General features: G+C 41.2%; 2 protein-coding genes and 2 long non-coding RNA genes across 6 annotated transcripts; all 4 read left to right on the top strand.

Moving 5' to 3' along the window:
• The first annotated feature begins 82575 nt into the window (after positions 1–82575).
• Positions 82576–131754, top strand: LOC142826835 (uncharacterized). The gene is made up of 4 exons (XR_012901096.1): positions 82576–82724; positions 124215–124305; positions 128279–128333; positions 131581–131754. It is a non-coding gene; the product is annotated as an uncharacterized LOC142826835 (long non-coding RNA).
• Positions 131755–179791: 48037 nt separating this feature from the next.
• Positions 179792–668351, top strand: DGKB (diacylglycerol kinase beta). Of its 2 annotated transcripts, none has more exons than XM_075922293.1 (25): positions 179792–179967; positions 225791–226056; positions 262166–262242; positions 274643–274663; positions 284060–284213; positions 297850–297990; positions 303427–303476; positions 304171–304245; positions 311254–311373; positions 330081–330198; positions 336103–336191; positions 336273–336389; positions 350446–350544; positions 370827–370943; positions 377600–377673; positions 382259–382333; positions 391203–391288; positions 394059–394148; positions 398882–399042; positions 482747–482811; positions 563770–563860; positions 570067–570262; positions 650437–650557; positions 654364–654424; positions 665875–668351. In XM_075922293.1, exons 2-25 carry the CDS (start codon positions 225987–225989, stop codon positions 665980–665982), a joined length of 2376 nt encoding a protein of 791 aa, XP_075778408.1. In that variant the 5' UTR covers positions 179792–179967; positions 225791–225986; the 3' UTR covers positions 665983–668351. The 2 variants fall into 2 exon arrangements, with proteins under 2 accessions (XP_075778408.1, XP_075778407.1); XM_075922292.1 differs by lacking the exon at positions 179792–179967 and adding an exon at positions 179983–180412.
• Positions 668352–670728: 2377 nt separating this feature from the next.
• Positions 670729–712367, top strand: LOC102463361 (uncharacterized). The gene is made up of 3 exons (XR_012901097.1): positions 670729–671129; positions 711459–711540; positions 712112–712367. It is a non-coding gene; the product is annotated as an uncharacterized LOC102463361 (long non-coding RNA).
• A 29759-nt stretch (positions 712368–742126) lies between these two features.
• Positions 742127–824190, top strand: ETV1 (ETS variant transcription factor 1). Of its 2 annotated transcripts, XM_075922294.1 has the most exons (13): positions 742127–742284; positions 742720–742854; positions 743645–743732; positions 745495–745542; positions 755649–755702; positions 784718–784847; positions 786961–787149; positions 792410–792657; positions 809120–809186; positions 811074–811144; positions 814983–815152; positions 818169–818270; positions 821430–824190. In XM_075922294.1, exons 2-13 carry the CDS (start codon positions 742810–742812, stop codon positions 821649–821651), a joined length of 1434 nt encoding a protein of 477 aa, XP_075778409.1. In that variant the 5' UTR covers positions 742127–742284; positions 742720–742809; the 3' UTR covers positions 821652–824190. The 2 variants fall into 2 exon arrangements, with proteins under 2 accessions (XP_075778409.1, XP_075778410.1); XM_075922295.1 differs by lacking the exon at positions 755649–755702.
• Positions 824191–1150952: the final 326762 nt, after the last annotated feature.

A 1150952-nucleotide genomic window follows, 5' to 3' on the forward strand; every position in this document is an offset into this window, starting at 1 on the left:
TTAACACTAAGATAGGTGAATTTAAGTGACTAGTATCAAATGATAATACAGGCAGTCCCCGGATTACGTACAAGATAGGGACTGTAGATTTGTTCAAAAGTTGAATTTGTATGCAAGTCAGAACTGGTGCATATTGTACCTCAGGTATCCCCAATTCAGCTGCTGCTGAAACTGAACAGCGGCTGACTACAGGAAGCCCGAGGCAGAGCTGTTTTGCCCCGGGATTCCTGGAATCAGCCGCTGATCAGTTTCAGCAGCAGCTGACTTGGGGACACCTGGGGTAGAGCAGTTGGGGTGCTGCCAGATTGCTCCCTGCAGTGCCGAGGTGCAGCGCTGCGGGGACCAACCCGGCAACGCTCCAGCTTCTCTGTCCCAGACGTCCAGATTCAGCTGCTGTTGAAACTGACCAGCAGCGGCTGAATCGGACACGCCTGGGACAGAGCAGCTGGAGTGCTGCTGGGTTGGTCTGGTAGTGCCGACCCTTGGCGTGGCGGGACCAACCTGGCAGCACCCCAGCTGCTCTTGGGGACGCCTGGGGCAGAGCAGCTGGGGTGCTGCTGGGTTGCTCCGCCGCCCGCGTCCTCTGTGGCGAGAAAAGCTGCTCCGCGTCTCCCTGGTCTTTCTCGCCGTGGAGGACGCGGGCGGCGGGACCGTGGCGCATCTAGGCGGTCCCGCCACCTGCGTCCTTCGCGGTGAGAAAAGCCCCGTTCGTAAGTAGGGATCCGATGTAAGTCGGATCCACGTAACCCGGGGACTGCCTGTATTGCTGTAATAGGTTAGAACATAAGAACATAAGAATGGCCATACTGCATCAGACCAAAGGACCATCTAGCTGGTATCCTGTCTACCAACAGTGGCCAATGCCAGGTGACCCAGAGGGGGTGGACCAAAGACAATGATCAAGCTATTTGTCTCCTGCCATCCATCTCCAGCCTTTGACAAACAGAGGACAGGGGCACCATTCCTTACCCCCTGGCTCATAGCCTTTTATGGACCTACACTCCATGAATTTATCTAGCTCTTTTTTAAACTCTGTTATAGTCCTAGCCTTCACAGCTTCTTGTGGCAAGGTGTTCCACAGGTTGACTGAGCGCTTTTTAAAGAAGAACTTTCTTTTATTAGTTTTAAACCTGCTACCCATTAATTTAATTTGGTGTCCTCTAGTTCTTCTATTATGGGAACAAGTAAATAACTTTTCTTTATTCACCCTCTCCTCACCACTCATGATTTTATATACCTCCGTCATATTCCCCCTCAGTCTCCTCTTTTGTAAACTGAAAAGTCCCAGTCTCTTTAGTCTCTCCTCATATGGGTCCCATTTCAAACCCCTAATCATTTTAGTTGTCCTTTTCTGAACCTTTTCTAATGCCAAAATATCTATTTTGAAGTGAGGAGACCACATCTGTACACAGTATTCCTAATATCTGATGTGTCCATCTGTCCAGTTTGGCCAGTGCATAGAGCAGAGGGGCATTGCTGGCACATGATGGCGTATATTACAATGGTAGATGTGCAGGTGAATGAACCAGTGATGGTGTGGCTGATCTGGTTAGGTCCTGTGATGGTGTCGCTGGTGTAGATCTGAGGGCAGAGTTGGCACCGAAGTTTGTTGCAGGAATTGGTTCCTGAGTTACTGCGGTGCAGTGTATAGTTGCTGGTGAGAATATGCTTCAGGTTGGCAGGTTGTCTGTGAGCGAGGACTGTCCTGCCTCACTTTCAGAGACATTGTGATAGTATTCAAGATGTGGGCGTACCATGGATTTATACAGGAGCAGTAAGGGATTCTTTGTCTTATTTTCTATCCATTTTTTAATAATTCCTAACATCCTATTTGCTTTAAGTTTCACAGAAACTTGGTGGAATTATGGTAATTAAGACCTACCAGGGCACAAAACATATAGGAAGGACAGTAGGTTGCATTGGTGAAGAATGACACTATGTGTGTGTTGGGGTGGGGGGAAGCATAGAGTCAAATACAATAAAAATCTAAACGAATTGAACTGTGCCAATTCTATGCTTGAATAATAAAAGTTTAGAAATATACTACAAACCATGTCAGCAGAACAGTGTCAGCGAAATTATCAGGGATTTTATAAAAGGCCACAAAACCAGAAAACTTCATAACCGGAGATTTCAGCAATACGCATATTGACTGAGAACGTGTCACCTTGGGATGGGATGCAGAGGTAAAATTGCTGGACACCACTGATGGCTGCTTCCTGGAGCCTTTAGTCTGGAACTCACAAGGGGAGAGGCAATTCTTCATTTAGTCCTAAGTGGAGCACAGGAACTTTTTAAACAGGTAATGCAACGCAACTTCTCCATAATGGTGACTATTATGTTAATACATGTAATAACCGTATGGAGGGAAATACCAAAATAAACCCACCTCAGTAGCATTTGACTTCAAAAAACAGTAACTTCACCTAAAGAAGACTAGTTAAACCAAAGTTAAAAGGAACAGCCACAGTGAAATGCCTTCAAGCTGCATGGAAACTTTTAAAAAACACCATCAGAGAGGCTCAAACTACATGCGTAGCCAAAGAAAATGGAGAACAAAAAATATGCCTCCATGGCTAACCAGGTAAAAGGCAGTTAGAAGGGGGAAAAAGTCCCTTTTAAAAAAATTGCAAGTCAAATGCAGCTGAGCAAAATAGTAAGGAACATTAAACTCTGGTAAGTCATGTGTAAAAATGCAATTAGGCAAGCCAAAAAAGAATATGAAGAACGGCTAACAAGACTCACAAACTAACCAAATTTTTATAAAATAAATCAGAAGCAGGAAGCCTGCCAAACAATCAGTGGGACCACTGGATGACTGAATTGACAAAGAAGCATCCAAAGAGTACAAGGTCTTTGTGCAGAGGCTTAATGAATTCTTTTCATCGGTCTTCACTGAAGAGGATGCAAGGGAGATTCCCCACCCCCTTATTTTTAGGCTACAAATTTAAGAAACTATCTCAGAATGAGGAGACTGAGGAGTCATTAGAGCAGTTGTTCAAATACATAAATGGTCAGTATCATATATTAGTCCAAGAGTTCTGAAGGAACTCTCACATGAAATTGCAAAACTACTAACTATGGTGTGTAACCCATCATTTAAGTCAGCTTCTGTCAGATGACTAGAAAAGAACTAATGTAACACTGACAAATTCAGTACCAGGCAAATTGGTTGCAACTATAATAAAGAACATAATTATCAGACACACAAATGAACATGATTTGTTGGGAAGAGGTAACATGGCTTTAGTAAAGGGAAATCATGCCTCACAAAACTAATTCAGTTTTGAGGGTGTCAACAATCGTGTGGACAAGGATGATCCAGTGGATATAGTGTACTTGGATCTTCATACAAACTTTGAGGTCCATCACCACAGGCTCTTAAGCCAAATAAGCAGTGATAAAATCCCACTTACGGATCAGTAACTGGTTAAAAGATAAGAAACAAAGGGAAGGCGTAAATGGTCAGTTTTTGTAAGGGAGAGAAATAAATACCAAGTCTCCGAAGGATCTGTACTGGAATCAGCAGTACTCAACATTCATAAATGATCAGGGAAAAGGGGTAAATAGTAAGTTTACAACTTTTGCAGGAGATACAAAATTAGTCAGTATATTTGGGTACGTCTAGACTACATGCCTCTGTCACCGGATGCCTCCTGGGATGAGGTATACCTGGGTGGTCGACAAATACCTTTGATGTCGCCACCCGCGCATCCAGACTATCGTGCTGAGCCGACAAACAGCTGATCAGCTGTTTGTCGGCTCAGCGCGGCAGCCATGTAAATTTAAATGAAGCGGCGATTATTTAAATTGCCGCTTCATTTTCCTATGTCTGGTAGCCTAATCTACATGCCTCTGGTGACAGAGGCATGTAGTCTAGACGAACCCTTTTAGTCACAAGCTGACAATGAAAAGTTACAAAGGATTCTCACAAAACTGGGTGACTGGGCAACAAAATGGTGGATGAAATCCAACGCTGATAAATGCAAAATAATGCACATTGAGAAACATAATCTCAACTATATCTATACAACGATTGAGTCTAAATTAGCTGTTACCACTCAAAGATCTTGAAGTCATTGCAGATAGATGTCTGAAAGAATCTGCTTAATATGCAACCAAGGTAAAAAATGTTAACAATGTAAGGAGCCATTAGGAAAGGAATAGACAAGATTGAAAATATCATACTGCTTTTATGTAAATGCAGGGTATGTCCAAACCTTCAATTCTGTGTGAATTTCTGGTTGACCCATCTCAAAAAAGGATACACTAGAATTGGAAACAATGTAGAGGGCAACCAAAAATTGAGAGGTGTGGAACACCTTTTATATCAGCAGAATTTTTTTAAAAAAGTAGGACTCTTCTGCTTGGAAAAGAGACTGTGGGAGGATGGGGGGTATGATAGAGGTGTATAAAATCATGAATAATGTGGAGAAAGTGAATAAGAAAGACCCCCTTCACATAACACAAGAACCTGGGTTCACCAAATATAGCTAATATGGTGAACATACAGGCAGCAGGTTTAAAACAAATGTAAGAAGTACTTCTTTACACAGTAATTAATCAAGCCGTGGAGCTTGTTGCCAGGGTTGAAGTGAAAGCCAGAAGTATAACCAGATTAAAAAAAGAACTAGTCCAGTTTTCCATGATGGTCAGATGCAACTCCTAAATCACTGACTGCCAGAAGCTGGGACTGGAAAACATGGTAAATTCACTTGATTAAAATCAACCTGTTCTGTTCATTCCCTCTGAAGCATCTGACACCAGCCACTTTTGACTCTGTTGGAATACAGGACACTGAGCTAGATGGACTATTGTTCTTATAAACATACTTAAACACATCTCTGTATCAGAATTTTTGATTTTTAATTATTTGGACACCACCACCCATGTTCTTGAAAATAAAAATGGTTAGTGGTTCAGAACATGACTAATTTGTTTGGTTTTTTTCCTGTTGAATCACAAGAAGAAATGCGAAGTCCTTTCAAAAGGAAAGTATTATTCTCCCCCTCCGCTTCATTTTATGTTAAGAAAAAGATAATGCTGTGGAGTGGACTCAGGATTCAGAGGGAGATAATAGCTCCTGTATATAAAAGATAAAAAGTCTCACTGAAAACTAATCTCCTCCAAATACCCTTCCTTTTTTTTTTGGTAGCGGAGGTGGAGTGAGGAGGAGTTTCACTGCCTGTTCTCTCATTCCAAAACTGTTAATAGTAGCTATATTTGCTGTGATACCACCTCAGCATTCACTCTTATTTTTATTTTCTTCATTTTTGTCTTTTTTTCCCTTGTCTCCTTGCACTTCTGGGGCTGTTGCTCCCATTTTAGTCTAAAAATAGCTCTGCTGCTGCCGTTAAACGTGATGAATTCATCGCCCACGCACTCCCTGCATAGAAGCACAATCTCATCTCTCTCTGTACTTCACTAAAATTGCAGGCTGCTGTTAGAAAAAATGTACTGTTCAGAGGGAGATGATGGAGGGAGAATAAGGGGTTTATATATATATATATATATATATATATATATATATATATATATATATATATATATATATATATATATATGAAACATAATCTTGAATTCCCACTGTGGTCTCCCGAGGTACACGTGTGTGTTTGCGTGCAGCTAGTCTTAATTATTACTTCGTGGGGAAATATTATAAACCTCTAGTAATTTTCATGAAGGTCCCAGATGGAAAACTGAAAAAATTTGCTGGGGTTTCCCTCAGAAATAACGGCATAAGATGATGATATACCATTTGGATTAATGACAAAATTATAGTATAAGATATAGATTTGGGTTATGCAAAATAACAAGGGTCTAAGTAAAAAAACATCTAAAGTGTTTTTTTAGATATGAATTCCAATCCTCTTATAAGTTAGTTGTAGGAGATTCAACTAATTTAACCTCAATTTTCAGTACAGTTTTTTTGGTTGGGTATATTAATTAGGAAGATTAGATAAATAATTTTGGAAGTGGATTTGGTTTCAGATGACTGAGAAATGGCACTGTAGAACTACATTTCCTGTTGGTTTGCAGAGTTTTTAAAAAATCATGGTCAAATCACTGCAAATTCATGTCTCATTTTTTTTTCCCCTGCAAGATCTGTTCAGTCCACTAGATCTGAGTTTGGTTTTAAACTGTTTTTTCATCAGTGTAACTCCATTGGCTTCAGTTGAATTATTCCTGTTCGCACTGATGTGACATGAGAATCTGGGTTCACCAAATACAGCTAATATGCTAAATATGCCCCAATTTATTGCAAAGACAATATTTTAAAATTTTATTTTAAAAAGTTCTTGCAATAGGAATTCAAGGGAATGCTAAAACTCTCAGAGACTTAATAGATGTGGAATAATGGTCTCTGAATGTATACTTAATCAGACAAATCCTTCATGAGCGTGTAAGCTAAAACATGCAATATTGAGGATACTAAAAGACATTCAGCTGCAAGCCTCTGTTTCTTGAACTAAAGGACAATCTTGGTTGGTTATTATAGGGCTTCCTCTCTTCAGACTAGCCATTAGCATGGAAGACCTACTCTTGATGTTACAAATTGTGCTTCCCCATAAAGCAATTCTGTTAAATGTTTGAGAGATCAGGTGAATTTCAACCATTTGTTGAAAACCACAATAGAATTCATATTAATCAATCAAGTAAACAATCTCGCTCCCTACCGAATGGTCTATCGAGGTGTACCAGTGAACTCTCTTCTCTGTCACTTCTCCAAACAGGCTCTTCACTCCCCTCATATATCTGATCACAGGCCACATACAGGCAGGAAAGCTGGCAGTCTCACTGGGCCCCTGGACAATGTGCACAGGGGTTGTCCCAAAGTTCCCAGAAGTGCCATGGTCTTGGGTGGAAGGGTCGGGACTGGAGCAGCCAGTCCTTAGTGCCACTCGGACCACACCAACCCCCTAGCCCTCAGTGCCATCTGGAGTATATCATTGGGTGGTCTGGAGCATGTCACATGGGCCTCCAGCAGCAATTTAAAGGAGCTCCAGATGCCACAGTAGCAGCAGTTGGAAACAGTGCACCCTTTTGAATCACCTAACCTTTCCCCATTGATGGGCCTGCATATAGAGCATGCCTTGACATGTCCAGCCACATTCTTTCCTATTGCTGGACACATGCTAAAATGGTGATGACCTAAATATTAAAACAAGAATGGATAAGATGCCTCCTCCAGGGGTTACTTGAATGTCTAAGGCCTATATTGGGGCTCTTCAGGCCCCTAACAAAGATCCAGCTGGGTCTTTTTTCCATCAGACGATGACAGTATGGGACAACATATCTGAAAGTTTGCATGTTTTAGAATGTGAGGTTTTACAAAAAAATCAGGTGAAATAATGGCATAATGACTTCAACTCTTTCTAGGTAAAGATGTATTTGTCAAACTCAAATTCGGGAGGACTTCAAATTTTATGTGGAAGTTGCTGCTGCTTTGCAAGTATAAAAAACACACTTCTCTCCAGGGAGCTGAAAAATGATACTATGCTACTTACTATAATGAGTTGACCCGAATCACAAGTTGGAACTTTACAGTTACATTCCTGTTGTTGATTAAGGGGCAGCTTTAATTTCTAAGAAATAATATTTAGATTAATTGCCAATGACTCCTCATATGTGGTGCTAGCAGGACTTTATCTCCTCTATTGTTGCAAAACTGTGGTATCAGCTGAGGCAATGAAACTCAAGCAGCATCTTTTGTGATTGCAATAGATTGCCAGTAGCCAATTTTAAGTTCTTTTAACATAAGGAACATAAGAACGGCCATACTGGGTCAGACCAAAGGTCTATCTAGCCCAGTAGCCTACCTGCTGACAGTGACCAATGCTAGATGCCCCAGAGGGAGTGAACACAACAGGTAAACGTCATGCGACCCATCTCCAGACACCCATTTCCAGACAAACAAGAGGTTAAGGGCATCATTCTGAGCCACTGATGGATCTAACCTCCAGGAATTTATCTAGCTCTTTTTTGAACCCAGTTAAAGTCCTAGTCTTCATGACATCCTTTGGCAAGGAGTTATTTGCAAGCTAGCTAGCAGCCATCAATAAAAATCTTAGCCAATAATCTTTAGATTGGCTTGTGATCCCGTGTCTTTAGCAAACAACGCAGATAACACATGGAGTGGACTGTAAATGTGGTGGTTTGTTAGAATTGAATGTTGAAACTGAGAACAATAGCAGAACTACTTCTTTTAAACTCTGTCATGTACCACAGATTTTTAAAACAACTCATATGAATTTAAGCCAAATGTGTGAATATTTGTCTTCAATCTTTCTGTCATAGCAGGTAAGAGACCAAGTTATTGGAAAGTTTGGGTTTTAATGAAGTATTTTTAACATGGAAATAATTCCTTAAATCTACAGACAAGCTTGAGGAGAAATGTGATTGAGGAAGAAGCAGTCAAAGGAGGGGTCAGTTTGTACTGAAAACCATTTGTCAGAGCAAAGGTTGATGGTGAGGATTAGCCAAAGCTGGGGAACTCCTGCTGAGTTAAAGGAGAGGCCTTTCAGAAGACCAGAAGGAACCAGCGTGTGATTAGGAGTAGCTGAGCCCAAAACAAGAGGGTTGATGCTGGAGGATGGATCTCAGGCACACAGGGAGGACTCACAAGAAGAGAGGCCCAGGTGAGTGGAATGCTGATGGAAGCAGGTCTGAGGGGAGAGCCACAAGAACAAGCGGTTAGCCCTGGAGGGAATGTTTTCTGCACAGGGGTAGGACTCACAGGAAAGGCCTGACTGAGCGGAACATTGTGGGGAGTGGTCTTATGGGAGATCTGACTTGGGACTACTGGAGAAGACTCATGGGTGAGAAGCAGGTTTTGAAAGAAGGCCTTGAGTGGGGACCTGGAATGGGGCCAAAAGAAATGAGACAGTGTGGTTAATGATTCTTGGGTGGGGGGTTACAGTGACTTCCAAATAAAGAGCTTCAGCTTTTCACTTTGTTTTACTTTGAGCATTTGAGAACTTGTTTTTACTACAAGAGATCCATAGTGGGTGTCACTTGATATTAATAGAAGAGTTGCATTAGCCACTAAGACAATATTCCCTTGCAGAGGAGGATTCCTAGGGGATATTTAAACAAGCACATGCATAGTGACATTGCCTGTTCTTGTCTCCAGGCTGGGCTACCCAATAATACCCTCTAGGTCAAAACTCCCCATTTGGGCAATAGGGCCTTGGAGGAGGAGCATCAACCCTCCTTTTGCACAGCTGTTTTGCAAGACAAAAGAGCACCAGAACTTTAAATATCTGAACCCTTTAAATGAAGCCCTTTAGCCCACACAGTTTCCCTAAGGAGCGTCTGGATGCTTATACATTAATGACTCTTAATAAGCATGTTGTTAGTAGCACATTACAACAGAGGAGGTTCACATACGGTACTGAACCACTTGGATCATGTCAAAATGACAAAGATAAAATGCACCATCATCCAACATGCAGTGAAGTAACCATTGAATCTATATTGGAGCTGAATTCAGAAGGAAAACAGGAAAAAATGAATTTAAATCTTCCAGCACTTATAAATTAACAAACAGAAAACGACAGGTGTTATCAAAGAATTCAAGTTCAGCAATCTATATTGTAAATATTAAAGTGAATTCTAATTTCATCATTAGCAAATTGAGGATTATACAGTAGCTTTGCTTTGAGGATTTATTCCTGCCTTGTTTGCAGCAATCTGTGATCGTAGATTTATTTTAAAAAAATGTTTCCATGTGTTCAAACAGGCGATTCCTCTGCACACCCTTATTTATTCTTATTTTATAAGATCCAATTCTCCCACCCTTATTGATGATTGAAATGAAACAAGATTGATTTGATTTCAGGATTTAATCTGCAACAATTAGAGCCAATACAATTTATTTTCTTTTTAGGTTTTAGAAAATAATCTAATATAATTTACCTTGCCTTATGTAGGGCACAAATGGCTCCAAGTGTTTCATGCAATCTAATAAAAATTGAGCTATTCCAAAGAAAAGTCAATCTTATAAATGTGTCAGCCTTTTAGCCTTAAACCTCTAAATGTTTCACATTCTGAATTGGATGTTCCCGAGAATCTAAAAAGGTATAGAAGCAGAAAGATTTGTATTCCCAAGGACTAAGCCATAAAATGTAGGCTGGTTAAAAATAATCCACCATAATAGTGCTCAGTGATATAAAATAGACATTGAGGATCAGTCATGGTAGTGACTTAATTATAAAGTTTCAAATCAGTGTGATGCTACTTCTCAGGAAACCTATTCAAGGACTTCTAAATGCAGTGTGATGCAAATACTCTGGTTTGTTTTTTAAAAAAGCCGAAATGTATGATAAAGTAACTTCTAGCAAACTAATGAATGAAGAACTGCAACAGCAAAGACTACCCTAGAGAGCGCTACAAAAGAGGGTGGGGGAAACATTGAACAATGTCAACTGACTTCAGGAAAAAAAAAACTAATATAAAACTGGGCCTTGATATCCACTGACTGCCTGATAAAATAGTATTAGCAAAAGTGCAAACAGCCAGGAAGCAGCTATCCCAAGAAACATTGTGTGCCAACTACGAACTTTTCAGACACTTGGCTATCATCAAAATGAGTACATTTCACTAACACCAAAGTGATGCCTCAAATTGGAGGTTAGTGTTGCCCAACGCAATCTAATACTTTTGAGGCTGGAGATTTATTTAAGTACATTCTGCTCTAGGCTAACTGAATAAATATCACGTTTCTCTATACAATCTCAGAGCAATCATGATGAAGCAGAGCAAGAAAAGGAGACCGAAATTGTCAGGCAAGGGAATGGAGCTGGAGAAGAAACAAACACAATTAGCACTGTAGACAGTATTGTTGGAATAGCATGTCGGGGATGTGGTAGCGCTAGCTAAGAGAATGAGCCAGACATAATAGAAAATGGATAATTTAAGAAAAGGAGGTGGCTTCCATTGGTCTTCATTTCTTTACGTCTTTTTCCATTGCATCTCGCCTCCAGTTGGTGCCATCTATTCTTTTCCCCCTTCCCTCTCTTACCTAGCTTTTACCATTAACTTTACCCTGTTCACATCTCCCCCTTCTTACTCTTTCTATGTTTCTCCTCTGTTTTATTTCATTCCCTTATTCCTACCCCATGTCTTTCTCGTTAGCCTCATATCCACAGACCCCTGATTTGTCCCCTCCCATCTCTTCTGATTCTTGCCCACTGACGATTCTCTGCATTTTTGAAAAACCAAGCTAGTTATTTACATGCCTAAATTTGAATTTAGGAGTCTGACTTTTTGCACCCAGGTTTGAAAATGTTGGCTGGAATTAATGTAATTTGAAATAGATCATTTTTACATTTTGTCAGTGTGTTTAAATCCACACAAACTAATTCTAACTTTGGAAATATGGCAAACAAGAACTATGAGAAATGGAATGACTTTCTAGGTTACTGGCATAAGTGATGTACGAGAGAAATATCAATGTAACTTATTAATAAAACACAAGTGTTTCTAAAATCAACAAATTCATTTTATTGTATCTGCAGAAAAGATCATACAGTACCATGGACAGTAACCCATGAGCATCTAAATTCTAAAACATCTGAAATACTCACATACATTTTTGCTATGAATAAATGTATGAGCTTGCCCCATTTCCCATCAGGAACTTCTGATGGGAGGATCAGAAATGACTCAGCTCCTATATAGCATTTCTCATCCAGAATGGTACCTCTTCTAGAGTTTAAAATTGTCTACGAAATATTTGATTTAAACTCCAAATTTAAGGTGGGGTCTTCATAAAGCAGCAATGCTGGATTATAATTGTTTTTTCATATGCTAACTGCTGAAGGCCCCTCCCCCCAAATAAGGTTTCCAGGTGTCCAGTATTGACCCAGACAGTCTGGTATTTTCACCCCTTGTCCGGTAAAAAAAAAAAAAAAAATTCAGAAAATTCCAGACACCTAAAATGGCTGGTATTTTCTGATTTCCCCCCCCCCCCCCTCGGCCAGGAGGCAAAAATACCGGACACCTGGCAACCCTAGCACCTGGGCCCAGGCCCGGCACCCGGCCTCCCTCTCTCCCCCAGTGTACTGAGCAGTCCCCAGTCTAGCTGGAGAAGCGGGCAGCATGCCGCATGCTCCCCAGTCTCTTGGGAGCACTGGGGAGGAGGCAGTGCAGTGCACTGAGTGCTCCTTAGCTTCCCCAGAGCACCGTGGAGAGGAAGAGGGGGGAAAGGGAGCATGTACACAGTGTGGCTCCAGGAGCAGTAGGGGATGGGAGGAGGTGGTTCCAGCACCATGAGGGTGGGCACTGAGGCAGTGTCATGGGGTTGCGTGCCCCTTTGGGAGGGGAAAATATGGCCCAATGGTCTAGTCCGTGCTGCCCCCTTTCTGTGGGGTCAATATGGCCCAGCGGTCTAGTCCGTGCTGCTTCCAAATAGCACCCCTCTCTGGGGTGTCAGAGTAGAGGGGCCCGGGCCCTCCCTCTCCACTGGACCCTAGCTCAGAGCCCTGTCAGTGGCAGGTGGCTTCCACCACTGGCTTGGTGGAGAGCCATCCCCAAAGGACGCTGAGTTCACCGAGTGGTCTCCTGCCCCCTGTCCTGGGCTGCTTCCTACTCTCACCTGCTGGCTGGCCCCATTCCCACCTGGGCTGGTGAACGTGCCAGTACCGGCACTTGGCCCAGCATCGGCAGTGCCTGATGGCGTAGTGGTTATCGTCACAGCTGTGGTGGTAGCTTGTGGCAGGCATGGTGGTGGTGGTGGTGGTGGGGGGGGTGGCAGCAGCATCTGTGGCTCCAGCAGGTTCAGCATCTTCGGCTCCAGCTGGCATGGCCACTCCGTCTGATACCATGGGGAGCAAGGAGGGGGCTGCTCCTCACCTCTGGCAGGAGTTCCTTCCCCTTCAGTGGTCAGCCCTGACTGAGCTGCTCCACTGGCCTTTATACTGACCCTGCAGCTGGAGTATGCCCAGCAGGGCTGCGGGGGAGGGGCCTTCTCAGCCCGGCAAGCCTGATTAACTCCTTCACTACCAGTGCGGGGTTGGCGCACCCTATCACAGGCAGCAACACTCTGCCCCCAGAGCACCTATAGTAGGCACTCTGGGGGTGGAGTGTGGGCATGGCCAGGCTGAGGGTTTGGGAAGGCAAAGCCTTCCCTTGCCTAATCCACTGTACACCCCTGGCTACCGCTCTGAGATTTGTTAGGGTATTCAAGCATAAGTTTCCTCAGATGCTGAAGAGAATAGACAGAAAAAGGGGAAAAATAGGATACAGAAATGAGACTGTGATAACAGTGCTAATTAAATCAGAATGGATGTGGCTCATCTTCAACAGTGGTAAGAGTATCTGAATGGGAAATGACCTATTGTAATGCAAGAACCACTTAATATGTTAGTTTAGAGCAGGCATGTCCAAAGTCCGGCCCGCGGGCCAAATGCGGCCCGCGGTCGGATTTAATACGGCCCCCCACTTCTCCCGGCTCCCCGGTGCTTTTTTTAACTGGCGCGCTCAGCGCGCCGCTTCGGGCTGCCGCCGCCGCGGCGGTCCCAAACCCTGCCCCTGCACTCCGCTTTGGGGCTGAGAGTGCAGGGACAGCCCCCGCTTCCTCCCCCTCTCCTGGCTCCCCGGCGCTCCTCTGACTGGCGCCGCTTCCGGCCGCGCCGCCGCCGTCCATGGCGGCCGCTGCGGTCCTAAAGTCCTCCGTGTAGGGCACGTCCGCAGCCCCGCTCCCCCGCTTGGCTACGGGTTCGCCCTGCCCCCGGGCTGCCGTGAGGCCAGCGTGCCCTGCGCTCTCCGCCCGCCTCTGACCCTGCAAGCCCTCTACCTTGGGGCTGAGAGTGCAGGGACGGACTCCGCAGCTGCTGAGATCAGGGACTGCCTTTGAACCAGACCTAGCCTATGTACTGCAGTCCAGATCTCAGTTTCACCCTTCACATTAGTGTAGGCAAGTGTTTTTTTCAATTGAGATGAATACATTGTAAAATCTCAGTTAATGTCAGTTGGTCTAAATCAGTTATAAATATATTTGGACACAACATGTATAGTTGGTGTTATGTCGTTTGCCGTTTGCAATAAACTTTGCATAAAATAGTTAATTTGCATTTAATTTTAATGGTTCAAAGAATGTCAGGCAAAATGGTCGGCCCTCACGCATGTTCACTTCATCAAATCTGGCCCTCTTTGAAAAAAGTTTGGACACCCCTGGTTTAGAGTAAACTTTGGTTCAAGGTGACTTCCAGCATATGACTTCTAGCTCAGCAGTTTCTCTCTGCAATCAGTTTTTGTAGTCTTTCTCTGTGAGAGTGGCAACTTGAAAGTCCAAAATTGTGAGCCCAGGCAGGTTAAAGTGCTCCCCCTTTTGGTTTTTGGATGTTGCTATTCTTATGTCTGATTTGTGTCCATTTAATCTTTTGCATAGCAACAGTCCTGTTTGTCCGATGTACATGGCAGAGGGGCATTGGCACGTGATGGTCTATATAACATTAATAGATGTGCATGTGAATGAGCCTTTGATAGTAGCTGATGTGGGTGGATTTTGTGATGGTGCCACGAGGGTAGGCAATGGGTTGTTGCTGGGACAGACTCCTGGATTAGTGTTTCTGTTGTGAGGTGTGAAGTTGGTAGCATTTATCTCTAGCTGGGAGGCTAAGTGAGACTAGCCTGTCTTCCGAGGTCTGTGAGAATGAGAAACCTATCTATGATAGGTTGTACATGTTTGATGTGTAGGAGAGGTTTTAGTTGGGGGCTCTTAGTAATGGCTAGTGACTTGTTACTTTGTTGGTTCTGTCCTATAGTAGTATCTGTCTGATTTTATCAATCTTTTTCTTCACTTCTAGTAGCCTCCTCTTTGTAATCTGACCTATTCAGGATGATTATAGCATCTTCTTTGTCCATCTCTTTGATTATAATGTCAGAATTTTGTTTGATGTTGTGGATGGTGTGGTGTTCTGCATGGCTGAGGTTATGGGGCAAATGAGTGATGCTTCTGTTTAATAAACAGAAAAAATAAGGCTAGGCTTAAATTATTTGTTTTAAAGGGAAGCTAATCCATGGGGAAGGTTTCTTATTGCTATTCATTATAGATCATACAGTTGCTCTGACAGTTGTACGTGTACTTCACCAAGAGTACAGTTGCAACAATAGAGAGCACAGAAATAGCATTGCCTGTTAAGCATCACTGATGACAATATCTTTCTATGAAACTAGGTCTGTAAGAAACTCAGTAATTTCATTCAATTATTTGTTTGAGACATAAATAAAAATATAGTCACCTTGGTTCAGATACTTAAGTTTGATTTCCGTTTTGTGTTTGAATGAATCCAGGAAGTCAGCTTAAATCAATCAGATTCTGCTTGAATGCCAGTTGAAACCAAGAGAGAGTTCTGTAGTGCACAATTTCCGTCCCAAACCAATATATCATCCCAAATTTACTAAACTCCAGCCCAAGTTAGCTTCTTCATGAAAGCTGAAGCCACGTAAGTTTGGCCTGGTTTGGAGTTTCATTAAGAATGTTTTACCCAGTATTAACTACAGTTTAAATATTCCTTTCTCCTACCTCATTTTGTTATAAACACATTTAAATTGAATGATGCACATTGTAATCATAGTTTATAGTTCTGAGGAAGAAGAAAAGGAGGCAAATATTTGTTTCACATGGAATCCTGGCTCCTTGGAAATCAACAGGAGTTTTACCAATTACTTCACTGGGCTAGAATTCTATAGAAGAGAGTAAGGGACACATTTGGAGCAAAATGAGCTTTTCTGGTGCTTGAAGTGAAATCCTAGAATAACTAGAATTTGATTAAGTCCTGTGGCACCTTGTAGACTAACAAATTTATTGGAGCATAAGCTTTCGTGGGCAAAGACCCATTTCATAAGATGGACCATTAACACGGCTACCCCTCTGATACTGGAATTTGATTTAAATTTTAATTCCATATGGGTGGGTAGCTGATAGGAGGAAGTTCACGCACCCCAAATCTAAAAAGAGTTTGTATTGCTGTCATGCCCATGCGATCTTTCCAATTTATGGATTAAAATATCTGTTGCTACCCATCCAGAGCCACTCTGTAAAAGATTTTTCCTACTTAGTCCTCCTAGATTTTTTGCTTTCTTCCCCACTCCAGCCCTCAGTTAAGAACATAAGAACGGACATACTGGGTCAGACCAAAGGTCCATCTAGCCCAGTATCCTGTCTTCCTACAGTGGCCAATACCAAATGCTCCAGAGGAAGTGAACACAATGGGTAATCATCATGTAATCACTCTCCTGTCATCCATTTCCAGACAGAGGCTAGGGACACCATTCCTACTCATCCTGGCTAATAGTCATTGATGGACCTAACCTCTGTGAATTTATCTAGGTCTTTTAAAGTCCTGGTATTCACAATATCTGGTATGGAGTTCCACAGGTTGACTGTGCGCTACTTGAAGAAAAACATTGAGGGATCTTGTCAAAGGCTTTCTGGAAATCTACATATACTATATTCACTGGATTCCCCTTGTCAACATGTTTGTTGACCCACTCAAAAAAACTCTAGTAGAGTAGTAAGGCATGATTTCCCTTTACAGAAGCCATGTTGACTTCCCCCAACAAATTATATGTCTGACAATTGTATTCTTTATTACAGTTTGAACTAATTTGCCCAGTACTGACGTTGGATTTACCAGTCTGTAATTGCCAGGATCACATCTAGAGCACATTTTAAATGTTGGCCTCATGTTAGCTATTTTCCAGTCATTAGATAGAGGCTGATTTAAAGGATAGGTTGTAAACCACAGTTAATATTTCCGCAATTTTACGTCTGAGTTCTTTCAGAACTCTTGGGTGAATGCAATCTGGTCCCAGTGACTTGTTACTGTTAAGTTTACCAATTTGTTCAAAAATCACTTCTGACACCTCAATCTGGGACAATTCCTCAGATTTGTCACCTAAAAAGAATGGCTCAGGTTTGGGAATCTTCTCAATATCCTCAGCCGTGATGACTGAAGCAAAGAATTCATTGAGTTTCTCTGCGATGACTTCATTGTCTTTGAGTTCTCCTTTAGCATCTCAGTCATCCAAGGTCTCACTGGTTGTTTAGTAGGCTGCCTGCTTCTGATGTACTTAAAAACATTTTCCTATTACTTTTTGAGGTTTTTGGCTAGCTGTTCTTCAAACTCCCTTTTGGCTTTTCTTATTATAGTTTTACACTTCAATTTACAAAGATTATGTTCCCTTCTATTTTCCTCACCAGGATTTGGTTTCCAATTTTTAAAAGATGTCTTTTTCTCTCATTGCTTCTTTTACTTGGTTGTTAAGCCATGGTGGCTGTCTTGGTTCCCTTACTGCATTTTTTTAATTTGGGGTATACATTTAACTTGGGCCTTTGTTATGGTGTCTCGGAAAAGTTTCCATGCAGTTTGCAGGGATTTTACTTTTTAATGTACTTTTTAATGTTTAACTAACCTCCTCATTTTTGTGTAGTTCCACTTTCTGAAATTAAATCCCACAGTGTTGGGCTGCTGGCGGGTTTTCCCACCACAGGGATGTTAAATTTTACTACATTATGGTCACTATTTCCTAGTGGTCCAGTTATATTTACCTCTTGGATCAGATCCTATACTCCACTTAGGACTAAATCAAGAATAACCTCTCCCTTTGTGGATTCCAGAACCAGCTGCTCCAGGAAGTAGTCATTTAAGGTATCAAGAAATTTTATATCTGCAGTCTGTCCTGAGGTGACGTGTACCCAGTTAATATGCGGCTAGCTGAAATCCCTACCATTATTGAGTTTTTTATTTCGATAGCCTCTCTAATCTCCCTTAGCATTTCATAGTCACTATCACTGTCCTGATTAGGTGGTAGTTAATATATCCCTACTGCTATATTCTTATTATTAGAGCATGGAATTACTACCCATAGAGATTCTAGGGAACATTTTGGTTCATTTTAGATTATTCTACATTTTCTTTCACATATAATGCCATTCCCTCACCAGCATGACCTGTTCTGTCCTTCCGATATATTTTGTAGCCTGGTATGACTGTGTCCCATTGATTGTCCTCTTTTCACCAAGTTTCTGTGATACCTACTGTATCAATATCCTCCTTAAAAGTAGGCACTCTAGTTCACCTATCTTATTATTTAGACTTCTAGCATTTGTGTATAAGCACCTTAAAATGTATCACTATTGATCTGTCTGCCATTTCCTGATGTGTTGGACTCTTTCATTTGTGTCTCATAGGGTCTGATCCCATATTTTATCATCTTCCATCTTTTTCTCCTGACCAGAACATAGAGAATCTCTATTAATAGACCCTCCCCTAAGAGCTGTCTCTGTCTGATCCATGTGCTGCTCTGCACCCATTGGCTTCCCCCAGCCCTTACTTTAAAAACTGGTCTACAACCTTTTTAATGTTAAGTGCCAGCAGTCTGGTTCCAATTTTGTTTGTGGAGCCCATTCTTCCTGTATAGGCTCCCCCTATTCCAAAGGTTTCCCCAGTTCCTAATAAATCTAAACCCTTCCTCCCTATGCCATTGTCTCATCCATGCATTGAGACTCTGAAATTCTGCCTGCCTGCCTACCTGGCCCTGCGCGTGGAACTGGAAGCATTTCAGAGAACACTACCAGAGAGGTCCTGGATTTCAGTCTTTCCTAGCAGCCTAAATTTGGCCTCCAGAACCTCTCTCCTACCCTCTCCCATGTCATTGGTACCTACATGTACCATGACCACTAGCTCCTGCCAGCACTACACATAATTCTATCTCGACGTCTCGAGAGATCTGCAACCTTCGCACCAGGCAGGCAAGTCACCATACGGTTTTCTTGGTCCTCACAAATCCAACTATCTAGGTTTTAACGCCTGCCTTTTCCTAATGACTGGAGTTCCCTCCCCCGGAGATGTATCCTCAGTGCAAGGGGATAGCATAACATCATCTGGAAGGAGGATCTCAACTATGGGATTCTTTCCCTCTGCTCCAATTGACTGTTCTCCTTCCCTGAGCCTTTTATCCTCCTTAACAGCACAAAGGCTGTCTAACTGGAGGTGGGACAATTCTACCATGTCTAGAAAAGCCTTATCTACATACCTCTCGGCCTCCTTTTGCTCACCCAGTTCAGCTACCAGGCCTCCAAAGCCCGTACGTGGTTTCTGAGGGCCAAGAGCTCCTTGTATCTAATGCACATCCATAGGGCAGGTAATCATACATGCTACAATGGGTGCAATAAACAGGATAGCCCTCACTCTGCTGCTGGGCTTCTGCCTGCATAGTCTGACAGATAATTAGATTATTGATAGGCTTTTTATTTAAATCAAGTAGCTTTGGTTTTAGTTTAATTTAAAAGTTTTAAAGAATGTCAAGGGTACCTAGTCCCCTTCCAACTCTCCTTCTAAATTCCCTCACAAAACTCCCGGTTAGCTGCCTCTGGTCGCAAAGCTCCCTGGTCACTTACTAATGGGCTTTATAAAGCCCTGACTTTCCTAATAGCCCTACCCCCTGTCTAATGCTTGGCCAATTAACAGTTTTTCTCTTTGCTTTTTTTTTCTTTTACTGACCGGGGAGACAACCTACTCCCTTCCAGTAGTGGCTTACATAAAGCACAGGGCTTCCATCTGTTTTGCACTGTGTGAATGTCTCTTATAACTGTTAATGAAGTTCTGATTTAAATGTGAACTGTTTCAAGTACAGTAGACTTCCAATAATCCGGAATCTATGGGACCTACGTGGTGCCGGATTATCAAATATGCCGGACTATCAGGAGGTACTATAAACTGGTTATATATATACTGTATACATTATATACTGTATATAAAGTGGTGTTAACCCTTTTTATTGTACTGTATACTGTAATGTTTTAGTTTTTTTAAGTCTTTTTTACTCTTTTTGCTCAGTTCAGCTGCTGCCGCTGTTACCTTGTGACTCATTTTTTGCCGAAGCTCACTCACTAGGCTCTTGCCGTTTTGATGCCGGACTATCAGGAGTGCCAGACTATTGGATGCCGGACTATTGGAGTTTTACTGTACTGAGTTTTTCTTTATAAGGGTCTGGTTCCTTCATTCATAAGTATTGTGAAATATTTTGGTATTGGATACCTCCTTTTGATGGAAGTGTGAGTATAATTTATCATTTGATTGATTTGTATTATTTGGAGCACTTCTGACAAGTAAAGGCATGTTTCACACCTATTTCAGAGTGCAAAGAACCACTGGAGTGCACCAGTATTTTGTTTAAAAAAAATCATCTAAAGTCTATGAGCAAGAGAGAAACTAAGCAACTGGTTTTTAGCACACACAAAAAAATCTATACATTTTCTCTTGATGGGGAAAATGCAGTTCTTCTGAATAGGCATAATACAGTAATGTGCATATTAAATGATATATATTCCATCCTAAAAAATATCCACCAACAGTTTTCTCACTTGATGGAGTTAAAATATCCCGCAGTAAGTGGTAACAGACAAACAAGACAAACATTTTTTTTGCTTAATATAATCTACTTTCCCTAGGAGATATTAAATTTCATTTATACACCAAACAAACGGTGAAAGTAAGATGTACTGTTTGTTTCCCTTAATGTACCACAGACTTATTAAATTTTCAGACCCCAATAAAACAAAGATTCACAAATGTGATTAAAAATCAGTGCACATCTAATGAAGCAAATTTTTTCCTATTTATTTCAAGCAGGAATTCATTTCAGTTCCTTGCTAGAATGACATTGGCTTTAGATTTAAAAAAAAAAAAGTTGAATAGAAAATGTGTTATGAAACCGTAATGACCCAGTAATAAAAATACATGTTTTAATTATCACCGATTCTCTAGTTAGGTAACAAGGTTTCCAGGGTATCACCAAACTGAAAATACCTCATTGGCAAAGTAGGAAAACAAAGAAAAGATTTGAATGTCATCTTTGTTTCATCTTCGCACTGTGATAGGGCTTATGAAGATGGCTAGTTTTCAAACTATACATGAGTTAACAATTACAGGACAAGTAGCAATTCTTGAACAATGCTGTTTTGTTCTTTGTATTGCAAGATGACCTTAAAAAAAGGGCTAATGAAGATCTGCAAAAATCCCTTATTGTAGCATAACATTCTTAGCGGTCCCTACCATGCATGGGCAAATGGTTCTTGCTAATTACACTTTTCACTGAACTTGCACAGGTAAGAGACAGACAGGTAGATGAAAAGTCTTGTCTGCATGAGAATAATGTATTAATATAGAGCACTGTTCTTAGCATGTCAGACAATGAAGACACCGTACTTTCTAAGAGCTTATGTTCCAAAGGACTATTCGGCAAACCCTTACAACATGGGTGAATTGCTTAGGCTTAGTCTACACTAATACTACAAAGTGATGTAAGTTATGCTAATTAACTTAAGTTCTGTAACATCAACTTAAGTTCTGTAACACATCATTTTAACATAGTGCCTACATGGCACAATATTGACAGGGGGTGCTCTACCATTAACTTAGTTTCTGCCTCTTGTTGAGATGGATGGATTCAACAGGAGAGCATTCTCCCATCGATTTATTGCATCTTCATCAGACTTGCTAAATTGATGAATACGTGTGTCTTCCTTACTCAGACCCCAGCTGCCAAGGGAAAAGCATTTTTCAGCTTCTCTGGAAGAAGCATTTTATTATACCCCTTGCAGATGGTATCTGGTGTTCCACTTCTTGGGTTCATTTCTCTGGAGTCCACGGAAATTACTGATGAACCCAAGAAGCTGAATAGCAATATTGCCTCAGTTGCTCCAAACCTGCATGGGGCATAACAAATAAACTCTTCCCCCCCCCCCCCCCCGCCACACAAAAGCCTACAACCTGGGGCACAGAGGTCATGGCAGCATCAGAGGAGGCAAAGTCTCCTTTGGTCTAATATACCTGCTGCCCATGCTGCTGCATCCATCACAGTGTGCCAATTTTAGCAGGATCAAGCCTTTAATAAGTGAAGGTCTTTTAATTTTATTTTTCCTTCTCTTCTGTTCCCTCCATGCTAAAATAGACAAAAGTTCAGGAGAAAGGATTTCTTGGGCCTGATGTAATGCCCATTATACTCCATGGAAAGATTCCCATGGACATCAGTGGGACTTAGATCAGGCCCTTAAAGAGGGAGGCTGGTGCATGGCATGAATATTTTAACCACAACTAAGCTAGGGTGAAATTGACCTTTATGAACAGGTCTAACATCAGGTCTGTGCGCCACTTAAATTCCACCTAGTCAAAATAGAGCTCAAGTGATACACAAAGGTAATTGTGCTGGTTTTCCTCACTAGGGCAAATTTCACCCTTGGCTGGATCTCACATTGCCAATTTTTAGATACTGTTATAAAAGATACCCCCTAGGAATGCTCTTACAGCATCACAAGCTGTAGTTAGCTGGGAGTGAGTTCATTCCTTACATATTTCTGAGTCCATTTCCAAGACTTGAAGAAGAGCTCTGTATAGCTTGAAAGCTTGTCTTTTTCAAACAAAAGTTGGTCCAGTAAAATATATTATCTGATTTCCCCCTTGTATTGATGCACACGTTTCAAAAGTAGCTTCTAATTTTGTTTAGCTTTATATAATATCCATCCACATAGTTATGTAACTTGATGTTTAGGAGAAGTATTTTTAGCAGACTACTTCATTCATGAACATGCTTTTGAATGCTCTTCCCCCTTGGAAGAATTTAGATTCCCTGAACATGGTTTTCCTGTCCTTACAGTTCATCATCAATAACTCCAATCTCCAATTTGTACATGCTATAGAATTCAAATGGATTTTAACAAGAATTCTTCACAACAGAGACTGTTGTTCTGGGTAGCAATTTTAGATTTCTTTTCATGTAATATATTCCCAATCAAAGTGGGTTTGAGTAAAGATTGAAATTGGTATAATTATGGAATTGAGAATAGTTGAGTTTGTTAGATTCTGTGTAGCTCTGACATATGGGCAATTATTGGTATTTGGCATCTGTACACATCTGAGTAGTAAAGATCTCCATATGATTGTCTGATCTCGTTGCTATTAGCAGATTATTAATGGCAATTCTCTGGTTATATTCTTCTTATATCTTAATATATCACCTTATTTATATTAATTATGCAAGAGAAACTGTAGTGTTTCTGCCAAGTATACTTGTCATATATTTATTACTTTGTTCATAACTTTATATAATTAATTTAATCTGATTATTTATTTAGATTTTAGTTTTATGCTACCTACATGCCAAAAAGTGTTAGTGCACCCCTGAACAAACATTTAGAAGCAAAAGAATATGGGATTTGTTGGGTAACTATTGGCCAAAGCTGCTAGAATATGAGCCACAGAATGAACAGTATGATTTAAAGTTGGGTTGAGTTTCTCTTTGTACAGCATTTTAGAAGACTACCTGCCTTGTTTTTGTGCATAGCTGGTAAAACGATCTTCGTATTTTCTAGTTTCATATTGCTCTTTTTTAAAATTAACTAGCTTCACTAACTAAAAAAAGCTTCTCACCAATAATTAATTTCAAACATAAAATATTGCTGTTGATTCTACACAAAGAAGAGACTTGAGTGACTGCTAAAGGATACCAAAGGAACTACTTTGTCAGTATATTTTTCTGATAGAACAGCAATGTGAAATTGAGCCACACATTTTAGTGTGTATAAAATTGAGGATTTGTGTGCATGTGTGCGCGTGCACACATGCACAAACAATTTGGAGACTTAGTTTTAGTCAGTGATAAGTTTTGTGGGGCAAGGGAAACAATTCCATCAACCACTTGAGCTGGCAGCAAAAAAAAAAAAAAAAAAAAAAAGGAGATAAATAACTGCTGAAAGAGGCAGTCTCTTGTTCTGTGAGGAGGGGAGTGAACCTGGAAAATTGAGCTGACAAAATACTGCATTATTTAAGGATTGTTTATAGTTGACAGTAAGGAAAATAGTAACATAATTAGATGTGTTGCTAAGCCCTGTTGTCTTCGCAGATGAGGACCTAATTCACTCTGGAAATATTCAAAAATTAATTTAATTCTCTTCATTACCAGATATATTTACAACTCATGATTTCATCATTGATTTTACAGTTTTATCAGATAATGTCTGTCATTTTATATCAAGCAGACCTAATCTAAACAAATGGGTTACCCAGTACTCTGGAGCCCCATTCCTTCCTTTATCAGATTAAAGTGTGGAGATTCATAGTGTGCATTGGAGCAGGGGCACTTTTTTCCCTCCTGCTCTCCATGTATGTTGAAAGTAAATCATGAGTAATAGTCTTTGGAAACGAAATAGAATAACCCAGATTTCATATATGCTGAGAAAACCTTGCATGGTCTGTGAGCACACCACGTTCCCTGACAAGATGTACTTTCTAGAAAGACACATACAGCTATTTTTAGATGTCACTGCATTTTTTTCTTAGGTATATTATTTAAAAATGATGCATTCACTTTTCATGTTTTGAAGCTTTCACTTGGAATCAGAAAAATGCAAAATTAAGAAGGCCCTATATGTGTTTATTGTATTTGTATATTTTTTCAATTTAATATTGGTGTGACTTATATTTAATCTGTAGGACGATTTTCTGTTTATTGCTAATAACATGCTGGCTCTCAAATCCAGACCAAACAACGGCAAATTGAAAGATGTTCCCCCTCTGGATTTAACTGTTCTTCTTATAAATCTGAAAAGCAGTCTGATTTCATTAATTATGAAGGATGTACCGGTCCTGAGCAGTTCAAAAAAAATCATCCAAGGTTTGTCATTAACCACTTAAAGATGTTCAAGCCATAAACAAAGTTTATGAATAATTCATTTGAAAAACCAGTATATGAACAGATGATGAATAATCATGAACTTATCTGGAATTCATTATTAGCTTATGAATATTTATGCTCAGTCAATGCCCATGTGTTTCACGATTCTCTGAAAAAAATTACCTGTATGCAGACTTGTAAAGGAGGGGGGGCGGGGGAAAGGCCTGAGGGAACAAGAATATCAAAAGTGCATACTTGCAAAAAACAAGTGCTGAAAGAAGCTGGGTCAAAGAAGACTTTTAAATACTTCCAGAATATTATCTTAGAAGTGACAGACAAGTCAGAAAGAACAGAACACTTAATACCTTTGAAGTGCACACATCAGAAATAAAATATAAATTTACTAAATATCCCTATTAATTTTACAGGTATGTATTATTCCAGTATAATAATAATGATGCCTGGCACTTGCTCAGAGCTTTACAATATTAATTAGGTAATCTATCATCAAACTTTATTAATTTGCAGTGGGCATCTGAACATTCACATTGGTATTGGGGTACTTTACTTCATGCATACATTACACATTAGCTCTGGGACTGTTGTCAGCAGTCCCCCTAAGGATAAAAACTGAATTTCTAGTAGTCAAATTACTTTGATCAGCAATATGTTTGATGTCATTTCATTGTAAAATTCAGCCATTCACAAAGGGGGCTATTTATGCAAACTAGGCTGGCTGGCTCTGCTTCATGTTGTTTGTTCATTAATATTCCCCTCCTCCCAACAATATTAAACAGAATACGCATTTTAGTATAGAGTTTTCTTGCAAACTATATTAAATTTCATAAAGAATCTTGCTATTTTTTCTTATTTGCTATGCCTCATCCAACTACATATAAATGTGTAAATTTCTTATCAGCTTTAAAAGATTCTGAAATATGTTTAATTTGTGTATGTTTTCTAATTGTTTCTATATTAAAGTAAAATTTAAGACAAAGGATAATGGCTTGCCCAGCTGCAAGAGTGAAATGTTTCCTCTGTAAAAATCAAAACCATATCTTTATGTATTATGTTTGGTGAAATATTTACATACACATTTTAGAAAATTCAATCACACTCCACTGTGGCTGTCTTTAAGTAATTCTGCTTTCCTTTAGTTTTTATGTGAACTCAGTCTTCCTACACCTTGTCTTAAACCTGAGCCTTGTCTCAATTCTAGCTATTGGTGTCTTGCCACTGTTGGGCTGGGCTGGTGTAAACCCTATATTCTACATACTTAATATTTCTCCGCTGTATTGAATGCAAATTGCATACTTAAAATTGCAAACTTTGAAGCATTTATCATGTGTCCTGGCCCAAGCCATGGAACCATTTCCCAAGAAACCTCCAATTTATCACAGTATATTTATAAAGTCACTACTTACTAGGTTACTCCACAAACCCCTGGTCTACACTAGGGAATATTCGAATTAAGATGTGCAACTTAAGCTGTGTTGCATAGCTTAAGTTTGAAGTATCTTAACACAAATTTTGGCGCTGTCCATACTGTGGGAGGTCAAAGCACTTTCCTTTTGAATTCCCTTACTACTTGTAGAATCAGGACTATGAGCATCGACGGGAGCGCCCTCTCTGTTCGAATTAGTCTTCACTAGACCCGCTAATTTGAACCCCAGAAGGTTGACTGCAGTGCCTTTGATCTTATCTATACTGAAAGTATGGCCTTAATAAGAATCTTAGAATCTAAGAATCAGCTTTTTTTCCTGTTCTTTCTTATATATTGTGGTGAGCTAACTGTTGGTAAATTTGAACTCTTTAATGGCAACTGGATTAATTACAAAACAATTATATGTCTGATGGATCTTGTGCTTTAACTATAAAATTTTGTCCTCCAACCCAGCCAATCTACCAACAGATTTATTGGAGAGAAGAGGCCTTTAAAAATAAACACAAGCAGTGCAGGGAGATGTTATCAGAAAACAAGAAACAAAATAAATTCTTCAATTAGATACTGTACTTGAGCAACTGCACTGAATTCACCATGTCAGTGAGGAGAGAGGAGTATTTAGACCTTTTTCTTGGCATTCAGTTCTAGATAACATAAAACCACACAGAAATAAATGACTATCATTAAAACATTTACAATTAGGTGATTCATTCATTATAAACTTAGGGTTTAATTTAACTTGAGCTATCCATATTTGCTCAGTGGCAGTTCTTGCTATCCTACAGCTCAGTTAATACAGTTTTGTAAACTACCAGTTCTGACAAGCACATACTTTCTCCATATGTGTCCTTAGTTTTTAGGGAGTGGGAGGTGGTTAAAAGGGCTGTTTTTTGCTTTGTTTTTTTGGCAACAGTTTTATTACAATATATTTATTTATTTTTCTGTTGGTAGCTAGGGGCCTCAGAAAGGACTGACGCCCCACTGTACTGGGCAGTGTCCACTGCTGTAACAAAGAGGTGATCCCTACCCCTGTTTATGAAATGGCTTCAATAAACATATGGTAGGAGGTAGAGCACAAAGGTAAGGGTGAGACAAGTGCAATTTGGATAGCTAACAGCTTTTGAAGCACAGAAGCTGCCTAGCTGTTGTAGGTGTTGTATAACAGAAGTTCATGCTTGTTTGTTTGTGATGAGAAAAATAAAGCCTTGAGGAAAAAGAGAGTTACCAAAATTTAACCCAAGCCTGTAGATCTGGGCAGAGTGAAAAAGTGAACTGTGAAGTAGGTCTGAGGCATATCACAGTCCTTGATGCAGTTAAGGCTCAATCTGAAATCCAGTTTTACAATTGGCAGTTGGTTCTTGATATCTGTTATGCCCATCAGGATGCTGTTTAGAATTTTTAATGCTATTGGTTTGTATTTAAATATGTTGTCCTAGTGATTTATCAGGTTAATTTCTTGAACTGGTGACTGGTCCATTTGACAGAGAAAACCCCCAACAATCTCAACACAGGCCACCATAGGCTCTTTAATAAACAAACCAAAGTGCTTTTAGCATCCCAAGCATTTTGGATATATCCAGCCCCGAATATAACATCAAAGCATTATCTACAGCAATAAGGGTTATACATAAGGATAAAACAAATTTCCTTATGTTCTACTTACTTCCAAAGTAATGAGGTACAGTTAAGCTTTGTTATCCGGCACTCTGTTAACCAGAAAACTTTGAGAAGTCCTGTGGCACCTTATAGACTAACAGAAATATTGGAGCATAAGCTTTCGTGGGCTAACCTACTACTAAAGCAGTTTCTCAACTCTTGCTTTTCGCACCTCCACATCAGCTGCTAGAAGTGGGCCTCATTCTCCCTGACTGAATTGACCTTGTTATCTCTAATCTTACTCTTTATTGGAACTCTTTTTTTATGCCTATATATTTATACCTGTCTCTGGAATCTCCACTACATCTGATGAAGTGGGTCTTTGCCCATGAACGCTTATGCTTCAATATATCTGTTAGTCTATAAGGTGCCACAGGACTTCTCATTGTTCTTGCAGAAAACTTTAACCGGTATTGTCCCCAGACACAATACTGTCACACGTTCAGTCGCACAGGCCTGGCTTGGTTTACCACGATTGGCTTAATTTTTTTATTAAAGAAGTAATAATCATCTTTAACTCAAAATAGAAATATGAGACCAGCTGCCTCAGACTACAAAACTACCAATATTAAAAACTTGAGTTTTACTATTATTGTTTTTTTTCCCCCCTAGGTAATGGGGACCCTCAGATAACTGGAATTTTTAGATAACCGGAGTGCCCTAATCCCCGAGCATGCTGGGTAACAGGTTTTACTGTATTTTCCCATCTCAGGACTATGTTTCAGATATTGAGTTTGTTTTAACTGGTGAAGACCTTTATTTCACATTGCTTTGAAAATATTCGTTGCATCATGTCAATATTCATTGCATAAATTGCTAATAATATGGTCTGATGTGCTCGGCAGAGTAGTTATGTGCTTGGAATTGAGTTGAGAATTTCATAATAACTTGGATAAACTCCTTTAATCTCTGTTAACTTTCTAAGCATTTGATTAAATAAATGGTATTTCACTAAATCTAAAAAGATATACAGACATACTTCTGTGTTTGACCTGAAAAATGCTAGACTGCTTTGCAGTCCAAGTGCATGCAGTGATATGCATGGTTTACAGTAGGTACTCTACCATGAAAAAGACGGTACATTTGATTCTCCCACAATATTCTAATTTGCTGAAGAGAAAGCATCTTATAACAGGTTATTGTTGTAATCAGCAAATCTGTACCTATAACACACCCACTCTTTTCTCCTTCTGACTGGAGAGTAGTTAGCAGGCCACTGCACCTTGAATGATCACTTGCAATATGTGTTAACGACTTATGCTAAACAATTTGTTCCATCCTGTCTTTAGTTGTGAGATGGAGTAAATTTTCCAGACCTGAAGCAGAGCTCTGTGTAAGCTCAAAAGCTTGTGTCTCTCATCAACAGATCTTGGTTCAATAAAAGCTATTACAGTGGTTGTTGCATAACCATGAGAATAAACGGTAAAATGTATTTAACCATCTAGAAATTTGGTTTGCCCCTTGAAGACATAAAATAATACTATGTAGATGTAGATGTAGGCAGGAGATTGGGATGATAAGGAGGGGGAAGAGTGGCCAGAAGAGCTCAAAGCCCTTTGCTCGGGAAGTAATGAACTGTGAACTGTAAAGCTGAAGTGATTTTATAGCTGTGCAACAACATGGTGTATTTTCCTTTCTTACTGTTGATTTTTTTTTAATGCAGGATCAGTGTCTTTTGGCTAATTTATTGGAAGTGTCAGACTGATGGGATGAACCGCTAGAATTCTGAGCAATGTCGTTTGGATGAAAGCTGTTGTCAGGCTCAATAAAAGGGGCAGTTAAACCAGGCTACACACAGGAAGGGAAGATTGAAAGAGAAAAAATTACATTCCTACCTAGAGATTCTACTTCTTTACTGGCACATACAAACTGGCAGGTTGGAGTCAGCTGCTCTGATACTTTGGTTAGAAAAATAGCCAGCTCAGAAAGCCCAAAGAGAAAACAGAAGGTCTCCTGGGATTGAGAGGCTAGCAGTCTGGGCTAAATCACTCTGTTGCATCTTGTGAGAGAAGAAAAAAAACCCCAACATGAGGACATTCAGTTAGGGCTGTAACAGATACCATTAACCAGAAGGTGATGGGTATTGACATAGTTGCAACTTATGGTTTGGCTGGAGTGAAGAGATTTGTTCCCAACTGGCTTCTTTTCTTTTTAGACAGAAGACAAGATGTGATTATTCAATAGAGAATCGTATAGGTAGTCTATCACAAGATTCAATCTTTTCCCCTTTTCTGATTGCTGCATGTTATGACTGTTAGGAGAAGGCACGAATGAGGGTCTCCTATATAAACAACACATAACTTTTATTTCCTTTTCATTTCATCCTTCTACTGGGGCAGCGTAATACCAGAGATTGGAGCTTTTACATAAGCTAACTGGTTGTGGCTCAGTCTGGATGAAACAAAGGTAATTTTAATAGCATTGGCTGTGTTTATTTCAGAACCCTGACTGAGGGTATTGACACAGATTTACACTTCAGGAGTTCTGCTTGATCTTGGACTGCTACTAATTGCTTGGATTTGAGTCATCAGGCTGATGGTATTCACTCAGGAGTCTTGAGGTTCTCGCATGTGAAATTGCAGAACTACTAATTGTGGTATGTAATCTACCATTTAATTTAGGTTTTGTACTAGATGACTGAAGGATAGCTAATGTGATGCCAATTTTTTAAAAAAGACTCAGACAATCTCAGCAGTTACAGGTTGGTAAGCCTAACTTCAATACAGGGAAAACTGTTGAAACCGTAATAAAGACCAGAATTTTCAGACCCATAGGTGAACATGATTTGTTGGGGGAAGAGCCAACAAGGTTTTTGTCAAGGGAAATCATGTCTCCATCAGAATTTTTTGAAGAGGTCAACAAGGAGGAACCAGTGGTTATTGTGTATTTATATTTTCAGAGAGCCTTTGACAAGGGAAAGTTGAAAGAGAAAAACTTAATTACGCTCATATCTACAGTCTGCTTCTTTCAGTGGCTTATTGGTTCATACCAATTGGCAATATGGGGTAGACTCCTCTGATGCATTGGTTAGAAAAACAGTAAGCAGGTCCCTTACCAAAGGTTCAAAAGCAAAATAAGCTGTCATGGCGTAAGAGTAATGGTCCTCTCATGAGTAATTAGTTAAAATATAAGAAACAAGGGGTGGAAATAAATGGTCAGTTTTCAGAATGGAGGGAAGTAAATAGTGGGATCCCCCAAGGTCCTGTACTGGAACCTAATGGACATATTCATAAATGATCTGGAAAAAAGTGTAAACAGTAAGGTGGCAAAATATGTAGACGATACACAACTAATCTAGATAGTTAAGTCCAAAGCAGATTATGAAGCACTACAAAGGAATTTCACAAAACTGAGTGACTGAGGAACAAAATGGTTGTTGAAATTCAATGCTGGTAAATGCAAAGTAATGCATACTGGAAAACATAAGGCCAACTCTACATATAAAATGTTGTAGTCTAAATTAGCTGTTACTAGTTAAGAATGAGACCCTGGAATCACTGTGAATAGTTCTCTGAAAAAAGTGAACTGAGTATTGGGAATCATTAAGAAAGGGTTAGATAATCAGCCAGAAACTATCACATTGTACTGATATAATGTGTGTTTGTTTTAAACTTGCTACCTATTAATGTCATTTGGTAACTCCGAGTTCTTGTGTTATGAGGAGTAAATAGCACTTCCTTATCTACTTTCTCCACATCAGTCATGATTTTTATAGACCTCAATCATTTCTCCCCCGTCATCTCTTTTCTAAGATGCAAAACCCCACCCTTATTAATCTCTCCTCAGACAGAAGCTATTTCATACCCCTAAATCATTGTGTTGCCTTTTCCTGTACCTTTCCAATTCCAGTTTATCTTTTTTAGATGGAGCAATCACATATTCATTCAATATGTAGGCAAACACTGTACTGATATAAGTACAGTCAGTGCCAAACTGCATTGGAAGGACTGAGCTGGGAGAAGGGAGCAGAAATGAGACCTTATGAGTGTTTGAAATGTCATTAGTTCCTTCTTCCTTATTGTAGCAGCAACTACTTCAACAGAAGGCATTTACTGGAGGAATTTATTTTCAGCTGTTCTAAATGGCCTTCTAGCAAACAGTTCTTCCAACTTGCCATTAATCCATGCAAAAGGCCTGTGTCTTATGTTATGGCTTACAAGTATAAATCCTTCTTTTTGTGATCAATTGCCATTCTTCCTTAGTTTCGTTTTGCCTCACAACTGGCATTTCCACAGAAGCACATCTTTCTGTGAGCTTGGAGGCAGTGTCTAATTCTGAGAAATTGGCCTCTTTAGCTCATGGAATGAGTGATCATACTGTCTTCACAAGGAATCAGTGGGGTCTTATTTAATATTGACGCTGAAGCTGCTTTCTGTTAGATTCATATAATTGCAATGCAATGTATGATGGGGTGAAGGAAAAAAATGGCAGGAATAATATATTTTGCCATATTTTTAAGCAAAATTTATTTAGAGAAGAAAGATGGAAAATGGGGAAAAAATTGAGGGGAAGCCAGAAGATTGTTTTGCAAAATGAGCATTATAGACGTTTCCAGTTACTAAAATAAGATGTACTTTTTTCCTCTATATTGTTATACTGTACTAATTTTAGCCAGTGTGCAAGACTCCTAGTTTGTACCCTATCTCCTACATAACACTTCCCTGAATAGCTCACTCATAGAAAATGTCTAGGTTCAGCTTGAGTGTAGAATAGATGGGATTTAAGAGGCTCTCATAGAGGATATTTCACACTGCCAGAATGCTTGTGAGCTGTTTGAATGAGAACCACTTACACACAGTCCTGTAGGCACAGTGTTTCCAAGATGAAATAATCATTTATGTAGTAAACAAGAGAAACTCTTATCCTTGAATTTGTTGTTCTGTGCAGAATTTTGGGTAACGTAGAACTGCATAGATAGCTAGAAAGCAGTGTGATATCCAAGGGAAAAATATTAACCATCCTTTTTTTTCCAGTGTGGGATGCCAGATTTGTACATTCAGATTTACATTCAAATCTAAAACTTGCAATTTGGTTATATTATTGTAATGGGCCAAAATAAAACACTGGTATAATCCGATAAAAACTTTTCAGAAATTTGGACTAGGAGTCAAATCCAGATCTGAATTTAGTAACTCAGGCCAATTTCTTACCAACACAGTGTGGCTAATGCCACATTTTGTATAAATACATTTTACAAGTAGAATAGATATGTGTTCATGATGATGTGTGATTCCAGATCTATGTATAAGTAGACTTTCATCAGAAGCAAATATCTGAATGGGCCACTGGTTTAAAGTACACAGATAAGATGATATAGTTAGCTTACACTAGACATTCTAAAATAATAGAGTTGTACATCCCTATTATGGTTATATAAACTTGAGTATTATACCTACATCATAAAACAATAAACTTCCCATATCAGACAGAAAAACAAAAGCCAATTTTCTATCCAACAAGAACAAAGCTATTAATATATCACACCCTTTAATTAAGATATGCCCACTTGCATGCCTAATAGCACTGCAAGCTGTTTTGCTATTCCTCAGAGGAATGGAGTACTGCTACCCTGCCGCTGCTCAGACCCTGAGGTAAACATGAAGCCAGAATTCACCTAGCCTAGGAAATGGAATCCGCTTTTTGACATAAGCCAATCTGTTTCCCTTAGACTGCGTGGTGTGGAGATCATTCTTTCTTAGAGACTTCTCAGAATTCCTTCTCTAGCTTTCTAATTGCCACCTCCACAAACTCCCACTTTCCCAATCTCACCTCTTGGGTTTTACTGAAACTAATTGTGATAAAAGATGAAGTCTGGAAAGCACTGGCAGAAATTAATCCAAGGTGGGTGATGCCAAAGAAAATTCATAGTATGTGACACAGGCAATGCTGATGGCTACTGGGCTTATTTGTGTAATTGGCAGAAGTTTTTGAAACATCAGTTTTATGAACTCAGACCAGGATTATTCCTTCCATCCGAGTTTTGTTTGCCAGAAACCAAGCACTAATGTTTGGCTTTAGAGAGGTTATCCAGGATTAATTTCACTTTATACAACTGAAATTCTACCTGCGAGCAGAGCCGGCCCAAGCTACGGGCTGACCTGGTTACCTCCCAGGGTGCCCCATTGTAGGGGGCGCCATGCAGGGCTGCCAGGCCGGTCAGGGGCAGGGCTGTGCATGAGCCGGGCCAGCCCTGCCTGTGAGTATCGTTATGGCTTGATAATAAAACTTACTTGATTCATTATGTACTGTTATAAATGTCTCAGAAGGAATAATATTGTTATCTTCTAGCACCAGTAATATAAGTAAGGAGTAATCTTTTCCTGTACAAGAGGATAAGTTGAGCCTGAAGCTAAGCTGCCACTGTAAGTGATGCTTTGAGAAGATTCGACATTTATAATGTTGGAAAAGTAGGGCAACAGAACACTTTTTGACTAATTCCCAGTAACTCTCCCGAGCTAACCATTTGGAGGTTCCCTGCTAAAAAGTGTCAGGAAAAGATCTAGATTCTTTGTGCAGCTGAAAAGGATGAAGCCCACCATGTTTAGAGCAATGCTCATTAGGGTCAACGAGTGTTTGAGGGGTGGGGATTGTTTAATTTATTTCATAATCCTCTGTAAGGCTGGATGAACCCAACCTCTGGGAATTTATAAGTTTGCAGGTCTCTTAGTAGTCAGTGGCTTCTTGAAATAGAGCCTTCTGTAAAGTTTATGGAAAAGCCCAATAAAAATTCATAGAGACTGATAAACTTTCTACAGGTTGAACCTTTCTAGTCCAGCATTCTCTGGACCTGATCAGTGCTGAATCAGATTTTGCTGAGCCGTGGAAAGTCAATATTGTCTAGCAGCATTGCTAACACTTCCCCTGCTTTCCAGGCTTTTAAAGGACATTTAAGGGTAAATTAGAGCTAAATAACACAACACAACACTGAGGACCAGGACTGGTGGCTGTAAAGAAACCTTATGGAATCACAGGAGACTTGGCCAAACCTATGAGAAGTGGACATCAAGTTAACTAAAATTATGCCAGACCACATATGTTGCCAGACCAGAGTGTGCCAGGCTAGAGAGGTTCAACTTGCAGAAGATGGTTAAAGTAGCATATAGAACTCCAGAATTTCAATGGCAGGGATATAATTCTTCAGTAAATTCTATGAGTCTCTAGATTGCCATTCTCTTCTGTATTCTGTATGTTTTAAAAGTAATTTGTATAGGTTTAATATCCATTAAATTCAGTGGGGATTTTCTATAAGGGAAAAGAGGACAAAGTTACAATACAATTTTATTCTGCTGTTTAGCAGGATGCCGATCCCCACATCTATTATTTTTCTAGAACAGCCTTGAGTTACAGCCACTGATTGACAATACCCAACTTGCAAGAGATAACACTTCTAGAGAAGAGACAGTAGTTGTTGTTGAGCTGTATGATTCTATTAAGGTTATTTTGATCTCTTATTGTCTCTTGTACTTGCATTGTGTCTGAGTACTAGAGGGTTCAGGCCTAGCTTCTGGTGTCCTGAAGGATCAATATTTTAACTGGAAAAATTCTTCAGGAAAGCCCAGACTGTTACTCAGAAAACCCAGGACTGTTACTGCATGTGGCTGGAATTTCATAAGCTATGCAACAGTTAAAAAATAAAGATCCAAGAATGTCCCATTTTAATAATTTAGGGTCATCTCTCCCTCTCTTCATACTTGCTGGACCTAGGAGTGTGTGTGGAATGTTGCAGAAGCTCCATGGAGCTCCAGCTGTTGGGTATCTCTCTATGCCAGCAGCTCAGCTCCTGGCCCCACATTGCCACCACCTGTAGCCTCTACCCTTCTCTGCATTCCTTCCCCTCCTGAAGCAAGGGCCCTGCTTTCAGCAACCAGCTTGGAGAGGGGCTGTGTGTGTGGGAGGGTGCATACAGGGATAGGGGTGTAAATGAAAAGTTTGGGTACTATTTTGCAGTTTTGTTAGCTGGCTTTCAGCTGCCCTTACCTCCCCCCCTCCCCCCCCACACACACTATAAAAAGTATGCCAAGGCCAATGGGATCACAGACCAGGACCATAATTTATCACCCTTTCCTAAGCATATTGGCTGCTTTAGAAATGGGATTCAGCCTTTAGTACAGTTGTTTCTGGTAGATTGATACAATTTAGACACCCTAAGGGTGTCATTAGCTTCCTTTACGGGATTTGAGAAGAATGCAGTGTGGTCAAATGGCAAGGACACAGTACTTGGTGTTTGTTTACGCTGCAGTGTAAGTCCAGGGTTAGTAGAACTTGAGTAGCAGACCCTGGGTTTGTTAACTGAGAGCTTGAACATCTGAACTTGTTTGTAACAGTAGGTTAGGAATTTCTGTATCCTGGGGTATATCTGATGATGGTATTCACCAGGCCCTAGGGGCAGCCAGCTCTGGGCCCCTCAGAAGGGGTGGGGCTCCAGCCACTGCTGAGGTTATGGCAGCCAGCAGCCCTGAGCCCTTTTAAATCACCAGGCCCCAGAGGAGCTACCCTCTTTGCTGACCGCCCACCCCATTAGCAGCTCTGTCCTCAGGCTTCTATGCTGAAATATGTGGACTCCAGCCCAACCAGCCATATCCCAGACTTCCCAGAGACCTCCCAAAATGTGGCCACTCTAGCCCTTGGTTCATGATGCAGTGTGGGAAAACTTGACTGTCTTGAGAACAAAGAAAGTTGACTCATGAGATTCTGGGTTACTTTCAATGGGCTCTCACAGCACAAGACCAGGGGGCACGATCTCTGCATTGAAAAGCAATGAGGCTTGAATCCTGGGTTCCTGCTTGACTCAGGCTTAGATTGTCCACACACACATCCCCATGCAGGAATGACCAGTGAGGAAGGACACAGTGGGGGGACTCCAGCCATATGACCATCCCACCCCCAACATGTGTCTCGTCCTCAGGGCGCTCCTGGCCTAGGGAAGGGCTAGAAAAATACCCCTTCTGCACCAGGCCCTGCCTCTCCCTGACTCCATTCTGCCCTTGCTCCAGCCCTGCCACATCTCTTCCCCAGAGTGACATGGCCTGGGGAGGTCTGACTCCAGCAGCAGAGATCAGATCCTCCGTCCCCCCAAACACAGTCCTTGGTGGTGGTTGCGGAGGGAAGTGTAGTGATGCAGCTCCAGTTCACTCTGCTTTCCTGCCTGCTAGTTGCATTGCTCTGCTTCCTGCCAGTGAGTGTGTGGGCAGGTAGTCCTGCTCTTGTCTCAGGTGCTGTGGCCAGAGAGTGGAATCGCATTGCTCCACTTTCCCTGCTGCTGCTGGTGAGTGAGGGTGGGGAACACGATCCCTGCTGCTGGTGCCAGGAACCACCCCCCCAACTAATCCCTTCGCCTGTTGTTTCTCCTGGCCTTGGTATGAGGGGGTCAGGTGCCCCCCTCACTACTTTCCACACACATCATCCCTGCCCTCATGTGGTTAGTGCAATTTATGTGTAAATGGAAGAGGAGTTAGGCCTGAGTCTGCACGTAAACTCTGGGCTGGGGAGTTATTAGGCATGCATTCCTTTGTCATTTGTCACAGACACAGACTCTGTGACTTCAAATGAGCCACACAACATCTTCGCTGTGGTTTCCACGCTCTAAAATAGGGCAGATAATACTTCTCTGCTTTTCAAAACCATTTTGAAATGACTTTTGATGAAAAGTAATATAGAATTGTAAGTTGCTACTTATTGATCTTAGAGCCGTGTTCAAACTGTTTTGAGTCAATTGGAGTAAATTCTCATTAGAATAGCTTTCTCCACTGGGAGACTGAATGAGCTAGAAGCCCTACTTATTTATCCTCCCTGCTTGCAGAATGAACAAAGATTTGCAAAGTAACAACATTGAAAACTTTTCCTTTTAACAATGCTATACTTTCCTAGAGTGCACCTGTGGCTCCATGTATTTCTCTGTACAAAAGGCTCAGAAGGATAGCTGTGTTAGTCTCCAAGGTGCCACGGGACTACTATTTTTTTTTAAGTTAGACTAATTGTGTGTGTGTGTGTGTGTGTGTGTGTGTGTGTGTGTGTCTGTATAGTATCACAAGCATTCATGGTCAAAACCCACTTCCTCAGCTGAACTTGAGTGGAGCTGTACAAAAGGATTCCTGGATTGTTTAGGCAAAATGCTGCTGGTTTTGTAAATAAGGGTGATCTCATTATAAAAACTTATTATTGAGTAAGTGAATAAGGCATGGGACAGGATGAAGGCAGTGGATCACTTTTATGGGATCCAAAATCCTTTTATTAACCATTTTGCCCAAAGTTTGTTTCGACTGTACCCTTTGGGACTGGTACTAATTCTTCTTATATGTGCTCTTAGTGACCATAGTGGTCTTAGGCTTCACAAACTGAGCCCTGCTACATGTGAACTAATATATCATCATTTTTTTCATTTTCAGAATAGTAGTATACATATCCCTAGCAGACAGGAATAACTATGCCCTAGTCTACACTACAAATTTATGTCAATACTTTGATCAGGAGTGTGGAAAATCCCTGCCCTACTATATACCAAAATTGGTAGTCCTAGCTCTCACTGTCTAAGAGGAGTTCTTGAACAGACAGATGGACAAACAAGCAAACTCTCTCAAATTCATAGTAGATCATGCTGAGATGTGCTGGGGACTGCTTGATGGCAAACCTCATTAAGAACAGTTATAAACAGTATCCATCTATTAATAGGACTATTGGGATAAGAAAATCAGAAGCAACCTCCCCTACCTAAGGAAGAAAAATGGATCATGAACTCTCTCAAGAGATTGAATCGAGTGGGAGGAGATTGTGCTGATCTTGTAGTGGGTGTGTGTGTCTGAGAGAGAGAATGCAAACAGACAGATGCGGGGTGATATGGAGAGACAGATGAAAGGAGAAACTGAAAGCATAGTCTTTGAGCCTGGAAGAAGCCTGAGGAGAGGTTTTTGGGGTAGGAATGCAGGTTGAAAAGCATATTCTTAGTGCTGTTAGCTGCTCTTCAATCCCTTTTGCATTGAGAGATGCAGGCTTTGGTTCATTCTTCATCAATAAATCAAAAGCATATGAAAGAAATACTGGACTAAAACTAATTTCTGCTCCCAACTGGAATATTCCTAAATTTTGACTAGCCACTTGAGTGGTGAAGGGGCAACAGTATCTTTGTTAACGGCTAAATTACAGCATATAAAAATGTTGTGGATCAGACTCTACCTTTCATAGCAAATGTCCTGAGGAAATTATGGTGGATCATCATGTTAGACAACAATAACACCTCCTGATTTGTCAGAAAGAGGCATGTCCTGCCAAGTGCATAGAGCCAGTGCATCAAAGAAAATTCCCTGGATGCTGTCTTCCACTTAGATCACTCCCTCCCTTTTCCCACTATTGGCTTTTTTTTCTGTACTGCTACTGCCTAAACGACCCCCTACTGTAAGCTCCTTTCCTTTCAAAGACCAGAAGAGGTGGTGGGAATGTAGGAACATTCAGCATTCACTTGTGTGCTAATTTGTCATATAAATTAATGTAGGTTGCCATGGGGAGCATGCAGGGAGCTATTGCTCCCTGACTCCATTGGCACCCTTCTTACCTGCCCACAAATCCCTTCCTGATGAGTAACGTGTATTTGATTCCATCAAGCTTCAGAATGAAGGGGGCTATGTAATCATTTGGAAATTATTTCGCTTCTAACATTATCCCTTGTAGCATGCAGCGTGGTTGAGATAAGGCCCTGGAAGGAAAACAGTAAGTGGAATGAAAACAGTAAGAGGAATGAAAGTGTGCAGTAGGAGTGAAATCTGTTTTAGAAATGACTGCAGGCTGAGGAGTGTAACAGTTTTGTCTCCTGAAAGGAAAGAGAAATGAAAAATTGTATTTCTCACACTATCTTGTGAACAAGAGAGATCTCGCATGTGGGGGGAAAGGTGGCGGTGGTGGTTATATCTGTGCCAACAAAAATACTCAATTCTATATAATTCCATTATTCTGAGTTATCATTCTCGGCCTTTTCATTAAGAAAATATGTATAATAGGTAGAGAATGTTATTTATACACAATAAAGGAAGCAGATTTCATGACCGAGGGCCTCAACTGACAAGCTGTGCCAATTGCATAGCTCCTACTAGCTTCAGTGGAGGCTCAGCACACATAGTCGCACAATCAGGCACAGAGATAAAACGTCATTTTGTAACTGAAATGGTTTTCCAGTTCCTTTTGCTCTCCTCAAACCTCCTGAATTAACAGTAACCCCAGATTTGACACAGAAAGACTCAGTGATTTCTCCCCTGGGTGGAGTGGAAATACAAGTGAACTACAGAACCCTCCTGATACTGTTAAATGAAAGAGAATGAAGCCTTGCTTACAGTTTGCTTATTTGGAGAGTAGTGCTGAGTGCTGGTTATCTAAAAACAAAGTTGAGCTCAAGAGAGTAGGATACCATATTAAGAATGGGGTGGAAAGTTTTACATGCAGTGGCATGGAAACATTAAGTGGGGTGCTAAAATCGAGCCTCTCTACCCTTCTTCATTCCCTCGCCCACCCCACTAAGCTGAGGCTGGCAGCAGAGTCTCTAGCCATTAGGGGGCAGAAGTAGAGCTGCCAGTGTAGGGCAGCACTAGGGACCCCGGTGCTAGGCTGGGGAGCCTGCGGGTGCTGCAGCGCCCCCTCCCCTGCACCTCTAGTTCCCACAACTATGTTTACATGTGAATAGAGATACATGCAGTTAACCTATCCTTTTGAAGCTATTATAGGACCCATCGTCATAGTACTGAAGGGTTCTAAGTCATTCAGGGTATGTCTACGCTGCCACCCTAGTTCAAACTAGGGTGGCTAATGTAGGCATTCGAACTTGCAAATGAAGCCCGGGATTTAAATATCCCGGGCTTCATTAGCATGTTGCCAGGCGGGTGCCATTTTTAAATGCCTGTAGTTCGAACTACCTGCCCACGGCTACACGCAGCACAGACTAGGTAGTTCGAATTACAGCTCCTAATTCGAATTACTGTTAAACCTCCTTGCAGGAGGAATAATGGTAATTTGAATTAGGAGCTTTAATTCGAACTACCTACTCCGTTCTGCATGTAGCTGTGGGCAGGTAGTTCGAACAACGGGCATTTAAAAATGGCGCCTGCCCGGGAACATGCAAATGAAGCCTGGGATATTTAAATCCCGGGTTTCATTTGCAAGTTTGAATGCCTGCATTAGCCACCCTAGTTCGAGCTAGGGTGGCAGTGTAGACATACTCTGTCTCCTGGAAACAGGGTAATTCATTAAGATGTGAAAATACAATTGTATCAAACACAGGGGGAAGAGAAATTCGCGAAGAGGTTCAAGTCTCTGCTCCAGACTTCCTGTGTCATCTTGGGAAAGTCATTTGGACTCGTTCTGCATCTGTAAATACAGATAATACTTCTTACATATCTTACAAGACTGTGGGGAAGACAAATTCATTAACAATTCTGGGAATAAGACCCATATGATTACATACAAAAGGAAGTTATCCCTTCATCTAATTATATTAAATAAAAGCCCAGTAAAAGTAGACCAAACATTTGAACATAAACACACACACAACACCACAGATATGCTTTGCAAAACCTTTTAAAAAACTAATTGGATGGTCTCATAATGTAATGTGACAAAGAACCCAGAGCCTCTAACATCATTGTTCTATTGTGTGTCCCTTGAACAGGTGTCAATTTTGTCTAAGCCAAGATGCCTTACCATCATCCTGACAGTTGGAGTGGGGGTAAGGTCAAAAGAACTAAGACACTCCGCTCTCACTAATATTAAAAGAAACTGAAACCCAGACCCTGCCTTCGTTTTCTCATGCTTTTTACAGTATCTTTTTGGCTTCTGACCAATGCTTAGTCTATAGTATAGCTTATGTCCATCTAACTCTAAGCATTTATACTAAAACTAGGCAATTAGCCCGTCATAAGACAGGATTTTCAGGTCTCTCCTCCACATCGGTCTTCTCTCCTGAGCCTCCGGACTTTCGCTCCATCTCTCTCTCTCTCTCCTCCTCCTACTGCTTTCCCCTCTCTCAGCTCTCCTCCGCCTTCTGCCTCTCTCTCCATCTCTTTCTTTCTCTTCTCCCCCTCCTGCCTCTCACTCTCCCTTTCTCTTCTCCTCCTCCTCCTGCCTCTCACTCTCTTTCCACTCTCCTCTGTCTCTGTCGGGGATGCAAGTGCCCGGGTGAGTCCGGCTCCCCGCCGGCTGATTCCTTCTTCCCGCCCCCTGCCAGCCAGTTCCTTCTCCTGATTTCCCATGGCCAGCCTTGCTGCCCCCAACTCCACCTCTGACCAGCTTTGCTTCCCACTGGCCAGTCCCGTGGCCTCTGATCCCCACCCCCGATCAGCTTTGCTTCCCGCCTGCTGCTCCTCCCCCATTTTCCTCTGGCCAGCTATGCTGCCTTTGACCCCCCACAGCTCTGCTTTGCACCCCCACCCTCCTCCTCCCAGCCAGCCCCACTCCTCTCCTGGATGGTCCCTCCCCCCTCCAACCCCCAATCAAGTGTGTCTGGTGTATTTTTTTTAATCCTACCCTAATGAGGTACACGGCCAGGGGGCAAGGCCCCTCTTCCCCTCCCACCATGGTGCATGGTTGAGTTCTGTGCTGCTCAGCCGGGCCGCCATGAGGGAGCAAGCGGCTGTTTGGGTTCCCCTGCGGTGGCCCAGCTGAGCGGCGCAGAACTCAGCCGAGTGCCACAGCGGGAGGCGAAGGGGTGGGGGGGTGGGGCGATGACGTAAAAAACCCTGTAGTCTAGATATATCCTGAGAGACATGGTGCTTAGGTTAGGTAGTTAGGTTGATGGAGACACTGTATTACTTTGATTTTAGTGGCCTTTAAGAGGTGTTCCACATGCCCTGACCATGACCACTCTCATCATTGTTTTGAACACCACTGCCAAGCAGCCAGTCTGCAGGTACATATCCTTCCCTTTTAGAGCCCTGAGAATTTTTTTGAAGTCCCATTTCCTGTTTCTTGGCATGGAGGGCTTACCTAGTAACTAGCCAACTGGCCAAGCCAGCTCCACTCTACACATGTGCTCCTGCCTTGAGTATACCGTGGGTGGTGGATCTCCTGGGTGTGTGGATGCTATGCAGGCCAAGTTCTTATTCAGCTGTAGACACGTGGATATCTATAAGCAGATACTAGGGGCAGGCAGAAGAAGGGCTACAAAAGAGACCCATAGCAGTGCCATGGAAAAGTCAAGGAGCTACAGCAGGTGTGTCAGAAAGCAAGAGGGGCTAACCCTCTCGCCACATTTACAAAAAACTGCATGCCATCTTCTGTGGAGACCCTATGACCACCACCAGGAGCCCCATGAATTCTTCAGGGGAACTGCAGTCAAAGGCCCCTGGAGTGAACAGTAAGGAGGCGTTGGATGAGGAATAGGAGTATGGGAGACTGGCAACTGGAAGATCCAGTGGTGCAGTGAGCCAGATCCTGTTTTTGACTCTAGAGCAGTAGAGCCTACAGTCCAGTATGTGTGGGATTGATGTAGGAGAAGAAATCTCTGGTAAGTATGCAGGTTGCTTTGCAATTGCAGGAACACACCTGTTCATTTACTCTTTTTAAATCATGCCAGGGGAGGTAGTGAAATAACCAATTGAATTAGTGTCTATTTACTTCTCATTCCCCTGTACAATTAGGCAGAGGGCCCCTGTGGAACAGTTTATCTGTTCTGAGATGCCCCATGAGTGACCTGAAGAGATCTCAAGGAAACTTTGAAAAGTCGTGGAGATCGGGAGAAATCCTGGATGATTGGAAAAAGGAAAATATAGTGCCCATCTTAAAAAAAGGGAAGAAGGACGATCCAGGGAACTATAGGCAGGTCAGTCTTACCTCGGTTCCTGGAAAAATCATGGAAGGGATCCTTAACTAATCCATTTTGAGGCACTTGGAAGAGAGGAAAGTGATTAGGAATAGTCAGCATGGATTTACAAAGGGCAAGTCGTGCCTGACCAATCTGATTAGCTTCTATGATGAGGTAACTGAATCTGTGGATATGGAAAAGTCAGTGGATGTGATATACCTTGACTTTAGCAAGGCTTTTGATACAGTCTCCCACAATATTCTTGCCAGCACATTAAGGGAATGTGGATTGGATAAATGGACTGTAAGATGGCTAGAACGATGGCTAGAAGGCCGGGCCCAGCGGGTAGTGATCAACGTCTCGATGTCAGGATGGCGGTCGGTTTCTAGTGGAGAGCCCCAAGGATCGGTTCTAGGACCGGTTTTATTCAATATCTTTATTAATGACATGGATGAGGGGATGGATTGCACCCTAGGCAAGTTGGCGGATGACACTAAGCTAGGAGGAGAGGTAAATACACTCGAGGGCAGAGATAGGGTCCAGAGTGACTTAGACAAATTGGAGGATTGGGCCACAAGAAATCTGATGAGGTTCAACGCAGACAAGTGCAGAGTCCTGCACTTGGGACAGAAGAAGCCCAAGCATAGTTACAAGCTGGGGACCAACCAGCTAAGTAGTAGTTCTGCAGAAAAGGAACTGGGGGGTTCAGTGGATGAGATGCTGGATATGAGTCAGTGTGCCCTTGTAGCCAAGAAGGCTAATGGCATATTAGGTTGTATTAAGAGGAGCATTGGCAGCAGATCCAGAGATGTCATTATTCCCCTTTATTCAACTTTGGTGAGGCCACATCTGGAGTATTGTGTCCAGTTCTGGGCCCTCCATTACAAAAAGGATGTGGGCACATTGGAGAGGATCCAGCGGAGGGCAATCAAAATGATTAGGGGGCTGGAGCATATGACTTATGAGGAGAGGCTGAGGGAGTTGGGTCTGTTTAGTCTGCAGAAGCAAAGAGTGAGGGGGGATTTGATAGCAGCCTTCAACTTCCTGAAAGGAGGTTCCAAAGAGGATGGAGAGAGGCTGTTGTCGGTAGTGACAGATGGCAGAACAAGGAGCAATGGTCTCAGGTTGTGGTGGGAGAGGTCCAGGTTGGATATTAGGAAAAACTATTTCACTAGGAGGGTAGTGAAGCACTGGAATGGGTTACCTAGGGAAGTAGTGGAGTTTCCATCCCTACACGTATTGGCTTGAAAAAGCCCTGGCTTGGTTGATTTAGTTGGGATTGGTCCTGCCTAGAGCAGGGGGATGGACTTGATGACCTTCTGTGGTCTCTTCCAGCTCTATGATTCTAAAGTTTCTACTGGGGTGAAAGACAGAGGTAGAATGGCTGAATGCTGATTTCAAATAAGGATGATAAATATCAAGTAATTGACTAATCAAATAGTTGATGCATTTTGCCAACTATTTTGGTTGTCCTCTGCTGGACCCTCTCAATGCATCGACATCCTTTTTGTAGTGTGTGTGTGGGGGTAGGGAAGGGGGGACGAACTGGACACAATACTCCAGATGTGGCCTCACCAGAGCCAAATAAAGGGCAATAATCACTTCTCTGGATCTGCTGGCAATGCTCCTTCTAATGCACCCTAATATGCCATTAGCCATCTCGGCTACAAGGGCACACTATTCACAGAAGGCCCAGATATGCTGGCTCATTGTGACCCTGGACAACTGTAAACATAGATAAGAGGGTGGTCAAGCTAGTCGCTGACCAACAGGCTGCGAGAAACTGCCCTTGACTGGCACCTATGTTGATACGATCACACAACCGTCCCATGGAGGAATCTCCCACTGAGCAAAGAAAGTCCAGTACTCCCAATTTAGTTATCTCTCTGTTACAAGTGTAAATTACATTGAAACTCCCTTGTAAGAACTGGCATCACAAAGATGAACTAGCACAATTTACTACCATAGATAAGAAAGAGAATACGTGACCCCATGGGTATAAAGATGGGCCCAACAGCACACTCACTCTGAGCGTTAATCTACCATCTACCTGCTGGTCGGGTTAGGTAGTTGCCTCCCGAGGTCCACACGGGGATGCCTGGCCTCATATTCATCTTTCCAAGGAATTGAGGGACCAATCCTGGCCTGATACGCTGGAATCGAGAGACGCAGAAGGGGGTAAAAATTGTACCCGTATGTGTCCTTTTGTCTTAATGCATGCATAGAATAGAGCTCTTTAAAGATTAAGCTGTCACTTGGTACAGTTATTTTCTATCTTCCTTTTCCTTTTGTAACCATTTTAAGATTTGTTTTTGCTAGCAGTTAAGAAAGCCTCTTTAATAAACCTGTAACTGTTTAAGCTTTAACCTGACTCCTCCTGTTGCTGTAACAGAACCAGACACAATTAAAAGAACTCCAGCCTGTCATAGGCGCAGATGCAGGCAGAGCTGGGCGTTTGGGTTCTGTCGTCTCCCCGGGACAGTCCCTTGGGGCACCTGTCAGCCTTCCCTGGGCTGCCTGCTCGCTGAGAAGGGACCTCGTCCTAGCAGCTAAAGACTAGGGTGCATAACACACACAGACCACACACACTGCCCTGTCCATCGTCTGACAATCCAAAAGTTCTGCAGCCACTGCTCGTCATCTCATAAATGCATAATGAAGCCATTTCACCAGTCAGAGCTTTTCTCAGGCTCACAACTGGCACTCCGCCATCTTTAGCTGCACCCTGAATGCCAACAACTGAATTGTTTGTTTTTATGTCACAGAGAAAGTTAGCTTCCAGAGAATTGTCATGTTCCCCACAGGTCCTCTTGTGGCTCTCCAACTACTACAGGATCCAGCGAACTGTGTTTGCAACACTCATTACAATTGTGCAGAATTGTGTAGTATTCATGCTTCTCAAAGAGATGGCAGGCTTTTGAAACATGTAATATGGATAAAATTGTGATGGAGAAAACAGCATTACAGAAAGTTGAAATCCTATTCCCACAAATTTTGATGTGAAATGTTTGTCCCCATGAGGCATTGTGAACTCACTGCAAAACATCTTGTGTGAGAAGGTGGCAAGTTGCCAGGAGTGGCTCGAGGAGAGCTGCCAGCAACTGGCGCCCTAGGCAGAATGCACAATTGGCGCCCCTGCCTCCATAGCTCTCAATGGCGTGACGTCATCATTGGGCGCCGCATTAAACACGGTGCCCTAGGCAACTGCCAAGGTTGCCTACATCCACAGGCTGCCCCTGCAAGTTGCACAGTGGGAGAACTATCCATAATGAACTGCTCTTTGCAGAGATGCAAGCACTGACTGTGTGGATGTACACTACCAACACAAGGATTGTAGTGTATGGACATACAGAAGTGATTTAATTACTGCAGCAACTGTAGATGAACATCAATTAGGGAAAGTCTACATCACAAAATTAAGTTAACCCAAAAGTCATGGAAAACTGATTTCTTTAATTTTCTGTTTTAGCTGTTTCTTTCATAACCTGAAACTGATAAGGTCAATGGGCTAATAACTTTTATTAGGCTAACCTCTACTGGTGAAAAAGACAAACTTTCAAGCTACACAGCACTCTTCTCCAGTTATTTACCTTCTAATAATTGGATTAATGTGTTCAATTCCCTCAAAGGAAGGCCTGAATTAATGGTTTTATATTTTTGCAGCAAGAAATTTGGACACACTTGTTGGTCTAGTTAACACACAGATGCTGTACTTTTTTTAATGAGAAGGGAACTTACCATGCCATGAATCTAATATGACAAAACTAAAAGGGGATGCACTGACCCATACTTAAATTGCGTTCTTAAACAATTGCATTGTACTGCATTCCTAAGCTACTACACTGTTAAGCCTTCTACTACATTAAGTGACTACCTTTTTATTTTTGCCATCAATCTAATTTTCCAATACCAGAAGGGGATGCATTGGTAATAATTAACTGAATGATTAAACTTTGTACCTGAAAACACTTTCTTTCTCTGTGGAACTTTGCAATATTTTCAGCTGCCACCTGTATATTTACCAGCACTGACATTTCTATTGATTGTTGTTCCTAGATGAATGATCTCCTTCGCTCTCTATTCCTTAATTTATAAGTTTGTAGTTTCCACTGCTTTGATTTCCTAAATTATTTATGTCTGAAGTCACAGCCCAGAAATTGAAAAGCAGATTTTTAATTGCCTCTTCTCTCTATATGGTCATATTGGAAAATTGCATGACAGAAAAAGTTCAAAGGTAAAAATGGTGTAAAACATATATAAATGTACATTTTAAGAAACAATAGCTAAATGAATTCCATTTTATTTAGTAGAAGTGCACTCCTCATCTCTGAGGAAGCTCCCCAACATCACACAGCTCCTGTGTGGCACTTGACTATCGCTCCAATTTTGATCTAAGTATATGAAATAGGGATCTAGTACTTAAACATCACATGTCTACCTTTGAATTCAGTTTCTTTCCCCCTTGTAAGATCACACACGTGATATGACCTAGCCTTATGCTTCTGGTAAGAATACTCCAATTAAGTCTTTCTTAAATTGGGCCTTTGCTATAGTATCCTTCAAGCAATGGCAGGAAAGTTGCCATCTTCAGATGACTGTTTATTTGAAGTATTGGGGAAAATGGGTTAGTCCATAGAAGAACAGGTACAAATCTTCACCTATTGCCCAAGCCTAAACTTTTCTTGAGGTTTGGGAATGTTTGTTTCTTTTCTTTCTCCATCCCCATCACCCTGGCTTACATCTGCTGATCTCTGGCAGTCTTTCTGTGTGACCACACTACAACGTGTATGCACTGGGTGCAGTAATCCATGAGATGCCACCAGGGAGAAGTCTGATCAGGAGATACAAGTGGAGTAGAAGCTGGGCCTGTTATGGAGGCCGCTGGGCTTTGTTTCTAGGCTTGATGTTACCTATGCAATTAGGCAAAGAAGCACAGAACTTCTTCCCTGAAAATATGAGAAATGAAATCCTGACCCTATTCCTCAATAAATGTTTATTTACTTCAATGGGGCCAGAATTTTACCCACTGAGCCTTCCACCAAATAACTGTTGCTTGTGAAGCTGAGGGCATAATTTCTTCCTTTTTAATTAACTATCGTCTCCCTTGAAAAATGGGAGTTTTTCTTTAAAAGGAAAAACAGCCCCCCAAAACATAAGCCTGTCTGGTTCTTGTTTGCATTTATGATTTCAAAGATACTATAAATATCCATTCTGAAAATTCTTAATGTTTGATGTAATTAAAAATCTCCTCCATGACAAATGGATGTTGATTCCTGCAAAAATGCCCGTGGTAGATGGCTATGCACTAATAGGCCTACCGATTTATAATGAAGCCTTCATTATCTAATTCCTTTCCTTTTATGATCTATAAGTGACTATCAAATAGACATCATAAAAAGTGTTTACAAGCTGCTTTCACTTCTCAGCTGTAGATCTGTCTGATTATCTCAAAGAATATAGTTACAGTAGTCTAGCTCTTTTCATTCACACAGTTTGTTCACTTTGCTGCTGCTTCACAGATTTATTTTAGGCTTCATAATCCACACATACTGTTCTTCATTCCCTCTTTTATTCCAATGACATAGTAAGAGTTTGATTTTGTTAAATTTTTTTAAAAGTATGATTATACATTCTTTTGATTTTTTTTTCCTAAAGTTTCAGTGTATTTTGAATATCTGGCTGTAAATATTTACCCTAAATATATTCCAGTTACTCTGTCCACCTTAGTATCACATACTGTTCTGTGTGGCTGAATCAATCTTCTTTCTAACTTTGCTTTCTTTTATGTGCACTGTAATATGTTGGATCAAATCATTATACATGGCAGACAGTGCCATCTGTATTGTGAGATCTAGACATCTGTAACAGGTAAGTATATACTTCCTATCAAAGAACAGTTTGAACTGCTGTGTATTACTTTCATATTTTATCTTGCCAACTTACAAATATTGTCTTCGCTAGACCTATTTGAACTTACCTGCCTTTTAATTTTTTTTTAAACGTCTGGAGTGTGGTGGAGCGGGATGGGGAGACTTAGGGCACAACAGCTTTTACATATTGACACCTTCATTCAAGTCCTGGCTTATAACATATATGAAAAAATTGTTTTATATTCCTCTCCCTGTTACCATCTCTTCACATCACAAATCACCACACGCTTTTTGGCATGAGATGACTATGCAGTGATAGGAACAGAAATTGGAAAACACTATAATATCTTACAGACCTTTGAATAGCAGCCACTCTACTATTTATACCCTTTTATATTCCTAGGCCTGGATTCAGTAAAGTATGTGCTTCACATGCTTACTGAAAGAGAGAAGCAGAGCTGTCATAAGATGTAGTCTTGATGTAGAAACCTGCGCTTACCAAATTTTCTCAGTAAAAGTTGTATCTTCAGAATTCTTCACATTTAAACAGGGGCTGGGGCTGACAGAATTATGAACTTGATCCAAAGGTAACTGCAATCAATGGACAGGCTTCCATTAATTTAATTGTATTTAAGATCAAACACATGTACTAAGGTTATGTTAAATTCTCCAACACCCTGATCTTTTAGCTAATCTTTGGAAGTAATGTTTTTTGGCCCCTGGTTTGGTTCTAATGGATAACCTCTCATTCTGGAGGATGAAAAGTACTGGGAAGTATTTATTAGATTGGATATTGTAAATAGTGACCAAGGTTCGAGAATCACCTAAAAATGTTGGGAGATCTATTTGGTTAATTGTATTAGGGGTGTTACCTGTCAGACTGATAATTCTGAAGTCTGTTGTCTCTAGGTAAATATGAATGTTCTTTGGCTCAAATTTTAATGTTCTTTATTTATATAAAAGTGTGATAAATACACGCTCCAGAGCAAAATAAATCATCTTTGAGCAATATGAAACCTGAAAAAGTCTGATTCAGATACACAAAATAGCCACAACCATGTGGCAGCAGCTACTTTAAGTATGGCCTAGATCTCTCTACCCTTTTCCCCCTACTCACTAACTCCTTCCATTTTTGACACTTCTCTGAAACCAGAGAGTTTCTTTCCTGCTGTGGCACCATCCTTAAAATAGGACATTTCATGCTACAAACTCTTTAAGTATTGAAAATAAACTTCCTCAGGAGATTTTAGGGGCTAGGAATGCAAGATCAGGCCTTAATTTCCATAGCCCAGTTCCTAAGGAGATTTTTATTGGCTAAGACACTTCAGACCACTATGGTCAAAAGCAACTTTTCAAAATCTTCAGGTTTGCCATTTTCAAAGCACCATATGTTACAGAAGAACAATCTCTCATTTGACTTACAAAGGTTTCCCCATGTATAGTTTTATAAGTCCATAAGCTAGGACACATGTATTGCTTACATTTTATTTAATGTGTCTTAATGTGTATTGAATTAATTTTTATATTTGGTATTTGAAAGCAGTTTAAAATACTTACCTTCTTGATTGGCTTTGAGGGTGGGTTGGGGCCGATCATTTTTTCCCCCCTTTGTGAACAATGAAGGACAAAGAACAGACTAGGTCAAATTCAGTCTTGGTACAAGTGGGTGCATCTCCATCACAAGGCTGTCTGTGGACAAAAACTTGCTTAAACCTTGACTGAATCTGGCCCTGTGTCTCTTGTCTAAGGGGGCCTTCTCCATTGCCTGAGCATTTGATGTGTATGAATGTTGGAGACTTGCTAGTCTGTAAAATATTTCAATATACAAAAGTGTAATTCTCTGTATGGGTTTAGTAGTTGTTACAGGTCACAATTTTGGCAGCTACAAATAATAAAAGTATTGAGGGAACGTTTAACAGAACTTTTTAATTAAATGAATTAATCATTTCAGCTTATTTCTGTGTTTATCCAATGTTCAGCATCTTTGCACAACTGTAAAAGAAACTTCATTGCTGCTGTTTGTCTCCTAGCTAAATAACTGCAATTTTGTGTAGAATGTAGAAATAGTGTGAGGCCCAGATCCTCACAGTCTCTTCACTATGACCGAAGACACATAATACCATGGCTCCACTGTGACCCTATGCTGCAGCGGAGGTTGGGGAGTGATTGTGCAGGTCAAGGATCCTGTAGCTGCTAGAGGAGCACAGAAGAGTGGATTTTGGACATCTGCAGAGGTATAGCCAAGGTGTTTGAAGAGTGTAGGTCCAATCCCTACTGCTATTCTGAGTAGTTAGATTGCCACAGGTTACGGAGCCACAGATAATGCTAAAGAACTGGACAGAAGAAATATCTATAGAACAGATGAATCACTACTTTCTTAGACATACATCCTAGTCCTATGTGCAAATACCTGTTGGCTGGTTCTCTATTTGCAGAGAACAGAACTGCATAATCACTACAACTGGATTAAAAGTATGATGGGAGCTACAGTTAGATACAGTAACATGAGTTTATAGAGCGATATATGGATTCATTTTTGCAGCAGGCAAACAAAACTGATAGCATTTGTATTTTTATCTGCCATAAAGTGCATTGAAAATCTATCCTAGAGGATTAATACTGGTTATTGTTTGGATCCATGTTCTCATGTAACAAAATGTTAATAGTTAATTTATGATATGCTGGTCCAAATTCATTCCTGATGTTGTAACATTGAAGAAGTTGATTTTTTTGCAAGTTTTTGGAAATAGCTGCATTAAATCTCTCCCATTATTTTTGTTATTTCTTCCTACACATTACTGAAGCACAGAAGTAAACCAAAACTGCTGACTCCCTGAAGAATAGGAAGATGATTTAACGGGTCAAGAACTAACATATCTTTTAGTCTCTATATACAGTCTCAAGCTTGTAAATGAATCATGCTTAAAAGCCAGAAGTTCTCAGGCAGATAATATTGCTTTGTCTTCTACCTAAGCTAATGATGATGACATACCAGGGAATTCCCTGTTTCATCTTCCTTCTTATATAATTCCAAATTAATAGTCAAGAACGTCTTTTCTGTACAGTTAGATACCCCTGTACTTGGTTTAAAGTAACCATTGTGTATGGATGCATGTGGATGCTAGGTGGGATAATCGACTTACAATATTTGGTGTTGAGATATATTTAGTATCTTGTGTTAATTCCAGTTCCACTTAATAAATATATTTTTCTTTTCATCAGCAATATGACATGTTGGCTGGAATGTGACTAATTTTTGTTAAACAGCTTTCCCAATGTAATGTGTCTTGTGAAATTAAATCCCAAGAGGTCAGGGAATGTGGTTCTCACGGTAATGTTAATTTTCCCACCATGCACCTCCTGAATAAAATTCACGACTGTTACATTTCAGTTTTCCAAAAGTGTAACTCCACTGAAATCCATTATTAAATATAGTAACCATCTTGTATACCTCCAGTTCCTTTTGATTTGGTAAGACAAAGTTTATCCTCTTGATTTCATGGGAGTAATGAAATGGTAAGTTAAGTTTTATTCTTTGCAATGCTTATTCAGATTCCATCTTAAAAATGAGTTTTTGGATATATTAGGATATATATTTATAAATCTCAAGCCCAGGTATAAATTACAAAAAAGAAATGGATTGACATTGAATGCATAATTAATACTTAATTTCACAGGTTCTGCATATTCCCACCTTCTGAGTAATTAAGAAATAAATATACCAGTTCTTATTGATACTACACTTAATACTGACTGATAAGTTCAGTCAGAGAAATCCCCTTGAGACTGTCACTTGACATGCAGAAATACCACTGCGATCGCCAACCTGTCCCCGTCCTCACCTCACCATGTCCTGCTGAGCTAGACCCGCCAGTATCCTCCAGCTTGAGCACAGAGCTGTGGGTCACAGCCCACAGCAGAATAATATAGACACTGAGATCAGATCACCTCTGGGAAAGCTCAGTTAAAAGGACTTGCCACAGCACCTATGTGCACAGCTCCTGTAGGATAAGAACTACAGATAAATCTGTCTTACTCTGTGGAAAGTTTGACACAGACCAAGCTCATAAAATGTTCACTGACTTTATCAATGAAAGAATAGTAATAGAGATGCAGCCGTGTTAGTCTGGTCTAGCTGAAACAAAAGACAGAACTATGTAGCACTTTAAAGACTAACAAGACAGTTTATTAGGTGATGAGCTTTCATGGGCCAGACCCACTTCCTCAGATCAATTTGTGGAAGAAAATTGGCACAACCATATATACCAAAGTGATAAAATCAAAAAAATGAACGCATGTGAAATTGACAAATCAAATTTTAGAACAGAGTGCGGGTGAAGAGGGAAGGTTAGTGTCTGTGAGGTAATGACATTAGGGGTGATAATAGGGGAAGTTTCTGTGAGGTAATTGTCAGTCGTCAGTCAGGGCAGTGTGTGTATGTTTCCGAGAAAAGGTTTAACGTCCGTGTCTTTACTGCTAGGACCGGGGTCCCGTCACAGAGGGTGGCCAGCAGGCTAACAGACGCCCCGTTATATAGGAAGAGCTTATTACACCTTAGATTTTAGCTGCTAAACCCAGGGGTTCCTTTGCAGCGGGCAGCCTAGGAAAGGCTGAAAAGGTGCCCCAACAGATCTTGTCATCTAGGAGTGACACAGATCCAAACGCCCAAGCTCTCCCTATGTCTGTCCCTTTATGACCGGCTGAAGTTCTTTTAAATTGTGCTTGGTTCTATTACAGCAACTGAAGGAGTCAGGTTAAAACTTAAATAGTTACAGGTTTATTAAAGAAGCTTATAAATCATATGGTTACAATGGCTATTGCTCTATTTCTTAAATGCTAGCATATATATATATATATATCCTAAAAATGATTACAGGAAAAAGGTAAAGATAGAAAATAGAGATAATGGTATCAAGTGACAGCTTAATCTTTAAAGAGCTCTAACACTATGTGTATATATATACTTAAACAAAGGACCACATCCAGGTACAATTTTTACCCCTTTCTGTGCCTCTCGACTCCAGCGTGTCAGGCCAGGGCTGGTCTCTCAATTCCTAGGAAAGATGAATATGAGGTGGGCATCCCCTCTGGAACCTCGGGAGATCAAACACCAAACCCGACCAGCAGATAGATGGTAAATTGACACTCAGAGAAAATGCGCTGCTGGACCCATCTATATACCCCTGGGAGCCCGTATCCTCTTTCTTATCTAAGATGCCGAATTGTACTGGTCCGTTTTGTGGCGCCAGTTCTTACAAGCAAGTTTCAAATTAATTTACACTTGCAAGAGAGAGAACTAAATTGTGAGTACTAGACATTTTTTTACTTGGTGAGAGATTCCTCCCCCCGCGGACGGCTGTGTGTTCGTATCAATATGGGTTAAGTCAAGAACACTCCTTGGCAGCCTCTTGGTCAGCAATTGGCATATCTCTGTTTACAGCCATTCATGGTCACACAACCTGGGCCTTCTGTACTGTGTGCCCTGTATGCTCCAGGCAAGCAAAAATGGATGTTACAAGGGGGTTCCTGTCTGGCTACAGTAATGACATTAGGGGTGATAATTGGGGAACTTAATAATAATAATAAAGAAAACTTCAACTTGTCAGTAGGCAAATTCAAAATGCAGGGAGCCTTTGCATAGGATGTGTCTCCATTTTGAGTGATTCTGGGCGACAGAGGCATGTAGTCTAGATGTACCCTTAGTAGCTGCACCCATGACTGAGTAATCCTGTTTAGGATCCATTCTGCTTACCCCCCACATAGGGAGGGGGCTAGAAAAAGCACCCTAAAATAGTCTTACTCTAACCCTAACCCTAACCTGTGGCAAACCTCTAATCATTTGTTACCCTTTTCTGAACCTTTTCTATTGCCAAAATATCTATTTTGAAGTGAGGAGACCACATCTGTACGCAGTATGCAAAATTGACAAGGAATCCTGCAGCACCTGATAGACTAACAGATGTATTGGAGCATAAGCTTTTGTGGGCAAAGATCCACTTCATCAGATGCATATAGGGGAAATTTCCAGGCAGGTATAAATATGCAGGCCAGAATAAGGCTAGAGATAATGAAGTTAATTCAGTGAGGGAGGGTGAGGCCCACTTCTAGCAGCTGATCTGAAGGTATGAACACTAAGAGGAGAAACTGCTTTTGTAGTTGGCTAGCCATTCACAGTTTTTATTTAATCCTAAACTGAAGGTGTCAAATTTGCAGATGAACTGTAGCTCAGCAGTTTCTCTTTGAAGTCTGGTCTTGAAGTTTTTTTGCTGCAGAATGGCTACCTTTAAATCTGCTAGTGTGTGTCCAGGGAGATTGAAGTGTTCTGCTACAGGTTTTTTTATATTACCATTCCTGATATCTGATTTGTCTGTTTATTCTTTTGCGTAGGGACTGTCCAGTTTGGCCAATGTATATAGCAGTGGGGCAATGCTGGCACATGATGGCGTATATTACATTGGTTGACGTGCAGGTGAATGAACCAGTGATGTTGTGGTTGATCTGGTTAGGTCCTGTGATGGTGTCGCTGGTGTAGATATGTGGGCAGAGTTGGCACCGAGGTTTGTTGCATGGATTGGTTCCTGAGTTAGAGTTACTGTGGTGGTATAGTTGCTGGTGAGAATTTGCTTCAGCTTGGTGAGTTGTCTGTGGACAAGGATTGGCCTGCCTCCCAAGGCCTGTGAAAGTGAGGGATCATTGTCCAGGATGGATTGTAGATCACTGATGGTGCATTGGAGAGGTTTTAGCTGAAGACTGCAAGTGACGGCCAGTGGTGTTCTGTTGGTTTGTTTCTTGGGGTTGTCTTGGAGGAGGAGGCTTCTGGGTACATGTCTATGTTAATCTGTTTTCTCGCTTCCTTGTGTGGGTATCATAGTTTCAAGAATGCTTGGTGAAGATCTTGTAGGTGTTGGTCTTTGTCTGAGGGGTTGGAGCAAATGCAGTTGTACTTTAATGCTTGGCTGTAGACAATGGATTGTGTGGTGTGTCCAGGATGGAAGCTGGAGGCATGAAGCTTCTTATCAGTGTTGGAGATGAGCCACATTCACTCTGATTTAATTTGCACTAATGTCACACTCCCATCTCTGTATCCTTTCGCTTTTCTTTTCTCTTCAAGCATCTGAGAAAGTGAGTGTATCTCTCAAAGGCTTATGCCCTTATGCTCTAATACATTTGTTAGTGTTTAAAGTGCCACCAACTCCTATCCTTGAGGGGGGACTCTGAGCCGTCCTACTGGCTGATTCATATGATAACCAAACCCATTTACAGATCATTGTCCTTATCAATTGAGCTATCAAGTTTCTTAAATGCTCTTAATGACCCTCTCTTAGAAATATGAAGTATAATTCTGTTTTTCTAAACATCCTAACATCACATATGAGAATGATACATTCACACAAATAGAATATACACATTCAACAGCATATATTCAAATGCTACTTTATGAGAAGTAATTGAAAAATGCTTTATGCAAAAATGCATATTCATAAAACATAGGGAAGGTTGTTACAGTCCTCCAAAAATTGAGAGAAATATAGCTATTGCATGTTCGTTTTCTTTTGTGCTGTGCAATTGTACTATCTGCCTTAATCATGAAAGTAGTATCACATGATTTGGTACAGTGGAGCAATTAATTGCAAAAGAATAGCTAAAAGTTAGACTAGCAAGGATACTTCTGGTCAGGATTGGGATACTAAATTCAATTGCGGGTTGCTGCAGTCAATATGTGTTTATCCTGTGCCATCACTCCCTTGCTTTCCTAAGAAAAAAGAAACTGTATTAGTTCAGTAAGACATTACAAAAGATCAGCATGTTAATTTTAAATGGAGAATTTCTTGGATGGCTGCCTATGTTGGTAGGTTGGCACAGCTGAAATTACTACCACCAGAGAAGCTCAATATGTTTTCAAAATCTTTTGTTCAAAATTGCTGGTGGTAAAGCCTGTCACATGGTAAGTCACAGAACTAGGATCTATTCCAAGCATGATTAATGCTACAATGTGGGTGTCTGTGTACAGGACACAGGGACAAACACAGTGTTGAATTGTGATAGAACATAGGGCTCTACCAAAAATAAGTGGAAGAGTCACCAAGAATGTGGCTTCGGGTTATGCTAGTATATATTAATCCAACTACCTGATTGGAAAATAGGGTTCCTTTCCCTTCCCCCAAACTGATACACTTCAAAAGCTGTTGTTAAAGGGTCACATTCTGCTTATAGGCCTGGAAACTAAAATATCCAGGAATACCATTTTATTTGTAAACAACTTTTTTTAAATTCATTTTTATTGCTTCAGCAATACAGGAAAAAAAAATCACCTTTATTCTGGGCATCCACCTGTGGGCAACTGAAGAATAATTCTAATTGCATATTCAGCTTGGAAATAATCATGAGGACACAGTCTTTTGGATAGCCAAAACCTTTAGTTAACCACTCTTTGATTACTGTAAATGTTAGAAATAACATACTATGGATGAAATTCATTGATGCCTGCCCAAAACTAGAGTAATTAGGCCTTGTGCAGGGGACTCCATGCCGGGTAGGAGCATTATCCTGTTAATGTGTGGGCAGGATGCTAAGCTGGTCTGTAATGCAACTAACAACTGTGGGGCTTTTTTTAAGCTTGTGAACTAGAATGTCAGTTACAGCCCCTCTGTAACTGTATCTAAGCATGGATCTACAGTCCTTTATCAAGTTTATCTTTGGTGGCCTGATATATTGGCTTCTTTAGGACAAGTATCGAATTTGTTTTCATGGTTCACGAAGGGTACAATGAAGCTCCTTTGTGTGGCTGCTAAATCTACACACTCTTCACCCCAGGTTTATCTTAGGAAGTAAAAAAATAAAGAATGACAGTCTTTCTCTTGAACCAACAGAAAGATAGGGAGATATAATTAATCCTGAATCAGTGCAGAGGGGTGGACTAGATGACCTCCTGATGTCACTTCCACCCCTATGTTTCTATGATTATATTAAATAGGCACCTTTGTAAATCAGTAAAAGCTTTGCCTGGCAGCTGGATTTTCTTCTGGAAAATTATCAGCCAGAGCTAGGTGGCTATTTCATATGGCTTCATATTTTCATGAATAAATAATAGCGAGAAAGTGAAATAGCACTTTGCAAACCAAAGCCATTTATATTGTTTTAATCCACTCAGTAGAAATCCACTGTAAAGTGGCATCAGGAGGATTGAATTCTGCACCTAGGTCACTGGCTCCAGTATCAGACTATTAGCTGGTTTGGTACAGATACTCAGATATACAGCAGTTTGTTTTAAAAGCTAAAAAGATCTTCCTGGTATAGATAAGATAGTCTTGAATGAGTTGGTTTTTTATTTTATTCAAATTAAAAACTCCTTCTCCTTACATTTATTTCTTACCCTTTTCCTGTTCCTTGTACCATTCTTCTTTCTTTTGTCTTTTCAATTTTCTCTTTATTTCCTTTCAGTTTTCTTCCTTTGTCCTACCATTGTCTTTCTCCCTTTTGCTTGTCCTCCATCCCTCTTGCTTGATGCTCATTATGAGTGTTAATATATTTAATGTAAATGGGTTTAATAGTATGCTGGATCCTATATTGTATAACAATTAAATTCTGTAATGGTGCAGCATTTACTATGCAATTTGCATGCATTATATAGTGGCCTCACAGAGAAAGGTATTCATTGAAAAATAATAAGACTAAAAACTATTCTGTGAGCAACACCCATTATCACACCATTCAAAATCTAAAGCTCACACTGGGGATTTTGCAGCGATATGTTGAAACCTCTAGGTAGGATAACATCACAGGCCTGTGTAAACTGACAACAAAATAAGTAGCTTGTCACACGTCAAATGAGGTCACAGGACTATGAGAGAAAGAGAGAGAAACTCTGAAAGGAAATTTCAGCATGTGGATTAAAGTACGCATTGGAATTTATTTCTGCAAATCTCGTCCAATAGATTTTAATTTTACATTGTGCTTGCAGATTGAATATATTAATTCATGTGTTCCATTAAAAGGTATCTCCAAGAAGATTAATCAAACTAAATGTTAGCTGATTGTGAATCCGCATAAACTGTGAGATTACTCAAGGTTTTTAAAACCCAATTTCAAATTATCCTCTTTGAAAAAACATTTGCTAGGAACTGCAAATTGACCAAGCTGTGACTAATAGTGTGCTGCAGTTGTTGGAGTGCTTAGAGAATAAAGGCAAGTCTTCTGTTGATCTTTTAGTTGCCAGTAGGAGGACATATTTCTGGAACTTTTTTAAAGTACTCAGTTTGATCATGTTTAAGTGCTTTAAGATCTTTGTATAAAAGGTGTTTATTTATTAAGCAGCAAAACATAACCAAGTACATGTTTTTCTGGGCTATTACTAAGCCATGCAGAGTTGTTAGGTAGAATCCCAGTTGCTGCAAATTCCCCAGCAGAGAAGCTGTACCCCAGCCTGAAAACAAAACCACTTAAGATTTTCTGATCACTGCCTGTATTGCTGTACAGTTTTACTAACAAGAACACAAAATGATTTATTCCATTTTGCGAAGGTTTTCTTAAAATGCTGAAAATTGTGCCAAACAAAACCTAACCGAACTTCATACAATTCCTTAAATATAGACAGCTTAACTCTTAACACTGAATGTGTTTTAAATAGTTTAGTTTTCCTGGTTTTATCCACTTGTTTTGCCACATCCTCGACTCCTGCATTGTGGTTTCCTTGTTTGCAGGAGGCTTTACATTTGCTAGTGAAAAGAGTTGAATCAGAAGCTGTAAAATATTATTGCTCTAACTATGATGTATGTCAGGGAGGCTGAGGCATGCTGGACTTATCACTACTACTGAAAAGCTGATTATTGTGTGCTGAGATCTGCAATGCAAGAGTGCTTTGGGGTTTTAGGGATGGTTTGCTTTGGTGGTACAGCTCTCGCAGATATCTGGTAGCACAAGGCTGGTCACTGGGCATTAGGTAATTGTTGACCTAGTTCTCTGGGGCACTGTTTCTAGAGCAGGGGTGGACAATAATTTTTGATGGGGGGGGGGTCACTCCAAGATTTTGGAAAGTGGTCAGGGGCCACACTCCTCCATAACATTAATGGAGGAGGTGTGGGGTTTGGGATGCAGGTTGGGTGCAGAAGGGAGCTAGGGGTAAGGGGTTTTTGGTGCCCTTGGTGAACTATGACTTTAGCATTGTCCTCCCCACATTCAACCTCTTATAAGTATCAAATATTGTACTTATAAAACATTGTATCATTGCCCTGTCAGAGGTTGTTATAATTTATTTCACACTTTGAAGCACAGCTGTGTATGTAAATGCAGTTAAAGTGTGTGTCAGCATAGCTCAAAAGAGAGCTGCCTGGGTTTGCTGCCAGGGGGTGGGGTCTGGCAGTTCAGTTATTCTCAGTAGCCTAGTGTTAGCCATTCATACAGTTGAGTTGCTCACCACTTAGTGAAGGCTGGTCAGTGACCTGCAACAGCTGTTTTGCTGCGTTACAAGCCATGATTCCAAGGATGCCGTGCCCATGAAGAATTTGTATTGTGTTCGACTTGAAAAATTTGGTAAGAGGTTTGTAAAAAAATTGTAAAAGGAGAAGTACTTGTAAGATTAAGATTGAAAATCAGGACTTTACTATTACTTTAATAGTAATAGCCTACAATAAATATTCAAACACCTAACTGCTAATGGCAACAAATATTACTTAATAGATACATTCCTTTCCACCCTAATTGCAATAATGTTTGATGATAAAAGAAATTCTGAATTTCTGTTTAATTTTTTAAACAGTACAATATTTGATGCTTTCATTTATAAAAGGTAACATATTAGTATATTTGAAATAGAGGATGTGATGGATAGGAGGAGTGCTGGCCAGCACCCACAAATTGGTGGCTAGCAAGGGTGTTGGCAGAGAGTCAAAAAAACCTATGGGCATACCGTACTGGAATTTGAACTGTATAAGATAACATGCCTGCTTTCTTTGTGTGGGAGAGTTCATCTAGGAGTTGAGAGACACAGAATGATTTAAACCTATGCAGGACTACCATGCCTCCAAGGAATTCAGGACATGGAAGTGGACTGAACTAAGAAGGGATTGTGAGTAAATAAGAGGAAAATGAATCTAGTCGTGACCAGGGTATTTTTCTTTATTTTGTGATTTGGTTTGAACTGCTCTGTGTGAATCTATATCTCCCCTCCCCCATTCACCATCTAAGAACTGTTCCCAGAGATTTTCTCTGTGTTTTAATTTGGTTTCCTTAGTTCCTCTGTAACCCCTATCCATCAAGTACGCTTTTTCAAGTATATCTTTTGTTTTGTAATAAAAATCACTTTTTTAAAGTGGTGATTGGATTCTTGTATCCTGGAAGGTAACAGGTCTGTCTGTCTGTCTGTCTCTGTTTGCATGCCTCAGACTAAGAGGTTAGCTACCAGAGACTGCAGTTTCTTTTTCTCTTTGTTTTTTCAAGGTCTTGTGGTAAAAGAGCTTGGGATACCCATAGGGGAGAATTCAAGTGTTCCCCTCTGATTTTTAGGGATAAATCACTTGACGGTGGCAGTTTTTGTTTCACAGAGCCAGTGTATCTGTGATTCTGGGGAGGGATTTTTTTTTTTATAAGCAGAGCCTAGAGGCCAAGGTATTTAAGGTCTTTCCGGGCCCCCATCTTCTGCACTTGGAGTCCCAGAATGGGGATCAGCCTTGACCAAGGAAAAAATTCACTTTCATCTAATTTGGTTCCCCTTTAAAACTTTGTGCCCTAGGCAACTGCCTAGTTTGCCTGTGTGGTTGGGTTGTCTCTGTGATGTCTGTATAGGATTTCTATATGTAATCATAACTTACAAGTTTTAGTAAAGTTACAATTAAAGATCGATTAAATCTTGTTTTGGTGAGTGAATATATTATAAAGTTTATTTTTTAGTAAAATTAAAAAAGCTATGTGCCCCAGCTCTGACATGAACTCTCACCTGTTGCTTGCATTCCCACCTCCTGTTCCTAAGTGCAAGTGGCCTGATATCTCTCAGTTCTCGTGCAATGAGAATTTCTGCAGTTATATTAGATGAGAGAAAACCTTATAGAGGATATAGCCTTCCTCAGGACTGTGACCCCAACAGCCCCTTGATACTAGCTGGCAAAAGATTCACTATTCTGTAACAGCAACTCCTATCTGGCTGATGGGGGTGTGATGTCTCCCAGATCTAAATGCCTCCGGGGAGTAACACAAGGGCATAAGCCAACCACTTACTGATGGGAATTAGGAAGCAAGTTCTATTGTGGGCAGTGTTTATTGTACCTTCTCTGAATAATCTGGCAGTGGTGCTGTGAGATAACCACAGGGCTAAGCTGGTATAGCAATTCTTATGCTTTTAGGCAGAGTTAGGTGCTCTTAAGGTTTGTGGACTGTAAAGAGGATCTGTTTCCTAATTCAGCTTGTGCTCCTTGGTGTTCAGCAAAACACTATGTTTATATACTCTTGTTGTTCCCCACCTTTGCAAAGAATAGAGGAAATGAGTGTAAATGCTATGTTGAGTTTGTAACAGGTGCCGCCTCCTCCTTCTCTCCTCCCTCCCCAAGGCTTTTTTGAACCAGGAGTACTTTCAATGTGAAAAATGTGCTCTGCTACTCTAGACCAAGTTAAAAAAAGGCAAGTAATTGGCATGCGAGTGTGGTTAGACCAGCCTGAAGAACAGAGTACAAAGCAAAGCTTGATCCAAATAACCATTTACTGAGTTTACATACAAGAAGGCAGGGACTCTGTCCATTCACAACTTAACATTCAGGAGTCAAAGTGACTATCTGTTAAGAAATGGTCACACAATTTCTTTTTATAAAGAAAATAACTTTCTTGACCTGAAGCACGATAGAAGAGATGCAAACTAGGAAGCAGAAAAATAGATTGACAAATCTTTTACAGACAGTCTGGGCTCCAAACCAGCACTTTGTTAGTGGTTTAGAAATGCAGACATGGATAGTAAATTAGTATTTGGGTCACGTCTTTCAGAGAATATGGGAACTGAGATATCTAGTTAGTCAGGAAAGGAAAAGAGACTCTGAGGAAAACAATGGATAAAAAGCCATGTGGGGGAAAAAGCATGAAAAGAAACTGCATCTGAGGGGAAACGCTGAGAGAAAACATCTGTAAGCTGTAGAATAGTGATAGAAATGTAGCCGTGTTAGTCTGGTGTAGCTGAAACAAAATACAGGACTATGTAGCACTTTAAAGACTAACAAGATGGTTTATTAGATGATGGGCTTTCGTGGATCAGACCCACTTCCTCAGATCAAATAGTGGAAGAAAATAGTCACAACCATATATACCAAAGGATACAATTAAAAAAAATGAACACATATGAAAAGGACAAATCACATTATAGAACAGAAGGGGGTTGCGGGGGGGGGGGGGGGGGGGGAGGGAAAGAAGGTAAATGTCTGTGAGCTAATGGTATTATTAGCTCACAGACATTTACCTTCTTTCCCTCACCTCCCCCCCCGCATCCCCCTTCTGTTCTGAAATGTGATTTGTCCTTTTCATATGTGTTCATTTTTTTTAATTGTATCCTTTGGTATATATGGTTGTGACTATTTTCTTCCACTATTTGATCTGAGGAAGTGGGTCCGGCCCATGAAAGCCCATCATCTAATAAACCATCTTGTTAGTCTTTAAAGTGCTACATAGTCCTGTATTCTGTAAGCTGTGTTACTGATGAGGAAAGGATATTAGAACACGAGTATAACCAGTCCAGCACACTTTTAGTAACTCCTGTTTAATTACAATGAGCTATACAGATCATAAAAATTTTCAATACAAAAAGATGGATGAGAACTGGGTCTGAGAATTGTTAGGTTTCTGTGTCACATGATGAAGGTCTTGCTTTTATTTCCCATTATATATAATTAAATGAGGAAATCCTCATACATTGCTGATGTGAACTGTTATTTTTCATATTACTTGTTCCAGTATGTGACTCTGCATTTGGACTATTAAAAGAAAGCACAGCTCAGGAACAGGGACCTAAATGATAATCCATATGTGGCCTGCAAGGAAAGCCAAATCCTACTTGATGGCACAGTGAATCCGATCCCAGTCTGACTAAACAGATGCCCTTTCTCAATTGTACGAAAAAGAGATATGTTTGTTGGTGGAGGAGGAAGAGGCTTGAATGAATCCTTCAGAAATTCGTTTCAGTCTTTGCTTCCGCTGCAGTTGATGTGTCTCAAAGCTCTGGTGCCAAGTTTTATCATAGGGCTCTGTGGTGAGGGTCAATCTTCCCATCAATTTATTATTCAGCATCATTTAAAAAGAAATAACTATGCTGCTTTCACCTGGTCCTTCAAAGTCTACAACTGTTGAGTGTGGGGGATATGGCAGGATTTAAATAATTTTCTGTAGAATTAATTTTTTACTAGGAAATAGTTACCAATCCTGATAGTTGCCCCGTGTAAACAAAAGAGTAAACCAATGCAATGTCATCTTGCTGAGTGTCAAGGCAGACTCATTGCCAAACAACAGCAGAGTGAACTAGGAAATATCTAGTTGGCTTATGAAAACCATGTAGGAAGGCAGCTGTTAAAAATCATCCATTTCATACTGCAGCTACTCTAGAAAGACTTGAAGAGCAGCAGAGACCTGCATTGAAGATACTGAGAACAATGATGAAAAACAGAAAACAACTACAAAGAAAGGTATGGCAAGACCAATGGCTAGAAGCTGAAGCTTAAAAAAAATCTATCTGGAAATAGTTTGCACATTTTTAACGGGGGGAGTTATCAATTTTGAATGTGGTGGATTCTCCTTTACTTGACGTCTTTTTAAATCAAGACTGGATTTGTTGTTACAAGATATTTTCAAACTCCGGCATAATTATTGAACTGACTGCAGAAATTGCCGAATGAAATACTATGGCCATTCCTTGCAGAAAGTCAGAGTAGATGAGACATTCAAATCTGCACTTGAAAGGGAATCCTCTGAACTGGCATTCATGCTAAAATTCGACACCCTCCGCACCGGACTTAACAAAGACCCCAACTATCTTACACATTACAAAGATAGCTTCCCCAATTATCACCTCTAATACTATTAACTCACAGACATTTCCCCTTCCCTCCTCTAATATCATTAACTCACTGGCATTCACCTTCCTTCCCCCCCCCCCAATCCCCCTTCTGTTCTGTAATGTGATTTGTCCTTTTCATGTGTGTTCATTTTTTTAAATTGTATCCTTTGGTATATATGGTTGTGACTGTTTTCTTCCACTATTTGATCTGAGGAAGTGGGTCTGGCCCACGAAAGCTCATCATCGAATAAACCATCTTGTTAGTCTTTAAAGTGCTACATTGTCCTGCATTTTGCTTCATAATGGTTGCTCTTAGCCTTAAAATGCATTTTTATGGGGAGAAGACCTTAAAATGAAGGCTGAGGGAGTATAGGGAAGCTTGAATCTTGCCTACTCCCTTGCAGAAGCAGGGTCTAGGAGATAGGTAGCATACTGGATACCTTTCCTCTAAAACAGCAGCCAGGAGACTCTGGTGGGGGACTGTGAAAAGACACAGAAGTTTTTCTTTTTCCAGGAGAAGAGAGGGACTAATACTTCAGATGTGATGCCTACAAGCTATAGGCTAATATGAAAGAACTTTGGGCAGTGGCTATTCTTGGCATCCTGCTAGGAAACCCAGCAGCTGAGAATTACAGGAGGACTCAGCTTCATCTTCAGAGTAAGCCAAAGAACTAGGAAAATTTATAAAAATCTAAGTAAACATAAAGTGGAAACCAATAATTAATCCTGAATGTAATCAATATTCCATTAACATCAAAATAAATAGTAAACTACTATTATGAAAGTAATAAGGAACAAACTTTTATATCAGAAAATCTTTATACAAAGACCACAACAGTCTGTGTCACCTTCATGCTGTATTGAAGTTAGAACATCTAAGATGCTTCATATTGGATAGAATAAAGGCAGATCAATGGCAGAGGGTGGGTGGAGATCCAACTTAGAACTTCCCAGTAAATCTCTGAAGGAAAACTTACTTCAACTAGAAAATTTTTCCCTTTTCTCACAAGATAATTTATTATGACTCATCACAATATTTAGTGCAGGGATCCCTTTGAATCATAGGATTGGATCATTCTTTGTCCAGAAACAAATTTTGGGGGGCATTATTAACCTGATGCTACTTGGTACAAAGTAGCAAAATACTTTTCAGATTAGGACCCCAAATAATGTTTCTTTTTCTTGGCGTGCCTATTCCAGTCTCTTTTTATATATAGTAGCATTAATTGTACATGTAATAAACTGACAAAAGTCCTTCCCCAAGAATGACAATTTCAGATTTTTACTTTAACTAGACCTCACTTGATCTCTCTTAAGTGACCTTCCCAACCCACAACTCAAGTTTGTGTAGCTATTGCAATCTGGGGAAATTCTGTTTTGTAGCTGGATATACACATACATTAAAGCTGGGCAGGTACATTAAGACAGACACATCTAATTAAGTACAATGAGGAAGAAAGTACAATTAATGTTTTTAAAGCGACTTGATTAACGTCAGTAACCAGGTTAGTGGCTACTCTTAGAGTTGGAGATCTCTGTGTACAAAACACTGTGTACAATGTTTTATATGTAAATGCATATGTCTGGCACTTGAACCTCACTCCTCTTAGTAGTCTCATTGATCACAAATGGTCTTCAGTGAGGCAGCTTGTGTGTTTAATGAATTAAAATTTGTAGGATTGAGATCTAGTTGTCTGTGTGCTGTAGATTTCCTAGCTGGATTCCATTGTATTTTTGTGCTTCAATGTGCTTATACGAGCCCTGCACTGTAGTATCTGAGCAATGCAGAAAGTGTTATGTCTAGCATCTGCCTCATGTCTTTCCATGCTGTGTGTGTGTGTGTGTGTGTGTGTGTGTGTGTGTGTCTGTGTGTCTGAGATGATTTTCTATCCCATTGCTAACACAATTTAATACCTATTATAGGAAATAATAATATTTGCTTCAAAAACCTCAGGGTTGTTTTCTGATAGTTCAAATAATTGGACTTTTTTTGTTTTGTTTTGAAGGACATGACAAAATATCTTGGTTTGTAGCAGTAATGATCAACTTTTTCATCCCAAGGAACTAAAATATTATTACGGTAAGGTCAAGGGGTCACCATCAATACTTTGGGGTAAAGTCTCTGCTGTTCAGCTACTCAGATGGTGCAAATGGGCAGAGGCACCTAGAAGTCCCCTACTAGGCATTTCCCTAGTGTGGGGGAGTCATCAGTTGGTGCAGAACCAGTTCCTATGCCTCCATCATTTCAACTTCTGGCAAAGGTGGTGCTTAGGAGGAGGAGTATTTCTGTATCATACTATACTGCAGCTGTCCTTAGCTAGCACATGGTCCCTTAGGACCGCCAGGCTGGGGACTGAGGAAAAGGGAGTCATAATTTGCATTTTTTCTCAGTTTTTCCCTCTCATGTAATGTTATGTGTAATAGTGTAAATGATCTGCTCCATCTTTTGATAGACCCTTCCCTTGGTTCAGGCCAAAAAAGTGGAGTGCCTATTCAGATACCCCTTCCCACAGGTTCTCCAATGAAGTTGCTACAATGAAGTAGCAAGAACTGATTTTTTCCATTGGCTGCAGTGAGCATGCAATGAGTTGACAAGCTGCTGAGGGGACTAGTACAAGATGGTGCTTCTGGGGACTGGGAAAATAACACCACTCATTCCCCAAGGTTTGTGCCTGATTCAGACACTTCAGTGTAAATATTACAAGGTATGTCTCAAAAGACATTTTCAGTTCATAATCAAGGTATGATAGCAGTTGCTTTGAGGGCCATAGGCAGGATACCTCTGGTTTGCAGAAAGTCCCTAATAAAACAGAGTGCCTTTGAGTATTTGAAATAAATACAAGTTTTGGAATTATAATTTTGAGTTATTTCCTATAGTTTTTTTAATTGTGAGTATTTGACTGTAGCTCCTATATGTGGATTGCAACTCATGTGGATTTATAATAGCTTCAGGAGCAGACATACCTGCCAGGCCTGGGTCTTTGGGACAGAATACCCAGGAGTTAACTAGGAACCTGCATTCTGGTCTTTCTCATCAACTAGTTCCCCTACAGAAGGCTTTTTGGAGTAACTGGAGTTAATTATCTAATGGAGGAGATGCAGCTGGGTGAGCTAATGAGCTTATCAAACTGCTAAGAAAAGCACAGGAGTAAGAAGTGCAAGGAAAAGATGCAGATTTAGCTGAGCTTAGAGTCAGAGAACTCCAGGAAAAGGGGGGCTCTTCTCCTCCTCTGTCCTGGGAGAAGGGTAGAGGGTATAAGAAATATTGTAAATAGCATGGTTGCATGGTGCTCTAAAGATGTTGGTGAAAGGAACATATATATATATATATATATATAGCACAGTAAGGATATTCAACCAGTAGGGTTCTGTAATGCAAGAAGGTAAGAATGGCGTGCCCCTCGACACAGGCTTCTATACCACAGGGTCCAAAAGAGTGGGGAAAATCACTGGAAAACAGAGGTCCAGAAGATCCAGATTTTGCCTGGAGACAGAGCTGGACAAGTCCTTTCTGCAGGAGAGAAAAGGAGCTGGAGTAGGAGGTAGGTTTGAATTTCTGGGGAAGCTAAAATATACTTACCTATGGGATGCATCTTTAAACTGTCGTACTGGGTAGACTCTAGATTTGATGTTTGAGGGTTTGCTGGTTCCAGGTCGATAAGTACCTATGTTGTCAAAAGGCATTTATCTAGATACCAGGAATATTCCTTAAGGTAGTTATAACAATCCTGTGAAATTATGCAATAAAACAACTGACTTATCTCTGCACATCACTAAGAATATAGCTCTGTATTCCTGGAGCGGCTTCTAGTTAAAGTTTATTGTTCTATATGAAAGGATGATTAAGCACTAAGTACAGAACTCTTGCTTATTAATATTTTTCTCTCCTATCCAAGTATTCAGCAACCCAGATTTCCTCAGTCTGTGAGATCTGATAAGCTCACAGTCCCCAGGAGTATGTCCACAATGAAACATTTTGTTGATGTCCACTAAAACACAAGGGAGCAAGATGATGGGATGAGGTATCAAACTCAGGTCCTGTGTAGTGAAGCAGGGTACTACTTTTAGCTCAGCTGGCAAAATGCCATATATATATAACATTTTCAAAACATACAATGAAATATGTACAGACTGTGCCACTTCCAAGGGCACTCACTGTACATCACATGAAAGCCTCAGGAAATCATTTCATTGCTCCCATCAAAGAGAATAAGTATCCTGTAGTAGTACTGGGACAATCGCTCTCTCAAGCCACTTTCATAGGAAGAGTTTTTTTCTTAACTGTTCTATCAGTTACAGTTAGGGGTATTATTAAGGTGGTTAAAATGTGAAATTACTCATGACTGTTGCTTTTCTTTGTTACACTTGAGGGCATTCAGGAAATAGACATCAGTTCAAATCAGAGGTGCTAATATGCAATTAAAGATCACAAGTGTTAGCTGAATGAAATGAGTTGTGGCCTAGAAAAACTTTATTTTAATGGGATGTCTGCTTAATTGGAATGGATGAGCCTTCACAAAAATATCCCAATTAAATGGTGGCTTTTCAAAGGGGCCAAAGAGTTAGGCCTCATCTGAGTGAGAAAATTAAATGGGTTTAATTACTTCCATTGGGGTGTAAAATTCCATAATGCTGAGTGATCTGCTTAAGCCAAATTAAATTGCAGTGTAGACAGTGCTGAGTCAATGGGAGAATTCTTCTTTCAGCCTAGCTACCGCCACTCAGGAGGGTGGATTATGTATGCTAATGGAAGAACCCCTGGCATCAGCGTAGGTGTCAAAGCTATAATGATACCCTTGTGCCACAGTAGCATTTGAAATGTAGACAAGCCCCTATGCGCTTAAATTCTAGTCACGTTTGGTAGGATTTGGTTACTTAACTCCTGATGGTCCTTTGAAATGAAAACATGGCTAAAATTTTCAGAATAAACTCTGCTAATCGTAGGCGGGTTCTCTCAGGCCCAGTGTAAGCAGCCATATTGCTAAGTCACTTCTGTCCTCATTGCTGCTATGCTAACCCATGCATGTCCAAGTGCTTCTGTGGGAAGATTCATGGCTCTTTGAGCTGCACTATGCTGAGCTGCTGCATTCCCAGTGAAATGAGGGTACATGCCTGTCCTCCAGTGCCATCCCATAATTCCCCCTGTATTCCCAGAAAGACAAGCAGCACTCATGTGGTTTTGCCTCTGCCCTTTCTGCAAAGTGTGCCTATTATCAGCCTGAGAGAGCCTGGGCAACAGGCTCAAACCTAGGACAGGTAGCTTGGGTAGAAAGCACCACCAAGTTCAAGTAAGAGGGTTTTGGGGGCGGGGAGTGACAGAAGGAAGGTTGGAGCCTAGGTTGACACTGAAATAGAAACTTATCTTACGTGGAACCACTTCTAATCTAGAAAAAGCTTAGAATAACTAGTATCAATTCTATCATACTCTTACATGGCTACAATACCATTACTGAGCTGGTAATACTATTGGTGGTTTATGAGGTATTAAGATACATGGAGATGTAAACATGAAGCAGCATCAGTGGGGTGGGGGTGATCCATGTAAAAGGCGCTAAGCAATAATCATCTGGATTAAAACATCCAAACTCTTCAGAAACTCACTGTTGATACCTAGAAAAATTCTTCAGGGCAGAAAGATTGACAGCACTAAACTACTACTCATTATTCTCTTTCACTACAAATCAAATGTCTGCATCTGAGGGTTTTTTCTGCGCTTACGAGCCTGATCCTAAGAAGTGATGCAGGCTACTAACATCCACTGAACTCAGTGTGAATTGAGGTTATGTAATACTTCATTGGCTTGAGCTGTTAGAGCCTGCTCCACCTCCCCTTTGAAGTAAATAGCACAATGCCAGTATTTCATGGACTGGAAGCTTATTAATGTAAGTTATAAAATATAGAAGCAGAAGTGTTGCCAAGCTAGGTCAGACTAATGATCCATTCACTGCAATATTGCATCTCCAGCATTGTCCCGTAGCCGAAGTTTCAGGAGAAAGTGCTAATCTATAATGGCATGTTATCTAGTAGTTAGTGGTTGGTTTAGGATCTAAAGCAAGGGGATGTAATGTCCTTATACATTTTATCCTATCTAGTGAAAACACTGATTGATTTATTTATTTATTTATTTATTTATTTATTTTTTACTATCCATATAAATATCCAATTCTTCATTCTTGCTAAACTCTTGGCTTTAATTATGTCTCCTTGCTATGGGACGCACAGGTTTATTATTATTATTATTATTGCTTTTTCAGAAGTATCTCAATTTGTTTACAAATCCTTTTAATCAACAGTTCTGCAGTTAGAATCACCAACTACCAGGCAATGATGGTGAAATATAACCACACCAATTGCTCGAACAAATTGAACTTTAAGTATCTATCTCCGGAGCAGAGGGACCAATTCCAGGCAATCATTACAGAGAGTCAGCTCCTTGCTGGAACATTTCTGCAGGCATTTCTGCATGCTGCCTAAGATAGCTGCTAACTCTGTTTCTATGGCAGTGGTCACATGGAGGGTTTCCACTCCCTGGATTTCCAAGGAAGGTCCAGACTACAGTTGAGATCCTTTCCTTGAAAGCCTTTAAATTGTTTCTGGAGAAACAAATGAGTCTTTCCATACCTTAAAAACACTTCACATTCTAAGGGAAATTGCACATTTGCACATAAAAGGAAATTTAGTAAGTCCCTGATAGGGCAGAGATTTCATCCTGTCCCATTCTCCAGCTCTCAGAGAGCTTATGAATGGCAGTGAAAGAGACAGAGGCTCCTGAAAAACCACTTCCTAGACTGGCCTAAAACTCTTAACTTGCATCATCAAAACACCAATTTTGAAGGTGGTTAAGGTTTTGAGTTACTTTCCTCCTTTTACTTACCAGCTGCAATGAGTCACATGCCTTTCTTGCACTGGGGACTTGCCTTTTCACTTCCAACAACTTTGAGATCACATCATTATGGACAATTGGGTTTTGAAGATGATATTAGCAGGCTACTCTATCCAAAGAAGGAAGGAGACTTCCTCCTGAATTTAGGTGCTATAGAACTAGTTCCAGTAAAACATAGAGGTATCGGACCTTGTTCCAGGTACTTCCTGGTTCCAAAAAAAGGGGGACACATCTCACAGAACTTCAGTTACTGCACAGGGTGAGTAACCTCTCCTGCCTTCCACTACAAGGCAGTTACTCATCCCTTTGTAGTGACTCCTATCTGAGATCCTTCAGTGGCTAAAGTAGATTCAAACAAGAGGGGGAGGTCTCATAGCCTTAGTCAATGCAGGGTGGAAGCTGAGAAAGGATTAATGCCTGCCAAGCCAAAGAGTAAGGAAGCAGGGGGGCTGCCCTGTACTTTTAGGAGATGATGAATTGCATCCCATTTGACCATAGCTTCATGCTTAACATCTTCTAAAGTCTCTAAAGCAGTGGCAGGTAAATACTGGCCTACAGGCCAAATCTGGTTTGCCAGGGTTAACCCCTGGCAGGCTGCCACCACCATATTTACCTATGCCTCTGCAGATATGGGTGCTTATATCTCCCATTGGCCATGAATTGCTGTTCCAAACTGATGAGAGCTGTGGGAAGCAGTGTCCCAGGCTGAGCTGCTTCTGGCAATTCCCAAGAGCTGAGAACAGTGATCCACAGCCAATGGGAGCTACAATCACCTTATCATGGAGGCACCAGTAACTATAGTGGTGCCAACCTGCTAGGAGCCAAACCTGGTGAGCTGCTGAAATTTTATTGCCCACTTCTACTCTAGAGTTTTGTTGCAAGATGCAGTCTCACACATGCTCTTCCACTCCAAGAGATTGTTTGCCACTTCTTAAATATCTTGGATAGGTCAGCATTAGTCCTTAACTTGGTTCTTTTACCTGTTAGCATAATATGAGCCCAGCACCCATGGTACTTACTCTTGCACTGACCCAATGACACATGAAATCACATTTACTTGGCATACATGAATAGGATCTAGTTGATCAAAATCTCTAAGCAAAGAGGTAACTGAGTTAGAGATCAGTGCTTTTCTTTAAAGTCATGGTGTAATTTTTCACTGAGTAGTAGCAGAAATATACATGTTTTGCTCATATTTCAGACAAAATGTTTGGTAAACTGCTATGGATCCTAAAACAAATTCCGTCATGTTCAAATCACTGCTGAATCATTGGTAGAGTTCACTGTTCCAAGGATTTTTTCAAAGGCAGATCAGTGTACACATTTAAATAAAGTACATAACTGAACATGACTAATTGAAATAGCTGCTATATCTGTGAAGTATTTTTTTAGCAATCCATTAGTCTACATTTTCAAGGATACTGATAAGAGCTGTCGTCTTTATTGAGAACCCAGAAACTGTCGTATTTGTAAATATGCCACCAAGTTGTACCAATTATAATCTGATTATTTTAAAATTGATTGTTAGATATTCTATTAGTTATAACTGACAAACATTTTTCACTTAGAGGTCACCTTATACGTTTTTCAAGTCATACTCCATTGTAAAAATCTTATTACCTTTGCATTTCATTCAATTATATTATGGAAAAGACATGTTTTATTACCATTCTGTACAGCTGAAGAAGTGAACTTGTGTTTGTGTTAACAGCAAGTACATAAAATACAGTATAAATCACCTAACTCTACATATGCATCTAATGAAAACATAAAAGATTTCCATTATTTATTAATCATCATTGTAATATTGCTTTGGTCAAAAAGTCTATGGCCAATATTTAAAACTTTTTTCCAAAGGCATAAGGGGCAGTTAAGCAATCAACTCCCATCAATTTTCAATGGGAACTGAGTGACTCACTGTTTATCATTAATGGAGGTACAGTAAATGTCAGGAGGAGAAAATACAGCTCTACTGTTTATAATTATCACATCTAATTATTAATAGGCTACAAATCTTCCACTCCAATACTTGTATACTTATGACAATGCCATTCAACTCCCTATACTATTTTTTATAAGGGAAACAATTTTTAAGAGAAACATAGACTTTGTGTGAGGGAGGAGAAGAGAGAGAAATACATTCAAAAGGTGAATGCATGCAATGTGTAAGAAGAATCATGGATATATTTTTTCAACTGCTATATCACTTATTTAAATCAGGGCATGCCCATACGCCCCACATTTTGGACAATCTAGGAAGTTTTTTTTAGAGAGTTGGGGACAACTTCCTGATGCAAGTGCTAGAGGAACTATCTAGGGGCTGTGCTTCTCCTGTCCTGCTGCTCACAACCAGGAAAGAATTGGTAGGGGAAAACAAGTAGGTTGCAATATGTGCATCAGTGACCATGAGATGGTTGTGCTCAGGATCCAGAAAAAAGAAAGGAGAGCAACAGAATATCGACTGTGTACTTCAGAAAAGCAGACTTTGACTCCCCGAGGGAACAGATGGGCAGGGTCCCCTGGGAGACTACTATGAGGGAGAAAGGAGTCCAGGAAAGTTGGCTGTATTTTAAAGAAACCTTACTGAAGGCACAGGAACAAACCATCCAACTGTGAAGAAAGGCTAGCAAATATGGCAGGCAACCAGTTTGGCTTAACAGATAAATGTTTGAGCTTAAACACAAAAAGGAAGATGACAAGAAGTGGAAACTTAGATAGATGACTGGGGAGCATAAAAATATTGCTGGAGAATGCAGGCATGTAATGAGGAAGACCAAAGCACATTTGAAGTTGCAGCTAGCAAGGGATGGGATCCCCACAGGTTGACCTGCTGGCCCGCGAGGGGAATGTGGGGGGCAGCTGCCCCTTTGAAATGCTGCCTCTGTACATTTCAAAGGGGCAGACATGGAGGCTAAGGTCAGCTGGGGACTCCCAGAACCTGGAGTCAGCTGGGGAATCCAGGGTTCTAGAGAAATACTGACCCTAAAGAAATGCGTCTCGGAACCCGTGGCTAGCTGGGGAATCCCCAGCCTACCCTGGGCTCCACGGCGCTTCAGCGTTTTAAAGGGTCAGCACTGCCTTGGGGTTTCAAAGCGGCAGCACCGCACTGCTGATCCCCAGTTCAGCTGTGCAGTGCTGCCACTTTGAAGTACCCCTTTGCCTACCTTTGCTGTCTCTATTTCATAGAGGAAATGTGGGGGGGGGGGGGGAATCGACTAGTTGACTAATCAACAGACTATCCGATAAGCAAATGTTTATCGGATAGTCGACTAGTCCTTAACATCCCTACCTTCACTTTAGCAAAGCTTTTGATATGGTTTCCCACAGTATTCTTGCCAGCAAGTTAAAGTTGTGTGGTTTGGCTAAATAGACTATAAGGTAGATAGAAAGCTAGCTACATCATTGGGCTCAACGGTTAGTGATCAATGGTTCGATGTCTAGTTGGCATCTGGTATCAAGCAGAGTGCCCTAGCGGTTGATCTTGGAGCTGGTTTTCTTCAACATCTTCATTAATGATCTGGTTGATAGGATAGATTGCACCCTCAGCAAATTCAATGACACTAATGCTGGGGGAATAGACAGATATGCTTGGAGAGCAGGGATAGGGTCCAGAATGAATATGCATATGGAGCACATGCCTTTATCAGGAAAGGCTGAGGGAACTGGGCTCACTTGCTGTACAGGAAAGAAGAATAAGGGGGGATTTAATAGCCTTCAACTACTTGAAGGGAAAAATCTAAGGAGGATGAAGCTAGACAATTCTCAGTGGTGGCAGATGACAGAAAAAGAAGCAATGGCATCTTGCCTAGACCTCCGTCAGTGAAACTTGAAGTTAGGAAGTATTATTTCAGTAGGAGAGTGGTAAAAGAGTAGGGCTGTGTCTACATTGGCAAGATTTTGTGCAAAAGCAGCCACTTTTGTGCAAAATCTTGACGCCTGTCTACACTGGCCACGAGTATTTGCACAAGAACACGAATGTTGTAATGTACAAAATCAGTGCTTCTTGCGTAAATATTCTGACGCTCCCGTTCAGGGATAAGTCCTTTTGCGCAAGAGGCCCGTGTAGACTGGTAACATCAATTTCTTGCACTAGAAAGCCCGATGGCTAAAATGGCCATTGGAGCTTTCTTGCGCAAGAGAGCGTCTATACTGGCAAAGATGCTTTTGCGCAAAAGCAAATCTTTTGCGTAAAGGCACATGCCAGTATAGACACTCTCTTGAGCAAATACGTTTAACAGAAAAACTCTTCCGTTAAAAGTATTTGTGCAAAATAATGCCAGTGTAGACGCAGCCTAGAATGAGTTACCTAAGGAAGTTGTGGAATCTCCATTTCTGAGGCTTTTAAGGCCAGGTTAATAGCCTTAACTGGAATGATTCAGTTGTTCGTTCCCTGTGTCCATTTAGTTGGGGGTGGTCCCTCTTTGAGCAGGATTGGATGAGATGACCTCTTAAGGGCTCTTCCAATCCTAGTCTGATTCTATGCTGTGCACATAACAGTGAATGCCAAAGTGCTTAGCTTTCACTCCCTGGTGCGGATTCTGTGGGTGTGAACTAAAAGGTCCCCCAGTCTGCACTAATGTAGTATTTTCCAAAAAGGGAGCTGTAATAATAGGACTGGAAGTGGGGGTATTGCCACACCCCCTGCCTTAAGGTCATTTCTGCGGTATACAGATTTTACAGTTTGGTTCAATGGCTCTCAGCTCTCCAGTTGTATGTAACCTGTCTGCCAAAGTTGATAGCAACAAAGGATAGGTTTTGTAGTATTTTCAAGAATACAACACAACACTGGCTTAAGCCCTCACCCAGTGACCTGGAACATTTATACCTTTGGGCACCTCCAAGAGTCAATACATCCCTTCTCACAAAGACAGAGTCAGAGTGTAGCACAAACCTTTAACAGAAGATGGGAAGTAATTCAGCATTAGTTTGGGAAATCATCACAACTAGGGTTCATAACCACAAACCACAAGACTTACCCCAAGCATATTGGGCAGTGTCTTTTACTTCAGGTTCTTAAGTTGAGCAGCCAAAAAGTCCCTTTACTATGCCCATCCCTTCTCTGCACTCCAGTCACAGTTGCTGTCTTTGGTCAGTGCAGCCCCAGAGTTCAGAAGTTCATCTGAAGAGTTCGCCTCCCAGCCGTGTGGTTTGGGCACTCCTTAGCTGCTCTGCTGGCCACTCCTCACCACCAGCCACCTCCTCCCTGCTATCCATTCACTGAGGCTGTGTCTAAACTACATGGCTCCATCGACGGAGCCATGTAGATTAGGGCTATAGGCAAAGGGAAATGAAGCGGCGATTTAAATAATCACTGCTTCATTTAAATTTACATGGCTGCTGCGCTGAGCCGACAAACAGCTGATCAGCTGGTTTGTCCACTCAGCGCGCTAGTCTGGACGCTCCCCTGCCGACATCAAAGCCCTTTGTCGGCAGCCCCGTTATTCCTTGTGGATAGAAAATATGGCAAAAGACCAGCTTGGCTTAACAAGGAGATCTTGCACGATCTCAAAATAAAAAAGGAGTCATATAAAAAATGGAAACTAGGACAACTAACAAAGGATGAATATAGGCAAGCAACACGGGAATGCAGGGGCAAGATTAGAAAGGCAAAGGCACAAAATGAGATCAAACTAGCTACAGGCATAAAGGGAAACAAGAAGACTTTTTATAAATACATTAAAAGCAAGAGGAAGACCAAGGACAGGGTAGGCCCACTGCTTAGTGAGGAGGGAGAAGCAGTAACAGGAAACTTGGAAATGGCAGAGATGCTCAATGACTTCTTTGTTTCGGTCTTCACCGAGAAGTCTGGAGGTGTGCCTAACGTAGTGAATACAAGCAGAGAGAGGGTAGGTTTAGAAGATAGGATTCACAAAGAACAAGTTAAAAGTCACTTAGGAAAGTTAGATGTCAGCAAGTCACCAGGTCCTGATGAAATGCATCCCAGGATACTCAAGGAGCTGATAGAGGAGGTATCTGAGCCTTTAGCTATGATCTTTGAAAAATCATGGCAGACGGGGGAGATTCCAGAAGACTGGAAAAGGGCAAATATTGTGCCCATCTATAAAAAGGGGAATAAGAACAACCCAGGAAACTACAGACCGGTCAGTTTAACGTCTGTCCCAGGGAAGATAATGGAGCAGGTAATTAAGGAAATCCTATGCAAACACTTGGAAGGTAATAAAGTGATAGGGAATAGCCAGCATGGGTTTGTGAAGAACAAGTCATGCCAAACTAATCTGATAGCTTTCTTTGATAAGATAACGAGCCTTGTGGATAAGGGAGAAGCGGTGGATGTCATATACCTAGACTTTAGTAAGGCATTTGATACGGTCTCGCATGATATTCTTATTGATAAACTAGGCAAATATAACTTAGATAGGGCCACGATAAGGTGGGTGCATAATTGGCTGGATAACCGTAGTCAGAGAGTTGTTGTTAACGGTTCTAAATCCTGCTGGAAAGGGATAACAAGTGGAGTTCCTCAAGGGTCTGTTTTGGGACCCGTACTGTTCAATATCTTCATCAATGATATAGATATTGGGATAGAGAGTACGCTTATTAAGTTTGCGGATGATACCAAACTGGGTGGGGTTGCGACTTCTTTGGAGGATAGGGACATAATTCAAAATGACCTTAGCAAGTTAGAGAAATGGTCAGAGGTAAACAGGATGAGGTTTAATAAAGAGAAATGCAAAGTGCTCCACTTAGGAAGGAACAATCAGTTCCATACATACAAGATGGGAAGCGACTGTCTAGGAAGGAGCATGGCAGAAAGGGATCTAGGGGTCATAGTGGACCACAAGTTGAATATGAGTCAACAGTGTGATGCTGTTGCCAAAAAAGCAAATATGATTCTAGGTTGTATCAACAGGTGTGTTGTAAGCAAAACTCGTGAAGTCATTCTGCCGCTCTACTCTGCACTAGTTAGGCCTCAGCTGGAGTACTGTGTCCAGTTCTGGGTGCCACATTTCAAGAAAGATGTGGAGAAATTGGAAAGGGTACAGAGAAGAGCGACAAGAATGATTAAAGGTCTAGAGAACAAGACCTATGAAGCCAGGCTTCATGAACTGGGCTTGTTTAGTTTGGAAAAAAGAAGATTAAGGGGGAACATGATAGCGGTTTTCAAATATCTAAAAGGGTGTCACAAGGAGGAAGGAGAAAATTTGTTCCTCTTGGTTTCTGAGGACAGGACAAGGAGTAATGGGCTTAAAGTGCAGCAGGGGAGGTTTAGATTGGACTTTAGGAAAAAATTCCTAACTGTCAGGGTGGTCAAATATTGGAATAAATTGCCAAGGGAGGTGGTGGAATCTCCCTCTCTCGAGATATTTAAGAACAGGTTAGATAGACATCTGTCAGGGATGGTGTAGGTGGAGCTTGGTCCTGCCTTGAGGGCGGGGGGCTGGACTCGATGACCTCTTGAGGTCCCTTCCAGTCCTATTATTCTATGATTCTATGATAAGCGTCCAGACTAGCATGCTGAGCGGACAAACAGCTGATCAGCTGTTTGTCAGCTCAGTGCAGCACCCATGTAAATTTAAATGAAGCCGCGATTATTTAAATCGCCGCTTCATTTGCCTTTGCCAAAACAACAAATCTACATGGCTCTGTCGATGGAGCCATGTAATTTAGACGTACCCTGAGAGAACTTCAGGGCCCCCTCTTAACACACCTCCCAATGATTTCAGCTGTTAGTAGGGGAGCCTCGCTGCTTGCACATACTGGCAGTCTTTTTGCAACAAAGACACTGTCTCAAAGTACATCTAATACACTACATCTAGACTGGCATGATTTTGCACAAATACTTTTAACGGAAAAGTTTTTCCGTTAAAAATATTTGTACAAGAGAGCATCTATACTGGCATGTGCCTTTGCACAAAAGCATCCATGCCCAGTGTAGACGCTCTCTTGTGCAAGAAAGCTCTGATGGCCATTTTAGCCATCGGGCTTTCTTGCACAAGAAATTAACTTGTCTGTCTACACTGGCCCTCTTGTGGGCTTATCCCTGAGTGGGAACATCAGAGTATTTGTGCAAGAACCACTGATTTTGTACATTACAACATTCGTGTTCTTGCGCAAATACTCATGGCCAGTCTAGATAGGTGGAAAGATTTTGCACAAAAGTAGCTACTTTTGCGCAAAATCTTGCCAGTCTAGATGCATCCCAAGGCATCAGTGATTTCAGTTTTGCAGCATCTAACACGACCTTCAATTGAGCCTAATTTAACGTATTATAGCATGGAGAAAAGAAAGGTGAAGTGGTATCTAAGGAAAGGATGTGAAAGTTTAGTTGACTAATTGACTATCCAATAAGCGAATGCTTATCGGATAGTCGACTAGTTGCTTCCACCTAGTTGGAGTCCTGGGCTCCATGGGGTGCTGCCGCTGCCCCTATGAAATGCTGCCATGGAATTTCAAAGGGGCAGCGCCGCACAGCTGATCCCAGGCACCATGCAACACTGCCCCCTTTGAAATGCTGCCCCAGCGTTTCAAAGTGGCAGTGCCGCAGTTAACTGGGGAATCCCCAGCTGATCCTGGGCTCCCCCCAGCATTTCAAAGTGGCAGTGCCACACTGAGCCCGAACTCCATGTAGCATGCCAGCTTTGAAATGTACAAGAGTCCCCAGTGGGGGCTCTTGTGAATTTCAAAGAGAAAGCACAGAATGGATCTTGGGGCCAGTGTGGGACTTTAAGTCACCCCCCCCCACTTTACCCCAGGCTCCATGCAGGCGCTTCCGCTTTGAAATGCACCAGAGCCCCCACTGGGGACTCTTGTACATTTCAAAGGCAGAACGTGGAAGTGCCTATTGACTAGTTGAGTAGTCGATGGATATTCCATCGACTATTCAACTAGTAACTTAATTGCTAGTTAACATCCCTAGTCTAGGTCATTCTCATTCCACATCACCAGATACAAATACCTGTCCTCAACCTTCTTTTAATTCACTGGCTGTTGAAAGCTGTGTCCTCTGTCTAGCAAGAGCTGTTTAATTGAGGGTGAGTCCCTCCAATGGGATATGCCAGGTAGTTCGGCTGCCCTCAATTGGTGAGACATGGATAACAACCCTTTATTATGTCTGCTCCCAATAAAAAGGAGACTGGGCTCCAGCATCAACCAAAAATGATCATCCAAGGCAAGCAATACCATCATGCTGAGCACCTTGCCAGGGTGGGTGTGCTTATGCAAATGAGATCAGTTCCTTTTCTGCAACTCAGCACTAGATGTCAATGGAGAGCTTGTTCAAACTCTTCTTACATATACACATTGTTCCAGCACACCTGCCTTTTAAGTTTGTGTCTGCATCATCAACGTGAAGGAGTAATAGTGTAGTGCTACAGTGTGCACTGCTATTTGCACACCATGTAGTCCAACCACAAGGGAGCACAGAAGTGTCCCAGGCCTTTTCTAATTCTATAGCTACCCACTATTGCTGCTATTCTGTGGCTGAGAATTGAGTTTGCAGTATCAGTTCAGTTACTAATGGAGATGTGGCTGCATCAGAGAAAGGCAAGTCTAGTGGTTAGGGCACTGCTTTGGCACTTAAGAGACCTAGGTTAAATTCTCTGCTTTGCCATTGACTTTTTGAGTCATAGACATCTCTGTTTCACTTCCCAGTTTGTAAAATGGAGAAAAGCCTTTCCTTGTGTCACAGGGCTGCTGACAGACTAAATACATTAAATATTGCAAGCTGCTCAAACTACAATAATGGGATGGCACAGAAGTGTTTAATAGCTGGTCTATTCTAATGCTGTATGTTGGTCTAAGTTACATTCGTTCATTTATATAACTGAAGCTGACGTAACTTAGATTGAGTACAGAAGTGTATTCCTTGGTACAAAGCCTCTGCTGATTTCAATGGGATTCTATGCAAAGGTAAGGTATTGTGAGGCAGGGAGGTAGTTATGCTCCAGCTGGCTTTTGTTATACTAGTACCTAACTGTTTCAGTTTTAGATATGTTTGAAATGTAGGCACCAACTTTGGTTTTAAATATTTTTCTACATAAAACATGAGAGCTTGTTTACAACGGATAGAAATAGTGTGGTATAGTCTGAGTTAAGAAACAAGGAACAATGTATTAAAAATCTAATGAGACTTGAAAAGGAGATCAATATAAAATACACTGAGAAATCAATGCTGATGTTTTCTTTAGATAAATTGCAGCACTGATTGTCATGAAGTATATTGATGTCACTGTCACTATGACAACATTATGACAAGAACTAGTCACTCTAGGCTACCTTGTAAAAAGATCTGTCGTCTATATTTTTGTATAAAAAGTAATAGAAGTGAGAACATCTTGTTTAGTACAAGCCTTTAGTCATGGTGAGGTCAGATGATTTGATGTAGATATTGGATCAAGGTTTAGTGTGTCTCTGGCTTGAATAACTTGTCATGAAAGGTAAGAACAATTTATTATCCAAACAGTGTATTATTTTACTTTTTTAGCCAATTAGAATAAAGAGAAAGGGATTATTTTTGTATTAGTTGTATAAATTACTTAATTTTAATTTAGAAACTTCATTTCATATTTAAATTTGTTACAAATTCAGTAAGGGTGTGCATTTGAGGAATTATGTAGCATTTTTTCAGTGAAATAATTATAGTTTGTGCTTTTCTGTGTAGTTTTCACCTTTGTCATTTACAACAATCTTTCAATCTCTTCCTTTTTCTATTTCTGTAAGACTTTCAGCTTTTTTTTTCTCCCCATGTTAGTTTTAGTCACTGGGCCTTTGATGTACTGGACTTCAGTGATATTGTAAAATCCATACTCCTAGTTTTTTTTCCCTCAAATCACTTGGCTTCTACTAACTCATATTTTAAATGCTCATTTTCCCCACCCCACATCAGAAATATTACATTGCTGCTGGCAAAAGCTTCTCGAGAAGATCTTAGTCATTAGAAATATCACAAGTTAAGTAAAATCTGTCATAGTTGCATTTTTGCAGCTGTTCCAATTTTCTACAGCACAAAGCCAAAATCATGACATTAGTTGTAGGAATATATAATACAACATAGTAATAGCATGGAGATATATCCGAAGTATCACATTTTCCCTAGCATTCAGGGTTTATGTTCTGATTAAATCTGATCCAAATCCAAAACTCTTCAGGGGGATCCTTTGTATGTCGTTTGTCTTTTAAAAAACAAGCCTAATTCAATAGCATTGGCTTACTCCATCTTGATTTTACTTATTTATTACAATAAGGTAAATGGGAGAGATCACAGTGACCTTCTTTAGTTTTAATACAAAACCAGCATCGGTAGTGAAAAGATATGATACTCATTATTCAAGTATAGCTGCAGGAACAAAAGCCATTACATTTGTGATTAAGATTTAATAGGATTGCTTTTTACATTAACCCATCGTTTTTATTTTATTTTACCTTGGGGGATAGGTTATTGGAAAGGAATACAAATAAAAAAAGTTGTCATTCACCTCATATTCAGATTGAAATGAAACTTCAGAAAATTTACATGATTTAAGCAATATCTATGTAATTAGACTTTGGGGATGTGCATGAATGGTCAGTGTAAAAAAGCCTCCAAATCCACACAGATAAAGGGGAGGGGGGAGGAGATCAAAGCCTTGGCAGTAAGATTAATGTTAATGTTGCCAAAGATTATTACTTAGAGGTCTAGCAATGCATGCACACTGGCCAAACTGTTCTACAGTACATCTTAAGCAATTGAAAGAAACATCCTAATAAATTATATCTCTGGAGCAAATTGAGAGGTGAATTGCTGCACTGATCTTTTTTAAAAAGCATAAGCAAAAGAGTGGTATCTGAGGAGATTGGGGGAGCACTGATGAAAGTGCAGAATACTTGTTTCCCCAAAGAGCACTATCAAAAATGCAGAATATTTGTTTCTAAAATGAATTACTCAAGGAGCTAAGACACTCTCCATGAAACCAACCGCAGTTATGCATTCTCTATCCTTAAGTTAAAGTACCAGTGTGGTAGACTAGAACGTCAATTTTTTTTATATCACATGATTTAAGTTCCCATTAGTTCCCATTGCACACACAGTTACAGAGGAATTTATCATATGATCTAAGTAGTTTATCTAGAAACATTTGAACCATCATAACTTAACAAATAATTTTTAGGCTTCTGAATAGATGGAGCAAAGTTAAGAAGAGAGAAGAATATACTCCACATAACCTCAAAGGCAGGGAGGCAGGTCTTTGTTTGAACAGGTGGGGAAAGAAGGGAGGTTGCTTTAAGGGCCTCCTCCCCACTTTGAGTTTGGTGGGGGAGAGAAGGTAATACCTGGGTGGGTGGGATGGGATGGGATTTGGAAAAATCATTGGTCCCTGTGCTCTGGAGGAGAGCATATAAACCCTGCTCCTGCATCCTTCTCACACCTGAATTACACACACACACACACACACACACACACACACACACACACACACACACACACACACACACACACACCTGAATTACACACTCACATACACACACAGAGACACTCATCCAGGAATCCATCCTTGCAGTCAACCCTGATGCCAGGTCTGTGTCTACACTTCTATAAAGGCGATATCATCACAGGACTGAGCCATGTAAACCACCACATCAGATGCTCATACAACTGCACATCCTCTAATGTGATCTATGCCATCAAGTGCCAGCAATGCCCCTCTGTCATGTATATTGGCCAAACTGGACAGTCTCTACAAGAAAGAATTAATGGACACAAATCAGATATCCAAAAAGGCAGCACACAGAAATCTGTTGGGGAACATTTTAACTTGTCTGAGCACCCATTAATGGATCTCAGTCACCATATTATTGCAAACCAAATGTCAAAAGCCAGCAGAATAGGGAACCTACAGAACTTACTTTCATTTACAGTTTGATTCCTACAACAGAAGTCTAAACAAAGATATTGGCTGGATGGCTGGCTACATTCCACATCATAATGACATAAAAAAACCAAACAAAGGGTACTTAAAGAGGGTACTGAGTATTCTTATCAGCTTCATTTAGCATGGACACTCTAATTGACAATTTCTTTTCCCTTTTTTCTTCTTTTTCCTTCTCTTCCCTCCCTACCCCCTCTGTACTATTTATTTGAAAACTGGACCCCTTAAAGTCCATTCATCTGAAGAAGTAAGTTATGCCCACAAAAGATCATCATCTGCATGTTTTGTTAGTGTCTAAGGTGCTGCTAGACTATTCCTGAAGTTTTTCCAGTTACCAACTAACACAGCTACCGCTCTGAAACTTTTGAACACACACACACACACACACACCTCTGTGCCTCCGGATTAGTAAAGACTGAGGGGTTTTTTTGGTCCACTGTGGGTATCGTGTTAGTTGCCTTTTTTGAGACTGGGAAGGAATTTTTCCCTTTTTGCAAGAATGGCGTGTGTGTGCGTGTGACAGAGACCATCTTCCTTATATCTCAGCGGCCTGGTGGAGCTAAGTAAAGAGATATTTAAGTTGTCTCTATTTAGCAAGTGGCAGGCGTCTAATACAGGTAGCTGTGGAACCAGAACTCCTATGCCCTAATAAACCAGAATTAGAAATAAACATAGAGGAAGGAGTCACCGAAAGAAGCTGGGGGGGTCAGGTTGGAGTTCCTAATGTTGGGGTCGGCAAGGAAACAGCCCCTAGCCCCAGCAGTTTAACCATTATATGAGTGGGAGAGGTGGGACACCAGTTGTAGCTTGGGGCCAACTGAGAAGAGGGGCAGGGAGCTGATGGTAGGATCAGCTGTACTGGTGAGTTATTGCTGGATAATCCCAGAAGACTTAAATTATTAAAATTGCAGGCTAATTAAACTGTATTGTAATGTATCTTGTTTTTCTTCTCATTTGTTTAGGACAAAGGCATTATGATCTAGTGAAGTGGTTCTCAACCTTTTCCATACAGTAACCTTTCTGGACAATCCTTTATCTAGAAGGCATTAAGTGTCATTTATGCTTCAGGTTTAAACTAATCTCTAACTGTTAGGGATTAGGATGTTTACAGTTGAGTTCTTGCGCCCTACTCTGAAGCACTTAGTGTGGCTACTATCAGAAAAAGGATACTTGAGAAGATGGACGATAGATCTGATCTAATATGTTGTTTCCTAAGTTGTGATATAGAAAAGTAGGCTAGTAGTCGTCACCCCTTACTACTCCCAGGAAATCTCTAATAATTGTGACCACCTAGGCTGAAAATTGATGGGGCTAAGGAATGCATTAGTCATTCTGCAGTTTTATCCTGCCTCTGAGGCTTGTTCACTATACAGCTTTTGGTAAAACACTCTTTTCTGTATCCTAGCTGATTATTCATTTGCAAGAGGAGAGATGATTGATTGATTGATTTAATGTTTTCCCAGTGCTTTGACAGTGTTTATATATGTGATAGCCAAGCATTTTTATAATGGCTGATAGACATAAAAAGTAAATAGTGTAATCATTTGCAAATTAAAATATTGAATTGTGAAACTGAATAATGTCCTAGAGATAAAAAATGTGTTTGTTAGTGACCAGTCTTGTGTTTTCTATTATCATTGCTGTCTAATAAGTTATGTAAAGGCAAGTCAGGTGGTAACAAGAGGTGGTTTTTTTTGTTTTTGTTCGTTTGGTTTTTTTTGCTTTTGATAGTCATTTCTGACTTCTTGGAAAACTGAACAAAATATTTAATTATAAATGAAAGTGGATAAGGCAAGTGAAAAGCTTGCATGGCCAAAGACCAAGACTTAATTAAATTTGTCAGTTTAAACTACTTCAAAGAGCTTATTTAGCACAACCAGGAAAGCAAACTAGGAACATTTAAAGTAAGCTGCAAAAAAAAAAAAAAAAAACCTTACCAGTGACACATTTAATGGCTTTGAATTTTGGCTCTGCCATTTGATTTTTAAAACATTTGCCAAATAACAAAGGTTTTATGACATAATGCACTTTTATTCTCTAGCACAAGTATCCTAAGTTAAATTATTCACGTCCGCATAAAATATTCTGTACTGCTTAGTTAGGTCTGACTTGGTTTCTTTTTTTATTACATTGTGCTAAGGTGTTTCTGTATTATGCTGATTTAGCAAAATAGTGGCTAGAAATACTGGTATTCCTGTGTGTTTTATGAAATTGGCAATTGAGTCAGGTTTTTATCGCTCTAGATAGATGTGTGAGGTCTTCATAAATTTACAAGTCTTAATGAGTGTATTTTATCTTCTGATGAAAGAGGTTAACACTCGACTGCGCTCTTAGTGGTATCTGAGGTAAGCAATGTTTCATTCCTTGTTGAGATAAAATTATCTAAATCATTCACTATATTAATATATATATATTGCCCTTTGCACCAGAATACAGTTGACTTCCAAGCCTACAAGTTAGTGTGTGAACCTTGTCCTATCCAGAGGGTAGATCAGCATGTTGCTGAGGAGAGGGACCTGCATTTGCAGCAATGTGCCAGAAAACTGATTCATCTTCTACTTTAGCTTTGGTTCCCCTATTCAGGAGATTGCAATCACAGGGAAATTACTCCAGCCATACTGCTGAATAAACTATTTGAGTAATTTGCCTCTTTAAAGGGGAACCTGAGAGTAATTTGAGTAATTTGCCTCTTTAAAGGGGAACTGACCACTTTTGCTTCTACTTGCTCTAGGACTTTTTTTACACCAAGACGACAATGTGTTCTGGCAGTGTTTGTGAGAGAAATTTCTGCCTGTTCCTTAATTGTCAGTCTGCTTAGAGTCCCAGACTTGATTCTCAGTCTACTAGGCAAGTCTTTTCCCCATAATTGGCTTTGATGGTATAGGCTTCTTCCTAGTAGAGAAAATGGAGCTGTTGAAAAATCTAATGATTTTGGGATGTGGACACTTTGCCTAGGAGCCCACCTCTGTATCTCCCTGATTGAGTACCATTTGTGAGGGTATGGCTGGTTAGAGTCATAGACCCTGCTCCTGTGGGTTTGGACTCCTTTCATATTTGCCATAGAAGCCCAGAGTGTATTGCTGTCTTTGACTTGGGAGCAGTTTCCATAGCTGCATGACCTAGAACACTCTGTGAAGCCACAAGAACCACTCCCCCCCACCCCACCCTGTCATATTAGGAGTGGTGCCTATCATATTAATGTAGTGTAAAATTATTCCCTTCTTGGATGGCTTGTACACCCATGCTAACAGTGGAAAGAAGGTTGCAGGCAGAGTAGCCATGTAGGGAAAGGTGCTATCTACCCCACCCACACAAAAGTAGTAGCTTTTATGTCTATTTTGAACAGGTGGGTAGTGGACAGTGTTCTCCTGAATCAGGGGAAGTACATATTTGCATGTAGTGTCCAGAAATCAACCCACACAGTGGAAGTGGAGGAGGAAACTCTACTAGCAGCTTTGCAGGAGCTGTGCTTACAGCCCTGTTAGTTGTTAATAGGATGGGAGATGGATTCCACTTTCTACACACAGGATGAAGTCAGGCACCCAGATTTTAATACTTTGAGGTAAAACCCGAGATACTGCGAATAAACATGGACTTGACTGAAGTTATGTTGGTTTACATCAGTGATAGATCTAGCCTTGGCTGTGAGGCGCCAAAGGTTGAGGTGAGTTTTGCACTTGATGAAAATCAAAATACTCCTTAATTTGAGTCCAATTCCTGGTTTGATTTTGTGTGTGTGTGTGTGTGTGTGTGTGTGTGTGTGTGTGTGTGTGTGTGTGTGTGTGTGTGTGTGTGTGTGTGCAAAAGTAAGGCTGCCATCCACAAAGCAACCAAAAAATTCCTGCTTGAGCTCTGCAACTCTGTGGATTTCCACTTTATATTTGCAGATATGGATATCCATGGACTGTGTTTGCTGATCATAGATCAGATGCAGATTCACATTTTGTATCTATGCAGGGCTCTGGCTTCTGGAATTTTTCTCAAGAGGAAACCAATATGACAAAAGAGCTGTTGCAGGCCAGGACTGAATTTCACAGGGAGATTGTACAAGAGTACTTCTATCCTTTACATTCATGAACACTAAATTCACCAGAAAAATATATTTTTGCACTATTATTGGGGTAAAGCAGGTCTTCCATTTTCTAACACATGATGTGATATGCAAAGAGCTTTCACTTTCATTAGGCATCCCTGTGAGGAGACAATTCAAAGCTGTCAATAACTGCTCAGAGATTCAGTGTATGTAGTGGTTTATTACAGACAATGCAGGGCATACATCTATAAATAAAGAGCATAGGTCACAGTTACATAAGGAGACCATATCCTAGGAAGTAGAGACTGAAAGGGGCTCAGAGTTTGGGGTATATAACCAATTCAACATGAGCTTCCACTGTGGTGCTGTAGCTGAAGGCAATTGTGGTCCCTGGACATGCAAACACTGGAGTAGGAAGGTGTCTTTAATGATACCTTTATAGATTAAAGTGATGCCTACATTCCGAAAAGAATGTTGGAAAATCTAAAGGGTTGAGAAAAGAGTTGCAGAAATTATTTCAGGAGAGTCTGAACCTCAGTCTAGTTAGTTTATCCTCAAGGAAGATTGAGATGACTTGGTACTTTTAAACCATGAACTACATGGGCAAGAGATTTCTGATAGTTCACAGCTCATTAATCTAGCAGAAAATTACATAAATTGGAATGGTTGGAAGATGACGCCAGACAAATCTGGATTAGAAATAAGGCACAAATTGTAACAGTGAAGATAATTAACAAAGGAACTAGGCATATACTGGGTTGTTTACTACATGTAGTCTTGAAATAAAAAATTGAATATCTTTTTATGGTAAGGTTAACTCTTTCTGTAGGGTTTTGGTTAATTCTCTATCATGTGCATGCAATTTAGCTCAAGAATTGATCTTTTTAGAAAAATATAGATACTAGTTCAACTATGAATATAGATTGGACTAGAAAATTGTGGCCTGGGAATCCATAAATTCACAATAGTAAACATAACAGGGTTAACGCCAAAGAGGAGCCCTGTGGCACCTTAAAGTCTAAGCTTTCATGGATCAGACAAAATGTGTCTTTGCCCAGGAAAGCTTATGCCCAAATCAATCTGTTAATCTTGGTTAATTCACAGGGCCAGGGCCCAACAGGGTTGTAGATTTTCTTCAACACAGAGCCAATTAGGGATAATGTACATTATTAAGCTTACTACTCCACTGCTACTACAGTTCACAGGGTAGCAAGCGAAAGCACTACAGGACAATGCTTAAAGGAGTAAAAGGCTCTTTGGAATGCCTATGTCCCTTCAGGTCTGTGGGAGTCCTGTTCTGGTTACCTTGCACCCAGCCGCAGTGGACATGGCTTCAGCATGAGGAAATCCTGGTCAGCCCTCAAGGCTGGGACCCTGGTTGAGACTCAGCTAGGGATGGGACTTTCTAATTATATTGCAGTTGTTTACCAGGTGTGCACGTACCTGGCTCAATGCCATTGTCACTCTTCAGATCAAATTGTGGAAGAAAATAGGTATGATCATATATACCAAAAGGATACAATTAAAAAAGTGAACACATATTAAAAAGGACAAATCAAATGTCAGAACACAGGCGGGATGGGGGGGGGGAGGTAAATGTCTGTGAGCTAATGATATTAGAGGTGATAATTGGGGAAGCTATCTTTGTAATGGGTAAGGTAATTAGCATCTAACTCTGGATCCTATCACTGCCCTCTAGTGTATCTACCTCTCCCCCTAGCTTAGTGTCATCTGCAAACTTGCTGAGGGTGCAATCCATCCTCTCATCCAGGTCATTAATAATGATGTTGAACGAAGCCCGTCTTAGAACAGATCTTTGGGGCACTACGCTAGAAAGCGACTGCCAATCTGACATCGAGCCGTTGATCGCTACCCATTGGGACCAACAGTCTAGCAAGCTTTCTATCCATCTTACAGTCCATTTATCTAATCCATACTCCCTTAACTTGCTGACAAGAATATTGTGGGAGAACGTATGAAAAGCTTTGCCAAAATCAGGGTATATCATATCCACTTACTTGCCCATATCGACAGTCAGTTACCTCATCCTAGAAGCTCAACAGAGTGGTCAGGCACAACTTGCCCTTCCTGAATCCATGTTGACTATTCCTGATCACTTCCCCTCTTCCAAGTGCTTCAAAATGGATTCCTTGAGGATCCCCTCCATGATTTTTCCAGGGACCGAGATAAGGCTGACTGGTCTGTAGTTTCCTGGATAGTCCTCTTTCCCTTTTTTAAAGATGGGCACTATATTTGCCTTTCTCCAGTCATCTGGGATCTTTCCTGATCTCCTCGAGTTTCCAAAGATAATGGCCAAATGCTCCACAATGACATTTGCCAACTCCCTCAGTACCCTCAGATGTATTAAATCCAGACCCATGGATTTTTATATGTTTAGATTTTCTAAAAAGATTAAGATTTACTGTAGTAACTTGAATGCTGGTATTTATATAGTCTTGGATCAATCCATATAGGAGGATAACCCACAAAGATGATTGAACTGAAGATTCTCCTCCTCATTTTTTTTTTTGAGGGGGCGTGGAAAGAATGGCTTGTGTCTTGTAGAGCAAATAGGGAAGTTGTCTCCCACATGGAGCTCCCATCCAACTGCAATTGTAAAGTATTGACTGAACTAAACATTTCCAACTTAAATAAAAAATATCTTTTTTTTTTTTCTGGTTGGTTGGTGGTTGGTCGTGTGTGTGGTTTGAGAGTTTATTTCAGGAATGGGTTTGAGAAAGGACAGTGACTACTACAGGAGAGCTCAATTTGGTTTTAAGTGTTTTTTTAAGAGATTCACTGACTGAAACACCTTTTCTGTTTTTCATTCTCGGTGAGAGAAATGAAACTTGGGGTACATCTAGACTACACAATTCTTTTGAAAGAAGCTTTTTCAAAAATCTTTCCAAAAAGCTTCTTTCAAAAGAGATTGTCCAGACAGCCACATTTTTTTACTATGCTCTCTTTCAAAAAAGCCCTGTTTGCGGTCAAGAACGCCTTTTTTTGAAAGAGCTCTTTTGAAAAGAGGCATTCTTCCTTGTAAAATGAGGTTTACTGCTGTTGACAAAACTGACGCATTCTTTGATTTAATTTCGAAAGAATGCGGTGGCAGTCTAGATGCAGGTGAAGTTTTTTCGAAAAAAGGTCATTTTTTTGAAAAAACGCTGTAGTCTAGACATAGCCCTACTCTCCAATAACTTAGAGCTGGAGTGGTGGTTCTCTGCTTGAGTAGCACTACCCATTATCTGTCATTTTGGGTTAGCATGTGAAAAATATTGTAGCTGTGGTAGCATCAGGGCTGGAGGGGGAGGGGACATGGTACTGCAACCCTTACTTCTGTGCTGCTGTTAACAATTGCCATGATATAGTATTCAGCTCTTGCTTCTGCACTGCTGCTGGTGAGAGGCTGCCTTCAGATGTGAACCCCTGACCAACAGCTACTATATTACATGCTATATTATAAGACAGCAGTCTGTAATCAAGGAGAGATGAAAATAAATAATCCAAAATGGGGAAAAGAAGGAAATGCAGCTTAAGTGAATGAGGAGGAAAAGGGCCTTTCTAAAAATGTTTTGTTACTTCAGGAAAAGAAATGCAGAACTAACAGCATGCATAAATAATCTTCACTTCAAATGGAAGAGTTTAAAAGTATCTCAGACAAAATATAACCAGTCATTGAGAACTCCATGTGAGTTTCAAAGTAAGAGTCATTCTGGTTTTATGCACCAGTGAATAGCCGTTCAGACAGAAAGTGAAGGAGAGAAAAATTTGATGACCTGCACAAACAATGACATAATCAATAAATCTTCTCTAAAACCTTTACAGAAGAGTTCCGTGCTATAATGGCCAAAAAGAAGTAACAAATCAAGTTGAAACAGAGGCTCAAGCAAATCCATACAGAGGATTGTAAAAATTGCTGTTAGTTAGAAACAGGAGATCATGAATAGCTCTACAAAAGAGAGAATCCTGAAAGCAATACAATGAAAGAAAGATGATTTATCTTGAAAATCAGACTTCCCAGATAGATAGCATCCAAGAGACTGTAGGTTTGAATATGCTCATCATTGGAGGAGGTGACCAAACATGAGGTAGGTATCAGATTCAGCAAAATACAAAAGGTGACAGAGGACGGTCATTTGAAAAAGAATTGATCTATTCAAATGAAAAAATGTTTGGTTTTTTTTATTGGCAGTAGTTTGGCTGTCTCAGTGCTAAGGTTAGACCAATGCACCAGTCAAAGCTTATGATACTAAACTTCCTGTCTTCAAGGTAAACTCTTCATGCCTAACATGAAAACATCATTTAGTCTTTCCACAAAACAGAAGACTTGAGGAAAATACTATTTGAGTCCCGGATTACCCAGAGATAAAAAGTTCTGTGAGCATAGATTACGAAGAAATCACTACCATTAATGATCAGGAGCATAACAAAAGTCCATAGTTTCCTTCTGAAGATGACTTCACCGCCACAGAAGGAAAAAAGCCAATTATGAACTTGTGCTCCAAGAGAAACAAAGGAGATATGCTCACTGAGCGCCCCCCCCCAACCAAAGCTTGGAAACAGCTCTTTCGAAATGCTCAAGTGTAAAAGCAAGAGACTGAAGAAGAAATAAAAGAAAAGGACTTAGATTACTGCCAGATAAATCACTTTAAAATTTATTTTGAGGAAAGAAAAATCATAAACCGAGGAAGATAGAAGAACGAGGAATTGGAGAGCATGAAATAAACTTCACATTAATTTTAAAACATTTTTTTCACTTTGTTATTAGTATGAGAGGAAGAAAGCTTTATAAAACATTTCACATTAGAGGAAAGGAATGCCTGGGAGCAAATCTTCAGCAGATATAAATTTATACAAATTAGAGGACTGTCCCCAGCTGTATGGCAGTATGATTTACTTTTTTGCAGAAGAGGACTGATAAAGCAAATTTAGGGAATACACCTGTATCAACACATTTCTTTCCAAAGATATTGATGCAAATAATTCACACAATCAACAAGAAAGGCAAATTTTATGCACATAATCTATTCTTTCTATAAAGGTCAGCCAAATGTATAATAATTTTCTCACTGAATATTTACTGACCACAAAACTAAGCAATAGAAATTGATAGGGATCCCTCTGTATTTTAAAGTAACATTCTGTAATAAGCCAAAGGATATAAAGAGATGAAAATTAAATACCAAATGTAAAATTTACACAAAATGGAAACAATGCTTTTGTTCTTTTTAATAGATTCCAAAATGAATTGAGACCACTGATTAAAATTGCTGACTTCAACAAATGATAGGACCAGTAGAAGTCTCCAGAGTAATGGGAAAATGGCATTATAGTCAAAATACAAACAGGTGATCTAAGCAATTGCAAAAATTGGCATGAATTATATGTTGAGTGATAACTCCATAGTTTTCTTAGGTAGAACAAAATAAGTAATTGAGGTAAAGCTATTTAGTTCCAAAGATCATATATTGGCCAGATTTTCACCCTAATGCACACTTAAAATAAAAGCTTCAGGGGATAGCCAAGTTAGTCTGTACATCATCATCATCATCAACCACCATGGGCTCAGCGCCCGTTGGTGTCTGATGCCTCCCTCACTATTTCCTTCCATTTTTCCCTGTCCAGTGGCTTAATTTCTGTAGACTAGCTCTGCACCAATCTACTATATCATCTACCCATTCTCTGTGGGGTCTGCCTCTTCTATTCAGACCATCCATTATGCCAAATACCAGGGTCTTAACTTTTCGCTCATCATTCATTCTGCAGATATGCCCAAATAGCTGTAATTTTTGCTGTATAACCTTCTGCAGTAAGTTCTTTCAGCTGTATATTCCTATATAATTCCTCATTGGTAACCTTCTGCATCCATCCTATTCTCAGGATCTTTCTATAACAACTCCTCTCAAACGTCAATATCCTTTTCTTCGAATTTTTTGTTATCACCCATATCTCACATCTGTACAACATGCTGCTAAAAACACACGTTTTCAAGATGCTCAGCTTCATTCCTAAACTAATCTCTTTATTTTTCCAGATCTTATCCTTTGCCTTCAAACTTGATCTTGCTTTCGCTATTCTAGTTGCTATTTCCTTCTTACAGTCTAGTTCATACATCATATTGCTCCCCAAATATGTGAACTTCTCTATGTTCTCTAATTCAATCCCATCTACACTGATCTTCCTTCCTATTTCCTTATCACCAAAAACCATTGTCTTCATTTTATCGATATTCATAATCAGTCCATACCACTTCCCTTGCTCATTTAGCACCTACACCATTCTCGCTAACTTCTCTTCATCTTCCTCGATGATAAGTATATTATCCATGAATCTCAAGTTAATTCTCATCCTGTGCACTGATATCCCTTCTACCTCTTTCTTGATCTTGTCCATCGCTCTCTCTGTGTGTGATGAAGGTACTCGTTGATATCAGACCTCCTTGTCTCGTACCTCTACTCATTCTAAATCAACCTCCCAACTCTCCGCACGTTCCCACCACTGCCTCCACATTATTGTTGATATCCTTCAACAATTGTATCAGTCCACTATCCACTCTATACAACTCCAACACCACCCAAGTCACTTTGTGATCTATACTGTCAAATGCATTCTGAAAATTGATGATGCGATTGTAGGTATTCTTGTTCTTTTGCTGAGCTTTCTCCACTATCAATCTTAGTGCCAATATCTGCTGTATGGTACTTCTATCTTTCCTGAATCCTGCTTGCTAATCCGCTAGATGTTCTTCTATCTTCGATCTCAATCTCTCCATCAGTATCATCAGCAGCACCTTGCCTAGATGACTCGTTAAGGCAATTGTTCTGTAATTCTTGCACTCAAACACACTTCCTTTCTTGTGTATTGTCACTAGCACAGATCTTCCCTTCTTTCCATGCTATATTACACAATCAATGTGTTTCCTGAATTAGTCTGTACAGGATAAACTTAAAAAACAATAGTCTGGTAGCACTTCAAAGACTAACAAAACATGCAGATGGTATCATGAGCTGAAGAAGTGGGCTATGCCCACGAAAGCTCATGATACCATCGACATGTTTTTTAACCTTTAAAGCGCTACCAGACTTAAAATAAAGATAGACTTGAGTAAGCAGTCTAGTATAGAGGTGGTCAAACAAGCATCAGTGTTACCTTTGCTTTCTGGCATTGCCATTAACTTCATTATCAAAGAGTGTTAAATTACAATACAGCCATCAGATAGGTCAGTAGCAGAACACTAAAAGATCTAGATTTTTCTGATGAATTAGCTTTTCTAAGTGACATCTTAAGCAACATGCCAGTAAAGAAAGACATATTTTTATTTGTCTAGATTTTTTTTATTTATAACCAGTTGTGGTGGGGGAAGAAAAAGCTAATAAGTATTCCAACTTAACTATTATTTTGCAAGTAGAGAGCACTCAACTCAGGCTTTGTGAATTGCAGAGTTGTTGCTGTGACTTTCTAGGTGCCTAAAAGTTAGGTGCTGTGATGCAACGTCTAAGTCCCTTTTTGGAACCCACCCAGAGAGATTGGCTCTTGTAGGGGGCTCAAGGTCCACTTCTGATACACTTGGCTTGCCTGCCTATGTGGAGAAAATAAAATCATATGATAGGCAAGTCATGTGGCTAAAATCATGCCTTCTGGTGCAGTGAGAATTGCATGGCCTCAATGCAGAGTCCGGTGAAGAAAGATGGGAGGCTCCATAAAGCAGTGCTGGAATCCAGATACTTTTCAGCTGGGGAACTAGCTTGAACCATTTCATGTCAATGAGGGAAGGCTCTGGATTCTCTTAACTAGGGAGGAACAGTGAATAGCATCAGGAAGACAGGCTGTGGAACTCCTTACCCTGAGGGAAACACTGTACAACCCTAAAGAGCCAGGCTGTACATCCTCGAACAAGAAGAAGGTGCTTGTACCTGAGGCCAAAGGAGATAGTATCCTAATTTAAACATTTAAACAATTTGAACCCCAGAAAGGGGATGATCTGGGCTGTGAACAAGCTATCAGGGAGACACAAGTGACTGAGAGTGTCTTGCCTGTATGGCCACGCATAAGGAGTGTGCTTGGGATGGGACCCTGCCACAGTTTGCCATGACAGATTTGTAGTTGTGTAGCTAGAAAAGCACAAAAAAGGTGCTGACTGAAAGAACCCCTCCATCAAACATTCTCAAAGGGGACTTAGCCCACAGGCCATGCAAAGAGCACCCCAGAGTGCATTTGTGCATTTACGTGATGTCTAATGACATGGAAAGAATTCAGACTCCAAGAAACCAAAGCTGACTTTAAATGGTTTTACCCCATCACTGATTTACCGGTGGCATGATCTTATTATAGACAATACAATTTTATGCAATACAATTATAAGCTGACTGGCATTTTCAGAAAGGGTTTCAACCTCAGACTTTAGAAAAATTAGACAAAAAAACCCATAAACAGAGAGAGCTGCATCTTGAAGGGCATCATGAAATAGCAGCAAAAGAGCATTGCTGGTTTTGGAAAGGTGAGTTGTCTCACAGAGACCATAAAAAGGTCAGGAAGGCAACTAGGCTGCTAATGGATGTAATTGCTATTTTAGAAGATGGAGCTGGACTAATAACAGAGTTGATTAGAGTACCAAGCAATGGTTGTAATTAGAGCAGGGGAATAATTGAGAAACAAGTCATGAATATTTCTTTGTTATGGATGGCTCACAGACAGGAAAAATGGCTAAATTAGTTACAGGTTATTTATTTGTCCAGCTGTACCTCAAGAATTGTTTCATTAACCACAAAGGGCATGGAGATGCAAAGTACATTGCCACAAAGGCAATAAAATAGAAAATCTTTTTCCCTCAAAAGAAACATTAAGAAAGATGTCATTTCCTTCCCACCCCAACCTTGCCTAACTACTGGTGCGTCACCTGGTTCCTTGTATAATGCAATGTGCCAAAGAAAAACATTTATTTTAAAAGTGAAGGGACTTGAGTAGCAATGAATGAGAGCTGTAAAGGCCCAATCCTGAAGTCTTTTAGAGTGTTGGCAGAGGAAGAACTTCTAGCCTGGGCCTTACAACGATATGATTTTTTTTGAAAAAAAGAAACAAATTAAACTAGAAAGTGATCAAGAATGACGGGTGAAGGCCCATCTGGGGAAGGCAAACCCAAGCCCTACCCTTTCCGCCCAAAGCCACGCCCCTTTCTCCTCTAGACCATGCCTTTTCAACATGCCCCCAGCCATGCCCCGCCCAAACCCAGACCTCAAGCCTGATCCTTCCTGGCCATCCGGAGTGCTGGGGCTGCTGTGCTGTGGCTGGGGAGCCCAGCTGCTGCACCGCAGCCCCGGCCCTTCCCAATGGCCAGCCAGTGTAAACAGTTCTGGAAAGGCAATGCCTTCCCTTGCCTACATTACTTGCCGCCCATGTCAGTGACGATCCAGGATGCTGACACTGAAATCTGTGTGCCAGCCTTAAGAGGTGGTGGTGTTGAGTGATGGACGGGTGCATGATCGTGATATTAATAAATGACTTGGTGGCAATGATTTTTCTAACAATTTGATTAAATATACTGTGGTAAGGCCATGTGAGCTAGCAGTAAATGTCACAGACAGCAATAGGGCAAAACTTAAAGTTAACTACAGACTATTGCACCGTGCTTTCCAATCTGACTCAAATATTGAAAGAACACAAAAGACAATGCTACAGGGCACTAAATCCAAATAATGTGCACGAACCTAATTAATATATAGTCTTTTTACTTTACCTGCTGAGGGCAAAGCTAGAGTGAAGTGTTGTATACTTAACTAGAATGAGTGGTCCTCTGACACCTGACACACTAACCAAAATCTATAAAAACTTGAAAGGAAGCCTAGTTAGACTGTAACAGGAAAAATTTAAACAACAAATAGTCTAGTAGCACCTTAAAGACTAACAAAACATGTCGATGGTATCATGAGCATTCGTGGACGCAACCTACTTCTTCAGATGAGCCGGCCATCTGAAGAAGTGGCTTGTGCCCACGAAAGCTCATGATACCATCTGCATGTTTTGTTAGTCTAGTAGCACCTTAAAGACTATTTATTGTTTTTTAAGTTTTTTCAAAATATATAAAATCACGAGGTCTGATGGGCAAAACTCAGACTAACACAGCTACTCCTCTGGCATACTTAACTAGGGTTTCTGTCTTAACCCTGGTCTACACTAGGGAGTTATTTTGAAATCCTCTCCCCCATATTTCAATATAACAAGTGGAGCATCCACATTACCAAGCCTGTTGTTTCAAAATAATGGGTTGGTTATTTCAAAATCTGTACCCCTGCTTTCCTTGGGAAATAAGCTTATTTCAAAATAGTTATTTTGGGAGTTATTTTGAGTTTAGTTATTTCAAAATAATTTCCTAGTGTAGACATGCTCTCAGTTCTCAGTTTGCTTTCAAACTGCTACCTGTCCGTAGTTGATTGTTACTCTTTATGTAATACTATAAGTATGTTTAAACAGACTTCACTGGTGTACAGAGGAGCCCAGAGTTAACAGGCTTTAAAGCACATCTGATTAAATGACAATATTCACATTTCCAAATCTAATTGTGCCATGAAGTACAATAGTGATTGTTCAGGTGCTGTCTACAAGAAAGACCTTGGTACTTTAGTGGCTATGTATTAATTTGAGTATTAAAACCGTAAAATAAACATAGTAATTGTTATGCTAGCATATTAAAGACAAATACATCCAACAGTTTAATCCAACTGTATGGGAGCCTCTCTATAAAAAACAGTTAAACAGCTGATTGTGTAAGTAAATACTGTATAAAAAGAAAATTAAAAGTACTAGAAGCTGCATTGCTTGGATCCTTAACTCAAATAAGTTTTATTTGTCTTCATTTAAATAATTTTTCCGGGGTGAGTCTGGGGACAAGGCATTCAGTATGTAGGATACCCTGGGGAGAGGACAACCTCAAACTTCTGTCACTGCAGCAGCTTGGGGCCAGGTGAGAAGAAGTGGGCACAGCCAGAGGAGGGGTGCATGTCCCCCGGCTGAAGTACAGACACATAAACAGACAAACTCTCTGAATTACCGTGTTTTAGCAAATATAACCCATGGGTTATATTCGTTTTTACAAACCCGACACCCCCCTGCGGGGTATACTCGGGTGTGAGGTATACAGAATTTTTTTTACTCACCAGGTGGTGAGCTCTCCATCACCTCTTCCTCTGGCTGCACAGCTGCCAGACTCCGTGCGGGGGAGCACTCACTCCCCGGTTCCTGCGCAGCCGCAGGAAGGGGCGGGAGAGCGCTCATCCTCCTGCCCCTTCCTGTGGCTGCAGGAATCAAGCAGTGAGCGCTCCCCCTCCCAGAGGCTGGTGGGTCCTGCTCCCCGGCCCCTTCCTGTGGCTGCGGAGGAACCTGTGGGATGAGTGCTTGCCCGCCTGGAGGCTGGTGGCTGTGCTGGAACCTGGGGCGGTGAGTGGCTAACTCCCCCCCCCCCACTGTAAATATACCCCCAGCAAATATACCCCTGGCACAGAAAATTGTTGTATACCCCGCAGGTTATATTCGTGCGTGGGGTATATAAGATTTTTTTTACTCAAATAGAAAAAACCGTGGAGTATATTTGGGTGCGGGTTATATTTGCAAAATTACAGTATATAGTAGATAGGCGTCCCTTTCTCCTCTCCTGCCACCTGCAGGCCCAATGGGGTTTTAGCTATCCCCTTCCCCACCTCTGGCCCCTTGTTGCCCCCCTTGCAGTCATTCTACAGTATAACTGTCCCTCCTACCAAACCTCTCCCTTTCCATTTTATGAGAAACAATGGAATTCCAAGAACATCCCATTCTTGGCACAACCAAATTCTGTCCTTGCTCTAAGTTATGATAAAAGGAAGCTCCATACCAAATTTGGTGGTCCTTAGGAGTTCATGAACAAACAGACTTGCAGACAGATGATCAGACAGACCCACATTTGTAAATTATATTCTGGAGGTAAGATTTTCACCTTGGAGCAGGGTACCCTGGTGGCCACTCTGGGCCAAACCAGGAAAACTCTTCTGCTCCCCCTCAGCCCTGGAGCCCTTAAAAGGGTAGACTCTGGCCACAGTGCCTGTGCCAGCAGAAAACCTGCCAGCACAGAGCCAGCAGTTGCTGCACCTGGCCCAGCATGAGCCAGCAACGCACTAGCACCCAAACCTCCACCGCTCCCCAGAGACAGGCTGGAAGCTCCCAGGAGCCTGCCAACGGCCGCAAAAGATGGGTGCCTTTCTGGTCCAGTGTGGAGATCATGGATCTGATTGGAGGGAGGCTTCAAATGTCCATGATCTAGATGCAGGAACACGGCCATCTACAGATGGATGGCTGACATCCTGGCCACCAGAGGCTACATGTGCACCCAGGAGCAGGTACGCATGAAGATAAAGGAGCTGTGACAGGCCTATGCCACAGTCACAGGGGGCAGCTTCCAAATGGTCTGAACCAGATCCCTACCCCTATTATGATACCCTGGCCCACATCCTGGGGGGGCAGATGATCTGTGCCCCCCAGGTGGTCATCAACCCTGGGGCAGAGGCCCCTGACCAGGGCATGGAGGAGGAGGAGGAGGATGACAACAACAGCCAGGAGTTGCAGGAGCCTAGAGGGGGAGTGGAACTCACCCAGGACCCCTGAAGTGTTACAGCAGCCATGTCACCGGTGTCATCCAAGACTGGGAAGGTCTTGACATGTGAGTGCCATCATTGTTCCCTTATGCGGGATGGGCGGTGTGGGAAGAGGGAGACCAGGGACTGCGAATGTGGGCCTTGCTGAGCACGCAGCAACCTGTGCATGTGCCGTGCCACCGTGGGCATGTGGCCCCAGCTGGTTGCCACAGAGGGGCCCTGACCTGTTACCCACACGCGTGTATGTAGGAAGGCACATGACATGCTCCTGACCCAAGGGAGGGAGACTGCATGATGCCCTCCCTCCACAGGCCCCCTCTACACAGAGGCAGGGCACATCTCCCCCCCACCTCCCCACATTATATACAGCACAGGGGCATGGGTGCAGTCCCGGGCCAACTCTTATTCCTGGGGATAGCAGGACATGCCAAACATGGCCTGTGTGCAAGTACATCAGCTCTGACGGTGCGGAGACCTGCTGTCCTCGCCTTGCAGAGTAGGGCTGGACTTCACCCACTGTGTCGCCAGAGATAACTGACCACTTCTCTTGTTTCTCCACAGCAGCTGAGAGTGCACGGCACACCACACCGCCCAGGACATCCTCCTGCACCTGGGCCAGCAGGGTGACCCGGAACCATGAAGAGCACCAGCGGCAGCACCTGGGGATCCTGTGAAGGCAGGTCCACATCTTGGAGCACTGGGTTCATGAAGACCTTCAGCTGTGGCAGGAGAGCAGGCGGGAGCTGCTTGCCCAGGGCTGTGCCATCTGCGATCACCTGCAGACCCTGGTGCAGAGATTGGTGCCTCCTGCCACTCCAGCCCCTGCTGCCACCCCAGCTATTGCTCCTCCTCCTACTCCTGCTCCTCCTCCCATCTCTTCCTCCCCCCCACCTCCACCACCCTCCATACCCGCTCCCCCCCGGGGATGCCGAGACCCCCGCACCCGCAGTGCTGGAAGACAGGTGGACTAGCAAGACCTCCAACCCTGAGCTTCTCCTCCCTGTTCCTCCCCTTGCCACCCCCTTTTCAGCTCCCTCCTCTCAGGTTTACCCCTCCCCCTCCCATCCTCATTTCCCCCCACCCCAGTTATGTTCAATAAACAGAGTTTGTTTTTGGCAACACACGTGTTTTTATTTTACATCAGGAAGGGGGGTTAGGGATGGGAAAGTGGATGGATATTAGGATGGAATAAGGCACAAGACCCCAGTGGGGCATGCCAGGGAGACTTCACTCCTCCTTCATCTGGAAGCTCTCCTGCAGGGCCTCCCGGATACCGGTAGCCCCCCAATGGGCCTCCCGGCTGGCAGCCATGCGGGACAGCATGTACAGGTCAGCCAAGTGATCGGCCTCTGCCATCCAGCCTGGCAGGAGAGCCAACCCCCTTCCTTTCACACAAATTGTGCAGCACACAGCACGCTGCCACCACGTGTGGAATATTCCTCTTGAAGAGGTCCAGGCGGGTAAGGAGGCATCTAAATTGGGCCTTCAGCTGGCCGAAGGCACCATCCACCATGATGTGAGCCCTGCTGAGCCTGGCATTAAAGGCCTGCCAGGAGGGGTTGAGTTGTCCCGTGTAGGGCTTCACGAGCCAAGGTGGTAGGCTGCATCCCCCATCAGGCACACAGGCATGTCCATGTCCCTGATGCTGATGTGGCAGTCGGGGAAAAAAGTCCCAGCGTGCAGCCTCTGGCACATGGAGGAGTTGAGGTACACCCACGTGTTGTGTTAATATCCAGAAAGCCGCCCCGGTGGTCAGACACAGCCTGCAGGATGACCAAGAAGTATCCCTTCTGGTTTATGTACAGGGAGGCCTGGTGGTCTGGGGCATGGATGAGGATGTGTGTCCCATCAATTGACCTCCCCCCCCCGCAGTTGGGCAAGCCCAGGGCACCAAAGCCCTTGATGACTACATCCATATCAGTGAGGTGGATGACTCTGCGGAGCAGCACTCTATTGATGGCCTTGACCACCTGCGGAGGGACACACAAAACTGAGTCACTGGGATACCAGGGTGGCTGACAGTGCTCCTTCTCCACCACTGCCCTGTGCCCCCACTTCCCAGGAGCAACCCTTCCTGCAATTCTGGCCACCGCAGGCAGTCCGTACTGTGGCTGGGACAGAACAAACCCTCCTGGTGAGGGGACTTTTACCTCCTCCCCCCCTTTTTCTAGGGCAGCCCATCTCCTCCTTGCACCCCCCCCCCCCACCATCCTCTTCCTGGCACAGCAGCCAGAGATTGCCATAACTGCATGAGCATTGTTCCAACAGTGGCTTTCCCCACGCCAAACTGGTTTGCCACGAATTGGTAGCTATCTGGCATGGAGAGCTTCCAGAGGGCGATGGCCACACGCTTGTGGAGGGGAATGGTGGGCCTTATGTGCATGTCCCATCACTGCAGAGCAGGGGCGAGCCACTCAGACATCGAGGAAGGTGTCCTTCATCCTGAAAGTCTAGGTTCATTGTTGGTCTCTCCAGTGCTCCAGGATGATGAGGTTCCACCATCCAAAATGAGCACCAGAGTACTCAGGGGCAGCTCCAGCTCCATGGTGCCAAGTGCTGTGGTATCCCAAGTCAGGGCAAACAAAACAGACAGACAAAAATGCTTTGCTGTCCCTCAGCGAGGTAAGCAAGCAAGCAGGGAAAGCTGAGAACTGGCTGTCCAGGGGGATCCCTTTAAGCACAAGCCTCAGATAGCCTCAGGCAGCAGCCACACAAAGCAACTACTCACCTGATGCCCTGCTGGAACCGGTTTCAGCTGGCCTTAAATGCAATTTAGCGTCCAATCAGTGTGGATGCATTATTTTGAAATAGCAAAACGGTATTTCAAAATGCATTTTGTGTGTAGGTGCGTTATTTCAAAATATCTTAATTTGAATTAACTATTTCACAATAAGATATTTTGAAATAATGCTGTAGTGTAGACATACCCAGAGAGAACTGGGGTTGTCCTCTTTCCCAGGGCAGCCTGCATACTGAACCCCTCATCACCTGCCCCACCCCCGAGCAATGGTTTACATGAAGCATATACATTTTAATTTTATTTTCCTCAAAATATAAATTGAGTTAAGAACCTGATCAATGCTAGGTAAATCTGGTAACCTATAAAGTAAACATAGCACTGATGCTACTGTAATAGAGCCTGAATTCCCTATCTCTGTCTCTCCAGCTGGTTCTCGTGTCTGTTGGATATTCTTCAGAAAACATGGCACTCCCTTAATGCTGCATTCTGTGTAAAATGTTATACTGTTGAAGCATAGTATTTTATATCAAAGTAAACTTCAGGAAATGGCAAGCAAGAAAGAAAAAGGGAGAAATATGAGTGTTGAACCCCAGAGAACTAACGGGGAACAAAGAGTAGAGTGTGTAAAGTCCACAAACAGAATAATATATCATTCTGAATGTAGTAATTGGTTTATCTTTTTGCAGACACTTTACCTCCAGGGTGATGGTCTCCCATCAAGTAATATGTATTATTTAATGGCAGTTATGGGTGTGTATCAAGTGAAGATGAAGGAATGCCTTATTTTAAATAGAACAAGACCATACAATCTACAGGCTGATCCTCTCTAATCCAGCATTCTCTGGCTCAACATCTGTGGTCCTGCATAACTTTGGTTAGTCAGATGTCCACTTATGTGTGTGGCCAAGTTTCGTGTGGTCCCATAAAGTTTATTTACAGCCACCAGTTGGGGATCTCAGTAGTCTGTGCTGTTGTTTAGCCCTAATTTAACCCTGAATGTCTTCTAAGAGCCTAGTAAGCAGTAGAAGTGTTGGTAATGCAGTTAGACCATATTGACCTCCCATGGGTTGGCAAATTCTCTGGTGAGGCACCAGTCAGGTCCCGAGGGCACCAGACTAGAGAGGTTCAACCTGTACTAGAATTCTTTAAGCTGTCATGAGGGGGTTGAATTTGCTGTCCCACCCCGCAGTGAGGCTGACGGGCGTCTCCATCCCAGAGTCTATAACTAGGGTAAGGAAGGGACTGCCTCACCCACAAGGATGCGGTTGGGCTCCTTAAAATAAGGGCAGGTGTGGGGCTCTGCACTGGATCAGGAGCTGTCCTCCCTAGCGCTGGCATAAGACTGGTGGAGCTCTTTGACTTTCATCTGCACCTGTTCTTGAGTGTGCATGTGGCCTTTGGATGCCAGGTAATCTGCCATCAGGCCATACGTATCTGTGTTCCTGCATCTGTTGCGGAAATCCTGGAGGTTTCTCTCATCCCCTGAAACTGCAGTAAGGTCCAGGACCTCTACACCAGATCAGGAATGTGCATGTCGCTTGCAGCCCCTGGCAGGCTGAATGCTCCTGGGGAGCAGTGGAGGGATGGGTGGCACCATCAGACTGGTTCATTTTGGGCCTAAATGCAGTCGGGGCAGCTGCAGGTTGGCTCAGGACTGTCAAGCCTACTGTGAGCCACAAACCCTGTCTGCAGAGTGTGCAGCTTTTAAGGGCTCCAGGGGAAGGGTGGGGGAGAGAGTTTTCCTGTGTATGGACAGAACGGCCAGCAGGGCACCCTGGAAAGGGCTGGAGGCCCCCTATTTCAAAATAGCCCCTATTTCCTGTGTACACAGCTCCTATTTTGAAATATCTATTCCTCGTAGAATGAGGTTTATAGAACTCGAAATAGGGCGGCTGTTGTTTCACAATTATTTCAAAATAGCGGTTTTGCTGTGTAGACGCTTGCAAAGTTATTTTGGAAAAGTGGCCGCTATTCCAAAATAACTGCTGTATAGACATACCCTTGATGATTATCTGCTCAATTTATTCTCTCTGGGGCTCCTGGCATTGGCCACTGTTGAAGACAGGATACTGGGTTACATAGACCTGTGGTCTGACTCGGTATGGCCGTTCTTAATTTAATGCTTGATACATACTGTGCTGAATAATATTTCAGTCAAATTAGGAGTATAAGGCCACCACTAAAGTTTTGATTCTTTTGCAATGAGAATTGCCTTATGAAGATTGAAAGATGTAATTGACCTCTGATATTACATTGTCTGGTACTTACTGAGGCAATGCTATTTAAATATTAAATCTTTCAATGTTTTTAAGTCTTCTTGGCTAAAAAAGCTCCAATTATTTTCTTAATAATCATAAGACTTATGCTAAATGAACATTTGTACCATATTTGACACAATATCCAACTATTTTGACATTCTTGATTAAATATCTGTCCATTTCTTCTTTCATTTTAAGTTCTCATTTCCTTAAATGCCAATTAAATAATTGTTTTTCTCAAGTGTCTTTTGCATGAGTGATGTCAGCTTCATTGGCTGTATAATTGAGCACTCTCTGTGCAAGCTTCCCTATTGTGTGGCTTCCCTTGCCTGTGCGCCCCAACGTTAATTTGAAGAGGACACCTTGAAAGAAGAACGGGTAGTGCTGAAAATTCCAGTAGTCCTGATCCATCTAGATTTGTGGAACTTACTAGAATATACATTTCTTTGCTTTTGAAGAGAGAATGTATTGGGATCTGTGATAGTTGTTCACTTATTTGATTTTTCCCATAGTCATGAAATATTGAGCCTCAGGCAAACTGTTCTCTGGCAATCAGTATATTGGCAGATTTTAGTTCTGTGTGTGTGATTTTTTCACTGTGTTAGAGAAACAGAGAAGAAAATAATTTAATGCTGAAACCAGATTAGCAGTACATTGCAAGCCTCCTGTACTTTTCATGTCTTGACATAAATCTCTGGTCTAATTTATATCTGTTAACCATTGAGGGCATGTCTACACAGCAGTGTTATTTTGGAATAACTGACATTATTTTGAAATAACAAAATGCACATCTGCATAGCAAGCCATTGTTTTGAAATAATGTTGATCTGGAGAACTTCATACTGACTCCTGTAACCCTCATTTCACGAGGAGTAAGGGAAGAGTGTTCTTCCTTTGACTTCCTGCCGTGTAGACAGCTCCAAAAGGTGAATTAAGCTATTTCAACTTCAGTTACGCAGTTGACATAGCTGAAGTTGTGATGCTTAATTCGACTTTCGCCCTGCTGTGTAGACGTGCCCTGACTGTGCAGTAGATACCTCACAAGACATAGAATACTGTCCTTTCCTCCAGAGAATTTGACAGATACCCAGTATGTTAGAAGGGGCTGCTCCCAAAGTAGGAGATAGAGCTCCAGGTCCTGCAACCCCTCCTCACTTCCTCCTCTCCCCTACAGTTTGACCAAAATTTTCAAAGAAAAATCCTGGAAAGGGTTTTGGTGTGAAACCTTTTTGGCTAAGTAGGAAGAAACAGGAACCCTGCTCCATTTTCACTTGAGTGCCCATGATGAAAACTTGAAATTCTTTCATAGCTCACTAGGTGGTGTACAGTGTATAGTTAATCTGTGAAAACTGTCCTGAGAGGGCGGGCAGTGGAGACTCTGTAATTTATGGTCTGCAGTATAGAAGTATCTGAGTTAATTAATTGCCTCATCTTTATTTATTATCCAGCTTCAGCCTCTATCATAGCAGTGCTTGCAAACAACTCTTATTAGAGGTTTTATACCGATTGAAATGTATGTAAAAATGTTCCCTGCTTCAAACAGAACCACACATATAATACACCTTCAACATGTGTTAATTTTTATTAATGATGATGGATTTTTTTTCTGTTGTTATAGAAAGGCCTTTTTGTATTTCTTTCCTATAGTGACATCCCTTAGCACTATAGGAACAGACATCATCGTATCTAAAATAATTGCATAGTGTCTGAGTCCTCAAGTGAGCTCTTGTGTATACGGCTGGAGGGACATGTTCTAATTTATTCCTTGTCCTACATTCAGTACCCCAAGTTCTCTACCTGTTGTTAAGGAAAAAGAGATTACTGGGCTGTAGATGATCAGCTGGAATTGAGAAAAAGTAAATTGATATCTTTCTGACTTATGCTACTATATAAATAATTATTTAAAATTTAAAAGCACTGATGGACTTAAAGAGTTCTCAGAGATCTATGATGAACTAAAATATTTTCTGTCTCAGAGGGGTAGTAGACATGTTAGTCTCTAACTTTAAAAATGAGCGGTCCTGTGGCACCTTGGAGACTAACAAAAATATATAGTATCATGAGCTGTTGTGGGCAAAACCCACTTCCTCAGATGAGGAGTCTCATCTGAGGAAGTGGGTTTTGCCCATGAAAGCTCATGGTACTATATATTTTTTGTTAGCCTCTAAGGTACCACAGGACCGCTCATTGTTAGAATATGTCCACTCTCCAAGCCCAAATAGTTGGGTTTTTTTAAGTTCAGAGGAGCCCATTTTATTGTCCTTGATGTGTCTGTTTTCAGCATGTTGAGAGCTTAGCTGCTTTAGAACAATTTAATTTACTAGTAAGTCATTTTGCTACATATTTATAGAGATTTTTATTCACCCTAAAGTTTTTTTTAATGTGTATTAAAACAAGTAACTCGATGAAAAGTTTGAATATAAGGGAATTGAGTTTACAGTTTAATTGAATTATCCATGTGAGTAAGCCTTTGCAGGATCTGGTACTAATACAGGATGGGTCATCCTCTACCCGCCAGTGGAAAAACACCTGTGAGGCATGTCCTAGGAGAAAAGTACTATGAATATCCACTTGCAATGACACCGTGCACATTGTTCTTTTGTTTCCTTCCCTTCTCAGCACCATTAATCTGATGGCAACAAAGGAACCTAGTGCCAAACCTGGGTGATCTTCAAGATCAACCTTGATCTTCATATCTTTGAGGCAGCTGAGGCCCTATACCTCCATACCAGTTTACAACCCCAGTTAGGCCCCTAGCTCCTTGGCAGTGTGGCTCCATTGGAGCTGAGCCACTGGAGACTCACTCTGTCCACATTTGCCTGGGATCAGATGAAAAGTTGGTACCAATGCACAAGAGCAGTTGTGGTAGGGAAACAAAAGATGTGTGTATTTTTCATTGCTTCTCTATCTGTTATACATGTGTGAAATACAGGTTTCACATAAGTACCCTTCTGAATGTAAAAAAACAAAAACCCCAGGAGTGATCTTTACATTGCAATATTGCATTTTGCAATGCAGACCAATAAGGCAAAGTGTCACTATTTGCTTGCAATCTGGAGTGCCGTGCAATGCTTTGCTGCTAGGGCATGGCACAAACAGCATGCAGGTCATATCCTGAATGTCTGTGTATAGGCTGTTGGCCTGATCCAGATGCATTGACCTCAGCAGCCTGACTGCAAACACCAGCCACACTCTGGCTTCCAGCAGGCTTGCTTATTACTGGCAAGGTTACCCCAACACATTCCCAGTCCTGGATTTCCCCCAAACACATGTACTCTGCACACTCTCTCTTGGAAAATACAGACACAATAGATTCATTGCTCTTCTGAGGGGATCAAGGGAGGGCAGTTTGCACATGAAATGAAGTTATTAACATAGGTCATGTCTACATTGCAAATAAAATTGAAGAGCCACACTCAATCTTCCAGGGTTCAAATTAGCGAGTCTAGTGAAGACATGCCAATTCAAACTGAGAGGGGCAATTCTGTGGATTCCGGTAATACTGCTTCCATGAGGAGTAAGGGAAATCGAAGAAGAGAGTGTGCTCCCTTCAACTTCCCGCAGTGTGGACAGCACCAAAATTTGAGTTAAGATACTTTGACTCAAGCTACGTAATTAACATAGCTGGCGTTGCGTGTCTTAATTGGAATTTATCCCCTAATATAGACCAGAGGATAGTTCACTACACTAGATTAATTCTGACTAAAGAATAAAACAAGTTTATTCAATTACAAAGACAGAGGTTTTAAGTGAGTTCAAGTTAGAATGCGTTAGTCAGAAATGGTGACAAGAAGGAGAAAATACTGTCTAAACTTAACAAACTGAACTTGGTTTAAGTTGAAGCCCCTTACAACATGTTTTCAGTACATTGTGGACTAATCTGTCTGGTCAGAAACTGCTCCCAAAGTGCAACAGTTTGTTTCCTTAGTTGTCTTAGGTGAGAAGAGAAAGATGGCTAGTGAGAGAACTTGGGTGTTTTTGCCCCCTCACTGTTACAAGTCAGATATTCTTTTAAATGCATTTTCCTAAGAGTAACCGCGAAGTTCTTGCCAGCTAAGAACAGAGAGATAGGAAGCCTGGTAGTGAAGAGATTTCATGCTGTTATCTGCTAAAATCAGATCTATTTATTTCTGCCCCCTTTCCTTGCCAAAGAATGGCCACTGGATAGGTGATGGTCCATCAGCTTTGATACCTACTTGTCTCTTGTCTTAGAGAAACAGGTTTATTCCTTCCCAAGACTTGCCTGGTAAGTCACTATCTTAGCTTATGTCCATAAATGTTTACATATGATTTTGCTATACAACTTATTCATAAATGATCTGGCGAAAGGGGTAAACAGTAAGGTGGCAAAGTTTGCAGATGATACTAAACTGCTCAAGGTAGTTAAGACCAAAGCAAACTGTGAAGAACTTCAAAAAGATCTCACCAAACTAAGTGACTAGGCAACAAAATGGCAAATTAAATTTAATGTGGATAAATGTAAAGTAATGCACATTGGAAAAAATAATCCCAACTATACATATAATATAATGGGGGCTAATTTAGCTACAACTAATCAGGAAAGAGATCTTGGAGTCATTGTGGATAGTTCTCTGAAGACGTCCATGCAGTATGCAGTGGCAGTCAAAAAAGCAAACAGGATGTTAGGAATCATTAAAAAAGGGATGGAGAATATCTTATCGCCCTTATATAAATCCATGGTATGCCCACATCTTCAATACTGCGTACAGGTGTGGTCTCTTCATCTCAAAAAAGATATACTGGCATTAGAAAAGGTTCAGAGAAGGGCAACTAAAATGATTAGGGGTTTGGAATGGGTTCCGTATGAGGAGAGATTAAAGAGACTGGGACTTTTCAACTTGGAGAAGAGGAGACTAAGAGGAGATATGATAGAGGTATGTAAAATCATGAGTGGTATGGAGAAAGTGAATAAGGAAAAGTTATTTACTTGTTCCCATTATATAAGAACTAGGGGACACTAAATGAAACTAATGGGCAACAGGTTTAAAACAAATAAAAGAAAGTTCTTCACACAGCGCATAGTCAATCTGTGGAACTCCTTGCCTGAGGAGGCTGTGAAGGATGGGACTATAACAGGGTTTAAAAGAGAACTAGATAAATTCATGGAGGTTAAGTCCATAAATGGCTATTAGCCAATATGGGTAAGGAATGGTGTCTCTAGCCTCTGTTTGTCAGAGGGTAGAGATGGATGGCAGGAGAGAGATCATTTGATCATTACCTATTCGATTCACTCCCTCTGGGACACCTGGCATTGGCCACTGTTGGCAGACAGGGTACTGGGCTGGATGGAACTTTGGTCTGACCCAGTATGGCCAGTCTTATGTTCTTATGCTACATACATTTTATCATGATATTATTGACCAGCAATTTAGACCTCAACTCATTCCTTATAAGGCATATTTGTACAGAGATTATAACAATAGTGTATTGGGTGTGCATTCCATTGCACTGCAGCCATAGATTTTCCATGCTTTGCTTTCAGTTTAATTTTTTCAAACCTCCACAACATTCACAATTCATTTCTGAAATGGGGGGGCGGGAGAAAGCATAGCATAATTAGCTGTGCACATAGCTAGTTAAAAGTTAGTCATGAGATCACACAGATTTAGTTATAGAAGTTAATAGGATTTTTTTTCATGATTTTAACTCAGTCTAAACATGGACACGGTCTTCAAAGGACTCCAATCATCCTCCCTGTGAAACCAAATGGGATTTGTGTAGAGTACTTCAGATCAAGCATTATGTTCGTATGAATATATCCGGGACTTGTGTACAGAAAAGCCAATAAACACTCCTCACTTTGCTGAAAGTTGCAGTGAAATAAATGGACTTCAGGTCAAGCAGACAAGTGGTCAGAAAGATTCATAACAGTCAGATAGCTATAGTACATCTTCATATAAACAGGTTTGTTTAAATAGCAAGCAGCGTGCATGGAACAACCCAGTTGTTGCTAGGTTCTCAGTTGCCAAAAACAAAGCCTTTTGAGCCTGTTGTAATAACAAATTGAGAAGTTACGTAAATCTGTTGAAGTCAGTGGAACTGGTAATGTGAATAAGTGCTCACCAGCATGAATAATGGTCTGCACAATTGACCCTTAGTGTATTTGAACATTGATTAATTCATTGACATAAAACAAACCCTTCCTTGCATAATTCCTTGACACTTTCTGTATACCAATGTACAGTGATTTATTCCTCTACATGTTCAATAATTAGTTTCTTGTGCTCACCTGGCATGAGAGAATAAATGTTCTCTTTGTATTATATTATCTGTGAATCAAAATATTATCTAGTTTATCCTTACCCTGAGAGTTGGAGGCCGTAAGCTATCCAATGGTAGTGTTGCAGGTACAGCTCTTGAGCATTGCATTTAGCTTAGAGGCCATACTCCTACATGAAGTTTGGGATTATATTTCACTGTCATACATTTTTCAAAGAATATATTATGGCAGAACTACTTTTTCCCCCAACAGTCCTCTTCATTCATGTCTGCTGCTGCTTCTGTGTTATGGAGAAATATGGGTGAAAACTCCTGATATCCATTGTATTCTACTTTACTAGTCTACCAAAAATGTGTATCTGCGCACACAACTGAGGTCCACTCAGTCTATCTAAGGGGGAAATGTCTCAGGGCGGGGAGGGCCAGCACAAAGCTTTCTGCTCCACTTTGCCTCAATATAAGGGCTGTTCAGATACCAGTTTGTCAAATGGGTATTTAGGCATTCGCACATCCAGTCTGCCAAGGAACGGATTTGTGTGCTTGTTCCCTAAGTCAATGATGAAAGTTAAAATATTATTATGGCTCATAGGAGGGTCTGAATAACCATGGTTACATGGGGGAGGCCCACTTTGTGATACCAGTGTAGAGTGGATGAGGATGCTAAACTGGAATAGATGCCATGGGATGGACTGAGCAGAATTTCTGCATCCCAGTTGTAGGCTGATAAAGCAATTTTGTAAAAAAGTTGCTATCTATAAAACCATTTTTCTGCTTGGAAAGTATGAACACATTTTGTGACTTACAATCAGTATAGAGGTGATGATAATTTAAATATCTGGAATTATTCAAGTGTCCTGATTTTCAGTCAGGACTCCTACACTGTCATTTAAAATAATTGTAGGCATATATGTGTTGAATTAAGGACATGAAATAAGTAAGCTGGCATTTCAGTTGTTAAGGCTGGCTTCAGCTTTCCACTTAAAGTGGAGATTCAAGCTCTGTTTCAGACATGGAAAGCTTGACCAAAATTACAGCACATGGGTGGTGGGTAAAGCTTGAACTTTCTGGCAGAGGGAACTGAAATAAATGTTACTTTTTGGGGGTTCAGTTGTGGTTTTGCCATGAATCTGGAGCAAGGGCCAGCTCATTGTTACCCATCCATGTTGAGAGTAGGTGCACAGAAGCTGTGCAAAACTCATTCTCCTGCCATACACTACAAACTTTGGTACAGGTGGCCCTTAGGCATGATTATCATAGAATACTAGGAATCGAAGGGACCTCGAGAGGTCATCGAGTCCAGTCCCCTGCCCCCATGGCAGGACCAAATACTGTCTAGATCATCCCTGATAGACATTTATCTAACCTTCTCTTAAATATCTCCAAAGACTGAGATTCCACACCCTCCCTGGGCAATTTATTCCAGTGTTTAACTATCCTGACAGTTAAAGGGATGCTGATGCCCTTTGTAGCTAGATCACATAAGAGAAGAAATTTGTGAGAACTTTTTCACTTATAATTGACTAACTTTTATGTTTTCAATATATTACATGTTAAATAACTGTGGTTTAAACACTGTTTAGTGTTTATAGTAGTCTAGCTTGTTGTTTCAACAGTTATTGAAACAAATGATGTCCACACACTGGAGATAAAATACAACCCAAACAAACAAGCTTTTTCAAACTTTTGTTTTTACTAGTGTTCAACCATAGCATGTTAATTTAACCTGATTAAAAATGTTGTTCATATTGCTGGTGACTCAGACAGGGATTTGCTGAGTGCTGCATTTAGCAAAATACAATAACAGCACCAAATTACTGTAATTTGGCCATTTTAACAGTGACACTGCACTGCCTTTCTCTCTGCTTTTCTTTTGGGCTAAAAAGGTTAGATCTCTAAATAGGATATGATCCAATAATCTGTAGAATTGCCCATCCTTTGCTTTTTAGAGGCCTGACATTTTCTTTGGATGATACCAGGTTCTGTAGTGTTAGAGGAGTACGATTGTATTAGAAGAAAATGGATCTTAAAAAAAGATTTAAACTCCAATACCATCTGCATATGTTTTCTGCTAATATTCTTCACAACTTATCTGTAATACTATTCACCTAGAACCCATTTTAGATCGCATTTTGTTTCTTTTAAATAATTTGTTTGTATTGCATGTTTTGTCATGCATTATTACTTAGGGTAAATTTGTGGACTGACCAGAAGAAGCACCGAGGAGCAGCATATCATTGCACTGCTCCAAGAGGCGACTTGAGAACTAGATTGTAATTCAGAGTTACAATTGGCTTCCCACTCTCCCCCCTCCCCCACACTTACAGGAGAAGGAAGGTAAAATCATCTGAGACCTACAACTGATGAAGATTAGATCACTTGGTGGCTTGTGTGGCGGGATGACAAAGCTCTGTCCATTCCCTGCCCACCTGCCTGGGAAGGTGGAAGTACCACATATGTGCACTGCTATCCACCTACTATCTGGCATAGCTTAGCCCACTTGTGTAGGAACATCCGATTATGATACAACTAGTGTTAAGGAGTAATCCCATACAATGTAAATTCTAGGGGATGGGTGCTCAAGATTCAAATATTTGGGGTGGGGAATGAAGAGACAGTAGTTGGAATTTTGTGAGTGGTCAGTAACATCACTTCAGTACATACATATTGATAATACTGTATGTTTTTCAGGGTCAAATGTAGCTTTTAAGTATCTTTTCATACTTATTCAAAATAGCTAGAGATATCTGCAATATCATTAACACTAGTAAGCAAGATGAAGTACTGTGCATTTGGCAAGCCATTCTGTATCACCATACCTGAAATAGAGCTGTGTTGAAGCTCAAAAGATGGTCTGTCTCACCAGCAGAAGGTGGTTCAAAAAAAGATATTACCTCACCTAACTTGTGTTTCTAATATTGCAGGATCACTCTGCAAACATACACCAGAGAAGCCTGGCAGTCATAAGAATCCACTGTGGTAGGATTGTCAGGTTTTCGGGAATTTATAAAGTTATACATTCAGCCACAACCTCCTTACTGTGCATGCTCCAAGGTCTTGGATAAATGATTTGTAATCCTTGTTCACATGTGAAATATTTATGAAGTCAGAAAAGGGTATTCAGAAGAAAGAGACTGGACAGCCTCTTATTTACACACACAAAATCTCCATGCAGCATCACCATATAGTGGTGTTCAGTGTGTGTTTGTGTTTTGTTCAGTTGGATCTCTTGAAAGCAGGCCTTTGAAGACTGGCATATAAGATCTAGGTAAGGCAATTTGCCAGTGGTCACAAAGTCATTTTCTATAAACTTACCATGTGCCAGAGTTTGGGTAAGAGAATTGCATGGAGACTAAAAATGAGTTCTAATTATGATTCAGTCACCGGTAAATCTGGGGCTTGTTCATTGTAAGGCTCAGAGATGACAAAGTGGGATAGAGTCATACATTGGTTATGCAGGGGAGAGACGCTGTTTAATTATAACAAATTTAATTACCCGATCCTCCCAAACAAGTGGTACTTGCAGCTGTGAGGTCCATGGGACAAAAGATCAACTCTGCCAAATGTGCCCAATCCAGTGATAAAGCTTAAACCTGATAAGATGATCTGGACAGGTTTTTTTTTTTTTTTCCTGTCAGTTCTGCAATTGAAAATTATCCTTTAAACTAGTACATCTCTTTATATATGAAATGGATTTTACTGTGAGTTTCAAGAGTTAGAACAGTACTTTGTTCTAATGGTACATTTGGTTATTTTTCTTTAGTTTGATCATCTAGGAATATACTGTAGAATGTTACATGAGTACATTTCTATAGCACATGCTACTATAACAATCCCTAAAGCTATTGACACAGCAACAAAACAAAAATAAAAGATGTGCCTGCTTCAAGGACAGAGATACCATGAATCCATATCCATAGTGCTGTATGTAACAGTAAACACGCTGCCTCTCAGTGCTCTAAAATGGAATAGAAAGAAACAATGTTGGTATTGCAGCAGAAAAACAAGCTTCTGTTGAGCCAAATATGAAAATAACAACAGTAACTATTTAATTACATGTATTTATTTTGGAAGTATTTTTATTTTAGTCAATCTATAAAAGGTTCAAAAACATATTAGAATAAAATTTTGGATCATTTTATTAGACTATAAATATTGCAGACCGATGTTACAATTAAACTGTATGTAGCCACTAATTAAAATTCAGCAACAGGATTAAACACTATCTCTGATCTTTAATTATTTTATTTAGATTTTTTAATTCCCTCTGCTTTTGTTAATTAAATAGCATGCTTTTTATTTGGTGCACCTCTGTTTTCATGATTGTTTAAATAAAAAAACCCAGATTAATAAAATCACAGAATCTTAGATCATTACTATTTGATTAATTAACATTATATTTTTAAAACCTTTAATTTCTAATCTAGTTTTCTTTTTAAACAACAACCTTTTTTTCCCCTCAGTCTTTCTATATTTTCTGAATAGTGTGAGGATTGTGTGGGTCATGCAGTGTATTTAACTAGTGCTGAACACTGAAAAATCATGAGCATATTCACATTGATTTCAGATGCTGATGATCTTCCTCACATTCAGTAGTACCTTAATCCTTGATTAAACCTGTTAAAATCAGTAGGATTGTTTGAAAAGTAAATTACTATTCAATGTAAGTGTATTACAATTTATTCTTTAATCAGTTCTACTGTTTTTTTAAGTACAAATTGAGACTCATTCCAATAGTGTTCGTGGTGTAGCAGAATGCATAGGATCTAAATTTTGTCTACAGCAAACCTTCCCAGGCCAGTAAGAATTAGGAGCACTGTGGAGTGTAAGAATGTATACTCACGCACACCACAGATGTCTGTCATCTGCACACAGGGCATAGGAACTTTCTCCTCCAAAACCACTGGCACTGAATAAGAATCTTCATGAATTATCACTGATGGTATGTACCTCAACATACTGTCCTAATGGTAGTGCACATATAACAGTGTATATGCTCACTAGACAGTACATTACAAGATAAATCATTCTTAAAGAGAGTGCATCATTGTCAAGAAACCACCCCGGATGGCCTTCAGGTTAACACTAGCTGGCTAAGGCAAGGGACTGTCCATTTTTTCAGAGCCAGAGGAAGGGCATCCACAAGCGTGAACAACATAAGTTGGGATAAAATGAAAGGGAGTAATCTTCAGGCAATGATAGTCAGAATCAGATGGAGTCCCAGCTAATACACATCTAGAAAAAATTCATCAACATATATACACAATTCTAGAAGAAATATTTATAATAGGTGAGTCTTCACAAATTATATGAAATAATTTTTTTATTTTGCCTTCCCTTCAAAGGAACTGTTTTATCTTTCATAAACATAAGTCTTTACTTTGATCCTTTCTCACTATGTATACTCTCCCCTAGACTTTCTGCTCTTTTGTGCTTGATTGTCCCTTCTGTTGTGTAGCTTATGAAACCTTCACCATGTATAACCCATTGCTCTCCAGGAACTGGTCCATATGAGGTTAACTTTCTACTACTTTTCCATCAGTTAAAGGAATTATTCCCTTTTACACAAATGGTAGATGGAGGTGTTCTGATACTGAAGGTCCTTGGTTCAAATCTTGAGGGTAAACAGGTATTAAATTTCCAAGCAGTACAAAAGATATTAAATCAAAAGTGTCACTCTTCCTTCAAACACTGAAGTGGACTCTCTGATGTGCCTAAAATGCATATGGAATCCCATCTGAAACAGTCTGCTTGGAATGTGACAAATAGGCTACAAGGCTGTGCTCAGCAGTTGATGACTTGTATGTCTGAGTCATGGAAGTATCTACCCGATTCTAAGGAGTAGTTGCTGATATCAGTCCATACTTTTGCATGTTGTTCAGGCTGTGCAATAGATTTATGGATCCACCTTTGTAACAAAATCCCCAGGTCAACACAGCTACATATAGCGTAGCCTGACTGGGATAGGGTGGACAGTGTACCATATGCCAGCATGTTAGAAAGTGAACCTGTAGTGGGGTAACTAACATTCCTCTTGCTGTATGCAGGGATGCTGATTCCTAAATCAAAACTGCCTTCACACTGATGTGCTGCATTACCACACTCTTTGTGCTGCATCTGTATTGATCTCTTGTCTCATAGCTAATGGGCATGGTGTAAGCCAATAATAACAGGTATTCTAATCAGCAGAGGTTCATGGGTGTTACTTCTGAATTCAGTCTGTTGTCTCACACAGACTAAAAAGGGACAAAAAAAGCTCTTGGAGAGGGATGTGGCAGGAGCCAATCAGCAGAAAGATTAAGGCAGACAATCTGCGCCTGGGTGGGTTGTATAAAAGGGCTGCAAGTCTGAGGACATCGGTCTCTCACCTTTAATCTCATCTAACCATGAAACATTTTTATTAGACATGCCTACTACATCCTCAGAGAGGGCTGTTGAGTATTGCTTTAGGGGAATCTAAGATGTTAAGTTCATAAGTATATTTTGGGGCACAACTGTTTCCTTGTGCAACTTTATGCATGAAATAGGTGACTATCTGATTCCTATGCAGGTATGTGCGAAGAAAGCTGGGAGTGGGGTGGGGAGAGAAAGCAGTGTATTATACCAAACTCTTCAATATATTGTATCCAGACCTTTAATATACTGATAGAAATGTAGCCGTGTTAGTCTGGGGTAGTTGAAGCAAAATGCAGGACAATGTAGCACTTTAAAGACTAACAAGATGGTTTATTAGATGATGAGCTTTCGTGGGCCAGACCCACTTCCTCAGATCAAATAGTGGAAGAAAGTAGTCACAACCATATATACCAAAGGATTAATGCCCACAAAACAGATATCAGACAAGATCACAAAGAGAAAACAGTTTCTTGCCACTTTAACCAGAAAGGACACTCTCTAAATGACTTAGCCACCTGCATTCTGCTACAAAGACCTTTTACATCTGCACTTGAAAGGGAATCCTCTGAACTGTCATTCATGTTAAAATTCGACACTTACCAACAAGGACTTAACAAGTCTTTGAACTTTCTCACCCATTACCAAGACAGTTTCCCCAATTATCACCTGTAATACCATTAACTCACAAACATCCCACTCTCCCTACCTTTAATATCAGCAATTCACAGACACTTACCTTCCTTCCTCCCCCTTCCCACCCCCCCGCATCCCCCTTCTGTTCTGCAATGTGATTTGTCCTTTTCATATTTATTCATTTTTTTTAAATTGTATCCTTTGGTATATATGGTTGTGACTACTTTCTTCCACTATTTGATCTGAGGAAGTGGGTCTGGCCCACGAAAGCTCATCATCTAATAAACCATCTTGTTAGTCTTTAAAGTGCTACATTGTCCTGCATTTTGCTTTAATATACTGTTGCATGTATCTATTGTAATAGTTTCATTTATTTTCATGGAAGAGAAAGTGAAACCTTTGATTTAAAAGTGTCCAGATCTACATTCTGGCAGCATTCTCTAAAACTGCAACCCAACATTATATGTTTAAATAAATATAAACATGCTGTCTGGCATTTTCAAATGTGCTCCATGCTGGTCTCTTCGGTCACAGTGAAGTTAATGGTAAACTCCCATGGAATGAGGTATAACAGTTACTCCAAACTAAGGACTTAGTTCGGATTAACCTTAAACTGCCGCGTGTAGCCGCAGGCAGTGCGTTCGAACTAAGGGGGATTTAAAAATGGCGGCCGGACGGGAACATGCAAATAAAGCCCAGGACATTTAAATCCCAGGCTTAATTTGCAACTCCAGTTGCCTGATTTGCCTACCTAGCTTGAATTAATGAGCTAGTGCAGACATACCCTAAGATAACAAGTTTTGTAGATAAGGGGGAAGTGGTGAATGTGGTATACCTAGACATCAGTACAGCATTTGATAGTCTTGCATGACCTTCTCATCGATAAATTAGGAAAATACAACTTAGATAGGGCTACTATAAGGTGGGTGCATAACTGGCTGAATAACCATTCTCAGAGAGTAATTATTAATGGTTCACAGTTGTGCTGGAAGGGCATAACAAATGGAGTTTCGCAGGGGTCAGTTTTGGGACTGGTTCTGTTAAAAAAACTTTATCGATGATTTAGATACTGGCTTAGAGAGTACTCTTATTAAGTTTGTAGGTGATACCAAGCTGGGTGGGGTTGAAAACGCTTTTGAGGATAATGTCCTAATCCAAAATGATCTGGACAAAGTGGAGAAATGGTCTGAGGTAAATAGGATGAAGTTTAATAAGGACAAATGCAAAGTGCTCCACTTAGGAAGGAACAATCATAGCTCCACTATGCCACCACCTGGAAACACCTGAGGTAACAGTGCCCAGTTAGAGCCTAAACTCCTGTCCCAATCCTGAACACTCCCTTCTACACACCAATTTCCCCAGTCTCAGCCCTGAGCCTGCCTCCCATATTCTGAACCCCTCAGCACTATCCTTGGGCCTGCTTCCCCTCCTGAGCCCCAATCCCCTGCCCTAGCCTCGTGAAAGTGTGAGAGGATGGAATTAGCAAAGGGTGGTGTCTCAGAGAAGGGGTAGAGAAGGAGGCGGGACAAGAGTATTTGGGTTTGAGAGAGATTCTGGATTGCACTTCCATTCAAAAAGTGATTTTTTTAATGCTTAAAAAGGGTTGGAGACTATTGTTTTAGCAGATTCCACACAGCTTTCAAAATGGGAATGTTTCTCTGAATGGTTTAAGGGCCTGATCTAAAGACCACACAAGAATATGAGGTTCATTCGGTTGACTTCAACAAGCTTTGGATCATGTCCTAAAACTTCTTAAGAAAAAGAGAGACCGTGTCAGATTTGTTTAAAGTGGGAGGTTGACATTTTTTTGCATTTTTCAGCAGCTATCTGCATTTTTCAGCAGCTTTAAAAATCTGTCCCCTTAGTCCACATGCTACGTCCTCAGCTGATGTACAAGGCCTAGCTCTATTGAAATAAATGGTGCTACATTGATTTATATCAGCTGTGGATTTGACTCATTCAATGATGTACTGAGTTGCTGTGTGTTTTGGCTTTCAGGAACTTTAATACTTCACTTGAATTAGCCATCTCTGACACACACAGTCTTGGTAGTGTTTGATTTCATGTAAGTAACATCTGTGTGTGTGTGTGTGTGTGTGTGTGTGTGTGTGTGTGTGTGTGTGTGTGTGTGAAACTGAAACCATACTTCCTATTATCTTAGTTACTTAATAGTTCTGTACCAATTTTGTACACTTTCTGTTAGACTGACCATGAAAAAGTAAAGAAAATCATAAGGAGTACATTGCTAGTCTCAAATTTAGCTAGCATTCTGTCCACTTATGCAACATTTGTTTCCATGTTTTAGGCTAACATCATGCTAACAGCAATCAGAAACATCCTCAAAAACAAAACACATTTAAAAAACCAACACAGCAATTGAATCAGTACCCAATCTTGGGGTATGTGCCAAACCACTATGTCTCCCTGCTGCTCTTTGGAAAAACATAACTCAATACCATTTCCTCCCCCTTCCCAAAGTGAACACTCATGGGAATGCAGATAGAGCAACTCCAATGAGATGTAGTCAGTCACAAATGATTGACAAAATGGATAATTTAAAAGATGTAATTAACAAAAATAAGCTTTGATATTCTTGGAAAAAGTTTAGAAAACATGTTTTCTATCCAAGCTGTTTTTAGCTAAATAAGAAGTTAGCTGTGAACATACACTGCCAGCTCCTTTGGCAGATTCCCCATTTTCATATATATTGATGCCAAAAAGTATTCCACTTCTCTACACTTGAGGGTTTTGTATGTAAGTGTTGTAAAATGATAGCTTTCAAAATGTGATTGATTTTAAGTACTACAGAGAGTCTCAATGAGGTTATGCACATGAAACCTATCTAATTTTAAAGACAAACTTAAAGGTTGCATAACTAGTGTACATACAGGATTCAAGCCAATGGGAGTTCTGATATTGACTTCAGTGACATCAGGCTTTCATAATATATTGTTAACATAAGAGCAGCTGTTTTTGTATTACAGATAGGCTACGTCTAGACTGGCATGATTTTCCAGAAATGCTTTAATGGAAAAGTTTTCCGTTAAAAGCATTTTTGGAACAGAGCATCTAGATTGGCACGGACACTTTTCCGCAAAAGCACTTTTTGAGGAAAAGCGTCCGTGGCCAATCTAGACACGTTTTTTCTGCAAAAAAGCCCCGATCGCCATTTTTGCAATTGGGGATTTTTTGTGGAAAACAAATCTCAGCTGTCTACACTGGCCCTTTTGCGCAAAAGTTTTGTGCAAAAGGGACTCTTCCCCGAACGGGAGCAGCATAGTATTTCTGCAAAAAGCACTGATTTCTTACAGCAGGAAGTCAGTGATTTTGCAGAAATTCAAGCGGCCAGTGTAGACAGCTGGCAAGTTTTTCCGGAAAAGCGGCTGATTTTCCGGAAAAACTGGCCAGTCTAGACACAGCCTTAGTGTACATAGTGAATTTTGTTCTCCATGTAGACTATCAAGATAAGGTAGGTACAATTGATGGAGGCTCAAGGACCATAGGCAGAAAAATATTCAAGTTTTTCTGTCTCTAATTCAATTATCTATACAAAGTGGAACAGCTTTAGCATGAGACACTGAGAGTAAGCTTCCCCCCATTCCCCACCTGGTAGTAACGACACTGACCTGGAAAGTAGGAGAGCCAAGCTGTAGTCCCTGCACCAATTCAGGGAGAGCAGGAATTCAAAACTGGGTTTCCCACTTGCTAGATGAATGCCCTAATTACTGGACTATTAGTTGTAAGCCATGTCATGACAACATGTGTGTCAGGCATGCTCAGAGCACATTTATCAAATCAAGTAGAAGAGGAAGGGAAATGTCCAGTTAAGGAATCCGGGAGGGTATTAGGCATAAGCGAGGCACTGAGTGCCTAGGCTGTGTTATAATTTAAGTAGATATGCATGTGCCCACTGGCAAAAAATTTAAGAGATTTTCCAATGGGAAGTTAGATACTTAGGGACTTCTGGTGAAACTGAGTGGTGGTTTTGTCAATGCTGGGGAGCCCAAAGGTTGGTGTTAAGCACCAAAGTTTTCTAATTAATCTAGCCCATGGAAACTAATCTGTTCCATTATCTCTTTTACTTCCTGTTTCTGGACCTAATTGAAGAGACTATCATCTCTGGGATCACTTCTGCTGGGCCGTGATTGCTATAAGCTCAAATTTCATCAGCTGCAGGGCATATTACACATGTAACCCTGTAAGTATGCGGTCACTCCTGCTTACAATGAGAAGCTGAAACACCAGGGATTTTCTTCTGGGGTGATTTCTGAACCAGGCTTCCCACACAGCATAGCACAACCAAGTAAAATGACACCAAAAGAGATTAATCATTCTGAATCTAATACTGTAGAGTTTTGCAATATTAATATCTCTTTATCAAACACACTGAGCTACCCGATTTTAAATAACAGGTGCCAGAATCATTATGAGCCACAAAGAATGAAGTAAAACTACTGAAGCCAATATTTAAGCAAAGAGAACTCACATAAATGGATGTATTATTTCCACTGGCACTGGATTTTAAAACGTTGTATATCAAAGAATACATTTAGAGACTACATTAATCTAAACTTTAGTTTCTTGTTTTGCATTGCCTATTCTCTGTTTTCTTTTTGCTAGTCTCTAATAAGTGAGGGTTAGAAAGAAGTTTTTGTTGCTGCTATTCTGCAGATAAAGGTAAGCTCATGTTCTATCACTTTCTTTACACACACACATAGTAATTAAAATAGGTAACCATCTCTTAAAAGAAATATATGCAGTGTAGTTGAAGCCACGTCAGTCCCAAGATATTAGAGAGACAAGGTGGGCGAGAGAATAAAACATATTACCGGTACTTCACCCACCTTGTCTCTCTCAAAAGAAATGCATTAGTTTTGAAAAGTGGTTAGTCAGTTCCAATCAAAACCTTTGCACATGGCAGCAATGGAAAGACACTCTATACAATCACCCACACGGCAGAAAAAAATTAGAGAAACTACTTATAAAATCCTCCACTGAGATGAAAGCTAGAGATGACTCAGCAGTGGTCTCTAATGAGTACAGCTTTCAACCTGCAAGCTAGTCTCAAGAGATATTCAATACATTCCAGGACTAGATCTCAAATGAACTATAGCAAAGGAGAGATTTTTCTACTGTGAAAATAAAATCAAGACTGACACCGACCAAAGAACCGAGCATAACCTAAAATTCCATCTCTCTTTGAAATATCAGTATTGGAGGCTCTGAATAGATTTCAACTTCAGGATCCTGCTCGTTTGTAAGTAAGAACTGTTTATGCAGAAGAAGAGGTGTTCTTAAGACATAGCTACACAACAGCTGAGGAGATTCTTCTCAGCCTGGGCAGGCAGATGTGGTAGCTTTGTGTGAGCTAGTGGACTAAATACAGCAAACTTCCGATAATCCGGCACCTTTAGGACCCAGGGGGTGCCGGATTATCAGATATGCCGGACTAACAGAAGTGGGGGCTATGAGGGGTCTGGGGTGGGGTGGGGGGATGCTACCCCAGATCCCCTCATAGCCCTCCCTTCTGATAGTCCGGCTCTTCCCCAGGAGTCCCCAATTCAGCCACTGCTGGTCAGTTTCAGCAGCGGCTGAATCTGGGACGCCTGAAGCAGAACAGCTGGGGTGCTGCTGGGTTGGTCCGGTAGAGCTGACCCTTGGCGCCGCGAGACCAACCCGTCAGCACCCCAGCTGCTCTGCCCCAGGTGTCCCCAAGTCAGCCGCTGCTGATACTGATCAGCGGCTGACTCCAGAAAGCCAGAGGCAGAGCTGCTCTGCCCTGGGCTTTCTGGAGTCAGCCCTGGTCAGTTTCAGCAGCGGCTGAATCAGGACGCCTGGGGCGGAGCAGCTGGAAGGCTGCTGGGTTGGTCCCACAGCACCGAGGAGCGGCGCTACTGGACCAACCAGCAGCACCCCAGCTGCTCTGCCCCAGGTGTCCCCAAGTCAGCTGCTGCTGAAACTGACCAGGGCTGACTCCAGGAAGCTGGGGCAGAGCAGCTCTGTCTCAGGCTTCCTGGAGTCAGCCACTGGTCAATTTCAGCAGCGGCTGAATCCGGGACAGCTGGGGTGCTGCTGGGTTGGTCCCGCAGCCCCGAGGGGCAGCGCTACTGGACCTACCTGGCAGCACTCCAGCTGTTCTGCCCCCTGCTTCCCGGATTCAGCGCTGGTCAGTTTTAGCAGCGGCTGAATCGGGGAAGCTGGGGGCAGAGCAGCTCCAATGGTCCGGACCATCAGGAGTGCCAGACCGTCAGATGCCGGACCATCGGAGTTTTACTGTATATTAATGTGGCCACACTGGCTTGGGCTAGCCACCTGAGTACATTTCTGCCTGCCCACTGACCATGTACTTTGGCAGCTAGACTGAGCAGTCATCCTTGCCACCACAACACTAGCAATGGCCTTGGAAGCTGTGTAGATGTGAGGTTATAGTTCTTAGACTTTGGGAAAGCAGTATTTCACATAGGTGATGTTTCTGCTGCTTATAAATAAATACCTTTCTCCTCCTGAGGATTTCTGGAGATAAGACAGGTACTAATTTGGAGCCTTAAAGTGTGATTGTTTTTGTTAGCTCACATTGAACCATTATTGTCTGATACAGCCTAGCACAAGAGACATATGCTATGTCTACACTACAAGGTTAGGTTAAGCTATGTTAAGTTGATGTACATCCGCGGCAGTAATTATTGTGGTGGCTCATGGCAACACTGCCCTTCTTGTGTTTTGTGGTGGATGTGTCCTCACCAGAAGTGCTTCCACTGATGTAAGAGGGGCATGGAGGTTAGAGCCAGGGTTCTCAGCTTCACATACAGCTCCCCACTGGAAGCATGACTCCCTACAATCCAGGCTCTTGGCTCTCCATTCTCTGCTGGGAGCATGGCTGTCACCACTTCCTGCCACTTTCAGCTCTCTGCTTCCTCAGACTCTCAGCTCCCTATAGGGAGCTTGGCTTCACCCCTGGGATCTCTGCTTCCCACTCACCATAGGGAACCAAAACCTCACCTCTGTCGACTCTCCAGGGAGCCAGGTGAGCAAAGCCCGCTGGAACTGGAGCTGGAGTTCCCCACACATCCCAGGGTTACAGCCTGGCTTTCTTGTAAATTTCACAGCTTCAGCCTGGACAAAAATAACAGGCAACACCTGAAGTAAGTAACCCTCACTGTGACCATAGACAATTGCTTCACTCTAACTATACCATGTCTACTCCACCGTAAGCCCTATGCCTCTTGTAGAGCTGGAGTTATGTCAGTGTAATAGGACATGTAGCTTACATCTACACAGCAGTGTTATGTTGGAATGATTGACATTATTCTGAAATAACATAGTCTGTGTCGACACTACAAGCAGTTATTTCGACATAATGTCAAAATAATGTTGAGCTGGAACACTTCGTACTCCGACTCCTCTAACCCTCATTATATGAGGAGTAAGAGAAGTCGGAGGAGGAAGGTTCTTTCTCAGACTTCCTGCTGTGTAGACAGTACCCAAAGCTGAAATAAATTATTTTGACTGAAGCGCTACACAATTGAAGTAGCTCAAGTTGTATAGGTTATTTCAGCTTTAGCCCTTCTGTGTAGACATGCCCTCACAATGGTGGGAACATGTCTGCAGTGTGTACAGTGCCATTGATAGACATAAGCTTCCTTATGTCAACATAACTCTGTAGTGTAAACCAAGCCTCAGTGATACATTAAACTGGATTCCCAACTCACTGTTTTCTTATTAGGTGTGGATCAAATAGTATGACATTCAAAAACGGCTTAGAAAATTGAGGACAATGGAGCACAGTTATTTTGAAGTTATGACATTAGTATCACTCAAAATTAATTCTTTGAAGAGCTCTTGGGCGGTTTATATGCCAAAGGTTTTCAAAGTTCTTCTTAGTACTGTGTGTGTTATACCAGTCAGCTATATGTTGTAAGGTTCTCTATTCACTCATGGTCAAACCCTATAATCCTTACTCTGACCAAATTACAATTGAATTCTATAACAGTTCATTCTGATTGATGGATGGGGGTTGTGATCCTCAATTTTTAGCCTGTGTGTATACAGGAAGCTACTTGTCAGAGTCCATTTAGTCAGATAATATTAATGAATTGTTTCATTTCAAGTTTGGCACAGTTTAAATAAATTTATTTTTATCCATAATAATAATAGAATATCTTTTGCTATAGGCCTGTGCCACAACTGATCTGCCAAAATGTATTATGAAAAAATAACATAGCAGAGGTATGTAAGTTTTTTGCAATGGTAGTTAATATGTTCTCTTTAGCATTTGATGCACACTTAGGATGCCTCTGGAGAGTGGTGCTATTTCGGGATACTTCTGGTATCCTCAAATAGCTATTCCACATCTTTTAAATAAGCCCATTATTTCAAAATAGCTTTCAAAATAACGGGCTCACTATTCCGATGTATCTGTAAATCTTGTTCCATGAGGATTAAGACTCATTTTAGAATAGCACTCTATTTCAAAATACACTTGAAATAAGCTACGCAATTTGTGTAACTCATATTGCGTAGCGTATTTCAAGCTATGGGTGCAATGTAGATGTACCCTAAGAATTAGGAGGTTTTCTTAGCACCTGCTACTTCATTACATGAAATCTCAGTTGCATGCTAAGTTTTAAAGGGATCTTCCTAGGTCTCTGTCATTACTGTTACTCTTACAGTACAATCAATGTCTGTCCTTGGAGTCATGCAGCCATCACACTGTTAATATAGAAATATTAGCTCTTTATTGGGATTATTTGTATTACAGTATATTTTAGAGGACTCTTCCAAGACAGGGCTCCACAGTGTTAGGTTATGTTCAGACATCACCACTGGAAAAATTTTCTTGTTTCGCTTCAGGACCCTCCTTTTTTGTGATCTAAGGATTACAATTTCTCTGCTTGCTTCAAAGGTTTTAAATGAAGCTTTACAAACTTCTTTTCTACTGAAGAGCTTACTTCATGAAGCAATTTAGGATTCCCTCATTCAGTTCCCCATTGGCACTGATGCTATTGCTTAAACCAAATTCATTAGGGAGTGATATTAAATTGGAGAGGTTGAATGAGGCTGTAACAGCATAAGAGTGAAACCTTAATCGTATCACATTCTTGTCCATTCAACCAGAAAGTGACCTGAATACTCAATGAAAAGGAAAAACATAAACGCTCCATTAAAAATAATTAAAATGATTCATATCTGGAGCCCACTGACAGCCCAGTAGGCAAATGATGCTGTTTGGCCTCAAAACACATATCAGAAATGGATTTTGAATCCATGGTTACAGTATTTTAAACTTTTCATGCTGCTGCTGTGTGATTTGTTTTTATTTGTTTTCATTTTCCAGAAATATCTATGGAAACAAATAACAGTAAAATGTACTGTATCAACAGTAAAATGTACTTAATCTTTACATTCTTTCACTCCTGTCATTAACTACAGAGTGATCATTTATTCATTACTCTTGAAATAATTCATCACAGATATTCTTTGGAAGTAATAAGTATATTGTTCATGTATAGGGCGTACATTCTTAGCATAACCTCATACTTGTAAATGATCCATTTTTATTGCTATAAAAATGGCTATTCTATTAATAGGAATATCAGGCTCATGTACGTGGATTTTTGTTTCAAAAAACTCTTAAATATTTTGGCTACTAGTCTTTCCCTTTTATTTAACTTCAAGATATGTCTTTTATATACAGATCAATAGTGCTTCTGAAGGCACTCTAAATTGGAAAGCTATTGGCAGCCTCATTAGTGCAGATGAAGCAGATTGTTCACCAACGATTTATTAGCTGATGTCTTCAAAGTAATGTAAAAGCTTCAATAGTTTCAGAATCCACTCAGAGTGGACAATTGTTTCACACTCTATTATAATGACAACACAAATGGAATCATAATATCACTGTGTATTATTAAAATAAATCATAATTTTACCATTCTGTTGATATTGAGATCCTGATGCACTCTTAAAGTTCAATTCACTGGATACAGTTTGAAAAATTGAAGATGACCACTTAAAAAGGCAATCAGTAACTGTCACAAGAATAATTAGTTAATTGGTATGATAACATCATTAAAACAGATTTGTATATATAGTACATATAGCCTCATTATTGTGCTTTGCTTCTTGATTCTTGTGGTTAAACTAATATTCATTCCAAACAATGGCTGAGGAGAATTCTCTCAGGCTATGTCTAGACTGCAAGCCTCTTTCGAAAGAGCCTCTTTCGAAAGATACTTTTGAAAGAGCCTCTTTCGAAAGAGAGCGTCTAGACTGCACGTTGAACTTTCGAAAAAGCGGCTTGCTTTTCGAAAGAAAGCATCCAGTGAGTCTGGATGCTCTCTTTCGAAGAAGCCCTATTTACATTGAAGAACGCCTTCTTTCGAAAGAGGAACTTTCGAAAGAAGGCGTTCTTCCTCGTGAAATGAGGTTTACCGCCATCGAAAGAAAAGCCGCGTTCTTTCGATTTAATTTCGAAAGAACGCGGCTTGAGTCTGGACGCAGGGGAAGTTTTTTTCGGAAAAAGGCTACTTTTCCCGAAAAAACCCCTGAGTCTGGACACAGCCACAGTGAAATCATCTTCACAGAGTAAACTTTTTCATACTGAAGAGAAAAAGTGGGTATTTAATTAAAATATATTATCCAGAAATGTGGGAGTGGATGAAAGCTTTCTGAATTCATTACAAATGGTTTATCTGAGGTACAGTCTGCATGGGCAAATGTGAATCTGAGGTACAGCATTTCTTTTCAGATGCAAGACAAAGAATCATATTAATTGTGACATAAACGGAATAATAAATTACACATCTGGTGTAAATTAGCCAGAGTATGGTGGTTAAGCAGCATATGTGTCATGATTTGCAAGTTAGTGGCTGTACAAAATGAGACTCCTTTTGGTATTCTATGGAATCAAATTTAGCAAAAAGCATAGTTAGGTACAATTCTCTTTAAATCTAATAGGAGTTGTGCCTTTTTATGGCAGTGCTAAATATGACCCCAGGAATGTTGGGGATAGCATGAGCATGAGTTAAATTAGGGGAGGAGGAGGAACTCATACCTTCCGGAGAATTGGTGGTTTGGGGTTTTTTTTTTGCTGTCTCTCATCTATCTTGGGACACTCATTTTGTGTACCTACTGAGTAACAAATTGGTGTAATCTATTCTAATTTGTCATTTATGCCTGTTCTATGACCTAATTAAGATACCACTGAATTTGGTCCACGTTGCTTTGGCTAAATGCAGCCCAAACAATGCATGCTATTAATCAATGGCAGTAATTAATTAATATCTGATGAAACAATGCTCATTACAATGGGATTACACCAGAGATAAATTTAGCTATCCTTGTTTTTGTTTAAGGAAATGGTAACATTTTTAAACTTAAACAACAGTATTTGCTTTGAACTGTTTTCAAAACTATTGTATATGTAAATGCATTGCAGCTACAGACATTCTAAACTAAATTTAATCACTTGCAGATGAAATGGAGGTTAAAGTGAGTTACAGGGACAAACTGAAATCTTGCTCTGCCCAACACATATCTGACAGGTAATTCTAGCATTCCTATGGCTAAGGCTTCATGGTACAACTGGACTGTCTATAGCAGTGGTTTTCAGGCTAGGGATCACGACCCAATACTGAGTCGCAGAATGTCAGGCACAGGGTCTCACTGCTGCAGACTGATCAGTGAGGGTGCTAAAGCAAGCTTCCTGCCCAGCCTGGTACCACAGACTGTGCTGCACCCCAAAAGCAGCCAGCAGCAGGCCCAGCTCGAGGGGGTGCGGAGGAGGAACGAGCACATAGGGCTCCACACACTGCCCCTACTCTGAGTACTAGCGCTGCAGGCCCCTTGGCTAGGAACCTGCAGCTGGCTGCTTCTGGGGTGCAGCATGGTCTGCAGTGCCAAGAGAGGTAGGAAGCCTGCCTTAGCACCCCGGCAGCACCGCAGACTAGGAGCCGCTCAAGGTAAGCCCCTCCCCCCCGGGCCAACCCTGACCCCTCCAAGCTGGAGCCCCCTCTCACAGCCTAAAGCTCTCATCCTCAGTCCCACATGCTTGTCAAACTATATTGGATCACAGGCATCAACAATTTTCTTCAATTGGTTCATGAGAAAAAGAGTTTGAAAACCACTTTTCCTCTGTGTAGTTATAAAAGAATAGATGATACTCAAATATAGATCAGTGTAGTGAGCAGGGTTGGTCACTCACTGACCCCAAGGAGGAAGAACCCCTCTCTGAGACTGGATGGGCTGAGATGGAGCCTGCCCCTTTAAGTCCACAGAGGCCTATGGGAGGGGCCAGAAGTATGAAAGCTGAGCCCAGAAACTCAGTAGTAGGGCCCCAGCAGAGGCCTACCCTTAACTCTCACTCTGGGAGGACTCTGAGGATGTGGCTGAGGCTGATGACTGGCTCGGGCCACCAGGCCCAGTCATTGAGGAAGAGACCCTTTTTGTCCTAACCCCAAATGTGGACTATGCAGACCCTGTGAACCTGCCACTGGCTGGGAGCCAGGTGCAGACTGAGGGGGAGACCAGAAGTGGCCCAGGGGAAGTGGAAGATGGTCAGGTGGACCTGATAGCCCTGTGATGTGTCAGCATGTTTCAGAGCCGATTCCCTGCTAACCCCAGTGGCTGCCAAGACTGTCACTGATAGGATCCTGGGCTGGCCCACATCTCCCCATATTGGGTGGCAGTTTCCCCTTCCTTGAGAACTGTTTGCCTGCCATGCTCTGAACCAGAGCCTGAGTATAGCATTTGACTCCGAGAACTATGTGTTTGCCTACCCCGCCCTGAACCAAGGTCGGGGCTGTGTTGTCATTTAGGCTAGTATGGACATTGCACCCTCCCCCACCTTTAAGCCCCACTGTCTTAAAGGGGTTGCCGGACTAATAAATATAGGCCTAAGCACCAGTCATGGGCCCAGGACTGAGCGAGAACTCTTACAATTAGATATACACTAATCTTAAGCACTGTATGAATAATCAACCACTGGAAGGGTTTTCTCTTCCTCCTGAGTGCCATTGTTCAGATGGCCATTTTATGTGAATGCAGCTATAAAACAAATTATATATGGGTGCGGTCTCCTATATAACGTATTGAAGAAAAGGAAACTGATAAGGAAAGGAACACAATCACAATTCTATGGCAAGCAGATTAAAGCCAATAAATTAATTTTAATATATTAGGAACAGAAATAATGACAGTGATTTTGGTCCATCCCTAGACTGAAATAATAGAATTATCATTAATAATACAGAAAAGGCAGAAATGTTCAATTAAAATTTGTATTATCTATTGGAGAAAAAACAGATGGCATAGTCTTATTTTATGATGGTGATAATTCTTTTCATTCTATTAATATATTCAGAGACTGTTAAACAGCAGATATTGAAGTCAGACATTTCTAAATCAGCAGGTCCACCTAACTTTCATCCAAGAATTTTAAAAAGCTTGGTGAGGAGTTCACTGGACATTTAATTTTCATTTTCAATAAGTCATTAAAACAACTTCTGGGGAAGTTCCAGAACACCGGAAGAGAGGAAATGTTGTGCCAATATTTTAAATAGATAAATAAAATGAACTAAGTAATTATAAACCTGTCAGTCTGACATTGATCTTGGACTAGACAATGGTGCTGCTAATATAGGACTTGATTAATACAGAATTAGAGGAGGATAATGAATGCCAGTCAACATAGATTTATGGAAATAATACTTGTCAAACTCATCTCAAAACTTTTTTTTGAGATTAACTTTGGTTAATAAGTGTTAAAAATTAACAGACACTAATGGTATTAAAAACTGACTATTTGATCAGTATGAAAATGTAAATAGGGATTCATCATCTATGGGGTGTGTTTCCAGGAGGTCCTTGCTTTTTAGCCATTTTATCAATGACCTGGAAGAAAATGTAAAATAATCAGTGATAAATTCTGGGGAGTTAAGAAGACAGGTCAGTGATTGAGAGCAATCATATAAATTGGTGAGCTGGGCACAAGCAAATATGTTTATTAAGCTAAATGTATGCAACTATTAACAATGTAGGGCTTACTTATACAATGGGATATTCGATCTTCAGATGTAGGGGCTCTGAAAAAGATATGGGGTTCATGCTGAATAGCCATTTGAACATGAGCACCCATTGCTGTGGCCAAAAGAACCGATGCAATCTTTGGATGTATAAATAGGGGAATCTTGTGTAGGAGCAGGGAGGTTATTTTACCTTAGAAAGGGTACTGCTACATCTGATGCTAGAATACTGTTTCCAGCTCTGGTGTTTGCAGTTGAAGGACATTAATATAGTGGAGAGTGTTCTGAAAAGAACTATGAGAATGATTAAAATATTAGAAAATATGGTCTATGGTGACAAACTGAAAGAGCTCAATCCATTTTACTTAGCAAAGAGAAGATTTAGGGATGACCTGAGTATAGTTTATAAGTACCTATATTTATAAGTCCTGGCAAAATGGAAGGATGGATCACAAATTCTTCTGGGACCAGTCAAAGGAAAAGTCAGGGGAGTTGGATTTGTGTACCCGAAGGTGGTAGGAAACATCATTTCATAGATAATTTTATCATCTCATTTTGGAGTGCTCACGATGAGGATAGGCAAATAGACCACCATTAGAAAAATAGTAGCGTACGCACCAATGTCCACTGAGGAAGTCAAAGAAGTGGAAAAGTTCTATGAAGAACTTGATAGATTTCTTCACACTAAAAGAACATATATGATGGTGCGTAGTGACTTCAATGCCAAGGTGGATATGGGAGAAGATCGAGAAAACTACATTGGACAATATGGCTCAAGTATGAGAAATGAAAGAGGCCAAAGGCTGGTCAACTATGCAGAAGCCTCACATGTATATATCATGAACACCTTCTTCAAGAAAAGGGTTGGAAGGCTATGGACTTGGTGAGCACCAAATGACATAATAAGAAATGAAATCAATTTACATTCTGGTAGACGGGGTGACTGGTTACAGATGTAACAGTCATTTCAGAATCAGCCATCTGTATACAGTCAGATCATCAACTGGTCAGAGCAAGAGTCAAAATAAACATCAAATGGGAAGAAAGGATAAAAGTGAGAGTTAGGCACTGTGTGCTAGTACAACTGTTCTGCTAAAATTTGTTTAAGTATGCTCTCATCTCTGAGACACGGGAAACGGACAAAATCAGAGAGACTGATTCCGATTACAACAGTTTTTTTTAGCAAAGTTGGACAAATGTAAAACTGTTGCCACTGTGAAAAAGCCAAAGGAGTCCAGAAGCCATTTTACCCAGCAAACTTTTGATCTTGCCAAGCAGAAAGACATGGCAGCCAAGGATGATACCAGCCTGGAATATAAGCTCATCTGTAAAATGTTGAGGAGAAAGATGATAGACAATTATGAGCAGTATTGTCTAGCAAAAGGCAGTTGAAGAGAAAACGAGTTTGCGAAGAGCTTGGTGTGAAATCTAGCAAAGCTAAACTTTTCCAAGTGCATTTGTTGACAAAAACTGTAGAAGAATGACAAATAGCCGTGAAATGAAACACATTTGTGGGCACTTTTATAGCAAACTATTTTAATCAGCAACAGCAGTGGAGCTATTGTACCTGGGCCCCACCACCCCTGAACCTGATTTGCTCCATGAAGAAGTGGCAGCAATATTTCAGAAGATGAAATTGGGAAGAATGGCAAGTACATGTAGAAGAACTTTTTGTGGTTGCACAGATGACTAAAAGGTGTGGAGAGTGCAAGATCCTACTACGCTTGTTGTTCGTTTGGATAATGGGCTTTTCCAGAGAAAGGTATAATATGGTCCAATAGCTAGAAGTTAAAGCTAGATAAACTCAGACTGGAAATAAAGCATAGCTTTTAACAGTAAGGGTAATGAACTGTTGGAGGAATTTACCAAGGACTGTGGTGTCAGTTTTTAAATAAAAATTGGATGTTGTAATAGATGTGGTCTAGGAATTATTTTGGAAAGCACTAAACTCTGTTTGTACAGGAAGATTTATGTGCAGTCTAAGATGAATTTTTCATTTATCAATTAAGAGTAATCTGTCATTTTGAACTTCAAGGATAACTCTGAGGTAAATAAGTAATTTCAAACTCAAATTAAATTCATGTACTTATTTCAGAATTTGTTTCATTATGCCATATACTAAAAATACTATATCGACAGTTGCATGCACAATAATGTGCAAGCTGCTATGCAACAGAAACAGCAAATCTAATATTCCTTTCTTTCTACTTCTACAATCCATTATTAAATGACTATTTCCTTCTCTAATATTCATCTTCCTAGGGAAGCCATGCAATCTGTTTTAATTTACCTTTTTGTTCATTTTTAAAGTATCTGATTTAATCCCTGAATAACAATGCATCTTGAGTTTATGGAAATCCCATAGAATTTATATTACTAATCACAATCTTATCTTATTACTTTGCAAATATACATTTGGTTTCTGTGACTTGTAGAGTAATAGTATTTACAAGTATTAGTAGAATAGCTGAGTGTGAATGAAAATTATCCTGTGTGGAAAAGTTTCATGAATCACAAATGATTATTCATCCTAGAAAATCTTACCAGAAATGCATGGTACATTATTTTCCACCTCCATTATCTAATTGGAAAGCAAAATCTATGCAACTTTGGTAGCCAATCACATACCACAAATAAAAAAATATGTTTAACAGAAAAGTTCATGAATACCTCATTGTACTGACATTATTCTTAGCATAGTTATACATACTATATTCAAAGAAAATAGAGAATATTCAAAGAAATCAAAAAGGAAATTATCAAATATAATTCATAATTAACTATTCAACTAGCTTTTGCCAGACCACTCATTTTATAAAGGTTTCTACCGTAAAAGCCTCAGTGGACTTGAAGTTAGGTTTATGGGGCTAAATTCTGTTCTCATTAATTCTGACATAGATCCAGCTCACATTAGTCTGTTTATACCTGACTTAAACAGGTGTCACTACAATCAGAATTTATCCTGTCCATACACCACAATTAGATTCAAAAGCCAGTAGGACATTGTGATCATCTAGTGACTTTATTCTATTAGGCTGAGGATTTGTTTTCCATAACATTTTATTTTAAAACAGGTATCTGGTGATAGTGAGATTGAAGTAATATAGATTACCAAGTGTCTTTGGTGTATTTTGTATTAGGTGTCGGTGACAACATCTTATGATCACTGTGGGCTACAGACTCTCATGATTTGCATACTGAACATCTAGCAACTTATAGCAAATCTATACAGAAGATTTGTCAATAATTTATACACCCTTCTAAAGTAGGTATAGTTTGAAGATACATGGGAGAAATAAGGACAAAACATATGTAATTAATGCTCCCTGAGAAACCAAAGAAAGAATGAGATCTTGCCTTGGTGAGCCACTCATAGATGTTCCCCTGACTCTGAGCAAGGGTTCCCTATTGCCTTTGCATTCCATGTTGCCTTTGCATGGGGAGACTGTTTTGCAGTCCACAAGGGAAGCAGAGACTGGGATGGAAAGGAAGCACGTTATCTACTCAGCAGTTAGGTAGGAAACTCATGACAGTGTGGGTTTTCTACTTCTGCATAAGGAGGAGGCAAATGCCAGAACAGAGTGAATTATGGGAAATGTATATTATTTTGTCTTTAGTATATGTACTGAATCCTAAGTACAAAGGAAGTTGTACGAAGCTCTTAATCAATAGCCTGTTAACCATTTTGGTAATGCACAAGCGGGGGACCCCTAACTAAGATAAATGAGATTGATTGGATGGGTAAGAGGTTTTCTGATAGGTATTGGTTTGGTTAGCTTTTCTGGGATATCTAATTTGCAAGTCTTCAGTTTGTGTTTTGTGTAGTTTTAAGCAGTGGTGGCCCATCAATACAGGTGACCTAGGTGGCCGCCTAGGGCACCAAGAAAAAGGGCCATTGAGGGTTTTAGAGGTGGGGCCGCCGATTGCGCGCTGATGGCGTGTTTTGCCTAGAGCGCCAGTTGCTGGCAGCTTATCTAGGGCCAGTCCTGGTTCTAGGAGCTAGGAGTATATGACTTGATAGAAAAAGTAAGCTCTAACCCAAACTTTTGTGCAAAATTAAATATGAAATCAAACATTTGCAGAGTTTTGCAAAAGTTTAGAAAGTCTTTTCTGAGCTGTTTAGTTGGCGTGTTTCTTTACTTCCTGGTTGTATCAGTAAAATGGAAAACCAGAATAAATAGCACTAGCAAATGTATTTTATAATTCTTGAATGCATTCCCTTATCTGGCCCCCAGAAATTAGATTTCTTCAGTGCCCTTGTAAGGGTATTGAAGTACAAGAACACAAGGACATTGAAGGAAACCTATAGGCCTAATAAGTATCCTCATGAATCCATTTAAAAATGTTTTTATCCTATTACTGTACATTGTAAAATCTTTTCATTATTTACTGAAAAGGGTGGCAAAAGGTCTTCTCTGCTTCTCTTCTGTTTTTAATTTCACATTCCTAAATGCAGAAAAGAATTTCAGTTATATGGAAATCATAAAATCTCATGGAAATTTGGTCTGGGAACCTACCTGGAAGGAAAAAGTAATCACCTACCCCTACTGAGTATGTCTGCTGAGAGACTAGAGGTTGCTAATATAAGATGACTTGCACCCAGCATAGAGTTGGAGGGAAGTCAGGGAGGTCAGTCTGATTAGCTCATATGGAGACAGTGTAGCATAGTGGATAGAGGTAGGACAGGGCACTAAGGTTCTATTCTTGACTCAATACTAGCCCGCTAGATGACCATGGGAAAGTCACTTCACTTTCCTGTGCTTTGTTTTGCCTTGTCTTTTCCGAGAATAAAATTCTTACTCCCTTTGTAATGAAAATTGAGAGGTGGTTTCATTGTTATATGTCGCCTTGTAGCTTATTGCTTAAGCCTGAAGCTAAACTCCATTGATTTTTCTGGTGTGACTCCTGAGTGAACATGTGTCAATCTGGCATTCCTTAATGTTCATCGCAGAAATGGAGGTTTATATTTATTATGTATATTTCGTACCGATATTGGGACTTCATTGTACTAGATGCTGTACATATAAAAATAGTAAATGACAGTCCCTGCCCACAGAACTAAGTAGAAAAGGCACACAGGCAGGGAGAGACTTGTGAAAAGACTTGTACAGGCAGTCCCCCGGTTTATGTACAAGATAGGGACAATAGGTTTGTTCTTAAGTTGAATTTGTATGTAAGTCGGAACTGGCTCCAGATTCAGCTGCTGCCACTGAAACTGACCAGGGGCTGACTACAGGAAGCCGGAGGCAGAGTTGCTCTGCCCCCAGCTTCCTGAAATCAGCCTGATCAGTTTCAACAGCTGCTGAATCTGGAGCCTGGGACAGAACAGCTGGGGCGCTGCCCGGTAGGTTCCCACAGGACCAACCCGGCAGCACCCCAGTTGCTCTACCCGAGGTGTCCCACAACAAAAGCCTGGTCTGCTGGGGGGGGGGGGGGGTGCACTAGCTGCGCCCCCTCCTCTCCCAGCAGACCAGGGAGACCCGAGCAAAGCCGCACAGGCGGAGGGACCCTGCTGCCCGTGCGGCTTTGCTCCTGTCTCCCTGAGGTGCTGGGGGGTCCAGCAAAGCCGCTGGACCCCCCCAGCAGACCAGGGACACCCGAGCAAAGCCGCCGCCTGGTGTCTCTGGTCTGCTGGAGGGGTTCAGCGCTTTGCTGGACCCCCCAGCAGACCAGGAGGACTGGAGCAAAGCCGCCTAGGCGGTGGGGGTCCCGCTGCTTGGGCGGCTTTGCTCCCGGGCAAACGAGCAAAGCCGCCCAGGCGGTTGCTTTGCTCGGGTCTCCCTGGTCTGCTGGGGGGGTCCAGTGGCTTTGCTGGACACCCCCAGCAGACCACGGAGACCAGGAGAAGCTTTTCTCGCCCCGGAGGACACGGGTGGCGACCCGCCACCCGTGAGCTCCGGGGTGAGAAAAGCCCCATTCATAAGTGCGGATCGGACTTAAGTCAGATCCGCGTAAGTCGGGGACTGCCTGTATAGCAGTGTCAGAGTCAGAAATAGGACCCAAGTATTCTGACTCCTAGAGTAATATCCTATGAACTTCCCCTTGATGCTCTTGAAACAATAGAAGAAACACCAAGAAAATTTCTATTTGCTTTATAGCCTGGCTATTTTTAACTTTTACTGCTGCTACCTGTGTCCCTCCTGAATTGAATCTTTAGGCCATGTGGCCAATCTGGAGTGTCTGAAAACAGTTGAAATATTTCATGCAAGATGCAGTTATCTCAATTATTCAGTGTCCTGGTCTCTTTCCCAAAACACATTGTCTCAATAGGCACCTCTTAATTACTTGCTGTGCTTCTTCCTGCTGCTATTTTCATACACAAATTGATCTCTCAGCTGCTGTAAAACAGTGCTAAATCTCCACAGGGAAACTAGACCTTTAGAATTCACTATAAGTACAGGCAAATTTTCATGTGGATTCTGTCTGCTATTTCAAAAGCTATGAATTTCAGCTAAGACATTTTTCATAAGTGAATAAAACTCTCGACACTTCACTGCGAACATTAAACTTAATTTCACCTTTTCCCACCCTTCAGTGCCACGAGTTCTGTTGGCCAAGAAACTTTTTCACCTATTTGGTCTAATTATGGTAATTCTGTGTATGCTTGCTCAATGCAATCTGCTTTAGAAGAACTCTTTTAGATGTTCCTCATAATTGCTACACTCATCATATTTAATCAAAGCACAGTCCAAATGGATTGCTGAAACATGCCACTGCTTTCTTTAGGGCTGTCCTTACCATATGCAGCTGCATAGGGCACTCAAAAATTTGAGGCACCACTGAGTCTTAACGTCCACAAACCTCTGCCTCTTCCTATTCCTGTTCTGTGACTTCAGTTCCTCCTGCAAGGATCTAGTTCATTTAAAAGTGAAAAACCTGGCAGAAAATATTATTAGCAGAATGCTGAACCTGTGATGGTAATGAAGAGCTGGGGTTGGCAAATGGCAGTTTCTGAATTTGCTGTGTTAGTCTGCAGGACATAAGAACATAAGAACGGCTGTACTGGGTCAGACCAAAGGTCCATCTAGCCCAGTATCCTGTCTACTGACAGTGGCCAGCACCAGGTGCCCCAGAGAGGGTGGACCGAAGACAATGATGAAGCGATTTGTCTCCTGCCATCCCTCTCCAGCCTCTGAAACAGAGGCCAAGTACACCATTTTATCCCCTGGCTAATAGCCTTTTATGGACCCAACCTCCATGAATTTATCCAGCTTCTCTTTAAACTCTATTATAGTCCTAGCCTTCACAGCCTCCTCTGGCAAGGAGTTCCACAGGTTGACAACACGCTGTGTGAAGAAGAACTTCCTTTTATTAGTTTTAAACCTGCTACCCATTAATTTCATTTGGTGTCCTCTAATTCTTCTATTATGGGAACTAATAAATAACTTTTCTTTATCAGCCCTCTCCACACCACTCATGATTTTATAGACCTCTATCATATCTCCCCTCAGTCTCCTCTTTTCTAAACTGAAAAGTCCCAGTCTCTTTAGCCTCTCCTCATATGGGACCCGTTCCAAACCCCTAATCATTTTAGTTGCCCTTTTCTGAACCCTTTCCAAAGCCAAAATATCTTTTTTGAGGTGAGGAGACCACATCTGTACACAGTATTCAAGATGTGGGCATACCATAGTTTTATACAGGGGCAGTAAGATATTCTGGGTCTTATTTTCTATCCCTTTCCTAATAATTCCTAGCATCCTATTTGCCTTTTTGACCGCCGCTGCACTCTGTGTGGAAGTTTTCAGAGAACTGTCCACGATAACTCCAAGATCTCTTTCCTGATTTGTCGTAGCCAAATTAGCCCCCATCATACTGTACATATAGTTGGGGTTATTTTTCCCGATGTGCATTACTTTACACTTATCCACATTAAATTTCATTTGCCATTTTGTTGCCCAATCACTCAGTTTGGTGAGATCTGCTTGGAGTCCCTCACAGTCTGCTTCTGTCTTGACTATCCTAAACAATTTGGTATCATCTGCAAACTTTACTACCTCACTGCTTACCCCTTTCTCCAGATCATTTATGAATAAGTTGAAAAGGATTGGTCCCAGGACTGACCCTTGGGGTACACCACTAGTTACCCCTCTCCAATCTGAAAATTTACCATTTATTCCTACTCTTTGTTTCCTGTCTTTTAACCAGTTCTCAACCCAAGAAAGGACCTTCCCTCTTATCCCATGGCCATGTAGTTTAAAATTTGCTTTAAAAATGTGTGTTACTGAAAATTGTAAACATTGCATCATAAAAAAATCATCCCCTTCCCCCATCCTCCAGCTTCCATCTGACATAGGGACACCAGGTAATAGTACTAAATAGTACTATATGGGGCCCCATAAATCCAAAGGACAGCCCTAGTTTTCTTTAATTTTTTGATCTACTTTCTCTTTAACAGCATCAGTCAGATCCTTATTTTCATGTTATGCTTGGTGTAGTAATTAGGGGCATGATCAAATGCCCACTGAAGTCAATGAGACTTTCTACTGACTTCAGGTGGTGCTGGATTAAACTGCAGGAGTCCAATAGGAAATTAGAAAAGTAGTTACACAATTACGCATCTTAAAAACACAAGAAGAGCCTTCTTAAAGTTTCCAAAGAACTTCTCTGAGTATCAATTGACAATATACTGTGCCATTATCTTTTAATGTGGGAACATGAGCTCACCAAAACAATTTTATTGGCTAATAAGTGATCCTGTGAGCAAGAGAATGTTATATTGCTACTACTGGGAGTTGTTCAACCTCTTTATGTTTGATGTAATCTATAATCTCATGGTTTAATCAGGAAACCTTGAACATTTAGTTTCTTTTAAAATAGTGCTGACTAAATATTTCACAATTTTAGTGGATATCCTATAATACTAGAAAAGATTTTACCATACTACTGTTTCTTAGGTTCCCGAAATCCATTTTCAGGTTAAATCTTAATGCTTCAAAAAGTATCACCTTTAAACATACAATTGAATGAAAATGCCACTTGTATTTCTCAGCCTGTAACATGGTATAACTCAGTACGGTGGCACTCCTGCTGGTCATTCTGGGAATTAGCTCTGCTCAACACTGAAGCTCCCTCTTCCGGTTGTTGTCTCACCTGCCGTTACCTGTTTTCTGTTAATTGCTCCATCACCTTCTGTTAAGATCCATGTCCCTCCCAGACCACAGCACCCTTCCTTCCAGGTACTACCCCACAGAAGTATCCCCACATTCTGGGATCCTCCTCAGGGAACCCCCAAACCCACCTTGCTTTTAGTGACCCTATTGTCAGTCGTCACTTAGCCCTTTACCTCAGGGGCAAACTGCAGTCTGACATGGCCACTCATCATAGGCAAGAGGTGTGGACCTGCTGCCTTTTGCCTGCTCTAGCTGCCTCCCTGCAGCCCTAGTGCCCCTTAGGGCTCTGTTGCTGGCCCCGCTGTAGCCTGGTTCCTAATACATTTAAACTTCAGAGTCACAGGAGGGGTAGGGCCTGGGCCCCGCACGAGCAGGACTGAACCGGGATGCCTGTCCATCCAGCCCTTACTACATTTAAAATGCAAAGGCACAGCGGAGGTAGGTCCTGGACCTGGTGCGAGCCAGGACTGAGCTGGGCTGCCTGCCCACTGGTTCCCACTACATTTTAAATGCAGAGCTGCAGTGCGAGTAGATCCCCCGATGTGGCTCTGCATTTAAATGCAAGTAGTCGATATCATTAATTGGCTACTCTATTACATCCCTATTTTATACAGCCCTCCTGGGCTCTGATTGGCTGCCACAAGGCCTCTTATGATTGGCTCCCTAGCTACAGTCCTTTCCCAGGGCTCTTTTAACCATTTTTTATGCCTGGAGCTGGGTGACCACCCTGCTACATAGCCATGTAGAAAGTAGTTTTGACATGTAGTTTTCCATCATAGTATGTTAGAGGAAAAGTATTTGTACTAAGGAGAGCATAACTGAACCTCTAGACATATATCTTCAAGATATCTAATATAAAATACTGCTAGAATTATCTAAATTCCCTATAAGCAAATTTCTGTTTTGATTTATACAACTCCATTGAAGGAAAGGGCAGAATTTTGCCCCAGCATTAACAACTGACCTCATAAGGCATATTTACTGCATATATATTCCCTACACGTGCCTATGTAGAGGTCCCTGTCCTATGCTATGTATTGTACAGAACAAGCGTTTCAATACAGGTGAAAAAGTCATCTTTAGAATTTTTGCTAACAATAGTTGGATGGCAGTATTAGGTAGAAAAACACCTCTGAAGTCTGACATGACTGTGAAGGCATCTACCATTTCCTTTAGTATTTCTCCCCTATTTTGTCATTAAAAACTCTTTGAAGTCTCTCTTTTCCCTTCTTTTATGTATCTAATAGTATCTTTTTAATCACACACAATCTCATTTTCTCTTCAGCTCTTTTCTTAAAAATTAATTTTTTGTGTCTTGATATTTTCGTTAAATCTGATTTTTTCCCTCTTTATTTACCATTTTAAAATCTTTTTGTCTATAAAGACTATTGTGTATTGTTTATTACAAGTAAGTTTCTTCATCCTCCTTCCCTGGTTGCCTTTTCCCAAACTTCTCTCTGGCTTTCATCACCTTTGATTTATTTAGTATTCTATTTTCCTCATGTCTTGTTTCCCTCCTTTTCTCTTGCTTCTTCAGAACAGAAAAATGTAATTTAAGTGTGTTTCTGCTCTGAAAAGTAACTATAAAAATGGTCCCTTCGTGGCTTAAATCTGCAATCATGCTTCCTCTGTGCTCAGATTCACATCTACTGCCTTTAGTGACAGTTTTTTTAAAACTCCTATTCCTTAAAAGTGAATCAGCTTGGATTCTCCTCTTTCCTTTGTATCTTTGTTTCTCCAATTGGTTACATTTGTGTAAAGTTATTGTAGCCACTGGAGTGATGCAGGTGTTACTGAGGACATAATGAAGACAGTAGGGTCATACCTAATTTTGCTTCCAATCAATTTTTACGGAGTAAAACCACAACTCAAGAAGTAGAGTGCTTTCTTTGCGTCTCCCATTTCTCTTTCTTTCCTCTTTAAACTTTGAGAGGGAAGGAAGAAGGCTAATAAGGATACTTTCACAGCAAAGCAGAACAATAACATCTTGGGAAGTATGCTGAAGGGACTATATTGACTTAATGTCCTTATGTGGTTTGTTTGGCAAGATCAGGAGAAATACAGTGGTGAGATTAGGACCAAATTTCTATTCTTGTCTTTCTCATAGATGAGGGGCACTTCAGTACTCCAAGAGAGGTAGAGTATTGATTATACCTGTGAATGAACTTTTAAATATTGTAACTGCTAATAAAGCTCATGAACAAAAATTGCGTTCGGCTTTTTGTGAAAAGCCGGTTCATTTAAAATATTTTTCTTACTTACAGATAAAGGAGAAACACTTTTTACCAGTGACCATCAGCTGCCCTTTTGCATGCTAAAATGCTAGCTTATGACATTTAAAATGGAAAGCATTCTTTTATGGCCAAACTCTCCAATGTTGTCTAAAGCTAAATGTCACCATTTATAGCAAGGATATGTCTTTGATAACCTTGGGGATCGAAAGGTATGTGGAAGAGCCATACTCTTAATATCAGAATTTCTTATAGAGTTCCCAGACATCAAGTACTTGAATGATAATAGTGTTATCTTGCAAATTCTTCAGTCCAGATGCATCCCCCCGAGCCTCCCACACATCTCATGGCAAGCTCCAGGGAGTTGGGAAAAGCCCTTAACTCAACCTTCCTTTCAGATACATGTAGTGATGGGGCAGATGCTAATGGTGAGCAGGACTTGTACTCCCAAGCCACACTGCCTATTCCAGGTATTTTTTTTAGGTATTTTTCCCAGGTTAGGGTTTTTTGGCATGCTCTTGACACACTTGAGCACTCATTCAAGGGCAAAATTCATACTGAGCCTTAAAATTGTATTTAGGTCAGATTCATGCATTCTTGTGTATACTCTGAAAATTAGGGTTTTTCCCATATTTATTTATAAGATGTGATTGAGGCTGCATGAAACGCTTGCCCATCAACACTAGAATATTAACTGTGTTATTTCTACAGTGCTGCCAGTTTCAGGTGATGGTTTCATGGGGGAGCAGGTTCTAAAATGGGAAAATGAGCCCAATGCATTAGTTAAACTTTTCATGTTCCATCAGATATTGACAGTACTCCAGATATCTTATTTTTGTTCACATTTTGGAGACTGAGCTGTAATGACAGTTGGTAATCGGTATCATATATATAGTAGCCCAATGTCTGTGACTCTGTAACACTGTAACATTAGAATCACCTCTGGGGGGCGCTGTTGCCTTGTGCCGTGGCACTCGGCTGAGTTCTGCACCTCTCAGCTGGGCTGCCGTGGGGGAGCAAGCGGTGCAAACGGACATTTCTGCCCCATGGTCCTCATGCAGCACCCCCGCTTGCGCCACTTGCTCCCCCATGGCAGCCCGGTGGAGTGGCGCAGAACTCAGATGAGCACCATGGAGGGAGGGGAAAGGGGCGGGGCAGTGACATACATGACAAGGGGTGGGGCCCGGCCGTGTATGTCACCACCCCACCCCTCTTCGCCTCCCACCGTGGCGCTTGGCTGAGTTCTGCGCTGCTCTGCCAGGCCACCGTGGGGGAGCAAGAGGCACAAGCAGATGTTTAGGCTCCACGCTCCCCATGCTGCATGAGGATCGTGGAGCCCAAACAGCCACTTGTGCTGCTTACCCCTGCACAGGGAGCGTGGAACCCAAACAGCCGTTTGGGCTCTGCAATCCCCCGAATGAGAGGCAGAAGGAGGAGGAGGAAAAGAGAAAGGGAGAGTGAGAGGCAGGAGGGGGAGAAGAGAAAGAGAGACGGAGAGGGAGGCAGGAGGTGGAAGAGAGCTGAGAGAGAGGGGGGAGGCAGGAGGAGAAGAGAGAGAGAGACGGACATGGAGGAGAGTCTCAAAAAATCCCGTTGTATGATGGGTTATTGGCTAGTATGATATATTTTCTGTAGAGCCACAGAGAAGCAAAATCCCTATGGAGAAGTCTTAGTCTACGGATTAAATAATTGTTGGAAAGCTTCTATGTACGGGGAGGTACAAACATCTGAAAACTTATAATGGAGTATGGAAAAGAGGGAGTTTGCCTCATCTGTATTTAATTGGAAATAGGGTAAAGTTTGCATCCTTGCTATCCTGTTAATGTTTTCTTTGTTTCTTATATAATTTGTATTCCTTTGATATTTTATTTAAACAATGGTGGAAATAGATATCTTGCTTGTTTTGTTACCTAGATGGTTTATAAAGAAAGGCTACGAAAAGTAGTAAAGAGCTTAATTTAGTTCATTCTGAAAACATAACATTTTTAAAACATAGGCACAGGAGGGTTGTGATGGGACTTCTTTTTGCCAAAAAAAAATTAAATTAAAATAAAAAATCCTATAACAAAACCATTCCTGAATGTAAGTATATATTAAATAAAGAAAATATCCTATCTTGCATATTGTTACTGTTAGTTCAGAGCAAAAGGTGAAATAGATATTTTATTCACAGAACATCCCATTCAAATACTATTTTGTTTATAAGGCTACCCTTGATTTAAAAACACAATCTGCATCTCTTCAATGAAGTCCATGCATTCTCTCTTTACAATATGTACACTTCACTGTTCTACTTAAGCTATTTACAAATATTGTTCTTTTAGAACAGAGTACCATAATACTGCTCTTGAACCATACAAGCAACTTCTTCTGAAAACAACAGGTATACATGTTCACTGTGAATCAAAGGCAGCATATGTCTCTTAAATGTATTAAATTATTTTATTTCTTAGACACTGTTCTACGGTATTCCCATACATATATAATTAAAACAATCAAATTCTGCTTCCTGATTTCTCCGTATTCAGTCATCTGCCTAGTATTTAGCATTTGTATCTTTCTTCATTCCTGTTCTATTAGCTCTATAGATGATACTCATGGCACATTATGAATTTCAATCTAAATTCTATGCTTGTATTTGCATGTCCAGATTCTTTCACAGTTTATTACCATTTTGTGATACTTTTATATAAAAGAAGATAGACAAGCCAATTGTGTTCAACAGTGCTAAAGTCAAGAGGGCTACTACAGAACAATACTTGACACATTATTAAGTTTGAAATAGACGAGCACTAAAAAAATGAAATGGTAAGGAACATACAAATGCACATCTACACTTATTGCAATATCATTAGGAGAAAGAACATAGAAAGGAATACAGATAAAAGTGCATTTATAACAATGCTGTAGACAATTATAAGTATAATGTATCACACTAAATTAGATGTATATTAGTTAATCAAGAATCTGTTAAGTTTTAGTTCCTCTGATATTAAAATCAACCTTGTAATTATTGAATTTTGCATAAAATATCTGGTCATCTTTTCAAGGTAAACTGAAAGCTTTTGTAAAAAATAAATACATGGTTGCTATAGTGACTTCATATTTACTCTTTGAGAGGACAGAAACAGTTGTGATGGCATGTGGATGGCAATATGACTTTTTGGAACATAAAATATAATCGGAAAATATTTTTGAAATAATATAAATATTTCTAACTGAGTTTTTAAAAAACACAATAAGCCAGGAATTAAGCAGTTAAGAAATTTTAGTTTGAAACTTGAAAGTGCTCCAGTTTCCTTTTTTTATTATTTTTAGTTGTTATAAGTCATATATGTTTCCATGAAACTGAACAAACATTTTAAAATGAACTATTAAAATTATGTAGGGCTCCATTACGCAACCCTTATTAACACTGGTAAGCATTTACTTGCATGATTAGTCCCACTGTCTTAAATCAAATTATTCAAGCTAGAAAGTTCTTTGTCACTGTGAATAAAATTACACAGTTTATCCTATAAAATGTACAGTGAGTTCATGGACTGCATAGTAACTAACATGTGGGATTACCCACTGACATAGGATTTAAAAATTTCAGTCCGATGATATGTGTAAACTTAGGTTTTGATCTGTAATTGCCTGCAGTCAGGCACCTGAATGCAGTCTACTTCAGGTTCAAGACTTTAAAGTTTAAACATTACAGGCAAGATCCTCAGACTGGCTCTGACTTCTTTACACTGAGTAAATGGGCCAAAGTGACATAAAACCTCTATTCCAGTTGGAACAGGCACTTGGAGATCATAAAACACTTGTACAAAAATATTTATAATAAAAGTTAGATACCTGCAAGAGCTACGTAAAAGAACATTTTAGAAAAGCAGCATTAACACACGTGCACTATTCTAAATAAGGCAACAGAGGGCCAAGAAACAGCTAGCAGAGGTGTGTGAGAGAAAAACAAATGCTTATTAATATCAATAAATTGGTCTTTTGAGAGATGCAAAAATGAGGATATTACAAAAATATTGTTCCACTGATTTAAACAACCAGATAACTTATTCCTGTTTTCAGAACTTTTGAGTAATTTCACTGAATCCTTAACATTGTGTAAAGCCTTGTACTTTTAAAAAAATTATTTAGGAAAATCATGTTTTTTCAGGAAAGGAAATATTGCAAGGGGAGGTTTCACTGATATCCTCCCCATTTTTCTCTTACTAATATGGTGGGAAGGATTTTTAGTAAAAATTAGATGAATCTGGATTATTCTCCACCATACCACTAAACATTTTAACAGAGAACCCCATGAAGCTACTTCCACCTATTTGCTTTATTAAATGAGATATAGCCATTTTATTGCTTTGTATGGTAACTTACTGTAGGCATACAATTCTCTTAAATATTTGTGTCAGTGTTCCCATTTATTTTAATGAAAAATTGCCCATAACTTCACCAACAGAACTAATAACACTTGAGATTTAAATAGTATAGGTTAAGGAGCTGCATATTTGTATACTTATTGCACACTCCAAAGACTCCTTACATTCTTCCACTCCACACTCACAAGCTCCATCTAAAAAAGATGTATTGGAATTTGGTTCAGAATAGGACAACAAAAATGATTAGGAGTATGGAACAGCTTCTGTATGAGCAGAGATTAATAAGATGAGAATTTTTTGCTTGGTAAAGCAAAGGGAGGATAAGATAGAAGTCTATAAAATCTATAAAATCATGCCTAATGTGGAAAAAGTAAATACAAAAGTTGTGTTTGTTTCTTCTCAAAGCACAAGAAATTGATGTCTCCAAATGAAATTAATAGGTAATGGGTTTAAAACAAAAAAAGCGAGTATTTCTTCAGAATACACACAAAATATTTCTTCAGAATGCACACAAAACAGTCAGCTTGTGGAACTCTTTGCCAGAGGGTGTTGTGAAGGCCAGGACATGAAGAGTGTGTTTATACAGCACCCTTAGCTTGAAATAAGCTATGCAATTTGTGTAACTTATTTCAAGTATATTTCAAAATAGCTCATTTCATAATTTGGTGCTGTCTATACAGTGCCAAATTTTGAAATAAACCTCTATTCCAAAATGTCTCTTAATCCTTGTGGAACGAGGTTTATAGGGATGTCGAAATAGCGTGCCCATTATTTCAAAAGATATTTAAAAATAATCAAGACATTGAATAGCTATTTCAGGATGCTGGGAGTATCCCAAAATAGCACTACAGTGTAGACATACCCTAAAAGGGTTAAGGAAGAACTAGATAAGTTCATTGAGAATAGGTCTATCAATGACTACAATGGATAGTCTTATCTTCTGTTTGCTAGAAGCTGAAAATGGGTAACAGTGGATGAATCACTTGATAATTATCTGTTCTGTTTATTCTCTGTGGGGCATCACTGAGCTAGAGGGACCCTTGGTCTGACCCAGTATGGCTTTATGTTCTCCCTGTGCACCATCTTCTGATTTCAGGTACTCCCTTCAGTTCCCACCATCAGGTACCTCATGCCTGCAGCTCCATGTTCCTCTCTTTCCTTCCCTCCCCCATTGCAGGGGCTCTGTCTGCTCCTCATTTCTCCTATTTCTATATGGCATGGTTGCCCAAACTCCCATTGTGCAAGAAGTTCTGTTTGTCTCCCGTTTCAGTCTCCCCTCCACCCCCCAGTGCTCGAGGCTGTGTCACATTTCACAACTTCCCCAGAGCAGGGTCCCTTTCTCCTTTCCCCAGTAGGGTTTCTGTGTGCCTTAATGCCTCTCTCCCATATCAGAGTTCTCCATTTCTTCCCATATAGGGATCATATGCATGCCCTCCTTCCCAACATTATTCTTCTTTCAGTCTGGAAGGTAGCTTGTTTAGGCTGTCAGCATGTTAAATGTCATGGGGAAGATAAGCCTAGATGACACAAAAGTTGTACTATGCTGGAAGGCATTAATGGGTATCATCAACCTGCTAAACAGATGGTGCAGGCCCTGTGTGTCCTATTTCCTCCCCATTTCAATGTTCTGTTTTTTTCAAAAATAAATTGGATTATAACCATGATGGTATATTTCATATTATTTATGGAAACGTGCTTATGAATATGAATATGCATACCTGGAAAATGCTTCATAGAAAATATTCCAGTGAGTTGTCATTTCAAAAGTTTTAATCTGCACAATGTGTATATTCTATTTATATGCATGTACCATTTCTGTATCTGAAATTAGGAATATTGATTGAAGATTTATTATCAATCTGTTCATGTTGGGAAAAGCCTATTACCAGCCCATCATGAACAACAATGAAGAAATGAGACATAAAATCTAGTGGCCCATTAGCAAGAGACAACTGAATGGGGAAGAACTGTCTTCCTGCAGCCCTGCTACACTGCTACTGAGGTGCTACGCAGGCATGTGACCATGGCACCTGATGCTGGGACAAATCTTGGTCCTTGTACTTTTACACTAAAGGTAAGAAAAGTTTAAACTAAGTTTAAAGTTTAAAGGATTCCTGCTTTGGGCAAATCTATATAAAGGTGGGAAATCAAACAATAGGGGCAGCTGCTAGATGTCAAGAGCCATCGTTACTTAAGTTACCACCCAAGATGACAGCTGGAAACATCTAAGATTGATTAGGAGAAGGCCAAAGCCCAGGTGGGGAGGCTTTCTAGCCTGTGAGTAAAGTGGACTAGAGCTCTGCCTCCCCTGTTGTTGCTGTGGTCATTGGCTGCCCAGTTGCAGAGTCTGACAAGGGAAGTTTTTTCTTTATTATATCACATGCTCATTCTGGGACATCTAGGCAGTAGCAGGTGCTATTCAGCTTCTTGGGTCCATTAATAATCTCTCTGTGCTCCAGAGAGATTATTGAGGAGCCCAGGAAGCTGACTACCAGGTATTGCCTTCTCAACCACCCTGGAACCTGCATGGGGAATAATGAATGCTGCTTCTTCAGGAAGATGTGCTGCATCTTTTCCTGCATGGATTGGGGTCTGGGGAGGGGAGAGTAGGCATGCCTGTGGCTAGCAAAGGGCACCTCTAGGCAAGTGGTTATGGGGCTTTGAGATTCCTCTGGGCAGGTGGAGGGGCTCATTATTCTGGCCATGAGGGTGTGGCAGGGAGAGGGGGGAAGGAGGTTCAGGGCTCCAATGGCAGGGGGAACTTGGGCCTCTGACCTGATGGAAGGCCGTGGGCAGATGGGAGCCCATGAGTAGTGATTTAAAGAGAGATCCCTTCTCTCTGGATTATTTAGGTTCTAACAAGGTAGAATAATGAAAGGAAAAAATGGAGCTCCTCAGCATTATTCTGGCTTGCCCTGAAAGACTTTTGGAAAACTGACACTTCGTTGCATGGTTGCCTCCATTTGGAGTTACTGTATATATTTTATCTGTTTTAATCTTTTGATAACTCCATTCTTTTTTCTTAGCTAATAAACCTGTAGCTAGTTTACTAAAGAATTGGCTGCCAGAATTGCCTTTGGTATAAGATCTGGGGTATCAGTTGATTTAGGGTGAGTAACTGGATGGGAGAAACCCGGTGCCTTGTGATTTTTGGTTTATGTGACCATAATCTCTAAATCCAGTTTGTATGACTGGCAAGATACTCTCTCCAACCTAAGGGCACTGTGGCTACATCTAGACTGCAGTTTTCTTTTGAAAGAAGCTTTTCTGGAAGAAATATTCTGGAAAAACTTCTTCCGAAAGAGAGCGTCCACACAGCAAAAGTGCATTGAAAAAGCAATCTGCTTTTTCGAAAGATAACGTCCACATTGATCTCTCTCGCATACAAGGCCACCCGGAACCACTTCAGGCAGGGCATTAGGTCACCAGTTGCTTTCGAGTGCTGTTGCTTAAGCCTAGCTGAGAGGCACGCTTAAGGGACCCCCCTGAACAGCCATTTCTCTGCTTCTGCTGTGTGCTTGCTACCTCTTTGAGGGACAGCAAAGCTTTAGCACTGCCTGCTCTGGTTGCCCAGCTATTTTGGACACCACAGCATTTTTCTTTTTGCCATGGAGCTGGAGCTGCCCCTGGCCATGCTGCAGTTTCTGCAGCTGTTTGTGCAGGTTTCCTGAAAGGCCCTCCCTGAGCTCGACACCAAGCTCATCATTGAGACCCTCTCCCTGGGTGCGGGAGCAAGACCTGTGCAACTGCATCCCACAGTGTAGAGATGCTTCTGGAGGCTGGACACCAGTTCCAGCTGGTGGGACTCGCTGGCCATGGACCAATGGGATGACCATCAGTGACTCCAAAACTTCCGCATGTGGGAGACCACCTTTTTGGAGTTTTGTGCCTAGCTCGCCCCTGCCCTCTGACATGACACCCACCTACGGCCCGCCATCCCCCTGGAAAAGTGGGTCGCTATCGCTGTCTGGAAGCTCACCACCCCAGACAGCTATCAGTGGGCAGCCAATTCGGCATGGGGAAGTCAGGGCCCTCCTTGTGGAGGTAAGGCACTCTTGGGCTGCAGTCCCTGCTGGGGAGGGGGGCGAGGAGTCCTGGAAAAGTGGGACCCTATGGAAAGGGGTGCTGGGGAAGGCAGGGGGCTGTGGGTGGGGAAGAAGCACCATCCCCGGGGGGTTGTGCCATCCCACCCTCACAGCCCTGCTGCTGGGGGCAGGGGCGGCCTCATGAGGGTGGCTCCTGGGGTGCTAGGGGGGAAGCAATGAGGGGGACAGGTACCTCCCAAAGGCTCTCGTTCTCACGCTTCTTCTCGTTCTCTGTTTTGTGTGTGTGTTTGTCTCCTTCTGCAGATTGTGAGGGCCATCAACTCCATCCTGATGTGCAGGGTCATCTGCCTGGGAGACCTGGACTTGATCTTGGCCAGATTTGTCACCAGGGGTTCCCAAACTGTGGGGGAGCGATCGATGGAACCCATATTCCAATCCGCACACCACAACATCAAGCGGCCCAGTATATCAACTGCAAATGCTACTTCTCAATGGTGCTGCCGGCCCTAGTTGACCACCATGGACAATTCACTGACACTTTTGTCGGGTAGGGCGCACAACAGCCGTGTATTTGGGAACTCCAGCCTCCCCAGGAAGCTGGAGGTTGGCCCGTTTTCCCCCGCTGTGACTTTATGGTTGGGGTGCAGATGCAACTATGCATTGTGGGGGATCTGGCTTACCCTCTGATGCCGTGGCTTATGAAGCAGTACACCCATCCCCTGGATCCCAGCAGGGACCAATTTAACTCCCACCTCAGCTGGGTGAGGATGCAGGTGGAGTGCACCTTCGGCCTCCTCAAGACATGGTTCAGGTGCCTCCCCACCCTTCTAGATGTGAGGGAGCACGACATCCCTGAGGTTGTCTCAGTGTGTTGTGTCCTCCACAACATTGTGGAAAGGAAGGGGGAGTCCTTCCTACCTGGGTGGGGGCCAGATGCTAGCTGTGAATGGAGACCCTCTGAGCAGATGCATACAGCTACCATCTGCCAGGCCCATCAGTCAGGGATGCGCATCCAGGAAGCCCTGAGGGAGAGTTTCTCTCAAGGACTCCAGTAACTCTCCCCAGAGCCTCCCTCCAGGGGATTGATCCATAGAATCACAGAACCATAGAGCTGGAAGAGACCTCAGAAGGTCAAGTCCAGCCCCCTGCTCTAGGCAGGGCCAATCCCAACTAAATCCAATATCCCTTTTCCACCACAATCCCTCCCTTCCCTGAACTGTGAATAAAGAAACCTGTTCAGATTTTAACAAAATGAACTTTGTATTTATCTTTCATTTTAAAAAAGCTGGGAAGGGGGAGGGGAGTGGTGTGTGGGGCAGCTAGAAGTGCCACCTTGGGTGCAAGGACCTCAGTGAACTGGGGTTGGGTGGGTCCTGGGACCCCAGGGGGATGAGCAGGAGGGGGGTTTGGAGCAGGGTAAGGGATGGCAGGGGAAGGGGGTAGTGGGAGGAGGAATGGGCATAGCAGGGGAGCAGGAGGGTGGTAGGCAGGAGCAGCAACAGCAGCCAGGTGTGCTATCTTTTCGCGCATGATGGCACACATCTTATTACCCTGCTGCAGGAGCTGGTCCCACATGCGGATTTGCCATTCTGTGTCCTCTCAGACCTTCTGGGCCATGATCTGCTGCATGTCATGCAGGACACTTACATGCTGCCTCATCAGGTTTTCCTTTTGGGCCTCCCAAGATTAGGCAGCTGGCTCGGGTGGCATGTCTTGTCCCTCAGTTATGGCTGGTCTGGCTGTGGAGAATAAAAAGAGGGAGAGGCGGTAGGTCATCCATGCATACACTGTCCCTGAGGCTGTGCCCTCCTCTGTGAGCAGTGAGCAACAGTCCTTGGGCCAGAGGATGGGGATGTCCTGGGAGCAAGGCCATGTGTGGGCTGCACAGCAGGCCCTGCCTCTCAGAGGCCCCGAGATGCCCAGGGAACCATGTTGCCCATTCTCCTCCTCCCCCATGAACAAACAGGCAAGGGACGTGTCTGGCCACAGTGTGATCCCATGGGCGGCAGAGGAGCCTGGAGCAGCCTAGCCCTCCCCAGGGCCCCCCCACACACCTGTGCCTCACAATGCTGTCCACTGGAGTGAGTGGTGCCTCACACATGCAGACAGACCCATGTGCAGTATGCGGCACTCCTCACTGTGTATGGGGTCATACCTGTGCCCTTGTGGCTAGCCTGCTTCTAGCCATGGCAGGTGGTGGGAGGGTGTACCCCCGTCAGGGCCAGATGTTTGTGTAGCCTCCCCTGAGCCTGGGAGCAGGATCCCAGGCATGCTCAGGGGCTGCCTGCTGAGTTCGTGTGGCACACAATAATGCTGCACATGGTTCCACGTGCATGGACTGCAGCATCACGTCCAGGCCGAGCAACGATTGCGCCCCATCCCCTCTGCACCCGCCTCCTCTACCCTGTGTGTGTGGAAAACTGAGAGCACTCACCTGAAGATCCCTCCCCAGCATCAGATGATGCCTGAAACATGTCCAGGCTTACAGGGACAGCGTGACTGTGGTAGCTGTGTCATCCTCCTCCTTCTGCCCCTGCTGTCCCTCCTCCTTCTGCTCAGTGACCTCCAGCTGAACGATGACTGGTGTCTTGAGTCCAGAGTTGACGACCCCGGGTGGGGAAAGGGCTTCCCCACCCCGCAGGATTTGGTGCAGCTCATTGAAGTAGGGGAAGGAGTGGGGTCCTGCCCCAGAGCGCAAGCTGCGCTCTCTGGCCCTCGCATAGCCCTGGTGGAGCTCCTTCACCTTACTCCAGACCTGTTCTAAGGTCCAGAGTGGGTGTCCCCACTCCACCAGAGTCTTGGCCATGCGCCCATAAATATCGGCATTCCAGTGTTTGGAGCAGAGATCCTGTAGGGTTGTCTCCTTGCCCCACAGCTTGAGGAGAGAGAGGCTCTCTGCTTCAGACCAGGAGGATGCATGGAGTTTGGTGCCCTTGCATGGGTCCTGGGAGCCCTGGAGCTGCTACCTGTGAGGGCCAGGGAGGTCTCGGAGGGCTTGTTGCTTGGCCATAGCTCCAAAATGTGTTGCAGGGAGAGCTGCGCAGTCAGGGTGCTGCTCCAGGGCCAGCTTCCTGCCACAAGGCTTGTCCAGGGGGCCTGCAGCTTTAAGAGGTGCCAGGAGACAGGAACTATAAAGTTGTGATTACTTTACCAGAGCACCTGTGTTATTTCCTGGAGGCCTCTTCTTTCAAAAGAAAACCCTCTTCCCCGTCCACACACATCTTTTCCCAAAAGAGCTCTTTCAGAAAAGGCGCTCTTCCTCATAAAGAGCTTTACCACTGTCAGAAAAAAACCTCTGTTCTTTTGACTTTTTGTTGAAAGAATGCGATTGCAGTATGGACATAAGTGAAGTTTTTAGAGAAAAACTGCCATTTTTCCGAAAAACTGTGCCATATAGACATACCCTCTCTGTGACTCCATGGAAAGAATGATATAGTGATCCAGGAGTTCACATTTGTTACTGGCTTGGTAAAATCTAATTATAGAACATACTACCAGTTTTGGGGGGGGGGGGTCTACTCTGTTGTCTGGTGGTCTGAAATTGGCACTCACAGCTGAGAGTTACTACAGACAGCACGACAGGGCCTTTATCTTCTCATGGGTACTGATGATCACCAGAGTTCTGTCCTTTGTTTTCATTCTTCACTGTCTGAATTCTTCTTGAGGCAACCTTACACATTTTGCTTTTATTCGGCTCTTCTATGTGGATGATTCTGACATCTGCCTTTTGACTCCTGACTTCCTCCTTTCTCTCCAGATGTGCTCCAGGCAACAACTCTTGAATGTCATGCCACAATTCTTTTCAAATCTGTGCTGCTTATCTTTAAACACTCTTAATTTATTCTACTCTTAGTATAATAGCAATAAACAATAATATTATGATAGCACCTTGTAAAGGGCTCCACCCTTCTTGAGTGTGCCCCTTGATGGCCCAGGGGAGTCTTGTAGTCTCTCTGCTCGGCTGTCTGAAGGAGAGGAAGTGTCTGGTATGTGGCCTGGAACCAAGTTTCTTCTTATCCTCTGTTGTGGCTGCTGAGGGTTGGGGGAGGAGAGAAACAAGGCCTGCCCACTCCTCTGGGTCCTGGACCAGGGACCCTGTAAGTAGCAGTTACCTGCTGAGTCTCAAAGAGGTTGGTTGCTGTCACATTCCGTGGGAAGTTTCTTTATCCAGCCCTTTCTCTTGGGCCTTGTAGTCAAGTCCTCCCTGTCTAGGGTTCTCTTGTCCAGGGTTCTGCAAAGTGTTGCCCTTGTCTTACTGGCTAGTCTTCAGCTGCTGGACCTAGTTTTGACAAATTCTGAAATCCAGCTCCCACTTAGAGCTGTCCAGATTACTGCCATTTCCCCAATCAGCCCTTAGGTCTGCCTGGGTCGAGTTCCAGCAAGGAACTGACAAGCCCTGGCCAAGCAGTTTCTTTTATATTGGCCTGTTGCACCCTGATTGGCTGTAACACAGCTGCCACTCTATTCTGCTTGGAGGACCTCTCTTCTGCTACAGAAAGGTCTCTAGGAGGGATATCTGGGCCTAGTCCACACCATCACACACCTAAAGGCCCTGATCTTGATTGAGGCCCCATTGCTATTGATAGTTCTGCTATTCTCCCTTAGCCAGATCACTGAAGCTGACATGGCAAGGTGTTTATCTCTGCCCTCTTTTCCTACTACTTCTGTCTATCCTTTTCCTCCTCCTCAAAATATTATTTCCTGACAAGGATTGTGTAAAAGCCTAATTTAAGTAATCTGATTAGTTATTAGATTAGGGACTCCAATTTTTCTCCTCCTGTGTTTTACTTACAGAATTGCAAAGTTCTTATTCTGAACTCTGTTTATGGTCATTTTATATTTGAGGCAGAGAGAATCTTAAGGAGTGAATCACATAGGTATATGTGTAGGGGAGGGTTAATTTAATTTCATCAGCACTTCATGGCTCTTTTTCCTCCCAAACATATAATTGTTTAGGTGTTCCACCCAGGAAAATCGCAGTCTGGTCCCTTCATTTCATCTGATTATACTCAGCTCTATGCCTTCTGTCATGACAACTTCAAAGTTTGTAATGCATTCTCCTAGTCGTTTTCTTCAAAATATCTTCAAATCTCTGCTCTAATTCTTGAAATTCACAAAGTAAATCCTACTTCCTATGTTTAGCTTCTTGGTATTTATACCTTGGCATACTCGATTATCTCTGAATTGTTGTCCTGTTTTGCCTCATCTGTTAGAATATAAGCACTGAATCTTTATTCTGTGTCTTGTAAAATGTTGTGCACATACACAGCACTGTATAGTTCCTTAATAATTATCTTTTAAAAAAACTCTGCAAGTTAGTCAAATGAAAATTCATCACTGAACAAAAAATCTATACTCACAATTTTACCATGCTCCTCTCTCGTGAAGGACTCAGTAGTAGAGGGTAAAAGGCAGGCTGTTACCAGTTTTTGCTATGCATATTTGGATTTAGAGATGGGATTAGACTTTTGCTGGATAGCCCACAATCTGCTTCCAGCAGGCATACATTTCCCTTTGGCTCATTGAAATGGACTCTGGGGGATATAGCATGCAGTTATCATGGGTGTGACATCCCACACAAAATATCCCAAAATTCAAAAGAAAACTGAGTGGGTGGGAGGTGGGAGAGGAGAAAACAATCAACAAAAATTGACCTTTCAAAGATTTGTGTGTGTTCTTTTTATAATAGCACAATGAGCTCTGTACCGGACACTTTCTGGGAATTAATAGCTGATTGGGTGTTAATGAACCTTGACTATACCTCAGGCTGTCAGTTATTCTGAAGTGATCATTGGCCATCACAAAACATATTGTGCTTAAGTTGTTACTGAATACTGCAAAAATAAATTTGCTATTCAATCTTAATAAAATAGTGATTACCAAAAGCATATTTCTTAAGGTTCAACGAAGATTTATATAAATGTCATATATTTTCACATAATTGTCACACCTCAGTAAACATGCAGATGGTAATTATAGTTGAAAAAAAGTTTTTAAATTATACAATAGAACCATATGTGTGATACTTCACATAAATTTAATCCTTTTTTGGAAAATCTCTGGGCCATATGCTCCATTCATGTAGCACATACTGAAGGAAAACATAGCATGCAATAAAAATAATCTCTTGCATGTCACTGTGGGGAACAATATCCACGTTACAATGCTACACCAAGTAAAATATAGTGAATATGATTTGTACTTTTCTCTACTGCATAGCCAGAAAGGAATTCATAGAATCATAGAATAATAGGACTGGAAGGGACCTCGAGAGGTCATCGAGTCCAGGCCCCCACCCTCAAGGCAGGACCAAGCTCCGTCTACACCATCCCTGACAGATGTCTATCTAACCTGTTCTTAAATATCTCGAGAGAGGGAGATTCCACCACCTCCCTTGGCAATTTATTCCAATATTTGACCACCCTGACAGTTAGGAATTTTTTCCTAATGTCCAATCTAAACCTCCCCTGCTGCACTTTAAGCCCATTACTCCTTGTCCTGTCCTCAGAAACCAAGAGGAACAAATTTTCTCCTTCCTCCTTGTGACACCCTTTTAGATATTTGAAAACCGCTATCATGTCTCTCCTTAATCTTCTTTTTTCCAAACTAAACAAGCCCAGTTCATGAAGCCTGGCTTCATAGGTCATGTTCTCTAAACCTTTAATCATTCTTGTCACTCTTCTCTGTACCCTTTCCAATTTCTCCACATCTTTCTTGAAATGTGGCGCCCAGAACTGGACACAGTACTCCAGCTGAGGCCTAACTAGTGCAGAGTAGAGCGGCAGAATGACTTCACGAGTTTTGCTTACAACACACCTGTTGATACAACCTAGAATCATATTTGCTTTTTTTGCAACAGCATCACACTGTTGACTCATATTCAACTTGTGGTCCACTGTGACCCCAAGATCCCTTTCCGCCATGCTCCTTCCTAGACAATCGCTTCCCATCTTGTATGTATGGAACTGATTGTTCCTTCCTAAGTGGAGCACTTTGCATTTCTCTTTATTAAACTTCATCCTGTTTACCTCTGACCATTTCTCTAACTTGCTAAGGTCATTTTGAATTATGTCCCTATCCTCCAAAGAAGTTGCAACCCCACCCAGTTTGGTATCATCTGCAAACTTAATAAGCGTACTCTCTATCCCAATATCTACACCATTGATGAAGATATTAAACAGTACGGGTCCCAAAACAGACCCTTGAGGAACTCCACTTGTTATCCCTTTCCAGCAGGATTTAGCACCGTTAACAACAACTCTCTGACTACGGTTATCCAGCCAATTATGCACCCACCTTATCGTGGCCCTATCTAAGTTATATTTGCCTAGTTTATCAATAAGAATATCATGCGAGACCGTATCAAATGCCTTACTAAAGTCTAGGTATATGACATCCACCGCTTCTCCCTTATCCACAAGGCTCGTTATCTTATCAAAGAAAGCTATCAGATTAGTTTGGCATGACTTGTTCTTCACAAACCCATGCTGGCTATTCCCTATCACTTTATTACCTTCCAAGTGTTTGCATATGATTTCCTTAATTACCTGCTCCATTATCTTCCCTGGGACAGACGTTAAACTGACCGGTCTGTAGTTTCCTGGGTTGTTCTTATTCCCCTTTTTATAGATGGGCACAATATTTGCCCTTTTCCAGTCTTCTGGAATCTCCCCTGTCTGCCATGATTTTTCAAAGATCATAGCTAAAGGCTCAGATACCTCCTCTATCAGCTCCTTGAGTATCCTGGGATGCATTTCATCAGGACCTGGTGACTTGCTGACATCTAACTTTCCTAAGTGATTTTTAACTTGTTCTTTGTGTATCCTATCTTCTAAACTTACCCTCTCTCTGCTTGTATTCACTACGTTAGGCACACCTCCAGACTTCTCGGTGAAGACCGAAACAAAGAAGTCATTGAGTATCTCCGCCATTTCCAAGTTCCCTGTTACTGCTCCTCCCTCCTCACTAAGCAGTGGGCCTACCCTGTCCTTGGTCTTCCTCTTGCTTCTAATGTATTTATAAAAGGTCTTCTTGTTTCCCTTTATGCCTGTAGCTAGTTTGATCTCATTTTGTGCCTTTGCCTTTCTAATCTTGCCCCTGCATTCCCATGTTGCTTGCCTATATTCATCCTTTGTTAGTTGTCCTAGTTTCCATTTTTTATATGACTCCTTTTTTATTTTGAGATCATGCAAGATCTCCTTGTTAAGCCAAGCTGGTCTTTTGCCATATTTTCTATCTTTCCTACACAGCGGAATTGTTTGCTTTTGGGCCCTTAACAACGTCCCTTTGAAATACTTCCAACTCTCCTCAGTTGTTTTTCCCTTCAGTCTTGCTTCCCATGGGACCTTACCTACAAGTTCTCTGAGCGTATCAAAATCTGCCTTCCTGAAATCCATTACCTCAATTGTGCTGGTCTCCCTTCTACCTTTCCTTAAGATCATGAACTCTATTATTTCGTGATCACTGTCCCCTATACTGTCTTCCACTTTCAACTAGTTCCTCCCTATTTGTTAAAACCAAATCCAGAACAGCTTCTCCTCTGGTAGCTTTTTCAACCTTCTGAAACAGAAAGTTGTCTCCAATGCAGTCCAGAAACTTATTGGATAGCCTGTGCCTCGCTGTGTTAGTTTCCCAACATATGTCTGGATAGTTGAAGTCCCCCATCACCACCAAATCTTGGGCTTTGGATAGTTTTGTTAATTGTTTAAAAAAGGCCTCATCCACCTCTTCCACCTGGCTAGGTGGCCTGTAGTAGACTCCTAGCATGATATCACCCTCGTTTTTTACCCCTTTTAGCTTAACCCAGAGACTCTCTACACAGCTATCTCCTACGTTCATCTCCACTTCAGTCCAAGTGCGTACATTTTTAATATACAAGGCAACCCCTCCTCCCTTTTTTCCCTGTCTGTCTTTCCTGAGCAAGCCGTACCCTTCCATACCAACATTCCAATCATGCGTCCCATCCCACCAGGTTTCTGTAATACCAATGATATCATAGTTATATTTATTGGTTAGCAATTCCAGTTCTTCCTGCTTATTACCCATACTTCTCGCATTTGTATATAGGCATCTAAGATACTGATTTGATCTTGCCTCCCTGTTGTGCCCTGACCCTCCTTTCTCCTTTCCATTATAGGCCGTAGTCCCCCCCGTTTCCAACCCATCTCCCAGTCCCGCACATTGAGCACTTACCTGTGGGCTTTGCTCACCTGCCCCCGTCGAACCTAGTTTAAAGCCCTCCTCACAAGGTTAGCCAGTCTGTGTCCAAACAAGGTCTTCCCGCTCCTGGAAAGGTGAACTCCATCTCCGCCAAGCAGTCCTTCCTGGAAGAGCACTCCGTGATCAAGGAAGCCGAAACATACAGAGGTATTACTCTGCTATCTTTATCCCACAGCATTCACATGGGTGAGCTAATGGCCATCTGCTTCTGAAGTAAATTTAAGCCACATAGAATGTCTGGTACTTTGGCACAGAATTTAAAATGTGTACCCACTATTTGCTCACTTCTGAATTTGAGTCCACTATGGGCTCTATCGTGCTCCCATTGAAATCAACTGAAAGCATGGAGACTACGTACAATTGCCACAATAGAGACTCAGACTAAATAAAAAAAGACAGTAGGAGAACCAAAAGTATTCCAGCATAGCTAAACATCAGAGTAATGGGAGACATTAGAGCTAAAAAGTATCCTTTAAAAGTTGGAAGTCAAGTCCTAATGTGGAAAATAGGAAGGAATATCAACTGTGGGGCATAACATGTAAATGAACAATAGGGAAAGCCAAGAAAGAATTCAAGAAGCAAATAGAACTTACAAAAGATGCAAAAACTAACCAAAGACATAATACAGCAGCATCAGGAAGCCTGCCAAACAGTGGTGAGTCCACTTTATGACAAAGGTGCACTCAGGAAAAGTAAGGACATTGCAGAGAAGTTAAATGTACTATTTACATCAGTCTTCACAGCAAAGGGTATGTGGGAATACCTACATCAGAGTTATTCTTTTGGGGTGACATATCTAAAGTAGAAAAAAAACATCAACAACAAATAGTCCTGTGTTGTTTTTTAAGTTTTTTTTTCTATTATAGACTAACACGGCTACCCCTCTGAAACTCTAAAGTACTGTACCAAACTGATATGGGTATCATAGAATCATAGGGTGGAAGAGACTTCAGGAGGTCATTGAGGCCAGTCCCTTCCCAAATCAGGACCAATCCCAACTTAATAACTCCAGCCAGGACTTTGTCAAGCTGAGACTTAGAATCTCCATCTCTAAAGGTTTTTATCACCTCCCTAGATGACCCATTACGGTGCTTTACCACCTTCCTAGTGAAATTTTCCTAATATCCAACTTCGACCTCCTCCACTGCAACTTGAGACCATTGCTCCTTGTTCTGCCATCTGTCATCACTGAGAACAGCCTTTCTCCATCCTCTTTGGAACCTCCATTCAGGAAATTGAAAGCTGCTCCAGTCCCCTAATTATTTTCATTGCCCTCCACTGGAACCTCTCCAATGCATTCACATAGTTTCATGGGGGGCGAGGGAAGGGGGGGGGGGGGCAGAACTGGACACAATACTCCAGATGTGGCATCACCAGTGCTGAATAAAGGGGAAGAATAATTTCTCTAGATGTGCTAGAAATGCTCCTCCTAATGAACTCTAATATACCATTGACCTTCTTGGCTACAAAGGCACACTGTTGACTCATATCCAGCTTCTCATCCGCTGTAATCCCCAGGTCCTTTTCTGTTGAATTGCTACTTAGCCAGTCGATCCCCAGCCTGTAACAATGTTTGGGACTCTTCCGTCCCAAGTGCAGGACTCTGCACTTATCCTTGTTGAACCTCATCAGACTTCTTTTGGCCCAATCTTCCAATTTGTCTAGGTCACTCTGGACCCTATCCATACCCTCCAACATATCTACCTCTCCCCCTAGCTTAGTGTCATCTGCAAACTTTCTGAGGGTGCAACCCGTCCCCTCATCCAAGTCATTATTAAAGTTGAAAAAAAAGACCCTAGAACCGATCTTTGGGACACCCCGCTTGAAAATGACCGCCAACCAGACATTGAGCTTCATGTTGAGCCTGACAATCTAGCCAGCTTTCTATCCACCTTACAGTCCATTTCTCCAATCCATACTTCCTTAACTTGCTGGCAAGAATTGTGGGATACCGTATCCAAAGCATTGTTAGTTGAGTTGGTTTTAGCACAAACTGATAAACTAAACAGTAAGAAGTCAGTATGACCAGATGAAATTTACCCTAGACTGCTGAAGGAACTGAGATATGAAATTGAAGAACTATTAACTATTTTATATAATCTATCATTAAAATTAGCCTATAAAAGTATCCAGACGAAATCCTGGAAATTACCAGCTGAGGACCCTATCCTCAGTACTGGGCAAACTGGCAGAAATGATAGTAACCAACAGAATTATCAGGCATTTAGGAAAGCATAATTTTTTTTGCAGGGGGAAGAGCCAACAAGACTTTATAAAGGAAAATTGTGCCTCATCAATCAATTAGAATACTTTGAGGGAGTCAACAAACATGGGAATAAAGGTAATCTAGTACTTGAATGTTCAGAAAGTCTTTGACGAGATCCCTCACCAAAGGCTCTTAAGGAAACTAAATTATTATAGGATGAAGGAAAATCCTCTTATGGACTGGTAACTGGTTGAAAGATAAGCAACAAAAGATAGAAATAAAAAGTCATTTTCTACAATGGAGACAGGTGACTAGTGAAGTCCCCTAAAAATTGATAGTGAAACCTGCATTCAACATATTAATTAATTAATTATCTGGAAAAGCAGGTGAATAGTACAGTGGCCAAGTTTCCAAATGAGACAGGATAGGTTAGGCCAAAGCAAACTGCAAAGAGTTAGAGGGAACTCATAAAACTCAGTGAATAGGCAAAAAAAAAAAAAAAAGACTAATTACATTTAATATTGACAAATACATCATGGCTGTGTCTACACTGGCACCCTTTTCCGGAAAAGGGATGCTAATGGGACACTTTGGAATTGTAAATTCCGCGGGGGATTTAAATATCCCCCGCGGCATTTGCATGAACATGGCTGCCGCTTTTTTCCGGCTCGGGGTTTTGCTGGAGAAAAGCGCCAGTCTAGATGGGATCTTGCGGAAAATAAGCTTGAAAGTAGGAATAAGGGATCTTGCGGAAAAGGGCTTATTTTCCGCTAGATCCCATCTAGACTGCAGTATGGCCACTGTAGGAAGCTGCACCACCAAGAGAGTAGCCAGCTGGAGCTGGAGCTCACTATCTTGCCTACCACTAGACCAGGTAACCTCCCTGTCCCAAACCTTTTCCTCCTGGCTCTTGGCTGCAGCACCAGACGAGGGAGATGAAAAGCCCTGCTGGATGGGGAACGGCCCCTCGTGGAAGGGGTCTGGAAGGGAAGAAAAGGCCCCTGTTGGCCAGAGGAGTTGTGGGAGAAAAGGCCCCCATCAGGTGTTGGGGAGGGAAGGGAAGAGGGAAGAAGCCCTTCTGGATGGAACCTCCTGCTTTGAACCCCTTTTTATTCCCAATCCCCAGTTCCGCTCCCACCACATCCTCAGCCTCCTGCCCTGAGCCCCTCCTCAATCCCCTACCCTGACTCCTGCCATGAAGGACCCATTCAGTACCAGGCGAGTATTTAAGTTATTTCATATGAAGATAAAAATACAAAATATTAATTGGATAATTTAGACTATGATTTTCTGGGTTACAGAATGTTCTTTAGCAGGTCATTACGTCCTCAACTTCAGTCATAATTGTTTGTAACTCCCCCCTCACCTCTGCAGCTTTATCTATGAACAATTCCCTACAAAAATATTCCATGATCAGCATTCAAAATACAATTTTAACTGTGATTGCTCATAAGTCACATCCTACTGATTTTGTTCACTGATTAGTTTAACAATAAGCTGGAAGGTCAGGCATTATTTTATTTTTAATGATCCAGGCACAGCATGGTTGGTGGGTGAACCTAGGGATTGGTTGTCTGAGGCCCCACCCTAGTCACACAAGATCTCTTGGAAGCCAAGTTCCCTCCCATTTTAGGGGCAGGCCACAACATCTCAGGCTTCCCCAGAGGCATGTAGTCTAGACGTACCCTTAGATCTTACCAAACTCTTTGAATACTTAAATTATGATAAATGAATTGTCTGGGTAAGCTTTGATTTTTTTTCTCATCATAGTCACACAAAGTAATTGCTTGTTTTCTCCAGTTGCAAATAGAATAATGAGGTCTCAATTAGCTTGTTTAATTAATCAAGTACATTATTCTGGCAAGATTTTGGGGGACTTTTCTATACTCCTGCTGTGTTAAGCACTGTAGTTTATCCCATATAAATATACTAAAAGCATTGAATGTATTGGTCTACCACAGCTATTAGCATGAAATGATTGCATCTGTGTGTATCATGTTGGTTCCAAAGGAAATGGTCTGATTTTTTTTCTGGCTTATGTAATGGATCAGGCATTTTTCATGTGGTAGTGCAGGAGTGGGCTGAGGTTGGCTGCGGCAGCTGGCGCCCCCACCTGCACGGCCATCAGTGTCCGTGACGTAATCACAGGGCGCCAGGGCCAGTGGCACCCTAGGCAACTGCCTATTTTGCCTAGGCTCACGGGCCACCCGAGTGTACCTCTATAGTACAGACTCAGAAATGTAGGGCTGGGAAGGGACTTTGATCAGTCAAGTCAAGTAGACTATTCCTGACAAGTGTTTGCCCAACCTGTTCATAAAAACATCCAATGCTGGGGATTCCACACTTCTCTTGGAAGCCTATTCCAGAGATTCTCTTATCATTAGAAGGTTTTACCTATATCCAACCTAAATCTCCCTCTCTGCAGATTAAGCCCATTATTTCTTTTCCTACCTTTAGTGGATATGGAGAAAAATTGATCAGTGTCTTCTTCATAACAGCCCTTAATCTATCTGTAGACTGCTATCAGGTTCCCCATCAGTCATCTTTTCTTAAGACAAAGTATATTTAATTTTTTAACCTTTCATCATAGGTCAGCTTTTCCCCTTTATTTTTGCTGCTTTCCTCTGGACTCCATCCAAATTGTCCATGTGTTTCCTATAGTGTGATGCCCAGAATTGGATACAGTACCCCAGATTTGGCCTCATTGTGGCTCAGTAGAACAAGGCAATCACCTTCCAGAATGGGATTAACTTTTTTGTAACTGTATCACGTTATTAGTTCATGCTGAGTTTGTGATCCACTATAACTTCCAGACCCTTTTCAGCAGTACTACCAACTGAGCAGTTCTCTATTTTGTAATTGTGCATTTGATTTTTCTTTTGTAAGTGAAATAGTTTGTACTTCTCTTTATTGATTTTCATCTTGTTGATTTTAAAGTACATTTCCAGTTTGGCAAGGTCATGTTGAATTTTAATCCTGTCCTTCTAAACGTTTGCAATTCCTCTTAGTTTCATGTCATCTTCAGATTTCATAAGCTTTCCATTCCATTGTTTAAAACATTAGTGAAAATATAGAATAATACCAGACCTAGGACAGATCTCTGCAGGATCCCATTGTATACACCTTCAGAGTTTTCCAGCAAACGATTGATAACTATTCTTTGAGTATACGTTGTGCCCCCCCTTACTTTAATTGAAACCATACTTCCCTGTTTTGCTTATGAGAATGTCATGTGGAACTATATTTAAGCCTTACAAAAATCAACCTATATCATGGCTGCTGCTTTTCCCCTACTCACTAGGTCAATAACCCTGTCAATGAAGGAAATGAAGTTGATTTTGCATGATTTGTTCCTGAAAAAAATCTATGCTGGGAATTTCTTTTAATGCTATTATCCTCTACATGCTTACAAACTGATTGTTCAATAATTTGTTCCATTATCTTTCCAGGTAATAAAGTTAGGTCAACTGGTCTATAATTCCCCAGGTCTTCTTTATTCCCTAATTCAAAGATAAGTACCTCTCCAGTCCTCAGGGGTCTAATCCATCCAGGAATTCTCAGCAATAATTGCTAATTGTTCTGAGATTGCTTCAGATAGATTTTTAAGTACCCTTGGATGAATTTCATCCGGCCCTGCCAACATGAATACTTCTAATTTATCCAAATGTTCCTTAACTTGTTCTTTCACTATTCTGACTTGCTTCATCCCCACCCTTGTTGCTGACATTAATTGTGTTCAGTATGTGATTACATTAACCTTTTTAGTGAAGACTAAAGCAAAACAGGCATTGAGTACTTCTTGATGTCAATGTCATCAGTTATTTGCTTTTTTTATCCTGATAAGCAGATAACCTTTGTCTTTCTTTTCTTTCGTCTTTCTTTCGCTCTTATGAATGTAAATAAATTCTTCTCATTGCCTTTAATGTCCCTTGTTAGGTGTTACTCACCTTGTGCCTGAGCCTTTTCTGATTTCCTGCCTACGTACATGTACTGTTCTTACCTATTCCTCTTTAGTAATTTGTCATCTTTCCACATTTTGTAGGATTCTTTTGGTTTTTAGGTCATTAAATAGCTTGTGATGGAGCCATACTGTCATCTTACTATTCCTTCTATCTTTCCTTTGTTTTCACATTGTTTGCATTTGTGCGTATATTATTGTCTCCTTGAGAAACTGCCAGCTCCCCTGAATTCCTTTCTCTCTTATATTTGCCTCCCATGAGACCTTACCTACCAGTTCTTCATGTCTGTTAAAGTCTGTTTTTAAATCCATTGTTCTTATTCTGCTTCTCTCTCTCTGTTTCCTTTCCTTACTCAGTCTATACCATACACTACTTTTGGTGAGAATTTTTGAACAATTATCGTTTTGAACATATAAGCCTAACACTTTCTGCAAACTATTCTGTGATTGTGCCTCGGTTCCTTGAAAGTTTGCAGAAAAAGAATGCAAAATGTGTGCAAGAATGGCCAAAATTAAATAACTTTAAAGTGTAATCGCATACTTATGAAAGATACGAAAAGCTCTAATAAACAAACACTATGTGGTACATCAGTAGTTTGTGTTAGCTGTCATTTGTCATACCTACACTGAGTCAATGGAGATCTGATACTTTGCATCAGCCTGATCATGCTGTCATGGAAGTTGTGACAAGCAGGATTGGGCCTATTTGTCCCAAAGGTTCAAAGAGTATCCAATAATTACAGGTGAGTTATATAGTCACAACTTCTTAGTAGTAAAAAAAGGTTGGGGAAAAGTTTTAAAAAAGAGGTATATGCTTATTTAGGTATTTATATATGGATAATCTCAAAAGTATTGAGCAATATGCACCTGCCTTTAATACTGTTTACTTAGATGGGTAAAAATAGACTAGTGTAACATTAGGCATCCATGTTTGTAACTTTTGGCCATGGATTCCAGGCATGTGTTATTGTCTTTGCCAACAAAAAAGGGGGGAGGGACTATTACAGATGCAGGTTTTTGTATTTTGCCTAATTTACATACGGGTGTGTACTCCCCTCACTGGGCCTGCGAGGTATACATTAGCCTAAGAGGGCTGCAAATGAGGGATACTTAAGCTGGAGAAAGCAAACTGGATGAAGGCCCAACTGTGAGGGAAAAGGTGGGCTTCCACAAAGCCAGGAAGCCAACAACAGCATGGTAGGTAACAGGGAGGAAGGCAGTAGTCCCCTTCCATGAGGAAAGGGAGAAGAAGAATAGCAGGAAGGAGGCTAGAGGTGAGACTGGTAAGAGATGCACAGCTTAATTGTTCACTACAGGGTCCTGAGATGGGTTCCCCTTCTAACCACTGCAGAATGGTGTTGTTTGGGGGCAATGTAGAGGAAGACTTTCTGAGTCACTGTTGGAGTGATAGGGTCAGGACAGTGACCATGAGGACTGCCTGATGATATGGGGACAGAAGACAATTTAAAAGATTACCCCAGGAGGGAAACCCACTTAGTGATGTTGCTGGAAGGCTGAATTAGGAAGAAAGAGAAAAGGGCTGCAGAGAAAGAGGGGCAGAAAGAAGGTATGCAACCATGTGAAGGAGTGTCAGCCTTGTGAGCTATTCTACAGAGCGGCCAAGTCTAGGCATCATCCCAGCAGTGAACTGTCACAAGGTTGTAAACATAGGAAGTGGTTAGACTGCAGACATGCGTGTGATGTATGCAGCACACTACTTCTACAATACAGTTTTTCATTGAAAACCATAACCAATCTATATCTAGCATTACTACTCACTTACAGGACAGTACATCCATCCAGTGCACTAAAAGTCCCACTAAATAGCAACTATGCAGGTGAAACCAGACAATCATGACACTATCAAATGAACTAACATAGGAATATGATATGACAAAAACACCATATTACCTGTGGGTGAAAAAAACTTCACAAATTATTACTCTATCTGCCTTTTCAGTCTTCCTTGTCAAAGGAAACCAGCTTAGCACTTGCAAAAGATGACCCTTGAAGCTTAAATTCATAACTTTTGTTGTGACCAAGTCACCCCTTAATCTTCTCTTTGTTAAACAGATTGAGCTCCTTGACTCTATCAATATAAGGCAGGTTTTCTAATCCTTTAATCATTCTTGTGGGTCTTCTCTCAACCCTCTTCAGTTTATCAATATCATAGGGTATGTCTACACTTGCACCCTCTTTCGAGAGAGGGATGCAAATGAAGACAGGATTTACATATCCTGTGCTTCATTTGCATATTTCGAAATAGCGCTATTTTGAAATAACAAATGCAGTGTCGATGCGGCTATTTTGGGAGAACACCCTTCCCTCGAAATAACTGTTAAACCTCATTTCATGAGCAATAAGGGTTATTTCGAGGGAAAGGTCTTCTCCTGAAAGAGCCACATCTACACAGCGTTTGTTATTTCGAAATAGCGCTATTTTGAAATAGTGCCATAATATGATTATGCAAATGAAGCATGGGATATGTAAATCTCAGCTTCATTTGCAATTTCGAATATCTTCATTTGCATCCCTCTCTCAAAAGAGGGTGCAAGTCAGACATACCCTATGCTTCCTAAATTGTGGGCACCAAAACTGGAAATGGTATTCCGGCAGCACTGACACCAATGCCAAATAAAGAGGTAAAATAACCTGTCTATTCCTACTTCAGATTCACCATTGAAACACAGAGGCTGTGTCTAGACTGGCAAGTTTTTCCGCAAAATCATCTGCTTTTGCGGAAAAACTTGCCAGCTGTCTACACTGGCCGCTTGAATTTCCGCAAGAACACTGACGATCTCATGTAAGATCGTCAGTGTTCTTGCGGAAATACTGTGCTGCTCCCATTCGGGCAAAAGCCCTCTTGCGCAAATCATTTGGGCAAGAGGGCCAGTGTAGACAGCATAGGCCTGTTTTGCGCAAAAAAGCCCCGATGGCTAAAACGGCGATCGGGGCTTTTTTGTGCAAAAGCGCGTCTAGATTGGCACGGACGCTTTTCCGCAAAAAGTGCTTTTGCGGAAAAGCGTCCGTGCCAATATAGATGCTCTTTTCCAAAAATGCTTTTAACAGAAAACTTTTCCATTAAAAGCATTTCCAGAAAATCATGCCAGTGTAGATGTAGCCAGAATGATTAGATTTGCCTTTTTGGACAAAGCATCACACTGGAAGCTGATGTTCAGGTGATTACCAAAAATGGCCCTTAAATCTTTTTCAGAGTCACTGTTTTCCAGGATAGAGTTTCCCATCATATAAGTATGGCCTAAATTCTTTGTTCCTAGATGTATACATTTATATTTAATCACATTAAAAAGCATAATTTGTTTGCACACAGCTTACCAAGTGATCCAGATATTTGTGACATCTCAAACTTTATCAATGATTTTGTTTTGTTCCACATCATTAATAAAAACATTCAATAATGTAAGTCCAAGAACCAATCCATAGAATCATAGAATTATAGAACACTAGAACTGGAAGGGACCTTGAGAGGTCATTGAATCCAATCCCCTGCCCTCACAGCAGGACCCAGTACCATCTAGACCATCCCTGATAGATGTCTGTCTAACATGCTCTTAAATATCTCCAGTGGGGCTTTATTAGAAACAAACCCACTTTGACTTCCTGTTTACAATCACATTCTGAAACCCATCACTTTGCCATATTTTAAATCCATTTACTTGTATGCCATGTTAATTGTATATCCTTCTAGTTTTTTTAAATCAAAATGTCATAAGGTAATAAGTCAAATGCCTCACAGAAGTCAGTGAATTACATAAAAGACCATTACCTTTATCAACCAAACCTGTCGGTTTTGTAAACACAAACAAAATATGAAATTTGTTTGACAGGATCTATTGTTCAGAAACCAGTGCTGATTTGCCTTAATTATATTACCCTCCTTTAGTTGTCTATCAGCTGCTCCTTTATCTTGCCTGGGTTCAATAGCAGGTTGAAAAGCCTATACAGGCAGTCCCCGACTTACACGGATCCGACTTATGTCGGATCCGCAGTTACGAATGGGGCTCCCCCAGAGGACAAGGACTGCGGGACCTCACGGTCCTGCCGCCCATGTACTCCGGGGCTTTCTCCGCGTCTCCCTGGTCTGCAGACCAGGAAGACACGGAGCAAAGCTGCGGGGGGGCTCGGGCAGCGAGGCAGCCCAGGCATGCCTCGCTGCCCGAGCCCCCCTGCGGCTTTGCAAAGCCTCGGGGAAGCCGGCAGCGGAGCAGCCCAAGCGCCCCGTGGCTGTCCCGCTGCTGGCGTCCTCAGAGGCTTTGCTCCCCGTCTCCCTGGCAGACCAGGGAGACTGGGAGCAAAGCCGCGGAGGACCCAGGTGGCGGGACCGCGGTGCGTCTCGGTCCGCCGCCCGCGTCTTCCTGGTCTGCTGGGGGGGGGGGGACGCAGCTCGTACGCCCCTCCCCAGCAGACTACGCTTTTCTCCAGACGCCTGTGGCAGAGCAGCTGGGGCGCTGCCGGTTGGTCCCGCAGCGCCGCTCTGGGTGCTACTGGACCAACCCGGCAGCACCCCAGCTGCTCTGCCCCAGGCGTCCTGATTCAGCCGCTGCTGGTAAGTTTCAGCAGTGGCTGAATCAGGACGCCTGGGGCAGAGCAGCTAGGGTGCTGCTGGGTTGGTCCAGCAGCACTACTGGAGCAACCCAGCAGCACCCCAGCTGCTCTGCCCCAGGCGTCCCCAAGTCAGCTGCTGCTGAAACTGACCAGCGCTGACTACAGGAAGCCCGAGGCAGAGTTGCTCTGCCCCAGGCTTCCTGGAATCAGCTGCTGATCAGTTTCAGCAGCAGCTGACTTGGGGACGCCTGGGGTTCTTAAGTTGATTCTGTATGTAAGTCAGAACTGGCGGTCAGTTTCAGCAGCGGCTGAATCTGGACGCCAGTTCCGACTTACATACAGATTCAACCTAAGAACAAACCTACAGTCCCTATCTTGTACATAACCCGGGGACTGCCTGTAATTACTTGGGCCATCCTGTTTATCCTCTATAAAAATGACACATGATCACTTCCTACTGGACCCTCCATGGTAATCCAAGCTTTATAGAAGATCAGCATTAATGAGTGCCTCAGCCAGTTCTTTTAAAAGACTTGAATACAAGTTATCAGAACTTGGTGATTAAAAAAATATCTGACTTTAGTATCTTCTGTTTAACATCCTCCAGAAATACTAGTGGAATGAAAAGACAGTCTTATCCTATGGTGATATCAATCTCTTCTGTTTTTCTCCAAAATACAATACAGAAATATTGAACACTTCTGCCTTATTTGAATCATTATTGATATTCTACATTTTCCATCTGGTAATAAACACATACCATTACTAGGATTCTTTTTGTTCCTAATACACTTACAAGCTCGTCCTTCTTGCTAATTCTGCTGGCCATGGATTTCTCCTTATGTCCTACTTCTTTTATCAGTTTTCTATCATTCCTAGTCCCTTATTTATGTTCATTACTACCAACTTCCCCTCTGTTACATGTTATATATATTATTTTTATAGCTGCCTTTACTTTCCCTCTAAACGATGCCAATTATTTTACCAATTCAAGTCTTTTTCTTTGGTTGCAGGATTGTGAAAATGAGCATCTAATAAAGTGTTCCCAATGATCATGCAAATTTTTCTGATTAAATTCTCCCAGCCAATATAGCTCAGAATTGTTTTCAGTTTCATGAAACTTACTGTTTTAAAGCAGCATATATATTATTGGTCTGGACTTTGCACATTTATAAATGTGATCAAGTCCTGATCATTTGGTTCTAAGCTAAGATTGTTTTTAAAAATTGGATTTATTTCATCCATGCCCATACAATATGAGATTTAGCTCATGAAACTTATAAATGATACCACAGATCTGGGGTAATAAGGTGAACTAGGCCCAGAGGTCCCCTGGTAGAGACGTAAGTCCTGCTACATCCATCTCAGGAAAGGAGCAGTGGAACAAAGTCCTACAAGCAGCTTACAAAGAGTGTACAGGAAGCAGCCAATCAGGAGGAGACTGCAAGGAACTAGCCAATCAGAGGATTGCAGGCTAGTATAAAAGGAACTGCAGTGCAGACCGGAGTCAGTTGCTGCTTGAAGCCTGAGGAGTAGAACTGGTGCTCCTAGCTATCTGAAGGACTGTAGCACCACGGACAGCTCAGCGTTGGCAGGTACTGGAGTAGTGAAAGAGCGCTCCTAGATGGCTGCTGAGCCTGAATATAGAAGAACTCAAGGATGAAGCTTTAGTGAAGGCTGGGGTTACAGGTAAGGGAGCTGAAAGCAGTTTCAATAAAAGGGGCATAGTGGCATGTAGCAGCTATTCTTAGGGTCCCTGTGCTAGAACCCAGGGTTGTGGGCAGACCCAGGTCACCCCCATAGTCTACTGGAGAAGTGGCCAACAACTGCACAGTGACACAGGAAACTCTCATCATTCGCAGTGGATGCATTCCTGACACCACTATGAATGGTGACACTTGTGAATACTGGGGGTCATGGCTCTTGGCCACCATGGTTTGCACTCGACCGCTACAGAACTGGGAGGCCAGGAGCAGTGGTGCGTTCAGCAGCCATGGGGCACTAACTGTGGGTGCTGGGGTGAATTCCCTGCAGCTCCCAGACCCTGCAATGCACCCCAAGAGGGTGGGATTGGAGACACCCACAAATACACAGAATTGTGAGGGTTTTCTGTACACCCCAGAAGGGCATCTGAACTACTTAGTGGTCCATTTGGAGAGCTTGGGCCAGAAGGGTCCAGAGAAGTTGAAACCATTTCCTCCAGGGAGGATGTCCTGGGAGGATGGCCTGATACTAGGCCTGGGGCTATTTAAAGACTGCAGACACATTTGACCAGAAGGAGCACTTGTGAGAGGTAGGTGCCATGTTGTTACATCAGGACATCATTCTGCTCATGGTTCATTATGTCACTGCCCTCATTTCCCATAAACTTCTTATTTCTATGGCCTCATGTTTTCTTAAATACCTCTTTAGTCACCCATATTTCTGATTGTTAGGGAAAAGCTTGTTTTACCACAATTTTGTATAGTTGTCCCTTAAGTAGTCTAAGTATCTATCATAAATCACCTGGTGCTCAGCTGTCTTGCTTGTAGTTCTCTGGCCATTTCCTCTATTTGCTGCTAACCAGGCTACAAGGTACTAACACATAAATCTGGTTAAGATATTGGCCTCATATTGGTATTCATCTGTCTTGGTTGCATACAAAACAGTTCAGTTATTTCTTTACTCATTGTGAGGACTACATTTATTAATTCCTTGTTCCAGGCATCAATCATCTGGACCAAATTTTCCTCACCATTGGTCATCTGTGTAATACGATGTGTATTGATCAACTTAATACTGCCTTTTGTTTGAATTTGCTTATTTATCAAGCCTATCATAATTATGATTGTTGGTACCAGGAGTCCAACATTTATCTCAAACCCCTGTGACACCAAAGAGCATCCACACTTTCTTTGTTGTGAAATCATCACAGATTTGGACAAGATCCTCTGGTGCCCTATAGAATTGTAGTCAAGACATCAGAAGTCACCCAGGTACAGTACTTTGCCAAATGCTTTCTCCAAATTGAGAAAAGACCAGCTGTGCTCAATGTTTGTTTCTAGCTTCTTTTCTACCAACTATCTAGCATTGACCAGAATCTGCTACTTTTCCCCCTTTCAAAAACCAAACTGTTCCTTTCCTAAAATGGGCTCTGTTATTCATTCAGTGAATGACTAATACGCAATCACTTAATTTCCCAGTACTTTGAACAGTCATGTATATTACTATACTGATCCCCCAGTCTCAGGTTCAGAGGGAGGCCACACTGTCTTGTTCTCTGAGACAACAGTCAATTAATAGTCTATGACTCTGGCCTTCTGAGCAGGGCAAAGCAATAAGTGGTCTCTAGCCCCAAGCCTCTGGGCCAGGGTAGGTAGCAATTACAGTCTGGGCTCTGGCTCTCTGGGCAGTGCAGGACAGAGCAGGGGGATGGAGCCTAAGCCTTCTGACTAAGGCAGCTGGCAAACACAGTCAGGGGCTCCACAGTTGTTTGACTGGGGGCAAGCTAAACACACAGTAAGGGCTTTCTAGCCATGGGGAGTCACCTGCAACCTCACATGGGACTGGCAGTCCAAGCCCAGAGTTGTAACAATAGCCAATGGTTTTGCCACTGGGTCAGTGAGGATCTGACAGCACATTGAATCACTCTGGCAGCAAACTGAACTAAAGTCTGGTTTCTCTGGACTATTTCCTGCTACAGTGTAGATACAGGGTGCATAGACAAAAGGTCCTCCATCTCTTTGTTACATGGCTGAAGGCAGTCTTGGCACATAGAAGATGGACTATGTGCTTTCGAGTTGTGCAGCAGGGTAGAGACATCTGTCTCCAGCCAAACTGAGTGGCAGGGCCTGCCTTTTATACTTCCTGCCATGTGCAGGGGAGTGTAGTGATCTCACAGAGTCAGGCTTAGAGGAAGGCTAATCTGCCTCGCTACAGTTACCTTTTTGTTGGCCAGTTCATTCTCTTGTGATTTTCTTCTGTTTACCAACTGAATGCAGGACTTGCATGAACCTGTGTGTGCCACTCTGTCAAGGCTTTGATCACTTCCACCATGATTTTGACTGGACCTGCTGCCCCTGAATTTACAAGTGCCATCTTCAGCAGTTCAGCCTTGACAGTTCCCCAGTTCATCGACATCTATTAATGACCAATTTAGATCATATTAAGGCTTCTCATTAAATAGTCCCACACAGTATTTGTGCCATTCATTGCATACCATCTTCTGTCTCAAGCAGTCTGCCTCTGCATCTTTTACAAATGATGTGTTCACCGTCTTGCTTCATTTTGTTTCTTGTCTGCATGATTTCATGCATTTTCTTTTTGGGATGTTTGAGAGAAGCTGTTCAACTCATTATATAGCTTACCAAAACTAGATGTTTTGCCTTTGTTTTAGGTCAGGAACAAATTCCATATTGGGCTGAGAAAACTCCTTGAAATAGTGCATTAAAAAGGGGAATAATGGTGTTAAATCTAGAAGAGGTGATAGGGATTAGCAGTGTACTTAAGGTAAATTGTTGCATGGACAGAGGAAATGTCTGCTGTCAGTTTATATAGCTTCATTGCCCCCTCTTTATCTACATAAAAAAACCTGCTACAGTTCAAAAGTTAGTGACCTATAGAGGTGCGCCTACACTGCAGGGCTGAACTGAAAGTAAGCTTTGCAAATTGAGCTACATCAATTGTGTATCTTCTTTCAAAATAGCTAGCTTATTTTGAAATAGGGAGTGTCTACACAGCACTTATTTTGAAACAGAGCACTCTTCCTCAGACTTCCCTTATTCCTCATGAAATGTCAGAATAAGAAGTTTTCTAGTTTGACAGTATTTTGACACCCGTTTAGATTGCGAACCAAGTTATTGTGGAATGGCTCTAGTTATTTCAAAATAGTGTTGCAGTATGGATGTACCCTGAGACTCCTCTGAAAACGTGTCTCCAAATTCATGGAGATTCCCCTTCCCCACACTGTTTTGGGTGTGTGTAGTGTTAGGAGGTCTCAGATATGTTGGAAATCTTTGCTTAACAGCAGCCTGATCTTTCATGTTCTGAATAAGTTGTGGGAGTTGCTTAAAATGGGAACACAGGGTATTAGCACTGCTCAAAGGTCTCTCAACACCTTCTCAGATCAAATCCTTTAACCCAGGAGTAGCTCCCGTTGTGGAAAGACTCCTATTAACTTTAGTGTGAGTGGGATCTCACCCTTATCTATTTCCTGTTATTTCAGGCATTAGTTTCAAGGGTAGGGGGCAGTTGTGTTAATAAACAAGCCACCGAGACACTTGATATACAGCTTCTATTTCACAGAGGGGGAAACCGAGGTTGTCAGATGATGAAGTGGGTAGAAAGGAAGGACGGCTCCTGATGATGGGGAGGTCTGGCCTTGAAGATCTATCTTGTTTTCACTCTGCAAGGTGCTCCACTGTGCTTTTCAAGAATGCATGCCCATGCTTCTAAATTCTGAACCCTGCTGCTGCCCCTTAGGAGTCCATAAATACCCCCAAAAGCGTTAAGACCGATGCCTGGCCAAGGAAGTGGTGGATTAGGCGGAGTAAGGAAGCCTCGTGATGGTACCTGGATCCTACCGTGGAAGAGCGAGGGGGGCTGAGCTGTTTGGGCTGTTCCTTCTGCACTGGACCCAGGTGAAATGCTCAGGGGGGCTGCCCGCAGGTGGCCAGAGCAGCCCCCACGTGAGAGGAAGGGGGCGACACCTGGCCACACGCTGGAAGAGGCAACCAGCCGGCCCCCGCCACGCTGACCGGACACCCTGGCCAATGAGTTCGCAGGGAGAGCCCGGCGGGAGGCACTGACACACGCACCGCCGCTCGGCGGGCACCGCGAGCTCCGCCTAAGGGGCAGGGTGCGGGGAGCGGCCGGCATTGGGCTGCTTACCGCTGCTGGGAGCCAAGAGAGAGCCCGCAGCTGAACTTTAGGGAAGTGCTGCCTCTGCAGCCGCGGCGTCTCACCTGGGGGTGGGGGTGGGGACTGAGCCGCTGCCGCCTCCTCAATAGCAACAGCAGCAGCGTTGCGCCGAGTCCTTCCCGCAGCTCCTCGTGAGCAGAGCCAGCAGGGCTCGCGCACCCGGGCGCCTGCCGCAGCCACGACCCCGGGACCGAGGCGGCGCGGGAGGGGAAAAGCCGCGGGCCAACAGGTACCGCCGCTCCGCGGGTGTCTGGCGGGCGCTGAGCCTTCCCCGCGCTTCATTGGGAGCGTCTGTGTGAGACCCTCCCCCCACCCAAAGGGGGTGGGGGCTGGGCTGGTACAAAGCCCGCATACAGCACGCGGCAGCGTTTGTAAGCGCCTGGGACCAGAGCAGCGCAGGGAAGGTGCGCGTGTAACTAGAGAGCCCTGGCCGTCGTCTGTCGGGGCTGGGAGAGCAGCTGCTGTGAGCCGTTGTTCCGGAGGCCGGGGTTGTGCTGCCACGGTGGGGGGCAAGGGTAGGGGCTCTGCTGCAGCAGCAGCTTGCGACAGGGGTGGCAGAGGCTGAGCATTTGCAACGAGCCGGAGAGAGGACCAGATGCTGCCGCTACTCTCGGGTGTGCTAATCCCTGTCTCGCTCCAGAGATGCACGTTTGCTCGGTCTGCATCGCACTGCAGTAAGTTAGCAAAGCGCCGGGTGCTTCGATTGATTGATTGCAGTCTTGAAAGCTGAGGGGGAATATGTGCGTATGTACAGGGGAGGGGTTAGGGAAAAAGTTAGAGCAGCCATGAGTGCATTGGGTGGATGTTTCATGATTCATTAATCTTCAGTCAGTTCCTACTTAATGTCAGGTCCATTTGTCTCGCTGACCTATATCGTTCTGTTCATGCAACAGTAAATGCCATGTTTTCATCAATTGTTCGATTCACTATATTAGGTCTCTTAAGCATTCTGGGTGAGTGACAGTGTAGTTAGTGGAAGAAACAAAACATGCAATTGGAAACTTGAAAGGCAAGGGCCCATTTCCTGAAACTTTGTTAGGTGGCTGTCTATTTGTCTAAATGGCTTTCCAAGAACACGTTAACACATATTGCAATATTATATTTGCCTAACTTTCCAATGTCTGAGGACAACTTATTTTACAGTTCATTCACATGTTTTGCATAGTGCAGTTGTGATTTGATTCATTTTGTTATATTAAAGAAGTGTGGCGCTTTTTTTTTTAAAGTCAGCAATGTTCACATTATGTTTCTTATAAGTGTGCTGTTTTTGAAGCGGATTAGGGATTTCCTCGGAACATTATAACTTCATGAATATTCTGAATTCACATGGAGACTGTTTTATAGAGGAAAACCAATGACCTTTTTCAGTGTTGGTAGAAAGGAGTTTTAGTCATTTTCAGAAAACAATTTTAACAGGTTAGTATAGCTTGCAAAAGCCAACATTGTAAAAATGTCAGCAAAAAGAAAAGGTGTGCCAGTAGAATGAAAAGAGGTAGCACTATTTCCACAAATGAAGAGGGAGGCAGAGAAGCTAGGCTATGAGAAACCACAATTTAAATTCCCTCTTATTTATTTTTAAAAGGAATGCCTCAATCATGTGGAGGTTTCATAATCTGTTTTTGTCCTCCCTGACTTTTTTTTTTTTAATAATTGAAGGGGGTTGGTGGTTTTTTTTTTTTTTTTTTTTTTTTTTTTTTTTTTCAAATGCTGAAACCACTCAACCACTATTGTCTCTGAAAATTTTAGGAAGTGCTGTGGGTTCATGGAGTGTCTTAGACCTACATGAAATATATGCCTCAACCTTTCCCTTCCCATGCTTTGCAGATGAAATGACAATTTTGCATGTGTGTGTGAGGGAGAAATGACAATTCAGAAATACTGCATTATATGTGAAAAGCATAGGAGGTACAGAATGCCAGTAGCTTTTAAGGAATAGATTCTGCTTTTGAATGTCAACTCTCACAGGTTTGACAGGATGCCCCATGTTCATTTGTGGAGGTAGAACAACAGGGAGAAGCAAAATAACAGCTGTCTTTCAAGAAATGAAAGCCTTCAAACAACACTTTATTACAGGTTTTAGCAAAAACAGCAAGGAGTCCAGTGGGACCTTAAAAACTAACAATTTTATTATGGCATAAGCTTCTCTGAGTTGCAACTCACTTCATCATGAATTTGATGATGCGAGTTGCAACTCAGAGAAGCTTATGTCATAATAAAATTGCTAATCCTTTATTAGCGAATTAAAGTCGAGAGTGGGGCAAATGTCTTCTGCCCCTCTAAATATTTTGGGCCGGGATTTATTAACCCTTTTGAAATTAGTAATTCTGCTCACATCTAACAGGCAAACAACCATCTGTCTTCTAGGAGAAGGAAATGTGTGGAATGCTACTTGCCAAGGCTGTTTCATAAGCTCCTAGAATAAAGTGTTATTGAACTGTCTTGGTCCCAAGGTGTTAAGAGAAGTGTAATAATGTTGGGTCCGTCTTAATATCTAGATGGATAGATAAACTGTCTTTGTTCAAACTCTTAATCTGAGAGTAGCAAAGTTATTGCAGATTAAAGTGTATTGTGCTGTTTTACTATGTACAAGGATTTTTGTACCACTACTCACATGAGGGAAAATATCATCCATGTGGTGCCTTTTTTGGGATGCAGGGAGATGGTTCTTGACAATTGCTGGGGCTACTAACAGAGGAATTAATAGAATTATGAAACAGCTCTTGGATGTGGACAAAGCAGGAAGTAGATAGGCTGGCTAAGCCTATGGCATTAAGCAAACGCTGTTGAAGACTTTAAATATGATCAGTTAGCTGACCAAATTGGACTTCAGCTTTTGGTGTATATCTACTTTATAGAATCTGTAAATGTCTTTAAGTTTGCCTTTTGAAACACAGACCGGTGCAAACCTCTTATAAACATTCTTTGATTTTTAAATAACTAGAGGAAGCTTATTTGAATGTTAGCATAACATTTATTTCTCCTTTGAATTGGCATGATCTTTATAGTTCATTGGTGTGTTAAATATACATTCTCCCCACACATGATTTCAGTAGGCATTATTTCTGGCATTTTCTCTGTTTTATAATTAAATTATCACACAGAACATATAATGAAATCTATGCACGTATTCTTCCTACCCATTGTCATTCCTTGATCTGCTATATCTATTCTATGTCTACACTGGCAGCTTCTTGCACAAGAACAGCTGTTCTTGCGCAAAAACTTGCCTGCTGTATACACTGCAGGTGCATTCTTGCACAAGTAAATTTACAGTACAGTGTTGTAAAACAGGGCTTCTTCCAGAAGAGTTATTCCTCTCCCCACGAGAAATAAGGCCTCTTGCGCAAGAGCTCTTCCACAAGAGGGCAGTGTAGACAAGCAACATGAACTGCTTGCGCAAGAAGCCCCTATGGTTAAAATAGCCATCAGAGCTTTCTTGCGCAAGAAAGTGTCCACAATGCCATGGATGCTCTTGCGCAAAAGCACATGCCAGTGTAGATACGCTCTTGTGGAAGACTTTTTGCGCAAGAACTCTTCTGCAAAACAGTTATTGTGCAAGAAGCTGCCAGTGTAGACATAGCCCTATAGGGAGAGGGATGTTGTATGGGCAGGTCTTGCTCAGAGGTATGCTTTTCAGTCTCATGGGAAGGGGAGGGTTCCTGGGAAGTATGGAATTCAGACCTGTTCCCTCACTGTGAGGAGACATCCTCCTGAAGAGCAATGTGGAGGATGACAACATTTTGGGGATAGCATAGAAATATGGCTCCATGGTGCGTGAGGCAGTCCAGAGGCACAGATTTTTGGTGGCCTTTTGAGATCAGTTTGCTTTTAGAGTCAAACTCCATCTTTGTCCGACTAAAGGATGAACTCTTCTCCCATTCTCAGTGGGGATAATCACGATCTCCTCCCTTCACAAAGAAATGCAGCAGTGAAACTGATTCTCTTCAGCCTTATAGCGGGTGGGAGGCAGAGGGTCCTGTACCTGTGCAAAGTAGTCTAAAGCACTACCCTGTCAGAATTTTATATTTACTTTAGATAACAGTAAATGACTATATAAGATGAAAGGCAGAGGAGAAAAATTGTAGTCACTTAAGCAGGAAAATCGCAATCATAGGATGACTTGGCTTTTCAATTCTAAGCTCTTTATGGTTGGATACTTTCATTTATTTGTGACAATGCTCCAGAACACCTGTGGTGGTGGGCGTATACATAAATATAATAACCTGGAGTGCGGTTGTTATAACTAACTACATACAGTCAAAAAATTCTTTTGTATTGATATACACATCAGCACAGTAATTTTTCTATACAGTGGTTAGCATACGATGACAGATTTCTAGTAGGAAAACCAATTAGTAATGCTGTGAAAAAGTTTAAAAGGTGACTTTTTAAAGTTATTTTTCATGTACTCTCTCTCAAGGAGAAAAAACACTCAGAAAATTAATATAATGAGCATTGAAACTGATATTGCCAGTTTGTCTAATTTACCTATTTTTCTCATTATTGCTGATGCTTTAATTAAGCAATGATGAAAATAAATAATTTGTTGAAGATGAATACGTTAATATAATGCCACCAGATGGGTTTGCTGCTCCTTTAAAGAAATACATATAGTGTGCGTGCTTTACTGTTTTATAATATACCGATTTTTCCATCTAAACTTTTTTTTTTCTTTGAATTATTTTTTGCCTTTGCCCTTCAGATAATGGAAGCTTTGTTTGAGTAACGCTTGTAATACTGGGCCTGAGGGATAGTGTTTTCTTTACTTTGACATACATTTGAAATTTTAATAAATGCAAGCACTTTGTGGTTTTTTAATTACTGCTATGACTGACACATTTGTAGCAGTTTGGGATGAAAGCAAACGACTTGTGACACCATTGTGCTATCCTAAACTATTTTTTCTCTTTCAACTTCCGTTGAGGATTTTGGATTTTCAGTTGACAATATTATTGGGTTTTTTTTAGTACAGGCAGTCCCCGGGTTACGTACAAGATAGGGACTGTAGGTTTGTTCTTAAGTTGAATCTGTATGTAAGTCGGAACTGGCGTCCAGATTCAGCCGCTGCTGAAACTGACTGCCAGTTCTGACTTGCATACAGAATCAACTTAAGAACCCCAAGCGTCTCCAAGTCAGCTGCTGCTGAAACTGATCAGCAGCTGATTCCAGGAAGCCCGGGGCAGAGCAACTCTGCCTCGGGCTTCCTGTAGTCAGCGCTGGTCAGTTTCAGCAGCGGCTAAATCAGGACACCTGGGGCAGAGCAGTTGGGGTGCTGCTGGGTTGCTCCAGTTGCGCCGCTCCTCGGCACTACTGGACCAACCCAGCAGCACCCCATCTGCTCTGCCCCAGGCATCCTCATTCAGCCGCTGCTGAAACTGACCAGCAGCGGCTGAATCAGGACCAGAGCAGCTGGGGTGCTGCTGGGTTGGACCAGTAGTGCCCAGAGCGGCCCTGCGGGACCAACCGGCAGCACCCCAGCTGCTCTGCCACAGGCGTCTGGAGAAAAGCCTAGTCTGCTGGAGGGGGGGGCGTACTAGCTGCGCCCCCCCCCCCCCCCCACCCCAGCAGACCAGGAAGACACGGGCGGCGGACAGAGACACACCGCGGTCCCGCCGCCTGGGTCCTCCATGGCTTTGCTCCCAGTCTCCCTGGTCTGCTGGAGACCAGCAGACCAGGGAGATGGGGAGCAAAGCCTCTGAGGACGCCAGCCGCGGGGCATCTGGGCTGTCCTGCTGCCGGCTTCCCCCGCGGCTTTGCAAAGCCGTGGGGAAGCCGGCAGCAGAGCAGTCCAGGGCGCCTGGGCTGCCTCGCTGCCCGAGCCCCCCTGTGGCTTTGCAAAGCTGCGGGGAAGCCGGCAGCGGAGCAGTCCAGGGCGCCTGGGCTGCCTCGCTGCCCGAGCCCCCCTGTGGCTTTGCAAAGCTGCGGGGAAGCCGGTAGCGGAGCAGTCCAGGCGCGCCTGGGCTGCCTCGCTGCCCGAGCCCCCCTGTGGCTTTGCAAAGCTGCGGGAAAGCCGGTAGCGGAGCAGTCCAGGCGCGCCTGGGCTGCCTCGCTGCCCGAGCCCCCCCGCGCTTTGCTCTGCGTCTTCCTGGTCTGCAGACCAGGGAGACGCAGAGAAAGCCCCAAAGTACACGGGCGGCAGGACCGCGAGGTCCCGCAGTCCGTGTACTCTGGGGCAGCCCCGTTCGTAACTGCGGATCCGACATAAGTCGGGGACTGCCTGTAGTAAAATTTTTCTTTTTTTATCGAATGTTCTGTAGAGGCTGTATGAACATAGGTAAGTTGTCATGAAAATTTGTTAGGAGATTTTGGTGACCTATGTTTTATTGCACCTGACTATTTTTGGCAAAATAAGACTATAAATTAGATATGAAAGGAGAAAAAAAAACCTGATCTACTTTGGCACAAAAGAGTTTAAGCCTTCTCTTGATAGGAATTTGAGTTTCTGGAAACTCCAATCTTAATCACTTTCTCCTACTGCTGTACCAAAAAGTAATGACTTTGTATATACTCTCTAAAATAACAGGAGAACCTGTTATGAACATCCCAGAAATAGAGGCTGTTCCTAACTCTTAACAAAAGATTGATTGTTCTTTCAAAATATTGCAACTGAAAATTGACTTAATAAAGCTTTGAAACTTTACTATGCAGAAATAAAATACTGGTTTCCCTTTATTTCTTTACTAGTTTATTTTTCACAAAGCACTGTACTATATTTGCTCTTTTTTATCTATTTGTAGGGTGACCATATTTTCCCAGAGGGAAAAGAGGTCACCATATGGAGCTGGCCCTAGTCTCACTGTGGCCTTCATGGGGCTGGCCTGAATCCCCCTTTTCTTGAGCCCCACAGTTACTCACTCGCCTGACTCAAGCTCCTCTCCCTAAGCACTCCCTCCCACCCAGCGTTAGCACTGATGCTCAGCTTCTACTGCCCCTACACATTCTTCCATACCCTATTAAGGATCGCTTGCCACTCTTTTGGCAAAATGCCCAATTTGTTCCATTTGCTCTTGCCAGCTGATGATCAGTTGGCAAGAGCTACTGGGACAAATGCCTAGTTTTGGAAAACCCCGCCCTCAAAAACAACAACAAAAAAAACCAAATTCAGGGTAGCTGGGATAGGCCTTTTAAAAAAAAAAAAAAAAAAAAGAGAGAGAGAGATTGTACTGGCCAGGCAGGGACATATGGTCACCCTATCTATGTTACTGCTTGATTGTTTACTTTTGGTTCCAAATGAGGTGTTTGGTTGAGATTGATCAGTTCGTAACTCTGAAGTTCTACTGTAAGCTTGTCTTGTCGGCTATTATAGTCAGACTGAGACTGAAAGTGCTGTATATGTACTAAAACATTGGATTGCACAGTTATGCAATCTTCATGAAATAGAAAGGGAAATGTTCTTGAGATTAGTGGATTAGTTTTATGATATATGATTCATGAGTGACTGGTGGATATGAGTAGACCCACTGGCTATAATGCTGGTCTCACTGAAAACACTGATAGAAATGTAGCCGTGTTAGTCTGGGGTAGTTGAAGCAAAATGCAGGACAATGTAGCACTTTAAAGACTAACAAGATGGTTTATTAGATGATGAGCTTTCGTGGGCCAGACCCACTTCCTCAGATCAAATAGTGGAAGAAAGTAGTCACAACCATATATACCAAAGGATACAATTTAAAAAAATGAACAAATATGAAAAGGACAAATCACATTGCAGAACAGAAGGGGGATGGGGGGGGGGGGAGGGGGAGGAAGGAAGGTAAGTGTCTGTGAATTGATGATATTAAAGGTAGGGAGAGTGGGATGTTTGTGAGTTAATGGTATTACAGGTGATAATTGGGGAAACTGTTTTGGTAATGGGTGAGATGGACTTAACAAGAATTTGAACTAAGTCCATCTCACCCATTACCAAGACAGTTTCCCCAATTATCACCTGTAATACCATTAACTCACAAACATCCCACTCTCCCTACCTTTAATATCATCAATTCACAGACACTTACCTTCCTTCCTCCCCCCCCCCCCCCCCGCATCCCCCTTCTGTTCTGCAATGTGATTTGTCCTTTTCATATTCATTTTTTTTAATTGTATCCTTTGGTATATATGGTTGTGACTACTTTCTTCCACTATTTGATTTGAGGAAGTGGGTCTGGCCCACGAAAGCTCATCATCTAATAAACCATCTTGTTAGTCTTTAAAGTGCTACATTGTCCTGCATTTTGCTTGAAAACACTGAGTTTGACTACTCTCTTCAATGGGACTGCATATGTGATGAACTGTTAACGAATATGAGAAAGGAGTTTGCAGTCTATCTGTTAAAGAGGGACTAGCGCAACATAAGGAGGAAAGGGGAAAAACAGGTGCATGTGTCCACAGCAGTTTCCCCAAAGTACACATCATGCTGTCTGCATCACACGTTGTGGGCTGCCTACCATGAAAAACTGCTTCATTTCCATTATTTGTCCTATGTGAAGTTGATGGACCATTCCATTGCAATGGTCATTTATACAGAGTACTAGATGTGAAGGAAATTTAGGACTGTGCAATCCTGATCAGATCATAACCTGTAATACTTAAGTCATTTAATACCAAAAGAAATTGACTAATGCAGGTCAATTTCCCTCTACCACAGATGCATGCGCTTTTAGGTGTTCAGGAGTTGCCTTGTGAAATGGCAAGAGTCTCCACAACTTTTCTTCTTGCTCAGAACTGGCTTTGAAAAATTTCTTCTTCCCAGTTCCAGTCAAGTGGTAGTAGATTAAGGTTCTCATTGTAGATCAGAATCCTGATTGGAAGGGGTCTACGATTCAAAATAATTTATATCTTTAGATCCGTTATGAGGAGGCATCCCTGGAAAACAGAGTCAAGAGGCATAGAATGTGGGGATTCAGATTGGTTAGTGTCTACCTCTAGTTGAACACTTGCTGCTGCTGCTTGCGTTTGCATTATACCAGTGGTTTGGGGTATCACATAACTTGCAAAGGCCTCAATCCTGTGGTCATATAAGCATGTGAGTAACCACATTGAACACTAAGGGACTACTCAAATAAGTAAGGTTTTTGCATGTGCTTACCTGCTTGCTCACCTTCTTCCTCAATGTCCACACCCCCCACCTCAACCTCTGCACCCTCCACCCCATCCCCCCGGGGACGCCGAGGCCCCTTCCCTCACCGTGCTGGGAGGCGGTTGGCCCGGCGAGACCCCCACCCCTGATCCTTGAGTTTCCCCACCCCCTCCTTTCCCTTGCTTCCCCCTTTCAGCTCCCTCCTCCCAGTTTTCCCCCTCCCCTCTCCCAGCCTCTCTCTTCCCCTCTCCCACCTCCTTTTCCCAGTTTCCCCCAGTTTTGTTCAGTAAAGAGAGTTTCTATTTTTGAACACACGTGTCCTTTATTTTGTACATCAGGAAGGGGGGCTAGGGAAGGGTAAGTGAAAGGAGGTGAGGGTGGAATGGGGTACGAGCCCCCGATGGGGAGGACTGGGCTGGCTCTGCAGGCTCCTCGGGGTGGAAGCTCTCCTGCAGCCCCCCCAATTGCCCCCTCTCTCCAGATGGCAGCCTGCGGCAAGTGCAGCTGGGCTGATGTCCGAGTGCTGTGATGTGCCGAGTGTGGGCACTCCGGGCACTCCAAGCCAGGACTGCTTTGCAAGCGGGGCACCCCTGAGAACTGTCTGTCCAGGGTGGGGGTCGGGTCCCTTTAAGCACAGCCCTCGGCTAGCCTGAGACAGCATCTCCACGCTCTAAGTCCTCCTCTGATGCCCTGCCGGCACTGCTTCCGGCCATCCTTAAGCCCGGTTCAGGGTCCACTCAATGTGGACATGCTAGTTCGAATTAGCAAAATGCTAATTCGAACTAGTTTTGTAGTCTGGATCCGTTAGTTAATTTGAACTAAGCTAATTCGAACTAAGTTAGTTTGAATTAACGTTGTAGTGTAGACGTACCCTCAGTTCCTTCTCAGATGCGGTAGGCTAGAGATGGATTCCATCTCGTTAATGGACTGACATTTGCAATAAAAACTAGTAGTCCTGTGGCACCTTAGAGACTAACAATTTATATATAGTATCATGAGCTTATTTTTATTGGCCTCTTAGGTGTCACAGGACTGCTCAATGTTTTTAAAGTTACAGACTAACACGGCTGCCCTTATGAGAATTTTTGACACTTGCAATGTATTTGCAGCCTCAGGGAGAAGCACAATCCCTGTAAGAGTTTTAGCTGCTGGCACCAGTCATTCATTGCTGATAGATGTCTAGAGAAGAATTAAGCCAATAATAAGCTCATTGCTCATGGCAGACTGTGCATGAGTTGCCTCCAAGTATAGTTTGGCTGTTTATTCAGACTAAATAAAGGCAATGTAAACAAGATCCTGTTGGTGGTGCCCACTGTATTCTAGTAATCCTTGAACTGGTGAAATGACCCAATGAACATGGAGATCCTGCTTTCTCAGTCTTACCCATCCCTCTTCTGACCATCAATGCACTCCTCAGAGTTCAGCCACTAAAATGTACTTCCCAGCCTATTTGGGGAAAACGGTCCCTGCCAGAGGCATGTCTCCATATCAGGTTGCTGGAGCTCTCAGCAGGTCCAAAAGGTGTGTGCTGATTTTTCCTTTAATTGATCAAGGACAACCACACAAAGGTCATGATGGACAACATGGCATTTGTTACATATATTGGCAAGGAATCACAAGGTATCATTCCTTATGCACAGATGTTTTTTCTTGATATCCTTACAACAGATTTCAATGCGCTAACTCCCAAAATCAAGTTTAAAGTAATTTAAATGGCCATTAAACATTTTTCTGATGAGTTTAATTTTTATTGTTGATTAGAGGCTGCATATCATCAAACCATCATCATATACTGTAATTATTAACATTTATAACTTAAACTAATCTTTTTTGAAGCTGTTTTATAATTAATTACAGGGGTTAAGGAATTTGAAAAAAATGTAAAGGAAGATAAAGTAAATGTGATATAAGTTGTTTTTTTTAAGTTAACTAGTACAAAATTGCAGAGACCCATAATTGTTTTTAATATCTGATATTAGGATATTTTTAAATAGATGAATGCTGCACAAACCACCTAAAAAATCACTTTGACTGTATGTGTATCCTTCTTGTGTTCACTTTCCGCAGATATTTGATCAAATAAGAGTTACTGGCAGGATTGTTCTATAGAAACATTTTAACTGGTTAAAAGACAGGAAATAAAGGGTAGGAATAAATAGAAAGTTTTCCGAGTGGAGAGAGAGAGAACTTTTGGGGTCCCCCAAGGGTCTGTCCTGCAACCCATCTTCTTCAACTTGTTTATAAATGATCTAGATAAAGGGGTAAACAATGAGGTGGCAAAATTTGATGGTGATTCCAAACTGCTCAAGATAGTTAAGACCAAAGCAGAATGTAAATAGCTTCACAAAGATCTCGCCAAACTAAGTGACTGGGCAACAAAAATGCCAAATGAAATTTAATGTTGATAAATGGAAAGTAATGCACACTGGAAGAAATAATCCCAACTATACGTACAATATGATGGGGACTTACTTGGCTACAACTACTCGAGAGAGATCTTGAAGTCCTTGTATATAGTTCTCTGAAAACATCCACTCAGTATGCAGCAGCACTGAAAAAAGCAAATAGAACATTAAGAGTCATTAAAAAGGGGATAGAGAATAATACAGAAAATATTGTCTCTATATAAAACCATGGTATGCCCACATCTCAAAATGTGGTCACCTCATCTCAAAAAAAATAAAAATAAAAAAAAATACTGGCATTGCAAAAGGTTCAGAAAAGGGCAACAAAAATGATTAGGGGTTTGGAACGGGTCCCATAGGCAGAGAGATTAAAAAGACTTGGACTTTTCATCTTAGAAAAGAGGAGACTTGAGGGGGATATGCTAGAGATCTATAAAATGATGGTATGGAAAAAGTTATAAGTTATAAAACACTCAGGCTGTGTCTACATTGGCACCCCTTTCCGGAAAAGGGATGCTAATGTAGCACGTTGGAATAGGCAAATCCGCGGGGGATTTAAATATCCCCCGCGGCATTTGCATTAACATGGCTGCCGTTTTTTTCTGGCTTGGGGAAAGAAGATTTCAACCCCCCATGATTCAGTTAATTTCCTTCCTCGCTACCCTAATATCAAGGGAAAACAACCCATACTTTTTTGTGCCTCTTCTCAAACACCTGGCTTAGCCTTTTATACGCTATAGCCTGAGATGAATGGATCCTGCTTAGCTGTGCACTCTTATTGTGGGTATTACAAATACTTATTGTCTTATACTACAGTATTTTCAGAGCTGAGACAGGAGCTTCAGCACAGAGCATTGCAATATCCTTCAAGCAACCCTGCTGCAAGAAACAATTCCTGGTTGCTGTTGGTAGTGTCACAGCAGCTGAACAGGATGGAGTGCCATTTCTGGTTCTGGGAAACCAGCGTTGGCTGGTGGCATTGCATCATTATGCAGTTATAGGTTGTGGCAGTGGACTTTTAAATGTGGAAGGCCACTTTCCAGGAACTTAGACAGAGCTTTCCACCACTTTAGTGAAGCACAGCAACTCTAAAACTGCTCTGACAGTTTGTGAAGTGGGTGGTTATTGTGTGGAAGCTGTAACACCAGACCGCTAATGGTCAGTGCGAAATCAATTTGGAGTTGGTAAATCTACCAGGATAGGAGCTGTGATCCATCTGTAATTGGCTTCTGCTAAGAAGAGTAGTGACTTGGGGCAACGTGCAGGATGTAATGGAGAAAACACAGAATAGTGATGGATGTGCATTAGGACATTTCAGGTGTTGGTGGCACACTTTGCTTACTGCAGTGAAAGTAATCTCCCCCATTATTATCAGTGCCTGTCAAGGCTGTTGCTCCACTCTGACAACTCTGAGAGCAGAAGATGGGGTCCGAAAGAGGTTTTAAAAATACCTTGCCACTATAGGCTTCTGCTTAAAAGCTCCTCATGGTCATAGATTTCTGACTTTGGGGGAGAAGCTGCCACCATTAATTGAAAACCCCCTTCTTGAATCCAGGAAGAAAGCACTTGGAACTCTTTCCAGAGGGTTACCCCAAGCTCTTTGACTACAAGAGATCTTGGAGGGGAGGGGTAAGGAAACAAACTATAATCTGATAGCTGACCTCTCAGTCTTAGGCATGCATACACAGACTTCCTATTATCCTCCAGTACTCAAGAATCAAATCATAGCCTTAAAGGTCATTTTATTAACAAAACAAAAAGATACACTTGCTAAAGCATATTTGGTTGCTAGGTGTTTTAAAGCAACTGAGAAAAGAACAAATTAAACACAGAGAATTCCATCCCCAGAAAACAGTTTAAAGTTACAGCATGGAGGTGGGGGGGACGGGAGGTGCACATGTATTTAGTACGAGAAGTTTAACCAAACAGCAAAACAAAGAAAATAACCTGATTGTGCCTAAATAGACATTCCCTATATACTAACATATCTGTGCCTCAAGCTCCAGTCCATTTTCATGCCTAGTATTCTTTGTAGGTATGATAGTCCTACCTGAATCAATTCATCTGGTTCCTCCAGCTCCTGGCTTAAACTCACACAAAGAAACTGCAGGCAGGTACCCCTTTCAGTTCAAATTTCAATACTTTCTTCTCATTGGTTCTGTGGGCTCTCTGCCAACATTTTCTAGCTACTTGGGTTTAACCCTTTGGTTACTGAATGCTGGGATGTTCAGAAAAGGGTAGCACTCCTCCTATCCATCATACTGCCTATAGTGTGCTCCATAGTATCTGTTAAGTAAAAGAAGAGACTTTTCTGCAGGAGTAGAGCATGGAGGTGGATAGGTTGAGTGCTAGCTGAGGGTAGTAAAAACCTGTACTGTCCCCTCCTTTGAATCACTTTCCTGTATCTTCCTTTGTCCTCTCCCCATAACTCCCATGCCAAGAATAAACAGACTCTATCATTCTTGACACATTGACTGCTACTTCACAAATAAATTATTTTCCTGAGCTTTCAGTTCCTTTAATCTTGAACAGGTGGCATGATAACATCGGGAGGAGAGAAAGTCAGATTGTCTACAAAAGCACATCAGTCTTCCCCATCCAAGGTCTTCAAAAAACAGAAGGCAGTAATTTGTACCCTCCCTTGGTGTTGTGTGGAAGGGCTATTCAATCCAGCTCCTGGAATATTTGAGGGAAGGGAAATGCAGTGATGTTTCTAGGCTGCTCTTCAGAGGTCACAGAGAGTCTTGCCCCTAACAGTTTTTCATGAAATGCAACCAGACACCTCAATGTGTCTGTTCATTCATAATCTATAGCATCTTATCCTGCGTACCATGCTCATGCCCCTGGGCTGCATTCCAGTCTATTTGGATATGTCTACACAGCAGGGCTAAACTTGAAATTGCATAGTTTCTTAAGTCAAGATAGTTAATTGCATAGCTTAAGTCAGAATAGCTTATTTTGAATTTGGCACCTGGGCCTGCTACAGTCAAGAGCTGTGCCGGAGCAGCCCCCTGTCCATAGCCAGCCCCCCCTGCCTGTGGCAGGCAGGGAGCTGTTCTAGCCCCCCCCCCCCCCCCCCCAGTTATCTGGTTAAACCTTTACATCACTGATTTTTATAGTTAGTCAGGTTCACCAAAAAATGTCCCATGAATATTCATTTGTACTTTGTAAGCAAATTCACATTGTGTGTTTTTGTTCCTTTTGTGTTTGCCTTCCAGAAACATTACAGCCGACAAATTTACTTTTAGCAATATTTACAGAAACAGCACACTTTAAGTGAATTTTGGAGAATATTCATAAAAATACAAAAGTACTCTCACCCAGCCAGGCAGAAGAAACATAGTGTTTGACCTATGTATTCAATGCAGCCTATATTTTGTGTACTATCCAGTTCGTGCATAGCCAAGACTTATGCATCAGTTATTTGGCAATTGTTTCAAATAACAAGTAAATATCGGAGAGCTATAATGTTTGTGCACAACTTGAGGACAGGTGGTAATATTAATAAAATAAATAACTTGCTGTTTCTTTGCCGAGATCTCCTTTTTGCTAAACTACAAAGAATGAAAGAGAGAGCTCTATTGTGCTGTGTTTATTTTTTTATTAGAGTAGAAATCGATTCTGTATATTCCCCTATGCCATGAAAGAAACTGGAATCTTGAGTCATAACAAATCATTTTATGAAGCAGACCAAACCCCTCTTTTAATTATGATAAATGCACAGAAGAGAGTTTATTCTCCCATTGGTGGAAAAGGGGTTTACATGGCTAAATAATTTTGTAAGGGAGCTATGCATTCCAATTCTATGAACATTGATGAGCAAATAAACCACCCACATGGCTTTCCAAAAATCATTTCATTTGAAAACTTCTATAGTGTTAGAGAACTATGGATATGGTCAGGAAAAAACTACAGTAAACTTCCGATAATCCGGCACCTTTAGGACCCAGGGGGTGCCAGATTATCAGATATGCCGGACTATCAGAAGGGGGGGCTATGAGGGGTCTGGAGTGGGGTGGGAGGCGATGCCACCCCAGACCCCTCATAGCCCCCCCTTACGATAGTCCGGCTCTGCCCCAGGCGTCCCTGATTCAGCTGCTGCTGGTCACTTTCAGCAGCAGCTGAATCGGGGATGCCTGCAATAGAGCAGCTGGGGTGCTGCTGGATTGGTCCCGCAGCGCTGAGGGGTGGCGCTACGGCACCAACCCAGCAGCACTCCAGCTGCTCTTGGGGATGCCTGGGACAGAGCAGCTGGGGTACTGCCCGGTTTGTCCCATAGCGCTGCCCCTCGGCGCTGCAGGACCAACCCGGCAGGACCCCAGCTGCTCTGCCCCAGGGGTCCCCGATTCAGCCGCTGCTGAAACAGATCAGCGGCTGATTCCAGGAAGCCCGGGGCAGAGCTGCTCTGCCCCGGGCTTCCTGGAATCAGCCGCTGATCTGTTTCAGCAGCGGCTGACTTGGGGACCCCTGAGGCAGAGCAGCTGGGGTCCTGCCGGGTTGGTCCTGCAGCGCCGAGGGGTGGCGCTACGGGACCAGCCCTGCAGCACCCCAGCTGCTCTCCCCCAGGCGTCTGGATTCAGCCTGCTGGTGAAACTGACACTGCTGGTCAGTTTCAGCAGCGGCTGAATCCCAACTCTGCCCCGGGCTCTGCCCCGGGCTTCCTGGAATCAGTCGCTGATCTGTTTCAGCAGCGGCTGATTCGGGGACCCCTGGGGCAGAGCAGGTGGGGTCCTGCCGGGTTGGTCCCACAGCCCCGAGGGGCAGCGCTACGAGACCAACCCGGCAGCACCCAAGCTGCTCTGCTCCCGGCTTCCCCGATTCAGCTGCTGGTCAATTTCAGCAGCAGCTGAATGGGGGAAGCCTGTCCGACTGCCCCAGCACTTCCGGGTTCCTGATGGTGCCGGACCATCAGGAGTCCCGGAGCATTGGATGCCGGACTAATGGAGTTTTACTGTATAGAGAATAATTCTTTTATAAACCACTCATCTTCTTATATGATAAATATTAACTAGACAATGTCATTTATATTTCTCCTACAGGATTTCAATTGTATACAATATTTGTAAGGTACAATTCACTTAGTCACCTTCTTATGCCCCTCAGCCTTTAGTAATTTCTTTGAAGGGGGTGGATGGAGAAGGAAGCACAGCAATGGTAACTGTGTAACTCAGTATAGTCTGAACTACACAGAACATTTTAACAGGCAAAAAACGAAGACAAAATATTTGTAAAATGGCTAGCCTTGAAGGAACAAGATTATCATTCTTAGCTTCTCTCTTTAGATACAAAGACCAAAACAGAATGTATAAACAGCCCTATTTGTAAATAGTTAAGTATAAAATAACAAACTCCTATAGTGAAAATGAAATGTGAGGCAAAAGAAACAGTCTATGTGTCTGTGGAAAATGTTGTGAAGCACTCTTATGAGTATGAAATGATAGGATGTGCTTATGTGGAGTGGGCTCAAGTTCCAGTTCCTAAAACTAGTAATGTCGCCTTATTGTAGAATTTTAGAAGAATGCAATTATTGAACTTAATGTTCAGTAATAAGAAAGTGATGCTAGACTTTTTAAAAAACATTATTTAATACCACTTCAGAAATGATCTCCTATAATAGGACCTTTTAATTAATAAAATAACCACCTCCCTGCAAACAAAACAAGCAACCTCACCCCCAAAACCACACTTTAAAATCAAATTCTGAATTTTTAGGTTCTTTTTAGCGTGTTGTGAGTTAAAGTATGAAAACTGACACACTATTCCTGAGTCATCAGGGACTCTGAATCCGTTGTTGGTCTAGGTTCTGTTTCTCTCATGATGACTTGTGGTTGAATGTGTTGCACGAGTACAGTGGACACATGCCAGCATTTCATCTTCAAAAGCAAATGGAGGAAAATGGAGCCCAGAATGGAAGCAGAAAGATGTTTTTTGTGAAGTAGAAATGAGTTTGTGGTTGTAGTACTTAGTGCTGTTGCTATAGAAATACACCTATAAATATGTGTATGTAGTGTATACATAGTAATGGTTGAGTGTTGCTTTTATCCCTGATACTCTGAGTGGGAGTAGGGTTTAGAAGAGTGAATTTATATAATTCTTCACTTAACAATAGAAACAATGTATTAGTATGCCACTGTCAACCATTCAGTATTATTTATGCTATTGTCCAAGACGTTCAGGAATAAAGACAAGATGCAAGATAGGTGATTTAATTAGGCTTCAACTCTGTTCACTTAGCTCATCTGGGAACTACCAGTAATAACTCATAGAGTGCAGGTCCTGGTTCCTTCCTTAATAGTTTACAGCTGGCATCAGTCCCTCTCTTCTCTCCCCCCCCCCCCCCCAAAACTCCTCCACAGCTGGTCCCAGCCCTTGTATCTATTAGCAAGGTTCTTCTCTCCAAGGTCCTCATTTCTCTGCTGGGCTCCAACATGCAGCAGCATATGTGCTCATGACTAAAACATGAGGCCCTCGCACAGTCTTAATCTACATATTAGACTGTGCAGACACCAACCAATGACTTGGATTTGATACTTGAGATCATCATTAAGGGCCAGATTCTGTTGTGTTTAATCACTCACAGTAGTAACTTACTGGCAAAATTCAATGGAAATATTTGTGGAGCAAGATACAACAGAGCAGGAGTAAGGATGGCAGAATCTGGGCATAAGGAAAGACTATGTCAATTATAAACTTTAACTTTGGTATTTGAGGTACACCAAATCAGCTATCAATACTGATATTAATTCTCGTTAGAGTGGAGCATTTTCTTCTTTTCTCTCTTTGCATCTTCCTTGTCCCTAGTTCAATGAGCAGCAGCCTAGGCTAGCAAGTGGGCCATGTGAGTGGACCTCCTTCATCTCAGTGAGCCATAACATTGTTGTAACCAACAGGTCTGCTGGGATAGGGAAATTTTGCTAACAGCACTTATAAGATCATAGAGCTAGAAGAGAGCTCAGGAGGTCATCAAGTCCAACCCCATGCCCAAGGTAGGACCAATCACAACTAAATCATCCCAGCCAGGGCTTTGTCAAGCCAAGACTTAAGAACCTCTAGGGATGGAGATTCCATCACCTCCCTAGGTAACCCGTTCCAGTGCTTCACCACACTTCTAGTGAAATAGTTTTTCCTAATATCCAACGAGACCTCTCCCACTGTAACTTGAGACCATTGCTCCTTGTTCTGCCATCCGCCACTACTCTTCATCCTCTTTGGAACCTCCCTTAAGGAAGTTGAAGGCTGCTATCAAATCCCCCCTCACTCTTCTCTTCTTCAGATTAAACAAACCCAAATCCCTCATAGGTCATGTGCTCCAGCCCTCTAATTATTTTGGTCACCCTCTGCTGGACCTTCTCCAATGCGTCCACATCCTTTCTATAGTGGAGGGCCCAGAACTGGACATAATACTCCAGATGTGGCCTCACCAGAGCCGAATAAAGGGGAATAATCACTTCTTTGGATCTGCTAGCAATGTTCCTCCTAAGGCACCCTAATATGCCATGTGTCTAGGTCACTCTGGACCCTATCCCTGTCCTCCAGCGTATCTACCTCTCCCCCTAGCTTAGTGTCATCTGAAAACTTGCTGAAGGTGCAATCCATCCCCTCATCCAGGTTATTAGTTAAGATGTTGAACAAAACTGGCCTTAGAACAGATCCTTGGGGCACTCTGCTAGAAACTGACCACCATCCTGACATCGAGCCATTGATCACTACCCGTTTGGCCCAACAGTCTAGCCAATTTTCTATTCATCTTACAGTACATTTAGCCAATCCATATTACCTTAACTTGCTGGCAAGAATATTGTGGGAGACCGTATCAAAAGCTTTGCTAAAGTCAAGGTATATCACATCCCATGACCTTCCCATATCCACAGAGTCAGTTACCTCATCATAGAAGCTAATCAGATTGGTCAGGCATAACTTGCCCTTTGTGAATTCATGTTGACTATTCCTGATCACTTTCCCCTCTTCCAAGTGCTTCAAAATGGATTCCTTGAGGATCCCCTCCATGATTTTTCCAGGGCCTGAGGTAAGGCTGACTGGTCTGTAGTTCCCTGGATTGTTCTTCTTCACTTACATAGTTAGAATATGTGAGGTGTGCTGATTGAACTATAGCAGAGCTTTGTTTGAATTCAGAGGGAGTGCACAGCTCTCACAATCAATGTTCTGTGCAATCAGCATGAACCACACTTCACATGGCCTTGATTTGTGTGTGTGTGTGTGTGTGTCTAGTAATACCAGTAGGAAAAACTACATGGATGGAAACCAGATCTGGCAATCTTGTCGGTGAGCAATAGTAAAGAAAATGTCCTGCTGGCCGTATTTAGAACCCCAATGGATCACATATGGCCTCCAAGCTATAGGTTGTCCACTGTCCTAGTTTCATCCTCCTCTTGCCCTTGTTGTCTTTTCAGATTAGATTGAGATTATAAAAGTTTATATTAGAATACAGAGTAATTACTTATTGCTGCTGATAGCAATCATATTTTTAGCTATACATTATTACCACTTTGACTGTTACTATCTTCTCTCTCTGTCTACTCATTGTGTGTCACTTGACAAGTGAAGTTAATGTCACCAGAGTCTGCATTGACTTCTCTCTTGATCTTGAGCAGTTCATTAGCTAAGTCTGACCTTGCTTTCTGTCCATTTCTGGCAAGGATTTCAATTTCAAATTGAGCTTCTTTTCTGCCTCTCCAGTATGTTTTATGGGGTGATACCAGCATTGCTTGTTAGAGGGATGCACTGGAAACAAGCACTGGAAAAAATTACCTAGGGAGCTTATGAAATCTCTGTTATTGGATGTTAGACAAACATCTGTTGGAGATGGTCTTGATAATACTTACTCCCGCCTTCATTCAAGGGATCAACCAGATGGCCTGTCAAGGTCACATCCGGCCTTACATTTCTATGATGGTACATTACATCTGTCCCAAAGTCTGGTTTTGATCTCCTTGAAAGCTTTACAAAAAGTGCTGCTCGTGGTCTCTAGGTGCAATGTGCTGCACAACTACTTTGAAAGTACACATATACAATATAGCTTTTGCCTTTTTTTTATCTCACTGAGTCACAAAATTCATTTTTTAAAGAAAGTTTTATGTCTCTTGAGTGAGGGGTTTCCCAAGCAGCTGCTGCTATGATGAACTTTTTGCTAAGCACTTTACTTTTACCTGAGTTATGAAAAGATTAGAAAAAAGTATTTTCCAGATTACAAAGCACAGGCCCAAAATGTCAATTGCCTATGTTCAAGCCTGCCTAGTAAGGATATGAGTAAATACCATGTACTGTTGGCATCATTCCTCCAAGGATCCTAAAATTTTCTTCATTAAGTCATGTGTTGCAATTTTTGTCAGAAGCAAATTCTAGTGAGAACCTCTTTTTCTGTACTTCCAGTCTATGGCTGTGATCATTTCTGTACAAAGACAATGTGTGTCTGCAAATATTTTAAAATTAAGGCTCTTTTCATGCCTGTGGCAAGTGTGGAATTACAGAAGTGTTTTAAACACTGCGTCCCACTGTTAGCCTCAACTCAATTGTTGTTCCTGTCCTGGTAATGTGTGGTAGAGTCAGCCAGTTGAGAATCAGGATGAACTATCATGTGTCTTGTACCATGTAATCTCCTGCACAAATTGTCACAGTGAAACCAGAGCAATCCCAACACTTGGTTGCTCAATCTTTGTGTCACCTGGAGAGGCACACAGTTCTGGTTTGGATTCAAAGATGGATTTTGCTTTGTGTTTGAGTTTCTGAGAATGATAAACCCAAATCTTGAGAGACTTTTTATCTTCATTTCCATATTTTAATCTCAATTTGATTGAATTTGACCATTGTAAAAATATTGTGGAAGGTGATATGTGTGTGAGTGAGTGTCAATTCATGATTAGTTGACAAGACAAGAAGCCAGGAAAATGATTTAAGATGGGATAGGGATGCTCTAACTTGCACAGCATCTTAACAATTAGGATTGAATTGGTTTGGCCATTTTGGCATCAGTTATTTGTTTAATCCTTTGATTTGCAGTTATGATGATGAAAATATAATCATTTTGGACTGAACCTCTTCTGTTGTGAAATGAGGGATCCCAAGTGCATTGCATTTTGAAAGAACGTATTCTTATTAGAGCTCTCTCCACTGCTCCACAGGGGTTCTGCATAGTGGCAGAAATACTGAAGTGGTCTAGCACAATTGAAGGGTCATGAAACAGCTCGGGCATATCTAGACTACACCGAATGGTCGAAAAAGGAAAAGCAAATTCTATGGGAATTTGCATATCTTCTTCCGATCACACTTTCAGAAGTGGAGCTTTCGAAAGTGAAAGTAATTAAGACGTGGCTTTTTTGGTGAACCGCCCCCTTCATTGAAAAGCCGCTCTTCCTTAAAAAAGGAGCCTTATGTGGCTTTTCAACAAAAGGGATGGTTTGCCGAAAAAGCCATGTCTTAATTACTTTCACTTTCGAAAGCTCTATCGGAAGAAAATATGCAAATTCCACAGGAATTTGAATATCCTCTTTCGACCGTTCAGTGTAGTCTAGATACGCCCCTTGAGAGGTATATTTTATGTGCGTCTCCCTTTTTAAGGCTCAGAGGATCAGGGGCCAGACTCAGCTGGGAAAGGGACAAGTGGTCCCTCTAATGAGTTGCGAGTCCTTAGTTGCTGGGCGGTGGCAAGAGGATATGTAGAAAGAAGATGGGCTGCAGCAATAGGAGGGACTGACAGATAAAGCAGAAAAGTCTTTGGGAGATGTAGCCCAGGGCAGAGGTGAGGAACTGTTTTGCTGTTTGAACTTTGCTTTTTTTTATTCTTGGAGAACAAAACTGTACCTGACACAAGACTGAGAACATACCTGTGAGTCCTACCTGGGCTGGGCTGGGAGGGGGGGGGGGGAAGGAAAGGCCTACATGTTCAGCATAATGAGTGGGGTTCCTCAAGGATCCATTCAGGGTCTGGTTCTGTTCAATATCTTCAACAATTTAGACGGTGGCATTGAGAGTGCACCTATAAAGTTTGCAGATGACACCAAACTGAGAGGGGTTGCAAGTCCTTTGGAGGGTAGGATTATAGTTCAAAATAATCTGGACAAAATGAAGAAATGGTCTGAAGTATATAGGATGAAATTCAATGAGGAGAAATACTCCACTGAAGAAGGAACAATCAGTTGCAGATATACAAAATGGGAAATGGCTGTCTATGTAATAGTACTGAAAAAATGGATCTGGGGCTATATGGACCACAAGCTAAATAGGAGTAAACAGTGTAACACTGTTGCCCAAAAAACAAAAAAACCCAATCCACCCTCCAAAAAACCCAACCATCATTCTGGGATGTGTTAGCAGGAGTGTTATAAGCAGGACACAAGAAGTAATTCTTCCATTCTAATCTGCACTGATTACGTCTCTAGTGCAGTGTTGGGTCCAGTTCTGGGCACCACATTTCAAGAAACATGGAGGGAAATTGGAGACGGTCCAGAGAAAAGCAACAAGAATGATTAAAGGTCTAGAAAACATGACCTATGAGGGACCATGATCACAGCTTTCAAGTACCTAAACGGTGGTTACAAGAGGAGGTGGACAAATTATTCTCCTTATCTGTGATGATAGGACAAAGGGACAAGGGGCTTAAATGGCAGCAAGGAAGGTTTAGGTTGGACATCAGGAAACAGTCAGGGTGGTTAAACACTGCAATAAATTGTCTAAGAAGGCTGTGGAATCTCCATGATTGGAGATTAAGAGCAGTTCAGACAAACACCTATAAGGGATGGTCTAGATGGCGCTTAGTCCTGCCATTAATTCTATGTAGTAGAGACCTGAACAAGTGATAAGCCCCTGCACCTAAAGAGAAATTGAGGCAGCAGCTCTTGGAGAATTATGCTCTGGATGGCTTCTTATATATGCAATATTTTTACAAAGTCTGAAGCCAGACTGGATAAGGCAGCTCTGCAACATCCTTAAAATGCAGTTCCATCGTGTCTGTCTGGGAACATTAGAAATTAACAAAAGTAGAAGACAAATCTAGATAAACACGTACAACTGGAAAAACATGGCCGGGGGGAGGGGGGGGGAGAGAATTTTAAAAGCTCCTAACTAGAGAGAGGTGAACATGGATTCAAGTGCCATCAACATACAGATGAGATCCTGCTGTATGAGAGCAGCTCATAAATGAAGAATAACTGGTTAATGTTGAACCCAAGGAAGACTGAGTTATGCTGATGGGTAGGGACAGAACTTTGAAGTATAACTGTCAGTGCCATCTCCTTGTGTTGAAGATTCACACCCATAATCCAGTCCAAACTGTCACAAGATTCTCTCATAGCACCGTCCCTGGGTAACACATTCAACCATCTCTAGCTCTCAGAGGGTATGTCTACGCTACAGAGTTAATTTGAAATAACACGTTATTTTGAATTAACTGTAATATCTGTCTTCACATACAAACCGCTATTTTGAAATTAATTCGAAATAGTGGAGCCCTTATTTCGAATTAGGTAAACCTCATTCTATGAGGAATAACACCTCATTCGAAATAGCTAATTCGAAATAAGTGCTGTGTAGACACTTATTTCGAATTAGCTGGCCTCCAGCCCTTCCCAGGGAGCCCTGGTGGCCACTCTGGGCACAACCAGGAGAACTCATCTGCTCCCTCCAGCTCCGGAGCCCTTAAAGGGGCAGACTGTGGCCACAGTGCCTGTGCCTGTTGCCAGCCTGCCAGCACACAGCCAGCGGACCGTGCACCTGGCACAGGATAAGCCAGCCATTCAGCCCTCCACCACTCCCCAGGACCACCATAGTGGGAAAGATATAGTTTAAATATGCACCTCTAAATTTTAAAAATGAATTAAATGATTTTATTCCTCACACTAGCTCTGAGTTTCCTCACTGGCAAAAACGTGATATATTGGAGTGGAGGATTAGAATCACTTTGGCTAGTATTCCTCTTAACTATGGGAACTACAACAGTGCAACTTTTTCTCCCCAGTTCAAATACTTAACTTGTCATACATGTTTTCTCTCTCATGTCCTGTGTGTTACTGGTTATGTTGCAAATAAATAATTTAAAAAAGAACATTTTGAGTAATTGCCTCTCTAAGGAGTACACTGAGTGGGATTTTAAATCAAAAATTTAAATGGACATTTTTACAAGCTCAGTAACGCACTCTATGGTGTCCATTTGTCAGGCAGTATGCACATTTTTTAGTTGTATCAAAGGCATTCAGATACACAGCTGGTGTAAAATTGGCATTCCTCCACTGAAGTCAATGAAGCTTTGCTGATTTTTACCCTCTGAGAATCTGAGCCATAAAATATATCTCACTCATAACTTAGTATATTGGATATGCATTACTAAAACAAGTGAATGCTCTCTACTGTGTTTATATAAATAGCAAGAGAGAATGTAGTGGCTTCTAACAGTTGTGTGTTCAGTTAGGGGTTATGAAAAGTGTGATTACACACACAAAAAAACCCCGAAATCAGGTATCAGATGGTATGTCTACACTAGCTCGTTAGCCCACAAGGAGCAATGGTAGTTCGAATTAGGATCTCTAATTTGAAGTATCTACTCCATGCCGCATGTAGCCGCGGGCACAGAGTTTGGACTAAGGGGGATTTAAAAATGGCGGCGCCCGGGAACATGCAAATGAAGCCCGGGATATTTAAATCCTGGGCTTCATTTGAAATTCTGGTTGCCCTAATTATCCTACCTAGCTCGAACTAATGAGCTAGTGTAGACATACCCAGAAAGAGGAGTGGGTAAACAGCTTTGTGTGCATTCAAAGCACATAATGTAAACTGCAAGCTAAATGGCAAATGAATTCTAGTCAGCTTTGTAATTGCTAGAAATTGCTAAATGAATTGTAAAAAGTGTTGTTTTCATCAGTGATTTAAAATACACAAATCCAGAAGAATTTCTTAGGACTTTTCAAGGATTATTAACTTTTACATCTCCAGTATAGCTTGCATGGTCTTAACCTCAGTGCAGGGCACAGGTGATTAATAGTGAGGCATCAACTCCTCTGAGCTGGTCATTAATTCCCGGGAAATATCACCTACTGTGATCAATACTGCTTAATTAATAGAGCAGAAATGAGGTAATTGGTAACCTTGTACATTTAATATGGTACAAAGTTGGAGGTTATGGTAATTCAGGACTGAATTGCTCCTCTGTGCATTAATATATGCAATTTGTCATTGTGTGAGACAAGCCTGCTAATGTTATGACATCCCTCCCCCCCCCCCAGATCACTGCTTCCCTCCATCTCTTCTTCGCGCCCTCCTCCCCACCCAATGCTGGCCCACAGATATTCTTAAAGAAAAGGTATGGAAAACTATTTTTCGAAGAGTCTATTTAAGCACTTCAGCTCCTTTCATCCCAAATACAAGTTCTTGTAAACTGTTACATTTTTCAATACTCTTGTGTTGTCAGAGCTTTGCTCTTTAGAGGGCTGGTTAGTTCAGACAGTGTTGGCAAACCTGTAGGCAAAGGGGCTCCCAGGTCTTGGGTGCACTCCCCTACAAGAATGTTAAACCACCATTGTGATATTTGTTGCTTGTGTTCTACTGCCGTTTAACACAGAACAGTTTGCTAACCAAGTGTTCTGTTGTGAAAGTGTGAGTGACTGAGGGAATTTGTATTTCTTTCCCTTTAATACTGTCTTATTTAAGATGTATCACAAATTTGTCATTCCTCTCTCTCTCCCTCCCTCAGCTCTTTTTTGTGCAGCAAAAAACATATGACTGTTATGTCTCTTTTTCACAAACACACACACCAGTTTGGGACCATCCTCTGCAGGTCAGCCTCTATGAGAAAACATGTGAAGAATGTAGATGAAAATATTTATCACAAAATTGTGGACCATGAAATTAGGGTATAGTGGTAGTACAGAGGGCCTCAAATAGCTTTGAGTCCGCCTTGTTTAGAGAAGACCAATACTTGAAATTCATAACTGCTTTAGCCTCTATAGCAATTAAGGCATGGGACATTTTGCCAATGAATTATTTGTTCCTGTGACTGATTAGTGGCTTTCCTTGAGTAACTGTGTCTTCCATAGAAAAGAATTTATTGTCCTTCTGTAGTGTTCTCTTTCCCCTCCCTCCTTTCAAATGCATAAAGTGGCAATCAGTTTCTGAGATTGGCTAAATGAATGGGAGTCATTTTTCTAGCTTTCTGGTTGGCAGGAATGGGGAGGGATGTGTTTACAGAGAGCTTAGATTATCCCACTCCTTTCCTTTTCCTATAATTTGGAATATGCTTATTTGCAATGCAGGTTTTGCTTCTGGAACCACCAAATTCACACTCCCTTCTGGAGAGCAAGTGACTAGAAAATTAGTGAATGAACTTGTGTGACAGTTTGCACCATAGGACTGTGGAAGGACTTTCCAAATAGTGGAAAGTCATAGACATAGCAGAGAAAATGCAAGGGCCAATTTCTGGTACAGTATTACTTAGAGGCTCTTAAATTAAGGTACATTGTAGCCAGGAGATACCAGAGGAAGTTTTTGTGTTTTTATTAAATAAAATGGATGCCTTAGTAATATTCTGTCTTCAATTTGTCTTATTTGTGGGGTCTGCTTTGTCTCTAAGTTCTTAGTCAAGTAGGACTGGGAAATTACCTAAACAGAGATTTTACATGAACAAAACTATGGCAGAGATCCACATATTCTGGAATAGGTCAAACTCTTTGAGGATCAGTAGAGTTTCGTATTTGACATCCTGTATATTTTAAGAGTATACCATATTGCTTTCTTTGAAGTAATTGGCCTTTGCAAGGAGAAGTAAATGCACTGTTTATATCTGTATAATGCAGGCAATCAGTATTTTGCTTGCCAACAAGCAGGAACATGTTTGATTAATGCTTTGGTTGTTTTATTTTCCCATTTGTTGTTGTGCTGTCACTGTGATGGCTTTCTACTTCATAAACTAGGATAGATTTCTCTCATTGAATGATTTTTAGACGGTACCTAGGAGAACAACATTAAAACAAGGTGCAAAGAATGTATTTTGGTTGAAATTTCATCAACAAAGCTAACATAAATTAACATTTAATTTACATTACTAATCCCCAAGCCATTTGTATGAAGTATGTTTCTTGTAGAAAGGATATGTTTATAATATCTGATCTGACTTATACAATTGAGGATAAGTATGCATGCATGAATATTTGGCATGTTTCCACTATCTTTGCATAATCTATTGTGCACAGGATTTTTATAGCTACATCAGTAAAAAAAACTTAACAATGAAAACAGAAACAGAGCTGCAGGAATGCTTTCTTTCCTTATATAGAGCTGGACTGCCCCTTCTGCAATAAACCCATGTGAGAGGACAGAGAGGAAATCTCCATGAAGTTCCCCTTGTGGACATTCCTCTACCCTGTTTAGCTGCACAGTGTGAGAGTCTACAAGACTTGACTCTGGGGACAACCTTATAGGGGCCTTTGCCCCTTTTCATTGCCTCCTCAGCATCCCCAATGTTGTGTTGTGGGGAGTTTCACAGTATAGAAAGAAATCAGTGGAAATACAGAGAGCTTGAGTAGTTGTAGGTGTCCATTTTATTGCATAGCACAGAACTAACTAGAACAAGCCCAAACCAGCTGGGCTGACCCCAGTGACCTAACTCAGTTACTATAACAACAAGATCTATATCTACAACCCAATACACAACACCCAACACATATAAATTAAATACATTGGTCCTACCTACCCCAAAGGCCCTCTCCTTAAAACAAATCAGAGGGCTTCGAAGAAAAGATACAGCCTAGCTTATCTTTGAAAACTCTGCTTGCCCCAGGAGATGCACAGAGTGCATTTCCCCTCCAGAGCTAACATCTGATCTACCTACTGCTCCCCCTGCTTGTTCTGTACTTGCCCCTTTCTCTCTTGTTGGTCGTCAGATTAGTGAAAGAGCCTTTCAACGAGTTTTGGGCGAATGGCATGTTGCGTCAGAAATGGTAGAACTCCTTGCACATGTGAGTTGGGAGATGTATGTGAAGAGTGCCCCAGACATCGACAGTGCACACTATCATCCCCTGTTATAGAATGTTCAATTACAACGTCATTCCAGTTGTACAGAGACTGAACAATTAGTTAAGATCACTGCCTACTCACCATCTTGTCATGGGCACTAATGCTAATATCAGATTCTTCAAATTAGGTACTAGGTTACATAATTGAACTAAGCTACAACAATGCAGAGTACACTAATTTGTTGTACAACTGAAGAATTTAACAGCATTCAGAATACCAGCAGTAATGTTGTAAAAGTTTGTGATAGCAACGTAGTAAATTACACGAATCAACCATTTAAAAATAAAACTGTTTTCAGCAAAAACTGAGTAATCAGAACATTGAAAAACCATCCTGTATTTTAAAGCTAATGCTAATTACCTGATGACCTTTGTTATTTTTTTGACAAATTTAACAGTGACTGAAGTTCCTAGGTCAGAATTGTATTTACCTGATAAAAATGTCAGCTCCATCTAATGTAGTTCTTCCCCTTTTCTTTGCTGTTGAATTTGACTCATGTCTAGCAGTGTCTTTGAGATAGCTGACATAGTTGTGGATGATGGCAACTAGTGGTAATTAATTTTGCTGTACTACTGCCCTAGGGTTGCCAGGTGTCTGGTATTCTACCGGACAGTCTGGTATTCTACTGGACAGTGCTCTTTGTCCAGTAAAAAAACCAGAGAATACCGGACATGTGCAATATCCCTTATTCTCTGATTTTTTTTTCTGGCTGCGCACCGGACAGAAGCCTGGCGTGGGCAGGGGAAGCGGCTGGAAGGCAGGACCACAGTCAGAGCTAGGAGCCTCTGATTGCGCAGAAGCCTAGCGCGGGGAGTGGCTGGGACTCCCCTGCCCCACCAGGCTCTGGGTGCATCAGAAGCCTAGCACTGGGAGCCTGGGAGTCCCAGCTGAGAGACGGGGTTGCAATTGCTGCTCTGGGCCCATCAGAAGGGGTGGGGGAAGTGGCTGGGTGAGGCAGTACTTATTATTCTGTGCTCCTTTTTCTTTTTGTTTGACAAAAATACCACATGTCCGGTATTTTTGGGGGAACCATCTGGCAACCCTACTGCCCAGTAATCATTTCAGTGCCATTTCTTTTACCTCTATCCCATGTTTTATTCTAACTTGAGAATATGAATGCCACAATAATCTATTTTAATGTAAGGTCTGTATTGATTCTGTTTTTAATTGAACAGGACGAGGAAGCAGTTCAGAGATTTACATGAACTAAGATAACTATTTATATCAGATGGCCCCAACTCTTTCTAGATGCATGTTCAAATGCTCACTCACTAACTAGAGCTTAGCTTTGGTGGAGCCATGAGCAGAGGAGAGAGAAGGAAGATCTCAATCCAGATCAGCTCCATGTGCTTCCTCTGCTCACCCTTCCATCTTCTGCTTGATCTTACTGTGCATAGGGCGTGGGAGAACATTGTTTTTCTCTTCTCCCTTTCCACCTTACTCATGCTGCATGGTGTGGGACATGTGCAGGCGTGTCACATGCTACATCTGAGCCGAGACCTTGGAATCTCTCACCTACTGCTGCTACCGTGAATTGGTGGAAATGTTTGGGCTAGAGTGGCTGGAAAGAGAGTAGACTGTTGCTTAGATGAAGAGGAGTTCCTTGTTTCAGCCACACCTTTCCCACATTAATCTAGTTGCTGGATCTGATCTCTTGTGATGTTGAGAGCAAGGCTGATTGTCAGTTTTGGGATATGGAAAAGATTTTCCCATAAGGCAAAATTGCTGAACTGCTGTGGGGTTTTTCCACCTTCTATCTGGAATCCAGGAGGGTTGGGTTTTTTGAGGGGCATTCAAGCTTCAGTTCCAACTTTTAAAGGGTTTCAGTGCAGTTGTTGGATTAGAAAGGATCTAATCTGAGGTCCTGTAATCAATGGTTTGCTTGGGCAGTGGTCCCGAGAATGGCATTGCTTCTACGTCTCTTGCAGCTAGTGACTTCACTTACCACATGTCTCTTGCCTCCAGTGTGAAGGAGGGGATCTAGTCAGGATCCCTTAGTAGATTTGAGGGTGCCATGGGGATATGGTCTTTGTACGTGCCCTCACGTTGGCAGTACTACAAACATTGGTATCCACTGGGAACCAGTGTTTTCAGTAAGCTATGTGCTTGTACAGCCACTCAGGAGAGATCCAATGCTGCCCAGCTGAATGCCCACAGCTAGAATTTGTTTGTTTCTATTGCTCATGCATATTAACACATGCCTCAGTGCATATAACAAAATTTATTCCGCACATGGATGGAAAAAATTAGAGGAAACGTTGCTGAGAATCATGTTGGAACAATTGTGCCATATAGTTTCTGGTGGCTAAACCAGTTAGGTAATATAAATACAGTTTCAGCCTCCTCAGTTAACCATATTATTTCCATGTCCACATGCATAGTCTATACTTTTCAGGTTCATCGATTTATAAAGCCAAAAGGGACCACTGTGACCATAACACAGGCCATAAGGCTTTCCTAAATTAAACCCTTTTTGTCTGTTTTTCTGAGGGTTGCTCTAGTTCAATCTCAATTTTTTTAAAAAAAAATCAGGAATAGAGAATTCACCACAGTCCTTTGTAAATTGTTCCTTACTCAGCAATCCATGCCTTATTTATACCCTGAGTTTTGTATAGCTTCCACTTTTAGCAATTGGACTTTGTCTGCAAGATTGAAGAGTTTTTGTTCCTATTGTATATTTTCCATGTAAGTAGTTAGATTGATGAAGCCATCTCCTCACCTTCTCTTCGTTAGACTCCAGGAACTCAATCTATTTAGCTTTTCATGTTTTCCTGTCTTTTGAATGATTCTTGTAGCTCTTTACTGAATTTTCATTTTTTCCATATCATTCTTGAATTGTGGGCACCAGAACTGTACAATGTATTCCCATAGTGGTTGCAGCAGTGCAAAATGCAGAGATATCGTGAGAACAAATTGATGATTTTATTGTTTTTGTTTTTGTTTTTATTTTTACAATTGCAGGAAATTAAGAAGGGGCTGGAAATAGAGTTAGGGCAGTACTGAGGAGCCCAAGCCATCTGGGAATAAGCTAAGTGGGAAGCTCTGGTCCTGGTCTTGTTGATGAGGAGAGACTTCTGGGCAGGGCTGCAAAGGTGTGTTGTGAGCAAGACACGAGAAGTCACTCTTCCGCTCTACTCTGCGCTGGTTAGGCTTCAGTTGGAGTATTGTGTCCAGTTCTGGGCACCACATTTCAAGACAGATGTGGAGAATTTGGAGAGGGTCTAGAGAAGAGCAACAAGAATGATTAAAGGTCATGGGATATGTCTACACTACAACGTTAATTCGAACTAACTTAGTTCGAATTAGTTAATTCGAACTAAGCTAATTCGAACTAACAGATCCAGACTAAAAAACTAGTTCGAATTAGCGTTTTGCTAATTCGAACTAGCATGTCCACATTAAGTAGACCCTGAACCGGGTTTAAGGATGGCCGGAAGCAGTGCCGGCAGGGCATCAGAGGAGGACTTAGAGCGTGGAGATGCTGTCTCAGGCTAGCCGAGGGCTGTGCTTAAAGGGACCCGACCCCCACCCCAGACAGACAGTTCTCAGGGGTGCCCCGCTTGCAAAGCAGTCCTGGCTTGGATTGCCCGGACTATCCACACTGGGCACATCACACCACTCGGCCATCAGCCCGGCTGCACTTGCCGCAGGCTGCCATCTGGGGAGAGGGGACAATTGGGGGGCTGCAGGAGAGCTTCCACCCCCAGAAGCCCGCAGAGCCAGCCCAGTCCTCCCCATCGGGGGCTCGTGCCCCATTCCTCCCTCACCTCCTTCCGCTTACCCTTCCCTAGCACCTCTTATTTATGTACAAAATAAAGATAACGTGTCTTCCAAAATGGAATCTGTCTTTATTGAACAAAACTGGGGGAGACTGGGAAAAGGAGGTGGGAGAGGGGAAGAGAGAGGCTGGGAGAGGGGAGGGCAACTAAAATGATCAGGGGTTGGGAACAGGTCCCATATGAAGAGAGGCTAAAGAGACTGGGACTTTTCAGCTTAGAAAAGAGGAGACTGAGGGGGGGGGGGATATGATAGAGGTCTATAAAATCATGAGTGGTGTGGAGAGGGTGAATAAAGAATAGTTCTTCATTAGTTCCCATAATAGAAGGACTAGAGGACACCAAATGAAATTAATGGACAGCAGGTTTAAAACTAATAAGCAAAAGTTCTTCTTCACACAACGCATAGTCAACCTGTGGAACTCCTTGCTGCAGGAGGCTGTGAAGGCTAGAACTAGAACAGAGTTTAAAGGGAAGTGAGATCAAGTCATGGAGGTTGGGTCCATGGAGTGGTATTAGCCAGGGGGTAGGAGTGGTGTCCCTGCCCAAGGTTTGTGGAAGGCTGGAGAGGGATGGCATGAGACAAATGGCTTGGTCACTGTTTTCGGTCCATCCCCTCCAGGGTCCCTAGGGTTGGCCGCTGTCGGCAGACAGGCTACTGGGCTAGATGGACCTTTGGTCTGACCCAGGACGGCCATTGTAAGCTCAGAGCTCAGGGTCGGGGGTCTCAGCGGACCCCCTTGATTCTCTTGCACACCTGCTCCTGGGTGGCCAGGCTGGCAGCTCTCCTGCCCTAGCTGGCCACTTTCCTGTGCATAGTGTGGAGATCGTGGACGAGGTCCACGATGTCTGCACTAGCCCAGGCCTCTTGCGGTCCCAGGAAAGCTCCTGGGAGCCGCCAGCCTGGTCCCGGGAAGAGGGGGAGGGCTGGGGGGCATCGGGTGGGTGGCTCGATCCGTGCCAGGTGCAGGGTCTGCTGGCTGGGTGCTGGCAGGCTTGCACCTGGCACGGGCACCGTAGCCAGCCCGTGCCCCTTTAAGGGGTTCGGGGCCGGGAGGGGGGCAGACGAGTTTCCCTGGTGTTGGTCAGAGTGGCCACCAGGGAAACCTGGGGAGGGCTAGCCTCCCACTAGTTTGAATTAAGGGGCTACACACCCCTTAATTTGAACTAGCTAGTTCGAACTAGGCTTAATACTCGTAAAATGAGGTTTTCCTAGTTCGAACTAAGCACTCCGCTAGTTCGTTTTAAATTCGAACTAGCGGAGTGCTAGTGTAGCGCCTATTAAAGTTAATTCGAACTAACGTCCGTTAGTTCGAATTAACTTTGTAGTGTAGACATACCCTAGAGTACATGACCTATGAAGGAAGGCTGAAAGAATTGGGTTTGTTTAGTTTAGAAAAGAGAAGATTGAGGGGGGACATGATAGCAGTTTTCAGGTATCTAAAAGGGTGTCATAAGAAGGAGGGAGAAAACTTGTTCACGTTGGCCTCTGAGGATAGAACAAGAAGCAATGGGCTTAAACTGCAGCAAGAGAGGTTTAGGTTGGACATTAGGAAAAAGTTCCTAACTGTCAGGGTGGTCAAACACTGGAATAAATTGCCCAGGGAAGTTGTAGAATCTCCATCTGTGGAGATATTTAAGAGTAGGTTGATAAATGTCTATCAGGGATGGTCTAGACACTATTTGGTCCTGCCATGAGGGCAGGGGACTGGACTCGATGACCTCTCGATGTCCCTTCCAGTCCTAGTATTCTATCATTCTATGAAGAAGATGAAGGTCATCCTGCTGCTCAACAGCTCCTGCCCATGATTGTCCCACCATCCGAGTCCAGGTTGAGTGAGTGAGTGAGCAGGGCTGTGACAATGGAGCTGCAGAAGGCTCCCCACGTGACTGCAAGGCTAGTGACACCTGATCTCTGCATTCCAAGATGTGGGGAAGGCTGTGATTCTAGTCATTCAGTGCCCTGTGGCTGGGGGTTCATCCTCCCCCCCATCCTGTCCAGGAGTCATTGCTCTGCCCTGTCAGGATCACAGCCTTCCTTTTGCATCTACATGGATCCAGTGTCATTAGGGTTGCCAGATGGCTGAAACGAAAATACCGATCCTCCCCCCTCAAAAAAAAAAAAAAAAAAAACCCCACTGGGAAAAAATTTTGTTGAAGGGGGGGGAGAAAGGAGGCGGGGACCAAAGTTGTTGAGTAAAAAAAAAAAAAAAGACTCCACGAACCTGGATCGCTGCTAGGGGTTACCAGGTAGTCATTTAAAAGAAAACAAAAACCCGGATACAGGGGGGTGGGGGGGGGGGGCAGGAGGACCAGCCAGGAATGGAGCGGTGCTGGCTGGGAAGGGGGAGCCCTGGAAACAGGGCTGGCCGGGGAATATGGGGGGCAAACGGGAAGCAGGGCTGGTCGTGGGGGAGGGCGGGGAAGTCAGGCGGAATGGGGCTGGCCACGGGATATCGGGAGAGGAGGGACCAGCTGGGAGGGGGCGGGGCTGGCCGGGAGTAAGTTGGGGCAGGAAGCACAGCTGGGGAAGATCGGGGGCCGCGAGGGTGGCCGGGAGAAAGGGGGGGGGTGGGAAGCAGAGCTGGTGTGTGGGGGAGATGCAGCGGTGCTGGCCGGGGGAGATCAGGAAGGAGCTGGCGGGAAGCAGAGCTGGTGGGGTTGCAGGGGAGCTGGCCGGGGAAGATCAGGAGGAGAAGTGGTGGAGAACCAGCTGGCCGGGAAGGGTGGGGGGTGAGCAAATTGGCCGGCAGGGAGCAGGACTGACCTGGGCACTTGCTGCCTGTCCCACGCAGGCTCTTGGCGGCACATGAGCTAGGAGGAGGCTTCCCTCCTCCTCACACTCTACCAACTGAGGGCTCCCAGCGGCAATCGCAGCCTCGCCTCCCAGCTGAGACTCCCAGCTGCTCCCCCTGCTCACGCCAGGCTTCCATTTGGTGCGCAGCCGGAAAAATCAGAAAATACCAGACATTGCACATGTCTGGTATTTTCTAATTTTTTTACCGGACAGAGCGCGCAAATACCGGACTATCCGGTACAATACCGGACACCTGGCAACCCTAAGTGTCATCTGCTGTCATGGTCCTGCAAGGCTGCAGAGAGCTACTTGCTCTGCCACAAGGTTGGGGAATGCAGTCCCTGGAGAAGCCAGATGTAGGAGCAAGCTTCAGTCATACTGGCTACTACTAATGGATATTTTTGTTGTTTTCAGTGCGTTAGCTGAAATTTGACATTTACTGACAGCTGTTGACTTAAAATGTATCTGGCCAATCCTAAATTTTTTCTCTACATTCTTGGCCAAGATTGCTCTGTTTATACATCTCAGGCTCACATTATCTTTTTGCCACAATGTTGCTCATATTCAGCTATTACCTACAGTGATCCCCCATGTTTTTTTCAGTCACTACATTGCAGGATATAATCTTGATTCTGTAAGAGTGGCCTACCTTTGTTGTTCTTCTGTATAACTTTGTCTGACCATGTTGAATTTCATACTCTTTACTTGAATGAACAATCCCTTCAACTTGACTAACAAGAAGGTCTCGTTTCACTTTATTAACTGCTAATTCATTTTTTCTTGGCGTGGCTAATCTTTGTTTCCTGTAATTAGTCTTCTTTGACTGCTCAGGCTATTCTACGTATTGCACAGGATCTAGAAGGATTACATTTTCAAAAAGCGGGTGTGTCAATATAATCAATATTGCAAATACTTTGTCTGAAAATAAACTACTGTGGAACTCAGGAGTAGGATTTTCAGAATTTTGCATCGGTAGCTGCATGCTGTAGGCATATCCTACTCCAATCTGCTTCAATTCTGGATTCTGTTGGTTTTGTACTTGTCTTGATCTTCCATTGCTTAGTTATGGTTATGACCTAGGCATATTGGCGTGTAATCATTTAAATGATTAACTGGTTAATCCCAACGACTACGCGCACCCCCTCCTTTGCTACCTCTGTATCAGAGGGAGCAGAGAAGAGGGGAGGCAGGAGCCAGTTCCTGTGGAGAGCTGGCTTTTAAATGGGCTCCCTGCACATACCAGCTCCAGCAGAGCTTCCTGCTCTTTTCCCCGCCCCTCCCCCCGCGCTGCCAACCACAGAGGCAGCAGAACAGGGGTGGGAGGGGCAGGCAGTAGCCAGTGCTCAGGCTCCCATGAAGCCAGATCCCACAAAGTCATCTGCACTCCTCTCTTACCCCGCACAGCTACCTCTGTGAGGACCTGGTTCCATAGAACCAGCCTGCCCCCTGCTCTTGCTGTCTCCCTTTTTTTGATGGGCAGGGATAGTGACCAACTAGTACCTGTGCTCAGTAGTAAAGTGCCTTTCGGACGTGACTGTTTCTGCAGGGAAAACCATGTGGGTATGTCTACACTACAAAGTTAATTCGAACTAACAGCCGTTGGTTCGAATTAACTTTCATAACGTCTATACATGCAAACCGCTAGTTCGAATTTAATTTGAACTAGTGGAGCGCTTAATTCGAACTAGGTAAACCTCATTCTACGAGGACTAATGCCTAGTTCGAATTAAAACAAAAAACAGGACTGTGTAGCACTTTAAAGACTAATAAGATGGTTTAATAGGTGATGAGCTTTCGTGGGCCAGACCCACTTCCTCAGATCAAATAGTGGAAGAAAATTGTCACAACCATATATACCAAAGGATTCAATTAAAAAAAATGAACACATATGAAAAGGACAAATCAAATTTCAGAACAGAAGGGGGATGGAATGGGAGGGAGGTAAATGTCTGTGAGCTAATGATGTTAGAGGTGATAAGTAGTTTGAATTAAGGGCGGTGTAGCCACTTAATTCAAACTAGCTGGAGGCTAGCCCTTCGCAGCTTGCCCTGGTGGCCACTCTGGGCACAACATGGGAAACTCTTCTGCCCCCCTCCCGGCCCCGGAGCCCTTAAAGGGCCACGGTATGGCTACGGTGCTTGTGCCAGTTGCAAGCCTGCCAGCACCCAGCCAGCAGACCCTGCACTTGGTACGTCATGAGCCAGCCACCCGCTGCCACCCAGCCCTCCACCTCTTCCCAGGACCAGGCTGGCGGCTCACAGAAGCCTGCCCGGGGCCGAAGCCTGCCCGGGGCTGCAAGAGGTGGGCGCCCGCGTGGTCTAGTGCGGAGATCGTGGACCTCACCGAGGTTTGGGGGGAGGCCTCCAATGTCCACGACCTCCGCACTAGCCACAGGAATGCGGCCATCTACAGCTGCATGGCTGACAGCCTGGCCACCAGAGGCCACATACGGACCCGGGAGCAGGTCCACTGCAAAATTAAGGACCTGCGGCAGGCCTACTCCAGGGCATCCCAGCCAGGGGCCGACCTGGAGGCATGCCCTCACTTTGAGGCCCTGGACTGCATCCTGGGGGCTCACACCATCCATGCCCCCCCGGGTGGTGATTGACCCCAGGGCAGAGGGACCTGTCCTGGACACGGAGGAGGAGGACGCCGATAGCCAGGAGCCTGCAGGGAGCCTGCCCTGGACCCAGGACCTCCGAGGCACCCCACAGAGCACATCGGCTGTGTCGTCCAAGGCTGGAGAGGGTTCCACATGTGAGTGCCATCATGCTCCCCCTTATGTGCATGGGAGGTGTGGGGGGAGAGGGAGCCCAGAGACAGTGCGCCTGGGCCTTGCCCACCATAGAGCGGCAGCTGGGAGTCATGCAGGGGCCCTGGCCTGTTCCCCACACGCAGACCTCGCCTTGCAGAGGAGGTCTGGGTTTCACCCACCGTATCCCCAGGGATAACTGACCACAGCTCTTGTTTCACCACAGCCGCAGCACCTGGGACTGCAGGGGGCATCACCCCGCCTGCAACAGCCACCAACCCCTGGGCAAGCAGGTGCACCAGGAACCTGGAGGACTACCAGCGGCAGCACCTGCTGCTACTGGAACACCAGCTCCACATCCAGGAGCACTGGGTCCGGGAGGACCTGCGGCTGCGGCAGCAGAGCTTGGAGGTGCTGGAGGAGCAGAGCCGTGCCTTCAGAGGTCACCTCCAGACCCTGGTGGACAGGTTCCTGCCTCCTCCTGCTCCAGCCTCTGCGGCCGCCCAAATCTCGCTCCTCCTCCCACCCCTGCTCTCCATCCCGCTTCCTCCGCACCCCTGTTCCTCCTGCCCCACCCTCCACACCCACTTCCCCCGACGCCCCTGCACCTGCAGTGCTGTGACATGGGAGAGCCAGCAGGACCCCCAACCCTGAGCTTTCCCTTCCCTTCCTCCCCTTCAACCCCCTTCCAGCTCCCTCCTCCCAGGTTTCCCCCTCCTCTCTCCCACCCTCACTCCTTCTTCTCCCACCCCAATTATGTACAATAAAGAGAGATTTTTGTTGGCAAAACAGGTGTGTTTATTTTACATTAGGAAGGGTGGTTATGGAGGGGAAAGGGGAAGGTGGGGAGGGTGGAAGAAGGCCCCAGTGGGGCATGCAGGGAGAGTTCAGTCCTCCTCTTCCCCCTGAAAGCTCTCCCACAGGGCTTCCCGGATCCAGACGGCCCCCTGTTGGGCCTACTGGATGGTGGCGGTGTGGGGCTGCATGTACTGGCAAGCCATGCACTCAGCTTCAGCCATCCAGGCTGGCAGGAAAGCCTCCCCCTTCCACTCACATAAATTGTGCAGCACGCAACATGCTGCCACCACGGGAGGGATATTGTGCTCAGTGAGGTCGAGGCGTGTGAGGAAGCATCGAAATCAGGCTTTCAGGTGTCCGAAGGTCCCCTCAACCATGATGCGGCCCCTGGTGAGCCTGGTATTGAAGGCCTGTCGGGAGGGGTTGAGGTGCCCCATGTATGGATTCATCAGCCAGGGCTGTAGGGAGTAGGCCGCATCCCCCACCAGGCAGACGGGCATGTCCACGTCCCTGTCTCTGATGTGGTGGTCAGGGAAGAAGGTCCCGGCCTGCAGCCTCTGGCTCATGGAGGAGTTCCGGAACACCCTGGTGTCGTGTGCCTTGACGGACCAGCCCACATTAATGTCCAAGAACTGGCCCCAGTGGTCACACATGACCTGCAGGAGGACGGAGAAGTAACCTTTGCGGTTGATGTACTGGGAGGCCTGGTGTTCCGTGGCATGGATGGGGATGTCCGTCTCATCGATGGCCCCCCCGCAGTTGGGGAAGCCGAGGGCGTCGAACCCCCAGATGACTGCGTCCGGGTCGGTGAGGCGGACCACTCTGTGGAGCAGCACCCGGTTGATGGCCTTGACCACCTGCAGAGAGACACAGCAAACCATGAATCACTGGAGTGCCTGGGTGGCTGGGAGTGTTCATTCCCTGGCACTGCCCCGTGCTCCACTCCTGGAAGTAACCCCCGTGGGCAGCGTGTAGTATTGCTGGGACAGACGGAACCCTCCTGTGCGGGGCACTTTCGCCCCCCCTTCCATTTTCCCTGGGGCAGCCCATCCCCTCCTTGTAGCCCCCCTCTCCTCCGGCCCAGTGGCCGGTGGGTGCCGTACCTGCATGAGCACTGCTCCGATGGTGGATCTCCCCACACTGAACTGGTTCCCGATGGATCAGTAGCTGTCCGGTGTGGAGAGCTTCCACAGGGTGATGGCCACACGTTTCTGGAGGGGGGTGGCAAGCCTCATGTGAGTGTCCCGTCACTGCAGAGCAGGGGCGAGCCACTCGCAGAACTCCAGGAAGGTGTCCTTCATTCTGAAGTTCTGGGTCCACTGTTGGTCTCCCCAGTGCTCCAGGACAAGGCGGTCCCAGCAGTCGCTGCTGGTGTCCAGACGCCAGATGCGGCGGGGCACACTGGCGTCCGGGTGCTGCTGCCACACCTCCATGACCCCCGGGGAGGCCAGGGGAAGAGGTAAGGGACTGACATGCACCAGATGGTGCAAGGCAGCCTCCACCCATTGCTGGCAGGCTTGCAGCAGCAAGTCCAAAAACTGAAGCAGCATGTCCAGGGTGAGCTCTGGCTCCATGGTGCCAACTGCGGCGGCGTCCCCAATGGGAACCACTGACACAGGCAGGTGGAGAGAAAAACATTTTGCTGTCCCTTGGCAAGGAGGCAAGCAAGCAGAAAAGCTGAGAACCGGCTATCCAGGGGAGTCCCTTTAAGCACGAGCCTCAGATGGCCTCAGACAGCAGCCACACAAAACAACTACTGACCTGATGCCCTGCCAGAACTGGTTTCAGCTGCACTTAAATGCGACCCAGCGTCCAGTGAATGTGGACGCACTAGTTCGAATTAGCAAAACGCTAATTTGAATTAGTTTTTGGGTCTAGATGCGCTAATTCAAATTAACTTAGTTCGAATTAACTAATTCGAATTAAGTTAGTTCGAATTAGTGCTGTAGGGTAGACATACCCAGTGTGAGTAAGTTTTTGTTGGAGCATTAACTCCTTTGTGTGGTGAATTGGTGGGAGTGGCTAAGGAGTCAGTGGCAGCATGGCTATGAAGAGAACCATGGTGCTTTTGAAGAAAAGATCTGGAGTCAGGGAAGATTTCCCAGCTCTCTCCGGAATCGTCACAATTACAGTAAACTTCCGATAATCCGGCACCTTTAGGACCCAGCGGATGCTGGATTATCAAATACGCTGGACTATCGGAAGGGGGGGGGCTATGAGGGGTCTAGGATGGTGTGTGTGTGGGATGCCACCCCAAACCCCTCATACCCCCCCCGATAGTCCGGCTCTGCCCCAGGAGTCCCCAATTCAGCTGCTGCCGGTCAGTTTCAGCAGCAGCTGAATCGGGATGCCTGCGGCAGAGCAGCTGGGGTGCTGCTGGGTTGGTCCGGTAGTGCCACCCCTTGGCGCTGCGAGATTAACCCGGCAGCACCCCAGTTGCTCTTGGGGTCGCCTGGGGCAGAGCAGCTGGGGTGCTGCCGGGTTGGTCCCGCAGCGCCAAGGGGCGGTGCTACCGGACCAACCCGGCAGCACCCCAGCTGTTCTGCCCCCGGCTTCCCCGATTCAGCCACTGGTCAGTTTCAGCAGCGGCTGAATCGAGGAAGCTGGGGGCAGAGAAGCTCCAATGGTCCGGCTGCTCGGAGCACTTCCGGGTTCCTGATGGTGCCGGACCATCAGGAGTGCCGGACCATCAGATGCCGGACCAATGGAGCTTTACTGTACTCTCTACCTATGGCTGCTTCCTACCTTGAGAGACAAAAAAGACCAACTTGTTCAGTTTTTAGAGCAGTGGTGGGCAGCTGGTGGCCCAGTGAGGTTTTGTGTGGCCTGCGAGACACTTTGTTTACCATTGCAGGATTGCCAGATTCTGCTAGTTTCCTTCTGCATGATGCTGAAGGCTTGACTACACTACAAAGTTAAGTCAACTGCAATTATGCCAATGTTATAATTAATTTGTGTAATTGATTCATGGTTGCATGTCTGTACTGTGCACCTTGTGTTGGTGGAGCACATCCACAGTAGCAACTCTTGCATAGATGCAGGAAACAGTGCATACTGACTACAGATTGCTTTTGGAAGGGTTTGCAATGCTTCGTGGAGGGGGAAGGTTCAACGTCATCTGATGTAGGTTTCTGAATCCCATTATTCCATGACCATCCACGTGCATTTCAACTGCCTGGTTACCTGCAAGCTAACCATCTCTATCTGTGTCAGAAAGCATGGATTCTTCAATATTTTGCTGTGCATTATGAACTCAAAGACTATAAGATGAGATCAGTGAGGAGGGCTGTCTGGTCAAGGGGGCCTGGAAGAACATTTTAATAATGAGCCACAGCAATGTGTATTGCTATAGTGTACTGAGCCTGGAATTGTTTGTTTGTACCATGCTATGAACATTGTAATGATTGTGAAGTGTGCCCAACCATAACAGTACATCTGCACATATTGCTGTTGTCAGTAAATGTTAGCAGCAGCCACCATGTGATAGAGAATAATAAAGTTAAATTTAGTTTTCATAAATAGATATTTTTTTCACTTCTGCATCCATGCAAACATACCTATGTTGTTCAAAGAAAAACTTCGTATATGCAGGGGAACGTATCTTTAAAGGAGAGGGAACAGAGAAGTCATAAGCACATACATCCATGAGGCACTCACAGCTAGCAGCATGTGCAGCTGTCCATTGTGTAGTCTCCCATGGGACGGAGTGTGTTAGGTACTGCTGCAGCCTTGAAAGATACATAGAATGGGGGAAAGGAAGAGTACAGGAAGTTCCTGGATTCTGGAATGCTTTTTTATTTTCTAATTAAGCTTTGTATGATTGGAGAATATTTGTCAAAATTAAAACAAACCTCAAACACATGAATTGGTTTCAAATAGAAATTATTTACATTTTTGTCTAATGATTTGTTGTAGAGTGGTGTAACTCTCATGCAGAACAGTTCTCTCCTCTGCCTCCAAACAGTGATTTTTTTTCCCCCCTTCATATCATGACTTGTGCATCTATGCAAAGAGATAGAAAAGGGGAGTAAATCCTTTCAGGTTCTCTGCATCTACAAGCTCTAATGAATTCTGCTGTAAATACACTTCAGTATTCCCACTCCAATACAGAGTTGAGGCAATTGATTCAAAAGAGCATATCCAAGCAAAAGTAAGCACAGGTGCAGTGGAAATACAAAGGTACTGGTCTAGCTTTTTTTGACAGTGGGTTAATTTTGAGACACAACCTTTCTTCTCCTGAAAGACGTGAGAGACCACAGGGTACTATTATGCATCTGTAATCTTTGTGTTGGTAAAGACCTAAGTCGTGGTGTTCAGATAGTAAAAGTTCATTCAAATTCTGAATATGTGAATTGCAGTGGAATAACAGGCTCTATCCACATGACATTGACTCAGTTTTAATAACACTGTACAAAGCCATGTAATGCTGCAATTTATTTTAGTGTATTACTTTTACTTTACTAAACATATCTTGGAAACTTGGTTTTAACATAAAAGCCTTCTTTAGGATAAGTAAATCTTCTTCTTTAATGACAAACTTATAGGAGGTATATAGTAACTGTACCATGTACCAATTTCCCACTTTCTATCCCTGGAAAAAGTGAATGCTAGTGGTATAGGTTTTTACTCATCCCAGGGAAAGTTTTCAGTTTTAAGAATGAAAAGAAAAATTAAACACCATGACCTCTTTTCCCTACAGCCTGAGGCTCAGCACTCTGACTGCTTCTCATCTCCCACCTGTATTCCACCACCCGGACACCAGCCTCCTCCATTCCCCAAAGCTCTTGTTCCATATACCATCTCCCAACCCTGCCCCCTTCTTGTAGAAGCAGCTTATCTGCAGCTCCTCATTGGCATGACTCTTTGCCACCCTTGCTTTCTACTATGCCTGCTGTAGCTCTTTGATATTTTTTACATGGTATTGAATATAAGAATGACCATTGTAGGGTCAGACCAAAGGCAATGCGAGGTACCCCAGAGGGAATGAACAGAACAGGTGATCATCAAGTGATCCCTCCCCATCACCCATTCTCAGCTTCTGACAAACCAGGGGCTATGGGAACCATTCCTACTATGATAGAGTTAGAGCAGAAGGCTATAAAAAAGTAGTGGAGGGGAGGTATATAAGCCTCAGACTGGGGAGATCCTTGCTCCCAGAATAAAAGGGAGAGGCTGGCTTAAAACCAGCAGAGGCAATCAGGGACAGTGAAACACCTGGGGCTAATTGACTAGGCCTGCAGAGTCAGGCCAGCAGAGGCTAATTAGGGCACCTGGGGTAATTAAGAAAACCAGTTCAGACTGGCTCTAAAAGAAGCTTTGCCTGCAGTTAGAACATGCATTAGCTGAGAGGATGGAGGAAAGCACCTGTAGGAGTAGGAGCAAAAGAAACAACAACTGAACACTAGGAGGATGAACCAGAGAGAAGGAAGGTGCGGGAAAGTAGCGCAGCAGTCTTGGAGCTGTCTTATATAGCAGGTGTTGAGGATTCACACTGGCAACTACTATTACAGGGTCCTAGGCTGGAACCCAGAGTAGAGAATGGGCCCGGGTTACCCCCAACACCCACCTCCCCATTTCCATGCAGGGAAAAGGACTGTGGAGTTTATTTTCCATTTTACAGTACGCTGGCTGATGATGAAAAGAGCTCAACAAACAACAAACTAAAGCCCTAGGTGTGGTGCCTAAAATTATGGGCTGCTGTGAGCTCTGAGGCAAGCAAGTCCACCAGGAAGCACAGGACCCACTGAGTTTCTGTAGGAGCTTTGTCACACTGCCCATCCTGGGTAATAGCCATTGATGGACCTATCCTCTGTGAATTTATTTAGTTCTTTTTTGAACCCTGTTAAAGTCCTGGTCTTCACAACATCCTCTGGAAAACTGCTATTTTTCCTTATCATGGTCCCTCTGTTCCATGCCTCGAGCACATTCCTGCAGCTGGAGTGGAGCTGTGTCCACAAACTTGGGAGATCCACCCCCATCCCCCACCCCGTTTACTCTAGTCAAGAATGTGATTGTTGCATACTGCCAGATACTGCTCACCTGAGCTTGCCCTGTGAGTTCTCCACACCAAGAAAACAGGACTGAGCAATTTCAAAATTTTCCAGGAATTTAAAAGACAGGGGCACCTACCTGTATACCTGGGTGCCAGGAAATAGGTGATGAGAGCAGGCTCTATTGGCATTATGGAATATCTCCTGTAGGTCACTTAGGAAGACATAAGCAACGTAGTGTCTCTATTGACACAGTGTCACCCTAATCTCTAGCCCTCTCCTTGAGCGGATAAGCCAGTTTAGCAGGCAAGTTAAAGTGGTGGGAGGAACAGTGTAGAGTGTACGCTTTTGTAGTTAGGTCGACGTAAGCTGTTTTATATCATCTTAACTTTGCAAGATAGATAAGCAGTAAGTGTGATCAGATATTCATGTAATCCCTTTCAGTTTCCTCTTCTTCCTCTCTAGCCACTGACCTCTTCTTTTTTTCCCATGATTGAAGGGAAGGACTGGTAATTTCTTGTCTGAATTCTATGTTCAGTATTATCTTAGGGTATGTCTATACTACCCCGCTAGTTTGAACTAGCAGGGGTAATGTAGTCATCCGCAATTGCAAATGAAGCCCGGAATTTGAATTTCCCAGGCTTCATTTGCATAAAGCCGGCCGGCGCCATTTTTAAATGCCAGCTAGTTCGAACCCCGTGCCGCGCGGCTACACGCGGCACGGAGTAGCTAGTTCAGATTAGGCTTCTAATCCGAACTAGCTGTGCTCCTCGTGGAATGGGGCTTCATTTGCAATTGTGGATGACTACATTACCCCTGCTAGTTCGAACTAGCGGGGTAGTGTAGACATACCCTTAGACTGACACTCCCAAGTAGTACTACTGTTACCCAACTGGTATAAAGCGTAATACTGTAAGTTGTTCTCCTCCCCATTAGTAAGGATGTTATCCTGTCTGTGGCTAAAAATTGCATACATTTGGATTGAGTCAGGGCACTAGTTTAATCCTGTTGCCTGAATTGAACCATGGTACTATAACTGTTTATGCTAAGTATTGTTTTTAGGGGTGGCATCTAATGAAGCTCTAATTATTATAGTAATTTTTAAAATCAATTAACATCAATAAATTGCCTAAGGAGGTTGTGGAATCTTCATCTGTGGAGATATGTAAGAGTAGGTTAGATAAATGTCTATCAGGGATGGTTTAGACAGTACTGGGTCCTGCCATGAAGGCAGGGGACTGGACTTGATGACCTCTTGAGGTCTCTTCTAGTCCTAGTATTCTATGATTCTATGCTTTACATAGCAAATGAAAAATATTTGGAAATACAAATAGAACTATTAGTAATTTTAGAATATATTAATATATTTTAACTAGTAATCTCATCATTATTAGTAAAACTTGTACCTATTTTGTATGTGGTATGCACATTTTAATTATTTTCACCTCTTCTTTTAACAGTGCTGTAATTCGTCGTTGAAGCCATACATTCATAACAGTTTACACCATCAAACATTTCATGTAGACTGATTCTGTGTCTCATAAACTCTAAGCACTGTGAATTGAAACTACCAAACTACATGGAGTTTACAAGTGGCTAACGCATGGGTCAAATGGTCTATTTTCCTGATATTTAATAAGAAGCATTATCACCATTATGATGAACCGGGAGAAGTGGGTTAACCTCAGTCCTACAGAATTTTCTCAACTTCAGAAGTATGCAGAATGTAAGTACTTTTTTGTTTAAATTAGTTTATGTAGTTTCACTATGTTAATGCAACATTGTCTACTTCAAACTAAAATGTAATACCCAAGATTGTCTTGAGGTTGTATGTTGGCAGTTAAATTGGTATTCCGTGGTGATTTAATTTTATTTATTTATTTTTATTCATTGCCATGTAAGAGCCTGAATTCAACCTTTGTCATCAAAGATTGGATTTCCACATAGACTCTGGTTTTAATATGGATAGCTTAATATTATTTCAATGAACATTATGGGGTTTTAGTATGGGAAGATCTACCTATACTGATTATTCAGACAGAATATGAAACACCTCAGCCCACAATCCTTTTGGCAATCTGGCAGCCTATTTGCCTGCCAAGTCATCTTAAGCTTACTGTTTCACTTTAGCCATGTAGGGATTTGGGAGTATTGTTAAGAGAGCATGCTCAGCTATCAGAGAAACAAACACCTTGGCTTGTACCGTAAGTATGCGCCTCTGGTGGATGTGGAGAAATATTGGTTGATTTCAAGAGGAGAATATCCAGCTCTTTATCAAGAGGATGGTTTCTAGTGTTGGGATACATAAAGATACTCTAGAATTTGAAAGTGTTGAAAATAGGAATGTGCATGACACCTGTTGCTTTATTCTGTTTGCATGAATTCATAGGAGAACTGAAGTAAATTATTTTATCCAATCTGAGGATGTGGAACAAAGGATGTTATGTCTTTCAAACTACTTTGTATCAGTAATAAAAGTTCAGACGGTGAAGGTAATTTATTCAATAGAGCAGAGGTGAGAAGCCTTTTATGGATTGAGGGCCACTGACCCACAGAAAAATCAACTGGAAGCTGCACAGAAGTGAGAAGTGCCAAAAAGAAAAATCCATCTCACTGACATGTCCCCTGACTGAGAAGAAGAAAGACACTTCCCACATTCCCGTCACACAGCAGAGCCTAGCTGGGCCTGGGCTAATAAATTTTGTGGGGGGCGGGGAAGCCTCCAGGCAACACTTCACCGTGCTGGCCAAGGGGACAGGGCGTGGCAAGCACAAGCAAGCTTCCTCCTGCCACCAGGCAGAGTCCATAGATCAGAACTGGCTCTGGCTTGCCTGACTCTGGTCCCTTGAGGTTTGGGGCTCCTGTTCCCATGGTGGGTGGTCATGGGGCTGGAGCACCAGTATGGGCTCCCCAATGCTGGGGGGGGGGGAAAGCACTGAGCCTCGGGCTGAATCCCAGCAAGCTGGAGGCCGGATTCTGCCCCTGGGCTTTAGGTTTCCCACCCCTGTAATAGAGTATTGGGTCTGCCATATGCACACCTACATTTGAAACTCTAACCAGATAAAAAGTTTTTCTCACTGAATGAAAACCCTAGTAAGAACATTTTTGAAAGTGTGCTCAATTTTTTTTTAATTTAAAATACACAGCTTTATAAGAAACACTTCTTAGACATGAGAAATAATTATAGACACCTATCTCACTAAGATGTAACTTTTTCTGCAATATCTCACAATTTTGGCTGGGTTTAAGCAATTTCACTCAGAATCTAACTACTGAATAGTAAAACTGAGATTCAGGAAAGATATGGAAATATAAGTACAGGTTGAACTTCTCTAATCGAGAACTCTCTCATCGAGAAACATGTGTCATCCAGAATGATTTTAGTTAGCCGGAAGTCCACTTTTCATGGATGCAGACAAGTTTCCTGCGGTCCCATAAAGTTTGTTTACAGCCACCAGTCTTAGCTCTGAGTCCTGTGCTGTTGTTTAGCTCTAATTTACCCCTAAAGTAAATTTACCCCCCCAGAGTCCTGAGGAGTCTGGTCGAGAGAGGTTCAATCTGTATTTATGGCAGATTGAGATAGCACATTATGCTTCCAGAGGACCTTAAATCTGAGGCTAATGCCAAATACAAGCCTCAAAGTTAAAAATTATAAAAACTGAGCTTTAACCAGGTGCATGTTTGAGCTTATGGATTTAGCAGTTACTGAAGGAATAAGATAAACTTAAAAACCAACAAATGGTCTGGTAGCACTTTATAGACTAACAAAACATGTAGATGGTATCATGAGCTTTTGTAGGCACAGCCCACTTCTTCAGATGACCGGTCTAAATTTAAAAAACAACAAATGATCCAGTAGCACTTTATAGACTAACTTCGCTACCCCCTGATGCTTCCTGAAGGAATAAGAATAGGAACACACAAATATTTTGACAGTCTACATGAGCTGGCAGATGTATCATTCTTCATTATGGACACAATATTACTATATCATGTATATTAAAGGCTTTTATTTTCATGATACATAGTTAAAACTCTTCTGACTGCCACAACGAGACTCTCAGGTAATTGGTCAGCACAAGAGTCAAACTAATAGTGCCAGAGCTACATGCTTTTAGATATACAATAATATTTGTAATATGAAATGAACACCCGTACACTGTAATATCTCCATAGGAACTGAAAAAGGGCTAAGCTATGCTCCAATATATGTTTTAGTCTATAAGGTGCCACAGGACTTCTCATTCTTGTAGTAACAAGAAATGTCACTTAAAAGTGTTACCTAGAAGATAGCAATATGTGTACATCTCACAATTACTGTGAGGATTAAACAATAACGGTTTTTAAATATGATCATAGCTGTTATGTCTTTTGGAATCCAGCTGTGCATAGGACCTCCATAAGTCACAAATTGAGGCTTGCTGTTGTTGCATTTTAGTGGAAGGAATGTAGTAGCAAGTTAGAAAAATGCTTTTGTCTACTATGGAAAATTTTGTATTGGATAATGTCAATGTCCATTACAAAGGCCAAGTGATTTTTTCACAATTTTGAACTCATCCTTTCCTAACTACAAAAACAAATCGGCTAAGAGTAGCTACAGACATTCCCAATGTGGAGACAACACTTTATTTCTTGGTTCTCTCCTCCTCCACTTCCTCTTCCTGGTCTATATAGAGGTGTTTTGAAGGATTATAATTTAAAGAGGCATCCTCCATAAGGCACTAGGGATGTCAATGGTTAACCCTCACCCTCTGCCTGCTCCCATTTAAGCTGTTAACTGGCTAAACATAACATTTAACCAGTTAACTGATTAAACAGGATTTTACATCCCTATAAGGGATAGTATTGTGAACCTAGGAGTTGGGATATGTTCCCATCTTCAAGCAGGGCTGGATTTATGCTTTAGGTGTCCTGACGTTCAATACCTTTAATGCCCCCTCTGCCTACAATCGATATTCATATTTTGCTTAAAAATGTAACTTTTAACTTTTAGGTGCCCCTAGAACAGGAGTGGACAATTTATTTTTCATAAGAGGCTACTCCAAGAATCTGGAAAGTGGTCAAGAGCTGCACTTTTCCATAGTAATTGTGATGCAGGGTCTGGGATGGAGGCTGGGGGAAGAAGGGAGCTTGAGGTAAGGAATACAGGTGCAAGAGTGGATGTGGGGTCTGGGAGGGAGCTGGATCAAGGGGGGAGTTGTGACCTGGGGCAGGGGACTGGAGAGCAGGTGTGGGAGGGGGTATAGGTGCAGGAGGGGGACAGAGTTTGGGCTATGTTGGGTAGGGAGGAGTTGCGGGATGGAGGGGGTGGGGTGCCAGAGGCAGGATGTGGCTGGGAGACTTCCGTGGGTGACTCCCACCTAGCATGTTTCTCAGGCAGGCTTCCTGCCCCTGCACATCTGCAGGGGCCATGCATGTCTGTGAATAGCCTTTGGGAAGGGAGAAGGGTACTTTGCGTGGTGCCTGTTCTTCAAGCAGGCAGCTATAATTGGCTAGAAACTGGCCAATGGGATTATGCTGGGGCGGGGATAGCATGCAAAGCTTTTCTGCCCTCCTCCTGGGCTCAAAGCTGTTCAAAGACAATTAGCGCCTGGCAGCTGCAGCATGTGGGGCAGTCAGGGAGCTTGTCTGAGGCTCCTCACTGCATCCACAGGCTGGATCTGGCAACATGGTGGTCCCAGGCTGTGTTTTGCCCAGCGCTCCCCTAGAATGTTCATTGCCCAGAGGCACATGCTTACTGTGCCTAATTGGAAATCTGGCCATGCCTTCAGAGCACACCACATGGCTGTGTGCAACAGTTCACCAAAGATGCTATCCAATTTGTTTTATTAAAGTTATAGTCCTTTCTCTTTCACTGGTTTGTTATTTAATGAACCCCAAGATCATTGTATGGGGTTGGTGCTCAAGGAGAAGGAAACTTCAGTCATTTTGAAGTTAACACATGTTTGCAACTGAAAGCAGAGACAAAGAGAGGCACCAGAGAAACACCAGGCACAGAGGCTTCTGCATGTATTTGTCAAGTGCAGTAATAGCTTGATTAGCCTAAAAAGGTGGAGAAAAAACCTACAAATAAATGTGGTGCAACCTCCATCCGGTCTGCAATTATCAGGTAATACTGCAGAAAACTGGGAGAACTTTCAGACCGAGATCTGAATTGAAAAATGGCTAAGTGGACTGAGTACAAAGAATATAGCTTGACCAGATCAGAGTAGAACCACTCATTATGAAATAGGGATGTAAAATCCTGGCTAATCACTTAACCTGCTAAATGTTGGGTTGACCTAACATTTAATCAGTTAACTGACTAGAGGAGCCTGCAGGGCTCCTGCTCCCAGCCCCCATACTGAGGCTGGCTGCTGGCTCCCAGCACTCATGCTGGGGCTCACAGGCACCGGCTCTGCTGGCTCCCAGCCCCCACATTGGGACATGAGGGCTGCTCCCTAAGGAACTGGTTAACCATTATCTGGAAAGCATCACCTGGTAAGGGTGATGGTAACTGTGACGGGATGTGGTTACAGACAACCCCTCGGAGGTACCTCCTGGGGTGCTGACACAGCCACTGCCACTCACCTTCCCACTCTCTGGGGCTCCTCACCACCCAGTCCTGCTGGGCCAGCTCCCTGGTCTCCCCCAGTCAATGCCCTGAGCTGAGGTCCCTGCCCCCACCAAGAACCAGTACAGACACTGAACCACTTCAGGTCCAAGGAGAGTGCAGTTTAGGGCCCAGCCTCCTGAGGGAGCACTCCCCAGATGGGATCAAACCCCAAGGAATTAGGTAAGCCCCATTTAACAATGAAAGGGGGAATGTGCACACTGGTTCCCCCCCCCCCCCCCGCCCCCCGGGTAACAATCACTTACACTGGGTTTGATAGAAAATAAAAATGGTTTTATTAAGTTGAAGCAGTAGGATTTAAGTAGTAATAAGTGAAAACAGGCAGAGGAAAATAGGTTACAAATCAAAAGAAACAAAACCGCTTGGCTAATTCTCCACTGAAACCTCAGTGCAAACTTAAACTCACCCTAAAACCTCTTTTGGGGCTGCCACTCAAAACTGGGGCTGTCTACCCCACCTTGGGGTCTCAGGCTCCTTCCTTCAGGTGCAACCGAACCAAAAGACTCAGGCCTCTGCTTTCCTATTCCTTTTGTTAAGGATTGAGGCCACTCACTACTAACCACTGCTCAGACTGAAGGACAAAAGATTGTTTAACAGTGACTCAACTAGAAGTTGCAGGTAACACCCTCCGTGTCTCCCATTCAAAGTATTCCCCACTCCATGTATCTAATTTTAAACACACAAATGATACATATAACAGTGTAAGATAAACAGAACTAGCAGATCATGACATGAAGATCCATGGGTTACATGAAATGATTTGCTCAAACCACCTTTGAGTTAGGTGTATTCATATCCATGAGTCCATTTCATAAAGCATGGGTGGGGGTGTGGCTGAGGGGTCCATTACAGTAACCAATTAACTGGTTACCTGTTCACTTCTCTACTATGGAAACCATTGGTAGGGAGAAGACTAGGTAGAGATGGTCATGTGGAAGGTATGGATCATAGTCTGGCCCCAAATATTGTGGGGTCTTTTAGAAACATTGTAATAAATGTGAGGAAAATAATAATTTTTCAAAATATTGCAGATCCTAAATGCAGAAAAGTTAAGTGTAGTCATTTAAAGGCAATCTGATTTGAGGAGATTTTCACAAACATGCTGGGATCAAGCAAGACCGATGAGAGGGAATGCACGCTGCCTATGATAGCACATGGAATAATTATTCTGCTGAAACTGATCACAGGAGTTCAAGTTAATCTTTATTAACAGGATTATGAATGTCTGAAAATAACCCCAAAAATAGAACCAACAAAAGGTAAACGTATTTCAGTCAATTGAATGCGTGCTCAGTTATTTTGGCAGTTTAAATTTAATTACCAGGCATATTTAATATCCCATTTGGAAGATACATATTCTTACACTTACACTTCTGGTGAAGAAGGTGTGAGAAAAGATATTACAAAACTTTACACTTGCTTTATGAACATATTAAAGGTATTGACACCTCAATGGATGGCATTCTCATTTGGGGCTTACTGAAAGAAAAGCATGATTGTATACTTCAAGAAGTCCAGAATGTAACTAGAGCTGCAAACCTCAAACTAAATTTGGAGAAATGTGTTTTAAGGGTTGCAGAACTGACTTTTGTTGGGGATGCCAGGTTTTATACCTTTTAAAGAAATAATATTAGGAACATTTCAGCAATTGAAAGGATGCCATGTTCCCAGTCAAAGAAAGATGTCCAACAATTCCTGGAAATGGTTACTCATCTTAGAAAACTCGTACCTAATCTATCTACCAAAGGAGAAGCTTTGAGAATTCCTAGAGAATAAAAATGAATCACAATGCTGAACAGGAAGAAACACAGGAAGATTTAAAATGACTGATATAAGTCCAAGTTCTGTGCAACTGGAAGTCCTATTAAAATCTTAGCAGCTACTTCATAATCTGGGTTATGTGTACTGATTGCGTGAGGTTTGTTTGTAACCAGTGACATAAGCATCCAAATCACTTATTGAGGCAGAAACTAGATACCCATAGATAAATGAGCTCTTGGGAATATTGTTTGCCTGTGAGAAATTCACTCAGTATATTCATGGAGAGATGGGGGAAGTTCAAGCAAACCACAAGACCTTAATAGCTTTATTTAGCAAACTTGTAAAGGCTAAACTTACCATTCTATAAAGCTGCGAAACGTATTGTTTTATTGTGACCTTCATGCCAGCTAAATTCATATTCATGGCAGATGTACTTTCCATAGCAGTGACTCTCTCATGAAACCAAAGAGAACTTTAGAGACAGATACACAAGCCTCTATGCAGACGTGATTGTAAAATTAATTTTCTTAGCTTCCTGTAACAAATAAGAGATGAAACAGAGAAGGTTGAATAATTGGGAATCCTTAAAGAAGTGATAGTTAAAGGATGACCTGAAGAAATAACAAATAATCTGGTAGCATTTTAAAGACTAACAAAACATAGATGGTATCATGCGTTTTTGTGGGCACAGCCCACTTCTTCTTCAGATGACCAGAGTGTTGGAATAGTAATTGCTGTCCAAGGGTAAGAAATTGTTTAAACTGCAAACATGAACTAATTGTGATAGATTGGGTGATTTTTTTTCAAGGCCAGTATAGTTTAATTCCATTGAGCCTTTGAAAAAAAATGCAGGTTGAAACTTTCTTAACCAGGATTCTCTGGTCCAGCAACATCAGCGGTCTGGCAGCACCACAGATGTTCCAGGACCAAAGAGTCCCAGTGGCAATCTAAGGTAAGACACTGATACTTAAGGATTGTTTAGTAGTCCCAGGTTGTTACTCTTTGTATCCAGAAATTTGTACACTTCACAATATTAAGAAGTCTGTGATAGCCAACATGAAGGCAGTCTTCTCCAAACATGGAATTCCAGATTTTGGTGGACCAGAGGAGGTCATTTCTGGCCCTCCTACCACCAGATCTCTCCAGCTTTGCCCCCATTGCTTGCCTCCCACCCATCGCTCGTTATTTACTTCTCCACTTCATAACTCAAGAACTTAGAGACACCAAATGAAATTAATAGGCAGCTGGTTTGAAACAAACAAAAGGAAGCATTCCCCCCCGTCAGCCTGTGGAATTCTTAATCAGGAGATTTTGTGATTTGCCAAGACTATAACACGGTTCAAAAAAACTGGATAAATTCACAGACAATAGATCCACCAATGCCCATAATTCAGGATAGGCAGGAATGGCGTCCCTAACCTCTGTTTGCTAGAAGGTGGGAATGGGCGACATGGGATGGATCACTTGATCTTACATGGTCATTTCCTCTGGGGCACATGACACTGGCCACTGTTGGAAGACAGGATAGTGACTGGACGGACTTGTGATTTTGACCCAATATGTTCTTGTGTTCAAAGGGGTACCAATAGGCTGTGTCTACACTGGCACGATCTTGCACCAAAGCAGCCGCTCTTGCACAAAAACTTGCTCCCTGTCTACACTGGCTGTGTGTTCTTGCACAAGTAAACTGATGTTCTACTATGTAAAATCAGGGCTTCTCGCGCAAGAACTATGATGTTCCTGCTCAGGAATAAACCCTCTTGCGCAACTGTTCTTGCGCAAGAGGCCAGTGTAGACAGGCAACATGAATTTCTTGCGCAAGAAAGCCCTATGGTTAAAATGGCTATCAGAGCTTTCTTGCACAAGAAAGCATCTACACAGGCATGGATGCTCTTGTGCAAAAGCACATCTCTTGTGCAAAAGCACATGGCAGAGTAGACGCTCTCTTCTGGCACAAGAAGCTGCCAGTGTAGATGTAGCGCTAAACAACAGGCTGCATCTAAGGTCTTATATAGTTTTAGATGGATCAGGAAGAAATATTTCAATGCAAGCAAAGGGATTTATGAGTAATCTCAGAAAATTCCAAATCTTCGGCATTAGTCATCTGATCCTTTATTACTGAAGCAAAAAGGGGAAACTGTCAAGGAAGGAAAGAACCGCTCAGATGCTAATGAGAGGCTGATCCTGAGGGAGAGGTGTGTGAGAGCAGAAGATGCTCCTCCACTTCGTCATGCTGTCCCCGGGAACAGATGCTGCCCCAAGAGTGCAGGCATGCCTGTGTGCCGTGTGGCACTCCAAAGTAAGTGTGTGTGTGTGTGTGTGTGTGTGTGTGTGCCCAGCCTCCTTCCTTTGACTTGTGGTGGCCCCAGTGTCGGGAGTAAGGCAGGCTTCTCCAGACACCCTGTGAGCCATAGCATAAGGATCCTTTACTGCAGTCTCCGGGGGCTGTGTGCCCTGGACTGGTGCTCCACATGCTCCCACGTGCACAGGCTGTTCATGATCCCCAGGCCTAGAAGACCAAGTGAGGAGCACAGTGTTGTCCCTCGCCATCCACTGCCTCCACCTGTGTGCCTGGGGAAAGTAATGGCACTCACCTGAAAGGCCTTCCCTGGCTTCAGATGATGCCCGGAAGATGTCCTGAGAGGCAGGTACTGGTTGCAGGGTGAACATGAAGTCCTGGCTGGCAGGCATGGAGTTGGTGCTAGCTTCGTCCAGCTCCTCCTCCTCTTCCTCCTCCTCCTGCGCACTGGCTTTGTCCACCAGGAGGGCAATGACCTGCATCTCCAGCCCAGAGTGCATAACAAAGGGTGGGGAGGGACAAACTTCCTCCCAGGATGTTGTGGAGCTGGTTAAAGTAGGGGTAGGTCTGGGGTGGCAGAGCTGAGCTGCCTGGCCTTTGTGTAGGCCTGCCTGAGCTCCTTGGTCTCCAGGGGCACCTGCTCTTGGGTTTTCATGTGCTTGTGGCCCCTCTGGCCCAAGCTGTCATCCATCAGGCCATGGGCCTTGGCATTCCTATGTCTAGTTTGAAGATCTTAGAGGTTTATTTCCTCTCCCCAAATCTCAATGAGATCCAGGATCTCTACACCAGACCAAGATATTGTCCTCCTCTTTCAGCCTCATGCAAGATCCTCAGAGCAGTAGGGAAGGCTGTGCAGGGTCCTGCTGTGTAGCATGGTGTGAGCAGAGCCTCCTTATGCCACAAGCCCTTTCCTTTCTGCCTGCAGCTTTCAGGGCTGCAGGGGAAGGGGAACTATAGAGCTATGAGTGTGGACACAGCAGCCAGCAGGGCACCTGTGGGATTTCCTGCAGGCTACTTATTTCAAAATAACTCCAGCTTCCCTGTCTAAATATACCCTATTCCAAAATAGCTATTTTAGAATAGGAGTTATTCCTCATGGAATGAAGGTTACAGAATCCGGAGTAAGTCGCCCATTATTTCAATATTATTTCAAAGTAGCGGGCTTGCTGTGTAGTTGTTCATGTAGTTATTTCAGATTAATGTTCATTATTTTGGAATAATGATGCTGTGTAGACATAACCCTAGGTAGCTGACGTATTTGATTTGTGGAAAATATAATGCATGGCTTGAGAATGCAATATATGTGTTACTAATGTTAGCTGTCACTTACACTGTGCATGCACGCGCATGCGCGCGCACACACACACACACACACACACACAATTTATTTTTCCTTAACAGAAAGTAAACGACTATATTTAGAGATGCTTCCTCATAAGGATCGATATTATGAACATAGAAATTTGGAGGTGTGCAGTGAAGGCAGGTGCCGGGACTACCATATGGCTTTGTAGTAATTTATCAAACATGCTCTTCACTTTGTTTTATTAGTTTTTTATTCTTTTCCATTCAGTGGTTTGTTAATTAACTCAAGATCATTACTCTCCGTTCTTAATTAGTTTTCTGTTTTAAAAGTCTATTTGTGGTACAGTGAAAATGTTCACTTAAGAGAAGAATGGTGAATCTGAGGAAGTGAAAGTACATTTTAATTCAGATTATAGTTATTCTTTTGTCTCATAGGGTACGTCTAGACTACATGCCTTTGTCGCCAGAGGCATGTAGATTAGGCTACCCAACATACTAAAATGAAGCGGCGATTTAAATAATCGCCGCTTCATTTAAATTTACATGGCTGCCGCGCTGAGCCGACAAACAGCTGATCAGCTGTTTGTCGGCTCAGCGCGATAGTCTGGACGCGCGGGTGTCGACCTCAAAGGTATTTGTCGACCACCCAGGTAAACCTCCTCGGATGAGGTTTACCTGGGTGGTCGACAAATACCTTTGATATCGACACCCGCGCGTCCAGACTATCGCGCTGAGCCGACAAACAGCTGATCAGCTGTTTGTCGGCTCAGCGCGGCAGCCACGTAAATTTAAATGAAGCAGCAATTATTTAAATCGCCGCTTCATTTTACTATGTCGGGTAACCTAATCTACATGCCTCTGGCGACAGAGACATGTAGTCTAGACGTACCCCTACAGTCTGATCAAGTTAGAGTCTTGATAACTATTACTCTTATAAAGAAGGGGTATGGCAATTTGTGAGGCTTGCCCTTTAATGGATTTAGAACACTGAAAATACTGAAAGAAAAATAAAGACAATAAATTGCCATTTGAGCACATTATGATTATGAAAATGGAAGAGCAAAGCATAGAAAAATGGGTACAAATTTTAACTCATAACCTATTAAGACCTTCACCAGTGACTACCTCTTTGGCCCTTTCTGTTCCTGAACCTTTTACTCTTTATTTCTAAGTCCCTCTGAGTGACTGATTCAACTTCCGTTCAAATCAAAGGCAGTATTTCTATTGCCTAAAAGAGCAGTTCGGACCAGGCCTGTATTTGTGAAACTGTAAGGGGCGCATATGAAAAGCTGTTGCTGCACACAGAATACTCACTGACTTCAGCATCGAGCCCCATCTCCAAAATAAGAAATCCCACCTCCTTGAGAGTTTGAAAAGTGCCAGGTGCATGTGTAATGTTATAATTAATAACAATAGCAGTATGCATAGTTAGGGTAATGAGACATGTCAGTGAAGCTGGAGTGATGTAACTCTCTCGACTGTGATCACATGGCTATGTACAGGATTAGTTTGGGGATGGTCAATAGGACATATCTTTCACACACAAATGAGTATAATCCTCACTTTCGGGTGGGAAAACCAGGGGTCCCACTTATGTCAATGGGAGATCTTGTCATCGATGTCACCATCCCATGATATGCTTTTTAATTTCAGCAGCATGATGAGAAAACAGTGCCTTGCTCTTAGGCTGCTTGTGGTCTCCTGAATCATACAGCATGTCATGCTACTGAGGTGCCATCTCTTTGATCAAAGGGTATCGTGCCTGCTCAGGCATCCAGCTCAGAGGGAGCTTGTGAACACTCTCATGTCATCGGTGGCAGCTGAGTCATTGCCATACATTGATCTAGCAGTACTAAAAATAGCCAAGCCACCAGTCCTGAAATCAAAGCCCTGCATAGCTGAGGAGGCGGGGGGGAGGGGGGGGAGAGAGTGGGGAGAATCACAGTGACAAACTTTTACTACTAGAGCTTGGTTTTTATCAGTTTATATTTTCAAGGATACCTTTGCAAGGAACACTTTTTAGAAGCCTCTTTAAGAACAGAGAGAGAATGATGAAAGGAACATCCTTATGGATCAGTGGTTCTCTGGTTGTGGGGTTCACAGGCCTTCAATGCAGACATTGTTTCTCACTGTCTCTCAGGGACTGTTTACACTGCAACAGAACATCACAGCTGGTCTCTGTTACCTGATTTGGGTTTGTAGAGTTCAGGCTATAAAATTTGCAGTCTAGATGTTGGAGCTCAGCCTGGAGCTTATGTGCTGGGACCCTCCTTCCTTAGTACAAGCTATAAAACCAAGCCTGAATGCCTACACTGTAATTTTATATTCCCACATCCCAAACCCTGCAAGCATGAGCTAGCTGAGCCACACTAGCCACAGGTATGCATGACAGCATAGACATATCCTCAGAATCCTAAATGACAGAAAGGTATTGCTTTCCCTTGTTGCGGCTTGATTCAGTAGAGCAATGGCATTGCTCGGGAGAGAAGGTGGCAAGGGCTTGGAGGAAGGAGCGGAATGAGAGTGGAGCAGGGGTGAGGATTTGGGGGAAGAGGTGTGGTGAGGGCAGGGTCTGCGGTGGTAGGGGAGGCTTTCACAACTCACTAGAGATAGCTCTGGGGCCACAGAAACCTGAGCAAAACCTTGTATGGACCAAACAAGTTTTAGATATTGTAGTAAAATTTAAAGTCATCTCTACTGACTTATAATTTTAGTTCAGCTTGTTTTGTATGTATTTAGATAGAAACAACCTATGTACAGTATTTTCTGTTTAAAAACAAATAAATTAGTGCATAAAATGTTTGTTGGGTTTATGGAAGACGGGGGAAAAAACGTACTTAATTGACTATTAGTATACGGAAGCAGGCTGAGGACTTTATGAAATAAGTCCCATAAGTTGGACTTCCCTGTAATGAAGAAGTCACTATGCTCCTTGGAGTTTCTCCAAAGATTTTTAACAGTGAGGGAACAGAGGCCAAGGAATTGGATAGAAGTATGAGCCATGGTTCCTGAGATGAACTGAGTGATAAGAAAAAACATAAAAAGTACATATTAAATAAGAAAAAAACACTCTTCAGAAAGTAGGAAAATGTCGTCATATTGAATTTCAGAACATGCTTTTAAAAGGGTTTGCAGAACAAGGCCCATGGGTGCCTGGTAAATTTACAACTCTGATATTAAATTAATTACTGGAGAGGTCAGGAATCTGAGAGAGAGATCAGATCTCAGAATAGAATAAGTTTAGAAGAAAGTCAGAACAGTACTGGAATAGGTTTGTAGAGAAAAGAGCAGTAGAAATAATCCAGAGAGGTAACTTAGATAAAGCTCATAACACTTTAATTCAAAACTTTTTGCTTTTAATGAAAATGTGTATACAATGAATAGGAAACATTTTGTTTGAAATGGAGAGGCTGTGAGAGAAATCCAAATAACATCTGCTGAACAGAAGAAAACTGAACAGACAGGGCAATCTTTCTTTTCCACCGATGAAGAAATGGCTCTACAAGAGCTACTGCATTTTCTGCTGCAGTCCCCTGTAAAGATTCTGCAAGTGTATTAAAAAAATTTCTATATTGAAAATAGGATTACTAACTTTCTAATTGCACAAAACTGAATACCCTAGCCCCTTTCCTTCCCTAAGGCCCTGTCCCCCATTCACTACAGTTCCCCTCCCTCAATGGCTTGCTCCCTCACTTACTCCATTGCACTGGGCTGGGCAGAGTATTGGAGTGTGGAATGGGGTGAGGGCTTTATCTGGGGGAGTAGGCTATGGTGTGAGGTTGGGGATGAAGGGTTTGCAGTGCTGGAGGGTCTTCTTTCTAGGGGATGGAGACAATGGTTATGGAGTGAAGGAGCAGGCTGTGGGTTGAGATGGTGGGTTTAGGTGTCAGAGTGGGGTACAGGTTTAGAGGGGAATCAGGGCTGGAGCAGGGAATTGGCATGCACGCTTACCTTGGGCAACTACTGCTCAGCAGCACAGTGTGGGGCTAAGGCTAGCTCCATGCTGTGCCTAGAAAATGGCCAGCCAGTCCAGTTCCTAAGCACAGGGCCAGGAGGCTCTATGCCCTTCTCATGCTTGTAGACACTGCATCTGCAGCTCCCATTGACTTCAGTCCCCAGCCAATAGGAGCATGGAGCCAGTGCTCAGGTTGGGGGCAGAATCTATAGCTTCCTGCCCCACCCCACCTAGGAGTCAGACATGTTGGGCCACTTCCAGCAGCCAGCGTAGAACCAGGAGAGGTAGAGTCTAGCCTGCCTTAACCCCTCAGTACTGCAAACTGGACTTTGGATGGCCCAGTTGGCAGTGTGAACCTCTGCTGACAATGTCCCTTTTCAACAGGGCATTCTAATTAAAACAAACAAACAAAACAAAACAAAAAACGGGATGCCTGGCAATCTTAACTGAAAAGCTGTTAACTAAGTAAGGCAACTGACATTATTTTTACGAGCAATTAGTTAATAGTTGCAGTTAAAGAATGATTCGCTTCTAACTTCATGGCTTTGTCATAAATATAGAGCCATGTGTTCCTTGATCCTCTGATTTTGCATGAAGCTAGACGTTCTGAATTTTGTCATGTTGCTGCTTAAATTGAAGATTTGTACTTCATCTTCTAATCTCTGCAGAAATGGTCAAGCACATGTTCTTTCTAACACATGACCTTACCAAACAGGATTATAATCACACAGTGGTGCACTTTCCAATAATACATGCTTTAAGACAATACTGTGGTTTTGATATAGATGCTTAAAAGAATGGCATTTACAATAAATTGTCACTTCTTCTTCCTTAGTCCACTCTAATATTTTCCAACCAATTCATACAGTACCTGTTTAAACAAAACAGTTAAGCACATAGTTAAAATAAGGCACATTTTCAGTGCTTTGCTTATAGCTAAATATGCACTTACATTCTTTGCTGCAGTGATATTAAAGTTTCTATCAGACACTTAGAGTATTAGTTGATTTTTATGGTATTTCCCCAGTACCTGTATTAGGTACAATGGGTAATTTATAGGAGGGATGCTGTCTTTTTATTGTATACTTTGCAGTGATGAACATATAGCGGATACTAATCATGAAAAGGGTATAATTAATAAGCAGCTCCAGTCGCCTTTGCCACAAATAACCCAACTCAGCCTACCTTTCATCTAGTTCAGTTCTCCAGCTATCCTTCTGCTTAGGTACACAAATAGATTCTAGGCTGCTTTAATTTTCCTTCTCCTCCCTCCACATGAAATCAGTCTTATCTACCCACAAAACCTTTGATACCTACATCAACTATGTGTAACTCATGAAAAAAAACAACAAAAAACAACACTCCAACTTTCAAAAGCACTTAGCAAACACAGCCTTCTTTTTCCCCTTTTCCCTTTTACTTCAAGACACATATCTGAACTGCCTTTCAAATATTCCAGAAATGAAAGTGTAAACTGTTGCTCAGGATCTGCCTTACCATCAAAGCTACTCATAATTCTGCATAAAAAATTAGGCTTGTTCCACTAATCACATGCCTCAATTTTTCCCTGGAAACTGGTAATATGCTTTTTGTATTACAGAAAGTATTTACTTTGGGGCTGAGTCAGACCTCTTTGAATTGTACACCACCTCTGATAGATTAAAGCTGGATAAATTACTCAAAATGACTGTATTGAATTAATGAGCATAATCAATAAGGAAATTGGACATCTATGTGTTTTCAGTAGATTACATACTGTATGCATTTCAGTTTTCCAGCATGAAAGGAGAGCAACATTTTGTGCCGAAGTCTTGCTATTAACCTGAATGTACCTAACTGTTTTCTATAAAATCAGACTAGTTGTGAATTTTGCTACCTGTTGACACCTTAGATCTTCAGTTTTAATTTTATTGATATAATTTGTCATCCGAATGACAAATTTTTTTAACTGAAATTATGTGGTACCCCTTTCCTGGAAAAATAAGATCCTGATTAGATCTTATTTGCATTATCTCACTAGCTTGCCCATGGAAGCTGAAGTGAATACCTTATGTACTGGTTAATGTCCCTAGTGGCAGTTATGGCCCACACTGTACATTGGGGAGAGCAGTAATAATATGTGTTCTTAAGAGTGAGCATAATTGCCATTTGAAGGTATTAACAAAGAAACTAAAGCGGGAGGCTCTTATTTACTTTCAGCTTTCCTTTGGGTATGAATTCCAGTAAGGGGAGCCACTAGTTAAGTGAGGCATGGAGAGCACTTAGTAAAGTGGTGGTCTAGAAAAGCAAATTAATCTATTTATTTTTCCAGTAGCTTGCTGATTTCACCAGGCAGCTAAGATGAGTGTCTAATTTTCATTTTTAGCCTTTGGGTTTATGTACTAATCAATCTGTATACACTAGAGCAGGGGTCTCCAAACTTTTCAGCCCGAGGGCCGCATTAACTATCAAACAGCAGTTTGGGGGCCGACTACACACTTGAGGTCCAAATAAAAAACAATCAAAACATGGATGTTGTTTTTAATTATTTATTTAATATTATTTTATTCAGTTATTTAATAACACATTCATACACTACACATGAACACCTGTATTAGTGTGAATGGTGAAATTGTTTCCTGGATGCCAAAATAGCAGACATTTCTGGCTTTAGATTTGTTGTCCCTAACATCAACAGTGACCTGAGATTATCATCGGACAAGTTTGTTCTCAAATTGTTCTTCACGTATTTCATTCTTGAAAATGTTTGTTCACACAGGTATGTTGTTCCAAAGATTGAAAGGTACCTTGATGCAAAAGTTTTGACATTAGGAAAGTCTTCCTTGGGCAAAAACTGGTAAAAACCCACCAGTCCTATTTTGAACTTGTCCCTAAGGAGGTCATTTGCTTGCAACTCAATGACTTCCAGCTGCAGTTCATCTGGGCAACTGGCCACATCTGCTTCAAATGGGTTTTGAAACAATCTCACTTCTTCTGCCTTTGAATCCAAAAAGGTCTCCACGGGCCGGATGAGAGGGCCTCGCGGGCCGCATCCGGCCCCCGGGCCGTAGTTTGGAGACCCCTGCACTAGAGTGTGCTTCTCTCTCCCTCTTTCTCTCTGGATAGCTATTTAGACTCAAAGCAGAATGTTTTGGAAAGTGAGATAGAGTGGAGTTTAATAGGTTCTGGAGGGTTCCATGGCAAGTTGGAGATGTGCAGGTAGGAAGGATTAGGGTTGCCAGATGGTTGAAACAAAAATACCAACATCCCCCACCCCCTCAAAAAAAAAAACACACCAGGAAAAAAATCTTTTGAAGGGGGGGGGGGGGAAAGGGGTGTGTGGGGAGACCAAGGTTGTTCAGCCAAAAAAAAAAGGGGGGGGGGATTCCAAGGACTTATTAAGCAAAAAATAAATAAATAAAAAATAAAGCGGCATTAAAACAGCATGTCTCCTTTAAGAGTGAGTGCAGAGATAGGAACAGGGGAGATGTTGAGCACTAAGACCCAGGGGAAGCATTTCTTCCCCTAGGTCTTTTGGCCGGCAGCCATGAAGAATCAGGTATGCATGGGGGTTGGGGTCAGGGGGCTGGGGATTTTGGGAGCACTGAATGTTTGTAGAGTTGTCAGGTGCCTGGCATTTTTGCCTCCTGGCTGGGGAAGAATTCAGAAAATACCAGACATCTCAGATATCTGGTATTCTCTGAATTTTTTTACCGGACAGGAGGCGAAAATACCGGACTGTCTGGGTGAATACCGGACACCTGGCAACCCTAGGAAGGATAGTTTAGAAAAGTAGTGGCAGTTGGGGTGTGTAGTTGGGATTGAGCAGTTGATAAATTGCAAGAGGAAGAAGAGGTAGAGAGGGAAGGAAAAGAGGGTAATATGTCTAAGTCCTGGATTTGTGAGTGAGTTGAAAGGAGAAGGAAGAAACCCAAGGAAGAAGACAACAGATCCAGGGAGGAAGTCAGATTAATAATAGGGCAGAAAAAGACAAAAAACTTGAGAAAAGCATCTAACTGTGTTTTACCTTGCTGAGAATGTTGTCTAATGAATGCATTTGTTTGGCTGCATGCAAATTAGCCACACAATCCTCTAAAAGATTCAATTTACATTGAATTCTAAAGAGATTAGTTGTAATCCAGTTCTTAATTCTGATGAAGGATCTCTACCACACAAGACATAACTGGCAGAATCAGAATTCTTCCCTATTTTTCCAGCTTTTACATGACTAAAAAGGCATACACATGACAGCATTTGTATTGTGCCTAACCAGGTGAGTGAGTCTTATCTAAGGAAAAGGGGCCAGAAAACTACCATTAAAAGAATCATCATAGGTTATGTAGTATGTTGCAATAACAGATAAAAATTTAAAAACTTTAGTACTGCCATACAAACTTTAGTTATAGATACCTACTGAAATGCTAATGCCTGACTTAAGTGTTTCTCTTTAGGCACCCCTTCAAAAAATGACCTAATTGTAAGAAATGTGGAACACTCAGGGAGTTCTTGATGACTTAAATGGGAATGTTACACACCATATGTTAAAAATCTTAGTTGTGAGATCGATTTTGCTGGGACATAGGTGAACCCCTTCATCAGCATGCAGCCCCATTATTTCCAGTAGAATGCTGCTTGGTGTTCACATCTTATTGCAGGATCTAGGATTGATTTTTCGTTTAAAGAGATAATAGCTACACATTGTAAAATAAATTTATTTTTATATTATCTTCTATTTTGATATCTTAATGGTTTGCTTAGTATCAGATGTAACATTTAGGCAGAGATTTGAGTGCCCAAGGGAATCTGAATGAGATTTCAATAAAATTCAATAGGCAAGTTTGAATTTTTCAGCCTTTAAATCTATATTAAATCTGTATCTAAATTGGAAGTGATCTTCCTAACTATGCTATTTATGTATTTATTTTGACCTTTTAGATGATCATTTTATTTCTTTCAAAATTAGAATTATCAGAAGAAATAGGCTTGTGGGTTTTTCACCTGTTTTTCCATTTGCAAATGACCACAGACTTGAGATACTTTGACAAGGATATGGAATATTTCTTATCAGAACAGCTACCCAGGAGAGATTCAAATGTAGCTCAGCTGATTAACAGAGCACTGACACTGCCCATAGCTGGAAGCATATGTTTTTGCTTGTGGTGCACATTGACACAGACTTCAGTGCACACAAAATTATTCCACACATGGATGGGAAAAAAATGGAGGGAACACTGGTTGGTGCTGACATTACTTGCAACAGAGTGGCTCTGCATGACATACATGTGCCAAAGCCTTGACAGTATGAACATTGTGAGGAAGGAAACAATTTACTGTCAGTTCTAATGCCTATATTCCCAAATGAACCTTGTGTCTGAGTGCGATCAACATTTAGAAAAATGTACTACTAAATGTAAAAGTGAGATATAGATGTGGCAATGGGTTGTAATGATGACATAGAACATGAAGAATTGCCAGAGGCATATTAGTGACCACCATAAAGTCATATAAGGGTGTTAATTCTATCCTCCTCTATTATTCATATTCAAAAACGTTCACCTTTTTTGCCTAATATTTATCAGGTTTGGTATCTGTTCAGAAGTCAATGTATTTGAGGAAGATTTTTAAAAAATGGTTCAACTGTTTTGGTGTATAAGTTGTGTGTTGGAAAATACACTTTCCCTATTAAAAGAAATTGAGTTGAAATGTCTCTGTAGAAAGTTGAAAGCATCTTGCAGCAGTGATGAATACATTGCATGATCAAGATGATGTAGAACATCTACATTAGCTGCTAAAACCTCATCTGATAAATAGCACCTAAGGAATGCTGTTTATTTTTGGTTAAACATGTACAATATATTACCACTGGCTAAACTATTAAAATACAGATCTTCGTAAAGATATATGAGATCATTATTGAAATTGAGCGATAGCATATAATCACATAAATAAGGACTATATCATAACACATGCTACCATGGTTATAGGGCAAGTTGTGTCTGATCCCTTCTGTGATTTCTCTTGCACCCCATAGGGTTCAGGTTCCAAACAAGATGTATAGTTGATCACTCAGTTTTGTAATTCTGGTGCTTATAACTCTGATGTTATACTGTGTATCTATAGCATAAGTGCTTTCAGTCCCACTCTCAACCAGGTCAATTTTTTAATCAGCACAACTTTCTTCCTTGGTTGTGGCTTTTTGGTTATCTAGTAAGTAGTAAGGTAGTAATAAACAATTCCAAGATTTCATAATTGTTTTCAGTTTTGTGAAATTGGCTCTATTAAAGCACCTATTTTGTGTGTGTGTGTGTGTGTGTGTGTGTGTGTGTGTATATATATATTATTGGTCTGAACTTTATTCTGCTTACACAGTTCAAATGTGATCAAGATGTCAGAAGTGTAGTTTTTTCCCAAATTAATCAGTTTGTGACTAATTGGTCATGCAAGTTTTTTACCTGCAAAGCAATTCATTTGCTCATTTTCCTCCAGTGATAATTGTCTAAACTGAGTTATATATGGTAAGCAAGTGGATTTTAGCAAGTAGATAGAATTGTTTGTTTTTTCTTATTCCCTTCTTTTGCTAGATAGGTGGAAAGAAATTTCCCTGCTGTTATTCTCTGATCATAAATACTTAGTAACAGCCTGAAATGTTGGATTATAACTTTATGTGCAAATTTCACATGATTTATCAATTGCTTCTTTTCATAAGACAAGCCTTCAGCTGTTTTAAGGACAATATATAGTGTGTATATATATGTCTTAAAGGTTTTGGTGATATCATAAGGAACAAGAATGATCTGGGTGTCAGTTTAATGCTAATCCAACTGCTATATACTTCTGGAGTATTTTAGTACTATAATAATAAACACAACGGATCCATGATACTACTGCATTACTTCAATTTTACCAATTCCATTCAACTAGAAAAAGTCAGTGGTTGATCAGGCTCGGAATATACAGTTTGGTATATTTGAGAATTTCACTGCATTTGTCAAGCTAGCCTTTGTCAGAGACTCACTTTCTTTGAGTAGTGTGGTACCAGAAAAGAAGGGAACTATAACCTGTACCACATAGCCAATTCTTGTGATTTTTATCATCTTGTGATATTAAGTGTTTTAATTACTGCTTCAACTCGGGGAGGTCTGATGGGGGCTGGAAATCTGCAATAACCTACTGAGCTCCCCGTTAGACCATCTGGTGAGTTGAAGGGGAGATGTGAGTCTTGATTCTGGCATAACTTCATCAAAATAGAACCATCTCCATGAAATATTTTGATTTGGCACATAAGCATCCTCGGAAGGAACAGTTTCCAACCAGCTGCACTTTACATAACAGGAGGGGTGGCAAATGAGGGTTGGATATTTGGCCTGTAAAAACACACATCTGTAGATCCTTAGCTGATGTAAATTTTCATAGTTCTGTTGAAGCTAGTGACTTCAATGAAACGGTGACAATTTATACAGTCTGAGAATTCCCCAAGATCTTGAAATCTGGTCATATTGCCAAATGGAAAATTGTTGGAATGTAAGCCATTATGTGTTCATAGATCAATATGTAGTATGGAGGGGAACACTGTGGTCTGTAACTCACATTGGAAATGTAGATGAGGTAGAAGGGATACAGTTGGTAGAAGTATAAAGAATTATGACCCATAGGTGGAGGCATGGCAGTTATTTTTATATTTGAAACTTTAATTGTAAATATTTTAACTTTCAAATGTCTGTTGTTATAACAATTTTCTAATAGGCTTCCTTTTAAAAAATAATATTTATTGGCATCCTTAATTTAAGCTCATCAAGATTATTTTTATCTCAGGGGGTTTTGATAAGTTTTATAAACTATTAATATCTTATGGTTAAGACATATTACTATCTAATTTTGTAAAGACTTTTTATTCTTTATATTACAGAGAATTTTTGAGAGAAAAATAAGATATTTTTTACGATTCCAAAATATACTTTATTTAAAGATAAACAACCATAAATCATTAAAATCAAGATAACATGGTCAAGTAAAACATAACATTTTATGGGAGAAATGTATTTCTGGTGGTTGAATTAATAAATATAAATCTCAAAAAAGGGATAAAATGGGTCTGTTTGTGAAAACCCAGAATTGTCTTGGGGGGAAACAAATGAAGAGTTTGGAACAATTCATGTGATTTCTGATTAGCAGCTGAAAAGACTCAAAATAAGTTCTTGTATTTCCATTACAGTTATCTCAAATGAGTATTTTAATATGCAGTTTTTATTATAAACACAATTACCAGTTTTTACTGTTATAAACAAAAATAACATTTACTGATAAATACAGGGTAAAATTCTACCCCTACAGATGACAATAGCTGAATGACTGGCTTCACTGAGATTAGGATTTCATATCCACACTTTTACACACATGATTAATTTCCATAGTTATTTTGATGGAACTTAAATATGCCATGAAATGCACCCTGGTATGGTATGCCAGCACAAAGCTTGTTCTGCATACATACTTAACTGAAAGAAGAAAATGGTTTCCTAGAATCCTTCATTTTGCTCCCAAGGGTCAAGAGTCTGAATTTAAGTACTGCAGGTTTTTTACTCCTCCTCATTGTGTGTGTCTATCTGTCTTTCTAATATATTCATATATCCTTCACTAATTTTTCTCTTATTGTATGTTTTAGAAATGTGTCTGTGAGTCCATTTGTTCAAGAAATCCTTCTAAGCAGTAAGAGCTAGGATAGCCAAATTTGGTATGCAGCATCTTATTATCTTAACTTAAAGCCAGGTCAGGGTTTGATTGTACCAGGACAATGGGATGTGCTTGAAATGTGACTGTTTCTTAAAAAATGGAAGAGGAGGGGTCTGATAGGGGAGAGAGTTATATAGCAGAAAGACCACAAGGGGCAGAGAGGAATACAGAGACAGTTATAACCCCATTGCGTCATCAGGGGTTAGGGGTGGAGAAAGGCACAGCTATCTACTATATAATTCAGAGAATTTGTCTCTGTCTCCCAGCCACAGGCCATGCACCCTTCCCCTGGCTGTGCTCGCTGTAGCGGTCATGGACAGGTGCTTCTTACCTGTTCCCAAACTGCTGTGGTGAGAGGGGACTGAGCAGCCTCCCCAGGGCAGTCTGCATACTGAACCCCTCATCCCCAATTCCACCACAGAACAAGATTTAAATGAAGAAAAAGAAAACTTATTTGAGTTAAAGATTAACCAATGCTGGGTTAATCTAGTAAATCATATTTAAATATTAGACCATTTTTGGAGTTCTAAAATTAGGGGGCATAGTGGGAGATGGCACTGAAATAGAAAAAAAGTTTTGTTTGTGTCTGATTTTTTTTTTCAGAATTTTTCTTTGCTAACTCCCATATCTCAAAGAGTAATGTTTTAGATACTGCTTGTAATGATTAGAACTGGGAGCACTGGCTGTTGGGAGTCTGGAAGCAGAGGAAACAGGAAGGTGGGGGAAGGAGAGGAACTAAGGCTAAGTGAAAGCTACAGAGGGGGTAGCAGCAGCTTTGTAAAGAGGTTTCACCTTTGGTAAATAAAGGCCTGTTGAAGTTTGTTAGTACCTTGCTTGCATGATACAACACAAAGAAAATCTGAAATTAGTCACATGCTCTGCAAAAATAAAAGAAAAACAACTCTTATTTTCTGAACAAAAATAAAAAATGACAAATTTCAAGAAAATTGAGCTTTTGCCCTGGAAAAATAAGTAGGATGTGTGTAAAAGTATGTATTTGAACTTTTGTAATGGAAACTGGCTTATAGGCAGTCAATAGCTTGGCAGTCAATAGCATGATTCTGTAAAGTAACAGTGGAATGATTGTCCTATTCTGCCTTTTATAAAGCTTTACATTCCAAATACAGGTACTATGAAACATAGATACAAATGAACAGAGAATGAGAGAAGAAAGTCTTACAGAGCATGCTACAAGGTCACTGACCTTTCATAGTAAATTTTAGTTGTAGGTGCATGCACATGCATAACCCCCTCACCCCTCCAAGTAATAAATCAAGTACCTCAACTGCTGCTTTTCACATTACAATTTCTGGTTATGAATGTTTTTTGGATGATGGAGTTTGCTACTTATGGTCTCCAAGTGACCATTGCTTCTGAAAATGTGTGCTTTCTCTCACCCTAACCTACCTGGAAATTTTCTCCATGCCAGAGAATCTACAAAATCTGGGAAAGGCCACCTTAAACTGCCAAAGCAATCTTAATAGAGAATCTTAATAGAGATTGTTAGAACATATTCATATATTTTAAAACTCCCTTTTTAACATGCAAAAAGAGAGACTGACGTTTCCCAGAACTCTGGAATGCTTGTTTCTCCAAAATAATTTTGTTTACAATTTTCCTTTTTACTGTTCATCCAGTATTTAAAAAAACCTTCTAATTGTTTTGAGTGTATATATAATGAAAATATAGATTGTTCGAACTGATGTTGTAAGATTTGGCAGCCTTTTCATATACACGTTGGACCTCCCTGGTCTGGCATCATTTGGACCTCACTTGTCCTGAAGGAGGGAACTTTCTGGACACTGGGAGTTCCCCTACCCTCATCCCCCCAGACCGCCACCAGTTTTACTTCCAGCCCCTCAACCCAGTTGGCTATGCTGTTGCAAAGTTCTCAGCTGTGCCACAGGGCCTCCCAGCTGAACCACTGGACCCCACTGCCACTGGGCTTCCGGACACATCACCAGATCTCCCTGCCCCTTGGCTCTCTGTTTCAGGAACATCCATGGTTCTGCTGGACCACCGATGTTGCTGGACCAAAGAGTTCCAGTTTAGGGAGGTACAATCTGTACTTAAAATATGGTGTCTAGTACCATGTTAGGAAAACCTTTCTGAAAATTCTTTGGAGGCTTTCTCACCTCCACACATTCAGGATTTTGGAAAGTTGCTGACATTTTCCATGTCCCTGTTGGTATTAGGCTTACAGAAGGGAGGTGTAGGGGTAGAAAATGACTTTTCATTTCCTGTTTATTGTAGGTGTTAAACTCAGTTATAGTCCAATAAGCAATTTTTGATTATGAACAGTTCTCATAAATATTGAAGTACACATCTGGATTTTTATTTGACATTACTCATAGTCTAGCTGTTGTTTGGTAGCACCTATTACAGTTCAAGTTGCAAAACAATTTGTGTTATAGCCCTTTTCCACATTGCTTTCCAAACTTTTTTCTTCTAGGGCTTAAATATTTCTTGCTTGTTCTTTTTCCAAAGGATTTTATTATTATTATTTTGGGTGGTGGCAAGGAAAACTTGACCAAAATTTCCATTATTTTTGAGTTGTATGGAAATGGAAAACAATACTTTGAATCAAATTCTTTGGTACATATTTTCTCTTAGTATGAAAACTATGCTTCACTGAAGAGAGAATAAAAAACAAAACAGGAACTGTATTTTTATTGTTAGATTATAGCAAAAATTGTTTGAAGACATATATTGCATGGTCATTCCAATGAAGAGTCGCATCTTCGTTAGGTCTGAAAATGATTGATTGATTGATTGATTGATTTCAACACAGGTTCAAACACTGAAAATTGCACTGTAGCATATTCAGTATTATTTCTATTGTTTGTTTATTTATTCTCTCTCTCTCTCTCTCTCTCTCTCTCTCTCTCTCTTTTCCCCACCCCCCAGCCCTAACAGTATATCTTGTTCTTTGAACCCTTAATTTTTGTTCTAAATTAACATTTCCAACCATCAGTCTATCTATATCATCCTTTCGGGCTGTGACTAGTGATGGGAAATCCAGTTTAATTTGGTTAACTGGTTAAACATGATGTTTGACCAATTAACCAATTAAAGAGGTGGGGGTGGGCATTCTGGCCCTGCCAGGCAGGAGTGTCACCCCTCCAGCCTGCCACTGCTAGGATGGGGCAGTCCCCCAATAGCAGGCAGGGTACTCCTGCCGTGGTACTCCTGTAGGACGGAAGCAGACCCCTATCCAGGGTAGATAGGGAGCTCCTTTGCCTCCACTGGTTAACCAGAATTGGTAAGCATGACCCATTCAGACTAACTTCTCACATCTCTAGCAGTGACACTATAGTATCCTATGCAGTATTCTTCCCACATTAACCCATGGCAACTATTCCCTTTTCTTCGCCCAAAACTTGTTCCCTATGCAGTTAAGCAGCTTATACACATTGTTCAGAGGGATTTGGAAAGGCAAATGTATCTATGAAGGCCTGTTGCTGCACATACTGGGGAATCTGTTGCTCCTGGAGTGATCCAGGAGTTTGAAGGCTGAGGCTTCAGACACATGGCATGCTAGTGGGAAGTTCAGCAGGGACCGATTGCCCAAACAGCTCACTTCCCTGTCCAAAATCAAGATGTGGGGAGAGGGAACTGGCCTGTTACACTTCTTTGTCCTTCCCCTCCCCCAGTGGAGAATTTTTCAAACTGGAACATAGACACTTTTAGTTTTTTTGCAGAGTTAACCTATTTCTATGTAAATTCTGTCCCTGAAATATTTCCTTATTGAACTGTAATTCTATAACTTCTAGGTTCATAATTTTGTTCATATTGTTATCATCATTAACAAATATCTTTTGTCATAACTGAGTATCCTCGGCACTTGTTGGCTTTCCCCTGAATCCTAGATCAAATCATTCAACCTACACTATGGGATAAAGTTGAATTAAGATACGCAACTTCAGCTATGTTAATTGCATAGCTGAAGCCAAAGTACCTTAACCCAGCTTTTGGCACTGCAGGAAGATGAAGGAAGAACACTCTTCCTTCAACTTCCCTTACTCCTCGTGAAAGCAGGGTTACCGGCATCATTCGAGTGCCCCTCTCACTTCTAATTAGCTGTCTTAACTAAACTGTTAATTTGAACCCTGGAAGATTGACAGCAGCAACTCTGTAGTGTAGATGTACCCTTTTGACAGCAATATGATTTGCTTTGTTTTCATGAAGCCCACCTCTTTTGCATAGTCACCTGCCCTCAAAAAGGTTCTCCCAATGTTTAATAAATTTAAACCATGTTTTCTATGGTATCTTCTTTCACACTTTGGTCCCATAGTTTCTACTCTGTAACTGGCCCAGTGTATGGAATTAGCAGCATTTCCAGAAAAGTTACCAGGGAGGTCCTGAGAATAAGCTTCTTTTTCTTTCCTCCCCTAATAGCTTAATCTTATCTTCCAGAACCAGTTCTAATTGAGATCAAATATTCAAATATCAATATTATTAATGAGAATCCCTTGCCATCATGGCATGTTCCTCTCAAAACAGTGCCTGTATTATTGAGGAATCTCCTTTATAGATGAGGACTGATCAGTCTCCTACATTTCTGTTAGATCACTTGATTAAAAGTGACGTGTCCCCCTCATTATTTGCTATTCTCCCAAATCTTTGGGTAATCTGCAAACTTCATCAGATAAAAATATTAAAAGGCATAGGACCAAGAACAAATCCATGCAGGACCTCTCAGGTGATGGTGTCTCCCGGTTAATGGTTTTTGAGACCTATATATTAACTACTTTAAAATTGATGCATTCCATATTGATTTTTGTATCATCCTCATTTCAAGATGTCCTGTGGTACCAGGTCAAATGCCTTACCAAAATCTAAAAATATTTTTATCATCCAAATTTGTGATATCCTTCTTCCCCTACCCCCACCCCCAAGAGATAGTTAATAACGAATTAAAAGGAAGATAATACCAAAATTAGACTCTGTCAAACTGAGTCCCACATCAACTGTTCTGTTACCTTGTCCAAGATCAACATTGGATTGCTAGGCCTATAAGTATCTGGTCCAACATATTTGCTATGTTAAAATATTGATATTAATTTTCTTCTAGTCTTATGTAACTTCCCTAGTGTTGCAAGACTTACTGAATACTAGCATTAACAGCCCAGGGAGCTTCTTGAGCACCAAACATTTTTCAGTGTAAGTTACTTGGATCGCTGATTTAAAAAATCTTAGTTTTAGTAAATGATGTTTTAACATCATCCTATGTTAATGTTGGAATGTAAATTATTTCATTATCAAGTGATATGAATATATAGACTTTTCTCAAATACAGAATATAAATATTTATTGAACTCTTCTGCTGTTTCTGATTTATCTTTTGGGCTTAGGGTTGAAAAAATGTACCATTTATTATTTAGATCTTACCAATTGTTTATGTTGAGTATTCTGTAGAAACATGAATTGTCAGAAGCTAACAAACAAGGAAAATGGAGATTAGTTGGGTACCTGTCTTGTACTGTTTTGAAAATATACCCATGCTTACTCAGGAAACTTCTGAATAAATTATTAAATTGAACTGAATATCTATGCTTGCAAAAGTATCATATGGGTGACAGATACTGAATTCAGATGTGTAGGTACATCTCTAGGGTTTAACAACTTATAGATGCACTGTATCAAAGTGCACAAATAATGTAGCCATTCATGCTATATATGAAATTACAATCTATTAATTATTTGTGCTGTCCTAATGCCTGGAACCTCTCAACCTGTATCAGTGTGCTAGGCATTGCATAAACACAGAAAAAGATTGTCCACTGACCCCAAAGAACTTACATTGTAAGTATAAAGTGAGCAACAATAAATGGATAGAGATGGTTGAGAGTGCAAGGAAACAATGGCACAATTTGGTCGATATGATGTGTGTTATTGGTACACCACTATCTTGACTGTTGTCAAGCTTTTTGTTGACATCATGGGAAAGAAGGATCTAAGGGGGATAGTGAAAGTGCCCTGCAGAGGTTACTGGGAGCATATCCCAAGTATGAGGGGCAGATTGGGAGAAAGCACAAAGGTGCTTGTTTGATAATTTAATAAGTGGATGATGGAGGCAGGCATCATGGGCCAATCAGAGGTGGGAGGCCGAAATTGTTTGCAAGTAATGGATGATGTCTAGGGTGGGGATAGGCTGTGAAAAAGAAGACAATTAAATTTGTTTGATGTGATGGAGAAAGTGGTGTGAAGGTGAAAATGAGAGCTAGGAAAATTATCATTGTACAGATTGAACCTCTCTAGTCTAGGACTCTCTGGTCCAGCAACATCCATAGTGTGGCGTGGCCGGGGACTACATAGGTGTTCTGGTGTTGGAGCACACTCAGCAAAAAAATGGTGCAGTCGGGCCACAGGTGTTGCTGGACGAGTGAGCTGGGCTGGTGGCTGGGAGCAGAGCACTGGAAATGGGGGCCAATGGTTAGGGTAGGATATCAGCAGCTGGGGCTGTGGCCTGGAGTCTGGGGTTGGGAGCTGGCAGCATGGGTCAGGAGCAGAGCCCAACAGAAGAGGGTCCAGTATTGACTTCCCCTGAGGGTGCCAGACCAGAGAGGTCCAATTTATAGCAGCATCTGAATGGATCTGAGCAAGAGGGCATTTGTCAAGATGAGATAATAGTGTTGTAGTAGTTGAGATGCAATATTATGAAAGACAAAACTAGCTCCCTCACATTTAACTCAACTTTTCTAAGCTGTCCACTTCACTTACAATTCACATTGCATTCTCTTATGCTAGTTGCATAGTTGCATTAAGATATTTTTGTCATTTCCCAGCCTGCGAATTCCCTCAAATCAGAACTTATACTATCTGGGTTGCACTATTGCACAATAATCAAATTGGATGGTTCTTGTATCGCAGGTTCTGTTATGTGTTGTTGTAGCCATTTCAATTAGGGTATGTGTATGTAAAAACTGATTCATTTTGAGCAATAATGCTCATATGAGTGAATTTACCTTAGCACTCAACCTTAGCTATCGAGTACTTTTTTTCTTAAGACAGAAGTAAACTAAAATAGTAAAGGTTTTCTTACGTTTTGTTTTAAATTGACTACTTTCAATTATATTATTTGCTCCAATTTTGTCATAAACTGTTCTTTAATTGTCTTGTTATCAAGCCGAATTATAGTTGTTGTAACTTAGTTACTTCATTTGAATCAAACTTTATCTGATACCATTTATTTACATTTAAAATTATATTATGTTAAACATTTTCAGCTACTAGTTAACCTCAGGCTAAACAAATTGTTGCTGCTGTTAATGTCCTGTTAACTGAGTGAATATCATGGTGGTTAATACTCATAGATTTTTATTTTTTAATTTTTATATAGCTTAAACTATTAGTCTGCTCAATATAGTTAACCAACTTTGTTTTAATTTACTTTTTATTTTATAATTTCATGTTAAGAGGATGCTTTAAGAATTGCTACATTGTATCAGTATTTTTCTTTTTAGCTGAAGTCGCTCATTTGCATAATTTTGTATTTAATTGTTTGGTTTCTTCTATCATTTTTGATTACTTGAATATGCATTTGATTTCAATGTCATGATGATTTGTTTTGTTGCATCCCTTAACAAATAGTAAAAAAATCCTTGATAAATTTTAGCCCTGCTATATCTTTGGATGCAGTTTCAATAATAACCATAATAATTAATTTAATCTCTTGATTTGTTTTTGTGAACTAGTTGTAGGAGAAGCAATTAATTCTAATTATTTGTTTTCTCCTAATTATCACTTTTAATAATTGTTTTCTTTTTGTCACTGTACTTTTAACATTACCTGGCATCCAACCTCTTTCCACCCCACAAAAGTACAAGGCCAAATCCTGCTTGCCCTGCTGATTTGGATATTATTATTATTATTTATTGTACTATTGTCGTAGTTGGGAATTTTAGTCATAGACCAGGATCTTGTTGTATTAGGTGCTGTGCAATTCCCATATAAGTAACGCTTCTCATGTGAGTAAAATGATCAGGATTTTGCTTATAGCAAGGTGTAGTCCTTGTGTGTCTGTCAGAGAAAGGTAATGTAAAAGCTTGGATAAATTGTTTCAGTATTTTCATTATTTCTTTTTCCAAGCTGAATAAGGAAGCTTTATTTCCATAAAGATAAGAGAAAAAACTGAATATGTGGAAGCACAAGAAAGCTTAATTTTATGGATGTAGAACAGCATGCATCCAAGGTCTCAGAACACATAGGAAAATAAATAATAAAGGGCCCATGGCATACTAATGGTAAAGATAAAGACAGAAAAACAAAACTGCCCATAGTGCTTTTTAAAAAGCAACAGGCTACTTAAAAACCTATATATATTTGTTTTATTTCATTTCAACAGATAAAGTATAGTTTGCAAATGTTTGAACTCCAAAGGGGCTTCCCATCATTGTAGTAGCATGTGCTGGAATCACAAAGTAGTTTGAATGGCATTCATTTTGGATTATTATTGTTCCCCCTTCCTGCCCAATTCTGAGTAATGCTATTATAGTCTCTTTGCCTCTACACACTAGAATTTTCAGGTATGTATGTATTTAAATGTATGTATTTAAGAAAAATGGTGGTACTGTGTTTAAGATCCTGTATTAAAACTAATTAGGAGACCTACATTCTTTTTGCAACTCTGCTACAGACTGACAGTGTGGCCTTGGGCAAGCTATTTAGGCTTCATTCCCAAAGACTTATTCACGTTCTTAACATTGTATACTATGAATTGTCCCTATTCATAAAGTCACTCAGGCCCCTAGTTTGTACAGTTAAGCGTGCAGAATAAGATCCTTAATCTCACTGACTGTCAGTTCCACACCTGCAAATTAAGACTAAGGTAATTTATTTGTCTGTCTAGTTAGACTGTAAGGTCTTTGAGGTAGGGACTGTCTCTCAATAAGCAGGTGCCCAGGGAACTTAGTCCACTCTAATCAGAGCCACCCCACTGCCCATGCACAAAGCCCAGCTCAGCAGTCCAATCTCTGCCTTTTTTTTTGGCACCAGAACCAGATGGCACTGAGCCACCTTGGTGCCAGTCAGCAGGACCAGCAGAGACTGATGGCAATGAATGAGGCAAGTCTGTGGAACCCCAGCATAGTGCTGCAGCAGAATTCATTTCCGGTGTGACCAGTGAGCCTGTCCCATCCATGGTGTGGTGGTGGCAAGTCCACCCGCTCCCCTGCACCCCCTGGTTCCTGCAATGGGAACTGGGGTTAATGTCAGAGAGAGAGGGAGTCTGAGGGAAGAATGGAGAGGCACACAGGAGTAAGCCAAACTCAACTACAACCAACTGTGGAATTGCCACACCTTTCCTTGCATTCCCAGTCCCCTCCTGCCACAGATACCCACATAAACCCTTCCCTGGTCATCCTTTTCCCCTTTCCATAACTCTTAAATGAACCTGTCTGATAGCCCCCATATAACCCCCAGGACTCTGCTTAAATCGATCCCACTCCCTAATTACCTATCTCCAAAGAAACACAAATTGAAATTGTTTACGTTAGATCTCTATATAGTCCTGCTTGTGGAAACAGAGTTTCCAGGGCAACTGCTTCTTAGAATGCTTTCCTCACAAATAGGGATAATAACTATTGTTGGATGATTAATCACTTTGTTTCCTTTTTGTGTTATGCTTAATCCACATCATGCTTTGCACTTTGTTTAGTTTTCCCAGGAAGCATTTACTCAGTAGCTATTTTAGTTATCAATATAGTTGAGAAGGTATTCAATTGGATGTTCACTGGCTTATTACTTTCCAAACCAATATTTGTTGTTTTATTTGATGTGATCTTCATGTAGTAATGAGGCTTGGAAATGGCCTAGCAATTCAAGGGAAACCTGTTAAAGTGACCTGGGCTGTACGTGTTCCTAGTATTGGTTTGTCACAAACTGTGAAAGAACTTGACTTTTTTTTTTATTATTGATAGACCTAAAACCTCTAAACCTCATTTTTTTTCCAGGAGTAAGGATTCTTCCGAAAAAAGTTTTTTTTTTTCTCAAAAGAACCCCGTCTAGACTGTGGTGGTTTTTTTTAAAACTTTTTTGAAATCGTTTGGATGTGATTATGCAAATGAAGTGCAAGATTTGTAAATGGTGTGTGCTTCATTTGCATTTTTATGTCCTTCATTTGCATTCCTCTTTTGAGAGAGGAATGCAGTCTAGACATAGTCCTAGTGAATGAATAGGAAACAATGGGTAAAATGTATTTGGATTTTAAAATAAAAGCTAATATTGTCTCATGACCTTTGAAAATAAATCATACATTTGGCTTGGATATTAATACTGTCCTATGAATTGAAAACTTCTTCAAAGGTTACCTAACCAGGGAAAAGATAACTAGCCATGCCTCAGTTGTTGGGAGGTATTGTTGGAAGGTACATCATGTTGTGCCTGCGATGAATACATTGTTAGTCCAGAACTTAGACAAACATGGGAAACAGGTGGGGCAACCCAGGCAGAACTGAGACCAGGATAGTGGATCAGACATGGTTCACCAGAGTTAGCCTCTGGCAGGCCACCAGACACTTCATTTACCTGAGTGCCTGCAGGTATGGCTACTAACAGCTCCTGTTAGTTGCTGTTCCCAGCCAATGGGAGCTGCAGAAAATGGTGGCCTGGCCCACACTGCTTCCTGCAGCTCCCATGGGCCAGGAACGACAAACTGTGGCCAATGTGAATGTTGAGTGGCCATACCTGCAGATGCTCAGGTAAATAAAGACTCTGGTGGCTAACCCTGGTGAACCAAGTCCAGCATATGGGCCACTTGTTGCTAACTCTGGCTTAGACTCTCATCCCGCCTTTTCAATGATAGGTATGCAGAATATGGGACAAGTGTATTGTTAGATTACAGCATCCAGCTGGCATACATAAAGGGGGAGAACAGAGATACTTTTGCTGAAACTTTCCCCATCTTAGTTCTACTTGAGTTAAAAAAAAAAAAAAAAGTACATCACTTCTGGGAGCAGAATTAAAAAATTCCTGCAGTTGGAATTGGAGCCTAAAACCTATCCAACTTGTTTGTATTAATTACAGTTGCATGTATATAATGCTTGTTTAAAGATTAATAAAAATACAGCTGGGAGGGAGGAGGAAGGAAGAAGTGTGATCATTCCTGGTGAAGCCTTGACTGAACCTTATAGCACTTCAGAAAGGGGAAGCTTTTATTTGGGGAAAGCATCTGCTTTAGGAAAGGGAAAATAATTTTTCCCATCTAGTACACCTACTTGTCTTCCCACCAGCTTAAGCTCTGTATTCCTCAGATTTCGTTTCAGCTCTCTGACTTTTATACATTTGCTGATATTAGGTGCTTAGATTATTGGGAGATGTTGCTATCAGCATGGGAAGTGATTAGGATATAGTGGTATATTCATATGGTTGTTCAGTGGGTCAATAGAATATATCTCTGAGGGATTCAGTGTGAGAGTTCCAGTAAAAGAGAAGAAGTTGTCCATTAGTAAGCTCTGAATGCAGCCCAAATGGAAGAATCACATCCAACTGTGTGCTTTCTCCATGCAATTCCTTAGCTGGCTAAATGTTTGGAGCCTGAAATGTGCTTGTGCATGTAAGATGAATTTAGCAAAATGGGGCCCACATACTGCTTCTGGCACCACAATCATATTAATGTTTAATAATAAAAATAGGGCTAGTTTTACCCTGTATCCATGTTAATATACTGTATAATTCACACTACACAGTTCAGTTTTCCTAATTACAAAGATTTTTTTTTTTGGTCTAGAAAATGAAGTGAATTTCTTTGTACATTTCAGATTTTAGAGCATTCAATGCCACACACCATAGATCATGGAACAAGATAGCAGTTAGTCATAGCCTCTCTCATTATGATGTCTTCATCCAGTACTTCCCAATATGAAGATTGTCTGCCAAAGGGGTTCATTGGAGCGCTTTTAGGGAGATGAAGAGTCCTCTCTGATGGACTGCAAGCTTTTTGCGGTGAAGAAGCTTGCGTGGACTAAAGAGCCTAAAAACTATATTGTTTGGAGCTTTCGTATAACATACCTGTGAAAGCGTTCATTCTTACAGTGCTTGAGCTAGTTTGAAATTGTTTCCCCTCAGTCTGTAAGATATTACAACCAAGACTTTTTTTAATCATTGCATAAATTCTTCCTGGGTCTCATATTTCCCTTTTTAGACCCATTATTGATTTAAAGATGCATTTTCTTTTTTTTTAAAAGTCAGTTTGTAGATGGTAAATTTCTTTTAACTCTCAAAAGCTACCACATTGTTGTATTTTGATGATCTAACTTAAACAGAGCTAAAACTTCTCTTTTTAATTTAAAGTGCCTGAAAGCTATTTTAAGACATAACTGAGTTGCTAGTTTTTGTTAGCTGGTTGAAATTATGTGAGGTGGTCGTGTTTAAGTGAATGATGTGTTTTGAGATAATGTGAGTCCAGGGATTAGCAGAGTGGATATTATTAAAATTTTTGTATTAATAGTGAGCAATCAGAATGTCAGCTGAAAATGATTTACCACTTGAGTCAATACCAGCAGAGCATTCCTGTGCTCGGAGTGCTTAAAATCATTATATTTCAGGTTAATATTTATAATTGGAGGGGGGAATAGAAAAGTTAAACAATGACACCTCTGCTGCAGTAGTGTTGCTTTGCACCATTTTGCTGTGGTAAAGTAACCCTAACAGTCGCATAGTTGATAAGTGAAATACTGGAGTGGCATAGAATTGGTACAACGGCTTTTATGCTCTTTTCTGTTGCATAGGGGATATGGTTGCTGAGAAAGGGACTTTGCACTGGACTTATCTCCATTCTGGTGTGTCCTGACTGCTTTCATTGTGTCTATTGGGAGCTATGCCTGAAAGCATCTGTTTTACACTGGGGAGGACTAGCTTGATCCACAGTTGACACAGGGTCAGTGAAGTGCAAAAGTGACTTAAAGTCACTAATGCAAATAGCATTTTCTAAAATTTACTATTTGACCACAATAAAAAATTAGACCACAGAGTACAATTTTTTCAAATGTTTTTGTTTCTTTGTTTATTTCAATATGTTCTCTTACTGTGCTTATAAATCCCAGACTCCTAGAAGTGATATTCCATGTACTTTAAAAATTGACTATAATCTCAACAGCACAGTTGAAAAACAGTCTGAAACAAATAGTGTTTTTCCCGAGTACCGTTCATACTGTCAAAATCAATTTCCTGTATTGTTTTCTGTTTTGTTTTAGATTCCACCAAGAAAATTAAGGATGTTCTGGAAGAATTCCATGGTAATGGTGTGCTAGCAAAATACAATCCTGAAGGGGTAATTCTTTTTTTTTTAATTCGGTTATTTAAAACTGTAATTAATGTAAAAATGTTTTAAATGGCATGATAAAATATACATTTATAAATAGATATTTATATACAAATTTTCTGCTTGAAGTTGTTGCTGTATTCTTCGAAAATAAAACATACTTAAGAACTAAAAAAGGATCTATTTAATGAATCTGTTAATATTATTTGTCAGAAAGGGACTTCAAGAAATGCAAAAAGCAGAGAAAACTCTGCCATCATTCAAAAGGCAGAGAACACTCATGTTTATTCTGATGAGTAATATCTTTGTGTAAACAAATGTATAGTTGCTTTTTATTTAAAGAATAACTTACAAAAACCTTTGAGCTGAAGTTAATATGCTGCCACACAATAGTGCCTTCTCTTCTGCATATCCTTCTTGTGTGTGGAACTTTATAACACGAAATTCAAATGTTAAAAAAAAACAACAAGAAATGCATACTTAAGATCTCCTCATGTATCTGATAAACAATGTGTAGGTTAAAAGAAAACATTAAGAAAATTAGGCTTATTTGTTTGCTAATTCACATGCAACCTTAATCCTACTCCTTATTGCATCATTTTGAGTGTGTCTAGACTACAGGGTTTTGTCGACAAAAGTCCACTTTTGTCGACAAAACTATACCTGCGTCTACACTGCCGCTGAGTTCTGTCGACATAACATCGACAGAACTCAGCAGTTTTGTCAATGGCTGTAAACCTGATTCTATGAGGAATAATGCCTTTTGTCGACAGAGTTCTGTCGACAGAAGGCGTTATTGCATCTACACTGTCCTTTGCATCTACACTGTCATGTAGACAAAGCAGCTTGCTTTGTCGACAGAACTGGATGTATTCTAGACGCTCTGGGTACGTCTAAACTACATGGCTCCGTCGAAGGAGCCATGTAGATTTGTTGTTTTGGCAAAGGCAAATGAAGCCGCGATTTAAATGATCGCGGCTTCATTTAAATTTACACGGCTGCCGTGCTGAGCCGACAAACAGCTGATCAGCTGTTTGTCCGCTCAGCAAGCTAGTCTGGACGCTCCCCTGCCGACATCAAAGCCCTTTGTTGGCAGCCCCGGTAAACCTCATCCCACGAGGAATAACGGGGCTACCGACAAAGGGCTTTGATGTCGGTAGGGGAGCGTCCAGACTAGCGCGGTGAGCGGACAAACAGCTGATCAGCTGTTTGTCGGCTCAGCGAGGCATCCATGTAAATTTAAATGAAGCCGCGATCATTTAAATCGTGGCTTCATTTGCCTTTGCCTATGTGTCTAATGTACATTCCTCTGACAGAGGCATGTAGTCTAGACACAGCCTCTTTGTCGACAGTATCTGTCTACAAAACTTCTGTCGACAAAAGCCTGTAGTCTAGACGTACCCTTTGTGAATAAGGAATATTGGCCTGAATTGCAAATTCTTCGAGCGAGATGTCTGCATGGATGCTTCACTCGTGTGTTGGGGTGTTTCTGTTCCTTCATATGGAGATTTTTTTGCATCATTGTCCCTCCGAGTCGCATGTGCATGGGGACCTCAGTTCATTTAAATGAACTGAGTCTCACGACCCCTTTCATTTAAATTGCTGTGCATAGGACCTCAGTTCCCTTTCTACTGTCCCGGGCAGACACAGAGTTCAGCAGTCATGCTGTGAAAGCATTCTCCTCAGACCACCTTTAGTTAGAATAGTTTTTCATCTTTTCTCCCTCTTAGGGTATGTCTACGCAGCAAAGTTATTTTGAAATAACTTTACCAGCGTCTACACAGCCAAACCGCTATTTCAAAATTAAATCAAAATAGTGGAGGGCTTATTTTGAAATTGGTAAACCTCATTCCACGAGGAATAGCACCAATTTCGAAATTGCTATTTCGAAATAAGTGTTGTGTAGATGCTTTTTTCAAAATAGGGGGCCTCCAGCCCCTCCCAGGGTGCCTGGTGGCCACTCTAGCCACAACCAAGAAAACTCCTCTTCCTCCCCCTGTCCCCGGAGCCCTTAAAGGGGTAGACTCTGGCCACAGTGCCTGTGCCAGCCCAGAGCCAGCAGTCGCTGTGCCTGATCCAGTAGTCCCACTATGAGCCAGGGACAGCCAGCCCTCCACCGCTCCCCAGGACCAGTCTCCCAGCTCCCAGGAGCCTGCCAGGGGCTAGAAATGGCGGGCGCCTGCCTGGTCCGGTGCGGAGATCAGAGACCTAATTCAGGTTTGGGGGGATGCCTCCAACATCCATGATCTCCACACTAAACAGAGGATCACAACTGTATATAGGCGAATGGCTGCCAGCTTGGACACCTAAGGCCATATGCGAACCTAGGAGCAGGTTTGCATGAAAATAAAGGAGCTGAGGCAGGCATATGCCAGGGCCACAGGGGCAGCTCCCTACCAGGGGCAGACCCAGACCTCTGTCCCTATTTTGATGCTGTGGACCGCATCCTGGGGGGCAGGACAGTCTGTGTCCCCCACGTGGTCATCAACCCTGGGGCAGAGCTTGCTGCCTCCTGTTGCTCCAGCCCCTGCTGCCTCCCCAGCTACTGCTCCTCCTCCTACTCCTTCTCCCCCTCTTGCTTCTTCCTCCCCACACTCCCGAGACCCCGGCATCCATGCTGCTGGGAAATGCCGAGGCCCCCGCATCCATGCGGCTGGGAGACATTTGGGCCGGCGAGACCCCCTGAGCCCTGAGCTTCTCCTCCCCCTTCCTCCCCTTGCCTCCCGCTGCCAGCTCCCCCCCCTCCTACCTTCTTTCCCCAGTCTGACCTCAGTTTCATTCCCCCTGCCACCCCAGTTTTGCTCAATAAAGAAGCTTTGTTGTAAAGAACACATGTCTTTTATTGTACAGCAGGAAGCGGGGTTAGGAGGGGTAAGTGGAAGGACACGAGGGAGGAATGAGGCACAAGCCCCCAGTGGGGCACACCAGGGAGAATTACTGAATTACTGCCTGCAGAACATGCTGTCAGGCTCCCAGCAATGTGTCTAGGAAAAGTGCCAGAGTGCCCAGGGGCAGCTCCAGCTCCATGTTGCAGAGTGCTGTGGTATCCTGAGTGAGGGCAATCAGAGCATGCAGAGAAAAAAATGCTTTGCTGTCCCTCAGTGAGGTAGGCAAGCAAGCAGGGAAACCTTAGAACCGGCTGTCCGGGGTGTCCCTTTACGCACAGGTCTCAGATGCCTTGTGTGTCTGCTGCCTGAGGTTAACTCCTGACCTGATGCCCTGCTATAACGGGTTCCGGCCGGCCTTAAATGCGATTCAGCGTCCTATCAGTGTGGACGCACTATTTCGAAATAGCAAAATGCTATTTTGAAATGCATTTTGTGTCTAGATGCATTATTTCAAAATAAGTTATTTCAAAATAACTATTTCGAAATAAGATATTTTGAAATAATGCTGTAGTGTAGATATACTCTTAGTTAAGTACTAGTTTTGGAAAAAGAAAAACAAACTAATAAAAAACCTTCACTCCAGCAGACCTTTAAAAGTTCCTGGTCAGTGAGATACCCAGCTCCCCAGGCTCCAGGAGATGTGCCTCTGATGAGCACAGCCAGTGTATCTGCTGTATGTGTGAGAGGCTTGTTTCCCTCCCTTTCCACCTCCCTCCATGCCAATAGTGTATCCACTGTGCAGAACTGAAGCCCAGGGCATGAAGAGATAAGGATCTGAAGCTGAAACTCCTCCTAATGGAGAAGTCACTTTGACCAGCCTGCAACCCGGGAAAAGGGGTACACTCAGCAATGGGCTTCCCCAACAAAGCTGATCACAAGGTACCCATAGCTGTTGAAAGCAGCAAAAAAGTGGCAGACAGCTTCATTGCAGAGACCTCAAAAGAGGAAAAAAAGTGATTTTAATGAGATCTCTGCCGCCACCACAGACTGCTCCTAGATTGAGCACTGTCAGCACTCCAAGCACTGCAGACACAGCCCGTATCACTCCCACACATAGCACTGATGCCGACACTAATGCAGCCACCCTCCCTGACACTCTCTGGGCACTGGCAGCACCTCAGGCAGAATCAGCACTGTGTTGCTCCCACTACAGCAGCTCTCTGTCACTCCTTGCCAGCAAAGAACCATGCATCTGTCAGCGCAGGCAGCAGTACCACAGTTGGCTGGACCATAGGTTTATACTCACCACTGAAACTCGCGAGTCTCCCCATTACCAGTATCCTCCCTGCTTGCGGCACCCCTCTCACCTACTTCATAGGCTCCATGCCGTGGCTACTCATGGAAGTCTTCACCCTTGTCCGGTGATGAGGGGGCAGGCTTTCTCTTTACCACTCGCCTCCCTCGAGCCCAAAGACTTGAAAAACAGCCAACTTACCTATTGCAACTAACCACCACCTTGGTACAGGCACCAATAGGGGCCACCTCCCTCCCATTTTCAGTGAGTGCAGTTGTTTATAAACTTTTTAAAAAATTAATTTTTTTAAGGATATTTAGGGCATCCTTAGCTGAACAGGGAGCTGTGAAATTTATGCTGCTTTTGGTACTGTCCTCAATTTGATTCTTAATTTGCCTGTGCATATTTGTCTATTTCAGTCTTTGGAATAAAGCCAGATAATGCTCTTTAGCACCTCCATGCAGTGCTAAAGAGCATTAAATAGCTTATTATCTCAATATTTATTTGCTTTTCTGACATTTTTCTGTGACTTTATATAGCCTCCATAATATGGGAGCACTTTTGCTAAGTAAACTTTACTTTGAGAATCTATTCCCATTTATTACTTTGTATTTTATGTTAGACAAGAAATTGGCAAGTACACTAGCTAAAGCCCCTTGAACTTGGAGATTTTTTTTATGGCACTTTAAATTGTGGTGGTAAAATACAATAAGTAATTTTTTACAAACACACACACACACACACACACACACATAAATAAAAGATGCAAATACACAGATCCACAGTTAATATATATAACGAGAGAATCTTCATTACTTTTATGCATGGAGTTATTCTATGAAACTTTTTAGGCTATATTTATGGAGATAAAAGAGCCTAAATCATCTTATTCCAGATTTCTCCTTGTCCTGTGGGTTCAACCTTGTATTCACATTCGTGCTGTTGTAGCACAGTTCTCCACTGTATGCCACAATTATTAAATTGCTCCAGTACAATTATTGTCTCGTTGATATTGAAAACTAAGTTGTGAAATCCTTGTTTTTTCTTTGCTTTTAACCTTGTACAATTGCATAAACATGTGCAGAATGATCAGATTGGGAGGTTATTGCAGTAAATGGAGATGATGAACTAGGTCAATGGCCACCAGAGGATCATCCAATGTAAGGGGTGGGTCCGGTGTCATAGACCTGATTATAGCAGCTTTTATTCCACTCCTTCCTACTTTTGGTGTAGGGAATGTGATAGAAGCTTCTATAAAGACCATTAACTCTCAGATGTCATTTTAGTTTCCTATGGTAGTTGTGAGCTGACTTAGTTTGAAACAGCCTTTTAGGGAATGAACCCTAAAACTCATGCAAGGGTGTTTGGCTTTGTGCAATTAGAAAGTTGGCATCTTTAGTCCTGATCTGCATTAGGCCACATGATGGCAGTTGGGCTCTCATCTGTCTACCAAAACAGCAAAAAGAGTCTCTTGTGCTGAGTGCCCACTGGGTTTAAGAAAGAGGAAGGACTGATCCTCTGAGCTCTCCATACTGGTCATCAGGGAGAGTAAGTTAAGGAGAGTGTCTGGGGCAGGGGAAGGGACTCTGGGCCGAAGAGACTGGTGAGTGGGATCAAAGGCTCATGTACAGTGATGCTGATGGGAGGGGGCTAGAATCCAGAATGGTGAAGCTGACAATGTTAGGAATCATTAAAAAAGAATAAGACGGAGAGTATCTTATTGCCTCTCTATAAAACCCACATCTTGAATACTGCATACAGATGTGGTTGCCTCATCTCAAAAAAGATATATTGGCATTGGAAAAGTTTCAGAAAAGGGCAACAAAAATGATTAGGGGTTTGAAACAGGTCCCAGATGAAGAGAGATTAAAAAGACTGGGACTTTTCATCTTAGAAAAGAGGTGGTTCTTCGAGTGATGTTCCCGTGGGTGCTTCACCATTGGTGTCAGGCTCATCTTCCCGTCACGGATCAGGGACTTTCAAGCAGTCATCAAGCAAGCTGCGCGTGTGCAAGCGGAGAGCGGCATTCTCACCTTTGAAGTATCAAGCGCAGCTCGCTTTTCCCTCAGTTCCTTCTTCACCACCCTGGGACAGAGATCAACCCTCTCCTCCTCAGAATTGCTCTGCATATCAAAGAGAACCAATTGACAATCAATTGAGTACTTTAGATAGACTCCTCTCTTTATTCAAACAAAAACAAACAAAAAAAGCTGCTAGGAGCTCTCACTGCTGCACAAGGACAAGTGGCTGCAGCCCAATCAAACTGAAACCAAAAATACAAAACAAAACCCACCCTAACAAATAAACCAACTAATAACCCAAGCAGGCAGCTTGGGTTACACAAGTTGGGTGGCATACTCAGCCTTGGGGCGACATGCCAATCCTACCTAAGGACAAGAAATGTGGAAGAAGCCAGGAGCCTATGCCAGCCGTTGCTTCCCACAGAGAATGCATACGCTGTTTGGGGGACAGATATGTACAACAAAAATGTGTTAATTTCCACAGCCTGACAGCGAGGGGTCTCAAGGAAAGAGCTCACAGCCTGCACACTGTCTATTGACACAGCTCTTGAGCCCCATAGCTATAAAGGGGGCAATAAGAGCTAGAGTACAAAATCCCCTCAGGGCAATCTCTCCAGCCCTTTACCTCAGAGGGCAGGGTCAGAAACCAGACCCTCACCAGCCTGCTCTCCATCCCTCCTGCCCCCCCAAGCATCAGTAAAGGGGAGGATGAACTGGGCACCTCGGGCATGGGGAAATCTCATGCCTCTTCTATGACAGGCTCAAGAGCATGCTCTAAACAGGTGGTCAAACCACCTGCGTAGGCATCAAAAAGGGTACCTCCTAAGGGCCCTAATATAATAGAAGCACCAATGGCATCAAGGACACCTGGGGTACCTCGAGCACACTCAGTATCCTTGGCGCAATGTGAACCCCCTCTGCAATCTCCACCACAGGTTCTGGGAAGTGACTGGGCTAGTCCCAGCTGCCCTCCAGTACTTCACACTAATCTCACATCCCCTGGGTTCACAACTGCACCCATGCCACCACCTCATGTACCGGGAGACTCAGCAATGGCTCACAGGGCATCATCCCACAGCGGTTCCCTAATGCACAAAAGACAGGTACCAACAAGACAGGACAGGAAGGCCAGAACTGGCTCCCTCACTCAGCCTTCAACATGGAACCGCTCTTGCTCCCCATTACTGATGAGGGATTTGCCGTGTTCCCACCTTGTCTCAAATCAGTGCCTACCAAGGGAATTCAAGGAATAGGTTCTCTTCTCAATACTCCTCCCCAGAGAGAGCATATGCACCTTATGGGGCATACAGCTTACCTCATTATCAATATCCTCCCTGGCATCCAGAATGGCTTTATTATGACTGACCAATGTTCCCCGTATCGCTATGGGGCACCTCGTCATACCTCCATTGCCCTTTCTACATCTACACAGAGGTCTGTAATGTCTATGGGTATGTCTACTCTAGCCCCCTAATTCGAACTAGGGAGGCTAATGATGGCATTCGAAGCTGCAAATCAAGCCCGGGATTTAAATATCCCGTGCTTGATTTGCATCTTCCCGGCCGGTCGCCATTTTTTGAAATGTACAAGTCCGAACTAACTGCCCGCGTCTACACACGGCAGGGACATGGTATTTCGGATTAACGTCCTAAATCGAACTACCTGTTATTTTTCCTGCAAGGACAAAAGACCTAACTTTAAGGCAATCACTAAGAGGGATATACTATATCCTGGACAGCACTGCCTGGACAGCACTGCCAATGGCCCTGTATGCCGCAGATACTGCGGCTAGATCTACTGCGATGTCTATGGTCATGAGATGTGCATCTTGGCTTCAAGCAGCAGGAGTCCCTAAGGACCTCCAGGGCAAAGTAGAGGACCTGCCATTTTATAAGACCAAATTATTTGCTACAGGTACTGACGAGGCCTTGCACTCTAGCAAAAATTCGCACAATACTTTGCGTACATTGCGGATGTACACTCCACCCTACCAGAGGAAGCGCTGCACACCTTACCAGAGACACAGGGTTGCAGCCTTTATTAGACAACAGTAGTACTTGCCTTTTGAACAGAATTGCTTCTGACCTCAAAACCACTGTAGTAGAGCCCCTAATAACTGCTCTTCCATGACTTACATATGTAGGCAGCAAGTTTGAGAATTTGGTCAAGGGTCTGCCCGACCTCCCTTCCACTCAAGTATCTGGTGAGCCCAACATATTTCACCACTGCTTGTGTCCTTATCACAATTAATGGGCAGCAATCACCATATATCGGTGGGTACTAAAAATCATCAGTGGATGATTCTATCCCCTTCATAGCAATCCTCCCCAAGCTCCCAACCCTCTCCCTCCCTCTTGGCAAAGCAGTGTGTCGTACGTCTCCTTAACAGAGGAGCCATAGGACGAGTCCCAAGAAGATTAGAAGAGAGAGATTTTATTCAAAGTACTTTCTCCCTGAGAAGAGGTCAGGGGGTAGGAGGCCCATCTTGGACCTGCAGCAATTAAGAAAGGACCTCCACAAGCAGCGATTCAAAATGTTCACTCTCACCACTATAATTCCGGCACTGGACAGAGGGGACTGATTTGTAGCCCTCGACCCTCAAGATGTATATTTTCACATCACAATACCTCCCGCACACAGGTGTTTCCTATGATTTGTGGGAGCTTCACATCACTTCCAGTACTGAGTCCTTCCATTCGGACTCTCTTCTGCATCCAGGGTCTTTTCCAAGACCCTCACAGTGGCAGAAGCACATCTCAGATGCTACGGCATTACAATATTCCCCTATCTGGATGACTGTCTTATCAAGGGGCTCCTCACAACATGCCACGAGAGGACGGCTGTTCTGAAAGTGAACACACAAAAAGAGTAACGTTAGTTCGAACCAAGGGGTTTGGTTTGAACTAACACATCCCGGTGCGCACTTTCATTTTCGGAACAGCTGGCATTCAGAGTAATGTGCCGGCGAGATCATGCTAATGAAGCGTGGGATATTTAAATCCCCGCTCCATTAGCAATTTCGAATGCCTGCATTTGCATCCCTAGTTCGAACTAGGGTACAAGTGTAGACATACCCTAAGAGATTCTGGAAAGGTCTACAAAACCTTCGCCCACAGCGTACACCCATACCTCCCACATGGGACTTAGGATTGGTCCTCCACTCACTCGCAAAAGCACCTTTCGAACCAATGGCAACTTCATCACTTACCTTCCTCACCATGAAAATGCTGTTCCTCCTCTCAATCATATCCACCGGGCAGGTTAGCAAACTTGCAGGGCTCACGACTTTGCTTGCATATACAACCTTTCACGAGCACAATATTATTCTGTGGCCTCATCCGTCCTTTTTACCCAAAGTTGGGTTGAAATTCCATGTCAATGAATCAATCGTCCTTCCTACCTTCTATCCAAAGCCACACTGCTCCAAAGAGGAGGCCACTTTACACACTCTGGATGTTAGAAAGGCAATTGTGTTCTATTTTGATAGGTCTCAATCCTTTCGGTTATCCCAGAGATTGCTGGTATCCCTAGCTGAGAGGTCCAAGATACAACCTCTGTCTTCTCAGCACATTTCAAGGCTGACAACATCATGCATTGCTACCTGTTACTCACTCCAGAACAGGTCATTACTGATGACTCCAAGGGCTCATTCTACCAGGGTGATGGTGACATCAGCTGCTTCCTTAAATGGGGTCTCACTCTAGGAAATGCACAGTGCAATGATATGGTCAACAAATTACACATTCATGAAGCACTATTCTATTCTACCGTGCTCCACAACAGATACCGCAGTAGCCAATGCGGTCCTCTCCACAAATTGTAGCAATTAATCAAAGCCCACCATCCATCTCAATGGGCACTGCTACGCAGTCACCAACAGTAGAACACCCACAGGGACATCACTCGAAGAAGAAAGAGAAGTTACTCACTTACTGTAGTAGTGATTGTTCTTTGAGATGTGTGTCCATGTGGGTGCTCCACGACTCACCCTGCTCCCCACTTCTTTGGGCAATAATAGCAGCCTATGAGGGCATTAAAGAAGAAAGATGGAAAAGCGGGCTGCACATGCTAATTCAAAAGCAGGAATGCCACTCTCCGCTCACACATGTGCAACCCGCCGGATAACTGTTTGAAAGTCTCTGATCCATAGTGCCATGATAAGCCCAATAGCAACAGTGGAGCACCCATGGGGATACACATCTCGAAGAATAATCATTAACTGCACAAAGTTAGTAACTTCTCTATGCTAATGGGGAATATGATAGAGGTCTAAAATGATGACTTATGTGGAAAAAGTGAATAAGGAAAACTTATTTACTTGTTTCCATAACATAAGAACTAGGGGTCACCAAATGAAACGAGAAGGTAGCAGGTTTAAAACAAACAAAAGGAAGCTTTTCTTCACATAGTGCATGGTCGGCCTGTAGAACTCCTTGCCAGAGAATGCTGTGAAGACCAGGACTTTAATAGGGTCAATTTATGGAGGTTAGGCCCATCATCAATGCCTAGGATGGGTAGGAATATTGTCCATAATGTCAGAGGCTGGAAATAGGTGACAGGGGAGGGATCACGTGATGATTACCTGTTCTGTTCTCTCTCTCTGGGGCATCAGGCATTGGCCATTGTTGGAAGACAGGATACTGGGCTAGATGGACCTTTGGTCTGACCCAGTGTGACCATTCTTATGTTGTTAAGGTCCATATAAATGTGTTCTTACATCTCTATGGGCATGTTGGGTCATTATTCAAAAACACACACAAAACTTCTGGCCTGTAGATATTGCAGCATGCTAAGGGAATAAGACATACTATCACTGTTACAATGATGGATCTAACAACTTTGAGGCAAACTGATGTTTGTGAAGTATAATGAACAGTAGCTACCTACACCTGCCATACACTCAAACACTGAGTCTATTTCAGAGGAACACCAATTGTGGAAATATCCCTTGGTACAAACTTTTTTCCCTTATCCACAGTATTCTGTCTAACACTATCTTCAGTTAGGTGTCCTTTAACCAACAGACTATTCTACTCTTCTGCCTCACTGCTGAGAATCCTCATGGCAAGAAACCCCTTACACGCTGCTACTGACACAACCAATAGAACTCTGTGCTTCAGTAAAGCATATTGATATCTTGTGGTATAAATGCACCTCTTTATCATAAACTAAGAGGAAGAGGTACCTCAGATCTTCTCATATTGCAATCCCAGCTTTTCTGAATTTCTCTAGATCATCCTTCCGCTATTCATACAGCTACACTTAACACATTGCTGGAGTGCATGCAGATATTTTTCAGTGGAAATTACTGGCTCCATCGGGTAGAGTTAAGGTTTTATTGGCATGTATATTTTCTATATTTTCTGGTTTTCAAAGATTTGAGATTAGCTGAACTCAAAATTCTGTAAGTGCATGAGGCTCTACCTTCTTAATTCTGTTAACTAGATTTTGGGTCAGTTGATATAATTCATACCCAAGATATATCTCTTATAGATACATCTAGAGTGGCAATTTTTGCTCTGAAGTAGTTTTGAGCATTTGTGAATACATGGGGAAAAATGTATACAATCCCTTCATCCAAAACTGTTTTGATTTACTTACTGTACAAATGCTGGGAATTTAGGAATTTAATAATTTTTTAAGTGGTGCTGACTGGCTTCTATCCTTCTCCGTGCTTGCAGTTAATTTGCTAACCCCGACATTGATCTTCAGTAAAGACCCACTAAATCAAATGCTGAGGATGCCCCCGGTCAACACCAATACTCCTCCCAGTCACAAGGAGTAAGGAAAGATTACAGGAGCATATGCTCCCATTGACCTGTCACTGTGAAGACAGCACCAAGCTTTGCATAAGATATGTTGACTCAGCTACATTTTCATTTATGTAGCGGGTATTACATAACTTAAGCCAACCTTCCAGGCCTGACCTTAGAACTGTTTTTGTAACACCTGTTGCTGACGTTCATTGCTGACAACAGGTAACTTACATAGAGTACATAGAACTGATGATGAAAGTTTGAAAACGTTTTCATTGTTTTTCCTTGAATGTCATTGCATGGTTAAAAATCAAATGCTTACACTAATCAAGACTAGACTAATTTTTAACAACTATGCTAACATAAAATAAAGGAATGTTTTTTTTTCCTTTCAAACCTGTTATCTACAAAACTAAACTTCCAGCTAAAATAGTCTCCTTAGAAAAACAGAGTCTGTGTTACTATGCTGAATTAATGTGTATTCTCTTTCTCTCTTTGCATGCACTACAGAAACAAGACATTCTTAATCAAGTAAGTAATCCTTATTAGATGTTTTTGTTATTACTAATATGAACAGTGATTGTTTATTTGCAGAGTTCCACTGAAACATTCATATATTGATAAATATGTCATGTGGCCACTCTTTCTGGTAATGCATTGCAATTTGAAGCTGAGAGCAAGGTGTATTTTTGCTAAGACAACATGCTGTTTTTCATTAGGCAAATTTAACTAGTGTCATTGTAACTGTCCAAAATTTTGCTAATAGCGTAATTAGGAACAACATGGAAAATTGAGGTAGGGTAATCTGCCACGAGATAATATGTAGTGTCTAATGCACTTTTTTAAATGATTTCTGTTTGTGTGGGCTATTATTAATGATTCTCAAAAAATACGATCACGCTATCTTTTAATGATCATACTGTGTCATTTACATGTGCATTGGTGTGATACAAAGCCAGTTAGTCCCATAAATTATTCAGGTTTCAGAATCTGAGTAGGATTTAAACTTTAGTGCAATTAGCTATACAGTAACATTATCCTATTGTGCTCTGAGTCTACAATAAAATGTATTCACACTGCAGCAGATAGATAACTCGATTGATCTAGAGGTTGAAGCCTGCATGTATCTTTACTTTGGCACATCTGTGCCAGGATCAGGCACAATGTGACTCTCAGGTTTGTAATCCTGCTTAGTTTATAAATGACAATGGATTTGGTAATCTCCTATATTATCCTGTCATGATCATGAGGGTTAGCCAGCAGCCTAGGGACTAAGGGGTTAACATACCTAACCCAGGTAGAGTTGGTCAATAGGAATGTAAGTAGGAATTTCTAACTGGGACAAAGGATTGTTTTGGTTTCTCCCTCCTTTGTCCTGAGCAGTTTCTCTCCTGCTACTGAGGGAGGCAGACAGAATGTCTCCCTCCAGGAATAGACTCTTCACTCTTCTGTAAGTAGGGTAAAGTTTAGATAAACCCATTAGGTTTTATTATTTTATGGTTTTGAAAATGGGATCTGATGTCTGTGCACTTTTTAAAAATGTCTTTTTGCTCTCTTTTGTAACTAAGTTCTAGGCCCATGGTGGGGTTCTCCTACCATGGGTATTACTTTGTGACTTTTCCATCTAGCTGTGATGCTTGCAACAGGAATATTGTAGTGGTGATAAAAGTTCTTTCTCTTTTCTTTTATTAAAAATTGGTAAATTTTTGTGTCCTAGTTTTACTTTCGGGAGTGAGATTTCCCACATAATCTTTCCCTGGTTTCTTCATTACTACATAGGTGGTGGCAGCAGAGTTTTTATCCCCAAAACTAGGTGGTTAAGATTTGGGGGGAAGTTTTCACCAATGCCTGGAAAGATAAGGTTTTGGAGTGATTTTGCTGGCCCTCAATTCTGCATTTATTGTGCCAGAGTGGGGAAGGAGCCATGACATGTCCAAAGAGCATTTATTTTCCACATAACAAAACCATTACCAGTGAAGTCCAGGCCACGTCTATACTAAGTGGAGCATCAGTGCCGCAAAGGTCAATCTTCCGGCATTTGATTTAGCAGTCACAAAAAATAACAGAAGTTGATGGGAGAGTTTCTTCCATTGACCTCCTACTGTGGGGACTCCAGAGAAATTTGGCTACCTGCCCCCAGTTGGTAGCCTCTGCTCTAGAGAGGCTCAGTGCTTAGCATAGGAATGTTGATAATCAGGATTTATATTCAGAAACAAAGTTTCTGTGAAGAAGATTGAACAGTGCAGTTCAAACACTGTTCCTAACCTTTAAAATCCAGTGCAGCTTTTTCTTAGCTTTCATTTATACCAAGTTCATCCATTTCCCAGACTCCCAAAACAGTGAATGAAAGATTTGTCTGGGATATGATATCATGAGAAGAGGGGGTGAATGCTTCATGTGATTGGTTTATATAATAACAGCTCAAGCCACAATATGTATGAAGAGCCTATGCCAACAATGTCAGCAAGGGATTTCAGAAAACTATGTTGCTCAGCTTTCCAGGCGACTCCTGACTTACCACCGCCCAACATACGACCCCCGAATTTACGACCACCTTGCTTCGGCCACCGCCTTCCCCCAGCACAGCCCCTAGCCGGCTCTGGGAGCAGTGCACCTTGCTGCCTTCCCCTGCCACAGCCCCCAGGCAGCTCTGAGAGTAGCTCACACCACTCTGCCTTCCCCTGGCACAGCCCCCAGCTGGCTCTGGGAGCAGCTTGTGCCATGGACTAAAACTCCCAGGAGGCAAAGTGGGCCAGGAATGGAACCCCCATTTTTATCATTGTGCCTATGGGGGGAATAAAGGGTTTGACTTGCGACGGCTCAACTTACGACAGTTCTCCAGGAACCAATTAGGTTGTAAGTACGGGGGTCTCCTGTAGTAGAGAACAGATTAGCCAACAAATATTACATACTAATGGTTTAGTATGTGTCACATGCAGGGGTTCAATCCAGACCAATGAGTGATTGTCCCTGTCTGCCCTTCAGACTCAGGATGCCTTACAATGCTTTTCTATTTTAGCTCCCAGCCTGGACCATTCACAGCTTACCAGCATTCAGATCACGCCAAGTGTCTGTGTGTAGTTAAAACCCTGATCTGGCAGCTATGGCCCCTGGAGTCTGTTAGAACACACCAGTCACACTGGCTTCCACTAGCCTCAGTTACAAACTGACTTATGACTGACATATGACTTTCATGTGCCCACAAGATTCAGCTCTTATTTGTGTGAAGCTGAAATGACTGAAATGCTAAACCTCACCAGAAATGAGGATCATAATGGAAATAACAAATGAATAGAGCAGCAATTGTGGATAGTGATGGGAAGAAACAGGATAAACATTATTCCTTTTTATCTGACAGTATTTCAAAGTACTGGTTAGTGATTCACTTTAAATAAAATTGAGAGGAACACTTTGGAAGCAAGATTAATTCAAGATAGCTTTTTTTATATATATATGGCTGCAGATGAGGGTTTTTTTGCATAGGATTGGCTACAAGTGTTGCCTTTGGTAAGAATTCTTAGGGTGCACGTGACCAAGGGTAAGTGACTAAACTTTAGGAATGGAAGTAACCTGAATATTATTGTGATTTTTGGTGTAAGGGATCATTTATCACAAAGGCAGGGTTGCCTGGGTGGCAAAAGAGACCCCGTGTTAAGTCTTTTCTTGTGGCTGAGGAGTTCACACATGATATCTGATTGGTGAAATCTACGTATGTATACCTCAGACAGTTTGGGACTTATGCCCTGATTTGTAAGTTTGCCCTGAGCCTGACATTCAGTCATCAACCATTCCAGACAATCTGACACTCACACCTTTTTCTTTCAGTGTAGACATACTATTAAATATCCATACACCATATGCTGCAACAATCAAACCGGGGAACTCCAGGAGTTTTAACCTCCCTCTGGGGCAGTTTGGATCCATTGCAAGCCCATTTAGCCCCAATAAAATTATCTATTGTGTACAAAGGTGTAATTGACGGATATTCAGTGTTATATGCCACGATCAATATCTCTTATTTGTTATTAAAGAAAAAATTCCACAGGAGAGCTAAATTTGTCACATGGGCATATCTTTATCTGAATGTAGAAATACCATTTAAGTTAGCAGAAGTTGTGCTCTTAATATCAAGATATAGCTAAAGCTGTATGAATGAGAGAGCCTGGTAGCATCTGTTCAGTGCTGGAGTCTCTGTCAGGGTAACTCTTGTTAATGTGAGTTGGAGTCACTTGCATAAATTGTCAGTTAATGGAATGACAAATTTCTCTATACTACCTTGTGCTGTGAGCTACAGAGAGGAGCAAAAGTCAAATGGAAGAGACTAGCCACAACACAGCAGGAGAAGGGGTAGAGCCAAAGCATCATGTTTTCTCCTTCTAATGAGCCTGTAGAAGTGCCCCATATCAGTTCTGCTCAATGGGTGACAGATGCTAGGAAGGGACAAGGGCCCAGCCACTGAATGTTGTGTGCTGCACTTTTATGGTATGTCTACACAGCAGTGTTATTTCAGAATAACTGATGTTATTCTGAAATAACAGTCTGTGTCAAAACTACATGCAATTTATTTTGACATAATGTCGAACTGGAGGACTTCTTACTCCAGCTCCTGTAACCCTCATTCTATGAGGAGTAGAGGAAGTTGGAGGAAGAGTGCTCTTTCTCAGACTTCCTGCTGTATAGACCGCACAAAAAACCAAAATAAGCTATTTCAACTTAAGCTACACAATTGATGTAGCTCAAGTTGCGTAGCTTATTTCAGCTTTAGCCCTGTTGTGTAGATGTGCCCTTAAAATCCTATATATATTCAGGCAGGTATCAGTTAAGTTAATGGATGAAGAGATCTTAATTTCTTTATCTTCGCTATCCAAAAAGAGCTACTGGAGAAATGTTGGAGGAGATGCTCCATATAAATTTGTGGTTTTTAAGAAGAGTGTTTTTCTTGAACTGTAATTTTTATAATGAATAAACATACTCGTGTATACCTATGCTAACTCTCCACATGAATTTATATAACTTCTCAGGTTACTTTATAAAATAAACATAAAATGAAGCATCTCAGGGTATGTCTAGACTACAGGCTTTTGTCGACAGAGGCTTTGTCGACAGATACTGTTGACAAAGCCTCTGTCGAAAAAGAGCATCTAGACTACAGCCAGTTCTGTCAACAAAGCAAGCTGCTTTTTCGACAGAGTCTAGACGCTCTCTTTTGAAAAAGTACAGTGTGGAAGCAATAGCTCTTCTTTTCAACATAACTCTGTCGGAAAAAGGCGTTATTCCTCGTAGAATGAGCTTTACTGCCGTCAACAAAACTGCCACGTTCTGTCGACTTACTGTCGACAGAACTCGGCGGTAGCATAGATGCAGGTATAGTTTTGTCGACAAAAGTCCACTTTTGTCGACTAAATCCTATAGTCTAGACACACCCTCAGATTTAAAAAGAGGGAGGGAAAATTGTATTTTACCAATAATTTATATAGTTTTCAGTGAGAACTGGAAAATGGAATTACTTACCATGTCAGTAACTTGAGAATATAATTGAAAATGGTTTCAGATTTTTAATACCTATAAAATCTAACATCCCTCTTAATTTTACAGTTCTGTCTGATATAAAGTTGGCCTTTTCAACAAATATAGATTCAAAATGAGCAAACAACTCAAAATATTTGGTTACAGCTACCAGGGGCTTTTCCAGCTTCAAGCAATTTGGTAGCTTGTGTTCTCATCCTGTTCTCATGGGTAGTCTTTTTTGCACATATTAAGCTTTCTGTCAGGCTCCCTGTGGAGGGACTTCTGTCAGGGTTTTACCTCAGCCTTCTTACTGAACTCAGACTAACCCTTAGTTCTCTCCCAAAAATGGATCTGAGAAGTCAATGTATGAAAAATGAATTGAGTCCTTGAAATGTTCAGTGCTTTAAATCACAGGGGGAAGGAATAATGATAGAAATTAGTGGAAAGTTTTGTGGAAAATCTTCGGCCAATGTTTCACAGACTTAACAGATACAAATTTTGTCTGCAAATATTAGTTTTGCAAGCACAGCAGCTGTGTTCTGACACTTGGGTACACTGTTTTCTTTCCCTTTTGAAAATGTCCCATGCTATTTCAGTGTGGGAATATTTTTATCAGGTTTTTCTATGTGCCAGTTGGTCATTTGATGAACTAAGAAAAGAGAAATAGGAATATAATTAGAAGAAAATAATAAATTCAAAATTGTCCCCATGTATGTCCTACACTCCTGCTTTATTGATTCACTTGACTCTTGAAGTGGCATGCAGTGGAAAAGGATCCTTTATCCTGGAGTTTGGTGAGAGAAAAAAAATGCAGGTGAAACTTGTCACTAGTCATCGCATTAAAATAGTCGTAGCAAAAAATTGTATCTGATATCATGTGACAAGAGTGGGGAACCTCTGGCCTGAAGGCTGGATCCAACCCCCTGCTTAATTTGATGCAGCCCACAGCCATAGGAGTGCACAGTACATTTCATTAGGGTGTACACCCAAATAATTTTTTTAAATGTACTTTGACCCCCATTAGCCACACCCCTGACCCCGATAACCACGCCCCCCATTGGCCACACCCAGACTCCCATTGGCCACACCTCTGAAGGTAACACTCTCAGGGAAAGATGGACACATGACCAGAAGTAAAAGGATTCATGTGACAACCCCCCCCCCCCCGCTGTAAGGACTTTTCCCACCATCCTCCTACCAATAGGGATTAGTTTGGCCCCCCCAAACCCCCCTCATGCAACTATCCTGAAATTGCATTAACCCAATGTGTGACACATTACCTCAGGGGCGGAGAGGCTGGGGGAAGTGTTCCCTCTAAGAGTTTCCTCCCGTGAGCAGAATTAATTTTGTGTTTTGCATCAGTACTGAGTTCATGTGTCTTGTTTGGATGTGCCACTGTGGCACCCAAGTTATTAATAAATATCTTATAAACCTTTACCTTTTCCCTCTGCTGCCATATTTCCCCTTGCTCCATCAGCTCCCCTGGTGCCTGCTGCCCCCCAACCCTTCACCCTCCTCTGCTGTCCTGACTCTTGCCCTTCTCACTGCCCTCAGCCTTCCTGATACCTGCCCCCCTCCACTAACACTTCTTTCTCCCCCATGCCCGCTCCTCCAGTAGCCCCTCTCTGATCATGTGAGCTACCCCTCCTCAGCCCTTCTTCTAACACCTCCCTCTACACACCTGCACTGTCTCTCTCCTCTGGTGCTGGTCCCTCCCCTGCAGGTGTCTGCCCTTCTGCTTTACCCTCAGAATCCCCTGGCACCTGCACTTTCCCTTACCCCTGCACCCTCCTGGTGCCTCCCCTGCACCCTCCTGCCCCCTTTGTCCTCTTTTTCCTTGATGCCCATCCCCTCACCACCCTCTGCCCCCATTCCCCTCGTGCCTCTGTGTGCTCACACACGCCTTGCTCCATCCTTGCCTTCCTCATGCCCACCCCTTCTTTCAAGCCTTCTCCCAGCACCTCCCTCTCCCCCTCTAACTCCCAATGCCCTTACATGCTCCTCTCCCAGCATCACCCTCTCTCCCCTCCTACTGAAACCACCCCTCCTGCCCTTTTCCTCATTGTCTGCACTTGGCCCCCTGGCATTTGTCTCTCCTCTACGCTGTCCCTTGGTTCCTTCCCCTTTCTTCTCCTGACCTGCTCCCATCCCCTTAGCACAAGCCCCTTCCTCTTCCACCCCGCCCCCTATTTTTCCCCCTTCCCCTCCCTTCCATTCCCTTACCTTTGGCTAAGCTGGCTTCTGCCTTCCAGTTTGTGGGGCTGGAGTCATAGCTGACCCAAGCTACAGGCCAGCCAGGCCCTAGCCTGGGGTGCCCCACTTTACAGGCTGCCGGGCAAGGTGGGGATGAGGATGAGGCCGGGACCCCATGCACTAAAGGGGCACCATGTGGTGCTGCTGGGCCGGGCAGGGACGAGGACGAGGATGGGGCCGGGGCCCCGGGCACAGAAGGGGCACCATGTGGTGCTGCCGGGCTGGAACTGGGCGCAGAAGGGGCGCTGGGCAGTGCTGCTGGGATGGGAGGGGCCGAGGACAGGGCTGGGGCCTGGCTGCAGAAGGGGTGCCGTGCGGTGCTGCCGGGCCGTGCGAGGTCCAGGCAAAAAAAATGGCTCGGTCCGACGTCTGTGGTCAGGCCCCAGCTGCTTCCACCATACACACGCTCTCTCTGCCCCAAAGGGCCCCGTAGATGGCTGGGGGGAAAGTGAGGGGCTGCAGCTCCCTGTCTCAAATCCCCCTCCTCCTCCAGCAGCCGCTAGCTGGCCCGAGACATTAGGGTATGCTTGAGTACACCCCATGCACATGCCTATGCCCACAGCATAGAGACTTATCAAAGACAAAGTCTAGAATCAGTAGACCCCTCCTTCTTCCACCTCTGCCCCACAAGGCTGAAACTGTGTGTTCGCTCACCCCACCGTAGGCAGCAGCTAGGTTGTCTTCCTGCTGCCCTTGGCATTGGGATGTGGAAAGATAATCAGGGAGGAGAAGAGAAGCACCAATGAGTTATGCATAATCCTGCCCCTACAACTCCCATTGGCTGGGAACTTTGGCCAATGGGAGATGCTGGGACAGGGTGGTGTGAGTGAAAATCTCACAATGCCTCTGTGGCAGCTTCCAGGAATGGTGTGTGATCAAGGTCTTACCATATAGTTACACAGGAAAAAAAAGTTACCATCATGGTTTATAATGTATAAACAAAGGCAGGCAACGTAATCTATCCTTTATATTAATATAAAAAAATAATTATAAAACTGCTTTTTTACATAATCCCTGACATAACCATGTAACTCCAGTGATGAGTATACAATTATGACACTAACTGTAATATCACAAAACCTTTTGATCTGTTCAATGACATCTTTTGTCTCTGAATCACTCCATGTTACTCAGTAGGATAAAATGTAATTGTGAGCTTTTACTGTTAATTTAATAAGTGATATTATTGTATCATCAAAATGAAAGCAGCACTATAGACTTACTACTCTCTCCAATTTACTATGCTGTAGGATACAAGAACAAATTAAATGATTAAAAACTATAAGGAAACTTTTCTTTACATATAGGTGTGTAGTTAACATGTGAAATGTTTTGCTATTGGAAGTCCTCAAGACAAATGGGCTTGTTCTTATTTATGCTGAAGACCCTTAGTTTACAGCATTCTAGTGGTGTAAAGGGGCCATAGATGAGCCTTAAAAAAATAAGAATTAAGGCCAAATGCTGTAGATGAAGTTTTGAAGGCTGTGAATTTTTGAAATATTAATAAAATGTTGTAGTTTTGTGAGTTAAAATTGTGATTTTACCTTTATAAAATATGACATTAAAGCTTTTCTAATGTTTCAGCTAATAACCAAAATATTATTTAATATTAAGGATGTAAGCAACTAAACAACTAGTCAACCATCTTGTAAGCAAAAGCTTCTTGGACAGAAGTCGACTAGTTGCTTCCCCCCCTCTTACTGCCCCTTTAAGAAAGAGGCAGTGGAGGAGGAGAAGAGGAGGAGCCGGCTTATAAATTGGCTCCCCGCAACTCCAGCTCCGTGGGAGTAGGTAGGGGTGCAGCAGTGGTGTTCTAACTTTTTGAGATGTACAAGAGTTCCCACTGGGGCTCTTGTACATTTCAAAGTGGAAGCGCTGCATGGAGCCTGGGTACAGCAGGGGAATCTGAGAGTCACCCGCTGGCCCTAGGCTCCGTGCTGCGTTTTAATCTGTTGTACTTCCACCTTTGAAATGTAGCAAGAGCCCAGAGGGAACTTGCTACATTTCAAACTGAAAGCTCCCTTATCAACTAATCGAATAGTTAATGGAAATTCCATCGACTATTTGATTAGTTGATTAATCTAATTTTAACATCTCTATTTAATATGAGATTTATTGTGAAATGCCAGAACTTAAAAATTTCTTTCCTTTGTTTTAAAACTTCAGATGATTGATATAGAAGGTTTCAAGCTGTTCATGAAGACTTTTCTGGAGGCAGAGCTGCCTGATGATTTCAGTGAACATCTCTTTACATCATTCAGCAACAAAATCTCCCATTATAGCCCATTAGTAAAAAACAAACCCCAGCTCCTTCCAGGAGGTAAGTAATCAAAGCACTACTGATGCAATGAAGACTGATCTGTTTTAAGGAAAAATATCTACATGGGAAACTGAAAGTACAGCAGTAACATTTGTTTCTAAGAGCCATAGAAGTATCGAGTTCTCGGCAATGTATGGAACTTGTGCTTATATCCTTGACTCATGTTATGATCAGATTTTTTTTTCGAACTAGGAAAAATATTTCAATAAACCTCTTTTCAAGCCTGTGTTGTGCTGTGAAGGAGAGTGAAATTAAAAAGTTTATTGATCCACACTCACCATTCTCTCAAGTCACCAAGAGGATTAACTTTGTCAAATTAAAACCTATTCAATTTCTAATCTTACATGGCACTGCTGCCTATTTTCCACGTTACTTAAACACAATTTAGGAAATCATTGTTCCTGTAACAGGCTCCCACAACTATTATTTGATGCTTTGACACTTCCCTTGCCCAATTACTTCTCTCCTCCTCCCATAATTGATTGTTTGTGCTGCTGCTCCTACCTGTCCTTTGCATTGGATATTTAAGATATCTATAATTACTGTTTCTCAGGCACATTTCCTCAAGAGCCATAAGGCTCTTGTCCTCATTGAGTAATTTGAAATTTTCCTGACAATTTTCAGATTTTTGTTATATACTATAAGATTTACCTGGTGTTACTGGGATCCTTAACACAATTGATTTTTGTTTTTCTTCATTTAAATCATTGCTTTGGGGTGAAGTTGGGGATGAAGGGTTAAGTATACAGGCTGCATCAATGAGAGGGGACTACACTAGCCCTCTCTCACTGCAGCGACTTAGGCTACATCTACACTGCAGGGCTACGTCTAGACTGGCCACATAAGCCGGAATAGGCATGCAAAGCAGGCAAGTCAGAATAGGGAAATCTGTGGGGGATTTAAATATCCCCCGCGGGATTTAAATAAACATGGCCGCCGCTTTTTTCCCGGCTTGGGGAAAAGCCGGAAAAGAGCGTCTAGACTGGCACGATCCTCCGGAATAAAGCCCTTTTCCGGAGGATCTCTTGCAAGTAGGAATAAGAGATCCTCCGGAAAAGGGCTTTATTCAGGAGGATCGCGCCAGTCTAGAAGCTCTTTTCCGGCTTTTCCCCAAGCCGGAAAAAAAGCGGCGTCCATGTTTATTTAAATCCCGCGGGGGATATTTAAATCCCCCACGGATTTCCCTATTCTGACTTGCCTGCTTTGCATGCCTATTCCGTCTTATGTGGCCAGTCTAGACGTAGCCCAGAGTTTTTGCTCAAAACAGCCATTTTTGCCCAAAAATTCACAGAGCGTCCACACTACAAGCACATTTTTGCACAAGAAAATTTTCAGTACATTGTAAGAAGAGAGAGCTTTTTGTGCAAGAGTTATTCCTCTTTCTATGAGGAATAAGCCTTTTTGCACAAGAGCTCTTGTGCAAAAAGGTGTGTATGGATGGCAAACAGAGTTTTCTTGTGCAAAACCAGCCTATCGGAAAAAGCACAGTTGCTCTGGCCATTCTGTTAATGGCAATCAGAGCTTTCTTGTACAAGAGCATCTCTTGTAGATACTCTCTTGCGCAAGAACTTTTTTGCGGAAGATCTCTTCTGCAAAAAGATTTTTGTGCAAGTAGTCTGCCGTGTAGACGTAGCCTCAAGGCCAGATGAGAAAATTCTTTTTATGGCTACTGCAGCTCCAGAGGGCTCAACCCACGGACATGTGCTTGTCCCTCAGCTGGGACACATCAAAGTTCATCTGCTGTCTGTGCTCCGTAGCCAGAGTGAGGAATGCAGTGAACTACATTTTCCCCTTGCTTTCTGATGAACTGAAACAGCCAGCAATATTCCTGTATGAAATGGTGCAGGGGGGAGGGGCACGGAAGCTTCAGCCTTCCCTATCCCTCACTAATGAATGCTTGGGGTTGCAAGGCTTGGAGCTGGGGCAGTCCAGGAAAGGGGGCATGACCCCAGACAGACTCTTTCATCTGCCTGGTGATTCTGTCTTCTGCATGATTTTATGAGAAGCAATCCTATTATAGGCACATCCCATTTTCCTGGCACAACCAAACCCTTATCTTGCTCTACGTTATAAGAAGAAGCGGTACATCGAATTTGGGGTCATAGCTTTTATCGTTTAGGAGTTCTTACAGACAGATACACAAACAAACTCTCTCAAATGTGTAATAGATAGCTATCCCTTTCTCCAGCCTTGTCTCCTGCTTCCCAGTTCTCATCTCTGGCTCTTGCTGCCCACCTGTGGTCATTATACAGTATAACTGTCCCTGCTTTCTATCCTGTATCACCTGCTGCCCCCATGTGGTCATTATATTAGCAGAGAAATCCCTTTCTTTTTTGTGAGCAAACCTATTTCAGGAACTCCCATTTTCATGGCACAACAAAACCTTTACCTTGCTTTAAATTGGGATAAGAGGAAGTTGTATACCGAATTTGGTTGTCCTAGCTCTTATTGTTTACAGGGAGTTCTTGAACAGACAGACTCACAGACAAATTAACTCTCTCAAATATGGAAATGATTGAGTTCTCAGAAAAGGTAGTGCATCTCAAAAATATATTAGTGTAATAAACAAAACAAAATACCAAACATCCACTCCCTATAAAAAAAGGAATTTACTACTAAACTTTTCACGAAAAACTCGGCATAGCATAAAAAAAAAGCCTGAGATATTTCAGCACACATGGTAATTATTTTAAGAACTTATAACTGCTTGGAGAAAAGAAATAAGTGCCTTAATCCTGAAATTACTTATTCATATGTTTATGCATAGTAGTAAAATTACACACGTGTATGCATATGTGGGATTGGGGCCTGTTTAATATAATTTTAACCGTTAGCTTAATGCTATGTTAAATATCTTAGTCTCATCATTGATACTTACCAGAATGCTTGGGTAATCAGTTTTCTAGTACATAACAAGCCTTTTGCTTCTGCCTGATTTCTAACACCATAGATTCCCCAGTATGGAAGCAATTGAGATTCTTTGGCGGGAAGGACTATATGGTATTAGGGAGATGATTGGTTGAATTCTGTGTCCAGTTCTGGTGTACATATTTAAAAATGGACAGTGACAAATTGTAGCTTTTTCCTAAACCTTTTACAAAAATATGAGATCTTTACAATCTGCCTTATAATGAAAGATTAAAGAAACTCAAATTCTTTTGTTTATCCAATGGAAAGTAAAGAGGTGACCTGATCGTGGTCTATAAATATCTCTAAGGGTATGTGTACACTACCCTCCTAGTTCGAACTAGGAGGGTAATGTAGGCATACCACACTTGCAAATGAAGCCCGGGATTTGAATTTCCCAGGCTTCATTTGCATAAGCGGGGAGCCGCCATTTTTAAAACCCCGCTAGTTCGAACCACGTGCAGTGCGGCTACACGGGGCACGAACTAGGTAGTTCGGACTAGGCTTCCTAGTTCGAACTACCGTTACTCCTCATTTCAGGAGGAGTAACGGTAGTTCGAACTAGGAAGCCTAGTTCGAACTACCTAGTTCGTGCCCCGTGTAGCCGCGCTGCACGGGGTTCGAACTAGCGGGGTTTTAAAAATGGCGGCTCCCTGCTTATGCAAATGAAGCCCGTGAAATTCAAATCCCGGGCTTCATTTGCAAGTGCGGTATGCCTATATTACCCTGCTGGTTCGAACTAGCGGGGTAGTGTAGACATACCCTAAGGGAGAAGATTTTTTGATTTTGATGGAGGGCTTTGCAATCTCCCAAAGACATAATAGATCCAAAGGCTGGAAGTTGAAGCTAGATAAAATCAGAACAGAAGTAATGTGAGGGTCTATGACCATTGGAACTACTTACCTAGGGATGTGGTGGAATCTTCATCACTTGGAATCATTCATCTGAGATTGGATACCATTATCAAGGACATGCTCTAGTTCATACAGTTGTTATGAACTTCATTCATGAGCTGGTTGGTGACATGTTAGGTGGAGTGCTATGAAGGCGGTTAGATTAGATAATCATAATGGTCTCTCTTGGCATGGAAATCTATGAAATGTTGCAATTCTTAGTCCGAGTGTCAGGAAGAGCTGACAGGACAGCCGTAATGCCCCTCCTGCTCTGGAGAGTGGGTGAGAGAGAGAGATTTCCCTTTCGGGGGGAGAGGAAATAGCTGGATGAGGGAGGGGCACTGAGAAGGTATTTATACCACTGCTTTCTGGAACTCTCTCAATCACTGACCAGAATCACCCTCTCACTACCTATGGGATCCGAGGAGAACTGGATTTTATGATCTGCCCTATGCATGTATAACCACCAACAGGCAGAACCAAACCTGGAACTTCGTACATGAGCCTCAACAGCTTGAGCTATAAAGCCAGCTGCCTCTCAGTTTATGCTTTAGAGCTCCCTTGTTCTTCTCTCTCATTGTAAGTGGTCTAAGTGCAACTACATGGGATAGTAAACCACACTAGAGCTACATCTACACTGCCCTCTCTTGTGCAAGAACATATGCAAATGAGGTGAAGTGGTGATTATCGCTGCGCCTCATTTGCATACTTAATAAGCTGCCATTTTTGCGCAAAGTGTAAAGTAATGCACATTGGAAAAAATAACCCCGACTATACGTACAGTATGATGGGGGCTAATTCGGCTATGACAAATCAGGAAAGAGAACTTGGCGTTATCGTGGATAGTTTTCTGAAAACTTCCACGCAGTGTGCAGCTGCAGTCAAAAAGGCAAATAGAATGTTAGGAATTTTTAAGAAAGGGATAGAAAATAAGACACAGAATATCTTACTGCCCCTGTATAAAACAATGGTATGCCCACATCTTGAATACTGTGTACAGATGTGGTCTCCTCACCTCAAAAAAGATATTTTGGCCTTGGAAAGGGTTCAGAAAAGGACAACTAAAATGATTAGGGGTTTGGAACAGGTCCCATATGAAGAGAGGCTAAAGAGACTGGGAGGAGATATGATAGAGGTATATACAGGCAGTCCCTGGGTTACGTACAAGATAGGGACTGTAGGTTTGTTCTTAAGTTGAATTTGTATGTAAGTCGGAACTGGTACATATTGTAGGGGAAACTCTAGCCAAACATTTTTTTTAGTTTTGGATAGCATAGGGAAAGGTTAACTCCCCTCTAATGTTTGTTTTGCTGTCTGTTCCCCTGTTCAGAAGATTTCACATCTATTTCTGTCCCTGTGACAAACTGAGGACTAAAGGAGTAACTCATCAAATACCAAACAGCTCTGCACCATGCTTTGAGCTAATAGCTTTATTTCCACACACCACCCAGGGTTCTAGGAGGAGGGTCCTTTTTTTGCTAACACAATGAGGCCAGCACTTTGTTTGTTTTGGTGGAGTCTTTGTTTGCCCAGGGAGCCCAGCATGTATAGGGGGAGGAGGGGCGGAGAGGCTGCTTTTGTCTGCTGTTCGGCAGCCTGTTGCTCAGGGGAGGGGGCAGCCTGTTGCTGGCAGGGGGGGAGGGGGGAGGCGTGCAGGATGCGAGGCCACGGGGGGGGGGCAGCAGGCATGGGGAGGCACTTTTCCTCTGCCCGGCAGCTCTGCGGGATCCCTGTCCCTGTGGCCAGCTGCTGCAGGCAGAGGCCAGTTGGAGCCGGCCGAAGAAGAGGAGGAGGTGGATTCTAGGACCCAGGTGAGCGAGCCCCGGGACGCTGCTGCGCTCCAGGAGCCCGGCATGTATATAGGGGAGGAGGGGCAGAGAGGCTGCTTTTGTCTGTTCGGCAGCCTGTTGCTCAGGGGAGGGGGCAGCCTGTTGCTGGCAGGGGGGTGAGGGGGCAGCGGGCGAGGGGAGGCACTTTTCCTCTGCCCGGCAGCTCTGCGGGACCCCAGTCGGAGCCGGCCCGAGGAGGAGGAGGATCCTAGGACCCAGGTGAGCGAGCCCCGGGAATGCTGCTGCGCATGTGCGGGAGTTGCCTTACCCCGTTCGTATCTAGGGATCCGACGTAAGTCGGATCCACGTAAGTCGGGGACTGCCTGTAAAATGATGAGTGGTGTGGAGAGGGTGGATAAAGAAAAGTTATTTATTAGTGCCCATAATAGAAAAACTAGAGGACACCAAATGAAATTAATGGGTAGCAGGTTTAAAACTAATAAAAGAAAGTTTTTCTTCACACAGCGCGTAGTCAACCCGTGGAACTCCTTGCCACAGGAGGCTGTGAAGGCTAGGACTATAACAGAGTTTAAAGAGAAGCTAAATGAATTCATGGAGGTTAGGTCCATAAAAAGCTATTAGCCAGGGGATAGAAATGGTGTCCCTGGCCTCTGTTTGTCAGAGGCTGGAGATGGATGGCAGGAGACAAATTGCTTGATCATTGTCTTTGGTCCACACCCTCTGGGACACCTGGTGCTGGCCACTGTCAGCAGACAGGCTACTGGGCTAGATGGACCTTTGTTCTGATCCAGTACGGTCATTCTTATGTTCCTGTGTTCTTATGTAAAGGGCTTTTGCGCAACCCCCCACCCTTGCGCAAGAGCCATTCTGCTGCTTTTTTTCCAGGAAGAATGGCTCTAGCGCAAGGGGGGGAGGGGAGGTTGCACAAAAATGAGCTGTGTAGACAGCTCCTTTTTGCACAAAAGCCCCTTGTGCAAAAATGGCAGTTCAATACGTATGCAAATGAGCAAGGCTTGCCCAACTGCGGCGAGCCCCACTAGCCAGCCGCGCTGTCCGGCGATCTGTGCATGCACAGATCTTTCTGCTCATGTGCAGATCACCCAAACCCAGCTCTTGCTGGGTTGCAATCTACTCACCATGGGTGAGTAGATTGCATTATTTGTCGAGCCCTGGGAATGAGACATGGCGACATTCACCACGTTGCCTCATTTGCATATTTTCGTGCACAAGAGAAGGCAGTGTAGACATAGTCTAGGTGTGTGGGTTACACCACTACATGGGACAGTGAACCACACTTTTATGTGTGTGGGTTTCACTTGTGCTAGTAGCCTTTTTGAGGCTTGAGAAGGGATTTTTACCAGACCACCAGATGAATTGAGGCAGAGTGATGTGGTGTTTGTTTGTTTTTGTTGTGGTTGTTTTTTTTTGGTCTTCCCAACAAGAAATCAGTGACCTGGTGAGTTAGATAAGGTGAGGTCAAGATTTTGTGACTTTATAGGTAACAGGTGTGGTTGGTATCCAGTGCAGGTACTTATTAAAGAGGCATACAGTTTCCTGATAAACAGAGGTTTGCAGTGGTTTTTGGAGGGAGGCATCTCCTAGGAGAGCATAAAGAAGATGGAGATAATAATCTCACAGACAAGGGCAAGGTTATAGGGTACCAAACTGTCCTTGCTGGGTGCAGGTCACAAAGCAGAAGGGTCTGACAGCAATCCTCCCAAACAGATGGAAACAATTTAGGAAATTGTACAATTGTATCTGCGTTGTACAGTTTATTGGCACATGTTCCCAAATATATTAAATGAATACAGTTGTAAACTAATTATACCACATCCATTGCCCCATGTCTTTCTCCCTGCGTGGTTGGAACAATGCTAGTTTCTAGCACAAAGGAATAAATCAGACAACAAACATGCTGATTACCAAGGCAACAACCTCTTCTTACCCATTGGTACCTTGGTAAGCAGCAGCAATTATTGAGTTTTGAAAGGAATTCTAACATCTTGTCTACTGCCTATTTGGCAGTTCCTGGGTGGGTAATATATTCCTTTTCACTACTGTACGTAGGCTGAATAAAATATTTGTCACTTTTGTTTTAATCTCCAGTGATGTGTTTTGCCTGTTCTTCTGGCACTTTTACATTAAAAAGGTTGTAGTGTAGATTTTAAACTAAGGGCTGGGGAAAAGCCGAAGGGTGCGGAGGAGCACGTGGATCAGACAGAGAAAGCTGCTAGGGGAGATTCTATTAATAGAGATTCTCTGTGTTCTAGTCAGGAGGAGAGAATGGAAGATGATAAAGTATGGGTCTGATCACATGAGATGCAATCAAATGAAAAAGAGTCGAACACATCAGGAAATGGCAGACAGATAAATAGTGACAGATTTTAAAAGTGCTTATACACAAATGCTAGAAGTCTAAATAAGATGGGTGATCTAGAATGCCTCATATTAAAGGAGGATATCAATATAATAGGCCTCAGAGAAACTTGGTGAAATGAGGACAATCAGTGGGCAGTCATAGTGGGGTGCAAAAATATATTGGAACGACAGAACAAGTGGTGATAGTGGGGGATTGGCACTGCACATGAAAGAAAATGTAGAAAAAACAGTAAGATGGCAACAGGGCACTAATCTTGACTGGGATCTTTAGTTGATGCAGTCTAATAAATAAGAATAATTATTAAACAATTTTAAATTACTTTTTATAAATTTCAGATGATAGTCTATTATTTTAATACATTTATTTTGTGTTTATTTACTACGTTTTCTAGAGATTTTGAGACAATTCTTTACATGATGGTTCTCGTCTTGCACTTCTCTATGATGACTATGTGTACTATGACAGTGCTCACTGTTTTACTACTGTGCTGATCTCACTCTATAAATGATTTTCTTCTGTAGCCACTTTGGATGCCATACATGTGTGGCTGAGAGGGATTTCTTTGGCTGAAGTGTTTGTTTTCCTTGCTAATAATGTATCTAAAACGCTGTTCCAGTGCTTCTTCTATTAAGCTTATTTTTTTCATGTTTTTCACAGCAGCTAACACTGATTGCAAATATGCCTTAGTTAGTAGTCCCTAAAAAATTAACAGTCGCCAAATACAGTAAACTTCCGATAATCCGGCACCTTTAGGACCCAGGGGGTGCCGGATTATCAGATATGCCGGACTATCAGAAGGGGGGGCTATGAGGAGTCTGGAGTGGGGTGGGGGGGATGGAGCGGGACCAACCCAGCAGCACCCCAACTGCTCTGCCCCGGGCTTCCTGGAGTCAGCCGCTGGTCAGTTTCAGCAGCAGCTGACTTGGGGACGCCCGGGGCAGAGCAGCTGGGAGTGCTAGGTTGGTCCCACAGTGCCACCCCTCAGCACTCCTGGACCAACCCGGCAGCACCCAAGCTGCTCTGCCCCGGGCATCCCTAAGTCAGCTGCTGCTGAAACTGACCAGCGGCTGACTCCGGAAAGCCCGGGGGCAGAGCAGCTCCAATTGTCTGGCTGCCTGGAGCACTTCCGGGTTCCAGGTGGTGCTGGACTAGCAGGTGTGCTGGACCACTGGATGTCAGACAACTGGAGTTTTACTGTAGTTATCACAAAGAGGTGTCACAGGTGTCACATTCCTTCAGAGATGCCCTGTGCCTGCTGATGGTGGAAGGGCAGAATTAGAGCATCCAGTTTCAGCAGTGTTACTGAGCATGCCTTGTCCAACCCAACCAGCAAATCAGAGGAGGGGACACATAATCCCTAATGCTGTCCAGCTTCACATGTATCACCTCTCCTACCTTTGTCCTTTTCAGTCTCAGCATCTAGGTAGGGGTTGACTTTTTAATAGTAACATCTATGTATTCATTTGCTTGTTTTTGTTTTGGTAGGGTGGAAGCTTTAGATAGTGGTGTTCTTTCACTTTACAATAATTTATAAAAATATTTTAATAATCTTTGGTGTTGTCTATGGTTATGTAGATCTAACCGCTACAAACAGTGCTTAAAGTGGTCTGTGAAAGGTGGTGATTGTGGGTATTTATCCTAATTTAAAATTTGCAGGTTTGTTAAGACAGTGTTTAAGATGAGCCCCTCAGCAAACCAGCTATTTATGAATGTATTTCTTTTTTCTTGAGTCTCTGATCTTGTGCAACATGAACCTCTCTAGTTTAAGTACTGCATGTATGATTAAATGGAAAGTATACAGATCTTTTTAGGTCAATTTTAGATTTACTACTAAATTCTGCCCTGGAATGTGCATATGGAATTTCCTTTACTTTGCAACACAAACTCATTTTTTAAAATAATGTTACCTGATTTAAGGAGTTATGAATTTCAATATTATTTCTGACAGTGTTTTCTTAGTATTTCTTAGCTTGCTTTTATTGTGTGTGTTTGGTTTTTATTTATAACAGTACTATACAAAATGTCTTTCCCTTCACTGTACAATTCAGGTCTTTAGCACCACGAGGCCATTTTTTCTCAATAAAATTGTTATGATTCACTCATTATCAGACAATTCATTCTCTCTCTCTCTCTCTCTCTCTTTCTCTCTCTCTCTCAAATTAAGTCATTTGGATTCAATATGTTGCCAAGGGGATAGTTATAATAATGTATAAATTCACAGTGAAGTCAGTGGTGTTATGCCAAATACAAACGCTGCATTGAAAAAAAAAATTGTTAGATAATTCCATTGACCTCATATTTCATTTATGGGTAAGTTGAGACTGCAAATAGCAACAGTGCTTATAATAGATAACATGATAAGTGAAATAATTTGATAGTTGTAAATTTTAATGTAAAAAGCTGCAAAAGACACAAGTCCACAAAAAGGGTCTGAATAATTTTGTTATGCTTTCAAAACTTTTTGTAACTAGTGTAAGACAGGGATTTGCAAAAGTGAGAGAAAATATTTCAAATGTATTTGAAACTCTTCTGGAAACTGGACAAACATGTAGGAGTTAGAGGGGCGCTCATAAAAGGATAATGGACAAGTGTTGCTAGAGACAGTTGTATGATTAGCCCATTTGATGGTGGGTGGTTGCTTTGTGTCAGTGTCCCCATCACATCTGTTTATAAATTGTATTCTCCCTTTATGGCCTGAAAAGAACTGGCCCTTCTGTCAGGCAAGCTGCTGCACTAAAAATGAGCATTAGCTCTTCTGGACTTACTGGGAAATGCCTTTGCTTTCTTACACCTTTTACTTGATGATGGGCCAAATTCTATTTTGTGATACAGGTGTCATGTTTCCTCCAATTCCAGTGGGAGTCAAGGAGACATGTATATGTGTAAGATGGGACCCAGCATTTCAGTTTCTTTTATATTTCTGGACAGAATATAAGGTCATATTTTACCTTTCATTCCCATATAGCATAGGATAGTGTTAAATAGCTGTTTCCACAACATATTAAGTTTGACATGTCATTTTGGTAGTTTCTTTTAAATATAACTAAGTAATCTGTTTTGTTGATTCCCAAAAGGATGGCAGAGCACTTTCAGCCAAGAAAAAGGTGGACTTTACTTGCTGAAAAACATTTTCTTGTTCTTAGCCAGAAGATTTAACATCTTTTTTGTGACTATTTTATGGCAATTACATTTTCTAGGTGTTTATTGGCACTTAAACCTTGTGGTCTTATCATTTTACCAATCCTGAAGTTGAATCTGGGAGAAACTCTTGAATCTCTGCAGGTCTCAGACTCACTTCAGTGAGCTTTATGCATCCATAAATAAGAGTTTCAAGTACAAATCCAATTTTAGGATGAGGGCCTTAATTGCATTCTATATATTATAGTTTTCTGATCTTTGCCCTTTGGTTTCTCTCTTTTTTTCTTTTGTACTTGGCCGTCTGCTTTGTGAAATTATTTTGTTTTTCATTAAATGCCAAAATTTTCAGATGTTGGTATGAAACACAACTAGGAAGAATTTCCTTGTCTTGTAGATTTTACATTTCAGATGAAGTTTTCTTCAGGAAAACAGGTTATGTCAAGACTTTAGGGTTTTTCTGGGATACCAGAAAAATGCAACAAATGAAAATGAAAACCAGAGGTATCCCAGAAAAACTCCTCTGCGTCCAGGGAACGCATCTACTCCTCTGCTTTTTTTTGCTGAGGAGCAGACGCGCTCTTTCGGAAGCCCTGTCTTTCTCCTCCCATGACGAAGAAGGGTTCTTCCGAAAGAGGGTTTTTCCGAAATTTGGTCCAGTGTAAATGGGCCAAATTTTGGAAAAAAGTCTTTAAAAAAAAACTATCAGAAAAAGGTATAAAAATTGCGGAGTGCAATTTGCATACCTTTTCCTGATAAAGCCCCGTAGTGAAGACATAGCTAGAAATATTGGGAGACTCAGAGGAGGGACTTCCTTTAGAGTTAATTTTAAAACAATTTTTTGTAGTCTAATTATTTTCATTTGTTGCATTTGCAGACTTCTCAGAAAGAAAGACCCTTGAATTATTGGGAGGGACTAGTTTTTCCATGTAGAGTATCTTAAAGTAATTCAGAGGTGACTCCATATTTAGTGCTGAGGAGCTCCTGGCAATTATACTTGGGTACACACTGCTTTTTAAACACCCTTTTATTTATTTTAGTTTTCTTAATCTTCCTTAATATCTTCATTAAAATATGCTGAATGTAAACTGGATTTAAATTAATTGCTTCTGCATGCCCAAGTTCTATTTCCTGAAAGGCAAATCTTTCTCTGTTTACTCACTCCAATAATCCCATCGAAATAAGTATGAAATACAATTTATGAGATGAACATAGAAGAAAATGGGATTCTATTTCCATTAGATACACTAATTATTTTAGTCAAGAAAAATGTGCGTGAGAAGGAAATTACATATGCAGGTTATCAGTGAAGAACTTGTTCTGAATGAATTACACAAAGTGTTTAAGAAGTTAATCCTTTTGTTCAGATTATTTTTTAATGTTCCCAAGGTCAATGAGAAAGATAACAAACCTCTTTAATCAGTAACTTTTATGATTCCATTCTGTGTTTTCATGTCTCCCTCTTGACTGCATCTTAATTTTGGGCTTGATCCTGCAAATACTCACATACCCCTGGCCTGGTCTACACTGAAGGGGAAAGTCAACTTAAAATAAGCAACTCCAGCTATGTTAAGTACGTACCTGGAGTTGAAGTATCTTAAATTGTGTTTTTACGCTGTCCACACAGCGGGAGGTCGACGGGAGCAAACACTCCCATCAACATCCCTTACTAATCATGAGGAGCAGCACTACTGGTGTCACTGGGACCCCTCTCAGTTTGAATTAATAGGTCTTCACTAGACCCACTAATTTGAACCCCACAAGATTGACTGTGGCACCATCAATCTTCCATGTAGTGTAGACGTGTCCCCTAAGAATAGTCTGACTGTCTTTTGAATTGAAGCACGAGGATTAAAAGTCAGCACTAGTCTGATTCATAAATCTTCTTCTTCTTCTTAAATCTAGGATATTTATTTCCATAATATCTGGTAGAAGGGTATCTGATTATTTACTGCTCTGACACATCTGGCTCTGTCACTGGAAAGGGTATACATTTAGGTGCATGAAAGAACATTATATGACAATAACCATCTTTGAATAGGGAGCAGCTTGTGAAGCTGCATACTTTAGAAGGCTCCTAGGACTTCTAAAGGACTTCTGCAATGGAGGAAACATTGGGCTGAATTGTGACAGCACAATGGGGGGAAATAAACAACATATCCATTAAGTGAAAATAAAGTAGTCAATGCAAACTACTGTACAATCAAATGACAACAGATAACTCTAAATGGAAAAAATCTCAGTGAGTCCTAGAAATCCTTTTTTGCTTCCTATCGAGGGGAAGTGTTTTGCTTTGTCTATGTATTTTACTCTTGTAGTCCTCTTTTAGAGATGTGTAACACTATCTTAATTCTGGTTTTTTTTAGGGAAATGTGAAACAGAACTGTAGATGTTTCAGCTGTGAATCTAAATATTAATTAAACATCATTATGTTTTCTAGGACTATAACTATAATTATATGCAAAACTCCTGATTTTGATTCTTTATTTATGTTGTTAATAAAGATAACAAACCATACATATTATTTTCAGGTTTGAGAATTAATAAAAGTACCACCACATCACGGACTGGTGCTCCTGCCAATTTACATGTACCAGATGTAATCCAGTTGAAAGACATTGTTTGCTATTTGTCTCTGCTTGAAAGAGGAAGACCAGAAGACAAACTAGAATGTATGTATTTTTTTTTAATCTGAGGAAAAAGCTGATAAAATGGGGAATTAAAGTAACAGAAGCCCCTAATTTGCTAATACATCCATCTGTTTCTAATGTTAGTAACAGCCATTAGTTTATTTTCACATTGCATACAGCTCAGGTTTGCAATCTTGAGGAAATTCTGAAATGGAAGTTTCTGACTCTAAATTTAAGATTGAATGAGGTGTAGTTTCATCTTACAATGTGACACTCTAGAAGTGTCACAGTAGAGTTCTGCATTCTCATGTCTACAGGCCTGGCCTTTGGGCAAGGTGAGTGAGGCGGTCGTCTTGTGCCCCATGCATTCAGGGCCCCGCGCTGCCTACCTCCCAGCCGAGAGTTGCACAGCTGTGCGGCTCAGCGTTCTGCTTTGGGCCCCGCACACTTTTTGGCTTGGCCTGCATGTCTAGATGATTTCCATACCAAGTTGGCTCAGTTAATTAAAAGTTTTCCAACTTTCAGCCTCAATAATTGACCCTAGGGAGTTTCAGACAAGCTGGATTCTTTCCATCTTGCACATCTTTGCTAGTAGCATAGGCTCTGCAGTCCAAATTATCTACTCACAGACCTCTTGGAAAATCCATGTAAGGGTAATGATGCCTAGAGGAGGCTTAAGTTTGAGTGATAACACAATCTGTAGACAAAAAGGCTTGCAGATATAGTTGAGATGTTAATATCATTCATAGATCCTATGTTGCTAGCTGTTATCAGCAAGATGGAAAGATCCCAGTTGTGTGTCTAAGTGAGTCTGTAGAGCTAGCAGTTAGAAAATGTCTTTGCTTACAAATAAAGAATCCAGTTCAGAAAAGCAGTAATATATGTGTTTTAAGACATGTGCTTAAGCACATTTCCTGGGCAGAAATACTTTGCTCAATTAGGACCTGAGAAGTTTATTATGGAAATCAATGAAACACAAAGAATATTGAACCCCACATTATCGTTTCTACTGCCAGTGTTTGGATTAGACTAGCACATAGACTGTATCTGCACTTGGAGCTGGAGCTGAGATTTCCAGTTCATATGGAGATACTCACATTAGCTCTCATTGAACTAACATGCTAAAAATATTAAGGTAGATGTGATAGGCTGGGCATCATTTAACTGACCATAGTTTGAGAGCAATGAAAGTATGTCTACTCAAGCTGGGAATCACTCCCCAAGCATAGACTAATGTTCTTGTTGTCCTTACTGAGGCAAAAATCATATTGATTTTGAAGGGAGCTTTGTCTCTAAGAAAGGCAGGATCAGACCCTGATATTGTTCTAAAGGTAAATATAGACCCTGATATTGTTCTAAAGGTAAATATAAACTACCTGCTGGAAGTTTATATTCTTTGCAAGTTTTAATGACCATGTTTGTTCTGGCCTATATGTAGCTTATAACTACAGAAACAAAGGTCTTAGAGTTAGTGGGAGTTTTGCCTGTGTAATGACTGCCCAAAATTTGCCTATATCATAGCAATGGTATTGTATAAATGCTACTAAATTCCAAGATTAATGATGTATTGGATGCTCCTCTGAAATTCAAAACAAAATCTGAAGATTATATGTTGACCCCATGAATAGGAAAATCTAAGTTTCTAGGTCTTAATGCAGCAAAAATATATTGAGCTTAACTAAGTGGCAGACTGTGTAGGCCATTCCAGAATCCTAATGCTCAGATCATCACCTTCAGAGCCACATACAGAAGGGGGGAACATCCTGATCTCAGGGATCTGCATTATGGGAGAAGGTAGTGACTGGGATACCAGACAAGACCCCAGGCAAGAATGCACATTTCCTCCCTGCACCCTTCCCCCCCCACTCCCCTGCCCATGGTCTTGCAGAGGTTCTTCAGGAAAGATGTCACATCTGGGACTGTATTTATCTTTTCTATGCAGTCTCCTTCCCAGAAGTTGCATTGCCAGGCAATTCCCTGGTGGAAGAGGTCAATGGAGCCCAGCTGCCAGAGAAGTGGGGGTTTGTCAGGGTCCAGAGTAGTGGCAGAGGCACAAGACCCCTGTCCTGATGGTGCTGGCCTCTCATTAGTCCCATTATCTGCAACTTTTCAGAATGGTCCCCTTGGCCTATTTTTGAGATAAATCTCAACCTAACTGAACAATGTCAAGGACAGTTTGTGAGAGGATTTCTGTGGAAATGTCATGCCCTGGGACACACTCTACCACAGAATGTACACCAATAATTTCAATCACATGCTTCCACTATCAATTCAATTTTGAAGGGGTTTGATTGAAATAACTTAATTTTGGGTGGAGAGAAGTGTATAATCATAATGAACATCAATTGACGTGTCCTGCAAAATATAATCACGTGCTATAATGCTCTAAGAAGTGCTTTGATAAAGCATTATCTCCGAGTGCAAGAGCACAAAGAGTTTTAAAAACAGATCCATATGCATTGTATATTAAAAATTATTTGGAGTTTTATCCTCATACACATCACAGATTATATAAAACATCTAAAAAAACTATTCTAATGTTGACAACTGTTTTTGCTTCTTTGAAATGATGTTTTTTGGTTATCAATATTTTCTTTGCTATTTTATTTTACTACGAATACTAGTGCGTAAGATACCTCAGTTAAGAAATTTGTGGTAATTAATAGCATTTGGAAAGGACCGTGTACAGAATTCAATTTTTTTTTAAATGTACAAAAAACCCAAACCCTGTAAATAAGTAGTTTACATATGCTTTGCATGGCCTTTGGAAATTAAAACAAGTTGCATGAGATAAGCATATAAAGCTAACACTGAGATTATGTATTTTTGATTATCACCTTCAATGAAGGAAAAAATTGTTCAGTTACAGTATATTTCAACATGTAAGTTAATGATACTTAGTAAATGGGGCCCTGATCTTAAAAACATTTAAGTACCTGAGTAACTTTGCATGTAAATAGTCCTTGTTTGTGTTTAACAGGATTTGTAGCAAGAATAAGTGTTTGCAGAATCAGGAACCACGTGCTGTTCTTATTAAAGTGGAAAAAAACCCACCTTGATTCTCCTATCCTCTTCAGTGTCAGGAGAGTTGTATCAAAACTGCATGCTGTTGAAATCAGGCCCCAGACACACAAAGGAGGGGTATATGCAAAGCCCATTATGCTTTCAGACAAAATTTGAAATAAAATAGAGACCCACTAGGCAGAGAGATAAATGAATGATATATAGACTAATAAATATTTTACTAAATAGCAAATAATTTGTTATAAAGTCCAATATGTCAATCCAAAATTGTGTGATTGATCAGAGAGGAATATAATATTGACTGAAGAATTGAAGCTCTGCAGATTCATATAGAATATGATAGTATTAATCAGTTTAATTCTGTTCAGTGGATACTTAAATACTAATCTCAGGACCTAAGGAGGATTTAAGTTATGCAGGGCTTGATTTAAAAATTTCCGACATTGTTGGTAGTTTGCTATGTATTATAGCCATTTGTTGATGCTTGTCTATCACTAGCTATCTTTGTCTTGTACAGAAGTGCATATATTCATGACTTAGTAGTGCATTTTATTCTAGTATCATGTGTTCAGCATTGCTGTGTAAAACTCCCCTAGCTGATGGCACCGCTAAAGTTGACAGGACTTGATATGAAATTCACTTGGGGGGGGGGGGGGGGGGAGGAAGGGGGAAAGATGATGAGACAGTTTTCTTTTCTTGACCTGAGAACTTTTAAGGAGAGAGATTTTTCTTTAATTTAAACATTAGATGAGCCTCTTTCCATTTGGGATATTATTATGAAAAGTAAATCAGTTTCCTCAAAAATAGTTCAAGAGGCTGTTCAAGGGGTAACACACTAAAGACAGACACCTTTGTGCATAGGCACTGTACCTTTTAAGAGGTATATCATATGCAGTGTCTTTACACTCCTGCTAATAAATATTCCATTAGTTACAGGAAAGAATATGTGAGATGATGTCCTTATGATACTTATATTTACAATGGGCCAAACACTGTACATTGAGCACTACCTTTGGGGAAGAATGGAATTGCCCTTGAGGACCAATTCAGGATATCAATTTAGTGCATGTATAAATTAATTCTGTTTTCTGTAGTAGAACTAGCTACTTGCATGCTTAAAATTAAGCATGTTGAACAGGAATGAGCTCTTGTATTGGGCCCAGCTATGCATACAACATTTTATACAGTAAAACGGGTGGAATTCTCTAAGGCTATGTCTACAGTGCACTTTTGTTGGATACATTTTTGCTGGTTAGGAATATGAAGAAAACACCCTTGTGGCTGACAAGTTTTATAGGCAAAAAGTATTAGTGTGATCAGCACTTTGTCAGTGGGAGACACTTTCCTGCTGCCATAGCTACCACTGCTCATTAGGGATTCTTTTATTTTGTTAGCGGGAGAGCTCTTAACTGGCAACAGAGTGGCTACATTGCATACCTTACAGCAGCACTGCTGTAGTGGCACTGTGTTGCTGTAAGTTGTATAGTGTAAACATAGCCTAAGAAAGCATTGCAATTTATTTCAAAAGAAGCAGGGTTGCACACAATAGCTTTATTATATAAAGGGCCCTACAGAATTCAGGGTCCATCTTTGTAAATTTCACTGTCATAGCATTGTAAAAATCTTGAATTTCATGGTTTCAGATATTTAAATCTTAAATGTAATGGTACTTTAAGAATCATGAATATATATTTTTAAAACAGCAAAATATAAACATGTAAAGTCCTTAAAACTCAGCATTTCTCAAATTGAGTGTCCCAACCAAAAAGGGGAGCTACAAAACTATTGTGAGGTGTGAGGCTGCATTATTGCCTCCCTTACTGATTAGCTGTCTTTAGAGCTGGATGGCTGCAGAGATGCAGCGGCTGGCCAGGTACCTAGCTCTGAAGGCTGCACTCCCAATAGATGCAATAAAGAGATAAGGGAGGGATGGTATAGTGGTGGTGCTGCTGCCTTCAGAGCTGGGTGTATGGCCAGCTACCGCTACTCAGCAGACACCCGGCTCTGAAGGATAGGGTAAAGTACACAAGACCAGATTTCACATTCTGTGATACATTTTTCACATGAATTTGGTAGGGCCCAAATTATATATTAGTATTGTGAACTTAATGAAACCAGGAAAAATTTGGAAAATTTGGAAAATTTGCAGATATGGAAATGATATTTACTGTTGCATTCAACTGAGCTGAAATCTAATACATACATTTTCCACTAGTACAATTAGCTAATCAGTAAGAATTTGTAGAGCAGTTACCACTGTTGTGGATTAAAAAACACAGTGAAAATGCAAGAGCAAGCCAGTAAAATTCTCTACATAGGATCCTATTTTATATAGAATTCCAGTTTCCAGTCAGATGTTAATTGTCTGTCTTGCTCTGGAATTAAAGGAAAATGATGTACGTCTTTATATTTTCCCCCTAATTTAATTGTCCTCTTTTTTTTTTTTTTTTTTAGTTATGTTTCGTTTGTATGACACAGATGGCAATGGGTTCTTGGACAGTTCGGTAATTTTATTTATATTGACATATTGTAATAGCATGAAGTGCATCAGTGTATTTGTATGAATTCATGCGGAACACACACTTTGGATAAACAGAAGTAATAACTGTAAACAATAAAACATCCTGGATGACAAATATTTTTGAGACTATTCCTAACAATTCGTCCTTCCACTGAGCATATCCACTTCCTCCTCACTTTTAGAGATGGTCAGGCATTGAATCTCCCACTGTAAAATCATTTCTCTATTTTTTTAGTTGTAACGTTTTACTTCAGGAAGCAATTTAACTCACTCCCAAAACTCTTTTTTACTTCCCTGGGAGCTGTACATGGAAGAGTTATTTGTATGGTTGCACTGAGAAGGAAGAAAGATGCAGCTCAAGTTTCTGGGAGAAGGTAACAGTAGGAGATGAAGGGGGGAAATTCAGCATGTTCAGAGAGGTCAGGAATAAAGACTACATTGTTTAGGTAGAAGTTTAGAAGTAGCACCTGATTATACAATTAAGAGAAAATCAAAGAAAGTAATTATAGAAGGGTTCAAGAAGTATGTAGCTTGTGGGCAAAGAAGCACTAGGCATAAATAGATTAATCAATTGCTTAGAGCCTTGAGCAGCTTAAGGGACCCACAGTTTATTTTTTATTGCCCGTGTCATTTGTCATTAAAATGTTTTTGTTCTTTCTCTTTTTTTTCCTGCCTAGGAATTAGAAAATATCATCACTCAAATGATGCATGTTGCAGAATATCTTGAATGGGATGTCACTGAACTCAGTCCAGTAAGCATCTAGACAGGTCATTGATGCAATTAATTCTGGAAATCGTTGTGTAATGTCCCATGAATACCAGTGATACTAATACATGTATTGAGTAGTAAAAATAGTTCCTATTTCTTTGAGGTTGCCATTCAGTCCTTTGCTATTCAGTCCTTGTTACAGTGAGGACAGCATAGCACTAATGGTCATAAGCATGAAATATATGTCCACCACTAAAGTTTAAGGCTTTCTCCCTGTAGCATGTAATTCATTTTTTAATGGGCTTTGCATATACCTAGCCCAAATCCCATGAGAGACAGAACCTATCATCTATGTACAACATACCTAGTACTATGGGTCCCAAACTGCAGACTCTACCCAGACCAATTGATGTGCAGCTTTTTAATGCCCTTTAGACATCCCCATGACTTACTCAGTAGTCTGCTCCTTGTAGGTAAGCCCTCACATGCAAACCATTTCTGGTGTTTATTAGATAAGCATTGATTTATTTCTTTTATTGGCAAAGTCTTATTGGTGCCTATTGGTCAAAAGTTAAAGCCAGATGTCACAACAACAGAAGTTAAGTGAAGTAAGGCCTTGTGCTTCCCTTGACTCAGGATGAATTTCCCTAAATATTATTCTTCCATAGAATTCCAGGAATCTGTAATGACACAAGGATGACAATATAAAACTACGAGCAGATGTATTTAAGGTAGTGACCCTCTCGCCGTATCTGATCACCGGAGAGTGTGAGATATTAGATTAAGGTGGCGCGTTAAATGAAAACTTAAGACTTGGTTTTAAACTGAAAACCACCAGACTATATTGTTACAAAAATAAACTTAACAAAACAATACCTCAAAATAACTCAAGGGGGCTGTCCTCTCTTACACTAAATGGACCAGGAGGGGAAGTCCCTCAAGGTCCCTATACCTACTACAGAGTCTACGACGCAGGGTGATTAATGGACGCTGGCGACCTACGACCTTAGGGCTAATTGGAAGCCTTTGGGGAGGACCTGCCAGGGGTCCCTCATCAGCTGATCCAGTGCTTGCCACAGGAAAGGAACAGCCAAAGTGATCCCTCGAAGCAGGAGTTGAGATCGAAGACGGTCGATTCGCCTTCCGCAGAATTTCTGGTCCTCGACGCCTCTTCTTGTGCTTCGGTGTGACTGGATCAGGCGATGGACGACTCTGGATCCTATTTATCCTAAACCTAACCTAAAAATAAAACCTTAAACTAATCCCGATGCGCCCGACGTACAGACACGACGACGGCCGACATGCGTGGACCGATGCAGCCTGACGTACAGACTCGATGACGGGAACTAATCTAACTAAAATACTAAGCTAACTAGCCTAATTACCTAACCTAAGTGAGTAGATCTGACCTTCCGTCAGATCTAACCCTAGAAATAGCTAAATTAACATTTAAAAGAGTGAAGCATGGCCTTGCGCCAGCTTCCCTTAAAAGAATCTCTTTACAAAACCTCTCTCATTCTACCAGACCTAGGACAAGACTTGAAGGATCTCTCTCTCTCTCTCTCTCTCTCTTAACCTATCCCTAAGCTCGACGCCCAGACGCAACCAGTAACTGCTGCGTGGCAGAAGCTTTTATAGTTTTGGTTCATACATATTCATGAACCCTAAGGTTTAAAATGATTGGACACTAAAGGATGCTCTTACGGTGTGTTTTAAACTGATTGGTAGAACAGGATGCTTGTGAATATTCATAGATTATGCAAATTCCAACAGGTAGGTGAGTTGCTATTTTCAAACTCTAACAGCTACCTGTGAATGTGATAGAATGCATAACTCAAATGGATGCTACCAGAAAGAGTTCTAAATTCAAAATGGAGTTTCAGACTCCATTTTGAGACATTGCCAAACTTTGCATATTTTTAAGTTTACAAACATTTCAAGAATTGAATTGACATTGACATATGTATACAAGGATAACCTCCGTCCTTTAGCACTTATACAAAGTGGGGGCTATCCTGTTTATTGCGTCGAGTGTAACATGTATGATTACCTGCCCTGTGGGCGGGTGGCGTATGTGTGCACCCGTTGCAAGGAGCTCCTGACCCTCAGAGACCGAGTTCGGGCTTTGGAGGACAGGGTGGCTGAACTGGAGGAGCTAAGGGAGTTAGAGAGCTCTGTTGATGAGACTTTCCGGGACACTGTAGTACTGTCCCACCTCCAGTCTGAGAGCCCCAGTGTTCTTAAGGAGGATGAAAGTCTCAAGGGAACAGAGCATTTAACGGGAGCAGAGGGAAACCATCCCGTAGTTGGGACCCTCCTCCCAGAGGATGTTGTGGTATCCTCTTGCACTGAGGATACCTCTGATGGGGAGGGAATGCCAGCTAGGAAGAGGCAGGTGTTAGTAGTGGGTGATTCGATCATTAGAAACATAGATAGTTGGGTTTGTGATGACCGGGAGAACCGTATGGTCACTTGCCTGCCTGGTGCGAAGGTTGCGGATCTCTCGAGGCATCTAGATAGACATGTGTAGTGCTGGGGAGGAGCCGGTGGTCGTGGTACATGTAGGTACCAATAACGTAGGGAAGGGTAAGAGAGATGTCCTGGAGGCCAAATTTAGGCTGCTAGGAAAGACACTGAAATCCAGGACCTCTATGGTGGCATTCTCGGAAATGCTTCCAGTTCCATGTGCAGGGCCAGGTAGGCAGGCAGAGCTTCAGAGTCTCAATGCGTGGATGAGACGATGGAGTAGGGAAGAGGGGTTTCAATTTATTAGGAACTGGGGACACTTTTGGGAGAGGGGGAGCCTATACAGGAAGGATGGGCTCCACCTAAACCAGGGTGGAACCAGACTGCTGACACTAAACATTAATAAGGCCGTAGAGCAGTTTTTAAACTAAGAGATGGGGGAAAGCCGATTGGTGCGCAGATGCACGTAAATCGGAGAGAGACTTCTCTTAGAGGAGAATCCATTGATAGAGATTCTCTAAGCTGTAGTCGGAAAGAGAGGAGGGGAGAGGGCAAACCATGGGCCAGAGCTGACAAACAACCGCATACAAAGGAATCCAATGCATCAGGGAAGGGCAGACAAATAACCAGTGGCAAATTTTGAAAGTGCTTGTACACAAATGCTAGGAGTCTGACTAATAAGATGGGTGAACTAGAGTACCTCGTATTAAATGAGGAGATAGACATAATAGGCATCACTGAAACCTGGTGGAATGAGGAAAATCTGTGGGACACAATCATACCGGGATATAAAATATATAGAAAGGATAGAGCAGGCCGAGTGGGTGGCGGAGTGGCACTGTATGTGAATGATAATGTAGAATCAAATGAAATAAAAATATTAAGTGAATCAACATGTTCCATAGAATCGCTATGGATAGAAATTCCATGCTCCAATAATAAGAAATTAGCAGTAGGGATATATTACCGACCACCTGACCAGGACAGCGATACTGACATAGAAATGCTGAGGGAGATTAGAGAGGCTACCAAAATAGAGAACTCTATAATAATGGGGGATTTTAATTACCCCCATATTGACTGGATACATGTCACCTCAGGAGGAGAAGTGGAGATAAAATTTCTCAATGGCTTAAATGACTGCTTCTTGGAGCAGCTAGTGCAGGAACCCACAAGGGGAGAGGCAATTCTCGATTTAGTCCTGAGTGGAGGGCAGGATCAGGTCCAGGATATAACCGTTACAGGACCGCTTGGGAATAGTGACCATAATATAACAACATTCAACATTTCTGTGGTGGGAAGAACACCTCAGCAGTCCAGTACCCTGGCATTTAATTTCAAAAAGGGGAATTACGCAAAAATGAGGAGGTTAAACAGAAATTAAAAGGCACAGTGAGTAGAACCAAATCCCCGAAAGCTGCATGGAAACTTTTTAAAGACACCATAATAGAGGCCCAACTTAAATGTATGCCCCAAATTAAAAAACATAGCAAGAGACCTAAAAAAGAGTCACCGTGGCTTAACCACCATGTAAAAGAAGCAGTGTGGGACAAAAAGGTATCTTTTAAGAAGTGGAAGTCCAATCCTAGTGAGATAAATAGAAAGGAACATAAACACTGTCAAATCAAGTGTAAACATGTAATAAGAAAAGCAAAAAAGATTTTGAGGAACAGCTAGCCAAAAACTCAAAAAGAAATAACAAAATGTTTAAGTACATTAGAAGCAGGAAGCCTGCTAAAAAGCCTGTGGGTCCCCTAGATGATCGAGCTATAAAAGGAGCAATCAAGGATGAGAAAGCTATTGCGGAGAAACTAAATGATTTCTTTGCTTCAGTCTTCACGGCTGAGGACGTTTGGGAGATTCCTGAATCTGCACCATCCTTTGTGGGTGATGAATCTGAGGAACTGTCCCGGATTGAAGTGTCATTAGAGGAGGTTTTGGAACAAATAGAAAAACTTAATGTTAACAAATCTCTGGGACCGGATGGCATTCATCCAAGGGTTCTAAAAGAACTCAAATGGGAAATTGCTGAGCTGTTATCTGTGGTTTGTAACCTATCCTTTAAATCGGCTTCCGTACCTAATGACTGGAAGGTAGCAAACGTGACACCAATATTTAAAAAGGGCTCTAGAGGCGATCCTGGCAATTACAGACCGGTAAGTCTAACTTCAGTACCAGGCAAATTAGTCGAAACAATAATAAAGAATAAAATTGTGAAGCATATAGAAGAACATAATTTGTTGGACAAAAGTCAACATGGTTTCTGTAAAGGGAAATCCTGTCTTACTAATCTATTAGAGTTCTTTGAAGGGGTTAACAAACATGCGGACAAGGGGGATCCAGTAGATATAGTATACTTAGATTTTCAGAAAGCCTTTGACAAGGTCCCTCACCAAAGGCTCTTGTGTAAATTACATGGCCATGGGATAAGAGGGAAGGTCCTTTCTTGGATTGAGAACTGGTTAAAAGACAGGAAACAAAGGGTAGGAATAAATGGTAAATTTTCAGATTGGAGAGGGGTAACTAGTGGTGTACCCCAAGGGTCAGTCCTGGGACCAATCCTTTTCAACTTATTCATAAATGATCTGGAGAAAGGGGTAAGCAGTGAGGTAGTAGTTTGCAGATGATACCAAACTGTTTAGGATAGTCAAGACAGAAGCAGACTGTGAGGGACTCCAAGAAGATCTCACCAATCTGAGTGATTGGGCAACAAAATGGCAAATGAAATTTAATGTGGATAAGTGTAAAGTAATGCACATTGGGAAAAATAACCCCAACTATACGTACAGTATGATGGGGGCTAATTTGGCTACAACAATCAGGAAAGAGATCTTGGGGTTATCGTGGACAGTTCTCTGAAAACTTCCACACAGAGTGCAGCGGCGGTCAAAAAGGCAAATAGGATGCTAGGAATTATTAGGAAAGGGATAGAAAATAAGACCCAGAATATCTTACTGCCCCTGTATAAAACTATGGTACGCCCACATCTTGAATACTGTGTACAGATGTAGTCTCCTCACCTCGAAAAAGATATTTTGGCCTTGGAAAGGGTTCAGAAAAGGGCAACTAAAATGATTAGGGGTTTGGAACGGGTCCCATATGAGGAGAGGCTAAAGAGACTGGGACTTTTCAGTTTAGAAAAGAGGAGACTGAGGGGGGATATGATAGAGGTCTATAAAATCATGAGTGGTGTGGAGAGGGCTGATAAAGAAAAGTTATTTATTAGTTCCCATAATAGAAGAACTAGAGGACACCAAATGAAATTAATGGGTAGCAGGTTTAAAACTAATAAAAGGAAGTTCTTCTTCACACAGCGTGTTGTCAACCTGTGGAACTCCTTGCCGGAGGAGGCTGTGAAGGCTAGGACTATAATAGAGTTTAAAGAGAAGCTGGATAAATTCATGGAGGTTAGGTCCATAAAAGGCTATTAGCCAGGGGATAAAATGGTGTCCTTGGCCTCTGTTTGTCAGAGGCTGGAGAGGAATGGCAGGAGACAAATCACTTGATCATTGTCTTCGGTCCACCCTCTCTGGGGCACCTGGTGCTGGCCACTGTCGGTAGACAGGATACTGGGCTAGATGGACCTTTGGTCTGACCCAGTACGGCCGTTCTTATGTAAATGTTTACAGGGCGAATCTACATGAAGATCTTACATTTGCATTTATAATTTTACACTTCTCATTTTAAATATACATTTCTTCCTTACAGCCTACAGCCTGGGAGGCATCATGCTGGGACTTCTCTCCAAGTCCCCTGAGCCTGCCCAGCACTGCTGTCTCCAGGTGCTGCTGGTTCCCTCCCTTACTGGGACCAGCTCCTTCTCCCTTGCTGGTCAGGATGAGAGTGACCCTTCCCTCAGCTCTTCAGCCTTTTATAGGCCCCATCCTTGCCTTGATTGGCTAACTGCTCCTCACTCTGATGAAACTAGGGGGCTATGTCCCCTGCTTGCTGCACTCACCAACCCCCCTTCTCATGGGGGGGGTAGGCAACCTTAGCTTCCACCATCACCACCAGGGAGAGCTGAACTGCAGCCACGCCAGCCTGGGCCCCCCTTTTTTCTTCCCCGCTGTGCCAGCCCAGGACCCCTCTTATCCTTCCTTCCCCCTGGCCCACCCCCCACCCCAGTCTGAGCCCCCTTTCTCCCTCCTTCCCACCCTCTGCCATGCCAGCCCAGTTTCCTCTTCCTTCCCCCCCGCCGCCAGGCAGTTGGGCCAGACCAAAGCCACATGCATCCCGGACTCCAAGCATGGGGGAAGGAAAGGGGAGTAGGCCCCATGGCTTGCACAAGGGAGGGCAGAGGGTGGTGGAAGGGTCTGCAGGGTGAAGAGTGATGCATGACAGAAAAGGTTTCTTTAATATAAAATAAGGAAAATAGTTTTACCAATTCTAATAAGGGTGTAAGTATGATTTGGCGGTGTGGTGAAAGGTAAAAAGACTTCTAATATCTCTCTTCCAATGTTACCACATAGGATACATTTTACTTTGCTTTTTTCTTTTAACTGGATGGTTCAGGGTTAATGTCTATTCTTGCGGTTTTAGAATATGCTATTTATAGCGTGTTTTTTTTTTTTTTTTAAATCTACAGATCCTTCATGAAATGATGGAAGAAATTGACTATGACCATGATGGCACAGTATCTCTGGAGGAATGGATCCAGGGTGGAATGACGACAATCCCTCTCCTGGTGCTCCTTGGATTAGAGAATGTGAGCATTAACCTAGCAATGTCCAAAGGTCACTTGTGGGTCAGACGTGGCCCCAGAACTCATTTGCAACCTGCTGCCTCCTTCATCTTGGCTATGGAATTATGACATTCAGAGACTTTCCAATAAGTAGCTACTTCAGGGGGAGCAGTTGATCCAAGGATGGAGAATTATTTAATGAGATCTATTGTCTCTGAAGGCCACTGTTTCATATTAAGGACATGAACAGCTGTAATAGTATTAATTTTATATCAGTTAGATGCAGCTGTTGTTTTGTTGGCAAATTGTCAACGTCATTTGCCTTCTTGCGCTTGAGCAAACATTGGGCACCTCAGTCTTAGCGCATGTTTCAGTTGTGTGATTTTGATATAAAAATAATTGTTTTGAAAATGTTCTGTAGTATTTTACAGACACTTAAATGCAGATATTAAAGAAGTCCCTCCAACCCAAGTTAAATCTAGACTATTATAGTTTTGCAATCAGTTATATGATGATATTATGGAGGTCAGTTAAGCTGAGCACTTTCTGTTGCTACATATCATATTTATATAAGAGCTTTTATCACAAGATTTCAAAATTCTTCACAAATATTAATTGATTAAGCCTGGGAAGAAGGTATTCCATGGTAAATCTCATTTCTTCTTTTTATATATGTGGAACTATGGCACATAAAGTTACTTGTCCAATATCAGAAATGGGCTGCCCTTTCTCCTGGCTCATATTTCTAGAGTCATGGATAGATGCATAGATTTCAAATACAGAAGGCACCATTGTAACTGTCTAGTCTGGCTTGCTGTATAGCAAAAGCCGTAGGGTTCCCTGGAGCCAGCTGGCTTTATAGCTCAAGCTATATAGGCCCATGCACAAAGCTCTAGGGCTCCCAGGTTTAGTTCTGTCTGTCGGTATTACATAGGCTAGTCCAAAAGCCAAGAGCTTAACACAAATTGATGGAGGCTTCTCAGGGTATGTCTACACTACAGAGAAGATCAAAGCTACCGTTGTCAGTCTTCCAGGGTTTGAATTAGTGGGTCTAGTGAAGACATGCTAATTTGAACTGAGACAGCACTCCGGTCAATGCTAGTAGTCCTGCTTCCACGAGGAGTAAGGAAAGTTGAAGGGACAGTGTTCTCCCTTCAACTTCCTGCAGTGTGGAGAGCACCAAAAGTCAAGTTAAGGTAGCTGAAGTACCTTAAGTGCTTAGCTGAAGTTGAAGTTGTGTGTCTTAATTCGATCTTATTCCAGAGTATAGACATATACTGTATGTGTCTTTCTACTATTACTAGCTCTGGTATCCTCTGAAAGAAAATGGTGTCTTAATTCATTGATTTTAAGGCCAGAAAGTACCATTGCGAATCATAACAAAGACACAGTTTCACCTTGTAACTTTTCTACTAAGGCAATAATGTATGGTTAAACTAGTCCATGTTTTTGAGAGACATCCCGTTTTGATTTAAAGATTAAGTTGTTTGAATGGTTAACTACCTAATTACCCTCACTTTATTCTCACTATGAATGTGTGTACCTTAAACTTCCAAACATTGGCTCTTGCTATGCCTTTTCCTGGTATGTTAAAAAGTTCTCTTCTGTCAATTTATACCAAATCTACCCAGATACCTTTATCACCTTTTCATTATATCTATAATGTGTTAATTCCCTTTAAAGAAAACTAAAATGCTAACATGAAAACTAAATTGCTAATTTAAAAACAACTTAAGATATTAAATCACTAACAATTCTGTAATTAGTCTATTTTACTGACTAAATGGCTGTCCCACTTGAAGGAATAGCCATCTGAAAATAGTTTAAATGCAATAAGGAACTATGTTACATAAATTGTAAGAATTTTAAAAAAGATCTCTTCTCTTTTTTTTTCTTTCTTTGTGATTTAGCCCTTCACTTCTTTCTTAGTGCCTGATTCTGCAGCTGCATGGCAGGCAAAACCTTCACTGAAATAAAAGAGAGTTTTTTGCCTGTGGAGCAGCTGCAAAAGGAAGACCAGTAATTCTATTTGTCTGACGCCCCTTGCCATGACAATCAGCATGCTGAACAAACAATTATAACACAATGCAATTACATTTTAATTGCTAATTCATTATCTCTTGTTTTATACAATGCTTTGAAAATCTAAAGCAAGATGTGAATGTTGTGTATTACAAATATTGTTTTGTAATTTATATATTAAAAGACCAGATCTTTTAGAATATTGTGTCTGGTTAACCACCAGTTAACCCTTTAGCACTGGCTGAATGCTTTCCCCTCAAGCATCATATCTACTAAAATTATTCCTGTTAAACACCAATAATTACTACTTAATTTGCTTCCTTTGGAGATATGACTATAGAGTAGTTTTGGTTCTGACTAAATGAAAATTCAGGAGGTTTTGAATGATTAAAAAAGAGAGAGTTAAAGTGGAAACCACCATGCAGCCTTAATTGTTGATGCTACTTCCACCACTATGATAATTTGCATCTACTTTATATAGAGCTATCCATACGCAGATTTCAGAGTGCTTTAACAATATTAATATATTAAGATTCACACCAGCACCATGAGGTAGCAAAGCATGTTTATCAATCTCTTACAAATTTATCAATCTCTTACAAATAGGAATGTGAAGAACAGACAATGTAAGTGATTTATTGAAGATCACAAGGAAGTTTATTGTAGGGCTTCATCAAGAATCCACATCTTCTGGCACCTCAAATGAGTCTACACTTAAAATGCTGCAGTAGTGCAACTGTATCACTTCACTGAAGATGTTACCATTCTGATGTGAGAACTTCTCCCTTTACCATAGTTAATCCTCCTCTTCAAGGGGCAGTGACCATGTTGATGGGAGAAACCTTGCTGTTGATGTAGCAATGTCTGTGCTTGTGAGCCTGATGCAAATCACCATGGTTAGCCACTCATGCCTGAGGAGGCACAGGTATAGATAGTGGCAGCAGCCCACTAGGGGCTAACCATGGTGAATCGCCTCCATTTTATTGTCCATCCATAGTCTATGCCGTGGCTTATGTCAGGATAATGGCCTTGCTTAGGTGTGCATTTTTCATACCACTGAGTGATGTAGTTATACCAATGGATGTTTACATGGTAGACCTGTCCCTAATCTGCATTGAGTATCTAGCTGCAAAACTCTTTTTCCATTTATTTGATAGTATATGAAAAGTTTTAAGAAATCAAAGGTGCAGAATGTAGTTATTGGCCATGTGTGCTGTTCTGATCTCGGCCAGTGATTTGTAAAGTCATTTTCATCTTCCTGACTACTAAGACCAATTAGGATTTGGAGTAATCTCTGAAGTGGAGTGGTGGAAGTACTTTACACGATAGGTTTTTTAGATGTGACATTGCTAAATTCACAGGTCCAGACAGTGTAGGAGAGCAAAAATTGGATTGTGTCTCTAAAACTTTGTCCTGTCTTTGGCTAATTTGGCCATCTAGAACAAGGATGGGGGAAAATTTGGGGGGTCAGGAGCCATTGACTCACAGAAAAATCAGTTGGAGGCCACACACAAGTGAGAAACAAAAAAACCAAATGCCAACCCTCATAGCTGTTGCCCCCAACTGAGAAAGAGAAGGGCACTCCCCACATTCCCTTTTCACACCTGAGTCTGTGGGGCCCAGGCTAGTAGATTTTGTATGCTACAATCCTGTGGCAGGGTGGGAGGGAAAAGCTGGAGTGTGAGTGCAGGCTCCCCAATACTGGGGGGACAGCCCTGAGCCTCAGGGGGCGGATCTAGGCAAGCCGGGGGGCCACATCTGGGCCCTGGGCCCGAGGTTCCCCACCCCGATCTAGAAGCTCAAGCACTGGGAGACTTACTGAGTCTGTAGAGCTGTTTTCCCTTCCTCCATTTCTGTTTGACCAGCATTCTACTGTGCAATGTGTATTGATACCTGTAATCTTTCTTTGATCAGTGGGTATCATCTGAGATTCTTTGCTTAGTAATCACCACTTGCACAATGTTATTAATCATTTAATCCCAGGCCAGCTCCACACTTTTGTGTTACATTCATGCTGATCAGTTGATTCTGGTTTCTTTGTGGCTTCTTGCTTGTGACTGAGAGGAGAGCCATTGCTGTGCCCAGGGTAAGCCCTCTAACTAGGGCTTGATAATTTCTCAGTTGGGGTTAACTTTTTCATGTGAGTGCTCCAGCACCAGAGCACCCATGGAGTTGGCACCTATGCATCTGACCCATCCAAGATCCCACCAAGTTCAGATACCTCCTCATTAATCACCTTCTTTTGTTCCCGTGTGCTGTATATAAGTCCAGGAGAAGGAAGTTCAGCCACAGGGAGATTCCATGTAATTTTGAGACTATTATTCTTGCCCTTATTCAGATATCTGAGCAGAGTTGCAGTGGTTGGTGTCCAGTTAGTCCGAGGAACTCTACCTGGAGCCACAGGCATTGTCTGGGATACTCTGATCACTGTCCCACACTAACTAGTTTTCATTATATCTTTATTCATCTCCCCTTGACTGCACTTTGGATTTGTCACCCAGAGTCAGTTTTCACCTATTTGTCTTTGGCTCCACACCCTGGCAAAGCAACAGATACAAAAGCTGCAGCTACATTGATCAGCATCCCCCTCAATATGCTTTTTAAGATCCAGTGGTCCTACACATGTCTGTAACATGTGGTGTACTTCATCTAGTGCACTAAATACCACAATCACTTTATAAATGACCTATCAATCCTCATCCTCAAAAGGAACCCTGCATAACACTTTTTCTAAAGACAGGCCTGAGAACATACATTCATAGCTCTGCTCGACCCTAAAAATCATGGACTGAATAGAGACATTGTTTTATGGCGTATTACAACAATTTGCAACTTCCCTTATTCTTCCCCACACACATTCCAGATGTTTCTCCACCCAGCCATCCTTTCCTCCTATGTGATGGGGCACTTCATCTTGAGTGGTCCCTTGAAATAAGTGTTAAATACATATGCTAAACAATCTGTTCCTTTTTCTTTTTAGCAGCAGCACTCTGATTAAGTTTCCCAAACCTGAAGTGGAGTTTTGAGTAAGATCAAGAGCTTGTCTCTCTGACCAACAGAATTTTGCTCAATAAAATATTACTTCATGCATCTTCTTTAATTCCCTGGGACTGACATGTGTACATCACCATTGCATACAAAGCCAAGGCATTTTAAAGCTATTTTACATTTGCTCTCCTCTTGGTTGCCACTAGATGTCATAATTGCACTACAGCTGCTGTTTTGTTGCTTCTCAGAAAGGATCTGCTTCACTTTTTTAAAAGAGAGAAATTCAATAGGAACAAATGTCTTTTAATCTATATTTACTTGTATCACAAGTAATCTGAAAGCAAATCATATTTCTTTTTAAAATTACTCCTTTTAGTCTTACCCCATTACACCTACACGCATGAAACACAGATACTTTGCATCTATAAAATATAGAAGTGATTCCTCTGTGAGGTAAGTACTCTACAAACCAAGCATGACAAACCTACAATTGAATTATGAGGACATTTCCTTGTGAATGAGATTCACTCGTATCCCCTACCATCTAATGTATTATGCTATTACTACAGAGAATTTAAAAAATAAGTATTTTACTTTTTCTGATTAAATGTGAAATCAAGTGCTTTAGTCTGAGTTCAACATCTGTGTGTGAAATGTCTGCTCTTGTGATCTCTATTGTGTTGTTATCTATTGTTTGAGCCCTACATACATAGAACTGGATTTGGAACTTGCACAATTCATTACAATACATCTTGCAGAATTTGCTGTGAATTGTTTGGGGTCCATGATATTGAGAGAGGACCTTCTTAGACAAAATGCTTGTGGATGATATCCAACTAGATTCTGCCCTTTCCTAGAATTAAGATAAACTGTGCTTTTTATTTCAACATCGAGTGTATAATTTGTGACCTGACACAATCATAATTTACACAACTATCAACTGAGTTTCTGAAGCAGACATTGATTGTGTATCATTTCCATATACAGGGCTAAATTCATTGACTTGCACACATGCGGTGCCCATGAGTCATCTTATCAGACAGAGGGCTGGGTTCACCCTGGGAGACAATAGGTTCTATTTCTACCACTGCTATCTCTTAGATTGACCACCAGAGGGAGAAACTTCAATTCCTTCAATTCTTTCCTGGAAATTTTACCAGGGACTATAGGAAAAATATATGCACTGCTTCTTCTCGGTGCTGCCCACTTTTTCCTACATTAAACAGAGCCTTTTGTGAAAGAGTTTGCAGACACATTCTGATATTACAGCCTTGTATCTGGAAGACTTCCTCTGCCAAGGGTTATGGCAGGGGTGAGCAATAATTTTTGGTGGGGGGGCAACTCCAAAATTTTGAAAAGTGTCAAGCGCTGCACTTTTCTGTAGAGAGGGTATGGGGTCTAGGATGGAGGCTGGGTGCAGAAGGGCACATGGGGTAAGGGACTGGGGTGCAGGAGACGACGTGAGTCTGAGAGGGAGTTTGGGCAAAGGAGAGGATTCTGGCCTGGCAGAGGGTCATTGGGGTGTGTGTGCAAAGTTTGTGATGGAATTGTAACCTAGGAAAAGGGGGTGCAGACTACAGAGGGTTTGGGTCATGACCTGGGGCAGGGGAATGGGGTGCAGGGTCTGAGAGGGTTTTCAGTGAGAGAGAGCCAATAGGAGCTGAGAGATTGGCTGGGGTCAGTTCCTATTGGCCAGTTATCTTCGGCCAATAGGAACTGAGGATTGGGTTGGGGGTGGGGAGATCACACACAGCTTCCCCCTCCCTCCAGAGTGGTCTCAACCATGGGAGCTGTGTGTCTGAGGGTCCCAGAAGGGTGGTCCGTGGGTTGGATCTGGTGGTTTAACAGGCCGGATCTGGCCCCTGGGCTGTATTTTGCTTAGCCTTGAATTATGATGTTACAGATTAGCCCAGCCTTGATAAAAAGTATCTGTAGCTTACCATGCTATGCAAACATTAGAGAATCATAGAACACTAGAACTGGAAGGGACCTCAAGAAGTTTTATTGAGTCCAGTCCCCTGCCCTCATGGCAGGATCCAGTGCCATCTAGAACCATACCTGATAGATTTCTATCTAACCTGCTCTTAAATATCTCCATAGATGGAGATTCCACAACCTCCCTAGGCAACTTATTCCAGTGTTTAACCACTTTGACAGTAAGTTTTTACTAATATCCTACCTAAACCTCCCTTGCTGCAGTTTAAGCCTATTGGGCTAGCAAATATTGGGTTTTCAGCAAGCCCGTCTATTTAGATGACAACAGGGTGGGGTAGTGTTGATTTATCAATTGATAGTTGAATTTCTAAAAGAGATTCACATATTAAAGCTCAGAGAAACAAGATTCTCTTCCTCCTCTCTGGGCACCCCAGTCTATTTTATACCTGTTATGTTCCACTTGAACTCGTAGTTGCTAAAACCTGTAGTTTCCTTGCATACCTTGAAGATGGTGGATGGTCCTGGGTCCAGCCTATAAGTCTTTCTTCTTCTTTGAATAGTGTCCTTGTAGGTGATGCATTTCAGGTGCTCCTGTCTTCTATCAGAGATTTTCAACAGCAGTGCTCATTCAATCTCTTCATGCTTCCTAGCAATGCTCATGCCTCATATGACAGATGAACTGCCCTTGATTCCTTCTTGCGTGCCCTGGCTAGAGGTGGATCATTCATAGTGCTCACAGTTACCTGTTATTTTTACTCTTATAGTTTTCTTTTTTAATTGTCTTTAATATTTTATTTAGTTCTTATTTTCTTTCTTGTAGGGTTATTTTTTCATATAATTCTTCTCTACTGTTAGAAGAAGACTTTTGTTTTGGTAGCATGCTTAAATTCCCAGGCTTCAAACATTACCTCAGTTCCAGGAGTCCTTCCCAGTTAGTGACAGCCCGGCACGTGTGGTTTCCCACAGCTCCCCTTGACTGCGAGTGGTGAATCAGAGTCAATGGGAGCTGCAAGGCCATAAACAAAGTAGAGTGGCCAGTTAGCAGGTTATCGAAGTGGATCCACAGACCACTTTGAGAAACACTGCTCTAGATCCAAATATATGGATTTAGAAGAAAACCAACACTTCTCTGCCTGTGACTCCATTATACTGTTCTTCAGACTCTGATTTTTGTTCATTGGTCTTATTATCTATGTAGACCATTTTAATCTGAATATGCTCCTTCGAGGAAAACTTTAGAGCTAGGGCAATTTCAACCTGTTTTGCAGGTTGTTAAAATCAGTCCTGTAACACCGCTACCACCACCACTTTTATGGACTTCCCCAGTTGCCACATTGAAACACTTGGGCTGTTTACTGCCAACAATTCTCCCAGGTTCTCAGTGCTTTTAGAGATTGTAAGAGTCAGTGTTAGTCCTTCCATTTGCCTTCAGTAGTCCCTGCTGCAGAAGATGAGTGAGAATCAAGAATAGAGAGCTGATGAAGAAGCTATACCACAGATGAATATTTCATCATCCCCAAATGAAGCTGTTATGCCACTTCTATATGCAATAGATGATTTAAACAATTTCAGGATTTAATTGAGTGGATAGACATTCTTCAGATAAAAGTCCCGAGAGGGTTAACAGAAATTGATGGACATTTTTTACACACCATCTTCAAAGAAGCCCTTCTGTAAATGAAGTATGGCTAGAACCTGCTAAGACAATTTAGAAGATCCCTGGCACTGCCTTCCCAAAAGTTGAGAGCAAACAAAGTACCATGTTCCAGCAAAAGGGGTTCAGAGTTTTTATTTTCCCAGCCTACCTCTAATTTCTAATGAAGTATAACCAAATTAACTATTCAAAATTTTATTCCTTCACAAAAGAGCACAAGGAATAGATTTGAGGCCTTCATCACAGAAGAACAACTTTTCAAGCTTTCTCAATGCTGTCATCGAATACTAGGACTGGAAGGGACCTCAAGAGGTCGAGTCTAGTCCCCTGCCCTCATAGCAGGACCCAGTACTGTCTAAATCATGCCTGATAGACATTTATCTAACCTACTCTTAAATATCTCCAGAGATAGAGATTCCACAACCTTCCTAGGCAATTTATTCCAGTGTTTAACCATCCTGACTGTTAGGAACTTTTTCCTAATGTCCAACCTAAACCTCTCTTGCTGCAGTTTAAGCCCATTGCTTCTTGTTCTATCCTCAGAGGCCAGGAAGAACAATTTTTCTCCCTCCTCCTTGTCACACCCTTTTAGATACCTGAAGACCGCTATCTTGTCCTCTCTGTCTTCTCTTTTCCAAACTCCTTCAGTCTTTCTTCATAGGTCATGTTCTTTAGACCTTTAATCATTCTTGTTGCTCTTCTCTGGACCTTCTCCAATTTTTCCATATCTTTCTTGAAATGTGGTGCCCAGTACTGGACACAATACTCCAACTGAGGCCTAATCAGCGCAGAGTAGAGCGAAAGAATGACTTCTCATGTCTTGCTCACAACATATCTGTTAATGCATCCTAGAATGGTGTTTGGGTTTTTTGCAACAGTGTCACACTGTTGACTCATATTTGTGGTCCACTATAACCCCTAGATTCCTCCCTGTTGTACTCCTTCCTAGACAGTCACTTTCCATTCTGTATGTGTGAAACTTATTGTTCCTTCCTAAGTAGAGCACTTTGCATTTGTCTTTATTAAACTTCATCCTGTTTACGTCAGACCATTTCTCCAATTTGTCCAGATCATTTTGAATTATGACCCTATTCTTCAAAGCAGTTGCAACCCCTCCCAGCTTGGTATCCTCTGCAAACTTAAGAAGCATACTCTCTATGCTGATATCTAAATCTTGATGATGATATTGAACAGAACTCGTCCCAAAACAGACCCCTGGGGAACCCCACTTGTTATATCTTTCCAGCAGGATTGTGAACTTTTAATGACTACTCTCTGAATGGTTATCTAGTCAGTTATGCTCCCATCTTATAGTAGCCCCATCTAAGTTGTATATGCCTACTTTATTGATAAGAATATCATGCAAGACCATATCAAATGCCTTACTAAAGTCTAGGTATACCACGTCCACTGCTTCTCACTTATCCACAAGACTCATTATCCTATCAAAGAAAGCTATCAGATTGGTTTGACATGATTTGTTCTTACATTGTTTACAAATCCATGCTGGCTGTTCCCTATCACCTTATTGTATTCCAAATGTTTGCAGATGATTTCCTTAATTACTTGCTCCATTATCTTTCCTGGCACAGAAGTTAAACTGACTGGTCTGTAGTTTCCTGGGTTGTTATTTCCTTTTTTATAGATGAGCACTATATTTGCCCTTTTCCAGTCTTCTGGAATCTCTCCTGTCTTTCATGATTTTCCAAAGATGATAGCTAAAGGCTCAGATACCTCCTCTATCCGCTCCTTGAGTATTCTAGGATGCGTTTCATCAGGTCCTGCTGACTTGCAGACATCTAACTTTTCATAGTGATTTTTAACTTGTTCTTTTTGTATTTTTAACATCTAAACCTACCCCTTTCCCACTAGCATTCACTATGTTAGGCATTCCTTCATCAGACTTCTCAGTGAAGACCAAAACAAAGAAGTCATTAAGCACCTCTGCTATTTCCAAGTTTCCTGTTACTGTTTCTCCCTTCTCACTGAGCAATGGGCCTACTCTGTCCTTGGTCTTCCTCTTGTTTATAATATATTTATAGAATATCTTCTTGTTTCCCTTTATGCCTGTAGCTAGTTTGAGCTCGTTGTATGCCTTTGCCTTTCTTATCTTGCCCCTGCATCCTGCTCCATCTCTAGACTTATAGTCTTGCACTAAGCCTCATGGCTGCAGTCTTCAGGATTTCCACATAAAGGTCAGAACACTTTAAAGGGTGTCCCCCTTGATGGTCTTACATTATTCAGAAAATGCACTGATGACTCCCTACATTCTCTGAAGGACTCTAGGACAGCTCTTTGATCACTGGCCATATATACATCTACAAATAAGAGGAGATTTAATTGGTCTCAGCTCAGAGAACTCACTTAGCCCAGTTTTCCACCTACAATACAGTGCCAGAAATCCAAAATTATAAATGGAAGTTCTCCACCATGGCATCTGGATTGATGCAACAGACATCTGCAAAGAGTTAATTTTGATATCTCAGTTGATGAGCACAAACACCACTGTGATCCAGATCTGGTGCTATAACACTTTTCCCTTCTTCCTATCTTTTAGGTATTGTGTTTCCCATTTCTGCAGCTCATGGGGGCATTTGACTTCAAATATATAGTGGTGGAGGTCATATTTTGAAGATTATAACGTCTGGCTACTCCATCAATTTTTAGTCCATTATTTTTCAGGGATCATCTTAAAAGCCTCTTATGAGGCAAGAAGTTCTGTCTCTCCTCTGCTTGGAAGCCTTAGAACTACTTCCCACTTGGTGCCGGGTAAGACCATTGTACTTCAATGCTTTCTGGTTGCAAAAAAACAAGAGCCAATTCAAGGTCTTAGGTGCTGAATACCTTTATCGAGAGAAAGAAATTCATGGTGGTAATACTCACAGCTGCTAGTCCATCTCTGGATTTGGTTGCATCCCTCCTAGGATAGGAAGTTCACATACAAGATGATACTATCCAAGCCAGGTGGTCCATCCAGAAATTTGCACTACATATCGATGTTCTAGAGCTCACAACTGTGGATTGAAGTAATTTCCTTCTCATCATAGAAGGCCTAGCTATCCATGTAGTGAGGCAGCATAATGGCCCAGTATGTATTACATAAATTGAAAAGATCTTTCCCCTGTTTAGAGGCAGTCAGGTGATCGAATTAATGCAGAGACCAATGAATCCTTGTCTTGGAAGTTGGTTTGCTTGGCCTCTAAAACACTCTAACCAAAAATCCTTCACACAAGATCATGAGTGGGAACTTGATAATTCTATTTCGGGCAGATACTCCTTACCTGGGGTTTTCTGAACAGAGACCTTTTCACTGTTGCTATCAACTAGAAATGTGTGAAATTTTACCTGCATAGAGAGCTTGATCACTGTCCCGTGTGGGACACATTTCTCTTGTCAAGAAGTCTCCTATATAACTTTTCTACAATGCTTCTAATCCTCAGAGTTAAAAAAAATCAGACAGGACAAAGCCATTGTAATCTTGATCTCACAAACGTGATTGAGACAGATGTGGGTTTTCCATTTCTTTTTTCTCTTCTCCTGGCAAGCCATCTTTTCCCAGCTGTGCAAAATACAGCCCGGGGGCTGAATTCAGTCTGCCAAGTCACCGGATCTGACCAGTGGACCACCCTGTTGGAACCCTCTGGCACACTGCTGCTGCGGGTTTAAAGTTCAGTCCGTGTGTGTCTGCTCTGCAGGAAGGAGGAAGGTTTGTGCGATCTCTCCACCCCCCCAGCTCAATCCTCAGCTCCTGGTGTGAAGAAACAACTGGCCAGTAGGAACTGACCCCAGCCAATCTCTCAGCTCCTATTGGCTGGAAACAACCAACCAATAGGAGCTGAGAGATTGGCCTGGGGGATGAGGCTAGCGCAAGCCTCTTCCCTGTCCAGGAACTCAGAGCCACATGGAGGGAACAGCCTGCAGCTCTAAGTGATATGGGGCTGCAACAAGCAGAGAGCCCAGCCTGCCTTGGGGGTGGTCCAGACTTAGGTAAGTGCCTCCCAGCCAGAGCCTGCCTCTGGCACTCCAGCCCCTCCTGCACCCCAACTCTTACCCCCAGGTTACCATAAAAACCTGTGCACCCCTGTTATGCTTAAACAAAGCACACAAGATCTTTTATAGGGGAAAAGGCATTATGCCGCATTTATTGAGAACACAACAGTAGCATATGCTTTTCAGTCACTCACACACAAACACCATACACGCAGTCCTGCCAGACGATGTTATAGTTACCAGTCCAGAGTCTGGATCAATCTAGTGGCCAGCCAGATCAATCACAGAGGGGGAGCCGAGCTTTGTCAGTCGTAATCCAATGCTCTCCTGGATTTGGTGGCAAAACGAATCCATAGTTCCATGGCAAAGCACCCTGCTTTTATAATCCTTTTCTCTGTTGAAGTTTATGGATTTCACTGTGCCAGTCTGTGTCTGGTGGGTTATCTTTTTTATGTTAATCATTTTCAAAACATCTTCGAAAAGCTCCTCCTATAATCAATTGTCTTTTGGGGGTGCTTACTCCACTTTAGAGTTGTCGATCTGCCAGTCTGATCAATCCTTGATCATGGGTATGCACTGATGGTTCCTCTGACGCTGACAAATCTGTCTTCACTCATGCCTGCCACTCCTTTGTTGGCCATCTGGCTCTGAGGATAACTTTCGCACCTCTTTCTCGACACATACATAACACTTTCACACACAAACAATCTTTACAAGGTCCTTCAAAGAAAAGCATAAAGAGTATCTCATATTGGGCAAAGCAAAAGACTTTATAAATCAAACCATTAAGACTCCAGCCTTCAGCATTCCTCTAATTTCATTATCATAGACACAGTACCAAAAACCCTGTCTCTTTACTTAAACTCACTAAACTTTAAAACAAAGAAATGTATATTTAACTAAAGAGCTTAATTAATAAAATGTTAAATGTGTTACCTTACATTACTACATTATTAAACCTAAAATGTAAATATAAAAAGATATAAAACTTTACTCCAACACCCCTCCTTCCCCGGTCACAATTTCCTCCCAGACTCTGTACTTCCTCCTTCACCCCTCCCCCAGGACAGAATTCTCTCCTGCACGCAAACCCCCTCCCATACCCTGCACCCCATTCCCTTGCCCCAAGTCACCACCCAAACCCTCTGTAGTCTGCAGCCCCTTTTCCCCTTCTCCCAGGTCACAGATCCCTTCCAGACTTTGCACCCCCTTCTAGTGCCACTCTCCCAGGCCAGAATCCTCTCCTGCACCCATGCCCTCTCCCTGACCCTATGTTCCTGTCCCCTCATCCAGGTCATAAACCCCTTCTTTGCCTAAACTTCCTCTCAGATCACATATCATCTCCTGCACCCCAGTCCCTTACCCCGTGCACCCTTCTGCACCCAACCACCATCCTAGTCCCTTCACCCCCTCCACAGAAAAGTGTGGCCCTTTGACCACTTTCCAAAATCTTTGTGTGGCCCCGCACCAAAAATTATTACCCACAATGCCCTAATACCTATTTTTCCCACTAAGGATTTGGGTAATGTATGTCACCCCAGACCACTCTGATTTTACTGCTGCATAGTGATAGAGATCCTACATAAGGCCCATCTATTGGATCAAACCAGAGGTCCATCTGTCCAAGTATCCCGTCTTTCAATACGGGCCAATGCTAGGTGTTCCAGAGGGAGTGAACAAAAAAGGTAATCAATAAGTGATCCATTCCCTGTCGCCCATTCCTAGCTTTTAGCAAAAAGAGGATAAGGATGCCATTAATTAGCCTACTCTCCATGAATGTATATATTTCTTCTTTGAATCTTGGTATGGTCTTGGCCTTCCCAAGATCCTCTAGTGATGAGTTCAAAGGATTGTGTGAAGAAATAGTCCATATAGCTTTTTTTAAACCTGCTGCATGTTAATTTCATTTGGTGACTCCTAGTTCTTGTGTTATGAGAGAGAGTAAATAACACTTCCTTATTCTTTTTCTCCACATCAGGCATGATTTTATAGACCTATATCATATCACTCTTTAGTCATCTCTTTTCCAGCTGAAAAGTCCCACCCTTATTATTCTTTCCTCATATGGAAGTGGTCACATATTTCTAACCATTCGTGGTCACCTTTTCTGTACCTTTCCAATTCCAATATATCTTCTCTGAAATAGGGCAACCACATCTACATTCAAGATGTGGACATAGCATGGATTTATATAGCAGCTATGTGATATTTTCTGTCTTATTATCTATCCCTTTCCTAAAAATTCCCAACATTCTGTTATTCTCTTAACCCATGACAGCTTACTTTACTAAAGAGCCTTTGGTGAGAGACCTTGTCAAAGGCTTTCTGAAAATGTAGGTACATTATAGCCACTAGGTTCCCTTTGTCTGCATGTTTGTTGACCCCTTCAAAGAATTCTAGTAGATTGGTGAGGCATGATTTCCCTTTACAAAAATCATGTTCTCTCTTCCCCAACAAATCATATTCATCTGTGTGCCTGACAATTCTGGGGCATTTATGGGCCAGCAGACAAAAAGACAGCTCTTCCCCTAGAACATATAAATTCAGTTTATAAATGGTATCATTGTGCCTCTGGTCCTAACCAAAACCACAATTATATTTATTAATAAATATCTAAAAAACTAAAATAAGTGAGCATTAACTTTATACCAATCTGGGGAGGTAAAGTTCATGATATTGTGCAACTTTTTCGTTTTTAGGGTTGGCTGTTCCTGGGTGTTTTGCTTATTTATGGTCCAATTCTTCTGCCTTAAAATAATTGACAATGCTCCTATTAACTTCAATGAAAGTAGGATCAGGACCGCAGTCAATGATAAGACTTAGTGTGAGTGAAAAAATGTTACTGTTACCATTGTGTGCTAACGTCTGTGTATGCCATATGGAGGATTCATTTTAAGTGCAATATAATGAACTGAGGAAGAGATTTGTACTGAAGATGTCCTGGTTTGAGATCTTCTAAATGACTATTTGTTGTTAAATTCTGTTTCAGAATATGGAAGTAAGATGACTGAATGTCGCTCAATACACTATGTGTCAGTAATGTGGATTTTATTTATATATAAATTCTTATACTGAAGGGGTTTGTTTCACATTATGTGGGTGCTCCCCCCACCTCTCAGCAGTGTTTTTAAAAAGTAATGTACTTGCATAATCATCTGCAGCACTTTATTGCTGATTTTTGGCAGTGCACAAGAGCAAAAATTTAATTTGCTATTTTCTAAAAGTGCATTGTGTTTATGTAATGGATTTCTGCATCAGTTGCAGCCTGTAACACAGTTAAGTGTTTTAATTGGCAGAACACCCACATCAAGACTTGTTTGTTTTTTTAATAAGGAAAATGCCAGCTAAGTTAGTCCATATGTTCTGTTCAAATAAGAAGAGGCATATTCACATGGAATGGCGAGTCTCTTAAAATTAGAAAAAAAGTAAAATGAAACTAATGTGAAACAAAATGTGTATCCATGTGTTATCGTTCATTTTATGTTAACTTTAATACAAAATCAATTGTTTTCTTTTTGAGAAGAGGGTCAGTTTGGATTGTAGGTGCTATTTAGCTTAATCCAGCACACATTGACCACATTAGTATGTCTTGGAATGAAAGTATGTAAAGTTTGTAATTATTTATCTCTCAAACACATTTACATAATTTGTATTTTGCAGTGCCTAGTCATTCTGTTAGAAGACTTAAAATGCATTTAGTACAGTAAAATTTAACAATATTAAAAATGTGTTGATTGGGGTATTAAGATAAGGGTTAACATTTAAAAATCATGGACCTCTATCTAATAAAACAGGCTGTGTACATCTGCCATTCTTGTAGAAGCTCAACAGGAATCTGGGGCTCCACTGCTACAAAAACTATTTCTGATTCTTCAGGGAATATTGGAAAACTTCCACACTCTTTGTCAGCCTTAAAGTCCCACATTAGGCATCTCCCTTGCTCTCTTTACAGAAAGAAGGCCCCGGCAGTGACCATCTGTCAGAGATGGCATGTAAGTTCCTCTTGATAATATCAGGGGAACACCATGTGGGGGCTGATCCTGAAGTGTCCAGATAGGCAAAAATATTTCCACTGATTTCAATTTCTGATGACTTCAGTTAATGTAGGTGTTTTGTAGAAATCTTTCAAAAATGTGTTTTAAGTAGGGTTTGGTTTTGGATCAGACACAGAATTTCTCATTTCACTTTTTTACACATAGTTATCTTCATGATGTCAAATACATCCTCAGGGATTCTAATAGAGCTACATGACATTTGAGTTGTATTATGTCCATTGACTTCCTCTAACGATACTAAGACTAATGCCTCAGACAGCCCACTCAAAACCAGGGTGAATATATAGTAGTGTGAGAACCGCTCTTATGGTCTTTGGTATCATAAATGAGAAACAGCTATGTACATAGCTATTTTTTCATGTTAAAAACATTTACTTTACTTTTTAAGAACACACATATGTGTCAAAACACAACAGAGTAGAAAGTGCTTAAAAAGTATTAGCAGAGTTCAGCTCAGGTAAAGTCCAGTTGTATCCTGATACATCAGTTCAGAATTTGGTCCAGTATGTTGTGATATATTTTAGTCAGGAACATGGTATTGTTGGGTTATGCCTCCTTTGGATTAGGGTGTAAAGCCAGAATGAGAATTAGAGCAATTTATATAGATTGGGCACAAGTTTTTCTTTTTGTTGCATGCACACGTAGAATTTCTGGGTCACTTGCATATTAATTTGTTCATACCTTGCATTTTTTGCCAGAAATAATGTATTTCTTATATAATGTAATCTGAGTTAGAATGCGGGAACTGAATGTCTAATAAAGAAATGTAATATCGATGTAGTTGTGTTAGTCTGGTCTTGTTGAAACATAAGACAGGACTATGGTCTTTAAAGTGTTCCATAGTCCTGTCTTTTCTTTTAATAAAGAAATGGTCCAGGACACTCACCACAATATAGATAGAAAATAGAATATAGAATATACTCACCACAATATAGAAACACATACAACACAAAAAATCAAAGACCAAAAACTTGAAAAATTACCTCTGATCACTTTTAGTTGACAGAGATTCACTTTTTATTACCTTATCTGCTATTTTACTTATAATACAGATTGTTATCTAATGTCTCAAAAAAAACCTTAAGGTAGTTGTAATAAGGCTGTTGATATATGGTATGTGCATCTCAGTTGCTTATTAAAACAAGTTTAATAGTTACTAATTTTGCAAAAATAAAGAAGCCTGCCAAGACACCAACTACAGAACCTGGGATCTATACAAATAGTTACAAATGATAATAAATGAAAGTAGCACAAAACAAACATTTTAAAAAATCAACCACGTTGTATTTATATAAAAAAATCCTCAATGACAGCCTTTAAGAGTATTTTGTTAATAGGAACTAATACTGATTGAAATGGAGAAGAAATCTTTTCAAACATTCATGTTTTCATTCACTTTTTTTAAAAGCAAGTGCAATCTACCCTAGGAGACTATAAGGCAATATCCCTCTAGTGACTGGCCCACCCTCAAGATTCTGCTACTGCTTCCAGCTGGAGGATTTAATCCTTTGGATCAAGTACTAGGGGCTCACTTTTTAGTACTGAAGGTCTAGGATATAAATCCCACTGTCAGCCCAATTAGGATAGATAGATGTGGATTCCTAGAATGTAGGCCCAGAACGGATCATTTTTATCATTGTCTGTCATCTTGTTTAATGCAGACCATATCTGGTTTCCACGGCAAGTATGTTCTACAACCAGAAGGCCCCAAAATAAGTCTGTTGAAATTAGAGCAATTCTATATCTGTTAATTCTGCAGCAATATATACTTTAGAACTAATTCCCATCTAGTTAAATAGCTGCCCTATTACATTTATGGATAGCTATCTGTTGCAGTCTTATTAACAACAGGTATCTATCTTTCTTCATGGTTTTGGAAATGTATAGGTATCCATGAGCTTCTGAGGAATCTTATCACATCAGTGAGTAATTAGCCAGGATTATATTATGATCTGGTGTGAAGTGTAGTAAATGAAGTAAGAGCATGACTTTTATGTTCTAGAGTCCATCTCTAATTTTTATTGGCACTTATATATTTTAATGTTTATTTCATTAAATAAAATATGTTTCTTTTATGTCCTGTGCAGAATGTGAAGGATGACGGGCAGCATGTATGGAGACTGAAACACTTTAACAAGCCTGCCTACTGTAATCTTTGCTTGAACATGTTAATAGGAGTAGGCAAGCAGGGTCTCTGCTGTTCCTGTGAGTATATGTACTACAATGAGCATTCTCTAGTATGCTGCTTGCTAAGTGTTACATTCATAGTAGAGCTACTAGATCCTCTGTGTCCATGCTTCTGATGCCATATTGGTTATTTTTTTCCTGTTTTTTACACTTGAGTGTTTGATCCAGTTGTAAATTATTCAAACAGCGAGACTTTCTAAAACTCCCTTTGAGAGAGTATCCTGTATTATTGTGACCTCTATATTAGGGCATATCTTCTTATATCCTGCATATGTTTCACCTTGAGTAATTTCTTCCTGTACATCTTTGTTGTCATGTGATCTTAAATATTTCTTCTCCCTCTCTCTGGTATTTCCCTTTTAAAAATAATTGCAAATAGGTATGTTATTTATATTCTTCTTTAGTCATCAATGAGCTCAAGTACTGCATAGCCATATTTAGTTATACTAATCTTCCTCATAACTCATTCTGTCTAGCATACTGGGGCCTGATTGTCAAAGTCCCAGGATCCTAGGATTGGCAATCAATTTGCATAAATGCTATCACTTTCTGTACAATCAAAAGTAGGGCTTCCAATTTTCTAACTGCACAAAAACAGAACACCTTTGTCCCACCTCTGGCCTGCCCTCCACCGCTCGGTCCATCCCCTACTCTGTCACTTGTTCTCCCACACCCTCTCTCTCTTTCATAAGAGTGGAGTGTGGGGGGTCTGGGTGTGAGGGCTCCAGATGGGGGTTCAAGCTTTAGAGAGGGGCCAGAAGGAAGGGGTTCAGGATGTGGGAGAGGGCTCCAGGCTAGGGGCAAGGGGTTGGAACATGGGACAGGGTGAGGGCTCTGGCTATGGGTGTAGGTTCCGGGGTAGGGCCAGGGCTGAGGGTTTTGGAGTGCAGGAAGGGTTGCTGGGTGTGGACTCTAGGAGAGAGTTTGCATGTGGGAGGGGCAGGGGGTTGAGGTACAGGGTATGGGTTCTGGGAAAGGGTTAGGGTACAGGAGGGATTGCAGCCTGGTGGAGATGGTTGCAGTGTTGGAGGTGGTTTGGAGTGCAGACTTTGGCTGGATGGCATTTACCTCAGGCAGCTCCTGGTCAGTGGCTTAGTGGGGGATGCCAATCAGACTTTTGACCAGGGCCCCCAGAGTCTCTTTTCAAACAAGTATTTCAGCTGAATATTAGACCCCTAGCAACTTTAATCAAAAAGTATTTTTTGTCACTTGTCCTGATATTTACACATCTACTCTGGCTTCCTTATTTCAGATGTTATTAAATTTCACTATTTTCCCATATTGGGTCCAGTAACCTGTGTTTCTCTAAAGCACAACTTCCAAAAAGGCTCCCTGTCTTGATTCAGAGACATCAAGAGATGAAGACTCTATCACTTCCCTTGATAATTAGATCCAATGGTTAATCACTGTGTAAAACAAAACAAAATCCAGGGTCTGATTTCCTATTTGTATTTTTAGCTTCCAGGCATTGGTTTTGGTTATAACATTCTTTACTAGATTAAAGAGTCCTTCAGTAGCCAGTATTTCCTCCCAATGAAGGTACTTATATACTGTAATCAAGTCACCTCTTCATATTTTTTTGATGAACGAAACAGATTGAGTTCTTAAAGTCTGTCACTGTAAAATATTTTCTCCTTCTCTTGTGTCAAAATTAGCCCGTCAAAGATCTATATCTTTCTGAGCATATAATCCTACTGATGAACTTCAGACTACCAATTGTGAATAGAGCTGGCAGAATCAGACATTTATCTTTTTAAATAGTGGATGCTATACCATTTAGGAACTGAATCCTGCATATATTGGTTTCCACATCAGATAGACACAATGAACTGAAGTAAAATAGCCCTCTTTACTGCAAACAATTTAAATACCTGTCTAGCAATTCCTTTTGTCCAGGAGTACATTCTCTGTAGTCCCCTTTTCTGCTCTCAGCTCCTGGGCTTTATAAAGGCTCCTTCTGTTCTCATCTAATTAATCCCTGCTTCCTGACTTCTTGTCCAGCTGCAGCCTGGGCAGTTAATTGATTAATTGGTTCTATTAGCCACCTTAACCCTTCAGGCCTTGTGTGTGGTAGACAACCCATTACATGCAGAAGGAGCTTTTAGCCAATGGAGCTGCCTTTGCGGAACTGTATCATCTCCTTGGGGATGAAAGGGTATGATCCTGTCCAGGTCTGGACAGATCACAAGAATCTGGAAGTTCTACACATAACCTGAAGATTCAACCAATGTCATTGAGCTAGAATCATTGGGTTGGAAGAGACCTCAGGAGGTCATTGAGTCTAGCCCCCTACTCAAAGTAGTTCCAATCCCAACTAAATCAACCCAGCCAGGGCTTTGTCAAACCAAGACTTAAAAACAACTAGGGATGGAGATTCCACCCCTCCCTAGGTAACCCACTCCAGTACTTCACCACCCTCCTAGTGAGAGAGTTTTTCCTAATATCCAACCTAGACCTCCCCCACTGTAACTTGAAACCATTGCTCCTTGTTCTGCCATCCGTCACTACTGAGAACAGCCTCTTTCCATTCTCTTTGGAACCTCCCTTCAGGAAGTAAAGGCTGCTATCAAATCCCCCTTCACTCTTCTCTTCTGCAGACTAAATAAACCCAAATCCCTCAGTCTCTCTTTGTAGGTTATGTGCTCTAGCCCCCTAATCATTTTGTTGCCCTCCACTGGACCCTCTCTAGTGCATGCACATCCTTTCTACAGTGGGGGGCCCAGAACTGGACACACTACTCCAGATGTGGCCTCACCAGAGCCGAATAAAGGGGAATAATCATTTCTCTAGATCTGCTAGCAATGTCTCGTCCTAATGCAACTTAATGTTCTATTTGCCTTCTTGACTACAAGGGCACACTGTTGACTCATATGCAGCTTCTCATCCACTGTAACCCCCAGGTCCTTTTCTACCAAACTACTACTTAGCCATTCGGTCCCCAGCCTGTAACAATGCTTAGGATTCTTCCATCCCAAGTGCAGGACTCTACACTTGTATTTGTTGAACCTTATCAGATTTCTTTTGGACCAATCCTCTAATCTGTCTAGGACACTCTGGACCCTTTCCCTGCCCTCCAACATATCTAGCTTTTCCCCTAGATTAGTGTCATCTGCAAACTTGCTGAGAGTGCAATCCATCACCTCATCCAAGTCATTAATAAAGATGTTGAACAAAACCAGTCCTAGAACCGATCCTTGGGGCACTCTGCTAGAAACCAACCACCAACCTGACATTGAGTTGTTGATCACTACCCATTGGGCCCAACAGTCTAGCCAGTTTTCTGTCCATCTTACAGTCCATTTATCCAATCCATACTTCCTTAACTGGCTAGCAAGAATACTGTGGGAGACCGTATCAAAAGTTTTGCTAAAGTCAAGGTATATCACATCCACCAACTTTCCCATATCCACAGAGCCAGTTACCTCATCATAGTAGCTAACCAGATTGGTTAGGCATGACTTGCCCTTTGTGAATCCATGTTGACTATTCCTGATCATTTTCCCTTCTTCCAAGTGCTTCAAAATGGATTCTTTGAGGATCCCCTCCATGATTTTTCCGGGGACTGAGGTAAAGCTGATCTGGTCCTCCACCTTCAGAGAATATTCAAAGAATACTTACTTGGCTCTAAAGAGTCCCTCATAGGCATTATGCTAGCCAAAAGCAATAATGTGCCTTTAAACTTGTCATAGGGGTTAAAGGTTGGACTATTGCCCCAAACTTGAGAACAGACAACTATTTTGCCAAGCTTGACCACCAATACTTGGATCCTTTTTAAATCATCAAACAAATAAACTCAGTGCCCTTTAAGCTTAATATCCCAGGATCTGTCAAGATACATTCTCTCTTTCATGTTTCCCTACTCAAACTATTTAACAATCCCTTCTGTGACTGGGTAGATTCTTTTCACCCCAAAAAAACAGTTCAGGGGCAGAAGGAATGCAAAATCTATCAGGTCTTTGATTCCCAATAAGTCAGAAGGAAGCTCTCATAGCTGACAGACTAGAAGTGGTACCAGGCAGAGGAATGATCCTCATGGCCAAAAGAAAATGCTCACACTGTCTCTTCTGGGAATTTCACTAAAGATATTCTGAAAAGCCAGGGTCAGCGGCTGTTAAGAGGAACCATGGAGGCATGCTCTAGACACAACCTCTGGCAACACTATGATCAAGACTAGGCTCAATGAGCTATCGCTAAGTGACTGTGTACCCTGATTGGACAGAAAAGCCAGCGCATCATTTAAGCCTTCTAATAATTGTAGTACATCAGCTGCTCAATGTCTTCTACAGCTATAGCAGTATCACTTCTGTTTCCTATACTTGTCTTTGCACCAACCCATACTTGTTTGTGCCTCAACCCTATCCTCTACCTTCCTCTGATCCCTCTTGCTCTAATCATTGGCTTGTCTCCTAACCACTAGGCCTGGCTCTTGTTCTGATCTCCAGGTCACACCACCTACATCCTGGCATATGACAAGAATATTCTGTGCCTGTGTCAATAACAATAATATGAAAATAGGATGTTTCCTATCTAGAAAATATAACTTCTTTGGGAGAGAAGAGTGCTTCTATTTGTAAACTTTCTCATTTGCGTCACATTTACCATGACCTTCTCTTTGCTACAATATCCTTCTCTTTTCTTTACTTGCTATGTAGCTTGACATTCAGTTGATCAGAGTGGTGATTACTATTGAAAAATGTAGGGATCTTAAGGTGTTCCTTTCAGTTTCTCCAAGTATGCAAGTCAGAAGGAACCTGAGTTTACTCACAAACCACTCTGATGCTTCCATATCTTTCGGAAGCCCACCTCCATTCTTTCCACCTAATAAATGATTCCCCTCTCACATATTTTAAAGCATTGCTATAGATTGCAAATTTTTTTGTTTAAAATTGTGTAGGGAGGAAAAAACAACAGCTAGAGACCTGCAGGAGGCCCCACCATCCCTCTATGGCACAATCAACAATGTTACTCCCTGCAGTTTGTCTGATTAATGGCTGCACCTCCCACTGGGTCTATGTAATAGGTGCAAGCAAGGTGTTTAGAAGTGCTTTGTGTTTAATTGCTGCCAAGGCCAAAAGCATGAGACTTATCTGATGCAGGCAAACATTTATCCTTAGCTTTAAATAGTTGAATCTATTCAATGCTGTCATTATAAGCACTAGCATTATTTCCTCATCAACACACGGTAATGCACTAATGTTAACTATTCAATCATCACAGAAATATGAGAGTAGGGTTTTATAATTGAAGTCAGGGGAGCTTTGTATCATTAACTGACACTTTTATATTCTCCCATTATAGTTAGTGTGATCTTTATAGACAAGGTTTGTCAATAAAAGACAAGTATGTAAAACTGATGGTAGTGAATTTGCGTTTCTGTATAGAAGTAACATGATGGCAAGAAAGAGTTGAACTTTGGATGATTACGTGAAATGTGTGACAAGAATAGCTATCTGGAAATGAACTAATCAACCATTTAAGATTTATAAATCAATAGAGAGAATAACATAAACTCATTGGCTTTTATTTTCATGCTTACCAGCTGCTCTTATGCCTATAGTTTGTAAAATATAGATTTCTTCCTACTAGCAAATGACACCAAACCATTTGGCAGTCATCAGTTTGTCTTTAATATTATTGTCGTTCGGGAATTATTGTGAAAAATTTTAGTGAGGACTGATTTAATTAAGCATTTCCTGCTGTGCCATGATAGAGGATTCTTGGATTTTTCACTTGCATAATATTTCCTGTACTAATTGGCCTTTTGTATTGCATGGAAAAAACAGCCTACTTTGAGTCTTTTATTGACTGATTGGATTGATTAAATAGTAGTAGATATGAAACCGAGTTCTACTAATGTCATTTTTTCATAGAAATATAGTCAGAAACAGCATTAACTCAGTCTTAACATGCTTCTCTTTTCAGTTTGCAAGTACACAGTCCATGAACGCTGCGTCTCAAGAGCACCTGCTTCTTGTATCAAAACATATGTGAAGTCCAAAAAGAACACCGATGTAAGCCTGTGGTAGCATTTACTTTGACATGTAGCTATTAAAGTTGGTATTTGTACCTACACCTGCATTTTACTTTCATAGGTAATGCACCACTACTGGGTAGAAGGAAACTGTCCAACAAAATGTGACAAGTGTCACAAAAATATAAAATGTTACCAAGGCCTGACTGGACTTCATTGTGTGTGGTGTCAGATCACAGTAAGTACCTATAGTGAAAACATTAGGCTGAAAACACTGCAGCTTCCTTTTACAGTCACCTGTTGCAAAAAGTCTGTTTCAATTTTACCATCAGCTATGGTCAGCATGCACATGAGAGAGGTATTTTGAATATGCCAATGAGCATCTAGGTGGCATAGCCTAAATGCACTGAAACATATTCTTTTCTCTATGACAATATATGTCTCTGTTAAATGTAATTCATTAGAGTGCTTCTGCTGTATTTTATAGAAAGGTGAGAAATGGTTTTCATTGTGGATAAACGTAAAGGGCAAGGTTTCTGTGAAGTTAGGGCAAAATCACACCTATTGTTGAACTGATGCATAAGAAGAATAGAGTTAATGGACTGCATGTTTGTCCCTAAAAACAGAAAAGTAGAATGTTTTCATACCACATGAGACTAGTAAAAATAGAGGGCTAGGAAATCCAGGCACCAGATCCAATTTTTCTCTAGTTAATGTGTATTCACTAGCAGCTGTCTAATGGAACCAATGTGATTCAACGAACACTGACGTTGTGGGTGGGATCTTTGTGGTAGAAGATATAACATCGAGGATCCTTACTCCTCGTCATTGAGTTTCCATGATTTGAATCTAAATGTGGAAAAAGTCAATACTCCTTTGTTTTTTTTAAATTCTGAAAGATTAGACATTTGTTCAATTTTCTAAAAAATATCATGGGATAATACATTTGTGAATTTTTGGGTAATTTAGGATGTACTTAACTACAGGACAAGTAAAAACTTTGAAACATCATAAAAAGAAAATAGGTTCAGATTATTTTCAGTTACAAACAGTTAAGACTACATATCTATCAATATTTTAGAATGAAAAATTTGGCTTAGGTGTTTTACTCTCAGAACAAACTACCTAAACGTTGATGGCAATGTGGGTAAATAAGTAAAATCAGGCAATTGTAATCTGATGTTTTCAGAAATGAATAGCTAAAACTGCCAGCAAAGTGAAAATAAGCTACAAATACCATGCATCTCTGAAAATCAAGTGCATTTTAATTAAGATGTTAAATATTAAATTGTTGCCAGATTTTAAAATGTATTTAGTTACTTAAGAGGATTTTCAAACACTTAGATGCCTAGGCCCTATTGCATTTAGAAGCAGAGATGCTTTTGAATATTCCTCAGGTGCCTAGATGCATCTCAAGGTACATACATGCTTTTTTAAAATCTGAGCCTTGGGATCCTTAAATTTAGATTGCAAAATTGTAAATATTAGCCCTGGAGTTTCCACATCTGTCAACCATATTTTTTTTATATCTGCTAATATTTTAATATGTGGGTTTTTTTTCCCTGAAAATTAAGGTGCTTTGCTTTCAAACTCAGTACATTCATCTTTTCCATTTGCTTTTTGGAATTCTAGTGTAAATTAGAAATGGTCCACTAGTAAAAAGCCTACAAGCTTTTCCCACCTTCAAAATATGTGCTTCATTTTTTGTACCACTTCTCATATAATATTAATTTCCCGTGTAATTCCAGTTCAACACCCTTTTTTAACCTTTTCTCCTTCTGTCACTATCACGGCAGATACAACAGAGCTGCTTAAATGCCTTAAAACTACCAATTTAAAACCAAAGCAAAGCCCATATATTTATAGCACTGTACTGAAGTTATTAAAATGGTCATCACTCTTTGCGGTCATCATTTTCCACCTGCTTATGTACACCAGCAGTTCTCAACCATCGGTCTGAAGATCAGTGGCGGGCCATGAACCCCTGCCTGCCTGCCAGGCCGCAGTACCCTGCCGGGACATGTCCCCAGTTTCTAGTGAGTCCTTCCCACTGGGAAGCTCCGTTCCCTATAAGGTGCATACTTGCGTGTGCACTAAAAATGCTCCTCCTACAGTGAGGAACACTGTAGGCTGCCCCGTGTGCTGTGTCTGGAGCCAGATATCAAATATTCAGTTTCAATGAGTTTGGATAAGAAGACCTCCTTCCCTACCCAGTTGTGTCCTGCCTCAGAGCTGGGTTTTTTTTTTTTTAGGAATCTTCAGAGGTCTCTAGACTTTCCTGCCTCGTCCCTAAGGGAAGTCATCTTGCTTTAGTCTACTCCACAAATTCTTGGCTTTCACTATGGTCCCTCATTTCTGCATCTCTTGGGCATTTGGTTGTGAGATGTACTGTATATTGATTGAGGTTTATTCTGTCTGTCTCTTCAAGAAGTCCTTCTAAACAGTAAAAGCCAGGACCATCAAATCTGGTATACATCTTCCTCTTATTATAACTTAAAGCGAGGTAAGGGTTCAGCTGTGCCAGGAAAATTCGATGTGCCTGGAATGGGACTGCTTCTCATAAAACCATACAGAAAAGAGACATTATTACCAGACAGATGAAATGGGCTGGATGAGGGTACATTCCCCCACCCCTTCTGGAACAGTTCTAGCCCCAAGCTTCCTACCCTCTAGGCCCCCTTCAAGGAGGGGATGAGGGGGCTGAATCTCCCTGATTCATATGGGAATATTGCTGGCTGTTCTCCTTCATCAGGGAGCGAGGGAAAAGTGCACTGTTTGCTGCATTTCTCACTCTGACATGGTAGCATAGAGGGCAGATGTACCTGGACCTACCTTAGCCGGGAGACATACACCCCTCTCCAAGCTGTGGCTGCTGCAGCTTCTGCAACCATGGAGAAGTGCTTCTCACCTGGCCCCTACCTGCTATGGGGAAGGATAGTTCTCTTTCCCTGGGACAGCCTGCATACTGAACTCCTTATCCCCAGTCCTGCCCTAGAGCAATGATTTAAGTGAAGCATGTACATTTTCATTTTATTTTCCAAAAAAACAAAAATTGAGTAAAGGACCCAAGCAATGGTGGGTAAATTGTCTGGTAAGTAATAATGTAAAATTGCTGTTTTATTGTTTATGTCCCCAGAAAAATCATGGAGGGGACTATTTTATTGTTTATGAAGCATTTTCTTTCTTATGAGTTGCTTAGTATTTTGCTTTACTCTGTGACTGTTATTTTCATTAGCTATAGCATACACATCTTTGGCTATTCCTTGTGTTTTCTACACTTTACTTCATTTGTCAAAGATCAGCAGAGACTAATAAGAAGATTAAACTATTTTTTCAGAGATAAGTTTGTGTGCCATTGAGAAGTAGAGCTGGTAATTATCACTGAGTGTGTGAAGATACTTTTTATTTGATGTTACATGGTCTAGTGTGGATTAATTATGGTACAAGTAGCCTTACCACTGAGGCAGGAATTAGCATAACAAATGCTTTAGATTACAGGGCTACCAAAATATCCTCACAATAAGGTTTTAATACTCAGAGTAAATCCAAACCCGTTAACTTTTATTTTCTGTTGCTAAGTAACAGCCTGAAAAGATAACTTTGCCATATAAAGGAGTATAGACAAGACTAATACTGGGTGTCATTTGCTTCAAAATTCAGAAATAAAATGTCTACTTTTTATTGTGCTAGACAACTTTTAACAGTGTGTTACTGGAAAAGTGTATATATCATCGACTGAATTGATCATATGGTAAGTTTGATACAGATAATATCAAGATGGTAAATTATCTGAAGAGAAATGAATAACTCAATAACTGGAAAAATGTGATTTATAGGAGCTGTGGAACTACATATTTTACATAACCTGCTAAATGAAATATTACCTAATCAGCTAGATGCTGTATGTTACCTATTTAGCTATTTAATAAACACATACACACATTTTCTAGGGTTATAAATGTTTATTACACCAGCGTACCCCCTATCAATTAAAATATACATAGCTGCTAATAAAACAAATCCATTTGGAATCATGCTCTTATTATGGCATACATATGCTGTCTGACAGACTTAATCTGCAGTATATTAAATCAATGTAGAGATAATAAATGACACCAAATTCCGTGCTTTAAGTGGCATTTTTATTGTGATTGTCTGGTAATATTTTAAACCATAAAAATGAAACTTGAGTAGATTGCATCTGTCTCTATAAACAAGAGATAACATTATAGCTTTGTGTTGCTTGTTTGGGTGTATAAAATAAAAACATGCTGTTAAGGGAAAATTTAATTAAATTTTTGGACAACAAGAAGAAAACCCAGACTTGTATCTAATTCAGGGTACATCTAGACTAGGGAGCTTTTCCTGGATACCAAGGAACGCGTATGCTTTTCTCAAAAAATTTTTGGAAAAGCAGATGCGTTTTTCAGCATCCCTGTAAATTATACTGTAAACTTTTCTTTGTAGTGTAGACAGAGCTTCAGACTACTTTTCTTCAACAATTTGTATCACTAATTGTATTTCTTCATATTTTATGTTGGCTTGAACTTTTAAAATCCCTCCCTTTCTTCTTTTGAATAAAGTAGTAAATCAATGATGGTAATATTGTAGTAAAAAGATGGTGATATTGTACAGCCATGTCTCACTCCTCTCTTGATATCTACTATATTTTCATTTTTATTATCATTGCATATTAAATTGCCTTGAGTCCAACATAATTGTTTTTTATTACTTAAAGTTCATACTCACACGTCTTAGTATGCTGAACATAGTCATAGATGATAGATTCCATCAACTGCTTTTTGGAAGTCAATACAACACTAGCATACTGTTTTCCCCATTTCAGTTGATCTTTCTAATATGAGATTCAGTTCATGATAGTCTTTATCGCACCCTTTCCACATTTGAAGCAATTGTTCTCTTATCTTATTCATCTGTCCTCACATTTGGTCTTGAACAATTGCAAAAGTATTTTAGGCTATCTTGTAACTGTACACAGTCACACGTGCCTTGTTTTGCCATTCTCCACCCCCATTATTCAGTCTGAAGCCCAGAAAGAGAACATTCAGCATGAAAGCTAGCAAGCATGGTGAGGTGATATGTATATACCTCTGCTATGACCTGGCCCCATGTGGCTTTTGCTATGCAGTATGGACGGGGTTGGGGGGGCAGGAAAGGTGTACTAGGTCCTGAGATTCAGTAGTCCTCCAGGGCCACTACCACAGTGCACTGATGCCTTTGCTGTATGATTCTTATCCAAAGGTACTAAGAGCCTCATCCTTTGAGTGATCTACACTGAACATTTCAGATCAGTTCTCTCTTGAACTCTGTTGATTGCCACAGCTGATTACAACTCATGTTCCAAAAGCTGCCACCTGGTCTCTTAAGCACATCTGGGTGCTGATCAATGTGTGGTCAAAGTACACCTTCCTCCACAACTTTGTGCTTTCATCAGATTCCATCCCAGTGACAGGAGCATTTGTAGCACCTGAGGCTCCTATACCAGAGGGTGAAGGAATCCAACAATCTGGGAAAGGACCTACTACATGTCCATGCTATGATTAGCTGGATTGGTGCTTTCCAGGGCTCTGGTGCCTGAATTGACTCATGATCCCTTTCTCAACCCAGCTGGCCTCATTGTACAACAGGATGCCAATGAGGGGCAGGTTGAGGAGGCAGCAAGGACCTCAGAGGAATTCCAAGAGGAAATCCTGGCAGACCCCGAGGAAGTGGATCTTGTGATTTCTGCACTTCTACCCAATAGACCCATCTGAATCTCTACTCAGGAGGATTTTAGCCACTAAAAGAACCAGAAGAACCTGGGGCTGGTAAGTTATAGTACATTTGCACATGCCTCCCAAATATCCCCATTTGCTTGGGCAATACATACTTGAAGGTACCAGATCCTTGGTCCACTCCAACGTGATCCCCAACCAAGATTTGGCTATAAGTCAATGGTTTTATTGAAATTCCACGATCCACTGTATCAGAAGCAGCAAGGGGGAAAGCTTAAAAGCCGGTTCCCCCCAGCACCGTCTCCATGGTGCAGGGGGAGGACAGAGGAGGCAGAGCTGCAGTGGTTCCAAAACCGGTACAAGTAGGGACTGCTCAGTACTGGCTCATGCTGCCCCAGTAGCTAACTCTGCTGTGGCTCTGTGTTTTAAATGAAATTCCATGATCCACTGGGATCCCTCTGGGCTCTTGCTGCATTTTAAATGTAGTAAGTCACAGAGCCAGCATGAGCCATGACTGCTCAGTCCTGGCTCGTGCCATCCCCTGGGAGTTAACGCTGCTATGGCTAAGCAGTTTAAATGTATTAGGAGCCAGGCTGCGCACCCAGCTCCTACTACATTTAAACTTCAGAGCCGCAGCAGGGGTAGCAAGCACTCCCCCTTATCGACTAATCAAGTAGTCGATGGAAATTCCATCAACTACTCGATTAGCTAATTAACTGGTACTTAACATCCCTACTGTTAAGCAGTTAGCAGAAGTTATAACAGTGGTGCGCAAACTTTTCTAGTTGCACTTCCTTATCATTATTGGAATCTATCTCTGTTCCCCTCTACCCCACTCCATTACTTCATGTTCACACATTATTAAGCAGTGGAGCTTGGGCTAAAGATGGAGCTGAAGCTAGAGGTGGAGCCAGTCTGAGGGTAGAGAGAGAATGAGAGCAGGGTGGGGCTAAGGGTGGAGCATGGGATAGAGTGGAGCTGGGTTTGGGGGCTGATCAAGACTTGGATCTGAATAGGGTGTGGGGAGGAGAATAACTTTGGTCAGATCTGGTCTGGGGGCAGAAAGAGACTGGAAGTTTGGCTATCCTTCTGCCCCCTGTGGGGACTGGGCCCTGCCACATTCCACCCTCTCCAAATGGTCTTCCATGTCTCCCAAGGTTGCATGCCCAACAATTTGGGGACTACTGCTATAACAGATGACTAATGAGCAGTTATTGTGCCTCAGTATCTGTGTGTTTCTCAGCCAGCACTCTTGTTGCCATAGTCCCTAGGAGAGAACTTGGGGGAGGAGGAAGAGGAGAGTCAGTGGGTTCTGAAAGGTCTTGGTGGGGAAAGAACAATTTTGTGACAGTGATGGTTGCGCAAAGGCCCACCACCACCCCTTCTCCCACATACACTTCTTTATTCTTCCCCGTATCAGTGGGATCTAGGCAAAAGGAGTTGAGTGTGCTTGGTTACTTGTGTGCAGACTGGCCTAGAGCTAGGAAAGGAAAAGGAACTGTTGGTTGTCCGAGGAATGTTATAGTGGTCCATTCTCCCTGTAACCATTTCAAATCATTGTTACTATGCCTAGTGTTTATTCTCTCCCCTCACTGAGCCACTTGGCAGAAGCTGAGAGAAGCAGGACTTGGTAAAGCATCCACTCCAGCACATGCACAAAAATAATGCCATGTCCCTTAGCAGTGGAGAGACGACTGGCTTGTCATAATAATTCAAAAGTTCAGGGGAGAAAATATGCTTATAACATGACTCTTTGTTTACCTGCCCCTTTCTGTGCTGCTCGCTGCATGCAAGAGCCACATTTCTGGTGAGGAGAGGGTAGGGAGGGGCCTGTCAAGTGAGTAAACATTTTCTGTGGTTCTCTGTTCCTTGTCTATGGGAACTCCATCTGCTAGCTTTGAGTACAGCCAGTTTCCTCTCAAATTGTCTCCCCATCTTGTAAGCATATTTCAGCAAATGTTTGGTGTAGTAGAGATTCAAACTGATTCTTCAGGCTTACCAGCAGAGAACATGTGCTTGGTACAGCTTCATAGCTCATAAAAGTAATATGTAGAAACATCTCTCTGATAAAGGTAGCTGGGTTCTTCCACAGGACTGGAAAACCATTTCTGCTTTCCATGTTGGCACCTTGAACACTGCTACGTTCTCTGAATGATAGCCAGCCTCTAAAGAATTAACAATCCCTGTAGAGAGCCAAACCAATACTCTTCTTTGTCCAGCTGCCACTCAGGTTGCTGTTGAGGCAGTGAATCCCATACTCCTCCTTGCCAAGGAGGAGCATGCTAGCACCTGAATCCTCCCAAACCCCCTGCAAGTGACATCCCTGTTTCATCTTTGCACAATATTCCACAGCTGTTCCCACCCTTGTCAAGGTAGAGGGAGGAGAAAAGCTAGGGAATATGTCTACAGACAGTAATGTTTGTCCACTTCTCAGGGATTTTAACTTTGTGTTTTGTTTATATATTCCCGTTACAAAGCATGTTAGTTCTATGTTCAATGTATGTAAATAAATGATGTTCACTTCACTGGTATGATGAACATGATATTTACCATGTATTTGAAATGGTTCAGTGGGATTCATAGCACATAACTGATTTCTGTAGATTCATGGTGCCAAAGACCCCCACACATCCTCTCCTCCCCAACCATGATTTTTTTTAAAGGCGGGTGCTCATGACAATGAACGAAGCCAGTGGTTCTTTTAAAAAAAAATAAAATAAAATAAAAAAAAAATTGTGGACCATTTGAAAATTTGAGGGTCTCAGTGGACAATTTAATGATCTTTCCAAATGTTTGTACCATTAGCTAACTATTGTATGGCACTTGGAACCATGAAATCATCCTGATTTAGATGTAATCTTAAAGATCGGTGATACTAGAATGATTGTTCTGTTGCCTTTACAATCCCTAATCTTTTTTAGATTTGGATACACAATGGGTGTGTCTAGACTACAGGGTTTTTTCGAAAAAAGTGGCCTTTTTTAAAAAAAACTTCCCCTGCGTCTAGACTGCTGCCGCATTTTTTCAAAAGTGAATTGAAAAAACATGGCACTTATTTTGACCGCAGAAAACTTTGTTTTATGAGGAATAATGCCTTTTTTTAAAGTGCTCTTTTGAAAAAAGATGCTATATAATGCAAACTGTGCTTTTTCAAAAGAGAGCATCCAGACTTCCTGGGTGCTCTCTTTCGAAAAAGCAAGGTACTGGTTGTAGTCTAGATGCTCTTTTCGAAAGAGGGTTTTCCTAAAATATCTTTCAAAAAAGCCCCTTTCGAAAGAGCTTGCAGTCTAGACATAGCCAAGGAGGTTGTAAAGTTTTCTGACAGTTCTTCTGTCTCAGACTATTCTTTGTTACCTTGGACAGTATTTTGAAGCCTTCATTCCCCTTGCTTTGTACAAATTCAGTCAGTATTCAGTCACAAGTTGCTGCTGTGGTTTCTTCATTCATTATTGGTGGTCCTACTTGAGTAATCTCTAGCTGAGGTTTTTCAGACTTTTTATCGTGTAGGTCCTTGATATATTCTCTCAATTTCTTGTTTTCAATCTTTAGAGTGTGTCAAACATTTATTGTCTATTTTTGCCTGAACCTTCATATCGGCCACATTTTGTAATTTAAGCCAAGAAGGAGTTTGAAGAATAGATAGCCAAAGACTCAAAAAGTAATAGCAAAATGGTTTTAAGTACATCGGAAGCAGGAAGTCTGCTAAACAACTAGTGGGGGCACTGTACGATTGAGATGCTAAAAGAGCACTCAAAGATGATAAGGTCGTTGTAGAGAAACTAAATTAATTTTTTGCTTCAGTCTTCAGGGCTGAGGATGTTAGGGAGAGTCCCAAACCTAAGCCATTCCTTTCAGGTGGCAAATCTGAAGAACTGTCCTAGAGGTAATCCTGGCAATTATAGACCAGCAAGTCTAATGTCAGTACCAGGAAAATTAGCTGAAACTATGGGGGAAAGTCAACATGGTTTCTGTAAAGGGAAATCATGCCTTACTAATCTTCTAGAGTTCTTCGAGGGGTCAACAAACATGTGGACAAGGTAGAGCCAGTGGATATAGTATACTTAGATTTCCAGAAAGCCTTTGACAAGGTCCCTCACCAAAGGCTCTTAAGTAAAGTAAGTTGCCATGGGACAAGAGGGAAGGTCCTTTCATGGATTGATAACAGGTTAAAAGACAGAAAACAAAGTAAAGGAATAAATGGTAAGTTTTCAGAATGGAGAGAAGTATCTAGTGGTGTCCCCCAAGGGTCTGTTCTGGACCCAATCCTATTTAACCTATTTATAAATAATCTGGAGAAAGGGTAAACAGTGAGGTTGCAGAATTTTCATATAATAGTAAACTGGTCAAGATAGTTAAGAACAAAGTAGACAGTAGAGAGCTTCAAAAGGATCTCACAAAACTAGGTGATTGGGCAACAAAATGGGAAATAAATTGTAATGTTGATAAATGCAAAGTAATACACGTGGAAAAAATAATCCCAACTACACATTCAAAATAATGTAGATATAACCACTCAAGAAAAAGATCTTGGAGTCAATGTGGGTAGTTCTCTGAAAACATGCATTCAATATGGATTTTTTTTGTCAGTAGTCAAAAAAAGCAAACCAAATGTTATGAATCATTAAAAAAGGGATAGATAATTAGACAGGAAATATCATATTGCCTCTCTATAAATCCATGGTATGCTCACGTCTTGAATACTGCGTACAGATGTGGTCTCAAAGATATATTGGCATTGGAAAAGGCTCAGAGAAGGGCAACAAAAATGATTAGAGGTTTGGAATGGGTAACATATGAAGATAGATTAAAAAGACTGGGACTTTTCAATTTAGAAAAGAGGAGACTACGGAGGAATATGATTGAGGTCTATAAAATCATGACAGGTATGGAGAAAGTGAATAAGGAAAAGTTATTTACTTGTTCTCATAACATAAGAACTAGAGGTCGCCAAATGAGATTAACAGATAGCAATCTTAAAACAAACAAAAGGAAGTTTTTCTTTGCAGCTGCCTTGTGGGTTGAGTCTTTTGGCTAAAAACTACAATTCCAAGCCTCCCAAAACTGATTGCACTTAATTGTTGGGGCACTTGTGCAATATTAGCCCATGTTATATCAGGACAACATGACTTACTATTCTTCAACTGTCATGCAAACTGGTTTGCTCTTAGTGTTGAACCAGTGCCCTGCCTGGCCAGATGTTTGAAATTAGCAACTGTTGGGCTTGCTGCATGGATTGTAAGGGAACTGAATCAACCCAGGAACCTAGTCAATATATGCAAATAAATGTTACAATAATGGGAAAACATGAAGCATTCTAAAGAGGTCTAGATTTTGTTGCAAGTCTTCAGTGGAGCAAAGAATTCAGACTTATCAGTGAAGGAGGATGCCAACGTAATTAGTCACAATTATAATAGCTAGGATTGTAACTGGGTAAATTAAGTGAGAATATTATCTGGATGTGCAATGGTAATACCGATTTAAAAAAAAGTCCAAAAATATGATTACTCAAGTATATGCCTCTACGACTGCATGTTTTGAGGAGGATGTTGAAACATTCTGTGTAAACATTGAGGTAATAGACATCTGTGGTGGAAAAAAATAGACTAATTCTTATCTGAGACTGGCATGTAAAATTAGGAGGGGAAAGACTATTTATCACAGTTGGTTTATTTGTCCTTCATGAAAGAAACAACGGAGAAGAAAGAGTTGTAAACTCTTGGGAGAAACGTGATCTCATTATCTGAAATACTTATTTTGAATTAAAAGAAAGTGCAAGGCACATTTGGGAATCACCAGGAGGGATGTATAAAAAACAAACTTATTTTATCACAATCAACTATAGGTATAGAAATAGTGTTAGAAAAGTTAAGATCACGCCTAGTATAGATTGTAGATCAGTTCATAGATTGGTAGTGCTGAGACAGTGTATGTGAACATCAAACTGAGACAGCTGCAGAAAGCCAAATGCTATGTATCATGGAACCTTCAAGCTCTGAGCTAAAAATCTACTACCAATATGAAGCATTGGTTTAAAAAAAAAAGCTGAGTGATTTGGGAATGTCTGAAAGAAGTTACCAAAGAATCTCCAGATAAACGTCTAGGGAAAATGTTAAAAACTATGAAAAACCCATGGATGACTGACAGAAAAATCATTGCTTTGATGGATGACAAAACAAAGGAAAAAGCACAAAGATCCAGAACTGGAACAGAAACACTGAAGACACAATAAAATGATAAAGCATAAATGCAGATTAATAAAGCCCAAATGGCTGAATGAGAAATGCCAAGAAATTAAATAATTGGATAAAGAGAACAAAGTGAGATATAAATGGCTTTATAGGTTGAAGAATAGTCCCCTTCCCAATAACACTTTTAACCTCTCTAAACATTTGAAAAATTGTTTCTTCTTCGAGTAGTGTACCTTTGAGTGCTCCACTGTAGTTTGTGTGTCCCTGTGCCTCTAATAGAAGATTTTTAGTAGTAGTGCCCGTTGAGCCCATGCATGTGCTCTCCCTCCCAGTGATGTACGTTGAGGCTATCTAGCACTGGGTGGGCAAAAGCCTCTCACTTGCTTCTCAACCACCTTTAGCCTCACACGGAGAGAACAAAAAAAGCAACCATGTAGCACTTTAAAGACTAACAAGATGGTTTATTACAGGGTTTCCCAACCTATGGGTCGTGACCCAAATATGGGTCGCCATTAAATTTCAAAAGGGTCTCCAAATATCTCCCCAGATGGCTCTGCCCCCCCTCATTCCCCTGTTTTTGAATTGCCTTGGGTCACCACGTCTTCCTGAATTGTCAAAATGGATCCCCATCTGGAAAAGTTTGGGAACAGCTGGTTTATTAGGAGATGAGCTTTAGTGGGGCAGACCCACTTCTTCAGGTCTGCCCCATGAAAGCTCATCACCTAATAAACCATCTTGTTAGTCTTTAAAGTGCTACATGACTGCTTTTTTTTGTTTTACCAAGTTCAGACTAACTGGGCTACCTCTCTGTTATGGAGAGAACAGTTGTCCCTTCCTTATATATCATTAGCATAATTAGTAGCTTTGGGGTTTTTTGTTCTTCCTAATTGTGTTCCTTTTTTTAAACCTCTTGGGATTAAATGCCATTGAACCAGCCCTGCTGCAAGTCAGGAGCAAGAGGGTTTACTCATATTTTTTCCTGATCCTCAAAATGAAGGGAGGTTTAATTCCCCTTCTAGATCTAAGGGTATTAAGCAAATATGGAAAGTTGCAGATGGTCACACTAGCAGCCAAAGATTTCCAACACTACCTTTGGGCAGGACCATTATCCGTAAAGATTGTTCCATCAAGGTTATTCACCACAGTTCTCCTGACTGAACTAGAGCACTAACCCCAGTATTGCAACTGAAGTTCTCAGCTCCACCCTCGATGCAGTACACAGACTTACCATCTTGGGACAGATGCCTTCCTAGGAGGCTGGGGAATTCACCTACACAACCACCATGTCGAGGAGAAATAGCCTTCTGCAGAAATGATCCTACATGTCACTCTTTTGGAACTAAGTGTTGGCAGGAATGCTTGTATGCACTTTTTGCCTTTTATCAAGAATGCCCATGTGAAGTTCATGATGACTCAAAATGACCTCTATCTTTTACATAAATCACCAAGAGGGTCCAGATCACCCTTGCTCTTCAAGGAAGCACTCAGAGTGTGGAAATGGTGCATCCCTCACAACATATTTATCCCATCTATCTATCTATCTACCAGAGATACAGGGCATGACAACTCAAGTCTGTCAGAATTTGTCATGACCCCAAATGGGAACTGAACACAGAGATGCTTTGACATCTATTTGCCCTCTGAGTAACCTTATCTACAGATTGCTTCTCTACTTAATGGAACAAGTAATGTCCTCGTTACTTCCCCAGGCCTGGCCTAGGGAAACATTCATGAGGAGTTGCCCTCGTACTCCCATGGACAATGACCTCTTGTCTGCCTTTTCCCAGTTTCCTCTTTTATCGAAGGCCTAGCTGGAAATTCAACAAAATAAAGTGAGTTATTCTGATGTCCCCTTTTCACCAAGACAGATGGCTATAGTCCATCTGTTCCTCGATGGCTGGTTCCACACTCAGTATACTTACCCACACAATGGAAACAATTCAAAGTTGTTATTAATCTAAACACAGACCCAATCTCATCTTCCTTCCCTCTGATTCCACACTACACTTTAGAACTCAACAGGTCAAAACTTTCACTTAGTTCCATTTAAGGTACAGTGTTTTCACTGTTGTATGTGCTTAAAAAAAAAGAGGGCAGTTCATTTGTTCAGGACTGATTGATCTGCAGTGAGTATTAACTATTGCTTTTTTCTAGTTTTCAGAATTCTAATTAAACTGAAGCAAAATGAGTTCCTAGAATTCTGTAGATGAGTGGAATACTTCTGCCACTTGACAACAATTCTTAAATATTTTCATGTATTAATTATTGGACTGATCTAGTGTATTCATATCTCCACTATTTTAGATAGGGCAGAGGTTCTTTACAGAGGTACTGTGGTGATTATTATTAATTTTCTTTCTCTTCCCTGCAGCTCCATAATAAATGTGCTTCACATCTAAAGCCTGAATGTGACTGTGGCCCTTTAAAGGACCATATTTTACCACCCACAGCAATCTGCCCAATAGTATTGGTGAGTTCTTCATATGTTCTATTTTCATATAGCGTTGTGTCATAGAAGCTAGAACAACATGAATGAATGCTTGACTTTGACAACTTTTGCTTTTTGTTAATGTGAGAGCACAATATAAACCCAAAATAGAACAGATAATTTTAGTTCATCACAAAAATGTTTTTCCCCCAATATATTGCATTTTCTTTCATATGACAATGAACTTTTTGTAGGATATGCTATAACTGAAGCTGATTCAGGTTTTATCACTGAGTCATTCTGTACTTACCAGAAATTGTATAGACAGAACACTCCTACATTTTACATCTTTTATAGATCCAACTTCCCAGAATAATGAAGTTATTCTTCTAGGCAGTTTTTGCTTGGAATGCATATTGTATATTTACAGTGCTGAGGTCTCTCATCTCAGCCGGAGGTTACCTAGAATGATGACATTGGCCTTGCAGCAAGCTATGCGTCAACATTATGGTGTATTTTATTCTGCAGAAGTGGACGGTAAATTTCATTGTCCACAAAACAGTTACTCAATTCAATGAAAATAGAAATAAAAATGCATACTGTACATAGGTGCCACTGGAAAAAAAAGCTGAGCAGTTTCTCATGAGAAAGAGATCTTCAAAGTTAACCGCTATATTAATACATTAAACTGAGTTTTTATGCTTATGAAACTCACAGCATCATTGTGTTAATGGTAATGACAGATATTCTATACACAGACACATGGACTTTTAATTTTAAATATACTTCATAAGAAAAATTGTTTAATTTGAGAAAATATACAGCAGTCAGAAAAATTATGAATGGTATATTATCTGTAACGATGTGTTGATTTCTATTATTATTGTGTTTCACTAATTGCAGATCATGCAAGAGATTTTGATTTTTGTTTGTTAAATACCACTATTGCAAACTCTGCCTAAGAGCTGAAAACTAACTTGGATTTCTGATATTATTATGAATTATTATTATTTATTAGTAATACTTATGCATCGTCACCGATAATAAAGCTTTTGTATGTGAAACTTTGTCCTTGGTTACATTTGTGCAACTCCATTTTTTCCATGGTGTTTTCCAAGTGCAAAGGAGGTAGTTGGAATTTAGTTTATATTTCATCAGCAGAACTGTTAATCTGGTTCATCCTTGCATAGAGATGTATGTTTGATTTAAAATAAACAGATCTGACTCAAACTATATACAGGTAAATTAATTTGGACTGTGCATTTCTGTACTGTACATGTACATTGTCAAGGGATGGAGATGGTTGCCTTTGGTGCTTTGTATTTCATTGGAAATTTTACTGTTTAATAATACAGTATGACTGGTTATCTAGTTGATCCTTCCAAAAATGTGTAATAATACAGCACTATATACACTCACATTACTGATTGCACGTCGCTGTCCTGGATTACAGGAATTCTTCCTGAATATGATTGATTACAATGCATATGTTATTTGTCTTCACAATTTTTAAAATTGGTTTCTCCCACTTCCTTTTTGTTGTGAAGATTGTACTTGATGAATGTAATATTTCAGTGAACAAGAGACCAGCTCTATCAATAACTGCAGCAAAGCAATGAATACCCACCTGGAGGAAGAATCATAGGGATGTAATCATTTAAGTGTGCAATAGTAAAGCATTCATTTGTTCATCAGTAGAAGATTTGCATTTCAGAGACAGTGCATTATGTACTAGGAAAAGGGAACATCTCTTATCCTATACACTACTTTGGTATCATTGATCACAAGAGAAACTCATGTGGGGCTTTTGGTATTATTGCTTGTGAGTAGAAATTTGGTGAGCCATAAAACAGAATAAAAAGAACCCCATCACAGCAGGTGTTGTGTATGGAGATCATCCAATATCATACTTCACTTGGAGAGTTCATTAATCTAGGCCTTCATCTAGTGAACCCAGATTCTCTCCAGAGGTCTAGTGGCAAAGGTAAACAGCAAAGTGAAAACTCTTGCATCATGTTCATATGCAAAAATTAGCCTCTCCTCCTGGGTATTGGTATCTGGCAAAGTTCAAAGCAAATAAACAAAGTTTCTTTATCTCCTGGAAAGACTGCAAGCAGGCCAGACTCCTCCACAGTCTGTCCTGTTTTGAGAGAATGAAGCAGTTTATATTTGGTCCCCTTTCCCACCATGTCTGCCCAGAAAGGCCTACAGCTTCCAGAAGTCCTAGTGGCCAGAGGTCCCTACTGGCAGACAAAGAAAGAAGCTTTGCATTACCCACATTTGAAAGTAGTAGTGATCTGGTCTTTAGACAAAGTTAGAAGCCTGGCTTCTCAAACTGCCATCCCTGAAATTCTACTTCTCTCTTAGAGGTCATTCCCTTCACCTTCCCCTACCCTCTCCCCGCCCCCGATTTGTCGTTATGTGTATCAAAACAAAGAAACACAGTAAAAAACAAACAAATCCTGAAATTGTAACATGGCAGTGGAGATGCCTCCTGCTCATTGTGAAGACTAAAATATACTGATAAAGGAAGGCTTGAGATCAAATGTTATGTGCTTCATGGAGCTCACAGAAGTCAGTAAAGATGTGTTAACATTTCATTACATGGGCTCATCTGTCTCTGACCTCAGCTCTATACACTTTCATTCCCATCACCCGAATTGTATAAGATCATGTGCTTTTTTAGCAATCTTACAGTTTTGTTGTGCCATTGACACTGTCCCATGTGACATTCTCATAAGCAAACTGGGGAAATATAATCTTGATAAAATTACTATGTGGTAGGTGCACACCTGGTTGCAAGGTCCTATTCAAAGGGTACTTATCAGTGGTTTGCTATCAGACTGGGAGACTGCATCTAGAGGGTTTCCACAAAAGGTCAGTCCTGGGTATATAGTACTATTCAACATTTTCATTAATGAATTGGATAATGGAATGGAGAGTCTATAAAATTGATAGATGATAGCATCTAGGAGGGGGATGAAATCACTTCGGAGAACAAGATTAGAAGTAAAAAAGTCCTTGGCAAATTGAAGAATTGGTCTGAAATCAACAAGATGAAATTCCGTAAAGGTAAGTGCAAAGTACTTCACTTAGGAAATAAAAATCAAATGAACTACTATAAAATGGAGTATAATTGGGTAGGTAGTAGAACTGCTGGAAAGAATCAAAAGGTTATAGTGGATTATACAAATTGAATACAAATCACAATGTGATTCAGCTGTGAAAAAGATTAATACTCTGGGTTGCATTGATAGGAGTGTTGTATGTAAGACACAAGAAGTAATTGTCGCATTCTAATTATCAGCTTGTGAGGCCTCAGCTGGAGTACTAAGTCCAATTCTAGGCTGTACACTTTAGGAAACATGGGGACAAATGAGAGAGAGAGTCCAGAGGACAGCCATAAAAATGAAAAAAAAAAGTTTAGAGAACTTGAACTATGAAGAAGAGTTAAATAAAGAGGCACATTTACTGTTGAGAAAAGAAGACCGAGAAGAGACTGGACAACAATCTTCAAATATATTAAGGGCTGTTCTGAAGAGGACTGTGATCTGTTCTCCGTGTCCATGGAACGTAGAACAAAAGATAATAGCCTTAATCTGCAGCAAGGGAGATTTAAGTTAAATATTAGGAAAAAAATTCTAATTATAAAGATAGTTCCTCAGTATTTGCTCATATCCATTCCACATTAGATGTGTGTGCTCACCACAAGAACCTGTGCCAGATTTTCCTTCTGCAGTATCCAACGGTGACCATTGGAATGGTGCCCTTATGGTACAGTATAAGAGGTGCTGTGTACTCCACTCACCCTCAGTTTCTTCTTGCCACCAATGTCAGTGCATAGAATGTTCGCTGCTCTCCCGTTATGTAGGCTTCATTCAGAGAAACTTTGTAAAATTGCCATAGTTTTAGTATTAGTTACCTTAGCAGTAGTTTGTGTGTTAGTCCCACCTGCAACATAGTTGGGGGATGGGGGGGTATACCTTTAAACTCTGTGATCACTGTAAATATCCTATGTCCAGTGACTCACATGGTAGCTGTTTTAGGTTCTTGGGTGAAGGACATATAAGTGACAAATGTCACATTTGTAAATAGTTTATATCGAGGACTAAGAACTAGTGAGAAATTAGACTGAGTGCACTCCTGGTGGAGTTGGTGCTCACTCTGGCACTGGAGCAGCACCATGACATTGGTGTGCAATGCTCTGCCAGTTCTGTCAATGAGCCCATCCTGTTCCTTGCCTGGAAGCCTGGACACAGAGGAGAGCTTTCATCAGCTTCGGGTGCCAGTGGTACCTGGAGCTCTTCAGGCTGTGCAGGAGATCCTGTCACTCCCAGTGCCACCCACACCATTTCTGGCAGTGTCTTTAATTCAGAGTAAGCCTGCCGTGGGATCCTTCCATCCTCCCTCACCTCAGTGGCACCATTTCCTGTCATGGGGCAATTCCTAACATTGGTCACTTGCTGGAAGCTGACATACCTTGGACTTCAGGAGGCAGATGCAGAGGACCCTTCTCTGGTCACCAGACTCTGGGTACCAACAGAGAGACTTGAGACAGACTTCTGTGGCAAGGGACCAGAGACCCTCGGAGGCACAGTGTCCGACAGGTGCATATGTGACCTTTCCAGCTGGTATTGATGTATTCCCAGTCCAGGGATCACCTGGAACAGATCATAACCATCCCCTCATGGTGTTCACCACTCTGCAGTGATGGATTGATCCAGAGAATGCCCTAGAAGGGGTTCTGTTTGACAATTGTGCTCCCTCCCTCAATCTGGTGTCAGATGCCTCAGATCTCAACAAGGGTGCACACCTCAGAGACCTCCAGATCTAGGAACTGTAGATGACCGAGGAGGTGATTTTGCATTTAAACATCAAGGCGCCATTTGGCTGGCTTGTGGGATCTTCCTGCTGTACCTGTCGGGCAAAATGGTGTGAGTCCTACACCCCAACCGCAAGTCTCTGCATCATCCTGTTGGCATGGATGAAGCAGTGTTCCTGGGAAACAGGAAGATACCTACAAGACTGTCTTTCCTGGTCAAGTGGACAAGGTTTTTCTGCTGAGCCTCAGAGCCTAGTATGTCCCCCTTGAACTCCAGAGTAGTCTGTCCTAGACAAACTGTTGCCGCTTAGAAACCAGGGTCCAGGACATTCTTCCATCAGAATGCACCTTGAGGCCACCTCCACATTCTATTAGCTGATTGAGACTCAGATAGTGTTCTCTCATGACATGACTGTCAGAAACCTGAAGAGTCTCAAGCAGCTCTGCCAACAGGTATGAGACCCTGTCCCAGGTCCAACTGGTCCTCACCAGGCTCACTGGCCCACCCCTTCATGCTGCTGGGTTCCTGATACTTGGAAGGTTGCATTCCTGGTGGTTATGATATTTGGTGAGACGAGTCTCAGAGATCAAAGGTTTTACCTCAGAACCATCTTACACGGCTTTCCATAAACAAGGTCCAGCTACAGTTACAGTTGGCCTTCCTGGCCAAGGTGATTTCTTTCTTTCATGTGAACCAAGGCATATTGCTGCCTGTGTTCTGCTCCAAGCCTCACAAGGCAGAGGAAAGATGTCTACCCACTCTAGATATCCAGAGGGCTTTGGACTTTTACCTGGAAAGCACTAAGCCCTTGCACATGTTGATGCAGCTCTTCGATGCTACAGCTGAAAGAACAAAGGGCCTTCTGGTCTCATCACAGAGGATTTCCAACTGGATCACATCTTGCATATGGGCCTGTTACATGCTGACAAAGGTCCTGCCACCACAGATTGTCCAGGCCCCTTCCAGACCAGATCATAGGCATCATCAGGGGCCTTCCTGGCACACGCACCAATCCACGACATCTGTAGAGCTGTGATGTGGTCCTCAGTTCATGTTCACGTCTCACTATGCCATCACCCACCAGGCCAGAGACTCAGTTCAGCAGAGCTATGTTGCAGTTGATAAGGCCATGAATGCCTACCTGCCTCCTTGGATACTGCTTGGAGTCATCTACTGTGGAATGGATGTGAGCAAGCACTTGAAGAAGAAAAGACAATTGTCTCTACTGTAACTGGTGTTCTTAGAGGTGTGTTGCTCATGTCCAAACACACACATTTTGGGAATTAGCATTGTATATTCTTTAAAACAACCATATTGATTCACAGGGGACTTTTCTTGATTCCGTATCATTAAAAGATGCATTACCCACTGCCCTTCCCCATTGTTGGCATTGTTGACAAAAAGGAGTGGAGTGTGGGGGGAGCATGTGGCATCCCTTCTACTTCTCCATAAGGGCACCACTCCAGGAGTCTCCAGAGCTCCTCCCCTATGGATACTACAGAAAAAAACTTCTGGCACAAGTGTATGTGACAAGCACATACATCTCAAGTGCATTGGACATGAGCAGCACATCTCGAAGAACACCAGTAACAATGCAAGTAAGTGTCTTTTAAGGTCAGAAATAAACTTCTTAGAGAGCCTGTGGACTCCCCATCACCTGTCAGGGATAGTCAAGGTTTACTTGGTCCTTCCATAGCATAGGACTTCTCAAGGTACCTTCCAGTCCCACATCTCTATGATGATTCTGTGATAATTATTTATGTAACATTAAATATCATAGAATTTCACTGAGGCAATTGATGCTCTTTGGTAGACAAAAAGGACCAATGCAATGAGCAATGAAGTTTGGATATATGCTCAGGGAAGCAGAGCGGAGAGAGATGATAGAACTAAAAGGGGGCAAACTATCCAAACGTGTTATATGGATTAAACATCACCAGCTTTCTGGAAGAGATGGAATCCTTGTGCTCTGTGACCAACAATGTATACAAGAATGACATTACATTTATTAACTCCCTATTTTAGGTAACTTGTGACTTTTTTCATCTACCATCTTTTGATCTTAAATTTTGTATGATTTTTCTCAGCACAGAAATTATGATAGAAAGTTTTGATATAAATCCATTTGCTATTTGTGAATTGCATTATGATAGAATAACTGATTTATGCTGTTTTAAATGCCCTCTTTTGCAGTCAAAATAACACAAGATACTTTTTTATGTATTAATTCCAGAAATCAGATCACAGAATTCACTTGACCATTTTACAAATTTTCCACAGAATGTCTGCATGTTCCTTAATATGAATTATGTCCTTTGTAATACTTCAATCCTATGTATTATTTGTAATAGGAATTTACAATCTGTGACTTCAATCCTAGAAGTTGCAATGTATGGGCAGATCTCTGTATTCATCTTTCCCCCAGTGATTTCAGTGGTACTATCATCAAATCCATCAACCATATGAAGAAACTCAAGCTGATAGGGTCATTCATTGAGTGTGTCATTCAGGATCATGACCTGTCTTTCTAATGAACAGGCTTTCAGTGACACATTCTATGACACATATCCAAATTATTTTTTGTAACGGTAAGTTCTGATTCAACATTTACTTTATAGGTTCTCATGAATCCTTCAGTTTTGAGTAACTATATATTGTTATATATGTAACCAAAAAAAGCCCCCCCCCCACTTACTCCCAAAGAGGATGCAAGGAGGTCACCTCGAACATGTGACTCTAACAGCCTGTTAAAGAAGCTGGGTTTGGGAGCACCTGCAGACACACAGTGTCTTTCAAAACATTAAAAACAAAGCCTACCTGATTCTGCCTAAATATTCAGAATACAGGCAGTCCCCAGGTTACGTACAAGATAGGGACTGTAGGTTTGTTCTTAAGTTGAATCTGTATGTAAGTCGGAACTGGCGTCCAGATTCAGCCACTGCTGAAACTGATCAGTTTCAACAGCGGCTGAATCTGGAGGCTAGTTCTGACTTACATACAGATTCAACTTAAGAACCCCAGGCATCCCCAAGTCAGCTGCTGCTGAAACTGATCAGCAGCTGATTCCAGGAAGCCCGGGGCAGGGGCTTCCTGTAGTCAGCCACTGGTCAGTTTCAGCAGCGGCTGACTTGGGGACACCTGGGGCAGAGCAGCTGGGGTGCTGCTGGGTTGGTCCAGTGGCGCCCAGAGAGGCACTATGGTACCAACCGGCAGTGCCCCAACTGCTGTACCACAGGCGTCCGGAGCAAAGCTGCGGAGCACGGGGGCAGCGGGACAGCCCAGACGCGCCGTGGCTATCCTGCTGCCCTCGGGCTCCGTGGCTTTTCTCTGCTTTGCTCCCCGTCCCCCTGGTCTGCAGACCAGGGGGACGGGGAGCAGAGCAGAGCAAAGCGGCGGAACATGCGGGCAGCTGACAGCCCAGACGCGTCTGGGATGTCCGCTGCCCGCGTGTTCCGCCGCTTTGCTTCCTCTCCCTGGTCTGCTGGAGACCAGGGAGAGGGAGGGCCCCGTTCGTAACTGCGGATCCGACATAAGTCGGATCCACGTAACTCGGGGACTGCCTGTATGGGAAAATATGGGAAATACACACATTTTGAGACTTGGCACTGTATATTCTTTAAAACAGCCATATAGATACACAGAAGACTTTTCATAATTCATATCATGCAAAGATCCAGCACCTTATGCATTGTTCATCTGTAATGTTTTAATAAGCCATATTTTGTGTACTTTAAAGTATTCATAGTTCTAGTTTACTATACATATTGTATATTGTTTGGTGAAGTTTCTTGTTTGACTTAAATGAGTTTAGTGTTAAACTGTGCATGCAGATCTCAAGTGATAGTCTTTTAATAGATGTCAGATACACTTTATTGCTACCTTCTTTTATTTCAGTAACGTTTTAATTAATTCACACTGATTGAATAAATGTACATTGAGACTTGTTTCCTAATGAGGGCACATTTAGAGGAAAGGTTTTGCATCATTCTGATATCCTGTGGGTAATTATATTCTAATTATATGGTGGGGGGAAAAGTCTATAACTCAATGCTGATATTGTTCATTGGACTCAATTAATTACATGCACATAATGAAAGTTCATGATAAAGTTGACTGGCAGCGAGTTAAAAAATCTTTAACTCAATTGAATCCAAGCCTAACATGAGTATAAAACTGGATGATAACTAGGTTAGAAATGGAGTATTGGAGTGGGATGAGTGAGTCTACAAGAAGAAAAGCTTTCCTCCCTTTACAATATGGCTTTTTATGTGAAACAGAAAAAGAATAAGGCTGTCTGACATCTTGGCTTCTCCATTTTGGTGCCGTCTCTCTCTGTTTCATTTTACCAATGTGCCACCACACCATTTTTCTATCAGTGTAAAAAAGTAATATAATAATTAAATTTTCTCTTTATGCACTCTAAATCATATGTGACCCTTTTGTAACAACCAAATCACACAATATGATTATGGTGAAACTTCATTTACCTTACTGGAGTTACTGTATAGAATTACTTCATGCACATAAGTGATCTAAAAAATCATAATCCAAACTTTGTATTTATGAATCATAATACACATTGTAAACCATTAGGCACATTAACTTTACGAAACTCCACACATCATTGCTTCCATAGTAACTAATCAATTTAAAAAAGGGAAAGTAGAGTGACATGAAGATGTATCAGAAAGGAAAGAAATAACTTTTTATAAAATTGATGATAAGGAGCATAAAGTGGTGGTGTGGAGATGTTATTGCTTGTAGTTAGGAATATCTACCTAATTCATTGTTGGACTGTTTCTGAATGATCTGGTTACTCCTAAAAATTATTGCTCTAGAAACTTTAGAACCTCGTGTTATCTTACATTCTCTTGCATAAATCAATTCAGGTTTTCTTTCATCGAGTACATACAATATAAAACCATAACTTACATCATATATGTAATTCAGATGCCTTTCTGTTATTTTTTGAAGTACCAAAATGTGTATTTTCAATTGATGAAAAACCAAAGCAGATACTGTGTTCCATTGCCATTGAGCAGAGTCATAAATGACAAGTGGCCAGGACTGTATATTTCAAATAGTGAAGGTTTAGTATATAGAAACACTGTGGGGAGGAGGGAGAGAGCAAGTAGTTTTCAACTACAAATCTGTTTTTGCTTGGATGAATTGTTTGGACAGTCTCTTCTGTGTTTTGAATAAAGATACAGGAACAGAGACATGCATTTATTATGTACTCTATACGAAATGTATTTTGTATTGCGATGGCAGGAGAATGCTCCTCAAAATGCTGATGCTGTACAAGAGCATGTTTCCTTTTGAGTATTTAGAGAAAGTAGATTGAACTTGTGCAAGCTGTTGTTATTTTTATTATGATTACTTATGTGATAACAATACTTTGTTTCACACTGCCCTCCTGTGAGAGAGATAAATATTATCTCCATTTTACAGATGGAGAAACTGATCCATAGGAAAGTAAGGGCATGTCTACATTACAGAGAAGATCGATCCTCCAGAGGTCAATCTTCTAGCATTCAATTTAGTGGATCTAATGTAGATCCATAAATCTACATTTATAGCAGCTCCCACCAGCACCCGGTACTCCTCATTCTGCAAGGAGTCAGGGAAGTTGTTGGGAGCATGTGCTTCCATCGGCCTCCCACAATGTGGATGCTGCTGTGGCTCGGCTTAAGGTAAGCCGAATCCAGCTACTCATTTTGCATAGCTGGATGGCATACCTTAAGCTGACCTCCATAGGCCTAAATGACTTGGCAATGGCATGTCAGGAAATACCTGACTGAATTGGGAATTAGTTCTTCTGGATTCTATTCTCATGTTTTAACATTAAGACTGTTTATCTGTTCTTCTCATATACAGTGTATGGGTGAAATTCATTCTTGTGCAGAGACAGCTCAGCACGTGTACACCTTTTAAGTAAAATTAAATCCTCAAAAAAGATGTTTCGTGAATCATGGGACTTATTCAAGGCTTTTACAAAGGGGTAAATTTCACCCTATTTAAGGAACTTTGTATGTGTGTCCTTGCATTGAAAGCTTTACATGATAGTGTTGCATGCCGTATAATGAAACTGAGATTAAAATATAGCAAGGATTTTTTTTCTTCTCAAACACATTGTATCAAATTTCAGATTCAGTTCTCTGCAAATCTAAAACAGTCGAAATACAATGGTGTTCTTATCTACAGTAGGAGCTTTTCCATTTCTTTTAAGTCAGATTGAAATTAATAATTGCCTTGGAGGAAAGAATGTATCTTTCCAACTAATTATCTGTACTGCAAACACAGTTCAATGTTAAAATGAATAAGATCCTGATAAACTGAAATGGCAGACATTCAATCATTTTGAATTATACCTTGCTGCCTGCCTCTGCCATCACTGTTATCCATTCCTAAGTTTGTTTCTCAGATCATCTTCCATTAGACTTAGATACATTATTATCTTAAATCTACTTTTTCTATTTGTGCCTTCTTTCTTAGGGGTTCACGGATTATTAGCTATTATTGCATAGGTTTATTTTAGGTTTTGAATGTAACTAATAAGCTGTGCTGTCTTAGACTTTATTGTGGATGCATTCTTCAAGTGACTGTAAGATGTCAGATCAAAGGCTCTATCAGTGCATCAATGGTCCAGAAAGGTTTACAAAGATGAAAAAAGCCCCAAAACCTGTGATCTTCATAAAACTCTTTTGTTTTTAATTTGATATCTATGGGTATGTCTACACTACCCCGCTAGTTCGAACTAGCGGGGTAATGTATGCATACCGCACTTGCTAATGAAGCCCGGGATTTGAATTTCCCGGGCTTCATTAGCATAAGCGGGGAGCCGCCATTTTTAAATCCCCGCTGCTTCGAACCCCGTGTAGCGCGGCTACACGGGGCTCGAACTAGGTAGTTCGGACTAGGGTCCTATTCCGAACTACCGTTACTCCTCGTGAAACGAGGAGTACCGGTAGTTCGGAATAGGCACCCTAGTCCGAACTACCTAGTTCGAGCCCCGTGTAGCCGCGCTACACGGGGTTCGAAGCAGCGGGGATTTAAAAATGGCGGCTCCCCGCTTATGCTAATGAAGCCCGGGAAATTCAAATCCCGGGCTTCATTAGCAAGTGCGGTATGCATACATTACCCTCCTAGTTCGAACTAGGAGGGTAGTGTAGACATACCCTAAGTGCTTAACAAAAATATCAAACTCTACACTTTGCACAAAGATAGTCTTGTTATCAAAATGGCTCACACAACAGAGAACAAGGGAAAAAGTAATAGGTAAGTTGTTTAGAACACGCTAGGCTGTGCTATATTTGGGTCAAATTCACCAATACAGCCCAGCTGGTTGTGCTAATCTCCTGTTTCAAAGCAGTCTCATTATCTAAGACAAACACCTGTCAGGGATGGTCTAGGTCAGGGATGGCCAACCCGTGGCTCCCAAGTCGCATGTGGCTCTTTGTGCCAAGGAATGCGACTCTTGCTAGTTCGGAGCCATGAGCGCAGACCGCTCATTACTGGCTGCTCTGCGCATATGCTCCAGTGCCTGGAGATGTGTGTGGCTGTGGTAGTGGCTCCTGTGAGACCTAGGCATTGGGTTAGAGCGGGGGGAAGCTGGGAGTGATTGGCTTTGGGGGAAGGAGTGGGCACATTGGGTTAGAGCAGAGGGACTGGGGGTGCCTGGCTCTGGAGGAGAGGAGGGGCATTGGGTTAGAGCAGGGGAGCTGAAGTTCCTTAAACTCAAAGTCTTCATGGATGCAGAATGAGGCAGCCAACACAGATATATTTAAATTCCAGGGCAAAAAAAGAATCAGCATGTACCTGGTTTACACTGCATTTCTTAAAAGAAAATTTAAAGGCTATTGTTTGACAGGCTGAAGCAACTATTCTGAGATATGGGTCACTCCCTTATTGTTTTTGAACCTCTCATATTTGCAGTCTGGGACAGACCTGAATTTTTAGAACTATAAAAACGCCATAATTTTCATAAGTAAAAAAAAAATGCGAAAACCACTCCAGAGATCAACAAGCTGGAGTGAAACAGGCACTTCAAATTGTGCTAATTTACTTCTCAGTTCAGTTTAATTTAAAAAATACTCCCAGGACATAATAGGGCAGTAGTCTTAAATTTAAAAGACATGGTGAGGATGCTTTTTTTTTAAGTGTGAGAATATTACTGTATTTTTAAAGGTTTTTTTTTTTTTTAATTTGAAGTTTGTTCCTTGTCATGTTCTCGGAAGATTTATGGACTGTCCGTGAACTTTTTAAGTGACTAGAGACTTTTTTATTGTTTTTTGTCCTAAATGTCCTGTAATGTTATATTTATCATTACATTTTGTATGTTGTGTCTCTCTCTCTCTCTCTCTCTCTCTCTCTCTCTCTCTCAAAATAAATATATAATACATGGCTCTTTGCACTCTATCCATAGCTATTTCGGCTCTTCATCTCTAACTGTTTGGCCACCCCTCGTTTAGGTGGTGTTTGGTCCAGCTATGAATTCAGGGGACTGGAATTGATGACCTCTTGACATCTCTTCCAGTCCTGGGAGTCTATGATTATAACATAACCAGACAGCTAAGGGAAATCTTGGCAGATATGGATTCTTCATAGAAGCTCTGATGCTGTCCCTTTTCTGACATTCAGAGCAGGCATATAACTAAGAGAGAGAGATTGGGCCAAGATGTCTATGTACCTGGTTGATCCCAAGTTGCTGGCCTGGCTCTTACTCTCATTCATGTTTGTGTAATACTATTGACAAGCGTGTAATAAAACAACTGTTACAATAAAAGGGAAACTCAGGTTTTTTTTCTGGGTTCTAAGATGCTTAAAGCCCAGAGAGAGCTTTTGCTGAATTAGTTCATTATACCTACTCCTGGAGTTTCATGAAAATCAGATGTCTATGCATCTGTTAGCTCTATCAGGTACCTTCAGTGCAGCTGAATGCATACCCTAGTGGGAGTAGAGAGAGCTGCCCTTTGTTCTTTTCTAGTAGGGTAAATTCACCCCTATTTCAATGGACTGAACAAGCTGTATGCACTCCTGAGGTCCCATTAAGCCTTTACATTCAGCACCAGAGGGGTTGGGCAATTGCATTTCAGCTCCACGGGCCACTAATGTGGAGTGGCACTGTGTTCCATGGCCAGTGTATCTGTGAACAACACTATGTGGCAGCATAGGATATTTGTGATGTCAGAATTTAATTTTTTTAAAGTGTAGTAGTGTATACCTTTGTATATCAACTGAGAATTTCTTCTGCACATGTGCACTGTTAACCAGTTGGTACAAAAATGCTTTTCATCAGAATCTCCTAGCTTTGGACTAAGATTCCAAAAAGTAAACGGACAAAGAAATAAAATACTTGAGACAAAAGGTGTGTCTAAATTATTTCAGGCTATACAGAGATTCTTTCCACATTCTTTCTCTTAATCTGTAATCAAGTGTCTCAGCCTCATTTGCAGAAATATGAATCGTGAGGTGAGGGTCATCATAAACCTGCAAAAATATATTTTTGTGGAAGATTGTTAAAGATAGGAATAAATCAGCTCACTTGTTCATTGTTTATTCAGCATGACTATTGTAATTTAGCAGTCCTTTTAATGGACTACCCTCCCCCCCAAAACAATTATTCTAATGTTTTGGCTGAAGCTTCTTTTTTCCAACAGACTCTACCCACTTTAGGAATTTCACTCCCTGAGGTGCGTAAATAGAGGTGTCCGTGTCCGTGTCCGTGTGTGTGTGTATATATATATATATATATATATATATATATATATATATAAACTGTAAAAGGATCATGATATTGCAACATTCTTCTTGCAATAAAGTGCATTTTGGGGCTAGCCTAGTGGTTTAGTAGTGGATGACCAGTTTGTCATAAACAATAACTATTTCAGTTTGTATAAAACAATAACTATTTCAGTTTTCAGGTTCTTTCTCTCTCATCCCCTGGATCCGCAGGGGATAGAAGCATTCTGGAGGCATTGCTCCAAGGTACTCAACAGTGATTCCCTAGAGTGATATTGATCAAAGTTCCGGATAGTGTGACAAAACAGGGATTAAAAGGCAGAGAAAAATGGGGATAAAGAGTGGGAAAATGGATAGAATTAGAATACTCTCTTGGTGTTAACAAGGTTTATTTTGAATGTTATCAACCAGAAAAATGGACAGAAAAAACAAACAATCTGATTTTTTTTAAGCCATCAAAATGTACATTGTGCAATTCGCTCAAGTTCACCCATGTCCATCAGACAAAATAATTAACAGCTACATCGTTCATTTTATATGTCCTAATAAAAAAATCATTGACTAGAACATAGCTGTAATATAAATGCCTCCTGCCTTGGAAATAAATGTGTGCATTTTGCAATTTCATTTATTTTAAGTCTCAGCTTTGTCAGCATTAATTTAGAAGTTGCGCACCACTATTTGGAAATGATTTTACCAAATTGTTATTATCTCTTTAAAAATGACATTTTTAAAGTTTCTGATAAAACTTTGGATATCATAGTAATATTCATAGTAATATTCAAATATTTCAAATTAAATTGAAATTAGAAAGGAACCTTCATTTAGATGTTGTTTGATAAAAGTATACAAAACACCAGTGCTGGGGATTTAAGAAAAGACATTTGTCCATGAAATGTAATTGTTTTCTATTTGTATTAATGCAAACATACAGTAAATGATTAAGATGTAGGTAATAATATAAATGTATATACACTATGGGCCAAATCCTTTTTGGTGAAGTGGACATTAAAACGTATGCCAAGCACCTGGGTTGTGGAATAGAAGGTAGAGAGGACACTCTTCTGGTTCTTAATGACTTACATTCTGGTGTCCTATATGTACCTAAGATAGATGGCAGGAAGTACAGAGATTGTTTGGCTAGCCTGTGTACATGATGGACCAAGATTAGGCAGTTCATGATCGGAAGCACACTGCAGCGTGCCACTCACTCTCTTTCTACCGGTACATCCCTTTTCCAGCAGCATCACACCCACAGTCACTTTAAAAATGACAGCAGGTGCCTTATAACATTAGGAAATGTTAGGAAACATTATTTTAGTTCTGTACATTTATGATGTTTAGAATTGCAATTTGGTGTATTGCAACACCGTTTCTGAAGCAGATATTAGATGCACTGAGGCAGTGCCTTGTGGGAAAGCCCTATACAGGTTATATTCAATAAATATATTTTTATAAATCACAATAAAACAATAACTATAATAGATATGTCTGTTCTGTAAATTTGCATAACACATACTAGAATTCTATAGCAGTAATATACATTTTCCATTTTTTATATGGCATAGCTATATAAGAGAAAACTCACATGTTTCTGTTAAAGACTATAGGATCTTTCTGTTTCCAGCGTATAGAGAAATTTTATAATATGACTGCAGGAGACACTTTCTTGTACAGTTAGGCAAATTGTAGTCTAGTTTAAAGCACAAGTAATAAAATCTGGATAAAGGATGTGCTGGAAAGGAAAATATCAGCTGTAGTGTGGACTGAGGGGCTTTGCTGTTATCTGTGTTTCACGCTGGGATTAAAAAAAAACAACCGTGCTTGAGGTAATCATCACTTGCTGCTTCTAGTTTGTGAATAATCAATAGCAGCAGGTTTGGGCATTGTGGTAAACATCCCTTTTGTTAAGACCATTCTGTGCAATGTAAAAATACTTCTTCGCTGAGAAACAGCACAGTATAAAATGTGACTTTTAACAACACATTAGGAATAGACCTATTTTTAAAATAATGTATTTTTTCTTTTAAAAATTATTTCCCCCTTTATATGTTGGATTTTACCACTTCCCCTTTTATTAAGTCTCCTGGAGTAACTATACAATATGTTGCTCATTTTATCACTGGTTAAGGTTTGAATTCTTCTCTGTCCACATACTTCTGTCCTTAAGCCATTTTTGTATATCAGCCATAAATGGTTTGAGATTTGAAAATATTGCAACCTCAAGAGCCATATTTGATATTTTGCACCTGTGTGTTACAAAACAAAATCCTACTTAACTCAGGTGTTTTCTCTTGATAATTATTTCCAAAGTTGTTTAGCATGTAGAATATTTCTTGCTGTGTAGAATTCGTTTTAATATTTGAAATTTTCTCTCGTTACTCATATGATTAACGGGTTACCCAATTAGAAATTCTAGAGTGGGCTCAGTAGATTAGTGCAATGTGCACCTGAGTTTTACTCTTGTGTTAGATAAAAAATGAAAATAAGACTGGTTCTCTCATCCTGGTCCCAATTTGTAAAATCATAAAAACTATATGTGGTTATTATGCTTGGGACAAAACAAAGAGTATGTATTTTGCAGGCAAGTGTTGAGATGTATTTCAGGGGCTATTCAGCTAAGCATGTACAATGCCTGACTAACACTTTTAGCTTGTTCCTTGACTAAGCATTAAATGTGCTTTGATATTCATAACAACTAAGTTATGGGCCAGTTTCTTGGCCCAGTGAAGAAGCATGTGCTCACACAAGTATGGAGGAGACTTGCAAGCTCTTCTGAGCATGTTCCAAACTCACTGAGATGCACCTGCAAGGCTTGTTCAGGCTGGAGGAGGAGATTTAAGAGGGGGGAACTTAGCACAGAAAGGGGTAGTGAACAGGAAGCAGGGCTGTTAGTGTGAAGCGCAGAGAGTGATACAGATAGTCCTGCAGAGGAGGAGAAAGCAATGAGATGCACCACTCCTAAAGCAATATGCCCTAGGAAGAGTGATAGATGGTAAATCCTGTGAAAGGGTAATAGACTCTGGGGGTGCATCTGCACAGCAGCATTATTTTGGAATAATGGCCATTTGAAATACATTTGAAATAATGGGCAGCTTATTCCAATTTCTGTAAACCTCATTCCATGAGGAATAATGCCTATAATGAAATAGCGATTTTAGAATAGCTGTAGTGTGGACACTCCACTGCTGCTATTTTGAAATAGCTCCTCTCCAGGCCATTCAAAGTAATTACTCCCCACTGCCTCCTGAGGCTTTTAATCCACGTTAGGGAAGTCCACCTTGGATTATTTTTGAGGCTTCCCTGTAGTGTAAATGTGCTATTTCAAAATAGGCTATTTTGGAGCATTTCTTCCAGAATAGCTTATTTCAAAATAAGCATGCAGTGTAGACATACCCTGGGAGACGAAGCCCTTAAAGCTGAATATTCCAGGCTGCCTGACACGCTGTCCTTCTCTCTCACAAGGGGAAGGGAAAAGGAGAAACCAATCCTTTGTCCCTGTGTGGCTGCCTCACAAAGTGCACCAAGTGCTAACAGTTGGGGGAGAAAAGAGGGTAAACAGTGAACAATGGAAGCTGAGGAGCTCCAGGGAGCCCTTCCCCAGCACACTATAATTCTATTGTACTGGCACAGTCACATAAAGTATCGAAAAGGTCAACTTAATTGGCCTTTTGAAGATTCTCCCTGTATAGAGAAAATATCCAGCAAGTACAAAGTGCCATATTTGTCCAGTGCTACATTGCTGTATCCTCCTATTGAAGGTCAAAGTGCTATTGTACTCTAGCTATCCATGGGTGCTGGAAAGGTCTCTTTATGGCCATAAGCAGTCAGGTACAACTTAGAGCACCCTGAGGCAACTTGGAGCACTAATTTTTGCCACAGCAAGTATGCTCCCTGGCAACCCCCTGATTTGAGGAGTACAAAGATGGTACCAAGACATATAACAAGTGCTGTGCAGGCATTGTATTAAGCTGAAAACCTGTCAACTATGTCAAAGAATCTGTGTCAAAATTTCTTACTAATTATTTTAAGCTGCTTGAGAAAGAGTGGGACAAAATAATTGCAGTGAAATCCCATTGGCTTTGTTGAAAGTACACCAGGGATTGATTTGCCCCAGTACATAACATAAATTATTGCATTTAATATATTGCTTATTGAGCACAGTTTGAGGCAAGTGTGAGCAGTGGCACAAAAGTGTCCTTCATGTGGTTTCCTGCTGAGGTAGTTTTGTGCCAGTCTCATCCCCTGGCTAGTTTAAAGTCCCTTTGCATGTCTCGAGTGACGTGAAATTTAATAGAGCACAGCCCAGTACAGGCAGTCCCCGGGTTACGTACAAGATAGGGACTGTAGGTTTGTTCTTAAGTTGAATTTGTATGTAAGTCGGAACTGGCTTCCAGATTCAGCCGCTGCTGAAACTGACCAGCGGCTGACTACAGGAAGCCCGAGGCAGAGTTGCTCTGCCCTGGGCTGCCTGGAATGAGCTGCTGATCAGTTTCAACAGCAGCTGAATCTGGACGCCTAGGACAGAGCAGCTGGGGCGCTGCCAGGTAGGTCCCCGCAGAGGCGGCGCTGCAGGGACCAACCGGGCAGCACCCCAGCTGCTCTGCCCCAGGTGTCCCCAAGTCAGCCGCTGCTGAAACTGATCAGCGGCTGTTTCCAGGAAGCCCGGGGCAGAGCAACTCTGCTTCGGGCTTCCTGTAATCAGCCGCTGATCAGTTTAAGCAGCGGCTGACTTGGGGACACCTGGGGAAGAGCAGCTGGGGTGCTGCCTAGTTGGTCCAGTAGAAAAGCCTGGTCTGCTGGGGTGCGCACTAGCCCACATGCTCATGCATCAATATTATCAGAAGTTGAAGCCTGATGTAGATTAGCAGCCTGCTGTGCTCTGTCTAGTTTCTCCCGTCCACAAAATGTATCTCTTAACAATTTGAAACCATTATTTTTAAATCTATTTAATCAGTTTCTGAGTGGGGAAAAAAGTATCATGGCAACCTTACAGGCTAACAGATTTATTAGGGCATAGTGTTTATGGGTAAAACCCACTTCATTGGAGGAATTAGAGTGGAAATGACAGTCAGGTGTATACATGGAGAATAGTGATCTGTTAAATAATTTCATTTTAAATTATTAGTATTTTATGTGATTAGTTTCTACATTAGAGTGCCCAAACCTTGAAAATGGGGATAATACAATGGCATTAACTTTCACACCATTGCATCTGTACTGAGAGTGGACAGTTGTCATCTATCTATTGCCTAGCCTCTGTGGTACATCTAGGTACATAAATAGATGTGTGAAATAGACAAATGTTACTTAAGGTACGTCTACACAGCAGGTCTTAACTCAAAATAAGCTACGCAAATTTAGCTACATCAATTGAGTAGCTTATTTTGAAATTGGGAGCATCTACACAGCACTTATTTCAAAATAGAGCACTCTTCCTCTAACATCTCTTACTCCTCGTACAATGAGGGTTACAAGAGTCAGAGTAAGAAGTCCTTCAGATTGCTAGTATTTCAACATTATTTTGAAATAACTTCCTTTTGTGTAGATGCAGACTAAGTTATTTAGAAATAACGCTAATAATTTGGAAATAATGTTGGTGTGTAGATGTACCCTCAGTGACTTTCCTGAGATCTCATTTCCACTACAGCATGGTCTGAATATTCACCTGTTGTGGAAAATTCAGAAAGTGGATCCATTATGCCAGGTAGAGTAATAATGTATATCGTGATAAAGTGACTTTTTGTACTTTTCTTCTAGGAAAGACAAGCAACTGTGAAAAAGGAGAAAAGCTGCTCCCAACAAATCAACAAATTGGGAGAAAGGACCAAGATGCAAAGAGCAAATTCTGTTACTGTAGATGGACAAGGTCTTCAGGTGTGATTCTTGTTGTTGTGGGGTTTTATTTTTATACTGATATTTATAGATTAAGAGAAGACCACACATTGAGCAACCTTAAAAAAGGAACCATTTCCCACAATACAGTATGAATATTTCTAGTACTTCTAAGTATTGGAAAAAACTACAGTCACATTCGTTTCACTTCAATTGTATGCAAAGTATTAGAACAAATTTTGAAAGAGAAAGTATTTAAGGACGTAGAAATAAAGGGTAATTGGGATAAAATATAATATGGTTTTACAAACGGTAGGTCATATCAGATCAACCTAATCTCTGTTTTTGAGATGATACCTTATTTTTTAGAGAAAGGAAATGCATTAGATCTAATCTACTTGGTTTTCTAGTAAGGCGTTTGATACGGTTACATATGGAAAATTATTAGTTAAATTGAAAAAAGTAGAGAGAAACACACTGGAAAGATAAATAAAGAACTGGTTGAAGGGGACACAATAATGGATCATTGTGAAAGGAGAACTGTCAGACTGTGGACAACATTTTTGGAAACAGGCTTATTTAACACTTTCATTAACACAAAAAGTTGAGTTTGCTAGTAAAATTTTCAGATGTCACAAACCTGAGAGGTATTGCCAATATAGAGAAGAATGAGAACATTACACATGTTGATTTAAATGTCATCCAAAACTGAAGTAATAGAAGTGGGATGAGAATTTAATAGTGCAAAATGCAAGCTCATATTTAAAGACTAACAAAAAGAATATTTTCTACAAGCTGCAGAAGTGTTAGAGAGGAGAAAGACCTGGTTAATCACAGGATGACTATGAACTGCCAATATGTTGTGGCCATGAAAAAGGACTAATGCAGTCCTAGAATGTGTCTGGGGAAGTATGTCCAGTAGTGAAAGAGAGAGATTATTACCATTGGGCAAGTCCCTGGTGTAGCCTCATCTGGAATAGTATGTGCAGTTCTGGTCCCCACCTTGTGGGGGAAATTAAGGAGTTTGTTTTGTTTAGTCTAAGAAAACAAAGGATATGGGGGAAATATACATGCTTTCTAGAACTACACCAGGAAGGGAGAGGAGTCATGTAAGTTAAAGGCCAACATTGACTCAAAAGCAAACGGATATAAACTAGCCATTAATATGTTAAGGAACTAGCAGGACAGGGCTCTGAGTTAATACATAGAATTCTTTCCCGAGTTTCTGACTGGGTCCCACCCTCCTCCTAAGAATCTAACTGATCAACATATTTGGAGTTGGGAAGGAATTTTTCCCCAGATCAGATTAGCAGAGACCCTAGGAGTCAGTCTTTCACCTTGCTCTGCAGCATGCTGTCTTGAACTAGAGTAAATGATGCACTCTCTATAACTTGAAATTAATAAATCAAGATTTGATGACTTCAGTAACTGAGCCATAGGTTCTGGCTCCTACAGAATGGATTGGTGAGGTTCTGTGGTCTGTGATGTGCAGAAGATAGGACTAGATGATCATGATAGTCTTTTTGGTTGTAAACTCTATGGCTGTGTCTAGACTGGCAAGTTTTTCCGCAAAAGCAATTGCTTTTGCGGAAAAACTTGCCAGCTGTCTACACTGGCTGCTTGAATTTCTGCAAGAACACTGACGATCTCATGTAAGAAATCAGTGCTTCTTGAGGAAATCCTATGCTGCTCCCGTTCGGGCAAAAGTCCTTTTGCGCAAAAGCTTTTGCTCAAAAGGGCCAGTGTAGACAGCTCAGATTTGTTTTGCACAAAAAAGCCCCGATCGTGAACATGGTGATTGGGGCTTTTTTGCGCAAAATCACGTCTAGATTGGCACGGACGCTTTTCCGCAAAAAGTGGTTTTTGTGGAAAAGCATCCGTGCCAATCTAGACGCTCTTTTCCGCAAATGCTTTTAACTGAAAACTTTTCCGTTAAAAGCACTTGCGGAAAATCATGCCAGTCTAGACGTAGCCTATGGGTCTATGAGATCCTCCACATCTGTGAGGGTTTTAGGGTTTTTTTATTTTATTTTATAGTTCTTCCTAACAAAGTTTTTATAAGGACTCTGATTCAGTTAACAAATTGAATAAATATAGTACATTATCCATTCATGTCGGTATCCTAATTTTCTACATAAAGACACCCTGATGCTAATTTTGTGTGGCTGGGAAATTAAGGTTAATGTGTATTTTTAACTACTTCATTATATAATAAGATAACAAATGCTTATACTTAGTTGGATCAATATTAATCCAAGACAATTTTTTAATTTTATTTAATGTTGCCATCTCCCTTTCAACTATGGAAACTGCCATGGGTAATTTAATTCAAAACAGGTGTTCAAGCAGTTTAATTTGGAATGCAAATATTTGGATCAGAAAACTTAATATTTGGCACTTATTTAGTGTTTTATAGTCTCAAAACACTATGTAAACATTAACAGATCCTCACAAAATTTCTGCGAGATTATTAGTATGGTCCTCATTTTAAAGATATATCTGGTCTTCTCCTATTGAAAATAGTGGCAAGATTTTTATTACAGGATCGGGCTCAGATAATTTAAATGTAACTTCAAGAATGCCTTCTTTAAATTAAATTAAGGCATGAAAACGTTCACTAATTTAGTCTACATCTCAGGTTGCATTTTGAATTATCTGGAAATGTCTACATTATTTAGAAAAGTCATTTAGAAAAGCTGTAAGAAATTAATTGAAAGAGACCTTATTTTTGCAGATGGAACAGAATAGAAATTGATTATTAGGCTATTTGTATAGTTCAAGAACTTTTACTTGTGATATAGTTGGACTTCGAATTATAAAAGCTAGGAAAGGGAAATAATTGCATCTGAGTTATTTTGTTTGTTTAGAAAAGTATCAAGAAATAATACAGTCACAGAAGAATGTGAAGGTAACTCACTGGCATTGGAGATCTGTACTACTTAGAGAAGACTATTAATCATAGTTAAGCACATTAATCTTACTTCTTTCTAGCTAACCAGCATAATGATCAGGATTATTATTTCTAATTAGAGGAAGTAATAGATCATGTGTAACCTTAGGATGAGTCTCATTAATTAACCTGAGTCCTAAAGGATTTAAGATAGGTAGTCCATCTTTGTCACAGTGAGTATCATTGGTTTACACTTAGTTCACAGGAACAAACATCATCGGAATTGTACTAATCAGCCAAAATTGATTAAAATTATAGATAAGAATTAAATATATGACAATCTTCAATATATCCTGCAATTTTATAACTAATGTATACTGCTACACAAACACCCAAATCATATTCTGTGTAGATATATTGGGCCTGATTCTGATGTATTGCTTTTACATTTGGATAACTCCATTGACTTCAGTGGAATTACTCTAAATTTATCCTGGTGTGAATTAGATCAGAATCAGACCCACTCTGTCTACAATTATAAGTGGCACTGGTAATGCCTTCTATAGCAAAGGTTGCCTAATATTACATTTTAAGATCTTTTTTTCAGTTACTCGTTGCATTACTAAACTTTAACTGAAATTTTCTATGGTGTATATCTGTCCTAGAAATATTTTCACTGAAGAGGCTTTGCCATTTCAGAGAAAGATTAAGGAGAAATACTTTATTTTGCCAATGTTAAAATAAAAGGTATAGTCATTTCATTGAGAGAAACTAGTACCTCCATGCTTTGGTGGCAGGATTTGGATTTTGGTAGAGAACTTGAACTTTTGTTAGTATTTGCTTTTTGCTATCTCCATCAAACAATCAAGATAATTTGGCTATTTTATAAATCAAACTCAGTGGAGATTTGCTGAAGTTTAGCAGATAAACTTCCTGAAGATTCCATCTTTGCTGAATATGCTTCAGCCCAGAGCTAGAAGAGCTGAACAGGACTTTGCTGCTGGGATGAGGCACAACAGTTGAGAGCAGGGACAATCTTAATTCTGCCTTTTTTTTAACTTTTGCGCATACAACATTACAACATTAGTGTGCTTTTAAGATGTTTTTGAATGTAATGTTTGAATAAGATGGTATTGAGAACTGTAATGTAAAACTGTTGCTTAACTAATGAAAAGGGATACAAGATAAGATCCTCAGCTGAATATTTTCATAAATTTATGTCCATCAAGCCATGATAATTTACATCAGTTGAGGACATGAAAGATCATATCTGAAAGTGCAGAGGCAGTATATTTTCTACTAAGGTGGTGATAATTTTGCTTTTAAGCTAAAAACTGACATCAATATCTCATGTTTAAGGCTCTGTTTAAGCCATGGATATTTTTAGTAAAAGTCATGGACAGGTCACAGACTGTAAACAAACTTTCACAGACCCAGGACTTGTCCATGACTTTTACTATATACCACTGACTAAATCTTGGGTGCAAGACCCAGGGATTCCATAGCTTCTTGTGGGGGCAGGGACACTACAGCTTCTGGGGTGGAGGGGGGGTAGCCTGAAAGTGTCACGAGTGCTTGTAGGGAAGGGAGGTGGCCAGGGGTTCCAGCTGGTGCTCAGGAGTGGGATTGGCAGGACTGGGAAGCTCCTTACCCAGCTTCTCATAACCCCTAGGAAGTGGTGACATGTCCCTCCATTAGCTCCTAGCTCCCCATATTGCCTCTCTTCTCCATGTGCCAACTCCGCAGGTCCTATTGATGGGGAACTATAGCCAATGGGAACTGCAGGGGTGATGCCTGCAAATGGAGGCAGTGTAGAGAGCAAAGAGCTGAAGGAGGGAAATGTCACCACTTCTGGGGAGTCCCCTAAGGTAAGCACCACCCAGAGCTCCTCACCCCCTCCCTCACCAGCCTTGAGTGCCCTCCGACAGCCAAACTTCTGCTGCAGCTGGGGGAGAGGGGTGCAGTGCCCAGTAGCCATAGAAGAGGTGGACAATCATTTTTGAAGGGGAGGTACTTTTCAAATTTTGGGTGGAAGGAGTGGGGCCAGGAGACTTCTCGTGCTGTCCCTCCCACATGCCCTGATTGGCCTGGCGGTGGTGGAGTGCGTGAAGTGTTTGCCCTGCTACCTCCACCTGCCAAGGGCACGCAGTGCCTAGTGAGAACTGACAGCTGTTTTGAGCATCTGGCAGTTCCCTCTGGTGTCACGCACCCCTGGCGTCATGCACCCCTGGCAGGGAGGAGGAGATTTTGTGTGTTCCCCCATCCCCATCTTTGGCCAGTGGGCAGGAGAGCAGCAGGGCAGCCGCAGACTAGATCAACTGGTTTGGAGGGCCAGATTCAGCCCGTGGATGCTGTCTTGCCCAACCCTGGGCCAGACACTGTCCCATGTGCAGCTGGTGCAGCTCGCCAACTACATCAGCCACTGCAAAAGTCACGGTGCTCCTAGAAAATCATGGAATCTGTGATTTCCATGAGAAACTTTCAGCCTTAATTATATTACGTCCCCAATTGAGGGGAGGGCAAGCAGATGAAAAACATCAACTTCTTCAATATCAGTATTTCTGTCATTGACTGGTACTATGTAGCACTTTAAAGACTAACAAGATGGTTTATTAGATGATGAGCTTTCGTGGGCCAGACCCACTTCCTCAGATCAAATAGTGGAAGAAAGTAGTCACAACCATATATACCAAAGGATACAATTAAAAGTCACCTAGCCACCTGCATTCTGCTACAAAGACCTTTTACATCTGCACTTGAAAGGGAATCCTCTGAACTGTCATTCATGTTAAAATTCGACACTTGCCAACAAGGACTTAACAAGTCTTTGAACTTTCTCACCCATTACCAAGACAGTTTCCCCAATTATCACCTGTAATACCATTAACTCACAAACATCCCACTCTCCCTACCTTTAATATCAGCAATTCACAGACACTTACCTTCCTTCCTCCCCCTTCCCACCCCCCCGCATCCCCCTTCTGTTCTGCAATGTGATTTGTCCTTTTCATATTGGTTCATTTTTTTTAATTGTATCCTTTGGTATATATGGTTGTGACTACTTTCTTCCACTATTTGATCTGAGGAAGTGGGTCTGGCCCACGAAAGCTCATCATCTAATAAACCATCTTGTTAGTCTTTAAAGTGCTACATTGTCCTGCATTTTGCTTCAACTACCCCAGACTAACACGGCTACATTTCTATCACTATTGACTGGTACTGATTGCTACATTTTTTTTTTAAAAAAAGCATGGTTTTAGGTCATTTTAATTAGTTAAGGTTAGTGACAAAAATATTGATCATTTTGTGAGATCATCTTTAGATTCAACATTTCACACAGTTTTGGTTCTTACACACCTGGAGACTTGGCTGAAAATATATACCCTAAAGAATTGGGAAAATTAGTTTTATTTTTTTAAAACCCTCTTTTTCTTTGAGACGGTGTGTTTATTGCTTTTGTGCTGTGGGATATAACTTCTCTTTCAGATCTAAATCATTCATTTGTTGTATCAGCAGATGTGCACATTCTTTGTCTAGGTATACACTTTATATGTGCCAATGCTGAATTGATTTCAGTCGAACTTATATTTAAAATGGCAGCACAGCAGTACAGAGAGAGAATAATAAATTACACAATTTGTTAAAGTCAAAAGGGCATTATTGCAAATAGTGGAATTATTTCACCTGGATTACAATTACAGGAACACAGCCTGAGTTTGCATTAAGCTTGTTGCTTTCTGTCTACTGTAGTATAAATTGAAGGCAACACAGAACATTAATTAATACATGTGTTATTTTCTATTTTTAGATTACTCCGGTTCCAGGAACTCATCCGCTTTTAGTTTTTGTCAACCCAAAAAGTGGTGGGAAACAAGGAGAAAGGTATGTTTTTTTCTTTTGTTATTTTGAAGGTGTATTGATCTTTCTGATATGTTGATCTTTTTATCAAAATGCAATTGAAAACCTGAATAAGAGATCTAAAGAAACTAGTTTGAGTGACATTTGGAGTACCGGTTAACAATGTGATGCATTAGATTTGGACATCATTACTATCCTTTTTAGCAGATTGTTAGTACTGTAGTTAGTGATAAGAGTGAGTTCTCTGCAACATTTTCACTTCAAAACTCCAAATATTAATCAAAACCAGTGATTTACGTATAGGATTTAATTTGAGCTTTCATCTCTTCTACTAATTATTTTAATAATTTTCTTTATAATTCCCATAATAGTTAACCAGTTATGCTATTGTTATATTCAAAGCAATAGACAAGCTTTTTGTTCTGATGTAAATGTACCCTTGTACTCTACCTGTATAATGAACAATAAGAAACAATGGTCCAGTATTATAAGGACTACAAAATTGATGGATTAGAATGAATGGGTTAAAAATATTGAGTCCTGATCCTGCAAATGGTTATGTATGCGCTTAACTTTATATATGTCAATAGTCACATTGGTTTTAATGGGATGATTCATGTGTGTTAAGTTAAGCATGTGTGTAAGCATAACTTAGTCATGTCACTACCCCAACAAAGCCATGATGGAATGATGGCAAGGGTGTCCCTTCCAATCTCCAACTTATTTTCCAAAGCTGTGTCTGCTGGGTCCTGTAAAGCAGCAAGTTTGACAGTTAACTCACAGGACAATGGATGGAGCAGCTGAGTCCTCATGAAATTATTAATGTCAAGATGCTTGCAAACTCTCATAGAAATCACTGTCTCTGTTACTCTGAAGTTATATTTTCAAGATTTATTTCAGTCACAAGTGCTAGAAATATCATTTTACTTTCAACTAAAGCTGAGATTATAGTGTCATTGTTCAACTTCAGGAGTCAGTATGGTGCTTGTAGAGTCAATGTCTAAATCTGGCCTTGACACCCTCAAAAGGCTAGGTTACAGTCTTCTAGTCAGATGCTAAATAAAGCATTCTTGGGCACTGCTGCCATTTTTATGTCCAAAAGCATCAAAGGAACAATAGCACCCCCAAGTTGTTAGTCAAGGGAAGAAGTAAATATGATCTGTCATTTCTCTCCACTCTCCCTTGCTCCCAGAACATTAACATTACCTTAATTTGGCCTATTTCAGTCATTCCCCAGTGAGGGCTAGACACTGAGAAGGCTGATCAGTTGTTCTTTCTGGATCTAATCAAATGGTGATGCAGAATGGTATCTGTATTCTAAGACACGACAGCCCATTTAATTCATCATGTCCCCAATGGTCTCTCCTAATTCCTATTGGGGAAGGGGGACAGAACAGAACCACTGGAGAGATTATTAGAGTAAAAATGTAATTGTCTACAACTACCATCTAAGTGTGCTCCAGGGAAAAGAAAAATTAGGCAACTTTAGTGAAATAGCTAGTCACAGGCATAACCCATACAAATGTTATCAACAATAATTTATGGCTTCTTGTGTCAAAGGAGGGTAATTGATTGCAAATAACCAGCATGAAATCTTCCCAGTCAATCATCATAAAGGCTTGATTTCAGTCCCAAGAAAGTCAACCCAACCCAACCTAGTAGTCTGCTTCAACAGGCTATGTGTAGTGGTGCTACCTACCACTCTGCCTCCTGATTCTGCCTGCAAAACCTTTCCCTCAACCCCATTCACAAGGCTGGGTGCCCTTATTCTCCTCCTGTACATATAAAAGCAAATTCTTTGAACAGAACTGTCGGCATAATTATGTTGTTTACTTTTGTGCATATCAGACGGGCAGAGAAATTTTTAAATTCCATTTCCCAGTCATGAGCATACCACTCACATTGTTTCAGCCAGTTACAGTTTAGCATGAAGGGAAATATTTACAGGCAATTTCTTCCTTCTCCTTGGTGGACATATGAACTGAAATTAATAATTCATGAGTTCTGGCTTTTGCACAAAGAGTAACATATATAAATATGTAATTTATTAAAATCTGAGTATTCTAATAGAAAGCAGCATGTGTGGGCTGATGCTGACTTGAGCATATACTTTCCCAGCCAGTAGATATGTTCAAGTAAGAGGGCAGTGATAAGAATATTCTCTAGTTTGCACTCTCCATGTTACAATGTGATAGGGTGAAGATTATTAGTGTGGTGGAAATATTGAGTACTAATATCACTTGACACACTATGAACTGTACAGATAGTAGTTAAAATCAGCATTACCAAAATCATTCAGTAATGAGTCTTGACCCCAAATAGCTAATGTATGAACATTTAGAGAGCACCGGTGATATGCCCTAACCAGCAGGCTGAAGGGTCAGTGTCTCCTAGTCCATGGTCTAATTAATATTTAATTAGTTAATTAAGTAGTACAGGTCTAACAGCAAACATTGAAAGAGTGATTGACTGCTGGGTTCTAACTGGACTACTGCCTATGCTAGGTCGGTGCTCTCTTAGGAGCAATTCTGTCCGTCAGAGAGTAGTGCCACATATGTACATCAGCCATCAAATTAAAAGTGCAATATTTTGCCTTCTCATGAATAAGAGACTGTACTCCTTTATAGATAATGTTTGTGAAATGATAGACAGCATTTTAAAATCCACCTGTCACATGTCTAGGTTAGTAAACATAATGATAATTCAGAGTAGTCTACGCATCTGCAAAATGAAGCCAGTAACACACATTGGCCTTTCTCTCGTGACTGGCACCAAGGCAGTAGTAATGTGAGTGAATGAGAGTGGGTGAGGTGATTTTTTTCAAGGGACTGACAAGCATTGATAACATATCAGTAATTTGAAGAAATTCTTAAAATATGGTCATCTTTACATGACTATATTGAAGAGGTTTATTTATATATAGCTTTTCCCTCTCCTACCCAGTAAATTATACATTTATTACAAAAAAGTACATCAAGATTATGTACAGGCAATTTTGCTTTTTTCTAATTTGAAATCATTCAAACATCGTAAGTTCAAAAGTTCAGTTCAGATGCTATTAGATTCCCATTTTGCTTAGGGGAACATCTGTGGATAAAGGAGCAGAGAGGAAAAATCTAATGGAAAAACAAGATGAAAATGGTACAGAGTGGAAAAAAATACTAAACAGAGACCTTTAAAAAGAAGTAGATAAAGAAGCGAGACTACAGTGAACAAATTAATACAGTATTAAAAATGTGTTATTCAAAACTGTAAATTATTCTGTGGAAATATACGTTTAAATTACAAGTAGGAAAGGCTTTATGAACTCAGATTAGTATGATAGATTCTAGTCACTGTGGCAGAGGGTGACTCCATAAGGTCTTTGCTCATTCCTGAGTGAGAAGTGGAAAAGAATGACAAGGAAACAATTTTATCTGTTGTTGTCATTACTAGGAATTATATAAACAATCAATATTGTGAAACAAAACATGTATCCTATTTTTAGGAGACTGACAATCTTAATTTTTAACAAACAATGATTGTTATTTGTTATGGATTTATTTATTATCATCATTCTTAAAACCCCTAATCATGAACAGACACACAACAAAAAGATGGTGCCAGTCCTAAAGAGCTTACAATAAAAAAATGTGTTGCTAACTTTTTGAAATTTGTTTTATCTGAATAAATATTCTTATGGCTATTTTTGTTATGGGATATGAAAAAATTTTGTGTAAATATATCAGAAAGTCCTATTCTGACATTGACATTAGTAGAAAATATGCTTAGTTTTAACTAAGTCCATATTTTTAAGTCTCTTCATGACTGCCTAATAAATCTCTGGTCTGCTTTCCTCCTACCCTGTTGCTCTCTGTGTACCCTCTTCTCAGCAATGTTATTTTAATGTTGTCTCTTAATAATGACTCCATACCCTTTTTAAATGCTCATTCCTATTTCTGGATCAGCTTGCCCTATCAGGTGCTCCCCATATTTTAAATTAACTATCTGAACATAGCAGTTCAAGTGCTTACAATCCAAAATCACCATATATAAAACACTGGGTAAAATAAAAATAATTTTGTAATTTTTTATGGGTAAAAACACAGCTACTTTGCCATTCGATTGCACCATCAAATCAAATAGTCAGGTGTCTAAATGCTAGTATTTGCATCCACAATCAATTATTCCTGTAATTTTGTGCCAATAATTGCAGGTATAAATAATTATTCTAAAATTTGATGCTTTTTTTTTTTTTTTTTTTTTGCTCATCCCTTGTTTTGTCACCATACCTCTCCTGACAACTTTGCTCACCTGTTGTTTTTATAGTCTGTATTTGACTATACGGCAAGAACCTTATCTTTCTGCTATATCTGCAAATCTCTGTGCACATCTACAGAGCTATCTACATTGTAACAGAAACAATCATATATTTGATTTGAGTTATTGCCAGAATGTGAGATTTTATCTTAAATTGTTAAATGTATTAAGGTACAACATATACTAACTCCTAAAATTCTTCTATCCAAATTTTCCATTTGTTTTGTTTTGTTTTTTAAAATATGAAAGCATAATTTACTTGTTTTAAAAATTAGTAAACAATTTTCTTCTAACTTTTTTGCTTCTGCAGAATTTACAGAAAATTTCAGTACCTTTTAAATCCTCGTCAAGTTTACAGTCTTGCTGGAAATGGACCGATGCCAGGGTAAGTCAAAGGCTAATAGCATTACCAGGAACTCATTTAATAAAATACTGCATAATTAAATAAGCAGTCTGATATACTTATATGGTATATTTTGAATGTGTCAACAGCATATATTTGTATATTAACAGCAGAAATGACACCTTATATGAGTATGTATTTATATAAAACTACACATCATATAAGTGGTATTGATAGCCCACTGAACAGAGTTGAATCTACACTCTGCATCCTCCCCAGGACTACCTTCCATGTTTAATATATCTGAGAAACTTCAAAGAGTCACTTGTCATAGAAATGTTTCCTTCTGGCTCCTAACTATGGCATATTTTCCCCCCAAAAGTGACACTGACCCTAAGGCAGCTACTCATTTCGTAGTTCCTGGGACCACCAGGGGTCAAACATGGTGATTAAATTAAACATCCTTAGGGTTTAGGTTATGCTGGGTACAGCATTCCCACTGATACGCCACTCCACCCCCAGCATGTCCCTTCCTTGCTTCTTCCATTTATAACAGGCTCCCAAAGGAAGGAGAAAAATGGGTAGCAAACGACCAACTACATTTAGAAGAATGGTATGGTTAAGAGTTTCTGACATTGCTGCTAACGTTATGAAGGCTAACTACACAGAGCTTGAATCTCTTTTTATACCAGTTTAAATACGGTGTAAATCCATTAATATCATTGCAGTTTTATATTGCTGTATAATTGGTGCAAGTGAGGACATGTCAAATTTGCTATTTTAAAAATTTGGATTTTCAAGATGTATTACATTGTGTTTTCTCTATGTCTTCAAGGAAAACAGAAATTTAAAATATGTGAAATGAAGAAAATATAGTGAAGGATCTTGAAACAATGGGACCTATGATATATTTTTTCTTGCCTATGATATTCTCCTGCATCTCATGTGATGGCAGGTTTTGCATTTTTGCTTTTAATGCTTTGAGGGCTGCGTGTGAGCATGTGTGCGTGCGTGCGTGCGCGTGTTTCATTAACCTACCTTGGAGCGTTGACCAAATAATGAATTAATAGATTGGGAAATTATAGCATGTTGTATCAGAGGTTATTCCTAAATCTTACAAGGGCATAAGGAGCACCCTGTACCATTCTCTGAACTGCATGATCATGCAGACCATATGCTTCAGATTGAGTTCCAACTTAACAATTTTTAAAGCTACTGAAATAGCTATCTTCAAACTTAATTTATTTTGTTAATATAATTGAGACTTAAATCAAACTGAATCTAGAGCCTCTGTGTACTGTAGAGTAATTGTAGTTTATATTTTACTTTGTAACATTGTCAGATAATTTGTGATATCAGCACAAGAGGGCAGTATTAAATGCAGACTCACAGCTCTAAACTGAGAGTTTCAAATTTAAACACCATCTCTCTTTGAAAAATAACAGTGGATTTTTAGGGTTTTTTTTACAAACTTTCTCTTCTAATTAGAAACTAACTGTTTTACTCAGTGTTTCTTTGAAGGAATTTCTAATCCATTTTCAAATAGACATTGCATTTTATTAATTAATATTTTTTAAAATATTTATTCTATAGAAATGAATAATCATATGTTTCCAGGTATCTTTTACCAACTTTTTTGCATCAGGCAATAGTGTGTAGACTATATGTATAATCTGTCCCTTTTACAGGTTGTATGAAACTCCAGACAGTTGAATAAACCCATTTTCAGACTCATTTCCCCATTTTTTGTTTGTAGGCATTTTATTAAACATAAACAAATTATATTAAATTGTCAGTCAAAGCTTTACACTTATTAAATTTCAACCACATATTTCATTTCAAGTAATGGGAAATATGGACAGAAGTATACACAATGAAGAATACACTTCCCACCACTATTACTAAATATGAAAGCTCTATATAAATACAATATAAATATTAATTTAAAATTATTTATTCACACTTTTCATGATCACCATTTTTTTTTATCTCTTGGGACTATTTTACTGAGCATTGCATTTCACTTCAGATACATTTACTGTAAATCTGTAATGTTTCTATTATTACTGTGCACTTTAGTTGTTTTCTGTTCAGTTAATATTAGTTGAAAATTTTGAATTTATTTGCCCTGTGAATCTTTGTGGTGTTAAGAGCACTGAACAAATATGCAGGGGAACCAGAGAGTAGGAAAAACCCAGATTGCAGAGTGGGTCTGATGCTGTAGCATCCTGTGAAAGCAACTAGAACCCACTGGCTGGATCCCTCAGCCACACCTCTATCTCTATGATGGAATGCCCAAAGCCTTTCCCCAACACATATTGTGATAGAAGGTCCACCCACAGAACTGAGTTGCTGCAGTACCAATGTATCCTCAGCCCTGATAGAGATAGAGACAGGGTAAGCCCATTAGTGGAATCCTGTAGCTATAATTTTTGAAAAGTTTAAATAACTTCTGGAAATAGCAGATTCAGCTTTCTCCACCAATTCTCTCCTTTTCAGCAGAGCATTTCAGAAGAAGATTGAAACTTTTAGAACTGATACTGTACATATGATAATGATTCTGCTGAATAGTAACAGGTTTGTAGAGATCAGTGGGTTGAATCTCTGTATCCTGACTGGGATATTGCAGTGTACAGGTTGGATGGAGATGTGAAAGGATCAGGACACAGGCAGATGGTCCCATGGGAAGGATCAGGAGTCTCAAACACAGGTAACCTGGTAGTTGCCAGACTTAAGCTACTACCCCACCAATTGCTTATACCAGCAGAGAGTGTGTGCTAGTGCACCAGAGCTCACTAGAGATACCATGCACCAAGTTATCTATTGTAGGAAACTTCTGGTGGCTCAGATTTGTTATTTAAGCCAGAAAGAAGCACAGGAAGTTGTTTTAGGTGAATCTCTGGCTGGCTGCTACACTGAATAATGTCTTCTTGCCTGACTCTTGAGCCCTGCCTTGTTCCTGATTCTTGCCTTCCTGTCCTGTTCCCAGTTCATGTCCTCTAGCCTTGTTTCATTCAGATCCTCGCTTCTTCACTCCTCCCCTGACTACTGGCTCTGGCTCTGACCTAGACTTGACTCCTGATTTTCTCTTTTTCTGACATCTGGCTCCTGGCTCCTGACCACCACTGTTCTGACTACTAGGTATAGCTGTCTACGTCCCAGTCTATGACATCCTTCTGGCTTCTCTGACTGGATAAGATATAATTTCCCAGGTTGTGTGCTGTTGGGTCAGTCTCAGTTTGATTGAGAGGGCTCATGTACATAGTGTAGATAAAAATATGTGCATGATGTCAATAAACAAATCATACCACATTTGATTCGGAGACATTAGTTTCTCATCAAAGACCAACTGCAGGGTTCCAAAATCAACTGCCGCTCAGCTTAGGAGTAGCACTGTGTTCTAAGCATTGGCATTGATTAATGGTGTAGAAATTCTTCATTTGGGAGCGGAAAGATAAGGGTGCACTAGAGAAACCTTGTAAAAGCTGCAGCAGAATACAAGTAAAAAAGGTACTGCACAGTTATAGACTGCCACAGTTAACAAAGTGACATGAAAATTGCCAGGCTGATACATTGTGTAATTTGTGACTAGCACCTGTGTTTTTAGCCTTGAAAAGAGTTCCCGTGTTTGGTTGTTATATCTCTATAGGAGCCTTCTTCTTCTGTCAACAACTGTTATTGTGGATTTAATGATCTCGAAGAATCTGAAATTCAGTCATCATTCACCTTACAGAGACGTAAATAATAGTTGGCTGAATGGGAGTTGGACTGTAGACCCACATAACACTGTAGAGAGGTCACCATTTCTCAAAGACTTTCTCCATCTGAAAAGACTCCACATTACTTTAAGTGCTTTATCTGAAATGTCTAATTTATATAATTTTATACCTGAAAATGGGAATTATGTCCACAAAAACTGTACTTGTGTTAACTGACTTAAGCACTTAATTTGATACAGTGTCATTTTTAGGAATTCATACACATTTGTTCCACAAAAACTTTCCCTTCCATCCACTTAAAGACAGCATAAGACTGCAGCATGAATCTCCACAACTTTCTCTATAGTGAAGTGGGAAATCTATAGCAATTTGACCTTTGTTACTTCACAAATGACAGAGCTATTTTGAGACTGACAGTTTTTCCTTGATTATTGAAATCCATTATCCCAGTGTGTTCATACTTATTGTGCTGTTACACATCCAGGGTTCTATGGAGGCTTTCAGACAAGTAGATGTGTGTTCCAGAACAGTTTCTCAGAAGGCAAAAGTTGCCAAGTACAGGTGGTGGTGCACAGCTTTCTTAACAAAATTGTGAGTCCATGATTTTTCTTAAGCACTCCTACTTTCAAAAAGTGTTATGTTTTACTCAAAGAAAATCAGTAACGTCCTGAGGCCCCTGGTGCTTTCATAATGAAAACCATAAAAATATAATACAAGTGGATAAAGACTCAGAATAAATGGTAATGGGTGTAACTTAAACCTTGTCTATATGTGTATATTTTCAACAACTTGTTTATCCCGTTCAATAAAAGAAAGGAGTATATGTAAAATTAAGTGCACATATATGCAGTGCATAATCCTGTGTTACCTGACAACTGTATTGTTTATATTATTTTTAACAGAATCATGAGCCACGCTTTCTGTCCAGAGTGCTAAACCTTCCATCTAGGGTTTTTGGTATTTTTTGGAACTCAGTCTGAAATCTCCTTGTCTTTGGCCTCACTACTGTACTTTTTTACTCTTGAGTCCATTCAAAAAGTTACTGACAAAATCATCTGACTTGTTGCTTCAAATCTGTTACCGTCCTCTTTGAGACCCTCCACTTGTTCCTTTTCTCCATTGTATCAAATATAAGTAAAAACTGAGCATCTTCACCTTTAAGCATTTTACAACTGAGTTGCACTCTACCAGTCAGACTCATCAATTAATGCATCATTAACCACTATCTTCATTCCAGCCTTAAGGCATTCATATCCTCTCACAAGCAACCCTGTGCTTTCTTCAATGAGTTATAAACATCTATCCAAAAGTGATATTTTGATTTTAATAAATCCTTTTTTTATCCTGACTCCTGCTGTGATATGTATAGATCACTGTGTTAATTGCTAGGCAGGTTGTGAGTTACATTGTTTACACACCTAATCTATATGCAATGTGTTCATACAATTGTTAACTCAGTTTTCCTCTTCCCACTCATTCTTGTTTCATCCACCTCTTCTGTCATGTCATTAACTTAGATTGTGAGCTAATTATAATATGTGGTTTCTTTTTAAATACATATTTGTACAGTGTGTCTTTACTGTGAGTTTGGACTCAGAAATTAAATGAATTACACTCAAATGTAGCTCACCAATTCTATATCACAGTTATCCTTTTATGTCCATGTTTGACTGATGGTGTATCACTAATTAGCAGATATTACCCCGTACTATTTTATTTTATGTGATGACTTCTAAATAGGTCCACAAACCTGATTTAAGGAAAACCTATAGTACATTCATGGTATAATATCCACTTTAGTCACTGGCCAACATGTGCAACTTGGATGCCTTATGTTGGCCACCAAAATATGAATTTAGGCCCTGACTTTAAAATGCATTCTACATGAGCGGAAGCCTTCACTTCTATGGAATCTCTTGACTTTAAGTGGGGTTACATACAAGTGCAAAGATCACCTCATTCACAATGCACTGACAGATTTGAGGTCTTATATTTGCAAATACATTGTTAAGTTAGTTCTCTAAACTGTTGTGTTGAAAACTGTTGTACACTTGAGTTGCAAGACAGTGTAGTCTGAAAATCAGTATTTTTCAACTGTTCAGCTGCTTGGCACCCACATACCAGTTAATCTTCTCACATTAAAATATAGTCCTCAGGAGAGGAATATTTTGCCCCTCACTGTAATAAACTGCATGTTTAATTAAAATGATTTCATTAGAGTGATTTCCTGTAATTATCATCTCATGAATAGTGTCTTTTCAGCATAAGTGAACTGAGTGCTATAATGAGGATAGAGTGTGAGCTGTCCAGTTACATGGCCAACTAGAGCCAGCTTTGGCAGTCTGGACGGGGAGAAAAATCTGTGTTTCGTTTCCCATTCATAGAACAGTGTCCAGAAAATAAGCAATTTCAGGCACTGATTTCCATGTTGGCATCCAGTTTTTGTATGGCATGGTAAATATAATTAAGAAGTCAATATTTCAACAACCTAATTGCTATGTCTTTCTGTTCTTCTCTATGGATGATTGGTTTGAGAGTTTAATGATGAATTGGACAGAAAAGATACATCAGTTGGGTTAGTCAGTTAATTCCAGGATTCTGTGCCTGGAGAAGTGAGTAAGTGGCAGAGATCACCTGGAAAGGGGAGCGAGCCATGGGGTTATACTTGCTTCAGTGGAAACCTGCTAAAATCTCTAATTTACTCTAAAAAATTAATGTAATGCCAAGGGTGAGTTTTCTTCATCTTTCCCTCTGTCCCCATCTATATACTGCAGCAATATAAAAATGCCAACTGCATTTCTGTGCGTCACTAAGATAGTGGGTTACGTTACTTAAAAGTTACAAAGACATGAGAGCTATACAGGTCATCTGAAATAAGTGTAGATAAAATCTATGCTGTAGAACCTCCAAGTTATGCACTGATCAGTCTTGTACACACCTCATTTGGAACCAGAAATAGGCAATCAGGCAGCAGCAGAAATAAACAAACAAAAGCAAATACAGTATGGTACTATGTTAAACTACTAAAAAATAAAGGGAATTTTAAAAAAAGGCAAGGTAAGGAAACTGTTTCTGTGCTTCTTTCATTTAAATTAAGATAGCTAAAATCAGCATTTTTCTTCTGTATAGCACAGTTTCAAAGCTGTATTAAGTCAATATTCAGTTGTAAACTAAAGAACAACGATAATGTTCTATGCAAAGTTATGGACAATTTCTGTTCCTGTAACTTCGAGGTTCTACTGCGTGTGCCTTATACTAAATTGTAAAGAAAAGTAGTTTTAGAGAGTATTTTTGAGTTTTAACATGTTTGTTGGTTCAGTATTCTTTTATTATCCCTCCACCTGTAAAACCATCCTGTTTATTTACCATGAATGTACGGATCTCAGAATACCTTGAGTGTACAGGTTTTAGAGATCTGATTTCTCTGGGGTTAAGTCATGTAATGGATATTTGCCCAGAGTAGTTAACAATATGCTTGCAATATGATTTGCATGTATGTTGTACTGTGGTAAAAAGCATATTATTGGCATATAAACAGTCCTGTTTGTATATGTTTAGTCTTTATCAACTATCTTTTATGCAGTTTTTAAAATTCCATTATATAATCAACATAATGAATTTTCCTTGGTTGTATTTTTATACAATGGTGGCATAAGTGAGCATAGAGAATAAAAAGGGCTGAAAAATACAAATGTACATTTTTTTAAAATGTAGATCTACTATAAATTAAACATTTTCTATTTTATGTATAAGTGGCTATTATATGTAAAGCAATGGCAATTGGACAATTTTATGATCAAGATAAGAATAATAGGTGTGATTCTTGTATACAGTAAGGCTCATTTTACTGTTCTGACAGTTTACAGAGGCTTTTAAATAAGTGTAAATTTAATTCCACTTTAAGACCATTTTATACTGTCACAATGGTGTTAAGGGGACATTGTATAAAAAAGAATCAGGTCTAATATTTTCTGTCAAAAAATTTAAAAATCTATTCTGTGAATTGGAGGCTATAGGTGCAAGTAACACGCTAACTGACTAAAGAAATTTTGATAGACTATATTTATACCTTCCTTCAAGCTATGTTAGCAAATCCATCCAATTCTTTATTTACAATGATGACTGTTACTGTGTTTGAGTGAAACCATATGGGAACCATATGGGAACTATTATTATCCATTAGTGAAGGATTGAAAATTGTATTTGTAGTTAATGGGTTATATGTATACTTCATTTATCCAAAGCCAGAAGAAACATTATGTGAAGTTCATGGTATAACTATTAAGGTTCACTGTTTCGAGATGTTAAAATACATCAGTAAATTATATATTTATTTATATTTGTGTATTTGTAGGGCAGTTATAAAGCAAAACTGAAGATTAAATCTGGGCATTAACACTTAGGACATGTACAATTTCTTCTTAGCATTGTTCTGCCATCATTTATTTGCAGAACTAATGGATGATTGCAGAATTGGGCCCTTAACAATAAACAAGTGTATGATATTTGTGTCTTCCTGCCTGTGTTTTCATGTGTAAGAGTTCTAAATTACATACTTGATGACTTGTTGAGTATGGGTAGGATATTTTTTTAATGAGTGAACAAAACATTGTTTGGATTTCATGCTTTGAAAAAGAATAAGCTTTACCACCAGCATAAATGATGTGATTAAAAAAAAAGAGCTGCTGCAAGTATGAATCATTGAACATAGGCATTCTTAGATCATTAAGCTACAGCTATTTTTAAGTTTTGGTTTAGTTTATTTTGGTTTGGGTCCAGGAGTGTGTATAGCTACTGTTTAGGTGTCCCAAAGTAGATTAAGAAAAAGCTTTTTTAAATCACATACCTCTGGTAAAAATCCCTTTTTAAATTGGACAAATGCAGAATTTTAGAGCCATAAATCCCCCATTCTTTCCTTGAACTGATTCAAATGTTCCCCATTCTTTTTTAGAAAATATTACAGCATTTAAAAATAAAGAATAAATGTTTTTTTAATCCAATTAGATTTAGTGAATAAAAAGAAAAAATCAACAACATTTTGGATACAGGTGATTTTTACTTTCCAGTTTTTATTAAATGAAGTATGTCTTTTTTATATCACAAGTCACAAAGATTAAGTATCATAAAACTGAAACACAATTATACATTGTGTAGTTTATTTAAATTAAACAATTATATTTATTATTTTGCAGATTAAATTTTTTCCGAGATGTTCCTGATTTCCGGGTGCTGGCATGTGGTGGAGATGGAACAGTGGGTTGGATTTTGGATTGTATAGGTAATGAGAAGTATTATTTCTACATACTCTTGAGCTGTTAGATTTTGGAAGTCCCTTTAGAAGACTAGTCTATCTCATTTATCATCTTATGGAACCAGCAATTTCAAAAAACTTTTGTCACTTAAAATGGTGATGATGAGACTCTTCAAAGCAAGAAATTCATTACTATTTAAAAGTTATTGTAATTGAAAATAATTAAGGACATCTAAAATACCTGTGTTCCATCTGATATTACTTGGGCTATCTTCAGACTAAGGATCTTAGCATTTGTTTATTTTTTTACTTCCATCTCCTTTCTTCAAACTGAATCTAACATGAGCCGTTTCCAAAGTTTAGACCAGTTCTTGCAAGTTCCCTCTCCTTATCTTCACTTTCTCTATTTTCTTGTATTCTCTCTGTGACCTACCAAGTACTTTTGATGGGAGTTGGTTCATGGCAGAAGTCTCTGTGTAGTGCCTCAGGTTGGCTAGGTGCTTTATTTAAAACTTTGGATTGATACGAGGGGGCTGCACCTGTTGCTTGCTACACTTAGCAGCCCCAACTCTCCGCGCAGCCACCAGGGAGGGCCAGGCTGAGGCATGACAGCCCTGGCCTGCCCACCCACCCTTTCTCCCCTCCCCCCCCCCCCAGCCACTGGGCCAGGTTCGGGCCAGCCCCGCCGTTGAACAGGGCCAAGGCTAGGCCAGCCCCAGCTCTCTTCCCCTCCCCATCCACCAGCCATTCGTTCAGTCAAGCTCACTGGTACCAGGAAAAGATTATGAAGCCACAAGCTATGTATATGAAGTTTAGGAAACTATCTGATCTGGGATATATACATGCTCTTCAGTTCAAACTTTTTCCTCTCTCAGCCTCTCCCCCCATCTCTACTGTCCCCAGTATAAAAAAGTAGAACCATAATTTGGATCAAAGCAAGAGAAAATCCCAAATCTTTATCTGTGCTATTTGAGACTTCTGTACTGTACTTTTATTTTTTTCTAAAAATCTTGAAATCTTAAAATCTACTTGTAAATACCAAAACCTCCACAAGCTTTCTGCAAAGATGACAGATGATAAATTGGTAAAATAATACTGTGGTCCCCTCAGATCTACTGGATGTGTGAACTTCTGGTGAAAATTATTGATAGTGTGCACTTCAACTGGTGTAATAAAATAGCTGATAGTTTATTCTATTCAAATATCAATTTAGGATTAATAGTGTTGTTCATTACTACTAAATACGTTTTGTGCACTTTCATTTGAAATGATGTGTCATTGTAGTAATTACGCACTTGAAATATGTATATCTCAAATATTCTTTCTGGGTGAAATTTACTCCATTTCCCAGGGCCACAAAAGGCTGTTCGCCCTGTGATTAACCTCAGTTGGTTGGCATAAGGGAGAAGGGTGTGAATGGATCATGAAACTTTGTTTGGATTAGGCAGGGCTATCGGACCTATGCTTATTCCTTACGGACCCAATAAGAGGGGTATATATGGATTCAAAAGCTGCTTATGTTCCAGCCTAGAGATACTGGTTTTCATATGTAAAGGTCTCAACATTTTAGTTCCAGGCTGACTTGTGTCTACACCACAAAGTTATTTCAGAATAATGGCCCTTATTCCGAAATAACTATGTGAGTGTCTACACAGCAATTCTATTATTTTGAAATAATTTCAAAATAACGGATGGCTTATTCTGACTTTGGTAAACCTCATTCACGAAGAATAATGCCTATTCTGAAATAGCTATTTCAAAATAAGGCATGTGTAGATGCTCCACTTCTGCTATTTTGAAATAGCTCCTCACCAGGGCCATTCTAAGTTATTCCTCCTGGGGCTCTAAATCAAGAAAGCAGATTTACATTAAGGAAGCCTGCCTTGGACTAATTTTGAGGCTTCCTTGCAGTGTAGATGTGAAATTTTGAAATAAGCTATTTTGGAATAACTATTCCGGAATAGCTTATTCCGAAATAACTGTGCAGTGTATATGTAGCCTTAGAGACCTGATCACCCACCTCTGACTTATCAGATAATTAGGAGCTTTAGGGGGTAGCCAAGTTAGTCTGTACAGGTAAATTGAAAAAAAACAACGAATAGTCTGGTAGCACTTTATAGACTAACAAAACATGTAGCTGGTATCAAGAGCTTTCGTGGGCACAGCTACATGTTTTGTTAGTCTATAAAGTGCTACCAGACTATTCGTTGTTTTTTCAGATAATTAGGGCTCATCCTAAATTTTGGAATCTGATTTTCCAAGCTATTGGGTGCTGGCTTCAGGATGCTTTGGGTGGTATATCCTCAAATGGATATTACTATGTGTGGAAATACAATTAAACATAAACGTGGCCACTGTAAGAAAAATCTATAAGACTCAATTATTTGTCCAGGTCTTCTCAACTGATTAAATTCTGCTTCTTGGCCAAGTGTTAAAGCTGAAAGCAAAAGGAAACATGGTGTTCAGTCTTACTGAGCATTTGAATACCTCTGTTTTAAACCAGATACCATGCTCATGGGTGCTAAAAATCCCTGGAATAGTAGTAGTATGAGTAGTAAAAATAATAATGTATTAATAGACTGGAATAGTGGACTTTATGGAGGGGCTGCACATAAGCCAATAAAATGTCTGTTTGGGATGGTAGGGTACAGCTTCCTTTACAAAGCATGTTTCACTGAACTTTAAATCAAAATCTAAGTCAGTTACCTTATCCATAACTTTAAGTATTACATGTACAACATAAGTTTTGCTTATCAGTTTTTTGTGTCTTTAATTATGTGTTTTTCTTTCTTCACAGAGAAAGCAAATTTGCTTAAACATCCTCCAGTTGCTATTTTGCCTCTTGGGACTGGCAATGATTTAGCAAGGTGTCTGAGATGGGGAGGAGGTAAACACAAGTTAAAATATGTTGCATTATGTTACAAAAGAAACAGACTTTGCTGACAAAATGTACTTGTGACATTGACAACGAGAAATCAATTTTATTTCTTTTGACTCTTAGAATGAATTAGGAAAGTAAACTATGGAGTAAAACTAGATTTTGGTCTCTAAATGGCACATAAAAATTCCTTACAGATAGTAAGGTCCATGGTCTATTATTTTGTGATTAACTTCCATTGATATCAATGGAGGGGAGTACAATATGATCATGAATGTTTAAAATTGTCTGACTTTTTTATTGTCTTTATTGCAATTATTCACATGATGAGTACATTGTATAGTAGTAAGCTTAAATTTGGGGAGAGGGGTTACTGCAAATGCCTAATAGTTCATTGTTTTTCAAAATTTCAGTAGTTCATTGTTTTTATATGACTGTTGTTTGTTGTTTATTGCCTCTTCTCTCATCCCGCAGAAGTTTCCAGACAATCAATGTTGGTACCAGGAAGCAAGGAGGCAAAGAATAGTGAAAGCTAGAGCACATGTAAAGTCAGACCTTTAATGTCCTTTGCCTCTTTCTCCTGGAAGCATGGGATCCTCCTCTCAGCATTTTTGATAACTGCCTTCCATCCATGGCAGAATGAAAAGAGAAGAGAAAGCACAACCTGAAAAAGAAGGAAAAGAATGGGAAGGGGTCAGCCAAGACTAAGCACCCATATGATGGCTGTATACCAGTTGCACATGCTCACATCAAAAAGAATATCAGAAAGACTCCCTTCATGGAATCCAGCTGTGTAAGCTTTCTCTCACTAGGGAATTAATCACTCTACCTCTTAAGATTCCTTGTTGTCTCTAGACCCAGAGATTTGATTCCAATCTGCTGATGTCCACTTCAGCCCTGAATCATTTTAGCCTGAACGCTGCCCTTCTTTCTGGTGCTCCTTTAGTTTCTGCTACCCTTTCTTTCTGTTTCTTCTCTCCTTATGCTTAAAATGTAAGTAATTTACTGGGACTATTTTATCTTCCCCCTCTTCTCTATCCTTCATTGGTTCCTGTTTACAGATCTTTGTATCCCCATTCCAGGGTGGGTAATAAATAAGTAGCTTGATTTTCAGATATGCTGAGTTCCTACAGCTTCCAGTGAGTCTGATGCATCTCAGCTCTTGTCTTATAGAGCAAAATAATTTAGATTTGGCAAGGTTAGTTGCCTTCATCTCCTCAGGGGCTGCAGCTCAGATTCAATTTTCCTTCCATCTTACTAATTGCACGTGTTCTCTCTGCATTCTTGCTTTCTCACCAGTATGAGGAGGAGTTTAAAACTCTATATCCCAGATCCACAGAAAAATTAGACACCTAAGTAGTAGGTGCCTACGCCCAGTTTTTACACACAGCTGAGATCCACACAACTCCTGCTTGGCTGACACCTTTTTAATTTCCTCTCTGATACCTTTTCAATGCATGACAATTAGAGCTCTGCACAAATACAAAATTGGTATCCACATATTCAAAAAAGATCTGTAGAAATCTGCTAAATACCTGGAGATATTAAGTGGATATCTGCAAATTTGCAGGGTTCATCTAGTCCCATGAACCAAGGGATAGGTCTTTGACATCCATCCAGTTTTTTACTAACATCAGTTATTGATCTTATTTATAAAGATGAGGAAGACTTACTTGTGTCAGCAAAAGCCCACTTTGCTTAGGATATATTTCTTTCTCCTTTGTCAAAAAGGCTAACTTAAGTTCAGTGGAAATCTGCAAAGCCATTACATGGTTCTTGCCTTCCACTTTCAACTCAGATACTTATCACATAGGGTGAGTGCCTTCTACTAGGAGGACATTAACAGCAGAGGCAAATATAACTTGTAAAGCTCCCTAAACCAGCCTCCTCTAACGCATCAGTTTGCTATATAGCAGGGTTTCCCAACCTATGGGTCGGGACCCAAATATGGGTCACCATTACATTTCAAGAATGTCACCAGGAGTCTCCCCAGGTGGCTCTTAAGGAGCCATTCACACATTTTTTGAATTGCCCTGGGTCACCAAGTCTTCCTGAATTGTCAAAATGGGTCCCCATCTGGAAAAGTTTGGGAACTGCTGCTATATAGGGTGATTGTCTGGAATCTTCTGCAAGATGGAAGAAGATGGGGACAAATAACAATGGAAAATTACTCACCTGTAATTCAATTTGTCAGGGTCCCTCCTCTTCTCCCATCCAGCAACCTTCTCTCTTTCCCCTTTGTTTTGAGTTATGCCACCTGGAATGAGAGATAACAGTTTGAAATTTACTAATCAAATAGTAGGAAGAATCAGTGCTCACATTTTTTTTCTTTCACTATTATTTGCCTCCTTGGTAAACAGCATCATAACACTGATTTTCTGGAACCATCCATAGGATGGGAGAAAAAATGAGACTTCTGCAAACTGAATTGCTGGTGAGTGATTTTGCCTTTTCAAAAATGCAGACTTCTGGCATGAAGTATAAATAGTGAAACAAGTGACTATGGAACTTGGAGAATCATATGGACTAAAGATAGGGTTGTGGAGACTGGCAATATCTAGCTTTATTCATTCCATATTAATAGTAAAAATATTTCATGCCACTACATAGAAGTATAGATCACTAATGTAACTGTACGGATTTGAATGGCTTTTGACACACACATTCCAAATGCAACAATCCATAGATTGCTATATTCAATAGCAATCAATAGATTGCACCAATCAGTAGTGTGGTTACCTCTGATCATGTCAACTATTATCTACAGATTTAAAGGAGTCCCAGAGCTGATGTATTTGCAGAACTAAAAAGAACAGTTGATAATGGTCACCTTCTTCTATAACTTTTAACAGGAAGTTGACTCATTTTATGAGAGTGGATATGTATTGTCACTAGTGGTGACCTAGAATACACATTTGCTTTTGTATGTGCACTTAACCTTCCTTTGGAGAAGGAATAAAGCCATAGATGCAGGGTTGCTGCTGAACAACTATTTTGTCTAAATAGCATGTGAAGTTGTTCAGTGCAATCGCCTTTTCCTGGGATGTCACTTGATGAGACTCAGCAGGTGGTAATCAAATCCATTTTTAACCAATACAATGTATTGTGTAGTCCATACTCTAATCGAGGGCCTAATTACTTACCGGAAGTACCAGGTGAGTAGTCTGCTCATAGGAGTAGATATCTATATACTACCACAGGATCAGTTGTAGGCTGTGTGAACATTGGTAAGGTGAAAGGAGGATGCATAAAACAAAAGTGAATACACCATACTTCATTTATTATACTAACACCACAATTTATTAAGGTTATGGCAAGTAACTCTATTTTCAAGAAAAATCACTGTGATACTTTCTGTTTAGAAACACATATTTCCATTGTTAAGGAAGGGACTTGTATTGTTGCTGTCAGAAGCTGAGCATACCAACAGCAAAGTAATTCTTCAGTCTGAAAAGTTCATCCAAAAGTTATCAAAATATGGAAGTCCAGTTACTCTGCTGATCACGGTCCTTCTCCATTAGGGATGGCTTCCAGGCATTTGGTGGTGTTACCATGAATCTCTTTGGAAATATTGACAAATGACATATACATATGAACAGACCTTTTAGTGACAGCTTTTAACTCCTCAACATACTGCCATAATTTCTTTGGGCACTGCCTATGCTCCATCAACCTCTGTATGTATACTTATGCCCCACTGCTATATACATCGGCCAAACAGGACAGTCCCTACGTAAAAGAATCAATGGACACAAATCTGATATTAGGAATGGCAACATACAAAAACCTGTAGGGGAACACTTCAATCTTCCTGGACACACAATTGCAGATCTAAAAGTAGCCATCCTGCAGCAAAAAAACTTCAGGACCAGACTTCAAAGAGAAACTGCAGAGCTACAGTTCATCTTTAAGTTTGACACAATCAACTCTGGATTAAACAAAGACTGTGAATGGCTTGCTAACTACAAAAGCAGCTTCTGCTCTCTTGGAATTCACACCTCCAGATCAGCTGCTAGAAGTGGGCCTCATCCTCCTTGATTGGATCCACCTGGTCATCTCCAGCCTGATCCTGGCCTGCATATTTATTCCTGCCTCTGGAAATTTCCACTACATGCATCTGACGAAGTGGGTCTTTGCCCACGAAAGCTTATGCTCCTACACTTCAGTTAGTCTATAAGGTGCCACAGGACTCCTCGTCGCTTTTGGAAATGAACGTAATTTACAGGTTAATTGTCTCAGAGGGATAGCCTTTTTAGTCTGTATGAGTAGTCCTGTGGCACCTTAGAAACTAACGTGCGTGCGTGCGTGTGTGTATGTATACATAGCATTATGAGCTTTTGTGAGCAAAACCCACCTCTTCAGATGAGATGATCTTGAGACAGTATAGCATAAACATGTTACGAAGTTTAGCTTGAGGTTGTCTGTATATAATAATGTAACTGCTGGAAAATACAGACTAGTAGATCTAAACTGCACTCAGCAATACTGAGTATAAATCTGAAGTCTACTGAAATCAGTGGAGTTATTTTAACGTTATATGGGCTGAATATAGAAAGTTAGCTCTGTATATGCATTTTCCTTAATTATAGTTACTGGAAGATTGCTAATGGAGCAAAATATAATTCTGTGCTCAGATTTTATACATGCAGATAAAATATCCCAACAACTGGAGTTTGAGAGGGTTGGAGGAAGATAAGATGAGTTTGTTACAGTTATTAAAAATCGTGTTCACCTTTTGATAGGATATGAAGGTGAGAATCTGATGAAGATCTTGAAAGACATTGAGAACAGCACAGAGATCCTCCTGGACAGATGGAAATTTGAAGTCATACCCAATGATAAAGATGAGAAAGGAGATCCAGTGCCTTATAGCATCATCAATAATTACTTTTCTATTGGAGTGGTAAGGAGTTTTGCTTAGCCTTAAGTGACATTTTTTTTGTTCTGAATAAATATATGCATGCATGTCTCATAGTGAAGAATGACTGGATAGGGATAATTTATGATGTCATTTTGTTAGTGAAATGATTACACAGGTGAATGACAACAATTTACATAAATTTACTTGCATATTCAAACTGGAATTATTTTTCAGAATCTTCCACCCACGTACATATAGAGAAGATAATCATGTTGTTCTTACTGTTTTATGATCAGCTGCCGTACTAAATTAGGAGTGTCACTATAAAGACCCTGTAAATATAAAAGAAGACTAAGCATTATTAACACCTCTTAGTCACCTTATCTGTAAATATTCTCACATTCAAAATCATGTTAAAGAACAGTGTGTGTGGGGAAGGGGTTCATTAGTACTTTTTTAAAAAGTATGTGGTTTCTTCCCCTCCCTCTCTCCTTTACCCTCCAATTCTGACATCAGATTATCAGGGTATTTTTTAGATAAACAGAATAACTATGATATCTTTTGGATTCAATCCCAGACGTGAATTGACAATCTTCCATTCTGGGAAGTATTTTATCCCATCTCTTCCTTTTTTCCCCACTATTATGGTCTATTTCTGCTCCATGGGAATCAAAGGGAAGGAGGGGATACTTTGCCATTGACTTAATTGAAAGTAGGATTTAGTCCCTAGTTTTCTTGAATCTCTAGTAGGTGTATTGTTCTAAAATGTTTATTCTTAGTACATGGCACTGATAAGTTTGATTTTTCTTACATCTTCACAGTGGTTTAAATGAACATCAGTTCAGGTGGGAAAGTTACCTATTATTTGGAACAACTGACATGCAGCAGCTTCCCTGAGAAGTGACCCAGAATATTTGGCCATTCTTGCTTCAGAGGAACCCTGGATGGTCCTGTTCCAAAGTTTGCTGGGTCTCCAGCACAAGTTATAGGATACAGTCTGTTCCCCTTTTAGCATAGGGGGTTGTTGGTCTTCCATTTCTGTGAGGATGGAGGCTCTGCTAGCTACCAGACCCCTTCCAGTGAGCTCAGAAGCTCCACAATCTGCTCCTTTCCTGGGGTTGCCCACTACTGCAGAGCAGGGATACTTCAGCACAAAGCAACTCCTTAATCCCTTCCATTCTGGTGTGGTGTTTATATCCCCCCATCACAAAGATAGATTTTTGGAGCTGAGGATTGAAGAACCCCTGGAAATGGGCTCTTCTAGGACTGAAGGAAGACACTGCTAGGGTAATAAGAGAGTTTCTCCTGTTGGCATAGTTAATCCATCTCCATAAGTGGCAGTAGCTATGATGATGGGAGGGCCTCTCTTATTGACATATGCTGTGTGCACTAATTGGTATAATGGTGTTGTTCAGAGGTCTGGATTTTTTTACACCCTGAGCAACATAATTATACCAATGTAAGATGTAGTATAGACTTGGCCTAAAGAGCTTCTGGAGCACTAGAGAAGCAAAGGTATGTGAAGGTGGCAAGGAACTGATGGGTGGGGAAGGAGAAAGGGTTGCAGAATTGGTACAAGTATAGATGGGCAATGTTGATATTCGGCTAGGGATCTGAAGGGACACAGCATTGATTTGGGCCGGGGAGTATAATTAATTTATATAGAGTTGGAGGATGGACAGATGTGAGACTGGTGGGGTGTCATGGAATTAATTAGTTCTCATTTTGGGATCTTGCAGAAGCTGAAATCTCTATACCATTAAGCAGCACTTCATACAGACTTTTGTAATTTGATCTCACTTGACTCTTTTAGTAAGAGCTCTTTTGCAAGGGCCAATATTACCCTATTCTGTAAATTTGGGAGCGTTTGTAGCACTGTAGATATACCACATTTGCTGGGGATGAGCAAGGGGAGTTCAGAAATCAGAAGACAGATTAAAAACACAGTATCATCTTTTTTTAAAAAAATCTTATGATTTGCAGGGTCTGAGTCAAGATTTTTGAACTTTTGGAGTAGACACTTCTGCTTCCTCAAGGTGTATAGCAGTTGAAACACTAAAACTCCTGGTGACAGTAGTGTTTGGAATAGAGTCCTGAATGAGAATCCCCCAGCCAGTATCCAGTTTTGTGGAACCATCAAAAATAATTTTATATTCAATGATATCTCATTTATTCTGGAAACATTTTGAAATTGTAGAAGTGTGCAAGTAAACAAACAGGGTTTTCTTAGAGCAACAGAAATGACTGGAGCCCAAACAAGAATAAATATAGTGTATGTTCCAGAATGCATTTGGGTATCTCCAATTGACTTCAGTTGCACCTATTCATATTGCTTTATTTTATTTTGCATTTATGTATATTATGCTACTGAAGGAAATTTTGCTAAGATTTGTGCTACTATTAAGATTAGACTCTTACAGTGGAATTCCCAAAAGCACTGCAGCAGCCATCACGAATCATTGCATTCAGTGCCAGCTACTTTTCTTTTGTTGGAAAAAGAAGGAACAGGAGACTCAGGAGTGGACGGAGGAAATGGACCACTTTATTGCCAATGCATATTTACCTTAGACATCCAACAAACTGTTCAGAGTGCAAAGATTTAGCAGCAGTTACACTCCTTCATTCATTTTAGTACCATATTTTCCAGCGTATAAGACGACTTTTGATGTTAAAAAACATCCCCCCAGAAATCGGGGGTCGTCTTATACGCCGGGTATACAGCTTTGCGGCTTTGCAAAGCCTTGGGGGAAGCCGGCGGCGGGGCAGCCCTGGCGCGCTGGGGCTGTCCCGCTGCCGGGGCGTCCTCAGAGGCTTTGCTCCCGGTGTCCCTGGTCTGCTGGAGACGGTCCCCAGCAGACCAGAGGCACCGGGAGCAAAGCCGAAGCGGCGGCAGGGTGCCGCGCTTCTGAGGCTTTGCTCTAGCAAAGCCTCAGAGGCGCGGGACCCCGCCGCTGCTGCAGCTTTGCTCCCGGTGCCTCTGGTCTGCTGGGGACCGTCTCCAGCAGACCAGGGACACCGGGAGCAAAGCCGGGGAGGCGGAGGGGTGCTGGGGTATAAGACAAAACCCTATCTTTTAACTAAAAAATTAGGGGGTCGTCTTATATGCCCAGTAGCCTTATACGCCGGAAAATACGGTATGTAAAGTCACACATTTATCTCTACTTTCCATAAACCTTTATTTAGTAAGGTTAACTCCCATACAATGAATATTAATAAGCAGGTGATTAATACAATTGTACCCACCCCTGTTTGTTGTTTACTGGTTTTTAGCTGAATCAGCATTACATACTGTCTTAATCAACAGCTTACAGGGAGAGGGAAAGAAGCTCTGACCCTAATAATAAGTTTTACAGTGAGTGAGAACTGGCAAGTGATGCAATAAGGCACCATTAACAATGGGTGTGTTTATCAAGTTGCAGTTTAGTCTAACAGTGCCCCTATCTATCTTGTCAGCAGCCAGGGAAGAGAAAACAATCCTCACTTATCTTTCCTACAGATAGCAAGGAGAGAGAAAGTAGACCTCATGTAAGAGGAAAACAGACCTATAATTTAGTAAGAAAAATCAAACCCTCGCCAATGTTGCAGGCTTTCCCAAACCCCTATTAACTCTGAAATATCCCAACACTTTTCCCACAGAATAGATGGAGGTCCAAATGGGACCTTGCACCAGTGCAAAAAAGTTTAGTAAGTGCTATCGTTCTGATTTGTTGGCATTGTAACATACTTTCTTCTTAGAGAGCCATCCTTGGGGGTGCTCCACAGGAGGTGTCAGTGCATCCCAGCACCGCAAACCAGATTCTTCATAGCAGTGCATAGGGGCTGTGCATGCACGACGTGCAAGGCACACAGGTGCTGCTCAGCATGACCATGCATGCGTGGCCACCCTCCCCTCAATTCCTTCTTACCATCCCAAGCCTAAGCTGGAGCTCAGACAGTGCTCTTCACTCTTTGTTAATCCTGTAGGGTACGTCTACACTTGCACCCTAGTTCGAACTAGGAATGAAAATGTAGGCGACCAAAATTGCTAATGAAGCGGGGATTTAAATATCCCATGCTTCATTAACATGATCTCACCGGCACGTTACTCTGCTGAACAGCTGTTTCGAAACACGCCGGCAAGATCATGCTAATGAAGCACGGGATATTTAAATCCCTGCTTCATTAGCAATTTTGGTCGCCTATATTTGCATCCCTAGTTCAAACTAGGGTGCAAGTGTAGACATACCCGTAGATAAGTAGTTGAATTCTCATTTAAATTCTTCTCTAGTTACCTTATTTCTTATCCAAGTTTTGTTTCCTTAAAAACTTTCCATTTTTATTCTCCAATTTAACTTCCTGCCAGTTGCCATTTATTGCATAATGCCAGGGTCACCACACTTCATACGCTGTTCAGCATGTAATGACACCATGCCCTTCTCAGATGGACATGCTAAGTGAGTAAAATGCCTAGGTGAATCCCATGTTCAACAGGACTGCCAGCACTGCACCAAACTCAAGGCGCAAACGTAGAGAAACAAGGACCTTTACCTGAAAATAATTATGCTAGAAAAGGCACAACACCCCTCTTCCGATCCCAGCACACAAGCTCCTGACCAGACAAAACCTGAAAAAATCCCCAAAGAAACATGCCTCTTTGTTACCTTAGAGAGGGCACTCGCCTAAAACCAAAAGTTGGTACTGATGGCTCAGATACCCCGTGTACTTCTGGCATTGACCAGGTCCTTTCCAAGCACAGCACCCACAAAACGTGTACTGAGGCTACAGGCCTTTCCATGCCTGCAGTCCTGGCACCAAGACCTATTGACACAGCAGCTGCCTGTGCAGCCCTTCAGCATCACTCCACCACCTAATGGTGCTGCATCTGACTTGGCACTGCAACCCACATTAGCACCAACAGCAACTGCACCAGCTCCGGTACCAATCACAGAACTGACAACCTCCAGCACCCACCTTCTTACACCAGAAGGATCTCGTGGTATCATCTACCTTTAACTCTCCATACCTCAGTACAGACATGTCACCTTATTCAGCGGTACCAAAACACATCTCATCACCTACACTTTTATCCAGTGCTGACGACAATGAAGAAAGGCTGCCGTTCTCACCTCATTTGTCACCTGGTACCAAAATATCGGTGCCTTCGACTCATCCCAGCTTCCAGCACCCCATTGCCTTGGGCATGCCCCCCCTGGCCTTCAGACTGATGGATGCCACCGCCCATGCCTTATGCTGCACATTGGCAATATTGGAGCCCATGGGCTTATGATTACATAAAGAGACATTCAAAAAAGAAATTTATCCAGCCCCCACCTTCTCCTCTACTACAATCTCCCTCACCACAGAGGAAGCTTCAAGAAACTGATGATCCATAATTTCGTGAGTCAGGCCCAGATATATCCCCAGATATAAATGCATCCTCCTCACTTGATGAGGCAGTCATGCCACCACATCGAACAATGGCTGATGACATCACCCTCTTTCAAGATCTCTATAAAAGGGTTGTAGCTGACCTCAACATCGGCATGGAGGAGGAGCAGGACACACAACAAGAACTTACCGATATTCTCCAAGCCACGCCATTGACCAAGATTGCTTTGCCTAGTAATCCAGCTATCATGGAGCCTGCCAAAACTGTGTGGCAGACCCCTGCCACTATCCCCCTGACCAGCAAGAGGGCAGATACAAAATACTACATTCCCCCAAAAGGCTCGGAATTCTTCTTCACACCCCCACCCTCAAACTCTTTGGAGGTAGATGCTGCTCACCAGAGGAATATGGAACATCGATCTCAATTCACCCGGTGGACAGAGAGAACAAAAGGCTGGATTTGTTTGGCAGGAAAGTTTACACCTCATCCAATCCACATTGCAGCTCAGAGTTGCCAATTATGCCGCACTCCTTAGTAAATACGATTTTAACAACTAAACAAAGTTTACCACTTTATTGACAAGATACTCGAAGCTAAAAAGCAACAGTTCAGAGTGGTTATTGCAAATGGTCATGCAGTATCATGAACAGCATTGCAAGCTGCGCTCAACACTGCAGACACAGCCACCAGATCAACAGCAACTGCAGTCATTATAAGATGGGCCTCCTGGTTCAGTTCCTCCGCGTTCCCTCATAAAATTCAATCAGTGGTGAAGGATTTACTGTTTGAGTCCCTACCTCCATAGGACACATTGGTTTTGTAGTCACCTCCTGTGGAGCACCCCCAGGAATGTCTCTCTTGAAAAAGAGGAGGTAACTCATCTTTAGCAGTAACTGATGTTCTTTGAGATGAGTATTGCCAGGGGTGCTCCACTACCCTCCCTTCTTCCCCTCTTCTCCAGATACCTTTTTATCACATTGGGTTTCCAGGTGCGTGTGCAGCCCCCATGCACTGCTATGAAGAATCTGGTCTGCAATGCTGGGACGCACCGACACCGCATTTGGAGCACCCCCAGGGATGCTCATCTCAAAGAACATCAGTTACTGCTAATGGTGAGTAACCTCTTTTTGCATTAATGTAAATGCAGGTGGAGAAGCTTGGGATTTGTGATTTTTATCTCCACATGTGGAACTAATAATCCATGAGAAAATGGCAAAGCAAGTACTGCAACCAGTGTGAATAAGATTTCTTTTCTAAATACCAATAGATACTTAGCCCTAATGCCAAAATCATGCTTGTGCTAGTAGACCTCCTTAGCTGTGTTCTGTTGTCACAACATGCAATACTGATTTCTTAACAACTATTAATCATCCTAGTAAATTCTAATTTGGATAGTTTTCAACCAAAAAATCTGCATTACAAGTATATATGAGTAAGACAGTGAGAAGATTCAAACATGTCTGGAAATATTCTCCATGGTCCATGAGAAACAGCATAGTATTAAATGCTGTTTAAAATAAAACAGTCATCAGGATTGGAAACCTCATTCATATTAGTACTGTTGAACTGAAATCACTATGTGTTCTCTGCAAAATAGTCAGAAGATAGCAAAGGTTTACAACAAAGACGAGTGTACTTTTATGATACACTATATATTACCAACCAAATGCACTACCAGTATGGATTTGTGTCAATAATGACAGTGTCTAAATATAATAATAATTTAGCTAACAGTAATCATCTCACGGTTCAATCTTGTATTGTAACTACCTCTTTCAGACTGCACTGATTTCTACAAACTAACATATTATCATTTATAATACTCAGGTACAGTATTATTTTTAGGTTTGTCTTCATATGGGTTTGTGGAAAATAGATCCTGTCAAACACATTTGTTACATATTACAAATTTGGTGGATAAAGATGATAGTGTTGATGTAATATAGTCTATAAATGTATTCGAAACAAGAGGAAGACCAACAGCATAGGTCCATTGCTCAGTGAAGACGGAGAAACAATAACAGGAAACTTGGAAATGGCAGAGGTGCTTAATAACTTCTTTGTTTCGGTCTTCTCCAAGAAGTTTGGTGATGACGGGATGCCTCACATAGTGAATGCTAGTGGGGATGGTGTAAGTTTAGAAGTTAAAATAAATTTAAGAAGTTAAAAATTACTTAGAAAAGTTAGATGTCCTCAAGTCACCAGTGCCTGATGAATGCATCCTAAAATACTCAAGGAGATGATAAACGAGGTATCTGAGCCTTTAGCTATCATTGAAAAATCATGGAAATTGGAGAGATTCCAGAAGACTGGAAAAGGGCAAATACAGTGCCCATCTATAAAAAGGGAAATAAGAATAACCCAGGAAACTACAGATCAGTCAGTTTAACTTCTGTGCCTGGAAAGATAATGGAGCAGGTAAGGAATTCATCTGCAAACATTTGAAAGAAAATAAGGTGATAAGTAATAGCCAGGATGGATTTGTAAAGAAAAAATCATGTCAAACCAATCCTGATAGCTTTCTTTGATCGGATAACAAGTCTTGTGGATAAAGGAGGGATGGATGTACTATACCTAGACTTTAGTAAGGCATTTGTTATGGTCCCACATGACCTCATCAATGAACTAGGCAAATACAATTTAGATGAGGCTACCATAAGGTGGGTGCATAATTAGCTGGATAACCATTCTCAGAGAGTAATTATTAACAGTTCACAGTCATGCTGCAAGGGCATAACAATTGGGGTTCTGCAGGAGTCTATTTTGGGACTGGTTTTGTTCAATATCTTCATCAACGATTTAGATGATGGCATAGAGAGTACACTTATTAAGTTTGCAGATGATACCAAGCTGGGAGGGGTTGCAACTGTTTTGGAAGATAGGTTCATAATTCAAAATGATCTGGACAAAGTGGTGAAATGGTCTGAGGTAAATAGGATGAAGTTTTAATAAGACAAATGCAAAGTACTCCACTTAGGAATCCATTTCACACATACAGACTGGGAAGTGGCTGTTTAGGAAAGAGTACTGCAGAAAGGGATCGTAGTGGACCACAAGCTAAATATGAGTCAACAGTGTGACACTGGTGCAAAAAAAGCAAACATGATTCTGGGTTGCATTAACCGGAGTATTGTGAGCAAGACACAAGATGTAATTCTTCTGCTCTATTCTGCACTGATTAGGCCTCAATTGGAGTATTGTGTCCAGTTTTGGGCACCATATTACAAGAAAGATGTGGAAAAATTGGAGAAGGTCCAGAGAAGAGCAACAATAATGGGTAAATGTCTAGAAAACATGAGCCATTAGGCAAGGCTGAAGGAATTGGGTTGTTTAGTTTGGAAAAGAGAAGACTCAGAGGGGACACGATAGCTGTTTTCAAGTATCAAAAAGGGGGTTACAGAGAGAAGGAGGGAAAATTGTTTTCCTTTGCCTCTGATGATAGGACAAAGAGCAATGGGTGTAAACTGCAGCAAGGGAGGTTTAGGTTGGACATTTGGAAAAACTTCCCAACTGTCAGGGTGGTTAAACACTGGAATAAATTAGCTAGGGAGGTTGTGGAATCTCCATCACTGGAGATATTTAAGAGCAGGTTAGACAGACATCTATCAGGGATAATATAGACAATGCTTGATCCTGCCGTAAGGGCAGAGGACTGGATTTGATGATCTCTTGAGGTCCCTTCCAGTTCTAGTATTCTATGATTCTGTGATATTTAGCCATCTATAAGGTTTTTTATTTTGGTACCTAATAGTATTTTGACGAAAGTAGAAGAATATAAAATTAACATAGCACACATTAAACGGATTAAAAACTGAGTAACTGAAATGGATATGTTTCTAGTGTCATCCATCATGTGTCAATTCCTGGATCAATACTATTTAATATTTTGGTCAATCACCAAAAATTTGCAGATTTCACAAAAAGCTTGGGGAAATGGAGAGTAATGAAAAGGATAGGTCACTAACTGAGAGTGATGTAGATCACTTGGTAAGATAGGCACAAACAAACAATGCACCATTGCTAAATGTGGATGTATTCATGTAGTAAGAAATAAATACTTGGCAATACTTATTAGGCAATTGAGGACTCTGTCCTGGGAAGCACTGACTCTGAAAAATATTTTGGGAGAGGAAGGTAAGGGAGAGGATAATCAGCTGAACATGATCTCTCTGTCCAATTCTGTCTTCTAATGGGCTAATTCAATCTGTGAATGCAATAATAGGAGAATCTCATGCAGCAGTGTTCCCTGTGTGCTGTGCTTTTGGGCAGCCACTCAGGAGAGGTTCAAATGCTGCCCAGTTGATTAGCAGTGCACCCACAGCCACCACATTTAGTTTAAAATCTCTCCCTGGCCCCAAGTTTTCATTGGTATTCTAAATAAATGATCCATATTTGCTTATTATTGTTTTTTTTTTACTTTCCAAAAAATAGATGAATATCAGGGTTGCCAACCCTCCGGGATTGGCCTGGAGTCTCCCAGAATTATCATCAATCTCATAGTGGCCTTCGAAAGCAAATCTGGAGATTTAAATAGAATATTTTAAGAAAATGACAATAGGTCATATTTGGAGAAGGAGGGGGATGGGAAATCTCTCGGAATAGCTTCTGTCAGAGTTGGCAGCCCTTTAGTGCACTGGTGAGAAGTTTGAGAAAAAGAAAGTTGCTCTTCTTTTCAGATTTGAGTAATTTATGCAGTTTTTATCATTCATTGCTCATTCCTGCCATATAAAATCTCTCACATTCCAGAGACAATGACAAGAAGACGTGTTGTTTCGTATAATCAAAGTTAAACTCAAAAGTAGAACTTTTGAAAAAACATGCATCATACTCCTAAATCCTTGTCTTACTTGAAAATACAGTTTGTGGAATTGTTCTGAAGTGGTTTGTATTACATTTAATAACTTGAAACAATTAATTTCATTAAATTAAATGTAATGATATTTATTAAGCAGGTGCCATAAGAGATTTGTGGATAAAAGTGTACAAAATTAATCATAAGCTTTCGTGTTATGTTTTATACTGACCTTAATTTACCTGGTAAAAAGTTTGAAACGTGCAAAGTTCTCCTGTATTGTGTAGAGCTAGGATGCATTCGGTTGGTATTTTTAGAATTTGTTTTTTGTTTGTTTGTTTTTTATGCGTTTAAGTGTTTTTTAACTAGTTACAAAACTAGTTAGCCATCAACAATGTCAAAAGTGACAATGACAAATGAGAATGCAGGCAAAAGACATAATTCATCTTTAACAAAATTAGAACACATCCTTAGGTAAAGGCAACTAAATTTGCAATGCAGCACATAATTAAGGTACATATATAAATACTATTGTACTTAGACTAATACCTATGTAAGGTATTGTTATCTCCATATGAACTTTATAATGTAGTACACAAATATCAATAGTTCATCATAATACTTTCATATTATAATTATGATTATTGTTATTCTTAGTAATTCTTGAAGGAAATGCAAAGTGAATCCTTCCATAAATGGCATGGTATGGTATTTTTTAAAATTTATATACAAAGAAAAGTGTGTGAAATTGTATCAAATCAAAGGATATTGTACTTTCCTTTAGTCATTGGGTTGATTTCATAATTCCTCTTGTTAGAAATGGCATGAATTTTGTGAGTCCAAACAAAAGATAAAGTGAAGGACCAACGATAACATATAACAGAATAATGTGGTTAACCAGTGGGATTTGTCATGAGTCTCATCGAGCTGTAGGTAAGAAGAGGCGTCAGAGAACCAAGAAGGAGAAGAAGAAGGAGGCAGAGATTGAAGGAGAAAATATCAGTGGAAATGGAGGTGAACTAGAGAAATTAAGTCCAAAGAAACATGTTTATAGAAAGGAGCATGATGTTTAGAGGGAGAGCTAGTGAATTAGATGAGAAACCAAACTGAAAGAGTGTGGAAAGAAAAAGACTTGAGATTTTGATAGAGAAAGGAGTGAAAAAAACAGTCATATAGTTTTGATATCTGAAAGCATGACTGGGACTTCAAAAAAGAGCAGCATAGGAAGGAACATTTGTTAAAAAAGAACTTTGGTAATGGTGGAAGGGTTTGCAACAAGAGAGAAAGAGAGATAGAGAGAGAGAGAGAGAGAGAGATGGGGACTAGAAACAGAGAAAAGTAACAAAAGAAAGTAACAAAAGTAAAGGAAGAAAGATTTAGCCCTACGAGATTATTTTATATGTGATGTTTTACATGTTGTTTTCTTCATGTCACAAAATATACATACTTTTAAAAAAATCCGTGTGTATTTAACTGCTGCTATTTGGGAGGAATAGGGATAAACAACACCCTACTGTCTTAAAATCTCCAAGGGCCTAGAATTCCTTCAGATTTTGCATTATTTACATGGTTAAGGAGTTCATATTGTAACTGAAGTTCCAGTGGTACAAAAATATTCTTTGTATCTCCAGTTCTGCATGTTTTTCTACATTTTTTTATGGCAAAATCCCAAAAGGAACATGATTTTTAACTAAAAGTGGGCATATTTAGCCAAGAAATAGTTAGTCGTATGCTACCATCTGAACCAGGTGGATCTAGAGACAAATTACTGAACATAATTTATTCCAGGCCCCTTGTTGGAACAATTTGTGCTCAGGAGACTCTGCAGACTCATAGTCATTAGGGAGCTGCCTTGCTGTATGGGATTTTACAGCTCCATTAGTTAAACTAGAGATCCACTTGCAAAATTTAGCTCATCCTTTGTATTTGTGACAATTCCTGAAGGCCTTAAGGTCCATAAAACCAATAATAGGTTACAATTATATATAGATAGATTGTAGAGATATGATTCTAATATGTGACAGAGCCATTATTATTAATGTTAAATAAAACTACTCCCATTTGCCTCCTAACTGTCTATATGTTCAAAATTTATACTTTTTATTATGATAAAACCATGACACGCACTCACATATTAATAATCACTATAGCTACATCTACACCGTGGCGCTATTTTGGGATACTGAAAATATCCCAAAATAGCTATTCCACATCTTTTGAGTATGCCCATTATTTCAAAATATAATGAGTTCACTGTTTTGACGTTCCTGTAAACCTCATTCTACGAGGAGTAAGGGACATTTTGGAATAGCAATTTATTTTGAAATAAGTGCTGTGTGGACAGTGCCAAATTTCAAATTTCAAAATAACATTGAAATAAGATATGTAATTTGAATATTGCATATCTTATTTAGACCTACAGTGCAGTGTGGACGCACCTTAAGTGACGTATCTTTCACTTCACTCTGCACTGTGCCACTTGCACAAAAGTGCGACCACTTCTAATGCAAAATGTTGTGGTTTATAGTGGTCAGATATATTTTAATTCTATATCTCTTGGGTTCTTAAAGTGTCAGTCAAAGATTACTTTCACTCATGTTATGCTAAACAATATTACATGCAGTTAAAACCAATCCAGAGACAATTTAAAAAAGGCTAGCAGGAATGAGTTGCATAATAGTCAAAAGAACGTAAACATAGAACAATCTATGTGACTATTATAATATATAAATAAGTTAGAGTGTGTATTAGCAAGGCACCATAAGAGTATGATATCATGAACTATGCTTTATGAAAGCTCCATAGGTATGTTTGGGTTGAGTTTTGGGGTTGAACCCCTCTAAAATGTCTGAAAAATACAGCATATCTTCCCCAAAATTACACTTCTTGGGTGCAGAATGAATTTTAATAAGTAAAGGAAAAGTCATACACAGCTTAGGCATCTGAGTAGCTCCCACCATTGCTATGCATGTGGAGAGGATGGGATACTGCAAAAAATCATTGACTAAGACATGCAGAAGAATGAAGACACAGACATAATGGTGGAATCAAGGCAGTAGGCTCAAACTTTAATAACTTTAAACACACTAAAAGTGGGATATCCTCCCCTGTAATTTAAATATTAATTGGCTGCAGTATACGTTTAACTGTCCTTAAGCCATACAACCAAAACAAATGAAAGCTGGCACATCCTTAATTATATCTCCCTATCAAACTGAAGACAGGTTCAGCCCAAATGTTGACTCCTCCTAATTTCCCCCACAAGAAGGGTTGAGGATGTAGTTTAATGGTACGTCAATCAGTGAACGATGTAAGAGCTCCCTGTGATACACAAACTAATGGGGTCCGTTCCAGCCAATACCTGGGACTTGTGCTCAGATTTTACCCCAGAAACTGACAATCTAAAATTTCTTTCCATCACTGCTACAAGTTGTAATAATAATTATTCAGTTTACATTATGTCTTAATTTATTTGCTTATTATTACTGTTCCTTATCCCTGTCATCCTAACCAACCAGGACTCTGAGGCTATGTCTACACTACAGAGTTTGGGGGGGGGGGGGAAATGGCTGTTTTTCTGCAAAAACTTGCGGAGCGGCCACACCTCAAGTGCATTTTTGTGCAAGAGAATCAAAAGTACAGAGGAGTTTTTGCACAATTGGTATTTCTCTTTCTACGAGGAAGAAGCCTTTTTGCAAAAGAGTTCTTTCACACAAAAAAAAGTGTGTGGACAGGGAAGAAGGGAGTTTTGTGAGGAAAGAGGAAAAAGCACAGGTGCCCTGGTGACCATTCTGGTAGCAATTAGTGCTTACTTTCGAGAGAGTGTCCACGCAGTCTGGACGCTCTCTTTCACAAAAACACATAGCTTTTCCGATGTGCTTTTGCAGTACGGATGTGCTCTTGCACAAGAAGCTTTTGTGTAAGATCTCTTCCAACAAAAGCTTCTTGCGCAAAAAGCCTGCAGTCTAGACATAGCCTGAGAGAAAAGAAAAAGAACACACCAGAAATCTTGCCAATCCTGGGTAGAGGAAAAACTTCATTCCTGGTGAGACCCAAAGCAAGCCTTGAAGCCCAGCTCAGATATCCACGGCTGCATTTAGGCACCTAATGCAGGCCCAGGAGAGTTTTAACTGATAGAGAGGAGTTCTTCCGTGAATCAGATTAATATATGGCTGAAATAGATGGAGACACTCCCTTTTAGCCCTTCCTCTACCCACAGGCAACCTCTTTTTGAGTTTTAGGCGGAAAATGGAAGTGGCACAGGCTCCCAGAACACCAAAGACATACCCTTCCATCTAACAAAGCCCATCTCCTTGCAGGTCCCATATACTCTCCTCTACCCCTACTAATATGATAGAGAGGTGAAGTAGGGGGTACCCCCACCTAATAATGCTGAGGGAATCTTCAGGCAAATTAATATACTCTTACAGAATTAAGACAAGCAAATCTGTCTTAGGTTTAAAAAAGTAATAAACACTTCTGTAATCAGCAAGGCACATACGACCTTTAAGGCTAAATCATGGTAAGCAGTTTGGGATCTCTTGCGAAAGCCTAGAAATACCTTATCCCCCAGAATCCAAATAACACAGTGATCCTGAGTTCCTTTGCTTTGGGGTTTCTATCTCTTGCCTTCCATGTGCTCTGAGCTCCAAACTCAGGTGATGGGAGGAACTCACTTGCCTCAATGGGGAGGAGAGCAGACCAGCAGTTGGAAGTCTTTATTCCTTTCATTGATGATTTCTCAATCCAGTTGCAGGGACTTTCCAATTATGAGATTCACCCAGCACCCATCTCGTATTGATCAGCCTCCACTTTTAGGAGTGGTACAGCTATTTCTTTGGAAAAGCAGCTTGGCATGTCCCTCTTTTGTGTGGTGATATGTACAGAGGTTCACAATACAACCACTCAGTGATTTCATTACAGTATGGAACACAGATATTACAAGTAAGAGTAATGCAGGCAGCAACTCTCAAACACTGATAGAATACCAATACCTCTCCTTCTGATCATTCTAGTACCTATTTTATCACTATTCACCCACACCTGTGCTGGACAGATTCCAGGTATATACATGTTCGTGTTCAATTGAGATGATGATGACATTAGCAGTATCGGACCCTGCAATAGCCCATGATTCCTATCTGTTGGCTGGATACCATTATAAAATTTCTCGTTAGACTTAGAATTTTCTCTTGCTCCAACTGTATAAGTGAGAGTTTCACTATTGATTTTACAGGTAACAGAATAATTACCTTTGCAGTTTTAAATAAAAATGTAATGAGACACAGATATACAAGTGTTTTAAATGTTTGAAAGTAAGCTATTTTAAACCTCTAAGTGGGGGGGAAAGAGATGGAGTATTTCCAAGACAAGTTTCCTAGATCAGGGTGATCATATATTCAAGAACTCCAGTTATGTATCTTTGAAGAATGTGCACTAATTTTTGAAGGGAAAAATAAACTTAACAATGGGGGTCTAATGAAAAAATAATTTTCTGAAAAGCATCTGTGATCATTTTTGAAGTTATTAGATTAATAAGTACAGACTTAGTCAAATGACATTTCCCATCTTAGGAGGGTTATTGACATTTTGATATGAGACAGAGAGACCTTTAACGAGATCTCAATCAAAGGTAATATTTAGATAATGATACATGAATTCACAAATGCTAGTCAAATAAAATGCCGTAGTCCATTTTAGCCTCTGCTTTATGGGAATCTGCACAGGTCACCTGATGAACAAGATCAGTGAGTGTCTACTAATAACTTCTCACTTTACTTTTAATTATGCCTGTTTAATTGTATGAGATAATGTTTGAAGTGGAGTCTTACAATATAACTTAATCTTTCACCCAGACAAATCCCATGGAAGGCATCCATAGCACTTCAGATATTAAAATTTTTTATTCATGTTGAATGTACTGACTTTCTGATGTTCCATTCTATGACAATAGTCCTACATTCCTCTCCCATGCACAAGAGTGTTGGGAAACACATGCAGAAGCTCTCTATCAAATCCTCCTTTATGACTCAAATGCACAAAGCACAAGGCAGTGGAGGATGGTAGGCATTTAAAGCACACATTTGGAGTTACCTGATTTGTTTTTCTGTGTAGGGCAGTCCCGCATCCCTCTCTTCCTTCCCCCTCACCCTGCCCTTCCTATGCTGGAGTGGAATTTATCTTTTATACAGCTCTGTAGTACAGGCAGTCCCTGGGTTACATGGATCCAACTTACATTGGATCCCTACTTACAAACGGGGTGAGGCAACCCCGCACTAGCTGCTTCCTCCCAGCAGACCAGGGAGACGCGAAGCTAGCGCTCCCCCCAGCAGACCAGGGAGATGCGGAGCGGCTTTTCTCAGCAGACACCTCAGCTTGAGAATAAAGGACTGAGGGAAGTGAGGTGTGGGAGAATAAAACTGAGCTCTGGAGAAGTGTTTGGCTAGAGTTTCCCCTACAATATGTACCAGTTCCAACTTATACACAAATTTAACTTAAGAACAAACCTACAGTCCCTTTCTTGTACGTAACCCGGGGACTGCCTGTATACATGTTTGTAATTCTTCTTCTCCCCCCCCCCCCTCCCCCAGCCACATGCCCCTTCCAAAGAAAAAGAAAAATTAATCTCAGGACACTTCTCACCAACTGCCTTAAAAGATATTTGGGGTTTGTAGTCCAAGCCATTTTGGGGAGATGACAATGAGCAAATAATGTAAATGAACTATAGATTAAATTTCAAAACACCATGTCTAATTTTCCTAACTGCATTGCTTTTTTATGGTGATGACAAATGCCTGTAGTTCCCAGTGACTTCAGGCAATTTAGATTTTTGTGCTAATTTTAGGCACCCAAGTTAAAGATTTTTTCCCTTAACTTTACAATCCACTTTTCTTACTTTTATTAAATTTCTAAGTAAAATTATCAATGACATGGAACATTTCAGGGAGATCATTTTCTTTTTGTGGGTGAGGTTTTAAAACTAGGCTTACAGTGAGAAGTGAGATTTATTCTTAACCACAGAACAGCGGTTTTATTCCTGATGATTTTAACTGTGGGGGGCCAATTTTCAGTGACATATTGGTAACAAGGAGAATAATTTGGCGAATGATTTGAAGTCCTGGTGAACATGGTTACATAACAGCTACCTTATCTTGATTCATTTTGTAATTGACTAAATGTATGCACCTCAAGTTGCTTGATTCAGAGTTATATTCATACTACTAGTTATCCCTTTAAAAGAAAGAAAAATAAAAACCTACAATCATGAATAATAAAAAATAAATCTCTTTTCCACTCCCCACAGCAAGAGGTTATAAGTGCTACCACCTGGCATCTTACTGAAAGATCATAATAAGCTTCTTTTCTTGCAATATTTCAATGAGATGGTACATGGGAAGAATTGGTAAATATCCACTCTTAGAGCCAAATTTGATGCTCAGTCCTTACGTAGGCAAAAGTCAGTGGGAGATTTGCCAAAGCAAGGCTTTGAGGGTTGCTTTTTAAAGTACAATTTACAACCCTTCTTACTGTTCTCTGGCAGTGTTTGTTATTTTTGTTTGTTTGGAAAATCAATGGCTGCCTGAATGCACATTTTAAAATCATGAGTGTAGCCTCTCCCTATGTTATTCTCTCTGTTTCCCCATTCTGTCTACTTCTTTGTTCCCTCATTCCCTCTATATTCTTCATCTTCATTTTACATTCATTTTGATCTTATCTTCACTACTCTCTTTCTTTCCCTTTGTGCTCTCCTTTCCTTAGTATTTCACATTGGGTTGATCTACACACAGAAATTATACCTATGTAACTAAATCAGCTTCTAAATTGACTTACTAAATCAGGTCAACTGCTTCATGTGGACACTCTGTTCAGCTTAAAAGTGGCTGAAATAGTTTTTAACATAAACAAATAAAGGTAAATCAATGCTAGTCACTCTTAAAGCTTTTTAAAAGTTCCCACTTTTAATTAACCCAATTTAGTTAAATCAGTATAATTTGTATATACAAACCACATTTTAACTCCTCCTTTTAACTATTGTATTATCCCTCTCCACATCCTATGTAGTATCTCTCTCATTTTCACATTAATCCAGTGCCCTGTCCTTTGGACTAGGCTGCTTCTGGATTATATTCTTTAACCTCCTTCTCTAGTCCATATTTTTGGTGGATGAATTCTTATCTGTTTGTTGTGGCTGTTTATTCCAAACAGATAGAGCTATATTTACCTTTGCTATGAGTTAGCCAGGATGGACGAGAGGTTAGATTACAGAAACATTCAACTGAAGATTAAGCCGCTTCTGTCACTTGCTCAATAAGTGTCCCACTAGCTGGACTATGTAAAGCCATGACCTCTGTTCATATCTTTATACAGCATTATTCTTTTGTCCCAGAGTTGAGGCACAAAGTGCATTTTTGGAGGATGGCATCATTATTATTTAGTTAGTTTACACCACAGCCTTTCCCAAAGCTATCAGTGTTTGCTTATCACCCCACAGTGGAAATCTGTGTGAGTCAGTTCTCAGAGAACAATAAAAACTGCTTACCAGATCAGTGAACTCTTCCAGGGGCTTCCCTTCACACATCCACACTACCTGGGCCTCTTCTTCACAACAAGAAGAACATTTGTCATTCTAAGGAACAGAATCTTCTGTTTTAATGTTGCCAAATGCATTTTCGTATATCTAGGTACAAAGAATGTAAATCCTGCTTACAGAACAGAAGCCTTTATCCCCCAAAGCGGTGATTCTGAGAAAGAGTTGGTGCATGACCATCTGCATCTGAACTCTCTGTGAACTGTTTCCTTTAAGAAAACAAAGGTGGTCTGAGGATTTACAAACAGTGGAATACTGAGTAGGAGTAGGGAACAAATAACCTTTCTTTACAACACAGGGGAGATCCTTGTTGGAATACTCTTGTCCAGCCCTTGTCTCCCCATTTCAAAAAGGAAATTGAAAAATCAGATACAGGCCACAAAAGAGCTGCAGGAATGCTTCAAGGTCTGGCAAACCTATTTTACAGTGTGAGACTTCAGAAGCTCAGTTTGTTTAGTTTATTGAAAAGGTAAAGAGGTGACCTAATTAGTCTATTTTAGTACTTGTTTGGGGAGAAGAATTCTGATAGCTGATATGATGCTGGCCAACCAGGTTCCAGCTCATGCCAAGGCCACTAAGCCACACTGAACACTGACTAATGAATAGCTGAAAATCAGTCTGGCTCACCTGCATGTTAACATTATTAAAGTAGATATTGAGGTATAAGAATGTGTTTAGACTTCATGGAGTGATTGTAGGTTTTTGCTTGTGTAACCCATGCACCTACCAGGTATGGTGTACTGTGCCATGTAGTGGCACTTAAACCACTTAGGGTATATCTACACTACTCTCCTAGTTCAAATTAGGAGGGTAATGTAGGCATACCGCACTTGCAAATGAAGCCCGGGATTTGAATTTCCCGGGCTTCATTTGCATAAGCGGGGAGCCGCCATTTTTAAAACCCCGCTGGTTCGAACCCCGTGCAGCGCGGCTACTCCTCATTTCACGAGGAGTAACGGTAGTTCGAACTAGGAAGCCTAGTTCGAACTACCTAGTTCGTGCCCCCATCACCAATTAAACATGTTATCACTAATACAAATAATTATTCCTAACAAACTAAATAAACCAACATAAACAAAGGCATGTTGATGGTCATTTTGTCGGACGGAAATATAATATGTCTACTGTGGGGATGGCGCGGTCTTTGGGATTTAAGCTTATTTTCTAGGAATGAAGCAGACAGTGAAAAACAATCCCGCACGGTTGTTTGGTACCAGCCTTATCAAAGTGAGGCCCTTTTGAAATGTGGTTGCCAGGACGACCAGAGACAAGTGTGCTTCCCAGGCCTGGCCTAATGATTTACGATTTGAGTTCTCAGTTCTCAGCAAGATACCATGGACTGCCTCAGTTTATCCCTACAGGAATTATTATCACTGTGCTGCTTGAAATTCAGAGAAGACAATATTTCTAAGCATAAACAAGGGATATTCAAGTTGCTTGACTTGGATTAGCCCTAAAGGACCTATAGGACTTGCATATTATAGCAGCTACTATTACCTTTTACAAACTAAGACAATACCTCATTTGTATGTTTTATGTTTACCTGCTTTAACCTTCTCAATGACTCCTGTCTTTTTCTTAATTAATACATATTTAGTTAGCATTATAGAATTGGGTATAAGCACTATCTTTGGACTGAGGTACAATTAACTCAGAATAAGTGACATCATTTGGGACTGGATGTAACCTAGATATTGTGATCTATAGGACCATCTATTCCAAAGGCAGGCTTGGCTTTGGGTGGCAAGACATACCATGGAGACTGTCTGTAACTCCATGTTAAGGAGTTGAGTTATTCAACATACAGTTTGGGATTTGTGTCCTATTCCTCAACAGTCTCATGAGTTACTTTGGACAGCTTGATATTCTTATCTACCTTTGACAGTGTTTGTGGGATTCACAAGATCCTAAAGAATAACAGGATGCCTATCCTCTTGAGAGATTACGTGGGAAGGCAAGACAAGTTTTTAATGGTATAGTGGACAGTAATGCTATCATGTTATAAGAAATTTAAAGAAAATGTATTGAAAAGGTTTGGGATTACCCAGGCCTTAAAATCAAGTGGTGCAGTCTTTGTTTCAAAAAAATCATTGGGAGTTTTTCATTGAGCCAAGTTTTTCCCCTCTGAAGCTATGAGAGGGGGGGAAAGGGATAAGGTGGATTGGGAGACATGCACCTTTATAGCCTCCCATGGTTGTTTGGCTCAATGCTTCATGTTAGTGCTAGCAAAATATTCAGACTTATGACCCTCACAGACATGTACATCCTAACATGGGGCATGGTCCTTTAAAAGCAGTACAGCTAAAGACTATCAGTTACTTGTTAAGTAACACTTTATTTACATACATAAAATGATGAGATCCATTTTATCCACAACAATTTGCCCTTGAAGGAGAAGATTTTATGAAAATTAAATTGTGGGAAAAGCACATTATGCAATTTTTCCATTTCTTGCAAGGCTAACACATGTAGCAGTTTGATATTTAAAACGGCAGACCAGTTTGATTTGAGCCCCATTATGGGCTTCTGTATTGCATGGGTCTTACGTTTGCAATGAATGATTAATGCAGGAACACTTTAAACTAAAAACCCTTTAACTAAAACAACATATTCCTCTTCAATATCTACTCTGTCACATTATCTCTTTTGATTTCTTTCTTCTCTCTTTAGTCCTTTTCCTTCATTCTATTTGTGCTCTCTCTTGAAATAATTGGGAATTTAGGCATGTGTTATGCAAACTTTCATTTAAGATATAGCAAGAATTCTGGCTTTAAAAATATCATGAATCAAATGACATTTTAGAAGGAGGAGCTGAAAGCAAGAATCACTTTTAAGTTCAGTGAAAAATGAATAAATGGAAAATGTTGCAGAAAAAAGAGCATGTACATCTGTGACATTCAATTAAAACAAGATAGCCAGACCTGCTCATAATTCTTCTCACAGCTTACACTGTGGCTACCTCCAGACTGCATCCCTCTGTTGGCAGAGGGATGCAAATAAAGCACTTAAAAATGCAAATGAGCCTGGGATTTAAATATCTCAGGCTTCATTTGCATACTCACGTTCTGGTGCTGTGCCAATCACGTGCCATTTCGAAAGTGAAAGTGCTGTGTAGCCGCGGTTTTGCCAACAGCAGGGAGCTTTTTCGACAGATCCTGTACTCCTCAAAAAACGAGGAGGAAAAATCTCCCCACTGTAGGCAGAACCATGGCTACACAGTATTTTCATTTTTGAAATGGCGTGTGATCAGCACAGTGCCAGAACGTGAGTATGCAAATGAAGCCTGGGATATTTAAATCCCGGGCTCATTTGCACTTTCGAAGTGCTTTATTTGCATCCCTCTGCCGACAGAAGGATGCAGTCTGGAAGTAGCCACTATGGATCCTTTTATTTGTGGATCATATCTCTTTAACTATATTTCAAATTAAATAGCATGTGGGTTTTTCCCCCCCTTTTTTTTTCTCTTCATATTTCCTTTTTTCTGTCAAGCAGAATGACAGCCTCTACAATCCCCCTGTTTCACAGAATATGTCTATTCCAGTGACTGTTCAGGTGGTTATGCTCATTGAGTTCTAACATATCTGTGCATTAATACCCTTTTCTGTTAAAGTATGTCATACTCATCAGTATGAAGTACTGATTCTCTGAAATAGTGTGGGGTTTTTGTTGGATTTCAGACATAAAAATACAAGATTATCACAGATTTGGTATTTGTGTAACTAAAAGTGGTCTAAACATGACATACTTCCAAATTTGTCTGCCTAAAGACCACACTGGCAACTTGCGGGAAGACCTAGGATGCACTTAATATATACAGTATTAATTAGTATGAAGCCGCTCTTGTGTTTAATATGAAATTGCTGCTGCAGAGATTCTATGTCCCAACCTGTGCAATGCAACTTCTCTTCAAATTCAGTTGGGGCATTGCATATTGGGACTTATAGGTCCTGATTCTTCATTGCTTTCTACCTTGTGTAGTCATTCACACCTATGCAAAGTGGGTGTAAATCTCACTTGGTAATCTTTTACAGACACTTTCCAAAGTATGAAAGATGACTACGTGGGCAAAAGGCAAGAGAGCACTCCATAGTCCCTGCAGCTTGCACATCAGAATATAAAAACATAGTGGGCTCTTTTGCAGAACTCTCCTGGGTTGGCTATTCTCATTCTATACATATGGGTGTTCAGAGGTTTTGAACTTCTAAATCTGGAGTACTCCAGATGTACTAATAAAGCCCTTGATATGAAGAATCTACATTGTGCACTAGGTGATAACATTAGACAAAAAGGAGGAGGGAATGTGATGGGAAGGCAGAAGAATACACCAAGTTATCTAAGTTGTTATATGCACATCTTGTGATTACATAGTATGAAAACAAGTACTGATATATTTTTTTTATTTTTACTTTAACCTCTTTCCCCTTCACCTCTCCCCACACAAACTACCCATTCACTCAGAAAACTTCCCATCCCAGATCTTGCTTACACTTACTGCTTTATATAATCTAATTGGCAAATTCACTGCTATGTTTTAAAGTAGTTTAGACCTTATTCCTATAGGGCTCTGTGAAGGCTTCTGCCCATGCAAATTTCAGTAAAGGGCCAGGGCCTTAGTAGTTATCTTCACATACCATATAGTTTCATGGTTAGACTAAGTGCTTGAAATCTTAAAATGTAGTTAGCCTTAGCCCCTGTGTTCATTAGGCAGTACATTGCAACTTCATGTAGAGCTAACTTTTAATTCTGTTTTGTGTTAACTTGTTGAATATATGAGGTAGCAAATTTAGTCTGTGACACTAAGTCCTCCCACTTTGCATCTGACTACTCCCTGTATGATATTATTGCTATGTATTTATATACCTCTTATGGGTACCAAACAGCGCTAGTAGCATGCCACCTAAGCAGTAATTTCCCACGTAAAAGGTTTACTAGCACTTTTACATGTAAGTTGTATAACTTGCGACCAGCTGCTCCTGTGCGTGGCGTGTAACTGATGGGAACATATGGCTTTAATTAAGTAGCCTATTCTAGCTTCTTTTTAGGCATCTTTCCACATGGCATACAGTATTTGTTGAATCCAAATCAAGTTTCACAGCTGTCTCTTGAGATAAACTGATTGACTGACATGAGCTGCTTTTAAATACTCTGTCAGGTTAGTTCCCATAACCTCAGGAGATTCAAGCAATCAGAAAGAATGGCTCAAGCCACATGCAGTAAAGCTTATATGTCTTAGACACTTTTTTTTTTTTTTAACATTTCAGGCTAACCTTCCACATAGTTAGGCTGGAGGAAATTGTTATGTAAATGCTAGTGCTGCTAGGCAACGTCATAAAGCTGAAAATGGTAAAGTAATGTCTACCTTTTTTGGTGTCAAGTATCATAATTTATTATTAATAATAGTTCACCATACTGAGTACACCTCAATCCAAACTTTGTTTTTACCGTTAAAGACATTTGCTTAGCTAATGGTGGAAAGAGATGCTATTGAAGAACTGGGCATACACCTAGAAATTTCCTTTCAATATGGACTTAGCTCATGATGGTTGTAGAGACTCTACTTTGATAGAGTTACTCTCCCCACCCCAATATAGTTGTTCACTTTAGTGAACAAGTGTATTGAGCTGCAGCTGTAAGAATTAATATGTGATGGATTCTGATCATGGGCTATACTTGCTGTGGTAGAGCAAAGTATTAAAACCACAGTTATGGAATGTAAAGAAATATTCACATACATTATAAAAGTGTAAATGTATCTTCAAGATATTTTTGTTCTTATTCTATTCTGCAAGAGGAGACAGATAATCATAATGGACTCCAAATAATATGATGACCTTCACACTTTATTAAAGTGTTCAGATTAGAAGTTCTCCATCTTATTGCCAGGTGATAGACATGTTATAACTAATATATATGCCCTTGTCTACAATAGGGAGTTATTTTGAAATAATTCCCCTAGATTCGAAATACCAAGAGCAGCATCAACACTACTAAGCCCATTATTTCAAAATAATGGGCTGGTTATTTTGAAATAATAACTCCTGCTTTCCACAAGGAATAATGCTTATTTTGAAATTAACAACTAGAAGTCCTGTGGCACCTTATACATGCATCTGATGAAGTGGGTCTTTGCCCATGAAAGCTTATTCTCCAATAAATGTATTAGTCTAGAAGGTGCCATAGGACTTCTCGTTGTTTATGCAGATTTAGATTAACATGGCTACCCCTCTGAATTTTGAAATAGTTATTTCAAAATAGCAGTAGTGTGGATGCTTTGCTGCTGCTATTTCAAAATAACTACTCCCCAGAGTAATTCAAACTAATTAGCTCCCCATGCTTTCTGGGGTTCTAAATTGAGGTAATGCATCCACATTGATGGAGCCTGCCTCGGACTAATTCCAAGGCTTCCCCGTAGTGTGAACATGCAATTTTGAAATTATTATTTCAGGAATTATTATTTCAAAATCATATCCTTGTATAGACATGCCATATCTGACTGAAGTGTCTAACTTTGTTTTAAAAAGTTGTATTTTCTTTAACAGTATGGAGAGAGTGAACCATAGGTAGTAAAGGTTTATTAAAATAATTCAGGGGACCATGAAATTTGATACTGGATAAATTAAATATTTGGAACATTGATTGCATCTCGTGAATCCTGATTTCCTGATTTTTCTACAGCAAAGTGAAATCTAAAGCTTTGCAAACATATATTCAAAGTCACCTGTCTCCAAAGAGAAGCTAATAAAAATAATTGTCAGAATAAAATAGTGGCATTCATTACTCTGGTTCTTGAAATTGGTTACCTTATTGGTCAAAAATCATTCACTTCTGTGACACTTTCAATCTTTTCACCTTTTTTATTGGTGGGTACAATTATATTTTCAAAGGGAAATGCACTGGGCTCCTTGATCACTATGAAAGGGTTCCCTGCAGTGGAAATGCATGGTTCCTTTCTCAAAGGCAAGAGGGCACAGTGCCTATACAGTCCCTGGAACGCAGTGTGAGAACTGGGACAGGGATTGCAGGTAAGTCAATGCATGGTATGGTCATGGCCAAAGCCCATTCTTAGGATATATCTATAGTTCAGTCATAGACTATGATTCCAGCTCGTGTAGACATACCTGAGCTAATCTAGCTAACTCAGCAGAACAGTGAAGCTGCAGTAGCACATGCTTTGGCATTGGCTACCCCTGTGATTAAATACCACAGTTCTGGTTGGGCTTGTATAGCCTATTCCGACATGTGCATTGCTACAGCTTTACTCTTCTGGTTCTTGAGGTAGCTAGATTAAAGCTATGCTGGGTGTGCCTACTCTAGCTGTAATCATACCTGTGATGTCAATATAGACATTCCCTTACAATAACTGGTAAGGGTGATGACGCACCCTGATATGGATTGGAGGGGTGTGGAGAAAGCTTTCTTTCCAATTCTTTCCTTCTCCCAATAAAGCTAAAAATGTGCATGTGGAATTCAAGGCAAAAATTCTCCAACATTCAGCTCTACTTGAATGTGTCACACTGCTGATGTTAGTGGGAGACCCTTGTACATATGGAAAACAGACGATTGGACATAAGTTTTGCCACACAGACTGGACAGGGCAACTTTGCCCTTGACTTTTATGAATCTTCTAACTTTACAATTGTTAACCTTTTTGACTGAAAACGGAAGAAAATTATTTAGCTATATAATTCTTTGTCAGACTAAACTCAATTAATTATAGATGTATTGAAATAACTACAGCTGATCACTGCATTACTGAGGGAGACAAATAACAATGTTTTGTTTCCCAAAAGCATTACATATATAATCAAGGCAATTACTGCTGCAAGCTCCATTTTTAAAAGGTTTTATAATTGACAGCTGAACTCTACAAGGTGTGGAGATTCAGAGTAACTTTCTGCGGTGTACCTCCGAGGGACACAGCATAGAACTCCCATCAAAGAGAAGGAGGGATTAAGATGGATTTAAACCACTTTTGTGCCTTCTCAATTTCCCAAAAGACCCTGGATGATAAGGAGGCAGCCCTAGAAGTTGTCCAAATAATGACAGCTTGGTGTCAGCTACCTCTGGGCACTCACAATGTCCAGAATCTGTGATACAGCCTCCTTTCATGAACTATTCCCAGAATGCCCCATGTGCTAGGGATTGTGACAAGGCTCTGAACATCCCAGCATCAAAGGCCTGCTGCTCTCTGCAGATCCATAGCTTTTGGAGCCTGCATTAGTTCTTTTACCTGGAATAAAGAGGTTAGAAGGGGGTGAGAATCTTTGACTTGGGTAAATGATTGCCTTTAGCGCCTTCAAATCCACAATAAGTAATAATGCATATGAATGTTTACCTACCAAACTACCTGTCTTTCATGATTAAATGCTGTTTGTGGAAATAATGTTGTGCTATATACCAGTGCAGTGGTAGAACATGGAATTACTAATGAATTTTAAACACACACGCATACACACACACATATATCAAAAGCACACTCAGAACGTATGCAGGTATGAGGTAAAATGTAAATGTTTTTGCCTGCTATTTTCAAATGTCCTGATATAGGACCAGGAACCAAATATATTTGTGGACATGATGTAATCAGCAACAGAAGGTAGTCATAGAGGACTATTAGTGCTACTCTGTGTGACCAGATCTAGATTTCTCACCAGATGGAATTTATCCAGAATATCATTTGGATGTTAGAATTAATTTATATTCTATTTTACCCTGCAATTTGATGATGCAGTGACTGAAGGAAAGTGCATCAGAATTTTCCCAGCCTTTTTATGGATCATTTTGAATTCATTTTTATCAATAAACCTCTGGTTCTAACATTCAAAACTAGTAATTCTTGCTCTTTGGAAACATGGTGATGGGTATCTATGGCTATGTCAGTGAGAAGATTAAACTAGATGGGTTTATGAAGGGGATGGTTTGATGAGATAACATGATCTTGGTAACTAATTGACCATTCATTATCAGTGGGGAAATAGGTCAATGGAGGGATGATAGGAGTTACTATAGAGAACTTTCTGGGTGTCTGGCTGATGAGTCTTGCCCACATGCTCAGGGTTTAGCTGATCGCCATATTTGGGGTCGGGAAGGAATTTTCCATCAGGGTAGATTGGCAGAGGCCCTGGAGGTTTTTCGCCTTCCTCTGTAGCATGGGGTACAGATCACAGCTAGAGGATTCTCTGCATCTTGGGGTCTTCAAAGTATTTGAAGGCTTCAATATCTGAGATATAGGTGAGAGGATTATTCTAGGAGGGGTGGGTGAGATTTTGTGGCCTGCACAGTGCAGGGGGTCAGACTAGATGATCATAGTGGTCCCTTCTGACCATAAAGTCTATGAGTCTATGAGAAAATAAATGTGTGTCAAGGTGAAGCAAATAATGGTAAATAAATCTAGGACCGATAATTTTAGGGGATTTTTAAACTCTATATTAAAAGTACATTTTAACCATAAACAGTGCCTCTAAATAGGTGTTTTACTTTCGCATTTATGTGCTCACAATTGAGTTCTGATAGTTTCAAGAGTGAATGTACAGTAGTAACTTCATACCAGAGTACTAAAAGATCAGGTTAAAATATCATTTTGATCAAACAAGAAACATTTCTTTATGAACTGTTAGTTTTAATTCAAAAGTGACCCTCAGGTAATGGATTTACAGAGGTGAATTCCCCACTTGGGAAATGTAAGATCCATGTAACAGCTCATAAGTGATTTTATACTTCCCTTTTTTGAAGTGCCTCTAATGAACTATGGTTTGCTGACTAACACATTAGGCGACATCCCATTATTTCATTATACTGGAAACATCACCATCACAATGGACAGTCCAATTTGGCACTCTTTACCTCAACAAAATTCCAGTACAGTAACTGCTGTTAAAATCAATCGTTTAGTTTCAGTACTGAATGCTGGGTGGTAGCATGGAACTATCCTCCAACAGTTTAGGTAAGTGATTTTAATTATTTATTTCCTATTCAGTGTGACTTTGACCTTTCTTTAATGAGAGTATTATCCTCTGATTGATCACTGGCCTGGGAGTTAGGAGGTCTGGATTTTTTTACACTCTTCCTTGGAGTCACTGTGGGTGCATCTACACAGCACCCAAAACTCGAAATAGGATACACAATTTGTGCTATGCAAATTGTGTAGCTTATTTCGAGTCTATTTTGAAATAAAGCACTATTTTGAGCCATTCCTTACTCCTCGTAGAATGAGGGATGGTGAAGTAGTGCATCCGCTATATTTTGAAATAGTGGGCATGTTCAAAGTTAAAAAAACTTTGCTGTGTAGACATACCCAGTGTGACCTAAGGAAACCACTCAATGCCTCATTTTTGCCATCCCTAAAAGTAGGGTAGTAATGCCTACTGATCAATGCAAAGTACTTCAAGTGAAAATCTTGCCATATGGAAATCAATGGCAGTCTTGCCATTGATTTCATTGAGGCTACAAAATAATCATTTGTGCTATAAATTAAAAAGTGATAGATTAAAGTGTCAGAAATTATTAATATAGATGCTATTTTCTGTTTTATTAAAAAAAATACATCCATGTTAATCCTCAGTTTCTTGGGGCTTGTGAACTGACCATGTTGAGAAAATTAAACAATGTGATGTCTCAGAAAGCAATCAGTTAAAAATATACAGCAATTGCAATAATTTAGAATGTCATGTTCCCAGAAAATTACTTAGTAGATTCAGCTTCTCTGTTTAGCCATATCACTAAAAAAGGATTTAAATTCCTACATGCATTTTTTTCACTTTTATGCACATTTACAAAAATGTACATTGTTGCAAAAAAAAAAAAGCGAACATGATTCTGGGATGCATTAATAAAGTGTTGTGAGCAAGACATGAGAAGTCATTCTTCCGCTCTACTCTGCGCTAATTAGATCTCAGTTGGAGTATTGTGTCCACTTCTGGGCACCACATTTCTAGAAAGATGTGGAGAAATTGGAGAAGGTCCAGAAAAGAGCAAAAAAAAAAAAAAAAAAGAGATTAAAGATGTAGAAAACACGTATTTATTTTGTATTTATTTAGATATTTTTACCCCACCTTTCTATTTAAAATATTCAAGATGGCTTACAAGAACAAACAAACAAAAAAAAAACCAAATATATACACAAATTTAAAATATGAGAATTTAAACATGAGCTATTAGGCAAGGCTGAAGGAATTGAGTTTGTTTAGTTTGGAAAAGAGAAGACTCAGAGGGGACACGATAGCTGTTTTCAAGTATCAAAAAGGGTGTTACAGAGAGAAGGAGGGGAAATTGTTTTCCTTAGCCTCTGATGATAGGACAAATAGCAATGGGTGTAAACTGCAGCAAGGGAGGTTTAGGTTGGACATTTGGAAAAACTTCCCAACTGTCAGGGTGGTTAAACACTGGAATAAATTACCTAGGGAGGTTGTGGAATCTCCATCACTGGAGATATTTTAGAGCAGGTTAGACAGACATCTATCAGGGATAATATAGACAGTGCTTGGTCCTGCCGTAAGGGCAGGGGACTTGACTTGATGATCTCTCGAGGTCCCTTCCAGTTCTAGTATTCTATGATTGTGTGAAAATAACCACTCTTTGAATGTCTCTGCCTTTGATTCACCCATCATGTTAATTTATGCAGCCCATTTCTTGTTGTATTCACTTTGTTCATTCTATTCATTTTGAGCTCCATTTCACAAGGGTAGGAGAGAGAGATAATTAAGTCAATTCTTATACGAAATCGTTATAAATAAAATATTAAGAATTACCATACTCATCTAATTTGTGATAAAAACAGTAACTAAATGGGAGAATTATTTCCATTACACCTGAAAAATGTGTTCACTAGAAAATATAGGTATATACAATACTTTCAACTTAATGCATAAGGATTTTTGTATATTAATTCCACCAGCACTGAAAGATATGTATTCAAAAATCCAAATATTAAGAGAGAATATACTTTGTGCTGACTTATTTGTGCTTTGAACACTTGTTTAGACAAAAAATTAAGCCATTGATGGAAAGCATCTTTGAGTAAAGATTTCTTTAACTTTTTTTGTTGTCAGCGATAAAGGCCAGTATTGCATACACCTTTGGAGAAGTCATATTTTTACTTGTAATATACATGCACCTCTTATAAGTATAAGTTGTACAGACTCTGTTCTTATTATAGTACCTTCCTGGCTTCTTCAAAATGATTACAAAAGCAATCAAACTTGCAAAATTTTAAAAAGAAGCTATAGCAAAAAATTTTCCCCTTAAGGTGAGATTAAATCTTATGTTACAATGGGCACTTAAAATATTGTGAATGCTTTTACTAGTTCTGCCAGTCTTTTTCCTTTTATAAATAAAGAAAATTTCTATCTTAAACTGGTTGGAAATTTTTTATAAGTTAAGATATTAAGATAATCTTTGCTGAAATAAAATCTTAGACTTTGTTCTGGAAAATGATATTGAATATTTTGAAAGACTAGCATAGAATTCAAATTCTGCAATTTAAAGCAGTATCCAGACTTCTCTTCAACTGGATAACAGAATATTTACCAAGGCACTTCTATTAGTTCACAAGAGTATTTTCCAACACATTACGGGTGAATGCCTAGATTATAAAAGTGAAAAGTACTGCTCCAAGATGGCTGGAAGAATGCAATACAATAGTATAATTCAGCAGTTCTGAAAAGAGAACAGTTAGTTTATTAGTTTTTCTCAGCTATGCTTAGCATTGAAATGGTCTTTATTCCCTGGAGAATCCCTCAAAGAGTTAAGTAATCTATAAGCGGCATTACTTGAAATTCTCCTTTAATTAAATTATTAAAGGTTCTTCTACTGTTAGAATTACAGATTAGTGTTTCTAGTCTAAGAACTGGTTCCTCACAGATTTATAACATATTGTAGTGACTCATTTAAGTAGGATGACTATGTTCAAGGAAGTAAAGGACAACTTTATGTAAAGTACAGAGCAAACGTTATTTTCAGGCATTCCACCTCAGTCATTTATTCACTGTATAAAACCATTTCTGTGTACATTCCATTACTTGATTTTTGAATCATATTTCCTTGAAAACTCTTTGTACAGTATAAGCATGTGCTTGTTAGTCGTTCTTCAATGGGCATGATTGGTGGTACATTAGTCATAACATAATTGATACTTTTAAAATCCAGTATGGGTTGTCATCCTAAATTTAATACAGTTGTCAGTCCTGTTCAATTAATGTCATCATACTTAGCATCCCTAATCTATTAATAGTTGGAAAAGGGACTCACAAGCACATTAATCAGGACTGCTAATGTGGGATTAAGAAATTTTTCAGAAAGGTTTCATGGAGATTGCATTATCCTTTACCAGTATTGAACTCTGGGGATTTTCCTAGATGTCTTCTCTGTTGTTTGACCATATTTATACAAAGTGATGATTTTTTTTTGTAGTGGAATTTTGAAGATAGGAACCATAAGGCACTGATTTATTTCTTATCAAGTTGTTGGTTTCTGGTTGTATTAGTTTATCAACATTTTTACTAGCTCTTTGAATTACTCATTAGTTAGTTGTATTTCAGCAGATAAAAGTGTAATCCTAGGGTTGAAAGAAACCTCAGGAGGTCAAGTCCAACCCCCTGCTAAAATCAGGACATCTCCCAACTAATTCATCCCAACGAACTGGCACTTAAAGTGGGTGGCCATGGTCCTCTAGGGATAGAGATCCCATTCAAGTGCTTCACCACCCTCCTAGTAAAATAGTTTTTCCTAATATCCAAGCTAGACTTCCCCCACTGCAAGTTGAGACTATTGCTCCTCATTCTGTCATCCGTCACCACTGAAAACACCCTCTCTTCATCCTCTATGGAAACACCCTTCAGGTAGTTAAAGGCTGCTGTCAAATCCCCCCCCCCCCCCCCATGCTTCTCTTTTGTAGACTAAATAAGAACAAATCCCTCAGCCGCTCCTTGTAAGTCATGTGGTCCAGTCTCCTAATCATTTTTGTTCCCCCCTGCTGGATTCTCTCCAATATGTCTCTCTTCATGTCCTTTCTGTAATAGGGTGGAGGCTCAGAACTGGACACAATTTTTTAGTGTTTGTAAGGACTGAAAAAGTGTAATATAAATCCAGTATGATAGAAGGCAAACAAATCATATTTTTATCCAGATTGGAAAACACATTTAATAGGTTTTAAGACTAATTATTTAAAATTAATAAATATTTCTGTGTTTTAAGTGGTGATGGCAGCTTTTCTATTCAGAATTTCCTTATAGCATTCAAAGGATTTAAAGTTCAATAAATTGATCTTATAGTCATATTTAAGCTGCAGCAAGAGTAATTTATAGGCATTTGTTACTGATTGTAAATTATAAATTTATGGGATTGTGTTCAAATTTTTAATTGGTGGAAAAAATCAGTAATTAACTGGGAGGACAGAAATCATTTTCTATCAAAGCTGTCTACCACTGAGAATTCTACTAAAGCTGTTTGCTATTGTAAGGGTTATGATACATGGAAACACTATAATTTGTATATAAATGTCAGAAATATATAATCTTTTAAAATGCTTTTGGAAAATAGACTATTCTGATTGGTTAAGAAGAAATGAAAGCATTACTAACCACTTAGAGCTCTTTAACCCTATCAGTCTCCATGAGATTAACATATCTTTGAGAAGTTGCAGGAAGAGGTGCTCAGGGATAGGGGAACAAGGGAGAAATCAAAGAAAAAAAAACCCTTTGTATTCTTGGCAATTTTACTCTTTTTATTTTGATTGAAATAATTGAAGAACTGCCCATTTTAAGGCTCTGCAGCAGCCAGCAGCAGAGAACTGAACCCTTCACTTTTTGGTATTCCAACCCTATGAAGAAGCCACTGGGGGTATGTCTACACTACAAAGTTAATTCGAACTAACAGACGTTAGTTCGAATTAACTTTGATAGGCGCTACACATACAAACCGCTAGTTCGAACTTAATTCGAACTAGCAGAGCGCTTAATTTGAACTAGGTAAACCACATTCTACGAGGACTAATGCCTAGTTCGAATTGAGCAGTTCGAATTAAGGGCTGTGTAGCCACTTAATTTGAACTAGTGGGAGACTAGCCCTCCCCAGCATTCCCTGGTGGCCACTCTGGGCACCACCAGGGAAACTCGTCTGCCCCCCTCCCGGCCCCGGAGCCCTTAAAGGGGCACGGTCTGGCTACGGTGCTCGTGCTAGGTGCAAGCCTGCCAGCACCCAGCCAGCAGACCCTGCATCTGGCATGGCACGAACCAGCTACCCGCTGCCACCCAGCCCTCCGCCTCTTCCCGGGACCAGGCTGACAGCTCCCGGGAGCCTGCCCGCGTCCGCAAGAGGCGGGCGCCCACCTGGTCTAGTGCGGAGATTGTGGACCTCATACACGACGTCCGCATAGGCACAGGAAAGTGGCCGTTTAGGGCAGGATAGCTGCCAGCCTGGCCATCCAGGATCAGGTTTGCATGAAAATCAAGGTGGTCCAGTGAGACCCCCCAACCCTGAGCCCTGAGCTTAGAATGGCCGTATTGGGTCAGACCAAAGGTCCATCTAGCCCAATAGCCTGTCTGCCGACAGCGGCCAACACTAGGTACTCTGGAGGGGATGGACCGAAACACTGACCAAGCCACTTGTCTCATGCCATCCATCTCCAGCCTTCCACAAACAGAGGGTAGGGACACCATTTCTACCCCCTGGCTAATAGCACTCCTTGGACCCAACCTCCATGACTTTATCTCACTTCTCTTTAAATTCTGTTATAGTTCTAGCCTTCACAGGCTCCTGCAGCAAGGAGTTCCACAGGTTGACTATTTGCTTTGTGAAGAAGAACTTTCTCTTATTAGTTTGAAGCCTGCTACCCATTCATTTCATCTGGTGTCCTCTAGTCCTCCTATTATGGGAACTAATGAAGAACTTTTCTTTATGCACCCTTTCCACACCACTCATGCTTTTATAGACCTCTATCATATCCCCCCTCAGTTTCCTCTTTTCTAAGCTGAGAAGTCCCAGTCTCTTTAGCCTCTCTTCATATGGGACCTGTTCCAAACCTCTGATCATTTTAGTTGCCCTCCCCTCTCCCACCCTCTCTCTTCCCCTCTCCCACCTCCTTTTCCCAATCTCCCTGAGTTTTGTTCAATAAAGAGAGTTTCTATTTTTGAACACGTGTCCTTTATTTTGTACATCGGGAAGGGGGGCTAGGGAGAGGTAAGTGGAAGGAGGTGAGGGAGGAATGGGGTACGAGCCCCCGATGGGGAGGACTGGGGTGGCTCTGCGGGCTCCTAGGGGTGGAAGCTCTCCTGCAGCCCCCCGATTGGCTCCCCTCCCTGGATGGCAGCCTGCGGCAAGTGCAGCTGGGCTGATGGCCGAGTGCTGTGATGTGCCGAGCGTGGGCACACAGGGCACTCCAAGCCAGGACTGCTTTGCTGTCCCTCATCGAGTTAGACAAGCAAGCGGGGAACCCCTGAGAACTGTCTGTCCGGGGTGGGGGTTGGGTCCTTTTAAGCACAGCCCTCGGCTAGCCTGAGACATTCCTGAGTCCTAACCTGATGCCCTGCCGGCACTGCTTCCGGCATCCTTAACCCTGGTTCAGGGTCCACTCAATGTGGACATGCTAGTTCGAATTAGCAAAATGCTAATTTGAACTAGTTTTAAGGTCTAGATGCACTAGTTCGAATTAGCTTAGTTCGAATTAACTAATTCGAATTAAGTTAGTTTGAATTAGTGCTGTAGTGTAGACATACCCTGGGTTATTTTTTAGCAGCTGTATTTCAAGTCATTGCAATACTTGAACCTGATGAAATTAAAATTGATTAGTAATGTTTGCAAAACTACGCAATTTTAAAATATGTATTCTTCGACAAATATATTGCTCATGAAAAGCAGCAATTTTTCCCGCACTCCTAACTCTCTTCCAGGGCTGAAGATGCTTTGGGTCTGTCATGGGCAGAAGATGAAATTTAATTAAATTATAACAAAAATATGAAAATTAGGACAACTTGATTGCATATAGATATTGCCTGTGTGTGGGGGCAGAAACATGTTTTTCATTTCTGGACAGCAGAATTCTGGAGTGGTTATATTAAAAAATGGCCTTACTTGACACTTGGGGTGTGTTGTGCGGTTGTACCAGCCCATTTATGGTAGCATCTACGCATAAGCCCCAAATGAACTGACAAACACAAATTAAGACATCTCAAAACACATGCCCATCCTACTCCTCCCCCCACCACCAAACTCTCCATTGTTTTAGGCTGGGAGCCCAGCCTACTGTAGGTTTTTAGTGTGGTAGCACTAGGACTGTTTAGACTGGAAACTGTCATAGACTCATAGAATACTAGGACTGGAAGGGACCTCGAGAGGTCATAGAGTCCAGTCCCCTGCCCTTATCGCAGGACCAAATACTGTCTAGACGATCCCCAATAGACATTTACCTAACCTACTCTTAACTATCTCCAGAGATGGAGAGTCCACAACCTCCCTGGGCAGTCTATTCCAGTTTTTTCCTAATGTCCAACCTAAACCTCCCTTGCTGCAGTTTAAGCCCATTGCTTCATGTTCTATCCTCAGAGGCCAAGATGAACAAGTTTTCTCCCTCCTCCTTATGAAACCCATTCAGATACCTGAAACGGCAATCATGTCCCCCCTCAATCTTCTCTTTTCTAAACTAAACAACCCCAATTCTTTCAGCCTTCCTTCACAGGTCATGTTCTCTAGAACTATCATCATTCTTGTTGCACTTCTCTGGATCCTTTCCAATTTCTCCACATATTTCTTGAAATGTGGTGCCCAGAACTGGACACAATACTCCAACTGAGGCCTAACAAGTGCAGAGTAGAGCGGAAGAATGACTTCTCGTGTCTTGCTCACAACACACCTGTTAATGCATCCTAGAATCATGATTGCTTTTTTTGCAACAGCATCACACTGCTGACTCATATTCAGCTTGTGGCCCTAGATCCCTTTCTGCCATACTCCTTCCTAGACAGTCACTTCCCATTCTGTATGGGTATGCCTACACTAGCTCGTTAATTTGAGCTAGGTACGCAAATCAGGCAACCGGAGTTGCAAATGAAGCCCGGGATTTAAATATCCCGAGCTTTATTTGAATGTTCCCGTCCGGCTGCCGTTTTTAAATCCTCCTTAGTTTGAACGAACTGCCCGCGGCTACACGCAGCGGTTTAAAGTTAATCCGAACTAAGTCCTTAGTTCGGATTAATTGTTACACCTCATTCCACGAGGAGTAACAGTTAATCCAAACTAAGGATTTAGTTCGGATTAACTTTAAACTGCCGCATGTAGATGTGGGCAGTTTGTTCGAACTAAGGGGGATTTAAAAATGGCTGCCTGATGGGAACATGCAAATAAAGCCTGGGATATTTAAATCCAGAGCTTCATTTGCAACTCCAGTTGCCTGATTTGCCTACCTAGCTCGAATTAACGAGCTAGTGTAGACATACCCTATGTGTGAAACTGATTGTTCCTTCCTAAATGGAGCACTTCATCCTGTTTACCTCAGACCATTTCTCCAATTTGTCCAGATCATTTTGAATTATGATCCTATCCCCCAGAGCAGTCGCAGCCCCTCCCAGCTTGGTATCATCTGCAAACATAATAAGCATATTTTCTATGCCAATATCTAAATCATTGATGAAGATATTGAACAGAGCCGGTCGCAAAACAGACCCCTGCGGAACCCCACTTGTTATACCTTTCCAACAGGAATGTTAATAACTACTCTCTGAGTACGGCTATCCAGCCAGTTATGCACCCACCTTATAGTAGCCCCATCTAAGTTGTATTTGCGTAGTTTATTGATAAGAATATCATTTGAGACCGTATCAAACGCTTTACTAAAGTCTAGGTATTCCACATCCACTGCTTCTCCCTTATCTGCAAGACACGTTCTCCTATCAAAGAAAGCTATCAGATTGGTTTGACATGATTTGTTCTTTACAAATCCATGCTGGTTGTTCCCTATCACTTTGCCACGTTCCAAGTGTTTACAGATGATTTCCTTAATTATTTGCTCCATTATCTTCCCTGGCACAGAAGTTAAACTAACTGATCTGTTGTTTCCTGGGTTGTTCTTATTTCCCTTTTTATAAATGGCCACTATATTTGCCCTTTTGCAGTCTTCTGGAATCTCTCCCGTCTCCCATGATTTTCCAAAGATGATAGCTAGAGGCTCAGATATCTCCGCTATCAGCTCCTTGAGTATTCTAGGATGCATTTCATCAGGCCCTGGTGACTTGCAGGCATTTAACTTTTCTAGGTGATTTTTAACTTGTTCTTTTTTTATTTTATCTTCTAAACCCTACCCCCTTCCCACTAGTATTCACTGTTAGGTGTTCCTTCAGACTTCTCGGTGAAGACCGAAGCAAAGAAGTCATTAAGCATCTCTGCCATTTCCAAGTTTCCTGTTACTGTTTCTCCCTCCTCACTGACCAGTGGGCCTACCCTGTCCTTGATCTTCCTCTTGCTTCTAATGTATTTATAAAAAGTCTCCTTGTTTCCCTTTATTCCGGTAGCTAGTTTGAGCTCATTTTGTGCCTTTGCCTTTCTAATCTTGCTCCTGCATTCCTGTGTTATTTGCCTATATTCATCCTTTGTAATTTGTCCTACTTTTCATTTTTCATATGACTCCTTTTTTATTTTTAGATCATGCAAGGTCTCGCGCTTAAGCCAAGGCAGTCTTTTGCCATATTTTCTATCTTTCCGACACAGCGGAATAGCTTGCTTTTGGGCCCTTAACAATGTCCCTTTGAAAAATTGCCAACTCTCCTCTGTTGTTTTTCCCCTCAGTCTCGATTCCCATTGGACCTTACCTATTAGCTCTCTGAGCTTACCAAAATCTGCCTTCCTGAAATCCATTGTCTTTATTTTACTGTTCTCCTTTCTACCCTTCCTTATCATTGTGAACTCTATGATTTCATGATCACTTTAATCCAAGCTGCCTTCCACTTTCAAATTCTCAACCAGTTCCTCCCTATTTGTTAGGATCAAATCTAGAACAGCTTCCCCCCAGTAGCTTTTTCAACCTTCTGAAATAAAAAGTTGTCTCCAATGCAGTCCAAGAACTTATTGGATAGTCTGTGCCCTGCTGTGTTATTTTCCCAAAATATCTGGATAGCTGAAGTCCCCCATCACCACCAAATCTTGGGCTTTGGAGGATATTGTTATTTGTTTAAAAAAAGCCTCATCCACTTCTTCCACCTGGGTAGGTGGCCTGTAGTAGACTCCTAGCATGACATCACCCTTGTTTTTAACCCCTTTTAGCTTAACCCAGTGACTCTTAACACTTCCGTCTCCTATGTCCATCTCCACCTCACTCCAAGTATGTTCATTTTTAATATATAAGGCAACATTTCCTCCCTTTTTTCCCTGTCTGTCCTTCCTGAGCAAGCTGTACCCTTCCATACAAACATCCAATTGTGTGTATTATCCCACCACATTTCTGTGATGCCAACAATGTCATAATTGTACTTATTTTTTAGCACTTCCAGTTCTTCCTGCTTATTACCCATCCTTCTCACATTTGTATATAGGCATCTAAGATACTGATTTGACCTTGCCTCCCAGTTTTGCCCTGACCCTCCTTTCTCTCTGCCATTATAGCTCATGCTGCCTCTCATTTCCGACCCATCTCCCAGGTCTCCATATTCTCTACTTACCCATGGGCTTTGCTCACTTGTCCCCATTGAACCTAGTTTAAAGCCCTCCTCACTTAGTTAGCCCATCTGTGTCCAAATAGGGTCTTCCCCCTCCTCAAAAGGTGAACACCATCTCTGCCTACCAGTCATTCCTGGAATAGCATCCCGTGGTGGAAAAAGCCAAAGCCCTCCTGGCAACACCATCTTCACAGCCAGGCATTCACTTTCAGGATGCACCTGTCTCTGTTACAAGCATACTGTTTTACGAAAGAGCGTATATTAATAAGAATGGATATACCACTGTGTACTGAAAATCTAGAAACCTCCATTGACAAGAAAATATGGACACCCACAGTGTGTGAGACTTGAAATCACCAAAGAGAGAGTTTTGGGGATTGGTGTTGGCTGAAGAGGCTTGAAGGGACTGTAAGCTAAGAAATGGTTCTTTTGTTCTTGGTTATTTTCTGCATTCAGAGGCACAGGACTTTGTACATTTTTGTAAATGAACAAAGCTGCATCTAAGAAATACTTATTACCAATTTCTCTGCCAACTGAAACACCCACGAGGAAGTTGTTTATGCATGCTCAAAAGTGGATTTGCTTAGATAGGCAGGAATGTAATTTTATTCATATGGGATTAGACTATGGACCAGTGTTCTATAGAAAAACCTTTTATATTCAGTTGTTATATTGAAGTTTAAAGACTCTAATTATAGAAATTTAGTATGTTATGAAGAAAAGTATATTTTGAGGATAAAGATGAAATTTTATGAACTGCATTTAATCCGGTTAGACACATCAATATATTGACCTACTAACATTGTTGCAATCTGGGTCATTCTTGGATTTCTGACTGCCTGTTCAGATTTTCTTTCCTGTATTACAGAAATGTGAGCAATTTGAAATTGTGTATCTGGCTATACTATCTTTAGAAATTGCTGACCATTACTGGGGTCTGATGATGAAAGAAGCTAGTCTACCAGTCGTTTAATTTTTATGGAGTCTTCAATTAATATGTATACAGTAATTTTAAAGAAGTATTTAAAGCAGTATTTTAAAGAAGCCTTATTGCAGGCACAGGAAGAAACCATCCTGATGCACAGCAAGAAAAGCAAATATGATAGGCGACCAGATTGGCTTACCGGGGACATCCTTGGTGAGATTAAACACAAAAAGGAATCTTACACAAAGTGGAAACTTGGACAGATGACTAGGGAGGAGTATAAATATATTACTCAAGAATGCAGGGGAGTTATCAGGAAGGCAAAAGTACAATTGGAATTGCAGCTAGCAAGGGATGTGAAGGATAACAAGAAAGGTTTGTACAGGCATGTTAGCAATAAGAGGGTCATCAGACAGAGTGTGGGGCCATTACTGGATGAGGGAGGTAACCTAGTGACAGATGATGTGGGAAAAGCTGAAGTACTCAATGCTTTCTTTGCCTCTGTCTTCACAAAGAAAGTCAGCTCCCAGATAAATGCACTAGGCAACACAGCATGGGAAGGAGGTGGACAGCCCTTGGTGGGGAAAGAACAAGTTAGGAACTATTTAGAAAAGCTAAACATACGCAAATCCATGGATCCAGATTTAATGCATCTGAGGATACTGAGGGAGTTGGCAAATATCATTGCGGAGCCTTTGGCCATTGTCTTTGAAAACTCACGGAGATCGGGAGAGATCCCAGATGACTGAAAAAAGGCAAATGTAGTGCACATCTTTAAAAAGGGGAAGAAGGACAATCCAGGGAACTACAGACCAGTCAGCCTTACCTCAGTCCCCAGAAAAATCATGGAGGGAATCCTCAAGGAATCCATTCTGAAGCACTTGGAAGAGGGGAAAGTGATCAGAAATAGTCAACTTGGATTCATAAAGGGCAAGTCGTGCCTGACCAATCTGATTAGCTTCTATGATGAGGTAACTGGCTCTGTGGATATAGGAAAGTCGGTGGATGTGATATACTTTGACTTTAGCAAAGCTTTTGATATGGTCTCCAACAATATTCTTGCCAGCAAGTTAAGGGAATATGGATTGGATAAATGGACTGTAAGATGGATAGAAAGCTGGCTAGATTGTTGGGCCCAATGGGTAGTGTTCAATGGCTCAGTTTCAGGTTGGTGGTCGGTTTCTAGCGGGGTGCCCCAAAGATCAGTTCTAGGACCAGTTTTATTCAACATCTTTATTAATAACCTGGATGAGGGGTTGGATTGCAGCCTTGGCAAGTTCGCAGATGACACTAAGTTAGGGGGAGAGGTAGATACGCTGTAGGTCAGGGATAGAGTCCAGAGTGACCTGGACAGATTAGAGGATTATGCCAAAAGAAATCTGATGAGGTTCAACAAGGACAAGTGTAGAGTTCTGCACTTAGGACGGAAGAATCCCAAGCATTGTTACAGGCTGGGGACCGAATGGCTAACCAGCAATTCTGCAGAAAAGGACCTGGGGATTACAGTGGATGAGAAGCTGGATATGAGTCAACAGTGTGCCCTTGTAGTCAAGAAGGCTAATGGCATATTAGGGTGCATTAGGAGGAGCATTGCCAGCGATCCAGAGAAGTGATTATTCTCCTTTATTCAGCTCTGGTGAGGCCACATCTGGAGAATCGTATCCAGTTCTGGGCCCCCCACTATAGAAAGGATGTGGACGCATTGGAGAGGGTCCAGCGGAGGGTGATCAAAATGATTAGGGGGCTGGAGCACCTTTGTCAAGCCAAGCAGTCTTGGCTTGACAAAGCCCTGGCTGGGTTGATTTAGTTGGGATTGGTCCTGCCTTGGGCAGGGGTTTGGACTTGATGACTTCTTGAGGTCTCTTCCAGCTCTATGGTTCTATGATACTTGGGAAATGTGATATTCTGGAATTCAATTCATATTAGACAGGGACTGTGTCATTGCCCAGCTACTAGCTCTTGAAGCCTTCTATATTAGGCTGGTGTGGCTCACAGCCCTGAAACCAATAGCAAGCTTACAGGTATGCAGGTCTCGCCCTGGTTTCCAGCACCCAGTTGCTTTTTGCAAAGTGACCCCAACAGCCTGCCTATCATGAATTTCCCCATAATTTCCTGTCAATGTGACAATCTGCTGAGGTTCCCCAAATTGTGTTAGTACTGAGACAAGGTATGTGAAAGATTTTCTATTGGACCAACTTCTATTGGAGAGAGACAAACTTTTGAGCTATACAGATCTCTTTTCTCAGGTCTGGGAAAGGCACACGTTCAAATAGTTAGTTTAGCATAAATAAGACATCTAAGGGGCCATTCAAGGTGATGTGGCCTGTTAATAATCTAGTAGTTATGGGATAAAATTTAGGGTTAGTAGATTACAGATGGCTGTCATAAGTCATAATTACAGTGTGCTTATTAAGACCATAATTCCTATTGTCTAATTCATTTATGAATTCAAGCTCATTGGTTCATCTTTTGAAAGTGTTATGTCTGTTATCATTTTCCCATTTGAGTTCATTTAAGAGCATAGTGATTGTCTGGTTTCACCCACATAATTACTACTGGGGCATGTAGTGCACTGGATGAGGTACACCACATGTTAGGATAGGAACCTGTGGGATCCATAGCTCTTTAAAGGTGTGGCTCTGGGGGATGTTGATAATTGTAGCAGTAGATTTTGCAGATTTGCAGGGTTTGCATCTGTTGTTTTGACAGATTCTGGTGCCACTTCACATTGGCATGTCTGGTCAGTTGGAAGCTTGCTTCTGATGACAAGCTTAAAGAGGTTGGGGGTTGCTTGAAGGCCAGAAAATGGGTTCCAGAAATATTTCTTTCAAAATCAGGTCTCCATCAAGCATAGGTCATTGCTGTGATATGTGGGTTTCTTGTATAGGGTTCCATTGTTGAAGCTGATTGTGGTGTGAGAGCATTCCAGAGACTTTTTAATAGTGGGATGCTGGTTGTTGAAGTTGTGGTGAAAATCTAGACAGGAGTTTGTGCAGTCTGTCCAAAGGATGAAAATATCATCCATGTATCTCAGGCATATCATTGGTTTCATGGTGTATTTCTCTAGAAATCTTCTTTAAAATGGCCCATGAAGAGATTGGTATATTGGAGAGCTGTCCTAGTACCCCTGGTTATTCTAATGATTTGGACAAAGTGTTTGTTGTTGAATGTAAAATTACTATAGGTGAGGATGAAATGGAGGATTAGTTTGGCTATATATTTAGGATGTATATCTGGGTGTTGTCCATTGCCTCGTAGTTTTCTGAGGCAGACAGCAATGCCATCATTGTGAGGGATGTTGATATACTGGGCATTCATGGTGGTATGGATGATGTTCGAAAACAGTATGTTAATGTTGTAGAATTTTTGCATGAAGTTATTTGTGACTTGAAGGACACTGCCCCTTTGTGTGGTGAATGATTTGTGGATGGTTTCTGTGAGTCTTGCTGTTCCTTCAGTAAGAGTGTCATGGCTGAATATAATGGGTCTACCTGGGTTTCCTTGTTTGTAACATGGGAAGCATGTGGAAGGTCCATGCAGTGGATTTGTGAGGAATGAGTTTGTAAAGCTTTCTTGGAATTGTGTGGGAAAAGATTAGACTATTTTTAAATTCCTCTGTAAACTGTAGTGTGGTGTCTTCTCTGAGTCTATAGTAGATGGTTTAGGAGAATTGTCAGTTGGCCTCATTCGTGTAGTAGTCATCATGGCTGAAGACTATAATGGTGTCAGCCGATTGTCACACTGGCAGAAGGTTTTGGGTAAATTTAGGACTGGAAGAATATTGGGGTCACTCTGGGGAAAAAGTAACTGGGCGGGGGGAAGCCAGGCATGTAGGCTGGCTGTTGGTATCAGATTGTCAGCCATAGTAGTACAGCATTTAAGACACTGAAAATTGAAGGGCAGGCTGTGTATTGATCTGGGTAGAATCCTAAAGCATCATAGAAACCCAGTTGGGTTTTGCAATCTACTGGAGCTATGTTTTCTTCACATTGCATGTATTTGGCATGGTTGGCAGTGTCTGCTCAAGAAAGATTCTAGGTAGGAATGTATTTATGAGATAATGTGGATCAAGATGAAAGTATATTTAGGAAACCCCTCTTTGCAAATCTGAAACTAGTGCCGAACCAATAGCACTATGTTGAGTACTAAATCCATGCAAAAAAATACTTGTTTAAAGAAATTAAGTGGATTTAAAAAAAAAATAATTAAGCTAAGGTCACAAACTGGAAGTTTCAAAGGATGTACTCAACTTAACATTTAATATAATGAAAGTTGGGTGTCTAACACTTTAAACCTGGGCTTGTGAACAGGTGATTGCTAACAGGGAGTTTTGAGAGGGAGTTCTCCAGGTGAAGGAGAAGCAGGACAGCAGTGATGGTTGATGATGGGTCTGCTGTTGTTACCTGCACGGCGTGTGCCATGTTTGTCTTCCTCCCGGAAGAAAGAACGGATTTCATCTGCACGAAGTGCAAGCTGGTCGAGATTTTGGAAGAAAAAATTAGAGGACTAGAGGCCCAAGTGTCGACCTTACGCTTGATCAGAGAGGATGAAGACTTCCTCGATAGAAGGCAGCAATTGATCCTCCAAGCACAGCAGGCAGAGGAGCCAATGAGGGCAGTACGTGACCAAGAAGAGAACTGGCAGCATGTAACTTCTAGAAGGGGAAAAAGGCCAGCATGGGATTCCCCCGATGCTATATAGGTAAGCAATCGCTTTCAAGCTCTCTCCACAGGCTCTGCAGTGCTGAAAGCTCTGGAAGGGACCTCACAAGGTAGAAACCAGAAGGGAACACCATCTACTGAAAGGCATGGGATGCGTAGTCCTAGGGATGGGGGTTCCACGGCCACCACCCCCAAAAGGAAACGATGGGTGGTGGTGGTCGGGGACTCCCTCCTAAGAGGGACTGAGCCATCCCTCTGCCGTCCGGACCTGGAATCTCGAGAGGTGTGCTGCTTACCGGGAGCTCGCATTCGGGATGTCACTGAGAGGCTTAGCAAGCTGATCAAACCTTCAGATCACTACCCCTTCCTGCTTCTCCATGTAGGAACTAATGATACGGCCAAGAATGACCTTGAGTGGGTTGCTGCGGATTATGTAGCGCTGGGAAGAAGCATCCAAGAATTCGGAGCGCAAGTGGTGTTCTCGTCCATCCTCCCTGTTGAAGGGAAAGTACTGGGCAGAGATCGTCGAATTGAGGACGTAAATGCGTGGTTGTGCAGGTGGTGTCGCAGAGAGGGCTTTGGTTTCTTCGACCATGGGACTCTGTTCCGGGCGCAAGGATTGTTAGGAAGAGATGGGATCCACGTAACGAAGAGAGGAAGGAGCATCTTCGCGGGCAGGCTTGCAAACCTAGTGAGGAGGGCTTTAAACTAGGTTCGTCGGGGGACGGTGACCAAAACCCTGAGGGGAGTGGGAAAGTCGGATACCGGGAAGAAATGCATAGAGCAAGGAGCGAGAAAGGAGGACCCCAGTTTCGAATGGAGAAGATAGTGCAATCAACTGGTTACCTGAAGTGTTTGTACACTAATGCGAGAAGCCTGGGCAACAAGCAGGAAGAACTGGAGGCCCTGGCCCAGACCAAGAAATATGATTTAATTGGGATAACAGAGACTTGGTGGGATGACTCGCATGACTGGAGCACTGTCATGGAAGGGTATAGATTGTTCAGGAAGAACAGGCAGGGGAGAAAAGGAGGAGGAGTTGTACTATATGTAAGAGAGCACTATGATTGCTCTGAACTCCAGTATAAAGAGGGAGAAAAACTTGTTGAAAGTCTATGGGTCAGGTTTAAAGGAGCAAACAGCAGTGATGTTGTGGTTGGTATCTGCTACAGGCCACCGAACCAGGTGGATGAGGTAGATGAGGTAGATGAGGCTTTTTTCAGACAACTGAGCGAAGCTTCCAGATCGCAGGCCCTGGTTCTCATGGGGGACTTTAATCACCCTGACATCTGTTGGGAAACCAATACGGCAGTACACAGGCAATCCAGGAAGTTTTTGGAGAATGTTGGGGATAACTTCTTGGTACAAGTGCTGAAGGATCCGACCAGGGGCTGTGCACAGCTTGACCTTCTCCTCACAAACAGGGAGGAACTAATAGGGGACGTAGAGGTGGGTGACAACCTGGGAAGCAGTGATCATGAGATGGTAGATTTCAGGATCCTGACCAAAGGAAGGAAAGAGAGTAGTAAAATACACACCTTGGACTTCAAAAAAGCAGATTTTGACTCCCTCAGAGATCTGATGGAAAGAATCCCCTGGGATGTTAACATGAAGGGGAAAGGAGTCCAGGACAGCTGGCAGTATTTTAAAGAAGCCTTATTGACGGCACAGAAAGAAACCATCCCAACGCGTAGCAAGAGAGGCAAACCTGGTAGGAGACCGGACTGGCTTACAGGGGAAATCCTTGGTGAACTTAAGCACAAAAAGGAAGCTTACAGAAAGTGGAAACTTGGACAAATGACTAGGGAGGAGTTTAAATGTATAGTTCGAGAATGCCGGGGGGTTATCAGGAAGGCGAAAGCGCGAATGGAGTTGCGACTGGCTAAGGATGTGAAGGATAACAAGAAAGGTTTCTACAGACATGTCAACAAGAAGAAGGTGATCAGAGAGGGTGTGCAGTCCCTAATGGATGAAGGAGGTAACCTAGTGACAGATGATGTGGGGAAAGCTGAAGTACTCAATGCTTTCTTTGCCTCTGTATTCACGGACAAGGTCGGCTCCTGGACTTCTGTGCTAAGTGACACAAGATGGGAAGAAGATGGACAGCCCTTGGTGGGTAAAGAACAGGTTAGGAACTATTTAGAAAAGCTAAACATACACAAATCCATAGGTCCGGACTTAATGCACCCGAGGGAACTGAGGGAGTTGGCAAATGTCATTGAGGACCCTTTGGCTATTATCTTTGAAAAGTCGTGGAGATCGGGAGAAATCCCGGATGACTGGAAAAAGGCAAATGTAGTGCCCATCTTCAAAAAAGGGAAGAAGGACGATCCAGGGAACTATAGGCCGATCAGTCTTACCTCGGTTCCCGGAAAAATCATGGAAGGGATCCTAAAGGAATCCATTTTGAGACACTTGGATGAGAGGAAAGTGATCAGGAATAGTCAGCATGGATTCACAAAGGGCAAGTCGTGCCTGACCAATCTGATTAGCTTCTATGATGAGGTAACTGGCTCAGTGGACATGGGAAAGTCAGTGGATGTTATATACCTTGACTTTAGCAAGGCTTTTGATACGGTCTCCCACAATATTCTTGCCAGCAAGTTAAGGGAATGTGGATTGGATAAATGGACAGTAAGATGGATAGAAAGATGGCTAGAAGGCCGGGCCCAGCGGGTAGTGATCAACGGTTCGATGTCAGGATGGCGGTCAGTTTCTAGTGGAGTGCCCCAAGGTTCGGTTCTAGGACCGGTTTTGTTCAATATCTTTATTAATGACCTGGATGAGAGGATAGATTGCACCCTCAACAAGTTTGCAGATGACACTAAGCGGGGGGCGGAGAGGTAGATACGCTTAAGGGCAGAGATAGGATCCAGAGTGACTTAGACAAATTGGAGGATTGGGCCACTAGAAATCTTATGAGATTCAACAAAGACAAGTGTAGAGTCCTGCACTTGGGACGGAAGAATCCCAAGCATAGTTACAGGCTGGGGACCAACCAGTTAAGTAGTAGTTCTGCAGAAAATGACCTGGGGGTTACAGTGGATGAGAAGCTAGATATGAGTCAACAGTGTGCTCTTGTAGCCAAGAAGGCTAATGGCATATTAGGTTGCATTAAGAGGAGCATTGCCAGCAGATCCAGAGATGTCATTATTCCCCTTTATTCGGCTTTGGTGAGGCCACATCTGGAGTATTGTGTCCAGTTCTGGGCCCCCCACTACAAAAAGGATGCGGAAGCATTGGAGAGGGTCCAGTGGAGGGCAACCAAAATGATTAGGGGGCTGGAGCATATGACCTACGAGGAGAGGCTGAGGGACTTGGGTCTGTTTAGTCTGCAGAAGCGAAGAGTGAGGGGGGATTTGATAGCAGCCTTCAACTTCCTGAAGGGAGGTTCCAAAGAGGATGGAGAGAGGCTGTTCTCAGTAGTGACAGATGGCAGAACAAGGAGCAATGGTCTCAAGTTGTGGTGGGAGAGGTCCAGATTGGATATTAGGAAAAACTATTTTACTAGAAGGGTAGTGAAGCATTGGAATGGGTTACCTAGGGAAGTAGTGGAGTCTCCATCCCTAGAGGTATTTAAGTCTCGGCTTGACAAAGCCCTGGCCGGGTTGATTTAGATGGGATTGGTCCTGCCTAGAGCGGGGGGCTGGACTTGACGACCTTCTGGGGTCTCTTCCAGTTCTATGATTCTATGATAAGGGGATGGTTGGATGAAATAACAGGATCTTGGTAACTAATTGACCATTCATTATCAGTTGGAAATAGGTCAATGGAGGGATGATAGGAGTTGCTATAGGGAACTTTCTGGGTGTCTGGCTGGTGAGTCTTGCCCACATGCTCAGGGTTTAGCTGATCTCCATATTTGGGGTCGGGAAGGAATTTTCCTCCAGGGTAGATTGGCAGAGGCCCTGGAGGTTTTTCGCCTTCCTCTGTAGCATTGGGCACAGATCACAGCTGAAGGACTCTCTGCATGTTGGGTCCTTCAAAGTATTTGAATGCTTCAATATCTTTGATATAGGTGAGAGGATTATTCTAAGAGGGGTGGTTGAGATTCTGTGGCCTGCACTGTGCAGGGGGTCAGACTAGATGATTATAATGGTCCCTTCTGACCTTAAAGTCTATGAGTAGGAGTCTATGATTCCCCTTTGAGCACCACAGTTCCAATAGAAAATCAGTGGGATTTGTGCTCTAAACACACTTATAATGGGAGGGATTTTCCATATTTTCTGTTTCTACTATTCTTTAGGAACAATGATGCAACGGTATTGAAACAGTCATGTTCATTCACAGTTAGTTTGGTTTTGCTTGAATATTTTTGTACAGCTAAAAATGAGTGTGCAAAATAAAATTATATTAATGCTGACTGTGAATAATCAATTGAACAAAAAAGTAATTATACGAAATTTAGTGTAATCTTAAGTAATGGCTCTTATAACTGATATGAATGAGAAAAATTAACTTTTACTTCTAATTAAATATAATGCCAAAAAGGTGTTCAACCCATTCTGACATATGTGGAAGATAGAATAATAAAGTACGGACACAGTCTTAATCACTCTTCATTATTAAACATTAATACACTGTCATTAACAGTAACTGTTATAATCCTGTCATTTTGTGTCTTCCCAGAGAAGCACTCATCTCCTTTCAAATACTAATCACAAAAGCAGGTGTGTAAGGTACTGTAATAACCCTTTTATTGCCAGGTTTAATACATAGAGCAGTTCTGGGTCTTTGACAGGGTGTCACAGAGGTGCATATGGACAAGTTGGATATTAGTGACATTTCTTTGGCTGTATTATGTAGAATTCCCCAAACTACAGAAATATATAGAACTCTTATGTGCATAATGTACTCTACTCTCTCTATCAATCCTAGAGTTTATATAGCTATGGTGTGTGTAGCACATTATACAGTAGACTTCCGATAATCTGGAACCTATGGGACCTAGGTGGTGCCGGATTATCAAATATGCCGGACTATCAAGAGGTACTATAAGATGGTTATATATATATATACTATATACATTATATACTGTATATAAAGTATTCTTAACCCTTTTTATTGTACATATTGTATACAATATGCTGTAATGTTTTAGGTTTTTTAAGCCTTTTTTACCCTTTTTGCTCAGTTCAGAGGCTGCCGCTGTTACCTTGTGACTCATTTTTTGCCGAAACTCACTCACTAGGCTCTTGCCATTTTGATGCCGGACTATCAGGAGTGCCGGACTATTGGATGCCGGACTATTGGAGTTTTACTGTAGTATAAAAGTACTTATTTAGTACCTTTTGTCCAATGATATCAAAGTATTTTACAGTCAAGCCTCACCACACACTCAAGAGATACACACATTATTTATTCCCCTTTTCAATCTGGACAGACTTAGACACAATGGGGTTGAAGAGGTGCTGTCAACGTGAAATCTGGTAAATTTAAAACATTGACTTTAAAATAATTTAAGGTACTAAGATACATTTGGGATGGTGGAGTACAAGGGAAGTGCTGTTTATAATGTATTTATTGTGCAGCCACTAGTGCTGTGGGACATACCCATTATGTTAAGGGGAAACATTAATTCCGCAGATGTACATTAAAACATGCTATAAACAAAATACTTTTAAAATAACAAAGTAAACAAATTTGAAAAACTGGAAAAACTTATTTTCTTTCCCTCACCTGTCTTAGCTGTAGTAAATCTGTATGTTACTTGGTAATTACAGAAGTTAAATCATTCTGAGATAGAAGTGTGTATGTGGGAGAGTGGGTTAAATTGGCAGTGTCCCTTTAATTCACTTGACTATTGTTACAGAGCAAGACCATAACAAAAAAAAGAATGTTGACTTCCAATAACCTGATATAACTGCAAGCTACTGGCTTTTGCTGTGAGATGATATTGAAATTGGGCATAGTCATTTATTGTCTAATTGAAGGGAATGCTGCTGCTTTAGTTTTAAGGTTTTTATAGGAATAACATAGGCTAGCCAGGTGACAGCATTGCCAGTTATGATGCTGAAATAGAGACAAGTAAAACGTCCAGTTTTAGTAACACTGAACTGTTATGTAGACATGATACTAGGCAGGTGGTCCTTAATGAGGGTGAACTAATTCCACTAATAATCCACGTGTCACAGCTGTTTTTTGTCATGAGGATCCAACAAGCTGCCTATAGGAACACAGATCCTACAAAGCAGTCTTGCGGCACTATTCATCCTTCACACCATTCCCTCCCACCCCATCCCCAAGTTCAGAGTTTTCAAAAATCATACACCAGGAGCCAGCAGATACGTACAGTCCTGCTGTTGCACTGGTTAACCCTAATCGGAGGTACCAGGACTTTGTGTAACCATCTCCATCTTGATTTTTTGATAGTGGCAAGGCACAGCCCTATGGACACTCTTCTTCCATTCCCTATTGACTTTCTCAAGTGGTGAATAGCAAGTGCTCAGAGCCTGCTTATTTCAGCACACCTGGACCCCAGGTCTTTTTAATCTTCACAAGGGTCCACAAAGAGCATTCTGAGTCCTCTTTATGTCCCTTATCAGTCTCTTGGGCTATGTCTACATTGGCAATTGAACAATAAAACTTTTTTATTCTGACATGCTAACTCTCCTCCATCCCAAAAGACCGCTGTGCCAAGTGCCAATGTGGTAGAAGTATTTTGTCAGCAAACGAACTGACAAACAGTGACTATACTGCCCAACTTTTAGCAACACAGTTGTGTTGACAAGGCCATGTCGCTAAAAGCTGTATAGTGTAGACAAAGCCTGAATCCTAGTAACCAGGTTCTCTTATGCCCTTTAATCAGTGGGAGTTACTTTCAGAGGTAGAAAAAATGCAACAGCAAATACAAAAATAAGCAAGTTATATGGATGGTGCCTGTATATATAGGGTTAAGAAGCCATCTATGATCAAAGCATAATGGAAAAGCAAAATAAGACCCAGCATTCAGAGACAGAAAGCAGACTGGAGAAATGTTTGACTAGTTCTAATACAAAATTGCAAATAAAGCCAGTTTACAGTATTTTGGAATTACATTGAAAAGAATAAACAACAAATAGTTTAGCAGCACCTTAAAGACTAACAAAACATGTAGATGGTGTCATGAGCTTTCTGAGTCCAGATCCAAGAATAAATAAGGGAATCAAACTTGTAAATGAAGTTAAGTTCCAAACCTTCCCTGTGTATTTGACTTGTGAAATTGGCTAGTTAGCACATTACCTTCCACATCCTAATGACTTAACCAACCAAACAGTGGATACTTAAAGAAGTGAAAATTGTTCTTATCAGCTTCTTATAACTTGAACAATCTCAATCACTATTTTTTTATCTCTCCCCTCCCTCCCCCCTCCCCCCCATTCTCCCTTCTTTTATTTATTCTTGTATCTGAACTTTTAATACTCCAGTCATATAACAAAGGGGGTTGTGCCCACAAAAGCTCATGATACCACCTCCATGTTTTCTTAGTCTTAAGGTGCTGCTAGACCAGTAGTCACCAACCAGTAGATCGGGATCTACTGGTAGATTTTGGAGCCTCTGACTGGTGATCCTGAGTTGTTTGGCCAGGAAGCTATCAAGTGCTGGCACTTGAGTTGCCCCTCCACCCAATGTCATACTGCTCTTGCCCTCTGCCTTTGAACTGCCCCCCCCCCCCAGGAGCTTTCTGCTTGCTATGCATTATGTGGGAAGGAGAAGAAGGGGAGGTGCTGATGTCAGGGTCTCCCTTCTCCCCCCATTTCTCCACACAGAGAGAAGGGAATGGAGGGAGATTGGCAATGCAAATCTCTGTCATTCTCACACACTGTGTATGTGTCATTCTCACAAACACATTGTCCTTCACTCATCTCCTGACCTAACATATATGTGAGGAATTGTTATTACTTCTTTTACTGCTTGCAAAGTGTGGTATTTTTGGTTTTTGACTGGTCTGTGCATTTTGTAATTTTCATTTCTTTCTTATGCTTAAATTTAATTCTTTGGGTAGTGAGTTCTAAAATGCCTAACATGCCGTGCCTGGAGTAATTATCCCTATGGTAATTGCTGCTCCTGGACATGGATGACGTGTTCCTGCAGCCCCTGAGAGAGGCAGAGCAGGGGGACTCCACATGCTGCCCTTGCCTGCAGACACCACTCCTGCAGCGCTCATTGATCAGTAATGAGGAACTGTGGCCAGTAGAAGCTATGGGCTCACTACCTATAGATGAGGGGCATTATGTGGCATCTGGAGCCATTGCTGTACATGCCAGCTGCTTTCAGGAGTGGTGCAGGGCCAGGGCAGGAGTAAGCCTGCCTTAACCCCACTGCTCCAACACCCGGAAGCCATCTCAGTTAAGTGGTGCCCAGCCAGAGCCTGCTTCCTGAACCCCTGTCCGAGCCCTGAACCTCTTCCTCCACCCAACCTCCTGCCCCAGACGTGAGTCCTCCTGAACCCAAACTTCTTCCCAGAGCTCACACTCTGAAACTCCACCTTGACCCCAATTCTCCACCCTGGGCTAAGCCCTGAGTCCCTCCCACACCCTGAACTCTTTGGCCCAAGACCAGAGCCTGGACCCCAACCCCTACCCTAGCCTGGTGAAAGTGAGGGTACAGCTAGTACACCGGTTTTTTGGAAAAAGCTATGCAAAATTAGCCCCACATTTTGTGTAGCTTTTTCTGATTCTTTTGTCAGAAGAGGCTTTTCTGACATTTGGCCCATCTAGACTGGGCCAAATATTGAGGGAAAAAAACCCTTTCAAAAGCCCCCTTATTCCTCGTGAAACGAGGAATACAGGGGCTTCTGAAAGAGTGCATTTGCTCTTCTGCAAAAAAAAGTGGAAGAGCAAATGCATTCCCTGGATATGGAACAGTTCTTCCAGGATACCTCTGGTATCCTGGAAAAACTGTATTTCAGCAGTACCATAAGTGAGGCTGGGGGAGGAAGGGAGATGGAGTGTGTAGAGTGAGGCCTGGGAGAAGGGGTGGAGCAGGGGTGGGGCCTCAAAGAAGGGGTGGGAAGGAAGTGGGGTAATGGTATTTGGGTTTTAGGTAGATTGTACATTGCACTTACATTGAAAAAGTGATCTTGTGGTTAAAAAGGTTGGAGACCACTGTGCTAGACTATTCCTTGTTTTTTAAGTTTTTCAAGTTACAGACTAACTGCTACTCCTCTGAAAACTATTGAAAAGAATATATGGCTAATTGTGTAGTTAGCTTTTCACAGGAATACGTAGGAAAGTGAGGTGAGTTTCAGGTGCTTAGAACAGAAAAAGACCTTTGCATTGATTTTTTCATTGGAAGCCAGAGACTTCCCACTTATCAATTGGCTGTGAACAACCACAGCTCTATTTAGAACCATACCACAGTTAGCTGTTTACTGGATCTCATGCATCTGCTCCAGTAAATCTACCTCTGTTCCAACTGAGAGCATCAGTTGCACTGTGCTTATTCTGTCCTCCAAGTAAGCAGCAGACTGCTTGATTTGTTTGGGATAGAATCACTCTGGTTTGTCTCTACAATTATTTCCCTAAATTCTTGATGTTCGTTTTCTAAAATGGAATTCATAATACATTGTGGGCCAATCCCAGGTATTACTGAAATCATTGTCAATATCTTCAGTGGAAACAAATTTGGCCTTCCTTATTTGCAGTTTTACTTGGCACAGTTCGGGTGCATCGACACTGAACCCTTACCTCGAAATAAGCTACGCAATTTGCATAGTGCAAATTGCATAGCTTATTTCAAGATAATTTCAAAATAGCTTATTTCAAAATTTGGTGCTGTGTACACAATGCCAAATTTTGAAATAAAGCACTATTCTGAAACATCCCTAAAATAACTCTGCAGTGTAGATGTAGTCTTAATAAGCATCTGTCAGCAAAGTTGACTTAGGTGATGTTTGCTTAGTTGACGCTCTCTTGCACATCTCACTGAACATAGATACTGGAATTTGACCCTATGATCTCACAGATTCAACTAATTTGGTCAGTTTGCAGGAGTACAATTTTAAATCCAACCAATACTATCATTTGAAAAAGCTTTTAACCTTTTGAACAGCAGCAGTTTCTGATAAAGATAATATTATAGTGTTCCTAATAAAAAAAAATCTGTCACCACCTTTGTGCTGATGATGTTCCAGAATTCACCATGTGCATGGCATGACAACCCTCTACAGCAGAGTTGGGAAATAACATGGAGATGGTTTGCTAAGGTTAACCCCAGGTGGGATGCCAGCATTATACAGGCAGTCCCCGAGTTACGTGGATCCGACATATGTCGGATCCGCAGTTACGAACGGGGCTTTTCTCGCCCCGGAGGACGGGAGCGGCGGGACGCCCAGATGGGACCAGCAGACCAGGGAGATGGGGAGCAAAGCCGCGGAGCACGCCCGCAGCGGGACAGCCGCGGAGCACGCCCGCAGCAGGACAGCTCAAGCGCGCCCGGGCTGTCCCGCTGTAAGCGTGCTCCGCGGCTTTGCTCCCCCTCTCCCTGGTCTGACCAGCAGACCACGGAGATGGGGAGCAAAGCCTCGGAGCATGCCAGCAGTGGGACAGCCGTGGCGCGCCTGGACTGTCCCACTGCCCGCGTGCTCTGCGGCTTTGCTCCGCGTCTCCCAGGTCAGCAGACCAGGGAGACGGAGCAAAGCCGTGGAGGACTTGGGCGGTCCCGCCAACCCCGTCTCCCTGGTCTGCTGGGGGGGGGGGTGCAACTAGTGCCCCCCCCCCCAGCAGACCAGGCTTTTCTTGCCTACCCCTGGGGTAGAGCAGCTGGGGGCTGCCGGGTTGGTCCCGCAGCGCCGCTCCGGACCAACCTGGCAGCACCGCAGCTGCTCTGCCCCAGGCATCCCCAAGTCAGCCGCTGCTGAAACTGACCAGCGGCTGACTACAGGAAGCCCGAGGCAGAGTTGCTCTGCCCCAGGCTTCCTGGAATCAGCCGCTGATCAGTTTCAGCAGCAGCTGACTTGGGGACGCCTGGGTTTCTTAAGTTGAATCTGTATGTAAGTCAGAACTGGCGTCCAGATTCAGCCGCGGTTGAAACTGATCAGTTTCAGCAGCGGCTGACACCAGTTCCGACTTACATACAGATTCAACTTAAGAACAAACCTACAGTCCCTATCTTGAACGTAACCCGGGGACTGCCTGTATTTACCTGCATATCGGCAGGTATGTGGCCTCTTGTAGCTCCTGTTGGCTGTGGACTGCTGTTCCCAGCCAGAGGGAACTGTGGGAAGCAGCATGCATTGGGATAATGCTTCCCTCAGCTCCCATTGTTCAGGAATAGCGATCCATGGCCAACAGGAGCTACAAGTGGCCTTACCGGTGGCCATACAAGTAAATAAAGTGTCAGCAGCCTGCCGTGGGCTAACGCTGGCAAACTGCATCTGGTCCATGGGCTGCTTATTTCCCACCCATGCAGACATGAAAATGAATCTCAAAAATTATTTAGTACCCTAACAGAAGAACAAAAAATGTTTATTCGTATTTGGAATTGTTGTTTTTTGCTGCTTTGCTGTATTCTTATGAAGAAATGTCATAGTGACATATTTAGGTCCTATAGGTGTTGGATTTCTAGTAATTTCAGAAAATTAAGTTTACTTACAAGAAGGTTTGCAGAAATAAACATTTTAAAGAGACAATTAGAAAATATTTGAAGAAAGAAAATTTTGAATTTAAAGCTAACCATTTGCATTAGAATCTTGATAAGAATTAAGCTTATTCAAGAGTGGATCAGAAACAATACCATATAACTTGTGTAATCAAATGGAGAGCTATGTCACTGAGGCTATGTCTAGACTACAGGCTTCTTTTGGAAGACACTTTTCTGGAAGAGATCTTCCAAAGAAATTTCTTCCAAAAGAGAGCCTCTGCACTGCAAAAGTGCATCGAAAAAGCAATCTGCTTTTTCAAAAGAGAGCACCCTGACTGAATGGACACTCTCCTGCATGTAAGCTGTGACTGCTATGGATGGAATGGCCACCGGGGCATCTGTGCTTTTTCCTCTTCTTCCGAAAGAACTCCCTCTTCCCTGTCCACACACGCCTTTTTTGCAAAAGAGCTCTTTCACAAAAAGGCTTCTTCCTCACAGAATGAGGATTACCAATGCCGGAAAAACTGCTCTGTTCTTTCAATTTTCTTACAGAAGAACGCAATTGCAGTGTGGACATTCCTCAAGTTTTGTCAGAAAAATGACTGATCCACTTACATGAAAATCACCTGAGCAGAGTCATTGGACTAGATCCTCATCTTTGGCTGTAGGGATGTGGCACTTAGGTACATTTAAGCCACCTTTGTAGTAGCTTCATGATGTGGAATTATGCAGGAGTTGTCTTAGCTCTCTAGGGGTGCATCTTCTGTTGGAATAAGGTACGCAATTTGCCCTATGCAAATTTCATAGCTTATTCCGAGTCTACACAGCACCAAATTTCAAAATAAGGCACTATTCTGACAAATCCCTTAACCTTTGTGGAACGAGGGTTACAGGGGCACCAGAATAGCACGTGACATTGCTATTTCGGGATACTTCTGGTATCCCAAAAGAGCAATGAAGTCTAGATGTACCCTAGGACAATTTAAGTTATGCCTGGATGCTCATCTGTCATTTGGACCATTTCCGGGAGTTACAAGAGTAGCCTGATTGCAGTCCTTATTCCTGGAAATATTGTTTATTCTGGGAATGAGAAGGTAGTGAGTATGGAGAACCAGTTACAGAGGCACTGTACCATACAGAAATTCCTTTATTGGGCAAAATTTTCAGTTGCCCAGATTCACCCAATTTATTAGCTACTGTGCACTGCTAGAGCAGCCTAAAGCAGGCAGAATGGGGCTTAGGCTATGGCTTGTTGTTTGGTCCTCCTTTTGCAACAAGAAATAACAGGAAAGTGAAGATGGAGTAATTATCACTTGAATTTAAAAAGCCAGTTATCTGACATATTCAGCTGCAGGAACATTTTTCTTTAATTTGAAAGTTAATCCAGCTCAATGCTGGATTATTGGTAACAATTCTCTATAAACATAAGCATGTAAGATCATGGTGGACAACTGTTTAGACCTTCATGGCTGGGAATCATGCCATCACTACCCACAGTTGATGCACATACATGGCTATTTGGATTTCTATCCTATGCCATCTGTTCAGATGGCATGGTGCCCACTCACAAATTGGTGAGACCTGAGCCAACAGCAATTGATGTAGATAGTTCCACTGCAAAACACTGCAAGTGGCATCTCGTCTGAAGGAAGTTCCTCATTTTTCAACACAGTGTTAACACAAGATGGGGGGGGGGTCTCACAAGCATACCTGAAACTAGAGATGTAAAAGTCTTTTTCGGTTACCTATCCAATGCCCTGTCATCAAGGAAAAAGGGGGAAAAAAGGAAGAATGGTATTTACAGTTAGCTCTCACTAACAGAGAATAAGAGAACCTTTTCCAGATCAACCAAACCCACATGCTTTTTCCTCGTATTTTTTATCTAAGAAACTTTTTGTTGTTGTGGGTTTTTGTTGGTTCCTTTTTCTTTTTCTTTTTTTGGGGGGGGGGGGAGGGGGCTCACAGAGTCAGTGGCATAAGGCCTGAACCAAATCTCACTAAAGCCAATAGGAGTATTTTCACTGATGTCAGTGAACACTGGATTGAGTACTAAAGAGCACTAAATCTTGTGTTGGCCTCACATTTTTCATGGATAGAATAGCTTAATAACAAGTTGCATCAAGGAATTTGGATGGTATAGTAATGGGATTCAGAGACTGTTCTTTCTGGGTCACTGGTTTAAATTCAGCTAAGGACTATATTGACCAAAGATATTACCAAATTATATTCTTAAAGACTACTGAGTATCTGTGCTAGCGCTGAGGGTCCTTTGCTGAGTGGTCAGATTTCCTCATCACCCAGTTGGTGCTTTAGTTTGCAAACTCAGCAGAGAGGCCAAGAACTAAATTGGTATTGAGAGTGATCTAAATTTTCAGCAGTGTAAGTGGTTCTAGGTCAAAAGATGAAGGATATTTGCAGTGGAGTGTGAAGAAATGTGTGCTGTTACTGTCAGTTCTGCACCTGTTCTGTAGATAAAGATAGGATTTACCTACCAACACTGTCAACTTGGCATCTTTCAAAGTCATTAAAATCACTTTAAAATGAAAAAGAAAACAGTAACATGAGTTGCACCAAATAAGTTCCACAGTATAAAACAGAAATTCCAGAGTCTGTGCAAAACTAAAAGAATTAGTTGCATGTTTCCCTTTAAAGTGTAATTAACCGTAGGAGTGTTGTCATTTTTCCTGTGTGATCTTTTCCCTGTGTATGAATGTCAGTGTTCATTCTGAGCATGCTTAGTTGAGTCAGTATGATATCATTTACGTGGGTGAGTTTCCATATATTGGTTTGTAGGAGGCATGATATTTTGCTGATTGTTAATCTGAAGATATTGCCAAAACCTTAGTCTGAATTTCACAGAAGTAATACTGATTATCTTTTGCTTCCTACCAGGAACCCAATAGGAAAAAGCTGGCTAGGCCTTAAAAATGCAAGATAACAGATCAGAACTAGGTTTTTTTTGTACTGAAAAAAAATCTTTTATACCTTTTTATAAATCCAGAGTTCAGGGGATTGTTCTTTAAGGCAAATATTTTTTTCTGATATTGTGCAAGCTTTTCACATTGGTGAATGCCTCATGAGTATGAAGTCAGTGGTTGAAATCCTGCTTCTGTTATCAATGGCAAAGCTCCCATTGACTTCCACAGGATAAGGATTTCAACCTTTACACTTTTCATATACATTTCACCTAAGTAAGAGCTATATAATCTAGTTCATAATTTATACTGATTGAAAGTTTAAGGGCTCTATCTTTTTTTTAAATATGTGAAGTGTCACTGCATATTAATTCATAGGTGCCAGAGCCTTTTTTCCCTTCTAGTATATTTCACAAATCACACTGTGTATTCCATCATGGAAAACAAATCCTATGTCTCTGACCAAATGTTATAATACATGTATGCAATAGAAATGTGCAGAAACAAAAAATACATTGATGATGAAATTAGATAAAAACATCACTTCTGCTGGTTTTGTAAATCAAAACTTTGCCTGGGTTTCCTAAAAATGTTTCACAGGAAAAGCAGTTTCCAAAGATATGAAGTGTTTTGCCTTATGAAGTTGTGAAACTCCTTTAATGTTGATGCATAAAGAATTACATTTTATTCCAGGATCCATTTTTTTCATGGAAAATTGCCCCTTTGTGGAAAGATGGACATTTCTCCATTGTACAATTGTGCAATGTTTCATGAACACACCTGCAGTTCCCCATGCGAATCTGAGCAAAACACAAATTGATATATTCACACAGTTCTATTCTGTAGATTCATTCAAAGTTGAAAAAAAGGGTGTCATTGAATACTTGGTGACCATGTAGCCCAATCATTCTGAAAAATCTCAGCAGTTGCATTTTTCAAAGGTTACTTAAACCTGGGGGATGAAGTGGTGGGGAGAGGGCTGATCAGTGTTGTTCCCATTCAAATGAATGAGAGTTTTTCTTTCAGTTAATTAGAATCAGAATTGGACCCTTTTGAACTGACCAGCACAAAGTAATAGCTACAAATAAAAAAGGAGAGGTCCCCCCAATCCCAGTTCCAACTAGTTCATTTTTAAAAGACACATTTCTGTAACCATGAAAACCTATGTAACCATACAGTTTGCCAACACTGAACTTTAATGAGTTCTGATAAGAAGCCAGTCAGTGGGTATCCATTTGCTAGTGATGATCTGAACTCCAGCTGATTGTCCTAGCAGCTGTGTGACTTCATTACCATTAGAAAGGCATACAGCCAAGCCAGCTGGTATCCGAAGAGGCTACTCAGTACACATAGCATGTCAGTTTGTTGGTTTACATATCAGGATTGCAAGATGCTCCCAGGAAAATGTTTAGTGTAAAATAGAATCTACATAAAGAGTTAGTTTAAAAGCCAAGTTTAAAATTATTGTGCCAGATGAAGGCTATTTTATCATATGAATGTTTTGTTTCTTCTATGATGTACTATATTGCTGCTGTTTACAACTCTTTGTTTAATGGAGCTTATGTGTAAAATTCACATTTTGGTTCCAAACATAACGGAACAGCATAATTTCTCAGTTAAGAAAACATCTTTTCATTGGGTTTTGTATTGGTACTTCTGAGAATCCATTGCCACTTTCTCTTATTTACTGGAAAAGAAAGCTGCTGAAGTTCGATACCAGTTTCTTACCAAAAAAACGAAAAAAAAAATACAATCTGCAACTATCATAATGGATCGTGTTTAACATCTAGAGATAGCATCACCAAAAACTACTTCTACCTATGGGCAGTGTGTATTTTTAAAGTGGATTGTTAGAAAGAGAATAGCAGTAATGAAACATGATGATCTTCTGATAAAGAAATCAAACACCCTCAGAAATTGTCTTCAGATAATAGCACCCATAAAACAATACAAATCCGTCTTACTGATTCCATGTCAGTCAAAGAAACATAGAAAATATGTTTAAAAGTTAATTTAGGGACTAAGGATGGCTCAGATTTTTCTCAAGGCACAGGTTTCAGTGAGGTGAAAGTTTAAAGGATACCTTTTATATAATTTTGAATACGGTAAGTTTATAATAATCTCTGAAAAAAAATTTTAATTCTCTTATAATTTTGTCAGATTTGTTAATTATTCTATCAACATGCACACACCTTTATTTCTAGTTGGCTTGCGCATTTACAAATAATTTTAAAACACGATTGAATAAAAAAGGCACCTTGTTACACACAGGGAGTGGATGTGTTGAGTATATGGAATCTGTTTACTTTGGTGATAACATGCTTATTTATTTTCTTTTTTCTCCTGCCATATCAGTTTATCTAGCACACACCAGGAGAAGTAAGCTGGAATCTCTTATAGATCATGTGTTGTTAAGAAAATTGTTAACTAAATTCCAGTTGAAAGGCCAGATTCTGCCCTCAGATGTAATATGCTTGTGAGAATTTTAAATCAATGGAACTAAGGCTTAACTGAGAGCAAACTTTGGCCTGCAAATTGTTTTACTACTGGTGATGCATTATCTTGAAATGAAAAAATAAAACTTAGCTTTCAGATTCTAGATTCCTCCCTGGCTCATCTGTTTGCAGGTTTGAGATTTATTTTATATGTTTTGGATCCACTGGAGGGTGTATGTGTTTTTAAATTGATTTTTCCATGTTAAGTCTGTTTTTTAAAAATGGTCTTTCAGCAGACCCCCTTCAGTCTATCAACAGACTTCCTTCTACCACCACTCATTCTCTTAACCTAGGGTGGTTGCATATCACAGTGCCTCTATTTCCACTTCTCTCTGGCTGCTTGATAACTATACAAAGGCTTGTGTTCAGTAATAATACTTTTTCTTGGTGTCTGGCTTATAAGGTGTCTGGCTTAAAATACTCAAAACAAATTTTTCTCTATCCCAGTCTCACACTGAATAAACCCCTCCTCTCTGTCTTCCTTCTAGTTTTCCCCTTAAGTTCCAAGCAGGGCATAGCCCTTCCTCCCTGAGGGAATCTCCTCTGCCACCATTTCTGGCCTGGAGTTTGGTCTTCCACTCAGACCTCCTTCCCTGACGATGGCTTTTTCACTACTATGATCCTGCACAAATCTTCTTAATCTGTGCAGTGTCTGGAGCAGTAGTTCTCAACCTGAGGCAGGGATGTGAAATGTTAACTGGTTAACTGGTAAGTAATCACCCTTAATGAATGATGATTACCGGTTCTGGTTAACCAGTGGGGGCTGGAACAGCGCTCTGTCCATCATGGGTAAGGGGCTTCTGTAGCCCCATGGGGCCCATCGTGGACAGGGACAGCTCTGGGCATCTGGAGAGCTCCCCTCCTCTTAATTGGTTAATTGATTAAACTTCATGTTTAACCAGTTAAACAGGATATTACATTCCTAACCTGAGGCCATGAGATAGCCTCGGGCTTCTTCAGGTAGTGTGTGTGTGTGTGTGTGTGTGTATATATATATATATATATATATATATAGCTCACCTAACACAGAGAGAGCTGCATATGTGGCCCACAGTTTAAATCGTTTGAGCTGCTAGGACACTGGTCTAGAGGCACCTCCCAACACCCCATCTGCAGTCTCTTCTTTCTCCAAGCCAGATCTGCCACTGATCTGTTTGGTTCACTTGACGCTGCTCATTCTCCTCGTTGAGGGGAGAATTGGCTATGGCACAAGAAAGGGAGCACTACTTTCAAAATTGTCTAAAAACTACTGTTGCTTCCTTGGTTAGATTTTAAATGTTGTTGTGTTTATTATTCCTCCCAAAGTGATGTATATTAAAAAACTAGAATAATCTGTTGTGTGCTACATTTGATAATAGGTGGATCATTTAATTGTTAAAAGTGAGATTAGAATAAAGATGGTTCAGAAGTAAAAAACAAAAAAACAAAAGGCATGAGGTTAAATATTAATTTGAATGTCTACAATAATGGGTACCTATGCTATTTAAGGAAGTCATTATTCCTCTGTGTAGTCAACCAGAGTATTGATTAGAATTAATTCACTACAAAAAGTCTCCAATCATTTTTAACATAAGTTTTTCCTCTTTAACAGTACCCTGAAGCTGGTCTCTTTCTGTGGTCAATTTAGCAACAAATTTGCAATTAATCATTTGCTGATTGCAATGAATGGTCTGTCAATAATATGCAGCTTACATTGCTAAAAGGGTTATACAGAGCTTTATTGTTTTCCTTTTGTCTTGGGAACACTTTGTCTAGCTGTGTTTCCTAGAATGGATTTTGAATAGATGTTTTGAAGTAATGCATGCCAGTTTTAAAGAGACACCATGGACTGCTCTGAGGGTATTAATCAAGATATGCCCTAGCTTTCTTTTGGCATTACAGTATTTGGACATCTGTTCTGACTCCTTATATGTGAAGTAGGACACACTGGCATAAATGAAGGGTTTCATTATCTTAAATGTCATAACATTTGTTTGAATTACTTGGTGTACATTTTAAATATGGAAATTGTAATCTTGGTTTTCTTATAGATTTCATTGTCCTTTCTAAAGACTATAAAATGAAAGCCTTTTAAAAATTCCATCCATAATTCACATGGAATAATTTACAATTTATGCAATAACAGTGAAATTGCTGTAGATAATACTTTAGTAATTTCTAACAGTGTAAGTATTTTTACTGAATGCCACATAAGAATAAAAAAGTTTGTCTTTTTTTGTCTTAGTCCAGTGACAGTGTTTAGTGACAAATAATGCATGAATGAAAGGCAGCCATCGCCCATTATGAGATTTCCATTTGGGGAATGTTGACATGAAGTCTTCTTTTCAGTTAAAGTTATTGTAACTTGAACATTTTCATTGTGCTTGTCAGAAAGTGCTAGTTGGAATATACATGGATATTTCTAGGATGAGTGCCTCAGAAGTGTGCATTTCAATTCGAGGGATAGGAAACACTGGGGAGTAGAGTATGTTCATCATCAAACTATAGAGGAACTTGAACCCCAGGTTCAGTTGCAGACTCCTCCAGATGGTATAAGTGTTTGGATTGGGCTGATTTCTAAATTATACTAAATTTTGTTTTAGAAGTTAATTGGTGTATCTCACACTACAAGAAACATAACATATGATTCCTCTGGATTGTTATTAATTCTGACAGTATACCAAATAATTGCAACAATTTAATTGTTCATATGTGGTGACCTAATGGTATAGTGGTCCTCCTATAACTGTGATACTTATGTCTGAATAAAAATTAGCATTAACAAAAATGATCTGCACTGTGATTGCAGAGATAATTTTATTATAAGCATTGTCAAGACAAGTGTCTGCTTATTGTGCTGCAAATTTGAGACTACTAGCTTGTCATTTAACATTCATTACATTATTTAACTATATGAGTCGCTGAGGCAAAACAGTGCTTTATAAACAGGTGCATTTTGATTTGCAAATTCATAAAATCTAGTACCAGCTTTCAACCTTGTATGTTTTTAAGGTCAAAAGTTCAAGGGTATTTTGACTAAGCTTATGTTTAAACCAAAGTTCACTTGGAAGTTTCGATTCGATGAATCAAATTAAATTATCACAGTTTACAGGTAACACATGTTTCTGCAGATGACTCTATATTATATATGTATAAGATACATATTATCCCAAAGTCAGGAAAACCACTCTAAACAATGAGGGGTTCTGTGGCATCTTCAAAACTCAGGATGCATCTACACAGTACCCTAAACTCAAAATAAGATGCACAACTTGGGCTATTCAATTTAATCATAGAATCATAGGACTGGAAGGGACCTCAAGAGGTCATCGAGTCCAGCCCCCCGCCCTCAAGGCAGGACCAAGCTCCGTCTACACCATCCCTGACAGATGTCTATCTAACCTGTTCTTAAATATCTCCAGAGAGGGAGATTCCACCACCTCCCTTGGCAATTTATTCCAATATTTGACCACCCTGACAGTTAGGAATTTTTTCCTAATGTCCAATCTAAACCTCCCCTGCTGCACTTTAAGCCCATTACTCCTTGTCCTGTCCTCAGAAACCAAGAGGAACAAATTTTCTCCTTCCTCCTTGTGACACCCTTTTAGATATTTGAAAACCGCTATCATGTCCCCCCTTAATCTTCTTTTTTCCAAACTAAACAAGCCCAGTTCATGAAGCCTGGCTTCATAGGTCATGTTCTCTGGGCCTTTAATCATTCTTGTCGTTCTTCTCTGTACCCTTTCCAATTTCTCCACATCTTTCTTGAAATGTGGCGCCCAGAACTGGACACAGTATTCCAGCTGAGGCCTAACTAGTGCAGAGTAGAGCGGCAGAATGACTTCACGAGTTTTGCTTACAACACACCTGTTGATACAGCCTAGAATCATATTTGCTTTTTTTGCAACAGCATCACACTGTTGACTCATATTCAACTTGTGGCCCACTATGACCCCTAGATCCCTTTCCACCATGCTCCTTCCTAGACAGTCGCTTCCCATCTTGTATGTATGGAACTGATTGTTCCTTCCTAAGTGGAGCACTTTGCATTTCTCTTTATTAAACCTCATCCTGTTTACCTCTGACCATTTCTCTAAGGCCGTGTCCAGACTCATGGGTTTTTTCGGGAAAAGTAGCCTTTTCCCGAAAAAACTTCCCCTGCGTCCAGACTCAAGCCGCGTTCTTTCGAAATTATTTCGAAAGAACGCGGCTTTTCTTTCGATGGCGGTAAACCTCATTTCACGAGGAAGAACGCCTTCTTTCGAAAGTTCCTCTTTCGAAAGAAGGCATTCTTCAATGTAAAGAGGCCGTCTTCGAAAGAGAGCATCCAGACTCGCTAGGTGCTCTCTTTCGAAAAAGCGGATTTCTCTTTCGAAAGATCCACCTGCAGTCTAGACGCGATCTTTCGAAAGAGGCTCTTTCGAAAGATGCTTTCAAAAGAGCCTCTTTTGAAAGAAGCCTGCAGTCTAGACATAGCCTAACTTGCTAAGGTCATTTTGAATTATGTCCCTATCCTCCAAAGAAGTTACATATCTTATTTCAAAACTATTTCAAAATAGCTTATTTTGAAAATTGCCGTATCTACGCAGTGCCAAATTTCAAAATAATGCACTATTTTGAACCATCCTATATCCCTCATGCAGCAAGGTTTACTGGTCAAAATAGTTCATCTGGTATTTCAAAAAATACCTCTGGTATCCCGAAATAACCGTGCCGTGTAGACGTACCCCCAACAGATTTATTTAGGCAGCTGGTGAAGTGGTTTTCACCCATGAAAGCTTATGTCCAAATAAATCTGTTTGTCTGGGAAGTGCCACAGGACTCCTCATTGTTTTTGCAGATACAGACTAACATGGTTACCCCTTTAAGAATTCTCACCCTATTCATGATAATCTCATTGAAATAAATGCAATTTAGGCATGTGACTCAATTTAAGCATAGACTGAAATGTTTTGCTGGGTACAGGTGGATGGCTGAATTGTTGGAATCAGCCTTTCATTTCAGTTTTTCACAATGACAGATGTCTGTAGCACAACATAGAAATTGTGATATATATATATATATATATATACATACACAGAGATAAATGACTATTTTGGCATCTAGTCAGCCATTTGCACATTCATTCATATAACTCCAGCCAGGGCTGGCCTTATCATGAGGTGAACTGAGGCGGTTGCCTCAGGTGCCAGACTATGCGGGGGGTGTCACTAGGACCCAGAGTGTAGAAAATTGTGTCTGCTGCTGGTGCATATGTATTCTATCGGCTCTAGATGCACAGAGATGGTGGAGTGCCGTAAGAGAAGTAGAACAGGAAGAAGGCAGAATTGAGACCTTTCAAAGTTTTGGCCCAAGTAAGGAGGAATAGGGGTGTTAATTAGTTGATTTACTCAAATACAGAGATCTACTGGTTATGCTCTCATTTCTTGTTAGGCCTGTGCATAGCTCTTCCACATAACTTATGTCTATGGCACAGGAGGCAGCAGAGCCACTGTCTCTATACCAGTGGTGAGCGACCTGTCACCTGAGGGCCACATGTGGCCCATCAGGATTCTGTTGGTTATAACAAGGGGAAATAGGGGCATCATTTGAGCTCCCTGCCTCAGGTGCCAAAATGTTGTGGGCTGGCCCTGGCTCCAGCCTTCTAGTCTGTTAAAAATCAGCTGTATTTATCAATTACTAACAGATGTGTAGGCACATATGTAAATAAATTCATATTTATCTTCAGGCACCAGTTTGAAAATGCAGTCTTTGAAAATGTATCTGTATTGATACTCTTAGGCTGTGTCCAGACTCAGGGGTTTTTTCGGGAAAAGTAGCCTTTTTCCGAAAAAACTTCACCTGCGTCTAGACTGCAGCCGCGTTCTTTAGAAATTAAATCGAAAGAATGCGGCTTTTCTTTCGACGGCGGTAAACCTCATTTCACGAGGAAGAACGCCTTCTTTCAAAAGTGCTTCTTTCAAAAGAAGGCGTTCTTGAATGTAAATAGGGCTTCTTCGAAAGAGAGCATCCAGACTCACTGGGTGCTTTCTTTCGAAAAAGCGGCTTGCTCTTTCGAAAGTTCCGCATGCAGTCTAGACGCTCTCTTTCGAAAGAGGCTTGCAGTCTAGACATAGCCTTAGGTTTTGGGGCTGGAATGGATATAAAAAGAGTGTGTATGGAATGGGGTGGATGAGAATGAAAGGCAGGCTTGGAAAAACATTAGATGGTGTTTTTCTTTTCTTTATAAGTGTATTTAAGGAACTCAAGCCCAGTCACTTTACTGGCAGTTGTAATAAACTCTTGGTAATTCTTTGGCAGTAATATTAACTTGTACCAAACACCAAACTAATTTGGATATGATAACTTGATTATCTTATTCAGTTCTAGGAGAATTTTCATCCAAAAACATTAGTCTCAACTATATCATCCTTGCACAGGGAATTAGTTTGTGGTTTCATTAATAGAAACTTCCCCCACAAAAAAAGTGGAGCCAGAAGATTGAATCTGCTGTATCAGTGCCTTAAGTGACTACAAAAGCCACAAATTGCTGGAGCAGCCTTGGCCCACTGTAGAGCATGGTGTAAATGCATTAGACAGCAAATAGAGATGGGTTTTTAATTAGTTGATTTACTCAAATACAGAGACCCACTGGTTATGCTCTCATTTCTTGTTAGGCCTGTGCATAGCTCTTCCACATAACTTATGTCAATGACACAGGAGGCAGCAGAACCACTGTCTCTATACCAGTGGTGAGCGACCTGTCACCCGAGGGTTACATGTGGCCCATCAGGATTCTGTGTGTGGCCCACAAGACATCTTGTTTATCATTGTTCACATTCAGGGTTGCCAGATTATTCTGGTTTCCATCCATTTAGTTTTTTTTTTTCCCTACCTGTATTGTTAAAGTGATTTAAAGATGGCCACATGAAGTGAGGTGCATGCTGATTGCACACAACATTGATTGTGAGAGCCACACACTCCCTTGCATCCCATCAAAGTGCTGCTATGGTTCATTTGATACACCCCACAAATTCTACATACACAAGTGCAATTAGCAAGACTAACTTATCCTGGGAGACCATGTTGGTTATAACAATCTTGTGGCCCACAAGAGAAAGGCCACCCAAGAAGCCCACTCACTAGTCTAGGTTGCCCATTGCTGCGCTATACATAACACTCTTCACAATGTTCTGCTATGATCTGGGCATTTTCCAGTCAGAAGATTGCCTCATTGGGGCCAAATTCTGCTTGCAAATTCACACACACACAAGTATTTCAGACTTACTTAGTCCCTTTGCTGTAACACCCTCTGGAAGTGAAGTTGCCTTGCGAGGTTTGGATGTAAAATATGGATTTGCTTTACTTAAGTCACTGTATGTTTTTTTTCTTTAGCAACTGTTGCCACAGAGAGCAATTTAGATTAAAGTGGTGTCCCTTCACAATACTTAGTTATTAGCCATTTGGAGACTGTGAAGGTAAATTGATATCCTTTTAAGAAACATTCAGATAATAACTTGTAACTTATTGCTTTTCTGCCACATAATAGAATTTGTCTGCAGAATAAATAGAAATATTTAACCTCAAAACCTTTTAATGTCAAAAGATGACAAAAATATGTACTGCATTACTCTGTATTCTATACACTATGTAGATACTGCCTGTAAAAAATTTGAATAACTAAATTATTTATTCAAACCAGATATAAAGAGAGATTGTTATGTTTCTGCAGGGAAATGTGTGTGACTCAATGGTACAAAATTTGACTATACACATCACAAAGGGCAAGTCAAGTATATATTATTATTGGTGTTATTGACTTGGTAGCAATATCACTAGCTGAAACCTGTTGTCACTTATCCAATACCAGCCTCTTTCAGTAATTCTTAATATGCTTTACATATTTTGGAATTTGGGGACTTGGACTTCACAGAAGGTCTTTCCCTGCCAATGAATGATCAGTATAATGAAATCTAATTACATTCAATCCCATTTTTCAACAGTCATTTATTTAGTAGCTATCTCTACTGAAGAGGAAATTACATGAAGTATCTTCCATGTGTACAATATGTTAAATATTTAACCTTAGGGATGTGAGAAATATTTCATAGAATTTTCAACTCCTACTTTTATGGATGTACCAATCATGGATCTATGATGTTTGGTTCAACTCAGTTTTGCACTCATAACAAGGATTCAACCACTTTGTTACACATGAAAAAGACAATATATACTCCTAAAAACTAGCTTTGGGAACAAAGCCAAGGTATCCTCAGGATGACGGGGACCCTGTAAGCTATTAGGGGTGACCATCTTCTCTGAGGGTCATTTGGTTTCACTTGTTCCCAGTGAGACCCACTGGCCATTTTGAAAGAGGATTAAGATGAGGACAGAAAACAGGACTATGTAGCACTTTAAAGACTAACAAGATGGTTTATTAGGTGATGAGCTTTCATGGGCCAGACCCACTTCCTCAGACCAAATAGTGGAAGAAAATTGTCACAACCATATATACCAAAGGATACAATTAAAGAAATGAACACATGAAAAGGACAAATCAAATTTCAGAACAGAAGGTTGATTCTCAGACACTTCATCAAAGAATCAATGCCCACAAAACAGATATTAGACAGGATCACAAAGAAAAAACAGTTTCTTGCCATTTCAACCAGAAAGGACATTGTCTCAACGACTTGATTACCTGCATCCTGCTTCAAAGACCTTTTAAGACTACACTTGAAAGAGAATCCTCTGAACTGTCATTCATGCTTAAATTCGACACTTTACACCTAAGCTTAAACAAAGACATCAATTATCTTACCCATTACAAAGATAACTTCCCCAATTATCACCTCTAATATCATTAGCTCACAGACATTTACCTTCCACCCCCCACTCCCCTTCTGTTCTGAAATTTGATTTGTCCTTTTCATATGTGTTCATTTTTTTAATTGTATCCTTTGGTATATATGGTTGTGACAATTTTCTTCCACTATTTGGTCTGAGGAAGTGGGTCTGGCCCATAAAAGCTCATCACCTAATAAACTAACTTGTTAGTCTTTAAAGTGCTACATAGTCCTATTTGTTGTTTCAGCTATACCAGACTAACACGGCTACATTTCTGTCACTATTCTAAAATGAGGACGTTTGTGGATTCGGTCTCCATTGAACACATCAGGAGATGACATACATTCTGAAAGAAAGTAGGTCTTCATAAGATTTTGGGTAGACATTAATTTTTCATTGGCTTCTGCTAAAATAAAAGCTTTCAGCTATGAAGAATAATGATAAAAATTACCGTTAATCCTCCATATGGTCTTTAGAAATCTACTTGTTGTATCAGACTTTCTGAACGCTCAAAGGATAGTTTGCACAGACTTTGAGTTACTCAATCAATTTTAATTGCATCCTATAGTGACATGATGAAATCAGGAAAAAATCAAATGTGTCTTCAAAATGTTTTTAATTTAAACTAGGACTATATACTAATATAATAACTGCATGGTTATAGGGTCATTACAGTTTAGGGTTTCCTTTTCAATTTCCATCTGGATTCCCTGGCTTTGTAATATTTTGGGGGAATATTTAAAACATCCTGTAATATTTTTACCCTTAAATTACTTATATATTCAGCCATAATTCCAATGTAATATAGTTTGTATCAGCGAATTATACTAGAAATAGGATATATACGGAGCCTATCTTTTAAGATAAAATGGCGTTTGCCCACCAGTCCATTAGAACAGATGGTGGGAAAACTGAAGGGAAGTATCAAGATTGTTAATTACAGCAGCACCATTAAACAATGATCAGATTAGTAACTTTCTTGAAGAAAGGGGACTGAAACACAGGGGAAGGCCTACAAATGTGAGTGGGTAATATAGGAGGACAGGAAGAGGGCCTATATCTAAACCTATGTCTACACTTAGCCTATGTCAGCAAAACTTGTGTCACTCAGGGGTGTGAATATTCCACCTCCCTGAACAATGTAGGTTATATATGACATAGAAATCATAGAATAATAGAACCGGAAGGAACCTCGAGTCCCCCAAATCCAGTCCCCTGCAATCATGGCAGGACCAAGCACCATATATTCTACCCCTGACAGGTGTTTGTATAACCTGCTCTTAAAAATCTCCAATGATGGAGAGACCAGAACCTTTCTAAGCAGTTTATTTGAGAACTTAATCACCTTGGCAATTAAGCAGTTTTTCCTAATGTTCAACCTAAATATTCCTTGCTGCATTTTAAGCCCATCGCTTTTTGTTCTTTCATCAGAGGTTAAGGAGAATTTTTTTCTCACCTCCCTTTTAGATCCTTGAAAGCTTTTATCATGTCCTCTTCTCTTCTCCAAACTAAACACACCCAGTTCTTTCAATCTTCCCTCATGGGTAATGTTTTCTAGGCTTTTAATCATTTTTGTTGCTCTTCTCTAGACCTTCTCCAAATCTTTTTTGAAATGTGGCACCCAGAACTGGATATAATACTCTAAGTTGAGGCCTAATCAGCACAAAGTATAGTGAAAGAATTCTCATGTATTGCTTACAGCACTTGTGCTAATACATCCTAGAATGTTTGCCTTTTTTTGCAACAGCACTACACTGTTGTCTTTTGTTTAGCTCGTGGTCCACCAGATACCTTTCTGCAGCACTCCTTCCTAAATAGTCATTTCCCATTTGTATGTGTTCAAATGATTGTTCCTTTTAAAGTGAAGTACTTTGTACTTGTCTTTATTGAATTTCATCCTGTTTACCTCAGACAATTTCTCCAGCTTGTCTGTATCATTTTGAATTATAATCCTATCCTCCAAAAGCACTTAGCATCACCTCCAGACTTGATAAGTGCACTTACCATTATCTAAATCATTGAAGAAGTTATAGAACAAAACTGATCCTGGAGGAACCCCACCCATTCTGTCCTTCCAGCCTGACTGTGAACCATTGATAACTACTCTCTGGGAATGGATAGCCAACCAGTTATGCACATGCCTGATAGTAGCCCCATATAGGTTGTATTTCCCTAATTTGTTAATAAGAAAGTGTTGCAGTGCAGTCCTCAGTTCTCTCTCCCAGGGGGTAGGGTCCCGTATCCCTGGGCTGAGTCCGCAACCCGCCCTGCACTACCTGTAAAACACTTGTAGTAAAGCCACTCACCTCGAGGCTGGATAGCCTAATGGCCAGAATCAATGCAGGGCCACTTTAAAGCAGGGCGGGTAGGCCAACTAAGCCTGAGTCAGTAAACTAAAGTCAAGGCTGGCCCTTTAAGGCAGCGGTAGATGGTCCACTGGCTAGAGTCAGTAAATTAAAGTTAATGGCTGGCTCTTTAAGGCAGATCAGGATAGCCGACTGAGCAAAGTCACGAGGGGGATGGGGCTGTGCCCCAGTAGAGAAACCTAGGGCCCACCCTACTCCACCAGGTCCCAGCCGAGGGCTCTGCGAGTGGCAGAACAGTCTACCACTCCCTCAGAGGGGAATCCAACTGAAATGTGCTAAGTATCTCTGGGTGGTAGAGGCTGCTCCTGTGCCCTCCCTCGGCTGCTTTCTACTAGATCTGACAAGTCGGCATCCCACAAAGCATCTGGATCCTCTTGCTCCTCGTGATTAGGTATCCCTGGGAATCTGCGGGGGTTGCATTCTAGCCTTCTCTATCAGCCAGCCAGTACAGACTGAGCCTCTCTCCGGGCTTTTATACCTGGGCTACAGTCTGAGCATGCCCAGCAGGACTGTGGGGGCAGGTCTCCTTCAACCTGGCTAAACCCTGCTTGTTCAGTGTGGGGATGGGACACCCTGTCACAGAAAGTCATGGAAGGCTGTCTCAAATGCCTTACTAAAGCGTAGATATACCACATTTACCATTTCCCCTTTATCCTCATCTCATAGCTTGTTATGCTGTCAAAGAAAACTATCAGGTTGGTTTGGCATGATTTGTTCTTTACAATTCCATGCTGACTATTACTTAGCACTTTATTATCTTTTTTTTTGTTGTTTTTTTTTGTTACTTACAAATAGATTCCTTAATTATATGCTCCAATGTCTTTCCTGGTACAAAAATTAAGCTGACTGGTAGTTCCCTGGGTTGTCCTATTTCTCTTTTTATAGATGGGTACTATATTTGCCTTTTTCCAGTCTTCAGGAATTTTTCCCATTTTCCCGTTCTTTTCAAAGATAATAGCCAAACGCTCAGATATCTCCTCAGTCAGCTGCTTGAATATTCTAGGATGCATTTAGTCAGGCCTTGGTGACCTAAATATCTGACTTGTTCTTTTCCTATTTTAGCTTCAGAGCCTTCCCCATTTTCAAGGGCATTTACTACATTAGGTGTCCAATCATCGCCAAACTTCTTATTGAAAACTGAAACAAAGAAGTCTGCCATTTTCCCATTTTCTGTCACTGTTTTTCCTTCTTTGTTGAGTAATAGGTCTATACTGTTCTTAGTCTTCCTCTTGCTTCTAATTTATTTGTAGAATGTTTTCCTGTTACTTTTGGGCTATGTCTACACTGGCGGGTTCTTGCGCAAGAACATCTTGTGCAAGAGTACTTGCACAAGAACACATCCACACTGCCCTGTGCTTTTGTGCAAGAGCATCCATGGCAGTGTGGACGCTCTCTTGCACAAGAAAGCTCTGATGGCCATTTTAGACATAGGGCTTTCTTGCGCAAGAAATGTATGCCGCGTGTCCGCACTACTCCTGCGCAAGAGCTCCAGCGCAAGAGGGCTTACGCCTGTTAGAAAAGAGCGTAGCTCTTGCACAAGAAGCCCTGTCTTTTGACGCCATACTGTAAATCTTCTTGCGCAAGAGCGGGCGGGCAGTGTGGACGCTCTGCAGAAGAACGGCTGTTCTTACACAAGAACCCGCCAGTGTAGACATAGCCTTTATGTCTCTAGCTAATTTGAGCTATTTTTGTGCCTAGGCCTAGCTTCCCATGTGACCTTACTTCTTACCTCCCTGAGTTTGCTACAGCCTTCTTGAAATCTATTGTTTTGATTTTGCTGTTCTGTCTCCTTCCATTTCTTAGAATCATAGACTCTGATTTCATGATCACTTTCATGGGAGAGCTTCTTCTGCTGACATAGTTTACACCGTTTGTAAAGGAGGGTTTTTTACACAAATCGGAGGAGATAGCGTATAATTCATGAAGGACATTTCAGTGTCAATTTTATCCAATGTAATGAAAAAGTCAGTCTTTCCTTTTTCAGAAAAGGCTTGTATACACTTACATTTTTATTTCTAAACACTCAAAATATGCTGTTTATACATGTATCAATTTTGTTACTGTTTTTGAACATTTATATTACAGTAGTACGTGAAGGCCACAACTAGGTTTAACTCATTGTGATAGGTGTTGTACAAAGTCATAGTAAGTGATAGTTCTGAATTCCCCAAAGCAAATCTCTCTTAATTATGCTTTCTGTGATTTTTGTGCATCTAGACTACTCTGTTACTAGCTCTGTTGATATGAACAAACTCATTGCTCAGGTTAGACTTTCATTTTGATCCAAAGATTACAGGTTACTGAATTACCATTTAAACTTCCTAGCCTTGTAGATCCATTTAGCCTTAATTAAAGAAGCATCCCAGAAAAATAATCAGCCTGTTTGCAACCAAACAAGGTGCATATCAGTCATGTGGTTGTTTATTAGCATAAAATATTATTTAATGGTGATTTTAATCACAGCAAGTTTATAGACAGACATATATTAAATGCATTAATCTTTCTATAAGGTTATTTTCAGTGTATAAGGTTATTCCTCTGAAAAGACTGCTTCAGATTGCTTTCCGGTAATGCTAATACCCATTAAAAAGATGAATATATATGTGTGTAAGTCAATCATAAGGTATAAAAGAGGTATAGCAACTTAAGCTTCTTTTCTTCATGGCAGGTCACTTTGAGAAATGTCCCCGTTCAATTAAAATATTTTTTTCCATTTCCTAGGAGCAGATACAAATGTGTTCTGTCCTATCTCTATCTCATCTCCACTGTCAGGATTTAAAACAAACCTGAGCAAGAAGTGACTGAGGATTGTTCAGCCATTTAAAATTTTAGTATAGGTTGGGAGGAGGAAGTGTCTCTTGAAGAGAACAGGGAGCTTCCATTCTGTTAGATGTGTACTTTGAAATTATTACCTCGGATGCAGAAGAACAAGTCATGTTCTTTGTTAAAGCCAGGATTAACTAGGAGTTACATTCATCAAATATTTATCAGTTACTTCATCTTTACTTACAAAATACCAAGGTAGCATAGGCATACACAGTGGGTGAATACCTAGCTGGGAAGAAAAGACCCAGCACCACCTCTTTCGCGACCACCCTGCCAAAGCCTCTATGGCAGAGGCCTGGTCCTTATCCCAAGTTACTTCTCGCAGCCCTTGAACATCTCCAATAACCTTAGTCTCATCTGTTGAAGTGGCACAGCCTCAACCTTCCTGACTTCCTAACGGCTGGAGACCTGAACAGCCGCACCACAGTCTGATCCTTCATGGCCAGTTGGAGGGCTAAGTAGCCGTGCCATGGCCCCAGTCTTCCCCAGTGGCCAGAGAGCAGATGGAGAGCTGGGTAGCGGGAGTGTGGGTAGTTTTGGGAAGGCAATGCTTTCCCTTTCCTACATTACCTACTGCCCGTGAGCATAGGTAGTGATTGAGCAAAAAATAAGGGCAAAAATCTTAAGGCACAAGAGAAATAAAAAGGGAAAACTTTGAAATTTTCAAGTTAGATGGATGATATTGTCCATGAAAAGACAGACACTGAGAAAAGACTTCATTGTGGGTAACTATTAAACAAGCCACGTGTGTTAAACAAGAAGTAGTGGGCATTGGATTTTTGGAATCATATTTCTAAAGCCTTTTAAAATGATATCCTAAAAGCACCATATAATAAATCTCCTAAATAGTTACAATAACTCTGGTAATAAAAGTTTTATATTCAGCATTATCTGTAGTAGGGTTGTTATAGGCCTGAAATAGAAAGGGGATCATAAGCCTTTTTTGTTATTATTTTAAGTTTTTGAGGATTAATTGATGTAGACAGTTAATACAGTTCATTTGTGAAGTCTTATGTTTAAAAGATAGATATAGAAAAGCTAAATGTTAAATCGGGGTAGAACAATACTTCACCCTAAAAAATTTCTTCACATTCCACGCAAGTATGAATGCCAGTCGTTTAAATTACACCAATGCTAATATGAAATATCCATTACAGACTAGCACGTGGCTCCTAGGTAACCTTTCCAAATGTACTGTTCAGCCTGTTTAACTGTTAAGTAATATAGTGATACGTATTAGTTTCCTTTCCTAATCAATGCATTTTCTTCTCTGTATCAATTTTCTCTCAGTGATTTCTGTATCAAGTCGATCAGGCATTTCTCAGACATTATTTGCCATTACCCACTATCAGACTACAAGGGCAGGCTATCAAAAGGGATGAACTGATGAAGTCAAATAAAAGTATTATTTGGGTTCTTACAAATGTGAATTTAATGGGAGGGACATCTTGATCTCTCTTAGTCTCATTCATTTGGAATCCTGGATAGAACTTCCACCACATAGAAAGAAATTAACTCTCTAATAGGTGACACCAAGCTGAAACGGTGATGTATTTCCGAATTATAGTAAGGGTTTTCCCAAAGCATTTTTAATCACAGTTAGTGATGTGGTATTCCCTTTTGTCTCCCCTTCAACTCCCTCCCCACACAATGCCATGATTTTTTCCTACTCCGTACAATACCAATTCACACACTTTTCTGATCTTCAGAAAACCTAATGATTCCATTCTCTGAGTCTCATAATTCACTAATTGTATACCCTTTTACCGCTGATGATTTTGGGGGGACTCAGTGCTAAGAGTCTCCTTGTTATCCCCTGCCTTCAGTGAAAGGAAGCCTCCCTGAAACCAGCAGCCTGTTAGCTAACAAAGTACCACCCTTGCGATGTGCTTGTTTGAAAGATAACATCCGCATTCATTGGACGCTGTCTCGCATTTCAGTTGTGAGTACTGTGGATGGAGTGGCCACCAGGCACCTGTGCTTTTTCCTGGAGGCCTCTTCTTTCGAAAAATCACTCTCTTCCACGTCCACACATACCTTTTTCTGAAAAAAGCTCTTTTGGAAAAGGCTTCTTTCTCGTAGAAAGATGTTTACCACTGTCGGAAAAACCCCTCCATTCTTTCAACTTTTAAAGAGTGCAATAGCAGTGTGGATGTAAGTGTAGTTTTTCCAGAAAAACAGTTGTTTTTCTGGAAAAACTCTGCAGTGTAGACGTACACTCACCGAAATAACAGGGCTGATATCACCAAGGCCATGATGTATACACCCATTTGTAGGATTCAACTGAGGATCAGCAGTTTGCTTAATACCTTAACACACAGAGAGAGATAGCAATAGTGAAACAAAAAAAAATATTATAAAAAATGCAAGAGCTAGTGAGTAAGGATAATGGAAACAAAAGGGTTCCATCTGAAACAAAAACATAACATACTTTTAAGACTAAACAGACTAACTACTTGTCTAAAGAAGTCTTATCTCAGTCAAAGCCTGTTTTTGTGAATATAAATGTACTTTCTGTTTACTTCCTAGAATAAAGGAGTGTCTTTTTGCCTTCTACTTATATCCCGAAAGTTTATTGTTTATACTCTGGGTGATAACCCCTGTGGCTTCATTTACTTGTGCGCTGCTATTGTGTTGATATCAGCCCCCGCTGACTTAGTCCATAGATGCTTAGCCACTGTGTTAGCTTATAGTACTTAATTTGCATGCAACATAGAGATTGATGAATAAACATCTTTTGTGACAGAAAATCAGTTTGTAATCTCTGCCTTGATACAGATTTTAAAATATGTTCCATATACTTATGTAACTCTTTAGATACTGTCCATCCAACCATTTCATAATGATATTAATGAGCAACATGACCCTAGATTTCATTAAAGACCTCACATAGTCTTTTGGTGATCCAGAATGTACATTTCAGAATCAGAATATTCTAGTAACTCCCTTGCCAGTTGTTATAGTGGAAGGTTGGGGTTAGAGCACCTCAATCCATTAATCCGTCCATCTCCACCTCTCTCAGTATCCGCAATGTACCAAACTTGCCCAGTTTGTTCACGGAAGCTACTCTTGATGGCTTGCCTACCTGATAGCCTTCCTCAGCAGCAGAAGCTGTTGGAGACAGGCAAATTGGCCTGTGGTCCCTGGCTCCAGAATAATTGGATGGGATGGAGGGATGCTCCTACTTTGTGGTAGATGGATAATTAATGGTCAAATGAGTCTCCTGTGGTTCTGCAATTTGTTGAGTCTCCTCTGCCTGCTGGTGCTCCTCTCCAAGTTGGTTTCTCCCTGGATTGTGTGGGGAATGGGTCTGCAGGCTTCCTCCCAATCCTGTTCAAATTCTGTACTTAGATTGGGCAGGCAGTTGTAGGTGAAACAGAACTTCTTATACAGACAACAGTAGCTGGGCCTTGCTTGTCCTCCTTTTGATACATCAGAGTGACTGGTGGGGCAGAGGAGAGAGTGCTTGGGTTACAGAAATTGCTATTTTGTTATTTGTTGGTGCACTTGTCATGTGTTCCAGCTGCATTTTTCTTGAAATAGCTAACAAGCCTGTGTTTGCTAGCGAACTCCACTTGCAGCTCAGCAACTGGATGAATGAACAGCAGTTTGTTCTTTCCCAACCTTCGAGGAGGCTGGAAACATTAACAAGTACAGCCTGCTACAGAACTGTGGGAGGGATTTTGAAATAATGACCCCCTAACCCAAATTTAATCCTTTACTGTCCACAATGATCATGTGGAAACAGCCTCAGGAATTTAGGAAGATTTGAAACACACCCCTGAAAGTATTCGACTCCATTTACTTTAAAAGATCTATGGGCCAGAAACTTCTCTGGTAGGGTGAAACTCAGATTATTCAGGATAAAGAGGATGTTATCTGGTCATTCTTAACTGCTAGTTTTATTAGAGCATGGATCTAAAATTCACTCCTACCTCCAGATTCCTGCTTCTGGTTCATCATGGGCTTTGTAATTATTTTCCATTTGTTTAGACCAGTTTATGCAAAGCTCACTTCCACAAACAAATGGGCTCAACATATTTTTGAATGAAAGCTGAATTTCTTCTGCATGGGAGCAAAGGACTGCTTGTTAACAAGGGGCTCGTGTGCCTCTTCCAATGCCTTAGTGACATAAAATCCTATGTAAATAGTCAGGCCTAGGTGGGGTTTAGAGTATTACAGAATAAGGTGCCAATCAGTGGCTTTTGGAGTCACCCGATTAACACAGAATTATAGAACACAGATCTGGAAAGGACCTTGAGAGGCCCAGTCCTCTGCCCTCACTGCATGACCAAGCACCATCTAGATCATCCCTGATAGATGTCTATTTAACCTGGTCTTAAATATCTCCGGTAATGAAGAATCCACAATCTCCCCAGGCAATTTATTCCATTGTTTAACCACCCTGACAGTTAAGAGATTTTTCCTAATTCCCAACCTAAAATTCCCTTGCTGCAATTTAAGCCAACTGCTTCTTGTCCTATCATCAGAAACTAAGGAGAACAGTTTTTCTCCCTTCTCTTTCTAACACTCTTTTAGGTACTTGAAAATTGCTTTCATGTCCCCTCTCAGTTTTCTCTTTTCTAAACAAAGCAAGCCCAATTCTTTCAGTCTTCCCTCTTAAGTTGTAGACTGGACATAATGACCACTCAATCAATTGAAGAACAGTTCCCCTGCTCCAAAGCCCATATGTGTGGGGTACTAGTGATCAGTTTGGTTTATGTTCTTTATAAATGAAATTGTACGCTTTCAACAATTTTTTTATTAAATTTGTGTGGCATGCATCCACCTTGTGCTATGTTCATAAAAATTGATTTTTATGCATTGTCCTTTTTAACCTCTTGTCTTAGCTCACTAAGGCTATGTCTAGACTGCAGAACTTTTCTGGGAATCCAGAGAAGCTCTGCCACGTCCAGGGAACACGTCTGCTTTTTCTGAACAGTTTCCAAAAAAACAGCTGCGTTCTTTCAGCATCCCTGTAATCCTCTCACTGAGAGGAATAAGGGATGTTCTGGAAGAGGAGGTTTTCATGAAATTTGGCCCTGTATAGATGGGCCAAATTTCAGAGAAGCCTCTTCCGAAAAATTTTTTTGGAAAAAATACGCAAATTGCGCTTCGCAATTTGCATATCTTTTTCCGATAATAATCTGCAGTCTAGATGTAGCCTAAGGTGCTTGATCTATTTTGGTGTCAGAAAATGTTCAGGCAGGGGAAAATTTCAATCAAATTAACCTTCCATGGAAAAATAACTGTCTGTCATCTGAAATGGGCATTGATCCCTAATTTGTTTATGCCTTGTATGGTTATGCATTAGTAAGCACATTAGCCTTTTCATTTCATTCATTTGACAGTCCTTGATTAGTGTTTTCTTGTTTCTGTGGAATAAGCTACTACTTCCTTATTCCTTTTGTCTTGGGTCTTTCTTTTACTTTTGCCTTAACATAGATGAAAGTTAACAATTTAAGCACAACAGTGGTCCTTTGTTTACCTTGGTTTATTCTTTTTCTAAATTATATTTTCACTCATTGGAGTGTCTAACAAAGACTATGCTTTCTAAAGCTCATAGAGTTATTATTGATCTACTGGCTATCTTTACTTGGGAGATTGGCAGCTCAACTTTTACTACCAGCATCACTTTGAGTATAAAGTATTTTGTTACCAGGATTACCTATGATAGTGAATATTTTCCATGTAAAATTACTTTTAATCTTTCTTATAAATATGGTAATATGTGACTAATATGCATAAGAACATAAGAACAGCCATACTGGGTCAGACCAACGGTTCGTCCAGCCCAGTATCCTGTCTGCTGACAGTGGCCAATACCAGATATCCCAGAGAGAGAGAACACAACAGGTAATCCTCACATGATCCATCCCTCCCACAATGACTCCAAGAGCTCTCTCTTGAGCAGTTGTTGCTAAATTAGTCCCCATATATTGTATGTAAGCAGAGGAGACTGACAGGACAATGAGTTTGGGAATACTCTGTGTTCCTTCTTACATGCGTGCCTGCGCAGGTCTCCACCAAGAATTTGAGGCCCACCCACCTCCTAAGCAGTGCCACATAGTGGCTGCTCAGCTGCTTTGACCGGGCTGCATTGTGGACTGCCACCCCATCAAAGAACTAACAGGGCAGCCACCATATTGCCTGGGCCTTAGTTTCAGCCCTTCCCCAGGCTGGATCTGAGGGTTGGATCATGTGCAACTGCTCCTCCGGGCGCCCTAGAGCTGGAGCCACATGTGCAGCCACATGGTGGGCGGCAGCTGCTCTGGCAGCCCCAGCCAGGGCCAGAGTTGGAGCTGTGTCATGGGCGACTGCTCCTCCGACTGCCCCGGCTGGGGCGAGAGCTGGAGCCACTTGTCAACAGCAAGTACTCCAGCCCTGGTGAGCAGCCGTTGGCCAGCAGGAAAGCCCCCACTGCCCCAGGCTGCTCCCAGGAAGCAACTGCCCGCCATGCCACATGGCCCCTGTTGCTTCAGGTTGGCCACGGGGAGCAGGTGATGGACAGCCTGCGTGGCCCCACCTGCTCTGAGCTGGCCCTGGACCAGAGCAATGCTAGGTAAATCTTCTAGTTAATAAATACATTCATTCATCAGTATGGATTGCATGAATTAGGGCTTAGCTCCGTTTTGAAATAGCCACAGTTCAGCAGTTGTTGGATGTCAGTTGATGCATCTGCACCAGTGCTGACTCCTTAGGCTAAATAATAGCACATACAGGAATTTATTCTAATTAAGATGACACTTGGCCTTTTTTCCATTGGGATAATTCCAGATTAGCTCCCCCAGTGAAAATCTCAATTTCCAATAGTCTACACTTGGGAGAAAGCACAGATGCAGGTAATGTATAAGTTCACTTTTCCTCAGTGTTACCTCAGGGTATGTCGATACAGTAGTGTTATTTCAGAATAACAAAATGCATGTCTACACAGCAAGCCATTATTTCAAAATAATGTCAAGGTGGGGGACTTCTTACTCCAATTCCTGTAACCCTCATTTCACAAAGAGTAAGGGAAGTCAAAGGAAGAGTGTTCTACCTTCGACTTCTTGCTGTGTAGACAGCTCCAAAAGCCGAATTAAGCAATGCTACACAATTGACGTAGCTGAAGTTACATATCTTAATTCAACTTTTGCCCTGCTGTTTCAGTGTGCCCTCAGTGAGCTGAGAATTTGGATGACCACCCAGGAGAGAGTCAAATGCCACCCAGCTAATTAGCACAGCTCCCAAAGCCAGCAGCATGTGTTTCTACTGATGGTGCACATCTGCACACACCTCAGTGCACATAGTGTGCAGATGTGTTATTTGACCTTTCCTGCTTGGTTCCTTGAACAACCCCTTTTGAGCTACCTGGCTAGTAAATAACCCATCATAATCAAACACACAGAAGCCTGTACAAATGTCCAGGCTGTGTATAGGTGTTAACCTACTGGGTCTTCTACTCTACTACACCAGAGAAAGAAATGTCATAGATGTATTCTGTCGCCTAGCAAATATAATGTTGTTGATAGTAAATCTTCACTGAAGACAAATGCTTGTCTGCTGCACAAGCATTAAAAGATACTTTCAACAAAAATAATCATCACATTCCATTCGTATAAAAAGATGTAACATACTGTAAAAGGTAAATGATCTGAAGACAACAGCTACTTGGTGGAATACCATATATCTGAGCTTTCAACATTATCAGGGTACTGTTCTTGTATAGAATATCTTGCAGTTTATGTGCCTTGGTTATAATTTCAGTTTTATATTTTGTATTTTTACCCATGATGGTAGATTTACACTTTTCTTTTTTTTTCTGTTAGGATGCTTCAATTGCCCACAGATTCCACATCATGCGAGAAAAGCATCCAGAGAAGTTCAACAGTAGGTAAGAGCACAAATAACATTTGCATATAAATCAGTTGTTTTCAAATGGTTAAGATGCATGTTCCATGAGGAGATAAATTCTACATTTTCCTTTAAAATATTGAACATTACTACAAGACAGAATGTCACTGAATCTTATTTTAAATATCTGGTTTCAGATTATTCTGATTAAAATCAGTTTTATCTGGTGGCATCTCAGCTGAAGTGAGCAGCATTATAAATAAACTGTTCTCATGTGCAAAATGATTGACTCTTAAGATTAGCATGATAGAGATGATGCACTGTGGTATCTGAGGATCCCTGAGTTGACACTTTGCCATTAGGAACTGCAGAGCACTTATTAGACAGCTGCAGCTGGGGATCCTTATCTTTCATTCCTGCATACACACTGCTATGTTGACAGGGGGCCCTTCCATATATACTCTGTGAGGAAGGGCAACTGAATGTTGGTTTATAAATATATACTACTTATCATTAAGAAGCTTGGGAAATGTCTAAAATGTGCAAACTGAAACTTTGCCCACATCCATGTGTTCCTCTTTTAGTTTGATATGGACTGTTGTTCCAAAACTTTCCTGGAAATGTACAATGCGTTGTTATATATTGTAAATACGTCTTTACTCAATAGATGGCTTACCGAGTTGATAAAACCCATAACACAATGCTTGTTTGCGTCTCATATTTGAGTTATTTAACAGATCAACAATGATGGGGAACTGCAGCATTTCAGAAGTCTTAAGTAACATATAAAGGCATAAAAGAGGAAAAGAAATCAGTAGAATGTATAGGAATACATACTGCACATATTAGTTTATATATGTACGAGAAGATTTACCTAGCCTCAGTTGGGTCCTTAACTCAATTAAGTTTTGTTTCTTGGAAAAGAAAAGAAAATGTATGTACTTTATCTGAATCTTTTGCTCTGGGGCTAGACTGGGGATGAGAGGTTCAGTATGCAGGATGCCTTAGGGAGAGAGAGGACTACCCCAGCCCCCTCTCACCACAGCAGCTTGGGGCCAGGTGAGAAGCACCTCTTCATGGCCACTGCAGCAGGCATAGCTGAGGGAGGGGTGCATGTCCAGTGGCTGGGGCAGGTCCAAGTTCGTCTGCCCCATGCACACTCCCTAGCCAAATTGAAGAATGAAGCAAACTGCACTTTCTCCTTGCTCCCTGACTAAGGGGAACAGCCAGCAATTTTCCCATGTGAATGAGGGAAGAGGGATGGAGTTGCAGCACCCCCAACATACACGCTTCCTAAAGGACACCTGGAGGTGGGAAGATTGGGGCTGGGGCTGTCCCAGATGGGACATCTACAGCCAGCCCCTTTCACCTGCCTGGTGATGCAGTTTGCTTTCTGTATGGTTTTATGCATCCCTGTCTGGGGGAGCTTAAGTCCCCCCAGCCCCTCACAATGAAGTCCTTGATAAGAGGAAGCTGCATACCAAATGTGGTGGTCCTAGTTCTTACCATTTTAAGAGGAGTTCTTGGACAAATGGGTGAATGGACAAATAGACTTCCTCACTCGCAGTGGATGAATATATTATCTCTCTGGGCCAAATAGTGGCATTTACCCACTTACCTGTATAGCGAGCTATGTGGAGCTGCTATACTTCCCTGGGAGACCCTGAAGCAATTATATCTTAAGTAAGCAAGTAATGGATAATAGGTACAGAGACTGCTATTTGTATAGCAGCATAATAGATCTGTTCTCCCTAGTGTTGCTGTTGTACTGTGTAGATCAGAACAGAATGGTATGAGTGGGGCCATTAACCACTGCAGTGTTCTTGCTCAACCACAGGAACAGCAGTTGTCAGTCACAAGCCATACAATGGGAGGCTTTTTACACACTGTGCCCCTCAACATCTGCGAGGAGATCTCATGATCTAGTGTTTGATTTATTATAATAAATTCTGCTATAGACACCCAGGTTAAAACTGCTCCTCTTCAGAAAACACAGATATTTTTTAATTCCCAAGAATTATATTATGAAAAGGACACACAGTGGTTCATAAAGACTTATTGCTGGAGTTATTGGACACTTATCTAATGCCAATATTCTAGTTTCTGCAGGTGAAGCTGGTTTATTAGTGTCCATTCTGAATATTTTCAGCAGTTGGAAATTTTAATTTATAAAAAGTCCATCTAATAATATGAGTTTCAGATCAGATTTCATGTCACAATAAATCATATGCCATTAATAATATCTCTTAGCAGGCTCACCTTGAAATTCATCTATATTTAAAAGATTCTGATGTTTCTAACATTATCTTAAGGAAATTAATTACAAAAATATATAGTTCCAATCTCTATACCTCTTGTTGCTGAGATACTGAAAGAACTTATATTTCCAAGGTTTAAAAGAGCCCTTATTCAGATAGATTTGTTTTTGACAAATATTATATAATCTAAGATATAACTGTTAAAGTTATAATTTGCTAGCATGTTTATAATAACAGAAGTTCTAATGACAATCTGGTCATTTTTAGATAGCCTGAGCTCTAATTATCATATTTTAAATGTAAGAGAGTTTCCTGAAGAATTTTGCTATAGGCTTATCATTTTTAAAATATTTCTTTTAGTTTGCATAAGAGGGAAAATAACAAACTCAGCTAATGTAATTTTTCATAAATGTATCTCAGATGCAGTTTGTATATGGTGACATTCCATGATGATAAACCTGATGTAAGGTATTATGTATGTGAAAACAAATCCCATTATAGAACTCCAGTGAGCCAGTGGCTATAAACTTTGTAATTTACTAGATGGTTGAATTTTCCAAAAGCATCTAAGTAATGTGGGAGCACAAATCCCAATAAGGTCAAAGGGGCATGTACTCCTAAGCCATGTAGGCTCTTGAAAATCTCACCCTGAATTTCTAAACTCTTATTCTGTCTCTGAAAAAGAATCCCTCTAAGGCTTGGAGTTAACTTCTTATGTTCTGATTTTTCAGAGAAGATGAGCACCCAGAACTCCCATTAAACTAATTGAGAGATTAAACGTTTCTGTAAATTGGACGTTTGCACTGCAGTTCTTCTTTCAGACTGTATTAACCTGATACACAACCAATATGGTATTCTTTGCTAAATAGAATTTAGAGTTGTTGGGATCCAGTTTCCCTGCCCTGAAACAGAACGAAGTAATTCTAGTACATATCTGACAAGTGTGGGGGGTTTTGTTTGTTTTTGCAACCTCCTCTAAAAACCTCTAATGATGAGAATTCCACTACCTCCTTTGGAAACAAATTTCAGAATAGCTGGAATAAGACGAGAGTATTACTTTAGGGATAAAAGTAAGTTTTTGTTGTTTTAAACAGTCAGAAGGAGTGTGAGATGGATTCTCCCCTTGTTCATGCACCATCAATAATTAACTAAGATTCACAAGGAAAGATAATTCTCCACTAATTTTAATACATTTATTCAAGTCCATTGAAACCAAAACAGGATATAGTTGCATCAGTGTAAATTAGGCTATGTTGCAAGTTCTGACCATGAGTGGAGAGATTTTTGTTTTTACTTGTAAACTGAGCACATGTGCTAGGACAATGAAATCATGTGACCACTATGGACCCCCCCCCCCCCCCCCCCCGCCCACCACCACCACTACCTCCCATGTCAGCGTTATGGTCAGAGGAAACTTTGCTGCCTCAGTTTCATCATGTTTAAAATTGATATTGAAAATGTTTCTATCTTACTGGATTTGGACAGATTATTTAGTTTAGTGTTCATAAACTGCTTTCACAGAATAGAATCGAAGTATTAAGCACTCCTTTCTCTATTCAACATGTGACAGGAGTTACAATTTTCTTTTTCTAACAAACCTTTACATTATTAATGTCTCAAAAGTATAAAAAAATAAAGTAGGACCAAAATTTTCAAAGCCATGTAAGGGATTTGGACACCCAATTCCCCCCCCAAAATCAACTTAAATTCATAATATATAAAGAAAGAAATGCACATGAATAAAGAATGCATGCAATAGATAGTTGCATCCTTTTCTGTGATTCTTTTCTTTTCTCTGATCAAGTATGTTCCCTGGTCTTACTGATAAGATACAGACTGTATCCATTCAATGGACACTTAAAGAGAGGCAAGTGTTTAAATGCATTCACAACTACTGGAATCTGACATTGGTGGAATGAAGTGCTGAGATGACTTTTCTTAAAAAAGCATGGCTCAATTCCTAATGTTTGCTGGTAAGAAAAGGATTGGATTTCTTGATTTCAGAGAGCTAGGGTCTAGTAGTTAACCCTGAGGAGAGCATTTGAAGTAATATCATTCACTAAATGTGGACATGCTGTTGAAATAACCTCATTTGGCCAGAACTCCCTGCAGGGAGATCTGTGTACACACCATGGACTGCTTCTGAGAAAAATAGATATATGGTCTATGTGAATAAAATATACATGCAGAGAGAATGTGAACATTTAACAAAAATCATTCAGGTCCATATTAAATAGTCTAAAATAATATTTGGTGATGTTTGCTAAGAAAAAACTACAGCATTGAGACTCAGAGTCTGGATCAGTTGACATGGATTTGGGCTGCAATGCTAAAAATACCAGTGTAGATGTTCCAACCTGGGCTGGAACCAAGGATCTGAAACTCATTGTGGGTGGACAGTGGTGAAGCCCAAGCTCCAAGCTGAGTGGGAAGGTTCATACTGCAATTTTCATCCCAACAGGCCAAGCCCAAATCAATTGAATGCCTGAGGCTATCTTTGAAGTGTAGACATACCCTTGGACACCAAATAGCATATAAGGTGTTTTTTAGGTTCAGCAAACTAAAGTAGAATTTATATCTTGCATTTACAGTTCTAGATACATCATTTTAGAAGTTTTCAAACATTAGTTGCTCTTCTTAATTTATAACTGTTTTATGATGAAGACTTCCTAAAAGAGAAACAACCTCATACTCCTAGTAACTTGATTAGTGTAGAATTCTTGACCTTGTATTTTAGCAGTTAACTTTAATCATGTTTAATTATGCTTCTATTTTTTGTCAGTATCTATGCACTTAACCTCTAAAGACACTGGTATTAAAAAAAACCCACTTAATACCAATTTACTTTGTGCAAGTGACCGCTAAGAAAATAAGCTCTCCGCTGATTAATATGCACATAATTCTGGTTTAGATTATAATCTATAAAATATTTGACATGGATTTACACTGGAAAGAAAGAGGAACAGGCAGGAGAGAATATTGAAAGTAACTGAATTTTTAGCCAGTTCTCTCTTTTCCGCTCGGTCTCACATCGCAGTGTACCAAAGTCAGCATAGCACATCACCTTATCGCACCTTAGCTATCCCTTGCAAAAAAAAAAAAAAGTCTCTCACCAATAAAGAATGTTATATTAAACCAGCACCCTGCTGTATGTCTCTCTCTGCTCTAGCCCTAGCCTATTAACAAAGATAATGGAACACAGTTGCTGTTCTTGAGGATTTGGAAGGAGAGCAGAAACAATTGCTCCTGTGAACAAGTTCTACAAATACTTTAGGAACTCCCTTCCTCTCCCTGTCTTGGCGTGACTGGATGAGAAAACTTTATCAGAAGACACCAGCCCAATGCAGAAAACTGGTTGCAAACATCTACTACCTGTCTCGTTGATCCCGCCTGATTGCTTTTTTTCCACAAAAGGATAATACTCCATTGAAATGCACCTCTGAACTCAGGCTCAGGTAATAGCAATCATCAGTAAAAGCAAAACAAGATAATCCATCTTCTGATGCAGAACCTGAAATGTTTATATACAATCAAAAGCTGACCTATACTGCCCCACCTTGGTCTAGTAGGCTCCTGGCTATAACATGAATTTGGGCCATGGAGGAGGAAAAGCTCCCTTTCCTCTGACCTCAAATGCAGGAATAGCACCCTGGCCCCCAGCAAACACTTTTGTTGCACTCGCATGCTATGAAAGTAATGGCCTAGGTCAACGTCAATGTGGGTATTCTGGTGCCATCCAGACCATATTGCAGGACTACCTACTTCCACTGAGACCTTACTGAGTAGTGGTTAGTATCTGAATTATTCATGTTTATCACCTTAAAGGACATCAGTATTAGCACAGATAACATTTCTAAGGCCAGATCTACACTAGACCTAGAAAGTCAGCTTAAGGTATGCAGCTAAGGTAAGCTAACTCCATAGAATACGTAGCTGGAGTTAGCTTACGTTAAGCTAAGGTTGGTGTTTTCCCCACTGCAGAATCCCAAGGGGAGCAAATGCTTCCATCAGCTTCCCTTACTCCTTGTGACTGTGAAGAGTACAGACAGTGGCTGGATCTCCTTTCAGTGTTCGATTCACAGGTCTATACTAGACTCACTAAATTAAATGTCGAAAGCTGATTTCAGTTGTGGCGAGTGAAGACATGCCCTAAACCATTAGACATGGTCACTGTGACTAAGATGAGGTTTTCTCAGATAGTTTCCAGATTCAGTCACAACATTGGATATAGTTTATGCTGCTTGGGCAGAATATCAAGAGTATAGCAAATGTACTTGCCGTTTTTCAACCATCAAGTTCTCTGACCAGCCATCTGCAAACTATATCTGGTTCATTTGTGCAACTGCCAACCTTTTAAAGAGCATAATCTAAGCACATAATACCAACGTCTTGCACCTTTTAGTGGCCGTCTATGAACTTTGGGATCTGTGGGATGGTGCAGCAGAGCTACTCTCTAGCTAAGCGTGACACATCTCCTGGGCTCATTTAGCCCTATCAGTCTATTCCTGCTGCCCATTTTCTTTCTCAAATAGTGCCACTCCCCACTAGCACAACCTGTTCTGTCCTTCCAATAAAGAGATAAGGGAAGGTGCTCAGTCCTGGCTTGTGCCAGGTCCAGGAGCTACCCCCACTCTGACTCTGTAGTTGAAATGTTTGAGAGCCAGGTGCACAGTAGCCCAGCTCCTACCACAATTAAACTTCAGAGCTGCAATGGGAGTAAGTCCTGGGCCTAGCACAAAAATTCCTAACTGTCAGGGTGGTCAAATATTGGAATAAATTGCCAAGGGAGGTGGTGGAATCTCCCTCTCTGGAGATATTTAAGAACAGGTTAGATAGACATCTGTCAGGGATGGTGTAGATGGAGCTTGGTCCTGCCTTGAGGGCGGGGGGCTGGACTCGATGACCTCTTGAGGTCCCTTCCAGTCCTATTATTCTATGATTCTATGATTCTAAGCAAGCCTGGCTCAGTCCTGGCTCACACCGGGTGCAGGAGTTACCCCCTTGTGGCTCTGCAGTTTAAATGTAGTAAGAGCTGGGCACTGGGGTCCAGCAGCCCCTGTCCATGGGGGTCCCAGTGACTGGCTCTTAATACATTTAAAATGCAGAGCCACAAGGGGGTAGCTCCGAGATTTTATCGACTACATGATTAGTGAATTACCTGCCCCTTAGCATCCTTAATATTAACACTTTGGCTGCTGGCCCAGTGTGGGGGGTACATACACCGCATAATAGGTTCATCTCAAAATGTTATGCTTTACCTTGAAAGTTCTAATGGATTGGTGGCTAGCTATTTGAAAGACAACCTCTCACTGTTCAACACAGGTGTTGTAGAGGTTATCTGTGAGTCTGAAACTGATGGAACTTATGTTCAGGCTTGTGGGGCTAGCTGGCAGCATGTTTTGGGAGACATTCATCCACACTAAGACACAACACAAGTCTTTTGTAATACCCAAGACTTCACAATATGGCTTCAGAGATTACCTGTACCTGCTGATATTGGCAATCACAATGTAGGTTCGGCAGCCTCTAGAACAGCTGGAATCAGACACCCCTCCCCGCGAAAGCAAATTTCCCCCCTTTTCCTCCACCTAGAAATCAGCAACCCTTCCCTTCAGCTCCCAGCTTTTGCCTCTCTCCATGGGGCTCACTTTGTCAGCTCCATTCAGGGATATGGCACAGTCACACTATGTGACCAAGTGAAGTCTGCAATCCCTGGAAAAAATCTGGGGGCCATTACTACATGAAGTCCCTCCCTCACAACACACTCACATCATCTCTGTATGGCTTAGATGGATGGGATTTAAGCAATACATACTTGGTGTGCTGGCTCTCAGCACAGAAGTGGATTTTATACTCTCATTGCATGGTTCTCAGTTTTGAATTCACTGCTGCTGGAAATCAGGGTTAGCTAGGCTTTTCCGCTTTTATAATGTAATGCAAGACTTATCTCTTTCACCTAAGAAGTTACTTCTGAAGCCTCTCCAGCTGTGTGCTCCAGAAAATTGTGTGCTGTTAATCTCTGTGAGAGGGGATAGGAGGTTTTTTTCTTGGGGTAATTTGTTACTTTTTTAGAAAATTACATAATGGCGCCCAGTTTATTAGAAGTATGGTTGTCTTAGAATCATGAATAAAATAATAACTGTGAAATTAACAAAGATAAAGTCTCAGACTGTATGCCCCATCTAACATCCCAGTATTATTTAGCAAGCTGTGATACAGAATAGAAGAAAATGGCCCCCAGACACATTCTACAAGTAAGAAACTGTTGATTCATAACAGATCTATCCATATGCTATGGGCCAAGGTCAATAAAATATAATTTACTGCAAATGATGTCAAGCTGGCAACTTATTTTATTGAAGAAGATATTTCATTATTCAGAGTAGGTCATGAACCTATTTTTTATGGATTTTGAAATACCAATTGGATGTTTGGTACATTCTTTAATTAATTAAACCTACTGCCTCATATTACATAGTAGTTTTAGGGCAAAACTCAGTTATTAAATGAAGTTCAGTTTATGAGAACTATGTCTACGAATTTTTCATTTATAATCTGATCATTTGGAATGAGAAGTAATAAAACAGAAAATGATATCCAAAGCTCTCACACTGCTGTCCTTCATAGTCAATTTAACATATGAGAAAGATTGTACCACAACCAGAAGGCTTTAATTTGACATTTGCTGCCTGCTGATAAAACATATTTGTAGCTTTTTGTTTGAATTAATAAAATGATTTCACCCAGCTTTCAAGTGTCTACTTTGAATCACATATACCAACATTGTGCTAACAATTCTTGGTAACATATCTTTTTAGTTGGGACAATGGGCTTGATTTTGTACAGGGAGAGAAATGAAACATGTGAGTTGATGAACAGTGCAACTGAGGTACAGAACTGGTTCTGAAACTATCTTGGGAGAGATGCAAAATAAAGTCTACAACCCTATGAGAAGGTGGGTACACCTGGGAAGAAACTTTTATATCAGATCCTGAATTGCCTAAAGAGGTGAATAGCAGCCATTTCTGAGATATATCTCCCAAATGAAATACAAAAGCCAACTTTTATTTAAAAAACCAGCTAAGATTTCTAGGTGAACACAATCTCTGACCTGTCATGAAGGCTATGCTATTAAAAGCAATAAAATGAATATTACAGTTGTAATAATTGTACACTTCCTATGTAATGAGTATTAATAAGTGAAATCCTGTGCTGTTACATGGTTGTGGCAGTCGGGCCAAATAATCCACTGTCTGTGCATTTTACCTCATAAAAATTTAGCAGCATGCAAATTAGCTGTAAGAGTAAAGGTGGTGTTTGATTGTGTTATCACTAATATCACAATAATCTAGTTCTTTTGGCACATCCTACATACATGCCTGGGTGTCTCAGAAATATAATTTATAAGGTAAAAAACTGAGAACTTAAAAATTGGATTTTATTAGACCATGGATTCCAGTGATGATTGAACACGGTGATATTCTGAACAAAAAATGCTCTCAACCACGTTTGTCCATGGTTTGATGGCTTTTTACTGACTCACCAGACATTCTAGGCTTCAGAGTTACATACAGACTGGTAACAATCCTAGAGTCATATTATATAGATAAACACATTATTTTTTTCATTTTTTGTACTTATTAATCACAACACTGAATCTTAAATCTGATCCATAGATGTTTTACAGATTATTTTTGTTTCCTTGATTCCAGCGTTTAAGGCCCTAATTTAGGAAAGCATTTCTGTTCAGTATACCAGAAGATGCAGATAATGAAGAAACCATCAGTGATTTCATATGTGTGTGTTTTATATTTATTGTTACAATCATACAGGTGCTCATGTCTTCTTCAGAAGAATTTGTATCAGTATTCATTATTTTATTGCATTCATAAAAAAGCATAGTTATATAGCTAACACTGAAACAAATTAGCTCCTCCATATTAGCTCTTTAAAATCAATATATTGTTATTCTCATGGTTTTTAAATAGAATGTGTAATACAGAGTGAAACTAATTTCTTACACTTTCACTGAGAAGATAGATCATAATATATTAACATGGTATCATACTCCTTCCTGTGGTTCCCTTACATTTGGTCTAGCTGTAGGCTTCAAGCATTAATTCTAACAACATATGGTCTCTGGGCATGGTATAATCTCATGTTTTAGTTGGTTAGTGATACTTTAGTTTTCATTTGTAACTTTATTAGAACAGTTTGTAACTAATGCCCATCTCAGCCAAACATTATCGAATTGGCTTTTGCAAACTGCTCAGTTCCTTCCGAATTGCTAGCTGCTGTAGCATCTGATTCACAAGAGTCTTATGCAGCTCTGATTTATTTCAATATCCTAACATGTCACTGAACAAATGGTATTCTTTATTTTTCTCTTATAACCATGTTCCTTTGTCAGCTGTCATTTTTAAGGAACACAGTTCACTCCAGAAGAAAATTTTTCTTTCATGATCTCAAAAATTGCCTAGGCAATACATAAAGAAACATTCGCTGTTCCAGAGAACACCTATATGCAATACTATATTGACACATTGATATTATAGTTTTATCATTGCTACCTGCTGGTGAAGGAATCCCAGTCTTAGGTCCAATACCTCATGTATATGGAAATTGATGCCATTTTTTTTATGAATGACAGCTCCTGAGAGACGGTGAGCAGCATATGGTTCTAAATCAATACTGAAAAGGATTTCGATATGGTATCCTACCAGTGGTCAAGGTGCCTGGGGGAAGCTTGGGGCTACATCAGTCCCAGACCAGTGTGGGGCATGCCCCCAACCAGCCCTTTACCTGCCTGATGCTTAGCATGGCAGTCTGCAGCCGAGTGCTCCTACCATCTCTTACTACAGCAGTGTACTGGAACTCACCACCTTACTTTCACCTCTGGATTTGGCATATCTCTACATTTCATTTATTACTGACAGAAGTACACTTTTGCCAATTTGCTCATTTATAGCAGAATACATGCATATTGATGTTTAGTGATAAAAACCTAATTCTGCCAAGCCTGCCTATTTTAAAAAAATAATGAACTGGTTACAGTTTTTTCTGATGAAACCTTGAATTTATTATTCAACTTTCTGTAACAAAGATGGACATGTCACGAACTATTTACAGCTGCATATTCAGATGAAGTGGCTGTTTGTTAATTTTGTCATTGTTCAAATGAGATTTGGGAACAGCAGCTCTTAACATGTTTTCCTCTTTCTTGAGAGCCTTTCAGTATTTGACCAAGTCTACACTGGCACTTTATAGCTCTGTAAATTTCTGGCTCAGAGATGTGAATAAAAACACAAACACTGTCCTGAGTGCAGCAAGCTATGGTACTGTAAAGCGCCACCAGTGTAAACCAGGTCCGGCTCCCCTTGTGGAGGTGGTTTATATAGAGTGCCGGGAGAGCTTTCTCTCAGTGCTCGTGCCATAGCAACAATTTCAGTTTAAAACACTGCTAAGGCTGCACTTTAAACTTTTAAGTGTAGACAGAGCCCGTGTTCATGGGAACTATTAAAGAAATCCATATGAGGCGAAAAATCTGGCAACCTTTCTGGTAGCATGAGCCAATTACAGAGATGTCTAAGGCTTTGAATGCCCTTCAGGAACAGTAATTTGGGATTTGCGAGCATAATGGATATCTAAAGAAGTTTTTGAGGAATTGGAATATTTTGTACTGACAATACAGGCAGTCCCCGGGTTACGTACAAGATAGGGACTGTAGGTTTGTTCTTAAGTTGAATTTGTATGTAAGTCGGAACTGGTACATATTGTAGGGGAAACTCTAACCAAACATTCCCCAGAGCTCAGTTTTATTCTCTCACACCTCACTTCCCTCAGTCCTTTATTCTTAAGCTGAGGTGTCTGCTGAGAAAAGCTGCTCCGCATCTCCCTGGTCTGCTGGGGGCGGGGGGGGGGGGGGACGCTAGCTTCGCGTCTCCCTGGTCTGCTGGGGGGAAGCAGCTAGTGCGGGGTTGCCTCACCCCGTTTGTAAGTAGGGATCCGATGTAAGTCAGATCCATGTAACCCGGGGACTGCCTGTATATTATAAGCAAGGGCAGCCCTGAGGATTTTTTTCATAGTTTAAACAGATTTCCAAGACTACTGCCTCTTCTAATTATGGAGACATATTAATTTGTACAGTAGTAGTGTACTGTAGAAGAAGTTTAAATTCATGAATAATTTAAATGTTGATGATAAAACTTCTAGCACTTTATTAAACTAGCAATCCGTACTTCTTGATAATGGTTTTGTTTAAGGAGGGGGAAAGTGTTAATCATAGAAACATGGACTTTTGCTGGTGTTGAAATGTCATTTAAGTCATTTTGAATGACATATTCAATATATCTAGATTCTAGGATTATATAAAGAAATCTAGGGTAAAATTATGAAAAATACCTAATTGACATAGGAGCCTAAGTTCCATTTACAAAAGGGACTTAGGCATGTAGATTTTTTGTAAATCCAACTTCAGCAATCTTAACCTTTAGGTGCCTAAGTATGTTTTAAAACCTTTCTTCCAAGTGCTTGCCACTTTTGAAAATAGGATTTAGAACCTTTTGAAAAATTATCACTAATCAATATATCTGGTTTTACACAACACATCAAGAATATTTTGTCTTTACTCACAAGGCATATAACTTCCAGAGTTGTATGGTATTTTTTTTTTTTTTTGTACAGGATGACAGAGCCATGTATTTCTGGGGGAGGGGTATGTCTACACTACAGAATTTTGTTGGAAAAATGGCCGTTTTTCCAATAAAACTTAAGTTACATCCACACTGCAATTGCGTTCTTCTGAAAGTAAATTGAAAGAACAGAGATTTTTCAGGCATTCCTCTCTCTACAATGAAGAAGCCTTTTTTCAAAATAGCTCTTTTGGAAAAGGATGTGTGTGGACAGGGAAGAGGCAGTTCTTTTGAAAGACGAGGGAAGAGGAAAAAGCACAGGTGCCCTGGTGGACACTCCGTCCATAGTAATCACAGTTTAAATGCAAGATAGAGTCCACACTGAATAGACACTATCTTTTGAAAAAGCAGATTGCTTTTTCAATGCGCTTTTGTGTGTAGATGTTCTCTTTCAGAAGAATAGTAATAGAAATGTAGCCGTGTTAGTCTGGTGTAGCTGAAGCAAAATGCAGGACTATGTAGCACTTTAAAGACTAAAAAGATGGTTTATTAGATGATGAGCTTTCATGGGCCAGACTCACTTCCTCAGATCAAATAGTGGAAGAAAATAGTCACAACCATATATACCAAAGGATACAATTTAAAAAAATGAACACATATGAAAAGGACAAATCACATTTCAGAACAGAAGGGGGATGCGGGGGGGGGGGGGGGGGGGAGGGGGAAGGAAGGTATGGGTGTGTCTAGACTACCTAGTTTTGTCGACAAAAGTGGACTTTTGTCGACAAAACTATACCAGCGTCTACACTACCGCTGAGTTCTGTCGACATAACGTCGACAGAACTCAGCAGTTTTGTCGATGCTGGTATACCTCATTTTACGAGGCATAACACCTTCTGTCGACAGAACTCTGTTGACAGAAGGTGTTATTGCCTGTAACATTGCGTCCAGACTACGGAGTTCTGTCGACAAAGCAGCTTGGTTTGTCGACAGAACTCAATGTGTCTGGACGCTCTTTGTCGACGGAAGTTTTGTCGACAGTATCTGTCGACAAAACTTCCGTCGACAAAACGCGGTAGTCTAGACGTACCCTAAGTGTCTGTGAGCTAATGGTATTAGAGGTGATAATTGGGGAAGCTATCTTTGTAATGGGTAAGGTAGTTGGGGTCTTTGTTCAATCCCCCCCAGAGAGTGTCGAATTTTAGCATGAATGACAGTTCAGAGGATTCCCTTTCAAGTGCAGATGTAAAAGGTCTTTGTAGCAGAATGCAGGTAGTTAAGTCGTTGAGACAGTGTCCTTTCTGGTTGAAATGGCAAGAAATTGTTTTTTCTTTGTGATCCTGTCTGATATCTGTTTTGTGGGCATTAATCCTTTGGCGAAGTGTCTGAGATGTTTGTCCAATGTACATAGCAGACGGACACTTTCGGCACATGATAGCATAAATTATATTTCTGGATGCGCAGGAATATGTGTTCTTGATCTTATAACTCACTTGGTTAGGTCCAATAATGGTATCAGCAGAATGAATGTGTGGACAAAGCTGGCAACGGGGTTTGTTGCAAGGGAAGGTACCAGGGTTGCTATTAGTGTGGTATGTCCTGTGGTTGTTGGTAAGAATCATCTTGAGGTTAGGTGGTTGTCTATAGGAGACTATGGGTCTGTCTCCCAGAGCTTCTTGTAGTATGGTATCCTGTTCCAGTATAGGCTTTAGTTTATTGATAATGTGTTGGACAGGTTTAAGTTGGGGGTTGTAGGTGATGACAAGTAGTGTTCTAGTGTTGGTTTTTTTGGGTCTGTCTTGAAGTAGATGGTTTCTAGGTATTCGTCTGGCTCTTTCAATTTGCTTTTTTATTTCTCCAGGTGGGTAGTTGAGATTTATAAATGCTTGGTAGAGCTCCTGAAGCTTCTGGTCTCTGTCAGTGGGATTAGAGCAGATGCGGTTGTATCGAAGGGCTTGGCTATAGACGATGGATCGTATGGTGTGTTCTGGATGGGAGCTGGAAGCATGTTTCTTGGCAATTAGAAACACTATCCCAGAGGACACCACTGCCAACCTGGTAGCAGACCTATGTAACTTTGTTCTCACCCACAATTATTTCTGTTCTGAAATGTGATTTGTCCTTTTCATATGTGTTCATTTTTTTTAATTGTATCCTTTGCTATATATGGTTGTGTATTTTCTTCTACTATTTGATTTGAGGAAGTGGGTCTGGCCCACAAAAGCTCATTATCTAATAAACCATCTTGTTAGTCTTTAAAGTGCTACATAGTCCTGCATTTTGCTTCTTTCAGAAGAAGTTTTTTCAGAAGATCTCTTCTGAAAAAAGGTTCTTCCAAAAGAAGCCTGCAGTCTGGACATATCCTGGCTTTAATAATTCTCAAAGGCCCTCAAACTGTTCTCAGTGACCGTGAGAAAAAGAAAAAATCAGTGGGTGCCGAGCAACTACCATGAAAGTGTCTCAACATCATTCATTTATTCAAGATCTATAAACATCATAATAGTTTGCTGACATTGATTTAATTAAGTCCACTTGTTGAATATAAATTGTGTCTATTTTCAGGTTCCATTTGTAAGGGTTATTTTTGTTTCTTTGCTTTTGTCTTGTCACTAAGAACTATTTATAGTTAACAAACCACAACAACATACAATATACTGACTCTAAGATAGACAACATTATTCTGAATTAGTCATACAAATATAGAGAACTATTAGGTTATATAATCTAAATGCTTAACAATAAACCTTTGATAGGAAAAATATCCTTAACCAAAACAAAAGTTATGACTTTTAAGGGACCTTCATGAAACAGATCCCATTGTAAACCTGACCAAATTCATTATCACAGAGATCTTTGTGTATAGTAATACCTTTTTTGCATAAAGAGGCTCTGTGCTTCAGAATATAAGGGGACAGATCTATGCAAAAATGCTGATGTGAGAAGACCTTTGGGTAAGAAGGGGAGGTAGGGACCATAAGAAGATGCCTTCATGTTGTTTTCTCCAAATCATTTATGGATGGTCAGGGCTGGCCTCCGATGGAATGAAGTGATGAAGTGTGACTGCTTTTGGACTAGGTGGAGTCTGGGAGATCTGCAGGAAGCATAGGACATTTGAAATATTTATTATTAAAGCATCTATTTATTATTAAAGCATCTAAAGCATCATATTTGGCAGCAAGTGATCGCCCATCATCATCATCACTGGCTTTAGATTCATTTGAAATCTTGTCAGCCGATCATCAGGGCAGTGTGTGTGTGTGTGTGTGTGTGTGTGTGTGTGTGTGTGTTACACCCAAGTCTTCAACTAATGGGACTCAAGGTCCCGTCGCAGCGGGCAGCCTAGGGAAGGCTGACAGATGCCCCGAGAAGTTTAACATTCGTGTCTTTGACTGCTAGGACCAGGTCCCTTCGTGGTGGGCAGCCAACAGGCTGACAGATGCCCCCGAGTTTACAGGAAGAGCTTATTACATCTCAGATTTTGACTGCTAGGATACATGATCCCTTCGCAGCGGGCAGCCTAGGGAAGGCTGAGAGATGCCCCTACAGATTTGTCCTCTTGAAGCGACACGATCCAAATGCCCAGCTCTGCCTGTATCTGTCCCTTATGACCGGCTGGAGTTCTTTTAAATTGTGCTTGGTTCTGTTACAGCAACTGAAGGAGTCAGGTTAAAGCTTAAACAGTTATAGGTTTATTAAAGAAGTTTATAAATCATATGGTTATAGTGGCTATTGCTTTATTTCTTAACTGCTAGCAAATATAGATCTTAAAAAATGGTTACAAAGAAAATAAAGATTGAAAATAGAAATAATGGTACCAAGTGACAGCTTAATCTTTAAAGAGCTTTAAATTTATGTGTACACTTAAGACAAAAGACCACATCCAGGTACAATTTTTACCCCCTTCTGTGCCTCTCGACTCCAGCGTATCAGGCCAGGGCCGGTCCCTCAATTCCTAGGAAAGACGAATACGAGGTGAGAGTCCCCGTGGAACCTCGGGAGGCCAATCACCTAACCCAACCAGCAGATAGATGGTAGATTGATGCTCAGAGTAAGAGTTCTGCTGGACCCATCTTTATACCCATAGGGGCCATCTTATCTAAGATGCCAAATTGTACTGGTCCGTCTTTGTGATGCCAGTTCTTACAAGGGAGTTACAACTTAATTTACACTTGCAAGACAGATAACTAAATTGTGAGTACTGGACATTCTTTACTGGGCGGGAGATTCCTCCTCCCGTGGACGGCTCTGAGTTCGTATCAATATAGGTTTCAGTCAAGGGCACTTCTCGGCAGCCTCTTGGTCAGCAATTGGCGTATCTCTGTTTACCGCCATCCAGGGTCACAGCAGCCAGCATATCCGGGCCTTTTGTCAAGGCATCAAAGACTATGCTGATTTTACTGCTCTGTCTATGCCCTGTGTGCTCCAGGCAAGCAAAGATGGATGTTACAAGGGGGGGGGAGGGGGAATTCCTGTCTGGTTAAAATCTCCATTGTTTTCCAGCTTAGCTTGAATTTGTGGGAAAGCTAAATTGGAGCTGTTCCTCTATGGCAGCATGGATCTGCTGAGGCAACAGTATAGCTGTTCTTGGCATTTAACACAGCTCACCCAGTCCTAGCTCTCGGAATGGACCTAACATCATGAAGATTCCTCCAAGCATGGACGTAGGGTAAATGCTCTGATCCAAGGAATGTAGTGCAAATGCTTTTTATAAAATATCTAATGGAGATAGCAGGTTTCTCTCATAGTCATTTTCATATGTATATAATTTACTCTTAATTCTTTCACTTCATTTTTGAAGCCTGGGGAAGTATCCTGTGCAATCCTGATAGAGAAATGAAGGATGCTCCCATACCTACCTGCTTTAGAGCTCCTCCGCTTTGCAGTGATGCTGATACCAACTAGGGATGTTAATGGTTAACTGGTTGCTTGGCTGGGCTGGAGCCACCCCTTGCCTGATTTGGGTAGGGGGGCTGCTGCAGCCCAGCTGGGCCTGTTACTCTGCACTGTGGACAGGTTGCATTCCAGCCCGGCTGGAGCAGTCTCCATATACAGTGGACCTGGCCTGTCTGGAGCAGCACATCACGGGTGGGGAGGCCCTCAGCCCAGTCAGAACAGCTGCTGCCTGTGTTGGGAAGTCGCTTCAGCCCTGCCAGAACCTGTGGTGTTTTATCCTTGATGCCTCCCCAATTTAAATGTATTTCAATTTAATTTATATTAAATGGTTAGGTGACACAGTCTACTAAGAAATCATTTTACTTCCTTAGCAGGCAGTGCATTCTGTCTCCTAACTTTATATGCTACTTGTTTGTTAACATACAGCATAGAGCCATCTTACTATATGTGCTTGTTAGCTTGTATGGTGGCATGCGTTGCTATCCCAATCATTCTTTTTTTAATGAAGAAACATACCTTCTCTAAAGTTAAAAAAAAAATCTATATTTTGGAGGACAAATGACTGAAGTTAAATAATGAGTCTACCAGCAGAATGCAAGCTAAAAAATCTGCTGTGATGTCACCACATTTTTGTACATCCAATGAGAGTATACATCAGTTTGTAGTTTAATGAAAGATCAGAAGATTTTAATAAATAAATTATCCTTGACTGTGAATTTTCATGAGTGCAAATTATAGCATAAAAATTAACATATCCATTCAGAAAGTCAGATTTGGTGTTATATATGTTTACTGCAATAGTACCAATACGCCTAACTCAGGGCTCAGGACCCATTTGTGCTAACCCTGATACAGATACGTAATGAAAACATAGACCTGGCTCTAAAGAACTTACAAGACCCTGACCCTGCAGCTTGTGTGAGCACAGCAGTTTACATATGCACAATAGAGCCCCATGGAATTCAACAATTCTCTGAGGGTGTGTCATTGTGCCCATCAACAACTCAATGCGGGATAGGAGCAAATGTATAAGGGGGAAGACACAAGTGTGGTTAGAACGCAGACACCGAAGCACAAGCTAATAGCCAGCAGCAGTCACTGAACACCACTTCCTGACCATTGTCAAGTGTTCTGTTTTTCTCATACCACCAACATCTTTTCAAAGAGAGACGTTTTAGAGGTGGAACTATAATCTTCTTCTTAAATATAATAGACACTGTTTGGTCCTGCCGTGAAGGCAGGGGACTGAACTTGATGATCTCTCAAGTTCTATGATTCTAGGAAATATAAACTTATTAAATATAACAATAAGTTCCTGAACATAATATATGCTAGAGTTGTAGTTCACCATTTATCTTTTTGTTATGTCTTGCCTTTTTTCTCTTTGCCCACTCCTTTTGACTCCTCCCTCTTTCTGTTATCTTTCTAGACTTTATTTTGTTCCTTGACCCCACAGAATAATCAAGGTTGCAAGGTTCAACAGAACAACACTGTTGGTTAAGCAGGATTTCACTTTTTATTATAAAACAAAATCAAGAGTTACTTAATGCTTCTGGTTTAGTGTTTTAATAAAAAAGGAAACTGACAAGCTGACAGAGCCAGAGAGAAGTGCTGCAATGAACATGTCTGCTATTTGAAGTTTTAAGTGTCACTGTGTTTGGACTCCTCCTTTATTATTTTTCTCATGTCTTTATCTTTAGGTTTATACTTTTTTGTCGTTAAGTTCTTATTCACTATTAAATGTTAAGTGAATTTTACATTCTTAGTATAGATGTCTTGTGTCAATTTGAAGTTTATTTCACTGAGTGGGTAGCCTCTAGTCAGAAAGGTCACATGTTCAAGCTCCATACCAGGACTTGAGAAAATGCCCAATTCTGACATTAAAGACCCATGCCCAGAGCAGTTGACTGAACTTTTGGAGGTGGCATTCTTCAGATTTGATGTCAAAATAAGGTACTTTTGACCCATCCCTGGCGGTGAGGAGGTAAAAATTGAGAAATCAACATATTTTTAAAAAGAGTAAGGAAAAATAATCCCACTTTCCTGAGAAGCCTTCATTCTCTTAGTAAAACCAGTCCTTAAGTACAAGGTTTTGTCTTAGCTATTGTTCACTATGTAATTGCAGTCCAATTTGTTTAGAAAATCACTACTTTTTTTAAAGCACTTGAGATATTGAAGTATGAAATGTGTTTTATTCTGTTTTATAAGAGTCTAGATTTGGCAATAAGTCTGAATCTGTTAGTTTAAAAATTAGCTCAATTAAGTTCGTCTGTACTATCATGGAAATCCTGATACATAACATCATATAACATAACGTATGTAATATAACATAACATATATTGGCACATTTACCTGGTATTTCTTGGGTCCTTAAGGAAGGGTTTGGGGGGGAGGCTAGAGGTATATGGGGGAGTGTATATGCATGAGTCAGGGTTGGGAGGGAAAGAGGGTTTCTGGGCACGGGACTGTGTGTTTGTAAGGAGTGGGCAGAAATGTGAGGAAGCAAACCCTTCCTGCCTCTTGAGAATCATATTAGAGCTGCTTGATCTTCCCCTTCCTGTTCCTGTCAGGGAGTGAGAACAAAGTGCACAGCTTGTCTGCCCCCTGCGCTCCCCAGACAGAAATTAGGAATGCAGCAAACTGTGTACTTTCCCCCCTCTCCTTGATGAAGGCAATGTCCCTGTATGGATCTGGTGGGGAAGAGTTTCAGCTTTGCCCCCACCCTCCCTAAAGGGGGACTAGGAGGGGGAAGTTCAAGGCTGGAACAGTCAGCCCCTTTCACCTGCCTGGTGATTTTGTCTCCTTTCTGTGTGTTTTAATGAGAAGCAATCCCATTCCAGGCACATCCCATTTTCCAGGCACAACCCAACCCTTATGTAGCTTTTAAGGTAGGCTGAGAGGAAGCTGTATACTGAATTTGGTGGACCCAGTTCTTTTGGTTTAGGAGCAGTTCTTGAACAAACACAGAAAATCTCTCTCAGATATATAATAGATTATATTATACATTAAAGGCATGATTTTAGTCTTCATATATATAACCACAAAAATGCAAAAAGGTAGAATTAATTTTAAAATAGACTTTGAGATGTTTCATTGGCTCAAGTACAATCTTGTACTACCAAAATTAAGTAACCTAATATTTTAGTCAGAGAAAATGTCTAGCTTTACAGATTGCTGATAATGTTCCTTATAAATGGGATTTTATGCACACTACATTGCCTCATAATGTGGACATTCTTGATAGGGGCATGCAGGAGTTATAGAAGCCAACATTCAGAAGTGCCAGAAAGCACTTAAAGGTGACATGTTTGTGTTGTGGCTGAAAACTGCTTTTCATTTGAAAGAAATTCAGAAGTAGTGAAGAATCACTTTTATGTCGTAAATATCTGCATAAAATTGCATTTCATCACAGATGTGGTCTTATTGCCTTTAACAAAAACAACAACAAAAGGATGTCAGATAGTTTAGAAACTGACCAAATAAATCGTCCACGAAGGCTCAAATCTTTACTTTTTCAGGACTTTCTACAGATAGAGCAGGATAAAGGAACTCCATTCAGTGAACACATCGAAAGACTATAGAACCCTAAAGCTACATCTACACTACGAGTTTTTTTGGCAGAAAATATGCTAATGAGGGACTCATTAGCATGAGTTGCGACATCATTAGCATATTTTATGCCATTTCTTCTTTGCTCAAGGAGTTTTGGTGCAAAAAGAAGTGTGGACATTTCCTTTTTGTGCAAAACCCCCATTTTGTGCAAGATCCTTATGCCTGTCCCAGAGAGGCATAAGGATCTTTCACAAAATGGGGTTTTTGATCAAAAAGGAAAGATCCATACTGCTTCTTTTTGTGCAAAAACCTCTTGTGCAAAAAGAAATGGCAGAAAATATGCTAATGATGTCATGACTCACGCTAATGAGTCCCTTATTAGCATATTCTCTGCTGAAAAATCTCGTAGTGTAGATGTAGCCTATAAGTAAATTCTCTAGGATGGGAAAACACTACCAAGTGGGGTTCATTCACTCAGGAGACTTATTGAAAAAAAAAAATTAATAGGCTTCAAAATGAATTGCAGTCCTGGAATGCAAAGAGTTCATTTCAATAGAAGAAAAATCTTAAATAATATGTAGACTAGGTAGAAGTCACACTGTTACATTATACCTCACAGGAGAGGTGTGCCCATAACTGGAATCCTGCCCTATCTCTTTGAGCAGCAGATAGCAGTGGTTGCCACAGGCAGAAATCTCTGGAGATTCAGAGATGTGGGGTTTCTTCTATAGAAATTTGCATTACCAGTTATGTATATTTCAGGTCCCTATGTTACAATCCCAGAGGACAATCCAAGGATGATCTCTTTGAGTGGCTATGGGAACTCATCTGATAGCATTTTTCTCCATCTCTTAGCATAGGTATAGAATAGGAACTGGCAATTATACAGAAAGAATTGTTATTGAGAAGACAGTTTTTGTTCCCAAAGTTTTATTTACTGGTTGTTTGTTGTGCAAAAAAATCCACACTGTATTTGTTGAATACACACTGACTAGATAAAGAAATAGGTAGTGGAAATAATGTCAGTGTTTGCTAAATTATAATGCAGAGTCATATAGAATGCACATGAAACATATTTGTTTCTTACAGTTTTAGAAGTAGTTGATATCCTCATTTGTACTTCATGATCCACCACACTGAAAGCTTAATAGACCATTCAAGAAACGGTGGGAAGTTAATTTTAATATGAAATGGTGTGAGGGGTTTTAGGTTTTTTTCTTTAATACAATGAAGCTTCTAACAATTTTATTTGCAAAGAAGATGATTATTTAATAAAGTGACAAACTGTCCCACTGATCGGATACATTAATTTGCTTCTAAAGCTGTTCCTTGAACTCTGTAAGAAGGTGATAATTAGTTTGCAGATTAGAATAACATAATCAGACCACTTGTGTTGATGCTTGTTAAAATATATTTTCCTCTTCATATAAGCCTTATAATAATTAAAACTTGTTTCAAAAAAACCACATTATTTTTTCAGCATAGATTTTTAAATTCATCCTAATATATCAAATTATTTGTAAAATAATTCAACCCTTTTTAAAAAAAGGTTAATATTTGAAAAAGAATATGGGAAGTGATTAGCTGATGTGGTTAAGCATTAGCATTAGGTTTAGCTGGAACACCTACAGCATTCATTCATATCCTGATTTAATTTCTTTCACTGTCACTGCTGATTGTTCCATTTAATCTTTCTTAAGTTGCATGAAATTATCTTGTATGTATAAATTAACAATCATTTTCTAATACCAATGAAAACTTGAAATATTGTCATAAAAGGTATTACTGATTGCTCTTTTTATTTTAAATAGATATTATAGCTGAAACATTGCACATTGAGTCTGTATAGAGTTGCATGAAAATTCTAGAAACAGAGAGCAGAAAAATAACAATGAGCGTGTGAGTTCACAGCTAAAGTCTTCAAGGTTTATCTGTATTGCACTGAATCAAAGTTGTATCTGCTGGTCTTCAGTTTAAGTCACTAAATTTTCTTTATTTGGTATTAATACTTCTTAAAACTAACTTCCTGATTTGAATCAAGGTGGGAACAGTGCAGGCTAAGATCATTTCAAATAGTTTCAAATGTTGTTGTTCCATTATTTATAATAGGATTGAGAACTGTTTTTTGTACTTGTGGCAAATAGAATTAGGAATAAATGTAAAATTAGTTTGATGCCAAATATTAACTTCCAAGAGAGGGAAAAGTTTCTCACAAGTAAATCTTTTTGTCATTCCTCCATTTCTCCATAAACTTATACCATCTCAGTTGTTTTGTTACAGTTATGAGTGGCATATATACAAAGGGTGAGGCCCATTTCAGGTCTAAGAGAGGATTCATCTGCATTACCATCAATGGAGTTGCATCTTTTAACCCTAGAACTCAATCTGGCCCAAAGTAACTACCTGCAGTTGCAGAATAAACTGCAGTATGTTAACAGAAGATAATAGTTCACCAGGTTGTAAAATTTTACACCATGCATATATATATGAGCTCATGAGCTAGGGGAGGTGGAAGTGGGCAGAAAGAGACGATGCCTAATGAGGTATTGATGGGGAAAAAAGATGATCTTTCTGCCTCCCTCCACCCACAGTTGGTTTTATAATTTTAATGCTGACCAGCTTGTGCACTTACACATATTTGTACTTAGCTACCATATAAAAATCTCAGAGAGATAGCCATGTTAATCTGTATGGTTGCATCTACACTGCACCCATAGGCTGAAATAAAATATTTAATGTGAGCTATGCAAATTGCGTATCTTATTTCAATTTAATTTCAAAATAAATCACTATTCCAAAAAATCCAACATTACAGGAACGTTGGAATATCCAACCCATTATTTTGAAATCTCTTTCAAAGATGTGGAATCGCTATTTTGGGATACCGCCACTATCCTGAAATAGCACTGCAGTCTAGATGTACCTTATCTGTAAAAACGAGGAGCCCTGTGGGCACCTTAAAGACTAACGGATTTAGTTGGGTGTAAATTTCAGGGTAAAAACCATGCATAACATAAGTGGGCAGAAATTAAATGCCGTTGATTTCTACAGCATGCAGATTATGAAGAATCCTTCACCTTCTGACCCGTGCTATAGATGTGTAGCTGTAAGATGGAAAGGGCCCTGTAAATCCTACAGTTAATCCTGCATATATTTTTTTTTTGTATATGGTCCCCTTCACCCTTTCACCTTGTAAATGCTAGTATATTTAATTGGAGAAGTAGTAGTATCCCCATTGCACAGATAGCTAAACTGAGGTATATAAAGCCTAGATTCTCAAAAGTACTTAGGTCTGGGTTTAAGTGCCAACCACCTATTTCAGGCTCCATTGTGATTCACAAAATTTCCCTCTGAACCCTGTAAATGCCTAATGTAACTTATGTTTTTGGAGTAAACGTTCCCTAGGTGCCTGTGTTCCTTCCTCTGGGCATATGCTGTCTCATTCAAGGCATGCAGACTCCTATCTCCTGCCAAAATCCCAGAGCAGTTTGCAAAACAGAGGATACCTTGAGGGGGAGAAGGGATTAAAAACAGAGATCTGCAACCTCTCAGATGCGGGCTCTAACCACTGAGGGTACGTCTACACTACAGCGCTAGTTCGAACTAACTTAGTTCGAATTAGTTAATTCGAACTAAGCTAGTTCGAACTAACGCATCTAGAACTAAAAACTAGTTCGAACTAGCGTTTTGCTAGTTCGAACTAGTAAGTCCACATTGAGTGGACTCTGAACAGGGCTTAATGATGGCCGGAAGCAGTGCCGGCAGGGCATAAAAGGAGGACTTAGAGCATGGAGATACTGTCTCAGGCTAGCCGAGGGCTGCGCTTAAAGGGTCCCGACCCCCACCCCGGACACACAGTTCTAAGGGGTGCCCCGCTTGCAAAGAAGTTCTGGCTTGGAGTGCCCTGAGTGCCCACACTGGGCACATCACACCACTCGGCCATCAGCCCGGCTGCACTTGCCGCAGGCTGCCATCTGGGGAGAGGGAGTAATTGGGGGGCTGCAGGAGAGCTTCCACCCCCAGAAGCCCGCAGAGCCAGCCCAGTCCTCCCCATCGGGGGCTCGTACCCCATTCCTCCCTCACCTCCTTCCACTTGCCCTTCCCTAGCCCCCCTTCTTCTTGATGTACAAAATAAAGATAACGTTTCTTCCAACATTGACTCTGTCTTTATTGAAAAAAACTGGGGGAGACTGGGAAAAGGAGGTGGGAGAGGGGAAGAGAAAGGCTGGGAGAGGGGAGGGCAACTAACATGATCAGGGGTTGGGAACAGGTCCCAGATGAAGAGAGGCTACAGAGACTGGGACTGTTCAGCTTAGAAAAGAGGAGACGGAGGGGGGACAGGATAGAGGTCTGTAAAAGCAGGGGTTGGGTGGAGAGGGTGCATTCAGAAAAGTTCTTCCTGAGTTCCCATAAAGAAGGACTAGAGGACACCAAAGGAAAGGAATGGGTAGCAGGCTTGAAACTAGTAAGAGAAAGTTGTTCTTGACAAAGCAAATAGTTAACCTGTGGAACTCCTTGCTGCAGGAGGCTGTGAAGGCTAGAACTAGAACAGAGTTTAAAGGGAAGTGAGATCAAGTCATGGAGGTTGGGTCCATGGAGTCCTATTAGCCAGAGGGTAGGAGTGGTGTCCCTGCCCAAAGTTTGTGGAAGGCTGGAGAGGGATGGCACGAGACAAATGGCTTGGTCATTGTCTTCGGTCCATCCCCTCCAGGGTCCCTAGGGTTGGCCGCTGTGGGCAGACAGGCTACTGGGCTAGATGGACCTTTGGTCTGACCCAGGACGGCCATTGTAAGCTCAGGGCTCAGTGTCGGGGGTCTCAGTGGACCCCCTTGATTTTCATTCACACCTGGTCCTGGGTGGCCAGGCTGGCAGCTCTCCTGCCCTAGACGGCCACTTTCCTGTGCCTAGTGCGGAGATCGTGGACGAGGTCCACAATGTCCGCACTAGCCCAGGAAGGTGCCCGCCTCTTGCGGTCCAGGGCAAGCTCCCGGGAGCCGCCAGCCTGGTCCCGGCAAGAGGGGGTGGGCTGGGGGGCATCGGGTGGGTGGCTCTGTGCCGTGCCAGGTGCAGGGTCTGCTAGCTGGGTGCTGGCAGGCTTGCACCTGGCACGGGCACCGTAGCCAGCCCGTGCCCCTTTAAGGGGTCCGGGGCCGGGAGGGGGGCATAGAGTTTCCCTGGTGTTGGCCAGAGTGGCCACCAGGGAAACCTGGGGAGGGCTAGCCTCCCACTAGTTCGAACTAAAGGGCTACACAGCCCTTAGTTCGAACTAGCTAGTTCGAACTAGGTGTTAGTCCTCGTAAAATGAGGTTTACCTAGTTCGAACTAAGCGCTCCGCTAGTTCGATTCAAATTCGAACTAGCGGAGCGCTAGTGTAGCGCATAGGAAAGTTAGTTCGAACTAACGTCCGTTAGTTCGAACTAACTTTCTAGTGTAGACATACCCTGAGAAATCCTGATGTGGGGATCCACAGAGCTTGCTCAGTTTCTGCTTTGTGGATAAATAATTAGAGTTATTCAGGCCAGAGAGAGCACAAGAGAGTGCAAACATGAGAATGATGCTATAGCCTTGTGATTAGGGCATTCACCCAAGATATGGGAGATATAGGAATCCCTTTCCCTGCTCTGTTCTTATGATACTGGATGTCGAGGAGCTTCCCTTATTCTTTCATGAGGGAGCTCCCTCCGCTCCCTGTTTCTTCTCAAAATGGCAAAGGCACTTAACTTGAAGCTGACATCTTCCTGCAGCCCAGACATAGGCTAGGTCAATGGTAGACCTGCAAAGTCAGATTAAGGTATTAAAAGTAAAATAAGTAGCTGGAGTCATTTTACCTTAAGCCGAGCTTGGTGCCATTTCACAGAGGGAGGCTTCTCTTACTCTTCACGACTGTGACGAGAATTGGTGCTGACTGGAGCCACCCTCAGTGTTCGATTTAGAGGTTCTTAACTAGACCTGCTAAATAGAACACCAGGAGACAGAACTCCAGTGCAATAAGTGGAGACATGACCTTAGGTGTCTAATTCTATGAGTGGAGCAGGACTTAGCTTAGCATTTCTTAAAGTGTCTTCTGCAGCGGAGGCAGTTGGAAGTGTGCCACGAAGAGAACAGAGTTCAAAATGGCTGCCTTTAAAGGGACAAGCCTCCTTTTTTTTCCCTTTGGCTCAACAGCTTTTCCCTGGGGGATTTTTTTTTCTCTCAACAAAAAGATCTTTGGTGTTCCCCATTTAAAAAAAAATATTGTTTGGTGTTCCTTGTCTTAAAAAGTTTAAGAAACACTGACTTAGCCCATTCCACTCTGATCAGAATATTCATTGGCTACACCCTGCCTACCTGGCTGGGTTTTGTGAATTGCATTCTGTGGTGACTGTCTCTCCTCAGTCATTGGCTAGGGAGCCAAGTTGCCTAACTTAGCCTTTGCGAATTTCAGTGATTTTTGTGATGTTCAGTGCCGCAATGGCTTACTACTTTTGGGCATCCAGGCTTAAATGACTCAAACCTGCATTTCTCAAACTGTGGGTCTCGAGGGGTCATGGGCAACTTAGAGGGGGGTTGCAGCAACTTAGAGGGGGGGGTACGAGCAACTTAGAAGGGGGTCATGGTATCACAAAGTTTGAGAACCCCTGACTTAACCAACATCATCCAACTCTGTAACAGATTGCAGAACTGAGACTGTATTTCCTGAATCCCAAGCCACTGGTTTATTCACCAGAGTGTTTTTTTGTGCTTTTCATGAATGCTATATAGAACAATAGGTGTTGTGCTTGCTTAAATAGAAATACTAACCATCCTTTCCCGTTCTCTGTTGCAAGAAACTTTCCATTTACTAGAGCAGTTCATGCATTGTGTTTTGTTGTCCTGACTCTCCATATTGTCACAGAGCACAGGAGGAATATGTTTCTTAAGAGGAAAAACAGTTCTAAGGGTTAGTACAATTATTATGGTGTTTTAAATGTTTAAAAATAGCTTAAAGGATGGTAAAGGTTAGAAAGTTTATCAGGTCACTACATCTTTTTCTTATTATCTGGATTTTAAAGATGTCAAGTGTTAACCTTTTGAAAAGACAGAAAGAGAAGCAAGATGATTAGGAGATACTTAATTATCTTTTTCCTCAAGGAAGATATGGTCAGGTCCAACCTCATTCAGCTACCGACACCTGTGTAAGGCTGCTGGAGAGAGCTCTTCTGAATACCCAATTCCATGGCCCTAATTTGAGATAAAATAATGCATCTAACTATGCTGTCATCTATAATTCATGGGTACTTGTGAGTGTAATTCATTGAAACCTCACCTCTGGCCCAATCTCTGCCACTCCAGGAAGCAAGATTCATAGCACTTGTCTTTCTGGTTTTATCCAAATCATTATGTGAACCTTATAGGGGGTTTAGGCAGTAAATCATACACAATAAACATATAGCAGATGCCTGGCATGAAGTTGAGCCTTTTAATAACAGAGCTTGTATTTGTTTTCTTTCCCCCTGTTTTAGAATATAAGGTGGGGGAAAAACAATTTGGCTGGTCTCCTGCTAAGACTAAGCTCTTCTTTGAATGTCATCTGTTTTCTAGGACTGTAAAAAATTGAAGAGCTTTGCCCTTTTGACCTATTAATACATCTCAGTCTCGGTTCACTGAGGAGCTGTGGCAACATACACGCTGATAACAAAGCAGACAGTTACATCCCCATTTTTTTAATCCTGGCTGGACTGGCATGACTGATAAGTCTGATCAGCAATTGGGCATAATGTTAATTAATTTGTACTGGTGCTCTTTTCTATTTATTTAATTTAAAAGGTCGCCTGTAATATTATCCAGAAGATTATTCTTGAGTTTGTCAATGAGAAGCTATAGTTTTTGTTATTTAATTGTGTACTTCCATAGGTATGTTTTTCTTGGGTTAAAATACCCTTCTTTTACTTATTTTATAGAAAGGAAAACGTCTACTCTGTAAGAAGAGACTCCTTTTCCATCCCTTTCCCCACCAAAATTAATCTTGTATGGGCACAAAAAATCCAAGAATAAGTGTAATTGCTGTGGCTCTATTACACAGAGATGCATGAGTGTACAAAATACAGACAAGGCCATGTGTGCAGGGGCTAGAAGATTCTCTACTTTCTCCTTGGAAGCACACAGGTGGAAGAGGGAACAATCATGTGCCCAGTGAGCACATGTACAGCATTCAGAGCCTGCACTAGGCATAAGCAGACTATACATTTGCCTGAGGCCCTGAGCAGTTCAGGGAAGTTCCCACTCCCTCTTTTAGTATGTATTAGAGGGGACAAAATATTCCTGTTTAGTACTGCCAGTGGAATAGAACCATCTTTGGCAGCAGTCTACTCATCAAAACTTTCTCTCAGGCTTGTCTGTACACAGAAGTCACAGTGGTTAAGGTAAAGGTGGGAGATCTTTTACCAAAAGATCTTAGTTAAACCAGTACTACCTTGTATGTGGACATGCTTACATCAGCTGAAAGGTGTCGTACATCCGTTAGCTGGTGCTAGTTGAAAACTGGGTATTGCCGTGAGGTTATTTCTGCTGAGTCAAAAGAATACTAGATATAGATACCTGCTAAGATAAATTAAACCAATACAAGACTGTTCACACACAATGGTTAACAAGCTGCAGATACATAGAGTAAGAAAGTAGTAAATTTTAGACTAGATGTAAATGCTCTGATCCTAACTGGGTGAAAGCATTCCATCTTTGTCCTTCTATGAAAATATATACTTATGGGCTGTGTCTAGACTGCATCCCTTTTCCGTAAAAGGGATGCAAATTAGACACATCGCAATTGCAAATGAAACGGGGATTTAAATCACCCCCGCTTCATTTGCATAAACATGGCTGCCGCTTTTTTCTGGCTCGGAGCTTTGACGGAAGAAAGCGCCAGTCTAGACGCGGATCTTTCGGAAAATAAAGCCTTTTCCGAAAGATCCCTTATTTCTTATTTTAAGAGGAATAAGGGATCTTTCAGAAAAGGCTTTATTTTCCGAAAGATCCGCGTCTAGACTGGCGCTTTTTTCCGGCAAAGCTCTGAGCCGGAAAAAAGCGGCAGCCATGTTTATGCAAATGAAGTGGGGGGGATTTAAATCCCCGCTTCATTTGCAATTGTGATGTGTCTAATTTGCATCCCTTTTATGGAAAAAGGATACAGTCTAGACACAGACTACTGTACATAGACATAAAATACAATTTCAGCCATCCTTTTTTTTCCAATTTATTGAAATCCAGAGGTGTTTTATTTTAATATTGTTCTGAGAATCTGTTAGCCTTTTAACATTTATATGCACCAGTATTAAGATTGTTGTTTCTTTTTCTTTTTCAAGTAACTGTTAAATACTGAATGTAATAATTACTGCTCTGTGTATGTGGTTTTATTTTGATTCAGCAGAAATAACCCTGATAAAATTCTCAATTTTGCAAAGATGCCCTTTCAAGATGCAAATTAACACAATTACCATAGTTGAAAACATATTTCAGAGGTATGTAATCAAAATAATAAACTAGTTAAAGCTTGCATGTGAAATCACATTTAGTAAATAATAAATATTTCTTAATGAGGAACTTTACAAGGTTTGCTGAGTGTAGTTTTCAATTCAGATTGTAGTTAGTTCTAATATAGATTAAACAGAACATGCCACCTAATAACCAAGGCTCCTTTACTCTTCATAACTCAAAGGGAGGAAGAGAAGCAGGAATTTCTCTGGAAATGGTCCAAATAGTATGTGAAGAGGGAAGCCTCTCCACCTTTTCCTGCTCCCCTCCCATACACACATAATATGCTCACACCTTTCCCTGTACTCGGGTCTGTAGAAGATTCTGCAAGCAAGCATCATGATTGAGTTTTAGGGGCGCATGTCAATTCTGTGCTTTCTGCTCCTCTTCTATATTGTTTAAACAGCGGTTTAGAATATGAACTATTTTGGTGTGAAAGGCAGACTGTAATCTTGGTTGTCCTACATTATCTGTTGAGTTTGTTGATTTGGATGTGGAAAACTAGTTTCTAGTAAACACTAGAGAAGATTCTCAATAAAACTACTTCAATGCAAATTTTATATCAATAAGTGGGAGATGCTGTGTATATTTAGAGAGAAAGTTTTGCATTACATATAGACAATATTATGTGTTCTATAGCAAGACAGGTCATGGTTAAAGATATTTTATTTGTTTTGCTTTATACTGGTCATATTCACATCTTTTTTTGGTCTCCAGCCTCACCTTCACCATGAATACTAAATAGTTTTCCTTTTCTTTGAATATATGAAATTGTGTGCTAAATGAAAATGATGGTGCGCCCCCTGCACAAGGCAATAAAACACTACTTTTAGCAATAGAACTGTAGGTTAACGTATGCTTATTGTAATGCTATGAAATATAATTATCATCTAGTTTTAATGTACGTAGATGTCCCTTAAAATAATTTGGGGGGGACAGCACTCCAAAATGGAAACTAGCCTGCTGCTAGTGCTCATGAATACTGCATGTGCTTTCTGAATCCATGTAAAAGAAGGAACTTAAGCTAACAATGCCATTCTTTTACAGCACAATGCCATAGTGTTATGTTCCTCACAACAAAAGCCTGTTCACGTCTAATCACTCTTTCATCAACTCAGTTGATGGTCATCATTGTCTTCTCTAATCTCATTTAACTATCTGAATATTTTTTTCCTGTCTCTCATCACCAGCATGCAATATATTTGCAAATGAAAAGTTGTACTTTCTTACCTTAGCTGCATTGATCCTATCCAATACAGAGACTAAATCGGATAAAATGTAGATGAGTGAATGAGGTTTCAAATTGTATCTTAGTCAGGGCACCTAGAGCTAATGACACATCATTTTTTATGTTGGGGTTACTCAGAAGGGCAGCAGCAATTTAAAGGGCCCAAGGCTCTGGCTACTGCCATAGTACTGGCGGCAGTGCCCGGGAGCTCCAGGCCCTTTTGAATCACCAGGCCCTGGCAGGCCTGGGGTTACTACAAAATATTGAACAATCTTTTTCATAAATCAAAAATGCTTCATTTTTGCCCTCTGAAAGATGCTCACATCATCAGTTTTGATTTATTATTTGGGCCATCTTTTCAGCTGCTGCAAATCAGCATTGTTCTGTTGACTTCTGGAGCAATGCCAATTTACAATAGCTGAGGATTTGGTACTTTACATTTTATTTTGCACTAATGCAAATGTAATATATCCATTTAAATACATTGAACATCAGTAGAAATTAGATGGAAAATGCCCCTTTTACATTCTTTCCTGTTACTATCTTATCTTCTTTCTTTTAGTAGCACAGGAGTAAATGCTTTTATTATCTTTTGAGATATAACTGTCATAGCCTTTAGAAACTGGCAAATGTCAAGATGCTGCAAGATATAACATTTGTAAATAATACATCTGGTGAGCATTTACAGAGACTCATTCATCCCTTACTGGACTCTAAGTACTCAGACATTTGTACTAAATTTCTATTAAAATTATTTATTGTGTCACTATATTAGATAAAATGTGTGGGCCACTGCATGCCCATCAAGAAATTCAGCACTAAAAAATATAAGTACCTAGCATAACATTCGTTCCTGCAGCCTTTTAGGGCAGAAAACACACCCCTCTAGTGGCATATTACATTCACGCTACATAGTAAATTTAGATGCATGCATGCTGTTCAGAATCATTAAAGATGGCATGCAGATGGTGGAAAATATGTTTACAATGAGTTAAATGATCAATTAAAATACAAAATTCTATACTGCATTAGTGGCAGATTTCTGGGCCTTGTTACAATTAAGCAACAAGTGGAACAACTTCCTTTAAACTGTTCTTATTTCACTGTTTGTGTGCAGGCAATTTGTTTGATGGAGGACACTGTGGCATGTATGGATAAGATGTGTTATATAACTGTAAGGCCTGGAAATAATTGACTCTTGATAGTAATTGTCATAAGGTGACTCTCTGGTTTTTTTTATAGTATTGGAAAGAGACCTTATGCAATTGAGTGTTCTATAGAAAATATAGGTGTACATCCATCTCAGTCAGGGGAAAATTGGTTAAGCCTTTCGGTACTGAGAGTAGTTGAGAAGGACACCCAAGAATCTTTTCTCTCAGAATGCTCAAGGAGAATGTACTTTGGATAGGAAAACTGCTTTCTTTCTACAGCATCCTCTACCCCCCGTGGCCAATGAATTTTGGGCAGGCTCTCTCAACTCCACACACCCCTTATGCCCCTCCTGGGTGTTCAATGCCCATCGTTGCACTGTTGCCGTCCATCTTCCCTTCCTATATTTGAGGTATGGCATTCATCCCTTATTGGACTATGAGGATGCCTTAGGTTAGATCTGGACATATATGAGGATCAGGATATTTTTTCTTCCCTCTTTGCAAAATAGGTAAGATGTCTGGGGAAATCACTTTGCATCATCCTTATATTTCTAAGAATAGGAATTTAATGTTAGGCGTAATATAGGCGTGTGTGGTTCCTCACATTTTGTGGCCAGTGCAGATAAAAGACTGAAATGGCCAGAGGGGAACATGGGTGTATCTACACTGCACCCATAGCTAAAAATAAGCTAAGCAATTTTGTAGCTTATTTTGAGTCAATTTTGAAATAGCTTATTTCATAATTTGGTGCTATCTACTTAACACAAAATTTCACAACAACCCACTATTCTGAAACGTTCCTTACTACTTGTGGAATGAAGGACATCAGAATAGTGAGCCTGTTATATTTCAAAATAATGGATAGCAGGATCGCTATCTTGGATACTTTAGAAATAGTACTGTAGCGTAGACATTGTCTAAGAGTAAGAGAACTGGGAAGTGGCGGGTGGACCTGTTAGCTTGTAGGAATTAGGGCTTCACAGACTGAAGTATCCAAGGAGGGACATCATTCAGAGGTGGTTGACTCCAAGAGGAGATGGAACCCAACACTCATGTATTGGTTATATGATATGAGGCCATTTAACCACAGACTAGACCCAGTCCTCGACAGGGGCACAGAGGAGTGGTTGCCTGATGGCACTCTTCCCCTGCTTACCACTACAGTTTTGGTTAAAATTATTCAAGTTGCAGCCTGCCACTTTGAAATCTATTCTTGTGTCTGTGTTTTGTTAGCCTGTGATCCCTGATCAATTTATATTTGTTTGAAATCTGTGTGCTATGTTAACTTTGCTTTATAATGGCACTTGCATGGTCTGGCCACATCCTCTCTACTTCAGTCTGCTGCCAGATTCTCTATCTCTACATCAGCAGATAGTGACACTGTCTTTTGCTCCCACCCTTACTCCTTCTGTTTTAACTTTTCTGCCCAGTTGTTTGGGCAGTGAGAAGAAACATTCTTCTTCCTTGACATTCCTGCTCCTCCCTAGGCTGGTTAATTCTTTGAGAGTGTAACCCTAACAGAGTCACCGCAGCATCTCCGTACCTGCTCCTTTGCTCCAGAGCAGCCAAAAAAGAACCAGGTCAAACCCAAGTGGTTCGCTGGATGTGAAGCAGCCTTCTCAGGTTCCGCAGACAGTGGGTTGTTACCCAAGCTTCTATCTTTGTCTAATTCCATTAGATCCCACACTCTGAGTCAGGCAGGCAGAGAGGGTACCCTACCCACTGAGGCAGTGGCTAGTTCAAAGAGAGGAAAATGGACCAGGAACATCAATGCAGGGGAATGAAAATTCCCAAAATGGATGTTCTACCATAAGAAGCCATCCCTTCAAGCTCATGACATCAGTTTCAGTCTTTTATCTGTTCATTTAGACTTGTTTCTTACTATTGTCATATCTGCCCAGTGAATGTTGAAGCTGGCAGCATATTTATCTCTATTGTTATGTCTATACAGCAGCGTTATTTCGAAATAACTTACTTTATTCTGAAATAACAAAAAGCATGTCCACATTGCAAGCTGTTATTTCAAAATAATGTCGAGCTGGAGAACTTCTTACTCCAACTCATGGTAACCCTCATTTCATGAGGAGTAAGGGAAGTCGAAGGAAGAGTGTTTTCCCTTTGACTTCCTGCTGTGTAGACAGCACCAAAAGCCAAATTAAGCAATTTTGACTTTAGCTATGCAATTGACGTAGTTCAAGTTATGTACCTTAATTTGAGTTTTGCCCTGTTGTGAGCTTTACTCCAAGTTCCATGAGGACAGCCTGGTGCTGAGGATACCAGATTCCTTTCCTTCTTATGGTAAATTCCTCCTTCTACACTTTGTAAGAAGTTGTGTTCTGTTCTTTCAGTTCAATACAACACTCGCCCACTGAAAAGGCACATCATCCTTTAGTATTGCAAATTTTCCTCGCACAAACAGATTCCTTGAGAAGATTAGGCTCCTTATTTGTGTCATCCCACCCAAAAAGCCAGGGACTCAGAGCTTCTAATGTCTCCATCACTAAGTGGATTAGATTATGCATGCAGATGCCTCTCCTCTCCTAAAAGAAACAAGCTGAACTCTACAAAATTCTTAGAAACCTCATGGGTGAAACAAGCATGCCCACTTTGGTGATTTCCAAAGCAGCCACTTGATCTACAACAAATCTTCATAAAGGACTACAAGGAAGATCTTCTGCATTCTGCAGGTCCTCCTTTGTCATGAAGATGCTGCAACAGCATAGAGTTTTGAACAAGCTCACAAAATGGGGAGGGGTACATCTTTCCTACTAAACTTTTGTTTTATTACTTACCTTATTCACTGATTACTACTTCTGAGATGTCCAGAAATGTGAGAGACATTGGGCAGTAGAACGGAAAAATTCTTACTGCCAGAAGAAGGCAAACTATTAGTATCTCCCACAATTCTACCTTCCAAAGGGTGATCCTGCTAGCAGTAAGGAAATTAGCAATAAGTAATTTTTCAGTCTCCAGTACTAAAAAAGTGTGTTCTTAACTTGAACTGAAGTTTTCTCATGAGTTTGTAGGCAAACTACAAAATTCCTTTTCTTCACTGGAATTGTTCCTTGAGTTAGGTAAGTTATTTATCTTGAATTTAGAAGATGTTTTATAGTCATATAAGGTCTTACAATCTTGCCGATGCTGTGAACTCATACTGGCATCCAGTATACGTTAACCATTAATTTGGCAGCATCTTGTAATTCTTGAACCCCACTTTTAGGGTAGAAGCCAGGATCTATTTTTGTTTTCCTTCGTAAGCATGCTATTCCAAAAGATCCCTGTTGAAATTCTAAATCTCTCACATGACCCATAAATAGGTTTCATGCAGCTATTCATAAAAATTAAGAAATATAAACTGAAAAAATTCAGTGCAAACTTTTATTAACATACGTACTGCATTGGGTAGAACTGTAAATATCTATTTCCTATGAAAGAAGTTCTCTGCTGCAACTAGAAAACTTGTGCAGTAGGGACAAAAGTAAAAGAGTTACTATAAGTCATGTTTCTGGGTGCTGTATTTGTAAGGACATGTTAATGGTCCTCAAAATCTGCAATGGGAGGTGACTGGCCTACACTCAGATCAGCTGCCAAATAAAGTGAGATCTTTCTCTAGCCAAAGCAAAGATTTCTCATGGGCAATTTAAATTATGGTATAGCAACAAAACTAAAGGAAGATTAAGGCTTTCAGCAGCCAGTCTTATGAACTCAGAAACATGACTTTGGTGCAGATGAATTAAGTTCAAGTTAAAGTTACATAGCTGAGAAAAACATGCACTCACACAGGTGCTAGCAACCTTTTCAAACCAACGGACCAAACTAGGTCAAAATTCAGACCAAGTGGTCAGTAAAGAGCCAGTATAAGAATGTCCATTTGTATGACTGAAAATATGCAACTTAATATCTCAGGGTATGTCTACACTACAAAGTTAGTTCGAACTTTAATAGGCGCTACACTAGCGCTCCGCTAGTTCGAATTTAATTCGAACTAGCAGAGCGCTTAGTTCGAACTAGTAAAACCTCATTTTACGAGGATTAAGCCTAGTTCGAACTAGCTAGTTCGAATTAAGGGCTGTGTAGACCCTTAATTCGAACTAGTGGGAGGCTAGCCCTCCCCAGGTTTCCCTGGTGGCCACTCTGGCCAACACCAGGGAAACTCTATGCCCCCCTCCCGGCCCCGGACTCCTTAAAGGGGCAAGGGCTGGCTACGGTGCCCATGCCAGGTGCAAGCCTGCCAGCACCCAGCCAGCAGACCCTGCACCTGGCACGGATCGAGCCACCCACCCGATGCCCCCCAGCCCTCCCCCTCTTCCCGGGACCAGGCTGGCGGCTCCCGGGAGCTTCCCTGGGACCGCAAGAGGCGGGCACCCGCCTGGGCTAGTGCGGACATCGTGGACCTCGTCCACGATCTCCGCACTAGGCACAGGAAAGTGGCCGGCTTGGGCAGGAGAGCTGCCAGCCTGGCCACCCAGGAGCAGGTGTGCATGAAAATCAAGGGGGTCCACTGAGACCCCCGACCCTGAGCCCTGAGCTTACAATGGCCGTACTGGGTCAGACCAAAGGTCCATCTAGCCCAGTAGCCTGTCTGCCAACAGTGGCCAACCCTTGGGACCCTGGAGGAGATGGACCGAAGACAGTGACCAAGCCATTTGTCTCATGCCATCCCTCTCCAGCCTTCCACAAACCTTGGGCAGGGACACCACTCCTACCCCCTGGCTAATAGCACTCCATGGACCCAACCTCCATGACTTGATCTCACTTCCCTTTAAACTCTGTTCTAGTTCTAGCCTTCACAGCCTCCTGCAGCAAGGAGTTCCACAGGTTGACTCTTTGCTTTGTGAAGAAGAACTGTCTCTTACTAGTTTGAAGCCTGCTACCCATTCGTTTCCTTTGGTGTCCTCTAGTCCTTCTTTATGGGAACTAATGAAGAACTTTTCTGTATGCACCCTCTCCACCCAACTCCTGCTTTTAGAGACCTCTATCCTGTCCCCCCTCCATCTCCTCTTTTCTAAGCTGAGAAGTCCCAGTCTCTTTAGCCTCTTTTCATATGGGACCTGTTCCCAACCCCTGATCATTGTAGTTGCCCTCCCCTCTCCCAGCCTCTCTCTTCCCCCTCCCACCTCCTTTTCCCAGTCTCCCCCAGTTTTGTTCAATAAAGACAGATTCCATTTTTGAACACAATTGTCCTTTATTTTGTACATCAAGAAAAGGGGCTAGGGAAGGGTAAGTGGAAGGAGGTGAGGGAGGAATGGGGTACGAGCCCCCGATGGGGAGGACTGGGCTGGCTCTGTGGGTTTTGGGGGTGGAAGCTCTCCTGCAGCCCCCCAATTGCCCCCTCTCCCCAGATGGCAGCCTGCGGCAAGTGCAGCCGGGCTGATGGCCGAGTGGTGTGATGTGCCCAGTGTGGGCACTCCGGGCACTCCAAGTCAGGACTGGTTTTCAAGCGGGGCACCCCTGAGAACTGTTTGTCCGGGGTGGGGGTCGGGTCCCTTTAAGCGCAGCCCTCGGCTAGCCTGAGACAGCATCTCCACGCTCTAAGTCCTCCTCTGATGCCCTGCCGGCACTGCTTCTGGCCATCCTTAAGCCCTGTTCAGGGTCCACTTAATGTGGACATGCTAGTTCGAATTAGCAAAATGCTAATTCGAACTAGTTTTTAGTTCTAGACGCGTTAGTTCGAATTAACTAATTCGAACTAAGTTAGTTCGAACTAACTCTGTAGTGTAGACATATCCTCACAGACTTTATTTAATATTTGGTTCCAGCCATAAGTTGCGGACCTCCGCACTCACATGAGCACTCACATGAAACCTGGTTTCACGAGGCATACCTGTGCCGATCAAGAAAGGCTTCTTTGTCGACGCGGCGCGTCCAGACTGCCCCGATCTGCCGACAAACAGCTGATCGGCAGAGCGGGGCAGCCATTTAAATTTAAATGAAGCTGCGATTATTTTAATCGCGGCTTCATTTCCTTCTGCCGATCTGTCTAATCTACATGCCTCCGTCGACGGAGGCATGTAGTCTAGACACACCCTAAAATGTTTACCAAAAGGAGCATTGTTACGCCTCTATCCCTGAGGAAGGGGAAAAAAGAGGGGGGGGGTCCCCCCCTTTCTAACTAGCTTGACGCCGGACACGATCTGTTTCCTAAATTAAGGGCCTTTAATTACAATATACTCGCCGCGTCGAGCCGATCCCGCACAACGCGACCGTGGTGCCAATGACCACCCCCTTGGGGAAGGGTGAAAGGGAGGGGGTCCGGGCCCGCCTTCACTCCGGACCCCGACCCAGGGCCCTAAAGCCAGGACGCTCGTCCTAGCCAATGACGGGGGGGGGGGGTTGCGAACCCTAAACTCCCCCGCACTCGGGTTCCACGGCCCAGCCCTGGGTCACTTCTCCCTCTTCACTCAAGTCCCTCCTCCCCCCTCACTGGCCCCCGGGGTTCTACCTCACCCAGGGGCGCCAGTATCCGCTTCCCCCCGGTCCTCCGGGGGTCTCCCAGTCTCCCGGTCCGCCCTTTTGGACGGGCGGCCCGGCGTTTAAATCTCCCGCCTGACGCCGGGGGATGACGTCTCCCCCGACGTCCTTCGTGCGCGCCGCCTGGTCCCGTCGCGGGGATGGCGTCATGCCCCGCGCAGGGCTGAACAGACGCCGCTCCCCTGGCCGGCGTCTGCCGGCCGTCCCGAACCGCGTCTCACGGCGGTCGGGATGAGCCCGTGCCGTGGTCGGCTCCGAGAGTGGCGGGGCCGCCCCGCCACAAGCATCAATACGTCCATCTCAATATTTTGCTATCGCAGTGTGAATTTCTCCAGAAGAAGGAGAGAGATTTCATCTGCTCTTTGAGGGGAAAATGGTTAACACAAGTGCCAGATGAGGACTATTATACCAGTCATCTGAAATGTATACAAAGTAGTCTGATGTGACCAATAGCATTTAGCATTAATGAAACACTGTTTTCTGCAATGTAGGAAAGAAAGATCTTATGCCAATAAAAATCGCATTAGGTGATGGCTTTGACAGAACATCCCAATATCCCTGTCACCCAGCACTGTCATAAACAAACTATTGAGGAGACAATGACAATAATTAACACAGTGTTAATAGGGAGGAGATGCTCACAGTTATTTTTCAGCTACAGTGAGCTGAATGAATGCCAAACAGTGCATGTGGCATAACATCATAACATGCTTCTCTTTTATTTACTGTGATTATTGTAGGGTGTCTGCATGTTCTACATTGCAGATGCTTGCTTTGATCATGAATAAACTGGACACCAAATATCAATATTTAGTAATATTTCATAAGGGAAAATCTCACGTGCTTTAAAAAGGCTTTTTTTTTTAAGTGGTCTGAGTGCCCTTTGCTCTGAGGCTATGACGTGATGAGAACTCTTTATAGTTTAGGATATGATCTATATATAAAATAAATTAAAATAAATCTCAGTTTTCATTTAAAAATAACCTAATTTACTACCCCTCATATTAGTGAAGAAGAGCATCATGAGAACATAAGAATGGCCATCCTAGGTCAGATCAAAGGTCCATCTAGCCCAGTATCCTATCTGCTGACAGTGGCCAATACCAGATGCCCCAGAGGGAGGGATCACAACAGGTAATCCTCATGTGATCACTCCCCTGTCACCGACTTCAGAGAAGCAGAGACTAGGGATACTATTCCTACCCATCCTGACTAATAGCCATTAATGGACCTACCCTCCATAAATCTATCTAGATCTTTTTGAACCCTGTTAAAGTTCTAGCCTTCACTGCATCCTCTGGCAAGGAGTTCCACAGGTTGACTGTACACTGAATGAAGAAAACTTCCTTTTGTTTGTTTAAAAACCTGCTGCCTATTAATTTCATTTGTTGACCCCTAGTTCTTATATTGTGGGAATAAGTAAATAACTTTTCCTTGTTCACTCTTTCCATACCAGTAATGATTTTATAGACATCTATCTCACCCCCCTTAGTCTCCTCTTTCTAAGCTGAAAAGTCCAAGTCTTTTTAATCTCTCTTCATATGGGACCCATTCCAAATCCCTAATCATCTTTGTTGCCCTTTTCTGAACCTTTTTCCGAAAGCCAATATATCTTTTTTGAGATGAGGTGAGCACATCTATGAGCAGTATTCAAGATGTGGGCGTACCATGGTTTTATATAGAGGCAAGTCGATATTTTCTGTCTTATTCTCTACCCCTTTTTAAATGACTCCTAACATTCTATTTGCTTTTTTTTACTGCCACTGCACACTGAGTGGATGTTTTCAGAGAACTATGAGATCTCTCTCTTGAGTAGTTGTAGCGAAATTAGTCCCTATCATATTGTGTATATATAGTTGGGATTATGTTTTCCAAAGTGCATTACTTTACATTTATCAGCATTAAAGTTCATTTGCCATTTTGTTGCCCAATCACTTAGTTTGTTGAGATCTTTTTGAAGTTCTTCACAGTCTGCTTTGGTCTTAACTATCTTGAGCAATTTAGTATCATCTACAAATTTTGCCACCTCACTGTTTACGCTTTTCTCTAGATCACTTATAAATAAGTTGAATAGGATCGCTCCCAGGACAGACTCTTGGCGGACCCCACTAGTTACCTCTCTCCACTTGGAAATCTTACCATTTATTCCTACCTTTCATTTCCTGTCTTTTAACCAGTTATCAATCCATGAAAGGACCTTCCCTCTTATCCCATGAGAGCTTACTTAAGAGCCTTTGGTGAGAGACCTAGTCAAAGGCTTTCTGGAAATCTAAGTATACTATATCCACTGAATCCTCCTTGTCCACATATTTGTTGACCCCCTCAAAGAACTCTATCAGATTAAATTTAAAAAACAACAAATAGTCTGGTAGCACTTTAAAGACTAACAAAACATGTAGATGGTATCATGAGCTTTTGTGGGCTGATACCATCTACATGTTTTGATAGTCTTTAAAGTGCTACCAGATAATTTGTAGTTTTTTTAGTTTATCATGTACAGATTAACTCAGCTATCCCTGAAGCTTCTAGCAGATTAGTAAGGCATGATTTCCCTTTACACAAACCATGTTGATTTTTCCCCCAACAAATTATATTCATCTATTGTTCTGACAATTTTATTCTTTACTATAGTTTCACTAATTTTCCTAGTACTGATGTTAGATTTATCCGTCTGTAATTGCCAGGATCACTTCTAGAGCCCTTTTAAAATATTTGTGTCACATTAGCTATCTTCCAATCATTAGGTACAGAAGCTGATTTACAGGATAGATTACAAACCATAGTTAATAGTTCTGCAATTTCCCATTTAAATTCTTTCAGAATTCTTGGGTGAATGCCAATGTTACTGTTAAATTTATCAATTTGTTCCAAAACTTCTAATGACACCTCAATCAGGGACAATTCCTCAGATTTGTCACTTTAAAAGAATGGCTCAGGTTTGGGAATCTCCCCAATATCTTCAGCCATGAAGATTGAAGCAAATAATTCATTTAGCTTCTCTGCTATGACTTTATCATCTTTGAGGGTTCCTTTAGCATCTTGATCATCCAAGGGCCCCACTGTTGTTTAGCAGGCTTCCTGCTTCTGATGTTCTTAAAAAACATTTTACTAATCCTTTTTTAGTTTTTGGCTAGCTATTCTTCAAATTCCTTTTTGGCTTTTCTTATTATATTTTTACACTTAATTTGACAAAGTTTATGGTCCTTTCTATTTTCCTTACTAGGATTTGACTTCCACTTTTTAAAGATATCTTTTTATCTGTCACTGCTTCTTTTACCTGGTTGGTAAGCCACCGTGGCACTTTTTGGTTCTCTTACTGTGTTTTTTAATTTGGGATATACATTTAAGTTGGGCCTATTTTATGGTGTCTTTGAAAAGTTTCCATGCATCTTGCAGAGATTTTACTTTTGTCACTATACCTTTTAATTTCTGTTTAACTAACTTCCTCATTTTTGTGTAGTTCCCCTTTCTGAAATTAAATGCCACAGTGTTGTGCTGCTGAGGTGTTTTCCCACCACAGAGATGTTAAATTTTATTACATTATGGTCATTATTTCCAAACTGTCCCATTATGTTTACCCCTTGAACCAGATCCTGGAATCCACTTCCAGAACCAGCTGCTCCAAGAAGCAGTCATTTAACATAACAAGAAATTTTATCTCTGCATCCCATCCTGAGGTGACATGAATCCAATCAATGCGGGCATAGTTGAAATCCCCCACTACTATCGAGTTTTTTTAATTTGATACCTCTCTAATCTCCCTTAGCATTTCATAGTCACTATCACTGTCTTGATCAGGTGGTCGATAATATATCCCTACAGCTATATTCTTATTATTGGCGCACAGAATTACTATCCATAGTGATTCTATGGAACATTTTGTCTCATTCAAAATTTTTACTTCATTTGATGCTACATTTTCTTTCACGTATAGTGCCACTCTGCACCAGCATGATCTGATCAGTCCTTCCGATATATTTTGTATCTTGGCATGACTGTGTCCCATTTATTGTTCTCATTACACCAAGTTTCAGTGATGCCTACTGTATCAATATCCTCCTTTAAAACTAGGCACTCCAGTTCATCCATTTTACTATTTAGACTTCTAACATTTGTGTATACGTCCTTGAATAATTTATCAATATTTATCTATCTGACTTTTCCTGATGTGACTTTTCCTGATGTCTTTTTCACTTGATTGTGTCTCATTTGATCTGACCCATACTTCCATCCTCTCCTCCTGACTAGAACACAGAGCATCTATTTTAATAGAACCTCCCCTAATAGATGTTGCTGTCCAATGCATATGCTCTTCCTCACTTGTTAGCTTTCCCCCAGTCCTTAATTTAAAATCTGCTCTACAACCTTTTTAATGTTAAGTGACAGCAGTCTGGTTCCATTTTGGTTTAGGTGGAGCCCATCCTTTCTGTATAGGCTCCCACTATCCAAAAAGTTTCCCCAGTTCCTACTAAATCTAAATCTCTCCTCTCTACACCATCATCTAATCCATGAATTGAAACTCTGAAGCTTTGCCTGCCTACCTGGCCCTGCACGTGGAATTGAAAACATTTCAGAGGATGCTACCGTAGAGGTCCTGGATTTCAATCTCTTTCCTAGTAGCCTAAATTTGGCTTCTAGAACCTTTCTCCTACCCTTCCTACATCATTAGTACCTACATGTACCATGACCACCGGTTCCTCCCCAGCACTACACTTAAGACTATCTAGATGTCTTGAGAGATCCGCAACCTTCGCACCAGGCAGGCAAGTCACCATACAGTTCTCCCAGTCGTCACAAACCCAGCTATTTATGTTTCTAATGATCGAATACCCCATTACAGTAAAACTCCGATGGTCCAGCATCTGATGGTCCAGCACTCCTGATGGTCCGGCACCATCAGGAACCCGCAAGTGCTCCAGGCAGCCGGACCATTGGAGCTGCTCTGCCCCCAGCTTCCCCGATTCAGCTACTGCTAAAACTGACCAGCGGCTGAATCGGGGAAGCCGGGACCAGAGCAGCTGGAGTGCTGCCGGGTAGGTCCCGTAGCGCTGCCCCTCGGGGCTGTGGGACCAACCCGGCAGCACCCCATTTCAACCCGGCAGCACCTCATTTCACGAGGAGTAACAGTAGTTCGAACTAGGAAGCCAGCGCGGCTACACGGGGTTCGAAACAGTGGGGTTTTAAAAATGGCGGCTCCCCGCTTATGCAAATGAAGCCCGGGAAATTCAAATCCCAGGCTTCATTTGCAAGTGCGGTATGCCTACATTACCCTCCCAGTTCGAACTAGGAGGGTAGTGTAGACATACCCCCAGAGATGTATCCTCAGTGCGAGAGGATATCATAACATCCTCTGGAAGGAGGGTCCCAACTATGGGATCATTTCTCTCTGCTCCAGTTGAATGTTCTCCTTCCCTGAGCCTTTCATTCTCCTTAACAGCACATAGGTTGTCTGACTGGAGGTGAGACAGTTCTACAATGTCTCGGAAAGCCTCATCTATGTACCTCTCAGCCTCCCTTAGCTCCTCCATATTCAGCCACCCTGGCCTCCAAAGCTTGTATGCAGTCTCTGAGGGCCAGGAGCTCCTGGCACTGAATGCACACATACGCCACCTGTCCATGTACCATACATGCTACATTGAGTGTGATAAACAGGATAGCCCACTCTGCTGCTGAGCTTCTAACTGCAGTCTCTCCTACAGCTACTTAGGTTATTGATAGGGGCTTTTATTTAAATCATGATGTTTTGTTTTTAGTTTAGTTCAAAAGTTTTAAAGAATGGCAAGTGTACCTTACCCCCTCGCAACCCTTCTTCACAACCTCTCTAAACTCCCTGTTAGCTACTCCTGTTCACAAAGCTCCCTGGTCACTTACTCATGGCCTTTTAAAGCCCTGGCCTTCCTGAATAGTCCTGCCCCCTGGCTAAGGCTCAACCAATGAACAGAGAGTTCTAGATTTCAAATCCTCATTAAGAAGCTCACAGCTTCCAACTGCCAGCCACAGCACATGGCCCTTCAAACAAACAGCTCAGCACTTGAATCCCCCAACAAACAAACACAAGCTCAGCACACAGTTTCTTTCAGGCAACTAGCAAGTGTAACCCCCTTTTTCCTCCCCGGGTTATTTGGGAGTAGGTCACACTCACAGGCGTGCCTGTGCGCCTGATGGTTTTAACCCAAAAAGAGATCCTGAGCATCCCAGTGGTAATGGTGTTTAGTTGGGGAAAGCCCTATCCACCTCCTTGCTGTAGTCCCTTGCTCGTAATGAATGTACAATGGTGGTGCCTCTACCTGCCTAGCCTTGTACACACTTACTGGTGTGCCTTGAGAGCCTCCAGGAATATACTCATTCCAGCTATAATCTGGATCTAATTCCAGAACAACAACCACAAATCATATACATCTTATATATTACATTAAAATAAACAATCTTAACTAAACAGGGTTTAACAGATTAACAATGAATAGCATTAACAAAGTGCACAACAATAAGTGGAACATATATATCTAGCATTTACACTGCCAATATTGATCCCACCCCAGAGTGCCATTACGTGATTATGCAAATGAAGCGTGGGATGTTTAAATTCCAGCTTCATTTGCACTTTCGAAGTGCTTCATTTACATCCCTCTGCTGACAGAGGGACACAGAACTTCAAATTTGTAAAATCGAGTGCCCAGAAGTTGAATTTAGTAAATTTGAAATAATCTCCTAGTGTAGACATGGCCCAAAGGACCAGATCTCATTGAAAACTATAATTGGCAGTACTGTTGCTCTGAATTGGAAAGCATCATTGTATAAAAAACTATACCATCTCTCAGAAATCTTCTGTCCTTCTAAATAACAGCACCCTCTTATTTGACCAATGAGGTGAGACAACAGATTATTCAATTATACTTTTTTGGAGAGAAGCATCTTTTTGTTCAATGTTTGCATGATTCCTAGTGCAAGGAATCCTGATCCACAACTGGGGCTCCTATGTGCTACCTAATAACAATCATTAATCATTAATACTAGATAATGCACCGATAAAAATTCTTGTCAATCCAGGCTTCAGTTACTGTCATGACTTAAAAACCTAGGTCCATGATTTAAAAAAAAAAGTTCCTGAATTAGATTTCTACAACTAAATATAAGTTATTAAATAAGTGGCTTAAGTTTCAAAAGTGCTGTTATTCAGCATTTCCCGTTGAATGTCAGGCTACTTTGAAAATCAGGCCATTTAATAAGGTAGGTTACACTCACTCCCCACTTATATATGGCCTGATACAATGAATCTAGTGTGGTTTCACTATGCAACCACTAGACTCTGTTTGAACAGAAAACAGAGGGTGTTTTAAAGGTGAGTTTGAGGCATGGCTGATGGATCTATGATTACTTGATTGCATCAGCCAAAATTCCTCTTTCTACTCTTCTGGCTAGATATAGCTACCTCAGAGGCTATTGAATGAATGCATCCCTGTGGAGAGAATCCTGACCATTTCCCTATTCCCTGCAGAATTCTGTTGTACATACATTTGAAGCATAGATGTAGACTTTTCTTTAAAGGCAAATAAATATAGGTTGGCATGTATCCAAGGGTAAATTAACTCCTCATTATAGTGAGAAGCTGCTGTGCACTAGTAGAAACATAGTGTCAACCTAGAGTAATTTATGGCTAGCAGATACTTAGAACTTGGGGACATATAGCATGCTTTAGCGGTAACATCAATTCATTTAAAATGTGCTACATGCTTTAATCTTTACACAATTAATTTAAATTGATTATTATGCACTTTAAAGAAAACCCATCAGCAAATGATAGTTAACATCAGGCATCTGGTTCACAAAGATTTAAAGCCAGATGGGTCTTTCAGGTTTTAAGTTAGCTTATAGTATCATCTGTGCATTAAAGACTATTAACATAGGTTTAACACCAGAAAGAATGATTTATGAATTTCAATTTAATGTTATTTCTGGTGGTAAGCCAAAAGAGGCTATATATTTGCCAGAAAATAACATTTTTAATTATTTAGATAAATAATGCTAAATCATTATGTAGTTTTAGGCTTCTTACTAATGATGGAATAATTTTCAAAGGTGTCCTTGGACCCCCATGTGCCTTAGAATAGCAAGCTCAGTTGGTTTCTCTTTTACCTGAAACAAAACTGAATGTCTTTTACAATGCCAAGACCTTAACAGTGCTGTAAAAAATCAGCTTTCCAGGAAAAGACAAAAACATATCATTACACTATAACTGTAGATCAAGTCTGAGGAAAGTCCATTTAACTCTTCAATTAGGTGATCAGGAGAATAATATATAGCTAAAAATGATTGTAGCAGAGGATTCACAACTTTGCACATGCCAAGATTATAGTCAGGAACAGTTGTCTAATAAACTTTAATTGAAAAAAGTTATATGTAGTTAAAAACTAGCTGTGGTGCATGCTCAGTACAAATTTTATTTTAGGTTGTGATTTTGTAGTTACTTGTGGCAGTTTGAACTGGCATCAAAATACGGTCCTCTACTCCTCCGTGTTGCAGTTAGCTGATAAGACTGAAAATAGCAAATTGATATCCATTGCGTATCTGGTTGCTGGTAGTATTCTCATCAGATTTCTCTTTGGGCTGAAACACCACACAGTTGGAAACTGCCAACCACTGAATTTTTGTGGAGAGTCACAGTAGAAATAGTGTGACTTGTTTAATTGTGAAGATGGCAAAACACTGGAATAAATTATCAATGGAGGATGTGAAATCTCCCTCACTGGAGTTTCCAAGAACACGTTAGACAAACACCTGTCAAGGATGGTCTAGTTTTTAACTAGTCCTGCTTCAGAGCATGGAACTGAACTAGATGGCCTAACACAGTTCTTTCTAGTCTTACATTCTATGCTAGTATGATTCAAGAATGAAAAAAATCACCATTTTTTAATTTACTGATTACCTTGTGACCTATACTTAATAAGAATGACTTAATGAGTAATAGTCTGGAAAGGAAACAAACTTAAGTAAAATGTTACATATGTGATTTGGCAGCATTGTACAACCATGTACTTAGCTTCTACAAGGGTAAATAGTTACTCAGGGTGCAAGGTGGCTGAGATTCAGGCATGCAGCCATTTGATGGGTTAGAAGATGGAAGCTTTGTCAAATTATTCATATTAACCTAGCCCCATGATCAAATCTTTTCTTGTAAACAATGATGGTGTATGTGAGTACACTCACAAGCACTAATGCTGATAGAAACCACTAGATCTATATCATTCTTTGCTAATGTATGGATTCAGAGTAATATGACACAGTCCTTTCCCAGCCTACCTGCTCACTGGATTGACAAGGACTTTAACAGAATACTAGTGGATCTGCATCATAAGGATTTTGAGGGAAAGCATAAAGGTACTGCCCTTTCTGACTGCCATCTAAATATGCTAGAATAATGACAGAATGTCAGAATTAAGTGTCATGTTGTTCACGTGAGAACAAAGCAAAAATATGAAAGCTTTTAGTGATAGTGTTTTTAGTTTAGGAGCTTCTGCTTGCACCTTGCAGCTGTTTATTAATGTTACTTCATCGAAACAATTGTCTGTAGAAAAATTGGTTGTGGTGAGAGAGAATTTGCTCAGATCTTTCAAATATGCCTCATTTGAACAGCATGGAGGACTGGGTCAGCCTGCCACCCAGCATACACAAAATATAAAATCTTATCCATTGTCACAGAAGATAGCTGTAGGCAGGACCAGATGAGGGAATAAACAATATAGGCCCAGGACTGGAAGCCCTGATTTCAGGAGTCATTTTATTGCATGAGTATCTAAACTTGCTTCTTTTCTTTTAAAGCAAGTTTCTAATTGCTGTGGCTGCAAGGGAAAGCCTTGAAAATATGACCTGAGTGTAATGAGTGTAGAGTATCTGCCTTTTGTCTACGGACAGTCTGAGATAATATCTCTGAAAAAATGTGAACTGCCTGCTTTCCATCTTCCAAACTTATATATGAACATAAATAGATTAATTAAATAAACTAGGAATAAGGCAGAAAGAAGGAGAGTGATAAATGTATTTGACTTTTCTGATTCTCTCATTTTTCTTTATAATGTTTGTTTTATCATAATAGATAAATACATGATTTAAGTAGTATGTGAATTATAGCCTTATACTGTCTCTTTAAGAGGCTGATCTTGCATCACTTTATGCAACAATGAAAAGGAGTAGGAGAGATTTTTGTCCCACTGAAGTTGCAAAACAGATATCACTAGTGCATGCATTATTTCACAGGGTCATGCACAAACACCTTGTGATACATACACACCTGTCCTGCTCCCCATGTACCACAAATTTGAATCATGGAGTGAAATGATACAAGATGAGAAATACAAGGGTAGTCAGGCCTCCTTATACCTCATCTTGGCCCCCAGACTCTGGCATTCTGGAGCCATTTTTGATGGAGAAACTCATACACACATGAAAGAATACTATTGTGTAAGTTATTATTTTGATTTTTTATTAAAAATATGTAATATGGAATTCATAACCTTTAATGTTAAGGGTACTACAGTGTCCCTGACTCAACCAATAAAACATGAAAGGTATATGAGTTAAGTCTTTTGATATCTTTAATTATGTTCTGCAATATAATTCTGGGTTGCCTTAATTACAGTACAAACAAGCCATTTTGTATTGATCTATTGAAAGTTCAGAATGGGAAATTTTGTAATTAATACAACCTTTCAAATATATATTATGGGCTTAAAATTGTCAGTTTAAGTAACGTAGGTGTTCAGTGATGCTGATACAGGAAAGAAGTATGCAGAAACAAGACAGAACCCTGACTATGTTTCTTTAACAGTAGCAGTTCATGTACTACGCAGTGGAAGAGAAACAACAGACCAATTGTGTTTCTCTGTCGGCTCTCCTAAAACCAAATGTTTATCAGTTACTGGTCTGAAGACATTGGTTTTTCTAGTGCTCAATTCTACTTATGCTCTGGTTATGCCTTCCTACCTGCGTTGTGTTGTCCAGTTAACAAAATGGAGAATATGTCAAGAATTGCAAATATTTATCATTATCATCATCATAAATCAAATACACCATAAGATTTGCCTTTCTGTTTAAAGGAATCAGCTTTTTTATTGACTGTCGTCCATAATTAATAGCATTTTACTCTGTAAATCAAATTAGCCCAGTTTTTCTATAAAGGTTTAGCGTGAGATCATTTTTAAAAACACTAAATGACCTTGACAAAAATGAGGGATCAATAATGTTTTTATTAGCAGTCTATTTGCTGTAATATTGGATGTTTCCCTTGTCGTTAGCTTTTCCTGTTGCAATTCTAGTAGAGGTTGAAGGTCATGGCTATATCCTGGTAATATTGTTTTCTATAAACAGTTGATCCTACTCTCTCTGTAACACTGATGGATGCACTTAGCCATTTGTATAGATTTTCCTAATGTGTCTTTTAATCTACATGTTTTTGGGTTAACAGTTATCTTGTGAGAGCGTTCATCAACTTTGTTTTCAGAAATAATTTATTATTTTCCTTAGAAAGACAGCATGTGAAACTGAGATCAGAATCTATCTCAGTTTTTCCCCTATTTGCTAGTTTTAAAAGTGGCCAAAAAAGAAAGGTGATCCAGCCGTTAGGGCACAAGCTTGTTTCTATCCCAAATTGGAATGAAAATATCAAAACTTTGCATTAAACAAAATATATTTCAATTTGGAACAGTTTGACTTTTTATTCCAAACTAAATGTTTGAACTTTCCTGAATTTTCATTTTGGTTTAGTTCAATATTAAACTGCATCTATTTGAGCTGCATGCTGGAAGTTATAGTTTGAGTATCTCAAACCTACCCAGATTACATCTCCCATACTGCACTATGGTCATGGAACTCTTATGATTCATTGCATAGGCTCAGCCAGAAGTGAGACCATTCTAGCAGCATCAACAAAAGGTTGCAGAGTTTGGGAACATACTGTCTTTTCCATAAGCTAAGCACCAGTCATGCCCAATCCAGTAAGCAATACAAAGGGGAAGAGAGATATCTCTGACTGGAATTGACTATACCTCTCTGGGAGTCCCTCACACTAGGAGAAATCTGGTTACATTTGCTCTTAAGACTTGTCCCTTATGCATCATATTATATTGCTCCTATTTAATGAGGGTTGTCATTGGTTTTGATAATAGTTGGGCCTTATACCACATAGTGCTGTTCAATTGTAGATCTCAAAACACTTTATAGAACTGAGTATTTGTCCTCATTTGATGGATTGTGAAATAAGATAGAGTATGTCTACACTACCACCCTAGTTTGAACTAGGGTGGTTAATGTAGTCATATGAACTTGCAAATGAAGCCCGGGATTTGAATTTCCTGGGCTTCATTTGCATGTTGCTGGGCGCCGCCATTTTTAAATGTCCGCTAGTGCGGACTCCGTGCCCGCGGTCTAGGCTTCAGATACTAGGCTTCTGAACGAGGCATACAGATAGTTCGGAATAGGAAGCCTAGTCCGAACTATCTAGTTCGTGCCGCGTGTAGCCGCGGGCACGGAGTCCGCACTTGCGGACATTTAAAAATGACGGCGCCCGGCAACATGCAAATGAAGCCCGGGAAATTCAAATCCCGGGCTTCATTTGTAAGTTCGTATGACTACATTAACCACCCTAGTTCGAACTAGCGTGGTAGCGTAGACATACCCATACAGAGCAATTAGGGGTCTTTTTTTTTCTAATGTAGGTGCCTTAAGATTTGCTTTTCAGAGATTCTGAGGCTCCCAGCGCTCTACAAATAATCTAGTAGCATCTTAAAGACTAACAAATAGTCTAGTCTAGTCAGATGAAGAAATGGGCTGTGCCCACGAAAGCTCATGATCCCATCAACATGTTTTGTTAGTCTTTAAGATGCTACTAGATTTTTTGTTGTTTTTTAGGTTTTTCCTGTTACAGACTAACTCAGCTACCCATCTGAAGCTTTTCATTTTACTACATTATTCATCTGTTTATGACTTAATAAGTCAGACTACTTATTTAGGTAGTTAACATTAGGTATCCATCTTAAACAAACTTCACCTGTGTTGTTTGCCAAGGTCATAGTATCAGACAGGTGGGAAAGTACTGGGGTCTAGATGGAGCACTTTGCCATGGGCCAAGGTACACAAGGAGCAGATAAGTTAAATTACAACAAACTATTTTTAGAGAGTTCTTTGTCTTGCCATAACTGCTTCTTAAAATAACCAATTGATTTTTTTAAAACTTGTGCTCTCGGGCTAAGACCAAAATGCAATCACAAACATATGCATTATAAAAAGAGTACTTCTAAAATCAGACATTCAGAAGAGCTACAGTTATTTTATTAGGGGTGAAATCCTGGAGCCATTGAAATCAAGGAGAGTTTTGACATTGACTTCAGTGGTGTCGGATTTCATCCTAAAAGCCCAGATGAAAAACATTTTACAAATCTTATTTCTAGTTATCAAACTAAAAATAAACCATGTCTTGTTGTGTGCTTTTTTATTCCCTGTACATGAGTGTAATCCACCAATGTAACATAAAAATTAAAAAAAAATGAAGTACACTAAGGACATAATTGATTACAAACACTTTTCTATAGATCTTAGTTTCGTTTTCACATGTTAATGTTTTGATGTAACAGGAAATTAAAAATATATTGATTTGAAGTGTTATAGAATACCATACCAAAGCTCTGAACTTTGTTTTGTGATATGTTTTCTGCATCCAAGTTCTTATGAACTTGCAAAAACACCTGCTAAGGAAATCAGTGGCATGCAGCAACTGAAATTTATGTATTCACAATAATAATTAATATAGTGCCTTATGTGTGCATATCACTGTACAGATATTAAATATCTAATCTTCACAATGCTATTCAACATTTCTATCAGTGATCTGGAAAAGGATATAAAATTACTGCTGGTATAATGATCGTATTACATTCAAATTAGCTGAGCGGTAAGTAACAGTAATGCCAGGTCTGTTCTACAGAGCAATATGGATCACATGGCAAGTGAGCTCGCTTGTACTGCATGTACTTTAATGCGGTGGAATACAAGGCCATACAGCTAAACTCCAAGAAAGTTCACACTTATGGAATAGGGGACCATATTTTGGAATGCATTGACTCAGAAAAGGACTTAGAGATCAAGGTAGATAACCACCTGAACATGAGCTCCCCATATGAGTTTGTCTGAAGAGAGCAAATGTGATCTTTGGATATGTATGCATGGGAATAATGAATAGAAATAAGAAGATATTGTTATTAATGACACCAACAAATGAGAAAAAAGGATGCTGGCAAACTGGAAAGGGTTCAGAAAATAGCTACAAGACTGATTTGAAGTCTCGAAAAACAGCTGTTGGGCAAGAGACTAAAGAAGCTCAGTCTATTTACCTGACCAAAGAGAAGGTGTAGATGTGACTTGATCACATTCTGTAAGTATCTATAGGGGAAGAACATTTCTGATAGCAAAGGGCTTTTTAATTTGGCAGACAAGGGCAGACTCAAATCTTTGGGCTGCAAGCAGAAGCTAGAGAAATTCTGTTTAGAAATAAGAAGCAACTTTTGAACTGTGAGCATAATTAACCATTGGAACAACTTTTTTCCCATTGCCCTTCTCAGGACTGTCCCCCTACAAACATTCAGCACCACAATCCAGCACACAGTGTTCCCTAGCCACAGTCCCACTAGCAAACCAAAACCAGTACTGTACCATAAATCTCACACACCTCTGGATATAGTGGGGTGAAATTGTAACTATTTTATGTTTTTCTGGCAAAAAATTGGTTCAGGAAGTTGAAATACTACTGTACAGTGTTACATAAAGTTAGTGTAGTCTCTTGTCCATACCCTAAAGTGGCTCTGATTTTCACCTAAAATATTTAACCTACCTATGCATTTCACAAAGCCCCATTCACTGCAGGGAGAGGCTATGTTACATTACAAATTAAGACTACTGACTCTAGACCTAGAAGTTATATATATGGTGCTTTGCTCAGCACAGGAAGATCTAAGCGACTTAGACAGCTATGTCCCATGCGCTTAGGAACCTAAGCCTTATTGGCGATCAGTGTGATGTAGGTTCCTAAAGACTAGATTCACAAAGACATTTAGATGCCTGAATTTAAATTTAGGTCCTCAAGATCTCAGCTCTATTGATGCGTAATCTTGTAGGCCTCTAAAGTCATAGGTGCCTAGGTTTCCACCAGTAATGTCTGCCAGTTAGCATGCACAAAGCTGACCTAATCTGTCACCTCCAAGCTGCTAAGTGCCTAATTCATTCCTAAACCCTGGTTGGATCCTCCAATTAGACATTCCCCTCCCTATCTTGCCTACAGAGCTCAGTCCAGTACATGTTCTCAAAGGCCACCTTAGAGCATGCCTATCAGCTTCACAAAATATGAAGAAACAGTGGTGGGGTACACCCTTTATACCATATAGCTTGGTGGATGCTCAGTTTGGGAGAATAATTCTCCAATCTTTATTGCTGTTGACCCTCCCTTTGTATCTGAGAGCTAAGTTGTTTATTGTCTACATACAGTGGGGATCCATTCAGGCAGTTTTCAAAGAAGACACAATGGTTATTTACCATCATAACTTTTGTTTTTCAAAAGGATTGCCTGGTTGGAGCAGCTCTCTTGCCTCTCTTCCCAACTCATTCAGAATCTTACTATTTATTCTTGATTTACAGGAAGTACTGGGGTGGTGGTTGGGGCTGGGTGTGAGAAAACAAAGTGCATTCACATCCCTAGCAAATATTGTTATTCAAATACTCCAAATTCATCTACCCCAGGAGTGTTGACTCTTACAGCATGCATCCATGCAGGCAATCCTCCCACAGAACCCACAGTAGCCATGGTAAGTAGCTATTCTTTTCTTAATGGTCACTTCTGAAAGTAGTGCAGCTTAGTTACTGGGTACTGGATCCTTTTTAATATTCAGAGAAAAGGAAAACTATTAACAGTAAAAATGCTGTGTGGTTTTGTCATATTGTGATGGACTATTTTTTAATCAAAGAAAATGTATGTGCCCAACAAAAGGGAGTACTCAGAGTACTGTGTGTCATGGACTATAACTATCTCTGATTTAAAAAAAACTAAAAAACCCAACAACATAGCAAAGAATATGCTAACTCAGAGCAAAACCTGTAATACTTCAGAACGTCTTGCCATATGCAAGCTTTTTGCTCACTACTTGTCGGGAGGAGGGGAAATCATTTGGTCCAGCAAACATCTGGTAGCTCAGGAATGGGGGGAAAAAGTACTGATTGGTTCTGACAGCTGTCTGCTTCACAGCAGTATTTAACCAGAAATATTTGAAATGGATTTGTATGAATAATAAAAGATTGTGTGGTGTAAGCCTGAAATAAACTGTACCACAATTTAACTCATTAGCAAAAATATTGTTTTCTATCTAGAAATTGGGAGTTAACTCCCTTACTTACTATGTTTACTCTACTTTGTATATTTTGTTTTTTAACCATCTGATAACTAGTAGGATTTTTATGATAATTTTTCCTGCAATGTATTGTAACTGTTCACTGTGAAATAGGTTGAATGGGATGTCATCATCCTTTAACTTTAACAAGTACTGCTGATGGATGTGGTCCATTTAAATGTACAACAGAGAGCTGAACTAGATAACGAACTTATTATTACTCTCTAAGGATTATAGTTTAGTCCCAAAGGAGTGCAGTAAGCCAGAGAAAATCCATATCTACTGGCTAAACAATAGCCAGAAGGCTGACTGGAGATATTGATTTACTTTCTAGGCCATTTAGACCTTAATGGTGGAGAAAAGCTGAAGTGCTGTTTACTTTTCTGCCAGAATCGACCAAACAACCAGTCCATTTTTTTACAGACTTTGATTGATTTCGCTTAGAGGAATTAGAGGTGATTTATTTTTAAGATGAAAGCAACTCGTAAATATTGCCAAGTACACAGGTTCCCTGAGAGTAAATGTTAAGTGGAAATACTTATTGAGAAATACTTTGTTGCAAATCAATATGAGCAGGTGAAACACCTCACTAGGAACAGTCAGGTGTCAGACCCCTTTCCAAAGAATGATCAAGACGCTAATTGCTTTACTTGAGAGACATGTTTTTCAAAAGTCTCTAAGTTTTGAAGACTAGCATAAACCTGATTGTCTAGCTGACTTTGAACCAACTGCACCCTGCTGACTGAGAAAAGGCCTTGGATAGGATAGCAGAAAATGTGTTCAATGCTAGCATTGAGGAACTGTAATGTCTGATGGATGAAAAGAGTAATTTATCAGAAAAGTGACAATTGTCCATGATCATTCAGACTCACATTCAGAAAATATATAACTCTAAGAAAGGAACAATTCAGACAAAAATGGGATGGGATGAGGACCCAAACATTTACATAGACAAACTTTTAAAACTTCCCTCTGAGCAGAAATCTGTGAGTACAAAGTTTGTGAAAGCACTGGGCACTCTTAAAAAGAAAAAAAGAGAGGTCATTGCTGCAAGTGCTGGATAAGCTCAAGAGAACCTGGCTGGCAAGAGAATCAGCTTTATTTAAAAACTGCCAAGTTTATTGAGCTTGTGACTATAAAGGGTATGTAACTTAAGTCAGTGTAAGAAAAAAAGTTCTTCAAAGTGTTGTTATGGAACTTGCAATGAATGTCAATACACACAAACACAAAACTATTTATATGTTAATCACACACACTCACTCACACACACACACACACACACACACCCTGCAATTTCTACTTAGGAGAGTTTATAGGAAGCAATTACACCTGCAGTCCATTAAATACTTTCTCTTTTCCCAAGAAGCATGTAATATTGCTGTTTTACTGGAAGTGCCTTTGGTTGGTACTTTTCTCACTCAGTTTTTACTTTAACTTCTTTAAATCACCTTTGCTAATGTGATTGCTGTCTCTTATTTGCATGACTGCTATATCACAAGAGTTTCACTTACCTGATGTCTATAATTGTCATTAGCCATTTCTGAGACATAAACGTAAGAACATGTAAATTATTACTCTTTTAAGCTAAGAATTACAGCTGAAATCCTGATCTGCATCTGATCTGTTTTTAGTTACATTTCCCCTACTACACTTACACACTCTCATACACTTCACTTGCTGATCCTGGGCCTGTTCGTTTGATGGGCCAATGCTTAACATAACCTTTAGAGCCGTATTTGCCAACTGGAGATAGCTGGAGCATAAAGGTGCTCCACCAATATTCCTTTTCCATGACCATGCCCCCAAACATCAAGGAACTGCCTGTGTGTGGACTAGAAGTCATTGGAGTAGTTTTATTTAAGGAGAATCCTCTAATGGTCAGCTCTACTTAGCTTACAATAACTTTGAAGCCATGGACTGGTGTAAACCACCCACAAAGAAGCTAAGAACCTGGGTGTGCATTTTAACCTGTTCATCAACCAATTCAGCATTAAAACCTAATGGTGGAAGACCAAAATGTCCACACTTCCTTTTATAGGATCTGTTGGGAAGCACTTGATGTCTTTTCTAAGCACCATACTGAGAAATACTTACTTTGGGATTCATTTTATTCTCTACATATTGTTGTGAAAATTCTAAAACCCCCTATGATTCTTTAGTGCTGCTTTAGTTTTGTTGTTGCTTTAGTTTTGTTGTTGCTTTCTCTGCTTTTAAAAGTTTAAAAAAAAAACCACCAGTTCCCTTCTCACAAAACAATTACAATAATGCACACACTTGAACACCTTAAAGCAGAGGTATAAACTTCCTACAGTTATTTCAAAAGTTTATGGGGAAAGAAACATCCTAGAGAGCTATTTTAGAGGCTCAGATAATATATCCTTATTTCCTTTTGAGCTTTGACTTTTTGAAAGAAAGCCAAATCTTTAAGCTTGCAATTAAATTCTAGGAGCTTTGTACTGCTATTCTTTCCAGTGGGACAGTTTGCTGAGGTAATTTATGTACTGATCATTTATACTTTCTTTCTTATCTGCTACTGTGTACTAAGAACCATGCATGTATGTTAGCAACTGCAGCAGTTCTGATGCTTTCCTGTGGTGAGTAGGGTTTGTCTACACAGGAAGGTTGTGCCAATTCTACTTAATATATTTATTTAAAATATAGATAAACTGGTGCAAAAGACTGTGTGGATTTGCTCTAATTTTGGTTTGAATAGTTTATGTTGGTTTAGGTTAAGTTAATTGGGAAAATGATTAACTGAACCAAACAAGTCATTCTTATACTGAAATCAGGCCCTGATCCTGCACACTTAAGCATGTGCTTACTCTTGTGTAGTACCATAGTTCCATTGATTTCAGGATCGGTGCTTAAGTGTATCTTTTGCATTGCTTTAATTATTTTGGTTTGAAAGCCAGTTCAAGTTAAACCAGTAGACATACATTTCATATAAAGGAGCCCTAACGCTCATCAAATGGTAAGAATTAAAAGGCAATTATGGCCCCATTGCCAAATGCATGAGTTTTTTTTTATCAAGTTTAACTCCCAAATTAAAACTGGATTCAGGGCTGAGTGTGAGGCAGCTCATTTTCCTTTTGTCTTGGGAGCTTAAAAAGAGAGACTCACAGCAAGTAAATATGAGGTTCAAAGACATTTAAATCCTTTTCTGCAAGTGAAGTTCATTACGAAAGAAAACAACAGCTGGTATCACAGAGCTGTGATACATTTTAAAAAGCAGGGGTGAAGTAATGATTAGAAATGTGATATGGAGTTATAGTAAAAGAAGTAAAACCACAGAGGCACTGAAGAAGACAAATATAATTTAGGTAGAAGCACAGGTCTAATTACTAGGCTTACTTGATAACTTAGAATTATCTTTCACAAAGGATGGTTCTTCACTAGTACTCTGGCTGCAAAAAGAGTCCCATTAGGCACTGAAACTACATTTACCACTACTTTAGTGTATGATTACCTAAAAGTTAGAAATATAGATGCCTTCTAAAAACTGATATTTGTTTATATGCTTGTGGGAAAGTCCTGAAAAATTCAGTAGAATATAGAATTGTTTACCAGCCAATAGAATTCTGTAGCAGGGATGTAGTTCCCAATTACATTGTGTAAGGTGGTATAAGACTTCTATGACAAAAAGATAGCTGTGCAATTTATAGAGGGTTATTTTTAGTAATTTCTATTGAACTGTAACAGAGTCCTGGTCTTCGGGGAGCGTATGCCCCAATGATCCTGTTATGGCCTTTTAAAACTGGAGGCCCTAGTTTCACATCATATGTTTACTCTTAGTACTATGCCCCACAGGAAATCATTCACAAGCCTGCCTGGCTTTTAGGCAAAAGGTCAGATACACGAGACCCAAGCTTGGGGATGACCTGACAGAGAGCTCTTGCACCAGATAGGCAGGAAGCTTCAGAGGAAGATGCTTGGAGGGAAAAGAAGCTAGCTGGGGGTGGGAGGCTGAGAAGTTCCAGGGACAAGAACTAAGGGTACGTCTACACTACAGCATTATTTCAAAATATCTTAATTTAAAAAAGTTAAGTTGAAAGAAGATATTTCAAAATAACGTGTCTACATATAAAATGCAGTTCGAAATAGCATTTTGCTATTTTGAAATACTACGTCCACACTGAGTGGACACTGATTCACATAAGGCCATCCAGAACCAGGTCAGGCAGGGCATCAGGTCAGGACTTACTGTATGCTATCTGAGGCCTGTGCTTAAAGGGATACCCCTACCCCCTCCCCTCCGCCCTGGGGCAGCCAGTTCTCAGGTGTCCCTGCTTGCTTGCCTACCTCGATGAGGGACAGCAAAGCGTTTGTGTCTGAGTGCTCTGGTTGCCCTCACTTGGGACACCATAGCACTCTGCAACATGGAGCCAGAACTGCCCCTGCGCACTCTGGTGCTTCTCGTGGATGTGTTGCTACCAGCCTGGCTGCACTTTCTGCAGGCTGCCATCCAGGAGGTCCATCGGGGGGCTGTCAGTATCCAGGAGGCCCTGCGGGAGAGCTTCCACCCTGAGGAGCACTAAGAGCCTCCCTGGTCTGCCCCACTGGGGGTTTGTGCCTCATGCCTCCCTCACGTCCTTCCACTTACCCACCCTCTCCCCAACCCTGCTTCCTGATGTCAAATAAAAAGCACATTTTTTCATAAATTTAAACTCTATTTAACAAAACTGGGTGGGGATGAAACTCTGGGGAGACTGGGGAAAGGAGGCAGGAGAGGGGAGGAAAAAGGGTGGGAGAGAGGAGGGGGAAACATGGGAGGAGGGAGCTGGAAGGGAGAAGCAAGGGGAAGAAAGGGGAGGGGAAGCTCAGGGCTCAGGAGTGGGGAGGAGGGGGTGGAGGGAGAAGTGGGAGGGGGAGAAGGAGTGGGAGGAGGAGCAGTAGCTGGGGAGGGAGAAGGCACTGGAGCGGCAGAAGGCAGCACACTCTGCACCAGGGTCTGCAGGTGTTGGCAGATGGCACGACTCTGGGCAAGCAGCTTCCACCGGAACTCCTGATCTTCTTGCACCCAGTGCTCCACAGTGCGGTGCATGGCTCACAAGGCCCCCAGGAGCTGCTGTCGGTACCCCTGCAGTGTTTGGGTGGTCCTGCGGAGCCCTCCGGTGCGGGAGCATGTCCTGGGTGGGGTATTGAACCCAGAACGCACAGCTGGTGGAGCTGTGGAGAAACAAGAGAAGTGGTCAGTTCTTCCTGGGGACATAGTGGGTGAAGCCCAGCTCCCCTCTGCGAGGTGAGGATGACCATGCTACACACAGGGGCGATGAGCTCGCACAGACGCCAAGTTCGGAATGTCCAGCTATCCCTAAGAGTGGGAGCTGTCCTGAGACCGCACCCATGCCCCTGTGCTGTCTATAGTGTGGCTGAGGTGGGGGAGAGATGTCCCCTGCCTCTGTGTAGAGGGGGCTTCTGAAAGGAGGGCATCCTGATGTGTCCCACCCCGAGGTCAGGAGCATGTCATGTCTCTTCATGCACGCGTGTGGCTATCAGGCCAAGCCACCTGTCCAGGGGTGGCATGGCATGTGCTCGCACGTGCACAGGTTGCTGCGTGATCCATGGTAAGCAAGGCCCGCATGCGCAGTCCCTAATCTCCCTCCTCACCCCCAGTAAGGGGACAGTGATGGCACTCACATGTTGTGGCCTCCCCGGATGACCCTGGTGACTCTGCTGCTGGGACAGCTCGGGGGTCCTGGCGGTGTGGCACCCTTCATCTCGGCTCCTGTGGCTCCTCCTCCATGCCCTGGTCAGGGGTCTCTGCTCCCGGATCTGTGCCCCCCCGGGGTGCCATGGACCGTCCCGCCCCCCAGGATGCAGTCCAGGTCACCAAAACAGAGGCAGGTGTCTGCTCCTGTTGGGGAGCTGCCCCGTGTGGCCCTGGCATATGCCTGCCATAAATCCTTAATTTTCATGCGTACCTGCTCCTGGGTGCGCATGTGCCCTTTTGTGGCCATGGTGGCAGCTATCCGGCCATAGATGGCTGTGTTCCTCTGTCTAGTGTGAGATCATGGACATTGGAGGCCTCCTCCCAAACCTCAAAGAGGTCCATGATGTCCACACTAGTCCAGGAAGGCGCCGGCTGGCTCCTGGGAGCTGGGGGACTGGGTGGTGGAGAGCTGGCTGGCACTGGCTGCCCGGCTCATTGTGAGGCCACTGGGTCAGGGCCAGCAACTCCTGGCAGGCCTGCATCTAGCCCGTGCAGTGTGGCCAGAGTCTACCCCTTTAAGGGCTCCGGGGCTGGAGGAGAGGAGAGGAGTTTTCCTGGTTTGGCCCAGAATGGCCATCCGGGGAAACTGAGAAGGGTTGGAGGCCCCCTATTTCGAAATAAGCATCTATACAGCGCTTATTTCGAATTAGCTATTTCAAATTTAGCATTATTCCTCGTAGAATGAGGTTTACCAAATTTGAAATAAGTGCTCTTCTATTTTGAATTAATTTCGAAATAGAGGTTTGGCTGTGTAGATGCTAGGAAAGTTAATTCGAAATAATGACTGTTATTTTGAATTAACTTTGATGTGTAGACATACCCTAAGAGAAGACCCTGTGGGGGCAATGAGGAGTGTTTGCTTGAAACAGTTTTATTAAATAAAGTAATCCCCAGTTCAAAGGAACTGGAGCCAGGCAGGTGTCTAACGTGTGACTTCAGTTTCCCTAGTGAAAGGTAGCTCCGACCACCATCTTACTTGAACCATGTTGCTTTCATCTCTCTTACATTCGATAGGTTTTTTTCATAAGGGTAAAAATAACATTGTTTCTTTAATACTTTCTTAGCCAAAAGGGTTAATAAAGTTTCCCACTTTATAGATTGATGATAATGGATAAACATGAGAGCTCAATTTATCTCTTGGGTGTGGCCTGTCCTATGCATCCACAATAAAGAGGATAAGGTGCTCCTTCTGACTATGCCCCAAGTAGCAGTGCAAAGGGGAGAGCAGTCTACCTCTGGGATTTCTGTGACTTTTCCCCTTCCTCATTCCCCACCAGTTGCATAGGTGGGCAGAGGAATGGGTAGATCCTGATGAAGAAAATTCTGCTGGCTTTTCCTCTCTCTTTGAACATAAGGGGAGAATAGGCATCTGGGTGTGATTCCAATAGGGTGCACTACAGTGACAACTGTGAAGTAGTAGGTGGTCACATATCTGTTTTATCCTCCAAACTCACTCACTCGATGTAACAATAAACCAATAGCAAAATGGTGTACACTGGGCAGGAATTAATAATGTTGCATGTACAGCTGTTCACATCTAGTGGATGTTTGAGTGTACATTTGCCAGCCAGCCAACAATTAGATTTTCAAGAGTGAGAATCACTAATAATCATTTAGCTTCATAGAGAGAGGAAGAGAAAATGATGATATTCTGTTCTTTACCCTGTCAGCTTACCTCATCCTTTAAGGTACCATTTAAGTATGGGATGTCTTCCAGATTTTTATTTCAAACAGTGATATGGTAAAGAGCTGTAGTAGTTGAATTTATTATTTATATAGCCATCATGGACACATATGGTACTAAGTTCTCATTTCGCTAAGTAAAGACTTTCTGTCATACTGAAGATGCCCTTCATGTGGGGAACATTTATATAACAGTATTTTGGACTGCAATTGAACATAGTGAGTATTTAAGTTACTGAAGAATAAACTATTACTTAAAATTATTGAGACCACCTACTTGAATGTGCATCTATTGATGTTTGCTTTTTTTCTAAACAGTCCTAAAAGGAATTCATATGAATAGTATGACACAGATTTCAATAACACTTGGTTCATTTGTGTGCAGTGCTGTTAGAGCCATGTCTTTCTAGCATGGTTCATTTGTCATTCCTGTTCTGCATCTCAAGAAAAGCACTTATGCCAAAGCTGTTTTCTAGGAAATAGTAAAGCAAAACAACCTATACATTCCAAGAATATAAGGGTCAGCGCCCATCCCCTTTTGGAAAAACCTACAGGGGGCAGCTAGATAGGAAGAAAAGCTAGAGACGAAGAGCATTGAGTCAGGATTCTGGTTCAATTCCCAGTCCTGCCTCATACTCCTGTTATAAACCACTTAATCTTTCTGTGACTCAGTTTTCAATCTGTAAAATAGGTTGAGCTAGTAATTCATCTTTTCTACCCTTTGTCTGTCTTGTTTATTTAGTCTGCAAGACCTTCAGAGCAAGAACTGTTGTTTCCTATGTGTCTGTACAGTTCCTAAGTCAAGGAGATCCTGATTTAAGCTGGAGCCTCTGTGTGTTTCCAAACTACATATAGTGAATAATAGGGCAATGTTGATTTTCTGAAATTTCCTTAAATCAGCGGTTGTCAACCTGTGGCCTCTGGGCTGCAATTAGCATACTGTTGTAGCCGATATGTGTGCTAATAAATTTGGCTCCTGGCCACCCAGGTATGCCTCCAGTGGGGTCCACATCCTGGCTACCTGGTTCTGTGCATGACTCCATCTGTGTCCTAGCTCCTGCCCTTTGTGTGCATTAGAGTCTGTGTAGCAGTCCATCTCCACACTGCAGGGTCTGGGGTCCAGGTCCAGACTATTGGCCTCATGTGGCAGGATCTGCAGTCCAGGCCCCAGCTTTGCTCCTGACCCCGTTCTGACAAAGCCCTGGCTGGGTTGTTTTAGTTGGGACTGGTCCTGCCTAGAGTAGGGTGCTGGACTTGATGACCTTCTGAACTCTCTTCCAGATCTATGGTTCTATGATTCTATGAGAAAAGGTCTCCGGATGGGAGTGCTGGGCATGAAGGTTTTGGGGGGAGTTAGTGGGGAAGGAAGTTAGTGGTTCTGCAGCCTGTGGGCTGCATACGTGGCCCACAAAGGTAAACAGATTGAGAACGACTTCCTTACATAATCTGTTCAAGGGGATAGGACCTGTTTGCAATGGAACTTGTAGGGGATGGGCCCTCTCAGATTCAGATACTCACACAACCTGCAGGAAAGGGTACATTTACTAAGTCCAAGGATGCAGAAGCCATCTATAAGGAGAGTTGCCTCACACTCCAACAACATTTCCCCTCTTCCTGCATAGCTGGCTGTATAGGTCTTGCCCAAGTCATGTTACTCCTCTGAAGCTATGTCTAGACTGAAGGCTTCTTTTGGAAGAAGCTGTTCTGGAAGAGATCTTCCTAAAAAACTTCTTCCGAAAGAGAGCATCCATACTGCCAAAGTGCATCGAAAAAGTGATCTGCTTTTTCGACAGATAGCATCCACACTGAATGGATGCTATCTTGCATGTAACCTGTGATTACTATGGATGGAGTGGCCATCAGGGCACCTGTGCTTTTTCCTTTTTCCTCTTCTATCAAAAGAACTCCCTCTTCCCCATCCACGCACACCTTTTTCTGAAAGAGCTCTTTTGGAAAAGGCATTCTTTCTTGTACAAAGAGGTTTACCAATGTCGGAAAAACCCCTCTGTTCGTCTGATTTTTTTTTTTTTGGAAAGAATGCGATTGCAGTGTGGATGTAAATGTAGGTTTTTTTCGGAATTTCGGTTGTGTTGATGTACCCCATCCAGACTTCTCTCAATACCCCTAAGTGTACTCATACCACTGGTTGAGAAACACTGGTGTAGACATACTCTGCGTTCCCTTGCAGTTGAGCAAAAGGGGACAAAAAGGAGTTAATGGAGTTCTAAGGGTCTATTAATGTGCAGAATGACAATGGCTGTCCTGCTATGTCCCTAGGCCTACTGAAAAGCCCAGCAGAACTGCAGCTCTCTCAAGCTCCAAAGCTATGTCTACACTGCAAATTTTTGCAGCAGAGAGTATGCTAATGACGGACTCATTAGTATGAGTCACGATGTCATTAGCATATTTTCTGCTGATGATTTTTTTGCAAGAGTTTTTTGCACAAAAAGAAGCAGTGTGAACACTTATATTTTATGCCTCTCTGGCTACACTGCTTCTTTTTGTGCAAAAACTCCTTGTGCAAAAGGCATGGGCAGAAAATATGCTAATGACATCATGACTCATGCTAGTGAGTCCATCATTAGCATACTCTCTGCTGCAAAAACTTTGTAGTATAGACAAAGCCAAGTAGAACAGCTTCTGCAGGGAACATAAAGCAGAGAGATTGTGCCACAGAGCAGCCCTTCTTTTCCGGATGGGGGAGGTACAAGTGAGAAGGATATTCCCCTGTGTATAAGGAGGGGGTTCTCTATAGCTCCCTGGAATTTGCTAAAACAATAAGGATTCCCATGGCACCTTAAAGAGTAATAGATTAATTGGGCATAAATTATTGTGTGAAAAGCACTTCATCAAATGCATTTGATGTAATGGTTTTTACTCTCAAAAGTTTATGGCCAAATAAGGTGCCATAATATTCTTCTATGTTTTTGCAGATACAGACTAACATGCCTACTTTTCTGGAATTTGTTGTAATTGCTTTATGTCTTTTCACCATTTTTTATTACTTGTTTATTGTTTTCTACTTGGAAAAGCTAACACTCCTTTTAAAGATATTTCAGGTCTTTTTAACCTGGGTTCCCAGTTGAACATCACTGGGCTACTTCATCAGAGAGAGTTAAATACTGCTCAGTGGAGGAACGGAGTAATGAATTCCATATGGACCTACTTTACAGTGAAGCAGTTCATAAAACTGCTTTATGCATTTTTAATTCTAGAATATGGTGAGTTTCATGCAGCTGCAGCAGCCAGCCACAAGATTCTTCCTATAAACCTGTCCCTAAACCTTTGAAGAACTATAACAATGGTTTCATTAATTTAAGTAGTACTCAGTGTCACATCTGTTTTTACATACCAGGATATTAGGATGAAAAAAAGGAAAAATGTTTTATTCCTCTGACATAATTTAAAGATGAAATGTGAAGTTCTGTGACCTTGCTCTAAACTATTTGGTCTAATATAACATACATATAAAGGTTTTCAAACAGTGCTTTATTGATTCCCTGGTATAGTCAGTCTTGTAAAAAGTGAATTGGTTTACAGAGTTCATTTTATCTCCTATTAAAAACCTCTTCAGATTAATGAGTCATTGGTACATCAGCATCTGCTCCCAAGACTAGGGAACTGGGAGAGAAAGTGACAGGAAATATTAGGATAAATATAAATAAAATGTTAAGTGTAGGAATCTTCATGGTGAGTAAGAGACAGATAGTTACAGCATGGTATATAGTGTGGTAAAAACATGTGGTATGGTTTACAGTAATAGACACTGTAAACATTCTGATTATTGGTAAAAAAACTAAAAAACTAAATACATTTTCAACCATATTGATAATTGCTTTTGAGTCTGAAATAAGTATCTGCCTGAAATGAGGAATCCTAGCATTTGCTTCTGAAGATAACATATCACAGATCAGAAAGCCTGTTTGGTTATGTGGGGAGTCTCTTTTAAAATCCTATCATTTAGATATCATACTGCTTTGTAATTATAGGTTTTATACCCCCTGCTCTAGGTTAGCCTCCTGTTAACTTGTGCCAGTTGAGAGAAACACTTCTCTCTAATCCTGGGAGAAAGATGTCATCTTCCCCCTTTCCCCTTCCCCCCGATAAACATACTGTGTCATGTTGCATATCAACATGGCACAGGTGTATTCAGGGGTATGACTAAGAAATAATCTAGCCATCCAGTGACTAAAAAAGTTCCATTATCCTGCACAGTGAATCAAATAATGACTGAACCATGTTACTTAACTATTAAACTACCTAATTTCAGAATAGTATTTTAAGATAAAATATATTCCTATATAGATTCAAGCATTAGTCCTGTCTCTGTGGGAAAAGCAGCCTTATAGATAAGACAAAGGGTAACAGTTGGTTTTCAGATGTGGCCGAAATGAGTTGCAACAAGGTCACGGGGTGTGTCTTGAGAAGGTATAGGTAATGCAGAGAGTAACATTACAAAGAAAAAGAAATATGTATGGGACTAAGAAGGTATTGGGGCTAGCAAAGTGAAGGAGGGAAAGATCATGGTTGACTGTGAGAACGTGGATGGAGGCAAGACCTTCATTATCAGCGAGGACATGGAAAATAAATACTAATTGGAGATGTGGAACACAGGAACAGAAGGGAGGAGGACGGAGCTGGAGAAAGTGGGTTGTGCATAGTATGACCGAGATTGAGGAAGAGTGGAATATTCAAATGCAGGTTACAGAACAAAATTATTTGCAATATAAGATAGCTGGGGGTGCGGGGGTAACCTACTGATAAATTGCTACAAAAGCAGCTGTGGGACTACTTTGTGATATGATCGTACAATGACAATCTTTTTCAATAGCACAGCCATTTATATATGGTAAAATTACATCTGATGATTATTTATAATGTAATGACATGATCATATGGATGCCTTAGATTTGTTTGCTGGACAAACCTAGCCTTTCAGTATCATCCTTAGGTTTTTAGCCATATTTCTATACATAGTCTATGCTTATACTATGCACTGTAGGAGATTAACACTGATTTGCCATAAGTCTAGTTGGTAATGGGAAAGAAAAAGTTGGCAAAGAGGTATCTATTAAAATCTTGCCAGACACACATAAATCTCTTATAGATGTGCATCTCCACTGGCTATTTCCTTACCTTTGCATATGATTCATTATAAAGTAGAACAGGAATTATATGATTGTTAATACAGAAATGGAAAGAAGAACATTAGAAAAAGTCATACAATCTTATTAATATATATTATGTGCTACAATGAAATCATTTCACCTAAGTATAAAATTACCTAGATAATAGATCTATGAACAGTGAGAAAAGATGGAAAATATGTTGTCTATTGAACACTGCTAGAAGAAAATCCTTAACTTTTATATGTACAAAATTAACAAAATATTGATTAATGTTTAGCAGCCAAAGATTGTTTTACTAATATAACAATGATTACTTAAGTAACTATTATACCAGAAATATACAACATAGTAATGATATTATGCAGTGTTAGCTGCAGGTTTATATTTATACATTTATGTATTTTAACTTATCAAACTCAGGAACACCTTAAACTGCACCTGGAAAGAGTTTGCACAATTTTGAGTACATTTAGAGGTTTGAAGCCCTCAATATTTTCCACAATGGATGGAAGGGTTAGCAGCTGCTTAGGTTTCAGAATTTTCTCTTTCTTTGGGATAAGGGCCACCTTTTGGATGCATAGTGTTGATGTCCATAATATATACCATAAAATAAAAATATGTTGAGACGTAAGACAGCAAACTCTATTAAGTCAGTAGAATTGCATAAGGTACACATGCGTATAAATTACCAATTGATTGAAAATTTTCAAAAAAAAAAAGAGAGATTGCCCCAGTTTTTTATAATTTGTTTTTATATTACTTCATCTTTTATGGTAGAAGTCTAGCTGCCCGAAGTTAGGAAAGGTTCACTTTTAGTCAAATTATTACATAACTATCCATTAGACAGATTCTTGGACTTTCCTCTGAAGCCTCTGGCACTAGACACTATCAAGTATAGAATATTGAGCCATATTATCACTGGTTTGCTGCAGTATTGCAATTCTAATAGTCCACTGTACATTTTTTTTTTAGTTTCTTTCAGACCTTAAAAACAAAAAACCAAAACAAACAAACCATTCTTCATACTTCAGTCTTTTTAGTTTATTTTCCTCTCCTCTTTAACTTCTCTTGTTCAGTTTTTTCTCTTCCTATTTTATATTCTTTTTTGTTCTGTAACATAATATAAATTATGTACGTTTATTTTGGGATTTCTGTCTCTTACTTTTATTTGCCTCTTTGCCTCCCTCTGGCCTCCATTCTTCCATCATATTTCTTGGTCATAGCTCCCAAGTAGGTCTCTCAATTGTGGAAATGTGCTCCTCCTTGTCCCCTGGCTCCTTGCCCAGCTCTGTGTTTGATTTTCAGTGTCTGTCTCACATCTTTGGCTCTTTGTTCTGTCCTGTTGCCCAGCCAGTACCATTTCTCCCCATATACAATTATATCTGTCTGAAACCCCCACCTCTTCTGCCTGCTATCTAAAGTTCCAAATCTCCCACTCTCCCTGTGGCAACTTCCAGTCCCAGTTTCCTTCTTCCTCCGCTAGCTTCCAGTACATATTTCTGACCCTCCTCCTCCTCTTTGTTCCAATTACCTCTGCCACCCCACCACCTACCACAGTAGATATAGCTCACGTCCCCTCCTTCACACTGCATGGGCCCAGCAGAGGAACCACTGACAGTACATAACAGAGGCTCCTTCCTTTTTTTTCAGGTTTTTTTATTGGTATCGGCTGCAGTATCCAACAGCTTCAGTTTCAGGAAAAGTGCTGTGCAGCCTTAGGCCCAATCTTCAGGAAGTATAACTGCTAAAATATAAGCAGTTTCTACTGAGTATGTGCAAACCTGAGTTTTTCAAAGACTTATAACTTGACCAAATTTGAGTGGATTTTTATGGAGGTGGCAAAAGACACATCCCTGCCACAAAAACAACTTGTGTGCCAAATTTCAAATCCCTGCTCAGTAACAAGAGTTACTACAGCTTTTCAAGAAGAAGGTCTCCAGAATTTTTTAACATGAGTAAAATGTGCCTTGGCCCTAGCTTCATGGGCAACAGCCAAACCATTTTATCTGGAATAGAAAACAAGACAAAACAATGCCAGCCTGACTGAGACAGACACTCAGAGTGGAAAATTTCAACCAAAGGTAAAGGTTGAACAGTTATAAGCACCTGAAGACAGGTCTTTTCATGGGAACTCTTGGGCAACCTTAATGAGAAGCAAGGCTAACAGCCTTTTGTATAATGCCTTTTAGGTCAGAGAACTGGGAGAGGGGTATTTACATTTGAAGATATACTTTGCCATTGGCTGACCCATTTTTATCAATACAATTAATATAATAATCCTTTGTAGTGCATATTTTGCTTGGCTGATTGCATAATGAGATGCAGTGCATGTGCTCTTCTGGCATATAATAAAACATTTATTATTTCCATATTTAGATGTAGGGCTATTTTCCCAATAATATGCCATGTAATTTCCTAATCAGAAAGGTTACATAAAATAATTTTAGCAGTTGGGGGTTTCTAATTAACTGATAATAATGCAAAACTGCAGCATAGTCAGCTTAAGCAAACTCGCTTGATTGTTGGATGAAAATAGTGCTCTATGCTGGGGGGGGGGGCGTTAATTAAGGGAATGTAGCTCCTGTACAAGGTGGATTGACAGAACTAGAGACAAAAGTCTACCCTCTCCAGTACAAGAATAATATAGCTCATGGAAACGCAAGCTTTCCCATACTTTACCACCATCTTACCTGTTTTAGAAGATTCTCTCACTTACCCTAGGCTATGTCTAGACTGCAGGCTTCTTTCGAAAGAGGCTCTTTCGAAAGCATCTTTCGAAAGAGCCTCTTTCGAAAGATCACGTCTAGACTGCAGGCGGATCTTTCAAAAGAGCGATCCGCTTTTTCGAAAGAGAGCACCCAGCGAGTCTGGATGCTCTCTTTCGAGGAAGCCCTATTTACATTGAAGAACGCCTTCTTTTGAAAGAGGAACTTTCGAAAGAAGGCGTTCTTCCTCGTGAAACGAGGTTTACCGCCATCGAAAGAAAAGCCGCGTTCTTTCGAAATAATTTTGAAAGAATGCGGCTTGAGTCTGGACGCAGGGAAAGTTTTTTCGGGAAAAGGCTACTTTTCCCGAAAAAAACCCTGAGTCTGGACACAGCCTGCTGGAGCATTCTGTTATATGTCTACACTTAAAATGTTCCAGTAGTTCAACTGCACCACTGTAGCACTTTAACTGTGAACACTCCAACAGTGTCAGAGGAGTTCTCTCACTACTGTAGTTAATCCATCTCTCTGAGAGGTGATAATAAGATTGACAAAAGAATTCATCCATTGACTTGTTGTCTACCCCAGAGTTTAGATTGGCATTGTTATGTCTCTTTGATGCATACACCAGCTACTAGGTTACATGGAATAAAAAAAAAAAAGAGTATAACTACCTGGGGAAGCTCAGGGATAGTCTACGTTAGAAAATTAAATCAACCCAGTTGTGTTGCTCACACCCAAGTAATATAGTTAAACCAACCTAAGTTCCTATATACATAGTGGTGGAAGAATGATCTCAATTTACCTAATGCTTCTTGTGGGGCTAGAGTCACAGTGATGCAAGAGAGAATCCCTCTTGAGGCAAGTTAAAAATATATGGATTGGTTAAATAGACTGTAAGGAGGACAGAAAGCTGGCTAGATTGTTAGGTCAATAGGAAGTGATCAATGGCTTGATGTCTGGTTGGTGGTCATTGTCAAACGGAGTGTCCCAGAGGTCAGTTCTAGGGCTGATTTTGTTCAACATCTTTATTACTGACCTGCATGAAGGAATGGGTTGCACCCTCAGCAAGTTCACAAATGACACTAAGCCAGGGGGAGAGGATCCAGAGTGACTTAGACAAATTGGAAGTTTGGGCTGAAAGAAACCTGATGAGGTTCAAGAAGGACAAGTACAGAGTCCTGAACTTGGGAGCAGAAGAATCCCAAGCAATGTTACAGGTTGGGGACCAACTGGCTAAGCAGCAATTTAGCAGAAAATAACCTGGGGATAACAGCGGATGAGAAGCTGAATATGAGTCAACAGTGTGCCCTTGTAGCCAAAAAGGCTAACAGCATATTAGGATGCATTAGGAAGAGTATTGCCAGCAGACCTAGAGAAGTGATTATTACTCTTTATTTGGCACTGGTGAGGCCACATCTGGAGTATTGCTTCCAGTTCTGGGTCCCCTCTCCCCATTACAGAAAGGATGTGGATGCATTTGGAGGGCAATGCAAATGATTGGGGGATGGAACACTTGACTTGTGAGGAGAGACTGAGGTATTTGGGCTTGTTAAGTCTACAGAAGAGAAGAGTGAGGGGGGATTTGATATGAGCCTTTAAGTACCTGAAGGAAGGTTCCAAAGAGGATAGAGAGAGACTGTTCTCAGTGGTGACAGATGGTAGAATGAGAAGCAATGGTCTCAAGTTGCAGTGGGGGGGGGGGTCTAAGTTGAATATTAGGACAAAACTGTTTTACTAGAAGGGTGGTGAAGCACTAGAATGGGTTATGTAGGCAGGTGGTAGAATCTCCATCCCTTGAGGTTTTTAAGTCCTGGCTTGACAAAATCCTGGCTGGGATGATATAGCTGGGGTTGGTCCTGCTTTGGGCAGGGGATTGGACTTGATGACCTCCTGAGGTCTCTTCCAACCCTATGATGCTATGAAATGTCTGCACTGAAGCACTCCACCTTCAAAGTGAATCACAATAAAATGAATTAAGGGCATTTTAATGCCTGGCCTATCCTACTACTACTTTTATATCACTCAGTGGTGTGAATAAGCCACCATCCTGAGTGACATAAGCTACCAACTTTGTGGATAGCCCTATACAGGCAGTCCCCGGGTTACGTACAAGATAGGGACTGTAGGTTTGTTCTTAAGTTGAATTTGTATGTAAGTCGGAACCGGTACATATTGTAGGGGAAACTCTATCCAAACATTTCTCCAGAGCTCAGTTTTATTCTCCCACACCTCACTTCCCTCAGTCCTTTATTCTTGAGCTGAGGGGTCTGCTGAGAAAAGCCGCTCCGCGTCTCCCTTGTCTGCTGGGGGGAGGAGGGGCGCTAGCTTTGCATCTTCCTGGTCTGCTGGGCAGAAGCAGCTAGTGCAGGGTTGCCTCACCCAGTTTGTAAGTAGGGATCCGATGTAAGTCGGATCCATGTAACCCGGGGACTGCCTGTATTGGCAGGAGAAGCCACTAGGAGAGGTTAATTTATTTGGCTGACAGAAGAGCTCTGTCCCATGGGCATAGTGTCTTCACCAGATGCACTACAGCAGAGCAGCTATATTGGTGTAGCTGTGCTGATGTAGCATTTCTAATGCAGACTAGTCCTAATCCTCAATTGGAGTGCCCACACAAAAGTTTAATGTGGTTTAACTAATTCACACCTTTAGTTAATTCAGATTAATTTTCCTGAGCATCCCCACATATATGAGCCAAAGTGATTGGGTGTTGAAGCAGGATCTTGTTTGGTCTTCACTTCCATCCCTAGATCCACAGACTATGTATGTGTTGTGGCATTATCAACTGTCTGCACTGGGCAGCAGTGAGATTGGATTCAATTGCCTGGCATGTTAATTTTTGCTTTTTTAAAAAGAGAGACACGGCACAGGCTTCAAAATGCACACATAAATACTTTTCTTGTCAAATACACAACTTCCTTTACTATTCTAACACAGGCTATGTCACAACTGCAGAACTTTTCTGGGATACTACAGGTCTCCCGGAAAAGCAATGCTGCGTCCATGGAATGCGTCCACTTTTCTGAACATTTTTTGGAAAACAGATGCATTCTTTTACCATCCCTGTAAATCTTGTTTTTCGAGGAAGAAGGAATGGCTCAAAAGAGCAGGTTTTTCCAAAGTTTGGCGCTTTGTAGCTACGCCAAATTTTGGAAAAACCTCTTTCAAAAGAAAAGCGGAAAAAGATATGCAATTTGTATATCTTTTTCCGACTTTTCTTTGTAGTTTAGATGAAGCCAAAGGCAGTGAAGTAAAGAAAAAATGCCCTTGAATGGCTAATTAATTCTATTCTAAACATTTTTAAAATGTGTTGAATTTTTGTGTTTTGTTTTAAAAAATGATGTTATAGGAGAGCGGCGATTCTCAATCATCATTTCATCTTTCAAGAAAAATTAGAAGCATGCAAATGGCCTATGTTTCTGTTACCAGTATATTTAGTTAAGCAAAATCATTATCAAATATATATTTTCACCCGTTTTTTTACCATATTCATGAGATGATGACTCACTCAGTATGAAATAAATTGTTTCTGTAATATGCTGTCAATGGGAAATGTGTATTGGACTCTTTTTATGTATGTTGCTGCCATTGATAAAGTAGACAAGCACTACCTTTTAAAAAGTACAGTGCAAATGCTAGAGATGGAAATAAAGATGTTATCTGTTAGAGCAAAATATTAGCAATATAGACAAGTTCTACATATGGAAAAGCTTAATATATGCAAAACTGAGAAAAGCATACCTCTAGTTTAATAGTTTCTTTACTTTTAACTTTGTTTTTGTATGTGTAAAAAGAGACTATATGAAGGGCACAGCTTTAAAAAGTCTATTTTGCTTTAAAAGGGAATTTGTGTATTTAAAGGAAAACATCTTTTGATACAGCTGTTTGAAAATGAAGCCAAGCATATAAGTAATACCTGTGCCTGTCTTTCTAATGATTGTCTTTTGGGCCTTCTTGATAATTACTATATCATCTATTGCCCATTCTTCCAAATAGAAAAAAGGAGAATAAACACAGCACACTATATTTTAAGGAATAATATGATTCCACTGGGCATAACTCAGTGATATGAAATAGATAAACTATTCAAATAGGTAAAGAAATTAATCCACTAGAATACAATTCCACAATATTCTGGTATATAGACTATATTTTCTAGTAAATATCAAGTGCACTATCAAAAGCTATGTTTTGTTATTTTTATTCATGCTGATTAAGGTGATTTTAACACCACTATATTTTTGATATCATTAACAGAGCTATGGAATTGCTTTGTGTTTCTTCTCCCCTTTTGAGCGAGAGATTCAGTTTATGCAGGATTAAAAAGGAGCCAGTTTAGAGCAACCTTTGCAGAACTGGAGGCGAATTAGCAAAGAAAGAGAAAGAAAAGTAACGTTATTTCAGAAAGAATAAGAGTAAGTGTTAAAATGAAAAGTCTTTAAAAGAAAAAGGTTATATAGGTTTATTAACCTTTATTTAATAGGAGGTTAATTATGTGAAGGAAGAGAAACAAGACAATATTTTTCTTCTTCTTTGAATCAGCGTATTGATTAAATTTTCCTTGCTCTTCATGTAAGTATCATCCCAGATTACAGAGCAGTAGAAAAATACCACCAGCCAAATTTACAAAGAGCTTCAACTAATTTTTGCTCATATTTGTATGAGACAAGGCTTCTATCATTATGATATCAAAGCACTCAATAATAAAATGTAGGCACCATATTCCCAGCTGATGTCAATTTTATTGTAACTCTGTTGGTGGAGGTAGGACAACCAAGACCAGTTAAGGACATGAATGTAGATGTCTGATTTGCAGGCATCATCTGGTAATTAGGTATCCTTACATCACAGTGGTGTTTTGAGGCTATAAATACATTAAAGACTGTGAAGTGCTTTGAAAGCAAATGATGAATAAGAGACAGGTATTATTTTGAAGATGATATTCTCATTTATCATTTGTACTTACAAACAAGGGTGCAAAAATAGGGTCCTGTTTTGAAAATCTAGTCACATCAGCTATGCTTGAAAACACAGTCACCTGAAATAGTTACATACTGCTTGTTAGAGTTGCTTTGTGAAGCATGTCTCTGTTCTCACAGAGCAGATTGATACTTAAAGTAGAGTTCAAGTGTAGAAAATTGTTTTCCAAGACTTTCAAATCATCCGTGTAAAAGCCATTTTTGAGGGAGGTTACACAGTTTTACAGCACTATGTCAGCTCACTACCTTGATAGCTTGGCATTTGGGAGTAGCTCTCTATATCCCATTCCACATGCTAGTAGTGATTTCTCTTGTGTCACTCTCCTGGTGCACCAGGCAGGATTCTGTCTCTCTTATCAGTTTCTGGGCACTGCAGTTGATGCAGCACCCTGCTACATTGGCTCTAACTGGCTGTGGCTTTAAAAGCCCTAAAATAGCTGTAGGTTTCTAAGCTCTGGTCTACACTACAGAGTTATTTTGAAATAACCTCTCCACCTTATTTTGAAATCCATACTACCAATCCTGTTATTTCAAAATAATGGCTGGCTATTTTGAAATCTGTACTCCTGTTCCCCTCAGGGAATAACACTTATTTAGAAATTGTTATTTCAAAAAAGCACTAGTGTGGACCATCCTCTGCTGCTAATTTGAAATAATTGGCTTCCAAAGGCCCCTCACAGCTGCACTTCTCACTGCTCTGGCCACACCTGCCTGCTCCACTGCTTTCCTTTTCCTTCAGAGCTTAAAACTTCAGGATGTAGGAGCAGCCCCGTGCCACATAGGAGGATCGGACGGAGCCATGAGTTACCCCAATGCTGCCTCAATCTCCCATGGCTGCCAGCATTCCTGCTGTTCCCTTGGCTGCTAGTGGCTCCAGCTTTGACTGGTATGAAGATCCTGGACCTCATTGAGGTCTGGGGGGTGGAGACTAACCTCCAGGATCTCCACATCAGAAAAAGGAATGCGTCTGACAAAGGTCACAAGTGAACTCTTGACCAGGTCTGCGTGAAGATCAAGGAACTCCAATAGGCCTACCACAAGTCTGGGGAGAAGAGTAGACACTCCAGGGTAGCATCACATACGTGCTGCTACTTTGCACACCTGGATGCCGTCCTGAGAGGCAGGCTAGTCACCTCCCGCACCCCTGTAATGGAATTTGGCCAGGATATGCCTGGCATCAGCTTCTATGAGACCCATTGAGGAGGAGGAGTAAGGAAGAGGAGGAGGCCAGACAAGCAATCATGCTCACCAGCCAGGAGCTCCTCCTCACTCTCGAGACAGTTCCCCCCTCCCAGGATGTCACCTAGACTTCTGACGATCCGGGCAAAGCACTTCAGGTGAGTTCTATAACATTCGTAAATACACGCAGGGGCAGGCACCAGGCTGCGAGGGGCTTACTCAGCCTGATGGACCTGACAACAGCCTGTTCATGTGGGTGCACATGTATCACCAGTCCAGAGAGCTCAGCCCCATGACGCTGTCACACAGGAACCCCTTGGTTCTTCTCCCAAGGTTCTTGGAGAGGCCTACCTTACTTCAGCCTCCATGGTGGGACACCTTCCCATGACAAGCCACCATTAAGGAGTCTGGGATCACAGAATCACACATCAGTGCCCCACAAGGTACAGGGTCGTGGCCGCACTCGGAGCATTCTCTCCCGGTCAAGTGTGGAGATGCAGAGGAGGCTGATCCCTTGCATGGGAAACTGCTTGGGGAGAGGAAGAGGAGGGGAACCTAGTAGCCTTCTCTCCGGCAAGTGGCCTCTGCTGCTCCCACACACTTCCTCCAATCCCCCTCCCCTATCTCTACCAGGAAGGGATAGAAGTTCCCTCTCTGTGGGATGCCGCCAGTGCCTGGCATGCATGGGACACAGTAGGAAGCCAAGCTACCCCATCTCCCCCTCCTGCCCACAGGCTACTGGCCTGGCCAGCACCTTCCCTTGCCTACTTGTCCCCGGGCTGTGGGCATTGTGATGCTCCCCTGGGATGTCTTTGCCCCTGCTGGAAAGTGTTCCCTTTCTAGGCAACATATGGCCCATCACCATCATCTGAACTGAGACCTTTTATGTTGGCTCAGAGATTAGGGCTAGGCTTCATACACAGTGTCTCCTGGGATGTCTTCCCTTGTAACTTCTTCACAGCAGGGACAGCTGCAAGCTTGGCATGTCTCCCAACTCCCACACCATCTGCATGACTCCATGGGATCCACAGTCAGAAGAGAACCTGAGAGGACCTCATGCAGGAACAGATGGCCTTCCTGCAGTCCCTCATCCAGGGTCCTGAGGAGGAGCACCAGGAGTGGGCTGCTGACTGGGAGTAGCAGAAGGCTGCCTGGGACCAGCTGGCATGCCAGCATGAGGCCGTGTGCTCCTCCCTCATCTTGGTGATGAAACGCATGGCCTTGTGCATGAAGCAGGCCACCAGCCACCTCCCTGCCTGTCCATGGCTTCCATTCCTACACCCCCTTGTAGGGGTCACTGGGGCCCCAGAATATGTGATGGTGGGATCTCTTGGGCAACTGACACCTCACAAACAATCAGAGGCAGGTGACAGTCTCAGCCCTGTCCCTGAGCTCTCTTGACCCCTATTCCCCCATCCCCCATTTCAAGTTCTTTCTCTAGTCCCTCCCCTGTTGTATATCCTCCCAATAAACAGTCCTTTTTTTTCAGAAAAGAAGGCTTTTTTATTTGCTCTGCAGGGGAGAGGGTGAAGGTGAGATGGGAGGGCAGGGGAAGGGAGGGGTAGAGAATGAAAGGCACACAGAGGGAATGCAGGGGCCCTTCTGGAGAGGCACTGGGGAGAGTCTCACAGATGGATGTGCATGCCGTCTATGCCCTTCCTCACTCCAGAGCTGGGGAAACTCATGGCATCAAAGTGTCCACATTGCCCAGAGTGGTTGATGGGCTTCGCTATCTGCCAGAGTATGGCCCCAAATGTAGATTTCCTCTCACCAAACTGTTTCCAGATGGAGCAATAGTTGTCTGGCATGGTGAGCTTTCACAGTGTGATGGCAACGCACTTCTGCAAGGGGATGGTGGGTCTCAGTCAGGTGTCCTGTCACCTGAGGGCAGAGGCAAGACACTCACTGAGCTCCAAGAAGGTGGCCTTCCACGTGAAGAAGTTCTGCAGCCACGACTCATCATCCCATTACTGCAGGACAATGCGGTTCCACCAGGTCAAGCTTGTCTCTCTCCCTCAGAAGCGGCATTCTGTGGTGTCTAGGGCACTGAGGGGCATGCGCAGATCCAAGAGTACCAAGATGTGGGTGATGAGGGCCTGCAGTCCTGGCTGGTCCTCGTCCTGCTGGAGCAGCATTCAGGCAGTTTGGAAGTACTGCGCCATGAAGCGCAGCACGAGGCCCGTGAGCATGGCACTGCTTTCCAGCAGCTCCAACTCCATGTTGTGAGTGCTGTGGCATCCATAAGGGCAATCAGAGCACACAGCATCCATTTGTGTCCCACAATGGGGAAGGCAGTGGAGGACTGTCATGTGAGATGCAGCCGTAGAGAAGAACCCTTAAAAGCACGTATCTCAACTTGCCTGACCAAGAAGCCATAGGAAGTCTTTGTCCTCCTGATGCCCTCTCTAAAGTGCTTCATGGGGCTCTAAATCCAAAGCACACTCCAATCGGTATGGACACGGTATTTTGAAATAATTCTGAATAATTTTGATGCTCTCCCATAGTGGCAACACTATTTCAATTTTGTTATTTTGGGAGTTATTATTTCAATGTTACTTATTTTGAAATAATTTCCTACTGTAGACATGCCCTAACTGAGGATGCAGAGCTGTTAATTAAGAGCTACCTTCTAGTTGGTAGATTTTATAGCTTGATCTATCTCTGTGTGCTTTCCCTCTTGTGCACAGATGCAGAATTAGCCTCATTCCAGTACAGTGTACTCTGTTTATGCAAAGAATGACTGCCACAATTGAATGCATTATACTAATGTCTGATTCATAAATGTAAATAACAAAGTCTAACTCGGTATATTTTTATAAGGATAGTTTCTTTTTGTCACAGAATAATAATAAAAGTTAAGTATAAATAGATTCAATTAGAATTATGCAGTTCATTTTACATTTAGGAAGCTACACAGTTTCATGCTATCTTGCATATTTTCAATATAGATTTTTGTCTGCTTTAATTTTACACTGGAATTCAATAATTAACTTCAAAATGCAAATTCCATGCCCCTTTTTACTTGTCAGCTATCCTGCAGCAAAATATCTAAGGATATACTAGGTGGGAATTTTGATTTTCTTTGAATATCTTATTTGTGATAATTAACTAGAACCATGTAACAAGCTTGGGGCAGACGTAAAGCTTGTTTTATCTGCTTCAATAAGCTAGATCTGTGTGCAATAGGGATTGGAACTCTGAACCACCAGTATGTAAGTATAACTTTTCTGAGGCATGTCACTGGTTAAGTGACAAAAATATTCTAATTGTCACTGAAAAAGAAAAGTCAAGGGTACATTTGAACCTGTCAGTTGCACTCATTCCTGTTATCCCTTTAGGGGATATCATACAGCTTGACACCAACATTTAAGCTTTGAAAATTATGAGCTCATCTATTTCAAATGGGATGGCACACGTTCCCAAGCCTTTGCCATTACTTATGATGGGAGATGGTGATCACTTTTTTGTTCAGATATTGATATTGCATAAGCTTTTTCTTCTTCTTTTTTCCTGTTTCAGAATGAAGAACAAATTTTGGTATTTTGAGTTTGGCACTTCTGAAACTTTCTCAGCCACCTGCAAGAAGCTGCATGAATCTGTAGAAATAGAAGTAAGGAATTAATTAGTGTATGTTACATTATACAATGTGTCTGGTTTGACTGAAATACAAGTGGGAGGGGGTAGGGCAAAGTGCTCAGACCTAAAAAGACAAAGGAATGCACAAGCTTTTGACCTCAGATCCCAAAATATTATTTTGTCATGTCTATCTGTGGTGTGGAACAAAGTTCAGTCTGATGATTAGTGTAGTCTTAATACAGTAGAACAGGGCAAGAGGTGAACAAAAACATTAGAAATCAATAGGGAAGTTAGTTCACTAGGTCAGATAGAAAAATGACAGACTGTTCGGAGGAGGGACAATTGCCGCAGGATTAATATAAAAAATCTTATTATTTCTAGGTCCCAAGTTTCTATAACCTTTAAATCTCAATTCACTAAAATTGCACTTGCTTTCCTGAATAAAGGTTAACGAATACATTTTTTTAAATCATTCCCCTTCATTAACAACTTTTCTCTTTGCACAAGGGGCCATCTTACCTTTACACATCTAAGGTTAGCTGAAAGGGCCCTCTTAATAGATGTGGACAGAATAGGCATTCAAAATTCTTAGATGAGGGAGCTTCGAAGGCCTTGGTCAGTCACTCATGTGGGCTAGTAGTCATGTTACAAAAGTAAGGTGACAAAATATAATATAATTAGAAATATAAACCTAAGGATGTACGTTATAATAAAGCAAGCATTGTTCAAGTTAAATGAGCCCTTTTTCTTTTCTCATGATAATGGCAAATGACCCAAACTCACTTTCTGTGTAGTCAATGAGATATTTTATAACTGATGATAGCATAAGTGGGCCCAAAATGTGGTGTTTAAAAGAAAAGTTAATTGGGCCTGATCCAAAGCCTGCTGAAATCGAAAGACTCCCATTGATTTGGATTGGATTTAAACTGAGCACTAGTTCTACACCTAAAACTTAGCTCAACTTGGCCGTGGTGCTCATGGGTGTGAAAAGTTCACACTGCATAGACACATAATTAAGCAGATGTAAGCCTTGATATAAACATCACTAGGTTGACAGAATAATACTTCTGTTGACCTATTTACCTTCAGTGATTAAAAAGCCCCCTTCATCACAGTAGCAAGTGCCTACAGGTAGAGCTACTGACAGAATTGCCAAGCTCCTGGATAAGGTGGGGGACATCTCCGGCAGTGAGTTAAAGGGCCTGGGCTCCAGCCGCTGCTTCAGTAACAGCAGTGGCGACCAGAAGCCATAGCACCTTTTAAAAAGCTGGACTGTGGGACAGATTTCCCTTTGCTTTCCCCTGTGAGTGGCCCTGTCTACAAGACACCACCAAAGATTACTGAGACAGAAGTTCTGAGGCTTATGAGGCCTGGGACTTGCTTAGTTTGTTGTTAGGTTGAAATACAGAGTTTTGCTTGTGAAGGGTTTTTTTGTTGTTGTATGTTTTATTTGATGACCCTGCCAAACTGTAATTTCTCCTGAAATTATGGATATTTATATCTTGTTCTTGAAGCAGACTTTTATACCTAATTTTGATTTTTAAGAAAGTGCCTCATATTTGGTTCTAAATACAATTAACTTGAAAAACATTTTCCTAAATATTTGGGGAGCTGACTAGCAGGTTTGAGTTTTGAATTTGTTTTTGGAATGTAAGACTCAGATATAAATTAACAGAATATAAAGCACAGGGGCAGATTTTGCACCAGTGGACAACTTTCCACCCAGCCAGTACATGAGCTGTCTGCCTCATAAGAGTTGATCTCCTTAAACTCAGCAGCTGTATAGATGGCCATATATTTTTACATTCTGCACAGTCAAAGTTAAATGAATTTCCAGCCAGTCTCAGAAAAGTGGTAATTCGGAGACTGTAAATTATTGTTATTAAATTCAAGACATTAGAATTTCATTATATTATATATGCTTGTTTTTAGTCACTTAATGCATGATGATTAATATCATTAATGCTAAAGAGAGGTACCTGAGCAAATCAAAGGGAAATATTTATGTGATGGGTGGTGGGAATAAATTATGCAAAGCTATTACTTTGACAAATAGGTTACTCTTACACCAATAATCCCTAACAGCATATTTGTATTTTATTCTCTTTTGTTTTTAACTTGTAAGCATTTGTTACAATGTGTTTTCATCTGGTTTGTTATCTTCTGCCCTTTCCTCGAGGACATCATTGCAAATGAGACCTTGGTGAATAATAGCACATTTCATTTTGTGAATAAAACACACAAAGAGTGAATTTGCTACAGAGCCAAATTTTGCATGAACAAAGCCCAAGAAGATTAAGGATCTGTATCTCTGAGCTGGGAGAATATAATCAGGCACTCTATGGGCAAATATTTGTTCATCCTTATATTTGGTTTCTAAGTTAATTAAGCCTGGCCTTCCTAATATGCACTCAGATTTCTTAAGCCCTGTTCTTTCTTTTCTGTACAAGATGAGCAGTACATTTTAAATTACAAATTCATACATGAAAGTCCATGTGAAGGTTAGTTCATGAAAGCAATGCATGTACTGACTAGGAATGCTTTTCTGAATTGGGGCCCAAAAACACAAGGCATTTCAATGAGAAGGAAAGCAATTTTATGGAGGAAAATGGCAATCTGTAACATTAGGTTTCTTTTCTTTGTCATTTGAGTTATTACAAAATTACTTAAAGCTTTACAGAGTGACCTGGGCTATCAGCTTCTCCTCCATAAATACTTTTTTATATAAATGAGCATGGTTAAGTGACAATATGGTGTGGCACAGTATTGCACTTATTCAGATTGTATAGGCTTTATCTCTGTTCTTTTCAGGAAACTAAATCAGACTTGATAGCTTCACTCTAAGACAGATCTAAAATGTTCCAGGCTAATAAATGTAATAGAAAAGCTAACACAGAAAAGTGGTCTGCTTCCAAGAATGAACCCAAAAGGAATCAAAACAAAACCACTCTTTTCTAGTTGATATAGACATGATATACATCTAAAAAGCATGCTGGTACATTAACAATGCCTTTACATTACATGAAACAGAAAAATATAGGAACACAATAGGTATGTGGTTTGTTATTTTAGCCTATGAATGCATTAGGGCAACAAAAAACTACCTATAGACCAAACTCCTCTGTGTATGAACAAAAGAAACCCTCCTTTACTAATTCCGAAAGTAATTCCGAAAGTAACTCATCACAGTGGGATTCTGAGGCCTAGTCAAATAATTGTCTTAGTGTACTACCCGCTGTGCTCAATATTGAGTGAAAATGGAAGTGAGGCCTCTGAACCATCTTATTTTACAATTCTTCTTTTATTTAAATAATTCCAGTCGGTTTGGGGGATGCCAGACCTTTATAAATTAACAGCAGGGAAATACCAAAGGTGTCAGATTGCATATTTATCATCTTTTTCGTGTAATACTTAAATATGTATTAAGAAGTGACTGACATAAATTAGGCAGATTTCAGAAGCCACAGGCCGTGGCTTGTAGAGGACCCCCTTCTGCTTGACATTTCATCCTTGTCAAAGATCAAATTATTTTAATTTAGGCTGCAAATTATAAGGAATGAAGACTTCTTTGTGGGAATTCCCTGTGGTAATCTGACTTTTGTTGTTACTGCTGCTTGTCAGTGTGCAAAAGATATAATATGCATGCAAATAAGGTTAAAAAATATGTACTATCTAATTATCCAGCCAGTACATTCCACTTGAAGACAGTGGGAGGCCTGACACACAGTATGTGTTTGATTCATTGAGGCCTGCAGGGTATTTACACAAGATTACTTTTAATTATGAAATTAATATCTGTTTATCTAGAATGTATAGCAGTAAGTAAGTATACACATGAGTGGAATTTTTTAGTAAAATAAATCTTTCTTTAATACATATAAAATATAGAAAAACTCTGAGTTTTCTTCCAAAATGGCATTGAAGACTATCATCACTTTTTTTGAAAATCAATAAAAAGGTGCCCTTTCTGTTATAATTTTTGCCTCAACTGCCAAATCATTTCAAGATGTCATTGCACTTTACCAGCTTCCCTTTCTGAATATTATGCATAAGTTTAAACTCTCACTGAAGCATTTTTTTTTCATAATTTTATTCTTGGTGATCATATATTGGCATTCCACCATCAAGCCATAATCCTACATGTTCAAATGTACAAGTGGATCCCTGTAGCTATACAGAACCCCACTGAAAGGGCTCAGTGAAAGTCCAGGCATCCACCAGCATATTGTAAATTATAGGAGCAGGATCTAATATGTCCACATGTATTTGGTTATGCCAGAATGTCTACACATCTGAGCTTTATTGTCAGACACAATGCTAGTATGCAAATACTTTCAGTCAGTATGGGAATGTGGATCCTGAGGACTTTGGATGGCTACATGAATTAATAAATAGATATAAAGCCTTTGCCGCTGTAATAGGTGCAAATATAATGCAGGTTGTATTGACCAAAAATCATTTGTTTGCTATCCCATTGTTTGTCAGTTCCTTGTTCTAGGTGGAATGGGTGGAATGCTCTAGTCTTCTTTCTAAGGGAATAGGTGTCTGTACTGAAAAACCACAACTATGTTGTACGTGTACTGGAAGTATCGTCTGACAGGCCAAGGACTGAATGAGCACAGAAATTAAATTATCCTCACACCCATCAATCTACCTACATTTTAGGAGATGTAAACATGACAGTGTATGGTGACTCCTCTTCTCTGGATTAACAAATGAGTTTGCTGTCTAAGACTTTCCATCTTTCATGTGTCATGAGCATTAACTTTCCTAAAGAAATAGCAAAGAAACCAAAGTGCGACCCTTACATCATTTTCAAGAAAAGTTATTATATTATTGAAGAAACTGATTTTTTTAAAGCAGAATAGAAATTTCCTTGTGACTCTACTGGTAGCGCTTTGATTCTGACCAAAAAAGTCATTGGTTTACATGGGCTCATTCCCAATGAGGTGATTGCTGTATAGTACTAGGAGGGCATGTGCTATTAGTCTGTCAGATGTGGTGATAGATTAAAGTCCTCTAAAAGTCCTCTTGGTGAACCGCAGTGGAGACTGATGGTCCAGCATTTCACCAAAGTAGAAGCATGGGCAACAATAGTTTCCCTCCAATTATGCGCCTCATGCCTGGAGGGGACCATCTGCAGTTGTGGGAAGGTAGTGCCAATTCAATGGTCCATTCTCTACACCCACTGAGTCTGTAGTTTCAGAAAGGCTTTCCACGTAAACATGGGCACCCCCCACTTCTTGTCCAAACAACCCCCACCAATCCCTCATCCTAAACACTAAACAAATCAGCCTAAAATAAAAGTGAACAACAAATTTTAAAAAATGATAATCAAAAATTCCACCCAAGCAAAGTTTTACCCTAAAAAGGGAGAAGCATCAAAAATTCCATGAAGTCTATTTAGGGACTTCTACTATTGCTACTGATTTTACAGGAAAGTGCTCAGAAAGAATAGTGCTGGGCAGCAGTATAAAACTGTAAAATAGAAAAAGTATTTCTTTGTCACAGACAGGAGACCCAAGTACAGTAAAACCTGTGTTATCTAGCATGCTCGGGGATGAGGGCGTTCCAGTTGTCTAAAAATTCCAATTATCTGAGAGTCCCTTTTTGGAGCTGCGACACCCATGCCACAGGGGCCGCCAGCTGCCCAGCCCAGATCCCGGTTGGCTGGATTATAGCGGTGTGACGGGAGGCTGCACCCAGCCTTGTGCCAACTGGATCAAACCACCACGTAGCCGTGACCAGCCACATGGCCAAGTGGATCAAAGTGCCGGGCCGCACAGTCACGCCAAGTCCGTAGGAAATTTGCCGGTTTCTAAAGTTTTCCAGATAATTAAGTGCCGGATAGCGCAGGTTTTACTGTATTGTGAAGGTAGCTTTTGCTGTATGGATATTTGTCCACCAAGAGTTATAGTGAGATCATAAACGTATTTCACATGAGTCAATGCATAACCATCAAGTGATAACCTTTCACTACCAAATGGTTCCATATTTAAACAAGCATCCTGGGAATGAATAGTAATCATATTCACATTCTGCTTCATCAACCAATATCTTTCTTCCCAGTTCATAGTTCCTTTCCAGAAATAATATATACAGCTTTAAACAGGAGTATGCATTTGATGGTAAGAGGAATGATGAAGGAAAAATACCATCTGGAAGTTAGAACATTCTGATTTTCTCTTTCTGTCTTACTGCTTTCTCTCTTTATGTCTTTTTTCCCCCTTTGCTAATCAGTGTGATGGAATTCAGATAGACTTAATCAATATTTCTCTGGAAGGAATTGCCATTCTGAACATTCCAAGCATGCACGGTGGATCAAATCTTTGGGGAGAGACCAAGAAAAGACGTAGCCATCGTCGAACTGAAAAGAAGAGGTTGGATAAAAGAACTACTGTCACAGATGCCAAGGAATTGAAGGTTGCATGTCAAGGTAAGCCTGCAGATTAAAATGAGCAGCTGATTCTAGACACTCAAATTATTAAGCTACACTGTTACATGCCTCTTTGTTGAAGCTGAGAGTGGCTTAGAAACACATACACACAACGGTACAGCAGTGTACAGGCATAAACACACACACACACTCATAAATGCAGTATGTGTGCAAACCTACCTTCCATAGATAGGACGTCATATAGGACATCACACAACATGGAACACTGCTGTTCTATTCTGTAGAGAAAATGCTTAATGCTATAGAGTCCAGATAAAGGGTAGTCATGAATAGCACTATACATACAGTTTGGTTTCAGGGACAGTCACAGTCCTCTTCTGACAGAATTTGTCCTCCATGGCGATAGAGCTTCACATCGTGGTAAGTGTGAGGATCTGTTAACATGCTATAGCATACCATGCCTGAATCCCATGTGTGCTCCCTGACTATATAGACTACAGTTTGTCTGCCAGCTTTCCCTTCCATTTTGTCATTATTCATTTTTATAGAAAAGATCAGGATTCAATCCTAAGATTTTATTACTAACAGTTATTTCTGACAATCATTATAGTGAGTAAGTGTCCATTTTACTCAGTGGGAGCTGGACAGCATTCATTGTAACACACCATTAAATATCACAAGTTAAGAAGTCTAAATCAATTTTTCTCCAATTTTTGCATTTTGTGGACCACAAAATTTATAAAAGAAAATTTCTCGTAAATCCATCTGTCCACCCAGCACCCCAATATCTTGGTCTCAAAATCTTATTTGCTATGGACCACATGAAAGGGTTCTACCGATAAGACTATGAGACCGTTGGCCTAAAGTTATCATCTACCTATACCTTCTTTAGCTCTCTTTTCACTTCAAAAGAAAAAGTTTGCTTACTCCAGTGGGTTACAATATTAAAAAATTGTATATCTCAATAAGCCTGATAAAACTCAGGACTTTTACATTCTGATTTTATCTGAATCCTTTTACTTTTGCTGCTTCCCTTTAAAAAATTCCAAATATTTGCTTTCCCCCAGATCTGGTACTCTGCAATTAAACTTTTTAAAAATCATTATTTGTTCTTGCTACTAGGATAGGATATATTATGGTCTTAAGCCACTGCCGGAATGAGATGAGAAGGCAATGTACATTGTCAGCAGTTTACTGAGGCATTGTCTTTGAGAAACGTGCAAGAACTCTGAGATTGGTTGAGGACTGGTCACAACAATGCCATCTGCTATAGCCATTAACAGAGTGCAGCATGTTCCCTTCACCCCGATCCTTATGTTAGCCCAGCTTTGATACTCCATGTGGAGGTGGGACACGTTTATGGTTCTACCACACCTTTCTACCAACTACAGAGTTTCTACTGCTACTGTCAATGCTGGAATACCTTGCTGGAATACCTTTCAAAACAGTACTTGGTCCATGGTTTGCAAAGGCACTTTGAATCTTCTCTCTTCTCCCTTGTACTTCTGAGGCAGTCTAACAACTTGTTAGCATTAGCACTTTTGTTGGTAAAACTTTTGTCAGTAGGGCTGGGGGTGTATTTTTCATGTAAGTTTCATAGACAAAAGCAGGAGTGTGGACAGCATTATGTCAGCAGGAGAAGCTCTCCTCCCCACATAGCTAACACTGCACATTGGGGGTGATTCAATTATGCTGTCAGCAGAGCTCTCTCTTGCCTGCATAAGAGGGCTACATGAGAGACTGTAGCAGAACAGCTGTGCCACTGTAAGGTCTGTAGCTTAACAAAGAAAGGGTTGCAATGCCTTTCACATCTAGAGCAAAGGTTCAAATGTCTTTCGAACTGGCATGGATGAGAATCATTGTAATCTCTCAGCTGTTTGAAGTTCTTAATTAAATGGGATAAGAGTTTATCCAGTGAATGGTGGATTGGTCTGTACATTACAAAAGTAATTTATTAAACTTTGTTTACATCCTTGTTGGCAGTGCCAGCAGAGATCTCAAGGACTGAATAAAGGGTATTATTTAACTTTAAGGGTAGTCCCTCCATTTTAGTGCTCAGGAATGTTGTCAGGTAGTGCAAAGTAGTTTGGAAAGCTTCTGGCTCTGTTATTGTACCTTTTTGTTGGTAAACAATATGACTCTTCTTTCAGTATCAACCAAGTACCTTTTCCAAGCCGGATATTAACATAAACATTTAAATCTAAAGTAAAGAGTTAGTTGATAAGCCCTCGTTGTTATCAGATAGGAAAAAACAAATTTGTTAGGTGAAGAAATGTATTTTTATGTTTCAAAGAGCTTCTTTCAAACAACAGATTTTTTAAATGTATGAAGAAGTAATTTAAATATAGTTCTTTTGGAATTTAAAAAAGAGCTTTGGTTAGGTAAGGTGAAAAGTTTAAATCTATCAGCTATCAAAACAACTGACTTCCTGTCTGTTTTCAGACTGAACGATTCCTTTGCTAGCTCCAGAATAGTGTGTCCTTGAGTCACAACTTCTCTTAGTTTAGTGTCTTTTTTATCCTTTAAATAGATTTTAGTTACTGAACTACTTAAAGGCTTTTGTATTTTTAGTTTAGAGCAAACATTTCACAAAATGTTAGACTTCTGAAGTTTGCACTGATGTTTTGAGAACCAAGATAAATACACACCTGCATATTAGTCTCTGTTCATTTATTTACTTAGTCTGAATAAATATCCTTTCAGCTGGTTTTATATCCAAACACAGCATCTAATCACAAGACCTAACTAAACAGCCACACTTTATAGGAGACGCTTAGCTTACATAAGACTTTTATAACGCTACGTATCTGATTTTCCTGAAAATCTAATTCTCTTAATTAGAACTGTTGAGCAGTATTGAAGCTCATTTTTGGTATAATCAAATAATAGCAATGCAACTGTGTTACTAAAACTGTGGACCAAACTGTGTTTCATTATAAATCCTGCTTTTGTGATTTTATAACCTGACCATAAAAATGTGCATTGGGCTGAAGCTTGGCACACAAAATCTGAATTTTGGAATAATTATCACTGTCAGCATTGAAGACTGGGTGGTGACTGTGCAACCTGCCCTGAATTAGAGGCGTCATGTTGCTTTTCTAACCCTGGAGCAGCCCAGGAGGAAGACTGTAGGATTAAATGCACTAGGTTTATTCCTGGTCCAGAATATATGGCCTGATGCATGCAGCTTTCCTTACTTTTTGTACTGAAGGAGAAAGATCCAAAGTTCTACCTACTGCTGGCCCCTGCTGCCCACTGGGTGGCAGGATGTATTTGTTCTATGGAGCCTGCTTCCTCTTCTGCATTTCTACTTGTGAAGGATAAGGGAGTAGGAGGTTGCCTCGCATTTGCATGCTGCCATACTAGCCAGGCCACAACTTGCTCCTTAACTTAAAAAACAAAAAAACACCTGGAGATCATGTTGTCCAGAGCCTTGTGCTGAGGCAGGAACAGGTATACTTTGACCATCCCCAACCAATGCTTGGCTATCCTGTTCTTAAAGACCTCCTGTGTTGGGGATTCCACAACCTCTCTTGGAAGCTTATTTATCGGTCCCCCTGAGTCTTCATGCCTCAAGACTAAACATGCCCCATTTTATAACCTTTCCTAAAAAGTCAAATTTTCTAAATCTTTTTTTCATCTTTGTAGACCTCCCCTGGACTTTCTCCAATTTATTTGCAAAACAATTTTATTAAAGTCTGTGAAACATAAATTAAAATTTAGCAATTTAAAAAGCCAAGATCTTTACTTAGGTGTATGAATGCAACTTCCACTGATTTCTATGGGAGTTTTGCATGGATATTAGAGTGACATTTGGCACTAATATTTTCTTCTTAAAAGTGTCTTTGATATATATAGATATAGATTATTAAAATGTACATAAAAACATGGCATATTTTAAGAAAAATTTCTAGAGCAGAAATGCATGTACTTATCATTACCTGATTGAGTTAATAAAGAATTATTATAGTTTATAATAATTATTGTAAATGACCTAAATACAGATTTAGTTGGCAGTCTACATTAGCTAGCAGATGTGTTAAATTATGCAAAATTATCACATGCAATATTTTACTATATTGAATCCCCTGATATTAAGATATATGAAATGTCTACCCATAATTGAATATTCCAAGGACAGCATTTTAACTGTAACTGTGAACCGTCTTTCTTTCTGAACCTTAAAAGAAATCATTTAACATTATTTGACCATAATTTTTCTTTATTAATATAAAAATACGAATAATGAGTATTTTAGAAACAGTGCAGCTATGGCATGAAGACATAAATATGAACTTGGACATGTAACTGGAAACAACTAAGCTTCCTAGTTTTTAGTAATCGAAACTCACTCAAAACATAGTTTATATTATGACACTGGACTGTCCATAAAAGAAATATCTATTCTGTTAATCAATATAACAACAATGATTACATATTAAATTCCCTTCCTGTCAGAAATGTTAAAACAAGTTCTCAAACCTTTCCCTTTTTTCTTTATTTGTGACAGAAGGAAATATATTATTAAGGGAATTACACGGCCAAAACTTTGTTTAGGTAGTGAAAAATATTGGTGTTCTGTTTGATTAATCTTATTTGGAACCCAGTCCTAATTGCTGAAATTTATTTAGAGAATAATTTGGTTCTGGATTATATTAAGTACCTCAGTGAATCACGCTTTAGGGCCGAACCCCATGTGCGTGCATACACATACACTGTGTTCATATGTACATATAACTTGACTCACATAAGGAGTCCCATTGACTTCAAACGGAATACTGGCATAAGCAAATTTACAAGTATAAGTATTTACAGGATCAAGATGTTAAATTATAAGATCTTCAGGAATGAAGCATTTCTTCCTATGTACCTTATAGAGCAATAGGTATACTGATGCTTAACAAAATGTTAAAAAAAGGCAATCAAACTGAGCAGCTTAACCACAAACCTGTAGTGAGATATTAGCCAAAGGCTCCTTAGACATTAGACAGTGCATATTAATGGTTTAATTCAGCATTTAGATGTAAACCAAGCTCCTGGCCTATGATTCAATAACTTGGAGTAAAAATTTCTGTTGATATGTGTCAGGGCTGTTCCCCACTCTGGCAATCCGAGTGCAGAAGGTAAAGGCCTGCAAGAGAGCTTCAAAACCTTGCCTCTACAGGCACTGGTTACAAAAAACTTCCCCCCAGAATCATAATACATGGATTTTGGAGAACCACTGCCACCATTAAGTGCTTTTTGATCCCTAAAAAGCAGGGGCAAATATTTGAAATCAATCCCAAGGGTACCCCAAGCTCATTTGTCACAAAACGGCTTGAAAAAAGAAAAGAGAAAAACAAGCTGTAGTCTCTGGTAGCTGATCCCTCAGTCGGAGGCATGCAGATACACACAGACAGACCCTTCCAGGACACGCAAATTAAATCTTCACCTTAAAAACTGATTTTATTAGAAAACAAAAGATAAACTTGATAAAGCATTCTTGGTTGCTAGATGTTACAGAGCAACTAAGGACATTTACTTATTTCTATTTTTCTCTTTGTTCAGTCCACTCCCATGCTCTGAATTCTGTGGGGGCATGGTAGGCCTAGGTTTAAATCATTCAGTGTCTCTCAACTCCTGGTTTATCTCTCCCACACAAAGAAAGCAGAGAACCTATGTCCAATTCAAATTTCAACTCTCTATCTCGATTGGTTCTCCCGGGCCTGTTGGCCATCGCCTTTGCTAGCTACCTGAGCTTAACCCCAGAGACACTGGGTGCTGGTTAGCACGCCTCTAGTCCATTACAATATGCTTGCTCCATTACAAGTTTCTGATTTGAAAAGCAGAAACCATAGAAATGGAACATGTGCCAAAACAACATCCTCTCGGTCACAAAAATGAGAAGATGCTAAAGTCACAGGGGATCTTAAGAGCAGCTCTGTAACAGGGCGGTCTTCAGGGGCCTGAGGACAGCCAACTTGTTTAATTATCAGACGCAAACGGGAAAAGGTTATATGTCCTTTATAAAGTGCTTAAATAGGGGTCAGTGCACAGAGGTTGCAGGAAGACGGTTGGCTTCTGTGAGTAGCTCTGGAGCAGAGGGAGTGGGTAGCAGAGCAAAAGGTCTCTTGAGTCATGGTAACTTACTTTGTTTTGTGTTTGAATTCATAAAATAGTGTCTTGGAGCATAAGCCTCAAAGACTTTGTGTGGCAGAGAGACTTTAATGGGACAGAGAAGGTACGTCTAGACTACATATCTCTGTCGACAGAGAAATGTAGATTAGGCACCTTGAAATTGCTAATGAAGCAGGGATTTAAATATCCCACACTTCATTAGCATAAACATGGTTGCCACCTTTTTTTGAAATGGAGCTTTTTCGAAAAGAAAAAAAGAGTCTAGACATGGATCTGTTGAAAATAAACCCTTTTTCGACAGATCCTGTAAACCTAATTTTTTGAGGAATATAGGATCTGTCAAAAAAGGGTTTATTTTTGACAGATCTGCATCTAGACAGCCTTTTTTTTTCCCCAAAAAGCTCCATTTTGGAAAAAAGTGGCAGCCATGTTTATGCTAATGAAGCACAGGATATTTAAATCCCTGCTTCATTAGCAATTTCAAGGTGCTTAATCTACATCTCTCTGTCGACAGGAGAGGTGTAGTCTAGACACAGCCAGAGATGGGCCAGTAGCCTATATTTGGTGAATAACATAGGACGGAGATCGGTTCTTTGAACTTAGGGAAAGATGAAGCAACAGCTAGTCTGATGTCATAGAAAGAGAAAGAAAGCACACTAAGTAAGGCTAACATACCAACAAGGGAACAAATCTAAGCATACAACAGAGCTAGGGGATAAATGGCAGGAATTCTCTAAGGTAAGTTGGAATTCTTAATGGTCCTACAAAATCCTTGAGTTAATCAACAAGCTTTGTAGTGGGGAGGGGATTTTAAGGTATTGTGTGACTATTTTCAGTGCTGCCTGAGCTTTCTGAATGTAAACCTTTGGATCAGAATGTTGACTCCAAGGATCTGCAAGCCTTGTAGAGTGAGAGAAAGTACATTGTAGGACGAGTTTCAGGATAAAAATCTCTTGTTGAGAAAAGCCAGTAGAGTATCTATGAAAGTTCAGGTTACTCACTGTTGATTGAAATCTGCAAACAATATAATGGCAATGGCTTTGAAAGAGGTAATTTAACTTTTAAACCTTTCAATTTAAATTAAATTAAATTAAATCTTGCATACATTTCTCAGTTTCCCTCCATTTTGTGTTGTTTTAGGCAATAAACATAACCAATTATTATATCATTTGACATCACATAGGAAGATGAATATAGCTATTGTATCAATTCTGAAGTCAGAAGGGACCATTGTGATTATCTAGTTAGATCTCTTTGGTAGCACAGATCGTAAAACTTCCCCCAAACCATTCCTAGAGCAGATCAATTTTAGAAAAACATCCAATGAGTTTAAAATTATGAGTGATGAAGAATCCACTATGATCCTTGCTAAGCTGCTCCAATTGTTACTTACTCTGATTGCTTTTAAAAAGGTGTGCTTTATTTCCAGTCTTTAACTTCTAACCATTGGCTCATGGTATACCTTTATCTGCTAGAGGAAAGATCTCATTATTACATATTCGTTCCCCAAGTAGGTACTTATAGATTCTGATCCAAGTCACCCCTTTACCATCTCTTTGTTTAATTAAATAGATTGAGTTCCTAGGACATGGTAGGAGCCCTTCAGATGAGGTCCCCCCCAACCCTGCCCCTCTTCAGCATTCAGAGGTTATAGGGGGTTGAGCTGCTGGCATGGGGGGATGACCACAATGCCTGGGCCATCAACAATATCACCCACTCATAAGACCATCCCTGTCCCATTACAAAAAAAAGTAATAACGTCCCCATACCATGCCACCCTCACTGCTGCACTGGTATGGGTGGCAGTGCTGCCTTTAGAGTTGTATCCCAATATACCTGGGAATAGCCACTGCTCTCTTGCCACTCAGGGTATGTCTACACTACCACCCTAGTTCGAACTAGGGTGGTTAATGTAGGCAACCGCAGTTGCAAATGAAGCCTGGGATTTGAATTTCCCGGGCTTCATTTGCATGTTGCCGGGCCCCGCCATTTTTAAATGTCCGCTAGTTCGGACTCCGTGCCCGCGGCTACACGTGGCACGAACTAGGTAGTTCGGATTAGGCTTCCTATTCCGAACTACCGTTACTCCTCGTGGAATTCAAATCCTGGGCTTCATTTGCAACTCTGGTTGCCTACATTAACCACCCTAGTTCGAACTAGGGTGGTAGTGTAGACATACCCTCGGCTCTGAAGGCAGTGCAGAAGTAAGGGTGGCAATACCATGCCCCCACTATAATAGCCAGTTTTTATGAGAGAGACCAGATTTCACAGTTTTTTTCACTATTATGAATTTGGCAAAATCCTATTCACCATTGATTGTTATTTTTTTCCTTCAACTTTTAAATAAAAATCTGAAATGGCAGAGTCAAGAACCAATCCCTGCAGAACCTCACTAGAAACATGTCCAGTGACCAGTCTCCATTTATTATTATATGTTGAGACCTGACTGTTAGTCCACTTTTCATCCATGTAAAATGTACTGTGTTAATTTTATATATTTTTAGTTTAATCAAAACATCATACAGCTCCAGGTAAAAAGCCTTACAGAAGTCTAATTATATAACATCAATGCTATTACCTCTGTCACTCAAACTTGTAATCTCATCCCAAAAACAGATATCAAGTTAGTGTGACAGGATCTGCTTTTCATAAATCTGTGTTGATTGACATTAATTATATTATCCTCCCTTAATTCTTTATTAATCAAGTTCTGTATTATTGAGATGGGAATTGAAGTCAGACTGACAGTCTGATAATTGCTGAGATGGTCCTGTTTATCCTTTTAAATGTTGCCATATTAGCTTTTTTCTAGTCTTCTGGAACTTTCTCAGTGTTCCATGACTACTGAAAGTCAGCATTCATGTTCTGGTGAGCGCCTCAGCCAGCTCTCTTAAAACTCTTGAATGTAAGTTATTGACAGCTACTTATTCAAATATGTGTATATATAATACCACTGTTTACACTGTTTAACATCCTCCTGAGATTCTAATAGAATAGAAGAGTGTTATAATATAATCTGATGACATTATCTGTTTTTCCCCAAATATATTTATTTATTAAACACATCAGCCTTTTCTGCATTATAATTGATAATTCTACCATTTCCATCTATTAATAAACCAGTACCTTTGTTAGGACTCTTTTTCCTCCTAATATACTTTAAAAACATACTTCTTATTGTTCTTAATTCTGCAGACCATAAATTACACTTTGTATCCCTTGCTTCCCTTATCAATTTCCTACAATTCCTAGTTTCAGGTAATATTCATTACCATCAATTTTTGCTTTCTTCCATGTGTTACATGTTTTTATTTTTTCAAAATCACTTTTAATATTGTAATTTCTGCTACAAACTGACATGGAAATAGATTTAGAATGCAACAAGCATCTTCATAAAGTAATTTAATATATGACTTGACACTCCTGCCTACTTATTTTAGAATATACACTTATTGTATGGATTGATGGAAGTGGACACACCTGCTGTTGTCTATTTCACCCATATTATTAGTCAGTTTTCTGGGTTAGTTGGATTACTTTAGAGGAACTTGTTTGAAATTGACTAAATATGATTCCAATGTCTGTTTCAGAAATGTAGATGATACACTTGGCATCCAATTTCCAGTAAGCAGAAAAATTTCCAATCATTTAAATTCAGTGACTAAATCAATTAAAGGTTGAGGCAAGAAAAGAATTACATATTATTCCTTAATGTAAAAAATATTGAAAAAAGATTATGGTAGATAGAGTGTCTCAATTCATAGAAGAGCTATGCATACTGATGTTGGATTAGCTTCATTGACTGAATGTAGAGTGGTCAAATCACTAGTTTGGAAATTCTTTGTTGGGGACCCTCAGTATTTCAAGGCAAAGTTTAGCATGTAAAGTATATTGTATTCATGGTGTTGTCAACTTCCTATGGAACTTTTTTCTGTGCATTTAAGTCTCTCTCTCACACACACATATTGATACAAATAATATGATATTGCATGAACCTCAAAAGTCTGAAAGGTGTGCCTAAAACAACCATTTGATTTAGATGTTTTTCTGAACCTCTTTAGTTTGATAATTTTACAAAATTGTGTATGCATTTCTCATGGGGTTTTTTTGGTTGTTTTGTTTTTTACTTCTGCTTTTGGCCCTGAGTGAAACCAGGAATGCAAAAAAACACAAACTAAACAAAAATGAATATATGTTAATAGCCTCCTCCCCCCCCCCCCCCCCCCGCAAATACTGCCATAAATAGATAGAACAAAAAAAACAGTCATGTAGCACTTTAAAAACTAACAAGATAGTTTATTAGGTGATGAGCTTTCGTCGGGCAGACACTGAAGAAGTGGGTCTGCCCCACGAAAGCTTATTACCTAATAAACTATCTTGTTAGTTTTTAAAGTGCTACATGACTGCTTTTTTTGTTTTACCAAGATCAGACAAACATGACTACCTCTCTGTGACTATAAATAGATAGGTGAGTTTTTTCATATATCACAATTAATTTGAATTAATTTGAATTAATTTGAATCTGTTATAATTTTATAGGAACCAGTTTTCCCATGTCCAAAGATGTGTACGGTATCTCCTCACTTCACTTTGTTTTGGTTAATGTTTTGTTGTTACACTGCTTATCTATTTGAGCACATGCTTGTTTAAAGTTGCGTGATGCTCCCTTGTAACATCATTTAGCCTGCTGCTTTGTATACTACTTCAGGCCAGTGCACAGGAATTTCTATGGTTTGGGGGGGGGGGGAGGGAGCTGGTAAATGTGGACTACAAGGGTGTGAATGCACTCACCATGGTCCCCCCCCCCCCCCAAGTAAGTAGAAAAATCAGCTCCAGCCCTCCCCCTGGATGTCCAGAGCATGTGGGAGGTCGACTCAGGCAGAACACTGCTCTTGCCTTCCCTTGGCTGGCTGGAGCATGCTTACTTGGGGGACCGTGAGGGGTGCTTTTGCAACCTTTGTGCACACACTCACTCACACACACACTTATGGGCCTGTACTCACAGAGTTTTCTGAAAAAGCAGCCTGTCCTTGAGCTGGTTTGGAACCAGGTTGGGCTAGCAGCCCCCTGCTCCCCTGAGTTCCTTATAAGGTATGGAGCTTGGCAGCTACAGTTCAACTGTCCCTCCCCTGCACTGCCCTGCTGCTCCTGCCCTCTGCCTTGGAGCTTCTTAATTCTTATGGGGAAATTCACTTAACATCATTTCAATTGAAGTAGCATTTTTCAGGAACATAACCTAAGTGAGGAGTTCCTGTATGTTTCTAATTTCAACATTCTCAAATAGGAATTGAAAGAATTCAACAAACATACCATATGCAAGCTACATTTGTGACTTAAGATTTACAATAAGAACCGGTGAACTGATGAAACTCCACAGACTTTCAACGTGGGAGAGTCCTGATCCAAACTGGACCCAGAGTAAATAATAAGAGGATTAGCACAGAGTTAATAAATGTATAGTGTTGAAAATGTGTAAAGAAGAATGCAGAAGGGAAGGCTGGTCAGAAGAGCCTAAAAAAAAAAACATAGTAATGAAAACATCCACATTACCATCATCTGATGGTGTAATTTGAAAGTTTGTTAATTCCTTGTCCAATATTGCATTAAGGTAAGTCCTGGATTCCAGTTGAGATTCTCCTGGTTTTTTCTTTGACAGTGTTTAATATAGTCTTCAAAATAACAATTTTCTTTAGAATGTCGAGATTTTATTTAGAAATTAGAACTTTCCCTTTAAGAGCTGTCCCTTCCCACTTTATCACTGTTGAGAAAGATTTTCATGCTTCATTAGAGACCTTAATCAAGGACATACTTATAGGTGACAAGTCAAAAAAGATCTTAGTATTTAAATGAAATCATTATTGTAATGTGTAAACCTTTGCAGGCTGATCTTTTTTCAGCAGTTTCACAAGAGTTGGAGTTGATAGCCTGGTGTTGTAAGCATCTTTTTTTTAAATGCCTACACATACCAGAATGATTGCTTCACATACCAACAGGGTGGACCCAGTCCTTTATCTTGCTAAGACACCTAAGCTATATACCTTGTGCTTAATCCAGGGAGTTCTTAAAACCAAAATCCTCTCTGCTTTACATGGATATTAAAAATAGGATGACCCTCTTTGTGTTTTCATAAGGTCGTTGAGGAAAATATCTTTTTCTGCCCTTTGTGCAACGGGTTATGTGTCACTAGTATTCCTAGACATCAGTTTTTCCTGGAAGTGGCATGGCATTTATGCAGAATCTAACTCTCTACCCTTACACACATCGTAGCTATGTCTAGACTGCAGGCTTTTTGCTCAAGAAGCTTTTGTTTGAAGAAATCTTCCACAAAAACTTCTTGCACAAAAGAACATCCACAGTGCAAAAGTGCATTGAAAAAGTGATGCGCTTTTGCGAAAGAGTGTCCAGACTGCTTGGATGCTCTCTCACAAGTAACAGTGATTGCTATGGACAGAATGGCCACCAGGGCACCTGTGCTTTTTCCTCTTCCCTCTTCTTGCACAAAATGCCTTCTTCCCTGTCTACACACGCCTTTTTGCACAAGAGCTCTTGCGCAAAAAGGCATTCTTCCTCACTGAATGAGGATTACCAATTGTGTAAAAACCCCTCTGATCTTTTGATTTACTTGCGCAAAAACGCGCTTGAAGTGTGGACGCTCCACGAGTTTTTGCGGAAAAACGGCTGTTTTTCTGCAAGAACTCTATAGTGTAGAAATAGCCTGTTTTATTTTTACTTGTGTAGCCCCCCCAGACCTCAGGAAGTGAGCCCAGAGGAACACATTTTGGAATCCTTTAGAATGAAAAATAGTATCTGTGATAATTGCCAAAGGGTGATGATTATTCTTATTATTGGAAAGTATTAGACTGAAAATCTGATTTGGATTTATATTTATCAAGTCTGTATATGTGTTTCTGTGTGGTATATATTATAATAAAGAAATCCTTTTATTTACAAGGCAATTGAGATTACCATTGTATTATTCCTTTGTATTATACCACATAATGTTCATTTTATTTCAAGAGTTATTCATCGAAAGAGGATAATTATGGTATATTTCACAGTCTGCCAGAAGGAAAATGTATCATTGAAAAATTTCATTTCCCTTAAGTTGCTCATTTTCTATAGGAAGAAAGAGCTATTAAGTAACACACATGACAGAGATTGATTAAAATGGCATAAAGGACTATCTTTGCTCTAAGTACAGGGATTTGCATGCATAGCTCCCAAGGTTTCAAACAGAAACTCATTCCAGTTATTCTGTATGAAAGTTGACATAAATGGATTTTATGAAGAGAACTTGGCAGGAACTGGAGGGCCATGTGCCCCATCAACCCAAAAGTGTCCTAAATTAGCTACTCCAGACCCCAGCCTGCAATAGGGGATACAAGCGCTAGATACGTCCTATGCAAGGGCATGTGGCCACTTGCTTTCTGTAATTATGGTCCAAGTCATTTCCTCCCCCTGCACAGGGCTATATGCCAAAGAGGCCTTCCATGACTCTTATGCCTGATCACTCTAAGTAAACAGTATTTTTAGTCTGACAGCCAAATGATTACTTGAGAGGATATACAATATATGCTCGTGATCTCCAACGGGTTTTGATATATTGTATTTGTGATACACAATCACTGATGCCTACAATTTCCACAATAAATACTACATTGGCAGGTGATGGATTAAATTGCCTAACTGCTTTTTTTCACCCATTTTAATTTCTAAGGCACTAGCATTGCCAGTATTTATCCATGTAAAAACCTGAGCTTTGAGTTGAGAACATACTTTGCAGAATGTGAAGCTCTCTAAATATTTAGCTCTTGCCGAGGGAAAGCTAAATTTGAGCTCAGAGGAGCTGCTTTTGCTGTTTCTTCCATGCCACAGCCTTTTTTTCTGACAGCATTTCATTGGTGTATGTTGGCAGCCTGGGAAATACAGAAGAGCATAGTGACAATCTAGAATTAAGTGTGCTAAAATAAGAGACAAATAATTGTTACTTTAAAATTTACTGTGCAGTGCCCCAAATGTAGATATTTGTACAGGAATTTGTGATGTAAACAGCCTAGGATGTCACTCCCCTTGGTGTAATTCCATTGGAATTACCAGACTTATACCAAAGAAGAATAAATCAGTGCATTGAGAGCAGAATTTTGCACATATTGCACTCCTAAATGTGGATCTGAGAAACTTTGTAAGTTCCAGATGAGGAAATGCTAATAAATAATAAGTCTCTTTAATAGAGTTTTTTTTAATGTTAAACCAATAAATATGCAACTTTCCCTCCTACACTGGCTGCAGTTCCATTAAAATCCTGTTTTTGAAATGAGAATACAGTACTGCTGGAATAGAGAACTCTAAGATGAATCAAACAAATCCCTGATGAGGGTTCCTTTATGTTAAGTAACAATAAAATGTTTTTTTTAATTGCTCCATTTCACCGTTTTTCTAGGGTTTAATTCTGAACTCAACTCATGTAGATCTGGAGTAACTCCACTGCCACTGTAATATTAAACCAATATGAGAATAGTAAAAGGCCCCAAATCTGTGTCTTAGACGTAAAATAACAATATTCTATCAAATGTTTTGATAAGGACTTTCCTCTTAATTAACAAAATGAAAACATCTGTTGCTTTCTCTGTTTAGCTCTTTTGGTTTCATACCATTTTTATAGTATACTTATCTCTTTGATTAAGAAGTTTTTTCAGATATAAATTACTCGTAAAAGTTACTTTTCTTCCAAATGCTTACCAAAAAAATCAGCAATTAACTAACTATAACAGGTGTTTCCTTTCTTGGGGAAAGGCATGCATATGATTATTGTAATTTAGATTCCTTTGTGAATTAAGGAATTGTTCTGTTATTCGAAAATACTGCAAGAGCACAAAAAATAATAAATATGCAACTTTTCAGCAGAAAGGTTGGATTAATTTAAGATTGAGACTTTGTTAACCCTTTCTAAGTCTTTTTGGCTGTGAGATCTATGAACATTGTGGATAATTGTTACTAATGAAAATGCATTTAAAAGGGATGATATAAATGCAATGAAATATATGTGGTTAAAATTGACCGATATTTTTTATTGATAAATATATGCTTTTTTATGGTGATCTTTATATGAAAAGCCAGAAACATCCATCTTTTCTGTTCAACTTGTTTAACAGCACCCAAGTATTCCTTAGAACATCCAATGATATATTACCCAAACAATTTGCCCATTTAACAGTTCCCTAGATGCCTAAAGCATAGGACTAAAGGTTCAGAAATACAAATAGGGCAGCCCAGAAGATCATGGTTGGCTCTTATTTCACATAATCATAGCCTCCAATCCATTCTAGTACAAACATACTGTTTTTCATTACTTGTTAATAGAAAATGTCAAATTCTTTGAGTGTTTGTGAAAGGTGTGATATTGACAGCAGTTTAATTCTGAGTAACAAAAGAGAGTACAATTTTAGATGTTATACATGAGGATGCCAATCATTAAAAAATAGATACAATTATCTGAAAATACTGATGATGGAACAAATTTTATTACAGTCTTGTAAGATTGCAAGTTAGGTGCTATTTTCTCGCTAGTGCATTGCTCATTTGCCACAACACTGAAGAGAATGTCAGGGAGGGGGGGAGAAGGGGAGGGAGAAAATGAGAGCAAGCACATACATATGTTAGGTCTCTCTTTTATTGAGTAGTTCTTTCTGATTTCCATTTGTTATGAAATAATCAGGCTCACCAAATGCAGGCGTATTTAATCACACAAATCTTTTACCCTTATCTAGTTCTTTTATTCCCTTTCAAGTAGAATCAGTGATGAAGAATTTGCTAATTTTTTGTATTTTTCCACCTTCTTTTGTGCTCCTGCTCTGATAGTGACCACTGCGACACTTGTCCTATATCTATTGGGAAGAGGAAAAGCAAATGTCACACTTCAGTCACCAAAAAAGGGAGCATCTAGATATTGTTGTCTCCATTCTCCCTTTGCAGAGATCAGGAGTAGATCAGGAATAACTTTGCTGAAGTCTCTACAGTTACACCAGAGATAAGAAAGGTTAAAATTAAGACCCGGAAGTCATGTCAGTCTCAGATTCTGTGGCTTTACTGGATCTCCGTGACTTCTTCCATTTCAGCTGTCAGCAGCTGAAGCTGGGGCTGAAGCAGGACTATGCATTCCTGAACTGCAACTGGGTGGCTAGAACCAGGATCCTGCAGCCTGTGCTCTGCAGCTTCAGGGGGAGGGGGCTGCAGCTGAGCTGTTTGCCACTTTTCCTCAGCTGTAGCCAGCTCCAGAGTGGGGACTGTGCACCTCCCATGGGTAGGCCCTTGTTGCACCCCAGATCCATGGTAGGCTGCAACAGGGACCATGTGTCTGTTTTGCAGTATCCCAGGGTCATGTGCTCCTCCCAGCTTGGCAGGGACTGTAACTGTAGCTGTGCTCCCCTGCCCAGCAGTTGCAGTCAGCTCCAAAGCAGGAGCAATACATCCCTCACTGGGGCTGCTGGAATGGATGCTGTGATCCCCGGCTATGATAGGAGCACAATCTGTCAGTCCTTCCCCCAACGGATTCCATTTTTCCTCCCCTGCTTAGGCCTGCCCCCCATTATTTTTAGTAATGTCACGGGCAGGTCCTGGGGTCCATGAACTTTTGTTTATTGCCCATGACCTTTTCTAAAAATAATCATGACAAAATCTTAGCTTTGGGGATAAGCCAGCATCCATGAGACTAGAATGAGTCCAGTCACGTCAACTCGGTGACCTGCTCCGTTTTTACCTGCTGCTGCCTTTAAATTGTGGTCTTCCTCGTGACACTGTAAAGTGTTGCCAGTAAACCACCAGGCTGTTTGTAAGAGCACATCATAAAGTAGGTAGTATTGGAAAGTACAAGCTGCCTAACAAATTAATGGCACTGTGAGGAGCTGCCTGCTGGGGTGAATGTAAATTGTGAGAAAGTAAAGGCAGACAGGTAATGGGCACTAGCAGTGCTGCACAACACTTTTCAAACTGCTACTGACTGTGTGCCAATAGATATGGCAATAACTGTCAACAAGATTTACAATATTTTCACATTTACTTAGTGAGAGTGGAAAGGTTGAACGAGTTCTATCGTTTTACTTAGTTTCATGCCAGCTATTTCTGCACCACCTATTTCCAGGCAGTAAGGACACTAACACATTGGGTGTTGTTCAGTTATGTCAATGGGAGACAATTTTTATCACTAGAAGTCCTTCAAATTGGGGCTTTAAAAAATGCAGAGATGTGTGTTTGCTTATAAAATCCAGGTTGGTACAGTGTTTCCCATCTATTGTGTACTCCAGGTTTTGTAACTGTGCTAAACTGTGCCAGACTATCAGTGTCTCTAAAAAGTGCTTTCATTAGCCAGGGATTGTTGCAGTGAGGAGGTCCTCCAGCCATGTCCCTGTCCTTGAAATTTGCTTTCAACACATTAGAGGAACCTTCAGGAGGCTGTTTAAGCTACTTTACAGCCACATCGTGGCTCTGGAGCAGTTCAAATTGGCTGTAGCAGGGCCAAGTAACTGGCTCAGCATCCTCTCACAAGAAATCTGCTCTCTTCATGTATTCAGTCACATCTGCTTATTTTACTGACAATAAATATCGACTACTTTTTAGTAGTTGTTAGCGTTAGATGCAGAGCTGGCAGCCCTATCAGAAAGTAGGCAGGATTCTCTTCTGACCCACACACCATCAGTAGAATTGTGGATAATCTTCTGAGTGCAGAATCCGTGTTTTGGGTGCATGACCCAGAAAGGGAGTGGGAGAATATTTTGACTTTCAGTTCTCAGATTATGTATTCATAATCATTTGGCTCAGTAGGGTTTTTTTTTTTTTACTTGTAAACTGAGCACATTTGGAATGGACATCACCGAAAGACGATACATCTGAAAAACACTATAGCATTTTTCAGTCAATAACTGTTCTCTAACTGTAGTATTAGGAAAGTCCCTATCTTTGCTCACTAGAGAAGCAATCAAATCTAGAAGTGCTTGCTTTGCTAAGTTAAAGCCATGAAAACATCAATTTTTTACTTTCTCTTTAAAGATCCTACTGGCGTTTACATTGAAATCCACGTTTTGTAATGTGGCTGGTGGGATTTTCTCTCCTCTAAGTGAGATTCCTTGTCCTATAAAGCTGAATGATAGACTGAGCGTCCGGCTTCATATATGGCTCTGCTTACTCCCAGTCTGATGTAACTCCAACTTCTCAGAAAAGCTCTTGCTTGCTGGCTGACTTTTAGTACTTTCAGCTGCTGATAACCAATAAGAAAACTTTTCTAAAAAGTGGAAGTGAGGCCAGACTTGGAATAAATCAGAACAGATGTCTGTTTAAATCATTTATCAGTCTACTGGTCATTTCATTTTGTGTGGCACTAGATGTCTCAGTATGTTAAAAAAAGTGTGTGGGGATGGGGTGGAGGTCAGCAAGCTTAGAAAATAAAACAAGTCTTTCAAAGCCCAAGTGGCGCTTGACTGAGGTTGATTTTGTAAGACCTGTAAGCAGCATAAAGTGTGATAATGTTTGACCAAACAGCATCCAGTGATTATTATTTATCTATATTGTGGTAGCACTGGAGTCCAAATCATGGCTCAAGACCTGTACATAACAAATATAGTTCCTGGCTGAAAAGACTAAAATTTAAGGTTAAATGCCTAAATCCTAGGTTTGGTGCTAGTTTCAACAGCATTCTTTCTTCTCTGTATGTTCTTTGCCTTATTTCATTGCGCTCTTCTCTATACTTCCCCTTCTCTCTTTTGGCCCCTGTTCAGGAAAGTACTTAAACATGTGATTAAATCTGATTGGCATCAATAGAACTTAATTGCATGCTTTAATCTAAATCTTTAAACACATGCTGAAGTGCTTTCCTAAGTCGGGACCTTTATGTAGCATATGTCCTGTTCAGCTAGCTACATTCTACCACACTTCTACTGTTTCATTCGTGTTTTTTCCTCTTTCCTTGACTTCCCACATCCTCATTCCATTCATTGCTTTTTAATTCCAAGAAGCAGTACACAGATCAGTAAAAAGTAACAGTAAAAAGCTTTTATGCCTTAAAGGTGTTTAGAAATTGTAAGGCCAACTAATGGCAGAGAAGAAGGTTTTTGTGGGAAGCCTTTCTTACAAGTCGTGTGAAAAATTCCTTTAAAAACTGTGAATGTTTTAAGTTTTAAAATCTCAATGAGTCTTTTATTTAATTTGAAGATGCTTGAAACTCTGAGACTATGTCTAAACTTCAGGTTTCTTGCGCAAGAAGCTTTTGTCAGAAGAGATCTTCCGCAAAAACTTCTTGTGCAAGAGTGCGTCTGCACTGCAAAAGTGCATCGAAAAAGTGATGCACCTTTGCGAAAGAGAGCATCCAGGCTGCATGTAAGCACTGATTGGTATGCACAGAATGGCCACCAGGGCACCTGTGCTTTTTCCTCTTTCCTCTTTTTGCACAAAAACCCCCTCTTCCCCGTCCACACACATCTTTTTGCAAAAGACTCTTGCAAAAAAGCTTCTTCCTCGTAGAAAGAGGAATACCAATTGTGCAAAACCCCCACTATTCTTTCAATTTTCTTGTGCAAAAACATGCTTGAGGTGTGGACGCTCTGCGAGTTTTTGCAGAAAAATGACTGTTTTTCCACAAAAACTCTGTAGTGTAGACATAGCCCCAGAGAAGAATAGGTAAAATGGATGATTAAGGGAAGTCCTTTGAACATGAAGAGTCTTATGGCAATAAAGGACATGGGTTCAGTAATAAGTATCACTGTGATACTGTTTAAACATACATTAAACTATGGGTGTCTGTATTTTTAAAATTGTGTATATTGTACACCAAAAAAGCATTTGGGTGCACATGGACACAAATTGCACCAAGGCATTACATAACACTGATTTATCCTTCAGAAAAACATTTTACCACAATCCATGCTGAGGAAAAAGCCTCAAAAGCTGCCACATTGAGTAGAATACACATCTATGCTGAAGGCCCATATATTAAGCGTCATGTACAATTCACAAAATAAGAGTTAAGTGGCACTCAGTGGAGTTTAGGCTTTGGGTGGACTCTCTGCACAGGGGTATGTATAATGCACTTGTGCCACACATTTTATGCCCCATGTTTAGAACTCAGGAGCTGATTCGCTGTGGCTTGAAAAAGAAAAAGATTCTAGATTTCACAAAACCCACTGGAAAAATAAGATATGATAAGCAAGTATAACAAGAAAGGTAAAAGATATTTAATGTGGTCTGGTGTTTTTGCTGGATGTATTATTTGCTAAAAAGTAATTTTCATTATGTCTAAAAAAAGTATCTAAACACAGCTGAGAAAAGGCTCTTTGGTCAGAACACCCTCAAAGTCTTTCTTCATAAAAGATGGAGTCCTACAAAACCAACAGTTCCTTCTGTGATGAGCAGAGTAAGAAATAAAACATTTACAATACTTAAAGTGAAAGACAACCTAATGATTTTTATGTTAGATAATGACCCATCTACTTTCCTTACTTCTCGCAAGGAGTAGGAGTATTGGCATTGACGAGGGCACTTTCAACATTTGATTCAGTGGGTCCTTACTAGACGTGCTAAACCAAATGCCAGAAGCTTGATATCCTGTGTGTCAATCCGTGGGAAAGTATAGACATGTCTTAAGATATTTCTGTGCATTGCTCCAGGTTTATTTAATTAGTTTATTAGTAACTATTCACGTGTTGGTAGTTTTATCAGGGAAGATAGGTATTGGATGAGTGTGAAGACGTAAAACCCTGAAACAAGCCCCTCCAAGTCAAAGTTTAGGTGTCTTAGTTGAGAAGCATTAGTAAGCTTGCAGTACTATTGTCTATGTAGAACTAATTATTTTGATAAAGAGATATTTCAGACCTTGATTCAACACCCCTTTAAACCAGTGTGACTCAACTGAAATCAGTAGTGTTACCAGTGTAAAACTGGTGTAACACAATGGTAAATCAGATTGTTGTGTCCTCAGCTTTCAGTGTAGCTTGTCTTCATGAGCACTAGATTCCAAGAAAAAGCCCTTTCTAATTGTGTGTTAAGTTTTTCTCAAATGGAACACCAAAACTAAATTGAAATATTAGTTAATTTAAAGGGTGAAAAAAAAACTTGTTTAACAGCATATTTTCATTTAAATGGTATTTCCCTGGACTGGCTACATTGCTTTGATTTTTATGTTTGCTTGTTAGTCTTTGAAGCTTATATCTGCCCCATATAATGCCTAACAAGGGGATTGTGTATAATCTGTTTTGAATTCCTCTGACCTGTTTTAGTGTAGCATGTCTTGTCAAGATCTGACAATCCCATAATTCTCGGACATTTCTTTAGTAAAGTTCTCGGATCTACCTTGGATTCATAGACAGGCAGTTAAAACACTTTCACTTAGCCATCCAGCACATTGAAAAAGCAGAGCTCATCCGTAGAAGTAAAAGGATTGTGCTAAAACAAAAGCTAATAGGAGAGAAGATGGTCTTTTAGCTGTAAAAGTGAAGGAGCTATTTGCTACAGCTTGAAACGAAGGGTGACATTGTGACCACTGAATTCAGAAAATCACTCAATTTCTTTCATGGCAAATGCATTAAATATCTTTTTATCTGGGCCACGTGTTTGATTCTTGTAGGGATTGAGGGATCTTCTTAACATATGTTCCATCATTATAGGAATTTGACAGATCTATGAAGATTATGACAAGTTTTGACAATGTGAGTTTCTAGATAATTGACAAAAGTGTTGCTAGGTAATTGAAAAAGAAAAAAATTATTTAACTAAAATGCACTACTCATACAGCATGCTGAATAGCATTGTTAAATATCTAGCCACAAAAAAAGATAGAAAGTATGTAAAGCATCAGAGCTGGGTTATGTTGGAGGAATAGGAAGTCAGCAGAGGAAATGCTTTCTTCCTCTCATTAGAAAATGCCTCATACAGTGTGTTAAGACCCCAGGAAGGCATTTAAATACAGTCTAGGTTTTGTCATTATGATAGATTTGCATGATTGTGATGATGCAAGAAGTTAAGCGGTATTGTGTGTGCTTCCAATTGCTCTCTTTGGAACATGGCCTTGAATTTTACAGAGATTTTTCTGAATCTGAAATGTTAAAGAAAACTATAGACTATATTTCTTTCTGTAATGTTATGAAATGTAGTACAGTAATGCTTTTGTAGAGCATCCTCAAAAAACCTCCCAAGAAATATTTCTTACATACTTGAGACTCCAAAAATAGTGAGTAATAGACTTACAGGACAATCCTTAACTATGAGATAACTTGTGTATTAATATAAGTACACAGTTGTCATCTAGTAGTGCATTATACACAACCACGCATGCACTGCATCTGAGAACAGCCATCTTGTCAGTGGTTTCATTCAGGAGATCCTTTACTGGACATATTTTTATAAGTCCTACATGGATTTGCTTCACGTGTGAGAGAACCAAGATGAAACATGTCCACATCCACTGGCTCTAATAATAATTCTCCAACATAACAGACGCCATAGGCTGGCAAGCAAGAAATAATCTGATCACTAGTATCTTTCCCCTCAAAGAACCAAGTGCATCCCTATAATAATGGGAATATCTTCTAGAACTCAAGGCATGGGAATTAAGTTTCTGATGAATTGGAGTTGTGGGGGATTTTTAATAACATTTCTTCAAGAGGAGTTATTAATGAAATCCATTTAGTACTATGTTGTCATTTTGTTCTAAAACTTAATTAATTATAAACAAACTTTATACCTTTAGGAACAAATGTAATGACCGTTCTCAGGCACCACATGATAGGGTAGAACAGGCAGCAAATGATTAAGGTCTGACTGCCTATAACAAGTTTCAGCAGGTGTTAAAAAAATGGTGTGTCCTTTTCTTGGAGTGGAGAATGATTCAACAGGAAAAGTCTTTGGACTTCCACAGTCTGTTTTGTTCAGGAGAATTGATTTTTGTTTTGTTTTGTTTTGTTTTGTTTCATTTAAATAATAAACTGTACACTGAGAAAAGGACCTAAAAGATACCCAGAACTAAAAAATATCTAGTAGCCTGGCTACTAAGAGTAATAAGTAGTTTGATGCCATGTCTTGTCTGCCCAGTTTCCAAAGACTGCTCTATCATTTAAACTGACAAGACTCTAGTAAGTAACCAATGCAGTGTTGCCAACTTTCACAATAGTTGTTGTTTTTCGTTAAAGTCCCAGTTCCTGGAGTCACTTGAATATATGAGAATTTCATCTTTCATTTACAAAATAAGTTTCTAGCCCCACAGCATGGTGGCTGTGCAAAACTTGGAAAAGGTGAATCCTAAAGGCTAGAACTAGAAGGCAAATAAAAATCCCAACACTAATTTTTGACCGAGGTGCTACCTTATGATTTTTGAAAGCTTGGGGTCAGTAATATGGTCAGTGTTGCTGCTCAATAAACATCTCAGCACCAAAAAGAGAAGTGAGCATGTTTCTGCAGATTTTAGAAGAGAGCAGTGCATTGCTCCATTTATATTCTGAACATAAAAACCGCCATACGGGTCAGACCAAAGGTCCATCTAGCCCAGTATCCTGTCTGCCAACAGTGGCCAATACCAGATGCCCCAGAGGGAGGGATCACAAAGGTAATACTCAGATGATCCCTCCCCCGTCACCTACCTCCAGAGAAACAGAGGCTAAGGATACCATTCCTATCCATCCTGACTAATAGCCATTGATGGGCCTAACCGCCATAAATCTATTTAGCTCTTTTTTGAACCCTGTTAAAGTTCTAGCCTTCACCACATCCTCTTGCAAGGAGTTCCACAGATTGACTGTGCGCTGCGTGAAGAAAAACTTCCTTTTGTTTGTTTTAAACCTACTGCCTATTAATTTCATTTGGTAACCCCTGGTTCTTTTATTGTGGGAATAAGTAAATAACTTTTCCTTATTAATTTTTCCATACCAGTCATGACTTTATAGACCTCTATCATATCCTCCCTTAGTCCCCTCTTTTTTAAGCTGAAAAGTACAAGTCGTTTTAATCTCTCTTTATAAGGGACCCGTTGCAAACCCCTAATCATTTTTGTTCCCCTTTTCTGAACCTTTTCCAATACCAATATTTTTTTTTTTTTTTTGAGATGAGGCAATCACATCTACAAGCAGTATTCAAGATGTGGGCATACCACGGTTTTATATAGAGGCAATTAGATATTTTCTGTCTTTTTCTTTATCCCTTTTTTAATGACTCCTAACATTCTATTTGATTTTTTTTGAGTGTCATTGCACACTGAGTGGATGTTTTCAGAGAACTATCCACAATAACTCCAAGATCTTTCTCTTGAGTAGTTGTAGCCAAATCAGTTCCCATTATATTGTATATATAGTTAGGATTATTTTTCCTATGTGCATTACTTTACAGTCTACTTTGTTCTTAACTATTTTGAACAGTTTGGTATCATCTGCACATTTTGCCATGTCACTGTTTACTCTTTCTCTAGATCATTATAAATAACTTGAATAGGATGGGTCCCAGGACAGACCCTATGGGGACCCCACTAGTTACCTCTCTCCACTCCAAAATTTACAATTTATTCCTAAAACAAAAAACAGGACTATGTAGCACTTTAAAGACTAACAAGATGGTTTATTAGGTGACATGGCTACATCTCTATTACTATTCTACATTTATTCCTACCCTTTGATAACAAGTTAAAAGACAAGAAACATCCATGAAAGGACCTTCCCTCTTATCCCATGACAATTTACTTTACTTAAGAGCCTTTGGTGAGGGACCTTGTCAAAAGCTTTCTGAAAATCTAAGTATACTATATCCACTGGATCCCCCTTGTCCACATGTTTGTTGACCCCCTCAGAGAACTCTAGCAAATTAGTAAGGTATGATTTCCCTTTACAGAAACCTTTGACTTTCCCCCAACAAATTATATTCATTCATGTGTTTGACAATTTTATTCTTTACAACAATAAGAGCTGCAGTTTATTTTAATGAAAGGTGAGAGTCTCTAAAAATTGCCACTTTCACCTGAGAAATTTCTACTGCTGTGCTGAGATTTTGGAAGTCCTGCTTCTGATGGAGTCATACAGGAAAAAAAGAAAACACTTGTACCAAAATAGCCATCTTCTAATTACAGTTCGTGCTCACATTCATGCAGATATCACAAGTATCAGCAAGAGTTAGTTGCAAAATCACAGGCCTCTACCCAGAAAGGAACCCTTCTAGTAGCTCAGGCAATGGAGGGAACAGGAAACTAGATACATATGAGCAAGCCTCTTACATTACAATTGGACAGATCCCCAGCTGATATAATGGTCATAGCACCATTGACTTCAATAGGTTTATAATCACTTATGCCAGCGCAGGATTTCCCCCCTGGCATTACAGATACTGATGTCACTTAGACTGCTCAATTAAACTACTTGATTCAGCTGCCTGAGCAACAGCCTCATTAACTATCAGTGAGTTTCAGAGCCTCTGCATTGCAATGGTAATTTCAGCCCTCAGCTGCCACACTCATTGAAGCACAGCCTTTGTTACATAGATATACACTAGCCTGTCCATCAGACACTTTCTTCTCAGCCCCAAATGCATCAGTTTAGCATCATTTAAGTGCTCCTGGCCCCAGTAAGGAGACTTCAGGTCAATCTTGAGCCGAGCACGATGCTCTTATTGATCAAATGCAAAGCACTGCCCCAAAACTACCAGGATGACATCTTTCTTGTTATTTTTTTTAAATAATGGGACTATTGTATTTCCTGAAATGAAAGCCCCCTTTTAACTGGAGTCTTTTCTCTGTTGCTCAGGCATGGGGCTTTGGGTGAGGAAAGCTGGCTGAAACATGGGTGAAAAATCTTAAATAATTAAAAAAAAATGACATGTGTTCTCAAATCTCCTGCTCTCTACTGAATTTGTTTTGGCATCCAGAGTCCCTAATGCACCTGTGGAGAGAATGTTCTCAGTAATGGATGACATCTGGTTTGAAGACAAAAGTGGGATGTCAGTAGATACAGTTAAGGGTATGACAGTGGTTAGAGCCAATCTCGCTGGCGACTGCTGTGAGGTCTCTGAAAAACTGTTTGGAAATGCACAGCTTCTTCAGAAAACTTCCTGTATCTGCAAACTCCTTACAAACAGTACTACCTTATTTTGCAGATTTTTTTGTTAGATCAGCCCAATGTAGATTTATCCAAAAAAATTGAAATTATTAGGTTTTATGTATGATTTTTATTGTAACTTTAAATTTTGCACATACACATGGGATAACATTACATGTATTCACACAAGACAAACTCCTGCTCCCTTTATTCCATACTCAGACAACGCTCAAACTAAACTTGCTTTAATCTTTTCTAATAGGTTTAAACAATTTGTTTTTATGGGAGTTTAGCCCAGTTAAGAAGTAAAAACAGCTTCTGCAGGGATTTACCCCCCTGCTTATCTTTATGTAGTCCCACTGAATTCAACAGGACTGACCACAATGTGTAAATTTGAGCACAGGCGTGAAGTATATGCAGGATTATAAGCCTTAGTGAGGACTAAAAGATTTGGCCTATATATTAATTAACCCTTTGAGTCAAAATTAAGATAATATGCATTAAAATTGGTATGAAAATGACGAATTGCTCTGGAGTCACTTTCTCTTTATATTGGCGTGATTTCTGCATCTGATGGATATTCTATTAGCATCTTGTGTGTGTGGATGTGTTTGTATAATGGGTGGGTCTGTATGTATTAAAGAACCATAGGAATCAAAAGAGAATGTAAAAAAATTATAGAAAACAAAGGCAAACACAAATATTTCAACTTAACAGGAGGGTGCCTTTACCAGAGTAGTCTCTTCTATAGCTGTGAATTTAAAGAATTGTGAAGGGGCCCCAAAAGCAGAGGTTGCTATTTCTTTCCCAGTAGACATATGTACAAACAGAAGTAAGCAAACTATAAACATTTACACAATTTGGTTGTACAGAGTGAACCTCTCTAGCACAGTACCCTCGGGCCCTGACTGGTGCAAACCAGAGAATTTGCCAGACCAGGAGAAGTCAATATTGTCTAGAAGCATTACCAACACTTCCACTGCTTACTGGGCTCTTAGAAGACATTCAGTGATAAATTAGAGCTAAATAACAGCACAGAAAGCTGAGAGCCAGGACTGGTGACTATAAACAAACTTGAAGCTTGGCCACACCCATAAGTGGGCATCTAGCTAACTAAAATCATGCCAGACCATGGATATTGTCAGACCAGAGAGTGCAGGACTAGAGAGGTTCAACTTGTATTTGATCAACCATTCTTATTTTTAAATGGATCGCACCGTAACAGCTTTGCTCCAAAGAACTTACAATCGGTGTAGTTATCTACATACACTACAAAGAGTTAGGTCAAGATTAGCTATCCTGTTTTTGTGTCCTCCCTAAAATTAATTTAAATAAGTGCACTGAGGTAAAATGTCACCTGCAGCAGTACAAAAGAGTTCCAGAGGAAAGTGGGATAACACCAATTTAAATTCAACCACTTTTTCTTTTGTCTTTTTTTTTTAAGACAAACCTTAACTAAGCATGACAGTCAAAGAGTGAGAAGAGAAACAGAGAACAGAGAGGTGAACAAATCTACCCAAGTTTATACAGTAGCTCAGCGACAGTCTGGAAGAGATCAAAGGTTCATGAAACCCAGACCAGTGCCATATCCTCTAGAACACACTGCCTCTCTAAGGCTACATCCAGAGCTGGCCTTACCATGTGGCGAACTGAGGCGGCTGCCTCAGGTGCCAGATTGTGTGTGTGGGGGGGCACCACTAGGACCCAAAGTGCAGAAAATTGTGTCTGCTGCTTATACATATGTAATCTCTGCAGTACCATGAGAGAAGTAGAACAGGAAGAAGGCAAAATTGAGACCTTTCTAAGTTTTGGCCCAAGCGAGGGGGTGTTGTAGCATCATTTGAGCTCCCCGCCTCAGGTGCCAAAATGTTGTGGCCCGGCCCTGGCTACATTTACACTGTAGCCTTCTACTGCAAAAGCTTATGCAAATGAAGCACGGAGTGGAATATTGCCACACTTCATTTGCAGAATTAATTAGCATCCACTTTTGTGCAAGAGGCTCACTTTTTCAGGAAGAACAGCTCCTGTGCAAGAGGGGGGTTTCGCGCAAAAAGGAGCCTGTCTACATAGCTCCTTTTTGCACAAAAGCCTCTTGCGCAAAAGCAACTGCTTATTAATTATGCAAATGAAGCGCAGCAATATTCCACTCCACACTTCATTTGAATAAGCTGTTGAGGAAAAAGGCTACAGTGTAGATGTAGCCTAAGTGGAGGCAATATCTACCAGCTATTAGGAGTAATGTACCAAAAGTTTTGTTTTCAATTTGTATTTTATCAATGAGCCATTGGATCAGTTTAACAGGACTTTTGGCAAAATGTGTGGACATGAAACCATCACAACCATTTCACATAACTTTTAGTTCAGGCTAATTAATAGTCCTCTATGTGCCATCCAGATCCTAATTTAATATCTAGTACAAAGCTACTTAAATTCCACATTCAACCAATACTAATCTTGCCTTCTGAATCTAATAGACTTCAGTGACAGTTAAAATCTAGAATAATAGATCCCCTGCCCCCCCCCACACACCATTTTACTTATATTCTTTATATGAAAGGACTATGCAGAGCTGTTTTAAGGACCACTCTATCCCCTTCTGCAACCAGTAGACCTTTAATGCTCCCAGAACATGAGAGGCTGCATTTGGACAAACTATAGGAAAACGTATGTTGAAAGAGAGGTGGAGTTAGAATAGCTGAAAAAATTGAGATTAGCTCTTGAAATATTTACTGAGATTCAAAAGATAACACCAAATAGTGCTCTAACAATCACACTTCCCAAAGCAGTTTTGACTAGGCAGTTTGATAAAATGTACTCTCTTAATAAGCTTCAAAGACTTTCTTGTAGCAACCCCTCTTCCCCAGGTATGTATCTCTAATGTGTGTCACTATTTCCTTTCCATTTGTTTGACTTCCCATGTAATGCCAATAAATCGTGTGCAAAACTGTTATTTTGGGCATTCCTGTTATGGGAGGTGAAATGATGCAACTCAGGTGAGAGATCAGGTTTGATCCGTGTACAATAGATCAGTGTTCAGTAGGATCAATAAACTGTGCTAGTGTGCAGTAGAACCTCACTAATTCACAGTAAAGGCTGGGAAATCCAATGCAAATTATTGAGGCCCATAATGTTCTCTACATCAGTTTCTTCTGGATAGGGAAATTTACTGTATTTATTCCATTCTCAAGGACCATGGAGCTCCTGAGACAGCAATACTTTAGAGCAGGGGTGAGGAAACTCAGGCTCAGCTTGCCTGGATCCGGCCCCTGAGGCTCAGGATTCCCCTCCCCCCCCCCGCCAGCACTGGGGAGCCTGTGCTGGCACTACATCCATGCCACTGCCCCACAACTGGGCTGGAGAACACAAAATCTACTAGCCTGGGTCCCCTTAGGCTTTTGTATGTGGGGAGTGTTGTTCTCCTTCTCGTTGGGGGCCACGTCAGAGAGGGGGATTTTTTTTCTTCTCATTTGTGTGTGGCTCCCAACTGATTTTTCTGTGGGTCAGTAGCCCCCAACCCAAAACAGGTTCCCTACCCCTGCTTTAGAGGCACTATTTGTGTGTGTTTGAATTATTGTATATGTGTTTTAGAGCGGCGTGAATTAGTAAACTTGAGGAAAAAATACCAAACATTGCCAAAAAAAGTTAAAATTCAGAGAAAAATTCAGTGATGAGATACTACCTGGCAGAATTGGTCCTAGTAACAGGAACATCATGCACAACATGCATAGGAAGTGCGCATCTCACCTGCCTTTCCATACCCATGCTAGATACATAAATCTGAAGCACAGACAAACATGCAGAGAAGTAGATTATATGATCTACTTGAAAGGTGCATATAGGATATGCATGTTTAGAGCACTTCTTCTCTGTCTAAAATTGGATGGGACAGTTAGAACTACTAATATAGTATAATTTTATATGTATAACTTTAAATGGGAATGCATACTAGCGACTTTCATTATTGCTAGGTAAATGTAGTCAAATGAAAGCATCAGGAAGATTGTTCTAAAACTGTATGTAGCGTGTTTCTAAACTAAGTGTGGAAACCTCTATGTGCTCATCTTAGTAGCTCACATGCCATGAAGTGTTTTGGTTATAAGAAGGGGTCAATGTGGATTCTCCTTTCACACCAGTGTAAATCAACATATCAAGCCCCTTTCCTCTTTAGCCAGCTACTTCATTAACATGGAACATATCACTAATAACAACAGCACGAGAACAGTAATAGTACAATAGCCATTTGCCAGCCTCCATCGTGTAGTTGTATATTTTCAAAAAAGCATGTTCATGCTTGTTCTCTTGCAGCCCCTCTCACTTGAGAATTGATCCTGGTAATAGCCACAAAACTATTCATTTTCCTCCTTCAAATTCCTTCTCAACCTCCTTTGCAGGGATGGCTGAAAAGAACATCAGTTAGGTTTCTGGTGAACTGAGGACCAGGGCCTGTCTTGCCAGGCCCCTGGGTAATGTGTGGGGATGGCTCTGCACTCTGTAAAGGAAAGAGCGTTGGACAGAAGGGGAGAGCCTGAGGATAGCCAGCCTTCGGTGCCACCCAGTGTGTACTGTGCTGGCCTCCCTGACCTCCCAGCCAGCCCTACGAGCAGTGCAGCACTCCTACAGCGATATAAAGGACCCGGGGATTCAGCCACCGTCACTCCAGGAGTAGCAGTGGCAGTAGCCAGGAGCCCTAGATCTTTTGAATCACCGAGGCCCAGGGCAACTGCCCCCTTTGCCCCCTTTGCCCTGTGGGTGGGTCTGCCAATATTGGCTCCTTATTTCTTTGTGTTCAGTATCAGTCTGTATCCATCTGGTGTACTTTATACTTAGATTGAAGGCTCCCTGGGGCAAGGACTGTTGTTTTGTTCTGTGTTTGTACAATGCCAAGCACAATGAGACCCCAGGCCATGATTGGGGCTTATAAGCGCTAGGGCAGTACAGCTAAGAATTAGTGTAACTGAATTCTGCTGTATATACAGGACATATCTGTTGGCACTTTCTGTGCCCACTATGCAGTGATTATTTACAGAGGCCTAGGAGATGACCTGATTTCTATGGGAAAGGGAATGGGTTGCAACCACTCTCAGTTGTAAGGTGGATATGCATCTCTGAAAACTATCGTTTCTAATAGATGATGTTCAATTTAAATTTGAAGTGGGTTCAATTTAGATAAAAATGGGATTCTGCTTAGTAAAATCAAAAGTGTTGGATCTTTATATATTCATCAACCTTTTGCTGGGAAAGAGGGCACTTCTCTCCCACATCTGGCACTGTGACTGCAGAATCTTCCCTCATCTTTTTACAGGAGGGTTAGCTACAATCTTGGGTTGTGCTGCTGTATCAGAGGAAAAGATTAAACATTAAATCTGGTAAGGTTAGAGTAGAGAGATTTATGGCAGCACTTAATGAAAGCTAGTAGCTGTATGTTTTAGAGGCTTAAAGTAAAGCTTAATCATAACCCTACAAACGTTAAGTGTTAACATTTGGTTAGCAGCAAGTCTGGCTAAAAAATGAAATCTTGATATAATATCAGATTATTAGATTAGCTGTTCTATACTCAGGGGCCACTAAAACTAACTGGGAATAGTTATTTATCTGCCTTTTCATGGGAGTTAAGGTTTAACTATTGTGAGTTAAAGTTTTCAAGTATTATAAACTGAGGGCATAGATTCTCTAATGTATTAAGACTGACAGTACAGAGTCCTTCATTTAAGCAATGAGAGGAAAATTTAAATTACTTTCAAATTGGGAATAGCTGACAACACCAAACTCCTCTAGTTTCCATTGCTTATGGCTTCATCACCAAAGGTGGTTGAAATTACAGTTGCAAGCACGAGATAGTAGCTAGAGAGTAATTTGTTGCACTTTTTCCTTAGTAAAATTATGATTGAAAACTGTTCACCTGGGAAAATCCAAATTCACATTATAAGCATAATGGTGCTTAAAAGAAGCACTAATGATATACTTTATGAATTTTAATTTCTGTTTGGAAGTCAGCAAGTGTGCTTTCTATAAATGTAAACCATCTGTTGGCACCTTCTAGAAGACTAGAATTGAGTCCATCCAAACATGAATTATTTATTTTAGATTTTTTTCTAAGTAAACTCAAATGGGGATTTTTAAAAACCATGTTTTATCTACCATGAAGTTTGAAAGTCAAGACATTAACTTCCAAACAAAAAGTATCTGAGCTGCTTTGAAATACCATTACATCACACAGCTGGTTGTAGAAATTTTTAGAAAACACAGTTTGTAACATGATAGTCTAAGGTACCTTTCGTGGACACTCTGGTTTCAATATAATCTAAAATTCCATTATGAGAGATGATGATGAGCTACTGCTGTTAGGTCTGCCCTGGTATGATTTTTGGTGTGAACAGGCAAATTATTTCTAGGGTGTTTTTGTAATTGTAAACCAGTCAAGGTTCATAATACATTCTTCAACTAATGTAAACGTGGGCAGACTAAATCTTCAGAAATGCTGTCTGCTGTGCATTGATGGCAAAAATCCCCTGTACCCATGAATATTTCTTCAGGAGAAGTTGCTAATGGAAAGATCGCCACTGTTGCTGCTGTGAGTCTTGCTGTTTTTCATGGCCCTTTAATTCCCAACTAACATTTTAGTTCTTTTGCACTTGTACAAACTTTAATGAGATGTACTTGGATGACGGGGAAAAATAGTGGAAAGGGATGACTCATCTTGTTGCACTTTGTTCATTGGAACGTTTCTCAATGACATCTTTGTTCCTGGGTTCAATTCTGCATTTAAAACTGGGAGTGTATTCTTCCCAGAAGCCCCTGGGAAGATACTCTTCTTGGTAGTATCAGTAAAGAAGTCAAGAAGTCCATGATAACATTGGTGTTGTAGGTGTCTGGATGTCACACACTCTAGTCACTGTGACTGGGCCTTACTATCACAAAAGCTACCCAAGACTTGCATTGGCAGTACACCAGTTGGGCAACCCACAGACTGCAAAGGGCCTGTTAAAAATTCTAGACTGAGCTAGATGCCAGCTATATAATGAGTGCATTGAAGGACTGACTGCAAATGCTTTCCTGAATTGAAGCCTTAGTCTGGGAGACCTCGTGAAATCATTAGTGATATCTAGTTGTACATACATTGTTCAGATTACTCATGATTGATCTAAAACCTGACTTAAAATACATTATCTTTAACATGTGTGTGAAAATGTGGCTGAATTCCAACTTCCTCAGAAAATCTGAGATTAAAACCTGTTAATGTAATTTGAAAATAACAGCTGCAGTAATGCCTAGCTCTTACATGGCACTTTCCATTAGTAGACCTCAAAATGCTTTCCAGAGGAGGTCACTCTCAGAGGCATAGAGATGTGAAATGAGTTGTAGATTTTTAACATAACTGTTGTCCATCAGAAAATGCAGTTTTGTCAAACTTGAACACACCAATTTTGACAATTTTTTATGAAAAATTATCAAAATGAATTATTTCAAATTCCTTGTAACATTTCAATTGTGTTTTAAACTCTGTTGAAATGAGATGCTTTGACATTATCTCAACAAAATATTTTGAAATTTGAATCAAAACTTTCAAAATTTCCATTCCATGAAAAAAATCATCTTGTGTTATTTGGAAAATCTGTTATCCAACCAGCTCTAATTTTGTAACATGTGTTTTAGGAAATGCTCAAGAGTTAATATAGAATTTATTGAAAGACAACAGCTGGTGCTCCTATTCCACATATACTCAAACAAAATTCTGGGCAACATAGAAGCATAGAACTAGCATAGACTGTGCCATTTCAGCATAGTCTTGCATTGGGAGCAGCATGGAGCACAGTTTCCCAGAGGGAGCAGAAGCATTCTGCCTAAGAGAAGCAGAATGCTTCTCAGAGATCCTCCGTGCACAGGGGCATGGCATAAACTGCTACATGCCATTCAGGGGTGCATCATGCTTCATTCCTCCAACTTTCCACCAGTGCCCATCAAGCTGTGAGCCAGATCTGAGGGCTGTTGAATAATGCAGACAGAGCCATTGCTATGCCTACTCACTGCTCCCTTTCAGGGAATCTTTTCAATGAGAGCTGTATTTCTAAACATAATATAGCATAGCACCTGCTCTTATCCTAATGTTTTTTATATAAACATCTGAAGTCAGAGGAGGCTTTCTTGTACTATAGACATTTAACTTAAACATTTGTCTTTATGTTGTAGCAACTGTGTGAGTCCAGCATCTCTCTGTCTAGCTGGCTCAGGGACTTGTTTTGTAACACTTTGAGTGTTGCCAACCCTCAAGCCATTTGGTGTTTGTCTTAATCCCCAGATTCTAGTCACATGATTCCTTGAGAATCTTTCCGCTTATGTTTTTTAAAGTACATTTCTAGTCTGAATTGTGGGGAGGAAACCTTAGAAACGTTACCTTCAAAGGCTCACATACCCAATTAAAAGAATCTCTATTTCTTTATTTTTTCAATTTATGATTTTTAAACTAATCTCACAAATTTTTGAGGCCCGCATTATGATTTCTGAACAATTGAGGATGGCAATACTGGGACAAATCAACAGGGGTTTTTTTTGGTTTTTTTTGTTTTGTTTATGGAAGAACTTGCATATCTTGGGTAGGAAGGCTCTCTTTAATTGACTGCTGCTGACACTTCTACTGAGGTTAGAAGGTCAAAGTTAATATTCAAATATGATTATTGGTTTGGGAAACCTTGTGAGGAGTTTTTGTGTTTCAGATATTAAACTGTCCTGTAATCACCAATTAAACTTTATGTATAATCTTTTCCCCCCATACCATTTGTGATGTAACTTATACCACTAATGAATATTGATGGGTGTATATTATAAGATATTGTTTTGAAGAGGCTGGGTAACTTATTGGTTATAGCCTGACCTAGATTCATCAGGGAAACAAGCTCATGGCTCTCAGCCCTGTGTTGGGAAGTAATCTGTATCTTCAGTAAAATCATGGCTACCATGAAGTCAGAGGAAGTTTTCCCACTGATTTTTACCCCACGGCTGTGTCTACACTGGCCACTTATTCTGGAAAATCAGCCGCTTTTCCAGAATAACTTGCCAGCTGTCTACACTGGCCCCTTGAATTTCTGGAAAAGCACTGACAATCTAATGTAAAATTGTCAGTGTTTTTCTGGAAAAACTATGCTGCTCCCATTTGGGCAAAAGTCCTTTTCCGGAAAACTGTTCCGGAAAAGGGCCAGTGTAGACAGCACAGTAGTGTTTTCCGCAAAAAAGCCCCGATCGCGAAAATGACGATCGGGGCTTTTTTGCGGAAAAGCGCATCTACATTGGCATGGACACTTTTCCGGAAAAAGTGCTTTTCCGGAAAAGCATCCTGCCAATGTAGATGCGCTTTTTCCGGAAATACTTATAACGGAAAACTGTTCCGTTTTAAGCATTTCCGGAAAAGGGTGCCAGTGTAGACGTAGCCCACAAGTATAGTCTATTGTCATAGCAGCTAATCTTTCCTGTGGGCATTGCGAATATTAGGAACATGCAAACTGGATTACCTCTCACGTGTAGAAGAGTCAAACTGAAGGTCACCATCAGGGCGCTAGTCAAACAGGTGCCATCATTCTGTTTCTTTGCACTGTTTCGCTTTTTGCTTTTGCTGATTTATCCAGCCTAACACATACATTTGCACTGATCAGTAATTCAAAGAAACCTCATCCTAGAGTAGATGAGATCAAGACTGGTATACACCAGAGACTGAGAACAGTGAAAAATTATGTCAGCCTACAGGCAAGTAGACTAAATTAAATGAAATCTGTTTAGTTTCCTGCATACTCACTGTCTGATAAATATGAACTGAGGAATGTAGATTTGCCCCACACTTGGCCTTTTATGAAGATGTGTGTTGAAATATGCAAATTACAACAGTACAGTAGCCCATTGCAATTGGATATTTTTTTTTGTCTGTTACATCTGCTGATTGTAAAATACTTCCGTTTACAATATTTTCATTTTCATTATTTCTTATATTTTTTTTTCCTGGTGTGCTTAGAAGATGATATGTGGCATTCTTCCTGTCCAAATATATGGTTTATTCCTCTCCTCCTTTGTAGATGTTATGTGTGTGATCACAATGCTATTGTGGTAGGGTATCTCTAAACATTTTTAAAGCAATGACTAACCAGTGTCACATTTTTAGCACTTTCTGGGATAAAGAAACCAGATTATGCAAAAGTATATTTCATTATTAAAAAAATAACAATTTAAATCTCCAAAACAGAACACTTTCTAGTCTACTTTTGAAACATGACTTTTTCTCCCAGAAGAAAATAGTAGTAACAGTGGAATTGAGGGTTGGTAAATTAAGTGTCTGGAAATAACAATTGGTAATTGTAGATGAGATCAAGACTGGTATACACCAGAGACTAAGAACAGTGGAAAATTATGTCAGGCTACAGGAAAATCATTGGTAGACTGAATTAAATGAAATCTGTTTAGTTCCCTGCATACTCACTGTCTGATGCATATGAACTGAATAAGGTAGATTTACCTCACTCTTGGCCTTTTCAAAATAATTATTTTGGGAGTTATTATAATAAGTTATTTTGAAATAATTTCCTAGTGTAGACATGCTCTGAGTGTCCAGAGACAGGGTGTGCAAAGGTATAAACCTCCCATAATGGATAATTTATGCACAAACACATCTAAGCAGGAGGTCTTCCGTACTTGAGGTAGTCAGTCATTCACTTTGTTCAGAAGAATGATGGTTCTATCCTAGCTAGATTCATGAAGGATATGTGTACTTTTTAAAATCCTTCATGTCTTGTGGCTGAGAGTTCCATAGATTAATTCTATATGTAAGTTGTTTTGCTTTCACTTTTTAAAAATTGGGTGCTTCTTTGTTTTTGAACTATGAGAAAGCAAACATACAGAGTCAGTAAAGAAGCTAAGATATCCTGTGTGGTTAGAGGAAAAGTTCACAATAACTTCTCAAGAGAGACAGAATAGAATATAGACAAATGATTCATTTTCGTGATGAGATAAGGTTATTAATGGAGAGACTGAAAGCACTGTACTAAGATCACTGTTGTTACTATGAATTCCAAATCATTGCCTGTGGAAAGACTCAGGTGAGGAGGTGACAATCTCTGCAACCCTCAGAAAGTTTCAGTTGTTCTGGTAAAGTGCTTAGTTTCCTGCCCTCACTGAACATAGGCTGCTGGACCTGCCATACAAAACAGGGTTCTCAGAGGGTTCCCACATGGACTGGCAGGAGACCAGGGCTATCCACAGAGAGACCCTCTGCCCTCCCAGAAATCCTCTGACAGCACAAGGCAAAATGGCACAGTGGAGAGATCTGGGTTCATGTCGTCATGTCTGTATTTTCATCTCAAATTATAAGAAAGCCAAGCATGAGCACAATTAAAATTCCTTGCTTTGTGCAGTGGAGAGCTCTTTGGATTTTTACTTTATTTTTATTTTTGTTGTGCCTTATATTCCTAGCTGTCCTCATTTATCATAGCTTTGAGCTTTTAACTTTCCTGTGGACACTTAATATTTCTGTCTTTGGAATCAGTGGTCACCCTACGTGAATGATAAAAGCCTGATGTTCTACCCCATTTTTATGGGTTTGTGTATTTGTTTAATTTGACTGAGCTTAAATCCCCCCTTCCCTCACCACAAGTTGGAAACAAAAGCTGGGGAGAAGATATGAAAAAGATACAATGATTGCTAGACAGCTATGGTTTAAATGAATAATCGAACAGTGCATAAACAGATACAAGCAAAACACGAATATGAAATGAACAAGGGGAAGCAAACAGCAAGAGGAGTTGGAAAGTCAGGCATTGTGAGTACGGAATGTTCTCCTTTCTCTGGAAAGATGCTCGATTACTGACAGAACAAACCTCTCTCCTCATTCTCATGTAATCATTCCTTTTGAGGTATCAATCCACTTCGTCCTCCTTTTGCGAGTATTCAACCTAGAACTCAGTGTGCAGTTTGAATTGAGTAACTGAAACAGAAGTCTAGCTGGAGTTGTTATTGGATTAAGAGTGTGTCTGCTCTTCAGCTGAAGGTATAATTTGTGGCTTGGGCAGGCATACCCATGATAGCTTTCGTCTAACTAAGGCCCCATCTTCACTCCTCAAAAGATCGACACTGACACAAGTGATCTTCTGGAGTTTGATTTAGCAAGTCTAGTTAAAACTCGCTAAACTGTAGTCAGAGGATGCCCCCACCAGCACCCAGAACTCCTGCTCTTGCCAGGAGTAAGGGAAGCCAACAAGAGCATTTCCTCCCATCAGCCTCCCACTGAGAGGTCTTACCCACACTTGGCTTAAGGTAAACTGACTCCAGCTTCGTATTCTATGTAGCTGGAGTTGTGTACCTTAAGCCGAGCTGCTGGGACTAGTGTAGACCTTGCCTTAGACATTGCTTAAAAGCAGCAGTGAAGACTCAGAGAGTGAGGTGGTCAGCATGGGCTAGCAATGCCAGTACATACCCAGAGAGACTGGGAGAGCTTATGTGACCTACTCTGAAGCCAGTGCTGATGCATCATGAATGCAATTTTTAACACTAGCGCAGGTAAACCTGCCCAATTTGCAATCATGTCTTCAACTGCAGTGTTACATGTACCCTAAACTGAGGCTTGCTTTGCAAAACTGAAGCAGATCCAAACCTTGTTACCAGGATTTGAAGAATAATGCTTGTGGGTAATTGGAAGGCCATATCTGCTAATTGAATAACTGGTATTTAAAAAGCAAGAGTCACGATGTTTGATAATAAAAATTACTGCTCAAATTTTGGCATGGGTTTGCAGCAAGTACTGTTTCCTTTGCATGAGTCCCACTGCAATAGCATGAAGAATAAAGCATAGTTATACAGAAACATAAGGTAAGGAGGTCACAAATAATATATGTGTGGAGGAGGGGAATTCTTGATAAACTAAATCTAAATTCAAATCCCGATGTACTGAGTTGTATATTTCAATCATACTGTTGCATTCAGTTCATTTGCACTATAGGCAAGCCAATTGCACTGCCTTGTATTGCTTTGTGTAGCAATAGGAAGTGCTAGAACAGGTCAAGGTATTGATTGGAATGTAATTTTGTTACTATTTTAGGAACGAAGAATTTGGACTTGTACTACCCCTGTCTCAAGGATAAGTCGGGACAAGAAAAATATCATGGTTGGAGCTGTTTTACAGTCAAGAAAGTGCTTTGATTTACACCAAACTTTGTTGAACTTTAAACTATTTCTTTCCAATGAGGAGTTTCAGGTTAGAAATTCTAGTCTAAAGGTGCACTGAAAGCACTGTTCTATGGTTGCTGTAACCGGCTGTGTAAAATTTAATCCACAATTTGATTCAGGTTTTAGCCTTGATTCAACACATGGAAATTTTCCTTCATCTAAAGATGTTTTGTTCTGTTTCTGTTCTTCCGAATTTTAATCCCTTTCCAATGACAGTATGGAAAATTATCTGTGCTGGGAGAAGTTAATTCAAACAAGGTTTATAGGGCTTTTTGTAATTCTTGTAAGTCTTGTAGTTGCACTGCTTTTTATTTCACTTTCATACCTGGGAAGGTCCAGTAGCTGAGATTTCTCCTGACCTCTGTAGTATAGTATTCAGCTCATTTGTACATTACAATAGCCATTTCTCTTCTCCCCTTATTGTACATTTTCAGAAGTAAGCAGCTTTTCTGTTCTGAAAGGCATCGTGCTCAGGGGGGAGGGGTCACGTTGAAATGCGAACAATTAAAATACTATTTTAATGATCTCTTGCTGTCATTATTGGTCTCCCAAATGATTGTGGTAATTTGAGAACCCTGGCAGCCCTTTGCTGTAGAGTTTCAGCACATATACTGTACAGTTCCCAGAGCAGGGCTATAGTCGTGCAGTCATTTTAACAGATATGGTTAAAATAATTGACTCAGCACATTTGTCACCCTAATAATTTTGACACAAAGTTTGGTGTAAAATTAGCATCATTCTGAAATGTAATAGCACTGACACTATGAAAGAAAAATAAAACAGCCAAGCATTCCAGAAACATTGCTGTGCAATTTAAGGCGCATATCTCATGTTTACTGTCATAAAATTTTATAGCTGCATAGAGCAGCCAAATTAGCTACAGGAAGCTAAACATTAATAAATTCCTCTTTAAGTATGCAAGAATAGAGTAGTACTTTCCAGGAGAGGTGAAAGCATAGTTAAAGAAAGCTATAGCCACTCATGCATATGTACACAGGACCAATCCTGTCCCTTTTGACTAAAGGAGAGTTTTGGCATTTAATTCAGTGAGCACTGAATCATACCTATGATCCAGTGAACTTATTCAGTCATTGATTTTATTTCAGTATGGACTCTGTTTGGTGAATTGAGAGTTAAAAGCACTTAATATGTCACAGGATTGAGCCTCATCTTCCTGAGTTGTTGGCGAAGATTGGATGTACGAAGATTGGATGTGTAAATATATTAGGCTAGATTCTTTCCTGTGTTAAGGTCCACTTGGCTCACTGTCTAAAACCACAACTGTTCTGGCCTTTCCTCTAGTTGAAAATTAGAAGAGTCTTTTCTGTTATTTCCAACTCATACCAGTTGCATATTGTGCCAAAGAGGGTTTCAAGAATGTCCTGATTCTGTTATATATGTTCTAGTTCTTCAGAAAATGTCATATGAGGTCCTAAATGACTCTTGGGTCATTAATATTGGCATGAAAAGTATCTACAGATACAAGGTAAGGGGTTATGTATATCAACCAAAAATATGTTTTGAAGGGATGTTTATTATATATCTGTTGAAATATAAATTAAATATTTTCTCATTCCCAATGGATCTCATATAAACCATCCTAACTGAATGAGGATTAAGAATTGTAAGAATTTCAGAGAGGAACTTACTGGTATTTAAACACAGCAAGGGAAGACAACTTTATCTTGAGATACACCTCAAAGGTTTTCTGGACTATATTTGAGGATGAAAGAAAAAAAATTATCATACTGCATCTAGGAAATAAACAGGGTAGTGCATTTACCTTCATGAAAACAGAGTCATAGACAGACTTGGTTGAAATGCTGCACGGGATTGGGGGGGTGAGGTAAACTTTACATGGGAAATTATCTTATTTGGTGTAGTCTCTAGAAAGTGTGCTATGATTTTGTGTTATACATAGCTTTTCTTTTCCATTATCCATACTCACTATATCATAAATTTTGAATATTTGGTTTCTTTGTTTTCACTATAATTATATCTCTGTGCTATGGTGTTATAGAAGGTGCTGATCTTGAGTTGCATCCTGGGAGTTGGTGTATTCAGTGTTCCCTTGGGGAGAGCAGGCCTGGTATTTCTGAGTGTGTTCAGTGGAGGAGAGGCTACGCATGGTATGGGAATGCTGCGAAGGGGCTTAGCGATAGACATGCACCTGCTGTTCATGTTCAAGGCAAAGTAAGAGTGAACATTGCCCAGAGAGGGATGCCACATTGGTGGCTAATGTCCAGAGCTAATCATAAAAAAGTCTCCCTCTCCTTTAGAGGCAGGAGGTTAGCCCAGAGTCTTGGTACCCTGAAAATGGGTGGAGTACGCTGTGCTCTACACTTTCCATTCCCAGCCCCAAAACATTCCTTTCTTCCTTCGACACCCTCCTACCACACACACCCTGCTGAAAGGTGAAGTTGGTAGTTTGTGTAGGTGCTTACCACCAGCTGAGAATGCCCTCCTGAACCAGTGAAATATTTAGTTAGATCCAGATTCCAGCTCCTGGGCAATGATCAGACTGTATCTAATTCTGCTTAACATACTGACTTTTTAGTTGTAAAAAAAAACCAATTCCCGCCCTTTCCTGCCTCCCCCCCCCCCCCCCCAAAAAAAAGAAAGGCATTTCACTTAGGTATAGCAACAGATTGCAAAGACTGAAACTGAAATTCTCACAATGCTGTTTGCTTTTTTGGCCTTTTCTACTAATTATAACAATTTCAGTTATTATGTAAATCACCCAATTCTTGTAAAATGGCATAAATAATTATGAAATGTTGTCTGAAACCCTGCAACTAAATGCTGTGAACATGTAGAAAATATAGTGAGACAGAGAAGGCACACTTCATTCAAAACTCTTGATTTGAGTGCCAGCATTTAAAGGACAAAGACAGAAAAATGTGTGTATTCTGGAAGTTGTCTCATCTGAGTGAGACACTGAGTGAGACAGAAGCATGGAAACTAGGTTAGTTCAGTGTTTAAACAATCAGTATTTTCTGGACTGGGATATTGAGTTTGTTTTCTGTGTTGAATACACACACACACACACACACACACACATACACACATTTGGGTATAGTCCGTGGGGCCAAAAGACTTGCCAGGTCCCTGGATGGGGGATAGCTCTGTGCCCTTAGAAAGGGGGAAGCCTTGGGAAGAAGGGGCAGGGCTGAGGTTAGCCTCTCCCAGGCAGCCCTCAGCACTGTCTGGAGCAGGCCACACCTCTCCCAGGCAGCCCTTATTGTCCCCCCAGAGTTACTCACCCATCCTTTTCTTTATTTCCACTGTGGAAATCAAGAATTACAAAACCTGCCTCAATAGCTTCAAATTAGCTAATAGACTAAGTGAGAGATGCAACAGCTACCAATTTTGTTCCAAAAGAGCCACTATGGTTGGTTTGAAAAAATTTAGAATTTTTTTAACTGCAGAAGGAAGTTAGGAATGTTTTTAAAATTATTTTAATATTCCACTTTGCTTAAGCAGCCTGTCTATGTTATGAGATCTTTTGCTGCAATTTGTAAGGGAAACTGTAGCCTCATTATATCTGCCACAGTTCCACTGAAAGGAATCACTGCAGTATTGGGGGAGGGGTCTAGTTCAGTTTCACACATAAGTGTTAAAATAGTATAGCCATTGGCTGGGCATGCTGTTTTTTAAGAGGAGGGAATTCTGGCGCTAACAACAGTAAGGCCTTATCTTTACTTACGGGAGGATCGACTCTCTGGTGATCAATTTTCTGGGATTCAATTTAGTGGGTCTAGTAAAGACCCTCTAAATCGAACACTGAGGGCACGCCTGTTGACTGTGGTACTCCTCGCTGTCAGTAAGGGAAGTCAATGAGAGTGTTTCTCCCACTGACCTCCTGCTGTGGAGCCAGCCCCCAAAAAATCAATCCAAGATACATTGGCTCCAGCTATGCCATTCACATATGTGGAGTTGCATATCTTGCATTGATTTTCCCTGCCAGTATAGACCTGGCCTAAGTGATGCTCACTATATGCAAGGATTCACAGTGAGAAAAGCCTAAGCTATATCTATACTGGATTTTAGAGTGAGCCTCCCAGCCTGGGTCCAGATTCTCATGTATGCTACTGCTTTAAAAATCATTGTGTAGGCTGATTTGACATAGCAGTTTGAGCGCCAGAGTCTGCACCAGCTTTCAGAGCCCCAGCTCCAGCCTGAGTTGCAGTATCTATGCAGCTGTTTTCAGAGTGCTACCAGAAGTCTGAGAACCTGGTCTGGAAAGCTCGCTCCCACAGGCAGTATACACTTGCTCCCGACACACAAGCTTTTCTACTTAGCCTTGCCGATATACCTGAATCCCAACACGGAACACCCCAGGTGCTCCAGCTCTTCGACTTTTCCAAGCTGAGACAGTGGCCAGTTGTGGCAAACTGTGGTGGTTGTGCCTGGCTCTCTCTCTTTATTACCACACTATACTGTTGTTTGTTTTGGCAGATTCTCTAGTAGCATCGCATCAGATGCTTTCTGGTCTTAATGAGTCTCCGTATTGCCCTTCTTCAGAAAAGATGGGATATTTTTCTTAGCTTGTTTGTCCACCTTTACAATTGTCATTTTACAGTTGTGAAGGAGACTATCTAGTTAGAGTAATTATAACTTAAAACTTTTCTCGTATGAAGTGCCATTGGGAAGGAAATGTGACTTTTATGTTATATGATATATAGCAAGTAGGAAACAATACTTAAAGGAGTGAGAGAGAAAAATGAGGTACTTAAAATGAACGTATCAACTTGAAAATCATATTTTCAGTCTGAAAGATTTTTTGCCCATTTCTAAGTAAAAATTTAGACCTAGGTCCTGCAAAGCCTAGGTCTACATGCTTCACATTAATCATCTCAATAGTCCTAGTTTTCCAGCTTCCCTTGTTTGTACATTTTACAGCACTTTGTAGTTAGTTCCTTTTCAACGTTTCCATATAGAAATAGCTATTCCTTTCCCAACTCACCCCAAAAGCCAACAAAGTTGTCTTAAGAATGCTTGCAGGATCACATGATCATTTGGGCCACATCTGTACTATAAGCTAGGGCTGAGACTCCCATCTTGCACAGATACACTTATGCTAGCTTTCACACAGATAGTAGCAGAACACTGTTACTTGCCACAAAACCAAATCTGCCTGAACCCACTTACATCCACATGGCTGCTAGTCCATGCCGCCACTTGGTGGCTACTGCCTATGCTGCTGCAGTTATCTGTAGTGTGCTAACTCTATGACACACGCATGCGTATGTCTACATGAGCTAGGAATCTCAACCCTAGCTCATTGTGTGTTTAGATGGAGCCTTTTGATTAAAAAGTTGAGTTTGGCTGAAGAAAGACACACAAAAGACATCCTTGGCCAGTTCCCATCTCTGACCCATATAATTTTGCTAGTATAACTTTTAAATTTAGAGCAAGTCTAATATTAGTGCAGCTTCATCCTTTTAGTTAGTCTACACTCAAAAGTTAAGTTGACCCAACTATATTGTTCAGGGATGTGACAAGTCTACTCCCAAGCAATCCCTGGTGTAGACAACATTAGGTTGATGGAAGAATGTTTCTGACAAGCTAGTTACTGCCTCTAAGGAAGGGGGAGGAACTATCGCGATAAAAGAACTACTGTTGCTGTAAAAAAAAAACTTCAGAAGGGTAGCCGAGTTATTCTGTAACTTGAAAACCTTAAACAATGAATGGTCTAGCAGCACCTTAAAGACTAATAAAACATGTGGATGGTATCATGAGCTTTCGTGGGCACAACCCAGTAAGTGTCTACACTGAAGTGCTGTGCTGACATAGTGTTTCTAGAGTTAGCAAGCTCTTAAAGAGGTGCAACTTTGTGTGTAGTCCAGGCCTTATTTCAGTAGCTCATGGAAGTCTGAAGAAGTGCTTGCCCTATTTTACACCAGTGCAGCTTGTCTACTTTTAGGGGTTTACACCACTATAACTACACTGGTGCACATTTCCTTCATGGTTTATTTAGAGTCTATCTACACTAAAAGAGTGGTTGAGGGTAAGAAGAGGATCACAAGAAATAAAATTTGGTATAATTTGTTTTGCAAATTTGTTCACATCTCCTCTCCTGATGTGATAAATGTTGAGGGCTTGGGATCACCACAGTCTGCTCATCTTTATCCATTTTCTGTGGAAAAACACAATTCTGTTTTGGATGGCAGACTCTCAGGGAGGCATTAATTATTATGAGCTCAGTATAATGCTATAAAGTTTTCATGTAACTGATAAATCAAAATGTGTTTCCAGAATGTTTTTATTGGATTTAGTGTCTTTTTCATATTAGAGACTTCAGTTTTTACTAAAACAATAATAAGATTAAAAATTTCCCATCGCAACAGACAATTCCCTATGGCTTCCATGGAAGTCTACACATTAAATAATAAGGGCTACATTTTCTGAATTAATTCAGTGCAAGCTGCAATGGGCAGTAGCAAGCTTAGCCAGAGATGTAGAGCAACAACTTAGCCTTTGTCCTCCAATGTTGTTAGCCTCCCAGTTTACTTCCTTCAAATTGAGGAAATAATCAATAATACCAGCTGCAGCTGTTTCTGTCCCTTTGTCTTCCAGCCAATCAGTTTCAATTGCAAAATCAAAATCACAAATAGGCCTGCTCTCATTGGAATTAGTGAAGCACAGAAGCTTATGACATAATACTGTATGTCTTTAAAAAGAGAAATTCTGCCTGATGGGGAAAATCTGGTACCTTTTACTGACTCTCTCTTTTGTTCCAACTCACATAAAAAGGGTCTACACACTGCAATAAGATACTATGAGTGGAGGCTTGGGTTCTATTTTACAACTTAAAAAAATAAAGTACACAGAAAATGGTAGACATTTCCTTCTCGTGTTCCATGACCAGTATGTGATATTTTTTGGTGGTAAATATTTTGTAAAGGCCAACTGTGAGTTTTTCTGCATGTGGAACTCCCTAGTGAAGTAGCACCCAGAGAGCTGTATGCCTTCTAGCTGTAGATCTGAACCATTGAAAACTACACTGTGGCTACGTCTACACTGGCCCCTTTTCCGGAAGGGGCATGGTAATTTTTGAGATTGTAATAGAGAAATCTGCGGGGGATTTAAATATCCCCCGCGGCATTTAAATAAAAATGTCCGCCGCTTTTTTCCGGCTTTTAGAAAAGCCGGAAAAGAGCGTCTACACTGGCCCCGATCCTCCGGAAAAAGCGCCCTTTTCCGGAGGATCTTATTCCTACTTCAAAGTAGGGGCCAGTGTAGACGCTCTTTTCCGGCTTTTCTAAAAGCCGGAAAAAAGCGGCGGACATTTTTATTTAAATGCTGCGGGGGATATTTAAATCCCCTGCGGATTTCCCTATTACGATCTCAAAAATTACCATGCCCTTTCCGGAAAAGGGGCCAATGTAGACGAGCCCTGTATATTTGCAGATTCAAATATTTTTCACTTTTTTTTTTTAAGTGTAATGCATGTATGTCTTTGAAAGGGTAACTTTGTGACAGCTTGTTTCTGAGGTTGTACGTTTTCTGGAGCTAAATCTTGTAGCATTGATTGGAGTCCCTGTACATAGTTTTAGGAGTTTTATTAATGGAGATTGCCTATCTCCTAGAACTGGAAGGGACCTTGAAAGGTCATCGAGTCCAGTCCCCTGCCTTCACAAGTACCATCCCTGACAAATTTTTGCCCCAAATGCCTAAATGGCCTCCGCAAGGATTGAACTCACAACCCTGGGTTTAGCACAGGTGCACTCAACACACGCACATCCATGAATTTGGCCTTGCACATTCGAAAGTTCTGCAGCCACTGACATCATCCCAAGACTGCATCACAATATGATCCCACCAGCCACTGCACATTTCTGGGGCTCACCATCGGCTGCTGCTCCGTGAATCCCAACAACAACCTTGAATTGGTTCTTGCCATATCTCACAGCATTTCTGTCCTCCAGGAAATAATCATGCTTCCTTTGGTGATTCATGTGGCTTCACAAATACTGGAATATTGTGTGTCCTGTGCTTGCAATGCTCATTACAATAGTGCAGAGCTGTGCTGGCTCTATGTTTCTGTCAGATAGTGACAAGTCCCAAACAGTTTATTGGGATTTTTAAAATAGGCACAAAAATGATGGGTCTAAAATGACAGTATGGGATGGAGAAAGTTGCATGATGGCAACTTGACCCTGCCTTTCTAGTCAGCCCTGCATGACTCATTCCTGTCCCACCATGCATTGCCAAAACTCCCCAGATGGCTAGATGGTGAGTTGCACACTGGGGTGCCTACCCATAGTGAACTGCATTGTGCCTCAATATAAGCAGCCATGGTGAGTATGTGCAGTGCCGATGAAAGACACAAAGTATGTATGTGAAGAAGCGCTAGGTTAATTGAGGTGGTTTTATGCCAATATAATGTCTGGTGGCAAAAGTTTGTCATGTAAAGCCCTGAGTTTACAGAGACAAACTTCCTTGTTCCTCTGACAGAAGTAGTAGGTCAGAACTTTGACAGTCCCTGGTGCATTACCTCACTGGCAGAGGAGACAGGGAAGTCTGGGCTGTGACAGCTCTTCTAAAACCACCTCCCCTTTTTTCTGTGCCCTCTTGTAGAAGGGAGCATAGCAGAACTAAGCTTAATACCATGCAGGAAATCAAGTATCCTGTTTGCAGCTGTAGACTGAATTAATATATTTTACACTGCGATTCAATTTTCAATTCTGTCTTTGTTTGAAAACAAGCAAAGGGAAGGGCAAGGTCCATGACAAGTTTCAAGTTTATATCTTCAAGCTGCTTTTCTTATAGCTATGTAAAAATAACCTGTGGGGCTATTAATGGTTTTAAAGGGTAAAATGGCAAATAGAATAGTCTCCAAACTTCCTATAAGAGTCACTTTGATCCAGAGACCAAGTTTGGAAATTTTCAGTCCATAGGTGAGTTTTTTTCTGAAAGTTATCAGCATGGTCTAACAAAATAAAGGTAAATAGTTTATAAGAAGAACTGGTCACAATTTTATCAATCAAAAGGCTTCTTTTTTTTCCCCTTGAAACATGGTCATTTACCAGCAACTAAAAAAATTGTCAACATTTTTCATGATGTTTGAGGCATTCTAAATACAATTTTATCAAAGCATGCTTAAAATATAATGGAACCGATAATACTTTTTTGTTTGATGAAAACCAGGTTTGGTGGTGAACCATAACTTTGGTTTCAATAAATAGAAATGGTTGATAATAGGTTTGGTAATATTTTCAATAAACACAAATTAAGTTCAGAAAAATCAATCCATGTTGATCATTGTGAAATGGAACATCTTAGAAATTTTAAAAATTAATTTTTGGTTTCAATTCTTCCCCATGCTCTATTTATAGCCATACCTAAATGCCTCTTGTACTGTCAAAGGCCTTCTCATGTCATTCTTCTAGTGTGGTCCCTTATTATAATCTTTCCTAACTCTAGTATAAATCAAATAAAACTCAACTCTGTGCAATGCATATAAAACTCCTAATTTTATTACTGCTGAGTCTTCTGCTCCAGCACAAAAAAGCTCCCAGATTTTCACAGCACACTGCAGTGCTCTGAATGAAAAACATTATCCTCAGAAATCGGAGCTGGTACATCTATACCTTTCTCTTCTTCCATTACCGAGCATGCACGAGGCCTGGTTCATTTTAATTTCTGTGAGCATGCTCCTCCATGGTGCTCTTGATCTTTGATAAGTTTGCAGAAATATTTTTTAAGGTATAAACTAGAGAAAATGCTCAGGCATCGTATTTCCTTCTCCAGACATGGGTAGGTCTTTTACTTTTTGTATTTGTGTGTCGATGTGAGTAATTTCATCATTTGGAAATGTGCAGATGCATTAGAATGGATTTATCATCCTTTTGTTTAAGATAGCTGTCTTAAAAGCAGAGAAAATATGGAAATCTGCAGCTCAGACTACTGAGAATAGAGGTTACCCCACTACACACACACACTTTTGGATTCTTGCAAGCAAATTTTAATAATAAAACAATAAATAATATAATAGTAACTGTGAAGTAAACTCAAGAGCTCCTGCCCAGCTCTGCACTTGACTCCACTGAACTCTGGATCAATTAAGCTGGCTTAATTAACTCTGGGCCAAGTTTGGCCCTTAATGCTCATACATCATGTAGTCATAGATTCAGGGTTTTTTAAATATCCCTGTGTCATTTCCTAAATGATTTGTCAGCCATATGATTTCTTTCAGAGGAAAGGGAGATGCTGAATAGCTTGCATATATACATACACAGACTCGTTCTACCATTATAAATACAAGAATATTTAAGCAAATTAGGAAGGGAAATCTGGCACACCCAACTATTTTAACTGAATTGTTTCCCAGGTCATCCAGGAGTTCTGACCTCTTTTCTTTACTCAAATATTTCTTTTGTGAAAGTCAAATAGAGCCATCTACCCCTTTTTCTTTTTCTCGCTAGCCTTGCCCCTCCCCCCGCTACTTTTCCAATACAAGAAGTGTGAGAATAATTTTCCATCTGAAATGAATACACTCCTCCTATGTAAGTGGGTTTTTTAGACTAATTTTCCATCTCTGGAGGTTGCATTTTATAAAATAAAGCTTTGCTGTCATATTTTCGTTTTGGACACACCAGTGCCTCTTCCATTTATTTCAGTGGGAGTTGTGTGCATGAAATCAAAGATAGAATATGGCCCTATGTCTTCTAGGCACATGGTTCATTCTGATCTATTTCAAACAAGAAAAATTATATATGCAATATAGTAGTTATATAGTGTAGAATTTTTGGGGTCCTTAATGGGCCCAAGAAAAAGTGATAGAAAAACAGCATCAAACAGTGCAGGCAACCTGAAAAGATAATATTTGTGAGTTACTTCTTTGCAATAAGATAAAACCTCATGCACTTGCCCATTACCATGGGAAACTGACTTCAAGCAAGATTATTTTAGCATCTTTGAGATTCATATAATTTTTTTTTATTCAGTGTTTGATGAAGGAGAGGTTTTGTTTATAAGGTAGGGCTCTTTGGTTAGATCTATACGGTAGCATTTTGAGCTACATTGTTATCCTGAAATAGCGCCACTGTGTAGACATACCCTTTGGGATCACTGGAGTGTTATAATATCACTATGAACAAACATAGTAATTCAACATTTTCATCACCCGGCCATCAGGTTATAATCTAGCTGCAAAAATTCCTTCAGACCAGAATTTGAAATTGAAGATTCTGTAAGGACAAAACAGAACAACAAAAACATTGTGTTTTGTTTAATATTTATTTTATATATATAACAAATATCACTGTAGGTTTCTATTTTGATTTATTTTTGCATTGGGATAATTCATGATGAGCTCATGATTTTTTAATTAACGATGTTAGCTTCATTTTTTTTAATTCATCGATCTACAACCCAAGTCTACACTGGAGCTATGTCTAGACTGCAAGCCTCTTTCGAAAGAATGTCTAGACTGCAAGCGGAACTTTCGAAAAAGCAAGACGCTTTTTTGAAAGAAAGCAGCGAGTGAGTCTGGATGCTTTCTTTCTAAAAAGCCCTGTTGGCATTCAAGAACGCCTTTTTTCAAAAGAGCACTTTTGAAAAAAGGCGTTCTTCCTCGTGAAATGAGGTTTACCGCCGTCGAAAGAAAAGCCGCGTTCTTTCGATTTAATTTCGAAAGAACGCGGTTGCAGTCTAGACACTGGTGAAGTTTTTTCGAAAAATAGGCTACTTTTTTAAAAAAAAACCCTGAGTCTGGACACAGCCTCAGAGTCATGTAAGCAGACCCTGAAGTCAGTGGGGCTTTGTGGGAGCCAAGGGATCTGTCAATACAGTCCACATTGCAAGATCAGAGCCCAAATTGTTAAACTAGTGATAGCAGAATATCAGTTTTAGTATCTATTGAAATCAACCAATTAGTTGTAAAGCAAGATTAGGGTAAATGTTCTTCACTTCAAAAAGGAAAATCTTGTGGCATTAACAGAATCAGTGTGGCAGGAACAGATGTAGTGTTCTTAAGAAGCAGTAGTACATGATGAAGTTGGGATGGTGTAAAGGATACAATAATAAAGTCACAGCAGATGGCAGTTCTGCTACCACAAATACCAATATGGCTCTCAGTAAGCTAAAGGGTAAGAGGGAACTATATACAAAATAGTGAAAAGGAGACGAATAATAGGGGGAGGGTATGTAATTAGCTTGGCTGCATGCAGATAAAGGACAGCAAGAAAAGAAGCTGTATAAATCAAAGGTTAAGGAGAAGATTACAGAAGGGTCATGGCAGTTGATAAGGACTGAGTTGTGAATAGCCTACAGGTGGCCATGCAGAGGAGCAGGTTGGAGTGAAACTCTCCCTCCTGCTTATATGGCAAAGTAAGAGATGACCACAGTTGCAGACCTGGTGCTTGAGGGAAGAGTGTAGGTGTTATTCCTGGGTTACCTCCCTCTGAGAACATGGCACTGTCCCCATATGCTGGTAAATATGCCACACCTTCTAAATGATAGTACACACCCAGCAAGTGAAAACTCCTAGTGATCCCTGTCGGACAGTATGCCTCTGTATCTCCCTTGACTCAGGGTTTTGCCTAAACAGAACAGGCTAGCCCTAAACAAGGAAGGGAAGCAGAGTGTTCAGAGACAGGTTGAGCATTTCAAGTATCTTTCCCTCTGCTTTCTATCTTTACAAATGCAAAGACTGGAAAGCACAGCAAGTTAATAGTTAATAAGGATCTGGGTAAGCCAAGGCTGAGGATTGATGAGAGGGAGGTAACAGAACACCTAGACAAACTAAATATATACATAAATCAGCAGGGCCAGATGATGCTCAGTCAAGGGTTCTTAAAAAACTGTCAGAATAAATTGTGGAGCCACTAGCCATAATTTTGACAACTCATTAAGAACGGGTGATGTACCGGAGGACTGAAGAAGAGCAAATATATTACCAATTAGGTATAAACTGGCTGATTGGACCACCTGGTCCAGTAGCAAATAAATGTCTTTCACTATGAGTTTTTCTTCCAGAACTTTATTCTCAAGTTTTTGGTTGCAACAAAGAGAAACAAAGGATTTTACATAAACAGAAAAGCAAAAGCACACCAGTTGGGGATTTAAATGCAGGCTTCTAGCTGCAAGGCATGGAGCTCTATGTTTTCAGGCTGATTATCATTGAACCTCTTTTGAACAATTCCCCCTTTTTTTCCCCTCTACAGACTTGGGGTAGATTGATGCTGCAAAAATCAATACACTGGCTGTCAATTTAGCAAGTCTAGTAAAGACCCACTAAATCGAACACTGATCACTCTCCTGTCAACTCCAATATTCCAGCAGAATGAGATGAGTAAGGGGAGTAGATGGGACAGATTTTTTTCTGTAATCCTTCCACCTGCAATGTGGACTTTGCAGTAAGTAAATCTAAGCTACGTTGATTTAAGTTGCAATACTAATATAATTCATATTGTGCATCTTAGATCAACTTATCTTTGTAGTGTAGTCTTGTCCTACATTTCTGATTGTGTTTTGAGCCCAGTAGCATCTAGAGGCTCCAGTCAGGTCTGGGTCCCTTTGTGTTGGCATTGTACAAACTCACATTAAGAGAAAATCCCTGCTTGAAAGAGCAGAATAAAGTTCCAGAGCTGCACTGAAAACTGTGCCCACACCATGCAAGAGCCCATTAAAATTACTAGAGACATGTGCGGGGCAATGTGAGTTGTAAAGACAAGATCAGCGACTAACCTGAGAGAGAATGGGACAAATCAATGTAAGGAAGTAGGTAGTAAAGAATGAAAGGCGTACACTGTGTCCATTCTAGATAAGTTTAAGATACATTTATGAATTCGTTATAGAAGACTGTCATGTATTGATGACACATTTCTAGTCTTATCTTAAAAGCACTGTGTTGAGTGTAGGTCCCACACTTGGCCAAATGTATAGTCCAAAAACACCCTGACAAATCTCTCTCTCATTATCCGTGACTGCCACGAAGTTCAGTGCCAAAAAACTAACTCTATTTTATTTGATAGTCACTCTGATGCAGAAAATTTATGGAGAGAGCTGTCTTCTGTAAAAGTTCCAGTTGAAGATAGGAAGGTAAAAAACAAGGAAGATTATGGTCTACATATCTTTTAGATGGGTGGTTAATGGTGCCATAAAGCAAAGATCCTGGATAGCTGAATAGCTGATATTTATAGATAGGCCCTGTGCTTGCTCTGCCTTCTAATTCTCGCACTGGGTAACATCTGTGCATGTAAAAAGGCCTACTGAGCTGAAGAATCACTCAGGAGACCAGAAAAGCTATGATACTGTATAAATATATATAGGAGTTGTTCTATGAATTATCTAAGGGAGTAAGACCTGCCCAGTACGAAAGAGGTTGAAAGAATCAAGTGCTTAGTTAATAAGACTATTTCAGAGATTTCCTGTATGTAATGAATATCCCTCACAATTGTCCTTATGTTTATTTGAAACCCTTGTGAATGGAAAAATGTTTGTGAAAAATAAGCAAACATTCATAAATTCTTTCCTGCAGCAAGACTGAATGACTGAGCCAAAGCAAGCAACACTTCATGAAAAGGTGGCCATAAAAATAAAGTCCAGAGTAAATTGTCCATATTTATCAGTGTGGAATAAGAATACTGCTGAGTTAATGGGTCAACATTGCTCAAACATACATGTCTGTGTGAAAAAGTCTGAGGGGTCCTTGTGTTAGTTTGTAACTTTAAAAACAAGTATTTCTGTGGCACCTTAGAAACTAGCAAAAATATATAGAATATGAACTTTTGTGGGTAAAACACACTTCATCAGAAGTTTTACCCATGAAAGCTAATAATTCTATATATATATATTTGTTAGTCTCTAAGGCTATGTCTACACTACATGCTTATTTCAAAATAACAGCATGCGCGGCTACTCCACAAGCCCATTATTTTGAAATAATTTCGAAATAACAGGCTTCTCACTCCAACTTCTGTAACCCTCATTTCATGAGGTTTAAGGGAAGTCAAAAAAAGAGTGTTCTTCCTTCGACTTCCTGCTGTGTAGACAGTGCCAAAAGCCAAGTTAAGGTACTTTGACTTCAGCCACGCAATTAATGTAGCTGAAGGTGAGTATCTTAACTCAATTTTAGCCCACGGTGTAGACATGCCTTAAGGTGCCACAGGACTACATATTTGTGTGAGAAAGACAAACCGACAGCAATGTTCTGAAAAGTGTTCACAAATACGGAGTTTTGCCTTATTTTGAAGTCTCTTTGAAATGGATTCACAGTGATCTTTTATTATAAATAGGTTATGTTCTTTTGTTGTCATTGTGGTTGTTATTTCTTAATATTTAAATATCACCTATGTTTCTCAATTGGGTATCAGGATACTGTTCTGGCAAATAACACAAAGGACGTGTATAATCTACAGAGTTTCTTTTTTTTTAAAGTGGCCTTTTTTAAAAAAAAACTTCAGCTGCATCTAGACTGCTGTCTTGTTCTTTCAAAATTAAATCGAAAGAATGTGGTGTTTTTTATTTAAATCGTTAAACCTACTTTTACCCAGAAGAATGCCTTTTTTCAAAAGAGCTTTTTTTAAAAAAAAAGGCATTCTTGAACGCAAACAGGGCTTTTTCGAAAAAGAGCATCCAGATTGCCTGGGTGCTCTCTATTGAAAAAGCAGATTGCTTTTTTGAAACTCTTGTGGCTGTCTAGACGATCTCTTTCGAAAAAGGCTTGTAGTCTAGACATACCCAAAGAGAATAGTACTGCCTTAGAGAGGTCACAGGGTACTTGATATTTGCTGATCAGTTACTTCCTATGTAAAAAATACAGGAATGGAAAATATATGAGCTGACACTTATTGAGTCTCATGAATCAAGAAAAATTCAGAACCACAGCTAATCTAAGAGTCCTGTCACAGTTCACCTCTGTAAACATATTTTGACCAAGATTACACAGTGCTTACACAACCATTACATGGCACAGCTGAACACAATGCAGATCTTCTGACTTCCATCCTTGCATTTTAACTACAGGCAGTCCCCGACTTACGCGGATCCGACTTATGTCGGATCCGCAGTTACGAACGGGGCTGCCCCAGAGTACACAGACTGCGGGACCTCGCGGTCCTGCCGCCCGTGTACTCTGGGGCTTTCTCTGCGTCTCCCTGGTCTGCAGACCAGGAAGATGCAGAGCAAAGCCGCGGAGGGGCTTGGGCAGCAAGGCAGCCCAGGCGCGCCTGGGCTGCTCCGCTGCTGGCTTCCCTGAGGCTTTGCAAAGACGAGGGGGGGGCTCGGGCAGCGGGACAGCCCAGACACCCCGCGGCTGTCCTGCTGCCGGCGTCCTCAGAGGCTTTGCTCCCCGTCTCCCTGGAGACCAGCAGACCAGGGAGACGGGGAGCAAAGCCGCGGAGGACCCAGGCGGCGGGACCGCGGTGCGTCTCGGTCCGCCGCCCGTGTCTTCCTGGTCTGCTGGGGTGGGGGGGGGGTGCAGCTAGTACGCCCGCCCCCCCCAGCAGACTAGGCTTTTCTCCGGACGCCTGTGGCAGAGCAGCTTGGGTGCTGCCGGTTGGTCCCGCAGCGCCACTCCGGGCGCTACTGGTCCAACCCAGCAGCACCCCAGCTGTTCTGGTCCTGATTCAGCCGCTGCTGGTCAGTTTCGGCAGCGGCTGAATCAGGACGCCTGGGGAAGAGTATCAGACGACGGTCAGGGCAGTGAGTGGTGTGTGTGTGTGTACTATGCACCCAAGACTTCAACTGCTGAGACCGGGGTCCCTTGCAGTGGGCAACCTGGAAGAGGTTGGAGGGTGCCCCAATAAGTGTATAGGAAGAGCTTATTACGCTTCAGATTTCAGCTGCTAGAATTTCATAATTCCTTCGCAGCGGGCAGCCTCGGGGAGACTGAGAAGCACCCCAATGGAATTTGCCACCTGGGTGTGACACAAATCCAAACGCCCAAGCTCTCCCTATATCTGTCCCTTTATGACCGGCTGAAGTTCTTTTAAATTGTGCTTGGTTCTATTACAGCAACTGAAGGAGTCAGGTTAAAGCTTAAACAGTTACAGGCTTATTAAAGTAGCTTATAAATCATATGGTTACAATGGCTATTGCTCTATTTCTTAACTACTAGCAAAATATAGATACTGCTAGCAAAATATAGATCTTAAAAATGGTTACAAAGAAGATAAAGATAGAAAAATAGAAATAATGGTACCAAGTAACAGCTTACTCTTTCTATGTGTACACTTAAGACAGAGGACCACATCCAGGTACAATTTTTACCCCCTTCTGTGCCTCTCGACTCCAGCATGTCAGGCCAGGGCTGGTCCCTCAATTCCTAGGAAAGACAAAAATACGAGGTGGGCGTCCCCATAGAACCTCGGGAGGTCAAACACCTAACCTGACCAGAAGGTAGAGGGTAGAATGACACTCAAAGTGAGTGTGTGCTTGGCCCATCTTTTATACTCATGGGGTCACGTATTTCTCTTTCTTATCTGTCATGCCAAATGGGGCTGGTCTGTCTTTTGTGAGACCAGTTCTTACAAGGGAGTTGTGAACTTAATTTACACTTGTAAGAGAGAATTGAGATGATTAAATTGGAAGTACGGGACATTGTTTTCTCAGTGGGAAATTCCTCTCCCAGGGACTGTGTGTGTGTTCGAATCAACATAGGTGCCAGCCGCAGCCTCGAGGCCAGCTTATTGACTTAACTGCTCTCTATCCACATATCTGGGTTTTTTTTCAGCTTCTCAGGATCAGATGAGCCAGCATAGACTATGCTGATATTATTGCTCCTTCTCTGCCCTGTGCTTCAGAGAGGCAAATAAGATGGATGATATGGGGTTAGTCTGTCTGGCTACACAGAGCAGATGGGGTGCTGCTGGGTTGGTCCAGTAGTGCCGAGGAGCGGCGCTACTGGAGCAACCCAGCAGCACCCCAGCTGCTCTGCCCCAGGCGTCCTGATTTAGCCGCTGCTGAAACTGACCAGCGCTGACTACAGAAAGCCTGAGGCAGAGTTGCTCTGCCCCGGGCTTCCTGGAATCAGCTGCTGATCAGTTTCAGCAGCAGCTGACTTGGGGATGCTTGGGGTTCTTAAGTTGATTCTGTATGTAAGTCAGAACTGGCGGTCAGTTTCAGCAGCAGCTGAATCTGGACGCCAGTTCCGACTTACATACAGATTCAACTTAAGAACAAACCTACAGTCCCTATCTTGTACGTAACCCGGGGACTGCCTGTACTAGATATTCGTCCCCAATGTGAATATGAGCTTTGCGTCCATTTATATAACATTTGTACATCTTGTGGATAGCAGTTCAAGTGAATTTTAAGGCTAAAGAAACTCTGCTAGAGCCATGTTAGTAGAAAGCAGAAATTCTAAAAATACTCTAAAATCAGTAGAATATTTGAAAGAGAATTATACTCTTGGAAACACATTCCTAGGACATAATGGGAAACATATTTCCACATCATTCACACACAGATTGCTGGAACAAAGACAGTTCTCATAAACAAAGTTTTAGAGGCTGCCTTATTTTCACTTGTTTCCAAGAGTGGTACATTCCATGAAGCAATTTGTTTTTAAATCAAAATAAAACTAAAATGTGTTTAAATGTCCATTCCTTTCAGGGACTAGTTATTCCTCCATTCAGGAAGTGAAGATGCCAAACAACTGGTAGGTGGGCCATTGCTAACGAACCATTTGGACTTAAACCAGTTCCCAAATGAAGACCGGCACTTATAGCACCAAGACTGTGTAACAGAAGCAAAAGCAATAGACATGTCATTTTTATAACAGGGTAATCTAATTTAAAACAAAACTAAAACTGACCATTTAAAAGATGGGAAAAATGATTAAAAGAAAGCAAGAAGTGATAGTGAATATGATTAATGTAAATATGTCCAGAGATATTATTTTACTGACAAATAATATTTATATATTATGCACAAACTGTTAAAAGAACATTATTAAAGTAGCCAAGTCAAGAATTCCAAATTAAGAAATGCCAGGATATAGGTTGTTTGTGCATAAGCAGCTTTAATTACATGGTCACATCATATTTTTTCACAGGATGCCCGCCTCATTTAGTGCACAAGCCTATTTTGTCCCCATGGAACATGAGGGATCCCAGAAGGTATCCATCCAGTATACTGAAAGGACTCCCCTCTTCAAAAGGGAAAGACAGAAAAAACACAGAGATCAACTGATTTAGGGAAAATTAAAAACAGAAACTGGGTGAGGATCATAGTTTTACATTCAATTTTCCAGATAGGGACATTGAGCAGAGAACCCTGAAAAGTGTCCACTCCTCCTTTAAAGAGTCTAGGGAGCTAATGGATGCTATCCAGAAGAACTCTGCCCAGAGACATGAATAGACAAGTGTATAAAATTGAGCCCCACAATCGTCGTTAGAGGAAACCCCACCATCAAACCCCTTGGGTACTAGATGTCCAACATAGCCAGTGCCAGGCGAAGGTCTATCAGGAGGCCCCATGACTTAGTGAAGTCACAGATAGGTATGCATACATAAAATAATGTGGGGGAACAGTGCAATCAGAACCTCAATGAGTGGTTCTGCAGGAGGCAGAAAAGGAGCTGCAACCTGGTGCACTATAAATATGCATGCACCACAAGAAAAACAAATATCAAAAGAGTCCAAAAAACCAGGTTAACAGCATGTCTAAGCTCATGGATATGTGAAGGAGCCACTAACTTTTATCCCCAGTGGGCCATGGAGCCAGGGTTAGAATACAGGCTCACAAATGTGGGCTCCTCACCTTCCATAGGTGGCAACAGGTGTCACCATTTCATATCGCGGCAGCACATGAGATCAAGGAAATAAATATGGAGCCCAACCATGTATAGCTATTCCTGTGATGCTACCCGGAAATGGACAGCAGGATCTTACTAAGTCAGTTCAGATGGAAAGTCTGAAGAGGCCAGAGGAGTTGATGGGGCAGAGATTCAGCATCAAGGTCTAGAGGGCCAGGGAAAAGAACAGATGGAAAATACCTGCTGTAGAAAGCACTTGAGGAAAGCTATGGAGGAAGGAGGTTCTACCTCCTAGACCTAGAGCATGCAGTGGGGGACAAGTGGGGTAAGCAGGCCCATACTCTGAAAAATCTGCCAACTGTAGTCCAAGAGGACTCCAACTTTGGTGACACCATGTAGGACCAATCTCCAGCTCACTGAGAGCACCTCAACCTTCTGTGCCACAAAATGGAGATTATGGAACCGGGGCTCAGCAAAACAGTCTGGTCCCTCAGCAGCAATAACAGACCTAATTATGGCTATCAACATCAGTGTTCCCTGTAAGCTGTGCACTTGTGCAGCCGCTCTGAAGTGATTCAAATGCCGCTCAGCTGATTAGCACAGAGTCCACAGCTAGGTTTTGTTTCTGCTGGGGGTGCACATGCACACAAGTCTTGATGCATATAAAAATTGTTCCATACACGGATGGAAATAAAACTGCACATGGATGGAAAAGATTAGCGGGAACATTGGTCAATGTCCAGCTGTTGCAGAAGTCCCATCAAAAATCAGGTTGCTCAGAGACGTCTCAAGGGAGACACATCTTGGATGGAGATAAAAGAGCTGGTGGACATATCAGACCTCTCCGAGATGGTGTAGGGAGGTATGCCTTAATTGGCACCATATTGGCATATGGCTACTATAAAGGAGCCACTGCAGGACCTGAAGATATAATGTATGGATCTGGCTGAGAATGCATATCAGACTCTGTCCTCCTTCAGTACTTCCCCAGCTAAAACAACTCCAAAACCTTGGTCTGGCTGTTGTTCCGGCTACTGTGGGCTGGGCTCAGGATGTAGAACCAGTTCCAAACCATGGACAGGATCAGATGGTTAACAACAATACCCAGCTCCAAAGAAACAAGTTCTAGGAAGGTCCATCCATGTCAGGCACCCTGGCCTGCAAAGCAGTCTAGTTTTCCAGTAGATAAGGATTAGTGACAAAAAGAGAAATATCCAGATAGAGTAGCAGATGGAGCATGAGTGGGAGGTAGATCATTTACCACTCATCCCCAACAGTCAGGCTACCTTTCTTGACCCAACTGACCCAAGCAGAGGAGGCCATCTCACATGTACATGCCTGCCAAACCATCATCAGATCTTCAGGCTTCTGGATCATGAGGAGCATGTAATTCGGCATATGCTGACAGGACCACACTGAAGGCTGGGATGTTCCAAACACCAATCTTGTCAATCGCATATGTAAGAGACAAAGGACAAGCTCAGCAATGATTGCATTTTACTGGCCAGACAGGGGGCAGCTGTAATGTACTCCCTGACCAAAGAGGGTTATAACTCCAAAAGGCTCAACACTTAGGGTGTGTCTAGACTACATGCCTCCTTCGATGGAGGCATGTAGATTAGCCAGATCAGAAGAGGGAAATGAAGCCGCGATTAAAATAATCGCGGCTTCATTTAAATTTAAATGGCTGCCCCGATCTGCCGATCAGCTGTTTGTCGGCAGATCGGGGCAGTCTGGACGCGACGCGCCGACAAAGAAGCCTTTCTTCATCGGCACAGGTAAGCCTCGTGAAACCAGGTTTACCTGTGCCGATGAAGAAAGGCTTCTTTGTCGGCGCATCGCGTCCAGACTGCCCCGATCTGCCGACAAACAGCTGATCGGCAGATCGGGGCAGCCATTTAAATTTAAATGAAGCCGTGATTATTTTAATCGCGGCTTCATTTCCCTCTTCCGATCTGGCTAATCTACATGCCTCCGTCGAAGGAGGCATGTAGTCTAGACACACCCTTAGCTGCTCAGTGCCAGACATTGCCATTGTCACGTTGGGCTTGATGTCTAAGATGGCAGAGCTGTCATTGACTGGGCTGGGGGCAGAGTTAAGGGCAGAAGAAGAATGGGGGGGAGAGCAATAAAATAAGCTATGCACTCACACTGGGGACCATGGGGAGATGGTTGATCCTTCCTGGGTCAGTGTGTGTCAGACACAGGGCCCCAGTTTCCCCCAAGCTGTTTGGGAGGCCCCCCAGTCACAAAGTACTTCCTGCTGGTGGCCAAGGAAGCTCAACTTCAGTGCCAACCAGAAGGCAGAAGGACAGATGTTAAGGATGAGGGAACCCCACCGGAAATTTTCTTCACTACTGGCTCCTGAAGTATGTTCATATGGAGGTTAACCAATCTTTCCTGTTAGCAATGGTCATCATGGTTTCTTCCTCACTGGCAATTTTCGATTCAAGACTGGCTATTTTCCTAGTGGATATAGGCTAGGAATTATTATGGAGAAGTTCTGTGGTCTGTGTTATGCAGTAGGTCAGGCAATGTTCACAGTCATCACTTCTAGACTTGGAATCTAGCAATCAGCCTCCTTGACAGCAAATTCACCCTTCAGATTCCCAGGACTAGGTCTGCCCTGCCTGAATCCCCATCTGATCTTGCTCTCGCCCAACCTTTGCTTCTAGTTGCTCCTCCATCCTCCCAGCTCCCAGTCCCAATCTCCCTCCTCAGATCCCCTCCTCCATGGACTCGTCCAAGTTGCTTGTCTCAGCCACTGCCACTTCCTTCTCTTCGCTTTGGCTCCTTATGGAACTTATCTTCCCTCCCCATTGACCTATCTGACACTGCCTCCTTGCCCAGTATCCCCTGGCTCCTCCTCCAATCTGCCTGCTCATCTGCTGCCTCATAGTTTCTTTGTCCAGCTAAGCAGTAGTTCCCCCTGCCGCTCATGAACTTCCAGTTCCAGTCAACTTGTCCAGCTAGCCTTGACCCAGCCTGAGCTGAGGAGGAGAATACCAGATGTATCAAATTGTTTGTTTTCCTGTGAACTTCAGGAAGGGTTGTGGGGGTTTTTGTTTTGTTTTGTTTTTGTTTTTTGCTTATCCTAACTATACATTGATACGCAAGTCAATTTTCTCAGGCAAAATGTTATAAATTCAGGACTACAAAGTAGGGGAAGGTAAGTTGTTTGGCTTTTAATTTTTTTCCCTCTTCAAATTAAAATATTTGAAATATATCTAGGTTTTTGTAAGAACTTGGGAAATAGTTTTAAAATAAAACCAGAATTGATTTGTATACAAAGTAGTTTTTACTTGTATTTTTCAAAAGCTTTGTAAACGGAGTGTTCCCAGAAATTACAGCAAGCTAATAAAAGTCTGCTATGCATTTTATAGATATTTCACGTTCAGCCAGAAGTACTCATATAAGGTTTGCAAGACCATTGATATTTTTAGCTATATGTAACTCTAGTGACCATTATAGGATAAAAGGCTGTGAAAAATGAGATATTATAAAACATAGCCAATGGCAGCTTTTACAATTATTAAATTAAGCTTTTATTCAAGTAGGTTGATGACACAATTTAAAGCATGTTCAACCCAACTTCTAAAATGTGATTAACAAACTGATGGCATCGTTTAATATTCACTGGGCATATTCACTCATTGTTTCTTGGAATTGTTTTCCTTTTCTTTCAGTACTACAGGGTGCACTGCCCATATTCATCAACCAGCATGAATTACCTTTCCCCTGAATGTATTCTATTCATAGCAAGGAGGATTAAAACTTTGCTAGATGTTTTTAATAACTCTACTATCCATTACAAGTATCATTTGATCATTCATTGCACAAATCAAATATTTGTTAAGTGACTTCTTTCACCACAGGATTATAAACTGGTTCAAAGTACCATGAGTAGGTTTTCATTTATTTTAGTAAAATAATTTTCATAGAATTGTAGAGTGGCAGAAATTAGAGATGGAAAAGACCTATAGATAAAGGACATGTATCCCAGGTTTAATAGGGGAATCTTGGCTTTTCATACTACCTCACAATGTGTGGGGAAATAATTTTTCTGGACTCCTGAAATGTCCCAGCTTTTCATTTTTATCAGTCCAAATATTTGCAATTTTTAATCGTTGTATAATGCTTGCCCAAGATGCATTTCTGCACTGATAAAGAATATATTATGTATATCTCTTTTTGTCACATAATAAGCATTTGTTTAAGGCCTCACTTTTCATAATTTGTCAAGCAACATGTATCCAACAATTAGTCTATGGCTTCATCTTTGCACTCTCCCGTTTTGCAATAAAGTATGTGCAGGGCAACACTTATATCCATGTGGAGTTTCATTGACTTCTATGGGACTCTGGGCACATGCAAAGGTCCCCCTGTATGGATTTATTTACATGGTCAGGGCCTTCGACTGTAAACTTTCCATATGTTATGTATCACTACATGCCAACCAGAATGAGGCCTTGATTCTGAGGAACTATTATTACCAATTTGAATAATAACAATTAATAATTAATATACTATAAATATAAACAAATAGATCTTGAAATATTATTAGATATTAATGAGATCTCTAGCATAGACATTAATATTATACAATATTTTAGTTATTACTAATAATTGGAAAAGATTACACTTACCTTCACACAAGTTTTGTTGCAGCCTGTTTTTTAATTCATTTCAACACTAATTTTAATAGGCTCAAATCATTTTTTTAAATATATCATAAAGCCATCTCAAGAAAAATAATTCTTTTTCACTCATGTAGAATCTCAACATGCTCACTCCAGATGGTGTTTCGTATCAGGTCAGAAAATAATGAAGGAATCTGGCTTTAAAATTGAAGTAACAAGAAAAGATGAGTAACGAGGGATTATACATTTGCAATAGCAATTTTTTATAAAACAACTCTTTGTTTCATTTTTCATATTGTTGAGTGTGTTTTTTTGTGAAATTATTTTTAATTTTGTTTTTAATTGTATTTCTACCACACCTTAAAAGATAATCATAAAAGATAGATTATGATGCAATGAAATATGCTACTAATACCACCAAAAATAATTTACAATAATTTGACCTTCACTTTCTAGTTTATCTATTAGAAATATGTAAGAAGGTTAATCCAGGATCAGGATGGAAGAACCTACAGAGTTTTAATTGCCAACCAAAAGAAATATTTTTAAATGTTTCTGAATAAATCCACTAAAAGCTCAAACTGTGCAACTGTATTGATTATATTTTCCTTGTCTTTAATTGTAATTTATCATTATTAAAGGTACTGAACTGACAAAATTTGATTTAGTCATCAGACAACTATAGCGTGGACAACAACAGTTCAAGCATTCCAACCCTGCCCCACCAAAAATATAAGCATAGCTTATTTCCTATGCTTAGTCATTTTTTGGCCTCTTTTGGGACTTGATGCAGCCCTCTACTGAAGTCACAAGTATGAAGCAGGTCGCAGTAGTAGTTTTTTGTAACGTAGACTGTCCTAAAGGTACAGCTGCACTTCTGGTGGCATATAGAGTATAGACACTGCATACCCTCCTAGCATGAGTATAAATAACAGCATAGACAGTGGTGCAGTGTTTAGGTGAGTGGTGCACTCTATGTGCCTGCAGAATACAGTATATACCCTACACAGTTCTCTGCAGGCCCAAGCAGGACCTCCTTCCATGTCTTCCTGCTGTTTTTAGCAGTGCAGTATCCTGCTTCCTGCCCGCTGCAAGAACCATTCCTCATCTCAGGCTATATCTAGACTGCAGGCTTCTTTCGGAAGAAGCTTTTCCAGAAGAGAGCTTCCGAAAAAACTTCTTCCAAAAGAGAGCGCCCACACTGAAAAAGCACATTAAAAAAAGTGATCTGCTTTTTCAAACGAAAGTGTCTCCACTAAATGGATGCTATCTTGCATTTAAACTGTAATTACTATGCACTGAGTAGCCACCAGGGCACCTGTGCTGTTTCCTCTTTCCTCTTCTTCCAAAAGATCTCCCTCTTTACCGTCCACACACACCTTTTTCCGAAAGATCTCTTTTTGAAAAAGGCTTCTTCCTCATAGAAAGAGGATTACCAATGCTGGAAAAACCCCTCTGTTCTTCTGATTTTCTTTGGAAATAACGTGGTGTAGACATAATTGAAGTTTTTTCAGAAAAATGGACGTTTTTCTGAAAAAAAACCTCTGTAATATAGACATACCCTCTGTGAACAGCTCCAGCAGTGGAGAAAGGGTCCATCCCCAGAGGAAGATACTGGCACCTCCTGCATGTGGAAGCCTTTCCCTACTGCCTGCCCCCTGCTGGAGCCTTTCAGTGACAGGTGTGGACACAACATGTGTAGTGCCTGTAGTTTAATATGACAACATAAGCATAGACAGGGCATAAGACAAAACATCTTCCATGAGATAACCATTGGGGGTTTTGTCCAAGCAAGGAGTGCAGAAATGGTATCCTAGTCACTCGTGATGGAGGAACATACCATGTTCCCAATTAACTCAATGAAAATTTCTCATTGATTTCAGCAGGAGTAGGAAAAAAAGGCCCTATGACTGGATTGAGATGAACAATTTAGAAGAGAAAGCCTCTGCATCTTGTGGAAAACCTTAGAGCCATCCAGTCCTCCCTTTTTCAGTCATTTTATCCATCTACAGTTCTGCCAAATCCAGTGATTTTTAAGGCTTTGTATAGTTCATGTTTTTCTTAGTCCCATCTGCTGGAATTGCATGAGAATCTCAATTTTTTTAAAATAAGTTTTTAGCCCTTCTAATTGGGAAGAAAAGCTTAAAAACATTAAATGAGCTGATAAAATAAGAAACAAGAAGACATACCCCACAGGTATTATTTTTCAAAAATAGCATAATCTTAAAATGGTTTTATGATTTTGGATGGAGTGTGATCAAGTAATTAAATACAGTATCTCAATGAGGTAGCTGCATTAAGTTTGCACAGAGCCTCCCTCACCTATATTGATACACAAGGTGGAGAAACAGGTCTATTCCATTTCTCCCTGTTATTTCCTGCCCTTTCTAAAAGGATCAATTGTTTTGTCCTTTCAAGGTTCTATTTGAGGTTTATTTTGAGGACCCCCATTTCTTCATACTACGTGATTTCCACGTGATGACTTCGTATGGGAGTCTGCAGTATATATACCAAATATGTTCACATCTGGTGAGATAAGGTGCTTGGTGGTGATTGCTTGGATTCTTTCACTGGAGATGCCAAAAATCTTTCATAGGCATTTATATTTGAAGGTGTCTAGATTTCTTTCTAACATTTTGGTAGCTCTCCAGCTTTTGCCGTGACATGTTAACACTGAGAGTATGTCTACACTACACCGCTAGTTCGAACTAGCGGGGTAATGTATGCATACCGAACTTGCTAATGAAGCCCGGGATTTGAATTTCCCGGGCTTCATTAGCATAAAGCCGGCGCCGCCATTTTTAAAAGCCGGCTAGTGCGAACCCCGTGCCGCGCGGCTACACGCGGCATGGGCTAGATAGTTCGAACTACGTAGCCATTCCAAACTATCTGTACTCCTCGTGGAACGAGGAGTACAGATAGTTCCACGAGGAGTACAGATAGTTCGGAATGGCTACGTAGTTCGAACTATCTAGCCCGTGCTGCGTGTAGCCGCGTGGCACGGGGTTCGCACTAGCCGGCTTTTAAAAATGGCGGCGCCGGCTTTATGCTAATGAAGCCCGAGAAATTCAAATCCCGGGCTTCATTAGCAAGTTCAGTATGCATACATTACCCCGCTAGTTCGAACTAGCGGGGTAGTGTAGACATACCCTGAGATCCTGTTACAATTGACCATTCTCATTTTTATTTCAGTGTTGATATCTTTGATTTACCTACCTTGTTGAGTTTGTCCTTGATGTCATGTCATTCATGAGGTTATGGCTAGTAATGATGTGGCTCAAGTAGCTAATCTGTTCTGCTTCCTTCATGATTTTGTCTTCTGATGTGATGCTGCTTTAATTCTGGCGTTTCCCATTCTGAGCGCTTGTGCTTTAGAGTGTGAAGTCATTGCTGACTTTTTTTGTATGAAAAGAGAAAACTAATTATTTTACGTGCAATTGTAATTGTAGAATTATAGGCCTCTAAAAATAGTCACATCCAGTTCCCTGTGCTGACCAAAAAAATGTACACCATTCATGACAGGTGTTTGTTAAACCTGTTCTTTCAAACCTCCAATATGGGGGAGTTGGGTGTATATACAGTGCCAAATTTTGAAATAAAGCACTATTCTGGAACATCCCTTACTCCTCATGGAATGAGGTTTACAGGAACGTTGGAATAGTGAGCCCAAAATAATGGGCTTGCTGTGAAGACATGGGATAGCTGTGTCGGGATTCTCCGGTATCCCAGAATAGCGTTGCAGTGTAGACGTATCCTTTGTAACAGCCATTAACATATTTGAAAACTTATCAGGTTACTCCTCTCCCCCCCACACACACTCATTTTTTTCTCATGGCTAAACATGCCCAGGTTTTTTAATGTTTCTTTATACCTCAGGTTTTCCTTTTATCATTTTTTGTTGCTTTCCTCTCAAATCTCTCCAGTCCATCCACTTATTTCCTAAATGCTTTGCTCTTTATTATCAACAGCAGTGTATGATTCCTGGACCTTTAGCACTGCAGCACAGACCTCTACCTCTGGAGCTAAAGGGTCAACTAGCAAGGCAGCAAGTATAGTCTGTTTTGTCCTATGGATCAGCCACTTGAGGTTGATGCATAATGTACTGAAAAAACAGGTTATATGTACTTAAGAAGACCCATTTTACAGATAGCATAGCTGAATACTTAGATAAGCAGATTTCTCAGAGGCAGTATGGATAAATGGGGGAGCCATATAAAAGAGCAAGGTTAAATTAGAGATGTTTGTTGAAAAAATTCCTACTGAGTAAAATGCCTTAGCTGCTATCTATTTGAGGGAGTTTGTCTGTCTGTCTGCCTGCCTGTTTGTTCAAGAACTCCTCCTAAATGGTTAGAACTAGGGCCACCCAATTTGGCACCCAGGTTCCTCTTTACCATAACTTAAAGTAATATAAGGATTTGATTATACCAGGGGAATGGGATGTGCCTGGAATAGGATTGCTTCGCATAAAACCATACAGAAAAGTTACAATCCTCAAATAGGTTAAAGAGGATGGCTGACCCTTCCCCCCCACTATCCAAGACTACCCCAACCCTGAGCCTCCCATCCCTCAGGCACCCTTTAGTGAGGGCGGGGGGGGGGGGGCTGAAGCTCCCCCTCTCCTGATTCATATGGGAACATTGCTGACTGTTCCCCTTCATCAGGGAATGAGGGGAAAGTGTACAATTTGCTGCATTCCTCACTCTGGCTGGGGAGTGCAGGGAGCAGACACACCTGAAACTGTTTCAGCTGGTGGACATACGCTCTTCCCCAGCTGTGCCTTCTGCATCTGCATGGCAAGGTGCTTCTCACCTGGCCCCAAGCCAAGGGCACCAATTCAGATGCAGGGGGAACCTATGTATGATGTGATGGAGGGGAGAGTGAAATCATGGGCGGGGGCAAAGTGAAGACAATGGATTCACCAATGTTATTGCGCATGCTCAGTACAAGCCAAACAGCAAATTGCAAGGATCCCTCCCCCCCTCCCGCCCCGCCACACACACATTACCTCTTTCCATAGGGGGTACTAAGGTACTGGAAAACTCTAGGGTTGTTGGGATTGGTTTGGTTGGTTGGTTTTGGCAGATAACTTTAGTAATTTGCTGACAAGAGCACTGTATCAAATTCCTATATAAAAGAAAGAAAAATAAACAAAGATTAAATCCACTCAGCTCTAATATTACATCTTATGGCAAGTCACTTACGGGATATTGGGTTAGGCTTAAAATGTTAATATATATTCTTATTTTGTTAATAACTCTGTGGAAAGAGAGAGAGAGAGAGAGAGAGAGAGAGAAGGGTTACGTAGAAATTTTTTTGTTTGTTTGTTTCATTGGCTGAATTTCCTGCGTTATGTTAGTGAAGGAATACACCACTTATTAGACTCCTGAGCTTTATCTCAGATCTAGAAGGGGATTGAGGTCTAATGGGTTACATCAGAGGGCATCTACATCTGAGTTCTATATAAGAACATCAGACTGGACATGCATGATCAGAAAATGGTCCATCTCGCCCATTATCCTGCCTTCTAACCGTGGTCAATGACAGGTGCTTCAGAAGGCAGGCACAGAAGAAGCAATCATCAAATGATCCATTCCTTGTTACCTATTCTCAGCTTCTGGCAGACAGAAATGAGGAAAAACATCTGTCTAGTAGCCATTGATGGACCTATCCTTGAATTTATTTTGTTCTTATTGGAATCCCTGTTGTAGTTTGAGCCTTTTCACCATCTCCTGGAAAAGGGTTACATAGAAATATTTTTGTTTGTTTGTTTCATTGGCTGAATTTCCTGTGTTATGTTAGTGAAGGAATACACCACTCATGGTTTTCTAGACCTCTCACATATCCCCCTCCCCCCACCCTTCAGTCAGTTCTTTCCCAAGTTGTAAAGTCCCAGTCTTATTTATCTCTCCTCACATGGAAGATATTCTTTACCCCTAATCATTTTTATTGCCCTTTCTGTATCTTATTTTTTAATCCTTTTTTAGATGGAGTGACCATCTCCGCATGCAGTATTCAAGATGTGGACATATCATGACTTTATATAGAGGCAATATGATATTTTCTGTCTTATTGTCTTCTACTTTGCTAATGATTCTCAATATTCTATTAGCTTTTTTAACTGCCACTGCACATTGAGTGAATGTTTTCAGAGCACTATCCACAAACATTCCAAGATCTCTTTCTTGAGTGGTAACAACTATTTTAGTCCCCATCATTTTTGTATGTATATCTGCGATTATATTTTTCCATGTGCATTACTTTGCATTTATCTACCTTGAATTTCATCTGCTCTTGTGTTGCCAATCCCCAATTTTTGTGTGATCCTTTTGTAATTCTTTGCAATTAGCTTTGGACTTAACTATTTTGAGTAATTTTGTATCTTCAAATTTTGCCACTTCACTGTGTATCCCTTTTTCAAGAACATTTAGGAGACGTTTAACAGCAGTGGTCCAAATACAGATCTTTTTTTCCCCCTGTCTTTTAAGGAGAGTATTGGGCTATGTTTTCACGATGTTCTAATGATTCTTCAATTACTTGAATGGCAAGCCTTTTCTTATCTTGATTTATAAACAGGAGGCAGGGCGACTAACTCCCTGTTCCAAAGGCGAAGCTGCAAGCAGCTCAAACTCTGTTGCATTTAAGAACTCCCTCTGAAGCCAGGGCATGCAGCTTTAAGCAGACCTCAAGTATGAAATCCAGGGGTTAAAACTTTATGGCAGGCTATTGACCACCTTTAGTCCCCTATAAATGATGCCCTTGCCCCCAAGCTGCCGCAGTGAGAAAAGGCTGGGGTTGTCCTCTCTCCCCAGGGCAACCTGCATACTGAACCCTTCGTTCCCAGCCCCAAGCCAGAGGAATTTTATTGAAGCATGTACATTTTCATTTTATTTCCCAAAAAAACAAAAATTGAGTTAAGGACTTGAGCAATGCCAGGTAAATCTTCTAATTCACTAATAAAGAGACAAGGAGACTGAGGTTATATCTTTTACAACAGCAATAGTAAGTAGAAATGGGACTTGAACTTATGCTCTCTTAAATCCAAGTAGCAGTAAGAAAGGGAGGAAGATTCCGCTTGTCAGTATACCATGTTTGTAAGACAAGATGGGTGAAATAATATTTTTTATTGGAGCAACTTCTGCTGGTAAGAGAAACAAGCTTTAGAGCAGAGGAAGGGAACCTTTTTTGGGTCAGGGGCCACTGACCCTCAGAAAAATTAATCAAAGGCTGCACACAAGTGAGAAGCAGGGAGGGCTGGAGCTCCAAAATGGGCTCCCCAGTGCTGTGGGGGGGAGCCCTGATCTTCGGGGCAGGATCCAGGCAAACATCTGGCCTCAGAGTCTTAGGTTCCCCACCCCTGCTTAAGAGCTTACACTTCTTTGGGTCTGTGTAAGATCAAAGCTTGGCTCTCTCGCCAACAAAATTTGCTCCACTAAAAGATGTGACCTCACCAGTTTAGTCCCTGCAATATCCTGAGACCAACATGGTTGCAACCTCACGGCATACCATATTTGTGTCTGGCATAGGAACCGTGGGATTCTGTGATCTCAGGAGTATTATCCTGATAAATTTCAAAGTCCTGCTGCAAACTGGCATGAAAGCTCTTTTTAAAAAATCTGAAGAATTTTTATAAGATCAGGTATTATAAAATCTGAATGTAGATTTGTAGCTGCTTTCTATTTATAAAAATCAAACTTGTTCAGAAAACCAACATTTATCCTGTGAGAAATTTCACATAAAAATAATTGAAAGTTTTCTGATGAAAAATGTTGTTTTTCCAGTAGGAAGTTTTAAATCAATTAGATATATCTTAGGTAAAAATTAAATGAAAAATTTTGCTCATTTTGAAATGTGGTAAAAGCAAGATTTTCCATCATAATTTCATCACAGTTTTTCTGTGAAAAAATTAAAATATGGTTTCACAAAAAAGTCAATTTCAATGAAAAAAAAGTATTTGATGGCAATTTTTGCATAGAACATAAATAATCTTCCCAACTGTGCAGTACACATTATAAAAATGCAAATAATGCTAATATTCCTCTCATCGTTATGCTAAGAATCAGTAATGGAAGTACTGCAGCCTGCCTATAGCCATTACAGAGACGGATGTAGAATATAAATACTCCAGTGGGTAGTGGTGAACTAGGAACACAGGAGGTAATCTGATGCATGCAGATGTTGGCAGTCAAGATTACTCAAGCTATACTGAAATTTCCTTTGCACCTGGCACTGGAGGTGTTAGCCATGCCAGTTCAGTCCCCCAACACAGATGTTCTTGTTGTACCACTTGGTATGTATAGCATTTAGGTTTCTGTTTAGCTTGGCATAGTATACATAAATACTGTAATCCAAAGACCACCCATTTATTAGTGCACCTGCATCTTCCACTTTCTTTCATTCTTTTAATCATATTGCAACCCTTTTACATGGCAGAGCACTAGTATATAGGAACAAAAAGTAAAAATATTCATCTAACTTGACTGTGCATGGTTACTATAGCAAAAGAAATGGTATATTTTACAAATTATCATGTTATACACTACCTTAGCAGCTGGTGTGCACAGCAGAATGCTCTACCCAAAGCCCCAAGTCGTCACATATCCCCAAAAGCCCTAACAAGTACCTTTGCAATAAAAGACAATACATATTCCATATAGAGACTTAGATCTACAATGTAGGCCTTGAAACCCAGAAAAAATAGAAAATGAATGAAAACAAAAGCAAATTACTAAAAAAGAACTGACTGTTGTCTTGTAAAACATGAATCCCTTCTGAAGTCCCTCCCATATCACGATGCCTACAAGTAACTATCATGGCGAGCTCCTACGTTATTAGTTTCAGCTGAGATATACGATGCTTGATCTGACAGTTTAAAGGGGCCTTTTTATTGGTGCAAATTATATTTTTACTGGCAGCTATGTTGTAACAGGCCTAGACAACAAAAGAAACCAAAAACACAACAGCAAATAATCAGATCTGCTATCATTTCCTGGCTGTGCTAAATGGGATTTGCTGCTGAAAGGTATGAGGCACCCTCACCCTCATCCTCAACTATCATTGTAGCCGTGGGAAGTGAAGGTTTTGATTACCTTGCAAGATCACTGTTCAGGCACTAAGCAGAATGGTGACCAGTGCGCTCGTTTGAGTTCTAGGTAATAAATCAGACTAAACTTGTCTGGTGGCTGGTTTTGGCCACAAGAGGGCATGGACCATTCCACCTCCCCCTCTCCCCCCGCCACCCTCCCCCGCCCCCGCCCTTAAATATCTTAACATGGATGTTTCATACTGCTGGGAATGGCTACAAGTTCTGGATTCAGAAATATGTCATTAGCAGTTTCCAAAATGTTTTGAAATGTGACCTTCTCACCTGCCATGCAAGTGAATTTCTACCACGAAGTGCTTCAGAAATTGTTGCAGTTCAGAGTGCCAAACATTGCAGTGTGCTAGTGCAGCATGGAAAACAAATAGGAATGTTTCTCATCAAATGGCTGTGCATCGGAGACATGTGGATCATTGGATTCTCTGGGGTTCTGGGCCGGGGTGGGCAATACTTTTTGATGGGGGGGTCACTCTGAGATTTTGTTAAGAGGTCAAGGGTTGCACTTTTCTATGGAGGGGGAGCAGGGTCTGGGATGGAGGTTGGGTGCAGAATAGCCCTTAGGGGAGGGGATTGCCATGCAGGAGAAGGTATGGGGCCTAAGAGGGATTTCGGATGGAGGAGGGGGTTGTGACCTGGGACAGGGGATTGGGGGTGGAAGGTCTGAGAGGGTATATGCGTGCAGGAGAGGATTCTGTCCTGGGGGAGGGGTGTAGGCGTGGGTACATATCTGGGATGGAGTTGTGACATGGGGTGGAGGGTGGGTATGGGAGTTGCAGAGGGTTTGGATTGTACCTGGATGGAGGGGGCGGTGACCTGATAGGGTATTAGAGTTTTGGAGGGGGAAACATGCCAAACTTTGGCCAGGAGGCACTAACATGGGTGGCTCCCAGCCAGCATCCCACTGGGACCCTCAGGCAGACTCTCTGCCTGCTGCAGCTCAAGGCTGCTCAAAACAGCTGGCTGCGGGACCATTTGCCTCTCTGTGCCACATGCCCTCGGGGTGGGGAAGACTTTGTGTGATGTCCCCACCCCCAGCATAGTCATAGCATTGTTCAGTTTTATCAACGGGCATATGGGGCCTAAAGGCACATGGCTCCACCTGCTGGCTGCTCTGATCAGCCTGGGGCTGCAGCAGGCAGAAAACCTGCCTGAGTGTCCCAGTGGGCTACAGCACTGGATCCAAAAGCTTGGTGGGCTTGATCCATCCAGTGGGCAGTATTTTGCCCAGCCCTGTTCTAGGCTGTGTATCTACTCCGTGGTTAAAATCCTGTTCCAGTGAAATAAATGGGAGTTTTGCCATTGATTTCAGCAGAGCCAGACCTTCACCCCATGGCAAAACTGTAAAATCCTTCCTCTGAGAAGAAAATGTAGCAGTACCTTCATTAGTATATTTTTAGAAGAGACACATTTATCCCCTTATTAGTATGTAGTACTCTGAGAAATTTACAAATCAAAGCTGGTTTACATTGATCAAACTTCTCTTGTTCCATCAGTATTACTGTATCTTTCCTTTCTGGACAGTGGCACTTTTATAGGCTAATCAAATATCCAATACTACTTGGAGCCATTTGAAGTGAATGCCAGAATTACACTGAAAGTAATCTGAGAATTAGATCTATTTTTGTTACTTGAAATGATCTTGATTTGTTCATATTGTACCTGATGCCCAGTAAGCTGATAGCCCCAATACAAATGGAAGGATATCCGGTTTGAAGTTCTTAAATATCTGCTAAAAGTGGTGAGCAGTCCAGGCACATTAAAATTCCATGTTCTCCCTACAAGTGTTTGCTGCAAATGACCCCCACTGATCTTAAATATATTTCTGTATCTGTAACTGAATAGAGGTTTTCTGTACAGCATGTTCTAATGGTGCTCTGGCCTTTAGCCAAAAAGGCACTGAATAAGGCTATTTTTAAAATACAGAAACTGGGAACAGCTGCAGCAATCAAATTTGATAAAAACAGAGAGGAACTTTGGTTTTTTTTACAGTTTGTCCACGTTTAGACTCCTTTCATAGAATGGCTTTTGTTCTGTTGGATGAAGGGGATACAAGAGTAACACAGAGAAATTATTTTAAACAAACAACTTTTAAAAGTATACAGAATAAAATAGTAGGGTGTGGTGGTATTTGTTTTTTTTTGGCTGCACTGGTATGTTCAATGTCATTATACCTCAAACTATTTAGAGAATAAATCTCTAAAAAAATACACTTTGTCTGCTGAGCTTTACCATGAAAGTACTTTACATATTGATCTCCTGAAGCAGAAGAAGGTATCACTTGTTTCATAATATTAGAAATGTGAATGCTGGTATTTGTTCTTAATGTTCTATTCACAGTGACTGGGGGAAGGGAGTGATTTAATTTGAATTCTCCTTTTTTTTTATCCTGAACTTCTCTTTTAAAAAAAATTCACATAAGAAAAATGTTATAAAGATCTTTTGTGCACATTTAAATGATTCACAATATCAGGCCATATTCTTCCTTATTCCATCACCAACTAGTTCTTAGGAAACTCGTTACACTGCCTGTTTGATAAGAGTCAGGTAGTGATTATGTACAGAAAGTCCAATGTACAATAATAGGGTGATCTGGTAAGTGATTTCATCTGAGGAGAAAATCTTTGTGTTAAACTCATGGAAGTTTTGCCATTAAGTTCAGTGGAGCCAGGATTTCACTCATTATGTTCTCTTTTTAAGTATGTACAAAGTGCATTAATTTTAAAATCCTATTCCAAAAAAACTATTCTTGCACCAGTTCATAAAGGGTAAATCAAAATAAATTCTTCCCTTGGCTCTTCTCTTGGGGGAAAGGCTGCATGTGTGTATATAAATGTTTATGGACTAGTATGAGTCTATAGCATGAGTGTCTCCAAGGGATGAAATATATGGAAATGAATATTACACAAAATCTTGGACAAAATAAATGGGTTTATGACCTATATGTTCATGAAATATAAAGGACAATTCTGGGAGTCTAGATACTGTAGATTGTACCTAAGTCTTTGTGTTTATGAAAGACTTTCATACTTATTCAGAAATTCACAGCCTAGTCAGAACTGTGTCAAATTCTGCATGTTGTATAACTTTAAAGTTATGAGTAGACTTCATGTGTGACCTTGGTCATATCATTTAGGGCTCTGTTCTGGCAAAGACTTATGTATGTGCTTAACTTTGTGAAGAGCGTAGAAGCCTTTTAGACTGTGGTGGAACAAGTCAGGGTGTGTAAAGTTAAGCATCTGCATCAATCTTCTGCAGGATCAGAGCATTGATCTATGTGTGTGTCTTTTATCCATCTGTAAAGTTGGAGTCATAATAGTTCCTTTTCCCAAATCTTTGTCCATCTTTTCTGTTTAGTTTATAAGTTCTGGAGGCATGTGCTGATTATTTGTATCTGCTAAGCACTAGAATAACTGGGCCCTCATCTCAGTTAGGCCTGCAGGTATAAATAATTATCATTGCTGTGGTATATCTGTCTACTAGCTGCTGGATTATTTCAGCAATTTGTTTTAACGAACACCACATAAGTAAGCCAGTAAATGATCACTTTAAATCAGACATACACTGTTACATCAAACGTATCTCTAGCCCTTCATGCAATGTAGCTATAGATGTTTCCTATTCCTGTATGAAAGTGTCCCCACATTCCTGCATAATGGAAAATTGTGTTTTTAATACATGTGTTCTGAGCAGATCCTAGATCATTCATATCATGGGAACGTTGAACTCAGCAGTCTTTTAAGAATATCTGGCAACTCACCAGTTTTCAACTTCTTATTCTATATTTTAACTTTGTAACCAAAAAAATATCCAGCATGATGATTGCGAGGGTATAATTAAATATAGTCAGCCATGTAGTCCCTACTTTCTAAAGACAAACTGCTGCCAGAGACAGATTTACCACTGACCAACAGTGTTTTTATGCAAATGTGCTTGAGTAAGTGCAGTAACCCCAAATATAATAGACTCTTTCAATCTCTTGCCAGGACTGCAATACTTATATATTATCAAGATAAATTGGATATCAAAAACAGTTCCATTACAGAGTTCTCTATGTAAATCACTTTTTCTAATCACACTTTGTACATCCCTACCCCCATTCCAGTTTGCTCTCCTTGCTTTAAATGCATAGATAATTCCAAATGCATTATACTATTGTACATTGAAATGTTAAATTAAGGGGAAATAAACTTCTTGTTAAGGTCTCCAGGAAAGTATCTTCTGGGGCTGAGAGGAATCCTAAAGGGCTCATAGTCACATATGTCATTTTGTCCATCACTAGAGTCGCTTTCTGACTTCTTTCCCCTCTCTCACTTCCCTCACCTGATTGAAAGAACTGGACTGGCAATCTCCTTAGGGACTTTATCCCCTCCCCCATCAGGAATGAGTGCAAGGGGTCAAAAGCCTCCCAGCATACTATTGAGAATCTGCTGACATCAGCATTCCCTTGTGAGAGCTGGCTTTGTTTACTGATGGTGCTAATACAAGGAGACACGTGAAGTAGTTTGGTTTATAGAAGAGGGCAGGAGAGGCATGGTGCTATGAAAACATTCCCACACAGACTAGCAGCTTATTGATACAGAAAACAAGTGGGAGCCTTCATTTCTTCCACAAAGATTAAAGTAGAACAAACTGACTCAAGAACCCAAAGGCAGCAGTTAAAAAACACTCTTCTCACACACTGATGCTGAAGTACTCTCCAAGCCAGATTTGCTGTAAGAGTTCAGCTCCCATTTAAGCACCTAAACAAAGGGGCCAGAATTTCAAAAGTTCTCAGTGCTTGGCAGTTCTCATTGGGTGCGGAGCTCTTTTGAAAACTTGATCTTCAACCTCTTAGCATTGGTTAAAACTTGCTAGAGTGAATGAAGGATGCATCTAGAGTGAAACAAATGTGTTAATATGTTTGGCAATTTATTTGTACAATGACAACATATATGTAATGCAGCAGTAATATAATATACCTGAAAATATTGGTAGTATTATTTATTTGAGTACTGTCAGCAATATGTGACATGCTTTTCATTTTTCTTTCTGGCCCCATAAATACCATAAAATGTTCAGTCACCTCACTTGGTACAAGCAATTTCCCTAAGTGTTCTTCTCATGGATGGTGTTCTAATGACAATGTCAATATTTGTATCTATCAGACCAAAAGAAATTACATTTTTCTCAGTTAGTCCATTTGGCCTTTAGACCTGAGGCCAAAACCTTCTCTCCCTTTTCAGTTCTTTCTCATGCTAAGCTATCATCAAAGTCAATTTAGCTGGAAGGTGTGTTGAAATACTTCTAGTCACACAGCTGGCTCCTGGTCAAATAGATGAGGCAGGCACAAGATAATAACTTAAGCTTTCCAAAATCAGTCATATGTTATGTTGTGTTCACTACAATGGTGTTAATGCCACTTGCTTCTGAAGATAGACTCTGACTTACTTAAGCTTACTATTAAAAATATTCCTGTTTGGCCTAAACTCACACCACTTGGCAATGTGCCATCAAAAACGTGAAGGTTTTTGGAAAGGCTTCACTTTCTGGAGAGTAAAAGTATATTGTGGGATTCTAACTTACTATATGCTCATTTGAATTGTTCCCATCTCTTCAAATGTTTAACATTCCACAATATTTGGAGATACGCAGTGTGGATCAAAGGGCAGTAATTGGTCCTTAGTTACCCGCTGTTAGCTGGCACTAAGTTTACAGCAACTGAAAAATGACGCATCAAATTTAAGTCAGTGCAAATATCACTATACTGAATCTTTGCATCTGTTGCATGAGCTGTCAGTAATAAAAATCTGTTCTTAATTATTCGTCCATTTATTTTTTTTCCTGAGTGGATGGGAATTTGATGTTTGCTTTGGCCAGAAATGTTTTAACAATTTAATAGTCTATAAAATTCGGCGTGCTTTTACAATCTAAGAAGTTTGGCAAATGAGTAACACTTTCCTTTTTTAAACCTCTAAGGTAATTTAGAAAGTAAAATTCTATTTAAGCTTAGAGTTCAGGTTGAAAATACATATGCATATCCCTAACTTCAGTGAAAATGTCTTAAAAGAATGTTATCCTTTTAACAAATCCATTGATAGAAAGCTGGAAATATAAATGTCCATCAAAGAACATACATTCTTCTCCATTTTCTGTCCTAATGTTGTCCATAATAATCAGGAATTGTATTAATTTTTGTTTAGTTTCCACTGTACGACACTGATTTCTCTCTTATTTTATCATTGAGAAAAATAAAATAGCAAGGAAATAAAGAAAAGATAAGAATGAGGGTAGTGGACAGAACCAAATTTCCTGGGTGTTAACAAAATAGTTAGGATCCCTCCCAGCTATACTCTAGCACTTTGCTGAATTTCTCCTTTAATACATATATTTTAGTTAACTACTTTGGTTCAAAGTCCCAATGAAGTCAATAGAAAACTCCCTTTGAAAGTTTAATTAAACCCCACAGTTTAAATAAAATAACATGCAATTCAAACTACAGTGAAGTGTGAGCTACAAATATAAATATTTCCTTCTGTCCTTTGTCAATGCCATGATGCTCACCTCTCAGGTTTTAGCTGTCCTCTTTTTACTTCATTGGCTAGTATGTCTCTCAGAAACAAGGATATTAGCAGCCACCCTATAAAACAGGGGACATTTAAGCATAATCTACAACTGAAAGAAAATGTTTCTGTTCCTTGTCCATCTGTTCTTGGCAACATACATTTCACTAAAACTTGTAAAATGCTTCACACAAAACAAGCTTAGCAGGTTTCAGATAGAATTTAACTCATTTTGGTTGCCTCTCAAAGTAGCCTGGTGTATTAAGGTTTAAAGCCTCTTTTTTGTCTTCCAAACTGAAGATTCTGAGTTTATTTTATGCTTGTTCCTTGAAATCAAGGTAAGTAGTATTTGATTAACTGTTAACTTTTTTTAATAATACTGTTTTAAATTATACTTTACAGGTTTTTTTTGTTACACAATATTTTGACACTGACCTACAGAAAAAGAAAAATATATACATTATAAACAAGTGATCCAAAGTTAGGAAATGCCAGATTGATGTCCGTGATACTTTAATTAAATCCCATTGAGCATTCAACCTGGGCAATGAATGAGGCAAAAGTCCTCTGGGAAAAATATATTGTGTGATCAAGTAATTAAAATCTGTATCAAAATGTATAAGCACAAGGGCCAAAATAAAGTTGTCTTGACCACCCGAATGGATGATTATGGGACAAAGAAAAGTCACTTTTCAAGGCCAAGGGCTTTCCTGTGCTAACTTTCAGAGGCCTGTAACAAACACGAGAGATATAGAGCTTCTAGGTTGGAGGTGTATTTTATTATGTTAAGCAGTCTAAATATAGAGGTTGCTTCCAGGACAATAGATACTTGTTGACTTCAGAGAAAATTTTGTCATGATGTTTCAGATCTGAGTGATCAGCTGATGGAAGTGGTTGGTCTGGAAGGAGCCATGGAAATGGGTCAGATATACACAGGATTGAAAAGTGCTGGTAGGCGACTTGCACAGTGCTCATCTGTTGTCATCAGGTAAACTCATTATTTAATCTTCTAAGTTACAAATATTTTATTGCTACATGTTGAATAAAAATCATACATTAAATGCCCATGAAAAGTTGCTGAAGGAAGTTGCTTACTGAATTCATGTATTTAGATCAGTGGTTCTCAAAATGTGGTCCAAGGACCACCAGAAGTCCGTGACCATCTTGCAGGTGGACCATGGGCTTGGGACTCTCCATGCCTTCCTGCTCTGGGGAGCGCACGCTGGAACTCCAGAACTGTACCCACACCCTTCCCGCAAGGCTAGGGCACCAGTTCAGGCTCCTCGCTGAAAGAGGATAGAGCCCTGACCCTTGCAGGCCAGATCTAGCTTGCAGGTCGGAGGGGACGACACCATGTGCTGCTGCTTCCTCGCCCTCTGGCTGGGGGAACAGCAGTGCAAGAAACTGCTCACCTGGGGGCTTTTCCAACTGCTTCCATTGGCCAGAATCCTGGCCAATGGGAACAGCAGGGGGCAGTGGCTGGGAAGCAGAGCCAAGTAAGCACCTTCTGTATCTCTCATGCTAGACTCTGCATCCCCACCCTGCTCCTGCATCCACCCTTCTGACCAGAACCCCCACCCTAAGCCCACTCCTGCACCTCTCCCATTCAGACCCTCATCTTAAGCTCACTCCCACACTCTCCTTCCCATTCAGACTTTGCGCCTCCAGCCCCCACCTGCACCCATTTTGTCATCATAGGTGGTTGGTTGGTGGTCCGGAGGAAGATTTCTGTTGGACGGGGTGAGCCATGGGCTAAAAGTTTGAGAACCCATGATTTAGATGATTTTCTTTCATTAAGATACATGATAAAGCAAATAGGACAATTCTTAACTTCAGCCTTCACACCTTATAGACATCTCTTGCCTTATTGTGAGAAGTGGTTTTGTCTAGTGGTGAGAGGACTGGGAGTTGATATTGCTGGATTTTATTATTCACATACTCTGAGGCTGTGTCTAGACTACATCCCTTTTCACAAGAAACACCTGCAGAGCATCCACACATGCTTTTTTCCGCAAGAGCTGTAGCGCAAAAAGGAGTTATTCCCTGTGGGGAGAGGAATAACTCTACCAGCAAAAGCCCTCTGTCCTGACGATTTATTGTATTTTTGTGTGTGTGCAAAAACACGCTTGAGGTGTGGACGATCCGCCAGTTTTTGCACAAAAATGGATGTTTTTGCACAAAAATCTTGGGGTATGTCTACACTAGCCCCCTAGTTTGAACTAGGGTGGCTAATGTAGGCATTTGAACTTGCAAATGAAGCCTGGGATTTAAATATCCCGGGCTTCATTTGCATGTTCCCGGGCAGGCGCCATTTTTAAATCCCCTTAGTTCGAACTGACTGCCCGCGGCTACACACGGCAGTCAGAAGTTAATCCGAACTAAGTCCTTAGTTCGGATTAACTGTTACTCCTCCTGCAATGAGGAAAACTGGCTAATTTGATTGTGCTTTATCATTTAGACTACATTGTCACATTCTTAGGGATGAGTACAAAGAATAGCACAAGCAGGTAAGGACAAAATCAGAAAGGCCAGGACACAAAATGAGATACAATTCTCAAAGGAGATAAAAGACAGTAAGAATTTTTATAAATACATTAGGAGGAAGAGCAAGAGAAAGGATAGTATTGAGCCTATTCTTTAGTGAGGAAATAGTCATTTAGTGGGCTAATAATGGAAAAAGGCTAAAGCATTTAATGACTCTTTTGCTTCAGTCTTCACAAAAAAAAAGGTAAATTGTGACCAGATATTCAACATAATTAATATTAAAACAATGGACAAGAAATGTAGGACAAACTAAGGAAAAAAACAATTAAAGAATATTTAGATGAGGGTTATTCAAGTTGGCATTTAACATAGCCACACAAAATGAAATTAATTCTAAGGTATTTAAGAATGTTAGCAATTATCTGAGAGAAATTATGTAGGACAGGTGAGGTCCCAAAAGATTGGAGAAAGACAAACACATTACTTATCTTTAAAAAGAGGTACAAGACCTGAGGAACTATAGACCAGTTAGCCTAACTTCTATGCCTGGAAAGATAATTATTAAACAAATTATTAAACAATCAGTTAGCAAGCACCTAGAGGATAATAGGTCATAAATAATAGCTACCATAAACCAATCTAATTTCCTTCTTTGACAGCATTTCTGGCATATTGGATTGGGGAAGCTATAGAGGTAACATACCTTGATTCCAGTAAGGCATTTGACACAATCCCACATGACATTCTCGTACCAAAGTAGGGAAATGCAGTCTAGGCAAAATGACTGTAAGATGGATATAAAAGTTGTAGAAAGACCAGCTCAAGGAGCAGTTATTAATAGTTCCCTGTCAAACTGAGGCAGGGAGGAGGGGGAGAGGAAATGTATGTATTTACTGGGATCCTGCAAGGCTCTGTCCTGGGTCTGGCACTATTCAATATTTTCATTAATGATTTGGATAATGGCGTAGAGAATCTGCTTAAAAAATTTGCAGCTGAGGGTCACTAGCACTTTGAAGGACTGGAATGGAATTCAAAGCAACATTGATGGATTGGAGAATTGATCTGAAATAAACAAGATGAAATTCAATAAAGATGTGCAACAGACATTGGTCCAATAAAAATATTCTCATCCACCTTGTCTCTCTAATGTATAAAGTATTACACTTAGGAATATCAGATACTCAACTACAGAATGGGGCATAACTGGCTATGATGTAGAACTTCAGAAAAGAATCTGCAGCTTGTATTGGGTCAGTCTTCTTTTCTCATCACTAAACATGCTCAGTTTGTTTGTTTTGTTTGTTGTTAGCCTTTCTTCCTTGATTAGGTTTTCTAAACTGTCATTTCTATTGTTGTTATCTGTACTCTGGCAAATTTCTCCACGTCTTTCTTAAAGTGTGGTGTCTATAACTGGATGCAGTGTTGCAGCTGAGGATCACCAGTGCCAAATAGTGAGATAATTACCTCCCATATCTTAGATCAGTGTTTCCCAAATTTATTTGGCCATGGAACCCTTTACAAACCTCCGCAATTTGTCGAGCATATTTAAATCCCAGGCTTCATTTGCAAGTTCGAATGCCTACATTAGCCATCCTCATTCGAATTAGGGTGACAGAGTAGACATACCCTTTTAATAGGGTCACCAAGGCTGGCCTCAGGTTTTATCTCCGGACAGGAGGGCTCAGGCCTTGGCTTTGGCTCCGGGTTTATCAAGACTCAGATTAAAAGGCTTTATCTTTGCTCCCTCACATCCTTGAAGACTCAGGCTTCATTCCCTGCTCTCTTTTCTGGTGTCATGTAGTAATTTTTGTTGTCAGAAGTGGGTTGCGGTGAAATGAAGTTTGAGACTCTTGTATTAGGTATGTCTGACTGGCCCAGGCCAGCTGGCTCAGGCTATAAATTGCACTGTAGATGATCTGCCTCAGTCTGGAGCCTGAGCTCTGGGATCCTGAGGATGTAGAGAGGGCTCTGGTGTGTATTAAGAGGAGTGTTGTATGTAAAGTTATGTCTACACAACAGTTACATGCCACCATCTGTACACTTGGGGCTGCTCCTGACCTATAGTATATATAATATTACAGAAGAATACCAGGCCTTAAAATAAGTGTGTTACCTTTTTGTCTGGATAGTGTGTCATGTACCTGATCTATGGGAGAACTGCAGTGGAAATTGCATGTACACATGAGGGCAATAAATATCCTGCTTATTGCACACATTTGTTCTAGGCTCATCTAGCTCTGTTCAAAATATCACCTGGGTAAGTTTTGTCCAGCCTCTCTTCTTCATATAATTAAATATATTTTACTTTAGAACCTGCAAGTCGCTGCCTATGCAAATTGATGGAGAACCATGGATGCAGACCCCTTGTACAGTGAGTATGCTGTTTCCTATTTATTATACAACTGGAAAAGAAATTTCTGGGGGGTGGGGGGAAATATTTTTTCTGTGATAAAAAATGAGAATGAGTTCTAATAATCACACTTTTATTTTAGCTCTCCTTAAATATTAGAAACTGCTCCTTTTCAACCACAGATAACTGTAGCTATCAACATTGACTTAGCTTACGCTCCATAATTTCTGTACACCCACACAAATACACAGCACGCCCACTCTCACACGAACATAAAGAAACAAAACCTGTAATTTAATCATGCTATTTCTACTTCAGGCTGACATGGAAGAAGGAAAAAGAGCTTGTTATTACATTTCTTATTTTAAATAGTTGGGGGACTCTCAGATACAGTAGTGAGGGGGGAGGACCATATAAACAGTTGAATGTAAGAAGACAGAACAGTGGGGCATCACATGAGATATGTCACAATATCTTCTGGAGTTACAAGGTAGTGTAAAACCTCTTCCAGTAATAAATTGGTGGTTAAAGAGCAACCTGTGATTTCCAAATCGCTGGACTTAAATAATCCATGCAGCAATGTTGTCCATACTACTTTTACAAGCCGCCCATCCCCCCAGCCCAGTGTCTGAGCCATGGAGCACTAGATCCATGTCTCCAGCCAAGAATACCACACCCACATAGGTAGACTATCACTGGGTTAGCAGTTTGCCAAGTCCCACATTCTAATTCTGGTGTGACAACACAGTAAATTCTTGTTTATTATTTTGTTGCCTAATAAAACGACCCTTTAAAAGTGGCCATAAAATGCATGTATTCTTGTGTGCAGCAAACCCCTCCCAAAGTTACTGTATCATTCCTAAAATAAACTATTCTGCCCCCTACAACAAATACATTATGGGCCTTGTTTCTTTCCACAGATTTTTAGTTTCATGAAGACACATGTCCACTGAATCTCTGTAGGGTGCGTCTACACTGCACCCTTATCTCAAAATAAGCTATGCAATTTGAGTTACGCAAATTGTGTAGCTTATTTTGAGTGTATTTCAAAATAGCTTATTTCATAATTTGGCACCACAGCACCAAATTTTGAAATAATCTTCTATTTTGAAATGTTCCTTAATCATCACGGAGCAAGGTTTACAGGGACATCATACTAGGGCACTGTCAAAACAAAATATTTTAAAATAACGGGCGCACTGTCAAGACACGGAATAGCTATTTTGGGATACCAGAAGTATCCCGAAATAGTGCCACAGTGTGGACGTGCCCTATGAATTTGGTCACAGAAGAATTATTTTATTTTATTTGCCTTATTTTTTTTAAATCATGAAATATTCCCCTTTTCTTCTGCTGCATGGTGTTGCTCCCTGCAACATACATTGTCATAAATTTAGCCTGACCTGTTCTCTATAACTCTAGGCATAAAAACTGCTTGTAGCACCCAAAACAAAATGTACATATTCTATTACACTTGTCTTGGTTCTAAGTGTTCAGGTATTTATCCAAGAGTAACATTAGAGGAAAGATTTTTAGATAGTTCTGTTTGATTTTCAGATGAGATTTCAAAGCCTCTGCTCCAGAAAGCTTTTTTTTTTTTAAATAAGAGTTCATATGTCCATGGATTATATCCCTTTCTCTATTCAAGCACACAAAAAAGTGTTACTAACTGTAACTATGTGAATAAACTGTTTGAACCTCAGGATTGCAAACTTCTGAAAATAAAATATAGACTTGTATAGAATTCGTAAGTTTTTATCTATACAGGCAGTCCCCGGGTTACGTACAAGATAGGGACTATAGGTTTGTTCTTAAGTTGAATTTGTACATAACTCGGAACTGGCTCCAGATTCAGCCGCTGCTGCTGAAACTGACCAGGGGCTGACTACAGGAAGCTAGAGGCAGAGTTGCTCTGCCCCCAGCTTTCTGGAATCAGCCACTGATCCGTTTCAACAGCGGCTGAATCTGGAGCCTGGGACAGAACAGCTGGGGCGCTGCTGGGTAGGTCCCCCCAGCTGCTCTACCCCAGGCGTCCACAACAAAAGCCTGGTCTGCTGGGGGGGGGAGGGGCGCACTAGCTGCGCCCCGCCCCCAGCAGACCAGGGAGACCCAGAGCAAATCCGCAGAGGCGGCGGGGTCCTGCACCTCCAAGGCTTTTCTCCAGGTGTCCCTGGTCCGCTGGGGGGGGTCCCCAGCAGACCAGGGAGATCCGGAGCAAAGCCGCAGAGGTGGCTCGGGGTAGTCTGCTCGGGGTGTCCCTGGTCTGCTCAGGGTGTTCCTGGTCTTCTGGGAGGGGTCCCCAGAAATCCCAGAGACACCCTGAGCAAAGCCGCAGAGGCGGCGGGGTCCCGCGCCTCCAAGGCTTTGCTCCGGAGCAAAGCCTTGGAGGCGCGGGACGCCGCCGCCTCTGCGGCTTTGCTCGGGGTGTCCCTGGTCTGCTGGGGACCCCTCCCAGCAGACCAAGAACACCCCGAGCAGACCAGGGACACCCGGAAGAAAGCCGCAGAGGCGGCGGGGTCCTGCGCCTCCAAGGCTTTGCTCGGGGTGTCCCTGGTCTGCTGGGGACCCCCCCCCCAGCAGACCAGGGACACCCGGAGCAGCTTTTCTCGCCCCGGAGGACGCGGTGGCGGGATCACTGCACGTCTGGGTGGTCCCGCCGCCCGCGAGTTCCAGGGCGAGAAAAGCCCCATTCGTAAGTGCGGATCCGACATAAGTCGGATCCGCGTAACTCGGGGACTGCCTGTACTCATGAGGTTGTACCGTTAACTAAACCAAAAGTAAATAATAATTTCTTTTAAGTTAAAGAAACATGTGCATGCATTCTTTCTGTCTCTCTCTCTGTCTCTCAGAATCTGAGGCTATGTCTACACTGCCACTTTTTATCTGAAAAAGGTATGCAAATTGCACAATATTTGTACCTTTTTCCAATAGTTTTGTCGAAAGAGGCTTTTCCAAAATTTGGCCCATCTACGCTGGCCCAAATTTCAGAAAAATCTCGTTCAGAGGAGCCTTTCTTCCTCGTGGCACAAGGAAGATGGGGCTTCCGAAAGAGCGCGTCTGCTCTTCCACAAAAAATGTTGCAGCAGAGTTTTTCAGGATAGCTCCAGTATCCCAGAAAAACCCTGTAGTCTAGATATAGCCTGAGAGTCTCATCTGTCTTCACATCTTTCCCTCTTCCTCCAGCACAGCTTTGACTCTGTATTCTGGTTTCAGTGGGAGTAAGACACCAAGGTGTTTTTGAAGATCCCATCAAGTACATGGCTGCATCTTTAGGCACTTTAATACCCTTTAAATTTTGGTCCTAGTGTCACTTTTGAAATCTGACTTCACACCCTGAGTCACTTATGCCCAGATTTTTAAAAGAGATTTAGGAGTCTTTGGAGTTAGGCACCTAATTCTTTTTTTTTTAATTTGGGCCTATGGCTTTTGGGATACTATTGGTGAAATTTGACCCTATCAAAACCTGTGAGAGTTTTTCTGCTTATTTATATAGTGCTACAAGCTATTATTTGTATTGTGATAGTTCCTAGAATTCCCAATACATGTGAGAGCCCCAATGTGCTAGGCACTGTACATATATATAAAAAAGACAGTTCCTGCCCAAAACTCTTGCAGTCTCAGGCCTCAATACTGCATTATGTTGCAAACAGCCAGTCTGCTATGCTTGCCTGAGATCTCCTGCAGGCTGCCCAAGCAAAGCAAGTTGCAGGATCAGGACCTAAATTGTATTGTTGTCATCATCTTTTTGAAAAGAACATGTTTGGGAAGGAAAAATTATAAAGGTAGTGATTACATTAAACATATGATAATCCGGTGCCTTTAGGACCCAGGGGGTGCCGGATTATCAGATATGCCGGACTATCGGAAGGGGGGACTATGGGGGTCTCAGGTGGGGTGGGGGAGTATGGGGAGTGCGGCACTGCGAGACCAACCCGGCAGCACACAGGCTGCTCTGTCCCGGGCTTCCCCGAGTCAGCCGCTGGTCAGTTTCAGCAGCAGCTGACTTGGGGAAGTCTGGGGCAGAGTATCTGGAGTGCAGCCAGGTTGGTCCTGCAGTGTCGAGGGGCAGTGCTACAGAACCAACCAAGCACCCTAGTTGCTCTGTCCCGGGCGTCCCCAAGTCAGCCGCTGCTGAAACTGACCAGCAGCTGACTCGGGGAAGCCCGGGGTAGAGCAGCTCCAATTGTCCAGCTGCCTGGAGCACTTCCGGATTCCAGGTGGTGCCAGACTATCAGGAGTGCCGGACCACTGGATGCCGGACAACTGGAGTTTTACTGTAATTAGCTGAAGAGGAAATTCTATCTCAGCTCAGCCCAATAAAATATAGTGACATGAAGTATATTTATGGTCTCACTTGATCTCCAAACTGGTCATTAATAGTAATGAATCTTCAAAGGCTCTCGAGTTAATTTGATAAACTTCTGTCTTCAGGCACCAGGATTTTGTTTGAAAAAGAATACTTCAATGTACTTACAACAATCTTTAACATTGTTTTGAAAATGTCTAAAAATATTCAGTCTTAATAACAAAAAACTGCACTTTTATTTCTTTCACCTGTTTTTGATTTGGTAAATACCAAGTCTGAATAAGTCTCAAGCAGCCAACATTACCAGATTAAAAATTAGGGAAAGAGATAGTTATGACAGTTGCGAGAATATTTCCTCCATGAAGAAATGAAAATGCTTGTCCACAGGCAAGGCCATTTTAGTGGATTGCCAGGAATTAAGAACGCCATTTGTATTGTCCCAATGCATGTTATATAATTTGTGACTATTGGTGTCGATAAGAAATATTTTTCAAAGGAAAATTGATTACTAAGACATGTTTTTTTTCTCATTATCAGGATTCATATGTAGTACCATAAAATTATGAGAGTTCTTTTATTATCCCTGGAAAAGAGGCTGGAATAAATGGACAGGGTTTTCTTTTTTCTGGCCTTTCTCTTTAAGGATGTAACTGAACCACTATGTAGAGGGCTAGGCCAAGGTCCTCTTCATTACTTAATCAGAATGTAGGGGCAGGAAGAACTAGGGACAAAACAGCTTGTGCCTCTGTCATGGTTATGAGGGATGGCCAGCAGACTGGGAACTAAGGGGTTAACTGTACCTAGACAGGTAGCAGAAATACCTGCCAGTAGAAATACAAATAGGGATTTCAAACTGAGACATAGGAATTTTTGGATTTTCCCTCCTTTGTCCCTGAGCAGTTGACTCTCCAGATACTCAGGGAGACAGACAACGTCTCTCTCCAAGAAAAGACTCTTCATCATCTATAAGTAGGGTAAAGTTTAGATAAATCTGTTAGGTTTTATTGTTTTATGGTTTGGGATGGGAATCTGATGTCTGTGCATTTAAAAATAGGTTTTCCTCTCCTTTTTAACAACGTTTTTGGCCCATGGGAGTCCCCCATGAGTATATTAATTGGTGACTTTTCCATCTAGTCATTATGCTTGTAACAGGAGTATTGTGGTGATAATAAAAGTTCTTTCTTTTTTATTAACCTGGTATTGGTTAATTTTTGTGTCCTGGTTTTACTTTAGGGCTGAGATTTCCCAAGTGATCTCTTCCCTGGTTTTTCTTACCATTACTTGGGTGGTGGCAGCGGATTTTTATCCCCAAAATCTAGGTTTTTAAGATTTGGGGGGGAAGCTTTATGTCAAAGCCTGGAAAGATACGGTTTTGGGGTACTTTTGCGAGCCCCCACTTCTGCATTCATTGTGCCAGAGTAGGGAATCAGCCTTGACAGCCTCATTCTGGAAAGAGGCTCTGCATTGCTAAGGGAGGGGCCATAGACCTGCTGTAGATTCATTGGTTGCAATATGCAACAGCACAGAAGGATGTAGTGGCTATTCTGTTCCATAGATCTCTCAAGTCATTGGGTCTTACTTTCACTGAATGCAATGGAACTTTTATTCCTGATTTCACTGGGAGAAGATTTGTGTCCTGATTCAGTAGTGGTGGATGATAAAGGAACTATCTAGCATTAGTTAAACAGTTAACATATAAACTGATGCCAACCGGTAAAAGTTTCTCTTGTTATAATGAGAGTTTGCACAAATTTCTGTGCCTAACTCACAGGTGAGATGTTTCTGGGTTTTGTTTTTTGTTTTGTTGTTGGTTTTTTTTGAGGTTCAGACAGCTTACAGTGCAGTTGGGCATTATTTTTTGTGTTCACTGCTGTGCTGCACATTAATTAGTTTTGTTTACCTATGCATAATTTTTCTTAATTTCACAACAGTAGTTTTTTGTAATTGACAATGCAATTTACTGCATGTGTGCTTTCTGCACCTCAGACAAGTATGCTAACATATAATGCACCTATCTTTCCAGTTCAAATTGTTAAGAAAAAATTAGTTGTGACTAATTGCCAATTAATTTGCAGTAGCTTGGGGGAGGGGGAACAATTGCACCTACTAATTAAAATTTAAAATATTCCAAAGTGTCATCTTTAGGTGTCTGTGGAATACATAATTTCCATTTTAGTTCTGCACTGGATCTGTAACAACCCTGAGCTTGACAGCTCTATTAATTTAAATGCTCAGTGATACCTATTAGTACAAAGCATGAAAAAAATGCTATTAATCATTTATTTTAATTTTGCAGCTCTGTCATTTTCGCAGTATGTTTAAAAATTATGGTGACACCATAATGTTTTCCAATCTACCTGTGTGAAGGGGAAACAGAGCACACTACTTAAGAGAGATACTAGAGTATATTATTAGAGCTTAATTAATGCCAGACTGATTAAATGTGATTGCATTTTGCACAATAATATTGTTAAGGAATTGTTTAAAAGAGCTGTCACATAGAGCTCTATTTAAAACCATTGGGCTGGATCATGGAGGCACAAATGTGCACAACCCAAGCCAGGACAGAGGACACAAAAGGCGAGCATCGGCACTACCAAGCCTGTTATTTCAAAATAACGGGCTTGTTATTTCAAAATAATAATTCCTGCTTGTGAAGAGAAATAATAATTCTTTTGAAATAGCTATTTTGAGAGTTATTTAAAAACACTCTGGTAGAGTAGACATAGCCATAGAGGGCTTCAATCTCACCTTTGCACTCCTCTTATCCTAAGGCTTCTGCATGAAGTGCAGAGGTCAGACTACTCTATGTTAGAACACCCTTAAGGGCTCTTTTTTTTTTTATTATTTTGCACATTTGCATCTGGCCTCGGTCACTTTTTGGGATAGGCACAATGCAATGTTGCCCAGCCGTGCTTGCTCTAGCAGCAGGGAGAGGAATAGCATATGAAGCTCTAATCCAGTGCTTCTCAAACTGTGCTTCACCTGCGAGACATCTCCAGGGGCTCCGCGAGGTTGACAAACTAGAAACATCAATAGATACAACACATACAATCAGTGGACCACTGGGGCTCCGCATAAATTTTTACGCATGTAAAGGACTCCGGAGCCCAAAGAAGTTTGAGAACCGCTGCTCTAATCCATGGGATAATCCTGTGAATCTCCTGGCCATCCCTACAGCCAGTTGCTGATAGTGTGGAGCCAAATGGCCAGCACTACCCATGCACATTATTCAATATGTTCATATTTTAATTTAATCTTGTGTCCTCTGAAGCGTAGCACCAGGCCTGGCTTTAGGGCACAGCGAGCAAGGTGGTTCCCTTGGCCCCTGCACCTTCAGGGCCCATGCTGCTTGCTCACTCACTGTCCTGGCTGGGAGCTACCTGGTCACATGGTACAGCCAACCACAGTATACTGCCTTGGGCCCCACAAACTCTTTGGCCAAGACAGTGTAGAGCTTACTGTTAATATTTTAACAAGAACTGAAATATCATGTAGCAGACTTACCCTGAAGGACCTGGGCAATGCAGACTAAGGGGCTAGTATGGGGACATAGGAGTCAGGGGAGGGCTTTGGAGATGTAGGAGGCCAGTGCAGGAGGCTCAAGGTGGGGAGGTGAGAGAGTGAGGGTTGGGAGGTGAGGAAGGGCTCAGGGTGGGGTTCCATCCAAGATGGACCTTTTCTCTCTCCCCAGAACCCTCCCATCAGGGTCTTTTCTTTTCCCCCAGGCCTTCCCAACTGCAGGGGCCTTTTCTGTCCCATCAACCTCAGGGGTGTTTTTTTCTCCTCCCCCAGCCCTCTCCTCAGCCACCAGGGGCCATCTCTCCCTCCCCCGGTGCTGCAGCCAAGGGCAAGAGGGGGAGGGGAAAGGGTTTGGGATAGGAGGGCTACTTAACCAGTGTGCTGGCAGGCAAAATGACAGAGTCCCAGCCTTGCTAGCCACTCCCTTGGTAGTACGATTGCCCCCAGTGGCCACTCTGTGCCAGTTTAGTTCTCCTAGTGGGCCTGCTGTCCCCAGTGGCCACTCTCAGTATCGCGTTCCTCCGAACAGCAGCCCCACCCTTTTCATGTTATGGATAACAGTCCCTTTCCAGGCACTTCCATTGTCCTGGCACAACCACCACCTGACCCTGCTTTATGTAAGGAGAAGAGGAAGCTGCATACCAAATTTGATGGGTCTAGCTCTTACCATTTAGGAGGCATTCTTGAACAAATGAACACTCTCTCTCTCACACACACAAACACACATATTCTGTCTTCAGTGGAAGGGCAATGATAAGCTCTTATTTAAACATATTAGAAACAGATACATAACTAGCACTCATTGTAGAGTCCAATAGCATAAAAGGAAAACTGTTTGATCTAAGAAACACAGTTAATACATTAACCTTATTACTCCCTAGTGCTTCTCATTTACTGGATGCATTGTGTTACTATGGCTTCAAGGCACATTTTGAAGCTCTGACCTGCTCCTGAAAAAAATGTCCATTTATACATTTACAATCATTTTTATTATCACAGACTCAGACTTCTTATTTATTAGCAAACATTACTATCTTCAGATAGGGAGAAATTACCATCTCTAATTTTCAGAGTTATGCTCTTTAAATTGGGCATCGTTTTCTTTTAGCAAGTATATCAGTAGATGCAATTGGGCTGCAAAAATGATTTTAATATTTCTAATGCTATGTTTTCCCTGAAGCCATTTATTAATGTCAAAGCCCTGTAAAAGTTCTGCATTAGAATTAGAAAATGCACTGGGTGAAATCCTGGTTTCATTGAGGTGAGTGGGAGTTTTGCCAGTGATATCAGTGGAACCAGAATTTTATCAATTGTGTTTTATACTGCCCTTTCATCAAATGTCTCAGAAATTATTAGTAGTTCTTATGGCTGCTTACAGTTTCCTTTTGGGTGGGGCTTTGTTTTCTTTTGTTGTTTTGGGCTTTTCTTAAAATACAAAGTTTTCTAAGCAGAAGAATTTTCTCTTCTTTTTCCTAAAGCAGCAACTTAACTTTGCATCATTTAGAAATATTTCTCTTGATTTTCTGATAATCAAAATCCATGTACATGTACAAAACAAGCACAAACACATTCAAATTGACCCAGTGGTTATATAAAATTCTCCCAACCCAACAGAATTAAATGGTTTCTCAACACAGGACTTTCAGTTCACACTGAACCCATGGGCTCCAGGAAAGCATGAGAAAATAGCATTTGCATCTTCCATGAAAGTAAAGAGGATCTAGATTGGAGAGGCTTTGTGTATTCTTAAAAGAGGCCATCTCCAAGCCCAAACATATTGTCTCTGTGAGATGTATGAGTAACACCAAGCCAAGAGATAATTTCACAAGGCCAGGTCATCAGTTGGCTTCAATAGAATTATGTTGATCTAGTCCCCGAATTGGTGCCCGAGTCTAGTTTGATTGTGAAAAAAAGAGAATCATACACCAAATTTCATACTAACAAACAATGATAATATACTAAACTTACATATTATGTTGAGATGGAACAAAGGTGTGAAGAGAAAGATAAAATTCCTAGAGTTAAACAAGCCCCTTCACCCCATTGAGATTTTTATGTTTCTGTCTTTTTAGATTTTAAAGTAAATTTCCACCCCCACCACCAAGAAAATGCTTGTTCTATATTTTAATTAGCCTTTCCACGTGATGTACATTTTTGTTTCATTACTATTAGTGAATGACAAATGAAGAATATTCATTTTAGCTTGAAAATGTCAGGTGTGCAGTTTGAGAGAAAGAGATTTTTTGCCATTTTTAATGAGGCAGTGTTTCTTTTGAAAAAAATACCCATTTCTGATGTGGATACGATGCAAGTGACAACTGATATTTAATAAGTGATGGTTCTTGTATTAGTTGTAGTTCACTAAAGAAAATGTCTCAGATTGCTTTTGAAAAACTCTTAGTGTCACTAGCCCAAAGGCAAGATGTGACCTTTTTATTACATAATGAGAATCATTTATTATCTTACAATGTATCTTAAAGTCACAGACAAAATGCCACTTTGATAATTGCTTTCAATTAGCTCTGAGCATAGCATACATTCATAAAATGTCTTCTCTAATTTAGACTTGAATTAGAGAAAATTGCAGACATAATATACTTTAAGGTTGTCTCATTTAAGGTGATTCGTAGTTTTATATCAAAGAAATCAAAATGAGTAGCTTTAGAGCAGTCTTTCAAAGTGTTTTAAACAGGCTTTTCAATATTTGATTCTATTCTATTACCAATTAATTAACAAATTAGAATGCTAGTTCATCATTTTTGACCTTTTTTTCTATGTTAACTTTTGACTTTCATTCCTAATGGTTCTTTTGAAATTAAGTATCATGGCTCATGTTAAAAGAGAAGAAAAATCTGATTAGGGAATAAATAAGGCATGCTATGATATAGTGTATATCTTAATAATGGGAAACCAGCTTGTGGTGTCCCTAACATACAGTGTGTCCTTTCCTGCTTTTGAATTCCTTTTCACTATGTGGATATGTAAAATATTCAGGTGACAAGTAGTGATAAAAGGGCAGGTTATAAATCTCATGCTCATGAAGTAAAAGAGCTTATTGCCATGTTCTTATTATATATGATTAATAACATAGTTTGCCTGCATAATTAAAATGTATGTGTCGTAACTGACCATAAATGGATTTGATTATGATATAAGCAAATATTAGGCATAACAAAACGTTTTTCCATCAGGTCCACTGATGGTGGGTGTGAGGAGGGCAAAGGAGGCCATTAAACTGGGGGCCGTGTCTCAAAGAGATCCGGGGTTCCCAGCTGTCTCTGCTGCTACCGTGGCAACAATGGCAGCTGGAGCCCTAGGTCCTTTAAATTGCCACCAGAGCACCATGCAGGGCACTCCAGGCAGTGATGTATGATGGCTTCCCCCTACCCCACCCTTTCTGCTGGAGGCCCTGCCCCTTCAGAGGCATAAAGTCAGGGCCCTCCCATGCCTTGACCCGGGGCTCATAGTGGCTGTTGGCCTCGTTGATTTCCATATCTTCCTTTCATTCCTGGGTCAATCAGATGTTCAGAAGCTACATTTTAAGATTTGAAATGGTTGTCTCTTTGGATATTTGTAAAATTATGATAAAGAAGCTGAGTTAGTTAAAGGGATAACTGTATTTATTTTTCTTTTCCTCCCTCAGATAAAAATTACCCACAAGAATCAAGCCCCAATACTGATGGGACCTCCTCCAAAAACTGGTCTATTCTCCTCCATCATCAAAAGAACAAGGAACCACAGTAAAGAATAAGCCTATGAGTTTAGTTCTTAGAAAACAAATTAGCAGTGCTGGGCTTTGAAATATTTATGCCGATAATCTTTCAAAAGTTTTAGAATACTCACAGAATCCTGGAATTTGGTATAATAGTTTCTGTGACTGAGCTAATGTAAAATTATGCTATTAGAAAAAAATATTGTCACTTTTTTAGGCATTTTGCATGAAGAAAGCAGATGTTTATATACAGTGATATGGAATATTTTTGTTGCATGTATTACCATTTACTAATTTAAGGGATAATTCTGCCATGGAACATGAGGAGGAAATGCTCTGGGAGGGTAATTTGATTTATTTGGTAGGACTTTATTTGTAGTTAATCTAATGCAGTGATCATAATCCAGAGATTCTGTAGTTGCCCTCTTGAACCCAAGCATCTTCCAATCAGCAACTGATTTGACCTGTATCACATAAGAGCTTGGGAGTTCACTGATCCCATTAATTTGCCCTTTTACACTTAACATTTCTTGCCACTTTTGTGAATATTTTTCTTCAGCAATTTAACCTCACTGAATAGTATTAAAATATTTTTCTTTGCTAATACCACTCATCTTTCAAACACTGATGCATGTGAGTAACTTTACACACATACAAGTCTCATTGGATCACTGGTACTACTCACATGCAGCTAACTACTCATGTGTAAGTTTTTGCAATTTGGGAAGTCAATGCAGGTTTGTCTGAGCAAGGACTACAGGCTAGGGCTAGGCAGAGAATAAATGGAATACTGCTTGTGAAGCTAGCCAACAGTGTTGTTTGTTGAAACATTAAAACATTTTACTCAACAGTAAATCTTTGTAATATGTCAAAATTTAAATCATCTTGTTTATTAGTCTATAGTGCAGAGTGTATGCACACAAATAACCAAACCGCATGCCTAATAAACTGCATTTCCCACCATAGATTTAGTGAAGGAGGCTTCAGAGAAATGGGTTAATGCATAATTAATCATGCACACTGGAGCAGACATACTTTTGAAAATTTACAGTTCTTTGATTACCTTGGCAATGTCCAAATTAATCCTGGAATAGGAAAGCCAGTCTATTAATTACAATTTACATACTCACCTTTCATTTGTTTTATACATTAACAGACTGACACCTAAACTTGCTGCTTCACAATTAAAACCGTTTCTGATTTTTTTTTTTTTTTGTTATTTATAATTTGCAACATCCCTAATTTTCTCATGCGATTGATTAGTCTCCTAAAGGAAAGGACATGTTCTTATCTGTTCCCTTTTTAGTGACTGCTCACTGAAATCAAAACAATTCCTCTTATAATAATTTGAGAAGCAATTGTTTAGGTCTTCATTTTCTCAGCCCTTTGAGAGACTTCTTAACAGCTTCCAAATGGCAGCAGAGGTCTTATTGTGTATGGTTCACATGGCACTGTCAGACTGTCTAATGGTTAGATCCAAGAATGGCAACCTTTTTCAGGATTGCATATAAATTTATAATATGGGTCTAAAGTAAAATGGTTTTTTTTATGCAGCCTTGACATTGTTCTTTGTTCAAAACGACCTACACCTCATCACTGCATGTTTTATGTTCTCAAACATTCCAGCAGGCGGGTGGGGGGAAGGACAGGAGAGAACTGCTTGAAATGCATGATTCATTAGTTTTCTCCCACCTTTATCAATACATTAAAGTGCCAATGAGTTATCCAATCTCTTTTTTTATCAATAAAAAAACAAATAGCATTTAATCATTCTGTTGTGCACGGTACTGTGCATGGATTTAAGAAAAGCTGCTACCATTTGGTTCCTCGATATCAGTATTCAACATCTCTTTTGTATATAATAGATACTGAACAAAAGGCAGTGTACTGCTAGTGAAGATTATGTATATGAAATATTGTTCTCAATGTTCTGTAAACATTAGGAGGCAAATTAAGTTCAGCATCAGTTAGAAAAATGAGGTGACAATTATTCCTTAAAATTAAGACATAATTCACTATTGCTGGGTCGAGTGACATAGGATTCGAACGTCACTTGTTTTGTAGATTATTTGCACTCGCTCACACACAAATGATTCTGATGCAGAAATTACTGCATCATTCCATAATTACAAGGTAAAAATATTTGCATAAAGAATACTTGCTAGCATAATGTGCACATTGGCTTTCTGAAATTATGGTTATAGGTAATAAATATTTTCACATGACTTGACATAGAATTTTCTACGGTTGCTATTCAGTTTTTTTGTGTTTAAAACATGTTTAATGATATCATTATATAATGTGCCCTCTATGATAATCTCATGAATACTGTATCCCTGAAAAATAAATAAAATGGTGCATAGGCTATTTTTTAACAATGTATGGCATTTTTAAAGTGTTGGATAGCCTGTGAATAGGTAACTGTCAGATATACTGTTTTTCATATATAGAAGGATAGATGGGCTCATATATTCACACCCACACTCCTCCATCAGAATAGTTGATTTCTCTCATGATATTTGTGCTAAAGGGGCTAACTCACAACTTCCATTGTCACTGATGAAATAAATATAACAGATCATTCATTAAAATCAATGGCAAAACTCACATTGACTTCAGTGGGCACAGGGAAGGAATCAGTCCATGATGATATTTGCAAACTAACGTCATATGAAATACATGCAGTGAGACTGTCTGAATATTCTCACTGGATTTGCAAATTTGGCATTGACTTGCTAGAATGTTGCAGCCGCTCAAAGCAATGTTCAGTCAAAAACATCTCTTCTCCCTCTCCTTGACATCTTTTATTCACTCACTACTTCCTTTACTCACTTCTTTTCTTCCTTGGATTTGGTTAGATGAATCACTGCAGGATTTCACCATAAGTCTGTAGGGAGAAATATAGTTTGAATTCTGTGAAAAGTGAAAAGCAAGAAGGTAACCAATCTGAGCACTGAGATTAAGAATTAACCAGTTGCGCCTCTAGAATTAATCCAGTGTTTAACTTGTTCTGTATTTTATAAATGCAGTTATTAGAAGTGACATGATTATTACTTATATTTTATAGTTACTCTGTATCCCAGTGTTAGGCACTTGGGTGTTACATCCGAGGGTACTGAGGCAAATGTCATTGAGGAGCCTTTGGCTATTATCTTTGAAAATATCTTTGTGGAGATCGGGAGAAATCCCGGATGATTGGAAAAAGGCAAATGTAGTGCCCATCTTCAAAAAAGGGAAGAAGGACGATCCAGGGAACTATAGGCCGGTCAGTCTTACCTCAGTTCCTGGAAAAATCATGGAAGGGATCCTTAAGGAATCCATTTTGAGGCACTTGGATGAGAGGAAAGTGATTAGGAATAGTCAGCATGGATTCACAAAGGGCAAGTCGTGCCTGACCAATCTGATTAGCTTCTATGATGAGGTAACTGGCTCGGTGGACATGGGAAAGTCAGTGGATGTTATATACCTTGACTTTAGCAAGGCTTTTGATACGGTCTCCCACAATATTCTTGCGAGCAAGTTAAGGGAATGTGGCTTGGATAAATGGACGGTAAGATGGATAGAAAGATGGCTAGAAGGCCGGGCCCAGCGGGTAGTGATCAATGGCTCGATGTCAGGATGGCGGTCGGTTTCTAGTGCCCCAAGGTTCGGTTCTAGGACCGGTTTTGTTCAATATCTTTATTAATGACCTGGATGAGGGGATGGATTGCACCCTCAGCAAGTTTGCGGATGCCACTAAGCTGGGGGGAGAGGTAGATACGCTTAAGGGCAGAGATAGAGTCCAGAATGACTTAGACAAATTGGAGGATTGGGCCACAAAAAATCTGATGAGGTTCAACAAGGACACGTGTAGAGTCCTGCACTTGAGACGGAAGAATCCCAAGCATAGTTACAAGCTGGGGACCAACCAGCTAAGTAGTAGTTCTGCAGAAAGGGACCTGGGGATTACAGTGGATGAGAAGCTGGATATGAGTCAACAGTGTGCCCTTGTAGCCAAGAAGGCTAATGGCATATTAGGTTGCATTAAAAGGAGCATTGCCAGCAGATCCAGAGATGACATTATTCCCCTTTATTCAGCTTTGGTGAGGCCACATCTGGAGTATTGTGTCCAGTTCTGGGCCCCCCACTACAAAAAGGATGTGGATGCATTGGAAGGCAACCAAAATGATTAGGGGGCTGGAGCATATGACTTATGAGGAGAGGCTGAGGGACTTGGGTCTGTTTAGTCTGCAGAAGCAAAGAGTGAGGAGGGATTTGATAGCAGCCTTCAACTTCCTGAAGGGAGGTTCCAAAGAGGATGGAGATAGGCTGTTCTCAGTAGTGACAGATGGCAGAACAAGGAGCAATCGTCTCAAGTTGTGGTGGAAGAGGTCCAGGTTGGATATTAGGAAAAACTATTTCACTAGGAGAGTGGTGAAGCACTGGAATGGGTTACCTAGGGAAGTAGTGGAGTCTCCATCCCTAGAGGTGTTTCAGTCTCGGCTTGACAAAGCCCTGGCCGGGTTGATTTAGTTGGAATTGATCCTGCCTAGAGCAGGGGGCTGGACTTGATGACCTTCTGAGGTCTCTTCCAGTTCTATGATTCTATGATTCTATGATCTACGGTTCTGATATGCTACAAAGTACTGAAATTTCCTTGACAGTTAGGTTCTGAATGAGGAGGACATACGAAATGATTTGAGTCATACATCCACAATGATTGCCTATTTTTCAAAATCAGAATACAAGTAGACCCATAGTATGAGTTAAGGATGTTGACAGATATATTGGTGTGAAAAAACTGTTTAAATCAGTAAATGTCTGGATTTAATACTGATTAGATAGCATAAAAATGATACAGCCACTTCACAGCAAATTGAACAAGGAAAAATATTCTGATCCAGAATTTAGTGCTTGTGGGCTGTTAACATTTTTATGGTCAATTTCACACATTTAGTGCTGGCTTTCATCTGTGACTTGCTTTCTCCCAAGCCAAGGGAATTCTGGGGCTTGTAGTCTCCAGCACAAGCATGTGCTTGATTGCAGGCTAACAAGGCTGGCTGGGAAAGGAGCAGGTCTACAAAAAGAGCTTCCTCATGCTCTCTTGGAAAGTGCAAAGGGAAAGATAGCAGCTGCGGGGGAGGAGAGGAACTGAGCTTGCTGGTCTGTACAAGAACACCAGTGACTACCTGCACAGCAAGAACAAGGTAAGAGCACAGAGGACTGTGCAAAGGGGCAATAAAATAAAATCAGGGTAGGAGCCTGGAAGGACTGTGTTAAAGAAGCTGGGAAAGGACCCTAGACAGGATGGGCATTGCAGAAAGTTTACTGTGGAATGGTGACATTGGTTGGTTTTCAGCTGGGAATGTTCAATTTCTTTGCAGTTAAAAGCAAAGGAGTTTTGCTTACGTTTGGATATTGTGTTACCAGGGATTACCCAATAGGTAGACTAAACACGTGCTTAGGGCACCAGCAAAGCAGGGATACCAAAAAAAAAAAAAAAAAAAAAAAAAAAGATTTTATGGTATAGTATTGTTTTTATTTTGAATTACATATGGGGGAAGGGGGGACCATAATCTTTTCAGTGTTTAGGGCCTCTAAAGGTCTTAATCCAGCCCTGTGAGTTACCCTAAAAGATGAGGACTCTTGCCTTGGCTGGAGAGCCAAAAAGCCAAATGCTCTGAATCAACAACAGGAGCAAAAAATAAAAATAAAAGAAGATGCAGGAATGGGAAAACTAAGGCACAACCACCTTGGGTATGGAGACAGGCAAGCAACATAACTTTTTATCTAGAGGAGACTAATGCTGATCTTGTCCAGCCTGTGGTCATTTGGCAATTGCTTGCTGGGTAAACTTTCCTTTCCTGGATGTTTTTTTTCTAAGCAGAGGGAGCTCTTCCTGTAGTCATGCCTCCTTGCCAGCAGGCCTTTCTATAGCCTGCACTCACATGTTAGCTCCATGGGGTAAAAGCCCTGCAATGCCCTTAACTAAGAGGAAGTAAAACATAGGTCAGAGCTGGGATTTGAACCCTTATGCTTGCCCTTTAACAGTCAAGTGCTAAACATCTGCAAGTGGGGTTTACAGGGAAAACATGGGCTGGCCCCCTTAGTTGAGGCAGAGCTATTAGTGCCTCTCAGCTAAATCAAAATCTGCAGTCGTTGGAACATGCAAAGACATTTCTCCATGTTGTTGAGTTGTCACCTTCTACCTATAGTCACAGTACGGCTACTCAAAAAGAGCTGCCAATCATCTATTTTATAACAGGGGAATGTGTATTTCTCATATTGTCCTATCCAAACCCAGGATGTGATTTTTGCTTAAACCTTGAGAACCAGTTTCCTTTCAGGCAGCAAACTTGGAAAATTTGAGCCCAGTTTCAGAAAGTTCTGAAGAACGGAAAACGAGGTTATGGCTCATACACATGTACACCAAAGACATATAAAGCTCTGCGCCAGGAGTTTAATATTAAACAAACATTGTGTGTGTTGTGGGGTAGTAATTGCAAGCAAGAGCCAGAAACCGGGTGTGCAAACCTTCTCCTTTCATCAGGAACAGCAGCTGAGGCAGAGAAACTTCTCCATTGCCATTCATTTCCCTTTTGTCAAACTGCCCCACAGCCTGAAGCTCTGGGTAGGAGACAATAGCCTGTTCTCTTTAGGCATTTGGAATCTCTTGTTGGCATTTCAGAGGTTGAGTTCTCTCTCTGATTCATGATTCAAAGAGATTACCTGAGAAGCACCATGGAGAACTTTACAATAATGACTCAGGATAAGATTAAATATTGTTGTTATGTGTGTATGTTTGTATTTATTTATTTTGCTATTTCTACAAAAAATCAGAGAGAAAACCCCTACCACTCATGTTGTTAGAGCAGCACAATTCAGTTTCAATTAAACAGGCAGCTGAATTGCTGGATGGTGCTTTTGTGTGCTATCACCCCCACTACACATTAGCAACCTTGATGCCTAGGACTACTGAGCCAGTTGGACTGTGCCCCATGCAGCCTCAGGCATTACACAGGAGATGGTGGCAGAGTGTGAGCTCCTGGATGGGGTTGTGCTGTGCAGTGAAAAAGTCCTGGATGTAGCAATGCCCATCCCCCAGGCTACCACAGTTGCCTCCCTGGAAGCAGTACCCCCCCCCCATAGCTAGCTCCTTGGTATCCCCCATCACAGCCCCCCATCCTTTATGAAAATTGGCTTATGAATATGTATAACCTGAAGCAAAATGCAGGACAATGTAGCACTTTAAAGACTAACTGTCCTGCATTTTGCTTCAGCTACCCCAGACAAACACGGCTACATTTCTATCATAACCTGAAGACACTTCAGACCAAATCCCTCCTGTAACATGTCAGTTTTATGTTACAATCTATATATCCTATTTTTGTGCATGTATCATTCTTGTCTATGAAGTTAGAAATCTGAAGTGTGGCTCCGTTTATAATTCCAAATGTGCTAATGAGGGCCATTACTTATCCTCCCCTGAAACTTCATGGCTTGGTGATCAAATCAGCAGCTCAGGTTTTATTCTTCCTGAAAGCCCGTACTGTGGTTGATTCTAAAAAGTCATGTGGCCAGGCCACCTGATGCTAAAACCCATTTTGGATCCTGTACTCTTCCACCTGAGGTGAGAAAAGTTTGAACTGAGCACAGAGAATTTCTGCCTTGGGCAAAAGGGATATAAGATGGGAAAACAAACAGTAGGGACAGTTGCCAGACACCTAGAGACTGTTCCCCTCTTACCACACAAGATAGCTGAAGGAAACATCTAAGACTGAACAGGGGAAGGATTGGACCCAAGCTTGGAAGCTGCTTATCTGTCTTGTGAAAGAGGTTATTAGAATAACCGTTTAAGGTAGAATTTGCATGTATCATGTTTTAGTGGATTAGACTATCTGGCATTTTGTGTTTATTTTAACTTAGTAACTCACTTTGATCTGACAGTTTTCACTTGCAACTGCTTAAATCCCACTTTTTATACTTAATAAAAACATTTTTGTTTACTATCATGCCCAATGTAAATAATTGTTCCCGGGGTGAACCAACCACTGTGAGGCTGTGTCTACACTGGGCCACTTATTCCGGAAAATCAGCCGCTTTTCCGGAATAAGCTGCGAGCTGTCCACACTAGCCCTTGAATTTCCGAAAAAGCAACGATGCTCTACTGTACAAAATCAGCCGCTATTCCGGAAAAACTATTCTGCTCCCGCTTGGGCATAAGTCCTTATTCCGGAACACTGTTCCGGAAAAAGGCCAGTGTAGACAGCCCCGTAGTCTTTTCCCGAAAAAAGCCCCGATCGTGAAAATGGCGATCGGGGCTCTTTTCTGGAAAAGCGCGTCTACATTGGCCACAGACGCTTTTCCGGAAAAAGGGCTTTTCCAGAAAAGTAGCCTGCCAATGTAGACGCTCCTTTTCCGGAAAAACTGAAAACGGAATAGTATTCCGTTTTAAGCATTTCTGGAAATTCATGCCAGTGTAGATACAGCCTGCATGTCTCTCTTTCTTTGATAAAGAGGACAGCCCTTATGAGCTTTCTCTGTGTAAAACTTTTACTAAGTAAGATGGATTAATTTGGCCTCACTTTGGGGTTGGTTTTCTGGGTGCTGAGCCCTTATAGCTGATCCCTCCCGGAGAAGTACTGGGTCAGTGTCTGCACAGCTCTGCAGAGTCAGTAACCACAACTCTGTGCCTTGCCTGGGGGAAGATCAGAGCTTCTGGCCCAGCAGGACAGGGAGCCCCAGAGGGCAGGAAGGCAGGCATCAGTGGCATAATCAGCAAAATTGGGGGGCAATCCCAAGGGGAATTCTGTGATCTAACCCACCACTCCTCCTGCTACTGGCATCTCCAGAGTCAGCATCCCCTCCCACCCTTGGCAGCATGCAGGTAGCCCTGCAGAGCCAGCAGCACCTCCACTGGCCTGCAACAATAACAGCCAGGCCTGTTCTGCTGCTGCCAATCTCTATGGACAGAAGGAGGAGACCAATAGGGGTGGCTCTTGGCTGCTCTTGGGCTGCAGCAGCATTACCAGCCAGGGCACGACATTTTACCAAATACGATGTAAGCAGAGGGAGGCTTCACCCATCTCTGTTCCCACCCTAGTGGCATCACTATTGCTACCAGTCGGGTTCCACCTGTTTGGTAGAAGACCTCAGTCTGTAGGCTGTCATTCTATCCCACTTACACTCAGACAGTAGAAGAGAAAAACTAAGGTGTGAATAGTATCAGCGGTAGCAACCTGCTCATATATATTATAAGTTCAATGAGCAGGCAATGAGCATCATTGGCAAAGGAAATTGCTTCCCTTCCCCTCTATGTTTGAATGCTGCTGAGGTTGCAAGTGAATCTGAGCAGTTACTACTCTCCTGGCATCAGAACTGTATAAACTCCAGTGCTTTGTGGGCCTTTTGTGTGAATTAATGAGTTCCTACTTCTTGATTGCTAGTGTGTGTCCATTCGCTTAAGGGTGGTCACAGATTTGTATGGTTGCTTACTTTTTCTTCTCGTTTCTTTTCCAATGGCTGTATCATTACACTGTGCAATGTTAGAATGACCATCTAGAATCATCATCGCTTTAGAAAAGTGGTCAAAGCCATTCAGTAGCCCTGTATTTAATATCTTGCTACAGTAGATGACTGGGCTGGAGTGAGGTTAATGGCTCCCTGAGTAAATGCTACATCTACCTAATTCAAGACAAGTCTCTTTTCCCTCTGATGGGGATCCTATTGTTATATTGGACACAACTGATTTTTCTGACACAGAGTTCAGCTACTAGTCCGTGTGAAATAATTTATAGTTTTCTCTTAGGCTGCAGTCTGAATTTTGGCCAAAGAATATATCTTACGGCATTTGGACAAAGGTATATTCTTTGGACAAAGAATATATCTTATCAATTGTTCCCTCTTGGTTTGACTAAAGAAACACCTAATATTATAGAACTAATCAAAGCAATAACCATGGCTTTTAACAAGTCAAGGCATAATAGAATGGCTGGGGGCAAACAAAGAAGAGTAATAGTTCAACACAAGAAAAAACAAAAGAAATGTTAGAACCCTGGATGACTGTTCAACTTTGATCATTCACACACAAAAGTGTATGAGAACCTAGAAGGATAAAAAATTGCTAAAAGTGTCAAAACCAGATACAACTATTAATTCATATGTAGAAATACTTTGCTATGTCAAGTATATTGCGGCATTGGTTGGTAGATGCTTGTTTAATGACTGTCACTCTGTGTCCATTTGGCAGGACAGTGACCCTAGTGACTCCTACAAGATATGCACTTTTTAAAACGTGACTAGTGCAGTACAATACGGGCCCAAGAACCCTGTAATATGTGTGGCAGTGGCAATATAAGAAACACCACAGAAGGCTGAAGTATCACCATTCCCCTCTGCACTAAGTACTAATGTGCAGTAGATGTAAATTCTGCCCAACTAATCAGTAGGGTGCATGTACCCTCCATCTTGGCCCGTGGCGAGTAGATTTCAGCCACACGCCCCGTTTACCTGTGGCGCGCACATGCTCAATGTGGCTCTTGCGCATACGCAGTGCAGGGCTGGCGAGCGGCTTTCGCCACCATTTGTCAAGCCCTGCTCATCAGAGAGGCCTTGAAGGAGACTTTCATGCAAGACCAATGTGACGTAGTGGGGGTACCTGGCTGGTTTCTATGCTGCTGGCTCTGGGGTAACCCCCACTGGCTGCCGTGGGTACCACGACCCAGCAAAACAGGATGAGTCACTATGCAAACCAGTATGGCCAGACACCCCCCATGGAGTGGAATGCTGCCCTGGCTGGGAGGCAGGGCTGGAAGAGTGTTAGTTAGTTGCTGTCTGGGAGCATGGAGGAGACAGCCTAGGGAGAGGGGCTGGAGTTTAGGGGCCCAGTCTCCCCCCATCTCAAGGGGGCCTGAGGCATCCTAGCCCAGCTCTGTGACCAGATTACATCTGTGCTGTGCTGTATCCTGGAGAGGCAATAAACTTCCTCTATTCCACCGGCTGGTGCAGTCTGTTTGTGCCATTTCGGGGTGCAGGAGACGGGGGACCCCCAACGCGCCGTCACAACCAATTCTAAGACTCTCCCGCATGGCTCTCCTGTATTCCCTGTGTATGCCTTTCATTCCTCTCCTCCCCCCCCCTTCCCTTGCCCTCCATTCCCATTTCCCCCTCCCCCATACAGAGCAAACAATAAAGACATATTTTGTGTAAACACAAGATTCTACTGGGGGGACACACTACAGGGGAGGGACTGGGAAAAGAACCTAGAATGGGGGAAGGAGGCTCAGGGATGGGGCTGGAAGTGGCGCTTACCTCCAGGTGGTCTGGAAGCTTCGGCTGCCCTAAAAGTCCCATTGTCCTGTGTTCTGGGGACCCAGTCGCCCCTTGGGGACCTTTGGAGGGGAAGCCATGGAGGGGCAGGGAGCTGACTGGTGGCCCACTCCATGTACAAGGCCATGCACTCCATCACCAAAGTGAGAGAGGAGCACATGGCCTCGTGCTGGCATGTTAGCTGGTCTCAAGACGCCTTTCTCTGCTCCCAGTCACCCCAGAGTTCCTCCCAGTCGGCAGCCCACTCCTGGTGCTCATCTTCAAGTCCCTGGACAAGGGATTGCAGGGAGGCCATCTACTCCCACATGAGTTCCTCCCGGGTATGTTTCCGCCTGCAGATCCCGCTCAGTGAGGCAAAGCTTGCATCTGGCCTAGCTGTGAAGAAAAGTTATAAGGACAGTCATCCCAGGAGACACTGTGTATGATGCCTAGACCTAATCTCTGAGCCGACACCGAAGGTCTTGATTCAGATGATGGCCACGTGCTTCGAGCAAGATGATCTGTTGCCTTAGACAGTGGGCACTTTTTAGCAGGAACACAGACATCTCGGGGAGCATCGCAAAACCCATGGCCTGGGGACAAGCAGTCATGGGAAGGTGCCAATCTGGCCAGGACCCTACAGTGGGAGGGGAGGCTGGGGAAGCTCAGCTTCCTTGTGTGTCCATAACAGACTGGGTCCTGGAGGCGTCCCACAGAGAGAGCGCTTCTATCGCTGCCCGCTGGAGGAGCTAGGGGAGGTGTGTGTGAGCAGCAGACACTGCTTGCAGGAGAGTGTGCTAATGGGTTCCCATTCTCCTCCCAGAAGGTTCCGATGCATGGGATTGGTCTTCTCCGCATTGCTCTCTGCTTCCTGGCCTTGTGGTAGGCCTGCCTAGCTCTTTAATTTTCATGTAGCACTAGTTAAGGGTTCTGGTGTGCCTTTTCTTGGCCAGGCTGACGGTGATCCAGCCATAAATATCCACATTCCTTTTCCTAGTGTGGAGATCCTGGAGGTTGGACTCCTCCCCACACACCTCGATGAGGTCCAGGATCTTGGTGCCAGTCCAGGCCAGAGCTCTCCTGAGTCCCTGGACAGTGGTAACCATGGGAGCAGCAGAAGTGCTGACTGCCATCGGAGGATCTGAGGGAGCACAAGGGTCACTCATCTCTGCTTCGGGTCCTGGTCTCTCTCACAGGGCTTGCAAAGCTGGCCACATGAAAGAAGTCTTTCTCCCCTTCCCAGGACTTTTAGAGCTCCACAGGAGGAGGAGAGAAGTGGAGACGCCAGGTGTGGCCAGAGCGCTCATAGCTGCAGCTGAGAGAGGCCTCCAGAAACCAATTATTTCAAAATAGTGGCACCGGTGCATGCACACTACCGCTATTTTGAAATAACTATTTTGGAATTAGCATTATTCCTGATGAAAAGCAGGAGTACAAATTCTGAATTAAGCAGGCTTTTATTTTTAAATAACGGACCTGGTAGTGTGGATACTCGGCTTATAAATTTGACCTTAAGGGGGTTGTTTTGAAATAAAGTCCTAGTGTAGACTAGGGCTAAGAGGTTGCTGTGACTGCCATCAAGCAAGGCAGCTGCCTACATCTGCAGATTTAGGCCAGCCTCCGCTCTGTCATGACAAGTGGTGCCACAATCTTGTAGGCTAGATCACACTGCCACTTGCTCAAATATAGACCCCTGCTGCCATGACAGAGGGGGGCAAACTTTAGTGGATTGGAGGACAGCAGAAAACGCATTGCCTGAGGTGGCAGATTTCCTTGAGACGTGTTTATGTTCATTATTATGTATATAAACACTGCCTCTCACTTATCGGAGCACTTACATGTGCACTCCGACTGCTCTTTGTCCTCCTTGAACAACCAGTGTATTTCTTTTTGTTTCTGACATCTTGAGGTGTAAGTAACATTCCTGGTAGTTACTATTCATTTCAAGGTTATTAGGTTGTGAATTAATAATGTGGGCTAGAACAGTATTGTAAACCATATGTATCATATGTATTATGCTAAGGAGGTTGGGTTTTTTCCACAGACGTTCTCCAAGGAAAGAACAGCAGATCCTTCCCACACATGAGGGAAAAGTCACTATCCTTATTTGTTAGTTGACTTTGCCTGTAACATTTCTTTGGCTAAGTGCTTGGGACTTACAACTTTCCCTTTTACTAGTGCTGCAATGAAGTTCCAGGACTTAAGAATCTTGTTTAATAATATGGATTGAGTTTTCAGAGAGTAAAAATGGCTGATGTTTCCCACAGATCCCTTTCTTATGTCCTAAGTTCTCTGTAAGCTGGGTGGCTACTTGGCCACGCTGCTGACTAGTTAATACCATTCAGGAACTTAAGGTGCTCATCCAAGGCAGGGAGGAGGGCCACAACACCCTCAACCTAGCCCAGCAGCCAGTCTGCAATGAATGAGGGAGAGAGTGCCTCGGCCTGAACCTGGTGCCTCTCCCCTTGCCTGAATTCAGCTGTGGCCTGGCCACAGAGCTTCTAAGTGTGGCCTGGGCAGCCTGACCCATGGAGCTCCCCTACCATGGCCCAGATGTTCCTACCCTGCGATAGCCCAGGTGGCTGGGATCTGGAGCACCCCTACCATGGCTCAGATGACCTAAAGCCCCCACCTGCAGCTGCAGCAGCCTGGCCCCAGATTTCCCTGCCATGGCCTGGGCCCAGAGCCACCCCTCTTACACTCCAGCACTCCAACCCTCTGTCCCAGCCCTGGGCCCCTCATCTCTGGCCCCACCCTGGCGCCCAGACCTCCAGGCAGAGCCCTCACACTCCTGCACCCCAAGCTTCTGTGCCAACCTTGCGCCCCCACTCACACTCAGAACCCCGGTTAGCAGTGGCTATGAGTTTTGCTACAGAGCCTCGGCCTTAATGCATGTTGTAATGCATAGGTCATCATGCTTTTAAGCTCTGAATGCCCTTGGTTACATCCTTGGCACCCTTGCTAAGATGGCAGTTTTCAGATATTCTGAGTGTTTTCCTTTCCAGTTGAACTTTGGATGGAATTTTGCCCAAGCCTTTTTCATCCTCCTTGCCATCGGAAGGAGCTATGCAGGTCTGTGTTCTTCGAATTCTGCTCTTTTACTAAGTCAGTGATAAAACTCGATATAAGCTTTCACTGGAACAAGAAGCAAAAGAGCTTGGCCAACACTATGCCCTTCTTAAAATCCCAAGCAAGAGCCCAGAGCCAGCAGCATCCATTGCTTCCCTAAATTTGAAGGGTAGGGCAAAGCCAGCTCATGCTCCACTCATGCCTTCTGTGCCCCAGATGGGGTATCTGACCTCTGGCAAGGAGAATGCCAGCTGCTTTCCTGCCAAGGGTGAGCAGATGTACTCCAGGATATTGTTCACCTGACACAGCACAATGCACAGGCTCAAAAAACCCGTCAAAAAAAGCTTAGCTCCAACATAACTGGATGGCGAAGCAATTAATTTTAATGGTTCTGCTATTGGCTGACAGGTGTCGATAGGTGACAGGTGCAAGGAGTCTCATCTCACCGTGTTGCCCCCATGAAGGGTGAGAGCTTATGACTGAGTGAGGCCTGGCACCTCAGAAGGTATGGCAAAGAGGCACCTCTAGCTTGACCTCCACAGTAGCAGGCAGTTCTAGAAGGGAACACGGGCTGCCTCCTTTTGCAGCTATAGTAAAAGTTGTGCTCCCATATGGGGAATATTCTGAGGCAGTGTGGCTCTGGTTCTTCGCCAGGGATTTGTATGTATAAGGCACAAGCCAGGATTGGAGAAGGAAGGTGTTTGCAAGAATAAAAAAAAAATATTAAAAATGGGGACAAAGAACAAGGAGCAAAGTTTGTTGTAACTCCCAATAAGCTGCCTCTGTTGTTTCTTTCACTAACACCTGTTATTTCCCATTGGTTTTTGCCAGGACATGATGTTAACAGGATAAAACAGAGTAAGATTACTTGGAGTCAGGGGAAATTAATATGTTATTTGCAACAGAGCTGAAGTGCTGCGCATTGAATAGAGGGTGGTTTTAATTAAAACTTGTATTTCAGAAATAATGAAAAATTAGGTTGAAGCCCACGTGGAAGGGGAAAAACCATTGGCTCTGGCTTTATTCACAGCCTTGCATTTCTGTAGCTAGGAGAGTCTGAGGGCTAGAGGTGAGATTCTGTGTTGTGCTGCTAAGAGGTACAACAAAGTACATGCAGCAGGCGGAAGGAAGGGCTATGGTGGCTTCAAACCTTCTCTGTGCCTACAAGATCTTGGGTTGCTCTAAGAGCAGTGGCCCATGCATGGCTTAGGCTCTCTACGGTCAGCTGTACCACCTGGGACCTCCACACCACTATCTGCTGCTCCTGACAAGCCCCTCTGACACAGCTTGTGAAGGGGTCATCAGAAGGCAGCCTGATGGCTGCACTCCACAGTGCCTGAGTTCCGGGAAACCTTCCCAAGCTGGACTAGGGCTTTTTTATGAACGTCAACTCCGTGGGTAATCTGGGGCTGAAGCACCCATGAAAAATAATTAGTGGGGGCTCAGCACCAACTGGTAGCCCCATGAATGAGCTCCTCTCCTGGTCCCACCACTGTGTCTCCTGCCCCCCCAGTGAATCCCAATCCGTTAGAATCATAGAATCCTAGGGCTGGAAGAGACTTCAGGAGGTCATCGAGTCCATCCCCCTGCCCAAAGCAGGACCAATCCCAATTAAATCAACCCAGCCAGGGCTTTGTCAAGCTGAGACTTAAAAGTTCTAGGGATGGATATTCTACCACCTCCCTAGGTAACCCATTCCAGTGCTTCACCACCCTCCTAGTGAAATAGTTTTTCCTAATATCCAACCTAGACATCCCACACTGCAACTTGAGACCATTGCTCCTCATTTTGCCATCCATCACTACTGAGAACAGCCTCTGTCTTTTCTCTTTGGAACCTCCCTTCAGGAAGTTGAAGGCTGCTGTCAAATCCCCCCTCACTCTTCTCTTTTGTAGACTAAATAAGCCCAAATCCCTCAGCTTTTCCTCATAAGTCATGTTCTCCAGCCCTCTAATCATTTTTATTGCTCTCTGCTGGTCTCACTCCAATGTGTCCACATCCTTTCTATAATGGGGGGACCCAGAATTGGATACAGTACTCCAGATGTGGCCTTATCAGTGCCGAATAAACAGAAATAATCACTTCACTAAATCTGCTGGCAATGCTCCTACTACTGTACCCCAATGTGCCAGTAACCTTCTTGGCTACAAGGGCACACTATTCAGCTTCTCATCCACTGTAATCCCCAGGTCCTTTTCTGCAGAACTGGTGCTTAGCCAGTTGGTCCCTAGCCTAAAACAGTGCTTATTCTTCTGTCCCAAGTGCAGGATTCTGCACTTGTCCTTGTTGAACCTCATCAGATTTCTTTTGGCCCAGTCCTCCAATTTGTCTAGGTCACTCTGGACCCTATTCCTACTCTCCAGTGTATCTACCTCTCCCCCTTGCTTAATGTTATCAAGAAAGGTAATATTAAAAAATTTAAAATACAAAAACCAGTAGGAGAACACTTTAACCTCACTGGATATTCAGTAGTGAATTTAAAAGTTGCTATCCTTTACAAAAAACTTCAGAACCAGATTACAAAAAAAAAAAACAGAGTTGCAATTCATTTGCAAATTTAACATGATCAAATTAGGACTAAATAAGGATTTAGAATGGTTATCTCACTACAAAGGCAATTTTTTCCTCTTGATACTCACATCTCCCCAACTGTTGCTGGGAGTGAGCCACATCCACCCTGACTGACTTGGCCTCATTAACACTGGTCCTACACTTGATAAATAACTCCATCTATATCGATATCTATATATATCCCTGCCTCTGTAATTTCCACTCTAATGCATCTGATGAAATAGTTTTTACACATGAAAGCTTATGCCTAAATAAACCTGTTTGTTTTTAAGGTTCCACAGGACTCCGTATTGTTTTTGCAGATACAGATCAAGATGGATATCTTTCTGAGACTTGAAATACTGTAACATTTGTGGATTTCATTTAAAAATAATAATAGTTTCAGATAATGCTTTTCATCGATAGAGCTCAAAGCATTTTACAAAGGAGCTCAGAATAATTGTTCCCACTGTTTAGATGAAGAAAAGGCTTGATCAAATCAGGCTAAGTCTACACCGGCAAGTTACTGCGCAGTAAATCAACTCCCAAGGTGTCCACACTGGCAAGTCGCTTAGTGCACACACTCAGCAGTTGCTACGTTCTAGGCAAATTACTTCAAAGAGAAGCATGGAGCTTGCTACGCTCTGGCTACAACTACTGGGGAGGCCAAATGTGGATACCTGATTTGTTTGCTGCTTTCTGACTGGCCTCCAAAAATGGCCCATAATCCCTCAAGCCCCCTCTGCTCCTTGTTTTGAACTCATCTGTGCGCCTTACGGGCCTGTGCATATCCCCTTTCAGAGCTCTGTTTCAGACAGCCTTCATGCTCTGCTGATTTGCTCCGGGACACACAGCTCATGCTGTTGAACACAGAGGTAGGCATCTGAGTGTGTGAGAGAAAAATTACTGTGCAAAGAGCTGGGGAGGGAGGCAAGAGGACTGAGATGTCAAGGTTTCCCCTCTGCCTGCCTCAGGAGGGGTTGTTTCCTATAACGATCTGAATTTATAAGACAGCATGCTGATATCTCCCAATCCACACTGTCTCCTCTCTACCCCCAATACCCACACACACTCCCTGTCACACTCTTCCCTCATCTCCTGACTTCTATTGAAAAGTAGTAGTATGTGACTATAAAGCAATGGGATTGGGAAACCCACATCCTGTGATGCTGACTGTCCCATGCAGCATTTTGCAAACCGTTCCCAAAGCAGTTAGTCACACGGTGGGAGAGCTACTACAATGCTCTGCTCTCTGTGTTGTTTCAAGAGTTGCTAATGTGGACATGCTCAACCATCACAAGGAGCAGCATTAACACACATCAGTTTCCATGCAGTGCTCTGTGAGAAGTGCTATAACTGCCAGTGTAGACATAATCTTAAAGCCTAAACAAATACGACTTAACTCTTCCCCTGAACTGAAGACTTCAGAGAGGACTGTGTCTTAATAAAAATATGAAACTCTTTGCTTGGCATGAGTATCTCTTTGGCTATTCCTCCCTATGTTTATTGGTGTTCCATGGTTACTCTAAATTAATCCTATTCAGTTAAGTTTTGAGATCTTAACTCCACATTGACTTAGGGTACAGCTACACAGCAGTGTTATTTCGGAATAACTGATAATATTCTGAAATAACATAGTGCTCATCTACACTACAAGCCTTTATTTTGAAATAATGTTGAGCTGGAGGACTTTTTACTCCAACTCATGGTACCCTCATTTCACGAGGAGTAAGAGAAGTTGAAGGAAGAATGTTCTTCCTTTGACTTCCTGCTGTGTAGACAGCGCCAAAAGATGAATTAAGCTATTTTGACTTAAGCGACGCAAGTGATGAAGCTGATGTTTCATCGTTTCAATTGACTTTAGTCCTGCTGTGTAGACATACCAAAAGTTTTTATGCAAACTTCTCACTGGGCAAAAGTGTGATCTCTCACCAGTTTTGTACTCCAATTATATCAACTACTCTTCATTTGAGCCTCACCTGCATGAGACCAGATTCAGGCTTATTGACTCTTTGCTCTGTTGATGAATGAGAAAAATACTTGAGTCAAGACCTCTGAATTTGACCTACTGTAATAGTACAGAGATGACACTGTCAGAGTATTTGTTGTTGGTGATGCAAAGTTTAAGGATTTCTTGATATTAAAAACAAAAGTTATTGCCTATAAAACCTTCCGTGCACAATTTATTTTGCCAGTTAAACACCTACTTCACCACAGGCAGTTGGGACTCTGGCCCTAACCTGAGATGTGTGGGGGATTTTTTTTCTGTGAGCATTTGTTCATTTACTGCCATGCAGATAATGCAATGGATTTCACAGCACAGCAAGTTTAATCAGGACATGTCATCATTAATTTGTACTGATATGCACTGATGGACAGGATTTTCCAGGAGCATGACTGGCTGTTTATCAAACGATCATCAATTCTGAAGAAGCAATGGCGCTACCCCCCCGTTGTTTTACAGCATCTGCTTTATCATCTGCTCACAGGAGCACTTTTTTCCCCCCCGTGGGTTTCCCTTTGTAGCTGTCACTTCCAGACAGCTTCATTTATTTCTGCTGATTTCTAATTCCTTCAGGAGAAGTGGCCAAAAGACAGTTGATTCATGGGACCTGTTGTGGGAATGCAATGGTTAAAGATGGCAAGACAAAACCAAATTCCACAATCATCATTTGATTTCTCACGCTTTCCTGTTATTTACCAAGTGTCTCTTTGAGTGTCATAAATAATTTAGAGTTCAAAGTGAATTTTTCTTCTTCTTCTAAGTGCCAGAAAGCCAAATTCACATTTATTTTATTACTAAAGTGGCATAATGCATAAAAAACCTCACACTGCTTTATAGTTTCACAAGAGAGCTATTACAGTAGCATACGAGCTTAAAGGTATCTTGTAATGGCAAATGGGAGCAATAGAGTTGGGATGGCAGGAGGCGGGGTGGCAGGTCCAGAGTCACTTAGGCACTTCACTCACTGCTTTCAATTGGAGTTAGGTACCTGAATATGTATGAGAATCTGATTCTCAGTCCTTACTCAGGCAAAATTCTCATTCAAATCACAGGGGCTTTTGTCGGCCTAAGGACTAAGGATCCTTTAATATGCAAAATCTATTACTTATGAAGTACATCATTTTATGGTGCCTGAGAGTAACACACTCTGGTATAACTTCCTTTAAGCGAGAAAGTCAAACCCAAAACATTAAAAATAGATCATACTCTGTATTAGCGGGTGTATGAGATATTGTTTATAGCAGATGCAGGTAGCACCCACTACATTAAAGTGCAATTATGGTCAGAAAACCAATTACTTTTAAAAATGGTGCCTCCAGAATCAAAAGTTCTGCTCCCAGTGCGTATTCAGATCTACATCCATTTACTTTAACTGACCAAAACTATTTTATTTCTATTTACATTATAGAGGCATTATGTCTAGGAATGCATTGCTAGATTGGAGGTCTAACTAAGGCTGAGTGCATTGCTAGATTGGAGGTCTAACTAAGGCTACAGCTACACTTAGGTAGCAGATAGAATATAGACACTGCATGCCAGCTGGCATCCGTATAAGTAGCACGGTGACACATGGCTCAGGTGAGTAGTAGGGGTGGCAGGTTTGTAGAATTTTTGGTGGTGCCCAGAACAGGTCCCTCCCTCTGACCTGCCTAAGACTCTAACAAGGCATTTGGGTATGGGAGGAAGTGAGAGTGAAGGCTCTGTGAGGGAGTTTGGGTGCAAACAGGAGTATGAGGAGAGGGTAGGGAAATTACAGCACTTACCTGGGGAACCCCCCCTCCGGTAACAGCTCCTGGGCAGAAGGTCTCCAAGTGCTGCTGCCCACAGCAACTGCCCCCCTGTCCCGCAACTGTCATTGGCTGCAGGGGAACTTGGGACCGGTGACAGCACATGGAGACACGCTGGCAGCTGTACATATGCTGCACTGCCAATGATGGTGATAGGAGCCTGCAGGCTTTTTAAACTGCAGGGGGTGTCAGGCAGAATGGCTCCAAAGTTTGCTGTCCATGGGCAGATATAACTTGCTGCCCTCGATGATCTATGTGCCAGCATTCTCCCCGGGCTGTATACCCTATACCAGGGCTACTCAACACGCGGCCTGTGGGCCACATGCAGCCTGCGGCCCGTTTGTTTACGGCCCGCAGGGTAGTTTGGGTTTACACAGGACTCCACACATGGACCACGGGTGGGATCCTTTGAACATGGTCTCCACTGGGAACACGCTCCACAACAGTGAGGCGTCTCCCAGGTGGGGTGAACCCTGAAAGACGCAAGAGGGTGGGCTGGCTAGAACAGACCGGGTAGAGGGTGTAGGTGTTTCTAGCCCCGAGGGAGGAACGCTGGGGCATTGTGGGAAGTGCTTTGTAATTATGCCCCTTTCAGTGTGAAAGAAGCTATTTGCATATATTTTTGCATGTATATGTAACCACACTTAGGCTATGTCTAGACTGCAAGCCTCTTTCAAAAGAGAGCGTCTAGACTGCACGCGGAACTTTCGAAAGAGCAAGCCGCTTTTTCGAAAGAAAGCACCCAGTGAGTCTGGATGCTCTCTTTCGAAGAAGCCCTATTTACGTTCAAGAACGCCTTCTTTCGAAAGAAGCACTTTCGAAAGAAGGCGTTCTTCCTCGTGAAATGAGGTTTACCGCCGTCGAAAGAAAAGCCGCGTTCTTTCGATTTAATTTCGAAAGAACGCGGCTGCAGTCTAGACGCAGGTGAAGTTTTTTCGGAAAAAGGCTACTTTTCCCGAAAAAAACCCTGAGTCTGGACACAGCCTCCAGTTGCAGCTCTCAGCATGTGCTGTATCATTGTGGCCCCCGAAGTTCCAAAGGTGAGTAGCCCTGCCCTATACAGTATTCTGCATGCCCACAAGGGGCCTCCCACATCCATGCTGCTATTTTTAAAACGGTAGTGTCCCCCAGCCTCTCCACTGTCAGAGCCTTTCCTTGCCACAGTGAAAGCCACCAGCAGTTAGGGGAGGCTCTGGCATGGGGGGGGGGAGGGGGAGTCTGCCTAGAAAGACTGGCAGAAAGGAGGCAGCTGGGAAAGGGGTTGGCAGCTTGCAGCTGCTGGACCTTTTTCCTGCCTCCTCAGCCATTCCTCACATCTTTCTCAGCTGGCTCCCCACTGCTGGAACCTCCCACTGACATGTACAGCTACAAACTGCAAGAGTGAGTGTGGGCAAAGCCTACTTTCTCTGTGTTCTGTAGTGCCTGTACTCAACATCAGGGGTCTCAAAGTCATAGCTGTGGGGAAGCAGAGCAACTACACACACCAGGGGAGCTTCACTTCCGGATGGCTTCTGCCACCAGAAGAGTGCAGGGGGCCAAGAGGGCAGGCGGGCGGGCGGGCGGGCGGGCGGGGGCGGGGGCGGGGGGGGGGGGAAGAGACAGGGTTTGGGAGAGAGGCAGCAGCACCCTTTCCCCAGGCTGCTGGGTTTCCTGGGCCAGATTGCAAATATACTCCAGCCCATTAATGGCCCAAGGGCTGTGGTTTTGAGACCCCTGCTGCTCTACAGGCTTTCAAGTAAACATAGCATAAGGGTAGAGATCTAGAAGACAAAGATGGAGCTGTACATACCTACTGTACTAATAGCTGAAAGATTTAAAAAATTGCATAATATAGTCCTTTCCTTTTTGTCCATAATACCTAAAGTTTATTTCAGTGGAAAAACTGTGTTTAGTGCAAAAGCAAAAAATATTAAAATTATGTGTGAGAGATATTACTGAAGAGTAATATCAGCATGATAGCAAACCCCTCTATAGCTACATGATCTCACTGCTATTAACTTCAGCTGACTTTTGAGATCACTTTCAAGAGCAAGTTTATGAATAAAGAAAAAAGTGTTGGTGTTTATTTTTTTTTATTTTTTTTTTAAATAAAAGTAAGTATCCCTCTTATGAGTGTAGCCCAAAACAAGCCACTCTGGAGGAATATTAGACTTCAGCTGAAATAAGATGTGAAATATATGTTGGACATTGTAAGTGATGCATAATTTCTAGAATTATGCATGGGTGTTTTGACATTAGCGTAAAAAAGAAGCTAAATATTTGCAGAGTGCTACCATACACATTCACACGCAGCTCAGCTTGGAGGGAGACAGCTGTGCTTAGCAGTTTCTCTAAAGCCAGAGAAAATCCTACTGTTTTTCTACCATCTTTAACATTATGATCACTTAACCTAGATAATCACATTTTTTGAACAGTCACGTTGATTCGATTTATAATATCATTATGCATCACATTTCATTATGAAATATCTCAAACAGCTTTAAATTATTACACAAACAATACAATAAGGAATTCGGGCTCCACTGGAGTGAAACATGGAAAATATTCAACACAGGTTAGCAACATTGTACTAGAGTTTAAGGTGGGAAAAGGAGATGAATAGTATATTCAACAGATACTGCAGAGGGTATTTTAGGGAAGCAGATGGTAATTATTTAAGATGGGCATGTGGCCAAGGCGCTTGGGCCATATTCTCATGTGAGGTAAAGAGGCATAGCTCAATTGAAGTCAGCAGAGCTACACTGATTTATATCCCCTGAAGGACTGGCCCTAGAACTATAATGTTCCTACTAATTCAAAAACACCTGTAGTATTTCCAATAAATACAGTAAATAAGCCTTCTCCAATATATGGGAAAATACACAAACTATGAAGTTAAGAGCACTATGTGAATACATATGTAATAATCCTGACAGGAATAAAGACAGATTATCCTGGTGACTAGTTAGTATCATCTAGTATTTGCATGTAGATCAGTACACAGCTTTCCAAAAGGCATCATTGCTACTCTTAAAAGTTTTTCATATAGGCAAGGTGGGCTGGTGGCCAGCGCACTGGGTCAAGGGGAATGTTCTATTCCTGGTCTTGCAGCTTGTTTCCTGGGTGACTTCACTTCTCTGTTCTCAGCTGTAGATTGGGGATAATGACTCTTGTGAAGTGCTTTGAGATCTATTGACGAAAAGTGCTAGATAATAGGGAGGTAATAGTATTTATTTATAAATCTACTTTTGGCCTGGAGAAAAATAGCTAAATTCAAGTAGGATCTACTACTTATCAAAGTAATTTATATTTTTACTATTGTACTTACCTCTGCCACATCTCATTGCTGACTTGTTTGTGAGAGTCCCATGGCCTAAACGCTAGAGAATAAAGAGCTTGTTCTTGATGCTTGTTGAGGAAAACACCCACAAATTATGTCAGACCATCCAGGTGGACAGAAGGTCCATAGAGGGGGTAGGGTACCACTTATATTGGATATTCCGGTACTTCTGGGAGTAGCATGGGCCTCCCCCTGCTTATAGGACCTGCCTCCCCGCTAATGTGACCTTATTCACGTGGTGCATGTGAAATCATGCTGTATCTGGTGGAGCAGTGTGCTCCTAAAATGGTATCCACCGTCTGATACCAGACAAATCCGTATCTTGTTTTGTCTCAGTACTAGATAGAGACAAACCACCCAAAAGAAGTTTAAAACTAGATGAGCATCCTCCCAATAAGTTAGGGAGCTATCTGTTCTGAACAAGAATGGGCCAAAGTTCATTTGCATACCTGTTAGGTCACAGTTTGGGGCATTTTGATCAAAATTCAGTAAAGGTTCAAGTTGGAGATAAAGGTTCAAGTTGGAGATAATAAAATATCATTAGTTCTTTCTGATAACAAAAGGGCAAAAAAACTGCACCAAATGTGCCTGGCGAGAGCACCATAGCCCAAACCGTTTTCTGCAATGGTTACTGAGAAGAGCATGGACAAAGCTAGGACATAAGAAGATAAGGAGGTAAAAGTGCACCCCTTTCCTGATTAGCATCCTGCATCCATTGATCTTTTTTGATAGATGATATGAAGGGGCAGAGGCCATGCTGTGATGGGTTTTGCTAAAGCTGCAGCATGTAGAAACTTAACCGAGGAACTCTGAGGGCCTTCCTATCCACCAATTTATAAAGTTGCTATCGCTTCAACTGGGGTAGGTAGTAAAGACTCCAGAGTTGATCGGGCAGCACTTCTTTTTGGTACTGGGTGTGGACTTGCCTGAACTCTGCCAACCCTGGACAACAAGCAGTGAGTAGAGAGGCATAGTGAACGATAGGGAGGAGGGAAATGACAATTACTGGAACATGCTGCCTTATTGAGCAGTCACACTGCAAGTAGAGGACTAAATTTAAAGCTATTGTCAAGGCACCCTGGGGTGCATGTGTGAAAGTCTGTCTTCTTATAATGATTTCATATATTGTTAATTGATTGTTAATGGCTTTCCCACATTTATTCTGTGTTTTGTCTTTGTCCCTCCCCCCCCCCCCCCCCCCCCCCCCAGTAAAGTTTTCCTTTTCAAAGAATCATTGCTTGTGTTCTAGAGTCTGGGAAACTGTTTCCTATCAAGGGAATACCCAGGAGGGAATTTAGTTTTCCCAGGTTTCTGTGTGGCAACTCAAGCTGGTGGTATTTGTTACTTTTTCAGAAGGAACTGCTAGGTAATTGAACCTGGCTCTTTTTGCTGGCAACAACACCTGGCAGAAATATTAAATCTGTAAAGGGCTGTGATAATAAAGTAGTATATAGATACCTATTACTACGAATTTAAATGAAACATCCAATTAGGAGAAGGAGCTCAATGAAGTAGAACTTTAGAGTCAGTAATGTTGTTGAAGTGACCACTTGACTAACCTTTAAGTCCAATTATTCTCCCCTTCAATTCGTTCTTACAACATTGTCATTAACTTCACTGGGAAGGAAAGAAAAGCTGTACATTTTTTTAATAGAGAGAAAATACATCACAAAAAATCGCTGAGCTAAATGCTTGTAATTTGAAAAGAGGTTGGAACTGCAGGCAGCTTAAGTGGTGGTGTGTTGTTTTTTGTTGTTTTTTGTTTTTTCTCTTCTAAAATTCAAATCCACGGCTTCTTCTGAGTTTGGTTTGGCAGCTACGTCCTACTCAATATGAAGGCGTATTGAGAGAGAGAAAATCAGTCTGCTAGTATACTCGGTTGGACCCAATTCCTTACTCATCTCATGGCAGAAAGGCTTCTTTTTGTTGTGGCAATGCCAATAGTCAAAGAAAGCGACAGATGAAGCAGTTTGTTACTGTTTGGATATAGAATTTGGGAAAGGGCTGGCAATAAAATAAATAAATAAATAAATAAATAAATAAAATCAAGCTAAGGATTGTTTTTTTTCAAAGCTGCCTAAGTGATTTGACCACCCAAGTGCCAATCTTAATGTAATTGAGAAATATTCCTTTGTTCTAATCCCTGAGATCCCAAAGGGTTTTGTAGATGCAATGGTTAGGGGGAAAGCTGTGAGTAACTGAAGAGTTAAGTAGCATCATGAGCTGCTACAGGACCATTTCTTGTTTTTTTTTAAAGTTTTCCTCTCTGAGACTTTTGAAGAGTTAAGCCTAATGGGTGTTCTCTGTGCCTGCAGAGATAAGTTACTTACTTTTATTGCTCAATAGCCTTATTTTCATTGCAACCTCTGACTACACCACAATTCTAGTGGTGATCTAAAGTAAATGATTCTCACAAGTATCTGTTCATGCTGTATTTAAGCTATGACAGAAGGAGAAAATATTAAATGCTAATTTAATATTTTGCTTGTTTTACTGAAATAAGATTGTTCTTGTCTTTATTCTTGTATTCCTTTTGTTCAAGAGATTTTTTCCCTTAACACTTTTCAGTGCCTATGATCTTTCAAAAGAGTCCTCATTCTAAGAGAGTCCACAGCCATTTTCAGTTTCATGTATTAATATTTGCAGTTCATGCTGATCTTCGCTGAACTATCTGTTATCTTTTGCTTTTTGATTTCCTTTCACTTGGAACTCCAACTGATTCCACAGCTAATTAACTACAAACTTTGTCCTGTCAATAAAACATGTGTTACTAGACATGATACTGTAGCATTTTATAGGGTACTATGTATTGTATAGATTATGGAAGAAAATTGTTGATCTACTGAAAATTGTTTTTCATCGTCATGCTGAAAATCAGATAAATACTCCTGAGTAAATCTTAGAAAATTGTCTGAGATAGCCATGGTTTTTTTATGTGCTGAAGGAGCAAAAACACTTCAACAGATAAGTTCACAGCTAGATCACTGAGTTTTGGATAAATTAACGGATGGCTGTGATTTCCCCTTTTCTCTTTGTTTCACTTAACTATTCAGTTTCTCATAGCTTTCATCCTAACAATTGGTATGTATCTAGAAACTGGTGTGATCTCTGGGTAGTACAAAGGTAGAGTTTCTCGATTACATTGCAGAGAATGCAATAAGTTGAGGGCAACTCTCATTAAAAGTAAAAGTAAATTTGTGAGGCATAAAATACACTAACCTTATCGATGATCTTTTTTTATGTATTTTTTATCTGTAAATTGACCTGATATGGCAGTATTATTATGGGATTTTTTTCTACTATGAGTGGTAAACTCTGTGCTCCTGTTAATTTCAAGGCTATTTTAATATAAGTGTAAACCTCCTCTGCACGTTTTTATCTGAAGAATTAGAGAGAAAACAAAACAAAATGCCAAATACCCCCACCCTGAGTTTTGTGAAATTTGTAATTATACATAATACCATTTATGGCCTGATCTAACCAACAGAGAACCTAAACAAATGCTAGAATTGTAAGTGTGTGAATATTTCCATTGAAGACAGTGATACTGCTAACTTGCTTAAAGTTGAACATGTGCTTAGCTGCTTTTCTGGATGGGTGCTACTCTATGTATTTAGATAATTAAATGGCTCTTATCCTTGTAGTGCTTGATTGCCTTCTGAGTACGTACAAAGAACTAGCTGTATTCATTTATCTCTCTTTTATTTTCATTTGCTTTCTTGTTTATATGAAGTGAGTAGTTAGGATACACCTGGATGTTAAAGCCAACCACAACAATGAGCCCAGCGAACTTCATCATCATGTCAGACAATGCCTGCTTGTTAGGTCCTCTAAGAAGCCTTTGGTATCTAGTGATTCAGAGATTAACAAAATACTATCCAAATTACTCTTTCCTCTGGGCTTCCAGATTGAAAGAACTCTCGGATTCAGATGACTTTTATTTGAATGAGCTTTCTCTGTATATGAGTCAAGCAAGAACAGAATAGCTACTCTGCCTCCAATTTTGGCCTCTGTAATCTGGGCATCCAGTTAACACAGTATCTCGGAGCAGGAGGAGGCGTGAAATGAATGAATACAAATTTTACAGTTGATAGCAGACCAGGTTGGGTGATTTGTGAGAAATCAATCAATGGATGATGGAAAGCTTATGGGTAACATTGATCTTGGTATTAATCAAACGAGATGGAGGTCTTAGGGTATTTGGGTCCATGGGAGGTAGCTGTTAGGAAAAATATATTTTCCTCGGGAAAGTTTTATGTTACTCCCTGAATGTAGATACTACTTTGATTTCTGTATAGCATGTACTGGCTCAGTATTCCTGACCTCAGATTGAAAGGGAAAGGGAGCTAGGAGAGCAAGAAATGCTGGAGCAGGACTACACAATGCAAGCTTCTTTCTTAGGGCTTGTCTTCACTATGCCAGGGATCAACACTGCAGCAATCAAACCACTGGCCATAGATGTGTCTGCTTAGACCAGAGGTGCAATAATTGTTGCGGAGAGAGAGGGGGGCTATTCATGAATTTTGGTATGAGGTCATGAGCTGGCTCTGCCCAGGAAGGGGCAGGACAGAGCTCGAGGCTCAGAGAGAGAGAGAGAGAGAGAGAGAGAGAGAGAGTGACAGAGATACTGTGTGTGTGACAAACAGACTTTGTGACACAGATTGAGTGTGTGTGGCACAGAGATGGGAAAGTGTGTGTGGCAGTTACTCTGTGTGAGGCACAGAGATAGCACAGAGATGGAGTACGTGGGCGGGAGACACCCTGACTTCAGCACTCCCCTCCACCTGCCTGCACAGCTAGCAGGAGAATCCTGAGAGCAGCTTGGTAGCAGGATAGAGCAAGATGGGGGAGGAGCATCTGAACACATAGTTCAGGCTGTACATATGCATGCTCTGCTAATCAGCTGGTTGGGCCAGAGAGAAATGCTTGATGGGCCAGATCCGGCCCCTGGGCCTGATTTTTCCCACCCTGGCTTAGACTTTGAATGGCCCATTATTGCGTCAAAATTCTTATTTTAGTAAGTGCTTCTCTGTCATGCTATCTGGAAGCATTCTGTTCTCTAATATCTAGAAATAAAACTTAGAGATTAACTTTTATATTTTCACCACTTTCAGGCTGTCAGTCTTGAGCACCACTCCCTTATATTTCCAAAAATAAATCTAAGTTGTTGCTTTTTTAATGTATTTCGCCAATGTTTTCAGAAGTTCATGGAACTGATTTTTACTGTGGTAAAACAATGAGTTTCTTTCTGCTACTTAATCACTGCAAATGAGTTCCATGTGCTGTCTTCTCCATTCCTCAGGCTGAGACCCTCTCCCTGAAAAAGTGGAGTTCAGCAATTTTGGCGTGGAAAGGCTTTTAGTTATTCCCTCACCTGTGAACCCGTTGATGCTAAATATTAACTAGGGTTGCCAGGTGTTCAGTATTCTACAGGACAGTCTGTTTTTTGTGCCCTCTGTCCGTTAAAATTTTTTTTAGAAAATACTAGACATGTGTAATGTCCAGTATTTTCTGTTTTTCCGGCTGAGTGCCAGACGGAAGCCTGGAGGGGATGGGCGGGGTGGCTGGGAAGCGGGGCTGCAATTGGCGCTGGGAGCCTGTGGTAGTGTGCAAAAGCCTGGTGGGGGTGGGGGAAATGGCTGGGATGCCCATCCACTCCCCCCGCCCAGGTTCTGCATACAACCACAGGCTCCCAGCGCCGATTGTGGCCCCACCTCCCAGCTGGGAGCCTGTGGTTGCATGCAGAAGCCAGGCGGGAGGAGTGGCTGGGAATCCCAGCTACTCCCCCCACCCCTGTCAGGCTTCTGCACACCACCAGAGGGAGTCCCATGCTGGGAGGCGGGCTGCGATCAATGCTGGGAGCCTCTGGTTGCGTGCAGAAGCCGGGCGGGGGCGGAGGGAGTGGCTGAGGGGCGGGGAGCAATCGGCGCTGGGAGCCCTCAGCTGATTGTGTCTGAGGAGGATTGACACCTTGGGGAGGAGGAGAAGCTCTGTCCCTGCCCCCGAGCACTGTTCAAGCGCGTTGTGGCGCTGTAGTCCAGGACAGAAGTCCACAGGTGCTTTGTAGTTGCGTTTAGGCGCCTTCCATGGGTTCTCAGCCAAAATTGACTGGGGTGGAATTTCTGCTTCTTTCCACTGGGACACCCAAAGACCTGGCTATGAAGGGGGGAGGGGTCACCTTCCTACCTAGGGTAACCCCCTCCCCTCCGCCCTGCCATTGTGTTGCCCCGGGGTCTGCCTCTCTTTGCTTTGTGCTTTGGGTAGCAGGCGGCTGCTTTGCAGAGCAGGCTCTGCTGCCTCGCCCTTTGTTCCCACCTTGGTGGCTCTTGGTAGTACCCACACAGGATGTGTGTTCGGTGTGGGTGGGTTTTTTTTTTCCTCAATAAATTTTTAGCCTGTGTGTTCGGTATTTTTTGGGAGACCATCTATCAACCCTAATATTAACAAATATGATTTTTATGTGGTAGAAATATGCCATGAGCAGCTTCATATGGAGAAAAGTGGACAACTAAGTCCTGTAGAATGGCTTTTACACCTAGTAAAGTCAGTTATGGACCCTTGTCATTTATAAATTATTTTAGTGTAGTCTTCATAGTTTACGTGTTGCACTCAGACATTATTTTCCATCTGGATTAACATGGACTGTATTTACAGTAATATCTTCCTGATAAATTATGCTGTTTATTGCTGGCATTTTGAAATCCATTACCTGATAAATTCTCAGATAATACACAACATGCAAAATGTTTCATTTTGTGAATGAATGTGATTATTTAAAGGTTGAAAATTCCAAAGTTTGAATTATGTGTCTATATAAATGTAAAGAGTATTAATTATCAGGTAGTTGCTCTTCTCCAACAAAGAAAGAAACTCCTGCTGTGGACTTTCTAGGCCAAGAGGTTGATCCAAAGTGCTTTTTCTTTTTCTTTTTCCCTTCACACATTTACATTACAGGTACTGCATTTGGAAGCTGTCTTTTCTCATTCAGCCATTAGCACCTAATGAAACTGGAACACATTTCTTCTTAGCAATAATCAGCTGCTTATTTCATCTCTGTTCAGTATTCCTACAATCCACTACAGATTTTTTTTCCCTGACCAACCTTTAAGAAATGTGTTAATGAGTTTGTTTATGATATGATTCACTCTTGCTTCTGCTTTAAATTTGAACAGTTTTGTTCAGTCGTTTTTAGAGAGCTAAAGTCCATGCCAACTGCTCTGTCGTCAGCCTGGTTAAACCCAACAAAGGGACTCTATTCAAAACTAGTTAGGTGGAATCTTGACAGGTGACAGATCTGGTGATTCTGTTTGGATTCTGCTCAGGTCAATTGTGGATTTTTTTTTCAGTCTGTCACTTCTAGATTATAACTTTTATGATCTATCCTGTGTAAGGGGCACCAAATAGCTAGCTGGATGGAATGCCCCCTCCCCAAAAACAAACTAAACCCCAAACTTTGACCCAGAATCATAATTTCCTCTGTATACTCCTATGCTCTGGGCGAGGAATAGCATCACCCCTTTTTGCGGAGAAGTTTATGCTTGATGTATGTCTGGTCAAATATTCTGGTGAGGAAGTAGGTGGAAGAGAGCCCAAACTCTTTTTTGTTCCCTGCGCTTTGGGTTTTCCCCCACCCATTTGCTTGCAGGGATGTGTATCAGGCAAATAGACACTTCTCTTCCTCCTGTAGCTGGAGTCACAGAGTAGCACCAAATGAGGTGGACCTCAGTGACCAGAAAGATAATGTGTATAGGGCAATCCTATGCCAGACGGGCAATGGGTTGTACAGGTTGGACCTCCCTGATCCGGCACCCTCAGGACCTGACCAGTCCCGAATGAGGGAATTTGTCTGACCAAAGGAGGTCCCTGTCACCAGCCTCCCTGTTGCTGGCTCCTTCTGGCCCAAGCCCTGTCCCCACCGCTGCCCAGCTCTGGCTGTTGCTGCTGGATTCAGGCTCCAGCTTTGAACTCCTCCATCCTCCTGTGCCACTGGCAGGGCCCAGCTCCTTGGCCACCACTGCCCTGCTGCTGCTGGCTCCCAGCTGTGCCACGGAAGCTGCTGGCCATGGTGCCAGTCCCTCCACAAACCCCTTCACAGGGCTCCCAGACGTGTCACTGGCACCCTCTGCCAGGCTCCCAGCCACATTGCCAGACCTCCTTGCCCCTGGGCTCTCTGGTCCAGGAACATCCATAGTCCTGCAGGATGTTGTCGGACCACGGAGTCCCAGTTTAATGAGGTACAACCTGTAGTAGTTGGGAGTTTGAAGATAGGGAGGCAATTGTGAGGAATACAAAGCATTGGCTTGATGTTCAGGGACACAGTTAAGAAGGGGCTCAAGAAGAGAGTTACATGACTGTGCCAGGTGTTGCTGTACTAATGCTGGACATTTTGTTACTTACAGTACATCCCTTAATCTAATATAACATCTGGTATTGAATTTGCAGTTTTCAAATCCGATCTCCAGTCTTTCTCTAACTTTTCCTTCAACACTTTTATATGTTGGGGGAGAAAATGTATCTTAATTTTGAACAGCATGTACTTCTGATCTCAGTAGGAGCATTGACTTTACTCAGTCAAATGAACATTTTGTTATATTTTGTACTTGGGATCTAGCTCAAATTTAAGTGCTAGATGTGGTGTGTTTGCTCTATTTTCACTGCAATCTTTACACTACCCTCTTTGTAACTCCATCCTTGGACCATTTCTAAGGTTAAGAGAGTGGTTCAGCCCTTTGTGACTGCCAACAAGGTGGTGACTTTGCAATGGTGGTGACTTTGAGCTGATTATGAACTAAAATGTTTTACTCTTATTTTATTTATAAAGAGAGTTGCATATCACCAGTACCTTTGCTTGTATTTTCTTTGTGTCATGTGATCTGGCTTGAACAAATCTGGTATCTGGCCTAAGCTAATTTAGCCGTTTAATCAAAAGTTCACTAATCTCTGATGTTGTCAAAAATCCATGCTGTTTTCAGCCTGCAATGTTAAATTTGTTTTTCTTAACAATCAGGTTCTAGCTCGATCCCTTATTAGTCTCCAATCTATTCTATCCCTAATTAAAGAGTCCTGTACCTGGCAGCTCAGGTTTTACTTTTCTTCTAAGTTCTAATACATATGCAGCTATAGATAATATTTGACATTAATATGTAAAATTGACCTTTACTCTTTGCATTAAATACATGCCTGTTGTAAAGAGCAAAGTAATTCACACTGTACTATCTTTGGAAGCTCTCTATTATTCCATAAAATACTCTTTAATTTTCAAATTTCTAGGAGGTTCCAGACTCTGCTGACAGCAAACACATGTTTTTTCTTAATGCCCACTATGAATGATGCACCTTGAATATGAACTTTAATAGCTTTCAATGTTCACAGTTTTTTACAAAATTCGAGATCAAGATGTTTTTCCTTGATGTTTTGCCATTAGGTCTAGGTCTCGCTAGCATATATCACAAACCATCATGAGTGATGCATACAATTTCAGTCTCATGGAAGGGTCAACACTTTAAGTACCTTAAATCAAATTAGGGCATAATACCACTCAGGCTGTTTCTTCCCATCTTCTTAAGAGTTTCCTCAGTTCCCTTTTGCAATTATGCCTTCACTAATTCCTAAATCCTGGAGCCCATCACAACTCCCAACCCCAATGACTTGTACTCCTTTGGCAAATGACGGGATATTTAACTGCCTATTGTGATTGGGTGCCAAACAGTGTTCCTTCAAGTATTTTTTTTCTCACTTCCTGATGGTTTCATTTCATCTTCAAATGGCAAAGGGAATGGCACTCCAGTTGAGTTTTGCTTACTTTATAGTAACTTTTAAACAGATGAAGTGTTAAAACTCAAGTTACTTTTTGGTTAAAATAAGCACAGAAAACTGTTATGATTGTTGTATTTCTGATTTAATCAAACCATTATGAAAGGTTACGTTCTTCAGTGACACTGGTGATAAACAAATTTGCAGAATCAAGTTTCCAGAGCCTCCCCAGAAACTGCTATATTACCTCTGCTGTGAAAGACTACAACCTTGTTTATATGCACTGCATGCTTGAGCTTCTAAAATGTAACTTCGTAAACATGAAAGAACATCTAACTCAACAGCTCTGCTCCTTGTGAGCACAGATATATCCACATATACACTATACACTTACTTTGGTATAATTCTGTCACTCAGGGGTGTGCAAAATCCACACCCTGTAGCAATGAAGTTATAACAGTCCATGTAGCCAGCAAGCCAGCACTATTTCAGTAAGAGAGTTTCTCCCACTAAATTAGCTCCCGCCTCTGACAGAGGTAGTTACTAAGGTGAGACTTCCATGGTAGTTACTAAGGTGAGACTTCTTTCCTGCCATCTTAGTGTGTCTTCACTGGGAGACAAGTGTGTAGTATAGACTTGCCCAAAGAATACTTTTTTAACTTGAGCTTGTTGGAGTGAACACAGTTAGGCCAGAGTGAACTGAATCATTCTTTTTGGTCACATACCACCAGGGCTGTGTCTAGACTCGCAAGTTTTTCTGCAAAATCATCTGCTTTTGCGGAAAAACTTGCCAGCTGTCTACACTGGCCGCTTGAATTTCCGCAAAAGCACTGACGATCTCATGTAAGATTGTCAGTGCTTTTGCGGAAATACTATGCTGCTCCCGTTTGGGCAAAAGTCTTTTTCCGAAAAACTTTTGCGCAAAAGGGCCAGTGTAGACAGCAGAGATTTGTTTTACGCAAAAAAGTTCCGTTCGTGAAAATGGCTATCGAGGCTTTTTTGCGGAAAAGCGCGTCTAGATTGGCACGGACGCCTTTCTGCAAAAAGTGCTTTTGTGGAAAAGCGTCCTGCCAATCTAGACATGCTTTTCTGAAAATGCTTTTAACAGAAAACTTTTCCGTTAAAAGCATTTCCGGAAAATCATGCCAGTCTAGACGTAGCCCAGAAGTATTTACCAGTTCCGATCATCGCATTTATTTTTACTGGTTAGGAGGTGTGAACTGAAGAGGACATAGCTTGATTGTCACATTCCCTATGGAATTTACAACATGACATAAGTTTATAGTCTAATTAACTTGACCTGGAAGTTACTGGGGTAATACTTAAAATGCTACTGCTGTGTTGCTGAAATACGTTGGTATTGACAGGGTCATCCCTCGGGGTGGGGGTGAGGCCCAAGGCAACTCTACTCTCCCACCCCAGGTGCAGGGCCCAGACATCCCCACTCCCACAGGCCCCACCCCTGTCCTGCCCTCATTCCATCCCTTCCCCCAAGTCCTTACTCTGCTCCTGCCCCGTCTCTTCCTGCATCTACTCTGCCTCCTCCTGCCTTCTTCCTCAGTGTCCCCGCCCCAACTAAGAGAGCCAGGGGATTAGCAGAGGAGCCTGGTATCAGCAGCAGGAGTCAGACCCACTGCACTAACCATGGCAGCGGGAGCTGGAGTGACCCAACAGCCTGCATGGTTCCCCACCCGTTTCCCAGCCCACTGTGCTCTGCTTCACCATGGCGACAGAAATCAGAATGCCCCAGCCTGTTCCCCTCTGCTCCCCCCACCTTGCTCTGCATCTGGGAGCAGGGCTGGCCAGGGCCAAGGTGCTCTGCTTCCTGCTGCTGCAGTGAAACAAAGCACAATGGGCTGGGAGGATGGCAGCAGAGCAGGCTACTGGGTTGCTTCAGCCCCCACTGCTGTGGTGAGTGGAAGTGGGTCAGACCCTGCTGCTGCCCTATGATAGCCCCCCTCCACCCCCAGCACAGCAGTCCTGTCCATCAGTGGCTGCCCTAGACTCTACACTTTGGAGGGCCTCGTGGTTGCTGACACAACCATCCTACGGACCACGGGATGGTCCCCCATGTTAGCTGCCATTACAGGGTCCAGGGTGGCCTGAGGGATTACTGACAGGCCTGGCAGGGGGGTGGCAGCAGGTGTTGGGCCGGTGGTGGGAAGTGGAGTGACCCAGCAGCCTGCTCTGCCCTGCTGCCATCTCCTAACCCATTCCATTCACCATGACCGCATGAAGTGAAGTGCTCTGGCTTCAGCCTCAGCACACTCCACTCCACTCACCCTCAAGCAATGCAGAGCTTGTGGGAGTGGATTGGGGATGGGGAGCTCTGCTTCCCACCGCCATGGTGAAGACAGAGAGATGGTGGCAGGGCAGAACAGACTGCTGCTTTGCTCTGCTTTTTGCTGCCTGCCACGGAGAGTGCAGGGGAGGGAGGAGTGACCTCTGCTGTCACTCTGTGCCAGGCTCCTGGCAAACCCCTGGCTCACGTCACTCCAGCCATAGGGCTTCAGGCAGTGGGGAGGGAAGGAATGGAAGAGACACAGGAAGAGGGGGGACCTGGAACAGGAAGGTGCCCTGTTCCCAGGCAATTCTCGAGGCTCAGCATTGCTGAAGGTGAATCTCCCTTTCTTTAGGTGCGAAACTATGGGCACCAATATTTGAAGATGTTGGCCACTAATTGTATCATTTTACTTTATAAATCCAAGCAAGTGAATTAATCAGCACAGATCTGCTATTTAAAAGTTAATGTTATTACTCTTCCACAGAAGAGGCACTAATTATTTCTTATTCTACAACCGTCCAGCCCAAGAGTTGTGTTCAAGAAATTTTGTGGGCTCAGTTGTTGCATTAAGCCACAGTCTGGGAAAGGGGGAAGTGAAATATGTACCCTGCAAGCAGGAGATCCTAGAGGCATTGGGGTCAAAAGCAGTTCGGTTTCTTAGCTATCCATATCCTTGTGTTAGTAAGCACTACAGTTACTCTGTTAATCTTAACAGAGAAGCTCCAAGAATTTAACAGATGTGTGAAAGTTTTAATATAGCAAATTTAAACCTTTAGAAAATTGGGCAAAAGGATACTTTCTAACTTAACAATCATTATTTTCTTCTCATAAGTAGTTGTTCTCAGTGATTGAGAACTTTATGAACCTTGCTAATCTATCTACATAAACTGAGAAAATGGATTTAGAACAATTCAAGAAGAACTGAGTACTTATATTCATGTAATATGATACTTTTGCTTGCTATCCCTATTCTTAGAGGCAATTGCTTAACACATGGAAACTGAATACCTGCTTAAATATCCCCACTTAGCAGTACACAAATCCCTACCTTGCATTGCAAATGTCTTCCCTCACAATGTGTCAGAATATTTAAATAAGACTCTGACTCATCTAAATACAGTATGCATGTGTTTCTGTTCACTTTTAACACACTGTGATGTTGCCAATATTTTTGTAGAGTTGGGTACCATTCAGCATTGGGACACCTATGAAGAAACAAAGGCTCTTTTTGACCACAGCTCATCTGTTAACAACAAAAGGACATGCCGGAGGGTTTCGTTCACTTACATGCAGGCTTTGACTTACAGTTCAACCTTCTGTTTTTATGAACTCTCAATATGTTTTGATGGTTATCATTTAATGGTTCACTTGATATCCGTCAAAACAAACAGAGAAGCACAAACCCCCAGGAGAATTTATTTAATACAATGAAACTTAAGTTTTGTAATTACTTAATATGCTTTTCCTGTATCTTTCAACCTTACAGTGCCTACATTTACAGCTTCTTCCATTGCTCATGAAAGGGAGTTTTTGTTTTCCATCCTATAGATAGTATGTTTCTTCCCCTCCCCCATGTGTAAGTATAGTTAGTTTAAAGAGAAACATTTTCTACTATAAAACTTCTAAGCACAATATAGGAGATGCATCAAGATATCTTTTGTTCTTCTCAGTTCTGTGACTCTTGAAGCAGGAGAGTTATTATTGGTACTATTATTTTGTCTGTGTGCCATGATCTTTGATCTTTCAAAGCCTACTCTGCTAAAAACCATGTTTCCTCTAGTACGAACAGCTTCTGAAGCATCCACTTTGTTCACGTTCACCCCACACTGCTTGATTGAGGACGCACGCCCTGTGGTTCCACAGATCCAAAACAGGAAGCAATTTAGTGAACTCTGCTCACCAGAAAGGTCATATGCCCTCTACTTAGAAAACATCAGTGGCAGCATGTATTGCTCTCCAAGGGGAAACAACTTCTTGGGACTGCTGCTGAGTAACTTTCATATCTGTGTTATAATTACAAGGATTTTGTTTTATTTTCTGCTAGTCCCTTACATATGGCACATTATGGATCCTTTTAAACTATTTATTTCATATAAACACTAAGGCTGTGTCTACATTGGCACCTCTTTCCGGGAAAGGGATGCTAATGAGACCAGTCGGAATTGCAAATGCCGCGGGGGATTTAAATACCCCCCGCGGCATTTGCATGAACATGGCTGCCGCCTTTTTCCAGCTCGGGGTTTTGCCAGAGAAAAGCGCCAGTCTAGACGGGATCTTGTGGAAAATAAGCCCTTTTCCGCAAGATCCCTTATTCCTACTTTCAGGTATAAATCCACATAAATCTATATAAATCCACTTTCAGGTAGGAATAAGGGATCTTGTGGAAAAGGGCTTATTTTCCGCAAGATCCCATCTACACTGGCGCTTTTCTCTGGCAAAACCCAGAGCCGGAAAAAAGCGGCAGCCATGTTCATGCAAATGCCGCGGGGGGTATTTAAATCCCCCGTGGCATTTGTAATTCTGAAGTGTCTCATTAGCATCCCTTTTCCGGAAAGGGGTGCCAATGTAGACACAGCCATAGTGTACAGGTCAGTTTTCCATCAATGAGGGGGGAGGAAGGAACGTAGGCATGCAGTTCAAATTAACCAAGTCAGGAGTTGTGCATTTGTGGCTACCTCTGAGTCCAAGGGAATGTTAATGGTCTATCTATGCAATGTGAAAAATACAAAGCAAATTATTCCAAAGCCGCTTTTATCCATTAGCTAAAGGGCAGTGGGTAGGGAAGAGGAAAGATAATGCTTAATTTAGGCATGGGTACATTTGGCTATTGTCAGTTACAGGACCAGAACTTGCAGGGATCTACTGCTCCATTGCCAAACTTTTCAGTGAATGAACACGACTGATCAATAAAACCTCAGGCTTGTCTTGATAAATTTTAGGCTAGTGGTAGGAACAACAGCAATATATTAAACTAAAACATAACCTTTTTGGAAGAATTCTGAGGAGTAATTAATTGGGCATCATGCGGCAGTTTTCAGTCACATGGTTAGGAGTCCTAATGATGAAATCCTACAGTCACTTTGAACTATTAAAGAACAATTATTGAAACATTATGAATGTGTCCTGATTACTTTCCTCTCAAAACTAACCATATTTTGCACTTGCATCATAGATATCTTTAGTTGCTTCTAAAGTGCCTGCTTAGAGTGGGTGCGTGTGTGTGGAGAGACAGCACACCTTTTGTCTGAGGATGTCCAACTGCTTTGCAAACACTAATGAAATAAACCTTGCAACATGCACCTAGGTAAATATTGCATCTGCAGAGAACAAAACTCAGGCATACCTAGGAAAGGTGACTTGCTAAAGGTCGCAGTAATAATGTAGCACTCAGAACTTCTTGAGTCTCTTCCTGTGCTTAGCCATAAAGTCGTCTTTCCTTTTTTATAGCAGTCGAAGCAAACTAAGGCCAGATTCTTCTGTCAATGTGATCCTATGCATGAATTTCCATATCTCTGTACAGCTGAGTGAAAGTAGGGTAGTAAAAATAAATCCAAACCCACAGTAGGCTCTTGATGAAGAAAGGGGATCTCTGATTTCTACTCCTGTAGCACAGAGTCAGTCTTCAACCAATAACTAGTTGTGTGTGTGCCAATATATACCTGTTTGGATGGAGTTGGATTTGTTTGGATTCATGGTAATTTGATTTGGCTGCCAAACACAAAACTGACACCTTATTTATTCTCCATCTATGCATCAACTGTGACATTGCCTAGAGCACATATCTATGTTTTTCCTCGAAAATCAGCATCAAACCATCTATCCTGAAAGTCTGCTCCACAATAGCTTGTCATGGAAATCTGGCTTATTTTAGAAAATCCCACCCCCCGAGCCCTTCCCCACCGCTCAACTACAACAGGGAAACCATGTGGAACTGGAATAACTGCTGTTCTGGGAGTATGGAAAAGTCCTGAGGCTCCCATTCATGCACTGCAGTCATGATAACACTGTGTTCTATTAAGTGGCATAACTGAAGTCAGTGCAATGCACCTGTTTATTATAATTTAGCTCTTGTAAATGAGCAGGGATCTTGTCTGCCAGGCATCAGAAGCATTACAAAACGTTTAGCACGTTTGGTGACCATGGACAGATAATCATTAATGGATTTTAACATCTCACTGATGAGAGCGGGAAATGCTATCCACATTTTACAGGTGAGGAACAGAACTACAGGTAGGTAAATAACTTCCACAGGAAGAAGATTGATGTTGATCTATATGAGCTTACTAAGGACACACTAGGCACCGATTGCTGAAGGAAAACTCTGTATCCAGCTCTCTGATGCCTTACATTAGACCTTTCTTTCTTTAGACTTCTGGAGGGTAGAGGGGGCAGCCACCATGCACTCTGGGACACAGTTTGCTTCTGATCCTGTTCCCCAGATGTTAAGGGAGTGAGGGGACAGTGCTTGCAGTCTGTGCATGCCTCTCACACCTGGCTGGAGCCCAACCTCCTGAAATGGTACCCTTGTCCACAGTATTACCACAGATGTTTTGATCACAAAGGATATGATGTGAATGTAGAATAACATGCCTCGATTTCAATAGAATAATCCAGATATGGCCTGACGAGCTCACTAGACATATTCTTTTGCAGTGTATCCACAGGAAGATAAAGTCTGCATGAGGGGAAAAAAAAGTTCAGAGCTGGGTTGATAGTCCTTTATAGGAAATAAAGGGAGAAGAAGGCCATATTTGTCTTTTTTTTTTTTTTGAAAGGTCGCAGTATATTAAAGTATTTGCTCGTATGGTGATGCACAACTCCAAATCAATAACTGAAACCTCATGTTACTCAAAGGATAGTAAGCAATTTTGTTTTATAATAGGTTGCAGAAAGTGACCACACTTTGCATTTCCTGCCCTTATAGTGGTTTTTGGCTTTCATAGTCTCCATCAATCTAAAGAAAATAAGAGTCTAGTGAGAGAGCCTGCAGAGTAGAGAACAGAGACATGAAAAACTAACAATAAGGTAGGAAGCAGACAGATCTATACCATGGTTCAAATTTCAGTCCTACCTCCGTCTCCATGTATGTTGTCACGTTACCCCGAAGTACTAAAGGCTGCTGGATATTAAGAGGCTTGCAGGACTATTAGCATGTGAAATATAAGGACTATATATGAAGGTCTGCAGTGGTAAAAGATCTCCATGCAGCTCTCTATTAGCATACTGCCATTAACTACCAAAGTCCTAAATTAAAATGAAGAAGTAAAAGGTCAGAAGTTAAACCAACAAAAGCAAATAGATTCATTATTCAGTTTCCCACAACATTCTTAGCTCACCCTTTCAAGGCTAAGTACCACAGCACTTACATTTATGTAGGGTCATTTATGGCTAGTTTGTGCCTTGAGGCCCTGGAAGAGATTGAGCTGCTGCAGAAGCAAAATTCCCCTCACTGCTTCTCTTTTGCTCCAGGGTGTACAAGAGGGAGGTAGCAATTCATAGCTGGCTTACACTGACTCAGGGATGTGACATGGTATGTTGTGTTGAGCAGAGAACAAAGCAAAGGTTCTGACAATCGGCTCTGGGCAGAAGGAAGGAGGTGTGCAGCCCCTATTTACTCCTAGACATTCAGCCCCAAGGCCTGGCAATACTGTCTACTGGAGGAATCTTGCTTACTTTTTCCTATGTGAGCACGTAGCCCAAACCACAATCCATGCCCTAGTGTTCTAGGACATGGAAATTCAGTCAATGTTGGTGCTCCTTGTGCAACTTTCCCCACCCCCAAATCCATAAATGGTACCAGTGGTCTATGCCTAAGTAACTTATTCTGTTGTAAAAATATAAAACAAGCAGTCACACTGAATTTCATGGCTTGTTGCCATTCAGTCAGACCAGTAACATTTAAATATAATATAAGATCTTAAAAATAACGTCCTTTGGGGTTTTTTTCCCCCCAGCAGGAGAATGCATAAGACTTTTACATTGACAGCCTAATGGCTCAGAATTCAAAGGAAGTGCAGGAGACACAAATCCATTATCATATCAGTGGAAGTGTATGACACACTACAATTGGCATTTTCAATGGAAGTTTAGAAGTCACTTTATGCAACTGTGAGATTTGTTCATTGACATGTATGGGCTACTTCCATGGGTGCACCTAATGCAATGTCATTTTTAATTGTTAGTGTATGTTTTTGAGGGCCCCAAAATAACCCATAAAAAGTTTTCAAACTCAAGTGCACATGTAATTGCTATTTTTAAGCATGATCAGTGACTTTAATAATAACATTTTTGTGGTTAATTACTCAAAGCCTGATCCTTCAAACATTTATATGAGTAACCACTTTCATGAGTACTCCCATTGAACTTAATGGGACTAGTCACATGAATAAAGCTATTCACTCTGATTTAAATCAGCTATAATATTAAAGGGTAAATTTCAAGTTTGGCAAAGAGTGTACTATATGTTTTACTTTCTGCCGTAACAGGTGAGGTAGAGATGGTATCACAACAATCTCCCCAGGCAGTTGTTCCATTTTCTAATTGCCCCTGTTGTTCAGCAATATTTGCAAATGACTAACCTATTGTTTTAGGTGCCTCATTTTGCAGTTCCCAATTGCTGTTTGTTATTAAATCAGAAATATGCTAAAAAAATGTTTGCAAGGTCAATTTTTGTCTAATCTGTATATCAGGCTTCTTTAACTTCTTCTTATGGATCATAAATCCTGTTTTTTCCCCCATTAAATGGACAAGTATTATTTTAACAGGATATTTTATATGTAATGGCCATTTCTTTTTTAAGTAGAAGATATAAGGCTTTCCCACTGATGATGTGATGACATGGAAATCAAGGGAAGTGTAGGAGACACTGAACCACTGTCATTTCAGTGGCGTGGCATCCAGCAGGGGGAGCATCCTCAGTGGAAGCGTGAGCTCGACTTGTGAGTAAGGCAAGGAATCTGTGCTTGTTCCTAGTTTTGCAACAGATCGCTCTAATGTTGGAGGACATCGCCCAGACCACATAAAGCTAAACTTGGTTGCATAAAGTGACATCAGTGGGAATTGTGTGTGCTCAGCACCATTGAAAGACAGAGTGCTTTCATCCTGTTTCCTAAATACGGCTTAGTGGTTTGAGTATTAGCTTGCTAAACCCGGGGTTGTGAGTGCAATCCTTGAGGGGACCATTTAGGGATCTGGGGCAAATCTGTCAGGGATGGTACTTGGTCCTATCATGTGGGCAGAGGACTGGATTCAATGACCTCTTGAGGTCCCTTCCAGTTCTATGAGACGGGTAAATCTTTATTTATTTATATTTGGGCAGCATGGAATAATGAAAGTGCTGGTCTTGTCCTTCCTATATCTCAATTCCCTTTTTGCACAATGCAGATAACACTACTTTGTTAAGCAACAAGGCTGTTGAGGCCCTTACAAGCTCCACTCTCTGCTGTGCTGCCTCCAGCTCCCAGGTGGCTTCTCTGGCCCTTCTGGCTCCAGGGCTCCAGCCCCTCGCCGAGCCTGGATCTGCTCTCTGCACTCTGTCTCCGGATCTCTGGCTGCAACTCTCCTCCTCGCATAGATCTGATGCTGGGCTATGTCTCTGGCCCTCTATGGCTGGCATAGCCCTCCTCCCAGCTCAGCTCAGGCACATGTTGTCTCTGTAGCCTGGTCCCACTCAGTCTGACCCTGGAAATTTAGCTGATGCAGAGGATAGGGCTCTCCCCAAACTCCTCACTCCCTCCCTGGCTGGCCTGCCCTGGCAATCAGGCTGACTTGGAGTGCTGGCCTCTTCCCATTGTTCCTGGGGACTGTCAGTCTCAGGGTCCTGATTTCTCAAAGATCTTTCCCCTTCTTTTTGGTACTGAAAGCTAACCACCCAATCCCTCCCCCCCCCCCCCCCCCCCCGCACTGAGTTTTAAGTGGATGGGCAACGAGGAGGGCAGCATAAGGGGCTGGAGCGATCAGGGCTGCCTTCTACCATCCCCTCCAGGCAGCTTTACGAGGAGCGATGGACACTGGCCAGGAGTCGGGACATGGGGGCTTGTAGGGGGGCTTGTAGAGCACTGGGTGGAGTGGGGTAAGCCCCTGCCCTCTGGCCCCATATTCCAGCTGGGAAGCAAGGTCAAGGGCTCACCCTGCTCTGCCTGCTGCTCCTGCCAGAAAGCAGGGTCAAAATCTGGGGACTTACCCTGCTCCACCCAGAGTGAGGTCAGGGTCTTGCCCTGCTGCATCTGCCTGCCTGGTGCTCCATCCAGGGAGTGGAGTTAGGGCATGGGAGCTTACCTAGGGTTACCAGGTAGTCGTAAAAAAAATACCGGACACGCTTAATGGGGGGGAAGGGACCGGCCGAGAGGGGAGCGGTGCTGGCTGGGGCGGGGGGGACTGTCCGGTAGAAAACCAAACACCTGACAACCCTAAGCTTACCTGCCCTTCAGCCCCTGCGCCCTGACCCCCGCTGGAGCACCGGATATAGCAGGGCAAGCCTCAGCACCAGAACCTCACTCCCCTGCTGAAGCATTGGGTGGGGCAGAGCCAGGGTTGGGGGATGGGTGCTCCTGGATGCTAATTGGGTGGGCCACCATGGCTCACCCAAGTGCACCTGTGCCTATGCCTCTGGTTCAGGGCTGCAGGCCCTTCTCGAGTGCTAATAGGAACACTCTGTTCTGAAGCAGAAAGCCAACATTGTTTATAAATAAAATGCGAAATAATACTGGTCTCAATATTCGTCCCTGTGGTACTCCACCTCACATTTCTCCTTAATGTGTTGATGCCCCCTTCAAAATTACTCTATTTATATTCAGCCGATCTTTAATCAAACAGCAGCTTTCCAATTTCCCTATAAAGTTTCTAAACTAGTTTGAAAGGAAACCCTTGCTAAAGTCTATGGGGATCACCACATTCTCCTTGGCCACCTATATAATAAAAGCCCAGTTTATCTGCTCATCTGTTAAAACTCTAGGGCTGCGTCTAGACTGGCAAGATTTTGCGCAAATACTTTTCATGGAAGAGTTTTTCTGTTAAAAGTATATTCTGTTAAAAGACATCTTTTGCGCAAAAGCATCCATGCCAGTGTAGATGCTCTCTTGCGCAAGAAAGCTCCGATGGCCATTTTAGCCTTTGGGCTTTCTTGTGCAAGAAATTAACTTGGCTGTCTACACTGGCCCTCTTGCGCAAGAATACTTGCGCAAGAGGGCTCATCCATGAGCGGGAGCGTCGGAGTATTTGAGCAAGAACCACTGATTTTGTACAGTACAAAGTCAGTGTTCTTGCGCAAATACTCGCTGCCAGTTTAGACAGGCGCAGAGTAACATATTTACACAGGGCTTTCTTGTGGTTGTGGCTTTTGTTTTTATTAATTATTATTGTTATTATTTTATTATTTTATCATCATTTTATTAATGATATTATTATTTATTTTATTATTGTTAACTCTTGTCACTGATCACTCACCATGTATTTCTTTCCTAGGGGTTTCCATATCAATCTCTTTATTATTTTACCTTTGACCAAGCAAGAGGAATAAGGAATTCCCTCCACACCCAATGTGAAGGTGAGCCCTGCTTCTTCTACAACCCCGTCTTCTTCTAGTCAGGTTCATTGCTCCCAATGAAAGAAGTTGCTTAGGATGCATGTAGTGATTCCACAAGCCCTGTTGTTGTTTCTTTCCATACCTCACAATGCAGACTTCAGGGGAATCCCTATGGAGCAGCACACCGTAGCATGAAGGGGTTTCAGTTGCCCTGTGCAGGCTGTACATAACCTGCCCTCTCTATCCCCCATGAAGCTGCACTAGTTTGACTGCATCTGTCGCCCTCTGCAATTGCAGAGAAGGGAGTAAGAGTTGGCCCTACAATTGAATGGGTGCTCGCCACAGTGTGTAGAGATCAGTTTCTTTCTTGGTGTCCTCCAAGAAATGGAAGTGTTGCATTGGATGGCAGCCATCCCAAAGCTAACGGGAGTGGGGGGAGAGAAAATGCCAAGAACAATTTGTCTTGGCTGGCTGTGCAAAAATATTAGCACAAACGTGAAAGGAGAAATGTCCTCAATTCAAACCTGCTTCTTCCTTAGCGAACCAGAATCTTTTACAAGATCCAACTTGCATCCATTTTTTCTTTCCTAAGGTGACTTGGTGAGTGTACAGAAGTGAACAAAAGCTAGTGTCCACAAGGAGTCCTACACATTAAACAAGACCATTCATTCAACAAGAATGGAAAGAAAAACATCAGAATTGCATTATAACTAACTTTTGGGTTGGTTAGTACATGCCAGAGCTTATCCTTCTGTAGCTGAAACACACAGTCTTCTAACAATGCCAGTCTCTGAGTTTCAGGAAAAGACCCATTCTTAAACCCCTGATGCCAAATTAAAACATAATGTACCCTATTGTATTCTGATTCCCAACTTCTTATGTTTCTTATAACTCAGTGTTACGGACAGATTCTCACCTGCCTGTCAGCTCAGGAAAGACACTTTATCATTGGGTTGGGTTTTACACACTTGACACAAGTATATATAACCCTGATGGTAGATTGTAGTCTCCTTGCAGGCTATGTGATGAAGGTTTCTCAATAGATCATCAGCCAGTTACACAATTGTAAACCTAGGGTTCCTTTTTAATGCATCCTATGAAAAGTAAAACTAGAGAGAGAATCACATTCCAGAAGGAATCTGATTTGCTGTGACATCAGGGCCTTGTGTGTACAAATTGGTGGCTACCAGACAAACACAGCCTTCCCAGCATGTAACACTAGCTCGTACGCAAGCTCAAGAAAGATCTCTTTGTCTATAACTCTGCTTGCTTGCTACATTACTTGTTGGTAATGAACCAGTCTCAGCATTTTCAAGGCCTCATATTGCTCAACTGCTAGAATGGCCTCTTGGAATTAAGCAGGTGGTGTTAATTACAGAGCCTAGCTTCTTTGCCTAAAGGGATTGTGTCCACACTGGACAGTATTCAGCTGAGGTGTCAAAAAGTGCCAGTGTTTCTGATCACAGAGTGGACAGGATGTAACCAGCTCGCTGAGACAGTGGGTTTGTATGGTAACCTTGGCTTTAATTTTTGTTTAATGTGGACTCTAATGGAGATTGTGGATTGAGAGTAAGACCAAGTTACACAGGACTGATGGAATGAGTGAGTAGCTTTAAGAGAGCAGCGTTAATGCTGCTCTAATTTATACTGGCAGTGACCCAGTGGTTGAATGGTTCATGGGGGAAGGGACTATAAATGATGCTGTTGTAAAAACCAAAAAGCACTTGGTGCTGCTGATGAGTCACAGATTTATTTTTATTGTTAATCATGCATATTATAATAGTGCTTAGGGACCAGCTGAGAACAGAGCCCCACTGTGTTAGGTACTGTGCAAACATAGAAGAAGAGCCCATCTCCTCCCCCAAATGCTTGTAATCGACATAGGTGGGACAGACAAAGGGTAAGGGAACAGGACAGAAAATACAAGCAGAGCACACAGTGTGACGGCCGTAGTTGTCATGTTCTGCAGCTTGATTGTTTTTTCTTTTTTTTATAGAAATGTCAGTGGAGTTATATTAGGAAGAGATTAGCTAGACAGAGAGACAAAGGAAGGGTGGTGGGGGACTATGAGTGACAAGCAGGAGGGTGTGGAGCAAAAAGTCAATCAGCATGAGAGTTCATGAAAACAAACTCCAATCTGATGACATCATGATTTACACAAATGCCCAGGGAAGCACAAGGTGCAAATGATCTGTGAATCACCAAATAGCACAAGATGTTTGGCATATGAGAAAGTACTCTTGTGAATGCACTGAACATCCTTGACCAGGGCTACTCAACTTTGGAAGCCCTGGGGGCCCAAAGTGATACTCACAGCCCATGCAGAGGGCCTCAACTTCAGTGTGGTTGCATATATATATATGCAAATATATATGCAAAATATGCAAATAGTTTCTTTCACAGGCTGTGTCAAGACTACATGGCTCCATCGACAGAGCCATGTAGATGAGGGTTGTAGGCAAAGGGAAATAAAGCGGCGATTTAAATAATCGCCGCTTCATTTAAATTTACATGGCTGCCGCGCTTAGCCGACAAACAGCTGATCAGCTGTTTGTCCGCTCAGCGCGCTAGTCTGGACGCTCCCCTGCCGACATCAAAGCCCTTTGTCGGCAGCCCCGGTAAACCTCATCCCACGAGGAATAACGGGGCTGCCAACAAAAGGCTTTGATGTCAGCAGGGGAGCGTCCAGACTAGCGCGCTGAGCGGACAAACAGCTGATCAGCTGTTTGTCGGCTCAGCGCGGCAGCCATGTAAATTTAAATGAAGCGGCGATTATTTAAATCGCCGCTTTATTTCCCTTTGTCCAATAAACAAATCTACATGGCTCTGTCGACGGAGCCATGTAGTATAGACGTACTCACACTGATGGGCATGAATACAAAGATTAAGGCAAGACTACACAACACACAGGCTCCATTTAAGTCAGTTCTACTGATCTTAATAAAATGTAATATTTACCCGATTTCCACGTATATGACAGCATTTTTAATGAGCAATGACAGACCAGGAATTTAACTACTAAAACACATATTAACAGAAGACAATTATATTGACTAATTTTTTGTTTTGGCTCCCACCTGCGGGCCCTGTGTTGAGCCCCACATAAACCCAAACTGCATCACGGGCCACAAACAAACAGGCCGCGGGCCATATGTGGTCCACAGACTGCGTATTGAGTAGCCCTATCCTAGACTATGCAGCCAACCAACTGCATGCAAACTCAGCAAAGATGCCAGTCTGTGCATTCCAGCTCAAAAACAGAGTGGCCAAACATAAACTCAGCATTCGCTGGCTTGGGACGAAACTCACTTATTCCGTCAGTCCTGTGTAGCTTGGTCTTACTCTCAGTCCACGCTCTCTGTTTGAGTCTACACCAGAAAAATTAAAGTCAAGGTTAGCATACAAACTCACCGTCTATGCACGCTGGTTACATCCTGTCTACTCTGCAATCAGAAACCCTGGCACTTTGCGACACTTCAGCTGAATACTGTCCTGTGTGGGCACAATCCGTTTATGCAAAGAAGTGAGGCCTGTTCTTATCACTGCCTAATTACTATATTACAGGATGCTTTTCTACATCCTACTAGGCAATGCTACTCCTGAAATACAACTGGAAATTGCTAGTATAATTGAGAGCACAGAGCAATGACCAGATCCAAGACATCTGCTAAATCATGTAATGCTGACACTAAGCTGACCGACATCACAACACAGTTTTTCTGACACTGTTAAATCCCTAACATTGTCACCCTGTTAGACAAGTTATGGCAAATAAGCTTAGAGAATGACCCTGAAGTCTGTGCATGTCTCCCACCCAGAGGTGAAAATAAGGGAGTGCGCTCCAGTGAATCGCTCCAGCAAGAGCTGACTGCACTGTGGCAAGAGTTGGCCAGGGGAGTGCTCTTTAGAGCTTTTCAACCCTTCCAGTTTACTGTGCTCTTTTTAGGAGTCTTATATTTCTTGGGGTACGCTAGACTCCCCTGCTAGTTCCTGCACCTTGTGCCCACACTTGTATACCCTGCCCTGAGCTGCCTCCATCCCCTGTACCTCACACGTACCCTCTGCCCTGACTCCAATGTCCTCTACACACGTTCAGCCCCCTGCCCTGAGACTCCCCACACCTGCACACACTCCAATAGGAATGAAACTGCATTAAAAACAGAAAATCAGAGTTATTGCTTTAATTACATATATTTTGCATTACAAATCCTCTTCAGTTTCCAGTTTTTACTTCTTGCCTAGGTGAGAGGGTTACGATAGGATAGTACCTGTAAGAAATGTAAGTTACTCTCACGCATGCTCCTACCAATCGAGCCCCTACGCTTGGTTCAGAACAGCCCTGCATTATACAGTATTGTTTTAATTAACTCCCTTCTGCACTGGAGGTCGCAGGTCTAGAGATGGAATGATCAAGAGGGGCTACATCATTGTATTTGGGACTACAGCAGAAAGCCTCACTATATGAAGAATTTCCTGAAATGCCAGCTGCTTGAACAGAAATGTACTTACAGTGACCTGATGAAATGCAACGATCAGACAAGCAGTCTGACAAAGAAGAGGAATCAGTATCCATCAGTCCCATTTTAGCCCTTTCCCCTGCTTCCCCACCCTCAGTAGAACAATTTGTTCTTGTACTGCTTTCTCAATGTGAGCATCTCTGTGCATCATAATGTCTGTTACAAAGGGGGCAAAGTTGTAGATTTGCTTCAGATCATTATGGCTAATGACAATTAAAAACAACTATTAAAAATGAGTAGTCTTGTGGCACATAGCGACTAACAAAAATAAATGTATAAAATCATGAACTTTCGTGGCAAAATCCACTACTTCAGATGAATTAACAAAACTAAGGCTGATCTCCTCATCTTTAACTCGTGTTTTTATGAAAATAAAAAAATGCAGCATGAATTAGACACAGTATGAAACTTACAAAAACATTGTTGAATCCTCTATACCTAATTATTAATTACCATTAAAGTTTAATCATTCTCATAAAGAATATATTTTCTATTTCAGTTTAGCTTAAAACAAGCAACCCTGCCCACCTACTGCCAGTGCTGGATAATTTTAGATTAAAAGAAAATCTATGAATGCAAGATGCAGTCCTTTATTGCTCTGTCTACCAACACTTCATAAAAACAAACAAACAAACAAACAAAAACCAAACCTGAAGTTCTATTAATTCATTTCACAACAAGCTTAAAAGTATCAGGAGTGGTACATGAATTGTAGCTTGGGAACACCTGCCTAGAGTCTACATAGAAACAAGACAATGTGCTCTCAAGAAAATATGCACTTTGTTATATATGAAAAACGTAATGGGACTGCAAATAATTTTATAAATGAGGATTTTTCCTCCATATCTTGCAGTCACAGTGTATTAAGAACCTGATTGAAGTCAAGTGAAAAACTCTCATAGGCTTTCTATGGCTTTGCATCAGGAGGTAAACATGAAAGGATTATGCAATTCCCATAATGTTGTGTCTGAAAAAACTTATAAAACAACAATGGTCCTGTAGCAACTTAGAAAAAATAACAAAAAATACAAATAGTATCATGAGCTTTCATGGGCACAACCCACTTTTTCAGATGGCAAATATGGATCAAGAGACCCAGAGTTTGACATATAAATCAGAAGAAGTGGGGAGAGAATTAGGAGAAAGAAAGGGGGAAAAAATGTCAATTAAAGTGTCCGTGTTAAATGAGGCTAATAGAGTAGGCTGTAAGTGCCTGAAACTTAGCTTTTAATGTCATTTGGGTTTTAAATATAATGGCTCGTCCAGTTCATGTCTTTCTTTGTTCAGGCCCTGTGAGATATTATCAAATTTGCATATGAAGGCTAGTTCTGCAGATTTTCTCTCTAGATGATTCCTGAAATTGTTTTGTAAGAGAACAGCACCCTTTAAATCCACTAATGAGTGCCCAAGCAAGTTAAAAAGTTCCCCAACAGTATTCTGTGTGTTATCATTTTGAATATCTGTTTTGTGCCCATTAAGCGTTTGTCATAGAGACTGTCCAGTTTGGCTAATATACATGGCAGAGGGGCACTGCTGGCACTAGATGGCATAGATCACATTGGTGAATGTGCAGTTTTATGAGCCTCTGATGTGGTGACTTATGTGGTTAGGTCCTGTGATTATGTCGATTGTGTAGATGTGTGGACAAAATTGGTACTGGGGTTTACTGCAGGGATGTTTTCTTGAGTTTGAGGTGTGATGTATGGTAGCTGCAAATAATTTGTTTCAGGTTAGAGGGTTGTCTGTAGGCAAGGATTGGCCTGTCCCCCAATGCCTGAGAGAGTGAGGGATCTTTCTTCAGGATAGGCTGTAGATTGTTAATGATTCATGGGACTTCTCACACACACCTTTCTTTGTCCTCCCCCTCTTTCCTCTTTTTCTGCTTTATATTTAAAACTCAGGGCCCCATGCTCCATATTTGTCATCTGAAGAAGTGGGTTGTGCCCACAAAAGCTCATGATACTATTAATACATTTTTGTTAGTCTCTAAGGTGCTGAAGGACCATTATTGTTTTATAATTTTTTTAGTTACAGACTAACATGGCTACCCCTCTGAGGCCCCATTATCACTAATGTTATAGCTAAAAATACTTCACCCAGACATACCATCTAGATAATTCAACAATAATGAAGCCTTCTCCACGCATCTGATGTTATCTGAAAGTCTTCTCTATTTTGAGACATAAATCACTTACCTTGTGTTTGAATTACTATATAACTGTATTTGTTTTTTTAAAGATGGACTTTTATTAACAGGAGTTAAACTTCTGCAGTCTCACACAATGTCCTTATCTTAACGTCCTTATGATCCACCACAAGTGAGATGATAATGCTCAAACAAAATCTCTGTTATTGATCTTAAGAACCTCATGATGCTGTTTATGTGCCTGCATAGTTCAGGAGGCCTACCACAGCTAATTCCCTGGAATGTTTGCCAAGGAGTTACAGTTGTACGTTACATATAGTGACCTTTCACAGGCATTTCTTTGTTGGAAAAACAACTTGAAGGAATGGGAGGAACATTCTAAAAGTAATTAATACTAAAATATAACTTTCAAAGTGGCTCTTCAGTTCTTATAGTTGAACCACTGTGATAATTTGAAGCACAAATAATATTTCCTCTCCTTTGGCAGCTTCATTTGGCAATTTTTTGGGGTAAGTTGTGAAGATTTTTGTCAAAAGTGCCTCCTCAAATGTAATGCCCTCACAGTGCTGTGGATGTATTAAAGGCATTTACAAGCACTCACGTGAAGAGGATGCCACTGTAAAAGTGCTACAGTTTAAGATGAATTCAGATTTGTACTTTGGATCTGATTCATCCCCACTGAAGTCAATGGAGGGAGTGTGTGTCTTTCTACTTATTTAGAGGACTTGGACCAAGCCTCCAAAGGAATGATTAAACTTCTTTTTCATGTATAGATGTCTCTAAATTCTGTCCTCCAGAATTTAGAGACAGATTTTCAAATGTCTTTAGGCAGCTAAAGATACAGACAGGCGTGGTAAGATTTATTCACTGTGGTATGTTTGAAGATGTCTATGTGTATCTTTAGTCGTCTAAATACCTTGTAAATAAAAGCTGTCCCATATGCTAAGTTCAGAATTATTTTTCTGAGAATTTGTAAATACATCTGAATTGGTTTATAAGAATCAAGACCCTCCTTCCCTCTTCCCCATGTTTCCAACTTTTGATTTCTTAAAAAGTCCAGATTTTTAAGACAGATTTTGTCACAGTTGAGGAATAATCCAAATTCAAACATGACTTCAAGTCCAATCATGGTTGTTGTTTTTTTACTAATATAAATGTTCATACCAATTTCCGTCCATATCACAGTCATTATAGGGAAAAGTGTTCAATGATAAAAAATATTAACTCTCAATCATAAGTTTATTAGTATAAGATTTAATTTTTAAATTAATTTCATTTAAATTTAATTTCATTATTGCAAAGAAGACCTAGCTAAAGTGAACTACCTGTACATGTAAACCATTTCAGTGTTGTTTCCTGAGCCTTGGGTTAGGGTGAAAGAGAACTTTGAGATTACTCAATTGCCCCATTCATCTCATTGTAGCAATTGGTTCAGAAACATAAATATGACCATTTATACAGAAATCCTGTTAATCATTTTATGAATCCTTCCTCTAGCAGAAATCTCTTAATGTGATTACTGAGATGATGAATGGATTTGAGCTGATATTTGTTATTACATACCTTTGATGATAAGGTTGTTGACACAATTTTTTATGTCACATGTAGATTAGTCCAAAATCCAACCCTTTGGGCTAATTTTAAAATTTATTAATGTGAAGGTTTTTAAGTACTGTGCCATAACTATTTCTCTTTATAATGAAATTTGTAATAATTTTTAATCAAAATAATTTATTGTGGTAATATATGATGAGTATCTCAGCATACAATTGATTTTTTTTTTGCATTGATTATTTTCAGCAGAAAATGGGTTGTACATGGTGTTCAGGTGGCACAAAGGGAACAGACCAGCAATAAAGAATATGGCTCCATGTTAGGGATATAAAATCCCATTTAAAATCTTAACTGTTAAAAAGTGTCTAGGCATCTTACTTCCAATGGAACTAGGCACTTTCGCAAATACTTCTAAGGCTATGTCTACACTACCAGGTTATTTCAAAATAAATTATTTCGAAATAATAACTCCCAAAATAACTATTTTGAAATAAGCTTATGCTTATGCCTCTTCACAAGCAGGAGTTATTATTTTGAAATAACTGGCTTGTTATTACGGATGCTCTGCTTGTTATTTTTGAAATAACTTCCCAGTGTAGATATGTTCTATGTGTCCATCTGCATCTTTAAGCACCTTTACAGAGCTGTTCCTTTGTAACCTTATTTATTCTTATTTAAGAATTACATTTGGCAGAAAACATGGTCACTTCTCATCAGTTTCCATGGTGATGGAGTCCCTGCCCCTCCAACTCCTCCTTGTGTTCTCTCTCCACTCCAAAATGAGAACTGTGTTCCCCCAGACCTTGCAATTGTGCCTCTCTGTGACTGTGTTCCTTTGAATTTGTCCAGGGATAGAAATAGGAACAAAATCATACCTCTGGATTGTCATTCAAATGCTTTCTCTGTCTTATGAGAGAGACAAGATGAATGAGGTAATATCTTCTATTGGGCCAACTTCGGTTGCTGAGAGAAACAATCTTTTGAGATGCACAGAGTTGTTCTTCCTGGGACTAACAAAGCTACAACTACCCTGGAACCAACTTCTCTGTTTTTGTCAGCTTTACTTCAGACCTTCCTCCTCTGTCAGATGAATAAATAAATGGTTGCTTAAGCGAAAATGTTAATAACTAGTCAACCAAATCCATATTTAAGAAAAAAGATGGCTTTTCAGAGATGCTGAGCATCTGAAAATATCAGTTGGAAACTCAGCAACAGTAGGCACCCAATTTTTATCTAAAACACTCAGCAGGCTTACTGAAAATCTAATCACTGTATGACATATTAGCATCTAATGAAGCTGTTTTGTGGGTTACAGTTTTTGAAGTTCCAAATATGACTTAGGCCTGAAAATCTCCCATCAAACAAACACAGTCACGATTGCCAATGTATAACTGAACACCACAGACACAGGTAAATTTAATAAACATCTAAGAATGTGCACCTGGGTTCTTTCTTGTCAGATGCTATCTTAGAGTATGCAATGTCCTAAAAATTGCTTGAATGTTGAATGGACCTTAATAACAGCACCACCACTACCACCATATATAAATGGTAGGTCCTACCAAAGCCTTATCCCAGATTAACACTTCTAGGATACATGTAAGGATGGTGAAAAATTCTGTGAGTCAAAAATCAAATAAATATCATTACATTAGACCCACTTAGTTCTCACTTTGAGCAAGAGTATATAGTAGGAGAATAACCTTAACTGCATTACATGTAATCCTTAAATTTATTTTATGAATTTATTTAACTTGCGTAATGTTCCTAAAGAGAGGTATATATGTAATATCCAACTAAAGTGCACATTTATCCCAGAAGCTCAAGCAGAATGTAAAAAGAAAACAGGACTCTACAATTTTACTCCCAAACCAGATACTGCCACATCCTATCCTTTTCTCTTATCCGTGCTGCATTTTAACGAGATAGCAATATATACAGTTCCTACTGTTGGCTAAAATATTCCTCCATAATTTTTCATTAAAATATTTCCCTCATTTTTTGATGAAATTTCAAATCTAATGCAAAAATGTTCGGTGAAATTTTCAAATTTGAAATCTTTCAAACAGTTCTTGCTCAATTCAGATCCTTATGCCATATCCAGCACCATGTTTGAGCACTTCCTGATAATATATGAGACATTGTGATTAGCATCTGCCACAGGTAGCTCTTGCTACATTCTTCTCCTCAGAGAAAAGACTTGTGTGAGGGAGAGAGGGAGATTAAATTTTTCCTTTTTTCTCTTTTAAGACATCTTATGGTCCTTTTTCATACGTCAGTGGTACAAAAAGGCTACAGTAAAGGCCCAGACCCGACCAACAACTATCACCCCCACAGGAAAGGTGATTCTTGGCTTCCATACAAACTTAGTTATGGTTTATCCATGAAAAGGGTACATTTTCCAACCCTCTTATCTCTAATCTCACCTCAGGAGCTAGAGTGCCTCAAAAATCTGAGTTAGACCAGAAACAGTCCCATGATTGTTATGCTAGCCAAGAGAGCTTGAGTTGATTCAAATTGCCATCCATGTGGAAATTAAAGTCACAACAGGACAATTAGTCTTGGTGACTTAAAAATTACTATTGATGGCTAATTAAATAATGTATAATTACACTGGATTATATTAGCCACTGACCTTGTGTTTCACAACCTGAATTCAAGAGCAGGGTCTCCATCTGCTAACTTTCCATATCCTCATATACAGGATGTGGCCAGTGAAACTAATAAATGCCATGCTCTGAGCTTGTCTTGCCTCCCAAAATAGAGGGGAGTGGACAAAATTAGTTCTGATCACACCCAACCCGTCACTGTCCATGGAGTGAACTGCTAAACTCCTTGACTTCCTTACAATTGCTTGAGATGAATGATTTGATTCGTCCAACAATTACTATGCTCTATTAATAAACATCATATTACATGCAACACTGACCTCAGTCAATAACACCATCTATTCAAACTTTTTAGTCTTTAGCTGCAGATTTATCTATTGATTTTAGAAGTGAAGATGGATGTGTTGCATTCATGCTCAGAGCAGCAAAATGACAGCACAGTGTAAAGGAGCAAACATTTGGGCATTAAAACAAATTATCTGTAAAGTTCTTGGCCTACCACATTACTACAGCCAAAGTGGCAGAGAGGGCTATTGACAGAATAAAGGGTTAACTGATACATATAAATATTATTGCTGTACTATAATAAACCTTTCCGAGAGACAAAAACCATTGATTGGAATATGGTGCATACAGTATCTAGTCTTTCCAAAATAAGTCCTAGTCATTTTACAAGTATTGGCTATGTTGATTTACTGCAACAGCTGCGAATAAATCTTTTCTTCAGTTCTGAATGAAATGGTGTGGTCTACAATGGTTTCTCTCCCATGTATGCAGGAAGCCAAAACACTTGCAGCTGTACCAGTTTGACCAATCCTGCTGATTCCAACCTGCATTGCTGTTTGTTGTACAGGTTGGACCTCTCTGGTCTGGCATACTCAGGACCTAACTGGTCCCGAACAAGGGAATTTGCCAGACCAGAGGATGTTTCCTACTACCACCTTCCCTTCCTACTGCCGGTCCCAACCCCTCCCCCGCAGGCTGCTGTGCTGCTGCAGCCCCAGCAGCCTGGACTGCCCTGGCCCCAGCCTCACTATTGGAGCTGCCACGGTCTAGTTACCACTGCTGCCATGACTGCCACATCTGCAGCCCTGCTACTGGGGCTGCCACAGCCCCTGCTGTGCTACCGGGGATCTTGTGCTCATCTCAGCCCCAGCTCCACTGGGCTCTGAGCCGCCAGCCCTCTTGCCACTAGGGCTCCCAGCCAGGACTCCCTGGTCCAGAAACACCCATGGTCCTGCTGGACCACAAATGTTGCTGGATGAGGGAGTCCTGGTTTTGGGAGGTCCAACCTGTATTTGGAAATTAATCATAAAATTCCAGATTCTAGCCACTGCTCACTAGGAACAGACACTTCATAAATCTTGGAATTCACTGTCCAAGAGCAGATATAAGATGTGCTGTGTGCAGAAAGCACCAAAAGTGTTTCTGTTGACACCGGTGTTGCTGTGTGGATGGTCTAACCCAGTGGTCCCAAATGCGGTGCCCGCGGGCACCATGGCGCTCGCTGGGCCATTTATGTGAGCCTGTGGAGCAATCTGGGCTGGCCCCACCCCCCCAGGCACGCGGCAGATGCCAGCCCTGGGCTCATGGGTAGCCCCTGCCCTGGGGTCGCGGCGCATGCTGGTGCTGGCCCCGGGCACGCGGCGCCTGGACGGCCCCTGCCCAGTGTCGCAGCACATGCTGATGCCGGCCTCAAGCGTACAGCGCATACTTGGCGACGCCCCCAGGTACGTGGCCCGTTAGCGGCCCCGCCCCCAGATACGTGGCCCGTTAGCGGCCCCGCCCCCATATGCGCGGCGCATGAGCGGCCCCACCCCTAGGCCTCAGGCAACCCTGAAACATTGGGGACCACTGGTCTAACCTGTTGCATTTAAAAGGGTTGCACCAAGTCAATCCATGCAATCCTCCTCCAGAGCAATCCTCTGGTAGGCACAAATCCTGGGCAACAGCACAGAGTCACAGTACCGTTCCAGGAGGGCTGGTAAAGGAATGTATACAACAGTTGTGATGTTGAGTGGCTGTGGACGGGTGAGGGTCCCTTAACACAGAGAAAGAAGAGGATAGGAGGATAATGTAGCAAATCTCACTCTAATTGATTTAGAGTATCGAATAAATACTGACTGTGAATGGGTTAAGTTCTAAAGTCTGGTTTAAGAGGAACCACAAATGGACAGGGACAAGGGAATTCAGAGTTAAACACATGCAACAGCTCTAAATCGAGCCTTAGATATCAAAGCATTGCAGCAGCCTGCCAATTTCACCTGTTTAAGATAATTTTTACCGTGCATTCTACATGAATATGGTAGAACAGAGTTCTCATGTGATGCAATGACTAGTTTAAAGGAAAATAAACTCAGACAATATGCACTAAGGCCAGGTTCACACTAGACCTGGAAAATCAGCTTACAGTAAGTCAGCGTTGGTGATGTCCATACAGTGGGAGGTCAGCGGTAGCAAACACTCTCATCAGCATCCCTTACGGTTCACGACTGTGAGGAGTATAGGCACTGGCTGGAGCTGCCCTCAGCATTCGATTTATGGGTCTTACTAGCAGGAGCGGCCCGAGACGGGCTGCCAGCAGCTGGCGCCTCAGGTGGAATGCACAATCGGCGCCCCCGCCTCCAAGGCCTCAATGGCGTGACGTCATCATTGGGCGCCCCGTTTAATGCGGTGCCCGAGGCGACGGCCGAGTTGGCCTATACACATGGGCTGCCTCTGCTTACTAGACTCTCTAAATCAACTGCTGGAATATCGATCTCTGGCCTGGTGTGTGAAGACATGCCCTAAATAGTTGAGACATGGAGGCACTCCTTTTCTAGATCACATGATAGAGAATGTGAGATCAATACAAATTCTTTGGCAGAAGCCAGGGCCTGGCTGAGCCATTCATGCGCCTTGGGCCCCAGGAGCGCAGCGCCGCCCCTGGGAGCGCGGCGCATGCGCAGCCCCAGCCCCGGGCACGCGGCGCCCCCAGGGCTCCGCCCCCAGCGCCCAGTGCACGCACAGCCTTGCCCCCGCCCGGCCCGGCAATCCCGCACGGTGTCCCCTACAACGGGGCGCCCCGGGCGGTAGCCCGGTCAGCCCGTAGCTTGGGCCGGCTATGGCTGAAGCTAGCCTAGGTTCTAAAGGAAATGAGCTGAGGCACTCAATCTAGCTCTCAGCAGTCAGGTTCTGGATTAAGAAACCCACCATCAAAGGTGGCATCATTTGATAGTTTCAACAGAGAAGCAGGGCTTGGATGAATTTAGGAGAATAAGTCACTTTGATCCCAAGCTGTGGGTAGGCCTGGCCTTAGGGCAAGGTGAGCAAGGTGGTTGCCTTGGGCCCCACACCTTCAGGGCCTCACACTGCCAGGCACCCGCCCATTCAGCTGCTCGCTTGCTGCGCTGTCTTGGTGCCCCCTGGCCACATGGTGTAGCCAACCACCACATGCCACCTGCAAACTCTTTGGCTGGGCCTGGCTGTAGGTGAAAGCAGGCCAGCAGTGGAGGATAATGTGAGGAATCTTGCAAAGTGGATTAACAATTGAGTTTACTCTCCAACACTGTTAATTCACCACTACTTAATTTTCTTCTTTTTTTAAGTAAATGAGGAGGATAAATCAGAAAAAGCCAGGAGCAAGAAAAAAGGCACATTAATCCCATTTTTCCTCATATTTTTTCTTCTCTTGCCTCTTTCTCTGTAGTGCACTATAACTTTTTTCTTTTACGTATTTTAAGCCTTCCTACCTTGCTGCCACTGGACTAAAAGACCCCTGCTGTGCTAAATCATCATCAATCACTCATAGTGGAGGACAACAGGTGCTGCTTGCAGGGGGTGGTGATTTAGCGTGAATGTGAACCAGCGGATTGGCAAATGCAGGAGCCTTATGTGCAATTCCTATCCTGGGACTATAGCAGTGTTTGAAATGTAGACCGTGCTCTTGCTTTGTTGGTACATTATGTTCTAATACTCAGTGTGCATTCATACAATTCTAATAAAAGAATGAAAGGCCAAAGAAATGATCAGTTGACAAACCAGTAGGTGTTTGGCTCCAGAGTGACTGTGAGAAGACTGTGAGGGAGGGAAAGTGGATTCAGTGTCCCACAGCTAAACGCAAAAGGATGAATAACGCGTTGTGCCGCAGCATCTCTGTTTTTGAGGCTTTCTGTGTTTAATCTTAATTTTACTTCTGGGTTTGTTTTCAGGTTTACATTTCACCTTTAATCCTAAATTGTCTTTGGTGTGGAAGCAAGGGATTGCAATTAAAAGTACTAGGCTGCAATTCAGGAAATCTGAGGTTACTATGCAGACACCACGATTAACACTGAGGTCACACAGGTGGAATTCCAAAAGAGGTCCCTGGCAAAAGAGACTGATGTCTGTTGTCATTGCTTTGTTATTCAGAGTATTTAGAGATTATCTCACCTCCTCCACTGCCAACGACTGCCTGGGGATCTCTGATTAGATTGTATATCACTGATATAAATGGCCCCAAGTGTTGAGAAGGAATCTTTCTGTTTGTCTCATATAAGGACATAGAATATAAGAGCATAAGAACAGCCATACTGGATCAGCCCAGTATCCTGTCTTCCAACAGTGGCCAATGCCAGCTGCCCCAGAAGGAATGAACAGAAAAGGTAATCATCAGTGATCCATCCCCTGTCATCCATTCCCAACTTCTGATAAAGAGAGGCTAGGGACACCACTTCTGCCCATCTTGGCTAATAGCCATTTATGACCTATCCTCTGTGCCCTTATCTAGTTTTTTTTTTTTAGCCCTGTTACAATCTTGAACTTCAGAACATCCTCTGGCAAGGAGTTCCACAGGTTAACTGTGTGTTATGTGAAGAAACCTCCTTTTGTTTGTTCTAAATCTGCTACCTCTTAATTTCATTTGGTGACCCCCTAGTTTTTGTGATAGGGAAGACTTCACTCCCCAGCTTCCTGTGAATTAAATGATCATATAGGTAAGCTCTTAATTATATGAAGATGGACACAAGAAGTTATTCTGATGCAGCAATCTCTGGTGCTTAAGATTTGTGAGTGAAGATGAATGAACAATTCTTGATTTCTATGTATTTGTGAAATGTATGTCAGAAGCTCAAATTCCTCTATTATGAATTTAAGAGTTTGCTTTTGCAAGTGACGCCTTGATAGTGATCTATACTCTGAGTAGGGTTATTATTTGGCAAACGTAAGGTTCTTTGGAAATTTAGTCTGAATCCAGGGTATTTGTAAAAGAGTACTTTTACAAATTGGGAAGAGATGCTGTATAGATTAGAATATGATAGAGAAAGGGATGAATGTGAATTTTCTTTTACTTTAACCTGATGAAGAGTGCTATAATATTTGAGTAAAGATTCTTGGCACTGGTGACAATTCAAACAGAAAGTTCTTATATTGATGATTTCCATACAAAAAACGTAGAAAGTAGTGGTGGCACAGGAAAATTGTTACCTGTACGGTGCTTCTGTTGCAGCATCTAACAATATGAGTTAATATCTTGGAAATACACCAAAATAAGATTTCTGGTGAGATGTTCAATGGCAACAAATTGATTTAGAGGCATAAATCAATAGGACTCATGGAAGAATTCTTCAAAGGCACCAAACTCCCACTTGTGCCTTTGGAAAATGTATCCATGTGCTTATAACTCACTTAGGCCATGTCTACACTAGGAAACTATTTTGAAATTACTAAATTAAAATGAAGAACTCCTGATTTAACAAATTTGAACTAGTGCATCCACACTACAGGGGAGCCTTGAAATTAGTGTGAGTCAAGTGCTGATAATGTGGATGTGCTGACTCAGACGTAGAGCCCCAGGAAGGTGGCCTCCCAGAGGTCAATAAGTTTAAATTAGTGGCACCGGGGTGTCCATGCCAATGCTGTTTCGAAATTACTATTTCGGAATTAACATTACTCCTCGTGGAAAGCAAGAGTACAGAGTTTGAATTCTGCGGCCCGTTATTTCAAAATAATGTGCTTGGTACTATGGATGCACCACTTATAAAATCAAACGTGGGGGAGTTATTTCAGAGTAAGGGTATGTCTACACTACAACATTAATTCGAACTAACTTAGTTCGAATTAGTTAATTCGAACTAAGCTAATTCGAACTAACGGATCCAGACTAAAAAACTAGTTCGAATTAGCGTTTTGCTAATTCGAACTAGCATGTCCACACAGAGTGGACCCTGAACCAGGCTTAAGGATGGCCGGAAGCAGTGCCCACAGGGCATCAGAGGAGGACTTAGAGCGTGGAGCTGCTGTCTCAGGCTAGCCGAGGGCTGCGCTTAAAGGGTCCCGACCCCCACCCCGGACAGACAGTTCTCAGGGGTGCCCCGCTTGCAAAGCAGTCCTGGCTTGGAGTGCCCTGAGTGCCCACACTCGGCACATCACAGCACTCGGCCATCAGCCCGGCTGCACTTGCCGCAGGCTGCCATCTGGGGAGAGCGGACAATTGGGGGGCTGCAGGAGAGGTTCCACCCCCAGAAGCCCGCAGAGCCAGCCCAGTCCTCCCCATCGGGGGCTCGTACCCCATTCCTCCCTCACCTCCTTCCACTTACCCTTCCCTAGCCCCCCTTCCTGATGTACAAAATAAAGAAAACGTGTGGCCAAAAATAGAATCTCTCTTTATTGAACAAAACTGGGGGAGACTGGGAAAAGGAGGTGGGAGAGGGGAGGGCAACTACAATGATCAGGGGTTGCGAACAGGTCCCATATGAAGAGAGGCCAAAGAGACTGGGACGTCTCAGCTTAGAAAAGAGGAGACGGGAGGGGGGACAGGATAGAGGTCTCTAAAAGCAGGAGTTGGGTGGAGACGGTGCATACAGAAAAGTTCTTCATTAGTTCCCATAAAGAAGGACTAGAGGACACCAAAGGAAAGGAATGGGTTGCAGGCTTCAAACTAATAACAGAAAGTTGTTCTTCACAAAGCAAAGAGTCAACCTGTGGAACTCCTTGCTGCAGGAAGCTGTGAAGGCTAGAACTAGAACAGAGTTTAAAGGGAAGTGAGATCAAGTCATGGAGGTTGGGTCCATGGAGTGGTATTAGCCAGGGGGTAGGAGTGGTGTCCCTGCCCAAGGTTTGTGGAAGGCTGGAGAGGGATGGCACGAGACAAATGGCTTGGTCACTGTCTTCGGTCCATCCCCTCCAGGGTCCCTAGGGTTGGCCGCTGTCGGCAGACAGGCTACTGGGCTAGATGGACCTTTGGTCTGACCCAGGACGGCCATTGTAAGCTCAGGGCTCAGGGTCGGGGGTCTCACTGGACCCCCTTGATTTTCATGCACACCTGCTCCTGGGTGGCCAGGCTGGCAGCTCTCCTGCCCTAGCTGGCCACCTTCCTGTGCCTAGTGCGGAGGCCGTGGACGAGGTCCACGATGTCCGCACTAGGCCAGGCTGGTGCCCGCCTCTTGCGGTCCCGGGCAAGCTCCCGGGAGCCGCCAGCCTGGTCCCGGGAAGAGGGGGAGGGCTAGGGGGCATCGGGTGGGTGGCTCAAGCCGTGCCAGGTGCAGGGTCTGCTAGCTGGGTGCTGGCAGGATTGCACCTGGCACGGGCACCGTAGCCACCCCGTGCCCCTTTAAGGGGTCCGGGGCCGGGAGCGGGGCAGATGAGTTTCCCTGGTGTTGGCCAGAGTGGGCTAGCCTCCCACTAGTTCGAATTAAGGGGCTACACACCTCTTAATTTGCACTAGTAAGTTCGAACTAGGCTTAATCCTCGTGGAATGAGGATTACCTAGTTCAAACTAAGCGCTCCGTTAGTTCGAATTAAATTCGAACTAACGGAGCGCTAGTGTAGCGCCTATGAAAGTTAGTTCGAACTAACGTCCGTTAGTTCGAACTAACTTTGTAGTGTAGACATACCCTCAGGTACTAGTGTAGACCAGGGCCCAAAGAGATGAGGTGGTTGGTGTAATATATTTTGAACTTCACCCACCTTGCCTCTCTAATATCCTACAAGCTAACTCAGTTAAGCACAGTTGAAAAATCCCACTTCTGTCCCACATTATGTCCAAATAAAAGCTTGTAGTTTAGTCGTGAATTATGTTATTTCAGAATAAAGTCCGTTATTCCAAAATAACACTGCTGTGTAGGTGTACCCACAGACTCCTCATACTTCTCCTTTCTTTTGGTCTATTAAAAGTATAGGGAATAGATCAGGAAACCTTTATTGTGAACATATTTATTCTAGTGCTAGGTGGATTGTATGGGAGAATTTCAGTTCTGCTTGATGTTTGAAAAATGTGTTGATATGGGTGACTATGAAGAAATGTTGAGGGATATGAGTGCCAAGAAAAAACAACAACATTTTATCCTTCCTCTATAGTCATTTCTCTACAGGTCTGTAAGATCCAAAAACTTCCATGCCAGAGATGCATCCTTTGGTTCCAGGGTACAGGCTGGCCAAAGCTGTTGGTATTCTGCATGGTTTTGCATCTATAAATATGTATCCAATATTTGTCTCTGGAGTAACTGCAATAAGGTTTAGGTTGGACAACAGGAAAAACTCCTGTCAGGGTGGTTGAGCACTAGCATAAATTGCCTAGGGAGGCTGTGGAATTTTCATCATTGGAAATTTTTAAGAGCAGGTGAGACAAACACTTACCACAGATGGTCTAGATCAGGGTTTCCCGAAATTGTTTTGACTGCAGAGCTCCTATGGAGTCCTGAAAATTTAGCAGAATCCTTAAAATATTGTGATTTTTAATTCCATAGGTACCCAAATAAATAGACAAAGTTATGGAAATCTATATTTATTTGTTGTATATTTCTTATAAATTCTTTTTTCTAAGAAAATGATAAAAAAATTAGTAACAAAATAATAATACAATTGTCATTAATATTTTCTTGCCGAGCCACTGGGCCCACTGCACGGAGTCCTAAGATTCCATGGAGCACACTGTGGGAAATCCTCACCTAGATAATACTTAGTCCTGCCACAAGTGCAGAGGACTGGACTAGATGACCTCTTGAGCTCCTTTCCAGTACTACAACTTGGATTCCACCAGGACAAAAAAAGCTATTTTTAAATACAGAGAAAAACATAATATTTCAAAAGTCCACCTTTTAAAAGAAAATATTTTAAAGTAGGAATTCTTTTGTACCTCTTTTGTGGAAAGAATATCTCAGTGGGGGTTCCACGGTACACCCCTGGAAACTTCAGGTGTCCCAACCTAGGAAACAAATCAGGAAAGGAGAAGTCAGCTTTCTTTAGCAGAGCCTCCTCCAATACTCAATGAAGACAACAGAAAGATTTTCGGTGGCTTTAGTGGGCTTTGGACCAGCACCTCCTAAGGAGAGCACCCTTTCAAGAAATGACAGGGGACATTGAAAGATTTTTATACCTTTACAATCCTAGTTGGCTAACATCATGTTTATAATAAACTTAAAAAACAACAAATAGTCTGGTAGCATTTTAAAGACTAACAAAACATGTAGGTGGTATTATGAGCTTTCGTGGGCACAGCCCACTTCTTCAGATGACCACAGTGTTGGATGTCCAGAACTAAACTACCCCCTGAAGCTTTTGATCATGTTTATGATTTACCCATTGCAAATCTACAATCCATGACAAACCAGGTATTTCCATATTTTCTGCGCATCTGTTATTGGTGAATCAGAAAGCCTGTAATCCAACTCAACTAAAATATAGTTTCTAAATGCAATGTGGCCCCATTCACAAGGGCCAGACATGCCATGATAGAATTGGAAAACAGAATTCTTTGGCTCAAGCTGAATACAAGTTTTTCATTTTACACCTCAAACCTCTAAAATTAAAAAGGAAAATAAACGCAGCAAGATAAACTGAGAGAAAGCATTTGAAACTCAAAATAACTAGAGAGGAACCCAAACCAAAATCCAAAATGTGAACATTCTTAAACACTGAGGTGATGAAAACCTATATTTGATTCTTTTCTGACCTGGTCTATCTCTAAAAAAATAAATGAAAGGTATCATGACATGAATGGCAAAATGCAAGTTTAAAATCAAAATGCTACCAAATATGAACTGCATTTTTATATTGTATTTTTGTTAGAGATGTTTGTTTCTTTTCTCGCTTCCTCTTTTCTGACCAAGATGTGATTTCGAAACACAAGCAAATACATGTCAAATCCTTTCTGCCTCTGTTTTGCCATTCCATGTCTGAAATTCTGCCAAACTGAAAATTTCCATTCAGACTAACTGGTATTTGCTGAACTGATTTTTTTCTTTAACACTCATTTTCAAAAATAGTGGAAACTGTGTGCAACTCTTGCTGTTTTTATGCATGGAATTTTAACAGCAGCTAGCTGCCCATGTGGATCTTTTTCACAATGGTCCATTTTCTCCTATGGATGCTCTGAAAAAAACCACAAAAAAGTTTGGAAACACTTGCTAGTCTTGGTTATGTATGGTGCCAAAGGTATAAAATGCCAATAGCAGCTAATTTACTCCCAGACCAAGCAGAGAAAAAAGAAACTTACAATCAACAGAGTCAATAAGATCAGTGGCAAGTTTGTTAAAATCTCTTTCACATGCACTCCCTTTGCTTTTGAAACAAAAACAAGAGATTATGCAGACTTTGGCCTCATCTCACTGCTTTTATTAATGTATGAGATCACCATTTTCGCTTTTTTATGATTAAAATGAATAGTTAGAATAACATGCTCATGGAAAGTGTTGGAGCAGAATTGTTTATGTAAAAGAGGTCTTTGATGTTAATTGTAGAAAGCATTCTCTCCAGCTTGAAGTTTGTTACAGGGATTTGAAGGGAGGCAATCTGGCGATGTACCATGCTGAGGAATCTCCGTCAGGGTTTGTGAGTACAGCATACACTACTAGCTTGTGAAAAGCAGCAGTATTTTGGAAGAATTTGCACTATTTTATATGTGCTGTGATTTATTTTGTGTAATGAAGAAAAATAAAGGAAGGAGTTTGGAAAAGTGAATACCCTGTTAATTATTTTGTTAGCTTTGCAGACCTAAAACCTTTCGTTTCCTCCCTCCTGCCTACCTCAGTTTCTCCAGTTCCAGGGGTGTACTCATAGCTTTTTTACACAAGGTGGGGAAAAGAGTACTAATAGTCTGAATGAAGGAGATATTAAAATGTGATTATTCCCAGACTAAAATCTAAATACCATTAGGATGGAATTTGAGCTCATTAAGATATAATCGTTTATAAAAAAAAATAAAGAAAAAACCCTCAATAAAACAATCTTAGTAAAAAGACATCTGAAATTGAAAGATAAGGCTATGCTTTCCTTCATGTCTTCCCTCCTCTTGAAAACATTGGCGCATAATGAAACACAGCATTCCAAAGAACCTTAGCTTGGCTTGCTGACCCCCACCACCTTGTGCGCTTTTTAAAGTTTTTCCAATCTATCTCCGTTAAATAAATGTCGCCTTCTGACTAACCCCCCAGTTTTGCCTGTCTTTCATATCTCCTTGTAGAAGTCCGATAAGCAATCTAACCTAACATGACCAGGACAAGCCCTCAAGCCTCTCTGCAAAGCCTTTGTTTATCTGCAATTTCTTAGTCACTATGAAAAAACTAAAAAAAACCAACAAAAAGTCTAGTAGCACCTTAAAGACTAACAAAAATGTAGATGGTATCATGAGCTTTCGTGGGCACAACTCACTTCTTCAGATGACCTGAGTGGGTTGTGCCCATGAAAGCTCATGATACCATCTACATTTTTGTTAGTCTTTAAGGTGCTACTAGACTATTTGTTTGGGTTTTTTTAGTTTTTCCTGTTACAGACTAACTCAGCTACCCCTCTGAAGCTTTTAGTCACTATGGACAGTCTCTTGGACCCACAATCTTTGTCATCTTCAATGTAGCCCTCTTTTGGACTTATATCCAAGTCTTTCCACTTCTACCTGCAAAGTCTTGGCTTTTTTTTGTTTGTCCAGCCTCGAGTTCAGCTCATCTCACACCTCAGTTTGTGAAATCTCTTCCTTTTCTCTAGACTTGACAGTTTGACACTAGTCACAATATTCCCAGCCCACAAAAAAGTCAATGCCACATACTGCTGGTAGGATCCTCTTCCTGAGTCCTCACTCTGACCAGGTCACTTCTCTCTTTGCATTGCTCTGCTGGCTCTCCCCATCCCCCACACCAAGCACAAGCTCCTTCATAATTTTGTTCCTCCCAGAACTTCTAGTTTATCTGATTGTAAACCCCACCATTATACTGCCAATGACTGCAGTCTTAATTGCCCATTAGAATTCTGCTTACTCAGTCACCATTGCACTTTCTTTCATGCTGCCTCTTATGTGTGGGGATCAACACCCTGTAGATATTCGGAAAGTGGACTCATTGTCTTCTGTTGTGATGCCTACAAATTCTTTTCTGTCTGAAGTTGGTTAGGCAAGTAGCAAGCTGAGACTTCTGTTTTGTTCCTTCATTCTCCCACCCCAACTGTCTGTCTGTTTTGTTGAAGTGTTGCATCCTGTCTGACAAACAATGCAAAGCTTTTGGTCTGCACAGTGCCGCACACACAGGGGCCCTGATCCACCATTGGGGTTGCTAGGCATTACTGCAATATAAATAAATAACAATATTAAATGCAATGCGCTAAGACTATGTAGTGTGTGGCAGAATTGGGAATGCAATTTGTAAGATCTCACCTCCTCTGTAAAGACAACTCCCTCTCCCACTGTAGCAACCCAGACAGCCATCACCATATCTGCCATATACAGACATATAATGACGCATAACCATCTAATTATATCCAATCACCTCTTCCTCTCAGTTCATGTCCGCTCCAGTCATAAGAGCAACTTCTCCACACATTCATCCACAGAATTTGTTTCATCTGCTGTGGCATTTACAGCAAATATTTAACTAATTTAATAGATACACTGGTTTTCAGTTCTAACAGGCTGCACAATTACTATTTGGAAAGATATTAAGTGACACTTTTTTTTGTAAACCAAACCATAATAGTTAGTTGTCCATGCACTAATAATTTACATTCTGATGATTTGTACTTCTGTGCCCTGTTCTCAGCTACAGTATTATATTTTTCCTGGAGCATAATGACACTGTGTTTCAGTATGTTGGCATGGGTAAGTGTGGGAGCAGATTAGGATGGGATGGGGAAGGGAAGCAGTGAGGGGGGATGGAGGAGTGGGGGCACTGGGATGGGCAGGGATGCAGAGGTTGGGATGCAGCCCCATTCCCAGCACTCGGAGATGGGGATACACATCCTCAAATTCCTGTGTGCTGGCAATGGGGTGGCAGACAGACCATGCGGTTTGATGCAGGGCACTCACCACAGCTCAAACCTGACCGCACACATGAGGAGGATGAAGAGAAGAGGGCTGGGCAGCAGTGGGAGAGACACACCACATAACCGCTTAACAACTGCCTGCCTAGTACTCCTGAGCAGCACTAGTTCCTCTCCTGCCCTGACTCAGCCAATGGGATCTATACATGTGTGCAGGAGGCGAGGCAGCACATAGACCCCATCTGGCTGCCTCTAGGTGCTGGACATGCCAAGTGCTTCCTGACCCAGGAGCCACATGGTGCAGTGGCAACAAACCTGCTGCACAGTGTGGCAGTGCTGCCAACTGGACAATCAACGGCCCAGTCAGCAATGCTGACCAGAGCCTCCAGGATCCCTGTTTGACCAGATGTTTTGGTCCAAAATTGCACATCTGGTCACCCTTAGTAGTGACAGCCTCGGGCCTGTGAATGGAAAGGGAAGAAAGCAAGGGACCTCCTTCCTCTCTGGCTAGGGTAAAGGCTTGTTACAAGGTACATCTTGGTGGACATTTTTTTTTGTTCTTCAGAGTGACCCATACCTTATTATTTTAAGTGTTCGTCTAGTGTATTGAGCTAGTGTCCAGTATTTTTCATTTTTGGTTACATTGTTTGGTCTTGAGTTAAGAAGTTAGTGCTGTTAAGCCTGGGAAGTAATTAGGAATTAATGGAACATGTGCATTATGGGAAATGTAGTCTGACCAGGGAGCCCATCTTGTAGACAAGAATTAGAGAAAAGAGACATATGATCTATAATTATCATGAGGTATTGTAGCCTCATTTTAGAATCAATGTATTTCATATTCTGTCTTTCCATTTGTCTGTGAAAATTTTTGACAAAAATTGTATTTTTGTTTGTTATCTACATTTTCTACAGTTGGGAAAACCAACCAACCAATCCACGCCCCCTTCCCCAGCCTCCCACCCCACATTTTCTGACCAGCTTGAGCTCAGATATAATGAGCATGAGGGTCATATGAAAGATAGATAGTAAGGTAGAAAGGTAGAAAGATAGATAGTAAGAAATCTGAGACTTGATGGAAGTCCCAGGGCTGTCTGAAGAGTGGCAGTGGTCCAAGGCCTGTTCACACTGAAGAACTAATAATTATCACACCTAGCTCTAGTGGTCAGTATTATTTTACCACTGAGGGAAACTGAAGAAAAGAAAAGTGACATGACTTGCCCAAGGTCCCCTAGCAGGCCAGTGGCAGAACCTCAGGCCTGTGAATGGAAAGGGAAGGGACCTCCTTCCCCTCTAGGAAATATATGTTTCCTAAGGTAAAATCTAGTGATTTTTTTTTTCACTAGACCACACTATTCCAGGGTTTCACACCTTTTTTCTTGTTATGCTTTTATTCTTGGTTTTCTCATATCTTTATTATGAGATCTGGATATATAAAATTTCAAGTATGTTCAATTCCCACCTTTTTGAAGTACAAATTTAAGCTGTAATGGTCTTTTTCTGGATTCTTGCTGAAACACTTTGATTTTTTTTTCCTGGTTAGGCTATATTGTTCATATATTGCTATAGGTTTCCAGCACATCTAAGTTTCCCTAAAGACTATGTTTCATGGGTGTTAATGTAACCAGGTAAACAGAACATAGCAATCTTTAGTGGGAGTCCCATGAACTGCCTGCCACACTAGATATTTGATCATCAATGTTGAAGATGGTCCAGTTATATACCTGTTTTCTTGCCTTATTTTCTTGAAGATTCCTGTTTGCATGCTGTTTATTTTTAAACCTATGTTTGATATTTAACATGTGGATATAATTGTTGTATGTATTTTTCCAACCAATACTACTATGCAGTAATTTAAGGCACAAATCTGGGTGTTACGTTGAATCAGAAGCTTTATACAAAATCAGACAAATATCTTCTCCGTGTTTTTGTTTCTTTCTATCTAATATATCTAATCTATCTATCTATCTATTTTGCTGTGATGCTATCAGAATACAATGTGCTAAGCACTGTTCACACAAGAAGATACAAGCACTGGTAAGTTAAAAATGTGGCAGGCAGTTCATTTTTCTGGGAGAAATAGTTTTCATGCATTATATCACAGTTGGTCAGACATTGTATTACTAATTTATTGGAGCTGCTACAGAATAATTTTCTGATGTTGCTGCTAACACAGATAGTTCTATCATTGTTTGGGTTCTGGGTATCTATGCTTTTATGTACTGGGTTAATTACTCCCTTTGTCCCTATATCAGGTGTCTGGATTGGAGGGTTAAATAACTTCAGACGGGCAACTGGAGGCATTGTATCCAGTGTTGTTTCAAAATCTCTTATACAGCCCGCGCGCGTGTGTGTATGTAAAAGCCACAATGTTCTGTTTTAGTTTCTGAAGGATTTCCTTTATTTCCAGAATTGTTATAAGGGTGTCCAGGAGAGCTGGTTGTTTTAATGGTGTCTTCAAATGTAATTGTCTGATTTGTACTGAAGGCAATTTGGATTCTTTTGCCATATTTTATACAAATTTCAATCAGGATTGCTGGAGTTTATTTTTTCTTTTAACAACGTGTTTCAATTCTTTACAAATTTTCCAGGAGAAATTAGTATTTCTCAAACTCTATGCTCTAACTGTATTGATGCTTCTTTATGTTACAGGACTGATTTGTACTTTCATAGTGTGTTATAATAAACAAGTAGCACACAGTCACGTATGAAGTGAGTAGCTTCATTATATATTGGAAATAATATATAATTTGTAATACTTAATGAAGCTGTTTTTGAATATGAGGGATCACATTTCCAAAAGAAATTGAGTGTCTTATCTATAAAACTTGTAATTAGAGCAGGATTGAATTTGTTTTTTTCTGGGACTTTAACAAAAGATAGCTTTTCTACCCGTCTGAACATTTTTGTGAAAAAAATTCATTGTGGTCATTTTTTTCAGGGTTTTCAACAAAAATCTGGAAACCAAATGTTTTCATTAAAAATTAAAGGTTTGCAACCCTTCTGCCCCCATCAACCAGAAGTATTTATAAAAAAAATTGAATTTGACACTCAAAGTCTTTTTGGCTTCATGTAGTTTTCACAACACTTAAAAAATAAGTAATAAATTTAAAAAGTGGAATTAAAAAGTCATATAAAATAATTAGTGTTTTCCCACCAGTTGTAAGTATAATACAGGATTAAGTATAATATATTATTGGTTGTTGTTAATGAAGTTGCATTACCACACAAAGATGGTTGGTTTGTGCATTTCTGAAAGAAAGTTGGGTTTCTTGCCTGTAAGTATGTCTCTCTTAATAGTTAATGGAATTGCAGAGAGCTCCACTTGATAAGGAATGAGCTATGCTATTGGGGGTGGGGAAATTTGCATTTCCTCAGCTTCTCAATCATTCCCAGGTCCTGCCTAGAGCTCATCTAATTTATGCTTAGATAAAATGGCCTCCATGGGGCCTTTCTACAGACAAAGTGTAAACACCTGGAGCATCTTAGACACCTTCCCCCCAGTCCTGCTCCAACATGATTCTCTAATCCATTGGCTATTGCATGGTGGATGCAGAGGAAGATGGTAGAACCATTCTCCTGGTTTTATGTTCACCAGGAAATCCTATTTATTCTCCAGTGACCAGGTCCACAACCATATCACTGGTGCATTTAAACTGGCAGCAACAAGCTGTACAAGTGTTTCCTATAACCCAGGCCTATTTAAAACAAACAAACACACAAAAATCCCACACTCAAAAAGACACCCAATTTCTTTTGGAAATGTGATCCCTCATATTCAAAAACAGTTTAATTAAGTACAGGCAGTCCCCGGGTTACGTACAAGATAGGGACTGTAGGTTTGTTCTTAAGTTGAATTTGTATGTAAGTCGGAACTGACTTCCAGATTCAGCCGCTGCTGAAACTGACCAGCAGCTGACTACAGGAAGCCCGAGGCAGAGTTGCTCTGCCCTGGGCTGCCTGGAATCAGCCGCTGATCAGTTTCAACAGGAGCTGAATCTGGACGCCTAGGACAGAGCAGCTGGGGTGCTGCCGGGTAGGTCCCCGCAGGGGCGGCGCTGCGGGGACCAACCGGGCAGCACCCCAGCTGCTCTGCCCCAGGTGTCCCCAAGTCAGCCGCTGCTGAAACTGATCAGCGGCTGATTCCAGGAAGCCCGGGGCAGAGCAACTCCGAGGAGCGGCTCTGCAGGACCAACCCAGCAGCCCCAGCTGCTCTACCCCAGGCAAGAAAAGCCTGGTCTGCTGGGGGGCGCACTAGCTGCGCCCCCCAGCAGACCAGGGAAACCCGGACCGCGGGACCGCGGGACCGCGGAGATGCGCCACGGTCCTGCCTGCATCCTCCCCAACTTTGCTCCGTGTCTCCCTGGTCTGCTGGGGAGTCTCCAGGAAGACGAGGAGCAAAGCCGCGGAGGGGCTCGGGCAGCGGGGCAGCCCAGGCGCTTCTAGGCTGTCCCGTTGCCGGCTTCCCCCGAGGCTTTGCAAAGCCGTGGAGGGGCTCGGGCAGCGGGACAGCCCAGGCGCTTCTAGGCTGTCCCGCTGCCAGCTTCCCCCGAGGCTTTGCAAAGCCGCGGAGGGGCTCGGGCAGCGGGACAGCCCAGGCGCGCCTGGGCTGCCCCGCTGCCCGAGCCCCTCTGTGGCTTTGCTCCGCGTCTTCTGGTCTGCAGACCAGGGAGACGCGGAGCAGCTTTTCTCGCCCTGGAGTACATGGGTGGCGGGACCGCGAGGTCCCGCAGTCCGTGTCCTCCGGGGCGAGAAAAGCCCCGTTTGTAACTGCGGATCCGATATAAGTCGGATCCGCGTAATTCGGGGACTGCCTGTATTACCAATTATATATTATTTCCAATATATAATGAAGCTACTCCAAAGCAGCAAAAGTCTGGAAATAGAATCTGCTGGTGCTTAGAATATTTCCTCTGAGAAGCAAGTGGAAGAGTGACAAGATTAGCAAGAGTATGATGCTTTCCTCCCAACTCACTAGTACAGAGAGGAAATGATAAGTTAGCAGAGAGGGAGAGAAAGGGCCAAAGAGAATCCCAAAGAGAAGCAAAAAGAGAAGAAAGAGGGAAAAAGTTGAGAAAGCAAATGTTCTTGCTCCCAGGATAATGTGTAATAAAGTTACAGTACCTTTCAAAACAAACTACACTAATATGGAAGCTATGACATACAGATTGCTACAACTGCAGACTATTTGTGCAAACCTATTTTCACTTGTTGCATTTACACCAACTGCAGGAAGACTAGAGTATCTCTGACTTGAACAATGTGAGAAAGAGTCCGGGTAAATATTGGATCTATCCAGATTTTGGCTCCATTGATTAAATAAAGAATACATTTAGCTGAACCTTACAGCTGAATACATCTTACTGAACCTTAACAATCGAACTGTGGTAAATCCCACCACAGAAATGCCTGATAGATTCCTGGACCCAGCACCTTGTTCCTTCCATACCCAGAAAATGATGTCCCTTACCCCACCAAAACTTCCAAATGTAACTGACTAGATAAAGAACAAATGTTAATACTCCCAGAATGCCAATGCATCTTGGTATCACAGTCCTGCAAAAACACAGATCTAGTCAGCTTTTGACTCCAATCCTTCAAATTCCATTTACTAAAGAGAACTTAGTTTCTGTTACAACACTTCAAAAATCCCAGCACAACAGCATCACAAAAAACCCAGTTCCAGCACCTGGGTCTTGCTAAATTTTGGCCATAAATTCCAGAATGGTGTCATCAAAATAAAAAGCAAATGTTGCTTTTACTAATTGACTGAAAAATCTGGAGCTGGATAAACCTTGGTACACAAAAGATACAAAAACTCTAATTTGGCACTGCCACTTCTATCTTGCTTTAACCAGCTAATTTTTAGCAGCATACCTGGGCTATAGTCTAAATTTAGTGCACACACAGTTTCTTTTAATCCATCAAATACAAACAAACAAATCCCTATGCATGAATCTAATGGTACAGTTTCCAGATCTGTGGCCACTATTTGGCAGGATTCAGATTCTTTTTGTGCTGCTCTTGCTCTGGAAAACATTGGTGTTTGGATTTTTGTGCACTGTAGAAAGGGGGGGGGGGGACCGAGGAATGTTCTGTATTTAGGCAGTAGCATTCAGATTTTTCGGGCCAAATCCTGGCAGGATTTGGAAGGATCCAGATGCTGGTTATGAGTTTTTGTGGCACTACTGTGCACGGATATATTGCATCTAGCATTTTTTGTTGCTGCCGGAATAGGCAAGAGCCAGATTGGTTCTTTATTGAACCAGTGGCATTTGCAGGTTGGGGGCCAAATTGCTATTTGGAACCAGGTGTTAGATATGGGTGTTTGTGGCACTATTGCACTGGGATGCTTCTGGGGTCTGGATTCTTTCTGAACAAATACAGGCAGCTACACTTGTTCTTTATTTTCGCAGCTGCTTTCAGGGAGCTAGGACCAAAAATGTCTCGACCCACCAGAATCCGGCAGGATCCAGCTTTTACCTTTTTCCCTGAGGGAGAGAGGCAGCCTGACTGACAGGCAGAAATCTGATCCTGTGAAAGACACAGAGAGCCAATGGGAGGCAGAGAGAGATCCATCAGTTTGGACTGGAGGCCCCTGGAGGAGAACCAGAGGAAAAACCACTGAATTGAGCTCTGTCAGTGGCGCTTACTGCTTCCAAAGGGGAAGTGCTGGGAAATAATTAATGTTTTTATTAAATTTGGAGGGAATTTTTTGCAGCCGATCGCCTTGCGTTACCTTCAGGTGGGTCTTTCCAGCAACTTTTTACGTAGCTCCAGAGAATTGCATGGTTGTGGGTTGCAAAAAGGATCCTTTAAAAACAAGCTAGCTGCGTCTCGCTCGCTCGCTACTCCCGTTAGGTGCAAAGCGAGTCATGTTGTTCGCCATTACTAGTTCTGCACACGTTTGCGAATCAGAGCTGCCAGTTACACAGATCGCTCTAGGGATACAGCAGGAGTGTAAATAAATACCGCGCCGCTTGTTTTGCTTTCCGCTGCTGTAAAAAAGTGGCTTTTGCTCTGTGTTTTAACCTGGCTCTGGCTTAGAAGCCAGGTGAAAGCAGGGAAGGGAGGGATTTTTTTTATGAATGGGACTCTTTGAGGTTAATTAGCTATGCAAATTCAAGCAGTTCATTCATGATTTTTTTAAAGCTAAAAGCCATCTTGTATTCCCCTCTAGGCTGATTGGAGACCAGATCCCGAGGAAATCTTCAGGTCCAATGCCCAGAAAATAAAAACACTGAGCTAAGACTTGTGGAAGAGCTGCAGAATGGATGGATTCTATGACCAGCAAGTGCCTTACATGGTCACCAACGTGAGTGATCAGTTCAAAAGTTGGTGTTTATTAACTTGACTCCGACTTATTTCTCTGGGGGGAGTTTTGCGTTCATATTATCTGCTTTGTTACCGCTGTAGAGACGCCTCTTCATCTCGGAATCTTGCCTTTAAGATGGGCTTAGATTCAAATTATTTGAATAAAGCATAATTTTCTCTAAAGGCAATTTTTGTCGTCGTCCCCTCCCTCCCCCCGCAAAAAAAAGTAAAACCATGCACATGATTAGTGGAAGAGGAGGGCATCAACAGCAGCTGCATGCAAAGTTTCTGGCGGTGTTTGCCTGCAACACTGAGAAGAATGAAGTTGAGGCAAACGTTAACCCTTCTTGCTTTCAGGATTTTTGCAAGCACTTTTACAAATAACATTCAGAAACAAAGCAGCCTGCTAGATTGTCCTTATTTGAATTTGCCTGAATAGTTTAAGCCAAGGGGATTTTTTATGCTATTGTGGAGATCTGTGTACTCCAGATTGCTAAATATATATGTAAATAGTGTGCTGCAGCTGGAGCATATTGCACATGTATCTATACAGATAGATGCATACTTGGATAAATAGAATGTGTTGCATCTAGGCATAAGTATGAAGGATGTTAGGTACTCAGCATAATCCTCTGTTGTAAATTTGTAGGCAGAAATTAAGAATCGAAACTGTATGGTAGTCATTTTCTCTGTGGAATATGTAAAGAATCCATGTAGGCTTTGTTTAAATGTGGAAATCTGAGGGTTGTGTGAGTGTGTATTTTAAAGTAACTGATCTTTCCTGTTTATAGAATCCGTGTGGGAGAAACTGCAATGAGAGACCAACAAATGTCAGGAAAAGAAAATTCATTAACAGAGACCTGGCTCATGATTCAGAAGGTGAGAGCTCACTTCCCACCCCCTGACCTACCCCTCTCCCACCGTGTTTTATTTAATCATGCAGACAAGTTCAATACCAGCTTTTAAAAACAAACCAGTCTTTTTTTAGACCTATTTGTCTAGATTGATTTGTATAAATAAGACAAGAAAATTGCATTGAAGGTTGTGACACAACCTGGTAAAGGCAATTAACTGTGAGAGTTGCTATTCCTTCCTGACTCACCCTGTTCTGTTTTAGATATTGCTGCACATATGGCTCATAAATGTCACTCACTGAGGTGAGAATTTTGTGGTATCTGACACAGTGCCATACGTTCAGCAATACACAGTCCAGTGTCTTCACCTTCAGGTCTTGCCTACATGACTTCTTTCTTTCTTTCTTGTAACATTTTCCACTATTGCTACCTCTGGTGCAAGTCCACGAGTGATAGCAAGGGTGCCAGAGATGTTATAGATTAGCGGCTGTTGTTCTAATGAAAGCAGGGCTGGAGGGCAAGACAGTTAGAATACCATCAGTTTCTTCCAGCCTATCATCTTTACTAGCATTTGCAGTGTAAAGAGCACCAGTGGACTTGTGCTGGTGGTTCCATTGATGCTGAATTTTAAGCAAGAACGTCTAGCTTGGTCCAGGCAGGGAAGTATCCAAGCTTTGTAGACTGTTCTCATATGAATAGCCATGTTAAAATCAGTGGCAGTACTTGCATGAGTAAAGTGAGCAGGATGAACCTCAGCTTCTACACATCCTCGCCTAACATTGTACCCCCAGGTAACCTTTCCAACAGTGAGATGAGCTGGAGACCCCTGAACCTCTGTGCTTAAAATTCCTGTAACAATGCCTGTTCACAGCAGGTGATGTGCCAGAATGAACCCAGGGCATCATCCCCTCGAATGGACTAATAGTTTGTAACATTTAAACACATATCAGGTATGCCTGCCAATATCACAGAAAAAGGAAGTATCTTTCCAAAAGTTAATAACCTTCAAAAACATTTGTTCATCAGTCTAGACATCATACTAAGTTTTTACTGGGTTGCTAAATCTGTGAAAGTAGGGGCCACAAATGGGATGACATTCTGCCCTGATTTACACCCAGTATGACCCTGTGCATGTCAGTGAAGCTGACAGGATGTAATGCAGAGTAACTTTTAATCCAGGGATGAGGCAGTGCCAGTTTAATTTCAAATCTATGTATGATGCTAGTATAGAGGAATCAATGTGTATCAAAGCAAAATCATAACTATAGCGTAAAAGAGTAACCCCTTACTTAACTTCTATGTCTAATGGAGCCACCGAGATTTTCCTTTTACATTTTATTAGCTGCATTTTGCCCTTTATTTACTTCAGATATAGGGTTTTTAAAAATTAAATCCCTACTTAGGCAAAATTCCCATAGAAGTCAATTACAGTTTTGCTGGAGTAACGATTGCAGAAGAGGCCTGTATTGTGTAAGCAGAAATAGATCATTTGAATACGAGGTTATCATCTCAACTTCTCTCTGAGTTACAGAATAGGCATTTTTGCTATATAAGCAACCTTAACGGATTGTGATGATTATTTCAGGAGTCAATTACAGTAGTGTGAATACCTCTTACAGGAAAAAAAGTAGAATAATCTTTAATTGCAACCAGGGTCTATCTGTTCTATCTGCCAAAGTAAAATTTACATGCATTTTTCTTCAAGAAAATATTTTTCCGACTGTAGTTTCATCTTATGGGAAGATTAAAGGTGTGTGTCTTTTATCTGTGTCTTTATCTTTTTTCAGAGCTCTTTCAAGATCTGAGCCAATTACAAGAGACATGGCTTGCAGAAGGTAAGGGGGGAAACTGCTTGTAAAAAGAGGAAAAACAACTCTGGAGGGAAAAAAAAAAAGTCCTGAACTTGCTGTCTTAATGTTCAGCCCAATTAATTGAGCTCTAAAAGAGCCACCTCATGTGTCATGCATACATTAGAGCCTCTGATGAGTTTGTCTTTGGGGACTCTGGGGCTGCTCTACCCAGTGTCATCACAAATTACCAGGAGAAATTGCTTCCAGCTCACAATCACATCTGCTTTTGGCAAGAACTAATGCACCAAGACTTCAAGTTCTAAGCCTCTGTTCAGATTTTAATTGCAATTGATCAGGTTTATATTATTGTACCTCGAGAGACTGCATGCAGCCAGAACTGGGCTTGCTGTTTCCTTTACAGCAGCACATATAATTATTTGGTGTTCTGGTGGAGTACTTTTCTGATGGCAGAAATTAGTTTCTCTGGGTTCATCGGGACGGGATGCTTCAAGATTTAAGTGCAAGTGTCTTCTTTCCATCTTGTTCACAGCACAGAACATTAGGTGTGTATCAAATACTTAATAGGGAAGGAGATTTATTTTTCCATAAGCTTTTTGATATTGTGTATAAGTTTTGTTTTTGTTTTTTTTAATTTTTTTTTATTTCTTACTTTTTATAGGACGGTAGATTGGGTACTAATTGTAAATCTGTCATTTGTCATTTTACAATTACTTATGGGTTTTAATGTTTCAGGTAACCTTTCAAGGCTCATAATATGGTTTTAACAAAATCTTGAAATCTGAATTTAGATTAGCTGTAGAGATATGGGTAATAAAAAGAAGGAGATATTGCTACAAGAGAACTTCAACAAAATTTAGAGGAGCGTTTTACAGCTAGAGATGTATTTGTTCACTTCAGTAATTTGTTTATTATTTAATGCTGTTTATTGTGAGTATGAAGATTCTTATATATTGTCTGTTTCAATACATCAAAGATTTTTTTTATTTGAACTTTACATGGAAAACTTTTATAACATAATTTAACATGATTTTAATGTAAACTAAACATTTCTGTGAATTTACACTGATTTAGTCACTGTAGGTATTCATGTGCTTTATTTTTAGCATATTCTATTGGATTATGCACTATTGTTGTTTACTGAATAGATGTTTTGTTTCCCTGGGAGAGGGGAGAATTGCATGGGACTACTTGCCATGGAAAGAAGGAAATGTTGCTGGTGGCTACTTAGCTTTAGGCTGATTTTTTGATAACTTTGCATGTAGTTGGTCAAGCTGTTAGCCTGTAAGTGTGTTAGTTTTGCTGATGTTTTTATTCTCTTAGCATGAATGTTTGCCTTTAATATGTGTCTGTCAAGATATTATCAAAATTTCTTTAATAAAGTTATAGAAAGGAGTTGGAATGTAAGTATTAATATATTTTTAATAATTGAAAATATAATGTTTTCCAACAGAATAGTCTTACACTATAACAATCAAATAAAACAGTGACTGTCTCTTTGATGGTAATTTTAGCAAGGATCTGTTGTTGTATCAAATCTCATTCATTTTAACAAACTAGAAGTTTGTCAAAACACTAATTGAAAGGTATGCTTTTCTTATGATAAACATTTAGTTTTATTTTTAGTGTCTGAATCGTCTCTTGTTCCTGCAAATGATTAAAAAAATTATTCTAAATCAAAAAGATTCTTGGCAGGTTGGCAATGTATGTGCAGAGCAGCTTAGTAAATTGGAAAAAATAAGAAAATGAAAATTGACTTATGTCATTTCTATAAATATACAAAGGATTGTAGTCGTGAAGAAACTGCATTTTTCTTCTAAAAGTAAATTAATTTCCCCAGTGCTCTAAGTTTTTCCTTATGTTTTTAAAAGAGATTACTTTGATAGATTAAAGCTAGGTGTCTAGCCCTTTGTAAGTAGGCTTGGAAAAGCTTGTAAATATCATATGGTAAGTATAAAAAGTTACTTTTTGCCTGGAGAGACCCAAACAACTGAGTTTTAAGTTTATATTTAATAATATATTTCTGCAGAGTTTTAAACCTAAATGTTACAGATATCTGCTATTCTGGAGTAGCAAAACTATAAATTTCAGACCACTGTCTGTTTTAAATGAGAACTAAAATAGTAATCTGCTTCCCCCAGATTTTACAGGCTTTGCAGATAACCTATCATAGAACTAAAGAAAAAAATTACCTTGTTTTTAATTCTGTGTTGACAAGTTTTTAATTATTTAAAAAAATCTTCATAAAAGATTGTAAACTTGCACTAGTATTTACAATTAAATACTAATGTTAGGGATGCTGTATTTTGGCTTTGCTGAAGTGCCTGCTGGATAACTTCAGCTAAGAAACAGATCTCAAAATTAGCTTGTTTACTCATTGTTAGATTTATCCATTTATGTCCTCCTGGACCTTCATAAACTAGAAACCTGCCAATTTGGCAGCATCAGTAATGTTTACATATTTTTTCTCATGATGCTCTGTAGCCAGGAAAGTGACCATGAAATTTTAAAGCATCTTGACCTTTTTTAAAAGGAGCAATGGCAACTGACCAAGTTTCTCCCATGAGTTCAGAACCCCACTGGGGAGTAACCAGGTCAGAAAATCTGCATATTAAACAAGAGAGTCAAGGGAGTTACAATGTATCACACGTGAAGAATGCTTGCAAAAAATTGCAAAGGCGTCTTCATACTTGGGACTTTTAGCCAGCATGTTTTTACAGAACAGGGTCATTTGTTGTTTACTGTAAAGAATCTTAGTAATAAACAAGTAAACACATAGGGATCTGTTCACTTTTCAGTACTTGTACACAACTTTCATTGTAAATAACAGGATTTACACATGTATGTTGAAGGACAAAACTAATCCAAAGTGCAAAATATAAATAGATTATTGTATTAGTTTGTTTAGGTAATATATATATTTCCATCCCAACCCTAGAAACTGAATCCCACTTGTAGGAAAGTTATGAGCGGTTATCTTTGTTTCTGCAGTACTTGAATTCTATGAAATAAGTTCATCTTCTTCATCTCCTATTTATATATATTAGGAAGAACAGCCACATTATTTTGATGTAAAATGTAAACTGAAGGTAGCTTCCCAAAATCAGTAAATAGGTGACAGAAAATAAATTTGAAGTATTTTTGTGGCCATAATATGAAAGTGGAAGGCTTTTAATAACTGTCTCTACTAAACAAAGAGTTAAAATTGCTTATTGCTAACCAAGACAAATATTGTTCAGATAATGTCTTTGTTTTTTATTTAAATATTGTGGCAGCTACCTTTTGTCATGATAATATCATATAATGCCTTTATTGATTCTGTATATTTGGAATTATATAGCAGTTGGCAGATCGCAATTATTCAGTGACTTGAGATAATTGGTTCAAATATTAATCTAATGTTATCTCAGCAAGGTTGCTTATACATATTCTGGGAAAAACAGAGGAAAGAAAACAACCTCTCTGCCACTGAAAGCCCGCTATGTGTGGTAGAAGCATTTGGGGTTGAGAGAATAATAGACAACAGTAAAACACATTATTTATTAAAATTGTCTCTTCTAGTATTTCTGTCACTAATTCCTGGCTGCAACTTGATAAAGATGAGTAAAAAGATTACAAAATGAATGTAGATTAACTTTTTAGAACAAGAGCTCTACATGACGGAATTCCTTCTTTGGTTGTAAGAATGAGAATTCGTCAAATAAAATTCATTAATATTTGCTGTATTGTTTGCTCTGATCTAGTGCAATGTAACTACTTTACAATAAAGGACACAGGTAATGGCTTTGTTCACCCATTGCAGTTCCTAGCTAGCCAGACAGAGGTGGGTGGTTCTCCCAACTTTTCCAAACTGTCGCAGGCACCCCAAATGATTTCTGTAAAAGCAATGAGTGGTCCTGTGGCACCTTGGAGACTAACCAAAATATATAGAATCATGAGCTTTCGGGGGCAAAACCCACTTCAGGTGAACTGGAGTGGAAATTACAGAAACCAAGAGATATGTTTAACAACTCTTGTTTTCTGTTATTTCCACTTCAAATCATCTGAAGAAGTGGGTTTTGCCCACGAAAACTCATGATTCTACTGTATATAGTTTGGTTAGTCTCCAAGGTGCCACAGGACTACTCGTTGTTTTTAAAGTTACAGACTAACACAGCTACCCCTCTGTTATTTCTGTAAAATATTTATAATTTTGCTACTTACTAATGGTTACGTTTGGGATGATTTTTAAGAAACGGTTTCTTTGATCGTTACTGCCATCATCAAGTTTGTATGCACATGATTTGTACACACATGATTTGGTGTTGCCCAATGCATTAAATCCCTAACTGCGTATTATGAAAGTAATCGCTTAGTTTGCATTGTTAATTGCATTGTTAGTTGCTCCAAGTCAGCGGAACTGACTTGCACCAGCCGCGGCTCTCTTTTTTTTCCGCTTTCTGCTGTCCTGTAATGAATCCCACCTTTGGTAAGAACACTAATCTAAAAGTCAGGTACTGTATCTGAATATATATGGTTAGTGAAGAAACATGGCCAAATGAAGACTATGTCACATCTTGGTTGAATTTTGCCTACTCAGGAATGTTCTAAAAGGGAGTAAAAACATGTTAAAGGTGAAACTTGTAGCCCAGTGAATCATTCCGTCTTCCACCCTCTCTTTTTTTTTTTTTTTTTTTTTTTTTGAGCTCTGGGCAGTTAGTGGATTTGAAGTTTAAATATTTGAAATGATTGCCTTATTTCAAATATCCCTAAGAAAAAAATAGAGAAAAATTGCATTTGGCAAAATGGTACTAACCTTTTATAAAATTGTTGGTTCTGAAAGTGTGCAGAGTGCTAATCTGGGGGCTTCTTACTTGATGAAAAAACAGATTATTAAATTTGTCCCAGTGCATAGTTATTTATTGACTACAAGGGACATAGAAGATGTAAAAAGTGAGGAGTGTGCATTTTAAATCAACTTCTTTATTTTGTTGCAGAAAAGTTCAAATCAATAACAAAAGCAAGATCCATCAAACCCTTCTTTATTTTAGTATAGATTATTCACACCAAGAGTGGTTTGCAGGATTTGGTCCCCATTTTTTAAGCTACATAACGTTTACTTGTCAGAGTTGGTTCCTTAAAAACAAGTTTAGGTTGTTTTGACAGCACATCTGGTGTTCACTTGGCAATGATATTTTTTCTTTTCATATTCAAAAAATTATCATTGTCATGCCTTATGAGTACTTCTGTATTAGCAGCAGCTGATTCTTTTTTATCTTTTTTTCTTAAAATATGATTTTGTATTAATGCTGTACTTTCTATAACCTTTTAAATGTTCAAAACAGATATTGAATGAAACAAAGCTTACGGGCCTTATTACTTTATTTTAGGGTAAAGCCGAAATAGTATTACTCAGATTTTTTCCTTTCAATTTCAGAATCTTTTGCCACACTGTGTGAATCTTTGATGTTTTGAAAACAAATTGTATCTAAATTAAAAAGTGAGCTTCAAGTTCTGAGAAGGGAGTAGTACAGGAAATGCTAAGATCTCTAAAGCAAAGTTCTTAAGAGAAGCAAGAAGAAATGGCAAGCTCTCTGCTTGTGCTTCAACCTTACTTGCATGGAGTGCTGAATTTCTGGCAGAAGTCTGTTGTTCGGAAAGGAGGGGTTAAGCTTTAGTGCCTTTTTGTGTATTAAATATGTTCCTTAGTGGGTCTGTGCTACCTTTGAGACAAAGCAAAGAAATCGGTATGTTTATGCAAAAAGTTCAAGTTTACTTTGCTGTTGCATTCTGGAAGGGTGTGACATGAAAAGCTTGTGGTTGAGGCCACATGGTTCATGCTGAACTGTGTTTTTGTGAATGGAGGCAGAACTCCAGTTCTGACTGCTTGTCTTGAGGAATTGCTTAGGAGATCAGCTGTCTCATTCACTGGCAGAAAGAATGACTCATACATCTTCTTCCTTGTTTGGCTTCAGGTCATTGTTACAGTGGCTAGAGCTGGTTTTAATTAAATATTAACTCCTTTTGTACTGGATATTTGTTGATGGTGACTTTTTAAAAAAAATTGTTTGCAATGAAAGAAAATAAAGTGCTCGCCTGTGTCCAGTTTAATTGTTTTTCCAAGTTGCTTTCCGTTTGCAGGATAGATTTTAAGTTTAGCTTGGAAAAGTATAAGTGTTAATATGGTCTCAGAAAATTAAAAAAGGGATATTAAGTATTTCTGTGCTTTGAACAGTTGCTTTTGGCAAGCTGACTTTAATTGTGTAGGTGATGAGATCATAAAATCTAAATTGATACATCCCTTATAATTAACATTTTTGTGTATTTCCCACACACCCCAGGACACATTGCTATAGGCAGAAAGAAAAAAAAATTGGTTATAATCTAGGCTAAGGCAACTGGCTGATAGTTGAAGGGGGTAACATTTCTACTATGACAGTCTGAGACTGGATGGTGAGTTGTTTATTAAAGTGTAATGAACTGATATTCTATTATTACTATTAGTAGTAAAATATATGCTTAATATCCCTGAAAGCCTTTTACTGTTTTTCCCCCCCTTTCCCCAGGCCTAAGCCCCTTAAATTTTTATGTGGAGAAATAGTCTGGGTGATCATTTCCGATATGTTTTTAATAGCCTGCTAAATAGAAAGGGAAAAAGTTTTACTTGTGTTTTGTCCTGAATGTGGTGATAGACCACTGTAGTTGTTCAGAGAACCTTGCTGAATTGCAGTGTCCATGACTAAAAGAAAAGAGGAAACGAATGATATATCCATGTATAAATGTGCATGAAGTTGCAACACTCCAAGTCATATTTTCCATTCTGAGATCCAAGTTAAGCTGAAGTTAACTGTGTACTTGCTGGTTTAACTTGTTACAAAGACTCCCTTTAATTATCAAAACTCAGGGTACAAAAGCCCTCTTCTGTTTGAATAATGTGATGGTGAGCTCAGTCCATTTCCCTTCTCACAGCTAGCTACTGTTGTAAAAAATCTGTGTACTGTATTGGATGGAGAGTTGCTTCAAATTCTGAAAAATGATCATGCGTGAATTTAAATTCTGTTCAGTTTAAAAAAACAGAGTTGAAATGGGAGACTAAATTGATAGTTCTGATTTCCATGTGTCTTATGCCGAGCAGATCAGTGACTCTTAGTTTTCAAGATAGGCTCTCAGATTTACTTCCTACAGCATTTGTTTTATATGGGTGTTGTGTGTATTTTTTAAGCATCCAAGAGAAAATGTATGGAACCGTGTGTCTGACATTTTGTACATTTTTAAATATAAAAAGCAATTGCCAGCTTTGCTAGGTTCTCTCCCCACCCCGCAGTAGCTTTTAGAGAAGCGCGTACTGGCAAATGTACTTTTAAGTAAATTTGCCAGTTAGAGTTTTGACTACATTAGTCACCTTCTATTTTTACTGTTCTTTTATAAAATGGTGCATTTGGTTTTCTTAACTATGTTCTTTTAACTCTCGGGTGTTCTGTAGTATCTTTTTGTAATGAGCCCCCATTCTTCTCTTATTCACTCCAGTGCTAATTGGGGTAAAACCATTGAAGCCAGTGGAATTATGCTGCTTTGCAGGAAAAGAAGGAACTTTAAAAGAGGATTTTTGCCCCTACACTTCTCATCATCTGTGTAGGAAAAGAAAGAGCCTGATTCACCACTGTATTATTTCAGTTTTATGCTGGTGTGACACTACTGAAATCAATGAAACTGGCATAAAGCAATAGTGAATCAGGCCCAAAGGCTGGACTTGGAAATTTGCTGGAAAGAATGTAAAACATGGTGGACCCTGTTCTGCAAACAACACAAATCAATATTAAATATATTCTCATGTGGAGACTACAAAATCAAGCCTATTTATTTTTGTAACTAGACTGGTATTTAGCCTCCTGCTAATTGCAGTTAAAATGACATGAAACGTATCTATTTGTTTTATATTAATATTTCAAGGCCAAGGTGTCTCATATGGATATATCCTATTTAAAAACAATCGAGTTAATAAATAGAAATGCTATCAATGTATATGTACCTGAAATTAAAAAAAAAGGAATGCAAAAGATCCCTAAGGTAATGACTGTTAACTGGGAACGCTTGACTTCAACATTGGATTTTCTGTAGCAATCAAATATTTGGCATATTGAAGGGAAAATTTAAATTTCTTACATGAACTGATCTGAATAAGCCAACTGAAATTTACAGTGTGTTAATTTTTGGTTGACTTACCTCTCTTGGGGTTTGTGTAGCCCTTGAGTTCATTACTGGTAAGAATGCTGCGGTTTCTTTTTGGGAGAAGAGAAGATTAATGCATCAAAAATTCCTAGGAGTATTTGATATGGTAAAATGTACTTTCTGCAGAATTTTAGTTCTCATTATTTAATTTAAATATTTTGAGATATACAGTTTGCTTCTTAAAGGGCTAGTTTTAGTGTGATTAAATGCTAGAAAAAGCTTCAGCGTCTGTGTTTTCCTCAGATTAATGTTAATTATTTTTCGTATATTTGTTTTAACACTTGACTACACCCTTGTTTATAGCTTATCCAAAATATTTTGTTTTTAAGGTATATTTTCTGTAATACATTAGGTAGGATTATAAACAAACCCATGAGAGTCACGAGAGTCATGAGAGTACCATATTACTGCTTTGTGGGACTGATCCTGAAATACTTACTCAAGAAAAAGCGGCGAGGAGTCCTGTGGCACCTCATAGACTAACTGAAGTGTAGGAGCATAAGCTTTCGTGGACAAAGACCCACTTCCTCAGATGCATGACATGCATCTGAGGAAGTGGGTCTTTGCCCACGAAAGCTTATGCTCCTACATTTCAGTTAGTCTATGAGGTGCCACAGGACTCCTCGCCACTTTTGCAGATTCAGACTAACACGGCTACCCCTCTGATACTTTACTCAAGAAAAACTTTCAGTGAAATCAGTGGAAATTTTTCCTGAATTAAGGAATGTTGGATCAGTTCCACAGAATATTGTGCACCTTAGCACTAAAGGATTAAGAGTTGGTAAGTCTAAAGAGATATTGTCACCACTTGGATGCGTAATTCTCAGTATATTCGCAGATGTTACACATATGTATAAAAGCAAACCAAGCCCTTAATATTTCATAACTTGGAAAGCCTTTACAATGATCAAACAACATATTTTTCTTTAGTTTTTTAAATAGTTTGATATTCAGTGTTCCAATAAATTGTTATGTAACCATTGTTTACTATTTGATGAAGCATGTTGGGTTATCAAGTCATGGAAGAGGTTTACTTCAGTTACAGTTTACTCTTGATTTGCTCTCTTTGGACAATAATTGTCTACCATACTTTCAAACAATGACTTTCATGTTACTTTGCTGTGGAAGTTCTAGATGAGGTAGTTGGATAAAAGAGCAGTATTTTTTCAATCGTGGTAAATTGAGGTTTTGTTAACTTTAGAAGTATTTAGAAAATGGGACCATGGCTGTCCCATTTTTGCTAGTTTCCACCTTACACAATTAAATGAAACAGTGATTCAGGTATATGTCTACTGTGCTAATGCCTGGAATGTTTACAAGGCATTATGACAATTTGGGAAGAGTTAATATTTTGACTGTGTAACAAAATGGCATTGTGTTATCACCAGGAAACAACCATGACATTTCAGATGCAGTTGGAGTTATAGTATTAGATGTGTCATGTTTTCTAAAAGTAAAGATATTATAAAAGGCAGAGGGACTCTGGTTGTGGTTCTCCTATTAAGTATATATTTCAGTCCCACCTGAAAACACAATAATATTGAAATGAACATTCTGTGGTCCAGCCAAAGACTCTTTGACCATTTAAAAACCAAAGTTAAAAAATGTTTGTCTGCAAGTGTTACCCATAAATGAGACGAGTTTTCTTGATGAAGGGAGGTGAGGGGTTTAAACATACAAAGATGGTTTGAACATTGGGACTTATTTTTGTGCAGAAGTCCAAATACAACTTTTGAAAAGTCATGCTAAGGGGTTTTAGTAATGGTTGAAGTCATTCTCATGCTTGATTTCAGTCCTAATAATGGTTGAGCCAACAAAATCGTAGTTTTGACCTTGGCTGTGCTTCAAGGTTAGCACAATAGTCTTCACTATTCTTTAGTGGCTTCTCTTAATTTTTCCCCCCATTTTTTTCCCCCTTTCTTCAGCTCAGGTACCTGACAATGACGAGCAGTTTGTGCCAGACTATCAGGCTGAAAGTTGTAAGTATAGTATGATTCATCGCTTTCTGAAAAAAAAATTGTCTCAATTTATAGTATTCATGGTCATGTGATGGTCATGTGTTTGCCTTTCAGTGATATCAGCACAAAGAATAAGTGAAGCAAGTAGGGTTCTGAAATGCAGCCAGTAAAAGCTGTTTTTGTTGAAGGTGTAACCATTTAGAGGATGGTCCCATTTTTTCTTTTGTCACTGAAGCAGAGAAATTCCCTCTCATTGAGCTCAGTAGGATAACGGACCTTTCTGTTTCTCTTGAATACCAGGAGAAAGGCGGTAAACACTCTATAGACCCAAGTAGTGTAAAACAAAAGCAACTAGTTCCTTACATAAAAATTATTTAAGATTCTCTGTGGGTTTTCTAAAAGGTCCTCTTATTTTGTATTTACCAAAAACTACATTAATTAAATTACATTAATATATACAGCATGGCACATGAGCCATATGTTGCTTTCCAATCTCAAATGAAATTTTGGTTGGCGTTAGTAGGCATTTTACCTGAGTTAGAACAACAAGAATTAGCCTTCTCTTGTGTTAATCCACTTGCTTTTTCTGAGTCTTTTGGTGTGTGGATCAGCTGGATATTCTGCCTGGTTTGCAACTTATCTTATTCATGCCAGAAACTTATTTATTTATTTTTAACACATGCATCCCCCCTTCCCCACCACACACACTCTTCCCTTGCTGCAGTTCCAGGTGCCCTACTTTTCTATTTCCCTTTTTGAAGTCCTTTTCACTAGTGCTACTTAGAGCTTTGGCTGGCAGAGGATACACAAGGCAATGGCATGACAAATATTGTCTGGTGAGGCCAATGCTGTCTTGCATCCCCTCTCCACCCCAACCATACACATATTACTCCCTATGGCAAGTTTGGCCTCCATCAGTGGTCACTTCTGGGCACTGTCTGCTTACAGTAGAGTTCATAGCTGCTTTTCTACTGAGCTAAATAACTTCAGTTATTGATCCTACTAGTGTGAATAGTTACAATCAGCTAAACTAAACACCTGTTTAAATTAGCATTCATGTATTGTAAAAATAATAAATGGAGGCATGAACAATTTTATAATAGAGATCTCTCAAATTATATTTGAAGTATTAAAAAAAAACCAAGAAAGCTAACATAGTTTCAAAGTTACTTAATTTCTTTGCATTTCTTGAAATTGTTCAGTTTACTTAGATATATTTCCTTATAACATGCATCATAAAATATACATATTTTGTGAAAGACTGCTTTTTCCTAGACTGATTTTACTCCAAAACTGAAATATTTTTTCTTTTTTTAATAAGTTGTAGCAAATGGTCCCTCGCATTAACTCCTAAAGACACACAAATGAATATGGATAATTACTTTTGTATTAAAATTTCCCCCTCTCTTTGTATAGCAAGTTCGTCTATTATAATACCAGTGTTAAACTTGTCTGTAAATTGAAATTTAAGATTTCATCCTACATACACTGTTGTTTCCAAATAAAATTTGCACATGCACAAATCTCTTCCAGAAGAGTGCAAAGTTCTGCCAGGGCTTCTGTTAACCCACAATTATTGCTCCAAAATAAGTCAATGATTCCTGGAGAATTTGTGAACTGTGAATGAAAAGCCCTATCAAAGTTTGCCATGATAGAGAAATTCTCTGAAAGTGGATACTTTTGTTGTATGTCAGAGTTCTTTAGCCATAGCTTACACAGTATTATCAAAGGAGCATTTATTTCTTCATTTCAGTTGTTTTCTTTATCTTAAGTAAAGGTCAGGCAAGCTTCCTGGAGAGTACTCTAGTAAAGGTTACAGAGTTTCAAACATAGACTAGGATATAATGTACATAACTATGAGCTCCTCACAGCAGAAATAGGCAGAACCCCCTCCCATGGTGGGGACAGAATATACTTTACTGGGGCTCAGCCCAAGCTGAAAATCATGGTATGTTTGTGGGGGGGAGCCTGAGTTACAAGTTTGTGATGGGCCTGCAAAGTTATACTTGGGCCCTTGAAATGGGAAACAGCATAAACAAAGTCAGAAGGAAAATACAATTGCCAAATGTCACTCCTCACAATTTTGACTGCTTCCTCTCCATTCCAAACTTGCCTTTACAATATATTATAATGTATTATGTGTTTCTATCTCTGTCATGAGCCTCCAGTAAAAAGCCTCCAGCATTGCAGAGCACACAAGTTTCACTGTGTGTGACTGATAGTCAGTTGTAGGTTCTGTTCTATGTACGTAGTTGAGCTAAGAATGAGGGTGAAGGACAAGAGATGTGGCCAGTGGAGTAGTGGTCATGGCCACTATGCTATTGCAGAGGCAGCTGCCCTATGCATTGCTGGATTTCGTAGCCCTAACTTCAGAGATGCTCCCTGAATGAGGCCTCTTTATTTGGGCTTTGTCCTAAAGGGTGTATTCGTGTGAGAGAATTTCATCCAAGATGCTTATAAAACATATCTTCCCCAACCCTCTCCCCCCCCCCCCAAAGGTTTTGCCTTGCAGAATTATAATCTACAAATAGTAGAAAGGAGAACAGTGGAGGTAGAAGAAGTAGTGAAATTTTCTTTCTGTCCTTTTCTACCTAAAGATAGCTCTGGAATATGATGTTCATGTGTGGGGTTAGTTCCATCATGAAGGAAAGTCTTGCTAACCTAATAGCAGCAGCAAACAAGATGGTAAAGCTATTCCCAGCATACGCCAAGATTGTAGCAATGATGGCAGAATGTTTCTAGTGCTGAAAACATTAAAGTTGGCAATGATGGAAGCAGAAATATAGAAGAGATGTTAGCTGGTGCTGGTGCTTCTAAGGACCAGGTTTTTTTATCAGTATTGAGCCGATTAGATGACATAGCAAATGACATATGCCAAGTGCCTGCATCCCTGTTCGTTAGTACTACTGCTGCTGAACCTGACAGTGGGAAACTATCAGAAATACAACCCACCTTACCTGAATAAGTGCATGTCTACCTGCCATGGCAAAGCACATTGGAATGTCACTATCTGTTCACAGAAAAACAGAGTGAAATAGGCAAATGTCATATAAACATTTTTAGTTGAAAATTATTTGTTTTGTAACTCTGTCTACAGTTAAGCATGAGTGTCCTGCTTTGTTGCTTTATATAGCAGCAGAGAAATTCCTAGTTGCTATTTTGCAGAACTTTTCTAATTATTCTATATTTGAGGAATGGTAGCTTAATTTAAGGTAAGTATAAGAGAAGTAGCATATATTGAAAGTATAAAAAATGCTCCAAAAATGAGGAAAAACCCCTCAACCAGTGTTCTGTAAATGTTGTCTATATTTTGACTTGTCCTCTCCTCAAAGTTCAATAAACCTATTTTGGTGTCGACCTCCAATGTATAAATTACACGCCAGGAAAAGAGTGGTCTGTGCTATCTCTCTGGGGTAAGATTTCCTGTTGTTTAAAGTTCATTGACACGTACGGATGATGCGGGAGCCAAATCCTGCTGCCCTTTTAATCAGCAGTAAAGATCTCAGAGACACTTGACTGAGTGGGCCACAGACTTGCCATTGTAGGAGCTAAAATTGTATTTAATGATGAGTTTCATTGAAAGCTTGTGTAGTTTGGGTGGAGATTTTTAAACTTTACCCTGCCCCCTTCATTGTTTGATGGTATCTACGAAAAACACAAGAGGAGGTAGGCAGGCTTTAATAAAATTGTCAGATGGCTAAAGGATGAAGCTGGCAATGAAAACTCAGTGTCAGCAACATACTGATTTGTAAAGTAACCTTGGTACATTTGATTATAAACAGGGATTATCCTTGTACCTAATTAGTATGCCCAGTCCCATAATGGCATAATCATGGGTATGGTGTTTGGTTTCAGAATTTTTATTTACATTGTTGCTTTTTTGGTGTTTTTTCCATCCCTTAAAACATAGATCCACGATGAACTTTTACTTTAGCCTGTTATCAAATTTTCTTCTAATGCGACTTTGTGCGGTGCTTTACCAGGTGGACCAGACTCTCTCTTTATTTTGTTTTTGATTATGTATTTTTTTTCTCTGACTGTTCAGTGCTTTCACTTACTACAATACTGCCAATGGGGTAAATGTTAATATTAGACCTCAGCTGTTGACAGTAAATCGGTAAGCCTGGCTATAAAATTCTCTCTACTCAGTGTCCGATTAAACTTTAAGATAAGAAAAATACTCTTTAGTAATGATTTTGAATGTGATCTTTCAAGACCTTTTTTTTCCCCAGGTTTAGCAAAGAAGTTCTTTCAATGCAGATGCCAGGATCCTTAAATTATTCAGGGGCTGTGCTTTTTAGATTCTCTAGCTTGCAGTCTTTAAAAGCCTGTTAAAGAGAGATCTTTTACATAGGGTTCAGGTAGCTGTGTTCTTCTGTCATTTTAAGTAAAGGTTCAGTGTATTCTGCTTCCTGCATAAGTAGGAGGAGTATTAAAATATTTGCACGCCTGTTTGTAACACACACAATCATGGTTAGGGTTTTTCTGCCCCATGAAATGAGAGCTATTTTTTATTCTTCTGGTGAATTAAAAGCAAATTACACAAACCACAATTTATACAATGGTAAGACTTTTATGTACCTTCACATATCTTGTGAGTGTAGTTCCAGGATGTGTAATTTTCATTTCATTCTCGGCAACTGGATGTGGAAGATATTTTACAATCAGATTCGGAAACATCCCTATCGTGTCAGTTTCAATGTTGGGACTGATCCAGCTGTCATCAAAGTCAGTAAGACCTTTGTAAGGAGCAACTATACACTGTGTTTATTTTTGTCTGTATTTACCATGTTGTGTAGTTTATTGACGTGTAAGTTTGAATCCTAGTCTAGAAAATCATTAGTGGCCGGAAAACCCCCCACCAATTTTTTAAGTTCAGCATTATGATCCCTGATTTTCAGTGGTGATTTAGTGCCTAGACAGTTGGCACCATATATTAGAAGAACAAGATGTCCTAGAAATCTTGCCCCATGAGGGCAGGGGACTGGAGTCGATGACCTCTCAAGGTCCCTTCCAGTTCTGTGAGGGTGTGCCTAGACTACAGGGTTTTGTCGACAAAAGTGAACTTTTGTCGACAAAACTATACCTGAATCCACACTGCCTTTGAGTTATGTCGACATAACGTCGACAAAACTCAGCAGTTTTGTCGACGTATGTAAACCTCATTCTATGAGGTATAACGCCTTTTATCGACAGAGTTCTCTTGATAGAAGGCATTATTGCATCTACACTGTCCTTTGCGTTCACACTATTATGTCGACAAAGCGGCTTGCTTTGTCGACAGAACTGGATGTAGTCTAGACGCTCTTTGTCGACAGAAGCTTTGTTGACAGTATCTGTCGACAAAACTTCTGTCGACAAAACCCTGTACTCTAGACATACCCTGAGATAGGTAAAGTGCAGTTGCTAGTATTTTGGTTTTTCAAGGTGGTGACTAGATGGCTAACACTACAGGTTGGACATCCCTGATCCAGCATGGTTGGGATCTGACCAGTTCTGAATGACAAAATTTGCCAGATCAGCATAGGTGTCTCCTGCTATGGGCCCCAAGACAGCTGTACCCCCTGCTTCTGGAACCCTCAACCCCACTCTGCTGCCACCGGTGCTTGCCCCTGGCACCTGTCTGCCTTTTGAGGCCGAGGTTCTCCAGCCCTGATTTCCCCAGCCCTGCGCTGCTGCGGGCAGCTGGGCTTCTCCGGTCCCTGACACTGCACTGCTGCTGGCTGTCGGGGTTCTGTGGCTCTGCACTGCCTTAGGCTGTCACAGGAGGCTGGGTTTCTCTGGCCCCTGATCCTGGGCTTCTACTGCTCCTGCCCCAGTGCTGCTGCGGGCACCTAGGGCTCCTCAGCCTCAGGGTCCACGCTGCTGTGGGCTACCGGGGTTCTCTGGTCCCTGGTCACCGCACTGCCGTAGGACTCCTCTGGCTCTGCTGTTTCCAGCCCTGGCCCTCTTGCCATTCGGCTCCAGAGTTCTCTGGTCCAGGAGGACCATGGATGTTGCCGGACCAGGGAGTACCAGTTTTCAGAGGTGCAACTTATAGTACAGTTTTCCTGTGATAAATCCATCCGGCTGGAAATGACTTTTCTTTTAAAGTAGTTCTTCAGGCACAGTACTGGAACACTTTGACAAATGCAGGTGAGGAATTAAGAGTTTTTCAGTCTTAGCTTAAATTTCTCAGATAACTTTTACTAATAGTGCTTTCTATAGCAATTTTTTTTTTCATTATGCTTTAAACGGCTTCCTCCATTAGGTCAGATTTTTTTTTGTCAAACACTGATATTATTGGTTTAGCTTAAGCCTAACTCTGAGGGATATTTTAGGTGATTAAAACAAGGGTCAGGCAATCAGAAGTCTCTGGGTTCTATTCCTGCCTCTGGTTCTCTGTGACCTCAGACAAGTTGCTTAACTGCCATTATACCTCAGTTTGAAGTGCATACAAAAATGCATGCATCCCTCACGGTGATGTGGGACATCTCCCTTAATTCTCTCTTGTAAAATGATATGAAGTCCTGGAATAAAAGGATTTACACAGTACAAAGCATTTGTTACGATTATTATTTGTTTGATTTCTATTACAGAGTCAGGTTAACAGTTATTGATTGGCCCTTATTGCCTGCCTCTGCACATGTTCTCCCCTCTTTCAGTTTCTCCCTCATGATGACTTTTTTTCCAGAGCTCACTAGCATTACGTTTTAGCTGTTGTGTTTGTGTTTTTTAATTATCATTTAAAATAAATGTATTTGTGATTGGTGCCTTTTAGAGAACTCTCTGGACTCATTTGTGGTTCAGCCTGGGCATTAGCCTCTGCTAAGCAGGGTTTTCTCCTTCCTCTAGGGGATATTTGGGACAGTTCAAATCTACCCCTGCCCAGTATGTTCTTGCTTTTGCTAAATTTAGTTCTTGGAAAAGTTTTGTTGCAAGGCCTTTGAGTACATAATGCTTTTCATCTGTGGTCCTAATAACCTCTTGAAAGCTTATAGATTTGTTTTGATTTGCAAGCAGATTTTGTTTTCATTCCTCATTGTATTTTATGCTGTATTTCTAGCTCTGAAGGATAATGAAGCTTTGTTATGTTTTTGTGCAGCAATATTGATCATACATTTCATCAATACAATTGGGGCAATTGTCCCATGAAATAAGCTCTTATCCAGGTGCAGACTTTGCTGCAGTCATATCCCTTAAGTTTGAGCTGGTGCTTTTGAAATGGCCTTCATAAGGTGAAGTGAACATTTCCGGCCTTTCTCTTAATCGGTACTCCTTTCTCTTCATGTGCCTGTATATTTATAACTGCCTCTGGAATTTCCACTACATGCATCTGATGAAGTGGGTCTTTGCCCATGAAAGCTTATGCTCCAATAAATCTGTTAGTCTAAAGGTGCCACAGGACTTCTCATTTATGCTAAGTAATGTTGCCTTTCACCATCCCAGCAGAGACTGCAGTTCTGTAATGGTTTGGCAGTGGGGCCAGGATGTTAAGGGACCTGATAGTCTTTAGCTTACTGGACTGTAGCACAATCTAAGCAAATGGACTGTATTGCTGTATTGTCTTAGCTCCCTCTAAGAGCCTTCAAACACTTGTCCCTTCCAGGCAAGTCCAATCCAATTCTTCTTCCTCAAAGCTCCATTCTCATTCATGGTTTTAGTGCAGATTAATGGTTTGGGTTGCATGAAGAGGTTATCAGCTAATGAATAAACTTTAGTTTATCCCATCCTGTGATAAAGCTGTCTCCTAGGCCAAAGACGAAGCATGTAACCTTTTCCCCTCTCAAGTGATGATTTCTTAAGGCTGTCAAACAACTTCCTGAGGGCTGTTTACATAAAAACAAACAAAAAAAGTATTTTATTCAAAACGTGAATTTTCAGTTTTGCAACCCCTCCCTCCCCCTTTTTTTTGGCTGACGATGTTCTGTCTAGAATTCTATGAATCTTCCAGTACACGAAATACACAAACTGTTCACACTGTGCAACTTCTAGCCCCATGGCAGAATCCTTCTGACAGTTAGACAGTTATTTTGATGTCTAAAAGGACAGTAATTGTTTATGGGATAAAATGTACGGTGTTACTATAATGATCTTGTTTGTGTTAATGAATGTAAGTAGAAAAGTGGCTGATTTGTGTTCCTGCCATTGTGACAGACAAAGCAAAAAAGAAAAATTTGAAGAACTCTGTTAAGCTATTTTGACACAAACATTTATGCTCTTTAAAGTTAACTACTTTCCATACAGTCTCAATGGAGAACATATATATATTTAAAATGTATTCAGCTTTGTTCTTCCTTCTGTTTGCTGCATCAGCAGACAAATGTCACAGTCCCCAGTAGTCTACTCTTGAGTTTTTCAAAGGGAAGTGGAGGAGGGAAAGGAAAAGGAAAGAATGCCTGTCCCAGATACATGAAGTATTGACAGTTTGAAGAAGCTGAGCTGCACAAAGTATGCATGTATTCTGAGGATAGTTCTTAAATCCCTTTAAACACACAGTGTTCTTGATTTCAGGGTTCCATGTCCTTTTGTTTAAGATCTGTTTGCTTCACATTATTGGGAGATAGGCTTGCTGGACTGATAAATGGCACTGGTGTATAATAAATGAGCATATATAGAAGACTAATTAAGTGGTGGTCAATGTCATCAGTCCAGAATACTTGTTTACTAACTGTCTCAAGCTGTAGAAATAAAATTTGTCTTAACTTGTGGACAGAATGCAGAGTCTATTTAAAGGAATGAACTCTAAACTTGTAGTTCATATTTGGTGAATGGAAGCTTTTCCTGAGAAAGAATTAGGTTGATTTTTTTTCTAGTCCACCTCATGCTTTGTGTCTTTTCCAAAACACCTCTAAAAAAGTATTTACTGTTATATTGGCCTTGAATGAAGGCGAAGTCAGGAGTAAATTAGAGCAGCGTAGAACAACTTCATTCATGTGTATCTATCTACCTGTTCCCTGTGTTACATGGGAGTATATGTGTTAGAAATGAGTGAATCATTAGTAGCTTTATTTCTGGTCATTTTCCTCCTTTTTGCTGTTTTGGAACTTATTCAGGGAATACAGTTACCAGTAAGTTAATGTGGTGAAATATTTTGAGATTAATAGCATTTACTGCCAACTCATGGAGTGACTGAACAAGCAGGTTGCTTACTGGCTGTGTTTGCCTTTGATTTTAACTTTAAGCATTATGGGTCATGATCAAGGACAGTGGAAATTTGTATGTGCAAGAAAAATGGCTAATTCTGCAGATTTTAGGGTCTTTATGAAAATGTTGCTTCTTTCTACAGACTAACTTTTGGCTTAAAAAGAAAATATATCTGAATTGTATCCCATTGCAAGGAAAATCTTCACAATGGAAACTGATGTGATATTTTTTTCTTAACCCAGTTTTGAACAACATTTCATTCAGCCAAACCATTAACAGAAGCTAAGGTGTTATCTACCTCAGCAAGTGCCATCCTTCACACTTGAAACTATTTGGGACTGTTATGCCTTGTCTACACTAACTGTTGTATCAATAAAAGCAAGCAGGATCTTATGAGGGGGATAAGGCAAAAAGCCACATTTATTGTAAAGATAATAATAAAAAAATAAAGAAAAGATAGAAGCAAACAACGTTGTTTAACTACTTAACCCTTATACATATAAACGTTCATTCATCCATTCATTCAGGTTCTGTGTATTTGTTATAGTTACCAGCCTGGAAGTTGCTTGTGACAGAATACTGGCCAAGTACAGGCAGTCCCCGGGTTACGTACAAGATAGGGATTGTAGGTTTATTCTTAAGTTGAATTTGTATGTAAGTCGGAACTGGCGTCAGCCGCTGCTGAAACTGCTCAGTTTCAACCGCGGCTAAATCTGGACGCCAGTTCTGACTTGCATACAGATTCAACTTAAGAAACCCAGGCGTCCCCAAGTCAGCTGCTGCTGAAACTGATCAGCGGCTGATTCCAGGAAGCCTGGGGCAGAGCAACTCTGCCTCGGGCTTCTTGTAGTGAGCTGCTGGTCAGTTTCAGCAGCAGCTGACTTGGGGATACCTGGGGCAGAGCAGCTGGGGTGCTACTGGGTTGCTGCTGTCCCCCTGCGGGCGTGCTCCGCGGCTTTGCTCCCCGTCTCCCTGGTCTGCAGGGAGACGGGGAGCAAAGCCTTGGAGCACACCCGCAGCGGGACAGCCCAGGCGCGCTTAGGCTGTCCCACTGCGGGCGTGCTCCAAGGCTTTGCTCCCCGTCTCCCTGGTCTGCTGGTCGTGAGACGGGGAGCAAAGCCGCAGAGCACGCCCGCAGGGAGACAGCTCAAGCGCGCCCGGGCTTTCCAGCTGCGGGCGTGCTCCAAGGCTTTGCTCCCCGTCTTTCTGCAGAGCAGGGAGACGGGGAGCAGCTTTTCTTGCCCGGGAGGATGGGGGCGGCGGACCGCGGCGAATCTGGGCGTCCCGCCGCTCCCGTCCTCCAGGGAGAGAATAGCCCTGTTCGTAACTGCGGACATAAGTTGGATCCGCGTAACTCGGGGACTGCCTGTACTCTGTACACAAGTGATGGTAGTGGGGAGCGAAGTCCTGATCAGATGCGCATCTGAAGCTCCTGGTAGGCTGGCAGCAGAACCTTGGACTCTGATTCCATAGTTTTTTAGTCCAGTTCTTATAGGAATTTCTTCCTATGTCAGTCTATGGAAATTGCTGCATCATGCTGATGTCTTCAGGGTGGCTGCCAGGTGCTCGTCAGTGATCTCATCGGGTGGACCTCCAGTACTTGGTTTTTTCCACTTGACACCTTTTGGTTGCACTGGCACCTGACAGCCTTCTTCAGCCCTTTGTTGCTGTATTCTCAGGCTGGCACCTCTCAGAACCATTCATTTATCATTCAAGCACTTTCTCTTTCTTACATACATTCCCTAATTAATGTTTCCCATACAGTATTTCGTATAATAACAACTTTACATATTCAAGAGTTGTAGTTACAAAAAAGTTAAGTTTCTGGGTGGCATTTCTTGAAACATTCTCTGTCTGAGTGCTGAGTTAGTTACAATTGTTTTGAAGAGAACAGGCGTCAATTATGTAACAATGCCCTTAGTCAATTACAGGGCTTGGCTCCCATAGCAGAGTTAGTGGCTTGACAATGAATTGTTACAATGTATCTTTGCAATGTCAATTTCAAGCAGCCCCTTGCACAAGCTTGAGCATGCCCTGGGACACAGAGGGGAGGCTGTTTCTGTCTACATAGGATTACATTCTTAACAGTTCTAAATTACATGACCTAATACATTATATTCTAAAGGGGCAATAATAATAATAAATCTAAACATTTAACAATCTTAACAAATAATAAGAAGAATAAGAATAAGAATTAATAATAAATATAAACACTTTAAGTTGTGGGGAACAAATTATGGGGAGTCACTTCCATTTGGGGGAATCATTTTCAATACTAATATCATCATTTTCAATACTATCAATCATTTTCAACATATTAATATATGTTATCCCTACATAACCTGCCCCCACCCCCCCGCAGTTGATCTAATCCACCACACTTCAGCTTTGCCAACAGCATGGTGGAAAGAGTCTTGTGTGTGGTAAGATCGCAGGGAATGCTCTCCTGTCAATGCCATCTACTCTTCTCATCCTGGTGGAGTATGGGCATCGATGGGAGAGTGCTTGGAGATTGATTTAGTGTGTCTAAGCAGACATGATAAATCGATGGCTGGTGGAGAGATCACTCCAGCATCGATCCCACATAGTGGAGACAAGCCCTTAGTTTTGTGCAGGTTTGTGCATCCTAAACAGAAATACACACAAAAACGTGATATGTTTGTGTGTGCATTGTGAGTTTGCATGCAGTTGTTAAACATGCAGTTTGAGGAACAACCTCATTCAGATTTCAGAGGGATAGCTGTGTTAGTCTGTTTCAGCAAAAATAACAAAGACAAGCAGCAAGGGCAAGGGCAGCAGCAGGGGTTGGGTCCCCCTGCATTCAGGCAAGAGTCACCAGGAAGCAGAGTGAGTGTGAAGACTGCGGGGGGGCCCAACCAATGCAGCTATGTGGCGTCAGGCCCCCACGATAATCCCCGAAGCTACATCTCCAAGGGATGGGGTGCCATGGGGAGAATAGGCAGAGTGGTGACATGAAGGGGCTGGGCTTGGGGAACAGTAACAGGCCAACCTCCCTTCTGCCTACCAGCCTGCCAGCACTCCCGGGCCACATTGCACAATTGCTCCAATCTGGGATGGTTTGTTCGCCAGAAGTTTGAGATCATTGTTTTACGCTATTCTGGTAATGTAAAGAGGTCTTTAGTAATCTTAGTTAAATGTGAATTAGGCCTCTATTTTAGGTAGCTGCATGTCCATTGACTTCAATGGGATCTCATTGCTGAGCACATCTGATGCCAGTACACTTATTTAAATTTCTAATTTTAGGCATCTCTGAAAATTTTCATAATGGCTTCTTGGTTTAAGTGCTTATGCAATTATAGTAAAAATCAGCTGGCCATAAGTTCTTCTGAGTCACTGCAATGACCTGTCCATTGGAGACTGAATAGATTGTTTTTGCAGTGGCTAGACTTTTACAGTCCCACAGAACAGTCTTAAATATAGGATATACTACAGACATAGATTTGAGTTTGTCTTTCTTCTTTACTATCTGGTGTTTAAGCTGAGTTACTGCCCCAAATGGGGGGTATTTTTGTTAATGTGACATTTATAATGGATCTGCAATGTTTGCACATTTACCCAAGTACGGTCTGTACACAGATCTCTCATTGATTTAAGTCTGAAACTGATTTCAGTGGAAAATCCACTTGACAACTTCCTAGTCTCCTGGAAGAGTGCACAGGCTTCAGATGTGCAATAATGTTATTATGGAGCAGTGTAAGGATTAATTATGACTCCGTACATATATTTCTGTATCATAGTGTTGCCGCTGACCCCAACAATAGTGCTGTATTTTGTGGAGGAAGTTTACTGTCCTATAATCAGCTATATAATGTTTACAGATTTCCCACTGGGGTCTGCAATTTTTTGTAGGTGCGATCAGCAACCCTCCAGGATGTTGATAAAATGGTGCTCCCGTAGACTAGTCTAATCACCAAGAGCCCAACATGGTCTCGCATACAGCTCATAGGAAGTTAATCACTCTGAGTTATGTCTTCATTGCAGAAGACATGTCAACTCTGCCTCCCATTCATACAGAAAAATCTCTGACCTGAGTTTGGAAGTGCTTTGAGCCCTGGTTAGCTTACATAGATGAGATGGGGGCGAGGTTAGAGCCTTTACCTCAGACTAGAACTCAGACAACCACTGTAGCGAAGATGTGGGCAAAAATCATTCGTCCAAATTAGGGATGTGAATGGGTAACTGGTTACCCGGTAATCATTACCCTTAACAGGACCCTTAACGGCAGTCCACCCTCACCCTGCTGCCGCTTCCAGCTTGGTGAGAGACTGCCAACTCTCAGCTTGTGTGGTCTGGGAGCTGGCAGCTCAACGCGGAGCAGCCCCTGCCCATGGTGCAGGGCCACTCCAGTGCCTGGATCTGTTTAATCAGTTAAACGGTTATACTTAACATTTAACCAGTTAACTAATTAAATGGGATTTGACATCCCTACTTTGGCCTGCAATGGCCTCATAATTTCCCTGCAGTTGATGCAAATGACTGTTACTCATGACAGAAAACCAGGAGATATGCCCCAGATACGTATGGGCAAGAGGAGACACAGTTATGTGAATATAGCATTGGAGGGGAAATGCTCACATCTTGACTAGACTAACCATGGGGCTAGTTGCTGGGGAAGACACATTCTGAGTTCCTAGGCACGCAAAGGCACCACACCTGCTAATTACCTCTTTTTGTGAACTGTATCTTACCTCCCCTGCTTTGCATGGCACTGCATGTTGCTGGAGTACAAAGAGTGCAGCCGCTTTCGTCTTGGACTTTATCTGAGAGTATCTGAATAATAGTCAAACATGGGCAGGCAGCAAACAAAATTTACATTGGTGCATTGCATTCAGGTCTCGCTGATTTTGGCAAATTTTGGGGAAAAAATCATCCCAAGTTCAAGGATGCTTGTCCTCTTTCTTGGAACCGTATATGATTGAGCAAGGTTAATGGGACTAGATTTTGATTAATTACTTTTATGTTTGCTTCTAAAGCTTGATGTGCCTTCTGTGCGCAGAGTTGCCAGCTTCCTAATTTCTGAAAGCTGACCTATGGAGCAAGAAAGCTGGAACCTCTCCCTTCCCCCACTCTTTCCTGAGGCAACGTCCCTGCTCCACCTCTTTCCTGAGGCCCCACGCCTGTCACTCACTTCTGTCCTCCTCACTCAATCCTGTCAACTCCCCCCCTGCCCAGCTTGTCTCTTTGCTCCAAGGCTAGGACAGGAGCCTGCCTGTCCACAAGATGCAGGCAGGAGGCAGCCCAGAGTTATCAGGGGATGGTGTGGGTTGATGATTCGGTGCCTCCTCCCTTGGCCTCTACACCTGTGATAACTTGACTTTTGGTGTCTGATCAGTACATGTGATTGGACACTGTACAGATCCCCTTTCAATCATCCTTTCTCATCAAAAAATGGATACCAGGTAACCCTATGTGTGCTGTTTATAGAATTGAGAACTAGGATACAGCGTGTGTTGTTTTTCCTCATTATTAAAAAGACACAGTCAAGTTAAAAAACGTGTTTTCTAAATGTATTCACTCTTGCTATTTTTAACATTTCTCCACAACTGAGAGAGGCTAAAATAAGACTTTCATTTTATTTACTTTGCATATTGGACATCACTTTGTGTAGTCAGTAGTCTTGTTTATTTGCTTTTTGCAGGCATTTCCCTTCATGGTATCCAAGCTCCTGACAGACACTGATGTGTTTTAGGGATGTAAAATCCTAACAACTCACTTAACTGATTAATCTTTAGGTTAACCGATTAAGTGGGATCCTGGGAGAGAGACAGCTCCAGGCCAGCTTGAGCATCCCCCAGTCTGCGGTGTTCCCGGCTGCTGACTCCCAGCCCCAGCTGCATGGGGCGGGTTGCCGGTTTGCATCCCTGCATGAGAGCCCAACCAGGCTGCTCCTGAGTAACTGCTTAATTGGTTACCTGTTCATATCTCTAATGTATCTGTCCTCATAACATACTTGTGATGTATGGAAGTATTGTTGTTTGATATTACAGGTGTGGCCAATGTTTGAGATTTTTGAAGTTGGGCAACCAAAACTGAAAGACCCAAAATCAGAGGTCACTTTTTGAAAATGCTCCGGTTCATACAAAATCCAGGAACTGTACCTAGTTTCTTTGACTCCCACTCAGATTCCTTAAACACAAAACAAGCCTCATTCTCCAGTTTGCCCTGTTCTTTATATGGATCTGTCTCAAAGCTACGGAGAAGTTAGAAAACATTTTAAAAAAACAATCCTAGAAAAAATGTGTTTGGAAACTCCCTGTAATTGGCTGGGAAGACTAGGTCCTGCCAACACTGGTTTATTCTTTTTCTGAAATTGACAAATTTTAAGTGGACAGTGTCTCTTTGATATAATATTTCTGTAGGTTTTGCATATAAGTGATTTATTCATTAAAAATGATTGAAAACTGCAGGAATAGCATCTGTCTACTCATGTGAGACAGGTGAGCAAAGGTTTATTTTCTCCTGCTTGGTAAATGGGCTTAGGCTGGAAATAGGCATCTAGATGCTTACAGTGAGGCAGCATTGGCATGGACAGAAGCATAGGTGCCATGGGAACTCTTACCCTGAAAACGTATGGCAGCAGGTGAGTTTTGCAACTATAGGATTTGGCAGGAGTTTTGTGGATCTGAGTGGAGCCCCCTGAGCACCTTTTAGGAGTGGGGCTAGAGAGCTCTAGACCAAGCTTATAGCTGTTTCCGTTGCTTCATGCTGACTTAACAGACAGTCTAGGCTTCCGACTGAGAATTCTGGACTCCTTATTGTGTATAGTATGGTTCCCATCATCATAATGTCTGAGTGCCTACTCCATTCCCTTGCTTGGTGTGAATGACTGGTTCCCACCAATGTTCCCGCTAATCTTTTCCAACCATGTGAAGAGGTTTCCATCCATGTGCGGAATAATTTTATGTGCACCAAGGCATATGGAAAAGTGCACCTCAAATAGAAACAAAAATAAAACCCAGCTGCGGGTGCTCTGCTAATCAGCGGGGTGGCATTTGAAGCTCTCCTAAGCGGCCACATGAGCACACAGCTTCCAGGGAATGTTGGTTCCCACCTGTCCTGTCGCCAGCTGAGTGTGCCCTGATTTAGGGCCCCAAATCCTCTCCTCCCTGGAGCTTGACTTTATTGATAACTCACAAACAGGAACACAAGAGCTTACATTTTCTCCTCCAGCTTGGCTATTTCAAAGGTTTTCCTCCTGGACATTCTATTTCAGTTTTCTAAGTCCCAAAGAGGCACTCCAATTCCTTGTCTGGACTCATTCAGTCCACATATTAGCATGACTGTCGGGGTAGTTAAGGTAGGATTTTTGCACCTGGGTCTAGTGTGATGCAAAGGAAGAGTCTTTTGAATTTCTATACAGTCTTGAAGGTGCCATCCTTGTACCATTGGCTTAATCATTCTAAAGAATAGTACCACAATCTGTTAAATTTCATAGGTCTTCACAGTAGCTTATGTAGAACCCAATTGGCTTCACCCCAGTAATGTTAGGACTTAATTATAAGATTGGAATAGACCTCAGGAGGGCATCTACTCCAACCCCCTGCTCAAAGGAGGACGAATCCCAACTAAATCATCCTAGCCAGGGCTTTGTCAAGCCTGGCCTTTAAAATTTAAGGATGGATATTCCAACAACTCCCTACGTAATCCATTACAGTGCTTTAACACCTTCCTAGTGAAGTAGTTTTTAAAAAAATATCTGACCTAAACCTCCTCCGGTGCAACATGGCACCGTTGCTGCTTGTTTTGTCAAAGAAGATGACTTTTTTTCATAAAGGAATCCATAAGTGTAACTCCTATTTATGCAAAGGCCTGAATTTGGCCCTAATTGCCTTATACTCTACTCCTTCCTTCCTATCAATAGTCTGAAAAATTTGCTGCATTAGCCATGCAATTATCTAGTGTCTCTGGCATTTAACAGCAAGTTAACTTTCTCCAAAGATGTTTGCTTTGGAGCAATTATTGTCTGAATTTTGGGCATCTGGCACTAATACCAACACTCTCGCACTGCTGGCAATTGCAAGTCTCATAAACTCAGACAGGTAAATGTCTCGAATGAAATGATAGTATAACATGAAGAGGAATATAAATCAGTGTAAAATACTGCCTGTGACAGCATTTCTGCAAGGTTGCTGCTTTCGGAGACTAGCAAACTGTGTCAACAGCTGTAACGCATACCAAATAAAATATCTCAATGCATTTCTAGACTTGATATTGAAACCTTATGGGGGTGGAATGATAGGAGTGAGTGAACTAACTGAAACCACATGCCAAATTAATAAAGGTTTTTTTTTTTTGAAGTGTTGGCAGAATCTTCCTTAAATAATGTGGATTTTCAGCCTATTGTTTTCAGCTAAAACAATGTAGGCCAAATGACAATAATGTCCTAACAAGGTGTTTACTATCAGACTGTTGTAAAGTTTGCTTTGTAATTGCTTTGTCTTTGTTGTTTTAGAAGCAGGTTAAATTTTATGGGCATTTACTGAAAGCTTCCCCACCTCACCTTCCCCTTTCCGTGTTTCCTGTCCAATTCAGAAAATATTTTCAACTTTGATTGTTTGCTGATGGGTTTTTTTAACAAGAAGCTATGTGGCTAATAATATCTGGATTGATCTTTGTTGTGCCTTAAGTAGCATTAAATCATCTAAACATTACAGATATACACCACTAATTCTGAATGTATCATTGTACTGTAGTGACTGAATAGTACTGCAGATAAGGGCATGTCTACATTTAAAAGATGACATCTAGTCAATTAATATTGCAGTTTTTTTCAAAAAATCTATTAAGCTATAAAATATAATCTTTAGTGTGGACAACATTAGTTTGGTATAACTGCACTTTATACCAGTATAACTTATGCTAGAAAGTGATATAATTGCATCCACCGGAGAAGGAGGGTTTTGCTGCTTTAACTATTCCAGTATAGTTAAGTTAGCAAAATTTTCCAAGTATCCCCTTCATATCATGCTTTAGAAGCAACACATTAACTATTTAATCAGTTATGTTTCCAAGAGTAGAGACTCGCAGAGAATCCTTTCCTATTTGCTAAAAGGTTACAGGGTGACTGTTTTCAGTCAAGGAAATTGGCTAGGAAATTGGTGACTAAGAACTTGTCTACCTGGGGACCAGAATTATTATACCATTAAATCAATTCCAACATAATTCTCCATGTAGACACACACTCTATTCTGGTGTAAAATTAACTATTTCCAGTATAACTGGTCTGCTTTAATTGTACTAAAATAAGACAGTTATATCGCAGAAAACAGTGTTCACATGGAAAGGTACACCAGAATTACTATGGCAGTTTAATTACATTGCCGTTATAATGCTGTGGATCAGTTTCCCCATGTAAAAAAGCCATAGTATACATCAGTGCCATGGAAAGTAATATGACATTTCTTTGCAGTACATTAGGTGGTGGTGAGCCATAATATTGAAGACATGATTCAGCACAACGGTGGTGCCCAGTTCCACTGAACTTCACTCTGTTCTTTGACTGCATGTCAAAGCTCTTTTTAAGTCTTGGACCTGTGTTACTCAAAGGCTGTTTGTTCATGACAGTTCATGCTGAAACGTTTGGAATAACTGTGGCGGAAATTTAGAACTATAATGTCCTAGAGGCAAAAGGTCAATGTAATTAATTAACTAATTTAAATTAGTGCTTACTGATACCCTTTTTAGTCATTAATCTCCCGTTTCTTCACAATTTTTTTTTTAAATGTCAACCTTGCAGCTAGAAAAAAATCATTCGCATGTAGCAATGTTTGTTAATGTAAACTCCTCCAAGCACTACAGATTTTAGTAAGGACCATAAGCAGTCTGTATTTTCAGAAGTATTAGAACTGGAGGAAATTACCTTTCTATTTTTTTTCCTCTTATCCCAAGTTTTTCAGTGGAACAGAAATAAACTTTATCTTACACAATGTGATTTTTATCTTGATCTGCTACTCTATTATAAATCTAGGTCAGATTTATAGTCAACATTTTTAATCCTGTCATACTTTGTCATAGTGAGAGCAATTAGGGTAGAAATGGAGGAGAGACGCCCACGTATTCTGATTTTTTTTTTTTGTCCAAAGAGGACTTAATGACTGCTTTACTCTACTCCATGCTGTGTTTTGTAGCATTTATGCAATGCCCTGTTTAAAAACGTTTTTGCATATTCCACTGGACTGTATGAATCATTGTGCATTACACTATGTGTCATAGGCAGGAAGAGAGAACAGTCATGTGCTTTGTCATATAGACTGAATTTTTAAATGTTGCTAAAGTGCATTTGTGATTGGCGTAAAGGTGGTAGCTCACTTCAGAGTTGGTTATTTTCCCCTTTTGTTTGATGAGGTTCTTTTATAGCTCCATCTTGCCCACTTTTTCCGTTACTGCCAGTTAGCTCTGAAATCTGGTGCTTCGGCTCGTCATACAGAATGATCTAAAAATGAGGTCCCCATAATGTTTCTATCCACTGGATTGGTGAGGGCTGGAGGGACTGGATTTGAAGCCAAAACAAAACTGAATCAGATGGAATAATATCCAGAATGCATGCCAAGTAGTTCCCAGTCTTGAAGCTCCTGTTTCTGGGACAAAAGATTGAGAAGGAGATGGTAGGTCAACTCCAATGACATTGGATATCCTCTAATTCCCTTAGGGATGTAAAATCCCATTTAATTGGTTAACTGGTTAAACATGTTGTCTAACTGGTAGGGGGACGGGCTGGAGAGCCCCTGCCTGTGGCGTACGTGGGCCCGCTGCGGGTAGGGACTGTTCTGGCTGAGCTGGAGCATCCTTGTCCACAGCTGGCCCGGTGGGACTGGAGCAGCTCCTTGCATGCAACAGACAGGAAACTGCTTCAGCCCCCATTGGTTAACTGGAGCTGCTCAGCATCATCCTTTAAGGGTGATGTTTACCAGTTAACCATTCACATCCCTAGTTGCTGTATAGAAACAGAGTAATTCTATTTCTCTCTATTAAATCAGGGTGGCCAGTAAGCACGCTAGAGAATATACATAGACCATATGTCCAGAGTACTTTTTTCAGTGTGTTTTGATGCTGATCTTCATGAGGCCTTGCAGATACAGTTACAAGATGGAGAGAATTACTTTTGTGGAGTTCTACAAATTTACTTAATAACCATCAGCAAAGTAACTTTAGAAAACTCATTTCCTAAGCTGTGGACTTCCAGGTGGCTCTGTCCTGTCATCTCTTCTGTTCATTTATTATAAGAAGTTGTTCGAATGACTCATGAGATTAGGCTGATGCTAATTTACCAGCATGTTAGATATCCAGCCTGGGACTATGTTCCCCTGTTATCTGATGGATATTGGGGCATAAATGAAATACACTTGGAGAGTTCAGACAAGATTAGACAGAGATGATTCTGATGGGCAGGCACTTTAAAACCTGGTAAAATGTATATTGAGATTATCTACTCAACCATTTTCAAAACAACCCACCATCTTGGGACCTGGCTCTTCCTCTGCTTTCCCCAGTTGTATTGGTGATCTAAACCACCTTTTTTCTTATATGTATTTCCAAGAGATTACAACCAGTCCTCTTAAATGAAGGTCTTGCCTCTGTCATCTACACTTTTAGATTAGACTAAATGTGAACCCTTTCAGCAGGTGGAGAGTAGGATAAGAACATACCACAACTAGGACATGCTGTCTGCACTCTATCACTGTCAGCTAGTGGGTCACTATCTACAAAAGGTCTAGGTGGCCTAGACTAAAATTATCCAAAAAGATCTTTCTCTGACTTGCCATATGATTTTTACCAATCTAGAATGTTGCTCTTCTGAGGCTGAAGCTCACATCTTCAGAGATACTAAAGGAACATTTATAATGACTGACATTCCTACCTATAATGCTGTCCAACTTTTCAGTTTTATGTTCTGTGGTATTTGATGAGGGACTATGAATTTTGAATTTACCAGCTGTGTGTTTAATCAGTAAGTAACTGTTGGAGCATCATGGGTAACAGTCCTCATGAGAACCCATTTTTTAAGTCTGCCTGTTAGAGCTATTGTAGAACTTATCAGCTGAGAAGTAACCAACATTTTGCCTTATTTTGAGTGTACCATTTTGTTATTAGTATACTTAAATCTTTTTAGCTCAAAAAAAAAATCTAGCTGTTGTGTGACAGTGTAAGTCCCTACTTCAAATCATCAGGTGAGTGCTTGTCCCAATACTGAAGATGAGGGAAATCACAAAAAAACGCCACAAAATAGGGGCTCTGCCCTTAAATGTATTTCAGTTTGCATTTTGATAGCAGTTTAGAAATGTTATCGCCCGTTTTGTCACAGATATAATTCACATCTTTCTTCAGGCACTGTAAACAAGAGAAATGGTTTAATGGCTCCATAAAAGCCACTCTGTGCTGATAGCTGAGATTAGACCCTTTAGTAATGGATTCCTGTGTGTTGGGGGAGGAGGAGGGCTTGGCAGAGGTAAATGTACTGGAAAAGAATATTTGAGAGTCTCTGATGTATCTGAAGTGCTTGCTGCCTTTCTGTGTGTGTGTGTATGGGAAGATGAATTTAAGGAGTCTGTGACACTGTTGGCTTTATCAGTACACAAGCCTTCCCCCTTGCTTCTGGAATGTAACTGACTACTAATTGAGGTCATCTCAATCAGTTTATCTCCTTGCATTGAAGTGACCTTAACTTAAAGTGAATGGCTTTTCATCATCTCACTGGTGTGAAAAACCACATGCCATGTATTTATACCTATATTTCATTCATTCTAAAAGTGAATGAGATCACAGACAAAATCTGATTGAATGTGTATTTACACTGCAGTTGTAAAGCATAATTTCTAGCTGAAAGAGATATGCCCATGCTAGCCCTGTGCAGGAGCAGGGTCCATGTGGCCAGTTAGTGTGTAGTCCTGAGGGAGCTAATATTGGAAAGATAGTAATGCTAGCATCAGGGCAGTTGGATTGCCCCAAGAATAGTTTCTCCTTTGCTGCTGCTATACTTCCATGTTTAGTACACAAACTTGATCAAAGGTAGTATGGATATATTTCCTGGAGCAGGAAATTACACCTTCTGGCTCTGAGGGTATACATACATGTACAGACCATTGTATGACAGAATGGTGAGAAGCAACTCAAAAATATGTTCAGCATATATGCCAAGAGCACAGCTTATTTTGACTTCTCCCTTACTATCTTTTTCTGGGGGTGCATAAAACCTTCCAATCTATATATACAAATCTAATATTACTGAATGTGACCAGACATTCTCTAAAAAGCATGCAGGTTTGAAGCTGTCACTGATTTGATCTGCACATTATTGATCTGCACATTATTTTATATCAGCTAGTACATGCATGTCTCCATACACATGCTGATAATAAAGGAAAACCATTTGGTCTATGGGGTGAATGTAGATACTTGGAATCAAAGCTGAAATGAAATGTTTGTATTGTTGACTTATCAAGAGTTCATGTACCATTAGTGAAGACCTACCTGCTTTATGTGGATTTTTTTCAATACACAACTTTTTTCTGAAAAGTTTTGTCTGTGTGATCGCAGCAGGAGGCTCAGCTCCGCAAACTAAAAATATGCCTTGCATTCAAAAGTGAAAGACTTGCAGCCAGCCTCATAAGGCATTTTCTAAGTTCTTCCTCATCTCAAGCATTCAATTTACAGTCTACTTGAATCAGTGGTTTCACAGAGTGTAGCAGTAATTAAGGGCTTGTCTATATGGACTGTTACTGGACAGTAGGCTAGGGCAGTGTTTCTCAACCAGTGGTACGAGTACTCTTAGGGGTACTTGAGAGAAGTCTGAGGGGTACATTAACATAACTGAAATTTGGAGAAAACTGAATTTTTGTTTTAAGTTTTACAGCATTTTATGATGTTTGTACTTTTTCCACCCAAAAATGTCATCGCCCACCCAGGTATGATTAAGTTGTTTAAACAAATGTGTTGCAATGGTAGAAAAAAATGTGTCTCTAAAAACTGTAGGTACTGTGGATACTTATAATTTTTTTTTAAAAGGGGTACTTTATAAAAAAAAAAAGGTTGAGAAACAGTATACATTTACAGTGTACTAGCTTGCCACACACAAAGTGGCCACATGGACCCTACTATGGGAGAGTACAGAATCTTTTGTGCATGGCAGAAGAGTCCACATGGCCAGTTAGTGCATAGAACTCTAGTGAACTGTGGCTTAATGCACACTGTCTGTTTTGTCAGAGCTTGCTATCTGACATCTAGGGCTTCCCAAGAAAATTGTACCACATTGGGCCAAATGAGTTACTTTTTGGCCATGTGCAGGGAAGCTGCCCTATTGATACAGCCCTACAGAGATACAAAATTGGCATCTGCCAAAAATGGTCTGCAGATATCGATGGTTTTGCAGGGCTCTATCGTTTTGTGTCAGACAGCAGGGCCAAAAAAATACCAACATATAAATCTCAGCCAAGGCAAGGTGATTCTTTCTAATCACTTACAGAAGTCTTCACAGAATTGCTTTCCACTGGGTCCTAACAGGAAGACTTCAATCAGGACAAGCCCTATTAACTTGAATTGGCATCTACATGAGTAAGAAAGTCAGGCTCAAGATGTTGATTGGTAACAATAGAAAGGAAGACAGCACTTCAGACCTAGTAGCAAAAGCTTTTAGTGTGAATGTGTGTTTATATGTTTGTGCCATTTATGTGTTTATAGCACAATGGGGTTGTTTGCTTTATTACCTTCCCCCACAAAAAAAACCCCACTTTTTTTTAGCATACACAAACCTTATAATGATACCTTATAGAACACAAACCCCAATGATACCTTATAGAACACAAATATAAAGAGAACACAAATTAGCACATCACATATAAAAATGTGTATCTTATAAAGCACCTAATGGCACACCAGACTTACACAGTGATCCATTTACCGCCAAATGCAATGAGCCAGGTCTTGATGTAAGCAGTCATGGTAACTTCAGAGGGGCTACTAACATGAATAATGCATTAAGCAGGATTATTCCTGACTAACCTCACAGGTACACCAATGGCTCACAGAGAATCCCAGGGAAATTTTAGGCAAATTTTCCAACTGAAGTTTGTAGGATTGGGCCCTTATTTTGTAAAGGGCCACGGTGGATTTTGGGGGGTTTGGATGTGGATTATATAAATAATTAAGTATTTGGGATGAAATTTTGAGGATTATACTTGATTTGGTGATACTGTCACTTTTCTGTTTGGTTTTATGATAAGCAAATCCATTTCAGGCATATCCTATTTTCCTATCACAACCAAACCCTTACCTTGCTTTAACTTATGGTAAGAGGAAGCTGTATACCAAATTTGATGGTACTAGCTCTTAACGTTTAGAAGACGTTCTTGATCAAACAAACAGACAGACTCTCTGAAATATACAGTGGATAGCTACAAGAAAACGTAGCAACCTACAATGAACAGTAATGGGGAGGGGATAAGGAGGAAATGGGATGTGCAGGGGGAGGGGAGATAAATAGGTTTTGGAATTTAAAATGCTTAACATTTGTCTACTGGGGAAACTCAGACCTCATCAGCCAGCATCAAGGGGTAGTTTTGAAAGGTCAAATAGCCCTGAAAGAAAAAATGTGAAAGCATTACTCTCAGATTCTCTTGTCCTCTTCCTCCCCTAAAAGTGCCCATTTAAGGAGTGGTGTGTAGGATTTTGCAGGGCAAGTGTATTTGGGTTGTGCCTGAGGAGGACTTTACTTTTATAGCTATGCTATTTGTTCTGACTATAGTTAAGATAAGGATCTAATATAAAATCACTATGGACTGAATTGCTTTCCCTAAATGAAATGAAGGGGTTAACTTGTTTCATTTGATACACTTTGCCCTTCCTCATAAAACTTGGAAAAAGGTAGGGTAAACTTTAATTAAAACTACAGAACAGATGCCTTCTAGCTCTCTGCCCTGGACCTAGCTAGTAAGGACTGTACAGTAAGCAAAGTACAATGTACCTCTTAGCTGAGGCAGCAGGCTGGAGCCGTGTTCAGTGAAAGTAATTTAATTAGTGTTGATCATGACTCCAGATGATGGTGATTTGATAAGGAATAATTTAGTACTTAACAGCCTTTTACATCACCAACTCCATGTGGGAAGGTAAAGCAAATTGCACAAAATGAATGTGCTGCTTTCACTTGTGCCTGTGCCAGTGAGCTGGAAAACTGCCTGTTAGCAGACGTTCAGGCTCTCAGCACTGTGATGAAATACCCAACCAGTTCTGCGTGCAGGGCTATGGTGTGGGAGTCTCTGTACTCCCGTTATTTAAAAATAAATAAGGGAAGTCATTTCTCATAACAGATTAACTCTGAGGAAGCAGTAAAGTCAAAAAGAGAAAATAGAGCCGTGTGTGGCCTTTGTGCGAATATACAATTGTTGGCTTTTTAAATAAAAAACCCTGTTGTGTCTATAGGTTAACTTGCAGTAGATTCAGATCAGACCAATTCACAGATGTAAAGTAAGAGTCAGAGATGCTGGACATGTCAGAGGTAGAATACAGTCTCTGTGGCCAGGAAAACACAGGGCATATCTACATTCCAGTTTGACCCCATGGATGGTCCATGCCAGCTGACTCAGGCAAGTTGGTCTGCAGCCTGAGCTCTCCCAGGTTGCAGGGTCTTAGAGTTTGAACTCCATCAAAAGCCCAAACACCTATGCCAGAGTTAAACTGCCTCACAGCCCAAATCCCATGAGCCTGCATCAGCTGGCATGGGCCAGCCCTGGTTTTTAATTGCAGTGTAATTTGTACCCTGTGGGTGCAAAAAGTCTTGTAGGGCAGTTAGTTAACCATGATTAAAATAGCAGTGAATATACTTAGGGTTGCCAGGTATCCGGTATTCACCCGGACAGTCTGGTATTTTCACCTCCTCAGAATACTGAGATGTCCAGAATTCTCTGAATTTTTCTCCAGCCAGGAGGCAAAAATGCTGGGCACCTGGCAATCCTACAAACACTCAGTGCCCAGCCTCCCCCCCAACCCAATGCCCCACCCCCAACACCCCCAGCCCTCCGACCCCAGCCCCTATGCTTACCTGGTTCCCCAAGGCTGCCGGAACAAAATGGCTCCTGGCCAAAAGACCTAGGTGAAGCAATGCCTCCCCTCGGTCTTAGTGCTCAACTGCTCCCCTGTTCCTATCCCTGCACACAGTCTTAAAGGGGACATGATCCTGTTTTAATGCTGTTTTATTTAATTTTTTTTTTGGCTTAAGTCTTTGGAGTTTTGGGTTTTTTTTCCCCCCTCAACAACTTTGGTCTCCCCCCTAACACAGATGCCTTTTTCAGTAGAAGATCTGATTCTTGCAAATTCAGATGTAGCTCTGTTGCAGCTAATGGATCTACACCAGTTTCTTTGGGTATGTCTGCACTACCACCCTAGTTCGAACTAGGGTGGTTAATGTAGGCAACCGAAGTTGCAAATGAAGCCCGGGATTTAAATATCCCGGGCTTCATTTGCATCTTGCCGGGCGCCGCCATTTTTAAAGCCCCGGTAGTTCGGACTCTGGGCCCGCGGCTACATGCGGCACGGAGTAGGTAGTTCGGATTAGTTCGGATTAGGCTCTCTACTCCTCGTGGAACTACCGTTACTCCTCGTGTATTTGAGAGAATAGTCAAGCCTTAAGAGGGGAAAAAATGTATTTAAATAAATACTGATTTTTGTTTTCCATTTACGACCGATTTGCCCAAACTTTGAGAGAGTGGTGAGAATTGGCAGCTAATCAGGAACTCTAGGGCATGACCAATTTGCATATACATTTATATATAAAGGGCTAGATCTTGCTCATCATCATGAAGCATGGAGTCCCGCTTCCTCCCATTAATTCTCATGGGTATGTCTACACTACCACCCTAGTTCGAACTAGGGTGGTAATGTAGTCAACCGGAGTTGCAAATGAAGCCCGGGATTTGAATTTCCCGGGCTTCATTTGCATGTTGCAGGGCGCCACCATTTTTAAATGTCCGCTAGTTCGGACTCTGTGCCCCGCGGCTACACGCGGCACGAACTAGGTAGTTCGGACTAGGCTTCCTATTCCGAACTACCATTACTCTTCATTCCACGGAATAGGAAGCCTAGTCCGAACTACCTAGTTTGTGCTGCGTGTAGCCGCGGGGCACGGAGTCCGAACTAGCGGACATTTAAAAATGGCGGCACCCGGCAACATGCAAATGAAGCCTGGGAAATTCAAATCCCGGGCTTCATTTGCAACTCCGGTTGACTACATTACCACCCTAGTTCGAACTAGGGTGGTAGTGTAGACATACCTCATCTGATTAATGAGATCAAAATTTGGCCCCAGATCCTTTCATTAAAAGTTAATGTACATAATCATTGCACTTTCATCATAGAAATTGTGGTTAAAGTACACTAGCCATCTAATCCTGTAATATCAACATTATTCTACCCAACAATGACAGGAGACCCTGACCATGGACCACTTCATGACCTCCCATTGAAATGTTGGCACCTTTAATTTAAGATCTCCATTCAGACTTTCTCTTGATTTTCCTCTAGTGCATGTTCTCTTTTAAGAACACTGCATGATCTGTTGCAATATACATTGCTTTAGGAAAATGTATATGCATGTGCCCATACTCAAATACCCTCCAACAGCTGGCATGTGTTGTCAAACTGTCACTTTTAAGATTCTGTGTAAACAAAAGAATGATGTAAAGCCTAAGGGCACACAATAATGCTCTGTGCAGCAGTGAGATTCTCTAGCATAGAGCTTGCATGTGTGCGGCTGTCACTGAAATGCCCCAGTGGTACAGGATTGTAGGAGGATCCCAATAGGATATGGGTATCCAAAGCTGAAATTTCAATGGGATGTTCTAGTGAGATCATTGATTACAAGAGTTAAGATGAAAGGTTTTAGGCAGGATAACAGAGTTCAGGGGGTTGAATTAATATCTTTCTTGTGATTTGTACTTCATTTTGAAATATTTTAGATAGACCATAATTGACTTTTAGGGCTGCTCTTCTCTAAGCTTTTTTTTTCTTCTCCCGTGCCCCTGTTCTGTTGTCCTTTAGTGCGTTTGCCTAATCAGAAAAGGATCTAGGTAATTTTGAGCTGTTAATGTAGATTCAGATGAGCATCTTTTACCTTCCTTTTTGGCTGAGGTAGACCTTGAACTACAGAGAAGGTTGAGAGTAGCCAACTAGCCCTAACTTGATTTTGACTTCTTTGTCCAATCTAGATAAATCTGTGCTTCTCATTCATATCCCATTTTTGCCCCATCCCTTCCTCTTTTTACCTGTAAATACACTGGCAAAATTCCCATTGTCTTCAGCTAGGCCAGGATTTCATATAATAAATATTTTATTGTGTACTTTTCTGACTTTACTTTATCATAATATCAACTTTTAAGCCTGTAATCCTCCAATTTCATAAATTCTAGTACACGTTTTCACATATGTTATGAGATCCAAAAATTAGCAGTCCTGTATTTCAGGCTCCTATGCGAGAAATTAATTTTGCAGTAATAGGTGTGGTACTCTTTAAAGTGAACTACTGTACATTGATGGGGAAAGCTACCATGCTAATAACGCTTAGAGCATTTTGTGCCTGGGAAATACTTTGCCTCTGACAATATTTACAGTAACTAAGCCAAATATAAGTGGGCTGTTATTTTCCTACTAGTGAGATGGGAACCTGGCCATCATTCTATTAAACAATAAAACTGCTAATCGCCAATGCAAAGGATCTCATGTCTATTTCTCAATTTGACACCCGAAGAAGTGCCTGAAATGTTCATTTCTTCAACCGTGTTTATTATTATGGTGGTTTAATTAATTGTGTTTCATTAGTAGGAGCCAACTTGTTTGATAATGCACACTGTTTAATGCCATGCTTGCTTTCTAACTCCACGTTTTTGTTGTTTGTTTCTCCCTTCCAGTGGCTTTTCATGGTCTCCCAGTGAAAATCAAGAAAGAACCCCATAGTCCATGTTCGGAACTTGGCTCTGCTTGTAGTCAAGAACAGCCATTCAAGTTCAGTTATGGGGAAAAGTGCCTGTACAATGTCAGGTAAAGCAGCCAGACGTACTTTTACAGTAGCTTCAGTGAGTACTGCAGATTAAAACGAGGACCGATTAAAGAGAAATAAAACCAAAATAGAGCTCTTATGAAAGTTACCTCTTCAGCAGATAACAGGCTCATGAGATAATGCATTTAGCTGGACACTGATGGAACTGTTTATAGTCCTATCAAGCACTTAATCATTTTAAAGCAATAATTTTCATTGAAATACTCAAGACTGCACTCCTCTTCCACTGGTTATGGCCATCGTTTAAAAATGGGGGAGGAGATCTTATTTACTGCAAGCTGTGTTGAAAGTACTTTTAAAATGCATTATGCACATTAGGCTGAGAGAGAGCGCCTCATAACAGGCGAGAGATTGGCAGGTCTGAGCAACACATTAGGTATTTAACGAATTTTGCAGATGATATATATGTGCATTCATGGACAATTACAGTATAAAAATAGTATTTGATTAGGCCTTGCAGATATTTTTATCTTGTCAGAAGGAAGTGGTCTCCCTCTGATAATCAGGATAGATAGTAAATGTTTTAATTATTATAGGAGATTAAAATATAGTTTGATGCCATTGCATTCTTTATGGATGTTATTTTGGTTTACATTTCTGTCTTCCTTTTCTCCTCAAATGTTAGCAGTTTTTGGGTTTCTAATTGATCTTTTAATCTATTTGGAAAACTTCATCCCAGTCAGTACAGAATTTTTGTTCATTTAAGTACACTACTGTTTAAGGATGTGATAGTGTACATGCTTACACAGTTAACCGATGAGCCTGGGTTCCTGTATAACCATCATGGTTGTATGCAGGCATCCCTGCCCCTGGCTTTTAAGCTGGCTCCCCATGGGTACCGTCTCCCACATAGCTGTCTTCCCTCCCCTTTCTCCCCCTCCCCCCGCCCCGTACTGCTGCCTCTGAGGCAGTAGCGGATGGAGTGGGAGGTTTTTGGCGGGTGCTGGCTTAAAGTCGGCTCCCTGTGCACCACCCCCCTACCATGTGTAAATATGTAACCGTTGAAATTTTCATCACTTACACGTTTACATAAATACACGCATTTTAACATCCCTACTACCATTATGGGCAGGGCTCAACAAACTATACAATCTACTCGCCTGTGGTGAGTAGATTTCAGCTGTGCACCCTGTTCATTGGCCCTTGCGCATGCGCAGTACAGGGATGGCGAGCAGTTTTCGACGCCGTTTGTCAAGCCCTGATTATAGGCATCTGCAAAGCCATCTAAATCTGCCTCTTCATTGAAGGACAGTGCACCCCATTTGCAAACATGATGAAACTCAGCGATTGAAAAATAATCTTGGACATTTTTGCTTTACTTACTAAAGTACCCTTGTCACCTATTAGGTACTCTTTTAGACAGACCCCTTACTGTTTTAGCCCCCACAGATGCTTGTGTGCTGAAACTTTGACATGCAAGTAATTATACTGACTTCAGCAGGACTACTCATGGATGTGATTCAGGAAAACACTTAAGCATGTGCTTAACTTCAAGCACACCTATGCTAGTCCTTTTTTGAATAAGAGTGGACATATGTGTGTGCACTTTAGTGTTTTCCAGAATCAGGGAACATGTGCATAATGTTAAGCACATGCATAAGTGTTTGCAGGATCAGTGCTTCGACAGAGGAAAAAGTGGAGGCTGCTGACATCTGCGTGTGGGCAGATAAAGTAACAGAGCTGTGTTTTTCTGGGTCAGATTCCTTTTCTCGGGTTGCATTCTTTATTATTGCACTCTGAGGTTTGTCCAGACCACTGCAAAGCAGGGTAGGCTCTTTCTACTCTAGTCCAGCTCCCTGTGCTTTGAAACTTTCTTTGGGCTTGTCTCCTGTTAGTGTCCCACTGTAACACCAAATTCTTTTAATAATACATCTCTGCCCTCACAACGGCAGAGAACGTGACCACCGTGTGTAACTGCGGACTAAGTTTTCTCTGTGCTTGTTTATGTACAGAAAAGAGAACTCACTCAGAAATTGGTCACAAGAGTGTCCTCAAAATAAAAGGAAGATTAATAGGATCATGTTTCTGTGATACTACATTTTATTTGTAGAAAAATTAACTTCTCATCCTTCCCCCACTCCTCTCTGCTGCTAGTGCCTATGACCAGAAGCCACAAGTTGGAATGAGGCCCTCCAACCCACCAACGCCATCCAGCACTCCAGTGTCACCACTGCACCATGCATCCCCAAACTCAGCGCAGACTCCTAAGCCCGACCGGGCTTTCCCTACTCATCTCCCTCCATCCCAATCCATCCAAGACAACAGCTTCCCTATGGATCACAGGTAAAAAAAAAAAAAAAACACCAGAAAACCTGTCGTCATGACTACATCATGAAAACATCATGACTACAATTAAAGGCATTGGGTTGGTTAAGTAGTACTTGACTCTGTTGCTATTCCCACTGAAATCAATAAGACCTAGGTATTAGCAAGTTGGTATGGCTAAGAGTTGCAGAAACATTCTCAGTAATTGCACTTCTATAACCCTACCCCCCAGGACTGAAAACCTAGGATTTCAGTGGAAGTTGCACTTACAACTGGGGATGTGAAAAGTCAAACCGGTTACCCAGTTAAGCAGTAAGCATCATCCTAAATAAGTAATGCTTACCAGTTCTGATTAACTGGTAACTGGAGCAGCTCCCCACCTGCTGTGGGCAGGAGGCTTCTCCAGCCCCACAGGGGGCCTGCCACAGACAGGGGCTGTTCTCATCCATCCCCAGCCTGGGATCCCACTTAGTCAGATAACCGATTAAATGTTAGGTCAATCTAATGTTTAACTGGTTAACCAGGATTTTACATTCCACTGAAGCTAGTAGGGAGCGAGATTCTACCTGGCATGTGTGTGGAGCCCCACTGAAGTACTATCAAGAACCAAGTTATCGGAATCTGGTCCCACGCTAACAAATAAGCATATTAGATCGCCTAATACATATCTGAGTAGAAGTATGGTTGTCTTCTGGTGTGCTCTTACAGAGCATAGTGTCAGTTTTCCTGACAGGGTGAGTAATTGACAGCTTTTTGAAATACAGCAGCTTATAAAAAGAAAAGTAAGCTGCCAAAATAAACCAAGTTCAAACAATATCAGTCTGAATAAAACCCAGAGAAGGCGAAACAATTTAGAATCAAAGCTGAAACTGTGCCCATAAGTCATCCTGTTCTGTTTCGTTCTTTTAGATGTCTTTTGACAGTGGATGTTTTTTCTTCGCTCACTGCCCTGTGCCTATGTTTATCCTGAGCATATGTGCTGCCAGAGTTTCTTAGTTTGGCAACTGACAGTTTACCTGCTTCTGTGTGAATATAAGTATGACCTTAACCTTATTATTTGAACATGATTTTGTCAGAGAGTGTGTATACCCATAAATACATGCATGTTCAGGGTGACTCGGTAGCACTTCAAAAATATTTTAAAAAACACATGTTCAAATAAAGTTAAGATCTTACTCCATGGAGCATGGGGTCAGACTCAGCCCTGCAATGCAAGGAGATGCAGTTTGTATGCTCCTGCACCAGCAAACGCTGCTGCATACGGGGGGGTCACTCTATTCAAGCAGGGCCGGACAGAGGCATGGGCAAGCCGGGCAGCTGCCCAGGGTGCCAACCGATGAGGGGCACCTGAAAGGAGCGTGCGGCGTCCCTTACAGCTTCCATCAGGAGCCGCGCGCCCGGCTCCCGCAGCACCAGCCCCGCAGCGCCGGCTAGCAGCACCCTTCCCCCCCAGGGCTGCGGGGCCCTACATGGCCTGGCGCGTGCGCCAGCAATGCTGGCCAGGTCAGGCTGGGCAGCGCATGCGCCGTGCACTCTGGGGGGGTGGGCCTGCGCATGATAGAGAGACAGCAGCATTGGGTATCAGGCAGCTCCCTGGGAGTGGGGCCGGGAGCGCACTGGCTGCCAGCCCCACCTTCAGGGACTATCGATTAGTCGTGCAACCGCTAAATTTTCATGTGTTTACACAATTATTCAATTTCATGATATCTTACATCCCTAGCTGCAGTTTTGATTGCAGGATATCGGACAAGTGTATTTCTGTAAACCAAAGTCAGATGGCTGAGCAGGCTCAGCTGAAATTCTTTAAACATAATTGCTGTCTAGTCAGAGAGCAAGATGGACTATTTCAGATTAAAGGGTTTTTGTTTGAAAGCAACTGAATCTGGAGAAGCTCACATGTACCTTTACTCCACTGTGTAGTTTCTCATGACACTGAACTTTAGAATAGGCTTGTCACCTGATGACTTTGTTGTATCACTGTGTGATTTGATGCACATTGTCCTAAGGACATTTTGCATTATGCTTTTCTTCAGTGAAGGAATAACTGTTGAACAACCTTTTAGCAAAGCCCCAAGTAATAAACTAAAAGAGAAAGGCTTATGTTGTATAGCTAAAAATGTCCTTCTTTATTTCCAAAGAATTGTACATTTTGCTGTGAAAGGTATTTTTTCCCCTTTCTGTTTATAATCCTGAATTTGTTTCATGTTCTCCTCCCACCATTCCTCACTTCCCTGTCTGAACTCAGCGGTTTATGCAGATCTTGTCAATATTTCTGTGAGAAGCATATGGAAAGATCTGGATCAAAAAATAATCTGTTGCATTCTGCACAGGTCTGGTGGGAGAGAAGCAGGCTTCCCTTTATTAGTATAGTCAGATAATAATGTCATTTTAAACAAATCAGTTTTAGCTGAATATGATTGAATATGTTTATATAAAATGGGTGTGCATTGCTCTAGACCATACATTCTGTGGATCAGCAAAACAGCAGCCTCAAGAACATGTGGCTTAATACGAGGCATGAGTATATGGGGGACAAATAGCCCTAACAAGGACCAAAAGGAATCAGATCCACTTGTATGAACAAATGGCTTGATTCCATACAAAGCTTCTAGTACAACAAGTATTATTAACTTCCTTTGAGGCTTTGCAAGTGAGCCTGTTTCTTATTTTAACTTCAAGTTGCAATTTTCTGATTCACTCCTTGACAGTTCTTAATGATAATTTCTGCTTCTTTTTTTGGCTAATGAAAAAAGGAAGAGAGGGGAAATGAATGCAGTGCCAGTCAGCCTAACTATTTCATAATATGTTTTAGTTTCTAAGTTTATTTTCTGCAGGTGTAGGTGGAATTGTAAAGCGTAATGTTACCATGTACAACTGCAGAGGGGAATATTCTTAGCGTTATTAAACCAATTAATGTTCATTCTCCATTGCTACCTTTATGCTTTAGCTGTTTTTATGCATGACAGTAAATATTTAAGTTCAGCCCAGTTCAGAGCAGTATTTTGATGAAAGTTTGTAAATTTGAAATTTGTGCTTGAAATTGCTACTGCAGAAGATTTATATTTTAAGAATTTATTGACTTAACGATCAAATCCTACTCGCTCTCTCTGGCCAATATTCTCAAAGTAAGCTTCTGATTTTACTTGCATGAACCAAGTTAGTTCAGTCCCAAAGTACAAGAAACTGAAAAATCCTTGGTTCCCTGCCATCTGTATTTTGACAGAGAGAAACTTCCATCTGTCTCTTGAAAAAGATTGTGTTGAAGTAACATCTTGTCTTACTTTTTTAGGGTGAGTCTACACTTGCAGCAGGGGGTCTGATTCTCAGCTTGGGAAGACAGTCATATGCTCGCTGTAATCAAGTTGTGTTGCTAACGATAGCATGGCCAAAACGGTGTGAACAGCAGTAGGGCTAGCCACACCAAGTACATGCCTAGGGAACTTGATGGGCATGGACTTGGGGCAATTAGTCCCTCCCCATCTTGTGCTGACTTGGCTACATTCTATTTTTAGCATTCTAACTTGGTCAGAGCAGTGGTGTGTCTCCTCGAGCTGCAAATCGCACCCCCATTTCCAAGGGTTGATATATCTTTGCTTGAGGGATGGCAGGACAAAGAAACAGTTTACTTTAAAAATATCCCAGTTGCTGTTCTGCATATCAGCACAGAAGCAATAGGTCCCATCACCAGCAAATCTTTGTTCAAAAGCCACTTGGGGCTGGCTGATCTCCTCCCTTTATGGGAGGAAGGGGAAGCCACGTGAAAATGTATAATTCATCAGGGAAGCATGCTACTGAGCCTCTCTTTCCTCATGCCTCTCAACCTTCAGAAGCCCAACTGCTCAAATTCAGCACACATAATTGGTGTCCCTGAGATTTCATGGGAGGAAATGGGACAGCTTCGGGGGTGGGGAGCATGGAACATGCTTATTTCTGTTCTGATACATGACACGGGTCACTAGTTCTCCTCCACGGTTTCCATTTTCCAATGGGAGGAAGGATATGTACAAATGATTGAGGGAGCAGTGAACTCCTGTAAGACCCTTGTTTCCATGAGGAGACACCAGCATGGGTAGGAAGGCCATCCTATTGGGCAGTTTTTTCTGCCCCTCCCCAGAAGATCTGTTGGATCTGGGTATTGCAAGGTGTACCTGAAAACTCCTCCCTATTGAGACAGGAATGTGACACAAACTCTGCAAAGTGAAGCTCCAGTGTTTTTTTCACCATGAGGAGACAATTGGGGACTTTTCACTTTGTGGAATGAGGCCCACATCTTACCACTGGCATTTGTGTTTGTTTGGAGATGGCATCTGTAAGCAAATAGATACAGCCCTTTCTTCTTTCATAAACAAGAAGTCCTGATTTGCTAAGGTGCCTTTATGCCACTCTTGCTGCATACAGGCCCTCCCCACACAAGAGTATCATCTGTGCAGGCCTTTCCCCTCCTCCTGCAAGCAGCGCACTAGGCTGTGTCTAGACTACAAGATGTTATAGGAAAAAAGGTACGCAAATTGCACTCTGCAATTTGTGTACCATTTTCCGATTGTTTTTTTGAAAGAGGCTTTTTCGAAATGTAGCCCATCTACACTGGGCCTAATTTCAGAAAAACTTCCTCTTTTGGAAGAGCCGTTCTTTCTCATAGAATGAGGAGGACAGGGCTTCTGAAAAAGCACCTCTGCTCTTCTGGGGGGGAAAAAAGGCAAGCAGAAGAGCAGACGCATTCCCTGGACGTGGCAGAGTTTTTTCCAGGATGTATCCCAGAAAACCGGTATGTAGACATAGCCCCCGTAGTGTGAGGTACAATGCTGTTTAAGGCCCCTGTTGGAATATCAGAGAAAGTGTGTATCTTTTTAGACTGTAAATGTTCTGGAACATGGATTGTTTGTAGTATTTTTATACAGTTCCCTGCACAATAGAGCTCAGATCCTGATTGGGGCATTTGGGAAGTGCCATCATATATTTCCTACTAATAATAAGGTTATTCTCTGCTTCCCATGTCCCATAGGCATCTTTAATTGATTCTGGAGTAAAGGCTACTGAAAGCCAAATTTTCCCCCCTAATTCTTATCCCATTTTTAAGAACAGAGTTACTGGTAATTGGACCCAGAAAATTTGAGCTTGTTTTCATTTTTTCTTATATCCATTTTTTTGTTGATTAAAGATAAAAGAGAACAGTTTAAAACTTATGTCTGTGGGGCTTTATTTTTACTATAATTACTCTTGAGGAATTAAGTCACTCTGCCATTGCACTTGTGAGTGACTTTTCTCACTTGTGTCATAGATTTCGCCGCCAGCTCTCCGAACCTTGCAATTCTTTCCCGCCTTTGCCAGCAATGCCAAGGGAAGGACGCCCAATATACCAACGCCAGATGTCTGAGCCAAACATCCCTTTCCCGCCTCAAGGTTTTAAGCAGGAGTATCATGATCCAGTTTATGAACACAATGCCATGGTTGGCAATGCAGCCAATCAAAATTTCCCCGGTCCTCTGATGATTAAACAGGAACCTAGAGATTTTGCATATGATTCAGGTAGGTAAGATTTTTTTTTTCTTTAATTCTGTGGGATAAAATAATAAAGCCAAATTTGGGTTAGAGCAAATGGTGTTTATTCTCAGTAATGTTTAGATACATCTGAATTCAAACTTGCTTCTTGAAATTATTGGATAGGGCTTTTAAACCCCTTTAGTTGGTTTAAGCTTGGCAAAGTAGCCTCTTCGGATGATTAACATTGGTAAAGCACTGTAGAGAACCTTGCAGTGCAATTGCTTGGTCATGTTTGGTCTGTGGAGGTCATGTTGGTCATGTTTGGTCTATAGAGGACTTGAGTTTATGGAGCTCAATGTGAAAAACAGAGAGAAACTGAGGTGTTCAAGCTTAGGTGGGATACCTCTGACAGGTTTTTGTTTGTGATATGCTATAGGGAATCACACATTCAAAAATGGTCTCTAAATTTGTGCTCTCAATTTTATGAGCACATTCCTTTATATCTGCTAAAAACATAGGGGCCTGATTCTCCTGCTGCTTATGCTCCTATATATTGAGAGTAACTCCATTGAAATCTAATGGGGTTTACACTGAAGTAAAAACAAGCAAGAGAGATGAATTAAGAAAATCAGTGCTGACTCCTCAACTTGTGTGTAACTGTTGTTTTGTGGAAGCCCATAACCTGCAGATGGCAATTTGCTGATACAGAAGATACTGGATGCTATTATTAGTCATGTTTAGTATATAGGGATCAACCACAAATGGGGCCTGTTGTGCCAGGTGCTGGATAAAGTAGCAGGAAGTCCTAGGGATGTTAGATATCATGTAATTGAATAGTCGTGTAACTGCAGGAAATCTTAGCAGTTACACGACTATTCAGTAATCCCTGAGGGCAGGTGGCAGCAAATGCTCTCCTGACCCCACTGCCGGTGAGCCCCCTGCTACTCAGTGCTGCTGCTTTTGTATCAGAAGCAGCAGCATGGGAGTGGCAGGTAGAGCTGGAGGGAGACAGGCAGCACTGCAGAGATGACGCTGGTGGGAACTGGCTTTTAAGCCGGCTCCTCCCAGCACCAGCTCCTGCCTGCCCCCCACACCTCTGTAGGAGGCAGCAAGTTGGGGTCAGACAGGTCTGTGAATTGGCATGCGAGGAGAGCCTGCTTGAAAGCCAGCTCCCTCTATCAGGGCAGCAGCACGGGGGAGGAGGGAGTCAGGTGGATCCAGTGCTTGTGAAAAGCTGGCTTTTAAGCTAGCTCCTCATGAACACTGGCTCCTGCTCCCCCCTCACTTGCTACCTCTGATACAGAGGCTGCAAGGTGGGGGGAATGCATGTAGTCAACAAGATTAGCCGATTAGCCTAGGCTTATTCATTAATCATGTAGTCATCTACATGATGACATCCCTAGAAAGTCCCTGCTCCAGAGAGCTTACAGGTGGAATCAGTGGTCTCCAAATTTTTTTTTATGTCTCCCCCTTACCCATAATGGAACTTGTCTGTGCCCACCCTAGGAGCCATGGTCAGGAACTGAACCACAGCTGGGGCCGGGGTTGGAAACTGGGGTCAGGAGTGGAGCCCCGGCTGGGGCTGGGGCTGGGATGGAGCAAAGCTGAGGGCAGAGCGGGTGGCGATCCTTTTCCCACCCTTCTCTGGGAGCTGTCCTGGGCCCTATTGTGACCCCCCTGAATGTTCTTTCATGCCCCAGTTGCATCCCACATCTTGTCGACCACTGTTCTAAATGGACAAGATTGACACTGGGTGGGGGAAGGGTGGAAAACAAGCAAAGTGAACAATGTGCAGACATCGTGTTAGTGCCAGGATTTTGGTTTTTTGATGGGGGTGAGTGGGGATGGGATTTATTTAGGAAGGGATTAGCTGAACTTGAAAGACAAGAGAAGAAACTTTGAAAGGGACAGCGCAGGTACAAAGAGGAGGAGGGGAGGAATGTCTGAGGGACAGGTGTGGAGAAATCATGAGATGAGGTAGCTGAGGGCTAGAGCAAGCAATCAACCAACACAAGGCAGAGAATCCGTATTCAAAACTAAAAAATGTTGTCAGTGTCCCTCCATCCCATTTAAGGTGCTTTTGCTGGATCTGGTCTGTAACTGATTCCTTCTGGCATTTTTTCCCCAAAGATCACATAGCTGAGAGGGAAGACACCATGTGGATACCAGTGCATCCTGGGGTGATGGGGGTGGAGTGTTTCCCACACAGCTCTTTGTTGGAACACTCCGGGATGTGGGGTGAAGAGTGGCCCTGGCTGGGACCTATTTTACTTCCTTCCTCCCCTAGTGCAGCCATTCTTGCTTAAGCATTTTCTGCAGCTTCTCCTGCCAGCTTCAGTATCTGGCCAGCTCCTCCCTGTGGTTTCTGTCCCAAAGGCAACATGGAGGCTGAGTTGAAAGCACTTTGCAAGTTCAGCTCATAATACATTATTTTGTATTTCCAGTCCAAATGACAACTCATTATTAATGTCTTCTCCACAGATCCACGCAGCTGACTGAGCGTGTTTTCATAGCCGAATCATTATAGTGTCCTTGTTTTTAATTATCCGATGTTAGAACACAAAAATTTAGAATGTAGGGCCGTCTTTTCCTTTTTGTGTTTATGACAGGTAGAAGACCAGGTGGAAACAAAGCTGAAAGTCCTGTAGTCTATTTTTAATTTATTTTAGGTGCTGAGGTACAGTGAATCTGAGGTACAATGTAGAAATGGGCTTGAACTACAAAGGGTCACATCCAGCGATGAACTTTTCCATAATTGAGGGGGTTGCTGAGATCCCTGATTTAGGTTTTGATGTTCCTCTGTTCTTAATCTGCACTGTTAACATAGCCGAGGATAGTAGAGAACTTCACAAATCCCTTACAGTCTTCAAAAGCGCTGTTCTTCGTCCTACCAAATTAAAGGGTAAAAAAATCTTTATGTACGTATGTTCCGTATTTGGCAAGGGAAAAGGATTTTCTTAAAGCTTCTCCATTATTTTAAATCTGAAGCAGTCTCAATATTCATTTCTGTTCCATATTTTCTTTTTTTTTTCTTCAGAGCTAAAAGTTTAAATTTAACCCGAAAGAAAGATGTGCAATCTTTTACCTCTTTTTTTCCCTGCCAGTGACAGAAATCTTCCATGTTAAAGTAATGACATTCAAGCAAAGTTGTTGTTTCGTTTGTAGATGAATAATTATAGTTTTAAAAAATGTAATAGCTATGTAACCAGTGGTCATGAAAAATTAATCTCTTGGTATCAGAAAGTATTTTTATTGGCCCTAGAATCACTGCATTTAAGTTGACACATCTGTACACTCCATAAATTGCAGTCAACAACTGTGGTCTGTTGATATTTTGTCTTGCTGCCATCTGTTCTCTAGAAACCATCATTTTCCATCTTTGCTAAGAGTACATTAAATAACCCCTTAGGAAACATAATGTATTGTCACTGAATCGTTGATTTCATTTTTCACCTATGGATGTTGAGGGGGACAAATGCCATAATGGAAAATCTTTTTTGTTTGATATTTCCTTGTAGCTCAAACAAGAATACTGAAATGTATTTACAAAGTTCATTGCAATTCACTGAAGATGTTCCTTTTGGGATGTTTTTAAAGGGGCCTCATAAAAGTTCATTGCTTTTGTGCACTATTCTTTTATATGTTGTGGAAATCTGGTGAATTAAAAGCATTATTATGGAATGATTATATCTCTATTAAAACATGACATTAATTATGACATGGGAAATGGCAGATCAATTAGTTGTAATTATAATTGCAGGTATGCAATTTCTATTGCAGAATGTTTGAGATAATGGAAAGAGGAGGAAAAAAAGAAAAATGTCAACAGAGCAGAAGCTCTTCCCCGTACAGTTTCTCATATATGCAGCAGAAAATAAAGTCTAAATCTTCATATAACAGGTGTATATAATATTGAACATTTATTCAGCACCCTTTTACTTAAGGGGGAACATTCTTAGCTGATACACGTCACGGTTCCATTGAAGTCAAAGAAGCTCTGACAATTTTGCTATGACAGTTTATATTTGCTGAGGGTATGTCTACGCTAGCCCCCTAGTTTGAACTAAGGAGACTAATGAGAGCGACTGAAATTGCAAATGAAGCGCGGGATTTAAATATCCCGTGCTTCATCAGCATGTTCCCGGGCGGTCGCCATTTTGGAAATTGACTAGCCCAGAGTAACTGCCCGTGTCTACACGCGGCAGTGAAATGGGAGTTCGAAGTAACCCTTTAAGTCGAATTAGCTGTTAAACCTCATTGCAGGGGTAGTAACAGCTAATTCGAGTTAAGGAGTTACTTCGAACTCCTGTTTCACTGCCGCATGTAGACGCGGGCAGTTACTCCGGTCTAGTCAATTTCCAAAAATGGCGACCGCCCGGGAACATGCCAATGAAGTGCGGGATATTTAAATCCCACGCTTCATTTGCAATTTCAGTCGCCCTCATTAGCCTCCCTAGTTCAAACTAGCGGGCTTGTATAGACATACCCTGAGACTCTACCCCAACATGCTTTAGAAGCTATATATATATATATATATATATATATATATATATATATATATATATATATATAAAGTACCTCAATGGCCTCTGATGTGTTTGTCACTTTTAAAAACCAAGCTTGTATATAAGCACTCAAATGTAGATGAAGGAATCTAACAGCAGATGCTCGCGTTTACCTCATTTTTTCTAGGTAGTTTCCATCAAAGCCTGATCCTATTCTGAGTTTATGAAATATGACAACAGCATAGCCTAAGTGGTTATGCCAAGAGCTATACTGAATGTGACCACAATTGTGCATATGTAAGTGTGCAGTATTAAATATCTGCTTTTAAAATGACTGTTCACTATGCTAGAGAATTGTGCAAAGGAAATATATAAGCACGGTTCATTCTGCCAACCTGCCTACTACACTAATGCCATAAAGTACATGTTATTAAGGTTGCTGGCACTTCCCCTCCTAAAACAGTGCTTTTATTTCTTCATAGTTTTGCCAAACTTTAACTGTTTAGATTGCAATTTTCAATGGGTGTCTTTGTTAGGATGAATGTTTCATCTAAATGAGCTGCAATTTTCAGCTAAAACACTTTTGCCATTTCAGAGGAAGAAAGCTAGTAAAATATGTTGTTTTGGTCGCATTTAAAAAACAAACACCTCACACACTTTTATTTAAAAATCTCTGCTGTAGAGCAGGGAGTTGCAATTGGATCTTTGTGTGAGGGATGTGTCTTTGTCATCCCAGTGAAAATATGCCCAAAGGTGACAAAGCTGTATGCTTTTGAAAAGCTACAGTTTGTAGCTCAATGAAGACATCTCAGATTTTAGCAGCTAAATTCCTCAAAGATTCTGTTAGCACAGAGTAGAGCAGACAAATGTCATGATGCTTTGCGGGGAGGGAAGAGGACTCAGACTGGCTGGGCAAAAGAATTAAGAGAAGAAGCCATGGGCACGCTGAAATAGGTATCCTGGATAGGGATGTTAGTGAGTAGTCGACTGCTCGACTGCCCGATAAGCATAACCACCTCATAAGCTTATCGGGCAGTCGGGTGGAGTACTTGACAATTCACTTCCCTCGTCCCTCGCTGCCTGTGTCTGAGAGGCAGCAATGGGAAGGGGAGGAGAACAGGAGCTGGTGCTAGGGGGAGCCAGCTTAAAAGCCGATTTCCCCCCCAGCAACATCTCCACAGTGCTGCCCTGCCACCTGCCCTCCTCCTCCCCCACTGCTTCTATCAGTGGCAGCAAGGGGGAAATAGGGTGTTCATGGCGGCCAGGGCTGGCCACAGCCAGGGGCTGCTGTTGGAGCAAACTCTTCCTGTGTCCAGCCCTGGCTGCCATGAACAGGGCTCCTGGATTCATCGTTAACTGGGACCAAGCAGTCCTGACTCACACTGGTCCAGGATTCTGCACCTCTGAATTTTAAATATAGGAAGAGTCCAGGAGCTCTCACTATATTTAAAATGCAGAGCTGCAGTGCAGGTGGTTCCCAGAGCTACTCAGTCCTGACTCCAGCCAGTTCTGGGAACTTACCCCACTGCAGCTCTGATGAGCAGACCCTTATCGACTAATTGTGTAGTTGACACTGTTCCCTCTAAGATTCACTCCTCTCGTGGTTGGAAAGTTTTGGCTTGTGCACCAATATTAAGGTCGTGTGCGCTGGTTTGGATGGGAGCCACAGTGGCACCCAATTTATTAACATGCACACGTTCCCAGCTGCCAGAGCAGACATCCCCTCCACACCTCCACTACGCAGCAGGTCCCTGCCCCGGCCACCGGAACAGGCCCCGGCCACCGGAATAGGCCCTGGCCACCGAAGCAGGCCTTTCCACCCCTCCGCCCCAGCAGTTCTCTCAGCATGCCATCTCAACCGGCCCTATGCTCTGGAGCAGCCTCTCACCACATGAGTGCTGCTGCGCGGATCTCCAGAGGAGGTGGGCAGGAGAAGAATTCTTTGTGAGTGGCCACGCAGGCACTCACCTTAGCAGGAACATTAGTAGTCGATACAATTTGTATCGACTACATGATGAGCCAGATAACCGCAATTTTAACATCCTTAATCCTGATTCATGGGTATTGGGACTGGGAGCCAGTGGGGACAGGAGGTGAGGTTGGGCAGGGTCATTGTAGGGGAGGGAGAGGATGGTCTGGGGAAAGAGGGGACTGAGACTGGCATGAGAAGTTTGTAGGTTAGAGACTGGGACAGGTTAAGTGAGGCGACAAAGAGCCAGAGCTCGATCAGCTATTGGAGTAGAATAGTTAGAAGGTGGCACCAGGGACAGTCTTAATTCTGACATGCCCTGACTTGAGTGCTTGGCTTTACAACCTTAATGTTTTTAGCATAGTTTTTTATTGCAGGTTGCTAGTTATATGTGTGTGCTTAAAGTCAGAGTGGAAGCAAAATAAAACTTTTTAGAATTCCAGCAAATAGTGTTTCCATTGTCAGTGTCCTTTCTAAAAGACTTAGGTTAAACTAAAAAGATATTCCTTCCCATGCTTTGATCAGCATTTCTGGCAAGCTCTGTGGGGCTGCTGACATTGTTGAAATCTGAAGGCCTGCTGAGCTACACTAGCATAGATGCTGAATTAAATTTTGAAGCAAAATTTATTTTATATACAAGGTTTTTGCTTTTTAGCGGTACTGTATTAGAAACAATAATTGCATGCATTTCTAATATATGCGTGTTTTTAAAATTGGGTTAGATTTTGATCTGCAAACACGTTGGTGTTAAAGACAGAGGCAAAAAGAGAGAAATCCAATTGTCAATCTAAGCCAGTACAGAATTGTTTCCTACAAAATATTCTCCATTGCCTTGTGCAGTCTAGTTTTTAAGTGGCACAACTGATGGGATTTCTACTTCTTTCCTGAATTATATTGGCTAATATTTGTACAGTGCTTTGTAAATGTAAAACATTCTCTCTCTCTCTTTCTCGAGTGAGAGTGAGTGAGGGCTTGGAACGATTAGATTTTTATCATTAAATATTGATTTCCATCAATAATGATCTACATTTATAGATAGGTAAAGTTTAAAAACAGTGCTACCAGAGTTCTTTTTACACTTTGAATTGAGCGTATTTACTTTGTGTTCTGACATGTGATGTTGACCAATTTCTGTTTTAGTGGTTTTAAAGCTTAACAATTTTTTAATCTGAAAATGTACTGTCCTGGTATTTGTCTCACACCCTCCTCCATTCCCATACCTCACCTTCATAATAACCCACCACTGTGAATATTTAAATTTGTTAAAGATCAGGAAAAATATTTAAAAGTAAATATTGATATTATCCATCACCATTATAAAAAAGAATTCTGTCGAGCTTAACTAAATTAGTGGTAAGCATAATTACTGTTACCATTGTTTGTTATTCCTTAGGAGATTATTCCATAGTCTTAACAGATTTCACAGTTATTAAATATTCTTGATAATGCCCTTAAACTTTTCTTTGATTAGTTTTTCTCAATGCTCTAAGGGTGTGTCTAGACTACCTAGTTTTGTCGACAAAAGTGGACTTTTGTCGACAAAACAATACCAGCGTCTACACTACCGCGGAGTTCTGTCGACATAACGTCGACAGAACTCCGCGGTTTTGTCGACGCTGGTATACCTCATTTTACGAGGCATAACACTTTCTGTCGACAGAACTCTGTCGACAGAAGGTGTTATTGCCTGTAACACTGCGTCCAGACTACGGAGTTCTGTCGACAAAGCGGCTTGCTTTGTCGACAGAACTCCATGTGTCTGGACGCAAATTGTCGACGGAAGTTTTGTCGACAGTATCTGTCGACAAAACTTCCGTCTACAAAACGCGGTAGTCTAGACGTACCCTAAGTTACACCTCATTGAATCATTCTAAACAATTCCATGGTATTAACATACCATCTCTAAATCTTGGTAGGAAGTTTGCATGCATTCTCTTTATCTGTGTGTCTAGTTTATTGAAATCCTCTAGTTCTTAATTTTGGTTTTCTTCAAATTGCTGTGATTTCCCTCCTTCTGTTATTACCCTGCTCACAACTGTTTGCAATATTTTCTGCCTCATCTTATCAATGTTTCATAAAGAGGAACTAACATTTTCTTAGTGTATGATGTATGCTTCTGAATGTGTAGCTCAAAATTATGTGCTTTTTGTCTCCATACTGTTGTGCAACAACACATATCATTTTCAGTTCAATATCATAGCTATGGGTGAAAGGCGGGCTCCAGTGAAGTTTTCCTAGCCAGTATTTCACCCTATATATTTACCAGCATTGCTTCTTTTTTTCCCCAGTATCTTCCTGGAATAGATGAACATGGTTAAAATATCTGACACTTTTGCTTCAGGAGCTTGTCTTTGTTGAATTGCTTAAGTAAATGCATGTGGATTTAATTCTCGTGCTTAAATGCTCTGTGTAGAAATTGCTCCTAAATCAGCCAGTGCACATATCCTCAGTCGGATGTGTACAGCAATGGAAAACAATGTGATGACCTAAGTGAGGGGCAGGAAATACTTGGACTTGTTTGTAGGTCATTATTAAAGCAGCAAGTTTAACGTCTCATTTGCTTTCTGGGCATCAATTTTCCTCGACATATTTGCTATTTCTGTCTGAAAAAGGCTAGGAGCTAATCCATCTAAGTTATTTCTACTTTCCCTTTATAAAATAAGGAAAACCTCAATAACACATTTATCTCCTGTGTGCAGCAAAATATCAAATGTATATTTTTCATTTCAAAGCAGACAACAAAAATCTAAAAAGTTGTCCCCCGGCTGCAGTTTTTCAGAGAAATGGATAAATATCTTCTAAATCTACAGTTACAGTAAGTGGCACTGGCTAATGATTTGATTTGAGAATTGAGAGCACAGTCTGGATTTACTCTTTGTGCATTAACGCAGGTCAGATGGACACAGGCTGCATTTTAAATCAGTAATGGAAGGCTGAAGCCCGTCTTAAACCAATCACATCAGCCTTACCGAAGACTGATTGATCCCTAGGGGCTGAACCCTGTGAGCACAGCTTTTATATGAATGGACTCTATATAGCCTGAAGTTTCATTCATAAAATGGATGCTGGGGGGGTAGAGAGGAGGAAACAAACTCTGGAATGTCCATTTATATAGAACTAAAGGGTGTAGTGTTCCATCAGCTGCTGCTTTTGCCAGTTGACTTGAAGTAATGATTAATGCTCATTGGCCCTGCTTGCATGTAACTTGACACCATTTATGGCTTTGGTGTGTTTCTAATGTATAGTGAATGAGAAGGCTACATTCTCAAATCAGAAACATAAACAGGAACTGGTTGGTCTGAATTCCATTCAAATATGTCACTTCAGCCATGCAGTGTTTGTCCAACTTAGATTTTACAGGCAGGGGATAAGGCGGGGGAGAAAAAGAAACACAGACATTTTTTGCAGTGAGCTCACTAGAGAGAGAGAAATCCATTTTGCTTTTCAGTTGAACTTAAAGGGGAAAGTTATGCTTCAACTCAAAACAAATGTTAAATTTAGTGAAACTTAGTAGAAGTGGAAATGAATAACTGATTTTAAAATATCCTCTAAAACACTTCTGATGTATAAAGTTGCCCAGGAAGGCTGTTGTTTTAACGTGTATTTTCAGAGACCAGATGTCATGATGTTGTCATAGTGAAGCCCTATTTCACTATAGAAACCAAAGTTGGTGCATTTCATAGGAGAAAGGAAGCTGTTTGTTTATATGGTTTTTTTAAAAAAAAGCCCTATTTTTGCTTAGGTGTAAATGGCTGGGACTAAATCTGATTCTAGCTCCTAGTTTTTGTCAGGGATTATAGGTAGGAATTAACCTTACCATGCTTACCTTGAGGAAGATTTTTTGAAGTGTCATAATAGTGTTTCTTTAATACTGGAATGCAGGTTGAAAATAATTATTCAAATTTAGAGCCATGGAAAAAAGAAGGGGAAATGAGCCTTTCTCTGAGCCTTCTTCAGACAGGATTCTGTGAGTTCTGCGTGCAGAATTAAGTCTTACTCCCCCTGATCCTATTCATAGCACCATGGTGGTCACCTTGCAAATAGTTGTCTCTGTGCTTACCTTTACACATGAGAGTAGTTCCATTGAATGCTGTGGGTTTGTGTGGAGGTGTTTTCAGGACTAGCATAGAAGTGAAATTCCTGGACAGACAAGGTACAGATTGGTGTGATGCCATCCGGAGAGGGGGAAAAAGCTCACTCTGCCATTGCCACCTATGTAATGAGGAGTGGAAAAAAATATTCATGATGTTTTCCACGTGGTGTGTTTTCATTTTCCAGAAAACTAAATTGCATTATAAATATTTTAACGACAAGTCACCATAAATAGTGAAATTAGATTTTTTTGAAGGAGCAAATATATTACTTACTTGCTATCTAATAATGCTACTAGAAATGCAGAAGTTCTCATTTAAAAAAATTACTCTGTTCTCTTGTGCTGTATCTTTGCCCAAGTCAAACAGTGTGGGGTTTATGCTCTGTAGTAGAATTGTCCGATGAAATCGGTCTACGTGGCTTTAAATGAACGTTTTAGAGTGAACCTTCAGTCATTTGTCTGAATTGCAATATGTCTACATTTTGGGTTGAATCCTGGCCCTATTCAAATCCCAGTTATGCATGTGCAGGGATCTTTCCTAAAAGAACTGGGGTCCACGTGTATATATCTTGTTTGCAGAATCTGTTTCTTAAACAGCACTCTGGAAGTGCTGTACATCTGATAAGATAGAACACCAAAGCCTTATACATTTGTGGTGTGCAAAGGTCTCAAAAAGCAAGGGTGATTTAGGTGTATTTCCGCTGGAGTAGTTGCATTCTATCTATCTAAAAATTCCCCTTGTGGTTTCAGCTGATTATTGTATTCTTCCTTGTCTCACATGCTAAACTGATGATGGGCTTAGTTGCTGTATAAAACACATGTAACGTTTTATCCTGGAGCTGGCTGCATTTTAGTGGTGGATCTAATGACCTCGGTGCACAGGCAAAAGATCAATTTAAATTTTAAGTGCTCCTGGTTCAGTATACATGATAAATGCTATGTGCACATAAATTATTGTTTTATTAAAATGAGAAGCCATTTAGATTGGGAGTCCTAAAATATAACCTGTCCAATTGCATTTTCTTTAAAAACTTGCATTGGGTCTTGAGCCTAGAAAAAAAAGGTAAGCAAGATTCTATTGATTTTTTTCTTTATTTCTTGCCCACTTATGAGACCAGTGGGCATAGCAGAGGGACTAAATGTGTATGTATGTATTTGGGAAAATGCACACAGCTACATATTTGGCATATTGAGTCACTGTGATAAAAATCTGGGATTTGATCTAAATCATAGCCCTTGTTTTAAGAGTCTGATGGATTTATATTTAAGGACCAAAAGGACAGTTCAAAAGGAAATATCAGCTCAAGTTAAATGATTGGCTGTTTCTCTAGCCAAACCCCTGGAAGTTCAAGTGATTAGCTCCCATTCTTAGTGTCCTATCCAGTCCAGTTTCTTCCAGGAAAGCTAGAACCGCAGGTTTCTAACAGAACTATCATTTTGTCCCAGAAACCCATTTATTCTGTGATGGGTACTAAAGTCATTCAGGGCTAGATTGCAATTTTTTAGCCTGCCCTCCCTAAGGGAAGGTATAAAGGTGACCAAAGAATGGAGCATGTGTGCCTGTAGGAGACCAGAGAACGAATTGTGATTTGAATTGCCAGTTCTTTCTCAGCCTCCTTCAGGACTCAGTGATTCAAAAGGGCCCGGGACTCTCAGGTCACTGCTGCTGCTAGCCCTGGATCCTTTACATTGCTACTGGAGCACCGTGCTGCACTCTCCAGGCAGCGCTTAGAGCTGTCCCTGGCCCCAGCTCTTCTGGGAGCCTCCCACCTTGTCCAGGGCCCTGACAAAGCTGTTGGCTCCCCTGTGGGCAAGTAAACCTTACTTTCCTGATCTCACAGTCTGAGAAATGGCCATCAAGAGTGACTTGTCACTCCCCTTGTGTCTGAGAGTCTCTGAGGTTGCAAAAGATGAATATGAAAGTTGTACTAAACAAGCAAGGATGTCATCTTATGCCTATTTGAATATCAAATCTGGATTCCAGTATGAGCTGCTCAGTTAGGACCTGACCTCATTCCCCACTGGAGTTAGGAGTTGATTTCCCTGTTTTCAGTGGGAGGAGAATTGGGATCTTGCTTTGTACTTCTTGATGAAGGCACAGTGTGTATATCAAGTTTCTCCTCTGCGTTCCCTGAAGAGCAGGAACTGCTGCAGTCTGTATGAAAATATCACTCACTGAGGGCGGAGGCAGAGGGAATGATGTCAGGACAAGATGAAATACATTTAAAGATAAATCTTCTGTTGCTCTTCGGGAAAGGGGTGACCAACATGACCACAGAGTATTCCAGGTTAATAGCACACTTACTAGTGTTCAATGTAAGCAGTGTGCTTGTGTGGCCACTCAGGAGAGAACCAGAGGCTTCCCAGCTGATTAGCAGGGCATCCACAGCTAGATGTTTTGTTTCTGTTGGTGGTACACATTTGCACATGCCTCGGTTCACATAAAATGTATTCCGCACCTGGATGGAAAAAATTCCACATATAGATGGAAAAGATTAGAGGGGACATTGCTACTTACGCATCCTTACTTTTTCATTGGACTCTGCCCTTTGTAAGGCACTATAATTGTATAATATGATCTAAGAATGTGACATATATGTGCTGCATAGCAAAAACCCAGGCATGTGAATGTTAATACCGTAAGCTCCTAAAAGATCCATAGGTGATACAAGTTCACTTCATTTACTTGCATTGTGTCCTGAAAGTAGCTCCATGCCTTTGCTCTATTGTGCTTATGTTCCTGAGACCATAGTTTAACAAGAAGAAAATAAACAATTGCTCTGCCGTTTCTGCTCTAAAATGTTTGCTTTTGAAGTAACTCCGCTTAGCTAGTTAAAATACTTCTGAGTCTTAGTCAAGCATTTAGCACAATTTAAAACTACAATGTTAAATTTCATTGGTTGGATTTTTTATTAGATAAGTAGAAATGAAAGCAGCAGGCAATTTAATTAGCAGTAATTTTTCTGGGCAAGTCATTACTTTGATGAACTTCAGAGCATTGTTTATGGCTCCTAATTAACCATGTTAGTCATTTGATTGAATAATCACTTTGGAAATGTTTCTACAATTTGATTAGAGTCTGACCCACTCTGATAGTCATAAATTAACTGATAGCACTTTAGAATAACAAGACTTTAGTTACTTTATGAGGAATTGACTCTTCAATAGTATATTTTTCAGTCCTCTATGGAGTATTTAATCTTCGGGTTAAGTTGCATTTAAATAACGTTGGTATAAACAAGACTTGTCTTAGAAAGTCTCCAGATGTTAATTAAGCAAGGTTGGCTAAAAACACAACTTTGTCGATAGACACATGCCTAACTCCCTTGTGCTGTCATTTTGCAAGAGCTAGCATCATGAGTTGCAGGTAGGTTTTGCTGCCAGTATTAGTGAAATTTTACCTCTGTTAACAAATTAACAACTGTTTCAGTTCTCAAGCTTCCTCTTTTTACATAGATTTTTTTTTTCCATTCACTTACAATCTAATTTGTTTGGTAACCCAAGTGATTTTTTTGAACTATAGCTTGCCGCTTTGATTTCTGGTGTACAAAATTACACTTGACCTGTCTGAACATTGAATCACTGATTCCTGTTATTACTCAGAATAGTTGTAAAAGATGCTTGAAATACTAGAGCCCAATGAGACTAATTTGGAATGCTTGATAGTGAAAACAAGTAATAAAGAAGGGATGGGGCTTTCAGACAGTTAGAAGAAACTCTTATTACTATCCTGTGCTAGGCTTGCTTTTGGGAATTCAGTGTAAAACCTCATTTTCTTATCCTGCCAAGTCCTTGACACTCATCCTCAGTCAGTGAACAGTGAAATTTAGAATTGCATTCTGAAAAGAGATTGTAGGCAATGTTGGAAGAATAATGTTTGTCTCTCCTGACCTCTCTTTGCATCTCTTTCAGAGTCATGTGTTCTTGGTAACAGATTGAATGGCTTAGGGTAGGAGTTTTTCACAAGATCAAGTAGACTCTCTTTAGTAAGACTTTTGGTATTCAATAAGCCCTGGTCTACACTAGGACCTTATTTCGAAATACCACCCCCTAGTTCGAACTTATAAGCAGTGCATCCACACTTCTAAGCCCATTATTTTGAAATAATGGACCTAAGGATTTGAACTCTGTACTGCTACTTTTCACCAGGAGTTACGCTAATTCTGAACTAGTAATTTTGAAATAAAGGGACGTTCTGGTGCTGCTAATTTGAACTAATTACTCTCCAGTGCTTCTTGGGGCTCTATGTCCGAGGTAGCAAATCCACATTAACGGAGCCTGCCTTGGACTAATTTTGAGGTTTCTCCATAGTGTGGACACACTATTTTGAATTTGTCCAATTGGGAGTTAAGTCAAATTTAGTAATTTCAAAATAGTTTCCTAGTGCAGACATGGCCTGAGTGGATTAAAAAAATATACTGGCAGGACAACCATATTTGGTTTCATTTTGTTTGCATGGGGTGTAACTATTTAGGGATAGAGCTAGGTGTGGGGAAAATACAAAGACAGATGTCTGTGCAGAGCATGCCATTTTAATTAATATTGTTTGGTTTTCTTGTTCTTCTTCCATGCCTAAAGAAACTGCGGCAACATAGACCATAGAAATGATGACTTCCACATACATTTGTAATGTCTTGAAAGTGAAAGTATCTTAACACAGTGGTTTTCAATCATGGGTATTCAAACTCTCGGGGGAACGCAGAGATCTTTCATGGAGTATATCAGTTCACCTAGATATTTGCCTAGTTTTATAACAGGTGACATAAAAAGCACTAGCCAAGTCAGTACAAATTAAAATTTCTTAACAACAGTGACTTGTTTTATTTATTTTCCAATTGATTTATTTTACAGTAACATGGCAAACATTAGAAAGTAAGCAGTTTTTCAGTAATGGGGTGTTGTGGCACTTTCATGGTTTTATTTATGATTTTGTAAGCAAGTAGCTTGTAAGTGAGGGGAAACTTGGGGGAACACAGGACAAATCAGACTCCTGAAAGGACACTGTAGTAGTCTGGAAAGGCTGAGAGTCCCTGGAAAGGCTGAAGTTGTAACAGTTAGGCTTCGTCTAGACTAAAAGCCTCTTTCAAAAGAGAGCGTCTAGACTGCAACCACTTCTTTCGAAAAAGTGAGCCGCTTTTTCGAAAGAGAGCACCCAGGCAGTCTGGATGTTCTCTTTCGAAAAAGCACAGTTTGCATTACATAGCGCCTTTTTTTGAAAGAGCACTTTCGAAAAAAGGCGTTCTTCCTCGTAAAATGAGGTTTTCTGCAGTCAAAAAAATGCCACATTATTTCGATTTACTTTTGGAAGAATGCAGCAGCAGTATAGATGAAGGGGAAGTTTTTACGAAAAAAGGCCACTTTTTAAAAAAAAAAAAACCCAAAAACCCTGTAGTCTAGACACACCCTTAGAGGAAATGTTTTTAAACTTTCAGATCTTTGAACTCAGGTTCTAAGAGTAGTACCTTGTCAAGACTTCACTTGGCATTCCCTGAAGTAATTATGCCATATTTTGTGGTTTATTATTCTTTTCTACAATTGGCAAGCTATTGATTTAAATCAGTATTATGTGAATTTGGTTACCAAAAGACCGAGATCTGTAAGTGGGGGGTTTAAAAATTAATTCTGACTTGTGTATTTTTGTCTGTAATCACCCTGAAGTGTGATTGTCATGGGAGGTGACCTTTAACAAGGTTAATTATGATAAAAATTTGAGTTCAAGTGCCTGCGTTAGACAAGATCAATGTTCCACACATTATGGTTTTCTCTTTTGCCATGCTTTATGCGTGCTGCTCTGAAATGCTAACTGTGTGTTGACAGGTTCCCCCTCGCTGTGACTTATGTCCCTTTGTGTTACTCTTCTATCTGCAGCCTGTCTCATTGATAACCTGCACACTTTCAATTCCAGACAGTCTTTTGACTAGAGTTGTCTTCTTCTTTCAGAAGTGCCTAGCTGCCATTCCATTTACATGAGGCAAGAAGGTTTCCTGGCTCACCCAAACAGAACAGAAGTTAAGTTTTCTATTTCATGTCACTTTTGTACAAGAGAAACTTCCGGAGGTGGGGAGGGGGGTTAGTGGAGAACTTTGAACATAATGTGATGAATGACTATGCTACAGGTTGGACATCTCTAGCCTCACACCTCGGGACCTGAGTGGTCCTGAAGGAGGGATTTTGCCAGACCGGGGAGATCATTTCTGCCCTCTCCCACCAGCCCCATAGCCTGCCTCTGGTCCTTGCCTGGCCTGTTGGAGGGCTTCCCATGTGCCTGAACCCCTTTCCCCCCTCCCCACACTGCTGCTCAGCCGCAGGGGTTCCTGACCCAACCAACCCTACTGGGAAAGCACTGACCTCGCTGTCAGGGTTTCTGACCCCACCAGCCCTGCTGCGGCAGCCCCGTGGACCTACCGCCAGGACTCCTGGCCCCACCGCAGCAGACCGCTGACCCACCAGAGTCTGCTGGCATTCCAGCTTCCCTGCTTCAGGCTCAGCTGGACTCCCATGGCGGGGATCCCAGCTTCTGGCCTCCCTGTAGCCAACCTGGCTGGGTTCCCAGCCCCCAGATGGCTCTTGCCTCTGGCCTTCCACTAGGTCCCTCTGGCAGGACCCCACGGATGTTGCCAGACCAGGGAGTCCCAGCTGAGAGAGTTTCAACCTGTACTTGGAAAACTCCATCATGTGCTTCCTGCTGCTCCGTTCCTATATTTTTGATGTGCAAAACCACTGCAACCTGTTACTATTACCACAAGTTAAAAATGGAACAAACTGCTGAAATGTGGACTTGCTCTATATGACATTAGCTAGTGGAGGGGCACTTTTCATAAATTGTCACCCTGGGAGCCCCTCGTGGTAAAGTTCTGCTCCTCAGTCTACTGGATTGACAAGCTCCGTTACCTGCTCAGGAATCTAGCTAACATGTTAAAGTTTGAAATGCGGTGTTAAGAATCTCTCTGGGTTCTCTTTGGGCCTGATTTTGCCCCCTTTAAAAGTGGCAGACTTCTGACTTCAGTAGGTGCAGCACTGGGACCTTTGACACAATGAAGTTTGTTAATGCCCGGTAAAGTCATTTTATATATTTAAATATAGTAGCCCAGTGTCTGAGAGTCTGTAACGCTTAAATGCTGGCTGTTCCCTCTAGGGGTGGTGCTGTTGCCTGAAATGCTGGCTATTCCCTCTGGGCGGCCCATGCTACATTGTGAGTGCGGGGTTCAAACAGCTGCTTGCACCACTTGCTCCCATGCGGCGGCCCAGCTGAGTGGCGCAGAAGTCAGCCGAGTGCCACAGTGGGAAGCGAAGGGGGGTGGGGTGGTGACATGCGACATGACAGCGGCTCCAAGCCCCGCCCTCTAGCCATGAACGTCACCGTCCCGCCCCCCTTCACCTCGCGCTGTGGCGCTTGGCTGACTTCTGCGCCACTCAGCCGGGCCGTTGCGTGGGAGCAAGTGGTGCAAGCGACCGTTTGGGCTCCGCGCTTCCCGTGCAACACGGGGAGCGGGGAGTCCAAACAACCATTTGGGCTTCGTGGTCCCCCGAGTGAGAGGCAGGAGAGGGCGGAGAAGAGAAAGAGAGAGACAGAGAGAAAGGCAGGAGGCACAGGAAAGCTGAAAGAGAGAGAGGGGGAGGCATTAGGAGGAGGAGAGAGAAAAACAGAGAGAGAGACCGGAGGCTCAGGAGAAAAGACCGACGTGAAGGAGAGACCTGAAAATCCCGTCTTATGACGGGCTAATTGGCTAGTACATTTAATAAAAGTGGTCCGAGACTAGAGGAAAATTACTTGTAAAAGAGAGACATTTTACTTCCCAGTCTTCTTCTTCAACACACATTTTGAGGCACTATACAGTGTTTTCTCCCTTCATTATCAATACATCTAACAAATGAACTCTTCTCTTTCACGTACAGGTTGTATGTATGAAAAGGGACCTAGACAGTTTTATGATGACACTTGTGTTGTTCCAGAGAAGTTTGATGGTATGTATTCCATATTACTATTTTTTTTCTTGTGTGGGGCGTAAGAAAGGGAGTTGATCAAAAAGGTCAGTAACATTCCAATTTAAGATATCTTAACACACCATTTGCTGTGCACCCAACCAAAGCTGACCTTTGCTTCTTAAAACCAAAGTCTCCTTTTCAATAGGATATCAGTCTATTTTTGCTAGTGAGAGATTCTGTATCCAGAGAGATATTGGAGGAGCACAGTTCTGGCTGTGCTGAGAAGTAATAGAAGGATTTCCATTGCACTGATGATCACATACAGCTTGTTATTAGAGATTTATTGAAAGCTGATCCTGTAATTAACAAAGCAGAACAGAAAGCAGCTCCTCTGGATTTACTGATGACTAATGCAGCCTGTTGTGTCTCATTGCCCATGAAGAGTTGAATTATTGAACACAAGGGCAACAGAGCAGTTTGGGATTTGATGTTTTGTGTGCGTTTGTTTTTTGTCTAGAGAGATGTCCCTATTATAAGTGGTGCTTTGTACTACTTGGTAATTGCTGAAAGGGGTTCATACCTAAATCGTTATCTTTTTATAGAACTGGCCATTGTAATAAATATTTTGCAAAGATGTATAATGGGATCACTTTAGATAAAATAACCCAAAGTCATCTCAGTATATGGATTTCGTGGTGCTACTCTGATTTGCCACAATTCTGTAGCATTGCAACCAAACGCATAATTAGGCCCAGCTAACTAATTTACAGTAGAACCTCAGAGTTACAAACATCAGAGTTACAGACTAGTCAAGCTCATGCCTCATTTGTAAACGGAAATATGCCATCAGGCAACAGCAGAGAACCTCCTTTCCCAAAAGAGCAAATACACTACAGTGCCGTGTTAAACGTAAACTGTTAAAAATAAAAGCAGAATTTTTCTTCTGCATAGTAAAAGTTTCAAAACTGTATTAAGTCAATTTCCAGCTGAAAACTTTTGAAAGAACAACCATAACATTCAGAATTTCAAACTTTTTATAGAGTTACCCCCATTCCCAAGGAGTTCGTAACTCTGAGGTTCTACTGTAGTTGCTGTTTTGGCTTAGCCTCTCCTCCTTTGCTTGTTTATAACAGGAGTGAGTGGATGTGTTTCTGTTGGCTGCAAAAGGCTCTCTGCTCATTGCTTAATGGAGTTTGTAGAGCTCAGATTTTCCCTAAGACATTTGTGCATGTTTTCAAACCTTTGCATGTCTAACACACAGGTTGCATCTGCTTATGAATGGTAGAGCTCAAATTAAAATGAACCTGGAGAATTACATACTCTTGAAACAGAGTTGATGTGGAAGAAGAGCAAGATGCAAATGGAAGATTGTAAATGCTATTAGACCTAAGCTTTCATGATTGCTAAACCAAGCACTATATTGTCACAGAGGGAATGGTTTTACTGACAGTCACCCTTGTACTGTGGGTGATGGAGCACATCCTAACTGTGCTTTTATTTAGCACAGCCTCTCAGATATTTATTGCTAAACAAGAAACATTACGCGGCTGGTCCTATTTCCATGGACACTTGTGACAAATTCCTATTTACATCACTGGGAGTAGGACCAGGCCCTATGTTTCAGCACATTTTATTTTTAAAAAATAAGAATGAAAAGGTGGAACAAATTATTCCTAAAAATCAATTTTTGGAAATAAGTATGCTCTTCATGGGAAACAACAGACTTCAAGCTGCTGTAAGTGGACAGTTCAGTGCTCTTCACAAAGTCAGGCTCACATGTAATATGAATCTGTATGTGTGTGTGTGTATATGCCTCTAATATAGTGGATGCAGAAAAAACGGTGCATCATTCTAAAAATGGCATTGCCTGTGGCCAGAATAGGGTAAAAGTGGGATATATCCAGCAGGGAACATAAAGTTTTGGGGAAAGATTCTTTGCTGTTTCTGTTGAAATCAGTAAATCTCTGAGTACTTATGCTAGCTAAGAGCTGGATCTTCAATAATACTACACTGCTGTTTACACAGCTATACTTGGAAGAAAAAGCCTGTCCTTGAAAAGTAAGTGGTTGCAGGATCAGGATTTAACATAAATAAAAGAGCCAGGAGTTGATTTATTTGTTTTTATCAGCTATTGTCTGATTATAAAATGGTTTATTCTATTTTTAATGCTTGTATTTGTTTGATTACATTGAGCCCTTCTGTCATGGCAATACTATCCTTATGCTTTTGGATAATGTAATATCCTGACTTCTATCACTAGGTGGGTGAGGTAACATCTTTTATTGGATCAATCTCTTTTGGTCAGACAGACAACCCTTTTGAGTTGAACAGAGCTCTTTTTCAGGTCTGAGAAAAGTACTAAAAGTGTCACAGCTAAATATAAGATCAAACCGATAGTTTGGTGTTAGTAGTTAACCCACAGTTTAAGGGACCATTCATTGTGCCTGTAGTCAAAGAACAAAAAGGGAGATTAGTGGGTTACAGATTGTTGTAATAAACCATAAATTCAGTTTCCTAAATGTTCCCTTAGAATATATATGCTCACTACTTATGCTAAAATGCCTATTCTATCTTGTATTTAGCTGTGACACCTTTAGTATCTTTCCCAGAGCTGAAAAAAGAGCTCTGTGTAACTTGAAAGCTTGTCTCTTGCACCAACAGAAATTGGTCCAATAAAAGGAGTTACCTAAGCCATCTTGTCTTTCTAATATCCTGGGACTGACACAGCTATTACCACACTAGTCAGGGCAGGCTGCTTATTGGAAAAACTTGCTGCTCTGGTGGTGGAGTAGAGTTTTACCAGTAGAATTATAGCCCTCCCCTGTGATAGATAGCTCCTGCTCTGAAGAACTAACAGGCAAGGCAGACAGAGAGGAGAGACATCAGAGGAAGTGACTTGATCAAGGTCATGCTAGAGGATGGTAGCAGAGCCAGGAATAGAACCCAGTTTTTCTAACTCCTGGTCCAGCATCATCTAGACTGAGACCATGCTGCTGTTGTCATTAGCAGAAACAAAATTACGGTTCAAGCCCTAAACCTTTTACATTGGTGTTTCCATGAGCTATTCAGTAGGAATATGATTTTAAAACAAGCAAACACACAGTATGGAGGGAATAGTTTTTCATGAGCTATTTTCGCAGAGCAGTTAGCAGAATGTTGTTTACATGATAGCTTTTGCTGGGTCTGAAATTTAAGCAAAAATAACTTTCTCTTCTTCAAGGGGAAATGCTAATCTAATATGTAGGTATGACTAAATATAAAGCATGCTAACGATGAACCATCTTGTATGCAAGTCCAATATGCCACAGAGGAACTCACATATCTGCAGGATTTGCATGCCTATACATAAAGCCCATGCTGTTTAAATCCAAGTCAAATGCTCTGTCAAATTTCCCTTAGAAGTATTTGCATGCAAAAGAAGTTTTAGTCAATAGGGTTTTGCAGCTATATGAAGCATACATTACATTATCAAAATGGGTGTGTGTGCAAAGTATTGTATACAAATGAAATTCTTCAGGCATCAGAGATGTTTACAAAAACAATTCATGCTCTTTCAGATAGAGGGTATTGCAAAATGTTGTTTGCAAGTGAGATTTGCATATATCAGAGTTAGATGAAAAACAACAAAGAGTGACATGAAGCATGACTGAATTTAGGTACTCTACATTTTTGTCTTAATTTGCTAGTAGATTACCTATATGAATGTATTATATATAAAAACAGCAAGAGGAAGAGGAAAGTAATATATGCAGACTTGTAAAGTAATCAGGATTTTTTTTCCATACAATTTTCCGAACTGCATAGGTTGGTTTGACATTTCATCTAACAAACTGATTGCTAATGAATGTTTGACATTATTTTGTGTGTCTGTGCATAGGTGACATCAAACAGGAGCCGGGAATGTACCGTGAGGGACCCACATATCAACGGCGGGGTTCACTTCAGCTCTGGCAGTTTTTGGTAGCCCTTCTTGATGACCCATCAAACTCCCATTTCATTGCGTGGACTGGCCGAGGCATGGAATTCAAACTGATCGAGCCAGAAGAGGTGGGTGTGGATGTTTACTGTTGGAAGGACAACACATCTCAAAACAGATTTATGCACCCTCCAAATTAACTTTATTCCTTTTCTGGAGAGATGCATTCCTCTCCTTCTGAAACTTTATTTAGGTTGTATGCTTAAGGGAATATAGAGGGGACAGGTAGTATACATGCCAGTAGGTTTAGAAAAGTTACACATTGCTTTACATGTCTTGATTCATACCCAGAGTGTCACTAAAATAAATGCAAGCTTAAGTTCCATATTTAAAAAATACTCAGCATTCACAATTGGAGGCCCGATTTTCAGACAAATTACATGGAAAATAATGGGAGTTACAGGCTGCTGAGGTGACTACAGACTAGTCTCAAGTGGCTGTTAAGATTTCTGTGGTGCTCCATCTACCTCCTCCCCATACCTTTCCACAAACCCATCAGCTATTGCAGTTCCAATGGCTCCCCCATTTATAGCAGTCAGGGGATTTATAGAGGAATGCAGACTCCATGTGTATTTACTTACGGTTGGACTTTCCCCAGACTTTTTTGACTGTTGCTTGCAGACTGAAGGCCCATGATCTCTTGCATATACTCTCTTGAGCTCTTTAATGTTAATGTTGCAGTCCTATAGCCATACACAGAGCCAAGTTCAGAGATGGGCAATTCTGTAAGACCCTGGATACCTTTATAGTGCTCACCATACACAAATTACATTACATGGTTTTGGTTTTACTAGTAACTCAGATCAACACCATCGCACAATTTTTTTACACAAGCTAGGTTGTTCCTGGGGTTTTGTCCACAAGACCTCTGTGTGCCAGACCATTATTTGCTCAAGAGTTACTTAAATACCTCTTTTGTCCTACTTGGCGATAAGCAGCTCTACCTGCCAAATGGACTGAGCAGAAATGACATTGCACTTTCATACAGTGTTCAAGCACTGCATCTATTTGAAAGCCACCAAGGTCTGTCACCCAGTTACAGATCCTTTGTGCTCACGCACTCACTACCTGAGACTGAGGCCTTGTCTACACTGGCACGTTTTGTTGCCAAAAACAGCCTTTGTTGACAAAACCGTGAGAGTGTTTACACTACAATGCAACTTTTGTCAGGAAAATCACCCAGTTTTGGTGACAAAGAACTTTGACCCCTGAAAGAGACTTTTGTCTTTTCCCTTCCCTTTATTGTCAACAAAGAGCCACTGAGGACTCTGTTGTTTGTTTTGTGCAAGAGAACTGGCTTCCGCCACTATCCCATAATGCCTGCCCTGATGGCTGTGTTCGGTGTTTTGTGATCTCTGCTACCCTGCAGGCATTCTCCCCTAACCTTTTAAAACTTCAGGAAGTAACTGACAGCTGAGTGAGCTCCTCAGTTTGGGAAACAAAGAACAAATAATTGGAATTCTTCTGTTCAGCCCTGCACTAGAAAGACAGGAGCTGGCAGACTGCTGCAAGAGGTGGAGGGCTGGAGAGATGCTGTGCCATTTTGACATTCCTCAGCAGGGAACGCTCACAGAGCTATGAGGGAATCCCAAGAAGCACCAGGATCAGCTCTACCTTCCCACAACACTATGTACTCATGAAATGTCGGCAATGGGAGGCAGAAAAACTGACTTGACCGATTTTCACTTTGGGCAACTTTTGCATGTCAATAGCACTTTTGTTGCCAGACCTTCCCAGTGTAGCCAGCCTAACACAATATTTATTGGTTTTGCTTACTCTGAAGGAGTACAGGTTGTTTCAACTTGTATGCCAAGAAGCTGTAAAAAGTGTATGCTAAAAAAGGGGTAGACTGTGCTAAACATTTCTGTTAGTTGCTTTTCTCACCACATAACTCTACTTTGATCATTCATCTTGTGAATGAAACAAGTTTAGACGTGAATTTCTTTACCTTTTAATCCAGCGTGCCAAATTTATAGGTGATGTGTAAGTGGGCTGGCATCTAAATTACATTTGGAAAGTGAACAACTTAAGGTGGTTTAACATACATAGTGAGGGCTTAGGAGGGACTGCTGATTTATGTGGCATCTTAGTGCATGGCAAGCTACCATGTGAATCCACAACACACTAGCTTGTCATGCACTAAATGGCCAGCTATTGATTCTATTACTACAACTAAAAGTTCATAGTGACCTTTGATGCACTGCTGTTGCAACCAGAATTAACCTTCCTTTAGAGTTCATAAGCTCTTGTTCCTTATGCCTCATGTGGAATAACATTCCAGCAAGTGATTGTGATGTCACAAACTGGATTATGACTTATGGTGGAGAATGAATAATAAAAAACATGTTTTCATGGAAATACATCTTGTAATAAAACAAGATGCAGAAATGCAGACAAAAAATAAGGATAGCAGCAGGCATATCACTCTCCATAGAATACTATCATAGTTTTCCATGAGTTGTTTCAATTCATCAAGGTGCTTCTAAGTTGTGGTCTGTGCTGCCTATATTTGATATCTTGTCTTTTTCACCAAGCTGGTTATCCAACCAGTTCTCATAGCAGAATAGGGGTTTTTAGTTTTTCTGCCTTCTGCATCTACGTTAGCATATACAAGGGAAGGGTGGTTTTGTTTTATCTTGCACCTTCTAATAGTTTCACTACTGCGGCTGCTGCAACTGCAATCTGTATGCCTTTCTGAACTGAAGTGGAAAGTTTTTGTGTGATATAGAGTGTTCAGTAACAAAATGATAGAGGAAAAGCAGAACGCTCATCTACAAAGTTGCATGAAAGAAGAATTTTCTCATTGCCTTTGGGAGGCACACTCTTTAAATGTATTTATATTTCTTTCTTTTTGTTTTTATTTAATTTTAAAAATAAAGGAGCCTGTTGTCACATTTAGTAAAAGATTGTATGTGTGGTTTAAAAATCATGCTGGGGCATGGGAAATTCAGATATCACAGCAACTGTTTCTCCTTTATTTGTGCCTTCCACCTGCAATGGTTGTTTTTGTATTTTAAAAAAATCTGATGCAAAGGTCTGCTTCTTAAATGCATTTAACAGATCGCTGCTAATCCATTTCTGTGGCAGGTGGCCCGTCGCTGGGGGATTCAGAAAAATAGACCAGCTATGAACTATGATAAACTTAGCCGTTCACTTCGCTATTATTATGAGAAGGGAATCATGCAAAAGGTGAGCAGCTAATGTAACATTAAATTTCACTGGAATGTTGCACGTTAATCCATAAGTGATGCTATAAGAAGGAACAATGGTAATTGCATTGCTCAAGCAGGTTTTTCACTCTTCTGGGCATGTGCTAATAGGGTTGCCAGGTATCTGGTTTTCGACCAGACAGTCTGTTATTTCTGGTCCCTTTTCAGTTAAAAAAAAAATGGAAATGTAAAATGTCCAATATTTTCTGTTTCTCGCGGATGGAAGGCTGGTGGGGACATTCTTCCATGCTGCGTCTAGTGAGAGCAGGGGAAGCAAGGAATGCAGGGATATTTAAAGTCGCAGCGTTTTGTTTTTGTTTTGTTTTTTGCTCAACAATTTTGGGTCCCTGTTTTTGTTTTGTTGTTGTTGTTTTTCTCAACCAATTTTTTTTCCCTGCCATGTTCGGGATTTTTTTGTGAAAGTATCTGGCAACCCTATGTGCTAAGGTTTTGTATTTTATATGCTACAAGTCTAGGTCTAGTGTGCATATGTACACATAATTATTACATATTATTAATTCGGGGTTGTGTATACATATGATCATGATAACTCTCTGATCTGGTCATAATGTAAGAACAAAGACTAGCATGCAAAAAATAGGTGAAGTGATGCCCGTAGGTCAGAGAGAGGCAAACTACAGAATCCACTAGGGACAGTGATTTGCAGAGCTAAATTACCTGTCCAGCAAATAGATACTTTGGTAACTGCAAAATAGAGGAATTATTGGTTTGATTTCACAGTGATAGTGATTTTTAATGGATTCTGGAATGCAATATAAGTATCATAGTGATAAACACTTAATATTTAAAATAACTGATGTACAATAATGTGGTCCTATAGTGTGGACAAACAACCCCTGTTCCATTCCTGTGGACTTGATTTTATTTGAAGTTGTTGCAAGCATTCAACTCAGAAGTCAATAGGAGTTCCCTGCTTGCTCATTTTGAATCATGCTCTTGTGTTTCTTGATGTTATCAGAGATCCTAATTATCTCCTTGCATTACTTGCATCCTTATCTATTATTCACATTAGCTTTGTGAATCTACTCAGCTAACAAGTTTAAACCGGGCATTGACACTGTGCAATCCAGTGATCTGAGCATGCTGTTGTAAAGTATAGAACTTATGTTATTGCAGCATTAAGCTTGTGAGATCAAACTTTCCAAAGCTGGAAAGTTTCAAAGCCAGAAACTGACTCCGCAAAGTACTAAGGTCCAGGTTTTTAAAGTTGTTGAGGTGCCTAAATATAAAAGATAGGTACTTTGGCCCATATCAAGGGTGGGTAATAAAACGGCTGTGGTTCACTAGGATTAGCCCCTTGCAGTCCACTGCCATAATATTTATGGGTGATTGCAGTTCCTGTTAGCCACAGATCACCATTCCTGGCCAGCGGGAGCTAACATCACCTGTATCTATGGAGGCAGAAGAAAATGTCATGGCAGTCACCTGCCAGAAGCTAACCCTGGGAAATCAGATCCAGTCTGTGGCTGGTATTTGCCCACCACTGGCCTAGATCCTCAAATGTATTAGGGACCTAACTTCCATTCATTCCAGTGGCAGTTTTCTGCCAAAGTAACTGAGAATTGTGCATAGATATCTTTTACATTCCCACTAGGTGCCTCTCTATACATTTTAGGTGTATAAATACCTTCAAATAATTGGACATAAGTGCCCGTTGTGAAGTGTTGAACCTTCAGTTTCCAATTAATTCAGTTCAGCACCCATAAGCTGCTGCAGCAGTGTTAACTCACCTGGTCTGCACATCCTGTATGTTTACCAGTATCCATTAATAGCCATGACTAACTTTCATATTTTACAAGTAGAGATGAATAGGACACTTTACTTAGCCACGTTGCACAGCAGATATCAGAACTGAACAAACATAATTTTTGGTATTTACAGACCTCTGACCCTTTGAGCTTACACCATTAATCTTTTAGCATTCACTTTTCTAAACATTTCCTTTTTATTGTTCATAGGGAGAGAAGACAAGGCAGTTGGCCCAAACAATTTATAAACAGAGCTTGTATAGTCCTAGTTTAGACTTTGCACATAAGGGCTCAGCAGGTGGAGTGTGTGTGTTTCTTCCTTGTCTGCTTTGCAAGCCCTTCTGGAAACTAGCTACGTTGTGCTTTTAAAGGGTATGCCACCATTTGGGTTTTTAGGACAGTACTTACCTGTTTGGAAAGGCTGGATGCTTATTTGTTCTAGTGTAAAATTGTTTGTAATTTACCCTAGCAGTCACCCCAGCTAATCAACTAATTTCAGGTAAAAGGCCAGTGAAGATAAGCCCTAAATTGTAGCGGGTACTTGCAGACTTAAGACAGAGTTCTGTTTTCCATGACTAGCCTGAATCTCTTAAATTAAAAACACTAGTTTCAAATGAAGCAAAGATGGTGCTTCTTAATGAGGATTATGTTCCCATCCACTTTCATTTTCATAAACATAAATTCTAAATTTGTAATCGTGCACTGTAAACTTGGTAGGGATTGAGGGAAATACACTTTTCCAGTAAGAGGTTAAATCTAGCACATTTTTGCCTATATCTGTTTGTTGTTCAGTCACAGGGCCGGAGCTGCCGCTTAACACATGACTGCATCCTTGTTTGCGTGCACAGCCCCTGTGCTATGACTCAATACATTACAAATTATGTACATTTGAGATAACTTGAGTATAGATTGATTTGTATTACGCTAAATTCAGTTCTATTCTATTGTGGATTATCTATGTTTTAGTTGACACATCACCGTGCGTAACTTCATGGTTTTGTGGTACTACTGAGGTAAAAAGCTGTTTGCTTTCTCCAGGAAGAAAAGCATTGTTGAACTACAGAAAGTGATCACAGTCAGAGGCTTTAGAAATAGAATCTTTTAACTCATCCCTACCCACACCCTCCATGGAAATCAGGGTTGTGCTCTACCTTGAAAGTGTTATGCAGTCTGCTTTTCCACAACTCCCACTGGCTGCAATGGGTCCAGAACTCCACTCCTAATTTTGGTGCCCGAGAACTCCCATGGCACATTATTTCTTTGTCTAGTGATAGCTGATTCCTCAGAAATCTGTAACTCCAAGTCGTCAGAGTGCTAATGCTCACACCATTCTTCCTTTCTTTCCTTCTCCTTTTCAACCTCGTATTAAGGTTGCTGGAGAGAGATATGTCTACAAGTTTGTTTGTGATCCCGAAGCCCTTTTCTCCATGGCCTTTCCAGATAACCAGCGCCCCTTGCTGAAGACGGACATGGAGCGACACATCAACGAGGAAGATACTGTGCCTCTGTCCCACTTTGACGAGAGCATGGTCTACATGCAGGAGGGTGGCTGCTGTAACACCCATCCTTATAATGAAGGCTATGTGTATTAATAGCAATGACAGAGAAGGGGACTCCCTCCCCTGTGCTTCTCCTCTATCACAAGATCCAGAGGAAAGCAGAATCCACTTCAGTTTGTTTTTTAAATAGTACACTAAAAGGGGCTTTTCCTGTTGCATTACTCCTATGTTCTGCCATGGACAGCGCACTTTATTTGAAAGGAGAGGGTTGGGATTTAAACATTTATTCTGTGCAACAGGAGGAAGAGGGTGGGTTTACTTTTTACTTACGTTTGGGAAGGGAACACACAGGTTTTGAGTACAATGAAGCTATATTGTCTGTTTTGTTTCATATCGGCATAAGATATTGTACATTTTCTCTGGGTATCCATAGTACAGTTAATTCTTATTGCGTAAATTAACTGTTTGGATATTATTATCAGAGTAACCTGTCTTGGGCATTTGTCTCTGGTCATTCCTAATTGTCTTACTGCAGTTGTAAAGAGGATCAAAGCATAGATTGCAGGATTTGACACATAAGCTAGAAATAACAGACTGTCCACCTCTCATTTACACATTTGAATACCTTTTTGTCATTCTGTTCACGTCTGTTTGCATTTTATATTTTTGTTTTCCCTGCTGTTCAGAAGATGCCCATTTACTTGGATGTTAGGCAGAGCACACCCATCATTACTGGTGTCCTAGGAGCACAATTCCTGACTTCAAACTGCAAGTTACAGACTTGTAGCATAGCATGTTGATCTGATGTTACCTTGCTATGCACATTCACCCTTTCAAAGTCCAGTCGAGGGTAGTAATTACATAGGATGGGCTTTTCTCATTGTCATGTCAGCGTTAACTGCAGGATCATGATCAGGGGAGAAAAACATTTTGTTTCCTTCCATTTCCTTTGCAACATAAATAAGTTATTTAATCAATAGGAATTAACTGTACTAAGTCACATATCTAATTATGCTGTTTAGACACAGCAAGCACTCCTTGAGAAAAATATCCAATACACTAAATAGGTACTTTAGTAATTTTTAGACACGGTACCCATTAATATGCATTTAAACCTTTTACTGCTGTGTTATGTTGATAACATATATAAATACTAGATAACGCTAATGCTTCTGCTGCTGTCTTTTTCTGTAATATTCTCTTTGATGCTGAATTTACTATGACCATTTATAAGCAATGCTGTAACTACAGATAGCATTTCAGGACAAAATAGATGACTTGAACCATTTATTGCTTAGAAAATAGCTTACGCCATAGCTGTGCTATAAGCAGCTTTTATGCGCATCGACAAATGAATAGTAAGCCTCAGCTTGCTAAGGGAAGCTCTGCGGAACCTTTTGTAACTTTCGGTGGAACGGAGACTAACGTGAACTGTCAAAGACCACAATGAAGTCGCTGTATGACGTTGTAGTGCTGGCACTGATGTTATCAATCAATTTGTTTTGGACACTAAATGTAAATGTGATCAGAGATGTTTGGAAGACCATTTAAAGTTTTGAGGTTTTTTGTTTTGTTTTAAATCATTTTATTTTTGAGAAGAGGGTAATCTTGAAAAAGCAAGACACATTATTCTACATGTAAAACAATCAGAAAAAAATAGATTTTAAATATTTATCAGCACCTTTTCTGAAATGTAATGTTTCTGAGTTTGAAGAGGGTAAAAAAATGGGGTTTGAACAGCCTGGTGAAATTTGAAAAGCTATTACTTCAGAAGAATACCTCACTTTCCAAGTCCAGGGAAGGGAGGACAGATGAACTCCTAAACATAAAACCACAATAATTGTAATTATAATGGATGTGATTTCAAAGACACCCATTGGTGGTGGCTTAATTTTCCACTTAATGTCAATCAAGAAACCAGTAAGCTATAAATGATTTCTTATGCAGTTCATTCAAAATTCAAAAGCAGTGACCACGAGACCGAAGGTGCAAAAGAACTCTCTGGGCATGCATCTAATTCACCTAAATCCATAGGGCAACATATGTTATGATTGTATATATGCCTTTATATGCCAACTCCTTATGTCAATAATTTATAGGTCTCATTGGCACTTACAGTTTCGATGATCAACCCAAAATCAAAGCAAGACCATGGATGCTGCAGCATTTTCACCAAGAAAGGTTAAAGTCAGAACTTTGAAAATTGTGACTTCTATTGAAATAAGGTCTGAAGGAAACACATGTTGATGGAAAAAGTCCTTTGATCCATTTTAATTCCATTAATGTCACTGTGGAGCACTTCCTGTCTGGAGCAGGGTACTGGTGGGAGGGTGTGGGTCAGAAAAAAGAGAGAACATTGCATCAAATGTGTAATATTTAAAGAGAATATATATATATATATATCTATATATCTGTATATATATACAGTGTATGGTAGTGACTCACTGAACAAAATGAGCAATCAGCCCAACATTACATGATCTCCCAGCAAAAGAAAAAAAGCTTTCACTGAACTGATTAACCCTTTGGAAATTGTACCTAAAAGACTTATTTAAAGTTCTGGTTTTATTCCATTTTTTTGTTTTGTTTTGGTTTCAGGTAGATTAATAAATCTGGCAGCTGATTTCTGCAAGATTCTTGTGTATTGAATTCCTAATTTTAACTGAAGAGGAACTTGTTGCAATTTGGCAGAAGTTTCTCATTTTAGAAAAAAAGAAATGTAGTATGTTTGTTTCAGGGGTTAGCATTGCTTCTCACAAAATGCTAAACCAAAAAAAGAAAAAAAAAATCAGGCAGTGGTGTGTAAGTTATTATATTATGAATTTTAACCAATATTTATGGAGCCAGAGTAAGTATCTTTGGCAGAGGGGTGGGGAAAACCCTGACTGAACCGGAGTCACGTTTAAAGAACAATTCCGGTTAGTAAAGGGCATCTTTTTGGCATGTTTTGGTTTTCTTTAATAGTATAAAACACCTTAGTGGCAGATGCAAAAGATGAAGATAACACAGACAAGTCTTTGACTAGTTAATGGCACTACATGTGGACTCTTCTCATGAAGGATGGTAGGTCATGTAAGGGCAACCATTGATCACTCATCTTATGTAACGTGGGGAGTACTGTGCACTTTTCCAAATGTGCTTATTTGATAGGCAATGTGATTTAATTATGGCAGCACCTGAAAAATGTCAGGCATTAGATATGCCACATGTAATTTATTATTTTTATCTTCAAAGGGCTGAACATGCCCCTCAGTCCTTGTGATGGCCTCTGATGCTGTGTCTAGACTACATCTCTCTGGCGGCAGAGGGATTAAATGCAGCACTTCAAAAGTGCAAATGAAGTGGGGATTTAACTATCCCGCGCTTCATTGCATAATCTCATCATGGTGCTCTTTCGAAAAAGCGCCATTTCGAAAGTAAAAGTGAAAGAGCGCCATGATGCGATTATACAAATGAAGCGCGGGATTGCAAAGGAAGCAGGGATTTAACTATTTCAAAGTGTCTAATTTACATCCCTCTGGCAAGGGATGTAGACTAGACACAGCCTGAGTTGCTAGCTAAAAGGAACTGTTATTCTCCTGTCTTACTGCATGAGCTGGGTCTATTTCACTTCCCTAAAATGGGATGCTCCATTCCTTGCTGTGGAAAAAAGAATTTTATAACAACTTGGTACAAAAAGAGATCGGAATTTCCTGCAGTAAACCTCTAAGGCACGTTTCCACCCACTTCAGTTAGCAAAAAACAGCAGACTTGCAAAAGAAGGCCTACAGAGGGGCAACGTGTCCTCCTCGGACTAGTGTTGTACATCAGCTATCCAAAGCACTACCTCATCTTACCTTGGGAACCTACTTTATACTAATGCTGTTAGAGCTGGTATTATCTTCTGCAACTTAGCCCTGTTGGAGGGAATCAGAAATATGTAACCAACAGGGGAACTGAGAACAGGCGATCGGAGCCTGTCCATATTGCTAGGAGGATGCTACCTGATAGATACAGTGATCATTCTTGAAAGCCTCTGGGTTTCCATTTGCTTGTGGTGATTCTCAGCTGCAGCATCTTTGCCTTCCATACTAGTTCCATAGGCTGTGCTCTTTGCCAGTTGAGACAACAGTAACATTTACTTTACACTGAGAAGATAGCAGAAGAGCATGACACCTGCAAGCCACATATATTTCATAGTTTTTCATTCTCCCATGGCTCCTTACTGATAGTGTGTTCTGTTGCCAGGACCCTGCTATCTATGGCACTCCAGAGTGTGTTGCAAAGAGCTGTGCTGTGACATTCAACCATATCTTTGCACTCAGAGTGGCAGGTGGATATATTTCCACATGGCCACAGTGGGACCACCAGGCGTCACTGTTCTCCCAAACCTCCCTTCTGGGTAGGGGATGGTACACCCACTTCACAGATTGCAGTATTCACTCCCCCGTAGGGCCAACCAAGACCAAAGGCTGGTGGGAAGGTGAGGTGGGGCCATAACTTCCACCTGCTCCTTGGTGGAGTGAATTGTGATCTAGGAGATCTAGCCAGGAGCAGTCTTTGCACATAGAAGAAGAGAGGGTATGATCTCAGCCCTGTCCTGGGATGGGAAGACAAAAGGAGAAACTGTATGGCTGTGTCTAGACTGGCCAGTTTTTCCGGAAAATCAGCCACTGTGTCTACACTGGCCGCTTGAATTTCCACAAGAGCACTGACGATTCCATGTAAGAAATCAGTGCTTCTTGCGGAAATACTATGCTGCTCCTGTTTGGGCAAAAGTCCCTTTTGTGCAAAAGCTTTATGTAGACAGCTTAGATTTGTTTTGCGCAAAAAAGCCCCGAGGGCGAAAATGGCAATCGGGGCTTTTTTGCGCAAAAGCACGTCTAGATTGGCACAGATGCTTTTCCGAAAAAGTGTTTTTGCAGAAAAGTGTCCGTGCCAATCTAGACGCTCTTTTCTGCAAATGCTTTTAATGGAAAACTTTTCCATTAAAAGTATTTCTGGAAAATCATGCCAGTCTAGACACAGCCTATGTTGTTTCCCCAGCCTTCCTCATCTAGCTGGGTGCCGGCTGTAATCTGGCCCTTATCAGCTAGAAATCCAGAGTAGCCGGTGCTGAAAAAAATAGGAGAAAATGTAGTTGGGAGAATTGATGCATACATGTGCTTTCCTGACTCGTGCAGGATGGTACGGCAGAGAAGAGGGGAGGGACGTAGGGACATGTACAGGAGCAGTGAAAAGGCTGGCAAGCAATAGGCTATTGGGACCTTCCCTGGACTTCTGGCACCATTTGCTGCAGAGAAGGCAGAAAGGAACAGTGAGAGTGCGTAGATGAGTTCAGCAGCAGTAAAACCATGACATGCATCGAGGGGGGCCTGGAAGATTGTCCTGTTTTAGATAAAGAGGTAAAGGATTCAGGTGCTAAAGCAAGAAAGCAAAATAAGAGCTGGAGGGAGGAGGCAACTGGAAGCAGTGTGTTTAGTGCCAGTGGCTCAAACTTTTCTTGCAATGAAGGGAGTTACTCTAGGGCTGAGTCTGGCCTAGGAACTTTAGCCCCCAGGACAGGAAAATCAGAACTGATCTTGGCTGATGGTCTATACCAGTGGTTACCAACAAATAGATTGGGATCTACTGGTAGATTTTGGAACCTTTGACAGGTGATCCTGACAGCTTTGGTCAGGAGTCTGTCAAGTGCTGCCACGTCATCTGCCCCGCTCAGCACTGCTGTGCTGCTCCTGCCCTCTGCCTTGGAACTTCCCCCTATGACCAGGAACCTCTTGCTTGCTAAGCAGGGTGCAGGAAGAAGAGGAGGATGTGCTGATGTCAGTGTGCCCCTTCCCCCACCCTGTTCCCATTCTCCATAGAGGGGGGCAGGGATGGAAAGAGTTTCCTGGCTGCTTTTGGAAGTAGGGGTAAGCCTGTCTTAGTCCCCTGCACCACCACCCAGAAGATACTTGTGGTAAGCAGTGACCAGCTGGAGCCTGCATTCCAAACCCTGGCCCCAGGCCTTGAACCTCCCATGCACCAAACCCCTGCTCTAGCTCTGAGTCCCCCTGCACCCTGAACCCCCTGCTGTTCAACTACCTAAGCTCAGAACCCTTTCCACACTGCAGATCCTTTAGCCCAAGATCAGAGTCCGCATCCCCCTCCCTTACACCTCTGCCCCCAGCCTGATGAAAGTGAGTGAGGATGAGGGAGAGAGGGAGGATGGAGTGAGCAGGGCTGGGGCTTCGGAGAAGAGGTGGGAAGGAGGTGGGGCAAGAGTATTTGGGTTTGAGGTAGATCCCAGATAGCACTTAAATTCAAAACATGATCTCATGTTTAAAAAGGTTGGAAATCACTGGTCTATACTGTGTCTCGGCACAGTGTTTGGTAGCAAACAAGAGCTTACAACGTGCATAGACGTATAGGCTGTAAGTGCAGAGACATGGTCGCACACTATGGCTATGTCTAGACTGGCATGATTTTCCACAAATGCTTTTAATGGAAAAGTTTTTCGGTTAAAAGCATTTGTGGAAAAGAGCATCTAGATTTTCACGGATGCTTTTGCGCAAAAGCACTTTTTGCGGAAAAGTATCCATGCCAATCTAGACACGGTTTTGTTCAAGAAAGGCCCGATCGCCATTTTCACCATTGGGGCTTTTTTGCACAAAACAGTTTTTAGCTGTCTACATTGGCCGTCTTGCGCAAAAGCATTTGCACAAGAGGGCTTTTTCCCGAGTGGGAGCAGCATAGTATTTGAGCAAGAACACTGACAATCTTACATTAGATCATCAGTGTCCTTGTGCAAATTCAAGCGGCCAGTGTAGACAGCTGGCAAGTTTTTGCGGAAAAACTTGCCAGTCTAGACGCAGCCTATAAAAAATGGCAAAGATTTTCGTGAGCTACTGTAAAGCAGCTTAGTACTACTGAAGTTGATTGACCAGTGCTGCATACCTCAGATCCCCAGGCAGTGGCTCTGTGTGTTCAACCTGGGCGCTGAAACTTGAAACAAGGGGTGGGGGAAGGTCACCAGCCTGCGCCAAACCTCCACATTGCTATTTTCTGCTTTGTAGTAAGAGCCCCGGTCAGCTGAGCTGGGCTCTGAGACTCACAGCTGCAGGTCTGTCTTTTCCTGCTGTGTGGGCATACGCAGAAAGCCCTCTACCCCTCATGACAGTTAGTGACCCAGTGACTTGAGGGGGCTCTCAGGTGTGGGACAAAGGTGCCTAACTGACACTTTGAGCATAACTACCAGCCTTATAACTCCCATTCAGGTTCAACCACAGTTGCCAACTGTCTAACCATGCAAACCAAAACACCCTTGCCTAACCCCTTCTTTGAGGGCACGCCCCGTCTCTGAGACTGCCCCACTCTTTCCTCCTCCATTGCTCACTCTTTCCCATCCTCACTTTTACTGAGCTGGGGGAGGGGTTTGGGATACTGAGGAGTGTGAGGTGTGGGCTCTTGGCAGGAATTTGGGAACAGGAAAGGACGATGAATTAGGGTGCTGGTGCTGGAGAGGGTGGGGTGCAAGTTCTTGAAGGGGACTTGGACATGGGGTTGGAGTGTGGTTGTGGGTGGGCGGCTCAAGGCTGGAGCAGGGTGTGCGGGGACAGGTCTCTAGGCCGTGGAAAGGAGTTGAAATGCAGGCATGTGGGAGGGATGCGGATTCCATCCAGGCATCACTCAACTTGGGTGGGGCCCAGGTGGCAGTGCAGAGGCACCAAAGCAGGCTCCCTGCCTGATCTGGCCCTGTGTTGCTGCCAGAAGCAGTTGGCATGGCCCTGCAGTCTCTAGTGGGAGAGGTTAGGAAGACTGCATGCTGCTTGCATCCACAGGCACTGCCCAAGTAGCTCCCACTGGCCACAGAGCCTGGCCAATGGGCGATGCGGAGTTGGTGCTGCAGGTGGGTAGTGCAAAATGATGCCTCCCACAACCACCTCCCAACAGGGGAACATGCTCGTTGCTTCTGGGATTGGGCCAGGACAGGTAGGGAGCTTGCCTTAGCCCCACTACACTGCCAGATTTTTAGCAGACTAAAATCTCCCAAATTGACTGCAGTAGCCTCCAGGAGCCTGAGGCTAATCCTGGAAGACTCCTGGTGAAACCAGAAGGGTTGGCAACCCCAGCTGCAACCCAACCCTATGTTTTTGTAGGTGGAGATGCACAAAGTTGCCTTTGTAGCTTTAGACCCAAGTGGGTTACCCAAGTCCCTTCAGGAAATCTGGGATAAAGCAGGCATTTGCATGCCCCCAAGCCACCAGCCCAGCATTCCTTTCTCTCCCTGAATAAGGCATAAGGGCTCTAGCCCAAGGATTTAAGCCAATGACAAAACAAAAAGCTCTCTGTTTTCTCTTGGGCTTGGGGGGAGGAGTAGAGTACGGAATACGTTGCTAGGAACAGATGTAATGAGCTCAGTGGTGAAGTTCTTGCTCCACAAACTGCTCATTGCAGTCAGTGGGTGCTTTACAGCTAACTGAGTAGAGCAAGCAGCGTTGGGGTACAAATGCCAGAAGTCCTGCAGAACAACTAGATGAGCTGAAGTGAAGCCAGAGGACCAGATGCTGCACCACAGCAAAAAATGGAGTTCAGAATCCTGTTGGCTAGCCTCGGACCACGTCCTGTTTGCACTGGTTTTGTACAACATTTACTCAGACACACTTGTTTACTTGGGGCTAGAGTGTCACCTGCCCTCCACCATGCACAGGCCAGCACAGCCAGCTTAGTTGCACAGGGGCTAGCCTCCCCCTCACCCAACCCTGCTCAGATCTCCACTCCGGCTTTGGGGTGGGAGAGGCGTGCAGGACTGTTCACCCCAGGCTGCCCCCGGGAGCTGAGGGGCAGGGAGGGGTTATAGCGCTGAGGAGCTGTCATGATTTTGAGGGTTAGCCAGCAGCCTGGGGATTAAGGGGTTAACTACACCTAGCCAGGTGGAGTGACCGGTAGGCATGTAGGTGGGACTTTCAAACTGGGACAAAGGAATTTGGGTTTTTTCCTTTCTCCCTTTTGTCTCTCTGGGTATGTCTACACTACCCCGCTAGTTCGAACTAGGAGGGTAATGTAGGCATATCACACTTGCAAATGAAGCCCGGGATTTGAATTTCCCGGGATTCATTTGCATAAGCGGGGCGCCGCCATTTTTAAAACCCCGCTCGTTCGAACCCCGTGCAGCGTGGCTACACGCGGCATGAACTAGGTAGTTCGAACTAGGCTTCCTAGTTCGAACTACCGTTACTCCTCGTGGAATGAGGTTTACCGGGGCTGCCGACAAAGGGCTTTGAGGTCGACAGGGGGAACGTCCAGACTAGCGCGCGAGCCGACAAACAGCTGATCAGCGAGCCGACAAACAGCTGATCAGCTGTTTGTCGGCTCAGCGCGGCAGCCATGTAAATGTAAATGATGCCGCGATCATTTAAATCATGGCTTCATTTGCCTTTGCTGAACAAACAAATCTACATGCCTCTGCCGACAGAGGCATGTAGTTTAGACGTACCCTGGGTGAGTTCTCTGCAGCTACAGAGAGGGTGGCCCCCACTTCTGCATTTATCATGCCAGAGTGGGGAAGGAGCCATAACAGGAGCCCTGCCCCCTCCACTTGCACGTGTGGGTCAAAGTAGCTACCTGTACATGCAGCAGGGAGTAACCTGCTCCAAGCTAAGGGAAACTGAAAGCACTGTAGAGCTATGTCTACACTGGCGGGTTCTTGCGTAAGAACATCTTGCGCACGCGTTCTTGTGCAAGAACTCGTCCACATCACCCTGTGCTTTTGCACAAGAGCAGCCATGGCAGTGTGGACGCTCTCGTGTGCAAGAAAGCGCTGATGGACATTTTAGACATAGGGCTTTCTTGCGCAAGAAACCCCTGCCGAGTGTCCACACTGCCCTCTTGAGCAAGAACTCTTGCGCAAGCGAGCTTACACTTGTTAGAAAAGAGTGTCGCTCTTGCGCAAGAAGCCCTCTCCTACCACGCTTTAATGTAAATTTTCTTGCTGAAGAGCAGGCAGGCAGTGTGGACACTCTACGGAAGAATGGCTGGTCTTGTGCAAGAATTCGCCAGTGTAGACATAGCCTAGGAGAATCATCATCTGAGTCAGAGGCTGGCTCTTATGTGCTTTATGCCCAAGAAGCCACTCCTGTGATCCCTCTGAATCCTGCATAAACCCCAGATGCAGGGATACCTCAGAGTGCCTGGACCAGTGGTTGCTGGCCGATACTGGTATACTGGCACTTATGGAATCTGTGAGGATTTTCCACGCAGCTAGGAACCCATTAGAGGTGCTCGTTCTTGTCCTCAGCTAGAAGGGTGCTACCATACCACCAGGCAGCATCTAAGCTGGAGTCTCCAACCTTCCAGATTTGGACTTCAGAGGTCCAGTCAGTGTGGACGAGGAGGCTGGGCACTCCCTGCCAGTGCTGGTCTTCATCTCCGCCTCCTTCCTAGATGAGGCAATGTGAGCAGTGGGCATGTCACCTCCCCAGGTTGCCTTCAAGACACACCAGGAATCACTACAGAGCGTGGCCTCAACTTGAGGCTTATAGGCAAAGTTAGTGAGCATTGTTGACATTCTGACCTCTGCAGGCCCATCTTAAAGCGGCCATTATGAAACAAGTAAAATCCTTGTGGCCATCCCCAGCTGCTGAGAAGAAGTACTTTGTGCCCACTCAAAGGTGCAACTTCTGCAACATGCACCCCTCTTCCCCCCAGATCCCTGGTGAGCTCAGTGGCCAATGACAGGCAGGGCCTTCAGGGAGCAGTGCCTAAATCAAAACACTCTAGGAAACTAGACCTTTGGCTAAGAATGTTTTATTCCATGGGAGGGTAGCAGCTTTGTAGCACCAACCAGTAGGCTTAGTAGGCATGATTTTAATACGTCAATGTTCAAAAGCTTGCTTCCTCAGAAGTCCAGACAAGCATTCTTATAGTTGCAGGAGAGGAAGGTGATAGCCAGGGCCTTTGTATAAGCTGCCCCGGACACTGCACACTTGGCAGATGGCTCCATGGTTTCAGCAGTATCCATGCCAACAGCCCGCTGGTCTCCTAACTGAGGGTCCGCAATCCTGTCAGGGCCTCCCTTTGACGGGACATGGTTCTTTATGAAGCAGATGGCCACACAGCTCCATAGCTTGAAGAGCTCCAGAGCTATCCTCAAGGCTCTGTATAGGCACTGACTTCTTGGCTGCTCTAGCACCCCTGGGGAAACTGGTAGATGCTCAGCACCTATTGGCAACCTCCCATGATCGGATGGATGGATGAATGCAAATAAGTGTCCCTTCCTGTGCCTTCCAGGCACTAGTGATCACCTGTTCAGTGGTATGTCGGAGGTGTGGCGGGGAGGGGAGGAGTGATAGCAGAGTGCACTTGGGGAATGGGCTGACACAGGGCGGGGAGAGTTAGGTCAGGGATGAGGCCTTAGGGGAAGAGGGGTGGCACAGGGTTAAGGACTGGGGCAGAGCCGGGGGGGGGGGGGGAGCGTTGACATTAGACGGTTGGAACTTCTGAGTGGCTGGGCCTTATAGTCTGAAGACATTGAGGGGAGCATTACAGATCTCAACAGCCTGGCCATTTTCTAGCCCATGTAGGATGGACAAAAGTGGGGAAATGTCTCCCTCCAGGGTCAAGTGCACCTCTAGCTGCAGGCCTGGGCAGGGAAAAGAAGGGATAGGGCCAGAGCTGGAAGGGAAGAGGTGGGGGTCAGCGCCTCTTTCAGGCATATGCTGCCCGGTGCAGTGCAGCATCTTAGCTGCCTAGGAGTGTGACTGACTGCAGCCCCATGCCCAGGCTCAGCTTCTGGGGACAATGGCCGAGCGAGATGGAGCTCCCTCACCCTACCAAATCGCTCAGCAGGGGTGAGAGCCAGCCCTTTGCTGCCACAGCCAGGCAGTCTCCTATGCTGCTGCTGTGCTGCACTGAGCAACATCCAAGAGAGCTGAACCTAGGGGGAGCCAGCACAGTGGGAGGACAGAGCCTCCACCAGATAACCAGCAGCGGGAAGAGTCTATGAGAGCATGGGGACCCCGGGCTACTGGCAGTGCAGGGAGAGGCCAGAGACTGCATGGGAGCCCTGGACTGGAGGCAGGGTTGGGGTGTGAATGAATCACACGGGGAGGGTATATGCTTCTCCGTTAGCTGGTGTCCTCCCCAAATGAGGAGACAGCAATTGACCAAAAGTACCTGCATAAGAAATGCAACAGGGGTTTTAGGCATAGGCAGCTACCCTGCCTGCTCACCTCAGTATTACCATCAGGCTCTTCTAGCTACTCAGGGAGCCTGAAAAACCCATTTTGCTGAAACACCCAAGAACCTTATATCACTCCCACATTTCTGGTTCCTGTGTCCCCTTAATTTTTGGACTGCCTGTCCCTTTTGAGCTTGATGTGGTCTCTCACCACCACAGAATATGGTGAAGGCGGGTTACATACTCCAGTTTATTTCTACCCCTGGCCCCATCTCTCTTCAGGGACACCTCTAATCCAGGAGGTGCCAGCCTCCCTGTGAGTATGGGCCATGAAAAAGGTTCCACAAAAGTTTTACTCCCAGTATGTCCTAATCTTGAAAGCCAAGCATGGTCTACAACCTATTTTAGCTCTTTGCTGTTTCAATGGCTACTTCAGGAGATTAAAGTTCATCATGGTCCCCCTGGCTTCTATCATCCCCTTCCTGGGTCCTGGGGACCTGTATGCCTCCCATGACTTAAAAGATGTTTATTTCCATACCTCAGTTTTCAGCGATTACGGGACGTTTCTCATGTTTGCCATGAACAGATCCCACTACCTGTTAGGCCTGTTGGTGGCCTTGCAAATCTTTTCAAAGTGCATGGTGGTAGTGGCAGCCTTTCTAAGAAGATGGGATGTGCAAGTTTACCTGTTTCTGGATGACTGCCTCTGCAACCATATCTCCATGGCTACAGGGTCCACAGGTCCTAACACATGTTTCTCATAACTGTGGTGTACCTCATCCAGTGCACTACATGCATCAGTAAAAACTATGTGGGTGAAAATCAATTACTGTGTTCTGCAATGACAATGTGCATGGGAAAAGGATAAAAGACAAAAAACATGACATTAGTTGTGGCATCTTCACCAAGTGTTACAACAGCACAGATGCAATGGTAGAGCTGTGCCGGTGTTGCATGCTGTTTGTGGAGACAACTTTGAGAGCGGCAATACTGCACACAAGCTTGGGCCAGAACGTGGAGTTAAATAACATATCTAATTGAAATTGCAGACAGAAGCCAGGTAGGCAGAATGTAATCCACCGCTGGAATTTGAACAGCTGACCAAATGATTAGCCAGCAACATAGTGCTGTCTACATGGGGTATTAGGTCAGTATAACTGTATTGCTTAGGGGGGTGTGGATTTTCCAAACCAAAGTGTGAAAGACTAAGGCTGTGTCTACTCTGACGCGATCTTGTGTCAAAACGGCCGCTTTTGCACAAAAACATGCTGCCTGTCTACACTGGCGGGGAGTTCTTACGCAAGAACACTGACATTTTAATGTGTGAAATCAGGGCTTCTTGTGCAAGAACTATGATGCTCCCACTCAGGAATAAGCCTTCTTGCACAACTGTTCTTGCGCAAGAGGCCAGTGAAGACAGGCAACATGAATTTCTTGTGCAAGAAAGCCCGATGGCTAAAATGGCAATAGGAGCTTTCTTCCGCAAGAGAGCGTCTACACTGGCATGGATGCTCTTGTGCAAAAGCACATCTCTTGCGCAAATACTTTAACACAAGAACTCTTGCGTTAAAAGAGTTTTTGTGCAAGATTACGCCAATGTAGCCATAGTCTTAGGCTGTGTCTAGACTGGCAAGTTTTCCCGGAAAATCATCTGCTTTTCCAGAAAAACTTGCCAGCTGTCTACACTGGCCACTTGAATTTCCAGAAAAGCACTGACGATCTCATGTAAAATCATCAGTGCTTTCTGGAAAAACTATGCGTCTCCCATTCGGGCAAAAGTCTTTTTCCGAAAGACTTTTGCCCAAAAGGGCCAGTGTAGACAGCACAGTACTGTTTTCCGCAAAAAAGCCCCGATCGCGAAAATGGCGATCGGGGCTTTTTTGCGGAAAACCGTGTCTAGATTGGCCACGGACGCTTTTCTGCAAAAAGTGCTTTTTTGGAAAAGCGTCCTGCCAATCTAGACACGCTTTTCCAAAAATGCTTTTAACGGAAAACTTTTCCGTTAAAAGCATTTTCGGAAATTTATGCCAGTGTAGACGTAGCCTTAATGTTTTGGCCAGGGGTGTGGAGGAGTTGTGTTTGTTGGGTTCTTTTCTGAAATACAAGAAAAATTATTATGTACTGTCAGAACATTTTGCTCTTTGTGAAAAGGTAACAATTTATTGTGAAAGCCTCAAGTAGCATAGCACTTGTAATTAATTAATTATGTAAGCCTTTAACTTTACAAGCAATGCTCAGAATACAGCATGTTGCAAGGCTGTTTGCAAGACCTCTAGACATCAGTACTTATGTAGAGTAATTACTAGGAATTATTACTGATTACAACAAAACTATTTAGCATATTGACACAGTTGGGTTTTGAATGCTCACCTTGCCAAGGTATAGCATTATGATGAAATAGATAATAATGCCCAGCAAAAATGCCACTAGCAACTTTCTTTAGTTTAACTGATTTAATACAACTTTCTTTTGTTTATAATTCCAGTTAGAAATCAGGAACATCCACAACCCCAAGCATCAATGCTCTTCAATATCTAATTTCACAGTTTTCTTAACACATATCTCACGTTATTTATTATAGTCAGTGTCATCTCAACACCTTTGTCTATTCCTGCTACATTTTAAATGGTTTAGCTGGCAAACCATCAATCATAAATCATGAAACGTATTTTAACTTCAAGTAAGATCCGTTTAGAAAGAAAACAAGTCCTATATGGTCTAATTGGATACATTACTCACATCTATAAGTGATAAATGCCTGTTCTGGGAAATAATTTTTTCAGCTTCTTAGTGTATAATATGATGAGAATTAAAATCTCCAATTCCCTTGCAACCAGGAGCTACCAAGATATTGATAAAGTTACTGCCCCTAATAGGAGAAAGGATCTTCAGAAATGAGTCTCAAAGTTCAGAAGTATATTCATTATCAAATAATTTTTGTCCCACTACATTTTAGTCACTAAGGAAACTGAGAAACAATTTTGCGCATTTGGGCAGAAATCTGTAATAATAGTGGATATGTAATATAATTATCTATCATGGATCAATATAATTTTCCTCTCTCGTGTGAAAGTGCAAGAATGTATTTTGTAGGGTTGTGAGGTCAGGCTTATTTAGTGTATGTTAAATCCCGCCCCCTGGTGAAATATCCAGAATATTTCCTCAGTTGGACCTGGTCTCAATTTATTTCTGATAGTTGAGAAATTCTATTTAATACTATTATTTAAATATGAACCCCCAGATGTACATCGATCATATGGTGGTCTCTGCATGTAATTAAATAAAAACAGCAACAATGGTATATTAATAATAAAGTCACAGCAGAAATTTGGTTTTTTTTTTAAAACAACTAAATAAATCACACATAAAAGAAAGAACCAGAAAAGCTGCCATTTAGCAGAAATGTAAATCATTTCTTTAATGTCATTTTAATTCAAGAGAAAATAGATAATTTCACATATTCCATGAGGTCAATTGCACTAACCACATTAACCAGGTGATGTTCATTTCACGTTACAGGTAATTTATTGTAGCTGCAACACTGACTCTGAGATGGTTCACACAAATAATTTACCTTAAGTAAACACCATTTGCCACTAATGATAGGGCAAAACAAACGTAAGGAGCATTTATGGAGAGTAACGTCTCTCTCTTTCAGTGCCCATTTGCAAACCGATCTCTGTTGTTTGCAGATGAATTAACTATGGGTTGAAAAATCATTAAAGCCATCTGTTTTGATGAGAAAAAGAACTGCTGTGATCATTTTATTGTACTCACAGGGGCTAGGGACCATTTTACAATATTTTTAGCATCATTTACCCTAAATTTGACATGCTGTATAAAAAATGAGCAGTATTATCAGTTCTCACTGTGCCTATTTAGAAATACATTTACAGAGAAACCAACTTATACAGGTAACATGAGGTAATTGTTTTGTTGGTCTCTAGCAGATGGATGACCCTGTTTTGCAACCATTAAAATCTGTAGTTTATGAAAAGAAAATTTAATCTCCCACTGAAATATGATCTAATAAACATAAACATATCATCAGTGCTTCACTTTCAAATCAGTTTCTATGGTCTATTTAAGTAAAAACTCAGTCTTTTCAGAAAGTCCTAACATAAATAAAATATTATAAACTATTTGGTTAATACTACTATTTGATACTTTTAAAAGGCTACACACTGCACTCCTTTGACCAAAGAAGTCTCAGTTATAAAGGTGCATGGCTTAATAACTTTCAGGATCATGCATATTCCCATTTGCCGACGGCCTTCTCTTGCTTTCACATTATCTGTGGTGTTTCCTGTATTTTTGGTACTTGGATATACTATTGAGCCTATAACCACTATTTCTGGTAGTGGATCTCATTTTGCATGGCCCAAATGCATTATTTCACTATAGATATAATATAGGATTTCTCCCCCATAAAAAATATACCATTATGCCAAGTACTGAGCTTCATCTTAAAACTTGTCCACATACTGTACATAAAAGCAGCTGCCAGATCTTGTACATGCTTGTGTAAAGTGGCACAAAGATTTCAAATATAGCTAGCATTGCTGCTAATACACAAAAATTGATCAGCTTTGCCTAGAAATTATCATTGTTTAGAGGTAAGGCTTGTGGGTTACATCTTTGGTGCCAATGGATTGTAAACTTGATCAAACTGGATCCTCCAAAAGGAACTGCCTTTTCATAGGGGAATCCCCCATTATCTGCTGTATATGTATATGAGACATGTCCTGGAGAGGAAAGGGAATAGCCAGTTTTCATTGTGTTGCATCAAATTATAATAGCCTTTAAGGGACAATAAGCCCTGGTGAAAATGAAAGGAGCCCTGATCCTACTAACTTGTGTGGAGAGCACCATTCCAGGCAGGACGAGCATAAAGGTAGCATATCATATAAACAACATTTCTACCCCCTTGGGTCCTTCATAGAGTGTGGCTCTGCTAGATTTCGAGTCTGGAGTTTGTTTATTTTCATGAGCCATCTATTAGTATAAAGATACTTGGTCTTGGCTTGGAGTAGAGTCATCACTCATAACACAAGCATCACAGCAGTGCATTGTTTCAGTGGTAAGCTGTTTATTCACAAAGTATTTCCTTGGGAAGGTAAATTAGAAAACTTTAGAGGAATTTCCAACAAAATCAGATAATCCTTCTATTAGTATAGCACATACCTTGTAGTTTCTATTTTAAAGTATGGGAAAGGAAACTAAATATTCACCAATTAGCCAGAGCACATTATTCAACAAAAAAAAATCCTACAAAATGCTGAAAAGCAAGATGCTTAAGTGCCCAGATATGGATTTTTGGAACCATGTTTGAAAATTTTACCATTTGTATAGTTGAATAATTAATTGTATAGTTAATGACAATATTTAGTTTAGAATCTCAAAGCATTTTACAAAGGAATATTCCTTCATTTTGTGGTTGGGGAAACTGAGGCCCAGAGAAACTAATGACTAGTCTGCCTCAAGTCATAATATAGGAAATCAAATTCAGATCCCTGACTTTCTGTCATTTGGGTTATTCCCCATGGGTAATATTTTATAGTACTTTTAACATTTATTTTCCTCTTATAAATATAAAGCAAAAATTACTCAGGCTCGACAGCACACATGCAGGTGAAAATATATCTTTCAGAGGTCGACTCCCTTTTCCAGTATGAAAACATACTGCATCATTCAATCATGAGAGTAAATCAACCTCTTACGTTTTTTCAGTAAGAAATAATCTTTCACTCTCATTCATACTAATCCTCTCTCAGATGTTTGACCTATAATTGGCATCATTCTGTCTTCTAATCAGGAGAAAAACATCTGCTGACGCACTCACAATGTTTCTTGCAAGGTTTTATAACCATAGTTTTAGCCATATCTTTAAGTTACACAGGACAAGAAAGAGATCACTGGGGATTTGTTTGGTTCCATTGGAGCTCACACAACATGGTTGGTGACTACGTAACAGAAGATTCAAAATTTATCCAAAATATGCTTATAATAGCAGCTGAATTCTAGGCAGCACTAACTGTATTACTACAATGATTTCTCCACAATATTTGCTACACACTTGTACTAATTCTAAGCATCCTATAAATACTAATATTTTCACTTGATCACTCACCACAATTTTCAGTGTATTTTTTGCAGATTCTCTTCTTACATGCACATGCTTTATGCTTGTCTAGCACAAACAACTGCGGCTAACATAATCACCTCTGAATATCCTCTGATGGAGGAATTAGTATCATAAGAGAAATGATGGAAACAACTTTCTTGGGACACTTAGAACAATTATTTGCAAAGCAGTAGAAATTGTACTGCAAGAAACATTCATGCAGTGGGAGATGGTATAGTGACCATCTCTGGTTTTCAATTTCTGATTATATATGTTACCCTGACCATGCTTCCATCCAGGCTGGCTACATAAAAATGTGCTTGTTTCCCAAAGATCTTAACCTAGCTGTTAAGTGCTAACACTGATAATAATAAGGTAAACTATTTTGGCTCCTTTCTCAAAGTAAGCACTGAGAGGGAGATAAAAAAGCGACAAAATTCAGTGAGACTAATCTCTCAGCCTTTCTGCACTATAGTCCCATAGAGGAGATGGTTCCTGCAAAATCTGGGTCTCAAAATCTCTGTAGAAAATCAAGAGAACTTCAAAAAAAACAGGGCAGTGTACACATAAGTCCGACTCCTGTACGTTGGCATGACTACTTGGAATAATGCTACCCTGAGACATTGCTCAAGGAGTAGAAGCTTGTGGGAAAATGAGTGGCCCATGCAAAAGTTAGTCTCTTTCTCTTAATATTGACTATGCTTCAGAACCCCTTTGGATTTTGTAAGGAGGGAAATGAGCCAATGACTTTTGCTTCTCAGCCAGTTTCTTTCTTATGAATGAATCCCAGCAGCTTAAGCAAGGCCTGCTTCTTCGAATGGGGAAATTATGCTGCAGAAGCAACAATCCCATCTTCTTGAGTTCCAGGCAGGGATCAATGGGGTTTTGTCTCATCTGTACAGGAGACTTTTTAGCCTTTATTATTTCATTTTTTCTTCATTAACTAAGCAGTTAATACGGCTGCTTCCTCATTCATCCATCCAGCATAATGTGCAGATTCTCGCTTCAAGTTTATATTCAAAGTCAACTTTTCTGGTCAATAAGAAGTTTAAGAAACACTGGCAACACTTGGGGCACATCTACACTTCACAGAAGATTGATGCTGTGCAGTCAATCTTTCAGGGCTTGATTTAATGAGTGAGGTTGCACTAGATTGCACTCAAAGAGCACCCATCAGTACCAGTATTCCTACTCCTTGTGAAGAGTAAGGGAAGCCAACAGAAGCACTTGCTCCCATCGACCTCTTGCTGTGTGGACAGGGATTCAAGATATGTCAACAACCATGTACTTTACGTAATCTTACTTCAAACTTCCTATGTAGTGTAGACTAAGGATGTTAAATAACAATTAATTTACTAGTTGAGTAGTTGATGGAATTTCCATCGACTATTCAATAGGCACTTCCGCATTCCTCCTTTGAAATGTATAAGAGTAGGGACTCTTGTGCATTTCAAAATTGGAACTGCCTGTATGGAACTCGGAGTAAGTGCCGCACAGCTGATCCTGGGCTCTGTACAGTGCTGCCCGATTGCCCAAGGGTCAGCTCCATGTGGTGCTGCCATTTTACAATGTGGAGGCAGTGTCCCTAAGGGGCAGCACCGCACAGAGCCTGGGATCAGTTGTGCATCACTGCTCCATTGAAACACGGAGGTGGCATTTCAAAGCAGCAGTACTTCATGGAGCCCGGAGTATGAGCTCCATGCGGTGCTGCCACTTTGAAGTACTCCCTCTTCCCTCCCTCTTTGCTGCCTCTATCTGATAGAGGCGGTGGCGGGGGGGGGGGGGAGGGAAGGAGAGGGGGAGAGAGAAGGGAGGGAGGAGGGAAGGAATTGTCTAGCTGACTAGTCCTTCACGTCCTTAGTGTGGACCAGGCCTTGCTGATTCACAAAGTGGTGTTTGTGTCTGGTTTTTATTTTTGTTCTTTTCATTTCCCTGAGCATTCTGTCCAGAAACAATGTCCTTTTGCTATCCTTGCACAGTTGATTGAAGAAAATGTTGCTGATGTTTTTGGTAGACTGTAGGTTGATTTGTCTTGAAATGTATTTAATCTTTGTTTCCACTAAAATAATTGTATTCAGTTTACTTCTTTTCCCCCATCCTGATTCTTTCCTAGGTACCTTTCAGCAACATGCAACCAAATGAATACAAGTTGGGCTCACTTTTCGGAAGGACGTAGCTTAAATTTTCAGGAAGTGATGTAGCTTTTTCCATCTCCGACTCAATTACTTCAGTCATTATTTTCATGAGAGGGATTTATGATGATTGTGAATGGAGAGCAAATGTTTATGCTACTGCTGTCATGGGCTAAGAGACCCATGAACATTTAGCGGGACTAGCATAAAAGAGAGTAATATAACTTTTATGAGTTTATGCACTTGTGTGAGAAACGACAATAAGTACAGTTCTATGAACAGTAGGAAAAAAAACTGTCCATAAATATTTAATCCAAGTGGAAAGCAAGCTCAGTGAATAGCATGGAAACACTGTCCACAAATATTAATACCTATTGGAAAATGAATTTGTGGTCTTTTCCTAGTTAGTTTTCACAAACATTTCAACAATCAAGCTTTACCAGTGTAAATACTTGTGAAAAAAATTCAAAGCCTGAACATTCTGTCATCACGAAAACCACATTGTGAATTGTAATTTCAATTTTAAAATCAGCAGTTTTCAATTGATGCAGGGGTAGTGTTTGTATTAATTGTATTAAAATAATACCACCTAGATTAGGGAACCCCTGTGCTAAGTGTGATCTAAATATGACATAACAAGAAGCCCCTGCTTCAGTTTTATGGTTTGTACAAAAAAGGACAGTTCAGTTCCAATCTGGAAAATTCCCATTGATTGGCATGGGAATTGGATTGAGTACTATACACTGGAATTACAGGCAGCACCTGACTTACGATGTAATTGGTTCCCAGGGAATCATCACAAGTTGGGGGCATCGTAACTCGAACCTTCATCTATGATAGGCACCGTGTGCCATTGTAAATGTGGGCCAAGAAAGTAATTTGGGGGGTTTCGGCCCTTCCACACTTACAGAAATGGTTGTGAGTAACTCGGGCTGTCGCATTTTGGGGGTTTCCTGTACAATGGCCACTGGTAAATTTCAGCTCCATCTTCAGTGAAACAAGGATTCTGTTAGCAATACTATAACAACGAGACAGATATTGAACACTCCAGCCAAATTCCCAGTGAGAATGTAGATGGGAAAAATGAAATTTCCTGTGCTGGAATCTGTCAGAGATACTGGAATTTATGCTTCTACACGTATGAACTCTACCATGGACTTGCAAAGGGGCCCAGAGTAGCAACAGCAGCAGCAGCAGGGAGCTGGGCCCCTGTGCAATTGCCTCCTTTTCCAACCCCCCTCCCACCCTCTGCCTCCATTGTTGGGCCTACTACAAGGAAACAAAGTACTGTATTAACCTAAGTGGGCACCTATCGGCATTCACTAGTAATAAGAAATAGAGCCACTAGACCAAATTGGCATAATATACCTGTGCATACGTCTAATACAAAAAGACATTTAATAGGGTGTTTTAGTGAAAATTTAACCAGTGTTCTCTCATTTTTGTGCTACTTTTCTTTATGCAACAGACACCAAACACTGTGAGTGAAACAAAATCCAACAAGTTCTCATCCAAACAAACCCAGTCAAATCAAAATCCCCTTCATGGAAATGAGCTTTCCAACCAAATAGGCATGACACTGTGAGTGCATTGGCCTTTTAGCCTGAAGATTGGAGGTTTAATTCCTGGCATTACATACAAAGGCAAACAAATGTTGAGGTCTCTTCTAAGTCTGTATTTGTGCACACAAACAGAACAACCATGCATTTGAGCATTAATTCAGGTCTGAATGCATTGACAGAGGTCAGTGGGGCATTTTGCACCACACTGACAGCCATGCCTGACTCACAGCAATGTTCTTTAGCCCCTAAGTTTGATGAGCACTAAATTCATTCACTTGGTGATTTAAAATAAGTTAAAATCAAAGGACTCTTCATTAATGAAGAGCATAGAGAACCCACAGATTCTGGTCCAGGAGTCATTAAAAGAAAACATGCAGGCAGCTCACTGCAGAGGGCTTAGGGGCCAGTGAGAGACCCTCACTCTCTGCATGGATAATCTGTTCTTCAACAGACCTCTGAGATATGCATGGGTCTTGCCCGAAGAATGCCCAAGAGACTCTCTGAGAAGAAGACCGGAAGAGCGGCCTCCTGAATAATGCAACAAATGGGACTCAAAACCTGGATTCAATTCTTGGCTCAACCACAGACTTCCTGTGTGATGATGATGATAAAGTTATTTGATCTTCCTAGTGCCTCTGTTCCCTCACTACAAAATAGAGGAAATTTATTTCCAACCCCATGGGTGTTGGGAGGAAAAAATTGTGAGGTCAGAGATACTATAATGATCAGGGCTATATAGTCCATATAGTCTAAGATAAGTAGAGAACCTCATAGAGTTTCTTGTCTCTTGAATGAGAGTAGCTTTCATAGTACCTTTGTGTTTACTATTGCAAACTTAATATTCTTGCTACTGATGAGAGCTGTTATAGTTAGCCTACACTTACTGATTCCTATTTTCACATAACTCATAGAAAAATATCATTTTCTTTACTTTTAAAAACACACAGACAGTTGAAAAACATCCTATTACTCTGCAAAATTTTGGAGCAAAGAAGGAGATTGTCTCACCGCGATAACAGGAAACTTTTAAATGGTCTTCACTTTAAATGTGTTTATCTTTTTGTAATTTCCACTACCATTTTTTACCTTTGCACAAAGGATGAAGGAAAAACTTGGGTAGTAGCATGAATATATTATACATTTTATTTCTGCAATAGTTGGTCTATTCTGTTTCTGAAAAATTGATTTTTTTTACTAAATTATTTTTCATTTACCTTTATCCAGTTCCAGAGCTTACATGCCTAGGTCACCATCAGATTAGCTTCTGATGCTGCTTTTGACACTGAGATTTTTATGCCTCCTTTAACTGCTCCTGAAATATGAATTATGAACAGGATTTACTTCATTTTGTCGTATTCTCTATTTTTGTCTGACCTCAATAAATGTCTTATTTTGAACAGATCAAGTTGTACCTTACCATCCTGTGAAAATACATGACTGAAATTATTAGATACATACATTCATAGAAGCACATTTATGCATGTGTCAACGTATCTTATAAAATGCATGTGCTTACATAATTGTATTATATTTATGTGTGTGTGTCACACAGTTCTGTTACTTATCACATGGCCATCACCTCACTATAGGTAGAAAGATTGTGTGTGTGTCTATATGTATGTACAAACACAGTATACATAAAAAAGTGATGTCCGTGTAGTAAATTACAGAGCTATGTGATAAAAACATTTATCACACATATTTGACCGCCTCTCCAGCTCCTCTGAGACATCTCAGATTCCAAAAACACTGGACCCTGCATTGATGGTTAAGTCAGTGCTCTGCAGATATGCTAAATAAGGACCTGAGCCATGAGCACTGCTGATAAAGTTTGTGACCTTCTGGAATGGGCAGTCAGGATAGCTGGTGGAGGACTACCCACCTGTTTGTAGCATTTGCAAATGCACAGTGTGCTGCAGGAGGAGATCCTCTGTGTTGACTATAGAATCATAGAATACTAAAACTAGAAGGGATGTTGAGAGGTCACAGCCGGACCAAGTATCGTCTAGACCATCCTTGATGTTTATCTAACTCGCTCTTAAATATCTCCAATGGTAGTTCTTTTATCCTATTGGCTATTACTATAAAAACTGAATGGATCTATGGAATTGTTTGATTCTCTCAGTATAGAACACCAGGGTGCATCTGACATCCAGAGAATGGAGATATTGCTTCTTCCTGTTTGCATGTGGTTTTGAGTAAGAAAAATAGTAGGAAAATCACCTGATTACTCTGAAACCACCTTTGGCAGGATGAGGGTGCAAGTGTACTTCATCCTTAAAGAAGGTCACGTATGGTAGCTTCTATGGAAGGGCCTAGAATTCTGAGACTCTTCAAGCTGAAATAATGGACACCAGAAAAGCCACTTTCCATAAAACACGACACATTTCCAATGGTTCGAACAGAGGCCCATGAGCATGAGTAGAACCACTGGGAGGGTGGAATGTAGAAATCACTGTGAGGAGTACCTTAATTGATGATAACTCCAAACCTCGCAATTTCAGTCATATCAAATACTCATGGATAATCTACAGAGATGATTGGGAGGGTGAGATACCGTGTTGGAAAGACCAAACTGAAAAATTGCTTCGGCTTAGCAAGGTAAGTAACTCTGGTAGAGAGCTTCATGATATCCAGTAGAACTTGGAAGACCTGCCCCAAACAGGCTGTATGGGAAGATTTAGGAAAATCCAGTAAAGTGCCTGAACCACTACTGCTTACTGCTAATATCAATGAGGCTAGCAGGCTGAAAATAGGCCTAGGCAGCAGTTTCAGCATGACCAAGTCAGGGGGGAGAAAAGGGGATTTGGGTGCCACAGAGAGGGCAGCCTGACCTCATGTCCTTCTTGAGGGCCAGATCTCAGTTGAAATCACTGAGCTATACTTTTAGAAAACAGGAAGCTTGTCCATATGCCCTAAGGCAGTGTTTCTCAAACTGTGCTCCACGGAGCCCCAGGGCTCCACAAGACATCTCCAGGGGCTCCGCGAGGTTGACAAACTGGAAACATTGATAGGTACAACACATACAATCGGTGGACCACTGGGGCTCCGCATAAGTACAACACATAAAATCAGTGGATCACTGGGGCTCCTCATAAATTTTTACGCATGTAAAGGGCTCCGGAGCCCAAAAAGTTTGAGAACCACTGCCCTAAGGGATATGTCTATCAGGTCCCCCAAAGCATGCAGACTCTGAAAAAAACACATCTGGCTAAACTGATAATCAGAAGAAAACCTCTTGCCTAACCTTTAAAAAGTGCTTACGTAACAGGGTTTTTTTTTTTTTGAGTGACATGTTATTGTAATACTAATGGATAAATAGGGAAGGAAAGTTTAGAATAGTTGGACTCTTTAGGGACCCTTCATGGACTCCATACCTGGACACATCTTCAGTTTCTTCCAGGATGGAAGATCTGGCCCTCAGAAGTCTACCACACTCAACTTCAGTAATTATTGAGGGTGGGGGTGTTTTACTAACCTGTTGCAATGTGTGTAAGTGCTTGAGACTAAGTTTAGCTTTAAGTGAAAAGACTCTTATGTTGCCCTCTTTGTACCACTCTTTGGTCGGATGGCCGTGTCTCCCTTGAGTTACTTCCTGACACCACCTCACAGAGAATAAAGTTATTGAGAGGTTTGAGGTGAAAGAACCCTAGGTAACAAGGCCAACTCTGCTATTCAACCATGGAGTTTCAGGTGGAGCAGGTGACCATGGTCCTGGGAACTCAGGTCTGGAAAAAGTGGAATTGGCATTGCTCCAGAGAGGTCCAGAAGTGTGGTGAATCTGTGCTAATGGGGCCAGGGTGGGGCTATGAGAATTACCCTGTTTGCTTTTCATCAGATTCTGCTGTATGAACAGAATGGGGGGAAGGAGAAGAACAGGATTTTTATCCATAGAACCAAGAAGTGTCCAATAGCAAGTCCAGGCTGTGGTCATGTGGAGAACAAAACTGGTGACACTTTGTTGACTGGTCACAAATAGATCTATCTGGGAAGTCCTGCACCTCTGGAAGACAATCTTTGTGATGTTTGGATGAAGGTACCATTTGTAGTGATCGAAGAAGACCCCACTAAGGTATTTCACAAGTTGGTTTTGTGTCACCAGCTAGTGGATCGAGTAGGCTATACAAAACTCCCATAAGTTAATTGCTTCACAACACAGGGAGATGCATGAGCTCCTGTCTGCCTGTTTAGGTAGACCATGGCCATGGTGCTGACTGTTAACTAAGACAATCTTGTCTGGAATGCAAGGCAAGAATGCTTGACCGTCCAGGTGAATTGCCCTGAGTTCCCTGACATTGATGTGCAACAAAAGCTCCTCTGGAAACTATAGGCCTTAGGTTCTGAGAGGACCAGCTGAGCACTCCAGTCTGGGGCCAAGCATCCTTACCAGGGATTTGGAAATTTGGAGCCTTGTGAAGGAAATGTCTGTGCTAACCCATAGAGGATCCTGCCAAAAGTTGAGGGGAAAAAAAGGACTAGGGAAGGACTTGCACTATTAGTGACACTATTGCCTGAAACTGGCCTTCTAGGAAAAAGGCCCTGCCCTGGTTGAAGTCAAGCACCACGCCAGTTAATCCTGTTCTTTGCACCAGAATGAGAATAAATTGCCTTTTTATTAACAGGCTCAGTGCTTGGAAGATAGAGTGTATGGCGTAGATGTTGGATTCCACCTGAGACTTTGACCGGGTTTTGCATCTGTCAGGAACTAGCGCCACATTGAGTTGGTTGGTAGGGAGCTTGCTTCTGATGATGGGTTTGGAGAGGGGTGTGTGCATGCGTAGATGTGGGGGGGAGTGTTGTTTCAGGGCTAGGAAAAGGATTTCAGGAAAGAAATGCTCCAATAAAAACTATGTGGGTCAAACCAATCACTATCAGGCCTGCCGACGTATGGGGATGGGAGACAAAAGCGGCAACCGCCTTGAGGCCCGGTGCTTCTAAGGGGCCCAGAGCTCTGGCTGCTGTTGCTGCTACTGTGGCAGTACTAGTGGCGCCTGGAGTCTTCGGCCCTTTAAATCACCACTGGAGTGCCATGTGGAGCTAAGAGCTGGGAGGGGGACAGGCATGCCACAGTCTAGGCTGAACCGAGGCCCCACCCCTTCTGGGAGTGAGGAACCAGCCTTCTCCCACCTTTCACAAGGGTCTGGCGTGGCTGGCAGCTTCCCTGATCACTGTGCTCTCAAAGGAACTCACCTGGGAAAATGATAAAAGATAAAAACACCGCATCCCCAGTGGGTGACCACTTTTCACAGAGCAATCATTCTATAGCTGACCTCACAGTTCCCATCCTCAAAAGAAACCTTCACATTTTCAAAAGATGAGCTTGGGAGCTTCAATTCATCATGTTGATTGACACTAAAAATCATGGTCTTAATAAAGATACTGGATTTATGGCTTTCACAGAAATACTAGGGGATTGCACACCCTGCTCAGTATGCTCACCAAGCCCCCTTTTTCTGGCAGATTTCTCAGCCAGATAGCGTGAGAGTTATGCTCACCAACCCCCCTCTCTCTGGGGGTAGGTGTCTGGCCAAGGGGGATGGGTGCAAGAGCAAGGGAGAGTGCAGGAGCAGGCTGGGGGTTGGTGCCTGGCCAGAGGAAAAGGCGTAGGAGTGGGCTGGGGGTGCAGGGTCTCAGTGGAAGAGGTGAGCGAGGGGGGTTCGGGATGTGAGGTCTTGGCAGGGTGCTGAGTGAGGGTATGTCTACACTACAATGTTAGTTCGAACTAACAGACGTTAGTTCGAACTAACATTCATAGCCGCTACACTAGCGCTCTGCTAGTTCGAATTTGAATCGAACTAGCGGAGCGCTTAGTTCGAACTAGGAAAACCTCATTTTACGAGGATTAAGCCTAGTTCGAACTTACTAGTTCGAATTAAGGGGTGTGTAGCCCCTTAATTCGAACTAGTGGGAGGCTAGCCCTCCCCAGGTTTCCCTAGTGGCCACTCTGGCCAACACCAGGGAAACTCTATGCCCCCCTCCCGGCCCCGGACCCCTTAAAGGGGCACGGGCTGGCTACGGTGCCCGTGCCAGGTGCAAGCCTGCCAGCACCCAGCCAGCAGACCCTGCACCTGGCACGGCACAGAGCCACCCACCCGATGTCCCCCAGCCCACCCCCTCTTCCCGGGACCAGGCTGGCGGCTCCCGGGAGCTTGCCCTGGACCGCAAGAGGCGAGCACCTTCCTGGGCTAGTGCGGACATCGTGGACCTTGTCCACGATCTCCGCACTAGGCACAGGAAAGTGGCCGTCTAGGGCAGGAGAGCTGCCAGCCTGGCCACCCAGGAGCAGGTGTGCATGAAAATCAAGGGGGTCCACTGAGACCCCTGACCCGGAGCCCTGAGCTTACAATGGCCGTCCTGGGTCAGACCAAAGGTCCATCTAGCCCAGTAGCCTGTCTGCCGACAGCGGCCAACCCTAGGGACCCTGGAGGGGATGGACCGAAGACAGTGACCAAGCCATTTGTCTCGTGCCATCCCTCTCCAGCCTTCCACAAACTTTGGGCAGGGACACCACTTCTACCCCCTGGCTAAGACTACTCCATGGACCCAACCTCCATGACTTGATCTCACTTCCCTTTAAACTCTGTTCTAGTTGTAGCCTTCACAGCCTCCTGCAGCAAGGAGTTCCACAGGTTAACTATTTGCTTTGTCAAGAAGAACAACTTTCTCTTACTAGTTTCAAGCCTGCTACCCATTCCTTTCCTTTGGTGTCCTCTAGTCCTTCTTTATGGGAACTCAGGAAGAACTTTTCTGAATGCACCCTGTCCACCCAACCCCTGCTTTTAGAGACCTCTATCCTGTCCCCCCACCGTCTCCTCTTTTCTAAGCTGAACAGTCCCAGTCTCTGTAACCTCTCTTCATCTGGGACCTGTTCCCAACCCCTGATCATGTTAGTTGCCCTCCCCTCTCCCAGCCTTTCTCTTCCCCTCTCCCACCTCCTTTTCCCAGTCTCCCCCAGTTTTGTTCAATAAAGACAGAGTCAATGTTGGAAGAAACGTTATCTTTATTTTGTACATCAATAAGAAGGGGGGCTAGGGAAGGGTAAGTGGAAGGAGGTGAGGGAGGAATGGGGTACGAGACCCCGATGGGGAGGACTGGGCTGGCTCTGCGGGCTTCTGGGGGTGGAAGCTCTCCTGCAGCCCCCCGATTGCCCCCTCTCCCCAGATGGCAGCCTGCGGCAAGTGCAGCCGGGCTGATGGCCGAGTGGTGTGATGTGCCCAGTGTGGGTACTCCGGGCAATCCAAGCCAGGACTGCTTTGCAAGCGGGGCACCACTTAGAACTGTCTGTCCGGGGTGAGGGTCGGGACCCTTTAAGCGCAGCCCTCGGCTAGCCTGAGACAGCATCTCCACGCTCTAAGTCCTTCTCTGATGCCCTGCCGGCACTGCTTCCGGCCATCCTTAAGCCCTGTTCAGGGTCCACTCAATGTGGACTTGCTAGTTCGAATTAGCAAAATGCTAATTCGAACTAGTTTTTAGTTCTAGACGCGTTAGTTCGAATTAGCTTAGTTCGAATTAACTAATTCGAACTAAGTTAGTTCGAATTAGCGCTGTAGTGTAGACATACCCTGAGTGAGCTGTGGGTGCAGGGTCTTGGCTTGGGGGATATGAGTGAGGGGGCTGGGGCCGTAGGGTCTCGGCAGGGTAGTGTGTGAGAGGGCTGAGGATATGAGGTCTCAGCAGGGTGGTGACTGAGGTGGTTGGAGGCAGAGCTGGATTAAGGTATGGGCTAGCTGGGCAGCTTCCCAGGGCGCCAACCTATAGGGGGCACCTGATGGCAGCTGTAAGGGGTGCACGATGCCCCTTATAGCTGCCATCAGGCACTGCGTGCCCCGCTCCCAGATCGCGACCTGCAGCAGCTTCCAGCGACCACCCTACGGCAGCTGCCTGGGGCGGGGCCATGTTAACCCTCACAGCGCCAGCCAGCAGCACCCTTCCCCCCTGCATGACCAGGCTCGCTCCGCCCCGGGTGGCTCCGGGCTGCGCGCCAGCAACGGTGGCCAGGCTGGGCAGAGTCAGGCACATTCGTCCTGCCACCACCAGCTCTGCATGCCCTCCCCCACGTGCCAGGCAGGGGCGGGGCTGTGCATGCGCCCTCTCCCACATGTCAGGCAGGGGTGGGGCCACCCATGCGCCCTCCCCCATCCCAGGGCACAATTAACCTGTCTGCTTGGGGTGCCGGAATGGCTCAGTTCGGCCCTGGTTCGAGGTGTGGGGTCCTGGCAGAGTGGTGAGTGAGGGGGCTGGGGCCATGCTGGGATCCTGCTCTGGTGCTCCAGTCTTGCCCCCCCAAGCCAAGATCCCACACCCCAACCCCCTCATTCACCACCCTGCCAAACAGCGGGGAAAGCTTCCTTGAAGCATGTATCTGCACTGTTGTTCCCCCAGCCAGGGGAGGGGGAAGGGCAGCAGCTGCACATGGGGAGCCTCAAGGCTTTTTCCACTGCCCCCACCCACAGGAAGCCTGGACTGGCACTCAAGCCTTGTCCCCCACCCCCATGAAGTTGAAGCACCAGCACTGACTTCCTGTGGGGGAGAGGGGGAATCCCCAAAGCTTCCCAGGTCTGACACTTCCCTTCCCCCTCCCCTAGCTGAGGGAATGGGGGCACTTCAGGGAGGATTTTCTGACTGCTCAGCAGGGTCGTGAGTGACGGGGGTGAGGGTGCATGGTCTTGGCTTGGAGGGGGCGAGGCTGGAGTGTCAATGGGCTCCCTGCTGCGGTGGGAACGGGGGGGGGGGGGCAGAGCTTGAGCAGGTGAATGAGGGGATTGGGTGGAGGAGCAGTAGCAAGGAAGATGCCAGCAGGGTGAGTGAGGAGTGCACCGTGTTCCGCCGCTGAAGAAAATGCTGCCCGCAGGTCTCCCTTTGTGCACCACCCGCCTCCTTCACAGGTGAAGCTGAAGCAAAGAGCCTGTTGTGGTGCAGCCGCTGGCCTGTGCCCAGAGCTTTTCCAGGCTGCGCCCACTGACAGCATAGGCTGTGGTCAGGCGGGCTTTCCACTCCTCTCTGCAGCACTCCAAGCTTTCTCAGCTTCCCCAGCAGTAGGGCATCACACATTCCAGCTAGCACTCCATCACAAACTGAGCCAGGGGCCACCTCTTCCCCTGGCATCACAGGTAAGGATGGTAAGAAGCAGGAGTAGTTCCCGTGAGTTGGGACTGAGCAGTCCCAGAGCCACAGTGGGGGTGGCTTCCAGAGCTGGCACAAGTCAGGACTGAGCAGTCCCAGCTCAAACTGGCTCTGGGACCAGTGTAGCTTTGCCTCCCTTTCCCGCCCCCCATGCACCATGGAGATAGTGCTGGTGGGAACTCGCTTTTATGCCAGCTTCCCTCAGTCCTGCTCCTGTTTACCCCTCTTGCTGCCTCTGATAGGGTATGTCTACACTACCCTCCTAGTTCGAACTAGGAGGGTAATGTATGCATACCGCACTTGCTAATGAAGCCCGGGATTTGAATTTCCCGGGCTTCATTAGCATAAGCGGGGAGCCGCCATTTTTAAATCCCCGCTGCTTCGAACCCCGTGTAGCGCGGCTACACGGGGCTCGAACTAGGTAGTTCGGACTAGGGTGCCTATTCCGAACTACCGGTACACCTCGTTTCACGAGGAGTAACGGTAGTTCGGAATAGGACCCTAGTCCGAACTACCTAGTTCGAGCCCCGTGTAGCCGCGCTACACGGGGTTCGAAGCAGCGGGGATTTAAAAATGGCGGCTCCCCGCTTATGCTAATGAAGCCCGGGAAATTCAAATCCCGGGCTTCATTAGCAAGTGCGGTATGCATACATTACCCCGCTAGTTCGAACTAGCGGGGTAGTGTAGACATACCCATACAGAGGAAGCTAGCTGGGGGAAGTGAGTAGTCAAGTAGTCACTCAACTAGTCGCTTACATCCCTAATTGCAGCATCACTGGGAGAAATTTCTCTCACTCTTGCCTACTCCCTCCCCAGCCTGTTGATGCTGATGTGATGATGTCATTCTGTCACACCGCAGGAATTTTTTTTTATATATATAGAGAAAGATGTAATCCACTATCCCCCCCTTTTGTCCCATAGGTACAGAGGGGTTAATGGGCCAATTCATCTTGTGCTAACTACTTATGCTAAAATATCTGTTTGATCTTGTATTCAGCTGGGATACTCTCAGTACATGTCCCAAACCTGAGGAAGAACCCAAAAGCTTGTCTTGCTCACCAATGGAAGTTGATCCAGTAAAAGATATTACCTCACCCACCTTTCCTCTCTAAGAGTATGTCTACACTACCACCCTAGTTCGAACGAGGGTGGTAATGTAGGCAACCGGAGTTGCAAATGAAGCCCGTGATTTGAATTTCCCGGCACGGAGTCCGCACTAGCGGACATTTAAAAATGGCGGCGCCCGGCAACATGCAAATGAAGCCTGGGAAATTCAAATCCCGGGCTTCATTTGCAACTCCGGTTGACTACATTACCACCCTAGTTCGAACTAGGGTGGTAGCGTAGACATACCATAACTTATTACATTGGCAGTAGAAGATGCTCATCGGCCAGTCAATAGACTAGGTCCTTCCACATAGTCTTTCTGTTCCACATTTAGAAAGAACATCCTGAAATCATATTCATTTTTAAATTCCCAGATAAATTACATTTCATGTCTATTGCCTTGAAAGGAAGACAGCAAACCAGTGCATGCAAAGTCGTGAAATGTCTAGGCAACAGCAATCAGCTCAGTTATCTAACACAATACAACCAACAGTGAAAAAGGAGTCTGGATTCAAAAAGGCTGGAACAAGAAGAATCTACAACCTGCTTTTCAATTCAACCTGGAGGTCAGAGTTATAAGAATGGCATTAAGGACACTAGCAACAGCATTCAGCCTGATTTCGTCTCGGCATCCCTTCCTAATGCCAGGAAAGTAGCCGGCATCCTTCAAAGAAAGCCCTCTAATGAAGCACATTTCAAGACATATCAGTCAGGGATGCAGAAGTTTGAATAAAAAAGGGCAGTTTCATTATAGAGTAAAGGGTTTCATTGGCATCGGTATCATAGCATTGTTTAAAAAAGGGGCAGAGGGCTGTAGCTGTGGAGTTTCAGTAATAAAGGCTTAAGAGAAGTGCAGAGCAACTATATTCAACATACATCCCAGAAAAGCAATCAGACCATATAGCCAGAGCTTCTGTGAATAATTCATGTGAAACCTGATGAGATAAGAGGACGGACATGAAAGAAAATCATAAATAACATACTTTAGAAAGACCAAAGACCAAAGATCTCATCTTTCATCAGTAGGTACAAGGCACCGTCCTGCTCTGGACATTATAGTCCATCTGCTGCTAGGCTCACACCCTGTTTAACTTGTATTTTCATGTTTTGCTAAGAACATGGCAGAATGCAGATTACCCATTTGACAAGTTGAGTGTCACTGTTCTCCCACCTAAAAATTGTGCTGAGCAACATTATATAGTAGGATCCACCCTTCTTTCACTATGGACCTCAATACTTAGATGGGAAATTCTTTGGAGCAGGAAGTCTTTTGGGTCTATGTTTGTACAACAAGTAGTGCAATGGGCTTCTGGTCCTTTGCTGGGACTCCTAGATGATAAAATACAAATAAATAAATGTGGTGTCATTCAGGCCCTGGGCATCATCTTCAACAATGCCCTTTCTCTAGACCACTGATGGGCAATCTGTGCTCTGTGGGGCACATGTGGTTCATCAGGGTAAGCTGCTGGTGGGCCGCTAGGTAGGTTGTTTACCTTGTGTCCTCAGGTATCGCCTCCCACTGATCCCATTGGCTGCTCCAGGCCAATGGGAATTAGGGGAAGCAGTGGCTGACAAGTTCCTGCAGCCCACACCACTTTCTGTAGCTCCCATTGTCCAGAAATGTAGAACCACAGCAAATGGGAATTGCAGTTGCAAGTTAAACAATCTGTCTGGTGATCCACCAGTGGCTTACCCTGGCAAACTGCACCACTGCTCTAGATCCACATATCCAATCCAGGCCACAGCTAATTCTTGCTGAGTCTTCAGTGTACAGCATTGCTAAGATCTAACCTTCTCCTGTTACATACTATAATTCTTTCCCAAGCCCACATAATGGTCACTTTTAACTATTGCAACCTCCTCATTTCTGGCCTTCGCAAATGCCATCTTGAAACCCCACCCGTCCTCTTTATCCATTCAGAACATTCTTGTCAAATCATCTTCCCAACTACTTCCTCTTATAAAAACTGAATACACCCTACTGACATTTCCCACAAAATATGAGCTGTTGTATAGATGCTTGTCAAATTCAAACCTCAGCACTTTAAAAAAAAAAATTCCACAATGGATTAGCTAACTTGAAGGCAGTAGAACTACTTGTATGCTTAAAGTTAAACACATGCTCAAGTGCTTGCTGGATTGGAGCCAGCTCAGCATCAGATAATATCAAGCCCTTATTGCACATTCACTAGAGCTGGTTGGGAATTTTCCACTGGAATAATTTTCTTGAAATAAAATGCAGTTTCAAATTTTTCCTCAGAAAAAGATGAAATAAAATATTTCATTTCCAGTCAGTTCATCCCATACCAGAATATTTCATTTAATAGGTTCAATTTCAAGTCAATTCAACATTAAACTACATTTCCTTATTACAATGCATCGCATCACACAAATTGTAGTACAGACATCTCCTTTCCCCATTCTCTTCTGTGTGCTGAGATCGCCTCTCCTTTTATGGAATGCAGATTCTCCCTGGCTAATCTGTGCGATACATATTGGGAGATGTAGTTAAGCCAGGGACTCTGGCCAATAATGGAGAATGGGGCAAAAGGTTCCTGAACTATAATTCCCATGCTGCAATTCAGCACCATATAAAAATATAGTTTAATGTTGAATTGACTTGAAATTTTGGGTCAGCTCAACAAACTGGAGTGAAATATTTTGATTTCAGAAATGTCAGAATGTTTCCTTTTGACATTTATGAATTAAATTTGTTGGAATATTTTGAGCTGTGAAAAATTGTTTCAAATTTTCATCCTGAATTTAAAACAAGTGGAAACATCAGATTTTCCCATTGGAAGAAAATTTTGAATTTTGGTCAACTTTAAAATCAACTTATTCTTCTCCAGACTAAATAAATGTTTCTGTAGGGTTTTCTTTTATGATGGAATGGGTGGGAAGGAACTCTCATGACCACTGTCTCTTAAGGTACGTCTACACTGCAGGGTTTAACTTGAAATAAGCTACACAAATTGACCTACGTCAATTGCGTAGCTTATTTCGAAACTGCTTATTTCAAAATAGGGAGCATCTACACAGCACTTATTTCAAAACAGAGCACTCTTCCTTACTCCTCGTACAATGAGAGTTACAGGAGTTGGCGTAGGAAGTTCTCCAGCTTGACAGTATTTTGTCATTAGTTCAAAATAACTGCCTGCTGTGTAGACACGGACTAAGTTATTTCAGAATAGCACTAGTTATTTCAAAATAGTGGTGCAGAGTAGATGTACCCTCAGTGATTAACATCCCACACTGAATTTATCCTAGGCAGGGGTCTGGCTGAAGGGCAAACTGGGCCTGAGACTGCTTTACTTTACCCTTGTGGCTAGAATTGCCATCAGCAGCCCAAAGGATCAGCAAAGTGCACGATTCTACTTTTGCTGCCCTCTTGGGTTTTGTACTGAGCAATGCTCAGTCACACCTGAGAAACAGAGCTCTTACAGACTGAAGCTGTGCTGTCATCTGGCATTCCCTATATTTGTTAATTCTGTTTTGTCAGCGAAAAATATTTCTCAGAGTCCTAACATGCTCTTCTGTGTGTGTGATGTTCTTCTCTAGAGGCTCCCTCAGAGAATACTGAAATTTCCAGTGGTAAAGACATGTGTATTAGGAGGGAAAAAAACCAAGGTATTAGTCCCAGTTCTTCTGATTTATCTTTGAACTTTATCTGTAGACAGGGCTCATTAAAGAACAATCCAAATCCAAACATCCATTGTTTTAATGTGCTTAACTGGCACAGAATTTTTCATGAAGCATGGAGGAAATTACTTTAATACAGCACAAAGTTAGGCCTATATTTTCAGAGGCAAGACCAGCTCTCATTAACATTGTTGGCAGTCATGCAGCCAAATCCCAAGTGCATAACATGAACTCTTCCTGTGTGGTTAAAGAGCCAAATGTTCTCAATGAGTTTCTAAAATTGTAGTGAGCTCAATAAAGCAACATTTTTGTAAGAATTTATAGGTTACTCCCAACGGTTGGATTTCAGCATAGCTGCACATAGCGCTTTTGGTAGGCCAATGCCATTTATAAAACACATTGACCTTTTTAAAAAAAACAACTCCAGCAACAAAATTTTTAGAATGCCTTTTTAGCTCTACTCCCATCAGCCTTCAGAAGCTCATACAGTACCAAGTTCAGTGCCTCTGATGGTAAACTCAAATGACCAAATCATCATGATCTCTGTGATGTTAAGCTGCTTTCCTTCATTATTCCCCAAGAAACAAAATTGGCAAGTCTCCACTCAACTCTGAGAATACGGTGACAACATAACTATCAAAGTCAAGATTTAAACTGAAATCTCAAGAGGACAGGGGCTTTCAGAATCTGAGATGGTAGGTATTTTCATTCAAATCTTCTGAAGGAAAGGATGAAAGCAACTACAGGGGGAGGGGCTCCCTAAGAAAAAGCTGTCAGACCAGATAAACTTTGGTTATAGTAGCTATTCTCTATAATTCAAACAAACTAAAGTCTGAACACAAGGCCTGCTCTCAGTAGCGTCAGGTCTTGGAGTTCATGAAAGCAGAAGTTTCTCCTTGAACAATTTTATTCTTGAATTCCGTAGCCTGGCAAAAAGCATTAATATAACAAAAGGAGAGAAAAGTGGAACATAAATCTTACCTTCTGGCTGAAGATTCTGAAAAGCCCGTACTTCTTAAAAGAATCAGGATATTTATACCCTTAGCTTGTAGAGCATTGTGTGAAGCCATGCTTAGACATGTGGTTGACAGATGTCATTTTATACCCAGGAATGAATACTCTGTTGATAAAATTCACCTGCTACGCTCCCAACTGCTCACTCTCTTGAGTTCTGGATCCACACAAATGTGGCTACATTAGCTTTCCTCCAGTGGCTCCCTCTGCATTGGCCTGTTTGTTGTTGGAATGAGTCCTCCCTCCTCCATCTTCAGTTAATGCAGTTTTTCTTCTTGATGAGGGTGTGTGTGGGGAAGGGTAATCTGCACGAGAAAGAGGGCAGGAAGGTGAATAAGAATTCAAACCAAAATACACAGACCATTCTCCCAAAGATACATGTTTCCCCTCAGAATACTCTCAGAAAACCTGTATGCTGTGAACTCTATGGCTGTGTCTAGACTGGCAAGTTTTTCCGGAAAATCAGCAGCTTTTCCGGAAAAACTTGCCAGCTGTCTACACTGGCCGCTTGAATTTCCGGAAAAGCACTGACGATCTCATGTAAAATCATCAGTGCTTTTCCGGAAAAACTATGCTGCTCCCGTTTGGGCAAAAGTCTTTTTCTGAAAGACATTTGCACAAAAGGGCCAGTGTAGACAGCATAGTACTGTTTTCCGCAAAAAAGCCCCGATCGCGAAAAAGGTGATCGGGGCTTTTTTGCGGAAAACCGCATCTAGATTGGCCACGGACGCTTTTCCGCAAAAAGTGCTTTTGCGGAAAAGCATCCTGCCAATCTAGACGTGCTTTTCCGAAAATGCTTTTAACGGAAAACTTTTCCGTTAAAAGCATTTTTGGAAATTCATGCCAGTGTAGATGTAGCCTATGGGTATTGGTGAACCTAGAATTTGGCATTATGGTTACACCCCATTTGGCATCCCATTTCCAAGGCTAGCATATACGGAAAGGAGGCTTTAAAACAATAGCTGTTGTTTCAACAGTCAAATGAGTACAAGAAATTGGGCCATACCCTGCCTTTGCACTGCTCCAACTGTGCAAAGTGCCATAAAGCTGCCCTAACAAGGTAGCTGAATATTCCTTCCACATGAGAAATTCCTTGATTGACAGCGGTGATATAGCCCTTCTTACATGGGACACATCAGAGAAGCAACTGGTGTGCCTCTTTGCTCTGGTAACACCCAGCATGTGTAACTGTCTTTTGGGGCTGATTCTGGCTGATACATACTAAGATCAACTCTGAGATATGACCTGGCTTGAGTTATGGGCTTGGGCATGGAATGACATGGACAAATGCTAATATGGAGGAGGAGTTGCCCATATCTTTTACAAAGGTGGGGAATATAGCAGCTTAAGGCAGGTGCTGGGTGCCTGAGTAGGTGACTGAATCTGGGCTATGGAAGTGGGTATGTAGTGAGGGTCTGAATCAGGGCAGGGGAGGAGGGAGCACCGCAGGGTAGGAAATAAGGTCCCAGAGAAGGAAACTGGTTTTGTGCTACAAGATGGGTAGGATGGCAAAGAGTTGGAGGAGTAAACTGGACCTGAGGTGCAGAGAGGGGAAAGGGTGGGTGATAAATCTTTGGAGCCAACTGTGTCCTAGGGCACAGAGAAGTCAGACAATGCAAGGGCCTAGAAGAGCCAGATTGAAATGGGGAAGGTATCTTGGGAAAAGGAAGAGGAAGAGGAAGAATTATACTAAGGTCCAGGGGAGCCCTAGGTATAATTATACTAAGGTCCAGGGGAGCTGGGTGAGGTAGGGTAGTGGTAGGAGGGCTACATCAGGGCTGGTGTGTGGTCAGATAAACCAAGTATCTGCTAATAATCTGTGAAAAGAGATGGTGGTCTCTTCTTCCATAATGTTCTTCTCCTGGTGCAGAACAATCTGGGGTATATCTCTGCACTGATCTCCCAGTACCAAAAGAGACTACAGTTGCTTGCACAGCTCTTTGGGATATGTAGTGTCCACGTTTGCTCTCTTCAGGCTGTGGTATCATTTCATTTTGGGAGGTTCAACACTCTACACACTGATGTTTAATTGACAAACAGAGTGCTATCAAGTTAAACCCTTTATAAGGTCATCTGAAGAAGTGGGCTTTAAAGTGAGTGCAGAGAGGAAAAGCTGGAAAAGCTCATGATACCATCTACATGTTTTGGTAGTCCGTAAAGTGCTACCAGACCTTTTGTTGGTTTTTAAGTTTATCCTGTACAGACTAACTCGGCTACCCCCTGTAACCTTTATAAGGAAGTAGACTTAAGTACAGAAGTGAGATGATAAACTTACTAATACTTTGTGTAGAGGCAACCTAAGGTGCCCTGTAATGGGATGCTTTGCATCTGCCTCAGCAGGAAGTGTCCCAGGAAACCAAAGACTGCATCAAGAACTCTTCCTGTTGATCTTACTCCATAGCACATATACTGTAATACACTTCAGGAGGAAAAAACAGAGAAAGCGCTGGAACCAAATAACTTTTGGTCCTACCCTCACTGTCAATCCAGCATCAGCCAAAAAGGCTTCATCTATAGAAACTCTACTCAGAAGTCCTTTCAGAGATAATTGTGCAAATTAACAAAAAGTCAGTCCCCTGGTACCACAGTGAGAGGATGTACCTACTATAGACCTTTGTCAAGTAGGCAATATGCTAGCGTATTGCTTTATAACCCATCTTATCCTTCACATACACAGCTTAGTTTAAAGGAAATCAGAGTCCTGTTACCACTTAAGCTTCATCTTTATAGACCAGAATTTGGATAAAATTGCACCCTTGGATTGAACAACTATCCCTGCCTGTGACAATTGCCCATCTGCGTTCTGGCAAGTCCAGTCCTCTCTGCACTCACTTTAAAGCTGATATGTGCAAATTGCTTTGCAGTGGTAATAAATATATTCCTGGTCAGAAGTGGAGAAAGTAAATGAATTTCCACTTGAAAGTTGAGGTTAGTGATTGAGCAATCCAGGCGTATGTGGTATGTTTGTAAAACCTGTTGTTTCCAGGAACAGTGTTCAGGAGCTGTGAATCAATCTGTAAATTATCAGCGTCCTTTAATATCCTTAGGTTTTAAATATAGATTGGTAAAAGAGAGAATACTGATTCACAAGTTCTTCCCAGAGTTCTGAAGAGATAAATGAACAGAATTGAATGAAGTGCCATGACCAATATATGCTGAAAAAACATAATTTTGAAATATTAGTTTGTCAGGGTACTTGCTTCTATTTTCCATACCAATATGCCAGAGGTCCACATTTATCTGGGCAAGAACTCACAGAATTGGCATCCTCAGCATGAGAATACGTACATTAGTATGAGCACTGAGTGCCATACAATAGGGAAAGAGGGTTGAGAATAGTAACACTTAACTGGAAGATACAATAAATATTATTCTCATTTTGACATGTGAAAATGACCCAATTCCTTCTCCCTCTCACTCAATAGAATGTCAAACAATCGACAGACAGACCATCAGCATTGCTGGAACCAACAGCTTTGGAGTAATAAAAATTGATAGAAGAAATGGGATAATGGTAAAGCAAGGCCTGATTATCTGGAGGAGGAGGGATGAGGTAGAGAAGTAATTTTTGCAAAGTTGTCTTTATAGAGAGTTCCTCCACAATTATTCCTTTGGGGGCTGGATGGAGGTAGGGATGCTTCTTCATTTAATCATAGAATCACAGAACACTAGAGAGAACTCTTGAGAGATCATCGAGTCCCATCCCTTGCCCTCATGGCAGGACCCCATACCATCTAGACCTGATTCTTCACCCTTTGCCCACATTGGTGCGAGTAAAGGTCACAATCACCTCTTAATTAGTTCTTTCCATCCCTTTGGGCTCCTGGCCCACAACCTTCCTCCATTGGTTTGTCTTCTTATTTTTGTAACCTTAAGAAATGTTGTAAATATTTCTCAGTGTTGCCCCCACCTTTCTTCCTAAATGATGTAACAACTGGAACATTCAACCTTGGACCCAGATCAACCTCTCTCATGAGACATCATCTACAGTTACTAGAGTCAAAGTTAGTCATTGACAAGTTGTCAGAACTAAGCAATAAACATTTTATCAGAACTGATCCAAAACAAGGGAGATCCAACACTTGGATCAGGTGCTTGAGAAACCTGAAGTTCCAGATGTTTTGGATTTTGCCTGAGTACATTCATTCCACTCTCATCTCAAATTCTTATAAATGTCAAGTTTTTATTCTTCGGTTTCTATTAAAATGCACAAATATCATTATCTCAACCCTGTAACATTTTGTAGAAGAGAGCCCATGTATGTTGTGATTTGTAAAGTGCTATTTGAAAATCCTACACTATAATTGCATATGCATGGAATGAAAAGCATACAGAGGATTAGGTAATGTGCACTAGTAACATCAAATTGATTTCGAAGGCTGAGTTTCAAGTCTGCTGCTCTTTGTAGCAGAAATATTGTTTCTGCTGCTCTTGTGACATACTGCAGTGATTCATCTGCAAATAATGTTGGATTTACATAGCACCTTGGCGCATGTTGCATTACTTGGCAGAAATAAATGGCTAGTTACACCATTGTGCTGTATCCCAAATCCAACCCATGTGCAGTGAAGTGAGGACAACACAACACATTAACAGCACTTAAGCCAGGCACAATACTGAGAATGATGGGCCATGTACTCTTCCCACAAATGTGCCTATTATAAAGATGCCAGAACAGCATATAATAAAGTAGACACAAACATCTGTAAGATGTACAGGTAGGAACAAAAAGCATGTCTGGAATAGGGATTTGGCACAGCTAGAATATGGTTTCCTTGCTCTCTTCTTGTGACCACTTGTTCTTGCTTCCATTCTCTGCTATACTACCCTCATCTCTGTAATTTCTAAGCACCATAGATTTGTACTATCCATTTCCTGTGTCTGTATTATGATGTGTGGGCTGTGGTTAGGGGGGTCACTTCCTCTGCGCTGGAGTGATCTGATACCCATGGGCAGTTGTTTTTGTGCCTTGGAACGGACTCCGTGGTCAAGAGTGTTTCTTGATGCTCCTGTTGTCTGTGCTTTTGTCTCCACTTCCTCTGCCTAGGTGCTCTCATGTTCTGCTTTGTGCTCTTTGATTTCTGTGGTGTGCTAATGTGACCACGGAGGAGGCTAATGCAATTTCCACTTGCATGAGTCTTGCACCTAATGCGTGACTATGTGAACTGGAAGTAGCTGTCTTCTCCCCTTTAAACAATTTCCCCTGTCTGTAGCTATGCAGCTTCATAAGTACAGGCAGATCTGTTCACCATGGATCTTTGGTTCATCCCTCTGCGATCATACCTTTTTCTGTATATTATTTGGTGGCCTTTTATAATGTCACTGACTGAATAGTCACTTTGCTAGCTTCCTACCTCATCCTTCCAACTTGCCTTGTGGTCCCAGACCCCTGGCTGCCTTTCTGAACTGTGGTTATTGGGTTCAGATGTGCTAGATGCGACTTTCCATTATGTGCTTTTTCATGTGATGCAAGGGTAATACATTCAGGTGCTGACCTTGCCACATTTATTCATGCCCTGTAACTTCCAGGCTGGGTGCAATATGCTCTCTGTGGGGTTACATTTAAAGAGTACTTGAAAATTTCCAGTAAAGCTGAACTGCATGCTTGTTCAGTGGCATTTCATCCTGTAGGACACCAGCACTTGCATCAAATTTCTGAGTGATATTTATGATGTTGGTTTTGACCCAAAAAACCTGTAGATAGGGTTACCAGTTGTCTGGTTTTCAACTGGAACGCCCCATTGAAAAGGGACCTGGTACCTCTGATCAGCATCACTGACTAGGCTGCTAATAGTATGGTTGGCACAGCATGGCTAAGGCAGGCTGCATAACTGTCCTGGCTCCAGGGCTTCCTCTAAGCTGAGCACTTGGGGGTCCGCTCTGGAGGGATTCAAATACTGTTCAGAAGATTAACAGAGTGCCTACAGTGCCCACAACTGTCAGCATGTTTTTCTACTGCTGGTGCTCATCTGCACAGAACAAAATGTATTCCACACATGGATGGAAAAAAATTAGAGGGAACATTGCCTGGCTCTGTGCAGCTCCCAGAAATGCCTGCGGGGGGAAGAGGGGGCTCTGTGCACTGCTCCTTGCCCCAGCGCTGGCTCTGATGGAAGCTGTGCGGGTGGCACCTGAGTGTGCAAGGGCAGCATGCAGAGCCTCCCATGGTGGCTGCTTCCTGGGAGCTGCAGAAAGTGCTGCTGGGATCATGCACCCCTTGCCACACCCCTAACCCCTGCCCGAGTCCAGAGCCCCTCCTTCACCCCAAACCCCTCTTCCCTTGCTCCAGCCCAGAGCCTCCACCCCCAGCCAGAGTCCTCACCCCCATCCAGATCCCTTTCCCAGGCCAGAGCCTCTTCCTACTGCCCTCACTCATCCTTAGCCCCACTCCAGAGCCCACTCAGAGACCTTATCCCAACTCCTGCCCCAGCCCAGTCAAAGTGAGTGAGCAATGGAAGGAGGGGGATGGAGCAAACAGGGGTTGGAGTCTCGGGAAAGGGGAAGGGGGGGGGGAGTTGGTTTTATAGGATTAAAAGGTTGGCAAAGCCATATTTAAATAGCCTGACTTCTAGCCAGCTGTAGCAAGGTGGCCATTTACTGAGCACCCTCTATTGGGCAGAAGTCATTCTGCAGCATCATCCTTCTGTTTCCCCCCCTCCTAGAACTCCTTCATAATGACACACTGGCTTTTCTCACCTGAATAATACCATGCTTGGGCCAGCTTAATAAAAGGAGCATTTCTTAACATACCCCAGAGTCCCAAAATAAAAACCATTACCACATTTAAAAAAAATCTATACTTAGCTCTCTGGTGTCTTCTCTCCCAGATAGAGCTCTTTTTTTTAATCCCACTTAGGGGTTGCCATCTCTGACAAGCTATTCCAGGAGAAAACCTCCTTCCCCTTCCCCCATCTGATATAATGTCATTTTCTTAAAATAGTCTATTAAAATTGCCAGGATTACTTCCAATCATCACCAGGATATTGATTCCAGGATCCCCGTCTTCCCCCAGCCCATCATCCCAGCTTTAGTTCAACCTTCTGACTCTGGCTTCTAGACCCCAAACTTTCCAGACAAACCCTGTCCATATTTCTCCACAAAAACAGCCTGCCTCCTGGTTTCTAGCCTGCAAATCCTCCTTATGGCAGGATGTTTCCACTGTAGGAGAATCTCTCACTGCATATAGCTGTTATAAAGGAATGACTTGGTCCAGGCCCAGTTATGATCCTTTAGTAATCAGGGTTGGCAAGCCTCCAGCCCCTCCACCCTGTAGAATATCTCAGTGACAGCCTATGTCTTCATCATTGACAGTTGAGATCAGCTGAGGTACCAAGCTAAAAGCCCTCAGTTTTAAAAAGAAGGAGCTAGTGGTAGACTCTTTTAAGTGAAGGGCTCTCAGTTATAGAGTTTATTTCTCCCTTTGGTTTCACAGAGTCTGGATTCATTGGCCTATTTGTAAGGCCAGTCTAATTTCCTAGGCTAGCCTTGAAGGAGCAGGCTGGTTGTGGTAGGAGTGAATTAAGTAGGTGAGAAATTTTTGGCAATATTTTGTGACTAGTAAGTCAATGTTAGGAGATGTCTATTAATTATGGATAATTATTTATGGCTATTAATCCAATAGAAGTTTTGTTTATATTTTTAATATTTGTAAAGCATCTAGAACTCCGAATAGGCACTTAATAACCTGAAACAAAACCACAATACTTTGTGCCTCTTTCCTGTGCCTCCCCACGTTCTAAGGGTTAAGGTTTGTCCTTCAGAACCCAAAGATATTTTTTTTTTAACTAAAAAGTGTACTCTTGTAAAGAAAAGCAAAGATGAGTCTCGCTAGCTTCTTTCTTCCTTTCAATCTTGCTCTCTCTCTCTCCCCCTCTTTCTCGCTCCACCACTTGACTGTCTCATACTGTGTTGCTGGTTGCTGAGGTGCTGCTTCACCTTCTGCAATGTTGCTTGATCTTTGATTTCCTGTGAAGCACAATGAATCTTACATTAGACTGTTCAGAGTCAGGTGGTGCACCATCTGTTCCCAGGCTTGGAAAACACTGAGTAACAGAGATCAACAGAAAGCAACAGCTATACCAGTTTCATCAGAATATTCATATTCACACACTGACAAGGAGGCAGATGACTCTGTTTTCAAGCACAGAAAAAGCTTTTTTAGTTTCCCAACAGTTACCTATTAAGTCTAACATGCTATTTTTAAAAACTGTATTAAAACTTATTTAACATTCATTAACATGACTGCACTGTAAAATATGTTAATGAATTCTGTATTATTTGGGTGATATGTTATGGAGATGGTGAGATTTAGGCTGGAAAATGGTTTTAATTTAACTGTATTTAATAGCAGCTGTGCATGCAGCTACCCAAGCTAGATGGAACAGCTGGCAAACCTCTGTACTAGCAGAGAGAAGCACAAGTAGTGCAGTAGATATAACAAATTGAGAGATCAGTGAATCCCTAGCTGCGGACCTTTGATAACTCTTTTTGAAAAATGTATACTAACTTTCTGTTAAGAAAAACGTTGTGTGTCTGGCTTGTGGATAAAAATCCCTATGTTAAATGATTAAACAGTGATTATGAATTACGGGTTACAGTTCTTTTAACTATATGTTATTTCAGTTACAATTTAATCAGAAAAAAATGAACACTTTTAACCCCCTAAAGCAAACACCCCCCCCCCCATCCTGAGTGCTGTGGAATATGCTCAACTGTTAGAAGAATAATTCAAATTATAAAAACCTACTCTAAAATATATGCCTCTAATGTTTTCACGTTCCACCTCTACTTAATGCTAGAACAGCTTAAGTCAGATTTACAGGAGCCTGAGGATGCTATAACTACTTTGCTAAATATTTGTCTATTGCAGAAGAAACTAGGAGAAAGATTTATCACATTTTTAGAAAACATTTAAAAAGCTTCATTGATCCTTCTGCACTTTCACTTTCTAACACACTTTTTTCCCCAAGCACTACAATGAAAAAGCTGAAAAAGAAAAACCTTCTACCGAAAATGAGGAAATCAGGAAAGAACACACTGACAGATTTTTATATAGGTATCCAGTGTCCTCTTTTTGTTGTGGTTATACAATTGTTATAGCATTGAAGACTGTGTGGGACTGATAGATGTATCATATAACTAGGGAGTCCTAGTCCTACCACTGACTTGCTGAATGATCTTCAGACAGTTACTCTGTGCCTCACTTTACTCATCTATAAAATGGGGATAATAATACATTATTGGCTGTGTCTAGACTGCATCCCTTTTCTGTAAAAAGGATGCAAATTAGACACATCACAATTGCAAATGAAGCAGGGATTTAAATCCCCCCCACTTCATTAGCATAAAAACGGCTGCCGCTTTTTTCCGGCTCGGAGCTTTGCTTGGAAAAAAGCACCAGTCTAGATACGGATCTTCCGGAAAATAAAACCTTTTCCGAAAGATCCCTTATTCCTTATTTTAAGAGGGATAACGAATCTTTCGGAAAAGGCTTTATTTTCTGAAAGATCCGGGTCTAGACTGGTGCTTTTTTCGGGCAAAGCTCCGAGCCAGAAAAAAGCGGCAGCCGTTTTTATGCTAATGAAGCGGGGATTTAAATTGTGATATGTCTAATTTTCATCCCTTTTACGGAAAAGGGATGCAGTCTAGACACAGCCAATAATGTATTATTATCCCCAGTCTAGACACAGCCGTATATTTTGCAGGCATGCAAAGTGCTCTAAGAGTCTTGAATGAATGATACTAAATGCAAAATTTTCCCTTTTATAGGGTGTGTCTACACTGCACCATAGGTCGAAATAATTGCGTATCTTATTTTGATCTTATTTCATAATTTGGCGCTGTCTACATGGCATCAAATTTCAAAATAATCTGCTATTCCCTTGCTCCTCATGGAATGAGGTTTACAGGGATGTCAGAATAGGGAGCCAGTTATATTTCAAGATAATGGGCTTTCTGTGGGATAGCTATTTTGGGATACTCCAGTATCCTGAAATAGCATTGCAGTATAGATGTAGCCAAAAAGAACACTGACCACACAATGTTGAATAGGGCTGAAGTGTGGAGAAGGAAAGCAGCTGACATTTAAAGGCTGACACACACATGGATGTTGTGCTTTGCTATGTGTGAAGCAAAATTGACTTTGATCTTTCAAAATGAGCAGAAATTTAAAAAAAAAATTTAGATCTACAGGTGGGCAAATGAAATAAGACACTGGAGAGAGATACACCTATATGGGCCTGAACTTCAGAAGCAAATTAAAGTAGAAGGTGGCAATCAGTCTTGGCCTGCCTTCTCCTTGTTAACCTATAGTCCTCAGGTTTTAAGTGGTTCAGGCACAATCCCAGACTCAATTTGGTTAGGCTAATCTATCATAAAGCACTCTAATTAAAGACTTCTGATCCCCTGAGCTGCAGACATGTTCTAGATGTCTTAAGCTTAGAAGTGCTACTGGGACTGGACCATCAGTCCTATGATTCCTGAGCTACAAAGATGCTTCTTTCCTTTCTTCTTAATAACCTGAGGAAATTATATGCAAAATACTGTATTATTGCATTACAATGGTCTAGCATTTTCTCTTCCTGTTTTTCTCATTAAATATATGACTAAACATACTAAGGCCTGAGTCTGTACCCACCAAAGTGAATGACAACTTTTCCACTGAATTAAATCAATACACAATGGCACTTTTATTTTTGGGCCTAATCTTTCCTTCTGCCAACAAGAACAGACAAGATGCAACGTGGACATATCTAGTCGAGATGAGTCGTTCCGAGGAGGCAACCTCTGGACTGGAAGCGAGAAAGGCCAGCTGCCCATGCTTCTTCACCTTGATCTAGATACTTATATGTAGGGGTGCAGCAGCCTCTGCAGATCCCTGGGCAAGGTTGGGGATGGCAGCTCTGCACCCCCACAAGGGGATTAGGTGGAAGGGCTGAAGCCATGGCACCTAGACTCTGTGCTGCTCAGAGCATGGGGCATCCCCTTCCCCGTGCTGCCTGGAGCATGCTGCACATATCCCCAGGCAGCCCTAAGCTTGCTCCTGCCCCAGCCCTCAGCCCTGCCCAGAATGTACGATGCTCAAGGTGGTGATTTAGAAGGTCTGGGGCTTCAGGCACTGCTGCTAGCATAGGAGCAACCATGGGTCCTTTGAATTACTCCCCTTGTCTCCTGTCGGCAAACCTGCTTATGTGGTCCTGATCACTATGGCATCTGAATGTCTTACACTCATTAATGATTCTATCTATTCAGCAGTATCCCTCTGAAGCCAGGAAATACTCTTCCCATTTTGTAAAAGAGGCACTGGGTAGATTGGGCGATTTGCACAAAATCACTAAGATTGTTTGTGCCAGAGGTAGAAACTGACCCTATATCTCTTGAGCTGCATATCTATCATCAACTAGGCCATCCTAGTGGAGAAATTGGAAAGGGTACAGAGAAGAGCGACAAGAATGATTAAAGGTCTAGAGAACATGACCTATGAAGCCAGGCTTCATGAACTGGGCTTGTTTAGTTTGGAAAAAAGAAGATTAAGAGGGGACATGATAGCGGTTTTCAAATATCTAAAAGGGTGTCACAAGGAGGAAGGAGAAAATTTGTTCCTCTTGGTTTCTGAGGACAGGACAAGGAGTAATGGGCTTAAAGTGCAGCAGGGGAGGTTTAGATTGGACATTAGGAAAAAATTCCTAACTGTCAGGGTGGTCAAATATTGGAATAAATTGCCAAGGGAGGTGGTGGAATCTCCCTCTCTGGAGATATTTAAGAACAGGTTAGATAGACATCTGTCAGGGATGGTGTAGGTGGAGCTTGGTCCTGCCTTGAGGGCGGGGGGCTGGACTCGATGACCTCTTGAGGTCCCTTCCAGTCCTATTATTCTATGATTCTATCCTTTCTATCCCTCCTAACCCACTCAGCACCATGGGTATCCTTAGCACACTTTAATGCTGCCTCATTGACTTGAACTGGAGGAGTTGGCTGTGAATTTCAGCAGCTGAAGTTGGTTCCATGTACATATCTCATTACCTGGGATTATAATGATGATCATCTTCACTACTTGGAATAATATATTCTCATGCATATTTATATTTCTATTGAATGAAGAGTTTCCTCAATGGATGATTATGATGATAGCTTCCAAATATCATAAGAAAGTCAAGCAGTAGAAAACTCTTCTGCTGGACTCATACTCCAATCTTTGACTGTTACAAAAAGTGACATTATTTCCATGTATTAAAATTTCTATTAATGTTTATTTCTATTAACATTTTATGCACCACGTTATTTATTAAATGAAGAAGTTGTGCAGCATTTTGAGACATAAGAGTCATCGCAGTATAAGGAACGTCATCCTCCTTCTCAAAAGGACTATAAACTGGAAGTGAGAAGATGTCATCTGAGTTTCCTTAGCTGAAAAGCAGGCATGTAGCACGTTTTCTATTGATGTTGAAATGTTGTTGTAGCCATGTTGGCTCCATGAAATTGAACCAATTTGTAAAAGAGCTCTGTGGAACTCAAACCGTGTCTTTCAGCAATAGAAGTTGATCCAATAAAAGATATTACCGTGCCCATCTTCTCTCTTTCTTAGTCAGGCTTGGCAAAAGTCTATTTTTTAAATCCTTTTAAAGCTTTATTATTTTTGTGTGTTTAAATTTTCACAGTTGTGCAAATTTATGGGTTTTAACCATTTTTGGGGTCCATTTACATTTTCACAAGTTGTGGAACATAATGAAGAGGGGGCTGGAAAAAGAATAATTTTTTATCAAAAATAATTATTTAAACTTAAACAACAAATAGTCTGGTAGCACTTGATAGACTAACAACACGTGTAGATAGTATCATGAGCTTTCGTGGGCACAGCCCACTTCCTCAGATGACCAGAATTTTGAATTTAGGATGTCCAGACCCAAAATAAATAGGGGAGAAGGAGGAAAAAAAATGTAAAGGGGCGGGAAACAAGAAGCAGAGGGTATGTCAATATTTAAGTGAAAACCAAACAGGCAAAACTGGTAATAATTATTTAGTAATGAGACACATTAAGATTCAAAAGGTACATGTTAAAACATGAATTGTCAAATTCACATATCAAAAATACAAAGTATATGTCAAATCAAACTGTAATAAATACTCAAGCTGCATTTTTCTTAATCTCCAGACTCATGGAAATGTTTTTTGTTGGTTTGTGTGTATGCGCGCATGATTAAAAAGGGTATTTACTGACATTACCGATAAAAGTGTAGTTCTTCCAAGTCTATTCAGATTTTTGCCCATCACAGAGTGCTAGCAACCCTTGTTATTATATATTGGAATATAACCCTGCAGTGAGATTTCATGCTGTGCTGGCCTGAGGGCAAATAGGATCAACCTGAGACATGATAGGAGGTAGCCTGTGTCACAGTTTAACATTTGTCTCCATAGACTCAAACTCCTCCAGCACCCATCCCAACTCCATGTAAGATTTCCGAGTGTGTACATTTGTGCTAGGATCTTTGCATTAGCAATACATTAATACAAATACAGTTTGACAATTAACTCCCCACTGACTGCGGAGAGTGAACTATATACTTCTCCTTAGGAGTGAGTTAAATTGAGCACTGGAAATGGTGTATAGACCTCATTTAAGCCATTTTTAAAGTAGTAAAAGTTGCAAGAATTGTTCATTGTTCTGAAAATGATCCTTTCAAAATTAACTCATTTTGTGCTTCATCACCTATGCTGTGGAACATGGGTGAATCTAGGTACATGGATTGTACATGGAGCTTGCATAGCATCAGTTAAGGGGTTCATACACAAAAGGACAGAATGTTCAATTGACCTAGTTGTATTTCTTCTACCCAGAGCTTATAACTGGTTTATTTTCAGATCCCTTTAGACAAGCATGAGTGGATTTGAAATCAGGATCCTGCCTTTACTGACTGAAACTGGGGCTGGGTGGAGACTAAACCTGTTTTTAAAATAATTGTAATTTCATGATTCTTTTCACTGTGATTGACTTTGTAAGAGAATCATTAACTCTTATATGATCAATTGTCAGAGACTTGATAATAAAAATAAATCATTCCTATTTAAAGCGTTGTTTCTTAAACTTGATCTACAATGGAGGTAAAAGCCCCAGGATTTTACCCTATTATTTACTTCTTTATGACATATAAAAACCTCAGGAATGTCAAGTCTTATCTTCCCTCGCTTAGGCAGTGGTTTTCTTTAAGAGCCTCCAAAGCTGAAATGGGAGTGTTTTCAGTCCTTCGACAGGGAAAGTGTTGGATATTTAATAGAAAGTATATTTTCTTTTAAGTGTTACAGTTTGTTGGTGTACATGTAAATAGTTAAGCCAGAAAATCTAGGGACAAATCTCCTGAGGATAAAGAGTAGAATGAAGAGGCTCAGAGTGGAACCAAACAACGTGGAAGAAGTAAGATGCTGCCTACTCATATGAAAAAGTGCATAGCTAATTGACATTACTCAGAATCCGTGGTAGTAGGAGAGTTCTCTCTGTGTCTATGTTAATAGTTAATAAATAAGGTGCCAGTAGATGGTGCTCAAGAATATGAAGCATAGTTCCTTGAGTTTGTAGGTCCAATAAAACTTGCTGTTTTCTACTGGCTGGTCTCCTGTTCAGCTCTTAGCAGAGTCAAATAGATAACAACAAATAGAAACCTAAGAATTTACAGTAGGCAGACATATCCTGCCAGTCAGGATTCATGTTTTAGGTAATGTAACTTCACAATTCTTCTTGTTCTCCAGGGCTATGTCTACACTGGCGGGTTGTTGCTCCAGAGATATGCAAGTGAGGCTAAGAGTGGAATACTGCCGAGCCTCATTTGCATACCTAATGAGCCGCCATTTTTGCAGAAGAGGCTCTTGCACTAGAAGGAGCTGTCTACACTGCCCCTTCTTGTGCAAGAAAATCCCTCTTGTGCAATGCTGCTATGCTGACTGTTTTCAGGAATAATGGCATTACACAAGAGGGTTTTTCTTGCACAAGAAGGGGCAGTGTAGACAGCTCCTTCTAGCGCAAGAGCCTCTTCTGCAAAAATGGCAGCTCATTAGGTATGCAAATGGGCTCGGAGATATTCTACACGTAGCCTCATTTGCATATCTCTGGTGCAACAACCCGCCAGTGTAGACATAGCCTAGATGTCTACAGGGTCCCTTAGGAAAGATAGGGTTAACAGGGTCTTAATTTCTAATATATGGAAAAAGCACAAGCAGATAACCTTCACGTAGGTGCATGGGGTTGTAGAGACCCTCCTGAGAACCTCCTCTCTAGGGTTTGGTAAAATTGTAGTCCAAGCTTTGGAGGAATTGCAGGGATTGATTGCCATGGGGTGAAAGCAAGGGTACAATATAGCTTCCCTTCCCTCTGGGCCCATAGAGAAGAGAACAGGCTGACTGGGCAGCCTGAGCAGTCCCTTCATATGCTGGGGCACTCAAAGAACTCAAGAAAGATGTGCCTTCTTGGTGCCCATAGTCTCTGATATTCTTATGGGCAAGGCAGCTCTGTAGCTCCTCTAAGCAGTTGCTAAATGTCTCCATTTGCCCAACAAGGCTTCCTCCCACTTTCTTTGCCATTCCCCTTTAAGTGGAAAATTGCTTACTAAATCCTTGCATTTTGTCTCATCAAAGAGAGGCCTAACGTGTAAATAGTCATTACCATTGCCTGGTTCAAAACCACTTTGATAAATTAACTTCATAACCTTTAGCAAACAGGAAGAGATAGGAAATCAGAGACAGAACATAAAAACATGGAATGAAATCCTGAACATGTAGCTCAGCGGAGTCCTTAAAAAACACAGTTATACTGGGTTTGATTGAGATGTTTGGTACAGCCTTAAGCAAGAATGGCAGTTAAGATGCACCACCTCAGGAGTTGCTCCAGTAAGTTCTCTGATTCACCATCCCCCTTCTGAGATACAGGATCTCCCCAGCTCCAGAGTTATTAACGGGGTACAGATTCGCAATTTGCCGCTGGCCTCTAACAACAACAAAACACATCAAAGGCCTGTGCCAGTTCAGCTGTGCTGGACAGCAAGCAGGACAAGTGGAGACAGAGTACCACACCCTACCCATGTTCTTCAGCAGGGACAGTGAGCAGATATGCAAGTACTATTACTTAGACCAGAAACTCTTTTGGCGGCAGGAACTGGGTTTTTTTGTTATCTAAGAAACTCAGGCACTGCGTTATCACATTGAGTCAAATAATAAAAATAACCTGTAAATAAAATATCTGCTTGCCCCTAAAGACCTGGCCTCAAGGTTCAGGTAAGCCATGCGTAGATGAAAGGAGAATCCTTACCCTTTTGTATAGCCGCACAATCCAAAGCATAATCTAGCCATAGGCATTTTGACACATACTGCAAAATAGATTTAAAGAACCACAGGACAGAAGAAAAAGGATGTTACCAAAGTCCAAGTCTGGTTCATGTTTTGCGTAAACTGGGGTGACCATATTTCTCAAAGAGCGTACCTACACAGCAGGGCTTACCTCGAAATAAGCTACGCAAATTGAGCTATGTCAATGGCGTAGCTTATTTCGAAATAGACTATTTCAAAATTGGGAGTGTCTACACAGCACTTATTTTGAAATAGAGCACTCTTCCTTCCACTTCCCTTGCTCCTCACACAATGAGGGTTACAGGAGTTGGACTAAGAAGTTCTCTAGCTTGACACTATTTCAACATTATTTCAAAATAACTGCCTGCTATGTAGACGGAGACTAAGTTATTTCAAAATAACGTTGCTATGTAGATGTTATACCCAAAGGGAGAATGGGTCACTGTACAGCAACACACAAACTAGAAAGGCCAGGTCTGGCATCACTGCTGATCAAGCCCTGCCTCCTCTACCTGCATGGAGCTGACATTGCCACTTGCCCCTCTGCATGTTCCTCTGCAGCCCTCTTTTTTTGACAAAGGGGTATTTTTCCCATTTGCTTTTGCCAACAGATCAAGTTTGCAAGAACAAATGGGACAAATCCTGCTTTTTTGGCAAAAGGTGGGGAATAACCAGTACAGGGCTTAAAAAGGGGATCGTCCCAGCTAAAACAGGACATATACTTACCCTAGAACAGTATTTCTCAACCTGTTTTTATAAAGTACCCCTTTAAAAAAAATAAGTACACCTAGTACCTACATTTTTCAGACACACACTTTTTTTTTCTACCATTGCAACACATTTGTTTAAACAACTTAATCGTAGCTGGGCAGGCAATGAAATTTTTGGGTGTAAAAAGTACAAAAACAATAAAATGCTGTAAAACTTAAAAAAAAATCAGTTTTCTCTAAATTTCAGTTGTGTTGACATAACCCCCAGACTTCTCTCGAGTACCCCTTAAGGGTAATCATACTGCTGGTTGAGAAATACTGCCTTAGACTAAAGAATCCATACCAGATCAATAGTCTGTAGACAGAAAATAGCAATGGTGATTAGCAAGAGGAGTACAAGCCTCAGCAAGGATTGATGAAAAACAAGCAAACAACAATAAAAAATCCTTGATGCTACATTATACCACTTCGCACCAGCCCACTAGCAGCACAGGCACATCATGTAATTTCTTCTAGTTTAATTAGAGATCTGCAAGGAGTGGATTCTCTAGGGATAAAAACTTCTGCTTACCCAATCCACTAATTATGTGCTTTTTCTTTGAACAGATATTTGATATTAGAAACTATGGGTTGATTTTTTTTTTAAATTCTGACCTTTGATGTGCCATCAAACAAAGCTAATGGGTGAGGTAGGACATGTTAGAGACACAAGGTAGGTGAGATACAATAATATTTTTTATTGAACCAATCAAAGTTGGTGAGAGAAGTGTTGTTAGTTTGGCTTTGGAAGTACTGAGATACAAAGCAGTATGATAAATAAAAAAAAGAGATGAATGTGAAATTTATTAGTGAGTTCCATCCTCTTTTGGCACCCACCTTGGTTATATTTGCAAAGCAATACATGGTTTTCACACACTATAGTAGAGTTCATCTTCATTGCCTTTCCAGTTAGTTTAGTCAATGGTAACAATGTATATGAAAAAAGAGAATTATTTTCTAAGAGGACAGGCAAAATCCTAACATATCTAAAGGAACTGTCACAATAATGAGAGGGTTTGAAGGGAAAAAAAAAAGAATTTGAAAAAAAATAGATTGACAAGTTTGGAGGTAAACACAATAATACTGATTAAGCTAATTGCCACTAGGTACTGCCATTTCCCTTAGTTATTTTGTACATTTTCCTTCAGAGAAGTTACTGAATGAGCTGAGTTTAGAAATTATTACATGAAATAATATTATTAGGGTTTGGGGAAAATAGTGTTAACATCCTGTGAGATTTGTTGACATTTAAAAAGCTTCTCTCCCTCTCCCAAACTGGGATGAAAAGTTTTCATGAAAATTTTGGCAAAATGAAAATACAGGGCAAAAAATTGGTTCATATCAGTCAATATTTTTGTTTAGATAATTATGAAATATTTTGTTTTGATATTATCCTTAGGTTTTTTAAAACCTTTTTAGAGTGAATTCACTAAAATTTTGAAACTGTTTTTTTCTGCACAAACCCCCAGAAACTTTCTAGTCTGAAAATCTCAAAACCTTTCTTTTCAACAGCACCAAAAATGTTTCAAGTTGGATGTTTGGGGAAATCCAGCATTGCTTAGGAAATAGTTTTGGACAGAAAATTAATGAGCTGAAAATGTGCTGACCATCTCTAATTATTATTAGGGGCACATCTTGTTATAAAGTAGATAAGGTTATATCATTATTGTATTACAAACTCCTTGTGACATATGTGAGACCTGGGAAGTGTCAGGTCTTAAAAGGACTATTATACTGAAATGTGCTAGACTGATATGGACTTTTGTGGCAATATGTATGATGTGTTTTTGGGCATTCTGATTTGCTGAGTTAGTTTCTCGGGGAATCCTTAGAGCGAGAAAGGTGGGAGTTTCATGTAAATCCCCCAACACTGGTTATACAAAAACCCAGCTTTTGAATTCTTGTCCTTGTGCAAATGGACATGGTCTGGAGTTACCTGTTAGAGAAGTGATAGAAATGTAGCCGTGTTAGTCTGGTGTAGCTGAAACAAAAAACAGGACTATGTAGCACTTTAAAGACTAACAAGATGGTTTATTAGGTGATGAGCTTTCTTGGGCCAGACCCACTTCCTCAGATCAAATAGTGGAAGAAAATTGTCACAACCATATATACCAAAGGATACAATTTAAAAAATGAACACATATGAAAAGGACAAATAAAACACCTAAGCTTAAACAAAGACATCAATTATCTTACCCATTACAAAGATAGCTTCCCCAATTATCACCTCTAATATAATTAGCTCACAGACATTTACCTTTCCCCTCCCCCCCATTCCCCTTCTGTTCTGAAATTTGATTTGTCCTTTTCATATGTGTTCATTTTTTTAATTGTATCCTTTGGTATATATGGTTGTGGCAATTTTCTTCCACTATTCGATCTGAGGAGGTGGGTCTGGCCCACGAAAACTCATCACCTAATAAACCATCTGTGGCGGGTTTACGGGTGCGAGCACCGCTGCCCTTCTCCCCCTCCACGGGGGTTAGTGGAGGGGGCCTCCGCGAACCCACCACTTTGGGTCTGTCCGGTGAGTCCCTGAGTAGGGTCTGTCTACGGTGGTAGTGCTGGGTGCGACCGCCCCACTGCCCTAGCCGGCAGAGGGGGTTCAACGGACCCGCCACCATGTCACCACTAGCGGAGCTGGGGTCCTGTCCCTTTTCCCGCCCCTCCAAGGAGCTGTTATGCATCTGTAGGGCGGGGGTGTGACCACAGTCCTCACACTGCCCTCGTCGCGGGGGGGGGGGGTTCTGATCACTTGGGGGTACTTCGTGCAGGGGGGGCGTGTGAGGAGTGGGGGACCCGGGCCCTCCCTCTCCTCCGGGTCCCAGCCCAGGGCCCTAAGTGTAGTGCGGTGTCAGCTAGTCACCCTCCACGGCAGACGGGGCAGTGGCCCTAAACACGCCTGCCCACGGGCGCCAGAAGGGCCCTGCCCCAGGCTCCTTCCACTCCCCACATCCCGGCCTTCCCAGCGGGACGCCCGCTGCGTCACTCACCCTGCCAGAGTCGCCGGGTCCATCCGACCATGATCCGGAGTCCGCTGGGGCCGTCTCTCTTCTTCGCCCAGGGGGCGGGAGACTTGGTGTCCCTGGAAGCCAGTGTGGCCGCCGCTCTGCCTCCCCTTGGCCGGCGTCCTCCGGCCATTTTTCAGGGTGCCCAGGGAGTGACGTCAGAGGGACTGGCCCCGTCCCCCCTCCGGGCTTCTCCTCTGGGCTCTCCCCGGCGTGCGCCCGGGGCCCCGCTCCTAGTGCGAGTCGCCCGCCTCTGCCAGGGCGCTTCCCCATGATCCGGGTCAAGCCCCACCGCCTCCGTTGCGGGCCCCTGAGGGCTTCCCCGCACTCCTGAGCCCGTCAGGCCGGCGTGGCTCTGCCACTTCTGGCCACGGCGGCTTTTCCCCAATCCGGTGGGGTAGCCTTCCCCTCGGGGCCAGTGTGGACCCTGCCGGGTCTGTCACATACCTCCCCCCTTTGGAGAGGTTGGTCACGGCGTGGGGCTTGTTCCCCTATCCATGAAAAAAAGTCCGCGTTTTGGTGGGTAGCCCCTGGCCGGTGCACCACATCAAAACAGTAGGGCTGAAGGGCCAGGTACCACCACATTATGCGGGCGTTCGTGTCTTTCATAGAGTTTAACCAGACTAAAGGGGCATGGTTTGTCACCAACTTAAATTTATTCCCCCACAAATAATATCTCAATGCGTCAATCGCTCATTTCACCGCAAGTGCTTCCTTCTCGATGGTGGCGTAGGCTCGTTCGCGGGGCAGCAGCTTCCGGCTGAGATACAGGACGGGGTGGTCTCCGCCTTGTTCTTCCTGGGTTAGTATAGCACCAAGTCCCACCTCCGAGGCATCTGTATAGAGGATAAAAGGCTTATCGAAGTTCGGTTGCATTAGCACCGGGGCTGAGGCCAGTTTCTCTTTTAATACCTGAAAGGCGAGTTCGGCCTGTGGGTTCCATCTCACCCTGGCAGGTTCAGTGTTTCTCACTAGTTCGGTCAGGGGGGCCGCCAGAGAGGCAAACTGTGGTACAAATCTCCGGTAATACCCCACCAGTCCCAGGAACTGGCCGATCTGCTTTTTGGTTGTCGGGGTCGGGTAGTCACTTAGAGCTTGCACTTTGCTGTAAATTGGTTTCAACTTTCCCCGTCCCACCATGTACTCTAGGTAGGAGACTTTCCACCATGTGAAGTGACACTTTTTAGGGTTGGCCGTGAGACCTGCCTTACCTAGGGATGAAAGTACCACCTCTATGTGCATCAAGTGGTTCTCCCATGCCTGGCTGTAGATGAAAATATCGTCTATATAGGCAGTGGCATATTCGTGATGGGGTGTTAATACTCGATCCATCACCCGTTGGAAGGTCGCCGCCGCCCCGTGAAGACCGAAAGGCATGTTCCGAAAGTGGAACAGACCGAAGGGGGTCGAGAAGGCAGTCTTTTCCCAGGCTCCTGGGTCGAGTGGTATTTGCCAGTAGCCCTTCGATAGCTCTAGGGTTGTTATATAGATCACCTGCCCGAGCCGTTCCAGCAGCTCATCCACCCTCGGCATCGGGTACGCATCGAACCGGGACACGGAGTTCCCCCTGGGGCCAGTGCGGACCCTGCCGGGTCCGTCACACCATCTTGTTAGTCTTTAAAGTGCTACATAGTCCTGTTTTTTGTTTCTGTTAGAGGAGGTGAGAGATAAAAGCCCCAAACTGCAGACAAAAAGAGCTGAACTGAACCTGATAAGACCTTGTAATCTGGACAGCAAAACTGACTGAGGCAGTGGGTCCACATTAATGGAGCCTGCCTCAGACTAATTTTGAGGTTTCCCCAAAGAGGGGGCACGCTATTTCTATATTGTGACACAGGTCTCTGCCTGAGGAAGATGATGACTAATAAGTCTAAAACCTTAAATGGCACCTGCCAACTAGACTGAAAGGTGGGTGGGTGCAATGGAACACTTATCCTGAGACCTGCAACATTCCTGTTTCCAGGAGGGTAATCCAACGCAGTTAGAAACTGTGGGCCAATCATTAGATCTTCAGCTGTAGCCAAGCCCCAGAGGTATTCTTCAAAGGCAGCCATCAAGATCATCTTGGCACTGTTCTGAGCTGGTGCTGTTCTGTGCCTGGCTATTATTTTTGCAGTTGGCATTGTTAAGGGCTGCACTATCTTTCTCTGGACGTAAGTGCTCATGGCAGCCACAAATAGAGCCAAGAATCAGAGGCATATGAACTAAATCCCTTTCCCTTCAGCCAAACCTTCATTTTCCCCACAACAGGGAGTTGGAGTGATCGAAGAGCATCTACATTGGACATGTTCATGATAGACTACTGCTTAATGGAAGGGTGAGAGTCTAATGTGGCTTGCTGAAGCCAATTTCTAACGTTTTCAGATGGGAAGTTTCCATCCTGCACTACGCCATCAGACTTGCTAACATGGCAGCTATGTGACTGACTGTTCATCATTCTCTTTTTCCCTTTACATTTTAGAGAAATAAAGTTTTCTGGCCAATTACACTTCTCAATTGTCAGGATTTCATTATCCTGAAGTTTCTATATAAAGTGCCAGATTCTAACTCAGGCTGAATGACAGCCCCACTGCCATGGGTGTGGTAACACACAGGAGGTGCACCGTCCCCTATGCAAAATGGGATATCCCCACGTGTCTCTTCTCTGCTCCTGTGGGTGGCCCTACCTGCACCCCTCCCCACCTGCAAACATCAATTGCCTATGCCCATTGCATCCGTGGAGTAACCTGCTATTCAGTGTAAGGGTATTCCACTGATGAAAGTGAAATCCAGATCACATCCATAATGCATAGCAGTGGGGCTGTCCCAGAAGTGGGTCATAGAGGCTGAAGGTTCTAGATCATGGGTCTCAAACCCATCTCCAGCCAGGCAATCCAGCCCGCGAGACCAGGAGGGGAGCCTGTTCATTCCCATCTTACAAGCCCTGCCCTTCCTGCCATTGTCCCACCCTCTCCTCCCCATGGCAACCCTTCCCCAGAGGAATGTGGCGTCAGGGAACACTGTGGGGGCCTGGCATGGCGAGTGCAGGGGAGCTTGTCCTCTAGTGTGACTCCCTGATAATCTCTGAGACCACGTCCCTTGGGGGAGAGGTCAGAGGCCGGTGGGAAGAAGTCGAGCTTGGGGTACAAGAACAGACAGGCCCTTCCCTGGCTAGTGATGGCTTGCAGGTTGTGCGTCTTTGACCCCTGTTCTAGATGGGTTGTGGGCCTGGTGTAGAGGAGTGTTGGAAAGTAAATCTGCCCTGCACCAGTCCTGCAACAGCACCTCTTGTCCTTTGGGCAAGGCCCAAGCTCCCTCTTAGGGCATTGTGAATGACACTGTGACCTTGTGCATCAGGTTGCAATGCCTAGAGTGGGGTACTCTCAAATTCCCCTCCCCCAGAGCCAATGTTCCCTCTAATTTTTTCCATCTGTGTGTGGAATGAATTGTGTTCTGTGTATGAAGGCATGTGCAGATGTGCACTACGAGTCGAAACACATCTGCTGGCTGTGGGTGGTTTTAAGTGGTTTGCTAATCAGCTGGGCAACACTGGAACCTCTCCTGGGTGGCTGCTTAAGTGCACAGCTTATGGGGAACACTGCCTGGAGCCTCCCCTCTGCACCAGACTTGTATTAAGCTTGTGTGTTGGGTCAGAGGTAGGGCCAGTCCCTCTTTGGCATGGGAGAGGGGAGGAGGAGAACAACAATTATACTGGCTTATGATTTCCCCTCCTCCTGAATTTGGACCCTTAGGGTTCATCTACACTGCAACACTATTTTGAGATACCGGAGTATCCTGAAATAGCTATCCCACATCTTCACAGTAAGCCTGTTATTTTGGGCTCACTATTCTAACGTCCCTGTGAACCTCATTCCATGAGGAGTAAGAGAAATTTTGGAATAGCATTTTATTGCAAAATAGCATCACAATAAGATAAGGAATTTGCATAGCTCAAATGGCGTATCTTATTTCCAGTTACGATGCATTGTAGACACACCCTTAGTGAGTTGCTAAAAAGTAAAAAAATGCAGTTGGTGGATCACCTAAAATACAAGTTTTGGAAATGCTAGTGGAGTTTATTAGCATCACCTTTTAAATTAAATAAATTTAGCATGACAAACTTGTGTTAGTAAGTTAGAATGGTTTAGGATACATTTAAAACACTGGGCTGCTGAAATGGAGATCTCTTCTTTTAGAACTGATGTATAATTGAAGATCTGATCGTTTGTGCAATTAAAGACCTCGGAGTCCTTTCTCACCAGTAGGGATCTTAACCACAGTGCACTGATCCAATTTCAGCTCAGGCAAATTTCAATGGAAGGCAGTATTCTCCCCCACCTTTCTGAAAGTGTTGGGTATTCTGTCCTGTTTTTATGACATCACAGCTGTATTCCACTTAAGAAACGGCTGCATTTCTGCAGTTGGTGAAATGACTCCAATATATGTAAATACCTTCCATTTAAAGGCCACAGGCACAGGAGGAGTGATAAGGGCACAAGTTAGGGCAGCAGCCTTCATAGCTGTTCTGGCCTGTGCTAGAGACAACTTAGGGCCCAGCAGCCTTGAATGCATCCTCTGAGATCAGGTCACATTCTGCAAGGCTAGGAGTCAGAAAATAAAATTACTTCTGAAAGTGGCTCATAATTTCCCTATTCTATCAACTCATAATGAAGAGGGAACTCCACAAGGCCATTTCCATGGCCTAGAACTTCATTTTATTTTGCAGTTTCAGCCATTTCCTTTGCCAATTCAACTAGAGACTTGAAATTTCATCTCTAAAAACCAAAAAAGGGCCAATCATTGGTGATCAGTTTCTGGAACCCTGCTAGGAATTATCTTCTGACATCAACTCAACAATACAGAAAAAATCCACGGAGAGAGTACAGCCTCCTGACCACTTGGGGAACTTTTAGAAGCAGAAGTAAAAGGCCTGATAGGCACAATATGTATGCTCTTTGATAGTCTTAAATAGAAATCCTTTAATTGGGTACCATGTCTGTTATCATGTTACTGGTAGCAATCATGGGAACACATCTAAATCCCTATTCTTTCATTCGCTAACAAACACTGCCATTCATTTGGGTGATTATTCATGCATAATAAGATAGCCCTGGGGGGCAATTAATTTTAGCAGTTGTGCAGTCTAGTATGGGGGGAAATAAAGCATTGCCAGGCCCACGTGCACACTGAAGGTCAGAAGATGCCACAATTTACACCTTTATGGTAAGAAATGAAAATTAGCAATTAACACAAATCTATTAATTAACATATGGATAATTTAGCTTGATGCTAATCATATGAAGCAAATCATATTTTTCACATATGTAAGTATTCAACTGGTTTGGTAACTGTAAAAAAAAATAGACCTTTTAGAAGATTGCCTGGTCTGAAAGGAATGTTCAGTACTGATGAAAAATGGAATATAGAGTAACTAAAGAATAACAAGAATTATGTGGTGACCTCTGATAGAGCTGCTGTGGTCAAGTAGCTACTTAACATAGTGACCTTATTTACCTTCATTTTCAGTTATTTTAACATTTTCTGGGAATTTCTTGAATTTTATTCAAAAATTTTAAAAATGGCAGAAAACGGGGGAGAATTGAAAATGAAGTGCTGTGGGAGGCGTGTGTTTGGTGCTTAAGGGATCCGGGGAACAGTGGGGAAGGTGTGTGTCTGGTACTCACAGGAGAGGTGGGGGAGAGGAAGTGGTAGTCACCATGTGGCAGTTGATGAAGTCTTCTGCTCCCTGCAGAGGTTAGATGATCTCAGTTTCTGGGACCTAGCCTCCTGCTGGTCTGGCTCCACCACAGAATGAAGAAAGCAAATGGGGACATGATGAAAGCTGAAACCCATGAACCTCTTCTGCTGGGCAACGTCCCTCCACCCCCCCTTTGAACTTATTCTGCAAAAAAAGCCAAAATTCAGGTGAAAAGTAAGTAAAACTTGAGTTTTGGCTTTTTCAAAAACCTGGGACCTTTTTTTCTGGAAAGGTTGGCATATATTGATAACGAAGGGCCTTATTTATCTGCAAGCTGAATAAGCAGGGGTGAGATGTTTTACAGCCAAAGTTAATACTTACAGTAACAACCAAGGCTCTTCCATTGAAAAGAAAGAGAAGATGGGTTAACCTTTTGCAAGACTCCCAGCATTAGTACTTTGCATTTAAAAAATGGCCTTTCTTCTCTAGCCCTGCTGCTAGGCAATGAAAGCCACTAAAGGTGTTTTTTAAAAGAATTAAAAAGACGGTTTGAGCCACCAACCAGGGCTGTATTCCTATTTCTGTCTCACACACAGGGCATGTCTACATCCTAAGCATAAGTTCACCTATGTTAGATGAACTTACTGTTCCACAATAATTACTGTGGTTTTTGTTCCCTTCTTCTGTCAGTAGTACATGTTTTCTCCAGGAGCCTCCCCACCCAAATACTTAAGAGGGGGAGTGGCTGAGGGGGGAAGCAGAAAGCCTGGGCTCTCAGCTTTGCATGTAGCTCCCTGCTGGTAGGTTGCCTGCTCTCCCCTCCTTGACAGGAGACCAGCTGCCCCCCGCCTCCAGGCTCTTGGCTCCATGCTCTCCACTGGGAGCACATCAGCTGACTGGATTCTTGGTGCAGAGCTTCCTGTATTGTGCAGCTGTGGTCCTAGTGGGGAGCCAAGAGCTGAAGGAGGGGAAGCCAGGCTCCTGGCAGGGAGATCAGTGTTCAGAGTCCAGTCAGCTCCGTGTTCCTGGAGAGAAGAGTTGAGAGCCAGGGGTAGTGGCCAGGCTCCCAGGAGGGAGCTCTGTGCCTGGTGTCTGGCCTGATGCCCTCTTCCCATTGGGGACCCTGAAGCTAGGTGAGATTGCCTCATTCCTGGTGGGGAGTGCGGAGCTGAGAAACTTGACTTTCTTGTTAATTTCACAGCTCTGGATGAAAGTCTATAGGGTTACTGCCTCACCCTAACTATACACATATATGCCCTATGCCTCTCATGGAAGTGAAGTTACTATGATGGTGAAGTAGAGCACTATATTGGCGGGAATAAGGCTATAGTATGTACAACACTGGCATAATTAGATCCACAGAAGCTGCCTTACATTGATCTAATGCTGTAATGTGGACAAGCCCATAGCCTCCTTGGTTACATCTGTGGTTTAATTCCATGCTCTTTGCAGCTGGTCTAAGGGGCCTCTTATTTGTAGATTATTTCAGCATCTTTCAGGACGTTGTCTTCTTTGAGGGAAACTATCATATTGCCCAGGAAACCACTGGAGGGCATTGACAATCAAACCCACTGTCAACTAGTTTCAAATCTTCACATTTTAGAAAAGGTAGTAGTGAGACAATATCAATACCTAAATGCACCAGATCTCCTTAATGTTGGTGAAGGGTTGTGTGATCATTTGTAAAAGATAGCACGCAAAATGCATAGAATGACTTTTAGCATGGTTCATCTTCCATACACAATTGCTAATAAAAGCTTAATTCAGGGCTTGAAAAATTCAGTTCTGTGGACTCAGTGAGGTGGAAAATTTTTTTTGCTATTGAATTAAAATTAGCCTCTGTTGGTTCCAAGATAGGGAAGCCCGTGAGAAGGCTCCATAGCAAATTCCACGCCAAATACTGTAAGGCTCTATTCAGCAGAAATTACATGCTGGCATCCATAGAGCTGGCTTTTGTACCTAGATGAGCCGTTCAGCAGAGAAATTGGAAGGGCCCAAAATATATCTTTGCTGATACATGTGGGTATGTCCCAAACTGTGCTATAAATTTTATTCTTCCATTCCTCCTTCTCCCAGCAAAACACAAATTATAGTTCTCAAGAGCAAAGGTTGGCCCTAGATAGCTTTGGATAACATAGTTTATTTGTAAAAGTGAGTCTGCCTTTGAGCTTGATTAATGATGGTATATTCCTTTCACCATTGGCACAGCAGCGCTGCACAGACACTCATTTCCACATTCATGGAGGAGAGGCTGGTCTATTGTACTCAAACGTGATGCACATACTGATTCTCAGCATGCCAGCACTCATGCCCATCTGTTCAGATGGCATTCTGCCTACCACAGAGGTGGTACACCATTCTCAAGAGGCATAGGTGCCAACTGCACATGGCTCTAAAAGGATAGTTTACAGAATACAAAAAGTGACACGTCTTTGCTGAAGCCACAAACTATTTTAATGTTGCCTGTATGCACCAGACAAAACTTTGCTAACCCTACAATATCTTCTCAGAATGAGGATACCCTTACAGGCAAGGGGATCCCAGTTATTAGGGAGAGACAGGTAAAGGAGGGTTTGATCATTAGAAATTTAGATAGTAGCGTTTGTGATGATTGGGAGAACTACATGGCAAATTGCCTGCCGGATGTGAAGGTTGCAAATCTCTGAAGACATCTAGATAGACTTATGTGCAGTGCTTGGGAGGAACTGGAGGTCATGGTACATGTAGGTACCAATGACATAAGGAGGTATAGAAGAGAAGTCCTGGAGATCAAATTTAGGCTGCTAGGTTAGGGATTGAAGTCTAAGATTCCCATGATAGCATTTTGTCAAATGCTTCCAGTGCAATGTGTGGAGCCAGTAAGACTGGCACAACTACAGGGCTTCAATGTACAGATAAGGAAGAGGAGTTTTAGGTTCATTAGGAAATGGGGAACCTTTTGGGAAAGAAGAACATTATACAGGAAGAATGGGCTGCCACTAAACCAAAACAGAACCAGATTTCTGGCCAGTAAAACTGTAAAATATTGTACAGGAGTTTCTAAACTAAGGTCTGGGAAAAGGTACAGAGGAGCATGCAGTTTGGACATTTCTTAGGGGAGAATTTATTGATGGGAATTCTTAATATCCTTGTAAATAGGATAGGATAGAAGTTGATAAACTATAGGTAGGAGCTGAAGAGAGACAATCAAAAGGATTTAATTACCTAACATCAAGGCAGACAACTAAATACTAACAGTTTTTATAAGTGTTGGTATACAAATGCTAGAAATCTAAATACCAAGATGGATGAACCTGAGTGCCTGACACTGAGATTGTTGACATAATTAACACAGAAACTTGGTGGATCAATGATAATCAGAAACTGTAATACTAAGGTAAAAATATATAGGAATGACAGAATAGGTTGTATTGGTGGGAGAGTGGCACTATATATATGAAAGAAAACAGTCAAATATAATAAAGTCTTAAAGAATCAAACTATTATAAAACCTCCATGGATAGAAATTCCACTCTTGAATAATGAGTATAGTATTAAGAATATACTACCAACCACCTGGGGATGCTGACTGTGAAAAGCACCAGGAGACATTACAGAAATAGAAAACTCAATAATAATGGAGGATTTCAACTGTTCCTATATTGACTGATAACATGTCTTCCCAGGGTGGGATGTAGAGATAAACTTTCTAGACTCCACTAATAATTGTTTTTGAAGCAGCTAGTTCTGGAACTGACAAGTTGAAGGCAATTCTTGAATTAGTCTAAAGTTGAACACAGGATCTGGTCCAAGAGGTGAATATAACTTAACTCCTCAGTAATAGTGACCATAATGTAATTATATTTTACATCCATGTAATGGGAAAAAACACTGAAGAAGCCCACCATAGTGGGGGAGAACTTCAAAAAGCAGAACTACCAAAAAAAATGGAAGCTAGTTAAATGGGAATATAAAGGAACAGTCACAAGAGTGAACTACTGAAAGATGCATGCAAACTCTTTAAAAGCTCTGTAATAGAGGATGAAATTAAAAGCATACACCAATAAAAAACCCACAAGAGGACAAATAAATGCCACCAGAGTTAAACAGACTAAAAGCAGTAGTTAGAGGCACTAAGGATCTTTTAGAGGCTGGAAGTCAACCCCTATTGAGGAAAATAGAAAAGAGCATACATTCTAGCATGTAAAGTGTAAAAGTATAATTAGGCAGGCCAAAGAAGAGTTTGAACAGCAACTAGCAAAAGATACAAACCACAAAATTGTTTAAGTTTTAACTGTTTTAAGCCAAACAATCAGAGGTGTCACTGAACAATCTAGGTGTTAAAACAGCACTCAAGGAAGAAAACGCTATTGCGGAGAAGTTACATGAATTCTTTGTGTCAGTCTTCATTGCAGAAGATGAAATGAAGATTTCCACACCTTGTCCATTCTTTTTAGATGACAAATCAGAGCAACTGTCCCAGATTAAGATGTCAGTAGGAACTTTTCAAACAAATATTTAAACTACATAGTAATAAATCACTAGAACCAGATGCTATTATTAACCCAAGAATCCTGAGGGAATTCAAATATGAAATTACAGAACTATAAACTGTGATAACAAAATAAAGAAGGGTATAGAATAGCTTCCATGTGAAGAAAAACAAAAGAGACGAGGACTGTTCCACTTAGAAAAGAGAAAATTAAGGGGGTGGGGCAGAAGAGATAGAAGTCTATAATATGATGAATGATGTGGCTAAGGATGTCAATAAGGAAGTGTTATTTTCCCCTTCCCATAACACAAGTGCTAGGAATTGCCCAATGAAATTAATAGGCAGAAGGTTTAAAATAAACAAAAGAAAGTACTTCACATAACTTCCACTCAACTTCTGGAATTCAGTACCAAAGGACATTGAGAAGGCCAAAAGTATAACTGGATGAAAGAAGACCTAGACAAATTCATGAAGGATAGTTCCATCAGTGACTATTAGACAAGAGGGTCAAGGGTGCAACCTCATGCTTTGCATGTCCCTAAGCCTCTGGCTGCCAGAAGGTGGGCAACAGCAGATGGATCACTCATTGATTGCCCTATTCTGTTCCTTTCCTCTCAAGCCCCTGGCACTGGCTGCTGTTGGCAGACAGGATGCTGGATTCAGTATGGCCACTCTTATGTTCTTAGAACAGTTCCTAAGATCTGATCTCCAGAACAAAAGAAAAAGATATCAAATAGGAAAACTGAATCTTACAATGTTTATTGGACAAAGACAAAACCCCAGGGTGGAAACCCTCCAAAGTTGCTCCTCCTCTAAAAAAGTGGGGAAAAAAAGCCAACAGCCAGGTAATATCAGATAGTATCAGGGGGAGGAGGAGAGCTACTACCAATCCACAGAACTCCACACAGCTGCTTGTCTCCTTGCTCAGCTTGCCTCATGTTTTAATTTGGAAAATGCAGTTTCTTTGAAATCAGAGTGATTGTACACAAAGCTCAGCACACAATCAGTCTGATTTGCAAAAAGACACTGTATATACCAAAACAAATCCCCCAAGTCCTCTCTGAAAAGAAAGAGCGAGGTAGGAAGAGAACAAGAAATTCTGTCTTGTTTGTGACACATTCCTTTAATATACTTCTGCTTTCCAGGACAGGGAATCTCAATTCGGGGCAGAGCTTTAGGTCAGTTTTGGGCAGCCCCGCAGAAGCTACCTCAACTATTCTATGGATGGGACAGTCCATCATATTGATATTAGACTGCGGGGCACAGGAAGGCAGCAGGGTTTGGCCTCTTCACATTCACTGAGGAAGTGGGAGCCATGGGAAGTGGAGTCACATAGCAGCCTGCTGCACAGCCATCTCCCAGCCATGTTTCTCTGCTTTACCACAGTGGCAGGAAGTGGAGTGGTGTGAGCTATGAGGAGTGGGCTGGAGCTGGGTTGCTCCACTTTCTGTCATTGGGGTGAGTGCAGGTAGCTGAACCCTGCTACTGCCCATGCCACACCTCCTAGCCCTCGGTAATCCCCTGGGTGGGGTTTCTTTGGCGAGGGGATTTCAGGAAAGGGGGTGCAATGTGGTCAGGAGGGGACAGAGCAGGGGCAGGAAGAGGTGGGATGTGGAGGAGGGATGGGGCTTCAAGGAAGGGGTGGAATGGGGAGGAGGGTGGGAGTTGGAACAGAGACAAAGAGGCAGGGTAGGGGTGGGGCCTTGGGGCTCACACAATCCTAGGGACAGCCATTCAAAACCTTAATAAAACCAGGGTTTCCTAGAACCCAGATTGAATACTCTTCCTTACACTCAGTATCACCTTAATTTGTGAGTTGTCGCATTGAATTCAATGGGAGGTCACATGGAATAAGATGCTGCTCAGGAACCCTTCTTTCTAATCTAGACCGAGGGGGCATAAAGACATTTTTAATATAAACGGGCTTATTAAAATCAGTAATATTAAAACTAGACCCTTTTCAGGAGGAAAAAAATGTTGGTCTTTCTACTACGTGGCAGTCAACACTAATGATCCAATCTATATTATGCTTCTATACTCTGTTGCAAATTGTAAGTCACATTCACATTCAGTGATATCTGTTTCTCTGTCTCTCCCCACTACCTTGTTGACAACATTTAGTTTGATTTGTTAAGGAAATTAGTACAGACTATCAAATAGACAAGTTCTCCATTTTAAATTTCATTTTGACAGCAAGGGAAATCATGGACCTTTAATGCCATGGCTACAAGTCTTGGTTTAGGCAACTACAAATACTCACATTGATTTAATTAAGAAAAAGGAGACTCGGTTGTTGCTATGGTAAAACTGTTAAAAATTAAAGTTGAAAAGTTTGATTTGCACTTCAACTGAAAGAATAAACATATCATATACCAATGTTTTAAAATGTAACAGTTGATTTTGCACAAGTTCATGTCAGACAGTAAAAGCACAACAAAAATGGTCAAAGTCTATAAGGGTATTTGGGGGGAAAGCAATGGAAAAGAAAATAGAACAAAATAAGAATCCCTATTGCCAAGTTAGAGTGACTTGTCAGGACTATTTATAATATATCTGAGCAAATTTTTCTACCAAAAATCATTGGGTGAAAAATGTATATTCAAATCAATCAAAATATGTTGCCTATTCATGTAAAATTCACCCAATTGTTTCAGTAAAAAAGCCAAAATTTCTCAAAAATCAAAATATTTCATTTCAACTTTTTCAAAATAGAACATTTCATTTACAAATGTCCTTCAATTTTATTTATAAAACCATTACAAATCTCAGTATAAAAATTAAACATCTTGTTTCAAGGTATCTAATGTTTCTGATTATTTTTATTTTGTTTTCAGAATGCCCATGCCAACACATTACTTTACAAGTGTCTCATGTGTGATAGACAATGCAAATTGGCTCATTCACCTGTGCCCAAACAATTAGAAAGCCCTGTATCAACATCTCAACATTACATTGAAATATTATGCTACAGAGAATGGAAACTAAATATTTTGTCTTCTGCCAAGAGAACACAAGAGGGAAAGCCAAATTATAACTGTGAGGCTGTAATGATGTGTACATATCAACTGGACTGGGTATGTGGGAAGATGCATGAGCCAGAAAAAAACCCAGCTTGAGTTTGCAGGGCTAACACTTCGAAGGATAATCTCTTCATTCTTGTAACATGAGCAGATTTGCGGTATGCAGTGAAACGTCATTGAGGTTGCACAGAAATTACCCATAAAAACTAAAAACTAAAAAAAAATAAAATAAAAGGTCCTGTAGCACAGACTAACACAGCTGCCCCTCTGAGACTGTAAAAAGTTAGAATGTTTTGTCTTTACTCATGGTGACTAGTAAATCATTCCTGCATTAGAATACTGTGTTTGTAGCAGGCCGGCCGACAGGGTGCGAGGGAGGGGCAAAGGGAGCACCGTGTGGCCTGGTGATTGAAATGTGTTTGGAACCCTGAGCCTTTTAAATTATCACAGGAGCACTGTGCTGACTGCTCCTGGCCGCTCTTAGGGCTCCATGGGAAGGTGGGGACATCATGGGGCATGCTTTGAACAGCACTCGGGGAGCACCATAGTCCATGCAGCACTGAGGGATGACTTCCCTCTACCCCTACCCTTCTGCCCTCAGACCCGCTGCTTCTGGGACCATGGAGCCGGGCCCCACCCCACCTTGTCCCAGCTTGGCTGTCTTCTCCCCTGATTTATAGTGAAAGCTAGGCTGTCCTGAATTGTTGTCCATCTTTATGAAGAAGGGCAGATTTTGCTTTACTGTGAAAATATACAAGAGGTCTTTACTAAAGGAGAGTATATATACTGCAGCCATTCAGTTTAACAAGGGCCTAACTGTAGAGTTGAGTGATTCTGAGAAATCATTTCTTTAAAAATGTCAAACTTTTAAAAATCTCAAAACAAAAATTTTGATTTTGTTTCAGTCTGAGTTTTGAGAGTTTGTGCCACTCCTCAGGTAGCCACTTTGCCGATCTCTTATTCTGATGTCTTCAAATCAAGCCTGCATGATGTTCTGGAACAGTGTCTCAACCTTTTTTTTATAAAGTACCCTTTTAAAAATTTATAAGTACCCCCAATACCTACAGTTTTCAGACACACAATTTTTCTTCTACCATTGCAAAACATTTGTTTAAACAACTTAATTGTAGCTGGGTGGGCGATTAAATTTTTGGGTGTAAAAAGAACAAAAATAATAAAGCGCTGTAAAACTCAAAATGAAAATTCAGTTTTCTCCAAATGTCAGTTGTGATGATGTACCCCCCAGACTTCTCTCGAGTAGTCCTAAGGATACTCGTACCACCATTTGAGAAACTTTGTTCTGGAAGACATGCTGCAGCTAAACACAAGCACAAGTTGTTGGGCTCAATATAGAGATAACTGTGTAAAAATGTAATGACCGGCAGGTCAGACTAGACAATCTAATTGTCCTTTGTGACCTTAAATGCTAGCATTTCTAATAAGATTGTATTCCCCTCCAGGATTTTTCTAGAATCAGAACTTCATTTATAAATTATTTAAACTAACCAGAATCAGAGACAAATCCTGAACACAAACTACTTGAAACCCATTTTCATTGTAGTTAACCATCCTGGTCCTTGTGTTAACACATAACTTGTGTTATGGTAGTCATGCACTTATGCTTAGCTAATTTGACAGATAGCATTGAGGATTTTTTTTGTTGTGTCTGGCTTATATGTAATTTATACTTTCCTCCCCTTCCTTTGTTTGGTTGTCTTCAAAGCAAGTAGCCTGCAGCCCCAACTGGTGATGCCTGCCAGATGAATTATTACAGTAGAGCTAAGCCAGTGGGTTGCTGTCAGGTACTTGAATATATGCGGACAACCTTAAACAGGAAAAGAGGTAGCAAAGGCATATCTACTGGGACGACACCATGAGAAATACAATAGATTAGCCCATCTGGTCATGGGATCTGGACCTGTATCTGTAATTACAGAATTTTGCACATTGTATGAGCTTGATTCTATGAGGTATTTTGATGTCAGCACCTTCAACTAATACTGAACTTCCGTGTAAAATGAAGGCAGGGCCCCAAAATAACTTGGCTATTATACAGTGAAGACATTTTATCCAGTGCATTTCTTTAAATTTTTCAGAATATGTGGATCAAGTCAATCACTTGCTAACAGTCTGACAAGGACTAGCCGACTTAATGGGAGCAAAGGCTCCAAGCTGAACAGTTACAAAGGAAAAGGAAGAAAGGCAGACAGAGAACATAAAGACCACAGGAATCGATTCACTGCGTAACCTCAGTGAAGTATAAACTACCCTTCTATAACAAAGCAAAACACACTAAGGGGATGGAGGCAAAATGACACAAACCCTGGAGAAAATTTCTACCGCTTTCTTTCAATAGTAGCCTTTTTCCCCTGATTTACAGTTTATTCGGGAAGAGTGTTCTTCAAGCAGCAATATTAAGAATCAATTCAGGGCATCGAGAGTGTCTCATTGTATGAAAACATTGTCCAATGAGAGGCATAGGTATGTGAAACAAAGCTAGAGTTTGACCATAACTGTAGTACTACAATAGGTATTTAAAATAATCAGTCAAGATTAAGGGCTCTCTTATACCACCATAAGAAACAGTCTTCCCATGGAAAAGGTAAATATATAACAAAGAAGGTAACACATATTAAAATGAGAGTGCTTTAGGTTACTGGGAAAACCTGGCTATTGATTGGCTGGTGCGGATTTAGAATAATTCTAAGGGCTTCTTTTAATTTCTCATGGTTTATTGCTTTTGTTCCAAATGGAGGCATTGTTATTTCAAAAACAAGAAACAACGTTAGCCAAGTCAAAGAAAATAAAATGGGTTTCCGTCCTATTGCATACAGCAGTTATCTAAATTTCCTCCTTAACAATAACACTAAATAAAATGACACCTACCATTGATTAATTTCCCCCAGACTCAAAGGCAAATCTTGTCTATCTTCATCACCAACAAACTATTTTTTTTCAGACATGGGAGCCTATAAATCTGTCAATAGCTTGGTGGTCAAATGGCTACCAAAAGTTGCATATAGATATGGTAGCCCTTCATGACCATGACAAACTTTGTTAGCCCACATAGTTTTTGGCATGAAACAGTCTTTGAGTCATACTGATTACTGTGCCCCAGTTTTGGGCACACAAAACAAAATAAGAGGTTTTAATCAATATTGGAAAAAATCTCCAAAACAGAACAGCTGTTCTGAATAATTTATTTCTTATTTAACCAATCTACATTCTTTTTTTCCCATGCAGCTTACTGATCTAAAATCCGTAATGCCCATGTTTAAATGCATTAGTCTTAATTCCATAGTAAATGGAAGTGCTATATAAAATCACATCTCACTTTTGGTTTGCAAATGAAAATCTAGAGGCAACTGTATGTTAGTCCACTGAGTGATGGAAATGAAGCATTTATAGAGGATGAGGGTACTTATTATGTATGTGGTTGGATGACTCATTTGCTTTCTTACAGAGTTCAATTTACCTTTGATATTTTCTGTCTCCTCCTTTCCTTGGATCAGAGACATACAAAAAAAAGACATGTGCTGGAGCAACTGGTGCTGGAGATTCAATAGACTGTGTCTTGACCAACACATGTGCTAGTTGGGGTTTAGAATCTTTTTTTTTTTTTTTTGGATGAGATGTAAAACCAAATACCTGTTTCTTATGGTCATTCAAAATCCTCTAGCACTGGTTATAATTCAGTTCAACTGTTTATAACTGAGTGATGGTAACAGTCTCTGCCCAGGGCTGGCAGAATGGGATCTCTCATTAGCAGTGAACAATTCTGCATGTTTTAAACATATAATAAAAAGAAAAATAAGGAAGGAGTAAAACTGCCATTGGAAAGAGCTGATCTTCAAAGTCCTAGCCCCGACAACTCCTAGTGCCCTGGGTCAGCAGTTAAATTACTGGGAAGCCAACAGAAAGGAGAGAGGAGGGAAATGGTCCAATGGCCTAGGGCTTGAGAAATCTGCCTTCATTTCCCAGTTCTGTTACAGATTTCCAGTGTGACTTTCAGCAAGTCACTTAAGTACTCTGTGGCCTCATTTCCCCAACAGTAAAATGAGAATAGAATTCTCCTACCTCATGGGGTTATGTGCAGGGCTGGATTATGAAAGTACCTTTAGGGGCTGTAGCTCAGGGCCCTGGGATAAGAAGGGGCCCCCTTAACCAAGAGCCTTGGGCTGTAGCTACTCAAGTCCCTGCATGCTGCCATTCCCCCCATTAGAGCTGCACATACCTGCAGGCTCCACCTCTGCTGCTCCAATTGGCTGGAAATCACGGCTAATGGCATTGGGGAGAGGAGGCCCCTACAAGTGCAGGGCAACATAGGGCTACCTGTTCCCTCCCCAAGAACTGTGCCAGGTAAGCACCCCAATCCTCTGCCCCCTCCCATATCCATACCCTGAGCCCACTCATGAACCCTATCTCCTGCCCACACTACACCTCTAGTCCTCTCTTGCACTCTACCGCCTACCCAGACCCCACACCCTCACACCTAGCCTGCTCTTGCACACCACCTCCTGCCCAGACCCTGCACCTTCAACCCACTCGCCAGTAGCCCCTTCTCACATTTTGAGACTCTCATTTTGGCTTCACCCCAAAGCCTAGGGAACCCCCACAAAATTTACTATCTCTAGGCCCCCAGAAGAGTTAATCTGGTGATGTGAGGCTAATTACATCAAAGACTGTGAGGAGCTCAGGTACTGTAGCCATATAAGTGCCTAAGGTAGCAGCAAAGGGCTATCAACCATAATTGGGTGCCCAAATGTCCTGTTTTGAAGGGACAGTCCCACATTTAAACCCTCCTGCAGGTGTCTCTTCTTTTAAAAAAATTGACAAATTGTCCTATATTCTCTCTCCCCTCTCATTAGTACTGGTGGATCCTATTGCTGATCCAATCCCTGCTTGCCGGCTGTTCACCCACCAGTGATGAGTGGAGGGTCCAGCAGCTGATGATGGGAGTGAATGTGATGAATTCAGAATCTATTCTATCTCTATGCACTGCAAGAATGTGAGGATGAACAGGTAGGAGAAAGGCATGGGAAGAGAGTAGAGAAAAGAGGTGCTGAGATACCACTCGGGATCTTCCTTCTATTACGAGCCTCAGCCTGATGTGTGGGACCAGTCCACGATGGATGGACAGATAGACCCCATAAAGGACTTACAGCAGACGCTCCTTCATGCTGGAGATGTGCATGGAGGCCAGAGAAATATTCTGCAACACTCTAGTGCTGAACAAGTAAGCAAGCAAAACAAATTATCATTTTATAAAAGACAGCATTGGAGAATTGGGTGATTAAAGGCCAAGATTTTCAAACTCAGATGACTATAGGCCTTTCTAAATCCATACTTAGTGAATCAAGTTTTTAAAAAAGCCTGAAATTAAGATTTATTGAACCCTTACAGCTTGAATTGACTTGGACTGAACCTGTAGGAGACATAGCACATGGTAGCCCCACACATCTTGGATTATAAAGGAGACACATTCCATTGCCCAGTTTAAGATGTGTCTTGGTCAAGAAATTATTTCTCACTCCTGCAAGGTATTTGAAATTTAGAATCAGATTTCTTCCCCCCTGAATTTTTCAGCTTGCTGGAAAATATTCAACAACAACAACAAATTAAATTGTTTTTTTATATAAGCCTTAAACATGAAATTGGAATATCAGTGGTAGTATTGTTACCAATTTCTAACTGATAATCCAGTTTAGATTTTATATCCTTGAAAACACTGACTTTTTGTAATTGATTTTGCTAGGCTGTAGTTAGGTGGCTAATGGAGAAGGTTTACATCTTCATAAGAGTTTTTGGCTAGTTTCTACAGCTCAGCTTCATCCGCCAAACCTTCTGAGGTGAATTTCAACCTTGGTCTAATTGAAAGTGAACCAAGCTCTCTCAACTCTGCCTGCAAGAAGGTCCATATATATCCTTTTGTTTTGAGACTGAATCTAAGTAAAACGTGATTTTACACAGATTCCTTTTGTCAGATGTTCTCAATATTCCAGCTAAACTGATCTTTGCATTCACAGTGAAGCTTCATTAAAGATCAGGCCAAGCAGTCTTTAAAAAGTACAGGGCTTCGATGATAGACAGATGGTGGCTTTCATGATGTCAGGAAGTGTCAAATATTATGGTTGGCTGCGGAGTGATGGCAACTATCCAAACAGATTGAGAAACAGACAGAAAGAGCAAGAACACCATTTGTTGTGTTTAGATACATTGTGAACAGAAGGAAGCAAGACAGAGCATACTTTTACACATCTTTTTTCAACTCCTTGTGAAAACAGTTTAGGATTTGTTATGTTATATTAGCCCTTTCATTATGCAAAAACATGTGAAAGCCAGAGATGCTGATAAAAAAATTTGTTTCTATTGTGACTTTCTGTGAAGTGTTTGTATTTGCATTTCTGTGATGCTGTTTTTTTCCCTTTCAACATCAGAAGTTCTTAGCATTAGAGACAGACTGAACACTTCGTTTTGACATTTTTTCAGGAGCAGAGCTGTGCTATTGAAATAGTGTACAAAAGAAGTTACATGCTCTCCAAGGTTCCTATTCAGGGACTTAAACTTAAGTACATGCTTAAGGGCTTTCCTGAATAGGGATGGCCTTACATACATGTTTAGATGCTTTTTCTGAATCAGGATCAAAGGGGATAGTTTTAAAACTGTGGTAGGCTTTGTTTGCTAAGACACACGATGTGTTTACTGGGAGACAAATACTAAGGCACATCAATCTGCTTTGTACCTGAATTGGAGCCCCACTAAATTCACCGAGTCAAAAATTGGTTCTACCAGTTCCATCCCTCAGTGCAGGGGGTCACTTAATCCTCATAGAACGAGGTTTATCAGGACGTCAGAATAGCAAGGCTGTGATTTCAATTACATTTTGAAATAAAGCAGAAAATGCTATTTTGGGATACTGGATATATCCCGAAATAGCACCGCTGTCTAGATGTACCCCTAGGCTACGTCTACATTGGCCCCTATTACGGATTAGGGATGCAAATGTAGAATTTTGGAAGATGCAAATGCTCTTGCAAGTAGGAATAAGAGATCCTCCGGAATAGGGCTTTATTCCAGAGGATCGCGCTAGTCTGGACGCTTTTCTCCGGTTTATCTCCAAGCCGGAAAAAAGCGGCGGCCATGAAAATGAAAATGCCGCGGGGGATATTTAAATCCCCCACGCATTTGCCTCTTCCAAAGTTCTACATTTGCATCCCTATTGCAAGTAGGAATAAGAGATCCTCCGGAATAGGGCTTTATTCCAGAGGATCGCGCTAGTCTGGACGCTTTTCTCCGGCTTATCTCCAAGCCAGAAAAAAGCGGCGGCCATGAAAATGCAAATGCCACGGGGGATATTTAAATCCCCCATGCATTTGCCTCTTTCAAAGTTCTACATTTGCATTCCTATTACAAGTAGGAATAAGAGATCCTCCGGAATAGGGCTTTATTCCAGAGGATCGCGCTAGTCTGGACGCTTTTCTCCGGCTTATCTCCAAGCCAGAAAAAAGCGGCGGCCATGAAAATGCAAATGCCACGGGGGATATTTAAATCCCCCATGCATTTGCCTCTTTCAAAGTTCTACATTTGCATTCCTATTACAAGTAGGAATAAGAGATCCTCCGGAATAGGGCTTTATTCCGGAGGATCGCGCCAGTCTGGACGCTTTTCTCCGGCTTATCTCCAAGCCGGAAAAAAGCAGCGGCCATGAAAATGCAAATGCCGCGGGGGATATTTAAATCCCCCGCACATTTGCCTCTTCCAAAGTTCTGCATTAGCATCCCTATTCCGTAATGGGTGGCCAGTGTAGACACAGCCCTAGTGTATAATTGCGACCACTGCTTCTATAGAGTGGACTGAACACTGTTTTCAGGAAACAAGTGATACTTATACTAAAATACATCTTTAGAAGCCTGATCCAGCATTGGTGGGGGGCCACAAGAGTAGAAAGAGGGTGCAAAAATCCTTCCCCTCTTGTGCTTGTATCCATGGCTCACCAAAATTACAGCCATCGTGCAGGTATCTGGTCCCAAGAGGGATCAGATCTTTGCCCCACCTCAAAACTGGTCTGCATGTCATACCCTCTTCAGGGATATAGCAGTGGCTGTGTTCCTCCTGTGCATTAGGATACTGTCGGAGGGGTAATGCTTATGTGCTAAAGCAGGCACAATGCCGCCGGGAGCTCCCGCTGGTACAATGCAATTCTACCCTTCCCACAACATGGCGTGAAACTACGAAGTCCAGTCGAGCCCACGTTTAACTACACTCTTGGTCATGTTGCTCTGTTTGGATGCTTTGGCACTTTGTCTTACAGGTAGTGGAAGGAGATGTCCTGGGACAGAAAGAGTAAGAACACAGAAAGAATCTTTTGGCAATCTCCAAGAAGCTATGAATTAGGATAGTGTGTCTTTGTGTTTATCTAAGCATGTCTATTATGAAGATTGCCATAGCATTTGCATATAAACTCCTTCCTACCTCACTGCCTGCATGACATGTCAGTTCGTTGGGGACTATCCAAGCTCCCCACTTTTTAGTGAGAAAACATGAGTTTACATTTACAGTAATTAAATCCCTTTCCTTCAAAATAAGTGACAATATTCCTTCATCCCGTTTGCATTCTATCAATTCAACACTGGAGAAGCTGAATACATGGGTTCATAAGAACAATTGACACTTCAAAATTACAACAAACACTGACACATGGATTAGCAATTGGAGTCTACAAGGAACCTCTGTAAGCAGAATCCTGCTGTTTTATGTAAACAAAACTACAGATGGCATCTTAGGCCATGTCTACACTGTCACTTATGTTAACAAAATGACTATTGCTCAGGGATATGAAAAACACCCCTCTTCTCTAGTGATATAAGTTTTGCCAGGAAAAGTGATAGTATGCACAGTGCTATGTTGGTGGAAAAGCGTCCCCTACTGACATAGCTAGTGCTACTCATGAGGGTGATTTAGATACATTAATGGGAGAGTTCTCTCCTGTCAGCATAGAGTGGCTACAGGAAAGATATTATGACACTGCTGCAGGATTACAGTTGTGCTGCTGAAAGGTCTCCAATGTAGACTCGGGATGTAAGTGACTAGTCGACATCCAATAAGCATAAGCCCTCTACAGCTCTGCAGTTTCCCTCGCTTATCGATTATTTGATGGAAATTCCATTAACTAGTTGATTAAATGCAATTTAACATCCCTAATGTAGACATAGTCTTAATCCAGGGATGGCAAACAGGGGATCTTGAGCGGGAGAGCAGGAGATTCAACCTGCTGCATACAGTAAGTGCTAATCTTGAGGTGAGTGAATTTGTTTGACTGATTTTTTCTTGCAGGTTAAAATTAGTGTCACCTGGGATTGTTTGGAGACTGTTTGAGCCTTGATCATCTTTGATCGACCTAGCTTGGACTTATGCTTACCCTCCCCATGTGATTGAGGGGTGGGTCTGATGTAAGAAAGAAGGGCTTAGAAGCCAGAGGCCAAATGACCAAGGAGAGTTAGCAGACAGGGAACAGCAGACAGGGGAGTTTGCAGGAGGGAGATGTAATATAAGTCAGCCTGTTTAAGAAAGGCTGGGTTGCCAGTGTCAGCGATGCCTCTGTCTCTTTCCCCTGCACCTGTACCCAGACAGAGAACCTGAGCATGGATACCTCTACTCTGAACCTGGTGTGGATTTGGAGAGACTGTCCTGCATTTCCCTATCACTGAAAGCTAGGCTGGGGGGACTGTCCAGATCGAAAAGTGTCCATTGGCAGAATAACGTAGGAAGCAAGTAGGAGAGCTACAGAAGGAGATGGCTAAGCTGAGCAGCACTCAAGCAATGAGAAATTCATTGAAAATATTCATATGGAGACCTCCCTTCTGAGAAAGCTATTCACCTAGAGATGGCTGCTGTCACATCACTAGGGGATAAGGATATGGCTGTCAGATACTAGCCGCCAGTTATTTCTGGTAGCATGCAGTTTTCCACCCCTGCTGCCAATTCATTACATAGTGATGAAGGAGTGTTATGTAATCTTGGCAATGAGAGATGAGGACTCTTCCACAAGGTAGAGAAGGTGAAGCTTTTTATCCCCAAGCCTGGGAGGATCATGGTCACTACTCCAAAAAGAATATGCAGCATAGTGGTGGCTCATAGTGCTCCTTTCAGGGAGGATGGAGGCACTTTTCTATTGGCCTGCTATGGCATCCCAGAAGGTATGCTGGGGACCTGTAACCAGGACATTGTGGAAGGATTTTCAAGGATCATCCTGCCCTGATAGTCATCCTTGTCAGTATCACTAATGATACTGTGAGGTATGACCACAATCAGAAGGGACTACTACAGGATTCTTGGAGAAAGGGTGAAGGAGCTGAGATGCAGGGGTGTTCTCTGCAATCTTTCTGAGTATGGGTAGGAATATATCTTGGGATTGGATGCATGTCTGTGAGGATGGTGTTTCTAGGCGGGCTTCCACGACCTTGACCACAGGATGCTGTTCTGGTAAGAACTCCTGAGAAGAGATGGGGTTCCCCCTACCAAGGAAGTTCTTGGAATGCATTGGAGACTATTTTTTTTAATTTCAGAAGGTGGAGAAAGTAATGAGGGCTTTTCTTGGCTTAATTTTGGCAAACATGGGGCGGGGAATGGTTGAGAATTTGAAAGTGGAAGGCAGCTTGGGTGAAAGTGATCATGAAATGATAGAGTTCATTATTTTAAGGAATGGTCGATGCAAACCCAGAAGAATGAAGATAATGGATTTCAAGAACTCAGACATCTGTAAAATAATAGAGTTGGTAGGTAAGAGGAAAAAACAATTTGAAAGAATTGGCAGTTTTTCAATGAGACTTTATTAAGGGCACAAAAGCAGATTATACCACTGCATAACAAAGACATGAAATATGGCAAGAGGACACCCTGATTTAACTTGTAAATCTTCAATGATCTAACACTAAGAGTTCTATGAAATGGACAACTGGCGCCCCAGGCAAAACACGAGATCGACATGCGATTGGCGCCCCCGCCTCCAAAGCCTTCAATGGCCATTTATCTTGGCACCCTAGGCAACTGCGTAGGTCGCCTGTATTGACGGGCCACCACTGAATGGACACTATGTGAAATTACCAGGAGGCATATATATTAAATATATACACACACACACAATAAGAGCATGTAGGGACAAAATTAGAAAACTCAAATCACAAAACTAGGTTAAACTAGCTACAGAGATAAAGGGTAAGAAGTATACAGTAGAAGCAAGAGGAAAGACTGATAACAAAAGTAGGCCCATTACTCAAAGAGGGAGGAAAAACAATAAAATGTAGAAAAAGCAAAAGTGGGAAGTCTTATTTGTTTCAGTTTTAATAAAAAAGGTTAAAAGTATAGTGTATGCCCTTGAAAATTAGGCAGAATACAAGGCTAAAATAGGGAAAGAACCAGTTTTAAAAAATTACTTAGATAAATTACATGTCTTCAAGTCATGAAGGCCTGATGAAATATACCCTAAAATACTCAAGGATCTGAATGTGGAGAACTCTGAGCCACCAACAATTATCTTTAAAGAAACATAGAAGACGGGAGATTCCAGCAGACAGGAAAGGGGCAAACATACTGCCAATCTATAAAAAAGGAAAATAAGGCCAACCTGTGGAATTACAGAACAGTCAATTTAAATTTAAGTACCTGGAAACATAATGGAGAAAACAAAGCAGCAATCAATTTGCAAACACCTAAAAGATAAGGTGATAAGTACTAGTATGAATTTATCAAGAACAAATCATATAAAAAACTACAAATAGATTTCTTTGACAGGGTAACAAGCCTTGTGAATTGATAGAAGCAGGTGGCGTGGTATTTGACTTCAGTAAGGATTTTGATCAATGTTCTCTAATTTCTTCCGTCAATGTGTGGATTTTTTAAAATCAATGCGTAGAATAATTGATGTGTACTGAGGCATGTGAGAATGTGTACCACCAGTAGAAAAGCAAAACCTAGCTGTCAGTGCTCTGCTAGTGCACACCCTACAGGGACCCTTTTGATAGTGTTTTGTATGATCTTGTCATGAACAAACTAGGGAAATATAGCCTAGATGGAGCTCCTACAGGGTGTGTGAGTAACTAGTGTAAAACCGTCCCCAGAAAGTATATCAGTATTTTACAGTTAAGTTGGAAGGGCAAATCAAGAGGGATTCCATGGGGATCAGTAATAGGTCTAGTTCTGTTCAATTGCTTCATCAATAGTTTTAAGTAATGGTACAGAGAATACTCATAAAACTTGCAGGTGATAGCAGGCAGGAGTGGTTGCAAATTCAGAATGATCTGGAGAAATGTTCTGAAGTAAATAAGATGAAATTCAATAAAAATAAAATTAAATAATGACTAAAATTATTGAAGGTTTTGAAGAACAGGGCAGGCAAACACCTCTCAGTGTTAGTTCACTTATTACTTAGTCCTACTTTGAGAGCAGGGGTCTACTTTAGCTGACTTACAGGTTGAAACTCTCTAGTCTAGCACCCTTAGGGCCTGACTGGTTCCAAATGAGAGAATTTTCCAGACCTCAGGAGTTCAATATTGTCTGGCTGCATTACTAACATTTCCACAGCTTACTGGACTCTTACAAGATATTTAGGGCTAAATTAGAGCTAAATAATAGCACAGAGCTAGGACTGGTGGCTGTAAACATACTTTATCGGACTGTGGAAACTTATCCACACCCATGAAAAGTGGACATCTGGCTAACTAAAATCGTTCTGGATGACGGATGTTTCTGGACCAGAGAGTTCTAGACTAGAGAGGATAAACCTGCATTAATGTCCCTTAGTCCAAAGCTTATGATTCTTAATCTGGGTTTATTAATTGAAAGATAGGAAGAATTATTCACAACATAGTGATTTAATTTGATCAGCTTTCTGTTTTGCTATGTTGTAGATTTTCAAGCTCCCTATTTGAACTCTGGATTCTTTGAAGAATTCCTATTGCTGACCTTGTTTTTTGTAAACTTTTAGTGTGGCTTGGTTCATGTAGGTTGGTATTTTCTATTTAATTACTTTCCTAACCTTGTATAAAATAATGATTAATGAATACTACAAATATTCATTAAGTTATTAATTCTCTTTGCCCATAGTCACCCATTTGGATTTACTTAATATGAACTCACATGCACTTGAATTGTACTGGCTAAAATGTTCATAGAAGGTGAATAGCAAAGTCTCATGCATGAGTATTTGTGGAAGCTTAATTTTAATCTTTCACACTCAACCAGTTAGGGAACATAGATAATATCACATGACCTATTTGATGAAGCACAATTAAGCAACAGAGTTTGAATTTCAAATATTTGCAATCAGTTTACAGGCTAAAAGTTGAAAGCTATTTAAATGAGGATACATTTTAGGAAATCATAATCTGTTGATGGATATTCCACGAAGGGGGGAAAAAAGGCCAAATAGAAATTATACACCGTGAATAATTCACTCAGATCTACCATAAAACAATAAACAATCAGCAGCAAGATTTTAACCCAACACACTTAACTAAGAAAACAAATAGTTCTCTAACAGTCCAAAAAGGAAAGAGCTAAACTCTTGGCCAAATTGCATTTATAAAAACTGAACTTCCTTGGTCAATAGTTTCCCTCAGTTTACCATAAATAAAAATAAACTCTCAGGATCCGATTCTGGTCCTACTTACATTAGTGCATGTTCACTGATTTTAATGGCTTTATTTCTGATTCACTATTACTCTGCAAATTGCAATTTACTTGCTTAGAGAATATTGTTTCATTCAAACCTTTTCCAAAAAAACACTGTTTCAGTATTTTCTCTCTACAGTAATCACTGTGCTTAATTTCCCTTCATGAGCTCCCAAATCATACTTCCCTCTTTTACCTTAGCTCTATATTTTAGTGAAGAGAATTTCTTTCATAATCGTTGGCCCATGAAAAGAGAACCAAACCCAACCTCCACTCTTCATCCTGGGGTCAAGTATGCAAGTTGTAGGAGATGAACCCTGTGGAAGTTCAGTGGATCCAAAATCTCTCCTTCACCTTGAGGATAGGATAGTAGCACCCATGCAGCTCTTATGAAAATGGCTGCTTTTCTAATTAGTACATTGTGTGCTTATCTTCTTTTCTTGTTCAAAGTATCAAAACTGTTTCATTACAACACAAACAAGAGACACTTTGATCTAGACAAAAGAATATACTCTCTCAGGGTATGTCTACACTACCCTCCTATTTCGAAGTAGGAGGGTAATGTAGGCATACCGCACTTGCAAATGAAGCCCGGGATTTGAATTTCCCAGGCTTCATTTGCATAAACCGGGTGCCGCCATTTTTAAATCCCAGCTGGTTCGAACCCCTGGCCGCGCGGAATGAGGAGTAACGGTAGTTCGAACTAGGAAGCCTAGTTCGAACTACCTAGTTCGTGCCACGTGTAGCTGCGCGGCACGGGGTTCGAACCAGCCGGGATTTAAAAATGGTGGCACCCGGCTTATGCAAATGAAGCCCGGGAAATTCAAATCCCGGGCTTCATTTGCAAGTGCGGTATGCCTACATTACCCTCCTATTTTGAAATAGGAGGGTAGTGTAGACATACCCTCAGTCATTACCAAGTAGTAGCTGCCCATAGTGATTTAAAAAATAAAACAGATTTTTTTTTAAAAAAAAATTGACTATTACGTTATACTAGTCAATTAGCCTGTCATAAGATGGGATTTTCAGGTCTCTCCTCCACGTCGGTCTTCTCTCCTGAGCCTCCGGTCTCTCACTCCGTGTCTCTTTCTCTCTCTCTCCTCCTCCTATTGCCTCCCCTTCTCTCTCTCAGCTCTCTTCCACCTTCTGCCTCTCTCTCCATCTCTCTCTTTCTCTTCTCCCCGTCCTGCCTCTCACTCTCTCTCCATTCTTCTCTGTCTCCATCGGGGATGCATGCTCATCCAGGACCTGCCCCCTTCGCCTCCTGCCGTGGCTCTCGGCTGACTTCTGTACCGCTCAGCCAGGCCGCCGCGGGGGAGCAATCAGAGCAAGCGGCCCCAGGAGTGCTGCATGGGGACCGTGGCACCCAAACAGCCACTTGTGCCACTTGCTCCCCAGCGGCAGCCCGGCTGAGCAGCGCAGAAGTCAGCCGAGAGCCACGGCGTGAGGCAAAGGACGTGACTCAGGCAACAGCACTGCCCAGAGGGAACAGCCAGCATTTCAGTGTTACAGAGTCACAGACATTGGACTACTATATATATGATGTCATGACATAAGATATTTTGACAAGACTTGCCATATGGCATGTTATATTATGGACTAATATTACTGACATGTCAAGAACTGTACAAATAAAGCAATATACACTTAAATCCAGATAATTGCATTCTGAAACAAAATTTGGATTTTTTTCCTAAATAGAATTTTTAAAAAGATCTGTTTTGGAATTTCCATTTCATAGGAAATACCAAACCATTCATTTTTGTTCTGATGAAATGTTGCTGTTTGCTGCAAAACACAAATTCAGAGTTTAGACCAGCTCTAGTCTCAGAGTGGCAGGAACTTCCATCATTTCTTCCTAATAGATAATTAATTCCCAGGAAATGTCATATACCAGAACCAGTCATTATGGCTTAAATTACTGATACATACGCTATAAAACCTGGGTGATTTCATTTTACTATACCTCTGCAGTATCTGACAGGGAAGGAGGAAGTTAAAAAAGGTGTACTTTTGCCAATGAAATTAGCACTTCTATTTAGATTTTACTATCTGGTCTAAAGACCTTATGTTGTGCCATGTGAGGCATAGTTTCAACAAGGGTGACTGAGGGACTGCCATATCTGAATAGTACAGAGGTTAGAGCCCTCACCTGAGAGGTAGCAGATCCCTTGTCAAGTCCCTCTCCCTTGAACTGGGAGTCTCCCACATTCTGTATGAGTGTTGTAATGACTGGGCTAAAAGTTACGAGGGAGTGGGACTGACATTTAGTTTAATTAATTTAATTTATTTATTTGGATTTTTTTTTAAATGCACCCATCAAATGCTCTGGGAGCAGCATAGTCTCCCATGCACTGATGAGAAAACAAGTCCATCAGTGATCCAGATTGCATCAGTATAAATACTTAAATTTGCTTTCACACAGGACATTAAACATAAATAACTGACCTGGTTTCATGCTGAAGCACATTTACCAGCCACACCTACTTGTTATTGCACAAGGTAGAGCCGCTGTCTGGCCTCAAGGGTTTGGAATTTAAGGCTGAGCTGCAATCCATCTTATGCACCCATGCAAAAGAATAAGGGGGAACTTGCTCCTTTGCATGAACTTAGTGTATGTACAGAATGAGCAGTAGCTGCTCTAGAGCAGTTCTTCGCACAAGTGGGAACCACATTGTTACACTCAGTCATATTCAGGTACCTAGGCTGTTCCCAGGGCCACACAACTCAAGTGTTATCCCAGTCCTGAGCTACTTGGCTCTTCTGGGTTTAGTGTAAGAATGAGAAGACCAAGCCAATAGCTGGACAGATCTATACACATGTGATAAACCTTTTAATTTGCTGTAACAGTTTCAATGAAAATATGAAAAATTACCTGCTGAATCTTCAGCTTTTCTCATTGAAAGTCAGATGCTGTAGTCAAATAATATCACCTGACTATTAGCAGACTAACTAACTGGAATACAGAATACCTAATAAAAATGAGATTACAAGCCATCAATAATAAATTAAGGTCCAGACCATTTAATACCTCAGTATAATTCCAAAATGCAATAGCAACATTGAAGTGAGATTTAAGAGGATTCCCAGATACTCAGCTTCCAAGATACAATCTAAAGAAGTGATGTTTAATTGTTCCTTGCACGAGCTGCCTCAGAAGACTTGATTAGGCCTAAACCAGGGCAGAATGCTATTAAAATCATGTTGCACGGTAAAATAAATCTGACCCAACACTAATGTGGTTCCATAAAGAATGACACCATCTTCATGGAGAGCCATTTATTATAGTATGCCAAAACCCAATAATTACTGGAAAAGCCTGCAAGGCCAAAGATGCTCAGAAAGATTAGTAGCTGTCTGGAAAACCTCTGATTTTGTTTTAAACACTGGATTCCCTTCCTAAGTGGGGCAACATGGAACTAACCTACTTTAAATATCTTTTGATACATTTCCTACAAATTCCTTTTTTAACAGGTCTACTGTATTTGGTATTATCCAGTTTGACCAAAGGCTATACTATAGTAAGGGCAAATATGGAAAGCAGTTGATAAATGACATCTGTTAACAAGCCACCTGTCTCTATGATGCACAGTAACTGTGTCATAGCTGAATCCGGTGCCAATGCCATTCTGCTAGTAACAACTCAGGTGGCAAAAGTGAAATCAACCCAGCTCCAGCCCCTTTATCGTGCTAAAAGGGCCAGATTGGCAAGAGCTTTGTAGAGACCACATTTAAATCTCTCAGGCTGTGTCTACATTGGCACCCTTTTCTGGAAAAAGGGATGCTAATGAGACCAGTCAGAATTACAAATGCAGCGGGGGATTTAAATATCCCCCGCTGCATTTGCATGAACATGGCTGCCGCTTTTTTCCAGCTTGGGGTTTTGATTTCCTTGAAAGTAGGAATAAGGGATCTTCCGGAAAAGGGTTTATTTTCCACAAGATCCCGTCTAGACTGGCGCTTTTCTCCAGCAAAACCCCGAGCCGGAAAAAAGCAGCAGCCATGTTCATGCAAATGCCGCGGGGGATATTTAAATCCCCCGCGGCATTTGCAATTCCGACTGGTCTCATTAGCATCCCTTTTCCAGAAAAGGGTGCCAATGTAGACACAGCCTCAGGGTATGTCTACACTTCAAAGTTAATTCAGAATAACAGCTGTTATTCCGAATTAACTTCCTTAGCGTCTACACAAGCAAACTGCTATTTTGAATTAAATGTGAAGTAGTGGGGCATTTAATTCGAGTTTGGTAAACCTCATTCTACGAGGAGTAACGTCAAACTTGAGCACTGTGTAGACGCTTATTCCAAATTATCTGGCCTCCAGACCTTCACAGTTGCCTCTGGTGGCCACTCTGGGACAACTCTTCTGCTTCCCCCACCCCCAGCCCTGGAGCCCTCAAAGGGGCAGAGTCCATTTGGCCACAGGGCCTGTGCTAGCTTCAGGCCTGCCAGCCCAGAGCCTGCAGGTGCTGCCCCTGACCCAGGTGCCAGCATGAGCCAGCAACCAAGTGCCAGCCAGCTCTCCACCACTCCCCAGGACAAGAGGATGGAAAAGGCGGGCGCCTTCCTGGTCCAGTGCAGAGATCATGGACCTGATTGAGGTTTGAGGGGAGGCCTCCAAAGTCCATGATCTCCACACTAGATGCAAGAATGCGGCTGTCTAGTGATGGATGGCCGACAGCCTGGCCACCAAAGGCCATGTGCGCAACCAGGAGCAGGTGCGCACTAAAATTAAAGAGCTGCAGCAGGTCTATGCCAGGGCTGCAGTGGGCAGCTCCCAAACAGGGGCAGACCCAGACCCCTTCCTGTATTTTGGGGCCCTGGACCGCATCCTGGGGGATCAGACGGTCCATGCCCCCCAGGTGGTCATGGACCCTGGGGCAGAGGGCCCTTACCCGGGCACGGAGGAGGAGGACAATGTCCAGGAGTCCCAGGAGCCTGGAGGAAGCGTGCCACACACCCCAGAACCCAAAGTTGTGCCAGCAAGTCTGTCACCTGTGTTGTCCGATGCTTGGGAGGCCTCAACACGTGAGTGCCATCACTGACCCCTTATGTGGGGTGAGAGGTGGGAGGGGAGAGGGAGTCCAGGTACTGCGTGAGTGGTCCTTGCTAACCATGGATCACGCAGGAACCTGTGTATGTGCCATGCCAGCTAACGCATGTGCCCCTCCTCCCCCCGGCTGCCTGCCACACAGGGTCCCTGGCCTGTTACCTACACGCATGTACGTATGAAGGCACATGACATGCTCCTGACTCCGGGGAGAGACACTGCACTCCCTCCAGAAGCCTCCTCTATGCAGAGGCAGGGCACATCTCCCCTCCCCCCCACACACATCTACATTAGATACAGCACAGGGGCATAGGGTGCACTCCCGGGCCAGCTCACACTCCCGGGGATAGCAGGACATGATGGTGCAAAGATCTGCCATCCTTGCCATTCAGAGGTGCACTGATTGGTGCCTGCTGCCACTCTAGTTCCTGTGGCTGCCCCAGCTATCGCTCCTCCTCCCACTCCTGCTCCCCCTCTCGCTTCTTCCTCCTCCCACCCCCCTTCCCCAGCTGCCCCACTTGCTCCCACCGGGGGATGCCGACGCCTCCGCTTGAGCAGTGCTGCAAGACAAGAGGCGGGAAGACCCCCAATCCTGAGCTTCTCCTCCCCCTTCCTCCCGTTGCCTCTCCCTTCCATCTCCCTCCTCCCAGGTGTCCCCTTCCCCTCTCCCACCTACTCTCCTTCCCTCTCCTGCCTCCTTTCCCAAGTCTCACCAGGGTTTCATCCCCCCCCCCTCCAGTTTTGTGAAATAAACAGCGTTTGTGTTTATGAAAAGACATGTATTTTATTTGACATCAGGAAGGGAGGCTAGGGAGGGTTAGAGTGGAAGGACGTGAGGGAGGAATGAGGCACAAACCCCCAGTGGGGCAGACCAGAGAGGCTCTTAGTGCTCCTCAGGGTGGACACTGTCCCGGAGGGCCTCCTGGATACTGACAGCCCTCCAATGGTCGTCCCAGTTGGCAGCCTGCAGCAGGTGCAGCCAGGCTGATAGCAACACATCCTCGAGATGCACCAGAGTGCCCAGGGGCAGCTCTGTCTCCATGTTGCAGAGTGCTATAGTGTCTCAAGTGAGGGCAACCAAAGCACTCCGAGACACAAATGCTTTGCTCTCCTGCCGCAAGGCAGGCAAGCAAGCAGGGGCACCTGAGAACCATCTAGCCAGGGAGGGGGTGTGTGTGTCCCTTTAAGTACAAGCCTCAGCTAGCCTCAGGCAACAGCCACACAAAGACACTCCTGACCTGATGCCCTACCCCTGACCAGGTTCCGGCCAGCCTTAAATCCGAATCAGTGTCCACTTAGTGTGGATGCGGTATTTTGAATTAGCAAAATGCTAATTTGAACTGCATTTTGTGTGTTGGATTAACTTAATTTGGATTAACTAATTCGAATTAAGATAACTTAAATTAATGCTATAGTATAGACATACCCTCATGTAATAGTTCCTTTGGAAACTATTCCACAGTCTAACAGAAATCCCTGTTAGGCAAGATCCTCCCCAACAGACAGCAAAAGCTTTCCTTTGCTTAATATCATCCCAATACTCAAAGGTGTAACAGATCTGGTTCCTTAGCATTTTCAGTTAAGAAATAATAGAATTCTGGCTGGGGTTTGTAGAGCAGGGACAGAGGAAAGAGGACATCTTCCTGTTGAATATGTTTGCACAGCTGGGAAAAGCCATAATTACTCCAGTCCCATCCAAGTTTAGCACAGTCACAAAGACAGCATTTAGCCAAAACATTTCTCTGTAGGATTTCATTGCTTTACTTTTACTCATCGCTAGGAGCATAGCCCATGGCAACCTGTGCCACAGTTAATGAAAACAGAAAAGTTACATTGTATAGTGTCCTCCAGGGTAAAAAAAAAAATATATCACATCAACTTTATCTACAAAGACTGTTACATTCCAGTTGCTGTGTTGAGGGACTGAAGAGCACACCAGGCTGTTCCATTATCTAAGCATCTCTCTCCCCAAAGAATGGATGAAATAATGTTTTCTGGGCATAGAGCTCTTTTGTTTGGGAGAAGTGTGATAATTTGTTGTTTGTACTAGACTGCATCATAAAGGCGGTTTTACATGTAATGTAGATCAAATGTTAGATCAAATCCTACTGTAAAGGGATGGATCCCATTGTTGAAACTGCTTCTTATACGGGTAATATATAAAGTACAAAATAAAGAATAATTTTGCTGCAAATGGGGCCATCCCCATCTTACAGTAAGAGCTAAAACTGTGGCTCCAATTCTCACTACATCTGAGCTGAGTGGTAAGGACGGTTGGAAGGAACAAATTTCAGCTTTCTAATCCAGGGCCTCATTTCTAGCACAAGCTAGAGACTAGAGAGAAAACTGCAATGAAACATTATGCTTAGTGGAGCACAACTCAGTGCTGGCTCCTCCCGTTCTTTTCCTGCACCTGCCCCATCACCAACACAACTTTCTTTCTCCTTATGCTGTGAGTGATGGGTGGCTAATAGAGGGAGCACAACCAAAGGAAAAATGTACCATGTCTGCTGCAGTTATTAGTTTTTGTTGTCTTAATTTTATCAGTTTCCATCTACTCTTAAAAACAAAATATGATCATTGTCAGTTGTGCCAGACCAAAATGATTCTCTTTTGCTTGGTGGTTCATAAGCAGAAGCTTACTCTTGACATTATGATTTTTCTCTGTACAAGAGAAAGTGATAAGGAAGTTGTAGTGAAAATGGCAAGTAAAACTAAGGAAAGGGGGAAAAATCTAAACAACTGGCCAGATCCTCAACTGGTTTAGCTCCATAGGAGTCAGTGAAGCTACACTGGTTTACAGTAGCTGTGGTTTGGGTCCATAAATTCTAAAGCATTGTCCAAGTTCCAAAGCAGACAATGAACATTTTAGTGACCCTGGGCCATTATACTATAGTCATTGAATGGTAACAGCCATATTGTACTGCACCTTTTTTATGCATACTTAGGATTATGTTTTCCAATGTGCATCACTTTGCATTTATCTACATGAATTTCATCTGTCATTTTGTTGCTCAGTCACCCAGTTTTATGAGATCTCTATGTGACTTTTCAGAGTTAGCTTTGGATGCAAGTATCTTGAGTAATTTTGTATTGTATTCAAACTTTGTCACCTTTCTGTTTAGCTCTTTTCCAGATAATTTATTAATATTATGAACAGCACTGTTCCCTATACAGCTCCTTTGGAGATCCCAATTACGCTTTTATACTTGAGTTGCCAGAATTTATGCTCCTTTCTATTTTCCTCGGTAGGCTTTGACTTCTAATGTTTAAAGAATCTCCTTTCATCTTTAAATCGTCTCTTTTACTCTGTGTAGCCAATGTACATTTTTTGGTCATCTTGCTGTTTTTTGCTTGTAGTGTCCCTTTAGTTTGAGCCTCTATTCTTTTCCTATATTTGGGTTACACACTCTCCCTTTACATGACATATGGTAGGGCCAAAGGAATATACACACCAAAGTTCAAGTTTCTCTCCCCTAGAAAGGCGAACACTGTCTATTCATGGACAGCTTTGAACAGATGCATGCATGAAACAGGCTAAAGGTACTGTGAAACCTGATAAATTCAATATTTAGAATGAGGGAGAGAATTCCACTAGCATGGCAGAAAGATAATAAGTATAACTGCATTTTTAGAAACAATGAGTAGTCGTGTGGCATCTTTGGCTATGTCTACACAGCAGCATTATTTTGGAATAACTGATGTTATTCTGAAATAATATAGTGCCCATCTACACTACAAGGCTTTATTTTGAAATAATGTTGAGCTGGAGGACTTCTTACTCTGACTCATGGTATCCCTCATTTCACGAAGAGTAAGGGAAGTTGAAGGAAGAGTGCTCTTTCTTCTACTTCCTGATATAGAGACAAAGCCAAAAGCCGAATTAAGCTATTTCAGCTTCAGCTTCGCAAATGTATTTTAAAATAACTCCTGGAGAATATCATCATGGCCCTGGTCTATACTAGAGCATTATTTCAAAATAAACCCCTTTAGGTTGAATTTATAAGTGGAGTATCCATACTACCAAGCCCATTATTTCAAAATAATGGGCTGCTTAAAGTCTGTACTCCTGCTTTCTACGGGGAATAATTATTTTGAAACAACTATTTTGAAATTAGCATGTTAGTGCGGATGCTTCACTGCTGCTATTTCTAAATAACTGCTCCCCAGTGCTTCCTGAGGCTCTCAGTCAAGGTAGCGTGTCCACACTGATGGAGCCTGCTTCAGACTAATTTTGAGGTTTCCTTGTAGCGGGTACATGCTATTTCAATTTTGTTATTTTGGGAGTTAATTGATTTTAGTTATTCCAAAATAGTTTGCTGTTTTAGACATGACCACCAGGAGTTTCTAATCCTAAAAATATAATGTGCTTGCTTCAGATAGGTTTGAAGTCTGTAAATTATTGCTGGGCATATTGTGACTAATTTGGGGCTACTTACAATGTTATCATTGTCGTTACTATGCTTCTTGCCAGGCCCATTTGGAAGCTCAATATAGCTGTGCAAATAGAAGTAAGATCTTTCTGCTCCCACAGTACAAGCCTCTGACACTAAGAAACCAATAAGCCTTGCTAAATTCCTATTCATGGAGGCAAGAAATAGCTCCACCTGATGTATGTCTGTTGTGGATTCCCTCTTGGACAAGAGAATGTTTAAGAACAATGCTGTGGCCTCTGCAAAGATTAACAGGAAGAAAGGATCAGAACAATTTTTTCATGTTAATTGAGAACTCCAAGATCTTTACAACATATGTGGCTGAGTCAAGCAAGTCTTAAGGACTCCTTGGACTCTGCTGCAATCAAAGTGTAATTTAAGTAAATAACCATTGCTACACCCACTGATCTGAATAGCTGACTAGTCAGTCTACAGTTACGGTGTTATCATTTGGAGGTGGGGAAGTCTACAGATCAGAAACTATTACTCTCCTCTGCTAAAAGCTTTGGAATGTAGGCATCTTTGTGTAGGTTTTAGAAAAAGTAGAAATTCAATGTTAGCCTGCTTTAAAAATTATTCCCATTTCTGAACAAAGAACTGTAGTCTGCAGGGGTTAGGAGAAGCCCAACAGGGATGTGAAGATTTAAATCTTTTATCTGATAAAACTAACAAAAAATTGCTTCCCTCTGGAACACTCAGTGGGGACAATTCTCTCTCATTACGGAGAAAAGGACTTACAGTGGAGTGGTCTCCTTGGAGATTTTCATTCTCCATTGTCGTGGGTGCATGTAAAGTTGTACCTCCCTACCATCACCAGCTTTGAGATATTGCTTCTCTTCTTTCCTTCCCAGAGGTAACTTTGGCATAGGCAGTCATTGCTATTTCAGCTTGCAATCACCAATAATGTTGACAGCTTTCTCTATCCTGCCTGGTTCATTCAGGCAACAGCAAGCCAACAATATCTCTGTATCTTACCTAGGTAATGTCATAATTCTGGGTCCATTGTCAGCAGTGGAGATTGTCCCTGAGACTTCTGATTCTGAATTTCTATGGACTGAGCTAAAAAATAAGTTCTACCGGCCAAAATGGTAACAGGCTCATTAACCCCTCTGTGGGCCAGTCAAAATTAGATGGGGCAAAATAATACACTCAGAAAGTTAGACCTATAGACATTTTTGTGCATTTTACAAAGGATCAAGTTACTTACATTTGGACTTCAAATAGAGTATTTTTTTTTTACCAGTTGTTTGCCAAAAAAGCACATTCAGAAAAACTCCCACTATTTCTGTTGCCTCTCACATGACTTCTCATAACATGTAATCAAATTCTCTTGGACCTGGTCTACACTACATGAGAAGGTCGAAGTAAGATAGACAACTTCAGCTACGTAAATTATGAGAGAATAGTTTCTGCTTTGGTCTCGGTTTAGATTCCACTCTTGAAGCTGTTTTTGTACTCTGAACTGGGCATTGATCTTAGGCTGAGATTTCTGAAAGGAGGGACTTTCCTGCATTCTCTTTGAGCACCTCCATTCCAGACTGGTTTATATCTATACATTTTTAAAAAAAATTATACCTTGACTCCATGTCATTGATTTCTCCTCCACTAAAAAGCCATCCTACTAGATCCCAAATATCTGTTTCTGCTCAGCAGAAAGATGAAGAGGGAGTCAGAAATGAGACACTAGTGTCAGAAGACTGGGTGATATTATCAAATGGAAAAAAAATTCTACACATGGGAAGGGAAACCCCTTATTACTGGGGTAGGGAGGTATTCACATGTTTGGCAGGAGAGAGAATCTCAGTAGAAATGGACAAGTGATAACCTGGCTGCAATAATATGGTATGAGTCTCTGATGGATAAGTAATATGTATGTCTGCTGTGTTTCAACAGGAAGTTTACAACTGATTTCAGTGTGAGCAAGATCAAGTACACATATGCAGAGGAGCAAATGTAATCTGGGTTAATGTCAGACCAACAGAGAACTAAGTAAAAATAAATGGCTAGGGTTTTTATAACATCTGCACTTACAACATATAAGGAATTAGTAAATGGTTATTAGCTGTTTTCCTAAATGGTTAATCAAATGTTATATATTATTACAGAGTCCAACAAGTTGCTTATAGCCATGGCTCATAATGAGCGCATACAGTCTACTGATGTATTTATAATCAGATACAATATACAATAGTATAGTCTGTGACATCGATATATTTTTATTGGACCAACCTCTGCTGGTGACATACAGAAGAGCTGTGTGTAAGTTCTACAAGCTTGTGTCTTTCACCAACAGACAATGGTCCCATAGAAGTTATCACATAATCCACCTTGTTTCTATAATATCCTGGGACCAACACAACGTCTACATATATGCCCTTACTATTTCTTAATGCTTTATAACCAATAAAAGGATCCTCAATATAAAACTATGTCCAAGTAAAATATTGCATAAGTAGCTAAAATCAGTACATCTCAGATGGAGAATGGTAAAGAAAAAAAATTTTAGTTTGTAAATTTTAAAAATGAGAGAAAATAAAAACTAACAAATATTTAGTGTTGCCAATTTTTGTGATTTTATTACAGACAACATGGTGACTGATGCTTTTCTTAAATTCACTATTTCTTAAGGCAAGTGATTACGTGAGAAGCTGAGCTTTTGTTTATAAACAAAAATGAGTTTCTAGCCTTCATGGTTTGCCGAGCAAACATAAAACAATGTATTTTAACAGTCCCCAGACCGGAAGTCAGAGAAGAACCCATTGTAAAAGTAGTCATGATTTTTCTAACAGTCTTATGATTTAAGAAGCCAGATTAAGGATTTGAATATTTGGAGTTGGCAATATTGAATATTTGTAGTCCCTTACAATAGTCTCATTTTTGCAGGATTGTCAACCAAATGAATGCTTTACAGGATGGATATATGTCCACAGCAAAACAGAGAATTAAATTAACAAACCAAGAACCTGAATAAATGACTCAAAGCCATTTTTGCATGATAGCTACATAAAATGACTCTCAAAGTGTCATACTGTGCTCTGATGTCTACTAGCTTTTAAAGGACGAAACACAATTTGATAAACAGATCCAGATTTGCCCTGATGTAGTCAGTGCAATTCTTCTGATTGAAGTGCACTTACACCAGGTATGAATTTGGCCCCTGGTGTTTAATAAAGAGAAAAACCATTGTAATCTATTATACATTAGAAAACATGTACTGGAAACCATTATTCTATGCTTGGAAAGCTTTGGCCATTTTGTAAACGATGAATATCTCTGCTGTTTTCAAAGATGATTTAAGCCAAAATTTACTTGCAAGCTGTAACCTGAGACTGTGAGTTACACCACTATTTTATTATTCTTAATAGCATGAGTCAATCCACAGATACTTCATCCTGCAATTTTCCTATGTTATTAAAATGCATAATGTTAATATTTGTAATACTTTATAAACTGACCATAAAGTAATGTTTATGGTCAGTTAATCATTGTATTACTTTGCTTTAGGTAATTTAGTACATTACCATAAAGTAACAATCTACTTAATATAAATTTTAAAGTGAACCCAATGCAAGTTGCAGGGCATTAATATATTATGTCTTCTAACCAGAAACTCGCAATCACGGCTGAAGTTTGGATGTAGTTCAACTATTCTATGCCTTTGATATTCTCAGTGCATTGTTTGAAGGAATGTCAAATGTTTATGATGGATACAAAGGCAAACTGTTCTATTACTTAGTATTTGTATTACTGTTAACTTTAGAATCCCAGTCATCTTAGTATCCTATTGTACTCTATGGTATACAAACATAATAGTGGTATACAAACATAGTAGTCAGAGAGAGTTCCTGTCTTCAAGAGCTTACAGTTTAAGTTCCTGATTTCACAAACATTTCTGCAGTAGCAGACTTGTGAATGGCTGAGAACTCATTGAATTAATAAGAATCAATAAATATATGCATTTACATGGCCAATCAACAGAATTTGCTAGTACACAGCAATTATGTCTGATAGAGCATGCATGCTTGCATGACTCTTAACTGAAATTATGGGCAGTTTATTAGATTTAAGCATACCCAGACCTACAGCAGGTTTATAACATCTCAGATATTTACCTAACATCTGGAATGGGGGTGAGTAATTAGCAGCAGGTTCATAGTGGCCAGGTGCTCACTCATGGGGGAAAAAGTGAGTCAGGAAAAATGTCTCTCAAGATGGCTTCAGAGGACTGCTTTAAGCAGTGATGCTCAACCTTTTTTCATTCGTGACTTCCAAAGCTGGGAAAATTTTTGTTGAGGAAAAAACCCCCAAATGCTGGGAACATTCTGTTGCAGCCCCTTTAATTTAAAGCACAAGTCTGCTCCCCTGCCACTCCCTCCACCCCCACTGCGTGTACGTTGGGTGCCGAGCTGTGAAAAGAAAATATCATCTGGTCTGGATCACAGTGCTGCGACCCTCCAGGAAGACAGCCGTGACCCCCAAGGGGGTTGCATTCCACGGGTTGCGCACTGCTGCTTGAAAGTACAGTCTATTAGCTAATCTTTTATAACTAACTTCTACAAAACAAATAGGTCATAATGACGCTTAGTGTATCACCACTTTTCCTAGCTTTCAATAAACTTTATAATATCAGAGGCATGTATTCTCAAGGTTTTCCAGTCACCAGGGTTTTCAGTCTTGTGTATGTACCCTCCTTCCATTCTGAGTAGCAAAAACTGCCAGCTAGCTATGGCCTTGCTTCTAAAAACCTGTCTCCAACTTAAACCTTAACTATGAGGTGTTATGTCATTAAATCATGGTGGCTGAATGTACATACTATAGCTCAAATGTCCCTCAAATTCAGGGCAACAATACTAGAGATTTAAATCAAAGTTGCATTTTAGCATACAAGTACAGCAGAAGTGGCTGGATTTCAGTGGGACATAAAAAGTGATGTAGATACAGGGCTAAATCATCATCATGAGTAGGGCTTGCTGGTAGGGTTGCCAGATACTTTAAAAAAAATACCGAATATGGTGGGGAAAAAAAAAGAGGACCAGACTTGTTGAGAAATACCAGACACCTGGCAACTTGGAAATATTTTTCTCTATGAAAAATTCCAACTTAAAATACATTTTCATTAAAATGTTCTGCAAAAAAAACAAAAAACCCAAAACAACCAAACAAAAATCAGTAGTTCATATGCCTTATGCTTCTTATTATGGGCCTGATTCTCAGGCTAAACCACATCTCCTATGATGCACCATGACCTTGGGCTCCTGTGAAGCACCTTCTCTCTTCCCCAGAAAGGTGAAAGTAGTGCATCATGGAAGTTGTAGTCCAACCAGGAAAATGGGAGTATAAGACACACCTCTGTTACAACTTCTATAAAGCACTGCTCTGCTTTTCTGAAATTAAAATACTTTGGTTTTGAGGCAAAGATATTTTGGTAAAATATTCACATTTTCATTAGAAAACAGACACTTTAAAAAAAATCTGAGTCTGCCTTCTGGTTAACAATTTGTTTCAAACATTGTCAGACTGTATGTGCTTAGGTAGGCAAGGTTTTCTAGTGCAAGGCTCCAGACATTTGCCATCTGTATGCATGAGAGGTGGGAGTATTTAGATGGGATATATGGAAGCCACTCTTTCCACTTCCCCCGTTTCTCAGCTATCCATGTTATGTGTAATAAAAGGGTCCTGTACACTCTCCTACTCCCCCCACATTGTTGTACAAATGGGGCTGCAATTTGGGCCCATAATTTATAAAATACCTTTAGGCTCCTTCAGCATTTTCTAACCCACACACATGTTAAGGCATAATATTGTGAACTAAACTGTACTAAATAGAACTATGCTTCTCTGAAGGCACTAGGCAAATGACATACTTGTAAAATGATTTTAACCATGAGGAGAAAAGATGTCATAACTTTAAAACACAGTTCAATCACAAACATTAAAATGTTTTTATTGTAATTATGTATTTATTGTATCATGTCACTCGAGGACAGAATTAAGTTGTTTAGATAACCTGTGATTCCATATTTTAATGTCTATAGATTTATTTTATGGTTAAGATTAACTCTGCTTTTCCTGTGTTTATAATGCTTAGTTTGGGGAGAATTATAACATCCCTAGAATGTATTTTACTCTAAAATGTATTCTCGGTAACTCAGTGCTCATTAGAAAACAAGAATGCTGGTCAGTGAAAAACTTGGAGGTTTCAAAATTTCTTTTCATTCCACATCAGAAAGAGCTTTTAAAAAATGTTGTGGGGAAAAAAGGGATAGGGTGAAAGAAAACACCCCTTCAAGTGACATGCAATCCTTGGGATTCGTGTCATTGCCCTGAATTGGAGGCATGCCTGCTTCACCAGGCCATAAAGTGATTCAGTCTCTCAATCTTACCTGTTTGAGTTCTACTTCATATAAATGAAAAATTCATCAATCCAGAGAGAGACGGACTCTCTAGCCTGAATCAGGCAGAGCAGGATCTTGAATCTCCATCTCTCCCATCCCAAATGAATGCCCTATCCACTTAGCTATTCTGTAATATGCCTCTGCTTCATGTCTCTTGCCATTGAAATTCCATCCTGTATTAGAAACCTTCCTGATAAAAATTTTCCAGAAACTGATCTGTTTCTGCTAAATGCTTTGGTTTTGATGAATCAGTGTTTTCTGACAAGAAGTTTTATATACATCTATATAAATCGTGACTGGCTTCTCTTTCAAGTTTATTTTCATTGTAATGTAGCTTGTGTCTGGGAATAATAACTAAATGTTACTGGATTAACATGAGCAATTACAGATGCTAGGAAATGTTCACCAAGATAGTTATAGTTCTGTCACTGAAGTATGTTGTCAACATGATATGCACCAAAACATTTCCATGGATATAAAAACAAGTTGAAAGAATAGTCATAAAAAGTTGTGACTAACAGAACAAAAGAACTATGTGAGAAAGAGCTAATTGTTTAAATGGTCACATGAAACACTTTTTTGTTTATAGTTTAGAAAGGTGTTGAACATTAATCTGTAGTGGCATAGATGAAAAACATTAGTGGAAATATTAAACAACAAGTAAAAAAGCAGAAAGCATATAAGAAGTGGAAAATGGGAGGGATCAAAAAAGAAAGCTACCTTACTGAGGTTAGAGTATGTAGGGACAAAGTGAGAAAGGCTAAAAGTCAAGTAGAGTTGGACCTGGCAAAGGGAATTAAAACCAATAGTAAAAGGTTTCATAGCCATATGAATAGGAAAAAAAAACAAAAAAAGAAGAAGTAGGACCGCTAATTACTAAGGATGGAGTGGAGGTTAAGGATAATCTAGGAATGGCCCAATATTTAAACAAATACTTTGCTTCAGTCTTTAATGAGGCTAATGAAGAGCTTAGGGATAATGGTAAGTTAACAAATGGGACTAAAAATATGGAGGTAGATATTACCATAACCAAGGTAAAAGCCAAACTTGAACAGCTTAATGGGAGTAAATCGGGGGGCCCAGATAATCTTCATCCATGAACTGGCACATGAACTTTCAAGTCCATTAGCAAATTTTTTTAATAAATCTCTAAACTCAGGGGTTGTACCATTTGACTGGAGAATTGCTAATATAGTTCCGATTTTTAAGAAAGGGGAAAAAAAGCGATCCGGGTAACTATAGGCCTCTTAGTTTGACATCTGTAATATGTAAGAACCTGGAAAAAATTTTGAAGGAGAAAGTAGTTAGAGACATTGAGGCTAATGGCAATTGAGACAAATTACAACATGGTTTTACAAAAGGTAGATCGTGCCAAACCAACCTGATCTCCTTTTTTGAGAAAGTAACAGATTTTTTAGATAAAGGATATGCAGTGGATCTAATCTACCTTGACTTTAGTAAGGCATTTGATACAATACCACATGGGGAATTATTGGTTAAATTGGAAAAGATAGGGATTAATATGAAAGTTGAGAAGTGGATAAGCAACTGGTTAAAGGGGAGACTACAGCGGGTCACATTGAAAGGTGAACTGTCAGGTTGGAGGAAGGTTACTAGCGGAGTTCCTCAGGGATCAGTTTTGGGGCCAATTTTATTTAATCTTTTTATTGCTGACCTTGGCACCAAAAGTGGAAGTGTCCTGATAAAATTTGCAGATGACACCAAGTTGGGAGCTATTGCCTATTCAGAAAAGGATCGGGATATCATACAGGAAGATCTGGATTATCTTGTAAATTGGAGTGACAGCAATAGGATGAAATTTAATAGTGAGAAGTGTAAGGTTATGCATTTAGGGATTAATAACAAGAATTTTAGTTATAACCTGGGGACACATCAGTTGGAAGTAACGGAGGAGGAGAAGGACCTCGGAGTCCTAGTTGATTATAGAATGACTATGAGCCGCCATTGTGACATGGCCGTAAAAAAGGCTAATATGGTCTTGGGATGTATTAGGCGAGATATTTCCAGTAGGGATAAGGAGGTGTTAGTGCCATTATACGAGGCATTGGTGAGACCCCATTTGGAATATTGTGTGCTGTTCTGGTCTCCCATGTTTAAGGAGGATGAATTCAAACTGGAACAGGTACAAAGAAGGGCCACTAGGATGATCCGAGGAATGGAAAACCTGTCTTATGAAGGGAGACTCAAGGAGCTTGGCTTGTTTACCTTAACCAAAAGAAGGTTGAGGGGGGACATGATTGCACTCTTTAAATATATTAGAGGGATAAATACCAGGGAGGGAGAGGAATTATTTAAGCTTAATACCAATGTGGACACAAGAACAAATGGATATAAACTGGCTAGTAGGAAGTTTAGATTTGAGATTAGATGAAGGTTTCTAACCATTAGAAGAGCGAGGTTCTGGAATGGCCTTCCAAGGGAAGTAGTGGAGGCAAAAGATTTATCTGGTTTCAAGATTAAACTAGATGGGTTTATGAAGGGGATGGTTTGATGAGATAACATGATCTTGGTAACTAATTGACCATTCATTATCAGTGGGAAATAGGTCAATGGAGGGATGATAGGAGTTACTTTAGAGAACTTTCTGGGTGTCTGGCTGATGAGTCTTGCCCACATGCTCAGGGTTTAGCTGATCGCCATATTTGGGGTCGGGAAGGAATTTTCCTCCAGGGTAGATTGGCAGAGGCCCTGGAGGTTTTTCGCCTTCCTCTGTAGCATGGGGTACAGATCACAGCTGGAGGATTCTCTGCATCTTGGGGTCTTCAAAGTATTTGAAGGCTTCAATATCTGAGATATAGGTGAGAGGATTATTCTAGGAGGGGTGAGTGAGATTCTGTGGCCTGCACTGTGCAAGGGGTCAGACTAGATGATCATAATGGTCCCTTCTGACCTTAAAGTCTATGAGTCTATGAGTAACAAGTACAAGTGTAAAGAATTTGAGCTCTAGCACCTGAAATATAATGCAATTATCTTATCCATTAGGCTTCACAGAATTTTCCTCAGCCATGGCCATTTCAAATTAGGGTAATGCAAAAAGTGCTACAAAGATCCTCAGCCTAGTCACAATTTGGGATTGAAAATTCCAGTGGGTGGACCTTGGCTAAAGAGAGTATGCAGATTTTACACTTGGCATACATTATCACAGCAGGCCCTTATATCTTTCCCTCATAGACCCTATGCCCTGTCAAGGGGTGCCTTGGGCTGTACTACCCTGAATACAGGGGGATTGCATTTTGACAGTGTCCATTGTGCCATATGGTGTATCAGTTCTGTGGCTGCTAGGCTGTGTTACTCTGAATGCAAGGGAAAATGTTTGGACTCTGTGTTTGCTAGTGTAATCCACTAAATCAGAGTAATATGCCCAGTGACCCTAAGCCAATATATAATAGACAAAGCTCCCTCACATACAGGTATCAGAGGAGGGGCAATAAGGAGACCCATACCCTCCCTCTTTACTGAGTCCCAGCCCGGCGCTGTCTCAGAAGTGGAGTGGTCCACAGTTAGCTCAGCAAGGAATCCCACCACGCTCTCGCCCTGGGCTACTTCCTACCCAGATCTTGTAAGAAGTCCTCTTTAAACTAGGTTTGTTGGGGGCAGGTGAACAAAGCCCACAGGTAAGTGCTGCATGTGCGGGACTGGGAGATGGGTTGGAAATGGGGGGGACTACGGCCTATAATGGCAAGGAGAAAGGAGGGTCAGGGCACAACAGGGAGGCAAGATCAAATCAGTATCTTAGATGCCTATATACAAATGCGAGAAGTATGGGTAATAAGCAGGAAGAACTGGAATTGCTAACCAATAAATACAACTATGATATCATTGGTATTACAGAAACCTGGTGGGATGGGACGCATGATTGGAATGTTGGTATGGAAGGGTACGGCTTGCTCAGGAAGGACAGACAGGGAAAAAAGGGAGGAGGGGTTGCCTTGTATATTAAAAATGTACACACTTGGACTGAAGTGGAGATGAATGTAGGAGATAGCTGTGTAGAGAGTCTCTGGGTTAAGCTAAAAGGGGTAAAAAATGAGGGTGATATCATGCTAGGAGTCTACTACAGGCCACCTAGCCAGGTGGAAGAGGTGGATGAGGCCTTTTTTAAACAATTAACAAAACTATCCAAAGCCCAAGATTTGGTGGTGATGGGGGACTTCAACTATCCAGACATATGTTGGGAAACTAACACAGCGAGGCACAGGCTATCCAATAAGTTTCTGGACTGCATTGGAGACAACTTTCTGTTTCAGAAGGTTGAAAAAGCTACCAGAGGAGAAGCTGTTCTGGATTTGGTTTTAACAAATAGGGAGGAACTAGTTGAGAACTTGAAAGTGGAAGACAGTATAGGGGACAGTGATCACGAAATAATAGAGTTCATGATCCTAAGGAAAGGTAGAAGGGAGACCAGCACAATTGAGGTAATGGATTTCAGGAAGGCAGATTTTGATAAGCTCAGAGAACTTGTAGGTAAGGTCCCATGGGAAGCAAGACTGAAGGGAAAAACAACTGAGGAGAGTTGGAAGTATTTCAAAGGGACGTTGTTAAGGGCCCAAAAGCAAACAATTCCGCTGTGTAGGAAAGATAAAAAATATGGCAAAAGACCAGCTTGGCTTAACAAGGAGATCTTGCACGATCTCAAAATAAAAAAGGAGTCATATAAAAAATGGAAATTAGGACAACTAACAAAGGAGGAATATAGGCAAGCAACACGGGAATGCAGGGGCAAGATTAGAAAGGCAAAGGCACAAAATGAGATCAAACTAGCTACAGGCATAAAGGGAAACAAGAAGACCTTTTATAAATACATTAAAAGCAAGAGGAAGACCAAGGACAGGGTAGGCCCACTGCTTAGTGAGGAGGGAGAAGCAGTAACAGGGAACTTGGAAATGGCGGAGATGCTCAATGACTTCTTTGTTTCGGTCTTCACCGAGAAGTCTGGAGGTGTGCCTAACGTAGTGAATACAAGCAGAGAGAGGGTAAGTTTAGAAGATAGGATACACAAAGAACAAGTTAAAAATCACTTAGGAAAGTTAGATGTCAGCAAGTCACCAGATCCTGATGAAATGCATCCCAGGATACTCAAGGAGCTGATAGAGGAGGTATCTGAGCCTTTAGCTATGATCTTTGAAAAATCATGGCAGACAGGGGAGATTCCAGAAGACTGGAAAAGGGCAAATATTGTGCCCATCTATAAAAAGGGGAATAAGAACAACCCAGGAAACTATAGACCGGTCAGTTTAACGTCTGTCCCAGGGAAGATAATGGAGCAGGTAATTAAGGAAATCCTATGCAAACACTTGGAAGGTAATAAAGTGATAGGGAATAGCCAGCATGGGTTTGTGAAGAACAAGTCATGCCAAACTAATCTGATAGCTTTCTTTGATAAGATAACGAGCCTTGTGGATAAGGGAGAAGCGGTGGATGTCATATACCTAGACTTTAGTAAGGCATTTGATACAGTCTCGCGTGATATTCTTATTGATAAACTAGGCAAATATAACTTAGATAGGGCTACGATAAGGTGGGTGCATAATTGGCTGGATAACCGTAGTCAGAGAGTTGTTGTTAATGGTTCTAAATCCTGCTGGAAAGGGATAACAAGTGGAGTTCCTCAAGGGTCTGTTTTGGGACCCGTACTGTTCAATATCTTCATCAATGATGTAGATATTGGGATAGAGAGTACGCTTATTAAGTTTGCAGATAATACCAAACTGGGTGGGGTTGCAACTTCTTTGGAGGATAGGGACATAATTCAAAATGACCTTAGCAAGTTAGAGAAATGGTCAGAGGTAAACAGGATGAGGTTTAATAAAGAGAAATGCAAAGTGCTCCACTTAGGAAGGAACAATCAGTTCCATACATACAAGATGGGAAGCGACTGTCTAGGAAGGAGCATGGCGGAAAGGGATCTAGGGGTCATAGTGGACCACAATTTGAATATGAGCCAACAGTGTGATGCTGTTGCAAAAAAAGCAAATATGATTCTAGGTTGTATCAACAGGTGTGTTGTAAGCAAAACTCGTGAAGTCATTCTGCCGCTCTACTCTGCACTAGTTATGCCTCAGCTGGAGTACTGTGTCCAGTTCTGGGCGCCACATTTCAAGAAAGATGTGGAGAAATTGGAAAGGGTACAGAGAAGAGCGACAAGAATGATTAAAGGTTTAGAGAACATGACCTATGAAGCCAGGCTTCATGAACTGGGCTTGTTTAGTTTGGAAAAAAGAAGATTAAGGGGGGACATGATAGCGGTTTTCAAATATCTGAAAGGGTGTCACAAGGAGGAAGGAGAAAATTTGTTCCTCTTGGTTTCTGAGGACAGGACAAGGAATAATGGGCTTAAAGTGCAGCAGGGGAGGTTTAGATTGGACATTAGGAAAAAATTCCTAACTGTCAGGGTGGTCAAATATTGGAATAAATTGCCAAGGGAGGTGGTGGAATCTCCCTCTCTGGAGATATTTAATAACAGGTTAGATAGACATCTGTCAGGGATGGTGTAGACGGAGCTTGATCCTGCCTTGAGGGCGGGGGGCTGGACTCGATGACCTCTCGAGGTCCCTTCCAGTCCTATTATTCTATGTTTCTATGATTCCATCTCCAAACTGGTCTAGAGGCTTCTATTGCAGTCTCTCTAGGTCTAACTGCCTCGGTGTGGTCTGGCTGTGCTTCCTCCCATGGAGCTCCCGCAGCACCTCCTTCTCCGTAGCAGTCAGCCCTGACTGAGTGGTTCCAGAGGCCTTTTTTTAACCAGCCTCCAGTTGGAGCAAGCCCAGTATGGCTGTGGGGCTGGGGCTTTTTCAGCCAGCTGGGCCAGGTTAATCCCTTCGGCCCCAGTTCAGGGTTGAAACACCCTGTCACAAACACTAGTATTAATTGGTACAGATACATTGCTGTCAATGGAAGAGAAGTCAGTTGGCAACAGCACAAAACATGACCATCTTCAACCAGACAGAATCTGATTTTCCTGTACCTTAGGCTATGTGGCTCAATTCTCTCACCCCTGGATTTTTCAGCGGGCAGCTTTTTACTTACTCTGATGCAGGCTGTTTAGGAGTTTGCCATGGTAGACCATCATCTACCCTAAATCACAGGATGGTTTATAGGAAGCCAGCTAGGAGACAGCCTGTCCGTATTACACACCTTTGGAAGCCTAAAAACAGGCACATCCCCTCACAATAGCAATCATTTTTGCTTATTAGGGACTGATAGACCCCATAGTCTTTTTGCGTGGGCAGCTGGAGAACCTGGAAGTAGAGCTGGTTGGAAAGTAAGTTACCCCTATCCTCACTCTCAAGGAAAATGTCACTTTTCAGAGAAAAGTCAAAATAGAAAATGTTTTAATTTGTATGTGCCACTGGAATGTACTGCTGAATGTATGCCAGTTACTACTCAAAGTTCTTCTCTTGGCTCAACTTCTCTTCCTTCTGCTGATTCCTCAGCCACCATAAAGTCTCTGACCATGGCCCCAAAATAAAACCTAGACCCCGATTTATGGTGTGTGCTTCACTGTCCCATGTAGTGGCACTTATAACATTTACAGTGAGAGATAAGAACAAGGAAGCTCTACAGCCTAAACTGAGAGCCAACTGGTTTTAAAGTGCCACCTGTAGTGGATCCTATACTGAGGTCCCAGCTTAAAATAATCCTGGTGTCAGTTACATAATTATTAATATATTCTGGGTGAACCAGATTTGAGTACAGGAAGCAGGGTTAGCACCACCTATAAATTAAGGTTACGCTTTTCCATTATAACATCCTGTTTATAGTTGTTACAACTTTGCCAAACTATAAGGCTATGTCTATATTGCACCTGTTTGGTGCAAGAAATATGCAAATGAGGCAAAGCATGGAATATCCCCGTGCATCATAGGCATAATTAATGAGGCTCCGTTTTTGTGCAAAACCTACCTCTTACACAAGAGCCGTTCTTCCGCATTATTTCAGGAAGATCGGCTCTTGTGCAAGAGGGGAGTTTTGTGCAAAAAGGAGCCATGTAGCAAAAGCCTCTTGTGCAAAAACGGAGCCTCGTTAATTATGCCTATAAGGCACGGGGATTTTCCACGCTTTGCCTCATTTGCATATTTCTTGCACCAAACAGGCGCAGTATAGACATAGCCTAACTCTCTAGGTTGATTTTCCACAACAGGTATCTACCTCAGGCTTGAGGTTTTGGAAAAGTTTCAAATGAAATATTTAAGCCAATATTAGGAACCAGTTCAGGGACAAATATGTTGTTTAGAACCTATTAAATCATTCTTAAAACCATTTAGATGAGAAGATCTAACATCTCCATGTTTTGGAGCAAGGACTTGAAAGATGTTTCTGCCTTTTACCACCTCAGCAAAAATTGAAAGTCCATTTGAAATTGTAAGCCCCTGAAAAATCTCATATTGTACATTCTCAGTAGAGACATTAGAGTTTGGTAGCTAAATTCTATCACTCACCCCCTCAAGCTGCTATGGGTTGACTGAACAGGACACACACCGGAGGATAACCCAGCATGCACTGTCTTAGGTTACGTCTACACTGCACGCTTATTTGAAAATAAGCTATTCCAGAATAGTTATTCCAAAATAGCATATTTTGAAATAGCACATATACACTTCAGGGAAGCCTCAAAATTAGTTCAAGAGAGGCTTCCCTAATGTAGATGTGCTATCTCGATTTAGAGCCCCAGGAGGCACTGGGGAGGAATAACTTAGAATGGCCCTAGTGAGGGGCTATTTTGAAATAGCTGTAGTGGAGCATCTACACATGCCTTATTTTTGAAATAGCTATTTTAGAATAGGCATTATTCCTTGTAGAATGAGGTTTACAGATTTCAGAATAAGCCATCCGTTATTTCGAAATTATTTTGAAATAACAAAATGGCTGTGTAGATGCTTGCATTGTTATTTCGAAATAACGTTAGTTATCTCAAACTAATGTTGCAGTGTAGATACAACCTTAGAGTTAGGGAGGCTGAAATGGACTTTCCTGTTGTAACCTCCAGCAGGCAGAGTTGAACGTGGGATCTTGGCATAGAAGCCTCCACAGCACGCTCTATAAAGCTAGCTAGAGCTCAGCTTAGGCTGTAAAGCTCATTTGTTCTTACATCTCATATTAAGTGGTCTAAGTGCCACTACATGGGACAGTGAACCACACCCACTAGATTTGTAGGTTATTCTCTCAGTTGTTTTATCTTGACTCCTGTAGCAACAGGTCACCAAATGAACTGAGAGCAATGGGGAAGCGGGGGTGGGGGTTAAAAAGAACCAGAAGGGACAGAAGATAGGGAAGAGCTAGGGGAAAGAGAGGTAGCAGATGGAGATGATAACAGCAGAGGACGGGGACATGGCATGGACATGAGCTAACAGGAATGGGAACAAAGTCAGGATCTAAGGAGGAAGTACAGGAGAAGAAGGGGTCAGGGAGGGGCTAGGGAGAGAAGAGCAGAAGGGTCTATATCCACCAAAGGTCACTTCCGTCTAGAACCTGGAATTGACCCCATTATCCCAGAGTTTCTACAGTCTTTCATTTAGATGACAAGCGTAGAGTGGGTGACTAGTATTGGCTGTCTAAGGAGACTAGAACTGGAATGCTGAGCCTGGAGCAGTTGGAGGCTGGAACTGGATAGGTAAGGAGGATTGGAGAAGGAGGGTGTACGATGCTGAATTAGAGCTTCATTAAGCCAAACACACTGCTGAGTCATTCCTGTACTAGGCTCCTGCAAGATATATGACAGGAGCTGGTCTGATGATTCTCTGGTTCTCCGCATAGTAACGTAACACATCAATTTCTACATGTGTATTTATATCTGCCAAACTGAAGTTTCCATTTCATGCATCTGATGAAGTGGGTGCCAGTTCACAAAAGGTTATGCCCAAATGAATTTGATAATCTTTAATGTGCCCCAGCACTGATCATTGCTTCCACTGGCAAAGTGTGTGTTTCACTCCCATCTGGTGTTCGTCCTCACAGAAGATGGTAATCTACTACTGCTATCATTTACTCCATTTGGTCTGTGCTGTGGCTCAGAAGGTTCTAACACAGCTGATGACCTGATAAGGGTGGGTCAGTATGGTTCCACATTATATTTTTAAAAAAACTTAGAAAATTAGATTAGAAGAGCAACCACTTACAAAGTCAAGTAGTCAAAAGTTGGAAAATACCCACTATCACAACCACTAGCACGAGTGATGGAGGTCTATGATGTGGACTTAAAGGTTTCCATCCATTTGATGATCTATGAGGGTGCTTGCAACAGGATTTTTTTTAATGTTGTAAAATGCATAAATATAAAGTGAAAAAACATGAAATACAAAGTGATGTGACACAAGAGGGCTGGACCAAAGCTACATAGGCCACCTTAATTCTGGTATTTCCTAATCTTTTAAGTGGTTGGCTTTCCACTCAGAACTATATTAATTTAAGGTAGCTTTTTTCTTATGTTAATACTATACATATTAGACTCTGTAAAAGCACTCCTGGGCCCATTTCTTTTTTCTATATGTGTACAGTGTACGAGTGACGATTAGAATTGCATTTGGGAGAGCATTTTCCTCTATTCTCCATTTTCATTAAGTTGCTATCAATGTGTTATTTTGCCCTGATAATATTTTTCTTTATACAGGAGGCCTCCAACTTGCAATGCAATTGGTTCCAGGGGAAATGTCGCAAGTCAGGGGTGTTGTAACTCAAACCTGCATTTATAACAGGCGCCGTGTGCCATCATAAATGCGAGCCAAGGACATAAGTTGGGGGTTTCTGGCCCTTTCCACACTTACAAAAATGGTTGTGTGGGGGGTTGGAACTTGGGCGGTCACAAGTCAGGGGTCTCCTGTATATACTGTTGTGGCCAAGTGTTGCAATGAAGTGATAGGTGATGCTTGGTCGTGGAAGTGGGAAATACTTGACTGGACAACAGTAGTGGAAAGAAGTGAGTTTTGAGGAGATATTTAAAGAAGAAACTGGAAAATTGTTCCTTCGCCTAGATTTGCCCAATTAAAAAAAAATCTCATTAAACCATTATGGGCAAAATTGTGCTTTCAGTTGCCCTGGTATAAATATGGATAGCATTCAAATCAATTTAACAGATAGCAGAATTTGGCCTACTGCATTATAGTTGCCCCATACAGTATCTAAGATAAAGAATCATAGCATCTAAAAGATTCAAAGTAGGAAAGCAGGACAGCTACATTCTAGCTGAAATATGGATGCTTCCATTGCATTCGGCAGGGACTGGAAGATATTATGCACTGATCACAGTTGTAAGCTGTTAAGATTGAAGTCATCTGCACAAGCAGCTCTGACTGTGTTTTAAAGGCTAAGCTGCACGATTTGTTTTTCATTAAGAGCTGTTGTGCAGTTCTGTGATTTGTAGCCAACTCAGTGGAGCTTCCAGAGTGTATACTTCTATTTTGAGATTTTTGTCAATAAACAAATAAGACACATGCTTCAGTGAGTCATCTCAGCAGAGCAAACTATCACAAGGATCAGTTGACCTGCACTTCCTTCCTGCTACTGAATCTCTACCTTTTCTTGTTAGCACAAAGTGCCCCCCTGAGCACCTCACAAAACAGAGAAGCCAGAAATGGGAAGACAAGGTCTCCTTTGTCCATATGGTTCTATTTGTGTTCCACTGGCTCAGTTATAGTCATACAGTAACCAACATAAATTTTTAGTTTTATTATCACCTCTAAAAAGAGACAGAAATGTGAAAATTGAAGCCAGAAGGTTTGTATCACAGGATTAATTAGGCAGGGCCAAGTGGAGTCACACTCCTCCTGGCAGTGAGTGCCTCAAGAAGGTGCCTGCCTTCAATTATGGAGCGCACAAAGCAATTAAAAACCCTGTTTCTTTTTCCTGAGGTGTTACTTGTTACTTGATAAATCTCTTTTTTAAAATTCTCTGGAGACTTGAACTGGCTTGAGGTGCAATCTACCAGGGTAGATATTCATGAAAAATTGATTTAGCTGTAGCCTAAGTGCAATAGGTTTAAAATAAACCTGAAAGGAATGAACAGTGTGTTTCTTGGCTGACATTTTATTGGCCATTTTTTAATACACACAAAAAAGACCAGATAATTAAGAATCCAGCTATTATGGATCTCAGGAAAGAATTTTGTCACTGGTATAAATGAATTGAATCAGTCAGCCATCCCATGCATTTCCTTAAGTCATACTGCTCTCTGGATTCACCTTTTCCTCCATACTACATATGCATGGCTGTCCTTGAAAGACAGGGTTGTGTGCATGTGTCAGATTTAAACATGTCTCACACAACCTTCATCTCCAGGAAATAGAAAATGAACACTAGATTTCACCTATATCTGGTTTATAGAATTTGAAACCTCCAGCCATTTGCTTTATTTATGCTCACAAGAGGATACTTTCTTCTTCTTTACTGTTGCATTACAGAAGTCCATTGCCACGGCTGAGTCTGAACCTTCATACCAGTATCCATTCTGATCTCATTTTGTGCAGCTGGGTCTGCATGCTAGGCATTTGCCACCTTCACTTCAATCACCCAGCTAACTCCTTCCCCTCATGTTAATTCCCATGAAATATAAATAATTCAAAATATGGAATAAAGTGGAGAGTGTATCTGGGATGAATAGTGCTCTAACAAGACTTATGTGTTTGAGCTATAGTAATGACCTCATACTTCCTGTTGAGGAGGAGAGAAGCAAAATAATATTTAAATCAATAGAATAAGAGAACCAGGATCGTAAAGTTTGAGTTTGAGATTCCCCACCCCCCGTTTTCATTTTAAAAGAATACAATTTAATAAAATTAGGGTGCAAATCACTACCATTAGGTTACACTGGAATCTACTACTAGCATTTCTGGATTCCCAGCTTTTGTCATTAATATTAACTTAATTTTAAAAATAATTACAGTTTAAAAAAGTAAGTAATGGAGAGTGAAGATATTTTCCCCCATTGTGCACTTTATTTTATTACAGCTAAGTTTAAATATAACCAGTAGAAGAATGAGATAATTCTTTGTAAAGGTCATTAAATAAATACTTCTGGAATAAATCTTTAAACAGGATCATCACTGAAACGAGGAAATTATGCATATGGAACACTTTTACTTGTAGTGCAGATTAAACAGTTGGCAAAATAAAGCTTTAAATTGCCAGACATTATGTGTCACAAGAAATCAGTTCTGACAGATTTTATTGAGCCTTTTACTCATATTATTGCTACTATATTTTTTCAGTTTAAAAAAATTAAGGAAAAGAGGATTGCCTTTTTCATTACAGGTCAGTCCTGTCACATGGCAAATTTTTTATACTGATTGTCCATTACTGTGTATAGCATGTTTATCAGAGGAAAATGTCAAGATGACAATAGTTTGAGATATCTGAGCCATTGATGGAAAAATGTGGATATGCTCTCTCACAGGTATTCTGGTCATCTTATAACATTTCAGTAATTCCATGCATGATACACTTTTTCGTTTTTTTGAAAAATGAAATGTCACTAGTCAGCCTTTTTAACCAGTTGGAGAAAGGTAGGGCAGTACATATGCATCTGCTGTACAAGGTACATTTTTTCCAAGAAATGCATTAGTAACACTGTTGCAAAAAAGAAAACAAACAATAAAAATGAACAGCATTCAATAATATATTAGCAGGAGTACTGTAAGTGAGACATGAGAAATAATGTTTCTACTCTATTCAGCGCTGATAAGGCTTCAACTAGAATACTGTATCCAGATCTGGATAACACGGTTTGGATGTGTCTATACTGCACCCCTGCCTCAAAATAAGCTATGTAAATTGAGTAGCTTATTTCAAGGTAATTTAGAAATAGCTTATTTTGAAATCTGGCGCTGTCAACACAGCGCCAAATTTCAAAATAAAGCTCCATTCTGACAAGTCCCTTCACCCTGGTGGAATGAGGGTTACAATGCTGCTGAAATCGTGCCCATTACTTCAAAATCTATTTCTAAATAATGGGTGCATTTAAAGACATAGAATTGCTATTTTGGGATACCAAAATAGTGACACTGTCTAGACGTAGAAAGAGAAAGAGATGGACAACTTGGAGAAAATCTAGAGGAGAGCAACAAAAATGATTAAAAGTTTAGAAGATATGACCTGCCAGGGAAAACTTTAAAAAATTGTGTTTATTTAGTCTGTTTAGAGAAGATTTGGAGGGGTAGAGGAGGACATGATAACAGTCTTCAAGTATGTAAAAGGTTGTTACAGAGAGGATTGTGATAAATCATTCTGCTTAACCCCAGAGGGCAGAACAAGAAGGAATGGTCTTAAATTGCAGCCAGGGAAATTTAGATTACAGATTTGGAAAAACTTCCTGTCAGGGTAATTAAGCACAAAAATAAGTTACCTAAGGAGTCTGTGGAATATCTATCATTGGTGGTTTTGAAGAACAGGTTAATGGAGGCTCTAGATATTGTCCCCATATATCAGTTGTTTTCATATCACTTTCTGCTGGAATCATCAGATAATCACTGTTGTAATCCAAATCACAATCAAAATGTACTATTTGTAGAGAATTAGGCAATTTTCATATGAAGTAACTTAACTTTCAAATAGCTTAGGTAAAACAGGAGGGTTGTGTTTAGACTGGACAGTTTTTCCGGAAAATCAGCCGCTTTTCCGGAAAAACTTGCCAGCTGTCTACACTGGCCACTTGAATTTCCGCAAAAGCACTGACTTCCTACTGTAAGAAATCAGTGCTTTTTGCGGAAATACTATGCTGCTCCCGTTCGGGCAAAAGTCCCTTTTGCGCAAAACTCAGACAGCTGAGATTTGTTTTGCGCAAAAAAGCCCCGATCATGAAAATGGCAATCGGGGCTTTTTTGCGGAAAAGCGTCCGTGGCCAATCTAGACGCTCTGTTCCAAAAATGCTTTTAACGGAAAAGTTTTCCATTAAAAGCATTTCCAGGAAATCATGCCAGTCTAGACGTAGCCGAGATGAATAAGAAAGAAAACGAGAAAGGTATATACAATAATGCATGGTATTGAGATTGTCAACCAGGCCTTCCTACTTTCTCTCCTTCACAACACCAGAACCAGCAGATATTCAATGAAGTTGCAAAGCAACAGATTTAAAATGGACTAACAAGGTGTTTTTTTTCTATTTGTAGGGCATAATTAATCTAGATTCATTGCCATCAAATGTCACTGAGTTCATGAGGCTAGTAGGATTAAAATAGGATTAGACATTTATATTGATAATGAGAACACATGCAGTTCTCAGGATTAAAAACAATCTTTTCAGAAGAGCTTTAGGCTACAGAACATAAACCAACAACTAACCATTTTGATTATGAGGAGTGGACCCATCCAGGTCACCCATGCACACATTTTATGCCAAAGGTGTGGGAATAAAATATCAACCCACCACCCTGAAAATCAGGCTATTCAATGGAGTTATCAGGTAGCTGATTTGTTTTCCCCCTCCTCCTAAGAATAGTGTCCAGTATGTGTGTGCTGTGTTTGGGAGCATGTTAGCATTTCAGATCAGTAGCACAGTACAGAATGTTTACAAGAAAAGAATCCAAACTCAATATTACCACACACATACACCCTGCGCTGTTCTTGCTTCTTTCTAAAGACAGCTTCTTTGGTCAATTCTCAGTGAATATTCTTCATCTTGTCCTCATCATACCAGTAGACTGGTCCACTTTCCAAATAAATTTGTCTTCACTTCAATGGTCTCAACGGCCCCAATGTAGATGTTCCTTGACCCTAACTTTTTAATTCTACTGTCCAAGTCTAACTATTACTTCTAAGAAACACTTAAAAAACAAATAAGCTAGCTTCTAAGGTTACTGATTGTGTTTCTTTTCAGCTAGCCACAAATATCCTGGGAATGGATTGGACATGGAGGTCTTGGGAATGAATTGTGTGTGGCATGACACACCCACTAAAACTGGATTCAAGTAAAGAGATTGATGTCAATTGGATGATCAAACCCAATGACTATGATCCAAACCAAAACCAAAACCAGCTCTATATCTGTATGGGCTGCACTATGTGGACTAGGTCTGACTATAAGAAATATCAACAAATGAAAAATAAACTTCACAGTGCTCTTTGCCCCTGGACTTTCTCTGTCTGGGTTTCCTTAGGCTAGCCCACGGGCTAGCAACCTTAAAAGGCTCAGAAATAGAATGATCAGCTGTTCTAATAAAATTGGAATCATCTTGATATTCTGGGACATTTGATCATGTCCTGATCAAAGTAGTGTTGGATATTATTCATCCCAATTTTTCATAGGCCTGAAGGAGCTGGAGCCCTGCTATGCCAGGCTGAAGAAGCCCGAGTCCTACAATGGAGTTTTGTCTCTTTCAGCCCCACACACAGCTGCTGAAGCTCTTTCAAGGAGGTCAAGCCCAAGCCATGTTGCTTGGGGCTGAAGAGGCTCCAGGCTGAGTCCTGCCACACTGGGCTGCAGCCTCATCCAAGAAGTTGGAGATTGTTGATGTTGAAAACTGGGAGCTGTGTAATTTGCAGTACAAGATAGGCCTGTGTGCACGTTCTATTTTTAATTTAAAAAATTATAGGCCACAATCCCTGGACCTCCTTTTCAAAAAAAGGGTTCTGATTTCTAGTTACCAGAGCCTCTTCTTACCTATACACAAAATATGCAGCTGTGTAGAGCACCCACAACTTAGGGGCACCGCTGGGTCTTAATGTCCACTCACCTGCCTCTTCCTATCCCCATTCTGTGCTTCTGCTTACTCCTCTTGTTAAATTAGAAGAGAAAAAGCCTGCCAGGCCTATTAGCAGAATATCAGATCTGTGAAAGAGACTTTCAAGTGGAAATGAAGCCATTTAACAGGCATTTGCAACCCACAGGTATATGCTGTGTGTTACTTGATGGGTCCTTAGTTTAACATTTGCTTAAAATATTTCATTAGTGTGTTGGTGAAGATTGTAAAATCACATCTCTGAAAAAATCATCATTCCTCCCACCCCAGGCTGCTGTTGGGTATAAGGGCACCAGTTTAATAGTTCTGTGTAGGGCTCCATAAATCCTAAGGACAGCCCTGCTGGTCACGCTGCTCAGAGATAACATTAGGATAAGGATCTTAAAGTTAGGATATTTCTCTGAAGTGTATTTGACCTTTCTCATGTGGAAATGGCGTTTGAACGCCCTCAAGCCTAGCCTTTCTCCTGATATTTGCTTTTATTTCTGGCTTTGGCTGTGTTTGGAAGAGAAATATCACTGGAGATAAAAACGAAACAAACAAAATAAATAGTCAAACATTTAGAAACATTCACATTTCCACTGCAGATTCAAATACATGTAAAAAGTAGTATAACCATTTTTTGCCTTCCCTTGTGATTTTTCTGTCCTCTGGGTTCCAACAGGAGCTTTCATTTAACACTCAACTACAATGTATTAACAGAACTTCTTTGTTCAACGTGTGTCACATGGACATGTTCCTCTCCTACATGAAAAGGTTTGAAAGGAGCGTTTGTCTCCATTGGTACATTAAATATTATAGGTAGAGAGACAGAACAGTGCCTCTCTTCTTTCCTAGTGTTATTTAAGCATGTACGTTTTGTGTACCTACAAGCAGAGGTTTTATGGACAGTGCTAACAGTGGGATTTGTAATTTAATACAGTTTATTTGCACATAGAAGCAGCTTGTAAGCTGTATTGTTGACAAAGGTAAGGTTTGTTGTTTTTAAAGAGGCAGCACTTTTTAAAAAGTGAAGACTTATTGTCAGCCTGAATGTGCTTAGCAAATTTAGGTGTTTCAGGAGAGATGGGATGTGTGTATGTGAGCACATCAGGAAAATGGGGACAAGAAGGAAGGACACAAGAAGTGGCAGGCTGTTTAGACAGAAGATTCTCTTGGGGTTTTGGATTCACCAAATTATTATACACTAATTGAGCAAAAGGTCTTGAAAAAGTAATTACAGAAGGACTTGGGCCTTGCAAAAGTTGAGCCATGTAAGGAGAACTTAGGAGTAATATTGATATAAGAATCCAAGAATATGTTCAATTGAACACACAGAACTGAATATGGAAGGGATTTTGTTCAATGGGATCCTAATCCATGGTTAGTGCTCCTAGGCAAAATACTAATTAATTTTTGAAATTAAAAAAGTGTGTTTTTCTTTTCTTCTCCCCTGAAATCCCCCATTCTTATTAATGTAACTCTTTACTGAGGCCAGAATTTTCTAAAGTGACCATTGACTGTGGATGACTAGCTTGGGTCACTTTAAAATCCCTGATTTTCAGAAAAAAGTTGTACCCTTCTCCATGAAAATCAGATTCTTTAGTCTCAATATGAGCACCGTGAATAAGCAGCCCACGGGCTCCTAAAAACTTAGCCAGAGATTTTTCATTAGGATACAACTAAAAAAATTTCCCAATATGTTGGGAAAGTACAAGAAAGTTTGCATAAAGTTTATTATATTTAACTCAGGCACATACTAATATTTAGATTGTCTGTTTCATCAGAGAATGTATTTAGTAATATATATGTATATATATAATTTTAAAACATCGAAAGGCCCAGACCGTATCATTTACTTTTAAACACAAAACCCATTCCAGAAGATAGCAAAGCCACCTCAGACATGTTTTAGCTATTGTTTCATTAGGACTTACACAAAACAGCAGAGGTTTTATTAGATCTCAGAAGTAACTTGGATGGTTTGAAGTGATGGCTTACAGGCCTCTTCCCTTTGACTTCAATTTGCCAGTGAGTTGGACAGGAAATACTAGTAACAAAACTGCAAAAGCATAATTACTTTCAAATTGTTGATGGACAATAATAGTTGTAATGAACTGCAAGATATGCTGCTTTGTAACATCTCATTCTCCACCCTTAATTCTAGTTGGTTAATTAAAGAGGAAGGAGAAACCCAGTTAATCATGGTGTTTTTGATACACTTAATCACATTTGAAGAGAATTCCACTGAACTGTTGAGTAAACTATTTAGATAGTTAAATTCTATATTTTCTAGTGAGCATTTCCTGGACTATTTTGTGGGTGGGACAGATATAGTTCCGTGTCTGTCTGCTTTTCAGATTTCTAGAGGAGAAAATTTAATCAGTGATCTCTAATTACAAGCTGGTAAATGTACATATTATTAACATGGCTTATCTAGTGGAGATTATCCATGGACAGCTGTAGAAGTGTTCTTATTTCCAAGCAAAAAGTTTGAAACTGTTCTGACAGTGGCACAGGTCTTCAACAAACCTTACTAGAGCAATCAGTGGGGATCAGAGAGAAGTTTGAAGATCCTTCCCATTTCCTGGTGGTATGCCAAAGATTTTTCTTTTCTTCACATCAAATAAAAGCATTTGTTAACAGTGGTGGATTAGCCACATGGCCAACCGGGCCAGTGCCCAGAAGTAATGGTAAAAATCTGCTCTCAGCAGTGGAAACACAGAGACCTGGCTACCAGATGAACAGGAAAAGACCCTGTGCCCTGACCCACAGCAGCAGTGGTGGGCAGGGGAAGCCCCCTTAATAGGCCCCAGCCCATTCCTCTCCCCATCAGAAGCCTCAGGTTTAGGGAAGTCCCCCCCCCCCCCCCAACAGCAGTCCCTGACCCTATTCCTGACAGTAGACACCAAAGTGGAGAAGTCCCAGATCACCACCCTGCTTCTGGCAGAAGCTGCAGGGTGACAAGGGAAGCTCCCAAGCATGACCCTGCTCTTCGGCAGAGGCATTATGTGGGTGGGTTGGAGAAGTCCCACACTCGATGCCTGTCCCCAGCAGAAGCACGGGGGATGGCAGGGGAAGCTGTAGCTTCTGCATCCTTGGGCTGGCAGAGTGACAGAACCTCTCTAGTGCTGAGGCCACAGTGTGTGTGGGGGGAGGGGGAGAAGGAGTGGCAGAATGGAGCAAAAAGGGTTGCAGGGCTTTGGTGGCAGGATGGAATGGAGAGGAGAGGACCTGGGTGGGACAAGGGCTAGTTCCACCAGGGAAGGGGCAGAAAGGGGTGGGGCTCTGGATAGAACCACAAGCAGAGGGGTGAAACAGCTGTGGGGCTGCAGGCAGAAGTGGGGAAGTGGGGACACTTTCTCTGTCTCAGGCCCCAGGAAACCTTAATCTGCCTGTTTGTTAATCATCCACTTTCTGGATTGTTTATTAGTTTAAATGAAACAAAGTTTGGCTCTATTTTAACTTAAGTAGACTGTGATCTCACTAGCTTTTTCTTTTTCAACACTCTGATCACATGGAATCCTATCAATGCACTCAGATACTCATCTTCAACACCATATTTTAAATATTCATTATTTGTTACCACCACTTCAAATTATGGGAAAAGTTGCTTTTAAAAAACGAACATCCTTCCTTGTCTTCTATAACAAACACGAGTGTTCTAATAACTCTATCTTCTTTAATAAATTAAACAGACCCCTAATTCCCTTTATATGACAAGATAGGAAGTGCAAAGCTTTTTCTTAAAACTTCAGATTTAGGGGATCAGTACGATAGATTCAGCTTTTGAAACACAGAAGTACATTTCTTGTCAACTCATATAGACTACCATACCAAACAGATAACAAGAAACCAAATTCTACCTAGACCTAAATAGATCAGCACTATGCCAATAAATGTCTGAGTAATTTATGCCCATCTTCTTCTATAGGAGAGTGTACAAAATGAAGTGATATGCAAAGGAGTCGTAAAACAAAAATACCTTGTTTTAATTCTATCTACTTTATTTAATAATTCCATCAACTCAATAGCAATGTGAAACCAGTTTATAAAGAACAGGCAAAGAAAGGCTTATTCTAATGTAAAGGTTGCAAGACAGGTAAAAAAAATACAACTATCTTTGAAGATCTTATCAGAAAATCAATTATCACAAGATACCAAAGGTTCTATTATTTTCAAGCAAAGTGTTTTATTGAAAGGAATTTGTTTGATAACAAACCCTGTAGAACTACACCCAAAGGAAAGAATGTTACAAAGTAAAGGAAAAAATACATCTCGTAATATATTTTACAAAGGAATTACAAAATCACTACACTACAAACTGATTCAAAGAATCCTGGACTGAAATATTCAGAGTGAAATCCTGGCTCCACTGAGGTCAATAGCAACTTTCTCATTGATTTCAATGGAGCCAGGATCTCACCCATAAACTGTGTGTGAGTTTCTTTAAGAAAACAGTATTACATATACAGTAAAACATAAAATGATATAATTTTTTTAGATAGCAAAGAGAAGATTGAAGATAAACAGCACTGATATATTTTTCAGGGGGAGATTTCCAAAGGCACAAATGATAGGCACATAGTTCCCATTGATTTCAATAGGAGTCAGGTGACAAATAGTAAGTTGGGCTTATGAAAATCTCCCTCTTAAAAGCAAAATAGATAGCTTTTCCCTCACAGCACAGAAGAATACATTTCTGATGCTAGCTTTATATCCTTAGAATTCCATGCAAAAGAAACAGAAACAGTTGCATATGTACTTACAGTTCCATTGTATCACATTTTCCTTTTTTTAAAAAAGGCATCACTTTATCTGCAATTGAATGAATAAATATAGTAAATTAAAATACATCACTAATGTCAGTGAAAGCTATGGACACAGCTCCTTGATGTTTCATAAGACTATAACTACCATAAAAAAGTATAAACTTTAGGTTTTACTGGCTTTGACAGGGGAGGATAATGTGATCTCTCCTCCTCCCCCCCCCCCCGCACTTTCTGTAACTGATAGGCTATATCTACATTGAGTTTTATTGTGCAAGAATATATGCAAATGAGGTGTGGTGATGAATATTGCCGTGCCTCATTTGCATACTTAATAAGCCACCATTTTTGCACAAGGGGTTTTTGCACAAGAAGGAGCAGTCTACACTGCTCCTTGCACAAAATCCCCCTCATGAGCAAGAGCCATTCTGCCGGAAAATAGTGGCAGAATGGCTCTTGCACAAGAGAGGGGTTTTGCGCAAGAAGAAGCAGTCTGACGCTTATTTTCAGGCAGAACGGCTCTTGTGCAAGAGGGGGGTTTTGCGCAAGAAGGAGCAATGTAGACTGCTCCTTCTTGCGCAAAAGCTACTTGAGCAAAAATGGCGAGTGGTTAAGTATGCAAATTATATTGCCGCACCTCATTTACATATGTTCTTGTGCAAGAAAGCGCAAAGTAAACATAGCCATACTGTTTGGGCAGACCTCAACACCTGACTTTGCCTGGAGTAAGAACATAAGAATGGCTATACTGTTTCATACCACAAGTCCATCTAGCCCAGTATCCTAGCTTCCAACATTGGCTAGTGCGGGTATGTCTACACTACAGCGCTAATTCGAACTAACTTAGTTTGAATTAGTTAATTAGCGTTTTGCTAATTTGAACTAGCATGTCCACACTGAGTGGACCCTGAACCAAGGTAAAGGATGGCCGGAAGCAGTGCCGGCAGGGCATCAGAGTAGGACTTAGAGCATGGAGCTGCTGTTTCAGGCTAGCCGAGGGCTGTGCTTGAAGGGGCCCGACTCCCACCCCAGAAAGACAGTTCTCAGGGGTTCCCCGCTTGCAAAGCAGTCCTGGCTTGGAGTTCCCTGAGTGCCCACACTCAGCACATCACAGCACTCGGCCATCAGCCCGGCTGCACTTGCCGCAGGCTGCCATCCGGGGGAGGTCAATCAGGGGGCTGCAGGAGAGCTTCCACCCCGAGGAGCCCGCAGAGCCACCCCAGTCCTCCCCATCGGGGGCTCGTACCCCATCCTCCCTCACCCCCTTCCACTTACTCCTCCCTAGCCTCCCTTCCTGATGTACAAAATAAAGGGCACGTGTGTTCAAAAGTAGAAACTCTCTTTATTGAACAAAACTCGGGGAGACTGGGAAAAGGAGGTGGGAGAGAAGAGAGAGGGTGGGAGAGGGGAGAGCAACTAAAATGGTCAGGGGTTTGGAACAGGTCCCATATGAAGAGAGGCTAAAGAGACTGGGACTTCTCAGCTTAGAAAAGAGGAGACTGAGGGGGTATATGATAGAGGTCTATAAAAGCACAATTGGTGTGGAGAGGGTGCATCAAGAAAAGTTCTTCATTAGTTCCCATAATAGAAGGACTAGAGGACACCAAATGAAATGAATGGGTTGCAGGCTTCAAACTAATAAGAGAAAGTTCTTCACATAGCAAAGAGTCAATCTGTGGAACTCCTTGCTGCAGGAGGCTGTGAAGGCTAGAACTAGAACAGAGTTTAAAGAGAAGTGAGATAAAGTCATGGAGGTTGGGTCCATGGAGTGGTATTAGCCAGGGGGTAGAAATGGTGTCCCTGGCCTCTGTTTGTGGAAGGCTGGAGATGGATGGCACGAGACAAATGGCTTGGTCATTGTTTCGGTCCATCCCTTCCAGGGTCCCTAATGTTGGCCACTGTCAGCAGACAGGCTACTGGGATAGATGGACCTTTGGTCTGACCCAGTACGGCCATTCTAAGCTCAGGGCTCAGGGTTGGGGGGGTCTCACTGGAGCACCCTGATTTTCATGCACACCTGCTCCTGGGTGGCCAGGATGGCAGCTCTCCTGCCCTAGACGGCCACTTTCCTGTGCCTAGTGCAGAGGTCGTGGATGAGGTCCACGATGTCCGCACTAGACCAGGTGGGTGCCCACCTCTTGCGGACCTGGGCAGGCTCCCGGGAGCCGCCAGCCTGGTCCCGGGAAGAGGCGGAGGGCTGGGAGGCAGCGGGTGGCTGGCTTGAGCCATGCCAGGTACAGGGTCTGCTGGCTGGGTACTGGCAGGCTTGCACCTGGCATGGGCACTGTAGCCAGCCCATGCCCCTTTAAGGGCTCCGGGGCCGGGAGGGGGGTAGAAGAGTTTCCCTGGTGGTGCCCAGAGTAGCCACCAGGGAAAGCTGGGGAGGGCTAGCCTCCCACTAGTTCGAATTAAGTGGCTACACAGCTCTTAATTTGAACTAGTTAATTTGAACTAGGCGTTAGTCCTCGTAGAATGAGGTTTACCTAGTTCGAATTAAGTTCGAACTAGCGGTTTGCATGTGCAGCGCCTATCAAAGTTAATTCGAACTAACATCTGTTAGTTCGAACTAACTTTGTAGTGTAGACATACCCTTACAGACTGTCTCTTAAAAAGGTTGTGCACACATTTACAATAAACATCTCATAGTATTTTAATATTGCTGCATGCACTCCTAGGCAAAACTAAGAAAAGTAGAGCCCTATGAACATTTAGAACAGAACTTCTCTCTTCTTTTTATACTCTAGTAAAATTTCTGGCATGGTCTAAGGCTTTGGTGCTGGCTTGGATTAACTGTTATTTTTTCTGGACCAATTTCCACTATTCTTGTTCCTTCCACGCGGTGAGAATTAGGGTAGTATAGGCATCCTGGAGCCAAAAGACTCTTAGAGCAAGATTGCTTAAAAAAATGACTTTGCTTTTTGCCAAGATAGCTCTCTTCTGAAATACTCTGCTGATTAATAACGTTTCTATGAAATTCACAATGCCACTGCAGTATCATCAGTCTAGAAAAAAATAAAATGTTCATTTGGAGATCAGAAAGTTTCTTTGGTTCACTAAAGTGATACTTTCATTTAGTATAAAGGACGACATATGGAACATGTTAGAATTGAGTAATATTTTTCAAGCACTGTCTTTTCTTGTAACAATCAGTATTTCATTTTAATTGCATGAATCTGGTACTAGACTATTCCTCTTATGCTATTACATAGATATGGTTAAGCAAATGTTACTTCTATTTTAAACACAGTTTAGTGGTTCCAGGTTCAGAAAGGGGTGGATGAGCTTATCGGTTAGATTTTTCCTCCAGCCTCCACATAATATCAATTTCTTAGAGATGCAACATACAGAACACCCAGCGGACATGCCTGAGGATCTCATGGCTCCTTAACAGTGGCCACGAGAAGCATATTGGAAGGGTAACATAGCTTGTAGCCCTCCCATAGGAACAGTCTGTAAGTTAAAGCTCTGTGGAGAAAATTTACGATCAGTTCAAAGGCAATTCATGAAGAGGGATAAGGGCTGAACTTGTCTGGTAGTTTGTTCACAAAAATAAGACCACCTTTACACCTGATAATCACAGTTGAAATTGCAACACAGAGAAATAAGTGCTTGATTCAAATCCCGGGCTTCATTAGCAAGTGCGGTATGCATACATTACCCCGCTAGTTCGAACTAGCGGGGTAGTGTAGACATACCCTAATATATTTAAAAAGTGCAATCATGTCCCCCCTCAACCTTCTTTTGGTAAAGGTAAACAAGCCAAGCTCCTTGAGTCTCCCTTCATAAGACAGGTTTTCCATTCCTCGGATCATCCTAGTGGCCCTTCTTTGTCCCTGTTCCAGTTTGAATTCATCCTCCTTAAACATGGGAGACCAGAACTGCACACAGTATTCCAAATGGGGTCTCACCAATGCCTTGTATAATGGCACTAACACCTCCTTATCCCTACTGGAAATACCTTGCCTAATACCTCGCCATCCCAAGATCGTATTAGCCTTTTTCACGGCCATGTCACAATGGCGGCTCATAGTCACTAGCGGACATTTAAAAATGGCGCCGCCCGGCAAGATGCAAATGAAGCCCGGGAAATTCAAATCCCGGGCTTCATTTGCAACTCCGGTTGCCTACATTACCACCCTAGTTCGAACTAGGATGGTAGTGTAGACATACCCTGAGAGAGCTCTCTCCCAGCGTTCCTGCTGCAGCCATGCTTTAAACCTTAAACCCAGTGTAGACAAAGCCTTCAACTGCTCCTGGGGCAGTACCAACCACGCACTGTCCCCTCCCTCCCCCGGGAAGCCATAAAACAACAATCTAGCCCTTTATAAATACAAAGAAAATAACCAGCACAAACCTTTGAGCCCATCACAAAGTTCCAAAAGTTCGATTCAAGCATTCTTACCAGAAAATAGCAGGAATTTACTCAGAGTGGTCCCAGAAGCCATTGGATAATAAAGCACTAATAATGTAAGCTACCTCCCTTGGAAACAGCGGCTCATTATTGTGTATTTGGTTGCATTTATTCTAAATTTCGCAGTAATTATCTCAATGATATAGGTCACCGCTGCTTATTACAAACAAAAATCTGCAGAATTTTAATGACAATGTCTGTTCTGGAGAATAGTTTTTTTTTTTAATTTGATCAATGTTGGTGAGTATAAAATGTCAGAACTATTATTTTCTATTAACTGTATCTGGTATTGACATAAACAGTCAACGTCGCCAAGAACGAGAGTGAGAAAGGAGGTGGGAAAAGAAAGGAAAGTGCTTGCCAAACATAATAAAAACTTTACAGTCATTTTATGAAAGGTCTCTTTTGCTTGTGGTTTTTATTTTAATTTTTAATATATATAAAACAAAATTCCTTCAACATTGTTTAGCTAAAAAAAAATCTCACATTTAAGAATGTGAACGTCTGGCTCGTCACAATTTTAATTGTAAATCCCAGGAAATGTAGAATATGAAAATTAAATTAGGAAGTGCTCAATGGATAGCAGAGTAGTAAATTTTATTTGGTAAAGAAATTTAATAACATTTGGAAAATAATTTAATAGAAAGCTGCATGTGCCTTACTAAGTACCAATGGGAAAGGCTTGAAGCAGTTTTTAATATATTCAGGATTTTTTTTACCTCTTACAGTATTTATTTAACTCCAACTTCTATTTAAGTCACTCCATCTTCTATATCTATACTATTATCTATTTATAGATTATTGCAAAACTGATTCAGAGTTAATAAATAAAAAGGTTTATGAAAAAAAATTCTATCAATACCTCATGTGAAGTGACAATATAACTAGTTCTCTATAGCTACTTCTTGGGAACCTTAATCTAATATTTATAGCTGACAATATATTGAATCAGTTTTTTTAAAATGGTGAAACTAAAACAAGCCATACAGGATTTTATAGTGAATGGAATGGAACTCATACAATAATGTTCAGATTTGTGCTTAGGTAGAAATTTAAAGAAATTAGCAGAGGAAAAATGCTGACAGTGTTACTTGCCAAAATCTGAGAGATGTCTATTTTATATTGGACTAATTAGGATACGGCATTAACAAAGTGAATTTATGAGCATTTGAGAATTTGGTTTTAAAGCAGGCTCCAGACCCCTCATTTTACTTTTGCTCCTTTTGCTGTATTTTAAACTGGATAAAAGACAGGGAGAGGATGGCAGTTTAAAAAGCTGATACCACCTGTAAATATCCTGGGTGTAGGGACATACTCAAAAGCTTTTTTCTTGAAATACTAGGAATTTTGGCATTTGTTTCAGTGGAAACAGCCACAAACAGTTAGTATGGGGTGGAGATGAACCACAACAGAAACTTCAATATAAACTCATTCAGGTCAGGTCAATATTGCAAAATGCCTATTTTCGCATTCTAGAGTCATAGAATCCTAAACTCTTAGAACTGGAAGGAACCTCAAGAGGTCATTGAGTCAAGTCCCCTGCCCGCACAGCAGAACCAAGCACTGTCTAGATCATCCCTGATAAATGTTTATACAATCTGCTCTTAAATATCTCCAGTGATGGAGATTCTACAACCTCCCTAGCTCAGAGTAGAGCAGAAGAATGACTTCTTGTGTCTTGCTCACAACACTCCCATTAATGCATCTCTGAATCATATTTGCTTTTTTTGCAATAGTGTCACATTGTTGACTCATGTTTAACTGGTGGTCCCCTATGATCCCTAAATCCTTTTCAGCAGTACTCCTTCCTAGACAGTCACTTCCCATTCTGTATGAGTGAAACCGATTGTTCCTTCCTAAGTGGAGCACTTTGCATTTGTCCTTATTAAACTTCATCCTATGTACTGAAGACCATTTATCTAATTTTGAATTTTGACCCTATCTTCCAAAGCAGTTGCAATCCCTCTCAGCTTGGTATCATCTACAAACTTAATAAGTGTACTCTTTATGCTGTCATCTAAATTATTGATGAAGATATTGAACAGAACCATTCTCAAAATAGAACCGTGCAGAACCCCACTTTTTATGACCTTCCAGCACAATTGTGAACTGTTAATATCTACTCTCTGAGAATGGTTATCCAGCCAGTTATGCACCCACCTTATATCAGCTCCATATATATTCTAGTGTAGATATGGAGGGAAACTCACAAAAGCAGTAATGAACATTCAACCTAAGATGGCAAATCCTTCATGAGAACAATTTAACTCACAGAAGTTTTGTGCTCAATGGTAGTAGAAGTCTTATTAGATCAAGCATGAGCTTTGAAGTTTGGAACAAGATGTTTGGATGGGGCCAGTGAAAGGATTAAAAGGTGAAGATAAATAGGAGCAATGATAGTCACAAAGGGTAAAAACTGCAGACAAGCATCAGTATTGTGCTCTGATCTCCCAGATGCATAATTTGTCCCTATGGTGGATCACCATGATGCTGCAGTAACAATCCCATGGATGGATAATTTAGCTTTTAGGGGTGGATCTCATCATGTCCGATAACTTGGCTAAGGATCTTTTCTTCTAAAAGTACTTCAAGGAAGGCATGTATTGAAGCTTCTCTGTTTAGGTTTCAATGTTATGTGGCCCTGCCTTAGCAAATGGCACAACAACAATTAAAAATAGCAAAATGCAGGAGAGATTACACCAGATGATGAGAAAATACACCCCAGCAGTGAGAGGGAAAATCCCACTTTACACTGGCAGCTGTTTAGGAGTGTCTCAGCCGCCTTCAGATTTTGTTCACAAAGAGCAGGTTAGACAGACATCTAACAGGGATGATTCTAGATGGTGCTTGGTCCTGTCATGAGGGCAGGGGACTGGACTCAATCTCTAGAGGTCCTTCCAGTTGTAATGTTCTTTGATTCTATGATTTTAAGTGACTGAGCACATGAGACTAGCTGGAATAATATCTTAGCTGAGTTAATTAATACAATGAACAATAAAACAGGAACAAAGAGTTGACCAAGCCCAGGCACCTATAATTCTGCCAGCACAAATACACATCTTACCCGGTCTTTGTAGCTCTCAGGTATATAATTGATCTGCTCTGGCCATGCCAAGAAAAGAGTAGCTGGTAAGACTTCTGATAGACCTTGACTGCATGAGCTCAGAATGATGACTCATCAGTAGTATGCTGATGATATCTGTTCAGAAGAATGTGTCACACAGAGAACTCAGTCCTCACGGTCCCAGTGCCTTAATGCCTGAGTGCTCCTCTGCAATACTGAGTTACCAAGCATACCTAAGGCTCTGCGGAGAGTCCAAGAAAGCTTTTATTTCATGCCTCATTTCTCATAATATCCTTGGACTAACTTCCCCCAGGCATGTTTCCTTCACAATTACGGAGAAAGAAGAGGTTTATGGAATGAATTCATATTTTCACTGTGTGAACCTACAAATGCAAACAACACTATGTTAGTGATATATCAACCTTCACAATACAGTGCATCTTTCTGAGATATACTCAAATGTTTTAGCTCATTAATGAGGACTTGGCTGGCTCACTTGAGTGTATTCTGAGGGAGGTGAGTTTTAAGGCAACATAGATGTGCTTCCAGGGAAATACTAGTGATTTAATTAAGGGTAATTAATGAGTCATCAAAGAGGAACATTCCCTGCTTCTAGAGTCCCAAACAGACCTATAAACACAATCAGAGTATGTCTGGACTGCATCCCTCTGTTGGCAGAGGGATGCAGATTAGGCAGGTCGACACTGCAAATGAGGCAGGGATTTAAATATCCCGTGCCTGTAAACCTCCTTGCAGGAGGCATAAGGGATCTGTCAGAAAAAGGCTTTCTTTCTCGACAGAACCCCCTCTAAACTGCCACTTTTTGCCAACAAAGTGCTAAGTCGGCAAAACGCGGTGGCCATTTTTTTGCAAATTAGGCACCGGATATTTAAATCCCTGCTTCATTTGCAATGTCGACCTGCCTAATCTGCATCTCTCTGCCGACAGAGAGATGCAGTCTAGATATACCCCGTGTCTGGAAGATTGTTGAGTTGCCAATGTGACCCTTAATCAATATCATATATATAGTAGCCCAATGTCTGTGACTCTGTAATGCTGAAATGCTGGATGTTCCCTCCAGGCAGCGCTGTTGCCTCCCTGACTGTTCCCTCTGGGTGGCACTGTTGCCTTAGTCACATCCTTCGCCTCCCTCTGTGGTGCTTGGCTGACTTCTGCACTGCTCAGCCGAGCCGCTGCGGGGAAGCAAGCGGCGCAAGCGGCCGTTTGGGTCCTGCAGTCCCCATGCAGCATGGGTGCTGCATGGGTAGCATGGGGCCCAAACGGCCGCTTGCGCCACTTGCTTCCCCGCAGCGGCCCAGCTGAGCAGTGCAGAAGTCAGCCAAGCACCACGGAGGGAGGCGAAGGGAGGCGGGGCGGTGACGTACATGGCCAGGGGTGGGGCTCGGCCATGTATGTCACCTTTGTGCCCCCCCTTCACCGCCTGCTGTGGCGCTCGGCTGACTTTTGCGCTACTCAGCCGGGCTGCTGTGGCAGAGCCCAAACCTTTGCTTGCTCCGTTTGATCGCCTGCGGCAACTGGGCTGAGTGGCGTAGAAGTCAGCCGCACACCACGGCAGGAGAAGAAGGGGGGTGGGGTGGTGATGTGTGGCGTGATAGTGGCTCCAGGCCATTTGGGCTCTGTGGTCCCCTGAGAGAGAGGCAGGAGGGAGGAGAAGAGAAAAAGAGAGACAGAGAGAGAGACAGGAGGCAGAGGAGAGCTGAGGGGAGGAGGGGGGCAGTAAAAGGAGGAGAGAGAGAGAGAGAGAGAGAGAGAGAGAGAGAGAGAGAGAGACCGGAGGCTCAGGAGAGAAGACTGACGTGGAGGAGAGACCTGAAAATCCTGTCTTATGATGGGCTAATTGGCTAGTCTATATAAGACTTAACCATATGGGTCATCAGACTGTGAATGGAAGGGCCTAAAGTGTGCATGTGTGTCAATCACAATACATCTAGCTGATCAATAATTCTCAAACAAAGCTCAAAGAGATTTGATGACAATTGCCCAAATGCTCCTAAATACACATTTATGATAAGCTCTAACAGTTTTGAATTAAGTTTCATTCAGTTGTCTATGGTGTGGATGATCTGAGTAAAAATATAAGTGGACCGTGTAAATGAGCTGTACTTCAAATAATAATATCAATAAATATCAACATGAAAGTGTTCCTCAGCACACATTACACCAGAAGGCATGTGATGGTGTACTTATTAAGGCACAGAGTATTTGTGGAAATGGGTCACTAAGGGCATGCCTGCAGGTAAAAACCCGCAATTGGTCTGTGCCAGCTGACTCAGGCTCATGGGGCCTAGGCTGCAGGACTATTTAACTGTGATGTAGATCAGGGGTCTCCAAACTACGGCCCGCGGGCCGGATGCGGCCCGCGAGGCCCTCTCATCCGGCCTGTGGAGACCTTTTTGTCTGGCCCCGCCTTCTTCCGCGTGCCGGCGAGATTATCCCTGAGGCGCTTGAGTCCGAGCATTGGTGTCAGCGGGAGAAACGGATTCGCAGGCAGCTGCGCGAGGCCCCAGCGCGCGCACGGGACAGCAGGTAGCCCAGGTCAGGGACGGCTCCGCGTGCCGCTTGGCCGGGCGGGCGAAAAAGGGGGGTCTCGAAGGCGGGCTCCGGATCAGACCCGGCGGCAGAGGATCGCGGGAGGCTGGACTGAGGGGAGGAAACCCGACGGTGGTTTCTCAGGGGCTAGGAGCGAGGGGCTACTTCTCCGGGGGCGGGGCTGAGGAGCTGGTGCCCATTGCAGGAGGCGGTCTGGTTGCTGTGGCACAGTGATAACGTGTCTGCTTTCAAACCAGCTTTTCACATTAAAATGCATGCCCCTTGTTCAATGAGGCTATGTTACAAATTGTCACCTCATTCCCTGCATGATAGGAGAGCGATCACAACTCTTCAAGTGTGTGTGTCTTAGGCTGAACATATTGAACCACCCCCAATTTCAAACAGTGATTTCTAAAGCCAGAAATGTCTGCTATTTTGGCATCCAGGAAACAATTTCACCATTCACACTAATACAGGTGTTCATGTGTAGTGTATCAATGTGTTATTAAATAATAACTGAATAAAATAATATTAAATAAATAATTAAAAACAACATCCATTTTTTGATTGGTTTTTATTTGGACCTCAAGTGTGTAGTCGGCCCCCGAACTGCTGTTTGATAGTTAATGCGGCCCTCGGGCAGAAAAGTTTGGAGACCCCTGATGTAGATGTTCAGGTTTGGACTGTAGCACAAGCTCTGGGATTCTCTCATTTCATAGAATCCTAGAGAGGGCTCTAGTCAGAGCCCAAATGTCTATCCCACAGGTAAACAACCCCTTAACCCGAGTCCCAGTCAGTTGGCACAAGCCAGCCACAGGATTTTCATTGCAGTGTAGAGAACCCTAACTTTCTGATAGTGTCCCTATAGATAATTATATTTACAATTTATTCAATTTATTGGGCATTTTAGAACATAAGAACAGTCATACTGGGTCAGACCAATGGTCCATCCAGCCCAGTATCCTGTCTGCCAACAGTGGCCAATACCAGATGCCCCAAAGGGAGGGAACACAACAGGTAAACATCACGTGATCCCTCCCCTGTCACGCACCTTCAGAGAAACAGAGGCTAGGGACACCATTCCTACCTATCCTGGCTAATAGCCATTGATGGATCTAACCTCCATGAATCTATCTAGCTCTTTTTTGAACGCTGTTAAAGTTCTACACTAGAGATAATGCCAGGCTCTTCATTTTAAGAGGGCTCCCAGAGATTTGGCTGTGGACATTGTGGAAAACCTTTTATTCTTGAAAAATCTGACTGTGTATTTCAAGCCACCACTTTCTAAAGGAGACCTGAGCTCTGTGGGCAGAAATAAATGACACCAGGTGGTCAACATAATTGTATGGACCCATATTTGAGTGCATAATGCCATGATTGCACGTGCAAACTAGGTAGTTGCTCAAGCAAAAACTAGCAAACTACATGAGGTTTATAAACCAAAGTACATTGTTTGCCCCCCGCCCCCATTAGCCCCGTGATTATAAGGTGTATATGACAGACCCACACACAATAAGTGGCTTAATGCATTTTAGGGGTTCTAGATTTTCAAGATACAATTGATCAGAACACTTAAGCATATGGTGAACTTTACTCATATGGAAGCAATTGGACTGCATACATGATTTACATGTGTTTAAGTGCTTCACTGACTCACAACCTTAACCACCAGGCTTATATCATTAAGCCACCTCTCCAATTATAGAAGGGATATAACATATTTTTGGGGAGTGTGTGACAATCTCATGTTTCTCTTTTCTTCCCTCTTTGTATTCTGGGTTGATACCACAATCAAGTATATGATGTTCACAGAGTGATGTTACTCTCCTGATAAAGTATTAGGGAAGGCTGTGGCAACAATCTAGGACTCAGCAGGGAAGCTGTAAGAGAGCTATTTTTGTAATGTTTAAAATTATACTAAATTAATACAAATAAAGTCTCCTGCTGGGCTTCCAGTTTTAAATAGCATATTGTGGTGTAAATGATCAGAGCATCAGGGCTGTGCTAATTTAGAACATATGATAACGGTGAAGACATTAAAAAATCGTAGCATTTTTATTTTAAAAACTCTTTATGGAAGCACTGAATAGTTTCGTCAGATCATGCTAAGAATTGCTAATTTGCAGTCAAATGGGACTGAGGGAAATTGGAACCCTACATTTGGTGACTTTGAAGCATTTGAGTCTACAAAATGTTTTAGATCTCTATGGATGAGGACCTTGCATATTCCATTAATTGCACTAGTCTAACATTTTTTAAAAAGTATTATATTTAATTCTTTAATAAAACAAATAGAAGGGATGCCTAGTAAATAAAAATTAGTATTAAAATACATTTAAATTTAAATAAAACAAATTGTATCACATCAGGCTGGAAAGCAGTAACAAAAATATCAGTAAGAAAGGCTTATTGAAAATATTACGTAACAGATAGGTACCAGTCCCATTCAGTTAGGTCAATAGCAGAGCTTTCTTTGGTTTAAATGGGAGGAGAATTAAATCCTATGAACACTTACGCATTTGAATAACTTTATTAATTCAATGCATCTATTCACATGCATAAAATTACTATGTGTCTATGGGCATGTCTTCACTACACACTTACTTCAAAATAAGCAATTTCAGAATAAAAATTCTGAAATAGCTTTATTTTGAGATAGTGAGTCTACATTACAAATGCTCATTGAAATAGCACTGAGCTATTTTGAAATAGAGCATCTACACCGATTGGAGCTCAGTTGCATTTAAAGCCTCCTGGAAGCACTTCAGGCAGGACATCAGGACAGCAGTTGCTTCCTGTAGCTGCTAGCTGAGGCTCGTTCTTAAAGGGACCCTCCGTACAGTCATGTCTCAGGCTTTTCTCCATTTCCTACCTCCTTGAGGGACAGCAAACTCTTTCCACTGTGTGATCTGGTTACCTTTGTGGACACCATAGCATGTCAGCCATGGAGCTGGACCTGCTAGAATGCAGTTGCCAGCTCTTAGACCTCATACTGCACCTTCTGGTGCAGTTACTGAAAGCTGCCCACATGGCTCTGCAGGAACAGGACCCACTGCTCCCAGAGGGGCACCTCCTCTCCTTTCTCCACATGCTGTTTGTGCAACACAGCCTCTCCCCATCTTTCCCTGCACATCTTACACCGCTGCTTCTGAAGACTGGACACCAGTTCCAATTGGTAGGACCACATTGTCATGGAGCGATGGGATGACCAGCAGTAGCTTCAAAATTTCCACATGCGGAAGGCCACCTTCCTAGAGCTGGGTGAGTGGCTTGCCCATGCTCTCAGGTGATGGGACACCCACATGCAACATGCCATCCCCCTCCAGAAGCGGGTTACCATTGCACTGTAGAAGCTCACCACACCAGACTGCTACTGCTCCATTGGGAACCAGTTCAGCATGGGGAGACTGATGTTGGGGCTGTGCTCATGCAGTTATGGAGCTCTCGTGCTATTTTCCCATGAGGGTGGTGAACCACTGAAATGGAGCTCCCTAGGTAAGGGGGAGGGGCATAGAAGCTCCCTCCCTAGAAGGATTGTCAGTCTCACCTTCACAAAGCCCTGCTGCAGAATAGGGTGAGCAGGGATTGGTCCTGGTGTGTGGGAAGGAAGGCTTGTCTCGGTGAACTCCTGAGGGCCCTGGAAACCCTGTGATTCTCTGTTTGTCTCCTTCTAAAGGTGGTGAGGACCATCAACACCATCTTGCTGCACAGGGTCACCATCCTGGGTGATGTGGACCTCATCATCACCAGTTTTGCCTCCATGGGCTTCCCCAACTATGGGGGGGGGGGGAATTGATGGCACCCACATCCCCATTTGGGCCACTAGACATCATGCAGAAGGGGTTCTTTTCCACAATGGGGGGTGGGAAAGGGACTGACACCCATACAGGATGCAGTAGAGGTGCTCAAAATAGGGGCAGACTGGGGTGCCAACCCAGGTTGTGTCTAGACTGCAGGGTTTTTTTGAAAAAACTTCACCAGTGTCTAGACTACAGCCACGTTCTTTTGAAATTAAATTGAAAGAACACGGCTTTTCTTTCGATGGTGGTACTCCTCATTTCACGAGGAATAAAGCCTTTTTTCAAAAGCGTTCTTTCGCAAAAAGGCATTCTTGAATGCAAACAGGGCTTTTTCAAAACAGAGCATCCAGACTGCCTGGGTGCTCTCTTTCGAAAAAGCGTCTCACTTTTTCAAAAGAAGAGGTTGCAGTCTAGACGCTCTCTTTCAAAAGAGGCTTTTCCGAAAGATTCTTTTGAAAAAGCCTCTTTCGAAAGAGGCTTGCAGTCTAGACGTAGCCCCAGAGTGAGAGTTGTGCTCCATAGCCTTGGTATGGGCCTGCCTGAGCTCCTTTGCCCACATCTGCTCCTGGGTGCGGCTGTGTCCCTTCTGTCCCAGGCTGTCGGCCATCCAGCCATAAATGTCTGCATTCCTGCATCTGGTGCAGAGATCCTGGAGGTTTGCCTCCTCTCCCCAGTCCTCAATGAGATCCAGGATCTGTGCACCAGATCAGGATGGTGCCCTCCTCTTTTTCCCCCGGGAAGGGGCTTGGGAGCTGGTTGCAGCTGTGCTGGCAGCTGTGGGGGCCTCAGATGGAGCACTGGAGTCTGCCATGGTAGAGCAGAGAAGAGCAAAGTGCTGCTGTGTGGCATGGTGCTAGCAGGGCCTGCTGTGTGCCACAAGCCCTTTCCCCTGTGGCTTCACCTTTCAGGGCTGCAGGGGAAGGGGGACTATAGTGTTCTGATGAGAGTGGACAGAGTGGTCACCAGGGAAGCCCTGGAGGCCACTTATTTCTAAATAACCTCAGCTGCCCTGTCTACACACACCCTATTTCAAAATAACTATTATTCCTTGTGAATTGAGGGTTACAGAACTCGGAGTAAGAAGCCTGATATTGCAAATTTCAAAATAGCAGGCTTGCTGTGTAGATGCTCACTTTGTTATTTAAAAATACTGCTGCTGTGTAGACACGTCCTAAACGTTAGGAGAATCAGGGACTAGATATAAGGTACAGAGGAAGGTCCTGGTATGATTCCGAAATGCAAAGGCAGTATAGAACAATTAGAGGTATGGCCCTACCAAATTCACAGTCCATTTTCATTAGTTGCATAGTCATAGGTTTTTAAAAACTATAAATTTCATGATTTTAGCTATTTAAATCTGAAATTTCATAGTATTGTAATTGTAGGGGTCCTGACCCAAAGAGGAGTTGTGTGTGTGAGGTGTGGGGCGAGGGGAGGTGTGGCAAGGTTATTGTAGTGGGAGTTGATGTACTGCTACTCTGACTTCTGTGCTACTGAAGGCCAGGAGCTGCCTTCAGAGCTGAGTGCTGGCTGACAGCCAGCCCTCTCCAGCTACCCAACTCTAAAGCGGTGCAGAAGTAAGGATGGCAATAATGCCCCCATAAATAACCTTGCAACTCCCTTTTGGGTTAGTACTATCCTTTTGAGAAATTCTGATCTCCCCTATGAAATCTGTATAGTCTGTGATAAAATCATACCAAAGACCAGATTTTATGTTGGGAGACCAGATTGCATGGTACATGCTGCATTTTTATGGCTGTGAATATGGTAGGGCCTTAATTATAGGCCTTCACTGGCCAATAAAACCGCAACATCATCAGTGTCCTGTCTGGGTACATAAGACATTTCCAATTGTTGCTACCCACAGAACAATTCCACTATTTTTGTTATGAGTCATATTTTCTTAATACAGGACTCATACAACCCCTGTGTTTATTGTAGGCCAGGTTTGACTTGAGTAACTAAACAAGGGGGAGGCCTCATTCCTTGTAAAACAGGATATGTGAGGTAAATAGATTAGCAGGCTAAAAACCAGAACATTTCTGCTAACTAAGGCAAATGGGTCAGTGAACTAAGAGACAGAATTTCAGCACAAGCTAAGATAAAGGGGAAGACCCAGGGAACTATTTATAAAGAACAAGGTAATGAACAAGCTATGGCAGGAAGTTAAGGATGAGGTAAAGAGTAGGTTGAACATGGACAGTGTATAGACAGAGCATGATGTACAAGGAGTGGTTCCTACAAAGTAGCCTAGCCACTCCTGGCAGGTGTGATGAATTGAGATGTGCCAATGCATATAAAGGAGGAGGGTTTCTGTTTTACTCTGGATCTGGGATGTACTCTGAATCCACCCTGTGCATTTGAGTCTATTCAACTCAGGCTTGCTGTATTCCAAATAAAAACACCTGAATGACAAAATCTGGTACTAAACTGGGACCTTGGGAAGCTGCATGGTTAAAGGTGTCAGAGGGAATCCCGACATTTATGAATGCACAGATACACAGTCATGGCACTTATTAGATATGCAAGGTGAAAACATCCTCGTTTGGCTGGCTGTTGTAATGTAAGCTAAAGGAAGGTGTTACTAAGGAAATGAGGCAAGAAGTCCCTAGAGTCAATTTATTGAGATCATGTAATCCTCATGCACAGAACAATATTCATGACACACTGCGAAAGTCCTTTGTGTATGTACCTTAAAATATTAAATGAGGGACTATAGCAACAAGGGTGAAACTTGATTGGATGCATTTTAGCCAGGGGCTCATGAAAACAGACACTAGTAGCAGCACTTGTTGTATGTACACAATGCATTTGTCAGAGTACTTTTCCTCACCTGGAGCACTGGGGTTTGGATAAAATGGGACCTAACTCATCACGTCTGATGAAGTTAGAAGCACAATCCCCAAGGTTTTACAAATCCCAGATCACTCCTGGTTTTGCCCATCATCAACATGCCATTTTGCGCAGCCTTGCAGTGTGGTCTCATATTCCCTGGGAGACACTATCCCAGGTGCTGCATAGTGGAAGTGCAAATGTTGGGCCAACCTTTAATGTTAGTGCAGCTTTTTCACTCTGGTGAACTCATCCCACTATGTATTCCAGAAAGAAGAAGGATGCTCCAGTGGGTACAGCACTCACTTAGATTTGGGCTCAAGTCTGCATTCCTGGATGATCTTGGGCAAATCATCTAGGCTCTCTGTAAAAGGGGTAATATCTCTGTAAATGGGGTAATAGCATTGCCCTACCTCACAGGTCTTTTCTGTAGATACATACCTTGAAGACTACAGGGTGTTCAGACTTATGGAGTAATGAAGGCCATATAAATACCAAAGCCAGGTGGAGTTAAGGTCTTGCCTGCTTTTCCTACATCTCCTATGTTATTCCTGTATCAGAGGGGTAGCTGTGTTAGTCTGGATCTGCGAAAGCAACAAGGAATCCTGTGGCACCTTATAGACTAACATGTATTGGAGCGTATGCTTATGCTCCAATACATCTGTTAGTCTATAAGGTGCCACAGAACACCTTGTCGCTTTCGCAGATCCAGACTAACACGGCTACCCCTCTGATACAGGAATAACATAGGAGATGCATCTGATGAAGTGGGTCTTTGCCCACGAAAGCTTATGCTCCAATACATCTGTTAGTCTATAAAGTGCCACAGGACTCCTTGTTGCTTATGTTATTCCTGTAAGTAGGTCCATAAGGCAGTACTGTGGCCGCCGCCTCCAGTACAATGCCTGTGAGAAATTAACCAGCTAGTAATTGTGAGCATGAGAATCAATTGCAGATAGTTCACCCAGCTTATCGATGCAAAAATTCAGTCACCACCTTGGTCATTTTAGTTGCCTGTTGTGCCCCTCCCCCATCTTTCCTCTTTTTTTTTTTAGATTTCAAGTTTGGTGCATCTAAACCCATCCCACCTACATATCTGCACCGTGTCTAGCACATTGTAGAAGCTATTGGAATACAAGTAAATAATTCGCACTCTGACTATGTCTAGACTGTAGAGTTTTTCCGAGATACCACAGGTATCCCAGAAAAGCTCTGCCATGTCCAGGGAATGCGTCCACTTTTTGGAACAGTTTCTAAAAAAGCGGGTGCATTCTTTCGGCATCCCTGTATTCTTCTCAGTGAGAGGAATAAGGAATGGTCCAAAAGAGGTTTTTCCAAAATTTGACCCCATGTAGACATGCCAAATTTCAGAAAAGCCTCTTCCAAAAAAAAAAGCAGAAAAAGATATGCAAATTGCAATTCACAATTTGTTTAAGATTCCTTGCATCCTTCCCCACACCTACATCTTACAATAAGAAGGAAGAATCTGTCCTTTCATGTATTGTAGGTCCACATATGTCCTCAGATGGGGCTGAGTAAACCCACAATCTGATCACAACTGTATGTTTAGATGTAAAGGCCGGACTCATCTTATATAAAAGCATTGCTCTCCTTTTTCCCCCCCTGCCTTTTCTTCTCTTCCCCATTTCACTTCTGGGACTGACCAGCATTCCTATGAATGTTTTTCATCGTTATTAATTACAGATGATTCTTCTTCTCAAGTGACTGCAAAAACCTGACTAAAATGGACATTTATTGAATGGAGATGCTCCACATTGCAACAGCAGCTCATGTGCTACTTAGAAAGATTCTAATGGCTCCCACCCTTTTCCTGTGCCCCTCGTCTTTAAACGCAGCAGCTCTGTCAGAAAACAAAACTATAGCTCAGCAACACTAATTGCCACTTGCATCCTGAAAACAGCAATCCATGCTCTCTCTCTGCAAACTAGCCAAAGAAATGACAAGGCTGACAGACAAAGGAACCTCACACTCAGACAAATGTAATAGCATGGCTACTGCTTCTACCAACCCATCTCAAACAAACAAAGAATAGCGACCAAACTTGGAGTGTACATGAGGGCCGTGGAAGGAGTAAATAATTAAAACTGGTGGGGTATAGCGGATGTTGAAGAGGTTTGAATTTAGGGGACTGCATCAACTTCAGCTTACCACTATGCTGAGGACAGCTTAATAATACACGTAGAAATATGGAGCACCTATGTTATCACTATAATAGTGATGGGAGTTACACACACAGGCAAGGTCTAGACTACAGGGCTTTATTGGAAAAAGCTATGCAAATTGAGCTCCACAATTTGCATAGCTTTTTCTGAGAGCTTTTGTGGAGAAGGCTTTTCCCCCATTTGGCCCGGTCTAGACGGGGCCAAATGGTGGAAAAACCTCCTCTTTTGGGAACCCTTGTGCCTTGTGAAATGAGGTATACAGGGCTCCCCGAAAGGGCACGTTTGCTCTTCCATGAAAAAAAGCGGAAGAGAAAATGCGTTCCTTGGATGCGGCATAGCCTAGATGTAGCCACAGATTGCATTGAGAAGTGATACAGGAGCTCATTGTAGATAGAAGCATGGAGCCAAGCTCACCAAATAAAGTTGGGTTTTGAGTTTTTGTTCATTTGTTTTTGTTATTTTGTTTCCCTTCTTCTAATTGTGAGAATAAGTGAAAGCTCATTTTTTGTCTTGGGCAAAACCCCAGAATTATGCTTGTATCACAATAACAGGACACCGGGCAAAGTTAGAACTGATGTGTATACAAGTTTATTGTCATAATGGTGCTGGGAGGGGAGAACAATTGCTCTTTAGGGCAAACTCAGGATTTGTCTACACTTAGAATGCTACAGTGATGAGAATTCTCTCCTTGACTTAGCACTGTCTACACTGGGGGTTAGGTCAGTATAACTTCATCACTGAATGGTTTTAGAGGTGCTGTGGTAAGCAGTGCTCAATATTGCTGGTCCAAAATGGAACACAATGGATTAGCCCCAGCACCTGCTTCCAGCAAGCTGGATGTGATCTGACCAAACCCCAAGTCACCTCAACAACTCTTTGGAAAGGAGGAGCTATTTTTGGTATCAGACAGGCCCTTGGCTTAAGGCCTACTGGAGACTTAGGGTACGTCTAGACTACGTTTTAGTTTCAAAAGAGGATATGGAATTTGCATATCTTCTTCCGATTGCTTTTTCAAAAGCAGGTCTTTCTAAAGTGAAAGTAATCTGGACACGTTTTTTTAGGGAAAAACCCACTTTTTTGGAAAATCGCTCTTCCTTAAAAAAGGGGTTTACACGGATTTTGAAAAAGGCTTTTTTTCCTGAAAAAAATGCGTCCAGACTACTTTCACTTTCGAAAGGCCTGCTGTCACATTGATGCAAGATTAGGCAGAATTTCTTCATTAAATTGCAGCACCCCTTGTTCTTGATCTCAAGTTACCCACATACCGTATATTCCGGCGTACAAGACGACCTCTGATGTTAAAAAACATCCCCCAAAAATCGGGGGTCGTCTTGTACGCCGGATGCCCCGCCGCTGGAGCCCCTCCGCGGCTTTGAAAGCCTCGGGGGAAGCCGGCGGCGGGGCATCCCAGGCGCGCATGGGCTGCCCCCCCGCCGGAGCCCCTCCGCGGCTTTGAAAGCCTCGGGGGAAGCCGGCGGGGGGGGCATCCCAGGCGCGCATGGGCTGCCCCCCCGCCGGAGCCCCTCCGCGGCGGCGCGGAGGGGCTCTGGCGGGGGGGCAGCCCATGCGCGCCTGGGATGCCCCCCCGCCGGCTTCCCCCAGGCTTTCAAAGCCGCGGAGGGGCTCCGGCGGGGGGGCAGCCCATGCGCGCCTGGGATGCCCCCCCGCCGGCTTCCCCCGAGGCTTTCAAAGCCGCGGAGGGGCTCCGGCAGGGGGGCAGCCCATGCGCGCCTGTGATGCCCCGCCGCCGGCTTCCCCCAAGGTTTTCAAAGCCGCGGAGGGGCTCCGGCGGGGGGGCAGCCCATGCGCGCCTGGGATGCCCCCCCGCCGGCTTCCCCCAGGCTTTCAAAGCCGCGGAGGGGCTCCGGCGGGGGGGCAGCCCATGCGCGCCTGGGATGCCCCGCCGCCGGCTTCCCCCGAGGCTTTCAAAGCCGCGGAGGGGCTCCGGTGGGAGGGGGGGGGGCAGCCCAGGCGCTCCTGGCGGCTTTGCTCCCGGTGCCTCTGGTCTGCTGGGGACCATCTCCAGCAGACCAGGGACACCGGGAGCAAAGGAGGCGGAGGGGCGCTGGGGTATAAGATGAAACCCTATCTTTTAATTAAAAAGATAGGTGGTCGTCTTATACGCCCAGTCGCCCTATACGCCGGAAAATACGGTAATCAGGAGCACTTATGCTGGACTCATTGCAGGCATGAGAAGAAAATGTGTCAGAGAGTGTTATTTGGAGGAAATCCCAGCCATCTAATTCAACCTGTATTCATTCATCTCTTCAACCAGAACCAAACAGTTCTGAATCTCCAGAAAAGTTTATTAATTTTACAAGCTTCGTGTTATTTTCAGTTTTAAGCTCCCCTCTGCATGACCAGCCTGTGGCTGGGTCTGGAACTGGAAGTGCCAGAATATAGTTGAAAAATCTGAACTCCCTGTAATTCTGACCCTAAGCCAAATATCTTGAAAGAAGATAGACATCTACTATACATTTGAGAAAGTTTGTCTGTTTGTCTGTCTATGTGTCCATTTGTCTATTTATTCCAAGAACATTTCCTAAAAGATAAGAACTAGGACCACCAAATTTGGTATGCAGCTTCCTCTTACCATCGCTTAAAAGCAAGGTAAGGGTTTGGTTGTGTCGGGAAAATGGGATGTGCCTGGAATGGGATTGCTTATCAGAAAACTATACCGAAAAGAGAAGACACTCTCCCCTCCAGGATTGCCACATCTCTGAGCCTCCCACCCATTAGGTGCCCTTTAGGGAGGATGGGGGGAAGGAGGAGAGGCTAAAGCCCCCTCCCCCCCATTTCATACAGGAACAATGCTGGCTATTCCCTTTTGTCAGGGAGCGAGGGGAAAGTGCAGTTTGTGGCATTCCTCACTTTTTCTAGGGAGTGCAGGGGGCAGATGAACTGGCACCTGCACCAGGCAGAGGACCTTCACCCCTCTCTCAGCTGTGTCTGCTGAGGGTGCAGCAGCCATGGAAAGGTTCTTTCCATTGGCCACTAGGGATATGTCTAGACTACATGGGTCCATGTGGATGAGTTTACTAGACATAGGAAAATGAAGCAGCGATTTAAATAATTGCCGCTTCATTTACATCAAAATGGCCGCCGCGCTGTGCCGATCAGCTGTTTGGCAGCACAGTGGGGCAGTCTGGATGCGCCGCGGTTGACAAGGGAAGCCTCGTGAAATGAGGTTTATCGGAGCGGTCGACAAAGGCTTCCCTTGTTGATAGCAGCGCATCCAGACATCCCCACTGTGCTGCCAAACAGCAGATCGGCATAGCGTGGTGGCCATTATTATTTAAATCGCCACTTCATTTTTCTATGTCTAGTAAACTCACCTACATAGCTCCATCGACGGAGCCATGTAGTCTAGACATACCCTCGCTGTAGTAATGAAAGAAGACTGAGGTAGTCCTCTCTCCCCGGTCCAGCCTGCCTACTGAACCCCTCCCCCCATTCCCAGCCCCAGAGCAATGATTCAAATGAAGCATGTACATTGTCATTTTATTTTCCAAAAAAACCAAAATTACTTGAGTTAAGGACCTGAGAAGCTCTGGGTAAATCTACTGAATACAACTGAAATTAAAGTCAGAGATAGTGTTATAAACATAATAGTTTGACGTGCGGTCCTTTTACGGAGGTAGGCACTGTGCACAAAATCCAGCTTGCCTTTCTCAGGAATGTTACTGTTTTTGAAATCAGCATGTTGGAAATGTTGCAGGATTTAGTCCTCTCTCTCTCTGGCATACGTGGTCACCAACTCTGTTTAGCCACGGTAGGGCTTGTGCTATGGACATGACTTAAGAGACTTCCCAACCTAAATCTGCAATTTAAGCCCATTGCTTCTCATTCTAATCTCAGAGGTTAAGAAGAATAATTTTCATTCTCTGGGTATGTCTACACTGCAGAGTTTTTTCAGAAAAACATCTGTTTTTCCAAAAAAACTTCACTTATGTCCACACTGCAATCATATTCTTTTTTCCCAATATTGATAAACCTCTTTCTACAAGGAAAAAGCCTTTTTCTGAACGAGCTCTTTCAGAAAAAAGTGTGTGTGGACGGGGAAGAGGAAAAGGGAAAAAGAAGAGGTGCATTGGTGGCCACTCCATCCATAGTAATCACAGCTTAAATGTGAGATAGTGTTCATTCAGTGTGGACTCTATCTTTTGAAAAAGCAGACCACTTTTTCTATGTGATTTTGCTGTGTGGATGTTCTTTTTTGGAAGAACTTTTTTCGAAAGTTCTCTTCTGGAAAAGCTTCTTCCGAAAGAAGCCTGCAGTCTAGACATAGCCTCCTTGTAACAATTTTTTCCTGTGCATGTTGATAGGACTGTCACTTACCTTTTTGAATCCTTTCACAAGATGGCTCCTATAAAATTTAAAATCCTTGGCCTCTTCTCAGCTCTTTTCTGAACTATATCTCTGGTCTCATCTCTTACTGCACACCCATCCTCTTTGCTTTCCCAACTCCTCCTGCCTGATCACTTTTTTACAACTTTCTTCTAGGGTCATTTCCAGTATTCTTCTTTGTTGAATGGGTTCTTCTCCCTAGCCAGGTGTTTCAGGCACCTACTCTTTCCTCTTTCAGATCCCTAGTCATGGTCTATTTCCACAAGCAAATGCCTCACAATTAATAATTTAGCCAAGTTCAGCCTTTTTTCCCCCCTGTTGCAGAATGTCCATTCCCCTCTAATGTATTGGTTATTTGAAAGAATTCAGTATTTGAAAGTATTCAGTATTGGGCACCTAATGTTTAACTTTATGGACAGATTATGAAAGGAACTGAGCAAGTATTTAATATTCACTACTCAGACCTATAACCCTGGTGAGTCACTCAAGCAGACTTTTACAATTGCAGGATCAGGAATCAAAAATAAAAGATCAGCCTTAAATATTTTGGATACAATCCAGGCCCCATTTAAATCAAATGCAAAAATTCTCATTGACTTCACCATTTGCCTTATGTGAAAAGGAACACTGTTCTTTGGAAAGGAAAGCTTATTCACTGTGAAAAAGCTGTGCTATTTCTTATCAAGGCAATGCAGTCCGGTGAACTCAAGGGACATGGGTTGCATCCTTACCTCTTTGCGACCTTCTTCCTCTCCTCCATTCTTTGTTGATTTAGACTGTCTCTTGCTCTGTGTTCTGAACAGCAGCTACAACCATGGGACCTCGGGCTTAGCTGAGGCTCCTAGGTGCTACTCTTGGTACTTCAGTAGCACTTGGTACTTGGTACTCTTGGTACCTCAGTATGGCAGACTGTCTTCATTCTTGGCCACTCTCTCCAACAAATAGCTGTAGGACTATATAGTCCTCTGCTCTGGGGTGAGACAGGTGTTCTGATAGTTCACCAATATGGTGCTGATCTTACAGGATCTGTCAATAGGAAAGGAAAATATATAAAGACTCGTATTTGTGGGTTTTCATCCTTCCCCCTCCTCCTTTTTCAAGGAAGCCTGTCCCTTGGGAAGCAGCCTTATGATAGCAGGCCAGAGAGGTGACATATATGTGAACATATGGCATTGTTCTCCTAGGGTAATATACATGCAAACATATGTCACTGCCCTCCCAGTGCAGATTACTTGTCAACAGACATGGAAAGATCTCACCATGGTTATATTGTTTATCACCCAGATGGTTTTCTATTGCTCCTGATCTGTGCAGATAAATTACAACTACTTCCAAACACCCCTTGCTAATAATAGATTAGATTTATTCCAAATACAGATGCTTAGTCTTGCCCTTTGGTACTTCAGCAGAATTCACTGCACAGCAGGGGCTCTGACGCACAAAAAGGGAGGAAAAGAAAAAGAGACATCAACTGAGACTGAGCCAATAAGGGGAGTATTTGGGGAAAGAGACACATCATTGCTCCTGGGAGTTCTCAGTCTCAGGGGAAGGAAAATTCACTCTTTCAGTGCAAAATTCTACATGTTTGTGGATAGCTGACAGAAGTGGATAGTGACTCAGTATGCTGAGCAATTGTATCCGTGAAATGTCAGGCAAAATGACATGATAGATCTACATGGCTGCTGCTAGAGATACAAGATATGAAAATTCACTTGATCTGTATATGGACTCTCCCTTCCCACAAGCCCCGACTACGCTGCAAATCCAAGTTGAATACTGTATAGAAATGGCTCCGCAAGTATATCATTAACACCCTGCCTCTTGGTGATGACAAGTTTACACTTCCAAATGTTAATAATCTCTATCTTGCAGATGGAGAAAATGAAGTACAAAAGACTAAACAGCCCAATTTTAAAAAAATGTTCTCTGATTTGGAGTGCCTTCACTGAAGTCTCATTTTAGAGATGGTATGCACCCAAAATGCCAGATGGAGTCAATGGGTGGAAGCTCAACTATTCTAATAAGCAAATCCCAATGTGTCCTCAAAAATTGAGGCACCTGAAATCAATGACTGCCTTTGAAGATATTGCTCTAAGTGGTTTGCCCAAAGTCAGACTACAAGCTCAGTTACAGCCATAGCAATAGAATTAGATCTCCTGGTTAACCAGCTACAACAGCTATATAAGTATATTGAAACAAAACAAAACAAAACAGAAAACCTCCAGACTTCCCAGGAGGTAAGGATCCCTGACTTGAGCAAAATAACAAGCATTCCCTATGCGGAATGGTCCTGCATACTTCAGAGAATCTTCTGAATGAGAGAAGAAAGAGGGGTGGGTTGCTTTAACCTATACATTCAAACAGGAAGCAACATTATTTCTGAGCAAAAGGTCTCAAAATATTTATAAAATGTTTGGAAATTATGTTTGTTTGTTTTTTGTCTAGCAGAATTTTAAAATCCTTTTATAAGAATGGTTGTTTTACTTAGAGTTTGCGTAGGTTTAACCAACCTCTTTTCAGTGAAAAATACTGAATTGTCAACTTCATGAAACAGGATCAATTCTGATGAGTCTCCTGACTTATCATTTGTTTCACAAGATGTTCCAAATTGTTGAAACATCCTCCCCTCATGACATTTTTGAATGGGGGAAAAATACCCTAAACTTTTTTTTGTCAGAAATATGATTTGTTTTGAAATTAGAGTAAATTTAGACTAACAAGGTTCAAAAAAGAAAAAAAAGTTAAAATTACAATGAAACATTTTGAAATGATTGAAACAAATATTTCAATTTTGATAGATAGATAGATAGATAGATAGATAGATAGATAGATAGATAGATAGATAGATAGATAGATAGATAGATAGATAGATAGATAGAGTGGAGTTTGTAAATTTTTTGAGACATACTATTCCCATTTGGGAAAAAAATTTTAAAAAGGGAAAAAATTCTCACAGGATAGGGAAACTGTTTAATGCAAAGGAGTAGGCAAAATCAGGCCTGGTACCTTATAACTAAAAGTAATTTTACATTTAAAAAAAAATGTTGTCTGGATAGTTAATTCTTACACCACTATCCTTATAGAGCAACAAGCTCCATTTGAGCATTTTTCTCTGTCATGCTCTGAAGTTCTATTAGAACAATAGTTGATGAAGCATTGGGAGCATAACTATTATCAAGACTTTAGTCTCATAATGAACTCTATGCAGACTGACTCCCACAGACCCCAGGCACAGTAGTCTGTACAGGAACCATCTGTGCAGAGCTCATTGCAGGATCAGGATCTATGTTATTACTCCCAAATATCAAATCCAGTCCATATATAGTATGATGGGATTATATAAAATAGTTAAGAGTGGACAAAAAGAGGAGAAATGTTATCAAATGCAATAGGAGATGCTACTTGGCCCTAATGATTTTGTGCCTATAATTATTACTGAATTGACTCAGAGGATTTATGTTTAGTAACCATTCAAAGCTAATTACATTTTCAACTGGGTAGGGCAGGTCATAAAAGAAATCCTTAGGACACACTGAAGGGATTGTCTTTTCCTTTCAGGTAGACAGGACTTTATGACAGGAAACAATGACAGGCTAATATAAACAACTTACTTTGCCTACCTTTATGTTTCAATAGAGTAGTTCAATATAACCACATTTCTCAAAAGACTCATATTCTGTTATTGAAAGGTAATGGTGGGAACCAACCTAAGAACATGTAAAATGCAAGATTTTTTAATCAATGAGAAGCTATTAATTTAACCAACCCTTCCTGTAATAATATTGAGACAGACTGTCTGCCTGTTTTTACATTATAGCTAGCTTTGCAATCCATGTGGAACCTAATGAGGTGTGTAATTTTTGTGAATTTATTGTGAATAGACTTAGGAATTAAATGCTGCCAAATTTTTAGCATTTCTCTCCCAGTTTTTTTTAATGCAGAACTTATTATTTTAGTATGAGCTGTTGACTTTTTCCAATACACATGAACTTCATGGTCTCAAATAGGCCATTTTAAGTACAGACCTGATGTGACCCAGTCCAGTAGTGAATTGCCTTCCATTCATGTAAAACCATGTCTGCTGCTACAACTGCTTTCATTTAAATAATGCTCTGGATGTATGGCCAATGGCAAAACAGGTCTTGCAAGCCCCAGGAACTCAGCTAACTACCCTTCAAAGCCCCTGCTTGAGCTTTATTATAAAGTGCTTCACCTCTAAGGCCCACATAAATTCACAAGGGCTTCCCTAATCCAAAAAATATGCCTTTATTTAAGCATTTATTACTCCACCTTTATGATTACCACCATTGGCTTCAATGGGATAATATTCAAATTCTTAACCACTTCCCTGGATGGAGGACTTGCTGCTGATAATGCCTGCTATTCACTAAGGGGACATCTATGCTGCATGGCTATTTTGGGATACCTCTGGTACTTCAAAATAGCTACCCCGCATCTACACAAGCTGCCCATATAAAAAAAATATTTTTCGAAATAATGGGCGTGGTATTTCAGCATCCCAGTAACTCTTGTTCCATGATGGCTAAGGGATGTCTCGAAATAGCATGTTATTTTGAAATTTGGCATTGTGTAGACATGCCAAATTTCAAAATAGCCTATTTCAAAATTCAATCAAAATAAGATATGCAATTTGTGTTGTGCAAATTGTGTATCTTATTTCAAGTTTAGGGTGCTGTGTAGATGCACATTAAGTGAATTGTAAGCTTTTGAGAATAACAGACTCTTAAAACAAAGTCCAATTCACCTGCTACTTAGTAAGATTTCGCTGTGTCTGTCTCTCTCTCTCTGTGTCTCTCAATTTTATTCAATTCAATATAGGCTCATTTACAGTCTCAACACTGTGGCATCTGAATGCCTTCCATTAGTGCATTGAGCTACGAGTCATATACACTGGGTTTTTTTGCTCTGGTTTTTTGAGAAATAAAACAAATACATTAATGGCAACAGGATGCAGTGCATTTAAGAAGTGTTCCTCACCGTCAGAATGGTTGAGAGAGAGAGAGAGAGAGAGAGAGAGAGAGAGAGAGAGAGAGAGACCAATCCAAGCCTTGCCAATAATCCAGTGGTCAGGGCACCAGTTTGGGAGAAACAGGTTAAAGTCCCTGTTCTCAGGCAAAGGAGGGATTTGAATTTGCATTCTCCCACAACACAGCTCAGAATCCTACACGAGCCTAACTTAGAACTATGACAGCTTTCTGAAGAGTTTAATTGAAACTAGTACATTTCCATGGAAAGTTGTGGTTTTGATAAATCAACCCTTTCCAGTGAAAAGTTAGATTGCCAAAAAATTCCTGACCAGCACCACCCCTCATGGAAGAGATGAGGAAACTTCAGAGTCACCGGGGAACTGGTGTTTTTCCTGTGCTTGAACCTGTTTCATGAATCTGACGAAGTGGGTCGTTGACCACGAAAGATTATGCTCCAATAAATCTGTTAGTCTATAAGGTGCCACAGGACTTCTCATTGTTTGTCCTTGAAAACTCACTCTCTGATTCCATGTGGCAGTAGGATAGGTGGATTTATGGCATAGGAGCATATATATGCTGCCTACCCACACATTCTTGACTATAAGACCGAAAAATCCTACCTCACCATCAAGATTTGACACAAACACATCATACATCTTTTTGTGACAACATATATTTACAATAAGTATCTGAATACCCCTGTTGATCAATGGTTGATCCTTGATTAATTAATTCTTCCTGAAGTCTTCCCATAAACTTTTTTAAATTGCACCCCACTGAACACAAGGCTGCATGTAGTAGCTATAGCAGAACCACAAAGAATAGTTACATTTTCTGATAAGGAGAGCTATATTTATGCAGCTGCAGTTTGCAAAGAGTGTTAAATCATTTTATTTTTTGTCACGTAATTGCTTATAATACGCACTATCCCTTTGAGACTAGAAAAAGCCAAAAATTGAGACATTCTTACTATGCAAATTATTTGGAAATGAAGGTCTCATTCAGCAAGCTACCTGACTACATGGTAATTGAAAGGGTGTGAATGGTCCTTACTGGGTAAAATCCTGGCCCCCTGCTATTGTCTTCGATGGGCCAAGATTGCACCCATTCAAGTTCAATAGAGCTAATCACAAACCATAATATACTGAAAGTTAGTCAGATGTTAGAATAACTTGATTAATCAGGGCCATAAAGGGTCACTTTATCAAACATTTTTTTCCATAAAAGGTAAGGTGTCAAAAACCAAAATCAAAGTAGTTTATTCTATTTTTGGTACCTGTCCTACAGTAACATTGGACACTTGAAATGGAAAGAAAACTGGCCAGTGTATGTAACAACTTTTTCAACAGGCCTGTTTTATGTTGTTTGAATCTAAACAATTCTGAAAGAAGCTCTCTCTCCTTCCATGAGGATTGGTTATTGTTTTCAAATAAAATATTGTTATGGGAACATTAATACATTGTTACTAATGATAGGGGCTGGATGGTTAGTTAGTAAATCAAAGACATTTGACAAATCTACTACTGAGCAGTAAATGTAATTGTATTGCCCTTAACTTAAAGTGAAAACTAGAACATAATTATAATAAGACCTCAGTCACCACTACAAAAATAAATACCAAACAGGAACAAAAAACATAGGAAGGTTTATTTTTATGGGGAAAGAAAAGTTAATGACTGGATAATGAATGGTATATACATTCTAAAACTCAGGGATATGTACACACCAGCCAACAATGTACTACAAATGAAATATATTTAACAAGCCTAATTTTCTTTCTGATTTAATAGAATCCAATAAATGGAAACTGTGTGTCCAGAATAATGAAAAGAGGACAAAATTATCTCATTCTGTTGCATCCTTTCTGTGTTCTTTTGTCCTTTGATTGCACTGGTGGATATTATTATTTTGTTCCCAAGGAAATATGTCCCTTTGATTAGGTTGCAGATATTCTCTCATTTGTCACTGTTCTATCAAGCTATGCCATGTAACAGCAGGAACCCTTGATTATTTAATTGCTTGTAAGAACTCATTAAATCTTACTATCAATCATAGGACATATGGTAAATATCACCCAATGGTATGAGAGATTGTAATAGTTATCTGTCACTGGGGCATACCCTTTCTTTAGTAGCATGGGCCCTTTGTTTAGTTGTCTGATCATAATATTTTTTAATTAATATTGATTTACAAGAGAGGATTCATCTAGTGGCATTAATCTAGGGTTAGAGAGAACAATCAAGAGCTTTTGTAATTTCTTTATTAATTTTGAAAAACCTGAAATAGGAGACATTCTTTTCCTGTATTATGTAGCTGTTTTTGGCCCAGTGATAATCTAATTTCTTTCATAGAAGTGTACATGGCTCAGTAAGAAAACTATAGAGTGATCCGAAGAATACATGAACATACTTGACAGTGTCCATATCAACACCCGAATGGGATCACTGGTGGTGGTGGTGGTGAATTTATATGAATCAATTTCTGGGGGGGGAGGGGGCGGGTAAGCCCTTTTTCAAATTACAAAAAAAAAAAAGAAAGAAAGAAAAAGAAAAAGAAAATGAAAAAGAAAAGAGCTAATTCCTTTGTCTGATAAAAGTAATTTTTTAGTTACAATTGCTACTACGGAAGAAGTCAGCTAAAACTTCATTGTGCTAAAATATGTTCAATATTATTATAACTCACTTCAACTTTAGAGATTGTTTGCACATGGGATGAAACTGAAATACTCATCAGCCAAATAGCTTTGGGGGAAGCTGACTCACATGATCCCCATGAAAAGAATGTTTGGATTCTTGTTTACTAAAAATCATCTCCCTTTGAAATTGATGTGGTAACTTATTTCAAATAGTGAAAGGCTAAAGGAAAAGCAATGCAATGAAGATAAATATACTTCTCTGAAATAAGGCAGCAGAAGTTAAATTCTATTGGAGTCTGCTGTGAGTTATTCCAGATTTGTAGGAATAACTATAAATCATTTTTAAAAATGATGACTTTTTCAATGTTTACAGGCCTCATCAGTATCCCCTAGTCCACTCCAGGACCCACCCCACCTCCCAGGCATCCCTTATCATGCCTTCCTAACGTGGGAGCTAGCTCCATACCGTGGGCAATCTCTGTTGGCAGTCCTGTTGCTCCCAGGGTGTGCTGGGTTTGAACCCCCAAACCCTGTCATCTCCAGGCAATTGCCCTATCCACTAATCGACTCCACACTAATACTCATTAGCACTTTGAGGTCCTTTAGCCCTGGCCTACACTAAGGGAGTTATTTTGAAATAATGGCCCTTATTTTGAAATAACAAGCAGAGCATCCTCACTACCAGGCCTGTTATTTCAAAATAAGAGGCTGGTTATTTTGAAACAACTACTCCAGCTTTCTGTGAGGAATAATGCTTATTTCATTTCAAAACAGTGGTAGTGCAGATGCTCCACTGATTCTATTTCAAAATAGCTACTCCCCAGAGTATTTCAAGTAATGACTCCCTAGTACTTCCTGGGGCGCTAAGTTGAAGTAATGTGTCCAACAACCACAGGACATACCACACTAATACCAACCTTGGAACTTTCCCTTGCAACAAACCCTGGTGCCAACTTTGTCCACATATTTACCCTGTTGACACCATTATTGGACCTAACCATGCCAGTTACAAGATCAAGAACACATGTTCCTGTTCATCCAGAAATATAATTTATGCCATCATGTGCCTTCTGTGTATATTGGACAAACTTCTCAGACACTTTGCCAAAGAATCAATGCACATAAAACAGACATCAGGCTCTTTCACAGAGAGAAAACTGTTGCTTGCCATTTTAACCAGATTGACCGTTCTTTCAATGACCTTAAAACATGCATATTGCTTCAAAGAGATTTTAACTCCAGACTTCAAAGAGAAGCCTCAGAACTGTCATTCATGCTTAAATTTGACACTTTACGTATGGGTCTTAACAAAGATGCTAATGATCTCACCCATTACAAAGATAGCTTCCCCAATTATCATCCCTAATGTCATTATCTCACAGACACTAACCTTCCCCTCTTACCCCACCCTCCCACCCCCATTCTAAAATCTGATTTGTTAATTTTATGTGTGTCCACTTTTTTTTGATTATATCACTTTGGTATATATGGTCGTGCCAATTTTCTTCCACAAAGTTATCTGAGGAAGTGGGTCTGACCCACGAAAGCTCATCACCTAATAGACCATCTTGTTAGTCTTTAAAGTTCTGCATAGTCCTATCTTTTGTTTCAGCTAGACCAGACTAACACGGCTGCATCTCTATCACTATTCCACATTTAAGGGAACCTGCCTCGGAATAATTTTGAGGCGTTTCTATAGTGTAGACATGCTATTTCAAAATAGTTATTTTGGGGGTTACAATTTCAAAATAAGGTATTTTGAAATAATTTCCTAGTGTAGACATGCCCAAAAGGACAAAAGTTTCTCCTTTGCTAATTGCTTGGTGAATATATTCTGTAAAACCCCGCTTTTACCCACTTTTATCATGGTTGTCAATGCTGTGTTGGTAGTGTACTTAATTGTATTTTGGGGAAATTTCTCAGGTTTTAAAATACTATTTTATACTAAGATACTATTTTATAATCAAGAGAAATAGCTAGATAAACAAAGAAGAACAGAGTATAAGAATTCACTTTCAGAATAAGTCTTTACTCCTGTATCCTACTTATGACATAGCAGGATCCCCATGTGATCTGTAGCTCTGGGTATTTTTAAGATAAGACCAATGTTTTGCCATGAATGTTGCACAGGATTTTTCAAGTTAAAATTTAGGATAATATTTGTAAATGCTTGGAAAAATGTTTACAGGTGAATCATGATTTGTTGTCCGTTTCATTTGGGCCTTTGGTTCAAACAGTGATCGCTATAGAAGTAGCAGTGAAGATCTGAGTTACCATAAATAGTAAAGAGCCAGAACCACGTCACTTTAAAATATATTGAAAGGCAAGAAACAGCTGATAGGACCTGATTACCTATGAAGTTCATCTGTTTGGAAATACTGGACAGAGAGTGGGTTTTTTTATATCATTAGTTATTTAGTAGTAATAAGGTAAAGACTGAAATTTTTGCTTTATCTGGTACAGCTTGAATATGTTTCTGTATATATTGTTCCTCTTCCATCAATAGCAGTACTACTGTGTACATTAATCATTTGTCACCCTTGGGCAATACGGTAATTAGATCCGATACAAATGGGGGCAGAAGAGGTGGAGATTTTAGAAATCCCAGTTTCCTAGAGAGTGATGGAAAGCACTCTGGGAGATGGATTTAAAGTGAGTGTGGTAGTTTTCAGCTTCTTAAAAGAACACAAGTTGCGGCTATTCTATTCCTGTAAATTAAAAAGAATGTTGAAGCACTGCATTGTAGCTTTTGCAATAGTAAAGACCAATGTTAAGGTTCCTTAAAGACTTCCATTGTAACACCTTCTGATTTTCAGGCAATAATGACAAATTTCTCCAAAATTCCTCTTTCTGAAGTGATTTCTTCCCACTCACAATTTAAAAAAGAATTAAAAATTTAAAAGAAAATGATCCTATATATTTTTGTTAGTCTCTAAGGTGCCACAGGACTACTCATTGTTTTCTCAGAAAAATAGTTGAGTTATTTTCAAAGTGGGCTTCAATTCTGAACTCCCTACTCAAGTAAAGCTCCCATTCACTTCCACAGAATAACTGATTGATTCCCACGATGTGAAGGAGAAAGTATAAAGGCCAAATTCTCAGCTAGACCTAGTAAGTGCTGAGAAAAACTATTAGAAGTATGCAGAGTGCAAAGCAGACATGTTCAGTTTCATTTCCTTGAGATTTCTCTAAACAATGACACCTGCCAATGACCTTCAAAGGCCATTCAGGGACCTAGGGATCAGCAGAGGGAAGAGTACTATGCCACGAGATTACTGTGACAACAAGCATTAGATTTAAGTCTTCTCTTAGGGTATGTCTACACAGCAGCCGTTATTTTGAAATATCTTTACCAGCATCTACACAGCCAAATTGCTATTTCGAAATTAAATCAAAATAGCGGAGCGCTTATTTTGAAATTGGTAAACCTCATTCCATGAGGAATAGCACCAATTTTAAAATTGTATTTCGAAATAAGTGCTGTGTAGACACTTATTTCAAAATCAGGGGCCTCCAGCCCTGGTGGCCACTCTGGGCACAACCAAGAAAACTCCTCTCCTTTCCCCCCTCCCCAAAGCCCTTAAAGGGGTAGACTCTGGACACAATGCTTGTGCCAGCTCCAGGCCTGTCAGCCCAGAGCCAGCAGTTGCTGCACCTGACCCAGTGGCCCCAGCATGAGCCATGAAGCCAGTGCCAGCCAGCTCTCCACTGCTCCCCAGGACCAGTATGCCAGCTTCCATCTACATCAATGATGTAGATATTGGGATAGAGAGTACGCTTATTACGTTTGCAGATGATACCAAACTGGGTGGGGTTGCAACTTCTTTGGAGGATAGGGACATAATTCAAAATGACCTTAGCAAGTTAGAGAAGTGGTCAGAGGTAAACAGGATGAGGTTTAATAAAGAGAAATGCAAAGTGCTCCACTTAGGAAGGAACAATCAGTTCCATACATACAAGATGGGAAGCGACTGTCTAGGAAGGAACATGGCAGAAAGGGATCTAGGGGTCATAGTGGACCACAAGTTGAATATGAGTCAACAGTGTGACGCTGTTGCAAAAAAAGCAAATATGATTCTAGGTTGTATCAAAAGGTGTGTTGTAAGCAAAACTTGTGAAGTCATTCTGCCGCTCTACTCTGCACTAGTTATGCCTCAGCTGGAGTACTGTGTCCAGTTCTGGGCGCCACATTTCAAGAAAGATGTGGAGAAATTGGAAAGGGTACAGAGAAGAGTGACAAGAATGATTAAAGGTCTAGAGAACATGACCTATGAAGCCAGGCTTCATGAACTGGGCTTGTTTAGTTTGGAAAAAAGAAGATTAAGGGGGGACATGATAGCGGTTTTCAAATATCTAAAAGGGTGTCACAAGGAGGAAGGAGAAAATTTGTTCCTCTTGGTTTCTGAGGACAGGACAAGGAGTAATGGGCTTAAAGTGCAGCAGGGGAGGTTTAGATTGGACATTAGGAAAAAATTCCTAACTGTGAGGGTGGTCAAATATTGGAATAAATTGCCAAGGGAGGTGGTGGAATCTCCCTCTCTGGAGATATTTAAGAACAGGTTAGATAGACATCTGTCAGGGATGGTGTAGATGGAGGTTGGTCCTGCCTTGAGGGCGGGGAGCTGGACTCGATGACCTCTTGAGGTCCCTTCCAGTCCTATTATTCTATGATTCTATGATTCCAGGAGCCTGCCAGGGGCCAGAAAAGGCAGGCGCCTGCCTGTTCTAGTGCGGAGATCAGGGACCTAATTCAGGTTTTGGGGGATGCCTCCAATGTCCATGATCTCCGCACTAAATGGAGGAATGCAACTGTCTACAGGCTGATGGTTGCCAGCCTAGCCAACAAAGGCCACATGTGAACCCAGGAGCAGGTTTGCATGAAAATAAAGGATCTGCGGCAGGCATATGCCAGGGTAACGGGGCAGCTCTCAACCAGGGGCAGAACCAGACCCCTGCCTCTATTTTGATGCCGTGGACTGCATCCTGTGGGGCAGGACAGTCCATGCCCCCCAGGTATTCATTGACCCTGGGGCAGAGCTTCCTGCCTCCTGCTGCTCCAGCCCCTGTTGCCTCCCCAGCTACTGCTCCTCCTCCCACTCCTTCTCCCGTTCCCTCTTCCCCACCCTACCCACACCCCCAGGGACACCAAGACCCCTGCACCGATGGTGCTTGGGGACAGTTGAGCCTGCAAGACTCCCAAATCTGAGCCATGAGCTTCTTCTCCCCCTTCCTTCCCTTGCCTCCCCCTGCCAGCTCCCTCTTCCTAGGTTCACCCGTCCCCTCTCCCACCCTCCTTCCTCCCCTCTCCCACCTTCTTTCCCCAGTCTCACCTCAATTTCATTCCCCATTTCAGAGGCTTTGTTGTAATGAACACGTGTCATTTATTGTACAGCAGGAAGGAGGATTAGGGAAGGGTAAGTGGAAGGATGTGAGGGAGGAATGAGGCACAAGCCCCCAGTGGGGCACACCAGAGAGACTGTTACTGCCTGCAGAATGTACTGCCAGGCTCACAGAAACACATCCATGAGAAGCACCAGAGTGCCCAGGGGCGGCCTCAGCTCCATGCTGCAGAGTGCTGCGGTGTCCTGAGTGAGGGCAACCAGAGCATACAGAGAAAAAAAATGCTTTGCTGTCCCCTCAGCGAGGTAGGCAAACAAGCAGGGAATCCTTAGAACTGGCTGTCCAGGGAAGAGGGGGGCGGTCCCTTTAAGCACAGGTCTCAGATACCTTGTGTGGCTGCTGCCTGAGGCTAACTCCTCACCTGATGCCCTGCCAGAACTGGTTCCAGCCAGCCTTAAATGCGATTCAGTGTCCTATCAGTGTAGATGTGCTATTTCAAAATAACAAAATGCTATTTCTAAATGCATTTTGTTCTAGACGCGTTATTTTGAAATAAGCTATTTTGAAATAAGATACTTTAACACTGCTCTAGTGTAGACATAACCTTATATTGTACTTCATACAACTATATTGTCAAAAAGCTACAAGTAGAAACTACATAGATAATAAGTGTTATTTTGATTGGAGTGGTGAAGCTTCTGGTGCCAATTTTCTATTGCTTTATACTTCATGATACCATATACGTCCGTACAAATCAGAATGGGTACGTTTCACACCCACTTTGAGCACATTTAAATGACCATGCCAGGTGAATCAAGCCTTTGAGCTACTGAATTCTGTTGCTACTGAAGTGAGTTTTGCCATTTACTTCAGTAGGGCTAAGAGTTCGCCCTCTGTCTCCAAAACACATGCATTCACATTTCTGTTAGTGACTTAGGAATTCCTATTAACTTCAGAGACATTTGGCAGATCAGCATTTTTGGGAAGAATGTCAAGTGCTGCACAATACTCTGATGTTATCTTAAAAGTTCTCTGGAAATCAATTAAAACAAAATCACAAGAAACCTCTTCCACCCCCCATTGATATTGGAGATATGACAGTATATAGATTTCTCTCTATATATGCACACGTTCAGTACTTGTAGAAAGATAATCTCTAGCAGATGATACATCACATACCAAGTGATAGGCATAAAAATCTCCTTCATTAAATACTTTAGGATTTATGGGTATGAAACACTATATAAAAGCTAAATTTTATTACCAGTAGAGAGCAACTGAATATACTTTATTTTCCTGAACATAATGGTTTTAACCAAAAAGACCTCACAGACTTAATCTATTGACGAGAACTGCATTACATTACAGTAACTTTATTACTTGCAAGCTAAAGTTGGGTTAGAGAGGTCAACAAAAGAGTAATGAATGATACTTTAAAGTAGCAAAAAGAATTATTATTTACATATGTAGTGATATCTTGGTGGAAGTATACCAAAGAGGCTGTGAGATTATGCCACAAAGTACAGAAAGTCTTCCAGGAAGTAAGTGTATAAGCTTTGCTGTCGGAGTGTTGAGCAAAACCCATTAAAACCCATTAAAGGAACCCAAACTGTAGACAAAATGTAAAAAAGGATTGATTTGCTGTAGTCTCAGAGGCAATAGAATGTCCATTTATTAATTAAAAGTATATTTTATATATTGTGATGTGATAGTTTGACTGTTTAGGTTAATTCCCTCACAAATGCATCTAGGGCTATTAACATTGATAAATTATGCACTACTACTTTTTTAGTTTCTGACAGGCTGTCTCACAAGTACCTGCTATTTTCTTTTGGATTTTAAACAACAGTTCTGTCTAACTATAGCTGACATTTAATCCTTATTATTGCAAATTCCTTAATCTGGAAGAAAAAAGAGACAAACATCTGCATACATCTTTATCTCCTCCTCTTCTCCCACAGACACCTCCTCACATGCACAGCGGACATACTTGAAAAGTAACTTCTCTGGATTCAATCCCACTGGATTGAAGGCCCTACGTTTTAAATAAGAAATACCATAATCTCTCTTGAAGAAAATAAAACATTTTCAGTGAGGTCACATGCATACTTAAGTATTTTTGCGATGTTCAGTTCGGGCTCTGGGCTGAGTCCTCAAGAGTTAAAAAATCAGGCCACAGAGCCCAAAATTCAACTAAAAATGGAATTTAAAAAAAATCTTGCATATGTGCAAGTGTATTTGTACAGACGCACACATGCATGTGTTTGGCAATATGAATCAGCCTTGCCTGCTGTGTCTGCATACATGCATTTCTTTATGGCATTTAAATAGTGTATTATTTACAATGAAGGAGCTACTCAAATAAGTTGTAAGAATTGTAATAATGCTATCTATCACAGGAGCAGGAACTTTGAGTTCATGTACATTTTGTCAGGCAGGCAATTTAAACTTCTCAACAGAAATCACGCCACAGAATAGGTACACAACACTGAATTACCACCAACAGTGTCTGATACTCACAGCGTAGCTCTAACTACCTGGAACACAAACAGGAGTTCAGAGGAAAGATTTTGGTTGATTTTATTGATTTTTAGAGGCAGATCAGGCCCCAGTTCATGGACCATCAGATAAAAAAATGGGATTCCTTACTTCTTGCCACCTCGCACGACTTACATGTTTCTACCTCCTTTCCAGGCATTTGTCAGGCACAATAATAACCAGTTCTATGGACCACAAACAAATTATCTCTAGCTAGCTAGTGAGAGGTCTCCATGCCTTACCAAAAAGTATGCCACCCTATGATTAGGTCTCTTCAGAAATATTCAACCTTGATGCTCAGATGGTTCCTTTCAACACAACTTCTTTGGAAACCAGCTGAAGATCTGGTTTTGTGCCCAAGCACTTCAAACATCTAATGAATTTGTCCACCCAACACAAATGCGAAGTAGGGAACTAAAGCACCTAGGTTCAGAGTGACATTTCTACGGGTGCGTCTATGCAGCCCCCTAAATGCAAAATAAGATACTCAATTTGCAGTGTGCAAATTGCTTATCTTATTTCAATTCTATTTTGAAATAGCTTATTTTGAAATTTGGTGCATCTATACAGTGCCAAATTTTAAAATAACTCACTATTTAGTGATATCTCTTAACTTTCATGGTATGAGGGTTACAGGGATGCCGAAATAGTGCGCCCATTATTTCGAAAAATATTTTGGAATAACAGGCAGCTTGTTAAGACACATAATAGTTATTTTGGGATATTGGAGGTATCCCAAAATAGTCATGCAGTGTAGACATATGTGCCTACATAGCAGGGCTTAACTCAAAATAAGCTACACAAATTGACCTATGTCAGTTGCTTAGCTTATTTCAAAATAGCTTATTTCAAAATTGAGAGCATCTACACCACACATTTCGAAACAGAGCACCCTTCCTCTGACTTCTTTTAGTCCTTGTACATTGAGGGGTACAGGAATCGGAGTTAGAAGTCCTCCAGCTTGACAGTATTTCAATACTATTTTGAAATAACTGCCTACTATGTAGACACGGACTAAGTTTTTCCAAAATAATGTTGCTAAGTGACTTATCCAGTGGCCTCAATCTAGTATATTTGTAGTCATTAGGATGCATCTTTCTAGTGACCAGATATCCATGCTTTTTTCTACACTATTTGATAAGAAAAAGGGTTTGGTCACCTTTGACACTGTTTTCAAAGTTTAAATTAGTTACCACGCTCCCCAGTTTAAAGCTTTACCTAGGTACTCTGAACAAGAAAAGCATTTGATTAACACTATTTACACGCATTCATCACTTAGGCTTTCTAGGGTCAGGGGGTGGTTGGGAGATTGACAAGGGCCATCTGTATAAAAGGCCACATCGTGAGAACTGCTTTGCACCTGCATCTCCATTTGGGATCTATGGGAATTGCAAGTCCTTAGCACCATTGAGCATTTGGACCATGATCTTAAAAAGAAATGCTGGGGAAAGATTACTGCAGCTTTAAAAGTATCATTTAGAAATAGAAAAATGAACCTCTGGCTATGAGCTACAACATAGGATGATTAACAGTGACAATCACGATTGCAAGCCAATAAGTGAACTTCAGAGTAAAACATCTAGTGCTGCGTATGATTCAGGTTCCATTACCACTCAAACTCTGCATTATAGCCCCATTGGTTCCCCCTCACTCCCCTGCCATCACCTAATTGATATCCAGTGTTTTCTATCATTGGAGATCATGCACTTTTGGTATTACTAAGTGGCTGCATATTGCTTCTGAACTGTTAGCTGTTCCTGGATTTTTGGCACAATTGAATGTTCGTCACAAGTAAGTATTTTGTGTAGCAGAAGGCATTCCAGAATACTAAGGAGTCACAGAGCAATAAAATAAAATGGTAATTTTGAGATCTTTTCCCCAATTTGTGGATATCAGCAGATTTTTTAAAATCACATCTTACTTCATCTACATGTGAACTATATAAAATCTGAGTCCAGAATAAGTTTGAGGTGCTTTCAAACAGACATAACACTATCCTCTCATAATATAATTTTGTAGAACAATATTTATTGTTCCAATTCAGCTCCTGCTGTCCCAAACACAGAAATGGGGCAGGGCAATGTTTAAAAAAGAAAAATGCTACTTTCCTCTTCTGGACAGCAAAATTGTGATTGGAGGAGAGAATGTTGGAAAGAGAATGAAAGAGAGCCTCAGTTATATGTTTATTTTTATGTTTATTTCTACACAGGAGTTGTGCCTCTATATTTGGAGACAAAATATGGGCCCAGGGCTTGGCACTAACCCAGATGATCTGGTAAATAAAAAAGAGAGCCTAGTGAAGGAGTGTCTGGCAGCATCTACACCACTGTATCCTCTCTCATCTGCAGGATTCTAAGACAGAAGACAACTGTTAACATGACAGCAATAATGGTACCCTGGAACCAGCAGTTGGGACCTTGCAAGGAAAAACAAGGGGAAAAAACCCAAAGCTTGGAATGTTGTGTACATGCATGACACACACTCCTCCATACACCTTTTGCACACTCTGAGCCTGTTCAATGCACTTCTTTCTGGAGTTAACATTACAGATGCCCGAGTAGCTCCCAAAAGCCAAGGTTAAAAGAACAAATCAATGAGAAAAAAAACTGCTGAATGTTTGTCTTTTCCCCCACAGATCTGGAATGCACAACCACACACACTCAAACACCAGTAGGGTTGGAGATGCAGGATTGACACCAATAACATGTTTAAGGGCTGATATCTCCTTGCCCATCAGGGTTAGAGATGGTAGTTTTATATAATTGGAAAAGGGAAATTCCCAGGTTTCCAAAGGGGAAAGGACTTGCTTCTAACACTAGTAAACTGACAATAATGCTGTTTTTAAAAATCTCTGTACAATATTCCTAATACTTTTTCTCTGCAAAATACAGCATATTTAGAGCACATCATAGTGTCATGTATAATTAGAACCCTGTGATTTTCAAAATTCTGTGGGCATAGAAATCACTACAGAATCTCACCTTCCATATTTTCAGAAGGTCCTAGAGGTAATGGTTGAAAGGACAACCTTTAAAATGTAAGCTATGGCCTAGGTTTTCCTCTCACGCCAAACAGCTAACAAATAAACCAGATGGGGAACGAAGTATCATCCCCATTTTACAGATAAGGAACTTAGGCACAGAGAGCACAAGTGACTTGCTCATGTCACAAAAGGAAGTCTGTGTCAGATTCAGGAATCAAACCCACCTCTCCTGAGTCTTCATCACATCTCTTGTCCCACTAGATAAACCTTCAGCACAACGCCATCATCTTCCCATCACTCCACCTTGTTTAGCATTTTAAGTCTCACATGGCTTGCTCAAACACTGTAACTAAAAACTCTTTGTGATCTTTTAAAAAAAGTGTATATTAATAAACACAAACAGGACTTGTCAGTGCAGCAGAAAATAAAACTGTCTCTTATATGCAAAGCATAGCTTTAATGATGTTTAAAAAGGAGCTAAACTTCTCCATGGGAATTCTTAAAACACTTATCTCTGAGGCAGTTATTTAGTTTCACAAGTCTTTGTTGTTTAACAAGCTGGAGAAATGGGTCACCTAATGTTATATTAATCAGTAAATTAATATTTAAATTTGATTTTCTTTATAGTTGAGATGCTTGCGGCACCTCCACTGTTTTCTCTCTCTCTGCACTGATGTTAAGCGGTATCATTATCATATTGTACCTTGGGGTCGTGAGATAACAGGGTCCAGTGATAGCTCTATTCTTAGGAGAGTGGGAGGTTTATGATGACACTTATACATTTTAAATGGCACATGGAAGCTCTCTTGTAATGAAATGTCTTACAGCTGAGTCATAGGCTTTTCTACATCAGGCTTTTCAGTTCATATCCTGGAAATCACTGCTTTCAGATCCAAGTGGATGATAAGTTTTGCTTTGTGGAAATAATATCTTTACAGCATGTAGAGTAAAATTCTACTAATACAATTTTTATGAACATTTCTATTTCCAAGGTTCTTGATATGCTGAAAGATAGAGACAGAATTATCAATAAATGGAGAAAAGAGAGGGGGGCATTAATTCACCGTTTGCAAATGAATCCAATTCATGTAAGCAGTAATTGCATATAATTCTTCAAATGTGAGTGCACCAATATCTTTGGAGTGGATACAAAGGTTTTATTTAGGACTATGAATGCTATTTACTTCTTTAAAATCAGTTTTAGAAAATATTTAGATCTGTAAGACCAAATACAGCTAATCGTTACTCCTTCTGCAATCCCATTGATATCAATGGTAATCACCCATGTGAATTGCAGAGTACAATTTGTTGCTACATAAGACCTGACTGTGCTTGGCCCTTATGTGAATGTTTGAGGGGTGACAGAAATGAAGTGTACAAGGAATATTTCCCTTTTGGTCTCCACACAGGGGACTCCAAAATCCCTGAGATCAGAATAGTGTCAGAATAGAAGCTGTTGTTGGGCCCTGCCTGGGGAGCACCAGAGAAAGAAAGCTTACATTCTTCATCACAGTCATTTTTCCCCACAGGTATGATCCAACTTTACAGCCATTCTCCTTTCCACCAGTCTGCAGAATGGAGTGTGCTCACCATATGATCGGATCCCATCATTCTATGGTATCTTCACTCTGTCTGGAGCTTACATTTCTCAGGTATGAAATCACAGAATCATAGAATCATATTACTGGAAGGGACCTCGAGAGGTCATCGAGTCCAGCCCCCTGCCCTCAAGGCAGGACCAAGCTCCGTCTACACCATCCCTGACAGATGTCTATCTAACCTGTTCTTAAATATCTCCAGAGAGGGAGATTCCACCACCTCCCTTGGCAATTTATTCCAATATTTGACCACCCTCACAATTAGGAATTTTTTCCTAATGTCCAATCTAAACCTCCCCTGCTGCACTTTAAGCCCATTACTCCTTGTCCTGTCCTCAGAAACCAAGAGGAACAAATTTTCTCCTTCTTCCTTGTGACGCCCTTTTAGATATTTGAAAACCGCTATCATGTCCCCCCTTAATCTTCTTTTTTCCAAACTAAACAAGCCCAGTTCATGAAGCCTGGCTTCAAAGGTCGTGTTCTCTAGATCTTTAATCATTCTTGTCGCTCTTCTCTGTACCCTTTCCAATTTCTCCACATCTTTCTTGAAATGTTGCGCCCAAAACTGGACACAGTACTCCAGCTGAGGCATAACTAGTTCAGAGTAGAGCGGCAGAATGACTTCACGAGTTTTGCTTACAACACACCTGTTGATACAACCTAGAATCATATTTGCTTTTTTTGCAACAGCATCACACTGTTGACTCATATTCAACTTGTGGTCCACTATGACCCCTAGATCCCTTTCCGCCATGCTCCTTCCTAGAGAGTCGCTTCTCATCTTGTATGTATGGAACTGATTGTTCCTTCCTAAGTGGAGCACTTTGCATTTCTCTCTATTAAACTTCATCCTGTTTACCTCTGACCATTTCTCTAACTTGCTACGGTCATTTTGAATTATGTCCCTATCCTCCAAAGAAGTTGCAACCCCACCCAGTTTGGTATCATCTGCAAACTTAATAAGCGTACTCTCTATCCCAATATCTACATCATTGATAAAGATATTGAACAGTATGGGTCCCAAAACAGACCCTTGCGGAACTCCATTTGTTATCACTTTCCAGCAGGATTTAGCACCGTTAACAACAACTCTCTGACTACGGTTATCCAGCCAATTATGCACCCACCTTATCGTAGCCCTATCTAAGTTATATTTGCCTAGTTTATCAATAAGAATATCATGCGAGACTGTATTAAATGCCTTACTAAAGTCTAGGTATATGACATCCACCGCTTCTTCCTTATCCACGAGGCTCGTTATCCTATCAAAGAAAGCTATCAGATTAGTTTGGCATGACTTGTTCTTCACAAACCCATGCTGGCTATTCCCTATCACTTTATTACCTTCCAAGTGTTTGCATATGATTTCCTTAATTACCTGCTCCATTATCTTCCCTGGGACAGACGTTAAACTGACCGGTCTGTAGTTTCCTGGGTTGTTCTTATTCCCCTTTTTATAGATGGGCACAATATTTCCCCTTTTCCAGTCTTCTGGAATCTCCCCTGTCTTCCATGATTTTTCAAAGATCATAGCTAAAGGCTCAGATACCTCCTCTATCAGCTCCTTGAGTATCCTGGGATGCATTTCATCAGGACCTGGTGACTTGCTGACATCTAACTTTCCTAAGTGATTTTTAACTTGTTCTTTGTGTATCCTATCTTCTAAACTTACCCTCTCTCTGCTTGTATTCACTACATTAGGCACACCTCCAGACTTCTCAGTGAAGACCGAAACAAAGAAGTCATTGAGCACCTCCGCCATTTCCAAGTTTCCTGTTACTGCTTCTCCCTCCTCACTGAGCAGTGGGCCTACCCTGTCCTTGGTTTTCCTCTTGCTTGTAATGTATTTATAAAAGGTCTTCTTGTTTCCCTTTATGCCTGTAGCTAGTTTGATCTCATTTTGTGCCTTTGCCTTTCTAATCTTGCCCCTGCATTCCCGTGTTGCTTGCCTATATTCATCCATTGTTATTTGTCCTAGTTTCCATTTTTTATAGGACTCCTTTTTTATTTTGAGATCATGCAAGATCTCCTTGTTAAGCCAAGCTGTTTTTTTGCCATATTTTCTATCTTTCCTACATAGCGGAATTGTTTGCTTTTGGGCCCTTAACAACGTCCCTTTGAAATACTTTCAACTCTCCTCACTTGTTTTTCCCTTCAATCTTGCTTCCCATGGGACCTTACCTACAAGTTCTCTGAGCTTATCAAAATCTGCCTTCCTGAAATCCATTACCTCAATTGTGCTGGTCTCCCTTCTACCTTTCCTTAAGATCATGAACTCTATTATTTCATGATCACTGTCCCCCATACTGTCTTCCACTTTCAAGTTCTCAACTAGTTCCTCCCTATTTGTTAAAATCAAATCCAGAACAGCTTCTCCTCTGATAGCTTTTTCAACCTTCTGAAACAGAAAGTTGTCTCCAATGCAGTCCAGAAACTTATTGGATAGCCTGTGCCCCGCTGTGTTAGTTTCCCAACATACGTCTGGATAGTTGAAGTCCCCCATCACCACCAAATCTTGGGCTTGGGATAGTTTTGTTAATTGTTTAAAAAAGGCCTCATTCACCTCTTCCACCTGGCTAGGTGGCCTGTAGTAGACTCCTAGCATGACATCACCCTCATTTTTTACCCCTTTTAGCTTAACCCAGAGACTCTCTACACAGCTATCTCCTACGTTCATCTCCACTTCAGTCCAAGTGTGTACATTTTTAATATACAAGGCAACCCCTCCTCCCTTTTTTCCCTATCTGTCCTTCCTGAGCAAACCGTACCCTTCTATACCAACATTCCAATCATGCGTTCCATCCCACCAGGTTTCTGTAATACCAATGATATCATAGTTGTATTTATTTGTTAGCAATTCCAGTTCTTCCTGCTTATTACCCATACTTCTCGCATTTGTATATAGGCATCTAAGATACTGATTTGATCTTGCCTCCCTGTTGTGCCCTGACCCTCCTTTCTCCTTGCCATTATAGGCCGTAGTTCCCCCCATTTCCAACCCATCTCCCAGTCCCGCACATTCAGCACTTACCTGAATGTGTGCATTGAAGCCCTGGGCAAAAAGGTATAGTCACAGCTTCCAAAGTGAAGCCATTATTCCCTCTGGTCTCCCAAGTCACATATGAGAGTCAATTGCAGTTAATATGCTCCCTGAGTTTCACTCTTTTAGATGCCTAACTTTATGCTTTGTGTATGCAGAGTCATCTCAATGGCTGCAAGCTGTGGCTTATTTGCACTCACAGCTATGTAGCTATAAAATTGCCTTGATCATATTGGAGACATTTTCTATCTTTTAACAGTTTAGTCCTAAATATTCTTACATCCAAAATGCATGCAGGAAACAAAGAGAGTTTTCTTGTGGCCTTAAACAATGATCATAGATACTTGCTATTATGAGAAACGTGGCGATGTTTGACTTGCAGAAGCTTGCATTAATGCTGGCTTTGGTTTTGATCAGCATAGTGTCATGCCTCTCTGTCAAAAACACCAAGATTTCACCCAGGTTTGCAAAACCATTAATAGGGCCATAGTTCACTCATTTGGTTTACAAATCTTTCCACAAACCCACAGTGAAATCCTGGCTCAAATGAAGTCAACATGGGTTCCAAATTTTCATTGGCTATATTTCAGGAGGTTTCATCACATGACATAATCTTTAATTAAAGAGTCATCTTTAATTCCTGGAGACTCCATGGCAATCCTGGAAGGTCAGCAATCCTACGTCAATGGCAAGACTGCCAATGACTTCAGTGGAGCCAGGACTTCACCTGTGTTTGAATTTTAAGAACATGAAAACAGATGAGTTTGAGTTGGTTCAGATTTCATTGTGGATATTTGTCACAGCTCAGGCTGTCATTCTGCAAATAGATGAGAGCAATGGGAGTGCTTATGCAGTCAGGGGCTACTGACTACAACTAAGGAAGGAAGACTTGCAAAACTCCAGTTTGGTGCTTAGATACCAGAGGCAAATTCTGATATCCTTACGCATGCCTTATTCCACAAATAGTCCCATTGGCTTCAGAAATTACCAGTGGAATGAGTTAATAATTACCATATACCAGGATGGCAGAATGATGCTTAAAAACAGAGGTGAAAGTAAACAGATGTGTCCAGGTGCACAGCACCAGCAAGAGCTGGCAAAGCTGAAGCTAAAGCTAGCAGACAGCTATTTAAAAATTGGCAGGGACCTGGGTAGCAATAGGACATACCTGTAAGAAATGTTAAGTTACTTTCCGTGCTGCTTAAAAGTGATTGGTGCTCCCGAAATCAAGTTAGCTAAAAAAAAGATGATAGCATGCTTGTGATAAACTAAATATTCCATGGAATGTGATGTACATTCCTCTTGTACAGCACATGCAAAAACAAATTGGGAAGAAGTTACTTGGTATAGCTACTTAAAAATATAGATTGAATTTCAATTTTATGTTCCAAAAACACAGCAAACATTTTTCTCTCTTTATTGATTCTCAATCCACTTCAGTCAAAACAATCCTGACTAAGATCAAAATCCTTTTGCAAAGCTGACTTTAAATCTGATGAAATACCAGCACTATTACACTGTGCTATGAGATGGGTATTTTTGGAAACTGAAGGTAAATCAATATTAATAATATAAAACAGAAATTGATTCATTTTGCTGTTAAGATATGTAATGGTAAAAAAGCCCAGATCTAATGATTTTTTTAAAAGTCTATCGTGACCTATTAATTAAATCGGATACAGAAAAAATAAATTTAAAGAAATTTGTAAGACTTACTTGGGTCAACCAATTTTTAGAAGTGAAAGTTCTATCATTAATAAATGGGGAAAGGCTCATAGCCATAAAACAATAAGGATGAAAGGCAAATGAAAAGATGATTATAAGAAATTTGTCAAAAGAATTTGTAATCTCCATCTTTCTCTGTCTCTTATAGTCTAATATGTTAACTTGTACTGACTAGCAAGAGAGGCGATAAAAACTGATAATTCTTTAAATGACACTAATTCCAGGATGTATGCAAAGCCTCACCAATGTCTAAGTATCTATCAAGGATGTATTAAATAACTCAAGATAGTGGATTAACATTGTGTAACCATCTTCAGAAATGCTAAACCATCTATCCCAACATCCCTACTAGCATTGATTGTGAGCGGTTGACTCAGTATTTTATGTTCATTTCCTTTTACTTGCCATTATTTTACACAAGGGAATATTTGCATCTGTATTGCATTCCTGCTTTAAGTCAAGCACAATTTAAAATTCATACCCGCCTTAATGCAACAGCAACTTTGGTATCCCATTACTTCCTTTGACAGGTACAATCTTTTCTTGCATGGCAAAGCTGAGGGGGAAAAAGTCAGTGATGCAATTCAAATATAGTAGTCAACCAGTATGTTTTAGCAAAGTTCTATGGTAAAATAATTTCCAGAAAATGTAACAATAACTAGCATTACAAAGTACAGTATGATGATCAGGAAATCATTTACAGAAAGTATCAAAATTGCCACACAGATCTGAAAACCACTAAGTCAACCTATATTGTCAGGCCTAATGTTATCCGATGTACTGTAGAGGGGAATGGAAAGGAAGTGTCTGCACCACACATTGAATTAAACTAGGCATTTTCTTTCATTTATTTAGTAATCTTCACAATGAGATCATCAAATGTACTGTCTCTACTGGAATCATATAATGTTTCTACATCACAATGTTTTTCTCCTCCACTCTTTCCAGCCTGACATTTCTGTCAGTCTCCAGTATATTTCAAATATATCAATTTATCTGGGCCAAGGAGAAAAAGTAAAATGGGACATACTGTTCAATGAACAAATGGTATAGAAGGTGTTTCTAAAATCACTACAAAGCCAATGATTGCCAACTTGTTAAGAATTACAGTAACATGTCAGGAATAAAAAATAACAACAAATTACGATAACTGCAAATGGGAATGATATGAAATAATTTTTATTTGAAAGTATTATTGAGTCACAGAAATAAAGGTTACATTTCCCCAGCACATCTGCTAAAGCAAAGCAAACAAACAAACATAAAAAAACCTCACAGGGATAGAAAACAAAATTTAATTAACAGTAAAAAGATAACATTTATTATTTTATACGGAAGTAAAATGGATTCTATCATATAGACATGCAAACACATTTCTTTTAGCTCTTGACCTCAGACCAGTGGAAATGATCTCCAAGGGATTTGGTAATCACTACTTGCAGTGATCATTATGGCCTAGACCTTTCCTTTGGGCACAGTCTTGAGCATTGAGCGTTGCAGGAGCCGGGCAGAAGGAAGAATGTAAACTGTATATCTGAAGTTCAAAAGTAACCCCAGGAGGCAACGTGCCTCAGAAATACTCTGAGGAGTCCTCTCCAGTTTCAGGGAGTAGTAATATACTGCTGGTTCTGGCGTGATGGGAAGTAGAACCAAGTCTGTGCTTGTTGCCCATTGGTCCTATCTCACCTGTTCCACAGTAGCTGGCAGAAGTCCATTTCTGCTTACTCTGGTGCAATCAGACTCAAAGTTGTGACAGCCTGCGCAGGGGAAAAAGTAGAGTTCCTACTCTCTTTTACACCCTAGTCCAACTCTCAATCTACCATTTAGATGTAGAAAATCTTACTTTCTAAAAAGCATTTCCTATAAATTCTGTTCTGTTTGCCTCTGCCCTTCATTTATGGTTAACAGCACTGCTAGGTGGATACTACAAAACATTAGCCATGAATGTTCTGTTTGGTCAAAATGGATTATTATTGTAAAGATTCATACTTACACTTCCATTAAAATGTTCTAGCAAACGTGTTTCCTGAAGGAAATATTTTCAAAATTACTCAACTTATTTAGGAATCTAAGGGTAACTAACGGATGTTAGTTCGAATTAACTTTGATAGGCGCTACACTAGCGCTCCACTAGTTCGAACTTAACTCGAACTAGCGGAGCGCTTAGTTCGAACTAGGTAAACCTCATTGTATGAGGACTAAGCCTAGTTCGAACTTACTAGTTTGAATTAAGGGGTGTGTAGCCCCTTAATTCGAACTAGTGGGAGGCTAGCCCTCCCCAGCTTTCCCTGGTGGCCACTCTGGCCAACACCAGGAAAACTCTATTTCCCCCTCCCAGCCCCGGCCCCCTTAAAGGGGCACAGGCTGGCTACGGTGCCCGTGCCAGGTGTAAGCCTGCCAGCACCCAGCCAGCAGCCCTGCACCTGGCACGGCTCGAGCCAGCCACCCAATGCCCCCCAGCCCTCCCCCTCTTCCCGGGACCAGGCTGGCGGCACCCGGGAGCTTGCCTGGGACTGCAAGAGGCGGGCACCCGCCTGGTCTAGTGCGGACATCGTGGACCTTGTCCACGACCTCCGCACTAGGTACAGGAAAGTGGCCGTCTAGGGCAGGAGAGCTGCCAGCCTGGCCACCCAGGAGCAGGTGTGCATGAAAATCAAGGTGGTCCACTAAGACACCCGACCCTGAGCCCTGAGCTTACAATGGCCGTACTGGGTCAGACCAAAGGTCCATCTAGCCCAGTAACCTGTCCGCCGACAGAAGCCAACCCCAGGGACCCTGGAGGGGATGGACCGAAGACAGTGACCAAGCCATTTGTCTCGTGCCATCCCTCTCCAGCCTTCCACAAACTTTGGGCAGGGACACCACTCCTACCCCCTGGCTAATACCACTCCATAGACCCAACCTCCATGACTTTATCTCACTTCTCTTTAAACTCTGTTCTCGTTCTAGCCTTCACAGCCTCCTGCAGCAAGAAGTTCCACAGGTTGACTCTTTGCTTTGTGAAGAACAACTTTCTGTTACTAGTTTGAAGCCTGCTACCCATTCCTTTCCTTTGGTGTCCTCTAGTCCTTCTATTATGGGAACTAATGAAGAACTTTTCTTGATGCACCCTCTCCACCCCACCCATGCTTTTATAGACCTCTATCCTATCCCCCCTCAGTCTCCTCTTTTCTAAACTGAAAATTCCCAGTCTCTTTAGCCTCTCTTCATGTGGGACCTCTTCCAAACCTCTGATCATTTTAGTTGCTCTCCCCTCTCCGACCCTCTCTCTTCCCCTCTCCCACCTCCTTTTCGCAGTCTCCCCCAGTTTTGTTCAATAAAGAGAGATTCTATTTTTTGCCACACGTTTTCTTTATTTTGTACATCAGGAAGGGGGGCTAGGGAAGGGTAAGTGGAAGGAGGTGAGGGAGGAATGGGGTACGAGCCCCCGATGGGGAGGACTGGGCTGGCTCTGTGGGCTTCTGGGGGTGGAAGCTCTCCTGCAGCCCCGCAATTGCCCCCTCTCCCCAGATGGCAGCCTGCAGCAAGTGCAGCTGGTCTGATGGCCGAGTGCTGTGATGTGCCCAGTGTGCGCACTCAGGGCACTCCAATCCAGGACTGCTTTGCAAGCGGGGCACCCCTGAGAACTGTCAGTCTGGGGTGGGGGTCGGGTCCCTTTAAGCACAGCCCTCGGCTAGCCTGAGCCAGCAGCTCCACGGTCTAAGTCCTCATCTGATGCCCTGCCGGCACTGCTTCCGGCCATCCTTAACCCCGGTTCAGGGTCCACTTAATGTGGACATGCTAGTTCGAATTAGCAAAATGCGAATTCTAACTAGTTTTTTAGTCTGGATGCATTAGTTCGAATTAGCTTAGTTCGAATTAACTAATTCGAACTAAGTTAGTTCGAATTAATGCTGCAGTGTAGACATACCCTTTGTCTCATTGAACAAAAATATCAATATGGGATGTATTGCACCCTCAGCAAGTTCATGGATAACACTAAGCGGGGGGAGAGATGGATAAACTGGAGGATAAGGATAGTGTCCAGAGTGACCGAGACAAACTGAAGAATTGGGTCAAAAGAAATGTGAATGAGGTTCAACAAGGAGAATTGCAGAATCCTGCCCTTAGGATGGAAGAATCCCATGCACTGCTACAGGCTGGGGACCTACTGGGGATTATAGTACTTGAGAAGCTGGATACGAGTCAACAGTGTGCTCTTGTTGCCAAGGGGGTAAACAGTATATTGGACTGTATTAGTAGAAGCACAGACAGCAAATCCCCTCCCATTTTTTTCCTCCCCCCCTCTTCTCTCCTATTAATTTTAGTTCTAGACATCCAACACTTTGGTCATCTGAAGAAGTGGGCTGTGCCCACAAAAGCTCATGATACCATTTACATGTTTTGTTAGTCTTTAAAGTGCTACCAGACTGTTTGTTGTTTTTTAAGTTTAGCAAATAGAGGGAAGTGATTATTTCCCTCTATTCAGCACTGGTGAGACCACATCTGGAGTATTGTGTCCAGTTTTGATCTCTCCATTACAGAAAGGATGTGGACAAATTGGAGAGTCCAACAGAAGGCAATGAAAATTATTAGGTGTTTGGGGCAATGGACTTATGAGGAGAGACTGAGAGAATTTGGCTTCCTTAGTGTGCAGAAGAGAAGAATGAGAGGGTCGGATTTGATAGCAGCCTTCAGCTACCTGTAAGGGTGGTGGTGGTGGGAAATTCCAAAGAGGATGGAGCTAGACTATTCTCAGTGGTGGCACATGACAAAACAAGAAGCAATGGTCTCAAGTGGAAGTGGATTAGATCTAGGTTGCACATCTGGAAAAACGATTTCATTAGTAGGCTGGTGAAGTACATACTCCCCAGCCTATCCATCTCTCCCCCCGCTTAGTGTTATCCATGAACTTGCTGAGAGTGTAATACATCCCATATTGATATTTTTGTTCAATGAGACTTAGGTTCCTAAATCAGTTGGGTGATTTTGAAAATATTTTTAGTTACATAGTTTTTAAGGCCAGGCTTGACAAATCTCTGACTAGAATGATTTAGTTGTGGTTGGTCCTGTATTGAGCAGAGGTTTGAACTAGATGCCCTCCTAGAGAGATGCCCTCTCTTTCAACCCTAATCGTCTATGATTCTATGACCTATTTCATGTTAGCAATAACAATAACCTCCCATAATTATATTATTGGTTTTGTGAATGGTAAAAAGTTTTAACAAAATAAGAAGACACATGAACCTTTGTCCTAAACTTTATTCAAGTTTTGAAAAAATTTGGTTACATTTTTCTTTTCAATTATCTTTCTCTTTTCATTATTTGAATATCTTTTTTATATCCTGGCTTCCCCATGGAAATAGAAGTGGCAAAATAATGTAATAGTTTAAAAACAAAACAAAAGAGAATACATTTGCTTTAGCATTCAGGAATGCTAACATATTATTGCTAAAACTCAACTTAATTTTTCAAGGTATGCACGCATAAGGTTAATTTGTTTGTTCTCTTTTGGAATAAAATATGAAACCATTTTTCTGTATGAAGAAGCAACTGCACATTTTATAGATTATGCCTGGTAGTGTAGTAGATTATATCTCTGAACAAAAGTTTAAATTTGGCACATAAACTGTTCACAGAAATTTGAGTCTTTTACCAAACAAGGTCAAGTATGATTTTTTTGTACATTGAATATGTGGAGGGTAAAGTTGTCTGAGTGACTATATAATCTAAGAGGACATATTCCTTTTGTTGTTGTTTGTAAATTATTTGTTAAATGTTTTCATTTTTGTGAATGCATTCACTGTCTGTAATTGTTCCAGGACTGGCTTTACTGCCAAAGTTCAGTATCTGGGCTATTATGCCAACTCTTCACTTTGATTTTTCACTATTAAACGTGTATGATAGTTCACCTCTCTTACCAACTATTGATGCTGCTTTCTCCTCAGATGATCAGATTTAAAAAATGGGAGCGTAATGAAAAGTGATGGGCCAATAACAAATACTGTATAATAAATAATGAATATAAAAAAACAACAACACTTATTTCTGATTCCTTCTCCCCCCAACATTCATGCAAATATAAACCCATTTATGCAAGTGTTTGTGAATGGCAAAATAAAAAGGCATGCATACAGAGCAAAATGGTTTCTAAATCAGCTGTTAAAAATCTAAAAGAAAGATTAAAGGGAAGACTTTTTGTAGTGGACATCACTCACATCTAAGGAAGGGCTGAGTTATTTTCTGTGCCTCATATAAATAATGTCATCTAGATTTGTAGAAAACACTTGTTTGAAGAAATGGTCACACTCATAGGACACGTAATATCCATTAGCTAAACAAAGAGTTGTACTCCAAATCAATAGGATTTCTTTGGCTGGATCAGAAGAAAGTTACTGAAAAATCTTGTGATACCTGATCTCTTTCCCAGCTGTGAAGACCTATTGAAGCAACTCTACTTTTAAAGCATTTGTCAGAATGCTAATTGGGAAAATGACTTCATTGTATGAGTCATACAATCACCTCTGTGGACCTCATTAGACTTAAATGAGCAGACTGAAGGCCAGAGCAATCATTCTGAGCACAGCCATATGTTGGTAAAGAAAATCCCTCAGAGACAGGGTTCACAGCTAACTGTGGATTCCTCTTCTAATTAGCTGGATTGGAGAAGGAGATGGTTGGTGGCAGGTATACAGTGAAAATGCTGGCATACATATTTTGTTGCCCTGAATAAGCAGGCTTAATAACAACTCTGTTTGTAAAATTAACTGATTTGCTTAGCTCAAGCACATATATAACTTGAAACAGTGACGTTTTTGATGTTTACTGGTGATTTCTAGAACATACATTTGTATCGCAAATAGGACTGTTTACAGTATAATCCTTACCATTAGATACAGTTCCCTGGGAACAAAGAAACATCATTGTTTGGTGCTATCGTTCTGTTATAATTTCAGAATCCAATGGCAAGAAGTGTTTTAAAGACACTGGACAAGATTGTAGCTTCTCCTGTATGGACAACCCACACCATGGGTCACAGTACCAAGGGACTGGCTCTGTAGAGCCATTACATCCTCTCTTGTGCAGGTTGGCAGGATTTGGGCAGGCATAGGTAGCCAAAGCTTTGACTACAGTCTCCATCACCAAAACACTGGTCAGCAAACCTGAACTGGCATGAAGGGAGGATGTAAACTACTTTGCTACCATTGAATCAGGCAGCTCAGAGAAACTGTGTCTGAAAAATAATAAAAAAAATGTGCCACACTCAATAAAATTTGGTTTTTTAATCTCTATACAGGCAGTATAGGCTGCCCAGTATCCATATCAAACAAGTCTGGGAGTTTATTGTAAATTTGGAGAATATTATCCTTTAGATTGAAGTATTGCATACTTTTTCAACATTTGATAACAAAGGAAGAATTAAACTTATGCCCTGTCTAAGACTGGTAAAATGAAAAGACTTTGATCCAAGGAATAACCCTGCATCAAACAAAGTTACTAAAATGCAAAATTATTGAGATTACAAATTTGCTTATGTGAGTCATTCCTATTTGAAGTTATGGATTAAGTATGAGCATGACAAACTCACTAGTTTGACCTTTGTGCAGTTTATGTTAAATGTTTACATCAGTCTGGACTTCAAAGAAGGGCACTCTTTGCTGCTTTTTATCTCAGTTGCTTAACACAAAACCCAGCTTCTATTTGACCTTGAAATATACAATCATGAAAGAAATAGTTACACAACTGCAATCTTACTACAACTATGCAGAAATAAAAGAGGAGGCTTTTAAAACTCTATACTTGCTATGTACACTGTTCAAACTAATTTGAGAGCTGCTGGGAGCTATTTTAGTAGAGCTGCCAACAACGAACCACAGCATCTTGACATTCCCGTCATCACGAGACAAAATTGCTTCTACACAATTCCTTCTTCCTGAAGGATGGAAAAAGCCCTCAGAGACTAGATAAAGTAGATTCAAAGTACACTTCCCAGGAGAGCTATGTGCTTCCAGAGGTGAGCTCTCTTTATGCTCCAGGAGTTTTATAATGGTGGCACCAAATGTGAAAGTAGTCTGGCTAAGGAAGTCAGAATTTTATAATTCCCATGTAGCCAGAAACTAAGTTTCATTCAGTTTGTAGCAGCACAAGATTATTAAAGGCAGGAAATAATACATGTTGGCCAATGCAAGTTTTGCCTTCGGTGTACATATGTGTAAGCCCCATAAGATACTTGTTGTTGGGGCTGCTCTGAGAGAAGAATTTGACACTAAACCTCAGTGACTCATTGTTTAAAAAACTATAAAGTGTGCTGAACATGGTTTGGCTGGGCATTGACACAAAACTAACTGATTCTACAAAGTTCCTGTCTTACTGTGTACTGGGTTTTAGATAAGATTTGGGATTAATTGGAGCTAATCTCTTCTTCAGTTGTTCAAAAATCCTGTGTCATATTCAGAGATCCAGCAACTTCTTCAAGCAGTTTCCTGTTTATAAGAGTTAAGTTCATCCAGTCAGAGAACAGAAATGCTAATATATCACTTATGACCAAACAAATCTCTTTTGTTTTCCACTCTAGTGGATGTGCCATGATCAAACAAGAAACAACAGTAGGAAAAAAACTCTTTGAAGTCCCTTTGCACCTATGGTTCTGCTAATGGACAAAATTTGGCCCAACTAAAAGCCAGTCATAGTTATTAATTAACAGGATGACTCTGCATTGCGTAAAAAAGTGCTTCCAATTGTTTGGTTTAAGCATGCTGCCTATTAATTTTATTGGGTGTTATAGGCTCTATGGTGATCAATTAATTTCTCATTAAAATAAATCCTTTCTATAAATTTGGACGACAGTGTTTTCTTTATTCCCCGAATCTAACCTACGTATACTTTGTCTATCCTTGACTTGTGAACTCCTTTGAGCAAAAAGTGTCCTTTCTTGACTCTCTACATGAGTTCTGCCACAAAACAAATAATAATTAAAAATAAATAATGATAATTAAGATGGAACTTTTCACATGCCATATTTTAAAGAAAAATGTTGCTTTAATTCTACTGCCATTAATGAAACTTCTTCTAGATTCACAACAATGAATTATCATTTCTTAGACATATTTGCCAACATTTCTCATTGTTTTCATGTCAACAACACTATTTAAATATCAAGTGTAACCTATTCTGTGATGTGTGTCAATAAAAAGTGCTTAATTTTATCATCAATAAAATTTGACTTGGACTTGAACATTTTAGAACTGTGTCATTTTATGAAGTTTCATTTTTTTCAGTTAAACTATTTGCCCCTACAGACTAACAGATTTACTAGAGCATAAGCTTTTGTGGGCAAAGATCCACTTTGTCAGATGCATGTAGTGGAAAACTACATGTAGTTTTTCCACTGTATTTCCACTACATGCATCTGATGAAGTGGGACTTTGCCCATGAAAGCTTATGCTCCAATAAATCTGTTAGTCTATAAGGTGCCACAGGACTTCTCATTGTTTATGTAGATTCAGACTAACATGGCTACCCCTCTGATATTTGCCTATAGTCTCTCAAGTAACATTAACAACAGTTGTGTATCATTTCAAATGCATTTTTACAGAGCCATCAGTCTGGTTATTTTTTTTCTTGTCCTTGTGGCAAAAATTAAATATGCATCTGTATGAATGAATATTTCTCTTACTTTCTATTACCAGAAAGGATGCATACAACTGATACAATCTACATATTTCTCTAACATGTATTTTTAAAATATTTGCTTCCTTCCCTATGTAAATACAGGTTGAACCTCTTTAGTCTGGCACTCTCAGGACCTGACTGGTGCTGAATCAGAGAATTTGCCAAACCACATGAAGTCAATATAGTCTAGCAGTATTACCAACACTTCTATTGCTTATTGGGTTCTTAGAAGACATTTAGGGGTAGATTAGAGCTAAACAACAGCACAGAACACTGAGAGCCAGGAATGGTGGCTGTAAAGAAACTTTATGGGACCATGGGAAGCTTGGCCACATTCATGATAAGTGGCCATCTGGCTAACTAAAATAATGCCAGAGCACGGATATTGCCAGATCAGAGAGTACCAGACTAGAGAAGTTCAACCTGTAATAACAAAGTAATGCCTCATAATAAAATTGGACAAATTATTTGCCAAAACTTTTTTTTGCAGAAAAATGCAGATTTGGGTTGACCAACATTTTTTTGCAAATTTATATCAATTCTGGTGAATTGTTTTGATCAAAGGGAAAGAAGAAAAAAATTCAGAAATGCTGAAAGAGTTGCTTTTAAATATTTTCAAAATGAAATGTTTCAGTTTCAGTCTGTTCAGAGCTTGTCTACTGGTTCAGGCCCCTGAAGGTGAGCCACAAAATGGCCAGAGGAGGTGCTCTCTCATGTCTTTTAGCCCTGTGTTTTAGAGCACTCACCTAGGTTGTTGGAAATTTCTGATTCAAGGCCTCCTTACACCTGAGGGGAAGAAAGGATTTGAACTGGGATCTGCCACCTGATAACAGAATATGCTATTTGTTGGAGTGTGGGATATTCTAACATGGAGTTCCCCAATCTTTCCTGGTGAAACTGTTTCACTATGGATAAATCATTTTAAAAGTCATCAGAGCAGAGGGACTGGATCCAGGTTCTCCCACATGAGTTATCTAGCCCCCAGACTTGAGTCACTCTCATGTTCTCTCTTTCTGGCCCAGTGACTTTTTTCATTGTTTACACACAGTGAAACAACTTCAATGGGAGAAACAGAGGGAATCCCAATTGAGAATATCCCATAGTTCAGGGACAGGGCACTCACCTGAGAAGTGGTAGCTACCACTCTAAATCTCTTCTTTCCCTAGCTTTCTTAAATCTAATTCTGGGGTATCTCTCTTTCCTCATTCATGCTTAGCTAGGCACCTAAAACAGACTTTGTGAATCCCAGTGTTTTTCCAGGCACCTAACAGTTTGGTGTGACAATTCTCAGTGCATCCATGCCTACGTTTTATTGTGAATTGCACCCCAAGACTACTGTAGCATTGTAACTTACTTTTCTGTTACCTGCACTTTGAAGACATTATATACAGAAAAGACAACCTCTTGGCCAGTGTAGTTCCCTAGCTTCAGCAAAATGATGCCAATTTATAGCAGCTGGAAATATGATCTTAACTGCATGAATGAATCCATTGCAATCAAATGCAGTTCTTTTCCTCTCAAAGTTCAGAATATGCATCTGCATCCTCAGGACTGGGGCTTTACATGTGACATGAGTGAAAGGAAAAGCCAGTCTGTTTGCCTTGCAATATAAAGCTGTATAATAAAAGCACCTCCACATCATTGTAATTTTCTAGCATGGCGTACTTTAGTCTTAATTTTCATAGCAGTTGCTCTGATTTATCCATTTTAATTTTTTCGTTATTTCTTTTTTTTTGCTGCCAGTTTATTATCAGTATATATTTTTAGTATTTTTTTTCCTTTGGAATTTTTTTTAAATTGACAAGATTTCATCTGTTTGTTAAAGAGAACCAGCTGTTTTCTTCCAAGATAATTTTCTGAAGCTGTTGTGCACCATAATTACACAGCAATTACACAGCAATATCCATAAAGGCAGATGAGGATTCGATGTGTCCTTCTAACTCATTAGAAGTCACAAAAAATGATAGATGCAGTCTATCCTAGCTTGGATATTGCCCTCTGTTGGCACAGTGAAGTGCTGTCAAAGCCCAGAAGACAAGTGCAAATGTGTAGGAAGGTAAAACCTTCGAAGGAGAATTAATTTCAGTCCTGGTCATGGGAATGGAGTGAATGATTGTCAAGTTTCAAAAATATTTAAAGTCATGTTTGTTTTAATTTTTAAAAATCAGATGGTTAAAAGTTTTTAATATAGGTGTGGGACTCTGCTTTATGAAAAAGTCTCCTCCACCTTGTCTTTAGTCAGGCATCCCCATGGGTTCCTGACAGATCTTTTGCTCTGTGAACGATGATAAACTTTCGGCTGTGTGCGTGCATATGCATGCTCTCCTGTCTAACCCGTTAACCATACACAATCAGTCAACATGACAAACTCGGAGAAAGCCCCCAGAGACTGCAAATCAGATGAGGATCGAAAGCACCCAGCTAGGTTTATTGCCAAGCAAAGTACAATAATAATTGTCAGCTAACAGACTTGTCACTGCGCTACTATACATACGTCATGTACACTGTGACAACGGACTAACACCCTATCAATACTGTGGATTCAGCATTGCTCCCCGTGGTCAGCCGACAGCCACCCTTTGGAGTGCACTATTATACACAGATACAAAGAAGTTCAACATCACTTCTGATGTATCAGGTTGCTACCCTCTGTTACCTAGTTACAATCCCTTAACTCACACAAGGGGGGTTCAATTACTATCCGTCATGCTGTCAGTTTAGACCCTGTCCTGAACCTGGGTCTAAACTGTTGTGGAGTGTGTGCTAGTACCAAGACATTTCTTATCGAGGTGTTCTGTTACGACCCCTCTGGAATGTGCCTAGTACCTCTTAGGTATGAGTGTTTCTGTAATATCAGTGCTGTTCTTGCCAGCTTCTGTGAGCATGGCCTGCCTCTTGCTTACAGCTTAATTCTGCTTTATAGTAGCAAAGTCTTGAACATTGCTGTCTAGGCCTCATACCCTGCCTGTGATACATGGGCTTATATTTCAACCCTCATCTTATTACACCCCCTCCTTATCTCTAGTTCATTTATGCGATTCCTCCTTTCCAATTTAACCTTATTCTATTTATACACTTACAACTACCTTCAATTGATTCTTTAGTATCTCTAAAGTATATCTAAAGTCTAGGCCAAAGTTTGATATCAGTTGCTCTGGATTTACACAGATATAGCAGAGCAGAATCTGGCAACTTGATTTTAAAGTAGCCTAGAATTTCTAAACTTTGTAATCCTGTTGATAAATAAGACCCTGTTCAGGGTCTAAGTCTGAAAATCAGGATTAATGCTATTCAGGTCAACAGAGAGCAAGTGAGATCAGAAGCAGGCCTCAAATATTTTGGCTGGAAAAAGAGATTCATTTAAACTGGTTTGCTGGGGAAGGTTTTTAGACTATTGGCAAATGGAGTTGTTTACTTATTCAAGCTTTTTTTTTCTATTTAAGATGTGGTTTGGTGTTTATAGGGAAAAGTCCTGCATTAAGAGCCTGATCCAATGCCAAATTAAATCAGTGGAAAATCTTCCACTCCATTCAATGGATTTTGGATTATGGAGAACCTGAGGAAACAGCTGGGTTTCTCTAGGGCTTTGCAAAGTTTAATACAAGTTATAAAGTGGGGGAAAAGAGACACAAATCCAAAGGGACCATCTTGATCATCTAGTCACAGAGCCTCACCCATCCATTCCTGTGATAGACTTCTAACCTCTGGTTGGGTTACTAAAGTTCTCAAATTATGATTGAAAGACACCTATCCCACTAGCAGTCTTACGGCTTCTGGAAGATCTCTCTTGAGTCAGCGATTCAGCTCTTTACCACTGCAGCACTCCCCATACCATCACTTTCAGCCAGGGCTAGGAACTACAAGGTTTTCAAAATGTTTATTTTGGCAAGGACAGCTGGAAATATATTCTGGGTTTTGCAGCCAGTTGGGCAACCCAAGGATACCAGGCTCTTATTAACTCTCTACTGACTTTCAACAAACACTCTTTGTAAACCATGCAATTAAATAGAACTCAGGCTTTAGACCCAGTGCCTTTACACCGGTATCGTTTTCAGTTACACTGGTGGCTGTTATTACACCCATCATTGAGTTTCAAATTGCAAAGTTTTGAGATTGATGTTAGGGTTTGAAGTTGAAGGTGAAAAATGATCTTTATGTTGCTCATTAACACAAACCTGGAATTAATTTTCTAAACATGTTGACAGCTAAGACGATCAAGAAGGAAGCTTTCTAGGTAAGAATGACTGCATATTAGTTTCTCATGGTATCACTCAAGTTGCCTTTTTTCCACTTCTTCAGTAACAACGTCATAAATTTTCAGATTTTTTTAACCCACATGTACACTAAGGCAAGTTGCTCTCAGTACATTATCCAAATTAGGGAAAATGAAACTTTATCCATGTCCCATGTGGCAAGATTTTTCTTTAAGAGACACCTATTTTCTTTCTGCTTTTACAAATATATTGCCAGATTTCTATTTCCATTGATGGCAGCACTTTAACGAGGAGTACAACCATACAATTTCCAAAGTTGAGTCTTTTGTCCCCCCTCCCTTTTTTTTTTTTGCAGTTATAGGCATGATTAGCTTTTAGCACAGTGTTTGATAATGGTTCTACAATCATTTCCCACACCTCATACTAAGCTGTATGCAGAAAACCAGGTATGTTTCTTTGGTATGATAAACAACTGATGAAGTTTAAAGTTGGAGTAGCAGTTTTAATCTGCTAGGGTATGTCTACACTACAGCGCTAATAACTAAGCTAATTCGAACTAACGGATCCAGACTAAAAAACTAGTTTGAATTAGCGTTTTGCTAATTTGAACTACCATGTCCACATTAAGTGGACCCTGAACCGGGATTAAGGATGGCCGGAAGTAGTGCCGGCAGGGCATCAGATGAGGACTTAGAGGGTGGAGCTGCTGGCTCAGGCTAGCCGAGGGCTGTGCTTAAAGGGACCCGACCCCCACCCCGGAAAGACAGTTCTCAGGGGTGCCCCGCTTGCAAAGCAGTCCTGGCTTGGAGTGCCCTGAGTGCCCACACTGGGCACATCACAGCACTCGGCCATCAGACCAGCTGCACTTGCCGCAGGCTGCCATCTGGAGAGGGGGCAATTGGAGGGCTGCAGGAGAGCTTCCACCCCCAGAAGCCCACAGAGCCAGCCCAGTCCTCCCCATCGGGGGCTCATACCCCATTCCTCCCTCACTTCCTTCCACTTACCCTTCCCTAGCCCCCCTTCCTGATGTACAAAATAAAAAAAACATGTGGTCAAAAATAGAATCTCTTTTTATTGAACAAAACTCGGGGAGACTGGGAAAAGGAGGTGGGAGAGGGGAGAGCAACTAAAATGATCAGAGGTTTGGAAGAGGTCCCATATGAAGAGAGGCTAAAGAGACTGGGACTTTTCAGTTTAGAAAAGAGGAGACTAAGGGGGGATAGGATAGAGGTCTATAAAAGCATGAGTGGGGTGGAGAGGGTGCATACAGAAAAGTTCTTCATTAGTTCCCATAACAGAAGGACTAGAGGACACCAAAGGAAAGGAATGGGTAGCAGGCTTCAAACTAGTAACAGAAAGTTGTTCTTCACAAAGCAAAGAGTCAACCTGTGGAACTCCTTGCTGCAGGAGGCTGTGAAGGCTAGAACGAGAACAGAGTTTAAAGAGAAGTGAGATAAAGTCATGGAGGTTGGGTCCATGGAGTGGTATTAGCCAGGGGGTAGGAGTGGTGTCCCTGCCCAAAGTTTGTGGAAGGCTGGAGAGGGATGGCACGAAACAAATGGCTTGGTCACTGTCTTTGGTCCATCCCCTCCAGGGTCCCTAGGGTTGGCCACTGTCGGCAGACAGGCTACTGGGCTGGATGGACCTTTGGTCTGACCCAGTATGGCCATTGTAAGCTCAGGGCTCAGGGTCGGGGGTCTTAGTGGACCACCTTGATTTTCATGCACACCTGCTCCTGGGTGGCCAGGCTGGCAGCTCTCCTGCCCTAGATGGCCACTTTACTGTGCCTAGTGCGGAGGTTGTGGACAAGGTCCACGATGTCCGTACTAGACCAGGCGGGTGCTCGCCTCTTGCGGTCCCGGGCAAGCTCCCGGGAGCCGCCAGCCTGGTCCCGGGAAGAGGGGGAGGGCTGGGGGGCATCAGGTAGCTGGCTCGAGCCGTGCCAGGTGCAGGGCTGCTGGCTGGGTGCTGGCAGGCTTGCACCTGGCACAGGCACCGTAGCCAGCCCGTGCCCCTTTAAGGGGTCTGGGACCGGGAGGGAGGGCAATAGAGTTTCCCTGGTGTTGGCCAGAGTGGCCACCAGGGAAAGCTGGGGAGGGCTAGCCTCCCACTAGTTCGAACTAAGGGGCTACACACCCCTTAATTCGAACTAGTAATTTCGAACTAGGCTTAGTCCTCGTAGAATGAGATTTACCTAGTTCGAACTAAGCGCTCCGCTAGTTCTAATTAAGTTCGAACTAGCGGAGCGCTAGTGTAGCGCCTATCAAAGTTAATTCGAACTAACGTCCTTTAGTTCGAATTAACATTGTAGTGTAGACATACCCTCTGTCCAGTGGTTTTCAAACTATGGATCGTAACCCACTACTGGGCCTTGGAATGTCAGGCACTGGGTTCCATTGCAGAAGGGTGATCAGGTGACCACTGGGGGGTGCTACTTTAGCCTTAATGCCTGTCCTGGTACCGCAGATTTCACAGCACCCCAGAAGCAGCCAGCCACAGGCCCCAAAATGTGGGAGCTGGGGGAGAAAATCACACAGGGCTCTGTACACTACCCCTGCAATAAGCACTAAACCCACACTCCTATTGACTGAGAACCTGTTACTGGCTCCTTCTGGGGCACAGCATGGTCTGCAGTGACAGGAGAGGCAGGAATCCTGCCATAGCACCTCCACTGCACCATTAACCGGGAGCTACTCAAGGTAAGCTCCTGCTGCACCAGGCCTGACCCCTCCTCTCCAAAGCCGGAGCCTCTTCTTACCATCCAAAGGTCTCATCCTCAGACCCACTCTGGAGCCGACACTCTACTCATATTATGTTGGGTTGCAGGCATCAATAATTTTCTTCAACTGGGTCATGAGAAAAAAAGTTTGAAAACCTCTGTGCTAGTCTAGTAAAATGTAGCGTTTTTCATGACACACAATTTTAATGTAATTCTTCTGTGTCTTACCTTCCATACCTACTTTTCATTCAACTTTCCATTATTTAGCTGCATTTTTATCCTTATTTATTGTAACAGTAAAACGGATAACAATGCCAGTTACTTGATTATAACTCTGGTTTTAAAAATGTTGCACTTTTGAACTCCCATGTGATAAATTGGTAGGTGTTACACTTTTCATTAACATATCTCTTTATTCGGCAGGCTCAAGTCTGACTGTTTTTGCTACTGTGTTTGCATAAAGAATTAATAGCTAGGAAATTTAAATTCACCTAGTTATGCTGAGATACATTTTTGAATGTTGTGAAGATGTTATACATGCAAACTACAGAAACAATGACCATGTTCATGAGTACATACATCTCCAATAAAACATGGAGCACTTAGAACATTGCAATTACTTCCACATTTATTGAGCCTCAGACATTTTTATATAAAACTGATGATTTATTAAACATGTTTCAAAGTGGTTACAAGGACAACAAGCACAAATATAATGCAACTGGTTCCCATTTAGGAAAAGTACTGTCTTTAAGTCCTTTTATATTACGTACATAATATTAATGTTAAAATACCAGGTGCTTTTAAATTATAATGTAATTTTACTGATTTGCAAAGTGGTTTTCAAATCTTCCTGAATGCTCATTTTATCTTTTTATCTTTAATTGTTTGTAAACCCAAATTTGCATAAGCCTCTTTCCAAGAAATATAAAAGAAACAGACACTGTGGGCAAGTTAGTGCTAAAAGGCAAAGTGTGGCCACTAAATCTTTTGAGCCATATACAGGCAGTCCCCGACTTACGCGGATCCGACTTATGTCAGATCCGCACGTACGAACGGGGCTTTTCTCGCCCCGGAGCTCACGGGCGACGGATCGCCACCCGTGTCCTCCGGGGCGAGAAAAGCTTCTCCCGGTCTCCCTGGTCTGCTGGGGGGGGGGGTCCAGCAAAGCTGCTGGACCCCCCCAGCAGACCAGGAACACCTGAGCAAAGCCGCCCAGGCGGTGGGAGTCCCGCTGCCTGGGCGGCTTTGCTCATTTGCTCCGGAGCAAAGCTGCCCAGGCAGCGGGACTCCCCCCACCTGAGTGGCTTTGCTCCTGTCCCCCTGATCTGCTGTGGGGCGTCCAGCAAAGCCGCTGGACCCCCCCAGCAGACCAGGGGGACAGGAGCAAAGCCGTGGAGCATGCCCGCAGCGGGACAGCCCGGCAGCCCCCAGCTGCTCTACCCCAGGGGTAGGCAAGAAAAGCCTGGTCTGCTGGGGGGGGGGCACTAGCTACACCCCCCCCCCCCAGAAGACCAGGGGGACAGGAGCAAAGCCGCGGAGCACACCCGCAGGGGGACAGCCCAGGCGCACTTGGGCTGTCCCGCTGCGGGCGTGCTCTGCGGCTTTGCACCTGTCCCCCTGGTCTGCTGGGGGGGGGGGGTGTGTGTGTGCAGCTAGTGCCCCCCCCAGCAGACCAGGCTTTTCTTGCCTACCCCTGGGGTAGAGCAGCTGGGGGCTGCTGGGTTGGTCCCGCAGCGCCACTCCGGACCAACCTGGCAGCACGCCAGCTGCTCTGCCTCAGGCGTCCTGATTCAGCCGCTGCTGGTCAGTTTCCGCAGCGGCTGAATCAGGACGCCTGGGGCAGAGCAGCTGGGGTGCCGCTGGGTTGCTCCAGTAGAGCCAAGGAGCAGCGCTACTGGAGCAACCCAGCAGCACCCCAGCTGCCCTACCCCAGGCGTCCTGATTCAGCCACTGCTGAAACTGACCAGCAGCTGACTACAGGAAGCCCCAGGCAGAGTTGCTCTACCCCAGGCTTCCTGGAATCAGCCACTGATCAGTTTCAGCACCAGCTGACTTGGGGACGCCTGGGTTTCTTAAGTTGAATCTGTATGTAAGTCAAAACTGGCATCCAGATTCAGCCACGGTTGAAACTGATCAGTTTCAGCAGCGGCTGACGCCAGTTCCGACTTACATACAGATTCAACTTAAGAACAAACCTACAGTCCCTATCTTGTACATAACCCGGGACTGCCTGTAGTCAGTGATAGGAGAGTCTACAAAACAAGCTAGTGCAGTGTAGATTCACATACTGGCTTGTTACACACTAACTCACCATGAAAATAAGTCCTTAGAAAATCTACAATATTGAAGATAACAATTCTGCATTGATGTGACATGAATTTACTAATCCACATTGGTCCTTTCTCTAGCTTTGATAGTTCTACGATCTAATAAACATCTCCGACTTTTAACAAAGATTGTTAACAGATTACGAAGGTATTGGTTCTACAGCTGGTTGAATAACAGATTTTTTCAATTTGCTCACAATTTAAAAAAGACAGTTTGAAAATGTTGAAACAAAATGTTTTCCTATTTTCATATATTTTTAAAGTTTCTTTTCCTCAAAACAATCCAGAAAAACTGACACATTCACAAAAAGCTTAAGTGATGCCAAATTTTCATGTTTGGCCAAAAACAGTACAGTATAGGGGAAAAAAAACACCCAATTTTAATCAGTAGCATCTCCAGAGTTAAGGTCACATTGCAAATTACTCATAAAAAAGTTTTAAAATCCCTCTTTCACATGTTAATGACTGACTTTATACTCCAAATTTAACCCAATGCCTCTTTACGGAACAAATGGATTTAGCCACAGCATTCTCTTGGTAAAATATTTACTAGTTTTACAGAAGAACAAATGGAAAATAAATTATCTCCTTTTACTTTGCTCACCCTATATAGGCTTGCATTTTTGGCTCCTTTAGTAAAATAACCACAGTTGCTGCAATTGGCAGCAGAATTAGGAGGACCCCAATCTACTTATCAAATATGATATTTTTAGGCACTAGTCCCCTTTTTTATCATATCTTAAAAAGCTCCACAAAGAAAATATCACAGGTTCACTAATTACTGCCATTTTCCAGTGTTGTCTGCCTCCTGCAATAGTCTTCCTGCCTTGTCTACTTCCTGTTTCTTGCGCAGAACCCTTGCCAGCCGTATATTGTTGATGCCTCTGAGTATGTGTGTGAGGAACTGGCTGTGTGTGTTTTGATTTCTGAATGTAGGAAATAGAAAGGAATTTGCTCTGAGACTGTGAAAGCTGAGTATGCTTTTGGTTTTATCATCTCTGGGTAGTAAGACATGAAAATTCATAATGGTATGGTTATTAATAGGTGATTTTCTGGATTTGTATTGATTGCATTGATAGGCTGTGCCTGAGCAGTCTGATATCTATGTTTTTTTGCATGTCTATGCTAAATTCTCTCTCTTTTCTCATTCGAACAATTAGGGACAATTTTTCAAAACTGCCTCTGTAGATTTGCATCTGCAAGCAACAGAGGGTGAACATCTGAGGACATTAGTGATAACATTTTAGGAGCTTGATCCTTAGCTAGTGTACATTGGTGTAACACTATTAGCTTGAATTAAGTTACACTGTTTTACATAAGCAGAGAATCCCTAGATAGCTAACTTTCTGTTTGTTCTCCTCAGCCAGCTAGTTAGATATTTAAATTGGATCATTTGCAGCCATAAGATTATTGTACCCAAATCTGAGTGTATTTGAAAAATGGCAGGTTGAGTTTATGTCTATTTGTTTTAGTGAAATTTATAATGGAGGTTCGAGATGTATAACCACCTGGATATTATTCAGCAGCATAGGGTATTTTTCCTTTTGGAAGGATTTCCTTTAGAGCATGCTACAAGCTAACTTCCTGGCACATGATCAGGAATTATATTCTTGTTATGTTTAAACTCAGCAGCTGTTGTATTGCTGCCATACACCTATTAGAGGATGTGGTATATTTGTACAATGCATTGGCTTCAGACACTGTGAGTGTCATTATTTCTGGGTTAGGATTAGGATTTATATTTTAAATTCACAGCTTCTGTCAACTTCAATCATTTTTTGGCTGCCTTTATACACAAGATCAATGGTCTCAGAGTACAGGTTTCTGCTAATGTCATCCCAAAGCTGATGGCATTTCTGGTTCTTTATTGCCCACAGAAATATTATATCAGTACTCTTAAGGACAATTTTTTTCCTGTGCCTGAGGCTGAGTTGACTGAAGTGGTCCTTCAGTTACATTCTGTCATGTGTGTATGCTGGCCAGGACCTTCATGGTCAACTGTGATTAAGAGGTTATGTCTCTCCTCCTCTAGGAATAACAGTTTTGACAATATCTTTAAAGAAACTCTTTTCATTTCAGACTATTTGCCTGAGTACCTCTTTGTTGGTAGTCTCCTAGTTCTTCACAAGATTTTCCAGTAAGTGGTGGGAAACCAGTCTGGACTTAATTTAAGAAACACTTCTGGATACATTCCCATCTGATTTTGGATTGTCACTATGCAAAGGCAGCTAAATTAGGTTCATAATTAACTTTTTGGAATATTGGATAGTTTTGTCATTGCTAGATCATGCTATTTACTACAGCATCGGCCTTGGTATGCATAGAGATGATCACTTGTGCATGAGCACAGAGGTGATGCTGTATGCATCTCATTGCATTTCTACTGTTGTGGAGTTTTGCCCTCCAAAACTTACCAATTGGGGTCCTGATTCTGCAATGTAAAATCCACAGCTATCCATATTGGAGTTGATGTTATAACATTTCTATGTGTTATTTTACTTCACAGAACCCTTAAGGAGGCCTGTTAACTGATGTGGAGGCTTGGTTGGTGGGTTTTTTTGCCTTCAGTTGTTCTCCACACATACTTAATTTGGGACTGATTTTGTACTCTTTACTTTTGTGAGTTCTTACTTACATGAGAAGTCTTGCTGATGGAAATGATGCTACTCACATCAGCAACGGTGACAGGATCACCTACATTTCTAGCAGACTCAAAGTTCCATACACAGGAGCATTATACCAACGATGCAGGAAACATTTGAAAAGTCTTACATCAATAAAACTTGGCTGTGACTAATTGCTGTAAAGGCTGCTTGGAGGCTAAGTGAATAAATAAGAAGAGCTTCCCATATTTGCATTTTGATAGGAGTAAATGTTATGCCAGGAAAATCTATAAAGCATCTTGGTGGTGTCCAGAAGCACAAGATTTCTTTTGACTCAACACATTTCTACAACCACTAGGTCATCTTTTTTCTTAAAGCCACCTTAGAATTATTGCCCGGAGGAGGTGTTCTGCTACCCAGAACAGTGCTATGACCTTCATCCAGGCATTCATCACAAGCAGGCTTTATTATTGCAGTGTTCTTTATGCCAACTTTCCTGTAAATGCTCTGCATTCTCTTCAGCAGCATCAGTCATATCCCTAGGACTGGCTGCTTAAATCATCTGATCACATTCCCTCCATGCGTGGCCTACTGTATTGGCTCTAAGGGCCTCAATGGCATGATTTTTAAATCTCTGATTTTAACCCATGAAACACCATGGGGATTTAAACACCAACTGAAGTGCTTTCCAAAATCAAAGCCTCGGGGGCCAAGTTTGGTTGAACATATTTAGAACAGATTAAAGAAGGGCTTGCTTGGAAAGAGGGCCAGAGGCCTTAAAGACATACTATACACAACAGCTCTGATTCCCTCCTGACTTAAGCATATCCTTTTAGTTTAGGCACATACCAAAGCTCTACAGAAGTCCCATTCAACAGGACTTGAGAACCTCCTGAAAGTTAACAATACGCTTGAATGATTTGCTGAACTGAACCAAGGAATTCAACACAGCAGGAGCATGCTAGGATTGAAAAAAAAAACAAAAAACACAGTGTAGGAGGAGATGCCCTTCACTTCCATCATTCACAAGATCATCTCCCTTCTAAAGAGTCCCTTTTTCCCTTGTTAGAGGGTAATTGCTTCCTGCTTCTCCAGGGCCTAGCTATAAATGGAGTTGTGGTATTAAGACAAGAAAGTAGCCAGTCTGACCTTGCAAACATAGGCTCTTGCTTCTCCATCTATTATTTCTCTTCTTTGGGTTGGATGCTGCTTTCCCTAGGGTGGTAGCTATATCTATTGTTACAGTGAAACCCTAAAGTGGGATCCAGAGCACTGAGCTGCCCACAGAGGCTTAAAGTCAACATTTCCCAAGTTTCCACAAAGTGGTATCTGAGATTACAATAGTCCCCACTATAATTAGCATAGGAGATCTGTGCTAACTGTGTGATTGGCAAATGTTGACCTTGGCAAATGCTGACTTTGATTGTCACTACAGTACACATCCCCAATACTCAGAGATAAATTAACCCAACCAAAAAATGTAATAAAGGATTAGTTGACTAGACACATTTATTTTGGCGACGGGGAAATGATGGGGCACTTGCCCAATAATGAGAATGTTGTAATCCAACCAAAGGGTAAAATGTGATCAGAAAAGTAAGGCTAGTTTGTGAGTCTGTTAACAAATATACTATTTACTCTTCTATTATTAATGTATCCAGAAGCGTTCAAAAACACAAAGCCAATAATACTTTGATTCATTAGTTCCAAAGAAATACATGCTCTAGTTAAGCTAATTAAGGCTTAGGTTACAAATCCTTTGGTTTAATTAATTTGCCAGCAGTCATAACGTTGGTTTATTTTCTACTTAACACTGAGGTGCTCTGCACAGGGATAGACAGGATAAGTAGTTATTGTGAGGAAACTGTATGGCCTTTGATGTTGCTGCTTCAAATGCTGGCTCAGTGTTCAAAAGGCTGTACTACTTATAATATGGTCATCGTTGGTGACATTCACCCATGCAGAGAGCCAGCGTAAGACTCGTGTGCCAATTTAGTCCCAATTAAGACAAATCCTAATCAGTCACTCAAAATATAAATGGCGCACAAGCTTTTTTCTGGTCTTTTGATGGGGAGAGAAGATGAACTTTACCTTGACTTCATGGCTGCCTCAGGGCTCATCCACCCCAAAATGTTTTGCAATGCAACAATATTGTAGGAATTGTAGGGTAGAAGTGTACTGGGGGTAATCAGTGAAAATAAAGGCCATGTTTTTTACTTGTTCTCTCCTTCTCTCTGCCGCTTACCGAACCTGAGACACAGAGCCTCTTGGGTTGCTTGTGGGGCAGGGGGTCTCTCTCGCTTACCAGTGTTTTATGAGGCAAACACTCAGAGCATGCCTTGCGGTTTTGTGAGCATGCTGCTCACAGTATTCTCTGTGATGTTTCCAGTCAGGTACATCAAACTAGAATAGTTTAAAGCACATTGCCCCCCCATCACCCCCACTGCTTTCACATGTGTATGTGGCATGTAGGGATCTGTGTGTAGGAACTCTTTTTTTTAGCATATAATTAACTTATTTCATTCATGTCCCCTCTGTTCCTAGTAGGCTTTTCTTTTTTGTAGTCAGCAGGCTTCTCACACCCATTTGCTAGAGCTGAATTTTAAACAGTCCCACTCTCTCCAGACAGGAGTTCCCACCAATCTTACCTGGAGCTACTTTGTAATATAGGGAGTCCATCTCCTGAAGATAGAAGTCCCCAGCTTTTCTCTCTGGGGCTCAACTATAACATAGGCCAACTGTAGGGCCTTCTCTTTCAACTGCTTCCTCCCACCCAGTCAGTCCTCAGATTCAGAGGATTCAGCAGGCAGCCTTGCGTTGGTGTCTCTCCTGCTATAAGGAAGATAGCAGCAGATATGCTGGTCCCCTTCTTAAAAGTCATCCCAACTCTCTGGGAGAACCTACACTGCAAAGTTCTCAGTTCTGGATTCTTAAAAGCACAACAACAACATCGCATGTCAAACACTATTTATTCCCAGGACTGCTTCCAATACATACCTGTATCTCCTAGGTCGTTGAATATATCAGGCCTACCAAAATATTAAAGGGCTATACTGTGTGATAGGGGGCGTGGTATGAGTTGACCACTAGGCACCACTATCTTTAAAGGAGCAAGGTACCCCATCGTGCAGAGAGTTCAGGCTTAAAATCAGGAAGAAAGCCCACTACAGCCTCAAAATTCTATATGTGTACATTTTCTCTCTCCCTCTGAACAATTCATACTGATCATTGAAATACAGGGGGAATGAAAGTCAGAAATTGCCATAGGAAATGAGTAGCCAAAGACAAAAATGAGCATAAGAACGGCCGTACTGGGTCAGATCAAAGGTCCATCTAGCCCAGTAGCCTGTCTGCCAACAGTGGCCAGCACCAGGTGCCCCAGAGAGGGTGGACCGAAGACAATGATCAAGCGATTTGTTTCCTGCCATCCCTCTCCAGCCTCTGACAAACAAAGGCCAGGGACACCAATTCTATCCCCTGGCTAATAGCCTTTTATGGACCTAACCTCCAGGAAATTATTTAGCTTCTCTTTAAACTCTGTTATAGTCCTAGCCTTCACAGCCTCCTCTGGCAAGGAGTTCCACAGGTTGACTACAAACTGTGTGAAGAAGAACTTTCTTTTATTAGTTTTAACCCTGCTACCCATTAATTTCATTTGGTGTCCTCTAGTTCTTCTATTATGGGAACTAATAAATAACTTTTCTTTATCTGCCCTCTCCACACCACTCATGATTTTACATACCTCTATCATATCCCTCCTCAGCCTCCTCTTTTCTAAACTGAAAAGTCCCAGTCGCTTTAACCTCTCCTCATATGGGACCCATTCCAAACCCCTAATCATTTTAGTTGCCCTTTTCTTAACCCTTTCCAAGGCCAAAATATCTTTTTTGAGGTGAGGAGACCTCAAATACTGTACACAGTATTCAAGATGTGGGAGTACCATAGTTTTATACAGGGGCAGTAAGATATTCTGTGATCAGAATTCCGAACACTATGCTGGGGGCATTATTTCAATACTGACTCAAAGAAGAGACTCCAGCTCACTGAACCACCAACAAAATTGCCTGCTGGACCTTGATTTGCCCTAGTGTTCTGCTATGCTATCAAAGTATTCACCCTGCCTGACCCTCCTGCTCTTGAAAGTGTGAAAAGGATTAGATAGATTCCACTGCCTGAACTCCCACCTGAGGAATGACTGAGATTGCTAGGCTCAAAATGTTATAGCTCCAGCTTTCCTGATGCAGAGAATCACGCAACTAAATCTTCATTTTTGTTTTTCTTCTATCTATTATGCTTTGCATTAGCTTCAATGTTTAGACAATCAGCAAAGGAAGAAATCTTATTCCTTTCCCTGTCACATACAGTGTAGAACCTGATTCTGTGGTCAAATAAAATATCAGAAGACTATTGCTATACAACTCAAATTAGCAACAGTTTAAAAAAACCCAACTACATAGTTGTCTTTTTTGTAGTAAACCTATTTAAAAAAAAACCCCAACCATCCTAGTGTCTTCAGTTAAAGTCAACAATAGTGAAGAAAGATAAATCAACCTTCAAGTACTCTGCAGCTAAAGGAACTGTGTTTTTTTAAATAAATATGGATGTTCATGTTCTGGCACTTTAATGCATAGTTTATTTTACTAAGATCTTTCAAACTTACAAATCAGTTCTGGTCAAACAAAATACTATCCAAGTTATACTGTATATCAGCCCAGTCTCAGGGTAAAGTTGGATGAATACTACAACATTTGTTCTGTACCTGATTAATTTCCTAGTGAAGACCTGCCCCAGAAGACTTAACTACAGACCCTGGTTGCTCAGCTCACCTCAGTTCAGTTTACCTTCCTTCAGTCAAATGTATTAAACTCAATCATCACAGTGCATTGGAGATAGTTTCAAAGAACAGTAATGGTAGAGCAATAATATCAAGGGACTTAGAGAGAGATTAGAAATTAAAAGTTGGAGTTAACATTTTAGAGGCATTGGGTATAATTGCGTGAACAAAGTTACTCACTGTATGTGACTCATAGGCCTGATCTACATTACAACAGAAAGTCAAATTAAGATACACAGCTACCGCTACGTTAATTATGTAGCTGGAGTTGAGGTGCCTTAAATTACATTTCAACGCCCTCCACACAATGGAAGGTCAATGGAAGCAAATGATCCCATCAGCTCCCCTTACTCCTCATGAGGAGCAGGAGTGCTGGTGCTGATGGGGATGCCCCTCTGAGTTCGATTTAGTGGGTCTTCCTGCTAAATCAAACCCTGGTAGATTAACAACGGCAGCATCGAACTTCCATGAAGTGAAGACATGACCTTAGAAAATCCACACAAATACATCTAGAGGAAAACTACCCAACAGTTTATAAGTACAAAGGAGAAATCTGGAAATCAGTAAGGTCACAAGAACTCTAAGGTGATAATGGAAAGCAAATTTAATCCACATTTTCAATAGCCCCAGGCACAAACAAAAGCCAGTGCATTTTCGGAGCTAAGCACATAGGGATCATAGAAGCAGTGAAGGAGCAACCTCACCTGCATGAGAGCATGCATTGAGAGTGGCAAACCTAGACTTCTCTTAACAGAAACTGAAGGGAGTTTAGAGGAGAGAAACTGAAATGATTTAGGAGTTGAAGGAATTAGGAGAAACAATTACCGTATTTTCCGGCATATAAGGCGACTGGGCGTATAAGACGACCCCCTAATTTTCTAGTTAAAACATAGGTTTTTGTCTTATACTCGCCGTATAAGACTACCCCCCCTTAAGAGGCCAACCGGCAGCGCCCCAGTGCCCCTCCGCCTCCCCGGCTTTGCTCCCGCGCCTCTGAGGCTTTGCCAGAGCAAAGCCTCAGAAGCGTGGCACCCCGCCGCCGCTACGGCTTTGCTCCCGGTGCCTCTGGTCTGCTGGGGACCGTCTCCAGCAGACCAGGGACAATGGGAGCAAAGCCTCTGAGTACGCCGGCAGCGGGACAGCCGCAGCGCGCCTGGGCTGCCCCGCTGTCGGAGCCCCTCCGCGGCTTTGCTCCGCGTTTTCCTGGTCTGCAGACCAGGGAGACGCGGAGCAGCTTTTCTCGCCCCGGAGTACACAGGCGGCAGGACCGCGAGGTCCCGCAGTCTGTGTCCTCCGTGGCGAGAAAAGCCCCGTTCGTACCTGCAAGTCGGGGACTGCCTGTATACCCGGCGTATAAGACGACCCCCGATTTTTGGGGGATGTTTTTTACCATAAAAAGTCGTCTTATGCACCGGAAAATACGGTAACAAATTCACAGGTGAGAACTCCCAGGCCATGTTAACACAAGGGAATGAGAGTGCATAAGTAACTATTTCCCTGCACTGGCAACCCATCTTCTATGTAGTAGCTTAAGGTAAGGGAAGAAGGGAGAGATGTCTCCACAGGATTGTTACTTTATTCTCCGGCTATGTCTAGACTACAGAGTTTTGTCAGAAAAACGGCTGTTTTTCTGACAAAACTTGAGTTACGTTCACGCTGCAAATGCATTCTTTCGACAGTAAATTGAAAGAACAGAGGGCTTTTTGCACAATTGGTAATCCTCATTCTACGAGGAAGAAGGCTTTTTGCGAAAGAGCTCTTTCACAAAAAGGCATGTGTGGACAGGAAAGAGAGAGGTTTTTTTGGACAAAAAGGGAAGAGGAAAAAGCACAGGTGCCCTGGTGGCCATTCTGTCCATATCAATAACTGCTTACATGTGAAATAGCATCCAGGCAGTCTGGACGCTATCTTTCAAAAAAGCGCATTGCTTTTTTGATGCACTTTTGCAGTGTGGATGCTCTCCTGTGCAAGAAGTTTTTTTGGAAGATCTCTTCCGAAAAAAGCTTCTTGTGCAAGAAGCCTGTAGTCTAGATGTAGCCTCCTTTGCAGGTGTGACGGCATTAGTACCCCTCTTCCAAACACACCAGTTAGGATGGCTGAACCACTAGGCCTAGGGAGAGCACTCTTTGCCATCCATAAGGTTAGAGCAGCTTACTTCTCTGTCTTTTCCCCTGCCAAAGAGTGGGGAGGGGACACCGGGAATCACACTTTGACTCAGAATCAGAGTCTGCCCTGGCCACTAAACAAGCACAGCTGTGCACTACCAATTACTCTAGTTGAGTATAGTTTGGTAAAGTGCTGAGTATTTGGAGAACACAACAGCCATCTGCAAATATTACCAGGCTATAGAAACCATGCATAGAAGTAAACATCAGGAAAAACTTCCTGGCAGTACGCACAGGGAAGAAAAATGTCATACAGGTTTTCAGAGGATTGACTTAAGTATGGAGCTTCTGTCTGCACTTTTGAGGAAGTAATGCCTCTTGTTAAAATGTATTCTTTGATTTAGTCATATCTCAGGAGTTAATAGTGAATTAATCATCTGTACACCAGGGGAGAATGAGTCAATCAATATCCAAAGTATAAGCTCCACTAAGGCAACACATTTGGTAAGTACATCTTGAATAAAACTCCTTCAGGCACTGAGTCATTTTTCTTAAAACATTAAACCAATAAGCATTAGAACGTGTTTGGGGTAAGGGTGATCTCAGAAACTCATCTGACTGGTCTAACCAAAGCATGCCCCTCTATATATCCCCGGCTATGCAATAAGTACATCTAATGCATTATTAACAGAGTGAAAATAATAATGGATCAGGGATTAATCTTTCATGAGCAATATGAAGCTATGGTCCTGTGCCTACAAAAGAAATAACTGAATTTATCTACATTAGTAAAGAAGAGGGAGGGGGAGAAAACGAGATTTCTTTCTAAAGCAAATGAAATCAAGAAAAAATGTACAGTGTAATTCCAAACCATGTAATCATTAGATTAAATGCTTCAAATGATATCAAACAGATAAGACTTTTCTAAGTATAAGTAACTGATAATCCAGGAGTCTGTGGATCTCAAAATTGTGCTGGGAGTCAAAAGATCCACTTTATATTCAATTTGCACTTTATTACACTAGGTTTTCTATTTGTTTGTTTGTTTTAATAACTGGCTAGTGAGGTACCACTTCTTAAAGAACCTTAACTGGAGCTCAAATTCAAGACTAGGAGTAATACCACCACTTCTTTTTAGAATAGTTAGATTGCTTTTCATTTTTAAAGAATGTTGTAATCATATGGGTCCATTTAATCCCTCAATTAACTCCACCAAAGTCACTGGAGTTATACCAGGAATCAAGTCGGCCTATGAGCTATAAAATATTTCCTGATGGTATTTTCCCAAAAAACACTTCCAAGTAAACTGTATTCCATGTGATATAGTAGCCAAGAAATAATAATAAAAAAATCACTAATGTAAAACAATCAGTAGGCAAATGCATTACAATGAAGAAACAATATTGCTACAACATTTTAAAAGAACCTGGGGCCAAATTGTCTTTTCTACCTCCACCTCTTATACAATAATTCTTTTCTTGACCCAATGGGGATATTCTGGCTATATCTGAATTAAAGTGGGCTGGTTCCTTTTAGTATTCTATAATTTTTTATTATTCCCTGGATTTACATTGACCTTAAATAAAATCAGGACTATGCTAGAAACAAAGAAGGGAAATGGACACTTGCTTGGATAAGTAAAGGAGCAGCAGGGAGCTAGATAGGAGATAGAGAATTTGTTCTAATTTACAGCACCGTAGACAGCTCAGAATTGCTGCCTAAATGTAAAGGGTGTATACTGGAAGGAAAGTGAAAATGTCTATAGAGTTCAGAACAAGAGATAATAGTTGTTCTGAACTCAGGTTAATGAAGATATGGCTTTGGCATTGTGTGGTGGAAGAAAATAGATTTGAAATTTAAACTTTACTGTGCCAAAATACACGAGAACCAAATTGCTTGAGTCACTTACTGTTTTTATTACAGATTGTTATTAAATAACACACATCTGACTTCAATAGGAGTTATGCCTGAGTAATGACTGATCAGAGATTTAAGATGGGAGCAAAGCATCTGAAAAACCAGAGAATATCATTGTAAGCATAAGAGCAACACTTCCTGGATGGTTCATTTAACTCTGACAAATGTCACGGGGCACATTAGGCTCAAATCCCACAAAGATTTACTCTGATGCTTAACTTTAAAGCACAATGTTAAACTTTGCAGTGTGGTCAGGGCATTAAACAGCCTCTTCTCTATAACACACACTTTCAGCTATATTGTGTCTGGCCTGCATGGGTGTACAAGGATGGGGCAGAAATTGTTTTCTACAGGATCTCATATCAAGAAATAAATAACCATTTAAACTACAATGATATTTAGAATGGGAGGGAGGGGAGTTGTACAAAACCTAATGTTAATGGAAATATTTTACAGTCAGTATTTTAAATTTTTTATCACTGGGTCTGTAGCTATAATTTTAACAGTTAAGTACAAATAACCAATTATAGTTACATATTCTTACATACAGAGGTATTATGTGTGGTTGCTGCTGCTCTCATTTGTCTTTGAACCCTCAATGAAACTAACTAAACAGAGCTGTGTATTTCCATTACCCAAACAGAGTGAAGTACAAAAAGTAAACGGAGAGAAAAAATTATAGTTTCAAAATTCTTTCAGTTTTAATAATTGAGGATACTATTAATAACACAAGGAAGGACCAAATGTTAAAAGATTCTTAGCCTGACAGTGTCCTTTCTAATTGCATTTTCAAGTGCATGGTCGGCTTCATCATTGTTATGCTGTGAAAAGCTTGGTTTGCCAAGTGGAGGTTAAGCAGCATTATGGGTGATATGATACCTTCACCCTCTCCTCTTCTTTCAACAATCAGATGGTAAACAGTGCTGGTCATACACCAGCACCAGTGCCTTGATTGGGGCTCCTTCTTCTTATATGCTACATAGCAAGTTTGACTTATTTTTATTGTTGCCTTCATAAAAATGTCTCCCTGGTTATATGGCCCCACATAGTATCTGAGCAATTAACAGTGTTTTCCCCATTTGATACAGATGTTCAGAGAGATTTGAAGTAAAACTCACAAAAGTACCCAGGTGACCTGGTAGGCTAATTCCTACTTGGAAAAGTCAAATTGAAATCAAAGGACTTGGATTCCATACCAGTTCTTAGAAAATTCACAACGGTATTTAAATGCTCAGATCCCAGTGATTTTAATAAAAGTTTGGTTCCTAAATATCTTTCTGAATCACTCTTCGACTTGCTCACGGTCAAGAATAGTGCCCCATCTACTGAACTATTCTTCTTCTCTTATATATAATCCTACCTGTAACACCAAAAGAAACATTTCTATAAACATAATGAAGTCTGCAGGGAATTTGGAAGTTGAAAAAGAACAAGCCTATTGATTAGTGCCAAAACATACAATTAAATAAATCAGCACTTCTCAAAATCTGGGAGAAGAGAGAAAGAGAGAAGCAAAATATTGTTACCTATTCAGAACTATTGAAAGAAGAAGAATGCAGACTAAATACATTGATTCACACATGGCAAACATTATCTTGCTTCCCTGTTCCCTCCACCTTCCCCACCTTGCTGAAGTTTAAAAACATTTTTGTGGAAGCTGCCAATGGGCTCAAAGCATTTAATGTAAATACTGGAATGTTAAAGCTGCTCTTTAAAGATGGTCATATCCATGCTGATTAGAGCTGCTTAAAAAGGAAAATGCAAGTCACTCAACTAGACTCATGGCCTTCATTTCATTTTTTCAGACACAAGGCTTAATCAGATCTCAGCACAACTGCTTAAGATCTGAACTACTTGTGTTGCAGAATCCACACTTCAGATACATCTGCCATGTAAGCAGTGTAATAAATGATTACATGACAATGTCTTTTGATAACTAACTATCCTTACCATTACCTAACCTGGAAACAGAAGCAGTCTGCAGACCATGCCCTGGTCTACACTAGGGAGTTATTTTGAAATAACTCTCCTTATTTCAAAATAACAAGTGGAGCATCCACAGTACAAAGCCTGTGATTTCGAAATAAGGGGTTGGTTATTTCAAAATAACTCCTGCTTTCTACAAGGAATAATGCTCATTTTGAAAGTTATTTCAAAAGAGTGGTAGTGTGGATGCTCCACTGCTGCTGTTCTGAAATAAGTACTTCCTAGAGTCATTCAAAGTTATTACTCCTCCATGCTTCTTGGGACTGTAAGTCAAGGTAACGCATCCAAATTGATGGAACCTGCCTCAGACTAATTTTGAGGCTTCCCTGTAGTGTGGAGATTCTATTTCAAATTAGTTAATTTGGGAGTTATTTCAAAATAATTTATTTTGAAATAATTTCCTAGTGTAGACCTGCCCCATAAGACTAAACTACAGACACTGGTTTCTCGGCTCACCTCAGTTCAGTTTAACTTCCTTCAGTCAAATGTATGAAGCTATAAGATACTTAAAATTAAAGTCAACCACCATAACACCATAAATCTTTCTTTTGAAAAAGGCTTTGCTAACTGACCTAACCTCGTGCATGGTTTCTGCATTACTTTATAGCTTGAAACCAGGAACTCATTTTATCACATTTTTCCCATTCTCCTATTCCCATTGCTGCTTCTCTCTCTTGAGAGAGAGAGGGAGAGAGAGATGTGCACTGGGCAATTCACAGTAATTAAAAAAGACTTAGGAATTAGAAGCATAACATTTCCCTCAGTTAACTTTATGACTTTATACTTTATTGAGCCGAAAAATGCCTCCTGAAATTCTGCCAACATTTGCAATCTTACAGCCAGTTTTGCTTAAACTGTTCTAACTGCAAGTTTTTCTTGAGAAAAGTAATCTATTATCTGCTTGTTGCCTTAGACCTTAACTTTGCTGAGCTGATGAGTTCCCTTGCACCAAAAATACTATACTACTTATAAAACACTTCCAGCTTCATCATCTGAGTGAAGATATGACAAGCCTGTTTATCAGTAGGTAATAAGACAGATAATTTAACTGTACAAGCTCTAATTGGTCTAATTCACTAACTGACCTCTCTCCACTTGATTCACTAGTACAATTGAGCTCTGATAAAGCCTTTAATTGTAAATTGCACACAGCTGTGAGCTGCTTCACACGCTGGCACAAAAACACTATCATCGACTGTTTCATCTCTGCGACCTGCTAATTTGGAGCATATGTAACTGTTTTTAATGCTGAAGGCTTGACATACCACAAACAGCAGATGTTGCAGCTGCCCCTGAGACGCTTTATTTAATTCAATTACGTCTTTTGGAGATATGTAAAAAAGCTAGGCGAGATGAGAGAGGGCAGGAGAATGTTAAAAATGGAGCTCCTGGTTGAGGCCCAGGTGGCTCGATAGGCAAATGATTGGGTGAATGTCTAAATGATCTTTTTAATTGAGTAGACTGACGGCTAATCAGGGTCATGAAGTGTTATCACACTGATGAGCTGAGTGGAGCCCTGGGCTGCTCTGCAATTAATGCTGCTTTTGTGAAAGGAGAAAAAAGAAAGATAATGTATACCATCTGGCAATTGTTTATGATAAAAGCAGCAGTTTGCTACAAATTCAAGTTAAATGCTATTCATAACATTATTTCTGCTGCGGCTGAGGGCAAGGACATGGATCCCAGGCCTTTGTCTGACTTTCTCATTCTCTTTCATCAAGCAAAACATTCATTTGCTTCCATGTGTGGTATTATTAATTACTTGGCTGCTTGCTAATGGACAGCCCAGAAAGATACTCTCTTTGATATACCACTAAAATGTCCCACAATATACTTCTTGGATGCACACTTAGCTTCATGCCAAAGCATCAGATTGCAAGACAACAAAGCGAGGGGTAAGCTCTCAGCCAAAAGGCAGAGAAAACAAGTCATTCCTCTTCAGTTTCATTTCAAAGAACTTGTCTCTGTCAGATATGGGTAAAGAATCAGAAAAGCTTATTTTTGAGAAGGAGGGGAAGAACTGAAAGCTGTGACAGCAGACACATTTCCAGAGTGTTTTACTGCTGGCACAACGAGACCAGCTTTTGCAAAACCTCAGAACAGTTCCAGAGAATCATTCAACCAATCGCCAAGAATGTTCCTGGAACTTGCCTCCTTAGAAACATGCAGTGAAGTTGACAAGCCTTAATAATGACATAACATTAAATTGAAAATGAACAATACTGCAGGTGGAATAACATGCTACTGGGATGTGTGAGAACTTGAAAAATATCCAGCTAACTGAGCATCGGGCTTCAAATCCTGCTTAAGCTAGATATGAGAATCTTGGTGAGATGCACAATAGTGGCAGACTGAAAAATATAAAGTGATTCTTATGGGCATCCAGAGTCAAGAACACTTAAACTGGTGTCTGCTTAAAATGTTAGCAGGCACATGGTCCTTCAAAGGGCCACCGCAGGAGTAAAAAAAGAAACCAGCAGCCTGCAGCTGTCTAATAGTTAGTTCTCAAACAGGGAGTTAGGTGAGCTGAGCTCTATCTTCTACTCTGCCACTGGCACATTGTGTGACCAGGTCACTTTACTAGAGTGGCCATGTCACTTAACCTCTCTCTCCCTCTCTGGTTATTTATCTGTAAATATTAGAAACCACAGTATTACTACTTAAAACAAGAACTACTTCAATACCTAAGGCATGCCAATCAATACACAGCATCATAGAAAATTAGGGTTGGAGGAGACCTCAGGAGTCCAACCCCCTGATTTAAGCAGGACCAATCCCAATGATGTCATCCCAGCCAGAACTGGCATGTTCCTCATTTCTCCATAAGACACACTAGCAGTTTCTGTAAATGGCCCTTTTCCTCTTGTGAAACATGCCTTAAAAATATAAGGAACTTGCACATATGCCCTCCATTACAGTCAGGCTTTGGCTACAGCTATGTCTACCTTTGAGCTGGGAGGTATAATTCTCAGCTCATGCTGTACCCCATGCTAGCACACTCAAGATAGCATTGTGGCCAGGGCTCAGATGGCAGCTTAGGCCAGCCACCTGAGTTTGTACTTTGGCTGCCCAGGCAGGTTTGTACTCAGGCAGCTAGCCGGAGCCACCCTTGTGCTACCCCAGCCGCACTGCTATTTTTAATGTGGTAGTCCTAGCAGGGCTAATGCAGGGACATCTATGGACATCCAACTCAAATGGTGACCCTCAGCTCAGAGCACTGTTAGCCCAGTAGATGCCTCATGAATGGAAGGGGAAGAGAGGTCATGGTCCTGAAAGAAACCTTGAGAGACTGGTAAGATCTGACTTTGACATTAGCAGGTTTCTTTCATATGAAACTTTATTTGTTTCTTACGGCAGCTCTTATTCTTGGCAGTTAGTTCAGACATTGGGGAGGACCAGCCATTGTTCTATACACCTTTTTTACCTCAGGCTGTGCTTGAGCAATGACACTGTGTACTTTTTAGGAGTTGTGTTTTGCGCTCCTTGACCCTTCACCGGGTCTCTGCACCTTTGCTGCTGGCATCACAGAGCTGTGGCCAGGCCAAATCAGATTGGCACTGAGTAACAAATTTGGGGTAGCTAGGTGGGTTAGCCCCTAATTAGCAAAATTCTAGTTGTGCCTTTGGTTTTGTTGGCCTGTTCTTTTGTGATACTGCTCCTATCATCCCCAGCAGAGGTAGTGTCTGTAGTGTCCTCGCTCCCAGACCTCAGTGCACATTTGGTGGTGGTGTAGAATCTGGGTATTCTAGAGCAACAAACCACTTAATGACTTCTGTCAGCAATACAGGGCTGCACTCTGATCCCGATGTAAAACTACTGAAGTGAAAAGAATGACCACAGTTGCCAGTGCCATTGAGATCAGAATATGGTGGTTTTGTCATTCCAGGCTGTTTCTAGTTATGTGTGGTCCAGGCCCATAACTCAAGAGCTGTGGGCAACAGAGGTGAACAGTAAGAAATACCCTTATAAAAAACCAATACTGCAGCAATATAGTAATCCCTCACAACACTGCAGCATCACTACTGGAAGGGGTAGCCTAGTGGGCCGTTACAGCTGAATACTTCCTTTAGTCCTAAATAAGTGAAAAACCAAACCAGTGGACAAATTGCAGCAAATAATACTGTGCTGTGAATTTTGCTAGAGAGGCATGCCTGTTGAGTATATTTTGACAGCATCAAAAAGTTATCAGGTTTCATACCAAGCTGCTACTCTTGTTAAGACCACAGCTTCAAACAGAAACCTCCCTACTAACTTTATGTGCTTTGTGAGATAACTAAACTAATACTTGGATACTCTTCGTGACTCTTTGAAATCAGTGCATTAAGCTGAGACTTATACATGAATGCTGTTTTACTTTAGTTTAATAAAAATATCACACTCTTTCTCTCACTAGTATTAGCCACAATAAAAAAAGAAACATGCTCTCCAAGATTTAATTTGCAGGTTTATTTCTCTTCCACAAGTCCATAATCACATAGTTCCTTATTCCTTTTCTGATTTTGCAAACAGAGAATACTGAAAAAGGTACCAAACACATTTATGATTGTACCACTATTTGTTTCCTCAAGTGTGGAAGGGATCCTGTATATTATCTAGTATTATAAGACACTGGATGAACTGGGCTGGTTGAACATAGTCACTGTTTGTTGGATCCCTCTCATGCCATCACAAAGTGTCACCTTAAGGGCATGTCTACACAAGGAAATTATTTTGAAATAACTAAATTTGAAATAACTGCCAAAATAAGAAAAACAAAATAGCGTGTCCTTGAAATTTAGTCGGAGGCAGGCTCCCTTAATGTGATGCGCTACCTCAACTTACAGCCCTAAGAATTACTGAGGAATAATTACTCTGAATTACTCTGGGGAATAGTTATTTCGAAATAGCAGCAGCAGAGCATCCACACTACTGAAATAACTAATTTGAAAATAGTGTTTTTTACTTGTGAAGAGCAGGATTTATCTTGAAATAACCAGCCCGTTATTTCAAAATAACGGGCTTGGTAGTGTGGACCATCTGCTTGTTATTTCAAAATAAGGGGAGTTATTTTGAAATAACTCCCTAGTGTAGACCAGGGCTTACAGTGTGGCTGCAGACATGTATTTCCTTGACACGCAAGTTCATAACTATCACCTTGCAATCGCTTAGGCCTAGAAGAGTGCTAGAGACTCTCTCATCAAAGCAATTAAAGCTCCATTCCTTATACTAATTCACATCTGAGCACAGACTTGTGCAATTTTAAGACTGCAGTAGAACAACTCCTCCCATTAAGACTTTCACATTTTTTTTAAAGAAATTTCTTTTTTTTCAAAGGCAGGTTTGCCGTATAGCAAAGGACCGGTAGCTGCCATTTTGAAAATTGATATGAGCAACTGTGAACAATTTGCTCTCCATTGAGAATTCCATGTTGTACCAATTCTGACTGAGGCACACATACAGTGGTGAGAGAGCTTCCTTTCCATCAGAAGCCTGTCTGTCTCACCAATAGGACTTTGGTTTTCTTCCAATGAGGAATAAAACAAAACTGGGACCTCTCAATTTTTTTGGAAAAAATCAATGAGAGAGCAAGCATGAGAGTGAGCACACAGACGCATCCAACACAGCAGATAAGCTAAGAGGCTGCTATTAGGGCACAAACTGGGAAAGGGGAAAATCCAGTTTATAGCCTCTTCTCTACCAGATTTGCAGCTGTTCTATTTTTATGGTCAGGGCATTGACTTGGGATATGGGAGACCTGGCTTCAAATCCCTGTTCTAAATCAGGTAGAGCAGTAACTCAAAACTGAATTTGCCAGATGAATGCTTTAATCAGTGGGCTATTTTGAGAGGGGATCTGTCTCTGCTCTTCCCCACTTCCTCCCACCCCTCGTCATGAAGCTTAGAAACCTTCCCAATGGAAATCACCATCCTGATTTTATTAGCTTACTGGGTCTCCCCTGTGAAACTATCTACCCTTAACTTGCATTTTAAACGCTGTTAAATCTTCCCACTTTCTTCTTCGTGCAGCAATAAGGTGCTACCAAATGCAGTAAGAGCAGCTCAGAGAGTTGATGACCTGGATGAGGGGATGGACTGCACCCTCAGCAAGTTTGCGGATGACACTAAGTTAGGGGGAGAGGTAGATACGCTTGAGGGCAGAGATAGGGTCCAGAATGACTTAGACAAATTGGGGGATTGGGCCACAAGAAATCTGATGAGGTTCAACAAGGACAAGTGCAGAATCCTGCACTTGGGACGGAAGAATCCCAAGCATAGTTACAAGCTGGGGACCAACCAGTTAAGTAGTAGTTCTGCAGAAAAGGACCTGGGGGTTACAGTGGATGAGAAGCTGGATATGAGTTAACAGTGTGCCCTTGCAGCCAAGAAGGCTAATGGCATCTTAGGTTGCATTAAGAGGAGGATTGCCAGCAGATCCGGAGATATCATTATTCCCCTTTATTCGGCTTTGGTGAGGCCACATCTGGAGTATTGTGTCCAGTTCTGGGCCCCCCATTACAAAAAGGATGTGGACGCATTGGAGAAGGTCCAGCAGAGGGCAACCAAAATGATTAGGGGGCTGGAGCATATGACTTTTGAGGAGAGGCTGAGGGAGTTGGGTCTGTTTAGTCTGCAGAAGCAAAGAGTGAGGGGGGATTTGATAGCAGCCTTCAATTTCCTGAAGGGAGGTTCCAAAGAGGATGAAGCTGTCCTCAGTAGTGACCGATGGCAGAACAAGGAGCAATGGTCTCAAGTTGTGGTGGGAGAGGTCCAGGTTGGATATTAGGAAAAACTATTTCACTAGGAGGGTAGTGAAGCACTGGAATGGGTTACCTAGGGAAGTAGTGGAGTCTCCATCCCTAGAGGTTTTAGCAGACACGCAAAGGATTTTTTGGATACAGAGAAAAATCTCCTATCCTTTCCTGGTAGACATGATCTTACCAGATCAGAGAGGAGGTGCACTGACAGGGCAATGTAGACAGGCTTGCATGGGTCCCTCACTCTTCCTGCTATGAAGATAAACAGAGGAATTTACTTTTTGATTGAGATTTTCAAAGGTTTCTTCGCCATTTGGATGCCAATTAATAATGAATAGAAACTGGATGTCTTACTGCACAAAAAGAAAAGTCAGGATTCATGGTTTAGTCTCCAGGGCCTTGCACAATGAATTTACATGTGTGTGGGGGGGAGGGGGAAGCCAACCATGTTCTGCACTCCAGAGAACAGCATTAGAATAAATCTAAGAATAAAACTAGACAAATGTAAACAGCATGAAATAATCTGGGATTCTATGACTGGTCTTAGTTCTTGGAAACATGAATCTAATACAGTATATATAAACTCTGTCACGGTGACAAAAAACACCCAGAGTGGGGAGTTTATCTACTGCATCTGCATTTTAAGTTTACACTGAAACCAAAGGGGAAGATTTATAGTGGTGAAAAGGGTAAAGTTATGTTCCCAACTCCCTTGAAAATGGGAATTAGATACATACAGCAACATTTTCAAAGCCACTCAAGTGACTTAATAGCTTAAGTCCCATTTTTAAAAGTGACTTAGTGACTTCGGAGACTAAGGCTATGTCTGGACAACCCCTAGGTTTGGTCTGTGAGGGTATGCATTGGTGTGCTGTGCTATAACTCTGTCATGTGGATGCTCTAGGTGTGAACTAAAAGTACATACTCTTTAACATAGTCCTTTTTAAAGAGGGCTGTGTTAACATGATGTAGTTTTTAGTTTGGGTCTGCAGCATCCACATGAGGGAGTTACAGTGCAGCACACAAGTGAATGGTATAATTTACTACCCATAGTCTGAACTGAAGGGTTGGATACATAAGCTCTGAAACAAGATTGCAAGAATCTCTATAATGGAAAATGTTATGCAAGCTAAATATAGGAGTCACTTCCATATAATTATAAACATTTTACAGATGGGTGAATTTAGGAGCAGAGGTTTAATGACTAATATCAAGTATGTTGTTTTTACATCAGTGTAACTCCATTGATTTCAGTGGAAATACTTCTTGTTACACTACTATAAACAGAGAAAAATCTACATTATTTGCAAAAGTCACTACCTGCTGATAGCTTGTGCACTAAGGGTACATCTACACTGCATGCTTATTTCAAAATAAGCTATTCCAGAATAGTTATTCCAAAATAACTTATTTCAAAATAGGATGTGCTATCTCGATTTAGAGCCCCAAGAGGTAATGGGAAGGAATAACTTAGAATGGTCCTGGTGAGGGGCTACTTTGAAATAGCAGAAGTGGAGCATCCATACATGCCTTATTTCAAAATAGCTAGAATGAGGTTTACAGATTTCAGAATAAGCCGTCCGTTATTTCGAAATTATTTCAGAATAATAGAATGGCTGTGTAGACACTCGCATTGTTATTTCAAAATAACACTAGTTATCTCAAAATAATGGTGCAATGTAGATACACCCTAAATTACAGACGGGTTGAGAACAGAATCTAGGAGTCTTGATTCTTAGTCTCTTTACCTACCTACTAGATAACAGTTCCTTCTCCTGATAGAAACAACATAAATCAAAGTAGATTAAAACTGGTTTACACAACTCAATGCATAACAAATATTATGGGGAGAAAGGGTGTAGCATAAAAATATAAATTGTACAAATGAGCCAAATTGATCATCTTAAGGAGGATTTGACTTGGAGCCCAAATTGACCTAACCTAGCATAACGCCACTGAAGTTATCTCAGGGATGTACAAGACCCTTGGGCTGTGTCTACACTGGCCCCTTCTTCAGAATAGCCATGCTAATTTAGAACTTTGGAATAGGGAAATCCGCGGGGGATTTAAATATCCCCCACGGGATTTAAATAATCATGGCTGCCGCTTTTTTTCCGGCTTGGGGAAAAGCCGGAAAAAAGCATCCAGACTGGCGCGATCCTCCGGAATAAAGCCTTATTCCGGAGGATCTCTTATTCCTACTTGCAAGGGCTTTATTCCGGAGGATTGCGCCAGTCTGGACGCTTTTTTCCGGCTTTTCCCCAAGCCGGAAAAAAAGCGGCGGCCATGATTATTTAATTCCGCGGGGGATATTTAAATCCCCCGTGGATTTCCCTATTCCAAAGTTCTAAATTAGCATGGCTATTCTGAAGAAGGGGCCAGTGTAGACACAGCCTTGATGTCTTTGTGTCCTATATCATTTTGGCACGGATATGGCACATGGCACTGTTTTGAGAATTATCTCATATGTTGCTGATGTGCTCTGATAGTTCATATTATTTTACATGTCCTTTTGAGTATTTGAAATATGGAATCTTCCTACCTTTACTGTCCAGTTTCCTAAAAATTAGGTGTTTACTGCTTATTTCCAAATATAAGCTAATGCACTCTGAGACTGATCCTCCTCTCACACATTGATTTCTGCCAGCATGATTCCATTGATTTCATTGGTGGCAGTCCTGATTTACACCATCATAATATCAGTTGCAGACCCTATATATGTAAATGCCCTGTGAACATTTGATGATGTTTTAACATGGGATTGGCAAAACAACTTAGCTATCAGGTCTGGCAAAGCCCTTCAGTCTAAACAGAGGTTTTAAAACATTTGGTTAACTTTTTGCTTGGAATTTGTTTAGGTACAACTAATATTTTCAGACAAGCACTGAAGGGGAAATGGGAGAAAAAGGCGAAAGAACTTAATTCAGTTTTAGTTCTCTTAGGACACTGTGTCTCTGTGGTCCTGGAGTGGGATTGCTGCAGTGAAAGGTGTTCACAGTTATTGCTCAGATGAGGAATTGAAGCCAGTCAGCACAGATTAAAAGTGGGTATTACTGAGAGGAGAGGCACATGCAACCGGTGGGGAGGAACAAAAAGGGGGCTCCAGCCAAACGGGGCCACGTGACCTCCCCACATGACATTCCTCTCCCAAGTGACTCCTCCCTGTCTGACCACTAGCCTGGGGCCCCCATGATCTCCCTATTCCAGCCCTTCTCCATCCCACATTAAATGAAGTGTGAAGAGTGTCTCTCACTGCACCGCACCGGGCAGCAAGCAGTGCACAAGGCAGCAGTAGCTGAGCAATGTGGTCAGAAGAGGAGAGGTTCTGGCTCCACCTCTTCACTTCAGGCTTTGGCTTCACTGTTCTGCTGACCCCTTGCCCCCTGATGATGTTTGGGAAGAGGCATGTGACTCTTCCAGGCTCCTGAGGAGAGATCAATGTGATCAGGGTTTGTAAGGGATGCACTGAGTCCAAACATCTCCTCAGTTGCCTCCACTATAGGTTGCACCTCTCTAGTCCAGCACTCTCAGAACCTGACCGGTGCCATACCAGAGAATTTGCCAAACATGGGAGGTAAATATTGGCTAGCAGCATTTCCAACATTCCCACTGCTTACTGAGCTCTTAGAAGACACTTAAGTGTACATTAAGCAACAGCATAGAACACTGAGTACCAGGACTGGTGGCTGTAAATAAACCTTATGGGACCACAGGAAATGCGGCCACACCCTTGACAAGCGGACATCCAGCATACTAACATCATGATGGACCAGGGATGTTGCCAGAATTGAGGGGTTCAACCTATAGTAGGGAAGGCAGCCATTTAAAACTGCCATTTGCTGGTGGAGTTTCCTGGACTGATTTTCCCCAGGGCTTAGGGGCTGATGCAGGAAATGTCCTTTGCACTCCTGGCTAGGAGAAATAGGAAATACAGCAAATCACATATGAAATCCTGATTTGTGAGGTTTCCAGACCAAAGAGGTGTAAGTTAATTTTCATTAAATATTTCTGAACCAAAACCAGCCAAACTTTTAACTATAAACAATTCTGTCCAGCCTCACAATTGATTTATCACATTAGGGTTAAATACCGAGAGCTGAATTCATCTGTGATGATCCACACCCTACTACACTGTGAAAGGCCACAGACAAAGCAGACCTCAGGTCTTCAGCAGCACAGCCTATTTGGCAAGATGTTGTCTGGTGCATGGAAATCTTTTTTTTTCCTCTTGAGTGTATGGTAGATGTATTGATCTACAGCGATGAGAGAACTCATGCTAATGAACTCTCCACATCATGCGGATCTTTATGCCTAATTCATCAGGCACTTTAAAGTGTGATCAGCTCATCAACAGCCACACACTGAATTTTTTAGCTCAAGGCTGGCATATGCTCTCCCCCCTGGATGGCTGTGGTTAAAGAAGCTTGAGTACATATTAATAAATGAAATGTAAAAAAACCACCTCAAACTCCTGGCGCTCTGCCTGCTAGACACTTCTTCCTCTATTGGTTTGGAGGACTCTGCCTTTGGTAGTTGAAAGGGACATAGTGAAGTTAATTCTTTTTTTCAAATAGTCTTAATTAAGTTTTCTGACACAGCAGGTTTCAAATAAATAGCCTGTCTTGGCATATATTTTTATTAGAGGATTTGTCTGATCCTGTTTATTTTTAAACAAGTCCTTTGGGAGAACATGAGGACACCATCACTGCTCCCTTTTCTCTGAGCTAGTATCTGTTTGCTGTTAGCTTCCAGGTTCACTTGCAGGCTGGCTGTTGTCATTACTGGGACCCACTTGCAGCTCCTGGGGAAGGATATGTTCCAGCAATAAACAGTTACGATTAAGCAAAAAAAAAAAAAGAAATTCCCCTTTGTTCTCCTTGATTATGCTGATCGTAGGGCTTAGAAGTGACAGAAGCAACTATCACAGAGATATGCTGAACAACCTTTTGGAGGCCCTTATAATTTTAAATGGTGGACCAGCCTCATTCTGGTTAGCATTCCTGATGAGCAGACAATAAGTATCAGCCAATGAATAGGACATATTAATGGATGGAACTTCAAAACCACCATGAAATTAACTTGATCTGCATTCAAAATGTGCCTGTGTGAACTTAAATAGAGCTTCCAATTGGTGCAATGGGTGCACCCATATTGGTAATGGGTCTTTTAGTTCCTCCATTGACACTTTCATGCCAAGGATACAGTAAGAAGCTCTGTATTTGTTTGGTATTGTACCTGATAGTTTGCTACATAGGCTGAAGGAGTAAGTACTGTCTACTAGTCCTGGATCCTCCACTGGAGAGATTAAATAACTTGTAAGGTTTTTGAAGATCCCTTTTAACAAAAAATGAACAGAGCCCCAAATGAATCTTTTAAAACACTGCACTAGAAAATACATTACTTCGCAGGGCAACAATGGAAGCTGCATGTGTTTATTGCACTGACTATGTCTTTGAGTTTAAATTTTTTCCTTAATGTGTCAATACACATTGAGAGACCCATCTGTATTTGGCTGGTATTGTGCCTTTTAAGCACTGAAGGCCAATGCTGAAGGCAGTGCAGAGCCCCAGTATCCAAGTAGGAACTCCAGGAGGCATTATTCCTCGGGAGGGCTCAACAGCTCTCAGAGCTCCTGGCAGTGCAAGTCTTCCACCATCTTAAGTGGCTGCAGCATGTACTATTTATGTGGTGCTAAAATCATTGCGTAGGTCCCCTTAAAAGAAGCATTAAATCTTAGAGCATCTCTATTCCACTAAATATACTCAAAATCAAAATATGAACTGCCAGACTCTTTAAAAAAAATGTCTGGTTTGTGATGGAATAGCACCTCTATACAGCTGCTTTGTTAAATCTCAGTTGCTTTAGTAAAAGTGAGTGGTATGAATTCTTGACTCTCCTAACTGTTAGTCAATTGATTGTCTATAAAAACCAGGAACAATTCATTTCTAGGTCAGGCCTTTAGATGTAGGCACAATAGCTTATTTCTTTGTTGCTTGAAATTTTTCATGAAATAGATCTTTTATGTACAATATAAAAGCTACCAGATAGATTCAAATATATTTCCCTGAACTTTTGCAAAGAGTTCTGTTACTGGTTGATTTTTTATCTGCTACAGACAAACTTACAGAAAATCTCTATACTACTGAAACAACCTGTTGCTATTTGTGAACCCTAAATATCTGGTAATATAAGTGATAAATGTGGGACTTTCCTTTTGTTTTCCTTTTCACTTTCTGTAAATGTCTAGTAAAAATTATTGTACTTATAATGTAATTAAAGTGGGATTTCAACTTTTAAAACATCAGTTCCAAGACTGTGCATACTGGAGTTTAAAAGCCTGGTGGATCAGCGGTTGTTTGATCATGCAACTTAGGTCTCAACTGGTACTGGACAGAGACTGGCAATTCCATTTTGCAAATACTTTTGAGGCCCTGAAATTTGTACATTTTCTACAATGGCACAAAACCCAGCCCTTTTGAAAGTTTTGGGAAATGGAATTTTAGTGAAATGTCCATTTTGGGATCGCTCTTCCTTGCACTCTGTCTGAAACTGACCAAAAAGTCCATCATGGATCTCAAGAATCTTTCCATTGACAAAATCATCTCAGTCTGTATGTCTTCACAATCCCCTGGCCTACCCTAGGGGATAAGTTCGAATAAAGAGACACAACTTCAGCTATGTTAACTGTGTAGCATAAGTCGAAGTATCTTAACCTGCATTTTGATGCCTCCACACTGCGGGAAGTTGAAGGGAGAACACTCTATCTTCAACTTCCCTTACTCCTTGTAGAAGTAGGACTACCGGCATTGACAGGAGCACCTTCTCCATTCACATTAGCGTGTCTTCACTAGACCTGCTAATTTCCACCCCGGAAGATCAACTGTGGCTGCATCATTCTTTTCTGTAGTGTAGACACAGCTAAAGTGTTTCTGGTTCCAGAAACCTGCATTTCCCAACAAAGACATGCTGTGTCAGAATTGTTCCCACCAGCTCTAGTACCAATCCATGTGCACCCATAACTCTCACTGAAGTTGTGGATGCATTGTCACTATTTTCGAACTTACATACTTACCCGCTAGTCAGCAAAGTTTGAAAATTTTGCCTCATTATTGAGGGCCTGGTCCTCATGTTCAGTAAGGCCCCATTTATACTGGCAGAGTTGTATAATAGAGACTATGGCCCCAAGTGTATAACAATTGTATTAGCTGCTCCATATTATTTTTTTAAAAAACACAAAAATAGTAGTGAATACAAAGAAAGAGCGTCTGTTTCACAATATGAACAGTACTATAAATATGATTTATATAAGCATCAAGGTTTATGTAGTCCAAATATGTCTACCGTTTTTGAGGGATCATGTATATAGTGTATAATCTGACACTATATGAGTCAGATTGTGTTCCGTACTCATAGGAGTGCATGGTTCAGAGACAAGATATCATTTCTGTGCTGATTATGTGCCCATTCAAGGACCGTGCCCATTCATAAACTTGGGGTTCAACTGATCACAGGGACTACACAGTATTATCACCATAAGTGGTGATCACCATCCAAAGGGAAAAAAGAGGAGTGGGAGGGAATGGTTGTAACCGTCAAAGACTGCACTGGCTGTCAGAGCTACATGGTCTGTACACCAGGAGTAGTCCCAATACTCAGCAAAAGTTTTTGACTTTGTTGAATGGGCTTTGAGAGAAAGAGAAGACAACAGCTGTGATCCTTACAGATGGACTCTAACAAGTTTAGGAATATTGGAGCAAATGAATATCAGATCTATGGGGCAGGGGAAATCAGGGGAGGGAGAGAAAGAGGCTGGGAGGAGAGCTCAACAATTGTTGTTTTCAGATAACCAGAACCATTGTATATTATATAGGGTCGAGAGCAGTGGTAGGAATGAAGCAACATGTGCTCTATGTTTCACAAAAAGTTAGTGATGCCTTAGCTGCTTTTACTGTGAAATACAATATACCTACAAAACAGGGGCTCAGAGATTAGGGTGATTAGCACGATATAGCTGGAGTCTCATCTAGAGTAATGAACGTAATTCTGTTACCTTGCAGGGAACTGCACTGATCTACTGCAGATGAGGATTACCTCTTATATAAATCTCACAAAGTAATTATATAGGCCTCTATTCAGAATAGCCTAATTAATGCAGAAGCCTCAAATTTAGCTGTCACATATAAAGTATCCAAATATTTCTTATAATTCCCTTTGTTTAGGGATTGAGCCAAAGATCGTTGAAATCAATGAGTTTTTTTCCACTGACTACTATAGGCTTTGGATCAGGCCCTTTCTTCCAGTGTAGGAGGGTCAGCACCTTCCACAAACATCTCAGTTGTTGATTTTATAGGCAGAGATGGGGTTTATTTGCAAAATCCCTTCAAATAGTTAATGAACCGCTGTAAAAATAATAGAAACAATTTGGATTTCTTTCAGAAAAATCTCCTTTGAATTTTCTCCTCTAAAGCTTTCTTGTTTACACATCTAAACTGGAGTAAGAAATTCTCTTTTTACAAGTGAACATGATGTCAAGCACCACAAATGTTCAGCTTAAACCTGTCAAGCCACACATAAAATATTGATACCTCACATTGGCAAGGTTAATACAGTGTTATTTTAATTGCAAACACACTGTGGGTGATTAGTCAAACTTGGTGTGTCTTGAATTCTAAGATAAAGATGCCTTCTGGCTGGACCGCCTATGCAATTAGCATTATGACCTTCTTGTGCTCTTCTCTGTTATTAATATGATTGGTCTATATTAGATATCTTTCATTAACCTATTGTGAACCAACCTGGAAACCATCCTTGAATTATAGACTATGTTCCTTTTTTGAAGCCTATGAAATGGATGAAGATGTTTTCATTCTTCACTGGGTATGAACTTACTGGTTTGGAGTTAAATGTAATATAAACTATGAAGTTATGAAAGAGAAAATGAAATAAGAGTCTTATTGGCATTACTACTGGCTTATTAGTAATGGATGATCAGGTGTTTGTTATGCTGACTTTCCATAGTAGTTCAGAATATATATGTACATGCTACAATAGAAATGTTAATTCATCTCCCGCCCCAGGAAAATACCAATCAATGCACATCTGGAAGTGCACTTTTACTTTCTCTGTTTGTGAACTGCACTTTTCCCCCTTTCCCTTTTTTCTTTTTGAAGCAAGCAGTTTCAATAGGACTTTTTTAAACTTTTACTTAACTGAGATTTCATTTAACCTCTGCTCACTCCAGATTAAAAGAAAATTAGTAGAATGATGGAGAATATAATGTTGTGGGGGAAGAGTGAAAGTTTGCAAAAGTGTTGCAAATTTAATCGGCCAAATTTAATTCTCAGCTACTCAGAGGTACTCCATTGGTTTCGATGAAGCCATAATGATTTACATGAGCTGAGGATCTGGCCTGGTAACTGTCCATCAGAGGAAATTACTTCACTTCTAAAATGATAATCAGCCATATCCATTTATATTGGAATGGCTTCAATAACTTCAGTGACCCCACTGGTAATATTGGATATTATAATATGTTATTGTGGGAAAGTTCTATTGTTTGACTTTAAATTATAATGATCAATTATACTAATAGGATGCAAAAACATTCCTCCTGGAAATAATAACCTATATTAACATTTGATAATCTCTTGTTGATGCTAAGTACTATTTTTGTGTGTACTTGAAATTTTCCTGGGGGGTACTAATATGATGCAAGTTTCCTGAGTGTGTCAAAGCTTGAGCTGACTGGCTGCTTCAGGAAGGACAGGGCACCACAATGATTTTTCTGAGAATCTTTCCTTTGAAATCAAGCTTGAAATTGCAAAGGAAATTAAATTAAGACAGTTTTTAAAATAATGGTTCAAAATTCCCTGTGAAACATGCATATTTCACAAATGCGTAAGGAGAGTGCAGCATGGCAGTTTCATAAGACTAGGACAACTGCAAAGAGAAGTAGTTAAGTGAGGACCTCTCTAATATGTAGTTAGTCCAATAGGCGCTCTGTTTTCAAAGGAGACATACAGAACCTTTTTAAGGAGGAACAGTTGTTAGATTTACTACTTAAATTACACAATGTACCTTATACAACCTCTAGAGAGGTCAGCTAGTAATTATTTAAAACAACTGTTAATCATCTGCTAATACCCTGAAGGACATTTCAATTGTTAGGAATTCTAGGGATGTAAAGATTACCATTGAGTTGAATTATTAACAGGCTGTATCAAAGCATGAGCTTAAGTTGCTTTGGTCTTGTGTAAAAATTCTTCTGATCTTCGGCAATCATAATTTATTTACAGCTTCCATACGTTCTCCCCTTTGCAAAGAAACAGGAGTATCTTAACTATGGCCAGGAGGCACTGAATTTTTATATGTAGTGCTGTCTCTTTATTAGAAAGACAGGAAAGAACTGCTGGCTTGAAGGTTGAGCAGCCAGCTTTTCTGTGTGTGAAAGGCAGGTTATCTAAACATTTTCTTTCCCCGAGAGAGATAATCTTAATATTTATTCTAAAATACAAATATTAGGGCTCTTTGCTCCATGTGAATTATCCTGAGGTATAGTAAATACAGTTCAGGTTAAAATAAAATCAGGGCATAGTAACAGCTGATGTTTACATTTATGTGAAGATTACACAGTGAAAATGTTCCAGAATTAATAAAAGTTCTCTTTTCAGCTGGATGAAGAGCATTTTAGCATTTGGATTTAAACCTAAATTGGCTATAACCATGTATTGTGGCTTACACAGAAAAGGTCTATATTTAATGTGGATGTCTTCCCAAAAAATAGGATTGGTTCCATTTGCAGAAGGCAGATTAATACCAAATGTCCTGGTATATAAATTACAAAAGAGGATTTTTTGTTCATCTTAGATATATCAACTCCTGTCTTGACAATGTTTAAAGACCAGGAGGAGAAACGATCACACATTTATCCAGTGTAGCTATGTTTTCACTAGGAAACCATTTCAAAATTAGTAAATTTGACTTAACTCTCAATTTAACAAATTCAAACTAGCATGTCCACATTACAGAGAAGCCTTGAAATTAGTCTGAGGCATGCGCCGTTAATGTGGATGTGCTACCTCACACTTAGAGCCCCACAAAACACTGGGGAGTAATTAGTTCTAATTACTCTGTGGAGTAATTATTTTCAGATAGCGACACCAGAACATCCATGCTACTGTTATTTCAAAATAACTATTTTGGAATTAGTGTTACTCCTGATGAAATACAGGAGTACAGATTTCTAATTCTATGGCTTGTTATTTCAAAACAACAGGCTTGGTAGTGTGGATGCTCCACTTATAAATTCGACCGGGGGGGTGGGGTTATTTTGAAAGGAAGTCCTAGTGTAGACCAGGGCTGTGACTTGATGGTGTGCAAAAGACTTTTTCAGTTAGACACATAATTATCTGTGATAGAAATGTAGCCGTGTTAGTCTGGGGTAGTTGAAGCAAAATGCAGGACAATGTAGCACTTTAAAGACTAACAAGATGGTTTATTAGATGATGAGCTTTCGAAAGCTCATCATCTAATAAACCATCTTGTTAGTCTTTAAAGTGCTACATTGTCCTGCATTTTGCTTCACATAATTATCTGAAACACTTCGTCAGGTGCAATAGAAAATGAATAGTGAAACAAGAGAGAACATTCCTGAGACCTCTATTACCATACTTAAAGTTGCAGCATACTTCAACCGAGGCATATGGATGCTTTACAAAACCACATTTAATTGATTAAAATTAAACAAAAGCTACATTTTAATGTACAAATAATCAAGAATATAGTCACTCAGGACTGACATACCTTTCTTGACAGCCTGTTTAAATTCTCTTCACATGGTATATTTCAAATATGTTTTACTGCTACAGCAATATGCTGATCTCACAGCAGGTCTCAACAATAGTTTATACTATTTATCCATCAGGGAATAAAAACACTGTTATTTTTCTTCATTTTATTACCACTTAGTTGTGGTTATTTGCTCTTTCCACCACAAAGGATCCACCAGGGCACAGTGGGGCCCAACTGCTTGGGTTTACTGGCACAATGCAAGGCATATAAGTGCTGCTCTGACAGGGGTCTGGTTAGCTTCTGAAGCAAAAAAGAGAGTGAGGGCCACCAGAGAGCTTAGAAACTATTTGTAGGGATATTACCAAGTTCCTGTACACTCCTCTTGTCCTTGAAGATAGCTTCAAATCACTTCCTTCTGATTCACATGCCAAAATGTAGGCATTCTCTCTTCTCATTAGTTGCTTTTTTCCCCCACCAAGTTCCTACAACATTAAATATATGATAGGTATATGTGCCTCTTTACAGCCCCTCATGCAGTATTCCCTGCCAGCTAACTCCTGCTTCACCAAATTTAAGTACAAAGAATTTGCGAGCACAGATCAATTCATATTCAACTCAATCTCTGTCTCAGGCAACTTCTCTGACAATATGTCAGCAATGATGGATCTCTCTGGATACCTGTCCATTCCACTTGACCCACAACTCGTGTTGCAAGAACATGGAAGGGCACACATCACAAAGAGAGGTAATATTACTGGGAACTCCTCAGAGCCTAGATTGAAGGGCTTCATCTCCTGTGAATCCTTTGCTCCAGCTCAGGTTCACTTTCGATACACTTTTCACTGCATAGCAAAGTGAAAAGTATACCTGCAGCACAGTGATCCTTAATGTGCACTATACATGCAGGTGTCCTGGTGTGTACAAACATTTCATTATTAGGTTTTTTTTGTTCTCGATTAAGCACTGGTAAGGTTCATGTCACTGCAATGCTTTCATGAACACCAAAATATTAATAATGTAAAAATGTTCTTCTTTCTCGGCCTGTGGAAGAAATAGTATATATGGGTATTTTTTGTTTGTTCTCTGATTTATATTTGTGCCTGTGTATGAATGTCACATAAGTCCCCATGAAAATTATTTGTCCCACAATCATTTTTACCTCTTTTGGGAGTAAATTGCATGATTTCCATAGACTGAAATAAAACCTGGTGATTGACCCAAATTCCCTAGTCCCCCATGACTTTAGGACAAAAGCATCTAGTTCAGAAAATTTTCAGATTTTGACAGTTTGGTTTCATTTTGGAGCAGGAAAAAATTCAAAATTTCATAAATTCCCATGGTATGGGAAAATCATTCTATGCCCAGCTCTAGTTGGTTTCTCAGTGGCCTCTGTTCTAGGAATTATTTTGGAGAATAACTGTAACATCTTGCTTTGTGATGGAGTCAAATTTTGGCAAAACTGGAAAAATGTCTGTCTGTGTATCTCAGGCTCAGGTTATGGATGTTACTATAGAAAGAAAGAAAGAAAGAAAGAAAGAAAGAAAGAAAGAAAGAAAGAAAGAAAGAAAGAAAGAAAGAAAGAAAGAAAGAAAGAAAGAAAGAAAGAAAGAAAGAAAGAAAGAAAGAAAGAAAGAAAGAAAGAAAGAAAGAGATCTTCTCAAAGAAATATGCTAACACTTTATGCAGAGCTAGCTTCTAGGATGCTGTGGGAGCAGTTTGGGTTGACAAAGTGATTCGTGGTCTGAAATATACACTTAAGTTGAGACTTAGCAAAAAATAAAAAATACACAACAACAACAACAACAACGCCTAATTCTCTACTATGGCTATAATGCAAGATTTTAGTAAGACTTGTGTTGGATTTTGTCTGCATATTATCCTTTCTCCCTGTACCACCAGATTTTCCTTTCTTAGCTTGTGCAGATCATCAGGAGCTATAGTAAATGGTAAAGAGGATGGGGATTTCAAGCTTTGCTTTTGTAAAGTCTTTTTCCAGTTATTAGTCTAGCATTCTTGGCCTAAAGAACGGTCAGCCTTTTAATTTTGGTGGTGGAGACCATGTGGTAAGTAACACCTCTTACAGGACCCCCTGCACACTCAGGAAATGCCACTGACTCAAAAAAATTTGAGCTACATTTTGAAAGCTCCCTCTGCAATTTAATGGTTGAAAACTTCCCTTTAAATAAGAAAAAACTGAGGTTCTGATACAAGCAGATGACTCTAGAAACAGGGGGCCTCGACACAACTCTATGCCTTACTCCCGTCATGAGTAAAGTAAAGCATGTTAACAGGAAACGCATAAATGCTTCCTAATGGAAGTTTTCTAACATATATTGTCATTACTCTAAAAAGCTGGGATCTTGTGATGGTGCTTGTAGAAGCAGAAACCACTAGATTTTTTTAATTTTAGGTTTAACTTCTGTTTATAAAGGGAGGAAACCTCCCATGAAAATCACTCACAGGATCTCAAAAATGTCCCTTGCCCTTCATTGCAATATTTCCTGGGGACTCCTTACGGGCAAAGGATGCCTTTAGAATTATAAATAGAATCTCACTTACTATATAAAGAGAATAAAGCAGAAATTTGATATTTAAGTTAGATGCTGAGAGAATAAATACTTTACCTTAAAGACACATTTGGAACAAACGGAAGAGGGACTTCTTGCTATGGATACATAACATATCTATCTATATCGATCGATCAATATAAATTTTGTGGTGCTTATTCTCCCTTTTGAAGAAAGTGCAGATGTACAGCCAGAATTTAAAGATGGTGAGAAATCTGTTGTTGTTGGAGTTTCCACATTATGGGGGATGTGTGAAAGACAGTTTCTTTTTAATATATCTTTCTCTGTGAATGTAAGTCAATAGACTATCCGCTGGTGCATTCTCATATCAGACAGACATGGCCATGTGCTTTGCCACTGTCTGCTTTCTTCACTCACAATTCGCTTTCAGCTTTTTCTGTTCAGCTAATCTCAATGCCTTTCATTGAAGACCAACATGCCTGATGCCACTGTGATTCACCACCACCGGGAGCAGCAGCTTTCAACATGATCCAATCAATTTTGCCAGCTTTTAGGTGCGCTGTCAGAGTTTCCTTATGCTGTTGTCATTTGTGTCCCAGAACACATGCTCTTGTCTTCAACTGTCCATACATATATGGCTTTGGAGGGTCATCTTTGGGGAGTATGCCCACCATATTCACAAAGTGAGAAGCCCACTAAAGGTGTATCTGCATCTTAAGGGACTCAGATAGTCATTGCAACACCAGTCCAGGTCTTCCTTGTTTGGTATCCTGTCCAACCAATTGATGTTACAGATGAGTTGTAGACAGAGCATGTAAAGATTCTCTAGTTGCTTCAACTATTTGCTATAGTGTCCCCTTTCCAGAACCAGAGAGAAGAGTGCTTAACACAATTTCATTATAGACACTTATCTGGGTATGAGGTTGAATACATCTCACATTCCACAGGTGAAGGTGAAGTCAACTATAGGCAGAAGTGGCTTTAGAAATGTGCTGTGTGATTTCAGCATCACTTGGGGCATTATTAGATAAAGTGCTGCTAAAATAAGAAAATGTTTCTATTGCATTAAGCAGTGATTTATCAATTGCCATTTCAGAGATAAAATACATTTTTTCCTAGTGCAGGTTGGGAAAGCACTTTGGTTTTGGTGAAAAATCTACTGGAAAGTAGAAATATTAGCATTTTTAGGGATTTACAGGATAATAATAGAATTTGGAAACTAAGATTTGATAGGTGATTTACCATCTTAAAATAAGGTCCTATCTGCAAATGTTTTACTCATGCCTGTTGTTCGACTGCCTGCAGTCAACTGTATGGAAAGCAAAATTAGATGTAAACATTGAATCCCAGTACAAGCGTATTCTGAGTAAATGGTTAGAGATTCACCCAATTTACTATTTAAATAAATGTAGTTTATGCAGATATTTTGCTATTCATATCTGTAAGTGTGCATGTCAAATCTGGTAGTATAATTTAAATAATTGTTACGAAATTTGGAATTAAGATTTAGTAAGATGTTACCACCAATTAGCATATGAGGGCATGGCAGACGTGCCCTCAGTGAAAATATAAACCTTGACTGTCCAATATACATTTTAAATGTGATAGAAGGATAATAAATTTAAGCTTGTGCTTGAAAGACATATTCCATAGCATCCATTCAAACTGAAAAACAAAGAAACAGTACAACACAATAGGAAAATAAACATGTTTCACCAGATCCTCAGCTGCTGTAAATCAGTGTAGTTACACTGAAATCAATGGAAGATCTGACATGCTTAACAGCTCTGGGTGAATAATTTGTAACTAATCATTTACTTGCTAAGTTTCACCTCTTTCTGTGGGTATATTATGTGTCCAGATTGTCTGTTTTTATCTACTATTCAAAATTATTCACCAAATTATTTTGGAAAATAGTTCATATTATTTTTACAGTATAGCCTGTAAAAATGAGTACATTTCACAGAAAAATAATTAATTTAAAATTCAATGTGATTACTTTTTCCATTTTTGATAAACAATTTAGAAATGTCTTTCTAAATTTGTTAGCTGGAGAAAATCTTTTCTTTGTTACTTCTCTCTGTTCTTTTCTTCCCCACAATGAAAAAAAAATCACCAAAAAAAGTATGCAAGAAAAGTAAAAGGAAATAGGATTTTTCCAACCACTTTGAAAACTGGTTAAACAAAAAAATTGTCAAAACCAAAATTATTGTAAAAATGTACATTTTGGTAAAAAGCCATTTTTCATAAAAAAATATCGACCGGCTCTATCTAATAGTAAACTTGTTAGAATACAGAAAAAGAAAACACAGAGGTGACAGTATCGGACAAAAATATGAATGTGTATTTGTCAACTTTCTATTGCAGTATTTGCTTACTATATGAAACATTTTTGGCCACTATGATTAGTTTTCTCTCACAAGCGAGGTTATTGGGCAGTCATGGAGTAGTTTGGTTGGCTCTTTTTGACTGGCTTTTAATGCTTTGACTGTGGATTTTATTGCATGTTTGTAATCTGTGTAAATGGTTATAGATTCACACAGTTTAATATTTTAATTGATGCCTATTAGAACCATTCTTAGAGTACTCTCCTTGGAAAGCTATCAGAACTAAATTTAAAGATCTTTATATATGCATTTCCAATAGGGCATGGTAGCAAAAGGAATACAAGAACAGTGCAACCAAAGTTGGCCACCATAGCATCTAAAGATATCCTGGATCCTGAGTCTTACCATGAAAGTATGTTTTAGGCCTCGTCTACACCAGGGATTTATGGAAGTACAGCTACATCTCTCAAAGGTGTAAAAAAAAAATAAATCACAAACTATTCCAACCAAACCACCAACATAAACAGTGCTACACTGATGAAAAGGTGGATTACTTATGCCAATGAAAGAAGTTTCCCACAGATTTAGTAAGTGTACTAAAGTGGTGCAACTATGTCACTGTAGCATTTAAAGTGTAGCCATATGAGGAGGTTACTCACCTGTGCAGTAACTGGCATTCTTTGAGATGAGTGTCCCCATGGGTGCTCCACATCAGACTGGTGCACAAACACTGAGCTGAGGATCGGAGTGTTTAGAGCAGTGTTCCTGGGGCCGCACATGAACACACCTCTAGCCGTGCACTCCTACTGTGCAGGCATCACCCCTGTTCCACCAGTTCCTTCTGTACCCCAGAGAAAGACCCCACTGTGAGGCCAGAACTCTAAAGTAAAGGGAAAGAAGGGAGGGCAGTAGAGCACTCACGAGGACACTCATCTTCAAGAATGTCAGTTACTGCACAGGTGAGTAACCTCCTCTTCTTTGAGAGATGTCTCTGTGGGTGCTCTATATCAGGTGACTACAAAGCTGTATGGATTTATGGAGACAGGGACTTTGGATCTGGCATAAAAGCTGTGGAAAGGATTTCTTTAGGGAATTTTAGTTCTGATAAGGGTCCCTGAGTAAGTGTGTAGTTCTTTGCGAACATCTGGTCCAATGTCCATGTAGCAGCCCTGCAAATGTCTGTTATGGAAACTTTATGAAGAAATGCTATTGAGGTAGACATGGCCCCAGTAAAGTGTGCCCATATGATCCCTTGAGGGCCAATAGCAGATAGAGTATAACAAAGTCTGATACAGTCAGATTTTCCAGTGAGAAAGTCTTTTAGATGAAACAGATTGCCTTTTGTTATGGTGTGCTGTGGAAACAAATAGTCTTGGAGAAGACTTAAAGTGCTTAGTATAATGTAGGTAAATTAAGAAAGCACTGCAAAGATCTAGAGTATGCATTTTTGATTCAAAAGATAGCATGAGGTTTGGGAAAAACATGGGTAGGTGGATCATTTGATTGAGATGAAAGGGTGATCGTTTCTTTGGAAGGAATTTGGGATGTGTGGGTAATGTCACTTTGTCCTTAAAAAAGGTAGCGTATAGAGGGTCTGCCATGAATACTCCAATTTCCCCTATGAATCTGGCCGAAGGGATTGCTACAAGAAAGGCTGTTTTCATAGATTAGCGTGGCAATGAACTGGTAGCCACTGGTTCAAATGGAGGTTGTGTAAGTGCATTTAGGTTGAGGTTCAGGTCCCAGGGGTCCACAGGTGAAACCAGCTCAGGATAAAGTGCTTATAAACCCTTGAGGCCTTAGTGAGAGGATGTGCAAAAATCGAGGAATCATCTATCTTAAGATGGAAAGTTGTTATAACAGCCAGATGGACTTTGATAGGACTAATAGCCGGTCTTGATTGTTTAAGGTGCAGCAAGTAGTCAAGGATAATGAGTAGAGGGGCGCTATATGGGGTGACTTGATGGTCTAAGCACCACTTGATAAATCTCCTCCATTTTTGAGAGTATGTCTTATAGGTACTCTGGGCCCTGCTGTGTAGTAAAAACACATTGTACTTGTTGTGAGCATTCTAGTTCTTGCTCAGAGAACCATTTAGGAGCCACACTTTGAGGTGTAGCATGTGAAGATTGGGGTGACTGGTCTGAGTTCCCAGTAAGGAAAGAAGATCCGGTGAGTGAGGCAATGATATTGGAGTTGTGCAGGACATCCTTGTCAGGAATGGGAGCCAGGGCTGGCATGGCCATGAAGAGGCTAAGAGAATCAGTTGTGTATTGTCCACTCATCTTGTGTATCACCTTGTTCAATAGAGGTTTGGGAGGAAATGAGTAGAGAAGATTAGCTGATTAGGAAGGCATCATCCATGGAGCCTTTTCCCATGCCTGCTCTGGAACAAAAGAGATGACACTTTCTGTTGAGTTGAATAGGCAAAAGAGTCTATGGTGGGGTGTCTCCACTGATGAAAAATCAATGATAGAGTGTATGGGTTGATCTGCCACTCATGATCGGTGGGCAGAGAGCTGCTGAGTGCATCGGCCATAGTGTTGAGCATGCCAGGAAAGTAGAAAGCTGTAATTTTTATATTGTGCCTTAGGAATCAATTCCGAAGAATCATGGCTTCCGTACATAGGGCATCAATTCTCCTCTTCCTGCCGCCCCCACAATGGTTTATATAAAACATGGCAGCAACATTACTGATATATAGCCTGACATGATTGTTGACAATAAAAGGGAGGAAATTGGTCACATGCATATCTCACTGCTCGGAGTTCCAAAATGCTTATGTGAAGATTTCTTTCTGCATTGGACCATAAACCCTGAGCTATGTGATGTTGGAAATGTGCTCCCCATCTTGTGAGGAAAGCATCTGTTATCATGGAAACGGACGGTTTTTGGTGTGAAAAATGGAACTCTGGAATATATGTTCTGTGGAATTGTCCACCAGTGGAGAAATTGTTTCACTGCCAGAAGGAGCGACAGGGATTTTGATAGAGGATGGTCACTGGGCTTGTATACACGTCTGAGCCAACCTTGTAGACATGTCAGGTACAGGTGTGCATTGTTCACAGTGAAATTACACATATGTCTGAGGAGCTGCAGGCAGTCATGAGTGGTTACTTTGGGGGCAGACTACAAGTTTTGTACAAGTTGCACTATCTTTTGAAAACGCTCCATTGTGAGCGAGGCTGTGGCTCATATGGAATCTAGGTAAGTGCCTATTAACTGGATATTCCTGTGTGGGGAGCAACGTTGATTTCATTTCATTTATTTATAGACCGAGGTATTGGAAGGTCTGTCTGGTGATGGAAGTACTGTAGTGCAAGTCAGATTTGGAGCGTGCTTTGAGGAGGCAGTCATCCAGGTAAAGGAATATAAAAACATCTTGTTTTCTGAGGTATGCCGTAACTATGGCTAACACTTTTGAAAACACTTGTGGGGCAGTGAAAAAGCCAAATGATAGGACCTTGTACTGGTAGTGTAGTGACCCTAGAAAGAATCGGAGAAAATTTCTATGAGCCAGATGGATGAAAACATGAAAATAAGGATCCTGCAAGTCGAGGGATGAAAACCAATCACCATGTTTCAATGCTGGGATTATGGTGGCAAGTATTACCATCTTAAACTTCTGTTTTCTAACAAATTTGTTCAGTTCTCTTAAATCTAGAATGGGATGTCATATTCTTGACTTCTTCTCTGTCAGAAAATAATGGGAATAAAAGTCTCTCTCTCTCTAAAGTGTTGAAGAACTGCCTCTATTGCACCTAGGAGCAGGAGTCATTTGACCTCCTACTATAGAAGAGCCTTGTGAGAGTAGTCCCTGAAGAGGGATGGCGTGTGTCTACACTGGCACCCTTTTCCGTAAAAGGGCTTATTTTCCGCAAGATCCCATCTAGACTGGCGCTTTTCTCCGGCAAAACCCCGAGCCGGAAAAAAGCGGCAGCCATGCTCATGCAAATGCCGCGGGGGATATTTAAATCCCCCGTGGAATTTGCAATTCCGAAGTGTCTCATTAGCATCCCTTTTACGGAAAAGGGTGCCAGTGTAGACACAGCCAAAGGGGAATAACATATCCATGTTAGATTGTCTGGAGTACCCATCTATCCAATGTTATTATTTGCCAATTTTTATAGAATGGAAAACGATGATGTTGGAAGAGCTTGTGAGATGATAGTGACACTGGAATAGGTGAGAGTCATTCACAACCCTCAACATGTTGTTCAAATTTGTTTGCTAGACTGCTGCAGCTGTTGTGTGTTATCAGAAGATGTGTGTCATCACTGAGACCTGTTTCTATTATGATGCTGCTGCTGCTGTTCCTATCTGGAGTAATTATGGGTATACGGAGGATATTGTGGCCTGGGATAAGGATGATACCTGAACTGTCACCTTCTAGGTGCTGGATTGTGGATGCCCAGTGATCTGAGGGTTGCCCTAGACTCCTTCACTGAGTGCAGCATGTCATTGGTATTGGCAGCAAAGAGCTTCTCACCATTAAAGAGGAGATCTTCCACGGTGGACTGAATTTCCCTAGGACAAGAGGCTGTATTGAACCAAATGGCTCTCCTCATGACCACTGCTGTTGCTGTCGAATGTGCAGCAGTATCTGCCACATCTAAGGCTGCTTGGAGGGCTGTCCTAGAAATTGTATGCCCTCTATCATCACTGCTTTAAATGGTTGTTTCTTAGCTCCTGGAACGTCCAAAATAAAATAATTGAATCTAGAGTAATTTCTGTGATCATATTTGCTCAATAGTGCTGCATAGTTCGCCACATGAAATTGAAGTGTGGAAGACGTATAAAACTTATGGCTGAATAAATCCATCCTCAGTCTGAAGGTGTGGTCCTAAAGTTCTGCTGTTTATTTTTCTGCTGAGCAGCCTCCACCACAAGTGAATTTGGTGTAGGATGTGTGAAAAGTACACACTTAGGTGGGATGAAGTACTTTTTGACTGCTCTTTTGCATGTGGGGGTGCTAGTGACTGGTGTTTGCCAAATTGTCTTAGCGTGTTCCTTAATTGTGCGATTAATGGATAACTCTGTTTTGGACGACGTGACATTGTAAAATGTCTATCAGCTCGTGTTGGTTCTCAGCAACCTCCTGGAGTGGGATGCTCAGTTCTGCAGAAACGCACTTGAATAGGTCTAGACAATTGGAGAAGTCATCAGCAGTAGTTGGAGAGGGAGGCATGACAGCTTCATCTGGCAATGAAGATTCATTAGTGTTCAGTGATGTGTCAGGGGACAGATCACTGTGGTTACTTTCCACAGCTTGTTGACGTTGTGGGGAAGGTGATTGTGGTGGAGGAGAGTACTGGGGTACGATGTAGCACTTCTTTGAATGATCAGATCTATGATGTGGTTGCCAGGGACTCTAATATTGCCAGCGGCATCAAAGGTGGCATCCAAGGGGTACCATACCATGGTGGCATGTTCCTTTGCTTAGGGTATGCTGGATGAGTTCTGGCAGAATAGAGTGGTATGTCACAGAGGAGTTGTGTGGAGAAAACACTACATCCATATCCTATTCAGAATCAGTAGAGAATCTTTCTGAAAAGAAAGTTGGTTGTGGTGCCACAGTGCATGGGGAGTAATGGGTGCTGAGAAAAAACAAATTGAAGGTGTATACCACCATGAGATCTCTGTGTTGTGTACACTGTTGAGCTGGAGTAGACGCATCAAGGTGCTGTGGTTAGCTGCATGAAAGCAATTTGTGGTACCAGGTGAATTCTCAGTGCTGAGCGCACCGGCGATGTGGTCAGTGCTGTTATGGTACTGGCTGACAGCACAGAGGTAGTGACCAGTACCGAGGCTAAATGAGGTGCTGATATGGTGTCATCAGTGCCGGACAGTGCTGCAGCATGAGAGGCAGGCAACTTAAAGCCTGTGGCCTCAACACAGGATTTTGAAGAGCCTGCTTTCATGGTGGTGTCAGTGGTGCCTGATATCCTGGGAGGATCGTATGTGCTGAGATGATGGGGCACCATTGTTTTTTGGCACCACAAGAGTTGGTGAGCACCTCTTGGGTGCTGTGGCGTCTTGAGGCAAAGATGAAGCCTGCTTTTTAGTGGGCTTTCTGTCCTTTAACCCTTGTTGATCAGAATCTTGCCCTGTGTCTAAAGCAGGGCATAGAGATTTCTCTAAAAGTAAAGAGCCAAGCTGCAAGTCTCTCACTCGACAAGCTCTGGATTTTAGTTTTGCACAGTGGAGGCTTTTCTGGGACACATGAGCTTCCCAGAAATGGGAAGGCAGCAGACACATTGTGCATGTCCATTCGACACCGGGATGGGGTTGTTTCAGGAGGAACAATACTTAAATCTTGATAGGCTGTTAATACCATAACAGGCTTAATACCATACCATTGCCAAGAGAAACTGGAGGGAAAGAGGAATAACTCTAAACTAATGATGAACTAAGTAAGAGATATCAAACAGGATTGAAAGGGGTTACTTATCTAACAGGACAGAAAGCAAAGTAAAGAACACTGCCAAGCTCTGTCCATAGCTGGAGGCAGTAGAGTAAGAACTGAGGGGACAAGATGAGGCTCGCGCATACGTGACGACTGCACAGTAGGACGCAGCTAGAGGGGAGTGCAGACCACAGTCCCAGGAACACTGCTTTGAAACTCAAATCCTCTGTGTGGCAGCAGCACACCTACCTGATGTGGAGCTCCCATGGGACCTTACTTACTGATCCCAGTTTATTTTCCTTCCCTATAGGGAATCAGGTCCCTGCTGCCCTTTAATGGCTTCTTAAGATTTCCTCATGAAGCTCCTGTTTATCTGCCATTTCTCTTTTGTGAACTCTAGAGATGCTTCTGTGGGGTGAAGAGGGTTGGAAGTAGCTTCTTCTCTGCTCGATCTCATGTGGGACCCATTCACTTCATCACAGAGATAAAAGAAAACCATAACCACTATATACAAACTGACATATCCTAGTGAATAGGTCCAGCAAAGGGCAGAAGGGAAGAATCCACAGGCAAAAAAATTTCAATTAGGTGGCACATTTCATCACCTATGTAGCAGGAGGAGCCCATCATTTTAAACATATGTTCATGATACATTTTGCTATTAGGTTAAGTAAAGAGATAAATGCATTTTTGGTGTGAAGGTTAGTTGGAAAGGACTATTCTCTTACAATAATTAGCTTGAGTAGTGAGATTTTAATCATTTCATTTCTAACACAAATATTTGGCTAATAGATATGAAAGGTATTTATTTTCTCTACAGTTGGCTTTCCTTCCCAGGATTAGTACAACAAGACAGATGGCTGATGTCATCTTTGCTTGGAAGAACTCAGCTGGCAATAATAGCATGGTACATTTCTGGGGATTTGCATTACTATATGTCACGAAGCAGTTTTCAACCCAAAAAAAAAAAATCCTCACAAAAGGGAATTCCCCAAAGTAAATATCTGCCTATGATAGCCTACTATATCTTATCAATGCATCACAAACAGAAGCAAGCATGGAGTCTATATAAAACTCCATAAATATTTACAGTATTATTGAAAATACATTGCAATGCTACGGATTGCAAATGGTATGGGCCTGCTTGGCTCTGTATCTTTAATTTTGCTGTCAAGTGAAAGTTACAAAACTGCTTAAATCAAAATCTCTTATGTATATAGCTGAAGATGAGTGATTTTTATCATATTTAACATTTGTGTATAATAGAGCAAAAGCATTAACACTATTAAAAGATTCCTTGATGGTTAATGGTTTTAGATTTTACTCCTGAGTACAGTAAACACTGGAATAATAGCAGGGTTTATAGGTATAGTTAAGAAGGGTATTCCATGTTGCCACTGATTAGTTATTACAGGAGGGTTAGATTCATTCCTTACTTGGGAAAACAGACATTAAACATTAAAATTAATAGATTAAGTTTGTAATACTCTCCCCTTGGCTGTTAATCCATTCCATCAATCTGAGGGATGTCTAAAGCTTAGACTCTAAATAAATTTTGATAAAGTATACAGAACATATGTTCTTTCTTTCTCTTACTTCATGTACAGTGGTTTGTGAAATTAAGTGTTTAATAAATGGATATTTATACTTTCTGTTTTTTCCCCTCTCTCTGAGGATACGTCTGTACTGCACACTTATTTCGAAATAAGCTATTCCAAAATAAATACTCTGAAATAGCTTATTTTGACATAGCACATCTACACTACAGGGAAGCCTCAAAATTAGTCCAAAACAGGCTTCCCTAATGTGGATGAGCTACCTCTATTTAGAGCCCTAGGAGGCACTGGGGAGTAATTAGTTTGAATGACCCTGGGGAGCAGCTATTTCGAAATAGCAGCAGTGGAGCGTCCACACTACAGCTATTTTGAAATAGCTATTTTGGAATAGGCATTATTTCTCATGGAATGAGGTTTACAGGAGTCGGAATAAGCCATCTGTTAATTCAAATTTATTTTGAAAGAATGAAATAGTTATGTAGACTCTCACATTGTTATTTTGAAATAATATCAGCTATTTCAAAATACCTGTGCTGTGTGGACACACCCTGGGAGTGCCACCATGTGTGTTTTACAGTAATTATTATTCAGGGACAGTGCTCTCAAAATGGTTTATAAATATTTAGGCGAAATCCTGAACGCATTCAACCAATTCACAACTCCCATTGACTTTAATGGAGCCAAGATTTTAAGCATGGGCTGTCTTATCTCTTCCAGAAGGGAGTTCAACAGCTGGAGTCTCACCACTGAGAATACAATACCTTCTTTAAATGATTCACTCCAAGTAAGTATTATGATACCCATTGTAAAGACAGGGTTGGAACACAAGAAGTTTAAGTAACTGGCCTAAGGTAACATAGCAAGTCAGTGGCAGAGCCAAATATAAAATTCTGAAATCTAGAAGTTAGAGAAGGATTCGTTGGAACTGATCTGACTTACATTGGTTTAAACTGGCAGTAACTTCACTAAAGCCAGTGTAATTATACGAGGGTGAAACTGGTATAAGTACGGAATCAGATGCAGTGCTTCTTGGCAGAGAATAAATTCATGTGGCCGTTTTCAAAGGAGTGATGGAAAATAAAGGCCTACTCTGACATACACCAGACAAGTTCCAGGTCATCAGCACTCTTAGCCCTGGTCTACACTAGGGAGTAATTTTGAAATAACTCCCCTTATTTTGAAGTAACAACTCCTGCTTTCTACAAGGAATAACGCTTATTTCAAAACAGTGGTAGCGTGGACACTCCACTGCTGCTAATTCAAAATACTTACTCCCCAGAGTCATTCCAAGTAAATACTTCCTGGTACTTCCTGTGGCTCTAAGTCGAGGTAGTGTATCCACAAGAAGAAAGCTTGCTTCAGACTAATTTTGACGGCTTCCCTGTAGCGTGGACACGCTATTCCAAAATAGTTATTTCAGGAGTTATTTATTTATTATTATTTTATTGTGTCTAAAAATAAAAACCTTTCAGAGTATCATCTTGTTAAATTCAGTTTATAATTGTTTTTAAAATCCATATCTTATGACGTTTAAAATGGTTCAAAATATGTTTTGTAGAAAAGGATTACAGCAATGAATGTGGCAGGCACAGTACAAGAGAGACTAAAGCCTTAAGACAAATGTCTTTTCCTGTCACATTATGCTCTTTTTATATACTCAAGAAATGCACAAATAAAATATGACCATGACATTTATAAGATACTGTTTTTATTCCTTTTCCATTTTTTATTTGGGAATAAAATTAAATGACTACATGTACCATCATTAAGAAAAGTTCTATCTTGATCCATCAGCTGAAAAATATTATAACCAATGAATGATCATTGACCCTTGATACCTATTAGTACCAACATAGGCTTCGCCCATTACACCAGCAAATTTGAAACAGGTCAGCCTTATAACATGTAGCATAAAGCTGTCACATTCTATAGTAGCTACATTCATGGTGCCCTGAAGACACTGTCAGGCAGAGCAATAGGGAAAGAAGTAGTCTGAGAGAAAAAAAAATGTTAAAAATCCTTTAGTGGCACTGTGTGTTTCTTTCCTAAGTATGATTAAATAATCATAATAACTCCTCTAAGGGCTAATCTGCGTAATTTTCCAGATTTTCACCTTGGGGACATATTGTCCCTTGTCACTGAAACCTCAGGGACAGAAGGGTACACCACAGGGTAGCTCAGCAGGAAGCTGAGATACTGATGAAACAGTATTCAGTTAATGAAGGCATGGCCCATGGCCTCTGCTGGTATGCCATATGTTTGAAGAAATGCTAATGACTACAATTCAAATACCTTTTTCATCTTAACTATATGTAAATGTGTTTATAAATGCTCTCTTATAAATATACTATCACATTTTAAAAAGCTAAGTGCTAATGTTGCTTTCAAGATCTATAATACACAATAATTAAAACTTTAGCAATTCAGCTTAATTATACCTTATGGGAAACTGTACAGTAATTTATAGAAATTAAGCAGAAAAACAAAGATCAACAGAAATAAAGCAGCAGTGGAAGAACTGAATAATAAGTCGCTTAGATCATTAATTTACAAAAACAAAATCATAGTAAAAGACTTATAGGGCCCAATTCTCAAACAGCTGAGATATGCAAGGGGAAGATCATTGTCAACAACATCTTAATAAACTCCTCTAGCAGGTTGAACTATGTCAATTATAGTTCCCAGTTCAGCCATATGACTTTTCTGAATTGCCAAGAAAGAAGCGTGTGCGTGTACACGTGCACACGCGCGCATGCACACATACACACACACACACACTTAGCTGAAAGCCAAACAACAAAACAGATTTAGATTTGAAATAATTGAAGATTTTAATTCCAGCTTGCAGCTTCTTTTTCTCTTCCCTTATTTATTTATTTTTAACACTAACATTGCAGGTGATCATTAGCCACAAATGCTACTTTGCCATGAATCATCACCTACATAATTGGCCTGAACATCATCTCCAAACAGGTATTCTAAATTGGTCACCAGCAGCACAAGTGTTACTCAGGAGCAGCAGCTGGTGACCAGTTTGGAATACGTGACTCATTACTATTTTTTGCTGTGAGACATGGCACCCTGTAGCAGTCGTAACTATCCTCAAAGCCCACTCAAGCTGGAATGTAATGTATTGAATTGCAAGTCTTTGGGTTTAATAATGTCGTACATTATGTCTTTAAGCGGCTGAAAGCTCTGGCTCATGCAAAAACGGTACTTACTAATGCCTACCTTATAACTTACTGAATATTAGATGTAAAAGGGCCAACTAAATTAAAATACATTTATACTGCCAGCATAGTGTAAAGGGGCCTTCATGTAAATGAAAGTGTGGAATATTTATTATGGGCAAGTTTCTCTGCCATGTAAAGCCTATAATAGGACCAGCAAAGACAGAGGTTGCCAGGTACCTGAACACAGCTCCTCTACTCTGGTAAAAGCAGGCTTGGGGCTAAGCTAAACCATACCAGGTGGCTATTGCCCCACTAAGAGTCCCACGGAGATTTCTGGGGTACCCCTAGCCCAGAATTTTCCTAAAAACAAGTGTTCTTCACTGTTCAACCCTTTCCCGGGTAGTTCAGTTTAAGACCTGTTAACCCCATAAGGAGTCAATATTCAACAGTGAGATACTTGAACCAGAGTTACCCACTAGTTCAGCTTAAACACAGCACTGGTCTGATTTATATCCAAAGAGATGGGATTTTCTGTAAATTCAAGCGTGAGATAAAGTTAGAAATGGTTATCAGCAAATAAAAGTCGAAACATACATCTAAAATTTAATCTAGCATGCTTTGGTTCAAGGCCTTTTTTTAAGATGCCCTTTCTCACTCCCAATCTTCCAGCAAGATGGTGACTGATCCTTTCCTTGGTCAGGAATTCTCCCAGAGGAAAGGTCTTACCTTCCCTCAAATTTTGTAGTGCCCTAGGCGGCTGTGTGCTGCATATGGGGCAGTGCCAGCTCTGGCAGCCAACTCTATCCCCTGGCCGCACTCCTCCCTGCAGGCTGCCCCAAGCAGGGCCATCCCTAGGTAGGTGCTAGGCCCACGACACACTCCCACTCCACTCGCACTTCCAGTGAGTGCAGGGGATGGTTTCACATCTTCTGCCAAGCCTCATCCCCCGGCAACATGGCTGGAAGTTGGAGTAGCAGAGTGGGCTGTAGCCCAGTTGCTCTGCTTCCCACCTCTGCTGATGAGTATGGGAGACACGCCAAAACCCTGCTACCTCCCTGCTGTGTTCCTGATCCTTCCTAGCTCTGGATCTGATCCCCACAGCTCCTGCCTGTGCAATCCTGAGTGCACCACTCCTGCATAGTGCCCCTCCCCCCAAGTAGAGCGCTGAATAAGGACAATAAAAGTTCTAGGGATGGCCCTTCCCAGAGGCCAGCTGAGCCTTTGTCTTCTTAGATGCCCGTAGAGGGAATGAACAGAACAGGTAATCATCAAGTGATCCCACCCCTGTCGCCCATTCCCAGCTTCTGACAAACAGAGGCTAGGGACACCACCCCTGCCCATTGTGTTTAGTAGCCATTGATTGACCTATCCTCCATGAATTTATCTATCTCTTTTTTGAACTCTGTTAAAATTCTGGCTTTCACAACATCCTCTGGCAAGGAGTTCCACAGATTGACTGTGGGTGTGCATGAAGAAGTACTTCCTTTTGTTTGTTTAAAACCTGCTTCCTATTAGTTTCATTTGGTGTCCCCTAGTTCTTATGTTATGGGAACAAGTAAATAACTTTTCCATATTCATTTTCTCCATACCTCTAGCTCTGGAGCCTCAATTCAGCACCTTTAACGAGGAGTGAGTTTGCTTTAGGTCAAAGTTATTACTGAAAATATTTCCCTGCTCTCCTATCCCTTCTCCTATACCTATCTTTTCTAACTGTTGCTGTATTCAGACTGAATTCTAGAGCAACCAACAACATGCAAGATCAGATTTATGCTGCTGTAAAACCATGATACATGTGTTGGACTACCTTTCTCTTTTTTAAATGCTTGTATTGGTTTTTTTCTTGTACACAAAGGAGAAGACTGAAACAACTGTCCATCTTCAATACCTCAGTATTACAATTATGGAGGAAAACAGCATTTCCATACAATGAAAATCTAAGCAAAGGGTAACCCAACTACTGCCCATGGGGAAATAGCAAGCCATATCAGGCCATTGAGAATTAAACAGAAATCTCCACTGATTTCAATCAGAGGGCTACTTAAAATCTGAATCTAAAATATGGTTCAAAGCAAGGGGGTAGGGGGGAGAGGAGGCTGTTTGTTTTTGAAAAAACAGTATTTATAGATTCATAGATTCCAAGGCAAGAAGGGAACACTGTGGTCATCTAGCCTGATGTCCTCTATAACCAGCAGGCCATAACTTCCCCAAAAGCATTTGTCTGACCTAGAGCACATCTTTTTTTTGGGGGGGGGGGGGAGGGGGAATCCAGTCTTGACTTTAAAATTACCAGTGATGGAGAATCCACCATATTACTTTGTTCCTGTTACTGATTATTCTCATTGTTAAAAAAAAGTCTTATTTCCAGTTGGGTTCCACCAACGGATTTTGTTATACAGTTATCTGCTAGACCAAAGAGCCCATTTTCAAATATGTGTTCCCTGCATAGGTACTTACAGATTCTGATCAACTCACCCTTTAACCTTCTCCTTGTTAAACTAAATAGATCAATCGCTTTTGAGTCTATCCCTATAAGATGTTTTCTAATCCTTTAGTTATTCTAATGGCTCTTTTCTGGAGCCTCTCCAATTTACCAACACCTTTTTTGAACTGTGAACACCAGAACTGAATATAATAAACCAGCAGTATTCATATGAGGCACTAATCAATGTTGCATTGATATTTGTACTTTTATATATCTATCTCTTTGTGTGTATTGGAGAGGTTATACCTATATCTATATCATCTATCTCTGTATCTATATCTATTACATGAGTCTCCCTCTTTCCATGTCACTAGGTTCACTAGTCCTTCCTTCACTGCTCACAGATGCTTCTCTGCCTTTTTCCAGAGCTCCTTCATGCTTTCAACGTTCTGCTCATACCTGTCCATAAAGGTGATTCCTTCATCACTGAAATTATTTCTAAAAACTTTCTGCTACCTTATTTACAAGAAACAATTAATATGAAAGGTAATTAGCTAGAGTTTAACTGAACCACATGCCTTACATTGGATATGCATGAGCGTATTATTGACCTGGCCATCCTATGAAAGAGAATGGGACTATTCATGGGCCTGATCCAAAGCCACAGCCTGATCAATGGGACTTCTTCGATTGACATTAACAGGCTTTGCCCAAGCTGCATATGAGTTCTTTAGTCTTTGCTAGGTCAGCTCCCATCCATCCAACTGTTCAAGGTTTTGTAACAGTGGAAGTTTACAGAGCTGATCAAAAGTTGGCATTTCTATTCCGTAGGAAATTCCAACAGTCTAGATTGGAATGAAAACAGAAAATTTTGAAAATTTGCACAAAACGAAATTTTTGAAAAAAAATTCCATCTTTGGTAAATAAAGATATTTGAATAGCTAATAGAGTGAAGGGGAGGCTGTCAAAGGTACATGACATTTGCAATTAATATAGCATGCAAGGGTGTCCTAGCCTAGGCAAGGGCACAAAAAGTAAACCTATTTCTTGTCCATTCCTTGATCTCATTTTAGCTCTTAGCTTTTAAAACTGTATTTAGTTTGACTCACTGCTATTTGTGGATTTCTGGCATTTGAAGTCCTAGGGGTTTTTTTGCATTTAAAACCTAGCATATTTATTTAATTTGAGGGAAGGGGGAGAGTGCACCTACCTGCATGAAGTAGATAAAAAACATTACATAGCTCATTATCTCAACATATTACAATATCATTGATAGTCATATGGTAGTGAGTAGGCAGCAACACAGATTAAACTACAGTCACAGAGAAGGGCCTTCAAAAAGCTTCAGAGAGGACTTTCCATAGATCTCATGTCAGATCAGAGTGCACAGGATCTGTCTATAACAGGAGTTATATTCTGAATGGTATAGAAGAAATATTAGTATTATATAAATTTAATAAATAGTAACAATAATTACAACAATTTCAATCTAACCAGAAATATAAAGTGCAGGGAACATGTCTGGATTTCAAGCAGTGAGATATTTCTTTCCTTTTTTAAAAACTTGTCTCATTTTGGCCACTGACTATCCTTTCTACAGACTGATTATTCCATTATCCTGCTTCTCGTCTGCCCATTTACATCTCATTGATATGATACATAAACTCTAAAGAGACTGCAAGAGTTGACTCTGGTGAGGGAAGCCCAGTGTTTAATGGACACCTATTGTACACAGCAGCAGAACAGCTAAAAGTGACAAGAACAGAAGACGAAAAGCAAAAGAAAATTGTGAGGCAACAATGAACTGGATAACGGGCAATAGATAAATGTGCTATTGATTTAGAACAGCCTGGTAAGTAGCATCAGGCTTGCGAGATCGTACCAAGCAAAGACAATAATGGGCATAAGGCACGCATACCAATTTGATTTTTTTAACATAGGAGTCGCTTGATCTCTGCTTTAAAGGCACTTCCTTGCCACTGCTCCTTGGAGTCCCAGAACATACAATGCTCACGGTTGCCGAGCCATAGTTCATTTCACTAGAGGTACACAGTAAGCTAATTATCTCCTGAGAACTTGCTATAATTTTAAGGGTTATGCACAAGATGTTAACTAATCACACAGCTCCCAGATATTTGTAACATGCAGTGTGACTGTGAGGTTGCATTTAAATGAGAGACAGGCATGACTACTGATGTGTTGTTTGTTAGTGCTGCACAGCAAGCAAAATGTTACATTACACAGTGCCAAATTCACAATACTTGATAGTTTATGCTTCAGATAAAAGAAAGTATACAACACTTAATCAATATTCAGTGTTCCATGGGCTACATTAAATAATAATCATAAACTAAGTAGTAATGTGGGGGGGAGGGAAGATTGCAAACTTAATTATAAATTGTAAATATGATGCAAATCAATGCAAACCAGAGACACTGCATATGCATGTTTTTGTACAAAATATGGGCCTGATTCAGAAAACCCCCTTACTCACATGAGTATTGAGGATCTGCTGGTTCAGGCTTTACAGAGTATAACAGCTCTACACTTGAAAAACTTGCAACAGACCATATATTAAATGGGAAACTAATGTTTACAGGACTTCATTATTTTAGAGTTTGATTTTTTTTCTATTGGGAAACTGATACTCAGGACACATTTTGACACAACTCAGAACTGGTACATTTTTATTACAGAATTCTCCCTGCTCATTGATATTCTCCAGTGAAATAAAATTGCTGCTGATTAGTAATTTAGGACCTTTACCTTTTTTAGAAACAGAACTACACAAAGGGAATATGCATGTCTGGTTCTTTAAGCAATTACGATGGTTTCATTTAAAACTATCAATGTCACTGGGTGATTTATTTTTAGTCAGGAGTGATAAAAATTGATAGTGACATTGAATTTTTTGTAAAATTCTCCACATTGTTTTCAAACTGTAATCCAATGCAAACATTCAGATGTCAATAAAGTTTTGTTTTTAATTGTATGTTGATGTAAGATAACCATGTAGCATTAGATAAGGAAAATATTTAAACAGTGTTTTGACAATAGTTTAGGATAACATTAATTATAACTAATTTGGGCAAGACTATGGAATTATGAGTGCATAACATAAATATTACTTCACTCTTTTGATATACAGGTACAAACAAACATTATAATTCTTCTCTAGCGTGTAACTTGATATTTTACCCATTTTATTCTGTTGTAACTCTGCAGGTATTTTAATAGGTCCATCCTTCTAAATACCTAGGAGTAACTATCAGACTAAAGTACAGATCAGACAGTTAATACTACTATACTTTCACAAATCACCTTATTACAATTTCATGTTTTAGATAACTATTACAACTAAATTTTATTACGCCATTTGCAATATTAATCAAGTACTTAAAAGATAATAATAAAAAGAGGTAGAATGGTCTAAACGAATATCACCACTAGAAAAACAATACGGCTGTGTCTAGACTGGCAAATTTTTCCGCAAAACTTGCCAGCTGTCTACACTGGCCGCTTGAATTTCCGGAAAAGCACTGACCATCTCATGTAAGATTGTCAGTGCTTTTCCGGAAATACTATGCTGCTCCCGTTCGGGCAAAAGTCTTTTTCCGAAAGACTTTTGCGCAAAAGGGGCCAGTGTAGACAGCACAGTACTGTTTTCCGCAAAAAATCCCCGATCGTGAAAATGGCGATTGGGGCTTTTTTGTGGAAAACCGTGTCTAGATTGGCCACGGACGCTTTTCCACAAAAAGTGCTTTTGTGGAAAAGCATCCTGCCAATCTAGACGCTCTTTTCCAAAAATGCTTTTAACGGAAAACTTTTCCTAGTCGGATCATCAGTCCAGAATCTTACAACTATCAGTGACCAATACCTGATATAGATCATGTCCCATACCAATTCTGCATTACTTTAACTCAACATAAGAACTCCTTCCAGACTCCTAGAGGCAATCAGTAAAGCTGCTCAGGAAAAAAATTTCTCCTCCATGAACATTTTTATTGTAATTCTTTTTCAATGATTGTCAAAAGTTTTCCTTAAACTTCTTGGGGATATCATCAAAAACAAATGCAAAAATGAAAATGTTCCATTTTCAGGTTTTTAGTGTAAAACCAAAAACTTTCAGACAAAAAACAATTTTTTCACAACAAAACTTCAGTTTTGTTCAAAAGCTATTATCCACAGAAAATGTTTCAATAGAATTTTTTGAGCGCCTCTAGCAATCAGTTTGGTCCCTGAAAAACCAGTTCTAATCAGCCCAGTTTTAGATCTCTCTAAGCCTACGTCTATACTGTAGCCTTCTTGCAGAAAAGCATATACAAATGAACAGTGGCATGGAATATCACTGCGCTTCATTTGCATAAGTAACAAGCCTGTTTTTACGCAAGAGGCTCTCGTCGATGGCTCCTTTTTGTGCAAAAACCCCCTTTTGTGCAAGAGCCATTCTTCCTGAAAAAATTAGGAAGAACGGCTATTGCGCAAGAGGGGGTTTTTACGCAAAAAGGGGCCGTCTGCACGGCTCGTTTTTGCGCAAAAGCCTCTTGCGCAAAAGCCTCTTGCGCAAAAACAGCTGCTCATTACTTATGCAAATGAAGCGTGGTGATATTCCATGCCACGCATCAGTTGCATATGCTTTTCTTCATGAAGGCTACGGTATAGACGTAACCTACAGTATAGACATAGATGAGCCAAAATCTCCTCAGAATATCTTTTAATTCAGCGCAGCGGTCCCGCCACCTCGACCTCCGCCACCTCGAACTCCGGGGCGAGAAAAGCTGCTCCGGGTGCCCCTGGTCTGCTGGGGACCGTCTCCTGCAGACCAGGGACACCCGGAGAAAAGCCGGGGAGGCGGAGGGGTCCTGCGCCTCTGAGGCTTTGCTGTGGCAAAGCCGGGGAGGCGTGGGACCCCACCGCCGCTGCGGCTTTGCTCCCGGTGCCTCTGGTCTGCTGGGGACCGTCTCCAGCAGACCAGGGACACCGGGAGCAAAGCCGCAGCGGCGGCAGAGTCCCGTGCCTCTGAGGCTTTGCCAGAGCAAAGCCTCAGAGGCGCGGGACCCCTCCACCTCCCTGGCTTTGCTCCAAGTGTTCCTGGTCCGCTGAAGACGGTCCCCAGCAGACCAGGGGCACCCAGAGCAGCTTTTCTTGCCCCGGAGGTCGAGGTGGCGGGACCGCTGCGTTCTGGGCGGTCCCACTGCCTGCGAGCTCCGGGGCGAGAAAGCCCCGTTCGTAAGTGCAGATCCGACGTAAGTCGGATCCGCGTAACTCGGGGACTGCCTGTAAATGATTCCAACAAGAACATATACCAAAATTGAGTGTTATTCCGCATTTGAATGGCTCAGGAGAAGAATTACCAGAAAAATAAAGGTAGAAAAAGTGGTGCACAAAGATCCTGTCTACCTGAAAAGGGCACTATGGAACAGTTTTATCCTTTTGATTCATACTGAGGACTGTGTTGCTGTGACAAAGCTGAACTCTTCAAAATCAGTCAGTCAATCAATTAGAGCAGTACATCATGGCAAAGCAAAGAGACTTACCTTTACCCTATGTTAGCATTTATAATCCATGAAGGGCAAATCAGATAAGGCATAAATTATTCTCAGCAGCACTGAGAACTGCTGTCCCTTGTCTCTCAAGCAAGGTACAAACTCATCAACTCAAAGTTTCATTAGTTTTTTAACAGTACACAAAAACATCTTAATAATAACTAACAATAATAACTAATAACAATAAGAATAACAATAAAAACTAGAGAAGCTTCTTTAAGGCAAGAAGGAAAATAAAAATGTGTGTTTGGTCTAAATTCACGTAATTTGCAGAACCCTGACTGTGACCCTGGTGACAGATGGTATTTCCATAGTGGGGTGCAAATACCAGTTTGCCAGGTGTCCCAGAGTCAGAACAGACCATGGTTGGTGGCAGCTGGAGGTTAGGTAGTGCTGTTATGGTAGGTATGGCAATAGTGCTGATTCAGGACATCTTTTGAGCAGCCTTTCCCTGTGGGCTTCCTATGGCACCTCAGCTGGAATTTTAAGTTGGCCCATTGGTAGAGAGTGGCAATAGCAGTGGTATTGACTTTCTGTTGGGGTTGAGTTCCCTTTCAGTCAGAGCTTGCTCACTGGAGCATGAGAACACAAATTCCTCTTGAAAAAAATTAATCAAATGGGTGATTCAAACACAGAGTAATGATCTGCTTAATCTGAAAATTCACAAGGCTTTCAGTAATCTTTACAAGAAATTTCACACACATGAAAATTTCCTGCAAAGATCCAAGAACAAATTACAATTGCAGAAATTAAACTGGGGTGGCGATGTGGGTGAAACAGAGGGCTGGGAGCCAGGGGCTATGTGTGCCATTCCCACCTACGCCCCAGTCCTGAAAAAGGATAAACATAACAACCCTCTTTGATCTTAATGAGAGCACCACCAGCACCTTATAGGATCAGACCCTTCAATGAGCCCCTTGCTGTCTCATTGCCCTCCATCTGTAAACTGCTTCAGAGGAATGTTACAAGGCTTAGTCAGATAAGGTGGTAACATGAACCCCTCACCCACAAATTCAGGTGAGTAAAGGGTTCATAATCTAGCCTCATTGTTTGGAGAACCCTTTTTGAGCATCAGTGTATCTAAATTTAAAAGGCATAAATAGACAGACAGCAGCATTTTGAGTATTATTAGATCTTTGCAGGTGAAAAGAGCAACACGAGCTAAAGTAGTGGGAGAAAGAAAGTGAGCAGAGAGACGGAAAGCGCAGTATTAGTGAGAAGCAGCAGGATTTACAATTCGTTGAGAAGGCCTGCGTGAGCTGTGAAAAGAAAGAGAAGCACGCTTAGAAGGATAATTGGAGAGGATCAAAAAGAGATACTATCTGTCAAACTGGCAAAGATTATTTTAAACTAGCGATAACAGATTCTTCAAATAGTATTCGGAATAGACAAAGTGAGGAGGCTAAGAGAACCCTGATGCCCTAGCAAACAATGAAAAGAACTGGAGATATGATATATACAAATATGCTGATTTGTTAAGCAGGTTTTTTTTCTGATGTATTTACAAAAGAGGAGAAAAAGGGGGAAAGTTAGTAGGACATACTAGACAGATAGTATGCAGATAAAAGCTTAATTATCTAAACATATCTAGATTGTTTTGGTCTAGAAATCACTCATTAGTTGGACTGGCATTATAATGGGAATTATTTTTCTTGTGGTATTTATTTCCTCTGATCCCAGTATTGCCCAGCTGAATCCAAGGTGTGCAGAGAAAATGAGAGAAAGTACAATATCAGTATTGTAACAATCAAAGCCTTTATGGGCCTCTACTGCATCAAAATGATCAGAAAAGGCAGAGAAACATACAAGATCAATACTTCAATTTCTGATTCCTTGGATATGTGCCACCCAGTCTGTTAGCATATAACCAAAAGGAATGTAATCCACTTAATGACATATGTGAGGCAACCTGCATGAATCTCAAGCCACACACACATATTAGCTAACTGTGTGCACCTCTGAGATCCCAGCTGGTTCTTTTGCCATCCCACGATTGGCTCTTTCTTTTTCTGAGGGGGAAGAGGTTTGTCAGATAGTATTTAGGAAGGGTTAATGCTACTCAGAACAACATTTACTGATACTGTGACATGCTGAATGTCCATAGTGTGCAGCATAGCAAGCATCTGCAAAGTTCTCGTGTAGCCCAACCATTTTGTTATGCTGTTCAATTTAGAATCTGCAGAACCCTTTTTAAAAATGAATGAAATGTTGACAAATTAAATTGTGGTACCTGACAAATTTTCAAAGTTCATGGTTCTCGTTTTAGTGCAGACTAAGTGTAACAATCAAGACTTACATAGCGTGGTAAGCACTACAACTAGCACGAAGTATATGCAGGATCAGGACTGCAAGAAAATACCGGGGGGGAAATTACATATGCATACTGGGCTCACATCTGAGCAAATTCAAAATAAAAGTAAGAGAGATGTGATTCATTTTCCAGGGTGAAACGCTTGTTTGTGTGGTCTAGTGTAATTAGTATTGCGAAAACTTAAAGATCTTTTATACACTTTACACATTTTTGACTAATCAGAACTGTTCTGTATGGGCTGTTTTATGTAGATGTGGCACAGCAGTCCCTTTTTGTACCTTTTTTTCCCCTTCAGCAACTGCTGAAGTCTTCATTTACACTGCACAAATTATCCTTAGCAGCAGGTAGGAAGCAATCAGCAAGGTGTAGCTGGCAATAGGTCTATTTTCATTACAGGATGGAGAGAGCCAGGGGACATGACATTTGTCCAATGTAGTAAGGAGGACTCTATTAGGAAAGCTGACTCTGGAGAATTGTAATCTTGCTGAGGAAACACTGAAGAAAGGAAATGCACAAACGCATATATAGTAGATTGTGAAGTAAGCATTTTCTTTGTTGTTGCTTATACTGATAAAAAAGGAGCAACCTGAAAAGTTTAACACCCCATGTACTCCCCCTCATATTCACACCTTATGCCATACAACTTCTTGTTCTTCTGTCTAGAGACTCACAAAGCATTTCAGGATTTTTATCCGTGAGAAATGGGATTGCACAGTGCCCTAAAGGGGTGAATTCATTAGCAAAAAAGCCAGGGGGAGGGAATTTTTTCTAGAATGTGAAGATTTGATGGTGCTACAGGGCAAACCAATTAATAGAATTATTGCAAATTAGATCAAGTCATCAAGAACTAGTGGCACATACACACTGAGACTTACTGTCGGTTGTATCAGTTCTCTTATGAGCAATCACACCGCATACACGGAGTAGGTTATATCAGTTTTCTTGTGAGCAATGGGAATAGGGAATGTTGCACACTTGTAAGTATTTACCTAAGTGATTTATGAAGAAGATGTTTTATTCATCTGTAGCTGAAAATAAAAAGACCACCTTTCAAGCAACTAAAATTCCAACAGCAAATATTTTTTCCTTCTGATTTGTATGCTTGGCTGCTATCTATCTTCTTTATAGCCAAATGTCTACACTTGTCAGAAGGCTGGAACCAAACAATCTTCAAAATTATCAGCAAAAAGTGCAAATCTTGCATTCTTAGGTCAGGCAAAACTCCTATTATAGGAGTTTAACTTTGAGCTACGGAGTAAGATCAATAGAAGACTTTAAAATGCTACACTTCTAAATGACAGAGTCCCATCTGAGCACCTTATTAGCTTTAATATAGGGGTAGAGAGCCTCAGGTCTGGGGGTCAGAAGCCTGGATCCAGCCCCTGAGGTCATACAGATGGCCATCTCCTCCCCAAAACCCCCTCGGAGCATACAAAATCTAGTAGGCTGGGCCCCTCTAAGCTCTGGTGGGTAAGAGGAATGTCAGGAGTGTCTTTTTCCTCAGATGGGGGCCAAATCAGTGAGGTTTTTTTTGTTTGTTTTTGTTTTTGTTTTTGTTTTTTTTTTTTGCTTTTCACTGCCCCGAATGGTTTTTCTGTGGGTCAGCGGCCCCCAACCCGAAAAAGGTTCCCCACCTAACCCCAGTAAGTAGATAAGTGCTATTAGTCCTTCGCCCCATTTCACAGCTGAGGCACTGAAGCACAAAGAGAGATGATGGGATATGTCCAAGGTCACACTAGAAGTCTTTGGCAGAGCAAAGAACTGAATGCCAAACACCTGAGTGCCAGGCTGTGCGCCCAAATCCTAGATCATCTCCATCTTTAATTACATTGCCATCTGGAAGTAAAAAGAAAAAATGCTAGCACAAAAGCTCTCCATGCACAGCCCCTCCCTTTTTGAATTAAATATTATTTTGCTTTCTGAATTACTGCAAACTTCACAATGAAATTCAGTTTTGGACCCCCCCCCCCCAAGAGGCTATGGTCTGCCACATTCTGGACTCAGCCCAGGGGCTAGATTCTTTAACTGAATTTGTATGAGGCACTGCTACTCCTCCAGAATGTTCTAGCACAGGCAATGCCAGAGGATGAGCTTCATTGGGTGAGGATTTTGTAGAATCCTAGCATCAGAAGCGACTGCGAGGATTACTGCGTCTAACCTGTGCTGAGATGTGGGATTTGTTGTGTCTAAACCAGTGTTTCCCAAACTATGGGCCGTGGCCCAGTACTGTGCCGCAGGGAAAAAATACCAGGCCTCAGCATGGTTGCCAGGGTGTTCCGGGCTCCCGGAGTGCCCCTGTGGTGCCGGGTCCCCCAAGCCCTCGGCCGGCCGGGGCAGAGTCTGCAGCCAGAGGTTCCGGCTCCCGACAGAGGCGTAGCTAAGGGAGATTGGAAGGGGGTCGGGGAGGAGGAGGAGGGGAGAGCTGGCCACTGGAAGCAGCACTGGATGGGGGAATTGGGGCAGGCCAGGGAGATTGGGGGAGGGGGGGCAGCCAGCAGAAGCAGAGCTGGCCGGGGGAGATCCGGAGGAGGAGGAAGGGAGAAGCGGCCGGTAGAAGCAGGGCTTCCCTGGGGCTTCAGGGCTGGCCAGGAGAGATTGGGGTGCCAGCAGAAGCAGGGTTGCCACAGGGGCATGAGGTCAGGGGCAGGGAGCTGGCCGGGGAAGATGGGGGGCGGGGAGAAGCGGCCTCCGGAAGCAGGGCTGGATGCAGGCAGCGGGGCTGGCCAAGGGAGATTGGGAGGAGAAGCAGGGGAGAACTGGCTGTTTGGGAGGGGGTTGGGGGAAGTGGGGCTGGCCAGAGGTGCAGCGGGGGGGAGCGGGACTGACCCGTCCATATGCAGATCTCGGGGCGCTGCCCCCTTCTAGCCCCCGCAAAGCATGAGTGAGTCCGGCCCGGGGATTCTATTGTGCCTCCCCCCCACACACACACATCCTGGAGTAATTGCGAACTGTCTGGCTGGTAGACACACTCATGCAGCCTGAGCACATTTACCAGCCAGGCAATTCGAAACTACAAAATGATACATCTAGTAATAATACAACTTACCTAATGAGAAAATACCAGACATGTTATATGTCTGGTATTTTCTCAGTTTGTTTTTTATGTGTTTATATTTTGGGGCTGCAAAAAACAGTACTGAAAAAAAGGGTTCCAACTAAAGTAAAATGTTTGGGAAACCCTGGTCTAACCAGCTTTTTGTCTGTCTTACACTCCATTTATCCAATCCATATTCCTTACCTTGCTGGCAAGAATATTGTGGGTGACCATATCAAAAGCTTTGCTAAAGCTGGCACTGGGGGCTTTGGGAGGACCAGAAACAACTTGTTTGAATATTCATCATTTGATTAATGAATATGGAAATATGCAAATGAATGTTACCAGTCCTCCAAAAGTTCATGAATGGATTTACTGGTCACCGTGTCAAAAAGTTTGGGAACCCCTGGTCTAAACCACCAAGACAGATGGTTGTCCTACCACCTTTTGAAAACCTCCAGTGAAGGAGTTTCCACAGCTGCTCTAGGTTATCATCTCAGGCTACATCTACATTGAAGGCTTCTCATGCAAGAAACTGTTTGCGGACGAGAACTTCTGCAAAAACATCTTGCACAAGAGCACGTCCACACTGCATGGACGCACTCTCGAAAGAAAGCTCTGATTGCTATTCACAGACTAGCCACCAGAGCACCTGTGATTTTGTCGATTGGCTTTTTTTGTGCCAACCCCCCCGTTGCCCATCCTATGACTAGTACTGGCTGAGGATAGGGATAATACATCAGAAGATTTGCTCACAAAGGTTTGCTAAATCGTCTCAATCTAATCTTGCATGATCCTCTATTTTTTGGAGTATCTGTTCTTCCCTCAGCTGAGTTGCACAGCAGAGAGCAGAAACAGTCAGCACAATCTGCAGAAGTGGGGTGCAACGTGCTCCACCAGCAGCCATGTCCACCCACAGAAGCCATTCAATGCTTAGCTCACATGGTCAAGTTTTCAATAGCTTTTTTTCTCCAAGGTATTGAGCATCCACTGAGTTCATCTTCTCAACTGAACAGAAGAGTCAGTTGACATAAGCACTCAAACTGATGACTTTTTCCAATACCACATCATTGGATTCAGGTTGAACCTCTCCAGTCTGGCAACGTCCATGGTCCAGCATGATTTCAGTTAGCTGGGTGTCTGCTTATTGTGGGTGAGATCAGGTTTCTTGGCCCCCTTCCCTTATTCCCGTCCTTTCTGCTCATTGCCCGAGGCTGGGGGTGACTGCAAAGCCCCTGGGCTGAGGGTTGGGATGCTGACTAAGGGGATGGGGGCCAGGACCCCAGGGCTGGCTTTGGAGCCCCTAGTCTGTGGTTGATTTCACTTGGTTGGGCAGTTCAGCACTGGTCCTGACGGGGCTGGAGTAAAAAAGTTCACCTTATATGTACCTATAATAACTCCAGTGAAGTGAACCAAGGGTGGAATACATAACTAGAAGCAAACCTGATAGCACCACTTTCCATGGCCTCTCAATTTTCAAGTGAAAGGGGTTTATTTGAACCTCATTTTAGATAGCTGAGATTAAATTCACTTTCTCTCTGTAATTATGTACATTCTGATGAGTCTAGTTCTTTTGGACATCTCTCCTTTTGTTCTTAGTCAGATTCCTTCTTTGAGTAACTCTGAGAAAGACAATGAATTACCGAGTGGTGTTAGTGGGCTGTGATATAAAGGAGGTCAGTCTAGAAATGATCTGGTGGCCTATGACTGTATAACAAACTGTGTTTATCAATCCTGACAAAAATCTGGTGGTGTTGGGAGGCAAAGAAAGCAGCGAATATATCCTCTTTTTTTATGTGATATTGCCTCCTCCTTTTTCCTGAAACTTTCTCTCAAGTTCTGGGAGGCATGAGAAAAATGTAATTAGAACAATCCAGTAAGTGCTTTATTTGCCACCTGCCATTCTCTGAATGCCTGCTGATAAAAGTGAGGTGTTTTACTTGCAGATTTGTCTTGATAGTCTGGAATTATGAAAGGCAGTGAGTGCTGTAAAGTGAGTGCTCCAACAGCCACATGAGGATAAAGATAGATTCAATCAAATCAAAGTTTGGCAATAGAGAAGTAAAAATTAAATTGCACTTAGTGAAGCCCAAGGATTTTAAAAATTGAAACAGCCATTCATGAATTCAGTTTGGTGGTAGACCTAAAGACCTAAATACAATAAGCTTTTTCTGTTTACATTGTTCACCACCTGTAGCAATTTTCTACCAGCCATAATGTCTTTTTTTGCAAAATGTATCATGAATGTGGAGCAATTTCTGTCTCGTGATCATCATTATTCCTTTTTATCATAATTTTTATTTTCAAAAGTGATTCTTCAACAATCAGAGTAAGCTCATGTTTTGAACTAGAAGTTGAGACTTTTGTTGAGTTCAGAACTGGAGAAAATTCACCAAAATAGGGTCACATAAATATCTGATTAGTTACTACACTGATTATCAATAATCCCACATCATACTGATTAGTGTAATTGGAACTACCACTGCACCAAGTGCAGTACAGTGTGTGTTTGTAGAATAGAGGAACAGATTTTCAACTCGAGTGAATCAGCATATGTCCATTAACTTCAAAGTGTCTATGCAATTCACACCAGCTCTACTTCTGCTGAAATGTAAGCATCAATAGAAATTATGGTTCATTGGGCCAAATTCAGAAATCAGGAAAAAATGATGAGATAAATTACACATCTACAACTGGGCATTAGTGTCAATTACGTGGTACGGTGGCATAAAACTGGATTATGGAAAGAAATGCAACCATACTGAGTTGTGAAAGGAGCAAAGTGAGTAGGGCTGCATCTTGCACATTGTTTACAACCTCACAGAAACCCTTAAAACGTGTTAACATTATCTATGCTAAAATTATAGCGCATGTAACAAAATATGCACAAAGTTGAAGTATAAGATCTATTCTAGTCTTCATTCTTGTCTGTATGTACATGATTCCAAATCATGGTAAGGGCATTAAACACACATGTAATATGTAGCAGGGCTGGATAAAGGCATGGACTAGCCAGGCAGCTGCCTGGGGCGCCAACCTATTGGGGGCATCTGATGGCAGCTGTAAGGGGCACGCAGCTGCTCCCAGATCATGGATCGCGGGCTGCAGCAGCTCCCAGCAGCCACCCTGAAGCGGCCGTCCGGGGTGGGGGCTGTGTTAACCCCCGCAGAGCCAGCCAGCAGTGCCCTTCCCTCCGCGGCCGCGGGGCCTTACACGACCAGGCTCAGCCCGCCCCAGGTGGCCCCGGGCTGCGTGCCAGCAGCGGTAGCCAGGCTGGGTTGGGCCGGGCACATGCATCCTGCTTCCGCCAGCTCTGCGCGCCCTCCCCCATGCGCTAGGTGGGGCCGTGCATGCGCCCTCTCCCATGCGCTGGTGCAGGGGCGGGGCCATGCATGTGCCCTCCCCCAACCAGGGGTGCAATTAACCTATCTGCCCGGAGCACTGGAATGGCTCAGTCCAGCCCTGATATGTAGAAAACAACAGATCCCTCAGCCATGTAAGTTGTTCAATGAAGACTTTAAGATTCCCATTAGAAGACCTGGATTTTAACAGTCACTAAGAGCCTTAAATCCCAGCCGGGATAATGACAACAACAGTTGCTCAGCACCTTTGAAAATCAGGTGTTTGTGCTTTTTCACAAAATATAAGGATAAGCAAAAAGATTTTTAAATACAAGTTATTTTTACTTTAAGTTTTTGCATGAGGCATTTGAATTTCACCAGCTCATTTTATAATGTCAACAGATTATAATGTTCATAAAATCCAGGTTTCTTACTGTATGATTGGGTGTAGTTTTAGCTCTATAAACCAAGCAGATTGGAATCCTTTTATTTTACCCATAAGGAAATATTTCCACAATGGCAGGTTAGTGAAGTACGCCCAGGTCAGGGGGTATATCTATACTAGCAAGGAGGTAGATTTATTTTACCATAATGTATCTAATGTGATATGCAACTAACACAGCAAAATCCTAGTAAAGACAAGACAATTGTAAAGTCTTTATGCAAATCTGCTGGCATGTTAAAACACCACCTACCTGGTCTTCATTAGCTGTTACCACATACTGGCTAATGCCTGGTTTTGAGTGAAGACAGAGCCTGGAAGTGTGATAGCTTTAAGTGGAACTGAAGAAACAAAATGTACTATATTGCTTGCCCACACTGGCAGGGTTACTGCCACTCAATCCAGCAAGGTGCTAATTATCTTTTCTGTAGTGAAAATGTACAAAAGGTATCAATTAGAAGAGAATAAGCAACATCTACCATATATTTTAGAGAGTATGTCTGTCTAATTGATCAAGAACTCCTCCTAAACCGTAAGAGATAGAGCCACCAAATTTGGTATGCAGTTCCCTCTTATTGTAACTTTAAAGCAATGTAACAGTTTGGTTGTGCCAGAAAAATGGGATGTGTCTGGAATGGGATTGCTTCTCATAAAACCAAACAGAATCACCAATGCAAGTACAGTCCTCAAAACTGATATATCTGAGCGAATGTTGAAAGAGACTGAACCAAGATGAGCAGAACAATAGGATGAACCTGGAACAGGATTGCTTCTCAATAAACTTTACAGCAGAGCGGTAAAGTGGATAAATTTGAAACAGTACTTTTTTTTTGGCACAGCTAAACCACTTAAGGTTTGAAAAATAGAAAAAACTGTTATTGGAAACCAAATTGACAGCAATCCTGTCCCTTTTTTGTTAAAACATCACAAATGATGAATTTATAGGGTTGAAGAAACAAAATACACTTAATGGAATTCCTTTAAGTTTTATGAACCTGGGCAATGCTGGATAAATCTGCTGGTAATAAATATTTCAGTGGTGAATGTTTAAACAAGTCCCAGGAGTTAAAAAGAAACTAAAATCCCAAAACTGTGTAAAAAGTTTTTTGCACTAATGAAATGAGCTCTCTACATACAAATTATATTGTAATAACAGAGCTCCCTGGTGGAAAAGAGTTCCTTCTCCTGCTGGCAAAAATTAAAATAATCACAGATGGCTAATGATCAAAAATACTGACTGACAGCTCTGAAGTACAAGGCACACAGAATATTCTTGGAGCTGCAATTTATTTACACTCAGAGCTGGCATTCGACACCCACAAAATCTGTGCAGTAGGTATACCACTGTAATGGGAATCCTTTAACCAGGGATATTTCATTATGTTACTGTGTTTCCGTAATGATTAAACCAGAGTATCCTATTATTGTTCACATGTGTTCGTTATCTGAAACCATTCTTATATTAAAATAAAGGGATGCAAACATTAGTGAATGCTTTGATAATGACTGCAGCATGCTTAAATATATCCTTTATTACAATGTTTATTTATACTAAAATATAAAGTAGACATACACTTCAAAATTCAGTAAGCATTAGGAAAGCATGCAGTCCTAAATTAAAGGTATCCGCATTCTTGATAAGTATTCAAACAGATATTAAGGGTCTGATCCAGATCTCACCGACATCACCATAAGAAAATGATTAATTGATTTTCACGAGAGTTGGATTAGGCCATAAACTTTGATTAATGTGATCTTGTATTATTACTAAATATTTTATAGCCATCAAAGTTATATTAAGTCTTTATTCACAAAGTAACCTCCATCCTTGCTCTAAAACCTCTACAGTATGCATATGCCAAGTGACACATTGAATGGGGGATGAAAAATAGCAGGGAAGCGATGGGACAAGAAAGGATACTGTTATTCATTGTAGATGTTGCAACTCATTGTTGCCAGTTATCATGATTGCATAGCGAGTCTTCAGATATTTCATGTTTTTCTTAAACCTCTTGCTCTAGGAATCATGATTTTGTGTGAGAATCTTGAATTTCATTAAAAAAAAAAAGACAAAAAAACTAGCCCTCGCTAACCCAGCAAAAAGCTGAAAAACAAGCCCTGAGTGTATCCCAAAGGCTTGAAAACCAAATGAAAAGAATTCCCAATTTATTATTGGTGGTTTTGATAAAAAAATTCCTTAACTTTTTAAACCAGTTGCATGATTTTCTGGGGCCTGACTAATAAATTTTGAGCACTTGAGGTTGGCAATACTGCCATTCCAGTGTATAATAATCAACCAAAGTATTATATCTAGTTCATGGTCTGCTAATTCAGCTAACTACACTACACACTCTAGAAACTTGATGAAGGTATTGTAATTCTAATACAGTAGTGGCAGTATAAGTTCACAACAAACATGAACTTACATTATCTAAAGCAATGTCTACATTACAAAGAAAAATCTACATGGGGCCAAATGTCAGAAAAAAACCCCTCTTTTGGAACATCTCTTTTTCCTCATGAAATGAGGTTTACAGGGATGCCAACAAAATGCATCCGCTTTTCCGACATTTTTTTTGGAAAAGCATACATGTTCCTTGGACGTGGCACAGCTTTTCCGGGATACCCTCGGTATCCCAGAAAAACTCTGTAGTCTAGACCTACTCTAAGGAGCTTTATGGACTTTGTCCCTACACAGACAATATTTTTGTAAAATGATTCTGCTTCATTTCAAAACCAGGAGTGATTACAGCAAGCTGGCAATATTGTACTCTGTACACTTTCACTGAATTTCACCCATTAACGACTTCCTAGTATTCCAATTAATTTTTATGGAAAAAGCTTTGGTACGTACCATTTTTCTATATGCAAAATGCAACAACTAGAAAAGAACCGGTAGTTGATTAAGAGGGTGTTGGGGGCTATGAGCCTCTGACAAAACAACACTTTAAAAGAGTGTATATTCATTCTAACATTTTTAATGCAGTCACAGCTAAGTGAATCATTGCCAGCAAACTATTGCACTGAACTAAACAACAATAAACTAAAATGAGTGAAAGTATTAAAAGTGTGCTGCAGGCAACCAAAACTTTAGCGTTAATTTCCATTTCTTTCAAGTGCATTTGATGAATGATGTGCCAAAAGAATTCTAATTAAAGTCAAAATCCTGAATACAAAATAAATTAGAAGTGCCACTATATCCAAATTCCACAATGATAGCACCATTTCTGCTTTTTCTTTGTGCCCCTTTGTGTACATGTGTGGCACTAACTCAGAAAAGGGTTCTGTCAGCTCCCACGGGAAATTGGAGATAGCTCTCCCCCAAACAAGGAGGCAGAGGGAGAGGATAACGCTACCAAATGTTGTTTGGCCCCCTGTTCATTTGTGTTACACATGATAAGTTTGCAGCTCTGCTAGATTCTACTTTTCTTCCCAATTACCCAGTTTATTCTTTCATCTTTATTTAAAAACAAAACAACAGCAACAAACAACTTCTCTATAGCGGAAGCTGGAATAGGTGACGGGGGGGGGGGGGGGGGGAGGTCATTTGATGATTAGCTGTTCAGTTCACTCCCTCTGGGACACCTGGTATTGGCCACTGTTGGAAGACAAGATACTCGGCTAAATGGAATTTTGGTCTGACCCAATATAGCCATTTTTATAGGTTCTTACATACATTTTAGTGAGTTGCAGTGTTCATGATCATTAGAGTAGAATACTATAGTGTTGTTGTTATATTGAGGAATCATTACAGACAAATCATTGATGTGATACATAAATGTAACCATAAATGACTAGTCTGTAACTTTACAGGATAAAATTATATGGCCAGCATTATCTGGGAGATCAGACTAGATCATCATAATGGTTTCTTTTTGGCCTTAAAAATCTATTAATTTTCCCCAAAAAGCAGCATGTAGCTGTCTCAACCCATGAATGTACCTATGTTTTTTTCCCTTCCTAATATGAGATTTTTAATTGCTTTTCACATTTGCCCGGTGAAATCCACAACTCTTCTTCTTTTAGAGGACAGATGCAGATTTTAAAAAGAAAAAAGATATAAGATCTGCTTGTACGTGTTTCTATTTTTAGGGGTTGATGCAGTTTAGCTACCAAAAAAAGCTCAGTTCTGAATCCATTAGTGTGAAGATGTAAAAAGTCAACTCTGGACTTCAGAAGCCCTCTACATTTTTTAGCAGGTTCTATGGTATATCGGTAAGCACTATGAGCTAGTGATCTTAGTTCAAATATTTGTGGGATCCTGAATATGCCTGTTTTTTCTCCTCCCTCTTCTCTCCCTCCCCCCCCTTCCTGCTGTGCATTAATTTATGGATGGAAGTTGAAACTGGACCAGTTCAGACAGAAAATAAAAGCACAGTTTAACAGTGAAAGTAACCAACCACTGGAATGATTTACCAAGGTGCATTTTCTATTACTGTCAATTTTTAAATCAAGATTGGATTTTTTTCAAAAAGATCTGCTCTATTTATTTATTTATTTATTTATTTATTATTATTTTGAGTAGAGTTCTATAGCCTGTGATTATCACAATGATCCCTTCTGGTTTTGGAATCTGCAGCTCTCCTAATGTAGTTAATGGAATAATGAGCATTTCCATGAAAGTGATCTATACATCATTTCAACAACTAATGCTGGCATCTGAATTTATGGGCATACTGTTAGAAAATTAGGCTTCTATTTCGGTTTAAAAATGTTAAGCCCAAATGTGAGTATCATGGGTGTAGTTATTCCTATAGTTTTAGACCAAGACAAAGGCCAACATTTTCAAACTTAGGTACCTAGTTTTAGACACCTAATTACATATTTAGCCACCAAAATGGAAGTAAGTAGATGCTGAGTACCCTCCAGCATCTGCTGATTTTAGAAAATAAAATCACTTTTATTTAGTTTCCTAAATATGAAGTTAGAGGTCTAACTTTAGGAAGCTAAATTTGAAAATGTGAGCCTAAAGGATACATGCTGAATTTTGCCTTTCACCTTCCACCCCCAGCAGTGAAATATTCAAATTCCAATTTCACATGGCAAGAACCAGTTTTCCACAAATGTTTATTTAAAAAAAGCACTAGAAGAGGAGCAATTTTCTTTATATTTTTCTCACCCTTCTGAAATTGGCACATGAGCTGTTTTCAAAATATTTCTCACAGCTTGTGTGCTAAGGATCAAACTCCGTTTTGCTGTTGTTTGAGTAACCTCATACACATTCAATTTGGAATTGGAAACCAAGACCATAACAGCAAGTAAACTTTGAGAAAGGGTCATCTGCACGTAAGAGCTTAAAGATACAAGGCAGATGAGGTAATATCTTTTATTGGACAATCTTCTGTTGGCAAGAGAGATAAGTTTTCAAGTTTACATTGCTCTTCTTCAGGTCACTGTGTAAGCTGCAAAGCTTGTCTCACAACAGAAGTTGGTCCAATAAAAGATGTTACTTTACTCATCTTGTTTCTCTCATATCCTCGGATCAACATGGCTATAACAATGCTGCAAATAAGAACTTAGGTATTTTGGACATCCCTTCTGTATTAAAAATGAAGCTTTATTCACATATAAAGCTTAGAGGTAAACAAGACTTACCAAAATTAATACACATGTAAGAGACATAAGAGCAAAGAAACTATGTGAAATTCACCTCTTCTAGACAATGACTCACATTACAAGGCAACAAAAATTTCAGACCCCCACTCCCAGCTAGCCATGAGGAAAGGGATAGTGGTCATGACTCAATGAAATCTACACATAACCGCCTAGGTTGAGAACCCAAGTACTACAGTAATTGCTGTACTTGCATTTAGAACTGGGTTAACTGCAGATTTTTCAGTTAATTCGTAATTTTGAAAAGCTGCAAAAAATAGTTCTGTGTTCAGTGAACTCAAAGGTTGAAAAAATTTCACCTTTCCTTTTCACGTTTCCTTTTCTGGAGGGGCCAATTAGCCAAAGCAACTTAAAATTTGCAATGATGTTGCTGACACTCCATTTTTCACCCCCAAAAAAAAAAAAAAAAAAGGCAAAATTTTTCCATCCAGCTCTACTTGAAATCTTTCACTTCTTGGAGTAAGGCCACAACTTATTCTGAATCACCCTAAATTTATTATCACAGAGGTTGGTCCCTTTTGCTATTGTCTGCAGTGATTCATGCAGATAAAACGTCCACAGGCTATAGATTTCTAGATATGTGTATAAGTTGTCATCTGTGTGTTTGTAATAGATTTCAAAGCCACTTTTACACAATGTGCACTGTTTTGTTTTGGCAGAAGCGCCTTTCCTTATTTCAATGTTCAGACAGCCTTTTGGGGACCATAGAAGCGTAAAGAGACAAAACTGTCAGTAGTGACCCAGTTGACATATTCACCTCTCCAGGCTAGAAAGTCACAAAGACATAAACTTTTTCAAGTGTAATATCATATTGATGTTTCCTTTGTGCCTATGACAACAATCTCCCAGACGGTGGAAAATTGTACAGGGCATGGCCTTTATGGGAAAATAGAGGGTGGAAAAGATGTAGCAGAAATATACATATAAGACTGGATTTTTAAAAGTGCGCAGCATTGGCCTAACTGAAATAAATGGGACAAACTTCCTTGTTTTCACTCGGATTTTACTAATTAGTTAACACCAGTAGCTCTCTCCAGCATAGAACACAACATTCTTTCCTAGGAAAGACAAAGCCTAAATGAAGTTAGTTCTTTCGTGATACATAGAGTTAGGACTTGTCTACATTACAAATGTAGATGGACTTCATTTAGGTCACCTTACAGCCACCATGGTATTTTAATCAGCTGTTGGTGTCTGCACTCCCTGCCTGCTGGTGGAGCTCATCCTCACCAGGAGCTCGGGCACTAACTGATGTGGAGCACTGTGAGGCATTGAGAAGCATGTGAGGTTCACAGTTGGAATGTCCCAGGGTGACAGCCCCACCACAGCTCCATTTCACACACAACACAACGCAGCGATGGGCAACCAAGAATAGGGAGGTGGCCACATGAGTGTCCTTCCTTCATCTCATTGGGCTGCAGCAGCTCACAGCCCACTGGGGTTCCACCAGCGGGCTACAAATCCCATGTTTGACTCTCTCACCCATGCACCTCTCTGGAGCCCCACACTTCCTCCTCCTCACACCCAAAGCTTGAACAGCTGTAAATTGCCAACTCGCAGCATTCCAGCCCTGGAAGGGCAGGGGAGGGAAAGGGATGGAGTGTGAATCAGCAGATTTGGGACGCTCCAAAAGTGCTGAGAAGGAGGCGGAGAAGCAGGCAGTGCGGGGCTCCAGTGTTCCAGTGCGTGAGAGGTGAATGGGGGAAAGAGTCAGACAGGTGGTCTGCGGGCTGCAGGTGGAGCCCTAGCAGGCTGCATATGGCCTACTGACCACAGGTGGCCCACTTCTGGCACAGAGCCTACCAGCAGTGAAACTGACATTCTTGTAAATCTCCTGCTGCTGGTGTCTCCAGTCAGAGCAGCCACACTCTGCCAGCTGTGGGAGCTCTCTAGCAAACTGGGAATCTGGCAGCCAGGCCTGGCGTGGGGAGCCTGGGCAGCAGCCTGACTGAGATCTGGGAGCCAGGGAGCAGCAGGGCTCCCAGAAGGGAGAGGGCAGCAGCCTGCTGGGAGTGAGTAGCCAGGATCTAGCTGGAACCCTGCACCCACCCCAGCATGACACCTGGAGCTGTGAACCAGGCACAGGGTTCGCAGCAAGGGTCCCAGCCTTTCTTGCCAATCTGACAGCTCCAGCAGTAGGCATGACATTGACAAGAATTTTTGCCAACTACCAATGTAAGTAGAGCAGTATTTGTAGGGACACTGTGTTGCCCTAACTGCACTAACATAATCCTTGTGCCTCTTGTGGAACTGGAGTTATGATATTAGTATAGAAGGGTACTTACCTAAGAACCTGCCCATACTCAACCCCTGCTCTGCACCAGGTCCCACCCCAATCTCCTGCATCCTCTTCTCTTCCTCTTCCTTCCCCTGTAAGACCTACCTGCTCACCACATGCCTCATGTCCTCCATCCAATCTCCTGCAAGTCTTCACCCCTCTTGCTGCATCCCTCCTTTCTACCCCTGCCCCTGCAAGACTCCTCGGCCCACTTCATCCCTCCTCTTCTTCAACCCCTCCCTCACAAGATTCCTCCCCCACCTCTTGCTCACTACAACCCTTCTTTACCTTCCACCCCTCCCCCATGGAGGGGAAGTGGCAAGTGGCAAAGAGGAACAGGTGGAGGGGGCCTCATGAGGGAAGAGGGTGGAAGAGATGAGGGATTCTGCAGGTGGGGCCTCAGGGAAGGGGCAGAGCAAGAAGGGAAAGAGGCAAAGTGCAGGTGGGGCCAACATTCCCAGGCATTTGGCAGTGGCTGCGCCAGGCCTGGGGATGTTAAGTCCACCCTATTACACTCTGTGCCCATGGATATGGGATCTGTTGTGTCTCTTGCTCTAGGACTGGATTCTGCAGAGAGGAGTCAACATTTTCATTCTCAAGGGTAGCCTAGAGGCCTCACTGCCCCATGCTGCTAGACAGAATGCTCTGGAGTGATGGCATGGCACACTGGCCACACCCATGGCTGGTTATTGTTGTGGCCAGGATGGTTGCCCAAGATGTGACCTTCTCAGGGCACAAAATGTTTGGGGATTTTTAAACTCAGCCCTTCAGAGACTTGAGCGGGGCATAAACTTCTTCTGCCTTGGGGGACAAAACACCTAGGGCTTTTCCTGCCCACAGTAGTGGGCTATGACTTGTAGCTGCTACAGCTATACAACCTATACTGGTTTCATTCTTTAATATTTTTCCTCACATCCACCATTGGCTTTAACAACACAGAGGAGTTTGGATCCTTTATCAGTTAGTTCCACAAAAGGAATCCATTTAAATAATGTGTCTGCAGTTTTATTCTATAGAGATAATCAGTAGCTTATTAACCTTAATCATAACAACACATTATCACTATTTGGTTTCATGTTGACTAATTTGCAAAACAATGGAGAAGAGTACACTCAACACATAAGTCTACATTCTCAAGTTATTGGCACTGCATAAATACAGTGACCCTCACTTGAAATGTCAGGGACTTAAGAAGCTATATCACATAATAAAGGAAGAGAATTGGGACAAAGGAAGACGGAGAAACAATTGCATAATCAGAGAGTTGGTTAAAAGGTAAACACTTGTTAAGAGAAAGTGAGATCATTATCAGACACCTACCTACATCACAGAATAAGGGTCAGTTTCCTTTTACTGTGTTTGTGTAGCTTCAATTAAAGTAACAAGCAGCAGCAAGTGTTCAGGTCAGGGTTAAACACCGAGTAGGCTTGATACATGAGCTGTGTATTTAGTGCTCTCATCTGGACAGCATGGCCATGTTGGAGCTCTGTGATCTGCAAGCAAAGGACATCAGCTCTGCACGTAGCAAATGTTTTCTTCCCTTAAAGATGCACATTCACTCATCCATTTCATATGATCGCAGAGAAGCTTCCTGCATATACCAAGCAACCCTGATCCAGATCAGTAAATGTCCACATGTGGGAAGGCTCATTTTAATTTTGACGAACATCAAAACAATTGTCTGAAGCATGCCCAAGTTCATCTGAATGCCTGTGGTCTGAGAATGAGATAGAAACCTCTCATAAGATTTCCCACAGACTGTCAGGCTTAACTCAGGTCACAAATAGCCACACAAAGAGCATTTTGGCATTTCTATTAAGCAATAATAGACAAGAATTTCATGTCTCTTGCCAAGAAGTAAAATTTTATCTTAAATTACTTCACAAATGTAATATGTGGAAATGATAGACTAGGTAACTACTGTCACTCTTCTACACTGTTCATGAAAATACATTTATTGAGGTTTAGAAAAAAACAACAACCACCATTCATTTTGTGGAACAGACATGGCCCTAAAATTTCCACTTGCAGAGTTAAAACTAGACCAACTATGATGATTGCACTGAATGAAATTACAATGAAATAGAAAAAAGAAAGCTTCAGAATTTGAATTTGTTTTCAATTGGGGGCATAAACTGAACTCTAACAGCTTTCCATTTGGTTCCTTTTCAATATTAAATATCATTAGAGCCACAAATTAAGCACATGCTTAACTTTAAGGATGTGAATAGGCCCATTTAGAGCTATCCAGAAAGCACAGTTTCTGTTCCACAGGAAATTTTGAATCTCCAAAATTATTTTAATTCCAAAACAGGGAGTCAGAAGTGCTATCAAGAGGGTGGCACACCTCCACTGAAATGTGATTTGAAAACATTTGACCAGCTCCACTCCCACTAATTTGAATTAGTGCTGAGACAACTTTGGAATTTCTATCCCTTGGGAAATTCTGACATTGCAAAATTTGTTTAAAATTTCAACATTTTCCATAAAACAGAAATTCCAAAAGTTTTGATTCAGAAATTTCAAAATGTTTTGTTGCATTTTCCTTTAACAGAGTTATTGGGGAGCCTGATGAGCCCATTCTTTCCTTTGGGACAGAGTCCCTGACCAGTCTACATCTCCCATAATCTACACAGAGTTGTGTAATTTTTATGATGATACACCCTATGGAGGGAAATGAGCACCTGATTTTTTGGGAGACGTAATTCTCTAGGAAGCCTGTCTCAGAGGAGAAAATGGGGACTGGAACTACAAGTCCCACAAGGCAATGCACCAAAATAGGTAAATGCAGTTTAATGTTTGTTAGACTGATTCAAAACAAAAACAATTGTGGGCTAGTTAAAAAATGAAATAATGTAATTTGGATCAAGCCAACATATAAAATATTTCATTTTGATTTCTCAGACAAAAAATTACATTGACAAAAAATATCAAAAATTTCCCAGACGACAATTCCTGACTTAACTTCCATATTTTACAAGTGGCTTCAGTGAGACTATCAGCTGCTTTTGTAGAAAAACTTGCCAGTCTAGATGCAGCCACAAGAGATTTGAATATTTTTTCTACATAATTTGAGAAAGTCACAAAAGAGTGGACGTAGTAATAATAATGCTTAGTTCTCATTTGTAGCTCCTGATCTCCCTCCATAAGACTTTTTATTTTTTCTTGAAGAGTAAGAAAAATAGGAAAGCAAATAGCAAATAGAAATATATCTTTATTAACATAAGGAACCAGATCAAACTCCAGAGTTGCATTCTCTGGAGTTCCTGGCTTAGAGGAACAAAATGCATTATACAAGTTGAACCTCTTTATTCTGGCACTCTCTGGTCCAGTAACATCTGTGGCCCAACATGATTTTAGTTAGCGGGATGTCCACTTATCATGGGAGTGGCCAAGTTTCCTGCCTCACCCATAAAGTTTGTTTAGAGCCACCAGGCACGATGGCTCTCATTGTTCTCTGGTGTTATTTAGCTCTAATTTACCCCTAAATGTCCTCTAAGAGCTCATTATGCAGTGGAAGTGTTGATAATGCTGCTAGACAGTATTGACCTCCCATAGTTTGGAAAATTCTCTGGTCATGTCCTGAGGGTGTCAGACTAGAGTTTTCAACTTATAAGTATATCTAAAAGGGATTTCTGTGAGTCTGAGAAAACTGAATGACCTCTTGAGGCAGTGGGTTGCTTGAAAGGAAGGAATTAGAGAAAGGGCTGAAGGAAATGAGTAGAATTTGCTAAAACTGGGAGTAGTTCAGATGAAGGATGGAATGCAAAAAAGTGCTGAGAGAAAATAAATCTCAGCATTTTGGATGCATGGACAAACTGAACTTCAAGGTGTAATGAAGTTCCATCTACCCTCCTTGACCCTTAAATATCGGTGTAAAATATGAAGCTTGGAAGGATGGAGGAATTCCTTCAACGGGGACCAGAATAATATTAATAATATCCATGTTAATCTACAGTACAGCAGCTGGAGCTATTTCCATTGATCCACAGGATAGGTACAACCATGGGCTACAGCAGTGAAGGCTTTTCCAGCTAAGGTCAATTCCTCTGAACTTTGATCCAGAGGGGAAAGTTTCTGTTCATCCCTATTCATTGTCCAAATCAATTCTTGGCCCCGTTATTAAGATTGCCAACAATGATATAATCAAGCGGGGTAGTGGATGGAATGACAGGGACACCTATCTACTAAGAACAGGACTGAGATAACTCACATTTCATACAGGTCACTAAACAGCCAAACACTGATATTGTCGGCCAAATCCAAACAAAGCAGCAAGTCCCTGATCTTGTCATGAACTCCAGATGAGCAGATCCTTCAGCAAACACACAGCAGTTTGGAATATCTACGCCCCAGTAGCAAAAGTCTTGATATCCCATTTCAATCCTTTCTCCATTTAGTGCCCAATTAACGGAGCATCAGAGAGGTTTGATGCATTTAGAATTGATTTTCTCACATTTCAAGTCAGTGATGGAATTTGGAACTACAGCCCTTCATATGAGCTTTACTCTAACCAAATTTGCTGTAGAGAAGATTCCACTATAAATGTCAGTTGACTTTGAAATAAAATAGTGAAAATGCATCGCATATTGTGTTGATTTTGCAAGGTGGTGTCCAGAAAGGTGTGTGACTAATAGAGGCTTGCGTCTAAGGCCCGGCCTACACTAGTATTCTACATAGCTGGAGTCGGCTTACCTTTAGCCGAGGTTGGTGGCATCCCAATGTTGGGAGGCTGACAGGAGCAAATGCTCCGATTGGCTTCCCTTACTCCTAGTGACTGCAAAGAGTACAGGCACTGGATGGAGCTGCCCTCAGCATTTGATTTGAGTCTTAGCTAGACCTGCTAAATCAAATGTCCTAAATGGGAAGTAGAAAATGCAAGCATCAGAATGAGCCTGCTGGGTATTATTTTGCAGCTAATGTTTAACCATCCCATGAAAATGTTCCATGGAAATAAAAGCTGATTGCCTCTTTTTTTGCCAACCTGTTGCCCATCTCATATTCCTTATCATGTCCTTTGCTGATACACTGGAATACTATTGGTTTATGATGAAAATACAATGTGTTTTCCCTTAATAAAGAAATTATGTTTTTATTCAGTGTTTTTGTTGATATCTTAAGTATCACAAACATTGCTGTGTAGTGACAAGACCAAATGCACTTTGGCTCAGTTTCAATATAAAAATTAGAAGGTGTTGATTTTATTACCACTTTGGCAATACATTTGAAAGCGTGCTAATGACTATTAATGGCCTCATGCTCAGCCAAAAGAATTCCTGAAGTCAGAGAGGCATTTTATCTGCTTTTAAACATTAATAACAAGGAGGTTTTTTCATTCATAAACAATACACAAATCTTAATTAAATGAACTTTAATTTAATGTTTAATTACATCCCTCAGAAAAGTACCACCACTCCATAAACAAATTGTTTTATTCTAAGTATTTTGCTGGGGTCACCTAGCAGTTGAATAGAATCAATCAAGTGAATTTGTTTGATTCCTGTCTTTGTAACAGACAATGTTAACCACCTTGAAATAAAAGAAAGGATTTCTCAGGTGTGGTTTTGGATTGTTTTCAGGGACCCCAACTAGTTCAGATAATAGTTGGATGGAAGTAGCTTTGAATTTCTTTATTAAGGGAAATGTGAAAGGAAATGTGTCTTCCAATGAGAAAATGTTCTCAATATTTTTCTTTTAAAAAGTTTCTCAATCCCTCAAGAGCCCTGAATCAACAAGGAATTGGATGAGAAATGAAAATGTATGTTTCAGCTAGACAACAGAAAACACATGCCACCTATTTGCCAATGGCTGCTAAAGAAAAAAAAACATTTTATGATATTTACTTTGCCTTAACACAGCTGCAGTTGATGTCAGAGAAACACAAACCATTACATTTACAGTCAGCAGGCTTTGAAAGGAGATTTAGTATGGTCTAGAAGCTCACTTGCAATCTTGTACTCAGATGAAGAAAGGATGATACATTCACATGTATGGACAAATACATTATGCCAGTGTAAATTCAGAGTAACACAATCTTTGTAAACTGAATTGCACTGGATTTACAGTAATATAAATAAGAGGAGAATTTGGTCCCATGCATTTTCTGGTAGTCCTGATTAAATATTATTGTAACTATATGTACTAGACTGGGACGTGTCATGATTTTGTCATCTTTTAAAATAGTTCTAAGTCACAGCACTGTGATTTTAATCAAGAATCACAAGTCTAACGTCTATTTTTACTTCACATAGCAAAGCTTTTAAAATAATCATTTTGTCCTCTGCTGCATGAGTCTGAATTATTGACTATAATGGAATAATATAATTTGCTTATTATCGTTAATATAGTGCAGATTGTGATCATACAATCAATGGAGATTTATCAAACATTCAAAAGTGAAAAAGAATGACTTCATAACACACTATCATATCTGAGTTACATATACCTCTGTTTTCCCTATCCAAAAAGAATGAGAGTTAGCTGCAACTTCCAGCTACATAGCCTCTATGCTGAATGGACAATATCTCGCATTTAAGCTGTAATTACTATGGACGGAGTGGCTACCAGGGCACCTGTGCTATTTCCTCTTTCCTCTTCTTTCAAAAGAACTCCCTCTTCCCTGTCCACACATGCCTTTTTTCAAAAGAGCTCTTTCAGAAAAAAGCTTCTTCCTTGCAGAAAGAGGTTTACCACTGTCTGAAAAACCCTTCTGTTCTTTCGATTTTTTCCCAAAAGAATGCAATTGCAGTGTGGATGTAAGTGAATGTTTTTCAGAGAAATGGCTGTTTTTCTGAAATAAACCTCTGCAGTATGGACATACCCTTAGACAGAACATCAGGGAAAAGAGTGAGCATTTGAGATGCACAGAGCTAGGAGAAAATCCACACTGTCAATTATGTTTTTGGCTAGGATTATCTGGGGCACATAGGCACCCATCTCTTCTGGTCATGGATCGGCCACCCTCATATAGCATTCCTGCTAAATCCCAGGAGCTGGCAGGCTAGCGAAATTCTGCTTTCTTCACTGAGCAATGGAACTGCAGTAGTTTTGTTGCAACTGAGGTATTTTATGCACATAAAGGAGGAACAAGGAGTTGCATATAGTGAAAGCTTCCAAGACTGCCCATTATTGACTCTATTGCCACAGAGCCTTTCACTGTAGACCATCAGGGTGTATGCCAATTGATGCAGTAAAAAAAACCCTTGTAAATTAAGTCTAGTCCAGTTGCATTGAACTGGTTAAAATGGAGAAATAATTGTATTTAAAATTTTGAAATTAGGAAGATACAGGATTTGAAATGGACCGATTTTCTTTTAGTGTCAAGCTATTTTTAATAATCTTATCAAAATTGCTTTTAATGTTTAAGATACTGAAAACTTGTTTTTTAATAAGAATGTTGATAATTATAATGAACATTTCTATTTAAAATCTGATTAAAATATATTTTGGCAGCTCTTCGAAAACAGAAAATTGATTGGTGTTGGTAAGTTTTGCAAAAAGATATTTTTTAAAGAAAAATCATATTTGGCTCACTCACCCCCCAACCCACTTATATTTTGTGCAAAATAAGTCATCCTGTTCCACTATCAGATACGTATCCAGAAGATAAAGAATCATTCTCCAAATAGTTATCTTCTTCTAAGTCTCAAAGGAGAGGTTAAATACTAGTGGAGCAAGCTGACTGAATTTAATCCTCCTTAGTCATAACATGTGAGGGGCCAAAACAGATATAGTGAAGCCAAATGGGTGCAGTTGAGCTCCTTACTCATGTAAATAGTCACACTTATTTCATGTCAGTAACAGCTTCAGGATTGAGCTCCTGCTAATTAATAAACATTTTAAAAATCAATTCATCGTTCTGATTTTAGCCACAAAGACTGGACAGTTTCCACGTAACCTAATAATTAGTATCATAACTGGCTCATTGATTGAGAATCTCTGACCCTCATATTAGGCGTATATTTACTGTGATGAGCTATAGAGTATAATGGATATATATATCTGCTGTTCTGCACCAAATAAACATTGTGCCGTTAGAACGACTTAAATGATTTTGAATGCAGTCTATCATGCCTTATAAAGGGCCCTTTCTTAAATGAGACAGTTCATGGTTGACTGTGGTGTCCAGGATCAGTACAGGCAGTCCCCGGGTTACGTACAAGATAGGGCCTGTAGGTTTGTTCTTAAGTTGAATTTGTATGTAAGTCGGAACTGGTGCATATTGTAGGGGAAACTCTAGCCAAACATTTCTCCAGAGCTCAGTTTTATTCTCCCACACCTCACTTCCCTCAGTCCTTTATTCTCAAGCTGAGGTGTCTGCTGAGAAAAGCCGCTCCGCGTCTCCCTGGTCTGCTGGGGGGAAGCAGCTAGTGCGGGGTTGCCTCACCCCGTTTGGAAGTAGGGATCCTATGTAAGTCGGATCCATGTAACCCGGGGACTGCCTGTAGTGAGAGAGGTTTGCACTTCTGAGAACATGAGCTATAGGTACACAGATAGATTTATCAGGGAGTCTGGGTTGTTCTCCTATAATAGGCTTTAGGGTTATTGATTCAGTCCTCCTTGAGATGAATGGGTATTTTGCCCAAATAAGAAAGTCAGGATTTGGATCAATCGTCTGAATATGTAGCCCTTACATAGAAAGGTTAAATTTGCTTTCAGTTTTATTTCTTTGAACATCAGTACATGTTCACAAGATGAGGGGACTATAATCTTAGACATCAACAAATAACTATGTTTTTGTCCATGAAAAAATGAACAGCTATTAAATGGGACACAGTAATAGGAGGAATCCTACATTCCATTGAAAGCACATAAAGATTGTTGACAATGAAGTCCAATAAGATTTAACTTGTGATTTTAGCCTTGTTACTCTCTTTTTTGGGGCAGGCAAAAGAGCTTGTCAAGTTACACAGCTGAGCCCCAAATGTAAATGGAGGAAGAGAGGGAAAGATGCATATTCTGTAACATGAGGTATTTATCTGTAGAACAAAAACAAACAAACAAAAACCCCTTCTTGCAGGAAAAAAGCCACACTGGACAAGTGAGGCAGGGGGTGAATTATTATGGAACGAAAGTACACTATTTTGGGAGTACGATGATTTAATAAGTGGATACCTGTCATTTCCTGACAGTCTGAGGTTCAACTCAAATAGGGAGCAGAGTTAAGCCAAAAAGGATGTTTCCTTTTTAATATGAGGTTATTCGGCTTCAGCCATAAAGAGGTGGATAGCTCCAGGAACTGGTTACAGGCTATCAAAATGATCACCACTGTGTTTGCCATAAAGAGGGCAGATTCAATAGGATAGGTCTTGGTTCAGGCAAACTATGCTGGTAGTTTCCCCACAGCCACGACTGAAAAAGAAATCACACTCATTGGCAGTCTTCATAAAGAATTAGTTACTCGTTTACCATGAAAGGTACTTCTTCCAGACCATGGTTATGGCACATTGAAGATGAAGTTTTCATGTATCTAGCCTTCATTGGAATCTAATAATTTGGAGACTGCTGTGAGTTCACAATCTGTCACGAGTAATAAAACTGTATTTAACAAAATATGAAAATCCATATGACTGGATCAACAACTGAATGAAAACAGTTTAAAAAAAACACACACACAAAATCCACTCACTCAAGCAACCTCATTTGGAAAGGAGTGGAAAATAGTCTCTCTTAGTTCTGTTCCTATTAATACTTGGTTTTGTCTGCAGTCTCCTTTGAGAATGTCAGTGAAGTTTTCTGTCATCAGGGAGAAGCTGTTAATTTACAAGGCAGAATTGACATAGGATGGATTTTATAAAATCTGACTTCAGTGAAGGAACATGTAACAACCCTTTTCAGGTGCAGCTTACTTTCCCATCTTGTGATGATATTCACTTGCACCAGCAAGGGAAGCAGCAGTTTGGCCAAGCCCACCAATTCAAAAGAGTCCAGGGTTCTCACTACTGCCGCTACCACAACAGTGGTAGTGACTGGAGCCCTAGACCCTTTAAATTGCCACCAGAGACTGAAGTGTTTGGGGGCGGGGGAGGGAGCTGAGAGTTAGGTGTTCTAGCCCTGCCCTCTCTGCCTGTGGCCCCACCTCTTCTGGGAGTATGGAAAAAAATGAAGTTACTTTTTTACACTGGATTTCATATTGTTTTGGATATTTATAAAACATGTGAAGGGTAAATTTCCTTAATTCCACTTTATAGTTGTAGCATTGAAAAAAAGCATCCCTTGCACAGCAATGTCATGTTTGATCAAGGAAAATACACCTTTTGTTCAGCATAGATGATAGCCCTATGCCCTCTTGTTTTATCCTTATCACACAAGAAATCCAAAGGATGTTCTCTGGCTCTTCTCTAACATCAACATTCCTTCTGTTGTCATTGGTATTTGGCGTTAAAGGATCTGAGATTACCTTTCTTCAATTCTCCTTCCGGTACCTACAATAATTCTTGCTCTGGTGCATCTCCATTCATTGAATCCTTGTGTGTTATTGGCTCCTTTGTGGATTATAATATATAGAAACTGTTCAGACTTCTTTAAGACACCTCTTTTCATAAAAGAGTTAGAAAACATGCTGCTACTTCAGATTTACCTTCCTAACTGTCTTCTCTCCCTGCTTTGCATTTTCCATGCACACCCTGATTTATACTTTACCAGACAGTGGCTCATTGATTGTAACCATGGGCCAAACCCACCTCTTTATTCCAAGCCTTGCCCTTCTTCTCTAATTTACAATGCCTCATACCTCATTCATGGCACTTACTCTCTGGTTGAAATATGCAACCTTTCCCAAACTCCTATTAACACTGTTTCAGTGCCATCAATCTGGCACCTTTCACCAGCTCTGAATTCACTTTGAAGGAACAGGAAAAAGATATCCTAGCTGACAGGAATAGTTAAGAGTGGTGCAGTTGGCAACTGCTTTCTTTGGACATAAGCACATCTGTTTGGGAGCAGGAATATAAAATGTACCCCCGTTTTATGCCATTATGGCATGGAATGACCTTCTCTTTTCATTAAAAAATTGGTATGAAAAATCACTTTTGGCATTTACCTCTCTACCACTGTTTTATTTATAGTTCTCCTCTTGGCCATTATTTTATTTATATTATAAAATGCATCTAAATTTATTATATTAAAGAAAAAAAAGCTATTACAGATTTATTATTTCTCCAAGATCCATGTTTATGAACAAGTGTCATATCTCTTCACCTGTGCAGTATCTATGCCCTCACCTAAACTTGTAGCGCACAGTGATATTCAACCACTTGCAGAAGTGTGTCCTTTCATTTTCCTTTGTATATCTTCTATTTCATCTGCATCCCCATGGGTGCATAAAATATAGGTTGGATTTTTAAAAAGTGCACACATGAATCAGATATTTTCATTTAAAAAGGAATGTATTCCCATTTTTTTCTGTCGGGCCCTTGATTTTCTTTGCTGCCTGGAAGTACATTAGTCTTAAACAGAGCATTTATCCCACAATTTATTATGTAACAGTTGTAAATAATACATAAATCCTTCAGCTTTATCTTAGCTTAGCACTACTTTTAGTACTGGATGCAATTTATTAACACTTTTTATTAGAACTGTTAGCAAATCAATCCCAGATTCTCTCAATAAAGCAGTCAGCTCCTCCTAGTGGCTGCTTTCAGGCTGCCATCAAAACAGTGCTCCAATATTTTACTCATGTTGTAAAATGAAGATTAGTAATAAATGCAAGGGAATCAATAACTTTTTTCAAATATGCCAAAAAGAAAGGAAGGAAAAAACTCTCTGCTCATTCAGGGTTCATGGTGAGAAACAAGTTAAGCTGTTCCTAGAGTTACTCTTTTAAATTTGATTGAGTCTTACGGCTTGTCTACACTACAAAGTTAGGTCAGCTTAACTATATTGCTCAGGGCTAAGAAATAGTGCATGTCCTGTGCAATGCAGTTAGTTTCAGCCCTAATGCAGATGCCACTAGGTCAATGGAAGAATTCTTCTGTTTACCTAGCTACCAGCTCTTGGAGAAGTGAATTTATTGCAGAGATGGACATAGGTGCCAAATTCCTCTCTAGCCAGAGTTTACTTGTTTCTCCTCCCCACATCTACCGCAGGCTCTTCTCCCACACTATTCCTTCTCCCAAGCATCCATCTTCCTGCCTCTGCTCTGCCCCTGCTCCATCCCCCCTTTAACTTCTCCCCCCAAGTCCCCACACTAGAGGGGTGGCAGAAACCCCCTTTCCATTATTGTAGTAAGTGTCTACACTGCATCTGAACAACTATCACATTTCTAGTGTAGACATACTCTTAGAATCAAAATCGTGACAGATGGGAGGGACTAATTAGATCATTCAGTCCATATCCTTGCCCTGCAGGATTGATCCCTATAACCATGACTTTCAATTTTTTTTAAAAATTTGAAGACCTCCATACATCTTTTCAGATGTAGTTGGGATCCCATTGGGAATTTTAGATATAATCTGTGGACTCCCAGGTTACGGCTATACTATGAGCTTTCCGCAAGAGGCAATGCAAATGAAGTGCGGATTAGCATTTTCTTGTGCTTCATTTGCATATTTTTTCATTCCATTTGTGTGTGAGGGTTTTTTTCACAAAAACTGGCAGTGTGGCCTTGTCCGTTTTGTTCAACCCCCCCTTTTTCCACAAGATCCTTATGCCTGTCCCAGAGAGGACCCCCATATTGAAAACCGCAGTCCTGAGATACAATTTGGAGTATTTTGAGAAGTCTAGTTTTAAAGAGGATTCTGCAACAAATGCAGAAGGGAAATCATTCTAAAACTTGAGGACCCAATTTGCAAATGCTTTAGCAGAGCAGTTACTTTCCTTTTCTATGCAGTTCCCTTGATTTCAATGGGGACTACTCACACCAGTAGACTTATTCATAGATTTCAAGGACTGAAGAGACTATTATGATCATCTCCTTTGACATTCTGTATAACACAGGCTGTAGAGCTTCCCCAAAATAATATGCTAAGGTGTTTGCTAAACTGGACCTTTATGTTTCTCACAGTCAGGATCCTGGCATTCTGCCCAAGTTTTTCCTTTCTTGATTTCACTGCTTTACTCCCATGAAGTTTCACCTGCTGAAATACCCTATGGGGATTTTGAACAGCCATCAAACAGCAATTGTTTCCATATAGGTTTGTGGCATTATTTCTCTTTTCCAACTTCTCAAAGCTTTACAGAAAATAATACATTTTGGTAACACTTAAGAAAAACCAACATAAAAACACTTGGGCTACGTCTAGACTGGCATAATTTTCCGCAAATGCTTTTAATGGAAAAGTTTTTCCATTAAAAGCATTTGCGGAAAAGAGAGTCTAGATTGGCACGGACACTTTTCCACAAAAATGCGGTTTTGTGCAAGAAAGCCCCGATCGCCATTTTTGCCATCGGGGCTTTTTTGCGCAAAACAATACCGCATTGTCTACACTGGCCCTCTTGTGCTGGCCCTCTTGTGCAAAAGTATTTGCGCAAGAGGGCTTTTGCCCGAACGGGAGCAGCATAGCAGTTCCACAAGAACACTGACAATCTTCCATGAGATTGTCAGTGTTCTTGCGGAAATTCAAGTGGCTAGTGTAGACAGCTGTCAAGTTTTTCCGCAAAAGCAAAAAACTTGCTAGTCTAGACGCAGCCTTGCCATATGATGTATACAGGCAGTCCCCGACTTATGCGGATCTGACTTATGTTGGATCCGCACTTACAAACGGGGCTCTCTCGCCCCAGAGCTCGCAGGCAGCGATCCGCCACCTCGACCTCCGGGGCGAAAAAAGCTGCTCCCGGTGCCCCTGGTCTGCTGGAGACCGTCTCCAGCAGACCGGGGGCACCAGGAGTGAAACCACAGCAGCGGTGGGTTCCCGCGCTTCTGAGGCTTTGCCAGAGCAAAGCCTCAGAGGCGCGGGACCCGGCTGCGGCTTCACTCCCGGTGCCCCGGTCTGCTGGAGACGGTCTCCAGCAAACCAGGGGCACCGGGAGCGAAGCCGCAGCAGCGGCGGGGTCCCACGCCTCTGAGGCTTTGCCAGAGCACCCCGCTGCCGCTGCGGCTTTGCTCCCCGTGTCCCTGGTCTGCTGGGGGGGGGGCGCAGGTAGTGTGCCCCCCCCAGCAGAACAAGCCTTTGGTTGTGGACCCTGGGGCAGAGCAGCTGGGGCGCTGCCAGTTGGTCCTGCAGCGCCACTCTGGGCACTACTGGACCAACCCGGCAGCACCCCAGCTACTCTGCCCCAGGCGTCCTGATTCAGCCGCTGCTGGTCAGTTTCAGCAGCGGCTGAATCAGGACGCCTGGGGCAGAGTAGCTGGGGTGCTGCTGGGTTGGTCCAGTAGCGCCGAGGAGCGGTGCTACTGGAGCAACCCAGCAGCACCCCGGCTGCTCTGCCCCAGGCATCCCCAAGTCAGCCTCTGCTGAAACTGACCAGCGCTGACTACAGGAAGCCCAAGGCAGAGTTGCTCTGCCCCAGGCTTCCTGGAATCAGCCGCTGATCAGTTTCAGCAGCAGCTGACTTGGGGACGCTTGGGGTTCTTAAGTTGAATCTGTATGTAAGTCAGAACTGGCGGTCAGTTTCAGCAGTGGCTGAATCTGGACGCCAGTTCCGACTTACATACAGATTCAACTTAAGAACAAACCTACAGTCCCTATCTTGTACGTAACCCGGGGACTGCCTGTATATTACAAAGAAAAAAGACAACATGGAAAAAAGGAACCCATATAGCAGCCTTCACAGACTGCATGGAGCTAATGGCAAAAATCAAGTGTACCTAAAGGGCACAGACAAAGCAACATAATTACACATTGATGGGAAAGAATATGAGTTCATTTGTCTGCTGTAAAATGTGCTGTTTAACAAAATACCAACTGTACGATTAGATGCATTGAGCTCCAGACGATGAGTACTTTTTCAGTTGCTGCTGAAGCCACTATGAATTGCACTCTCTGAACTTTTAATCCATTACTCACCCAATAAGGCATGACACAATATTTTTCAAGATACAAATGTTTAAAAAACAAACAAACATGATTTTTAAGAGTGGGAAGTGACTTTACACGTCCAACCTGCAATAGAACACAATGTTTTGAATTGACAGAAGTGGGTGCTCAATGTTTTCTAAAAATTAGCACCTTTTAAGGTGTCTCTTACTGGGCACCCTCCTACAGGAAGGCAGGCACCTGAACTCCCTCATTAGAATCTTGACTGAGTGTTTTAGAACTTAAACACTGTGCACTAATCTCACAGGACAACATTAATTTGTGATACAATGTTTGAGCTTAAACATTCTCAACAAAATTATGTGTCCTAATGGGCAGGATTGTACTGGTGCAAGAGAAGAGGTACCCTTCTCAGGCAGCAGCGACTAGAAGCTTTACATCTTCTACAATCATTTTAAATAGCTTACTGCTGAAAGTAAACTATTGAAAGTCACAGCTTTGGAGATATCAGAATAGGTAAAGCAAAAACAAACAATTTTAGTCTCCAGTCACTGGGAGAAAAATCAAACAGAGGAGCCACCATTAATATTAACAGCAGAACACATGGACGTAAAAGGTCCTGGGAGCCTTCTTCCCCTCCCCAAATAACTGCAGTGCCGGGGAAATCTTGGAGTCATTCTGTGTCCTAAGGCACAATTTCTCTCAGAACCCTTGTGTTGCTGTGATTTCTGACTGTCCCCTGCACAGGACTAAATATAACTACAAACTAGCTATTTCGTATTATGTAAAAAAAAACCAAAAAAACAAAACAAAAACACTTATTCTTGTGCGCAACATATTAAAGCATCATTTGGAAAGTTATTCCAATAAATCCTTTTGGGATTGAATGTTAAGTACTGTACTCACTTATGAAACAAAAGTAGCGAATACCATGAAGTCCTTCCACACTAGCTTGTAGCCACCTTTTGCAGATTTGAATCTTAAAACACTTCCTACTTACTTTTGGAATAGTTTGGTCACTACTGAAAAGTTATTAGGTGTTTTGTTTTCTATTTTTTTAATAGTAGGATCTTTCCAGGTTCCCTGGTGCTAGCTACCATACAATAGATTAATTTATAACATAAATAGATATGACAGGTGTAGAAGAGAAAGGAAGAGTCATAGCTTTACTTCACAGACTGGTAACTGAGGCACAGGAGAAAAATTGCATTGACATGTCTTATACAAGTGTCATAACCACAAGACTATCCTATTAACCACAATATGCACTGTGCACAGAACAAGAGCTGTTCAGGAACCAGAATTTCATTCTACAGGAAATTCCAACATTCTGATGCTTTTCATCTGAGTCAGACTGCAGGAATTTCCAATGAAAGTAATGTTTCAATATTGTTGAAATACCTGATTTTGAAAGTGTTATTTTGATTCATTTCATTTTGACCTTTTTATTATATAAAAATGTCAAACAGAAATATTCTACAAAAAGATAATATATGAACATGAATGTTTTAATATCATATTGACATTGATGTTGATATTGAAAATGAACATTTGGATTTTTCCCCCTACCAATCAAAAAATTGTTGAACTCAGGAGGTTTCCACAAAATTCCCATTTCAACACAACTGTTCCACTGAAAGTTTTTTGACAAACTCTGCAAAGAACCTTTCACTTGAGAATTTAATATGCCTTACAAAGATGGGTAAGTCTTATTTCCTCTTTACATATGGAAAAACTGATCCAAAGCCACCAAAAGTTGTTAGATTGTGTTTTTTACAGGAATAAATCCAAAATGAGGGACAGGATTTTGAGGTTCTTGTGAAACCCCACAATACTTTTTACTCGGTTTTAAAAATCATGATACTTTTAAAGCTGCAAATTTCTCAAGATCTGTCCAAAGCCTATAAAAGTCAACAGAAAGATTCCCATTGAGCCTAATATGTTTCTGATGAGGCACTCAAACATTCATGTATAAAAAAAAAATCTATCACCTTTCACGCTTTCAGCAGATCACAGAGCTGGGTGTGACCTATTAGTGAAGTCAGTGGTAAAAAAAATGATGGGGGAAAAGTCAGTTATGGAGACTGACCAGGATCACTTGGAAAAGTGGGTTCACAAATGAACAAGCATTTTAACACAGCCAAATGTGAGGTCTTACATACAGGAACAAAGAACATAGGTCACACTGCCTACATTGTAGCTGGAATTGTGCTTTTCAGATAGACATACTATAGCTCTGGCTATCGTAGGCTACCTGCTTGACTACAAACTGGGTATGCACAACATGGCTGGCCTGAGTTGCTGCCCATGTGATCCTCAACATCTACACTGCTACTATTAGTGCACTGGTTCCAGCAAAGTTAGTGCATCCATCTACTTGATGTGGGAAGCATGCACACAACTACAATGTATACTTACCGGCTACGTCTACACTGATGTGATCTTACGCAAAAACTCTTTAGCGCAAGAGTTCTTGAGTTAAAGTAGTTGCGCAAGAGTGTGTCTACACTGGCATGTGCTTTTGCGCAAGAGATGTGCTTTTGCGCAAGAGCATCCATGCCAGTGTAGATGCTCTCTTGCGCAAGAAAGCCCTGATGGCCATTTTAACCATAGGGCTTTCTTGCGCAAGAAATTCATGTTGCCTGTCTACACTGGCCTCTTGCGCAAGAACAGCTGTGCAAAAGGGCTTATTCCTGAGTGGGAACATCAGAGTTCTGCTGCAAGAAGCCCTGATTTCATACATTAGAACGTCAGTTTACTGGCACAAGAACACGCGGCCAATTTTGGGCAAGACAGGCAGCAAATTTTTGCGCAAGAGCGGCCATTTTTGCGCAAGATTGTGCCAGTGTAGACACAGCCCCCCTCAGGGATGAAGATATAAAACCTGCTGAACATGAATTCTCAGGGTGCTGCTATAGCTAAGAGGGTGAATTTGATCCCTAAGACATTTATAAGCAGGAGAATATCAGGATACTTCTAAATATAGCATTAGTGAAACTGTTACTGAAATACTGTGTTCACTTCTAGTGTCTACACTATAAAAAGCACATTGAAAAATTGGGAAAAGGTTCTGAAGAGAGATCCAGGAATGGTCTGACATCTGGCAAACATGCCTTGCAGTGAGAGATTACAGAAGCTCAATCTATCTGGTTTATAAAAGAGAAGGTTTTGAGGTGACTATGTATCTATCTGGATGAAATTTTTTTTTGATGGTAAGTGACTCTTTAGTCCAGCAGAAGAAGGCATAATAAAATCCACTGGTTAGAAGCAGAAACTAAACAAATTCAGACTAGAAAGAAATCACATTTTTTAACAAAGATAATTAACCATTAGAACAACTTACCTAGGGGCATGGTGGATTCTCCATCACCTTAAGACAAGTGTTTTTGGATGTATCTCAGTTCAGCTGGAAGCTATTGCCTTGTTGTAGAAATTAATGGGTGACGTTCTTTAGTCTGTGTTATGCAGGTGATCAGATAGATGATCATTCATAATGATTCCTTCTAGTCTTAAAAATACATGACTAAGATCAGAAAGGAGAGTACCCAAGGGTCTTATTTAACTGTTCTGTTCTACTTTACTAATACTTTTCAGAATGGCATAGGTTAGAGTCTCATGAAAAGGAAATTAAAGGGCATATCTGAATAAAATTCTGACTTGCTGTTTCAACTTTTAATACACTTCATCATAATTAATTCTGATGATCTTAAGCTAAATTAAAAGCAATGAGTAGCACTGCATGGAAGAAAAAGTATAAGGGCACCTTAATAGAGCTTCCCAACCTCGTGCCCCATAGGCAACCCCTAGCTTAATTTAAAAGCATACTTCATATGCAGTAGTATGCCCAAGTAAAATGGCAGGTGATCCTCAAAACAGAATGAGAAGTAGGTGTTGTATCCATGCTTAGCAACAGTAAATTTGTGTGAACGTGGTGCTTTTCATTAGGCAATCAATAATATCTTTTATTAGTTCCAGAACATTGCACACAACCCACCAGAAGTAATCTCACTCCACTGTTTTGAGTGTGAATGCTGCAATTAACCCAAGAAAAAAATAAATTAGTTTTTCTGAAATCTGGAGGTTTTCAAGTTGTAAAAGTCCAATTACAAATTAGCAAGCTGTGAATAATCAGATAAAAAAAAATTAGTCTCAAAGCTGCATGTGCTTCACTTGTAAAATCCCCTAAGATTTATGAAGCTGAAGTTAAACAGTAATTGATGGCAAATGGGATCACCACTGATGACTAACAGAATCATTATTTTTCACCTCTAATTTCAGAAGTCATACCTTATCTTCTCTGAACGCCCAATTTTTTCTAGCAGAGGGATGACAGGGACCTGTACAATACAGGTATGTGGCTAGACACAGCTCCAGAATACTTGATAAAATAGGGCTGAATATTCAGAATAGTTCATTTAGGCTCCTAAATGCTGCGGAATAAATTTTTAAATGCATTCAGCACCCTGTCCCCCTCACTGTAAATAGTGGGAGCTTCTTAGCACCTTTGCAAATCTAGCCACTTCATTTAGGTTCCTAAATAGAAACTCACCGCGTCTGAAAACTCTGATCCCAGATGCAGTTCTTCAGCATTTTTGAAAATGTGCCCTGTATTATACTAGCAAATGATTACCAAACCTATTGTGCATCGGTGACATGTTGGTCAAGCATTTGATCTAGGGACAGCTCTTCATCACATTCTTAATTCAATCATATTGTGGCATATTTATGTGTTCCATCATGTTTTAAATCTTGCGAAACAATGTGGTTTTATATAATTATGTTGGCTTCCTGTTAGCACAGGATAATTTAAAACCAACTGTTTTGGGTTTTCATTCAGCTCCAAAATTGGCACTGAAAAGGTGAATGACTAGGAGCCTTTTTAAAAGTTAAGATGTCTGGTCTCTCAAAATAAAAGGTTTGGTGTGTTTCCATTAGGGACCCACTTTGATTTAGGAATATGGAAACAAGTGAGAATTATGGACAAGTCACTATCTGATAACACAGAACTTCAAGGGATTTCCAGGGTCCACTAAGTCCAGTCTCCTGCTATCCCGGGCAAATCTGTCATATAATCCTACTCATAAACTTGACAACAAGATTGGAGTGGAGAGGGAAATAAATACTGCATGGATATATTGTATTCCAATCCTTGCCTGTGAGTACTTGTATGTAATATAATCTATGCATTTCAAATGTACCCATTAATACAAAAGAATAGCATATTTTTGGCCTAAGAACAAGCACAATGATAACTCCTAATACATTACGTTCTCTTTTGCTAACAGCCTCATATTAATGTAAACTCAATGTCTGGAGGGGAAAAAAGGAGTCATATATGCCATTTTTGAACATTGTTTATCAAGAGCCTGATTTCAGGGCTATGGAGTACCTACAGCTCCCATGGACATTAACCGAAATAGTGGGTAATTAAGCACTAAGGCTACGCCTACACTGGCAATTTCTTGTGCAAGAACTCTTTTGTGGAAGAGTTCTTGTGCAAAAACTCTTCCACAAGAAAGCATCTACACTGCCATGTGCTTTTCTGAAAGAGATGTGCTTTTTCGCAAGAACATCCATGGCAGTGTGGACGCTCTCTTTTGCAAGGAAGCTCTGATGGTCATTTTAACCATAGGGGCTTCTTGTGCAAGAAATTCATGTTGCCTGTCTACACTGGCCTCTTCTGGAAGAGCTCTTGTGCAAGAGGGCTTCTTCCTGAGAGGGAGTATCAGAGTTCTTGTGCAAGCAGCCCTGATTTTCTACAGTACAACGTCAGTTTACTTTGCAAGAACGCGCAGCCAGTGTAGACAGGAAGCATGTTTTTGCACAAAAGCGGCCATTTTCACACAAGAACACACTAGCGTAGACACAGATTAAGTGTTGACATTGTGTTTATCCCTGTACAAGTCATAGAAATAAAAGAAACCCTATGCCTCAAAAGAGTTTACAACAATCCACAGATCCAAGTCTGTGAATATTGTCAAGCAGTGCAGTGTTGTGTGAGCACTGACTTCAATGGGCCTATTCCTGGTATTAAGAACTATGTTTCAGAAGTAGGTGTTTGCAGGACTGGATCAGAAAAGGCCCACAGAAGAGACAGGCTGCACTGACAGACTGAGAATAGACTTAGTGAGAGAGGGTTTGCCTTTTATTGTTATTAACACTGCACTGTGAGCTCATTGCCACCACAGAAGAAATCAGGATGGTCGGGGATAGGACACTAGCTTAGGATTTTGATGTATCTGGGTTCAATTCCTTACTAAAATGTAAGCTACTTGAGTAACCTTGGACAAATCACTTGGGGTTCACTTACATCTAAACCAGTAAACTGGCACTGATGTAGCACTTCTGCTGTTGGAAGATGTTCTCCTGTCAGCGTAGGTAATCAATGTCTTCAAGAGGCAGTAGGTAGGTCAATGGGAGAATTCTATTAACCCAGGACTGTCTACACTGGCAATTAGACTGGTTTAGCTGCATTGCCTCAGGGGTGTGGATTTTTCACACTCTTGAACAATATAGTTACAGTGGCCTAATTCCCTAAGGTATGCAAGCCTTAACTTTTTATGCCATGTATACAATGGAGAGAATAGTGATAGAAATGTAGCCGTGTTAGTCTGGTGTAGCTGAAACAAAATATGGAGAGAATAGTACTTCTTTGCTTTGCAGGAAGATAAACAAATCAAAGATTGTGAGGTAGTTGGATATTATGGGGGCATGGGCCAAGTAGATAGAGATTTCAGGAGAGATGTAAGGATTGCAGTGTTTAATCACTTTGGGGTAAGCCCCGAGTCCCTGGCCAATGCTAGTGAAAGGCTGTGCAATAAATGATGGAAGTGTTGAATTTTTTTTGTAAATGAAAAATAATTACAAGCTCATATTTGTATGAAGTAGCAGATAGATTTGAATGTCTCTCATTTCAGATGCTACTCTGCAGAGTCCTGAATATCTTCAAGACACTAAGCACTCGACACTTGCATTGCTACCAGTTTCTGGTAGTGCAGGCATACTGCAGCCAATTAGCACACCTGCACACAGGACCTGGCCTTTAGTCCACAGTTCATGCCATTCTCATGCTTGTGTACTCTGCTTTCCTATAGGCAAGTAATGGCAACCATTGGCCTTAAATATTCATTTTCATCATTTCATGTGAGAACCATGATATACATTCAGGCTGAATCCCTCCTTTCATGAGCTCCTCTGACTTCTGTTCAGGCTATGGGCCAATTCACAGAAAGGCTGAGCAGCTCCCATTTGCTAATTACTGCATGTGCTCAGGACCTCTCTCTGGAGATGGTCCTGATGAAGGTTTGCCTAAACAGATGTCTGAAGTCAAGCTCTGAAATTCAAGACTTACAGCCTGAATTTTAGCAACAGTGCTGAGCACCTACCATCTCCCATTGACTCCAGTCAGAGCTGTGGATGTTCAGCACTTCTGAAAATCAGCTCACTTAATGTAGGAGCCAGACTTTATGTGCACAGTTATTGAAGTCTTGGACCCTGTACTTTCATATCCACATTCAGATTAGAGATGTTAAATATCAGTTAACTGAACAGTCGAGTAACCTCAGGAATTCTTATCAGTTAGTCAACTATTCTATGGTCTCTGGGGGCAGGGCCAGCAGCAGCATGGGGTACCAGGTGGGAACTAGTCCACAAGGGGAGCCAGTTTAAAAACCAGCTCCTCTTGTGGATTGGCTGCTTGTCTCCCTGTGCTGCCACTTCTGATAAAGAGGCAGCAGTGCAGGGTGGCAGCAGCCCCTATGTGGGATGGGGGAGAGTTTGAGCTCCTGGACCAGGCGCAAACTGGAACTGATATGGGCTGCCTGCCCACCCAGCTCCTAATGCACTTTAAATGCAGAGCCATAGCAGGGGTGAGCCAGAACTGAGATGGGCTGCTAAAAAATTTACTGGTTGGTGGGGGGAAAAGGGGGGATGGAAATGTGTATAGTCTATAGCATTAACCAATAAGTTTTTGCTTATCGGTTAATTGGTTAATCAGCTACACTGTTACATCCCTGATTTGGTTTTGCTTATTGGTTAATCAACTACACTATTACATCCCTAATTTGGATTAGAGGAAATAACAGGGTCTAAGGCCTTGTCTATATTCAGAAAATTGCACTGCTCCAAATAGAGCAGAATCCCCCCAACAAGCATCTGGATTCAGTGATACAGATATAGTTTTTGCCACACAGGAAGTAAAATAAATTATACCATCATAAGACACCATATATAGGCATAACAGTATTGATACTAAGGATTACTGAAGGTTGACCCCCTCTAATGCAGTACTCTCTGGTCTGGCAACATCCGTGGTCCATCATGATTTTAGTTAGCCAGATGTCCACTTCTCATGGGTGTGGCCAAGTTTCCTGTAATCCCATAATTGTTGTTTACCGCCACCATCCCTGCACTCAGTCTGCTGTGCTGTTATTTAGCTCTAATTTACCCCTAAATGTCTTCTAAGAGCCCAGTAAGCAGTGGAAGTGTTGGTAATGCTGCTAAACACTATTGACCTCCTGAAGTCCAGCAAATTTTCTAGTCTGACACCCTTGGGACCTGACTAGTGCCGAACCAGAGAAATTCAACCTGTACTGCAGTTAAAGGTTGCACCCCTAAACTACATAGATATACCAGTATAAAATCTCTGTGTGCCTTAAAGATACATAAATATGGTTAAATTACTGCTACTTACTTCCGTTGCAAATCTCACTGATACATAAAACAAAATTGAATACAGAACCCATGCAGTGCAAATTATAACAGGATTTCTCTCTACTCTTTATTTCAGAGATAGCACAAGTTTAATATTGAGTTCAATTTGTGTGTATAAATAGGATAGAATAAACAAAGGGTTTTAGACAACAACTCAACATGGGGATTGAAAAATACCTTCATTCTACACTAGCTACCATCGAATCACATTATGTTTCATTTGAATGACTATATCAACCACATAACAAAAAAGTTCTACATTTAGAAGCCATAATTTGACTTGCTTCAGTTGCAAAGCCGTCTGATTACTACTATTAAAAAACCCACCATGATTCATGCCTATTGCTAAGGAAAAGAGCCAGCTGGAAAATAGTAAGCACGTTTTTCATTAAAAAGATTTTTAAAACTTTCATTTTAAATGATTTTTGGATTTTCAAAACAAAAGAATTATTTGATTATTTCTTCCCCTTCACTCCACCTTTTAATTCCCCTTTCTTTTATCCCCTTCCTCTTGATTGGTTTCCATTTTCCATTGCAATGGGGAGAGGAAGAGGGGAATTGGAAAAGCAAAAGGAAAAATATTATTTTTGTTGAAAAATTAAGATTTTTTTGTTTTTAATCAGTGAGGGCTAAAAAAAGCTATAAATGAAAAATTCTGAGGAGCTTGTCAAGAATAAGGTGATACTGGGCTGTGAAACTTATTAAAAATCGAATGACTTGTAATTTGAGGTACCTTTTAGACTTTCTGTTCAAAACATTTTTTGATGGACATTTTCTGACGGGGTTTAGCTCGCATATCTGGAGTGAAAGGGACAGATTGTCAGGTGCCATGTAGCTGGTTTGTGCTACACCCCCTATTGGAAACCAGCCACTGTCCTAGTTTAACAGGCCTCTGGAGGATCACCCTCATGGGGGATACCATGATGTGACAGAACCAGGTCTTTCCCTCAGTCCTGTGTTACAGGAGAAAAGAGACCAAACTGGAGGAAAAGGGATGAGGCTACCCTGAACCCAACTAGGGCCCTTTGCAGCTGCTATAAATTAAAGAAGCCCTCAGTCTTTGCTTCTTTTTTCAGGATTGGGTCTTGTTAGCTGAATTTTGCCCTCAAATATCTACAACTGGAGTTGCTGTTCGTATCCAAGGACATAACCTTGCCTTAGTGAAACAGGACAGACTTCATTCCCTCTGAAATGTGCCCATCTCTGGGAAGGAAGAACATCTTAGCCATTTAACACTTTATGGCAATGTAACACAACAGACAACAGTGAAAGGAATGTTTCAGTCTTGTGACTTATTATAATTCCCTGTCAGAGAGGCATAAATGATATGACCCATAATTGACATTTTCTAATTAATTTTAAGATCCATAATGATCTTTTTAAAGGTATATTTTAAGAACTGGACTGTTCTTTATGGAGGGTTTCAGATGGATGACACCATTAATTTTCCAGGTTTTGGCTAGTCTACTTTACAGTGCATAAATGGAGATATGGGAATTATAATGAGTTATACTCCGTGGGTTTTATGGTGGGGTTGCACTTGAACATTTTTCTCCTATTGTTACACTTCTTGGCATTTTTTATTATTATTTCCAACCCAGTTTATAGTCTGTTTTAAGATGAAAGATTAATGGTGAGAAGTCCTGCAGTTGTCATCATTCAGACAGTGAACACATGTGTTAACATTAATTTACGTACATATTGCCAACTTGGCAGCCTTCATTAAAACCCTGAACTTATGTTGTGGAGAGCAAAGCATGGATTGGATTCCTTGGAACTCTGAAGGGTTCAGGAAATGAAAAGTGCCCTCAATCTTTTATATATGTATTAAATATATAAATTAGGGTATTGTTAGTGCTGAATGTATCAAACTGAGTGACCCATTTACTGGGTATTCTTTCATTGTTTTAAAGGCTTTAAGAATTAGAGCTGTGCAGTCTGAATCATATCAGATATGTGAAACAAAACCCTTGTGCCTCAGTTAACCTTAAAGAAGTTTCTAAAATAAAGAAGGATTTAATGGACATGATGTCATTCCACTATATCATACATGCCAGAAAGAATAGAACAGAAAACTAGGCAACATAGGAAAGCCATTTGTTATTTAAAAGCTTCAGAAAATGGAGCCAAACTGTGAGGGTGAAGCGGGAGTGAATTTAGTAATGCATCCTAAAGCATCATATGCTGCAGATTTTTACCATTCTTTTAAATGTCTCTACTCCTTTTCCAGTGAAAAAGTATCTTTGTGACTTTACCTGGAATCTAATCCAAGGTTCACTGAATTCAATGGTAAAACTCTTATGGACTTCAAACAAGCTTTGCATCACACCCTTCAGTTGGAACAAATATTTGTAATCTTAATTGCTAGCAACATCAGAAGGCCAGAAAAAGGTTAAAGAAAATGCATTTTTGTCTTCTGCTGTTTTGGGAAGACCCACTCTGTCAGCTGCATGGCTGAAAACATATGGGCTACATCTAGACTGGCATGATTTTCCACTAATGCTTTTAATGGAAAAGTTTTTCCATTAAAAGCATTTGCAGAAAAGAGTGTCTAGAGTGGCACGGACGCTTTTCCGCAAAAGCACTTTTTGCGGAAAAGCATCCGTGCCAATCTAGACAGTTTTGTGCAAGAAAGCCCCAATCGCCATTTTCGCCATCGGGGCTCTTTTGCGCAAAACAATACCTCATTTTCTACACTGGCTCTCTTGCGCAAAAGCATTTGTGCAAGAGGGCTTTTGCCCGAACAGGAGCAGCATAGCATTTCCGCAAGAACACTGACACTCTTACATGAGATCGTCAGTGTTCTTGCGGAAATTCAACTGGCCAGTGTAGACAGCTGGCAAGTTTTTCCGCAAAAGCATCTGCTTTTGTGGGAAAACTTGCCAGTCTAGACGCAGCCATGGAGTACAGGAATGAGTATGTGCTATAGCCAGGTCCCTTAAAACCAGTGGGAGTCTTATTTATTTTTACGAAAGTTGGATCAGGTCTGAAGAGTATCCATATTAGAAGATCCTCTGAGTCTGATAGCCCTTCAATCGCTCTATACTATAGACCAGTTATTCTCTATCCAGACAAAAGGTGCTAGACATCCCCATTTTCACTCTTCACCGACACACAACATATTTCAGGGCAACAGGAGGTTGTAGCCTGATAATAAAGTCTAAATATTAAGAGCTTTTAATTTATTCACATTCTTCACGCAAGCCAGAGGCCTGAGGTCTTCTGGGAACATACGTAGGACCTCAAAAGAGACTGTTGAAGAGGATTCTGTTCAGAGCTCCCCTAATGTCACTGACAGGAATGCTTTAGTTTTGCAAGCTAAGTCCACTTCAGCTTTCCATTAGTGAATGATCCCGCTTCTGAAAAATGATAATGTGTTATTGATTCAAATGCCAGCAGCGTACATGCGATACACTAGGAATGGGATAAAAATGAAAGCCCACTGCATTAATATTGCTGCACATTACCATTATATAAGACTGCATCTCCCTTTGCTTTGTGTCTTAGTGCACATATTGCCTCATTAACATGCTATGGGAGAATCTTGCAAACATTTATATATTTATCCTCACGAGCACCTTGTGAGATATCCATTTTACAGGTGGGGAACTGAGGCACAAAGAGACCGAGGAACATGTTCTAGATCACACTGGACATTCAGAGCAGAAACAAGAATTGAAATTATCTCCTGAGACACAGGCTTGTGCCTTCAACACAATGCCATCCTGCCTCTACCTATGTTCCTTCTAATCTTTTCCATCCACAAGTGGATTTTTTTCTGTCTAATTGCAGAATAAGTTTTTATGTGCACCAAGGCATGCATGAATGTGCACCACCAGCAAAAACAAAACCTAGCGGTGGGTGTTATGCTAATAACCTGTGTGGCATTCTAATCTCTCCTGAACTGTTACACAAGTGCACAGTTTACAGGGAACACTGGCCTCTACCTGCTCTGGCTAACGAGTTTAAATACAGTTTGTCTTTACTAAAAGTCATTTATTTTATCACAGGAGTACCAGATATCCCAAGCAGGAATCATTTCCTAATATTGGAGGTTCTGTAAAAAACACTGTGACCAAAATAATCCCCACTAATCATTATTTGCAACAAGAAACAGCAAAATCTGTATACAAAATCCAGTGAAAAGAATCGAGGGGAGGGAAGACAACAATATGACAGCAAATGTGGCTTTATAGACCAGCTTTTGGGCCTCCTGTGGAGCCAAGGAGCAAGAGATAGCCATACAAGGTCTAGCAGTCAGTGTCATGGCCCAGTGTGCATAGTCTTGGCCACAGAGATTCCCAGAAGACCTAAGTGATCTCAGAAAGCCATAGTGTCGGGTGGCTGTATTCCCTTCTTCCGGAGCAGCAAGTCTTCTGCTCCATGCCCAAACTAAAGGAAGACTTCAGAGGAAATGGAAATTTTGTATTCCCTCTTTGAATCACTTGCCACTGGGTTCATTGTGGAAGTGCAAGATCTGGCCTTCACCTTGTGCTCATGCAAGACTTCTCATAACTTCAGTGAGGATTACAGGTTCTTCACATTTCACAGAACCTAGCCCTCCACTTGAAAAAGACCCCCAACCTAGCTTAAGAAGTCTGGCTCCATTGATTTCCATGGCACTATGCTGCCCTATACTAGGTGTGGTCCTGGCCCAATGCATTCAGGTTTTTGCATCATATCATCAGAATGCCTCTAAAATAAAATGGTCTAAATTTCTTTATAAAATCATACCCATTAAGAAAATATTTTTACTGCTATAGGTTATCATTCTAGTCCACATCCCAAGACTGTGCAATTTGTGTGTTGTTGATGCACAAAACAGTCTTGGAAAATGTCAGCTGGTGATTTTTTTTTCCTTTTCATATTTGAATAATTTTTTAAAAACTAAGTGGACATTTATTAAACCTTCTAAGAAAATGCCTTTCCAAACACTGGCTGGAGAATAAGCAGAAGAAATAAGTCTCCTCCCCCCCAAAAAAAAATATTGAAAAAGTTCTGAGTGTTTGGAAAATGTGATGGAACTGTAATCTCACCTTCACCCTGAAGTGTCAATGATTGATTAGATGATAGTTTGTGTGTGTGTGCGCGTGCACATGTATATAACAAACACAAAGTCTATTTGTTTATTATGAGATGAGAAATAAAACAGTATAATATTTGCTTCATCATTCTTGATTCCCTGAAGCATAGTAACATTTAGTACATTTATTTTTCCTTTTAAGAAATTATTTTTTTTAATTCTTTGAAGCAGGTAGAGGAAATATTTAGCAGAATGTTTACGATGACAACTCTGCAGTGGAAAGATAGGGAATCTTTATGCACAAAAAGACAACATTCTCTCTCATAAAGAACCCAGTTTTCAAACATGGGTAGACAAGATGAAATCTTGGCCTCACTGAAGCCAGTGGCCCCAGTGACTTCCAAGGGCCAGGATTTCACTCTGAGAACATTGAATTCAACTGGAGTTTGGCATTAACTTCAATGGGAGCAGAACACAGCCCCTATACCAGATATGGAGGTTGAAATAGATACCTGGGCGCATAAAATGGGTATGCAGTTACCTAAGAACACATTTAAATAGCTACATTTAAACTCTGGACTTTACACTCGTTCTGCTTTCAATTAGCAGAATTTGGAAATACTTGGAAATGCAGAAAGGTTAACAGAGCTACACAAGGAAGGTAGAATTTTATAAAAATTGATTAAAACAACATCTCAAATTCAGCCCACTGTAGTGATTTTCAGTTAATTTTTCATGCACTGAGGTCTAGTTTTTACATAACTTGTCTGTGGTTGAGAAAAGGAAGAAGTGAACATACTGGAGTGTTTTGGTTTTTGCTCTCAGCAATTGGGGTCCTATCTTTTAGCCATGTGATCTATTAATAATACAGGCTCTGATGCTGCAATTTATTGTACATGAGCACGGCAGTCTGTTCTCATCCAACAAATTGCAGGATCAAGCACACCTATCTAGAAATCTTGGGTTTCATTTTGGGTGAAAACATTTAAGATTGGGGTGGGCAAAGGGGCCTTTGAGGACCAGATCCAGCCCACCAAGCCAATGAATCCAGCCCACGGCCACACTTCCAATCCCCTGTCCCCAGGCCAATCAAGACCTGGGAATGGGGGAGCGCGTGAAGTGTCCTCCCCCTGCCAAGGATGCTCACTGGCTAGAGAGAATCACAGGCTGTTTTAAAACAGCCGGCAGTTCTCTCTAGACACCGCATGCCTCTGGCTGGCCTGAGGGTGGGGAAGCATGCAAGGTTTCCTCCCGCTGCGGCGCCTAGAGGGAACTGCCAGCTGTTTAAAAAGAACCGGTGATTCTCTTGGGTGGAGAGACTTCACATGCTCCTCCACCCGCAGGCCAATCATAGTGTGCGACTGGGGGAGCAGAGCAGAGAAGTCTCCTGGCCCTGCCCCGTCTCCCTGAGGTCCCACCCCTTCCGCAGCAGCCTGGGGCCACTTCAGAAATTTGTGAAGTGGCCCCCTTTTAAAAAGTATTGCCCACCCCTGCTTAAGATGATGGTGAGGAAGCCCTGAAGACATCTTGCCTCCTCTTTAGCTACAAAATCTTAAGGCTGGAGATTTCTAGGAAGCACAAGTTACAGCTTGATGAACTCCATTAAGGCACAAAAATGTCTATCCCTTTGGAATTAATATACAGGCAGTCCCTGGGTTACATGGATCCGACTTACATCAGATCCCTACTTACAAACAGGGTGGGGCAACCCTGCACTAGCTGCTTCCCCCCAGCAGACCAGGGAGATGTGAAGCTAGCGCCCCCCCCCCCCCCCAGCAGACCAGGGAGACGCGGAGCGGCTTTTCTCAGCAGACACCTCAGCTTGAGAATAAAGAACTGAGGGAAGTGAGGTGTGGGAGAATAAAACTGAGCTCTGGAGAAATGTTTGGCTAGAGTTTCCCCTACAATATGTACCAGTTCCGACTTGCATACAAATTCAACTTAAGAACAAACCTACAGTCCCTATCTTGTACGTAACCTGGGGACTGCCTGTATGTGCCATGTGTGCTAGTACAGTGTGTTCACTGCAGGATAGGAAAGGAACCATATCAGATACACATGCCTGCAGGTCAAAAATACAATACATGTGAATCGATCTACTGTTATTCGACTGGGAAAGTTCCATAAAACGTGTGTACTTTGCGGTGGAATACTACAACTCTTATCTCATAGCTGAGTCAAGAGTTTTTATTTGTATTGTCCTTTAATTAAAGCTGAGAGCTTTTGGATTTGTGGTCAGATGCAGCAGTGCATCACCCTGCCTCTGTTTCCCACTTTTCAAGGCTCTTTAAGAATACCACGTCACCAGTCTAAAGGTAACTTAAAACATTCCCCTTTTGCAGTCCAACTTATTTAGCCCTTAGAATGTATTTAGTAGTGCTCTCTCCAGGCCTCACCCCCAGTTAAAGATTTGTCTGTCTCTCTTCCTGCCACATTTCCCACCTACCCAATAGGGAGTTCCCATCCTCTTTCCCAGAGCTGTGTCCAAATTCAGTTACCACTCCCAGGCTTTTCCTGGCTAGAACTCAGCCTTCAGGCTCCAGGCTCCTCCTGCATTAGCAGGCTACTCCCAGTCACCCTAGTAGTGTAAATTCCCCATCACAGGCTCTCTCCTGTACAAGCTGTTACTCATTCTCTGCAGCCTTTTCCTGAGTTTCTCGCCTCTACAGTGCCCTGCTGCCCTTTATAGGGGAATCTGTTGTCCTTCATCAGACCCCATTAAGCCTAATATACCACAGGTGGCTCCTTCAGTAATCATGGTTGGCTGGCCCCACGTTTCCATCCCTTATGGGACAAGCTACCCTTTTACATATTCTCTTGCAGAGATATTTATTATTTCATATTAGAAAAGGTAGTGGAATTTAGCCCAGAGTGCTTTATGTCTTTACATTTTAAATGCTATAAACAAACAAAAAATGCCATATAATAATAATTTAGTGTGTTCACTGAAAGGACAATTTTGGAAAACCAAAGACTTATTATCGAAATAACTTGGTTTCAATTATGATATATAAAGGTCTGTCCAGAGAACAGATATTGGCTATAGTTACGAAAATACTACTACTAATAGCTAACGTTTCTGCATTGTGTCTGAAAGCATCATTCAGCCCAGTATTTTGATGCCACAAGTGTTGGCTGAACTTTACTTTCTTCTTCACTTCTACTCTGACAAACACACAGAAAGTACAATACAATTCCTTGAAGTATAAAACACATCTTTTTCTCTGGTCAAAGCTGCTTTTTGTTTATAGTTTAAGAAGAGTTATAAAAGTGCTCCCAAAATAATGCATTGCCCGTTTTCTACCAAGCGTTGGTAGAGACAGTTCTCTAACTTCTGTTGTTGATTACAATTATTTGTTAACTAAAGGGGTGCAATCAGCTTCTCTTACCCCAGAGTCAAATAATGGAGAACCTTAGGTAGAGTTATTTGATTTACTGTGTCAGGATTCAAGATCCCTGTTTATGCTCCCAAACCTCATATGCTCACTAGCAGTGTGGCATGCAGAAGTCTCTTATACTGAGAAATGGCATGGTCTAATGGATAGACGAGCCAAGAGACTTGGGTTTTAACTCTGGCTTTGTCAAACCTCCACTGTAAACTCAGGCTGCTCACATCACCTTTTTGTGCCTCTGTTTTTCCCTCCCATTCTTTATCTTACCTATTTGGAATGTATGTCTTCCCTGAGGAATGACCCCTTGCTGTATGTTTGGGAGTGCTTAGCTCAGTGGGTATGCAGGGCTAGCAGAAACCATCTCAGAGGCCAGCTCTACAGACTCAGGCAGCTCACACTGTGACACTAAAAATAGCAGTGTAGATTTTGGGGCTCAGGCTGGAACTCAGCCCTGGAGCATAGGATGGGAGGTACACTTCACAGCAGTGCCCCACTGTATAACCCAGCTAGTTTTATCACCATAGCACAAGCCTAAATCTATAGACCTGGGCTCTGGAACTCACTACCTCCCTTCTGGTTATACCTGCTATGGCCCCAATCTATAGCAACCATTAATCAATGCAGTAGTGTTAATAATAAAATAATAATACTCATATTTACCATCAAGATGAAACCTAAAATGTTACAGTCCCTAGAGTATCATCCTGGTTCCTGTGATATTTGTCTGAAACTTTTCTCAGCAGTTCAGCTCTTACAGGGTAACAAATGCACTTCAACCCCGTTGGACAACTTCTTCCTCTAATGCAGACTGCGTAATGGATTTTTCCTAAGTACAGGACAGCTTGTTTCTTAGTATTAATTTCAACTTCAGGTTATTGTGCAAATTATGTCCTAGCTGGAAATTGAACCACGGTGACCACTGAAAAAGAAAAGTCTAATATATGACCTGTATTAACAAATTTTGCCTCGCCAGCAAAGTTGGATTGATTTTCATCCTGGCTTGATCTGATAGTTTGTTAGACAAGTTCTCCCCCCAGTGGCTACAGCATTCATTGAAAACTAGGACCAAATATATTACAGTATTATTGATGCTTTGGAGACAAACTCTGCAGACATTAATGTGCTGCAATGAAGACACAGCGAAGCATGTTCTCTATACAGAAAAGAACAAACAAACCCTGTGGTACTTGGGTCATGGGACTTGGGAGAAGATAAAACTAAAGTTTGCTGTCCAATAGTAAGCAATTTAAATTCATAGCATTAAAACACATAAATGTAAATATATATACACACACACACACATACACACACACACACACACACAGGCAGTCCCCGACTTACGCGGATCCGACTTATGTCGGCTCCACACTTACGAATGGGGCTTTTCTCGCCCCGGAGCTCACGGGCGGCGGCTCGCCACCCGTGTCCTCCGGGGCAAGAAAAGCTTCTCCTGGTCTCCCTGGTCTGCTGGGGGGGTCCAGCAAAGCCGCTGGACCCCCCCAGCAGACCAGGGACACCCGATCAAAGCCGCCCAGGCGGCGGGAGTCCCGCTGCCTGGGCAGCTTTTCTTGTTTGCCGCGGAGCAAAGCCGCCCAGGCAGCGGGACTCCCCCCGCCTGGGCGGCTTTGCTCCTGTCCCCCTGGTCTGCTGGGGGGGGTCCAGAAGAGCCGCTGGACCTCCCCAGCAGACGAGGGGCAGCCGAGCAAAGCTGCCCATGCGGCGGGAGTCCCGCTGCCTGGGCGGCTTTGCTCGTTTGCCCCGGAGCAAAGCCGCCCAGGCAGCGGGACTCCCCCCGCCTGAGCGGCTTTGCTCCTGTCCCCCTGGTCTGCTGGGGGGGTCCAGCAAAGCCACTGGACCCCCCCAGCAGACCAGGGGGACAGGAGCAAAACCACGGAGCACGCCTGCAGCTGGACAGCCCAGGCGCGCCCGGGCTGTCCTGCTGCGGGCGTGCTCCAAGGCTTTGCTCCCTGTCTCCCTGCAGACCAGGGAAACGGCGAACAAAGCCGCTGAGCACGTCCGCAGGGGGACAGCCCAGGTGCGCTTGGGCTGTCCCGCTGTGGGCGTGCTCTGCGGCTTTGCTCCTGTCCCCCTGGTCTGCTGGGGGGGGGGGCAGCTAGTGCCCCCCCCAGGAGACCAGGCTTTTCTTGCCTACCCCTGGGGTAGAGCAGCTGGGGGCTACCGGGTTGTTCCCGCAGCGCCGCTCCGGACCAACCCGGCAGCACCCCAGCTGCTCTGCCCCAGGCGTCCTGATTCAGCCTCTGCTGGTCAGTTTCAGCAGCGGCTGAATCAGGACGCCTGGTGCAGAGCAGCTGGGGTGCTGCTGGGTTGCTCCAGTAGAGCCAAGGAGCAGCTCTACTGGAGCAACCCAGCAGCACCCCAGCTGCTCTGCCCCAGGCGTCCCCAAGTCAGCCGCTGCTGAAACTGACCAGCAGCTGACTACAGGAAGCCCCAGGCAGAGTTGCTCTGCCCCAGGCTTCCTGGAATCAGCCGCTGATCAGTTTCAGCAGCAGCTGACTTGGGGATGCCTGGGTTTCTTAATTTGAATCTGTATGTAAGTCAGAACTGGCATCCAGATTCAGCCGTGGTTGAAACTGATCAGTTTCAGCAGCGGCTGACGCCAGTTCCGACTTACATACAGATTCAACTTAAGAACAAACCTACAGTCCCTATCTTGTACGTAACCCGGGGACTGCCTGGATATTCATTCTGTGGGTTATTTCTGTATTCCTGCTCTTCACAATAATTCATAAAAGTGTATAATTAGGAAGTGAGACTTTTTGGTTTCAGCATGGAAAGTCTAGTGAGAATTCCACAGTTCTAGAGATTTGGAGTTTTCTTGCAGAAACTTGTATGAGGCTCTAAGTAATAACTCTTAAAACATGAAGTCATCCTGTGGCATGTTAGAGACTAACCAGATATCTCTTGGCTTCTGTTATTTCCATGCCAGTGGGTTTTACCCACAAAAGCTCATGATTCTATATATTTGTGTTAGTCTCTAAGGGTATGTCTACCATACGGGATAAGGTCGAATTAAGATATGCAACCTCAGCTACATTGTGTAGCTGAAGTGGAAGTACCTTAACTTGACTTTTGGCGCTGTCCACACTGCAGGAAGTCAAAGGCAGAACACTCTCCCTTTGACTTCCCTTACTCCTTGTGGAAGCAGGACTACCAGTATTGAATGGAGTGCCCCTCTCAGTTTGAATTAGTGGGTCTTCACTATAGCTTCTAATTTGAACCCTGCAAGATTGACCTCAGCAGCTTCAATCTTCTCTGTAGTGTGGACATACCATAAGGCACCACAAGACTACTCGTTTTTAAAGTTACAGACTAACATGTAACTCCTCAGACTTCTTAAAACACTGTCCATCCATTAGAGTTAAGTGAAACCTCTGAGTTGTGCTTTAAAAAAAATCTGCATACATGCCGATAGTTCAAATGATCCCACATGTTTAAAATAGTCTATGGTTGAAATTCAGACAGGAATATAAAGGGGTGTTTGTGAGTTCCAAGCAGTTGATGTCCAGATTGAATTGTCAATTTAAAGGGGTATCCTGAATACCTCAGTGCTAGGATTGCAAAACTCTAAACTGAAAAAAGAAACATGGCAAAAGAGCAAGAGAAGTCTGCCTATGCTGACTTGCTGCCTTTGTGGGATTTTAAGGTCTTATTTGTCTCTTCTCTGTGGAAATGCTTTTTTAAATATCTTCCTCTAATTTATCTTGGAGATCACAATGAAACTGCAAATCCGGGCTCTGTGTAAGGGACTGTGTCTTCAAACAGAGTGGGACAATACCCAGCACAATTGGGACTCTGGTATTTATTGAGATCTCTTAGTGCAGTGGTCCCCAACCTTTGGAGGTTGCCGGGCGCCAGGGGGTGTGTCCGTTCGCCCGCCGGGCCCCCCATAGCTACGCGCCCGGGGGTGGGGCCACCTCCAAGAGCTGTGCGCCCGGGGCCGGCGTGTTCCCCCCCCAGCGCCACGCGCCCAGGGCCGGCGTGTCCCCCCTCTCCAAGCGCCGTGCACCTGGGACCGGAGCTCCCCTCTCCAAGCGCCGCGTGCCCGGGGCCGGAGCTCCCCCCCTCCAAGCGCCGCATGCCCGGGGCCGGGCAGCATGTTGGGGACCACTGTCTTAGTGCTACTGCAATACAAATAGTATATAAACTACTACTAATATATATGGTATAGCCTGCCAAAGTAGATTTAATCATACTTACAAGTAATCTGCCCCATGGGGGGCACTATTTCAATTCTGAAGATTAACAAATGTAGGAGCTGATCTCTGATCCTGCAAAAATAGTAGCAACATTCTCTTCCCTCCGACCCCATGCCCACAGAAAGTGTGTCTTCATTTACACACTAAGCACAGGCTGGGACTCAAGTTTGAGACCAACTCCACTTTCTATCCACACACAAATCTATCTGATTTGGGTCAGCAAGCACTCAGGATCTGGGTCCTAGGATCCAGCGGTGGGGAAGTGGGGGAGAGAGATAAGAGCAAAAGGCTATTTGGCTACAGCCCCTGTCATTTTGCAGTGAGGACAAAGCTCGTGCCATACCCATGAGTCAGAAGGTCTGCAGTGTGTAGAATGAATGTGTTAGCAAGATCACCAGGCCTGGGACCAGCAACTGAAAGCCCAGATTTATAACACAGCATGGACACTGATGTGCAAGCTTGGAAACACCTGCATTTACAATGCAGTGCAAACATTGCAGTGCAGAGAGCCACTGGCTTTGCACACGTGCCGGTGGCTTACATCTTTGGATAGGATGGGGTTGGGGGTGAGGCTGTGCAGTTAGTTTACTCAAATCAGTTTCACTTGGAAAGCACTGTATGCAGCAATGCAAACTGGGTACTGTAAGACACATGAGAGAGCAGAGTTTGCAATTAGCACTGTTGTGTGACTTCAGAAAATGATCAAATAAAAACACCCCATTATCCCGTAGGAAATAATCCAATACTGTATATGTAGGATACATTCCTTGCTTCCTTCACACAGAGTCCACAGAACACTAGAGGCTTCTAAGCCCCTGCAATTAGCATTACCTTCCAAGCACTCTGCATTGTCCAGGAGGGACAGCAGCGCTGCGCAGTGTTGCTGCCCCACAGTAGGAAGTTGTCAGAGAAACGCCCCAAAAAAGTCACTAGATCTCACTGGTCAGATATTCAAAATGTGTCAAAAGTGTCACTGTGGTGAGGAGTCCTGTGGCACCTTATTGACTAACCAAAGTGTTAGAGCATAAGCTTTCGTGGGCAGAGACCCACTTCGTCAGATGCATGTAGTGGAAATTTCCAGAGACAGGTATAAATATGCAGGCCAGAATCAGGCTAGAGATGACAAGGTGGATTCAATCAGGGAGAATGAGGCCCACTTCTAGTAGCTGATCTGGGGGTGTGAATACCAAGAGAGGAGAAGCTGCTTTTGTAGTTAGCTAGCCATTCACAGTCTTTGTTTAATCCTGAGTTGATTGTGTCAAACTTGAAAATGAACTGTAGCTCAGCAGTTTCTCTTTGAAGTCTGGTCTTGAAGTTTTTTTGCTGCAGGATGGCTACCTTTAGATCTGCAGTTGTGTGTCCAGGGAGACTGAAGTGTTCCCCTACAGGTTTTTGTATATTGCCATTCCTAATATCTGATTTGTGTCCATTGATTATTTTACGTAGGGACTGTCCAGTTTGACCGATGTATATAGCAGAGGGGCATTGTTGGCACATGATGGCATATATTAGTAGATGTGCAGGAGAATAAACCAATGATGGTATGGCTGATCTGGTTAGGTCCTGTGATGGTGTTGCTGGTGTATAAATGAGGGCAGAGTTGGCACTGAGGTTTGTTGCATGGATTGGTTTCTGAGTTACAGTTATTATGGTATGGTGTATAGTTGCTGTTGAGAATATGCTTCAGGTTGGCAGGTTGTCTGTGGGTGAGGACTGGCCTGCCTCCGTGTGAAAGTGAGGGATCATTGTCCAGGATGGGTTGTAGATCACTGATGATGCGTTGGAGAGGTTTTAGCTGAGGACTGTAGGTGATGGCCAATGGTGTTCTGTTGGTTTCTTTCTTGGGCTTGTCCTGTAGCAGGAGGCTTCTGGGTACCCATCTGGCTCTTTCAATCTGTCTCCTCACTTCCTCGTGTGGGTATCATAGTTTACAGAATGCTTGTTGAAGATCTTGTATGTGTAGGTCTCTGTCTCAGGGGTTGGAGCATAAGCGATTGTACCTCAGTGCTTGGCTGTAAACAATGGATTGTGTGGTGTGTCCGGGATGGAAGCTGGAGGCATGCAGGTAAGCATAGCGGTTGGTAGGCTTTCGGTATAGGGTGGTGTTTATATGACCGTCAATTATTTGCACCATGGTGTCCAGGAAATGGACCTCCTGTGTAGACTGGTCCATGCTGAGGTTGATGGTGGAGTGGAAGCTGTTGAAATCATGGTGAAATTCTCCCAGAGTCTCCTTCCCATGGGGCCAGATGATGAAGATGTCATCGATGTAGCGTAAGTAGAGAGAAGAGGCATAAGTGGACAAGAACTGAGCATTGTTCCAGGTCAGCCTTAAAATGTTGGCATATTGTGGGGCATGCGGGTGACCATAGCAGTGCTACTGGTCTGGAGGTATATATTGTCACCAAATCTGAAATAGCTGTGTGTGAGGATAAAGTCGCAGAGCTCAGCCACCAGTTGTGCTGTGGCATCATCAGGGATACTGTTCCTGACAGCTTGTATTCCATCTACATGTGGGATATATGTGGAGAGAGCCTCTACAACCATGATGGCTAGGATGGTGTTTTCTGGAAGATCACCATTGCATTCCTTTTCTCAGGAAATCAGTAGTGTCACGGAAGTAACTGGGAGTGCTGGTGGACTAGGGTCTGAGTAGAGAGTCCACATATCCAGACAATCCTTCAGTGAGAGTGCCAATGCCCGAGATGATGGGGCATCCGGGATTTCCAGGTTTGTGGGTCTTGAGTAATAGATAGAACAACCCTGGTCGGGTCTCTAAGGGTCTGTTGATTTGTTCCTGTGCTTGTGTGGGGAGTGTCCTGAGCAGATGGTGCAGTTTCTTAGTGTATTCCTCAGAGGGATCTGAGGAAAGTGGACTGTAGAATTTGGTATTGGAGAGTTGTCTGTCAGCCTCCTTTTGGTAGTCAGGCATGTTCATGACGACAACAGCACCTCCTTTATCAGCCTTTTTGATTATAATGTCAGAACTGTTCTGGAGGCTGTGGATGGCATTGCGTTCTGCACGACTGAGGTTACAAGGCAAGTGATGCTGTTTTTCCACAATTTCTGCCTGTACGCGTCGGCGGAAGCATTCTATGTAGAGGTCCAGACTGTCATTTTGACCCTCAAGAGGAGTCCATGTGGTGTTCTTCTTCTTGTGCTGTTGGTAGGAAGGTATCTATGTGTCAGTGCACTGTCCAGTGTTGTGTTGGAAGTATTCCTTGAGACGGAGATGGCAAAAGTAGGCTGCCAGATCACCGCAGAACTGAATCATGTTAGTGGGAATGCTGGGGTGAAAAGAGAGTCCCCATGACAGAACAGACTCTTCTGCCGGGCTGAGTGTGTAGTTGGATAGATTGAATTCTGCAGAAATGTTGTTTAGTGACACTGACGATATAATGTGGAATTTTTCACACTCAGGGTACATCTAGACTACATGGCTCCGTCGACGGAGCCATGTAAAATAGTTTATTCGGCATAGTCAAAGAAGCGGGGATTTAAATAATTCCCGCGTCATTAAAATAAAAATGGCCGCCGCACTGTGCTGATGATCAGCTGATCTGGCACAGCGTGGCAGTCTAGACGCGGTGCGGTCGACAAGGGAAGCTTTTGTCGACCGCTCTGGTAAACCTCGTTTCAGGAGGCATACTGGAGCATTTCACGAGGCATACCAGAGCGGTCGACAAAGGCTTCCCTGGTCGACTGTGCCACGTTTAGACTGCTGCGCTGTGCCAGATCAACTGATCAGCTTCTTTGACTATGCTGAGTAAACTATTTTACATAGCTCCATCGACAGAGACATGTAGTCTAGACGTACCCACAATGATACATTTTCATTATTAACATAATCCTGAAATACTTTATAGCAGAGCTATTCAACTTTGGAAGCCCCAGGGGCCACAATGATACTCTCAGTACATGCTGAGGGCCACAACTTAAGTGTGGTTGCATATACATACAAATATATATGCAAATAGCTTTTCATGCCGATGGGCATGAATATAAAGAGTAAGGCAAGACTATACAACACACAGGCCCCATTTAAGTTAGTTCTGCTGATATTAATAAAACGCAATATTTACCCGATTTCCACCCATATGACTGCACTTTCAATGAGCAATAACAGTCCAGGAATTTAACTACTAAAATGCATATCAACAGAAGACCATTACATGGACTACTTTTTTGTTTTGGCTTCTATCCATGGGCCACAAACAAATGGGCCACGGACCGTGTGTTGAGCAGCCCTGCATTACAGAATACTATTGACATTAATCAATTAAAATGTTTTAGAACAGGGCTACTCAACATGCGGCCCGCAGCTCGTCTGTTTGTGGCCCACAGTGGGGTTTGGGGTTATGTGGGGCTCAAAATGCAGCCCGTGTGAGGGAAGCCTCTGATGGGGCACTGCAGCCCCACTTCAAGTCCCCCAGTGCTGGCCATGTACGACGTGCAGTGGGATGCAGGGAGGGTAGGCGCAATAAGTCTGCGTGCTGCACCAGGTGGAACGCAGCCACGCCACATTTCAAACCTCCCTCCCCCTGGGCCAAGTGAGGGGGGGGACGCCGAACGCGGACAGAACATGCGAGGTGACAACACCGGGGTGCCAGGATTCAAAGAGAGCCAGCGTTCGCGGCAAGGGGGGAAACCAGATCAGCGAAGGGGTAGAGGCACCGAGGGGTTGTACCTCCCAGGAGAGCCCCAAGGCACCACAGGCAAGACCCAGAGGGGACGGGGGGAGACAGATGTCCCAACACTGACTGGTCAATGGACCAGGTAAGGGGAAAGGAAGCAGCCCAGGGCAGAGCATTATAGCCCGCGGGCTAGCGCATTACGGCAGGAAGCCCCGCCAGCCAGAAGTGACCTAAACAGGTCCGCGTCCTTAGGGCCCTGGGCCCGGGTCCTTGAGTGAGAGTGGGCCCGGATCCCCCTCTCCCTGCTATCAGAGGCAGTGCGAGAAACCCTGGGCACATTTGAGTCAGGCTGGCCCACGGAGCAGAATGCAATAGAGAGGACTAATACGAGGAGACGTGGCGTGGGTCAGACTCTTGTACTCGCTTGAGGGGTGGGGGGTGGGAGGTAAACAAAGGCATGAGTGGGCTAACTGGGGTCTGCATGTGTACAGAGCCAAAACAACAAAAGTAGTCAATATAATGGTCTTCCATTGATATGCATTTTAGTAGTTAAATTCTTGGACTGTTATTGCTCATTAAAAGTGCTGTCATATGGGTGGGAATCAGGTAAATATTGCATTTTATTAGTATCAGCAGAACTGACTTAAATGGGGCCTGTACGTTGTGTAGTCTTGCCTTAATCTTTGTACTCATGCCTGTCAGTGTGAAATAAGCTATTTGCATATATTTGCATGTCTATGCAACTGCACTTAAGTTGCAGTCCTTGGCATGTGCTGTGATATCATTGTGGCCCCAGGGCTTCCAAAGTTGTGTAGCCCTGTTTTAGAGAGTAAGGTGTTTGTCAGATTTTTTTAAGGGCATATTTGTGCATGTGCTTGGAACGGAAAGCATTCCAGGGCTTGGGCAGAGAGGCGATGAATGAGAGGATGGGTTTGACTTGAGCTCGTAGTGGCAGAATAAGTGTTTGGTAAGTAACTGGGGTTCAGCTGCTATTCATTGGTGGCAGGGTAAGAGTGAAAAACCACATCTAAGGAAGAGGGGAGGAGATAACTATCCCTTCTGTTTAGTAATAACAGTGACATGGGGCAGGGTTGGGTTCCTCCATGTTAATCTGGCATTTGGCTACCCTTCAGTTTTTACATGGTGCATTCCATTACTGCCACTGCTGCCTACAAGCATCCAAAAGGACATAATCCCTTTGGAGACAGGCCAGCCTATCACCTTTGCAGCACCTCTACCAGAAGCTCCCAAGAAGCAAGGAGCAGTCCGGACCTTGGGCCTCCTTGGCTCTGCCACCGCTTTGAGGCCACACCCTGCATCTTCCTCCAAGGCCCTGCCCTCTTTCCATCTCTTCCTGTCCCTGCCCTACCCTTGTGCCATCTTGTCCAGTCTCTTCCCCTTCCATGAGGTGGAGAGGCGAGTGGCAGGTGGGGGAATTTGGGGCAGGAGAAGTGTGAGTAGTGACAGGAGTCCTTGAAAGGGGGGGCGGAGGAGTGAGTGAAGGTGGCGAGGCTTAGAGGTGTGGGCGGAGAGATATGAGTAGCAGGCAGACTGGGAGGGCGCCAGAGAGAGCTTCTGGCATTACAGCACAGCCTCTCCAAATACAAGTGTCCTGTACCACTTAACCAGTCACAACATGTGTAAGATTGCATAGATACAATGACATTGATTTATGGTGCAGCAAGAAGCTCGTGGCATGGATAGTATGAACACTACTAAGCTGCATGTGAATGATTTTGACACTACACAAATTAGTGGCTTCTTTCACTGTAACCAGTAGTGGAAGTCACTAGGATTGTCGCTGGTTGCTTTGACATGGATTTCCTCATTAAGAAAGCCAAAGATCACTAATGCCAGCAATGAAATCACTAAACTGCCCACATCTGCTTCGCCCCTTGACGCTGCAAAGTCACAGGACCAGCTACTCTGCCTAGAACATGTCTCACCCACCAGTCAGAAATTCTGGCTGGCAAGGCAATAGCCAATGGCAAAATAACACTGCCCTTGCCAGTCAGAAAGCTCCCAAGCTGACCCTCCTCTGTCCATTACTATGCCACACAGAACAAGTGGTTTCTCCAGGCTACAGCTACACTGGCAAGATTTTGCGCAAAAGCGGCCGCTTTTAAATATTTTACAGAAAAATTTAGCAATTGAAAATATTCTGAGTGGCTCTGAGAATGAGAGGGATACAGAACACAAACTGCATGCTTTCTTAGATAAACAAGTACAAAATCATCTGACAGATCTGTCTTTGACCTGACACACCAATTTAATTCAGATCACTACTGGAAAGACACTCTCCAGTATTTGTAAGTGACTGCAAGTTTGACTTCCATATTCAGGATGAAGTATTTTAGAATCTGGAAGCAACAGAAAATGACATTTGCTCCAAAAAGCCCCCAAAACAATCTGATCTATGTTTGGCCAAGCACCCAGCTAAATCTGTGCAGAAGAGGAAAGGTAAACCTTCTGACTTGTTTTCCACTCATATAAATTCACTGAACTGATAGGAAAGAAAATTAAAAATATTCCAGCAGGACAACTGCAGCAACCCAAGTATTTCTCTGTAATTTGTTAATTCAGTGCTTGATGTAGCATGTGTAGACCAGTTCACATTCATCTTCTGATTCCTTACTTCAGCGGGACAATGGGGTTTTATCCACTTAAGAATCACACACATGCAAAACTGGCTGAAGTGAAACTGGCTATGATACATAAAGGTAGGTTTGACTACATCTGACTGTCATTGACAATTATATGGTAATACTAGCAATGTAGCTGTTCATTACAATGGTCTGCAGCCCCTCTGTTATTTAGAACCTATTTCTCAAATTTAGTTGGAATCTACAATATCAACAATTGTTTAGATTTGGTCGCTATACTTTTTTTTTTTTTTTTTTTGCACTCAACATATTGACGAGAAAATATTTCCACAAACATTAACACTAGCCAGAGCTTGTTGACTCAAAAAATCTGTCAGAAATGCAATGGTATAGACATGCTGATTCTATGTCAAAATGACATGCTGTGTCAAAATGATGGCAATGTTTGACAAGCCTTGGCAGATGTGTCAAAAGACACAAGTCAGGCTCCTGCCGTTCGTTTATATGCAATTTCTCTTTAGAAGAAAATGGAATATGGAGACAGCTTTCATAGCACACGTTTGAAACACTGCTTTGGCAGTTCAACCTGAGCAACTTCCATGGACATTGATTTAAGTATGGATGTTAACTTACTGCCTTCTTGGGAAACATTTGTGGAATATTGAATGACCAATTTGAGGATTTTGAAATTACAGTAGTATAAAGATAATTTTCAATGCTACTTCTTAATACTATTGGTGTGAGTTGCATCATCCTCGAAAAAGAAGGCTACATTAAAATACAATCTGAAATCGACAATACTGCAAAGCAGCTTTAATTCCTTGTCCCTCATGGCAGTAGAAGCAGAGTTAATCCAAGAAATCAACTTTGATGATCTAATTGCTGACTTTAGTTCCCTTAAATTTAGGGAGAAAACAGAAGCATAAAAGGGTAGCACTTGTTTTGTATTGCTTTGAAGTTCAGAATAATGCCCATAGCAAAGATAGATAAAAAGTGTCAGACACACCATTTACTAAATTATGGTAACTGTTGTTTAGATTATTACTGTATTTTGTGTTTAAAATACATTGCTTTCTCTTAACAAAAGAGAAATTGTTTACTGTTACATCCAGACCAAAAATTTATCTTATAATTAATTTTGGAAACTTGAAAATTTGTCTTACTGTTGTTAATGTGTTGTTCCTTTATTCTGTTAATTCTTTAAATGGACATTTTTATTCATATTAGAAAATTGTTTGCTTGTTTGTTTCTTTTAGCTGAGTGAAGATCCCCTTAACATATGTCCACAGCCCCAAGAATTTTTAAGCCAACCCTGCCCTTGCAATTCTACTGTGGTAAATAAATTGATATTTAAAAAAAAAAACAAAAAAAAACAAAAAAAAAAACCCCTCTCTCTTCCATTTCACTTTACTCCTTCAAAGATGCAGTTGCTTCTGCATTCTGCCAACATATCTACTGTATGAATGATCCCAGGCCCACACATATCATCATTCTCACTAGCAAGCCACATTATATTTTCCTGCTATTTGTTCTGCCAAAAACATTTTCAGATATAATTTTAATACAAGAATTTATGAGGAAAATTTGCCAGCAAAACTTTGAAAGCTTTAAATGAAAAAATAGAAAACCCTAACCCCCACCATGATATCGTTAGTGTTTCCTCTCTGACCCTACCTCACTTTTCAAGTAGCAAAATATTTTTTCCACAGTTTTCTATTTTCAGCACATATTTTAGGCTTAACTACAACCCTGAAATTGTGTGGGGGGGGGGGGGGGGCGGGTGTCGTATGGATTTTTGGGCAGGGTATCCCTTTAAAAAAATACAATATTGTCACAATAAACTTAGGAAATGGTTAATCACGTTTAAAGTTTCCTCTAACGGCTGTCTTTTTATTTTCTTAATGGATGAAGAATTACATCAGATTTAAGTTGTTAGAAATTTCAGAAAAAGCTAGAAGCAGTTTTTGCTTTCATTTTCCCATCACACTCAACTGTAATCCATTTTACACAGCTTAGAACGGACCTCTAAAATAATCAAGAAGCTAAAAGGCAAGAAAAATAGAAGTAACTCCTTACTGAAATGCTTTAAGTTATGCATAGTAATTCAGAGGGATCCTGTTGATGTCCAGTAAGTGCAGACTTTCCCTGTACTGTAGAGAACCACAATAAAACCTATGCACCCTTTAACATCTCTTTAATCCCTGAATTTAAACAGTGCAAAAATGTTTGCACAGGAATATATTGTACCCACCAAACATACAGGAATATTGTAATGGTTCTGCTGCTGTCAGGTATTGTGTTCAAATATAAGATATGAACTGTTTGTTAAGCAACTTTACCACCTAGTGGTTGTACAGTAGAAGTTACCAGGACTGTTCATTCTATTTATTTTCTGGTTACTGTTATTAAAAATGTGAATCATTAAAGAACTGACATGGTGTTGGCCTTAAACTATTCAGTTACTTAGGATCTTGCACCCTTAAACAGGTAATCTATACCCCTCTGCCAAGTTATAGTAATTTTCAGTGTATCACAGCCACTCCTTTTATACAACTTTTGGTAGTTGAGGTTTGCAGTGAGGAACAATGATATTTCACTTCTGGATCCTTTTCCTGCTTCACCTGATCTGCTCCTAGAGCCCTGTTATGTTCCTGAGAGACCTGAGCAACTCCCACTGACTTCAGTAATAATAGAGCCCTATTAGATGTACATTCTTCAACCTTTATATGTATTTGGCAGCCAGGGGAGGATGACTGCATTTATGCAAAGAATGAGAGACAATCGCAGAGAGGGAGGAAGCTGGATGAACATAAGACCATAAAAACGGCTGTACTGGATCAGGCCAATGGTCCAGCTACCCCAGTATCCTCTCTGCTGACAGTGGTCAATACCAGATGCCCCTGAGGGAGGGAACACAACAGGTAATCCTCACATGATCCCTCCCCTATCACCCATCTGTAGAGAAACAGAGTCTAGGGACACCATTCCTACCTGCTCTGGCTAATAGCCACTGATGGACCTAACCTCCATGAATCTATCTAGCTCTTTTTTGAACCTTGTTAAGCTCTAGCCTTCACCACATCCTCTGGCAAGAAGTTCCAGAGGTTGACTGTGCGCCGAGTGAAGAAAAATTTCCTTTGGTTTGTTTTAAATCTGCTGCCCATTAATTTCATTTGGTGACCCCTAGTTCTTCTACTGTGGGAATAAGTAAATAACTTTTCCTTATTCATTTTTTCCACACCAGTCATGATTTTATAGACCTCTATCATATCGCCCCTTATTCTCCTCTTTTCTAAGTTGAAAAGTCCAAGTCTTTTTGATCTATCCTCATATGGATAGATCAAACCCCTAATCATTTCTGTTGCCCTTTTCTGAATCTTTTCCAATGCCAATATACCCTTTTTGAGATGAGGTGACCACATCTATACGCAGTACTCAAAATGTGGGTGTACTGTGGTTTTATATAGAGGTAATACAATTTTTTTCCGTCTTATTCTTTATCCCTTTTTTAATGATTCCTAACATTCTATCTGTTTTTTTGACTGCCGCTGCACACTGAATAGACGTTTTCAGAGAACTATCCACAATGACTCCAAGATCTCTCTCAAGTAGATGTAGCCAAATTCATCCCATCATATTTATTTATAGTTGGGATTTTTTTTTCTTCAATATGCATTACTTTACATTTCTAAACACTAAATTTAATTTGCTGCCCAATCACTTATGGGCTCAAACTGGCTGCACTCAGCTCTAAACAAACAAACAAACAAACAAACCTGAAATGAGGTTCATTTACCCTGTTGTGCCTTCTTATGGCTGGGTCTGGGAATAAACTCATCTGGTCTAGTATCCTTTTTCTGGTACTTGCTCTGTGCACTCTCTCTTTTTCTCCCTCTCTCTGGGATTCGATTCTCCAGCCAGGTGATGATAGTCCTCCAATTTCAAGACAACACAATGCCACCAGACCAGTAGTGGGCAGCCTGCAGCCCATCAGGGTTATGTGTGTGGCCCACAAGGCATTTAATTTACTGTTGGTCATGCACAGGGTCACCAGATACCACTGGGTTATGTCTGTGTAGTTTCCCCACAACCATCAGCATTACCAAAGTGACACGCATGTGAAGTGAGGCGTGTGCTGACTGCATACAACATTGGGTGTAAGACCCACATGTTCCTTCTGCATTCAATCAAAACACTCTGATTATTCAATCTGTGCATCCTGCAAAGTCTAGGTATACAATTACAGTTAGCAAAACTGGGAGACCATCTTAGGCCGCACGAGTGTGGTGACTCTCACGGCACCAGACAAATTGTCCATATGCTGTCTCAATCAGGTCTGGTGCCACTTTCCTAGTGGCTGGCAGGAAACCAGGTCTTCCCTCTGCACAGGGTTTCAGACACTGTTTAATTACAATGAAAGAATTGCAAGGGCTCCAATCATTTCTCTTTTACATTCATAACTGATGCAGCGGTTCCAAGCAGGGCTTCAAACTGCCACACCTAGAGGTGTTGAGGCTAACCCCTACCAAGTACTGGCACAATAAGCACTGGTTTCAGCCTAGGAACCATATATCCAGCAGCCCAGGATGCCTTACTGCTAATTCCTACACAGTCTCTTTCAGGCTTTCTTCCCCATGACCTCTTTGGTTGACCTTCCTTTTAGAGATAGGATGCCAGGGTGTCTTCTCCTGCTGAGCATTCTCTTCAAGATCTCTCTGTTCCCAGAAAGAAACTGCAGGGTCACTGTCTACAGTCCTTTTTCTATGCTTAACTTCCTGGCTTTATACTAACCATGAAGCCCAGTTGGGCAGGAGTGGGCTCGTCAGTGGGGCACTGAAAATCAGCGGATATCCGCTTTATATCAATGGATATCCCCATCCATGGATGTCAATGAAGCTATCCATGGCTTACCTTTGCAGATACAGATGAAGATACAATTTTGTATCCGCACAGGCCTCTCTTCATCAGTTAAGCCTGCTTCTCCCACCAAGTGTGGCCAGGAACCATAGTTGTCCTCCCAGGTTAATATGGGCCTGAGAGGGCCTTTGTAGTGTACACAGTCTATCACAAGATCCCTTAAAGTTTAGGTTGTAAGTAGAATGGGGTTCAGTTTGGATAAAAAGGTTGGGGGTTGCTGCATGTCTGCAAAATTCAGTGTTTCAAGTTGGAGGTTTAGCTTTGTGTCCATCTCTATATAATGTCTTGATAACCCACAGGCCTGTGGGTTATCCCTCAGAATGTGGTTTCCTGTTTTACAATTGCTGCTGCAGGAAATTTTAAGCCTTTATGGTAGAATTCACAAAGACTTTTACCACCCTATTTTTCAAGTGGTTCACATGTGTATTCATTTATCTTTATAAGCACCCAACTCTGTTATTTAGAATGAATATTAGAAACATCTTTGAGCAGATGACTCTGGTACTGCTACTTTAATTTCCACCATTTAAGCCATAAATGCTGTTAATGTTGGGTCACAGGAATCTTAATTTCTCTGACAAATGCTATTCTTGCATCCAAAGGTACCATGTTACTGCCTTGGTTTTTTACTTCTTGAAATTATATTAATAAAAAGAGCTAATTAGAACATTTGGGAAAAAAAGAAAAACTAGATTTTGCGTATTTGGCTGCCAAACACAGACTTTTTAATTTTCCAATACAAAAAATCCACATTAGAACTTTCTTTAAAGTACTTACACTACTAGGTGAAGATAGATCAGATCTAAAAAAATAATAATTCATTTGCATCCTCTTTTGATTAAATATAAAGGAGATTCTGTAATGTAAAATCAGGCACATTATATCTTTATGATACATGCACACATCAGTCAAGTTAAGTACCAGCAATTAATACAGCAATGGAGAGAATGAATCACCAGATAAGTTAGTGCCCTGGGATTTGGGGGGGGGGGGGGGGAGAGGGAGGGAGGAGACCATTTGATTCTATCCTTTTTAGCATTTTATTAAACAGAGTTGTTTAAATAACTGATTTTTTGGTTCTCTTGACAAAGAAAAAAAGTTTCATTTGATCCAAGAAAAAAAAAAAACAGAATTTTTTATCCCTGAATAATTCATGAGGTGTGTTTTTTTTAAATAACATAGAAGTAAAATTCAAAAATGTCTAAATAAAAAAATTCATTGCAAAATTGTCAAAATTAAAATTTTTATGAATTTTAACCAAAACAGCTCAGTGAATTCAAACATTGCAAACTATTTTGTTTGACCCAAATCATCAATATATTCAACTGAAAAGTTTCATCCAGCATTATTTATTCAGAAACTATATTTTCAATCATCCTTTTATCTTTCAGAATAGAATCCATGAAGCTGTGCTATGGTTTCCTTATTGCAAAAATGTTTTTATGCCTTTCTCCATACGTACTTTGATTACCATCACAGGATAGAGACCTGACTCTCTGAAGTCATCACTTACTAATTATGTTTCCTACACAGCTATCTTTCATGAGTCTTCCAATGATCTCTGAGTGAAGATATAGAACTCTATTTCTATAGAGATGTTTTTCAGTGGTAATGGTTAGCCAAGCTGTGACATTAGTCATTCTAACTCGGGCTGGATTAAGCAATTGAGAGAGAATAAGATATACACAACAATCTTTTATCAACAGGCCTTTTCTGCTTCTAATTTTTGCAGTTGTGTCTCAGTTAAAACCATTAAAAGAGGAGTTACTTTCCAGAGATTAGAGTCCACTGCTCCTTGTTGTCATTTCAGGCTAAGCATCCCAATACTGGGGATACCAAGCAGTGTAGTTCTTGGTAAACTTGCATGAGTACTTTTAGCACTTATCTGTCTTTCCTCCTCTATAGTCCTCCCCCTATAACACACACACACACACACACACACACACACACACACACACACACACACACACACACACACTTACTTTAAAAACAGTCAGAATATATTTTTCTAACTCCTAGTTCAGTAATGTTTTCTCCCTTTAGGTGTCAGTACAGCTCTATTGAAATTCTATTCTTGTTACAAATACCAATTCACCATAAACTGACCTGCTAATCAGTATATTTGGGATTCTACTATATCCAAATGCTAATGATAGCCTCCAGCAGGAAGTCAGCTGTAATAAACTAGTCTAACATCTTTACAAGTAGTCCTGATCTACACCCAGTTTTTGTGCCAGTATAATTATTTTTTGTTACTAGTAGGGTATTTTATCAATATAGTTATATCATTACATCCTCTAGCAGGGATATAAACATCTGATTTTGATTGCGAGTGCTTTGAGTTAAATAATGAAATACAAAAATAACTATGAATGCCTTTTAATTAGTATCACAACTAAATATGTCCTCTTCAAGTAAAATGAGATGAATCGTTGTCTGCTCCAAAACCTCAATGTTTCCTTTAATTAATGCAATCTTTTAAAAAAATTGAAGGAGGCTAGAGCCCCTGCAGTCCATCCTTAGACTACATTTGTGCAGATGGAATTATACTAGTGTAAAGAAGCTTTTTACGATATATTATATTTTTCACCCCATGCTGGATTTGCTGTGTAAAACACTTTAGATCAATATAATTGCACCCACAGGAGAGTGATAATTAAAATGGTACAATACTAGTATAGTTAATTAGTTCAACTCTTGTATTTAGATAAGTCCTAAGCAACAGAATGTCTTATAAGGCTAGATGGTATCTTTTTGCCCTCATTCCTTCTGAGGGCCACTTATCACTGCTTAGAATAATGTCCTAAAATCAAAGCATACTGGACTATGATGTTTATTGCTCCTACTCATGCTACATGATTAGTTGCACAATGCTGTATAGATTTTCACAGTATCTTGCCAAGTATGAAACTTGGAAAGGATAGTTTTGGCAGCAGTCTTTTTTGGAAGCATAAAAGTCTTGTTAAAGAATCTAGAGGAAGTATCGTCAGTATACTAAAATGGTTAATATTCACACAACATTTTATTCACCTGCATGTAACCATTTACAAAAAAAAAAAAAAAATCAAGGTTATCAGAAATGATATAGAAATTCCAATAAACTTATTCAGCAGTACTAAACTTCCACTGCAGCTGGCAACGGGTAACATGAACCAAAGAACACCGTTGAAATTCCCAGTCCCTGAGCACCTTTCTCAAATCACACTCAGCTAAAACTCCAGTTAGTGCAGGAGGGAAAATCCATTATTATATGTCAAGAAGGCAGGGGCAAAGTCCTCCCAGAGGCAACAGTTAAATATACATTTTTTTAAGCTGAAAAGCATGCGGCTAAGTACAATAAAGTAAAACGGAAGGCTTGGAAATCTTTAAAAAATTACAAATGCCTACAAAAAATCTAGGGTTCAATTAAAAGCAGAAGAAATTCACAAGTCTGTGAAGAGAGAAAAATATTCTTTTTCTTTTTTAAGAATTCACGCGAAAGAAGCTGCAGGTCAGTAAGAGCTATAGAAATGAATGCAAATGTTTTTTAATTAATAAAATATAAAGGATACAAAGTAACAGTACATGTTAGTTATATCTGAATTGTTCTCCCTCCACCTGTATTTTTCCTCTTTCGACAATGTATTTTGAGGGCAGACACCGGGTATTCCTCTGTTTTGTACAGCACTTGGCACTATGGGTCATCAATATTATGCCTTAAATGTACTACCATAATACAATTAATCTGAGCAGTGACCTAAGGATAAAAATATGAATCTTATTTTCTAACAGACTGCCACACAAGGTGTGGTCATTTACACTATGTAAAGTTGGTATAAATGGTACTGATTCATTTACATTGACCTTATTTTGTCCTGATATAAATGACTGTAAAAGGTTATTAGATAGTCAAGGTGGATGTCAAAGATGAGTCAACAGATTTTAAAGCCAGAAGTGAACATTATGATGAAGTATTCTGATTTTCTTCTTAAGACCATCTATCCAACCTTGCTGAGAAGACAAATCAGAGGTGAGTGACTTAGAGCAGGTATACACTTAAAACACTGTATTAAGTGCTACAGTAGCGCATCTGCACTAAGTGAAGACACCCCTATGCAGGTGGGAGAGCTTCTCCATTTGAACAATTAACCCATCTCTGTGAGAGGCAGTAGCTATGTCAACAGTTCTCCTGCTGACATGGCATAGTCTACAGCACAACTTAAGTCAGTTATATGAATATCAATCTGCACTGTAAACCTGGCCTTACCTAAAGCCACATAGAATGTCAGTGGCCAAGCACAGAGCCAAGGACTCTTGACTTACCACAACATAGCCTAAGGTGGTGGAAAAATGGACTGATCTTTGAATTCAAAACTACCACATTCAATAAATAAAAGTAGAAAACATGCTCTCTCCTCAAAACCTAGTATGCAAGTAAACTAGTTCTCAAGAGGGCTGGGGCTTCTGTCTCTTAATATTGTCAAGCCAGCTTGCATTTGCTGCATTATATTTGTATTTTGGTTCCTACACCCGTTATAGAGAATTTCACTCATCAGCATGCCTGCAACTCTATAGCACCAGGTGTCCAGAGTAGTTAAGTTTAGCTTTGCTAAGTTAAATTACTTGGGAAAGGAATACCCCATTGGTTGCCCTCTGATGGACTGCCATGTTGGTTGTGATGTGCTTAGCTGCACTTCCATTAAAAGGTAGTATTTCCTAAAGACTCATTTAACAGAGATTATTATAATAGGTCTATACAATATTTGCTCAGCAAAGGGTTCCCTTTGATATCACAGAATCCTATCAGAGTCTGGAATTGCTCCGCTGATTTCATTTGCTCCTGTGAAGTAAGGCAATTGTAAATGCATCAGAGTAGTACAACGTTGCCTCCAGAAACCACATGAGACTCTCAGATACGGCTGCAGTTTAAAGCAAGTATTTCTGCGATGTTAAACACAAAGATAGCATGGAGTACATTCCAATCTAAGATGAATGCATTCGCATGGCAGTTATTTTATAGACAGCTCTTTGAGATGATGATAGTAGCTAACAATGCAGCCTTCCTACCTACCTAAGACATTAGAATTTCAGTCGGCTGAAGAACTGAAGAATGAACTTTAAAAACACTGCATAGAAAATATTCTTGCTCTGTGGCTAATTTACAGCATACTAATGCGGTTTAAAGAAAACTCCATGTTGCTTAAAAAGGTATTGTTAGATGATATCCCTTCTTATGTGCCCTCACAGGGTTGCTGTAGTTTCACTCCTCCCTCTCCCCCCTTCCTGACCATCATCTCTATTGTCTTTTCAATATCTTTTTAATTTTTTTTCCATGAGTCTCTCTTATTTTGCTTTTTTAATTATTTGTTTCCAACTCGCCTCCTCTGTGGTGACTCCAATCCTCCTCCATATTTCTTTTGCTTCACAGAAGATTACTTGCAAATGAGGGATGGGAGGAGTCCTGTTCATCACTCAAGCATTTGAAACAAAAAAAGGCCCAAAACAATGCAACATTCAAGCTTTATTCCCTTCTCCACATGGGCTGTTCTCTGTCATTAAGCACTCCCTGGAAAAAAGTTCTCTAAATTCCTAGACAAAATCATGGTAGAGTGCTCCTATAGAGAAGCGATTCATCGTAAGTCAAATGTTGCCACAGGCAGCTGAGCTGAGAGTCACAGGAGCAGGAAAAAAAAGTTAACTCACGTACTTCTTGAGTCTGTATACCTGTACGTGTGAACCCCACCCCCAAAAAAGTCATCTGCAATAGTGGCCACAGCATCAGTAAGGAAACTTGATAGCTTTCAAAGAGCTCCCTGTTTTACCCACAATGTGACAACTGCATTATGTGTTGATGAGTGTGGGTATCAGTGTAATATCAGAGTTCCCCGCCCCAGTGATCCTTTCCTTGCCTCGGTCTCCTGAATTAGGCTGGCAAATGCCAGTTTGGAAATGACTTTCAGCGAGTGGGGATAAGACTTCAAAATTGCCAAATCACGGTAAGTTTGCTTGTCTAGCTATAAAGATTGCATCAATCACATAGTACTATACTGGGCTGGAAAGGACCATTTAATTGATCTGGTACCTTATCCTCAAATAGGACAGGACTTCCTTTTAAAGCCACAGGAATTAAATCTACTTTACCGCATACAATGTTTATGAATTAATCGAAAAGGAATTCAACCAAAGGTACACATATGAATACATTGCTAAGAAAAGTACAAGGGAATAGCACAAGCATGTACAGAACAAACTCATAAAAACAAAGGCATGATGAAATTAGTTACACCTATTGAGAAACATAGAAGGCATTAAGAATAGGTTCCATACATGCCTTAGGCTCAAGAGAAAGACAAAAAAGAAAGTGTAGGTCTGTAGTTTAGCAGGGAAAGAGAGCTAGTCATAGAAAACATAATGAAGGCTGAAGTGTTTAAAACCTATTTTGCTTCAGATTTCATCAAGATAAATTGTGACCAGATAGTCAACATTATATCAACAACAAGGGGGGTGGAATACAAACAAAAATAGGGAAAGAAGGGGATAAAGAATACTTAAACAAATGAGATGTATTCAAATTGGTAGGGCCTGATGAATTACACACTAGAGTCTTAAGGAACTAGCTGAAACAACTTCAGAGCCGTTAGCAATTATCTTTGAGAACTCATGGAGGATACATGAAGTTCCAGATGACTGGAGAAGGGCAAATATCATTCTTAGCAATTAAAAGGTGAAGGAAAAGGACCCAAGGATTTATAGACCAGTCAGGCTAACTTTGGTACCTGGAAAAATACTGGAACACTTTCAAATAGTCAGCCTGGAGGGAGACACACAGAGGATAATGGGGTTATAAGTAATAGCAGGCATGGACTTGTCAAAAACAAATCCTGTCAAAACAACCTGATGTTATTTTTTTACAATGTTACTGGGCTACTGGAAGTGAATTAGGACATAAAATCTCTTGGTTTCAGTATGGTCTCTGACACAGACCCATATAAGGTTTTCATAAGCAAACTGTAAAAAGTGAGACAGACAAAATTACAATAAGGTGGAATCAAAACTAATTGTAAGACCATGCTCAAAGAATAGTTATCAATGATTTGCAGTCAGGCTGTGGGAATATTTCTAATGGGGTTCTGCAGGATTTCTGCTAGCTTTGGAACTGTTCAATATTTCCATTAATGGATTGGATAATGGAACGGACACTAGGTTTATAAAAATTGCAGATGGTCAAAGTGGGAGAGGTTGCAAACACTTTGAAGGACAGGATTAAAATGCTAAAGGACCTTGACAAAATGGAGAATTGGTCTGACATCAACAAAATGAAATTAAAGAAAGAAAAGTGCAAACCACTTCACTTAGGAAGAAAAAAAAAACCAAATACACAATTACAAGTAGGGAATCACTGACTAGAGAATACAACCTCTACAAAGAATCTGGGGACTATAGTGGACTGCAAATTGCATAGAAATCAACAAAGTCAGTGTCCTAACAGATAAAACCCAATACAGAGTATAGTTGGTGTCCCCTATACTACCAACCACACTAGGGAACAGGATGACTGCCTCTTATACACCAATCTATAACATGTAAAGGAGAAAGCTACATAGTCCTGAGGGGGTCTTCAATTTGAGCGATATAAAACACCCTTGGAATGTCTCAATATTACAGATGACATTTTCCTAACTCTGAGAGCATTTCAGCCAACACAGGGGAATTCTTTGTTTGACTTTGCCTTAACAAATAAGAGGAACTGATCACCGAGCTAAAAAGAATGGTAGTTTACAAATGATCATGCTTGAGATCAACATAACAGAAGACTGAAACCCAGAACAGTAGCATGTATATTTTGTTATTTAATAGGGCCAGTTTCACAAAGCTGAAAACAATTAGGAATCAAATCAGCTGTGAGGAAGAGTGTAATAATCTGAGTGCTCTTGATTCTCTTTAGCCAACCTGTTCAAATATATATACACAACTAAACTTCCTTTAAATCCACACTAGGAACCCAACTAAAAATGGCCGGATTTTTTAAGACACTAAACACCTACAGCTTCCACTGCCTTAAATAGGATTTGTAAGTTGGGTACTCAGCACTTTTGAAGTTATTTTGCTGTCAAACTGTATTTTTTATTCAGCTCCAACTAGGTTGAGTTGCTTGTAGTTTGAGCAGCTTGGCCACACTTCTGTAGCTACTTATTTATGTCACCTAAAATTCACCATTATTCTTGACATCACAATTCTTTAGACTAAACAGGGACCTATCTCCATGACTCAAAGTGAAATTGATTTTTCCAGCATCCTGTCTAAATGCCCTGGCAACCTTTCAGCTAGCAACTCCAACCTTTCCTGTAATTTTAAATTATGCCTCTTTATCTTCTTGTCATATATAACATAAGAAAATTGAGTGTCTATGTACTGAACCCTTCCCTCCAGAATTCAGCCTCCTTCAGCTCACTCGGTGAAACAATAAATGCAAGATTCTAAAATTGCAATTAATCTTATAAACCAAGGTGGGCTAGTGGAAAGAGCACCGGATTAGGACCAGGACCCCTCTCCAAATGTTTAATTTCCTTTCACTTTTAAAAACAGAATCCCCCTACCTTTCACTTGGGCCAGACTTCAGAAAGTACTATTGTTCAATATAGGTCTATGTTATGGACCTGAATGAAGTTTTAATGAAGTTTCCCTTCTGGCAAGTTCAAGTGTTTATCTTAAGTACTGTTACTGTAATACAATGGAATTGTGAAAACGGAGACATTATCAGTCATCAAAGGCTTAAGAGTGGCTCGCCTTTCTCCACTGGGTTGCTATAAATAAAACATCCTTTGCCATTGCAGCATTTCTCTCAAAGTGCAAAGAAAACTCTTGAGAAACCTTTATCTCTGCTCAGCCGCTGTCACCAAACCTCTGGTGCAGAATTTCATACAAGTAATTTCATGATAATTAATCCACAAGGGAGGTACTATATTTGGAACTGTGTGCCTTTTATCTCAAAGAACCAAACGGAGATCTGAACTATGACTGTCAAATATGGACTTTCCACAGATCTAGCAATAAGCATAACATGTTCAAAGGCAAATTTTGTTATTCTGACTATTGCTAATGAGGCATGGTCCAAGGAAAACATGCATCAGTCTTCTACTTATTGTACATTAATGTCATATTATGGATACATATTGTCCTTCTCAGACTAGTGCTTAACTAAATTAAAGTAATATAGGGTAAGTGGGGGGGGGGTTCCTTACTGAAACAGAGTAATACTGTTGAGTCATGCTTTTCTACCTGTGGTTAAAATTAATCTGACCTGTAACCGTTCTATTCTAGATATTTAATTATACTTAAAGTGAGTGATAGCTATTGGCTTCCCTTTTGTTCAGTTCTTGAAGACTATGCTTGTAGTCCACACAATGCCCTATTTTGATATACATTTGTTCCAGATTAAAAGAAAACCTTAAAATACTGAGTTGTCAGGAGATAACCAATAGTGCCAACAGAAGGCTATGGAGGCCCTTGCCCTTTTCTCAGCCAGGAACGTATGGACTCCATCAAAAATTCAAATCTGTTATACAAATTAATACTGAGGCAACAGACAAGAAAACAGCTGTTGTCTGATTCAAGTGTTTCTTAAACCAGCTGTATTGTAGAGTTCTCTGTGCTTTTCCTGTCTGCTGTTGGGCCATGCTCTGCTGAGAGACCTACCATGCACTTACAAGGACAAGGCACATGAGAGAAAAAATTTTATTTGTCAACTTCCACTGGTGAGAGAGACAAGTTTTCAAGACACACAGAGCTTTTCTTCAGGACCTACAAATATTGATCCAATAAAAGGTATTACCTCACATGCCCTTCTTTCTAATATCCTGGGACTAACTTGGCTACGAACTACTCTATACACTCTCTTAAACTTGTCATAACAGAGGTAATAAAATGTATGGTGCAGCCTTCATCCCATGCTTTGGAGATTGGTACCGGAGAGCTGTGGAACTGTCTTATACCTGACTACTCCTCAATGATTTGCCACTACTTTCAGTACTTTAAAGTTTGGCTCATCTGAAAGTATGTATGTTTAGTTCATCTGCATATAGTATACATTAAACTGATAGTCTAGACCAGTGTTTCTCAACCTTTTTTTTGCTCATGGCCCCCTTCTGAGCCTCATTCATCATACGCCTGGCAGTTTGGGTGGCCCCCTCAGAAACTTACTGTGGCCCCGTAATGTTCCTTTTTTTCCATGTGGCCTCCTAGAACTAAGGCGTGGCCCCCTCGGGTGCCATATGGCCCACATTGAGAACAACTGGTCTAGACACACAATGTTGTCTCAGAAGTAGGAAAAGGAAGTCACATTTGCACACATACCTGTACTTTGCATTCTCTGCTCATTTTGAATTAAAATTCCACACTGTGGGACAAAATTCCCTTCCCATTTCTATTTAGTCCTTTAGAGCAGGGGTCTCCAAACTTTTCAGCCCGAGGGCCGCATTAACTATCAAACAGCAGTTCGGGGGCCGCTTTCACGACGGGGAATTTCAGTTGCCTATTGCACCCTCTGTTGCAGCGCGGCCGGTACTCTGACCATGCACTCCCTCCAGTGCTGAAGGGGAGGGAAAGGGGGGCCCGGGCCCACCCTCACTCACGGGCCCCAGCCCAGGGCCCTAAGGACATGGAACCAGCTGGCTCCGGTCCGGCTGACGGGGCTCCTGCCGTAACTCGTCAGCCCGCCAACTCTAACGAGTTCTGCCCTGGGCTGCTTCCTTTCCCTCCTCGTGTGACCCTCTACCTCCCCCCACCGTGGGGCGGTCACCTTTGATTCGTCCGTCAGGCTGACGGTCGTATATCCAGATGCCCACCCCTCCCGCCGGAGCTGGTCCTGCCGTCTGGGTGGCCGTCTGGACTCCTGAGAAGGGGGGGGGGCTTTTCCCCCTGCTCTCCCCTTCCTCTGCACGCTGTCCTCCCCTCCTGCTTGCCACCGCTCACTCCATCCCCCCCCCCGGGGCGGAAGGGGTCACCTTTTTAAAGTTCCCGCCGGGGTTCACGTTCCCCCGCACGTCGCCGGGCGGGCGTTACCACCACCGCCCATCCTGCCCCCTGATTAGCCGGCTGCCCTGTCAGTCTGGGCGGGGGAACGCCGCCCGTGTTAACCCCCGCCCCCTGCGCCGTTTGCCGCCGCGCGGCCGCTTGTCAGCGGAACGGCCCGCTTCTCCTGCCCCGGTGTGGCGTGAGTACACGCCGCACACCCCTGACAGGGCCCCCCCCCGCGGCAAGAGGGGCCCGTTCGGCGGCGCCCCAGGGACAGGCGGGGGTCGCCTCGTCACACCGGCACGCGGAAGGCGGGGCCAGACAAAAGGGTCTCCACGGGCCGGATGAGAGGGCCTCGCGGGCCGCATCCAGCCCGCGGGCCGTAGTTTGGAGACCCCTGCTTTAGAGCAACAAGATCATGATAATAGGGCATAAATATTTTTAAATTTGACATTAACTGGATTTATATATTGACATGTTAAAGACTTTTGAACCGTTATTAAGCCCCCAATACTTACTGCTTGACATCATATGTTGCTTTTAAAGATAGATTTGGCCCTTCTTCAGCAAAGAATTTAAGCATGTGCTTAAAGGCTCATTAGTGTCAATTGGACTTGTAAACTGCTTGAAGTTAAGCACGTCTTTTAGTGCTTTGCTAGATCAAGACCACATTGCTCATACAAGATGGGACTCCAGTTTATGTATTGGCTCACATTGGAAGGTGGTGTAGAGTTTCACTGCCTGCAGTGAGGTACACTTACCGCTGTAGTGCCTCCTTCTGTTGTTCTCTTTGTTGTCTGCATTTGTGGGGTGCTCCCTCTTCATGACTCAACCCTCTGGCCAGCTCACTATAGTCCTCTCCTTTGGTAGGCATCAAAGTCCCACTGGACAAACTGTCTATCCGCAATCTCATCTTTGCTTTCTGCAAAGTCGTCTTTGCTTTCAAGTCTGTGCTACTTTCCCAGTGACTAGTAGGGGAACCTGGGCCCACCCATTGCTCCAGGTTCCCTATCTCCAGCAACCATGGTCTACTCCAGCTCTAACCTTGTTCCCTCTTCTCTGGTCTCCTTCCTACCTCTCTTCTGGTCCATCTCTGAATTATCCCTAGAGTTTCCCCCTGGCTACTTCGTACTTCTCAGTTTCTTTCCAGAATCTGTAGACCAAAGCAGGATCCCAGGGAACTACTCTTGCCCCTAGAATTCCTCCTTACACCTGTTCAGCTACCATGATCTCTTGAGGAGGATTACAGATCTAGTCCCTACAACTACATCCTGTTTTCATATTACTTTGGTGTTACACAAATATATCCTACATCTGCCCAGCTCAATTTCTTCATCAATTAGGCCTTATCAGTCCCTGGCTGTCCTTCAGGGGCAGCCTGCAATTTGCCTATTGTATCTGATCAGGCCCTGTGTGGGGTAGACACCAAAGCACACTGCCCCACTGTCTGGAAGGTGAAGTGTGTCTCAGAGCTCCCTGGAGTGTGCAGGGAGTCCCCCACAGGATGATGCAATGCATTTCCCTCTCTGTACCCAGCAAGCTCTTCTGGGAAAGGGCATTGACTGTTCACCTTCCCTCTTCTCCTTGGCATGGGGCTAATATTCTACCTGAGAGAACGTGAATGAAGAGAGAGAAAGAGAATGCAACTAAGGCTCCTGCAGAAGAGTACAAAAAGGGGAAGGCACTTTCTATAGAAGAACTGCTCTAGGGCTGGATTGACAACCTTGATATAAATAAGGAAGAAATACAAATACCCACTGAAGAGAAAGCACAGCTAGCAGTTGTCCAAGTTCTTTACAATATCCTGCCAGTGTGCTGCTAACCTGAATTGGAAAAAACTATCTCTGGAGTGAAAAGGAGAGCTCATTCATTCCTTTGCAGAAATTAAAATAACCATTGTGCTTCACCAATTAATTAGATAATTCAGTGAAGGCTCTTTCAATAATACATGACTAGGAAACCCTGTTTTATATGTGTGCACTCCCTTGCCAGTCTCTCCCCCCCTCCCCCCTTTGCACAACAAGCAGGTTTTTTTAACAGATTGATGAGTTGCTCAAAAATGAGGTTTACAATAGAAGTGCAGACACAGTCTCACCTGCAGCAGTGAAAATGCACGACACTAGAGTTGTAGCAAATCATTTGCACTTTATGGTTCATGTGTGGTGAGTATTTCCTTCACAACCTTCCCTCCAACAAGGGAAGCAGAATGTGTGACTCCTTCCAAGGGCTTGAAGCTATAGAGTGCACACAGTAAAGAGCAATGGGCTGCACTAGGAGTGAAAGAAGACCCTAATTTCACTAATGAGCACTCTATTGTGTGGCTGCCAATTTAGTAAGGTTAATAGCAATGTGTTTCCTTTTAGGTCTTTTTAAGTATCTCATTAGCATGATGAGCACCAGGCTTTAATCACATTGTATCAAGCACACCCAGTCTCCTCCTTATTTTAACCCTGCACATTTGCAAGTAAAGATACCACTATTTCAAAAGCCTGCAGCTTACAGCTGCTTAGCATATGTGACTACGGGAAACTTTCTGGTATCTCCCTCCCCACCCTGCTGCCCCAAATATTCTCTGAGCAAGGTAATGCTGTAAAAGTCCTCTGTACCCTAAAGTATCCAGTGGACTGGTGAGTGGGGAGGGCCTCATAGTAATAGCAGACACTTTTGTCTCATGAGGTAACAGGTGAGAAACCCCATGCCACCCTATCATTTCCATTGGCCTGGGAAGTGGAGTACCTGGATTTGTGCAGAAACTGGATCTGAGGTGTGGCTCTTAAGACCAGGCAGAGTCATAGACATCAAAGCACCCTCCATTTGATTGTACAGAAAGCAGCCCAGGACTGCATACAGTAGCCTAGGGACATTCAAAGTAGGAATCCTACATTCACTATTGCCCTTTGTGAGGCTGCAGGAGATCCCAGGTTCAGGAGACCAAATAGTGCCCGATCATCTTGGTTATATCAGAAAGGCCACACTGGCCCTGATTGGCTTGATTAAATCCTCCCTCTAAACTACTGAGCACAGTGTAACCACCAACAGGCAGATTTGAATCTGGGAGCTCTGGAGCTTAGTGTAGGAGCCCTACAGCTTGAGCTATAAAGCCAGCAGGTTCGCAGTTTAGGTTGTAGAGCTCCCTTGTTCTTATCTCTCGCTTTAAATGATGTAAGTGCCAGTACATGGGACAATGAACCACACTGGGACTAGGTCTACACAGCTTCCCTCTTCCTCAAAAGCCTATGCAAATGAAGCATGGATTAGCATATTGCCATGCTTCATTTACATAATTAATTACGAGGCGGTTTTGTGCAAGAGGTTTTTGTGCAAAAAGGCGCCGTCTACACAGTGCCTTTTTGCACAAAAAACCTCTCTTGCAAAAGAGCCACTCTTCCTCATTTTTTCCAGGAAGAACGGCTCTTGCACAAGAGGAGGTTTTTGTGCAAAAAGGCACTGTGTAGATGGTATGCAGTGGACAGTGCACGTATGTCTGCTGTATATGTCTTTTACACTCCTAGGCCACATGCTGAGATGAGATCCAAGCCCCACTTCTAATCCTTCAGGCCATGTTGTCCTTCTAGTAATGGACTCCTCCAAGAGATACCAGCTGAGAAGATTCAATCTTCAAGTTGGCTGCAATAAATTATATGAGCTCAACCCACTGCCCCCGTGTTTTCTTAAGCTAGTTGTGGCTGTCGATGCTATCAGCAGGGGCAATTAACTAAAGGCTCTTGCCCTAACTAGAGTAAAAATAGAGAAAATGTTCCTTATTGTTTAGCAAGTTCGAGTAATTAATAACTAAAATAAACTAAGATGAAAGAAAATGATTCATTACAGTGGAACAAAGTAATACATCACACATCACAATTTTAAAGTTACTTTTTAAAAAATTGTCTGTCTGAGCAATTCACAAACAACAAATTTACCTTTGCAACAGTAGTATGATAGAGAAGTATTATCTCTACTGGAGGCAAGAAGAGATTTAAATTGCCTAGGTCACAGAAGAGGATGGTACAAGAGAGAGGATATAGAAAAGAACTCTTTTGAATCCCATTCTAGTGGCTTAATTATACAATCATCCCTCTTGAAGAAGGCATCTTCATGCATTAAAATATGAAAGTACTTTTTGTGGAAATGATGCACAGTGGACAAATTCTAAGCCAAGAGGGTATCATAAATGACAGCTCTAATATGGTTCAATCTTGTAGCCTGGATGAAAGCAAAAGTTCTTTACAGAGCCATATTTTAGCATCTTTAGTCATTCAGCTCTCACACACTGGGGGCTGTGACTTGCAACTTTGTAGCATATTTGCAATTTTGTATTCTGGTCATTACACACTTCAGATTCTGTTTTTCCTGAAATCAGTGAGTGGCTTTCAGACCCTTCTCTTTGGAAAGGCTTGAGAGGTACATCCAAAGAGCAAGGGACATGGAACAGTCTGCATATCTGAAAACCTTTCCTGGTAGACCAGCTTCTCCCTCCCTGTTTGCCATAGACTGGTCTACCAAGAGCCAGGTCCACAGAAAGGGTAGAATGGGGGCACAGGGGACAGTTTCCCTATGGCCCAATGATTCAAATGGGCCTGGGGCTCCTGCTGCCATTTTAAATCACCACCAGAGTGTGGCTCTGAGGAGGAGGGCCATTGCAGCATGTTCCGGGTAGCAATGAAGGCTAGCTGCCCCCAGGTGTGCTCCTGTGGCCCAAGGCACCACCCCTTCTGGGGGCATGGAGCTTCCCCTCCTACCTTGCCCAGGGTCTCGGCAAGTCTGTCAGCCCCCCTGCCCAGAGCTTAAATTCAACTGGAACTGTCCAGAGTGGAGGTCTGATAAATATTTTCACTTCCTACTAGAAGGAGCTGAAGCCCCAAGGCTGGGACTTTGTGAAATACTCTCTGACAATTTAAGCTCTATATCTACCTAGAAGCCAAGCCAGACTCCTCAAAATACTTTTCTCCTTTTACACAAATAGATAATTAACTGCTTATATAAACTAACTGTAATTAGTTTCATCTCACTTAGGCTTTGTCCCATTCCCAGACAAGTATGGACATCAGGCAGTGTCTCATTTCAGTACCGTGACCAGACTCATTAGCCATTTGCTCTATTCAATGACTTTCAGTGCATATCTTTGGAATTGAGACTGGGCACATCAGCTAGGCAAACTCTTATGTGGATATTGCATTGTCAAGGTGCAACACCATCTTTAGCACAAGCGTGCAAAGGACAAGTTCTCTGTGCCATGTGAACTCCAAAGTGCTTGTAGCTTTCATTTGAAAAGTCAATTATAGTACAAGTTATAATGTTTGTTCTTGCAAAATAGTTATTTGGACCCTGATGCTAAAGATCTTCATTCAGGTAAAACCTCATTGATTTCAATGGGGACTTTATCTAAATAAATATTGTAGTATTTGGGACCCTAACTTTTAAACTCTAGTAAAGGGAGTTAGGTTCAAGTTTTGGACCAAGGTTCTTGGTTCTCACTGTATAATACATCATGATCCCCACAGTTTTGATTCTGGACATCCAACACTCTGGTCATCTGAAGAAATGGGCTGTGCAATATACAGTAAAACTCCAATAGTCCGGCATCCAATAGTCAGGCACTCCTGATAGTCCGGCATCAAAATGGCAAAAGCCTAGTGAGTGAGCTTCGGCAAAAAATGAGTCACAAGGTAACAGCGGCAGCAGCTGAACTGAGCAAAAAGGCTTAAAAAAACTAAAACATTACAGTATACTGTATACAGTATGTACAATAAAAAGGGTTAAGAACACTTTATATACAGTATATAATGTATACAGTATACAGGCAGTCCCCGGGTTACGTACAAGATAGGGACTGTAGGTTTGTTCTTAAGTTGAATTTGTATGTAAGTCGGAACTGGTACATATTGTAGGGGAAACTCTAGCCAAACATTTCTCCAGAGCTCAGTTTTATTCTCCCACACCTCACTTCCCTCAGTCCTTTATTCTCAAGCTGAGGTGTCTGCTGAGAAAAGCCGCTCTGCGTCTCCCTGGTCTGCTGTGGGGGGGGGTGCTAGTTTCGCATCTCCCTTGTCTGCTGGGGGGAAGCAGCTAGTGCGGGGTTGCCTCACCCCGTTTGTAAATAGGGATCCGATATAAGCTGGATCCATGTAACCCGGGGACTGCCTGTATATATAACCACCTTATAGTACCTCCTGATAGCCTGGCATATCTGATAATCCGGCACCACCTAAATCCCGTAGGTTCTGGATTATCGGAAGTCTACTGTACATGTTTTGTTAGTCTTTAAAGTTCTAACAGACTATTCATTGTTTTTTAAGTTTATCCTGTACAGACTAAATCCCACTCAGTTTTCTTCTTTATCCTCACCATTGTCGTATTTAGACATACCCTAAAGTCAGTTGTATTTGTCTCTCTGTGAAACACTCTGGGTAGGAATAAAAGGGGGAAGATACGGAATAAATTGTGACTGGCACACCCACAATACAGGAAGAAAGACCTACAGAGCAACACATACATATATATTGCATTATATATGTAACAGTTTGCACTGATATAAAGAAAGGTCTATTGGCTTTATGCAATGCTCAAAAACATCCACTAACTTTGATGGTCATTAAATCAGGCCCTATTTTACTAGTGCCACTTTTTCTCATCATAGCTTTATAGAAGTTTTAAAATGGAGCAATGCAGGGTCTTGGTTCAATGGAAATTGTGGCTCGACTATATACACTGTTAATCAGTCTCCGTCTTTGTCCCTTTCTGCAAATGAAACATGTCTTTCATTACTTACACAATGTAGAACTCAAAAATATTTTGTAATAAAGATAGACATAGGAGACATTAATTAATTCTATGGCATGAAACACACCCGACTCACTAAAGCATAACAGATTTATTGGAGTGCTCAGTTAGTCCAGAAATCTGGATGACAGAACAGTCTCAGGCATTGTATCATAATTTCTTGATATCTAATTATATTGGCCTAGTTAATTTACACAAAGTTAGCAAACTAACCATTTTAAATGCAATACATTAGCAAAAATGTAGTTATGTATTTACTGAGTAATTTTGATTAATGTGTCAATTAGAATTATTTGCTACAATGTAAATCACCCTTTCACAAGCATTAATTCTGAATCACCATTTAACATTAGTGCTGATGAAATGCTTTATTAATCCTACATTAAAGTATTTATCACAGACATTTGAACAAATGTCCACACTCATAGGGACTGTTTTCTCACATATACATACATATAGTTTCATAGATAATCTCACTAATCCTGATTGAAATTGTTTTACTTTTGTTTTCCCCAAGTCTTAAGAGTGTTTAGTGATAATACATTTTCAAACAATATAAGACAAAACAGCATGGGGAATGAAGGAAGGAAAGTAATATACATGCGTCTAGACTGCATGGTTATTTCAGAAAAAGGCCATTTTTCAAAAGAAAATTGAAAGAACACAGGGGTTTTTCTGACTTTGGTAAACCTCATTCTACCAAAAGAGCTCTTTCAGAAAAAATACATGTGCGGACATGGAAGAGGGAGGGTTTTTTTTGAAAGAAGAGGAAAGAGGAAAAAGCACAGGTGCTCTGGTGGTCACTCCTTCCATAGTAATCACAGCTTTAAATGAGAGATAACATCCATTCAGTGATAACGTCAGTGTGGACGCTATCTTTTAAAAAAGCAGATCACTTTTTCAATGCACTTTGGCAACGTGGATGCTCTCTTTAGGAAGAAGTTTTTTCAGAAGATCTCTTCCAGAAAAGCTTCTTCCAAAAGAAGCCTGCAGTCTAGACGTACTCATAAGAAGGACAACTACAATTGCAGTCTCTTGCAAATCTGATACATTTAAAGACTTTGTGCAAACCTGATGACTAACCAGGACACTTTGACAGCTCCACTCCAAAACAGACAATCCACCCTTCCACATGATTTGGCATCATCCTTTGAATTTAAGATGCCTTTGGGGTGTCTCTTCCTGGAAAGTCCTAGACCAGGCATATTTCTTCACTGGGGTAGGATTTACAATACCAGAAGTGTATGTTAGAGCAGAAATTTCCCAAGGCCAAAGCAAGCAAAGACCAACATTCAAGAACAGAGGGCTTTAATCATCTGCCTGTCATATATCTTTCTTCCCAGCATCAGCTGGAGCTTGACTGCAGGACAGAATGTGGCCCAGGAACTTGGAGTCAAACCTGAAAAAATACTGAGCGCCTCAATATAGTAGGAGTTATGGGTGCTGATATAATGGGTACTTAGGTGGCCCATGGAGTTTCAGTAATATACAGAGAAATATGAATGCCTAAACAACTGAAACAAAAGTGTTAATGACACACCTCTGATACAGTAAACATGTAGAAAGAAGCATGAGAGAGAGGTTCAAAAGAAAGAAGAGGGCTAAAATTATATTGTAAAATCAGTGACAGACATGCATTCTGAATAGACATGAATATTTAAGAATATCCCAAGAGAATAGCTACTAAGATTTTTAACTGTATCTTATCATGTAAGTGGGAAAATGCATAATCCATACAACATTGAAGATACATTTTACTGTCACTCTGGGAATGGTGCAAATAGTTTACAAGTCTTTTTGAAAGCATTTGCAATAATTTTGCTAACCCAAATAACTATTCTTCTTCATACGTTTAGACAGGAGAAACTCTGGAAATACATTAAAAAGCAACAAGCCGTTTTGATACGTTTCACAGATCTAGTAACAGAAGTAACAGATCTAAAGCTCCCGATTTTTTTTTAAAAGAAAAGAATTTTTAGTTTAAGAATGTCATAGGAAATTATCTTATTTATATTAATTTACCTTTCTTACTGCTTTTAACTAAAATAGCATTGACAAGAAGTAAGAGGAATGCCTATGGTTTTAAAAACAAAACTTGTTATCCCACATGTGTGAAGACCCAAATAAATTAATTTAGAGTTAATGTGAAAGAATACTTTGCTCTTAACAGAATATATTTCAGATCTCAGGGTGCTTTAAAAAGGTAGATAATTATTCTCCTCCTCCTCATTTTACTTAGAGAACAGC

Source organism: Pelodiscus sinensis, chromosome 2, assembly GCF_049634645.1.
Source record: "Pelodiscus sinensis isolate JC-2024 chromosome 2, ASM4963464v1, whole genome shotgun sequence".
NCBI classification, from domain to species: Eukaryota; Metazoa; Chordata; order Testudines; family Trionychidae; genus Pelodiscus; species Pelodiscus sinensis.

Coding starts and splice junctions, on each gene's coding strand:
- DGKB (XM_075922293.1), top strand. CDS start 225,987: ATGATGAACCGGGAGAAGTGGGTTAACCTCAGTCCTACAGAATTTTCT. Junction 370,944..377,599: donor TAGATGGACAAGGTCTTCAG/GTGTGATTCTTG, acceptor TTCTATTTTTAG/ATTACTCCGGTTCCAGGAAC. Junction 394,149..398,881: donor GTGTCTGAGATGGGGAGGAG/GTAAACACAAGT, acceptor ACCTTTTGATAG/GATATGAAGGTGAGAATCTG.
- ETV1 (XM_075922294.1), top strand. CDS start 742,810: ATGGATGGATTCTATGACCAGCAAGTGCCTTACATGGTCACCAAC. Junction 755,703..784,717: donor AGACTATCAGGCTGAAAGTT/GTAAGTATAGTA, acceptor TCTCCCTTCCAG/TGGCTTTTCATGGTCTCCCA. Junction 784,848..786,960: donor AAGTGCCTGTACAATGTCAG/GTAAAGCAGCCA, acceptor CTCTGCTGCTAG/TGCCTATGACCAGAAGCCAC.